Source organism: Oryctolagus cuniculus, chromosome 1 (assembly GCF_051225735.1).
Source record: "Oryctolagus cuniculus isolate XC-2025 breed Fujian yellow rabbit chromosome 1, ASM5122573v1, whole genome shotgun sequence".
Classification (NCBI taxonomy): Eukaryota; Metazoa; Chordata; class Mammalia; order Lagomorpha; family Leporidae; genus Oryctolagus; species Oryctolagus cuniculus.
In genome coordinates this window covers 176737694-177799430 of record NC_142867.1, presented here as the reverse complement: position 1 = coordinate 177799430, position 1061737 = coordinate 176737694, and the positions used below count along the sequence as shown (strand labels likewise).

The window sequence follows — 1061737 nt, the reverse complement described above, 5'->3', positions numbered from 1 at the left end:
TTCTCTCTGTCTCTCTCTCTCACTGTCCACTCTGCCTGTCAAAAAAAAAAAAAAAAAAAAACCACACAATGAGATTTCACCTCACCCCTGTTAGAATGGCTCACATTCAGAAATCTACCAACAATAGATGCTGGAGAGGATGTGGGAAAAAAGGGACACTAACCCACTGTTGGAGGGAATGCAACAAAATGGAGGCATCTGGAAAACATCATGCTGAGTGAATTAAGCCAGTCCCAAAGGAACAAATAACATATGTTCTCCCTGATCAGCGACAACTAACTGAGCACCAAAGGGGAAACCTGTTGAAGTGAAATGGACACTATGAGAAACACTGATTTGATCAGCCCTTGTCCTGTTGATGAACAACTTAATACTTCATTCCTTTTAGAATTTTTTCTTTGTTTTGTTCTAGTACTATTGGTTGAACTCTGTAATTAACACACAATGATTCTTAGGTGTTTAAATTTTAACTGAAAAGTGATCCCTGTTAAATATAAGAGTGGGAATAAGAGAGGGAGGAGATGTACAATTTGGGACATGCTCAATCGGACTTGCCCCAAATGGTGGAGTTAGAATCGTGCCAGGGGATTCCAATACAATCCCATCAAGGAGGCATGTACCAATGCCATCTCACTAGTCCAAGTGATCAATTTCAGTTCACAATTGATCACACTGATAGGTCTAAGAGTCAAAGGGATCACACAAACAAGACTAGTGTCTGCTAATACTAACTGATAGAATCAAAAAGGGAGAGAACAATCCAACATGGGAAGCGGGATACACAGCAGACTCATAGAATGGCAGATGTCCTAAATAGCACTCTGGCCTTGGAATCAGCCCTTAAGGCATGTGGATCTGGCTGAAGAGCCCAAGAGAGTATTTTAGGCATGGAAAGCCAAGTCACTCTGGCAAAAAAAAAAAAAAAAAAAAAAAAAAACCTAAATGAAAGATCTCTGTGAGTGAGATCCCAGTGGAAAGAATGGGGCCATCAAAGAAGGAGGTGTCTTTGTCTGAAGGGAGGAGAGAACTTCCACTTTAACTATGACCCTGTCAGAATAAGATCGAAGTCAGCAAACTCAAAAGGCTTCCATAGCCTTGGCAATTCATGACTAGAGCCTAGGGAGATTACTGACGCCATAAACAAGAGTGTCAAATTGTTAAGTCAACAACAGGAGTCACTGTGTACTTACTTCTCATGTGGGATCTGTCCTTAATGTGTTGTCCAATGTGAAGTAATGCTATAACTAGTACTCAAACAGTATTTTACACTTTGTGTTTCTGTGTGGGTGCAAACTGATGAAATCTTTACTTAATATATACTAAATCAATCTTCTGTATATAAAGATAATTGAAAATGAATCTTGATGTGAATGGAATGGGAGAGGGAGTGGGAGATGGGAGGGTTGCGAGTGGGAGGGAAATTATGGGGGGGGGAGCCATTGTAATCCATAAACTGTACTTTGGAAATTTATATTTAATAAATAAAAAAATTTATATCCTGATTTTTCTTTAAAAAAAAACCTACTATTTCATTTTATTTCAAAGGTAGAGAAAGAGAGACACAGAGAGAGTGACTGAGCTGAGAAAGATCCATCTGCTGGTTCACTCCCCAAATGCCTGAAATGGCTAGAGCTGGGTTAGGATGAAGCTAGTAGCCCAGAACTCAAACTGGGTCTCCCATGTGGGTGACATGGCCCCAAGCACTTTGAGCCATCCCCTGCTGCCTCCTAAGCTGTGCATTAGCAGGAACTGGGAATCAGAAGTGGTACCAGGACTCGAACCCAAGTACTCTGATATGAGACGTGGGGTTCCCAGCATGTGCCACATGCCCATGCCAGTGAGGATGCTTTGAATTATAATACTAGGAAACACAACTCAGAATGTATTAAATAATAAAGGGATTTATGAAGCCTCCTCCAACAGGAACTTGTGAAAGTCAGGTTTCCACATTGGAAACAGAATGAATTTTAAATTCTCATCACTGGGTCTTCTTCACATTGTCAAATCTAATATTCATACTCAGGAGTTTGCAGTGGTGAAATGGGTGAGTAATAACACCCTGCGCAAAGGAATGGACTTTCCTGTAATACTAGTTTTCCAAAGCCAGGCTTCATAATCCACCCACATTCTGGAAGAGTGCTCAGATTTTCGTGCTATTACTTTCCTGCCTCTTGGTAGGCTTTGTTCCTCCTCCTTTCCTCCAAAAGAAGCAATCATCAGTGACTCACCCATGGGTTGGGACTTGGGTTAATATTTCTCAAGGAAATTATCACAGCTTCCCCTTTTGTCTACCAGCTAAGGGAAGCACACCTCTTTCATGCCCAATTGCCAAAGAACAAGACTTTCCAGTAAGTATGTTTTCTAAGTCATCACATCACAGAAAGGAAACCTGTGCCCTCCCCGAACTTTAAACAAGAACTAGGTGGAAAGTTAAATGGACAGACCAGCCCATTTCACACTCCAGCTCAAGTAAGACACTCAAAGGATGCCCCTTGCAAGAGCCCTGGGGCCCATATGATTGAACAGCATCTTTGAGAGAAGTAATGTCTTGGTGCTTTGGGGGAACACGAGAACACAGTAATTGAAGAGGCTACAAAGATGAAGATATTAGTGTAAGAGTCTCTACACCCTGTTTTCCTGCTGATCCTCAAAGGAAAGTGTAAGTCCTGGCATAGCTCTAAGGAAAACTGTAAAGCAGGTGGAATTTTCTTTGGCATCAACTTTTGCTTCTTTCTGCCTCTGATCTCACCTTCAGGTTCCCTTCCCTTTGCTTGTTTGATTGAAGGATATTACAATTGTTGACAACTTCCCAGAGTTCCTAATTCAAATCTACTCATTTCTCTAGCCTACTGATGTATTAAGTCAGCTAACATTTATTTGGGTCTATTAAGTGTAAGACACTGTGCTTGCTCATTTGGGTACCAAAATGGCGATGACAGGCTTCTGCCTTTGTGAAGACAGGCTATGTGTGGCTGAAGAGTTAGAGGTGCATTCTCTAGGCACCTGTTTCCTAACTGTGTTTCTATATTAGAATTGTCTAGAAGCATTTAAAATAGAGAAGTTCTGTTCCAGTGGCTTGAGGGGTAGTTGGGTGTCAGGAGACACTGGTCATTACGGATGTCTTTTTTTTCAAGCTTCACAGGTAATTTAGCTGCAAGGTCAGATAACGAGGAGCTGGGAGATCAGTGAGGAATTCTAATCCCAAGGTTTCTGATTACTTGCTCAGCTTTCTTCTCTAAAGAAAATATTATGCAGCTCCCCTAACCTTTCTTGGTGCTCCTGTTGTCTTTCACTAAAACGTTCTTCCAAGTTCATTAGGTTTCTGCTCTTTGCAATTAAGGAGTAACATTACACCTACCCAGTTAACTCAATTGCATTTTTTTGGTCCAGAGGAAATATAAGTCTTTAACGGATTTGCTTTCTCTTCCCCAAACAAGTTACCCTTTTGATCACTTGTATTACCCTTATTCCTTTAAATTTACAATTTAACTTTATAATTCAATGACTGTCAACTACTATTGTGTCTACAACTTGCTTCAAGTGCTTATTAGCAATGCCTCCTTCTGGGTTCTATACCCAGGGAGTCTGATTCAGTGGGCTTAGGATATCCCTAGGAATATGAATTTTTCTTTTTTTCTTTTTGAATATTTTCAAACATACAAACAAGTTGAAAAATATGGGATCAAGGGGTAGGCATATGGCACAGCTCTTAAGACGTCTCTTGCAATGCCCACAACCTGTATTGGAGTGCCTGGGCTAAAATGTCAGCTCTACTCCCAATTCTAGCTTCCTACTAATGTAGACTCTGAGAAGCAACAGGTGATGAAGTAGCTGGGTGCCTGCTACCCATGTGGGAGACAGAAGTGAGTTTCTGGCTCCATTGCAGGCATTTGGAGGAGTGAACTGATGGGTGGGAGCTCTCTTTTTCTCTGTATAAAATTATGAATAAATAAATAAATAAAATATAATAATAAAAAATTAGTACTGAGAATATCGTACTTCATACAATTGTTCCCATTTTGCCATATTTGCTTTATCTCTCAACTTATATGAATGTGTGAATATGTATTCAACACATATTTTTATACTGTTGAACCATGTGAAAGTAAATTTTACATATTCTGACATTTTATCATTAATACTCCAGCATGCATCTCCTAGGAAAAAAGTATGTTCTCCTACATAATAAGAATAATGATATTACCATCACTCCTAAGATGAACAGAGTTTCCAAAATAGCTCAGTATTTGCATTTTGACAGACACTTTCTGGCTCTAATTTTCTCAAGCACAGTGGTGGAAGTTGGGGTGGGCCAATGGAGGAGATCTTGAGAGGCAAACAGGACTTAGGGACAGCCCAAATAATTCTCAAGTTAGTGCTGGGTATATTGCACTCAGCAGTTTGGAGAAAAGTCCCTTCTTGCCAGAGTGCCCATTCCACTTGAGACACAGCCTCAGCCAAGCCAGACAGACAGGTCATAAAGCCCCTCAGATGCACTCCTGCACACTGGATTTGATGATAAGACAGGTGAAATCCTCTTTCCTAAGCTAGGCATCTGGAGAAATAAAGTCTTTCTGCCCTCATTTCCACAATAGAAAGCTGTCTGATGATGGTGCCACGAGGCATCTCCATCATCAACTACCCACCCTGGTTAAGGGATAAAGCTTGCTTAAGCATACATGCTCAGTCAGTGGCTCCCTGCTGTGCTTAAAGAGTTAAACTGTGGCTCAGCGTCTTGCTCTAAGGGAGCCCTAAGAAACAGGGATCATGGGAGTTGTAGTGTGATACTTCCGTATACTCTCTGATACTGACGCCATCAAACAGCAACAGCTGCTGCTGCACGTGACGTAACTTTAACATGCTCTTTTAATATTTGCAGCGTACTATAAAAGATTTCATAATGACGGCTGGTGGTTCTTGGGGCAATTACTTAATGACAACATAACAATGATCATATCTCTCGAGGAAAGAGTCTCTCAGATGCTCACTTTCACAAATCAGGCCTGGGGTTGATTACTGGGTGCAGGACTTTGTTAACCTCAAGATGACCCCATATTATTATTGGTCCACATGATTCCACACAGTCCTAGTCTCAGGTTCTTCCAAGATAGCAGAAAGTGGCATAAGAGAAGGAGGTGTGAACAAGGGGGTTGCTTGCTAGAACCAGGGGGCACTTGGGAGTGACCTTTTGTTTTTCTAACGTAGTTACAATGATTGTTATTCCTTGACTAAGACAGCCAAGAATAAGGAGACCAACAGAAATGTGTGCCTGTGACAGTTTGGCAAGTAATGTTCAAAGTCTTAATAATAATATTCAAGGACTTAGTACATTCAAAATGCGGTCAGTGCCTTCTCACTCTTTGACCATTGACTCCACTGAATTCCTCAGTTGTGATGGCCTTCCTCGGGGTGTTCTTCATCACGGCAGTCCAGCCCATATTACTTATAGAATTTCCTGAGGCATCTCTGCTTGCTGTTGTATCCCTGTCAACCATATTTTTACCAGCTACGGCTGAAACTGTCTACTAGGGTACTAGAGGGTGTCAAAAGGTGAAATGCCAGGCAGCCAAAATGTTTTCATCTACCCCTACTGGATGTGGATACCAGGAACTCAAGGCAAGTCTGCTGAATTAATATATTTGGACACCAACAAAAGTTAATTCTCCATCGTGTTTTGGAGGTATAAGATGGAATTCTTTTTATGACCTCTGGCACCTGGATTTTCCTCAAAGGACACGCAGATCTGTTTCCCAAGTGCACATTATCTCACCTGAGTGCTCAGACCTGTCCCTTGCAGCTCCTTCATCTCCTTTCCCGGAGCTGAGCATTCTCCTCTTTCCTTTCCCTTTCTGTGGGCTCAGCACTTGCTGTTCTTATGTCCACACAGACAAGACAGGCGCCATTAATTTTAAACTCTACTTTCTGCCTCTCTGCTTCAAAACCTCCCACTTGATTCTAGCTCTTTTGCTTCTGCCTTTGGGATTTAGTAATTATGTATTCTAGCAAAAAACAATGCTCCTATTTGGACTTTTCATTCTACTGGTATTCTGGCTCCATACTTTAAGTTCCTAATTCTATCTTTCTCTTCTCTTTTTGTCACCTTGTGTTGGAGACAAACCCAGGCTTCCTCATTCTAAAATACAAACTGGAAGCAAACAACTCCTTTTATTACCAACTTCTTGCAGCAATCATCTCATCCTACTTCCTCTGTTCCCAGATAACTTACTCTCTCTTTAAGGGGCCAAGTAGTAAAAGTTCACTCTGAGTTCCCCAGGAACACTCTAGTCAAAATCCAATGGTCTTTTCTTAAACCTCATGATCAACCTTTTTCTCCTTGCCTGTACCTCATCTAGAGACTCCTCTCCCTTAACTTCTGCAAATCCTTCAGTGTCAGCAGTGGATGAAGACCAGACCTAGTCCCTTCCCTAAGGGCTTGCACTCTGCTCCTTCCTTTGTACTTTCTAGTTTCATCATTCATTATTTCAGCCAACCCCTGAACACCTATGATGGATCTGGCATTATGGGAAGCAATGGAAAGGCAAGTACAAACAAGACTGGTTCTGTTCTAGGAATTTTTTTTTTTTTTTTAATTTCAATGAGGCTGGGGCCAGTGCTGTGGCGCAGCAGGTTAAAGCCCTGGCCTGAAGCACCAGCATCCCATATGGGCACTGGTTCTAGTCTTGGCTAATCCTTTTCCAATCCAGCTCTCTGCTATGGCCTGGGATAGCAAGAGAAGATGGCCCAAGTCTTTGGGCCACTGCACCCATGTGGGAGACCTGGAATAAGCTCTGGCTCCTGGCTTTGGATTGGTACAGCTCTGGCTGTTGTGGCCAATTGGGGAGTGAACCAGTGTATGGAAGACCTCTCTTTCTCTCTCTGCCTCTCCTCTCTCTGTGTAACTCTGACTTTCAAATAAATAAAATAAATCTTTTAAAAAATGTTAATGAGCTAGAAATTTGGGGGACAGCAAGACATAAAAATCCAGTGAAAGGGTTTGATGTACTCTTATTTCTTAACCAAAGCAATGTTTAAGTCCTATTTAGATGTTATTTACACTGTTTTTAGCCTTCTTCCTGTAGATAACAGTAATAACAGGTGCTGAGTCATTTCTTAAGCCAGATCCAGGTCTAAGTGCTTGATGTATATTGATTGCTTAAATCCTTATATAGTCTATGATAAGCACTATTATATTATCCTTCCTTTTAAATATGAGGACAGGCAGTCTTTCTTTTCTGTATTCTTTTCTGAGGTCGAGTTCCCAATCATCTGCAAGGCAGAGATTTTCAAACTGACATATGGCGGCCCTAAATAGGCCTGCTGCTTGCTTGTGTACGTAAAATTTTATTGTTGTATAGCCCTGCCCATTCATTTGCATATTGTTTAAGGGAGTTTGGCTGTACAATGGCAGGGAAGAATTGCAGCAACAAAAACTTTTAGGCCCACAATTCCAAAACTATTCCCATTTGATCCTTTACAGAATGTGTGACCCCCTATTCAAAGCATCCTAGACCCTCAAGTTGGTATTTTCATGTGTCAGAATGGGCAGGAACAGAGATAAGGCCTTTGATCTTATAACCAAATCCCTGCAGATGGGACCTTGATAACCTCTCTTATAAAGCAGAGATTTCTGATCCTTTTTATCACCCATTCTTCCTGTACCAGAAGTTGTGGGCCAATAGTGAAACCATTTACAGCCTCCTTTGCCTTACTTACCTGAGTACAGTGTGACAGAGTTCTCTGTAAGGTATTAATGGGGCTATACACATTTAAAGGGCAAGCAGATTAACAATAGACAGGGCATTGGTCTAGAAGTTGGCAGGCTGTTCTTGATTGTGACTGCGTGAAATAATAAGCAGTATCTTAGAGGAAATGAGGGAGGGAGCCTTGACCTGCCTTTTCTAAGAACATTGGTACTTTCTAGTAGTTTTCATAGCTAATTCCAAAGGCTCTGCATCCACAGGAATCCTCAAAAAGCATACAGGTAGGGTGTCGCTCCCCGTCTTCGTGGAGGAACGACACAGGACCCTGCGCTGTTCTTTCGTCTGCTCAGCCCTCCCCGGGTTTGCTGCTGGTTCTTCCCGGGTTGGCTGCTGTCCCTTCCCGGGTTGGCTGCTGGTCCTTCCCGGGTTGGCTGCTTGTCCTTCCGGGTTGGCTGCCGTCCCTTCCACCTCCGTGGAAGGGCAGTTCCCCCTGCCACATTCCCCACTTCCGCGGGGGAGCGGCACACCACCGGCCAGCTCTCTCGGGAGCTGCACAGGTGTTCCTTCAGATGTTCCTGGTGCATGTTGTCTCTCTCCTCCTTTATAGTCCTCTTCCACCAATCCCAACTCTGCTACCCACACGCCGAGTACGCTGCTCTCCTCCAATCAGGAGCAGCTCCTGCAGCTTGTCAAGTTGGTGAGAGGCAGCTGGGTAGAAGCTGTTGCCTCCTCTCCCAGCGCCATATTGTGGGAGAGCAGATGCATAGAATAAGCCTTAATTCCAGTAACTCAGTCCAGTCCGGGTTGCTCCCCACAGTAGGGTTTCTCCTAGAATTTATGGGTCTGGAGCTCAAAAGAGAACAGGGCTGGATTTATTGACTTGGAAGTAACGGGAACATCTAGATGCTATGAATCATTTTTTTTCCTATTGGATCCTTAAAAGTACTGTAGTTGTTTCGAAAGATTCTGTCCTTATCTCTCTTCTCTCTCTTCTCTTTACTATGTCCTTTCCTTGATGACCTAATGTACTCTTTTTTTTTTTTTTAAAGGGCACAGGAATGATCTGCCCTAGTTGTGTGTGTGTGTGTTTTAAGACTTATTTATTTTGAAAGACAGAGTTAGAGAGAGAGAGAGACAGACAGACAGAGAGATCTTATCTATCTTATCTTCCATCCGTAGGTTCATTACCCAAATGGCAACAATAGCCAGAGCCAGGCCCATCCAAAGCTAGGAGCCAGAAGCATATTCAGTGTCTCTCATGTGGGTGTGTTAGGTAGGAAGTCAGATATCAGCTTATATGTGTGTAACAGGCCATATGTCCAGCATATACATCTGCATCTCAAAGTCATCCTGACAGTGTTTCAGGGGCAGCCTGGTATTCACATCCTGCCCTGCCCCCTTCTACCTGATAACCTGCCAGGTGGAGGTCCCTGCCCCTTCTGCCCTACAAATCTTCCACAATCTCCCAGATGCAGCCCAGTGTCTGCATTTCAAATACCCTGCTCTGGATCCCCATTCTCCAGGGGGTCTTGCTCACCCTTCCTCTACGCTCAGGATGGCATGGCGCCAGCTAGCTTTCCTCCTGTCTAATACCTTCAGGGGAAAACTCAGAAGTTTTTCTGTTTACATCCAAAAAGCCCTTTGTTCCAAGAGGAGCAGAGGTGGGGAAGAAAGATCCATCTCCTCAACCCCTGCTCCCCCCAACCCCCCACCCCGGCCTCAACCAGCCCTCTGCCTCTCTGCTGAGTCGTCCGCCTGCCTGGCCAGGTGTAATCTCTCTACTCAACCATGTAACCTCGCTCCCCCCAACCTGAAGTCCGAGCGACTGGGTCCTGTCTGGAGAGGTGTTCATCCGTTCTTGCGGATGTCCCTACCCTAATAAACTTTGCTATCTTTTACTTTCTACTACTCTATCTCATGCCTGAATTCTTTCTTGCGCAAAGACAAGAACCCTGCATTTCTCTGGTAACAGCTGCACTTGGGCCATCTTCCACTGCTTTCCCAGGCACACTAGCAGGAAGCAGGATCAGAAATAGAAGAGCCTGGACTGAACCGGCACCCATATGGGGATCAGATGGCAGCTTTACTTCACCTGCTATGCCACAATGCCAGCTCCCACATCACAAACTTAAGCTTGCTTCCCTAGCTCAATCTCACTTTATCTATTGCTACAACATTTGTCTCTTTCTGCTGTTTTCTTTACAATGAAATTTCCTAATGGAAATCTCACTCAACTTCTGTCCTTTATGCAAAAAAGCTGGCATGACCAAAATTGCCCTATTTAAAAAAAAATAGGTTCTTTACATTTCACCAAAGCAGGATTTTTTTTTTTTTTTTTTTTTTTTTACAGGCAGAGTGGACAGTAAGAGAGAGATAGAGAGAAAGGTCTTCCTTTTGCTGTTGGTTCACCCTCCAATGTCCGCCGCGGCTGGCGTGCTGCGGCCAGCTGACCGCACTGATCCAAAGGCAGGAGCCAGGTGCTTCTCCTGGTCTCCCATGCATGTGCAGGACCCAAGCACTTGGGCCATCCTCCACTGCACTACCAGGCCACAGCAGAGAGCTGGCCTGGAAGAGGGGCAACCGGGACAGAATCCGGCACCCCGACCGGGACTAGAACCCGGTGTGCCGGCGCAGCAGGTGGAGGATTAGCCTAGTGAGCTGTGGCACCAGCCTGCTGAGCTTATTACTGGGAATGGCAGGTACTTGACTGTGCCATTGACACGGAGAGGGAGCCTCTTCCTGGAGAACCATGACTGAGTCCTGCCAATGGGAGGATTTCAGCATTACATAGATTGCTAAAACCTAATAAGTGAGGGACTACCAGAAACAAGCCTGTAGTCTGACAAAATAAGATTGATTGCCTTGCAGCAGGGGAGGGCACTCCTGGACAAGAGGGAACAGAAAGGTGTCTTTTGTGAATGAGGCTCTAAGGAAAGCAGGCATCAATTTTTGATTGATTCTTGCTTTAATTTTTGAAAATATATTTTATTTTTAAATTTTATTTTAAAGACAGATATCTAGAAAGAGATCTTCCATCACTGTTTCATTCCCCAAATGTCTGCAAAGCTGCCAGAGCTGAGCCAGGCTGAAGAAGGAAGCCAAGAACTTGATCCAGATCTCCCATGTGGGTGACAGAAACCCAACTACTTGGGCTATCACTGCTGCCTCCCAGGATGCACATTAATAGATAGCTGGCACCTGGAGTAGAGCTAGGACTCACATCCAGGCACTCTAGTATGGTGTGCAGGTGTGCCAAGGGTGCCGAATGCCCACCCCTGGTTGTTGCTTTGAGGTGGGATTAGGAGAAACAGGGAATTAACTAGGCACTGGATGCTTTCATGAGGTGAAGATGACTGAGCAATTGGGAATATCAGTAAAAAATGAAAATAGCAAGCTTCTGGAGTGTGATTGGTAAGAAGTCACTAATCACTCAAGGGAGGGGTTATTACAGCATTTTACAACTGCTGCATGACCTTGACAGAAACAAGATTTACTATTAACTTCACAGCTGGCTTCATCTGAATCTGTCTTCCTAGCCTGATCAGTGGCAAGGATTCCTTTCTCTTTTCAGTTCTAGCTGATTTTCACTCTTTCAATCCCAAATGAGTTTCAACTTTTTCATTGTCCTGGTTACCAAACTTGCCTGAATATTCATCAGGATACGTTTCCCCACTGGACATTACCAACTGTTGGAATCTTAAGTTCATCTTGATTTAATAGACACTTCTAGAGCAAACAACAAGCAACCTTTAAAAAGTCAAGGGGAAGCGATGCAGCTTCAGCAACAGGTTACAATTAAGGATATACAGAACCTTCTACAGTGCCCCTCCATGCAGCCTTTTGATGATGCCACTGCTCTCACTAATGGAGTTGTCTCCAGGGCACAGCAGGTCATTACCCTTCTATAAAAGCTTAAGTGCTCCTCATTGGAAAAACCTGATTTTTGAGGCTTAGCATACTTTGTCCATTTCTTTCTATGTCCCTCTCCATCTCTCCACATACAGTACATGTGAGCCACGCCAGAGGAATCTTGGCACTTTCATGCCCTCATGCTCTTGCCCATACTTCCCTCCTATCCTAGAACTTCTCATGTCCCAATCAAAATCCTATTCTCATTTGCCTAACTCGAGAACTTTTCTCCATGAAGCAAACTTGATCCAGCTTGTTGAAAGCAGTAACTCCTTTAGCAGTCCCAAATCACTTTGCTTGTAATGCTACTTAGCATTGCTTTTGTTTTGTCTCCTAAGCAGGCAGTGGTTGCTGAGAATTTTCCTCAATTTTTGAAAACAATAAAATAAATTCACTTCCTCTCTAGGCAAAGTTCTTAGTCTGGTGTTCATGGTTTCATCACCATCCTCTGGAGGTGTGGGAAGGGAAGGCAGCTGGGGAAACTTTACAGAAATATATATATGTTATATGTATATATATATATATGAACATGTTTATATATTTGTGTGTGTGTGTGTGCACTTTGCCGGGAAGAAGATCCACAATTTTTATCAGTTGCTCATAGAAATGTGCTACCCAAAAGAAGTTGAGATCAACTTCTAGAGTATTAGACTGTTGTGGAATGGGCACCATGCCACTCAAACAGATGGGGGGATGACTATAAGCAACCAAGAAATCATGAATGTGCATCAAATGTGGGTGCTTAGGGCATGGTACCCAGCTGGGCAGGTGGAGAACGCCATCCACCCAAAGCTGCCAAGGGCTATTAGCCAGTACTGATTAAATTCTGGACTGCACTGACTTTTGGAAATTGCAGTAACATCCAGTCCTCTGTAGTCACAGCAGAGCAGCACTGTAGTTGGCTGAGTCTATCCACATAAATGCTTTGATTGTGCCTTTGTTCGGAGATACGTCGGCAGTGGCAGAAAATGCTATTTGTCTACTTCTGAAATCCCAAATAAATACAAAGTTGATTAATAATCATGCTTTAGTCCATCACAGGCCAATGAAGTAGACCAGAATTCTGTAAGGATAGACTGGTGCATGACATGCGTCTTCTTTCCATCCTTACAGTAAATAGAAAAAGTCTTCAAAAAAAGATGACCTGATATGGTATCTTCTCTACACCCTCATTGTGACACAGGTGTCTGAGTATATCAATACAAATCATTTACCATGAATGACAGAACTATATAACTTGACTTTCAGTGTAGGGGATACACAGGGCTTCTATGAGAACTTGTAACTGCCCATTCTCAAAAGGCTCATGATTTTGAGAATGTTTGCCCTCCTACATCTCTCTTTCAATGCCCTTCCTAGATAATTCTCTGTGGAACTGATTTGGCTAAAACACACATTAACTCACAAAAAAAGGCATGAAAAACATGTATACTCTCCACTGTCATGCCTGTGAACATGTGCCTATGAACTATTCTCATTTTGGCGCTTGGGATCATCTGACAAAAATTACTCCCTTCTGAAGCAAGTGCCAAACAATATTCAACCTAGGTATCTGGATTTGGGAGAAGGAATTCTACATGCTTATTCTTCCTTCAGTATGACTCATCTGTATTTTTTCCTTTCAAACAAACCAAGTTACAAAAATCCTGCTACAGCAGATGCATTATGAAGTCAAATGCTCCCAAAAGCAATTGTGCATTCCAACTTAGCTATGTAAGAATGGGGGGGAAAGGTAATGAAACTTGAAATAGTCAATTTCTGATGTTGGCTTCCTTCAGGATACAACAGTATAGCTTGGAAATTCTAGGATTTGCGTGTACATTAGACCCACCAAGAAGACTTATCAGAATATGGGTTGCTGAATTCCACTTCTAAAATGTTTAAATACAGATTTGGGATGAGACTGGAGAACATGAGTTACTCATAAGTTCCCAGGTGAGGCTGATGCCCCTGATCTGGGGATCTGCTTTGATAATCGCAAACCTAATGTTCAAGGTCCCAAGGTCTTTGCAGTTAGCTCAGAAACCAGGATGAAACACATTTTGAAGCCCCTTGCAAAACAAGGTAACATAGGACCCTAAACAAGCCCCAGTGAGTGCTATGCACCGTGCAGTGGTGAGTGAGAACTCTGGGCTGAGAGGATTTCAGATGACTCTCAAATCAGGGTAGGATTAAGACGACCTGAGAGAAAAACAGGGGGCATTCTAGAATGGGGAGATGAACCAGGTTAGTAGGGGCTAAGACTGGGGAGATTGGTAGGGATCCAGTTGTGGAGAGCTTTTGCTTTCTTGTTACAAGGAAGAGCACAGATTTTACACAGCAGGTATTATTTGTTCCCTTCACAGCCTCCTCCTGAGGCAGGCGGCACAGAAAGATCTAGCTACGCATTACCATGTACAGCTGGGGTGCGGTGGGAATGGTTTCAGTTTATCTCTGGTGTTTGGTGAAGATACCCAAACAGGATGGGAGGTGGATTCTTTGCATTGTTGAGTCAGTGTTTTTCCTAGGTTGCAGGGACGGGAAGGCTGACAACTTTTGAAGTTCTCCCGAAATACCAGTAAAGCTTGTTTGGGTACGGATTTAGGCTGCCAAAAGAACTATTAAAAATCTTGGATGGATGTCGTGTCCCAATTGAGGGTCTCAAATGGGCAAGACGGCACTCTACCGTGCGGTGCTTTTCAGTCTTTACAGTATGCCCGTAGGAATCACACAGAGAACTTGCTAAAATGCCGATACCCATTCAGAAGGCCTGGGATTGTACATCTCTGACAAGTCGCCAGAGGCTGCTGAGGCTACAGACAGCGTTTTGAAGCAAGGTACCACTGGGCGTGCAGAAGCAAAGCGGGTCGAAAGGCCATATGCCCTGAAGGAAGGAGACGCACCGCACAGGCACTCTTGACACAAGGCCCCTCTGTGGCCCCTCCGGACAAGGGCACGGTCAGGATGTGGGACAAGGAGAAGGCCAGCCCAAGCGGAGCCAGGGCGGGCGGGGGCGCCGCGGCGCGCCAGGTGTGAACGTTCCAGTGATGGAGGACCCGTGGGGCTTGCGGCATGGGGGCCACGGCGCGATTTCTGGTCTTTCGGCCCTCGGCGGCTCCCATCGCCGCTCCCGGGCGCGAAGCGGAGAGGCCGACGGCGGCAGCCAAACCCTCCGCGCGCGGGCGCGCGGGCATGCGGACAGCTACTCGGCCGGTCCTGGCGCTCGGGCTCCCGGAAGCGGAAGGGGAGCGCGGCCCGGCTTGGGCGGCGGCGGCAAAGGAGGAGGGCGAAGAGCCGCTGGCGGTCGCGGCAGCAGCGGCGGCGAGAGCGGAGCCAGCCGGCCCCGGTGAGTGTGTGCGGGCGTGGGGCGAAGCGGCCGCCCCCGCAGCCCCAGCCAGGCCGGCCCGCTGCTCCTCGGCGTCCGGCCGCCCTCACCTGTCCTGGAGCCTTCCGCGGGGTGCTCACCTAACCGCGATCCTGCACCTGCCCCCGCCTGGGCTCGGAACCCCGGGGCTCGGCGGTATCCTCCTCCCCCTGGGCCTGGCCTTTCCCAGAGCATCCCCTGCCGGACCTCAGCCACCCGCCAAGTGCCCCTCCCACTGCTGGTGGATGGGGCTCCTGCTCTAGCCCTGATGATTTGGGGCAGTAGAAACAAAAACAAACCAGTTGGCGTCCCGAGTTTCTCGCCTGCAAACTACAGTTTTTCTCTTTACACCCTGCGGCAGGGAGAGGTGCGCCGCGATGCCGGTTTTCTGTGTTAGCGTTTCATTCATTCACAGACTGGGTGTGAAGCTGCGGGGGGGACTAGCAGCAGGAGAAATAGTTTGTTCCCTTATTGACCTTCTCCCACCCCTCCCCCAGATCGAAGAGGGGTTTCCAGAAACGGGTTTATGGATGGCAGCAGTTTGCACCTGTTACCATTCACTACAGTGGGTCGCTGGCTTTCAGCTGGAGAGACCGTTTAAATCATGGTCTTCCTCAAATTGTATTTGGGTCACATTTTAGATCCCTTGTGAGTCGGCGGAGAGAGTCTGTATCTCCAGGGTCAAGAGGACCCGACAATTATTACGTGAAGATATTGCAATATATAGCAGTCCATTAAAGTGCAAGAGGAAAAAAAGATCAAGGTCAGTGGGGGTGGGTCCATGAATTATAGTGTAAAGTTACAGCCTAAAGTGAAGAGGACTAATAATTAAGTGCAAGTTAAGAAGATGTGTCAGATAGGACCTCGATGGACCATGCTAATGTGCACTTAAAAAAAAATCACTACCTTCCTGTGGTAAAAATCATAGTAATTATAATGGTTACCATTTGATGACTGCTCAGTATGTGTCATTCTTGGGCTAAGAGGCTTTTGGTGTCATAGCTCATCAAGTTCTCCAAACTCTATAATAGAGTCTATGCATTTTAAGGATAAAATTTGGAGAGGTACTCTATTTTGCCTGGGTTGTGCTCCTAATAGCAAAAAAAAGTTTTTAAAGATTTATTTATTTGAAAGGCAGAGTTAGACAGAGAGAGGCAGGGAGGCTGGAGGGAGGGAGGGATGGAGGGTGGGTGGAGAGGGAGAGGGAGAGGGAGAGAGAAAGAGAGAGAGAGGTCTTCCATTCATTGGTTCACTCCCCAAATGGCTGCAAGGGCCGTCACAGTGCTGATCCGAAGCCGGGAGCTGCTTCTAGGTCTCCCACATGGGTGCAGGGGCCCAAGGACTTGGGCCCTCTTCTGCCGCTTTCCCAGGCCATAGCAGAGAGCTGGATCGGAAGTGGAGCAGCCAGGACTCGAACCGGCACCCACATGGGATGCTGGTACTGCAGGCAGCAGCTTTACCCACTGTGCCACAGTGCTGGCCCTGAAAAATGGTTTTTGATGAAGAGATGAAGGGAGAAATAAATTGGAAAGAACCAAGTAAAATTTGATGTTGAAAGACAAATTACATGTTGGTCTCGTTGCTGGCCCTCTCCAGCTGTGGGGTCAGGAGCAGGACTGTGACCATGGTGATTTCTCATCTACACAACTAGGGAGTCAGTACATTTTTTTTTTTTTTTTTTTGACAGGCAGAGTGGACAGTGAGAGAGAGAGACAGAGAGAAAGGTCTTCCTTTGCCGTTGGTTCACCCTCCAATGGCCGCTGCGGCCGGCGCGCTGCGGCCGGCGCACCGCGCTGATCCGATGGCAGGCTTATTTTAGGTTTTCCGTGCTTACCTGGCAAATGCTATGATTGTAAATATAAGACCCTTTAACATGTTGAGGATACATTTAAGGCATTTATCTCACAAACTGTTGGTAAAATGTAACTAAAAAAGTGTAGAATTCCAAAACTGTTTTTGGTGTAGTGCCAGAACTGATAAATTCCAGAATTAATCATTTTGGATGCAAAACAATAGAATTTTATTAGATGCCTTCAGATTGTTGAGATTTCTGTTTAATTTCACATATTTTAGGAATAAATATTTTTGGAGTAAATGAAGTAGAACACATTTTAAAGAAAATGAGACCTGTGTTGCATTACCTATCTGGTCTTCTTTACTTAATAAAAGAAATTTAAAAATTATTAATTTGAGAGAGAGAGAGAGAGAGACTACAGGGGGTCTCATCTGTTTCTCATCTGTTTATTCACTTTTCAGGTGCCCACAATGGCTTGAGCTGGTCCAGGCAAGGCTGAAGCCAGGAGCCTAGAACTTGATTCAGGTCTCCCACCTGGGTGGCAGGGGCTCAAGTACTTGAAGCATTTCCTGCTGCCTCCTAGGGTGTGCATAAGCAGGAAGCTGGAAGAGAGTCCAGCCAGGACGGGAGGCAAGCACTCCATATAGGACGTGAGTGTCTGCCAGGCCAAATGTCTGCCCCTACTTCGAGAAATTTAAGCATCTGAAAATGCATACATATGATTGTCAGCGTAACAGGTAGTTTTAAGACAAGAAGTTATCAGTGAATCATATAATTGTTGCTGCTTTGCCCACTGCCTGATTTAATTCATAGTGTCTGATTCAGAACCTGTGGAAAAGCACATGAATAAAATAATGCCATGGTGAAGTGAAGAAAGTAATTGAGAAGTCTAGTAATATCTCCACGCAGCTTTGTTTTCTGGAATTTTAATTGTGTATGAGTCAGTGAGATTTGTTCAGCGTGGTAGGCTATGTGATGGCAGAATCAGTACTGCTAGGCATGACAGGGAAGACGGAGAGCTGTTTTTATTGTCAAGAGATTGTTCTTTAAATCCACTTTTATTTTCATATTAAGGGATATAGATTTTATATTGGCTTAGTATAACATTAGGATTCAGATTTAACTTTTACAAACGTGCTTGGTATTAAAAGGCAGTTTAGGGGCTGGCATTGTGGTGTAGCAGGTAAGGCTGCTGCCTGTGATTTTGGCATCCCGTATGGGCACCAGTTCATGTCCTCATGTCCCATCTGCTACTCTTCCAATCCAGCTCCCTGCTCGTGTTCCTGAGAAAGCAGTGGAAAATTTGAATGCTTGGGCCTCTGCACCCATATGGGAGACTTGGGGAGAAGCTTCTGGCTCCTGGCTTTGGATTGGCCTAGCTCTGGCCATTGTGGCCACCTGGGAAGTGAATGAGTGGATGGAAAACCTCTCTCTCTCTCTCCCTCTCTCTGTCTGAAACTCTGCCTTTCCAAAAAAACTAAAATATACCTTAAAAAAAAAAAAAGGCAGGTTAGCATTAGTAGAATAGTCAGTGTGGATATACCCATTATTAAACTTGAAAGTGTTTGAAGTAGTTTGAATCAAAAAATTAAGGTGAGATGCAAGAGTAGAAGGAAAAACGCCAGTCTTTTTTATTGTGACTTGTTGGTTTAGAATCCCTGGTAAGTTAATTAGCCTGGTTTAAGAAGTATGTTTTCATAGACATGTGGAGCAGCTCCATGCTTATTAGCAACTACCTGCTCAAAACCGCCTCAGTGTAACAATTGTTTGTTTATTTACTTGTTTCCCTCTTTAGATCTACCCAGATAAAAATGGGACACTTTCAGAGTTTGTCTTCTGCCTGTTGGGCCTCTTTTCCCCTGTCCTGTTTTTCCTCAAAGTAGATGTACCTTCCCCATTTCAGATGCTGACTAGGTATCTGTGCACTTTACCAGTAGGCTGCTCCTTCCACAAAGGAGCAGGTTGGTTAAAAATTAGTATTTTACCAATCACTGATTAATTCTCTTTTAATTCTAACTTGAAATGCTCAAGGGTGATCTCAACCAAGCTTCTAATTTTAAGCCATAATTATAGACTGAATGGCTTTTCTTTTTACTGTGGAATTTTCAGCTCTAGCAAGTACACGAGGAAAGACTTTTCATCTAGTGTTAATATATTTTTTAAGTTTTTTAAAAAAATTTATTTGAGAGTCTGAGTTAACAGGCAGAGGGAGAGATAGAAAGATCTTCCATCCGCTGTTTCACTTCCCAAATGGCCGTAATGGCCAGAGTTGGGCCAATGTGAAGCCACAAGCCAGGAGCTTCTTCCACATTTCCCACACAGGTGCAGGGGCCCAAGCACTTGGGTCATCTTCTGCTTTCCCAGGCCATGAGCAGAGAGCTGGATCAGAAAAGAAGCAGCTGGGACTAGAACTGGTGCCCATATGGAATGCCGACACCGTAGGTGGAGGTGTAGCCTGTTACGCCACAGTGCCGACCGTCAGTGTTAGTATTCTTAAATCATACCTGCTTTGGTGCATGGTGCTGAAAAAAAAAAAAAAACCAATTTAGTCTCTGTCCCTTCTGTCCTCTTCTGTCATGGTACAGTAGATACAAGAAGGTAAGACGCCAGTTTATCTTCTTTGTTAGAAGAGCCTGCTGATTCACACCCAGGGAAAGTCTCATCAGCCTCTCTATTTAGGGCTTTTCCTTTTTCTCTTGCTGCTTTCAGAGCAAAGATTTTTGTCACCTGTCCGTACCCTACATTTAACCTTGATTTTTTTGTCCCTTTTCCTACATTCCTACTGCCTTAAATGAAAATTATAACATAGACTTTTCATTCTGACTGAAACAGTACCTCATGGCTTCTAAATCATATTGCCTGACACCTTCCAAGTCATTCCCACTTTTTGTTAGGAGCCTGATGAAGTGTATCACTATAGTGAAACGTTAATAGAGATGCAGTGTTTACATTGATTCGTCATCCATGTTCACTTTGCACCTAAGGGCAAGTTTTTGTGAAGAGAGATTGTTTATGTTTGGTTTCGAATAGAATGTGATGATTTAAAGGCTCATTCTACAGAGTAGATTCTTGAAAATACTGATGGTGTAAGGCTGCTATGCTTTGATCCTTTGTCCACCCACAACTTCACAAAATCTTCCTGGAGGGGTCACCAACTGATGCAGCACTTCCTGCTTTGCTTGTACCTTCTTCATTAGTTTCCGAGATTCAGTTCTGATTCTCTTCTATGCTTTATTCCTTAGTCCATCGTCCTTCCGCTGTGATGTGAAAGAAGCTTGGTTAAGAGACTGTAACTCAGTCACTTTAGTTTAGGTCAGATCTCTATTTTGATGATTTTTATGTAAGAGATCCGAGGGCAACATGTAGAAATGCATCTTTCCTCCATGCTTATGGCATGATCTTAGTCCGAGGGCTATACATAGTAATAAAAGTTTTCCTCTGACAAGGAGTTTACAGACTTTAGTGTGAGATAAAGGAAAATTGCATTGTAACTTTTAGCGATGGGAAACTGGAAAATTTATTTAGTTCTTGAGTTTCTGAAACTGGAAGTAAAACTCACTTTCAAGTTTCCCTTCCTCTTCCTCCCTTCATTCCCCTTTGGTGTCACCATTTTCGAGTTGCTGTTTCTTGCAGTTTCTCATTAAGCAATACAAAACTGTATGTTGATACTTTTATACCCATTTTACAGATTATCAAACTGAAGTTTGGAAAACAAATAAATGCCTGCATCATAATTGAACACAAATCTGTTTTTAACAGCTGTTCAAGATTAATTTTCTACCCTGTTGATAATATGCAGAGTATCTACATGGTATCTAAAGAATTAAATTACTTCATTGACTAATTATTAGAGATTGTTAGGGCCTAGTGCGTTATGTGCAAGTATGCAAGTATTTAACTGTGATGCTATACCACATTTTTTTTTTTTTTTGGACAGGCAGAGTTAGACAGTGAGAGAGACAGAGAGAAAGGTCTTCCTTCTGTTGGTTCACCCCCCGCCCCAAATGGTTGCTACGGCTGCTGCACCGATCTAAAGCCAGGAGCCAGGTGCTTCCTCCTGGTCTCCCATGCGGGTGCAGGGCCCAAGCACTTGGGCCATCCTCCACTGCCTTCCAGGGCCACAGCAGAGAGCTGGACTGGAAGAGGAGCAACCGGGACAGAATCTGGTGCCCCAACCGGAACTAGAACCTGGGGTGCTGGCACCGCAGGCAGAGGATTAGCCAAGTGACCCGCAGCGCTGGCCATGCTATACCAATTTTTAAAGTACAATAAAATAAGAAGTCAGAAAGCTTTATAAATTTATTTAAAGATATATAGCAATAACTTTCTTTTCTAAATTATATTTTGGCTACAACTAGTAAGTTTTGCATTTCACATATTCATCTAATTTAGTAGCCATTTTTCTCTTTGCCCTGTGGGAAAAATTTTGTGGTGTTATCCAGTAAACTGTTTATTGTATATATTTCAGACATAGCAATGTTAAAAATGCTTAATGGCATCTTATGTTTGATTTTCTTTGTTATCACAACATATTTGGAATCTTGGGCCTAGTGAGAAAGATATCTTCCATCCACTGGTTCACTCCCCAAATGGTAGCAATGGCAAGGGCTGGACCAGGCTGAAGTTAAGAGCCTGGAGATTTTTCCAGGTCTCAACATGGACATAGGGGCCCAGGCACTTGGGCCATCTTCTGCCACTTTCCCAAGAGCATTAACAGGGAGCTGGATCAGAAGTGGAGCAGCCAGGTCTTGAACTGGCACCCTAATGGGATGCCGGCACTGCAGGTGGAAGCTTACCTTGCTACACCACATGCCGGCCCTGCCCCAGCATTGCTTTTTTACCGCAGCGGTGGTGATGTTGATCTACCTGTGAAATGTTAATCTTATTTTGGAAGTTGAATCTTCAGTGTAGTTCTAATAACTGTTGAAGGGTGAGGTGAGTTCTTTTCCCTTTAAATGTAAGCCAGTGGATGACTGGGATTTGACTCATGGACAGTTTGTCTGTGCAGAGTTACCGACAGTAACTGCTGTTTTGCTGAAATATTAGGAAGCCACCCCAGAGTCATCGTCTTTAAAATATTATTGACTTTGGCCATATATTAAAAATCTTGTGCCATGTTTAATTCAGGTTGAAATTTTTCTGGAAGGAGAATTGTTTCATTTGCCATTTGGACAGCAGCTCCTCAGTTTTGCCATACCATATCTTGTCCCTGAGAAGCAAAAGTGCAACCAGAGGTTACTTTTTTTTAAAATTTATTTGACAAGTAGAGTTATAGACAGTGAGAGAGAGAGACAGAGAGAAAGGTCTTCCTTCCGTTGGTTCACCCCCCCAAATGGCTGCTAAGGCCGGAACTGTGCTGGTCTGAAGCCAAGAGCCAGGTGCTTCCTTCCTGTCTCCCATGTGGGAACAGGGGCCCAAGCACTTGGGCCATCCTCCACTGTCTTCCTGGGCCACAGCAGAGAGCTGGACTGGAAGAGGAGAAGCTGGGACCAGAACCGGCGCCCACATGGGATGCTGCTGTCGCAGGTGGAGGATTAACCAAGTGAACCACGGCGCCGGCCCCAGATGCCACTTTGTATTAGCCTAAAAAGTTAGGGTGGAAACAAATTATATTTGATTTTTTGAAAGGATTTATTTATTTGAAAGAGTTACAGAGAGGCAGAGGCAGAGGCAGACAGGCAGACAGGCAGACACAGACAGTCTTCCATCCACGTTTATTCCCCAAATGGCTGCAATGGCCAGAGCTGGGCCAATCCAAAGCTAGGAGCCTGGAGTTTCTTCTGGTTCTCCCACTTGGGTGCAGGGGCCCAAGGACTTGGGCCATCTTCTGCTTTCCCAGGCCATAGCAGAGAGCTGGACGGGAAGAGGAGCAGCTGGAACTCAAGCCGGTGCCCATATGGGATGCCAACACTTCAGGCAGTGTCTTTACCTGCTAAGCCGCAGCACCAGCCCCCTCATTTGTTCTGATATCATGGACCATGGAAAAATTGACCCTGAGAGAAAATATAACTACAGGTAGTTTTACCCCACCCCCAAATTTATATGTGTAATGGAAGTACATTTATTGCAGCCATTTCACTTATGTAGCTTTGCTTCCTCATTATGTAGTAGTTTTCTTTTCCTACGTAAGAAGTATGCTTAATGAGTTCATAACTTGTCCTTTATTTCATGTCTCCTGAATGATACCACCATTCACCTATTCCCTAAGCTAAAAACTTGGAAGCTGTCCTAGAATCTGTCCTTTGCTTCCAATTGATCACTAAGTCCTAACAGTTTTACTTGTTAGGTTTAGGATCTGCCTATTTTAGTGTGCCTCTTGTTTTAAGTATCACTTCCTCATATGCACACACCCCTTCCCCTTGTAAATTAGCATTAGGGACGCTTACCACTTGTTCTCATCATTTTTCACCTGGGTAACAATCAGCCTTACCTCTTGCATGTAGTCAGTCTCAGTGCTTTATCCATGCTTGTAATCCAGCTTTTAAGTTGTTGCTGTTTTCAAGAGGTTAGCTAGATCATGATGTTTTACCATCTAAAATCTTTCCATGGTTTTCCACTGTGTTCAGGAAGTCCAAATTCATTAATGTGACTTAACAGTGTTCTTCTTTCTGAGAATCACTCTCTACCTGTGGATCATGAAATCGGTTTAGTAGGCTATGACCAGCATTATATATTTTTATTAAAGCAAAATGAATAAAATACAATAGTAATGTTAGTACATTGTGTGTAGTAAGGAAAAATACTAAATGTTTTCAGTTATATTGTTCTGTGTGTACTGGTAACATTAAAAATATTTTTAATGTAGTCTGTGGTCAAAGGTTGGCATGTCTTACTCATTCTGCCATATACAGTGGTTTTTCTAGTCATTTCATTTTACTGAGTTTTTTTTCCACCTGCTTTTATACCTTTGTTGATTCTGGCCCCTTGGTTGGAAGAGCCTCCGTTCTTCATTTAGCTAACTCACAGGCTTCCCTCTCTCTCTAGAAGGCTTTTTCTGATAGCACCTTAACTGTAAGAAACACATTTTCTAATGCAACCCACTACACACATAAGTATTTGAGTAACTGAAAAAAGTTCCATGAATGTATACTCTTGCTTTATGAGATACATTCCTGCCCTTTTGTCCTCTGTCTTACTTTGTCTTGCATAGCATCGATCTTATCTCTCCTATTGTGTCTGCACTAAAGATAGGGCCTATCTCTTTTTCATTGCTTTCCTGTGCCAAAGCAGAATATACAATTACAATATGTTGATTGAATTAATGAAATAATGAATTATATTTGTTACTTGCAGCTCCTTATGATACTATTTTTTTTAAGCCGGAACTGTAGAAACAAGCTTTTCTGGTTAATTCTTAATGGTTTCATTATGGTAGGATGACTTTTTTTCTTAAGTCACTTTAAATTTCTGTTTTAAACTCTATTCTCTGTTTATCAATTCTGATCAGATACGTTCAGCCTCACATCTTGATAGATACTACGTTGTATTCTTGTATTCATTGTATTCTTGATGATCTCAGAATTTATTATTATTTTGTGACTTGTGATCAGGGAAGTTTGATGAGTCCCAGATGCTGGACACATGATGCTTTTATGGAAATTGAGTGGTTGAGAGAGAGAGAGAGGGAGAAAACACTTTCATGCACAATGGTAATGAAATACAAATTCCGGGAGGATGGGTGGAATATGAAAGCCCTGAATCAGGTGAAGTTGAATCATCTTTGGTTTCTGAATTTAAAATGTTTGTAATTGCATTTTCACAGTTACAGTATTTAGCTGCTTATAATTTTTATCCTTGTAAGAGATCATTATTTGTTAAACCATTGATAGGTTCTCATGGAGAACTGTTATTGAAGAGAAATCCATTTGATGCGAAGAAATTTTTAAAAGAATGAATCAAGATAAAACTTTTAAATGCAAGTACCAGAAAAATTACAACACATTTCCGTGAATTTACAAGTGGTAAGTCTGCATTTTCTTTTATGTGGGAATAGATTTCTGAATTACGTGCCATAGTGTCCTTGAAGTCTTATGTTTTGATGTACTTAGTTTTCCATTAGCAAATATAGTAACTTTATTTAAAATTTTCAATATTAAATTTTAAATAAACATATTTCTTAAGACATTTTCCATAGGAAAAAGTGATCTGTGAGTAATATGATTTTCAGGAGCATCTTTCTCAGTTGTAAATCTTCCATGTTTGTACACATGTTGCTTCTGCACTGCGTTTTAAAAAGTTCTAGTTTTAAAAGCATTATATATAAGAATAATTTATAGTGATAAGAGAAGGTTACGTTTTTTGTTTGAAAGGTCGTGGTGTCTCTTAGGCCATCTCTGTTTTGTAGCTGAAAGGAATTTAGAAGGACACGTATTTATTGATAAACTTAGAACCCCACAAATATTTACATAAAATATAAAAGCCTTCCTTCTCACTACTGTTTCCTCCTTGAGGCTGGTGAGAACTGTTTCATCTTTCCCTTCCTACTGCATTTAGACTGTGCCACATTTTTGTCATAAAAAAATGCTGTATCCTCTACATCCTTGTATGTGTTTACTACTTGTAGACTCTTCTGAGTCCTTCTGTAGGTATTCCAAAAAAATAAAACTGCTTGGTAAATGGTTTTGCACTTTGGTAGGCACTGTCAAAGTACTCTTCCTGGGAGAAGGGTATCAGTTCACATGCACACCAGGGATGCATGCGCGTGTTCTTTTCCCTGTGCCCTCTTCACATTGCACCTCAGCTGTCTTTCCCAAAGCTTTTAAATTCTGTGAGGTGGGGCCTGCGTTATGACATAGTGGATTAAGCTGCCACCTGCCACCAGTATCCCATATGGGCACCAATTTGTGTCCTGGCAGCTCCACTTTGAATCCAGCTCCCTGCCAATGGCTTGGGAAAGCAGTGGAAGGTGTCTCAAGTGTTTTGGCCCTTGCCACCCATGTGGGAGATCTGGATGAAGCTCCTGGCTTTGGCCTGGCCCATCCTGTGGCTTTGGAGCCATCTGGAGATTGACCCAACAGGTGGAAGATCTCTCTTTTTCTGTAACTCTGACTTTCAAATAAATAATAAATCTTTTTTTAGAAAAAATAAATATACTGAAGATAAATACAGATTGTTACTTCTTATTTCCTGGTCAGCAGTGATTAGCCATTGGATTTTTTTTCTATTTGTGAATTGTCAGTATATTTACTTTGTATATCTCTTGTCAGTCATATGCTGTGATTTTTTTTCCAGAGTGCTTTGTCTTTTTTTAAAAAAATTATTAATATAAGAGAATAGATTTCATGTATTTCATAGGTACAATTCTAAGACGATAACTGTACATTCCTCCTATTTCTTTCCCTCAATCCCTCTCCCTTCCTTTCTTCCTTTTTTGTCTTCAAGTTTTGCAAAACCATGATTTCAGTCCACTCCATAATCACAGGCTTAATGCATCTCTGACCACAGTATTCAACAAGTAAACAATGGAAAGACCACAGTTCCACAGGAGTAGAAACAAGGGCCAAGAACAACAATGAAATCACAATATGTCTTTCATACCTGTAGATTTTTTGTATTCTATATTAGTTACCACATATCAGGAAAAAACATGACATTTTTCCCTTTTGGACTAAGCATAATGGATTCCATTTGTATCATTTTGTTACAAAAGACTGAATTTCATTTTTTTTATGGCTGAGTAGTATTCCATAGTGCATTTATATCACATTTTCTTTATCCAGTCAACAGTGATAGACATCTGAGTTGATTCCATGTCTCAGCTATTGTGAATTGAACTGCAGTAAACATGGGGGCACAGATAACTCTTTAATATGCTGATTTCATTTCATTTGGGTAAATTCTCAGGAGCGAGATAGCCAGGTCATATGGTAGATTTATTTTCAGATTTCTGTAGAATCTCCGTACTGTCTTCCATATGGTTGTACTACTTTACATTCCTACCAACAGTGTATTAGGATACTTTTTCCCCTACATTCTTGCCAGCATTTATTGTTTTTTGCTTTTTGGAGGATAGCCATTCTACCTGGAATGAGGTGAAACTTCAGTGTGGTTTTGATTTGCATTTCTCTGATGACTAGTGATCCTGAGCATGTTTTCATGTGTCTATTGGCCATTTGTAGTTCATCCTTTGAAAAATGCTTGTTCATGTCCTTTGCCCACTTCTTAACTGGATTGTTTGTTTGTTCTTGTTGAGTTTCTTGAGCCTTTTTTAGGTCCTAGGTATTAATCCTTTATTAGTAGCATAGTTTGAAAATACTTTCTCCCGTTCTGTTGCATGCCTCTTCACCATGTTGAGTGTTTCTTTTGCAATGCAGAAGCTTTTTAGCTTGATGTAACTTTGTTTTTGATGTGTTTTGGGCTTCACATGTTTTAATTTTTATGTGGTTTGGCATGGCTTTTATGGATCTTGGTTGTGAAGACCTGCCTCATTCCAAGAGAATAAAACTACTTGCTGTTTCCTTCTCACACTTTTGTTTCCTGTTAAAATTTAGAAGATAAAGAAATTACTGTGAACTGAGGTGCCAGGAAAAATTTCATATAGAGCATGAGATTCCAGTTGACCTTAAAGTATGAGTTGAATTTAAATAGGTCAAATGTTAGGGACATCTCAGATACAAGAAATGAGTTTTTCATGTGAAATAGTAGCAAGATCACTTTGGCTGACATGGAGAGTCATATAAAATTGCTGAGGTCATAGAGGCATTTTTACCTAGATTTCTTCTTAATTATTTTGGCTAATATTTTGATTTTCTGAAGCCTGTTTTGATGTTATAGTTTTCTGTTCCATAGTAGTTTTCTGTCATTTTTTTTTTCATAGTGATTTGAGTATTATTCCTGAAAAAATATGTGGTAAAATGCAGTTGGCTGAAAAGTTAAAAAAAGAAAGGTTATATCTTTCAGGGTAATTTGAACCTCATAAATATTTACTTAGCCTAGTTTGAATTGAATTATAATTTCTTTAAAAATAATTTGTGCTGTAGTAATTTACATCATTATGAAGTTAGTCACTGTATTCAAGTATAGTTACCAGATAGCAATCTTAAAAAATGTTGAAGTACCAGTATATCCACTAGTTACATCAAAGTTTGAGTTATGAGCTCACCATTTAATTTACAAATTAATATGTTGGAATCACCAGCCAATGAAAGTATTTTACAAATGCCACCCTTAAGACCGAGTAGCAGCGCCGTATTCAGTTTGGTTGTTATTCAGGATGTGTAATAGTTTCTGTTCGGCCGTAAGCCACGCCTGGTAGATATTAACCGAGTGAGGTGATCCTGTGACTCTACCAGTGACACGTTTGTGGTTGTGGTCTGGTTTTGGAGCTCTTAGAAGACCACTGTTTTCTCCTCTGCAACCCTAATATGAGGATTATGTGGCGCTAATTTGTACAAATCAGGTACTTTTAAAAAATATTCAGCATCTTATTTCCTCATTTTATTTTTCTATCCTATTCTCAGTTTTCCTTGGGATACTTGTTTTTTAGGGCTTGTCATCTGTATATGTTTATATTCAGGACAGATGGACATATTTTAAATACTGCTTTTCAATGTGTAATATTTTCTGTTCTGAGAGTTCTCTTTTGTGATTAAAAAGTACATTATTCTCTGGTAGAAGAGAATAAAAATAGAGTTCAAGGATAGATGAGTATTTGATCATTTTGCTATTTGTTCTGCTAACCTATATGCTTTTCTGTTTCAAATATCAAGAAACCTAGAAATAAGTAATGAATTTGCTCTATCCTATATAATTATGGGGATTCACATTCTGTTTATTGGTCCTAAATACAACTGAAACATTAACAGAAAGGTAAATGAAGTTGATAATATGAAACACGTTGAGAGACAAAGCCTTTATATTTTCTTTTGACACTTGATGGCTGGCAAGATTAAAAAAAATTAAGATTTCTTTTTTTATATAACAATATAGATAGCTTACCATTTGTACTTGAACTCTTTTAGTTTAAAAATAAGATACATAAGAAATAAAATAACATATTTTGTCTTCTTTGTTCTCACTTCAGTCTTTATCAACTTTCTCATTAAAAGGCAATGGCATTCAGCTTTAACTTTCTTAGAAGGCTTTGGAACTAATATATTCTTTAAAAAAGTTCTTGTTTGAAAGGCAGAGCAAATGACGGAGAAATAGACAAAAAGAGATCTTCCATCTACTGGTTTGTTTCCACAAATGCTGCAGCAGCCAGGCCTGGGCTGGGCTGAAGCCAGAAGCCTGAACTCAGTCGAAGACTCCTCTGTAGGGGTTAGAGACCCAGCTATTTATTCCGTCATCTACTGCCTCCTAGGGAATACATTAGCAGGAAGTTGGAACTGGAAGTGGAGCCAGGACTCAAAACTAAGGCAGCTGATATGGGATGTGAGCATCTATGTAGCATCTTGATCACTAAGCCAAATGCTCCCCTATGATTTTAGAAATCTTATGCAAGTACTGATTCGAACCATATTTGATTTAAACTGTTGGGTGACAATATATTTGGGTTCTTGTCTTTTTAGTTTCCTTAACATTTGCACAATCTAGGATTGAGAGAATGTGTATTCCTTTAAAATGAAGCATTCTTTAATCTATTTTTGATAGCTTTATGGCTTTGAAGAATATAAATGTGGCCTTTTGAGGGCTGGTATCCTGATACTCTTCAGTTGATGATAAATTGGTATTAGAATGAACTAATCTGGGATGTAAGATGAAAATCTGAAGTTATCTTTCCTCTGTAAACTCTGATGTCTAATTAATCCATAGGACTTGAAGATTTGATTCTATGGTCTCTTCTCTATAGGTAGTTTTGGCTTTTGTCTTCTGTTGGTCTTCTATCTTTAATTTTATCTTCCACAGTAGAGCTTCAATAATTTATATAAAGTGCAGATCTCATTATGGTAACCTCTGCTTCAGTAGCTTTCTTTCTTTCTTTTTTTTTTTTTTTTGACATATAGAGTTAGATAGTGAGAGAGACAGAGAGAAAGGTCTTCCTTCTGTTGGTTCACCCCCCAAATGGCAGCTACAACCAGCACTGTGCTGAACCAAAGCCAGGAGCCAGGCGCTTCTTCCTGGTCTCCCATGCAGGTGCAGGCGTCGAAGCACTTGGACCATCCTCCACTGCCTTCCCGGGCCACAGCAGAGAGCTGGACTGGAAGAGGAGCAACCAGGACTAGAACCCGGCACCCATATGGGATGCCGGTGCCGCAGGTGGAGGATTAACCAAGTGAGCCACGGCGCTGGACCCTAGTAGCTTTCTAATACCTAAAGAATGAAGGCTTAGCATTTCTAATGTGGCATCTTTATGTCCTTCATGATCGAGCCCCATGTTTCTCATTACCCACTCTACACAGAAGCTCTATGATATGTGATGGTAGTTGTAATATCATCCAGAAGTCTTTTTTTTTTTAAAGATTTATTTATTTGAAAGTCAGAGTTACACAGAGAGAGGAGAGAGAGGAGAGGGAGAGGAGAGAGAGAGGTCTTCCATCTGCTGGTTCACTCCCCAGATGGCCACAACAGCCAGGTCTAGGCCAAGCACTAGGGCCATCTTCCACTGCATTTCCTAGGCCATTAGCAGGGAGCTGGGTCAGAAGTGAAGCCGCCGGGACATGAACCAGGGCTAATATGGGATGTCAGTGTCCCAGGCGGCTTTAACTGCTACACAACAGTGCTAGCCCCTTGTCTTTTTAAGACTGAACTCAGGTTTCACCCTTGGCAGGAGGTGATATACTAGTTCCCATCTTTGCTCCTACTAACGTCTTGTCCACAGGTATGGAGTTTATCATGTGCTGGAAAACCCTTTTTAGGAGTTTTTCCACTAGACTGTTAGTACAGGCCATGTCGCATCATATTGTATCTGTGGTGTCTAGCAAGTGACTAATGTACAGTAGAGACTTAGTGAATATTTGTTGACCTAAACAAGTTTGTTAGTTCATTGCTGTTGCATTGACATCTTAACCAAAGTTCTGTGGCATAGTTCTTTCTAGATACCAGTTAGCTGTGTCAGTACTTGGAGAGCATTTTAAAACATTTTATTGATTTTTTAATTATGTGAAGAATTATGATTCAGTGAAGTCTGGAAACATTTTTAAAAAGCTCTGTAGTTTAATTCTAATTTTCTTGCAATTTGAGAGCTTTTTCCTTGTTTATTAGTATATATTACTATTATATTTTATGTAAAAAGTGCCTTTAGCACTTTATCTGGTAATTTATTGTTTAAGCTCAATATGTTAAGTCTACTAAAATATGGATTTGTTGTAAGTCACTTTTAGATATTGTATGTATAGATACATATAGAAGTATCTCCTTTGGAGTTCCTTGGGCAGATTTTTAATTTTTATTTATTTTATTTTTTTTTTAATTTGAAAGGCAGAGAGACAGGAGGGAGAGGCTGAGAGAGACACAAGGATCTTCCATCTGCTGGGTCACCCTAAATGCCCACAACAGTCACACTGGAGCCTGGCTGAAGCAGGGTTCCAGAACTCCATCAGGGTTTATGTGAGGATGGCAGGGACCTAAGTACTTGAGTCGTTGTCAGGTGCTTTCCAGGCTGTCTACTAGCAGAAAGCTGTGTTGGAAGCAGAGGACCCAAGACAAAACCAGGCACCAATTATGGGATGTGGACATCCTAAGCAGTGATTCAACCTGCTGTGCCAAAGGCCTGCCCCAGAATCTTGATGCTCAGCTGAAAAAAGTTTTCTTTTAAACAGGAGCCATCCTAAATTGATAGCAATGAGATTAGTTGGGCTTCATTCCAAGAATTTAATATTTTTAGCAATTTGTAATTACTTTTCACTTTTATTAAAATTTTTCAAGATGACTGAAAAATGTTTTGTGTTTTAAAATTAAGCTGCACAGATCTTAAGGGTACAGTTCTGTTTACATGTGTCTATGAATACAGCTTTGAAGTACTAACCAGGTGAAGAATGATAGAAACCAGTTTTAGACCTCTGAGGTTCTCTTATGTCCTTTACCAGTTAGTGCACAGCTCTCCCACTGCAGACTGGCCACAAATTTTTACTTGTGTTTACTGTTAACTAAAAATTTTTGTATATTACCTTTTGTTGGACATGTACAGTCATTTCTTATGGGCTTACATATGTAATTGCTGAATTAATGACCAACTTATGTTTTAACTTTAATGCCAATTTCAATTATACCCTTGATAGAAATTTATAATGAAAAATCATAGTTAAATTATTTGAAGTCTTTGGTAAGATTTGGTTATCTTGAAATTTCTATTTTCTATAGTGTTTATTTTGAAATATATATGCATATATATATTCAAAGAAAATTCAATACCTGTCATTTTATAATTTCCAGAAATGCTGTTTGTTTGAATCACGTAATTTTTCCTGTGTTACTAATTTTTTTTTGTTTCCTTCTTCTTAGGATCATCTTCCCTTGTGGGTTGGCAGGCAATTATAGGACTGTAAAATGGGTCTTCGGATTCACTTTGTTGTTGACCCACATGGTTGGTGCTGCATGGGTTTGATTGTTTTTGTCTGGTTATACAATATTGTTATAATTCCCAAAATTGTCCTGTTTCCTCACTATGAAGAAGGACATATTCCAGGCATATTAATAATAAGTAAGTTTCTAAATCTTCATTTCCTTGTATCATTAAGCATTTTTCTAATTGTAAATGTTTTTGGAGAATACTGTTACTCTGATTACCTTCCTTTTAGTGTATTTAGTATCTTACCAGTACTATTGTTATTTACTATATTATAGAAAATAAAAAGGCCTCAACGTTTGCAGTGATAGATAAAAAGCTATTTCCGCATTTATCTAACTCCAAAATATATAAAGATCATTTTGTTAAAAAAAACTGACAGTGACACCTTACATGTATTTAAAATTTTTCTGTTGTGTACTTAACTGCAAGCATGAAAGTTTTAGGAATAATGGTGGTCATGTTATTGGGAAATGAGAATCCCAATACTAAAATTATTGAGTATGAACTTGATTATGAGAGCACCTTGAACTTCAGGATTCAGTTATTACTTACTGTAGTTTATTGACAATGGCTTGCTTATTATGATTAAGAGTACAAAAAGATAAATTTACATGTACATAGCATTTACAGTTTTTGTGTACCTTGTCTTCCTTTGACTTCTCCGGAGCAATGGGAAACACCTTTGTTATACAAATGATGAAAACCATCAATACTATGCAGTCAGTCCTGGAGTGAGCACTCAAATGCTTTCCTTTTATTTTTGAATGTGTTGTTTTTATTCTACCAACAAAATACCTATGTTTTACTAATTTAAAACATAGAATTATGATGATTGAGTCTACTTTTTCTGGTTGTTAATTTGAAAATTCAGAAGTTTCTAATTCTTTATTCTCAAATTAAGTATTTTAACAAAAAGGGGTAGTTGAACATCATTAATTCAGAGTAACTTTGAAGACAGAATAATGAAAATGTTTAATTTTACTTTAGAGTTTTATTTCTTTGAAAAGGGAGTAACAGAATAACAGAGGGGGAGACGCACACACACAGTGAGCGAGCTAGTGAGTGAGAGCGAGCTTCTGTCTTTTAATTCACTCTCCAAATGTCCACAACAGCTGAGGTGGGGCCAGATCAAAGCCAGGTCTCTGGAACTCCATCCTAGTCTCCCATGGAAGTGTGAGGAAGCCAAGTACTTTGGCCATCATCCTCTACCTTTGCAGCTGACCTGGTAGCAGAATAGCTGGGACTTGAACTGGCACTGTGTTATGTGTCTCAAGCTCCATAGAATGCCCTCCCCTAATTGTACAACTTTTTAATGGTGTTTTGATCCTTTCAGATATACTACACATGGTAATTAAAGGTAGTCTGTTTATATCATCAGTGATAAGAAATCACTCTTAATAATGAATCTGGTTTCTTATAAACTTATCAGTCATTGCAAAATAGTACTTTAAGTTTAGTACATTGAAAATAGTCCTCTTGGCAGTTTCTTTAATGAGTGAAGTGAATTAGCCATTTCATTTCCCATCTTTTGAATATTATTTGTTCTGATGGTATTTATTAAAATACACATTAAAAATATGCTTTTTGGTAAAATGTTTCATATAGTAAATGACTAATTGATTTATTTGTTTGTTTTAAAGTATTCTATGGCATTGCCATATTTTGTCTGGTTGCCTTAGTGAGGGCCTCAATAACTGACCCAGGAAGACTGCCGGAGAACCCCAAGATCCCACATGGAGGTATGGTACTCTTTGGGTTTAGCAGTTTTGATGGTGCCAGAATTATTTATTCATGTATTTTGTTGCCTCTAGTATATATGGGTTACATTCATCTATGTCATTTAACACCACTTTCAAGTCTTGCTCTCATGTTTCCTTACTAGACTTCTCTGTTTAAAGTTGCAACCAATTCCATCCCTGTCCTTCTTTTCAGTTATTTGTCTCCTTCTTCCCATTTTAGACTTATGTAAGTTCTGTGAGGGTGTAGATTTTTTGTCACTTTCCCTTCATTTGCTCAGTGGTGTATTCTGATGTCCAGAAAAGTCTCTGTCACTTAGATTCTCTGTAAATATTTGTTGAATGATACATAAGTATCTGAGAAATTATGTTTTTACTTAATAATGGAATTCTTTTTTTTTTTTTTTTTTTGGACAGGCAGAGTGGACAGTGAGAGAGAGACAGAGAGAAAGGTCTTCCTTTGCCGTTGGTTCACCCTCCAATGGCCGCTGCTGCAGCCGGCGCACTGCGCTGATCCGATGGCAGGAGCCAGCATCCAGGTGCTTTTCCTGGTCTCCCATGGGGTGCAGGGCCCAAGCACCTGGGCCATCCTCCACTGCACTCCCTGGCCATAGCAGAGAGCTGGCCTGGAAGAGGGGCAACCGGGACAGAATCCGGCGCCCCGACCGGGACTAGAACCCGGTGTGCCGGCGCCGCAAGGTGGAGGATTAGCCTATTGAGCCACGGCGCCGGCCCAATAATGGAATTCTTGATGGTGCCACTTACCTCATGATATTGTGAATATAATAAAATTTGAAGTAAATATTTGTGCAGTTATGGACATTTACTGTCTATTTCCCTGAGTTCAAATAATTCAATGAAAAATTTGAAAATTTTTTGTTCCAGTGTTAATTGAAAGTGGCTTTTGATCACCCTATTGCATAACCATTCAAACCACAAAAATGAATTGAAAATGTATTCCTCATTTTATTACTTACCGGATATAGTATAACCTTCTTTGTTCTTTTTTCTGCCTGAATCTCAAAAAATGATCACCTGTTTGAGAGACAGAAAGAGACAGACAGACAAATGGAGAACTCCCGTCTGTTGGTTTACTCCCAGAATGTCGTCATTTGGAGCCAGGAATCAGTCCTGGTCTTCCATGTGAATGACAGGAATCTGACCACTTGATCCATCACTGTTGCCTCCTGGGGTCTACATGAGCAGAAATGAGGAATCTTGAACATCTTATCCACTAGGCCAAAACCTGCAGCTGATTCTCAGTTTAGGATTATTTGCTGTTTGTATAAGCTGAACTCTCTGTACTTTCTTCTAATATAGAAATTTATATGTCCCTGTAGTACATCATAAAACAAGAATACTTTTTATTGTAATTTAGTGGCTTCCAAAATTGTTGCACATTAGAATCATCGGGGGAGTGCTTAAAAATATAAGTGTCCAGATCACACCGCATATTAATAAAATCAGAATATCTGAGGGTAGTAGCCAGGTACTTTTGAAAGATCTCTGGTGATTGCAGTGTGCAGCGGACTTTGGGAACAGACTCAGAAATCCTTATGAAGTTAGATTAAGTGGCAAGTTGCTTTCAGAGCCTCCCTCAGGGCCTGATTGCTACTTTTAGAGACCCACCATTTAGGAGCTTGCTTCTCCCTACAAATTTAGAGATTAAATGGAAATATGTCACTATTGTTTACATAAGTATAGAAGTTCCTGAACACTTAGGTGAATAGATTTAATAACTTGTGGAGACAGTAGCACTGTCATTTAGCTGTGTGTGTGTGTGTGTGTGTGTGTCTGTCTGTGTCTGTCTGTCTGTCTCAGTGTGGGGACTGGAAGGTTGGCATCCTGCATTCTGTTTAGAATCCTTCTTCCCAGCGGGCTTAACCAAAGGTTCCTAAAATACTGTGTACATGTGTTACATACTTCAACTCTAAAATCTAGTGGCTCCAAACACTCAGAGAAGCAGGTTTTTGTAACTTAAGACCCGTTTCTGGGTCATCATACTTACATGCCTTCAGATGCCAGGCACTGGCAATCAGTGAAAGCGGCCAGACAGGAGCTATTTCCTGTTGAAAGTCTCAAAACGAGCCTAAATAATTCAGTAGCCTCTACTCAACCACAGAGAAATTGTCATGCACTTTGAATAACAGATCTTAAAATTTTTGAAGAAAAAAAAAGGGAAAATCCAATTTTTGTGATGAATTTCATGATTTTTAGTTCAAGCATCTTCCCTTTTGCCCAGTTGAAAAAAGAGCCCATGTATTGTATTCTAACATTTCCACATCTCCTGTTACTTGTATAAGGGGGTAGGCCAGTCAGCCAGGAGTGTGGATTGGGCTTCCTGTGGTACGGAGCTGGTTGTTCTGGAGCTGGCATGAGACCCTGTCTTGTTTTTACCATAAATCTTTGTACAGATGAATAATTTTAGCCCTTTATTCATCTTTGGGGAGAATTAAATTCATTGTATATTTTTTGGTGCTATTTACCTGATTATTCTTAATTTAGCTAAAAAATTACAAAGAATCCCAGAATGTTTTAAGGTTGAACAGTTTCATATCATTGAAATTTCAGAAAAGGATACTTAAAACCCTGGTACTTTTATGATCCTAACCATTTTTAAAGTAAATTACTTCGGGCCGGTGCCATGGCTCACTTGGTTAATCCTCCACCTGCGGCACCAGCATCCCATATAGGCACCGGGTTCTGGTCCCGGTTGCTCCTCTTCCAGTCCAGCTCTCTGATGTGGCCCGGGAGGGCAGTAGAGGATGGCCCAAGTGCTTGGGTGCCTACACCCGCATGGGAGACCAGGATGAAGCACCTGGCTCCTGGCTTTGGTTTGGTGCAGCGCCGGCCGCAGCAGTCATTGGAGGGTGAACCTACGGCAAAAGGAAGACTTTTCTCTCTGTCTCTCTCTCTCTCACTGTCTATAACTCTACCTGTCAGATAAATTTTTAAAAAAAGTAAATTACTTCAAAATATTTTTTTGTCTTTTTTTAGCAGGATAACTAGAGTTTATTGATTTTATAGTTTAGTGGTCCGTTAATATGAGACAATTTGAATATAAGAAAATGCTCAATTTTCCCATCAGGAAATCTTCAAACTTGATTTTGTAAACTTTTGGGCATTTGGATCAAATAGTCAAATGAAATTGTTATATGTCTATTTATTTTATTTGAATGATTCACATGTATGTTAGGAATAATACATATAAAATAACACCCTAGTATCACTTTCACATTTTATGAAATGATATATGTAATTTACATATCATATAATTCATTCAATTAAATTGTACAATCCAGTGGCTTTTAGTATATCCATGGGGTTGTACAACTATAGCCAGTCAGTTGTAGAACATTTTCAATATTAAGCTCTTGCATGTTTGACTTCAGGGCTTTTATCATCACTGGAGCCACTAATAATTTATTTACATGTATTTTTTATTTGAAAGGGAGGGAGAGAGAAAGAGACAGAGAGAGACAGAGAGAGAGAGAGAGACATGCAAGCACTCCCTTGCTCCCCTTTCCCAGTTCATTCCTCAAATGCCTGCAGTAGTCCTATACTGGAGACATGAACTCAGAGCCAGGAACTCACCCCAGATTGCCCGTATGGGTGGCAAAGATCCAAATACTGGAGTCATCACTGCTGCTTCCCAGGGTCCACATTAGCAGAAAACTGGAATCAGGAGCAGAGCCAGGAATTGAACCAGACACTTTGATATAGGATGCTGGCTTCCTAGCTCATGGCTTTAGTTGCTAGGTAATTGCCCACCCTGTGATTTCTTCTTTTCTGAGTGATAACAGTACCCAGCTAAAGATTATTTTATATTCATTCAGCCATTAACAGCTAATAAAGACACAGGTTAAACAACGTAATACTGTTTGACCGCATAGCCTTAATAATGTATGGAGTTTGCCTTTTTTTTCTTTGTTTTATGTTTAACTTTTCTCTCCTCTAGAAGATTTTTTTGTGTTTGCTTTCCATTTTTCTTAACTACCATAAATTATCAGTTGAATTCTCTCTCCTGTATGCTTTCTCTTTATATTGTTACATGTCTAGTGCAAAAGTCTTATAAGCAGTAGTCATCACACATCATAAAGCATACGTCACCAAGATCTTGTTTGGATGTGAGTAAAGCATGAAGAACGAGAGGGAAAAGACTATAAATGTGTATAGTAGGCTAAGATAAATAGTTTTTTTTCCTCATTAAAAAAGGAAAAACACATTCTAGTTGATAATTTAAGTTCCTAGATTTTTGCAATAGTGATTTCTTCTTTGTTCTTTTTTTCATTTTCAATTATCTTTATATACAGGATATTGGTTTAGTATATATTAAGTAAAGATTTCAACAGTATGCACCCACACAGAAACACAAAGTGTAAAGTACTGTTTGAATACTAGTTATAGCATTCATTCACATTGGACAACACATTACGGACAGAGATCCTACATGAGGAGTAAGTACACAGTGACTCCTGCTGTTGACTTAACAATTTGACACTCTTATTTATGGCGTCAGTAATCTCCCTGGGCTCTAGTCATGAGTTGCCAAGGCTATGGAAGCCTTTTGAGTTTGCCGACTCTGATCTTATTTAGACAAGGCCATAGTGAAAGTGGAAGTTCTCCCTTCAGACAAAGGCACCTCCTTCTTTGATGGCCCTTTCTTTCTACTGGGATCTCACTCACAGAGATCTTTCATTTAGTTTTGTGGTTTTTTTTTGTTTTGTTTTGTTTTTTGCCACAGTGTCTTGGCTTTCCATGCCTAAAATACTCTCATGGGCTCTTCAGCCAGATCTGAACGCCTTAAGGGCTGATTCTGAGGCCAGAGTGCTGTTTAGGACATCTGCCATTCTATGAATCTGCTGTGTATCTCGCTTCCCATGCTGGATTGTTCTCTCCTTTTTAACTCTATCAGTTAGTTTTAGCAGACACTAGTCTTGTTTGTGTGATCCCTTTAACTCTTAGACCTATCAGTATGATCAACTGTGAACTGAATTGATCACTTGGACTAGTGAGATGCCCTCTTCTACTGCTTTCCCCGGCTATAACAGAGAACTGGATCAGAAATGGAGCAGCTGGATCTTGAACAGGCACCCATATGAGATGCTGGTGCTTCAGGCCAGGGCGTTAACCCACTGCACCACAGCGCTGGCCCCAGCAATTGTCTTTGAAGACAGTTTTCTTTTCCAGAACTTTTTATGAACCTGATTAGAACAATTTATAGGGGCTGATGCTGTGGCGCAGCAGGTTAAAGCCCTGGCCTGAAGCGCTGGCATCCCATATGGACGCTGGTTCGAGTCCCGGATGCTCCGCTTCCGATCACGCTCTCTGCTGTGGCCTGGGAAGGCAATAGAAGATGGCCCAAGTCTTTGGGCCCTTGCACCCACGTAGGAGACCTGGAGGAAGCTCTTGACTCCTGGTTTTGGATCAGCACAGCTCCGGCCATTGCAGCCAATTGGGGAGTGAACCAGCGGATGGAAGACCTCTCTCTCTGTCTCTACCTCTCTCTGTAATTCTGTCTTTCAAATAAATAAAATAAATCTTTAAAAAAAAGAATAACTTGTAATGAAACCAGATGCCTTTTTACTTATGTATACTTTGTTATTTTTTAAAAAAATTATTTATTTGAAAGGCGGAGTTGCAGAGAGGGAGAGGTAGAGGCAGAGAAGTCTTCCATCCACTGGTTCACTCCCCAAATGACCACAGGGCTGGGCCGGGTCAGGCTGAAGCTGGGAGCCAAGAGCTTCGTTCAAGTCTCCCACATTGTTACAGTTGCCAAGGACTCGGGCCATTCTCTGCTGCTTTCCCCGGCACATTATCAGGGAGCTGGATCAGAAGTGGAGCTACCGGGACTGGAACTGGTGCCCATATGTGATGCCCCATTGTAGGCTTAACCTGCTATGCCCTAGCATCAACCCCTGAAATTTATGTTTGTAGCATAGAACTTGTGTGCTGTTTCTACCACCAGCTAGCTAAAGGAGTTTGTTACCTGGTGGTAGGACAGAGTTTTGTATTGAATGCATTTTTCTTTTTTTTTTATTTTGAGATTTATATTTATGTATATCTTTGAAAGGCAGACTTACAGAGAGGGAGAGGGAGAGATAAAGATCTTCCGTCCTCTGGTTCATTCCCCATGGCCACAATGGCAGAGGCTGAGCCAGGCTGAAACCAAGAGCCCAGAACTCTATCTGGGTCTCTGATGTGGGTGGCAAGGGTCCAAGTATGTGGGCCGTCTTCCTTCCCAGGGGCATTAACAGGAAGCTGGGTCAACAGTGGAGCAGCTGGGACTCAAACCGACATTTATATGGGATGCCAGTGTCACAGTCAATGGCTTAATCTGCTGTGCCATAACACTGTCCCAAGAATTTCTTTACTAACCCCATTCACTAATTAAACTATCCCGATACTTCCTAAACCCATCTGACATCCTTCTTGAACCTACTTCTATACATATCCCCAGGTAAACTAATTGACTCTGAAAAAAAAAAAAAAAAACATAAAATGATTTGGGGAAAGCAAGGGGAGGAATGACGTCTCTATTTTCCCAATGTGTTTATAGGATTAACTGAAACAGGATTAAGCTTGTGTCTGTGGATCCTTTAGGTAATACAATTTCGATAAATTGTTTAAATAAAATCCCGTTTTACTGTAATAATTTGGTTAGACTTTATGGTTCTGTCATTGGATTTTTACTTATATTCTAGGAGTGTCCAGAGCCAAATACGTTGTTTGCTGTCCGTTACTTTGAGAATAACGATAGTCTCTTACTTTTATAGTGTTTAAAATTAGAAATACACAAAATAAGTAAAATAGAACAGCAACACTGGAGGCTTAGAAGAAGAAAAAAATCTCTTGAGATATATATTGAAGACTTCTTATAAAATCTTGTAAACTGTTTATACAAAATTTCAACACTACTCATTTGCCTTCATTAAATGGATTTTGATTTCTTTCTTTAGAAAGAGAGTTGTGGGAATTATGTAACAAGTGTAATTTGATGAGACCAAAGCGTTCCCATCACTGCAGCCGCTGCGGCCACTGTGTAAGGAGAATGGATCATCACTGTCCGTGGTAAGAAAGGAATCCTTCACTTCTAGCTAAGAAAGAAAAGAAGCCTAGTAAAAAATCCTCTTAAGACTTAGCAGTCTTGAGCAAAAGTTATATTAAAGCTACATGGTTTGTAAAAACATTTTACTATTTGATCATGTAGTTCTTTCAACTCCAAAGTCAGTTTTCCACAGAGATCCTATCTTTGTCACCACAATGAACAGTCTAAGGAGATGTTTTAGCAGAAGACTAAGAATTTACCTGCACCCAGATATTCAGTTGGACCAAGGTACTTGTTTTCGATGAGGAAAATGTATGGGAAGCCTTTGCTTTAGTATTTGACACATAGAAAGCATTTAAATAGAAGCTGTCATTTCTAATATAATAAGCCGTATATTTCCCACTGTTTTATTTCCACTTCCATTTGTGTAATTAAAGAGTGGCCCATTTCAGATGCCCTGATAATTCCCCCATCAGTGAAGATGTTTTACCTGTTACGTACTGGAGATAGGTAGTAACAGTGCTTGCATGTTGAATGTGTGCAAGTGGTAGTTAACTGATTCTGCTGAACTACCAACAGCTTTGGTCAATAGGGGGCTCTCTTGTAATATTTAAAGAAAATGTTCAGTTGAAAAAAATTTTGAAAACAAATGCTGTGAGAATTCTGTATTGTATCTCATTTCAAAGCTGTCACAAAAATCTGTGAACAAGACATTGTATTTAATTTTGTTTTCCTAGCATGGGATCTCTGTATAAATATTTAAACTGGTATAGTGTAGCACTCTAAATATATCTATATACATATATATTTATGTTTGTACACACATGTGTGCATGTATACAAAGTTTAACTACATAACAAGCTTCTTGAATTGCATTTATCTAAAGTTGTCTCGAGTAGAATTTACCTAATAATGGTAATCAAGTTAGAGTAACTCATTTGCCTGCACAGTTTGCTTAACTATAATGCAATTTACTGAGATTAGAAAAAAATGAGAATATTATAGATAAAAGTACTTTGTTACTGTATAAAAATTTTAAAAATTGTCTAAGTCCATCAATAAAGTATTTAGTATATGACATGTAGGTGGATTTCAAAAAGTATGCTCTGAATTTAAACATTAATCTCCAAGTAATTTTCCGGACCTCAATGATATTTGTAATTACAGTAGTAATAGACTACAAAAAACTAGGTGAGACATGTTTTAAGATAAATGCTAATCACACCAAAAGCTGAATTTTTGGTATTTTTCATAGTAGTGTTTCTGGTTAATTAAAAATGCAGTAATTGTTCATGGTACAGTTGGATATTGATGCTTCCTTTCAAAAAAATGCAATAGGGGCCGGCCCTGTGGTGTAGCAGGTAAAGCCGCCATCTGCAGCACCGGCATCCTGTATGGGCGCCACTTCGAGTCCCAGCCGCTCCACTTCCGATCCAGCTTTCTGCTATGGCCTGGGAAAGCAGTACAAGATGGCTCAAGTCCTTGGGCCCCTGCACCCATGTGGGATACCCAGAAGAGGCTCCTGGCTTCGGATCAGCACAGCTCCAGCTGTTGCAACCAAATGGGGAGTAAACCAGTAGATGGAAGACCTCTCTCCGTCTCTTTCTGCCTCTCTTCCTCTCTGTGTAATTCTGACTTTCAAATAAATAAATAATTATTTTAGAAAATGCAATAGGTGAGGAAACCAACTAGGAGATGTAGTGGAAACTAAAGATATTTGTGAAGGATAAAGACTAGCTTCTTTGTGACCATTAAACTGCAGTTAAACCTCAATCCTAATTTTGGGATGATTTCTTTGTTTCCAAGCCCCTGGTTCTGCAGTTTTAGTCAACCTCACAATATTGGCCAGAAGGAGGGGGAAGTAGAAAAGATCGGAGGATCAGAAAAGAGAGTAGACCAGGGGCCTAAGAGTCTTATCATGATTACTTTTCCTAACAGAGCTCTGCTGAGGTGTTGAGTGAGGGAAATGTACAGTGGAAATCGGAAGCAAACAGAATTTTTGGTGTCTTCAGAGGCTGCATTATCTCAACTGCGTAATAGCTTTAGATTTGGAGGTCGGCTGTCAAATTGCCTTCATCTCTTCTGTGTTTCTGACTCTGTTCATTTCTTTCTGAGTAGTTTCAGAGTTACAAAAAGAACACTTACATATGGATTGAGTACCTTAGTGCTCTTTGTCACTCTCCTGCTAAGAAATATGCTGTGATCACAGTAGTTGTTTTCAAATTCCTTGGGAATGAGAAGGGTACATCATCCTTTTTTAAAGCAAATGTTGTTAAAGTGCATCTGAAATGCATACATAAACACCCTTCTTGCAACCCTACTTACGAATAGCAAAACAAAACAAAAAAACAAATTTTCTTGTTTACAAAGCATACTAAGAAATACTTAAGCAAGGTTTTTTAGTTCACTTCTTTATTTGATTTTAAGAGTAGGTAGTGACACACGTTAACTACATTTCAATTAGGAACTGAAACTGTTTTCAGTTAATTTTTGAGTGACAGTGTAATGCTATATTTAAATGAAAATATTTGTGCAAGGCAATTTGTAGGTTTTTAAAAAGATTTACTTTATTTATTTGGGAAGCAGAGTTACAGAAAGAGACAAGGAGAAATACAGAGATCTTCCATTTTCTGGTTCACTCCTTCAATGGCTGCAATGGTTGGGGCTGGGCCAGGCAGAAGTCAGGAGCCAGGAGCTTCTTTTGGGTATCCCACATGGGTACAGGGTCCAACAGACTGGAGCCATCCTTTGCAGCTTTCCTACGTGCATTAGCGGGGAGCTGAATAGAAATTGGAGCAGCCAGGATACAAACTGGTGCCCTTATGGGATGCCAACACTGCAGGCAGTGGCTTAACTCTGCCCCACAGCACCGGCCCCTGTAGATTTTTAAAAAGAAGAAAAATTGTCAATGCTTAGCAGTTATGTCAGAGTAGCAAACTTAAACTATTTTATTTCGAAGCATTCAAATGGCTGCCTACAGTTAGAAGGTTGTAACAGAAGAGCAATGTACAGAAGAGTGTTCTTGCTCTTTCAAGCTCCGTCTCTCCTCACGGTACATCCCTTGGCAAGTGTCTTACCTGCTTTGTTTCCATTTCCTTATCGGTGAAACAAGTAGGCTACCATCTGCTCTCCCTGCTTCTCACGGTTATTGTGAGTTGAAGGGGTCGTATCCATGGATTTCCTTTTTAAAGTAGAAAGTGCTTTACAAATCCAAGATGGCATATTTTTATCTTTTCTTTGTACAGTCTGCTTTTAGGTTTGAGTGATTCTAGCATATATCCCTGAAAGTTATTTGTATTTGTTATGAAGTTATATTTATTTTTAATCTCACACATCCTGAAATGAGCATCTTATTAAGTTTAAAATATTCTTTCGTTTTCATTCTTTTCTTCAGGATTAACAATTGTGTTGGTGAAGATAACCATTGGCTTTTTCTGCAGTTGTGTTTCTACACTGAGCTTCTCACTTGCTACGCACTGATGTTTTCTTTCTGCCACTACTACTATTTTCTTCCACTCAAAAAGCGTAATTTGGTAAGAAATGTTTGTATTCACTAATGTTAGAACAGTCATAGTATGCGGTTATTAACATGTGCTTCGTTTAAGTGCAGAATGTTAAAAACAACAAAGAGCTGAAAATGAACTCTCAAATGCTAAGTGTTAGAATGAATTGGAATTAAGAAGGTGGATCCTATCCTGACATGGCCTTGTAACCAAATCCATTTGTGATTATTTGTTAATATTGTGTGTCTCTTTTTAGAAAAGATCTTTCAACACTTGTGTTTTAATAAAAATATCTAGAATAATGAAAAACAATGGGAAATAGTAACTTCTTATTTTCAGCATTAAAAGCATAGAATTGGTTTGCTTTTTAAATGTTCTCAAAGGAACTGTTAAGTTCCTGAGAAAAAGGACCTTTTTATTAATAATGATAAGATGGTTTTGCAGGGTGCTTTTATTTATTTATTTGACAGGCAGAGTGCACAGTGAGAGAGAGAGACAGAGAGAAAGGTCTTCCTTTTGCCGTAGGTTCACCCTCCAATGGCTGCTGCGGCCAGCGCGCTGCGGCTGGCGCACCGCGCTGATCCGAAGCCAGGAGCCAGGTGCTTCTCCTGGTCTCCCATGTGGATTCAGGGCCCAAGCACTTGGGCCATCCTCCATTGCACTCCTGGGCCATAGCAGAGAGCTGGCCTGGAAGAGGGGCAACTGGGACAGAATCCGGCGCCCTGACCAGGACTAGAACCTGGTGTGCCGGCGCCGCAAGGCGGAGGATTAGCCTGTTGAGCCGCGGCACCGGCTGCAGGGTGCTTTAAAAAGTTATATAAGATCTTTTGCCAGAGTGTCTTGGCTTTCCATGCCTGAAATACTCTCATGAGCTTTTCAGCCAGCTCCGAATGCCTTTAGGGCTGATTCTGAGGCCAGAGTGCTATTTAGGACATCTGCCATTCTACGAGTCTGCTGAGTATCTCACTTCCCATGTTGGATCACTCTCCCCTTTATTTATTCCAGCAGTTAGCGTTAGCAGGTACTAGACTTGTCTATGTGCTCCCTTTGACTCCCAGTCCCTTCACCATGACCAACTGTGAACTGAAACTGATCACCTGGAACAGTGAGATGGCATTGGTACATGCCACCTCGATGGGATTGAATTGGAATCCCCTGGTATGCTTCCAACTCCACCACTTGGGGCAAGTCAGCCTGAGCATGTCCCAAATTATACATCTCTTCCCTCTCCCATTCCCACCACCATGTTCAACAGGGATCACATTTCAGTTAATTTTCAACACTTAAGAATAACTGTGCATCAATTACAGATCTAAACCAGTCATATTAAGTAGAACAGATAGTGAGATCCCAGTGGAAAGAACAGGTCATCAAAGAAGGAGGTACCTTTCTCTGAAGGGAGGAGAGAACCTCCACTTTGACTATGACCTTGTCTAAACAAGATAAGAGTCGGAGAACTCAGAGGGCTTCCATAGCCTTGGAAACTCATGACTGGAGCATAGGGAGATTACTGATGCCATAGACAGGAGTGTCAATTTGTAAAGTCAACAACAGGAGTCACTGTGCACTTACTCCTCATGTAGGATCTCTGTCCTTAATGTGCTGTGCATTGAGATTTAATGCTATAACGAGTACTCAAACAATATATTTCACTTTGTGTTTCTATGGGGGTGCAAACTGTTGAAATCCTTACTTAATGCATACTAAACTGATCCTCTGTAAAAAAAAGAAAAAAAGAAATTATCAATTCCCAACTTGACTCTCACTGGGATTAAACATGACAATAGGTATGCTCTGATTTCATCATCATTTAAAAAAATCATCTATTATTTTTCACTTTATGTTTCTGTGTGGGAGCAAACTGTTGAAATCCATACTTAATGTATACTAAGCTGATCTTCTGTATATTAAGATAATCGAAAATGAATCTTGATGTGAATGGAAGGGGAGAGGGAGTGGGAAAGGGGAGGGTTGTGGGTGGGAGGGACGGTATGGGGGGGAAGCCATTGTAATCCATAAGTCGTACTTTGGAAATTTATATGCATTAAATAAAAGTTTAAAAAAAAAAAAAAGAAAAAAAAAGTTATATAAGAGTACTTTAAAAAGTTTGTGGAAAATGTAATTAAATTGAAAGTTTCTCTCTCTCTCTCTTTCTCTGCCTTTCAAAAAAAAGAGTTTGGGCTGCAGGTATTTGGCCTCACAGTTAAGACTTTGGTCAAGATGCCCACATCCTATATCAGAGTACCTGGGTTCAGGATCTGGCTCTGGCTTCTGATTCCAGCTTCTTACTAATGCAGACCCTGGGAAGCAGTGGGGATGGCTTCATAGTCTTGGGTTCCTGTCACGCACATGGGAGACCTGGATTGAGTCCTGGTTCCTGGCTTCAGCTCACTGACCATTGCAGGCAGCTGGAGAGTCAATCAGCAGATGGGAGCTGTTTCTGGCTCACTCTCTGCCTCTCAAAAAATTGTTTTTGAAAATAATGCTTATTTTTTTGTAATGGAGTTTGAGATTCATGTATATAAGAATCTTTCAAAAGTTCATGAAAAATGAATATTATGAAGTTATGCTTGAATTCCATTCTTTTTGCACTAAAACTTACATTTCAAATTTTCCACAAACTTTTTTAAGTGCTTTTGTACCCTCATATGTATAGATAACATCTGAGGCAGCATTGCTTTCCCCATTTTGTGGAGGAACTACAGGAAATCTTGAGACCTGGCCACATTGGAATGGGGGTGGTGGTGATGGTAGCAGAAACTAGGATATTTTTATTCTTTGACTGTGTCAACACTATTCTCTGAGTATCTCATTTTAATTCTCACAGCAATCATGTGAAGTGGATATGATTTCCCCCCATTTCTATAGATGAGGAAATAGAATGTAGTAGCAGTTAAAAGACACAAAGGCAGGAAGTGACTATTCGGCTTGTTCTAGTTGGAGAGCTGGGATTGAACTGATCTTGTGTGTTTTTGCTTATTAGTCTTTCCATTTTATTTGGAGTTGAATTTGTTTTTGTTTTAGATACTGTATATGTGTGTGTGTGTGTGTGTGTGTGTGAGAGAGAGAGAGAGAGAGAGAGAGAGAGAGAGACACCGAGACCTAGAGACAGCATATTGGGATGCAAGGTAGGGAGGGAGAGAAGGAAGAAAGTATAAAACCCTTGATAGAGAAGGGGAATGTTTCTTTACTATTTATACCAGGTTATACTGTTTAAATCTTTTGTATGAAGAAAATACAATGTTCAATGGTGGTAACACATTTAAATTTTGAAATGAGGGAAAGAGTGAGAGAGTCTTTAAGTTCTGTGTATTTTCTTTTTGTTTGTTTGTTTGTTTTGACGGGCAGAGTGGACAGAGAGAGAGAGAGAGAGAAAGTCCCCCCCTGCCGCTAGTTCATGGCCGCCACGGCCGGCGCACTGCAGCCGGTGCACTGTGCTGATCCGAAGCCAGGAGCCAGGTGCTTCTGGTCTCCCATGGGGTGCAGGGCCCAAGCACTTGGGCCATCCTCCACTGCACTCCCGGGCCACAGCAGAGAGCTGGCCTGGAAGAGGGGCAACCAGGACAGAATCCGGCACCCCAACTGGGACCAGAACCCGGTGTGCCGGCACCACAGGCGGAGGATCAGCCTAGTGAGCCACGGCGCCGGCCAAGTTCTGTGTATTTTCAATCTTCTTATATAAAATAATCTTTTTTCCCCCGAGAGATTAGAGAGAGAGACAGAGACAGAGGCAGGCACACACTGCTCCCATCCACTGGCTCACTCCCCAGTGCCAGCCAGGGTTGTGCCGGTCTGAAGTTGGGAGACAGGAACTCAATCTCGGTCTCCTTTAGGGAGACCAACTGCTTGAGAGACCCAGCTGCCTGAGCTATCACCTGCTGCCACCCAGGAGCTACATTGTCAGGAAGCTGGAATCAAGAACTGGATCTGGAAATTCAACCCAGGCACTGCCCCTGGGACACAGGCATCTTAACTGATGTTTTAACTGCTAGGCCAAATGTTTGCCTGCTTGTGATCATTTTGAATAATCGAAAGAGGATATTTGCTGTTGTTGCTTAGCTATATATATTAGTGGGGGCTTTGTGCTTATTAATATTATTAAATATAACTTATTAATATTATTAAATATAACTTGAGCAATCAGAATTACATACAGATAACTAAAAAGGTTCAAAAGGTAGATCTTTAAATATAGGCATTTAACAGAATTTCACTATGAGAATGTAGTGCATACACATACCATAGTTTTAGAAAAGTTCATCTTATGTATAGACTAGTCTGTGGTATAATTGGTATTACAGTTAGAAGATGTAACCATAACTATGAATTGTACATATTTCCCTGAGTAGCCTATTTCAAATGGTTGATCCTAATGAGATAAGTGTTAAAATGGCTAAGTAGGGTGAAGGTCATACTTTGTAAAAGATGAGAGAAAACATTTTGAGGTATTAATGAGAAGCTTGGAGGCTGTGTAAGAAGGAGCGCACTGAGTTGCAGCACAGCAGCCTATGAATCTTGGGTTAAATTTAGCCCTCTGCCTAATTGTTTTAAATGCAGTTTTACTGGAAATGGCTATTTTCGTTTGTTTACCTTTTTCTTTTGTGCTACAATGGCAGAGCTGAGTGGCAGAGACAGAGGCTGTCTAGCCTGCAGTATTTGTATTTTCTTTTTAGCATGTAGTATTAGCTGTATGACTTCTCACATTAAGTTTGCCATGCCTGGAGGTGGGAAAATCTTGGCCTTTATAAGCAAACACATGTAGGATCAAAGCCTGCCTTTTCTAATTACATGTATAGCCTTTGACACATTGTTTTACCTCTCTGCGTTGTCATTTCTTCTTCTGAAAAGTGACTAATAATGGGATTAAATAAGATAATATGTGTGAAAGTACCTGGTATATAATAGATGTTCCATTTATGTTACATTTAGTGTTAGTGAAAGCTCTTAGAAGAAGGAAACATTTTTTCTTTGGTCTGTTATACTTTGTGAAAACTTTACAGACCTTTCAACAGTATTACTGGGAGACTGATGATAGACAAAGAAAATTCCAGTCATCAAAAGAGGATGTAATACTGAACCAGAAGATTTTTAAAAAATTTTATTTAAGAACTCGCCTAACTGCATATTGAGAGCATTTTGGGGAAAAGTTGTGTCTGTACTGAACATGTACAGCCTCCTCCCCGCCCCCCATTATTGTTTCCTGGGTAGTACAGTATAGCAGCTCTTTACTTGGCATTCACATTGTATGAAGGGCCTTCAAAAAGTTAGTGGAAAAATTGAATCAAGTGTTTATGTTGGGGGAGAAGAATTTAAGATCTATGCAGTTCTTTTTCATAATATGCACCTTCTATAGATGCTTAGAAGAGCCTTTATATTAAGCATGCTAAGTAATCTAGAGATGATTTAAAGTTTACAGGAGAATAGTTTGGATCAAATGCACATATCCCATATTATATAAGGAACTTAAGCATTGTGGATTTTGTATCCATAGATGATTGTAGAAGCAGTTCCCTACAGATAGTGAGGGACAATTGTATTTGGGTGATAAACATTAAGAAATAAATAATTCTGGACATGTGAGAAGATTATTTGTCTAGTAATACTGACCTGGAATTAATCTCAGCCTAGATGTTTATAGTATCCTTGTTATTTTAAGTGGGATACTTTTATAATTACCATCATATTGGAGATAATGAAATATAAACGTCCAAAGTTTGTTATAACATTTCCGATATAATTTTGCCTCTGTTGAGGAATCTAGTGTTTTTTAATCTTGTTATGACCTAGTCTCTGAATGAATAATGTGATTTTATAAAAGAAGCACCTTATAAAGTTCACAGAAAATACACTATCTTTAATTCCAGTTTTCAGTGAACTCTTTGAAGCCCCCTAATATACTATCAAGTTAGGTGTACAGAGAAGAGAACTTTACAACAATGCTGTCCAAAGTAAGAAAAGGCAATTTTATTAAAATATATAAAAATATATTTTAAGTAAAATATATTTTTAAAAATTATATTTTTAAAAAATTTTTAATTTTAAAATAAAAATAAAATATATAAAAAGAGAAGGTTTATCAACAGTATTTCTAACCTATTTAAATTTACTAAAATATAGCTAAATTATCAATAGATAAATAGCTAAATTCTAAAGAAACCTTGGAAAAATAGTTTATAGTTTGTACAGCCCCAAATATCTCAAGGATCTGAAGCAAAATGATTATTCAGTGGAAACTCAGTATACATTGAAATGAATTATTATTTCATTGAGTTAGATGTTGTGAATTTGAAGTCATATATTAGCAGATTTACACTTAGAATTGTATTTTTTGGTAAATTGATTCATATTGTTATAAAAAGCACCTCTTTACTATAGTAATGATTTTTGCTTTAAAATGGTTTTTCTCCCATAATTAGCTATGTCAGCTTTCTTTTTGTGTTTCCATGGTTTACCTTTTCAAAGGTTTTTACTTTCATACTTTCCTAGTTCTTATTCCTCATATGTGTCTTATAAATAGCAGCTAGTTCATTAAAAACAAAAACAAAAGAAAACAAGTCTAATAAGCATTGTTTTAAAATGGAATAGTAAATTTTTTACTGTAACTGATGTTAATTCTGTCATCTTTCTATTTTCTATTTGATCCATTATTTTTCTTTTCTTGCCAGTTTTGGAATTTTTGATTTAAGCTAACTTATCACTTCTGATGGCATTTTTTAAAACTCTTTTTATAGTTTTCTCAAGTGAGAACTCATTCTGCCTTGATTGATTTTTTTTAATCTGTTATTTTAATGTCTGCATCTGCTAACTGCAAGTTTGAGACCTCCTTGGTCCATTTCTGTTGACTTCTTGTCTCTTCGTTTCTGTATATTTGCTCTTGTGTTCTGACATGCCCGGTAAGTTTTGTTTAACAGATTTTACAAGATCTGGTTGATAGATTCTTTATCTAGATATGCTCTTTTGTTTGACTGAATATACAAGAAAACTCATGTTAATCCAGTCAGGTCTGTGTAACCACTATTTCTAATGTTAAATAACAGAATATTGGTCCCTTTTTTAAAAGATTCTTTTTTAAATTTATTTGAGAGATAGAGTTACACAGAGAGGGAGAGACAGAGAGAAAGGTCTTCCATCCACTGGTTCACTCCCCAAATGACAGCAATGGCTGGAGCTGAACCAATCTGAAGCCAGGAGCCAGGAGTTTCTTCTGGGTCTCCCACATGGGCACGGGGGCCCAAGCACTTGGGCCATCTTCTACTGCTTTCCCGGGCCATAGCAGAGAGCTGGATGGGAAGAGGAGGAGCTGGGAAATGAACCAGCACCCATATGGGATGCTGGTGCAGCAGGGGGAGGCTTATCCTTCTGTGCCACAACGCTGGCCCCCAGACTATTGATCTTAATGCAGAAGTTCTTTGGAAGATGGCGTTTATCACATTTATTGCTGTTGTGTAAAGATTTATGATTGCTGATTTTGTTTTTGTGATGGATTGATTTCAATTTGTCGTTATCCCCATAGTGCAGTTCTTTTGAGGTCTCAACTGAAAAACAGGTGTTTACTGTGAATTGTGCCCTTCAGTTGTTTCCCTAGCCCTGTGAAATTGCAGGATGCCCTGAATCTTCAATTGTCCTTGGCCTTTCATGCAGTGTTGCTTATGAGTGGGCAAGTAGCTTAGGGTAAAAAGCAGGGCACCATGTAAGGCTCACCTTAGTGCATTTCTACTTGCTCAGGGATCTTGGCCTTTGAAGTTCTGGCTAGTTTGGCTACTATCCAGTATCTTCAAACAGCTCTTTATTAATTAATTGGATCTTATCTGGCTTTTAATAATGTTCTTGGAGGGAAGATTAGTCTCACACAGCCTGTCTATATAAATGTCTATGGCAGTAGCATTTTTTCAAAAAAACTTTCTTCCCAGGTGGTTTTAATCATTGCTGCTTAATTGTACAACTCCAGAAGATAACGTTCATGTCATTGGCTATGTAAATGATATTCTGTGGAGTTGTGCAGTATGAAATTTCTGTAGTTGTAAGGTTCAAGAGTTGTTTGACTTTGGGGAATGAGATTCATGGTGGACTTTTTTTTTTTTGACAGGCAGAGTGGAGAGTGAGAGAGAGAGACAGAGAAAGGTCTTCCTTTGCCATTGGTTCACCCTCCAATGGCCGGTGTGGCCGGCGCACTGTGCTGATCCAATGGCAGGAGCCAGGTGCTTATCCTGGTCTCCCATGTGGGTGCAGGGCCCAAGCACTTGGGCCATCCTCCACTGCACTCCCTGGCCACAGCAGAGAGCTGGCCTGGAAGAGGAGCAACCGGGACAGAATCCGGTGCCCCGACCGGGACTAGAACCCGGTGTGCCGGTGCCACTAGGCGGAGGATTAGCCTAGTGAAGTGAAGTAAAACTTAACCAAATGTGAAGATGAAGAAAATTATTTCTGGACACGGAACAATTTGTTAATAAAATCGAGTTGTATTGAAAGTATTTCTAAATTGAAGTGATGGAACATTATTGTTACCATGACAGTTTTTTCAAAGGTGACATTTATATGGTAGAAAAAGAATTTCTGTATAAAAGTCACCAACAAGGTAGATGTTGTGGTATACTGGGTCAAACTAAAACCTGGCTGAATGCATCCTATGTTGGAGTGCCTGGGATTAAGTCTCACCCCTGCTCTGATCCAGCTTCCTGCCAGTGTATCTGGGAATCACCAGATCATAGCCCAAGTGCTTGGGTTCCTGCCCCCACATGTAGGAGATTCGGGTGGAGTACCTGGCTCCTGATTTTGACCCATTGCAGCCTTGCTATTGTGGGTAACTGAGGAGTGAACCAGCAGATGGAAGACTCATTAATTCATTCTCTCTCTCTCTCCTCTCTCCTCTCTCTCTCTCCTCTCTCCCCTCTCCCCTCTCCCCTCTCCCCCATTCCTTTCTTTGTCACTCTACCTTTCAAATAAGCAAAATATATTTTTAAAAATCACCATTTTTACCATTGACTTTTTAAAACAATAATTATTACAATGGAATATTCTTGAAGTATTCTTGCCTGATGTTGATTTTTATAAATCCTTCACTGTGCCTCTTTCATGTTTCCCTACAACAAACAGACAAACTATATCCAGGTTTTGATTATATGTGTAAACTTGCCAGATAGTGTCAGAAACCTCATTCATTTACCTTGTTGCTATTGTTTTCTACTATTTGAGATGTAGAATAAAGATCCCCAAAAGTTCCTGAACTGGCTTTGGAGATTATAGTAGTCACCGCTGTACATCTTTTTTTTGTTGCAGTAATGAAGCAGGTGAAATATGTCATGGACTTTGACCCCTTTGTTCTCTGTACGTCCCACTGAAAAGAAAATGTTGGTCTACATTCCCTTACACGTTCAGTAGATAGATGGCAGCATAGTATCTTTTCTAGCCATCTTTAAATTCCAAAGCTGTGTGCTTCTGGATTGTAAAAGAAAATGTTAACAACTCATAAGTGTGTGTTTATTTTGCTTTGTTTAGGTGAAAGTGTTTATTCAATAAACAAAAGAAAAGAGGGTTTCCCTTTGACTGTTACTGTAATAGCACTTGTATTCGGTAGAAAATGGGTACATTATGGTTACTCTCATGGGAAAGAGAGTTGAGAGAAAGTAGGCTACTCACAAGTGTAGGGAAATGAACAGTCAGAAGAGTGATTTTCTTTCATTTCTCTCTTCACTTTGTTTTCAGAAAAAACTCTTGTAGTCCTTGCAAGTACCCCTCCTTTAGACAGTAATGTGATACTTTTTTATTTCTTCTTCTTTAGTTTTAAAATATCCATCTGTCATTGAATATTCAATGATTTATATGTTTTTCTTCAAAAGATTTTTATATGTGGAGTTTGGAGGATATACTTGAATATATTCTTTGCTAAGGGAAAGAGGTAAGAGATGTAGGAGGTAAGGACTTCACAGTGCATAATGAGTCAGTGCAGAAATTTAGGATTGTTTCGGTTTTTAACATTTTTTCTTTCCTTTTATTTATTTGAAATGTATATGGAGACAGCTTCCATCTGCAGGTTCCCTCCTCAAATACCCTCCAGCAGCTAGGGCTGGGCCAGGCCAAAGCCAGGAACCCAGAGCTCTATCTGGGTCTACCATTCAGGTGACAGGGATACAAGAACTTGAGCTGTCACCTGCTGCCTTCCAAAGTGCACATTAGCAGGAAGCTGGAGTCAGAAATGGAGTTATGACTTAAACTCAGGCAGTTCAATATGGGGTATAGTCTTACTTAATCCCCATGCCAAATGCCTGTCCCTTAAGTTGTTTTAGATATTTATTCATTCCTTTGGGAGGCAGAAAGAAAAAGGTTCCATCTACTGGCCTGCTCCCCAAGTGCCTGCAGTGACTTGGGCTGGGCCTGGCCAGAGCTGGGAGCCAGGACTCTCAGTGCATGTCTTCTACATGGGTGGCAGGAACCCAGTTATTTGGGTCATTACCTCTGTGTTGGAGTCACAATCCTGAGCCACACGCAATAGACATTCTATTGTGGTTCACAGGCATCTTATCAACTAGGCTGAGCATCTACCCCTAGGATTTATTATTTAAGCTGTAAATATTGATTTATCTTCTATACTAAGAAGGGCCCCAAACCTGAAAATAGTATTTACTTTCTTCTTTGAAAATATTAGGTAAAAAGTCCTAAAATTCTCAATTAGTGTTAAGAAGAAATGCATGTTTAGAAAAATGTCTGAAATTTGAGTAGTAAGTTTAATTCTACATTAATGGGTCTGGCTAAATCAAACATCTCTTGTTAGAATCACTCAATCAATAAAGATTGCAAGCTTTCAGATGTTTGGAAGGTTTTTCAAATTTTAGACATTATATTAGTTTGACCATCATGTGCATTTATCATACCAATATAATGTTGAATTTTACTTAAAATGTCTTGGGAAACTAATGTCTTACTTTCTGTAAAGTCAGTAAAACTTTACTGTGATTAAAACCATTGTAAGGATTTATAACCTGTAGATTGGAGAGTGTTTTGACATTTTAAGTGAATAAAATGGATGGATATTGTAGAAAATAAACTTTCATCTTTGGAAGATTCATATTTGGGTATGTCACATAGTCATAGTAAATGATAAAATACAAATGTTCAGTAATTTGGTATATTGTTAAATTATAATATTTTTTGTCTGATAGTTGTATAGCAAAACCAATACTTGAAAATTACAGCTTTTTAGTTAAATATGAAGGTAGATATCATTATATATTTTAATTTCTTAAAGTGTAATTTCTTAAATTACATTTTGATCCATGAATGTTTCATTAGTCATATTTTATAATTTTTACTTTCTATTATTTCAGATTTGTATGTTATTTGAACTAGTGAGAACTGTCTACTCAGTAGAAATATTTCTGAAAGGATAAATAATGTAGTTTCCAATTTATAGTTAAAGTGAGATTCAGACAGATTCAATAACTTGTCCAACACAGAAAAAAACACTTGATAGGATACTCTTTGAAGCCACCCCCATATTATTTTAGCATTTAAAAAATTTAAACACAGATTTAAATGTACTAATGTGGGGGGTTGGGCATTTGGCCTCCTGGGTATGGTGCTGGTTAAGATGCCTCTGCTCTTAGTGCCTGGGTTCAGTTCCCATTTTTGGTTCTGGATTTCAGCTTCCTGCTAAAGTAGATCATGATAGGCGGCAGGTGATGGCTCAAGTTCTTAGGTTCCTGCCACTCATGTGGGAGAACTGGACTGAGTTTCCAGTTCCTGTTTTCAGCCCATCCTAGTCCTGGCTGTGGTAGGCATTTGGGAAGTGAACAAATGAATAGGAGCTCTGTCTCTGTGTCTCTGTACCTCTAATAAATTTAAAAACCCAAAATTAAGAGTGTTGTAAGTTCTGGTCTTCAGACGAAGCTTGTTGAACTTCCTGATTCGTGGAGTCATACGTTGCTGTTTTTTCATTGAGGCAACCATTTTTAGTAGTTTGTCTAAAATAAAGACTCTAGTACATCTTCTGAAGACATTATGGTAGATAAAACATGCTTTTGAAAATATATATCAGCCAGCAGTCAGATTGCAGGCAATGCTTACTACTTCTCTTCATGAGAAAATCGTGTGTGTGTGTGTTTAATGAATTATATGTGGTCATTAGTATTCACAATCATGGAGCTAATCATTTGTGACATAAAACCGTAGTTAAAAGTTACTGCTTTTAAATTGTTTTCAGGCAAAATAGATTCGGATAACTTCTGATTGATTCTTTTAAACTTGTTCTTAGATGAAGAGCAGCAAACAACATGCTAACTGCATTTAAGGCTGTGAGAATAGGGTGACAGAAGGGAAAGAGAGGAGAGAGAATTTGGATAAAGGACATGCTGCCAATATTCAGAACAGGAAAATAAATAATGTTTAGCAGCAGAGCCAACTCTTCTGCTAGGAAGATACATTATTATTATTCCAAATGGCTGATGTCTATTGGCGTTGCTAAGGGTCTGTAGGAGTGTGCCGTACAACTATTTGCCTAGCCTTTTCTAACAGAGTCGAAATAGAATATTTGGTCGTAGGTGTTTTTGCATATTGGTAAGTCCCTTTATGATTTAATTTAATTTTTTTATATAATCAATTTTGAAGTGTATATATATATATATGACACATATATAAAATCAGTATTTGAGCATTTCTGCTATTTGAAATATATATATAAAATCAGTATTTGAGTATTTCTATTTATTTGACATTTAAAAGGAATACTTTAAGCTTAACCTTTGTTTTAATATCTACAATATCATTTATTTATTGTAGACACTGAAGAATGGATAAAATTCTGAAATATATGTTTAACTTTTTGCGGTTTTGGCTAAAGTAGTCACAGATAGCCAAGAAGAGTGTAATTAATATGAGAACAAAAGTATTTTTAAAGTGCATAAGAAAGCAGTCTGGCTTTTTGTTTGTGTATCCTGAAATGCTGATGGAGATCTTGTCCCTTGGCAACTTTTGTGTTGACTTGAGAGAAGTAGTATCATATATATTGTTCATATTAGTAGAGAAAACCAGTTTAAGAATGCTATTTTTCTAGCAATTTTCAGTTCTGCTTGTCACATATTCCTAAGCTTTCAGTGACAGATGAAACAGAGACCTTGTAATAAATCTTACCTTTACTCTGAAATACCAGGTTGACAATATGTCATCATTAAATGTGCCTATATGACATGTTTAGTCACAGTTATTATAGCATTTTGCATGGGGGGTTAGCAGTACTTAATTCTCTGAAAGACTGTTTTAGTTATTTTTGAGTTTAAATGGTTAAAACCTGGCAGCACCTTTGTCTTACTCTTGAACTTTTACCAAACACAGTAGCATTGCATTAAATGGTAAATAGAGTAAGTAAATATGTTATCCTGTTTTCTTATTGAATTATTCCAACTTTTGTAGAATTTTTCTGCAAATTTGGTGAGGCAGACACAATTTTTCTGCTTGGCCGTCAGATGCCAGTGAAATTTACCCTGTAACACAGTTGCATACATAAGTGTACCAAAGAATTCTGAACCTTCAGTGATAGCCATTAGAGAGCATGTACAGTGTTTTTTCCCCTGTAGATATAAATTTCCATTAGGATGTAGTAAAGCTGGAAGAATGCCTTTTACCCGAGGGCTGGGGGAGTGAGGAGAGTTGTAGAGAATAACCCTGTTGTAACTTCTTTGTCTACATTTCAGAATATAATAAACTTAAACTAAGGGCCATTCTGGAAAGTGGGTAACCAAACAGATGCAATAGGATTTTGTTTTAAGGTTAAAGCAAAATTACTCATTTTCATGGAAGAGTAACTACCACATGAGCACACCCTCTGCATGTGAAAGTGGCTGCTACTCTGTCTTTATGAGAGGTCACATTGACACATTTCAGATGTGATACAAGCTATTTTCCTTCTTGAAAAACAGAAAAATTAAATCCCTTATCAATGACACAGTTTCTCAACGGGGAGGTAATGTCTGGAGGCATTTTTGTTGTTGGGAGTCGGGCTGTGCTGCCTGCCTCGAGCATGTCGAGGCCTGGGGCGCTCCCCGTACCCTACAGTGCATGGGACAGCCCCAAGTGCTGGTAGTGCTGAGGCTGAACACCCAGCAGTAGGAGGCCGATCATAAATCAGTCACATACTCACATCGCTGCTTCTCAGACTAGTCTCATAAAAACACAGACGACTTGACTGTACTTTGGTCAAGGGAAAATATCTGATAAGGTGATATATATGCAGAGACCTGAAAAAGTGAGAGAATTAGCATCTGCATTGCTGGGGAAGTTTTCTGGGCAGAACAAATATGACGTTCGCTGGACATATTTGAGAAATAGCAAGGAGCTTAATGTGGTGGGATCAGAATGAGCCAGGAAGAAAGCGTAGATAAGGTTAGAGGGCTGCTGTGACTCTTGCCTCTCTCTTTTTTGTTCTCTAATGTTCTTTTCTTATGTTATTTGACATTTTTGTGTCTCCTTTCACAAACCCTATATAACTAAACTTTATTTTACATTTTGAGTTTTTCATGTTTTGTTTCTATTCTAAAATTAAAATATTCTCATAATCAGTATTTCACCAACTTTCTGCTTTACTGTTTTCATTTTTTGTACCCTTTCTGTAATAAAATATAATGCACAAATAGAAGAATGCACAAATGTTTTAAAAGGGCCATGCATTTGCCCTGTCAGGATGCTGGTTAAGGTGCCTAAATCCCATATCAGAGTACCTTCATTTGATTCCGGTTCCGACTCCCAACTCTGGTCTCCTCTGCTAACAGGGACCCTGGGAAGCAGTGGTGATGGCTCAAGTCATTGCGTCCCACTTCCCATGTGGGAGGCTGGGATTGAATTCCTGGCTTCTGGCTTTGGGCTAACCCAGTTCCAACCATCATAGACATTTGGGAAGTGAACCAGAAGATATCTATCTCTACCTGCTTCTTGAATAGACATAGATAGATAGATAGATAGATAGATAACTGCAAAGCCCAGTGAATTTTCTAATGGCTCTTTTCAGAAACATTATAAAACAAGTAACAGTACAGTTGAATGTCCTTGCTATGAATACTACTATAAATATTTAATCCTTCATTTATTTAATATAAAACAATTTATTCTGCTGGTGAACATTTACATTGTTTTCAGTTTGGAGCTGTTAGAAATACCATCAGCAACCTTGTTTATATTTCTCCTTGTATATGTGCAAATCATCAATATAATTTTCCCATATTGTCATGTAGGTACTTTTTCTCTTCCCATTGGAACTGAATTTTGTGATGTTTATGAGAAAGGATAAAGGCAGTGTTTCATATTTTTTTCCACAGACGACTATCCAGTTGATTTAGCATCATTTATAGAAAACGTAATTCTTTACTCCTCTGTCTGCAGTGCTCTTTGTCATAAATCAACATCCACATATGTGTGTATCTGTTTTTGCCTCTTCCCTAGTCTGCTGGTCTCTTGTCTCTTGTTGTGGGTGTACGAAATTGTCATCATACCTAGTTTTATAATACATCTTGCTATGTCATAGAGCAGCAGTTTCAGCCTTTTTTTCATTATCTTCCTAAGGAGTCCTTTTAGACATTTTTCTCCTTCTTCATAAAGTTAACTCCTATGGAATAAGATTTTTCTGGGTAGTATTTATTGATTTGTGTAGGGGCATAAGCCATTGTAATAGCTAAGATATTTTTTCTGTTTCTGAGAACCAGTTTTTTCCCTCTTGGAAGCAGCATTGGCCCTGTTGAGCATGCGTGGAGTAGAACAGACCCTTCCCCCAGGTTCTTTGTATGTAAGATGGTTATGCCATTCTTTGTGTTTATTTTTTCCAGTGAAATTTAGAAATAGATTAGCAATCCCTACAAAACAACAAGCAAAAATATTCCTGTAGGGGATCTTTTACTAGAATTGTATTAATTCTGTATGTCAGTTTGGATAGTTGACATCTGTACGTTACTGTTTTCTAATTCACAGACAGCATCAGGAAAAAAATTGCTTTGGTAAGAAATTAGAAACATGGGTAGTCCTGTAATCATAAGTGAGAAGTGAAAACTTTTTTTGCAAAGAATATTTATAGATTTTCCAGTGAGTTCTGATTCTGTCAAACATGAAAGGAAATAATAGTTTTGTTTTTAATGTACAAACTCTGAAAGAATAGAAAAAGAGGAAGCTACCCTCCCCAACTCATTTTATGTGGCTAGCATATCTTAGATATACAACCTATCAAGGAAAACTATAAAGTTAGTATGATTATGAACATATATGAACAACTCTTTTTTAAAAGACAAAGGTTTATTTACTTATTTGAAAGGCAGAGAGGGAGGAGGGGGGAGAGAGCGAGCGAAGGAGAGAGAGATGGATGTATCTTCCATCTACTAGTTTATTCCTCATATGACTGCAATGGCTGGGGATGGGCCAATCTGAAACCAAGAGCCAGGAACCTCTTCCAGGTCTCCCACATGGGTGCAGGAGCCCAAGCACTTGGGCCCACTTCCGCTGCTTTCCTGAGTGCATGCATTAGCAGGGAGCTGGATCAGAAGAGGAGCAGCAAGGATTTGAACTGGCATCTATATGGGATGCTGACACTACAGGCGAAGGTTAACTTTCTATGCCACAGTGCTGGCCCAATGAACAACTTTTTTTTTTTTAAACTTTTATTTAATGAATATAAATTTCCAAAGTACGGCTTATGGATTACAATGGCTTCCCCCCCATATCGTCTCTCCCACCCGCATCCCTCCCCTTTCCCACTCCCTCTCCCCTTCCATTCACAGGAGGATTCATTTTCGATTCTCTTTATATACAGAAGATCAGTTTAGCATACATTAAGTAAAGATTTCAACAGTTTGCTCCCATACAAACATAAAGTGAAAAATAATAGATGATTTTTAAAATGATGATGAAATCAGATCAGACCTATTGTCATGTTTAATCCCAGTGAGAGTCAAGTTGGGAATTGATAATTTCTTTCTTTTTTTTTTTTTTTTTTTTTTACAGAAGATCAGTTTAGTATACATTAAGTAAAGATTTCAACAGTTTGCACCCCCATAGAAACACAAAGCGAAATATACTGTTTGAGTACTCATTATAGCATTAAGTCTCAATGTACAGCACATTAAGGACAGAGATCCTACATGAGGAGTAAGTGCACAGTGACTCCTGTTGTTGACTTTACAAATTGACACTCCTGTCTATGGCATCAGTAATCTCCCTATGCACCAGTAATGAGTTTCCAAGGCTATGGAAGCCTTTTGAGTTCACCGACTCTTATCTAGTTTAGACAAGGTCATAGTCAAAGTGGAAGTTCTCTCCTCCCTTCAGAGAAAGGTACCTCCTTCTTTGAAGACCTGTTCTTTCCACTGGGATCTCACTCACAGAGATCTTTCATTTAGGGTTTTTTTTTCTTTTGCCAGAGTGTCTTGGCTTTCCATGCCTGAAATACTCTCATGGGCTTTTCTGCCAGATTGGAATGCCTTTAGGGCTGATTCTGAGGCCAGAGTGCTGTTTAGGACATCCACCATTCTATGAGTCTGCTGAGTATCTCACTTCCCATGTTGGATCACTCTCCCCTTTATTTATTCTATCAGTTAGTATTAGCAGGTACTAGACTTGTTTATGTGCTTCCTTTGACTCTCAGTCCTTTCATTATGATCAATTGTGAACTGAAATTGATCACTTGGACTGGTGAGATGGCATTGGTACATGCCACCTTGATGGGATTAAATTGGAGTCCCCTGGTATGTTTCTAACTCTACCATTTAGGGCTTGTGCATGTCCCAAATTGTACATCTCTTCCCTCTCTTATTCCTACTCTTATGTTTAACAGGGATCACATTTCAACCAATGAACAACTTTTAAATTATTAGCGAACTGAATCTGGTTGTATAACTACATAATTAGCCTGACCAAGTTGAGTTTATCCTAGGAATGAAAGATAGTTTTCGCATTGGAAATTCAGTTAGTAGGGGCAAGTTTTTAGCCTAGTGATTCAGACACCTGCATCCCATATTGGTGTGCCTAGCTTGATTCCTAGCTCTGCCCCCTGATTCCAGCTTCCTGCAAATGTAGATCCTGGGAGTCAGTGGTGATGATTCCAGTAATTGGGTTCCTGTCACAAACATGGGAGACCTAGATTGTGTTTCTAGCTCCTAGCTCTGTTTGTGGCCGAGCTCTGGCAGTTACAGGCATTAGGAAATAACCAGTAGATAGAAGTTCTTTCTTTTTCTTGCCTTCACTCTCTCTCTTGTTCTTGTGCTTTCTCTCTCTTTCTCAAATAAGTAAATAAAAATAATAAAATCTGTGTATTTTATCACATTAACAGAAAACATTCAAGTGAATATTTCAGTGTATAAAGGCAAAGATAAAATTCATGTTGTATACTCCTAGCAAGCCAAAACCAGAGGAAAACTTCTGTAATCACATAAAAGATATGAGATTTCCAAAAAACAAACTTAAGGGAGCCATAGCTTGCTAAGATGAAATGTTGATTTCTTTCCTTCCAGGTTTGAGGACAAGGCATTGATGCCCACCATCACCATTGTTGTTAAACATATTGCTAGAATAGACACTGCAGAAAAGCAAGAATTAGAAAGAAAAGGTGTAACTGCTTAAAGAAATAAAACTGTCAGTACTGTTAGGTGATATAGTTTTGGAAACAATCTATCCATAGATCATGGACTTTTTAGAAAATTAAAAGAAATGTGACTATCAAATACTTTTAAAAAATCAGTTTATGCTAGCAAACCGTTAGACATTGAAATTAATAGCAAATGTCATTTATAAAAGAAGCAAAACCTAAGAAGTTTCTTAACTAAATCGGGTCAAAAAATTACAGAAACCCTAGTGGGAAACTTATGAAACCTAGCGGAAAGAATGTTATATGCGAATGTATTCCTGAGTGTATTTTAACCTGGCAAATCAAACTTTAAATATTTTTATGGCAATACAAATTGTCCAGCATAACCAAGACGTTCTTAGAAAAGAACAAGATGGAATGACTTGGCCTACCAGGCATCAAGGCTTATTATAAAGCCATAGTAACTAAGATGTGGATCACTGTTTCAAGGTAAACAAATAAATTAAGTGAATCGAATAAAGAGCCCAAGTCAGATCCATGTATGTACGGATCCTTGATCTCTGATCACTGAGAAGACAGAGTTTTTAAAAAAATCTTCCTGGTATTATTGAATATCCATATAGTAAAACTAAAATCAGATTGCTATTTTTCTCTGTACAAAAGAATAGCATCACGTGTACTTGGATTCATGATATAAATATTAAAGGCAAAACTTATGAAGCTTGTAAGGGCTTTAGAAGATAGTGTAAGAAAATGTCATGATTACTTAAGGGTTGGGAAATACACAAACACAGTAAAGATAAGCTGGACTGCATTACAATTTAGACCTTGGGTTTATCAGAAGGTGCCAGCGAGAGAGTGAACAGGTGGTCTTCAGAGTGGGTGAAGATACTTGCAGTGTGCTAGTGTAAAGAATGAATCAGTGGCTTTTACCTTTAGGGAGGGGGTGAATGAAAGATTGGGATAGGGAAGGAATACATGAGAAGGTGTGGGTGGTTTCCAGTGTTCCTGTTCTTGAGAGGACAGCGTGACTCTCCTTTAAACTGAAAATATGTTTTATACCTTTGGATATATATGTATTTCTTCACAAACAATGAGAACAAGAGAGAAATACATTTGTTGACTGTTAGTTTGCTAGGGCTGCTATAGCAAAACACCTCAGAAATTCATTTTCTCAGTGTGACAGCTAGAAGTCCAAGATTGAGTTGTCAGCAGAGTTGGTTTCTTATTAGGCCTCTCTCCTTGGCTTATGGATGGTCACCTTGCTATATCCTTGTGTGGTCTTTCCTCTGCGTGGAAAATCCCTGGAATCTCTGCAGATTTCCTCTTATAAGAACACCAGTCAGATTGGATTAGTGCCTACTCCAAGATGTCTCCTTTTTATTTTTTTTTGTTATTATTATTTTTTTCTTTGACAGGCAGAGTGGACAGTGAGAGAGACAGAGAGAAAGGTCTTCCCTTGCCGTTGGTTCACCCTCCAATGGCTGCCGCGGCCGGCGCGCTGTGGCAGGCGCACCGCGCTGATCCGATGGCAGGAGCCAGGTACTTCTCCTGGTCTCCCATGGGGTTCAGGGCCCAAGCACTTGGGCCATCCTCCACTGCACTCCCTGGCCACAGCAGACAGCTGGCCTGGAAGAGGGGCAACCGGGACAGAATCCGGCGCCCCGACCGGGACTAGAACCCGGTGTGCCGGCGCCACAAGGCGGAGGATTAGCCTAGTGAGTCGCGGCGTCGGCTTCTCCTTTTGATTTAATCACTCACATAAATGCCCTGTTTGTAAACAGGGCCTCTTTCTGAGCTATTGGGGATGAGGCTTCAGTATAGGAATTTGGAGATGTAGTTCAACCTGTAACTGTATAGTAAAGATCTTCAATATGAAAGGGTTCTTGGGAATTGGATAAAATTTCCTAAGCCACCTTCTGGATTCAAAAAGTGCTCTCCCTATAAGAATCTAAGAACTAAAGATGTATTTTGGAGAACAATTTTAAATAGCTCAAATATGAATTTAGTGCTGTTGCTGATAACTATGCACATGTGAACTTGGAATACAATTGATTTTTGAAAATGTAAAAGTGATAAAAATCAATTTTTAAAGATTTTTTAAGAGATTTTATTTATTTGAGAGGTAGGGTTAAAGACAGAGAAAGGGAGGGACAGAGAGAAAGGTCTACCATCCACTGGTTCATTCCCCAATGACTGTAATGGCTGAAGCTGAGCCAGTCCGAAGCCTGGACCTTCTTTGAGGTCTCCCACATGGCTGCAGGGGTCTAAGCACTTGGGCCATCTTCCACTGCTTTCCCAGGTCATAAGCAGAGAGCTGGATCAGAAGAGGAGCAGCTGGGACATGAACCAGTGTCCATATGGGATGCTGGTGCCAGCCCCTAAAGATTTTTTTAAGTCATATATAAATTTACATGTCTTTCTCTTAAATGAATATAAAATATAACAAAATGAGAAATATAAGTAGATCTTTTGGGTCTCATCTGCATCCCTGACATTTATAAATTGCCATTGGTCAACAGTTTTATACATGGTGAATATTTGAAAAGTACATAAATAATACAGTAAGCACAGTGCTTTGCCTTGAAGGACACCTGAGGTTTTCTTGTGGAAGTAGGCATCAGAAGGGTTGTAGAATGAGTTCTTGTGAAGTGACAGAAGCTCTCTGAAATTGGAGGGAAAGTTGTAAATCTCAGATATGGATGGGTATGGCTCATCATAGGTGATAGACAGGTTGCTGGGAGATGTTGGAATGGTGGGTGCAGTTTTCTGTGTTCATCTAGGTTTTCTCTCAGATAAAATCATGCACAAGAAATACAAATTCTTGCTAGGCTAAAATTGTGAATATATTAATAATATTGGAAAAAATTGATACTTCCAAACAGCATTATAGCAGAGCTTACTGTACTTAATTTAGTGTATCATTGTAGCCCTATCTTGTCATTTTATATATTTTATAAGGATTCTGGATTAAGTTCTTTTTATTGAAGGATTGAATTGGTTCCTTAATACTTGAATGATACATAACAACTTAACTATGTTGGTGAATTTTAGGTTTTCCCAGGCTAGTGAGTAAGTAATTTGTATGTGAAACCAGATTTTTGCTTGAGTTTGGTGATCAGTGTGATAACACAAAAAACTTTACATCTTACCTTTAGTGGCCTCCTTATTTTTGGTCTTGATACCACAGTACCAACATGAAACAATATACAAGAAAGCATATGAATGGTTGTGTTTTGGGGGTCCTTGCCATCCACTTGTTTTTATCCAGTGTGGAAATTTTATTCCAAAGTTTGGCAACCCAGGCTTCCAGGAGATGTCTTAGTTTTCCGGGCTCTCTCTGTTTCTCCTCTGGTCTGTTTGGTAACCACAGTGAGGGTGGATGAAATGCATGTTTTCCTTTCCTTCTACCACACTATCTTTGGTTTACTCATGAGACCTGGATACCAAGAAATTACAGAACTCATTCAAAATGCAGGGAAAACAAACATAAAGGAATCATCAGAACAGCTCTCTTCATTTCAGTCTTTATCTGATCATCCAGCCACCACTGCCAAACACTCTGCTGCATTGTAGACATTTAAAGACATGGTCCATCCTTCAGGAAATATGTGATTTATTTAGAGAAGGGATGGAAAGCCTTTTTTCTGCCAAGGACCATTGGATATTTATAACATCATTCATGGGCCATACAAAATTATCAAGGTAAAAATTAGCTTGATATTGCTTTATTGAATTTTGAGTCCCACCTGTAATTGCCTTGGTAAAGGCAAAACCAAATGATCTTGCAGGCTTCATATGGCCTATGGGTCAGATGTTCCCCAACCTGGATTTAGAGAGCACTCAACATTGCAAAATTCCAAGACAGTATGATATGTGACACACATGGATGGATGTGTGCCCAGATTCTGTAGAAACATCAAGGAATACCTAGACCAGAAGGAGAAATGGGCATGCTGGGGAGAAAAACTGATTTTCTGGTTCAAGACATGAAAATGCTTGTGCATTCAAACTGTTTAGCAGTATAATAATAAAATTTCCTTTGTAGACCAAAGATTGTTTGCCATCTGTGTTTTGGTTTATGGTTTAATGTTGTCATTGTCATTGTTTGTTTTGTGTGGGCTCTTTTGGGCCACAAGTAATTTAAAAAATGGACAAAGCTAACTTGAAACTCTAGGATTGAGTGGTTTTTTTTTTTTTTTGACACATTAGCATAGTAAAGACATATGTTAGCTTGATACTATAAATTAAAAAGTTATTTTTGAAATTTTCAAATATTTATAAAGTGGAACAAAAAATAGAGAAGGAGGTTGTTCTTTTAAAACAATAAGGGAGGCATGTATGGCCTGAGTTTTGAATATTGCAACCGTAAGAAACTCTTCAAATTGTTTTTAAGACTTTCTTTTTCTTCTTTTTTTAATAGGACCTCTTTGTTGTTAGACATGAATTGGCCATAATGAGACTAGCTGCTTTTATGGGCATTACTATGTTAGTTGGAATAACTGGACTCTTTTATACGCAACTGATTGGCATCATTACAGTAAGTATATTTTTAATGTAAGTGATGTATTTATGAACATATTACCTAATTATGAACTGAATTTTTAAAAGTTATGAGAGGTTTAGAAATGAAAGAGAAGCATTCATTAGCTTTAATATAATTCTATTTTCTTATACCTGTGTAATTTCAAAGTAGTTTTAATCAGGTATAGAATTACATATAATTATGTATCTTTTTTAAAAAAACTAACAAAAAACATTTTTTATGACTAAAAACTTGGTGTTTATAGCCTTTAATAGTTACATATACTCTGTTTAGTGAATTAACTATTTTCTTGTTTGACATCTAGTGTGCAGTGTTGTTTTTTTTTATGTATGTATCTCATAAACACAACATTAGGAACATAATAATTCTTCCCACTGTACCTGCTCAACCTCACTCTCCACCATTTCTCCTCCCTCTCCTGTTTAGTCCGAGAAAGATAAAGAAACATAAAGAAAGAAATAAAAAAGAATGGAATAAAAAAACTAACAGAACTGTTCCTCAACAGTGTAGACAAGGGATATTCTATGTTATTGCTTCTCGAAGGTGATTTTGCTTTTTTCCTCCCCTTCCTCTTTTCCCTTCTTCCTCCTCTTTCTTTTCTTTTAGAAACTTAATTGTCTTTAAAGAAGAACTCAAGGATGGTACATCTCTTGTGAGCTCTTAGATATAACTAACTTATGAGACATAGTAAATGGAGGTGATTCTTGAGAACAAGTTTTACTATTAGGTCTCACAGTACAACTCTTTGGGGACAGAGGTCCTGCATGAGAAGTTAGCACACAGTGATTCTTGTTTATTTAACAAATTACATTGTTTTGTATGACATCAGTGATCATCCAAGGCTCTTGACATGAGTTGCCTTGGCTATGGAAGCATTTTGGATCCACTAGCTCAACAAGGCCATAAGCAATGTAGAAATTTTCTCCTCCCTTTAGAGAAAAGTACATCCTTCTTTGGTGGTGATTTCTTTCCACTGGGGTCTCACCCAAAGGGGTCCTTTATGTAGGACCTTTTTTTCCTACAGTGTCTTGGCTTTCCATGCCTGAAATGCTCCTCCTGGGCTTTCCAGCTAAACTGGAATGCCTTTAGGGCTGATTCTGAGGTCAGAGTGCTACTTAAAGCTATAGTCATTCTATGAGTCTACTGTATGGACTGCTTCCTATGTTGGAGCCTTCACTCATTTTTAATTCTGTCTATTGTTGTTTTCAAACACTTAGTCCTATTTATATGATCACTTTACACTTGATCCTATCTATGTGGTCCCTTTACCACTTGTTCCTATCCATTTGATCTTTATAACACTTAAGTTGTTATTTTTATCAGCCCCCTTAAGGGATTTGGGGGTCTTATGGCTAGTTGTTAAGTTGTACCATTAAAAAGAAGTTCTTATGAGTGTATGTAGGACTATACTGCTTTACAGTTGTCAACTTCATACATTACACAATTACAACTTTAAGATCTTGGTAACTCTTCCCACTGTGCCCACCATCCTCCCCCTGATTCCTTTCTCCTTACTTGTTCTTTGCTAAGATCTGTTTACATTTAACTTTATACATATATGATTACCTCTATGTTAATTATAGAGTTCAGTGAATTGTGTTAAAGAGAAAAAGATAAGGAAAGTATTATAAAGGAAAAGATAAACAAAAATATAGAATAAGAATCTGTTCGTCAACAGTGGAGAGAAGGGCTATTCCCAATTATTGCTTCTCATAGTTTCAGTTTCACTTCTATAGATTTCCTTTTAGGTGATCAGTTGTCACAGATAAGGGAGAACATATGATATTTGTCCCTTTGGGACTGGCTTATTTCACTCAGTATGGTATTTTCCAGATTCCTCCATTTTGTTGCAAATGACTGGATTTCATTTTTTTTTCGCTGCTGTGTAGTATTCCATAGAGTACGTGTCCCATAATTTCTTTTACCAGTCTTCCATTGAGGGGCATTCAGGTTGATTCCATGTCTTAGCTATTATGAATTGAGGTGCAATAAACATGGAGATACAAATGGCTCTTTCATGTGCTATTTCATTTTCCTTGGGTAGATTCCCAGGAGTGGGATGGCTGGGTCATATAGAAGGTCTATATTCAGACCTGTGAGGTATCTCCACACTGTCTCCCATAGTGGCTTTACCAGTTTACATTCCCCCCAACAGTGGATTAGGGTAGCTTTTCTCAAATCCTAACCAGTGTTGTTGTTTGTTAATTTCTATATGAAAGCCATTCTAATGGGGATGAGGTAAAACCTTTTTTGTTTTGATCTGCATTTCTCTGATAGCAAGTGATCCTGAGCATTTTTTCATGTGTCTGTTGGCCATTTAGATTTCCTCTTTTGAAAAATGTCTGTTTAAGTCCTTTGTCCATTTCTTTACTGGGTTGTTTGTTTTGTTGTTGAGTTTCTTAATCTCTTTATATATTCTGATTATTAATCCTTTGACAGTTGCATAGTTTGCAAATATGTTCTTTTTTTTTATTTGACAGGCAGAGTTAGATAGTGAGAGAGAGATAGAGAGAAAGGTCTTCCTTCCGTTGGTTTACTCCCCAAATGGCTGCTATGGCCGGCATGCTGCGCCGATCCGAAGCCAGGAGCCAGGTGCTTGCTCCTGGTCTCCCATGCAGGTGCAGGGAACCAAGAACTTGGGCCATCCTCCACTGCCCTCCTGGGCTACAGCAGAGAGCTGGACTGGAAGAGGAGCAACCGGGACTAGAACTGGGTGCCTATTTGGGATGCTGGCACTGCAGGCAGAGGATTAACCAAGTGAGCCATGGTGCCGGCCCCATAAATATGTTCTCCCATTCTGTCAGTTGTCTCTTTACCTTGTGATTATTTATGTGCAGGGCAGAAGCTTCTTAATTTGATGTAAACCCCATTTGTTGATTTTGGCTTTAATTGCTGTACCTCTGGGGTCTTTTCCAAGAACTCTTTGTCTATGTGGATGTCTTATAGGGTTTCTCTAATGTTCTCTAGTAATTTGATGTTGTCGGGTCATAGATTTAGGTCTTTAGTCCATTTTGAGTGGAATTTGGTGCAAGGTGTCAAGTAGAGGTCTTGCTTCATGCTTCTGCATGTGGTAATCCAGTTTTCCCAGCAGCATTTGTTGAAGAGCCTGTCCTTGCTCCAAGGGTTGATTTTAGCTCCTTTGAAAAGAAGTATAAGAGTGGGCACCCTTGTTTGGTTCCTGATCTCAGTAGAATTGCTTCCAATTTTTTCCTGTTCAATAGGACACTGGCTGTAGGTTTGTCATAAATTGCCTTGATTGTGGTGAGCAGTGTTTCTTCCTGTTCCCAATTTGTTTAAAGTTTTCATCATAAAATGGTGTTGTATTTTGTCAAAAGCTTTCTCTGTCTATTGAGATAATCATATGGTTTTTGTTCTTCAGTTTGTTAATGTGATGCATCACTTTGATTTGTGAATGTTGAACTATCCCTGCATGCCACAAATAAATCCCACTTGGTCCGGGTGGATGATTTTTTTAATGTGTTAGATTCAATTGTTGAGGATTTTTGTGTCTATCTTCATCAGAGAGATTGTAGTTCTTTTTGTCTGTTGTATCTTTTCCAGGTTCAGTAATTAAGGTGATGGCTTCATAGAGTTTGGGAAGATTCCCTTCTTTTTGATGTTTTGAATATCTGGAGAAGAATTGGAATAAGTTCTTTAAATGTTTGGTAAAATTCAGTGTTGAAGCCATCAGTCCTGGGATTTTCTTTGTGGGGAGGGTCTTTATTACTGATTCGAGTTCTGTCTTAGTTATTTGTCTGTTTAGGTTTTCTATGACTTTATGGCTCAATTTAGGTTGGTCATATAGCCTAGGAATCTATCCATTTCTTCTAGGTTTCCAGTTTTGTTGGCATATAGTTCTTTTCTGATCATTCTTTATGTGGTGTCTGTTGTTACATTTCCTTTTTCATCTCTGATTTTGTTAATTTGGGTCTTCTCCCTCCTATTTTTGGTTAGTTGGGCCAGTGGCAAGTCAATTTTATGTATTTTTTTGAAAAACCAGCTCTTTGTTTTGCTGATCTTTTGTATTATTTTGTTGGTTTCGACTTTGTTGATTTCTTCTCTAATTTTAATTATATCTTTTTTCCTGATAGTTTTGGGTTTGGTTTGCTGTTGTTTTCTAGATCCTTGAGATGCATTTATAGCTCATTTATTTGGTAGCTTTCCAATTTCTTGTTGTAGGCTCCAATTGCTACAAACTCTCTTAACACTGCTTTTGCTGTATCCCATAAGTTTTGATATGTTTGTTGTCATTTTCATTTGTCTCCAGAAATTTTTTGATTTCTTCAGTGACCCACTGTTCTTTCAGGAGCCTGTTGTTCAGTCTCCATGTGTTTGCATATGTTCTGGGGATTCCTTAGTTGTTGATTACCAGTTTCATTCCATTGTGGTCTGAGAAGATGCATGGTATGATTTCAATTTTTTTGAACTTGCTGAAACTTGTTTTATGGCCTAGCATGTGATCAGTCTTAGAGAATGCCCCATGCATTGGTGAGAAGAATGTGTGTTCTGTGACTGTAGGGTGGAATGCTCTGTAAATAGCTGTTAGGTTTGTAGTGTTGATTAAGACTGTTGTTTCCTTACTGATTTTCTGTCTGGTTTATCTGTCCATTGCTTAAAGTGAGTTATTGAAGTCCTCCATTACTATTGTATTTGAGTCTTTGTCTTCTTTTAAATCCATTAAATTTCATTAGACAGGTGCCCTGTAATTAGATGCATATACATTCATAATAGTCACATCTTCCTGTTGAATTGATCCCTTAATCATTATATAGTGCCCTTCTTTTTCTCTTTTAATAGTTTTTGTGTTAAAGTCTATTTTGTCTGATACTGTGATGACTATACCAGCTTTTTTGGTTTCTGTTCTGTGGATTGTTTTTTTCTGTCCTTTCCCTTTCAGTCTGCAAGCATCTTTGTTGGTGAGGTGTGTTTCTTGTAGGGAGCAAATAATTGGGTTTTCTTTTTTAATCCATTCAGCCAGTCTGCCTTTTAATTGAAGAGTTGAGACCATTTACAACTCCTGCTTTATAAAAAACAAAAGGGGGGAATGTTAGTAAAATGGCGCAGTCTTATCTATGGCACGATCTATACCTTGATGCCATCCTAGGCTTTAGCCCCCACTGCTGTTGCTGGAAGCCAGGTGGCCACATGGCCCAACCACTGGTGTTAAGATCCACCTCCACCCTAATGGAATGTGCTGCTCCTACTTCCCTGCCCACTCCTAGCAAAGTTTTAAAAGCATCTGTTCCTGAAAATGTGGCTCGCTCGCTTGCTCGCTCTCTGTCTCTGTCTCCTGACCTCTGTCTCTCTCTTACACTCTCCTTCTCCCTCTTTCTCCTTCTTCGCCACTTCTCTCCAGTCTGTCTTTGAGGCTCGTCCTCCCCCAGCCCCATGCCGGCTCCCAGGAATCTGGGGTGACTGTGATTCTGTGCTGCAATGTCTCTAGCCTCCAGATGGACTTCCCTCCCAGCACAGCAGGGCCTGTGTGGGCCGTGTGGGGACCCACGTGTCATCCTTTTCTTGGAACAGACACTCGCTTCAGCCTCTAGTAGTGTTTATCTGTCTTCCCCAGAGCACCTCTGTACTCAGACCTTTCCCCCTGGACCTGCTGGGCTGCACCTTTGATGTCTGTAAGTGGCTGCTTCCTTCAGAATCCGGTGCTCCTCAAGTAGCCATTGTTAAGGCTAGTGCATTTCCAGGAACAGTGAGGCTTATGGGCTTGATCCCAAGGGTGTTTTCCGCAGGGGGCACTGGAGGAGGGCTCTGACCCCTTGCCCCACAGCGTCTGTGCTATGTATCTTGTTCTACCTGCTGTGGTATGTGCAGCCCTATTGGATGGTGGAGCTTGTCAGCTAGTCTAGACCTGAAGCCCTAGGCTGTTCGGTAAGTGGCTCCCCTCAAAGTCAGGTGGCCCCGTCAGCCCTGGCTGGCAGCACAGGCCGAGTGTAGTTGTGGATGGAGAACCTTCCCCTGCTGCACCACTTTGCACCGCACACTGGCCGCCTCACTGGAACTCGATCTGGTCTGGTAATGGCCAAGTTCGTTGTTAGAAATCTATTTTATCTGTATCTGTTTACTGTGTTTTTCTGAGTACACAGGTGTAAATAGTATAATTTGCAATGTAAGGTCCATGGCAATAACTTTGTTATGTATTACGTTGTAAACCACTGGAAACGGTGACTGCCGTGGATGTCCGTCCCCCACACCCCACCCTGGGAAGTGGGCAGTGATTCATGCAGGACCCTGAATTTCACCCTTGGGCCTGGGTGGAGCAGCAGCCTGCAGCAGTGGACTGTCGTCAGTGCCTCACCTGGAGATGCCTGGCTGGCCTGCACAGGAAACGCTGCTGACCCAACTATGCAGCCAGTGCCCACGCTGTGGCTCCCTCGCGCCAAGTGATGGAATCTGCCAGAGACTCTGACCCACTGGTCCATCTGCTTCAGTTTGTATGGAATGCCCTGACATGTTGCATTTTTCCCCATCTGGATGAATAAAAATAAATGCTTCCGTCTTAAAACAGTAAAAAAAAAAAAAAAAAAAAAAAAAAAATCCAGAATATACTCCCCCACATTGATTTATGGTTCTTAAGCTTAATTATTTAAAGTTGTTAATGCTTCTGATGTTTATTTTTACATCCAATGAATTACTAGCATCTAAGTAAAGATATTTATTATTTTAATATAAGTTAAATAAGTTAATGATAATACTTTATTAGATATGTTTCCTTCATTTTATGGTAAGACTAAGATTTTGAGAAATTTTAGATTTGGGCATGTTTTTGTCATAATCTGAATCCAGGGATCTTTGTATATTGTGAAAGAAATGAGTTTGTCAGGCAGTATAAGAAAGAAAAATGGGAGAAGGAATCGCAAAAAATGGAATCCTTCTCCTGAAATCTTCCTTCTTCCCCAGTCCTGTACCCCGGTGATCCAAGAAGCATTTTGGAAAACCATTGGTTGGGGTTTCATGATATAAACTCTGTAGTTGTGTAATTTGAATATGGGCCTAGCAAGCAAAATAAATACTGCCTCTCTTTAGATTTAGCTTGAGGTTGCAGGGACGCAGAATATCATTTTCCTGTAATTTTTCCTTTATTTTTTCTTATTCAGAATAAATAAATTATTTCTGTCATGTATAAGAAGAAAAATCCCATCTTCCTGTTGATAGTAGAAGATAACAGGATAATCATAGCAATGATAATCTGATGTCATTTTGGACCTAGTAAGAGTAGATTATCTGTGACCCAGATAAAATAATTAGAAACTACTTAAAATAGTGCATTTCTAATCTCATTTCCAAGTTTAAAAGATCTCAGCATAACCACATGTTTCTGTTAGAGATAATCTGAAGCCCAATTCTAAAAGATTACCTTTGATTATTTTAGATTTGATTTTACACAGTATTTAAATATGTGTCTGTAGTTTTACTAAGCTTAATATTGAAGTTAAAATTAAGCAATCTGCTTAGAAGCATTACTTTTATTAAGGACACAATTCTAATTATTCCTTAGACTTTAGTCTATTTTTTCTATTTTTTTTCTTTTTGCTGTTTCTGAATAAAAATGGATAGTGAAGTTGTTGCTAATGTAATTGATGTTGTCAGAATTATTGAGCAGTAGTTCACACACAGCTGAGGATGATGTCCATGTTGATGAGCACCAGTGCTAACAGTGGTGAGTGATTCTATTAGTCATGATTTCAGTCTCTGGGCTTGGAGAGAGTTCATCAAGAAGTGCTGTAACAGCTGGTACAGCGCATTCTGGTGAGGTCTGACAGCGAGCTATTGTGTACCATGACACTCCTCTGACAGTTTATCTGAGTCTTGTATACAAGCATTTTTGTTTTATAGACACTGTGGAGTTGATGTAATGGTACAAGTTTTTACATGGTATTCCTGGAGCTTGGTGCTTTTCTTAGTTACGAGGTTGGGGGAATAGGGTGAGGAAGATGTATTTAGTTGCAGTTTTGTAAAAAGCCTTAAATTCTAAAACAAACAAACAAACAAACAAACAAAAAAAAACACACAAAATCATGATTTTTGCAGTTGGTCTCACAAGTACTATTATTGGATGCTATATGAAAAGAGAGGAAAATATATTTTTCTCCATGAATAGTGGCTCATGTTTAACTTGCAAAGTAGATGCTTACCTAAATAAATATAGAAAAAAAATCACAAATGCAGGAGTGACTTAGTTTTAACTTGATTACCTTATGCAGTGAAAAGTATCTTATGTGCAGAATGTTAAATTAAAGGGGATTATTTGTTAAATAGCATTTTATTAATCAATTAGTAGATTTACTTGCCTTTTAATATGTACCCAGAATTGTGGTCCTGAGATTATTAATCCTTATAATTCCATTTTGCAAGTATGCTCTGAGTTACTGTGGTGAGTTAGCTTCAGTGCATTCTCTACACAAATGTTTAGTTTACTCAGCAAATCAGCATTGCAGATATGGAAGTCATCACTAATTATGCTGAACCCTGTTAACTTATGCTTCTATTAAGAGAATTCCTTCTAGCATTTTTATTTTCCTTCCTGAAGTATATTTTTGTTTAATACATACAGAATAAACTTATTTCTAATTGTAATATTACATGGAATATCTTCCCAGTAGCTCAGTAACAATGTAGGAAAAAATCATTAAATAATCATTTTTTTCTTGTATGCCTTAAAATGTTGTATACTAATATTGGATATAATATTCCTTTGGATTTTGGATATAATTAAGAACTTTATAGAAACTAGTTCCCCTTCAGCAAGGCATTAATTTAAATACCAAATTATGTTTCATAGTAATATAAAAACTTTTAAAAACAAATCATTGTCACAGTTACTGCTGGCATCAAAATGATTGTGTATGGAATTGGATTTTTCTTTAGTATCAACATGTACCTATGTAAAAGTATATTTGTATGCATCATTTCTCTTTGCTCAGGGTACTAAACTACTTAAAAGGTTTTCTGATAAAAGTAGTTAAAAGCAATTTAAATCTGTTTCTATAATTTTTTCAGTCAGTACATTTTAATTTTCTGAAGGCACTACTAATGATTAAATATATTTTTATAAAGAAGCTAAACATTTATGAATTTTCCCTTTGCTTGTGATTTTCCCCATTGATTTTAATATCTCATGAATATTTAATTGACTTTTAAAACATCATGGGATTGGAGAAGGCAGTGAATTGTGTATTTATAGTTTGCTTGTGATCTTTTGCCACAATGATTCATGTTTCTGGCACACTCTGTTGCTGTATTGGTTATTCCTTAAAATCCTTGCCAAAGGGTACATTAAATGCCCATCTTCTACTAGTAACCAAAACTCCTTTCAAAAGCATAATTTTGGTATTAAAATGAGTAGTTGAATTTGAATGTTGATTGTTAAGAAGAATGTTCAGTTATTTCACATAATCTAGTTAGTTTAAACTTATGTAACATCACTGTGTATAATCAACCCTTCTGGCCTCATTTGTAGATTCCCATATAATTTAAAAATATATTTACCTGCTTTTACTGAACTGTAAGTTCCTAAGAACTCTGTCATAATCGGTACTTAGTAAATTTTTGGTAGATAGATAAACCAATATAAAAATTGTGGTTTATCTACTGAGATCTTGTTTTTTCAAGTAGATGTTAAGCCCCTCTGAACATTGGTTTTTATATGCATGGTCTCTCAGCGTTCCTACCATTTTATCTTTCAGTTTTTCTTGTTTAAACATGATTTTGCAATGTTAAATTTTGGTGTAACTGTGATGTTTTATCTCCATGCCCTTAAAGTATTTGTAGTAGGCAATATCAGTAGAAACTAAGATTATTATTTATTAAGAAATTTTATTGTCTTTAACATATATTAACTCATTTATGAGCCTTCAGACTGTGAGGGAAGCTTTATTTGGAAACTGAGATACAGAGTTTTAGGAATTTTCTTAAGATTCCGTAGTCAAAAAGTGATTTGATGAAGACATTTAGAGATTATTTCAGAAGGGGATTTTGAGTGCCCACAGAGGGAAGCTCTACTGCCTCTCACTTTGGTTCCACTATGGATTCAATGTTTCTGTGACCCTCAGATCACTGATAGAGGACATAGCTGGTCTTCTGTTAGAGATGGATACTTAAGGAACCATTCATTTTGAGGATGATAAATAGCTCTAGCTTCAAAGGAGGAGAGACTGCTAGTATTACAGTACATTTTCTCTCTGTATTCTAAAAAAAATCAAATGAAAAGTGAGAAATATGCTGTTGCTGGCCATGCTCAGTTTGGTGCTGTAATATTGAGGTACCCATTTTGTGTAATGTGTGCCATTAGGTGCTTCAGTAAAGTTTGAATTCAAACATAAATGAGCTGATGTTTTTATACTTACCAGAGATGCTAAGAAGTAAAAATTTTTCTCAGAAGTAGTAGAAAGTAATAATAGATAAAACAGGTATATAATTGTGAAAAACTTCTCAGTGTGTTTTAAACTGTATGTTAAATCAACATATAGTCGTTGAATTAGGAAGCTACATATAGCAAAGTTAGAAACATTAGCAAAACCTGCACGAATAAAGAGGACAGGAGATTATTGAAGTTAAATTGGACTGTCGGGGGAATCTGCAGTCCAGAAACTCCATTTTTAAACTGTTTCCAGAGTTAATCACCCCCAGGAGCAGTGGCTATGGCTCTTAACTTTCAGACTCCAACGAGGTAGTCATCACAACCAGACTGACCAATTACACCTTAGATGCACAATTTTAATTGTTCCAAAGGACTTTTCAGCACATTTCCTTTTCTGTATGAAGACGTTGAGGCAGTACTCCTCGGTAAGAATGAATTCAAAGCAGGGTGAGTCAGTTGGATGGATGGTATCATCAAACTACTATACCTTTGCCAAGAGGACTAGGTTCTCAGTCTGTTAACAGGGAAACCTCCGATGATAATTGCTTGCTGTTTGCCTCCCATTCCCCCTCGATTTTTCTAACATTAAGCTGATAAAACTCTTTGTCTCCCTTTCTGTAGAAACTCCCGCGTTTCTGAAATCCAGGCATACTCTTATTAGCTAAGATAGTTTTCTTTTTGCACTGATCCTGAAAGATCATTTCTTAGGGTAAGATTAGCCATCAGGAAAAAGTCAAGTATTGGTTGATGAGATAGGTAAAGCCTATATTTCTGTAAGTGTTACTGCTTCTAGTGTATTCTGCTTTTAAAAATAATTTCCAATTTTTTAAATATTGAAAGATTCTCATGTATCTTCTAACTGTGCAGACTGATTTATGTTTTAGATATTTTGATCATTGGACCATCATCGAGGCATAAATATTTCTCTGGAAATAAGATATCCTAATTGTAGCAACATAGAGTATATACTTCTTATAATTCCTGGAAGAATGAATTTTTCTGGATAGCTGAGTTTTATATATAACCAGTTATTTCTACATGCTAATCAAGAAATTCTTTAAGGATAGCAGTTATCTTTTTGGTCCTTTCCTGACTGGCACTGAAGGTTGGAATCTTTTGTATTGGGTGAATTGTCTGCACCAAACTGTTTTATTTATTTATTTATTTTTGACAAGCAGAGTGGACAGTGAGAGAGACAGAGAGAAAGGTCTTCCTTTTGCCGTTGGTTCACCCTCCAGTGGCCGCTGCGGCTGGTGCACCTGCGGCCGGCGCACTGCGCTGATCCAAAGGCAGGAGCCAGGTGCTTCTCCTGGTCTCCCATGGGGTGCAGGGCCCAGGGACTTGGGCCATCCTCCACTGCCTTCCCGGGCCACAGCAGAGAGCTGGCCTGGAAGAGGGGCAACTGGGACAGAATTCGGTGCCCTGACTGGGACTAGAACCCGGTGTGCTGGCGCCACAGGAGGAGGATTAGCCTATTGAGCCGCGGTGCCGGCTGCACCATACTGTTTTAACTAAATCATGTGTATAAAGTCATGGTGAACATCACATCTTTTGAAAGAATAGCCTTCAGCTTATGATGATTTAAAAGGTAGTATTTTAGTTATGTCTGAAACAGACTCCAGGAAAGGGTCAAAAACACTTGAAAATTAAAATAATTTCCATATGAAATCTAAATCTGAGGGCTTTAAAATTGATTAAAGTTCCTTTAATTCCACAAGCTCCTCAAGGTTTTATAGTCAAGTGACAAATTTCTGCATAGTAAGAATCTCTCATTATTAGCTGATAGTCTGACCTTTCCATTGCCTTCCTTATTCTGAAATAGTTTCTAGTTCTTAAAAAACTTTGAGAGGCAGAGAGACAGAAAGGGACAGACAGCAAGCAAGAGAGAGTCAGAGATGGGGACAGAGTCACAGAAAGAGAGCTCCACTCTGCTGGTTCATTCTCCAAATGCCTGCAGCAGTCAGGGTTGAGCGCAGGGCTGAAGCCAGGATTTGGGAACCTGATTGAGTTCTTTCAGGTTGGCAACAGGGACCCATTTACTTGAGCCATCACCACTGCCTCCCAGGGTCTGCATTAGCAGGAAGCTAGAGTCAGGAGCCTGAAACAAAAATCAAACCCAGATACTTTGATTTGGGACATGACTGCCTTAACCATGAGGCTAAATACCTAGCCCTAGTTTCCAGTTTTTAAGTGTTATCCACTACTGTGATTTGATAACATTTATACATCTTTCCTGATAGTTTCTTTGTATCTAAATCTTTTCCTCTGTACTTTTGTAGGAGCTATCTTAATTGCTTTGGAACAACTCATCACCATTGGACTGTAAGAAATCATTAAGTAGGCAGTAGGGCCAAGAAAGGTGAATTATAGAATTGTCATTGGATGCCATGAATTCCAAAACATAATGGGAAAACTAATACACATGGAATGTATAGCTAATCTGTAATTTCTTAATAGATCCTTGGAAAATCTGCAAATGAAACTTGGTGTCTAGTCATCTAAAATACAGATTTATGTTTGCTAATGTATGTTAACTATAGTATTAAGGTATTCATATGTGAGAACTTAGTATTATGAGTTGTTCCTGTATTATCTCAAAATAATTTTTTAAACAGAAGATGCTATTTATTAGCATCATTGTAAAAAAGTTCTACACCCAGATAACTCTTGGGGTATGAGTTGTAGCCCCAAGTATGTGTCTGAATAATACTGCTTAATAACAACAACACAGTCCTTGGGCGGCGCCACGGCTCACTTGGTTAATCCGCTTGCGGCGCTGACACCCTGGGTTCTAGTCCCGGTTGGGGCGCCGGATTCTGTCCCGATTGCAACTTCTCCAATCTAGCTCTCTTCTGTGGCCCGGGAGGGCAGTGGAGGATGGCCCAAGTGCTTGGGTCCCGCACCCGAATGGGAGAACAGGAGGAAGCACCTGGCTCCTGGCTTCGGATCAGCAAAGCGCGCCTGCCGTAGCAGCCATTTAGGGGGTGAACCAACAGAAGGAAGACCTTTCTCTCTGTCTTTCTCTCTCTCTCTCTCACTGTCTAAATCTGCCTGTCAAAAAAAAAAAATATATATATATATATATATATATAACACAGTCCACCTTCTACTTTGTTTGAATGAGGTTTTAAGGTAAAGGAATTAGAGGAGGAAAATGTCTAGCTTTTTTTTTCGTATATTTGAAGGAATATATTTTGTAATGCTTCAAAAGATTTAAAATATAAATATCTAATAACCTTGTTATATAATTAGTGTTTTATTTGGATATTATAATTAGTCAATCTAATGATACATCTTCTGTTAATATGAATTAAACCAGTGTATCTAGAACTTGTCTTCTTTTTGTTGAATTGTTTTCTTGTATACTTGTATTATAACTTTATAGAATATGCACAATAAATACTATTAAAATAAAAGAGTAATTTTTTTCTTTGGGGAAATAATTTTTACCAAAGAACGCCATATCAATTACCTTTAGTTCTCAGAGCAATAGCTGTTATAATATGGCAGTTCATAGATTGCCTTGTTGAGTTTTGTTGTTGTTTACAGAAATCCAACTCTCTTTGACTCTTGGCATTTTTTTTCATTAGTGTCTTTCATTTGTCATTTTTTGTTATTTTTAATGCATACTCCTTGATGATTGAATTGAAAATAGGTGCTAGGTTTTTAAAAATAATTAAATGGAAAGCAGGTATAACAAAAGTTTATATTTTAGTGAAATAGTACTCCAAAATTTTTGTGAGGTTTTATCTTCAAATATTTTTGGCATAATGTTTCTTTTTCCAAGGAAATTCCAGCAGTGTATATAGATCCTGTAAAATTGTTAGCATTCAAATATGAACTGCTTACATCTTCATAATATTCTCTGAATAGGATTATAAAATTATAAAGTGTCAAATAAGATTTGATAACTTACATCTGAGTATAATTTTTTATTTTTAATAGGATACAACATCGATTGAAAAGATGTCAAACTGTTGTGAAGAAATGTAAGTATGAAAGTAGTATATATTTAAAATTTGAAATGCTGGCCACATTTGGGAAATGTGTGCCTATAGTAGAATGATAATAAAATAATGGCTTTTTCTTGGTGCCTTGTCTGAGGCGTGAGCTAGATAAGCATACCCTAGTCCTGCAGTAGGGGTCTTCCAGCCATGATAGTTTTCCAACAAAATAAATACTGATCTTTCTTGTTCCTTGTCTAAAGTAAGTTAAATTATTTGTCCTCAGAGTACATCAAAAGAGATTTGCTACTGTGTTGTTGACACACATTCTGTTAATCCTGAGACTTTTCCTCTGCTTCAAAAGTTGCCCTAGGTTGATTGACGACACAGCTACAATATCTGCTATCCCAGAGTTGAAACTCAGCTGCATGCCATAATGAAAGAAAAGCTGTATTTGTGATGCTGGGACACAATTCATCAGAGTCCAGTAATGGATCCCCAGCCAACCTGTATTGTTTTAGCTGACTGAAGTGCACCATGGGAGTGCTGTCTTTCACTAATAATGCTGTCTTCTGTAGATCGAGGCCCCGAAAGCCATGGCAGCAGACCTTCTCAGAAGTTTTTGGCACTCGTTGGAAGATCCTGTGGTTCATTCCTTTCAGGCAGAGGCAACCACTGCGAGTTCCCTACCACTTTGCCAATCATGTCTAAACAGATGGATGGTGGGCACAGATGGGTCCTCCATGCTGGAAATGCGTTACAGGTTTTATGATAATAGAACTATGACAGTCTTCAAGTCAATTAAAATCCACCCACCAATCTTAGGCATCATAATGTGCCCCAGGCTTTATTTTAATAGTGATCTTGATCCTGTTGTGGGACTAATGCAAGATCTATATTTAAGTTTTAAAGCATGTTTACTTTCAGATTAGCTTTCCACGGGGATTTCTTTAAATGCTTTTGTTAGTAAACTCAAAAGGCAGTGATTTGGATGAAATAATTGTACATAATTTCTTTTGGTACTGACAATGTTACAGATTTTAATTTAAAGAAAATCTCAGATTTTAATTTAAAATCTTCATTTTTAAGTAGTACTAACAGATCTGGATTGAATTCTTCGTATTTTACAAATGTTTATATACCTCCTTACAGTAGATGTAAATTTTCTTTTTTCAAATGCAGCATAAAATACTTAATACTTCCTCTTCTATGTGCTGCAAAAACTGTAGCATAGGAGTGAACAACAGCAGGGAGAGCCTTGTACTGTTTTCTCATTTTTTCCTTTACCAGAACCAAAATAAAAATATGACTAATATAAAACACCAACTACCTACCTTATTATAAAGATTAAATTTTTTGCACATTAATTTTCTCACTTCTTTTCTCCTTATTGTGGTAATTATTGATTGTTGTTAAAATATCTGTTCCCAGAAGAAATTTGTGAACAGTGGGATGGTATTCCTAGTTTACTGTAAGATTTTAATGAGCAAAAAGTCTAGAAAATTTGCAATAATTTGACAGTTACTTTTTCTAGTGTAGTTATATTAGAAGGCATAATTTTTCTAAATGCTAGTAAAACTAGATAATATATAATGTACAATATGAAGAGGAGGAATATTGTGCTTCTGAAAAAACATACTTTTTACTTTTATTAATCTGGTAAATCTAAAATTATACATTGAAGGTTTATAAATAATAGATATTGGTCAGTTTGTTGAAATTTTATTTATAGGAAGTTATTCATAAGTTGCTAACATTTGTATACTATAGTCACTGAACTTAAATGAAATTTTAATTGGCCAGCAAGAATTTGTGTTGAGAGACCTTTTGTTGGAAGGTACTATTATAAAATGACCTTAAAATAAGAAAATATTATCTGTATTTATCATTAGACTTGCATAAATTTAAATTGCTAATAGTGATGGTCTCTTGGAAAGCATAGAACATATGTGTGAAAACACATTCAGTATGCTTTGAAAAAAAATTAAGCTTTCAATTTTTTTCCATGAGAATACTGCAAAATGTCATATATCTTTTTTAAACATTTATGTACTCACAGTCTTCCTTGAAGAGAAAATTGAAAGAATCTCCTGTATTCATATTTCCCTTTTAGTGAGTTTTGAAATTAAAGAATCATCCCTGAGAAATAATGAAATGAAAGGTTACCATTTTCAGCAATTATCTATACTGTGGTTAGTTCTCTCAGAAATTGTAAATATCATTGAAAATATTCTGAAATAATAGTGTAAGCTCTTCTCAGATACTAATACCATGCTTTTCATGTTATTATTATAGTGCTTTATTGCTTAAAACCTTAGAAGGGGCAGATGAAAGTATTTATTGGTGCATAGGAAATTTAATATAAGAAATATATTTATAAAACAAACACAAATTATTGTTTGTGTCTAGAGAATGGGTTGAATTTTGTACAGGGTGACCAAATTTGGCCTTGTGACAGAACTGTTAAAAGGAAGTAATGTATAGATAAGGTAGGTCGGTTATTAGTTGAATGCCTGATGTTGTATACCTTCGTTTTGAATAAAGACGTTGAGAACACAGCAGAGCATGTGAAGACGCCTCAAGAGCTTTATGGACATGTTTATACTTCACGTAGTAGCAGTATCTGTGTTCAAAGGCACTGGGGAGGTCTCTCCCACTCTGAGGCTTCTAGGACACATTTTATTCCCTTCTTTCTTTTTATCCTTCCTCATCCTAATCCATCTGTACCCGGTCCCTGTAATTGGGCTGCAAAGTAAGGCACTAGACAAGCATATGCTTATCTTGTCTGAATGGCAGAAATGCAACATATCAGTATATTTACATAAGAGTTTATGTTAAAGTATATCGATATATACTTATATTGTGATTTACAGTATTCTCAAGTTAGCACACCTAACCCTGCCATGGGTTTTGTAATTCTTGAGAGGACTGGAGAGAAACCCAATGGCAGTTTCCTAGGCATTACATAAAGTCTGGTGTTCTTTCTGCGCCCTCTTTTGGCTAATTGGTGTAATTATACTGGCTCTTGAGATTCACTACCCCATAAGTAAATTGCAGAGCCAAATTCTGAACATATCAGAGGTACAAACTTAGGAGAAGGATATGTACAAAATATGGAAAATTTTATGAAGATGAACATGTTACTATTTATGATATTTATAATTCATAAGAATGTGGTTATTTGCTTCACTTAGTATGTCATTATACTTTTTGCTATGAATCACAAGCATGTCAGATCAGTATAAGCCAATATAAGCCATTTCATACATTTTTTAAACATTAGTTTAAGTAATAATCTTAATTCCTTAAGATTAGAAAAGTTGTTACTCTCAAATTACCACTTTATTATAAAGCATAGAAATTATTATAGTTACACATTGGCAACCAAGTATCTAATATGTTTTACTGAATATCTAAAAAATACATTTAGGTTTTTTAAATTTCAATTCTGGAATGATTTTTTAACTGACTATTGCCTCGAAAGTAATCAGAGATTAATATTGATATACTTTTCTTTGCTCTTTTTAGACTTTCTGTCAGAATTTATCTATAGCTTTAGAGATAGTCGGTTTATTTCATATTCTGGATAGCCATGAAAATAAATTAAGATGTTGAGCATTAGAAAAAAATCATGAGCAGTGAGATTACTGTTGCAGTCTATTTATTGAATGGAAGTATTTATTTCTAAAAATCCATTTAATTTTAGGCAAAATATCTGCAAAAAGATACCTTTGCATCAAGAAAATAATTAATTGAATTTCTACATAGGAAAGGTTTTTGCCTAGATACCATAGATTACAGTCTCTGAATAAGCATATTTGTTGTTGTTTTGTTCCAACAATGTTTATGGGCACTGTATTGGTGCAGGATTGCAGACAAAGATGAACTGAGATCAGAGCTTGGCTTTCAGTTTAAGAGCCATTGGTGCTTTGTAACCCAAATGTAGTTTAAAAATATTAAGTTAGCTGGTGTTCCATTATGATATAAATACTTTTTTGCTTAAGAATTGTATTAAAATATTTGTGATTAAAAACCATTTAAAATTATAGGTAACATTAATCTCAAGTACACTTAATTTACAATAGCATGAAGTAGAGTACATAATAAGCATATATATAAAGCTCAGTATAACAACTGAATTAAAACTTTTGTAAACATTACCATTTGTGTATTTTTGCTAAGGCATAGAGGTATTTTTCCTTAACAGTGGTGGCTGATTGTAACTATTCTTTATTAGACTGTCAAGCCACTTACGTAAAAATAACTAGTTGGAGATTTCTTACTCAGATGTATTAACTCCGAATGCTGATCATGAAGATTTAAGTTGGGACAACACTTTGAACAAGGAAGTGTGAACTGATTTAGAATATGGTCACGTGATTTTCTGTGTTAGATCATGGGGCAATTTGAGTGTTCTGACATTTGTTGCTATAAAGTTACAATGTGTCCAGCTATGGTTTAGTATGACATTAATTTTCATTAACAGAGCTGCTAGTCTGTGACTGCTTCTCTCGTGCTTCATGTGTCTAGATAACCTAGCTCAGGTTTACAACTGTAATTGCTTTGTTAAGTAGGTTTTTGGCGTGGCTTCTAATACACGTAGATAAAGCTAGAATTTATTTGGTAAAGCTTATACTTACAGATATTAAGTAGTTTTCTAGTAGGGACAAGTATTAGATTTTCACCTGATTCTACTACTGTTGCTTTTAAAAATATAAGTATTGGCAAGTGTAGTTAGTAAGTTACTTACATTTGGTCTGTTCTGCTTGCTAGTATATAATTAACGAGTCAATGAGTAAATTATTTAATGGCCATGTTTGTTACCTTCCATCCTAGGACTCACCTCTGAACATATCTAAAATTGCAAATTTCACTATGATCTGTATTTAGCCATCCTCAATTAAATTCTTGGATACTCTACAGTAGAACCTGAGAGTAGTAGTAGAACCTACTTGCTTAAAACATTTTGAGCCAGTGTTGTTATTCTATACACTAACCAATATTTAGCTTTTCTGCTATCTTTGGTATGATGATGATTTATTTAACTTTAGGAAGGTTGACTTTTCTGACTTTTTAAATTATCATTGTGTGACTTTTATCAACAACGTTCACCACATATTCGTTCTTCAAATGTTGTCATACTGCCCACTAGTGCTAATTTGAGACAAAAATAACAATGGTACTTAAAATTTTTAAATAATTGGTATTACTGATGTTTTTCATTACCATTATCTTTTTTACTGTTATAATTTGTAATATCCCTTAGCCCTTATCCACCATATAGGACAGGTACAAGTGAGTAGTGAGTAGCCAAAATATTGGATAGAGAATTGGGTGCTTTATGAAGTTGGAGAGAAGGCTGGAGGGAGCCTAAACCATCAGCCATCTCCGCAACAGAGTTGATTGAAGCAGTTCTGTGGCAGAGAACATGCTTGCTGTCATCATTCTAACTTTGTCTCTTGTTGGTACCGTTTTACTCTAAGAGTTGTTAATGCATGTAAGAATTTAGTTTGAGTTATTTAATCTAAGAAATTTATATTGCTGATTCTCTTTAGCTGTTCAGATGCCATTAAGAAATTATTTGAAATTTAAATATCATAATTGTGCAGTGCAGTACCATGTTGACTTGAGGTGTTAAGATTAGTGTAAAAAATGTCATTATTTAAGGCTGAGGAGAAATGAATAGGTTGCCCAAAGTTTAGGAAAACTGGGGCCTTTTCTACTGACTCTCTTATTGCAAAGAAAGGATATTAAGTGTTTTTTGGAAGTTTTGTTACCAGAGGAGGTATCAGCAATTGAAATATAAAGGCTGGTTTTCATTTTAACAGTTAGGGTATTTTGGAGTTTTTGATACTGTGGAGGGCTCCATTTTTCTTGGTATTTTGAATACCTGTAACATACAGTGTCGTGCTTACCACAGTTGTTCAACTCTCTGATCTTTTTGGTATTGATAGCTTTATATAAACGAAGATTCAGAGAAAACAGCAGCAACAAAAGGTGTGCTTCTTTTTGTGGCTTTGTCTACCTGATTGATAAATACAGGGTTTAATTGTAGGCTGTTAACTAAAGGAAAAGCATGTCTGCGTATTGCAAGCTCTGTGTCCTTGCCAGTATGCATGGGAGATATTTTAACCTATGGTGCCTGAAGAGTGTTTTACAACCTCAACAACTAAAGCATCCTGGTGCTATTGACCTTAGCATTGAGTGACATTTTTAATTCCTGTACCAAAGAGTTACTTTTGTTTTTGGCTGACAGAGATTTTTCTTTTCACATCTTTGTGTTTATAAAGTAGAATTTAATGTTACTAAATTAAGAACTGCTGCCTCCGTTTAATCTGTTTAAATGTCTCTCATTTAGACATTTTTTTAGTTAGGTTAGAATGGGTTTTAATTTTGTATTTTAATATAGCTTGGCTACTTTAGAAAATAGTTTAATAGGCTGAAATTACAAAAGATAATTTAAGCATTTTTCACAAGTTTTTTTGTTTTTTATTTCTGCAACAATGAATAAAAATTAAAAAAACTCAACTTTTATGTCTATAAATGACTATACATAGTTTACTGGGCATTTTTAATTACTACTGAAACACAATGCTAAATGATAGGTTAAGGATCCATCTGATCACAAACCACAAATTCTGTCTGTGTGTCTGTGTGTGTGTGTCTGTCTGTATATGTATCCCTTTCTCAAGAGGCAGTGCAAATGTACCTTGATTTAAGAAACAAAACTGCTCATAGAAAATTGAACTTTAGCACATTAAAAAAGGAAATAGATGGCTGTATGTAATGAAAAGTCACAGTAAAATTATTTTAAAAACTAATTATTTTGCTTAATGATTCATTTTCCAGAAAAAGGAGGAAAACACCCTTTAAATGTACTTGGAATTGTACATGTGTTGTTCTGACAGGTTTACTCTTCTGGCTCCCCGATTTCTCCCCTAAACTCTCAAAACATGTATTTAATGTCTTGAAAAGTACAGCAAAAGTAGTTAATCATTCCGTCAAGAAGGTAACCGTGTGTGTGTGTGTGTGTGCGCGCGCTGGGAAAGTTGACAATCACTTTTGAAAATGTTTTGCATTACTTTTAATGAGCTAAAATCACTCTTCCCTTAAATGTAGTAGATACAGTATATGGTTTTGCAGTGAATTCTGAATGGAAAAAATAAGTCTGAAGCTTACCTGAAATGTGACCTCCAGTCATTTGAATTTTGTGTAGAAATCCAGATGGATATGTTATTAAAGGTGAAAGCAATAATTTGTTGGAACGCAAATAGGAGGAAATACCATTATGTCTTTCTCTAACCTGCCAACAATATTTCCTAAGTTGTGTTCCCACTGTAGTGATTCTAAATGTTTTGGGTTGTTTATATGAAATTTAAATTAATGTGGCTGAAATGCAGTTATTTTTCAAGTTATTGGATAGTAGAGAATTTACCAGTATCTACTGTCACCCAGAGCTGAATATTACAAAGAAAAGGCAAATGCTACTTTAGTATACACAGACGAAAGCCAATTAAATGATACAACAAGAAAAAAATTCCACCACTGTCAGAGATACATGGCCAGGTGAGTTTCAAGTGTGGGTGAAGGAACTAAAACAGCCTCTTGGATATACAGGGTACACAGGGAGCATGCCATCTGAGCATACTGTATGTCCTTGAAATTAGTCTTTAAGAAGTCTGGCCAGCAAGTTTAACAAATAGGCAAAATGTGTTAGAGGCTTCTAAAATTTTGTATCAATCTCAAATTCTGACTAGTATTTATGCCAAAATGAAAATCTTGTCTTGTTTTTCAATGGCGGTATGCTCCAAGTGCGACGTGAAGATCCTATTTTTAAATTTGTTGGCTAGTTTTCCATTCAGTTTATAATATGTGTAAATCTGAGTGCCATGTTGTTTTACTATTTTTATCTTGTCTTTTCCCTTAAGAGAACTCAGAGAAAATCTTCACTAGCATTTCCAGTGCTAATGTTAATAAGGAAATAGTCATTGAGAGATGTAAGAATAGATTGAGAGGAGGGAGGAAAATGGTGACAATGGCAGGTGGGAACCATGTATCTTGGATATAATTATTTAAATGAAAAACAAACCATGTGTCTACCTTAAGAACAATGTTGTTTTTAATTTATTGTAGTGATTTAGTTTTATTCATGTATTATTTCTATATTCTTTACAGATTATTTTAATTTAAATTGTGGGATTTTTACTTGTCTTGAAATGTATTATGTACTGTATTTTTAGAAATCTTATTTTTAAATAAATATTTTTTAAAAAAGCAAGACTGTTTTTCTTTTTCTACCTCATTTATTAAAATTCCATATCCTGGATTTGAGCACTACCAATATGATGAACCACTTTTCTTTTTTTATGTAGTTTGATTATTCATAATTAGCACCCTTAGCTTGTTCTTCCATTATGACAAATTGCAATAAATGTTCAAGAACTAAATACACATACTAGGATTGAAATTTACAAACAGTATTCCTAATTAGGCACACTTATTTTAGGGATGGCTCAGATGTCTAGATTCAGTCACCCAAATTATTTAATATCTATTGTGCTAGATACTATTTTATGGAAGTATTTTTTCTTTGAGGAATAATAAAATGCAGAGACCTTAAGTTTACATCTAGACACTAAGCTCTAAGGGTATTTAATGAGACTTTTGCTCTTAATGAAGTTGTATTCTAAGAATACTTAATAACTACTTGTTGACAAACCTCTTAGGGCTCAACTAAGTGCTTCTACTTGTACATAAAAAGAAATCACACACAAAAAAAGTGTGTTTAAGTTAGTGTGAATCAGTCAGAAGTGTCACAGTTCTGAAATGACAATCAATCAGCAGATCTTAGAAACAGAGAAGGAGTAGAAAGTGCCCTGAGACTCAGGCCAGCGCTGTGGCTCAATAGGCTAATCCTCCCAGGTTCTAGTCCCGGTCGGGGTGCCGGATTCTGTCCCAGTTGCCCCTCTTCCAGGCCAGCTCTCTGCTGTGGCCCAGGAGTGCAGTGGAAGATGGCCCAGGTCCTTGGGCCCTGCACCCCCTGGGAGACCAGGAGAAGCACCTGGCTCCTGCCTTCGGATCAGCAGCGGCCATTGTGGGGTGAACCAATGGAAAAGGAAGACCTTTCTCTCTCTCTCACTGTCCACTCTGCCTGTCAAAAAAAAAAAAAAAAAAAAAAAAAGACAAGGACTCTATTTTTAAAGTTATTTCTTAGATTTTTTTTTTTAACTAGAAATGTAATTTTGGCAAATAGTCTCGTTAACATATAAATGATTTGGTAGATTTGCAGTTTCCTTTGTTCTGATTCTAAGCAGTATTTACAATAATGCTTTCTTGGCAATGATAAATTATAGCAGTTCTCAATTTTTTAATCTCAGGATTCCCCTACACATAAAAATTACTGCAGACCCCCCCCCCCCAAAGAATTTTTGCTTCTTTAAACTTTTTGAATATTTACTGAATTAGAAACTAATTTTAGGAGCAAAAAATTGATAATCATTTAAATATAAACTCATTAAATGGTAAAATATTTTAATTTTGAGGCCCATTTTATGTTTCTGCAAAGCTCTGTCACATCAGCCTTCATAGAAGAAAGTTGGATCTCATACTGTTGCTGCATTTAATCAGTAGCATTGTTACTTTGGTTGAAGTAACTAGAGAAATGTGGTTTAATGGAGATCATGTAGTTGGAGAAGATATTTTAATCCTCTTCCAGTAACTGCATATTCTTCAATTGATGGTGCACAAAAACTTAACAAGTAATGATTTTTTAAAATGTTTTTAGTTGCAGTTTGTAACCAGCAACAATACCAATGAGTTTGCATACTAAAAGAATTAAAATCCATTGATCTCTTTTTCATCTATAAGTTCTCTTAACCATACAAAATAAAATGCAATTCGTTAAAATTGCTACTCATTTTGTCAGTGCAGTGTTGGAAAGCTATAAAGTTCGTATTTTTTAGAATTTTCATTTTCATAAGAAACCCTGAATTTTACCAGTGGCAACCACATACTGTCAGTAATTTTCCTTGGAGTGATTTGTTTGGTTACCTGACTCATTTTTGATAAAATGTTCACCAAATACCCAAGTGTGAAAAAAAAAATTGCCAATTACTGTTTTAAGTATAAAATAGTGCTTCATGAAAAAAGGTGGTTAGTTCAGCTTGCAACTCAAACAGTTGCACAAATGCTTTTCCTCACTGGTAAACAGTCATACTTTGGATTTGCGTTAAGGGCTTTTTATGTATCCCTTATTTTGTTAAACAAAGTATTAAAAAGTGACTCAACAGTTTAATAAGTAATTTTTACTGCATTGTCAAGGTGAAGCTTACTATTAATTTTTAAGCTGATGTCTGTTTGAATCTAGTTAATTTGGCTCTATTTGGGAAGGAGTGCAGTGAAGGAAACTTTTTAAAATAGAACAATATGCATTTGAGACTCGATTTCATTTACTCTGTATTTGATAAGTGAGAAAAACACATTGGCTGCTTAAAAAGAGCTTTTATCAGTATATTCCAATTTCTGAGAACTTAAAATATGGGGGTCCTTGCAGATTCACATTAACTTAGTCTTCTTATACAAAGACAAAAAATAAAAACACATGCTAGTAATATAAGACTGCAAAATCATTTGAGAAGCTGCCAGATATTGTAGATGAACAAATGCATACAAATGCTGCTCTAGGCTGACCAATTACCCATATGAGCAGCAATTATATTAGCGTGCAAGGGCAATTGGAGGGAAAATTGGACCCTGTGGACATCCAGCTGAGCAAACAGGACTGAGGAAGGATAGAGGTTATGTGTTGGTTTGAAAAAAACCAATACATCTAAGCTTACTTAAAAAAAAATATTTGTAAGAGTCACAACACATTCTTTGTGTAGTCTTTGGATGCCTAGTGTTTTTAAATTAATCCTCTTCTGCAAATGAAGAAGTATCTCTGCTCAAGGATCGACATCCAAATAGCAATGCATTTTGCATGTAAGAAAAACCAGAATATTTAGATATGGAACTTGGAATATACAAATCCAACCATTCAGATGCTACTACAGATACAGACTTCAGATGGCTTTAGTGGTAGATTTAACTGAGGCATGATCTGGATGATCTTTATCCACAATACTGAAGATTTATTAATTTTTTTTTAACTAGAAGTGTTCCCTGGATCTAGCCTGAATGTTGAGGACTTTATATAATGTGGAACCTTCATAGTTCTACCTTGAAACTATCAATAGGTAAACCTTGATGAATCAGTAATAAGTATAAAGTTAACAGGATTTATTAAGTAAATTTTATGAGCTGTGTTTCTTTAGGACATGGACCTCATCCCATAGAATAGGTTCATGTTTCAATGCCATCTAGATGTAACCAATATCAAGGCTTTTGAGGTGATCCACACTTGCTATTACATGAGATAGCTTTTGTTTGGTCAGTTTTTAAAATTTACACAAACTTCCTCACAGCCATCCCTGTCTCTTCCGCACTATTTTCTCCATAGCACTCATCACCATCATGTCACTCCTCTTCACATATAATAGACATATTGTTCTAGTTGCTGATGTGTAACATCCCTAAACTTGTAACATAAAACAGTGAAACAACCAGCCATTTTTTATGTCCAAGATTTGATGGGTTAGGAATTCAGAAGGGACATTGCAGCTTGATTCTGTTCCACTGAGGGCTTAGCCATAAAGACTCAAAGACGGTGCAGGGTCTTGTTAACAAGGCCTTCCTAAGGATTATGTATTTTCCTTTATTTCTCAAAATTTTGATAGTTTCCCTCCTTTATATTATGCTTCAGAATCCATTCAGAACTTACAACTCCAATGTAACTTTTTTTAATATTGATGTTATTTTTATAAATTTCTTTGTAATAAGTGTATAGTGGGAAACTAACTACATTGTTTCAGATGGATAAAATCCCAACAGGTAAGACCTGAAGCTATAAAACTCCTAGACAATAACAACAACAAAAATAGAGGAAAGGCGTTATAACATCAGTTTGTCAGTGATTTCCTGGAGGGGATTCTGAACACACAAGAAACACAAGCAAATAGAAGTTGGAATGCATCAAACTGAAAAGCCTCTATACAGCTAAGGAAACAACAGAGTGAAAAGGCAGCATTTAAATGGGAGAAAATATTTTCCAACCATACATCTGCTAAATGAAAATATCTAAGAAACTCTTACAACTCAAAAACAATGACAAAAACAATCCAGTTTAATAATGGGCAAAGGACTTAAATAGACATTTCTCCCAAAAAAGTTAAAATGGCCCATAGGTTTATGACAAGCTACTCAATATTGCTAATCATCAGGGAAACACAAGTTGAAATTGCAGTGAGATCTCATCTCACACCTTTTAGAAGAGCCATTGTATATTTTTGAAGAAGCCAGAAATAACCATTGATGTAGATATGGAATATTGGAACTCTTGTCCACAGTTCGGAATGTAAGATGGTGCAGCCACTGAAAAAGACAGTACAGAGATTCCTTTAAAGATTACAAATGGAAATACAGTCCTGGGATGATCCAGAAATTCCTCTTTTGCTTATTTTCCTTCCAGAATTTGAGTTAGGATCTGGAAGAGATTTTTACACATTGATGTTCAGAGCAACATTATTTACAATAGCCAAGAGGTATAAACAACCTGAAAGCCTATTTGTGGATGAAGAGATAAAAGCAAGGTGACACACATCCTTGAAATACTACTCAGCCATTAAAGTGGAGAAATCCTATCATAGACCCTACCATGCACCTGAGAGCATTATGCTAATAAGCCAGTCACAGACGTGCACTATATGGTTTTATTTATATGAGACATCTTTCTAAAGTAATCAAATGCATAGAAACAAAGTAAACTTTAGGTGGTTGCTATAAGGGGTGGGGAATGAGAATCGCTATTTAACAGACACACAAAGGGATTTCAAAAACTTCATGGAAAATGGAATTACACTTGATCTTAGCCAAAAGGCTGAGAAGCGATATTTTTTTTAATCAATACACAATTATTCTTAAGTGCTGAAACTTAACTGAAAAGTGATCGCTGTTAAATATAAGAGTGGGAATAAGAGAGGGAAGAGATGTGCAACTTGGGACATGCTCAAGCTGACTTACCTCAAATGGTAGAGTTAGAAACATACCAGGGGATTCCAATTCAATCCCATCAAGGTGGCATGTACCAGTGCCATCTCACTAGTCCCAGTGATCAATTTCTGTTCACAATTGATCATAATGATAGACTAAGAACCAAAGGGAGCACATAAACAAGACTAGTGTCTGCAAATACTAGCTGATAGAATAAAAAAGGGAGAGAATGATCCAACATGGAAAGTGAGATACACAGCAGACCCATAAAATGGCAGATGTCCTAAACAGCACTCTGGCCTCAGAATCAGCCCTTAAGGCATTTGGATCTGGCTGAAATGCCCATGAGAGTATTTCAGGCATGGAAAGCCAAGACACTCTGGGAAAAAAAAAAAAAAAAAAGCCTAAATGAAAGATCTCCGCGAGTGAGATCCCAGTGGAAAGAACAGATCATCAAAGAAGGAGGTATCTTTCTCTGAAGGGAGGAGAGAAGTTCCACTTTGAGCATGGCCTTGTCTAAAAATGATCAGAGTCAGTGAACTCAGGGGGCTTCCATAGCCTTGGCAGCTCATGACAAGAGCCTAGGGTGATTACTGACGCCATAAACAAGAGTGTCAATTTGTGAAGTCAACAACAGGAGTTGTTGCTAATCATCTGCACTTACTCCTCATGTAGGATCTTTGTCCTTAGTGTGCTGTACATTGAGATTTAATGGTATAACTAGTACTCAAAAACAGTATTTTTCACTTTATGTTTCTGTGTGGGAGCAAACTGTTGAAATTTTTACTTAATGTATGCTAAACTGATCTTCTGTATATAAAGAGAATCGAAAATGAATCTTGATGTGAATGGAAGGGGAGAGGGAGTGGGAAAGGGGAGGGTTGTGGGTGGGAGGGATGTTATGGGGGGAAGCCATTGTAATGCATAAGCTGTACTTTGGAAATGTATATTCATTAAATAAAAGTTAAAAAAAAAAGGAAAATGGAATTAAAGGATCACTTTTGCAGAGCAGGCATTCAGCCAAACAGTTAAGATGCCCATGTTTTATATTGGATTTCTTGGGTTCAATTCTAGGCTCCAGCTCCTGATTCCAGCTTGCCACCAGTACAGACCCAGAGAAGCAACATTAATGGCTCAAGTATTTGGGTTCATGCCACCTACATGGGAGACCTGGATTGCATTTCTCACTGCAGCTCAGCCCAGCCCTAGCTATTTTGAGCATCTGTGGAGTGAACCAGCAGATAGGAGGTTTCTCGCTCTCGCTCTCTCTCTCCTCCCTCCCCCTCCCTCTCCCTTTTCTCCCCTTCCTCTCCTTCTCCCTTTCCCTCTAAAATAAATGATAATTTTTAAAATATTTTGGTCATTCAGAATTTCACTGCTTCAAGTCTGGAGAAAACAAATCTAACAAGCAGATTAAACTCACAGGGGTCTAAAACAAAGGACAGAGTGATTATTAGAGGACCTAAGAAAGGTGCTGTCCGAACCACTAGGAAGTTTTTTCCATAGAGAGGCAAATAGAAACTGACAGGAGGGGCCTGATAACAATTAGGTGGGCTAAGGCCTGGCCAGGTATATTTGAGGTCCAGATCTTTCTCTTCATGTGGGGTACTGGAATAGACATAAGGGAGGTGTGAAACTCCTTAGAGAAGGCGCCCTGCTGACTTCCATTACCTAGTTGGCCTGAGAGGAGAGCTGCTCCCCCTCTGGCTGCAGCCACTCTGGCTGGAGGTCTCTGACTCTAACAAATCTTAAATCTAAAAAATAAATAAATAAATAAATAAATAAAATATTTTGGTCAAAAACTTTGAAATCTATGCAGTGTTTCATTATATGCATTTTCCATGAACTTTTTGAAGTAGCCTCATATTCTGAATACAAGGTCTTTATCAGACAAATGGCAGTCTGTGGCTGTCTTTTAATTTTCTTAGTGGTATCTTTTGAAGCAAAACATTTAAATAATTCCAATTTTACAAGCAATTATGCTTTTAGTACTATTATTTTAGAACATTTTGCCTAATCTAAGGTCATGTTGGTTTTCATCAAGAAGTTTTGTAGTTTTAGGTTTTACTATTAGGTCTATGATCTATTTTTAGTTAATTGTTATATATAGACTGTTTTTCACCACTGAGTTATTTTGGCAAATTTATTGATAGTCAGTTGATCTTCAAGTTTATTTCTTGAATTTGAATTATTTTCCATTGTTCAACACACAGCTATTCCACACTTCCGCTTTATGTTCAGTTTTGAGATCAGATATTGCAGGTCCAACTTTGTGCCTTTCAAAATCATTTTAGCTATTCTAGGTCATTGGTATTTCCATTGAAACTTTAAGAACAATTTAGCAATTTCTAAAAAATTTTCTGAAATTTTAATAGGGTTCGCATTCAGTTGGTAGACAAATTTGCTGAAAATTGCATCTTCACAGTATTGAGTCTTCCAGTCCATGACTGTTTATTTAGATCTTTATTTTTGTCTCAGCTGTGTTTTTAAATTTTCAGTTTTTAATTTATAAAGTTGTTTTCTTGTTAAATTTATGTTGAGTATTTTTATGCTATTGTGATCGGAAGTTCTTTCCTACTTTAGTTTTCAGTTTGTTTATTACTAATGTGCAGGGGTGCAAGTGGTATTTATTACTCATCTTTTATCCTGTGACCATGCTGAACTTGCTTGTAAACTCCTGTGTGAATGTGGTTGTGTGGGTGTGTGTATGTGCCCGTGTGTGCACATGTCCATGTGTTACAGATTTTCTATGTGCAACATGATGCCATCTGAAAATAAAAGTTTTATTTCTTCCTGTCAATCCTGTTCATTCCTGAATGTCTTTCCTTCTTTTCTTCTCCCTTCCCCCTTTATTACTGAGCTGGCTAGTATCTCCAGCGTGATGTTTAGTAGAAGCAGACAGTGGGCGTCCTTGCTTTGTTCCTGATCTTGGGGAGGGGGCAGGAATACAAAGTTTTTAACTATGATGTTAGCTGTAGGTTTTTATAGATTCTCTACTCCAGGTTGATGGAAAGTTCTTGTCATGAATGGGATTAGTTTCTTAAATGTTTTCCTCCCATCTATTGGGATCTGTTGAAATCATCATATCCTTTTGATCCACTGTTAGTATAGCAATATTGCATTAATTGATTTTAATCAAATAAATTAACCCATGTGTTCCCGGGAGGAACATACCTCTTGGTTGTAGAGGCGAATAATCTTGTTTTTAAACTGCTGGATTCAATTTATTAACAGTTTAAGGATATTTACATGTATGGTTGTGAGAGATAGTGACCAGTAATGTCTATGTAATGTCTTTGGTTTTGGTATTAGATTAATACTGCCTTAATATAGTGAATTGAAAAGTGATTCCTCATTTTTTCTTTACTTTTTCTTTCTTTCTTTTTTTTTTTTTTTTTTTACAGGCAGAGTGGACAGAGAGAGAGAGAGAAAGCTCTTCCTTTTGCCGTTGGTTCACGCTCCAACGGCCGCCGCAGCCGGCGTGCTGTGGCCGGCACATCGTGCTGATCCCAAGGCAGGAGCCAGGTGCTTCTCCTGGTCTCCCATGCGGGTGCAGGGCCCAAGCACTTGGGCCATCCTCCACTGCACTCCCTGGCCACAGCAGAGAGCTGGCCTGGAAGAGGGGCAACCGGGACAGAATCCGGCGCCCCGACCGGGACTAGAACCCGGTGTGCCGGCGCCGCAAGGCAGAGGATTAGCCTAGTGAGCCGCGGCGCCGGCAGCTCATTTTTTCTTAATGAATGAGTTATAAAGGACCAGTATTATTTCTGCTTTAGATATTTGATATGTTTTACCAATGAAACCAACCATCCCTGGGCTTTGATTTGCTAATAGTTGTTTTTTTTTTAATTGATTTATTTATTTGAAAGAGTTGCAGAGAGAGAGGGAGAGGAGAAAGAGAGAGAGAGAGAGATCTTCCAACTGCTGGTTCACTCCCCAAATGGCTGCAACAGCCAGAGCTGCACCAGGCCCAAGCCAGGAGCCAAGAGCTTCTTCCTGTCTCCTATGCGGGTTCAGGGGCCCGAGCACTCAGGCCATCCTCTACTGCTTTCCCAGGCTCATTAGCAGGGAGCGGGGTGAGAAGTGGAGCAGCCAGGACTAGAACTGATGCTGTTATAGGATGCCAGTGTCGCAGGTGGCGGCTGCACCCACTGCACTACTACAAGGCTTTAAATTATTCAATATGTTAACTTGGTATAGATCTGTTCCATTTCTGTTTCTTGTTAAGTCTGTTTTGAGAATTTATGTTTTTCTAGGAATTTATTTCATCCAAATTATCTAAGTTATTGGTGCAAAATGTTCATAGCTTTATAATCCTTGTGATTTCATAGTGTCAGTAATGATGTTTTCTCTTTCATTTTTGCTATTGGCAAACTGTATTTTTTAATTTTGTTTATCTGTTGAAATACTTATCAATTCTGTAGATTTTAAAATTCATAATTTTGTTTTCACTGATTTTCTTTATTTTTATTTTTCCATTCCATTGGATTGTACTATAATTTCTAATTACTGCTCTACTTCCTTTTCTGTTTCTTTCTTTGAGCTTAATTTCTTAAGATAGAGTTTAACTCATTGATTTTGAGCTCTGCACTCTTTTCAGACTTTAAATTGCCTTCTAAACACTACTTTAACTGTATCACATAAATTTTCATATGTTGTGTTCTTTTTTATGCAATTAAAAATAGTTTAGGGGCAGGCATTTGGTACAATGCTAAATCACTGCTTTGGATGTCTACATCTCGTATCAGAGTGTCTGTTTTGAGTCTTAGCTACTCCACTTCAGTTCCAGCTTCCTATTAATACACATCTTAGTAGACAGCAAGTAATAGCTTGAGTACTTGGATCCCTGCCACCAATGTGCCAAGCCCAGATTGAGTTCCAGGCTCCTATCTTGAGGATGGCCCAGCTCTGGCTGTTGAGGAGTGAACTAATAGAACCTGCACTGCAATATGGAATACTGTCATTGCAAGTGATGGCTTAACTGTTGCATGACCGTGGTGCCCCCTCCTTTTAATTTGTTGAAGCTAATGATTTATCTTTAAAATTTTCTTTTTAAAATTTATTTGAAAAACAGAGAGACAGAGACACCCTCATCCACTGGTTCACTCTTCAAATGCACAGCAACCTGGAACTCAATCCATGTCTCCGATGTGGTTCCTGTCATACAGCCATTTGAGCCATTACCTGCTACCTCTCACACTTCAGTAGGAAGCTGGATTTGGGAGTAGAGCTACATCAATGTGGCTCAATCAGCAACAGCCTCTGAGACCCCCAGGAAGACTTTTTGGAACTTTTACTCTGCATGACAGCTTCCTTTTTGTGCCCTGCAAATTTGAGCTTCCATCTCTTTAATTCAGGCAGACGACTATCCTCAGCTTAGAGTTCCTCTCCTTTAATAGCAAGCAGAAATCCAGGGGGGATTTTAGGACTCACCTCATTTGTTTTCCTTTTTTTCAGCAGGTGTAGCATTGTACTACATAGTAGATAATATATGAGAATGGCTATTTCATACATTTTTTCCAGCTTTTTTTGAACCTGTTACAGAGCCTGTATTACATATATATATATATATATATATATTTTTTTTTTTTTTTTTAAAGCGCAGAGAAACAGAGAGGTCTTCACTCCCCAGATGCCTACAGCAGCAGGAACTGGGGCAGTCTAAGAACCAGGAGCTGGGAATTCAGTCTGGTTCCCACATGGGTGGTAGGGATCCAGCTACTTAAGCCATCACCTGATGCATCCTAGGGTATGCATTAGCAGGAAGCTGGAGTCTGGAACAGAGCTGGGACTTGAACCCAGGCACTCTGATGTGGCATGCATATGTCCCAGATGCCTGTTTGGTTCATTACTTTGTAAACAGCAATATTGCCTCTCCTTTTCCTTACCAGACATGTGAATATCTGATATTCTGAGCCAAGAGAGGGCGTGGAGGAAAACAGAATGTGTATCTATTAAGGCTCATTCCATTTATCTCCATTCTAGAACTTGGTGAGTGTGGGCCACAAATTTCAGATAGCACCATAGCATGCCCTCTCATTTCTGAGCCAGGATTACATTAAAATTTTTGGCTTTTGCATTTGTATTACCTGCTTGGTTATAAGAAAATGATGAGGAAGATCACTACTGGCAAAATTATTTTCACAGAGAAATTCCTGATGGGTCAAGAGAGGGCAGTCACCCAATTTTCTGTTAGGTGTAGACTCAGGCATCTAAGTTGGTGGATTCATGGTGGAAATTTGTGGGACTCTGCCTTTTCTCAGGCTATTTCTGTTTCCTGATAGAAAGCCAGACTTGGTTGTGAATTGAAGCTTCCATAGATATTTCCTTTTCAGTCTTATTCCATCAGCCTTATAGCATCATCATCATCTTCATCATTATCATCTATAGTTTAATGAGGTGTCTCAACCCATTAGGGCAAAAAATGAACCTTTTATTCCTAAATAATCATTCTCTGTTACCTCCCTGTTATACCACTGGGTTGTAGTTCCCTTGATAACATTTTGCCCCAGTTCTGTAATGTTTTCAGTCATTCTGGGCTTTTTTAAAGCAGATTTATTCTTGTATTTAAGCCTTGCTCATGCTCAGTTTAAACTTTTAATGTTCCATTCAATTCAAAGCTCTTTCTATCCCCACTCCTACCTCCAAATCAGGCTGGAGTTGAAACTGTCCATTGATGAGGGTGGGTGTTGCAGTCACCCACTATTATTGTATTGGGATCTATCTCTTCCTTTAGGTCTAATAGTATTTTCTGTATATATCTGGGTGGTCTTGTGTTGGGTGTATATATATTTATGATTGTTATGTCTTCTTGCTGAATTGAGCCTTTTATCAAAATGTAATATCCCTCTTTATCTCTTTTTTCAGCTTTTGATTTGAAGTCTGTTTTATCTGATATCAAGATAACTACACCCCCTCACTTTTGGTTTCCTTTTGTCTGGTATATCTTGTTCCAACCCTTCATTTTCAGTGTGTGTGTACCTTTGTTTGTGAAATGAGTTTCTTGTAGGCAGCATATAATGAGGTTGTGGTTTTTGATCCATTCAGCCACCTAAGTCTTTTGGTTGGTGAATTTAATACATTTATATTCAAGGTTAGTATTGATAGATAAGAACTAAGACCTGTCATTTTATTGATTGGGTAGTGAATCTACATGCTCTGTTTAGTGAATTTGGTGGTGTCACGTGTGTTCATGGTATTTGTTTCTAATACAGGACACCCTTCAGAATTTCTTGTAAGGCTGGTCTGGTGGTGGTGAATTCTCTCTCTTTTTGCTTATCTGGAAAATACTACTTCACTTTTTTTAAAAGATTTTATTTATTTATTTGAAAGTCAGAGTTACACAGAAAGAGAAGGAGAGGCAGAGAGAGAGAGGTCTTCTGTCCGCTGGTTCACTCCCCAAATGGCTGCAATGGCTGGAGCTGTGCCAATCTGAAGCCAGGAGCCAGGGGCTTCTTCCAAGTCTCCCACGTGGGTGCAGGAACCCAAGCATTTGGGCCATCTTCTACTGCTTTTCCAGGCCACAGCAGAGAGCTGGATGAGAAGAGGAGCAACCGGGACTAGAACCGGCACCCATATGGGATGCCGGCGCTGAAGGCAGAGGATTAACCTACCGTGCCACAGTGCCAGCCCCTACTTCTTCACTTTTAAAGGATAGCTTCACTAGATAAAATATTCTTGGTTGAAAGTTTTTTCTTTTAAGCCCTTGAATATATCATCCCACTCTCTTCTGGCCTATATGGTTTCCACTGAGAAACCTGATGTTAATCTAATTGGTTTTCCTTTGTATGAAACTTAATGCTTTTCTCTTACTGGTTTTAATATTCTCTCCTTTTTCTTTAACTTTGGACAATTTGATGACAGTATGCCTTGGAGAAGAAATTTTTTCGTTGAGTCTGCTTAGGGTCCTTTGAGTTTCTTGTATCTGGATGTCCATGTCTCTTTCAAGACCTGAGAAATTTTAACTATTATCTCATTTAGTAGGTTCTCAGTGCCCTTTCCCTTTTCTTCTACTTTAGGAATGCCTATAAGATGAATATTTGGTCATTTAATAGTATCCTATATCTCACATAGACTTCATTTTTTAAAATTCCTTTCTTTTTATTTTTGTTGGGCTGTTTCAAAGTTCTTGTCCTCAAGGTCAGAAATTCTTTCTTTCACTTGGTCTATTCTGCTGTTAAAACTCTCAGTTGTATTCTTTAACTTCATTGATTGAAGATTTCATCACTATAATGTCTACTTGGTTCTTCTGAATGAATTCTGTCTCCTTAGTAATATTTTCATTCACATAACTCGTTGATTTCCTCATTTAATCTATGTGTATTCTCTTGCATCTCACGAGTTTCCTTACAGTCATTATTTTGGATTCTGTATCTGTAATTTCATAGATTTCTTTCCGTTCAGGATCTAATTCTGTAGGAGTGTTGTGTTCTTTTGGAGTCTCCTGTGTCCCTACATTGGCACCTGCCCATCTGGTATATTTGTCCCTTCTTCTTTATGGGGTAAGTTTTATTGTAAAAGAGTTCATGGATTAGTTGGAATCACTTGGCTTGTTGCTGTCTTTGTTTTTAGGTGAGCCCAGGATGTAGTCTCTGAGTGATTTCTTTTGTCTTCATCAATGTCAGCTGTATCTATAAGTGACACAGTGGTCTAGTCTGCTGCAGTTCATAGGTGTGGGGAGCAACCCGGACTGGACTAAGTTACTGGAATTAAGACTTATTCTATGCATCTGCTCTCCCACAATATGGTGCTGGGAGAGAAGAAAACAGCTTCTACGCAGCTGCCTCTTGCCAACTTGAGTGATGACCTCCAGGAGCTGATCCTGCTCCTGATTGGAGGAGAGCAGCGTACTCGGCGTGTGGGCAGCCGAGTTGGGATTGGCGGAGGACTATAAAGGAGGAGAGAGACGGCATGCACCAGGAACATCTAAGGGGAACATCTGAAGGAACACCTGTGCAGCCCCCGTGAGAGCCGGCCGGCGGTGTGCCGCTCCCCTGCAGAAGTGGGGAAGGTGGCAGGGGGCCCGCCCCTCCACGGAGGTGGAGGGTCGGAAGCCAACCCGGGAAGAACCAGCAGCAAACCCGGGGAGGGCCGAGCAGACGAAAGAACAGCGCAGGGTCCTGTGTCGTTCCTCCACGAAGACGGGGAGCGACAATAGGAATGGAAGTATGGCTTTGAGATGAATAAGGGTTTCCTTGGGTATGTATCTTCGGCCCACAGAGAGTTCAATGTTAGTATCCCTGGGGAATGTGATAGCCAAGGCCTTGTTCTTGGTGCTGAGGGAGACAAGTGTGGTTGCCCACTTGTCCTACTGCAAGTCTGAGTGATGCTGGCATTTGGGGCTCCAATTATTGTGGCTCTAGGACTGTGTGATACAGATCCTTCCTCAGGTTCTGATAGGAGAGTCCAACTGATGTTGGGACTTATAACATTAACAGCCTAGTCCTAGGGCTAGAGGATGTGACATGACCCCTGTTCCAGTCCTAGGGAGTGACTACAAGATATACAGGAGATTTTACCCTGAGGGTGTGAGTCTAGAGAGCTGGAATGCAGGTAGGTTCTTCCCTGTGTCCACTGGGTAGATTCCAGTGGCACTGAGAAATTTGGAATGAATTGTTACAGTCCCAGTGTTGCAGGGTACAGTGGATTTTTTATGGGGTAGCTCCAGGGCTGATGCCCCAAAACTCCCACAGTTGCCGGATGCAGGGGATCTATCCTTTGCCCCACACATTGCCCTAACTCTGACTATGATGTTGGTAGGAGAACAGAAGTGCACTGTGTGACTTTTCACTGCCAAGTATGGCACTCTGGGCAAGTGGGGAAGGGGAAGGAAGCAAGTCCGCTTCCCTGCTCCAAGCCCAGAGTTGCTCAGACCCCAGTCAGCTCTCCAGGCTGAAGCGAAAGTCAGTGGGTGCCTGTGGAATTCCCCATCAGCTAAAACTGTGAGCGGAGGGGCATACAGCGATTTCTTCCTACCTTGGCATGTTAAGCTGGCGGCTCGCAGCTGGCAGCTGGCTGTACCACACGGCTGACTGCAGCGCTGTCTCTGTCTTCTCTTGTCCCATAGTCTTCATTGTTTTTTTTTTTTTTTTCCACTTCTTTAAAAATTTCCATCAGTCAGGAAATGTAGTCCTTCCTTTGTTCTTTTCATATCACAGAGCAGCCTAAGTTAGTGTGGTTACACCCAATTCAGCACCTTGGATCTCTCTGAAGTTTTCATTTTAAACTCCACTTTACAGGTGAGAATATTAAGTTCATTCAGCTATTAAATAGTGGAGTCAAAAATCCCAGACCTAGAGTTTGCATTTTTAAAATATTTATTTTATTTATTTGAAAGATAGAGTCACAGAGAAAGGTAGACACACACACACACACACGCGCACACACAGAGGGAGAGAGAGAAAGAGAGAGGTCTTCCTCTCTCTTCCTCAATACAATTTACTGCAAGTCTTTCACTTGTCTCTTTTTTTTAGATTTATTTGAAAGAGTTATTTGACAGACAGAGCAAGGTAGAGCAAGAGAGAGAGAGAGAGTCTTCCATTCTCTGGTTCACTCCCAAGATGGCTACAATGGCCAGAGCTGTGCCAGTCTGAAGCCAGGAGCAGGAGCTTCTACCGGGTCTCCCACAATGGTGCAGGGGCCCAAGGACTGGGCCATCCTCTGCTGCTTTCCCAGCCACAGCAGAGAGCTGGATTGGAAGTGGAGCAACCAGGGCATGAACTGCCATCCCTATGGGATGCTGGCTCCCCAGGTGGAGGCTCACTTATCCCACTGTGCCACAGCACTGGCCCCTAGACTTTGTATTTTTAATTACTCATGCTATTTTTTCCCAGATTGTGCCTTTGGAAAACTCATGTTCTTGCGGGTTTCTGTCTTCAGTGGAGAGGCTGAAGGGGATGCACTGGTGCTGCCGCACAGAAGCCAGCCTCAGCCAGAGGGCTCCTTTTCTCCCTGGAGCCTCCAACTTTAGACTTCTGTGACTCAGCCATAAATAATAAATATGGCTGAGTAGAGGTTAATAAAACACTCATTGGATTACTGCCAGCTTTACTCTAGGTCCTCGTTTCTTTGGTTGTTCTGTTGGGGACTGACTGTTTCTTTGGGAATTCATTTCCCTGTGCGGATTTGAATTAATTCCCTCAGGCCGCAGAATTGTAATCTGGAAGAGTTCATTCAGCAAATGGCACCCAGCTTTTCTCACTCTGGTTTGCCAAAGACACTGTGAGGCTTTGTTTGAACACAGGCAACAGTCCTGGACGGCAGATGTTTGCAAATAGCATTTGTTTAATTGCTCAGGCACTTTATAATATATTTTTTGTCCTAAGCTGTGGAAAACACATCCTTCATCAGCTTCAACATAGAGTGTAACTTTGGAGGGCCATTCTGGCTGTCTTTTTTCCTTGTGCATTGGTCCAGACAGATGGAGTGAACAAAAAGAAGGAAAGGGGAAGCTGTTGGCAGTTACCCTCAACTTTGCCTCTTTGTGGGAGCAGCAGCAATGTAGAAATGACGACTCTTTCCAGTTCTGCTCCCCACCCCCTCAGGAAAATCCCCAACCAACAGAAAAGCACAGGGAGGAGGATTACATGGTGGCAGCCCACTCTGGCAGCACATCTTACAGCATCTGTAGTCAGCCTGCATCTGAACTCTGTTGCAGGGAGTTGGCACAGCCCCCCGGGCTAGCACAAGTGCTAACAGCAGGTTTCTGTGGGCACAGGAAGAGTGCCCAGCACGGCCTTTCGCCCTGTGTACGGGCTCTTCCTTGTGCTGCAGAGCCTGACAGTTGCATCTCGGAGCACCTGGGTGTGTGGTGAGTTGGCCTAGGTTTCAGATGCACCAGTGTGGCTCAGAGAGGCCCACTTTAGAAAGTGACATGCTCCAGAACCACCTTCATGATGTAGCCATTGGCTCTTCCTACCCTGGAGTCGGTCAACCTGGCCAACCTTGGGACCATTCTACTCTGCCCTTCCAGAATTCCCAGTAATTCCTGCAGAAGTACACAGGAATTCACATAGCTGGATATCACCTGGAGAATTTGACTCAGCAGGGCTTGATGGCACATGGGACAGTGTAGGTGATCTCTGATGTGCAGGTGAGGTAATAGACACTACTTCAGTAATGTGACACTAAGTGTATCCTTCCCAGGGTGGGCATTATTGTGCAGCAGATTAAGCTGCTGATTGGGATATCAGCATCCCACATCAGATTGCTGGTTTGAGTCCTGGCTATTCCACTTCAAATCCAGCTCCCTGCTGATTCCCCTGGGAAGGCAGCAGATGATGGCTCAAGTACTTGAGTTACTGCCAGCCATGTGGGAGAACAGGATGGAGTTCTGAGTTCTGGGCTTCAACCTAGCCCAGCCCTGGCTTTTATGGCTATTTGGGGAATGAACCAGCAGATGGAAGATCTGTCTATCTCTCTCTGCCTGTCAGATAAATAAATCTTTTTTGTTGTCTATTGCATAGTTTAAAATAATTTTTTAAGAAAATTTTTTAAGAATGTGTCACTTGCAGCAGACTCATAGAATGGCAGATGTCCTAAACAGCACTCTGGCCTCAGAATCAGCCCTTAAGGCGTTCAGATCTGGCTGAAGAGCCCATGAGAGTATTTTAGGCATGGAAAGCCAACTCCAGGGCGGGGGAAAAAAAAAACAAAACACCTAAATGAAAGATCTCTGCGAGTGAGATGCCAGTGGAAGGAATGGGCCATCAAAGAAGGAGGGACCTTTCTCTGAAGGGAGGAGAGAACTTCCACTTTGACCATGGCCTTGTCTAAATAAGATCAGAGTCGGCAAACTCAAAAGGCTTCCATACCCTTGGCAACTCATGACAAGAGCCTAGGGAGATTACTGAAACAAGAGTGTCAGTTTGTTAAGTAAACAACAGGAGTCACTGTGCACTTACTCCCCATGTAGGATCTCTGTCCTTAATGTGTTGTCCAATGTGAAGTAATGCTATAACTAGTACTCAAACAGTACTTTACACTTTGTGTTTCTGTGTGGGTGCAAACTGTTGAAATCTTTACTTAGTATATACTAAATTGATCTGTATATAAAGATAATTGAAAATGACCGGTGCTGTGGCTCAATAGGCTAATCCTCCGCCTAGCAGCACCAGCACACCGGGTTCTAGTCCCGGTCGGGGCGCCAGATTCTGTCCCGGTTGCCCCTCTTCCAGGCCAGCTCTCTGCTGTGGCCAGGGAGTGCAGTGGAGGATGGCCCAAGTGCTTGGGCCCTGCACCCCATGGGAGACCAGGAGAAGCACCTGGCTCCTGGCTTCGGATCAGCGCGGTGCACCGGCCGCAGCACGCCGGCTGTGGCGGCCATTGGAGGGTGAACCAATGGCAAGGAAAGACCTTTCTCTCTGTCTCTCTCTCTCACTGTCCACTCTGCCTGTAAAAAAAAAAAAAAAAAGATAATTGAAAATGAATCTTCATGTAAAGGAATGGGAGAGGGAGCGGGAGATGGGAGGGTTGTGGGTGGGAGGGAATTTTTGGGGGGATTTTGCCACTGTAATCCAAAAGCTGTACTTTGAAAATTTATTAAATAAAAGTTAAAAAAAAAAGAATGTGTCACTTGTATGTAATAATTATTAAGGAAGGTCTTTCAAAACTAATATTCCAATTCTGGCTCTGCCACTTATTAACTATGTGACCTTAGATAAATCACTTAGATTCTCTGTGTCTTCTTGTGCTAATCTGTCATATAATCTCTGATATGAGGATGGTCATATCACCTCCCTCATGGGGTGGTTTGTGGACTGGATGAATTCTTGTGAAACACTTAGAATATAGTAATCCCTAAATAAATTGTTGTAATTTCCAAGTGTAAACTTACTTAGAAGAAATAAAAAATGGCCAGACATTTGCTTTGAAGTTTGTTTTGTTGGAATTGTGTAGGAAATTCCTTTGCTCTACCTCTGTGCAGCTGTTTACAAAGCATGAGTCTTTGAAGCTACCCTGGAGTGCCAGTTGATTTTTCCTTAATTTACATATCTCTTTAAAAAAAAACCACCTTTCTTGTAGAGCCTAGGGTTTTTTAAAAGATTTATTTTGTATTTTGAAAGGCAGAGTGATGGAGAGAGAGAGAGAGAGAGAGAGAGAAGTGAGCTTCCATCCTTTGGTTTACTACCCACAGGTCCACAACAGCCCAGGCTGGGCCAAGCCAAAGCCAGGAGCCTGGGAACGTCATCCGGGTCTCCCACATGGGTGGCAGGGGCCCAAGGACTTGGGCCATCTTTTGCTGCTTTCCCAGTCACGTTAGCAGGGAGCTAGATCAAAAGTGGAGCAGCTGTGACTAGGACTGGTACTCCAATATGGGATGCCAGCGTTGCAGGCAGCAGCTTAACTCACTGTGCCACATCACCAGCCCCTAGAGCCAAGTTTTGATTTTTATAAAGTTAATTAAATTTTTTTAACACAAGCTCTATGAAGCCCTGCTAAACAAGTGTAATACCCACTTGCCTTTTTTTATTTTTTTAGATTTTATTTATTTATTTGAGAGGCAGAGTTACAGACAGACAGGGAGAGAGAGAGAAGCAAGATCTTACATCCTCTGGTTCACTCCACAAATCATCACAGAAGCCAGAGCTGAGCCTATCCAAAGTCAGGAGCTAGGAGCTACTTCCAGGTTTCCCGTGTGAGTGCAGCGACTCAAGCACTTGAGCCATCTTCTGCTGTTTTCTGAGGCCATAAACAGAGAGTCGGATCGTAAGAGGAGCAGTTGGGACATGAACTTGCACCCATTTGGGATGCTGGTACCATAGGCAGAGGCTTAGCCCCAATTTAATTTTTTTTTTTAATCTCTAAAGGAATTTCTTTGGCTTCTCCAGGAGTCAGTGTCAGAGACAAGGCACCAGTGTACCTGTGACAAGTACACTCTAGGCAGATATCCTGCTTCATCTCGTTTGTTATGTGTATACAAGATGTGAGGTATTTGGAGGAAAAGTTACATGTAATGGAAAGGAATTTATCAAGCATTTTCAAAATCCATGCCTAGTTTTTTCATACTGTGCCTCTCCAAGCTCTTTGTAAAGGCCCCTACGTTTGTAAAACCCAAGACTCTCTTCTTTCCACTTTGCCATCCCCACTCAGATCAGAGATGAAGACAGGACAGGTCTGACCCTATGATGATGGCTTGTGATTTACATGGTGCACTATGGTTTATAAAGACATGCATATCTGCATTCTACTACAAGTCTAGTTGAGCCTTGCATCCAGAGCTGCTGCCCTATCCTTTATTCCGAGAGCGATCATTACCCACTCTTATGGGAGCCTTGACACCAAGGAAATGCTTTTGTCTTCTTAAACCTTTTGTCACAACATCTTATGAGGGAACTAATCCTTGTGAATGGCAATATTTGGTAAACATCACGTCCTGGGCACTGTACTAATAAGTTTTCACATTGTCTCATTTGTTTCTTGAAGTAGCCATAGGTTCTAGTCACATTTATATTTTACAGATAAGGCCACTGCAACCAATGGCAATGCTGGAGTAAAAATTCACCTCTAGGACTGCCTGCTCCCGATCCCAGTGTCTTGATCCTTCTTATACTGTATCATTATCTTCATTTTCTGGCTGAGAAGGTCAAGTTCAAAGAGGTTATGGACATGCCCTAGGTATCACAGATGGACTAGGATGAAGCCCCCATCTTCTTATGACACATTCCTGATCAATCCGACAAAGAAGATTAAGCACATGTACAAACGGTAATAGGAAAAACAGAATTGGAAAGGAAATGGGAAAAATATCAGGTATGTGGTCTGATGGGATTGGGAAACAATTATGAACCAGATGAGCTGAGCCTACCAAGTAGAGTAAGATTTCTAGAAACAGAAATACCTGGAGGAATATTTCCAACAAATGAAAGAGAATGAGCAAAAGTGCATACATAGTTCAGACAGCAATGAAGGTGCAAGTATGAATTCACCACTGTATGAGGGGCACACAGAGTATGTTGGGAGACTAGGCTGTGTGTGCTTGCATACAAGTCTGAAGGGTTTGCTGCTAGGAACTTGAAGGATGAAGAACCACTGGATGTTTTGAGCAAGGAATATGTTGTGGTCCAAAGTATGCTTTAAGGAAAACCACTGTGCCAGGCAACACTAGACTAGGAGGAAAGCCTTGCAGTGGTTCTTGGGATAGAAGGGGGATCTGAACCAGTGTGCAAAGTGTGGAAGGGGAGAATTCAAAATTTACAACATAGAGTTGGCAGAACCTCACAGCTGTCGAGATGTTAGTGGCCAAAGAGTGTGTGATATCCAATATAGTTCTGTGTTTGAACCTAGGTCCTTAAAGGAATTGTGTTGCCATAAGTAAAATTAGGAAATGAAAGAACATGAGTTAATGTAGGAGGGAGATAATGATCTTATTTTGAAATAGAGCAATTTTGAGGGGCATGTAGTTGCAGAAGTTGAAGCACAAAAACTTGAGAGGGAAGAGATAGAACCAAATAATTAGTCTGGCAGAGACATTTAGAAGAAGGTGATTTTGCCATTGAGGAAGTTAGCTGTGAAGAGAAGAGAGCCAAGGAGCAACCTTGGGCATGGAGAGCAGGCCAAAAGGAGAGCTTTTGGAGAGCTCCGAAAGAAGGCGGGGACATAAGCAGAGAGGTAAGGGGATAATTAAGGGAGTCCAGTGTCCTGAAACCCAAAGGCGGGAGGCTAAGGGATGTGGAAGTCAGAAAAGCTCTTAAGAACAATTTTGAGTCCAGAGTGATTGTGGGTAGGGAGAAGTAGAGGTACAGAATCAAGCAAGGCGTGGGTTAGGAGGTGACTGAGTAGCCAGGAAGAATGAACAGACGGCTGACCCCCTCAAGACTCTCTGTCAGTAAAATCCTTGTCAAGAGGCAAGAGAATTCAGTTGCATTATGCAATGATAAATGACATACAGTATGCAAGTCCAAGGAGTACAAGCACATCTAACATAAAAATTTGTATTTTCAGGAGAGTCAAAAAAAAATAAAAATGAAAAGCATTAGGAATCAATACAAGGGAGATTTCTAAGGCAGTTCTGCTAAAGAGGATGGATGGGAAATATGCCAGTCAAGATAGAAATGAACTTGCCATTTAAGAAAAGATTGTAGTTTTGGCTTTGATACAACATTCCACTAGTAACTAGAGGAGCGAAAACTAGAGCCCCTGGGAGAAAAAATTGCTCAAGTCTATTTCCAATCCAGATGTCAAGTTTCTGGAAATAGCTGGAATGCACCTGGCTATACATGGCCCTTATCTTGTAGATAAACAAGGCAACTTCCTCAAAGTGGCACTGTATTCAAAGTTCTCTTATTAAATCCTTCATTTCAAAGCATTCATCCCATCTCTTCCCACAGATTACATTAAAAAGACAACAGTCTTGCTTTTCCTTACTATTACTGTTTTTTCAGGCTTCTGTCTCTGTAACATGTTGTAGTGATGGGCAGATTAAAGTGAGTCCTTTTGAAAACATTTAGTCCCTATTTGAGATTTTGAAGAGGAGACGGAGACTTCCTGTTCATGAGCTGTTTGAATGTGATCTATCATGTACTTCTGGAATAAAAGCGGGTTATACAAAAAAAAGGACTGATTCCAGTTCATCCATACTTAACTCTGACCTCAGAACACACATACACCGAAACCAAATAGTACAGATAGAGAATCAATCCCAGTTTTCATATTGAGATAACAAGATCCTTCTTGGAGATATGATGGAATTCTCAGTGTTTTATGATTTTGACATACGGAAGCCTTTAGATCAGTTTGTCTCTTTTCTCACTGAAAATCAGGAAACCAACAAAATGCTTGCTGATTACTTGTCTGCTCTTTCTATATCAGGCCTTTACAAACTGAGAGACCCCTGTTTTTCTATTCTCGAGTATTCTCTTTAATTAGAAAATAATAGAATGTGAAACAGTCATATGATTTATAATAAAGCTATATTACAGAAGATCAAAAATAAAAGAAAAACCTCTCTCATAACTTTATCCTGAGAAAAACCACATCTTTTTTAAAGTACAATTTCATCCAGTCCTTTTTTGCTATGCATTTTGATTACATAATTGTACTCACAATCTAATACAATTTTGCATTCTTTTTCACTTAATTTTATGATGTAATGTACACTTTCTCTCCATGCTTCATCCTAGATACTGACCTGAAGTTTTCCTACCTGGTCAAGAACGCTAGTATTTACAAATTCTCTGTTGAGTTTGTAAACATTCTGGCCATGGGTTGTCAATCCAGCTGTGGCCTGTTTATATTTCTTCTAGTTCCTTGCAACAGGGAGGCTGTGTCAGCATTGGAAGACCTACTTACCTCCCCTTCAAAAATGTGATGGCATGAGTACTGGTGTGTGCTGGCAGGACTGAATTGGATACAGGGCTGGGTACCCACTGGCTAAGTGACCCAAGAGTTCTTTTAACCTTCCTTCCTTCATGTTTCTTATTCCTATGCAAGGATTGTCTTAGTCTATTTTCTGTTGCTGTGACTGTGTACCTTGTAACTAGGTGAGTTATCAGTACACAAAGTTTATTCAGCTCATAGTTCCAGGGAGTGGATACATCAAGATCAGGCAGCCGTCAATAGGCTAATCCTCCACCTAGCGGCGCCGGCACACCGGGTTCTAGTCCCGGTCGGGGCGCTGGATTCTGTCCCGGTTGTCCCTCTTCCAGGCCAGCTCTCTGCTGTGGCCAGGGAGTGCAGTGGAGGATGGCCCAAGTGCTTGGGCCCTGCACCCCATGGGAGACCAGGAGAAGCACCTGGCTCCCGGCTTCGGATCAGTGTGATGCGCCAGCCGCAGCGTGCCGGCTGCGGCGGCCATTGGAGTGTGAACCAACGGCAAAGGAAGACCTTTCTCTCTGTCTCTCTCACCGTCCACTCTGCCTGTAAAAAAAAAATGATCAGGCAGCCGTATCTGCTGTGGTCCTTGCTGCTGGGGGAACTCTACAGCGTCTTGAGTCCGTACAAGGCCTCCCACAGCAAGAGGGACTGATCACCCTAATTCAGATCTCCCCTCGTCTTCTTAGAAAGACCCAAAGGATGAGGGCCCCACCTTTAGGTCCTCATTTAACAGTGGTTATCTCCCCAAAGTCCCACCTCCAAATGTCATTGTTGGATAAAGTTTCCACCCTCTTGCTCCTCACAACAGGGATTAAATCTCAACATGAGTTTTGAAGGGGACAAGCATTTGAACTGTAGCGGGGGTGTGGCACAAATGGTCCCTAGAGCTCTTTTAGCTTGAGTGATTGTGAAGTGAACATTCTTCTGACAGCTGCTCCAGGTCTGCAGTGGCTGGTGAACCATGTAGACGCTAGGATCATCCAGAGTTCTTGACTGAGGCTGGAGTTGGGATTTGTTCCCCTGCCTCAGACCAGTCCTGGGTACTCCAGAGGGAAACACTGAGACCTTTGTTTTTTAATTCAAAAGGCTCAACATTAAATTGCATTACTTCATTCCTAGTCCAAATGCCAACATAGTCTTTGGAATGCTTTTTCTCATTTCATCCTTAAGCTAATTGGAAGTCAGAGTAAGAATTAGCATTCTTGCTAGGCAGAAAAGGAAAATAGGGTCTCACAACTCTTAAGTCACATGCCCTAGTGATGTGGCTCCTGTTGGTGAAATTGCACGAGGATTAGAGGGCCTTGGACCCCTTTATGTCGTACACTGTCAGGTTGAAAGCAAAGCCAATCCTGATAGGTGACACACCTGTCTTGTGTTTTCAGTCTGTCCCACACAGATATTTCCCAAGAGTCAGTTGATAGTAAGAACAAGCAACGTGACCGCCTATTCATTTTCAGATTTCTTTCTCCATAAATTAGGAGTGGGAGAGGAGATGGGGAAGAATTGTGGGAAAACCCCTGTGCAATGAACATGGTCAACCCCTCCAGCCACACTCATCCCTTGGACTAACGCAGGAGCCTTTTTAGGCAAGGCCAGGTGCCTGGAGCACCGTGTAAGCCTGACCTAAGGGATGCGGTGGAAGGGGTAGGACGGATCTGCACCAACTCTACTGCAGGTAGGAACTGGCTGTCTCACGTCAGCAGCCCCAGCCTCTGGGGTCATAAATTCACTCGCCACTAGAATTTCCTCTACAAGTTTGATGTCTCCCTTATCCAAATGCAAAAAGAAAATTGCTGAGAATGTCAGAAAGTTTCTATATTCTCAAAATAGACTAGTTCAAAGGAAATATATTACAAACAACATGCATAATTTCTAAAGTCCTAGCAGTTTTTTTTTTTTTTAATAAAAAGTTGGGTTTGTGTTTGCGAGCAGTTAAAACCCAGTGATGGAAATGCCCGTGATATACATCAGAGTGCTGGGGTTAAAATCCTGGCTCTTCTCCCAGTTCCAGCTTCTGCTGATGCACACCCCTGGAAGCAGCAGGTGGTGGTTTAAGTATGTGAGTCCCCACCACCCACTTGGGAGTCCTGGATTGAGTTCCAAACTCCTGGCTTCAGCCTCAACTCTGTCAGTCCCAGCTGTTGCAGGTGTCTGCGCTGTGAACCAATGGGCAGGAGATCTCTCTGCCTTTCAAATAAAATAAATAAGAAAAAATTTTAAAGAGCTCTTTTTATAAAAGTAAAAAGTAGTGAGTAAAATAAACCATGTATACTTATTTAACCCGCAATACCCAGAGTGCTATCATTTCAACATGTAATCAATACAAACTCTCAGTGAGAGACTTATGAACCTTTCTTTTGTTCTCGGTCTTGAAATGTGCTGTGGCTTTTACATTTTCAGTACACCCCACATCAGACCAGCCACACTTCAAGTCCTTGTTGGCCACCTTTGGTGAGGGCTGCCATATTGGACAGGGCTCTGCCGGTCACTGGCTTTTCTCAGCCAACAGGCTGTTGGCAGTGGTCCAGTTCCTGATCACCTGTGTCTCCCTGCACGGGGGCTCCCTGGACTCCTCCTCTGATTATGTTTGCAGGAGGGGCCGTGGATCAGCAGCAGGGAGAACTTTAGCCTCCCTGGGGCCCAGTCTCCTTTCCTTATGGTGAAACCTGACCGCCGGCCAGGCTGGGCCTGTGGGAGTTGCTCAGAGCACAGCCCCTGTTTGCAGCTCCCATGAATTGCTCTTTCTTTTCCACAGCACACAAAGAGCATGGCCCTGCCTCCTTTGACTCTCCTCACAGCATCACAAGGAGCTGCGCAGGGCAGGTACACAAGGCTCCCTTTGTTTCTCGGCTTGCAGTCAACCCTGTACCTGCTTTACCGAGAAGTCTTACCCTGCAAAACCACATTTTTGTCCCTTTTCTTCCTTTGCCATTTTTACAGAGCCAACAATCAAACCTTCGCTTTCAACATTGAACCTTATAAAGTAGGAACAGGTTTCGGCTTTGAAAGTGGGGATTTGAGAATTTCCCAGCTCCTTGCCAGCCTTTGACTTTCTGAGAGGAAGGCTCAAAACGAGGCATTGGTTCTGCAAGCTCCAGAAATCCCTTTAAGATGCCCCCTGATAATTTGGTGACCTTATTTCCTTCTCCATTTCTCACTAACGCCATTGGCAGCATCACGGGAGGTACTCTGCACAGCATAAAACTACTGTATAGTCAGGGTATCCTGAGAACTGTGCACAAGGGGACGGGTGTGAGTGGCAGCTCTGAGCAGGAGAACTGCCGGTGGCGGTGCTGCAGGACTTCGAGCCCCCTCCTCCATCTCATCACCCCACCTCGGGTAACCTGCTCCCTAGAGAATGCATGTAATGCAGACCTTTGGGTCACGGGCAACTTCATTCTATTGCTTTAAGCCTGGAAACATTGCATTTGCAGCGTTAGCAGAACAGTTGAAAGCATAAATGAGCCGGCGCCGTGGCTCAATAGGCTAATCCTCCACCTTGCGGCGCCGGCACACCGGGTTCTAGTCCCGGTTGGGGCGCCGGATTCTGTCCCGGTTGCCCCTCTTCCAGGCCAGCTCTCTGCTATGGCCAGGGAGTGCAGTGGAGGATGGCCCAGGTGCTTGGGCCCTGCACCCCATGGGAGACCAGGAAAAGCACCTGGCTCCTGGCTCCTGCCAGGATCAGCGCGGTGCGCCGGCTGCAGCGGCGGCCATTGGAGGGTGAACCAACGGCAAAGGAAGACCTTTCTCTCTCTGTCTCTCTCTCTCACTGTCCACTCTGCCTGTCAAAAAAAAAAAAAAAAAAAAAAAAAAAAAAAAAAAAAAAAGGAAAGCATAAATGATTTTACCTTTAAAACCAGCACTGCAAACAATGCCGCTCCGTGGAGGATGTGGACGGATGACTTCTTAGGGGCTCAGGAAAATGGTCCCAAGTCCAAGGCTCCTTTCACTGGGATGGTTGGGATTCTCACTTCTATCGGAGAGGCTTGGCGTCGTGGAAACTAGTTTTGCTCTCAAGAAAATCTCGTAGCTGCCTTTCTTCTCTTCCTACCCATTTGGTTCACTCTGGGCTCAACCATCTTAGAGTCTGCAAGGGAAACCTATAGCCAGGGTCCCAAATCTGGCTAGTGGCCTGCTTTGTCTTATTTTAAATTGTATTGTGATGGACATTACATTGACCACCCTAACCCCATTTCAGCCACAGTAAGTATGCGCACAGTAGCGTGCAACCCTTCTTCAGCACTCGTTCCGTCTTGCAAAAATGAAACTACACTGAGGAACAACTTGCGCACCTCTGCCTGAGCCCCTGGCAACCACTCTTCTTTCTGTTGCTATGGTTTTGACTAGTCTGGGGAACCTCACGGAAGTGGAATCTGTCTTGTTGGGATGGGCTTATTTCACTTCGCAAAATGTCCTCAAAGTTTCATCTGTGCTATAGCCATGTGCCAGAATTTCCATCCTTTTCAGGGATGAATAGTGTTCCACTGTGTGTGTGTGTGTGTGTGTCATGCATACATCTGTTGATAGGCACCTGTGTGGTTTCTGTGAGTAACTCTTCTGTGAACACAGGTGTATGAAAATCTCTTCAAGACCCTGCCTTTCATTCCTTTGGGGCTCAACCCAGAAGTGGAATTTCTGAATCCTCTGCTATTTTTCTTGCCTTTTTGTTCTTTTGAGGAGTCACCATGCTCTTCTCTGCAGTGACTATGCCATCCTGTATTGTCACAGTGCACAGGGGTGATAGTTTCTCCATTGCCAATACTTGTTTTTTGCTGAGTTTTTGAGGGTAGCCATTCTAACTGATGTACTGTGCTATCTCTGGTTTTGATTTGCATTTCCCTGATGATTAGTGATGTTGAATATCTTTTCTTGTGTATTGGCCATTTGTGTATGAATTGAAATCCTTTGCCCATTTTTTTTAATCAAGACGTGTCAGTGGCCTGTTTTTACGAATGAAGTTGTATTGTAAATCCCCCTTACCCATTTATTTACACATTATCTATGACTTTTTTCACTAGACTGTCCCCAAAGTCTGATTATTTACTGACTAGTCCTTTAGAGTAAAAATTTGCCAGCCTCTGTTTTAGAAAATCAAGAACTGGATATGTAAAAGTCCTTCCTCTTGCTTAAAACATGACCAGAACATGTATGTAATAACACCTCACAATGACAACTCTCCATGCCGGGGTGTGGTGTCTATAGATGAGGAAACCAAGACCTAGGTTCCTGTTCCCAGCCAGCTCTCGTTCTGGGTGGCTCATGCCGTGGCTGAAAACTCTTTCTGCCTGCTCCCTTCAGGCTCACTTACCTTCACACCATCCCTCACTCTTCAGAAGTGACCCTTTCCCCCTCCACTTCAGGGGCCAGACAGGGATGTGACCTGAGGATGAGTTTTCTTCAAGCTCCTCCCCACACACTTGAACGTCTCTGCTTAGTTTCTGTCTCAGAGGGGCCACTCCCTGCCCTGGTCTCATAATCCCCTCTCAGCCCTCTTTCCCTGGAAGCGCCATCAGGTGTCCACTCCCCTTCCCTGTCCAGCCTTTTCAGTTTCTCTGGCTCACTTCCCTTGCCTTCACACAATGCCACTTCCCTGCAGATACTTGCAGCTCTACAGATCTACATATCCGTAGCTGAGTATTTTGCTATATTCATGTGTGCTCTTGGTCTGCTTCTCTTTCTCCCCTCACTTTCCCTCTCCCTGCCCTCTCTCTCTCTGTCTTCACAATTTGCCTTTCCTTCAAGGTCCCACACAACCTGGATGAGTTTAAGCAAAACTCATCAAGTAGGAGTTGATGTCACCCTGGGAAACCTCAGAGATCTGAAGTGAAACCCAGAAGAGCTGAGCAGCCAGGCTTTAGGATGTGCAGCCCAGGGGCATTCGGTCTCCTAAGCCCTGGCATCAGGGTTTCCTCCCTCCGACTGCTCCTGTCTGCTTTTCTTGGTGTGGCTTCCATCACTCACATGGTCTTCACTCCAAGCTGGAATCATGGCTGCAGGTGTCTCCTGGGGCCATATCTATTTAAAACTGCCATCAGTTAGAAATGATCACCTTTTCTTAGCTCTGATTTAATAATCTTCAGAGAGGGGTGCAAATGTGGGCCATGCACCACTCTGCATTGGGTACCATGATTACAGCATTCTCTGAACCACGTGCTAAGAGTAGAGGGCAGAGCAGTTCTTTAAAAAAAAAAAAAAAAAAAAAAAAAAAAAAAAAGTCTGCTTTGAACCGAAGACAGGAGGGGTCCTGGGTAGCAAAAGCAAATGGATTTTCATGATATGCCTGGTTTCCCTACTTCGTTTCCTACCAAACCTGTTAAAGGCATCACCATGCTTTCTGTATCTTGGTAGCCACCTATAGTTCACTCAGCCAGTTTACCTGGGCTCCCATCCTCACCCTTCCGTCTCTCCGAAAGCCTTGTTAAGGTCATGGATGTCCTCATTGGCCACGGTGGACTTATCTTGAAGGCTTTTGGCCCCATCAAACTCTCTTTTCTTCTCAGATACCTTTAAACTTTGAGGCTTGGGGAGTGCCACACTGGCCTAGTTCCTCTGCTCCTCTGTGTACACATCACTGTCTTTGCTGGTCCTTGCCTTACTGGTTTTGCCTTAGGATTTTATCCCTCAGGACTGGTCTTTGTCCCCCTTCGACTGGGCATTGTGGTGGCTCCCAGAGGCTCTGAGCCCACACCCAAGGGGTTGTCAAAAAGTTCACGGAAACTGTGTGCTCATATTACCCAGAAACTGTGCACGGGTCTCAAAGCATTTTGCACCAAAATAAACTTATCTTTTAATTCCATTTTGTATGATTTTTAAGCAAATTTGTTCACTTGTTTATTCAGAAGGCATAATGACAGAGATAGAAGGAGAGAGAGAGAGAGAGAGAGAGAGAGAGAGAGAGATTCTTTTATCCCCTGGTTCACTCCTCAAATGGCCACAATGGTTGGGCTAGGCCATGCCAAAGCTAGGAGCCAGGAACTCCATCCAGGTCTCCCATGCGTGTGGCGGGAACCCAAGCAGTTGGACCATCTTTTGCTGAAGCAGAGAAGCTGGGACTCCAACCAGCCTCTGATAAGGGATGTCAGCATTGCAATGTCTGATGCTCTGTGCCACAAAACCAGCCTGTGCACACACATAAGCCAGGGGCTCCTGTGTCTCTGCCTTCCAGCCTTTTCTCCATTCTGATTCCCAAGAGGCAGTTCTGGTTCTCCCTCTGGCTCCTGTGCATACAGAAACAGACACTATTTTTTCCTCTCTGACCTCCCCTCTGCAGACGTTCTTTTGGAGCACCACCATCTTCCCAGTCTGCAAAGCCAGGACCTGCAGGTCTTTACTTTTTCCTCCTCACTCTCTGCATCCACAAGTCAAGCCCATCTTAAATATTGCTCAGACCCCCGCAGTTCTTTCAATGCCACTTTGTATCTGAAAGCCATCATTGCTTGCCAGGACTATTTGCAAAGCTTTACAAAGTGGCCTACTTGTTTTAAAACCCTTCCTGCTCCCTGCATGGTTATCTTTTATTATATGTATGTGTAATACATTTATTATACATAATATATAAAATATGTTTTAGTTGTATCAATGTATAGACACAAACACACTCTCATACAAATTTTTCCACAGTGCACTCTGACTATGTGACCCCTTTGCTTAAAAACGTGAATCTTGGGGTGGGCGTTGTTGCGTGGTGGGTTAGCTGCTGCTGGGGAGGCACACGTCCCACGTGGGAGTGCTGGTCAGAGTTTCAGCATCCCTGCTCCTGCTAATGCATCCTGAGGGGCAGCAGATGGTGGCTCAAGTGCTGGGGCCCCTGCCACCAATACGGGAGGCCCACATGGCATTCCAGGCTCCTGGTTTCTGCCTGGCCCAGGCCTGGTTTTTGGGGCATTTGGGAGAGTGAACCAATGGATGGAAGATCTTCCCCCACCCCCAGTGTGTGTGTGTATTTCTGTTTCTCTCTCTCTTGCTCTGCTTTTCGAGCAGTTGAAAATTAAAGACTCTTTTTTTTTTTTTTTGACAGGCAGAGTGGACAGTGAGAGAGAGAGAGAAAGTTCTTCCTGTACCGTTGGTTCACCCTCCAATGGCCACCGCAGCCGGCGTGCTGCGGCCGGCGCATCGCGCTGATCCGAAGCCAGGAGCCAGGTGCTTCTCCTGGTCTCCCATGGGGTGCAGGGCCCAAGCACTTGGGCCATCCTCCACTGCACTCCCTGGCCACAGCAGAGAGCTGGCCTGGAAGAGGGGCAACTGGGACAGAATCCAGCGCCCCAACCAGGACTAGAACCCAGTGTGCCGGTGCCACTAGGTGGAGGATTAGCCTATTGAGCCACAGCGCCGGCCAAAAATTAAAGATTCTTTAGAAGTGCATCTTTTTCTTACTTTATTCAAGGGGAGCAGCCAGCACCCATTGGTCTCATATCTTAATACTCCTCTTCATACAGCCCTGCCTCAAGTGCCTCAAGCTGAATGCCATTCTCTTCATGCCTTCTAAAATATGTGTTTATTCCCACAAATTCGTATAAGACACAGTTTTGCATCCTTAATCTATTTCCACTTTATTTGAAAAGCAGAGATCTTCCATCTCCTGGTTTACTACCCAAATATCCAGGCCAGGGCCAAAGCCAGGATCCTGGACCTCAATCAAGGTCTCCCACATGGGTGACAGGGATCCACATATGTGATCCATCACCTGCTGCCTCCCAGGATCTGCATTAGCAGGAAGATAGATTAGGAGCAGAGGACTAGGACTTGAACCATGCACTCTGACATGGGATGCGGGCATTCCAAGTGAGATGAAATTTAACTATTGGGCCAGATGCGTGCCCCTAACAATGTTTTTATAGTGAAAAAATTCTGTTTACAAGATTTATTGTGGGGACCGTCTCTGTCATAGCAGGTAAAGCCGCCACTTGCAGTGCCGGCATCTCATATGGGTGCTGGCTGAAGTCCCGGCTGCTCCACTTCCAATCCAGCTTTCTGCTATGGCCTGAGAAAGCAGTAAAAGATGGCCCAAGTCCTTAGGCTCCTGCACCTGCATGGGAGACCCAGAAGAAGCTCCTGGCTCCTGGCTTCAGATCAGTGCAGCTCCGTCCATTGCAGCCATCTGGGGGAGTGAACCAGCAGATGGAAGATTGTTTCTCTGTTTCTGTGTCTCTGTAATTCTGCTTTTGAAATAAATAAATAAATAAATAAATAAATCTCTTTAAAAAAAAAAGATTTATTGTGGAAAACGGTAACCTCTGTCTGTGCTCCTTCTCAAAGTGACCATTTTCTTTCTTTTTTTAGAAAGGAGGAGGGAGGGACAGAGAGAGTGAGATCATCCACCTGCTGGTTCATTCTCCAGGTGGCCCCAACGGCCAGGCTGAAGCCAGGAGCCAGTAGCTTCTTCCAGGTCTCTCATGAGGGTGCAGGGGCCTATGCACTTGTGCCATCTTCCATTGCTTTCCCAGGCACATTAGCAGGGAGCTGGATGGGAAGTAGAGCAGCTGGGACTCAAACCAGTGCCCATATGGGATGCCGACACTGCAGGTGGTAGCTCAAACTTTTATGCCGCAACATTTTTAATTTACACTTATTTTGCTCTCTTGTGTGTGGCTGATGCAGACATGTACTTCCCCTTCTACATGCTCCCACTGTAGTTACAACATAAATTGAAAAATACATATTCAGACTTTATATTAATGTAAATAGAACATTTTTCATAACAGAACCACACCATGTATTATGACTGCATTTTCTTTCTTGAACAACTTTTTTTAAAAGTTTTCCATGAGTTAATTGCTGTGGTTTTTAAATTGTTTACTTTTCTATATACCAATCAGTGATTTCGTCCTAAGCTCCTTGCCAGAGTTAAAGTAATTCTCGCAATATATTCACACATGTCAGGTAATCCATCTGTTTTATTTATGTTCCAGTGCTCTGTCTTCTGGAATCTCTCTGTCTCCTCATCTGAGTTTTCAATTTGGGGGAATGAAGATGATTTTAAGAGAAAGCACTCAGAAACAAAACACATACCTTACTCAGGCGTTAGGAGAGAAAAGAAAATGCTTTTCCCAGCTGTCATCTCCACTTACTTTATTTAAAAAAAAATCATCATCAATTTATCTATGTCAGTGTATTATGTGAATTACACGGCCTCTTGTATTACATGGCCTAACTAGTTTGTTTCCACTTAGAAACCTGTAAAATGTAGACTCTTCCATCAGTATATGGTGGGATGGGTAGCCTAGCTGTTACGATGCCTTTATCCCACATCAGAGGGCCTGAGTTCGATTTGGTTCCAGGCTCTAGCTTCACACCAGTGCAGATCGTGGGAAGCAGCAGTGATGGCTCCGTTAACTGGGTTCCTGCCCCTTTGCTGGTAGACTCAGATTGCATTCCCAGCTCCTTGCTTCAGCCTGGACCATCCCTGGGCTTTGTAGCCATTTGGAGAGTAAACCAGAAGGTGTGAACTCTGTGTGTTTGTCTCTCTCAGTCTCTCACATCAGTTTTTTTTTTTTTAATTTTTAAGTATATGGTGGGATGATGACAATGCTGCTGCTGATGATAATGAACCTACAGAGGATAATAAATAAACAAATTATATCTTTTTGTGTGTGTTTGCAAAATAACATAAAGCAGCTACAGAAGAGGAACCATTGGCATGATGGCTTCTTTTTTTTTTTTTTAAGATTTATTTAATTTATTTGAGAGGCAGAGTTACAGAGAGAGGTAGAGATATACAGAGAAAGGTCTTCCATCCACTGGTTCACTTCCCGAATGGTTGCAATGACTGGAGCTGAGGCAATCCAAAGCCAGGAGCCAGGAGCTTCTTCTGGGTCTCCTACATGGGCGTTAGGGCCCCAAAATTTGGGCCACTTTCCACTGCTTTTTCAGGCCACAGCAGAGAGTGGGATCAGAAGTGGAGCAGCTGGGCCTCTAACCAGCGCCCATATGGAGTGCCGGAACTGCAGGCCAGGGCCCCAACCTGAAGTGCCACAGCTCCAGCCCCATGATGCTTCTTACACATGAGCTTCTCAGAAGCCCCATGGTTCTTCATTGGAACACAGTAACACAGCTAAAGTTCCCATGAAGATAGTTTATATTTCATCAGCACTAAGAACTTGCCAGGCCCTGGACTGAGCGCTGTACCTGCCTTGTTTCTCTTACTCTATGCTACAGTCCTATGCGGTTAAACTGTCACTACTGTGAATTCCCAGAGGAGACCCTACTGGCTGGCCCAGAGTCACACAACCAGTGTGCATGGGATTCAAGAGGAGCGAGCCCATGAACTCTGACCTGAGAGCCCCATGCTTGCCTCTGTGTCAGCCTGCTCGTGACCTTAGAGTGTGGGACCCGCTGATAGACTAATGAGTGATTGAGGAGAATACAAAACACGTTTTGAAGAATGAGCACCAACTATATTATGAGCATCAGATCATTGGAATCTTTTTATGTTCAAGTCTGTGTTCCCAGCTTTGCTCTGGGCGTGTTTGCTGAATTTTATTGAGTGCACCCCCTCCTTCCCACAAACATGTCAGCATATGTTCTTTCTATGAAGAAGGAAGAAAGAGCACACATATTAAGCAATGCCTGCAAGATTCTGCAAAATCAGAATTAGCTTTTCTCTCTGTTTTCACCTAAGACCCTACTTGGACTTGCCCCTGGTCCAGGATATCACACTTTGCCATCATTCCCTTCCCCTGCCATGTCTTTTCTGGGCTCCTGCAGATGCTACTCCACTGCCATGAAATCTCTTTGACCCCTTCTCCTCCTGGAAGGCACTCACTCACCCTTAGGACAGTTCAGATGTCACCTCCACAAGCTGTGCTTTCTGTGACTTTTGCAGAGGATTTCCTTTTTCATGTTCAACAGGGACACAACTTAGCTTGCCTCCACTGTAGCATGCCTCAGTGCTCTCTACATAAGCACCTCGCACAGTGCTCGGCCCTCTGAAGGTATTTAGCAAAAGTTTACTTAATTAATGAACAAAGAAATCAATGGATTAGTGGATGAATATTCTCTGTAAACTTTCTCCATAGACCAAGAACCTGGCAATTCTCCAGAGCTAATTTCCCCAAATAGGAAAATTTCCCCAAGCTGTTCCCTCCATAGTTTACCTTCTCATATCTTCATTTGAAATTTTTATTTTAAAATATTGCATAGTGGAAAGTGGCTGATCCTTAATTTCTGACTATTTTTATTGTACCCAGCCGAGTGCAAATATTCCATTCCACTACTTTGTTATTCTTTTCGATATTCAACATACATATTACCCATAAAAATGTGACTTCCTGCTTTATTTCTAGTGTAACACATGAGGGTTCTATAAAAATCCACCAGAGAAAATGAAATGTAGTGCAGACAGAAGATTTTATCTGTGCATGTGGCTCCCCACTGTCGATTCGTATCATGTAATTCTACTTAGCACTTCTGGGCCATTTCCTTCAAAGCACTTTCCAAGTATTACCTAAGTGATGCAGCATAGGTGAGGGTGGGATGCCAGGAACGTGAGCTGTAAATGCAGAACAGTTAAACACAGTTCCGAGGAAATTAGATTTTAGAGTTGGAAAAGAAATATGCTCCTGACACCAACACCCTGTCTCACTTCAAATGACCAAGTCCCCACCTCCCTTCCAACATGTCCTCTGTGAGGACAAGGGCGATATTATGTTAACTGGAAGGGCAATGGAGAAGTGGTTTTCCAAAGATTATGAAAAGCTATAATCCCCAGAGGGCAGCCTCATTACAGGACAGTTTAATTCGAAGTTTTCAGAAAAAGAACTAGAACTACCAGCCCTTCATAATCAAGACATGGTCCACTCCAACTGGAAAAGCCACTGACGGTTCAAGAGCAAGAGTAAGGTTAAATTGTAATAATTGCATCTGTTACTAATTAAGTACCTACTGTATGCCAGGTGTTTTGTATGAAATATCTTTAATCCTTTTCACAACACTCAGGACAAAGTAATGAATCTTCAGAATTGATGTGTGTTCGATGTTAGCTTCAAGCTATGAGGGGTCTCTCCCATAAGGACAGCTTTTGGAAAATGCTACCAGATAGAGAAGGCCAAAGGCTCAATCAGGAGTTTCGCTTTTTCAGAATTCCTGTTTTCAGTCTCACGAAAATGTCTGCAGGGTTCAGGTTAACAAGTTGTGACCCCTAGGGAACGGGCTTACGGGTTCGGTGTCAGTTTTTAGACTTCTGAATTACTTGCAATAAAAAAAAAGCATATGATGATTTAGTAATTTCAAAATATTATAATGAGAGAAAAGTGTAAAGGTTTTGTATAGTCTGGCTTCTGTTTTCAAGTGTTGCCTCTCTGGCCAGGCTGGTGTCCACCGCAAATCCAAGGTGGGCGTGTGCTCTGTCCAGTGCATCCGTGTGTCTGACCGTCTAGCAACTGCCTGCTCCCTAGTAAGCACTTAGCCATTATCTGTTGAGTGACTTCTCTATGGGAACTCTTAATGTTCTGTTTTCCTTTCAATGACAATACAAAAGTGAAACGTTGGGGCTGGTGCTGTGGTGTGGTAGGTAAAGCTGTCTGTAGTGCCGGCATCCCCTATGGGCACTGATTTGAGTCCCAGCTGCTCTACTTCTGATCCAGCTCCCTTCTAACAGCCCAGAAAAGCAGCAGAAGACGGCCCAAGTGCTTGTGCCCCTGCACCCCCATGGGAGACCAGGAAGAAGCTCTTGGCTCCTGGCTTTGCATCAGGCCAGTTGGGACCATTTGAGGAGTGAACCAGCAGATGGAAGATGACTCTGTAACTCTGCCTTTTGAATAAAATAAATCTTTTTTAAAAACATAGTGAAACATTGTGTGTATCTTGAGATTGGCGTGGTGTTTCAGTGCGTAGGTCTGCATTAGGGCTTTACTCTTATGCTCATGGCAAATGGCACAAGTGAATGAGAAAAAAAAAATGCAACTGCAGTGCTTAAATGAAGTGCACCTGCTAAGCTAAGGCCAAGGACGCGGTGTCAGGCTGTAGAGTGATAGCTGCACAGATGTCACCACGCCCTTTACTGTGTAGCCACATGGAGCTAAAGAGCAATAAGGTCAGTGATTTCCTGTCAGCCAGAGAACAGCAACTGTCACATTAATGGCTTTCCTTTGGCTTATGGGGTTCTCATTGCATTTTTGAATCTTAGTTTGATAATTGTGTAAAACCCATAAGCAAAGTGTAATTTCTGTGTGCCTGTAGATGAGTGTTATAATAAAAACTAACTTATGTCAAGCACTGAAAATCTGTCGAAACTTTTTTTTTAAAAGGAATAATGCAACCTGAAGTTGTTATTGAAAATGTTAGAGCAGACAAACCAATGATGGGGCCCTATGTCATGGGCATTGAACTATCAAATCCATAGTGTGCACGCATTGGTCAGTCAGGTGGAAATGCGCAGAATAGGACTGCTAGCCAAGCTGAGCCTCCTACCCCCAGGACATACTCACTGACTTTATCTACTGTTAATCAGAAACAAGATATATAGTATCTTTGGCCTTCTCCCGACCTTCCAGTCTAGTAGCCCTATTAGTTGTTCATTTAACAAAAACTCAGCGAGAGCCCTCCAGATGCCAGACCTGGCTCTCAGCGTCCCCGCCTCGGGCTTTCTGTACGCAGTCCTGACAGTCTTCTCCGCCATGTGTGTCTCTCCCGCTGATACTGTTTACTCAACTGCATGTGGTGGTTTCTGTGATTATACATTAATTGCCAGAACCAGGCAACAAGAAGTGAGATGCCCATGGTTTCTGCCGTGCTGAGACTTGAACTCCACCACACTGAGCTCTCCCTGTGGGCCTGACCTCACTGCGGGGGCCAGGAAATGGCCAAGTAATTCCCCAGCTCCAGGCTTCTCTCCCTGCTTGGTTTCCTTCCCCAAAGGGCCCAGGAGACATGGGATTTGCCTGAATTCTCACAAGTAATTAATACTAATTCTAGTCGCCTCTTCTGCCAATTCAACAGATCCACCTCTGAGTAACACAGAACCCTCAGCATATGATGTCTGATCTCGTAACAAATAAAAATGTGTTTAAGTAAGTTATCAAGTTGGAAGAGTAGGAAATAGAATGATTTAAGTCTTGACTGTAGCTACATGAAATATATGCATAATTCCTAAGAAGGTTTGAGAGGAAAATTATTGTGTTATTACATATTATTATAAATATAGTATTCTATTGCGTTCAATGCTTATGACTTTTTTTTTTTCATTGAATTTGAGACTAGTTGAATTCAGTTGACATCTCATGCTTTTGGTAAACATTTGGTGGTTCCAAGTTTTCTCAACATTTTTTTTGTCCTCGCTTCAAGATGATTATGATTGGCTTTAAATTTAACAACAGTAGTCCTTACCTTCTGCCTTTCTTATTTCAAATAGGGGTCATCTGCTTTGCCCAGTGGTCTAGAAGCTCTACCATTCTCCATGATTTCTCAAAGACCAAAAATGCTGAGAAGCATTCTGACGTCATATTGTCTGCTTCTCTCAGTGCCCTTGAAATTAAGTTCCTAAGATCCGGGGTCCTTATCTTTAGGCTTCAGTTTCCCTCTTTACAATGCTTATACTATGTTCTCAAGGAATCAGCATTTCCATCTGAGAAAAAGGAAGGTAAGGTAAGATTGTCTCTGATTCACCTTCTAGGTCTGAATGATTACATTAAGAACAACTGTGTATTGCACAAATTTGAAAAGGTCTCTCATCTGTAATAAAAGTATAAAAAGTCAAATTTGGCAGCCGAAAAACTTGAACTTAAAACATAAATTTAAGAATGGAGGGAGCCAGTGCTGTGGCATAGTAGGTTAAGCTCTGCCTTCAGCGCCAGCATCCCATATGGGCAGCCAGTTTGAGTTCCGGATGCTCCACTTCTGATCCAGCTCCCTGCTAATGGCTAATGGCCTGGGAAAGCAGTGGAAGATGGCCCAAGTGCTCGGGCCCCTCACCCATGTGGGGGACCTGGAAGAAGCTCTGGCTCCAGGAGCCTCCAGGAGGCTTTGGATGGAGCCAGCTCTTGCTGTTGTGGCCATTTAGGGAGTGAACCAAAAGATGGAAGATCCCTCTGTAACTCTGCCTTTCAAATAAATAAATAAATCTTAGAAAGAGAGAGGTATAATACCATGGGGTTTTTTGGTATTTTTTATTATAAAGTCTATACTATTTGATTTCAGAAACAACACTTAATGAAAAAATTAAGAACTAGTGTGAATATTTTCAACAGAATTTTTATTCCTAATATCCTGATATTCACTAAGGTACAACTTATGATCCAGTCACGAAAGAACAAATATTGTATTACTCCATTTACAGGAGCCACCTAGAGCGCTCAAAGTCACAGGGACAGTGAGAATGGTGATTGCCAGAGGCTGGGAAGACAAGACAAAGAGGAATTACAGTTTAATGCTTACCACATTTTGGTTTTACAGCATGAAAAGAGTTTTGTGAGTGGAGAGTGGTGATGGTAACACAATAATGGAAATATTCTTAATTCTACTGAACTGTACACTTAAAAGAGTTAATATGTTAAAATCAGAAACTGTATTATGAATTATTCAAATGCAAGGAAGTCAGTTTCACTTTTATATATTCATCCAAGTGTCTTTTTTCCTAATTATAAAAGCTAGACACGAAAATTAGAAATTTAAAGGCAAAATTATTTCTTTACAGATGATGCAAGCACATCTGGAAAACCCAGAGGATCCACTGACAAATTATTAGAAATGTGAGAATTCCATAAGGTGTCTGGTAAGAGAATTGATTCTAAAATGTAGACCATTCACACATAAACATTATTAAGAAAATGTAATGAAATCTCAACTTTATATATAACTTTTAAAAATAAAGAACTTAGAATGAAATTAACTAGAACTTAAAAAAATCTTAAAAGCTGAAAACTTTGCACAAAACAAATTGATGGGAGTAACTGAAGAGATATGTGTAGTTCTAAATATGAAGACTCAAAATGTAAAACTATAAATTTATAAATCTATCTTTTGTAAAAGTAGTTAAATGTATTCCAAAGTGTATATAAAAGATACATATGTGAGAATACCCAAAAAAATCTTTTAAGAAAGTAAAAGGGGATAAAAGTGAATTAGTACTTCTAGTAATAAAGTGTATTATAAAAATAACAATTTTAAATGGTTGATAGTTACTAGAATAGATGATTGAAACAAAGTAAAATTCAAAAATAGAGCCATATACATACATGAATCTGCTATATGATAAAAGTGGATTCCAAGTCATTAGGGATAAATATACATTTTTAAAATAAGTACATTGGCTAATCCTTTGGACAAAAAATAATGCAATATTTCTCATGCCAAAATAAGTTCTTCAGAGTTCAACAATTTAAACTTATATATAAGTACCAGATAAAATATGAGAAATAATTTTTTATAAGAATGAAGTTTAACATCCATTGATTAAGAACTCATGGCCCAGCGCCGGATTCTGTCCCGGTTGCCCCTCTTCCAGGCCAGCTCTCTGCTGTGGCCCGGGAGTGCAGTGGAGGATGGCCCAAGTCCTTGAGCCCTGCACCCCATGGGAGACCAGGAGAAGTACCTGGCTCCTGCCATCGGATCAGCCGGTCGCGGCGGCCATTGGAGGGTGAACCAATGGCAAAGGAAGACCTTTCTCTCTGTCTCTCTCTCTCACTGTCCACTCTGCCTGTCAAAAAAACAAAAAACAAAAAACAAAACAAACAAACAAAAAACTCATGGCCCAGAAACAGTAAATAAATACTTAATAAATAGGACCATGTCAAACTTAATCATTTCTGCAGAGGTATGTTATTGTGCAGAGTTATGTTAAAGTTAATAGAAAATATTAAGGGTAATGTTCTTAAGATCTAAGAAATTCTTTGAATAAATAGGGAAAAGAAAGAAAAAAAGACAATTTCTCTTCCAAGAATTTATCTCATATGAATAATCAGGTAACTGTGCACAGAATTAGTTGAGATGACATTTAGCACAGTATTTATGAAGGATGACAAAATGCCCGAAACTCTCTCCCTTCTTACACATACATTCCTTGTAATGAAACACGTTAGATTTTCCCACCAAGGCCTGGGGTCTATTTCTCCACCCCTTGAATCTGGTTGGTCATGTGACCCAGGCTGGCCAATGAGACATTAGTAAATGTTTCAGAAGCAGAGGTTTTAAAAGCATTTGTACATGGAGACTTGGCTGTCTGAGACCTTGAAGCCGCTGTGTAAAGGAACCCAGGTAGCTCCCTGGAGGAAGAGAGACCATGTGGAGGGAGGCCCTCACCATTTCGGCTGTGCCAATACACCCAGTTTCTTCATCAAATCATAAGCTTCAAAAAAAAGAGGCTGTTCTTTGAAGACATGAAATATTGGAGTCCTTTGCTTACATAATGAAAGCTGACTCATGGGGCATTATTTGTAACTGCCTAAAAACAATCTTTATGTTCTTGTCCACTGATAGAAGAGCATAAGAATTCCTTGTGTTGGCTGCAAGAGTATAGGTTTGTTAAGTGGAATATCATTCACTCATGCAATAGAATATACAACTATCATTAAGAACAACGGTGTATGTAGATATGTATTTAGTGACATGGGTGGCTCTTCCTGATGTGCTGTTAAATGGGGAAAAAAGACAGTATACAGAATATGATCTCATTTTAAACTAAAAAAAAAACTAAGTAAACAGTGTAGTCAGCAAGTTTTTCTCCAATGTAAAAAATGGTTATTTCTGTTCTTTCTTAAAATCAAAAAAAATTTTTTCTTATCCTTGTCATCTCATTTATTGACTTAGCATACAAGAAATGAGTATAATGTGTGTGTGTGTGTGCGTGTGTGTGTTTTATGGAAGAGATACTGAATCTCATCTGATAAATGCAGGAAAGATCTTAATTAACTTTTAAAAGGCATTGTCTGGGTCTGTGTCCTGCACCCCGGTACCCTTTCCGTGCCCCTCTTCCCTTCTGCTTTGGGAAGCTTCCTTTGCATGTCTGTCCTGGGGTTCCCCTTCCATGACTCTGCTGTTCAGCTTCCCTCTCTGAGGCTGCTGGCCTCCATGAAGCAGTCATTATAATTTTATTCTTTCCGTCTGCAGTCAGTTTCCCAGGAAGGATCTGTGTCTGTGAATGAGACCTGAGAGCCCCTGGCTACAGACGTACTTTTGTGTTCTCAGCAGGCAAAGTAATGTGAGAAGACAGGGATGGCCCGAATGTTACCAGGTGCCAGGGATGGTTCTGAGATGGGGGTGGGAGGCGGCAAAACTAATGCATGAGGGAAACTGCTTTCACGCCCAGTGTACAGAACAGAATGCAATCGTAACAAGGTCTACTTAGTATTTATGACTCTTCCTAAGACACTCAGTCTCTTTTCCAAAGTGTTTTGTTTTTGTTTTTGTTTTTGTTTTTTTTTTTCCTTTTTAAATTATGAGTAATCTTCAGGTAAGCAGACTCCTTGTTACTGATTGCAAAACAGCACCAACATGACTGATGGACCTCTAGTCTTAACATCTGCCATCTGATCATTACTAGGGGGAGGGGTACTTTAAGTTTCCACATATAGAAACTGAAAACTGGGGCCAGCATTGTGGTGCCTGTGCATCCCATTTGGGAGTGCTGGTTCAAGTCCAGCTGCTCCACTTCCCAGCCAGCTCCCTGCTGATGTGCCTGGGAAAGCAGCAGATGAGCCACCCACATGGAAGACTCCCATGGAGTTCCAGGCTCCTGGCTTCAACTCAGTCCAGTCCAGTCCCACTAGGCCATTTGGGGAATGAACCAGGCAATGGAAGATTGTGTGTGTGTGTGTGTGTGTGTGTGTGTTTCTCTCTCTCGCACTCTGTAATTCTGCCTTTCAAATAAAATAAAATCATTTAAAAAACTAAAATAAGAAAGTGTAAATTTAAACCCATGAATAAAAAAGTAACAATCGATTTAGATCGGGAAAGTAACAATAGTATGCCTCTGCTTTCCTACCTAAGCCCACCCCATCTATACATCTTTTCCTGCATACATATCATGGGGACAGAAATTTTTAAGTGAGTTTCCATAGGTAGATTTACAGTGCTTATGTGGCATTTGGGGGCAATTTCAGAGCCTTTGTATTTGGTTTTCCAAACACTCAATCAAAATGCTAAGTGATGCAGTGTCAGTATGTGGTTTGGGAGCTTCAGGATAGTTTTCAGTTTTTTAATTGGTTCAGCCCCATGTTTTCTCTAACGGTTACAAATGATTAGAGGCTTGAAGCTATGCAGTCTGCTTGGTGGAAGGTAATCCTGTCCTGCTAGTTATTCACTGTGCCCGGGAAGAAAAACTGCAGTGTTTAATACATTATCAGTGCAAATGGTTGCACGGATCCTGAACTGCAGCAACTATTAACCGTGGGTGTGTGTTAATCCATAATTACAGTTGAACCATTTCTTGGAGTTGCCAACGATTTATGTGTTTGAGGTTCTTCAACACCATGCAGTAAGTATGGAAATAAATTCCTCAAAGCTATATATAATCAGACTAAAGCACACTTCTCTTAAACATGCCCTCTAAAATGTGTACAGAACTCTCTCTCCTTTATTGGGAATCCACATGTTGTCGGGCCATGTATTTCTGTAGCTATTTCTCTCTATGACTTATCACCTTTGAGTCTGAATATATTGAAGGAGCAGATAGTTATTACTGCCATCCTAAAATAGTGCGGTTTGAACTAAACACTCTTGTTTTAAATCACTGAGAGTGGGAGAGTTACAGAGCTGTGGGGGTTTCCAATTACTGCCCATCCATCACTGTGGCTGGGTGGGTGGGGGGGGTGGAAGGGGAGGTGGTGGTGGTGCTTAAGCTCAAGGAGAGCAGGATGTGTCTGCTTCCTAAGCGCAGTTCTTGCTTTCTAATGTGGTGGGCAGAAAGTGTATCTTCATCACATCTTACTACTCTATTACCTTGCCGCGTGCTCTGGAAACGTGGTCTAGGTCCAGACTTTAAGAAGATGTGACCAGAGTGTAATGGAGACACAGGCAGGCCAGCATAGCTACATTGCAGTGAGACACGTGGAAACAGCGAGGAAAGGATGCATGTGCAGCCCGCATGTCATTAGCTGATGAGGTGGGAGAAGGTGTGCTGATAGAAGACAGGAAGGTCCAAGCACCTGGCTCCTGGCTTCGGATCAGTGCAGCGCACCAGCCGCAGCGGCAATGGAGGGGTGAACCAATGGAAAAAGGAAAACCTTTCTCTCTCTGTCTCTCTCTCTCACCGTCCACTCTGCCTGTTTAAAAAAAAAAAAAAAAAAAAAAAAAAGAGGAAGACAGGAAGGTCTCCAAGCCAGGCCCTGAGGCAGACCTGGACGTAACCCTGGTTTCGGCAGAGCCCCTGCTCCGTGAGCTCGGGCAGATTTCCTCATCTACACTCAGCCTTCGTTTCCTTATTAGTAGAGATATAGTAATACTAGTGAGACAGGACATGAAGAAAGCTTAGTATCTAGAAAGAGCTCATAAAATAATGGCCGTCATCATTACTGCTGCATTGCTCTCCGTCCTCACTCCGCAGAAAAAGAGACTAGATTGAGACTTATGGGGAGAATAAAATCCTAGTTCACACAGCTGTGTGAGCAGGTCAGGTTTTCAGTCTCTTGTCCATGTTTTTCTATTATCCAGTGACACTTGAGAGGGAGAAACCACTGAGATGCGAGCCTGCTTCTGGCATCGTTTACGTTCTGTCTGAGATGTGCCCGTCTGCAAGACAACAAAATAATGCACTTGCTGAGATGACATTTCTCCTGCTGGGCAGGAAGTTATCATTATACCCTGGTGAATATGATCTTCGAAGGACAGAGTAGGTGTAGGTGGGAGCCGGTGGAGGAGAAAGAAGGAAGGAAGGCAGAAACACAGCAAGATCAGAGACAAGGCGCTTCGTGTCAAGTCATGGACACTAAAAATTCCATGCAAAATTGGCTTTGGTGTTGCCAAAGCATTGAAAACAATGTGGTATTGAGCCATCCTTCTCCTCCACCAGCTGCTTGGATTGGTGGTAAGCATGGGGAGATGAGGTTGATCCCCTCTGTTAACAACTAGGGGGAGAGGTACTAAAGGCCCAAGATGAGTCTTATGAATGGATTTGGCTTAGGGAGTTAGGGCAAAAGGGAAGCATTTTTGGGGCTTTTCCCCTTTCAAGTGTTACTTCATTGCAGAGTTTATGGTAAAATGCATCTAAAACAAAACAAAACAAAAAAACCACTAAGGGTCTCCTTTGATGAGAATCCCTAGCACCTGTCCAAAGTTCCACAGACCCCTGGGAGACAAGAAGGAAGAACGAGATGGGGCAGGGTGGTTGTGGCTGTTTCACGGTGATGAAGGAAGTGGGTGCTCAGGAGGACCCTTGTGTGTCCTGTATCAGTGGAACTTGGGGAGCTGAACCGCAGCCTGTCTGAGATGAGACCACACGGACTTCACTCTATTCCATCTTCCCACATAATCTCTTACATTTCTGCAGCACTCCACAGCTGCTTCATCCAGACCTCACGACAGCACCATGCAGGGAGCAGGTGCAGGTTAGCATCATTCTTCTACAGGTGAGAACTTTGCCATTTAGAGAGGCTGAATAACATATGCAGTTGATGAAGCTGCTAAGTGCACAGGCAGGGCTTGAATTAAAATTCTTCTGTTTCTGAACCCAGTTCCTATTCCCCTGTGATCAGTCTTGCTGTCATGCGTGTTGTGTAAATGTGAATTAGCTCATGAACAGTTAGGTAAATGGGAATGATGTTGATAGAATGAGGAGATTGTGTTGGTTCATACACAATTTATCAGAAGCAAAAGAATCTTGAATAATAAAAGTAGAATCATAATTTTCAGTGAGAGGAAAAAAACCCCTCAGTCTGGTTGCTGCACTGGCATCAGGTGTTGCTACCAATTGTATTTTTAAAGATTCAGAATAGGCACTGACCCCTGGGCTCTCACCCCAGGCTTGCTTGGCTTCCCACTGATGGCCACAGGGCCAACCCCCCACCCCTTTCAGGGCAGCTCTCCTGGCTCAGAACTCCACTTCCAGTGGCATGTTTTCATCTCTTTCCAGGCTTGTGCCAATTTCCAACATTTCTACCCTATTATTTTTGGGCATTTTTCATGTCTAAGGTAACAGTATCCTGTCATATTCACTGCCAGCTGGGCAGCAAGTTATCTCTGCTGCTGCCCATGAGCCTTTGCATGTATTGGTGCTGTGGTTACAAAATCGCATACTTTAGTTTTTTAAATTTTCATTTGCAAAGATTTTTATTAATTCAGTCATTTGTATTTGAAAGGCGGGGCAGGGTGGCGGGGGGAGCCAGCCTGCTATTTGCTAATTCACTCCCCAAATGTTACAAGGATTTAAAATAATGATTTCACCCCTAGTTTTGTCCCTGAATTCCACATAGTTTGGTTAGCCTGAAAAAAGAGAAAACTGGGAGACATTGTAATAGCCAGGCTCAAGCATGTGAAAGACAGTTTTATGAGAAAGGACTAGATTTCTATATGACCGAAATTGGCCACAAAGACAATAATAGATGAATAGTCGGCTCTCTGGGAGAAGAAAGAAGGTTGGTTCAGAAGGCACTGGGTACCTATATTTGAAAGGAATAAATGTATGGAATCAATCATCTATGATCAAGTTTAAGCAAATAGGAAAAGAAGAACAGAGGCAGGCATTTGGCAGTCGTTTGCATGCTATTTGGGACAGCTACATCCCATATTAGAGTACCTGCAATTCCAGTTTCCTGCTGAAGTACACCCTGGGAAGCAACAGGTGATTACTCATATAGGTGGGTCCCTGCCACCCATGGCTCCTGGTTTTGGCCTCACCCAGACTCAGCTGAGGTGGGCATTGGGAAGTACGCCAGTAGGTGGGAGATTTCTCTTCCTCTTTCTGCCTCTCAAAAAAAAAAAAAATTAATTAATTACCTTTGAAAAATAAGAGCAAATGAAACCCAAAATTAATTTTTTTGCCATATAACTATTTAATGCTACTGTCCTCATAATCAACTCCTGGTGATTTCAGAATAAAGAAGGCTTATTCAAAGGAAGTTCTAAAATAAGAAACGAAATAAATGAGAATAAAATGTAAAAGCAATAGAGAAAACCAACAAGGTCAAAATAGCTCTTTTAAAAGATGAATAAAATTGATAAAACTTCAGCCAGTTTGATCAAGAAAAAAGAGAATGAGTAAATACCAGTTTTATTAATGGCAGAATTATCATGACAGATCCACGGATATTAAAACAATAATAATAAGATACCATAAGCAATTTATGCTGATTAATTTGACAGACAAAATGGACACATTTCCTTAGAATTTTACCAAAACTGACACAATAAGAAATCTAAAATCTGAGTAACCTATAACTGCTAGACATTGAATTTATTGTCATGAGTCTTCCAGAAAGAAAACTCCAGACTCAGATAACTTCCCTAGGGAATTTTATCATTCATTTTAGGAAAAAAATAACAACAATTTCACAAAACCTTTTTCAGAAAGTAGAGAGGGAGTGAATTCTTGTTTAATGAGGCCAGCATTACCTTGATATTAGAAACAGACAAGACTATTTCAAGAAAAGAAAATTACGAATATCCTATGCATGTAAATATAAAATCTTTAATAAAATAATAGCAAATCAATGTAATGTATCTAGCAATGTTTATAAAGAATAATATTTCACCAAGTGGATTTTGTCAGAAGAATGCAAGATTGTTTGACATTCTGACATGACTTTTAATCCTTAACATTAGCAGATTAAAAGGGAAAAATTATTTGATATCTCATAGATGTAGAAAAAGCATCTGATGCAATTCAATTTATATTCATGACTTTTAAAAAACTAATTGTCGCTCCCCCTCTTCATGGAGGAACGACACTAAACCCTGCCTAGGCTTCATATCCGAGTCACGGCACCATTATGTCGCTCCCCCTCTTCGTGGAGGAACGACACAGGACCCTGCGCTGTTCTTTTGTCTGCTCGGCCCTTCCCGGGTTTGCTGCTGGTTCTTCCCGGGTTGGCTACTGACCCTTCCACCTCCGTGGAAGGGCGGTTCCCCTGGCCACTTTCCCCACTTCCGCAGGGGAGCGGCACACCACCGGCCGGCTCTCTCGGGGGCTGCACAGGTGTTCCCTCAGATGTTCCCCTTAGATGTTCCTGGTGCATGTTGTCTCTCTCCTCCTTTATAGTCCTCTTCCACCAATCCCAACTCTGCTACCCACACACCGAGTACGCTGCTCTCCTCCAATCAGGAGCAGGTCCTGCTATTTATTGGTTGAACTGGAGGCAGCTGTGTAGAAGCTGTTACTCCCTTCTCAGCGCCATATTGTGGGAGAGCAGATGCATAGAATAAGTCTTAATTCCAGTAACAGTCTAGTCCGAGTTGCTCCCCACACTAATCAAACTTGGAATAAAAAGGGGTTCCTTAAATCTAAGTCACTATAAAATCTGTAGTTAACATCATACTTAATAGTGAAATACTAAAGACTTTCCACCTGAGCTTGGGAATAAAGCAAAAACGTACTTTCTCACTACTATTATTCAACAGTGCACAGGTTATGGCTATTAAACCTGCTTGGGAGACCAGGAGGAAGCACCTGGCTCCTGGCTTTGGATCAGTGTAGCTCCAGCTGTAGTGGCCATTTGGGTGTGAACCAATGGAAGGAAGACCTTTCTCTCTGTCTCTCTCTCTCTCACTGTCTAACTCTATCTGTCAAATAAATAAAAAAAAGTAAATAAAAAGCATACAACATGTAAAGGAAGCAGCATAAATTTCTTCACAGATGAGATGATATGTACAAAGAAAATACAATGGAATCTACCAATAGACTAAACTAAAGCTACACCACTTATGAGCAAATTTAGTAATGTGGCTAGAAGTGGAAAGTCAATATACAGTGAATTATATTTCTACAGTTGAACAGTAACATTAGAAAAGAAAACACAGAGTTCCATTTGCAACAGGATACAAAAACATGAGGTAGTTGAAGTTCCAAATTTAGCCCCAAGATCTCTACACAGAATGCTACGAAACAGGTCTTTATACAGTACCTCTACACAGAAAATACAAAGCATTGCTGAGACAAATAAAATAAAATATTAATATTTACTGTATTCATGAATTGGAAGAGTCAAAATTGTAAATATGTCAGTTATTCCCAAAGTAATCTGAAGAGTCAGTGCAATCCCAGTGAAAATATAAGCAGAAGCTGACAAACTGGTTCTAAAATTTATACAGAAGTGCAAAGGATCTAAAATGTTCAAAAAATTTTTGAAAAAGAAAAATAAAATTGATAGACTTACAATATTTAAATGCTCTAAATAGTCAAGACAGTGTGATATCGGTAAAAGGATAGTCAAATCTAACAATGGAACAAACAGACAAATACAGAGCCCAGATATTGATCCATAGGTATAAGGCCAAATGATTTTTGCCAAAGGAACTAAAACAATGAAATGAATATTGTAAATTATTTTCAATGAACAATAAGACTATCTTTTTGAAAGACAAAATAGTATTGATCCCTACCTCACATCATACTCCAAACTAAAGATGGATCGCAAACCTAAATACAACTATGAAAAACTAATATTGTAATGCTTCCAGAAGAAAGCATAGAAGAATTTTTGTGACCTTTGAATAACAAGGATTTCTTAGATAGCAAACAGAAAGCAATAACCATGAAACAAAAACTGGTAAATTGAATTTTACAAAAATTAAAAATATGACAAAAGTTAACAAAGAAGTTATAGACTACAGAAATATTTGCAATGCAGATATCTAACAAAGAACTTGTATTCCAGATTTATAAAGGACCTCTATACTTAAGTAATAAAAAAGAAAAATAAACCTAAAAATGGAAATTAGACTTAGATGGGCCCTCCACAAAAGAGAAAATAAAAATTACCAATAAGAACATGAGAAAGGACTCACCATCATTAGGCATTAGGTAAATGCATATTATACCACAATGAGACCATTTTACACAGTCAACAGTCACAGAAAGGCTAGAATCAAAAAAAGAATCAAAAAGAATCAAAAAGACTGAGCAGCCCTGTGTAGAGTTGGAACACTGGAGAGGATGAAGCACAAATGGGACATTTACATGGTATTCACAGGTGTGTAAAATGGTCCAACTACTCTGGAAAACTAAGTGGTAGCTTGTTAGTAAGCTAATTATGTATCTGTTTTATGATCAAACAATTCCACCACTAGGTATTTCCCCAACAGAAATAAGATGAAACCCACGAAAAGATTTATCTCTGAATGTTCATAGCTTTTCTCATAATAGCACAAACCTGGAAGCAACCCAAGTGTCTATTAACAGGTGAATGGGCAAATAAATCGCTGTGGAATAATCATATCATAGAATGTGACTCAGCAATAACAATGAACAAACTACTAATATACAATCACTTGGACAGATATCAAAGCCCAATGTTGAGTAAAGAAGCCAGACACAAATGAACAGGTACTGTGTGAGTCACTCCTGGCTTCTGTTTTTGGATCAGCCCAGCTCTGGCTGGGTTGCAGTCATTTGGAGAGTGAACCAGCGGATAGAAGATGTCTCTCATCTCTATCTCTCCCTCTCTCTGTCTGTAACTCTGCCTCTCAAATAAATAAATAAATCTTCACAAAAGAAATAAAAAATAAATAAACTACATCTCAATAAAACCTGTTGCGATCATCTACATGGCAGCAGGAACCCCAGGCTTATGGGTGATGCCCTCCTCAGTGCACTGTGAAAGGAGCAACTTTGAGGCCCTTAGCAGAAACTTCCAGTCCCAGTCTTCATCTGCTCGAACCAGAAATGTCCTTAAACATGGTGCCTTCAGGGTGCTTTCGTGCTACCTTCTCACAGTCCCAGGAGGTGATCACTTGTCACTGGTTCTAAGGAAAACCAGGCACTAAGACAGAAACTAGCCGTGCGACCTACAGAATCAAGAATGGCTTTTAGACACCAACAGCCTGTCGCTCCCCCTCTTCGTGGAGGAACGACACAGGACCCTGCGCTGTTCTTTCGTCTGCTCGGCCTTCCCCGGGTTTGCTGCTGGTTCTTCCCGGGTTGGCTACTATCCCTTCCACCTCCGTGGAAGGGCAGTTCCCCCTGGCCACATTCCCCACTTCCGCAGGGGAGCGGCACACCGCCGGCCGGCTCTCTGGGGGGCTGCACAGGTGTTCCTTCAGCTAGATGTTCCCCATAGATGTTCCCTGGTGCATGCCGTCTCTCTCCTCCTTTATAGTCCTCCTCCGCCAATCCCAACTCGGCTGCCCACACGCCGAGTACGCTGCTCTCCTCCAATCAGGAGCAAGTCCTACAGTTTATTAGCTGAACTGGAGGCAGCTGTGCGGAAACTGTTTACTTCTCTCCCAGCGCCATATTGTGGGAGAGCAGATGCATAGAATAAGTCTTAATTCCAGTAACTCAGTCCAGTCCGGATTGCTCCCCACAACAGCCTTTGTTTTCTTTTTAAGCTCCAATACTCACTCTGGGATCGTCCTTGCCTTGCCTGTTGTGAGGGGTGACGCCAAGCTGTCTCCATTAATTGCTGAGTCTGTGAAGGAAAATGTTCTCATTTTCTGGAGTAGTTACATTTTCAGAGCACCTCTCCTTCGAAGCACCCATTACTGATGAAGTATTGTGTTTACTCATGGGACTATGTTTTTCATGTCGTTCCCTACCCTTCCCACTCCTGCTGGACTGCAGGTTACTCCAGGCTGGGAACATTAGGAACATGTGTATTTTTGCTCACCAGTGCCTACTAAGTGCATGGTACAACGCAAATAAGCAATCAATATTTGCTGCAGCAGTGACGACTGCTTGATGAATGGCCATTTTTATTGTAATCACTTCCTCTCCCACTTTGGCAAAAGCAGTTGAAACCGTAAAACTGTCTTAGCCGTCCTTTCCTCTCTCCTCTGATCCTAAATACGTACACACACACACACACACACACACACCAGGCTACCTTTTGATGTCTTCTTTTTCCCATTGTCACTTCTCTGAGTTTGCTGGTACTGAATCGTACGTGGCTTACTACATGTGTGTGTGGTGACAGATTAGAGAAGAGGCGTGGGGGGAGGGGTTTTCTTATCACACAGGGAGATTTGGCTCTTAATGGCCTCCAAGAGATAACCCTGCCCTTCAGGAGCCCTGCAGTAGGAGGCTGCAGCAGTCATTAGGAAATCCGCAGTGTCTTTGTTGGCTCATAAGACCCTTTACACCGGAGGGCACTCCAGGCCGCCTATCACCACTCTCCATCAGCACTTGGGGGTTTCATGTTTATCTGTGTTACTCATGTGTTGAACTTACACCAGCCTCCCCGAATGGTTTCAAGAGCCTTATTTGTGAAACCTGCCTGTCTTTTGGCAAGATTTGCCTTGTCAGAAAGGGGCAACATGGCAGTATAGTGTTACGCTGCCTTCTCGACCGCTTTCATGTTTTTATCTCTTTCTTTGCTCTCTGAAGGCATGGTGGGAGACTATTCCTATGGCCACATGCACTGGGAATGCTTATTAGCACTGAAGAGTGCTCCAGAGAGTCTATTGCTGGCTTTAGCATGCAGAAGTTTAAAAATTAGGATGGATGGGAAGATGTATTTATTTATATTCTTTCAGTTTTTTATTTAGAAACGCTGATGCTGCTCAGTTTTCCTGTGGCTCCCATGTAAACCCATCATATGGTGAAAATATCATAAGTCGAAAATGCATTTAATACACCAAGCCTACCGGACTTCATAGCTTAACAGCACACCACAGAGTCGACTGTTTGTGCTTGCTATGACTCTGGACAACTGGGAGGTGCAGCTGCCCCGCCAAAGGCATCACTCAGGAATGTATCCTGCCACCACGTATCACGAGCCCGGGGAAAGAGCAAAGGATAAAATTTGAAGTATGATTTCTACTGAAAGTGAATTGCTTTCATATCATCATCAAGTCAAAAATCTTTTTTTTAATTTTTATTTATTTTTTGACAGGCAGAGTTAGACAGTGAGAGAGAGAGACAGAGAAAAAGGTCTTCCTTCCACTAGTTCACCCCCAAAATGGCCACTATGGCCGGCGCACTGTGCCGATCCGAAGCCAGGAGCCAGGTGCTTCCTCCTGGTCTCCCATGTGGGTGCAGAGCCCAAGCACTTGGGCCATCCTCCACTGCCTTCCCAGGCCACAGCAGAGAGCTGGACTGGAAGAGAAGCAACCGGGACAGAATCCGGTGCCCCAACCAGGACTAGAACCCGGAGTACCGGCACCGCAGGCAGAGGATTAGCCTAGTGAGCCGCGGCGCCAGCCTAAGTCAAAAATCTTTTTTAATAAAGATCCATTTATTTGAAAGGCAGAGCAAAATACACACACACACAGAGCAAGATCTTGGATCCGCTTGTTTGCTCCCCATATGACTGCAAGGGTTGGGACTGGAACAGGCTGAAGTCAAGAGCCAGGAATCCTATCTGGATCTCCCATGTACATGGCAGGAGCCCAAGTGCATGGGCCATCTTCTGCTGCCTTCCCAGGCATATTAGGAGGGAGCTGGATCAGAAGCAGAGTGGCAGGGACCCGAACCAGCACAGATATTGGATGCTGGCATCACTATTTGTGGCTTAACCTACTGCACAACAATGCTGCCTTTAGTCAGAAAATCGTAAGTCAAACCATCATACCTAAGAGACCATCTATAATTGTAATTATAGGAAATTGCAAAAGCAAAAAACGCACAGGGAGATTCCATGCACGTTTTCTCTTAGTTTTTGTTTTAATTGACAAATGTAATGCATGAACATGACAAAATTTCAGAGACAAAAAATGGATAGAAGTGCATGTTTCTCCCCCAAAACAATTAAGTCAATGTGCCTCTAATATTTTTCTACCCACAAATAAATACATGGATGCAGTTGGTTTATTTCTCAAAAAATGGGATCATACTATCCATCCGTCTTCTTTTCGTTTCCCAGAATTGAAGTAAAAAAGTCTTCCTGTGTCATATGCATAGCATTACACGTCCTGGTAAGCAGCCACAGAACAAGAGAGAAAAGGTTTGAACACTTATTTCAGAAAATAGGGAATTAAAAAAGTTCAGTAGACAGTGCAAGTTAAGGATGAGCACACTTCAATTCCAGGTCACTTAAAAAAAAAAAAAAAAAAGCGTGGACCAAGGGATGCTCAGACTGTGTGCTGGTTTCAATCAAATTCTCCCTGTCCATAAACAAACGCCTCTGCCCAGGAGAAGCTGGAGGTGGGTCCCCTCATTGCCAGTGTGCATTCAGACACTGCAAAAATCGGTTACTTCCATGCCTTTCATGCCTGACTTCCAAGTTTGGGGAGGGGAAAAAGTCTGCTACATGTCTCAGAAATGGCCTTTGGTCCAGCAAGCTGGACACATTCAGAGCCTGCCTTTGGCAGCTGTTAGGGATGCAGGAAATCAATGAAGAAGGGGTCTTGAGGGAGGCAGCAGGAAGGGCTAGTGGCACCCCTTGCTGAGGCAGTGGGAGGTGCAGTCTCCTGAGTAGGGAGCACCACCCATGGCAGGAGAGCAGCTCCACCCAGGCTTTCTCCAAAGCAGAGGCCAAGTGATTGGTGACCCCCTCCAGACAGCGTCACCAAAAGGAGACGGTGAGGGACTCATGGGACTATTGCAGGCTGTCGTGCAGACTTAGGAGCTCGGTATGAGGCCCAAGGGGCAGGAGACCTTTGTGGTCAGAATGGATCCATTTGTTCTCCACCAAGCCGATCAGAGGCAATCAGAGAGGATGTGGGACGATGGTTCACAGAAATTGTCACAGGTCGCCCCTGGATTCTGAGAGGGTGGCCAGCTGGGACTGCTTCCCCAGGAAGAGGAGCAGCAGAGGGCACAAACATTGCCTTGCCCTGTTCTACGCTGCGTGCCACGTTTCCATTCTCCCATCTGGTTGACTTGACCGTGACCTGGGGGCAGGCTTCTCAGCCTTGTCCTGACCCAGGCCCTGTCTTGGTTCCACCAGGCATGGGAAAACAATTGCCTGATATGTCTGAGGACTCCAGACAACTTCCTGATGGGCAATATTCACTTCCCACTGCCAGCTGGACTTTCCATCCTCCCATATTTTCCCACTATGGCTTCACCAGGACCCCCAAACTTGAAACGGAGGAGTCACTGCAGACTCCTCTCTCCATCAGGCCCCGCCTCCCTCAGCCTGCTCGTCTGCTCCAGGGTAACTCTGCGGTCCATCCCCGCTGGCTGAGCTCAGCCATTTATCTGACAGATCCAGGAGTCTTTGGCTGCCACCCTCTAGGTGTGCAGGGTGAGCACACTCAGACCTCCTTGCTCCTACCTTCATCCAGCCTGTAGTTAAGGAAGTCAAAGTCCTCCTCAGCTCCTCCTAGGCCTTCGAGCTGGACTTCTCTGCCTCAGCTCTGCTAACTCAGTTCGCCCTCCAAGCCAGAATCAAAATCTCCCCTCTTTCCACGGTGGGTAGAAGGGGAAGAAGCACTCACTACAGAGGCGAAGAGCAAAGGCTGAGTTCATCTCCCCCGCTGGTCATCTGTGTGAGTGCTCGTGGGCTCAGTCCACTGACTTGGAAAATGGAGTTGCAGCAGATAATGCCAACGCTAAACCTTATAGTGAGTCTAATAATAATAACTATAGCAAAGGATGGAGCTCTGCTTGAGGATTTTTATTTGTAAGAAAACACTTTGTTGAGGTATGAAGGAGATACAAAAAGTCATGTATAGTTAATGGGTACATCTTGAGGAGTTTGGGAATAAGTACAGCCTTAAGAAACCATCATCACCATGGGAGCCATAAATGTATCCATGCGTGATCTTATTTAACTCCCACAACAACCCTCAGAGGGTTACTATTGCTTGCAGACACTTTTTATAGGTAAAGAAACTGAGGCTGACTAAGGGACTTATTCAGACTCATGCGGCTGGCAAGTGGCAGGCTAGAACCCAGGACTAATTCTCCAAGGGAAGCCTGTCTAGATGCCATGCTACAATCTGTGCCCATATTCATGAGAACAGGGCTCAGACAGTACAGGACTGGGTTTGAGTTGACACCAGGGGTAAAAAGCAAAAAGGAAAATAAATCACAATATAATAGTTTGCTGAGATGATTTTCCAAATAGCGTCTAAACTTGTGGAATCCATGGGTCAAGAGCCCTTGAGCAGTGACTACTCCTGGCCTTGGGAACTTGACAGGAGCCTGTAGCCTGGACGAGGGCAACTGGGGAGGTTGGAGGGACCCGGTGTGCTTGGGAGCCCCTCCCATGAGCCATGAAGCCAGCACAGTGGCTTCATTTTCACTTTCTCACGATTGGCCTTCCCTATTTCTCTCTCCCTTTCTCCATCTGTATTCTCTCTCTCTCTCTTTTTTTTCCCTGATAATCTTTATATCCCCCTTCATTGTTTTCAAGGAGAGGAGGAAGATTCCACCCCCCCCCCCTTCCTTCTCTGTTCTCTCTCATTCTCCCTTAATGATTAGCTACACTAGCAAACTGGGGCACAGAGAGTGGTGCCCTGCCAGAGCCACACAACTAGCAGCTAAAAACACGAAGATTTGCACCTTGACGCGTCACTGCCCTTGCCCACATCCCAGGCTGCTTCTGGAAGAGTGGCGGGAAGCAGAAGGGGCCTCTGGGTAAATGTTCACACTCTCAAGCACGGCTCTGGGCGGACCCCTAGCTTGTTTACCAGTTGAGGCAGAAACGGAGGCACACTTCGGAGCAACTGAGCACCAATCCGTGATTCCTCTGGCCTATGGAGCTAGCTCCCTATCTGCACGCTTCTGTTCTGTGGAGTGCATGTGGCAGTTGGCTGCCGCAGACAGCACGGCTGGCGGGGTCAGACGGGGAGACTGTGGAAGTAGAGAAAGTGAAGCTCTGAGCAAGGGCAGATGCTGTGGAGGCAGGAGCGTGCGGGAAAGGCTGGATTGGGGGCATCTGGGGCGTGTGAACAAGGTGGGACACAATCCCCTCCTGGTGTGTCAGTGAAGGCCTTCTGAGTGCTACTGGAGTGGAACGCATGGATTTTGACATCTACGTAGCCTTTCAATTTGTGTCAGGTGCTATTAGTTCTGCTAAAGCAGCTCATCAGAACTGGCTTCTCCCGGTGAGCCTGGCTGGCCAGCTGTCTCTGGTCTACAGCACACGTTGGCACACTCCAGGTTTTGCTCTCAGTGAAAGACAACCCCCACCGCACCCTGCTCCCCGCCCAGGGCCCTAGGAGAAGGGTCGAGCGCCCATTCCGAATTTGCTGCTTCTTTAGCCTTCTTAGCACGTCTAGTGCCTCGTCCTGTGGCGAGCCCCAGGCCCGCAACAGAAGCACCCACAACTTTATCGTTTCCAGGCCCACCTCTGTTTCCCCACAGCTCACATACTCCTCTATAAATGCTGCCACCTCCTCCCACTGGAGGTGGGCTTATGGCCTCTCTGAGCAGGTACACCTGCAGACTAGCCGCTCAGGGCGCCCCTGAGTCTGAAAGAGATTCAGGCCGTCTGAAGGTGTTGGTGAGCTGTGTGCTCCCAGGCCAGCACCCCAAAGTCAGTCTCTCCGTCTGAAGGACCCAACAGAGAGAGAGGTATGTGGGAGTCCCTCCCTTCCTGCAGAGCGCCAGCGAGCGGCAGCTCTCTGTAGGCACTGGGGGTTAAGGGAGAGGAGGAAGCAAGGATGCCATGCTGGTCTCACCTCCAGGCATGGGAGCTACCCCGAAGAAGTACCCTGCAGTGCCCGAGAGTGAGGCCCTGAGCTACAGGGGCTGCTGGCCCAGCACGGCCCGGGGAAGTTCCCATCTGGGCAGCTGCACGTCCTCCTGCCGCTGCTGACTTCTGGTGAAGCCAGTCAGGAGATTAGTGAGACACAGGCTATATCTCATGCGTCTCTGTGCACCTCCCCTCCCCCCAGCCCCGGTCAGGGTCCTGTGATTCCTGGCACACAGTAGGCATTCAGTGTTGCCACTGCTATCTGAGAACTGTGACTACCAGGGATGGGCTTATTACCCAATCATTGCTCACAAGAAAAAAAATGTAAGAAGGGGGTGGGGGGAGAGGAAAAGGGGGCATCAGGATCCTGGGGTTCTTCAAAGGCAGAGGCCTGCGTGGGGGCACTCCAATCCCCTTTCCCTGCCTCCTGCCTGAGAATTAAAAAAAAAAAAAAGGCAGAAACAGAAGAGTCCCCGGCCACGAGAGGATAAGCTGGTCAGGGAAGGCCAAGTGCTGCTGCTGCCACCTTAAGCCCCTGTCCTGTCCGAGGCTGTGGCTGACATGTCTCCCCCGGAGTATGTAAAAATACCCAAAGGACAGCCCTCACTGCTTCTTATCTCTGAAGTTCACAGTCAGAAGCAGGCTGCCCTTGCAGCCTCATGCACACTGCATGCAGAGGAGAGAGAACACTGGTAATGCAGTGATTTTTTTTTTCCCTTCACTTTCACTCAATCAAGTAGGAGTTTGTCCTTTGAGGTTGTGTGCAACCTAAGCCTACAGGGTCATTGTGAGAAAATCAGCAGGGCCCACGGGAGGAAGGGATGACAAAATGCCAGGGAAAAGGGGTGGCCTGGTTTGGGTGGCGTGTGATGGGGCCACGACAGCCCGCAGCCCCGTTTGTACAGATGTGCCTGCCTCTCTGTGTTTTTTTTTATTTTTTTTTTTTTGACAGGCAGAGTGGACAGTGAGAGAGAGAGACAGAGAGAAAGGTCTTCCTTTGCCGTTGGTTCACCCTCCAATGGCCGCCGCGGCCGGCGCACTGCGCTGATCCGATGGCAGGAGCCAGGAGCCAGGTGCTTTTCCTGGTCTCCCATGGGGTGCAGGACCCAAGCACCTGGGCCATCCTCCACTGCACTCCCTGGCCACAGCAGAGGGCTGGCCTGGAAGAGGGGCAACCGGGACAGAATCCGGCGCCCCGACCGGGACTAGAACCCGGTGTGCCGGCGCCGCTAGGCGGAGGATTAGCCTAGTGAGCCGCGGCGCCGGCCATGCCTCTCTGTGTTTTAGCAGGAGGACATCTGTCTGTCCTGGCGGGGATCTCTAATTGTCGTGGCGGGATTCTCTAAGATACTCTCTGCAGGACCCAGGGGTTTTTGCTCTTTGGAGAAAAATAAAGGTTATGTGGAGCAGGTTGTTTCATTAGTGAATGCTTGCGCCTGCTCTCTGTGACTCCTTGGAAGAACTGTTTCAAAGACCAGGCGGAAGCAGATCTGGTCAGTGCTGGGGAGAAAATGAGGCTCCTTCCAAGAGCGGGGCAGAGAAGGACTGAGCGGCCCTGTGGAGAGTCGGGGCACGGAGAAACGCCGCCTTATGCTTCTCTGGTCTTCCCCACATGAAGGAAATCCTGTTTCCAGGCCATCTTCAGAGGGCAGTGGGCAGCAGGCCGTTGCCTCCTGCCCGAGAAACTGTTCTCATGGCTGATTTATCCTGCAGACTGCAGCCTCTTCTTGAACAGTGATTTCAAAGAGTTAAACTGCTTCCATATGTCCAGCATGAGAATGGAGTTTGTAGCCTTTGGCAACCTCAGCTGAATCCAGCTGCAGCTGCTACCTGTGTGTTCCACTGTGTGTGTGTGTGTGTGTGTGTGTGAGAGAGAGAGAGAGAGAGAGAGAATGAGAATGTGTGAGTGTTCTTGAACGCACACCCGCACCCCTGTGTGCACAGTGACATCTGAACCACGTTCCGACCGTGTCAATGAAACTGTTATGTCTTTGTTGGGGGAGATATTAATTCTGAGCAATTACAGCTCCCTCTTCCTTCACTCCCTCCCACCCCCCGCCCCTCCCTTCATCTGCTCAGCAAGGACCATGGACCATGTCAAACAATATACAACAGAGAAGAATGCAAATAAACTTTAGTCTGCATCGCCCAGCAAAGCAGTTAGCCGCCCACTTGCAAGATACTTAACTCTTGTACACATGATACACAAAGAACGCTAGCTACTTTCACCAATCCCTTTAGACCAAAAAAAAAAAAAAAAAAAAAAAAAAGGCAAAAGAACTGATCCTTGTCTTTCTATCTGTGAGGTTGCCGTTCCTCCTGGTAATAAAGGAGCTTTTTTTCCCATGATGCAGTGTGATAAGGATTGGCCTCCATGTAGTCCAACAAGCCACCGCTGATGTTTTCTTGATTAGGTGTCTTATCTTGCATTGAGCTGCATCTGATGAAGGTTGCTGACAGCATAATGGCTGGGAAGACGTCGGACAGCTCCATCAGATGGCAGCTCTGTTACGACATGTCAGCCAGGACGTGGTGGATGGTAAGTTTGGCGTGATAACATTTTCTTCACCCACCCACCCTTAAAACTTCCCCACCCCCCCTCCTTTTCTTTCGAGCTCCTCCTTTATTGCTCCATGCACGTGTTATAAAAGTTCGCTGCCTGTGGAAAGTTCCAGCTCAAGTTGTGGGAGCACAGGCTGCCTCTGCACACCACTGTGCCAGATAGGATTTCCTTGCTATTGTGGCCAGGGGCATTAGGCCTTCTTTTTAAAAGGCAGTGTGAGTTTTTGTTCATTTCTTTTTTTTTTTTTTAAAGAAAAATGCAAATGGTACGGTCAGTCCCAGGCTGGGTGCTGTGCAATGTACAGAGGTGGGGCAGTCCGTAGGGGACTGGAGCCTCCTTGGCTAATTGTTCTTGCGTTGGTCTTAAAACAGCAATGTACTGCTTTCTGTGGCTTTTCTGAATAATGATTTAGATGGTGCATTGTATCATGTTGTGTGCGGCTCCCTCATCAGTATGCGACTGTCCCCCGCGCCTTGCCTTAATTTGGAATCCACCTCCCTTTCAATGAATACTGTAACTGGAGCAACCACTGATTACTATGCCACTCAGTGTAATTAAATTTAGTTAATGAGGATATGCATATTCAGTTCATTATTTTTCTTTGCTCAGGCAAATGTGTGTGGGTTTGTTGTTGCTGTTTTGTTCCCCCCTCATATTTGTCCAGCTGCAAATGTGGGGAAGAGAAAAAACATAAAAATTCAGGACGTCGATGAATCCTGTGATTCAGTGTTCACAATCATATTGGGAAAAGAGAAGTCCTAACTTCCTTTAATCAGAGTGCTGGGATGAGAAGTGCAAGCTTAGGGAAAGACAACCTTTCACATCAGAAAAGTGCTACATGATAAATCTCAATATCCTGATTTCTGTTGCATGGACAATGGTCTCTTGTACAAAATAGTCGTGACATGAATGGTGAAACCTTCCACAGGCAAGAGTTCATACGACTGTTAAATTTTATCCTTGGGTTAATTCATCTGAGCATTTATTTGCTTGCTTTTGTCATTTTGGTTTTTTTTTTTTTCCTTCTTTTTGCCCCTTTCATGTACCTCTTAAAGATTTTTGCTTGCTTGTTTCATAATTACTACGCTGACTGCAGGAACTGTATTTTTACAATTAGTGCAGCGGCAGACAATGGGCACTCTATTCAAGGTGGGGAGGGGTATGGCCGGCCCCAGGGGTCAGCCCATCCGCAGTGCCCAGCCCAAAGGGACTCCTTCCTGGGAGTCCTGGCTCTGGCCCTGCTGACCAAGAAGGGCTTCCGATGAACGCAGAAAGTCTTCCAGAAAGGTGGATGTAGTGCTGTGGCTTCAGGCGCCTCCTGGTTTCATTGTGTGCTGCAGTCCTCCTCCGTGCGCTGTCTCATTAATGTGAGATTTGTAAGCCGGCAGGAAACTTCTGCCGCTGCTACTTGTTGCTGTTTTGAGTAGTCTGTTTCAGAAATGAAAGCCAGTTCCTCAAGGAGAGAGAGAATAGAAGCTTCTCTCTCTCTCGTCTCAGTCTCCTGTGTTATTCCTATTGGAATACATCTATGGGTGATAGAAACTCTACAGAGGCAGATTGTTTCCAATGACAATTGTCTCTCTCATTAGACTTTGGTATTGTGCGTGCACATGTGTGCAACTTACTCTTAAATTAACTGGCAGTTATTGGGGAAAAGATGTTGCATGATGTTTATGTCAACGATTGGTTTTGTGTAACTGTACCAAGGCTTGGAAGTGTTATTTTTCTAGTTACCCTGGCTCTTATTGTCGTTTTAGGATGTTCTAAGAAGTGAGTTTTTAAAATCGCTGTTTTTACCAAGTGCAAGGTTTTCTGTTGGGGAAAAGTCAAAAGGTACACCATAAGAAATTTTAGCAAAAAACCAACATTCATATGGCTATAGTGAAGTAATCATAATTTTTTATAAACTGTTGCTAAATTTCATCATTCGACTTCTGTTCAGAGAGATTGCGGCTTCCTGAGAGATGTTGTTGAATATTGTTTCTTAGAGGTGCTGCATTTAAAGAGCTGATTATTCCTTTTCAAAACCGTTCTGTTACCTGGGGATATGCGGAGTATGTGCAGGGACAGATGGGGGGGGGGGGGATATTAAGTGTTTTCCGTAGATTATTTTCGTATTTAATCTTTATAAGGTTACCTGAATAGTGTGAGAGTTTCTTCCAATGGCAGTTTGTTTTAATAAACTTTGTCCATTTGAGACCCAAGTGTTTAAGAGATTATTATTTAATGTGTCATTGAAAACTTGGATGACAGATGCTTTGTGGAAAGCCTAATTCATCAAACTAAATTATTGCTTATCTTTGGTAATATATCCGAAGAGAGAAGAAAGTGCACGAGGCCACTTTAACGTGGTTATCCTGTTTAGGATTTTAAGGAATATTTTCATAGGTATTTTAACAGTTCTTTTAAAACTAGTTTATTGTGATTCTTTTCGGATGCAACACTGATCCTTTTATTTTTACAATTACTCTGAGGTTTTTTATGGAAGGAAGGATATTGTATCCTTATTTGGCTTAATCAAATGAAATTTTCGTAACCAAATCCTGAATTCCAAAGCTGCAGTGTTAAAGTATTCCGGCAATTGCTTCCTGGCTTATTGTCTGTTTCACTTAGATTCTCCCATTGTGTGACAATGATCATAAATTCTATTTGACAGGGAAAAAGCCCAAGCAAGATGTAGTTGTCCAATTCTACATCTGTTTTCCTTCCTAGATAGGCATGTTTTAGTAAAACAGAGGGAGGAAAAACATTTTATTGAGACAGCTAAAAATAAACAAGTACAAGAAAAGTAAACTTGTGTGTGTGTATGTGTGTGAGTGTGTGTTAAATGTCATCTACATACATGCAGTTTTTTAAATGATGCATCCCTTTAGGTTTCACTTCTGCAGATTAGTTTTCATGTGACTTCTTTCAAGGAGAAAAATCATGTAAGCAGTTTAAATTACACTGGGTTGGCTATATTTAGAGTTCTGTTGATGACCTTTCACATTCTTTAAAAATACCACTTGGAATGTATTAAAGATACATCTCATAAATAGTACTATTCCATTACAGGTTATTGATGATGCTGTCTATTTCTTTTTAAACCATTGATAAGTAAAACACAAACAAATTGTGGATTGCCCATTCTATTTGGTACTTACTTATGTAAAGCGCTCCGTGATTCTTATTAGAACTTCTTTGTTAGCTGTTTGGAACTTCAGAGGAGCGGGTTTGCTCCAGACACTGTTTGTTTCTCTAAGTTTCCTAAGTCTAATCCTTTGATCCCATCAGAACCAGCCAGAACATTTGTAAGTTTACCTTAATCATGGAGGGTAATTATTTAAATATTAATCCATAAAATTAAATTGAGGCATGAATTGCCAGTCTATGTGACTTGAAATTCTCACAGCCTTGTAAATATTAATCAAGGTAAATGGGCACAAAATCACAAGAACTGAACTGGTTCTTAAATGATCTAAGCCATGGAGATTATTCTTGGTTGAACAACAATTAATTTACTCGACGGTTGTGTATTTTTATTTTTCTTGAAAGAAAAAAAATTTTAAGAGTCGGTGTTAAAATAGTGAATATCAAGTACTTTTATGTAATTTTATCAGTTTGAAAGACAATAAGGTGACAAATTCATCACTTGTTTGATTTAATAATCAAACTTTGTTCCAGTGTTAATTAAATAACTTGACAACAAATCTCTGTATGTGTATGACCCTGTTGAAGAGACTATTTTTACAACCAGTGCTTCTCCAAGGTCCTTGAGAAGCAGAGGTGAGCTTGGATTCTGACAATCCTAAAATTAATGTATCTTCTTGGAAATATTGAAACTTGCATGTGTTAAGTCTGTTTTATTTTACTATGCACAAAAGAGTTTCTGAACAGTCTAATAAATATGCTAAAAATATTTATGAGAAAACTCCTGCCTTACCTATTATCTACACTCAAGCTCCTATGGTATTGTTAGACATGCAAAGATAGATCTGAAAATCAAAATTCAATATTAATTTCAATTTAATTTCTAGAAATGCAATTGAGTATAGAAATGTGATTGAAACTTACAGACATCATTCAAATAGTAACCATATCAATTTGTTGCCTGAAGATATTATATCTGTAAATGAAATCTACTAGTAGAAGTAGAAATGACAAACTTTACATTTCATTTAGCAAGTATTTGTGAAGAACATTCTATATGCCAGGCCCCATTCCAGGTGCAGGGGTGACCAAGCCTTTCTCCCTATCTGAACTTGAATTCATGTCCCATTGTTATAGGAAGAGAGGGCTTCTGAATCACATCTGTCTTCTCTAAAGTGCTGGTGAATATGTAGGTATCTCATTTGCAGGTTTGTCATTCACTGTCAAGTTGTAGTTAGTACATCTGTAGGGTCCTTTTTTAGACTCACAGGTAGTTGTTAATGTGACCATTACTTCTGAGTTGTCTCCTGGACAATTAAGGATGTGGATAAAGAATAACAGTTGATTCTAACTATTCTAGATTCCAGTTCCCGAGTAAAACAACAATGGCAGTGATGATGATGATGATGTCAGTGAAATGATTTCAAGATCTGCATATAATATTAACACTTCTTACTATGTAAAGCTTTGTTATAGACAGACTACAATTCTTTTTCTTTACATGTCTCCCATATCTATACAAGGGTACTTCAAAAAGAAAAAATGGAATTTAAGGATGAGTTTATTTTGGTGGAAAAAAATTCATTCATAGTTTCTTTATAATATGCCACTTCTATGAGCATTTTGAAGACCCATAATATTTGTTAGGGATGTGTATTCATTTATAGTACCACTTTGTCATTTTTTTAAGTAAAAATTAACTGTAGGAGAAATGTGGTAAACTCCCTTAATATTCTTCTGAGAAACTTTCTTATTTGGGAGCAACTTTTATTTCATTTTCATGACTCATTCTTACTTATGCAGTGGCATAAAAAATGCCACATATAAGCGCTAGATCAGAAAAGGTATCCTTTGGATCCTATGTTAACTGACAGTGATTAGATTTCCATTAATTTAATCAGAGAGTAGGGAAACAAAAATGTCTGCCTATCCTCTTTTCCAGGTCTTTTTTGGAAGCGAGGGGTCATGTTCTCAAGGAGTGTTATCTATCTATGGGAAAGCTGGTGTTGATTTTCCAGTTTAGAGATTAGTCAACAAAGAGAGCTATCTGATGCTCTCAATGTCGTTGAAACTGCGGCATATTTCTGTAATGCGGCTGAATAATATCAGTAACTACCTTTAGGCACTTTTGATTTCTCTGGGATTGTTGCTTTGTGAGATATTTTTCTGTGCTACAATGTGTGATACATGTTCTTCTGAGGAGCTGAGAAAATATTCTTGGATATAGGAGGACATCCCAGTGAAAATGTTACTGGGGCAGGAAAGAGAATTACTTTCTCCTGTTGTCCCTCAGTGGGCAAAATATCCCAGACAGCGGTATTCAATGTAGAAGTTCTTTTCATAAGAAGTAGCTGTCCTACATATTTCATTAACTTCAAGAATTTTTTATTTTATTGCCTTTCAAATCTCTAGCAAAGAGCCAGGAGAACAGAAACTATGAAGTGAATGTTAGTTGTGGCCATTATTATTTTAACTCACACGGTATGCTTTATAATGGGACAAATTTAACATGTAGTGGACAGCTTTTTCCATTTCTTATTGTTCAAACATAAATTTTAACCCAGAACCTCTCTTTTAAAAAAATTATTCAGAAAGCTTCTTTCTTTTTAACTTCCCACATACTATGTTCATTTTGTGAGATTATAACATAATGGATATGTTTATGAGCACAGGATGGAATCCTGGGAAACATAGATTCAGTGACCTTTGGCAAATGGATTTGCTCCTCTCCTGACTGGTACAGCCAGCTGTGAAGTGCAGATAATCGTACTCATTACTTGTCGCTCCAACCTGTCTTGAGGATGAATGAGATGGAGTCGGTGCAGCACCTGGGGAGTGCTGTGGAAAGATAAGTTTCATGACACAAATGTGAAAGGGTTAGTGTTTATACTGGCTGAGGTCTGGGCACTTAGTAGGTGCTCAAAAAAATAACAGAGTAGGTTAACTGAATGAAATGCTAACATTTTCTATGGGGCTTTCTCACCTCATTGACATTTCCTGAACTCATAAACATGTTTGTGAGCACAACATACATTAAACGAAACATCAAAATGTAGTATTTTCCATTTAAAATTGTAGCAGATTTCTTACAAGCAGAAACGGAAATTTTTTTGTACAGTTAAGTGAGATCTAATGACTAATATTGCCCGTGAGCTTAATTCTAAACATTAGCTACCATGGTTTTTAAGGGTTAAGGGGAAAAAACAACAACAACAGTGATTTTGAGGGTCTCCTATCTGCCAGGTGTTTGTTAGGTACTTTGGGAGGCAACTTACATAAATCATATAAATTGTGCACAGCACAATGAAATAGGCACCGCCAACCCCACTCCACACATGGAGCTACTGTACTCTGAGGTTGAACAACTTGGAATTTTCTCACCAGTAAAGGGAGAGCGATGTGGAGGGACGCTGAGAGCCACGAAGTCCTGAGTTGGTGTGCACCTTCCTCAGAACCCACAGCTGGCTGTTTGATCCCTCTGACCTGGCTTGTGACTAATTCTCTGTGGCTGTGCTGAGACTTACGCCATTGCTGCTCTGCATCTGCCCGCACCGCCAGCCTCCCTTCTTGCCTATTTCCAAGGCGCAGCCCTCCCTGTGTGTCAAATTGGCCAGGACACCCGCTCCAGAGCCATGTCTGAGAATTGCAAAGCTCTGAGCTCGGAGGTGGCTGAATTCTTTGGAAATGTGATTCCATTCATCTTTCCTCGAGACAATTAGACTCGCTATAGTCATAAGCCATCTGGGGGAAATTTTTTGGAAAGAAATTGGCAAGCAAAGCATTTCCATTTTCAGGTTTTGATGATATCTGTTTACCTCATGGAGCTCTTGTGAGGCTCCGATGAGATAATGCACGGTAAGCAATGTGAAAACTGTAAAATGCAAAACAAATCTAAGGTATACATATTATCTGGTGGTGTTAGACATGGGTGGGTGAAGAAAAGCTTTCCAGGATTTTGCCAGTGTTCTGGAGCATGATACAATGATAAATTTTCCGCCAGGCAACAGAGAAAATGCAGACTGTCTAACACATTGTAGGATGCTCTGTGCATATTCTACTGCTCAGCTCGGAAGGATTAGCCCTTTGGCTAACAACTACTAGTTCACCAGCATCCTGTGCAATGGCAGTGGTTTTAATCCACCTCAACTCCTTTTGTACATTTCATGGGAAGGCATAACATGCAGAAAATTTCCAAAATACCATCTTGCAGTTAACTCTTACATTTTTCGTTTGTATGTTTGCTCTTTCACTTGTACCACAAAAGACTCATAACCATTCTTCAGTGAAATTATTTTAACTCAACATGTATTATGCTGGGAAAGATTTAGCATATCATGTAATGGATGGCACATTATGTTGTATTGTAAATGAGATTTTTTTTTCTCTTATTTTTAGGGTTGTTAGAGATAACAATGTCACTGCTTAGCAACTGTTTAGGATGAAACACCCTAGCACATTTGATGTGTTTTTTATGCTGTATGTATAAATATTTAATAAGAATGAGCCTGTTTTACTACATGGCATTTATTTTGTGTGGATATAAGATTTGTCTTAGAATATTTAGCTGTTCAAGGATGCAACCAAAATCATAAGCCCCAAGAGTGTGGGGACTAGGTGTTATTTCCCAGTCTTAAGCGGCATCTTGCACACAAAAGGCTGCTAGTAAATAATGGCTAACTTGCGTCGGGGCTGTGGCTGTGCCTTTTTGCTAATGGGGACATGATCCCGACAGGCAGCCAAGTAGCCAGGGCATCAGCGAAGAAGGGCTTCAGATCTGTGGGCCAGGATTGCCCCACTGTCTTTTACAACATAAAACTTCAGTGGGCTACAGGCATGTTGGAGTCTGATGAAAATAGCAGCGCAGTCTTAAACCTGAAGGCCAGTGTGGCAAGAAGGTGCAGGAAAAAAAGCCACAAATTCATTCTGATCTCCCTTTAAGCAGACGAGTTCGTGGCTGTTTCTAAGTGTGAGGCAGTGGGTGAAGAAACCTCCCAGGAGCTGCCGTCAGGCCCGACTTTCTCAATTCTCTCTTTACCCTGCTGACTTATGAGGTCTTTCCTGGGTCTCATAAGCAGAAGCAGGCAGAAAAGGCTAATGTATTTTTGGAGATGGATGACGAAAATGAGGTGTCTTGGGATAAGCAAGCTCTTTGGTGGACTTCTCATTTTTGATTGAAATAAGGTGCCTTTAGGAGAAGGGAATATTTTCCCCGCTCTTAGGTTTCAGTTATTTCCCTGTCTTTGTTACCTTTATTGCAGTGCTGACTTTTTAACCATTCAGTATTTGGGGGCGTGCTCAGGGAAACGTGCCGTGCCGTGAGTAACAGAAACCTAAAACGGAATGGATAGAATATGGAGAGGCATGAGTCTTTGGGAAAGTGAGAAAGCCAGCATGCAAGCCACTGTGAAGAACTGTGGGCCTCTCGGTGATTCGGAGAAAGAGCTGGCTGTCCCGGCCCTGCTTGGACTCCCCTGGGTCGGGGTCTGAATGCAAGCTGAGAGCAGCACTTCCTGGCGCAGCACAAGTGCGCAAGCTCGTGGTGACCTCGGCAGCCCACGTCAGAGTCGGGGAAGCCAGCCGCCCTGCTCCTCAGTTCCCTCCATCCTTTGGGCTCTTACAAAGTAAACTTAAGGGAGTATACTGAAGGCCTCTGAAAAATAGCCAGGCTCCCTCAGCCAGACACTACCCCTCCGTACAAGACGTGTCCCTACTGTCACCAGACACCTTTGCTAACTTCGCCAAACTCGTACTTCCTTTCAGCTATTTTAATGTGAAATGGTGGTGGAGCCAATAGCAAAATTGGTTGTGGACTAGTACTTATGCTCCCAAGCCCTTCTGTCCTGGTTCCAACCAGAAGCGTGGTTCTCCCTTCTGGAGCAGAGCCTCTGGCACGAAGGAGCAGGCAAAGACCTGGGACTGCAAGATAAGCAGCCTACACTTTGCCTCCCAGGTGTCCTCAGCGGTTCCCACCAAGTGCCGAGGTTCGGTGATGCTGCCGACAGCTCATCTGGTGGGCATGATGCAAAGGCGAATAAACTTGCATTTCTGCAATTTGGACTTTGAGCAGATCAAAGTGGGAGCATAGGAGACTAAAAGTAACATCCGTGTGCTATCGCGTGCACTGCAGAAGACACTGCTGACTGCGGTCTCCAGCATCACAAGGAGTGTGCTATTAGAGATAGACCTGAAAAACTTGTTTTACCTTCTGTGTCCATGTTCCTCTGAGGCGGAACTGAAGAATACTAAGTGATACAAAAATGACCAACACTTTAGAAGAGACGGCAATGCTTTTCTTGGTCCGCACGTAGAAGGAATAACACTAAATTGCCATTTTATTTTTCCAATAAGATATTCATTATCTTATGTGGGGCTATTCATTTTATTGGCACCAAAGATGTTTATAAATGGAACCCCACATAATATAAACCGCATGTTTATGTAGCATGAATGTTCAATCAATTAGTTTACACACACAAATGCTGGAATATTAATGACACATGTTAGTTAGCTTTTAGTGGGAAAAAAGCCAACAGAGCTAATTTGATGCATTGATCCTGGGGACCTTCGCACACATGTGAACCTTTGACTTCATCACAAGTGATTTGGCTGACAAACAGTAGTTTGTAATTATTGTTGCGCCATCATAAATTAATTAAGAAATCAATCAATCAGCTCAGAACCAGCAGCACAGCCACATTGGCTGGGCTGGTGTGTTTCTCTTCACTTCGGTTGCCTCACGTGGGATCTTCGTATCAGACACTTTGAGAACATTTGCTTGTGTGAGACTGGCTTTCTCCTAAACTCCCATAGGCAATCCCAGACAATTGCATGGCTGTTGCTAGCCATTGCCAATGTATTGAATAATATTATTTAAACTCTGGGCCGTAGAACCATCAATGAATAAAGTTAGTAGTTATTGAACATTCAAAGGTTTTTGGTCAAAACCCATTTTCCTGAGCAAAGAGTAGGAAAGTAGCATCATAGTGTTTGGCAAATAGGTGTCAGTCAAGGACATAGCAGCTGCTAAGATAACTGTCCCCAGTATCGTTCAAAAGGAGGCTTCTTTGACGATGTTTCCACTCCATGCCTATACCTTGAAATATTCCACTAGCTGGACAAATTACACTTTTTATTCATTTTTTTGAGATACCACCATCCCTTAAGCACTCTTGTGTGCAAAGTTCTCCACTAAATATTTTGCATATACGGTTTTATTTAATTCATGCAACAACACTGTGAAAAGCAAATGTAATTCCCACTTGCATCAGAAGAAACTGAGGCACAGGATTTTAATAGTTTGCCCAAGTTTTAACAGCTGATAACAGGCAGCTCTGTAATCAGCTTGAAATAAGGTATGTTTAGGTACTTCCCACTACACAGTGGTTAGCAAGGACCCCGAGGATTTCTGAATAGCACACTACAACCCGTGTTACTTTATGGAGTTGTTGTAATTCTAGCCAAAAGCGAAGACACTTGGCATTGTAGTTACATGGCAAAGCCTCAGTCTGGATGAACCCACCATTACTGAGAGGCTTTGTGAAATAAAAGCAATTCCTGAATACCTTTCTTGAGTTTTTATTCAAGGATTTTGAAAGGACAGGAGACTGCGGAATTCTCCCTTGCCTTCTCACAGAAGCCTCGGTCCCTGTCGACTCAGAATCAGCACCCGCTACTTGGTTATAATGGTGTCCCTGCTTGCTTTTGTTTTTGCTTCGTTTTCTGTTCTGAATCAGTGGGGACAATTACACTGAGAATCCGAAGAACTAGATGGGTGTCTGAAAACTGTTCTGTTGAACTTGCAGTGTGAAGTAAAGCCTTGCCTACTTGTTTGAAATACCAGAAGTAAATGAAATGCATTGTTTTCTAACATTTTGGATCTCCCATCACTACCTAGCACACACCTACAATCATATGGAACTAAAATAAACTATTCCCTAAATAGTCTCGGCATGGTACCTGAGATGCATTTTTGTTTTTTCAATTTTATTTCATCTTTTGAAATGAAGATACTGTCTCATTAAATTGATACCTTGTGAACAGGAAAAAAATAAAAATAATGAACTTTTTTTAGGATATGAATTTCATACTCTCACCAATCTATTTTGTGATGTTTATGCATTTGAGAACTGAGAGGATAGTAATGTTAAAATTAAATGTAAGTCATCTTTGGAGGAGAGTTTCAGATTATACTGAGAAGCAGAATGGCATCAGGTTCAGGGCCTGGGCTTCGGAAGCCAGACTACCTGGACTCACATCTCAAATAGTAAATGAACCAGCTGGAGAAATGTAGGCAAATGATTTCACCTCTCCGTGACTCAGTTTCCTCAGTTGTCACGTGGAGGTAGCAGTACAATCTGCTTCCTATGACTGCTGGGAGAGTTCAGTGAGGTTGTATACAGAAAGCACTCAGCTAGGCACATAGCGAGTCCTCATGTTAACTAACTGCAAGTAAAATAGAATCATTGCAATTTGCAATAAAATACTTTACAATAAATTATGCATGCGAATAAGGAAATAAAAAAATAAGATAAAAAAATGCCCCAGCCCCCACCCCACAAAAACAACAAACAACCTTTTGGGGAAATGACTGTGAGCAGTCAGCTTTGGGGGTAACTGAACAATTAGTTCAACCGTGTTCCCCAAAGACCTCATTTATCATTTGTTCTCACAAAGCCATGTCTCCTAGATTCTGAACTACTGTCCATTGTCTGGTTATGACCAATGCCATTTATTTCATTTGCTCCCTCGACTCAGTAGGAAACTTCAGGAGAGCAGAAACCCAGCCTCGCCTAGCCTTGCATTTCCTCTTGAACTTTTCCTCCTAGCTCCTGGCACCCTTGTACAGGGCATCACTGCGTGAGACGTGTTGAGTGACATTGAGCCTGCCTTCCCTTCCAGGCTCTTAGCTGATCCTTAGTGCACTGAGAGTCCAGACGCAATTCATAAAATGTCTTTCCTGCCTCACACAGGGGCACCTCTGCATACACAAAGTTTACAAACAAGTCGTACTCTGAGAGCTCACTGTAAGTCATTCATTATACATTTGTAACCTGTGTGATAGGTCCTTAAAAGACAAGTCAAAGACAATGTCACCCGCAGTACACAGGTGCTGTAATGACTCTAGGCCACCAGGACCGGGAGAACAGCATCTGCCCTCCACCCCCTTCTTCCAACAGCCGTTTCTTAGCGATGGAATGAAGATCCCCCATCTCCCAGTGACTGCCCCAGTCTAGATAGGGAAACTGAGAACTGGAACTTTGGCCTAGGATTCTGGCAGAGTACCAAGGGGAGTTAGGGAGCATCTATTCCTTGGCTCATTTCTCCTTTCATTTTCCCGTTATTGGCAAAGGGATAACAAGGAGTGCTTCTGCAGCCTTCCTCATTTTATAACTTGTTTTGCCATTTTCTTTGTTTTAAGGTTTTTTATTTATTTGAGAGGTAGAGTTACAGAGAGCGGGAGAGACAGAAAGGTCCATCCACTGGTTTGCTCCCCAGATGGCTGCAGTGGCCAAAGCTGGGCTGATCAGAAGCCAGGAGCTTCTTCCAAGTCTCCCACATGGGTTCAGGGTCCATCTTCTACTGCTTTCCCAGGCCAAAGCAGACAGTTGGATTGGAAGAGAAGCAGCTGGGACATGAACTGGCACCCATATGGGATGCCGGCAGTGTAGGCAGAGGCTTAGCCTACTATACCACAGTGCTGGCCCCTTTACATTTTCTCTTTTCTCCCATGGTTCTCTTGGGTCTAGGAACTGCAGGCAGAAGCGGTAAGGTTGGCAGTATGATGGAAGGTGGATCTACCTGCTCTCTTTTCCTACGCTCCTTTCACGTGCTTACGCTGTTCCTTCTATCCCTCTAGTCCATCAGGAATCTCACCACCAGATACTAGATGGTGATGAAAGCTGAGGAACCTGGGCTATCCAGTGGAATAATGGGTAGTGTTAATAAGATTGTTACCAGCAATAGGCCTACATATTTATGGGCAGTGGTCATAGACATGGTACTGGAGGCTGGAAAAAGTGTTCAGTTCTCAAGGCAGCCTTGCTCAGCCAGCTAGAGCAAGTCATGAGCTGCCTGTGTACACGACCATGAACACTGGTCTTTGGTTGTCTTTCTTGCCCCCAGAACATATGGCCGCGGTTTGAGGTTTTAGCCTTTAAACAGCAGTGCCTTTGAGATGACCCTGATGCTCACATCTTACCATTTACAATGCACACCTTTACAATGCTTTGTGGATCAAACTTTCCCTTCTTAGCAATATTGTGTTTGAGACTACATTGTCAGTCAACAAATTTTCTTGGAGTATTTACAACAAATGCTGTATGAATAAAGCAGACCTAGTTCCCTTCCTCATGGAGCCTGCATCTAGTATGGAATGCAATGCAGTAAGTAAGTGCTTTGTGGGTTTGGTCTTGGTTGTCTTGGAAATACAATAGGGCCACATGACTCATCCTGAAAGAGGTGCAGTTTCTCTAATGCGAATAAGAGAGAGGAGAGGATTAATTCCTGCAGAGGCATCAACATGCACAAAGGCCCGGTAGCAAGAGAAAGCAGGGTCCTGGACTTGGAAATCACACATAGAAGAAGGCATCGTGCTGCAAGGATTGGCATTTAAACTTAGCAGAAAAATCCCATACCAGCAACCCCGCTGTTTTACTGATTGGCGTCAAGAAAAGGTGCCAGGAACAGGGCCATACACTGTGAAATTACACCTGCCTACCTACATAGCTGCCTGCCTATCTACCTGTCTACACACACACCACCACTACCACCAGAACCACACACCACACGTCCACTGCAGGACAAGGATTTCATTATAGTGAGACTTCACAGACGTAGATCAAATAACATGGGACAGGGGTCTAAGCTCAGGTGGCTGCTGTTTGTGCAAGTTTCTGGTTTACCCGGCCTATTAGAGTGTAGCCAGATGTACTGTGTTACCTACATAATCCTTATCAGCAACATTCCATCTGTGTCACCCAAGTCGCAGGAATTAGGCAGGTACCCTTCTGGAAAGTGGCCCGAGGGGTAGAGAAAGCAGGAATGCCTTGGAGGCATGCAACCCATGTCCCTCCAAGTCCGGAGAGAAGAAAAACACAGTGAGTTTCTGCCCCATGCTCACTCGAATTGCTCCCACATTCCAGAGAGAGCTCGGTGGGGGGAAATTTGGAGGTTAGCTTTGGGCCTCGGAGTGATGATTACTTTGTAATGGAACAAATTAAATTATGTGAAATTTTAGATGCTTTCCCCCTGCCCTAGTGGCTCCCAATCTATTTAGGGGTAGTCAGGAAAAGGGGACCTTCACAACAGCTGCTTAGCTGCTGGAGCTCAGAGAGGGAAACCATAATTTGTCTGTAATCCCTAATGCCAACAGTTGTTCATTAAGAAACAAAACTAATGTAATCTTGATTATTTGCTCAGATTTCTACTCTATCATGTTTTGTACATCTGGCAGGCTAATGTAATTTTCCTCAGAAACCCAAAGCAATCTGGTGCTCAGACAACACCATGCAGATTTAGGTAAATTCCAGGCTCAGATTAGCATAATACTAACTAATCACGAATATCATTTGCATTCATTAGAGTGTTGGGGGAAAAAATTGTTTCTAAATGGCAGAAAATTGAAAGATTAAGGGCAAGAGCTTGAAAATCCTGTTTGGCTTGATACAACTATATTACAGATGATTTTTCTCTTAGAAGGCCTAATATTTAATGTGGAAGTATTAATTAAAGTCCTGGAAAAAGATTGCATCTAAGTGGAAGAAAACTAAAAGAGATTAAGGACTGGGCATATAGACTTGTTTTTGCTCGGTTCAAATGTGGACCAGATCATTCCCTATGCAACGCCAAGGAGCTTAAATGTGTAAAAGATAGGGTGATTAATTTTTCAGGAAGCACCACGCCTTATTTTGAGATAACAGAAAAACACAATTTGTTTCCCACATGGAGTAATAAGTTATCGGTCAGTGCCTTTGTTTTGGTGATCAAGGCAAGGAGATAACGGAATTAAAGTCCTAAATCTGAAATACTACCAAATGAAGGGGCAAATCCCATAAAGCCCACACACTAGGCAAACCTAAAAATCATGGTAATAGATCCCAAATGTTGTGCTGATTAAAAATAATAATAATAAAAGATTCAACCCCCCTCCCCCACCTCCTGGTGGTTAGCTATTTTCCTTGCAATTTCCCAGGCCCAGTCATTTGGCATAAATGGAATTGGTTACAGGCCGGGTGCTGGAGCCTGTGTCTGACTGTGGTTGCAGGCAATTGTCTGTGAATCCTGTCTCTCAGCAGCTCGGCTGCTGTGGGGCTAAATTCAGCACTGGCTTCCTGAGGGCTCTGAGCAGGTGCTCGCCAATGGCTTTGGCTTCTCCCCCTGACAGCCAAGAGAGCCCTGGAGGGAAGCCAGCTGAGCAGCCATGAGCGGTCCCGGCCATTGGATGTCCAGGCCAGTCTAGCTGCTCACAGAGCCCTGACTGGGATTCAGGCATCCGCCTGAGTTGGAATGAGTTCTGGGTAGCACAGCGTAGGACCTTGTTACTTCAAAGGTGTTGCAGGGTCCACAGCTTCGGCATCAGCAGCAAGCTTGCTGGCAATGTAGTGTGTCAGGCCCACTGAGGCAGAGTCTGCATTTCTAGCCTCAGGATATAATCACACCAAGAACTTGCCACACCTCACCTTGCTCAGCCCGACACTCAGGTGCAGGGGAGGTGGTGCAGATGGGGTGAGGCTCCAGATGACCCTCCTACAAGAGGTCCCTGGCACCACCCTAAGAAACTGCTGGCCAGAGGAACAGGCATAGATTCAAGTCTACCGTGTCTGCTGAGTCGGGCAAAGTAGGTCCCTGGCTCTGTGCTTCACGTTCCTCATTTTAAGATGGGGAAAATAGCTTCTGTTTCAGAGGTTTGTTGGGAGATCTGGGTGAGCTCAGGACCGCAAGGTGTTAGCACAGTGTCTTACAAGTTTTAGGTCCTGGCCAAGGTGCTTTCCCTTCTCCTCTTCTCCACGCTGCATTGCACCTGCTCCATCTGGCTCCTTTATGTTTCCTTGCCCACAGGCCTCTCCACCTGCTCCCCAAGGTTCCCACCTTAGCAGCTGCCCAGTGTCCCCTACGCTTGCACCTGGCCAGGTCTCCAGACTCCATGCTTTCTCTCAACCTTCCAGAGACGTCTCTGTCCTTGAGCATATTCCTTCTCTCTGTCCTCTGTGAAAGTGAAGATGACTCAGAACCCACAGATCAGGTTACAGACAGCGGCTGAAATTTGCCATTTCTGTAGGGACTTCGAGGACGTAATGTCTTCACCCAGTTCTCAACCCTGACTCCACTTTAGAGTCATCTGCAGATCATTTTGAAAAGGGCTCAAGTCCCCCAAATCTATCAAGGTACTGATTCATTTGGCTGTAGTGAGACAGTTCGTTGACGGATATTTTAGAGTTTTCCATGTGGTTAAAGTGAGTAGCCCAAATCCAGAACAAAGCCCTTAGCAGAAAGAAGGAAGGAGACCAACGAGAAGTGTATTTAGCTGAGAAACCTCAGACTTGGCCCCCTCAGCCGTCTCTTAAATGACCATTGAATGCTGAGCTGCATCTCATTCATTTCTTCAGGCACTTTTGAAGTTTTTCATCAGAAATGCATCCTGGCATCAGCTTTCCTGGAAAGGTTCCCCTTCTTTGTTAAATCATTAGCAGCTCTGAGGGAAAAACCATTCCCTCTCTCTCTTTCAAAAAAAGAAAAGAAAAAGCGTCTGTGAATATTCGGGATGTCTGTTCAGGACTTAAGTAATTCCACAATGTCTTCTTCCTGCCTTCAGTAAACTACTTTTTGGAAAAGTGCCAAGCAGGTGTGTGAGTCCAGGAAAGTGCTGGGTCTCTGAGTGTGCTCCAAGGATAAAATGCATCCTAAGAGATGCCAGTCCAGCATCATGGTGGAGACAAAGCAGGACTGGATAACAGAGGAACACGTTTCAGATTCCTGCATTCCCAGTTGAGGACTCTGAAGACAACCACACACACACACACACACACAGCCAGCAGTGTTCAGTGTCATTGCCCTCCTCATCCATTTAAAAGCTACGTTGCTACCAATTTTATAGGCCAAATTCTCTAGCTGTTGTACAAGAAAATTTACAAGTAATAAAAGTTGTTAAGGACCTAATAACTGAGGTTAAGTACGAAAACTACAGTTAAAAATTTTAAAAAATTGTATACAAGGCATTTATTAAAAATTGCTATACAACAATCACAAGTATAATTAATTTGTACCCTCCAAAAAGATTTATCTGACATAACAAAAATCTGTAACACACAAGTAACCTGGAACTGCCATACAACATGATCCTTACTAATAACCTGATTGATAGGTCTGTCCATACAGTGTCAAAAAGCAACCAACTCATGAATACTGTAATCAATACACAGTTATTTTTAAGTGTTGAAACTTAACTGAAAAGTGATCGCTATTAAATATAAGAATGGGAATAAGAGAGGAAAGAAATGTGCAATTTGGGACATGCTCAAGCTGACTTGCCCCAAATAGTAGAGTTAGAAACATACCAGGGGATTCCAATTCAATCCCATCAAGGTGGCATGTACCAATGCCATCTCACTAATCCAAGTGATCAATTTCTGTTCACAATTGATCATAATGATAGGACTAAGAGCCAAAGGGATCACATAAACAAGACTAGTGTCTGCTAATACTGATAGAATCAGAAAGGGAGAGAACAATCCAACATGGGAAGTGGGATACACAGCAGATTCATAGAATGGTGGATGTCCTAAACAGCACTCTGGCCTCAGAATCAGCCCTTAAGGCATGCGGATCCAACTGAAAAGCCCATGAGAGTATTTCAGGCATGGAAAGCCAAGACACTGTGACAAAAAAAACCAAAAACAAACAAACAAACAAACAAACAAAACACCTAAATGAAAGATCTCCGCAAGTGAGATCCCAGTGGAAAGAACAGGCCGTCAAAGAAAGAGGTGCCTTTCTCTGAAGGGGGGAGAGAATTTCCACTTTGACTATGGCCTTGTCTAAATAAGATCAGAGTCGGTGAACTCAAAAGCCTTCCATAGCCTTGGCAACTCATGACAAGGGCCTACGTTGATTACTGATGCCATAAACAAGAGTGTCAATTTGTGAAGTCAACAACAGGAGTCACTGTGCACTTACTCTTCATGTAAGATCTTTGTCCTTAGTGTGCTGTACATTGAGATTTAATGCTATAACTAGTACTCAAACAGTATTTTTCACTTTGTGTTTCTATGTGGGTGCAAACTGTTGAAATCTTTACTTAATATATGCTAAACTGATCTTCTGTATATAAAGAGAATTGAAAATGAATCTTGAAGTGAATGGAAGGGGAGAGGGAGTGGGAAAGGGGAGGTTGCAGGTGGGAGAGACGTTATGGAGGGGGAAGCCATTGTAATCCATAAGCTGTACTTAGGAAATTTATATTCATTAAATAAAAGTTAAAAAAAAAAAGCAACCAACTCAGAGGCTGGCACTGTGACGCGGTGGGTTAGCCCCGCCCTGCAGTGCCGGCATCCCATATGGGTGCTGGTTCAAGTCCTGGCTGCTCCAATTCCCATCTAGCTTCCTGCTAATGCACATGGGAAAGCAGTAGAAGATGGCCCAAGTCCTTGGGCCCCTACACCCTCGTGCATGGCCTAGAAGAAGCTCCTGGCTCCTGGTTTCAGCATGGCCCAGCCCAGCCATTGTGGCCATTTGGGGAGTGAACCAGCAGATGGAAGATCTTACTTTCTGTCTCTCCATCTCTCTCTCTCTAACTATGTCTTTCAAATAAATAAATATATGTTTTAAAGCAACCACTCTAAAATAGAACAGTGCCCATTGTACATTACATGGATGCCTTAACTACTAGAACTTAAGTGGTTCTATAAGGTAACATGTTGGGTCAGGTCCCTGTGACAGGCTTCTGGAGGACTGCTGAGAGATGTCAAGAGGCCATCTGGTGCACTGCCACTGTGATGCCGTCGTGTTTCTGGATCATGATGTTCCCATCATGTGATTCCAGACACACACGGGCCTGTCAGTGAGGTCAGAGTTACCTTAGGGGCTTGCTGTGCCAGACCAGATACCACTGCAGCAGCCTCATGACGGCATCCCAGTCCTTGTGAGGCTGTGCACAGGACTCCAGCAACGGATGCTTTCTTCACTCTGCCCTCCAGGTGCTGCTCCAAGGTCGCCCCGTCCTGCCTGCCTGCGGTGCACTGCAGCCCAGGACCTATACTTACTCCTGTATGTAGGAGTGCACTTAGTCCTCTTTGAAAACCCAAAAGTGGGTGTTATTATCTATTTACACTTCAACCAAAGCACAGCAAGGTCAAGTAACTTACTCAGGGTCACACAGAGAGTTAATAAAGAAGCCGGATTTGAGATCAAATAATCCGTCTGCATAGCTTGTAGTTTTCAGCAGGAGACTATATTTAGAACCAAAATTTAGGAGATTTGGCCAGAAACACAATCAAAGAAAAAACTGCTTTTCATTCTTTTCAACTTTTTATTTAGAAAGAAAGAAAGAAAGATAAGGCTGTACACAGGAAGTAGGGGTAAAACACAAAACAAACCGTGCAGGGTGGGAATGAGACTCTTCTTAAAAATTATTTATCTGAAAGTCAGGGTTGCGGGGGTGGGGGGAGGGAGAGATCTTCCACTCATTGGGCAGGGGCACAAGTACCTGGGCCATCCGCTGCTGTTTCCCCCAGGCCATTGGAGGGAGCGGAAGTGGAGTAACAGGACAAGCTGTAAGAAGTGTCCCCTAACTTTGGAGATCATTGAATCCTTTCCCCAGGGCATTCCTTGGGGCTGGAACTCCTCAGAGGATACCAGAGGAAATATTGGGTAAGAAAATATATTCCAGTAATAGTAACAATGGTAGCATACCTGTGATGTATTTAGAAACAAACTACGAACTGATATGCAGAGTCTGTATGACAAGTAGGACACATTTTACTGAGAATCTCCAGAAAGACATGAATGTAGAGAATATTCTTGTTTTTTTTTTTTTTTTTTTTTTTTTTTTTGACAGGCAGAGTGGACAGTGAGAGAGAGAGAAAGAAAGGTCTTCCTTTTTCCGTTGGTTCACCCTCCAATGGCCGCTGCGGCCAGCGCACTGCAGCCGGCGCACTGCGCTGATTCGTAGCCAGGAGCCAGGTGCTTCTCCTGGTCTCCCATGCAGGTACAGGGCCCTATTCCTAGATAAAAGTTTAATTGTAGAAAAATACCAGTTCTCTGAAATTAATTTACAAATTAAATATATTGAGCCCAAGAGGCCTTTTTTTCCCTAACAAAATGGTTCTAAAGTTTATATGGTAAAAGAAATAGCCAAGAGGATCCAAGAAAAAAAAAAATGGATAAATACACTGACTTATCAAAATGTTATAGATTTATAGTAACTAAAGCAATGTGGCTCTAGTGTAAAATATCAGGTAGATCAACCAGTCAAATATATCTCAGAAGCAGAACCAAAGTACTGATAAGCATTCTGAGTACACTTAAACAGCGTGGTCAGGGGTATGAGCTCCAGCAGCCTTAGGATATAGGTTCTAATTATACTTCTGCCTCTTATTGGCTGTATCATCTTGGGCAAGTCTCTTAACCTCTCTGAGTATTAGTATAAAAGTAGAAATAATCCTGGTACTTAATTCATGGAACTAACATAAATTGGTAAAATGTTTATTAAAGGCCGGCGCCGCGGCTCACTAGGCTAATCCTCCGCCTAGCGGCGCCGGCACACCGGGTTCTAGTCCCGGTTGGGGCGCCGGATTCTGTCCCGGTTGCCCCTCTTCCAGGCCAGCTCCCTGCTGTGGCCAGGGAGTGCAGTGGAGGATGGCCCAGGTGCTTGGGCCCTGCACCCCATGGGAGACCAGGAAAAGCACCTGGATCCTGGCTCCTGCCATCGGATCAGCGCGGTGCGCCGGCCGCAGCGCGCAGGCCGAGGCAGCCATTGGAGGGTGAACCAACGGCAAAGGAAGACCTTTCTCTCTGTCTCTCTCTCTCACTGTCCACTCTGCCTGTCAAAAAATAAAAAAAAATAAAAAAAAATGTTTATTAAAAACACTGGAGGGGCAGGTGTTTGGCATAGTAGTTAACCTGCCTCTTGGGACACTTGCATCCCATATATTCAGTGCCTGGATTCAAGCCCTGGCTGTGCTCCCAATCCCAGCTTCCTAGGAGATAGCAAGTGATGGCTCAAGTACTTGGGTCCCTCCCTCCCATGTGGGAGGCCCAGATGGAGTTCCTGGCTTCTGGCTTCAGTCTGGCCTAGCCAAATCCATTGTAGGCATTAGGGGACTGATCCAGCAAATGGGAGATCTGTTTGTCTGCTTCTCAACTAAATAAAAATAAATTTTAAAAAACAAGCATTCTGAAATTGGTACATAATAATCACTCAGTAAATATTCACCATTATTATGGGCAAAAATCAACAAATCAGACTACATTAGCATAAATATAAATATGTAAACAAATTAAAAGAAAATGGGAAATTGTATAATAAAGATTATAAAGATTTCTGTACAAAGCAATCAATTTAAAAATTCTCAAAAGATGGAAAATGTTTAATAGAGCAATAAGTATACACAAGAAAACCAGAAAGTATTACATATATTCAGAGAAATTCAAATGTAATGAGTGACTTTTTTTCTTTTAAAAAATCATGAATCTGAGAGACGGAGAAAAAGGTGCTTTGAAACACTGCTGGTGGATAGTATAAGTTTGTACATACAACACAAACTCTGGAGATCAAATTGACAATATTTAGTTTAAAAATCCCCAAATTGGCATATCTTCTGAATTCACAATTCATAAATGGAATCATCATGAGTGTGGGGCACAGATTTATTTACAAGGAGCTGAAGCAGCATCGTCAGAGCCAGAATCCTCTAAAATACTAATACTGTGGAGGACATCTTCATGATGGACTACCAATAAGTGCAAGGACAGGATCAGCTTCAGTCCTGCTATGCTCACAAGAAGTAACAGTGCCTGGAAGCAGAGGCTGGGCAGGTGTCCACCAAATGTGTGACAGAAGTGCAACAAGTGTTAAATAGCCATTATTACTCAACAATGGGCTAAGTACAACTGGTTTCTAAACATGTGATTTTTGGTTTTTTCATGCTTTTCTAGATTCCAATTTTATACGTTGAGCAAACAATGAAGATATGTCTCTTTTAACTGAAAAAGGTACTTCAAATGAAGGCAAAGTAGAGATCAGTTAAATTACTCTAGAGAGTAAAGTCGACAGTTTCCTCTGCAGTTGTGTTACAGGTTACAGTGTAAAAATCTGCAGATACTATGCATGTGATTCTGATAGCAATACCCAATTTCTTCTCCAAGATTCTGGTTTAAAATGAATGAAACTTTATCACAGGGACACACACACTTTACTCAAGACTCTCTAAGAAAATTGTGTCTATGAAGTGGAGGGGGCATTTCTGGTCTCCTTTTTGACCATCCTCTCTGTTTTATTTCTCTCTCTCTCTCTTTTTTTTTTTTTTTTTGTCCTAGCCCATGTCTCTCTGCACTAAGATACTACTTTCTTCCATCAAGGATTTTTTTGCTAATGGCAGATAATTCAGCCTTTAACCCCAGCTGATCACATCACCGATTTGAATGAGTCCTCAAGAACTCCACTCTGAGAAGAAACTGCTTCCACAATAAAAGCTCTGCACACTGCCCGCACCTGCTAGTTTTTAAGCAGGCAGAGCCAGTTTCTTCGTGGGCCCATCCCTCGGCTCGCTCTGTCCTGACTTTGTCTCGCTTTGTGTTTTCTCCCAGCGCTTGGGAGGAGAGAGGGCTGTTTCATCTTCCCCTACCTTTTGACAATCAGAATAACTTCCAGATTCAACTCAAGTCAGGAAGCTGGGAAGGGAAGGCAGCAGAGTGCTGCTGATGCAGGTGCTCCTTACCCAGGGCAGGCTATGTGGGAGATTTGCCAAGCAGAGTTCTCCTGGCCTATCATAGTTGTATCAGTGACATTATGAAGTAACAGAAAAGTTAACAGGACATCTTAGATTTTACTATTAAACTTTTAATGAGATGGAGCTGAATTTGTCAGAAGCAAGAAATAGCATGATGATATGTTCTTCATTGATAGAACTTTAGGAACTAATTTTTGCCATATTATCTTGGGTGGGGAAAGTGAGTAGAGGGAGATTGTCATTCTCCTCCTGCAGAACATGTGTGGTTGGCTGAAGACAAAGATGCCTAGCTTCCACATTCATTGGCACACAACTAACTGGCATTCTAAATTATCCACAAATGGTCTGATTGATTCCTGTAAGGGATTAAGCTCTCCAGGGCAGGGGTCTTGTTCTTTTGTCCCGATTATATCTAGCACCAAGATCAGAGCCTGGCACAGAGTTAACCCTCAAGAAATGCTGACTAAGTGAAAAGTTCATTTCAAATGTCTGGTATTGACAATAACCAGTCTCTTTCCTGAGGTCACCAGGTTTCTGTTTTTATACCTTCTCACTGCTCTAAATAACTGATGTGCTTATTATTGGCCCAGAAGAAATAATTACTTTATTCAGTGTATTCCATTTTCTAAGGCAAAATACCAAACTAATAAGTTTTAGTTTGTAAAGAGGTTTGAATTATCATTTAATCAAATATTTTAATTAGATGGCATATTAAACAGGAATTCTTTGAAAGCAAGTGATACAAACCAGCTTGAACTAGTTTGGCTTTTTACACAGGCAAAATGTGCCTTTACTGATTCACGGAATACAGTAAAAAAAAAATGGAAGAATACAACATGTAGGACTGAGAGTCTTATAAGCCAAACATGCTGGAACTAGAGGCCAAAACTTCACTTGTCACTTGGTATCATGTCTTATCTACTAAGTGTTGACTTCATTCTCACTCACTACAGGTAGACTTTCTCCACAGGATGGGACACAGGACCCATGGCTCCTGGATTTCACGTTATAACAATGCTTACCACTGAAGAGAAACTGTCAAAGTTGGTTCTGGATTTTATTGAAATTTTTGGGAAGGACTGTGATTAGACTGACTTGATTAGATCTTCATCCCTCCACCACCACCAATTTCCAACAGGGAGAGGTGCTATATGAAAGGAGACTTGTGACCCAGGAGTGGGTAGTTTGGGGGATGGACTCTGAGCAGATCACCCCATCAGCATCCTCTACACTCGACTGTTGTCTCCAGCTTGGAAGCTTTTCTACAGAAACATTGCCCATGCAAGCCAAACTGTTTGAATTCATGTTCTTAACCTGTGTCTCAATGGAGAGGAAACATTGCCACCCGTCCATTTCTTACACGGGCAGCCTATGTGATGGGAGCCAACACAGCCTAGGAATAGCTGGTGCATCACAGATCCCTTCCTTGGAGTGTCTGTTGAGATGGCGTACCCTTGTCTGTTGTACTGATGCCTTTTTTCCTCTTTGACATCCAAGCAAGGGATGAGTCTCGGCACTCCAACCTCTTTCTTCTCTGTGAAACCCAATAAACCCATTTCTCCTATCAACAACCCCCACCCAAACCAACCTTTGCAGAAAGCTCGTCTCTTCTCCTCTTTCAGCAAATCACTCCCTCACTCTCTCCCCAGTGCAAAAAATATACTCGGCTAAAATATGAAACCCTTTTCTTTGTAGGGATAGAATAAGGAGGGAAAATGAAGAAACGTTAAGGGTGCGGCTACTAGGAATCAATATATTCTGCATATTTAAGTTTTTGCTAGACATGTGCTTTCAGCATCTATCCATGTTTTTTTACCTTCACAGTTTCTCCAAAAGCAGTCCTTCCTAATTATTTATCTTGTGTTTTATTATCCTTGTGAAACCTCCATTTTTTTTTTACTATCTCTTGAATTCTTATCATATTTATGTCTTCTCCAGAAAGTTAGGACACATGACCATGGATCCCTATGCAGCAGCCTGTTCCTTGCTCCTGGAGAGACAAGGGGCTCTTTTGAAGGTCTGAGCTCTGGCAAACTTTTCCAGCCTTCTGAACACTTCTCATCCCTGGTGCATGGCAGGTGCCTACATGAGCAGCAGGGCCTTGCATTTTGCTAGATGAATTTCCCTCTACAAACAACTCCCCTGTGGGCAGTCTCCTCTCCCTCAGTGAGCAGAAACAAGTGTCAGAATTAAAAATGCAAGACTATGTCCATGGAAATGTAAAGTGGGAAGTTGGGTATATTCAGATTTATAAGATATGAGACTCACACCATTTAAGGCCCTCTGCTAAAAAATAATAAAATTTGAATTATAGAATAAAATATTACAAGTACAGAGTTAGTATGCACGCGAATAGTTACTTTGAATATGAAAACATACCAAATTTCATTCTTTTTGCTGATATGTGCTACTAAACCTCACAAAATCCAGAATGATAACAGACTGTTTAAGTTTTGCCTGGCATGTCTCTATAATACTTTTTTTCTTCATATTTGGCTCCACATTTTTATTGTCTCTCTGTATGACAGCAATTTTGTAATATTTCTTTTTTAAAAAATACACATCACTCCCTTTTTTACTTCTTAAAATTGATCATTGTTTTAATTATTTGAGAGAAAGAGAAGAGGGCAGGGGAGGTCTTTCATTTACTGGATTAATCCCAAAATACCCACAGAGGCCTGGCCTGGGCCAAGCCAAAGCCAGTAGCAGGAAACTCAATACAGGCCTCCTGCATAGGTGGCAGGGACCCAACTCTCTGAGCCATCATCTGCTACTTCCCAGGGTGTACATTAGTAGGAAACTGGAATTGGGAGCAGAGCCAAGAGTCAAGATTCAAATACAGGCACTCCAATATGTGGTATTGGATATTGGTGTCTTAGCTACTGTCCCATACCTCTGCCCTTGTAATTCCAATTCTATAGAGATAATGGAAAGAAAATTTAGGCTTCTTGTACACTGCTTCAAAGAAAAATGTAATATTTACCTTATAGAGGAGTTTCAGTGTCACAGCTTGTTCTTCCTGAGGCTACATATATAATTGCCTCTGCAGTTTCTTGCTCAGGTGGTACTACATGGGGGCAACCAAGCCTCTGGAGCATTCCAGCCCTTTGATTCCCCAGGCAGGGACTCCATGGAGGCTGCACAAGTTGGTGCAGCTTCGTTACATCCTTTCTGCTCACTGATCCTTCCCCACCCCCAGTCCCACACTTCTCCCTGTGAAGTCCTAGAGGCAGTGTGAGGGAGTCTCACTGGAAGAGCAGAAGTGCAAATCCCGTTGTCTTTCTTGGGGACAAATGCAGAGCACCCATGCAGGGACAGCCCCAGCAGGGGCAGGTGATCCCTGGGTTCAGGAGGGAGAGGAGGTGGGCTGTGTTGCAGTCCCCCTGCCCCAGCCACAGCCCCCAGGGCCCGGGACTCCAAGGGTGGCACCTGGATGACAGCAATGCTTCTTGCACCACCTCAAGGCTCTGGTTGCTGCTTCCTGTCTGCATCCTTGGGAAAGGCCCCAGCAAAATGAGGCGCTGCAGCTCAAGCTTCATTAAACTCCCCTCTAGGGGAACAATATGGATCCCTTGTCTGCACATCTGCCAGTGTTTATGAAGAAGCAGAGAACCTGATGGAAGCGGGAAGTGAGTTAACATTTATTCATCACCTGCCGTGTAAAAAATGCACAGGTGACATACAAACACATTTATCTGTGTAACTGACTTCAGGGAAGAGGGGGATTTGATGGAGTTGGAGCGGGACACGTTTTTTGCACCGCATTCCTTCCAGCTCATTTTGTAAGGTTTCCTGTCCCCGGAGGATGTTTTGGGCAGATCCTTTATCGTCTCAGCTCACTTTCAGCATCAATAAGCGTTCTTATTTTCAGGAGTCTTTCTTAAATCCCCGTCTGCACTATTGAAGCCTGCAAGCCTCCAGAAGTCAAGATTTTTTTGAAGTTTGTTAGCCAAGTCATTGGGTGGCAAAACCTGACATGAACGGATGTGTGAAGCTCTTTGTAGTCATTCACATACCTCGTGTGGATACCAATACATTACGTTGCAGAAATACATATTTGATTATGGGGTGCTGCCCGAATCACTGATAACAGGATATGTATCATACTCTTTCTAAAAATCAGGATTATCCTAAATTCTGACATCTCTTTTTTTAAACAATGTACCGGGGACCTCTGCTTGAATTGTTAATCAGTTGTGGTTTTTTTGTTTGTTTTTTTTGTGGTTTTTTTAGTGATTTTTTTTTTTTTTTTTTTGACAGGCAGAGTAGACAGAGAGAGAGACAGAGAGAAAGGCCTTCCTTTACCGTTGGTTCACCTTCCAATGGCCGCCGCGGCCTGGAAGAGGGGCAACCGGGACAGAATCCGGTGCCCTGCCACGGTTCACTAGGATAATCCTCCGCCTTGCGGCGCCGGCACACCGGGTTCTAGTCCCTGTTGGGGCGCCGGATTCTGTCCCGGTTACCCCTCTTCCAGTCCAGCTCTCTGCTGTGGCCAGGGAGTGCAGTGGAGGATGGCCCAAGTGCTTGGGCCCTGCACCCCACGGGAGACCAGGAGAAGCACCTGGCTCCTGCCTTTGGATCAGCGCGGTGCGCTGGCCGCGGTGGCCATTGGAGGGTGAACCAACGGCAAAGGAAGACCTTTCTCTCTCTCTCTCACTGTCCACTCTGCCTGTCAAAAACAAACAAACAAACAAACAAACAAAACCTTGATCTCTCATCCAGTTTGAAGCCCCTCTCTCTGGCCATCATGGGTCTGGTGCACGTGCTTTGAGAAGCAGCGCTGGGGACTGGAGGAAGCAGCCTGCCTCTCATTCTTCCCATCTTGAGTTCCTTCTCACCTTCCCCTACTCACCCAGCAGCCTCTGGCATGTCCAGGATAGGGAAGAGAAGGCAGAGGAGGCACAGGGCTGCTGTAATCCGGGCAGGTCGTCCTCTTTGTCTCTTGTCTTGTGGTTCTTCTGTGACGTCCTTCCTGCTGATACTCTTGTTGCACCCCTTGCAGGGACATGAACCAGTGAAAGTGGACATCTTAACCACAAGGCCAAATGCCAGCCCCATAATCTCATTTTTAATGCTCACAGTTAGCCGAGGAGTTAGGTATGTAGTCAGTTTTGCAGATAAAAAAGCCAGGATAACATAGGTAATAGGGATTAAAACTCGCCTTCATTCATGCTAATGAATAAGGTAATTTCAAAAGAAAAAAACTAAAATGCTAAGGTTAAGGGGGCAAAGAACACAGGAGGCCATTAAGAAAATGTCTGTGTACCAAGGAAGCCAGAAAGATGAGTTTGGGGGAATTTGTGCCTCTTCATTTTGACAAGCAGGAGAAATATTTGTCTCTGGAGAGTATGATCACAGGAGCAGAAAGAAAGTACTAATTCTAAAGGACTACATTTAGACAAAAGGGAAAAATGATATGATGAGCAGAAACTGCACGACGTGTCTTCTGGAACTTTCTGTTCCCACTCACCACTCGTCAAAACTCAGAAAAAATCTGTAATCTTTAAAAGTCAGTAGTGGGTTTGAGATCCCCTGGGATGAGTTTAGAAGCCTCCATTGTACTCAGAGAGGGTCTAAATTTGGAAATAAACTCAATCCCACAGATTCATTATACAATTGGCACGCCAAGGAGAGGAACTGAAAAACTTTCCTTGTCTGAATTTCTCGCTTCTTTTGAGAAGGAGACTTAACGGGAGAGGCTGACATTTCAGAGACATAGCTCAGCTGAGTTTAGAAACTCGGGAGTAGGCGGATTGGAGAAGCACCTGTAAACACCATGCAGATTAGCTGTGGGAAATGCGTGAGAGTCCCAAGATGGCATGAGGAGAAACAAAGAAGAATGTTCTCCTCCCACCAAGACAAGAAAAAATGCAGAGCTCCAGGGCGGCAAGGAATGCTTCATTCACTCATCCATTCATTCAAGAAAGACTTATTGAGTTGGGGTGTGTGTTTGATTTTGCCAGGATGGGGTACCAGGAGTGGAAAAAAAATGAAATGTGAAATAAATCATAAATGACAGTATAGTTACACACTGAGGTAAATGCTCTAATTGCCAGTATGATGTTTTATAAGAAATTGTGACAAAGAGAACTGATCCACATAGTAGGGGTGAGGTCTCTCTGAGCAACTCACACTGAACGTGACCTCTTTGTGATGAGTGATAACTTTGGCTACTGTTAATTCATCCAGCTATCTTCTAATTGTTTCATGTAGATTGGCACTAGTCTCACAACATCATTGTCAGATGAATGCCTGTTCTTGCCCTCACTGGAATGTTCTCCTCTTCAGTTCACTCCTTTAATGCCTTGGAGAAGTGTAGTGGACTGGAACATAGGCTATGAAGCCAGGCTTCCTCACTGCCCTGCTAACTGTGTGACCTTATACAGGTTCAATAACCTCTGTCTGCCTCAGTTTCAGGACCATGTTAGTACCTGCATGTGCTGAAGTTTAGTTTTTGAAGATTTATTTATTTTATCTCAAAGACAGAGTGACTGAGAGGAAATCTTTCTACCCACAGATTCACTCCCCAAATGCCTGCAACAGCCAGGGTTGGGCCAGGACAAAGCCAGGAGCCAGAAGCTCCATCTAAGGACTTGAGCCATCATTTGCTGCCTTCTCAGGCACATTGGCAAGAAGCTGGATAGGAAGCAGAGCAGCTTGGACTTGAATCAGCACTCTTCTATGGTGGCTTAACCCACTGTGCCACAACGCAGTCCCTGTGCTGGAGGTATTTCAAGTAGAACAGAGTGACTGGGGAGTGAGGTAGACAGGTGCAGATCTTGAATGAGCAGTTGATGATTGCCCATGGTGTGGCTGGCTTCATATGTGTTAGCTGAGCCTCTTCTTCCCAAGGAAATGTTCATTTACTCAGTTATTGAGTGAGGAAAAGTAGTTGTGCTTCTTTAGGGCTGGTGGCACACCCTGCCTTTAGCAGTTGCTTCACCCTAAATAGCTCTTGGCCTGTGACTCTTTTCTTAGCCACTTCCCATGGCGGAGCCTCCTAGACAGGAGGAGTAGCTGTAAAGTTACGTGGAAGGCTTGAACTTTGCATGAAAAGATTGAGGCTCAGCTCCCATACCTGCCACATTTTAGGCTGTGTGAGCATGGATAAGTCAATTCCCTCTGTGAGATTCATTTTCCACATGGCAAACAAACAAAAAACATCCATCAGCTGCCTCTCAGAGTTGCTATTGAGGTCCATAAAACAATATCCATGCAAACTGTCGCTGTGATCCATAAAGCAGCATATGTTATGAGTGACTGCTCACTCACTCATAGAGGGCTAACTTCTGCTATGCCCTGCTCTGGTGGTTATACTAGGCACAAGCTGAATACCAAATTCAATTCATGGGGCCAGCCACATTCTAAGATTCTCCCCAGACAGGAGGGGAGGCCACTGTTGTCACACAACTTCCCAGCCCCCATTCTTCAGGCTTCTATTCTCTGTGGGCTCAGTCCTCTCTTCTTCCACCTCTACCATCCTGTCCTCACCCCTCAGGCTTTCTGTCACCATTAGGAAGTCCTGTCCCAGAGCCAGAGATGTGATGTAGCTGATAAAGCTGCTGCCTGTAACACCAGCACTCTATATGGGTACTGGTTCGCATCCTGGCTGCTCCACTTCTGATCCAGCTTCCTGCTAACGGCCTGGAAAAAGCAGTGAAGGATGGTCCAAGTGTTTGGGCCCCTGTCCTACATGGGAGACTCAAATGAAGCTCCTGGCTTTGGCCTGGCCCTGCACTGGCCATTGCAGCCATCTGGGGAGTGAGCCAACAGATAGGTTCTCTCTCTCTGTGTAACTCTGACTTTCAAATAAATAATCTTGTTAAAAAAATTAAACTGTCCCCTGACACAGGTATGATCCTATAGGCTTTGCTCCTTCTAGGAGAATTTGTCATGTAGGCAACTCTTAAAAAAAGTCAATCTCTTTTCTGGCATCAGTGGTGGTGCTAACATCCTCAGAATGAGTATTCCAGATCTCTCTCTCTCATCCATACACCCAGTGAGTGTCATACCTGGTCCACAACTATTGCACATTAAGGTGGGAACCCCATCTTGATTGCTGAATCCCCCTGCTCAGCACAGAGCCTGACTCCCATCAACTGACCTGTGGAGGCAGTGAGTGATTGCATGAGTTCAGTGCCCAGCTCAGCCCCGCTCCCAGTGCTGTCCTTGGCTGCACACTGTGTTCCAGTATCTCTCCCACAACCAGCAACTCTGGGCATTGGAATTTCCTCTGAAGTTCATGCCCTGCCCCTCTGTACCTCCCAGTATGACCTGAGCTATCTCCTCACGTGAAGCTGCTTTTGGGAGTATCCACAGGGTCTGTGTCCATCCCATTTAAAGAGGAGCTGTAATCTGCCCGCCTTGTGGCTGGAACATAGAATTCTGTGTGTCCTCATCCTCCCTGCTTGCCCAAGCTGCCCAGTGTAACAGTTGAGTCACTCAATGAAAGCAAGTTGGGTCCATTCCAGAGCCATTTGTTAGTAAGCTTGTCTGATCAGGCTTGTGTGGGCTGAAACCAAATGTGAAAGCCACAGCAAAACTGTCATAGTACAACTTGGGGAGAATTAAAACATCCTGAAAAAGTTAGGCTTCTTCTGCCCTTCCAAGGAAGCACCAGGGTAGAAAAAATACAAATCTTGGAAACAAATTCTCTGATTTAAAAAAAGAAAAAGACTTTATGTGAAAATCAGAGTGAGAGAGAGAGTGAGAGAGAGAGAATTTTCCACTCACTGGTTTACTTCCTACATGGCTGTAAGAGCCAGGGCTGGACCAGGCTGAAGCCAGGAGCCAGGAATTCCGACTGGTCTGTGATATGGGTGGTAGGGGCCCAGGTACCTGGCTCCTTATCCACTATCTTTCCAGGCTTGTTAACCAGAACTGGATTGAGAGTCAGCAACTAGCGCTTGAAACAGCACTCTGATATGTGATGTGTGCATCCCAAGCAGCAGCTTAAACCTGCCACACCACAACATCCACCCCAGACTGTCTGAATTCAAATACTAGCCCCACTACTTTCAAGTGAGATAACTTTCTTCTGTGGGCCGTGACTTCTATGAAAATAGATATAATAGGTCCTCTATTTGTCTACAACTTTTTTAGATACATGTGATATAATGGACTTAAAAAAAGAAAGTGGGAAATCCATGACCAGCTTCAGGCAAGGCTAAATACAGGAGTTCAAACAAATCTTTCATAATTCTGGTACTTTCTTCACCTCTGGCTGTGACTATCCTGAGGCTGCCTGTACTGCCTGTTAACAAGAGCCAGGGAAAATGGCACCGCAATACAGTTTTGTCCCTTGCATGGGCTCCTTGCTCTTCTACCAGTCACAGCTTACAGAAGCGCCTCCTGGGTTGAGCCTGGATCTCAACCACCCATTTCCATGGCCAGGCGGGTGAGGCTTGGTTACCCCTGGAAGGGGAGCTGAATACCAGTTCATTACAGGGTTCTCCCAGTGGGGTTCTTATAAGGCACATGTGCAGGCCTCATCCATAAGGAGATGTCATTTGAAAAATGTCTCACACGTTGGTTGGCTTTAGTTCTTTCCCTCCCTCCCCCACTTCTTTTCTAACATCAAAGAACATCAGAGTGAAGATCTCAAAATGAACCATGTGTGAGTGACTCTCTAGGCCTGTGACCTGATACCAATGAACTTCTGTTTAGGTAGAACCACCAGGGCTGTTTTGCCCAAAATGACTTGAACATTAAGGCACTGATTGTAAGGACCTTTATTTATGCACATATGCCCTTGCATCTGCCCTTGTTCAGCTCCCAGGGAGCTCCCAAAAAACTGAATTGGAGAACAGTAATATAATGTGATAAGTATAAAATAATCCTGAACAAAGCAGTGTTTGCCAGCATTACTTCTTTCTGACAAGATGGAAAACCAAGAACTGACTACCTGGAATATGACTTGAGATTCCATTTTCCTAAATTGTTTTCCTATAAAACATGACATTCCATTTAAGGAGTACAACTTCGATGAAGTCAGTCCCATATGCAGATTATCATAAATTTTTGGGTACCTTGTAACTTACAGAGTTATTAAATAGCCCCCTCTAAGTGTGTGGAACATTGAAAAAGTTTATTCTTGAAAGAGTACAATGAATTAACCTGTATTGATGTGGTGGTATCTCAATTTGTAGAAAAGGAAATACAGAGGACTTATTATTGATGTGCCACAAACTAAGAAGTGTAGACCATGTATGCTCGTAAAAAACAGGAAAATGCAGTGGTTGATATTTTATTTCCCAAGGTATCTAATTAACTCTGCCAGTGATTATTGGTTGAGATAAGAGAGACACTCCTTGGGGAGGGATCTGGCTCTGGGAAGGGAAGTCTTAAGAGTTTCTAATTAGGCATTTTCTTTGTTGAGTAGCAGTTAATGCCGTGAGGACTATATTGGTACCTCAGTTATTAGGGGACATGGAAATGGCTTGGATGGACTACAAAATGCAAGGTGCCAGGGTTTCTCAATGTCACAGCTGAGATGGTGAAAAAGAAAGAGATGGGAGCTAACAGATGCTGAAGATGAAAAAGATCATATAGGTTCACTTCTACTCAACTCAACAAAAACTATCCAAATTAAGTAATTGCAGGGGTGGGCTCTTGGCCTAGCTGTGAAGCTGCCAGCTGGGATGCTTCCATACCATATTGGAGTGCCTGGCTTCAAGACCCAGCTCTGCTCCCAATTATAGCTTCCTGCCATTGTGCACCCTGGGAGGCAGTAGGTGATGACTCAAGAAGTTGGGTCCCTACCACCTATGTCAGTGACCCAGACTGAGTTACTGGTTCGTGGCTTTGGCCTGGCCCACACCCAGCTGTTGTGGACACTGGGGAGTGAACCAGTAGGTGAGAGCTCGCACCTTCTCTCAAGTAAGAAGGAAGGTAGGAAGGACAGAATTTAAATAATAGCAACAGTAGATAGTAGTAAATGCTTATTGCTTGCCCAGCCCTGAACTAAGCAGTTTAGAGGCATTGTTTTATTTAAATCTCACAACAGACTTACAAGACAAGTTCTATTATTTCCATCTCTCTTTTTTTGACAGGCAGAGTGGACAGTGAGAGAGAGAGACAGAGAGAAAGGTCTTCCTTTTGCCGTTGGTTCACCCTCCAATGGCCGCCGCGGCCGGAGCGCTGCGGCTGGCACACCGCGGCCGGAGCGCTGCGGCTGGCACACCACGCTGATCCGAAGCCAGGAGCCAGGTGCTTCCTCCCGGTCTCCCATGCGGGTGCAGGGCCCAAGTACTTGGACCATCCTCCACTGCACTCCCTGGCCACAGCAGAGAGCTGGCCTGGAAGAGGGGCAACCGGGACAGAATCCGGTGCCCCGACCGGGACTAGAACCTGGTGTGCCGGTGCCGCTAGGCGGAGGATTAGCCTAGTGAGCCGCAGTGCCGGCCTATTTCCATCTTACAGTTGAAGAGATTGGAGCTTAGACAGTTTAAATAACATTCTTACTATTCCATATCTAGTAAGTAGGGGATATGGAGCATCAACTCAAGTAGTTGATCTTAGAGCCTTAGCTACTAAACCATAATAAATCCTGGGTTACAGCAGGGAGGATTTAAGATTCTCCACCTGTAAGAAAATTAAATATGGGGGAATGCACCAATCATGGTCTTTTCTCAGCTCTTAGTTTATCTCTAAACACACGTCTGGCCTGGAAACAGGCTCTTCCTATGCATCAGTTCCTATTCTCCCACCTGTGTTTTCCATAAAGATAATGAGGGTCACCTTGGATCAACCAGAACACCTTATTTTTAATCACAGTGCACCTGGAAACTTGAAAGAATGTACACATTCATTTTCATTCCCAGTCCAGGCTCGGGATGGTTGGCTTTACCCTCAAAAGACAAGTGGTCATCAGCGAGAACTCAGGAAATTAGGCATTGGACCAGTCCACATAGGCTGGCAGTTAAAATTGGTCTCTAGCTCTCCTCTCAGACACACAAAGTTGATTTCTCTTCCATCTATTGCTGCTGTGGTGTGGACAAAAGCACAGAGTAGCTCTGCTTATCTTGGTTGTGTTGCAGATGTGTGTGAGATCAGTATAACTTCTTTTTCACCCCCACCTTGCCAGACTTCCCTGGAATCTCTCAGCACCATCAGTGGGTCATCATCTGCCCTGTAATTTGTTTCCTGAAAGCTGTAGATAGGAACTTTCCACCACCCTCTCTCTGGGATTTTATTTCACAGGAAGATGGGTATTGGTTAGGACTGTTGTCAACAGATAATTTTGTCTGTATCACAAGTGATAAGTGTACTGCATCAATGCAACCTGAAGTTTCTAAACATTCCCATTAAAAATTTATGAAGTAAACAAGTATAACAAGCAACATAAATGCTTTTTTTTCTTTTTTAAAAAATTATTTATTTGAAACTCAGAGTTAGAGGTAAAAAGAGAGAATCTTTCATCTGCTGGCTCACTCCCCAAGTGACCAAAGCAGCCAGGGCTGAGCTAAAACCAGCAGCCAGGAGCTTCATTCAGGTCTCCCACATGGTTGGCAGGGGCTGGGTTGGCAGTGGAGCAGTCGGGACACGAACTGACACCTATATGGGATGCCACCACCCTCTATGCCATAACACACCAGCCCCAGCATAAATGGTTTTTGTTTGTTTTTATTTTTTTGACAGGCAGAGTGGACAGTGAGAGAGAGAGAGAGAGACAGAGAGAAAGGTCTTCCTTTGCCGTTGGTTCACCCTCCAATGGCTGCCGTGGCCAGCGCTCTACGGCCGGCGCACCGTGGTGATCTGATGGCAGGAGCCAGGTACTTATCCTGGTCTCCCATGGGGTGCAGGGCCCAAGCACTTGGGCCATCCTCCACTGCACTCCCTGGCCACAGCAGAGAGCTGGCCTGGAAGAGGGACAACCGGGACAGAATCCAGTGCCCCGACCTGGACTAGAACCTGGTGTGCCGGCGCTGCAAGGCGGAGGATTAGCCTGTTGAGCCGCGGCGCCGGCCCGCATAAATGGTTTTTAAAAACCTAAGCACCAAGGCCACAGTTTGAGAGCAGAAAAGAAAGCACAGCAGTACTGCTGCTGTGGTGATTTCTGTGGGGGTTCTACAGGCTAATGAATGCGATGAGTGGGAAAGGCCCGTGGCGGATGGTTTCTTGGGTAGGTGGAGACCTGGGCAATTAGCAGTGGTCAGGCTGAAGGGCCTCCGAGTACAGCACCCAGGAGAAGCAAGGAAATAACTTGTCCTTGTGCAGCAAGTGTTTATGCCTGGAGGAAAGAGCCCAGATGGTTCTTGGGCCCACAAGCTTTTGTTGAAATGAAGTCACTGTAGGAAGGACAGTATATTGAGTGTCTCTCTCAGAAATGAAAGCAGAAACTGATGCCTCAGAAGCCCTAAGAGGAGTCAGAACCATGGAACCACACTCTAGGAACTGTTACTTTGCCAGCTTTGTAGCACCCCATCTTAGTGGGATCATTTATTTTTTTAAAGAAATAATTGATTTTTTAAAAAAGATCTATCTATTTATTTATTTCAAAGGCAGAGTTACCGAGAGAGAGAGAGAGAGAGAGAGAGAGACAGAGACAGACAGACAGACACAGAGAGAGTGCCGTCTTCCATCTGCTGGTTCACTCCCCAAATGGCCTCAATAGCTAGAGCTATGCTGATCTGAAGCCAGGAGCCTGGAGCTTCTTCCAGGTCTCCCATGTGGGTTCAGGGGCCCAAAGACCTGGGCCATCTTCCACTGCTCTCAGGCCACAGCAGAGAGCTGGATCGAAAGAGGAGCAGCTGGGACTTGAACCAGCACCCATATGGGATGCTGGCACTGCAGATGGCGGCTTCGCCCACTACGTCACAGTGCCGGCCCTGAAATAATTGATTTTTAAAATTGTCTTCTTTTTATTTATCTGAAAGACAGATCTCCCATATGCTGGTTCACTCCACAAATGCTTACAACAGCCAGGGCTAGGTCAGCCTGAAACCCAAAACTCTATCTGGGTCCCCCATGTTGGTGGCAGGGAACCATGTACTTGAACTATCATCTTCTCCCTCCCAGGATGTATATTAACAGGAAGCCAGAATCAGAAGTGGATCCAGGGCTTAAACCCAGGTACTCCCATAGAGGATGTGGGCATCACAAGTGGCATCTTAATCACTGTCCCAAATATTCACCCCTTTAGTAGCCTCCTCAGCGTGAAAGAGCCTGGTTTCCTGGACCTGCCCCGAGGAAAGAGCCATGAGGATGCCTGTCCAAACTGAGGAGGACCTCCCAATACAGCAGCAATTGCAAGACCCTTGAATCGGTCCACAATGTTGGTGGAAAATAGAAAGGGAATGTTTGGGTCTTTGACATATGATGTAATAAACAACTCAACATGAGAACAAGAAATCTGACAAGGAGCCCAAAGAGCAGCCAAGAAGTTCCAAGTTTCCTCATGCAAATTTTGAAAATGTTGAGTGAAGTATAAGAATGCTATTTATTACCTGGGTACATAAAGGAATGGATTTTCATTGTTATTGTTTTTGTTTTTGGGGGGTTTTTTCTTTTGCTGATTTTAAAATCATGGAAAAATGCTCTATGCCTGATGGGCCAAGGACTGAAAATGTGAATTCCACTTCAACATCCCACCAGGAATTTTAAAAATTAAAGACAAATTGGAACACACCTGTCCCCCTGAGAGAATCTCTCGTGTATTCGCCAAACCCTTCAACGTTTTTGAAGGAGACGTGTGTTTCCAGGTATGCTCCGGGATAGTATCTTTAATTGGTGTGAAATCTGATCTAACTTAAAAGAACTGATCTACTTCAAAGAAAGAGCCAGTCCTCTCTGATTCTGCCACTTTAATTAATGAGAGGTAAATAATAATCCTTTTTGCCTCCTCATATTGTGAAACAACCTTTACCTGCAAGGAGGGAAGGAGAAGAAAAAGAGCCGCACGTGGAGATTAAAGAATGCCATATTTTGCAATATGTGTCAGACACGCTAAAGCACATCTTGGTCCTGGGAAGGATCCATTCAGCCATATTTTCATTCAGGACTCGACATTCATCCAAGAAACACTGAGAAACACCTCCTCCGAGTTAAGTGGAAACACAGAGTGTTCTGTTCTCAGCACCAAGCAGATAAAGCAGTTATGACATGCTTGCCCCCAAGGTGTTTATTTCATAATCTCATGCAGCTGTCAGCTAAGTGATTTAAGCGTTGAGGTTGGGAGAATTTAACAGTGCAGTGTGTTCAGGGATTTTCCTCTTTAAAAAGATTTAATGATAGAGTTGCAGAGAAAAAAATGCTTTTTTTCTTTCTAAAAATCTGTGAAGTCACAGTTAGCAAGAAAAACATGCTTCTGCCTTCATTATCAGTGCTTACTCTGGGTAATCCCAAAAGGAAGACAAAATTTATAACCTCTGAACATTCAAATAATTCAATTTGACCACTTATACTAAAATCAAGACATATCTCCTCAAACGTGGTGGACAAGTAGCGGCCCGAAGGAAAGCAGCCAGCACACAGCTCCTTGGGTCCTTGTTAGTGGAGGTCCTGAATGGCCCCCCTCCCCGCCCTCATGGATGCTTCTGTGATACAAGGAGAACAGTTCATACTGAGCTCTAGTTTGGAACTGTCGCAATCCTCATTGCTGCTATTTAGGGAATGCTATCACAGGCTAAAAGCTGATTGAAAGTTTACAAAACCCTGTAAGGTATATTTCGTCTTCTCTCCAAGGTGCAAAAGGTTAGTTCACCCAGCTGACAAGAAGCAGAATCACTTTTACTCTTTCTAAAAAGTATATTTATTTGAGAGAGAGAGAGGGAAGGGGAGGGAGAGGGAGGGAAAGAGTGAAAGGGAGGGGAAGGGAGAGGGAGGGGGAGGGAAAGGAAGGGGGAGGGAGAGGGAGGAGGAGGGAGAGGGAGGGAGAGAGGGAAAGGGAGGGAGGGAGATTGAGATTGAGATCTCATTCCCTGGTTCACTCCCTCAAATGCTTGCAATGGTTTCATGCCAGGGCTGAAGCTGGGAGCCAGAAACTCAATCCAGGTCTCCCTTGTGGTGGCAGGAACCCAGTTACCTGAGCCATCACTGCTGCCTCTGAAAGTCCTCATTAGCAGGAAGCTGGAGTCAGGAGCTGGCGCTGAGACTAGACAGAATCTAGGTACTTCAATATCAGGTGCCATCTTGACTGCTATTTAACTGGTAGGCTAAACACCCACCCCAGGTGCACAGTGTAAACTCAGAGCTGAGCAGTCAAGGTTTTACACAGTGGATACTCTCTCTTCACATCATGGCCCTCAGTCTCTTGGTTTGTAAAAGGAACTTAGGCTTACGGTGTAGTTGGGGAAGAAGAATCTAAAAGCAATAATGAACTTTACAAACATATGCATAAACTGTAGAGAGCCACAGCAATGTATGAGATCCTGAGACTCTGTGGAATGACTAACTCATAGAACCTGAAGTCAGAAATAAGATCACAATTGATTTATTCCTTCTACAATATGATTTTGGTGTTTTGGGTTACCCTAATGAAAAAATAATGTCCAAAGATTTTGTAAGGGAAAATAAAAGATAGAGTTCACATCTTATTATGATCTTGGAATTCAAACATGAAGAATGTGAATTTTTTATTTAATAAATTTCTGGACAGTGTGAGGGAGAAAAAAAAAACTCAGTAATATAAGAAAGTTTCCACAAGATATGATCATCCTTGCAGGATTTTGCCCTGTTCAAAAAGTTCATGGTAAATATATTTTAAGAAAAAACTATGCACAAATTTCAAACATTTTCCCCAAAATAAACTTATCCTTTTAAAACAGATTTTTAATTTCTGTGAAAGGCAGAGTCACAGAGGAGGAGAGATGGGAGGAGACAGAGGTCTGTTCACTAGTTCACTGCTCCAGTGGCCAAAATGACCAGGACTGGGCCAGGCAGAAGCCGGGAGCCTGGAACTCCATGCAGGTCTCCCACGCAGGTGGCTAGGACCCAAGATCTTGGACCATCTTGTGCTGCTTTCCCAGGTGCATTAGCAAGGATCTGGATTGGACATGACGCATCCAGGACCCAAACTGACACCCATACGGGATGCCATATGGCGTCACTGCCAGCGGCTTATTAACCCACTGCACATCGTGCTGGCCCCTAAACTGATCTTTTAATTCCCTTTGGGTGGAAAGCTGTGTCTTGAGAATGCTGCATTGCGGCTAACCAGCCGCAGACTCTCGAGAGGACTCCCACCCTCCCTGGCACTTCCTCCTGCCAGGGCCTGACTTCCTCTCAGCTTCATCCTCTGCTGTTTCTCCTCCTCTTCTACCCCCGAGTGGCCACAGTCATCCTGGAACCCCATGCTCCGCCACACCTCTTGACCTTGTACGTTTTGATTCCTCTTTCTAGACTTCCCTCATGCTCTTACCATCCAGATGCCTCATTTCCTGTGTTCTCTTGTACCTTAAACATCCAGTTCAAACTCCGTCTCTTAATTTTCTTCAGACCCCTCAAACTCTTACTCCCTTCAATGAGAGCAGCTCATTTGAAGTCCTTACCATGGCCCAGAACTTTTTTTTTAATTAAAGATTTATTTATTTTACTTGAAAGTCAGAAGTTAGAGTTACCTAGAGAGAGAAAGAGAGGCAGAGAGAGAGAGGTCTCCCATCTGCTGGTTCACTCCCCAAATGGCCGCAACAAATGGAGCTGTGCCTATTTGAAGCCAGGAGCCAGGAGCTTCTTCCAGGTCTCCCATGCAGGTGCAGGGGCCCAAGGGCTTGGGCCATCCTCCACTGCTTTCCCAGGCCATGGCAGAGAGCTGGATCGGAAGTGGAGCAATTGGGTCTCGAACCAGCTCCCATATGGGATGCTGGCACTGCAGGCAGCAGCTTTACCTGCTATACCACAGCGCCAGCCCCCAGAACTTTTTCTAAGAGCTGTATGTGTGCTCCATTAATCTTTACCACAATGACAAAAACATGGTTGAGAAAATGGAAGTAAAGAGGAGTAACTAGTGCAGAATTAAACAGCTGGTAAGGGGTAGGTGCTGTGGCAGAAGCAGGTAAAGCCATCGCCTGCAGTGGCGGCATCCCATATGGGCACCGGTTCAAGTCCTAGCTGTTCTACTTCCCATCCAGCTCTCTGCTATAGCCTAGGAAAGCAGTAGAAGGTGGCCCAAGTCCTTGAGGCCCTGCAACCGTGTAAGAGACCTGGAGGAGGCTCCTGCTCCTGGCTGTGGATTGGCGCAGCCCTGCCATTGCGGCCAATTTGGGAGTAAACCAGCAGATGGAAGACCTCCCTCTCCCTCTCCCTCCCTCTCTCTCTCTCTCCCCCCTCCCCTACTCCATCCCTCTGTGTGTAACACTTTCAAATAAATCTTAAAAAAAAAAAAAGCTGGTAAGTGGCACAGCCAAGATTTAAAACTGTATAGAGTCAAAAAGAATAGAAGAGAGAATTTTTTTTAACTTTTATTTAATGAATATAAATTTCCAAAGTACGGCTTATGGATTACAATGGCTTCCCCCCCATAACGTCCCTCCCACCCGCAACCCTCCCCTTTCCCACTCCCTCTCCCCTTCCATTCACATGACGATTCATTTTCAATTCTCTTTATATACAGAAGATCAGTTTAGCATATTAAGTAAAGATTTCAACAGTTTGCTCCCACACAGAAACATAAAGTGAAAAATAATAGATGATTTTTTAAATGATGATGAAATCAGATCAGACCTATTGTCATGTTTAATCCCAGTGAGAGTCAAGTTGGGAATTGATAATTTCTTCTTCTTCTTTTTTTTTTTTTTTACAGAAGATCAGTTTAGTATACATTAAGTAAAGATTTCAACAGTTTGCACCCCCATAGAAACACAAAGTGAAATATACTGTTTGAGTACTCGTTATAGCATTAAGTCTCAATGTACAGCACATTAAGGACAGAGATCCTACATGAGGAGTAAGTGCACAGTGACTCCTGTTGTTGACTTTACAAATTGACACTCCTGTTTATGGCATCAGTAATCTCCCTATGCACCAGTCATGAGTTTCCAAGGCTATGGAAGCCCCTTGAGTTCTCCGACTCTTATCTTGTTTAGACAAGGTCATAGTCAAAGTGGAGGTTCTCTCCTCCCTTCAGAGAAAGGTACCTCCTTCTTTGAAGACCTGTTCTTTCCACTGGGATCTCACTCACAGAGATCTTTTTGCCAGAGTGTCTTGGCTTTCCATGCCTGAAATACTCTCATGGGCTTTTCAGCCAGATCAGAATGCCTTTAGGGCTGATTCTGAGGCCAGAGTGCTGTTTAGGACATCCGCCATTCTATGAGTCTGCTGAGTATCTCGCTTCCCATGTTGGATCACTCTCCCCTTTATTTATTCTATCGGTTAGTATTAGCAGGTACTAGACTTGTTTATGTGATCCCTTTGGCTCTTAGTCCTATCATTATGATCAATTGTGAACTGAAATTGATCACTTGGACTAGTGAGATGGCATTGGTACATGCCACCTTGATGGGATTAAATTGGAGTCCCCTGGTATGTTTCTAACTCTACCATTTGGGGCAAGTCAGCTTGAGCATGTCCCAAAATGTACATCTCTTCCCTCTCTTATTCCCACTCTTATGTTTAACAGGGATCACATTTCAGTTAAATTTCAACACTTAAGAATAACTGTGTATTAATTACAGAATTAAACCAGTAGTATTAAGTAGAACAGACAAAAAAAAAACTACTAAGAGGGATAATGTATTAAGTTGTTCATTAACAGTCAGGGCTATGCTGATCAAGTCACCGTTTCTCATAGTGTCGATTTCACTTCAACAGGTTTCCTTTTTGGTGTTCAGTCAGTTGTCACCGATCAGGGAGAACATATGGTATTTATCCCTTTGGGACTGGCTTTTTTCACTCAGCATGATGTGTTCCAGATTCCTCCATTTTGTTGCAAATGACTGGATTTCATTGTTTCTTACTGCGGTATAGTATTCTAAAGAGTACATATCCCATAATTTCTTTATCCAGTCTACCGTTGATGGGCATTTAGGTTGGTTCCAGGTCTTAGCTATTGTGAATTGTGCTGCAATAAACATTAGGGTGCAGACCTCTTTTTTGTTTGCCAATTTAAATTCCTTTGGGTAAATTCCAAGGAGTGGGATGGCTGGGTCGAATGGTGGGGTTATATTCAGGTTTTTGAGGAATCTCCAGACTGACTTCCATAGTGGCTTGACCAGTTTGCATTCCCACCAACAGTGGGTTAGTGTCCCTTTTTCCCCACATCCTCGCCAGCATCTGTTGTTGGTAGATTTCTGTATGTGAGCCATTCTAACCGGGGTGAGGTGAAACCTCATTGTGATTTTGATTTGCATTTCCCTGATTGCTAGTGACCTTGAACATTTTTTCATGTGCCTGTTGGCCATTTGGATTTCCTCTTTTGAAAAATGTCTATTGAGGTCCTTGGCCCATCTCTTAATTGGGTTGTTGGTTTTGTTTTTGTGGAGTTTCTTGATCTCTTTGTAGATTCTGGTTATTAACCCTTTATCTGTTGCATAATTTGCAAATATTTTTTCCCATTCTGTCGGTTGTCTCTTCACTCTCCTGACTGTTTCTTTTGCAGTACAGAAACTTCTCAATTTGATGCAATCCCAATAGTTGATTTTGGCTTTGACTGCCTGTGTCTCCCGGGTCTTTTCCAGAAATTCTTTGCCTGTGCCAATATCTTGAAGGGTTTCTCCAATGTTCTCTAATAACTTGATGGTGTCAGGTCATAGATTTAGGTCTTTAATCCATGTTGAGTGGATTTTTGTGTAAGGTGTAAGGTAGGGGTCTTGCTTCATGCTTCTGCACGTAGAAGAGAGAATTTTGAATGCTCTCACCTCAAAGAGATGATAATTTTTATGGTAATGGATATGCTATTACCCTGCACTGATAATTACACAATGCATACATAAATTGAAATATCCTATTCTACCTACTCCATAAATATGTACAATTATTATGTGTCAATCAAGAATAAATAAAACCATGTAGACTAACACCTGTTAGCAGACATAAGGGGTCTGTGTGCTCCGGCTGCTGTCAGATAATCAGCTGCAAGCAGCAGTCACTCAAAGGAAAGCTTTCTCTGTGCAAAGTGACATGGGAAGGTGTCCTTCCCTAAAGATGCTGCCTCCTTGAGAAGCAGTTTGCCAGGGCTTTTACAGCAAGAGTTGGGGAGTGTCCAGGGTGGAGAAAGAAGATCCTGCTTAAGCAGCATCTTCATTGAAAAATCTGACTTAGACTAGCTTCTTGGAGCTGTCAGTTGTGGTGGTCTCTCCCCTCTGAGACCAGTATTGCATAGTTTCCTGGAACATCTTCTGAGAAACAAGCTCAAGCAAGTGAAGTGTTGTAGGTGCTCTGCCCTTGTTCCTGTGCCCCTCTTCTTTTGTAAATCCCATACTCTGGGTTACACTCCCAAGCCCACGCTTTGCTTGTTGTAATTTCTGTATGATATTCCATTGCATGAATGTAAACACAGTTATTCACTGTTTAGTCAGTGCACATATAGGGCATTTTGAGTTCTTTGTTATTACAATTAGTTTTGCCGTGAACATTCTCTGCACATGAGATTTTCCAGAGGTTATAAAACTTAATTCTTAAAAATGCATACCTACAGCCTGTGCCGTGGCTCACTAGGCTAATCCTCCGCCTGTGGCGCTGGCACCCCAGGATCTAGTCCCGGTCGGGGCACCGGATTCTGTCCTGGTTGCCCCTCTCCCAGGCCAGCTCTCTACTGTGGCCTGGGAGTGCAGTGGAGGATGGCCCAAGTGCTTGGGCCCTGCACCCCATGGGAGACCAGGAGGAAGCACCTGGCGCCTGGCTTCGGATCGGCGCAGCGCAGCCATTTGCGGCAGGGGGGCGGTGAACCAACAAAAGGAAGACCTTTCTGTCTCTCTCTCTCACTGTCTAACTCTGCCTGTCAAAAAAAAAAAAAAGAAAGAAAGAAAGAAAAAATGCATACCTAGGATCATATGAGATAGTGAATGATGACCCCAAATTGCCATCTAAAGTAGTTGCAAGGACTGCTACTAGTCATGTGAAAGAGCTTGCCAACAGGTGACACTGTCAGTAATGTGATATTTACTGATGCCTTAATTTGCATTTTCTTAAATTTTGAGATTTTTTTCACAAGTATATTCAATATTCATGTTGCCTCTCCTGTAAAATGCATCTTAATTTTTTAACCCATTTTCAAACTGGGTTATCTTTTTCAGTGAGTTGCAAAAGTTGTTTATATAGTATAGAAGCTAAACCTTTGCTGATTTTGAGTGTTGCAGTATCTTCTGGATTTTGGCATCTTTCACTTCATCATATTATCTTTTTTTTTTTTTTTTTTTTTTTTTTTTTTTTTTTTTTTTACAGGCAGAGTGGACAGTGAGAGAGAGAGAGAGAGAGAGAGAGAAAGGTCTTCCTTTGCCCCTTTGCCATTGGTTTACCCTCCAATGGCTGCCGCGGCCGGAGCACTGCGGCCAGCGCACTGTGCTGATCCGAAAGCAGGAGCCAGGTGCTTCTTCTCCTGGTCTACCATGGGGTGCAGGGCCCAAGCACTTGGGCCATCCTCCACTGCACTCCCTGGCCACAGCAGACAGCTGGCCTGGAAGAGGGGCAACCGGGACAGAATCCAGCGCCCGGACTGGGACTAGAACCCGGTGTGCCGGCACCGCTAGGCGGAGGATTAGCCTATTGACGGCTGCCTGATCTTGATGTATCCACTCCCTGGAACTATGAGCTGAATAAACTTTGTGTACTGATAACTCATCTAGTTACAAGGTACACAGTCACAGCAACAGAAAATAGACTAAGACAACCCTTGCATAGGAATAAGAAACATGAAGGAAGGAAGGTTAAAAGAACTATCTTGGGTCACTGAGCCAGTGGGTACCCAGCCCTGTACCCAATTCAGTCCTGCCAGCACACACCAGTACTCATGCCATCACATTTTTGAAGGGGAGGTAAGTAGGTCTTCCAATACTGACACAGCCTCCCTGTTGCAAGGAACTAGAAGAAATGTAAACAGGCCACAGTTGGATTGACAACCCATGGCCAGAATGTTTACAAACTCAACAGAGAATTTGTAAATACTAGTGTTCTTGACCAGGTAGGAAAACTTCAGGTCAGTATCTAGGATGAAGCATGGTGGAGGATTAGCCTATTGAGCCACAGCGCCGGCCATGTGAGGTCTCATTAAGGACATTATTCCCTACTTTAAAATCAGGGAGATATCTCCCCATAGTTTCTTCTGGAATTTCTAGTTTTGTGTCTTGTATTTAAATTCAGAATCTATTTGATGGGTTTGTATGTCAGACAGATTGTTCCAGAGCCTGCGATAGTTCCTTCCTCTCTATGGATCATAACTTTGATTCATTTGAAATATAAATGCTTCCATTATTAGCTTATTAAATGTTAATAGCACATCAAATGTTGGTAAATAGTAATCATTGTTGGTACATTGTTAGCATAACTTTAATAGAGAGAAATTTGGCAATTTCTAACAGAATTGAAAATTTTCAACACTTCCATTTCTTGGAATTTATCCAAAGATGCAATCTCAAATATGTATTGAAGCATTTGCACAAAGAGGTTCATCCTAGCAGAGCTTGCACTGTAATAGCATTCATTGCCCCAAACACACCTAAAGTAAACATCACCTAAATGCTCACCCATGAGGTTAAATGACGTGTGCTATATGTTACCAGCTATTTAGAATGGATAGGACAGTAATAGAACCATCAACCTGGAATGTCCTCTAACACATAAAAGTGAAAATGCATTGAATATACAGTAGCTATAAAATAATGCATATAGCTATATAAATATATAATGTTTTATAAAAATGAAGTATCAAAGATTGGTTATTACATATAATAATTTTTATAAAATGTGGTTTACTTGCATAGAATATCTCTGGAAAGGCACACAAAAATTGTAGTAGCTGTTATCCCTCGGGAGAAGAATGAGGAGACTAGAACATTGGAAAGAGACTTTTTCCTCTTGATGTCCTTCTTTTTGTAACTTTAATTTTTGCAGCACATGCCTGCAAGACATGGACTGTTTTAATCCTAGCTGAATGAAAAAAAAATGAATAAATAAACACAAAGTAGACAACTTTTGGTTCCACATATAAAAAACTCAAAATTTAAAAGGCACAAAACCAGACACACGAACATCCCTAAAACAAGATGTTTGGTGACAGGCAAAGTTTGGAGGGAGGAAACTCTTCTTGCTGGGCTTCTACATGTACCTTTTTATTTTTATTTTCTGTCTCTTTTTATTTTCTTTCCAGTATCATGTTTCGATCAACTTAAATCCACAATCTATCTTTTATTCTATTTTCTCATTATTATTCATGTTAACATAAAACTGATATTGCTTATAAGCCTTTCTTACCAATTTTGAAGAAAAGATATGTGGATCTTTACAAATTAAAATCTTAAAGAGGCAATTTCTCATTAATCTCCATGCACAATTGATTTTCCTCTTTACTGTAGGAAAATGAATATTTATGGGACACCTTCTTTTGAATGTCAGACTTTGAGGGAGGGCTAAAATTGCATGATTTTGTTTGTGCCTTATCCCAATTCCAGAGGACAATTATTATACGCCTCTGTGTTAATGTATTAAATGCTTGTTGCCACCCAGTAACAGAATTCAGACTCTCCACTGGAGGCAGAGAACAGGGAAACTATGTCCTGTCTGTGAGTCACAACATAAAGCAACCTATTGTAAGTGGAAATTTTGCCTTTGATGTTTTGGATTTTGTCTCTGATACTCACTCAAATTGGGAACTCTACTCCATTTTCCTACTCATCTTCACTTTAATATAAAAATAATACTGCTGCCCTCTAGAGCAACAGTTAGAATTGATGCCCTAGGAAGCTTCACGCTGTGTTTCCTAGGAGTATGTGAGTCCTGCCTCACAGCACCCCCACAACACCTAGAGATACATGTTCCCCAGTTCAAGCCAGAGGAAACTGGTTATGTTTGCTTCCAACTGATGAAGGCAGTCCGAGCATAGGGCAGCATGGAAATTTTAAGCCAGCATTTCTCAAAATGTGGGGACTGGAATCTGAATAACCTGGCTTGTGCTTTTACAAAGCCAATTCCTGATGCCTTCCCAGGCTTAAATGATCCTCAAACTGGAGGTAGTGACTAAAGACCTCCATTTTTAACCAAATTTTTAGGTGATTCTTTTGTAAGTCAAAGTCCAGATACATAAATAAGTCCTCCTGAACATGCAACTCTTTTGTGAACCTATCTGGAAGTCCCTGAGGCTGTCATGGGTCATGTTTCTACTTGCTGCTCTGTGTCTCCTGACTGAAATCCTTGTCCCCTGCCTGGAGCATGTACTGACATAGCTGAGGAGGTTGCCTGTGAAGGAAAATTCAAAAGGGAGATATTTTTATCTGAAGGTTTGCAAGAACTAATGATTAGTTTGGAAAGCCATAGTGTTGGCTGCTGAGTTAGCTGTGGGAGGTACGTGGGATGCAGAAGGAAGGAAGGAAGGAAGGAATCTAGTTTCCTTTTTCATCGCATCTGATGAGTGTGAGCAAGGGGCTGCAGTTCTGTGATTTCCAGTTGGAATAACCCGGGCATTGTCTGTCCTTGAGAGCCTAATGAAGAGCTGAGGGTAAGGGGAGAGAGGAAGCTGGGCAGCAGGAATTGTGGCCCCTGGCAGGGTCCTGACTTCCTGTGTCTATCAACTGAGAATGCTCCTGTTTGCTTCCAGAATAATGTTAAATTCCAACAATTATTGCTTTCCATTAGATCTGAAAAGCATTTCACTCTGCCAGTTATACACTATTCCTAAATATTCTCATTGAAAAAGGGTAACCAGGATACAAACTGATGGTTTGGATTTTTCTTTTTGCCAACTTTGACTGAAAGTCAATAATGCAAATGTAACTTTAACAATTTCTTTTTGAAATCTATGCCTTTGCATAAACGGAAGAAAAGAGATAAAAAGGCAGTTTTTTATGTACTCATACCTCGTCTGAATCCAGGGAAAATTTTCAATATAATAATCACTCCATCTTCCAATCTCATAAAACCAGTCCATTTTTATTCAGACAGAATCCTTTCCTGGTATCCAGGCATGTGAATCATCGATCGTTATGAAAAGAAAAAACAAAAGCGTTTGGATAAACTGACTTGCAAACAAAAATGCATTTACATTTTCATTCCTAGGTAGAGCAACCCAACTTTGTAGTCTTGATACCTGTTCTACACTCTGTTAGTCAGTTTCTAAAATTAGTGTCATTGTTTTTGAGATTATAAAAATAATTGCTTAATGTAGAAAATATATGAAATATATAAAGAAGTAACAAAAATTGCTTATCATCTCACCACCCAGATATATCCACAGAGAAAATCTTTTTTGTGTATTTTGTATTTTGTAGCCTGCCTTGCACATACCTTCTTTCGTTGCCTGTACTTAGTGTGTGTGTGTTTACAGGCATACATAGTACCCACCTGCTACAGTCATGAACACAGGTCAAAGGGAACAGGTGTAACAGCCTCTCTTCCCCACCACTTCATTAACACTGTTCTCATCAGGTTTGCCTGCACCTTTCCTTTCCTTCTTCCTTCATCCCTGGGTACTTTTCCCTGCTTATTTTACTCCATCTCTGAGCAGCTTTGGGCCAGTTCAACACTCTTCCTTTTTGGAACAGTCTCCTTTGATTTCCACAATAAACACTTCTGGACTTTTTCCTGCCTCTTGGTCACTCTGCTATTGATGACATTGGTTATCCATTCTCCCACTTCCACTACCTCTTAGACACAAAAGTGTGGGTCTTGAGAATGGTGTTCTAAGTGGTGAATCACTTTTGGTCTTCCTAAGGAGTTATGCCCTTTCTAACCTCAAAGCCTTCTTTCCTTATGTTCTTCCCAATTTTTGGAAAACACCCCCCCCCCCCTTTCTGTTTCCATGCACACTTTACCCAGGTCTCTCTGACTTCTTTCAGGTTTCAGTTTAGACCTGCCTGCATGTAGAAAGCCTTTGCTGACACCCCAATCAACGTGCTTCTTATGCATGCCCGGAAGACTTTCTTTTCCACTTAAGAGAAACACTTTGTAATGACCTATGTATTTGTCTGTATGTCCTGTTCGATTGTATTTATGGAGATTGTGTTTTATTAGTCTTTGCCACATCTCCATCTCCTGGAAGTGTCTGAAATTTAGTAGATTCACAATATTTGTTGAATAAGTAGATACCAATACAACTAGTTAACACCATTCTTTATGGTATACTGTATAGTTTAACCAAGGAACACTAATACAACATCTTATATAAAATGCATTCCTTCTTGAAGTGACACAAACTTGGAAAAATATTAAATCTCCTATGAGGACAAATTAACATAAATTGGCCTTTACCTGAAATCTGGGGTTTAGGTCAAATATAATTACTAAACAGTGAGGGATTTTTCAAACCAAGAGCTAGTCATAGAATAAATTTGTAATAAAGCCTCCCTAGAGTTCTTCAAATATTAGACAAGCCTCCATGAGGCCTGTGCTATGGACTGAATTTTTCCCCCAAAGTTCATATGTTCAAGCTCTTACCCTCAGTGTGACTGTATCTGAAGACAGGATTTTTGGGAGGTCATTAAGATTAAATGAGGTCATGAGGGTGGGGATAAGAAACATCTGTGACCTTTTAAGAAGAGGAAGAAGCTTGTGCATACTCCTTCTCTTTGTCTTCTTCTGTTCCTCTTTCTGTCTTCCCTCTTTCTTTCCTTGCTTTGTGAAAACGCAGCAAGAAGGCAGCTGTCTATAGGTCAGGGAAAGGGCCCTCACCAGAACCCAACAAAACTGGCACCCTGATGGCTGACTTCCAGCCTCCAGAACTTTGAAAACCTAAGTTTCTGCTTAGCATTCAATCCTATATATTTTTTAAAGATGTATTTAATTTTTAAAGATTTATTTATTTATTTGAAAGTCAAAGTTACACAGAGAGAGAAGGAGATCTTCCATCTGAAGGTTCACTCCCCAATTGGCCGCAATGGCTGGAGATGTGCCGATCTGAAGCCAGGAGCCAGGAACTTCTTCCGGGTCTCCCACATAGGTGCAGGGGCCCAAGGACTTGGGCCATCTTCTGCGCTTTCCCAGGTCATAGCAGAGAGCTGGATTGGAAGTGGAGCAGCCAGGTCTCAAATTGGCGCCCATATGGGATGCCAGTGCTTCAGGGCAGGGCATTAACCTGCTGCACCACAGCCCTGGCCCCATCAATCCTATTTTTTGTTATAGCAGCTTAAGCCAACAATACACCTCCACAGAGATTAAAGCTCCCAGAAACTTAATCTGTTTTGTTCACCATTCTTCCCCCACTTAGAAGGTCCCTCTTAAATGTACAATATGGGACATGCTCAATCTGACTTGCCCCAAATAGTAGAGTTAGAAATGTGCCAGGGGATTCCAATTCAATCCCATCAAGGTGGCATGTACCAATGCCATCTCACTAGTCCAAGTGATCAATTTCAGTTCACAATTGGTCATAATGAAAGGACTAAGAGCCAAAGGGATAACATAAACAAGACTAGTGTCTGCTAATACCGATAGAATTAAAAAGGAGAGAACAATCCAATATGGGAAGCAGGATACACAGCAGATTCATAGAATGGCAGATGTCCTAAACAGCACTCTGACCTCAGAATCAGCCCTTAAGGCATGCAGATCTGGCTGAAGAGCCCATGAGGGTATTTAGGCATGAAAAGCCAAGACACTCTGGCAAAAACAAACAAACAAAACACCTAAATGAAAGATCTCTGTGAGTGAGATCCCAGTGGACAGAACGGGCCATCAAAGAAGGAGGTGCCTTTCTCTGAAGGGAGGAGAGAATTTCCACTTTGACTATGACCTTGTCTAAATAAGATCAGAGTTGGCAAACTCAAAAGGCTTCCATAGCCTTGGCAGCTCATGACAAGAGCCTAGGGAGATTACTGATGCCATAAATAAGAGTGTCAAATTGTTAAGTCAACAGCAGGAGTCACTGTGCACTTACTCCTCATGTAACAGCTCTGTCCTTAATGTGTTGTACAATGTGAATTAACAGTATAACTAGTACTCAAACAGTACTTTACACTTTGTGTTTCTGTGTGGGTGCAAACTTGCCGGCGCTGCAGCTCACTAGGCTAATCCTCCGCCTTGCGGCGCTGGCATACCGGGTTCTAGTCCCAGCCGGGGCGCCGGATTGTGTCCCGGTTGCTCCTCTTCCAGGCCAGCTCTCTGCTGTGGCCAGGGAGTGCAGTGGAGAATGGCCCAAGTACTTGGGCCCTGCACCCCATGGGAGACCAGGATAAGTACCTGGCTCCTGCCATTGGATCAGTGTGGTGCACTGGCTGCAGTGCACTGGCTGCGGCGGCCATTGGAGGGTGAACCAACGGCAAAGGAAGACCTTTCTTTCTGTCTCTCTCTCTCACTGTCCACTCTGCCTGTCAAAAAGAAAAAGAAAAAAGAAAAAGAAAGAAAGAAAGAAAGAAAGAAAGAAAGAAAGAAGGAAGAAAGAAAAAAGAAAAAAAAGAAAAAGAAAGGATTATCTGTTAAGTTAATCAATGAACTTTGATGTATGATGGCTCTGAGGTTAGATGTGGGATGTTACGGAAAGCAAAACAAATGATCTTTCAAGGTGTAGGTAGCTGTAAGTCTTAATTCTTTTAATCCACATATACTTATGTTTGTATTATTGTTGTATTTGTTTGTGCATTCAGTTCTTTGATGGATTTATAAATTCTTAATTTTGTTCCTCCCCATAGACATTGTGGTTGCTTATAAAAACACATATTTCACAGAATAATAGTGAAGACGTAGATGAGAGAACTGGGAATAATGGCAGGATAAATTCAGGAATAAGTTTATCACATAATGATGCATGCCCTAAGAACCAGTACCTTTTGACTCTGATCTTACTAGAATCCAAGGCAAAGAGTTAAAATGAGGCAGTGCAGGATTCATAGTACCCATAATCTAAGAGTAAACCAATTGTCTCAGAGATAGAAGGTAACTTCTGTTACTCAGGGCAGGGGAGTCTGTTTTGTTAACTGTTATATCCTCAGTGACCAGAACAGTGCCCAGCAAAAACTGAGTCATTAAGGTCAATATACAAATGAATTAATAAGTTCAGTGTTTTCATAGTTTCAGGCTTTGAAGGATTTTCAAGTGGGGGAAACCTTGTAATAAAGTAGGTAGCATTCTGAACACATCCCTATGATAAATGAAATATTTAATTCCCTAGAACTGTTCCCTTTTCATCCTTCAAAGCAAGCAATTTACAGGTGGTGTAATTCAACAAAATCAGTCCTACAAATTCATGAGTGGTAGCTTCCTGATGATCTGCTTTGAGCCAAGGATAAAATGTAAGCCATTTTAGGGCAATATTCCACAAGATTGTTTCTGATAAATTTTGATAGTAAATGGGCTCTAAAGAGTCTGAAACAATATTCTTCAGCAAGGCATGGAAGTGCACAGCTGGCAAAGGACAGCTGCATGCTTTGAAATCAGCAGCCTGTAAGGAACAGTAGTGCTGGTCTCACATATGCTAACACTGATTGGGTACCTCCTGTGTACTAGGTACTCGGCTATAAGTTTCCTTTAATCCTCACAACTGTCCTCATGATAGGTAGCTACTATCATGAAACATCCATTTTACAGGTTGGAACCCAAAGCTTGGTGAGGCTAATGATAGAAATTACAGAACTAGCAAGATCAGAGAGATTTAACCCACAGTGTTTGACTCCAGAGCCCGACCTCTTGACCACTATTGATACCCCTGTGAAAATAAAGGAAGGATCTTGAGATGGACTGGAATTGATACTTCTCTTTGCCTACCTACTTCCCAGGCAACAGAAACGCACTTGAATGGAAATCTCTATATGCAAAGGTATGACTTTGTACAGAACCCCGTTCAGAGCCCTAATGTATTCCACATACCCTGTAGCAGTGAAATAAGTGATGTGATAACACCAGAATATTATACACTTCATGTCTTACCAATGTCCCAAATGGATTCTGTGTTGAATTTTAAAATAATTTTAGTCACAAGCTCAAAGAAACTGAATAGAATGTTTGAAACATGCACTTGTTTATGTTTAAACAGCCTAAGCAGGAGTTTATGATTCGGTCCACAGCCCAGTTCCAAAAGGGCCATTTTCCCGTGTCTTTTCCTTGAGTAAATAATGCACAAGATGATCATTGTCTGAGTGCAGTATCATAATGGGTTTTATTTTTATTTGAATTTTCATTTATTGATTTTGTTTCTCTTCCACATGAATAATGCATCCTTTCCGAAGGCATCCAGATTCGCATTATTTGGCACACTAAATAAAAAGTCCTTTATTTTGAGCAGTTACAAATACAAATTATGTAGTCAATGTGTTTTTAAACTGTTTAAATATGTATTTACATGCTAAACCGAAGCACTATTGGAGTCATTTGTGTAGCGAGTGGAATACAGTTTTAAATTGTCCAAATATCTGTTCATCATAATAAAATAACTTTCAATGAGGCTATTGTGGTTCATTTGAGGGAAATAGCATATTTAAATATTGATATAAACAACTTTCCCTACAATAACAAGAAGAGACCATAAATGTTTAGGTAAACAATGCAAGCCCTTAAATGCTGTGTGCAGATTGACATACTTGAGTGATGCCCTGTATCACTCTTCCCCAGAGTTCTTTACTTTATGTTCTGTACAATCAAAAGAGGACCTCAATCCTTTAATGTCTATACTGCTCCCTCATGATTCATCCTCCTGAGAATGGCGAATTGCCAGGGGTAGAGGGATTCTGTAAATGGGGATTGGTGGAGGAAGTTGGCAGGATTCCCAGGGAGAGGATATGGGGCTGGTGGGGTGGGGGTGTGAACATTGCATCCCCTCCTGCCTCCATGCCATCACAGTGGAGTTGGGACAGATATATGGTGACTTTATGGCTAACTATGCTCTTGGCCATAACATTGTACAATTTGGCAGAGATGTGTTTGAAAGGAGTTTAGTGGAGGTGAGATACATGAACTAAAAGAAAAATTGTGCAGCTCAGTGACAAAAATGTCTTCTTTGTGGGAGACACGAGTGATCTTCCAGAGTCTGGCATTTTAGGCAGAGATGGGAGTTATTTTCCTTTAGTGTTGTCCCAGTATTCCAACTCACAGGTAGAAGGGGGGTCAAAGGTCATCAGAAGAAGATGACTAGGAAGGTCTTTGGAGGTAATTGAGTCCAGCCAGTAAGAAAAAGAGAGCGAAAGCAAAGATGGTGCCTGCTCAAGGAATGGACTGGGGGAAGAGATTGTATAAGAACCAAAGAAGTGGAGGAGAGAGCCTGCACGTTACCAGGTGTTGAGGACCAATGAATGTGGTTTCTACCCGAAGTGAGCCTTCAAGTCCCTACAGGTCTCAGCTTCCTTCCCGTCCGGTTCTAACATTCTGCGTGTTGCCACGTTTAACTTTCCGTGTGGCAACACTCAGAACTAGTGAATACTGCCATCCATCTGTAGGAATGGCTATAGAGAGGGGGAACCAGTTGGTTGCTGGTGACCAGCAAAATCCCGAGACCTTGGGAAATCAGTGAGTGGAGGGAAAGTTCTAAAAGGCTGAAAGAAATCCAAAGTCAACATGAGGAGTCAAGAGAAAGTTTGAAAGCTTATTTTCTTAACGATCATTTCCTCTTTCATCTGGAATGTGTGAGTCATCCTTGTCTTGTGCTGAATTTCTCCTGAAAGAGACTGACAGAGATTCCAAAGCCAGTATAGTCAGCCCTCCTGTCTGTGGGTTCTGATTCAAGCAACTTCAGTCAGAAAATATTAGGGGGAAAAAATTGCTCTTGTCCTGAACTAGCACAGCCTTTTTCTTCTTGCCATTATTTCCTAAATAATGCAGTATAATAATTATTTATGTGCCATCTATGTTGTGTTAGGTATTATAAATAATCCGAAGATGATTTAAAGCATCCAAGAGGATGTGTGTAGGATCTATGCAAATACCATGCCATTTATATAAAGGACTTGAACATCCGCAGTTTTTGGTATCTGCAGGGGGATGCTAAAATCCATCTCCCATGGAGTCTGAGAGCCGGCTGTAGTTTTTTTAGGAGATGATCCTGTGCAACAGCAGAGGAGGAATGGGGAAATGAGACAGGAAATGAGACCAGGCAGAATACACCTCTGAGTTATTCCAACCATGAGTTCCAATGTTGAGTGACTTATTCATATAAATCAATACCATCTTTGTCCTTTAAAGTGCTGTGCATCAACTCAGTGGGTGAGAGTGGTTTCTGGAGGTAGCTCTCCAGCACTCCCTGTGCTGGGCACACTGGTCTCTGGTGCTCCCCAGTCTGTGGACATCCCTGAATGATGAGTCATGGTGCTCACAGTAAGCATCTGTAATAAGGTACCAGCAGTGTTTACTATTGTCCTTCATTTTATAAAAATTAACTTAAAAACCTGGGCCTATCAAACAAGGAGGTACCTTTCTCTGAAGGGAGGAGAGAACTTCCACTTTGACTATGGCCTTGTCTAAATAAGATCAGAGTTGGTGAACTCAAGAGGCTTCCATAGCCTTGGCAACTCATGATAAGAGCCTAGGGAGATTACTGACACCATAAATAAGAGTGTCAAATTGTTAAGTAAACAACAGGAGTCACTGTGCACTTACTCCCCATGTAGGATCTCTGTCCTTAATGTGTTGTACAATGTGAATGAATGCTATAACTAGTACTCAAACTTTATGTTCTGTGTGGGTGCAAACTATTGAAATCTTTACTTAGTATATACTAAATTGATCTTCTGTATATAAAGATAATTGAAAATGAATCTTGGTGAAGAATGGGATGGGAGAGGGAGTGGGAGATGGGGTGGTTGTGGGTGGGAGGGTGGTTATGGGGGGGAAAAGCTGCTATAATCCAAAAGTTGTACTTTGGAAATTTATACTTATTCAATAAAAGTAAAAAAAAAAAAAAAACCGGGCCTGAGATTTTTTAACTCGCCTTATTTTAAAATGATCTCCAGCAGGAGTGAGGCAAAAGGCAGAAAGGCTTCGTACTAAAGGAAGAGAGTATAGTTAAAGGCATCAGGACATCTACAAAACAGATTTATTTCCATCTCAGCAGGAGGCAGCCATGTTTCTCTAAGTGTTGATTAAACTGTTCCCCCATGGTGGTTCCCTTGTTTGCCTCATTCATGTTGTTCTCATTTACCTCCTTTTGCTTTGGGAATTTGCCAGCATGGAACTTGTTTCAACGTCTACACTGATTAGATATGAGCTTATGTTAAGCTGGAAGCCAATAAACATTTGGCTGGGGAACTTGTGGGGCTCATTAAACCAAAACAGGGTTTTGAGCTGAAAATAAATATAGACCCAGGAAGATTATGATGAGAATATAAACACTAGACACATAGTGGACCATCCTTTGCAGGCAGGGGTGCTGCACTTCATTTTTGAGGTTGACATCAATGGAAGTCCTCAAGTTCTTCTAAATATAGCCTCTTGTGGGGGAGACTTAATATGTGGGTATGATGTCATTGACAAGTCTTTGACTTTCATTAAGCTTTGGACTGGGTCAAAAGCAGCATGGTACAGTTGAAGGGCTCAGGTTTAGGAGTCAAAAAGAACTAGAATCAAATACTAAGCAAAGCAATTGCCTTATGACTGAAGCTCTAACATTTTCAAAAAAAATCTGGATCACAATTTATATACCTCTGCTTATAGGGAGAGTAAAAGAAAGATACCATACCTAAAGAACTGAAGAGAGCCCGGCTAATAAAATGTGCTCCAAAGAAGTTTTTTCCCCTCATCTTTCATTATCCCTCCAGTTCATTAAGATGTCTCTCTTTCCCTCCCTCCATCTCTTTCTCTTGTCAGGGATTTCCAGTATATTCACAGGATGGTGCAGTCATCATCACCATCAAATTCTAGACCTCCCCCCTACCAACCTCCAATTAGTTTACAATCGGTTGGGATGGTTTGTTTCCCCTTGGCATTATAAAGAAATGTTGGGAGAACCTCCCTTGCCTTACATGTGAAAGTTAACTCGTGCCGCCAACTGCATTCCAACAAACTCACGTGATCATTACCTGGAAAGCATACAAGGCTGCGTAGTCCATTTTATAAATGAAGAAACTGAGAGACTGAGTAACCCAGTGAAAAACATCAATGGGGGATAGCAGCTGAGCAAGAATGCAGGTCTGTTTCCATTCCTAAAACAATACTCAGTGATAACATTTTCTCCAGAAGCAATTCCACTGTTGCTTATTAGAGCACAGATATGCAGTCTGGAGCCTCTTGCGGTTGTGCCATGGGGTGCTTATTTGTGCCTTTTCTCCATGATTCAAGCTCATTGTCTCTAAGATTATCTCTCTCAAAACTCTAACTAGACTTAAATTCTGTTTTAATTCACTGGGTCAAAAATTTGATGTCTCTGTCCTGTTCTATTTCCAATTATTTGTTAATTAGCTTTATAGTGGCTTTAAGTTGCATGTTTAGAAATCATTTCTTGGTCTAATCCTAACCATTTCATGTCTGCAAGGATGATGTAATATCCCAGCAATGGTTTAAATGGTCATAAGAGGTTTTATAAATATCCCTGTTGAATGCATACCCTGATGATGGGCATGAATATATCTATTTGGAGAGCAATTTGACAGTCTATCAAAATGTAAAGGTTTTTATCACTTGGCTGTAATTCTTCTTCTAGGGCTTCTCCTACAATAATTATTCATATGAATATGAAATTTTCCATGTGTAAAGATGTTCATTGCATCTTTACAATAGTAAAAAATTGGAGGGAAACACAAATTATCTATATACTCTGCTTTCTCACTAGACTCTTATGATAAGCACTTTTCACAATAGTTGCACGCAAAGAGAAAAGTATATATTCTGATACTTATTTGAAGTACTGAGAAATTCCAATTCTTGACATAATGAGAAGTAGTTTTAACCTTTATCAGCTTAAACATTTGAGCTGAAATTCATGAAATGCGTTATTTTTAGTAAACACCTTTTTCTCTTATTTTGTTGGATATGGGACATTTCAGGTTTAAATTCGAGCAGTGGTCCTGATCACATGACAATTAAGTGAGTCAAGCTGCTTCACTTGGATGTCATCGATAGTTTCCATTATCTAGTGGACATAAATAAATTAAAAGTTGAACTGTTGTAAAATTATTTTTCTTCAGACAAACCAACTAAATTGGAGTATTTTTCCCACCTTATCTTTCTGGGTAAAAAATACAAAATGAATAAAAAACTCCAAGAAATTGACTTTATCCTTGTTACTTGAAAATCAATTAAAAAAACTTTTTCCATTTGGTCATTTATATTTGGCTTAAGTAATAGGATCAAAAATCTTTAGAATTATAGAATTGTTTCTTTTTTATTTATTTTAAATTTGCTTCCTATTGACGCTTGGCTTTATTTGGACTGACAAGTTAAGAAATGTATTTTCTGAGTTCGGATTTATGAAGTATGTTATTTCATTGTCAGTAGTCTTAATATCATTACTGTTTGTTGATCCAGACCCCTTAGAACTCAGGGAGTGAGTGTGAGTGAAATAAGAAAAATCTACTTAATTAAATTCTTTTTTCCAGTAGTATTCTGGTTGAAGAAAAGGGCCATGCTAATTATAGTATCTTGACATGGAGATGGTAGAGAGGACAATGGGATAAAAAAAAATCACTGACTTTTCTGAGAAATTTGACATTTTTTTCATAGAAGAATGAAAAGAGATCTTTGAAAAATCACAGATTTACATGTTTTTGGTAATTTGATTGATGGATTTGTAGAGACTGAAATATTGACCCTTGTAAATGGTTGGGGAAGGTTGAGTTGAGGCATGCCATTGAATGGGAGAGTAGAGGGAAGTAGGAACTAGTATGGAGTTGAGAATTTGGGGCTGCCAGCAGGCAGCTTCAAGGCTCTGTGGTGGAGAGCCATGAAGGAGGGAAGTTTCATTAGTCAAGCCTCTTTGGCTTTTTATTATTTTTTTCTATTTTCTTCTACATTCTTCAGCAAGTTTTCAGTCCTGAACTGTGACATCCAGCATAGTAGACTTTCCCCTTACTTCTTGACGCTAATGATACCAGTTCCACTGCCTCTTCGTGGTGTCACTCTAGTGATCAAAAGGCTCCTAACCAGTTTTAAATGTGTATCTCTTTTGGAACTTGAGAAGCAAGACTTTGGATTCAGACTGCCTGGATGCAAATCTTAGCCCTAGCACTCTCTGATGTGTGATCTTGGGTGAGTCACTTAATCATCATATATCTTAGGATAAAGATAATTGTACCTCCTTCATAAGATTCTATAAGGATTAAACAAGTCGTTGAGCACTTTTGATGGTTAATTTTATGTACCAAATTGATCAGGCTAACAGATGCCAACACGGCTGGTGAAATGTTATTTCTGGGTGTGTCTGTGAGCACATTTCTGGAGGAGATTTCTGTTTAAATCACTACACAGAGTAAGGAAGAGCACCTTCAGTAATGTGGCTAAGCATCATACAACCCAGTAAGGGTCTGAACAGAGCACAGAAAGCAGAGGAAGGACTACATCACTCTCCCTCTTATGCCAGAACATCTGTCTTCTGCCCCCAGACAGCAGTGCTCTTGCTTTCCAGGCCTTCAGACTCAATGAGTTTTATAAGCAGCACAGTTCCTAGCACTAACGCTAATAGAAGTTGCCCCATTGGGTTTTGGACTTGCTAGTGACCTATCACTCCTTTCCTCTTTACAGATTCTCTCTTTTGGAATGAACATATCAATGTCATGTCTCTTCTACCATTGTATTTTGGAAGTACACACATCTCTCAGTGTCACAGGTTCAAGCTGGAGGGGAGTTTTACTTCAGGCTGAATAGTATCTTGATTTCCACCCATATCCGATTTAGATGATAGAAGAATGAGAATTTGAATTTAGATTTTGAAGTTGATCCTTGACTGAGTTAAGAGTTTTGCCGGCGCCGTGGCTCACTAGGCTAATCCTCCGCCTAGCGGCGCCGGCACACCGGGTTCTAGTCCCGGTCGGGGCACCGGATTCTGTCCCGGTTGCCCCTCTTCCAGGCCAGCTCTCTGCTGTGGCCAGGGAGTGCAGTGGAGGATGGCCCAGGTGCTTGGGCCCTGCACCCCATGGGAGACCAGGAAAAGCACCCGGCTCCTGGCTCCTGCCATCGGATCAGTGCGGTGTGCCGGCCGCAGCGCGCTGGCCGCGGCGGCCATTGGAGGGTGAACCAACGGCAAAAGGAAGACCTTTCTCTCTGTCTCTCTCTCTCACTGTCCACTCTGCCTGTCAAAAAAATAAAAAAAAAATAAAAAAAATAAAAAAAAAAAAAGAGTTTTACAGCTATTGGGAATGAATGTGTGTGTTTTACATAGGAGAACAAGAATATGGTGGGGGATGGGATGCTATAGACTGATATTTGTGCTCCCTCTCCTCAATTCATATGCAGAAATCTAATCTCCAATGTGATGGTGTTTGGACATGAAGACTTTGGGAGGTGATTAGGTAATGAGGGTAGAACTCTCATAAATGGAATTCATGCCCTTACAAAAGAGACCTCAGAGAACTACCTCAACCTTTCTACTATGTGAAGACATAGCTGGAAGGTGGGCATCTTGGAACCAGGAACAGGCCCTCGCTAGACCATGGACTTGCTGTTATCTTGATCTAGGAATTCTCAGCCTCCAAAACTTTGAGAAGTAAATTTCTTTTGTTTGTGAGTCAACTAGCTTAGGATATTCTGTTATGGCAGCTTGAACAGTCAAAGAAAAGCATACAAGAAGCACTCAGGAAATGTTAGGGGGAAGCCAGTTGTCCTTGAGAACAGCACATAGTCACACAGTATATATATGTAAAATCCTTGTAAAATGAAGTGGATATCCGGGTTATGCATCCTTGTCTCCATCATGCCCACATCCTCCCGACAATTCTGCACAGTGACTCCTGTGTGAAACGGAACCAGCGCCAGGGCCAGCACTTAGGAGGTGACAGTGAAAAACAGACACACTTACTCAAGAAAGGCTACACATTGCAGGTTGGAAATCCTTCCTTGCATAAATAAAACAAAATTAATGAAACTTTCAGTAAATATGTGACATAAAAAATCACTCTGAGCCTAGATAGAAATGAAAATGGAATTAAAAGCATATAGATTGCGTGTGTGTGTGTGTGTGTGTGTAAGACTACTGAAGAGCATATATGGCAACTGCCTTAGAGTATATACATAGAACTAGCCTTGAATCAGATTATCAGCATGTAGAATGCAGGATTGGAAGATAAGGAAGTATAACTCAGTTAAAATGAAATCCAGGTAGGGGACAAGTTTTGTAGAACTGTGGATTTAGGAAAGGAAGCTATGGAAAAACCAAACCAACAGTGAATGATGGGAAGTCCGTTAGTAAACACTAGCTCCTTTTTGGATTGTGGAGTCTGTTGATGGACAGTACCAACATCTGCAAACAGCCCATTTTTAACAAGCTTAGACAGATTGCTCTGCTGTACTGGGGGCCTCGTCATGGCTTTCTTCTCTGCAAATTATTCAATGACAGATCCAAAGGAATACTTTTATTTTCTATCCTTGGAATCTTGACCATTTATCAGATAGCCATTGACTTTGCCCCACTAAGTCCAAAATTATATCCCTTCATGACTGATCCATAATATTTATTATATAACTGGATTATCCTGGGTACTCTTATTAAGCCATCCCCTGTCCTTCTATGTTTCCCCCACTCAGGATTGATGGGGGTGCTGCAACAATTCAGACCTCCAAGAGCTAACAAGTGTTCACCTCCAAAACCGTGAAAATCTTCTATCCTTGAATGATGTGGTGTGTGTTGGGGAGAATGTGCACTGTGGGGTGCTGAACATTGAATTCTCTTTTTAAAGCCTGGGTATTAAGATGCTTCCCTTAGTGTGATTTGTGGGCACTAGAAAGAAAGTGAAAAGAATTCTAGAACAGTGTTTCAAACTATCTGTGGTGAAAAACCAGTTTTGGTTTGCTGTGCTGTTGTTTTCAATCTCTTCCAGGCTGACACTTTTATAAATTATAAGAAAAGTGAACTACTAAGAAAATGAAATTAAAAACAAAATTTCACCAAATACAGATTCCAAATTTAAATGACTCAACAGACAAAATTGCTTTTAATTTGTGTTCTTATTTCATGGAAAACCTGGAACATGATTTTTATAGATGGACCACCACTTGGAGTAGGACCACGCTAGACTACTGAGGACAATAAACTTTCATATTTGACTTGACCCAGCCTGGGTCTGTTTCAGAATACATAGAAACATGAATTTTTAGTGCTCACTTAAATGATCATTTCATCAAAAAGATACAATGATGGAAGGCAATCCATTGCAAGGAACACAAGTAGACCTCAGAATTTCAGTGAGCCTGATGATGCACAAGTAATCCATTGACCATGACAAAGTTTTCTGCATGATCCTCAATAATTACTGTTTTTCTCAATATGAAAAATGCCTGTTACAGGAGCTCCAAGGACAGCTTAAAGAGCATGGGAACCCATCGAAGGAAAAACATAACCTGCAGGTCTGCAGTGATAGCAAAGAATGGAGGTTTGCCAACTAGCCGGGAGCAGTAAGACCCTGATTGTATGCCTGACTAACATGGGTGGACCAATGTCGCTCCCCCTCTTCATGGAGGAACGACACAGGACCCTGCGCTGTTCTTTCGTCTGCTCGGCCCTCCCCGGGTTTGCTGCTGGTTCTTCCCGGGTTGGCTACTATCCCTTCCACCTCCGTGGAAGGGCAGTTCCCCCTGGCCACATTCCCCACTTCCACAGGGGAGTGGCACACCGCCGGCCGGCTTTCTCGGGGGCTGCACGGGTTCCCTTAGATGTTCCCCATAGATGTTCCCGGTGCATGCCGTCTCTCTCCTCCTTTATAGTCCTCCTCCGCCAATCCTAACTCGGCTGCCCACACGCCGAGTACGCTGCTCTCCTCCAATCAGGAGTAGGTCCTACAGTTTATTGGCTGAACTGGAGGCAGCTGCGTAGAAGCTGTTTTCTCCTCTCCCAGCGCCATATTGTGGGAGAGCAGATGCATAGAATAAGTCTTAATTCCAGTAACAGTATAGTCCGAGTTGCTCCCCACAGACCAATCACTTCAGGGGCCTGAGGCAATTATTCCTTTTTGTCCAAGCCAGGTGACAGCCCAGACTGGAAATAACCAGGGTTTCTGTCCAGCTACCCCGAGATAGAACATCACTAACTATTTTGGTAAAAGTGGCAGCTAAACTTCCTGGATGAGTTCCAAGCCCTGAGACACACAAAACAGGCAAGGGATGGTGATTTAAGCAGCAAAAAGTGGAACTAGAAAAAACTTCAAATTCTACTCCCCAAAGGTAAAAAGGAACAATATAGGTAAGGTTGAGCTCAGGTGTCCAAATGTCCAAAGATGAGCAAATCTCATGTTCTTCCTAAAAACTGGCTATCCTTCTAATAAATTTGCAATCTTCTACTAAATTGGTTATTGGAAAAAAAAAGAGTCCTCAGTTTCCAGGTGTCACCTACTGCAACTGCTATTCCTAAGAAACCAACATTTGGCCCAAGAGATGACTATTTCTGGAATACCTTCCACATGTGGTTCCCATTTTGCTAGCCGGTCTGTTGATAAATAAGCCCAGCCACAGGACATTGGTGATTAAATACCAGCTGACCCCTGACCTCAGGCAGGAGGCAGATCTACTTCGAAGTTGTTCAACTTTCATCCTGACTTCTCATCCTAACGGTGTGCTGCCAGTGATACAAGGAAGGAAGTTGGGGCTTTAGTCATCAATCCTGTTTAAGTAAAAGACAGGATCAGTGATTCTGAGTTTGTTGCTTCTTATGGTTATAGAAGTTTATATTTCATTTTCACAGCATTTTAATAGCAACATTATGCTAATTCAACATATGCTTACTGTATAGCTAATTGTCTCCAAAAATATCAATACATATGGAATTTTTCAGATCGCTGATGCTTTAAGCTGTGCATTAAGTTCAATTATCTAATCGTTTCTGGTTGAATTTTAGGACCTTGCTTCTTCATCTCTTCCCCATTTTGTCTTGGATTTAGAGTTCATTTTTCCCATTCCCTTCTCTTGACATATGAGGAACCTGAAGTCTCTGGGAGGGAACGAATTATCTAAGGTCTTAAACCGTGGGGAGTGTGTAGAGTCCATTTCCCCTGGCTCTTTGTTCAGAGTTGTTTTAGGAAGTCGCTCCTGGTGTTTTCAGAAATCATAGTTCGTAAAGGAAACTGCATGTAATTGCTGGGGACATGTGAGCTTGAATTTATACTTCAAGATGCTAATCATTGTTTGCCGGCTTATCTGCTGGTGCCCTCTGTAAGGGCAATCGCTCTCCCCCAAGCTCCTGTTGCCTAAGTATCTTTGTACCACGTGACTCCTCTACTGTCTGTTGTGACTTAGTCTGGAGATGATTCCTGCAGAGTTCATCCACAAAAGAGGTAAAAGGGTAACCTAGGTCAGTAAGAGTCTCTCCTTCAGGGGGCCTGAGCCAAGGAACAGAGGGGAGCTGCCATTTGGAAGCAGGTTCATGAGTCAAAATAGAAGTCAGTTGAAAGATCACAACTGCAGCAAACCAAAACCATATGTGATCCAGAGTTGTGAGAACAGGAACAGAAGGAAAGGGAGAAAGCCAGCGAGGACAGAGCAGAGCAAATGGAGCAGACACACAGAGTTGCATGTGGCCCTGCTGCCCCGACAGGAACAGCTGCACTCACTCTGCGCCAGGCATTGTTCTTAGCACCTTACCCGGAGGAACGCATTTTCTTCTCATAACAGCCCCTGGGCTGGATTCTAATACCGTATTTATTTTCAGGAGGTAAATTGAGGCCCTGAGAGGCTTATTAACTTGCTGGAGGTCACATAACTCACTTCACTGCTGTGGTGCAAGCCACTCTGGATCTCCTGTGACTGCCCCAGGTAGAGTCCTTGAAGAAAATGAGACTATTGATTTAACCACAACAAAACTGGAGTATTTGGGGGACATTAGACTTGAAATTGCCAAGTGTGTGATTAAAAAGTCACCTGGGAATAGTATAATCATTTATATATTTCAGTTGTGGTATTTTTTTTCTCAATCACAATGGATAGCCATTAGCAGAGATATGAGATGATTTATAAGAAGTGCAGGCTGAAAATTAAGTGCTTGTGCTTTAATGTCTGAAAAGTAAGACAGAGACAGAAAGAAGAAAGTGGGAACACATCTGGTTAAACACAGGAGAACCCATATGCCCAGCTCCTAACCAAGTAGTCTCGGGCACCTTACTGAATGATTTGGGGGTACACATTCTGAGGGAAAAGGTCATTGAAATGCACAAGGCTGTGTCATATCCAAAGTGGGAAGCGAGGAGAATGTAGAACATGATGGGGGACAAAAGCACTCTGTGCCTGCAGCATGTCAGTGAGAGGAATCCAGGAACCCCAGAGGAAGAAACCTGAAAATCTGTATACCAACAAGTGCCCAGGTGATCCTCTTCATTACCATCAGGGAAGTGGGTGAAGCACCATGCTGCTGATCATTGGCTCACATCATCCTCATACCAACTCCTTCAGGCTGATAACATGTGTGTATCCCTTTGCTAGATGATGAAGCTGACCTTTAAAGGCACTCAGAATCCAGCTAGGTTCAATTTGCACAGCCCTCACCCCATCCTACTGTTTTCATACCTGTCGGCTTAGAGAAACAGATGGACATCAAAAAAGAGCCTTGAAGAAGACAGGAGCAGTCAAGAAAAGCAGACACAGGACAGCAGGTATTCTACTTGGAGTATGCAAACATTAGAAGTGGGCATTGCTGGGTCTGTCCTCCATCCCTTTCCTGTTTATGTTTGCTGGAGGTGTCTGTGTGGAACGTGAAGTTAGGATTACAGGAAAGAGGATATGGGAATAAGAAGCTGCCAGTATTTCTAAAGTTTTTATTTCGGATGGTAGCCCCATCTCCACCTCTCATTTAAAACACTTTATGTGAGCTGGGCGCCCCATACTTGTAGCACCTGTTTCTTGTCTAAATCATCATGGTGAATAGCAGTACGATCCTTGTAATGAGAAGGACCCATGCTTTCCTTGGGAAGACAATGAAGGAGAAAGACGTGGCTCTCTTTCTGGCTGAGATCTGCGGCAATGTACTTCTTCATCTTGATTGTCTCATCTGGCAATTAGTGGGTCCATAGTTACCTCTTGAAGTTGTTTCACATTTTAATGAAATTTGTATGTAAAACACCTTCATGCAAAATCCCTCCCTAATGTCAGCTCCTTCTTCTTATACACCCTCTCTAACTCCACTCAGTTTTCCCTCCAGTCCTTACTAGCAATTCCTGCTGTGTGGATTCTATCTCATGTTCCAAACCTTTCCTGTGAGCAGCCCAAAGAAGATGACCAGAGTGTGAATGGCTACGGGCAGTGAATATTCACACACTTAGAAACAGAACAACAGAACAAAGGCTTCCCAAGCCATCCTTCTGCCCAGCTGGGGACATCACTAACAAACTGGATCCTGTTCTAATTGAATGTAGTATCCTAGATATCATAAATGAATATCACCACTGGCTCTGGATGCCTCAGAATGTCGTGAAAGCTATGCCATCTCCTTACTTCATCTTTCTGGCAAAGAAGCTACTTGTAAGCAGCATTTTATCTGCATTGGTAACTTGGACTTCAAATTTTACAGTATGCCCTTCTTGCAAGTTTCTCATTAATTTGCTCCTCTTCAGACTTGCTGAATGCCATATACTATAACCAAGATCTGATGATGCCACACTTCCTAGTGAATGTATATCCTTGTACACTGGGGCTGAGTGGTTTTGATGAATTGGTTTTCTGTCCTTGGCACTTTGTATGTCAGTTGGTTTGTTCTCCACTGAAGATAATTTCTGCTCATAAATTCTGGGGAAACAGGCTGTTGAATTCCTGTGGCAAAGCTGATTAGTCTTTCTTGGGTAACGTGACACTGTCGCTGGATTAAGGTCATAGTTGGAACAAATGCAGACTTGGAGGTGCACGGACCTGGGCTTGGTTAGTCTTTCTGCCATTTAATACCTACAAAGTTAGTTGATCTCACCAAACCTCAGTTTCTTCCTCTGCAAAATGGGGACAGTAATGTCCCATGCATATGTTTATTGTAAGGACTGAGGCAGGTATGGGCTTCACAGACACAGATCTTTATTTTCTTCCAGCACCTAAAACAGTACCTGGACCATGGTAGGTGCTCAATACGGACTTAATGAATGAATAGCAGATCAGTTAGTATTTATTGAATAACTTTATGTTGAATGAATTAATGAATAAAGATTGAATGAATAAATAACAAATATCAAATAGGCAAACAGTTTATAAAACCTCATAGCACCAGGACAGGAACCTCCCCTCCCACACACCCACATACACCCCCCTCCCACACACACAGGAACTATTGTTAATAGGACCAGTAGCCACAGGGTCTCATGGGGCAGCCCAGAGCCTATTTGCAGCTTCTGCCATTCTCTCTGGCTTCTGCACTCACTGTTTCTCCCACTCATGCATCCCCCCGCCCCAAACCCAGGTTAGATGTGCCTGGATCCATCTGTGACTGGTCAGCCTCTGGGCGCTGGACAACAGCTGTTCTTGGTGACAAGGAACCCATGCTCTTTAGCACAGGAATAGCCAAATCAGGATGGCCTATGGCCATGAACTTGCCAAGTGATGAGTCTGATTAGGTTCAAAGCAACAGTTGTCAGGAATGCAGCCACTGTTTGCCCCCAGCCCTTGAGGGGAACCCTAAAAAGATGTTAAGTGTGGAGTCCGAATTCGGGTTCTGCCTCTTTGCAGGCTGGGGCTCCACAGAGAGCAGTAAGGCTCTGGCTGTGTACACGGCAGGTGGGTCTTTGTGACTCTGGCATTTCACTGTCTAAGCCTGATGAAGTTCACCAGACTTCAGAGGTACACGTTGTTTTCAGGCCAACGAGAGTTCAGCCTTGTGGTTCTTCTTCGGTGGGGCTAAAAGTGGCTGTTTCAGAATAGGTGGTCGGTGACACTGTGCCACCTGTCACCACAGTCCCAGCTCCTCCACCTCAGCACATATTCGTATCTGGTTTGAGTGAGTATTGATGGCCACCATCTAGGAGAACAAAGGGGAGGCAGAGAACACACAGGGCCCTTGGCGGGCAGAGGAGAGAGAACAGGTAGGATGCCAGGTGGGGATGAGGCAGGAGGCACAGGAGTGGCAGATTTCGGGGCTGACCGGGTCTCAGATTTTGTTTTCCTGCTGCCAGCCCCCACGGCTGTGGCTTTCCCCTCTGGTCTTGTGATCCCTGCAGCAAAGGGAGCAGGGAGGACGGAGGGAGAATGTGAAATGTGGAGCCCAGGGGAGTGCTGCTGGCCACTGTGCCAGGCTCCTGGGCCCGCCATCTGCAGGCTGCCAACACCGGTGCCCAGAGTCCTGGGTGTGTTTTCAAAGCAACACGGTCTCTCCACATCTGATAGTCACTGGAAAAATAGGGAAAGACGTGTCCTCTGCTTTGGTATTGCCCGCATGCTACCACTTGGCAGCCCTTCAGGATTTTCTGACAAATAGCAATGAATAATTAACTGATCATCTGAGCTGCCACTGAAAGCTTGAAGACAACAGCATCGCCAGGGCTGCACCACCCAGGCAGCCCTGACAGGATTTTCTCTCTTCATAAAGGAGGGCCGCGATGCAGGCTCTCTGATAACGCTCCCCAGGCCGGCAGGAGACCAGGCACTCCTTCCCGTGTCCTGCTTCTCCCTGGGCCTCTGGCAGGAGAGAGAGACAAGTGCAGCTGCTGTCTCAGCCACCACGCTCCTGCCGCACTGTTCTGTCAGAGACCAAAGCGCTGCCCATGGGCCCGATGAGCTTTGCCAGGGCAGTGTTCGTTCCTCCCAGGGCATCTGGTACCTGCGGGGGGACGCTTTGATGGTCACAAGTGGGAGAGGAGGCCGCTGGCTTCTAATGTGTAGAGTCAAGAGAAGCAACCTGCCGCTTCCCAGTGCACAGGACAGCCCCCACGGCAAAGAATTTGCTCACCCAAAAGGGTCCATCCTGCCGTAGAGCAAGGAAAGGATGTGTCCCTCACGCAGGGTCCAGGGCGTCCTGGGGACCGCAGCGAGCCCGGGACCAAAGAAACTTGGGCTCCCTCGAGTGGTGACTCACACTATGACAGCTGAGGAGAAAGGCCCTTGGGTGGGGGAAGCTGTAGTGTGTGTGTGTGTGTGTGTGTGTGTGTGTGTGAAACAAGTCATTTTATCCCTCACAAACTACACTTTGGTTGATGGTGACAGCAATTTTCATGAATCATTAATGAGTCATTTTCTTCTCTCCATGTTGTTAATATCCAGGCAGAGGCCTTTGAATTGAGGGAGCAGATTTCCTTGTGATTAGAGCGTTTAATTTTTGAAAAATGTCCTCATTCAGAGTAGCATTTGAGTGTGGATTTGGGTGATTTATTTCTGTTTGTTTTGCATCATGTTTCCCAGTCAGCTTTTTGGAGAGACAGCACGGAGAAGCCTCCAGGATGGACAGCCTGTAGATTATATTTCCATTGATGACATTGTAGGAGTGAAGAGAAGGGGGTGGGTGGTGATTTTAAAATTTCAATCCTGATCTGACGTTACCTGAATTAGAGCAAATCCTACCCAGTCCTGCAAACATCTCTACTTCGCAAAGCATGTCTTGTTGAGCACAGAGTGTTTGGTTTGCCAACCAACATGTCTTACTGATTTACTCAAAATCTAACAGAGCTCTCTGTCATCTAGTGGCCTGTCGTCACATCACTCTCATGTTCATGATAGCAGGAATAACACTTACTGAGTAAATGACACACGAAAGGCACGTTCGTTAACCTGTCCTTCCCTTGTAACAACTGTATGAGGGACGGTCCTGCATTTGACAGATGACAGACTGGACACATGGAAGATACGTCACTCCACAAGGTCACAAGGCAGCAAGTAAGAAGGTGGGATAAGAACCAAGGTGTGCCGGGTGTCATCCCACCCGAGTGCTCAGGCACAGACTGATCAGAACAGCTTTCCAGGCTGGCCCTCGGGGTGTTCAGCCAGTTGTGCCACCCCCTCTCCTCTGTCTTCCTTCTTGTGATCCTCCCGTCAGAAGCCTTCCCTCTGGCCATCAGGTGGCAGGGCCCCTGTGAGCTATGCTCATTCTTATCTCCAAGTTTGCAGATGTCCTTCCTTCTGCTCCCAACACTTCAACCTCTGGCTTTGTTCAAAGCCCACTTCCCTTCGCCACCACAAAGCCTTCTTACTTTTTGAGACACCGTCTGGACTTGGAGGAAAGCCTGTCTGAATCCAGAATTCTGGCTCTTTCCACATATGGCATTGCATAAGAGGAAAAAAAATAAAACCTATCTTGCCATTCACTGAGTTCACAATATGTGGTCTCTGTGCTTCCTTCTATTTGCAAAATAAGCTGAATGGAATGAATTAAGATACTGAGACCCCTTCACAGGATTGTGACAAGTAAGAAATAAATTCCTGAAAAGGGAATCTTTGTCCATACAAGGCATTACTACAGTATCATTTTGGTCCCTCTTTTTCAGTTTGTATTACTTTAGCTTGTTGCTTCTGTTCTCCATCTACTACACAAATCTTATTTAAGATACAAAGAGCAGGTTACCAGTCGTGGAGGGAAAAAAAATCAAGCCTTTTTGCTGCTTTTAGGGTTTTCTGCCATCAAAATGCTACTTGGTCCCAGCAGCCTTCAGACCATATCGCAGGTTGTGGTTTTAGAAGAGAAGTTAGAAAACCAAATGACGTCATCATGCATATGGTCTGGATGACATATAATATCTCAGACAGTAGAGATGTCGTCCACTTGTGCTCCTCTGCCCTGCGGAGAGGATCACAGATGTCCTTTGTTGTCAGCAGCGTCACTGTCCAATAGCTGAGAGAAATGACTGTTCTTTCCTAGGCTATTTATGAAATACATAAAGAGTGATTTTTGTTGCGTTGTTCATCAGAATTGTATTGATTTAGAAAATAATTCTGAAAGAAGTAACATTTTTACCTATGACATTCCTCTATCAAACAGCATGATAGCGTTCTCTGCTTGAATCAAGAAGTCTTTTATATCCTCTAGTGATCATGTCCATCAAGACCTTCATGTTTAGGCCAGCGCCACGGCTCACTAGGCTAATCCTCTGCCTTGCGGCGCCGGCACACCGGGTTCTAGTCCCGGTCGGGGCGCCGGATTCTGTCCTGGTTGCTCCTCTTCCAGGCCAGCTCTCTGCTGTGGCCAGGGAGTACAGTGGAGGATGGCCCAAGTCCTTGGGCCCTGCACCCCATGGGAGACCAGGAAAAGCACCTGGCTCCTGGCTCCTGCCATCGGATCAGCGCAGTGTGCCGGCTGCAGCACGCCGGCCAGGCCGGCCATTGGAGGGTGAACCAATGGCAAAGGAAGACCTTTCTCTCTGTCTCTCTCTCTCTCACTGTCCACTCTGCCTGTCAAAAAAAAAAAAAAAAAAAAAAAAAAAAAAAACAAAAAACCCTTCATGTTTGTTATTAGATTTATTCCTAGGTTTTCCTGGTCATTGGCATAGGCTGTTTTTTACTTAAATTATTATCACAGGCGGTTCCATGTTCTTGTTTATTGTAAAAGCTCGGCCATTGCTTGTCTTACTAATATTGTGACATCTGCAGGTCACATAAGCAGCAAGTAGGAACCATCAGTGTCAGCCTTGGCAACAAATGAGTGTGACACCCCGCCTGCCTTTGGGAAGTGGTGTGTGTCTTGGGATTATCACAATAAACTGATTGCCAATGGCTTTGTGTTAGAATTTCCAGAACTTTCTAATACCTGGAAACTTTCTAATACCTCTTAGATGAGCCTAGAAGCACTACTGTCAGAAAATTCTCCCATTTGAGAGTCACTTTCTGACTCTAAGAGCTAAGGATCAAGATGCATGAGGCCTGTGTTTCTCTACTGGTTATTTGCACTCTGAAAGAATTAATTCAGTGATGTTCTGTACAGTGTGCTGGGCCAGTCAGCAGAAACCAAACGATACATTTTGGGCATCCAACGAAAACACTGAATGTTTATGAGTGTTTTTGCCTAATTAATATGTAAAGAATTTAAAACATGTATTAAGATAACCAGAGATACTTATGAGCTTGAAGGGAAAATTTGCATTTATATTTATGAAGAAGTCCAAGCGTCCTCTGCCCAGGCGTCTCAGCTGTTTGCAGTCGGCCTCCTCGGCTGTGATGTTCTTCTGGGGAGATGGCCCAGGAGAAAGAACAATCAGATGCATATGTAGAACTCACTGGAGTCCAGTTTTTCCTCTTGCTTTATGCTATTCCCTGCTTGTTCACTGGATTCTTCCAGAAGATACCTTGGAGCTTTTAGTAGTCCTTCGTACCATTTGGTAATGACTGCTCCACTTATCCCAGAGCACCCAGTTAAGAGCTGGCAGAGTATCTACCGCAAAGGAAGTTTTCATGACTTACAGGGGAGGAGGTGCAGGAACTGGGTGGCCATGCATGACATCTGGTTTCCTGTGTGCTGTGTTAGTTCTACATACGGAATGGTGAGCTGACGCAGGTAGCTCCACAGTGGAGGAAGGCCCGCAGACCCAGAAACTCTCCTGCCTACTGCTGATAGAGGCTGATACCTAAGATTAGGCTGGGCAGAGCCTGTTGGTTCTCAGCTGAATTTTGGAAGCTGATTCGCTGGCTGAGGTGTAACCCAGGTACTTGAGCCATCATCAGCTGCTGCCCTTGATGCATGTTAGCAGGAAGCTAAAATTGGCACAGGTTGGGACTTGAACCCGGAATGTGGGTGTCCCAAGCAATGCCAAATACCTGCCCATGTATACTCACTTATTTTAAATGCAATCATTATAATGACGTATGTGTATTATCTGCTTATCCGGGGTTCAGGATTGTGTGTGTGTTTCCTCTGCAAGTCAGATATAACTACCTGCAGCACAACTAGTTTTCCTTCAAACAATGTTGAAATCAATTACTTTCAATTGAGCTAGCATTTGAAAATTTAGTTTTGTGATTAAGTAATATATTAAAGTGGGTCAAAATTCGAAAAATACAAGTGAGATGCAGTGAGAAGTGTAATTCCCGCCCTATTCCCTGGCTAGCCAATTCCTCTTAATTACCAGTGTCGTTAGCTCCTTGAATGTTTTTCCATAGAAATTGTATATTTTATTGCTGAGAATACATAGGTTCACATGTTCTTCTTAACCCTTTAGAGCCAGGGGTGCTGTGTAATATACATCATGCTTTGCCTTTTCTGTCTCACATAACAACTGTAAGAATTAATGTTTATTTGGAGTTTTCTCATTCACTGTCACAGCTGCAGTATTCAGTTATGAATGTGTACTAAAAATTTAGTCATTTTCCAATAATGGGTATTCAGACCACTTCCAGTCCATTGATTTTGTGCACAGCCCTTCAATTAATGAGGTAGTCATTGTCATTTCACACATGTGCAGGTGCATCTGTGGGGTAAATACCTCAAATGAGATGGCCAGAGAATGTTTGCAGTAATTTTGATTCTATGGTCAAGTTGTCTTCCATGGAAGTTGTACCAATGTATACTCCTACCAGAAATGCTTGAGTTTGTCAACACAAGATGTTATCGCTGCAGCTGATATTCTGCAGCAGGACAGGTGAACAATATTATCTTACTTTAATTTTAATTTACATTTTCACATTATGAGTGAAGCTGAGCATCCTTTCATATGAATAAGAACTACTTGATTTTCTTCTTCTTTGAACAATCGTTCATATCCTGTTTCCATTTTCCTAGTTAGTTATTACCCTTTTATTAATTTATACCAGCTCATTAGGTTACAGAGGAACTCATCATATATCTGTGATATGAATTTAAAACATTTTTTTCAAGGCTGTCACTTGATACTGTTGATTGTTATGTTTGCTTTCCAGCAAGTCTGTTGTTAAGTTGTTGAATTTAGCAAATTTTTATTTTAAAGGCCTTTAAATTCCATATCATGGTTTTTAAAAGTCTTTTCCAAGTTAAGATTATAAGAACAAACTTGTGGTTTCCTCAAGTACTTTCGTTACTTCGCATTTTGTTAGTGCACCATATGAAATCATCAATATTTGCCTTTTTTAGCATATAGATTGTTACGTAATTTAGCCTAGTATATTCAATGCTTTGAGCCACATACAATTTATTTTGATGTGAGACATGAGGTCACGTCCAACTGAATGTTTTTGAAGATATTTATTTGACTGAATAATCTATCCTTTCCCACTGATTGTTATGTCATCTCTCTATACTGATTTTGCAAATCAAGTTATATATGTTTCTGATTTTGAAACTCTTCTTTTCAAACTGCTATGTTAATTATTTGGAGTGTGTGTCTCTAATATAACTATTATATTCTTTTTTAGAATGTTCTTTTCTGATTTATTTTTCATATAAAATTTTCTACTCTGGTTCCTAAAAAGTTAATGGTAGTCTTATTTGCATTTTTGTTAAGATCACTTTGAATTTCTGATTAACTGAGAATGAATTGCCCTTGTGGTGATGGTTCGTTTTCTGAACTAGCTTCTTAACTGCTTCCAGCTTCTCAATTCTCTAATCTGTTTGTTCTGCGTTCTGCCACCTGACTAATCTGCCTCCAGAATCTTAACTCATATCCTTGAGTTTCCCTAATCCAGATCTTTTTTTGTTTTCATCTTTCTCCCTCCAGCAATCTGTCATGTCCTCCTCTCACCTCTCCACTAACTAAAAGTCTTGATAAATCCACTCGACCATCCAGTTCTCATTCTCCAGTGAAATGCTGCCTGGCTTTTCTCCTTTCTATGAAATCACTGTTCTGCCTTCCTAGTTGACACCAACTTATGCATGCCTTTTGTTATACCACATGTATTTAGCCTGTGTGACTTAGGTTTCAAAAGTTGATAATTTAACATTTAACTATACTGCGTTGACCCTCAAATCTCTGTGGTTGAAAAAAAAATGATGCATCCTCAGATTTTTATTACTTTGTACTTGCCTATGGCTTGAATTCTTGGGTGTCTGCATCATGTATCTCAATCCACTCATTCAATCTGTCACCAAATTTGTATGGCAGGTGAACCATGTGCCAGGTGCTGCGATAGTTGTCAGATATTTGTATCAGTCCAATTAAGCTAAGTTAAACAGCAGCAACAAATAACCCCATAGTGATTCGCAGATACAAGATTTTAATTTTTGTTCATATTACATGTCCATCTCTATTTAGCTTTGACTCTGCTCCAAGACTTTATTTCAAGACTCATTTTATTGTAGGCTAAAGGAGAAGTTCTGTCTGGAGTATGCTGACATTGTGGAATAGGGAAAGAGCAATAGAAAAAACAGGTGAAAACTTAAAGCTTCTGCTCAGAACTGGCCCCTGACAATTCCACACATATTCTATTGGCCAAAATAAAGAAATAAATAAAAGCGCACGACTAAGCTTAATATCAGTGGAATTGGAAACCTAATGTCCTGGGAGGTACCCTACAAAGAAAGAGTATTTTTAGTAAGATTATTTATTTATTTAAAAGGCAGAGTGACAGAGTGAGAGAGATATCTTTTTTTTTTTTATTTTTTATTTTTTTTAAACTTTTATTTAATGAATATAAATTTCCAAAGTACAGCTTATGGATTACAATGGCTTGCCCCCCATAACGTCCCTCCCACCCGCAACCCTCCCCTTTCCCACTCCCTTTTCCCTTCCATTCACATCAAGATTCATTTTCGATTCTCTTTATATACAGAAGATCAGTTTAGCATACATTAAGTAAAGATTTCAACAGTTTGCTCCCACACAGAAACATAAAGTGAAAAATACTATTTGAGTACTAGTTATAGCATTAAATCTCAATGTACAGCCCACTAAGGACAAAGATCCTACATGAGGAGTAAGTACACAGTGACTCCTGTTGTTGACTTAACAAATTGACACTCTTGTTTATGGCATCAGTAATCACCCTAGGCTCTTGTCATGAGTTTCCAAGGCTATGGAAGCCCCCTGAGTTCACTGACTCTGATAATATTTAGACAAGACCATGGTCAAAGTGGAAGTTCTCTCCTCCCTTCAGAGAAAGGTACCTCCTTCTTTGATGACCCGTTCTTTCCACTGGGATCTCACTCGTGGAGATCTTTCATTTTTTTTTTCCCCAGAGTGTCTTGGCTTTCCATGCCTGAAATACTCTCATGGGCTTTTCAGCTGGATCCACATGCCTTAAGGGCTGATTCTGAGGCCAGAGTGCTGTTTAGGACATCTGCCATTCTATGGGTCTGCTGTGTATCTCACTTCCCATGTTGGATCATTCTCTCCCTTTTTGATTCTATCAGCTAGTATTTGCAGACACTAGTCTTGTTTATGTGATCCCTTTGGTTCTTAGTCCTATCATTATGATCAATTGTGAACAGAAATTGATCACTTGGACTAGTGAGATGGCATTGGTACATGCCACCTTGATGGGATTGAATTGGAATCCCCTGGTATGTTTCTAACTCTACCGTTTGAGGTAAGTCAGCTTGAGCATGTCCCGAATTGCACATCTCTTCTAATGAAGAACTGGATTAAGGATTCCTCTGGGTTGCCTTTAGAAATCTCTCTTTTTTTTAAATAATAGGTAACATCCAACAATTTTATGTAGTACAAGCAAGTGGTATTTATCCCACGTAAGCAAGGCTGTCAGCATTTTAAAAAATCAATAAATTGGACATACTACACAAACTGCAAAAATGTTAAATGGTTACATCAACTTTTGTAAAAGATATTTGGCATAAAAAAACTGAGCAAACAAGAAACAGAAGAGAAATTCCTCATCTAGATAAAGAATATCTACCAAAACCAACTTTAATAGTGAAATTGGACAGTTTTCCCTTAAGTTGGGGAAAGGGGGAAGTGTCTTTTTCTCACCACTACTTTTCAATATTATGGTGGAATTACTAGACAGTGCAGTAACACAAAGAAAGGATACAAAATGCATACATATTGGGAAGGAAGACATAAAACTGCTAGCAAATGTCATTATTGCATGTATAGAAAATTCAAAAGTACATCATAAGTACCCCTGGAACAATGTTAGTGTAGCAAAGTGGCGAATTACATGTACAATTTAATTGTTGTTCCATGTATGGGTAAGAGCTAGGATTTGAAATTTAAAAACAAAATTAAGCATCATTTAAAATTGCATCAGGTTAAAAAGCAAATCCCAATCGGTGTCTTTTAACTGGACAGTTCAGGCCATTAACGTTCAATGTGACTAATGAAAAGTGGTAACTTTGCCCTGCCATTTGCCAAAGATAAGTTCTAATATATGCTTTGAATTCCCTGTGATCTTTTGCTGTGAGGTTTCCTTCCTTTATCTTCTTTCATACTGATGACCGTGTTTCTGTGTTTCTGTGTGTAACACATCTTTAAGCATCTGTTGCAGGGCTGGACGAGTGGCGACAAATTCTTTCAATTTCTGTTTGTTATGAAACGTCTTTATTTCACCTTCATTCACAAATGATAGCTTTGCAGGATATAATATTCTGGGCTGGCAGTTGTTCTCTCTTAGTACCTGGGCTATATCTCGCCATTCCCTTCTAGCTTGTAGAGTTTCTGATGAGAAGTCAGCAGTGAGTCTGATTGGCGATCCTCTGAAAGTAATCTGACGTTTCTCTCTTGCACATTTTAGGATCTTTTCTTTATGTTTCACTGTGGAGAGTTTAATTACAACGTGTCGTGGTGAGGATCTCTTTTGGTCGTGTTTATTAGGGGTTCTGTGAGCTTCCTGTACTAGGATTTCTCTGTCCTTCTCCAAACCTGGGAAATTTTCTGCTAATATCTCACTAAAAAGGCCTTCTAATCCTTTCTCCCTCTCCATGCCTTCAGGAACTCCTAGAACCCGAATGTTGGTTTTTTTAATAGTATCCTGAAGATTCCTGACAATATGTTTTAGATTTCTAATTTCCTCTTCTTTTCTTTGATCTGACTGTATCCTTTCCTGTTCTCTCTCTTCTAAGTCCGATATTCTCTCTTCTGCTTCACCCATTCTGTTTGTAAGGCTCTCTATTGTGTTTTTCATTTGATCTATTGAATTCTTCACTTCAGTCACTATCACAGTTTCCTGTTGTACTAATTGTTTCGTTTCATTTTGATTCCTCCTTAATATTTCATTTTCACGAGAGAGATTTTCTATCTTGTCCATTAAGGCTTTATGTAGTTCAAGAATTTGTTTTTGAGAACTTCTTAATGTTCTTATCAATTTTTTGAGATCTGCTTCTTGCATTTCTTCTATGTCATCATCTTCATAATCTTGAATTGGGGTGTCTTTTTCATTTGAGGGCGTCATGGTGACTTCCTTGTTTTTATTACCTCGGTTTTTGCATTTGTTATTTGTCATATTGGAGATATTTGGTTTCTTCACTGTGGTGCTTTTTCTTGTTATACTATGACTCTAGATTAAGTGGACTATCTGTTTTTGATGGAGCCTTAGGGCTTGAGATGGGTGTGGCCTGAGAGCTCTGTTTGGTGTCCCAAAGGTGACACTCCCAGGTTAGGAGTGGTAAATCTCTCTTTCGAGAGAGATATCTTACATCTCCTGATACACAACCCAAATGCCTGCAGTAGCCAGGGTTAGCCAGGGTGAAGCAAGAAGCCAGGAACTCTATCCAGGACTCCCACATGAGTGCCAGGGGCCCAGATATTTGCACCATCATCTGCTGCCTTCCCAGGCTCATTAACAGGAAGCTGGATGGGAAGCAGAGTAGCTGAGATTCAAACCAGTATTCTAATATGGGATGCCAATATTGCAGGCGGTAGCTTCACCTGATGTGCCACAACACAGGTCCCTGAACAAAGTACTTTTAACAAATATTCTGTTATACCTCAGCAGTAAATTGTTAGATACAGTACTAATTTCCAGAGCTTAAAGACTAGAAGAAAATGTGAATAGTAATCAAATAATGGCACCATCTTGAAAAATGCTTCATAGAGAAAGAAAAGATATTGAGAAAACACAAAACAGAGGTAACATGGGTGGGCTTGAAGAATGTCATGTTAAGTGAAATAAGCCAGGCAGAGGAAGACAGGTACTGCATGATCTCATTCATATGTGGAAGCTAAAAAAGTTCATCTCATGGAAGTAAAGAGCACAACTGTGGTTCCCAGAGGCCAGGAAGGATGGGGAAGAGAGAGGACAGAGAGAGGTGGATTAACAGGTATGAAATTACAGTCAGGAGGAGTAAGTTTTAGCATTCTATGGCACAGTCAGTGGCTACAGTTGATAATAATTTGTGGTATGTTTCAAAATAGCTATAGGAGAGATTTTGAATGTCTCCAATGCAAAGAAAGGATAAATATTTGAGGCGATGGATATACTACTTACCTGAGTTGATCATCACACATTGTATACATTATTAGAATGTCACACTGTATCCCATAAAAATGTACAATTATTATATATCAATGTATATACTGGCAATGTGGTATAGCAGTTAAAGCTGCTGTCCGCAGTTCCAGAATCCTGTATGGGTGCCAATTTGTGTCCTGACTGCTCCACTTCCGGTCCGGCTCTCTGCTGATAGCCTGGGAAAAGCAATGGAAGATAGCCAAGTGTCTGCCACCCAGGTGGGAAACTTGGATAAAACTCCTGGCTCCTGGCTTCAGACTGGCTCATCCCAGACCATAGCTGCCATGTGAGGAGTGAACAAGCAGAAGGAAGATCTGTCTCTTCCTCTCTGTAACTCTGACTTTCAAATAATAAACAAATCTTTAAAAAACTAAACATCTTAAAAGCGTAAAATTGTTAAGCTGATATAGCATAGGTGATTTAAAATACCCTCTTTTTATCATCCCCATAAGACACTTGACAGTTAGGCAAGAGAAGGTAACTCCTTCTAACAGTTTGCATAACTTGACATCATTCACAACTGTTGGACATACTAATATGATCCAAATGAGCAGAAGTAGCATGATTTTTGTTTTACAGATTGCATCTAAATTCAACAAAATACTCTTACCAAAGACTCATTCTATAATTCCTTATTAATATGTTTTCACCACAAGTCAGAGTTAACGTTACAATTGCCTTACTGTGGTGAAAATTTATTTGGTTTTGACTGCTCCTAAAAGCTTATTTCTGGAGTGGTGCATATCTTTCTATGAATGACAGCATAGTAGCCTTGATCGTTACACTGCCTATACGTTAGCACAATCTGTGTAATACCTTGTGGTTTTCTTTGGTTTAAAAATTTAGTGTGATTCTCCAATGAAGTAGGCAGTAATTGTAGACAAGGGAATGGTTTAATCATTTCAAGTAGTAAGATGCCCTCTCCATAATATATAATTATTAGACCATTTCTACTTTCATCAGACAATATTACTCTCTGTTACTTACTGGGAATAAATGAGTAAATCAATAATGATGCTGGAGTCTCAGTCTTGCTTTCTTAATGGATGCTTCAGAAAAGAGCCTTGGTCGTTTTGTCTCCATACCATATGTCTCTGTTGACATTAAAGTGCTTAGTTCCAAATGAGTTGGCTTCATTCAAGCATCTTAATTCAAGAGTGGATGATTAGATCTTAAGCTAAAAACCTATTAGGATGTAAGCACTTGTATTTTTGAAAGGCATTAAGGGAACATCATGGTGTGGTTGTAGATAAATCCTCCCTATCCAGTAGAGGGTTGGCAAAAATTTCATTTGATCTTCAAACATTACAGACTAGCTTCATGTCAAAGTTAAGTACAGGACCAGAAATCTGTCAAGGGTTTGTTATCCAGTACACACACTGGAGAGTGTCATTATTGTCTTTAGCTGGCGGTAGTTTCACAGATCCTGTCTCTGAACAGGGATAGAGAAGACCAAGTATCTTTTACATGCAGAAACAGTGCACTGAACAAGATTCCAGGATCAGAGTATGTGCTCATCTTAGTAGGACTTTGAAAGTGGCAGTCGCACTGTGGCAACTTCATGCACCCATGAGGTTTCTTAACAGGTACCGAACTCCAAAACAATCAACGTGAATAGCAGAGGACAAACCACATCACAAATACTTTCAGTCCTTTTGAGAGAACACGTACATATCTACATAAAACCCAATGCCATGCTTGTTTCTGCTTTTATTTAACCACATGTGTGGGCCACACTAATGGGATTCTCCCCCTTCTCCTCCCTGCTTCCAGTTAATTTGCTTTCGTCCCTATGTAATCCTGTCATCAGCAAGGCACAATGGTCATCACATAGAGAATGTGAAAATCATTTGATAACCATCTGCCTGATGTTTCTGCAGACACATGTCTAGCTTGCAGAGCTGCTACCAAGTCGGGACTCCTCACCAGGAAAGGGCATGTCTGCTAGGGAACAGGGCAGAACACAGAGTCCCAGAGTGGAGATTTCCTAATTAAATTTTCATAGGTGGCCTGTAGGGCTCCTGACTGCACCACTCCTGAAGGCAAGATTGATTTCACATCACCTGACTTCAAAGGCAACTTCTTCCTTCCTTCCTTTTCCCTTTCTTTCTCTTCTCTCCTCATTTCCCTCCTTCCTTCCCTCTTTCTTCTTTTTTTAATGTAAAAAAAATACAATGAATACAATGAACCAGTAAAAATGGGCTTTATTAAAACTGCTTGCCGGTTTTAGCAGCTCATAGCTCTAACCATCTCACCCCTCAATGTTTTGCCTCCTGGTTTGCCTCATCATTGACAGTTCCGTTATTACTCATTAGAAACACTGATGACCATCAAGGAATAAGAAACAAATGCTTTATAAGAACTGGAATGTAAATTGCTGCTGAAAAAAAAAGTCAGATTTATATGTCACAGTAGTTACGAACTTAAACAAGAATAATGAGAGTAGACATCTGGGAATAACTTGTATTGACAATGCTTCCTAACTGTATCCCTTCCCTCCCCCATGGGGCTTTGAGTTCCAGAAAGTTACTATCTGGTTGAGACATGCAGATGAAAGCAGGACCATAGGTTCAGAACATGAAAGAAATAAAGGTCATGCTTGAAGGAATTTCGACTTCATGAAAGTAAAACTTTTCATGAAAATTCAATAAAAGCCGTCAGAACTGAGACCATGGTGGGAGCTAGGATGAGTAATAGAAGCTGCTTCTTGATAGAACCATGCCCCTTAGGATGAGCTTTTACATTCTAAATTTTAAATGGAGGATTAAAGCAATCTTGAGTCATTGGAAGTTAGTCAAAATCAATAAACAAACTCTAAAATATTATAATTCTTGTGTGGCAATTGTATATTTGGACAGTGACTATATTTGATACACCAAGTACTGTCAACTTATTTTAGGCCTGAAATGATATGTTTTTTTAAAGTGCTTATCTTTTACATCAACATACTTTAGAAGTCCTATCTTTTAGAGATGCATTTTGACGTGGAGAAGTAGTGGGCCAGGAGTTGATCAATGTTAAAGCTGGGTGATGGGCACACTGAGGTTTAGAATGCTATTCTGACTGTATTTGTGCACTAAAAATGCTTTAGAAAGCAGGAAGTGTCATAAAACTATAAAACCTATCAGATATAAAAAGATTTAGTAAAGAAAAACGTCAACACTTACCCATTACCCAGCTGAAGATTTAAAACCTATAAATGTAATAGAAAAATGCCACGAGGCAACTTTTTTTAGATCTCAATTATCTGGCTACATTTGTGGTGTCCCACTAGGAAGGTGTTGGTGGTGTTGATTCATTAAACAGGTCACATGTTGACTGTTTACTCCAGCTGGCCCGAGCAGATCTGGATTCAGGCTTTACCCAGGCAATGTGGTGTCACTGGGTAACTTCAGACTTGAGAATCAAAAACACCTGGACTGAAATCCCTGTTCTAAATGCAACTGTGTGACCCCCTAGCCACGTTCCAACCTTTTCTGAGTCCCATTACCTCATCTGTAAGAAACGTAATTAGGAATACCAACTTTGAAAATGCATTTGCAAGGATTACAGACAACACCTGTAAATCACCTAGAGTGTACTTGGGAAAGTGTAGCTATTTTGTTTGATGTTCTAAAAGAAGACATTTGAACACTTCCCACTGAAACGAATGGGCATCTCTGAACAAGCAGTAAATAATCACTTTATGGCCAGTTGATAAAGCAAAGCCCAGTTAGCTGCTTACCAAAGGAAAGGGCATCATCACCTAGAAACAAGTTTTAGTAGTGTCCAGAATGGGGAGAACAAAGTTGGGATATTTATGAGGCTTGAGGGGAAGTTGGAAGGGGTGGTCCACCTTTAGGCGGGTCTTTCAATATGCTGTAGGGGGCAGTTGATTATACCATAAAGACTGGCGGACACAGAACAGGAGAGTTTCCAAGTGAAGAGTAAAGCATCACTTTAAATGCTTTTGTCCCAGGAAGGAGTGATGAGTGGAGACAGGGTAGATTTAGAGGACATTCTTGAAGCAGACAATAATACTACCTGCAACTTCAGTTTCCTGGACAAGAGTTTCTTGTTCAGTTTAAATAGCATTTGTGTTAATATAACCAGTAAGCTGAGCAGGTTTCTTGTTCTCTCTATTATGGGGCGGGGTCGGAGGGAATGAGGGTAGATATAAGACATATTTTTGTATTTTTTACTTTTAATTTTCAGCCCAAACATGAACAAGAATGATAATGATACTAAGAATGTATTTTGACAAAAATAACCTCTTTTATGATAATACCCTTAACACACATATTCTTTTTTGCTTTTTACTATATCCTTTGAATATTTCCGATGGTCTTATGAAGGTTATTTTATGCCAGGCGCTAACTTTCCTGTGCATTGGACTTATAGGGGAGTTGGTTTTTAAAAGTCCTAAAGCCCAAGTACTACCTCAATCCAATTAAATCAAAATATCTGAAGTGAGGCGTGAGCACCAGTAAGTCTAAGCTCTCTTCTGTGCACCTGGGGTTGAAAACCACTCCTGGGAGCATAAATAGAGAACTAAAGCTTCAACTGTGAAATTGTGTCTTCAGTTAGATCCTGATGCTAGCTACTTCACTTTTAATGCCATTAAGCTTCAGTATAAATACTTATAATGATAAGTTTATATACAAACCACCTGCCATTTAAGGCTTGTATTCAAGTTGTGTCAAATTTCTCAAGGGCTTAAAATTTTGTGGTGATTGTCCTCCTCCTGTGATTTCCCATTCCACTGACTTCCTTTACTTCACTGGCTCATCCTAGCTCTGTTCCTTTATTCCACTCTGGCATTGGTCCAGACTGGGAGCAACTTCATTTCTGTGATTTGTGCATGCATGCCTCCATCCCAGCACTCTCTGCCCATATAAGATTTCTTCAGGTGTAACAGACGTGGCAGATTAGGAAGCTGGACAGGAACATCTCTGAAACATAAAAATCCTTAATGTAGACTCTTGTATATCAAATGTCAATGGTGTGAAAAGTTCTTCAGCCATCACACTACCCACTATCCACCTTAGTGCTCCCAATCTGTTTCTTCTCTGTCCTTTTCTCAAGAGGAAATGGAAGTCCCCACCATTGTCTTACTTAGAGTATTCCACTTGTGTCCAGCCCAATCTCAACCCATCTTTAGAATTCCCTTTGCATATTCAAAGCCTCATTTGTTTCCTATTGAAGCACCTATCCCAGAGGGCACTTTCTCCATCCTTACTGTAACATTTAAGGAAAAGAAAGCATTGGAGAAGTTATTACCACTCTCATGGGAACTGTGACAATCCCTTCCTAACCATTTACAGTATATAAGAGATCAATTTACATGTTAAAAACTTTCGTGTTACAATTAATTAATTGTAATTAACAAAAATTAATTCCTAATTTTACCAATAATTATGCATGCCATGATATATGCTGTGATATGTAAACTAAATGGGTGAGAAAAATCTTCCAGGAAGAATAAGTGTAGTTGAGGACATAAGACAGACTCATACATCACATTCAGGTTATAATCTGATGCTAATATATGTCCAGTGATGGCCCAAGTACTTGGGCCCTGCACCCACATGGGAGATCAGGAGGAAGCACCTGGCTCCTGGCTTCGGATCGGCATAGCGTGCCGGCCATAGTAGCCATTTGGGGGGTGAACCAATGGAAGGAAGACCTTTCTCTGTCTCTCTCTCTCACACTGTCTAACTCTGCCTGTCAAAAAAAAAATTCTTGGTGAAGATTTCTCTAACTTTACTGGTCAGGTAAGTCAAGGTTAAATAATTAATGGAGGGCTTCCATTGCCAAGGTAGGTACCTACATCAACCTTTTTCTTTGCACAATTAAAAATGACATCTAAGAAATATATAAGATATTTCAAATCTGTCAATGAACTATCAAGAAGTAAAAGAATGTTCAACCCAGAACTGAAATCATTTGTACTACCAGGTGAAACTGAACTCCTGTACTGACAATATCCATGATATAGGGAAGGAAACAAATCCCAGAGCCCACCAAGGCGGGAGCCCACAAACCTGTATCCCAAAGAGCTACGCCTTCAGAGTAAGCATGAGCCAGAAACAGTCCCGCTAGTTCTCTGTATCCCCTTCTCAACCAGAGGACTACCAAGAAAACGATTTAAACCTTGATGCTGAGTGAAGGTGAAAAAAAGAAAATACAAATCACTCCTGAGCACTTGTAACTATAGTTTGTCTCAGATTGACAACCAGAATTCATGCTCCATGAATGACATAAAAAATCTCAAGCCATGAATTTAATTGCAAGTGACTCTAGACTACTTGTGCCACTATTTATACAAATATAGATCATCTCTGTAGAATAGGCCCTAAGGAATATCCATGAATATAATTCCAAGAAAACTGTGTGTACCACACTAAAACTTAACCAAGTAAGTGCACAAGGAAATAGCAGACACCAATTCATAAGGATTTTTGACTATGAAAGTTTCAGGCACAGACTACAGAAAAGCTATGGGTGCTATCTTTAAAGAAATAAATTAGGAGAGTCCAAGGTGGTGGGTTAAGGAATGACATACTGTACTAGGCTAGGGATGAACAGTAAAAAAAAAAAAAAAAAAAAAAAGGAAGTGCACTCTCAGAGGTGGGGGAGAATTGGAGGGAAAAGCACACTAGAAATTCTACAAGAGGAAGAGGAACACCGTGGACCTGTGTGGAAGGGACAGATGCACAGCATGAACACAATCACAAGCACAATTGCAGCAGCCAAGAGCTGGAGAGGGAGGCAGCCTGGAGGCAGAGGTGAGACCGGACTGCAGCAACCCATGTTGATATAGCTAGAGGGAGAGCATGGCATGAGTCCAGACTGGAGCCCTGGGGGCTAGTGATTGCTAGCCGTTACCCACAGTCCCAGTGGAAGTAGAGGGAGCACATTTATCTCAGCCCAACTTGCCCAAACAGCGCCCGCTGCCTGGCTGAGAAAGGGTGGGTGCCATTTTGGGTTAGGGTGGGAGCTGTGGAAGATTCGCACTGTAGGGGTCCTCTGTGCTGAGACCATGGAGGCTCAGTGGTTAGATGAGAAGGTGCAGGGTGTAGCGGGGTCTCTGGGCAATCACTGGGAGCAGCTTCACATGCTCAGAGCTCCTTGGTTGCCTACAGCAGATCATTGCAGCAGGAACTGTGCTCACAGTGAAGACTGTATAGATCACTTGAGTGGTTCATATGGTGCCGTAGAACACACTGGGGGCTAACACCTTGCCCAACTTGGTGTTACCCTGGATGCTTGTCCCACCCCCAAGCACTGAGCTGAGTTCTCTGGTCACACCCACTACACACCTCTTGATATTCACTGAAAGTGCAGACATTCCATTAAGTCACAGAGGCATAGCTCAAAGACAAAAGCCATCAGGGGAAAAAAAAATCAACTTCACAAATGCTTAAAAACAAATGCAGAAATTCAAGAAACAAGAATAAGGAAGATAACATTACCTCCTCACCCCCAAAGGAACACAACAACATATCAATGTGAAAATGTGAAGATGAAGAGACTGAGGAAATGCTGGAAATAGAATTTAAAAAATTAATCATAGATTTACCCAAAAACAATGAAAAGCAAATCCATGAACTAAAGCAAACGATACATGACATGAATGAAAATTTTTCCCATGACATTTAGATTTGAAAGAGAAATCAAAATGAAATATTAGAAATGAAAAATTCAATAGATCAAATAAAAAGTGCAGTGGAAAGCCTTAATGGCAGACTTGATGAGGCAGAAGAAAGGATATCTGAACAGAAATTGATCTGTTCACAATTGATCATAATGATAGGACTAAGAGTCAAAGGGATCACATAAACAAGACTAGTGTCTGCAAATACTAACTGAGAGAATAAAAAAGGGAGAGAACGATCCAACATGGGAAGCGAGATACAAAGCAGACTCATAGAATGGCAGATGTCCTAAACAGCACTCTGGCCTCAGAATCAGCCCTTAAGGCATTTGGATCTGGCTGCAGAGCCCATGAGAGTATTTTAGGCATGGGAAGCCAAGACACTCTGGCAAAAACAAACAAACAAACAAAAAACCTAAATGAAAGATCTCTGTGAGTGAGATCCCAGTGGAAAGAACAGGTCATCAAAGAAGGAGATACCTTTCCCTGAAGGGAGGAGAGAACCTCCACTTTGAACATGGCCTTGTCTAAATATGGTCAGAGTCGGTGAACTCAAAAGGCTTCCATAGCCTTGGCAACTTATGACAAGAGCCTAGGTTGATTACTGATGCCATAAACAAGAGTGTCAATTTGTTAAGTCAACAACAGGAGTCACTGTGCACTTACTCCTTATGTAGGATCTCTGTCCTTAATGTGCTGTACATTGTGATTTAATGCTATAACTAGTAGTGAAACAGTATTTTTCACTTTGTGTTTCTATGTGGGTGCAAACTGTTGAAATCTTTACTTAATATATGCTAAACTGATCTTCTGTATATAAAGAGAATTGAAAATGAATCTTGATGTGAATGGAAGGGGAGAGGGAGCAGGAAAGGGGAGGGTTGCGGGTGGGAGGGAAGTTATGGAGGGGGAAGCCATTGTAATCCATAAGCTGTACTTTGGAAATTTATATTCATTAAATAAAAGTTTAAAAAAAAAGAAGAAAGGATATCTGAACATCTGAACTAGAAGACAAATCTTTGAAATCTTAGACCAAAAACAAAACAAAAAACAAAACAAGAAAATAGAATTTTCCCAAACCAAGAGAAATCAGCACATGAAAGTTATCCATTCCCCCATATTCATTGCAGCACAATTCACAATTGCTAGATGTGGAGTCAACCCAGATGTCCATCAACTGTTGACTGGACAAAGAAATTATGGTAAATATACACTATGGAGTACTACTCAGGTGTAAAAAAAATGAAACCCTGAAACAAAATGGATGCAACTAGAATCCCAGGTGGTCAGCTGTTTTCTCTTCATGTAGTGGAGCTTTCTGGGCACTCTCCCAGCTTTCACTCCTTCTTGCCCGTTATTTACTCTGGGAAAGACAGAGACAGCACAACGTGTGGGCAGAAGAGTTAAGGGAGCCGGTGCCACAGCTCACTAGGCTAATCCTCCGCCTTGCAGCACCGGCACACCGGGTTCTAGTGCAGATTCAAACACTATACCTGATAGAAGCAACTTTGCGGTTATAAATGTAATTCATACCATTGTTACTAACAAAAATAGCAGTTCATGGTGTGTTGTGAGTAGAGTTGTGTCCCCAAAAAGGATATGTTAGAGTCCTAACCCCCAGTAATTTGGAGCATGATCATACTTGGACTTGGGGCATTTATAAAAGCAATCAAGTTGAGGCCGGCGCGGCGGCTCACTAGGCTAATCCTCTGCCTTGCGGCGCCGGCACACCAGGTTCTAGTCCCGGTCGGGGCGCCGGATTCTGTCCCGGTTGCCCCTCTTCCAGGTCAGCTCTCTGCTGTGGCCCGGGAGTGCAGTGGAGGATGGCCCAAGTGCTTGGGCCCTGCACCCCAGGGGAGACCAGGAGAAGAACTTGGCTCCTGCCATCAGATCAGCTCAGTGCGCCGGCCACAGTACGCAGGCCGCGGCCACAGTACGCAGGCCGCGGCAGCCATTGGAGGGTGAACCAATGGCAAAAAGGAAGACCTTTCTCTCTGTCTCTCTCTCTCACTGTCCACTCTGCCTGTCAAAAAATAAAAAATAAAAAAGCAATCAAGTTGAAACAGTGGTTGGGCATTTGGCCTCAGGGTTAAGCCACTGGTTAGGAAGCCTGTTTCCCATATTGGAGTGCCTGGGTTTGAGTCTTAGCTCAAGCACAGTTCGCTAGTGCAGACCCTGGGAGGCAGCAGCTAATGGCTCAAGTAGTTGAGTCCATGCCTGTATTGAGTTCCTGGCTCCTGCCTTTAGCCTAGGTCAGCCTGGGCCATTGTGCATGTTTGGGGAGAGAACTGACAGGTGAAAGCAAATGGAAGTGCTCTCTCTTCCTCATGCTCTCTCTCTCTCTCTCTCCCTCCACCCCCCTCAAATTATCAAAATAAAAAAAAATCATTAGGGTGTATTCTAATCTAACTGGTATCCTATAAAAAAGGGAAATTTTGTCCCAAATACACACAGGAGAAGAACTCTGTGTGAAGATGAAGGCATAAGTTGGGGTGCTGCCAAGCCAAGGAATACCAAAGATTACCAGTAAGCCACCAGCTAGCGAGAGGCAGGGCACAGATTCTCCCATACAGCCATGAAGGAGCCAGCCCTGCTGATCTTCCAGCTGTCCTCACCTACTGTGAAACCATTAGTTTCCATTGTTTAAACCATAATGATCCTTTGTGACTGCAGCCATAGCTTACTTGTACATGGTTATGCATCCCTGGACATTTTACCAGATATAGGTTTTGCTCATTCTTATTTGATCCTCACAATGATTCCCTGGGGGAGGCATTTACAATAACACCTTTTGCAGGGTAGGAAACCCAAACTCCCAGAGATCCAGATTCCTATGTGATAAGACATAGGACACAGAAATTTTGCAGTCCTAGCAAATTCCTTAACCAAATCTGTACTTTTGTATGAAGAAAAAAATAGTATTTAGGGTTCTCCTTAGGGTTAAATGAGGGCTAATTCCTAGGAAATGTTCACTGTGGTAATAAGTGGTAGGTGCTTAGCAGTAATTTGTCATGGGAAATTACAGGGGAATGGAAAATCCTTTCAACAATACTGCAGGTGATACAGTCAGAGCTACCTGTCCTGAATGTACTGTATGAACGGTCTGTATTTGTATGTGTCTGATGGTCTCTCCATGTCTAGTGGCGGAGATGGATGGCATTAGCTGCTACTACTGTAGGTAAACACGGTCACTGGGTGCTTCTCCGGGACCCATTTAGTCATCACTGGGGGTGGCCCTCTCCCTAGGTCAAGCTCATCTAAGTGCCCCAAGAAACTTTCTGTAGGAACACTAGGGGGCCAGGCCACCCTGTGAGAGGTCAGGCAGGAAAAAGGAGAAAGAATGGGGGTGACATGCAACTGGGAACTAATCAGTTAAAAGGTCAGCATGTAAAGCATGGGTTTTGGTATTGATGGATCCCACATGCTTTGAACTTTAAAATCTGCATAAGGTTTCACTATAAGCAAGTTCACCATAAAGGGATTTCTCTACACAAATAACAAGTAAAGAAACATTACCTCCATCCTGAATTTTAAACATGCAATTAAAATTGGTGCAGACCCACCGAGTGCTGCCAAATTCTGCTTTAAATAACAGTTTGGAGAATCACAAACTTCAATTACTTTTGGCAATGTCTTGGTTTTCCATGAGGCGCTATAGGTTATTAAATATCGTAGCTATTTAAGCTTGTTAATGAATAGTGTATCCTACATTCAATTAGGCTAGTTTTCCCTCCTTTTTTGTTCTCTCTCAACCCACTGAAAGGATTGGTTATAATTAAGAAAAAGCTGTCGAGGGTCCAGGTTTTAACTCAAGATAACTTTATGGTGCTAGAGTTATGCAGGGTCAAGATCTGGCCGCAACCTGTAAACTTACTGTCTTCCACATCAGTATTGGTTATCGTATGGTCATCATAGTAAGAATAATTGTATGTTCCACACAGCACTTTTGAAACCATTCTAAATAGTTCACATTTTTCTCCTAATTCCTTTGTGTAATAGACAAAAAGTAAATTTATCACTCTTTTAAAGTCAGGCAAAGGATGTTAAATAGATATTCTCAGATTATAAACTTCATCATGGGAAAAGTAGAGCAAAACAGGAACAGGCAGTGTGGTGTTCATTGTGTGTTCAGTCCACCATACTACCCATCTTCCTGGTTTCTGTCTCCCTCTCAAGTGACTGAAAAATAGACATGGGGCAGGCATCATGGCTCGGCACTTTAAGCCACTGCTTGGGATGAGCACATACCACATCAGAGGGAATGGCTCAAGTCGCAGCAAGCCCGCCTTTGATCCAGTCTTCCTGCTAATGTGCCTGGGAGGCACCAGATGATGGCTCAAGTACTTAGGCCCCTGCCATCTACTTGGGAGACAGATTGAGGTCAAGTTTCCTGACTTTGGCCTGGCCCAGCTCTGGCTGTTGCAGGCATTTGGGATTGAACCAGAAGATGGAAGATCTCTCTTCCTCTCCATCCCCCACTCTCTGTTACTCTGCCTTTCAGATATCTATCTATCTATATGAAAGAATGGCACTGATAGTATTTTCATGTATTCTCAATTGCTGGGTCATTGAGATTTGATCTATTGGACTGCAGTCCCTTCCTGATCTATGATGTGTTTGTTCAAATCATAGTCCTACTTCAGTCAGAACGTGTGGCCCCAGTGATTTCTGACATCCAAGAAGGTCAAAATTGGACAATCCCACATCCGAATAGCTGTGGAATATCTTCCGGAAATGCAATAATAAAACTCCAACCATAAGACAGACATGCCAAATATTTAAGAGCTCATTCTATAGTTATACATAGAGTGAGACCACATTTCCACATTCTTAGTCATATCCAGGTCAGTGTAACCTCTTATCTCATTAGCCTCTGGTCTGTAAGAGGCACCAAAGTTAAGTTGGTGGACAGTCCAGCCCTTATAGAGCCCTGTGGTCATGGACTGTCTTCAGCCCAACCCCACCTGGCAGCAGGAACCTCATCCATGTGAAAGCGCAGTCACCCTAAGGCAAACGTGCCCAGTGAAGGCTCTAGACAGACTAAACCCAGCTGGTGAATCAAGCGTCTTGACTGTTCTGCACAGAAGAACTTTGAGGAAGAACTTAAGGCTCCCATACGTCCCAACCACCTCCCAACCCAACATCAAAGCTGTTCTCCTCCTCTGCCTGCACTTTCATCTGACCAACATTACTCAGATGCTGACTTCTTTAGGGCAAAAGGGGCAACATGTGCATCTGAAACGGGGGCAAATTGCTTCTACTTTGGGAAACTTCTTGATTCTTAGGTTGTGTTTGTGCTTCCCTACTTATTCTTACCGTGTGTCCCAGTCATGTCCCTATCTGTCGAATTGGAACCACCTGTCCAAATCCCTCTGTCTCCATGGCCCTAACCACACGCCATCCCGAACAGAGCTCAGCCTTGGCTCACTCTGGCTCCTGACATAGGCCTGTTCTGGCTTGAGGCTCAGAGCAGCTCATTCCCATGTCTAGTTCCCCCAAACTATAGCTAATATTTATGAAGCACGTACTATGTACTGGTCCTAGTTTAAGCATATGGTGTGTTTATTTAGTCCTCACAGCAACCCTACATAGTAAATGCAAGTATAATTATTATTCCCATCAGATGAAGGAAGCTTCAACACAGAATGACTGAATCATTTGTCCAAGACTTTCAGCCCCCGATCCCCAAGGGTCTGCACTCCTTTCTTAAAGAAGCACCACAGTGAGGACTGAGAAACTTCCAGGCCAGAAGTCCAGAATGCTTTCTGGTCCCGCTCCTGAAAGCCTCAGAGTCTTAGCATGATGGAAAAGAAACAAGAGGGGCACTTCATGGTGATCTCTTGCTCCAGCCCCGTGTCCCTCTTCCTCAGGGTGTCCCACTGCCACCTCATTTCCTGTACTCAAAGCCCTAAATCTCAGCTGCCCCAGGCCTTCAGCTGTTCTTGGGGCTCCTTGTAATTGCATATCATCATTAGCAGATCAACCCCCCTCATAAGGTTTCCAAATGGAGGCACGGCCCGCCCGATCGGAAAGGTTAGGCCCGCGTATTCCAGAGGGCTGTGTCAGAAGAGGAATTCTATTAGAAAGCTTTGCATCTGGAGTTTTCTAATGGTGCCTTCAGGCAAAAAAAATTAAAATTAAACCACCAACCAACAACCCCTCCCCACCCCCACTCCTACCATTGCAGCTTTCCCCACAGCAAGATTTCTGACTTGGTTAAATAGAATTCATTAATAAGCAAGGGGGAAAATCACTCCAGGCAGTTTACTCTTGAAAATGTAAACTGTTAAAACATTTTGTGGTTGTAAGCATTCTGAAAATGATGGTTTTTCTCTAGTGTTTCCTGGTTTCTCAGAATCAGAGATTTCCTGATCAACACAGGGAGCACCCAGGAGATGGTCAATTCTAAGACAATTTAGCATTCAACATTTTTTATGATGCTTATCACACTTGGAAGTTGCAAATCTGGAGCCACCATTTACTTGAGATTCTTCTGCTTTTAGCTACCTTATTTTTACTCTGAAATGTGATTCCAGGGACACGTATGGTGTATGAGCAACCCTCGGTCCCCTTCCATGCACTCGATTTGCCTCGCTTTTCTCTCCTTCCTACCCTCCAGCTCTCCCTCCCCCCTCTTCTCCCCCCAGCGCACGAACACACACACACACACACACACACACACACACTGCTCACTGGGATGCGGGTGTTGCCCTAGAAAGAACCCAAGAAAGCAGAGACAGGACCCTGGGAGGAGGGGACCGTGGAGCCTTCTTTGCAGGGGGGTTCCCAACCTGTCTTTGTCTGAAAACTGGGCACAGGGCCAGCCTCAACCCAGCGGATTGCCGCTCTTGGCCTCCAGCCCAGTGATGGATCTGACTGTCATTTCCCTACCCCCAGTGAGGCAGGAGGCAAACTGAGAAGAAAGACGAGGAGAAAACAGAGTTTGGTCTGGGAAAAGAGGTGGGAGTGGCGACACTGGAACAAGGACCAAGCTGGGATGGTGGGGGCCACTCCTCTGTTAGAATCCATTTGGAGCAGCAGGGCAAGCTGCAGCTCCGTCAGAGGAGTGTGTCGGAGTCGGGGAGTGCCGAGATGCACGGGGAGACTGTGGCTCTGTCACACTGAAAAGGGAGGTGCTGGTGAAAAGCCATCATGCCCCCAAAATCTTTGAAAACAGAAGTTAATCATCTTTGGGAGTGAATTCCATTACTGGATGTCCTCACAGGCAGGAATTTTTCCTTATCCCCAACTTAAATTACTCACCCAGCAGCCCCATCCCTGTGTGTGTGAAATATGTTGCCACGGGTAAGGAATACGACCAGCAACCTTTGGACGCAGACACAAGGACAGCGCCTGTGAACTTAGGAGAACTCGTGAAAGATGGCTGTAAGAGCTGTGGGAGTCTGCTGCTTTGAGAGGGGTTTTTCCCTCCAGAATTTGTATACTGTTTTATATATATATATATTGTATACTGTTTATATATATAGTATACTGTTTTATATATATACAATATATATATATATTGTATACTGTTTTTTATATATATATATATAAAAGAATTTATATACTGTTGTTTGTGAATGTGCTTCTCTAAATTACATGTGCAGCATGTCCGAGTATAAAGAATCTCAGAGCTCTCCTAGCCTGGTCCAATTACCCATACTTTTCTAAGGAGGAAGCAAAGATTCAGAGAGGTCAAGTGATAAGTCCAGGGTCACACAGGGAGAAGAGTTGGAGAAAAGGCTAGGATACAGACAAATCAGGCCACTTCTCTCCATAGACAGATAAGATATATAGATATGTCTGCATCTCTCTCTTCATATCTTCCCTGTGTGGAACAATTGAGCATTTTGTTTCTCTGCATATTCCAATTGAGTTTGGCCCTAGATATTTGCACAAAAACATACTAAAACCAAAAGTCAATATGTCATTTACAGATAACAGGAAATTGCTCTGATTTATATGGTGAAAGGAAATTGAAAGCATTTTTTCCAGATTGATCATGCTCTATGAATTTGGCCAAATATGAGACAACATATCATGCCCAACTCCTCTCATGGTCCTGCACTTTGCTTTACATTTGTTCCAATGGGACGTGGTGATTTGGGGATGCACACCCAGAGGTGGCACGAAATAGAAGCGGGGATTGTTATGGTTAATTTGAGCATGTGGTAAACCAAGAAGAAGCTGATGTTATTATCCAGAAGCACATGAATCAGAGTGAATGGTAGAACCAGGCTCGACTATGCATTGCAAAATAGGCAGTAAAGTTTGGGCACAATGGTCATCAACAATTTCCAAATAACTTGACCACTGAGCAGGGACAAATTGTTCAATTGATCCAAAGAGTTTGTAATTGCTGCTGGTTCCAGCATTTCCAGAGCCCTCTTTCCATCTGCAAAGCAATAGCATTGCTCAGTGAACAATGAGTTCATGAGAATGGCTGTTCTCTTAGCTAGGTCTCTGAATAAAGACACATAGAATGGGTCTCTGAATGAACATGTAGGGCGAGCAAGCGAAAATTCTTCCTCTGCCAAGTTGACGAGATTTGGGCATTGTCACGTAATGTAACCTTGGGTGATGGATCCAAAGTGGGAAGTCACTGAAGAGGGTGTTATGAGTGTGGCATAGAGGAAGTTGTTCCCATTTCAGATTTTTTCAGTCGCTCAGATGAGCCAAGGAGAGGTTTCTTTCAGGGGCTAACACATCTTTAACAGTTCTGCAGTTTTCCACCTTGTTTTTCAGTGAACAACTGGGGCTCAGAACTATCTCAGAGTATCTGGCTACAATTTAATCCTATTGGTTTGTTTTTCACACATTATTTTATAGTGACCTCTACACATCTTTATGGAATATTACTAGATTCCCTTTGAAAATATGATACTATATCTAATATGTCTATGGTGTTTACTATGTAAAAGACCCATTTGAAGTTGTTGAGATGTACTTGCCTGTTTCATCCTCATACGAATCCTGTAGGGATGGCAGTTTTGTGCAAGGATAAAGTTACCAATTGATAGATACACCCACAACTCATATCAGAGTGCCTGGTTCAAGTCCTGGTCCTGCTTCCTAACTTCTGATCCAGCTTCCTGCTAATGCACATTCCAGGAGGCTGCAAGGGGTGGCTCAGCTACTTGGGTCCTTGCCACCAATGTGGGAGATTTGGATTGAGTCCCAGGCTCCTGGGTTAAGCCTGACCCAGCCTTGGCTGTTGAGGGCATTTAGGGGAGTGAATCAGTGAATAAAGATCTTTGTCCATCTGCCTTCCAAATAAAACAATACAGTAAAAAAAAAAAAAAAGAAACAAATAAGCCAACAAAACAATCCTATAAAGCAGGTGCTATTATCTTTACTCAGCAGATGAGAAAACCGAGGCACTAAAGTAAAATAAGCAGCTCAAGTTGCCTGAGTTAGTGAGTGACACAGCCAGAATTCAGCTCCCGGCAGTCGGCTCCATAATGTATATGCTGTGAGTTGATATTTTTGAAATATTCCGTCACTTACCATTCAGTTAGTACACGCTCACAGTGAAAATTACAAAGGCAGCACGTGAAGGGTTGTACTTTGGAAAGTAAGCATTTCTTCCTTTGCCAACTAGAGAACTGGCTTTGCTGTGTTGCCTCACAGTGACCTTTCACCAGACACATCCACCTGTTCAGGCCACTGACTGCTTGGCCTTGGTTCCTGCACAAAGAACAGAGGGCTTTCGGACTCAGAGCAAGAATCTTCTATGTGACCATGGAGGGGAAATGTGTTTGTGAGAGTTTGAAGATTGGTAAAAGGGGCTGTAGATGATCAGAGGGGTGAGAGAGAGCAATCATTTGTGTCTGCAATTTTTACCTTCGAGATCCCTTTCTTCCAGAAGGCCTGGAGCTGTTGGCACTCAATCAATGCATGGATCATGTTCTCACCACCCATACAGACACAGCATCTGCTAGACCCAGCTGCTCCCAGGTGCTCTCTGTTTAGAGGGCTGTAAGGAGACACTTTGATAATAACCCATTGATTAGAAAAAGGGGTTTTCTGGATGTTTTCTTTTAAAACTTTCAGCCCTGGAATATCTTATGCAGACTATTTTAATTTTTACAACAGGGAAACTCATAATGAATTTCTCCTTGAAATAGATCTAGCATGGAGTACTCCAATTTCTTTGTGTGATGAATCATTAATCTTATCGGCGAGCTTTGCTTTTGGAGATGATTGTACCTTCAGGACCTAAATATCCCAGGGAAGGGAGAATGGCTTTAGAGATCAATGAGCTTGAAAAGGGGTCTTCCACCAGTCAGGATACACTCACTCTAACTTCCTCGAGGAGGAGAAACAAGCCAGACTGTCAGATTCTCTCGAGTCCTCAGAACATTTTGTTCTTGACGTGTGTGTGTGTGTGTGTGTGGAGAGAGAGAGAGAGGGAGAGAGAGTGTGCTATCTAAACATATGAAATATGGAAATAAGACTTGTGATAGAAAAACCACAAAAGAGGCTCAGATGCATGTATCATTCAATGCAATGTAATTGGTGGTGGTGCCTGGGAGTGGAAAGTCTATATTCATTATTAGTTAATAGTAGGAAGCGTGAGTCAACAGGCTAGTTTCTCTTAGTCTTGTTACCAAGATTACTATTTCCTGGATAGTGACTCCAGTGACTCCTTTCCCATTACCATTTTCCTAGTCAGCCAAGAAGGCAATGCTGGTTTCATGTTCAGGCACTGTTATTGTTCCTGTCAATAATTAAAGAGCACTGAGACGTGGCTCCTCTTTCTCCGTATTAAGAAAGTGTGCGTATTTAGGCAATAGATGGCAGTGTTTCCACAAATTTTAATATTGCAATGGCTCTTAAAGAAAGGTTAGAGCTCGGCTCTTCTGTGGCTTGCCGTGATCGTATAGTGGTTAGTACTCTGCGTTGTGGCCGCAGCAACCTCGGTTCGAATCCGAGTCACGGCAGGAGGGGAGAAGATTTTTGGAAGGGAATAACACTGGTTCTAAGCTGTATTTATCCAGACACCATTTTGCAGCCAGACAGAGAATAATGAAAATCCACAAAACAGAAAGCACTACCAGTATTGTAAAACGTTACAGCACTGACATATGCAGAGTAGCTTTATTAATGCACTAATCCTGTTGTGAGTGTGTTGTGTGTGGGTTTTTTTATTTGCATTGACGGATAATATGATAAAACAGGAGTGTAGTGGGCATGTAATTATTATTAATTACAACTACTTAAGCTCTGCTTTGAGCAGACTCGTCAAGTCTGCTTGCTTTTGAGCCTTGCCAGGGCTGTACAGTAATAACAACCCTGAATTATTTGGAAAGATGTCAGCAGTAGATGTGGAAATCCTGTTTAACCAGGCATGAATTGTTGTTAGGAGGTTTTTTTTAGGATGACAGAGAGAAAATGAACTGTCCCTTATCAGTAATTGCAGGAAACATTTTGTTTCTATGATATGAACTGGCTGTAATTTAACTTTCCTGCATCATTGGATAATGTAAGAAGCCAGTTGTTGCTCAAAACGAAAATCTCTGAAGTGGGCATTTGGGTCTGATAAAGGGCATATTATAAGTAGACAATGAGGTCTAAGCAATAAATAATGTCCATATATGGTAAAACTTTTTTAATGACGTTTTCCATAAGACTGGGGTTTGTGTTCTAAGTGGCTAAATATTGAATTAATGTGAGTAACACAGCTTTAATGGGCCTTTCTCCAGGACTTAAAAACATGAACAATGCAGCCTGAAAATGTGAACTGGAACTATGTTATTGTGAGTTTCTTCTGCTCTAAAATTATAGCCTACTTTTAAATAAGGGATCACTTGAAGGCACTTTTTTTTCAAGAATATATTGTGAATTTATTTTTTTAACTTTTATTCAATAAATATAAATTTCCAAAGTACAGCTTATGGATTACAATGGCTTCCCCCCCCCATAACTTCCCTCCCACCTGCAACCCTCCCATCTCCCGCTCCCTCTCCCATTCCATTCACATCAAGATACATTTTGAAGGCACTTTTAACATCTCTAACTCCATCTTATGGATTACACAGCAAAAACTCTTACGTGTTACTTATGGAATACTAGAAAATATTTTTCAAATAAAAATGTGCACAGACAATAGGTGCAAAATCTATCAAGTTCTTTCAGACTCATTGAGCTGTCAGAAATAATCTAGACAAACTGCAATAAATATCACTTCTTCCTTTCCAAAAAAAAAAAAAGTCTCTACAAAAAGATTGGCATCCATATATTATGAAGTGAAATGTGTTGTTTCTTCCAAAATCCACTTTCAAGATCATTTTGTACTCTGAAGTCTCTTCTTGCTATGGCCAATTCCCCAACTCTCACCCCTTCCCCATATTGACCACAAGTCTGTCTCCCCCTCTCCAAGGGGCCCAGCCTGCACCCTAAGTCCTCAAGGCTTTCTCTATAAGCTGATGCTAATAACACTTCTAGGACACAGCTGGGATTGCAATTATTCTTTGGTTAAAAGCAGGATAAGACCATCCATGTTTGTTTATATTTTTAAGAGTGAAAATGTAATGAATTACCTATGTAAAGAAGGAGATTATGTCTATCAGAGTGTGATGATTGTATGTGGCAGAAACACAACAGGTATGGATTTTAAGAAAGGGATGTACCCAGGCATGGGTATAGGGTGGCTTCAGAAACAATTGGAACCTGGTTATGAAGGATGACCACCTTGTCTCTGTCTCATCCCAAATTTGTGATTTTTTCCCCTTTTTCTCTGACACCAGCTTCTACCTGGCGGGAAACACGGCAGCTGGAAACAGTTCCTACTTTTTATATCTTAAGTGCTTTGTGCTACCTCCAGCAGGAAATCCCCCCTTTAGGTTAAAAAAAATTAAAAATCCTAGGGAAGGTTCTGATTGGCTCAACTTTGGTCAAGTGCTCATCACTGGACCAGTCATCTATGTACCTGGGGATAGATTCAAATAGCCTGAGGCCAGTTCCAGAGGAAGGGAATAGTCAGCCACAGAGCCATTTCAGTTGTCTCCCTTGGAAGCTTTTGGTGGCTGGCTACTTCCATAAACCCAAGTTTAGTTTCCAAGCTACTAGCATCTTTGTTGCTTTATAATAAATGAAAGGCAGAGGGTAGAGGCATCAGAATATGGCAACTGATCTAGACTCAACCTTGAGCGTAGGTACAGTCAGAACAACTGCTGGAAAGAAGAAAGTGCTTCATGTTTTCTTTCCTGCCTCCTCCCAAAGTGGGCCATCTTGCTCTGGATGACCACTCTCCCAACCCAATGTAGCCAACAAAAGTTAACTTGAACTTGGCCAAGTTATTGTAACTTTTCCCACCAAAAAAAGGGGGGTGGTATTATTGTAAGAATTAAAATTAGTGTACAAACAAACAAAAACTACTTTGGCACAGGAGTACATTGCAGAAATGCAATACTGGTACCTCATAGAGATCAACAAATAATTATTATTATTCCCAGAATTCATAGTTCTCTCATCTGCTATCTGCCTCCACTGGCAGAAACTCTAGAGTGATTTTTCAATTAGGAAAAGCACTCTGCATCATGGATTTTAGAAGTTGAAAACGATGTCAATGAGTAGACATCAAACCATGGGCAGCACAAGTCAAGGATCCACTGATAGCCAAGCTTGCAATCCCACTTCACTTCCACTTTACTGGTTGTTTTCAACAATAATGAAAGGGCTTCCTCTCGCTTCTTACCATGTGTTGCAGGGATGGACAGAGAGCCTAGCAGTTAAAATACTGGTTAAGACATCTGTGTTCCATATCAGAGTACCTGGGTTCCATAGCCAGCTCCCAACCCCACCTTCCTGATAATGCAGGCCCTGGGAGTCAGTAGTGATGGCTCAAGCAGTTGGATTCCTCTCGCCCACATGGAAGACTTGAATTGAATTCTTTGTTCCCACAATCAGCCTGACTGGGACCTGTTGCGAACATTCGGTGGTGGTGGTGGTGGGGTGACAAGCAGATGGGAGCGTGTTTTCTCTCTCTCTCTCTCTCTCTCTCTCTCTCTCTCTCTCTCTCTGTGTGTGTGTGTGTGTGTGTGTGTCTGGCTCTCAAATAAATATTTCAAAATGATGTTACAGTTTGTTCTAAAAACCAACTCTATAGGAAGTTAGTTTTTAGAAACGCTAAAACCCAGATTGTCAGAGGAAATTCATTCTCATTTTTAATTTCATTAACACTGAAGCCATGTCTAGTTGTTTTTTTTTTAAGATTTTATTTATTTATTTGAAAGGCAGAATTACAGAACGGCAGAGGCAGAGGCAGACAGTGAGAGAGAGGGACAGAGAGAGAGAGAGAGGATTTAGGCCATCTTCTACTGCTTTCCCAGGCCATCGCAGGGAGCTGGATCGGAAATGAAGCAGCCGGGACAGCCCATATAGGATAGCAGTACTGCAGGTGGCGGCTTTACCTATTGTGCCACAGCGTCATCCCCAACCATGTCTCTTTTTAACTTTTTTTAAAAATTCATTTATTTGAAAGGCAGAATCACAGAGAGAGATCTCTCATCTGCTGATTCACTCCCCAGATGGCCTCAAAGACCTGGCTCGGTGAAGTCGAAGCCAGGATCCAAGAACTTCCTCCAGGTCTCCAATGTGGTGGTAGGCCCCAGGGATTTGTGTCATCTTCTTCTGCTTCCCCAGGCATATTAGCAGGGAGCTGAATTGGAAGTGGAGCAGCCAGACTTGAACTGGCGCCCATATGGGGTGCTGAAGCTGCAGGTCATGGTTTAACCAGCTGCACCACAGTGCCAGCCACTGTTGCTAAATTCTGTAGAAGCATTTTCCAAATAATTCAATAACTCCATTCTTTGTACTTTCACATTATCTATTTTTTTTATACTAAAGCTAGTATTTGCTAATGAAACATCAGGGTGTTGATGATATAATCTTTCAAAACTCATCTCTCCAAAATATTCACTATGAACCATTTCAGGGGAAAGGCAATCTCAAACCAGATTCATTAATGATACAACACTGAAGAACTAGTAGAGCCCTGATTCTGATTACATGGCTTTGTTGACTATAGAGCAGTGACATTGTCATCTCCTGGGTTGGTTCTTTTTTTCCCAGGAGTCAACAATGGCCAAGAGGAAGTCTTAATTCACTGTAGAGTCTATTACTTTTTAAAAAAGATTTATTTATTTGTAAATTAATAAATAAGAATTACAGACTGATCTTCCATTTGCTGATTCATTCCCTAAATGGCTGCAATGGCTAGGGCTGGACAAGGCCAAAACCAGGAGGCAAGAGCTTCCTCCAGGACTTCCACATGTGTGCAGGGACCCAAAGCATTTGGGCCATCCTCTGCTGCTTTCCCAGGTGCATCAGCAGGGAGCTGGATTGGAAGTGGAGCAGCTGAGACTTGAACCAGAGCACATAAGGGATGCTGGCACTGCTTAACGCACTGTACCACAGCACTGACCCCAGATCTCACTGTTTTACTCCCTAAGTTTGGTATAGCTGCAGTGCTGCAAGAAGTTATCCAAGCAAGACATTTGTACCAGGGCAGGTGTTTGTAGCATGGTGGGTTAAGCCGGCACTTGCGAAACCTGCATCCCATGTCAGAGTGCCCAGTTTGTATCCACACTACTCCAATTCTGATCCAGATTCCTGCTAGAATTCCTGAGAAGGCAGCAAATGATGGCTCAAGTACTTGTGTTCCTGCCACCCTTGTTGGAGACCTGGATAGACTTCTAGAATCCTGGCTTCAGCCTGACCCAGCCATGGCTAAAATGGCCATTCAGGAAGTGTACTAGCAGGTAGAAGATTCTCTCTCTCCCTCCCTCCCTCCCATCCTGCTCTTCCTTCCCACATCCTTCCTTTCCTCTCCCTCCCTCTGTCTTGGTCACCTTACCTTTCAAATAAACAAATAAATAAAAAGTAAAAAATGTTGCACCCTTGTAGGTGTAATTGAGTACCTGAATTAAAAAATCAGAACCACATAAATTGTTTTATTACAATAATCTTACAGCTTGAGCTAGATGCCTCTTTCTTGTGCTGTACAATATAGTGGGGGTAACACTATCTCCTTAATCTCTACTCTTAACCTGTTAAATTGATCATACTGATAGGTCTAAGAGTCAAAGGGATCACACAAACAAGACTAGTGTCTGCTAATACTAACTGATAGAATAAAAAAGGGAGAGAATGATCCAACACGGGAAGCGGGATACACAATAGAATGGCAGATGTCCTAAACAGCACTCTGGCCTCAGAATCAGCCCTTAAGGCATTTGGATCTGGCTGAAGAGCCCATGAGAGTATTTTAGGCATGGAAAGCCAAGACACTCTGGAAAAAAAAAAAATGACCTAAATGAAAGATCTCTGTGAGTGAGATCCCAGTGGAAAGAACAGGTCATCAAAGAAGGAGGTACCTTTCTCTGAAGGGAGGAGAGAACTTCCACTTTGACTACGACCTTGTCTAAATATGATCAGAGTCGGTGAACTCAAAAGGCTTCCATAGCCTTGGCAACTCATGACAAGAGCCTAGGGTGATTACTGACGCCATAAACAAGAGTGTCAATTTGTTAAGTCAACAACAGGAGTCACTGTGCACTTACTCCTCATGTAGGATCTCTGTCCTTAATGTGCTGTACATTGTGATTTAATGCTATAACTAGTAGTGAAACAGTATTTTTCACTTTGTGTTTCTATGTGGGTGCAAACTGTTGAAATCTTTACTTAATATATGCTAAACTGTATATAAAGAGAATTGAAAATGAATCTTGATGTGAATGGAAGGGGAGAGGGAGTGGGAAAGGGGAGGGTTGCAGGTGGGCGGGAAGTTATGGGGGGGAAGCCACTGTAATCCATAAGCTGTACTTTGGAAATTTATATCATTAAATAAAAGCTAAAAAAAAAAGATTTACTTATTTATTTGAAAGGAAGAGTTACAGAGGGAGAGAGAGAGAGAGAGCACGCTCGAGAGAGAGAGCGCTTGAGAGAGATATCTTCCATCCTCTGTTCATTTCCCAAATGGCTGCAATGGCTGGGCTGGGCCGGGCCAGGAGCCAGGACCCAGGAGCCAGGAGCTTCCTTTGAGTCTCCCATGTGAATGCAGGGGCCCAAGCACTCGGGCCATCTTTTGCTGCTTTTCCCAGGCCATTAGCAGGGAGCTGGCTCAGACGTATAGTAGCCAGCACATGAACTGGCACCTCATGGGATGTTGGTGTCACAGGTGGTGGCTTTACCTTCTATGCGACAGTGCCAGCCCCTTTGTGAATTCTGATGACAACTGTTTCCCTTCCCTTCCCTTCCTGTCCTTTGTTTCATGTTGTTGTGTGGACTTCCCAGCACAAACATGGCAACCCAAAAAAGATGCCTCGGATTCAGCCGCTCTGATTGGCAGCAGCTTCAATATACCCATGTACTCCCCAAAACTCTGTCACTTAATTTGGTTACAGGTCGCCTTGCCACTAGAAAGAAGAGTATGTGTTTTCTCATCTGTCTGATAAAGAGCAAAGGCTAGGCAGAGAGGTCACTGGCACTCTAAGATAAACATGAATCGCCACTAGATGGCGCTGCCTGTTGTTCATCAAAGACAAGGGGCCCTTTTTTCTCTTTTCTCTTCCTCCCCTTTCTTTTTCTCCTCCACTGGTTCCTGGCCCAGAGTTTACAACTGGGATCCTAATCATGCTGGACCCCTTCTGTGCTGGGAAAGGAAGTCCTATTTTTGGCATATTGTCATCAATATCTGAGGACCCAACAGGCTCCACCTCCAATCTGGGCAAATTCCCTCAACAGTGTTGTCTTTATGCAGAGGTGATTTGGAAAGAATATATTGTACTTGGATGTCAACGTTCAAAGGCTCCGAGGCAGAAAATTCCATTTCAAAAGAAAGTGTGATTAATGAAGCCACATAAATCCTGTCGAGGCTGGAGCAATTTCAGAAATCACACCATACAAATCAAAGAAGCAGGTTTTTCTATATCCTCTCTCACTTTCTCTTGTTTTTATTTCTGCACCATCTCAAGCTTTCCTTTCCCTCTTTTGTAGTTTCTCATGTGCATGTACCCAAACTCTAAAACAGGAGGGCACTTGGTCAGAAATTCTAAATCCAGGTAGCCTCACCCTCCAGCCAAGCCATTTCTCTGCTTTCTTCCCCTATGAGATCCAAAGACAGGGCTGAGACTCATTAACTGCTTATAAAACCTGAGCCAGTTCCCCATTGCTCAGTTTTAATGCTATCTTAGTTACAGAAAATAAAGGTGAATTAAGAAGTAATATAGGGGCTGGCGCTGTAACACAGCAGGTTAATGCCCTGGCCTAAAGTGCCAGTATCCCATACGGGTGCCGGTTTGAGACCTGGCTGCTCCACTTCTGATCCAGCTCTCTGCGATGGCCTGGGAAAGCAGTAGAAGATGGTCCTAGTCCTTGGGCCCCTGCACCCACGTGGGAGACTCGGAGGAGGCTCCTGGCTCCTGATTTTGGATCGGCCGTTGCGGCCAATTGGGGAGTGAACCATCGGATTGAAGACTTCCCTCCCCACACCGCCTCTCCTCTCTCTGTATAACTCTGACTTTCAAATAAATAAAATAAGTCTTAAAAAAAAAAGTAATATAGATATATACTGAAGGTTTTCTAGAAGAGACAGTATGGAAATTTTATAGACTGCTCTATAAAGAAATTATCAAAATATCCCCTTTACATATTTCTGTCTCCTTCAAATTTCCCATGTGTGTCAACTTCTAATTGTGTCCCTTACTCCTCTCTGAGTTCTCCAAGCAGCCTGTGTTGTGTTTGCCTTGTCTACACTTGCATCCTCTTCACACTCACTGCTCCTTCCATAAACTTGGTTCCCTACTCCTTGTCATGCCAGGAGTACTCTCAGTGCTGTGGAGAGGGAGGTATCCTCAGCCCCACTGGGTTATGTCTGCTTCCTAGAATGGGCTCACTAACCAGAGAACAAACGGGCAATGTGGTACCTTGTTGAATGGTGGGTGTCACAGAGTGTAGTCCAGTGATTAAACGTATGAGCTCTGCAGTCAGACTTCTGTGCTTAAGTTTAAATGCCATCACTTACTTGCTGGATGACCTTGGGAATGTTACCTGACCTCCCTATGCCTAAATTTATCCACATACAAAATGTAAATGATAATGGTTTCTACATGAAGGGTAGTTGTGTGAACTGAATGAGTTGATATAGGTAAGACCCTTAGAAGAGTGTATGGTTCAGAGAAAGTACAATACAAATATTCACTGTGACTAACAGTCTCATAATTATAATTGTTAATATTATATGCCAGGCATAATGGTTGGTAAAGAAAATATGAGAGTCAACAAAATAGACAATATCTCTGCCTTTATGGAGCTTTCTGGCTAATGAACAAAGCAGGTAAGTCTCCTGCACCTGCAATTCTACATGCTAAGATCATGGACAGGAAAATTACATGGATGATAAGGGTCCACACGGACTCTAACCCCTAGTTGGGAACATGGAGAAAACTTCCTTTTGGCACTGATACCCAAAAGGGACTGAGGGGTAGTCTTTACAGAGATCACTGTCTAGACACTCAGCTCTTCTGGATTTTGCAGGAAAGGCACAAGCAGAAGGGAGGAGCCTTGTTCCCATTTCTGCTGGGTCTCAGCATGGCTCCAGTGTGGGGAGACCTGCAGGCAACTCAGCACCATGTTGTTGCCTGAGGGTCTTGGATCTGTAGGAACGAACAGGAAGGGGCTCCAAGCCAGGGAAGTGGACTTATCCCTGAGTGAATCTGCCATGGCAGGGCCACACATCAAAACAGTCAGAGATGGAGGATTGAAAATGGGGTTATTCTCAATGTCCTCCGTGGTGGTCCCTGCAATATCCAGCTACAGTGATGGCGAGGAGAGCCGGCAGATGTTCTGTTACATCATGCAGTCTTGATGAGCCAGCCAGGACAGGAACATATGAAGATCTACAAGCATTGGAAAAGTCACTTTTTCTTTTTTCTGCTTCTAAGGAATCCTGAAATATCCAGTTTAACCAGTTAGCATATCTATATTAAATGGCCACACTCACTGTGCGAGGCACCATATTGTATGTGGAGATGCAATAAGAAAAATGAAGGATCTTGCTGAGTTTGCAACCTGCAGGAGAAAACAGACATGAGTAAGTTCAGGTATAATTTAATGGACCGTATCAACATAAAGGCATGAGAAAAGCTTGGTAGGAACATGGAAGAGAGTAGAAAAACTGTAAGGGCTGACACCTCATCTGGCCTGTAGAGATCACAATGGTAGAAGAGGTCAGGGATGTGGGATTAAGTCAGGGGTAGGAAAGCTATGCCGAGTGTTAGTAAGATTATCCATTTGTGAAGAGATGTTTCAATTTTTATTTTTATTTTATTTAAAAAAATTTTTATGTATTTTCATTTTATCTGGAAGGTAGAGAGAGCAACAGAGAATAGGTCTCCATTTATTGGTTCACTCCCCCAAAGCACACAAAAGCCAAGGCTAAACCCAGCTAAAGCCAAGAGTCAGCAACTCAATCTAGGTCTCCCACGTGGCTGGCAGGAACCCAAGCCCTTGAGCAATCATCTAAAGCCTTCCAGGATGCACATTAGCAGGAAGCTGCATCTGAAGCAGAGGTGGGACATGAACCAGACATCCTGGGATACAGGTTCCCTAAGCAGTGACTTTATGGCTACGCCAAATGCCATCCCTCAGTTTTTATTTAAGCCAGAACTTGTCATATAGATTCAAGACCTTTCCCGAGTCACAGTTCTGGAGGATTTGAAAACATCCAAAGACATGAGCACTCCTCCTCCACTCCGCCAGCCGTATTCATCTGCAAAGCATTCCAAAAAGAACAGAGGAAAAAGAAAGTGGTTGTACAAAACAAGAACGAACCCTGTCCCTATGAGAAGGATACATAGGTGAGAATTTTCTCTCATGTGAAAAACTTCCTGAGATGCAAAGCCTGAGCACGTTCCATTCATTTATTCAGATCGACTGACATTTGTTACACGGATACGATAGTAATGTTCTATTCTACGTGTTGGGGGAGAAGATGAATAAAACTAGGCCTCTGCACAGGAGTAGCTAATGGTACAATAAACCAGTAATTGTGGCACCACACAATTAGTTTTTGGCACTATGGCGATCCTGCAGTTTGAAAGGAAATCAAGTGCCTGGAGATTAAATGGTCCCATCTAAGCTTTTATCAATACCAAAAGAAGAATGGGGCAATGCCTAAGAATCCAATCACACTAAAATTCATAAGTGCAGTGAAAATGTGTTTTTTTAATATTGTTTATTATCAATCTGGCCTTCCCTAGAAGCCCTAGCCTGTGAATGAATGCATGGGAAATAACTAAATGTCTAATTCAGTTTAAATTTTAGTCCAATCCCTAAATGTAAATTCCCCCTACAAGTAAAGCTCAGTCTTTCCAAGTAGTGGTTCAGTTTCAATAACCTCTGTTCCTTTCCTCCAAATTCTCTACAAGAAGGCACTGGGTGGATGCCTGGGGTGCACAGAGAGCTCACGTGACCTTGTCAGGGCTGAGGAAGGGGAGTCCCAGACCCCTCCTAGTGCTGCTGCTTTGTGCCCCGCTCCAGCTGGCACATATTCTGAAGGCAATGACTACCAAACATTGTACTCACCTGGGCAGAGTCCAGCGGGCCTTCCTGCGTGTTGCAGCTTCCTCCTCCTGGCGCTCTCTCAAACTAGAGGATTCCCTTCAAGCTCTGCTACTTGGCCGCTCAGGCCCCACGAAAGACTTCCTGACTCCCAAGTCTGCTTTCTGAGTGCTGTGGGAAGCTGTGAATGTCATCCACACCATGCAGAAACCCAGAGCAGAGCAGTAGAAGTAAATTCCCGCTGTTGCTATCCAAGTCAAACACTACACCCCAGGTGACCTGGGGAGGAATCAGGCACTGAGTGTGTCTATATTTACCCAATACTCCTCCCTGTTCTTTAGACCAATGAGCCACAACTCAAAATTGGAACAGATCTGATCCATTCACTTTCTACTGGGCTTCCCTTCTCACTTCCTCTCCCTACCTGAATGTCTCTTATGTAAACTTTTATTCAGACAGTTCACCAAACTTATCCCCAGGTAGATCCAATTGGAACTAAAGGCATTTTTAAAAATCCTTTCCTTGGCCATTAAAGCCTGTCTCTCTTCCCTCTCTCTCACCACTACAGTGTGCACCTGAGTGAAGAAACCCCTTGATCTTGGTCTATGAGAAATGGCAGTGAAACAATGAGTAAAGAAAGAAATTAAATTCATGTCTTTAATATCAACAAAGAGTATGCCACTTTTAAGATAATGGAATTGTATTTCTTCATCTTCTAATTGGGTAGTCCAAGGAATGTCGTTCCGCAGGTCGCCTTTGAGTAAGCTGTGGCAAGTGTTTCAAGCTCAAATAAGTTTAGGGAATGCTGAGTTAAACAAAGTTAAGTAGGTTTATTTAACATGCAACTATCAGAGCTTCTAATATGCTAATATGTTCTGTGAGTTCTGTTGTGCTGTTTCCCAAACTTATTTGGTCATAGGACACTTTTTCATGTCTCCTGGAAACAGTATTCTACAGAATATAGGAGTGGAAGATGCTGAAAACCCTCCATTTCCAGAATCAATGGGTGCATCCATCACAGCATACCTTCTTCATTAGGCAAGCAAAGACAAGTGCAGAAGTGTTTATGTATCTGATCTGCTTCCCACCTGGTCCTTCCTTTATGTCCCTGGACTCGTGTTAGTTTATAATTAAAACCACCATGACATCAGTGTTGTGAGCATGAAGTACCTGGGAGTTAGACAGTTGGAGACACTGGAACTTAAAAATGTTTATCCTCAAATAAGCAAGCATGCATAACTCCCTCCCCTGTTCCCCTCAGCAAAAGGAGAGATTCAAGGACCAAATTCCTGAGCTTCTCTGGGAATTCTCCAGTGGGAATGCATTGGGACCCAAGTTGCTCTTGCACAGCATGGGAAATGGATGATGGCTCATAGTTAAGGAATGCAAAATAAAGATCTCATGACTTTCCATATAAAAATACATATGGTGTAAGATTACTGCACAGTCCCCTACAATCAGAAAGAATGCAAATATTCCCTGCATGGCAGGAACAAGAGGAATAGAATTTGAGTAGACAGAAAATTGGGATCAACAGGAAAGTTCTGGCTAAACTGCTTTGCAGAGAACGTAATTATCTGAAAATAGGTTCCCTAAAAGGGGCATTACCGAAGGAAAAATAATCAAAACTCAAGAGACGTCGATGAGTTTCCAGGGAGGACAGTGATGGATGAAAGGAAATGGCAGGAAAAAAAAATGTTGAAGGCCAGGATAATGGGCCCAGTGACCCTTTTACCTTCCTTAAACTTTTCTTCTGTCCTTGTATAAATAGAGAAGAGGCCCAACCCGACACACAAAACAAAAAAGGGGGAAAAATGGATATTTCATGTGCAGCCACATGTGGGCTGGATGTATAACTCATAAACAAATCCATCCCATTGTACACATTCCATGTAAGAGGGACTGATTTACATGTGTAGCCTTGGCATAAGAAGACATCTCATGCACACAGGAAAGCAGCAGGAAGTTCCAAGGTCCCAGAAGATCAGCTATTAAGGGCCATCCATGTGTAGGAGCAAGAAAGAGCCTAATGAAGGAAGTAGGAGAATGACTTTTGCCCCTAATCCTGTTGCCATCCCTGCCCCCTTGGACTTCACAGAACAAAACATGAAATATGCATTGTTTTTCAGGTCAATCAATCACAACTACTTATTGGCAGCACGCTTTGTATTAAATCACAAAATATTGCTACTGACACATGGGTATACTTTCTTCACCGAAAACTCAGTAAAGATAGGAAAGGTCATCTGAGCTGTTGAATCTTTATGGCTCTTGAAAAAAATTAAATAAGATTGACCACATCAAAGCTTTTGCTACTGGGAACTCAGAACTGTGGAAATGCCTCATCTTTCCCAGGAGGAAGACCTAGCATCATTGTTGTATGTGTCTAACATCCTCCCTTCCTTTCTTCGTCTTCTTTTTTTTTTTTTAAGAGTTATTTTATTTATTAGGAAGAGTTACAGAGACGCAGAGACAGAGAGAGAGAGAGGTCTTCCAACTGCTTGTTCATTCCCCAAATGGCCACAACAGCCGGATTTGAGCTGGTCTGAAGCCAGGACTTGGGACATCCTCTGCTGCTGTCCCAGGCATATCAGCAGGGATCTGGATTAGAAGTGGAGCAGCTGGGACTCAAACTGGCACCTACATAGGATGCTGGTGCTGCAGTCCCCAGTGCCACCCCGCTGCCTTCCCTTCTACCTGCTCCCTACTTCTCACTTCCCCAATAACCCAGGATTATGGCTGGTGGGACGAGTAACACTGTTATTCTGCTCCCACCTTGGACACAGATGCGGTCACTGGACTCAAGTTGGGCCATTTAGTGCCATATTCTTCTCTTCAAAGTGGTTAGTTCAAGTTGTGGACACAGCCCAAAGCAGCACCAGTCAGAATCCTCCCTTGGGATATCTTGAATGGAAAGTGACTTGCCTTTCCAAGGTTTGGTTTTTATAAGATGATTGGCCTTTTTTCTTATGTATAAAGTAGTTCAAGCTAGATGCTTATCACATGCAGTTGAAAGCCTTCCACCTAATATGGGGATGGTGGCAGAATAAGAAAGGAGCGTTATCTGCTTTGTCTGACTCCTTAAAGGCATCTATAGAAGGTATGCATGTGCCAGACCAGAAATGCAATAGTGAGCAAACAGGCTCGATCTACATTCATGGGGATTATAAACTACCGGGAAGAGCTAGCATTCAATGACTGCTAAAAACTAATGAATTTCACATGTTCCATGTTCTATAAGGAGAAGTAGTCAATAACTAGAATCCCAGTGTCTGGGGAAGAGGCAATGAAGTTTCCATAAGGAAGTGACATTTAAGTAGGGACTCAAAGATGGGTCGGGGTTAGTCTCATCTTCATGGTCTCCTTAGCCATTTTAATCCTGGGTACCATGGTGGCTACTTTAAGTTTAAAAACGTCTTCTGTGTTTTTCTACTAATTGAGCTGATACTAGCCTGTTTGGTAATATTAGTGGCAATATGAGGACTTCTAATTCTTCCTGTGGCCTTGTCAAGTAGCAAATGCAATCTAAGTAAAATCAAATGTTAGCTAGAAAAGTGAGACAGATAGCCACCCTGTGAGAAAAAAAAAATAGCAATTCTAGTTTTTCTCAATGAATTATCTTCAGAATCATAAATATCTGTTAAAAATTCTGATGTGCCTATAGATTTCCACTCAATCAAGAAATTATGACAATATAAGAGAATTGAGTATGGTGGTACAAAGGATATATACTTTTGAAAGTGGACTCTAAATGTTACCAAAATGAATCTGTGCTGAATGCAAATTAGTGCTGGGCCAATCCTAGTGTGGCATCCATTGCTTTGTTGAAATGTTTCTGGTTGTGATAGAACCAATACCCTTTGGTTTGTAGCAGATAACTCACATTTGTCAACTCTTGTTTGTATGCAGATGTAATAACTTGTACTGAAGGCTCATGCTATCTTCCTCAACGGGAAGAGCTAATTTGATTTACCATTTGTATGATATAGCTATGCATTCCTCTTCAGTATCTTAAACTCCATTATGTTTTGGAGTTACTTGTGTTTGATTTTATTCTGTCTCCTGAAAGAACATACAGTCTCTGAAATCAGATCCTAGAGCTTCTTGCCCTCTTCAGCCTTTCTCTATCATGCCCCAAAACATTTATCCAATAATCAATGTTGATCATTTGTTTAACAAATCTTTATTAAGTCTTTAACATAAACCTGATACAGTTTTGGGTCAGAGAATCTGGAAAATAAATATGCATTTCAATCGATGTGATTGTTATTTCCCTTATTAACATTTGATAAGAATTGTCATCTAGAAAGGAAGGAATGAAAGAAGGAAGGGAGGGAGGGAGGGCCTGCTTCTTCACATTTATGAATGCCACAGTTACTCCCCATGGTATAAATGCCCTTTTTTTCTTTCTCCAAAGACCTAGGATTTTTAAATTATGTTCTAATATTATGCAACAAAACAGTTGAAGGCAGAATATAAAAAAGAAATCAATGCAATTTACTTATAATTAACTTGAGACTATGTTAGAAATGAATAAAAAAAAAAACCTGGTTTACTCTCAGTGGTGCTGCTGTTGAACTGTCATCTAAAAGTTTATATAATTAGTGGAAGCATGTTAATTGAATTATGGCAATTAAATCAGCCTTGAGACAAGAGGGTCTCTTCTGATTGATGAGATTGTGTTGATACTGTAACCCACTCTCACCAGTTGGGAAGTTTCGGGGTAGTCTCATCCTGCCCCTCTGCACTTTAGCTGCCAAGTGTAGGGGTTCTTGGGCCTTTGGATTCTATTCTTCCTTTGTACAAGGTTGACACTATCAATGGTTGGGCCAGAACCACAAGGAAGCTATGCAGTTTACATCTGTTATTTTTACTACCATAAATCATCACCAGCCAGAGATAGGAGTGGGAAGTGGAGATAGTTGCAGAGCTGATGTGGAGCAAGTGATTATCCTTTCAGTCCTTTCCTTAATAATGCCATTGCTGATTGAAGTGCTGAGAAAAGACGAAAGCGGGTTTCAAGTAAGTTTGGGAGCTGTTTGGCACTATGCTTGTCCACATTCACGCCTCTCAGTGGATACTGTAGAATGGGCTAGCAGCATGTATATTAGATCATGTCTCTAACCTGATATTTACGAACAAAGTCGCCTCACGAAATCTCCTTCGTCTCTCCAGGACTAAATTTGCTCTACAAAATGAGACTGCCACAGTTCCTTTCAACGCAGAATTCTACACGTTCTGGTCCATTCACAAACTTAGCGCTGTGTTTTCCAGGGTTTTGAAAATGGGTTGTTAGCGTCGTATGTCCTAGGGGGATAAAGCTGCATGGGCAGAATGAACAGCAGCCAAATGCACTGGAGGGAGCTGTAGTGATGCCACTTGGGACTGCTAAATGGTTGGAATTGTAGATTCTTCTAGAAAAGAACAACCAGAAAGAAGAGGAGAGGACCATCCTGAGACATCTGAAAGAAGCCTTCTTGGGGAAGTTCTGTGAGCTGGGGCAGCTGGAAGATGTCCAGAGATCAGTGCAGAATGAAAAAATGCAGTGCTCTTGTTCAAAAATGAAAAATTTCAAAATGGTAACTGCAGAGGATTCAACCAAATGCAGGACCTTCCTCCCCAAGTGCCAGGCTCTGTGTGACTGCATGGATCGCATGCCCATTTATTTGGCGTTGTCTGTGGGCCTGGCTGGTGAGGATTAATCCTGTTTTCCAGGGGTTGAAATCACAGCAACCTCCCCTCTCTGGGTCCCCTGAATCTGCAAGGCTCACTTTAAGTCAAGTCTGCTTTTCATTCACTGCTATGTTTCTTGCTGGCTTATTTTTTTTTAACAGTGCTGCTAGCTGTATAAATATTTTACAGTTCCCCCATGAAAAGTTTCCAAGGGGCCCATGTTGAGGGGAAAAAAAATCTTTGAAAGGATTTTTTCCATAGCAATTAAAACCTTTCAAAGCACCAAGAGCTCCCTATTCCCACTTTGGTGCAACAAACTCTATTTTTTTATTTTAATTTTTATTTTTTTGCTCAGTTTGGATGGCTGGCTTTGGGTCTGAAAATAAGCCTGTCTCTTTGTTTGGTGACTTTGTGGGTTGCAGATAGACATTTGGAATTTAAATTCATTAGATACATGGCAGAGCTGCGGATGGAACCAGCGGAGGGCTTAGAAATGCTGTGATCAGAAACTCTAACCCCTATTTCCTGTATCTCATTTACAGGGGTAAAATGACTATAAATCAAACTAAAGCTCATTTTGGCTCCCCAGATGAAGTCAAATGTACACTCTGACTTATGCATATACCATTTTTAGTTAACGCACCAATAAAAATAATTGTGCAAGCCTAAATTTGGAAGTGTTCCCAGCGTTTATGACAAAACTTAATAAAGCCAGGCGCATTGAATGTAATATGGGAATTTTATTGAAATGAAATTAGTCCATCATGTAAGCCCACATTTTCCTCAGATTTCTTGGACTTCATGTGAGAGCTCTCCTGGGGACCCTATTAGGGTCCTGCAAAAATTCAAGTTCAGTATGTAGAGACACAGGGTACAGACTGAAGGCTCTCTACTGGGTAGGATGCTATGTTACAGCCAGCTTCAGTGAAGCAAACCACACACACTTCTCCAAGCATGCCCCTACTCTCTTAACTGCAGTGTCTAAGCAGCAGACATATTGTTGTGGTTTTATTCAAAATATAGGACTCCTGGCGATTCGGGGGTGGGGGTTCAGTTGTAATTCCAGCGCTGGTGGTATGTGCCAGAAACCTATTATGTAATTTCCCCAGAGAAGCAGCATGGCAGCAGCCATTGTGTGTGTCCGGAAGTTTGGTTGCTTGACTGCATTTAGGGACAAAAGCCAGGAGACTGTGAGATGTGTTTTTATCTACTCAAAGGAAGAGACAACATTTAAGGCTTTGAAATTGGGGGTTGAGATTCATGGTGTAAGGATGAGGACAGTTGAATAAAGGAGTTCAAGTTCTGATATGGATTATGTTTCATTTACAGTGGTTCTCAAACTTTCATGAGTACATAAACACTTCCTGGGGTGCTTGTTAAAAACATATATGTTGCAAGCCTTCCATCAGGAGGTTTGAATTCATGACACCCATAGGCAGACCTAATAATATGCATTTTAAACAATACCTGTGATGATTTTAATGCAGGTGGACCAACAATCTCAGTTTGAAAATTATTTCCATCAAATTGAGCATCAACAGCAACAAACTCCAATGTATCTTATAAATGTTGAGTTTTGAGGTGTTACCATGTGCTAAGTATAGAGAGTCTTCAGAGCCAATGGTCCCATTGCATTTTGAAAGCCATGTTTGCAGGTGTTTTGAAAATCTTGGCAAAAAAAGATATTTCATAGCTTCAATTTATAGCATGTCTCAGTGCTTAATTAGCCATTGCTATTAGCAGTTTTCTTCCTCAGATACGCATAAATTCCTTATTGGAATTTGAGCCCATTTCCCCCTGTCCTTTCCTCAGAACAATTGGGTTGTGTCTTGATAATAATACTTAATGCATATAGAGGAGTGTAGAGTTACCTCCCCATTAATCCACCAGGTCGATAGATTTGCTCAAGGCTGAGGGGTCAGTTTCCAGCTGTAAGGCTCTGAGTTAGTAGGTCCAAAGATGGCTGAAGAAGGCCCGCAAAGTGAGTGGGTGCCTCCACAGATTGCCTTCTCCAAAACCATCTTGGCAGGATGCTGAGGACTTAAGGGACTATTTTTGGACACTGACATCACCACTTTCCTAGTTCACCTGGAGACGACCAGTGTCTCTTTGACCTTTTTTTTATACTTGGTTCATCCTACTTTCTCTGACTTTCCCTAAGTATCATACTTCTAATCGACAGCTGACAAAAGCTTGCCTGATCTCTGTAGCTAGAACAGAAAATGCATTGGGGAAATTGGGCAATGCCTTTTCCTCTTAGTGACAGCAGCAGACAGTCTCTGAAGTGGCCTTTGGCATTCACACTTTGCAAGCAGATTATGACTTTCTGCAATCAATAAAATATAGTAAAGATTATGGAATGTCAGTGACATGATTCTGTTACATTATAACATGTTCTAAGTTCTATGATATATGTTATGAACCTCATATTAAAGACTGTCTTGCTAGCAAGATTTCTCCTGAGACTCCCCCTGCTGGCTTGATTATGTAAGTATCAGTGTTAAGAGCTCCCACGTTGGGGTCAGTGTTTTGATGCAGCAGCTTAAGCCACCACTAGTTACACCAGTATCCCATATTGGAGTGCTGGTTCTGGTCCCAGCTGCTTCTTGGGACCAGATGATGATCCAAGTACTGGGGCCCCTGCCACCCATTCATGTGGGAGACCCAGATGGAGTTCTTGGCTCCTGACTTCAGCCTGGCCCAGACTTGGCTGTTGCAGGAATTTGGGGAGTGAACCAGTAGATGGAAGCACTGTGTGTTTTTGTATGTCTGTGTGTTTGTGTTTCTCTTTCTGACTTACAAATAAATATATAAATAAATAGTTAAAAATAAATAAATAAATAGTTTTTAAATACAAAGAAAAGCCCATGTGACAAGAAAATATGGTGGCCTCTAGGAGTTGAGGGCAATCTCTAACCAACAGAGCTCAATCCAACTGCAAGGACATGAATTCTGACAACAACTTCACTGTCTTTGGAAGCAGATTCTTCCCCAGCCAGGCCTGCTCATGAAAATACAGCCTCACAGCTTCATTTTAGCTTTAGGGGGTGCTAAGCAAAGGACTCGGGCTGTGTTGGGATTCCTGACCCACAGGAACTCTGAGGTAGTGAGTAGATGTTGTTGTTTGAAGAAACTAAATGTGGGGGGCGGAGCCAAGATGGCGGAATAGTGAGGGCGCGCACCGATAGTCCGGGAAAATTTAGTTTAATAAAAGGGGAGTTACGGTAGCCTCAGAAAAAAGAACCAGCAAAATATTGCAGAGGAAACTCTTCTGGATCCAGTGGTCGTGAATCGAAGGACCTACTGGGAGAACAAGGTTGCCCACCACGCGAAAGCCGAGCCGCGGGACCGAGCCGCAGGACCGAGCCGCGGAAGCCGAGCCGCGGGACCAAGCTGCGCAAGCTGCAGGGTCTGCGCGCAAGTGCTCGAAGGGGAGTGCGTGCCACACAGACAACAGCGGAGAGACTTGGGACGTCCAGGGCTCCGAGTCCACACATCGGCGCTGGAAGGGGAGCGGACCTGCGTGGAGAGCGTGGGAGCCCACAGTTCGGGACACCAGCGGCAGACTCAACACACCAGCGCTGGAACGCGAGGTGAGCCGAACCTCAATAACCTGAGACACCGGCAGGCAAGCGGGGAGAGGAGACTAGAGGGAACGACCCCCCCCGGGGGGGGGGGACTTCACCAAGCTAACTGGAAGAGAGAGAGAGGGAAAAAAAAAAGGTGACTGGTACGGACACGGGTTTCTCTCTCTCGGCTCACCTCTCAAGGGCGAGCAAGACAAAGAGCAGGCGCCATCTTGGACATACGTCATAAGCAGAGCGACCTCAGGTCTGCACCGGCCCTGAGCCTAGCAGAAAAACCTGACTCTGGGCGGGGCGAATTAACAGGAGATTAGGACCTAGTAAATTTGTGGTGCTACTGAACTGAGACTGTGAAAAAAGAGACGGTGGGGGAGAGATCTCACGGAATTCACGTGAGCACTCTCCAGAGACGCTACAATTCCATAACTTTGGCAACCCAGTGGGAGACTGAAGGAGAATTTGAGCCCACTCCGAGGGCCAAACAGATTCCCTGTGTGGCCCTTGGAAAAGAGCTTCCGATCTCTGGCTCCTGTGGGTATATCATTTGCCTGCTAACTACCTCCAACTTCGTTCAGCTGTGCAGAACAACTTCCCTTTTGAATCAAAAAAAAAGAGAGAGAGAGAGAGAGAGGTTTACCACGCCTAACCTGGGAGTGTCACCTTTGGCACACCAAAGAGAGCTCTCAGGCCACACCCATCTCAAGCCCTAAGGCTCCATCAAAAACAGATAGTCCACTTAATCTAGAGTCATAGTATAACAAGAAAAAGCACCACAGTGAAGAAACCAAATATCTCCAATATGACAAATAACAAACGCAAAAACCAAGGTAATAAAAACAAGGAAGTCACCATGAAGCCCTCAACTGAAAAAGACACCCCAATTCAAGATTATGAGGATGATGACATAGAAGAAATGCAAGAAGCAGATCTCAAAAAATTGATAAGAACATTAAGAAGTTCTCAAAAACAAATTCTTGAACTACAGAAATCCTTAATGGACAAGATAGAAAATCTCTCTCGTGAAAATGAAATATTAAGGAGGAATCAAAATGAAACGAAACAACTAGTACAACAGGAAACTGGGATAGTGACTGAAGTGAAGAATTCAATAGATCAAATGAAAAACACAATAGAGAGCCTTACAAACAGAATGGGTGAAGCAGAAGAGAGAATATCGGACTTAGAAGACAGAGAACAGGAAAGGATACAGTCAAACCAAAGAAAAGACGAGGAAATTAGAAATCTGAAACATATTGTCGGGAATCTTCAGGATACTATTAAAAAACCCAACATTCGGGTTCTAGGAGTTCCTGAAGGCATGGAGAGGGAGAAAGGATTAGAAGGCCTTTTTAGTGAGATATTAGCAGAAAATTTCCCAGGTTTGGAGAAGGACAGAGAAATCCTGGTACAGGAAGCTCACAGAACCCCTAATAAACACGACCAAAAGAGACCCTCACCACGACATGTTGTAATTAAACTCTCCACAGTGAAACATAAAGAAAAGATCCTAAAATGTGCAAGAGAGAAACGTCAGATTACTCTCAGAGGATCTCCAATCAGACTCACAGCTGACTTCTCATCAGAAACTCTACAAGCTAGGAGGGAATGGCGAGATATAGCCCAGGTACTAAGAGAGAACAACTGCCAGCCCAGAATATTATATCCTGCAAAGCTATCATTTGTGAATGAAGGTGAAATAAAGACTTTTCATAGCAAACAGAAATTGAAAGAATTTGTTGCCACTCGTCCAGCCCTGCAAAAGATGCTTAAAGATGTGTTACACACAGAAACAAAGAAACACGGTCATCAATATGAAAGAAGGTAAAGGAAGGAAACCAAGGAAGGAAAGCTCACAGCAAAAGATCACAGGGAATTCAAAGCATATATTAGATCTTATCTTTGGCAAATGGCAGGGCAAAGTTACCACTTATCATTAGTCACATTGAACGTGAATGGCCTGAACTGTCCAGTTAAAAGACACAGATTGGCTGATTGGGTTAAGGAACAAAACCCATCTATTTGCTGCTTACAAGAAACACATCTTTCCAACAAAGATCCATACAGACTGAAAGTGAAAGGCTGGAAAAAGATATACCATGCCAACAGAAATGAAAAAAGAGCAGGCGTAGCCATCTTAATATCAGACACCATAAACTTTACCACAAAAACCGTTAAGAGAGAAAAAGAGGGACACTACATAATGATTAAGGGATCAATTCAACAGGAAGATATAACAATTATCAATGTATATGCACCTAACTACAGGGCACCGGTTTATCTAAAAGATTTGTTAACGGACTTAAAGGGAGACTTAGACCCCAATACAATAGTACTGGGGGACTTCAATACTCCACTCTCAGCAATAGACAGATCAATAGGACAGAAGATCAACAAGGATACAGTAGATTTAAACGACACTATAGCCCAAATGGATCTAACAGATATATACAGAACTTTCAATCCTACAGCTAAAGATTTTACATTCTTCTCAGCAGTACATGGAACCTTCTCTAGGATTGACCACATACTAAGCCATAAAGCAAGTCTCAGCAAATTCAAAAGAATTAGAATCATACCATGCAGCTTCTCAGACCATAAAGGAATCAAGTTGGAAATTAGCAACTCAGGAATCCCTAGAGCATATGCAAACACATGGAGATTGAACAACATGCTCCTGAATGAACAATGGGTCATAGAAGAAATCAAAAGAGAAATCAAAAACTTTCTGGAAGTAAATGAGGATAACAGCACAACATACCAAAACTTATGGGACGCAGCAAAAGCAGTGTTAAGAGGAAAGTTTATATCAATAGGTGCCTACATCAAGAAATTGGAAAAGCACCAAATAGATGAGCTTTCAATTCACCTCAAGGATCTAGAAAACCTACAGCAAACCAGACCCAAATCTAGTAGGAGAAGAGAAATAATTAAAATCAGAGAAGAAATCAACAGGATTGAATCAAAAAAAAATTACAAAAAATCAGCCAAACGAGGAGCTGGTTTTTTGAAAAAATAAACAAAATTGACACCCCATTGGCCCAACTAACTAAAAAAAGAAGAGAAAAGACCCAAATCAATAAAATCAGAGATGAAAAAGGAAATGTAACAACAGACACCACAGAAATAAAAAGAATCATCAGAAATTACTACAAGGACTTGTATGCCAGCAAACAGGGAAACCTATCAGAAATGGATAGATTCCTGTACACATGCAACCTACCTAAATTGAACCAGGAAGACATCAAAAACCTAAACAGACCCATAACTGAGACAGAAATTGAAACAGTAATAAAGGCCCTCCCAACAAAGAAAAGCCCAGGACCAGATGGATTCACTGCTGAATTCTACCAGACATTTAAAGAAGAACTAACTCCAATTCTTCTCAAACTATTCAGAACAATCGAAGAAGAGGGAATCCTCCCAAATTCTTTCTATGAAGCCAGCATCACCTTAATTCCTAAGCCAGAAAAAGATGCAGCACTGAAAGAGAATTACAGACCAATATCCCTGATGAACATAGATGCAAAAATCCTCAATAAAATTCTCGCCAATAGAATGCAACAACACATCAGAAAGATCATCCACCCAGACCAAGTGGGATTTATCCCTGGTATGCAGGGATGGTTTAATGTGTGCAAGACAATCAATGTGATACACCACATTAACCGACTGCAGAAGAAAAACCATATGATTATCTCAATAGATGCCGAGAAAGCATTTGATAAAATACAACACCCGTTCATGATGAAAACTCTAAGCAAACTGGGTTTGGAAGGAACATTCCTCAATACAATCAAAGCAATCTATGAAAAACCCACAGCCAACATCCTATTGAATGGGGAAAAGTTGGAAGCAATTCCACTGAGATCTGGGACCAGACAGGGATGTCCACTCTCACCACTGCTATTCAATATGGTTCTGGAGGTTCTAGCCAGAGCTATTAGGCAAGAAAAAGAAATTAAAGGGATACAAATTGGGAAGGAAGAATTCAAACTATCCCTCTTTGCAGATGACATGATTCTTTATTTAGGGGACCCAAAGAACTCTACTAAGAGACTATTGGAACTCATAGAAGAGTTTGGCAAAGTAGCAGGGTATAAAATCAATGCACAAAAATCAACAGCCTTTGTATACACAGACAATGCCATGGCTGAGGAAGAACTTCTAAGATCAATCCCATTCACAATAGCTACAAAAACAATCAAATACCTTGGAATAAACTTAACCAAGGACGTTAAAGATCTCTACGATGAAAATTACAAAACCTTAAAGAAAGAAATAGAAAAGGATACCAAGAAATGGAAAAATCTTCCATGCTCATGGATTGGAAGAATCAATATCATCAAAATGTCCATTCTCCCAAAAGCAATTTATAAATTCAATGCAATACCAATCAAGATACCGAAGACCTTCTTCTCAGATCTGGAAAAATTGGTGCTGAAATTTATATGGAGGCACAAGAGACCTCGAATAGCTAAAGCAATCTTGTACAACAAAAACAAAGCCGGAGGCATCACAATACCAGATTTCAGGACATACTACAGGGCAGTTGTAATCAAAACAGCATGGTACTGGTACAGAAACAGATGGATAGACCAATGGAACAGAATTGAAACACCAGAAATCAACCCAAACATCTACAGCCAACTTATATTTGATCAAGGATCTAAAACTAATTCCTGGAGCAAGGACAGTCTATTCAATAAATGGTGCTGGGAAAATTGGATTTCCACGTGCAGAATCATGAAGCAAGACCCCTACCTTACACCTTACACAAAAATCCACTCAACATGGATTAAAGACCTAAATCTACGACCTGACACCATCAAGTTACTAGAGAACATTGGAGAAACCCTTCAAGATATTGGCACAGGCAAAGAGTTTCTGGAAAAGACCCGGGAGGCACAGGCAGTCAAAGCCAAAATTAACTATTGGGATTGCATCAAATTGAGAAGTTTCTGTACTGCAAAAGAAACAGGAGAGTGAAGAGACAACCGACAGAATGGGAAAAAATATTTGCAAACTATGCAACAGATAAAGGGTTAGTAACCAGAATCTACAAAGAGATCAAGAAACTCCACAAAAACAAAACCAACAACCCAATTAAGAGATGGGCCAAGGACCTCAATAGACATTTTTCAAAAGAGGAAATCCAAATGGCCAACAGGCACATGAAAAAATGTTCAAGGTCATTAGCAATCAGGGAAATGCAAATCAAAACCACAATGAGGTTCCACCTCACCCCGGATAGAATGGCTCACATACAGAAATCTACCAACAACAGATGCTGGCGAGGATGTGGGGAAAAAGGGACACTAACCCACTGTTGGTGGGAATGCAAACTGGTCAAGCCACTATGGAAGTCAGTCTGGAGATCCCTCAGAAACCTGAAGATAACCCTACCGTTCGACCCAGCCATCCCACTCCTTGGAATTTACCCAAAGGAATTTAAATTGGCAAACAAAAAAGCGGTCTGCAGCCTAATGTTTATTGCAGCTCAATTCACAATAGCTAAGACCTGGAACCAACCTAAATGCCCATCAATGGTAGACTGGATAAAGAAATTATGGGATATGTACTCTTTAGAATACTATACCGCAGTAAGAAACAACGAAATCCAGTCATTTGCAACAAAATGGAGGAATCTGGAACACATCATGCTGAGTGAAGTAAGCCAGTCCCAAAGGGACAAATACCATATGTTCTCCCTGATCGGTGACAACTGACTGAACACCAAAAAGGAAACCTGTTGAAGTGAAATGGACACTATGGGAAACGGTGACTTGATCAGCATAGCCCTGACTGTTAATGAACAACTTAATACATTATCCTTCTTAGTAGTTTTTTTGTCTGTTCTACTTAATATGACTGGTTTAATTATGTAATTAATACACAGTTATTCTTAAGTGTTGAAATTTAACTGAAATGTGATCCCTGTTAAACATAAGAGTAGGAATAAGAGAGGGAAGGGATATATAATTTGGGACATGCTCAAGCTGACTTGCCCCAAATGGTAGAGTTAGAAACATACCAGGGGACTCCAATTTAATCCCATCAAGGTGGCATGTACCAATGCCATCTCACTATTCCAAGTGATCAATTTCAGTTCACAATTGATCATAATGAAAGGACTAAGAGTCAAAGGGAGCACATAAACGTGTCTAGTACCTGCTAACACTAACCGATAGAATAAATAAAGGGGAGAGTGATCCAACATGGGAAGTGAGATACTCAGCAGACTCATAGAATGGCAGATGTCCTAAATAGCATTCTGGCCTCAGAATCAGCCCTAAAGGCATTCGGATCTGGCTGAAAAGCCCATGAGAGTATTTCAGGCATGGAAAGCCAAGACACTCTGGCAAAAGATCTCTGTGAGTGAGATCTCAGTGGAAAGAACAGGTCTTCAAAGAAGGAGGTACCTTTCTCTGAAGGGAGGAGAGAACCTCCACTTTGACTATGACCTTGTCTAAACAAGATAAGAATCAGAGAACTCAGAGGGCTTCCATAGCCTTGGAAACTCATGACTGGAGCATAGGGAGATTACTGATGCCATAGACAGGAGTGTCAATTGGTAAAGTCAACAACAGGAGTCACTGTGCACTTACTCCTCATGTAGGATCTCTGTCCTTAATGTGCTGTGCATTGAGATTTAATGCTATAACGAGTACTCAAACAATATATTTCACTTTGTGTTTCTATGGGGGTGCAAACGGTTGAAATCTTTACTTAATGCATACTAAACTGATCCTCTGTAAAAAAAAAAAAAAAGAAATTATCAACTCCCAACTTGACTCTCACTGGGATTAAACATGACAATAGGTCTGATCTGATTTCATCATCATTTAAAAAAAATCATCTATTATTTTTCACTTTATGTTTCTGTGTGGGAGCAAACTGTTGAAATCCTTACTTAATGTATACTAAGCTGATCTTCTGTATATTAAGATAATCGAAAATGAATCTTGATGTGAATGGAAGGGGAGAGGGAGTGGGAAAGGGGAGGGTTGTGGGTGGGAGGGACGGTATGGAGGGGAAGCCATTGTAATCCATAAGTCGTACTTTGGAAATTTATATTCATTAAATAAAAGCTAAAAAAAAAAGAAACTAAATGTGTGATGACTTATTAGGTGGCAAATGGAAACTAATGAAATGACCATTTGATTTGACTTATCTGTTAGTGTGTATGGGAAAGTATCCTAGGCTTTGGAGAGAAGGCCTCCATAGAAACATTTAGGCATGGTGCTGGGCCAAAGGGGACCTCATATTTCTATACTTGTAAATATTTTGAACCATGTTTAAAGTCTTCCTGAGTCTTTACATAAAAGCTATTTTATCTAAAAAATGAATGGTTTTATAACAGCAGTTATCATTTATTGAGCATGTACTATGTGCTAGTTCTACTTTGAAGTACTTTGGATACTCTAATTTGTTTAATCCCCTTAACTGTTTTATCAGGCAGTCCATATCATAATTCTAAGTTACAGATGAGGAAGCTAAGGCACCAAGAAAGTAAGTAACGGTATCTCAAAGTCAAAACTAATAAGTGAATTTGCCATACCAAAATAAGTAAATAAATAAAACCAAAGCCAAAAGCAGCTAGTGGCCTTTTGGTGTCCTTTTGTCTAATAATGTTTTTCTGTATCTTCATTTTTAGAATTATGTCTAGGCATTCTGAAAACTGGGTATGACATAGGCCTTCCTAGACCTGTGAGCTGGCCTGTGTGAGTTTATCACACACAGGTTTTTTTCACTAATGATAGTAATCCTGGCAGCTACTGTGCAGGCAAAAGTGAGCACTTGGGTAAAGGTGGAAATGACGCAAGTTTGAATGCTTGAAAAAAATAGGATTCCTGCAAGCCTACTCACTTTTGGCAAGTTACTTGCACTGTTGTCACTATTTTAGTGGCCTTTTCTTACTATATATTTGGTTTTATTAATATATTTTTGAAAATGTAGAAACCAAAGACTGAGTTTGACATGGCCAGTGAAAGTCCAATTTTGTGGCTGTCTTAGGTCATGCTGTTTTTATGGATCCTGGAGTGATATTAAATTACCTTTGGAAATAGCAGCACAACATCTCAAGCTGGTAGGAAGCCTGTGATTTACTTTTTTTCCTGTAGGCCTTAAATTTAATCAAGCATTACCAAATTCTTCTTGCAGCTTTTTTTATTTCCTTTGGCCTTAAGAACCCCGTTCGGATTCAGCTAACATGTTTTTAGTGGGTGCTGGGGGTAATTACTAGTGTCTTCACTTTATACATTAAAAAAAATAAGAATCAGAAAAGCTAAACTGTCCACGGTTAAACTGTCAGAAGTAACAGATGAGGGACTTGAGCTCACATTCTCCTGCTCTATGCTCAAGGTCCTGTTTACTATACCAAACTCAGGGCTCTGTTTTCTCCTAGAAGGTTCTTGGTGGGAAGTGGTAATGGGATGGACGATGCTTCCCCCATTTCTCTCTCTTGAACTTGCAGAAAAATAAACACTGAAATTTGCCTAGTGGTGTACCCCAAAATGGCATATAGTCTTTCAGCTCTCTGGAAAACCTCCACTTGCCCAAAAATGTGTTGTCCATTGTTGTTGGCCCCACTGGAGACTTCTTCCTTTTGATCTAAAGGGTTTCTGGCCTTTACAAGTTTCATGGATTATGAGAGCACAGAGCATGATGGGAGGCGGCTGTTTAGAGCCACACAGGGGTTCTTCCAGGCAGAGATGGCAGCTGCGAGTTGGAGAGGCAGGGGTTGAGGGGAGGGAGGGAGTTTGCAATGTGGCTCTCCTAGAGTGGGCAGGGCTGAGCCCTGGAGTGGAGGCGCCCGTCCTAGAACATTTGTAACCAGACACCACACCATGTAGAGCAGTTACTGAACTTTTAGCCTCCTCTGAAGAAACATGTTTTAAAATTCCTAAATAAAAAGTTTTAACATCCCCTATCCCCACCCCTGCTTATGCTTTGTCCCTCGAGCTAGTTTGATGAACTATCCCACGTCCTGAGCAGTCTCTTCTGGGGAATATCTCCATTTCTTGAGTCTCTTGTGCCTAGAGAATTGAAGAAGCTTTCTTCTCTCTCTCAGCAGGTCTGAAGGGGGCTCCCACAGCTGTAACTCTGTCCTCTGAGTTCTGCCCTGTGACTGGTGAGGAGAGGGGAGAACCCGCCTCATGGATTGATGGTTGTGAATTGTAGAAGGGAGCAGTGACAAGAAGGGAAGGAAGAGAATGAACCACCAGTTTGAACCCTCATACTTGGAGAGAATAGCCTAATTTGAACCCTGCTCGCTCACTCCTGAGCTGGTAGATCTCGTGCCTTGTGGAACCATGTCCCTTATCGCATCTTGCTTTATTCATTCACACCTTAATGTGTGTCACACACTATGTCTAGGTATTGGAATTGCAAGTGTCAAGTGGATTCTTCTCCTCAAAGCATAAATGGTTCAGGGGAGGAGTTGGACACCTGAGTAAGTGATTGTAGTCCAGAGTAATAAACGATGTAGGAAGATACAAAGACCTCGACTAAGTTTATTGCTGCATAACAAATTGCTGCAGAGGTAGCAGTTTAGGGTAACAACTATTTATTATCTCCTGCAGATTCTAAAGGTGGAGAGCCTTGGAGTAGCTCAGCTGGGGAGTTCTGGCTCAGTCAGCCATCAGCTTGCTGGCAAGATGTTGGTCTTCTAAAGGGTTGTGGTCTTCTGAAGGCTTGGGCTGGGGTTGAAGGATCCTCTACCATGGCTGTTGGCCACAGTTGCTCAGTGCATCGGCCTGTCTTTTGGGCTGCTCACAACATGGCTGCCCACCCTACACCCTCATCCAGAGTAAGCAATGAAAGAATGAGGGGGAGAGAGAGAGAGAGATGTATTTTTTTTATTTTTTTATTTAGTAAATATAAATTTACAAAGTACAGTTAATGGATTACAATGGCTCCCCCCCCATAATTTCCCTCCCACTCACACCCCTCCCATCTCCCGCTCCCTCTCACCTTCCATTCACATCAAGATTCATTTTCAATTCTCTTTATATACAGAAGATCAATTCAGTATATATTAAGTAAAGATTTCATCAGTTTGCACCCACACAGAAACACAAAGTGTAAAATACTGTTTCAGTACTAGTTATAGCATTACTTCACATTGGACAACACATTAAGGACAGATCCCACATGAGAAGTAAGTACACAGTGACTCCTGTTGTTGACTTAACAATTTGACACTCTTGTTTATGGTGTCAGTAATCTCCCTAGGCTCTAGTCATGAGTTGCCAAGGCTATGGAAGCCTTTTGAGTTCACCGACTTCGATCTTATTCCGACAGGGTCATAGTCAAAGTGGAAGTCCTCTCCTTCCTTCAGAGAAAGGTACCTCCTTCTTTGATGGCCCAGTTCTTTCTACTGGGTTCTCACTCGCAGAGATCTTCCATTTAGGTCTTCTTTTTTTTTTTTTTTTTTTTTCCCCCAGGGTGTCTTGGCTTTCCATGCCTAAAATACTCTCATGGGCTCTTCAGCCAGATCTGAATGCCTTAAGGGCTGATTCTGAGGCCAGAGCGCTATTTAGGACATCTGCCATTCTATGAGTCTACTGTGTATCCTGCTTCCCATGATGGATCGTGAGAGATATATTTTTAATAACATAGCAACCTGGCCTTGGCAGTGACTTGCTATCACTTCTGCCATATTCTGTTGGGCGGAGACCAACCTTGATACCACATAGCGGGGAACTACACAGGGCATAAATACCAGGAGGAGGTTGACTGGAGGCCATCATGGAGGCTTGCTTCCTCATCTAGTCTGTAAGCATCAGGAAAGGCTCCCACAGAAACATAGACCACAGGGAGATTGAGAACTTAAGTCTTAGTTATCCTTCCATACTGATGAAGATTGACAGTAGCCCTCTATTTTAGTTACAAAGGCTGGGTTGTCCCTTGCCACACTCTTCTTCCCCATTTGGATGCTAAATATGGCCAGGCATCCCAGAATGGACTCATCCAGGCTATGAACCTATCATTTTCTGAGGCAGGAGGGAAGGGGATGAGAATATGCTAAATTCTTTGGTCACTGAACCTCACCTCCCGGCATGAAGAGCTTTATCTGAACTCTACAGAGCATTCTTTAGTAGTCAAATGAAAAATTGTATGGCATACAAAAATTGTATGTATGTGCATAATCATTATTGATGCAATGTGGAGACCAAGATGATGTCAGCCTAAAGCATCAGTTTCCCAAATTACCAACCCAAATTGCTAACATCCAGTAATGTGTGCCCATTAAGGCTTAATTACTAGTGGTTGTGAAAAGTATTGGAGAGTTGGAGATGTTCAGAATATTCTAAATAGCATCATAATCTTGCTCAGTGTCAAAGCAGAGACGTATCTAGAAAAATCATAATTCATGATTCTTCACTTACCACTAATGGACATTTGCTAAGTGTCAGTGATAGAGCTAATAGAAATTGATATATTCTTTCCAAAGGAAAAGATGCTGACATTTGTAAGTTGTCAATGATAACAGAATTCTGACCAAAAAAATGAATCCCAGAGACTTGTAATCTATTAATGGATAGTGCCTCTATGAACAGAAAAGGGAAGAAAAACAGTGAGTCTGAATTTTCACTCTTCACCTGCTGTCTGAGTCCATGAGGTCTGGGTGAGTGAGCCACATATCCTTGGCCCCAGAACAAGGAGAGACCTCACACATAAGAAGTGGATGCTGTTCTATCCAACAGTGACCTAGCGAGGGTAGGTAATCCTAGCAGAGGAATAGCAACATCTACCTCAAGATTCAGGAATACCCTCTCTCTGCTTGTATCCCTCAATTCCTTTTTGTTCTGAATCACTATTTTTTCATAGAAACACCCAATGCAAGACAGATTTTTAAAATTTGTTTATTTATGTTTATTTGAAAGGCAGAGACAGAGGGAGAGGGAGAGACTGATTTTCCACCAACTACTTCACTCCCTAAATGCCCAGTTCAAAGCCAAGAGCCTGGAACTCCATCCAATTCTCTCATGTGAGTGCCAGAGACCCAAGTACTCAAGCCATTGCCTACTGCTTCCCTGGGAGCACATTAACAGGAAGCTGTAATCAAGGGCAGAGCCAGGACCTGAGCCCGGGAACTCTAATATGGGCTGTGGACATCCCAAGTGACATCGTAAGTGCTGAGCCAAATGCCCACCCCACAAGGCTGATTTTCAAGCACTTACTATTTCCTCTTTGTTTTTAGAAGACTACCAGGGACAACAGTAATCATGCTGTGAAGAACTTTTACCTGTGCTACCTTATCAATACTAGCTTATTCTCCCCTTGACATGAATTTTAAACCTGTTTCAATAAAAGCTTTTAAAATGTATGACAGTTGAATAGCCAATGTAACAGAGCTTAACAATTGGAATCAGATAGCTGAAATATTGGCTGCATGGGGGAAAATATGATACTATGTGAAATGAAACACAGAAACTGCACGTATGTTACACTATGCAGAATCTGCTTGGTCCTTTGGAAAAGTTCTTTGGGAAATGGTAGATATTAAGCTAGGAACTCAGAGAATAGCAGGATCACCCCATGTAGCTAATGGTATTTTTGTTCCATGTTTAAATTTTAAACTTTAAAATTACTTATGTCTTACTATAAATTCTAGAATCTTCCCTTTGCCTATGGCTGTAAAACATAAAAGACATTCCCATAAAGGATATGATGCACATCAAATGTTCAATAGTGTTTAAGTCTGGGTGACAGATCCAAATTGTCTATATTTTCAAATTTTTATTTGGACTATTGATTGCTTTGCTTCCACAAAAATTTTTTAAATGTTAATTTGCTTTTAAAATTTATTTGAAAAGAAGAAGAACAATGAGAGTGAGACAGACAGAGATATCTTGCATATATTGGTTCATTCCCCAAATGCCTACAACAGTCAAGGATAGGCCAGATTGAAGCCAGGACCCCATTCTGACCTGCTACATGGGTGGCAGGGACCCAAGTACTTGAGTCATCACCTAATGCCTCCAAGAGTCCAGTAGCAGGAAGCTGGATTGGAAGTGGACGCCAGGCACTCCAGTGTGGTATGTGGTGGCTTAACACACTATACAATAATGCCTACCCCCAATATCAATTTTTAATATCCCAAATTTCTAATTGTCTGTCTTCCTTAACCTTTTGTTCCTTTGGGTGCATGTATTTTTCTTATTATGCTGAAAATGTTCATTATATTTCAAGTTCCATTCTGCATTAACTATTTCCTGAGGTGTGAGTTCTTTTCCTTTTGTGGTTATTAATCCCTTTCCACCTGCCATGTTGTTGTAAAGGAGGAAGAAGTGATTTAATTTCCCTTTTCAGTCCCCCAGTGAAAGGGGAAAGGGTGAGATGTCTTGCTGGCAGGTGTTTTAGAGTCTGGGCTTCTGCATGATGCTGCTCTCCTTTTCCCTGTCACATGACCCTGTCTCTGTAGCGCAGTTATAGATACAGCTCTAGAACTGGTGCATGCAGATAGTTCCATCACAAAGGTATAAGCGAGTGGCACTAAGAGGGCAGAAATTTTACCCATTCACAGTGTTTAGGAGATGGGCCTTGCGAGAGGTCCTTAAGTCATTAGGGATATGCTCTAGGAAAGCAGATCTCACAAAAGGGTTATGTATAAAAATCTGGGCTGTGTCCAGCTGCTCTCCTCCTTTTTCTACTTACCATGTGATTCTTCCTCCACAAATGTTCAATCATTGTTGTCCACCACCCTTGTTCAGGTGGCAAACCAGTGGTGCCACCTGTCCTTGGACTATGAACATTTAAAGTAGTTAGCCAAAATAAACTTCCCTCCTTCATAAGTAGCTTCTCTCAGGTGTTTTCTTTTAGTGACAAAAAGCTGAATAGGGGCTGGCGTCATGGTGCAGTGGGTTAAGCTATACTTGTGACACCAGCATCCCATACGAGTGCCAGTTTGGGTCCTGGCTGCACTACTTCTGATCCAGCTCCCTGTTAATGTGCCTGGGAAGGCAGCAGAAGATGACCCAAGTATGTGGGCCCCTGACATCCATGTGGGAGACCTGGATGGAATTCCAGGCTCCTGGCTTTGGCCTGGCCCAACCCCAGCCATTGCAGCCATTTACAGAGTGAATCAGTGAATGGGAGATCTCTCTCTCCATCTCCATCTCCATCTCCTTCATCTCCATCATCTCCATCATCTCATCTCCATCATCTCCATCTTTCTCTGTAACTCTTTCAATTTAAAAAAGTATTGCTGTCATCTGGGACTGAGGGTGAAGGGTGGCATGGACAGGCATTGGCATTCTTGTGTCTCCCACTATAGAACCACAACCAGGACCCTATCAGGTTGTTTGTGAATCCCCACCACCATTCCCGACTTCATTCCTCTCTAGGCAAGGAGCACTCACATCTGTGCTGAAGCTGATTTTCAAGAATGGATTTTTAGATTTTCAGGGAATTTGTAAGCCAGTTATTAAACATAGCCACTATTAAAAGTTAAACAATATGACCTTATAATTAAATAAATTATATTAGAAAGCATGTATTATGAGTAGTAAAAACTCATTATTCCTAGATACAAGCTGAGCATTCCTAATCAAAACTCAAACATGCTCAAAATTCCAAAACTTTGAGTCCTGACATGACAGCACAAGTGGAAAATTCCACACCTGACCTTTTGTAATGGATCATAGTCAAAATGAAGGTACATTAAAATTATTGTGTAAGATTGCCTTCAGCCTACACACATAAAGTGTGCATGAAGCAGAAATGAATTTCTGGTGCAGGTGTTCAGCCTAGAAGTTAACATGCCCATGGCCCATATCAGAGTGCCTGGGTTTGACTCTGGGCTCTGGCTCTTGGCTCCAGCTTTCTGTTAATGCAGATCCTGAGAGACAGTTATGATGGCCCAAGTTATCGCATTATTGCCACCCATGTGAGAGACCCAGATTGAGTTATTGACTCCAAATTCAGCCCTGTCACAGCTCTTGGTGATTGGATCAGCAGATGGGAACTCTCTCATAATGTCTACTTGTCATTTTTTTTCTGTCTCAATTTCACTGTCTTTCAGGCTCTCAAATAATTAAATTCTGGCCTCAGAATCAGCCCTAAAGGCATTCTGATCTGGCTGAAAAGCCCATGAGAGTATTTCAGGCATGGAAAGCCAAGACACTCTGGCAAAAAAAAAAAAAACAAAAAAACAAAAAAAACAAAACAAAACAAACAAACAAAAAAAACCCTAAATGAAAGATCTCTGTGAGTGAGATCCCAGTGGAAAGAACAGGTCTTCAAAGAAGGAGGTACCTTTCTCTGAAGGGAGGAGAGAACCTCCACTTTGAATATGACCTTGTCTAAACAAGATAAGAGTCGGTGAACTCAAAAGGCTTCCATAGCCTTGGAAACTCATGACTGGTGCATAGGGAGATTACTGATGCCATAAACAGGAGTGTCAATTGGTAAAGTCAACAACAGGAGTCACTGCGCACTTACTCCTCATGTAGGATCTCTGTCCTTAATGTGCTGTACATTGAGATTTAATGCTATAACGAGTACTCAAACAGTATATTTCGCTTTGTGTTTCTATGGGGGTGCAAACTGTTGAAATCTTTACTTAATGTATACTAAACTGATCTTCTGTAAAAAAAAAAAAAGAAGAAATTATCAATTCCCAACTTGACTCTCACTGGGATTAAACATGACAATAGGTCTGATCTGATTTCATCATCATTTAAAAAATCATCTATTATTTTTCACTTTATGTTTCTGTGTGGGAGCAAACTATTGAAATCTTTACTTAATGTATGCTAAACTGATCTTCTGTATATTAAGATAATCGAAAATGAATCTTGATGTGAATGCAAGGGGAGAGGGAGCAGGAAAGGGGAGGGTTGCGGGTGGGAGGGACGATATGGGGGGGAAGCCATTGTAATCCATAAGCCGTACTTTGGAAATTTATATTCATTAAATAAAAGTTAAAAAAAATGTAAAAAAAAATAAAAAAAATTAATTTCTTACTTAGACTTGGGTCCTTTCCCTCAAATATTTTATTACATATGCAAATATTCCAAAACTTTTTTAAAAATCCTAAATCCAAAGTACTTTTGTTACAAATATTTCATGTAAGAGGTACAGAACTTGAATTTTATTATCTTTTTTTTTTAGATTATTTATCTATGTTGGGAATATTTCCACCAGAGAAGTAAGAAAATCTACAAATGAGGGCTTCTTCTCCCCACAGAATTAATTGTTAAATGTTTAGGAGCATCTTTCTAATACTCCCAGATTTTGTATCATTACTTGATCCAGAATGACTGGGTTTAAACATAAATTTTGCACTTACTGGATATGTAAATTGAGCATGCTATTTAACGTTTCTGTTCCACAGTTTCATAATCCATAAAATAGGGATAAATATAAACCAATTTCATGGGGTTTCTATGAGTATTTAAAAAATTGGTCTGTGTAAAGCATTTTGGAATACTGCCTAAAATCTAGTAAGTACTACGTAAGTATTCATCAAATAAAATTAAATATTATTCTAAAAACTTCTCCTGGTTCTATGTCATTTTTCTCATTTGCAAAATGTATTCTACTCTTTCTTCCACTCTAATAAAACATCTAATTTTTCTTAGACATGTGATCATCGAAGACAAAGATTAGATTTGTCAGTCTCTCATGAATAAATTGTGAACAAGACAATACAAACATGCATTATGTAGTAGCATACTAACAGCATACAGAAATCAATCTTCAACTGATAATTGGCATGTCCCCTTTGACCATTTTTTTTTTTTGAGAAAAAAGTCATTTTATTGAGATCCAGTAAGAGTTAAATTTGAAAAAAAAATTGAAAGAATAATTTCAGGATACTTATTGAAACCAAACATATCCATACTAAGGCTCAGTCATTCGTCCTCCACATACATATCCTTAGTCATTCATAGATATGTTTTCCAAAACAATGTGATAGAGTAGAACTATTTTTCCCAAAGAAACCTTTTATTTAACGAATACAAATGTCATATGTACAACTTTAGGAATATAGTGGTTCTTCCCCCACTATACTCACTCCCCCCGACTCCCACACCATCTCCTTCTCCCTCTCCCATTCCCAGTTCAATTCTCAATTAAGATGCATTTTCAATTAACTTTATACCCAGAATACCAACTCTATATTAAGTAAAGATTTCAACAATTTGTATACGCACACACACACACACACACACACAAACTGCTTGAGAACTAGTTTTACAACTTATTGAGGACAGAGGTTCTACATGGGAAGTTAGTGCACAATGACTCTTGCTGTTAATTTATCAATTAACACTCATATGTATGACATCAGTGACCACCTGAGGTTCTTGACATGCGATGCCTAGGCTATGGCAGTCTTTTGAATTAAAAAACTCCATCAGTATTTGGACAAACCCATAAGCAAAATGGAAGTTCTCTCCTACCTTTAGAGAAAAGTACATCCTTTTTTGATGGCCACTTCTTTCCATTTGGGTCTCACAGAGATCCTTCATGTAGAACACTTTTTGCCACAGTGTCTTGGCTTTCCATGCCCGAAATGATCTTATGGGCTTTTTAGCCAGACTAAAATGCCTTAAGATCTGATTCTGAGGTCAGAGTGCTATTTAGAGAGATTGCCTTTGACCATTTTTTGTTTATTCCTTCTTCCATTGTAGTCTCTGAAACTTGAATGTGAAGGATTGAGCTATAGTTACCATTTTGGACAATGAGGAAGAAAGCTATACTCTAGGGATGATAGGAATTTGAAGAAAAGTGAAAAGAGTCATTGATAGTTGACTAAAAATGATATAAAACAGATATAAAAATATGTTCATGGGTTACAGTGAGAATGAAGATATACCAATCAAGATTTTAGAAGTCTGTAGATCGAAACATAGACCTTGAATTGTCTTCCAACTCCAGATCCATGATACCTAGCTAATATGGTTCATGATCTTGGATTTCCAAAAAGTTCCACCTCTTCTTATTGCCCTGTGCATCTTTATAATAAAATTTTATTACTGAAGCTAATGTAATTGACCATTGCAGCCAAGACTGAAACTAAGTAAACCATATGGTTTATAATATGTCCATGAAGATATAATTCTACCTACCTGTAAGAATTTTTGTGCATTAATATTTTACAGTGCAGATAAACTTATACCACAAGCCTTCCCCTTTGGAAATGTTCTACATCTAATGTGGACCCTGGATATGAAATTACATTCTACAGTATCACCTGTCACTTTCTTATCTTAAGAAGGCTGTAAATTGTTATTCAACACTATTTTGATTTTATATATTATTAGTAATCAATGTTACCCTTGGGAAAAATTAAGTACATGAAATTTGCTTTTCTTCTCCTTTTATTGCTCATTCCCACCTGAGTTCAGCATATTGTTTTTGTTAAATAAGATTTATTCACCATCTTGAAAAACAGGAAAGGAAGATGATAATATTCATACTGTTCATCTCATGGTTTCATTGGGATGGTTAAATGGAATAAGTAATAGGAAAACATTTCAAAAGAAGACAAGGGATGCACTGATGATATCCATTATGAGATTTTTTTTAACAAACCAGTTCTACTAGATGAACTATATTCAGGAGAGAGGCTAGAAAATAATTAGGAATTAAAAATAACACTAACCTAATAAATTTATTTAGATTTTAAGTTGCATTAAAATATATGAAGACTGTGGAATAGGGTATAAGTGATTTCCATTTTCTTCCTTTTTCCTGTTTCTCCTGTATATTTGTTTTTTAAATTTTTATTTAACATATATAAAATTCATGTATTTTATATATACAGATTTAGGAATATAGTGGTATTTGCCACCCTACCCTCCCTCCTACCCATGCTCCCACCCTTCCTCCTCCTTCCTCTCATAATCCCTCTCAATTTTTACAATGATCAGCTTTCAGTTTACTATATACTTGTTTTGGTTTTTTTGTTTGTTTGTTTGTTTGTTTTTTGACAGGCAGAGTGGACAGTGAGAGAGAGAGAGACAGAGAGAAAGGTCTTCCTTTGCCGTTGGTTCACCCTCCAATGGCTGCCACGGCTGGCGCGCTGCGGCCGGTGCACCACGCTGATCCGATGGCAGGAGCCAGGTGCTTCTCCTGGTCTCCCATGGGGTGCAGGGCCCAAGCACTTGGGCCATCCTCCACTGCACTCCCGGGCCACAGCAGAGAGCTGGCCTGGAAGAGGGGCAACTGGGACAGAATCCGGCGCACCGACCAGGACTAGAACCCTGTGTGCCGGCGCCGCAAGGCGGAGGATAAGCCTAGTGAGCCACAGCGCCGGCCTTCAGTTTACTATATACTTGTAAGATTACTCCTATACTAAGTAAAGAGTTCAACAACAGTAAGAAGAAAAAAAAAATTGTACAGGGCTGTAAATAATCATTGAAGTTAAAAATGTCAATTTCACTTCTATACATCACATTTTTGGTATTCTATTAGTTACCACAGATGAGGGAAAATATATGGCATTTGTCCTTTTTTTTTTTTTTGACAGGCAGAATGGACAGTGAGAGAGAGAGACAGAGAGAAAGGTCTTCCTTTGATGTTGGTTCACCCTCCAATGGCCGCCACGGCTGGCGCGCTGCAGCTGGCGCACCGCACTGACCCAATGGCAGGAGCCAGGTACTTCTCCTGGTCTCCCATGGGGTTCAGGGCCCAAGTACTTGGGCCGTCCTCCACTGCACACCCGGGCCATAGCAGAGAGCTGGCCTGGAAGAGGGGCAACTGGGACAGAATCCGGCACCCTGACCGGGACTAGAACCCGGTGTGCCAGCGCCACAAGGCAGAGGATTAGCCTAGTGAGTCACAGTGCTGGCCTTGGCATTTGTCCTTTTGGAACTGGCCTATTTCACTAAGTATAATGGTTTCCAGTCACATCCATTTTGTTGCAAAAGACAGGATTTCGTTCTTTTTTAAGGCTAAGTAGTATTCCATAGTGTACATATACATAATTTGTTTATCCAGTCATCAGTTGATGGGCATCTGAATTGATTTCATATCTTGCATATTGTGAACTGAGCTGCAATATACATGGGGGTAATGATAACTCATTCACGTGCTGATTTCATTTCCTTTGGGCAAGTTCACAGGGGTGGAATTTCTGGGTCATAAGGTAGATATATTTTCAGATTTCTGAGTAACTCCATATTGTAGCTGTGTATCAGGGTACCTTTTCCCCCACATTCTTGCCAGCATTTATTGTGTTTGCATTTTTGGATGATAGCCATTCTAACTGGGGTGAGGTGAAACCTCACTATGGTTTTGATTTGCATTTCTCTGGTGACTAGTGATCCTGAACACTTTTGCATGGTTAAATTTATTCCAAGGTATTTAATTTTTTGTAGCTATTGTGAATGGGACTGATTATACAAATTCACAGCCATGGCATTGTCTGTGTATACAAAGGATATTGATTTTTGTGTGTTATTTTTGTATCCTGCCACTTTAACAACAACTCTTTTATGAGTTCCAATAGTCTTTTAGTAGAGTCTTTTGTTTCCCCTATATATAGAATCATATCATCTGCAAATAGGGACAGTTTAACTTCCTCCTTTCCTGTTTGTATCCCTTTGACTTCTTTTTCTTGCTTAATGGCTCTGGCTAAAATTTCTGGGACTATATTGAATAGCAATGGTAAAAGTGGACATCCTTGCCTGATTCCAGATCTTAGTGGAAATGCTTCAAACTTTTCCCCATTAAATAAAATGCTGGTTGTGGGTTTGTCATAAATTCCTTGATTGTGTTGAGGAATGTTCTTTCTATACCCAATTTGCTTAAGGTTTTTATCATGAAAGGATATTGTATTTTATCAAATGCTTTCTCTATATCTAATGAGATAACCATATGCTTTTTGATCTTCAATTTGCAAATATGACATATCACACTGATTGATTTTAAAATGTTGAACCATTCTAACATATCAGGGATAAATCCCACTTGGTCCCAGTGAGTGATCTTTCTGCAGTGTTGTTGAATTTTATTAGCAACTATTTATTGAAGATTTTTGCATGTATGTTCATCAGGGATATTGGTCTATTGTTTCCTTTTCTGGTTTAGAAATTAAGGTGATGCTGATCTCACAGAAGGAGTTTGGGAGGATTCCCTCCCTTTCAAATGTTTTGAATAGACTGAGAAGAATTTGGATTAGTTCTTTAAATGTCCGGTAGAATTCAGCAGTGAAGCCATCTAGTCCTGGGCTTTTCTTTGTTGGGAGGGTCTTTATTACTGATTCAGTCTCCATCTTGGTTTTCTGTGTCTTCTTGACTCAATTTTGATAGATTGTATGTGTCCAGAAATCTATCCATTTCTTCTAGATTTTTCAATTTGTTGGCATGTAACTATAGTAATTCCTGATAATTCTTTTGATTTCTTTTGTATCCATTGTTACATTTCCTTTTTCATCTCTGATTTTATTAATTTAGGTTTTATCCATCTTTTTTTGGTTAGTTGTGCCAATGGTATACCATTTTTGTTTATTTTTTCAGAAACATCATTCACTGAAAATGAATGAAAGGCTGGCGCAATGGCTCGATAGGCTAATCCTCTGCCTGCAGCGCTGGCACACCAGGTTCTAGTCCCAATCGGGGCACTGGATTCTGTCCCAGTTGCCCCTCTTCCAGGCCAGCTCTCTGCTGTGGCCAGGGAGTGCAGTGGAGGATGCCCCAAGTGCTTGGGCCCTGCACCTGCATGGGAGACCAGGAAAAAAGCACCTGGCTCCTGCCTTCGGATCAGTGCAGTGCGCCGGCCGCAGCGGCCATTGGAGGGTGAACCAACGGCAAAGGAAGACCTTTCTCTCTCTCTCTCTCTCTCTCTCTCTCTCTCACTGTCCATTCTGCCTGTCAAAAAAAAAAAAAAAATGAATGAAAAACTCATTCATTTCACTGATCTTCTATATTTTGTTTCAATTTTATTTATTTCTTCTCAAAGTTTAGTTATTTCTTTCCTCCAATTTTGTATTTGGTTTGTTGTTTTTGTAGGTCCTTGAGATGTATTGATAGCTCATTTATTTGATGCCTTTCTTTAAATGGGCACCAATGGCTAAAAACTTCCCTTTTTACACTGCTTTTTATGTATCTCATAAGTTTTGATATGCTGTATTCTCATCTTCATTCATTTCCAGAAAATTTTGATTTCCATTTTGAAGTCTTCTATGACCCACTGTTCACTCACGAGCATGTTGTTCAGTCTGCATGTGTTTACATATGTTCTAGAGATTCTTGAGTTTTTAATTTCTAGCTTTATTCTATTGTGGTCAGAAAAGATGCATGGTATGATTTCAAATGTTTTTCAATTTGCTGAGACTTGCTTTATGGCCTAGCATATCGTCTATCATAGAGAAAGTTCCAAGCACTGATGAAAAGAATGTATTCTGCAACTGTGAGATGAAAGGTTCTGTCGATAACAGTTTGGTCCATTTGGTCCACAGTGTAGATTAGCTCTGTTGTTCCTTTGATTTTTCTGTCTAGCTGATCTGTCCACTGTTGGAAGTGAAGTGTTGCAGTCCCCATTACTATTGTATTGGAGTCTGTATCTCCCTTTAGATCCATTAACATTTGTTTTAAATAGGCACCCAGACATTGGCTGCATATATATTTATTATAGTCACATCTTCCTGCTGAATTGATCCCTTAATCATTACATAGTGCTCTTCTTTGTCTCTTTTAACAGTTTTAGTGTTAAAATTTATTTTGTGTGATGTTAGCATGGCTACACCTGCTCATTTTTGCTTTCCATTATTATAGAATATCTTTTTTCATCTTTTTGCTTTCAGTCTGCATGTATTTTTGTTGGTGAGGTTTATTTCTTGTAGGCAGCTAATAGATGGGTCTTGTGTTTTTTTAATTTATTCAACCACTCTGTATCTTTTAATTGGAGAATTTAGTCCATTTACATTCAAGGTTACTATTGATAAGTAAGGACTAGACCCTGCCATTTTTTCATAAATATTTCTTTTGTTTGCTCTGGGTTTCCTTTGTAGTTTTGCTGAGAGATTTTCCGCCTTCAAATTCTTTCATAAGGATGACTATTATTCTGTGTTTCTGTGTGTAGCACATCTTTAATCATCATTTGTAAGGCTGGATGAGTCATGACAAATTCTTTCAATTTCTGTTTGTTATGGAAAGTTTTACCTACATTCACAAATGTAAGTTCTGCAGGGTACAATATTCTGAATTGACAGATTTGTATATCTGAAGGCTTGGACTATGTCTCTCCATTCAGTCCTAGCTTGTAGGGTTTCCGAGGAGAAATCAGCTGTGAGTCTAATAGGGGAATCCTCTGAAAGTAATCCGAAGTTTCTCTCCAGACTTTAGAACATTTTCTCTATGCTTTACTGTTGAAAGTTTGACTATAATGTGTCATGGTGAAGATCTTTCTGGTCATGTCTATTAGGAATTATATGTGCCTTGTACTTGGATGTTCCTGTCTTCAAGTTAGGGAAATTTTCTGTAATTATTTCTCTGAATAGGCCTTTTAATCCATTCTCTTTTTCCATAACTTTAGGAACTCCTAAGACTCATTGGGTCATTTGATAGTATCCCATAAATCTCTAACACTGTTTTTAATTTTTATAATTTCCTTCTTCCTCTTCCTCTTTCCTCCTCCTCTTCTTTTTCTTTTCCTCCTCTTCCCCCTCCCTCTCCTCTTCCTCCTTCTGATAAATAGCCAAAGACTTATCTTCTAGCTCAGATATTCTTTCTTCTGCCTCACCAAGTCTATTGTTAAGGCTTTCCACTGTATTTTTTATTTGACACATTGAAATCTTAATTTCTAATATTTCAGTTTGATTTCTCTTCAAAATCTCAATCTCATGGAAGATTGTTTCTTCGATGTCATGTATGGATTTCTTTAACTTATGAATTCACTTCTCATTGCTTCTGAGTAATTCTATGGTTAATATTTTCAATTCCTTTTCAGGTATTTAAATTCCTTCATCTTCACACTCTAACATTGAAGTGTTGTGTCCCTTTGGGGGAATCATGTTGTCTTCTTTATTCTTGTTTCTTGAACTTCTGCATTTATCTTTAGGCATTTGTTGGAATACTTATTGGTTTTTCTCCTCTGATGAATTTTATCTTTGAACTATGTCTCTGTGTTTAGTGGAGTGTCTGTTCTTTCAATACCCAGAGATGTGTGCTGGGTGTGACCAGGGAGCGCTCGCCATTGCTTCAGTATAGGGTGAGTATCCAGGGTGACATCCAAGCTTGGCATGGTAGATCTCTTCTATTGTCAGTAGGGAAGAGGGTATGATCACCTCTGTTGGTGAAATCACACCCTTACCTCCTTTCTTCCAAGGTGATCACTGTCCCGAGTTAGCCTACAGTGGGTGCAACACTTACCCACACTACCACACGAACTGCACAAAAACTCTACAGTCCTTATATGAATATGGATCCCACTACAGTGACCTACCCCCAGGCAATCAGGGCACTCTGAGCTTTTGGTGCTGCACACAATGATTGCCCAGAGACCCAGTTACACCCTGTGCCATATCATGCAGTCAGAGTTCCCACCATCTCGGCACACAAGGCTCCCACAGTCACAGGGTTCAGAGATCTACTCCATCCTGCTAGCCTACCCCATTCATGCTGGAGGCAGGCATGGTCCCAGAGCCATCTGCTGGTGGGTGCTCTGCCTTAGCAGTTTGAGCCCTGGAGCCTGTGATATGTTGAGGGCTAAGGGTGCCTCACAGTCCTACGTGGATGCCCAGCCTCCTGTCAGTCCTCTTACCCAGACTCAAGGTCAGTGGGGGACATGGATTTTTCCCTCTGGTTAGATCCCTGGATCACATGCATTCATTAGAGCCACTGCAGCTGGTACTGGTTTCAAAATGGTGCCTCCTCCCCACCTTTTGCCAGGTATGTGCATAAGAGTTGACACAGATGCTACTGATATCAAAATGGCACCCTCTCCCACCCAGTTGCCAGGTGCCATTGTGGAGGGTGGGGAGAAACATTGCCCTTTTACACTGGCTTAGGCTGGTACCCTGTCCCCCTTAGGGCTCCAGGCCAGACTCAAAGGCAGCTGCTGCAATCTGCTCTTACCTCACTCTCCAAAGCTAACATTTCCTCCGTCTCTTGCCTATGTGGGTTGTGTGTTGTGTCCATGCTCGTTGATGTATGCCCACACCTTCTACGCTGATCCACAGCTTCCCTCTTCCTTCTGTAGAATTTCCACTGCATATTTCTCTCCAGCTCTCTCCTGGGGGTGTACTACCTTCACTTTCTTGCTGCTATTTTCCTCTAGCCTAAAGTAGTATATCCTTCCTATTCCACCATCTTGACTTTCTCTGAGTTCAGCTTCTGAGCTGAGCAGGGGCATTTAACTGAGTAACCACGTCTCAAATATGCTCCCAACTCAGCAACACTTCAGATTTTCTCTTTTCATCTCATCACTATATATCAATGATTTCTACTATTTGCTTCAAGTTAATGGTAAACAAATGACCAGTTAGTCAGACACAACAACTTCACTTATGTTGAGAAAATATTTGATTCTATTATGGATTCCATTATTCCCTCATATATGGAGACTTTAGATTGACCCTTTCAGTTAAATTATAAATTTAATATGTATGTCAGACATTGTGATAAAGGTACTGCTTAATTCAACTTTTACAATTACTGTAATAAGCAGAATTTTTTTTTACTGCTAGCAAGAAAAAATTCTGGGTGGAAAACAGGAAAGAAAAAGTTGAAAGGTTTTTTTGAGAGCTCACAGGACTACCAGGAGGGCTACAGAACCAGATTGGTAAATGGACAGGAATTAAGATAAGACAGCATCAGTATTAATGTTAACACTAACGTACTATCTGCATTAGCAGATAAGCCATGAAATAGCAATGTCTTAAACAATATATATTTCTTACTCTGCGTTCAATTGTTGCTTGATAAAAAGGAGGTGAGGCATTGTTCCATGCAAACACTTAGGAAATCTGGCTGATGAGAGTCCTAACATTTTCAGCACAAGGCTTTCAGGATCACCTTGAGCCTCAACATTGTCAGCAGATGGTAGGAAAGAGCAAGTGCAAATACAGATGGTCCCTGACTTAGGATGTGGTTTGACTTACAATTTTATACCTTATAATGGTGGGAAACTACTATATTCAGTAGAAACCATACTTTTAACTTTAAATTTTAGATTTTCATCTTTCTCCAGGCTAAATATATGCAGTATGATCCTTGCTCATGATGCTGCTTATCTCATGAGGGCAAACAATGGGTACTTTACATTATAGTGTGCAACTAAGCTATGGTATTCCATAGGGTATGTATATTAAGTACATTTTTCAAGTTAATGATATTTTCAAGTTCAGGAGACTCTTCACATGTATGGGTTATTTTTATGGGTCAAGACTGGAAGTGTCTTTTGTTCCTTGTATTTACATGACATTGGTCAGAACTCAGTCACATACTTAACTCTACTTAACTATAAGAGATTTTAGGATATCTCATCCAGCTGGGAGCCAATAAGAAAGGAAATATCTAGTTAGTTTCTGCTTCAGTATGTCCTTTCAGTCACTAAGCATCTACAGGGGTACTTTCAAATGTTGAGAATGTAAAAATGGAATTGATAGGGGCCAGTGCTGTGGCATAGGGGGGAAAACCTCTGTCTGCAGTGCCAGCATCCCATTTGGGCACCAGTTCAAGTCCCGGCTGCTCCACTTCCACTTCAGCTTTCACCTATGACCTGGGAAAGCAGTAGAAGATGGCCCAAGTGCTTCAGCCTGTGCACCCACGTGGGAGACCCAGAAGAAGCTCCTGGCTCTTGGCTTCGGATCAGCCCAGCTCTGGCCATTGCAGCCATTTGGAGAGTGAACCAGCAGATGGAAGACTGACTCTCTCTCCCTCTCTGCCTCTGCCTTTCAAATAAATTTAAAAAAAGAAAAAAATGGCATTGATAAACTTATTTTGGTGCAAAAGAATTTTTGAAATCCATGTATGGTTTTTTCATCATATTATGTACATATGTATTACATACATATGTATGTATTTGCATGAACTTTTTGAAGACTCCTTGTAGTTATACTTCTATCTACCTGAAGGGAGAGTAATCTCACCCTCTCCAAGAAAGAGAACCCAAAGTACTGGCTGGCACCGTGGCTCACTTGGCTAAGCCTCTGCCTGCGGTGCCAGCACCCCAGGTTCTAATCCCGGTTGTGGTGCCAGGTACTAGTCCAGGTTGCTCCTCTTCCAGTCCAGCTCTCTGCTATGGCCCAGGAGGGCAGCGGAGGATGGCCCAAGTGCTTGGGTCCCTGCACCTGCATGGGAGACTTGGGGGAAGTACCCGGCTCCTGGCTTTGGATCGGCACAGCGCTGGCCGTAGTGGCCATTAAGGGAGTGAACCAATGGAAGGAAGACCTTTCTCTCTGTTTCTCTCTCACTGTCTATAACTCACTCTCTCTCTCTCTCTCTCTCTCTCTCTCACTGTCTAACTCTGCCTGGCCAAAAAAAAAAAAAAAAAAAAAAAAAAAAAAAAAAAGAGAGAGAGAGAGAGAGAACTGCCCAGCCATTGGGTTTGGCTCTAAGTCCTGATTTTCTAAGGTGGCTCAGTCTTCTCCATCAGATGCAGGTCCATGGCCCCTCAGGGTCTAGTACCTATGACTAAAAGGACAAGTTCCCTAATGCATCCTGCCAACACATCCAATACAGAGTGTGAAACAACAATAAAATAATTGAAGTAAAAAAAAGACCTTGTGGAAAAGAGAAGATATAAAACAATTACTGATATGTAATGATGTCAAACCCTACTGAGAAAGCTTTGAGAAAACTCTGCCCCAGGAGGAAGGAACAAATCCTAGATCTGCTTCCTGGGAGGAACACACTTATCCAGTATTATTATGGCCTCTGGCTGGATCCACCATGGAAAAGTTTCTTCTTTGTCCTTTTCTAATATTGACCGCTTCTAATACGGAGGGAGGAACACACACCCACCTTTTGCTGATAAATTTGGGGCATAAAACTTACTAAACTTACTTTGATACAAAATGGTTGTTTTAGTCCAAGGTTATGGTTTCTTCGGAGTATAATTCTCTCAAAAACCTAGTAGGTTTCTAATCTATTTGCATCCAATTAGCTTCATATACTAGTAACCATACTCAAAGTATTTTCCTATCAGACTCCTTGGGCCCAATTCATGTCTTTGCTTTCTAGTCCTTGTGTCTTACTGTCTGTCTACTGTGTAAAGCCCCTAGCCCAGATAGGAAGACCTTGCCTTTGATCTGATCTTAGCCGTAAGGCTGAGTCTTACTCCATCTGGTTTCTTACTATTTGAATTTTGGAAGCAGTCAATTTCTCTAACTTCAACACCTCTAGTTTCTGACATTCAGTTTCATTTTTGCTTGAAAACAAGCCAATTCTTCCTGAGTTCATCCACTTTTCTGCAAATTGCTGCTAACATTCTGTTTTTCAACCCTTTCCCCTAGAGCTAAAGAATCAGTATGCACTTGGACTGTCTCCTGAGTCATATCAAGAGGCAAAATTATCAGTTGTTGCCACTGCATAACATAGATATTCATCTTTTCAGCCTCCAAACTCAATTTCCTTAACATTCGTATCTTTGTTGGTTAGCCATGCCATGCATTTTAGGTCTTTGTTATGGCGACCTTCCAGCTAGAATTAGGGAATGTTTAACTGATATAAGAAAAAACCCTGAGGTCTCCATAGTATAATACAACAGAAGTTTATTTCTCATTCACTAAAATCTAATTGCTGAGTAGGCCCTGCTCCATGCATTCAGAGCCAGGTCCTGGCTGGTGAAAGCTATGCCATATTCAATATGTGACTTCTAGGTTATAGTGGGCATCACCAGCCAGTGAATACATGAATAATGGCTGTGGAAGATCTAGGAGCAGGTCTTTATGGATTAGACTTGGAAATGGTATATATTTCTTTGACCCCAACCTGTTAGCCAGAAGTTAATAACAAAATCACACCTAACTCATAAGGGACACTGAAAGATATGGTAGAGTTCTACACTCAGGAAGAATGGGGAAAAAATAGATGAAAACGACATGGGGTCTCTTTCACAAACTAGTTCCACATCCAAAACCATGCTAAACAGCACATAGGTGAGGTCACCATCGCCTGTTGTCACTGAACTGGGGACATTGAAGCTTATACCACCCGTGTATCCAGCATCCAAACAGGATATTGTCATTAAGTTGCTCATCCTTAAAAGACAACATCAGTGTTGCTGTCACGCCATCCACAGCCAGAATGGTTCTCCATGGTCCTAGTCTCTTTCACTCTCTACCAAGTTAGAGCACAGAGCACATCAGCTGAGCTTAGATCATGTGCCTTCTCTTTTATTGCAAAAAGGCTCTGGCATAGTCTGCATTTCCAGCTTATCTAGTGAGCAACTGCCCCCCATCATATCTCAGTGTGAAAAATTCTCCATGGAAAAATGAAAAGTTAAAATAAATCACAGAAGTCAATTTTTTTTACCTAAAATTTTTTAAAAACTTTTATTTAGTAAATATAATTTCCAAAGTACAGTTTATGGACTACAATGGCTTTTTCCCCCCCAAAACTTCCCTCCCACCCGCACCCCTCCCATCTCCTGCTCCCTCTCCCATTCCATTCACATCAAGATTCATTTTCAATTATCTTTATATACAGAAGATCGATTTAGTATATATTAAGTAAAGATTTCACCAGTTTGCACCCACACACAAAACATAAAGTGTAAAATACTGTTTGAGTACTAGTTATACCTTTAATTCACATTGGACAACACATTAAGGACAGAGATCCTACATGAGGAGTAAGTACACAGTGACTCCTGTTGTTGACTTAACAACTTGACACTCTTGTTTATGGCGTCAGAAATCTCCCTAGGCTCTAGTCATGAGTTGCCAAGGCTATGGAAGCCTCTTGAGTTCGCTGACTTCAATCTTATTTAGACAAAGCCATAGTCAAAGTGGAAGTTCTCTCTTCCCTTCAGAGAAAGGTACCTCCTACAGAAGTCAATTTTATGATACAAGTTTCAGCAAAAATGGCAAGCTAGTTGGATCAAGAATATTGAACGTGTAGATGTCTGAGTGTATGTATGTGTCTTGTTCTTATTCATGAATTTCTCTGAGAGCTGTCCTGGTCTCTATTATAGCCCCAGGGACTAGAATAGTGTGTGATACTTGACAATAACTCATACATATTTGTTGAATGGAAGAATCCTTGGGTCAGCAAGTGTGCTTGTTTATGCTGCTATTCAGGGCTGTTTTGCTGACTATTGGAGGCTCTGAAAGCTAAATATAACAAGAAGGGCAGTAGAGCTTCAGTTTCAGATAGCTAGACCACTCCCCAGAAGTGTGTCTGGCCTGGGTTCTGGATCTAGAAGTGTTCTTGTAACTGCCTTGTAGAGTGAGTAGGACAGACCAGTGAGCATTACAGAGGGGAACAGGCATTTTGCCCAGCAGTTATAGTGCCTGCATCCCACATTAGAGTACCTGAGTTAGCTTCCTAACTCCTGACTCCCGTTTCCTGCCAGTGTATGCTCTGGGAGGCAGCAGCCATGTGTGAAACCTGGATTGTATTCCTGATCCAGCCCTGACCAACGTGGGCACCTGGGAAGTAAACCTGTGGGTGGGAGCTCTCTGGCTCGCTCTCTCAGCCTTTTAAATAATTTTTTTAAAAACTGCAGAAGACTATCTTTCAGATTTTATAAATTTCAGTTTTCTTAAAGGATGTTCTGAAATTTAAATCTGAAAACTAAAAAGTGTTTTTTTATACAGAGATTTGTGCCTTTGGTCTACGTATATGGTACGTTTTCCTTGGGCTATTTCTTTTTCCTTAAGAGGATAGCAGGCTTGTGTAAGCCACATGGGAATCTGTGGTGGTCTCCTTCATCATAGAATTTCCTCTAGGAATGTGAATTATGACATCTCTTTGACAGAGAAACATTTGCCTTGGGAAGAGGTGTTAAGTGGCAGTGAAATTACATGACAATATTTTAAAGGACAGCCAGCTAATACAGGGTGAAGATATTTAATCTTTTCCTCTCTAACAAGACAATCTCCTTTCTTCCTGTATTATTTTAGTAAGAAAAATGATGACATACTATCTTTTCTGTGTTTATTTGTGCTGATATGGACAAGGTTAAAAAGTTAGGTGCTCAATGAAATCTTTAGAAAGAGAGAGAGAGATGGAAAGAAGAAATGAGAAGAGAGGAAATTAAGAAGTTATCTGCCTTTCTTTTTCAGCACCACTTAGATGTAGAATTAAAAGTCTAAAGATTATAAAACAAGGATGCTGGCAATCATAAAAATGGAGAATCGGGGGAAAGTAGTACCCTGCATCTTCTATTACACCCCAAAACAGAGATCTGGGAGTGTTACCACGTGGGTTGGGTAACTTGTGTTGCCTGCTGAAGCTGCCTGACCACCCCCCCCTCCAAAAAAATCACCTCTTAAAGAGACAAGACTGTCTTTTAAATGGTTCGTTTTGGATTGGAGAGCCGCAACCTTTCTATGTATGTCCTTTCCTGGCTGTGGATGCTTGGATTTCAGGCATGTACAACTAGTGATTTTATGAACCGTGTTTGAAGAGGCACTGAGATGAAGGTTCAAGAACAAGATAAAAGAAATATTCTGCTCCAACAGTGTAGAAGTGGACAGTCTGTTTGTGTTGGCTGAAATGGTTTTAAGTGACTCTGACACTATTAATCAAGGTGCTCGTGTTTCTAGATTCAGTCTTTGAAATACCACCTGGTGTTTGCAAATGGCCTGTGAGTAGGCACTGTGAGTTGACTTACAAGTCAACTACTTTTGCAAAATGAGATGAGGGGCAAGAAAACTGCTCCAGAAAAAAAACAGAGAGAAAGGAGAAAGAAAAAGAAGGGAAGGAAAGAGAAGAAGGGAGGAGCGAGGATGTTACTTGTTTTTTAAAAAAATTGGAGCATCTGAGCTCATTGGAGTTAATAGTTTTGGCATCTAGAGTTCCATTTCAAAGCTAATATGCCATGCCATCTGCCAAATGACAGTGTCTTTATTAGGTTACCATGGTATATAAAAAGCAAAATGCTTTGCAAAGTTTTTGAGCGGGATATTTTTTTGTTTCCCCCTTCAGAGTTTTTCACAACATAAATGAACATTTGTTTAAATTAGTTATAAATATTGAGATGTACTACCCAATAATTTAATCTTTTCATTTCTTTTTATAATCTTTTTAATATGAGAATAGTCTTGGAGTTTAGAAGATTAGAGAGAGAGAGAGAATTAATTTCCTAACAGTATAGATTTCTGGAAAGAAGTCCACAGCCATCTCCTCATAATTGAAAAAAAAGAAGTCTCACTCCAACTATACTTTAGTGAAATTATTTCATTTTTCTTTTGTATAGCTAGGAATAAAATGCAGACATTCAAAGAAGGTGAACAGAGAAAATGGGATTTGTATACATTTTGACACACGCTAATGATTTTCTTTTTAAAGCTAGTAATTTATATGCACTAGTTTACCTCTGCCTCCCCAAATGTAGTCTGAAGTGGCAATTTGATTGAGCTTTGCTGGATCAGTTTGATCCAACTTCATCTAGATTGGATGAGTTTTGCAAGTGTTTTTAAAGATAGTGCACCATCAGTGTGCCTCTTTAATGCTCTGGCAGTCAAGGTACAAGATTTCTCCCCATTCTGTCTGCTTGAAGTTTTCCAGGATTCGTTTCTTCCATATGCCTTATTAAAATAAAGTAAGTAAGTTGTATGTGTCCATACACATATTTAACTGAGAGGGATAGCAGCAGTGCTTTGGAAATCATGTAAGCAAACTGTGGCTCAGAGGAAGACATCTGGCCTAGGAGTTTTGCTTTTGTTGTTGAGATGAAGGATGTTAAGGATTATTCTGAAAAAGAATTTCTATAACCCATGACTTTACCATTACAAACCTCGGTCCTGCACTTTGCATAAGAGATAAGATTAAGATGATGTAGAAGTCAGCATTGGTGGAAGGCCTAACTTATTTATCCCTAATTAAAGCTAGTATTTCTAATTAAACGCAAACCTACTAAGCTCTGTTCAGATCTAGCATAAAAGATGCCTTTCTAAAAGCAACAGAGAATAGTAGAATATGTAACTTTCAAAGTAAGTCAACACAGACTTGTTGAGTGACTATATAATAGGAGTTGTGGTCTGTGTGAGCAGACAACATGAGTAAGTCAGAAGCCACCACAGGCTTCTTGTAGCTTCTAAGCCAAGGAGGAACTTGTCTTTCCCAGTGGTAAATACCACTGTGTTTAGAAAATGAAGAGCTCAGCATTTGGAGGCAAGGCCTCACAAGGACAAAATCTCACAAACCCTATGTCTACACAGTGTGATGGAGTCCAGCTGGGCAATGGCAGGGTGGAAGAGAGCTTGACAGAAGTCAAAGGGATTCGGGATATTGACTTGGTGAAAGTTTAGCAGGGTACTGTTGACAACTACTGAAGGTGTGTCAGTGTGTGGACATGCATTTAGCTTTTTTTTTATTTTAAAGATTTATTTATTTACTTATTTGAAAGGCGGTGGGGCAGGGAGGGAGGGAGGGAGGGAGGGAGAGAGAGAGAGAGAGAGAGAGAGAATATGAATATTCTACCTGCTAGTTCACTCCCCAAATGGCCACAACATCAGGGCTGAAGCCAGGAGACAAGAACTCCAACCTTGTGTCCACATGGGTGACAGGGGCCCAGGTCCTTGGGCCGTCTTCCACTGCTTTCTCAGGAAGTTAGGGTAGAAGCAGAGTAGCACTTGGATACGGGATGTGGCCAGTGGTGCAAGTGGGCATAACCTACTGTGCCACAACACCAGCCCCAAGTTTAGCTTTTTAAAGTGATTTCTTTTCTCCAACAAGCCCTTTGGTAAAGGCTTGATTTCGCCTGTCATATCTATTGAGCATCCAGTTGACCAGCGCTTCTTGGAACTTCTGCCATTCTAATGAGAAACCCACCAAAATCATATTTATCTCTTCTGGGGGTGATTAGAAAATCATTCCTATTATGAAGATGAAACCTCAAACCGGGAGAACGCGAGGCTACTCTTTGGCTTGAGGAGTGGCTGCTGATTGGCCGCCTTGCAGGTGTCCCTCTAGGAAGGCCTGTGCTGAGCCATGGCCTCCTTCTACCGCAGTGATGCAGTATCACCCCACCAGGACGTCTTGTTCTCCAAGACCCCTGTTTCAATGGGTACATCCCATTAACAAGGCCAGCAGATGTCAGTCCTGATCCACTTTTTCTCAGTAATGAACGAGGAGGAAGAGCCAATCTGATTTCCCACTCACTGCCTTCTATTTGCCGGCTTTTCTTCTTCCTGAGATGGAGACCCCCTGCTTGGTTTGCTTTGTTAATATTTGCATTATTCAATAGTTATTATGTGATAAGCATGTTGTTTGCTTTAGGTTTTGGTTGGTTTGTTTTCTGGTGCTTTTATTCTTAGCTGGTGGCTTAACTTGAGTTACAGCTGTGGTCTGTATATTTCTAGTGTGGCTAGGATGTATGTTTTCACAGCTTCTGACCTGATGCCCCAATAATCCAACGTCAGGCCAAAACACCAAAAAGAAAATTGCAAGGGAAAAACATGTAGCTTTTGTTCTGCAAAACCATCTCCTTGGTGTCTGTCCTGGAAATATCCCTTTTAGAGTGGAGAAGCTGAGGTTGACAAGGTCTTCGGCAAACATTATTTCTGAGAGCACATATTTTTTAGCATTCAGATTAAGAAGTAATAGTATCCTTGTGTATTTATTGAGCAAGAATCATATCCTTCAGTGAAAATATTTTGTGTCTGAAGACTAAGAGTTTATCGTAAGTGTAAATGAAATGATTTTAATAAAAGACAATGTAAGGCTACTGTTTATAATGCATTCTGTTATTTGTAATATATTATTTATTATGAAAGCATGCTTTAAAGTTGCTATTGAAGTTTTAAACCTCAGGACTTGCCAGTGAAGAAAAATGTGTGGTTTTGCCTTTGATCTAGTATTGTTTGTTATAGCTGACTAGCTGTTATGTGCTCCAAGGTAAAATTGTCATATGATTTCAACATGCTATGAGAGAATCTGGACACTGTGAGATGGCCAGCGACAAGAGGACATTTGGCAGTACTCTGTGGCTTCAGTGAAATGTTAAATATTTATTTATGGTTGTTTAATGGAAACAAGCACTTTCTTGATTTATTAAGAATAACAATGCAACATAGAATATATATATATGTAAATTTTATACAAGTCCTGTGGAATATTGTAGTATTTTATTTTTTTCAAAGTAATGTCGACAATAACCAGATGCATAACTTTGACTATTTTCCACTTGAACATGACTTCCGAGTTTAGAGAAGTTAAAAATCTGATGTAAGTATGTTGATTTTGATATTCTTCTGAATGGCGGGGAAATCAAATAAATCATTAATTATAAGCTGTGCAATGCTAAATATTAAAAACGGAAGCTTAGGTGTTTGTGTTTTCTATTTCAAACTGTTATTTTAGTTGCTTGAAATTACTTTCCTATTTTCATTTAATAAAGAGACTTAATGCTAATAAAAATATATTTTTACAAGTGAAAAGCATGAAAATAAAATATCCTCTTATCCTGTAGTTAGGATTCCAGTGTTAATGTCAACTGAAAAATTAAGAGCAAAGCAAAGACACGTTCTGAAGATTTATTGTCTCGGCCTATAAAATCAGGTCCTGTTTCTCCCACCTCATCGATCAGTGTAATTCAATGAAAATGTGTCATATGAGCCTTAAAGAGGAGCCACACTTGTCATTTTAAATTTTCTAAAAGCCACATTTTTAAAAAGTAAAATAAAATGGGTAGAATTCATTCCAGTATTGCATTTCCAAATGTTATATTAACATGTAATCAGTGCAACAAGAATACAAGGTGTACTGTACATTCCTTTTTCTGTCTCCGAAGTCTTTGAAGCCCTCTCTATCTTGTACTTGCAGCTCATCTTAATTCACAACAGCCACATTTCACGTGCTCCATAGCTGCACATGGCTGGAGGCTGCCCTGTCATGCAGCTCAGGTCTGGATGATCCGATCCCTGCACTGTATGACTTTATAGTAAATCACTGTTGAGCTGACTCGAAACTCTAAGATTCACATGTCTGAGCAAGACTGGTAGTGGTGCAAGCGCTTCTAGTGTACAGGGACCCTTTGTTCTCATTCCATTTGCTTTTAACGGCTCGCTTTGCTATATAAAAATCCATCAGTCACCTTCAAACGTGGGACCCTCTGCCTGTTTATGCCCATGAGGCTGTATTTGCCGAGGGAGTCACTCTGGAGAATGCGGTTTGGAGTGAGTATTCCAAAGCAGGCCAACAGGGGCGAGGAGAGCTCCCAAAATTCTTGTCTGAGATCCGTCCAGAACGTAGAAAGGACTCCAGTGGCTGCCAGCTTTTGGGTCGTTGTCTCTGTAACCTAGGATTCCAAAAAGAGTATCAGCTCTCTGCTGGGATGTTTTAGGAGAGTCTCAATTGCACACAGTTTAACCACTTTTTTTCTTTCAAGTAGGCCCCAACTTCTCATGATCTCTTCTTTGACTGGAGGGTCAGAAAGTATGGCGTCCCTAGAGAGGGTGGCTCCAGTTGCAGGGCTGGTTTTTCTAGCCAGAGTGACCGCTGAGGTGACCTCTCGGAGCTGGTGTAAGGATTATTTGGAAGTGGTCATGGAAAGAATAGATGAGGCCAAGGGATAAGTTGTAAATATCTCAGGGAGAAGAAATAGCACAGGTATTCCAAAGTTTATCCCCTTCCCACAGGTCTCAAATTACTGCAAGGTGAGTCAAGAGAAAAATTAAACTGAAAAATAGAAAAGAATCCACAAAATGCAGATAACTGCCCTACTTTGTCCTTTTCATCATAATATCCTTCCAGAATTATACCTCATTCCCAAGTCCTCCTCAGAAGTAAATAAGGAGCCTCTGGTCTTTGACGTTTCCAATAATGTAACTGTTAACGGCATTGGAAATATTCGTATACCATAAGCGCATTGTATGGAACCTGGGGCACAGTGGGCACTAAATAAGCAGAGGTCATGGCTATAAATATTAGATTCCTGAGAAACCATCCAAGCAACATGAGAAAACCAAAAGAATGATAGAATGGCCCCATCCCTTTTAATATCTGTCCCTCTCCTGTTTTATCTTGTTTGCTCTGAAAGGCAATGTCTGCCCATTAGACCCTTTGTACCCTTCTGAATGGAATCTTACTTTCTTCCCTATTAACATACCTTAATTAAGAGAGTGTGTTTGTATAGCTACTATGCCAGGACACCTCCGTGGGATAAAGGTTCTGCACGATATCGCTATTTAATTTGAAAGAGAATATTGGTACAAACATATAATCATGCCTCTAAAATGGTCTTGAGTAGAAATTTAATGGTTTTCTTAAAATGGTCCTGGTTTGTCCTTGGTCTTGGGTCAGGTAAAAAAATGCGTGAAAATTTCTCAAATATTGAAAAAAAATCATTTTTAATCTCTACCCATTTTGCAAGTTATAAAGAGAAATATCATATTGGGTATTTTATAATTTCTTAGAAGTGAGAATTATGGATTTTATTATGCTAAAGTAGTACCTACTTATTATCTTTACAACCCAAAGTGCACGTGCAATCTCATAATATTTGCAAGAAGCAACTCACTAGGATACACAATTATCTTTCCATGTTTATCTAAGCCGCTATGATTTGCTTGTCTTTCCCACACATTATACAGAAATAATCACATATAAAAGAAAATACCTATAGGTGAGCATAGCAATTTAGTTAAGTTTCTGTTTTAGTGGACACTTGTAGTTTTTGTCTTATCTGTTTTACATTTCCACTATTGCCCAAATCATAACAGAGGGCCTTTAATTTACAGAAACAAGGAGAAAGACAGTTGGGGTTGGAGAAGTTGGAAATAGATCATTTATTATAAAGAAATTATATCCACAGATTTGGACATAATTATATCCATGGAAATGAGAATAGTTTCATTAGGATCTCTCCCCCTTCCAGGTTTTTGGAAGCAAATTTATGGTGAATTCTTCTTAAAGTTATGGCAGGTAGACCAGAACTATGGCTTTGCAATCCCTATCTGCTTCCCCACATTCTTGGAGCAATGCTCTTCTCTTGACCACTCAGCTGACCACAGTACCCTCAGCCTCTGCTGTGGAGAATGACCCCAGGCATAGTGAGGCTCTTAGGACAATGATATTTTCTCTGAGACTCCTACAATCTCCTTGTCAATGTTAACTTTTAATAACATCGTTTCTTTCTTTGAAAAAGTTTCAGTAAATTCAACGGGTATGCAATTTTTGTTTTCATCTCCAGTTCATGTGGGATTCTTGTAATTCTGGGTGATAAAGTAATTGTGATATGCCTAATTTGGGACATCCTGAAGCTAATAACATAATTTTGCCTACAAATTATTATAGGATTTTGTTCTTTCTTTATTTTTGTTTTTGAAAGCCCAGGCCCTAAAATGTCTTATAACACTTAATACACCAAGGAGTAAAGAGACTCAGTCCCAAGCTGAATATGGGCCCCTCTGTTCATTTCAGGGGGCTGCTAGCTCAATGGAGAACTCCAGTAGAAGGCATGCCAAGAGCGTCTGGGACAATGAGTAGCATACAGGCACCATGGTGGTTATTTTGGGGCATTATTCTGCCCTGGTTTCCACAATAACTGGAATCTGATAATTTAGCATTAAGCCTCTTTTCAACTATATGGAACTGTAATAAGGTGATTTAGCCAATGTGCCTGTCCATTGTCCCAAAGATTCTGTGATCTATTATGCTGTAATGTGAAAAAAGAAAAGGAAAAAAAAAAAAAAGAAAAAAAGGAGGGAAAATATAAACCAACTAATTATCAAAAATGGTAAAAACTGCTTAGAGAGAGCTGTTATTTATTGGCATTTTTTATGAATCAATATAGATATAGAAATCGACTGCAAAAGCCTCTGGGTATGTTCACATAATGAAAGCCCAATTAATATCCGCAAGCACAGTGCAGTGCCGGCAACAGGGAGCTACAAGGACAATCGCTGGCTTCCGCAGCCAACACTGACAGCTGCAGGGCCCTGATAGAAAACAGCTTCAAAGGCCCGATCCCCACCCCCAGCCCTACCCCCACCCCAGCCCCAACCGAACACTCCCTTCATATCTCCCCTGCACTGAGGCAAGGCCTGCAGGAACAGATGGGATACCAGAAGCAACCCATGGCTATCTGTGATGTCACCAAATGAGGCATTCTGGGATGTTGTTTGGGTGGCAAAAAAAAAAAAAAAAAAAAAAAAGTGTCAAAAGAATTCCGGGGAGGGCGCGAGGGAAGGAGGGTGAGGGAGGGCGAAGGTTTTAGGAGATGAAATTCGTGTGGCAAGGCTACCCAGTCAGAGCAGGAATTTTGCATGGGGTGGCGGAAGAGGTCGTACTGCACAGGGATCTGGGCTGGCTTACATTTCTGTTTTATTTTTATGTGGATTAAGGGAGCTTTACATTTGCTGGACTCACAAGGGGAACCGTGGTTTCACGTCCTTTAGGTCTGTTTGCTTTGGATTCATCCGGGATGCCATGCATGTGCCAGTCTCTCGGGGATGGTAGTAGACGTTCTCCCCTTTCTCCTGGTCAATATCACTAGCACCTTTGTCAAACAGGGCCCAAACTTGCTTCCTGATAAAGGGACAGTGCTAGTTTTTATTCTTTAAAAAAAAAAAAAAAAAAAAAAAAAAAAAAAAAAGATGTATTTCTTTATTTGAAAGACAGAGTTAGAGAGAGAAAAGGTGAGACAGAGAGAGAAATGTTCTATCCACTGGTTCACCCCCAAAAAAGCTGCAACAGCTGGGGAGGGGCCAGACCAGAGCCAGGAGTTTCATCCAGTTGGGTAGCAAGGGCCCAATTACTTGGGCCATCTTCTGCTGCTTTCCTAGGTGCATTAGCAGGGAGCTGGTTTGGAAGTAAAGCAGCCAGGACAGGAACCTGCACCCATATGGGATGTTAGCATTACAGGCGGCAGTTTTACCTATTACACCAAAATGCTGGCCCCATTGACTTATTTGTAATCACTATTTATTTATTGCCTATAAATATACATCAATCTCTGATTAGACTGAAAAACTGGGTTCTAAACTCAGATTATTGAAAAGTGCTGTCCAGGAACCCAGTTCTGAGAAGCCATGGGGACAGCACATGCAATGATGCTCACCTTGGAGTTGTCAGACTCTCTTCTCACAGCAGACACTGATGTCTGAGCACCTGGAGGGTATGAGGAAGCCACTAGAAGCCAGCCACATAAAGGCAGAAATGTAGAGCTTGGTTAAATGGATCATTCAATGGAAAGAATAGTTCTGCCGAAAATATGTAACTGTTGCAGAGGTTGAATGGAAAGAAGATTATAGGAGAAACATATTCTTCTTTGCCTACGATGGGTATAATGATATTTATACATTTATTTGTATTCTTACAGCCATTTAGCATTCACACAGATCTCGTATCTGATCTTCCCAATAAATCTAGGATACTGTGAGGCAACCATTGCCGTGATACTACTGTGCAGAGGGATAGACTGAAGCTCTGGGAAGTTCAGTGACTCACCCACAATCAGAGTTAGGAAATGCCGGCAGCCAGGCTCCATTCCTACCCTGCCAAGCCCTCCACAAGACATGGATGCCATTTAAAGAAATACATGGAATGATCCATGATTGAGTCATTGTTTTGGCTTAGGAATCACTAATCTCTGTGAACCTTCCTCCAACTAGAGTGACCCATCTTACTCTTGGGCACTTGCGTTGTTACATTTGTACTTTCTTGCTTATCTGCATTTCTCCCACCAGGCTGGGAATTCTTTGAGTGTAGGAGCCTTCTCATTGAATCTTCAGTATCCAGCATGACACCGAGCCTGTGGCAGCAATTGGTAAATGCCTTCTGAAGTAGGATGGGTGGTGGATGAATAGATAGATGGAAGGAAGGAAGACAGAAGTCTTATTCTAGCTGTTTATACAATTTAGCAGCCAGCAGCTCGACCTCAAAACTCCCTTCTATAACCTTGAAGAAATGGAACATGTTGAGTTTTACAATTTCTATATTTGTTAATTTGCCAAAAAAATATCAGAATTGGTATTAATAAGAAACAGAAAGAAAAGATGACTAATGCTGATAAATGAAGAGGGAGTATTGTAATTATGGTTATACAAAAGCAGACTGACAGGAAAAGAAGGCAGCCATGGAGCTTTTTATTTTTACTTTGCTATCAGTTCTTGAGCGTTGTCTCTGGCAGCGCTTTTGAAGGCTGTCCCAGGGCTCTCTGATAGGTAAGATGAATCCTGCTTGTAGGGAAGTGTGTCTGAATGCTTGAATTACTTTTGGGGCTGGCATCCGAATTCGTATCATCTCAATAAATCTGCAATTGCAGCACTAGGCATTTATGAGTCAGTGCTTCACGTGGAGAAGGTTACCACGTGACACTGTGCTTGGCTTCAGCCTGGCGGGAGCTGACGATCTTGGGGAGCTTGCACAGAGTGCCTGCAGGTACCTCCAGTTCAGGACTGTGGCTCCAGTGCTCAAAAGCAAATCTACATCAAGTGCCCAGAGGAGGGGGGAAGAACTTCTAATTTGAGCTGGGGACAAGGTCAAGAGGCTTAATGAATGAAGCAGAAGGGATAGACGTATAAATAGGAACCAGACATGGAGATACTTTGGGGTGTAAACACCAGATGGTGAAATGCCTCTCATTAGGCCATACCCAGTGCTGTAGCACTAAGAGATGCTCCAGGGTGTGGGAGATGTACTCAGCACATTCCACACAGAATGACCACAAGTTAAATGCCCTAGATAAGGAGATAAGTTTGGCAGAACATTACTGTAAGAAGAGTTACCCAGCTCTGTTCAAAGTATGAGGAAGTTTATTAAAGCTGACCCATTGTCCAGTTCATTACTCAAAGTTCTATTCTGAACACAGAATAATGCTGGAAAAATTAAAAGGATGGACATAGACTTGCTTGGTAAAGACAACAATGAGAGCATTCACAACATCGTTGATTTTTTAATTTTTTTATTAAAGATTTTTATTTATTTACTTAACAGGTAGAGTTACAGACAGTGAGAGAGAGAGAGACAGAAAGGTCTTCCTTCTGTTGGTTCACTCCCCAAATGGCTGCTATGGCCAGCGCTGTGCCGATCCAAAGCCAGGAGCCAGGTTCTTCCTCCTGGTCTCCCATGTGGGTGCAGGGCCCAAGCACTTGGGCCATCCTCCACTGCCTTCCCAGGCCACAGCAGAGAGCTGGACTGGAAGAGGAGCAACCAGGTCTAGAACCCAGCACCCATATGGGATGCCAGCGCTGCAGGTGGAGGATTAACCTAGTGTGCCACGGCACCAGTCCCACAACATCATTGATTTTTAAAAACGTGAGTAAATCCTTACGGTGGAAGAACTTACCAGGTCTTTCTTAATGCTGCCCAAGTCATATCAGTCATATTCTTCTAGAATGAGTTACTAGGCAGCTTATGGATTCACTTTGCTTAACCAGGCTAATAATAGTTACCAGATATGAGTATATACTATGTACCAGCCACTACACTAAGTGTTTTTAAATTTGATCTCTATTTTTATCCTTTACAACTACTTTATGTGGTAACTATTCTTCTTAACAACCTTTAATTTAGAATAATTTGAGATTTAACAAATCATAAAGAAAGTATAGAGGTTTCCTGCATAAACTCCACCCAGTTTTCCCTATTATTAACATTTTATATTAGTATGATATAGTTCTTTTTTTTTTTTTTTTTTTTTTGACAGAGTGGACAGTGAGAGAGAGAGAGAGAGAGAGGTCTTCCTTTTCCGTTGGTTCACCCCCCAATAGCCGCTGCGGCAGTGCGGCTGGTGCACCGCGCTGATCCGAAGCCAGGAGCCAGGTGCCTCTTCTGGTCTCCCATGTGGGCGCAGGGCCCAACGACTTAGGCCATCCTCCACTGCACTCTCAGGCCACAGCAGAGAGCTGGACTGGAATAGGGGCGACCGGGACAGAACTGGCACCCTAACCGGGATTAGAATCCGGGGTGCCGGCACCGCAGTTGGAGGATTAGCCTTTTGAGCCGCAAAGGCGGCCGGTATAGTTCTTAACAATTAATGAGACAATATGAACATGTTATCAGTAACTAAGTGCACAATTGATTCGTATTTTCTCAATTTTTACCTAATGTCCCCTTCTTAACTCCTTGGGCTTCTCTTGACTGTAGCAGTTTCTCAGGCTGTTCTTGTTGTGTGACCTTGAAAGTTTAGACATATACATGTCAGGAATTTTGTAGAAAGTCCCTCAATTGTGCATTTTCCATGATTCCACTTGGTGATGGCTTCTCTCAGGTTCATCAAGGGTGCCTGCTCTCACCGTGATTTATTGCTGATAACGTTATGCTTAGACACATGGCTGAGGTAGTGTTTTTCTCAGGGGTCCTTTTTACAAGAGCATGAATCCCATTCATGAGAGCTCTACCATCATGACCAAGTCACCTTCCAAAGACTCCTCCAAAAACCATTACACTGGACATTAAGTTTCAACAGGATTTTTAAGGAGTCACAATAATTCAGTCTATTGCTGCCAACATCACATTATTCATTTTTTTGATCCAACCATGGAAGCTTTGTCCATTGGAGCTCTTTCAAGTTGGTCTGTGTCTCTGATATACCCCTATCATCTTTTGTTATTTTTTCTAAATGAATCCTTACTTTCTGGTATTTCAAGAAGCTCTTGGCTTATTTTATGTATTATCTCCACCTCACCTTCATATTTTTTTAAAGATTCATTTATTTATTTGAAAAGCAGAGTTACAGAGAGGCAGAGGCAGAGAGAGAGAGAGGTCTTCCATCCACTGGTTCACTCCCCAAAGGGCTGCAACAGCCAGAGCTGGGGCGATCTGAAGCCAGGGGCCAGGAGCTTCCTCCAGGTCTCCCACGAGGGTGTAGGGGCCCAAGGAGTTGGGCCATCCTCTACTACCCTCCCAGGCCATAGCAGAGAGATGGATCAGAAGTGGAGCAGCCACGACTCGAACCAGCACCCATATGGAATGCCTGCACTACAGGAGGCGGCCTTACCTGCTATGTTACAGTGCCAGCCTCTCCCTTCCCCTTTAAATTAGCTCCTTCTCCAGGGAGTCCTAGTTCTTTTATTGGAGATTGGTATTAGAAGCCATAATCTGGGTGTTGGAAACGGAAGTAACTCTTTTTGTTTTCTCCATCTTGAAAAAGAATTAACCTTAGAATGATTACTGTGCCCAAGAATATGCCTTAGAAAAGTATAGACTCCAGATGAAAATTCAGATTTGTCTTTTCTTATAACTATGGCATGATTTCTTGTCCTTTTGGGACATTGTCTGCCTTCCAATGAAGCTTCACTATCGTTGGACATTTTCCTGGTCTGTTGACACATATTGCAATGTACTTTTCCTTGTTTTACTGTCCTGAGATCAAATTTCAGTAGGGTTTATTCAAGACAATGGCACTTTGGCTAGTCATTCTAATCTAAAATAAGCATCCCCAGAGGTGGTAGTGAGTGTCTGAAAGTGATTTTTCCATATTTTGAGAAATCTAATAGGAATCATATGTTTACCCATGATACAACTGTCCTGGCTAAAGAGAATGTCACATTTCTTTGATTCTATATCAACTCAATGTGGCTGGCTATCTTAGTTATTTCAACCCATTAGAAGCTTTGATTGGTTGATGATGACTTCATAGGAATTTCTGAAGTTGGGAAGGATAATAAAGAGTCTCTGGAAGGAGAAATGTTGGGAAAGGCCACGTTCATTACTGTTCTACTTGTGATCCAATTCTGATTGAAGTGGAGCCATTATGAGAGCTGTCTATGTGTACATGGCAGGGAAAGAGTAACTTTTTTGGATATAAAGTAGACATCCATATATTTGGTTTATGTTTTACCAATTTACTATAATGTTTTAATGTTCAAAATTCGGGTCCAAGTTACTTTTAATTTCTGCTTCATTTTAGATGCCTGCTTAAAATATTTAAAGTGTACACATTGGAATGATTTTTTTTGTATTCTATTTTCTGAAGGAAAAACCTATATCTTAGTGTAGATAAGCATATGGATCTATTTAATATGTTCAAAAGCAATGCATATGAATGACTCAGAGCTTAAGTGTGCAGTGCTTGGATGAATTGCCTGTTGGGATGGACTCAGAAAGGTGGGAGGAGAAAGGAGGAGGGATGAACAACTTAAATGGGAGAGTGGAAACATGTGATTCTGCAAAGCAAAAGAATCATGTGCACCAGGAAACGATAACTGGTTTTGATAGAAAGAAAGTTCTTAGCCAATATGAACAAAATCTGGCTTCTACTTGTTTTCTACACATCTGTGTTCACATGAAACTGTATAAGAACACAGTATAATTAAAATGTTTGGGGGGAGGGTGTTTAGTGTAGCAGTTAAGTAGCCTCTTGGGACACCCTATCCCATATCAGAGTACCTAAGTTCAATGTCTGGCTCTAGCTTCTGATCAGTTTCCTGCTAATGCGCACCCTGGGAGGTGGCAGCTAATGGCTCAAGTGTTTTGGTTTCTGGTACCTACATAGGAGACCCGGACTGAGTTCTGGAATCCTGGCCTGCCCAAGCCTTAACTATTGCCAGCATTTGGGGAATGAACTAATGGAATGGGAGATGTCTCTGTCACTCTCTGTCTCTCTCTCTTTCATTATCTTTGCCTTTCAAATAAAATTAAAGAAAAATACATAAGGAAATATTCTTTGAAACAAAACTTTGACATCATCTAATTCATCTTATTCAGCATCTAATTCTCAGTTCTAAGTTATACTTGGAGCAACTGGGGAAGCTTTGCATAATACTGAAGTCAAGGCTCCACCCCCACCAAGTTTCTGATTTAATTAGTCTGAGCTGGAGCCACAGCATGAAGTTTTCTAAAACTCCCTCATAATTGTAATCTGCCTCCAGACTTGAGACCATTGACTAATTGGTTTTCTTCAAATTATGCTATGCTTCAAATATACAAGAAGTATAGTGAAAATGTTAGAGATCTCTCTATTTACTACCTGGATTTGATGCATAAGTATATTGTCATATTTGTTCCATTTAGTTTTTGTTTAAGTAATACAATCTCACAGATATCCTTAGAGATCCTTAGAGTCCCTCTTCCACCATTAAATCCATTTTGCTCCTTTGTTTAAAAGATTTATTTATGTATTTGAAAGCAGAGTTACAGAGAGGCAGAGGCAGAGAGAGAGAGAGAGAGAGAGAGAGAGAAAGTCTTCTATCTGCTGGTTCAATCCCCAGTTGGCTGCAATGGCCAAAGCTTGGCTGATCCAAACACAGGAGCCAAGAGTTTCTTCCAGTTCTCTCACACAGGTGCAGTGCCCCAAGCAATTGGGCCATCCTCCACTGCTTTCCCAGGCCACAGCAGAGAGCTGGATCGGAAGCAGAGCAGCCAATACTTGAACAAGCGCCCACATGAGATGCTAGTACTGCAGGCTGCAGCTTTACCCACTATGCCAGAGCACCAGCCCTCTTTTTCAAGAGAAAATTGCTATGGTTTTGGTTGTTTTAAAATTTTACATACAAAGGATCATAGTATGTTTATTATTTTGCATTTTCTTTTACTTACATAACACTTTTGTAACTCATCCCTGTAACTCAAGGTCATTATTTTTTTATTTTATTTTTCATTGATATATAATAACTTCTTATTTATGGAGTACAATATGATTATATATATTAATTTAAACATATGCAAACAAGAGAGCCTCAAAAATTTCATAGACAATGCATGCTTCCAGAAAACAGTGCATTGATTTCAATTTTTTTGCACCCAATAAATTTAGCTTTTAATTCCATTTTCCCACAAACCTTTTGAAATAGTCTTATCATTGGACAATGATCAATTACAGAAGAGTTTGCATATCCATCACATCCATCATGTCTTTATGTTGAGATCATAGTGTTACAGTTAGAAGAAGTTCTGGTATTCTATCACATAGTAGCGTGACTAAAGCTAACAGTAATATAGTGTATATTTTTAAAAAGCAAGGAGATTATTTAAGTTTGTCAATTTTAACTGCAGTATGGTATTTCATTGTATAAGTGTACCTGAATTTATTTTTGATTTTTTAACCGAGGGGCATTTAAGTTGTTATTCCCATTTTGTTTTACTTTGCCTCTCCCTCTTCCCTTTCTCTTGCCTCTCTCTTCCCTCTCTCTCCCCACCTCTCTCCCTTTCAAATAAATTTTAAAAATTAGAATTAAGGGCTGGTGTTGTGGCACAGCTTTTTAAACTGTTGCCTGCAATGCTGGCATCCCACATCAGAGTGTCAGTTTGAGTCTCACCTGCCCCACTTTGATCCAGCTCCCTGCTAATACACCTGGGAAAGCAGTGGATAATGGCCAAGTACTTGGGCCTCAGCCATCCATGTGGGGGACCTGGTGGAGTTTCAAACTCCAGGCTTCAGCCCAGACCAGCCCTTGGCTGTTACAACCAAAGGGGAATGAACCAGTGGATGGAAGATCTCTATCTCTCTATCTCTCTGTCTCTGTCTCTGTCTCTTTCTCTGCCTTCTAAATAAATAAACATTTTTTAAAATTAAAATTATTTTCTCACATTAATTACATGATTAGCTTAGTACAAAGTGATGAAAAATTGGTTGCCTAACCCCAAGTCGTACACCTATTTCATGCCCAAACTGCTAGAATTCCACACCATTTCCACACATGTGCTTTTGGAATCTTACTCTTTAAAAAGTATTCTGTGATCAGTTTCATTTTTCAATTTTTGCTTCTCTTAAAATGTCAGGATTCACAGTGTGATATTAAGTATTGTTAGGCTTACCAGTGAAAATGGCATTTTCCAAACTTACCTGTTTGCAGTGCTCCCTTTTCTGTGGAGTGCCTACCAACACCTTAAGGAACTGATATTCTATAGCAAAGACTTTGAGAATCTCTACATTTGAAAACATTCCTCTCAGCTCTCCAAGACTCTCTTCCCCTGTGGTGGTGCTTTGTCTCCAGAATCTAGTAAATATATGAAAATAGAAGCACTAACATCTCTTATTTTGAACTTGAGGCACTAGTATATGGTAAAAGGAATCATCTGGCTTACAGCAGAAGCAATACAGCTAATTTTGTCCATGGTGTGTGTGTGTGTGTGTGTGTGTGTGTGTGTGTGTTTAAGATTTATTTATTTGAAAGACAAAGTTACAGAGAGGCAGAGGGAGAGAGAGAGGTCTTCCACCTGCTGGTTTATTCCCCCAGATGACCACAGTGGCTGGATCTCTGCTGATCTGTAGCCAGGAGCCAGGAGCTTCTTCCAGGTCTCCCATGCAGGTCCAGGGGCCTCAGGACTTGGACCATCTTCCATTGCTTTCCCAGGCCACAACAGAGAGCTGAAGTGGAAGTGGAGATGCCAGGACTTGCCCATCTGGGATACCGGCACTGCAGGCAGTGGCTTTACCTACTATGCCACAGCACCAGCTCCTCGTGGGGTCTTATGAGTTATTTTGGGGGAATATATGACAAAACTCGTCCCCCACTGCCTTATTTCTCTTAAGTAACGTGGAAATTATGATGTCCCTGGGGTTGTCCTGTCGAGTCCTACAGGATCAGATGTGACAGTTAGAATGAATCTCACTCGCCTGAAGACCACAGTCCTAGAGCGGAAGACGGAAGGAGCCCAGAAGCTGCAGCTTTGCTCAAGACCAAGTTTCTCTCTGGAAGTTTCTCTGTAGTTCAGAATTTAAGAAACTTGTTTACTGAAGCAGTGTTCCTAAGAAGCAGGATTAAGCCAGTCAGGAGCTTGGGGCTTCAAACTCTGGAGGGTGAGGACTCCTTATGAATCGGGAGCTAGGGGCATGTTTTTACGCTGTATTGTTCCCTACATTTACATTTTTATCAAGTATTTATCTATCATCTATTCAAAAACTTAATGAAATTAATAGCAAATGACTAGACTTCGTTTTGTGGTTCTGCACATGTTTATAAAACTCCCACTGTGTCTCTGACCTCACTTTAGAAACAAGTAGAAATACCTGTAGGGAAGTGATTATTACTCTGAGGAGACAATGCAGGATTCAAATTTATGTATTCAGAAGATTACAAATCCCTTACCTGAAATGCTGGGCATCAGAAGTGTTTTGGATTTTGAATTTTTTTTAATATTAGAATATTTGCATATATGTACATAATGAGATATCGTGGAGATAAGACCCAAGCCTAAACACAAAATGTATTTGTTTTATATATATATACTATATTATCTGTATAATATATATTATATTATTATTAATCTGTATAATATAGTATATATATGCACACACACTGAAGGTAACTTCATAGAATTTGTTTAGCGCTCCTGTGTTTTGACTGCTGTGTGTTTTGCTCCTGTGTTTTGTCGTTTGAGGTCAAATATGGAATTTTCCACATGTGCCATCAAATTTATATTCAAAAAATATGGGGTCTTGGAACGTTTTGGACTTTTTATTTTCAGCTTAGGATTTTCAACTAAATATAAAGTGTGCTTAGAAAAATGGCAGGGGCCCGTGTTGTGGCATAGTGAGTGAAGTACCCCATGTGGGTGCTGATTGGAGTCCGGGCTCCTCCCCTTCTGATCTAACTCCCTGCTAATGGCCTGGGAAAGCAGCAGAGGATGGCCCAAGTGCTTGGGCCCCTGCTAACCCACGTGGGAGACCTGGAGGAAGCTCCTGGCTCCTGGCTCCTGGCTCCTGGCTCCTGGCTCCTGGCTCCCCACTGGGCGTTGTGACCATCTGGGGAGTGAATCAACAGCATGGAAGATCTCTCTCTTTCTGTCTCACCCTTTGCCTCTGTAACTCTGACTTTCAAATAAATAAATAAATCTTTAAAAATTATATAAAAAAGAAAAATGGTAGAAAGTATATATTACAAAATATTAACAGCAATGGTCTTTGAGTTGCTAGGAAAATTGGTGGGGTTTTTCCTTCCTCCTAATTAAGAAATTTCTATAGTACTCATACTAACACATGCTACTTTTCAAATTTTTTTTTTTTTTGACAGGCAGAGTGGACAGTGAGAGAGAGAGACAGAGAGAAAGGTCTTCCTTTTGCTGTTGGTTCACCCTCCAATGGCCGCCACGGCCAGCGTGCTGCAGCTGGCACACCGCGCTGATCCGATGGCAGGAGCCAGGTACTTATCTTGGTCTTCCATGGAGTGCAGGGCCCAAGTACTTGGGCCATCCTCCACTGCACTCCCTGGCCACAGCAGAGAGCTGGCCTGGAAGAGGGGCAACCGGGACAGAATCCGGCGCCCCGACCGGGACTAGAACCCTGTGTGCCGGCGCCGCAAGGCGGAGGATTAGCCTAGTGAGCCGTGGCACTGGCCAAATTATTTTTAAAAGTTATTTTCAGTTTAAAATGTACAGGGAAAATATTTTCATATAAATATCCCAGATACAAAGATAATTTTACAATGGATATGCTTTTTTTTTTTTTTTTTTTTTTTGACAGGCAGAGTGGACAGTGAGAGAGAGAGAGAAAGGTCTTCCTTTTGCCGTTGGTTCACCCTCCAATGGCCGCCGCGGCCGGCACGCTGTGGCCGGCGCATTGCGCTGATCCGAAGCCAGGAGCCGGGTGCTTCTCCTGGTCTCCCATGCAGGTGCAGGGCCCAAAGACTTGGACCATCCTCCATTGCACTCCCGGGCCACAGCAGAGAGCTGGCCAGGAAGAGGGGCAACTGGGACAGAATCCGGCACCCTGACCGGGACTAGAACTCAGTGTGCCGGCGCCACAGGTGGAGGATTAGCCTATTGAGCCGCAGCGCCAGCCACAATGGATATACTTTTAAAAAATTATATTTAGATTTATTTATTTATTTGACAGGCAGAGTGACAGGGAGGGAGGGAGGGGGGAAGGGAGAGAGTGATAGAGAGAGAGATCAAAAGAGAGATCTTCCATCTGCTGATTCATTCCCCAAATGGCCACAAAGGCTGAAGCCAGGAGCCAGGAGCTTCATCTGGCTCTCCTAAATGGGTGGCAGGGTTCCAACCACCTGGACCATCATTTGCTGCTTTCTCTGGAGCATTAACTGAGAGCTGGATTGGAAGCAGAGCAGTTGAGACTCAAACTGGCACTCCAATATAGGATGCTGGCATTGCAGGTAGCAGCTTACCCTGCTGCACCACAACACCAGACCCTGGACATGTGTTTTGCAAAGGCTTCCCAGCCCTCTTTTATATAATGACTGCATCATGTATAATAACTGGTGGCTAGTTATAAATGTAATAATTAGAGGAGGGCCATTTGAATGTAGTGATGGCCACAAGCTTTGGGAATCTATAAACATAGTCCCCAAGTTTAATAGTAATTATTTCTGACCTTGAGTAAGGTCATTAACGTGTCTGAACTGCAGATTCCTTTCATCTGCTGAATGGGTAAAATCATGGCACCTCCCTCTGCAGGTGAGGATGATATGCAAATCCGTGAGAACCTTTAGCATAGAGGTTAGCACGCAATAGGTCCGAGGTTTCTTGGCTCCTCAGGGTTGTTGGTTCCTCTGGGAGTTTGAAGTCCAACACTTCCAGCTGAGTTTCAGAGAGTGCCATATATGTGCTGTGGGCCAAGTACACGCAGAAGCTTTCTGCCCAAATACCAAGAGGCAGAGCTGGTTTTAGATAGAGAAGTGTTGGAAAGTACTTGTCAGAGAAGAGTTAAGACTTTTTCTGTCTAGAATAAGATTTAGGAAAAGGAGACAATGGCAGCTTAAAACCAGTCAAACTGTCTTGGACCCTACTTCTAATGTAACCTGTAGGAAGAAGATAAAAGCCAGGATGGGGTAGCTACTATCAGACAAAACCAAAAAGGGCATAGGAGGTTTGATACCAAGCTTTGAATCGAATTTCAGGAAAATGAAAATGTTCTGGAGTTACCACGTAATAAATCAATGAGATGACACAGATGATATCATAAATCAGAAGAACAAAATTCAAATAGATATTAATAACACCTGACCTTGGATGCCAACCTTCAGCATAGTCATTTGTAATGTAAAGTTTCTGCTTGGACAATCTAGCCTGTAACCATATGGTTCTCTCTCTCTCTTTATTTTATTTTATTTTATTTTATTTTTTGTCTCTATAAAGGAGGAAGTGGCAAGGATCAACTTGGGAAAGGGGAGAAAACAAAGACAATTTAAAACAAGACATGTAGGCTTTGATGGCAGGGGGTTTGGGAAGGTTGGGAAGCGTGTAGGCTGAGCTATCAGGTGTCGCGGTGGTGTCAGGTTTGCTTTCTGGGAAATATTTGAACTAATTTTACCAGCAGCATTTCTCCAGGCTGTTTACTACCTGACTATTTGTCAGGGCCTCTAGAGGAGGCAGCCAAACATGCACATCAGAAATTCTTTCTATTTGGAGCACAACTTGGGTGGGGAAGGCTCTCTGGTAACAGGGGTGGGGAGCTGACAGTGGATGTTGCTGTGAGAAAGATGGGATTGCAGGAGCTGTCATCAGGATGGCAACGGCTGCTTGCAGTCGATATTTTTTCAAATGCCAGCCACACAAGGATTTAAAAGAATGTGCAAAGAAGCATGTGGTGTGCTCCTCATGCAGCAAGAGAGGGCTAAGTGGTTCGTTTAGCATCGTGCCCCCCTAGCCAATCACCAGCCTGGACACCCGGGCCTCTTCCCTGCAAGGCCTTGGCCACATGCCCTCCTGTACAATTGTAAGGAGATTGGATGAACCACCATGGTATTTAAAGCACTCTTCCATGGCACTCTTGCAGTCGCAAGATTTCCCAGGAGGTGGTTGCCAAGATTATGTTCTTCCCCACTGGCTTTTAATTTGTAAGTTGTAATGGGCTCCCCTTTAGACATGGCAATATAGGTTATACTTCACGAAGTGGCCAGAGATGAGCTGACCCCACATACATCGGCAGGGTACACTCTCTGCCATCATGAATGGTGCTGAGAAAAACAGAGTGATCAGATTTTCTTATGGATAGGCATGCGGCTTGTAGAAACTCTGGCTTTAAAAGAGATCTGTTATCAGCCATGTCCTGAAAGGAACTTGAAAAATTGCACAATTTTTTAAAAAAGTAAGCCCTCATTAGAAATGAAAAGGAAACAGATCAACCCCTGGGCCATATTTCTTTTAATGTTTTTATGCAGCCTTATCATGCTGTCCATGCTGGCAGCTCTCCCACGTTCTTAACACTGCCTTGATACTCTGTTCTTCCCTCCTGGTCTAACAGCCTTATTGCTACAAATGTTATCATTTCATTGGAGAGACAGACAGACAGAGAGCTCTCATCTGCTGGTTCATTCTCCAAATGCCCAGGGGCCCGAAACTCAATTCTAGTCTCCTGTGTGGGTGGCAGGGATCCAACTACTTGAGCCATCACCTGCTGCAACCCAGGATCAGGGTAGAAGGAAGCTGGGATTGGAAAACAGAGCAAAGACTTGAACTCAAGCACTCCAATATGGATGTTCTCCATAGAATTTCCGGAAAATGAAATAAAAATATAAAATTCCAAGTGGCATCTTAACTGCTACACTGAATGCCTGACCCCTGTTTAGATTATTAATTCTAGAACACTTCCTTCCTCCTAACTGAGGAGGCAAACGGACCCACCCTTTCTGGGCACCAAAAAAAATAATCCACAACATATTGAGGCCCACCTCAATTGCAGTATTGGAGCCCTCAATGAAAGGTGGTCTATTTGAGATTTACTCAATATCGATCCTAAGAATAAAACTGTAAGCATATTTACTGAACGGTTTATCTTTACATATATGATAAGCTGCATACATTTCTAAGTAAATTTGCCACGAATTTTGGCTTTCTTTGTTATGCTTTCGGTACAAGTTTCAATGAGAGTGGGCCTGTTACCTTTTGCTTTCAATTTTTTGTCATCTTCCTCCTACCTAATTATCCTCTTCATTCTTTTGTTAAAGGTTTATTTGTTTATTTGAAAGGCACAATTTCAGAGAGAGAGAGAGACATAGAGACAGAGAGAAAGATCTACCATCCATTGGTTTACCCTCTAAATGGCTGCAATGCCCAGGACTGGGCCAGACCCAAGCCAGGAGCCAGGAGCTTCTTCCAGGTCTCCCATGCGGGTACAGGGGCCCAAGGACTTGGGCCATCTTCTGCTGCTTTCACAGGCACATTAGCAGGGAGTTGGATGGGAAGTGGAGCAGCCAGGACTTGAACTGGAACTCATAAAGAATGCTGGCATTGCAGGTGGCAGCTTGACCAACTACGCCACAACACTGGCCCCATAATTATCCTCTTATTAAGAGTTCCACACTGTTTTTGCCAAGCCTTAGAGTAAGCTGATGCTGCTCCTTATTTCTCTCCAAGTTGTGCTGTACTCTGCTGGGAGGCTTCCAAGTGTCCATCCCAAGGAACTCAGTATTCCAGACATGTAGCATCACCAGGGGGGCCTTTTATGGAAAACCTTCTAACATCCCTTATTTTTCATGCTGTCTTTTTTTTCTGGACTTTTGTCTTCTGTCTGTGACATTTCTCTAGTATGACAGCTGCAGTTCATTTATTCTAATCGTCTTTGTTGCTGGACAGTGTTCCCTTGGGAGAATATATCATTATGTTCTGATATCCTATTGGTAGACATGTAGATTGCTTGTGTTTGGAGGCTCTTACAAACAGTGCTGCTACAAATGTTCTTATACATGTAGCCTAATATATTCACATCAGAGTTTTGTGGGGAATTTACTTTGGAGTAGAATTTCTGTGCCGTAGGAGTTTGCATGTCCTATAAGATAATGCCAAACTTTTCCAAAAGCATTGTCCCAAACAATTCCTCATTGAGCCAGGTTGTGTGCCAGACTCTGAGCTGGCCTTCTGGTCAGGAAAATACAGTCACATCCCTCCCCACGAGTGCTAGCTTATATTGCAGTGGGAAGAAAGTAATGGTTAAATCATGTCCCAAATAAATAGAAACCACAGATGAAGGGACCTCTCTCTACCCTTCTCTCGTCAGTTTCTGTTCCCTTGGCGCTGTCAGTAATTGCACAAATGCTTCAGATACCCTCTTGTGTTCCCAACCCATGGTGTGTTATTCATCCAGTTCTCGGGAGCCTCTACTTTGGAAGGATTGCCTTCTAGAAGGTTCTCCAAGACACTAACTTTGTCAGCAAGATAATGCAGTCATAACTGGTAGTAACTAGTTAACCTACTAAGGGCCAGGTGACTTTCTGCTTTCAGGGAACTTAGATTGGGGTGGGGTGGGTTGGGGAGGAAGTGGGCAAACTGATATAAAACAAACTACAAGGCCTATTTTAACTTCCCTTAAAAAAAGGCAAATGTTCAGATTATATTTTTTTAAGATTTATTTATTTATTTGAAAGAGTAATATAGGGAGATGGGGGCAAGGGTGGGCATGTAGGTAGAGAGAGAGAGGGAGAGAAAGAGTGAACTTCCACTGGTTCATTCCCCCAAATGGCCGAAACAGCAAGCCAGGCTGAAGCCAGGAGCCAGGAACTCCCTCCTGTTCTCCCACGTGGGTGGTAAGGTTCCAAGTACCTGGACCATCTTCCACTTCCTTCAAAACTGGATCAGAAGCAAAGCTGCTGATATTTGATGGGATGGACTGACAGTCTCACAAGTGGCAGCTTAGCCTGCTGTACTACAATAATGGCCCCCATGTCCAGGTTTTCAACTGCTTCTCCTGTTCAAGTAGACACAAAAAAGATAGTGCTTTATGCCAAAAAAAAAAAAAAAAAAAAAAAAAACCACACACACAAAAACTTGATTCTCCAACTTTGCTGCCTTCTGAAAGTGAATTGAATTAGGAACACTCAAAATGTTTCACTCCTATGTCCTTTCATTCATCAGCTACACCTTGAGTAGCAGAATTCTCTTCCCCTGTCCTTTTGGAGGTTGGATTGTAGTAGACTCCCATTTCCACTGGAATATCTCACTGCCTCTTCAGATATTCTTCTTGCCTGATGTCACCATAGTTGCTCATAATCCAAAGTATATTACCAACCTGTCGTGGCCCTAGTTAAAAAAAGATCTCCCTGCTGCATTTATGTAACAACTCCTTTACCATGGTGTTCACTTGCTATCAGTCACAGAGTTATGCCAGACATTGGTCCAAAATAAAGTGCTATTTAAAGATGGGTAACAATTTGGAAAATGGTTATCACATTCATGATGGTGTACATATGCACACCAAATTCAGAAGATACATAAGAATAATTACTATCCTTGACATTATTGTATAATTAATCATTTCTTAAATGAGGAATCCAACACTCAGATCTTTCCAAAGTCATGCAACTAATGAGTTATAAGGAGAAGGTTTTGTCCTACATACTTCTCTCTATAATTTGACCCCATCTCTCAGCACATATCCTGTTCTATTCCCAACCAGACTTGTTCCTACTCTCATACCCCACCAGCACTAGGCCAGGCCATGTTGATTCTTAAACATGCCTCGGGATTCTTGGAGACCTCCTGTGGCTGAAGTAGCCTTTTCTTGTGCTTCCTAGCAGAAAGGTGTGAGCCCCAAGTATGGCCCAATATACATAGGTTTTTCTAAGACTGAGGCATCCAGAATTGTAGCTATCTTTCAATGTTTTTTGCATGCCTACCTTTGCATTGTCCAATAGGATTAAATATGTGTCTTTTTTTTAAGATTTTATTTATTTACTTAAGAGGTAGAGTTACAGACAGTGAGAGGGAGAGACAGAAAGGTCTTCCGTTCGCTGGTTCACTCCCCAAATGGCCACAACAGCTGGAACTGGGCTGACCCGAAGCCAGGAGCCAGGAGCTTCTTCCGGTCTCCCACATGGGTGCCGGGGACCAAGGACTTGGGCCATCTTCTACTGCTTTCATAGGCCATAGCAGAGAGCTGGATTGGAAGATGAGCAGCCGGGACTAGAACCAGCACCCATGTGGGATGCCATGCCGCAGACAGAGGATTAACTTATTGCACCACAACTCCAGCCCCCGTATGTGTCTTTTTCAGTGAAAATTTGATTATGTTTAAATTTCAGTCACTCGGTCACACTAGCAATATTTCAAGTGGCTACTCTGTGAGACCATTATGGATTATAGAACATCTCCATCATTGCAGAATTTTCTATTGACTGTGCTAGTTATAGCAATCTACACTGTCCTCGATAGTAATGTGGCAGTCACCTGCTACAAATATGTTTTAGTCATAAATTGAATTTGGAATCGGAGGATATGGGTTGAGGCTCATGGGTTTAAAAAGAAAAGAAAACAAAATAGGAAGAAGAAGCCACAGGCCTGAAATAAAAGAGAGGGAGGGGCTGGCATTTGGTGTAGCAGGTTAAAGCCCCAGCCTGCAACACCAGCATCCCACGTGGGCCAGTTCAAGTCCCAGCTGCTCCACTTTCGATCCAGCTCTCTGCTATCGCCTGGGAAAGCAGTAGGAGATGGCCCAAGCCCTTGGGACCCTGCACCCACATGGGAGACCCAGGAGAAGCTCCTGTCTCCTGGCTTTAGATCAGCTCAGCTCCAGCTGGTGCGGCCATTTGAGGAGTGAACCCGTGGGTGGAAGACCTTTCTCTTTCTCTCTTTCAACCTCTTTCTCTAACCCTGTCTTTCAAATAAATAAAATAAAACTTTTAAAAAAAGGGAGAAGAGAACTGTTATAACCTGGATATTTATGCCTCCTCCCATTCATATTTTGACATCCTGACCCCACAATGTGATGGATGTAAGAGGTGAAGCTTTTGGTAGATAATTAGGTGATATGATGAAGTGTTCATGAATGAGATTAGTATCCTTTTAAGAGATATGGGAGGATAAAATGAGAAGATGATCATCTGTGAACCAGAAAGAGGGATCTCACCATGAACTCAAGCACAGTGGCATCTTTTTAAAAAATGTATTTATTTATTTACCAGAGTCACAGAGAAAGAGGGAGAGAGAGAGATCTTCCATCCTCTGGTTTACCCCGACATGGCCATAATGGCCAGGGCTGAGCATGCCAAAAAACAAGAGCCAGGAGCTTCATCCAGCTCTCTCTTGGTTGGTAGGGGTACAAACACTTGAGCCATCCTCTGCTGGTTTTCCCAGGCCACTGGATCATAAGTGGAGCAGCCAGGACACAGACAGACACAAACTGGCATCCATATAGGATGAAGGTGTCACAGGCTTTACCTACAATGCCACAACAATGGCCCTCATTAGCATTTAATCTTGCATTTCCCAAAGTCTAGATCTGTAAGAATTAAACTACCTAATAATTTTGTATAGTAGCCTGAATGGATTAGGACAAGAGCAAAAACAGGTGACTCTAGAAAAAAAAGGAACAGGAACACAAGTTGATATAAACTGGATTTTTGTGGGCTAGTGGGAGGTAACCACAAAGGAAGTGATGTTAAAACACTACTGTGGTGTGTGCCGAAGCCATTGAGAAGTTTCGTTCTGCAGAGGCTCTGATAATCTGGAGCATAGGAAATCAGGACACAGGAGGAAAATCCAGGAGTAGGCAAGAAGGGCCGCTAGTGCAGAAAAGATCTGGGAGGTGAAGAAAATAGATGAGGTGTACTAGTGCCAGCATCCGGTTTCACCAACTTAGGTTCAAATCACTGCCCATTCTTGGCTGTATAGCTATGTGCAATCATTCAGATTCCTCCTGTACGAAACAGGGATGTTAGTGCCTCCTGTGATTGTGGGGACAAGAGCTAAGGAATGAGAAGCACCGTGGGTAGCACAGACTGAACACAGCCTACCCTCAGGACCCATAGGGGATTGGGTCCAAGACCTTCCACAGATCTGTGGGTGCTCAAGTTCCTTAATAGAAAATGGCATAGTATTCGCATAGAACCTACATGTATCCTTCTATATACTTTACACCATCTCTGGACTGCTTATAATACTTAATACAGTGTTGGGGCCGGCGCTGTGGCAACAGCGGGTTAATGCCCTGGCCTGAAGCGCCTGCATCCTATATGGGTGTGGTTCGAGACCCAGCTGCTCCACTTCCTGTTCAGCTTTCTGCTATAGCCTGGGAAAGCAGTAGAAGATGGCCCAAGTCCTTGGGCCCCTACACCCGCATTGGAGACCCGGAAGAAGCTCCTGGCTTCTGGCTTCAAATAGGCGCAGCTCCAGCCATCGCAGCCAGTTGGGGAGTAAACCATCAGATGGAAGACCCCTTTCTCTCTCTGTCTCTCTCTTCTCTCTGTCTCTGTCTCTGTCTCTCTCTGTGTAACTCTTTCAAGTGAAATAAATAAATCTTTAAAAAAATACTTAATGCAATGTACATGCTATGGAAATAGTTGTGAATAAGGACAAGAAAAAAGTCTATATGTTTAGTACAGGTGCAATTTTTTTCAGTATTTTTAATCTGCATTTGTTTGCATATGAAGAGGCAGAAATCACGGACAAAGAGCATCGATACTCTCCCAAGTGACTCAAGGCTCTGGCGTCAGGATAGAGGCAGGGGTGCCAAGGCAAGATAACAGCAGCATTTTGGGATATTTATTAGGCAGCCACTTCCTGTAATTTGCAATTGTAAATGAAGGCTCAGCAAAATGATTTCCGATTTATGCCTCAATTGTCTTTCCCACACCCCTAAAGGATAAGTTTGCTTCCTTTTTCTCCAATAAAAATGAATTCAGCATCAATTCAGAGTAAAGAAAGACATTACCTTTCAGTTCTAATATTCTTCTACGGGTATTGACATCATCAACTTATTAAGTCAAAATCTTATGGTAGCATTTGGCAATAATAGATCTGGTTTGTTCTCCCATTTTGCCTTTAGCTCTAAGGCTCTCAATCCACCTTAGGTAACCCAGGTCATCATCTTGATAACTGTGGTTGAACTGGCTTTCTTTTGCTTCCATGATGGAAAACTCAGAAACTTCACAGACCTGAATAAAAGGGAGGGTTTTTGGTTTGTGTGTATATATATATATATATATATATATATATATATATATATATAGTGTGCCATTTCAATTCCCTGTTAACCTGTAGCACAGAGGTAATTCTATTTATAGGAGTGAATTTATTACTTTAGATATGCTTAGAAAATTGCACATTGTTAGGATAAGAAGTATCGGTGGAAGTCAGAAGTATTCCCATATCTTGTTCTCAAAGGATCAAATGATACTTTTCTCCCTCTGTTAATTAAAGAAGCACCTAACAACCTAAGAAGGAAGAGAAGGGAATTCTGCAATGTGAAAAGAAACCAAGCTTTCTGGTAACCTTCTCACTTAGAGCCAAGGTGATGATAGAATACCTCTGTGACAAAAGGACTTCAAGATCTTTGGTGAAAAGGGTCAGGTTATTTACAAAACACTATACTTATTATCATTAAAATAACCAGTAAGTAGGGAATTTTTGCTGCCATTCAGAATTTACAGTTCACCACAAATAGTCTTTTATGTCCCAGCTGGTGAAACCATAAAGAGGTTGTTATTCTACAAAACAGCTTTTCACAGAAACCTAATTCAATTTTAAGAAAATGAATATGAGGGAAAATACCTGTTCCTGTTCTTTCAATAGCTCTATCCTCCCACTCCCACTCCTCCTCTGAGTCAAAGTTCCTTTATCCTTCCCTAAAAGGCCTCAGGAGTTTCCAGGCTGTCTCAACAATTGCCATTCATCCTTTGGTGTGTAGCTTCTGCCTGGGGGAGATCCATTACTAGATGATGGGGGAGGAGGTAGATAATCAATGTAGGGAAAGTTACACACTGTGGCCAGACTACTGAGAGCTGACTGGACCCCAAGTTCTCCGGAGCCCTCTTTGAACTAGCCCATTGTCAACAGGTTATGAATACAGCTCTCCTTGGGTAATCCAAATAGCAATGGTGTCTCACAGTCATTTCTAATGCCCTTCCCCTCTGCTGAACGTGAGGTGCTTGCACCATTTTCAGATATTACTGAACTTTGCAAAATTTTGACATCAAAGCCAAGATAAAAGACTTCTCTCTTCTGTAGGACTGAGGGGTGAATAAGGATGAGGCTCCCTCTAATTAATCATTACTGTCCTGCAGTCACTTTTTTCATCTTAACTGGATATACCAGGATCCATTTTCAGAAGAGGATGCTTGTCCCCCACGTGAATCTCAATCAATGAGATTTTATGTAGTATAAGAATAAAGGACTTGGGGGAGGGATATTAAGTCATATAAAGAGCTACATTTATTGAACCCTAAATATGAACTAGACATTGAATGTAAATGTAAACCAGATAAGTACCTCACAGGAATTATTTCATTATCTGTAATGCCACTGTGGTGCAGCTGTATTTTCTCTAGAAAGCTGAGGCCAACAGTGGTTAAATAACTGGCCCAGATTGTGCTGCTCATAGAAAGTGAACTAGAGAGTCCAAACCAGATAAGTTCCCACTGTCAGATGGTAAAGACTGTCTTTTGAAATTTCGCAGTTGATCTTAGCTAGTTAATTTGTTGACTGATTATTACTAGGGTGATGACAAATTTGTCATCCAAACTGGAGCCACTTTGAGAATTAAAGAAAGATCACACACACAAAAATAATCATGGAGGACTACAGGCCTAAATGTGGAGTGTCCCAGGAAACTGCAGATGTATAGTTAACCTAACTATTAGGATCAGGAGCATCCCCTTCTCGGTACATTCCAGTTCCAGGTCAGTCCACCCTTCTTTCTCTAAAGGTTTCTCTCCAAGAGTGTATGGCGTTTCCTACTTTAGTTGCGCACACAAAACTACCATGGCTTACACAACTCCAAAGAAGAAAGGATCAGTGATGTGCAAAAATATTCAGAACTGGGTTCTCAAGCTAATGTCTTAAATTCTATACGATTAAATTCTATAGGATTCCAGTAGAAGCAAGTAACCCTAGAATGATATATTGGCATTAAGAAAATTATATACAAGACAGAAACTTCCAGTTTCTATCCAATACTTGTCCTTTTTTTAAAATTATTTTTAAAAGAACCCTGACTTCTTCTGGGGTAATAATTTTTCCTCACAGGCTCCCTTGCAGCTAGGTATGGCCATGTGACAAAGATTTGGCCAATGAGTTACAAGTAAAAATGTTCTGCTGGGACACTTCTAAGGGGGTTCCTTAAAGAGAGCTGGCAAAGCTAGGAGAGGTACCCCTTAGCTCTTTCCCCTTCTTTCTTTCATAGATGGGGAGACTATGAGGACTAGAGGGATACAGTGACATAAAGACGGAAGAACAGAGAGATAGAAAGGGCCTGGGTTCCTGATGACTTTGAGGAGCTTTCTGCTGAGCCCTGGGGAGCCAGAGTTAGGATCTGTAACTGGTCAAACTAGTTGTCTCCTCTGAGAGAAAGAATATCATGTAATAAAATGAATGTGACATTCATCATCACTGTGTGTCCTTCACTGTGTCTGATTGTTGTTTCCTCTTGTTTTTAACTAACACAATTGTTAGAAGACATTTCATTATTAGAACACCCCATGGGCTGATCCTTAAGTTTTTGTCCTCTAGTAAAGTTCCTGCCCTTTTTGAATAAGCATCTTTCAATTCATAGAAACTTCAACTAAAGCCGGCGCCAGGGCTCACTAGGCTAATCCTCCACCTGGCAGTGCCGGCACACCAGGTTCTAGTCCCAGTCGGGGCGCCGGATTCTTTCCCATTTGCCCCTCTTACAGGCAAGCTCTCTGCTGTGGCCCGGGAGTGCAGTGGAGGATGGCCCAAGTGCTTGGGCCCTGCACCCCATGAGAGACCAGGATAAGCACCTGGCTCCTGCATAAGCACCTGGCTCCTGCCTTCGGATCAGTGCGGTGCACCGGCCGCAGCGCACCAGCCATGGCGGCCATTGGAGGGTGAACCAATGGCAAAGGAAGACCTTTCTCTCTGTCTCTCTCTCTCACTGCCCACTCTGCCTGTCAAAAAAAAAAAAAAAAAAAAAAAAAGAAAAGAAACTTCAACTAATAATTGTTCTACTCCAGACTCCAGAGGACGCTTACTCAGACACTGTGACTGTCACCACGGTTGCTGGATCTGAAGTTATAGACACAGAAGAACTTCCCTCACTTGTTTATTTTCCATGCGGGTGTCCCATTTAAAGCAAATCCATTTTAAGTCCCCAGGCCCTAAATCTACACTGTGTTGTGCATATCCTTTGAAACTTCTCTCTTCTTTCTTTCAGAAGAAGGGGAGGTGAAAGCTTGAATAAGAAAAAAATTCAAAAAGAAAGAAAGAAAAAAAGAAAATAAAAACCATATTTTAAACAAAAGGATTTTTGAAAGCCTTGGAAAATATTGTGTTCATTCACATAAGGCCCCACTGTTTTAAACATATTTTACTATAATTTTTCCTTCAAAATCCTGACATGCAAAGTTGAACAGGGCTCTTTCAGTGTACAACCCCAGGACATGGAGAAATAAAAAGAACAGTATTCCAACTAATGCATACTCAGTGGGAATCATTATATCGCATAATTGCTTGAAATCCACAGGCTGATCCGATGTCATCTTCAGAAATATGCATGTTTCCCTTTGTTTTCTGACTTAGAGATATTTCCATTGCTTTGGGGCTTAACCCTTGAGTTGCTGACCCTAGTTATTGAAACATGATTAAAAATGAATGTGGAATTGCCCTTCCTAAATGCACCCCAAATGTTAGGTAAGATTGCCCCAAACAGAAACAGAAACATAAAATATGAACTTCAAGTGTTCATTTTTGCCCATTTCCTTTCTTTACCTGTTTCTAAACATACCACGCACACACACACACATACACACACAAACGCACACATGTGTGCGTGCTGCCATTTACATTTCTTTCCACAAGAAGCTTTGAAGAAGAGTTGCCATTTCAGAGCACTTAATGACATGTTTAAAAGTTCATCAATTTCCCCCTTTAAGAAAAAAAAAAACCTGGCAATGAGTCTAAAAAAATAATTCAAAAAGATTTAGAGAAAAAAATCCGTAAGACTTCTTCCTCTGTAACATGATGTAAATCATAACTATACCGCTCGTCTGGAAGTGATTACAACCAGCTATGAGAAAAAACTATGCCTCAGCAGACACTGCCACCACGAACTCCGTTCTACCATCCGCGTACAAGAGCATTGGGGAAGGTAATTCTCATAACTGCTAATAAGAAATTCACTCCACTGTAAAGAATCAGGCGTATTCGTGTTCCAAGAATCAGTTCTGAGTCCAGGGCCATAACTGTTTGCACGCACTCATTACAGAAACGTGTCTCCTTATTCAAGGTGCTGGAGTCTTTTGGTGTTCCAAGCAGTCTCTCCACCCTTCTCTAGTTTTCCTTTGCTTCTCAATTGTCATTGTCCCTGACCTTCCAAACAGGATCCCTGGAATGAACAGGAGGAAGCACTATATAAACAGCTCATTCTAGAAGCATGAGTCATTCTTGAATCAGCTCCCCTACTCCCTATATAAGGGATGCCGGTTCCTACCTAAGCTTCTCAAGTACTGTTAGAAAGCACGTCTTTGTTTTGTCTTTCCCCATAACTTTTTCTTGAGGGTAAAAGGTTCAACTTTTTCACTCTTCTCAGAGCTATTCAACACTTTGGATCATAAATGTAATTCACAAAACATCAAGAACTGTGTTTTGCTTGATAGCATAGTGTTAGAAGCTGTGGCTGGCCAACTCACAGGGACACCACAATGCCATTTTAGAATTAAGTAGAGCACCCGCTGGACCGCATGTTATAACAGATGTTTCCTGGCCCCAGGTACTAAGCCAGCACAGTCACACCACCCAGAGCCTTTCTTTGAGCCAAGATGGGTCAGAGTCTGGAACAACTGCTGTCTAGTGTCTCTTACTGTAATTAGAGAATGAGGCTAGCTTGTGGTCATTAATTCCACTTGAAAAATAGCCATGGCTACATTAAAAATGAAAAAAAAAAAAAGAATGCCAGAGTGCTTTTTAAAATGTAAAAGCTTAATAAGAAAACTGAAATAATTTATTATCAGTGTTTTAGGCCTTCTATAAATTCTGTATGGTACTCTCTGCAACATGATTTGCAAAATTTTCACTCCATTTATGAAATGGATAAAATTAAGGCTCTTCATGCTTAGACAAGAAAAGAGTTGATACATAAATTGGTTAGCATCAGGAAATCAAATGCAGATGCTGACAGAGGACAGTTAGCAAATGAGCAGAGCAACCAAGGGCAAGAAAAATAATTCTTTCTTTCCTTTCTATTTCCCTTTAATTCTCTTGTTTTAAAAAGAGACATGGTTGTGGGAATCTCTCTCCGCTCTGAGAAAACAACAGGTCTAGCAGGACTGATGTTCAGACTGCGTGCACCTGAGGCTAGAATGGTCCTTACCAACTGGTGTACAGAGGCAACCTTAACCCACTGAGGGATGCCCTCCCCCTTCTCGCCCTCCAGGAGTTTCTGAATCTCCCTATGAGTAACTAGCAGAGCAGGGGACCTCCAGGACAGTGCTCCAACACAGAGGTTAAGGTCCACTCTGATGTGTCAGTCCCCATGTTCAGCTAAATGTTCAGTATCACTCAGTACAAATATATTGACCAAATAACAACAAGTATTTTTGTCTCTGTGTAGGGCAGAGAGAAGGGCAATAGGAATTGATGGGATCACTGGGGCTCTGGAGAGCCCACGTCCTGTTAAAGAAATCTGCTACTTTAAATTGAGTAAGATGACATCTTGTGTGGGCAGATCTCAAAGAAAAGCAAAATCCTATATTCCGATGCACAGTTTCCCAGCTATATTGTCTGTCACCTCCTTTAAACACTGCCAGGGGCCAACTAAATGCTTCCATAGGCCAAATGGGGCCTAGGGGCTTCTAATTTGGAACTGTTCTCAATCCTAGACATAGAAGGGATTGATGTCTAAGTGGTCTCCCCAGACATCACCAGAGTGACTTGTGTCAGGGCCAGAATGAAAACTTCGAACCTGGAACCTAGAACTTAGAGCCCCTCCCTCCTCATCTGTCTGGTAAGATCAGACTGTCTTCAAAAAGACCCTGCGGCACCATGGAAAAGCCCTAGAGAAAGATTTATAGACTATGTACCCTAAGAAATGGGAACTTAGACATTTTTAGTATTACAGTTCTTTACACAAATATTTTCTCTCACAATAGAAAAGTAAAACTCATTTCTAAATCTGACATACAAAGGTGGAAGAGATGACAGCTCAGAGATAACTGAGATCTTGCACAACTGTAAGAAAAGGTTGGGGACCGGTGCCATGGAGTATCAGGTAAAGCCGCTGCCAACAGTGCCGGCATCCCATATGGGCACCGGTTAAAGTCCCGGCATCTCCACTTCTGATCTAGCTCTCTGCTTTGGCCTGGGAAAGCAGTAGAAGATGGCCCAAGTCCTTGAGTGCCTGCCCCCACATGGGAGACCTGGAAGAAGATCCTGGCTTCAGATCAGCGCAGCTCCGGCTGCTGCGGTCAATTGGGAAGTGAACCAGTGGATAGAAGACCTCTTTCTCTCTGACTCTCCTTCTCTCTGTGTGTAACTCTGACTTTCAAATAAATAAATAAATCTTTAAAAGAAAGAAAGAAAGAAGGAAGGAAAGAAGGAAAGAAAAGGTTGGTCCTCTGGTTAGTTGAAAATTACTTTCTTTTTAAGATTTTGTCTATTTGAGAAGTAGAGTTGAGAGAGAGAGAGAGAAAGGGGTAGAGGTAGAGGTAGAGAGAGAAAGTCTTCCATCTGCTGGTTCACTCCCTGAAGGCCGCAACAGCCAGAGCTGAGCTGGTCCAAAGCCAGGAGCCAGTCTCCCACATGGGTGCAGGGGCCCAAGCACTTGGGCCATCTTCCACTGCTTTCCCAGGCCATAGCAGAGACCTGGATCGGAAGAGGAGCAGCTGGGACTAGAACCAGTGCCCACATGGGATGCCAGCACCACAGGTGGAGGATTAACCTACTGTACCACAGCACCTGCCCTGAAAATTACTTTTTAAACAAAGAAACTGATGGAACTCCAAGAGGGCAGTGGACAAAAATATACCGTGATGAAAGTGAGCCATATCAGGGTGGGAAAGTCTCCACCTAAAGAAATTTCACAATTAAGAGTGAACTGATTTTCATGGATTTCCAGTTTCTTGTCATTCTGAGCCTAATGTACTTTTTCAGAACTATCCCTAAATTAGTTAGCAAGGTTGTGCCTAGAATGAAGTCAAATGTTTACAAATTAGATATATTTATGGATTTTACACACTTTTATACCATGGGCTAGACCAGCCTTCCCAAGCATCAGTTTTTATCCCAAGCTCAACTTGATTTCACTTCCACTTCCATTGTTCTTAATTTTAAAAAAAAAGTTTTTTCTAAATAAAAAAAAATAACTATTCTTGTGTTGGGATTGGGGTTACTAAAGAATTAAGTAGTTCTTGACCTTAGGAATTCATGGACCATTATTATGTAAATAACTTTAATAAAAATGTTAATGGTACTATGATAAATGTGAAGAGGGAACCATTATGTCCTTGAGTCAGATGGGAGTAGGATGGGAAGGGCTTCATCCAGGTATGATATTGGGTTGGACCTAAGAAATGAGCAAGGATTTTTCAAGACCCCTAAGGAGGTAAGATCATTCTAGGCAGAGGAAACAATTCGAAGATAGGAGCAAAGTCCTAAAGTGTGTAGGATGTTGGGGAATGGTGACTGGCTCAATATAGCTAAAGCCAGGTGAGGAGAGTAGCAGGAGTATCCTAACATTTAAACATAGTAGCACACAGTAGGGAGCATGACCTCTTCCCTTGAGCTGATGTAGCTCCACCAAAAGCTTTAGATTTGTAAAGTGTCTCATCTGCTCTATGTGGGAACTGATTTGGCCTACAACAACCTGGCGTTGGAAGAGACTGAAGGCAGGAAAGTCAGTTAGGAAGCTATTCAACTATTCTGGCCAAAGATGGTAAAATAGTGAAACAAGGAGTCGCAGCTAAGATGAAAAGGGGAAGCTAGCTTTAAAAACTTTTTTTTTAATTAAAAAAATAAAACTTGGTGACCAATTAGATGAGGTAAAGGGTGGAATAAAGTTCGGATCCAGAAATCTCTAACTTGAGTGCTGGTAGCTGGACATGCCATCTAGCCAGACATAAGCAGAGCTTCAAGGGGGTGGATATGAAGGGAAAGGTAGGGCAGGATGGTGGGTTCTGGCTTGGAGATGCTAAAGCTGCAATGCCCAAGGAAGACTCTGTAGGTGGACCCAGCCTAGAAAGCATTAAAAACTTGGGGCTGGGGCTCAAGAAGGAAGGATCATCAGCCATGAACGTGACCCATATGGAAATACTCTGAAAATGATTTTGAATGACACAAATGGGAACTCCTTATTCTGAGAACCAGACTTAGATGATAATTAAGTATTTTGGAAAATGATAGTTAAAGTAGACAGGAAACTACACTGCAACCAGTTTCTACATTATTTCTTTTCATGCAATATGACTGGGAAGTCACTGGGCTTAGAATCAAGTAGAACCAGGTCTGAATGCTGATCGTGCTACTTCTTAGCTATTAGCTATTCTCTTTTAGTCACTTTGGGACAGACACTGTTCTGAGGCCACAAATAAAATGGAAAGTAAGACTTGCCCTCGAAGAGCTTAAATTTCCTTTTCTGTAAAATTAAAAGATTGATACAAGGCAACATTAGGCAGTCAGGACAGTGCATGACAGAGGAGTACCAAAAACCTGTCACTTACTACAAGCCAAGCATCTTCTATTTGTTGTTGCATTTAATTCTTACACCAAACCTATGAGATAGGTGTTAGTGTTGTCACATTATGCAGTCAGAGAAACTGATGTTAGATGCCTTGCCCAATTTCAAGGGAAACAAACTAAGGGTCATCCAATTCACAAAATGCACACTGTGTCTCCTTCTCTGCTAAAATGAAATGAGTGATACAGAAAGGAGTGCCTTTGTTCTTGAAGGCTTAACCTATGCGTGAGTTAAATAGAAGCAAGCATCCAAGGAAGATGCTGGTGCAAGTGAGATATTATGGCGTATTAACATGAGGATAATCCAAACTCGAGCTCTTCAAGATAGTGTTGGCAGGATTCTCACTAAGTACTACTCAGCATGGCCGAGGCAGGGATAATGCCCTAGCAACGTTGTTCATCAGATCATAGGGCGGCCCAGGTGCTCTGTGCATGGAGTTGTGCAATGGCAGCACCTCATCTGCAGAGCCATGCATTGCGGTCCTGGCTTTAGCTTCAGAATTTCCTTCTTGCCTAAAATCATTGTTGAAAGCAAGTGGAGCAAAACATCTTCATGAGTTAACAACTTAGAATTTAAAGAACTTCAGGGGTAACTTTTAAACAATGAAACATAACCGCTTAAAGGTCGCTCTGGGATGGGAGTCTTTACTACTCCATTACCTGTTTATATCTGCATCTTGGCTGTCACTCTCAATCCTCCTCTCCATTCTCAGTGTATTGGCCTAAGCCCAGCTCATTCTCCTTGGAGAGCACTCAACCTCTTGTCCCCTCTCTTTTCCATCACAATTCCACAACTGTTTCATGGCTTAACCTATTACTTCATTAGTTTCCTATCACCTAAAGACATCGTTCGTGTATGAATGCAGGATGCTTACAGTCTTGTGATCTTGGTTCCAGTTCACAGCTTTGTACCCAAATGTGCCATGCAGTTTCACACCTCTGATCCTTTGCATTTGCTAGGCACCTGCATGCCATTGCTCATCCCCAAGTCCACCTGATGAACTCTTGATCATCTTTATTTTTTTAAAAAAATTATTTGTTCATTTGAAAGGCAGAGTGACAGACAGGAACCCACATACTTGAGCCAGTATTTGCTGCCTCCCAAGGTGTGTATTAGCAGGCATTCCAACTGAGGCATTCGGATATGGGATGTGGGTGTCCCAAGTGACATCTTTTTTTTCTTCTAAAGATTGATTTATTTATTTGAAAGGCAAAGTTATAGAGACAAAAGGAAAGACAGAGAGATCTGCTATCTGCTGGTTCACTACCCGAATGGCCATAGTGGTGGCGCCAGGCCAGGCTGAAGCCAGTGGCCTAGATCATCTGGATCTCCCACATGGGTACAGGGGCCAACTACTTCGGCCATCCTTTGCTGCTTTCCCAGGCACATTACAGGGAGCTGGATGGGAAGTGGAGTAGCCAGGACACAAACCAGGGCTCATCAGGCATCACAGGCTGTGGCTTAATCCACTGCACGACAAGGCTGGCCCCTCACAAGTGGCATCTTAATAGCTGCACCACAATGCCTGTCACAGGGTCACAGCATTTACTAAGCCCTTACTGTATGCCAGTTTTCTACCAGTACGGAGATGCAAAGATATGGAGGACAATGTGCTCTTCTTCAAGTAGCTCAGTCTAGTATTAACAAGTGCAAGTTACTTAGTGTGACGGATTTCATAAGCAACACTGTCTTGTGGGGAACACAGAATAGAACATGGCCTTTCATCTCAAAGGAGATGACTCTTGAACTTTAAGTTTAAAGATGAGTAGTGGCTGGCGCTGCGGCTCAATAGGCTAATCCTCCGCCTTGCGGCGCCGGCACACCGGGTTCTAGTCCCTGTCGGGGCGCTGGATTCTGTCCCGGTTGCCCCTCTTCCAGGCCAGCCCTCTGCTATGGCCCAGAAGGACAGTGGAGGATGGCCCAAGTGCTTGGGCCCTGCACCCCATGGGAGACCAGGAGAAGCACCTGGTTCCCGCCTTCGGATCAGCGCAGTGCGATGGCCATTGGATGGTGAACCAACGGCAAAAGGAAGACCATTCTTTCTGTCTCTCTCTCTCACTGTGCACTCTGCCTGTCAAAAAAAAAAAAAAAAAATGAGTAGGGTAGCACACTAAACTGGGGTCTTTTTACTTTATACTGGTTAAACTTATTTGGTGAAATATTAAGCCTTTTTAAAATATGTTATCACAAAAACTAAAAAAAGGGAGAAGGAAAGAGGGTTGGAGGCAAAGAGGAAGGAAGAGAATATCATTAAATTTTTAGAGTTGTATTTACAAATCACACTGAATCTGCTAAAACTAAGAGTTAAATTAAAAATAAAATAAAAATGAAGATGAGTAGGTTGGGCATTGTGGAACAGCTGGTTAAGCTGCAGCTTGAGACACCAGCATCCCATATTGGTACACTGATTGGAGTTGTAGATACTCTGATTTTGATCCAGTTTCCTGCTACTATGCCTGGGAAGGCACAATATGATGGCCCATGTACTGGGATCCCTGCTAACCACATGGGAGACCTGGATGAAGTTCCTGGCTCCTGGCTTCTGCCTGGAACTTCCTGGCTATTGTGGATATCTGGGGAGTGAACCTGCAGATGGAAAAATATCTCTCTGCCACTCTGTGTTTCAAATAAATAAATCTTTTTTTTTTTTTTAAAAAGGAGATAATAAAGAAGAAAAACTAGATGAGCCTTAAATGTGTTCATTTTATCACTCTTGGATGCAAAAGATTGTCATTTTACTGCTGGCCAAGCCACTCATCTTACAAGACTCTGACAAATTTTCTGGGAAAAATAAAAGAAATGAATAAAATTAAAATCTGTGGTCAGGAGATTACAGAAAGGAAAGGCACACATTTCCGCTAGGGAATAGGAAGTGGTCTTGTCTTCCACAGCAGGGCTGTCTAATAAATCTGGAGAGTTTTATTGACTTCATAGGCGCAAAAATAACCACCCGGAGAAGACATCGGGTTTCACTTATTTTTTTGGAAAGTAATTTTTCACAGACGCGAGGTTAAAAGAAAGTGGTTGCACGGGCCTCGGCTGTGGTGGTTTGTCTTCTGGTGTGCGTAATGCAACTGGATCTCAGTTCTGGGACAATGCCCAGATTCAGGGGTCTAGAGCCTCTGTTGAAAGCAATGAGGACAGAGTGCTGCCAGAATTTTATGTATGCAACTGTAGATCGATTGTCTTAGTGCAAGCGTAGACTTTGATCAAGAGCGTCTGGAGGGCGGGGCTTCGATAAATGTTGTTTTCAGCCCTTCATTCTACAGTTTTCATGTCGGCTTGTTCCAGAGTCTCCCACAGACCCTGCATGGCCCTGACATGGAGAACTCCCTCCCTTAACCCTCCCTTGTCTGCCTCTCAGGTATCAGCAGCAATGGGAATGGAGGCTATTGCAGGGTAGAAAAGATGCATAGCTTCGAGGTTGTGCTCCTACTCCACAGCTTTGGTCTCAAGTTAGACCAGTAAAAAAAAAAAAAAAAAAAAAAAAAGAAAGAAAGAAAGAAAAAGAAAATGCTTGATGCTCTGCCTGCCTTCTGCCTCATGTCTGTGATTCATTAAAAATACTTGAAAACTTCCCCTACACCCAGACAAGCTTTCCTAAGAAAAGGATTGATAAGAGTGCATGTTTCTTGAAAGAATTCTTCTTGTTTAAAAAGAAGAAAAGTCTGGCCAAAAATTTAAAAATGCAGCCAGTCTTAAAAGGCAGAAACGGCCATTTCTGAACTGCTCTCAGAGCTCTTCATCATCCAGGAAAAGACAACGAGGTAATATTTTGGAGATTTTGCAACGACCATGTCCAAGTCTTGTGTTCAACCTACAGGGGTCTTTTCCCACTGAGCCGTGAAGAGAAAACTTTGTACCCCCATTTTTCTTCCACAAATCAACAGGAAGGCTGATAGAGCAGCCGTGGTCTGGCCACACTGAGTGGCAAGTGGAGACTCCTGAGGCATGGGAGGATTCATTATCCTCCAACAGTTTCCGTGAAATTGGACTAGGGGCTGAGAAGAAGAGGAAGGGCAGCTGGATTGGAAAGCAGGAAATAAAATTTAAAACCACTCCATCTGAAATAATTGCCTTCTTTTAGAGATGACAAGAACAAAATTGGCGGCTTTGAAACTTATTTTTTAGTAGCATAATCCGTTTTCAAAGCGAACTCTTAAATAATAAAATAGCAAACATTTACTGAGGCCTGTGCACGTGCTGGGTGCTGGGCTAGGCACTTTACACATACAGTATGATTTAATTTAATCTTTGTTACTACAAAATGGGCACTGTTATTACGTCTCTTTTACGGATGAAGAAACTGAGAAGTCAGATTGGATCTTTGATGCAGGTGGATGTGGGGCCGCTGGGTGCAGCCCCTAATCACCTGCTGCCTTGCTCTTTCCTCAATCTCCACTCTCCCAGAAACAACTCCAAGGCTTTGTGGAGCAGCGTTTGAGTATCCCTTGACTAGATAACCCCAGTGATCCTGAGTCTGGACATAGAAACCGTAATAATTGTCAAAACGGCCTCCTTAAGCCTGGATATTGGCAAACCTGATTCTGCCTCAAAGGGTGGGTCAGGGTCACTTTTCACACACATTTAAAGAACAGATTTTTTTAAACCATCATGATCCAATAAACATATGTAACAAATTGAAAAATTTTTCAGATGTAAACACGTGAGTTCTGTAAAATTAAGTTTATTATTTACGTTAAAATAAGAATGTTTAGTCAGGGCCAATTTATATTTCTTTAATAATTGATTTATTAATCTATCACCAACATATTTTCTTGTACCTTCTTTGATAAATTGACTCTAATAAACCCAGCTATATGCAAGCATTAGGGGTCTGAATTATCACCTCCCTCATTAAGTGGGTGTCTGTGTAGGTTGCTGGCTCACTCAGAGCAGGGAGTTCATCAAGGGAACAGGAGAGTTTTGATCTCTTTGTTAGCTTTTCACAAAGGGAAAAAAACTCCACAGGCTGAACCTCTTAACTCCTAACTCGTATCAGGCATCCCCAAATTGCCTGATATTAGCGTCACTGAGGGGTGGGAAGACAGACCCTTGCCTACACTGTGGCTGAGAGTATAAATGGGTATGAAATTATTGGAGGGCAACTTGACAATAGCTATTAAAAATGAAATTCTCCTACCCCTTGACCCAGTGATCATTTACCTTCAGGGAATTCATCATCGAGAAATAGTCCTATGGCTGCTTAAAGATATTTAAGTGTAAAATGATGTTTGCAAGAATATTTGTTACAAGGGAAAACTGGAAAGAACCCAGCTGTGCATTAACAGGCAATTGGTTAAGGGAAGTACGGTTCAAACGTATACTACAATACCATGAACCATTAAAAAGAAGATTAAAAAGAAAATCATGTTTTACAGATGGACATGGAAACATGTCTAAGACATATTGGTAGGTGGAAAACAGCATACTTTTGCGTTGAGAATATAATCCCATTTAAAAATAATAATCAGTGCAATGTTAATATAAGCCTTGAAACAATTGTTAACTGCTTTTCTCAGCTATGTGGGATTATGGAAGATTTTCACTTTCTATGCTGTGTATGATCATGTTTCAAGTTACTGGTGTGTGTGGGTGTGTGTGTATACACATACATATACATAAATACATGATACTTTTAGAATCAGAAAAATTAAATATTTTAATGGCTTGCTCTCTTGAAAATCCTGGTAGGAAAGTGTGGAAACTTAGTCCAAACCCATCAACTTTACTTTAAAACAAAACCTAGCTGGGACATCACTTAACCAAAAGACGGTCATGCATGGACAAGAACTTATAAGTATTGTCATAATTAGCTCCACGTAGGGTGTTCTTTCCAGGAGGCGCTAAGGTGAATTACCTTAAGTTGCACCAGATTCTGAACCACTGGTGTGTTTAAAAAAGAACCACTGAGGACCAGAGACTCATACTGAGTGGTCTCAGTCCTAATGGTGACTTGGGGTGAGGTAGGGGGGTGGGCTGAGAGGAGGGGGAAGAGTATCTGTAGACATTGATGGGGTATTTGTGTTTATTTTTTAATGTATCTTTACTTATTTTCATTTTTTATTTGAAAAGCAGAAAGAGAAATTTTCCATCTGTTGGTGTTCTCCCCCAATGAGTGAAACTTGACCGAGCTAAGCCCGGAACTCAATCCAGGTCGCCCATGTGGACGGCAAGGACCCACGTATCTGAGCCATCATCTGCTGTCTCCCAGGGTGCACGTTAGCAGCAAGCTGAAATCAGAGACAAAGCTGGGATTCAACCCCAAGTACTCTGGTATGGGCTACTGGCATCCCAAGTGGCAACTAAATTGCTGCACCAAACACCCACCCTCTGTTTAATTTTTATACTTTTATCAAGCTAAAATTTGCAACAGTTTCTATAAGAGTCTCCTTTTTTGGCTTACATAATGAAGAGGACTCAATAAAAAATGCAAAATCATAGGGGCCAGCGTTGTATCATGAGTTCTTTAAGAACAGAAACTTGGGGCACCTTTTACCACAATGCCGGCATCCATATGGGTGCCAGTTTGAGTCCCAGCTGCTCCACTTCCGATCCAGCCCCCTGCTAATGTGCCTGGGAAAGCAGCGGAAGATGGCCCAAATGCTTAGGGGCCCTACACCCATTTCGGAGACCCAAATGAATCTCCTGGCTTCAGCCTGACCCAGTCCCAGCTGTTGCAGCCATTTGGGGACTGAACCTGTGAATAGAAGCGCTCTCTCTTTCTGTGTCTCCCCACTCTCTCTGGAACCCCCTCCCTACCCCATAACTCTGACTTTCAGATAAATAAATACATCATTTTTAAATAAAGAAGAAGAAGAATCATGTATACAAAATCGACTACAAGGGTTTGAAAGAGGGGCCCTGAATAGGAACAGCCTTTAAGAGAAGCTTTGCTAGCTTTTCAGCGAGTCCTCACTGCTTGGACTCGGAGTTCTTACAGCAAGGTAACATGGGACAGCAACAGAGCTCTTGCTTTTCTTTCAAAGTCCGCCTGCCAAAGCACAGTTTCCGTCCGACATGTGGTGACAGCCAGCGGCAGCGTCCTGAGCCCTGGGAGACTGCGCTCCATCTCTCTGGGGGAATCCTTGAGTTTCTGTGGAGAGAAGAGCTCTGGAGAAGCTCTCTTTGTTGACAATGGCAGACACCCAGTTCTTGATGCTCATAAAACTATGGCAGTCAGTGTGGGGAAGATATATTAGGTCATCAATCTAGATTCGGGGCCAAGGCAGGATGGTTCACTATTGTAATCATTCCAAGTCTTTGTCCACATGGCTTTGAAATGTCGCAGGGGCCTAACTCTTAGAAAGCTATTCCTCTCCTCTGGTTCCTGGGCAAATGTGGAGGTGTTTGGTTTAAAAAAAAAAAAAAAAAAAAAAAAAAAAAAAAAAAAAAGGCATGTTGGAGTTGGAGCCACACAACTACTTAATTATATCCATTCACTTAGATTTCTATCAGTGGTTTCCACATGAAGAAAAGAATTTAGTGTAAAGAAACTCTTGTATCTTTGGCATGAAGTTGCCATCAAGGAACAAATCACTGATTTTTTCCAGTTCCTTATATTTCAACTTTGGTGGGGAAATTCTTTTTAGCTTTAGGGAACAAAAGTAAACTTGCTGGGGTTCTCCATATCCAGCATGAGCAACAGTGAGTAATATTTAAAAGCTGCTTTTTGCTGATGGAAAGCAAGCACTTTCCTTGCCTTTCCTATAAACCCTTTGGGTTTGTGAACCTTGGTCTGTGACAAACCTGACTCTCTATTTTTGTTTTAGGCTGTGATGGGGCTATAAAAAATGGGGACCCTTACAACTAAGCTTTCATTTTAGCATCTTTTCCTTTAACATCACATTGAATGATTTTAATCTAAGAGATATTGGTGGCTACCACTGTGTTGCAAAGAGATGGAGATTTCACTGGACTTCATGCAAAGTAGACTGCAATTAATAATATTGCTTAACTAATATATACTATATCAGGATGCTTCAAAAGGATTCATGAAAATGGAATTAAAAATACAAATTTGGGGCCAGCGCTGTGGTTTAGTGGGTTAAGCTGCCACCTGCGATACAGGCATCCCTTACTGGTGCTGGTTCGTATTCTGGCCGCTCCACTTGCAATCCAGCTCTCTGATAATGGCCTGGAAGGCAGTGAAGGATGGTCCCAGTACTTGAGACCCTGCACCCAAGTGGGAGACCCGCAAGAAGCTCTTGGCTCCTGGCTTTGCCTGGGCCCAGCCCCAGCCATAGTAGCCATTTGGAGAGTGAAACCAGCAGATGAAAGATTCTCTCTCTCTCTTTCTCTCTCTCTCTCACCCCCCTCTTCTCTCTCTCTCCTCTCTCCTTCTCTCTCTCCCTAACTCTGCCTTTCGAATACACAGATAAATCTTTAACAAAAAAATATAAGTTTATTTTGATGCAAAAAATTTTGAAATCCATTCATATGAGAGGTCTTCAAAAAGTTTGCAAACATGTATAGTATGAAAAAACTCTGTGTGGATTTTGAATATTTTTGCATCCAAATAAACTTTTCTTTTAACTTCATTTTTCTACACATTTTCTGAAGCACCCCAGTATGTTCTTAGGTCAAATCATTCTGTGTGTATGTGTGTGTGTGTAGTTTGCTTGCTTGTTCTTGAAAATAGAATAAGTTTTTATAAGTAATGTAAATAGCAAATACAAAAATGCTGAGGAATATGTCTTGAATATTTGCAGTTGAAAGTCTACTCCATTTTAGATCAAGACAAGGGGGTGTGAGTTCATCAGTGCTGCTGACTTCATTATTAATAATGGGCCTTTTTAGCAACAAGCAATCTTCGAGAGACTTTTTTTTTTTTTTTTTTTTTTTGGACATGCAGAGTGGACAGTGAGAGAGAGAGACAGAGAGAAAGGCCTTCCTTTTGCCGTTGGTTCACCCTCCAATGGCTGCCGCGGCCGGCGTGCTGTGGCCGGCACACCGCGCTGATCCGATGGCAGGAGCAGGTACTTATCCTGGTCTCCCATGGGGTGCAGGGCCCAAGCACCTGGGCCATCCTCCACTGCACTTCCCTGGCCACAGCATAGAGCTGGCCTGGAAGAGGGGCAACTGGGACAGAATCCAGCGCCCCGACCGGGACTAGAACCCGGTGTGCCTGCGCCGCAAGACAGAGGATTAGCCTAGTGAGCCGCATCGCCGGCCCAAGAGACTTTTAAAAATAATTCTAGGATATGGGTACCCAGTTAATCAACAATCAAGAAGCAGACTGTAAATGTTATCTGAGTTAAACGTACTTGAATTTAATTAGACCAAAAAGTTGGGACTCTATCCAAAATATGTTCATCAAAAAATCAAAGGAATTTGAAAGTAGAGGAAATAAATAGGATGATGGGGGCCAGAATTAATTTGAAACTTCTTAAATTTCCAAAATAGTTAAAAATGGAAATACCAAAGGCAAAAGATTTTCATTTTTTTAAAGAGATTAAGACAGCATACCCATCTTTGGGAACTACTGCAACATTCTGCTTTCAGAAATAAATATTTCAGAAATAAAATAAAAAAAAATAAAAAATAAAAAATATTTCAAAAATAAATATTTCAGAAATAAAAATTTCTAAAAGGACCAAAGGTATAATTCATTGAAAATCACTGTCACAATATTTTTCCAACCCCAAACATCTGAATTGCCAAAAGATTTTTTGTATGATTTGTGGAATACACTTAAATGTAATCTGACAAAGAATTTTAACTTTTTAATTGTGCATTAAACAAATTTCTTTTTAGGAAAAACCATGAAATTATATGAATTTAGAACTGTCCAGTAAGTTGTGAACTATGTAATGAAAAGTTTATATAACTAGTGACTTCAACAATTTGGACTGTACTAAACTCTTTACTAGCAAATAAACTGTAAGGTTTTAAGTGGAATAGAACATTTGAGGTAGGGTTGGGCCCAGTGATTTTTTTGTGGAACAAATGCACATGATTTAAGTCAGGTAGATCTCAGATTGATAAGTGTTTTCCACATTGTCCTTATTGGTTATGCCTTATAGTAACTGATCAGGGAGCAGGTGTTTGTTTAGCCTAGTGGTTACAAAGTACCAGGTTCCAGCTCCTAACTCCAGCTCCCCGTCAGTGCAGACCTTGGGCACAGTAGTGATAGCTCAAGTAATTGGGCTCCTGTCACCCAAGGTCAAACTTGGACTGAACTCCCAGCTCCTGGCTGTACCTTTCTGCTTCACCCTGGGGCAGAGGGTGGCACTTGGGGAATGAATCAGTGGATGGAAGCTTTGTTTCTCTTTCAAATAAAAGTAATAAAATTTTTAAAAAGCATATGATATTTTAAAAAAAAGTAGCTGATCGAATAATAGCCATTGCATTTTCGATTTGCTGTGCAAATGATCACTTTCAAATGTTCTCTGAAAATTAAAATATTTCTATTGATTAAGAACTTGGTTAAAAAATAAATTAATTTACTCATGTAATATAAAATTCCAGTGGGGAAATAGATCCAGTTTCTTAAGCAACCCTGACAAGAATCTTTCTCTAGACCCCAGACTTATCAATGTCTCTGCTATTTTCATACTTAGGCAAAGAACCCTCATGAGCCCCTTGATGTTAGGAGAGCATTTCCTTTATAATAGAAGCTGACCTCCTGCAGTTAACAGTCTGGGTCTCCCATCCTGAACCACACAAAAGCACTGCAGGGGTATGCTGGTATATTGGTTTCCTATGGCCGCCATCACAAATTAACAAAAACTAGGTGGTTTAAAGCATAAGGAATTTCCTTTCCCATGTTTCTGGAGGCCATCAGCCCCAAATCAAGGTATTAGCAGGGCCTGCTGCCTCCAGGGACTCTGTGGGAGCATTTGTTTCTTGTCTCTTCCAGCTTCTGGTGGTCCAGGCATTCCTTGGTTGGTGGCCACATCCCTCCAGTCTCTGGCTCTGTGACCCCCCTGCCTCTATCTCTGTGTGTCTGTGTCAAATCGCTTTCTGCCTCCATCCTGTGAGAGCACTAGTGATTGTATTTAGGGCCCACTGGGATAATCCAGGATGATCTCATCTCTGAATCCTTAACTTAATTACAGCTACAAAGACCTTTTCCCCCATAAGATCACATTCACAAATTCCAGGGATTAGGATAGCAACATATCTTTTTTTTGGGGGGGTGGTGGTGGAAGGAGGGCAGAGGGACACTATTCAACTCAATACAGCTGGTAAGTGTTTAACAGTTTCCTTGGTAGGAAAGGGGAAGCTCTGATAGCATTTTCCTAGTTCTGTAGCTATTTGGGGAGTGAACCAGAGGATGGAAGATTTCTCTCCCTCACTCTCTGTTTCTCTGCCTTTCAAATAAATAAATAAATAAACAAATAAATAAATAAATCTTTTTTTTAAATAAATATATGCTGCCACTTATATGTATGGCCAATTCATACTACCAAGGAGAAGTCATTGAACGTGGACTTGAATGAGATGCAGAGTAACAAGTTGCTCCACATTGTTTCCACTATGCAGTGCTTGCACTACACCAACCCAAGAGATGCCAGGAACCTCAGGAGTGCAGAAAATCATAAAATGTAGTTAAATGATGAGGAAATCATAGGGTTTGAGTACCATTGGCTTTATTAATGCCACTTGTTTAATTATATTTATATGCTTTAAATTTTACTAGTGTCTGTTTAATACTGGTTGACAGAGTTTCTGACATTTTACCAGTTATTTGGGATGAGCACTGGGATAAACTGGCTCCAACACACCAGCAGGTAGAACATGCTACTGATGGGGCTTGTGTCACAGAGCCAGGGTGAAAGGTCAGCAATATCTGAATCATGTGACCTGAAAATGGGGTGGGGGGGAGACTCCTTAAGAGAAAATTTGAGATGCTATTATCTAAAGAAGGAAAAGGAAGTATTATTGGGAAGACAAAAATAACAAACCACTTCAGTATCATTGTTTAAACATATATTAATGACTTCAGGCTTAGGTTAAAAAAAATCAGCAAAATTTGAAAGATTAACATTTCTGAGTACTGTAGGTAAGCATGGACCTGTCAATCACTCTTTTTCAGCTTCTCAATCTAGTGAGCTCATAGAATCTGTTTTTAACCTTGGACACACTTATCCTAAGGTAAACAGTTTGAGAAAAAGAGATAAACCCATGGCCTTTTTTGAAGTTTTTTTTTTTTAACTGTAACAGCTTTCTTGAAATGTAATTCAATGCAATTCATCCATTTAAAGGGGAAAAGTCAATGGTTTTTAATGCATTCACCAAGCGGTACAGCCATTTCCATAATTAATTTTAGAGCATTTTTGTCACCCCCCCCAAAAAAAGAAACTGCACCATTTGGCTGTCATCCTCCAAGCTCCACCCTTTCCCCAGATCCCAACCAAGCAGTAGTCTCTCTGTGTGTCTATAGATATGCCTATTATGTGGGATTTCACATAAAACATGCGTGTTTCTGTGCCTGGCTTTTTTTACTAAGTGTGAGGTTTTGAGTTCATCCATGTTGCTGTGTGTTTCTGTGTTTGATTTCCTTTCTGGGCCAACTAGTCTTCCACTACATGGACATACCACACCATGTTTACCCACTCAGTAGCTGACAGGCATTTAGATTGTTTCCCTTTTGGACTTTGATGAAAATGCTGCTAACATTCATGTTACAAGTTTTTATGTAAACAGAAGTTTCCATTTCTCTTAAACCAGTGGTCTTTAAGTTAACCATCTTAGCAATGTCCCTTATTTTCCATATGATTAAGGGAACTGTCACTTAGGACTCTGGACTACCACATACAGTATCTCAAACCTCTTAAATATCTGGTTACCAGCCCCAACTCTGTTATTTCTCTGCAGAGAAAAGGGGTACTGACTTGGGGCTCGCAGATCACTGTGCAGGTGTGACGAATTCCCTCTGCAGCCCTGAAGTCTGGGCTTTACCCACAGCAGCTCACAATAAGCCCATCATGATGTTCCTTCAGGAACCCTCCATACGCCAAGCAAAAGGAATAATTACAAAATAAAGCTTTATTGTCTGAACTGGAAATCAGAGTCACAGGATTGGGAAGCTTGCAGGAAAGGGGGGTTCAATTTTCAGCTTGTCTGATAGAGGTCACTGGAGAGTTTCATTTTCTCCCTTGCATGACTTGGGGCGAGTTCTCTGGCGCGCCCTGCAGACCTGCAATGAAAAAGAGAGCTCTATATTAATTTATATAGCAACCTTCTTCCAAGAAATGCACAGTGTCTCAAACAGTCTTTCACTTATTCCCCTGAGGGAGCTTGCATAATGTGCATAAGAAATTACTTCTTTTAAAATTTACACTCTCCAGTTAGTCCTGGGCAGAAATAGAACTAGAAAAGCAGACCTCCTGACCAAACATTCCGCTATAATATTTTCAGTGAGCTTCTATAAATCAATGCATATCCTTAAAAACAGGATCTCTCCATAACATCCCCATGACTAGTCACCAATGACCGACGTTCCTTTTACCAGAAGCAAAACTTTGCCTTCCAAATTCCAGTCTACTGCGATGGCATGCACCATGAATTGAAGTGTATCATTTATTCACAGTTAAATGCTCAGGACTGTGCAGAGCCTTAGAGAGGCCAGGTTTTACCCTCCAGCTCAGCACTCCTAACTCACCCCAGCTGAGAACCCCTGAAGGACTGGCTTGTTGCAAGGAGAAGGACTCTTGCTTAAAAATCTCCAGACAGAAAGCTCCCCCCTCTTAGGGTTGCTTCTTGCCTATGTCTCTGTGCTTCATTTACAGGAGCTGCACTGCCCCTCAGGGTCTTGCTGGTCATACTGGGTGGCATACCCAGCTCTGGTTTCCCAAAGCCCGACTTGGGGTCTGAGTAGACAAGCCTGGAAGAGCTTCCAGCATCAGCCACATGCAGGACTGATCCAGCCGTCAACCCCAAACACCATTTCTTGTGTTGGGCTTTTAAAGATATTTTTACCGCGAAGGTCGAGATGCCCAACCCTAAAGGAAAAAGCCATGCCTAGCGCCACACAAGCTCATAGGGAACACATCTGGGGAATAGCTTTTCCTTCCCTTCCATCCCCAGAAAATCCTCTGGGCTCCATTTCTGCCCTCTCTGTAGTGATAATGAGGAAATGGGAAGTCTTAATCCAGTGAGTAACAAAAACCTTTATGCCAGTGCCCCCAGCCTCGGACACGTTTTGTTTGGGCCCCCATGATCTTTCAATGTGCATCAATAAAAAATTGTGTTTAATGTCATCCCAGACTGATTATATAGTTTGTGGTGGTCAGTACAACATGAAAACTTCTGAAAATTTAAGAATTTCAAGATGATAACAGCATAACCTTAAACCAAACATAACACTCATAAGGACCAGATCTTTGTGAATGTACAGGTCTTACATCTGGGTAGCCAGCCCCACTGCCCAATTTTAAAAAGCAAAAGATCCTTAAACTGGAAAATCTGCTAACCCTGAATCCACATGTCCAAAAGGCAGCAGATCCCTGACTGGTGCTGAGTAGCAGCTTGTATTTGTGAGCTAGGGCTACTGTCACAAATACCACAGGCTGGGGAGGGCTTCAGCAACAGAAACATATTTTCCCTCATTCTGGAGGATCCTGTGTAAGGTTGAGGTTCAGCAGGGCTGGTTTCTTCTAGGGTCTGGTTCTCCAGCTTGTGGATGGCCACTTTCTCTCTGCATCTTCACGCAGTCTTCACCCTGTGTGCGTCTGTATCCAGTCAAGATTGGAGTAGGGCCCACCTCGTTATAATTTATAGACCCTTTAAAGGACCTATCTCCAAATACAGTCCCATTCAGAGGTATTAGGGGTTAGGGTTTCAACACGTGAAGTTTGGAGAGACACCATTCAGTGCAGAACACAGCTATGCCATTTAGACAGGGGCAAAGAGCTCCAGGTCCATGCACTCATCCTGTTCCCAGCACACATATGCACATGCGCGCGTGCACACACACACACACACATGCACACACACACAGAGATGCTCCCCTCCCTCTGGTGTGGCTAGTTGCCATCAGTCACCTATTTTGAGCTGCTGGTCTTCTTTCTCCTGACTCCCAGGTCTCATTTAGAAGGACCTGCTCCTCCCCTGCAGCATATGCAAGAACAGCATTGTCTACTAGAGGACAATGACTGCGCAAAACCATCCACATCTGCAGAACTAAGGTTACAGGGTGGGCGTCTGGTGCAGGGGTTAAAGTGCTGCGTGGGACACCTGCATCCTAGACTAGGGTGCCTACGTTTGGGTCCCAACTCCACTTCCAATCCAGCTTCCTGTGAATGTGCACTGGGAGGCTGTGGATGATGGCCCAAGGACTTGGGACACTGCCACTCGTGGGAAACCTGAGTTGAGTTCCAGGCTCCCACCAGGCCTGGCTCAGGCCTGGCTCAGCCCTGGCTGTTGGGGGACATTCGGGCCATAGTGAGTCAGCAGATGGAAGATCTCTCTTCATCTCTCTCTCTCTCTCTCTCTCTCTGCCTGTCAAATTAAATGAAAATAAATAATTTTCAAAACCAACTAGCATCATCTGCTCAAATAATCCTTCCCAAGACAACAACAAAACCAGCTGCACCCATTGTATAAAGATAACAGTTCAAGTGTAATGCAGAAGGAAGGAACTGCCATGAGCTATAACTGACTGCTCACCTCGGAGACTAGACTTGCAGGTTTAAGAGAGGAAAACTGTCAGCGACGGCATAATTCTTCCCCAGGGGTGACGCTACTTAAAACCCACCTGAGAGTACAAGCAACAACTCTAAATTTCAATGGAAACCCAACCAGGTAGCTCCTTAGAGAGACCATACTCTCAAATTGGTCTTTGTACCTATTTGTAGAAAAATGTTAGCTAAATTATAGCTGCAAAGTCTGCTAATTCTGGGGAAGTTTTGGTCGTATGCCTGGAACTATTGAAGCATACACTCACACCTACCACATGCAGCACTTAGTAGCAGAATTTCCAGCGCAACACTTTAGTACTTTATTTTTAAAAGAAACAGCGGAGACTGAAGTCCTGCTCACTCTGCAGCTTTCTTGCAGGAGGCTCCACAAAAGGTTGGAGAAGCGGGAGGCTTCTGTGCTGAAAAGAAGTATATTTTGCGTTTTTTGAAAGGAGACACTAAACTCTTTGCTCAGAATCAGGGAACTCATGATGCTAAACATGTCCCATTTGTGCCTGCATATAACAAATAGAAAAAAAAAATAGTGGCGAATTTGCAAGGCCCTGAGAAAAGAGGATACAGTGTAGCGATTATCTAATAAATACCAATATCAAAGCTTAGAAAAGACCTTCAATTAATCTTAGTCTAACCTCTGTGGTTTGAAGACAAGAAAGAGAGGTTCTAAATTTTTAAATGATTTGCTCCCAGACCAGCACACGGCTTAAAGTGCAGGTCTTTTCTTTCAGGCCAAGCTCTGTCCCATCCCACCAGGCTAATTCTAAATAGCCATTGTCCTGTTGGCCTAAATTGCATGGAAAAAAAAAAAAACCACACCAGACCCTGCTTTCTCTATTTAGACTCCAGAGTTGAGAAAGCAAGGGCTATTTCAACTTCAGCTCCTTTAGCAAACAGAAGAAAAGGCATCTGACCCGCTTGCTCTTCCAGCTGGTCCCCGGGTCTGGCGCGCGGTCTCCACGGCAGCTAGCTGGCACCGGCTGCCAGTCTGACACCAGGGGGCGCAGCATCCTTTGTCCTGACAGGCATTGAAGGCCGGCTCGGAAGCCTGGCCCGGCCTTCCAGAAAATCCGACTTGCCCTCCTTTCACAGTTTCTCGCTGCAGCCAGCTTACTCTCCAGCGCCTTTCATCGTTTTTAACCCCATTTTCTTCTTCCTCGACACAACCTCAGATCTGTGCATGGGGCAAGGCTTGCAGCTGGAATGGCATTTCAGAGGTATGGGCCCCTTCCCAGCTGCTGCTCCCCTACAAAGCCTGCGATGCTGTAGCCAGGGCCTAATATTTGTACTCCCAGAGTGGCCCCCAAATTTGAGAAATTTCCAGCAGTTCTTCCAGAATGAAAAATCCTCAAAGCCCAGACAAGCTTTCTGGAAGAACTGTCACATCCATTCTTTAGTAGCCTTACCTTTTCCAGCCACAAAAAAATAAGAGCAAATTAAGTAACTGGTTCTGGGGTGCTCAAGCCACCCAGCACCCGTCCCTCAGTCCTCTGTCTGCCGTCTTGGGCAGTGTAAGAACAGCCTTTGGTGGTGCCCCAGAGGGGTAGGCTTTGCATCCTTTCACCCATCATCAGCTATTCTTTCGGCCCCACCTTGCATCCCTAGCAGGATAACTGCTTCCTTCCATCCTCACCCCCTTGGCCAAAAGAAACCCACCCTATGCTTGCCAAAGACTTCCAGTTCCAAAGACACAGTCTCCCATCTTTTGCAAACAAGCCTCACTCCTAACCCTGCCCTTATAGACATACACACACACCCCACTTCACATGCCAGAAACACACCCTTTTACAAAGAACCCTAAATCTCCTCTGCTCTGAACTGAAAGGCCACTGAATCCTATACAGACCTTTGAAAAGCAGCTGCTATGTTTACATTGAGAGAGTTCAAGTTTACACAGCCCTTTCCCTGTCTCTCATTTGAGCATTCCAACAACCCTAAGAGGTAGGCGGGATAACGGAAAGCTGAAGAGGCTTGCACCAGGACCAGAATTACTACGTGGTCGAAGCTGCAGTGGAGTCCTGGGTGACAGGACACAGGGGAGGAATAAAGCCATCACAGATGATCATCAGGTTGTATGTATCTGGAGAGCTAGGGTCTCAACTCCTGAATGCAGGCTACCTTAGTGGGAGCCTGGGAGGGGCAGGAGAATAGGAAAAAGACAGGGTGATGTCCATTCCACCCAGGCCCTCCTTCTATTCCATGGTCTCACTTCTTTTCTCTCCCCTTCACCTTGGCTTCTGTAGAATACAGCTGAGCCTGGAGACAGGTAGCCACGGCTGGCCTGCTTCATCGTGGGTCTCTGTCTCCCGAATCATTAAATAACGATAACATCCATCAGATGCAGAACGAGCCACCAAAGGAATGAAAAAATAGAAATATTATTCTGAGAGAGGAAGCAGAGTGGGAGGATTTTGCTTTCATTTTGGGGCTCTTTTGTATTACCTCAAGCGAATTGATTTATGCATGTATTCCTTTTATAATTTTATTTATTAAAATTTTATTGGGGGCTAATGACGCTCTTTAGAGCTGCTGGGAGGATGACTTATGTAACATGTCTGGCCCGGCACGTGGTCTGGCACACAGACTGCTTGCTAACCAGTAATGTATTGTGAGCTATTATACCTCTCTCTCAACCGTGAGCAAAGGGACTTCATGTGGTGGTGCTGGTGGTAGAGGGGTTGTGCTGTAGTCTCTGCTCTCAGCTTCCTGAAGAAGTAAAGTCCCTTCCTTCAATTGCAAAGCTGGCAAGACACATGCCAGTTGATCTGGGAAATGGTGGCAAGATCAGGATCGGGCCATCACCACTAAAAATACCTGAGGCACCATCTCAGATTCACCCCAGTCTCTGCAAGAGGAGGCAACCTGAGCTTGAGTCCCCTGGGCAGAAAAGCCTTCATAGAAGTCACAGAAAGGCTGGGGCTGTCTGAACAAATTCAACACCAAGTACAGAAATTAAATGAGGAATAATGCATGAACACTATGTAAGGTTATCAGCTCAGGTGGGGAGGTGGGGCTGTTCCCTGGGTACGGCCAGAACTTTGATCTGTTCCTGACAAGAGAGGTACCATTGGTGGACAAAAGGGGGAGGGTGTAATCCAAGGTCCAGGAATCCCAGGCCCACCCCAAGCCAACCCTAGTCCAGTTTCCTAAGAGTTCTATGTGGGGTGCGGGGCTGGCACCAGTGACACCAAGCCCTCCTTTAGCAACAGGGCTATCCTTTGGATACATGAGCTTTGGACAAAGTCGAGAGGCACCCATAGCCCACAAAAATCAGACTACAACATCTCTGAAATTTCTTTCAGCATTAACTTTATCTGAACAACAAGACTGGGTCATTGGCGGCAGCCACAGTCAGACCCTTCTTCTGCCCTGTGTTGGTTGCTAGTTTGGAGAGACCCCTTTTGGTGCACCCAGCCACTGAAAATCACATAAAGGTTTGTTCCTGGAACACACAGATGATTCATTTCCTGCCCTGCTCAGAATGGGAAATTTTCCTCGGCGTCGCCCTTGCCAGCGCAGCCTTTTGGGGACTGGAAGGCAGGTAGTCTGGTGGGTAGGGAGGTTGTGACTTTCTTTTTGCCCAGCGGTCTCCTTTCTATTTAAAGCAGCACCGCCCTTGGTAGCAGCTTTGTGCCAACATTTGCAGGCAGGAAGGTTTTCTGACATTGTAAGGGGGTTGTTCAGAGCCGAAGGGAGGCCCTTTCGCTGGGCCACTGGCTGAGCAGATACCCGTTACATTCGCACCCGGGGGGAATCCTGAGCCCCCACCCAGAAGGTATCTGCATTTACATTTAAAGGGGGAGGGACTTCTAGTATCTCTGGATTATGTTTCTGTGCCTGTTGCAATTCTATCTCCTCCAAAAACCCCATTGCCACTCCCTAAAGGTAGTGTTTTCTGGAGGCATATGGAATAACGGTATCAGAGCATGTCCACACCTGGAAGAGCTCTCATTTTAAAATGAGATCTTGCAGTCTAAGTAGTGGGGAGAAGGACGTTTTGCAATGAGGCATGGACTGCTAGCAAGAACTCTGATTTCCAGAGACAAAACCAAACAAATAAAAATAGCTCCAACCATTATATTTTGAAAAAAACTATATTCTCTGTGGACATTGGAGTTTTTAGAGAAATGTCCTCCGTTGTACATTACAAGTCACTTCCAAAGACGGTCCTGGATGTCTGGCCACTTGTTAAAAACGCCTGTGTGCTTGCTTTTTCTGCGTGGTGCTTTTCTGCGCCCGTTTGTATCTCTAATAAGCAGCGTTGTTTATTGTCCTTGGGTCCGTGCCCCTGGGACTGAACTGAAATAAAACAGGAGCGCTGAGGCTGAGCGCTGGAAGATACGCCCGGTTTCCGAGGCCCAGGAGGGTCCCCGGGGCCGCCGAGCGACTGTCCTGGGGAGAGCCCACCCATGCGTGCGCGCCTGGCGAAGGGCAAGTTTGCGAGAGTCTTTCAAGGCGTGGAGAGGTCCTGCGGAATCCAAAGTGTGGAGGAGTGGGTGAGGAAGGAGGCACGCGGGGAAAGGAAATGCCATTAAGGACTGGGAATAAGGATGCGACTTAAGGGCTGAACAGACTAATAAGATAGCCAGGAAGATGAAACAGGAACCGCCGCGCGGCAAGCGTTCTGAGCCGTCTTTCAGGGCGAAGTCTCCATCTTCAGCCCTGTGCAATAAATTCTCAATAATAAATTTCGTTCTTCCGTGTAGCCCTGCAATCCTCGCTGTCAAAACGAATTCCTAAATAAGATGAGGCTCCCTCCCTTCCTTCCCTGGAGTTTCCTCATCTTTGTCCCCATTTCGTTTTCAGCCAGGCGCTTTGTGACCGTGGGGGACGTGAGCGCGTGCCCTAAGAAACTGGGTGCCGCGGTTCCCCAGCTACATACAGAGAGTGTCTTTTCGTCCCCTCGGACCCCAAACGGACCTCCTTATCCCTCGCCCCGTGAGGTCTCTCCCAAATTTTGCAGCTCTCCAAATAGAGTAGACTTCGCTACCAAAAAGCAGAAACCCGCATCGGAGACACAACGGGAGTGCCAGCGGCGCCTCGGGGAAGATTCCCGGGGTTAGCTCAGCCTGCGCCTCCACACCCCGTCATTCAATGTCGGCGAGCTCCGCTGGAGAGCTTGCGGGTAAGAAGGTTCAGTGCGCGCCAGACCCGGGCTGTGCGCTTCTTTACCAGCAGCTCCTAGGCCGTACCCGAACTGTCCTCGCCACAGAGACCAAGCCCCCTGCCCCTAGCCACCAAAACTTCTCCCAACAGGCTACAAAAGCTGCACAAAGCGACATGGCTAGCGCAGGGGCCTCATCCAGTCGAGTTGTTGAAAAAGACCGAGATCTGTTTGCTCGCAATAACTCTGTGATTGCGCTTAAGCAACTTGGCGCAAAAAGCTTTAGGCAACCCTTGGGTTGCAGCGCGTCCAAGCGTCTGCAAACTTGCCCGAATTTCAAGAAGTAGTTAAAGTGAATCTCGGTGCGGAGGAAAGCGCTGGGTGTTGCAGTGCAAGGTGGGGGCGGGAGCAGTGGCAGCCGCCAGCAGGCTTTTTGTTTTTTAAAGTTAGGCACACAGCGAGGCGCCAGCGTCAATGGCACTGCTTCGTGGTTTCCGAACTTAGAGAATCGTGCTGAGTCTGGGCCCATCCCAGCAGCCAGGGCCCTGCTATACCGTACGGGCAGCGGTTTCTAGTGCCCAAGGAGCGAGCAGGGGGCGCAGGCTCAGCTCACTGTTCTTCTGCCCGCTCCCAGGTCGTGCCACTCCACCAGCCCCTTTACCACTGCAGCGATTGCGCAGGGAAAAGGAGGGCGAATGTCTAGGCTGCGGGATCCCCCAACAGGTAGTTTCACCTAGGAATCGGCCTGACTTTAGATATCAAAGGCCGGGCAGTTTGGGCCACGCTAACGCTTAGGGAGTCGTGGAACGAAAGTCGCGTTCTGGGAGTCACTTTAAATAACATTGTTCTCCACTCTCCAACTTCTCCCGAAATAGCGCAAGGCGCTGCGTTTGGAACGGCGCTCAGCGAGCCTAAATAAGCCGCTTCAGGCTATAAACTCACAGGCAATTTGGATTCTTTGCTCCCTCCTCCCTCCCCCACCTCCTGCTCCAGTAGTTACTACAGAGCTCAGCTCGGCTTCAGAGCGATGGGCATTTCTTTAGGAATCGACAAAATGCCCTTCGAAATGCCCTAGGTTTTTAAAGCCAGGGAGGAAAAGGGTGCGCTGCACTCCAGTGATTTAGTTGAATTATGCCTTTCCCCTAGCGCGGAACGCCCAGCCTTGTGCGAACCGGGCCGCGGCGGCCTCACGCTCCAGCGGGCGCGCCACGTTTCCTTTTCAGGGCGCAGGGAGACACTGGGTTGGGCCACTTTGTTCTGGCCCCCAGCGTGGATGCGCCAGGTGGGGAATCGCGGAAACCTTCTCCTGGCTGTGTGGCCCCCTCCCCTATGGGGGCGCTCGCTGGAACTTCCCCGCCTGGGGCCGCGGGCGCACGTGGTGCGCAGAGACCCAGCGCGCTAAGCGAAACCGCGCGCATCGCCCCGAAGATCCCTGGCGCGCGCAGCCCTCGCTGGGCGGGGGAGAGCGGGGGACTCGGCCCCTTGGCGGGCGGATCTAATCCCGCCTTGGCAGACCAGCCTTTCCCGCTACCGCGTTGAGCCGTAGTCTGGTAGTGCTTTCCTCAACGACCAAAACCACCCAACTCCTAGTCCTACCCGTGCGTCTCCTAACGAAATGTCTTTCGGACTCCCCGCTGTCACCAACCCCTCGAAGCCTCTGAGGCGTGGGCAGACCCGATCCGGGAGCCTTGGCTCTTCAACCCACCCCCTTCTCCCAATCGCATGACTCTCGCTGCACCGGCGCCCAACGCAGCGCAGCCCGCTTGCCCCGCGCCCCTACCACTAACCGCGCTACCTAAACTTTCCCAAGAAAAGTTTTATCACGCGCTGTCCCCTCAAGTTCGCCATGACTGGAGCGGGCTGAAGGAGGAAAAGAGCCCTTCCCCCGCCACCATCCACCTCTCCTCTTCCTCCCCACCCCCTGCCCTGCCTCTGAGTCCAAACCTTGCCGTGGAAGCGCGCGGCGCTGGAGCCCCCAAAGGCGCTGACTGTGCAGGGGACGGAGTTCGTTTCGCATCCTCCACTCTCTGTGCCTGGGCCGTTCCCGCCCCCTTCTCCCCCACCTCGCTTTCAGCGGGGACCTGCGGACTTGGAGTTTAGTTTTGTTCAATTTTATTTTTTATTTAGATTAAAAAAAAAAAAAAAAGGTTCCACCCTGCGCGAACCTCGAGCATTCTCCTGCCTTCCAGTCCCCTGGCGTGGGGCTCAGGAGATGTCCCATTCGCGCCGGGCGGGTTGACTCCCGAGAGGGGGCCCGGGGCTCCCCAGCCGCGTTTTCCCTGATTTTGTCTGCACTAAGAATCCAACATTCTCGGGTGAAGCTAATTCATGCCGGGAGCTCGGCCTCAAGGCAAACCTGCCATGCCTGTTGCCCCCCACCCTCACCCGGAACAGTGGATGCGGCGGGTTTGGGGATGTTTGGGAGAAAATAGTGGGCAGTGGGAGAGGAGACTGTTCTAACATTCTCATTGGGGTCTTGCTGTGCGCAGAGAATTAGAGGAGGAAAAACTCACTCCTTCCAGGTTTCGCTCCAAGGGCCCCGCGATCACCAAAGAAAGTGCCCTAAGTTGGTTTATTTTGTGGCCTATTCTGTTTTTATTTTGTCTAGGGTTAGTGAGGTTTGAGATTTTGTGGCCAAATTTTACTACCCCGAGGCTTCAACTTTCAAACCAACAAGCCAACCGGAATGTCCTGGCGAAACCGACTCCTGCGCTGCTGGGACGCGTGCGGGGAACAGAAACGAATTCCGCTGTACCTGGCGTGGCGCGGATTCCTGAGCCTGGGGACGCCTGGCCGGCTTTTCTGAATCTCAATGGTTTGGGTTTGAAACTGGACTTGACCTAACCAGGGCCGCGGCCCCACCGAGCCTTGATTCTTACACGTGGTTTGCGCGTCTGCGTTCCCACAGTCAGCCACAGACGACGCCTACCCCCAGCGATGTCCCGGGACCGAGGGGAGGGCGGGTCAAGCGAGTTCAGCCTGGCTGAGCCCGTGTTCCCGGAATCAGAATCAATTTTGTCTTTAGTGCAAGGTTGGTGGCACGTCTGTTACCGCGTGTGCCTACGGATGGGAAACATTTACCCAAAACATAGATGGCACAATTGCTGCCTGTCCCGCCCCACGACGAATGTCAGAAACCCTTATTCCAGACCCTGCTCCCCCACCCCACCCCGCCCCCACTTGTTTCCCACTGCTTCAGGCAACACGTGTCCCTAGCGCCGCGCGCGCTCCCTACTGCCGTGTTTCGAACAGGCCCAGCTCCAAATGGGCCATCGAGGAACCGAATCTGCACCCCTCAGCCCCACACACCCTGGCTGGTCCCTTCACTATTTGGCCCACATTGCGCCAAGAGGGTCACCTGAAAAGGCAGGCGGCTTCCAGGCCCCTCCAAACAGCACCTAGGCAGCAGCAAAACACGCCAGCGGCCGCACACTCCCCAGCCAGCTTTGGGGCTTTGGGAGGGGCGCTTGCTGCGGGAGGCGGGAGTGGGGGAGTGGGGGCTCAGAGCAAAAGCACCCTAACGGTCCCCAGAGCCGGCCACAGCCCACACCCTTCAACCGTGGCAATCGCCCTTCGGAGGGCAGAAACATAGGCTCGGATTCTCATTTGCTTCTACTATAAAAGATCTCGTTCACAAAGGAACACCCCCCTTCCCTTTCCCATCCACAACCCTTCTGTGCCCGGCTCCTAGCCCTGGGCCCTCTGACCATATTGATCTATTTTTAATCTCGCTCACCCTACATTTCCCTGGGAGATTTAAAGGCAGGAGTAGAGGACAGAGGGGATTAAGAAAAGAGCTGCCCGTGCTTTTCTGAGAAGGACAGGAGAGGAACTGAACATAGAGGGTAGATAAACTGAGGCGGTATTTAAAATTTCATTTCCTTCAGAAGCTGCCTCCTTTGTACCAGAACCTATTGAAATTGCTTCAGTGACAGGAAACAGAGAGTCTCCGTGGGAACAAAAATGGCAAGGCTTGTGGATGCCCCCTGTCCCCTGCCTCTCCTCACGTCAATGAAAAGCAGCTCTCATCTCTAACACCATCACCTGGAAGCTACAGGGTGCATGGCCAGTTCCTCCAGGGAGGCCCAGCTGCCCAGAGTGACCCCAAGCAGGTCTCCAGAATCCCCAGAGCTGGGCCCTTTAACCTCTAGGCTGGGGCATGTGGGCAGTGCACCTGGCAGGGATATAAGGTGTAGGGCCCAGGGTGCAGTCCCTGGGCTATGGGAGGCTGCAGGAAGAATGAGCCACCACTGCCTCTTCCTTCACAGCCCCTCTTCTGCTGGTTATTTAAAGCCGCAAGTTTGTCGTTCTAATTTTGATGCCCAGGGTTTGTTTTTTTTTTTTTTTAAAGGAGAAAAAAGTAGCAATGTGTGTTTGGAGTTGTTTATGGCTGTGTGTTCTGCCTTTGCTTTTGTTTGTAGGGTTTTCTTCTTTTTGTCTTTCTTTCCCCTGCAGCCTTGGCAGCCCTGGAGGAGGAGGTTTAGTGGGGCGGGTGAAATTGACCAGTTTATTCTCCCTAATCAGGCACACACACACACACACACACACACACACAAAAAACAAAAAACAAAAAACAAAACCATAAACAGGGACTCTCCCTGTTCTTAATAAGAGTCTTCAAATAACATAAAACAGTCATTTAGGTAGAAACTGGTTAGGACTGAGAAATCAGTGACACTGGGGAACAAGCTAAGCCTGTCCCTTTAAGAAAAATCCATTAAGCTCTTCCTTCAGCCCAGGGTCTGGGAAAGAAGCAAACTAACTGCTTGGAACAAAAGAGACAAAGAGGCCAAACAACAAAACAAACAAACAACTCCCCCTGCCCCCCTTGGAGACAACAATAGACGAGACACAGCAAGTACAGTCACTGCCTGGCCCAGCGGCTCCTGTCCACCTGCCAAGTCTCCCGCATTTGGCTGGAGACTTTCGCTCTCAGCCTACTCCCGCCCCCTGCCCCCCTCTCTCAGCCCTTTCTGTCCTTCTATCCGTGTGACTCTCCCTGTGTGCCTCTCTTGGGGTCTGGCTGTGTGTGTGTGTGTGTGTGTGTGTGTCTGCTGGTTTAGCTTTCCCCTGCTGTTGCTCTCTGTCTCAGGCACCTTCATTTTCTCTCCCCCTCTCACTCCTTCTCTCCCTGTCTTTAAAGGCCCTCAGCATATTAGCATAGTCTGGCATTTATTTTCATTTATTTGCTAGGCCATGTCTGTGGCGTCTCCTAACTGCCTCCTCAGAACTTCTGTTTCTCCGAATGGTCACGGTGGCCTATTTTGTATTTTGTTTGCAGCACTCCTTGGCAAGAGGATGCAGAAGTCCCTTTGCACTCCAGTTTTTACCCCATTCCTCATGTTCGGGTCTTTGCTCCTTTTCTATAAGGCTTCTGGAACACTTTTTTTTTTTTTCTCGTTACTACCCCCGCCCCCCCAGCCCCAAGCAGCTCTTTCTCTTCTTCTTGGCACTGCTAGGGACTCTCATGCATGCCTGCCTTCTCTTTCTCTCTCCCTCTCTCCCCAGCAGCCAGGCCTCCTCCCCCTGCCCCCCCCCATCCAGCCCTTTTCTCCCCCCCTCCTCACCACAGAACCTGAATAAAATACTGTAAACCTCTTTGCCCCCAGGGACTGCTTTTCTTTAGAAAGTGAATGTAAACCCTTGGAAAGTGGGAAGGGAAGAAGGGAAAGCAGAGGCTGTAGCCCGGAGCCAGCATCCCTGCCCATGGCCTCTTCCCTTTCACACCCTTCTAAGAAGCCCTTTTGTGGGAGCATCTCCCCCTGAAGCATCTGCGTCCGCTCCAGGGGAAACTTGGCCACAGCTCGCTCTCCTCTCCTGGGCCACACCGGAGGGAGGCAGCAGCTTCAGTCCCCAGCATTCCCACCCCCCCCCCCACATACCCCGCCCCGGGCCCCTTTCCACTTCCTCTCGTAGAAAAATGAGAAGGTTGGGGCTTCCCTGGCATGGGGGAGGGCTCTTCAATTCCTTTTTAAAGGAAGTGTGGCATGATTTCTTGAAAAGAAGCTTCAGGGATCACTGTCTTGCAGTAAAGGGAGAAGCAGTAAAGGGCAGAAGACCATAGGGGGAACAGGACTACACGGGTTATCTAAAGCCCATCAGAGAATTCTCTCCAAAAGGCATGTCCCTGACCACGCTCCAGATGCCGCAGACCCAGGGCAGATCTTTGCCCTTGGCCTTACTCCTCCTCCTTTTCCTTTTTCCTTCAATAATACACAGACAAAACCAGATGAAAACAGCATAAGGCCCAACCTGGAAGGGAGAAAACCCATTGAGCCGGAGAAGAGTTTAAAAAGCAGAGAGAAGAAACTCACCCTCATAGTTTGGTCACTTGGTGGTAAGGGCAGTGTTAAGAAAGTTTACTGCTATACAACCCACACCTGCACACGCATATATACTTGTGTATTGTATGTATGTTGGGTTGGTGGTGACGACTTGTCAAGAGGAAGAGGAGGAGTTTTGAAATCACACACGTTTTGAGTATACCTGGCCACTTACTAGCCAGGCCACCATGGGCAGGCCACAAGTCCTACCTGACAGTAGTGTTCTAAAGATTAAGTGGCATTGCATAGATGAAAAATCCAAGAGCCAGGCAGCAGGCAGCCTGTGTTCAAGGAAGGAATGCTTCTTCCTTCCTTCCCCACTCTTTTCATCCCTGCCTTCCTTCCTTCTCATGTTCATGGTGCCTCCTCGAGCTTTCCACAGATGCAAGCAAAGAGGAGATCTCCCAAGCTGTCCCAGTTTTCAGATCCTAAGGGGAATCCTGTGGTGCTCCGAGTCCCAGTAGAGGTACGCTGCGGCCCACACAATAGCCCTCTTGTGCGATGCCCCAAAATTACCTGGGATAATTTAGTTTGGGAAGGGATTATTCTACTCCATTATCACCCTCTCCAAGGTCCTTGCATTGCAAAAATTAAGAAGGTTCTTATTTAATATCCATGCTTTTATGTGTTTTCTGTGTTCCCGGAGAGCTTCCCTTCTTCAGGACATAATAAAAATTACCTGATGACCACAAAGAAGAGGGAAGCAGAAAAGACTATGTTCTGATGAACTTGGTCCTGACCCATAACTTCCCAATTGGGAATGCTGTTTTCTTGGTATTCTGACCTTGTCAAAATGACTGATTTTTTTTCTTCTTCCTGAGGAGTCGCTCTCTAGCTAGGCAGAGTTTCCTGAGCAGCGTTAGGGGAGACCCATCAGTGCATCTGGAAGCACTCACGGCTGCAGGCTCCTGTCCCAATCCCTGCCGGAGCGCTGGGATTCCTTCTCCTTCTTTGTCTTCCCTAGAAACCAAACCAGGTTGTAACAGCAACTGGCAAGCCTATGAGCCATGGCTAGGCCCCCAGCTTCAGTCGTTGGGAGAATGAACACATAAAAAAATGTTCCCACCTCAGACTTCCTTTTTCCATGGCTCTTATTGTCTGCTCTGCAGATACTCCATTTCCACATTTCCTCAGCTTCCTGTGCTATTTTCCTGTTTCATCATAGCCTCAACAGCCACTGAGAGGCACTGATATTGCAGCAGAGGCTGCAAAGGTGGGCTCCTCTCCCCAACATTGCCGAACATATAGTCTTGGTCTTCTCTCTGCTTCTCTGTTCTCATCAAAGTCTCCTTTTACTTCTGACATGGCTGTGAAACCTGCTTCATCTTTCTTCCTCTTTAGACATTCCCATTTCCATGGGGCACCTTTCTGTACACTACAAATAGAGCTGTGTGCACTTCCTGGAAGCATCTCTTCTTAGTGCTGATTTCAGCTGCCAGCTGCCAGGCGCCCTTGGGCAGTGAACAACCTGCACAGCCAAACACAAGCTCTTGAGTCCCCCAGCTCTGACAGGTGTGAGTGCTGGTGGGCACTCAGTCATTTAGGGAAGTTCCTCTGGGAGGAAAAAGCTCATGAAGTTTGATTCAGAAGACTAGCAGCTTCTGAAGCCTTCCAGGGCCTTATATTTTATTTTAGCCTTTTTGGGGCTATTGCCCAGGAAGAGGCCTAATGTTATCTTACCTTATTTTGTCTTTGACCCCATTCTTCATCTACTAAGCCTTCATTGCCATACCAGTGGTAGGAAGGCATTTGGTAATGCTGTGGACACTGAGCATTAATGTTGGAATCACAAAGCCCCCCCTAAACACTGGGAAGTTCTCTCTCCTTTGCTTCTGAAAGATCACTTTTTATACTAAGCCAGTAACTCACTTCTGGTCCACCTGAGGGGAGGCACTTCTACCTACAGGGCTAAAGTTAAGTTTTGGGAAAAATAATGCCAGGTATAAACACCAGCACCAGATCAATAGATCCCAGACCACGTTTCTCTGAGATGACAATTCAATTCATGGTAAAGAAAAGGGTTGAAGATCAGTTTCATGCTCAAGAGAAAGGCCTGCTTCTAATCGCTAAGTCACAGGGGTTCTGTACTGACCCTTTCAGAAAACAAGAAACCTCTCAATTTGGGAGTATTTGGAAAAACACTTTATCCTCTGAGGTGGCTCTCAACCCTGGCTAACACATTAGAATCACCTGGGGAGCTTTAAAAAATTAGCAGTGCCTGGGCCTCTCTTCAATCCAATTAAATCAGGATCTCTAGGGGTGTGGTGTGGGCATCGGTATTTTTTTTAAAAGCTCCCCTGTGTATTTCTAATGTTTAGCTAGGCTTTAGAACCACTAATTTATAGGTCAAGAGAACAGTGCATCATGGTGAATAATGCTCATTCCTTTGCTGTGTAGGTAATGAATTCCTACTATGGAGGGCACTTTGCTGGAGACCAAAAGATGGAGTTAGTTGATACTGTTCCTTGAGTTTAGGATTTAGTAGGCAAATGCCCATGTGCAGATGTCAGAACAGAACCTCTGGGCAGCAAGATTGACTTTACTTCTAAAGGGTTATGAAGGGTTATGAAGGAAAGTTAGGGCCCCAAGATCCGATTCCAGTTTTATCACTAGGATGGTGGCCTTGGATATGTCACCTGGCCTCTTTGGTACTCAGTCTGATCATCTGTCAAAAGAAGAGGCTGTGCTGGAAGCTCTGTAATTCGCACTGGTGTCCTCCAGTCTTCCTGTACTTTGCTAAATTCTCAGAAACCCATATGCTTAGCCAGGCAATTACCAAACACTTTTGGAGGCTGACTCACTCACTCATGCATACTACTGACAATTGTCCTTCTGATATTCCACCAAATCCCTTTCCAAAAGCCCTCAGTATCAGAGTGTTGATTTTTAAGTAATCTTGGGTTCCCTTAATTCTCTCCCCCTGTCTCTTGTAAACTAGCACATGAAGAGCATGGAGTCATGGTAATGTCTGTGAGGAGTGGGTAATGACTAACAGAAGTTTATCCAGTTGGATAAATGTCTAGTGGATTGCTGCTGGGGTCAGTGTTCGTTCTGGTCTTAATTAACATCTTCATTAATAGTGTGGGAGAGGGAATAAACAATAGCTAATGATATTTGCAGATGGTGGTAAATTCAGAGGTGTTGCTTCTACCAGCGAGAGTGGCAAGAGCCATGGGGATATCAGGGATGTGAACAAGAAGCGATTATAATGATGTTTATTCTGGAAAAGGCAGAATGAAATATTTGGGGGTGGGGAGCTGGGAAATGCTGAAAGAAACAACTATTGCTATCCTTTTTACTCAGGTGTGAATGCAAATGAGGCAGCCAATAGCCTTTACAACCTCTGCTGCATGTACAGAGGTGTTCTAAGCAACAGTAATCAAAGCAACAACAGTAAGAGGGATAACACACAACATTGTGATTTACATGGAAGTGGTTTTTATTAAAATCATGATGCAGTTCTTCTGGGCTCTCTGCAGATTGTGGGCTCTCTGCAGATTCTGGTGTAGCCTTGCTGCAGATCCTGAATGTCTAGGCATGAGCTGATCCAAATTGAAAGGGAAATGAGAGGTATAATGAGGGATGGCTGAGAAAAGTAGAGAACATGGTATATCCTCTTCCCAGGCTTGTGAGCAGAATCTTTCTACCTTTGACTTTTCCTGTACCCAACTTGCCTACCTTTGTTCTCTCTTTAGGCAATTGCTGTATTAACATGGTTGGTGTGGGTAGACAGAAAAATCTTGAAAATGCTCAGAAGGAAAGAGGGAAAGAGAAAGGAAGGGAGAGGGTAGGAGGGAGGGAGAAGGGAGGGAGGGAAGGAGGAAGGGAGGGAGGGAGGGAGGGAGGGAGGGAGGAAGGAAGGAAGGAAGGAAGGAAGGAAGGAAGGAAGGAAGGAAGGAAGGAATAAGCAAGTTCCAACTGTCTGCCTACCATACATCACACATTAGCACAAGATACTGAGCTAGGTAAGTTTCACAAGTATTCTTGTTTAACCTTGGAATATCTCATTCCCACAGTGACTTTCTCTAGTAATAATTATTAGAAATCTCAGAGCAGTTAGGCCACTGGTTATGAATACAGAGTTCATAGCTGGAATAGAGGTGCACACTCCTGTTGTATTACTTATAAACTCTGTCCTTTCCAACCATGAATACATATTTTCTTTTCAGTTACTCAAGCCCTTGTTTTAGTCAGTTTTTATTACTACAATGAAATACCCAAGGCAAATACCTTTATAAAAAGAAAACTTTTATTTGGCTCACAGTTCCAGAAATTCAAGTCCAAAATCAGGCAGACCCCACTGGCTTGGCATTTGATGAGGGTGCAGGGGCAATAGTGGGGCACTGGTGGAGCAAGGAGCACATGGCAAGCCAGAAAGCAGAGAGAATGACTGGGCCCAGCTCTGTGTTTACAGTCAAGCCTCTCTCTAGAACTACCTTATGGGCAGGCTCCCAGTGGCTTAAGGAACTACCCGTTGGTCTACCTCCTGACACTACAATAAGATTCATCTCCCCATGCCCCCTTGCTAGTACCATTAGCTTATGACTTTGAGCTGTAAAGTCCTGCATAAGATCAGGACAAAAGTCATATTCAAATCATAACAGCTGTGCCTGGATTAATGGCAACCTATAGTCACACACAGAGAGCCAAAGGTGGAAACAGTAAGAAGAGACTAAACACTGAGGAGCTGAGAAATAAAGGGAAAGTGGCCAGTACACACATCCACTGCCCAGTTCAAACTGATTGAATTATTTATAATTATATTTAGAGTGGGGAAAAATGGAATTTGCAAACAAGGAAGGCTTCAAGACAATAGAACCCATCATAATTTGGATTTGACCTTGAGGGAATTTGGCAGGGAGCATCAATGTCTGAAACAAAAGTAAACTGAAAAGAACAATAATGGAATCCATAAAAGCCACAAAGAGTGTTCTTGAGAAATGTGAGGCCTGCGGCCAGATGGACATAAAAGTTCTTCAAAATGACACTAAAGGATCTTTAGGAAGTACCGAACACACAGGCTGGATGTGTCTCCCCAGCTCCAGTGGGGCACAAAATGCCAACTCAGGTTTAAAAAGTGAGAACTAAAAATTTTGCAATGTTGTGATGTGCATTTCTGACCATATCCATAAGATGTATCATTCAAAGAATAAATATAGAACAAGCACCAGTGTAATCGAGATCCAGGTCAAGAAATACAACATGTACAGAAACCCAGAAGGCTTCTCCCCATCAACACCCTCTCCCTGGAGAAGTCATCATGACTTCTTACAACCACTTCTTTGCTTTTATTAATTTTATTTTGGTTCCAGAACTTCTATATGCCTGTTTTTTTTTAACTTCATGTAAATAAAGTCCTACTTCATTTTTCTATTATGACTTGCTTCTTTCTTTCAACCATATGTTGGATATAAATAAATTACAATGTACTTGCCCACTCTGTTGAGGGGACTTTATGTTGTTTGTCTTTTGGAGCATTTATGAACAATTCTGTGACCTTCTTGCAAATGTCACCTGCTGCACATGTGCACAAGTCTCCCTAGGGTAAGGGCTAGAAAATTATCACACCCAGGCCAAATAGAACCCACTGACTACTTCTATATGAGCTAAGAATGGCTTTTACCTTTGTGGAAGGTTATGAAAAGCAAAAACCAAAGAAGAATTGTCGCTCCCCCTCTTCATGGAGGAACGACACTAAACCCTGCCTAGGCTTCATATCTGAGTCACAGCACCATTATGTCGCTCCCCCTCTTCGTGGAGGAACGACACAGGACCCTGCGCTGTTCTTTTGTCTGCTCGGCCCTTCCCGGGTTTGCTGCTGGTTCTTCCCGGGTTGGCTACCATCCCTTCTACCTCCGTGGAAGGGCGGTTCCCCCTAGCCACTTTCCCCACTTCCGCGGGGAAGCGGCACACCGCCGGCCGGCTCTCTCGGGGGCTGCACAGGTGTTCCTCTTAGATGTTCCCTGGTGCATGTTGTCTCTCTCCTCCTTTATAGTCCTCTTCCACCAATCCCAACTCTGCTACCCACACGCCGAGCACGCTGCTCTCCTCCAATCAGGAGCAGGTCCTACAGTTTATTGGTTGAACTGGAGGCAGCTGTGTAGAAGCTGTTTCCTCCTCTCCCAGCGCCATATTGTGGGAGAGCAGATGCATAGAATAAGTCTTAATTCCAGTAACTTAGTCTAGTCCGAGTTGCTCCCAGTTGCTCCCCACAAGAATGATATCTCTGATATGTAAAAATTATATGGAATGCAAATTTCAATACTCACCAATAAAGTTTTATTGAAGCATAGCCAGGCTCATTTTTCACACTTTCTATGGTTCCTTTTATGTAGCACTGGCAGAGTTGAGCAGTTGCGACAGAGACTGTACAGACTGCAAAGCCTATATTCGGGATTGGGTACTTAATGCTCAGTTTAAAATGAAAATTCAGGCCTCTTATGAAGAAAAATAAAAGTAAAAAATCTGGGGCCTATGCCGTGGCTCACTTGGTTAATCCTCCGCCTTGCGGCGCCAGCATCCCGTATGGGCACCAGGTTCTAGTCCCGGTTGCTCCTCTTCCAGTCCAGCTCTCTGCTGTGGCCCAGGAAGGCAGTGGAGGATGGCCCAAGTGCTTGGGCCCTGCACCCCATGGGAGACCAGGAGGAAGCACTTGGCTCCTCGCTTCTGATCAGAGCAGTGCCGGCCATAGTGGCCATTTGGGGAGTGAACCAACGGAAGGAAGACCTTTCTCTCTGTCTCTCTCTCTCACTGTCTATAACTCTACCTGTCAAATAAAAAAAAAAAGTTAAAAATCTGAAGAGCTTTAATACGGTGACATCAGAGCACTAAAAAACAAGCACAGGAGCTCTGTATGTGTGGGCGCTATAAAACTGGCTGGTGCATCTCAGAGAACATTTGCTGATCCCTGCTCTCAGTCATGTCCCTAGAAGTGAAATACCAAGCATCTTAGATAAAATAAGTTGCCAAATGCAAAACAGTCAGCAATTACAAGTTGCCAGTGCCTGGTGACTTTGTAGGTATTACTATAAATAAGGGAATGCCTTTAATTTATTTTCCACCTGGGTTTATCTACCCTCAAGGGGGCAGTCTGTGGAGTCTCCTTCCAAAAAGATCAGATTCTAAGCTGTCAGTCACCATAAGAGCTGATGATTATTTGGCTTAATTCTACCAAAATCCCACTCCCTTTGGAGTTCATACATTTTTAATAAAGATCTTTGAATAAAAATGACTTTTAGGCTCAAAGGAGTAAAGCAATTAAGATCCACAGGTACCATTTGCAGTTCTGAGTTGCAAGAGTATCTGCCTGAGCAGATTCAAGGTTTCTTTGAGAAAACTTGTTAAAGACAAAACCAAACACCAGAAGAATCCATTGGAAGATAATATTAAGTAGAACCAATTTGGAGAATTAATAATGCCTGATTTCAAGACTTTAAAAAAAACTTTATTTTCATTATTTGAAAGGCAGAGAAACAGAGACAGAGACAAAGAAAGATCTATCTACTGGTTCACTCGCCCAATGCCTCCAATAGCTGGTGTTGGGTCACACTGAGCCTGGAGCACAATCCAGGTCTCCCATGTGGGTAGCAGGGACCTAAGTTCTTGAGCCATCATTTGCTGCCTCCCCATGTATGTATTAGAAGGAACCTGGATCAGAAGTAGAGGTGATGCTCAAACTCAAGCATTCCAAAACAGGATCCCAAGTGGTCTCCTGTCATGCCCAAAGCTTGCCCTTTCAAAGTCTTATCATGATGACACTATAGTAACTAGGGTAATGTGGTGTTGGTATCACTATAGACAAATAGATTAATGGAGAACAGAGAGCACAGAAGTAGAACCACAAGTATATGGACAACTTTCACTGAAAGAAAGGCAATTCAGTGGTGGGAAAAAGTTTTTTCAATGAATAGTGTTGGAACAATTGGATATACATATAAAAATAATTAGTTTCAATACCTACCTTGCAACATCTGACTCAAATTAGATTGTATATCTCAATGTAAAACATAAAATTATAAAATTCTAAAAACAGAGTGAGAGCTTTATGATATTAGATTAGGCAAAATATCTTGGGTAAAAAAAACAAAAGCAAAATTTAAAAATTTAAAAATTCTTCTCTTCCAAAGGCACTATTAAGAGATTGAAAAGGAAAGCCATAGGTTGGAGAAAATATTGTAAATAAGATATTCGATTAAGATTGTATAACCATAGTATACAAAATAAGAACTCAACAGTAAAGAAGGAAAACCCAGAATTTTTAAAATGGGCATTAAGATTTGAATAGGCACTTTACCAAAGAGGATATAGGGACATAAAATAAGCTCATAAAATGATGTTTGACACTATTAGTCATTAGTGAAACAAAGTTAATATGTTAATGGAACACATGATATACTTATTAGAATGGCTAAAAATGAAAAGGCTTGACCATACTAAGTGTTGGTGAGGATGTACAGGAACTGGAACTCATATATTACCGTGAAACTGTAAAATGATGCAATCCCTTTTGGAAAACAGTTTGACATTTTCTTTAAAAGTTAAATAGACACCTGTCATATGCCCATTCCTAAGTATTTACCCAGGAGAACTGAAAACATATGTCCACCCAAAGACTTGCACATGAATGTTCATTGCAGCCTTATTTGTAGTATCCTTAAACTGGAAACAATCCAATTGCTCATCAACAGGTGACAGATAAACTGTGTTATATAATACAATGGAATACCATTCAGGAACAAAAAGAATGCCATTCAGGAACATTCAGAGTGGAATAGAGGGGTTCCAAGAGACACATTAAAACCTTAGGAGGAGGGCCAGTACTCTGGCGTAGCTGGTAAAGTGCCGGCATCCCTTATGGGTGCTGGTTCAAGTCCCAGCTGCTCCACTTCTGATGTAAGCTCTCTGCGATAGCCTGGAAAAGCAGTAGAAGATGGCCCAAGTCCTTGGACTCCTACACCCAAGTGGGAAACCCAGAAGAAGCTCTTGGTTTCTGGCTTTGGATCAGCTCAGCTCTGGCCATTGTAGCCATTTTGGGAGTGAACCAGCAGATGGAAGACCTTTCTTTTTCTACCTCTCTCTACCTCTACCTCTCTCTCTCTACCTCTATCTCTGCCTTTGCCTCTCTGTAACTCTGCCTTTCAAATAAATAATCTTTAAGAAATTTAGGAGCTAATAGAAATGTTGCATCTCTTGATTGTGGTAACAGCTTCACATGTGTGTGTGTATGTGTGTGTATGTCAAAAGTTATATTGCACACTTCAAACATGTGGTAAATTGTATGACGATTAAAAAGAACCCACAAAATATTATTAGAACAGTAAAATTTCAAGTCCCCTCAAAGAGAAGTCTGCAACAGTGTAACTGGGAAAGGGTTCATATCTAGAAGAATACTTGTATACAAGGAGGTTTCAAAGAATTCGTGAAAAAAATGGAAAGAAGTGAGCAGTTGGGGCAGGCACGTGGACTGGTGGTTAAGAGGCTAGGTAAAGATATCCTATATTGGAGTGCTTTGGTCTCATACCTGGCTTTAGCTCCTGCCTCCAGCTTTCTGTTGCTGCAGGTTCTGAGAATCAGTAACTAGGTTCCTGCCACCTGGGAGACCTGGATTGAGCTCCTGATTTCCAGCTTTGCTTCTTACTCCACTCCCAACCCCTGCCATTGTAGGCATATGGGAAGTGACTCAGTGATGTGAGCTCTGGTACAAAAAACATCGAAATCCATGCCTTGTGTTTTAATAATACACAGTTTCTACAAATTATTTGAAGACCCCTCACACAAAGAACACTACAAACAACAACAAAAAGAAGAGCCCAACTAAAAATGGACAAAATATTTTAAGAGATATTTCACAAGAGAGGATATCCAAGTGGCCAACAAAAAATGAAAAGGAGCTCAACCCTCTAAGTCATTTGGAAAATGCACATTGAAATCACATTGAGATACTATTATATATGGGGGGAAAAAACCTATGATACCAAGTCTTGGTGAAAATGTGAAACAGAACTCATACACTGCTTGTGGAAGTGTAAATTAGTCCAACCACTTTGGAGGTTATTTCTTACTCTGTACTAAAATGTACTATGAATATACTGTATTAATCAGAAAATCTACTCATAGGTTTATGCCTCAAAAGACTACCTAGAAAAGCACATCAGAAAATATGCTGAAGAATCTTCATATCAATTCTTTATATTGGCTTCATGTTGCAATGTGGAAAAACACTTGCAGTAGCAGAAAGTAGTCTCACATGAAATGCTGAACACAGTAATTCAGACTTAAAAGAGTAAATATTGGGATGGGCATTGTGGTGTAGTGGGTTAAGCTACTGTTTGTAACACCTCAACTGGCCCTGTGCCATAAAAATAGCTTTACACTCTTCTATTTTCCTTCTTTTTAAAAAGTGGTTTATATATTACTATTTATGTTTATTTGAAAGGCAGGGAGACAGAGACAGCTAGAGAGGAGTTTTGCATCCACTGGTTCACTCCGAAATGCCCATAATAGCTGGCTGTGGGCCAGGTTGAAGCCAGGAGCTGGGAACTCCATCCAGATCTCTTACATGCATGGCAGTAACTTGAGCACTTAAGCCAGCATCCACTGCTACCCAGGAACTCCTGCACATTAGCAGGAATCTGAAATCAGAAGCAGAGCTGGGACTCAAACAGAGGCACCCTGTCCTAAGCGCTGTGCCCAACAGCCACTTCCACTCTTCCTTCTTTTGATAAATACCTTCCTAAAAAGTTTCCAGAGTGCTCAGACCACCCCCCCCTTTTTAAAGATTTATTTATTTATTTAAAGTGCACAATTACAGAGAGAGAGATTGATCTTCCACCCTCTGGTTCACTCCCCAAATGGCCAAAGCAGCCAGGCTGGGCCAGACTGAAGCCAGGAGCCGGGAGCTTCTTCCAAGTCTCCCACATTAATGCAGGAGCCCAAGCACTTAGACCATCCTCTGCTGCTTTTCCAGGTGCATTAGCAGGGAGGTAGATTGGAAATAGAACAGCCAGAACTCAAACTGGTGCCCCAGATGGGATTCTGGCATTGCAGGTAGCAGCTTAACCTGCTGCACCACAGTGTCAGCCCCTAGACCACCCTTCCGAGCTCACGAAACAGGCCAGGCAAACATGTGGACTCACGACAACGGTACACAGGTTCTAGGTTTCTGTTATAATCCTCTTGCCCTCTTCTTACTGCAACCCTACCACCAGCTCCCCCGCTTATCCCAGTCTCCTTCCTCTCTGCTACAATAGCACTTATTTTATTCACACTATGTGTCCTGGACAGAGCAGGTACTCATTTGTTGCCTGAGAAGTGACAGTGTCTTCTTTAATGGATGACTAACACGGTTCACGTCGCTGGTTTGAGATGTTCTCATTTCCTATCATTTGGTTAGCATCATTCTATGCCTGTCACAAAACCAGCTTTTTGGACATCACCCCTGTCCTTGGGACACTGCTCTCGTCCTCACGGCTCCTGCCCCACACTGAGCACAGAACTTGGCATAAGGCAGGGACTCCATAAATGTTTATGAAGGGACACTTACTGAAGATGCCTTGGCATTTCCTATGTTTCTAGAGAGAACATAGGTGTGACCCTGAGATAGAAACTGCCTCAGAAACTTCCAACTGAAGCACAACCTCTTTACATCCATCTCCCTCAGCATCAGGGAACTGGGGAGAGCCCTCCTGGTTTTTAAACTACAACTGCAAATAAATGCTATCTGTGAGGCCCAGTGGCATGCCCCGGTGGGCCTTGAGGTCTGGCCATTGCCACAGACCATACAGAGCCTTGTTTATCATCTCTCACCACATTTGAAGGATGAGGACACAGAGAAATAATAATCAGATTGCTTCAGGAAATATGCATCGAGAAAGGACGATGTTTCAGAAGCAGTCCTATTTACTTTGACCAATGAAGCGTTTTGATCCCCCAGACAACCACATGACAGCAGATACTGCTTTCTCATGTTCTTGTGGAAGGGAAGGGAATCATGGTTAAGATCATTACATGCCTTGCCCTGAGTCACATGCTTTCGCATGGCTGAGTCAGGACTGAACCCCAAACGCAGTGCCTCGAAGTCCAAGTTAACTTTCAGACCATACTGGAGAATGAAAATAATCTCGTTACAGTCTGTCATGCCTCATTTTTTTCCAACCCAAACTGGTTTACCCAGCTAGATAAGGTCTTTAATCACCACGGGGTATTGAGTGAATCATGGCTATATCCAAAACTCAAATCCACATTCAAAGGGAGGAGATCTACCCCATTGATAATATTTAAAAGAATGTGCCTGGGGTTCTAAACACGCAGTTTCAAAAGAACAGTGATAACAGTGCTCTGAGGCATCCACGTGAAGCCTCCCAAGGCAAGTCTTGTGAAGGGGCCACCCCCATCTGGTACAGCCTGGTCCTGCAGCCTTGCTGCCTGCACTCTTGTGCCATGGCCATGGGCTTTGGAATTAGAAAGTCCTGGATCACGGGTGCCAGGCTCTGCAATTGGTTACTTAACCTTTCTGAGCCTCAGGCTCTTCTTCAAAAGAGCTGAGATAATATATGTGACATGCTGAGCAGGGAGCAGAGGTCTAGTTAGACCTCAGTAAATGGTAATTATGATCATTTATCATGACACTCCTTTTAACCTAAGGTTGGGAAAAACCATTACCCGAGGGATGCCCTGCTTAATTAAGGGGCTGCCATCATCCTCACTGGTCACAGCAAAGGCGAAGATCCCACTTCCAGGTAATCTCTTATAGGGCTCCTGAAGGAACCTGTGTATTTGGACCTCAGGGAAACTTGGGAGCCCAGAATAGAGTGTGTGGCTGCCCAACCGAGATCGTGGTTCAGTTATAATAAGGGTCACTGAGAAACACACCTGTGAATGAGCCCCAGCCTGGATGAATATGGTCCTCTTCTACCCCCGCCAAGAGAGAAACTGTAGCCTCCACATGTACATAATGCACGAGCTTCTCAATTATTCACCACGTGGACTCCATGACACTGTGAGTGTGTCCTCAGGTCCACTTCCATTTGGGAGCAAAGCCTAGAGAGCAAAAGATGGGCATTCCCACTGAAGGACGAGCACATGGAGCAAGTGCGGATGTGCAGGACGCCAAATGGTGATGCTAACAAATCCCACTGAGTAGGCAACTTTCTCAGGATGGTACCACCTGGATATGTAGATAAGGCATTCTGAGTGGTACACGCTTGTTATTTTTACCCATTTATTAAACCGTGGCTAACAGCGATCCTTCTTTAAGACCTTTGCATACAACTTCAAATCTGAATCTCATTATAAAATTACCACTTGTACTGTGGGTCCTGTTTTAGTGGCCAGCAATCATGGTCTCTGCAGAGAGATGTAAGTTTCAGATTTTCTAGGGTAGTGCTCCTCAACTGTGGCATGGGCCCATCATCACACCTCTCTGAGGTATGCCTGATAGTAATATGATAAGCTATTTAACTTTTCAATCAGCTACTTTCTTTACAAATTAAGCAAGTTTGAAGCTATTCCTTTAAGTGATCGCCTTTCTTCAGATGCATTGTGTCATTTGGCTTATAATAGAACAGAGAGGAGTCACTGTTGACTGAGCCCAGGATTTATAGGGGCAGGCTTCTGACCTGTGGATGCCCAACACTAACTGGGACTTGGGGTGTTCTCCCGGACACTTCAGTTTGTAACGGAGCTGGTGTTCACAGCCGCTCTGGTGAGGCTGCTCATACTGGCAGACAGAATCTACTTCCCTACATGCCCTGAAATAAACATGAATACAAAGGGCATTTGTTTAGACGCAGGAGGCTGCGTTTACGATGTTGGCATTGCTACTAACTAGCTTAGCAGCTGTAAGCAAGTCACCATAGCTCTCAATCTTGTTTTTATTTTTCATCCATGGGGAAGGCGTTTGATCTAGATGGAGGATTGTAAGCTCATGGATGTAGGATGCAAGTCTTTGACTTATATGAGACCTGTAGGCCAGTGCAATACAATAGGGAGTGTAGGGGACTGTGGAGACCAAGCCCATGTAAAAGTGACAGTGGCTACTGCATTGTCATCCATTGGTGCTCTGTGCAACACTTTTTCAAAAATGGTCTCACTCTTTACTTTCCCAAGAGGAGCAAGATATCTAGATTTTTTTAGGTGAAATATCCCAATTTTTAAGTAATGGCAGCAAATCGCAACAAAACACAAAAGTGGGGAGGAGGAAGCACATTGTCAGCTTTGTTTCTGAATCTCTTATCTTTAGGTCTCAAAGTTTCTTCTAGCTTTTGTATTTTTACAATTTAACAATGTTTCCACCATGCTCTGCTATCAATGATATAAATAGAAGCTTAAGTGGAAAAGTTATAAAGTAGCATTGTGTCCACTTTAAGATTAAAAGGAAGAATATGATGGATGTGTACACAAGCAAATACCACATTTAAATAGATGCAGATTAAACAATTTTTAGATGATGGGATCATGCATGGTTGTCTTCTAAATCTCAGTTGTTCATTTAGAGTGTCTCTATTGTTTGTAGAACTTGAGAACATTTAAAAGATAATAGTAAAAGAAATATTCAGAACAGCTCGGGATGGTGCCAGGTATGATGAGAAGGAGAGAGAGGTAGTAATATTAGGTATGTTTTTGAAACTTGTATTTCTACCTTGACCTCTGTATTTGCTTGTCCACCATCTAACAAGTTGGTAAAAGAATGCAGAACTAACTGCATGCCAGGTAAGCCATGTGTGCCAGAAGTTTCTCACCTAACATGGCTCCCCCCTCTCTCTTTTTCTTTTACTTATTAAAGTATTTCCCTTAACATGAAGCATAGTGGTATCAAAAGTTTCCCAACTTTCTTAGTTTGGCTTCTAAACATATTTTATGAGGGTTTTTCTTTGTTTGGTTTTAGTGGGTGAGGTGAGGTGGAAGGGCAGCTGACTTAACATCCCTAATTACATTTTTCTTTGGTTTCTATTAACACTGTTTTTATTCTGGAAACCCACATCAACATGCCAGTAAAGTGAGCAGAAAACCATTGGTTTTTATTTAGTATGTTTATTTGAAGGCTTTCAAAATACCCTGTGGGAAGTTTAGTCTTTTCTAAATAAATTCGGAGGAGAATATTAGCACAAAGGCCTTTGTACCATAAATGCAGAGATCCTCAAAGACTGTTGTTCATCCTTGCAAGGCAGCACCTAGCCTGGGGTCCAGGGCCAAGGTAAAGCATGCAACGCATATTTGTAGAAGGAACAAATTCTTCCTCTACCCTCTATGCTGCACCTAGGATTTCTGAGTTATGGCACACAGGCACAAAATGTGGTTATTGATCTTTAAGTAATGGGCGATTAGAAATAATGTTGACCTTTGTGGATCTGCCGACAGGAATCTGGGACAGTGGAGACAGAGGCCACAGGGTTTGCATGCAGGGGGCTTGACACTGACTTTCTGGTTGGAAGTGGCCTGCTGAGCAAAAGACAGGGTGATCCTTTGCCAGGACCGTTCTGAAGGATCAGTAGACTGTCTAGCGCTTTCTTGCATCCTGTTGCCTCACTAATTTCTGTATTGCCAGATGCTTCTGTTTTTTGAAAATGGCTAAAAAAAAATACCTTAGTGATTCTGTTGTTTCAGAAACCTTACATATGGCACAAGATAGCCTGAAAAATTTTTGAGAAAACACTGCTTTTACTTTGCTCAAATTAATCATCATTACAGCTGAAATGGATTCAAATTTATTGTTTCTTTTTTTGGGCGTTTTGATGGTAGAGATTCTAAAGTTATATAAAAGTGTGAGTAAGCAAGATATGAAGATTTAATTGCACATACTTTTTTTTTTGAAGTCTTTAAAACATAAGGAGGCTAAGAAATGATTGATACTTCAACTTGAGAATTCCTAACAATTGTGATAAAAATTATTTTTTTAAAGCTAGGAGACATCCTTGATTTACCACTGTTGAATCAGAGAGCAGATTTTTTCACATATTGAGTCATAGCTACAGGCCCTATTTTTATTATATTTTTTTGGTAAACCACCTTAACCTGCTCTTGAAACCTCTGGTTGGTGCATGGAAGGAGTTTGAGTCTGTCTCTATTTAGCCTGCGAAATTTAACAAGGCCCTAGCCTGGGGTTGGTAAGGCTGTGAGCCATACCACCATCTCAGGTTTTTGATGACACCACAAACCACTTGAGATTTATTGTGTTAGCAGATGTCATCAGATCTGTGTGCACAGGTGCACCGTGCAGCTAGTGAAAGAAGGAACACTGCATGTGTATATTTATTTTTGTACCCATACTCTCAATGGTTAGAAAATGGCCTGGTGTGTCTGTCTTGCGCAGTGTAGGGTTTCAACTCTGTGGCAAAAGCCTATCTGGAAATCTCTTGAAAGTCTTTTCCACAGATATAATTCTGCGTGATGAGCCACGATGTCTTGTGGGAAAGACACTGTTTCTACAGTCAATGTCTAAAGAAGAGGCCCCACAGATTACAGCTGAAGACGACTACAGCCAATGAAAAGGAAAAATAGTGACCAGGGTGGGGTAGGGGTGCTTGGGTTTTTCAGAACAATTCCCTAGATATGCATTCTCTGCTCCTTAGTAAAAGTCTTAGCAGAGATAAGTGTCATCTATTGAATGCCAGCAAAATACCCTCAATTTGGCACTTTGTAAGTGTCCTAATTTAAGCCTCTCAACATTTTTTAATAATTCAGAAATAATTGAAACTATTATCTATAGGCAATAAGAAACATGAATGTTAGGACCAGTTTGTACATTAGGTATTTTAAAAATTCCATATAAATTCTAAATGATTATCCAATTATTTTAAAAGATAGTGTATGTTTTCTTTAGTATTGAGTCTTAAATATACCCCTACCTCTATTATATATATTAAATTTACACAAATCCTGGTATAATAATGGACTAAATATAATTATCTAATAAATCAGCATGTAACCTTTAATAATATAAAAATAATAAGTATAAATAAAACATTTCTTATATTTTTGTGAAAATGGAGAAGTAAGACAAAATAAACACCTTTGGGGTAATGACTGAAAATTACTGGTTTAGACGGGGTAGAAGAATTACTTCAATTATGACATAAAGCATTGTAATAATGCATGCCTTTTAGAAATAATTATATAGTGATTATTCTCAGAGATAAACACACACAGATGTTGCTAGTACATTAAGAAAAAATTCTTAATTTGAAGAAAACATACAGAAACTCCAGACCAGTTAATTGGCTTTAGGAAGAACTAGAAAAATCTAAAGTGTGAGTATACTTATGGAGCTTCCCGTAAGTTCTATGGAAGGAACTGTGCCTGCAACTTATGAAAAACAAAAAACAAAAAACAAAAAAAAATCCATAACAATCTTTAAAAAAAAAAACAACTGGAATCATTTCAGTTGGATGAGTCAAAAATCCAAAATGCTTATATAGTTTTGGACAGTACTCATTTTTAAAAATGAGTAGTTACTTATAATTTCTAACCAAAGATAAATATAAGAATATATTATATCTTAATTATATTCTTGGGAAAGTCTTGAACCAAGATAATTTTAATTTAAAAAGAAGCATGTAATTTAAAACATCTCCTAATTTTTATGTATTTATTTCCATCGCAAAATATGAAAACCAGAAAAATCGGCTGATGCTGTAGATGACAAGACCACGATCAATTGCCAATTTAAAAAAATTTAGGAGCAATAAATACATTGAGATGACTACAAATTAGCAGGACAGATTTCTGTAAGACATGCTTGAAAATCCATCTCATTTTATAAACCTTGAGTATCATCAAATGATGATATGTGTACATATTTGACAGCCAGACGAGTGATCGGTATAGGAATAAGTATTCTTGTAAGCCTCACATGTCAAAAGAAACAAATGACATGCAAATAGAAAAAGATAATCTACAAAAGCCTGAACATGACATGCAATGGTACATTTTATTACTAAATAATATGCTTAAGAAGCAATCTACCGACAGGTGTCACAAAGTCTAGATTCCTCCAAGTCATCACAAGAGTGGAGGAAATACTTTTCTCACTCCTCTATTCCTTTTCCCATTTTATGTCTTAAGACATTTTCCCAAGAGAATCAGATTCTAGCATGTCAGTTCTCCTTTGTGTGAAATAGATATTGAGACGGATGGCAACTCTGCTATAGGCTTCAGCAATGACAAGAAAAGGGCTTTCTGTGGCACACTGGACAAGTTTTAATATTTGACAACACTGCACATGTAAAATGCTCCCTGCTCCACCCTAAATCATTTTTTATTCAGCTGTATTAGATTTTCATATTTTATATTTGGTTCCTTAGTACTAAATGTGATTTACTTGACCATGAATGGAAATCCTAGAATGGAAACAGATCTGTTTGTTACCCACTTGAATTGACTGAATTATAGCTATACTAGCCTGAGTAGTTAAAACTACCTAACTCAGAGCAAGATAGATGTTGAAAATTAATTTTCCGTGGGAAGTTATGGCTGAGTGTGGAGAGACATTTTGTGTCCACCCCACCTCCTCCTATCATTAATCTCCCTTCCCAAAGTTACATGACTATCCTTATTTTAGATAGATTCTAATGCTGTGTTACTTTTCTCAGGCCAGAAATTGGGAAGTGTTAGATTTGCAGGGCAACAACCCATTTTTAAGCTGGGCATTTCTGAAGTCTAATTTGGTCAATCCACTTGTGAGTACTCTGAAGATGCGCAGACCTGTTATTCACATATGAGCATCTATATACTGTGCATATATGTTTGCATGCAGGGGCGGGGGTGAGGTGGGAGGTAATGAGGCCGAAAGTCTTGTTTTATAGAGTGCGTGGTAGGAACTATGCACCTGACCAATGTTGTTTAAGTTCTCTAGGTCTTTGAGGGTAAACATAATTGGGATTAAAATACTGCCATGCTCACATTTACTAGAAAGATAAGAACAATGCATCTGGAGCCATTCTGGTCTCAGTGGTAATCACATAATTGAACAGGGTTTTTAAGAGGATATTGGAAGCTACTGTTATCTGTTATGCAATTACATAATTAGTCAGGATCTCTGTAATAAAATCTTCTCTAAACACACGTGGGTTAGTACTAAGCAAGTACTAAGCTGCTGTTGTATTTTTACTTTTAATACTTTAAAATCAAAATTATGTCAACTTATTTGAAGCAGTAAGCATTACTTTAGCACCCAACTACAGATACTTATAATGAAAACAATCAGATTAAAAACTAAGCGCACCCCCCTCCCCCCAAAAAACCCCTTCTACATATATCCAAGTTTCAGCAATGCTGCTCCAAACGTCAAGCAGAACTCTAGTTCTAGAGTGTTTGCATGTGTGGATCCCGGGGTGGAGGATTTCCTTGGTGGTGGCTGTGTCACCTATCCCTAAGCTACCATCGCATTTTTTGACATTCCCATGGGTGCATATAAACAGAAGTCAAAGTGCGGACGCGCTCTCCTCTCTCTGGTCGTTTTGATAACGCTCTGAGGCGTGCCACGTTTCAGGACTCCCTTCACACGCAAACAAACGTGGCCTGCTGCTGTTGAGGCCCGCACCGTGGCGGGAAGTCTGGAAGTCACCGCAAGTCCCTAAGCTGCAGCGTTGGGCTTATTTTAAGGTCTTCGCACGGCCGTCCCGCCGCGTTCCCTCTCCCGCACACCTGCGGAGGGGGCCCCTCGGCAGCGATACGCGGCCCACGCACAGTTGGGGAGCACAAAGGCGCGCGAGCCAGGGCACCCCAGCACAGGCTCGCCCTCGCCAACCCCTGGCCCCCCAGCCGCTGCACAAACACCGGAGCCGGCCCGCAGCCGCGCCAGCCGACCCACTCCCACCCGCCCCGCGCTCGCGAGGGCCGCCGCCACACCCACCCGGGCCGGCTCCCGCCTCCCCGGGCGCGCGGGCGCCCTGATGAATATGCATCGCGGCGCGCCCGCCCTCGGCTCCTCCTTTCGGTTTGCTTCCCGCCGCCAGGCGGAAGCGAAGAGCCGCGCTTCCAGCGCGCCTGGGCCGGCCGGGGCGGGGCGGGGCAGGGCGCGCGGCGAGCGGGAGAAAGGCGAGCCAGGCGCGGAAGGGTGAGCGGCTGGGTGGCGGTTCCGGGGCAGCCCCGCAGCCGGCCAGGCCAATCCGAAGGCGGGGAAGGGGCGAGCGCGGGACCCTGCGGCCGCGCCGGCTAACTCTGCCCCGCGCAACCCCCACCGCCGGAGCAGCCCCGCTAAAACAACAATAAAAGCCCCCAAACACACGCACGCACGCACGCACGCACGCACTCTGGACGGCGTTCAAGTCAGCCACGACAGTCTTCTGCAAGTGAGGGCAAGGAAAACCGGATCTCCGCACCCAGGGGCTGGATGCTTTTGCACTTGACTTTGACCGCCTTTTCTTCGCGGGCCGAGAATTGAGGCAGTGCAGAAATGATAAAAGTGTGAGACTACTCCCGGATCGCTTTTTTAAAAAACAAAACAAAAAAACAAAAAAACTAAGCACAAAAAGCGACACCAAAACAACCCCAGAGAAAAGCCACAACTCTACCTGAGACCCGTGAAGTCAGCGGCCCAGGGTTCTGTCCCAGACTCAAGATCTCTTTAATTTAATGCAATACAGTGCAATGGTATGTGATTTTGCAACGATGGGTTTTATTTGCTTGTCTTATTCGTCCTTTGCATTCCCACCCCAGCACAGATTTTTTTTTTCTCCATTTGTGCGTTGCAAAACTTTTTTTTTTTTTTTTTTTTTTTTTTTTGTAAATCATCACTTTCCTAAATGTCATTTGTGCTTTACAGGTCTGTGTGTAGTGCTGGAGTTCCAGAGCTAATGCAAATATATATTATTATATGTATATTTTTAGCGTTGGCAACTCGAGTACATATGCACACTTTTATGGCGGGAATCGGTGGATAACATCGTGAGACCAAACAGTGTGGAATTTGGCATTTTTCCTACTTCAGTTCCTTTCTCCCTGCTTCCCCTCAAATGCTGGAGAAAGTTATCGTACAAAGTATACTTTAGTTGTAGCTTGTGGCCCTTTCTCTCTTCTTGAAGCATTGTTTTCTTCATTTTAAGGTATAGCTCTGTTGCATATTCTCATGTAAAAATGTCTTTAAAAAAAACAAAGAAAAATAATGTAAATACTATTTAGGTCTGATGGGTGTGTTGGAGTTTTTAAAATTGGTAATCGTTTTGAAGTTTAGTCCCCTGCCATGTACCCCGAAGTTACAGCATCGAGTGATCAGTCCTCCTGCTGCCCCAGTCCCTTAGAAAAAAAGATTATGATAGATTTCTTCCCACTCATGTGAATACTTTTTATTCCCACCCTGCTGGTTTTTGCTCTAGGATATCCCTCCTCCACCACCCCCTGCCCGATTTGTGTGTGTTTCTGTGTGTCTGTGTGTCTGTGCGTCCATCTGCCTTTCCCTTGTCCTCTCTTTGCCAGTGTGTCTGGGACACATTTTAATGCATAATATCCCATCCATTAAGTTGTGCTTGAATGCAGAGTGTGAGAGGACTGGGCAGCTTTCAGGTTGAAGGGGGCGGGGAAGCCAGTTTCGACTTTGACACAAGATGCCGAAGTGGCGTGATTGGAATTATTATTAGGGCTGTGAACATGGCCATCTTCTCCTCTGGTTGGAAGAACTGCCGTTGAACTTGAGACAGGACAGAGGAGATCTCCAAGTCTGTTCACTCCCCTCCCCCCCGCCCCCAAGTACAGTAGCTGGCAGGGAAAAGGCGCCAAAATACACAAGATTAACTCTGACTCTCTTTGAGCGGCTCTTAGAGCACCATCCTTGGTAACTTTAACTTCAACAGGCAGGAAAAAGTTAACTTTTGAACCCATACTTGAACAGACATTTAAATCGGCCCTAACATGGAAGAAGTCCAGAAAGTCACACACACATGCTTCTGTGGTTAGGAAAGAATGCACGTGTAAATAAGCAGGCTGCGTGTGTGTGTATGTGACTGAGGAGTTCAAGATTTAATCAAAATCAGAATGACTGTGACTTTCAAGTGCGTTCTTTCTCCACACCGGGAAGAGCACGGGGGAGCTAAGGAGCTGACCTTTAACCAGCCTAAGTAAAAACTGCAAAGAGTTGTGAAACACAAAACGTTGTGGTTTCCACTTTTACATTTGAGGTTTGATGTTTTCATTTAATGGTATGAGAGATGGGGAAAGCTGCAGCGCTGAAAAGTCCCTATTAAATCATACGTGGGCAAAGGTCAAGCGCTCCAACTCACTGATACAATATACTGCAGATTCCTGCCTAAGTGATGGGGAGCACAGGAAAAAGTGCTTGGGCAATAAAAGTATCAGAACGGTAATTACCCTCCGTGGTTGGGACTGCATTCTTGGGCACTGGGAAAAGGTTTTTACTGGCCCTGATGAATTTTAAAGCCGAGTATTGTTGAAAGCTATTTTAATAGGAAATTGATTAGCTGACTGTTTCGTACAATAAATGGTGACAGATTCATTGTTTGATGTCCAAAATAAATTGCTTTTATTCTTTAGCAGACATAGGCATCCATTTAATTTTAATAGGGTCAGACTGAGCAGCAGCATAATTTTGAGTGATTGTGATATCACAGACATCTGTAACTTTGTTTTCAGAGTTTGTGACATCACACAGTTTGACGATATTATTGCTTTGAAATTTATTAGCTTGTCGCGCTGTTAAAATGTTTCAGATACATTCAGAGATAAAGTTTACTGAACACATATTCTGTACAGGCCCAGTGATTTGTGTTTTCTCCTTGTAATTATATAATTGCTTCCTAAATTCTAATTTGAAAGTTAAAATGCACAGTTCTGTTGTTATGCATTGTTTTCTGATTTTCAAACAGAGTAGCGGTTTTTAAAGGAAGAATTAGGGCAAGGTGCAGAAAGTTTGAGTTGTTTTACAGTGCACTTCTTACACTGAGTACAGGGTGCAAAGACTCCTGGGCCATTTTGGACAGAGCTTTGTACCTGTCTGATTTGATATGTCACACAGACATGTGTGGCTGGGCAACAAAAATCAGTCTGAGTGTAGAAATAAAATGACAGTGTAATTTTAAAGGTTAGCTATTTAGAAAAAGGGCAATATTGTACCTGCTCTCATCAGCAGAGAAGAGGCTGCATGTGAGGGTGCCTGTTTCCTTCGGAGTATTATGAATGAAGGGAGGCAACTATTAGGATTGTTAAAGTTTCAAATAAATGATGGTGCAAAACTTCTGTTGGCTTTATAATCCGGAGAGCAACTGTCTTCTGCAGTTGGGAATTTCTGTAATGAACTGGCCTCACTCATTTCTGCAGGGGCAGAAACTGGCTATCCTGGATGGAGGAATATAGCCCAGTCTGTGCTTGGGTTTGGAGCTGTAACTTGTAAATGTGCCTTAAATGTAGACACACGTAGTGGGGCTTTTTAAAAAAAAAAAAAAAAAAAAACAGTTGAGTACAAGCATTTCAGCAGTGGCATTATTAATAGCGTCATTTTTCTCGTTTAGTTTTGTCCTCAGGGGACACCAAACAGCTCCCAGAGGAGGGGAAAAAAGTGTAAGATTATTTATTCATTTCAGTGAAAGGAAAAGGGCTGGCGGGAGGGGTGGGGAAACTTCACTGCTTGTGAATTCCCCAGTGGGGAAAAATTGCTACCCTAATTTGACAGTAGTAGTTTAAGGGCCCAGAGAGTTGGGCATGATTTTGCAATTCCCATCAAGTGCAGGCAATTTCGGTACTTGTTGGTTGTTTATATATGCATTTTTTAGTGGATTTTTGGTATTCCTCCTTGTGGATATAAATTTGTGTTTTCCAGGCTACACATGTATGATTTTTGTGGTTCATTTGGAATAAAGATAGGTCTCTGGGCATGGTGGAGTGGATATTAGCAGTTTTGCAGGCCTGTTTCCTGGGGTCAGGAGGTCATCTGTCTCTTTTGTATTTAGTTTTTAAATATTGATATTGGCGATGCAGCTAGGGTGTGTGGAATTGCTGAGCCTCCTTGCAAATCACATGCAAAAGCTAAAAAAAAAAAAAGTCTTGGGGGTTTTGAAAATGACAGCTTTGTTAAATGCCAAGAAACCTTTTAAGAAAAACTGCAGAGAATTTGCAACCTGTAGCTGCAGTTCCTCTTCTAAAAGGTAAAAAGAAAAACAATATTAGGAGATACCTGAGATGTCAGCCTCCTCTCTGGAGGTAAGCAAAAGGCTCAAATTGGGTCACAAAATACTGATTTTCAAAGATAAGGTTGGAGTTTGAAAAGTCTGGTCACCTGAGGCACTGTTACTGCTTTTAGATATCAGTACAGCTCTGGAGGGTTCTAAACTTTTCCCCCTGCAAGGGGCATGGCTGATATAGGAGGAGATCTTTAGGAACAGTGAATTATCGGATTTTCCTGTTGCTAAGCAGAGACCCTCACTAGGGCAGGTTTTGGGGGGGGAAATGCAAGTGGCTTGTCATGCCAGTGCTTTAACCCTTTCAGTATGGGAGGGAGAGGAAGGGGAGTTTGGGAGAAGTAAGTTGCGAAGTCTATTTAGCTCATTTTGTTAGTATTTGAAGATTTTCAGATACTGAAAAACCCCTCTTAATACCATGGCACAGATGTGCTGGAAAAAAAAAAGGGGTGGGTAGGTGGAGAGTGAATAAACTCTGTGTACTTTCCCAGTTCCTCCTGCTCACTCTTCTACCTGGGACTTCAAAGACTACTTCTCAAACTAACCTGGTAGACAGGTGTAGTGCTGAGAAGCCGGCTGTCCCACGCACCCAAATCCACCAGTCTCTCTTTACAAGAGTCTCCTAGAGTTCTTCCTAGATAAGGCCTGCAGTGACCTTGGCACTGGCTGGAGAAGAAGCTGTGCTGTGGGGGCTATCCTGAAAGATCAAGACCCCAAGGGCTGAGAAAGCCCTATAAACAGAGCACCCCCACAAACCCTCTCTTCCAGGATATCTCTTGCTCCTTTTTGGTTTTCCTCACCTCACCATTACTGCTTTCTCATTTTCCTTTCTCTTGGAAACAAATCCAAACCAAAAACTACCAAGCATCCTCCATGGCCAACAAAGTGTCCCCCAGCCATAAGCACCCTACGCACAGGCGGGACACCTGCGAGACATCTGAAACCCCTAAGTAATGGGCCTGGGAGGCCCCGGCCACCTTCCCTTCTCTGGGGTCTTACCTGGGTCTGCCGCTGCTTCTTCGCCCTTGGTGGATGATGCTGCAGCTTTTGTGGGCTCTTCTGTGTAATGGTTGTCAGTTTTTCGTTTTTTGTTTTGTTTTTGTTTTTGTTTTTCCTTTTCTAAGCTTGTGAGCAACTTTTGGATGCAACCTAGCTTGGGTGGCAAGGGCACATGATGTCTGTTGGGAAGGGAAGCTAACAAGGGGGCAGGAGTAACACCCAGGGTGTCTGGAGTCACTTGTCCAGGAGCTCAGCACTGGGCCTCTTTGCCAGGGGACAACGGCTGGTTCTGGGCTCTGTGGCTGAAAGGAGAGCTCTCTGGGTGCCAGGATTGCACTGGGGGTGGCGTGGGGAGGAGGGAGGGAGGGAGGAAAAGAAGGAGGGAGGGAGAGAGATGGGCCCTGGATTTTTAAAGAGACCCCGAAATAATGGCTTCTGTAAGAGTCCAGGCATTCAAAGAGGTGTGCTCAAGGACATGAGAGCGTTCGTGCCAAGGGGAATGTCTTTTATGGTAAATTAACTCCAGTTAAATTGAATATTTGTTCAAAGGGAAACTCCAGTAGTTAAAGATGGTATTATCACTTGAGCTTCCCCGCCCCCTCCGCTCAGAGGCTGCCCAGGGTTCGAAAGGGATGCAGCGCCCGGTGCAGTACAAAGTGGTGCTTTGGTTTTTTTTTTCCTACCTCCCCCCCACCCCCCACCCCCCCGCTTTTAAAATCTAAGACGAGGTTGCTTAAAATGTCTGAGAAACGAGTGTTTATTTGGATTAACCCCGGCTGCCACCTCGTTGTCTTTCATCTAGAAAGACTGTCAACTTTATCCCAGCTTTTCAAAAAAGAAGAAATGACCCGCACAAAGGAAATTAACGTTGTCAGTAAAAGAGGAGGGCATTTACCAGGGTGGGGGCGCCTGGGCCCTCAAGGGTTAACTCGGGGACTTCGCGCAGTTTTGCGACTTTACCTGTCGTCCGGGGCCCGCTGCGCCCCTCCTGGGCCCCGGGCCCCCCGCCTCCCAGCGCCTTTCTTTCTCCGGCCTTGGGTTTACGGGGGCTGCAGCTGGTAGACTTGGCAAGCTCGCCTCATTAAGAGCCCTCTTTGAAAACCGACTGTGTTTGAGCATTTCCCTAATGAGGACAGGACGGGGTTAAAAAGTGACCATTTCATGGTTGACTTGAACCTGCCTACTTTTCTTGATGTGTCCTTGTGAAACGCTTGGTGTGGACAACTCCCACTTGGTGAAGGAAAAAAGTCACTGGTCCTTTCGGGTCCGCAGGAGGCGGTGTGTGTGGGGGTATGTGTGTGAGACGGCGTGCAGAAGCGGGAGAGACCCGCGAGAAAGTTGCGGGAAACCACTGCGGGGGCCTCCAGACACCCGAACAGCAGCCCCGCGGGCAGCCGGGCGGCCCGGCCAAGAGGTGGGAAGGAAGGTGGAGGCCGCTGCAAGGCTCCTCCCGGCCCCGGCAGCCCCGCTAGGTGGGCGCGGAGCCCTAGGCACTCACTTTTCCTTTCTCCATTGTCTGGGCAGCCTTTGATTCCACCTTCCCTCCCTCGCCCCTGCAGAAAGAACACCGGAATTTGGGGGCTGGCGCGAGTGTGAGCCTGAGCGTCAGCGGGTGCCAGGCAAACCGCCGCCCTCCACACCCCCTCTCCAGCTCATTCACTCGGCCCGCAGCACCGGCGGGTGGGGGCGGGGCGGCGGCGCGGGCGCCCGGTGGCCCCGGCCGCTGCGCTCCGGAGAGCCGCGGCGGCACCGCACCCCGCGCGTACCCGCGCGCCCCGCCCCGCCTGCGCCCCGGCGGGGAGGGAGCCGCTTTCCGCCGGCGCCCCGGGCCCTGGGGGGTGGGGATTGGGAGCGGGCCAGCGGGGCCGCAGGAGGAGGAGCGCTGAGCGGGGCGCAGGGAGGAGGAGGAGGAGGAGGCGGAGGAGGCGGCGGCGGCGGCGGCTCCGCCGGTCCTCCCGCTCCGAGCGAGGCCACGTGCACCGGGCACCCCCAGGGAGGGCGGCAAACCGCGGCGCGCCGCTTGGGCGCAGCTGCCTCGGGCGCGAGCCCGCGTTGGGGAGACCAGGAGGACCCCACACCCCTCCCGACCAGCGAACGCGCACTCGGGGCGGGCGGCTAGGGGCTGCGCGCTGCGCCCCAACTACTTGAGCCCAAGTTCGCTCAGGCCCGCTCTTCCTCGGCCTCCCCCTCCTAAGCTGGGACCGCGCCCGCCCTGGGTGCGAGGGTCGGCGCCCGGCCCCGGGGTGGCCTGGGTGTGAGGGAATTTTCCACTCGTTCCTTTCTCGGGCCCAGAACGGCGCAGGGCTTCTTCTCCTGGACGTCCCGCGGCTTAAAGTGTCCGCAGCCAGTCCGAAACACCTCTTCCAGGGCGGGCGTTCGGGGGTGCGTGCGTGCGGTGTGGCGAGGGGGTGGGGGGCGGAAAGAAGAGCTGTGGGGAAGAAAAAACAGAAGTCATGGTTCTGTGGCTCCGGTATGATACCTCTCACGAATAAGAGAGCGAGGGAGCGAGGAGCAGGAGGAGGAGGAAGGTGGGGGGCGGGGGTGTGGAGAGGCTGGTGCAAAAGGAATGCGCGTTTGCAGGAGGAGGAGTAAAGCGATGATTGTGTAATTAAATAATAAAACAATCCTTAAGTCTGATTTGGAGAGAGCTCGAGCGGGGTCCAGAGGGTGGAACTGGTGAATTTTTCAACTTCCAAGTTTTGCAACGAAAGAAAGCGAGAGAGGGAGGGGGGGAGAAAAAGAGCCCAGAGCAGAAGAGAGGAGTTTGAAGCCGAGCGGGAGAGCGAGATTTATCGTTTGGGATTTTTCTGGAGATCGCTCCCCCCTGGGCTCTGGGCCGCAGCGGTAGCGGCGGCGGCGGCGGCAGCAGCAGCAGCAGCGGCAGCAGCAGCAGCAGCAGCGTCCTCGCTGGGCCGGGTCAGACGCGCGGCGCGGAGCAGCACGGCCAGGCGGGCGGGCGGGCGCGGAAGAGCGGGCAGCGGCGGCGGCGGCGGCGGCTGCAGCCCGGGCCCGCGCGCGCCGCAAGCCTCTTCCGCCCCGGAGAGCTGCGCTCACGCCCCCTCCCTCCCTGAGGCCGCTCCCCGCTCCCCCCCACCCCTCCCTGCCCCCACCCGGCCCTCTCCCGCGCGCGCCCCGCCACCCGCGCGCACTCGCTCGCGCTCCCCCTCGCGCACACACACATGGTCGGCTCGCGGCAAAGTTTCGCCTGCGGCCGCCACTCCAGGATCCTGCCGCAGTGCTCCGGGCTGTAACCTTGAACTTTCCCAGCGCGGTGACACATTCTCCTCGCTCTCCTCCCGCCCGCCCTCTCGCGCCCCCCTCCCCGCCTTTTTTGAAAAAGCATTTCACCACCCGCTGCCGCCACCACCACCACCACCACCCCGATCCAACCCGCACCGAACCTTCCCGCACCCCTAAGCCCCCCACATCACCGCCGCCACCACCACCACCATCAACAACAACAACTGCACAACAGAAAACAAACCCCAAACCCAGGCGAAAGGCAGCCGGCGGCGGCGGCGGCGGCAGCGGCGGCGGCGGCGGCGGCTCGGCGGGCAGGGCCGGCGCTCGCGGACGGCAGGAGGGCTCGAGGTGTAGATTGGATTTCACCCCGGGAAACGCAGCGCGCCCAGCGGACTCGAAGCTTGGCTATTTAAGGAGGACTAGGTCTGAGGTGAAGTTGCGGGGATCCGGCGCTGCGCCCCGTCCTGACCGATCGCGCCGCGGGGCTCCGATGACTGTAACATGAATAGATGAAATTCTCGCTTCTGGAAGATTTTCGTGGGCATCTCCGGGAAAGTGCGTTGTAAGGCGAAGTCATGATGTATTCTCCCATCTGTCTCACTCAGGTACATGTCTCGGTCGCTTTCTCCAGCTTTCTCTCCGGCCCCCAAATGCCTTTGTGTTTGGTTTGGTGGCTCTTCATCGTGCGGAATGTTAACAGCTTTCCCCCCAAACCTCCCAGCCTCAGGGTCTGGGGAGAAGTGCCCCGGAGTTGCAACGGGCTTTGCGGGGCGGCGCGGGAGCCGGCGTGAGGGCCCTAGCCTGAGGCCACCGCGCGCACCCACCGAGACCTGCGACTTTGGCACGCGGAGCGGGCGCCGGCCCGCCCGGCACGGCCGGACGAGGTTGCTGGGGGTAGGTAGGACTGGAGCCCGCAGCCAGGAGCCCCAAGCGTTAGCCCCTTACGCGGCGCCCCGAGTGTGGGCTGCGGCACCGCATCCCCGCCCAGGGTGCCCGCTGTTGCTTTGGGCCGCTCTCTCTCTCTTGCGCGCGCGCGGAGGCGGACTCGGGCTTCAGAGCAGCTTTCGGGGCACTGCCCATGAACTTGGCCGAGGGGACGCCGGCGCGAGTCTCTGTGCGCGCTCTGGACTCCCCTCCAAGGATGGGTGGGTGCCGAAGAAGAGTCTGAGGTTGCGGTCCTGAGACCCATTCCTTCGCTTTCTTTGGGGACCGGATGCCCTGGTCCGTGGTGACCCACACACTCCGGGGGTGTCGAGCGACCGCATCGCAAGGGCGGTCTTGAAGTTGACACAAGTTAGTTGGTTGCGGTGAATGTTAGGGACTTTCAGAACATGTTCACTTTGTGGAGACCTGTTTACTTGGCGATATTTGGGGAGTATTTGATAAAGGCATAAAGTAGTGTTTGAAAGCGTAAGGCTTTTTTTTTTAAACTTTGAAAATTGTCCTAAAACCTAAGGAACAATGTTAAGAAATAAAACACTGGTTATATACTTTGAAAACAGAACACAATTTCTATCACTCGCAACCAGACAGTCCGCATGGAAAAGTGGCGAGAACTAGCAGACTTACCTGGGGGCAGTTTTCACCGCTGCCTGACGAGCTCACTAGGTATCTAGCGCAGAACAGTTATTTGAAGCAGCATTTTAAAGCTTTAAAAGAAACGGGCAGTTTACTTCAGTTTTGAGAAGTGCGTGGCAAGATTGGTAATAGATAACAATTCTCTTTGACACTGGCATGAAAGTAAACAGGTAACGAAGTGTTGGCTAGTCTTGGGGATGTTAAATTTTTTTAAAGTCTAATATGATGCATTTTTACAATGGACAAATAATTAAGATTTCAATTGTATGACAATTAGAAGCTATTGTGATTCAAAAGGACTAAGGCATTCATAAATTGTGAATGAAGATGAAAACAATGATAAGGCTTATTCAGTGATTGGATACAGTCCTGTAGCTTTTTGGCTGACACATTTTTTATTGTTTATATTTTGTTTGGCATCTGAGTATGATTAACTTAGATATGGCTATTTTAAGCAAGTAAACGTGCACTTTAATTTAACAAAACTAGAAAAAGGAGTTGCCCAGCCATTTGTATTTTAAAAGCTGTGAATGACAATAACCAATAAGCATGATAAGATTGTTTCAGGTATAACGAATTGCTTTTAGGTGCAAAAGTTACCTTTAATATTTACCCATTGGCCAGATATTTTTCTCTTTCTGGGAAACCACATCTATTTGATATTATTTTTACACTGAGATAAAAGAAAACAAGTTACAGTAAGCTTTTCACTTACAAAGCACAATGCAGTTATCACTTATTCTCACTTGTAAAGAACCAAATAATTGTGCGTCTTTCAGTATTTATATTTCCAGTGTTGACTTTTCTGAAACACTGCTAGCAAATTATATTGCATTTTTACTTTCCTCTATGTGTGTATGTAAAAAAGCCACTAGTTTTATCTCAATTTTTCCTAAGTTAAAAGTAAACATTGCAGCATTGTGACATATGGAATGTTAGGAGCATATACGCAGCATAATCACTCAGCTACCACATTAGGATTCAAGGATACATACTTACAACACTAAATCATAATGACTAATATTCTCTACTGTGTTAATAATAGAATGCTAGGCTGATGTATCAAAATGGTTTTGGGGATTGAAGGCCTATACCAACGAGGGAGTTTTGGCTTTAGGATTCTCAGCTAATCCCTGTGTGACTTTATAGGGAATGTAAGGTGTTGCAAAAGTGAGGGTACATTAACAGTGTTACTTTTGTGTCAGATCCATGGTTTAGATGTGCATTTGGAGAACCCTGATAGCTGTAGCTCAACCTGTTTTAGTAGATGCAGACAGAAAATAAAGTGATGTTGTTAATTTGTTGAAAACTTCAAAAAGTATCTTTAGTTGCAAAAAGGTAGCTAGGGTTTAGAAAGAACCTTACTTTAAAAAGAGCTACCATGAAAGTGGATATTTAGCAAAATGGTATGCTGCAGTAGTAGTACATCAATATAAATCGGTATTTATACATCAGTATACGCCAGATATTAAAGGAAAATTCAGAGCCATCGGATTTGATTTAATATTTGCTTTTTTAAGGTACAGTGTAAACTCTTAATTTACATTGATTTTTTTTCTTCTGTTGTCCTTCAAGTTCTTAAGGTATATTTTATTCATGGTTTATTGTTGCATAGCGATGCTTCAAGAACACCTCGTATTTACTCTCCCACCTCTATATTGTTCTAGTTTTCCATCCCTTTTATGCAGAAAAATAAATATGCCTGCTAGAATTAAGACTATTTACTTTTACAATGGAAAATTGTGGCTTGGTTATTTTATCAATTTAGTCCAACTAAGGAACTTTTAAAAGGGAAAGAATTACTGAACATCAGTGCATTTTAATAAAATCTGAGAGAGTAAGGTACACATTACTTTTGTATAGAGCCATTTGATCTTTAATTGCTAATGTGCTTTGCTACTTTAAAAACATTTTTGTAATTATTAGAATTACTGTGATAACCCATTATTTACAACATTTGAATGCCTTAGTAACTTTTTTAAAAAATGAGAACAGTTGTTATGTTCCATATTCCATGTCACTTATAACCCTTAGGAATATATTGCTACTCAATATCAGGAAACAGTTGCATTTTGAAGATGACATTTAGACATGTCAATGCAAAAATGTACGTGACATAACAAATCTCCACTTAGAATCCTTTTGGGGGGTATGTCTCCTTGTCAAATCAGTGTGTCACTTGAAAGGAGTCCACCTAACAGTGAAGCCCTGAAATATATTAATAAGGCAAATTGGCAGCCTGAGAGAGTTTGCCACTTCTGTTAATCAATAAAGAAAAATGGATGTTTTAAAACAGTATTTGGCATCACTGATAGCAAACTCAAGGTAACCTTAGAAAATAGTGTTTTCTTTGCAATTGCTAACCATTTCCAAATTCAACATTCCTATTTGCATTCTGGTTGTTTAAAATTATCTATTAAAATTTTGAGATTTGTTCTGTGAAAGAAAATATGTCTGGCCTAATATTGAGACTTAAGCAAATTTAATCAAAACTGTGTTTGATGTCTTTATAAGAAAATGAAATGCCAGTGAGCATAGTACTTCAGGACATAAGTCCCTAAATGTTACTGAAATGTTTAATATCTTTAAAATAATATTGCATTCTATTAAACATGGCAAGTGTAAAATGAGTGATACAGTGCTTCCCTCCCTCCTATGTGCTCTCTACAGTCTGAAGTTTTTAGTTTATGAGTGCATATATGCATGTTTTTTAGTCATATCAATAAATCATAGTAAAAGTCAGATTATAGGAAGTGAGTTCCCCAAGCACATTTAAGTCCACATTTCCTTGAGCAGGCTTTCCTTTTGCATATATTTTGAAGGGGGATAAACAAACTTTTTGTAGTTAACAGTGAAAGCTAAAAGCATGGCATCAGAAAGTGTGTGGAGATAGGGAGGTCTTATCATGGGCTGTGGTTGCTGTGAGCAGGGCTGCCTTCCCACACAAAGAACAGATTGTGGTTTAACTCTTTCCATGGCCTAGTTTAATGTGCTCGCATAGTAACTGAATTGTTCAAATCTCTGCTGGAAACTACTGATCGGTTTAATGATTTCCTCTGTGGCATTTGGTTATGCCTCATGCTGTGATGTAATCTTGTGCATTCTGTATTGTTATAAAATTTTGGTTCATACTTAGTCTGCTGTAGGAATGTTTTACAGCAGTGTGTTAGGATACTTGATAACTACGTTATTGATTGAATGGGACATACACCTCTTCCATATCTGAACTGCAGACGGCTAACATGTTGTAGTCTTTTTCATTCAAATCTTAAATTCCATCTTAAAAATGCCTTCCTGGCTATATGGAATTTTTGGGACACTTTCCACATTCGAATGGCATTAGTTGTATTTTCTTCACCTCAACCTAACTGAAGTAGGCAGTCTGCTGGTTACAGAAAATTTCTTCCCCATAGTTCAGGGTGACTTGTAACTTGGGATGCCATCAATTAGGGAAAGTTCTTTTGGATTTGGGATGACAGTATGGGCAATGTGATCAGAAAGTGGTCACAGTGGAAGTTCCCTTTCACTTCAGATCTTGGCTGCTGCATTCACCCAGTGTGCATGCATGGGACATTAAGCGCTTTCTCTGAACAGCAAGAGGCCTAGGCTTCGAAGACAGGTTTTACCTACCCCAGCGAATAATGAAACACTGAGCATATTAGGGAAGAGCCTGAGGGTTCTGTAGGTAAAGAGGATCTACCATTCCTCACTGCCCCCTCCCTTGAGAGAGGCTTGCGTGAAACATGCAGGAAAAAAGGCAGAGGCATAAAGGTAAACGACTTGATTTGAAAGATGGGTGCTGCAGAATCTACCCGTGTGCAGATCCACAAGCACATCCGGATCTGTGTTCACCTACAGTCCTGTCTTGAGAATTCATCATATATGGCAAATAACACCGAATGGATTCCACAAAAGCAGTAACGTTGCTGACCAGCAGTGCGCTCCTGGTGTCACCCTGCCACCACATGCAGAGACACAAAGAATGTAAAGTTGGTGCCAAGTTGCCATTTTTCATTGTTCACCTCCGATTGATTTTAAGGGGTTTAGAATAATTGCCATACGCATGTGATCGGTTAACAAATTAACCGACTCTGTGGGGCTTCATATTCTCTAGGAAGCTGCTGGAAGAGCATTCATTTCATTTTTGTTAGCTTTAAAAACTTCTCTCTAAAAAAAATGCAAGTGTGTGTGTGTGCACGTGCGTGTGCATCTGTGAGCGAGCACTAGTGTCTGTGTGTGTGTGTGTGTGTTGGTGGTGCAAGGAGAGAATGCACTGCTCATAGTCTGGAAACCTTCTGTTCAGGACACTGATACGACAAGCTCTGTCCTTTGCCCACTTTCTCTCACTGTATACCGGTTTCTCTAGTTACCACTCTTGGAATGGTGCTGTTTCAGTGTTGGAATGTTGGACGTTTGATAAGAAAATGGATCAAGTTTAATGGCGCATGCTCTTTGTGCCACCAGCAGCCTCTTGCTGAGAGCATGCTCCAAAAGCGGGAACTGTGTGGCATTACGCTGAGCATCTATATGCTTTGTGTTTCTGTGCCACAGAGAAGAGAAATGAACTATGGCATCGCTCCTGCCTTCTGAACAGCTCTGCTCCGATTAAAAAAAAAAAACCTCACTGTGTTCTTTGTAAAATGGTACTGCACAGTGTTAGTTAGTCAATCAAATATTTAAACATTGCATTAGGTGCCAGGCACCTTGGTTGCATATATCTTAAAGAATGTACAGTGCATGGCATTCGGGTGGGAATGAGGGGGATGGGGCCAGAGTGAAAATACAAAATCTAAGCCTTATTTTCTTTGCAGGAGGGAGAATCGATCTGTGATTTTGGTGGAAAGGGGGCAGCTTGGCATACCTTATTTACTTCTTGTCCTTCTGTTTTCATCATTTTAAATGAGAAGTGAATGTGATTTCCATGCGTAACTTTTTGTACTTACTTGTGAATGGAGAGGGGTCTTGTTTCCTGAGCTTTTAAAATTAAACTGACTGTGCACATCTTCTCTGCCCCCCTTCCTCTTCCACAGGATGAATTTCACCCATTCATCGAGGCACTTCTTCCACATGTCCGTGCAATCGCCTATACTTGGTTCAACCTACAGGCTCGAAAACGCAAGTACTTTAAAAAGCATGAGAAGCGAATGTCGAAGGACGAAGAAAGAGCAGTCAAAGATGAGCTTCTCAGTGAAAAGCCTGAAATCAAACAGAAGTGGGCATCCAGGCTCCTGGCCAAACTGCGCAAAGATATCCGCCAGGAGTACCGAGAGGACTTTGTGCTCACCGTCACTGGCAAGAAGCACCCGTGCTGTGTCTTATCCAATCCCGACCAGAAGGGTAAGATTAGGAGAATCGACTGCCTGCGGCAGGCAGACAAAGTCTGGCGTCTGGATCTAGTCATGGTGATCCTGTTCAAAGGCATCCCCTTGGAAAGTACCGATGGAGAGCGGCTCATGAAATCCCCACATTGCACAAACCCAGCACTTTGTGTCCAGCCACATCACATCACAGTATCAGTTAAGGAGCTTGATTTGTTTTTGGCATACTACGTGCAGGAGCAAGGTAGGAGCAGATTGTTCTTTCTTCTAGCACGGCAAACCCTGTCTGCAAACCTCCGTATGTGGAATATCTGGCTTGGCTTACGTGTTCCTCGAGGCCCCTAGTTCTCCTTCACCCTCCCTAGGTAGAGTGCTGTGCTGCCCACTTCCACTCACATGTCCAAGGCCACGTGTGAGCCGTGGATGTAGATACCGGAGCTGTCATACCTGGATAGGCTTGGGTGTTTCAAAGAATGACCACAAAGAGATGCATATTCCAGTTGCATTCCATTATTTCTTTGAAATAATATACTTTTTTTCAAAGGCACAAGCTAGTCGGAAAGATATATTTCATTGTGCTTCACTTTGTGTGCGAAGCTGTATTTCCTGCATCTTGTCATCTTTTCCCGATTTGAAAAATGTAACTTTACTTATGAAGAGTCAAACCGCTTTTAATAATCTTTGTGTTAGCCTCTTAACTAATGAGGTGGATGAACTTGGTTCACGAATGTGGTTTCGTTGCCCTGAAAATAGAATTAATATTTACTATTACAAAATGCTTACTTAATACAGTTAATATCAGAAAGTCTATGTAGAGGTAGACTGATTTAATATTTCTGTCAACACTTTTGACTGTGCAATATTCACTGTCGATTGAGTGGAATGTAGTTCTTGTTTAGATAATGTATACTATTTTCTGAGAGTGGCCTGATAACACTTAATATTGTTATTTTATTTGAATGTAAATTCACAAAACTTATGGAGGAGGAAAGGTGCAGCTCTCCTTACAAAACCTTACAGGATAAAAAGAGAAAGTGGACTGGTTACACTGGTTTAAAATGAATCTCAGAAAGCATGCAGGAACCGCATACCAAACCTATGTTTTAAAATAGTCAATAACTAGAGTGATACAAGTGTTGCTTGAATAATTCAAACTAGGTGATGTTGTTGCGTTCATGAAGCATTTAATGTTTTTGTTTTTTAATATATTTTCCTTAAGTAGGTGAGAATTTCTCTTCTTCAAGTGAGTGCACTAGAATATAGATATCCTTGCGTTAGTAAAAGTTCGTAGTAAAACATCATTTAACAAAGCAGCATACCAAAGTGGCCTGAAGTTTGAGCTGCCACAGATGGCAGGTCATTTCTGAACTTGGCCTGGTGGGAGAGAAAATGGCCTGCAGATAACCAGGTGGCAGACGGTTATCTGATGTTTGTTATATAAATGTGGGATTTAATCAATTGCGGTGAACTTTATTAACACTCCAAAAATAAAGTATCAGAATTACTCTTTTGACTCAGAAACCAAGGTATTTCCTACAAGCTCTTTGTTTTGATGTTCGCTGATACAGTGTTAGAGATATGCCTAAATGCAATTTTCAGTTTTTTAGTCTGACTTTAAATAATAGAGTTGGGCATCGCCTATTTGGACAAATTATATTTTCTTAAAAATTGAGACATTGCCTTTATTATTTCATGCTTTTGGACATTGAATTCCAAGTCATGATGGTTTGGGGAAAACATATTTTTGTCCTGTGCATCTTAAAATAAAAGCTCATTAACACATGACACTTCATTTGATTGACAGATGTCTAGGAGGTGACAGTTCAAGGTGGGCTGTGTATAAGTGTTGGATTGACTATAAATGTGTTGTAAGTATGTTGTGGAGGTAAAGGGTGGAAGTGAAGTTTTAGAAAGAGGGTCCTGTAACTTTTTAGTGTAGGTAAGGAGGATTGCAGCCGCCTCACTGCTGCTTACGTTTTTACCTTGCTTAAAGGCTAGTCCTTGAGGTACACATGCATGCATATTTACTCCCAGGGCAGGCAGCCAACTCTCTTAGTTTTGATGAACTGACAATAAAGAACGTATCTTTTGGATTTGTGAAGATAGATTGAAAAGAGAAAAAAATGCAGAAATGCCTTCTGCATTGCACCATCGGTCCAGATAATCATAAAGTTTTAAGCAACTCTTGGAGAGCATATTTTCAGATAAAACATGGATTTTGCTGTTGTTTCAAAAACCTCCCTTGTGAGAACCTTTCATTATGTGACCCCGTGTGTCTAATTTGTCTCCTCTGCTACCTGGCACTGTGGCATCTCTTCTTTAACATCTGCTGACTTTTTCTTTGAAAAACTCACATTGGATGCTCTTGCCTTTTTTTCTCAAAATTTATTTTTTTTTCTTTGTCAAGTATAGGTTAATTATGTCATTTTGCAGTGTGATTGATTAAAGAAGGCAGATTTTAAAAGATAAGTCTGTGGTCAGGGGACTGCATGTCTCACATTGTGACTTTTTATTTCTCCTCTAAGTACATGAAAATACACTTAAGTCTATTTTATAAATCAGGTAAAGAAATATAAAGAAAAAGATGAAAGAAATATCAGAAAAGAGAAATATAATGTGTGCCACAGAATGAGCAACGAAATTACCTTTCCCTCCTTTTTTTTTTTTTTTTTAAATTCTTTCTCTCCACTTCTGAACGACTGGGAGAAAAACATGAGAAAGAACAGAGAGAATGCCAAAGATGGTTGCCACTGGCACCAGGATTGGCATCAGACCCTCTTTGTTTAGCTCAGGATGCCTGTGATTTGTTAGTTGGCATCCGCATTGCAGTGTGGAGTGATGTTACAATATATTGACAATTTCCAGATCTACAAATGTCAATAGTCCCCTTGGTTATTTATACAAGATCACGTACTGCATCTCTTCCTGAGGATGAAATAAAGACCAACATGTAATAAAGTCCCATTGTTGACCAACTTCTGTGCTTTTCCTTTTCCCTCTTTCTTTTTTGGTTCAACCCACATTTTTTTTCTTCTTCATGCCCAGCAGCCTCATCTTTTCTGAAATGTGGAAAGAGTTACTAGAGCTTTGACACAAGCTGTAGTGCTACATCTGCATCTGATATGGTTTTGGAGAAAATTTATGCATTTTGAAATCATTTTTGATATATAGTTCATCAGACTTTTGCATCACAGGGCACTATTTTCTTTAAAGTGAAATCTCTTTGTTATTCAGCTTCTTCTGTGCATATAGTCTGGTTGACCGCAATTTAGTCCATTTTACTATTTCTTCACATTAGCAAAGGGTCATGTTCAATACAGTTGTTTATTAGGATTATATGCCCCCTTCCCCACTTTACCTAAAAGGTACACATCATTTGGGACTATCTGTGTTTCAATCCATAAAATCATTTGATGTTATTGATTCAGAGGGCTGCGCTTCGGCTGTTTCGTTGCTACAAGAACCGCCATTTTGTTTGTGAAGTGCCAGGCGAGGGGGAAAAAAAAAGGCAGACACTGTGTTTGATGCCAATAATGGTTGCCAGTGGCACCGAGGTTGGCATCAGACCCTCTTTGTCTAGTTGCTGAATGCCTTTGATTCGTTGGTTGGCATCCGCATTGCAGTGGGCACACTGGAAAGTTTTTGACAATCCCTGAATGAAAGCTGCTCGCTTGTTTGCTGCAGCAAACCTTAGCTAATATAAAACCTTTCCTTTTTTAAGGTTTTTTTTTTTTTAATAAAAAGATTGTGACAGGGAAAATAGTTCTAAAGCAGTCTCCATTTTCCCAAAGATATTAAAGATGTCCAATGATTCTGGGCAGGTGGTACCTCTTCCCCATATTGTCTTTGTTGTTGCATTCCTGAAAGCAAAGCAAAACAGAACAACCCCCAAATCAGGCAAGCTTTGCACACCACACCTTGCTGGGATGTATGTGTCCCATAGGATGCAGGGTATGCTATGATAAGTGTACAGAGGACATGCTGAGTGTAGGCACATGTAATGCATTCATTGTCACTGACTGTTGCTTTCAATCACATCACTCACTGCTTGTTTCTCATGTAATCTCTAGTTCCCTCAGTTTCCACACTTCAAATTTTATGGTAACATGTTGAGGGGACTTACTTTTCCCTCTAGCCTGTAATGCATAGCAGTTAAGTGTGAAAAGAAAGGAAACCTTAATGAGGATACCTGTGTGTTAAGGTCTGCTACAAATCAGCCATTCCTGAATTTCTCAGTCCTGTATCCAAATGTTGCCAAAGTCTCTGCACAAGTCTTCACGCTGGCAACAACCAACCCAAAGGCTCAAATGATTTTGGTTGAAGTTTCCTAGATAGTTAGCATTAATATTGCTTTCCGGTTAACCACCATTATCTCGTTAATTAATAAGAAGGATTAGCAGTTCTACCCAAAGGGCTGCACAGAAGGAAGTCTGGCCTATGGGATGCCTTGAGTCACCAGACTGTGTCCTGTCTGAAGGGGGAAAGAGGCGGGGGTGCTGGGGGACTGGTCTTTCTCTGAGGCAGGGAAGTGTTTTGGAGAGCGAGCGAGCGAGCAAGAGAGAGAAGAGAGAGAGAGAGAGAGAGAGAGAGAGAGAGAGAGATGTGTCACAGCACAGCAAGAAGTTTAAAGATCTCAAGAGATGGTAACTGTTGCTATGAGTTTAACAGATTAGAGTTTAAACCAAGTCAGCCTAACTGATTTTTGCACTGTACTTTGCACTCTTCTTTAACATGCTTTGGAGCGCTAAAGAGAGTCCAGAAAACCTCATCGCTAGCATGAAAACATCGTTTACTTTAACTTTATGGAACCTTGAAAGTATGATCCATCGTTGAATGGTAGCTTTTGTTGTTTGATTGTTAAATATGATAATGATTGAAGTAGGTTTTGAAGTTGTGAAAAATGTGACTTGTTTACAGGGGAGGTTGTAATCATTATTACTGTTTTTGAAATAGAATCCTTCCTGGTTGTCACGTATCATTAGTGAGGAAGCTAATGCTAAGAATTGTTTTCTTCCTTCAGTTACTGAGTTTCAGAATTCTTTTGGGTAACAATTATTTCTTTATGAAAAGCTTAAGTAGATAATTGTTTGACAGTTGACAGTGCATTTTAACATTTTAATAAATTTCACTTCATTTGCAGGTATTTCTCATTACAGGGAAAATAAGCTTTCATAATTTGTTCAGATGAGGCTGCTATGTAGGATGATTTGGTGAGCTTGCATTGTGAAAGCCTCAGAGAGCATAAAGTGTGTGTGTGTGTGCATGTGTGTGTGCATGCGCATATTTGATTGAGGGGAACACTGCTAAGTCTTCCCAGCTAGTCTCCTGTCCTTGGCTGAACTCATGAACTCTAGTGCACATTTGTTTGCATTCTGTGCATACAGAATTCACAAGATAAAGAAGGGCTCTTACTGGCATGTCTTGCCCCTAGATGTAATGAGACCTTTGTGGGAACATATATTGTAAGATAAGATACTTAGCAATTTTCTCACTGATAAGAAAAAAAGCACACTCTACAGGACCACAAGCTCACCCTCTCTGCCGTGATGTCTCTGACACAAGAGAGCTTTGCCAGACAGTTCAAGAGTTAAACTCTGAGGCCCCAGTTGCCAGCTGGAAAGGCTTGGCATCTGTGTTCTGATATGGCAAACTAAGCTCCTGCATTGCTCTTAATCTGATCTCAATTTCTTTTCAAAGGGAAGAGAGGGTGAGAAGGGAGGGAGAGAGAGGGAGAATATGAATTTGTTATATCAATTATGATTTTCACAAAAAATTTTTAAATAACACTGCCTACTTCACTTTCTAGAGGCAGCGAAAGTTGCCTACTAGAGTCCTACTGAAAGCATGAGGCATCCTCCCTTATCCATCCCCTCCCTCCGCTCACATGTCACTGCACATTTTGTAATCAAAGAAATATTAATGTGGATTGTGTGTTTCAATTTGCAGATTGCATATACAGCGTCTGTCATGTGATACAATCACCCCAAATAATTGTGTATGTGTGAGATCGTATTCATTGTTCAGGAGCAATGGCAGCTTGCAGGAGCTCAGCTTGCAGGGACGGAGCTGACCGCTGGGTTTCCTGAAGGATGCCTCTGCGATGGACACGGTTACAGCGCCTGGGTCTGGAGCTGCAGAGCTTCACAGGGGCCATAGAAAGGGGCCGCCGATTGTCCCTGGTCTGGGTCCGTCTGTTTTCTAAAGTGGTCCATAAGAGGTGCATGCATCCAGAGAGGCAGGATAGATTTGTAGATTTGGTAGGCTTTTTTTTTTTTTTAATTTGTTCAGTTGTTTTTCCCTAAACTTGGAAATTAGGATGGAGCTGCTAGAAGGAAATTAAAGCTTGAATCCTCCATTAACTTTTTGCTTTTGAATTTGGCACTCTTAATTTGAAGCAACAATCCAAGATATCCAGTTTAGTATCGTCTTTCTCCTCCTAAGTTTCCCCGGTGCTAGACCAGTAAGCTTAAAAACCAAAAGCCCTGTTTAATGACACTCTCACCCTCATTGTCTCAGCTGACCCGTTAGAATCCTAGCACCTGAGTAGGGAAGGAGCCGATGGGAAGCTGAGTCAGAAGTCCCTGGAATTCTTCAAAACTGAGATGAGTTAGTTTTCGTTTCATCATCACAGGTAGTTTTCTGTCATCATGGTGACTTGCGTGATTAGTGGCTTCACAATCAAAGGAATAATTCACGCTTTGAAGTTTAAGATTTGCGGATTGGAAAGAGCATAGGAAGCACTCATTAAACAGGCGATTTTTAAATATCTGAACATTTTGAGGAAAAGCAGTGCTGATGCCTTGTTCTGAAACCAGCTTCTGGCAAAGTGTTGCCTTTCGGTTTGCGCAGGACCAGCATTTTCTAGTTTTGATGTTGATGAACTTGCCATACTTGAGGGGTTTTTCGGTGTAAATGCTACAGTGGAGCAAATGATTAGCCCATATGACGTTCAGAGCAGGTTTTCCAGCTTTTCCCCTTGCATCCTTGGGGAGGAGGAATAACTTTAGAAATCTCAAGGACCAGTGGTTATGCGATCGGAAACTCGAGTTAGTACAGCAGTGAGCCTCAGTGCCAAGTGCAGCAAGAAGAGGCCCTTCCTCTTGATTTTGCTCCCTTTTCTGTGGCAGTGTGGTACGTCGCCTCCTTCTCAGGTAAATTCTTAGCTCCTTGAACGCTAATGCCATGATGTGGTGAATTTAACTGAGTTCAGTTGTTAGGATTTGGCAAAGAGAATAAATCATCAAACTGCAGAGAACTTGTGAAAACTGAGTGCGTGGAGTAAGGAGGGAGCCTGTGGGATTAGCTTGTATTAGACTGAACATTACAGGATGTGAGACTAATAGGACTTGAATGGTTGGCTTTTGGGTTGTTATATTATTCAGAAAGTTGGAAGAAATGCTACCAATTAACCAACGAGGTGGAAAGACCTTGAGGCTGAATTGAAGGCCACACATAACCAAAAAATCCTCAAAATTTAAATGAGGCAGTGTTCTTTGAAGGGGGAAGCAAACTACTCATGTGCGTAAATATATTGTTTATAATAAAACACTTAGATGTACAGATTCTCTCTGTTTATGATGACAGCTTAAACAGGACAGCCGGGATGAATCACAGACAAATTAAAGAACTCTGACTAAAGACTATATAATTGAAAATAGGGGGTGATGGATGCAGTAATTTTACTGGGTGAAAGTTGCCTGGAGGTTGTATATTTTCAGAATCCCATTTTAAGGCAGCTTGGAGTATGCAGTAAGTTATTGATGAAGCACAAATCAGTTGAAAATGGAATCTGCTTAAACAAGTACAAAACAAAATAGCAATTGCCTTTGGAAAAAAAGTTCCTTAATGCTAAATATATGCAGTTTTAAAATTCTTGTTAGCATCAACTCCATTTCTCAAAATAGGGAATTTGATAAATTGAATCCTTAAACTACACCTATCTCCTCCATAAAAGTACAGAAAGTATTTAGCAAGCATCAGTTAGTATTAAATGACACCAATGAATATTGTGATGTTGGATGAAGGTGAAGTTTTTTTCTAAAGTCTGATTTTTTTCAACTCATCATTGAAAAAAAATGCATGGAAAATGTATTATTGTTAACCGGGAATGGTGGGGTCCCAGACAAAAATCTAATCATAAGCACAGATGTTAAGAAAAAGTTATTTGAAATAGGGTGTATTCTGTTATTCGTGTAAGTAGGGGATTACATTTATGCCTATGTTAATAACATCAGTGTGTCAAAATGAAGTCTATACCCCTCTATTAGTGAATTCTAAAGTGTGAAAAATGTTCCTACTTAGGACAACTTGTATTTTATTATTCTGACATCTGCAGTTTCTGGATGGATTACCTTAAATTTGCTATGCTATGTTAAAAGCCTTGTTTTATGAGGTCTCTCTCAGCTTCTGGCCTTGGTGTCAGGAACCCTGCTACGTGATGCAACTTGCCTTGTTAGGTTTAATTGACCAAAGCTGATGTGTTAAAACAATTCATTTGTGCTGTAACTTATGCCCTGGCGAAGTTGCTACCTGAATCCCTTGACCTTGTCTTGTCTGGGTCATGAAATGGCTGCAAGCTGTTTGACCTTTCTATTGTGTAGTAATGTCACTGTTTCCTCTTATTCTTTTATGGTAATAGCTGACAAAAAGGCCCCAGCCCTTACGTTACTCGTTACTCACCAGTGGATTCCGGGCCACGTCTTCTGTTTGACATGGTCTGGCTGGAGAAGGGACTTTTCTTCTGTTTGCTGACGGAGATGGGGACAAGTTTGCAGCCCTTCTTGCTACAGGAGGTTGGGCTATATTCTGGCGTTTCGAGGGGTTTGCAGTTTTTCTGCTTAGATTTCCAGTTTCTGTGTTATATGATGATGCCTATCAGTTTCTATTCCCCCACTCTTGTGAGATTGACTTTTCAGCTTTGTACACTTATGGCTGCCCTAGTAATTACTTTTCAACATTTTTGGCTAAAATATTTTATTGTCATTATACTTGGTAAAAGTGGTACATGTCATTATGCTTTGGTCACTAACGTGTAAGTCTTAAAGCAACTGACTTTTACACTTCACCCTATAAATCTTTGCCCAGTACTGGGAAGATCTGTATACTAAACATATAGGATCAAAACAACAGTGTTAAGTGTGCATGGGGATAATGTTGCAATGTGTGTATACCATCTTATGTGTACTGTCATTTTAAGGGAAGCCTACTCTTTGTGAATTAAATAGGTAATTTTCATGACATAGTAGAGAACCACTAGTAAATATGAAGGTTTTATTTCCGTGGGGACTTTTGCCAGAATATAAAATTAACTATTTATTTTAATGAAGATAAAATTGTTTTTTCTACTCCTCATGAAAACCTCATATACAAAAATAGAGAATTTTACCTCCGCTCCTCTCTTCTGAAGCAGTGAAATCATTTTATTTTTAAAATATTGGAAATGCCTTCTAAAATGTTAAAACACAGATATTTTTATCCTACCAAATTTTTCTTTGCCAAATATGACATTATAGTTCATGATTTTTCCTATATTTGCCAGATAAAATATTTAAAATCCAAGCTGTTACATCTTATTTTTAAGTTATTAGAGGAAAAAAGGAAGTTTCAGCTGGAATGTGCATTTCCTTCCTTGTACGTCGCATACTGTTTATACGTGTGTGTGGATACACTGACAGATGAGAGACAGTGTGGTACGGGCATTCGAACCTTGGAAAAAGCACTCGTTTTTGTATTTTCATTTACAAAAATATCTGAAAAGAGCAGGTGAGGTTTTCTTCCTTTTTTTCTTTGTTCTTTTTGAGGGGAGTTGTTTTAAACTCTTTCCACCCCCCTCCCCACCACCAAGGAACGCTCACAGATCTTTTCAGAATGAATCATGTTGATCATACAGCATCCCGGGGCAGAGGAGGAAGAAGGAATGAAGTGCACTGAACCTGTTTCAGTCAGCAGCCTCTGTTTTCCTGTGCTTTCCTACAGAAACCAGACTAGAGTAGAAGATACTTCTCTTGCCTTTGGCTCATGCACTGAGCTCATTCATCTCCTCAGTGGTGGTGGAAGCATGGAATCGGGCGTGCGTGGGGCTGGGGGTTCCTAATGGGTCAGGTGGCAGGCAGTGGGACTGCAGTGTGAGGACAGCACCTGCCCCCTGAGTATTTCAAGACATCTAGGATTTCCCCCAGACATCTGCCCCAGTTCTCCCCTTGAAAGAATTTTCAAGTGACCTCAGCTGTTGAGTAGAGAAGTTAAGTTCTCAGACCATGGATAATTGGAGGGTGCTGGGGTGTGATGCGCATGTGCTTGTTGAGGGACATTGAAGACCACTTAGGGAAAAAGAAAGGGAGCTGGGACTTCAACTGGGCAGGAATTGAGAAAGGTGGCTTCTTTACAGATTGAAGAGTCAATAACATGTGATCTGAAATATTCGGCCACCCTTTGAATTTTGAGTTGCATTTAAAGTTGAGCAGCCCTCCTTTGTTCATGCCTTTTGTGTTTCAGTAGAGCACAGGCTGTTATAACAAACTACAATAAACTGGATGGCTTGCAAATACCAGCATTTATTTCTCCAAGTTCTAGAGCCTGAAGTTCAAGGTTGGGGCTAGTGGAGTTGTCTGTGAGGGCCTGAGTTTCAGTCTTTTTTTTTTTTTTTTTTTTTTTTTGGACAGGTAAGTTATAGACAGTGAGAAAGAGAAAGAGAGAAAGGTCTTCCTTCCCTTGGTTCACGCCCCAAATGGCCGCCTAGGCCGGCGCTGTGCCGATCCTAAGCCAGGAGCCAGGTGCTTCTTCCTGGTTTCCCATGCAGGTGCAGGAGCCCAAAGATTTGGGCCATCCTCCACTGCCCTTCTGGGCCACAGCAGAGAGCTAGACTGGAAGAGGAGCAACTGGGACTAGAACCCAGTGCCCATATGGGATGCCAGCACTGCAGGCGGAGGATTAACGAAGTAAGCCACGGTGCCTGCCCTGCAATTTTCTGAGTTCTGCATTGGCTCATGGCACTCTCAAGCATGAGTGCCTTGGGGTCTCTGTTACAAGGGCACCAATTATCTCCTGAAGTCTCCATCTCTGAATACCATCATACTGGGGATTAGGAATTCAACACATGGATCTTGGGAGGCCACACATCCTGGCTATAACAGAAAGTGTGTGCGTAGAATCAGTCGGACATTTTGTTCCCATCTTGGTTCTGCCGTTATATCAGCTTTGTCACTTCAGTTCCACGTGATATGTCTACTTTTCAGGGACCTTTTTTTTTTTTTTTTGGATTAAATGAAATAATTCTTGTAAGTAATAGCAATGAGTTTAGAATTATTACTATATATGAAGGAATGTAACATATTCTAGACTTCAGGGAAATAATCCAATTCTGAAGAGAAAGAGAAGGGATGATTTGGTATTGAAGCAAGGACACATGGCTTAGTTTATATTTATCTCAGGTGATAAGGCATTCAAAAGGGAAAATTTAAGTCTGATCACGGGGATGTATATAGTTATCGATTAGTGAAGACTCCAAATAGGCACCTGCAGTTAGATAGCTGTGTATTGTTTGAGACCCTGTTTAAATTAGAATTACTGTGCCATTGTATAAAGACTGTGTCAAATTTACCAGAGAATAAATTTCTTAATCAATCTGGGAGTATTTGAAAGAAAAAAAAATGAAATAATTTTGTTAATGGCTCACTAAATAAATGACTTAATTTTGGTGTTGAATAAAGGGTGTCCTAGAAGTACTTGTAGTTCATTGCACTCCAGTAAAGCATAAAACTTTCATGTACAAAAAAATTAATTGCCAACATTTGGGAGAATTACACTTATGTTTTAGATTTGGTTGGACAGAAGTGATGATGATGTGGCGAGGCCGGATTGTTCTTTAAAAAGAGCAAGCTGCTGGCTTTTAGGTCTGAAAGTGTCTTATTTAAAAATTACCCATAGTTGGGTCAAAACCTCAAATTGTTTAATTGGATACACAAATTGTTCTTATTTTATTGCCATTTAACTCTTCTCCTTTAAGTTAGTCTTTCCCATTTCTCTTTTTATGGGTTTTAGAAAATTCAGTAATTAAATGAACTCTAGAGGAAGAAACTTAGCGTTTATTATTTACAGTGACTTCACTTTTACTAAGAACAATAGGAAACCAAATGGGAAATGGTTGAAACATTTATTTCTTCTTACCAAAGGGTGATATGGGACCACACTGTTGGAGTTGGTGGCTCTGGTTGGTGGGTGTGTGTGGTTGCGGAGCCAACACTGGTGCTAGAGCCATGAGGGGACCTGATTATGTGCTTGGTTGTCTGAGGCCAGCTGATTACACCTGTTACTCACACAGCACAGTAGGCTTGGAGAGTAGAGAGATTAGCTATAGCCACAGTCTCTATGAGGGAAATACCTTAAATCAGATGTCATATTGATGCAGTGTGAAAAAGCATCATAGTCCTATGTGAAGTACTTTGTACTAGTGTTTATCAGACACCTGGGAGTTCTAGCCAGGAGTTAATAGGAAAAGTTATTTCACTGCTTGAAAAATAGTTAAAGGGTAACTAGGGTGCGTGGAAAACCTACTCAGAGCATTGATTAGCTTATTTAGGTTCTGGCACATACTTTTCAATAATCTGTTCTTTTTGAGAACATTCTGATATTGAGTTGCTATTCTTTTCATGCACAAAAATCAAGAAGCATGTACATGAAACAAAATACTCCCCCAGTTTTTTTTTGTTAACATATATGAACTAGATTTACTGTTGATGGCAGAAGGATTGAGTATTTTCTTTCTAAATCCATTGAAAAGCTTTGCTTACCCTTAGATTTAAGTTGATTTGAACCTAAAATGGGAACATATACAGAATGCTTAAATGCAGGTTGTCTTTTATAACCTCTCAGATATGCCTACATACTCCTTCTTTCCTGATGGTAACACAGCAGTATTTTGGGATATGATTTACAGTTATCATGTAATAATTTCTGTTCTATTTACAGTCTCTAAATAAGGGAAAAGCAGCTTATAGTAATATGAGGATCACTGGTCTTACAATAATTAAATAGACTTGTTATATTGCATTAATCCCTTTTGGAACATTTGGAATGACTTCTTAGTACTAACAAACACAGCATTAGGGCCTACAATTAATCTGCTTTTTGTATCCAACATTGGTATAATATAAAACATGTGTATAGAGACATATTTCAGGTTTAAGATGAGTTCATGGGAGGACACAATGAAATTATATTAGACTGTTGAGCAACATGACTGTAGTTGTAAGTACTGATGAAATAGGGAATCTATTTAGAATCAGCAGAGGTAGACAAATTATTATTTTTTTTTTGGTGAAAGCTGTGTTTGGACTTTCAGAATTATTTGTGCCCCAAGATCCATGTTTTATACATAGTACACTAGATATCTGCAATGTAAAATAAGAACTTTTATTCAATCTTGTATCCAGGAGGTTAGTAAGACCTCATGAACTTGGAATCTCTCATTGAAGCAGTTGTTTATTGATCCTAAACAAAATGAAGTTCTATTCTAGTCTTACTGTGCAGTTCGAAGAAATGGTTTAAGCTAGTGATAGAGTTTGCATTCGTTGTGCAAAAAGCACCATTATGGATTTGTTGAAGGGACTCCTGAGTTAGGATTATGTTTACATCTCCTGTTGTAGAAGTCCCAGGAGGCAGAATTTCCTCCTCAGCGTGGGCTCCTTTATTGTCGTGGAGCCTTTCACACTCGAGGATGTGAATTCGACCTTGGGTGTTCTACATACAGGGAGAATATCTCATGAAGGATGAAGTAATAGTCCAACTCTAGGACAGCTTGCTTGTGTATATACAGAGTGAGATTACTGAGTGGTTTGCAGCCATTTTAGACCATGTGCCTGGGACCAGCTAACACATTGTCAGGGAAAAACATGATGTAGCAACAATATTAGATCATGCAAATGAGACTACTGAATAGTAATAGTTATGGGCAATATTTTGGAAAACACTGATTAGTGACAGTTTTATTGCAGCAAATGTATGTATCAAGTCCCCAGATTTCATTGTAATGCACTGAAAACAGATGTCGAAGTGTCCCAAACAGAATTTCATGGTTAATCTACATATTGCATGGAAAGTACAAACAAACCATTCAGGATTCTGTTATTTAATCCTTTTAGAAGGAATGAAAATATACAATTTAGATTTACTCCATTCTTTCTTTTAATTTCAGTTTTTGTTTTCTAAGGGCTGATGATAAATTATTATTATTTTTTGGTTATTTTCTTAAGATGCATATGGGAGAAGACATTACCACATATGGACATGATTTTACTTAATGTACTTTGAACTGTAAGTTTCTGAACATAAGGTCTTTACATTAAAAAAAAAGAAAAAGAAAAAATTAGGCTCTAAATTATTTAGGGACCTGGTAATGGAATTACCTTCTTCTGTTCCTTTGTTTATTGACATAGAGTAGCACTCCATGCCACGCAGTGATTGAAACAGCTTGCTGGAGTGGAGGAGAAAAGCACTGGTTACCCTACCGCTTGGTTGCAAGTCCCTGTGAGACTCTGGGCCTCCCAGTGACTCAGTTTATTTGTCAGGTGAGAGAATTGGACTAGAGGACATCCACTATCCTTCTTAGCCTTGGCATCCTAGGAATTTGGCTTCTGGTTATCTTGGCAGAGGGACAATTCCCTTCCTATTAAGCAATATTTAATAAAGTTTAGCATATTCTTGTTCAACTTAATGCTTGAATATATTTTATTTATGAAAGAGAAATAGAAGATGTGTAAACAGACTCTTGAGTAACATTTTCATGTTGCTGAATTCAAAGTCCAGTAGTCAAACCATTAAGTTCAATCTAGATTTAAAAAAAAAAAAAAAAACAACAAAAAACTCACTTTTAAAGAAAGAGAGCTTTAACTGAGAACTTTAGCACTGGGAGATCCCTAGAGATCCTCTCAATTTGCAATTTGGGATATTGAGTCCAAGGGAGACCCAAAGCCACTTTGCTTGTTTGTGTTAGTTTTACTGCTACAGGGGCAAAAATAAGCATCCATAATGAAAAGTGTTATTTTGTGAAAACATAGCAGCAACATTTTTTTAAAAGGAACGTATAAAAAAACTTTCATGATTAAATATCTTTATTATCATTTATGATTTGTTGAAATAGATTGGTTCAATAATCCATTTTGCCTTTTGTACCTTTTCATGGAGAGTTTGTATTTTTTCATAGAAAGTGGCCAAATGAAGTCAGTGTACACCCAGAGTCTTCATGAGAATGACTGCTGTCCTATTTTTCAGTGGATGAAAAACACACTGTTGAGATAACAGTCCACTAATATCATGGATTTGATAGTGGTAGGAAAACAGAAAAGGCCCATAAAAATATACTGCCAGATTTCTAGAAACATAGAAGTCCTGTTTGCGATTATTGTAAAAAAAAATCTTTTTTTTTTTCAACTGAAAGTCAGATATTTAAAGACAAGGTAGGAGCTAGTTATAAAGAACTGGTTTAAATTCGGCTTCCGGATGTCTACAATTTTCAGATTAGCTTGATAATTACTATGTCTCGATTTTCCTTTGTGTGGAATACAGCTCTCATCTCTGTTAAAGAGAATCTTGTGCATTTATTTTAAAGTTTAAAACAAACATACAAATCTCCTTTTATTTAGGAAATTCTCCTAAGACATTTTTCTTAGTTTAAGTTTTAGAAAACCAAACATTAAATTCTCAAGGGGAATTCAAATTCAACAAGAAACTTTCAATGAATATTTCATTAAGGTAAGAATTCTTTTATAACATGAAAGATTTATCTGTGATTTGTTTTATGAGTGTCCTGTAATGTGTTTATGAATATCAAGGCATCCTGAAATACACAGATTAATAAATTAAAGGAGAGGTGTTAGCAATATTAGAGAAAGGTTAATATCAACTACTAATTCCGAGTTTGATGATTTACGGAGAAAGTTTGTAAGCATGTGTTTAAGGCACAATTGTAAATGGAAAGATAGATGAATAAAAAAGATGGATAGTATGCAAAAGTAAGAATCTAAAGTCAGTGGAAATGTTACTGGAACTAACAATAAAATAGATAATGCATATTTGTTGAATGAATGGATATACATTATCTTTTTTTTTTTTTTAAATTTTAGTTTAGTTTAAACTAAACATGGGACAATTGGGGCAATTCAGAATACTGTTACCAAGGTAATACAAAGGATTTTCACGTCCTGGAAAAATCTGCCTTTTACTGACCTTGTTTTTTTCCTTTTGTGTCTGCCCTAGTGATTGGTTGCTGTCTTAGAAATGTCATCCCTACCTTATGTATACTTTACATTTTAAGAATGAGGAAAATAAAGCCTAAAAATGTGTATAGTGTCCACATTAGCACTAGAGCATATTCACGATCATGCTGAGGGGTTCAATATTTGTTTTATGTTATTCATTATGTGATTGGGTAAATTAATGATATTTTCTCAGATTCTGTTTCCTGAACTCTGGAGTAGTTACACAATTTATTTGGCAGTTATAAGGGTAAAATGAAGAAATATTTGTGAAATGCTTAAGACTACTCCTGTCGTATTGTAGGTGCATGTTAAAATGTTTGCACCTATTGCTCTAACTTATAGTGAGCAAGCAGCATAGCACCTGCACTTGGTAGGTGCTCAGTACTGTTCAATGAGTAAATGCTAACCACTTCCATTCGTCTCCCTTTTGTGGGGCAGAGCATAAACTTAAGGAAAATGCTATGACTAAAGTGAGAATAAAAATATTAAAGTTAGCAAATTTTCATATATTATAGTTATGTGTCAAAAATTCAGGTACTGTAGTTGATATGCATTATTTCAGAATCTGTCCCTAAAGTGAACAGTATACAACCACAGCAAATCACAATGCTCATGTCAGTGCTTGTTGATGACTTAAGGAAACAGCCCGGGTGGGTTTTGTGGTGGAGCCAGTTAAGCTGCTGTTTGGGACATCTGCATCCAATATCAGAGTTTCTTTCTTTCTTTTTTAAAAGATTTATTTTATTTACATGAAAGACAAAGTTACAGAGAGAGGTCTTCCATCCACTGGTTCATTCCCCAGATGGCCGCTATGGCTGGAGATGTGCCGATCCAAAGCCAGGAGCCAGGAGCTTCCTCCGGGTCTCCCATGTGGGTGCAGGGCCCAAGCACTTGGGCCATCCTCCACTGCCCTCCCGGGCCACAGCAGAGAGCTGGACTGGAAGAGGAGTAACCGGGACTAGAAACTGGTGCCCATATGGGATGCAGGCGCTGCAGGTGGAGGATTAACCAGGTGAGCCACGGTGCCGGCCCCCCCAATATCAGTGTTTCAATTCCAGTCCTGGTCACTGTACTTCTGATCCAGCTTCCCACTAAAGTATTTAGGAGGCAGGGGATGATGGCCTGTCTACTTGAGTTCCTGTCACCTACGTTGGGGACCCAGATGGCTCCTGGCTTGTGTCTGACCCAACCCTGGCTCTGCAGGCATTTGGGGAGTGAACCAGCAAATGAAGCCCTCTCTCTCTGTCTCTGTCTTTCAGGTCTCAACTCCTCTTCTCTTCTCTTCTCTTCTCTTCTCTTCTCTTCTCTTCTCTTCTCTTCTCGTCTCTCGTCTCTCGTCTCTCGTCTCTCGTCTCTCTTCTCTCTTCTCTCTTCTCTCTTCTCTCTTCTCTCTTCTTCTCTTCTTCTCTCTTCTCGTCTCGTCTCTCTGCCTTTCAAATAAATAAACAAATCTTTCCTAGGATCATAAAAATATGTTGGATTCCTGCATACATTTTTTTGTTAGAATCCTGTATTATTTACTGCTATCCATTTTTCATAAGATTTTTCATTTGGTTTATAAAACATTCCAGACATAAGCATAATTAGAAACAAAATTGCATATACCTGTAACTGTTGCCTGGCAGGGAGTAATTGAGACAATGGCATTTATTTCTTTAAGAAACCAAGACTTTTTTTTCTAAGATTTATTTTATTTATTTGAAAGACAGGGTTACAAAGAGAGGTAGAGAGAGAAGTAGGACTTCCATCCACTGGTTTGCTCACCAAGTGGCTGCAAAGGCAGAAGCTGAGCAGATCTGATCTGAAGCCAGGAGCACGAGCTTCCTCTGGGTCTCTCATGTGGGTGCAGGGGTCCAAGGAATTGAGTCATCTTCTACTGCTTTCCCAGGTGCATTAGCAGGGAGCTGGATTGGAAGTGGACCAGTGGGGACTTACCGGTGCCCATATGGGATGGATACCAGTGCTGCAAGCTGGGGCTTTTACCTGCTGCACCACAGCACTGGCCCCTGAATCCAACTCTTTTTTAAAAAAGACTTTATTTATTTATTTGAGAGGGAGAGTTACAGACAGAAAGAGGGAGAGACAGAGAGAAAGGTCTTCCATCCACTGATTCACTCCCCAAATGGCTGCAACAGCTGGAGCTGGGCTGATCTGAAACCAGGTGCTGGGATCTTTTTCTGTGTCTCCCACAGGGGTGCAGTGAACCGAAGCACTTGGGCTATCTCGTATTGCTTTTCCAGGCCATAGCAGAGATCTGGATGGGCAGTGGAACAGCCAGGACTAGAACCAGCACTCGTACGGAATGCTGGTGCCACAGGTAGAGACTTAACCTACTAAGCCACAGTGCTGGCCCCTCCGAGACTTTTAAGATCCCAAATATTTTCATAGGCCTGATTTAAATAAATAAATATACATGTATATATATATATATATAACACATATATAAGTATTCACACATGTATATTCTTATATGTATATGTGTGTATTTCCTTCCTGTCACAAATTGCACTGAGTTATAGTCCCACAAATAAAAGTGGAAGAAATATCTCAGCATTATATGTTAAATTATTCTCTGACAAATAATTTTGAGTGCTTTGTCTTATTCATTAAAATGTTACATCATTTATAAAATCATTTCATGGATAATTTAATTATCTAAAAATTTTTAATGTTGGGAACTTTTCCTCAGTAGCCATTCATCTTGTTATTATTCATTAGATTTTTCAAAGTATGTATATACACTTGAATGTGTATGTATGTATATATTTGGCATATTAATTCTTATTATTTTGTTGTTTCCTGTGATTCTGCATACAATATATAGTAAAGCCAGTAGCATCTATTCATTTATTCAAATGTATCTTTCAGGGGAAATATGAAAAACATTTAAGAAATAGAAGAACAACTGAGAAATCCATGTATGGAGTAGGAGGCTGTTGTGAACATTGTTTGGAATAGTAGAACTAGGAGACAAATGGTGAAAACACTGTTGGCCCCACCCAGGTAATTGAAAAGCAGAAAAGAGAGGGCAGTGGTCACTTGCAGTGTTCAGGAGAAACAAAAATGCCACAGACAGTGCGGCAAGTGTAGGACTGACTACCCAGCGCCCCAGCTGCTATATATAGTTAGAGTAGTTGAGCTTTCTGGGAGGAGACCCTGAGGGACTGCAATGGAAAGGTCACAGAGAGGAGGTGAGTTTTAGGCAGTTTTCTCATGGGTTATGTAACGAAAACAAAGCAAAATGAAACTGATAACCAAGATCATCTCATAGACATGGACTTTATTTGGCAATGAGAATATTGTTTGGTAATTAATTTGTTTTGTCCAAAAAGTTGGCTAATAAAACAATCTAATGCGAAATTTTCACCCAGATGTTGAAATATTAGATAATGAATGACTTTGTTGATTTATCTCACTTTTTTTATTGGATAGTACTATTAAATTCTCATCTCTACATTATTCTTGTTTGTTTTAGCTCTTACATTTCATTGTATATCATATATACTTTGTTTAAAAATGTTTTATAAAATACCTTTTTAACTAAGTCTACTTTTTAAATTGTTTATATTTGTGCTCTTGAATGAAAAATGCCAATTTATATTTCTCACATCAATAATTTAAAATGTTTTGTTTTGGAAAAGATAGTTATATAGGCAATTAAACATCTGGGAAGCAGAATATTCTTCAACAATACTTTGAAAATATATTGAAATGATTTAAGTTCAGTTTAGGGTCCAGTTTACATAGCTGTTGTTATTATTTTAAAAATCAAATGTAGCTTATGTCTGATGACATGCGTTTTGTCAGACTAAAGTATCTGATGTGATGCAAATTCATGCTTTTGTTGCTAAAAGCAATGGGCTATATAGTGTCACACTCAACGATATAATAAGATATAATAATGCCAGCTTTGCGTACTGAATTTTCCTGACAGATTTTGCTCTCTGCAAATGACACCTCTTCCAGAAAATGGTGTTTCTTTAGTAGGTAACTACAGGAAAATATATAAAATGAAAGCTCTGGTCGTCTGGTAATCCTCTGACTATAGCTCTATTACAGCTCTTTTAATTCAGCTTTCAGGGATAGGCATTTGGCCTGGTGGCTAAGATGCTGATGGAGATGCCCACATCATGTGCTGAAGTACCTGGGGTCAAGTTTGGTTCTGCTTCTGATTCCTCCTGATAGCACTCTGGGGAGCAACAGGTGATGGCTCAAGTTCTGGGGCACTGCCACATGGGAGACTTGGCTTGAGTTCTAGACTCTTGGCTTCAGCCTGGTCAACCCTGGCTGTTGCAGGCATCTGGGGAGTAAACCAACAGATAGGAAATCTCTCTGTCACTGTTTCTGTCTCTGACTTAAAAATAAATGAAAATAAATAAATAAAAACTTTTTAAAAAGTAACTTTCAATCTTTTACATGTATGAAACATAACTGCTAAAGATAGACTTGAACTTAGTCTGTGAAATTCTCAGTTCCTCTCAGCCAAAAAGCAAGTGAATTTAAGTTCTTAGAGGGCACCATTCAGGTTTCTCATTTTCAAACTTCTGTTCCCCTTATTCTCTGTAAGAGGGTACAGTGGGTTTTGTTGGGTATCAGTTATGATATGCATGTGTAGCAAAATTATGATCATTGGAATTTAAAAAGAAATCTTTGCCAATTTGCTACTTTATGATGGCATTTTCAAGTCATCTGTCTACACACCAGCTGTTTAGTCATTCAGTGATCATTTACTGACACTGACAGATACTAGAATTACAATATAGAAAAGATAGACATCTTACTGATTTTTTTTTTTTTTGACAGGCAGAGTTAGTGAGAGAGAGAGAGAGAAAAATCTTCCTTCCATTGGTTCACTCCCCAGATGGCTGCCACAGCCTGTGCGCTGCACGGATCCAAAGCCAGGAGCCAGGTGCTTCCTCCTGGTCTCCCATGTGGGTGCAGGGCCCAAGCACTTGGGCCATCCTGTACTGCCTTCCCGGGCCACAGCAGAGAGCTGGACTGGAAGAGGAGCAACTGGGACAGAACAGGCGCTCTAACCGGGACTAGAACTCGGAGTATCAGTGCTGCAGGTAGAGGATTAGCCTAGTGAGCCGTGGCGCCGGCTGACATCTTACTGATTTTACAGTAGCAAAACATAGTTTAATAAGAATTATCTTGCTTTTTTATTCTTAACAGAAAAGCATTGCTGTTAAGTGCTTAATAAATACTTTGTGAAAAGGGTAATGGTTATTATACAAACATCATCATTATGAAAACTTGTGACAATTTCTGAGAAAATAATGAGATCATGAGAACATTATTCCTATGAACCAAGTATAATTTTTTCATTTGTATGACAAAAATATTTTTATAGGTTTTATATGTTAGTAACAAGCATGCTGCATGACATGTTGTAGCATGTAGCTTCTCTTGCAGGAAATTGGAAACATGTCAAAATCCATTTTTGGACTCTTCCTATTCTCCTACCCGGGGCAATTACATTGGGGTCTTAGCAACATTAGCACCATCTCATTCAGAAGTGACTATCGCTTAGAGTGATAGTGAGTGGTCTTGGACTTTGTGATGATCATTGCACTTAAAGGAACAAATAGGCTAGAATTTGACACTGGGGTTTGCCGAAAGGTTTCTCCAGCTTCTCAGACATCAGCAGACTTATTCCAAGTTTTGTGGTGAACAAGTCAGGCTAGTGGTATACTGTCGTGGGAAGACATGACTAGGAGTGTGTGCAGGTGAGACTTACTGAAAGGAGCGGTGGAAACAGTGTCAAAGAGTTGGGCATCAGGAGTACTGAACCTAAAACACTGTTGTTGTTTTTTTATTGTCATTTTTAGCTATAACAGTTACAAGTGTTTTTGTAGTCTCAGAGGCACCATTTCTTGTATAAAGTGGAGATAATACCAACATTAAAAGCTTTTTGTGAGGGCTAAATGAGTTAAGGACTTGGGAAAGGCCTTGTGTAGTGAGGTGGTGCTCAGTAGATAACTCAAGGTGGGTAGAATTTGCCAAGCTCTGGAGATTTTCTACCACAAGGAGTGTATAACTGTCTGGCTAGCATTGCTGGACTCTTGTGTGTACTAGGCATCGTTTTAATCTTCAGTAACTGTGTGAGGTAGGTACATTGCCATCCATTCATGAATGAGAGCATGAAAGTCAGGATGGCTAAATAATAGAGTGTAAGTTTGAACCCCTGCAAGTTGTCCTTGGAGCTCTTTCTTAACCCTCATTCTACGTGGTTAAATTACTGTATCTGCAGTAGGGTAGAAGGAACAAATGTTAAAATAGGGGATGACTTCTGCATATTGTACAATAAGGGCCAACCTCTTAACCTCTACATGCTGGAAAAATACACTCTTGTTATTTATTCACTCATTTTTTGAAAGATTTTTATTTATTTATTTTAGAGGTAGAGTTACAGACAGTGAGAGGGAGAGACAGAGAGAGAGGTCTTCCATCTGTTGGTTCACTCCCCAGATGGCCGTAACAGCTGGAGCTGTGCTGATCTGAAACCAGGAGCTTCTTCCCAGTCTCTCATGTGGGTGCAGGGGCCCAAGGACTTGGGCCATCTTCTACTGCTTTCCCAGGCCATAGAGAGAGCTGGATTGGAAGAGGAGCAGCCGGGACTAGAACTGGCGCCCATATGGGATGTCAGCGCCGAAGGTGGAGGATTAACCTAGTGCGCCACAGCACCGGCCCCTATTCACTTGTTGCTAAAATGACCATTTCTTTTATCTCTGATTTGTAAATTTCATTTATTAATTCTGATATACAAAAGGCAGTGATAGTGACTTCCCAGTTATGTTTTTTCTCCCTAAGCTAGGCAGTGTTTCCATGGGTTGTTTATTATACTTTTATAAGAGATCCTGGAATTGGATATGTGAATTGTGCAGGGCACAAAGGATACATGAAAGAAATAAAAACAGCTTTAGGAAGGGGATAAAGCAAGTCAGGAACCACATGTGGCAATCCAACTCTCTCAGAATGGGTAGCATGGTCTTTATGATTGATTTATGATACAAGGTCTCTCTGTCCCAATTACACCATGCTAAGTGAATGGCTTCTTATATGTTTTATTCTCTTTTGGCTTAAGAGATTGCTTTCTGTCTCAGATAAGATGGGGTATCTCCGAAAGAGGATGTGATGGATCCAGAAATGACCCCCCTTTCTCATTAGACAGAGATCCCTCTAATTATTACATTTTTTTATTATGGTAGTAATAATTGGTAGTAGTAGCAATAATAAAATAACTCCAGAAAGTTAAGAATGTCCTATATACCCTCTCAATTATTTACTGTGATCATCACAGTTATCCCCCAAAGCCAGATATCATTCTCATCATTTAATAGATGAAGAAGTTGAAGCTAAATATATTGAGTAAATCTCTAGCCAGACAACCAGTATGTGGTGGAGTCAGGATTTGAAGCCATGAGTGCCCCTTGCCAGCTCATATTCCCAACCTCACTATTACTGCTTCTCAATTTAAAATCTCATTCTTCAACTTTTCCTAATAAAATATTTTTTAACAGGGGCTTCTCTGTATCTTCAAGAGATTCAAGTGGAGTTTTTTAAGGTGTGTCTGTAGAACAGAGTTAAAGGACCCTCACCAGATCTTACTGTTGTCCTGCTTAGAGGACGGAATAATTGTATGGCTTTTCTTTCTGCATTACCACAAGCATTTCTTCTTTCTACCTGCCTAGATACGCCTTGGTTTATGGCCGACACTGCTGCTCTCTCTGAGCAACAAGCAACAGAGCTTTCTCTGGTTCTTATATGCTGACGCAGAACATTTAAGTATATTGACTTTATAGATTATAAACACGAATGTAGATACTTTTCTCTTCCTCATCCTGTTTCCTCTCAGAGATGCTTTATAAAAAGAGCAGTGAAGGCCCAGCCTGTGTCAACTTGAGTTCATGCAGCATTGAACTTGATCAGGATTGCTCTTGCCTGAATGAGGAGTCCATTGTCCTCAAAGACATTATGTTAAAGCCCTTCACTGTGAACTTTCAGTCAAGATGCTAGACTTGCCAGTTAGTTACACAGAAACGATTCTGTCCAGGCTGGAATGTGGCAGTTAAAACAGGAGAACTTTGATCCCCAAGATAAAGTGAGTACAGACTGTCATCCACTGTTGCATTTTACCAGTTTTAATTTGTATAGTTTTCTCAGTTTAATCTGAATTCCTTATACCTGTGTCCAGTGAGTGATGTGTCGCTAGGAATACGGGAGCATTTTTGCCAGAAGATCTTTAGGAGTAGTCAGTGAACTACATTCTCAACACCCCTAGTCAAGAATTACAGTGATACAGTTGTGTTAGTTTTCTTTTAGAATGTATGCTAAATTTACTCTCTGGATTTGATATTTATGTGGCTATTTATTTAATCTTTTAACCATGTTAAAATTGTCTTAGCCAGACTAGCTTTAAGATGACAGTAGCAATAACAGCAGCCACAGCATGTCATACTTACGGAGTCGTTGCCATTTGCCAGGCACTGTTGTAAGTGCTGTAGATAGCGTGTCTCTTTTAATGCTCACAAATAACCTAGGTGGAGGCCATCACTTTTTGTTAGGAGAAAATGCTCATGCGAGGGAAGATTCGGTCATGACCCACATTCCTTCAGTAGCAGGTAAGAGGAGGAATAGGGATTTGAACCAAGGCATTCAGCCTCTGGTGCCCTGCCCAAGGCCCTTATCTCAGCCTGGCCCAGTTGGCTCCTCATTAGTCTAGTGGTCATGCACAAGGCAGCTCTCCTTCAGGCATCTCTCTCCTATTCTGTGAAAAGGTCAAACAAATATAAGCATAGCTACCTTCTTTTTTAAAAATTTTATTTATAGTATACAAATTTAATCTATTTCCTATGTACAGATTCGGGAACACAGTGATACTTCCCCCACCATGCTCCCAGCCTCCTTCCCCCTCATTCTCCTATTCCCATTCTTAATTTTTGCCAAGATGTATTTTCAGTTAACCCTATACTAAGTAATGAGTTCAACAGATAGTAGAAGAAAAAAACACTCTTTCTCAACAGTTGAGACAAAGGCTATCAAAAATCATCGAATCTCAAAATATCAATTTCAGGCCGTGCCGCAGCTCACTTGGCTAATCCCCCACCTGCGGTGTCGGCACCCTGGGTTCTAGTCCTGGTTGGGGTGCCAGGTTCTGTCCCGGTTGCTCCTCTTCCAGTCCAGCTCTCTGCTGTGGCCCGGGAGTGCAGTGGAGGATGGCCCAAGTGCTTGGGCTCTGCACCCGCATGGGAGACCAGGAGGAAGCACCTGGCTCCTGGCTTCAGATCGGCGCAGCACACGGGCCATAGCAGCCATTTGAGGGGTGAACCAACGGAAGGAAGACCTTTCTCTCTGTCTCTCTCTCTCACTGTCTAACTCTGCCTGTCAAAAAAAAAAAAATCAATTTCACACCTACAGATTACATTTTAGGTTTTCTATTAGTTACCACAGATTATGGAAAACATATGGTATTTGTTTTTTTGGGACTGGCTTATTTCACTAAGTATAGTGGTTTCCAGTTGCATCCATTTTGTTGCAAATGACTGAATTTCAGTTTTTTTTTTTTTTACTGCTGTGTAATATTCCATAGTGTATATATACCATAATTTATCTAGTCTTCAGTTGATGGACATCTTGGTTGATTCCATATTTTACCTATTGTAAATTGAGCTGTAATAAACATGGGAGTATAAATCACTCTTTCATATGCTGATTTCATTTCATTTGGGTAAATTCCCAGGAGTGGGATGGCTGGGTCATATGGCAGTTCTATATTCAGATTTTTTTAAAACATTTATTTACTTATTTGAAAGGCAGAGTTACAGAGAGGCAGATATATATATATATATATAGAGAGAGAGAGAGAGAGAGAGAGACAGAGAGAGAGGACTTCCATCCGCTGGTTCACTCCCCAGATGGCTGCAGCAGCCGGAGCTGCACCTATCTACTTTCTGACCAGGTTATTCAGAAGAGAAAATGAGAAAGCCACAGGAAGAAAAATCCGTGGATACTCCTAAGAAATATGCAAATAGATGAGATTACTTTAATGGCAGTGACATGTTCTAAAGATTGTGTTTATATATTACCATTTCTAAGAGTAATGTCATTCAATAGTCTATCACTTGTGAGTTGGATGGTCACCACACGTAATATATCATCATGGCTTTCATGTTTATATGGTTGCTGATTGTACAAATCATTTTGTACTTTAGATGAGAAGTCATTAAATATAAAACTACATTTTATCCCTATATGTCATGCCTAATATTTATTGAATATTTATTTTTAAAGACTTTTTTTTACATTTGAAAGGCAAAGTTACAGAGAAATGGAAAGAAGGTAGGGAGAGGTGGAGAGAGAAAGAGAGAGAGAGAGAGTGAGAGAGAGAGAGAGAGATAACAATCTTCCATCTTCTGGTCACTCCTCCAAAATGTGCAATGGCTGGGACAGGGCCAGTTGTAAGCCAGGAGCCTGGAACATCATCTGGGTCTCCATATAGGTGGCCATCTTCCACTGCTTTCTCAGATCAGAAGTGAAGCAGCCAGGACTTGAACCCATGTTTATATGGGATCTCAGTGCCACAGGCAGTGGCTTAATCTGCTGAGACACAGTGCTGACTCCTTGTTGAATAATCATTGCTCTCTTGATTTCCTTTGATACTCACTTTGGTGAAGGGCATAGTAATATGAAAAGAGTAGCAAATACAATAAAGACTATAACTGAATAATTATTGCAGATATATTATCAGGATAAGGAGATGGTTTAAGCATTTAAGAATTACCCTATAAATAATGCAAGTAAATACAATTTATATAGTAGCAGAAGTTTTTATAATGAATAAAATTTCCTCAGTGCTTCTTTTCTGCTGTGTAGATACAGCTGCAAATAGGATATTTTTAGAATGAACGCTTACCACAGAATTTTTCTTTTAAATTTTATAAATTGTTTTAAAAATTTTAAGGTTTTAAAAAAGGACAGTTATTTTATGTGGCATACATTTATATTCTGTTGGACATTTATGAATATATAAGTTAGTAGTTCTCATGTTCATTAAATTCATTTTCTTAGAAAAGACAGGTGTGGGGTGTGATGTGTGCGTGGATGTGCATGTGAATGTGTGAAAATGCAGCTTAGGGATTACAACAATTTAGTCAAGGTCATAAGTGACCTGACATGCCCTCCAGCATGCTGTTTATAATTGCTGTGGTTAGTTTTCCTTCTCACTGTTTTTACCTATAATGTCAAAACACAATTATATGGAGTTGGTATGTTCACTAATAGCAGTTTATCTCTGCATGGTTTATAGACAGAGTCAAAAGCCAACAACTATAATTACATCCATGTTTCTAACTTAGCAGCAAGCTGGAGAAGTGTGGTTGAAGTATGCTGTGGATATAGTGCAGCCAGTCGGAATTATAGGGTAAAGTCATTGCTCTGCATTCTTTTGGTTTTACAATAATTGTTACTTAAATTTTGTTTTCTGGATTTTACCACTGTCTGTTGTGTTTATGTGACCACATAAAGAGTAGTTGAGTTACGTGTCTCTCCACTCTATTTTTCTCCTCCTTGCCTTCCACTATAAATGTACTAGTTCTCCTTTCGCTTTCTTCTGACTCAGCAGACACTATATTACAGTTAATAGTTTTCTGAAGCAGCCTGATATTCATGCTCTATGGAACCCATAAGACTTCCACTATTTGCATTATATGTTTAATTGGATAATTATGGGAACCATGTTGAACTGTTAACAACTGTCAAGCCTTTGATTAATCTTTTGAATGTTCACTGGCATGGTTCAAGTTAGCAACCACAATACAGATTTTTGTTGGTTTTTTTTTTGGTTGTTGTTTTCGTTGCCGCTCTCATGATTACTCGAGAGGGAAAATGATTTCTCTAGAAAAAAATATGTAATTTCCCATTTTGGCTCACCTTATATGCTGTGGCATAAAGAAGCAATGCAATTTATGGATCACCATTAATTTGTTTGCATATTAAGTATTATAGTTTAGCGACTTTGCAAAATAATTATGGGAAAGCATCCTTATTTTGTAATGATTATGATGATATTAAAATATGAAAGAGAATCTTAGTTTTCTTCTGAGGAAACCAGTTCTCCTTGGAGTTATATACCCTTCCAGTTCTTCAAAAACTCAGGATTTTTTTTTCTATTCTGCTATACATTGGGGAGAGTATTCCATTATGCGTGGACAAAGACATAGCCTCTAAGGAATCATGGACACCTCATGGGCCCACCCTGAGCCGTGTGCTGGGTCCTACCTTTCCTAATGTTGTGTGGTATGGATATGGGATTCTTCAGGATCTGATGGCTGCAGGAGGATCCTAACCTACACGTTATCTTATTCTTCTAAAGTGTGCTGTAAGTTAAATACTGACACAGAAGTGCCAGTCTTATAGGGCATTCTGTCTCAAATCTAGTTTTACAAGAATAAAATGTGGACACCTGCTTAAGGAAAGACTGGAGTTTTACAAATGGATAGAATAGGCCTTACCGATGGACAATATTTAAATAAAGAAGGAGGTGGTGAATATCAGTACCTTTAAATACTTGAATGTGTATGTTTGTGGGGTGTGTATGTGTGTGTGTGTGTGTGTATCTCCTTTTTACTGAGGAAACCAAAGAACAGAAGGATTGTGTCCAAGGTCACATGGCTAGTCAGTACATGTAATGTAGGATTTGAACATGAGTATTTTGATAAACTACTATTTTACATCAGCTCCTAAACTGGTTTAGTGAGGCTAATTGAGGATAGGAATATCTTTACAGACTTTGTACCAAATGTACTGGATTGATTTCTTCTCCCGGAAAGTGAAATATTGGATTCTACCTGTCCTTTCCAAAGTGCGTTGTTTTGAAGTACCCTCTGGGATCAAGTCAATAGGGCTGGAATGGGCACTTCAGCTGCTAGTGCTGCTTTCTTGCTACTTAATATTGAAAGTACATTTTGGTGTTTTAATCAAATGTACAAAAGATGCGGAGAAGAGGGATTGTTTTAGATTACAAATATACACGAGCACTTTAAACACCATTCTCTTAACACCATTCTCTTAAACCCAAACCTCTTAGTTTGCATTATTATTCTAAGACTATTGTGCTTTATGGTAATTGTACCTTTCACTGAGGTTCAAGATGACCTCTTTAGCCACTCATGATCAACTAACAAAGTGGAGAGGAAGCCACGGAAAGGAGTGTGTGGGAGGAGCAGATTAGACCAGTAGCAGCACATGCCATGGGCATCAATGTTCGTAGTGAAAAATCTCTTCGTTGCCTTGAATTGTAGGTATACAAGTTACTTCCAACTAGATTTGTTCATAGCCTTAAAACTTTCTTTGAACTTGTGCCTTTTCTTGGGAGCAGTCTGGTCACTGTTAGCCTCAACTACCCTTTTTATTGATGGGGAAGGTTTCACTATGCTGTCTATCTTAGGTAACCTGAAGTATAATGTTTGCATGGACAGTAATGGGAGGGGCCAACGCTGTGACGTAGTAGGTTAATCCTCTACCTGTGATGCCGGCATCCCACACGGGTGCCAGTTCGCGTCCTGGCTGCTCCTCTTCCAATCCAGCTCTCTGCTATGGCCTGGGAAAGCAGTGGAAGATGGCCCGAGCACTTGGGCCTCTGCACCTGTGTGGGAGACCGGGAGGAGGCTGCTGCCTCCTGGCTTCAGATAGGCCCAGCTCTGGCCTGTCTGTAATTCTACCTCTCAAATAAATAAATAAAATCTTTAAAAAAAAAAGATAATGGGAAGGTGATATAACTTCAAGAATGCATCTATTAAGATTAAAAATTGGCTTAAGGTTTTTAAGCATGTTTTCCTTTTTCTAAAAAAAAATCATAACGATGAATAGACCTACTACTCTCTTTTTTAAAAGAATTGTTCATTTTTTTTTAAAAGAGTTACAGAGGGGGGAAGGTCTTCAATCTGCTGGTTCACTCCTCAATTGGCCGCAATGGCCAGAGATGCACCTGTCTGAAGCCAGGAGCTTCTTCTGGGTTTCCATGTAGGTGCAGGGGCCCAAGGACTTGGGCCATCTTCCACTGCTTTCCTAGGCCATAGCAGAGAGCTGGATCAGAACTGGAGCAGCAGGAACTTGAACTGGTGTCCATATGGGGATACCAGCACTGCAGGTGGTGGCTTTACTGGCTACACCACAGCGCTGGCCCTGACCTAATATTCTCTTATTATCCTTGAAGATCTAAGGGCTATGGATACCTGGCTTCTGTTTTTGTTTCATCAGTTTACTGGGGCTTGAGCTTCTGTTTTGCCACCTGTAAGATGATTGTATTAACTTTTAGTCCTGAGTATAAACTGGGATAATGTGTGTGACAGGGCTTTGGGAACTCTAGTTTCTCTCTCTCTCTCTCTGGCTGTCTCAGGGTGTGTATGTGTGTGTGTGTATGGATGTGTTCACACATGTGCACATATTCCCCCACATGCTGAAATGATAAAATTTCCTTGAGACTAAGAAACACACATTTATTTATATATTTCTTTTAAAGATTTATTTATTTGAGAGGCAGAGTTACAGCCAAAAAAGAGAGGTCTCCCATCTGCTGGTTCACTCACTAAATGGTCTCAATGGCCAGAACTGGACCGATCCAAAGCCAGGAGCCAGGAGCTTAGTCTGGGTCTCCCGTGTGGGTGCAGGGGCCCAAGGACTTGGTTCATCTTCTACTGCTTTCCCAAGCCATAGCAGAGAGCTGGATCAGAAGAGCAGGGACTTGAACTGGTGTCTATATGGGATGCCGGCTCTGCAGACAGCGATTTTACCTGCTATGCCATAGTGCCAGCCCCACCTTTATTCTTAACGCCTAGAATTGATGATGTTTTCTGTATTGAGTCTATTTTAGACTGTTAGCTTATCTTGGATGTTTTAGTGAAGGTTCCCTCTACTGACTTGACACTGTCTCTTTCCCCTTCAGTGTGTGTGTGTGTCTTGGCGGAGTTGTTGTCTGCTGTTGGAGGATGGATAGAAGGAGCAAATGAAATGGTCAGCTCTCTGCCTTGACAAGAAATATTTTCTGTCCATCCCAGATTTTCACTTTCTCCAGAGAAAGTCACCACTTAAGGAATCATGCTTGGGTGAAATCTAAATTCCCTACTAACCTTTTGATAATGTCACAGCTTGGTTGTGACCCTCCCAGGTCACTGTTAGTTGTTGTCCTGTTTTGCTCATTTCATCCCACCCAGCACATTGTAGGTTGTGTTCGTTTAGGGACTCAGCTGTCTTCCTTCCTTGGCCATTGAGACAACCTGAGGGGATACACAGGTCTTCCATCTCTATGGTGTTACCCGCTGGTTTTTACATATGTTTCTGACCACTGCACTGTCCAATTTTGGAGGTTCAAAATGAGACTTCAATTGAACATATGTATCTTGTTAGCAATGTTATGACAAATAGCAGCAGCTGTATAAACTAATCTTTCTGTAGCTTCACACAGGGGACTCAATTAACAATGGACCACTGTCAGCATTTAATCCTTTTTACCTCTTGGTTCCTGTGAACTTTTCTATTGGGCATCAGGATTATTCTTACCCACAAACAGAAGAAAATGTCACATGCTACAAGTCAATTGAATTTCCCTTGGTGTACTCTAGGTGATCTGGAAAGGGGCTGACAGTTAAAAGGATTTCTGTGTTGATTCCGCTTAGAAAGACAAGACCAGGAGTCAGGATGGTTGGAACAGAATTTGGGGTTTATTTTGCTTTGGAATGTTTCTGAATTTAGCACCAAAGTTCATGGTCTTAAGTTGATCTCTGAAGTTGAGAGTGACTATGGTATGAAGCAGGGCAGCAGACACATTGCTGCTCCCAGAAGCAGTTACATGACACAGAAACATCTTTGTGAGCCTTTGGTCATCTAAAAGTCTATTCGTGTGCATGATAATTTCAAGACATTAGAAACAGAAATCTCAAGCGACCTTTTACCTCTTCAGCTAATTTCTGTTTTTGTTTCTTTGTCAAAGGAAAAGGAGGGTACACTGATATTCAGGTACAATGGGGAGCTCAAAGAAGCAGAGTTATGGCCTTAGAATAGCAGTCAATTGAAGTTCAGGTTCCAGTTAAAATGTACTTGACATTTGAACCCCTTGTTTGAAGCCCTTGCTTTAGGTCTATCTGCAGAGGACATCTGAAATTCCTTTGGCTTCTAATCTATGGCAAGTGAACAAGAATGGATGACAAAGGGATATAAAGATAGAGCTCAAACAAGTTGTTGTTAATTCTTTCTTTCACCTAAGAGGACTAATGAAAAGCTTAAATTACTAAATTCAGACTAGACCATTGTCGCTACTTGCCAAATAGTACATGCTTGTGCATCTGTCTAATCCATATTTGAAAGCCACAAACAGAAGCACATAATTTGGCAAAACACCAAAAACATGCCTCGGCACACTTCTGGAGATTCTTCTAAATGACTTAATGATTCAAAAATTTTAGTGTGTGTGTATGTGTGTGTGTGCATGCATATTGCCTGGAGATGCTTAGAATAAATTCTGCCAGCAAACCATGTGTATCACTCTTGTTTTGGGGATTTGCAGTGTTTCTTTCAAAATTCTGAATTTTAGAAAGCAAAAAAATATTTATGGCATGGTTACTTTCTGTTTTATTTTCAAGACAAGTATGTACAAAATAATTATTTTAGTCCTCCCCCAATAAAACAAACACATTTAGTCCTTAAGAAAGGTTAAAATATTCTATTTGTTTTTAAAATGTGTTTTGATGGTCTTTTTCTTTTTTTAAATATTTATTTATTTAAAGGTTTCTTTTTTAAAGGATTTATTTATTTATTTGAAAGTCAGAGTTACACAGAGAGAGAAGGAGAGGCGGAGAGAGAGAGAGAGAGAGAGGGGTCTTCCATCTTCTGGTTCACTCCCCAATTTTCTGCAATGGCTGGAGCTGTGTCAATCTGAAGTCAGGAGCCAGGAGCTTCCTCCAGGTCTCCCATGATGGTGCAGGGGCCCAAGGACTTGGGCCATCTTCTACTGCTTTCCCAGGCCATAGCAGAGAGCTGGATAGGAAGTGGAGCAGCTGGGACTTCAACTGGCACCCATATGAGATGGCGGCACTGCAGGTGGTGGCTTTACCCACTACGCCGCAGTGCTGGACTTGAGTTTTTTTTTTTTTTTTTAGCAGAAGGGTCACAAAAGAAATTCATTACAAGAAAAAGTCTTCATAGCAACTTGAAAAGAATTTCCTAAATTGAGAAATTATTCTTTTTTGAAATATTTATTTATTTACTTGAAAGGCAAAGTTACTGAGAGACAAAGGCAGAGAGAAAGTTTTCCATCTGCTGGTTCACTCACCAAGTGGCCTCAACGGCCAGAGCTGGGCTGACCTGAAGCCAGGAGCCAGGAGCCAGGAGCTTCTTTCGGGTCTCTCTCACGGGTGCAGGGGCCCAAGGACTTGGGCCATCTTCTACTGCTTTCCCAGGCCACAGCAGAGAGCTGGATCAGAAGTGGAGCAGCGGGACTCGCTCCTCACCGTCATATGAGATGCTGACACTACAGGCTGCAGCTTTAGCTACTGTGCTCAGCCCGGCCCCTCTAAGGTTTTTATAAAAGTATTTTTCCTTTATCTGGCTTCTGCTTGTTATAAAAAACATGCACTTTTTAAAATTTTTTTTTAGGTTTTTTTTTTTTTTTTTTTTGGCCGGCAAAGTTAGACAGTGAGAGAGAGAGACAGAGAGTTATAGACAGTGAGAGAGAAACAGAAAGGTCTTCCTTCTGTTGGTTCACTCTCCTAATGGCCACCACGGCCGGCGCTGTGTGCTGATCCGAAGCCAGGAGCCCGTGCTTCCTCCTGGTCTCCCATGTGGGTGCAGGGACTCAAGCACTTGGGCCATCCTCCACTGCCCTCCTGGGCCACAGCAGAGAGCTGGACTGGAAGAGGAGCAACCGGGACTAGTACCTGGCGCCCCAACCTTGACTAGAACCCGGGGTGCTGGCGCCACAGGCAGAGGATTAGCCTAGTGAGACATGGCACCGGCCAAAAACATGCACTTTTAAAGAAAGCACATAATCTGAGTTCAATCCACAGTAATTGAAGGTATGTGGAAGGTAACTAAAGGCTGGCATGAAGACTGGCATGAGACCTGGATGAAGTTCCTGGCTCCTGGCTTTGGCCTGACCAGACCTTGGTGATTACAGCCATTTGGGATGGACCCGTGGATGGAAGACCTTTCTCTCTGTCTCTCTTTAACTCTGCCTTTCCAATAAATAAATACATCTTAAAAATAACCATGTGCTTTTATATAATGTATTTTATTTAAATATTACAGCAACATTTAGAAGGGTGGTATTGTTATTCTTTCAGCTGAGGAATACAGAGTTCAAAGAGTTTAAATAAGCTGCCCAAGGTCACACAGCTAGGAAATGGCAAAGGCAGGATTAACCTGAAGCCTCTCTAAGTCCACAGCTATCACCCTTGACAGATACCTTTCAGCCTTTCCTTTGGAGGTAAATATTACAGATCCGCCCTTTTCCGGCATTCGTCTCCTCTCTGTTCCTTGAATTGCTAGTCATATTTCTCCAAAGGTAATTGCATATGTATTATGTTAATAAGTTTCCCATTTGATTGTTTATGCTTTTTATACTTTATATTTGTAAATTATGAACCATCTTTTTTGTTTTGTTTAAACTATTATATTTAATATTTCTTTCAATTGGAGAGGGTGAGTTCTCACTACTCTAGTTATCATTTTTAGTGCTATTTGAAAATTGCCCCAGGAATGAAGCATCTTTCCCCTCCTGTTGCAGGCTTGGTCTTACATCAGTTCCTGAGTATGCAGTGGAGGATAGCATTGCACTCCTGTCCCTCTGGGTAAATACACACAACCAAGAACTTAAGATGCTAAGGACTTAAGCCCTGGTATATAATAGGGTTTCCACTTATATACACAGATGTTATTCTTCAAATAATGCTGGTGAATGGGATGAGTCAGGAGGTAGTAATGAGAGTCTTCCTGGCCTGGCAGGGTTTCCTAATCATGGCTCCATGTACCATTCTTCACTGGTTTCTGCAGCTGCCTTTTACTATGACTTTGAGATTGACAATTGCCAAAACCCCAGAACTATTTATTATGAATTCAAGTGTGCTCAGCGATTAGAGTAGGTGAATGTTGGTTGATAAAGAAGAAGTTGACATTAGATAAACAGAAAGCTAATGAACTCTCATTTAAGCATGTGACCCAAAGGGAGAATTCACAGGATTCCCACTTTATGCAGGCAGACCATGCATGCATAGACCACAGATTTGGTCCAAGCTACATAACACTACTTTCATCAGAAGGACCAGCAGCAGGATCTGGCTGGCGTTGCAAACTGAGGCTCATCAAGTAGGTTTACATATTGACAAGTTAAGAACTTTCAGGGATATTTCACCTGCTGGATTTTATCATGGCTCCTATTAGATTTATGGTCTGGGACAGTGATTTTTGACTTTGTCGTGAGACGAATGAAGTAAGAAACAAAACCCCACTTTCTCTTATCTGTTGCATGAACATCTCCAAAATGAACCTGGGTATCATTCATTTGACTTTCTCAAGAAATAATTTAGCTAAGAAGCAAACATAACTCCACCACTCCTTGGCTGGTGACAGTGTTTCCAAAAGGTTACTACCCTTCAGTGTGCCTTCAGGATGGTCTGGGCCCACTTAAAAATAAAAAGATGATGCTTCCTCTTTGTGATTTTCAGCCTGTTTGGACTTAATTCTTACCTCATCTTGGATACTTTCTTTAGAGAAATGTGATCCTGGGAATGCTGGTGATTTGCTGTTGTAAAATGGTGCTCTGCTTTCGGTTTCTGTTCAAATCTAAGATTTCAGAAGAGTCAGTAACTGCACATAATCTAAAAGGGAAGAGTGAAGAATGCTTCTGACTTCCCTTTGAAATGAACAGCTCTGCCAGAGCAGCAGCTATTAGAAAAACAAAACGACAAAGAAAAGCTGCTCAGCCTAGCACACAGAGGTAAATTTACTTACATCAGACTGAAAAATGAGGGCTGGGCTTTGAAAAGACATCCCTTCTGAGTAGAGGAGAGCTTGTGATTTTGGCACGGTTGCAGCCCTCCTAAGCCCCTGAGAAATTCTGAAAAACATTACAGAAGACTGTTCTTAATATTAATGGATGTCTTCCTGTGTGTGTGTGTGTGTGTGTGTGTGTGTGTATGTATGCATGCAGGGAGAATGCCAGAGAGAAAAGGAGCAAGAGAACGAGCAAGAAAATATTGCTTAGAATGAAGAACTGGCAGTGAAAATGTCTAATTTCTGAAAAATAATTTGTATCTGTCAATTTTTACTCTTCCATCAGGAGAGGGTTGGTCAGAATGAGATAGAGAAGGGACATGGGACTCTTCAGCTTCAGGTTAACTTTGCACCATTGTAGCACAGGACTTCTCCTAAAAGACTTTGTTTATAGATAACATTGCATACTGATAAGATCTCAAATCATGGGCTTATCTATTATATGACATCAGAGGTGAAAAAAAAGGCTGTTTCCGTGTGGCTAATTGTGGTGAATGTCACATTATGTTGTACCATCGTGAACAATTTCAGGGGCACCAAAAGCCTGCAGCTCTGCCTCTTGGGAGGGGACTTTTCCTTTGCAGCTCAGCTTCAGGAAACGTGAACATTTGTGTTTTCAAGACCACATACCACTGGGAAGGAAGCAGGGGTGGAGATGCGTGCTGAGATTGAGTGGATACGAGGATCTTGGACTGTTTGGGCTGGGAGCTGCTGGTTTCATGTAGCCCTTTCTGGCATGTCTGTACATTTTGCAAAGTCAGACTGCCAATAATACTGATACTTGCAAAGGATATTTTTCTCTAGATAATTTATTTGCTTTTCAGGTTTGGGCACAGACCTCTCTCTGCACATCATGCCCAACCAGCCTGGCTAGGATGTGTGTGGCAAGGGGGTCTTGGGGAACACACAGACCAAAATCTGCTGCTACATACCCCACAGTTGAATATCTTTGGGTTACATGGCTGCTACCTATCATGGTAAAAGAATTTAATAATTGTGGGAACTAGCTGTTAAAAAGCAACTTGAAAGTTATTTTCCGAAAGGAGCCATTAACTCCTTGCAGCCTCAAGTCTACCAGTCCACCTCCGGCCCTGGCCTTTGAGACGTCACAGGGGCCAAGGCTTTTCCAGTTAGATGTGTGGAGATCTCCACAGATCCTACACAGGGAAACTGGGTTTGTTTTCAGGAATGGCGAGAGAAGAAAAAGACTGAAAATGCACCCATTTCAGAAGAGTGCCTTGGCCTGCTGTGGAGTTTACAACAGGGAGCGTGTTTTCCCACACTAGCCACAGCTCTGCAGCCTTGTTGGCTGGTTAATGAGTGATCTCCCTGGCAGGCTCTGGCTGTACATGTTTTCTTGACTTAGGACTGACACTCTTAATATAATCTTAATTCATTCTTAGCCTAGGCTGACTAAATCTTCTGATTTGGCAAAGTAGAGTGTCAGGATCGCCATTGTTATGTTTACTCTGGATTTATATCTCAAGTTGAGGTTAAGTAACATATTTACATAAATCAACTCAGCACTAGACTCCAATACAAAATTGTTCTAGTGAGAGACAAAACAAATTGTATTGCTTCCTGAGATTTGCTTTCACTTTACATTAAACCTCAAAGGGTTTAGAAATGTAGCATGTTGTTCTATTTTAAAATGAACTCTTCCCTAGGTTTTGCTTTTAAAAAACACAGGAAATTTTTCTTTTCTTTTTTGCAAGAATCGATTATAGCTGCTTCTACAATGGATAACTTTCTTTGGGGTACAATAGGTAGTGTAGCAGGCTGATGTTATTTAGCAAAATAGTGATATGTGTTTATAAATTGATTCGTGTTTTCTGAAATTGGTGGCACAAGGACTACAAACTAATAAAAAGTTCTTTCCCCAGTGAAGACATTGCAGAAAGATGAAGTGATTTGTTTGTAGTTGCCAAAATTGTTCAGTAGGGGCATTTTAAAAATAAAAATATCTTTTCAGAAGTTATTTCCTTTAAAATAATAACAAGGAAAAATGTCATGCTTTTTTGGGTTGGCCATCAGCCTATTAATGGATATTCTGTTTAAAACAATTTTACTTTAATACAAAATACTTATTTTTATTTCTACATTATGATTTGCAAGATCCAAAATTTGGGGTAAGGTATTTTAAATTATATGATTCACTTTCATGTGACAGAAATATATAGCAAAGAATAAGAAGTTGGCACCTGTTTTTGCTTGTTTGAAGTGTATAATGAAAACATTTCATTCAGTATTATGAAATACTAGGAAAACAGAATTGATGAGATGTGGAAGGTACTTCAAAAGTTTGTGGAAAAATTGAATTAAGATTTATTTTTGAAAATAATTTAGAGCAATAAAAATAAATATATAAAATATATATAAATAAAAATAAAATAAAATTTTTGAAATATGTGCATAGTTTTACCATAATGTGCATCTTCCATGAACTTTTTGAAGGCTTCCCTATATAATGTTTAGGGTCTGACTTTTGAAATGTGACTTTTTTTATGGCCACTGAAGGGGATTGGACTTTTAATGACGTTAGTTTTATGCATTCTTGGTTAGGCTATAAAGTAACTTCATGACAAATTTTATTTTCATTTTTGATGTATTTTCTTAACCTATTACCACTGTGGAATATTCTTCTGTTACTAGGGAAAAAATTCCTCTATCCTGAGTTCTTGCAAGTGTAGTTAAGATAGACCCAATGACAGGGATCACGTTCAGCACCAACAGTGTATTTTGCTCTGCAGACTGGCTTTGTGGAATGTTTGTTTAAAGAAATTATTATTGAATCTGAAAGCGGTTTCCTTGAGGTTCCGTGTTCCCCGACTTTATCCCATTTTGTTCCCTGTAACATCCGTCTGTCCAACCATTCTTCTCCTGTTTGTCAGTTTCACTGGGAAAGTCAGGGTTCCTATTTTCAGTCTCTGAAAGGTGGAAGCATGTGTTTTGTCCAACTGAGTCTCTTGGTCTGATTTTTTCCCGGTCCTAAAACATGTTTATTCCTACATGTGACAAATCTGCAGTCGTGTTTTCTTTTCTGAGTTATAATGACTCAGATGTCATAATTAATTTGATGAGCAGGTGGGGGTTATTAGCCTTGTGCTTCACTTGCTAATAGCTGCACAGTTTTTCTAAAGTACTCTTTCAACTAAGGAGGCATTTCTTCACATAGAATAAACAGTACAGCACAAAAGCCTCAGTTAGATAACTATCCGTGGGCTTGAAAAGCTGCCAAGCAGATGTTGTTATTGGAGCTGGCCCAGGCGAGATTGGGCCAGGCAGATGCTCATGGGTAGGGGCGGGGGGAGCAGAAGGGGGAGGAGAAATAGAGTTGAGGCTTGGGGGGAGAGGGGGAGGGTCTACAGGACTCTGATGCTTTCTTTGCAGGGTTTGGGCCAGATTTTTGCTGGGGTGGGAGCTATCTTCCCATGAGCCACCTCCACGGTTATGGCCTCAGGTTGGTTTCTTGAAATATCTTTAAATGAGGATGGGGGTGGGGGTGGAGGGGCCCTGTCTAAGGATCCACATGGGAGTGAATCTGAGTGTTCACCCAGCAGGCTGAGACTTCTGGTTTGCATTAGGGCGGCTGTGTGCAATTTTTGAAGGGCCTACGGAGACTGTGCTTCATACCTATCCACATATGTAATGGACATGACGCTCCTGACATTTACCAGAACTCATAGGTTCTGCTTTATTGCTCTAAATTAGGTTGTGCAAATTTAAGACAAAATGCTGTTTTGTTTCCTGTCACCTCACTATGTAATTTTTCTCTGAGCATTCCCCACTCCTTATTAAAATGTTGCAAAGCAGCAGCTTACTTTCTAAAATTTAAAATCAATCTTGGAACATGATAGGTTTGTGTGAAGCACTGTGTGGAAGGTTTTATCTAAGCTGATCTCGTTTCTGTCCTCTGCCGCCCCCCTCCTTTTTTTTTTTTTTTTTTTTTTTTTTTTTGTGATCTAAAGCTTTTTAAAACTCATCTCTCACTCCCCTTCACTAGATTAAATTCTGTAATCTCATTTTTCTTTGAGCTGAGCTCAAGCCAATGGTCTGGGGATTTTATAGCCAAGGGATAATTTTTGATAATGGGCTATTAAAACACTTGCAGCTCCTACCCTGTCTTTCAAATTAGTGTGTGCACAGATTGTCTTTCTGGGGAAAAAGTCTTTCCCTTGGCAATAAGCAACTGATCATGTGCCACAGTATAAAAGCTTCCTGGAAGGCTGATACTAGAAACACAGGTCCATATGAACTGACAAATAACCATTGTAGTAACTGTGCAGTGTGAAAACCAAAGGTTTTACCCTTTGGAGAAATATTCTTGTTTCCCCTTACTCAGACAGATTTAGTGTGTCCTCACAACAGGGTCATCTAACAGTTTCCTTAAAGAAAGAAGTACAGCGGCTTGAGGCAGCTGTGTAAGGTCATGTAACTTTCATTGTTGTTTATAGTATGCTTATTAATAGGTTAAAGTGAGTATGTCAGTGGACACAGGTCAGGTAGCACCTGTATAAATAATGAATTTGCCCTTCTAAAATATGTACTATAAAATTAATCAATACACTAAGCTTGCCACTTTTTTTTATTCAGTTCAACTTCCTTTCCATTTCCAAGGAGTGGTTAAAATAAAGATTATGAGTTCTGAGAAGGCAAACCGATTTGCTCCCCGTTAGCCTGTTTTAGAGTGAGTGAGATTTTGTTAGCACAAGGTTAAGCCAATCTCCTGTGATTAAAGAGTGTATCTGATTCTGTGTCTTAATTATTTTCTAGAAAAAGAAAGTTTTGGGCGGATAGGCTATGTGGAGTAACATTAAACCATCCATTGTGAACCTGATATGATGTGAATTGTACATCGTATGAGGCTGGCATGAATGCTTTTCTTTTTCATATGTAAAATTAGGCTTCAGACATATCATATGTGCATAGCGCATTGCTGTACTGTGTGCAGATGGTAAGAACACATATGTCTCAATAGCAATCTCTTAGCCTGTGTACTTTATCGCTCACTAGCCTGACAGATGTGTATGGGTGAATTCATTCATTGCCCTCTCTGTTGATTGGTAGTACATTTGGAAATGATGTTGTAATTTGGCAAAGGAAATCTTGGTAGGGGAGCAGCACTGAAAGTAATGAAAAAATGGTACAATTTTACTTCTGAATCTTGCACTTAGAGTTAAGTCAATGTTTAAAAAGGAAGGGAAAAAAATCTACTTTCATAGATTAGATTATAGAATTTGAAATATTCTTATATTTTTATTGGCAAGTGCCAATTTAAAAAATGACTTATGGTTTTGAATCTTTCACAGAATGAGATCTGGTATTGTGTGTTGATGAAAGGTTATTTTATTATTTTTTTAAACATTTTTTTTGAAAGGAAGGGTTACACAGAGGGAGGGACAGAGAGGGATCTTCCACTTGATGGTTTACTCCTCATATGAGTGTAACAGCCAGGTCTGGGCCAGGCCAAAGCTAGGAACTCCAGCTTGGTTTTCCATACAGGAGACCAAGTACTTTGCCATCATATTCTGCCTTCCTAGGCACATTAGCAGGAAGCTGGATTGGAGGCAGAGCAGCTGGGATGCCAAACAGCACTGTGATATGGGATGCTACAAAGTTGGCTATAAATTTTTTTTTATGGGGTAGTACCTTGTAAGAGCCATCTTAAGGAAAAAAAAATATATGTACATATATACTGGAACATAAGTAATTTTCCTGAAACAAGAACTACATGAGATATTTACTCAGATAGTACAGTTATCAGTAAGGTGGAGATTAGTACTATCTCTGGGGGCTGGCACTGTGACATAATGGGTAAAGCTGCCGCCTGCAGTGCTAGCATCTCATATGAGCACCAGTTCGAGTCCTGGCTGCTCTACTTCCGATCCAGCTCTCCGCTATGGCCTGGGAAAGCAGTATGACCCAAGTCCTTGGGCCTGTACACTTGCGCAGGAGACCCAGAAGAAACTCCTGGCTCCTGGCTTCAGATCAGCACAGCTCTGGTCATTGCGGCCAATTGGGGAGTGAACCAGCGAATGGAAGACCTCTCTCTCTCTCTCTGCCTCTTCTTCTCTCTCTTTGTAACTCTGACTTTCAAATAAGTAATAAAAATAGATCTTAAAAAAATACTATCTCTAATCCAGTAAATGGTTGTACTGTATCTAAGCCTCCACCTCCATAAAATTGAAATTCATAGCAACAACCATCAGTGTCTCTTTGGTATTATTAGTTTTGCAGATGCTTGAATTCAGTGAACAGTAGCACCTACTGTCTGCCAAAATATTACTAAAAGTTAGGGAATAAGAAGATCAATAAAGCGTTGACCCTTGATTTCGAGGTATTTTCAATGTAATCTGGTAATGGGAACAAAATATATAAGACAGATGGTAGACAGTGCCATGCAGATAGATAAAAATGGCTATTGGCATGCAGAGGAGGTAAATCAGTCGTCCATAAGTCTCCTAAGAAGGCTCTTACCAGTCAAGAAGTGAGCTCGAATGATGAGGATGAATTCTTCAAACAAGAATGAGGCACAAACATGCTAACAGCTGGGAATAGCACAAGAAAAAGGTAAGTCGCTGGGGATGGGCATAGCATGTATGTGGTTGAGAGCAGTGAATGATCAGGCAAGGGTGATAAGATATTTTTTTTAATATTTATATTTTATTTTATTTAATGAACATAAATTTTCAAAGTACAGCTTATGGATTACAATAGCTTCCCCCCCCATAACTTCCCTCCCACCCACAACACTCCCCTCTCCCACTCCCTTTCCCCTTCCATTCACATCAAGATTAATTTTCAATTATCTTTATATACAGAAGATCAATTTAGCATATATTAAGTAAAGATTTCAACAGTTTGCACCCACACAGAAACACAAAGTGTAAAATACTATTTGAGTACTAGTTATAGCATTAATTAAACACCTAAGAGTAATTGTGTATTAATTACAGAGTTCAACCAATAGTTTTAAGTAGAACATAAAAAATACTAAAAGGGTAAAGTATTAAGTTCTTTTTTTCTTTTTTTTGTTTGTTATATAGTTATTTTTTTATTTAATAAATGTGAATTTACAAAGTGCAACTTTTGTATTGCTGTGGCTCCCCCCCCAACCTCCCTCCCTCCCGTGGCCCTCCCCTCTCCCACTCCCTCTCCCATCCCGCCCTTCATCGAGTTTCATTTTCGATTACCTTCATATACTGAAGATCAACTTAGTATATACTAAGCAAGGATTTCAACAGGCTGCACTCACACAACCGAACCAGGTATAGGGTATTGTTTGACTAGTGGTGTTGTTTTTTAAGTTTCATAGTAGAAGGCCGGCGCCATGGCTCAATAGGCTAATCCTCCACCTTGCAGCACCAGCACACCGGGTTGTAGTCCCGGTCGGGGCTCTGGATTCTGTCCCGGTTGCCCCTCTTCCAGGCCAACTCTCTGCTGTGGCCAGGGAGTGCAGTGGAGGATGGCCCAAGTGCTTGGGCCCTGCACCCCATGGGAGACCAGGAGAAGCACCTGGCTCCTGGCTTCGGATCTGCGCGATGCGCCAGCTGCAGCACACCGGCCGCGTTGGCCATTGGAGGGTGAACAAAAAGGAAGACCTTTCTCTCTGTCTCTCTCTCTCACTGTCCACTCTGCCTGTCAAAAAAAAAAAAAAGTTTCATAGTAGAACACATTAAGGACAGAGATCCTACTTGGGGAGCATGTACCCAGTGACTCCCGTTGTTGATTTAACAATTGGCACTCTTATTTATGACGTCAGCAAAAGGGTGATAAGATATTAACCTGTGTTGGGGAGTTGGCAGAAGTGTAAGGACTCAGCAGGAAGATTAGGCTGCCACAGGCTTCAAACACCACATTGAAGAATTTCCCGAGGGTAGCCTTTCAAGTTTTTGAGCAGTTGTAATTGGGTGGTCTTTTAGAAGACAACCCTGACAGTGAAATAGAGGATGGATTGGAAAAAAGGGAAAGTAGAGACAGGGAACAAGCTGCTCGAAGGCAAGTATTTCATTTTCATATAAAACTTACATCATCTTTGCCTTCTCTCTCTATGTGGGGTATAGCATTTTAAAATTTAGGATATAGCCAGCTCTCTGCTGTGGCCTGGGAGGGCAGCGGAGGATGGTCCAAGTGCTTGGGCCCTGCACCCGCTTGGGAGACCGGGAGGAAACAACTGGCTCCTGGCTTCAGATCGGCGTGCAGCGCCGGCTGTGACGGCCATTAGGGGAGTGAACCAACGGAAGGAAGACCTTTCTGTCTCTCTCTCATTGTCTATAAATAACTCTCTCTCTGTCTCTCTCTCTCACTGTCTAACTCTGCCTGTCCAAAAAAATAAAAAATAAAATAAATTTAGGACATAGGGCATAGGTTACACACTTATTGATTTGTATGATTAAAAGGTTTTAGGGCCAGTGTTCAGCCTAGTGGTTAAGCTGCTTGTTAACATACCCACATATCATAGTCCCTGGGTGTGCTACCAAGCTTAGGCTCCTGCCTCTAGCTTCCTGCTAATGGGAGATTGTGTTCCCTGCTCCTGGCTTCAAGCCCTGTTGTGGGTATTTGGGGGGTGAACAAGCAAATGGGGGCTCTCTTTTTTTATCTGTTCATCTCTCAGATAAATAAATAAAAATTTTAAAAGTTTTAGTTGGTGTCTACTACATGCCAATTGTGTTACTAAGGGCTTCACATACAGTATATTGTATTGGAGGAAAACAAAGAATCAAATTAAGACATTCATAAGCAAGTAGTTTAAGATTGTGGCAAAGTAATGAAACAAATGGAGTGATAGTAGTATATAAATTATACTGGAGTTGGAATCTGGGAGTCTGTTGGCTAAGGCCTTTGAGAAAACCTTTCTGCAAAAATGAAATACGAAAAAATGAAAAGTAGCCTAAGTAGTCTGATATTTTGGTACTAGTTTGTGACCTCAGTTATGAATCCGACTTGGGTAAAAGGGCCCTCTGGGGTGTTTGTGCTTAGAGAGAGACTCTCTGGGACAAGCCTTCTTTTTTATAAGTATCAGAAAGCTATCTATAAGAAGCATTTCACTGTGTTACTCTATAGACTGCCTTTGCAGAAACATAATTGAACCTCAGGTTGGCTTCACTATAAATGAAATATTCAAGAAATGTTTTATTTGTAAAAGGTCCATATGTACAAGACCTTTGCTCATTTTACAAAACTGACTTTTTCCCGCTATGTTGTGCAGTGTCCCATATTGAACCTTTTCACACTCTTTTTCTGAGAATTCTTTCAGGAAGGAAATTTGCCTTTTCTGATAAGTTATCATGCCTCTTTCATCCTATGATGGAAATTGTGTAATAATCTAGGTTTCTTCTTTTTCCTCTGTGCTAGGAAGCTCATAGCTCACACCTTGTTTTCATGTCTTCATTTTCATCTGAATTCCATAATAGAATTTCTGGCTTTGGGTCTGCCTTCATTACTTGGATTTTGTGTTCTATTTTACACTAGTGGATTATAGCAGATTTTGATTAAACGAAGCATTTAATCATGCTTGTAATAGTAAACCAGTAAAAAAAATTGGCCCTCAAGTATGGTGCTTAGGCTCTGACAGGGAATGGGAACAAGAATGAACAGATTCTGGAGACACTGAGCAAAGAGAACGTGGTGTTGGATGGATGTGGCAGGTAAGGCAGAGGGAAGAGGGGAACATGACCGTGGCTCTGGGTTGGTGCTGAGGCTGTTCACACAAATGGGGAATGCAGCAGCAAGAGCATTTCTGAAGGAAGGAAGAAGACTTGAATTTCAGATGAGCCTTTGGTCACATGTCCTGCTGTGATATCTAGCAGTTATTACTGAAGACTAGAAAGTGGGGCAGTCAAAGGGAGGGATGGTTTCTAGGGAAGATCTAAGGCCTACAGATGGACCCTGGAAGGAGCTCTACAATGAGTGACCCCTAGAGAGGAATTCCCATCTCTCAGGTCTCAGGACCTTTGTATGCTATCCTTACACCATGACCACCAACTTGCACCCTTTAGCTGATTAGCTCTTATTCATCCTTGAAGGCCTGAGACATTTTGTATTGCGCTGAGTCAGTTCCCCCTTCACTAAGCTGGTTGTTCCTCCTAGGGCTCTTACAGCACTTTGTAGCTCCCCATTGTAGGACTTAGCACAAAATTACTGGAATTGCTTATCACTAAATGAGCTTCTTCTCCAGACTATAGCACAAAGTCATTGAAAAGTGTTATCTCCAGCTTCTCCCTGAATGCCTGGCACATAACTGGTGCTCAGTACCCACTTTAAACTCAAAGGCATTATCCCAGTAGTGAGAAAGATAGTCTCAGAGATGTCAGGAGGAAATGGATGATTATCTAAAGATGGATGTGGTAGTCTAATTTGTGGGTGTTCCTGACAAACAGCTTGGGATGCCATAGCAAAATACCATAGACTAGGTAACTTAAACAACAGAAATTTATTATCTCATATATTCTGAAGTCTGAAAAGAGCAAGATCAAGGTGCCAGCAAGGTGAATTCCATTCTGAGGCTCTTCTGTTAGCTGTAGGTGGCTGCCTTCTCCTGTGTCCTCACATGGAGGAGAGAGCAAGCTGTCATACCAGGGCCCCCTCTTATGACCTCTTGGAACCTCAGTTACCTCCAAAAAGGCTTTATCTCCAAACCCAAATTCTCCAAATTCTGCCTGTGCCTGTTGAGCTTCAACATATGAATTTTAGTGGGGTGGGGTAGGGCATAAGCAATCTGTCCATGACTCCTCCCTCATATATGTTTGTGGTTAGTAGAAAGATAGATGTTCCTAGCTGCACATATGATGCAATATCCAATCCACTGTAGAAGGCATACACCCTTTCTCTGAAGCCTGATCCAAAAGACACCACTGAGACCCAGAAATATCTTGCTCAAATCAGTAAATTCTGCTCCAGTATGTCCTTGGGTTTGTTTGATCAGCTGATCTTACAGAACTTCTTACATGTTCTACACTCTGTCTTTCTAGTCATTTAAAACTATTGATAGTAACTGACCGTGCTTAGGCTAAGGCTTGAAAATGAATTTCATGAGTAAAAGGTGTCAGGCTCTGGAATGCATTAGGAAGGAAAGTCATAGAACTTGATTTATTTAAAGTTTGATTAGATGATTATCTTCTTGTTTTGCTATAGGTGTGGCTTTGCCTTAGGTGAGGGGTTAGCCCACATTTCCTTTCAAGTTTCTTATTGGCCTTCACATTCCTCACTGAAACTTTAAAAAATGGTGTTTTCCAGAGTTTTTGAAATCTTTTTCTTCTCTATCTCCTATAAATAAAGTCTGTTGAAAATAAAAATACATTCAGAGAGGAGTGTGTGTAGAAGACAGCACAAAAGACTTTGAATGATTGATGAAAATATTTGTCGTCTTATAACCTAGGTAATCCTCAGATATGTAAAAACTTACCACTGATCATTTTCCTTTCCTGGGGTTTATTTTGTACCTAAATGCTCTTAGGTACACAGTATATATTCCTTTGGTCTCAATGTTTACAATCTATTCTCCTTTAATCACTTTTTTTTTTTTGAGAACATTATTAGTCATGCACTTTTGAATTAAAAAATAAATGACTTAAATAGGAAGTAACCTTCCCCATATATAAGAACGGCTGTTGACTGGGTGGGTGAAGATAGGAAGGCAGAAGTATGTAATGGGCCACCCTACCTAATAACAGAGAGAGAGGAAGAAGCATTTAACTTTTTGAAATAAAACATAGATCTGATCATAGTAAGAATATCTACTTGCTTTCCTTTTTTGCTAAATTTTAAATGGTCATTTTTATATATCTCTAATGTTCACTGAGAAATTTGTTCCCCTGGGGCCGGAAGTCTGGGCTGGAGACAAACCCTTTGAAGTTTGTCTCCTTTCTTCCTTTGTACATTAAAATAAATCAAAACAAAACTCTAATCCCTTTATTATATTTGACAACCATGGACGATTGTTCTACCCTGTGTCAGTGAAATCACTCTTTCCCACTTGAACTAGGAGATTTTTAGGGTTGCCTTTTTACCTCCTGCTGTTTTTGGAGGCATGACATGATATAGGAGCAATGATGGTTTTTTTTTGGGGGGGGCATGTAACCTCAAACCTAAGGACCAACTCTGATATTTGAGTTCATAGATGGTACCATATACTTTCACGTTTATTGAAGTCTGTCATTTGTGAGGGCCTCACTTTTTTAAGCTCCCCATCATGACTGATAGTGTTCTATCATATTGCTGTTCTTTATTTTATATATATATATATATATATCAGGTGACTTTTGGAATCAGGGTGGCCAACCTGTGTATAGCCACTTAGATCCCTTGGAGGTTCATTCACCATAGCTGAATTCCATATGCATGGGGAGTTTGAGCCTGGCCATTAGGGAATACCCATCCCCCTGCCTCACTCTCCCCTGCTCCCACCCATCCCTTTTTGGGAATTACTTTGTGTTTTAATGTTTAAAAATAGTCTTTTCCAAACACAAATACAGATACAGAAATAGACAAAAAAAAAAAAATAAGGGTACCTGTTTTATTTTGTTAGGATAGATAACAAAAGAGAATGCTGGAAGTGAGAATTCTGGTAGAGTTTTTCTTCCTAGAACATTAGGGAAGAAGCAGTGACAATCACTTCTTGAACATATGTGAATTTGCAGATTTTATCAAACCATGCCCCTCATGTCAGTCAAATGCCAGCAAAGCATCTAAAACATCTACCATTCCATAATGCATTAAAAAAAAAAATACCTTGGTTAACAGTAGTTTGTTTTAGAGGCTGTCCAAACAGCAAAATCATGTTATAGGTTAAGAGAAAAAGCCAAAATAGCCCACTCTATCAGTCTTTTTCTTTTCGGGGGAAGTGAGCCAGATGTTTAAACAATATGGCAGGATATGTGCGTTCCGCAGGACTTGGAGACCTTGGGAAAGAAATCATGTCTGCACCCCTAGCGTTTCACAGTTTTAGACCCCTGACCTAGAAACAGTTTAAACAGATGTTTAGTTCAAGGGATTTATGTCGACATTGAATTTTTTTTTATCCTTTGGAAATGGCTGCTTCCAAAATGAGAGCCTTTTATTAGGAAAAGGACCCGAGTCACAGTGACATTTCACAATTTTCTAGCTCCATGTTGGAACTTTTTTGGTGCATCAGGAACAAGACAAGCAAACAGTTGCTTCCCAACCATTGCTGGTCAGGCGTCTGAACATCTTTTCTTTCTCTACCCTTAGTTCTGTGTACCATAAGTTCCGACTTGGAGCAGAAACATAATTTACTAAAGAAGACAAGACCTCAAAAATCCCCAGAGATGATGAGCCAGCAGCAGTTGTAGCTTCTCTGCTTCATCTCTAACCCTCTTTTCCTATCCTGTCCTGCTCTTTTCTCCAGAAATGCTTCCTCCTCACTTTAATCCTGATGAGAGGAGTTCATTCCATAATTTGGATCCATCAGAAATGATGCGTTGCATCATAGCTGCCTTTATGAAAGTGTTTATTTCATATCTGAAATGTTTTCATGTGCATTTGCTCTGCTTTGACTTGTAGAAGGAGAAAGAAGTAGTTTTACTGGAGGCAAAACAGCCACCTGTGAAAACTAATTGCGTAGGTGGAGGCTTGATGGTATCTCTGGGAGGGATCCAGCAGGAAGAAAGTAAATGTTCTTAATCTACAAGGAAATCACCTGTATGCCAAAGTGACCCTCTTCATCAAAGCCAGGAATGAAGTATCCCATCCAATAGGTGGCCCGTGGGTTGGAGGCCAGGGTTGGGAGGGTGGCAGGAGGGAGGAGTCATAGTGAAGGCAGGTGCACTTCGTCTTGGTGAACTGTGTAGATAAGTGAAAAATGACAAACATGATAGACTTAAGTAAACCACCTCTTTATGGGCTGAAATGTGATATGAATGGTGTATAGTTACTTTCGAACAAAGGTTTGAGATGTGGGTGCTTTTGAATTCCTTCTTTCTTCTTCCTCATAGTACTTTCCTTTTCAGTCTTCAATGCTGCTTTGTTGGCTCCCTCCACTCCTTTCTCTCGTTTTAAAAGATTTATTTATTTATTTCAAAGGCAGAGCCACAGAGAGAGGGAGAGGGAGATCAATCTTCTATCTGCTGGTTCACTTCCCAAATGGCCTTAACTGCCAAAGCTAGGAGTCAGGAACTGCATCCATTTCTCCCAAATGGTCTCCCAAGCACTTTGAAGGGAGCTGGATCAGAAGCCGTAACAATGCCAGGATGTTATATGGTATTGCAAGCAGCCTTTTGTCACCATCTCTGCAGCTCTTTGAGCTCATCATTCATAAGTTCTAAGGAGCAGGTCTGCTGGGGCTGTGCTGTGTACAGACTGATAATAGTTGTGCTGTCTCTGTCTGAACCCAACGTAGCACATAGGTCTACATTTGGTTGTCCTGACGGCAGGATCTGAGCCGTCCCACAAGATTCTACATTTTGTTAGGCATATTAGGTGCGTGGAGGCCTCTGTCTTGGTACTCAATGTACTTGACTAGCAAACTTAACTGTTGCCTTGGTTGTGCGGCCAGAAAGATCTGACGACATTTGCCTGTAAGGAATTGGTTTTTCTAAATGGTTGTTTTCCAAATAGCCATCAAAACTGTAGAGGAGGGAAACTTTCCTATCATTTGAAGCACCATGAGATTTATGGAGTGTTGGGGAAAAGTTAGGTGATTCTTCAGAAGCCTCATAAAAATAAATCTTTAGAAAGTGACAAAGGAATTTTTTATAAAAGTTACATAAGCTAAATATGCACATGTATTAAAAGTAACTTACATAATTTTGAAAAGTATTTTTCTTTGGAAGGCTTTGAACACTTTTTTAAAATTTTTATCTTGAGTTTTTTATCCTAAGTTTTTTTTTCATGGTAGCAGATTTTATTATATTCTTTCCTTTTCATTGAGATTTTAAATTTTTTATTTTAATTTTTAATTAGTTTTCAATAGATTCAATATAGTTCATAGATGCAATTCTAAGAATATAATGGTATTCTCTCCCCTCCCAACCTTTCCTCCCTCTCCCTTTCTTTTTTTAGTTCTTGAGATATGTTGTTTGTTATTTTGCTTATTTACTTGAGAGGGAGGGAGGAGAGACAGAAGAAGGCATGTTCCATCCACTGGCCCACTCCCCAAATAACCTGCAAATGTCCCTGCATGGAGTCGAAGTTGGAAGACAGGAATACAATCCAGGTCTCCCACGTGGATAGCAGGAACCAACCACTTGAGCCATCATTGCTAGCTCCCAGGGTTTAGTTAAGAGTCGGGAGCGGAGCTGAGAATCAAACCTAGGCACTCTGATGTTGGACAGAGGTAGCCTAGCTGGCATCTTAACTGTTGGGCTAAGCACCTGCTCCTGAATATGTTTCTTAATGTCCTGGGTGCTTTTCCACAAATGCTGAGGCATTGCGGTTACCCAAGGAGGCCAGAGGGCTTCACTGACATTTTTCTGAGACTAAGAAGAAACTAGATTCATGGGCCTTCCTTACTCAATGCACTTTGGCTGCTTCTTGCCTGTTTTTACTTCAGTGTCTTCTAGGTTCCTTCAGGACCCAGCAGTTCTCCTTTGCACCTGTTGACGACAGTGCTCCTTCCACATCTTTCCACTTTAAATTGTCCTTGGAGGCTTCTGTATAGAAGCCCCCAAATCAAAACAAGGTGAATCCATCTGCCAGCCTTCCCGGAGGCCACTTCTCATATTCAATCCCAGTCAACTCAAATTTCTGATTTTCTCCAATAGCCTCCAGACAGAAGAGCCTACCAACCTTAATGTATCATGGTGTTTCTGGGCCTGTCTTTCCAGAGCCTAAACCTAACAGACCCTCTCTCATGTAAGAAATTTCTCCTCTGTCATGTTGAGAGCCCAGTCCCAGGATCTTGCTAAATCATAATACACAGTCAAGTTTATTTCCGCATTACACTGGAATGTGGACCATTTCATTATAGAGCAGATCCTTGGCATTTCTGAGAGATTTATGAAGGGGTGAACATGAATTTCCCAATCTTCAGGTAGCCTAGGAATTTAATTTCCTCTGCAGGCATCTGTATATGTTCCAGAACCATCACTTTTTTTAGGCCTCTTCATTTTTCTTCACTTATATCACCAGTACAAGTAATTGACTTTTAAAAAAAATAAAAACAGAGAAACAACTAAATGAGGTTTTATATGAATAGAGGAAGAACCACAATCCGCTCTGAGACATGGATGTTGAATGGTTGTCAGGGTTCACTTGCATGGCAGTGATTCACACTCATCTTCAGCAACAATGTGAATTTGGGTATACGAATCCCCCTCCTGTTATACAAATGCTATTGATGTTTTGTGAACCATAGAACATGGTTTGGGGAAATGGTGGCACACTCTGTGAGCCTCTGAATAAAGGCAGATCCAGAAAGAAGACGCCATGTCAAGGGCCATAGACTGCATGTTTGTTAGTGCCAGGGCTCAATTTCAAATTGCACAAGTGTGTGTATTTGTATAAATGTGCACATACACATGTGTGTTTATATATTTTATGTCTCTATGCAATATGCTTTGAAATTGAATGGCATCCTCACTAACCTGATTTATGAAGATAGTGGTACAACTTTGTTGGAAAGTATTTCAGAAATGGGGGCATAAGGGCCGGTGCTGTGGCATAGTGGGTAAAAGCCACTACCTGTGGTGCCGGCATTCCCATATGGGCACTGGTTCAAGTCCCAGCTGCTCCACTTCCAATCCAGCTCTCTGCTATGGCCTGGAAAAGCTCAAGTCTTCGGGCCCCTGCACCCACATGGGAGACCTAGAAGAAGCTCCTGGCTTCTGGCTTCAGATCAGTCCAGCTCCAGCTGTTGCGGCCATTTGGGGAGTGAACCAGTGGATGGAAGACCTCTCTCTCTCTCTTCCTGCCTCTGCCTCTCTATAACTCTGCCTTTCAAATAAATAAATAAATCTTAAAAAAGCAATTGGAGCACAATAGAAAAGTAAAGAGTTGAAATAATGGTACTGTTTCTCAAAATAGTTTCCTTGTTCATACTGAACATTCAGCAGACTCTCATTTGGAATGGTTTCTACTACAAGACATCCAGGAGCAAACTCAAAAATAATATTTCTGGCAGTAACCACAAAAATAGAATTCACAGGGGATATAGTCATGAGACCTCATCTGTCTTTGTCCAAGAAGTTTACAAGCTCGTTTTCTACCCCCTTCTTGTTCCATGACAAGAGATGTCCTGGCTAGGAGAGCAGGCCTGGAGAAGCAGCGCAGGGCCACGTACTCCAGATGTGTAGAAATGTTCACAGATACTTAGACAACATCCTGTTCTCGCCATCAGCGATTCTTAAGGGCTGAATTATTCAGCATAATCTTGAAAGCATTGTTCCTTTACTAATAAGCATCCAAGGTTAAAGAGCCTGTTGGTTAAATTGCACGTTGGAATAAATGGCCCTGTTATAGCAGAGCAGTTGTAAAATTGTAGTAGATCTGAATGAACGTTCTCAGCGATGATAAGCGGTACCTTGCTTCCACTGAATTCATATTTTAAAATGAGTCATCAGAGAGGCTCTTTCATGCTTACTATGTCCATAAAAGAACACTCAAGATGCTTGACAACAACAGCCACAGCCACTAGAAACATAAATGAGGGGAAAAAAAGAGCCCACACTGTTCAGACAGTTCAGCAAATTGCATTATTTAAACAAAATCTAATTATGGGAGCTACTGATACAATACTCAAAGAAAACATTGTCCCTTAAAAAATTTTCATCTTTCTTTAGCATAATAACAAATAATTCTGCCTATTAGTATTACTATATTCAGAGACAAAGAAACTATACCAAGTATATTATTGGCCTCATCCTTGGAATTATATGTCATGGTAAGATTTTTGAAGTTTTCCTTGTTCATTCAGCACTCAATAGTCATTGGGAGTGCTGTTTTTTTTTTTTTTTTTTTTTTTTCTTTTTTGGTCTGTGGAATCCAGTCTCATGTCCAGCTTGCAGGAGAGAGACTTCTAGTCTTTTCCATCCTTTTTCAGCTGTGTAGTAGTTGGAATAAAGGCACAATTTTCCCAAATTCTAGACTGTATTCAGTTTAGTATGTGTATCTTCTCATTTAGTATTCATAATAACCTTGCTCTTGTCCCCATTTTACGGGTGAAGAACTTGAGGCTTTGTGCCAATTGATTTACCCAAGGCCAGATAATGAACAAGGCATCAGACTCAGATTTAGAAGCAGGGCAGTCTGGCTTCAGAACTTTTGGGGCCAAACCGTTAGGCAACACTGCCTAATATCTGAACGTGGTGGAGTCTTTGTTGGTAGGTGGTTCTTTCTTCAAGTGCTTCTGCTTCTAGACTGCATAAAGGCAGCTGACTCTTCACTCTGCTCAGCTCTGAGGTAGCAGAGCCGAATCCTGTTGCAAAGCCAGGTTAAATGAAGCCATGGAAACTTAGTTCCTGAAAGGCAGGAGCCAGGAGGTTAACAGTCTAAGGATGCTGTGCTGTCTCCTCTGCTTGTGCCCAGGGCCTCTAGATCTGGTACATTGTTGGAGCAGATTGCCCCCGATCAGGTCCCTCTCACTCTTCTCACCCAATTGCTCTTGTCACCTTGAGTCCAATTTTATGAGCTCACACTGATTAAGTAACCGTGATTCTCATAATTCCGTAGCTGTGACTGCCAAACAGGCTAGTGTTTCTGAAATATTTTAATGGTCTGGCATATTCACTTTCCTTTTGGAAGTTGCTGGATTGGAGACAGGAATATGAATATTGTATTTCATTCCTCTCCTCTCCTTTCCTTTCCTTAAATCGCATTATTTAAACAAAATCTAATTATGCAAGATTCTTCTCTCTCTCTCTCTCTCTCTTCCTTTTTCCTCTCTTCTGGTAATCTTTTTGGTTTTTCTTTTATCTTATTCTTCTGGTATGTTTTCTTCTTTATGTGTAGGAATGAAATTGCTATTGTGGATTAGAGTTTTTTGTTGTTTTAAAGAGAAGAATTTGTCCAGTTAAAATTTTGGGGAAAATGCATGTGTTTCCAAATGGTTTTATGGGGTTAATAAATTTGCCTCTTATCTAAGCCTTCCTTGCCTTGTAACCAGATAGAGTATGGAGCGAGAGATGAACACAGATTACTCAGGCAACACTGAGAAGATATCCCACACCCTCAAATGTAGCCTCTGTGGAATTTGATGAGTGATTTTGTTGGTTTTGTATGTGAGTATTATTAGAGGGAGAGGCCTCTAGGAAAAGGTTAAAATGAACAATCTTGGTCAAACAGATACTGCATAGAATGTTTGATTTTACTCTTGCAGGTGAAACAGGGATGGGTTCCAATGTTAGCTTCATCTTACCCATCAGTGAGAATGGTGTGGGGACCTCTGAAATCCACCCAGCGAGTAATGGGTGGTGGATTTGAGCTATGTGTTTTCATTTCAGAGTTGGCCATATTCACATAACCAGGAAAGGAAAGGACTCATGGAGTCTGGAGCTAAATCAAGCAGGATGGAGTTGAATTAATGTTTTGGAAAGGCACTCAGGCTGTTATTTGATCATTTTTCATGTATGAGATCCTCACAGATGATTGAGTGCTTCCCAGAACACACCAAGACTCCTCAATGAGTTGCATTGTTTAAAGGTAATTTATAATGACCTGTGACTGTCTAAAACTTTCCCACACTCTAACTGTCCCCTCAATAAAAGTGAGTCACAATATTTTTTATCTTGTTAAAGGATGTTAGGAAGGTTCATCTGTTACTCTCTGTAGAGAGTTTTATGTAAATGCAAGCGGGTATAGCATCTGTGTTACTAGCATTAGATCAGTTCATATCAGCTCATACTTGGTCATCAGTCTTCCTTGCACTTTTTTTAAAAAAAGATTTATTTATGTTATTTGACAGAGTTAGAGAGAGAGAAGAAAGAAAGAGAGAATGAATCTTTCATCTGCTTGTTCACTCCCCTGATGGCTCGGGCTGAACCAGGCCAAAACCAGGAGCCAGGAGCTTCATCTGGATCTCCCACATGGGTGGCAGGGGCCCAAGCACTTGGGCCATCTTCAGTTGTTTCTCAGGGCCATTAGCAGGGAGCTAGATCACCAGTGGAGCAGCCAGACATGAACTGACACTATATGGGTTGCCAGTGTCATAGGCGACAGCTTAACCCACTATGCCACAACACTGTCCTGGAGTCTTCCTTCTGCTTTTATGTCACATTTGGTTAATATGAATTTTGTTAACCACTGAGTCATTGATCACATGCCCATTTAATGAGAATTGTAAAACAAGGCAAAGTCAGATGCTCAAAGACATTGCTATGTATTTTGCAATAGAAATTTAATCCTTAGTTGGTTTTACATTAAAGAAACGCCATTAATCTGTGGATGCAAAATATTCAACAGATTCAGCAAGAATCTCTCATAGTTGCATAACTGTGTGTCCAAGTGTTGATGCCTCGTGGGTCAGCCAACTCGATCTGATTTTGAAAGTTGGAAGCATAAGTACTACTTTCGCAAGCTATTGCTTTGAGCCTTGTAGTGTACATGTTTTTCTCTAAAGTTTACTGAAAAGGACTAAAAGGTCATTGTTATCACTTAGTCTATCACTTACACTTGTTCACATGCTATCATATACTTACAGATACATGCATGGAATCCCAACCAAACAACATTTAATATAAACCTATTCAAGCAAATCATTCTGCTCTTGGTGAGACATTAATAAGTACGTGATAATTAAATTATTTAGATCAGGAAACTGTGTGTTATTATGAACACTACTATTATAGGAGATGAGCTTTTGGATCAGTGGAGGACCTTTGAACGGCTATTAGAGAACCAATGCACTGGAGTACTGTAAAATAAATTAGCCTCATCAGTTCACTTCAAATCAGCAAATGATTATTGAGTACAGTTCCCTGAAGATGCATGTCTCCATGCTTATGTGTTTATGTCTGGTGAAAGGAATAAGATCAGTAAGTAATGAATGCAAGGCCATATCAGGTCCGTCTTTAAGAGGCATATAAATAGTGCAACTTCTGGGATACTTTGGAGGGGCTCACATCTGGTTCTGGAGAGTGAGCATTTTATGGGATTTCTAACTGACCTCAAGAGATGGGTTTTGTCTCTTATGGAGGAGGCCTTTAGACCAGGAGAACAACATGAGTGAGAATCAAAGGGCATGGAAGTACTGGAGGAGTTTTCTAGCATGAATGGAATACAGAACCCACTCGTGGAAAGTGGAGATGGCAGCAGGAGGCCGTATAGACAAAATAGAATGAGGTTGTCTTTTGCAGAGCCTTGAATGTTGATTTGAGAGATTTATACTTACTGTCTTAATCCTCAAAAATATCCAGAGGCAGCTCCCAGAAATAACTTAAAAGAGAGTTTCAGGGGACAGAGTTGGGCCTAACTGTAAAGACCTTGCTGAAGATGTCCCGGTCCCACATTGGAGTACTTGGGTTCAGTATCAGGCTCTGTTCCTGATTCCAGCTTCCAGCTAATGTACACCCTTAGTGACAGTGATGATGCCTGCCAGTGATTGGGTTCCTGGCACCATGTGGGAGACCTGGATTGTATTCCTGGCTCCTGGCTTTGGCTTCAGCATTTGGAAGTGAACCAGTGGCTGGGAGCTCTCTGTTGCTGTCTGTTTGTCTCTATCTGTCTGAATCTCTGTCTCTGTATCTGTGTCTCTCAAATAAATACAAAAAAATTTTAAAAATAATGTCAGATAGCTTGAAACATTATATTTGTGATTATTTATTCACTCTCAAAGGATCAAAATCTCCTTTGACTTTTTTTTTCCTTCTGGGATATGCGTGGCTTGTGTGTGTCTGTGTGGCTTGTCTAAATCAGAGGAAACCACACACTTAAAGGCTGTCCTCTGTACATTTCCAGCTTTCTTTAAAACAATCATCTTGAGAACTGTCAGATAATTCAGGTATAATCTAATTGGTACGAACTACCTAGTCCCTTTACACCAAAGAACTTGTATCTATCAAGCTTCTTCTTCTTCTTTTTTTTTTTTAAACATTTGTTATTTCATTAAAAATGTTGTATTAGAGGTAAGATGATGATGTATAGGAGAATGAAATAAAAGGCAAGGACAAAAGACAAGTTGATGGGCCGGCGCCGTGGCTCAGTAGGCTAATCCTCCACCTTGCGGCTCCGGCACACTGGGTTCTAGTCCCAGTCGGGGCGCCGGATTCTGTCCCGGTTGCCCCTCTTCCAGGCCAGCCCTCTGCTGTGGCCCGGGAGTGCAGTGGAGGATGGCCCAGGTGCTTGGGCCCTGCACCCCATGGGAGACCAGGAAAAGCACCTGGCTCCTGGCTCCTGCCATCGGATCAGCGCGGTGCGCCGGCCGCAGCGCGCCGGCTGCGGCGGCCATTGGAGGGTGAACCAACGGCAAAGGAAGACCTTTCTCTCTGTCTCTCTCTCTCACTGTCCACTCTGCCTGTCAAAAAAAAAAAAAAAAAAAAAAAGACAAGTTGAATAGTCAAAGATGAGCTAAACCCATCAAGGAAAGTGAACTATAGCACCTGATTTTGATTGAATGATAATAATCTTGGCTTTGAAGTTGTTGAAGATCTGTGTAAAATTTTTCATGGATGAAATGAATGAAAATTATAAAACATTGATGCAAAAATAATTTTTGGCCCATCTTCCTTCCTAGAAACCAATCTATGTTCCCTTCCTTCTTTTTCTCATCCATCCATTTGTTAGTTCCTTCCTTCTATCCTTCCACTACTCGCTTCTTGTACTACACAATTTCTTGGACAAACTGAACTCTTTTTGTAGTTTAGTTGTATTTATTACAGATGATTGTCAGAGGAGCATTTTTTTTTTTTTTTTGTGACAAGGAGATGGAAAGGCATTTTTTTTCTTCCTGCCACAAAGCTGTGCATAGAGGGACATAACAAGTTACAATGGTGGATCTTAAGACACCTTCTCCTCATGATCTTAATTACTTACAGGCTTCCCCAAGGTGATATGTAGTAAGGATGTACCTAGTGGTGAAGAATAGAGGATTCATTCAATTTGTTATTCATTAAATGTGTATTGTCCTTTATGCTAATAATACAGTTACTGGGATTATTACATTTCTTTGGTTTTCTTTTGCATATTGTAACGAAGCAGTTGTGTTTTGTTTTAAAAATGTAAATTTAAAAAATCATGGGAATTCTTTGCTTTATATTCCTTTTTTAAAAAAGACATTTATTTGAAAGGCAGAGTGACAGAGAGAAAGACACACACACACACACACACACACACACACATCTTCTATTTGCTGCTTCACATTTCAAATGCCTACAGCAGCCAAGGCTAGGCCAGTTTGAAGCCAGGAATCAGGAACTCCATCCAGAGCTCCCATGTGAGTGGCAAAGGCCCAAGCAGTCTTGCCATCATTGCTGCCTCCCAGGTGCTTTGGCGGGAAACTGGATTGGGAGCTTGGAGTAGTCAGTCCTTGAACCAGGCTCTAGTATGGGATGTGGGTGTTCTCTGCAGTGGCTTAATCCATGTACTGCAACTCTGACCCCTGTTTCCTATTCCTTTTTGGCAGTTAAAACCTTGCTACTTTATTTGCTGATATTAAAAAAACAAAGGATGCAAAATTGTAAATATAAGAGTAAATAGAAAATCTATGCTATGTTTAAGTGATATAACATTTTTCAAATTTAATCTTTTTAAAAATGAGTTTTTAAAAAGAAGACTTATAAATAGTTCTCAATGTGCCATAAGAAGTAATAATAAAGAGAAAATTGAGAATCTCCCAGGTTTTTACAGCATTGGACAACAAGTTCAAGGCTTTGAAAGTGAAATCCTCTCCCTATGCTACCCTTTTGCTATTCATGATGCTTTTAATTTTCTCCTAGAAGAAGATTTTAAAGGTGGATCTTGTTTTTCATTCTCTTCATTGTGTATTATAAGGGAGTGAAATAGTTTCTCTTGCTGAGAGATAAGGGTAACCACAGTTTTAAAAAATGCTACTCCTTAAATGCACATATCCTTTCAAATCCTACAGCAACTGAAAAAAATCCCCTGATGGATGTAAAATTTAATTAATGTCTCACTACTGTGCAAAGAATGTGGGCATATATGGATAAAGGTGACTAAATTCCGCAGAATTTGTGTGCCTTGCCTATTAAACCTCAAGTCATGTCACAGAAGGGAAAGCCAAGGCCCGTTTTCTGTTTTCCTACCCAGCTGGTTATTTATAAAAGCTGGCCTTGTTTGTTTTGTTCTGTAAGTGTACCATGTCCAGTGAGCCTGTGTAATTCCTGGTCACTGGAGCAGACTTGGTGTGCAGGACGCTTGGGCAGGATTTGGGTTGCTGGAACTGACAACCTGGGATTAGCTGCTCTCCTGCAGGAGGCCCAGGCCCCTAGGCCTGGTGAGAAGGAGCAGCTCCTCGGTGTGGCTGTGACCTCTAACAGTGAAGTGACTGCCGAGCTCACTGATACCATTCGCAGTAACCTGAATGACTGGTTCTTCTGGTCAGGAGAAAATAGCACTGACATCATGTGATTCTGGCAAAGTAAACCACATTGGAACTTGGCCTTTGAATACCCAAGGGGCTGGCAGCAATCTCAGGGGTTGGCTGGGAGCCCCATTGAGTTCACTAGTAATCAGTTGACTGCTGAGCTGGACAAGCTGCCCTAGTTTTTCTGACAAGCTCTGTCTAAAAAGAATGATGGGCAGTCTGCCATTAGGATTTTTTAGCAGAGTTGCTAAAGGTTAACTCTTTAGCTACTGTACATATATCATGTTCTTCGTTATGTGTTGGTATGCAATTAGATAAAACCTTGGAAGGAAGGTTCTAATTCCTCATTCAATTATGGCACCCGGAATTCCTCTCTTGCACAACCAACAGCCAAAGGCAAGGAAAAACACTGTAAAGCTCTTTATATGTATGTTTCAAAGGAATGCCAGTAGATCGGTTCTCCTTGAAGTTTCCAGTTTGTTTTTTTAAACAAAATGCTATAATCCTTAATTATGTAAAATGTCAGATGTTGTATCCTGATGTACTTCCTTGGGAATAGATTATCACCTAAGAGTAGCATTTGAAATACTACAAGCATTTAATATTTATTTATTTTGACATGTATTTGGGCATATTCTTTTTAAAAAGATTTATTTGTTTTATTTGGAAGATTTATGGAGAGAGAAGGACACACACACACAGAGAGAGAGAGAGAGTGAGAGAGATTTTCCATCCTCTGATTCACTCCCCAAATGGCCTCAATGGCCAGGGCTGAACCAGCCCAAAGCCAGTAGCCAGAAGCTTCATCTGGGTCTCCCATGTGGGTGCGGGGTCCCAAGAACTTGGGCCATCTTCCATTGCCTTCTCAGGCCCATTAGTAGGGAGCTGGTTGGGAAGGCCCATTAGCTGGGATGCAAACTAACACCCATGTGGGATGCTGGCATTGCATGTGACAGCTTAACCTATTACTACAACGCTCGCTCCCCAAGAATATTCTTTTCAAAAAGCTTTTGATAACTGAGAGTATTCAAGAAGCGTGGAAGTATTTGCAGTTAATTGTCCTAAGTCCAGGGAAACCAATTCTTTTAGATAAATCCAACTTCTTATGGGTTTGCCTGGTTATCTTTTATTAGAAAGGTGACACCTTAAAAACTTTTATTCTTTCTCCCCCATAGTTGAGATAAAATACAATTGATGGCATTACACAGGTTTATCAAAAATGATTCCCAGTGATTAATTTGGTATGTGGAACCTTACTTTATACCAGTATTTTTCCTAAGGCAAATTCTCTTTCCTATTTGTACTTCCTACATACAGTAGTGACAGAACACAAAGTTCTCGGACAGTGCTTGAATAAGCTTCATAGAGTCACACTGAAGTGCTGATGATGGCATTGTGGGAAGGTAGTGCCAGTAGCTTATTATTTATTTTGGTGCCCACTTGAGAGTTGAGAGTTTTAATGGCAGAAGCTAAGAAGGGCTCTGGACAGGTATCTTCCTACTATGCTGAGCCTTTAATTCTGCTTCCTCTTTGCTCTTTCCTCCCAAAAAGCCATATTTGAAGGGTGGTACAGTTTCCCTCTCATGTGTGAGAGGTTTGTGACATTTGCAATTTTAGGGCATTATTGTCCATCAGAGATCTTAGAAAGGAAGCAGAGAGAAAATGTATATGCAGATGCTTTCCAGTGGATCCGTCATATCCCTAATACCCTTTCACAGTCGTGCGCCACATGGCCTTACCAAGACCTTTCTCCATGGCCGAGCCACAAGCCTAGAGTGACAATCTTTTAGATGCATGGTTAAAGGAAAGTTTTAGTTGGTTAATAAATTTGGTTTGTTACTCTAAGACTTATTAAGAAAAGACGGAAGGAACTCGAGGGTACTGAATTAGGGTGTATAAACAAGTGAAACTTTTTAGCATGTTTATTCCTCTTGGGTGCGGTTTCAGATGAGGAGTCAGTAAAGATGCCATAAGACTTTGGTATTCCTGCATGGTTCAGGAATTTTCCATCTCTTCCTTAGTATGTCCTGTCTGTTTCTAGATCCTCATGTATCTCTGAGGGGTTAGGGGAGGTAAAAGAGCTGCTGAATTCTCCCTCCATCTGCCTTTTCTCTCCTGCCTTTGCCTTCATCTTCATTTTTTTCCCCTTCCTCTTCTCTCCCACCTTTCTACTTTTCCTCCCTCTTTCTGCTGTATATCTACTATTATCAGGCAATGCAAAACAATGTACAAAAGCAATAGGTATCCTCCCTTAGGACAGTTTAGAGTCTAGAGGGAGAAAAAGGCTCCAATCAAAGGATCACAAAAATGAATGCAGAAAGAATAATTGGGGTAAATGGTCCTATGAAAATGCACATGATGCTTAGGAACATAAAATAATGGGGTTTTATAAACACCTGAAACTTCTGGGTAATACTACTTCTTGGGAGCACTTAAGAAAATCAAGAAGTTAGAGATTGTGTCTCCAGTGCTGACTTACTATTTAAACTTGAGCAATTTACCTAAGCTCCTTTGGCCTTAGTGTCCTTACCAGTAAAGCAAGGATGATTCTGTCTGTCTTCCTCCCAACCCTGGGTTCTTTTTATGTGATTTTCAATACTAAATTTGAGACATTTAGTTGACTTATAGTAAGAATCTAGGAGAAGATATCTTTTATTATCATTCATGTTGTAATTCAGTGAGATGTGTGAATTGTGAGTTGTCTTGCCATATTCAAATGTCAATGAAAAGATAGTATATACCTTTACTTTACAACACCAGTTGACTAAGTTGTAAAGAGTCAAACAATGTCTGAAGCAGCCTTTTATTTCTTTTCTTTTTTTTAAAGATTTATATCTATATGAAAGGCAGAGAGAGAAGAGAAGAGAGATTGAGATTGAGATTGAGATTGAGATTGAGATTCTCCCTCTGCTGATTTACTCCCCAAGTACCTGTAACAGCTAGGATTGGGCCAGGTGGAAGCTCGGAGCTCAGAATTCCATTGAGGTCTCCACATGGGTGGCAAGAACCCAAGTTCTTGGGTCATATCATCTGCTACCTCCCAGGTACATTAGCAGGAAGTTGAGTTGCAAGAGAAGCATCCAGGACTCCAACAGGTATTCCAGTGTGGGATCCCAGCTTTGTAAGCAGTGGCTTCACCCACTATACCATAAGACCAGCCCCCAGCAACAGCCTTGCTGCTAATACAGACTCTCCAATAGTTTTCCCTACTTATTTAACAAGCATTGCTGAAGTGTTTGGCAGCCCATTGAAATTTCCCGAAAAATGCTTCCTCTAGCTTTGTCCCACTTCCTTACCTTCCTATTGCTTATTTCAGGGGTCCTTTTGATCATTGAAAGGTATTGGGTTCTCTATTAACTGCAGGTGTCAGAAACCAAAGTTAGGCACGCAGCAAGAAAGGGAAGTTATTGGCTGATGCAATGGGAAGGTCCGGTTTGTCTTCAGGTTCAGCTTGACTCACATGCTCTAATGATGCAGTCAGGTGTGTCTCTGATCCTTTTCCTGTGCTGTCCTCATTGTTATCTTCCTTCTCCCGCAGACAGACTCTCCTTTCACAGTGTTAAGCACCACATTTACTTTCTATTAGTTTAGCAAACCCAGTGGGCAGAGAAATGTTCTCTTTCTCAATAGTCCAAGCAAGAGCTCCTGGGCTGGCTCTTCCTGCGTCACTCCTGAACCAACCCCTTGACTTGGTGCATTCTTCTCACTGGCAGTGCCTGAGTTGCTTGCCTGCCTGCCCTTGGAGCTAGAGGATGAGTGCTTCCAGACTTGGTGGTCTTGGCAAGTGGGGGAGAGTAGCTCCCTAGAGGAAAGCTACAGTGTTATTACTACACAAAAGTAGCAGATTTCATGCACACAACATCCAAACAAATAGATATCCGCTCAAGTTCAAAAATGTAAAAACCACCCCCATCTTGCTTTTAGTTTAGGTAGAAGTGAGACTGTTAACAGGATGACACGATACATGCAGAGTGCCTACTACTAATTGCCAAGTCTTGACTAGATGCCAGGCAGCGGGCCATGTACTTCTGTGTTTTATTTCTGATCTTCCCAGTATCCCCACAAGGTGAGTATTAAAATCCTCCTTTTCAAGGCTTGCAAGCTGATATTTACGAATTGCACTTGTTAAAAGCTACCTAACTATTCAGTGGTGGAGGCAGCAATTAGATACCTGATTGTCACATTGTCCACAGTGGTGCCCTACCCATGGTGTGTGGCCCCCTGGCTGAGGCAGCGCCAAGGCCTGGGTGAGTGGCACATTTTCCTGTGGGAAATTGAATAGGCTTATTTTTCAGGACAGAAGTTTTAAGAGCCAGGATTTTAGGATCCTGTTCTACGGTCACTGACTGTCTCTGTGTTATTGGATGGCTCATGGAAGGCCTCCACCCGTTAGTTTGACTCGTTTGTAAAATGGTCACCATTCAAACAACAATTTGAATTCCAGACTGTTGGCATCGGGCTGTCCCAGCCCCAGCTATTATGGGAATTTGAGGATTGAACCAGTGGATGGAAGGTCTCTTGTGTGTCTGTGTCTGTCTGTGTCTTTCTGTGTTTCTCTGCCTTTAAATTTTTAAAATAAAAATTACAGACAGACACACAAACACAATAGAAATTAATTTTCTCATAGTTATGTGGGCTAGAAATCTGAGATTATGACATCAGCATGGGTGGGTTCTGGTGAGGGCTTGCTTCTTGGCTTGCAGACAATTTTCTTCTCTCTGAATGCTCATATGGGAGAGAGGGAGAAAGAGCAAGCTAGTCAAGCCCTCTGAGGCTTCTTCTTTTAAAATTTTATATCTATCTATCTATCTATCTATCTATTCACTCCTCTAATGTCAGCAATAGCCAGTACTGGCTCAGGCAGAAGCCAGCATCCTGGAATTCAATTCTGGTATCCCACATGGGTGACAGGGACCCAAGTACTTGAGCCATCACTTGCTGCCTCCCAAGGCGGGTGTTGGCAGATAACTGAAATGGAGTGTGGAGCTAGGAGTCAGACTCCAATATGGGATATGGGGTGCCCCAAACACTTCATTGCTGTGCCAAATGCCTGACCCTGCAGTCTCTTCTTGTAAGAGTGCTAAACCTACTGTATCCAGGTGCTATTATATGACTTCAATTCATCTTCATTACCTCTGTAAGGGTTCTATCTCTAAATATAGTCACATTGGGGAATTTGGCTTCAATATTGAGGGAAAACAGGTCAGTCAATATAGTATAATTTCACTGATTTTGTATGAACCACACAGATACCTTGTTGGTTTGCTGTAGCCTATTAGGACGATCAGTGGCAACAAGTAAGATCATTTGGTATAGAGTATTTCCTAGCCATTATCTATTAATCTGGAGTGAAGCGACTTTAGATTACTCATTGAAGTTCCCAGTTAAACGAAAAGATTTTCAAAATGACAAATGTAGGCATGCATTAAACGAATCCAGGTGTCAGATATGTGGAAATAGGGAATATTCATAAAGGGACTGAAAGCTCAGAGGGGCAAATAATGTTGGGTCACATAGAGAGGCCTTCAGCAGTGTGACATTAAACATGGATCTCACACAGTAAATAGGAGCTCACAGGGTAAAGGGCAGGGGGGTATTCTAGGGACTGGGACCATCCCATTTGAAGGTGTGGAACCTGGGTCAGGAGCACAGAGAGCAGGTGGTGTTGCCTCCCAGCTAAGTGAGTCAGTTTGGATTCCAAGTACCTTGCCAGTCACAGGCATTTAGATTTTATTCTAGAGACAGTGGGAAGCTGTGAAGGTATCATGCAAATGAGGAAGTATTCTACTTTTACCCAAGTTTTGGATAGGCTGGTTCTAAAAATACACAGGTTGAGGGAGCAGATATTTGGCCCAAATGGTTAAGATGCCCCCATCCCATATCAGAGTACCTGAGTTTGATAGCTGGCTATCAAATTGACTCCAGCTTCCTGCTAATACAGACCCTGGGAGGCAGCAGTGATAGTTGAGATAACTGGGTTTCTGTCACCTCTGTGGGAGACCTGGATTGAGTTTCAGGCTCCTGGCTTCAGTCCCTGGCCTAGCCCTGGCTGTGCAGGCATGCATTTGGGGAGTGCACCAGTGAATAAGATCTCTCTCTTTCTCTTTCTCCCTCCCTCCACTTCCCTCTCAATAAGTAAATAAAATTAACCCCCACCCCAAAAAAACCCAAACCAACCAATCAACCAACCAATAAAAAACCAACCACCACCAACAAAAAAAGCCCCCAAACAGCAAACCAATGACTTAGGCTTGAATACTTAGGTTGATTAGAGAGCTAGGATTTGCAGGTTTAGTGTATACGGTCTCTGCCATCTAAAATGCCTTCCCCCTTCTTTGTGTAGCTATCAAACTCCTAATCATCCTTCAGTACCCCTGGACTAATGTTCACAGTCAAGTCACTCCTGATGGAGTCATCACTGCCTCTTTTGTCCTATTTTTGCTTGTTTAGCATCATGTTATAACCATATGTTTGTGTATCTCTCCTGCTACTCTGACCTGAGGGACTTTGAGAGGAGGATATGTGTGTGTGTGTGTGTGTGTGTGTGTGTGTGAGTGTGTGTGTGTGTGTGTGATTCTGGTTTGTTTCATCCTGTTGTGTTTTGCATTCACAGTGTATGGTGCTTGTCATACCTTAGACATTCTGATTTGTTGAACATAAGCAAGTTGAACTAAGATGACTAAAAATCAAGACAGAAGCAAGAAGAACAAGGAAAAGCTTCCATAAGTAGGAACAGAAAGGAAAGGGTGTATTATGGGTGTCGGGAGAAGGATCTGAGGATGGTTCCTAGCTTTCTAACTTGGTTATCTGGATAAAGGTTAATTTCCTTGGCAGAGACAGTGAAAGAACCGCTGAATTTGGAAGTGAGTTGTTCAGTTTGGCTTTTCTTTTTGGTTGGGTAGGGACATTCCAGGCCATGATGTCTAGCAGGCAAATGAAAATACAGGTCTGATTTTAGCTTTGTTGTTATCCCAAACCTTTGAAGCCAAAGATTGATTGAGATTGTAGAGGGTGGGAAAGAGAGTCAAGGATATAGCTTTGAGCAATTCTGATTTTTAAGGAGGGGTCAGAAGAATTGAAGTTAAAGAGGTAAGGAAATGAGAAGTCTGATAAGAGGGGGAGAATCAGGATAGCTCAATGTAATCAATGAGAGATTAGGAGCACGTAGGCTAGTCTGTGCCTGAGAGTCTGATCATGAAGGTACTTTGTAATAATAACAATAATAATAGCAGCAGTAGAACAACAGCAATGCTATTTACTGTTTAAGTGTTTATGTTTCAGGCATTTGCTGACTGCTTTTTCTGTGTATCTCATTCATTTCACACTTTAATCCAGTTATCCTTGTTTGAACAGATCTGCAAATTCAAATTCAGAGGGGTCAAGTCACTTGTTCAAGACCAAATATCTAATCAGTATCAGAATTTGGCATACTGCAAAGAACATTAAGTAGTTGCTGTTGTTGTTGTTATTATTATTATTGTGTGTGTGTGTGTGTGTGTGAAACTCTAGAGGCTATGGAAATTAAAGACACTAGCAAAGCTTACTGTAGTCATCCCCATACACTCAGATGAAATGCGTCTCTTTCTCCCTTACATGGATGAGAGGATGTGTGGATGTGTTACATTCCTTTTTGAATTTCTTTCATTTAATTCAGCTGATGTGACTACAATATATCTGGCTGAATTAGTATGTGGCCTATATTTTAACTTTGTTTTCTATTACAAGATCATTTAAAAACCATACTTATCTACCATTTCCTGTACAAACTTCTTGTACTTGGGTTGTGCAACCTGAATTTTTATACAATAAAGATAATTATTTAAGTAGGAAAGAGACTCCTGAATATTTTTAAGCAATTATTTGGTTTAGTGCTTCTATGTGGAATTGCCTGCTTAAGAGATACAAAGACAATTCCTGAAAATATTTGCTCGTAATTGCTGCAGTCTTATGGATGTATTTTCATCTATAATTCAGGAAAGAAAAATTATTGCATGTGATAGACTACTATTATCCCATAAAAGCACTGATTTGTGTATCCTATTTTAGTGCATTGCTTATTCTCAAGAGATAACTATACAGTAATTTCCAAGAAACCAGACAGTTTAATTTTGCTACCAGTATCATTTGAAAGCATTGGTGCACATTTGCTCTATAGCTCTGGCCTCACCTAGATCGTGTGTGAGAAGCCTTCATCAGCAAGGATTCTGGCATGGGCTCTCTCAGCCATTTCATTGCCATTCCAGGCCCTGCTGCTTGAGGTTACCTGGTCTTTGAGTGGATGATGCTTTTTGCCTTTCAGGTTATCCGAGAGGAGGTTAGAGTTTCTCAGAACTTTTATGTAGAAAAATGCTAAGAGGAATGACAGGCGACAAGACACCACATAAAGGAATGGATGGGCACAGATTTTATTTTCTTTTGCTTTTTCTAACTTCAGTTAGTTAAACCAAAGTATAGGTTGATATTCTGGCTGGACATAGAGACTCACTTGTGAATACAGTTTCTCTCTCTCTCTCTCTCTCTCTCTCTCTCTCTCTCTCTCTCTCTCTCTCTCATACACACACACAGCACATACACAACGAAACAAAAGATTCCATAAAACCTATCCCTGTTCTGGAAGAGCTCAGGGCTTGTGGTAGAGGAGGAATCCAGACGGCTGTGATTGTTGCTCTCGTGCCACCTGATGATCTGCCGTATGTGATTCCATTTGTTTTGGGATCACACCCAGATTCTCCACTTTTAAAAACTTTCTAGTGCAGAATATGATTTTTTTGGAAAAGGTAGCATACATTGTTTTTGCAATGTTTCAAATCATTGGTTATCTTTTCTCTGTGTGCTGGAAGTAAAAAAATAACTCTAATCTATGAGAATTTTCATGAAATGACTGGTTTTCATGGATTCTGTACTTCTAAGGAGCAAAGGAATGAGACTGAAATTTTTACACTGTAGTCTCTGTAACTAAAATATTCACAAACTTGGTTAAATCAGCTATCTCTATGAACGACTGGATTTCTTTCAAGGTGCTGTCTCCCTCTCGACATGCTGTCCAAATAACTGTAGTTTAATATGGATATATCTTGATGTGTTTAGATTTGGTAGACCTCTTATCTTTCAAACATGCATCATTGACTTAAAATGCATAGGCATATGTTCAGAACAAAGTTATTTTCAGTCCATATATATTCATTAGCCTGCGTGTGAAAGCACGATTCAAATAACAATCCTTTCAATATTTGTTTTTCTTTCCAAACTTTCTTTTCTCTCCATCTTGGTTTACTTGAACCCTAGTTCTGAACCCTTTAAAGCATTCTCATGGAGCCAGTGTGCATTTGAACGTCTTTGACTGATATAAAATAATTGCTTTGTTGATCATATACCCATGCATGATAAGATATGCATAAGAAGAAATCTGGTACAGAAGTATAAATAATACTTATCTTTAAGCCAGCATCTGTCATCTGCTTGAGCAGACAGTGCTTGCTTGCTTCCTAACACAGAAAGGGCTGAAAGATTTATGGAGCAGCTTTGTTTGTGCTCCGTGATGCTTAATCAATTTTTATTAAATTCTAAATTAAAACTTGGCTTTGACTACAGTGACATGTCTGATGTACAGAACGAGGGAAACTATCTTGGTGTCATGGAAAGGCTAGGCATGGGCGATCCCAATCCCTGATCTATTTCTTCCTGTAGGACTTCTCTTAATAAGTTCGGTAAGTCTGACTGAAACCTTGCAGGCTTGCATTGGAAGAGGTAAATAGAACCCTGGCTGTGGACTCTCCAATTCTAGAGAGAGAGGGAGCATGTATAGTTTGTTTTCAGTGATCTCATGCATGTTCCCATATCTGAGAAAAATTACACAGATTATTTCAAGGTGCATACAATGTGCTCTTTTTGCGTTCAGAGTGCTCAGATAAATGAAGATTCACTCGTTGTGATGACAGAGAATCTTTGGTTTTGATAGTTGAAGTTTATCATACTAAAGTTCTGTTAGAGATGTGGGCTTCGTACTGCAGCCTTTATCTGACTGGTAGATTCTACGCTTGGAATTTCATATAAATTCTTTTGGTTGAATACCAGCATATGGTAGAGACCCACTGAGAGAGGCCAGTTTACAATGACCTTTCATCCTTGTGAACTTATGTAGATATGGAACCTGGAGTCTTGAGGATTTTCTTTTCAGGAAAAAAGTTAAAAATTATATTTGTGGTTGGTCTTTGATTATACGACCATAAGGAGAGGAAGAGGGGAGTTTAATTAAAAATATATTTCTCAATTGAATACTGATACTTCTGTTTTTGAATTTGCTTTTTCTTACATCTGGTACACACCAGACTAACCTGTACATATTATTCCTTTGGAAACATATGTTTGTGGGCCCTGATCCAAAAGTAGCTTATGTATCTACATTGCAAAGTGTAAGGTTTCTTGAAGGGAAGAAAAGGGGAGGGGGACAACCATGAGATTTGTTGTTAATTATTGTTTATATTCTAGGAAATATGGCAGGCTGTAAACTTAAGATCAGAATATCTGTGTTTTTGAATTGTGTAATATGCTACTTAGGAGAAAAGTAGAATAAAGAACTATTTGGAAGCCAATTTTTCCATGCCCAAAGAAAATTAAGAATTCATGCAACTAGTTCCCTCCCATTTTTCATTTTTTTCATGCCATGATTATACTTTTGTGCTACACATTACCCTTTTTTAGTTACAAATGATGCTGATGTTGATATAATCTATGTAATCTTACTTCTTACCTAAGCCTTGATGCATATGCTTGTATTTTCCTAGTCTCCATGGCAGCTTGGTACCCTATGCCTGTGTTGCTAGAAATGCAGTCTGAGGTTTTGGAGTTATTTGAAAACCCAGCCCAGAAAGGGTTAAATGGCAGATAATTAACTATATATTCCCCTCCCCCACCCAACCTCGAATTTGCCCAGAAGGTATTTGGTACTTGAGTATGATCCCATCATGAGGCTTCTTTCTCTACTCACGCTGGTTCAGAAAGACCCTTCGGAATGACTGTGAAAGTGGATAAGAAACGCGGAATTATCAAAATGAAGACAGTCCTGCTCAACAGGATGCCCAGACAAGCTTTGAGGCTACAGTTTGGTTGGTCCTGGCTGTCTAACCTTACAACTATATCTTATGCTGTCACTTGTCAGTGAAACTTTCTTGTGATGCTTGCAGCCTCTGAAGCCAGAGAGTTCGTCTGCTTTCTGTTTTCCTGTGGAGTAATTTCAAGTAGATGAACTGAGGCTTGGGGGAGATTGCCAAATGAGGTGGTGATGATGGCTAAAGAGACTTGGACTTAGGGAGTGCTTTCTGGCAGAAGTACAACGCAGACGGTATCATGTTTTTGACCATGGTACTTTAGACATGCTGCCAAGTGTTTGTAACAAGATAGGGCTGTTACTATACTTTGCTTTTAACTTTACTTTTGCATACAGTACATCCTTCTTGTTTTATAAACTGTCGCATACTTTTTGTACCTCTATAAACAAGTGAAGCTGTTGAGTTTTTGGATAAAGTTTGTAGCAGTCTTGTGTTGCTTCTTCTTTGCTTTATGCTCCAAGTTGAGAGCTGAATAGTAAGATCTTTTTTCACACCATTTATAATGCGATGCACATTTTGAAGGCAATTTAAATTCTTTTGGCTCCCCAGCCATATGCTTCAAAATGGAAGCATTATACATGTCTGAATAGAGGAATAGGTAGGAAATTGGAACATAAAGATATATGGCAGGGTATATAGTGGGATAATATTATCTTTATCAAGAGAGAAAGAGAGAGAGAGAGAGAGAGAGAGAGACACTGTCTCCAGGATGTTTTCCAAACTCTAGGCCCAGTTTTACTAAAGAAAATTTAAAATGTTTCTACAAGAACAGGAACATTTACACATGCAATTTATATGTCCAGTGAGATTTTGGAACATGACCAGTGTATTATAATATGGTCAAGCGTAATGAACTTTAAGGTGAAGCTTTTAATGTGAGAACCAAAAGGAATCTATATGAGAACCGTAGTCCTGTTTTATTGTTACATTTTTACTCATTCTTTTTTCTATGATCCTAGTCCTCTCACCCTCACCATACTCTCTCAATTTTTCTCAGTTTATTTCTACATTGGAAAAGTGAAATGTAATATTCTCCCTCACACATAAACTCTTTCACTCTGTCTCTCTGGAGGATATTTTTCACTGTTTTCACAATCCATTCTGCCTGGGTAGAAAACACCAGATTTCTCCAATATTCTGAAAAGAATTTGTACTTTTCTTAGACAGAAATATCCAGTTTCTAAGCTTCTCTCGTTATAATCATGTAGGCTTTTTGTGGTTATGCCACATTGATCACATGGATATCATTATAAAATAATTAGCCTGATGTTTGCATTGATGTGTTTATATATGTTTCAGTTAGAACAGGAACCCCTTTCTTATTCTCATTTAAGCTTGCTTTCTTACCTTTTTCCCCCTTTTCCAACATAGATAATAAATGACTCGTAATATTAGATCTGATACGATAAGTAGTTCCTTCTGTAACTTTTACCAGACATGGAGATCTGTGACCATATAGGAATTGTAGTATTTTTTTCCTGAAGGAAATAGTTTGTTGATTAAGTATATCCCTAAACTTTATTCACTTAGAATAATATTCTTAGAACATATAACCATGCCATTTTGTCCTCTTGCTCTCCTATACTGTGGATACTTTAGAATGGAGAGTTTTTTACAAAAAGACTTAACAGAATCTATTTATTATTTTCTTTGTAACCATTCTTGAAAAATAGTTTTCAAAGTTAGGTTCCATTTTCCCGTGTAACATTCTGAAAATAAAATGCTACACATCATTTTTAGTTAAATGACAGAAAATCATTTTGTTTTTTTGAGTCAAATTTTTGAATTTTAGTTTGTCAGCATCTCTATGTAATGGGATACATCACTAAACACCCTTGTAGAATCCAGGGTAACTCCCTTTCCTATCATAAACTACATTGTACAACCTAACAGCCTTTGAATAATTACCCGTGATGTACTTTCACCATTGGTTGACCTTATGCTGTTTAGGAGATGCAAGGGAGAGCTGGGTATTAGGAGACAAAAGAAAGAGGGAAAGAAAAAAAAAAAAAAAAAAGCAGGGACTGAATTTCCTTCACTCATTCACTCATTTTGAGAAGAAGCCCACAGATTTATACCTCCACGGGGTAAAATTGTGTCACTGTCTATCTGCACCTTTTTTCCTCTGTGGCAAGAGACGTGGAGAACAGACGCTCACTCCTAAAGATACCGAGTTCCAAAGCACTGACTCACGAGTCCACAATGAAATCCTAGGATGCAGCCATTTCCTACCTTTGTTTGGAAATGAACTGATTGGACCAGGCGGATGTGAGCCCTCAGCAACGGGGCTTTTTAGGAGGAAATGCTTTTTGGTCGCTCTAAGGTACTAGATGCTATTTAGCAACTACTTGGTATTTGACTGGATCAAGCAATGTGAAAATGTTTCCTGGAGTAGATAAAATGGAGTCGCTGTGCCTTGTCATCTGGGCACAGTGTTCCTGTGGTGGTGAAGAGAAGAGTCTACTGTGTTGAAGCCTGTGGATTTTTAATGTAACCTTGTGTACTGGACTCAGCACACAGGGTCCGTCTCTGTAGAATAGGCTCATGTGTGTTTTGTAGCCTCCATACTTAATGGTGACTTCTAGGTGCTGTGCAATCTGGCCTCCCTCCACCACCCAGGTCACACTCTGCATTGTTCTCTGGATCAGCAGTACTGGCCTCCCACTCAGATGAGGCCCAGGCACTTGGCTCTATCTGTTCTTTCTGCTGGGAACTCCCCCACCTTTTTTTTTTTTTTTTGCTTCCTCCTCACTTCATTAAAAGTCTACTCAAATTACATGTGCCCAAACAGTCCTTCCTCCTTCTAACAGTCCGCTCTCACTCCCTCCTCAGCTCTTTCTCCTTCCCTGGCTGGACTGTTTGCCTTACAGCTACCTAACCTAGTTTATATTCATTTGTCTCTTGGTTTACTGTTTCTTACCTCTGCTAGACTGTAAGCCTCCTGTGGATTGGGACTTTGATCATTTTGACTCTTTTTTTTTCTAGGGCCTAAAATTCAGTAGAATGTATGAGAGTGACTTTAAAAAGTTCATGAAAAATGCAAGCTTATTTTGGTGAAACTGTTTTTTGATATCCATGCATATAGGGAGTTCTCAAAAAGTTTATGGAAAACATGTATCATCCAAAAAAAGTGTGGGTTTCAATTTTTTTATATGAAAACAAATGTCTTTTTTTTTTTTTAAAAAAAGAGATTTATTTGTTACTTAAGAGGCAGAGTTACAGACAAAGAGAGGGAGGGACACAGAGAAAATGTCTTCCATCCGCTGATTCACTCCCCAAATGGCCATAATGGCCAGAGTTGGACCAATCCAAAGTCAGGAGCCGGGAGCTCTTCTGGATCTCCCACATAAGTACAGGGTCTCAAGGACCTGGGCCATCTTCCATTGCTTTCCCAGGCCATCAGCAGGGAGCTGGACCAAAAGTAGAGCAGCCAGTACTTGAACTGGCACCCATATGGGATGCCCGTGCCAGAAGTGGATGCTTAACTCAATACACCACAGCGCCAGCCCTGAAAACAAATGTCTTTTAATTCTGTTTTCCCATGAGCTTTTTGAAATATCCTCCTATGTACTGTCTACCACCAAGCAATCTGGTAGATCAACAAAACATTCTTGGATAAAAACCAACGTAGACCATCAAGAGGTGATGCTCTCCTCTTATATTGGGCCGGTTGGCAAGTTATTTAACTTTTGGATACCTTAGATTTCCCATATGATCAGTGGGGACAAAATTTTGTACATGATCATGAAAATCTAATTAATAATGAGTAGTAATCATGAATAGTAGAAAATATCAAACAGTGGTTCTATGAAAAGGAATACAGAAAAAATGAAAGAGTTATATGTTCAACAGGTGTATCTGCAGCGACCAGTGTTTCCATGTAGGTGTTGTCCTCAGCACTTTGTAGCTGAAGATGGATGAGGAGATAAGAATGCCTAACTCGTGAATGATAGTTTAGGGGTCATGGTAAATCAAGAGAATATTGGACATTTCAGTTTGTTGCCAAATTTAACCACCTTCATTTCACCACCCTGATAGTTTTCCATCAAGTATCCTTTCTAGGAATTTCAGGAGTGTGATTTTACCTTGATTTTATTAGGGCTGGAAGCAGTGGTGTAGGATTCTGCCATTTATAATTTTGCAGTTGAGTTTGTGTGGGTTAGTGGCCCTACTGTTCTACTGGATGGCAAATCTGTGCTGGGAGGATTCCATATGCACAAGTATTTCCTTAAATAGTGTTGGCGTTTGCCACTGGTGTTAGGGGAAGAAGAAGAAAAAAAGAGAATAATTCTGGAAGCCCTCCAGTAAGGGGTTAGGAAAGAACTTAGGGACAAATGCTCCTACTTGGAACACAACACTAAATAGTGGTTTTTTGTATTTTTTCTTTTTTTTTTAAGAGAAGCCAAAATTAAACACAGTAGAGTTTACTGTTTGTTAATCAGCATGTGTTTACTTTCTCTTCCAAAAGTGAAGTTGCCAACCAATACATTTCCTACCCAGTGCTATGAATCTGTCCAAATAAACATGGGAAGTAGTAAAACAATGACACCACATGAAAAATATATCCTCATTCATTAAATAGAATCCAAAAAAGTTCTCTGGAATTTAATTCTACAGTGAAGTGAGGACTGTTTGGTCTATTGAGGGAGAATCATGACTTCTCAGTCCAGTCAGTCTAGGGCAGATTAGTTTGATTTTTAGTGGCCATACAGTTCTACATGCATTGTCCTAAAGTTAGGGAGATGAAAATGGATCATTTCGTATCAACTCCTCACCCACATTCCTCATGGACCAGGGCACTTGCGGCATAGTATAATTTTATGGTAATTACAAGCATAAGGCAGTTTGTAGAATCAAATAACCAATTTTAATTTCTGACTTCATCACTGACGATTACTGACAAAGTTCTCAGGGTGAAATTAAGGAATGCTACCTTTGGAGATCACAGACATAAGGGCAAAGAGAAGTTGTAAAGAGAAGTGTTTGTCTTGTGGTCAGTTTTGAAAAATAAAATCAAAGGCGGTAGCCATAGTCAACATGATAGAGAACCTTAAATTCATAAGGTTGCAAAACTGAGTTAGCTGTTAGTGGCCAGTTCCATGTAAAACTGATATGTCTAATGTGTACATATCCTTGTTTTTGTTAAGAGGCTTTCTTACAGGAATAGAAGATGGAAGTGTAATGACTGTTATCATTATAGTCTAAATGTATCTTTAAAAACATATAGGATACTCTTTATTCTAGATCTCAGACTGCAGTCTTCTAACAAAATCTGCTTCAAAAAAATGCAATGTTATCCCTTGCTTTTCATTGTGATTTTAAATAAATGCCTTTGAGCTTCCAGCAGTGACATGAAAAACCCTGTGAACATTGTAGAATCATAAAGTTCAAGTGTTGGGGATAAATGGTGGTGTTTAATAAGGAAGCACATTCCTCCTTGTCGCTCCCCCTCTTCATGGAGGAACGACACAGGACCCTGCGCTGTTCTTTCGTCTGGTCGGCCCTCCCCGGGTTGGCTGCTGGTTCTTCCCGGGTTGCCTACCGACCCTTCCACCTCCGTGGAAGGGCGGTTCCCCCTGCCACATTCCCCACTTCCGCAGGGGAGCAGCACACCGCCGGCCGGCTCTCTTGGGGGCTGCACAGGTGTTCCCTTAGATGTTCCCCTTAGATGTTCCTGGTGCATGCCGTCTCTCTCCTCCTATATAGTCCTCCTCCACCAATCCCAACTCGGCTGCCCACACGCCGAGCACGCTGCTCTCCTCCAATCAGGAGCAAGTCCTACAGTTTATTGGCTGAACTGGAGGCAGCTGTGTAGAAGCTGTTTTCTTCTCTCCCAGCGCCATATTGTGGGAGAGCAGATGCATAGAGTAAGTCTTAATTCCAGTAACAGTATAGTCCGAGTTGCTCCCCACACTCCTGGCAGAACTCTTGCTGCCCATGTGATGGTTTGAGGGTTTTTTCCTTTTGGTACACATCAGGCCAGCCCTTAACCTTTCATATCAGGTCCTAGTGATGCATCTGAGTGAGCACCAAAACAAAAAGATGTTGGTTCTTTGAAGGCCAGTGAGCACCCAATTGCAATGCAATAGTACATGAAGATCAGAGTTTTTCAATCTGTAGCAGTAGAGCAGTGCTGCTGCTTCTTTTTTTTTTCTTTTATAAAAAATAATTATCTGGGGCTGGTGTTGTGGGGTAGTGGGTAAAGCTGTTTGCAGTGCCAGCATTCCATCTGGGCATCAGTTCTAGTCCTGGCTGCTCCTCTTCCAATCCAGCTCTCTGTTATGGCCTGGGAAACCAGTAGAAGATGGCCCAAGTTCTTGGGCCCCTGCACCCGTGTGGGAGATCTGGAAGAAGCTCCTGGCTTTGGATCGGTGCAGCTCCTGCTGTTGCAGCCAGTGGGGAGTGAACCAACAGATGGAAGACCTCTCTTTCTCTCTCTCTGCCTCTGCCTCTCTGTAACTGTTTCACATAAATAAATAAATCTTTTTTTAAAATTATCTGAACACATTTACTTCTTGCATTTAATTAGATAAATGTTATTTAACCAAATAATAGTTCTGGCTAAAACCAACATTATGGTGTGTGTGTAGGGGGAGGGAGGGGATAGAGATCTTTTAGAGTGAGATAGCTTGTGTTACAATTGTCAACCAAAAGCTGTATAACTTGGTCACTGCCTTTGTTATCTAATCTAATCTATTCTAACTATTTACAGATAAGGAATATGAGACCTTCAGCTCTACGGTCTCATATGGGCTCCCATAGCTGCTGAGGAGCAGCGTTGAGTCTAGAAGTATTGAGAGATTCTAAATACGGAACTCAATCTACTCCAATCAGACTGCCTCCCAAGTTTTAAATGCCATTCTTTGAGTATCAGATCACCTAATTAAGGTTTCCTAACCTGAATTTAAAGGAATAAAATGAAGAGTTAGTGATAATTCTAATCTTAACTAGTGTTATCAGCTTCTTATCCATGCTCAGTTCATACCTGAATATACCATTCGGGTGGTTTAAGAAAATCATTTGTTCTGTGTAACTCTTCCATGTATATATAATAATATACACTACCCATATTAATATACTTATATCAGGATACACATACGTTGACATACCAATATACAGGCTAGTATTAGAGAATAAATACCATGAGAATATTCTGTGTGTTCTTTAAATTGAGTAAGAAAATGGGAAGATTTTGGATTGGTTCTGGAGTTCATTTCTATCAGGTGTTCAGGAGAGGATAGATGATGGTAAGAGTGCAAAGATGAAGACTGACAATCTTTGGCTATTTGAAACTTAATAGTACTATTTCAGGCAATTGTAGGGTATGGATATAGAGAAAATCAACCAAGTTTGATAGAAGTATGGAAAAAGTTGTAATGGAAAAATATATGCATTCATGGGAAAAAGGAAAACAGATCAGTTCAGATCAGGGAAAGCTTCCAAAATGAAAGTTAACCACTCACAGGGCGGAGGTATTCCAGGAAGAGGGAACAGTAAGTCCGAGGGCCCCCGAGAGAGCTGGGAAACTGAAAGACCTTTACGTAGCTGAAGAGGCAAACCCGTGTTAACAGTTCCAGGAATTCCTCAAGAGAATCAATCTGATAGTTGGCCTCAGATGTTCCCATTGGAAGCTCTTAAAACTTTACATGAAGTGTTTTTTCTGAGCTTGGTGTTTGTTCTTTAGATTGTTTTTCAATCATCCTCTGTAATGTCCCATTTGAGGAAAATGATCATTGTCCTACATGGACATGTATTTGCCAAGGACTTAGTGATTGTGAAGCCCCAAACACTAAAGCTCTGCCACATCCGACCTGAGAACAGTGAAAGGTTTACAATCTAAAAGATTAGGTTGTGCTAGATTCTGTTCAAAGAGAATGGTGTTTTTCCTTGAAGCTACTTCCCCCCTCTTACAACTGTTTGATCCAGTGTTTTTACTTAAAATCCTGTTCTAATCCTTTTGCATCTGGGTTTTTAACTTATTTTGAAGTAGCTAAGATACCCGAAAAGTATAACTATTTCAACAAACACATGCATGTATCACTTCACTTAAGAAATGCAATTTTAGTTAAAAACAAATTTAAAAAATGAATGATTAAATAATTTTTAAATATATTACTAATATACCTGCCAGCCTCCTCCTCCCAATGTCGCCTTTCTTCTGCTCTCTCTTAAACGTGGTAGTTTTTATTCATAGCGTTTTGTTGCACGTGCATTTGTGATCTGTTTTGATATTGAGAATTCTGAGTTCTCTGATCCTATCTGGAGGGCCATCCTCTGACATGTTAGCCCAGGATAATTCCTCTTAGATTTAACAATTCAATGTGTCAAAGGACTTCAGGCTGCAATCCTGGATGTTCTAGGAGTCATGAAGTTCTCTGCACATCCTTTCTTTGACATGTAACATAAAAATAAAGAATGCCCTGACACGTATTCTGGGAATTATATTCAAGAGATGCTTTGTATATGCAAGATGGTATATAAATTACAGAGAAATTTTTTTTTGAATATTGGAATGAGTGCTAATGATGACAGAAGTGCCCTCTGGGTCATTATTTCAGATCCAAACTGATAGACTAGAATTAAGCAGCCGTAGTTCAGCTCATGCTACTAGGTCACTCTGTCTTTCATACATACGCTTACCTCTCAGTATGTGCAGTTTGCAGATACTGAAGATTAATAGTAAAGCGCCTGAATGCTGAACCCCAAACTTTACCAAGGCTTTTTATGGTAAATTGTTAGCTGGCTTTTTTTTTTTTTTAATTTTTGGGATCACATTCTGAGAAATCCTTTCACATCTGCAAATTTAAGCTTTTGGGTGACTCATGAAAGGATATAAATGGTTTAATTATTGTTTGCATTTGGAAATAGAATATTTAAAGTCATATTTGTGTGGATTTCAGATTTTCAACACCACTGATCATCGTTTTGACTGAAACATACGCCAATAAAGAGCAATGATAAAAACTTCCTGTACTTTGCCTTGATTTTCTTACAAGGTGATGACTTTCTGTTGTGTCCTGTCAAGAGCAAATGCAGCATGTGTTAGCAGAAGGAGGGAGCCAGAGGCAGACCCACCCTCCTGACTGCTCTGCTGAGTGTGTTAGAGGACTGGCAACCCTGGACTTTGTTTCAGGGAGCCCTGCAAATCGTTGTGGGGCTCTCTTGATGTTCTTGCTCACAGACCAGCAGTCACAGAAGGGAATATGTGGGCACATGAATTGAAATAATTATGTAAGTAAAATGTGTAGTCCAACTTATGATAACTTGTTACACTCTAGGATGCTGTAAATCATTTAGAGCCGTAAATGAACATAAAGATCGTTCTCCTTAAATTTCTCATTTTACAGTTTCTGGGTTGGGGACTGGCATTGTGGTGCAGTGGGTTAAGCTGTTGCATCCATATTGGAGTTCCCATTCTTTCCAGTCTAGCTCCCTGCTAATGCACCTGGAAAAGCAGCAGAGGATGGCCTAAGCACTTTGGCCCCTGCCACTTACATAGGAGTGTTGGTTTGAGTTCTGGGCTCTTGGTTTCAGCCTAGCCTGGCTGTTGAGACCATAGTGAATCAGCAGATAGAGGATCTCCTTCCCTGTGTCTCTCCCCACCTCTCTGTCACTCTGCTTTAAAAAAAAGAAGTTTCCAGGGTAGGCATTTGGTGTAGCCATTAAAACACCATTTGGGACATATACATCCCCTATCAGAGTGCCTGGGTTTGAGTCTCGGCTCTCTTCCTGACTCCAGCCTTCTGCTGATGTGCACCGTGGAGGCAGTTGGTAATGGTTCACGTATTTGGGTCCCTGCCAACCTTGTGTAAGACCTGGGTTGATTTCCCAGCCTGGCTCATTCTCAGCAGTTGCAGGCATTTGGAGAGTGAATTTGCAGATAAGAGCTCTCTCAAATAAATAGAATAAATAAATTAATATTTAAAATTAAACTTTTCAAGTTGATTTCCATCTTAGAAAAAAGGGTAGTTCTGAGGCTTGGTTCTAGCTCTCTGAAAAATTTTTTAAAAAATTGATTTGAAAGGCAGAACTACAGAGAGAAAGGGAGAGAATCTTCCATCCACTAGTTCACTCCCCAAATGGCTGCAATGGCCAGGGCTGGGCCAGACTGAAGCCAGGAACCGGGAGCTTCATCCAGGTCTCCCACATGTGTGCAGGGGCCCAACCACTTGGGCCATCTTCTGCCGCTGTCTCAGGTACATTAGCAGGGAGCTGGACTGGAAGTAGAACAGCCAAGACCTGAAGCTGCACGCTTAACGGGATACCAACGTTGATGCCAGCCCCTAGCTCTCTGAAATTTTAAAGTGGACCTGCAGACTTCATTCCTTGCATCTGCCAACGGGTTGTCTTCCTGCCTTCCTTGTCGTCACTAGCTCCTTTGCTTGCAGTAAACCTGGTGGTGGCTTTTAATCATTTGTCTTTTCTTTCCTTTTGGCCAGTAGGAGAACCTACTTTCAAGTTCTTCTTTCCATGGTGGCAAATGATATGGGAAGTGTCCAGGACCACTGTGCCATTGTGGATTTGACCACAGGAAGACAGGCATGCACAGAGTTAAGCCCAAGGCTGCTCTGTGTTAACTGAACATTCCCAGTGTGACGGGGTCGTAATCCCTAAGCAGATGCTTCACGGAGTCTCATTATTGTCCAGAAGTGGCTCTTGTATGAGAGAACGCAGCCATGCAGAAACAGCACAAACACCATTGACTCGCTTACCATAGCTTAGGGTTTTTCCTTTTTAATATCCGTGAACCCATTTCATTCTTACCCAGCCACAGAGAGTTGCTCTTTCCCTCTCTACACCTTTAACTCACAAAAAAATAGAAAATAAACCAACAGCAGCAAACTAGAATCGAGTCATAATGTTCCATGCTGATAAGAGACTGATTTACCTTGAGATCTTCTAAGTTTGTTGTTGTTGGCCAAGGTCTTGGTTCTTTCTCAAGTGTCTCAGCCACATGGAGGCCTCTCAAAACCTTTAAGTCCTGTAATACTATATTTTGTGAAGGAGGAAAAAAATGAGGTTTTTTTCCCTTCTTTGCTTTTGTTAACCCATTCTTGTTTTAGACGCCAACAAAAAGGGTTTTTGTTAACTGGAGCTTAAAATCGGGCAGCTTGCAAAGTATTCTCCCTTTTTATGCAAGGAGGATTAGCTTGGCATGTTATGCAGTTCTCTTGTATGCGCCATTCACGTGTCCTGTCATAAGGTGTATAATTACTGCACTTCACCATCAGCAATCATTCTTAAGTTAAAACCTGTTTTAAACCTCTCATTAATATAAATCATACCGGGAAGGTAGAAAATACACCTTCAAAAAGAACGAAGTGTTAGGGAGTTAATCTGTTCTTTTCATAATAGACCCAGAGTAAATAATTTTTACTTAGCGCTTTTCTTTCTATGCAATCAAAATAGTTTGTGATAAAAGATCTGGGACCAGGAATTGCATAAATGTGCAGTGTTTTATTCAGACAGGATTGGGCTTCCTGCTTGGTGCCAGCCTCGTTTTCTCTCTGTCACCCTTGAACAGTGAAGTGTGTAATCCTCCATTCTTTTAAAGTCAGCCCCCCTGAGAAGACCGTCTCTCTCTTTCTCTCTCTCTCTCTCTCTCTCTCTCTCTCTCTCTCACACACACACACACACACTTATAAATTTAGGAGCAAATTTTGTCCACCTTCAGAGCTTGTGTTTAATGAACCTCCCTGCACACTAGATAGCAACCAAAAGTTATACACAAATGTCTCAGAGGATGGGTTTTCTTTCATGGAAGGGCCGTGAGCAAAGGACTCGGGTATCCAGGGTTTGCCCTGGTACAGGTGTGGCAGCCCTGCTCCTGTAGCACAATAGCCCTAGTGACTCAGCTCTCTGGCACACAGACGCCGCTGCTCCTCTCCCCCTTCTCTTCCCACCAGCAGAGCCTCAGAACTGTTCTGAGCGGTGGCTGTGGGAAGTTCAATAACAGGCTGTGGTTTCCAGGTGAAGAGGTTAGTCAGTCTCAGGAAAAAAGTCTCAAATTCTTACACATCCCAAAAGGCCCTGTGTGATCCGGCCTTTGCCCGCTCCCCCGACCGCCCCACATTTGTTCCTCACTTCTCTCCCTTGAACTTCTGACTCATCATATTTTACAACCTTTCTTCTCTTCTTTGAATTAGCTAAATAGCTCTGCCTTTTTCTACTTAAGGGCCTTCTCTTTGACTAATCCCATTTCCTCCAGGTGATTTCTGTTCATCCTTCAGGTGCAAGCTTAAGCTAACTTTCCTTTTTCCTTTCATGTATTTTTAATTGCATGCCTCCTGTGTGCCAGCACTCATTCCAAGTCCTAGCGATTCGGGGTTGATTTAGACCATCTTCTTCCTCCCATGGGACTTATATTCTAGAAGAGGCTGTTAACAAGGAAGTGTCCCTCGATACCCCCATTCTATGTGAGCTCCCTTTGATTTACATTTCCACCACACTTTGGTTCTTTATAGCATTTATTCATTCTTTTCATCAATATTTGTTAACGCCTATAGGAAACACTTATCAAGCTTGGACAAGTCTGTCTTCTCTGGTGATCTCCAAGCTACATGAACCATGATCTCTTAAATGTCTCCTCTCTGTTGTGTCTCCTTCTCAGGATGTAGATACTGAATGGATGAATAAAGGAATGGCCTTTTTCCAGTGCCCAGACATCTTCCAGTTTGTACTCTGGATTCCTTTACACCACTCTCGTATATTGTCTTTAAAACAACAACAATAACACGTGAATCAGAAATTTATTGAGGTCCACATTTTTTTCTTAAAAAAAAAAAAAAAAGAAAGTTGGAGGGGATGTTTAACCTAGCAGTTGATGTCAGTTAAGATACCTGGTTCGAGTGCAGGCTGTTCTGCCTCCAAGCGAGATTACTGCTAATGTGCTTGGGAAGGTAGCAGATGATGGCTCACGTACTTGAGCCTGTAGCATTCATGTGGGAGATCAGGCTCGGATCTGATTGGTTCCTGGCTTCAGCCTGGCCTAGACCTGGCTGTTGTAGCCATTTGGGGAGTGAACCAGTAGGTAGAAGATTCTCTCTCTCTCTCTCTCTCTTTTGTACTGACTTTCAAATAAATCAATACATCTTAAAACACACAGATACACACACACACTCATGTCCTTCCTGGGACCAATTCCTGTCTCTGGCTCCTGATTCCAGCTTTCTGCTAATGCAGACCCTGGGAGACAGTGTAACTAGGTCCCTGCCACCCATTTGGGAGGCCTGAATTGAGTTCCCAGCTCCTGACTTTGGTCCAACCCAACTGGTCATTGTGGGCATTTGAGGAGAGAACAAGGAGTTGACAGCTTTGCTATCCATCTATTTCTCTTTTTCTCACATAAATGAATACATTCTTTTGAAAAAGTCAGTTACTGAAAGTGGTCACTTTCAATGTATGTCATCTGCTTTTCATTTAGCACCCAGAAGGCACTGGAGCTAAAGGAACAGGGATAGGAGTTGGGCTGAGAGGTGGGATTTTTAGAGCATAGAGAGGAGGAAGGTCTCAAGTGGTTGGCCCAGGGAGAGGCATCCTGGGCACTGGAGCTGGGCAGTTGTGTCCCTGCCAGGTGGGAGAGGAATGAAGATGGGAAGAGAAGAGTGTTTTGAAGGTAAGCCTGGCTTACCGCAAAGATTTATCTTAGGAAAGCTAAGAACCTCCTTTCTCCTTTCCTTTTTGTCCCTTAGACTCAAAGGAAGAAAACTAAAATTAGTAAAGAATATTTTATGTGCCAAGGACTTTACGTACATTATTTCATTGAAGACATTATTTTATCTCCAGTTTATGTTAGGAACTGGGGTCTGTTTAATTCCAGAATTAGAACCTGTCAAGCCGATATTATACAGCCTCTTGGTGCTCAATTAATGTCTGGTGAATGAATGAATTTACTGTGTAAATTCCTGATCTCCTTTTTGGCATAATTCTTCTTAGAGCCACCTTCTTTAACTTGGATTTCGTATTGGTACTGTTGGTAGAAGAGTTGAGTTGAATTCAGTGTTGAATTGGGCTTTGTGGGCTGGAATGAAAACTTCATCACCTTTTGATATTCTTTCAATAGGAGAATTCATTCTGGGTTCCAGCATTGGCTTACCTGTGAGCTTTTGGAGCACTGTTTGGTAGTAAGTTGGGGGTTCCTTGTATGTGAGTACAGAAATGATGTTACATTAAATCTTACGTATTTGATTTTCCTGTGATACTTAGAGCATTCTCTTTAACACTGAGTTTGTGACTTTTCTTCACTGTGTATTTATTTTTGTTCCATAAACCTCTCTAAAAGCAAATAGTTGGTATACATACTAATGATTGCAATAAAAGTTACTACTTAAAAACTTTAAAGGAATAAAAGAGATAAAATAATTTCTAAGATTCCTAAAACATTAAGGCCTTCTGACTTATCCCAAGATTGAGTCACCAGAAACATGTTATTAAACTGGTTTTGGGTCATATGAAAGAGAAACCACATTAAGGATGAATGCTAATAAAATTAAAATGCAATCATAAAGAGAGACCCCAGATAGATTAAGAAAACCAAACTATAAAATCTTTTCTTGTATTGTTGGTAAAGCCTAGTCAGAAAGGAAACTTAACTAGAATATTCTTTTTTTTTTTTTTTTTTTTTTGACAGAGTGGATAGAGAGAGACAGAGAGAAAGGTCTTCCTTTTTGCCGTTGGTTCACCCTCCAATGGCTGCCACGGCTGGTGCACTGCGGCCGGCGCACCGCGCTGATCCGAAGGCAGGAGCCAGGTGCTTCTCCTGGTCTCCCATGGGGTGCAGGGCCCAAGCACTTGGGCCATTCTCCACTGCCTTCCCGGGCCACAGCAGAGAGCTGGCCTGGAAGAGGGGCAACCAGGAAAGAATCCGGCGCCCCGACCGGGACTAGAACCCGGTGTGCCAGCGCCGCTAGGTGGAGGATTAGCCTATTGAGCCGCGGCGCCGGCCACTAGAATATTCTTAAGACCCAGCATACACTAATTTTCCAGCAATGTGAATTTATATGTAATTAATATATCTCAACAAAATTAAATGAACAATTAAATGTTTATTGTTTTGACCATTAAAATGAATGTGGCTTTTGCATGTGTGTTCAAGTGGAATACTATGGTTTCAGTGTGGGAATTATTATTAAGGATCATAAAGGTCATGTCAAGCATCTAATGCTTTGATGTATGTTTTTCTTTCTGTTTAATGATTGTAAAGTCAGCTTCAACAGAGCATCTTTGGATTTACTTTTGTTACTACCTTATTAGAAAGAATATAGAGAAGATATAAAATTGGATGAGTCATCTGATTAAAGGAAGAATAAATTATTCTTGGTTAAAAATAATATTTTAAATATTTAAAGAGTCTTATGTTAAAGTATATGTGTATGAAGAAATTATTTAAAATTAATTTAAATTAGTGCCATCAAAGGACCTGGACTACCTCAGAATACCTAGTTTAGTGGGTAGGGCTCAAGCTTCCAGGATTCAAGAGGTTACTTTCTGCAGCTCAATAGCAGAGTTAACTTGGTTGACTCATCTCACCTGTAGACCTGTCTTTCCTCCTTTGTAAGGTGTGGTAGATAATAGTATCCACAATCACAGCTTTTATTGAGAATGAAAGCCAACTTTTGTGAAGCTACTTGTAGAATGATTGCTTACAATCAATTTCTACAAATGTGTGTGTATCTGTTATTACCATCATTAACCATATAATGTGAAGGCAATAGATATTCTTATAAAAGATGATTGCAATTCAGTTGTTAGTTTTCATGTCAATATACCTGTTATCCAGGTTCAGCGAAAACATCCAGCTCATGAAAATCCAGAGTAGCTCTGCCTTTTTCACAAATACAACTTGCGTTATATTTCAAGTCTACAGCAAGACATTCAAGCATAATGTTTTGTAATTCTTTGTTGATTTTTAAAAGCTTCATTGTCTTTGTTCATTGCACAGTTTCTGAGTACTTGCTAATGTTTCCCACAACATACTAACCTGTAGGAATAAAAAGCACAGGCTTTATCCTCAAGAATATCACAGTTTAAAAATAAAGTCTCACCAGTGAACTGGGAGTCCATTTAGATAGTGATAGGTGACAGAAACCTTTGAACTGATAAGTCAGATTTTTAATGATGGTTGTAGCTTTCTGGACATTTTTAGGAAGAACTTTTCACTCCCCTCTCCCAACCTGAGTTAATAATTGGGAAATCATTTGGGATCTGAACAAAAAGTTTCAAATTGTTAATCCATGATAAAAAGAATTATCTGAATAACTCCTGACTATTCATTTCTAAGGTTTCTTTTGCTGTACTACTCATTTTAAAATGTGATTAACAATTATCTGGAATAATTTTAAAAATATATGCTTATATGAATATTCATGTTACAGTTTTACTTTAAGCCTCCTCCTTGTGGGAATGAGACTTGACTGACTTATTTATTTGTTTATTTTAGAGAGAGAAAGAGAGAAACAGAGACAGATAGAGTTACCTTCTACTGGTTCACTCTCAATATGCTTGCTACAGCAGGAATTGGGCCAGGTCGAATGCAGCAAGGAACTCAAATATGTCCCCCACATGGGTTGTAGGCACCCAATTACTAGGACCGTCACATGCCACCCCCCAGGATCTACATTAGCGGGAACTGGAGTCAGAATCCAGAACCTCATATCAAGCCCACATACTCCAATATTGTTTAACTGCTAAGTCAAACACCTGCCATTTCTTAAATTTTTTTTAAATCATAGATTTATGTATTCATTGATTTTCTTGATGGTGGTTTTATTTAATAGATTATAGTGAAAAAAATGTTCCAAAATATTGTTTAGTAGCTTATTAAAAGGAAGATGACCATCTGGGAATGAACTAAGATTTTGAGCTTTTATTACAGTACCAAATTGTCATTAAATGATTTTAGAAAAAAAAAAAGACTCTTTCAAATGTATAGGATGTGCCCCCTAAATTAATTATTTTGTTAATGTTCTGTTGAACAATGATAGGCAGTTTAAGATTATTATAATTGAATCTTCTGAACTCTCATAAGAATATGTACCTAATCGGGGTTTAAAATCACATTTAATTAGTTTTATTGAAATCTGATCCATTAAAAAGGAGATCACATGTATTTCACTAGGATGACCAATTTTTATGTATGATCAGCATAAAAGAAAAAATTCATTAGAAATAAGCATTTTGGCCTGGACCTTTAAACATTTTGTATTATGTGTATTTCTGAATATTTTTTGGCTCTCATTGAGTCTTCTAGCAAAGTCAAGTGTGAATCCTGATACTTTGATAGAACTGCATCTGACTTTAAGCTCCAGGCCTACCTATTACAGCTGGAAAAGTTATTATTTTTTATATCAGACTTACATATTATAAGCAATGATAGTCTTTTTATGTTTTAGTAACATGACATTTCCTCTTAAGTCTAAAGTCATTAAACCACAAAAACCCCAGACATAATCCATCATTCTGTTCCAGCCCACGTTCAGTCATTGTTTTCAAGTGTCCTAGAAAATGTCCTGTTCATGTGGAAGAGTATAGTGCAAGGATGAACCCAGAACCAAAACCATCACTGGCCTCTTAGAATGGCATCCATAGTTATTTATTTTTTTTTCCATAGCATTCTTTACATAAAAAAAAAAAAAAATCATTGGGTATCCAAATCAAATGCATTTGAGAAACAGGGAGATAGCTCATAGTTTTAAAAAATGCTTTCTACTCTTATACGTGGAACATAAAAAAAGTCAGATACATAGAGACAGTAGGTGGATGCTAACCAGGGTTGAGGAGGTAGGGGGATTGGGGAGGTATTGCTCACAAAGTACATGGCTGCAGTTAATGTGCATGAATAAGCCTAGAGCGCTCACGCCAAGAGTGAGATCTGTAGTTAACAGTACTGCAATGCATACTGCAAATTTGCTAAAAGAGTGGAATTCAGGTGTTTTCATTAAACAACAATAAGGGTCAGCGTTGTGGAGTAACGGGTCAAGCCGCCACCTGCAACACCAGCATCCCTTAAAGGTGCTGGTTGCAGTCCTGGATGCTGCGCTTCTGATCCAGCTCCCTGCTGCTGTGCCTGGGAAAGCAGTGGAGGATGACCCAAGTGCTTGGGACCTGCATCTAGGTTAGAGACCCAGAAGAAATTCCTGGCTCTTGGCTTTGGCCTGGCCCAACCCTGGCTGTTGCAGCCATTTGGGGAGTGAACCAGTGGATGGAAATTTTCTTTCTCCCTCTCTCTCTAACTCTGCTTTACAATAAATAAATCATTTAAAAAATTAAAAATAAAAAAGTAAAAAATGCTTTCAAAGGAAAATTTATTAAATTGAAAAACCACTGAACATCCTCTAATGGAAAATACTGTATACTTATCTTTGTGGTAAATAAAATATGGCAATGGAAAACACATAGTTCTGGGAGAGACAAAGAGCAGAACAAGATACTTGATGTTTTTTGGGAAACTTTCAGCTCAGATGCTCTTTGGTCCTTAGCTGTTTCATAGTGGTCTTCTCAGGGATCCTGGGGTTCTGCACAGAGCTATGATGTGGACACTGAGAAATCACTGTGACCTCAATGAAGAGAGAGCCATCAGCAGTCGAGATGGCATAGCTTCCTGTGTACCCTAGCGCTTGTTTTCCACCTTATGCCTATTTGAACATGGCCTTCTGGGTTAGCCGAAATTATCTTATGAGCTGTTAATTGTTCAGGAAAATATGGGGTGAGATTGGAAGGAATAATTTGAGGAGGGTTAGTTTTCTTTTTGTTTTATTTTGTTATGAGCTTCCTTCTTTTAATTTTGCTCTTGATTATTGGTGGCAGCTGGGGGGAGCTGTGCTTAGGAAGAGTCTACTGAAAGTGTGGCACATGTGACTTGAGGGTGGTGGTGGGGTTGACCGTGTGCAGGGTAGCTAGGAAGGAAGCCAGCCCTTTAGAAGAACAGGTGGATTCCTAGTACTGCACTTCTCTATCAGTTACAGGTACTTTCATTTCCTGATTAGATTTAGACTTAGCAGGAATTGAGCTGGAGCCGATAAGGAGATTTTTCTGTTTTTGCATTTCTTTGAAATTAGATTGGCCTCGAACCAGTTCATTGAACATGTTTTCCCCAGTTTCTTCCTCTTCCTCCTTTAAACACTGAGGGAAAACATGATTTCTTAAAATTTTAACTTTTGATCTCTGTTCTATCGAATTATACAACAGGAAAAGAACTTGAGGTATAAGTCAGCATAGTCATTAAATAATTAGTGGTTACCACATAGATAAATGCCCTAAAACATAAAATACTGGAATATTGCCTTTAAAAAAAAACTGTGCTCTTATTTAGATTTGTTTCTAATGGGAACTGTGAGTGGGAATTGGACTTGCTAAAATTGATGCAGATAGGTTGCAATTCAGAAAAAATAAGGCAGTATAAAAGTTAATTAATATGCCAAGTCTTATGTCATCTCTTATCAGTGAGGCAAGGACTGGGGTGCTATGGATGTGCTCAGTGGACTGGAGGGAAGTGTGCCTCCGCTACTCAGTTTATCCCAGAGTGCAACCTGGCTTCCTGCGCGAGAGACTAAGATTTTCATCCAGAATTCCTTGCTCTGATCTGGCCAGAGTACCTCTCTGAACTTCTGTTTAGCTGCATAACTCGCAAGAGTTGCGGGCAACATTCTGAGCATACAAGGGAAAGGAGAAATGCAGCAATACTTAATTCAGAGTGGGAAAGGAGTAACATCTGAGCTAGTCTACAAGGCATGAAGGCTTCTAAACCCAGCCAATGAAGAGAAGGATACATTGGCCCGGGGAATTAACTTAGCAAAGCCACAGCCACCAGCTGCCCTGGAACTTGAGGTGCGTGGATTAGTGTCAGGTGAGCAGAGTCTGGAATTTGGGAAAGGGCCCTCGAGGGCCCTGAATGCCATGTGCTAGAATGACTTTATTCAGTCGGTATAGGAGTTTCTGCCGCAGAGTAACAAATCAGCACAAATGTAGAGTTTAAAGACACATCCCTTTGTTTACTTGTAGTGTTGTTGAGCCTGGCCGAGTTCTCTGCCTTGTCATAGGACTAAATCAGGTATCACCTGGGATGAGCTCCCATGTTCAGGCTCTGGGGGAAAAATCTCTTCAAGTTCATTCTTGTCGCTAGAATTTCATTTCTTGTGGGTATAGGATTGAGGTCCCTGTTTCTTTTTTGCTTTTTTTTTTTTTTTAAAGGCAGAGTTAGAGAGAGACAGAGAGAAAGGTCTTCCTTCTGTCGGTTCACCCCCCAAATGGCTGCACCGATCTGTAGCCATTGCACCGATCTGAAGCCAGGAGCCAGGTGCTTCCCCCTGGTTTCCTGTATGGGTGCAGTGCCCAAGCACTTGGGCCATCCTCCACTGCCTTCCCAGGCCACAGCAGAGAGCTGGACTGGAAGAGGAGCAACCGGGACTAGAACCCGGGGTGCCAACACTTCAGGCGGAGGATTAGCCAAGTGAGACTGCTTGCATTTGCTTTCATCTCTTTCATCTTCAGGCCAAGAGACCTCAGTTCCTCCTCATCCTTGAATCTCTCTTAACTTCCATGACCAGCCAGAGAGAACTCTTAAACTCTTAAAGAACTTTTGAAGAGCATGTGTGATTAGGTCAGGACCCTTGGATTCCTATCTCATCTTAAGGTCAGCTGTGTCATATAGTAGAATCATTGTGGGAGTAAAATTCATCAATTTGCAGGCTTGGGGACCATCCAGGGCTTGTAGATCATGGGGAGGAAACCTTAGGGACTATCCTAAGAATTCTTCCTTCCAAAATTGCTCGTGGGGAGATCCTGCAGGAGTCTGAGCAAGGAGTTACATGTTCCAAGCAGTGCCTTAGAAAGCTAATGTTAGTGGGAGGTAGACAGTGTTTTAGAAAAACGGGGGACTGGAAGTAGTTGACAAGGGAGGAAATTTTAGTGATGTCAAAAATTCTGAGAGCCTCAGTGCACTGAAAATGTGAATCCAAAGATTGAAAAGAAGACTTTTGCTATCTCCTGGGTCAAGCCAAGACTTGATTCTTTTGGGATGTATGTAGGTAAAGGCAAAGAATGGGGCGTTCTAGGTGAACAAGCTCTTCATACATTCCTCTGTTTTACTGGGGAGCTTTATCTGTTTTGTATGACTTCTAAATTAAATTCATTATCCCTTATTATTGAATCTAAAAATAAACCAGAAGACACTGGACCTTTCTAACACCCTCATTTGATAAAAGAGGAAAGGATAGCTCAGAGAGGGGAAATGGCACACTTGCCAGAGTTTCTTTTTGTGCTGAGTCAGCAGTTTAGTTTGTGAAGACACGACTCAGTGGTAAAGAATGATTAGAGGGGCCAGCACTGTGACATAGTGGAGAAAGCTACTGCCTGCAGCTCGGGCATCCCACACATGGGTGCCAGTTCAAGTCCTGGCTGCTCCACTTCCAATCCAGCTCTCTGCTCTGGCCTGGGAAAGCGGTGGAACATGGCCCAAGTTCTTGGGTCCCTGCACCCATGTGGGAGACCTGGAAGAAGCTCTTGGCTTCTAGCTTGGGATTGGCTCAGCTCCAACTGTGGCAGCCATCTGGGGAGTGAACCAGTGGATGGAAGACCTCTCTTTGCCTCTGCCTCTGCCTTTCTGTTAACTTTGCCTTTCAAAAATAAATAAATAAAAAGAATTGAATTAGAGAACATCTAGCTAGTGTCCACTATAGAACTGAATATTCATTTAAAAAATGGTTAGAGAGTGTATAGGGCAAAAGAAAGGGCTGCTTTCTCAAGTACATCGTCAATTCCAAGGGAGGCTGGGATCAGCTTGCCTTGGGGTTGGTCAGGAGAATGTCAAGGATTACAGCAGCTCTTAGAGCCTGGTTGTGAAGGGAAGTAATGGTGATCAAATGAGAATTGTACCAGTGAAGGTCAGCAGAAAGGACCAGCTCTGCTGCTGATGGTGGGGATGTAAGAGGAGCTTGGAAGCTACTGCAGTGAATGTGAGCTTTGGAGATTTATGTATTTGAGCTGTACAACTATGGGGAAGACTTTTTTTTTTATCTTGTAAGCTTCAATTTTTCAAACTGTGAAATGGGGCTAATAATTATAGACATAAATACAGAGCAACAGTTTTGAAATACCATAAACCTCATGTCCTTCAACCAGTGTTGTTCATACCTTATAGGGTTATTGTGAGTTCCAGGGGTGATATTCCATGTTCAGCATAGTACCTGACACATCATTAGTACTACATCTCAGCAACTGCAATATTCCTCGTGGAATGGGACACTTCAGAATATGGATTTGAGGTAGGAGGGTTAATTTTCAAGCCAGAAGTCTTTGACTTTGAGATACAGGATAGTGACAAGGTTGTAAGGAAGAGGATTCTAAATTTCAAGTGAAATGCAGGGACTCCCTGTATGTCAACATTTGGCTTGACCTGAGGGTGCGAAGTTCTATAACTTGCTGTAGGTTGAGGCCTTAGAGGAGCTCACAGACTTGAGTGGGTGTGGTGGACAGGTAGATGGGCCGGTGGACAGGATACAACCTTGTTCTCCCTTGGAGAAGGGGAGTGGATTGTGGACATGGGATGGTGAGAGGGAGCACAAGAGGGAGAGGGAGGATGGAGACAAGGGAGAGGGTAGGAGAGAGAAATGGGCTGGATTTCAATGGATGAAGATCAGAAGCCCGGTGGTGGAAACTCATCCAAACTAGAATGATTTTTAGTGTTGAGAAAGACTAGAAGGGAGGGGGTTGCACGTTGATGAGGGGGATTTTTTAGAAGGAAGTGAGTGTTCTTTAGGGAAGAGTAAGGAGCTGAGATTAGGCAGGAGGAAGAGGGGAGGTGGTGAAGCTTGTGAGGTTGAGGACTTGGAGGTGACGCGACAAAAGAACGTGCGAGAGTTTGGCTGTGGTCCGCTGGTGAGGGGCCTGTGGATCTGATGTCCAGAGAGTCGACACAAGGAATTCTCCCAGGGAGAGTTTCTGGTTCCTCAGAGCTCCCATGTGGTAGAGAGAAGATCTTTTTTGCAGAACAATCTTTCCTTACAGTAGATATATCCTCTTGATGAGATTTGGAGAATGCCACATCTTTGCCCTGGTACAGTGCATGGAGACAGAATTCAGAGCATCTCTCTGAGCTAGTGAACCACAACAAAGGCTTTAAGACAGCTTTAGGGAGGTGCGTTTACCTTGTTTATGATCACATACTAATTAGAGCTGTGTTTTGTTTGTGGCATAAGATTTTTGAATGGACCTACACCATCATTATTATCAATAATAATTAGGGAGACAAAGATTTTGAGCAGGTATCTGGTAATCCTTGTTGAAGAGGATCCAGGGGAGTTTGTTCCCTGAATTTGCCTTCTCTCTGTCTACAAGGGTGGTGGGTGAGCCCGTCAGAATGCAGCCTGTTGTGGGAGGACATTCCTTGGCTCAAAGTGATGTAGGCATGGTAAATGCAGACTACTGTGCCCCAGGACAAGGGCCTGCTGCTTTGAAGATGTCCTCTAAGACTGGCGATGGGGAAGTGGCTCTGGTACAGTTCCCTCTGGTACAGTGGGATTCCTCAGTTTCCCAGGCATACATCTTTTGCTTTGAGTCACAGCCTTGATTCTAATGTATCAAGATACCGCTTTCAGGAGTATTTTGATACATTGCTTTATTTTTCATAGCATGAATTCTCTTGTATAAAGAGGAATATTGCCATTTTCTTGTCATCCAAAAAACTTCTAATTTTTAAATCCCATCAAATATGGTGTTATTTACTCATGTTCTTCCTAAATTCTGCCCTGGAGTGTTTGTAGGCAGTTACATTTATCTCTAACATTACTCACCATTTAGGAAAAGAAACAAAACAAAGCCAAACCCCAGCAAAATACCTCCTCCATAAAATACATGTAAAGCAGGAATAGCATGTGAATGAACAAAATCCTGGCTTGAATCAGACCTCTTGCAACAAATGTAGAGTTGTTTGTAATTTTGGGTAAATGAGTCTGCAAACCAAAATAGTTAGTAGGTTTAATTTTAGGCTTACAGTTTTGACATTGTAACCCTAAATTACATCTTATTTGGAAAAATCTCTTCAACTCAGACTTTTTTTTAAAGCTAGTACCATGAGATGACTGTGTAGTAAAGTTTCTCTGAATATAGTGATGTATCTATCCAGACAATAAATAATAATATATGTTCACAAGAAAAGATAATTATTTATCTGCATCTCAGATATGCTATCCATGTTGAAAATGTTGGTAGCCTAAATACATAGAATTTAAAAACAAACCTTGAAACATAGCAGATAGGGCCTAGTCAGACTGCCGAACACTATAGGATGCAACATTTTAGCAGACAAAGGGCTAAAGCCATCAGTTTCTACCAGACAAGGAGATCACGTGAGTTTCTTTAGGCACCCTTTAATGAAGAACTAGCACTTTGTAATGGGGGAATGAAGCAGTGATTTAATGGTACCCAGTAAAGCCAGCGGGAGACTGAGAGAGGCATGACTTTAGGTTCCCTAGAGGGCAGGAAGTGTTTTTCAGAAAACTACCTGTGGTGCCTCTAAGAGCAAGACAAATAGGTGCTTAGAAAAAGGTCTTTCGATGGCAAGAGGGTAGATCCATAACTGAGATTACCTGGACTTACAGCATTAGCTACAATCAAGGCCAGTGCACTTAAGTAAATACATTCACACTTTGAGCTCAAGGAGAAAAGGGCCAGCACATTTCAGATGCCAACCCCACGATAAATTCTTGCCAGTAGTAATGGCCTCTTTTGGCCCTCAGTAAAGTCCCCCATAAACCAAATACCAAGGTTAGATATAAAAGAAGGAAGAGGCTCTGTAATTGGCTGAAGGACATACCTGTTGTCAGTGGTTGGTGTCTCAGGAGCCGGGAACCCAACTTGGAGATCCATGGGAGCTCATTTTCACTTGCCCAGGACCTTCAGAGTCTCAACACCAGGGTATGAAAAGTCTTTTTCATGCACCTTATTAAAGCCACGTTGGCTTGGCCAGAATGCCAGTGGGTGGAATCTGGGTTTTATCAGGTGCTGCTTGAGGAAAAACACTTAATTCAGAGAAGCACTGAAAACAGAAACACAGTTTTGAGGTTGTTATTTGGAGCCAGGCTCTGGAAAGTACCATGGAAGCAAAATAGTCTTAAGTGTGTAAAAAATTTTATTTTATTTTATATTTGGCTTCAATATGGTGATCATTTTTGTATCTAGTTCCCGGACAATTGGCCTTTTCCTTTGCTATCTTCCTTTGGAGCAGCTTTGGTTTCCCAATGCTGCCTCTTAGCTCACACCTCATTATTCTTATTCTTGTGTTAGATGCAGGAATCCCGACTTCCTAACAGTACCCTTAGGTCTACAGAGTAACAGAGGCACTCTCACTGGGCCTGGCACAGAAAGGACAGGACAGCTACTGGCTATAAGACCTATAGGCTTACATTTTTGTGCCCCATCACTTCCCATGGATATTTTACTTTCTTACCCTAATTATTTGCTCACCCAGATGGACTCTTTTCTGTTGGTTTTGTCTCAGAAGTGTGTGTATTTTTGTAAGTGTTCTTATATCTTTTGGAGGAATAAAACTGAGCATAAACATATAGATAAGTAAATATTGGTATGGTAAATTTGTATATTAAATGAGATACTAAGCAATATGACAATTCAGAATAGAATTTGATGACTCTTCCACAATGATGTAAATTTAGAGTTTGCTTAGTATGTATCTTTTTTCTATCTCTTAGCATTATTTAATAATTAGTTAATTTGTATCTTATCTTTTAGTTGTTCATGCCTACTCTAAAAGTAATTTGTAAGACAATCTAATTTAGATTCTATCTACTTTAAGTAGAAATTAATGTGAGTTGAATATAACATATATAAAAGATGTAACCTGGGAAAAATTGCTGTTTGCAAGCTTTAGAAGTTAATATTGTCCTTTCCTAGGGTATCATCAGGATGTTGACCAAAATGGGCATTGGTGGCTATGAATTTAAGTCTTTCATATATCTTTCAATTTATTAATTTATTAAGCCTTACCTAGTAGATACTATCCATACTTTCTCAATATAATTTATTAATGCTGTTAAAACAGTGCTTTAGAAGACATATTGTGTGTATAGCTCTTTTGTTTTTCAAGATATTCAAAGTAAATCACCAAGTACTGTAGATAGGCCAGGGTGCTCTGTGTATGAAATGCCTTTTAGTTGTGGGTCTATCTGATGCATATTTTTCTGCAAAAGTGTGCTTACTTTCTTTATTGTAGCATGATTCTGAAAGCAGTTTGGCAACTTCAACATGGTCCTGCCTGTCAAATGAAGATGAAAGAGTTGAAGTGACTGTTATGTAGGTCTGATGGGGATTGTGACTGTGGTGATGCGAGCCCTCTGAGGAATACGGCATAACTCTCTCTCTCTCTCTCTTATGAGGGTTGCTCTTTCTTATAGGGATGAATCCTTTCTTCAGTTACCTCTCTGTGTACATGTGCACACATACGCATACATGCACACACACACACAGAATGGAGAAATTTATTCTTACCTGCGGATACAGATGAATCTTGGCAGGGCCCACTTGGATCCTGCCTCTGGCCTTTCTCACAACTGAGCTTCCTTTATTTCTGCTTTATCTTCTTAGGAACCTTATGGGGTCCACAGGGTGGCTTGATAAACTAATAGTGTATATGCCACCACATTAGCACATACCTTCCCCCGGGATAAACCAGCTTGTTTGTTTATTTCTTTGCAAATAATCATTAATTTCATTAATTTTTCATTAATTTAAGTTTACCTAGGTATTTTGTTACTCTTTTAAATTTATTTTAGAAAAAATAAAAAAATCTTGACCAGTGACAATTAGTTTCTCAGGTAGCCATTGCCATTGTACCAATTGTATTTTTTCTTAACAAGACAAAGGCTCTGTTACTTATATTTTTTACTTTTACAGATTATTTATTTTTTTAAAGATTTTATTTATTTATTTGAGAGGTAGAGTTACAGACAGTGAGAGGGAGAGACAGAGAGAAAGGTCTTCCTTCTGTTGGTTCACTCTCCAGATGGCCACAACTGCTGGAGCTGCGGCAATCTGAAGCCAGGAGCCAGGTGCTTCTTCCTGGTCTCCCATACATGTGCAGAAGCCTAAGAACTTCAGCCATCTTCTACTGCTTTCCCAGGCCACAGCAGAGAGCTGGACTGGAAGAGGAGCAGCCCAGACTAGAACCGGCGCCCATATGGGATGCCGGCGCTGCAGGTGGAGGATTAAACCACTGTGCCACAGCGCAAACTCTGTCAGATTATTTATTTGAAAAGCAGAGTGACAGGGAAAGAGAGAGAGTGAAGAGAGAGAGAGGTTGATTTTCCATTTGCTGGTTCACTACCCAAATGGCCGTAACAGCCAGGGCAAGGCTAGGCTGAAGCCAGAAGCCAAAGCCAGAAACTCCATCTGGATCTCTCACTTTGTGTGTGGCAGGGACCCAAGGATTTGGGCCATCATCTTCTGCTTCCAGGGCACATTGACAGTGATCTGGTTTGGAAGGGGTGGAGCCAAGACACTAACCAGGTACCCTAAGATAGGATGTGGGCATCCTGCTTCACCAAAATGCCAACCTCTGTTGTTTCTTAATGTTGAATGTCATTTTTTACTAAATTTGAACTTTACCGTGTCCAGTAGAATTGAAAAACTATGCACTATTTTTCATTTAACATTACTAAATGTATAGCACAGATTACATTTTTCAAACTCATGATTCTAAGTATTTATGCTGGCTTTTGTTTGTTTGTTTTTTTTTTTTTTTTCTGTTGCATCTATGCTAGACAATGTAGGAGGAGTGAAGGGAAAGTTGGTGTCTTTGGAGATTAAGTAAAGACTACTTCAGCTGATATTTTTCTATTTCTTGCTCTACTAAGCATCCAGTTAATGAGTGTGACATAAGATAACTTTTACCCAGCTATTTACTTTGAAAAATTAAAAGTAATACATTTACAGAAAATAATTAAATACTATAGTCAGGTAAAAATGAAAAGCAAATCTTCTCCCTATTTCTCTTCTGTGTTTTGCTCGTAAGCCTAAATTTCTTCTGTTTCTCCGTTTTTTTTTTTGTATGACTTTATTTTTTTTTTAATTAATTAATTAATTAATTTATTTAATGAATATAAGTTTCCACAGTACGAATAATGGATTACAATGGCTTCCCCCCCATACCGTCCCTCCCACCCACAACCCTCCCCTTTCCCACTCCCTCTCCCCTTCCATTCACATCAAGATTCATTTTCGATTATCTTAATATACAGAAGATCAGCTTAGTATACATTAAGTAAGGATTTCAACAGTTTGCTCCCACACAGAAACATAAAGTGAAAAATAATAGATGATTTTTTTTTAATGATGATGAAATCAGATCAGACCTATTGTCATGTTTAATCCCAGTGAGAGTCAAGTTGGGAGTTGATAGTTTCTTTTTTTTTTTTTCTTTTTTTTTTTTTTTTTTTACAGAGGATCAGTTTAGTATGCATTAAGTAAAGATTTCAACAGTTTGCACCCCCATAGAAACACAAAGTGAAATATACTGTTTGAGTACTCGTTATAGCATTAAATTTCAATGCACAGCACATTAAGGACAGAGATCCTACATGAGGAGTAAGTGCACAGTGACTCCTGTTGTTGACTTTACCAATTGACACTCCTGTCTATGGCATCAGTAATCTCCCTATGCTCCAGTCATGAGTTTCCAAGGCTATGGAAGCCCTCTGAGTTCTCCGATTCTTATCTTGTTTAGACAAGGTCATAGTCAAAGTGGAGGTTCTCTCCTCCCTTCAGAGAAAGGTACCTCCTTCTTTGAAGACCTGTTCTTTCCACTGAGATCTCACTCACAGAGATCTTTTGCCAGAGTGTCTTGGCTTTCCATGCCTGAAATACTCTCATGGGCTTTTCAGCCAGATCCGAATGCCTTTAGGGCTTATTCTGAGGCCAGAGTGCTATTTAGGACATCTGCCATTCTATGGGTCTGCTGAGTATCTCACTTCCCATGTTGGATCACTCTCCCCTTTATTTATTCTATCGGTTAGTGTTAGCAGGTACTAGACTTGCTTATGTGCTCCCTTTGACTCTTAGTCCTTTCATTATGATCAATTGTGGACTGAAATTGATCACTTGGACTAGTGAGATGGCATTGGTACATGCCACCTTGATGGGATTAAATTGGAGTACCCTGGTATGTTTCTGACTCTACCATTTGGCTCCGTTTTTTAATGGACGTACAAGCATAGGTGTACACATGCATATAACTGCTTTATGCAGTAGAATCTTTGTAAATTCGGATTACGGAGGATGACTTCATGGTGTGCCTTCTTCTGTGTGTACTGCATTGTGGAACAAGCAGCTCTCAGAAGGATGTTCATATTCAGTAAAACAAGGACACATGTCAGATGCAAGAGGCAGACAGGAGCATGGCAAAAGAAGCAGAGAATAAAAAATGGAAGAGTAAAAGTTTATAAAGTAGAATGTTCAAAAACTTTGCCTGCTAGAAAAGCAAGCGTCATATGATCTAGAGTGTCTTAGTAGTCAATATGAAAGGAAGAGAGAATCAGTAATTATATTTTTTTTATTCTGAAAGAAGGAAGTATGGCAAGTGTCTAGAGGGAAGCGTTCTGTCTGATTTCCCGGGGTGATGGGGTTTGTCTGTTGAGGAAGTGAGGTCAGAGGGGAGCCTACTGAGGGCTGAGATGCATCCAGTCTCATCCTGTGCCTGCAGGAAGTCCTGCGTGATGTGTGGGGCCTTCTGTTCAACAGGGAAGAATTTCCGGATGGTGGCACCAGAGCATTAGGCCCAGCTGGGGGTGGGGGTGGGGGCTCTTCTGAGTGGGAGGCCTATGTAATCACAGTTCTACCCATGGATACAGCCCTGTGTGTGTTTTGAGATTTTGGGAGTGTCCAGGGCCTGCCTGCCTTGGGGGAGGGGGGGTGGGCTAGTGCAGAAGGGGAAGGTGGTATGTTACACAGGAGTGGGCTCCACTAAGCACATGTTCTTTCTGTCTTTGGGTTTCCCTTTTCTTTGTGCTTCCTAAGGAAGGAGGACTGATGGAGGGCTTGGCTGTGGCCTGCTTGAGAGAAGCAGGGTAGGGAGTAGGAGAGACGGGTAGAGGAGGGTTCCACTTGCAACAGTGGAGATGTAGCTATGATGTGTGGATGGAAGATGCCATCAGGGTTTTAAATGAAAGGATGCATGATGAGGTGAGGGAGTGCTTCTTCCTGAGTGTCAAGGATGAGGAGAAGGGGTGCATTTGCAAACTGCCTTTAGTGTAGGTAGCACCAGTGCAGAGTTCCTTGAAGGGTTCAGGCAGAGAGAGCCATACTTTAGTAGCAGAGCACAGAAGAGGTGCTTCATGGTCCCATTTCAGTGGCTTCTGGCATTAGGAGAGGCTTCTGGGATTAGGCAGCCTTGGTAGAGATCCTGAGAGGCAGTGTGGTTGGAGACCTGGATTCCCCTGTGCTGTTATTCTTTAAGCATGTCAGGCTGTATGCTGAGGGCTATGGGGAGACCATTGACGGCCTCAAGAAGTAGCACGGTCAGATGTATATTGCTCAAGTGTCTTCCATGTTACTGTGTCATAGTGATTCCCAGTGTGTGGTTCCTGGGCCAGCAGCACCTGCAAGCTTCTTGCAATGTCATATCTTGACCCATTAAGTCAGATCTCTGAGTATGGGCCTCAAACTGTGTAGGAACAAGATTACCAGGTGACTTTTTTTTAGGTGCATTAAAGCTCAAGAGTCACTGTTGTAGAGAATGGGTGGTGGACAAGACTTAGAAAATGTTCATTATAAATCCCTTATTTGTCTAATGAGCAGCCTGAGGGCCCAGGTGAATAAGTAACTTCCCAAAGATCAACTTGGTGGATGGTAATTAAGACATTAGTCTCCTTGCCATGCCCAGTCTTTCCGCCACAGAAACTTCCCAAGCAATGAGAGGATTATCATAGCATTTTAAGAGGGAAGATGTAATTATATGCTATACTGCTTTTCAAAAATGGTGCTTTCAAAGGTACAAATGGAAATAGGTGAATAATGTAATTCATGAAAATGATGGCTATATAATTTTGGTTGTATTGCATTTCATATGTGATGCATATTATATTTGTGTGTCTCTGAGGCTGGAATGGGGAAGAAGGAAGTAGCTGTTATCTTAACCTAAGCTAATTATTCTCTAAGCAGTGAATTTACTAGAGCTGTGACCTTGGGTAAAACATTTAATCTCTTGGATCCCTAATTTCCTTATCTATGAAATGGGAATAATAATGATACTTACAGAACAAAGTTATTAGGATAAGGTGGCTTATGTGAAAGTGTTTTTCAAGTTGTAAAGCATAATTAATATGATGTAATTTTTATCATATAATTTAAAAATAAACCAAATCCTCTGGCAACATTTATTCAATATGTATTCTGTGCATCTATGTTTAGACTTTTTAAAATATATATTTGCTCAGAAGAACTATAACTTTTGGAGTTGATTCCCTAAATTGTTCACATTATTACTCAGTGGAAAACTCATTCAAGCACTATGGAAAATTTTGAGAAGAAATTCTCAATCTTATATTTCAGACTGAATATTACCTAGTTAGTTGCTTTATAATTTTATCTTCTTTTGAATTTTTAAAAGATCTATCTATCTATTTTAAAGGCAGAGAGAGAGAGATTTTCCATTCTCTGATTCCCTGCCTAAATGGCCACAACAGCCTGGGCTGGGCCAGACCAAAGCCAGGAGGCTGGAACTCCGTTTGTGCCTCCCAGGGAGATGGCAGGGGCATGGACACTGGGACCATCATTCACTGTCTTCCCGAGTACATTAGTAGGGAGCTGGATCTGAAGCAGAGAAGCCAGTATTCTAACCAGCTGTCCAACCTGGGATGCTTGGTAGCAAGCCATGGTATAACCTGGTGTGCCAAAATGCTGGCCTCACTTAACTCTTATTTTAATATGGATATTTAACCAATACATTGTGAGGTGAAGCATTGTACTTTAATATTTTTAATTTTGTCTTTTAAGAATTGAGTATACAATCATTTATATAACCTTCCCAAACAGCTACAAAAGTGTATGAGTCATTTCTAAGTAAAATTAAGTCAATGAGTGGCTTATGTGACTCATCAAACCTTAACATTTGAATTGAAGTAGTCTTGTTTTCATCATTTAGAGATAATATGCTGGTGATTAATATGGATCTTGGTTTGCCCATTTAAGCAGGTCATGAGTGCTCCTTATTGCTGTATACCAGGTTCTGTTAGGGTTTTACTCATTTGTGCCTTGTTGGTGTTAAAATGGTTAATATAAAGGAATGTTCACTTGTCTCAAGATGTGGTCCTTATACTCTGATAAGTTTATTTGTGTTATTTGCAGTTTATTTGCATTAACACTAAGGCCATATCATTTAATACCAGTTAAATTGCAGATACCAATAAAGCACAGTGGTACATTATTATTTTGATATGAGTATTTTAATTTGTCAAGAGATCATCCTGCAAATGCTCTCATTTTTAAAATGTCAGTTCTTGGCCAGCGCCGTGGCTCACTAGGCTAATCCTCCACCTGGCGGCACCGGCACACTGGGTTCTAGTCCCGGTCGGGGCACTGGTTGCCCCTCTTGCAGGCCAGCTCTCTGCTGTGGCCCGGGAGTGCAGTGGAGGATGGCCCAAGTGCTTGGGCCCTGCACCCCATGGGAGACCAGGAGAAGCACCTGGCACCTGGCTTCGGATCAGCGTGATGTGCCGGCTGCATCGCGCCAGCCGCGGCAGCCATTGGAGGGTGAACCAACGGCAAAAGGAAGACCTTTCTCTCTGTCTCTCCTCTCTCTCTCACTATTCACTCTGCCTGTCAAAAAAAAAAAAAAAAAGTCCTTTCTTGATAGTTCCCTTTCTTATAATATTCATTTGCAAACCAATTGTTACTGACAATGCCAAATGGTTCAAATCTGGTTTCATTGTGGATTCCAGAGGATTGCTGGCATGGGGGTGTATGGGGAGGCATGGGAGGTGGGAAGACGCTCAGGACCACCATGCAAGGTGTAGGATGATCTCTGGTGTAACTGAAGCAGCAGCTCCTTTGACTTGCTTCACCCTGGCTGCTGGATTCCTTCTACTATATTCAAGTTGCAGTTGACCAGTTCTTGACTTGAGTAACTAGAGTAGTATGCATTTTTTTTTTAAAGTGGATAATGAGGTGGTTAAATCTGTTCTTTGTTTTCACTACTCTTTACAGTAGTGTCATTTAGAAAAATTACTTATTTGAAAGGCACAGGGACAGAGACAAGAGAGATAGCTTTCATCTGCTGGTTCATTCTCCAAATACCCTCAACTGCCAGGGCAGGAGCCTAGGCCTCAATCCAGGTCCCCATGTGGGTGTCAGGGGCCAAAGTACTTCAGCCATCACCTGCTACCTTCCCAGGATGCATTATTATTCCCAGGAAGCTGGAAGGAAGCAGAGGGGCCAGAACTTGGACCGGCACTCCAGTCTGGGCTGTAGGTGTCTCAGGTGGCGGTTTAACCTGCTGCACCACAACATCTACCCCAGTAGTGTCATTTTAAGTCACTAGAATTCTTTTTATTTTACTTATTTCTTAAGCAGTATAATCTATAGATCCATCATATCCTGTATGTTCCCATATACTTTTTATACTGTTTGTTTAGGAAAGGAAATGCATTTCTTTAAAGAAATGTCCCAGGGCCATTCATATGTGAATCCAGGTTGTATTTGTATGTAGCTAATTCAATTTAGTTTTAATCTCAGGTTGGAAAATTAGCACTATGAAGCACACAGAACAAATATTTCTAAATACTGTATTGTGGGGGTATCAAGCTAATGGCAGTTTTGTTTTTAAATGAAATATATTTTATCCCAGGTCTTCTCCAGGTGGTAGTGATTCTTAATATGATGGGAACATAGTATATAATTAATACTCTAATTCTTATGACAATATTATGTACAGAAGATGCAGCAATTTTGACTCAATGAATGGGAAGATCTTTTTTTAGTACTTAGTTAAGAACATTTACATTTGAAAGTTAAAAATATTCTTCCTATTTTTTCCAAGTAAAATTTTAAACAAAACAAAATTAAAATAATGAATGATGTTTTCTACTGTACTTATTGTAATTATCTCTTGTGCTTGGAATTTTATTTTTTGGCCTCATATGAAGTGACAGATCATTACAGCCAATTTGTGGTTTTAACAACCAGAAGTAACTGACTAATGATGCTATTCATATTTCGTTGGGGATTAAAGGAGACTCATTTTGTGTTTTTCTGTTTGTGTGTGTGCATGTGCATATGTGTGCTTACATTTTAGTGTATTTTTCTTAAAACAGTTTGCAAAGCAACCCGAATATTTGGTATTCTCCAACTCAAGGGCTTTGATCTCATTTTGAGTTCTAATTTCAATATTACAAAAATCACACATTTTAAAAAAAACTTTTTTCTTAAAAAATGAAGTTTTTCTTTGTAGTGAAGCAGATCAAAGTGTAGAGATCTTAACCGTTAAAGTATTTTAAATACCCTCTACACTGAGTACTTGTACAACGTGGATGCCTCTTTGTATATTTAGTTTCATTCAAGTTTTCCAGTTTTCATTCTGAAAAGGAAGCAAAATACTAAATCCTTTTTCCAAAGGAAAATGTTTGTAGTGTCATGAAAAATAAGAACAGATGGCATTGTAAAGCACTGGGAAGAGTATAGCACTTCAATTCAGATTGTTAGGCAAAGTCAGAGACACACACGTAGCTACCCATTGTTGTAGTTATTTATATGACTTATTTCAAGTGTGTAAAACAAAAGAGGAAAATGTAGACTTCTTGGGTTAAAGAAAAGGCCTCTGTAAATAGTCCAGCCTTCACCAAGTGGACACCCAAACAATCAGGTTTTATTAGGAAAGAAGAGTAATCAGAGAAAAGCAGTCTTAGTCACTTAAAATATATTCTGTAATTTTGGGTTTCACAGTGGGCAAGTTTGCCCAGATACAGTGTGACAGCCTATTAGCAAAATAAACAGATCTTCTGCACTTGGAGTCCTCTGCTCTTTCCCCTCCACTTTTAACTAAATTAGCTTTGCAGTGCATCAGGGCTGGGGTTGCGGTAGGACGCATTAACTTCTCCCCACGCTGTTCTGAGTGAGCAGCAAAGCATCCATTACCAATACCATATCCAAAGTGACGTTTCCATACAGGCTGCCCGCTGTTTCATTCATAACCACAAAACAGACCGAAATGACTTTGCTTCTTTTTACAACTTGCAAAGAGTTAATGGACTGTGCTGGCCCCCTGCCAAAACCTTTAAGAAACTTTATTAATGTGTTATGAGGCTGGGACACCATAGTGTGGGATTTTATTGGTTATTCATCTTAATGAATAAAAATATGTATGCACAATTAAAGCCACATTCTCTAGCAATTGCCTTCTAATAAATGCTGAGTCTTTGTCAGTGCTCATCATTGCATTTGCTGATCAACTGTGAGCCTATTCCAGTACAACAGAAATATGGACTTTGTTTAAGGACGAACCAGCTTAGTGTTTGAAATGAATAATTAATTATTCAATGATGAGAAGAACATAAGGAAGTGCAAAAGTGCATATATATTTTTTTAAAATCTCCATGTCAGGAACCTTGTTATAACCCACAATTTTTTCTCACTCTATATGTAAACAGAGTTGGCCTGCGACATATTGGTTATTCATAAGACAGAGGCAACGTAACTTTTTGTTGGTGATTGTGTGCGAATGTGATAATGAATAGCTAGGATTTTAAAAAACAGTCCATCTACCTATTCTGTTCTGAAACAGAACAATTAGAAAACATTTCATTTTTATTTTGTGCAATTTTATTGTTCTTTTGCATTTGACTTTTTTTCCTTCCCCCTCAAAGAAAGGGTGTTGCAAGGAAGGAATAAGGGCAAAAATGGTGCATAGTATCATATTGTAAACTGAGTAACATAATCGACTGAGTGAATCAGTGGGTCTAAGTGGATTTAATGTGTTAGCTATTTGAGAAAACATGACAAGTTTTGCATCTTTTGGAGTACGTTTTGTGTCCCTCCAGTAGAATGATAGGCACTTTCCAAGCATTGTCAAATGGTCTTGATTTTATGAAAATAATCCTAGATATCTAAAGATGAAGAAAACTTCCAGGGCATTTGTTTTACAAAATTATTTTCATATTGTAGCCAGTGGGATGGGAAAATTTTGTCTTGTGAAGTACTTTTCCTTAATGAAGTCATTAAAGGGAAAACAAAAGCTCTTGAAACTGGACGTGCAAAGAGAATGAATACATTACACTTCCGAAGTAGTAAAGTAAAAGTTTAAATTTTATGAATTTGACCTTAATTCATAACATTTCTGAGGCATAGACTAATCTATAGTTTTGCCTATATTAGGAATGAGAAGATTCAATTTTCTTGAGTTAATTTAGAAATAAGTGTAATTTTTTTTCTTGGAGATAATTTAACCCCAATATTGGAATGGGTGCTAATTGAAGTGAAGAACTTAATAACCACTAAATTTAGCACATACTGGTTTATTCTCCTCATTTCTTGTTAACACATTGTATTGCTTTGTTGTAGAGTTGAATTGGAATTCATCTTAACCTTCAGTCTTAACAAATGACCCAACTTGAAGTCATTAAAATATGAGAAAAAATAGTTGAAAGTCAATTTTAAGATGACTTTTGAGGGAATGGGAATAATCTTTCCATTCCAGCTTTTTTTTTTTTTTAAGATTTGTTTATTTATTTGAAAGGCAGAGTTACAGAGAGGCAGAGGCAGAGGCAAAGAGAGAGAGAGAGAGAGGTCTTCCATCCTGGTTCACTCCCCAAATGTCCCCAATGGCTGGAGCTGGGCCGATCCAAAGCTAGGAACCAGGAGCTTCCTCCAAGTCTCCAATGTGGGTGCAGGGGCCCAAGGACTTGGGCCATCTTCTACTGCTTTCCCAGGCCACAGCAGAGAGCTGGATTGGAAGTTGAGCAGCCAGGTCTTGAGCCGGTGGCACCCATATGGGATGCTGGTACTGCAGGTGGTGGCTTTACCCGCTATGCCATGGCAGCGACCCCCTCAAGTGTGATTTTGAATGCCACTTGCGTTATCACCCTGAGGGACTTGGCCTTGTGAATTTGATAGTGCTGTGCTCTGTGTTGTAATTAGCCAACTAAAATGGGGTGCAGAAATATTTTGACCTCTCACATTCTTTCCATAAATCTCACTTACTTGTATGAGAAAGTGGTGAAAGCCACTTTGGTGAATCTTTCAGGTGAAAGTGGAAATTGGCTCTTCTTGTAACTACATTGTCTCTGTAGAAAAATGATCCACCCTTGATTCTCAATTTAGTCCAACTACGACTGTAGTAACATTCACATGGCACTTGGGGCAAATCAGACTGTCATTTGAGAGATGTGGCTTGGAGGGGGAATTACTTGATCATGTGGTGAAGTTTCAGGACTTCGGTGGGAGATTAGAAGGTTTGTGGGGAGTGGAGAGGGTGGTGGGTTTGACAACGGTATCTGGTGTCTATGCATGATCACTGCCGTGAGCCGGTCATGCTTAGCTGGCCCTCTGCCTGCCAGTGGAGTGCACTGACACAGTCCTCAATTTGTGGCATGCTATGGGCAAGCGGGGTTTTTCTGGTCTCATCCTCTTCCCAATTTGTGTACATTACCCAAACCACAACGTCAACTCACCACAATCAGCTTCCTCTTTCTGCTTAAGGGAGGCTTCCACTAGGAAAATGGCAATGTGATTATGTCAAAAATTAGGAAAATTGACCAAGAGCCCTGTGATTGTAGAGGTGAAACCTCTACCTGGCCTGCATATATTTATTTATTTATTTTTAAAATAATAGTGACACCTCTAATTTGGGAAGAAAGCTATTTATGTTGGGCTCTGGAGTCAGATTGGCTTTTTCAGTTATTAGCCTTAGACAAGTTTTCTCATCGGAAAATGGGGATAATAATACCAGCACCCTCTAATTTATTACAGGGATGAAATCTTCATATGGTGTCAAGAACAGTGTTGGACATGCAAACAAGGACTCAGTGACTGTTAACCTTACTGTTACTTTATTACTGTTCATCTACAGGGTGTTTGCTGATCAAGAGGATAAGCTAGCATGCTCATCATATTCATTGTATATAGAACATTGGGTCTTTACATAAGTAACTGCTAGTTATCCTCACTAGTATCTTTTCAGGTATAGGTATCAATTTTAAATATGTTGCACTGTCTTACGCACATAATGAGGCATAAAATATATTACTTCCAGAAACATGTATTCTATTTGGAAATACAAATTGACAGTATATACACAAAATGACCAAAACAAGAAATAAGTAAGATCTGAAACTTAGATTTTTTTCTGTGAAGCATGTTGTCTTAATCCCATAGCTGTGTATAATAGCCTAGGAGTTCTTTGCTATTTGTCAAATTTCTATGTTCTGCAGAATTTGAGGACGTGCAAGGAAAACAAAGGTAAAAAGTTAGTAGAATTGAACCATAAAATGTTATGAAAAAGAAAGAAAACTTTTTTTTAAGATTTATTTATTTTATTTGAAAAGCAGAGTTACAGAGAGAGAGAGAGAGAATGAGAGAGAGAAAGAAAGGTCTTCCATCCACTGGTTAACTCTCCAAATGGCTGCAATGGCTGGAGGTGGGACAGTCTGAAGCCAGGAGCCAGGAGCCAGGAGCTTCTTCCAGGTCTCCCACATGGGTGTGGGGGCCCAAGAACTTGGACCATCCTCCATTGCTTTCCCAGGCCATTGCAGAGAGCTGTATCAGAAGTAGAGCAACCAGGACTCAAACTTGTGCCCATTTGGAATGCTGGCACTGCAGGCAGTGGCTTTACCCACTGTGCCATAGTGCCGGTCCCTCACTGAACTTTTAAGAGTAAGTTATCAGTGAACTAGAATGTTTTTTTTAACATAGCAATTAATATTCACCAGTCTGTTAAGAGTAGCCCATTGTTATATAGCTATGTGACTTTGACCGTTCTGATAACTAATTAAACAAAGACTAAAAGTCCCTACATATCTTTTATGCAGAATCATAATAATGGTGAGAAATTATTCTGTTATAAAAAGGTCCAGGGAAAGAGTATGTGTGTATGCATGTGTGTGCATATACACACATCTGTGTATTTTTTCCAAGTGAATAGTGGAAAAAGGACAGTATTCAAAGTATACTACTAAGGAAACATTGGACTTTCTTCTACTTTTTTGGATGGGGTTTTAAAAAATGAAGTAGGAATGACTGGTGTGGCGAGGCCGAGTATTTGGACACATAATTAAAATTAGAAAGACTGGGCACTTGGTGAATGAGCACCGTGAAGGCAGTGCATGCCACCCGACTCTGTCAGCATTGTGGAATTCATCTTTCAGCTCCGAATTATCTCTTAGCAGAAGCAAGAATGTTGGATTCAGTTGAAGCTTAGAATTAGCGAGCAGTAGTCACTGCCAGTGATGATTCCAGGATAGCACACCAGGCCTAATGTGATGCACAATCTGAGCTTACACCCGTGAAGCGCCCTGAAAACGAAAAATCCACTGACCTCGTTATACGGTATTTGGCAGCTGGGCACCTACCATTTTAGCTGGGATTTGCATTTGATAGAGAGTAAAAGGTCAGAGAATATATATCTTGTGGGATCTAGGTGTACCCATGAAGCATTTTCCTTTTGTATGTTTCTCAAGGGTTTTTAATATATCTTTAGTTCCTCTAGTCCCCCTTTTCCTCCCTCCCTCTCTCCCTTCTTCCTTCCTTTATTTCTGTCAGCCTTTTTGTCAGCCCTTGGAACCTGCAGAGGTTGTGGATTTGATCTCAGTTTTCTCATTTAGCTGAGTTTTGTGCCATGGACAGTATTAATTCTTTGATGTTCAAGGTGTTTATCACAGAAGGGCAGAAACAGGTTTTGTTTTGTTAGTGTTATTTTGATCACGCAAGAAAAGCAGTGCCTTTTAAAGGATGCAAAGGAAGCAGATTAATTTTTGGTATTCATTGTGCATATACATATGCTTTGACACAAAATAAGTCCTTGTCAAATTATGTCATTGCAAATGGGAGTATGTTGGCTTTGTTCATGTTTTCTGTAAGTTTTAGTGTGGTCAGGAGGCTTTTGATTTTACCTTTCTCTGGAAAATTAAACGAGTTTCTTGAAGGAGCAGAAAGCGCGGTGGGCGTGTGTGTGATTTAAATGTCGAGGTGAGCCAAGCTCCCTACAGACCCCTCCTCACCATTTTTTAGCCTGTAGCGTCCCAATATTGCTTTTTTAGTTTTTCAATCAGCTTAAACAAAAAAAGGTTATGGTACCAACTCTTATTTATGAGAGAAATGCAGGATCTGGCTTCTGTTGAGGCCGACTTGAGACCCGGCCCGGGGAGCAGCGCTGGCCTTTGCCCTTGGCGAGGCGGCCCGGCCGGCGACATTTCAGGAGGCCGCTTGGCAGCCATTTTAGATCTGCCCGCACAGAGCTCCTGGCTGCCAACACTGCAGCCGCTCCGTGCCAAGACACTCTTGGCAGTGGAGATAAACTTTGTAGAGATACACAGTCCAGAAATATCTTATAATTACAAAGCGCAGGGGGCAGAATGTTTTTACAATACAGCTGTGCTAATGTAAACATTTAATTTGGCAGCCTTCTCCACCCACTTTTCAATTAACCGGGTTTATGCAGATACTTTAGGTCTGTAATAAAGTTTATTGCTACTTCTCTTAGAGTACAGTTTATGAAACACAGATTTGAGGGGCTTTTTTGGGCGGGGGGATTTCCATCCATTTAGGAAAGTGCATTGTGGATGTTAGGTTGCGGTGAAGGGGAAGGGTAGCTTTCTGTCTCAAAAAAAAAAAAAAAAGAAAGAAAAAAGAAAAAAATGCCATCGGCCTGGCTTCACTGAAACAATTGCTTTAGGGAAAAAATGTGGGGGCTGGCTCCTTTGGCTTCCAAAGCATGCGAGAGGATATTAATAGAATGAGGTAAAATCACTTGTACAGCTACAAAAAGACACTTGTGTTGGTGATCATTAAAAAAGTTAAATGTCCCCTGCAATGCATGAGATTATTTCAGAGATAAATTCCCAATAACAGTTCTTACAGATATAATTATAATAATTGTGTGATCGTCATGATAATTATTCGTATAGAGTGAAAGAAATAATTTTCTATCTAAAGTAGCATTCAACTGTTCAGCTCACAAAGCTAGTCAATAGAGCCTTTTCAGCTAACCTAAAAAATGTAGAGGTCATGGAGTTTTAAAGCTAAATTTGGTTTTAATTGACATTATAAAGAGGATTTTAAAAATAAGGAATATGATATCACAGTCCGTGATATCTCTTTGCATAGTTTAGCTCGTACATTTCTCAAATACATTAGAAAAAGCCATATAAGTCCCATACATAGAGTTTTTTCAAAAGACAAAAAGATTTTCAACTGCTTTTCATGTCTTTCCATTTAAAAACTTTGTCTTGCTTATGATTTTTAAAAGTTAGATTTTAGTCACTGAAAACCTGTTCTCACCACCCTTTCCTTCAGGGCTCCTTTAGAATTCTGCATTTAGTGTGGCTCCCTCACGGTTCTGTAACAGGATGTGACCACAATGCTGTTTTCAGTTTGAAATGGTATTTGATTCTGCAGCTCCCAAGCTAGTCAGAAGAGCTGTCTCGAAAGATGTAGAGGTCAGAGAATTTTATATCTGTGGTCTCATTTTATAGTCTCATTATTGTATGCTGCTGTAACTGTTTTGCCATCATGTGGTCGCTACATATTCTGCTTATCATAGCTCAACAACACACTTGTAAGTCTGAGACTTTTATTGTCTCAGATATTGTAGTCATTAAAACCAAAAATTAAACAAACAAAAAACTTTGTCCTAATGCTTTCTTTGTGTGTCTGTGTGCCTGTAAAAGCTGTTAATTTTATTTTCAAAATGTACTAAGTGTGGATTTGGCTTATGGATGAATTTTGAACAGAGGCCATTTTACCTATTAGGAAGTGGTTGGAAGTCAGCATAGTACAGATTAAACCGAGCTGCTTGAAGGCAGGAACAAACTCTCTCTTAGAACTCTCTTTCACAGGCAGAAGTCCAGAGTTGACAGAGAATCACTACCTCTTTCAGTCTCCTTCCCTTTTTGAAAAATTAAATAAACAAAATGCAAGAAGTGTTATAAGTACACATTAGAATCAGAATATTTGACGTTAATTACCTGTATAAGCTGGTAGCTTTGTGACCATTTCTTTTAGATTGTTTTGTCTTTCTTTGGTGAATGGAAACTTTTTGTCTAAATTTCTTCAAGCCATGCAAGACAACATGGCTTATGAAGTTTAAATAGACTTCCCAAATTATGCAGTGTAAATTGGGGTACGGTAGGTCACAATCTTGGAGGGAAGAAATATGTGAATGATCAACTGTAATGTAGATATAGTGTTAAGGAGGAGCTATGAGCAAGGTGGTGTGGACCCTGAGGGGTCTCTTCGAGGTAAGCAATCTAAGGTCCAGGATGCATGTAACCATGGACAAAAATCAGGGACTTGGAAAGTGAATTAGAAGTTTGTGTAGCATGGAAGAAAGGATGATCCAGGAATGGAAATCATATGAGCAAAGGCATGGAGACTTGCAATTGCACAGTGTGTTTTAGAAATTTCAAGAAGTACATAGAGCTTAGGTGTGGGGAAGTTGAGTGTAGGTGTGAGAAGGGGAAATGGTAGTTTGTCTGATTGCTGAAGTGAGAGATGAGGTGAGGCTGGGGCTAAATTCCGAAGAGCACAGAATGCTGTCCTAAGGAGATTGCAGATTGTGCTTAGGCAGAAAGCAGGCACTGGAGTGTTTTAGGGAATGAAGTGTTATGATTATTGGGTGGCTGTGCAGAATCTGTTTGTGGTATGAAGAATGAACCGTAATGACTTTAGGGGGTTGAGGCTACTGTCAGGTAAGGGGTGTGAAAGCACAGTATGGATTTAGCAGTGGTTGGCAGCAAGATGAGGGAACTGACTCAGTAGGTAGAATCTGGATCAATAGCTGAATGTGAGGCTTTAGGGAGTAGGGTTTCTAGAATGTGTATGTTTTCAGTTTGGTAAAGTGAGTTCATGTGGCTACCATTAATAGAGATAAGGTTTGGGGCGGAGATGGAGTGAGAGTGTGCAGAGGTTGTACACTAACAACGCTAGGAGTGATTTTCCAGTTAAAATAAGAGGGCTAGAGAGATTTTCAGTCCTCTGAAGTGGGAAATATTTATGAACATGGAACTGGAAGAGTTTGCTCCGGGGGATCATAAAAAAAGATGAGAAGGTAAACCAGTTGGGCAGATTATCTTGGGGATTCCGAACATTTAAGGGGCACACAGATGAGTAGGAGAGGGCCATCAAGATGGAAAAGAAGTTCCCTAAAAGGGAGACTTAGACTAGACAAGAGTGGTACTCTGAAGGAAAAGGGAAATCATTATAAAATGTTAGGAGTATTAAGAGTCCAGTGTGGATTGGGTAGAATCTGGGTAGGCCCAGGCAAGTTGTGGCTTCTAGAAACAGTAAGTTTAGAGTTAAAGCAAACCAACTCTAACTAACCCAATAGCTAGCACTGGGCATGAGTGTTTAGTGATACTCTTAACTTTGTGATCAGAGTTTTTATGCTTGTGTTTTACTCCTCTGTGTAACTGTCCAGACACATTCTGTTACACTGGGCTCCTAAGCTGCTTAAAGGGTCAATATTTTGTAGATTTTAAGAAACTTCTGTAGGAAATGGATTATGTTTATTTGTAATCTCCCTTTTCTCCCACGTCTGTGGAGAAATTTGCATTTTCTTTTCCATCTCATTTTACCGTTGGCTAGTGTGTTTAAAGAAGCAGTAACTACTTTGACATGTTGATGGGACTTTTGGAGAAGGCATGAACAATTTAAGAGAGAATAAAAGGAAATGTGCCCAGCACACCCCTTTAATTGCTCTTACCAAGCCCTCGACCTTCCCCTGGGGGAGAGTTATGCTCCAGGCTGCAAGTCCCTGGATTCACCCTGTTAACAGCAGCAGTGAAGAGCAATTTATTTGTCCAATCCCCTCTGCTCCCCTTGTCCCTGTGTGAGTCCCCATTTTAGCAGTAAAAGACTCAGAAAGTGGTGATATTATGCTAGTTCATACAGAATGGCATTGGCAAATACAACTGAGCCTAGTAATGTGTAAGTAAATACAAGAGCTAAGTGGAAACCAGGTATACCTCTGTGTGTTTCCGTAGGTATCTTAAAGAGTCTTATAAAACTATATTTTTTTAAGATGCTTGGAGCCTTCCAATGGACTGAAGTTCATATTAAATACGCAACATTGACTTCAGAGTTGGCTTTGAATGAAAATAAATGAGCCAGTGGAAGGCTTGTCTGTTAAAATCACAAACATATATATGTATTCCTTTCAAAAGCAAAATGTCTATAGGCATATGAAGACTCCAGTACATCTTTACTTTTTCTTTTTTTTAAAAAACATCTCTCCAGCCATTTCCGTTCTCAGATGCTGCCTTACCACTTCCTCAAGGAAACACACACAGGGACAAATTAAGTTTCCGAAAGTAAAGGAGGATCCTGTGTAAGTAGATTAGGGTCTGGCATACCATTTAGCTTTATCAGGCGTTTAAAGCGGAGGATGTGCACTGTAGCCGGCTGTAACTTGCCAATTAGCTGGGCTTTCCCCACTGTTTCTGGTTTGGCAGGGACGAGGTGGTTCACCCTGCCGCACTGCTGCCTGCCAAGGACACATGGCTAGCTCCCGGCTTCCTGTCTTCCTCTTTGTGTCCTGGCCTTGCCTTCCAGTGAGCTGCCAGGATGTCGTTGCCAAAAATCTTCCTTCGGAAAGGTCAAGTAACCTCAAGTCACCTATGCCAATATTTGTGTTTTCTTTTTAATCCTTCTGTGTTCGACTTGGAGAAAAGTGCACAACTGAATCTGCAGAGTGGAACCTGGGTCACTCTGGCTCACTTGGATAAGGCCACAGAACCCAAAGAGTCCCTTGGCCTGCCAGAGTCTGATGTTTCTAGTAGAATTCTATTTAAAGCCCTGTGAAGTGTGATAGAGTTCACAATGGTTGAACGTGGATTTGGATTTAGCTGCTTTTTAGGATTCACTACACACATGTGATTTTTGGCCAAAGCTGACTCCTGGTGCACTGCATGGCAGAGAGAGAGAAAAGCGGAGATTGGTTTTGGCCTAAAGACTGCATTTTTGCTGTTTGGCTTTTTAGGATTCTATTGTCCTGTTCTGCTGTTTGCTTTCCAGTGTGATCTCTGTGAGCAAGTACCAGCAGCCAAGTCCCTTGTACACGGTCTGAGGACAACGTCTCCAAGATAACCTGAGGTCTGAGTAGAAAGTGCCACCTTCTTGCCCCAGTATTGCTCTGCAAATCATACCCATTGGTGTGAGGTCCACGAATCTGAACTCTTGACACATACTTTGAGTGATTCTCATCCTCACTGAACTTTCTGGACCAAATGCGTCACTGATTGTGAAATGTCAATAGGCAAATAATATTTACTGTCATGATACAGCAAATTGTCCTGTGGCTCTCCTTCAGTTGATCTTTTGGAGACTGTACTTAATTTGAATATTTAAAGATTGTATGTAAACCAGTGACAACAGCATTTTTCAAAAGAGTGAATATTTTGAAGAAACTAATCGTACAATAAATTTTATTGAAATATTCTTGATGTAAGCCCTGAATTTTAAGATTTTTTAAAAAATATTTTGTCTTTTTCCTTGACACCCAAGCCTGTCATAGGCTGTGTGCTGTATACTGTATACTAGAGCACTCTCTTCCTGAAGCCCACTATTGCATGGGACACTCCGGGGAAATGTGCAGTGGGACAGGCCTGGTGACGTCTGTTGTCAAAGAGAACCTGACTGTTTCTAATATTTCATTATGTAAAGCTGTTTTATTCTTTAACTTAAAAAACTCTCTTTGAACAACTTGAATTCTTTAAGTGACTAAGACTAAACCACCTTCTAAGTTTCACGACTCTGGGTATTTAATGCAGGGGAACTGTATATTTTGTTTGTAGACTGAAGGGAAGTTCAGCATAGCCCCATATTCTTTTTTGGATTTTCACATAAAATTGTCCATAGTGCTTTCCTTCTAAAGCTCAGTGTAATTTTCCTTTGTGTTTTTTGTACCTTGTGATATACTTTGTGGTGAAAATGGAACAGCCATTAACCTTTTTTGTTGTTGTTTTGTCGCATTCGTAGAGCTGGGCCCACATTACCTTTTAATTTTGTCTTTTTTTTTTCTAAATTATTTCCAAAATTTGCTGAAAAGCTGCGGCCTCAGGGACACCTCTGACTTTCTGACATGAAGAACAAAGACTACACTAATTTGGAACATATGTTCTATCAGAGTTTACCTATAGCCTTGGGTTCCAAATTTGCAACTTCAGCATTTTCCATTCAAAAGAACTAGCATATTTTTTCTTAAATTCCCTTTTTGTCTCCCCTTGAACCAGAGTCTTTTATAACAGTAATAAGGAAATGTGGTTATGGGTGTAATTGCCACGAGGCGATTGTACCCTAGAGAACTGGCAGAATTTTCTTTTCTGTGTCTGAGGGCTGGGCTCCATCAAGAAGATCCATTTGCAAATAACTCAATTAGAATAATAACAACAATGTCTTTATTTTTATGGCAACTTTCCCTACAGAGATCAAAGTGCGTTAGAGACATCCTATCAGAGTCTTTGTTCTAATGCCCCAGTGGACTGGAATAAAAAAGTTTTATTATAGCTCATGTGAGATAGAGGAGGGAGGCAGAGAGGGAGGTTAGGTGACATCCCAGAGGTCACAGAGAAAGTCAGTGGGGGAACTACAAAGAAAAATCAGGGTTTCCTGTTACCCTGCAAGTTACCACGATGCCTTCTTTCCTGGCTATTGGAAAGAAGCAGAATAAAGCTCAGCCTGTTTGGGATTGCAAACTAATGGAGGTGAAAGTGTTTGGAAATTGTGGAGGTATTGCTGTCTTTATCACTTAGTGTGAATGGAAGGTATGGAAGAGCCTAGTGGTGGATACTAGTTACTCTAATATAGAAGACATGAATTTTATGTCTTCTTGATGGACTGGACCCAAACTGTCAGTCATCTTGATCATTATTGAAGGACTAATGAAAGATCACATTTATGATTCTGGATTTCAAAAAATTACAGGATTGACCACAGATTTTGAATAGATTAAGAAGCCAGAGTTCAGTTTCTCTGATTAAATAAACTTCCCAACAAAACACTTTTCCAAGTAGTCTGATTTTTCTTTAAGTTTTACTTGTAGACTGTGTTATTCAGAAGTGGATGTGATGAATTTAGGACCTCTACTATTTTCTTTAAGTGGTAATAGAAGAATTGGGAGCAAAATTGCAACTATCTTCCAACCTGATTTCAAGGAGCCTTGTAGGGTACATTCTCTGGGGAATAGACACAATTAACTGATGTTCTCAATTCCTATTGTTTGTTTTGTGGCTGAAGGTAGGATATGTGATGTAGGGCTGTTCCTCCTCAAGGGTTCAGTGAGCTGGCGAAGGCAAGTATTGGGAAGGGCAGCATTACCCCCTTCAAACAAGAATGCCCTTCTACCGACAAGGGGCAGAAAAATCAGAAATGTCCCCCACTTTTCTTAGACCTGGCCTTTGAGTGGAAAAAAAATATGAGAATTTAAGCAAAACATACAACAGGACTGTTAAAAGTTTTTGACTGTTTTTGACTTTCTAATTTCTAGGATGAGTCCGTGTTTCTCTACTTTAACCCAAGTAAATGAGGCTACCTCCCACTTACTACTGATCCTCTCTGACAGTCTCCTGGGAGGAGTAATGGCCTTGAGACTTTATCTCATCATCACTGCACCTCTTGTTGTGTCTTGAGGCTTAATGAATGTTAAGCTGAAAACTAATCCAGGTAAACAGAACAGAAAATAAAGTTCAGCTAATGTGAACATCTTAGCAAATGAACATAACAAGAAAATAGCCATCATTCAGGAGCATTATTAGCAGTGCAAATGAACTAAGGAGTTAAGTGTTCTGCTCAGCCACGTGACTCAATTTTATCAGTTAACTTATCCCAGTTCTGATCATTGTTGGATAATTTAAAAGGCATTTTCTGAAGCTTCTCATTTCTTTTTTCTTCCAGAGGCCCTCAGCCCATTCTTTCCCTGCCTTTTGTTCTGCTGGTTGTGGTTGGTTTTCTTGGTGTGACATACCACAGTGCCACAGCAGATTCCTGCTTGGCGAGAAGAATGACCAGTGTCATCACTTTAAATAAACACGCTGATTGCTTTGAATGGGAACCTAAAATGAGATTGGCTTTGGAGTCCAGATGAGGGTGGCTTGAACTTCTGTATTCAAGTTGGGTCTTGGAAGCCTTAATGCATTCATTTCTATTGCCATTGAGTAACCCAGCTTAAATCAAGGAGAATGAAGTAGCAGCACAATAAAAGTCATTTAAAGTTCAGACTTTCAGGCAAAGCACAGAATGTACTGTTTTCTTTAGGATTATTTTTTTTTTCTTTTTCACATCCTTGCACAATTTGTTGGATTTTTATCCCATTCTCACTTTATTAAAGTATTCCTTAAATACAGAGTTGGATGGAAAAAAACTAGAGCATTTTGTTCACAAGATGAAAAATGACCAGCATAATTTTTTTTATTTATTTATTTGACAGATAGAGTTAAACAGTGAGAGGGAGAGACAGAGAGAAAGGTCTTCCTTCCATTGGTTCACTCCCGAAATGGCCAGCGCTTCGCCGATCTGAAGCCAGGAGCCCGGAGCTTCTTCCTGGTCTCCCATGCAGGTGTAGGGGCCTGGGCACTTGGGCCATCCTCCACTGCCCTCCCGGGCCACAGCAGAGAGCTGGACTGGAAGAGGAGCAACTGGGACTAGAACCCGGTGCCCATATGGGATGCTGGTGCCTCAGGCGGAGGATTAACCAAATAAGCCATGGCGCTGGCCCCAAGAAAAATTTCTTGAGAGTGTCACGGGAGAGAGACAAGCTGTGCCATATAGGCAGCAGCAGAGCCCTGTGGGTTTGTGATGGAAGCTGGAACATCAACCTTGATGCCGTCCTGTGGTTCAGACTCCACCCAAGTCAGTGGTACCCAAACGTCTTCCATGTCTTTGAGCTTTTGACTGGGGTAAGGAAGTAAATTAATGGTCTCAGTGTGGTTCTTGAGCAAAGAACCACCCCAGAGTACATCCTCTGGGACCTCCTTTGCCATTGTTGGCCAACTTTGCCCAGACTTTCAAAGGCCTGGGAGAATGGGATTTCCTCCCAGGTCAGGTGTAATCCATTGTGGAGAAGCCTTGGGGATAGCTCACCAGGATCTAACTTTACCACAAGGGGCTTGGTTGGGGAAGTGTGGTGCACCTCCAACACTTACATAATCGTTCACTTATAACTCCTTCAGTGTTCTCTTTTTTTCTGCTGTATGTGCTGTGACGTTTGTAAGTGGATGGACACTTGGTGCTAACTGACTTCCAATGAAACCCTCCAATCTGTTGTCTGTGAAGGTGGAGGTTAGCTCCTCTTGGCTCCAGCAGTCCGTTTCTCGGAGCACGTTTTTAGAGCTTATTTCTAGGCCAGTTACATCTGTCAGAATTTCAGTTACCTGCTTTGTTTAATGTTCACAATTCAATCTCTCTTGTTTTATCTTGGCTCTAACTGAGGTATATGTTCCTATAGCAGTCACAGAGTATATGTGTGGAGGATATTGGGAAACTAGGATAATTTTTAAATTTCTTTTTTCTTGACAGTAACTTTTAATGAAAGTGAGAATTTTGAGACATCCATGTGTTACAAGAACCTGAGTAAAATATAGATTCATTTTCGTATCTGGCATTAGGTTCCCTGTACCTATTAACAGAGAAAGGGCTGTTTTTATCTTGAGATCTCAGCATTATTCCTGTGGCTTGTAATGTCTGTTCATTGTGTCCGCCGTCATCTTGTGGAGGCTGTCTCTTAGCTTGTCTGTCTCTCTGTAATATTCTTCTTGGGGAAGAAAGGGAGGGAAAATACAAAAACATGAAATTATTGCAAGACTTATATTATGGCTGTCTTACATTTATTTAGACACGTAACTATTTTCTTTTTTCAATAAATATGTTTTAAATTAAATTTCCAAGTTTTGCCTTTTATAACACAGATCGACTAAAATATAAAATAGATTTCAGGCTTAGGTTTAAGTTTCTTTTAAGTTTTATGTATTTTTATTTATTTGAAAGGCAAAGAGAGAGAGAAAGAGTGGGAGTATCTCCCATCTGCTGGTTTATTCCCTAAATGACCACCATGGTCAGGATTGGCTACACCAAAGCCAGCAGCCTGCAACTCGTCTGTTTCTCTGATGTGAGTGGCAGAGACCCAACACTTGAGCCATCACCTGCTGCTTCCCAGGATGCACACTGGCAGAACGTTTGTCAGAAGTAGGACAGGAACTTGGGACCAGCCACTCAGAGATGGAATGCAGGCTCGGGGTGTCTTAACTGCTGCAGCACAAGCCCACCCTAACAAACATCTTAATGAAAAAGTTGATGCTGTCTCCCTGTGATATTTAGTGGTAACTATCACAAACTTGGATGATGGTATTTTAAAAAGAGACATAAAAATAAAACTCTAGGTGAGGTTCTAAACAATTGACAGGAAATAGAAGGACATAGGAATATAGTGCGATACTGCCAACTGAGAGTACACACCAGATACCACGTCGCCCCATTAAAGTTCTATCAGAAAAAAGTGGCAGTGAGGCCAGAGCTGTGGCACAGTAGGTTAATCCTCCACCTGCGGCACTGGCATCCCACATGGGCACCGGTTCTAGTCCTGGCTGCTCCTCTTCCAATCCAGCTCTCTGCTGTGGCCTGGGATAGCAGTAGAAGGTGGCCCAAGTCCTTGAGCCCCTGCACGTGCGTGAGAGACCAGGAAGAAGCTCCTGGTTTCAGATCAGCGCAGCTCCGGCCATTGCGGCCATTTGGGGAGTGAACCAATGGAAGGAAGACTTTTCTCTCTGTCTCTCCCTCTCACTGTCTGTAACTCTACCTTTTGAATAAATAAAATAAATCTTTTTAAAAAAAAAGGTGGCACCACATGAATTGATGTTGTGATTTCCATTATGTCACCTTCCTTTAGTGAGACTATTGCCTACCATAGTTACAAACATCAAGTATGTTTATATTGTGTGCATGGGTGATTGTAAAGTGTATGCATATATATACTTCTCTATGCATACAGATATAAATATTTTCATGTTACCTCCTATTTGTAGAGTACCCTAGCAAAGCAAAATAGATTATGCCATGCTGAGAAGAGAAATATCATTTTTCAAAATAAATTTATCTTTTAATTCCATTTTCTGCAAGCTTTCTTTTTCTTAAGATTATTTATTTGAAAGTCATAGTTACAGAGAGAGAGAAAGATCTTCCATCCACTGGTTCATTCCCCAAATGGCCACAACAGCCTGGATGGGGCCAGACCAAAGCCAGGGGGCTGGACCTTCATCCAGGTGTCCCTCATGGATTCAGGGGTCTAAGCCCTTGGGTTGTCTTCCACTGCTTTCCAAGGCATATTAGCAGGGAGCTGGATTGGAAGTGGAGCAGCTGGGATACAAACTGGTGCACATATGGGATGTTGTTGTTGCAAGCGGTGGCTTAACCTGCTATGCCACAATGCTGGCCCTGGAGAAAATAGTTTGGTCTATTATTTTTAAATTTTCTTATGTGAAAATGCAGGATGTGAAGTGAGGTATTATGAACTATTTCCTAGAGAAAACAGTGATGTTGAAATTACATCTCTTTTCAAATCTGTACTGTTCTTACATTGATGTATATCTGTGTATACTTATGATAGCCTTTTGATGATTTCTATATGACACTGTTAGCTATTCAGAAAATTGATTAGTATTTCAGTGTTTTTTGTTATGATGTAAATGTTCTATAATAACAATAAAGTCATATTTGTAGAACAAATACATATAAAGGAGAAACTCAGATATATGTGGTTTATAAAAGTTGTATGAAGAGACCAACCAACTCTGAGATGATGAAAAGAAGAAATAGCAAATCTGGATGAATGGATACAGTGCCCAGAAGGCCTCTTGGAAGAGGCATATTCAGAACATAGCACTGAAAAATCTAAGTTTTTTGGGGCTGGCTGTGGGGAGCAAACCGGACTAGACTGAGTTACTGGAATTAAGACTTATTCTATGCATCTGCTCTCCCACAATATGGCGCTGGGAGAGAAGTGAGCAGCTTCCGCACAGCTGCCTCCAGTTCAACCAATAAACTGTAGGACTTGCTCCTGATTGGAGAGCAGCGTACTCGGCGTGTGGGCAGCCGAGTTGGGATTGGCGGAGGAGGACTATAAAGGAGGAGAGAAACGGCATGCACCAGGAACATCTATGGGGAACATCTAAGGGGAACATCTAGCTGAAGGAACACCTGTGCAGCCCCCCAGAGAACCGGCCGGCAGTGTGCCGCTCCCCTGCGGAAGTGGGGAATGTGGCCAGGGGGAACTGCCCTTCCACGGAGGTGGAAGGGATAGTAGCCAACCCGGGAAGAACCAGCAGCAAACCCGGGGAGGGCCGAGCAGACGAAAGAACAGCGCAGGGTCCTGTGTCGTTCCTCCACGAGGAGGGGGAGCGACAGCTGGCAGAGTGTCATAGAAGGTTAAGCCTCTGCCCGCAGTGTCAACATCTCATATGTGCACAGGTTTGTGTCCCAGCTGTTCCACTTCCAATTTAGCTCCTTGCTAGTATTCCTAAGAAAGCAGTGGAAGATGGCCCAAGTATTTGAACCCCTGAACCCACGTGGGACACCTGGGTGAAGGTCCTGGCTCTGGCCATTTGAGGAGTGAACCAGTGGATGGAAGATATCTCTTTTGCTTTCTCTCTCTCTGTTTCTCTGCCCCTGGTTCTCCTTCTCTGCAACTCTGACTTTCAAATAAATAAATAAATATTTTTTAAAAAAAAAGTTAACAGGGGCTGGCACTCTGGCATAGTAGGATAAAGCCTCCACCTGTGGTGCCAGCATCCCATTTGGGCCCTGGTTCAAGTCCCTGCTATTCCACTTCTGATCCAGCTCTCTGCTATGGCCTGAGAAAGCAGTAGAAGATGGCCCAAGTGCATGGGCCCCTGCACCTATGTGGGAGACTCGGAAGAAGCTCCTGGCTCCTGGTTTCAGATCAGCCCAACTCTGGCCGCTGCAGCCATTTGGGGAGTGAACCAGCGGATGGAAGACCTATTTCTCTGTCTATAACTCTACCTCTCAAAATAAATTAAGATATTTTAAAAAAATTAACAAGCAATGAATTTTTTTTTTTTGACAGGCAGAGTGGACAGTGAGAGAGAGAGCGAGAGAGAGCAAGGTCTTCCTTTGCCGTTGGTTCACCCTCCAATGACCGGTGCGCTGCGGCCGGCGCACTGCGCTGATCCGATGGCAGGAGCCAGGTACTTCTCCTGGTCTCCCATGGGGTGCAGGGCCCAAGCACTTGGGCCATCCTCCACTGCACTCCCGGGCCACAGCAGAGAGCTGGCCTGGAAGAGGGGCAACCAGGACAAAATCTGGCGCCCCGACCGGGACTAGAACCTGGTGTGCCGGCGCCGCAAGGTGGAGGATTAGCCTAGTGAGCCACGGCGCCGGCCCAACAAGCAATGAATTTCAACAGAGGGTGACATGTTTTAAAAAACAAAAGAACAAGAAAATTAATTTTTAAAACCTGATTATGGTTTTTGTATCACTATCAGACATTACCAAAAACTGTTGAACTCTATTACCTGCCACGTAATAGCAGCAAAACTCCACTGCTGCAAAAAGGGGTGGAGAGGTAAAGGGGAGGGTCCTTGAGTGCCTGGGGAAGTGAAGACCACGGAGGGAGGAGCCTGTCTTGGGAAGCTTGACTCACTAAAGTGGATCTAAAGGAGGGAATACATGCCTCCTTTTCTTTGCTCTGCCCACTCTCCCTCCAAATGTCCAGTTTCCCACCCTTGACTTCTGTTGGTTGGACCTTAGCCCAGCAGAGCTGGGAAGGACAGTTTACAGGAACAGAGTGAGGGATGTCTGTGGATGAGTTGCCACTACCTGGCAATTCTAATTTGGGGAATGAGGTGGAGGAATGGAATTTAGGTCAGATTCAAAGCCTTAATTTGGCGGGGCATTAAGTCTGCATGATATCATCCAAAGCCATATCACATGACTTTTTCTTGCTGGCATCAAGTTACTACATTTTTTTATCCTACATGAAAATTTAGTTTATGACTCTTCATCATAGCATTAGCATTGGGTGCTTTTGAAAATTCTTCACGAATGATCTTGTTGGTTACTTCTCAAATCTTAACATGCTTCAAATGTCAAGAATAATTTGATCTTCTCTAATTAGAGTTAATCTTTAAAACCCAAACCAACAGGTGAAAGGCTCATATTGTTCCTATAGCAATTAACTTTGACAAAGAATTATGAATGATCTCTCTCTCCCCTTCTCGACCTTTTGGAGGTACCAGGAATGGACAAGAAAAATGTCAGCTGTCTTTGTAAGCAAATACTCTCTGCAACTCGGAAATAATGGTGTGGTTTCTTGGTTCTTTTGTGACTTTGTTGGAGGTTGGATATACAGCTTAGTTGGTTTTTTGATTGGAAGGCAATGTCAGTTTTGAAATGGCAGCATAATAATCAATTTGGAAAATTGAACATTAGCCATATGTAATGTTACGTGCAGTGAAGATAATCTTTATGAGCATGGGAGATGAGTCTGTAGTAAAAAACTTGAAGTTGGTCTGTGTTAAAATCGTGTCACATCTGGAAGGCATTTGGCGTATAAGATTACATAGGTTTGATACCATTCAGGGTTAAGACATATGGATGGGACATTATGCAGAAACTTGTTTTTTTTTTATACTTTTTAGATTTAGCTTAGAGAATTTTTGAATCATAAGGAGTCAATTTGAATCTGTATTAAAGATAAAATGAGTAACATGACAAAATGGGAGGGATTTTGAGCACATGGAACACAGCTCGGCACCATTTTACTCTTGGTTCCCTTCTTTGAAATGGGTACAACAAGTAGACATGCCTCGCATAATTTTTGTTTTTTTCATTCCCCAAGGGACTGTGGTAATGAGTGATGGATTCCATGGTGAGTTTCTGTCAAAGGCTCATTATGATTCATGGTTAGAATTACCTATATTTGAAGCCTTTTTCTTAAAACGATCATTTGAAAGAATGCTGTATCATGTAACAAATGAGTCCCCATGTTTCTGTCAGATTGTAAACTTTTCGAAGTTTCTTCAAACATATTAATTCATTTATTAGAAAAACACTGGCCATCTCTTAAGAAAAAAGGAAAGGAGATACTAGCTATTTTGTGTTTTGATTTTACCAATACAATTAAGTTCCTTTCCTCTCAAGCACAATTTTACTTTTTAAGAGGAAATTACTATCTTCTTGTTTGTTTTCTCATTGTAACCCTTCTCAAATATTTTAGCTCAATGATGTGTTATTCAAATAGTTTTATTCCTGGTAAATTAGCTTTTGCCATGAAAATATTGGGACAGAAGTTCTTTTAACCACTTATCAAGGAACTTCTAGGACATTTAATACCATTATCCACCATATCAGCAAGCTTCCCATTTCATCCAGCAACTTCTCGCGTTTTTTTCCTCCAATATTATGATAAATTTTTTTATATACTAAAGCAGTAATGAATGTCCATATACAAATCTACACTGGTAGGAAGTATGCTCTTCGTTGTCTTACTCTATTATTCAGTTATTTGTAATGCACCTTTGAATTAAATATGTACATTTATTTCTACATGAATATGTCATCAATGGCTTAAGAGCCATGGTTTGATTATAAAACAAGGACTGGTTATTAATCACATACAACTATTTTAGGATGTAAAAAATCCATCCAGTTTCTTTTCTTTAAACTCATATAATGAGTTTTAATGGTTTGGCAAAGTGTCTCCTTAGCTAATGGAAAGACTTGTGTTCAAGTAAAAACTTTCTTGTTGGGAACACATGCCTTAAATGAACATTGAGTAAATAAGAACATATTTTTTTAGACATTGACTCAGTTGCCAAATTTTATGTGTGAAGAGATTGTAGATACTTAAAAACTAGAATATGTATAAGATAATAACCAAACAACTAAAATCTATGATTGGTATTACTTGCAATCTATTTTTAATTTGAGGAAGGTGAGAAATGTTTTAAGTGTTACCAGCCATCATTGTAAAATAGTTATTATTCATTAAATGTTGACTGAATACTCTGTGCCAAGAGTTATGCAGGCGATGAATAAGACTAATAAGTATCTTGACCTCATGGATTATAAAATCTAGCAGGAGAGCTGACACTAACGCAATCATTTGATTACTTGTGTTTTCAAAATACAGTGCAGAGTGGAAAGAAGGGAGAATTTACTAAGTGGGGAACTTTGGAGGAGTTGGGGGAGGAGGTAGCAATTAAAACTTATAGTAGCAGCTGGTGCTGTTATGTAGCAGGTTAAACTGCTATCTGCCATGCCAGCATCCTTTGTGGGCCGGGTTTGAGTCCTGGATGCTCCACTTCCAATCTGGCTTCCTGCTAATGTGCCTGGAAAAGCAGCAGAGGAAGGTCCAAGTCCTTGGGCCCCTGTACCCACATGGGAGACCTGGAAGAAATTCCTGGCTCCTGGCTTTGGTCTGGCCTAGCCCATGCAGTTGTGGCCGTTTGGGGAGTGAAACAGTGGATGGAAGATCACTCTCTTTCTTTCTCTCCTTTGTCTCTTTCTGTAACTGTCTTTTGAATAAATAAATGAAATCTCTTTAAAAACAAACAAACAAAAAACCCTGGCTGGCGCCGTGGCTCAATAGGCTAATCCACCGCCTGCAGCGCTGGCACCCGGGGTTCTAGTCCCAGTCGGGTGCCAGTTCTGTCCCGGTTGCTCCTCTTCCTGTCCAGCTCTCTGCTACGATCTGGGAGTGCAGTGGAGGATGGCTCAACTGCTTGGGTCCTGCACCCGCATGGGAGACCAGGAGGAAGCACCTGGCTCCTGGCTTCAGATCAGTGCAGTGTGCCAGCCGCGGCGGCCATGGGGAGGGTAAACCAACTGAAAAAGGAAGACCTTTCTCTCTGTCTCTCCCTCACTGTCCACTCTGCCTGTTTAAAAAAAAAAAAAAAACTCTTACAATACATTTTAAGAAATATTATAGTGGCCGGCGCCGCAGCTTACTAGGCTAATCCTCCACCTTGCGGCTCCGGCACACCGGGTTCTAGTCCCGGTCGGGGCACCGGATTCTGTCCCGGTTGCCCCTCTTCCAGTCCAGCTCTCTGCTGTGGCCCGGGAGTGCAGTGGAGGATGGCCCAAGTGCTTGGGCCCTGCACCCCATGGGAGACCAGGAGAAGCACCTGGCTCCTGGCTTCGGATCAGCGTGATGTGCCTGCTGCAGTGCGCTGGCCGCGGCGGCCATTGGAGGGTGAACCAACGGCAAAGGAAGACCTTTCTCTCTGTCTCTCTCTCTCACTGTCCACTCTGCCTGTCAAAAAAGAAAAAAAAAAAGAAATATTATAGCCTTTCTCCACAAATACTTATATCCTCACTGTTGGAAGAGGTTACCTTTTCTCTTTTATTTCTAATCCCTTTGGAAAGCACTTAATGGACAAGATGAGGACTGATTCCGTCTGGTTTACCTGGGGTCAGGGTACAAGAGAAGGGCAGTTGCAGAAGGGAACCCAGGAGATATGATTTTGCAGACACTTTGGAGAGATCATGTCCTTTTCTCCGAGGAGAAAGATTGCCAGACAAATATTAAAGTCTTATGTCCAGGTTTAACTCATAGATATTATCATGTTGAGTTTGAGGAAAATATACGGAACTCTATAGCACAGAAGGGCAGCACATGGACAAGAGTGTGCAATGTATAGGATTTAGAGTAATGCATGAAGACCCTAGACAAAAACGAAGCAGGTGGGCAAGTCATTGTGCTGGGTAGTGTAACAAATACTGTTCAGGCCTTTGGAGGTAAAACAACTTTTATTTCTCCATGCTTTCTTTTTAAGAGAAAATTTAAGACTAATAGGATCATAAACATGCATTTGGTTTACACTGAAATTCGGCATTGATTTTTCAATTTGCCTGCCTGAGTGTGTTCTTTACTCTGATGACATTCTGTTTTTCATTTCCAGTTTCATATTTCACCAGCGTTCTCCTTGCACTACATACCTTGCTATAAAATGCAGGTTTCTTGATTTCCAACGGGAAAAAAAGAAAGCATTATTACATAGTGTAACTGAAATCCCAAATGTCTCCCAGGTGGAAAAGACAGAACATTCATTTCATCTTTCCCAACTGGATCTGGCTGGGTTTTGGGGAGGACTTCATTATTTTCACGTGGCAAACTGCACTGGCAAATTGTTCCTTAAAGGATGCAGTGGCGTGTTCATCTAATATTATGTGAAATGGGCAGCATTTGTGAAAGATGATAAATCCTACAACTCTCTTCAGAAACTTCAACAATAAATCCTACAACTGTCTTCAGAAAATACAGCTGGAAATGTTTTGCTTCCAACAAACATGCAATCTTCATAAAATTGGAAAAGAAATATTTTGAATAAATAATGTTTTAGTTTATTTCTCTCTTGTGCAAGAACAGTTTTTTTAGTCAAAATCATGCCATGAAACTCCTCCCTCCTCTACATTAACACCCTTGCCTCTGTATTTATATTATGCTAGTGCATTTAGTGTTTAATTTTTTTTAAAGTATGCCAGATTGCTTTGCCTTGTTTTTAAAGATAGAAAACTGGATTTGCTCCCAGGGACTCTTTCCCTAACTAGACCAGTTTAAAAACTAAACAAGAATTGAGTCAGTTAATTAATTTAAATGAGATTACAAATCAAAAACATATTATGCAATCTTGATTTAATTACTACATTTTATTTACTTAATTGGAAACATACTATAGAAAGTTAGCAATCTTGACAATGACCAGTACGGTGTCTTTGCATTCTACAGGTTAAAGGCTTTGAAAAGAAGTTGAGGTGATCCTGCTTCTGACCTTTAGTTCACTGAATCCCTGGATCAGTAGAGAGTCATTGAACTTAATCTTGGGGCAGAAAGGTCAGATACGATTATCCCAGCTTTCATTGGTGGGCGGCTTGGGTGCTAGTTAATGAGGTTCTGCGGCTCTCTGCTTGGAGACGCTGGTAGGGTTAGCACTTTTTGTGCGTGGGTCTTTGTACTGGGCGGTAGTGGTCCCCGTTGTGGACAGGTTTGATTTGCTCTCACATGTGTTCTGTGATCTTTCTCCCCTTAAATTTCACTTGTCCGCTTTTCAGGTAATTCCCTGTGGACAAATTTCAGTGTTTGAGTCCAAACAAATCCTTATTTTAATCCATGGGATGTTATGCTTTGAACCTAATCTAACCTCCCTGTTCAGCAGAAAAGTGACTTTTTAAAAGAAAATTTAATAATAGAACAAGTGGAATGTGCAGGGCTAAGAAATAGACTCCATTACATATCTGCTGTCTTAATTCTATATTTTTCTTTGGTTAATTAGATTATTTTACTCTCAACATAGCAACGTTTTTTAAGACCATGAGTTTTGTTTATTCAAACATACATTAGCAATAGAAAGGAGGTACTAAAGAGGGGAAATAGTCTAGATTAAAAGGCATGATTGAAAATTTGCAGAATGCCATGCTTTCAAATATTATTTTGGTTCTGCTGAAAATACTCAAGTTTGGTTTCTCTTCTTGCTTAGAACTGGGTTTAAGGGAATGGGTACATATTCAGCACAAATAGGTCAAGGACACCATTAACAAAGTGATAAAGAAGATTTTCCATATCAAGCTTGTTAACCATGTTTTGCAATGAAGTGAACTCCAAGTAATATAATGTCCTGTTGAGAAGAGACAGAGACAAAAATGGAGAGATGGAAACAGAGAGGGAGACAGGAAGATAGGAGAGTAGACCCACAGGACCTCTCTCTTCTTCTCCCCTCCAGGCATATTTTCCCACAGATTTACAGGCTTATAAGAGACAAGCAAAGGACTTAGTGTTCCCATGTTCTTTCTTTGTGTTATTTTAATAAATATTTAATAAAGGGAAAAAAGAATATTGTAAATTATCGTTTTGTGTCCCCCCAATTGAAAAAAGTATTCCTGCATTAGAATCAGAGTTGTGCACCATCTTAAGTGCGATGGAAAAAAGAAATGGCAAATTATGTAATAGGAATTGTGATTATGTAAAGCCAACTCACTCTAAGCCCCAGGGAGATCAGTCACGGCAGACAGTAAACTGCCAGCACTTTGAGCAGAGGGAGGGGAAGAGAGGGAGGCTTTATTCCAGGAGAGCAGTTTTCTCCTTTAAAAATATAGACTTTTTTTTCTTAGCTTTTTGTTTTCCTAGTATAAAATGTGTGCATTTGTATACCTTTCCTCCAGGCTTTGTGTCTTACATCTTGACGTTCTCTTTCTTAAGTGATTCTAGCATGCTATATATTTAATTTGTAAAAACAAATGATTTTAGTACGTTTAATTAGTAATGTTTTAGAGAGAAAAAAGGAGTCTGTTCTAAGTCTTTAACAAAATAATCTCGTGGTATTCTTTCATTGACAATGGGCTGTTTCTTCACCTGCTTAAGGCAAAGGAATATGACAAAGGGACCTTTTATCACATGATGACTAATTTTAGTTCTAGCAAGAGGCTATCTGTAGGTTAACAGGTTACAGTGCGGGTTTCATTTACTCTTCTGATATCCCTTGATATAAAAGCTATATTGTTGTAGAATCATAGACTTTTAGAGCCAGCAGGGGCCTGATAGTTTACCTCTTTCAGTTCTTGTTTGTACCAAAATGACCAGAAATTAAAATTAGGCTTCTCAAATTTGATTTTTCTGTGGATACTCAACCCAGGGTGACAGAGAATAAAATGAGTTCCTGGAATAAGTTTCAATTAGGAGTAAAAAGAAAGATCACTAACCTAGAAGAGAAAGAAAGATCATTGTAAGTTGTTTGGCCCACTTCTTGCAAACTAGGAATCTGCTTCCTGGGCTCCCACCAAGCAACTGTTGTACCTGTTGTCTACCATGCTCCCATTACCAGATATTCCTTCAGGAAATCGGGAGGCAGGAGGGAGTCCTACATTAGATTGGAGACTCAGTCCTGGGGATTGTATATCTGTCCCCTTTCTTGACCACAAAAGGTTATCTGACTTCTAATGTATGTTTTCACATAAGAGTGGCATGCTTAGCCTTCCTTCTTTGTAAATTTTGCATAAATTTTTATTTCTGTTCATTTGTCTTAACCAAATGAGGGCCATAAGGCTAAAATAGGGCAACTTCTCTCCTATCGTAGTGGTCAGAGTCTAAAAGGGACAGCCTGAGCCAGGAGGGCTGCAGGGAAAAGAGGGGTGGACTGTTCTGTACAAAGATGTTGAGGCATCAATTGTGGGTGACATACGGGATCCAGAGTTCTAAAGTGTGGCCTAGGTGTTTGTAGAGGCCAGAACGCAGTGCCTTGAAAGGCATAGTAAATTTTTTGGCTTTATTTTTTTTCCCCTGCCTATATTTGTACATGTAAGCGTTTTGGGTTTTGCCTCAGTTTTGAATTTCATAATGAAATATGTACTAGAAAGCTGGGAGGTCAGGTTATTTTTTAAGACCCTGTCCCTAGGTTCTTCTCCATCTGCTGTCTTTTATGACATGCCCATGCCTCCCCTTCCTAAGAAGAATCAGTTGTTCTTTCTTGATGTAGAATCATTTATAGTGACTATCACAGTTGTATTATTTGTCTGTTTGTACACTTCTGACTGTTTAGGACATCCTCTGAACTTCTAGAAGGCAGAAGGCACAGAATATAAAATATTTTTTAAAAAGCTATTTTAAAGAAAGATTGATTTATGTGTTTGAAAGGCAAAATGAGAGAGAGAGAGAAAGAGAGAGAGAAATATCAATCTTCCATCAGCTGGTTCACTCCCCAAATGGCCGCAGTGTCCAGGGCTGGGCCAGTTGCATAGGCAGGAGCCAGGAGCTTCTTCCAGATCTCCCACAGTGGGTGCAGGGACCCAGGCACTTGGGCCATCCTCTGCTGCCTTTACCAGGCCATTAACAGGGAGCTTGATCAGAAGTGGAGCAGCCAGGACTTGAAATGGCATCCATATGGAATACTGGCACCACAGACTATGTCTTTACCAACTATGCACAGTACTGGACCCCCAAAAAACTATTTTAAACATCATTAATATAAACTATACATCAATTATAAATTAAAAAGAAATTTAGTTTGCATTATGGGGTACCTACGTGTTTCACACATCACAAAGCATTTGGAATATAGAAGATGCTTCATAAACCTTGTTGATTTGCAGTTAATTGGCACTTACATAAATGACCTTCAAACAAACTTTCACAATTGTGATGATCTACTCACCTCTGAGAGTTGCCGTTTATCACTCCAGAAAGTTAGTACTCAGAAACAAATATTTAACTGGCGATTATTTATTTATTATAATATATTTTGAACAAGCATTTTCTTGGACTTCCACCCAGTTATCCATAAAACATTGAAATTCCTTTTATTTAGCAGAGAGACTCTAAATGAAATTTGACTTAGAATTAGTCTCTCTTTAATGTACCCATTTGTGTATAGGATTTAATGGCAATAATACTTTTTTCTTGCTTAGAATAAGTTTTAAAAAAGGTTTCTAAAATTCTGAAAAATACTTTGAAAGCACTGGTAAATGATGGGAAGGAGGAGGGAAGTTAGAGGAAGGCAAAGTTCCCAGAAGCATTTATCTACTGAAAGATCATTTGGCTTTCCATGATCTTAGCATTGCATCATATACCTGAGAAGTAGTGTGTCCAAACAGGTGACCTGTATGGAGAACAAAGTTTTAATACTTGCCATGATACTTTGGATGCACCATTTAGATCACTTAAGTATCAGGATATTTCATAAAATGGAGTCACTTGAGAAGCTTGGGCATTCCATTAGTAAGGTTTAGATACTAGAAGAGCCATAAGATTGACTGCTTTTTTAAAAGGAATGAAGAAAAAGGATTGAAGAGAAGTTGGCATGGTTCATGCAGGGATGAGAGAGGTTCTTATTTCAGGAGAATCTATTCTGGGGAAAAATGAACTGATTGAGTTAAAAGTAGTAATTTAGAAATGGCTTTTTAATTATTTTCCTTCCTAGAAGAATCAGTATATGAATGTATTTCAGAGAGTTCAGGTGAAATGTTATCAAAAGATAAATTTGGGTGTAAAAATTTTGAAATTTGTGCATGATTTTTTTAATATGCATTTCCCATGAAGACCTGTTGGATGCATGGACTTCAAAAATGTTTGCACAAAGATAAATTTAGCTGTTAACTCTGTTCTCCACAGACTTGTTGAAGTACCCTTGTATATTTAATTCATACTTTTAATAACTGAAGTTTGGGGAATAGGAGATTTTCTTTAGCATGCAGTCTAAAATCTCTTTCCATGCACCAGTATCTCCAGTCAGTTCAGAAGGAGAAAAGCACAGAAATATAGGCAATACTGATTGAGATTAAAGAAGCAAATATGAAGAGTAGAGGCAGTAGGGAGTACTGGTTTTGGTCTGCCACCTTCAAGATCATTCACCTCTCTTTTTCTCCACCACTTCAGAATCTCTCCAGACCTAGTGTGCTCGGCATCTCACAACCACTATTATTAGCTTTCTCGCTAGAGGCTTTGGTCTCCTAGAATGTAGTTTTCCTCTACTGCCTTCTAAGCGTGGCCAGCTCCTGAGAGCCTTGAAGCAGCTATGCTTTCCTCCCAAAAGTATTTACTTAGGAATTCTCAGGTGGGCACACAGCAGTCCCCCAGTTCAATAGATCTACCACAGACAGTTTTAGATATTTGCACTGGGATGGACAGAATTCATCATGTCCCTTTTCTCTCTTTTTGAGTGTTAGTCCATTAAAAATGCTAATCATTTTTGGATGTGGGTCTATGCTTAGTATCATTGATAGTGTAGGGTTTGTCTGACCCAGTGCTTTCAGACTTCATATAGTATAATCTGTGCAGTGATTCTATGAAGTAGATAGGACTATTGCAGTTTTCAAGAACAAGACACTGTGGCTGTTAAGAATTAAGTAACTTTGCAGGAGATGTCGCCACTAGTGAGGGAGAGCCAGGATTCACTGTAACATATTAAATACATACACTGGGTAGGGAGAGGCAACTGTGGAACACAGTGATGGAAGTGGTTCAATAAAACTTTTGAGTATAGAGTAATTTGACCTAGGTGGTGAATTGGAAGGGTTTAGATGTGGTCTGAATAATTCCTTCTCTGAAGTCAACCACAATAACAGTTCATTTTTGGTTTCTCTGCCAATTGCAACTCCCTGGTTACTTCCTTTTCCAGCAGTTGGAATTAAGTGACCGATATAAGGTGACATAGGAGTTAAGAGTAGATTATAGTGTTAGGATTTACAGCCTGCAAAGTAAATGTTCTGTTGCTTGCCTGCAGAAGAGTTTTGGGGAGGCAGTATATACTATTTTCATGAAGGGGCACAGGCTTTGGGGTGTGTAAGCTTGTCACTGGGTGCCAGTAAACACCAGATCATTTTAGAAAGTGGAATTGTTACAGAAAAGCAAATGTGTGACTCAAATTTAGGGTCCCTTCAACTTTCCCTGAAATGCTTGTGGGTTTTTTTGTTTTGTTTTATAAGTATATTGTTTCAGTTGAAGTTATTGTTGGAAGTGGGAAAAGAGTGTAATTTACAGTAGAAGAAATAGGGTTTCTGCAGTAAGATGCTGGAACAGGGGATGCCATTGCTCTAGCTGAAGACTTTTTAAGGAATAAGAGAGGCTTTCATTACTCTTTTGGACCCAAGTTTAGGAACAGATAATGGGAAAGAGTATCATGGTGCTGTTTTGAAGGTAATATCACTAAATATGCCAACACTTATGCAGAGAGTCTACAACTCCTGAAATGAAGCTTCTCCTGCAACTTGTCTCCAGTTGAGAGCATTAGGTAGCCTCACATTGTGTCATCATGAAGGTGGCATTCACTACCTTGGAGAATACATGTCAAAACCTTCATAAATGTAAGGTAGCTTTAAAGGGAAAAATAAACAGTAGGGATGGTATGGTTAGTGAGTGTGTGAGGCATAAGTAGAACCTCTCATCATGACAGAATCTCTTAAGAAATTAAATTGGAATGAGGTATTAACTGTGAGAGACATTTGTCAGAGAGCTCGAAGCAGAAATAGCTAAGGCTTGTAGCAAAATAATACAATTTATTATTTTTGTGTCATATTCTGGCCTTGAGAGTAGCCAGTGTTGTATCATTTCTTATAGGAATGTAGAAGGGGAACATACATCCTATGAGGCACTGACTAAGTCTTGCCTTGATTTCAGAAAAAGTAATAGAAGAGTTCATGAGAGCTGAGAGAATACCCAGCTCTCAGCTCTCATTGACTTGCAGGGGACTCAAGGCAGAATCCAGACTGCAAGGGTAGATTTCCAGTTTACTTTCATTTTGGAAAGCCAGGAAGAAGTTGGAGGATATATGGAAAGCATTAAACTTCTTTAAGATTTCATTAAATCTGTTCTAGAACAAAAAGAAAAAGGCACAAGAGTGGGGTGGCAATGGTAAAATTCTAATCTCAATGTTAAATCTAAGCTAGCAGGCATGAGGCAAAGGGCAGAAATAAATAACCAAGTTATATGCAGGAAGAAACTAACAGGATGTTCTTGCATTTAATGGTAGAAGCAGCAATTGCAGTATGTTAATCACTTACCTGGAAGAACAGAATAAACCTGTTGAGAAAGCCAGCATATAATTTTTATGCATTACCAAGACTCAGTCCTTTGCTTGGCTTCAGTGTCATGGTCAGGTTCTGAGCAATCCGTGGCAGTCCATGACAGAGTGTCATCTGTGCTCCACCTATCAAATTTTATTGAAAGTCACTCTCAAGTCCAAAATTGCCTTCTCTAACAAGAGAGGAAGTCTGTTGAATCTGAGCCATCCGTTCGTCTGGCATTTACTGCATGCCTAGTGCATTCGCAGCCACGAATGGCATACTGAGGAAGACACAAAAGAAGTGTGTCTCTCTGCCTCCGCGTAGGAGCTTGCAATTTAGTTGGGGAGACAAAATTTAAATGCTAAAACCAATAAAAGAAGATGACAAAGCAATGTACAAGAAAACGTGTAATAATATGGGGCAAATGACAGATACACGCAGAGGGGACATGGGGGAGTGAGCAAAATACAACAGTGTCGGCTTTGTCAGGAGAGGCATGTTGGCTAACAGTTGTGCTCATGTATCTTCCACATTTGTTTCTGTAGCATCAATGAGGAATAATGTGGCATAGGAAATTCATGTATACTATATTCTTTTCTTGCTCCTTATCTGAAGAGTCTATCCATCTATCACAGATGAAAATTAAATTGATCCAACAATTTGCTCTCCACAAAGCCATGTTGGTTTCTACCTTGTAATTTATGCCTTTTCTTGGTGCCTGCAAATCGATTGCTATTATGGGATGTAGTCAAATCTGGGCCAGGATCCAGGAGGTTGGGGATTATTGGAGTGGGGATGTGTACATGCATGTGAAATCCTGGAATAGTGGGCTTTCTTTCCTGTGTATTTTACTCATTGAATAAAAAACTATTTTTGGGTTTTTAAAAGCTTGTTTAATTACACTCGGATTGCGTTTTTGAAGGGAATGTATCTGCATTATTTCATACTACTTCTGATAGGCCTTGATATTTGCCTAACCTTCCCACCATCTTTACTGGATTTGTAGCCAGATCTTTTGCTTCAGAAATGTCTTGCTTTTAGCTCAAAATGTGATAGAGCAATACTTGTTTTTTTTTTTCTTCTGACATAGAAATGTTATAGACATCCATCTAGTTTGATGAATAAAATATTGCGATTGAAAGGCTTGGGAAGTATACTTTATTGAAACACTCAACTTCACTGTTGTATCTTAAACATTTTTAAAGTCCTTCTGAGGATTGTGAAATTGTTTCAACCAAATTAAAAAGAAAACATTTTCTGTGATTTCTTTACAGATTCTGGACAATCAGGAAGTCCAAGCCACAATGATCCTGCCAAGAATCCTCCAGGTAAATATGTGTTCCAGGACGTTTGCAATCTGACATTGTTGGAGAACAAAGGCTCCACTGTATAGATAAACGCCCCATAACTGGTCAGCTGCCTATTTTGTTCTGGCAGGCAGGTATGACTGGGACAAGATGTGATTGTGTTTAGGCCCTTTGCAGTGGCAAATACTTCTATATTGGCGTCATCAGTATTTACCTATTCATCAATGTTTTAATTTTTGTTGCTGTTTCTTTAAAAATTAACGTACATATTTTATATGTGTATCTTTTAGGTGCCGTAGGTCATTACTGTTTGAAACGCCAAAAATACCTTTTGATCTTTTCTGTTAAGCTTCGAAGAAAAAGTAAAAATTTCCATACTCTTATTATAGTTTATCAACGTTCATTACTTTAAAAGTGGGGTGGCTGTTGGTTATGTTTTCCCTGAAGGATTTTTGCAAGAGTTTTTATTCCATAAGGTTTTTATTGGATCTCCAGAATCAGGAAATAATGAAAATTGCACTTTTTCTTTAGTATAAGGTATGCCAAATGCTCTCTTTATTTTCAGAAGTTGTTCCAGATCTGAAAATGGGCTTTAATAACTTGGCTGTCTTGATAGTATTGTTGCTCCAAAATCTGAACATACAGCATTTTGTTTTTGATTTAGGAGCAGTGTTTTGTTCTCATGAGAAAATAATATAAAACTAGTACAAGGAAGAATTTCTAGTTTTTAGTTATTACAAGAATTTTAATTATAACTGTGACTTTGGTGAAAGAATACTCTAAGAATAAACTGACAAAAGCAAAGCACACACATAAAAAAGCCCCAAAACAGTCACACATGTGCTACACTACCCCAAATAATCTCATCTGCTTTTCCATTGCAAATAAAACAAAAAAGCCCATAAAAAGTAACACATAAAAATTTTCTTACATGGACTCAGTTTTAGTCCTTAATTTTTTAATCTCCTTTGACATAATGCTTAGGCAATGTAAGATCAAAATATCTGAAGAAACATAAAATTGCAAGAAAACATGTCAGACCAACTATTCTTAAAGTGATGTCAGAATGACACAGCAAGTATATTTATGAAGGTGCTTCAGAAAATTTGTGGAAAAAATGAAATTAAAAGAGAGTTTATTTGGGTACAAAAACTTTTGGAATCTGTTTTTTCATAGTAATCATTTTTATGAACATTGTGAAGACACCTCATGCAAGTAAAAATGTAAAGTTAAAGCAATATATTTTTATTTGAATCATGCTCTTAGTTTGTTCTTTACTTCCACTTTAAAAAAGTTTTTTCTAAGAACATATTAGCTTATTATGTTTTACCCAAAATCGTATTTTCAAAAAAAGTTCTATTTACAGATTTTAAAATGTATACCAACTTTGTTTTTTTTTTTTGCTTTTTCTCACAAATCATTTAATACCTCTATAAACTTAGAGTAACACATTAAAAATAACACATTAAATGAATGATTTTAAGTGTAATTTATAGTTAGACTTATTATTTTACTTTTTGTGTGGATATGAAATTAGAATTCTTTCAGTTATCTTTCCCCAAAGGGAGACTATTTGGAATAGAATATGTCTTCTTAGAAATTTTCTGAAATTGTGAATATTTCATTAGCCTACAGTGCCCCTTAACATTATAAAGACATTTCTTTTTAGTTGACTAATATTCTCTGTGTTGCATCATAGCCCAAGGAGGATTGCATCTAGATATTTTCCAAAAGCCTCTTTATTTGTCTTACAAAAACTGGGAGGAAAAAGCCTTTAGCAGGAAAGGAGTTGATAAGTATTATAAGTCAGACTAAACAAAGGATGTGTTCTTGCGGTTGAATGACAGCTTGATTTGAAATTAATGAAGTAGTTATTGTTTGAAATGCATTTCTGAACATTTATAGAAGGAATAATGCTCACACAAAAATATTCTGTGTTTTAACTGAATAAATAATCTTTGAATAGTCCTAGAACATCAGAATTGAAATTTTTGATGATTTTCTAGAAGCTTTTGCTACATTGTAGCATCTCTTTTTTTTTCTGTTTGCATATAATGTGGCAGACAGAAACAATCAAGGGGGAATATTCTAATTTGTCTCTTTTTAATTTTCCTTGCTAATAAAACCTTTTTGAGAACTGTATACTAAAACTGAGATGTTACCGGTAGATATATTTTGTGATTACTTGAAAATTGTATACAGTACATTGAACATCAATTTTTAGAGCTATAATATAATAAAATACCCATTGTACAAAATTAAATGAGATATAGTGAAAATTTTTATGTCATTATGGATCTAACAATAGAGCTTATTTTTTTATCTTTCTACTTTCTATTTATATATTTAATTATTTATTACCTAGAAACCTTTTATTTAAGGTATACAAACTTCATGTATTTGATATATACAAATTTAGGAACTTAGTGATTCTACCCACTCTACCCTCCCTCCCTCTCACCTGCACTCAACCTTCTTCCTTCTCTCTCTCCTATTCCCATTCTTATTTTTTTTTACAAATATCTATCTTCAATTAGGTTTAAACTCATAAGATTAGCCCTAAACTAGGCAAAGAGTTCAACAGGTAGTAAAATAAATAAATAAACTAAAAGGAAAAAAAATAAATCTTCCTTAAGAGTTGAGACAAGAGCTGTTCAAAATCGGCACATCTCAAAGTGTCAATTTCACTTCTGTAGATTACTTTTTAGGTTCTCTATTAGTTACCACAGATCAGGGAGACCATATGGTGCAATACAGCTTATTAGCAAATTCTGCTATAGACTTAGCATAGATCTTATTAAGGAATTTTTGATGAAAATATGACTTGGTCATGTAATGTGTTGAAATAAATCAAGCCACTAGGAATATGGGTTGTTTTCTCATTTTAAATGTGAAAAAACAGAATTTATTAAAGGTTTAATTTTGTAGTCAATTGGGATAAACTATACCCACTGTTACAAGCTCCTTTAATAAGTACAAGCATCTTTGGTATTTTGGAGTATAATTGATCTTTCGTCTCTGTATTCTGGCCTTGGCTGAAATGTGAAATCTCCAAAGTTGAGATTTATTTATTTATTTGAAAGGCAATGTCAGAAAGAGACAGATCGATCTTCCATCTGCTGTTTCACTCCCCAAATGAACATAAAAGCCTGGACTGGACCAGGCAGAAGCTAGGAGCCAGCAGCTCCATCCTGCTCTCCCAAGTGGGCAATAGGTACTCAAATACTTGAGCCATCATCTGCTGCTTCTCAGGCACATTAGCATGGAGCAGGGTGGGAAGCGGAGTAGCCAGGATTGAATCAGCACTACACTAAGGTATGTGGGCATCCCAAGTGGCTCCTCACCCCGCTGCCCTCAACACCTGCCCCCAATAAACTTATCTTTTAATTCTACTATTAATGAACTTTTTGAAGTATCCTCCGATTTATTGCTGAATATTTTGTTTTTATTCTTTGTTACTTGGTGGAAATGGGCACCATAGTCTTCTCAGAGATAAAGTGCTATAAAAGTCAGACAGAACCCAAGGAGGTAGCATTGTTATTTTGGCCAAAAACCGCTGGGCTACTTCAATTTTTAATGATGCGTATTCTTTTGATTATGAAAGAGTCAGAAAATAGATGTTTGCATTCAGTTACTTCTTTTTGCCTACCAAGTCGATCCCTTCTAAGCAGTAGAACTCTCAATTTTAGAAAACAACTACTAGGGACCAAACAGGGGTAAAACATTAATCTAGGGATTTAGGTCTAATTTTATTTCCAATAATTTAAAACCCCACTGTGACTTTTAGGAAATGCATGATTGATTGGATTGTAATGTTTTGAAATTAGCTTTGACTTGTTTTATTATTTTGAGTCCCCGTATTTCCTGGGCTCTGATCTGTTAGATACTCCAATCTGAATCACTTGCCTCCTGGTGATATGGGTGATATCCAAGGAGAACAAGGCAATCTGGAAGTACGGTTTTGGTTTCTAAGTCAATTCCAATCTCCTACTTCGTTTTGGAGTTCATAAAGGCCATAGTTGTATGGAAAACTGTCCTTTGGCTGTTAATATTAAAAGCAGTCTTAGGAAATTTTGAAATACAGATTTTTGAAGCATTTCTGCCATCATTGACCAGAATTTTCTTATCTGGGATGGAATGGACATAACTTCCTACTTTTCTTTTCCTGTTTCTTTTCTCTCCTTTTTTTCTTCTTTTCTGTTTTTGCAGATTTTATATAGAGTGCTTGTGTTATTTTGTGAGTTGAGTTTTACATGTAGCCTGAACCTCTTGGAACCATTAAGAACATGAATTTGGTTTATACTTTGAATAAGCCACATATTTTCTCTCTAAAACAAGGATGGAACTAAATAAGTAATTAAATAAATTAAACAAATACTATCCATTAACCATAGCAACATGCTTGTCTTGCACACTTAAGTCATAAAAATTTTGAGGTTGCTCTTTCTCCAACCTTGCTTTATAGATACTGAAATTGGAACCAGTTATCCTGGAAGATTATCATGAAATTATTAAAAATCAACTAAATAATTACTGAGGAAACTAATTCAGTATCTGCAGCATTCACTGTCATGTGTTGAGATCATGAGGGCCCATATTTACTTGACTTTTCACTTGGTGTCTTAAAATTTGGGACAATTATAGCATCCTCTACAAATTACTGAAATAATAAATTTTTTTGCTATTTTCATGTGAAGGCACATAAGCATGTATAGGCCTTCATGAATATAAGATTGTGTTTTATCTTAAAATGTGGTGTTCATAATCAAAAGAAAAGGGAGAATTTATTCTGATTTTAAAAAATCATACCCTATTCTGTTTAGTTAGTAATAACAAATCCATATCTACTCCTTCTTATTTCATCATTTATACTATACATCAGGATCAAGATGTCTTTAATTAGGGGGAAGTATACAATTTAATGATACTCAGAAATAATTTAAATGTTGGCATTAGACAATATGCAATAGATTTTAAACAGGCTTTATATTCATAAAAGTATAAATAGAAAGACATTGGCCGGCGCTGCGGCTCAAGAGGCTAATCCTCCGCTTGCGGCGCCGGCACACCGGGTTCTAGTCCCGGTCGCTCCTCTTCTAGGCCAGCTCTCTGCTATGGCCCAGGAGTGCAGTGGAGGATGGCCCAAGTGCTTGGGCCCTGCACCCGCATGGGAGACCAGGAGAAACACCTGGCTCCTGGCTTCGGATCAGTGCGATGCACCGGCCTCAGCGCACCGGCCGCGGCGGCCATTGGAGGGTGAACCAACGGCAAAGGAAGACCTTTCTCTCTGTCTCTCTCTCTCTGTCCACTCTGCCTCTCAAAAAAAAAAAAAGAAAGAAAAAAAAAAAAAGAAAAGACATTAAAAGGATTGGTTAACAGTGGTTAAGACCTGACATCGTAGATAAAGCTTTTATGTAATTTAAGAATGAGGTCTGTAAAAATCTGTACTGAAAATAAAGATTTTTTTTCTTTACAGATTTGGTTTCAGAAGCATTCTTCTTTATTCTCTTACTTGTTCGGAGACATAACATTCAATAGATTTCTTAAATTTCAAACTTAGGATAGCATTCAGAATCAAGGAAGAGAATGAAGGAAATGTTTTGTTCACAAATTACTACTGAAAAGCCAGAAGGGCGCATAACCCTCTGCTTCTTTTTTTATGGGCTACATTTGAGTACTTGTATACAACCTACTCCTCAAAGGTTGATCTACACAGCAGTTGGCACCTTGCCCAGCCTCTTCAGTGGGATGAGCCTGGTTACTTGTAATGTTTAATTAGAAAAAAGAGACAAGTTAGGAATATCCTGAGATTCCTGAGAGGAGATTTTTTTTCTTATTTCCCCAATTATCTCTCATGTCAGGCAATTAATAATATTAAATACCCACTGGCTGCTGAATTCAGAATTAAATATTCCAGATAATAGGGATATGGGTTGAGTCAGCTCAAAATTAGGAGTAGATACAGGCATTTGTACCTTGGGGAGTTGGGAAAATGCACCATTCCATATCAAAGACCATAAGGAACTTAGAAAGTGCTGTCTGGAGGTGGATTTTTCAGCCAACAGATATTTATTGAGCATCTATTATGTGCATGGCTCTAAGCTGGACACTGTGAAAGGTTTTGGAAAAATGAATTACACTTGAACCTTTCCAAACTTTTATGTCCATAAATATAATCAGCATAATATATATTTATATATATAAAATGAAGACTAAATATTATTTAGTACTACAACTCCAGTGTCTTTGTGTCTTTGGAGTTCAAAGTTTTGAAATACTATTCCCAACCTCTGTATGGAGTGTGGTGGAGTTGGAAGAGTGTGAACTCTGGAATTGAAATTTCCCCCTGAATCAATATTCCATCTTTTGCAATGATCATAGGGGCCATGAGGTGACTGAGCAAGGCAACCAATTCTACAGACACTTAGTGCAATCTGTTATCTCCACATCACTTACGTGGAGCTGGTAGGAGAGCATGCCAGGTGAATAGCAGATACTTGATAAAAGTGAGGAGATTTTTCATCCTCCTTTCTCTTCCAACTTGGCTGATATAAAAAAGGCTGCCTACAGGAAGAATCATTTGATGTGGAACTCAATAGAAATGTGCTGAACTTTCATACTTCACTTCTCTGAACACTGAAAATGACCTAGCAAAGTTTCAGGGCAAGATAACATGCTGAAGAGTAGACTTAGATTTTGTAAAGGAGGTGAAAGAAACAGATGTTTCAAGTCTCATGATGGAGTAAAACTGTTTTTAGATAATAAGTTCTGCTGTAAGCCTTTGAGCATCAAAGGAAAGGTGGAATAACATTTTATTACATAGTTTTAATATTGGATAAGAAAGTACAAATGTATTTTTAGAGATTCCTTCTTTCCTGGCAAGCCTTTATCTGGAAGACCCTTGTATTAACATTGTATAAATGTTTTTCCCACTTGCTTTTCCATGGTGTTACCATTTTGTGAAGTTAATTTTTCTCTGTCACTTACTCTTCCTGGTCATCCTTTTATGTTTCCTTCCTTCTGTTGACTCCTACTTAATAATTCATTTCTTATTTTTTTTTTAAAAAACCACACTTTTTGCTCCACAGTCTGACAGATGCCTTCAATCGAGTGTTTCATCTTTCTTTTTTATGAAATGACTTGAAAGGCACTGAGATTCCATCTTGACTTCCCCTGTAACTGGGCTTTGTCCCCACTGGCTGGGTCTGGCGTTCCTTTCCATTCCATTCCTGCTTCATATTCTTGAGCATTTCTTTGATTTAGTGATTATGCTCTGCTTAAAGCCCTCCTGCCCCCTCTTGCTTTTGATGATGATCTCTTGTGGTAATCCCGGAGTAACTTTCTATTTTCTTTTAGTTGTGTGTGGTGATTTCTTCCTTCTTCATCAATTTTTTTTTCTTTAGTCATCTATGTGTTTTCAGAGTCTTCTGTGATAATTAAAGTAGATTTATTCAGACCTATTTGTTCAACTACTTTTTGGGTGTCTTTGGTATCATGTCTCATGGATAATTCAAGTTTAACATATCCCAGATTAAATCCATTTTCTTTTCTTCTACCAGGCTTGCCCCCTCGCCACCCTCCCCCTCACTGTGCTCTGCATCCAGAAGAATCTACTCAGAAACCCTTGAATCAAGTACCTCTTGATTCCTTTCCAGGGACCTTCTTTTTCACTTACTCTCTACATACTCATTCATAGTCCACTTGGAAAGGTCCCTTTAATTCTGTTCCCCCTCTCAGTTGCCATTACCCCCATTTGGGCTCTAAATACTATTTCTTACCTGAAAGTGTGCAAAAATCTTATAATTCCCTCATCTCTCTCCATCCTTCCTTTCCTCTGTTCCTACCTGAGTACACTTTGTGAAACAGTAGTCTGACTTGCTTAAGGGCCCTGATGGTTCATTGTTTAAAGCCTGTTTTCTGTGCCATGGCTTTAACTGCTACTCAACATCAGAAGCTTAGGTTCCTTTTCTTCCTGTCTTCCATGCAGTATGCTTTTTCCTCTTCCAAGGCTGCTGTACCCTCCCTACAGACTCTTGTTCAACCTTTCTAAGCAGACTAGTCCATGCATCTTCTCAGATTGCCCAGGCAGGAATGGACATCTTTGCCTCCATCAGGATTGCTGCTCAATATTAGAACACTTTGTTTACACTTTTCTGCCCTAGTATTCGGTCAGTTTTTTTTTTTTTTAATGAATTTGCTCTAGTCATTCAATAACTCTTTGCTTGACACACTCTCAGAAACATTATTAAAGGAAACAGCAGACATAAGTGTTTGTCGACTGCCAGTGCAACTATTTCACTGTACTTACAGAAATACGGCAAAGAGCTTACGTGTCTTGCCCATTGTCTCAATTTGTTATTGGCAAGTGCAGGTCAAAATTAATTTTTTCAGGGATCAAAAACTTAACTCAGTGGTAATTCCAATACACGATTAATCCTTTTTCCATTGCCTCACCTCCCCACCCTCTTAAAGGAAGCAATTGTACATTGGTACAATGTGCAATGGTACATTGTCTCTAGATAAAACAAGACAAGAGTTGTCAAGTCTATACTCAGCCTGCATGTTTAGAGCCCTCATTGGTATGAAGAGAAAGAAGCAAAGAAGTTTTCTGCTGAGACCTTCAGCAGGACCAAGCCTGGGTCTCCTGGGAGGCCACTCTGGGTGCCGCATGTGAGTCCTAGGGGACTAATGTAATGGTTGTAACTCTTGGGAGAAGGGGACACTGAACAGAAGGTGAGGACATGATGGAGGGGAAGCTCGCATGAGCCATCAGCTGAATGAGCTTTGGGAAGTGATGTCTGCCAAGGCTTTCTGAGGTTGTGAGCTTGGATCGCTGATGAAGAAGAAAGCTTCCTCTGACTTCCTTTAGCAGTTACTAGAAGCTCGGTGGCCCCCATCTTTTCCTTCGTCCCACGTTTTGTCAAGAGTGTCAATGGCACTACTTTTCTACAAATTGCGGATCATATTGGTACACTCAGTGTAGTTTAACAGTAAATACCCTGCTTTCACAGTGTCGGGAAAGAAAGGACTAGTTCATGGGTTCGAGTTATTCAAGACTTGCCTTAAAATTTTATAATTGTATTTCACAGTCTTATAATATGTGAAATGATGTCATAAGGTAACAGAGTCCAAATGAAATGTTAACATATTGATGTAGGCACTCAATTAATTTATATTGCACCTAGTTTCAGAGAACTTCCAAGATGATTTCACATAAATAGGTTGTAATTTGTTAAATTTTAAACGATGTTGCTATAACACATTTTTCCATCTTTGTTGAATGTCTAGCTTCTCCATAGGGAGGGTCCAAATCTCTATGTTAAGAGAGGTCTCAGTCATAATAACCCTGGCCAAGAGGGTGACTGAACCTATGGCTCTGGGCAGTATTTTAGTTACCCAAGTATCTCATGTTCCTTTTACAATGACTATCTGCACCTAAATTTTTCTATTTAAATTCTTTTCCCTCTCTATACATACAAGGTTTACTTTTATAGCATATAGCTATAATTTAATAATACAGAACATTTTCTTTTTGGCAACAGAAAGCTAGCATTGTTCTGGATTTCAGATAGAGTGGACTTGGTCCAGGCTAGTTAAAAATCACTGAACTCTACAGAAGCTAAGCTCTCTTGAATTACTGTCTTGTGTGAAGCTACCAAGTCTTCTCCCATTTGTGTATTAGGGCACCATGCTTGGAAAGAGGGATCCGTTCTATAGCAATATGTTGCAAGCAGAGCAAAATGTGATGCAGAGATGTACTTAGCAACTCAAGCTTTAATTATTTTCTACTTTATGGGTTTGAGAAAGGTGGTTTAGAAATATTAGGCAAGTATCCTACTAATGTCTCATTTTCTTCCTCTTTTTTTTGTATCTGTAAAAGAATGTCAAGATGTCAAAATAACACAAGCAGGTATTTTTGTGTATGAATTTGACTTGTTAGTTTTTGCTTGCTAATGTCAATGACCATGGAAGAATTTAAGAAAAAAAAAACCCAGATTTTGGTTTTCATAGTTGTTACAAGTCCATTAGGGTCTTTTGATTTATATGCTGCTTATCTTCAAAGACCTTGACTCCTCATTTACTAGAACAATGGCCAAACTTCTGTTTTTGCTACAATATTTTAAGTTCTTGATTCTCTTAGGATTATTTACCCCCTTGTTCTATAGTCTATCCCTTGCTCACATCCATGTCCCCACAGTATTCAGGAAGAAGACTAGAAAACCACTTGACTTTCAGATTTAATTTTTTAAAAAATATTTATTTATTTAAGGGGTAGAATTACAGAGATAAAGTGAGAGACAGAGAGAAAAGTCATCCATCCGATGGTTCGCTCTCCAAATGGCTGCAAAGGCTGGAGCTGGGCCAATCCAAATACAGGAGCCGAGAGCTTCTTCCAGATCTTCCACATGGGTACAGGGGCCCAAGTACTTGGGCCATCTTCCACTGCTTTCCCAGGCCCATAAGCAGAGAGCTGGATTGGAAGAGAAACAGCTGGGACATGAACTGGTGCTGGCATGCATTGCCAGCACCACAGGCGGAGACTTAGTCTACTTTGTCATAACACCAGCCCCCAGATTTAATTTTCATTAAAATCATCACATGAACTTGATAATGACATGAAACAAACAGTGACATGGTGGATTGCTAGATGCTAGTTCTGTTGTTTATTTTGTGGCACATTTGGAAAATGCACTAGATTTTTCATTTTAAAATCTGGTATTCTAAACTATTGTCATTTTCTGTGTTGAGCTACTTACTAAGCAGTTGGTTTGGATATAATGAAACAGTCTGTTATTTTATGCTTATATATCCTATTTTATATCCAGAAATAGTCTACAAGAATTCTTTTTCCTTGCAAAGTGTTGACAGGTGATGAAGAAAGTACCTATGAGCTATTAAGAGAAAGCAGAGCAATGAATACAGACACTCAGGCCACTGCTGTGGTGACTCGTAACTGAGATGAGAATGTGAAATGTTGTAAGAAGATGGTTGGTGTGCTGAATCTTAATACACCATTACTTATATATTTTTAAAGATTTATTTATTTGAAAGGCAGGATGACAGAGACAGAGATCTTTCATCTACTGATTCACTCCCCAAATGACTGCTACTGCCAGGGCTGGTCTCCTATGTGGGAGGCAAAGACCCAAGTACTTGACAATCACTTGCTGACTCCCAGGCAAGGAGCTAGATCTGAAGTGCAGTAGCCAGGACTCAAACTGGTAATCCAATATGTAATACCAGTCTCCCAAGCAGTAGTTTAACCTGCTATGCCATGGCACCTGCCCCAATACATTACTACTTTTTTTTTATTGTTTTAATGACATTGTTGTGAATACTTTTTTTAAAAAAAGATTTATTTATTTACTTGAAAGGCAGAGAGAGAGAGAGAGAGAATCTTCCATTAACTGGATTGTTCCCCAAATGGTCACAATGGCCAGGGCTGGGCCTGGTTGAGCTGGATTGGAAGTGGAGCAGCTAGGTCTTAAACTAGTTTCCATATGGGATGCCAGCATTGGAGGCAGCGGCTTAACCCACTGTACCACAGTGCTGTTCCTTGCCAGCTCCTATTACTACTTTTCAAAAATAATTATATTCTGTCCCTTTGATGAGCGTGCCTAGATCCTTTTAATAATTTCCCTTTTCGGGGCCAGTGCTGTGGGAAGCGAGTAAAACCACTGGCTGCAGTGCTGGCATCCCATTTGGATGCCAGTTCAAGACCCGGCTGCTCCACTTCCAATCCAGCTCTTTTCTATGGCCTGGGAAAGCAGAAGATGGCCCAAGGCCTTGAGCCCCTGTATCTGCATGGGAGACCTGGAAGAAGCTCCTCACTCCTGGTTTTGGATTGGTGCAGCTCTGGCCATTGAGGCCAATTGGGGAGTGAACCAGCGGATCAAAGACCGCTCTCTTTGCCTCTCTTTCTCTGTGTGTAACTCTGACTTCCAAAAAAAATTCTTTAAAAGAATAATAATTTTTCTTATCTTTGTAGCTATTATTTTTTCCTTGGGAAAAGTATATTCTGATATACCCTTTATAAAGGTCTCCCTAGTGTGTACATCTGACTATTTTATTTCCTTCCTTATATTATTCCATGGTCCCCATTCTAAGCTAAACTTGACTTGTTAGCCTGGCCTATCATATCTCTATTCTTGATTTTTTTTTTTTACCACTGCATATACATGCACCATACATTTTGTCTTAACCTCATTATGTGCCTCTCCTTTATGTTTTTGCTTATGTTTTTTCTCTCTATATAATATCTGTACCTCTTTGTCACTTCCTTGGTAAGACTTCTCTAGACTCTCTGCAGCACAGTTTTGCAAAAATAGCAATTAGTGAATTGTTTTATCCCTCTTTACATGTCTGTTAGCAAATTCTGAATACATTGAGGAGAGATTGTATTTTTTGTAAACCTGACTTCTAAGGCAATTTCAGGCTAGAGATATTACTCAGTAGTATTCAAGATTTATGATCAGGAGGTTTAGACCAATGCTAGGGCAAATAATCTATTCTTGCAGTAGATGAGACCATCCCCATCCTTAGACTCTACCCCATGCTAGATAAAGCAGCTGCTTCTGCAGGAATAATCACAATGATCCTCTTCTGCTCTGTGAGTAGACTACACACCAGATGTGACCATGTGCGGGAAATTTCTGAGCTCCTGCTCTCATGTAGCATGATCTGATGATGAATTTTCTTTTTTTTTTTTTTTTTTTTTGACAGGCAGAGTGGACAGTGAGAGAGAGAGACAGAGAGAGAAAGGTCTTCCTTTGCCGTTGGTTCACCCTCCAATGGCCGCCGCGGCCGGCGCACCGTGCTGATCCGATGGCAGGAGCCAGGATCCAGGTGCTTTTCCTGGTCTCCCATGGGGTGCAGGGCCCAAGCACCTGGGCCATCCTCCACTGCACTCCCTGGCCACAGCAGAGAGCTGGCCTGGAAGAGGGGCAACCGGGACAGAATCCGGCGCCCCGACCGGGACTAGAACCCGGTGTGCCGGCGCCGCTAGGCAGAGGATTAGCCTATTGAGCCACGGCGCCGGCTCTGATGATGAATTTTCTAAGGAAGTATTTGATAGAGAATTGTAATGCTCTTATAATTAGTGATTCAGAATAATATTCAGTGGGATCAAGTTTTTCTTCTCTCAGTCTCAAGGAGGTGTCCTGTGTGCTGGTTTTGTGCTTTTGTTTATTACTCCATAGAGCATGCACTCTAGTGCTTCTCGAATTTACTTCCTCATGACTGTGGAACCTGGTGAGATAGCTTTTTAGAAGTTGCAAAAATACTTGACTGACAATAGATAACATCTTCACAATGTTTCCTGATTACTCTGAGTATTTCTGATTCATTTATTATTTCTTTTGTGATGTGAAAATATCACTTTATGGAAATTTGGAGACCCACTGGTAGATTGCTTGCTCAAAGAGGTGAATTTTTCTTTACCTTTTTGAGGCATAATTACAAAGGCCTATTTTGTATAGATAGTATGAACTTAGATGTGTTTTCACACACACACACACACACACACACACACAAGAACCCTGATCACAATCTGTGTCATTATATGTCCATCAATCTGCTTTGGATTCCATTCCTTTCTGTAACCCTAGATGACCATCAGATGACATCTGTCTATTTTCTGTCACCATAGATTAGTTCATTATACTAGAATTTTATAGTAATGGAGTTATATACCATTTTTTTGGTCTGGCCTATTATTTTAACATAATTAATTTGAGATTTATACATATGGTTATAAGCAACAATAGTCCATTCAATTTTGTTGCTGGGTAGTATTTTATTATGTGGATAAACTACATAGTAGATAAGAATTGATGCTCATTCTTTTTTTTTTTTTTCCATACAGATGTTTTGTTGATCCAGCACCATTGGTTAAAAAGTCTTTTCTTTCTCCAATGAATTACCTAGCTATGTCAAATATCAGTAACCATATATGTATGAGTCTGTGTCTGATCCATCTCCTTGATCTGTGTGTCCACCTTTTCCCCATACCAAAGTGTTTTCTTGATTAATGTAACATTTTAAAAATAAGTCTTTATTATTAGTTTTAAGGTCCTTTGTATTTCCATATAAATATTAAAAATCAGCTTGTCAAATTCTCTTTCCCTCCCCCTGACCACATACACACACAGACATGCACAGCCTGTTAGAATTTTGATCCAGACCAATAAGACATAAAGTTAGGTCTTTTAACATATGTGTCAAAATAATTATCATTTGCTGCTATATATAATATCCACATTATGGCTTAATTTCCAACTCAGCATCTTGAGACTTCTCACTGAAGTTTCCCTGAGGATACGTCAAATGTTAAAAATATTTTTAACCAATTTGAGACTGAAGGACCATATCTTGTTAGAATCTTAGGGGTGTGTCCCATAGCCATAACTGTATATGCAATATACTGAAAGTGAATGATAATGGTGTTTCCCTCATCTTTTATCCAGAAAAGATAGTGGCATCTGCACTTGAGAAAATGTAGACAGATACATTTGATATTACTGCATCGTCATCTCCTAGGTACAGAGATCTTCTGTCTCAATTTACAAGGTTCTAAACTCAGAGAACAATAGGATTAGGAAATGAGGGAGCGGAAGGAGGGAGGAAGAGGATGGAAGACCTCCAGCTCTCTGATTCTGTTCTCTAATGTACATCCTTCAAAAATTCTCCATCTTGGCCTGAAATCTAACTTTTTACCCCTATTGACAGGGTTTCTTTGAAATTGGTCCCTCTGTTCTTCCCATAGCCATCCACTATAGAGAGTAAGTTGTCATATATTACCATACTAATAGCTTACATCTCTCAGTGGTGGGTAGAGAGGAGCGGCATTCACTTCTTTGTAGTACATTCTCAGTAGGAAAGGAAAAGTCATGTGGGAGTTGGTTAGGAGCCGTGGTTACCAACTTGGACTAAGATTGTTAGTAGTACTGCCATATTGCCAGTATCAATAATCAATATTGGAAGATACCATATTTAATTTGTTAAGCTTTATATCCAATCTACAAGTTCAGTATTTTTGAGGGGTTAGACAAATTATTTATTCAAGATAATTAACAAAAAGAGAGCAATTCTGGAATTTGAACTGAGGTGCAGTTAAAGTACTGGCATGGACTCTGGCATATAATAAATACTGAATAAATGACAGCCATTGTTATAATGACACTTAAAATTGCATGGGAAAAACAAGATATAAGTTTGTTTTAGTGCAAAAATTGTAATCCATGCATAATTTCTTCATAATACATTCTTCATGAACATTTTGAAGACCCCCCTATATTATTATCATTGCACTCTTCAGTATCATCATTTTCTGTGTTATTAAAGGTAGGTAATTTACTGAAGGTTACATAGTTAGTGAGTGGTAGTATAAGACTTCATTCTGCCAATTCTAGAGCCCTCACTCTCAAACTGGACTGTATACTTTTGTTCCATAGCTAAAGGAAAGCCCAACATTTTTATGAGGTCAATCCTAAATCAGAAAGAAAACAGCCACCACAGTGTACCATTGGTGAGAAAATGATGGAGTGAACAATAAGGAAAGAGGAGCTTATCAAGACGCAGAACACATCTTTCAAAGTGAAGTTTGGCTGGTGCCGCGGCTCACTAGGCTAATCCTCCACCTAGCGGCGCTGGCACACGGGGTTCTAGTCCCAGTCGGGGCACCGGATTCTGTCCTGGTTGCCCCTCTTCCAGGCCAGCTCTCTGCTGTGGCCCAGGAGTGCAGTGGAGGATGGCCCAAGTGCTTGGGCCCTGCACCCCATGGAAGACCAGGATAAGTACCTGGCTCCTGCCATCGGATCAGCGCGGTGTGCCGGCCGCAGTGCGCTGGCCGCGGCGGCCATTGGAGGGTGAACCAACGGCAAAGGAAGACCTTTCTCTCTGTCTCTCTCTCTCACTGTACACTCTGCCTGTTTAAAAAAAAAAAAAAAAGTGAAGTTCTAGAAGAAAATTTCAGCAAAAACAATTTGTTTACTCCAAAGAAAGAACTTGTATAAAAAGTAAACAACAGCAACAAAAAAGAATAGCTGCAATGATTATGGGACAATGTGAAATGAGAGAAGATAGCAAGAAAATTAAAGTGTTTTCCATATAATTGAAACTGCACTGCAGGAGTAAGAAACAAACCTGATAAACATTGACAAACAGGTAAAACTCAAGATAACTTCTAAAAATAGAAAAATTAAAATGATGAGAAAATATTGATGATGGGAAGTTAGAAAATTCAGTATTAATTTGGGTGTTTAGAGGAATCAGAGCATTTAGGAGGAAATAGAATCAAAGACAAGTGAGGAAAATTTTTATGAGCTAAAAATGATCTAAATATTGAGATCAAAAGAGTTAACTATATTTACCCAATAGTAATGAAAACAGACCTATGTCTAAATTTATTCTTTTGAAATGTTTGTATTTCATAGATGACAAAGAAAATCTTGTAATCCTTCTGAATGCAAAGCAAGTTACCTGGATATTCCTTTTTCAACATTAAATGCTGGATGACAGTGGAGGAATACTTGTGATTATGATGAATTTTTCTGCTCTCTCTAAGAGTTTTATCTGTAGTCAAAAGCATTAGAAATATAGTTTTTATTACTCATAATCCCAAAAGATAGAGTCCCTCATTTTTCTTGTAAAAATTTTAGAAAATATATTCCAACTGACAGAGTTATGAGTCAAAATTTAAAAATTTGGCAGCAGGAAAGTATAAACTATAATTACATATATATATATATCAGTGTAGACTGATTATGAGAATAGTAACAAGTAAGCTGAAAGTTATGCTTAAATGGTTATTATAAATATTAGATACATAAATGCCAATGAAAGAGGCAATTCTTAAATGTGTATTTTTGTGTATTTATATACATATAAAATGTATGTCTACATGTATACATATGTATATATGCATAAATAGGAGTTTAGTAACAATGCTCTTGGTTGCAAGTTCAATATTACTTGTTTTAAAAAATGTGGTAAAGTACATATAGCACAAAATTTTACCAACTTAGCAATTTTTAAGTATATAGTTCTATAGTGTTGAGTGTATTCACATTGTTGTGAAACAGATCTCCAGGAGTTTCTCACCTTGCAAAACTGAAATTCTACATGTTTAAAGAACCCCATTCCTCTCTCTCCTTAGCCCCTGGCAGTCACCATTCTACTTTGTTTCTAATGTCTGACTGCTATGATATAGTATATAAGTATAAACTATTTGTGACTAATTCCCAGATTGCATTTTTTAAATTACATGAAATAACATATACTATATATAATTTATTTGAGAGATGTAGAGGTATATATTTTTATATATGTATATTATAAGATATATAATTTTTAAAATAATACATGTGCACACACAGATAGCGAGAGTCAATTGCCATCAGCTGGTTCACTTTCTAAATGCCTGCATGGCTGGGGAAACCCAGAAGCCAGATACAAAATCCAGATGTCCCATCTGTGTTGTGGGAACCCAATCATTGGAGCCATCACTACTTTCTCCCAGGGCCTGCATTACCAGGAAGCTGAGGTCAGGAGCCAGAGCTGGGGCTGGAACCTAGATGCTCCAATATGGGACATGGGTATCCTAACTGCTAGGTTAACCATCTATTTCCCTTACCCCCTGCCCCAAGGAAAGTTTGGGAAATTAGCAATGTCAGACTAGTGCCCTCCTTTTAGACTATTGTTGGGATTTGCTCAAGTCTCATTGGCTTTATCTCTATTTTTACTTAGATTTGGTGTTAGGTAAGCTGGCTACTTAGTGTCAAATAGATTTGACATCAACATTCAACATCCCTGTGCGGGTATATTACTTTGCTCTCTGTCATAATGACAAATTTTCTGGTAAGGAACTGCCGTTGTTCATGGAATAAACCGTAATGATAAGAGCTCATTATTCTCTGCTATATTCATTTGCATTGCTATATTCAATTTGATGATGTTTTATTTAGAATTCTTGAAGCTGCATCTATTATATGTGTGCTTGATTTCTGGTTGGGGGGTTGCTTTGGTTGTTTTTTCAATTTTTTATTTATGTAAGGTGAACAGATCTCATGCATTTCCTATCTACAGATTTATGAGCATAGTAATACTTCCCACCCACCCTCCTCTCCCTCTGCCCATGTTCCCACCTTCCATCCTCCTTCCTTTCTTAATCTTTTAATTTTTACAATGACATACTTTCAGTTTATTTTTTAATCATAAGGTTAACCCTCCACTAAGTAAAGAATTCAGCAAATAGAAGAAAAAAAAAAAACCACTATTCCTCAACAGTAGTGACAAGGATGATAACCAATAATCACATTTCAAAAATGTCAATTTCACTTATATCCATTACATTTTTTTGTATTCTCTTAGTTATTGCAGATCAGGTGAAAATATACAATATTTGTCTTTTTGGGACTGGATAATTTTACTGAGTATAACGCATCCATTTTGTTGCAAAAGACAGGATCTCATTCTTTTTATGGCTGAATAATAGTCCATAGTGTATATATACCACATTTTCTTTATTCGGTCACCTGTTGATGGACATCTGGGTTGATTCAATATCTTAGCTATTATGAATTGAGCTGCAATAAATGTGGGGTACAGATCACTCTTTCATACGATGATTTAGTTTTGTTTGGGTAAATTCCCAGGAGTAGGATGCCTGGGTCATATGGTAGATCTATTTTCAGATTTCTGAGGAATCACCATACTGTTTTCCACAGTGGCTATACTTTTTTCCCCACATCCTTGCCAGCTTTTTTTTGGAAAGAGAGCTACAGAGAGAGGTAGAGAGAGAGATAGACAGAGGGAGAGGTCTTCCATCTACTGGTTCACTCCCTAAATGGTTGCAACAGCTAGAGCTGAGCCAATCTGAAGCCAGGAGCCAGGAGCTTCCTCGGGGTTTCCCACATGGGTGCAGGGGCTGCTTTCCCAGACCATAGCAGAGAGCTGGATCAGAAGTAGAGTAGCCAGGACGTGAACCAGGGCCCAAACAGGATGCTGGTGCTGCAGGCTGGGGCTTTAACCCACTGTGCCACAGCACCAGCCCCAAGAAGCATGTATTATTTTTTCTTTGCTAACTTGGGTGATGTGAAAGTTCATAGTCATTTTTATTGGCATTTTGCTGATGCTTAGTGATCCTGCACATTTTTTCATGAGTCTGTAGGCTATTTGAATTTCCTATTTTGAAAACTGCCCTTTCCAGTCCTTTGCCCATTTCTTAACTGGATTGTTTGTTTTATTGTTGTTGAGTTTCTTGAGCTCTTTACAGATTGTGGTTGTTGATCCTTTATCAGTTGCATAGCTGGTAAATAGTTTCCCCCTTTCTGTTGGTTGCTTCTTCACTCTGTTGAGTGTTTCCTTTTCAGGGGGTTGCTTTGTTTTAATAAAGGAGGTTAGAAGTTTAGGTATTCAAGTTTTTCTAGCCTCATAGGGAATCATATGAGAGCTTTTTTGCCTAAGGAAACTTGTCTAAGGCCTTCGAGAGTAGAAATAGTATTAAAACTTAGAGGCTAGGTAAAGCCAAGCTAAAATTCAGGTGTGCGCTCATCTGAACCTGGTGCGATTTTCAAAGGTGGCTGTCAAATTTTAAAGTACACACAGATCACCTGCAGCTTCTAATCTCAACGGTCTGGGGTGGAGTCTGTTCTGCTTTTCTAATGAGCTTCCAAGTTATGCCACTGCTGCTGCTTCTAGGACCACATTTTAGATGTGCCAGAAGAGTGGTTCCCAAACCTTGCTGCACAGTTGAATCACTTAGAGGGACTTCAGGCACACCGCTTACATCAGAAAAGCTGACACTGGAAGCTAAGCTGTTTTCAAGAACCCCAGGTGGCTCCAGTGTTCAGCAAATTTTGGGAACCACTGTACTAGGGTAATTGGTCTATTCAGGTTTTCCACTTCTTTGCTCAATTTTGGTTACTTTTATTTTACTAAGTAATTTCCCATTTAAGTTTTCAAAGTTGTGGTCAATATGTTGTATGTGTTATTCTCTTATAATTTCCTTTAAGTGTATTTGGTTTCTATGGTTATGTCTCCTTGCTATTCTTGTACTTGGATATTTTTGCTTTCTCCTTTTTTCCTTAAACAGGCATGCAAATGGAATTTCTGTTTTGCTGTTCTTTTCAGAGAATCATATTTTGTTTTATTTACTGTTTCAAATAATTTTTTTCTTCCTATTGTTAGCTTTTATCTTTAATTTTATCTTCAAAAATTTTCTTAGACTTTGCTATTCTTCCTCTTATGGTAAGTAATTAGTTTCTTTTCTTTTCATTGCTTTCAAGATAGCTTATAATAATTTCCCTTTTGATTTTCTCTTTAATTCATGGTTTATTTTCTTAATTTCCAAGTAATTCTGAAAAGTTGGTCCCTTTTTATTATTTACTTTTAATTTTATTTGCCATAAATGAGATAGTATCCCTAAACAAGTATCTACTTTTAAGGATTTGTTGAAGTTAAGAAAATTATCAAAAGTTTTAAAAGTATGCATACTAATAAAGTATAATTTGTATTTGGATAACATAAAATCTGTGCAATAAACACGTTCAATTCTAAGAAAGACATATTGAAAGTTCTCACTATGATTATATTTTTATCAGTTCTTACAATAGTTTTGGTTTTATATGTTTTTTCACATTTTGTGTATCTGTTGTTTATGATTTATTGTCTTTATTAATATTGTCTTCTCTTTACATTTAATGGTCTGTATCCTCTCTTTTATAATATCTCTCAAATACCTCTAATTGACACTGCTTTTTTGTTTGAATTTGATTTCTTGGTGTGTGCCCATTGATTGCAAATTTTTATTCTTGTTATCCTGTCTTAAGTGTGTTCCTTGAAAATCCCAGCTCTTTTTGTTTTCTGTTCTATATTCTCACTCATTGTGTCTTGTTTTCTCTAGTTTAATTTGGGAACTCTGCCTTTTCTTTCCCTGCTCTTAAAATGAGAGTCTGCTCTTTACTATTACTTGAAAAGAATATGTGATTTTCATGTAGATCTTAGGTACCTTGATTATCCTGTATATTTTAGAGAAGAGAAATGGGAGACGTAGAAGAGTTCAGCAGCTTGCCTCACACAACGTCCAGGGCAGAGCTGACTGTGGGCTGTCTTGCTTTGGAGCAGATTTTTTAACCACGGTGCTCTGGTGCATTTGGAGGGACATGTACCTCCCACATCCATAGATAACATGATAACATGAAAGAGAGTGCATGTAATTTTATTATACATTAAAAACAAACAGAGCTAACTTTGTAAACTATATGATATCTGTGCAAATGAAATTAAAAATCTGAAACACTGAGGATTTCCTGGGAAAAGATTTCAAACCATAACTTCTGACTCTTCTGTGGGTTACTTCAGTACCACGAGGGATTTACATTTCATACTGAAGAGTGAACCTAATTCTAAGTTATATCAGAATGTTAGCCGTGGGTATCGGCTGCGATCCAGTCTCTCTGTAGAAGATCATCATGTTTGCAATGATTAATATTTCTATTTCATAATCACTATTCCCTTCTGTAAGTATGGACAGTTCAGAAAAGTTGAGAAATTGAACATAGAGCTATGTCTCATACATACATAGATAAAATTATTTCAGCAGTAAAAAGCAATTGTTGAGTAATAGTCATGAAAGACTCAAAATCCTCTAAGAATCCTCTGAAACAGAAGATGATGTTGAGTGAGGTTTTCTGTTTTCTAGAACTTTTCATGAAACCACATTTTGTTCTGTTCCAAAGCACAAAAAATAATGGACTGTCACCCAAACCATTTTATAAGAATGTATCTAACCCAGTATGAAAATTTAACAAACATAATACAAAATTTTCCAGCTACATACACATAGAAAATTTAAAAGAAACCAAGCAAACCACTTCAACAGTAAATTAGAAGAACTGTCTACCACGGATAAGCAAAGAAAATATAAGAACCCAGAACTATATATAAATGCCATTAGGAAAAATAAAATAGGTACTCTTCTAATGCCAAAAATTCATTTGATAATATTCAATAACCATTTACATTTAAAAATATTTTAAAACTTTGAGTAATTTAAGAATAGCTGAATATCTGCTCAAATGACCAACATTACCTCTAACTTTGAAATTCTTTTCAGTAATTTCAATGTTAGGAATAAAATATTCCTGTTAACATACTTTCTGTTTTATTTATCTTAAATAATTGTTTAAAGTGCTTTGTTTTTGAATATTCTGTTCAAAGAAATAACGTATGTGTATCTGAAAAAAATCCAACTTAATTATAATTAAATGAGAATCATAACATTAATGTAATGACATCTTTCCTCTATTAACTTGCCACAATTAAAAACAAATCCCTACTGATATGTACTTCTGGCAGCAGCATGGTGAGATGGACACGCTCATGACATGCTCCAGGGAATATAACTTGGCTAAACCCGTTATGAAAAGCAGCTTGATAGTTTTTACCAAGAAGTTTAAAAGAATTTGTGTCCTTTGACCCAGTAATTCTACTTCTGGGAACTCCAGCCTAAGGAAATCATGAGAATTGCTGACAAAGATGTGTGTATGAGGATGTTAATGGCAATGCTGTTTATAATATTTAAAAAATGGGAAATAACCTAAAATGCCAAATAATATGAGAATAGTCAAATAAATGGTCAAATAAAGTATGATGCAGCCCTGTAATCTACAGTCATGAAAATCATGCTTTTGAAAAACTACTTAATCTGAAGAACAGGAAACAGTGTTAATAGGGAAGAAAAGCAGGATATTTATTTAAATTTGATGTTTTTAAATATCTAAATTTGACTTTAATATAAAATATATATGTTATAATGCAGGAAAAATTGTAGGACTGGAAGGAAATACATATAAATAACGCATTAATATATATAAATAATTTATAAATATAACACTATCAGAGTATGTTAAAGTTGGGAAATTTTTGACTCCTATATCACTCAAGTCACCATTGGGATTTAAATTTCATATTAATGGATGAATTGGATTCTAAATTAATGTTACAATGCTGTCCATGACCATCAGATAATGTTCGGTTTCTGTGCCGAGAATCTCTGTGTTTGCAGTGATTAATATTTCTATTTCATAATCACAGATTCCAGTCTTAACCATGGACAGGTCAGTAGAGAAGCTGAAGATAGAACTACAGCTCATAATACCATGACTCCCAGAAAATCATCAAAGGGGTAGTGGTGGTACCTGAGGTTACATGAAGATTGGCAAGGAACTAATGTGAAATAATCTCTTCCCTCTTTTGCAACCATAAGCAAAAGAGTAAAGCCATCTTTTACACTTTGTTGAATTCAGTAAACAATTGGAATCAAGACTGGAAAATGCAAGTGTGATCCCTCAAGTTCATCTTTTTTTTTTCCCCCAAATGAACAATGCAAGAAAACTAACAGAATCATGATGAGCCATGTAAGAAAGAGGAATATGAGGGATTCAAAGAGTTTTGGAGGTATTTTATCTGGTTCTCTACCCAAAATGAGAACTCTTAAATCCAATGGGAGTTTTTACATCTACTAGGAAACTCCCTACCTCATGGGTCCAAGTTTCCTTATCTACAAAATGGTAATAATAATGTGACGTATGTCATAGGATCATTGTGAGCATTAAGTGAATTCGTGCTTGTGAAAGTTTTAGCACAATATCTGGACATATGTGGTTATCATCGCCTTTGCAAAATTTTGCATTCCTTCCTAGGACTTTTCTCATTGGATGGAAAATCTGTTTACTGAACCAAAAAGCAGCTTCTGGGACTATGCAGAATAAATCTAATCCACTGTCTATGTTATCAGGCCTTCAAATACTTGAAGACAGCTTTCATGAATTTAATAACTGCTTTTTGTGGCTTTTTTAAATTTCAAGAATAGAACACAGTAGACCATAAAAATGAGCACTATCAGTCTTTCTTTGGATTTTCCATGAAAATGTTGTTTAACATTCAAATGGTGCTGATTATAATTTGAGATATTAACAGTGAGACATGCCATTGTGTCCCTCTGTTATTGTTTATAAAGGAGGTTAAACACTATATTAACTGTGAGTAGAGATTTACTCTTGCTTTTGTTAAAGAAAAATAAAAAAGAAGTAAAATGATGTAATTTGATATTGCCTTTGAGACTTCATTTTGTGGAAGTCTTTATTTCCTACTCAATTTTATTTTTTAAGAAGCATAGATATAGTGTAAATACAACATCACATAAATGCAGAGTTGTTCTTTTCTTCCTGGCTTAAGCTGTTGAGTAATATTGCTCTGTACCCATTAAGCAGCTGCTCTGCCTCTGAGATGCTCATGTTTCCTTTGGTAGATGAAGGGAATTTACTACATGAATGTCTCCAAATTGCTTTAAAATCATTGGTCTTTGTATCAGCTATTTAGATTTACAGTAGTCTCTCTATGTGACATGTGAAAGCTACCTTTCTGAAAAGCCCCAGGAGCCTGGATGGCACCCTGTTAACACCAACGACCTACATTTTTGTTGAGTCTGGCCCTCTAAACTGTTTATTGTACAGCTCCTAACCTATTTTAAGGTCCTCCCCAGTTATTTTTCTAGAGTCTTCTAGTATTGTCTTCCATATGCTAATGAGCAAGCACTGTTAGCCATCCAAGTTCTCAGTCGTCTACTATTGTTTAATATGTTTTGTCTTGGGTGATGCGTGTCCATTGTTAAGGATGTGCTGTGTGCAAAAATGCATGAAGGTGGCAGCCATCAGCTTCAAGTACTTCTCTCACACTAGCTCCTTGCCTGATTCCCAGCCACCTGCACTCCTAGGCTCATTGTCAACAGCATTATCCCTTGTCCCCCGGAAGACTCCCTTCTGAAGTCTCACCATGCTTCTGGCAGGAGTACAGCCAGTTGGGACCCGTGGTGTTGTCTTTTGTGCTGTGGGTTCCACAGCAGTTCTGATATTTTCCCACTGCTTTTTATAGTTTTAGAGAAATAATCTTTAGTTTTCTTAGTAGATTCCAATATCCTAGAATGTAGAGAATTGGGGATAGGAGGTGGAGAAACACTCTGCTGTATCCTGAATTGCCTCCCCCTTTCTATGAGGTCACTGTTGCATTTTGTCTATGTTGGCCTACCTGTTTTCCCACCAGTAGAATTAGTCCTCCCTCATAGTTTGGCTCCTTACAGCCCCATGCACCACGCCATGTTAAAGGCATGGCTTAGAAGCAGGGGGACCTCTGGCTATCGTTGGAATAATAAGGAAATCAACTTTAGGTTATATCTGCATAATGAGATACTACCATGTATTACATGTGATGTCATTTATATATATATAAATATATAAATATATATATATATATATATACCAAGATGTTCACTATTATTCACTCACTCATTCAGTTTATAAGTATTTTTTGGAGTGCCTGTATTTAAACACTTCTGTTCTTTTGGTTGCTGTTTTGTTCTAAACACAGCAGAATCAGGGATATGAGCTGACCACTGTCACTACTCTTTACCATTCTACCCAAAAGTTTAAATGAACCCTGCAGGGACCAAGTTCCAGGGAATGAGAAGAATAAGTGTATTTATCTGCCAAGCTTAGACATCTATGTCTGCAGTGTCATAAAATAAGTAAGATGTCAATTTCAAACCCTGTTTAAGACATTTAAAGTGACGTTAAGGTGAAATGTTGTTCTGTGGTCATTTAGTAATCACTCTATATATAGGCAATGAATTAGTCATTAAGGGAGACACAGAGATGAACCAAACCTAGTCACTCTCCTAAATAAAGGAGCTGATAATCCAGCAGGGAATTCAAGATCTGAAAACTGATATCCTGGAAAATGTGAATGTACAAAGTATAAAATAAGTACAAACTAGGTGCTACATGAGTACAGAGGAAAGAGATTATTTCTGGCTGGCCCGGGGGTGGAGGTGAGATGAAGGTGGGAGAGCCGTTTGTGGAGTGGGTGCTGGTGGAGCTGGATGTGGAAGGCTGAGAGTAGAGGGTACAGGAAGAACGGCCTGATCAGAGGGGCTTCTGGGCGTGCTGCAGCAGCAAGATATTCTGAGGGCAGGCATTTCTTGAGCGCAACTAGGTGACGACAGTCTTGTCTGGTTAAGTATATGAGCTAGAGTCATGATAAATAAGGTTCTTACATTTAATCTATTTATTAAGTTTACTACATTTAAAGTGTAATAAGCTATACCCACAACAACAAAAGCAACAAAAAATCTTTGTATAAAATAACAGGATTCCAGAAAACTAAAAATGTCTTTTTTTCCCAGCTGAGCAAAGGTAGTTAGTGTCCTGTTTTTTTATCCATGACCTTTAGTACTTTGTACAGTGCTGGTTACATAGAAGTTTCTCAATTATCACTGAAATGAACGTGGCCTGTTGAAAACTCAATTGCTCAAGAAGAGTTTCTTAAAACACAAGTGCATCAAATGGGAACATTTTGTTATTTGTGTCTTAAAAATGTAGCCTTTTTGTTCAGAGCAGTGACTTAATATGAGACATAAGTTTTATCATTAGAGGAGAGCTTTTTAACTCCTTTTTTCTATTTCTTTTGTTCTGTTTGTAAAGAAGGCAAATAGGTGATTATAGAACAGTGCTCAGACTTCCCAAGCTCCTCACTCCACAACAGGAAAGTATATGTGCCTGTTAAATGGGTTTACGTCTGTTCCTGCTATGTATGGTTGGAAAACCATGTCGTGACATTTGTTCTGGTGAAATTTCTAAAGACATATTTACAAATGATTTGGAACTGTCTGGAGTCCGGTGTGTGTAGTTCAATGGCTAGCTGATCGTTGGGTCCACTGGGCAAGTAATTTATTGGTAACATTTAGCCAGTGCTTACCATCAGTTTTCCACTTTTGTCACATTTAGTATTCCTAATAACTCTATGAGATCTCATATCTCTAATTTACAGATGAGAAATCTGAGACACAAAGAGGTCTAATGGCCAGGATTCAATAACTGACAAACTGGCTGGGGTATGAATCCCATCTCCTTGACCTGTGGGCTCCATATTGCTAAACCACCCATGCCTTCTCAGCCCTGTCCTGAGTGTGATCTCTTGGCCAGCCCCAAGACTTCATCTCAGATGCAGCCTAGTAGCCAAATCTTGGAGTGCACGCTTTGCTTTCCTTTTTAGAAGTGTTTGAATCCTGGGATTTTTCAGATACTGCACGTTTCCTTCCTAAGGCTTCTTTCTCTCCTCTCCGACATTACAGCCCCTTGCTCTAACCGAGAACCCAGGGAGGGGCCATTACTGTTGTCCCTATGGGAGTCCTTGTCTATGCCAAACATGTCTGAGGTTGCTCAGTCCCCTGAGCTGTGGACCCCGTGAGCCCTGCGTGCAGGCGTCATGTAAGGGTCCTGCGGCATTCTGTGTTCTGGAGGCCTGGACTCACTGCCATTTGCTGCAAAGGGTGTCCAGTTCTTGAAATCAAGGGAGTCCAAGGGAATAAGAGCAGGAGTGAAGGAAGCACTGAAATCATGCAAGGTCTATGAAAGGTGCAGAGAAATAGATTGACGCAAAGTGTTTGCTGTACATACAGGTTCTGCTGTTATGTCACTGGTGACTTTGGAACAGGGTGACACTGCTGGTAACAGCAGTACAGTTTTCTTTCATCAAAGACGGATTTGTGAAAGAAAAGTGGTTTCAAGAAACCTTTGAAGTATTTCCAACAAGGTGCTAATTGTGGTTGTGGTTTTCCTTTTTCTTTCTTCTTGTTTTTGATGGGTGGACTTTAGTCTACAGGTGCTACTGAGTCAGATGCATTCAACAAGTACCCTTGAACCTTATTCTTTATGTGTGGCCCGTGGCAAATAACAACCATACCAATTTCCCTGTATACTGAGAAAGTTAAGGGAAAAAATGTTCTAGGATGTTTTAGGCATTTAAATCTTTTACATTTGTTTAATGAGATCCAGTTCGACTTCACGAGATATTTACTTTCACTTGCCCTTGTTGTAAGCATACTTGTGAGTGTTCTAACCTTTGGTTTAAGAACACTGAAACAAATTCTGATGTTTAATAATTTAGTTTGCTTCCTGCTTTACATTGATCTTTTTTCTCCTTGATGTTTATTTTCAGGGTACCTTGAGGATAGTTTTGTAAAATCTGGAGTCTTCAACGTATCAGAACTTGTGAGGGTATCCAGAAGTGAGTAAATAATTTTATTATTATTTAAACATAAAATATGGTTCATGATATTTTACATTTTGAGCTTTAAATGAAAAGAGGACACATACATTTGCATACAGGCTTTAAAATCTCAAATCTTGGACAAAATCTTAAGTAATATATTTTGTCTGATTTTTAAAAATCCTTCAAGTGATCAAAACTTTGTTGTACAAAAATAATTTTGAGATTGTGTTGATTGCCATGTTTTCGCTATTCATTTAATTCACTGTTCTCTGTGACCATAGATGGTCATTTATATAAAAGGAAGTGTGATTAATTAAATGTACTCAGTGTTGTTATGATAACCCACATAAGTTTCCTGTAGATAAGTGCTTTTTCATTTTACTAACATTTTGGTGGGGGTTGGAGATGTACAGGATATACACACTAATGTGCAGAGTGTGGAGGGATGCAGAAATTAACTTTGCAGATTGTTGTGGGATGGATATAGATAGAAAGCATTGTTATCCAAAACAATGTCCAATTGTTTTAACTGGCCACCTCACCTGAGACACCATTCTTGGCAGGCCGGATCAGATTTTTCTAGGCTAAGTTCACCTGGCCAGCTACCTAAGCAAGGGGAAAGTTCCTTGATTAACTCTCTCATTTACTACATGCGTGTGCAGACATACTGAATGCATTGAGTCTGTTGGAGGAGGTGACGCTTTCCTGCTCCCTTCTCAGCCTTAGCTTGTTTGTGTAACTTCAAATGGTAGCTTTGCACCTCACACTTTATGAGAAAGCATTCCCAGTTTAGAGTGATGTATTCAGGTGTTGCAGTGGCACTCTGGTCTTTGTTTAAGTTGTGTTTCTCATGTGGTGCAAATTAAGAGGTCAAGAATCAGAGTTCTGATGCTCCAGAAGGAGTAGAGAGGGAGTGAGTTACTGAGGGGAAGAGTTAGCAGTAGCTTCAGTGTTGTGAAGAAATTTCCAAGCTGGAGGCTGAGTATCCATTCAACCATAATTTCTCAAATAGCAAGATTTCTGCAGTGGCCAAGGACATGTACTTGTGTCTCAGGGAGTAACACATAAGAACATTTAAGCCCTGAAGTAACATTCTTCCTGGTATAGTTCTGGATTCCATAAACATATGATGCATGGACCTCTGTCATACTTGGGGAGTGTAGGAGATAACAATCTTAGTATCTACTTCTCTGTATCTCCAGGGTATGGATTTGCTGGGCAGGCAGATTCTCGTGATCTCTGTTGCCCAAGACAATGAGCCCTACCTGGTTTTCCAGACCAATATGTGATAGACAGAGAGGCCTTTGACATTTGAAAGTTTTTAAGTTTTTTTAGTTTTAGATTTGGAAAGAAATATGCCTGACTTATTCATGAGCGCATTGCAACATCATGTAAAGGAAGAGGCTCTTTCAAGGTGTGTGTGTGTGTGTGTGTGTGTGTGTGTGTTTGAGTCAATACTACTCTTTAGCAGAAAGGCTGTGCTGCTGCAGTTGGGAGACTTATCAAATTATTTGCTTAAATTCGTATTTCACTAAGTTCCCTGATAGAGTTTCATCCTTCGTATGAGAAGGGCAGTGGAGTCGTCTGTCAGAAAATATTTATTTAGTACCTCATTATGGATAATATTACGCTAAGTGCTATCGAAAGAAAACCACCCTGAGAACCTTCAAAAGCCCAGAGTGATATTTTGAAAAATCTGAATTTAAAACATTAAAAAATAGATTGAGAACACCTTTCTTTAACAGCTCTGAAAAAGGATAACACCTCAGTCATTTCTCATTCATACTGTCATCTCTTAGAAGTTTCTAGGTTATTTGTTAGACCTACCATTACTAATTTGTAATTAGTACATTAATTATCTATATTCATTCATTAGTTAATTTATTCAGCAAACATTTATTTTCTCCTCCATATATAAATAGGTGTCTCTGAAATGCTTGAAAACTTATTCTCCTAAGTGTTTCATGTATCCACATTATAATCTTGTTTACACAATTGAGCTTCATTGTTTATGAAATAAGGGTTAAGTAAACAGAAACTTCACACAGCCCTGATGCACACACTCTGACTTCTTCAGGGTTCACAGTATGTTAATAGTTTCTGTCCTCTAGGGTTTTATTATCATATGACCCACTAATGTGTATGTTGACTTTAGCTAATGAAGCTATTCAGTTTTAGGATAGTGATCTCTCCGTTGAATGATATTATCTCCATCTTTAAAGTTGATTTAGGATCAGCTTTTGGAGAGAGGAGAACAATAAGAGAGATTAAGGGTTGGCTTCTAACCTTTAGAATCTGAGGTTCTTTGGCGTTTCATCTCTAAGAGGACATTGGCAACCTCTTAAACATGATTTGCAATGCTCAGCTTCTTACAACTCTGGGGAAGAGGTGCTAATGCTGATCTTTGGTCTGATGCAAGTTCTCCCTGAGGCTTTTAAATAGGAAGAGCTGATGGCGACTTGCTGTTCTCACACACTCTCCTTATCATCAAATCCATTGTGTGTTTGCTGTTTGAGTATTTTGGCCATGTTTGTTACTAATCTTCCTTTTCTTCCCCCTGTAGTCTCCCATTTGGTGTCAGAATTCATAGCAAATGTTTATAATGCTTACATATAAATCTGTAGACAAATTATTTTTATTTTTATCCTGATACTCTGGACTAATCCTACTGGGAAAAAAACATAGAAAAAATAAAATTTCTGAAGATTTTTTAAATTATTATTTTATGTTAATTAATTAGTTACACCCAGCATGTTTATGGCCAAGCAAACTGTACTGACTGTGGAGTCATATGTATTTAATAGAAACTACCATCTTTGCCCATATATTGCATGATCATAATAAATTTGCAAATAATTTGATATAACCTGTACATTCCTGTTAGTAACTCTGGCCTTTGAATTCTATCCATTGTATACATTGCTGTTAAAGGAAGCCAGATTGCTTTCTTAACTAGTCTTTCAAATGCTTTCTCTAGTACATACTCTACTTCTAATGTCACATAGAGCATGGTTCTAATAATAAATTTTAAAGTATGTGGTTACTCTGGGATTTCTTACCTTGCATTTTTTTAACCTCTGGGATACCCCAAGCCACAACAAACAGCTACATTTTAGCTGTCTAAATAACTCAAGCCACCCGACGCAGTTATTAATTGCACATAAACATTATCTGTGTAAAAGGAAGTTAGCGTATGTGATATGAAATGAACAGTCTAACAGAAGGCAGAAGCTCCAGAAATTTGGAGCTGACACTTCTCATGTATATAATGATTCACTTCAATTTTTTGTAGGAAAAGAGAGATAGTCATTGCATATTCCTTGATGACTTCCCTGTAATAAAACATGTGCCTCTTGATCATCTGTTCTGAAAAACATTTTACGTTAACCTCGGCCTGCTTGATACCAAAATGCAACTCAATTTTTACACATTTAGAATACTTATTAAAAATTCTGGGTAAGAAAAATTCCTTGAAAAATCTGTGATCTCTTTGGAATTTTATATTCAACATCAGGCAGTTAGGAGAGGGAAAGATTAAATAAGCCATGTGTTCTTCAAGTGAATCTCAGGGGCCTTAGAATGTTGTTGCCAAGCCCCAGGACATACTTTCCCTCACGAGAGCTCTTGAAAACCTGATTAAAACAGGTGGAGAAACAGAAACTATTCATAAGCAGTATTTGTCCTTTGACAACCAATTGTCTGGTCTCTACTTTGTGTAGTTTTTCTGCTCCAGACTGCTCCTACAGTAACTACTGTTTCCAATGACATCCCTTCAATACCATACTCATTCTCTGTGCCAGCTGTGGCTTTTGCACAGGTTATTGGAGAATTCAAGGCTGTATTGGATTCTTTCCCCCTTGAAGTCATTTAATGATCATGTCATTCATCTGGACAGTTTCATCGTACTATATTATTCTGGTATTTACATGTTTTGCCTGAGAGTTTTATTTGTACAAAATGTTGCCCAATATGTTTATTAAGGACAAAAATATTCTGAGACTATTTTGTATCCTTTACAATACCTGCCAGTACTGGGCACAATCAATATCTTGTTGAATAAACAAACTTTTAGCAAGCAGGTACATTTATATGTCTTCTTCTTTTAGCACTGTTTTGAATTGCTTTGTCTTGCTAGCTAGCCCCTATTACACACTAGGTATATTACTGGGCTTTTATCACTTCTTATCTTAGTTCATGCTCAACATAATCCTATGTGGTAGGTTATTATTATTCTCATCTTATGGTTTAGGAAACTGAGTCTGAAAGCCCATCAGTGGCAGAGGGAGTTCAAACTAAAAGGCTGTTTACCTCCCAAAACTGTGTTCATTGCAATACAACATGCTGTCTTGTAGATTTATTCAAGATGTCTAAATATTTTTTTAATTTGAATATATATAATCCAGTGTACAAAAGTACAACTATACACAAAAACTTTTCTTCTTCATATATGAGTAAATTCAAACATTAATTTTTCACATTAGAACCTTATAGTATAAAACTGCCTAAATATATTTCAAATTACTTACAAATTTGTAGTATAAATTTTCTTTTAAGAAAGGCATGCCTCAGAATCAGCTCTTAAGGCATTCGGATCCAACTAAAAAGCCCAGGAGAGCATTTCAGGCATGGAAAGCCGAGACACTGTGGCAAAAAATGATCTACACGAAGGATCTCTGTGAATGAGATCCCAGAGGAAAGAAGGGACCATCAAAGAAGGAGGTTCCTTTCTCTGAAGGGAGGAGGGAACTTCCACTTTGACTATGGCCTTGTCTAAATAAGGTCAGAGTTTGTGGACTCAAGAGGCTTCCATAGCTTTGGCAGCTCATGACAAGAGCCTTGGGTGATCACTGACGTCATAAGTAAGAGTGTCGATTATTAAATCAACAACAGGAGTCACTGTGCAGTTGCTCCCCACGTAGAACCTCTGTCCTTAATGAGTTGTACTATGAGAATTAACAGTAAAACTAATCTTCAAACAGTACTTTATACTTTGTGTGTCTGTGTGGGCGAAAACTGTTGAAATCTTTACTTAGTATATAAAGATAATTAAAAATAAATCTTAATGAAGAATAGTATGGGAGAGGGAGTAGGAGGTGGGATGGTGGGCATGGGAGGGTGAGTATGGAGGGAAGAACCACTATAATCCAAAAGTTGTACTTATGAAATTTATATTTATTAAATAAAAGCTTTCAATTAAAAAAGGGCATGACTATTGAATAAAGCTTACATTCCTGTATGAAACTGCATACATACTTTGAAAAGAAAACCTTGGCTTTTATTCTATATTCACAAATTTCACTTATATACCTGCCCTAATACAAGTCTTTATATGAAATAATTATAACTGAATTTCTAATTTATTCTAATATCAGTGTTGATAAGGTTAATAAAATAATAACCATTGGTATTTATTTGTAAAACTCTTTTGTATTTAGTTATTGAACATTGATTTGATTTTTGAGAGCACACTTAATGTAAGGCAACTTGGTGCTGAGCAACAGGAGTCAGATACTGTTTCCTGCAAGACCTCTGTCTGTAGAGCAGTGGGGTGATGGAGGTAGTGGCAACTGTTTCAGAGGGATTAGTGAGGGAGCTTGGCAAGTGGGATTAGGGAAAGTAGGAATGAATGATTATCTCTGAATACCCTCGATTTCTGAATTTGCACAGCAGTATGATGGGAAAGATTCTAGTTCCTACCCCAGGATATGGCGGGTATTAGAGTCTTAAGGTAAAGAGAATTTTCCGCAATGTTGTTCAGAAGCATGGAAAATATTACATTATTACATTGGAATAGAAATGACAAGTGTGGATGCCATTCCCAATGTTTCTGTTCATTTTATTCCTCAGCGCCCATAACCCAGGGAACTGGAGTCAACTTCCCAATTGGAGAAATCCCGAGCCAACCATATTACCATGACATGAACTCTGGGGTTAATCTCCAAAGGTCGCTGTCTTCTCCACCAAGCAGGTAATTGAAAAAGGAGCTGCTCAAGTTCTCAGCCTACATGCAGATATACATATACATATATATATGTGTATATATATAGATATTCACACACATATACATAGAGAGAGGCAGATATGCAGGTGGTTAGGTAGGTATGCAGGTAGGTAGATAGGTGGGTAAGAAGAGAAATAAAACGATTTTTGCTAATAGTATGCAGATTTTGAATCTTTCCTAATTAAATTTCTTGTGATATTTGCAATTAAATGTCATTATCCAAAGCACCTTTTAAAATCTTTGTTGGGGAAAAAGGGAATTACGAAAATTAATGTGATTTTTATCCTGTTGTATGAAATAGTCTTCTATGAGTTAGCCAATTCTTTTGGTGACTTTGAAAATGATGTTGCTATGGCAGTAATCCCTGGCTTATAACTGGTCCAACCTGGTAACTGTTACCCTTAATACCACTTCCAAGCTTGGGATAATGAAATATCAAAAGTGAAGTGTATCATTTATCTAACCTTAAATTAAAGTCCTTATGCTAGAGCATAGTTTTCCAAAGTGTTCAATTAGTTGATAATCTTTGACTAATTTAGTTCATTCTCAGTTATCATGAATGTACTGCCTGCTCTGCAACTTGCTTTAGCTAGTATATGTTGGGGAGGCGCTAGAGTGAGTTTTCTTTGCTTTTAAGTCCTTTATTGGCATTCTCATTCTGTCTGCTGATATTCCAAGTGTAACCTTCAGTCAAGATGGATAAGTAGTACAGATGTATTATTTTGGGTGTTTTTTTTTGAGTTGGGTCTTCACCATTTCAAGACCCATCTCCTTTCCAGAGTGATAATATACACTTATATAAAATATTAATATATAAAATATATTATATTGTTAATATATTAAATATGCTCTTATATCAATATAAGAGCATCACAAATTCCAGAGCAAAGCTGTTTAATCTTTTCTCTAGGTATTTGCTTTTTTAAATAATTGAGGTGAACCATAATAATAATTGAGGTGAAGTTTTCTGTTTGGCTTGAATTTGGCAGTGCCTTTTTTACATGGTTAATCTTTAAGAATAAAGGATCAGTACCCCAGTGTTTAAAGAAAAATTAAGAATATATGAAATAGTTTATAGTCAGCAAAATACAATACATTATTATTATTATTAATTATAGGGTTACTATTGCTAATTACTATTTTAAGTATATTCTAAAGGTCAGTTACATAAGAGTGTTACATTTAATAATTTATTTAATCCTCTCCGCCATCCTCCTTTGAACTATGTTTTATTGTTTCCATTTTACAGATGACTAAACTGAGTTTAGAAAGGTTAAAGAGCTAACTAATAAGAACTAATAAGTGGCCTAGTCAAGATTTGATAATAGGTTGTCTGCTTTTGAAGCTCTGTTCTTTTCTACTCCATTAACCTATCTTTGAATGAATAGGAAAAGTTTACATTGTCAGTGGCAAGTGCTATACAAATGAACATCATTAATATCAGTGGCAATTACAATAAGAATAAGGTACAATCACAATTCTGTCACAATTTTAATACTAGTAGACAGATCACATTAAAAGTTAATTTTTTATTGCTGAAATTTCTCTGTGAATACATTTGAAAAGATAAAAAGTGTAATGAACACTTTACTTGTTTGGTAGGAGAAGGTATAAGATAGTATAATAAATGGTATAAACCACTGGAGTTATTTGCTATTCCTGTTGATATTTTGAATACTTGGAATGATTCTGAGATACTGTTAACTTCTTTTGTATAGATATTTCCGCAGTAAGAATCTTCTCAAGTCAAATGCTATACATCTTCCCAGAAATCCCAGTAATATAACTATTGTCATATTTTAACAGCAAAAGACCCAAAACTATATCCATAGATGAAAATATGGAACCAAGTCCTACAGGAGACTTTTACCCCTCTCCAAATTCACCAGCTGCTGGAAGTCGAACATGGCATGAAAGAGATCAAGGTGAGTAATAAGGAGATTCTTCCAGGACCTCAAAGTAAAAGGTCGGCCCTTTTCTTAAGTTTTATTTATCCCCAATTCCATAATTGAACCAGCGTGATATAAGGGAGGGAGAGATCCTTTTTACCCCTCTTAGTTCTTTGACTGGATTTAGGAACTCGGTTACTGTAAGAGGGGATTCACAAGACAAGGGTACCCAAGTTTTGTTAGTTTTTCCTGCACATGGAGATCTTCATATGAGAATGAAGTCCAAAGAAATGACCAAAGCAGATGCTTATATACATTTTAGACAAAACAAGAAATCCATGAAGAAATGAAAGGACAAGTGGATCTCCAGCATAAGGTGGTAAATTCTAGGGATGTCGTGAACAGATATGTGGGAAATAGAAGCTAGTGGAAGGTATGGTTAGTTCTTTATTCGGTTCATTGCAACCGGACTTCCTAGTCTCTGATGATCAAGCCATTTTCTGGCCATGAAATGTGAAGAACAAAAAAACCCTTGTGGCTTCGTGCATTTAGGAAAAGACAGGCCAGACAGCCCTTTCTGAAGTTACAGTTCTGCAAGTAATTTCAGCTTGAAATAATCAATTTGTGAATTTGGTATATCTTGAAATGGCATGTCCTTAGCTCCTTCAGTGGATTATATTCACGGAATGATTTCAGTAAAAATACACATGGCGCGGGTCGCACACAGCCATTCCCAACTTCCTGCCTCAAGTCAGCCCTTGGCTGTGATTTTGTGTCTTCCCCTGGCCCCACCCTCTGCACTCTCACTTCTTCACTAGTTAAGATCTCAACATGTCAAAGGAGAGCCACCTTCCAGGTCTGCTTTCTCCATGAAGATCTTTCACTACTCTTCAGACCCTAGGGTACTTGCTATAAAAACTCTGAGCAGCCAATAAAGGGGTTTTGAGTAAGGAATTGACTTTGGCCAAAAGGGCTAAGCGAAGATTGCTCAGCATACTCTAGAGCTCCTTTGTTTCACTTTTTTTTTAAATGCAGATTTGTTTTAAAGGACACTTTTCAAAAACATTTTTATTCTGCTGACACAAAACCTTATTTGCATACATGTGCACATACCAACAGACATCGCAGGTTTTCTATTTCCATGCTTTCTAGTCTTCCTCTGATTGTGAGAAAGAAGAATAGGTATATATGGTGCGCCACATTAAAACGAACAGAGAAAAAAGAGTAAGTCTGAGTCCATAGAACCAAATAATATCTATTTCTTAAAGTTACATCTCTCCCTCAAAGCTTCCATAGAAGTGAGTCGTATTTTATCTAGAAAACGTAAGCAGATTGACTCTGTTCCCAGCACTCTCAGGGCAAAATCAGAATTCCCTCAGAGGACTGACAGGCCTGGCCTCCCCACACTGCAGCCTCCGCCAGTGCTGGTCTGCTGTTCCAGGCTGGCACTGCAGCCCACTGCTTTGTATCAGCTTGGAAATGCAGTACCCAGGACCATCCTCTCTGCAATGCTCTTCTAACCCCCCCAGCTAGAAAATCCTTCAATTGAGGAATTTCAAGCTAAATTAGGCCTTCCTGTTTTTATTTCTTGACACCCATGACTGTTCCTTCATTGTACTCACAATATGTAACTCATTTATTTAGGGAATTAATTGTTTAAATCTGTCTCCACTGTGAGGGCACAGACCTCTGTTTCGTCCGTTACTATAATCAGCACCCAACACAACACTTGATGCACAGTAGTGGCAAAACAAATATTTGTTGGATAAATGAGCCATTGATAAACAGAACCCAGTCCTGTTAGTGAGGACAAGAAATATTAGAGACTTTTACCAGGCTTGCAGAAGTGAGAATAAAAACAAAACCCTCAACCCTTTATATTTTATTGCTTGTTTTATATTTTATTGTCAGTTTATTCCAAAGTCATGTTTTCCCTGTCACAGATTATTCTGGAAAGGCTTCTACTGGTAATAATAACAACACTGTGAACGTGTGGGAATGGATGTATTGTTCAGAAGTGTAGGTGTTCTTTATCATAGAGAGTGTCACTTTACTAAGAATTGATTCCTCTTCCAGCCTGTTGAATAAAGCTGATCTCAAATCATATTATAAAACATTTTTGAAAAGTAGAAGGGAAACTGTCATTCTTTCTCTTTGTAAAACTGTTATATTGTCTCCGTAATTTTCTATTGTCAAGATGGCTAGAATTATTGGGGAAGTCTGCAACTGCATATTATATTGAGAGTAAGAAAGGATGTTCCATTCTCTAGTATGCCTAAGAAAAACTCTGTCACTTTCATTCTGAATATCCTGAAGACTTTGTAATTCACATAATAAGCCATTGTGGAAAGAAGACTTCAACTACAATGGAAAAATGAGGGCAGTACAGTACTATCTTTATAAATTTGCTAAGCCCAATGCAGTCCTTTTGTTCTTAGAAAATTGCCTTTTTTTTTTAAATTTGAAAAACAAAATGCCCCATGGTTGCTCTTGCCCATCTTCAAGTGTTCTTTACATTTACCTACCTGCCAGGAGGGATCTCTGGAGAGCATGTATTGCGTGCCACTCCTGTATTTGTGATGGCTTTGACAGGTCTAATACTTGTTTCTGCACTAACTGCTGCTAAGTAACTCCTAGGTTGATCACAATATGCTTATATTTATAAATGGCAAAAAATGCATATAACCACTTTTTTTAAAGATTTTTTTTTATTTGAAAGGCAGAGTTACAGAGAGAGATAGGGAGAGAGAGAGAGAGAGATCTTTCATCTGCTGCCTAGATGGCCGCATTGGCCGTTTAGTCAAGATCATAAAATAAATCTAAATTCATATAATGATGTTTTGCAGTTGGTAGTTGTTTAATGAAAAATGCTTTATTTTAGCATATTACAAACATAATTGATTGTATATTTGTCTTTTGAAAACAAAATGGTTAACATTTATCATAAAAATTATAATTTATAATTTTACAAAATACAGGCATAAAATTTTTAAACACTATTGAATAGTGCTAAACACTTAATTGGGGCCATGTAATTTGCTTGAATTTCTTCTGATGAGTAGTGAAATAAATTATTTTTAGTTTATGTTCTTTTACACATAAAGAAGGAAAGAAAAAGGAAAATAGCATTGTACCATCAACAAGGGGCTAGAGAGCAACTGCTCAGTCCTTCTTAAATTTTAGAATGTATCTCCTTTCTTTGTCTCTTTGTATGAGTCCCCTGGTCCTAAACTTCTGAGTGCTTCCACCTAAATTAAAATTTTTCTTTTTTAAATTCTATTTTCCATAATTTAAGATTTTAATTATTAAATTAATAGAATCAATTTCAGTCTGTCAATTTGCAGGTTGAAAATTTCTTTTATTCCAATATTTACTCCACAAAAAATTCCATTGAGATACTATCTGTCTTGAGTTTTTTTCTATCTGAGTTGTATTAGATTTAATTCCTAGATAATGTACTTCTCTTGAAATGGTTAGAGTAATCCTTTGTAACTTCTGATTTAAAAGGAAAAACAAAAGATGGGACATGGTTTTTTTCCTCTAATTCAAATTACTTTCGTGAGACTAAATTCAGTTTTATTTCAATGATCAGTTTAATAGATAAATTATATGTTTGACATTTGGAATAATTCTTTATCAAAGTTACTTTGCCATTGCCATTCTAGTGGTCATTCATTCATCTAAGTATGATTGTAGAACTCCTGGAACATTATTTAACAGACGTTTAGTGATCAAAATACAGTAATGCAGCTGGGAATTTCTTTTTTTTTTAATTAATTTATTTATTTGAAAGTCAGAGTTACACAGAGAGAGAAGGCGAGGCAAAGAGAGAGAGAGGTTTTCCATCCGCTGAGCTGCGCCGATCCGAAGCCAGAAGCCAGGAGCTTCTTCCAGGTCTCCCACACTGGTGCAGGGGCCCAAGTACTTGAGCCACCTTCTGCTGCTTTCCCAGGACATGGCAGAGAGCTAGATCGGAAGTGGAGCAGCCAGGACTGCAGGCAGTGGCTTTACCCACTACACCACAGCACCAGCCAGCTGGAGATTTTTAAATGAAAAATCAGCTTCTTCATCTGATGTGTGTTTAAACAATTTATAGTCTTAGATAAAATTTAAATTCAAAGACTTAATATGCAATAAAATTTTATTGATTTCTGCACATTTAGAATTTGAGATAATTTGGCTCAAGTAATATTTCTCAAATCCCTATTATATGCAAAAATTTTTGTAGACACTGAGTACACAAATATGGATAAACCAAGTTTCTGGCACTTGACCTGCTGAACAGAAAAAAAAATTTTTGCTATTAAGAAAAAAGTCTTAAGTGTGAAAGTCACTTGTGGCCAGCGCCGCGGCTCACTAGGCTAATCCTCTGCCTTGCGGCACCGGCACACTGGGTTCTAGTCCTGGTCGGGGCGCCGGATTCTGTTCCGGTTGCCCCTCTTCCAGACCAGCTCTCTGCTGTGGCCCGGGAGTGCAGTGGAGGATGGCCCAGGTGCTTGGGCCCTGCACCCCATGGGAGACCAGGAAAAGCACCTGGCTCCTGGCTCCTGCCATCGGATCAGCGCGGTGCGCTGGCCGCAGTGCGCTGGCCGCGGCGGCCATTGGAGGGTGAGCCAATGGCAAAAGGAAGACCTTTCTCTGTCTCTCTCTCTCTCACTGACCACTCTGCCTGTCAAAAAATTAAAAAAAGAAAAAAGGGGGGACTTCACAGAAAATAAGTAATATAAGCCGAATTATGAGGAGGCTGTCTCTATGGCTCTGAGATAACTTATTTTTAAGCACAAATGAGACATAAAACTTTAAATAAAATAATTGACATATTAGTAAAAACTTACAATACTTGCTATATTGGTATGTGATTATAATTTTAACAGTAGTTTAAAAAACTACACTGGGATCTCAAATAGACAATAATTAGGTACTGTGTTCTGGTTGCTGTAGTTACTAGAAAATAAAGCACTATTTTAAAAAAAAAATTATAATTGAGGCTGATGTTGTAGCATAACAGGTAAAGCTGCCATCTGCAATGCTGGCATCCCATAATGGGTGCTGGTTCGGTTTATGTCCCAGCTGCTCCTCTTCTGAACCAGCCCCTTGCTAATGTCCTGGGAAAAGCAGCGGAAGATGGCCCAAGTGTGTGGGCCCCTGGCACCCAAATGAGAGACCCAGATGAAGCTCCTGGCCTGGCCTAGCCCTGGTCATTGTGGCCATCTGGAGAGTGAACCAGCAGATGGAAGATCTGTCTCTCTCTTTCTCTCCCTCCCTTTCTGTAACTCTTTCAAATAAGTAAATCCATCTTCAAAAGAATAAATAAATAAAAATTAAAAAATATATAGTTGTATAAGTAAGTTTCTACAGCAAGTCTTTCTGAGGCTTTAATGTATTTCTAACTCATAATGATTTCTAACTCATAAAGATATCTTACTAACTATTCTAGTTAGTAAGATAGCCTTAGATGTACTAAATTTCAGTTTGCACTTTATAGACTTCTGTTGGATAGCAAATGAATTAAGCCAAAGGGCCCAAGGGAACACTGGGTACTAGAGAGTAATAATGCCCATTTAGTATCATGAGCTTAATCAGGAAATAAACAACAGTAAATAGGAACGTGGCAGCATGCTGACAGAACCAGAATCAGAGACCAGCATTTCTTAATGAGAACCTAAGGTTGTTAATAGATGTGCTAGATATAAGAGTTGTCAGCTAATTTTGGACTCTTCTATTTTAACAAAAATTATTTTTATTCATGAATGAGTATATAGGATATTTAATATAACACTGTGTCTGTGAATATTCAGGAGTGGTTATTGGCTGGACATGTTTATTATGTTTCTAACTTCAGAACCTTTTATTTCCATCGAGGAATCCCTAGGGAATGTTAGTCCTAGGTTCAAACTTTGAAAAAACAGTGCTGTAGCCCAAACTGAAGTCTGACAAATGATGTAATTTCGAGATTTCTCAATAGTTGTGAGAGCTGAGTGAATAAGCAGTGTTCATAAATGGTTGAATATCTACTATCTGGGAGTGATTAACATTTAGTGAAGTCTTAAAAAATGGCAGGGCACACAGCTTCATAACTTCACTGGAAGAACTTTAAGCTCCCTTTGGGGACCTGATAGAACACCAACAATTCCTTACATTCCTGGTGTTTGTATCACAAGGATTAAATAGCAAATGTTCAAATATCAAATTTTTGAACCAGAAAAAAAAAAATAAGAGAGAGATACAAGTGCTTTTGATGGATAAATGTGAGGAAGATCTGGTTTGCATTTAATATTGAAGCACAATTTTTAAGTTCCTTTGTCTAGCTTCTTATGGAAAAGAACACAAGTCAAGAGCCATAAGTGAATCTCCATGCCCTATAATGACGTTGGGAAGAAAACTTCAGGGACATTTCCATCGCAGTATATTTTATTCTCATTAACTACACTGCAACAGTTGAAGCCTCATAACATGAGCATCTCCAAGATATAAAAGAAAATAACAAATTATTGGTGAAGGCTTTTGCCAGAATTCCTCACATTGCATACCAGTTGACAAATATTTGTCTTCCTTTCATGAGTTCTAAGAGTAGCATTTTGGATGGGGCAAATGTGTATATATTCTAGAAAGGCTGGAGCTGATTATCCTGGGAAAGTTGTACTCATATTTCTGTGCTCTGGAGCCTTCATGATTTGAAAATAGAGTATATTGCAGAAATTCCACAGTAGAAAATTAATTTGAAAAACAACTTTCTGTTTAATACCAAGCTTCTAGATTGATGGAACCTAACTTAAAATAGGGTAAGTGGCAAACTCATTGGACACAGGATCATAGTGTGCCATACAATGTTTCTTGGCATAAGAAACAGTTTTATTACAAATCCTTATACACGTTGATTTTGTGTTTGGTTTATTTTGGAGCAGTTTGTAAAGCTAATGTCTTTTGAGTAAATAGACTAAAAATATCACATACAGTAAGAAATTGATTTTTCGAGTACAGATAAAAGATTATTAGAACACTTTGTGAGACATAATTCATGCTTTTTATGTTATACCTAAACAGTCCAAGGATCAGAAAGCCTGTCTTGCCCAAAGTATTCAGCTAATTAGTGATGGGGGATCTATGTCTTCTTTTTTAAAGACTTTCTTTTTCTTTTACTGTCATCCTACAACCTGCTTAGAAAATCAGTATATATACTTAGCTATGTAGGGATAAATGCAGTAGGAGAATCTAGACCCTGCTTCTCAAGTTTGGGTAGACAGACAGTTTTCCTGTGGAGCTGCACTTAAAATTCAACTAGACCTTGTAGAATTCCAGTGGTAGAAAAGAGGTGAATTTATGAGTTTTTAAAGATCTGAAGAGTAGTCAAACAAAGTTTTGAAATGCTAAAATATATATCTTTAAAAAAAAAATCCAACCTCAATATTAGTGGCAAAGTAAAAGATTTTTGCCCCCCCCAAAAATTGGAGGTATGAGGGCTTTTGATGGATAAATATGAAGAAAAACTGATTTGAAATGAGAGTTCAAGCACAATTTTCCAGGGAGCTGGATTGGAAGCAGAGGACACGACTTGAACCAGCACTGCAGAGAGCAGCTTAACCTGCTGGGCCACAGGGCTGGCTCCATATAAACTAATATCCATGTTCAAATTCCCCAGAGTATCTTAAAGTTTGTTTTGTTTTAGTCAGGATCCAAATATGGTCCGTATATATTATTGTTTCAGCTTCTATTCTTTTATATTTATTATCCTCCTCCTTTTCTGTATCATTTATTTATTGAGGAAAGAACATAAATTTTAAAAATATGTTCAGCAAATACATATAAATGAGGAAACCAAGATCCACTGCCATTTGTGGCTTTTAGTGAGCACCTACTGTCTGTCAGATGCTGAGCTAGGTCCACATGTATTTTTGCTTTTGAGTATTACTAAGACCCTTTCTCACAGTTTATTAAATTGATCATGACAGTGTTTAAGAAACTTGACATAGAGACATAGAGCACACGGATGACAAGTAGCAGAGGCAGATGGGAGCCCCTGTCTGTCTAGCCAAAGAAGCCCATGCTCTCATTAATACTGCATAGAATGCCTCACAAATAAGTCATCATAACATTATGTTTATGGCTTTGCAAACTAATTATAAAGTCTCTATTATAGTTTTCTTTTTCTTAATGCATGAAACTTCAGTACTGATAAATGCCCATAATTTTGTAGTGATTCATGGGCTCCTCAGAGATCTGTGAGTGGAGTCCTTGGGCTGAACTCAGGTTGAGAATCCATTGTACAATAAGATAGTGTTAATCAATAATCCTAATGTCCAGAATGCCATTAGTAGAGACGTGTGATATATACCCAATTTACAATGAGCTACACATGTCAAAATATAAAAATTAAATATATAGTTATTGCCATGTATATTTATTGTTTTAGTCATTTTGCCTTTTATCCAGAGCACTATACTTTTGATCAGGAAACTCTAAATTCTGGTGTGCCTTTGACAGATCTCTTAATTTAGTGAACCTTGAGTTTTTCCTTCTATGAAATAACAAAACTATGTACTGAATTTCCTTCAGGTCCCAGCACTTTTTATTTTAAATCAACTAGAGCCAAAGAATCTAAAGATCTTCAGGACAGATTGAGCATTCCTCATTCAAAAATCTAAAACTTTTTGAGTGCTGAAAAATGCGAAATTAAATTCCATACCTGACCTCACGTAACCATTCACAGTCAAGTGCAGTGTCTTGCAGGTGCAGTGGAGATATTGTATAAAATTACTTTCAGACAATGTGTGTAAGATGTGTATGAAAAACAAGTGACTTTCTTTTTTTTTTTAAAGATTTATTTTTTATTTATTTACTTGAAAGAGTTACACAGAGAGAAGAAAAGGCTGAGAGAGAAAGAGAGAGGTCTTCCCTCCGCTGGTTCACTCCTTAGATGGCTGCATTGGCCAAAGCTGCGCCGATCCAAAGCCAGGAGCCAGGAGCTTCCTCCAGGTCTCCCGCTTGGGCCATCTTCCACTGTCTTCTCAGGCCATAGCAGAGAGCTGGATCAGAAGTGGAGCAGCTGGGTCTTGAACCAGCACCCACATGGGATGCTGGCACTGTAGGCGGCGGCTTTACTCGCTACACCACAGCACCAGCCCCAAACAAGTGACTTTCACACTTAAGACTTGAGAGTCTCATCCCCAAGATATCTCATTATATAAATGCAAATATACCAAAATCTTAAGTCTGAGACCCTTCTACTCAGAGTAATTTTGGATGAAATGTACCCAATATGTACTTAAACCTGTAAGCTTTCATTAACGTGGATCTTTTTGAGAACTCAAAATTTTTTTCTGTTTCTGAAATTACTTTTCGTGTGCTTCTTTAAACACTCAGATTGAATAACAATAATTGGACTGTTTATGTGCCTAGAGGCCTTATACCTGAGGAATGCACAGTTTTCACAAATACATGTCTTGTCCTGCACCATTCTGGTTCAACAAATGATTGACAGAGATTGAGTTATTATAACAGAACCTTGTTATGGGATCAGTGTCTCCTACTTTGAAAACAAATGACTCAGCCAGACGGCAACATTTATTTTCTCTAAATGACTAGGGATGTAGCAATAGGAGACCATTATCCTGTGACAATATTCTGTTTCATTGACATTATCTCGCAAATGTAATTGGTCCATTACTAAATAGAGGTTTTGTTACTGATCAATTTCACGTGATTTCTAAAACCATTAGGATAATAAATATGCCATCACGGTAATTTCATTGACAGAATGTTCTTTTTTCTTCATTTACATTTGTTACAGGAAGAAAATACAGTTTTAGGTTGAACTTAAAAACACTACAATTTATGACAATTTTTGCCTACTTTTCCATTAAGAGAAACAGACTATTATACAGAGGCATCATATTTGCATTGAGCTGCTGAACTGGTGACCTTAAAATTTTTGTGATTTTTTTTTTCCCTGTCTCACTAACCCACATCAAATCATAATTGCTCCCAAGCAATTAGTTTACCACCTCAGTCTAATGATTTTATTTGAAATAAGTTCCAGATCATTTCTAGGACTTTCCTGTAAATTCACTAAAGTAACACATCAGTTAAATCAACCCTAACCATTACCAGCATGGATAATAACAGCATTAGTAGCAACTGAAACCTTGAGATGTCTTGTAGCATAAATGTTTCTAAATGCATGGCTTTTCCCCAAATGTTCTCCTCTAAAAACTCATCTGTAATCTTGTTAAATTAGAACTCTTCCAGTATCTTTCTGACTTTTACAGTTAAGGTTACGGTATTGATTTTATTTTATAGTCCATGGCTTTCAGATGCTTAACACTAATCAGCCTCCATAGCCAAGAAGTTTTCCCCTGAGGCATGGAGAAGAGCAGCTATTTACCTAGGCCAGTGTTTAATAAGCTACTAAAATATACTTCAAATCCTGCATCATAGTTCCGTGTTCTCCCCCTTTCAATTAGGCTTACTGACGTTACTCAAGACACTTTATCTGTCTGCTTGTTAAAATGAAATTGCTGATGGACAGAAGCATTTTAAAATGTTTTTAAAAAGCAGTTTTCATTTATTCAGTAGTCATTCTTTTAGCACTGTTCTTCATTATTCAAAGGATTTTTTAAAAAATGTCTCGGGAAGGTGTTCCTGAGCTTCAAAGGAGTTTGAGCTCTAACTTTTGTGTTGGGTGTTGGTGTAGCCTGGAGACTTTTTTTTTAATAGAGATGTGATAAAATAGGGACTTGTAGTAACTTGCAACTTACTGTATCTTGGGTTAAAATATATGGTGAGAGACTTAACTATCACAAAATGTTAAGTTGCTGAAGAATATAGTAATATTTTCAACTACAATTAAATAACTGAATAAATAACTCAGTGATCTAAGCAAGAATTTTACTCATATAACAAAGACTATCATACTTTCTCCTTTTAAAAAGAGTTGATTTTATTTTTAAAAGTTGAAAGATCAGGCTGGCGCCGCAGCTCAATAGGCTAATCCTCCGTCTGCGGCGCCGGCACACCGGATTCTGTCCCGGTTGCTCCTCTTCCAGTCCAGCTCTCTGCTGTGGCCAGGGAGTGCAGTGGAGGATGGCCCAGGTCCTTGGGCCCTGCACCCGCATGGGAGTCCAGGAGAAGCACCTGGCTCCTGGCTTCAGATCAGCGCGGTGCGCCGGCCGCAGTGTGCCGGCCACGGCAGCCATTGGAGGGTGAACCAACGGCAAAGGAAGACCTTTCTCTCTTTCTCTCTCTCACTGTCCACTCTGCCTTTCAAAAAAAAAAAAAAAAAAAGTTGAAAGATCAGTTGGAAATGACATCTTATCTCCTTAACATGGGTTGCCATTTTCCCCAGAGTTATTTTAGAACATGATAAATATAAATATGTATTTATAAGGAGATAGTTTATTTTAAAAAAAATGTTATGTATTGGGGCCAGCACTGTGGTGTAGCTGGTTAAGCTGATGCCTGCAGCACTGGCATTCCATTTGGGCATGGGTTCGAGTCTTCTCTGATCCACTTTTGATCCTGCTTCCTGCTAATGTGCCTGGGAAGGTAGTGGAGGATAGCCCAAGTTCTTGAGTCCCTGCACCCAAATGGAAGACCTGGATGTAGCTCCTGGATCCTGGCTTTAATCTGGCCCAACCCTGGCTGTTGTGGCCATTTAGGGAGTGAACCAGAAAATGGAAGTCTTCTCTCTGCCTCTGCTGCTCTCCCTCTGTGTAACTCCACCTTTCAAATAAATAAATAAATCTTAAATCCTTAAGAAAAAGATGTATTTGTTTACTTGAAAACATTAGAGAGTGAGAAGGAGATGCGCGCGCGTGCATGCACACACACACACACACATACATGAGAGAGAGAGTGAGCAAGTGAGCTTTCATCTATTGGTTTACCTTCCTGTTGGTTGCAATGGCCACAGGGACCACAGGCTTCTTCCTGGTCTCCCACATGGGTGGCAGGGGCCCAGATACTTGGGCCATCTTCCCCTGCATTTCCCAGGCCATTAGCAGAGAGCTGAATCGGAAGTGGAGCAGCTGGGACACGAACCAGCACCCACATGGGATGTAAGCATCCCAGGTTGCGGCTTTACCCACTACGCCACAATGCTGGCCCCAAGAGATAGCTTCTTAATGTGGCAGCTAATTATTTTTTGAATCATCTGGCATCATCTTCAAACTACTGTAGTGGGATTAGGTCCATATGTCTTGTCATAACATTCAGAGCTTTTTGTTAATTTGGAGTGTGTGGAAAGGACTTATTCGCACTTGCCACACAATCAAAATTTTATATCTAGAAGAGGCCTCAGAAACAGATATTCCAATATTCTCTTTTCTTCACTCTATTTTTCACAGATCACATTGTTTTGTCTTTATCCAGCTAAATTGCAAGAGTTAGATTCAAGCATTTCATTTTACATTTTTGCAATATCCAACACCTAAGACCAAGAGGAAGTATTTTCTTACTGTGTGATGTTGGGTGTATAACAATATCCAATATTGTCAACCCAAGTTGGAAATTAGTTATTATATTCTCATTTTACTCCAAAAATGTGTATTTTATAATTTTTATAATAAAAGCAATAATTATTTATAGGTAATTTAGAAAAATAAGCTGTCACTCCTATTAATATTTGACTGTATAACATACTAGTCTGTTTTCCCCTATGTTTTACTCTGTATTTTCTGTATAGTCTATTTTTATGATATAATTTGCTTAACAGATTTCAACATTTTGCCATATTTATTTCATAGGTAGATATATATACTTACACATACTTAGTATTTTTCTTGAAAATAGACATATTAATATCACATAATGTAGGATTCATGACAATGATCATAAAGTAAGGAGAGAATTATATATATAATATTATTTTATAGATGGCATAATTCAGTGAAGACAATATTTATAACTATATACCAAATAATAAGACACTGACAAGTTTTTTATTCTCACTCTATAAATATTAACTCAAGTCAGCATATGAAAGATGTATTGTATTCTCATGTTTATTGCAGCCCAGTTCACAATAGCCGAGATATGGAATCAACCTAGATATCCATCAGCTGATGACTGGATAGAGAAAATGTGGTATATATACATGATGGAATATTACTTAGCCATAAAAATAATGAAATAGTGACATTTGCACATACACAAAAAAGAGATGGAATTGGAAGTCATTATGGTATGTGAAATAAGCCAAAGCAAGACATGTATCACATGCTTTCTCTCATATATATATATGTATATATATATTCTATTTCAATTATGTATATTTTTGCACTAAATTGAGCTTGCCTGATATATTGTATTTTGTAAATAAGTATCTTTTTCAGGGCTGGCGCTGTAGCTCACTTGGTTAATCCTCTGCCTGTGGCGCCGGCATCCCGTATGGGCACCGGGTTCTAGTCCCGGTTGCTCCTCTTCCAGTCCAGCTCTCTGCTGTGGCCTGGGAGTGCAGTGGAGGATGGCCCAGGTGCTTGGGCCCTGCACCCGCACAGGAGACCAGGAGGAGGCACCTGGCTCCTGGCTCCAGATCGGCGCAGCGCCGGCTGTGGTGGCCATTTGGGGGGTGAACCAGTGGAAGGAAGACCTTTCCCTCTGTCTCTGTCTATAACTCTACCTGTCAAATAAAAAAAAGTACCTTTTTCATCCTTAACTTCTAATGGTATTTTTTAAAATATTTATTTATTTGAGAGGTAGAGTTACAGATAGTGAGAGGGGGAGAGAAAGAGAAAGATCTTCCTTCTGCTCATTTGCTTCCCAAATGGCCGCAATGGCCGGAACTATATCAGTCTGAAGCCAGGAGCCAGGAGCTTCTTCCAGGACTCCCACATGCATGCAGGGGCCCAAGCACTTGAGCCATCTTCCACTGCTTTCCCAGGCCATACCAGAGAACTGGATCTGAAGAGGAGCAGCCAGGACTAGAACTGGCACCCATACAGGATGCTGGCACTGCAGGTGGAGAATTAACCTGTGCCACAACTCTGGCCCCGCTAATGGTATTTTTACCATGTCATTGAATTTCCATTTTATATTGGATGCATAAAATGCTACCCATTGGCTATGCTATAAATTTTTAGGTATCTATTTTTTCCATGAATGTTTACATCATTTCTGAGTGTTTCTGTTACAAATAAAGATATGGTGAGCACCATTGAATATAACTCTTAATGTTTAAGCTGGTTAATTCATTCCAGGCTAGTTCTTTTCACTGTTCCCAGTTCGTATCATACTGCCTATTGCCAAGTAGAAACTCGGTGAAATTTTATGAAAGGAGTATGTCTTATTGTAGAAGCAATGCGTGAGATCTTGTGTCCATTTCTAAATCTTAGGGTAAATATTGGTGTGGAATTTAGAAAGGTCTCACCAGTTTACCTTCCCATTAGCAGTGCATGAGCGGCTTCTCCACTGTCATACCCGTGGTACTCTAAATGCAGCACCTGGCTCTGTACACTATTGTGAAGCATGCTCTCTGAAATGTATCTGTAGGACAGCCTGGATGGCCATTTGCACTTCATTTAAACCATCAAGGATTACACCATATCCTTATTCCCCATGGGCCATGATATCTCCATTTTACTGGGAAATAAATGAGCAATTGAGATGGTACCTGAGAGACAGCACAGAGCTTTGCTTAGTCTAATTGATCTTTTTCCTACAGAATGCACTCCCCCACCATAAATGCTTTACCTTTAGGTAAAAGGTACTAGAGTAAGAACAGGTGTCATTTTCCAGAAGGAGTAATAGAAATAAATAGAACAAAGCTTTGGGCTGGGATGTGAGTAATAGATGAGTTGCTGCCTCAGTATGGCCTTAATGATTGTGTTATTTTACATAACATTCATTCTACTGTAAATAAGCTGTAAGTTTTCCTCTCCTTTTAACATTATTTACCCCATGGCCCACCCAGGAAGAGAAACCAGGGCCTGTGAGCATTCCATTGGCAGAACCTCATCTCTGCCTTCTTGTCCTCAGAGCACAGGGACCAAGTTGCTCCCCTGCCTGTGGACTCTGGATTTGTGGCCTGGAGTAAAAAAATAGCAGGTCTCAGCTCCAGAATTCTTCCATACTTTTGATAGTGTAGCCTCTTATTTATTTCAAAAACATCATTACTACTTTAAGCAGTTCATTTCCCCCCATGTTGTCTTGCAGTTTCTACGTAATATTTTAATGCAAGGCAAAAATGCTCTCACTCAGCTAATGCTCATTTTTCACATTCACACTGTGTGTTTCTTGAATGAGTTTCCGTGCAGTCACGAGGACCTGTGCCTTTGGTCTCTGAAGAGATTTTCAATGGCCAGAGAGTTTGTAACATTACAGCACCTTTCAAAATCTGTAAAAATCTAAAACCCATTAAAAAGTAAGAGAGAGAGAGAAGAAAGGAGGAAGCAAGGAATGAATGAAGGAAGGGAGGGAGGGAACCTGGAAAACTATGAGGGGATATCAACTTAATAAGATTTGTCAGTATCATATAATCTTGTCAAATCCCAGTTATTGGGCTCTCTGCATGCCGTATGTTCCCACACATGCACATTCCTTCTCTGGCCTGTATCGTAGGCAGAGGGTCGAGGTTAACAGAAGTCTCACAGCTGTTGTCGTTGCACCTTGAATTTTCTTCTCTGCCTTAATAAAGGGGAAAAAGAAAGAAAGAAGAAAAGTTATTGGAAAATATTCAGCAGCCTGATACAAAAAAAATAAAAAGCCAGTAAATAAAGGAGATATTTCTAACAATGATTATAACTCTTTAAACACTGAGCAATAAAACTTATTTTACTGGAAAGGAAGAGAAACCAACAAATAGTGGCTTATATCTAAAAGGTTCGTTTAGCTATGTCTACAAGTATAGCAGGTAAATAAGGAGAACAATTTGGGCATATTTAAAAGAATTGGACATTTCAACCATTTTGGTGCAATTTGTTTGTTAACCAGATGGAAATGTATTTTTCTTAATCATAGGACTGGCACCATTAATATATTTTAATTTAATGTTATGGTATGATGAAAATAATAGCCTTCAGAAGTTCAGTATTTCTTGTGTACTCTTAAATAATTAATTTGAAATGGTTATAAATCATGTGTTATTAGAGAGAAGATAGGAATTTTTTAAAAGGAAAAATTTTTTTTACATAGGCTATAGAAATATGATTTGTAGGCTGAATCTACTCACCTTATTGGAAAAACTAACATATTGCTCTAGTATATGTGAAAAAGGAGCAGGTGTCCCAGGCAGGCAGGTGTGAAGGTGGCTGTTTGAGCTTGCCCTAGATCAGTAGTTGACTTCAGTGCATTTCTACTAACAGGTGGCTAACTGATTGGAGTGCCATGTGACATTTATCCCAGGAGCGGCTTGGATGACAGGCTGCTGCAGACTGAGGAAGGGGTCTTTGCTTTGATGAAGGAATTGCCAAAACTCATGTCTCATTAGTGTTTCCTAAGGTTCTTTGGAAGTGAACAACAGTTTAATTAAGGGCTGACGTAAACACGTTTCTGCACACTTTCCCTGCAGCATTTTATCACATTAGAATTGATCAAAATTGTTGCCTTGGGCTGACTTGAACAGATATACATCTGGAGCACCATTTGTGCAAGCTGCCGGAGAGTCGAGTACATACGCTGTGCTTCTCAGTGACTCTTCCTTTGTAGATGAAATTACCTTGTTGGGAGATGAGTTGATCTAACTCTTTATTTGCTTAAGCTTTTATCTCGTTGAAGTGATGCTGTGACATGCATGACACATCACAGCTTAGGATGTCTGTATGTGACAGTGCTCCTCAAAATTATAGTGTGGCTTGTAAAAGTTATATAACTTGATTTTGCAAAGTGCTTATTGAAGTATATGCTTAAGTCTAAATGAACCAAGTTCTATCAGTTAGCCTACTTGAACTTTTTCTTATGTGGTGATCTTTTATTATGTATTTAACTACACAATTCATTACTAAAACCATAGCTAACTGTCAAATTATAAATCTAAACACAGGCAGGGGTACACACTGAAGAATAATACCATCAATGTGCAGCTTCTTAAAAATGTCAGTTTCTCTAATCTTAAAGAATAACCTTTTCTACAATCTGATATGAAGATCATTCAAAATGTTTGTGGGAAATGGAATTCAAAGGTAAATTTATCTTATTACAATTTTTTTTGAAATCCATGCATAGTGGTTTCATGATACACATTTTCCATGAACTTTTTGAAGTACCTTTCTATTATTCCAATTACAATTATTTAATGGCATTTTGTCTTTAGTGTCTGCTCTGTCTGGTGCACTGTAAGCACCCCAGGACAGGCCACAGGTTATCTTATTTATCATCTTGAACCTTGTGTGGGGCCATGGCTCCTTGCACTTGTTAGGAATTTGGTGATTGGTTTTGTTTTCTCTCTTTGCTTTACCTTTAATTCTTGCTTTCTACTTCTTTCTTTGCATTCAACTCAGTAGGTCTTATCTGGTGATATCTGTTCACAGAACATGGCTTTTAAGGTATGCTGGCTATGGTTAGTCCACTTATCTTCCATTACTCCTTATCACTTCACACTATAGACTCTCACATGCGAGATTCTAAAGTAAGCTTCCTAGACACCCCGCCTACTTTCTCCCTTTACTCTCACTCAATGTTAGATTACTTTCCCATTCTTTTCCCAAGTGCGTGATGTTCCAGTCTCCACATATCTTTATGTCTGTGATAAAATCATCTTTTGTAGGAGGTAAGATATTTGTCCACTTTTGAAAAAAGTTATACAAGGGCAGGCATTTAGTCTAGTGGTTAAATTCCTACTAGTGCAGACCCTGGGTGACAGCAGTGATGGCTCAAGTAACTGGGTTCCTTTCCATGCAAATGGGAGATGTGGTTGAATTTCTGATGCCTGGCTTCACACTCAGTTGATGGCCATTGTGGGAACTGGTGGAGGCAACTAGCAGAAAGAAATGTTCTCTGTAATTAATAACATTTTTTAAATATAAACATTGTAAAAAACAAATGAAAAAAATCAAGTAACAAACGAGTCAAACACAAGATCATTAATGAAATCTAGACTTCAAAATTTCCCAGTAGGGATTACTTAAGGAGAAAATAAGTTTGTTCAATGGATAAAATATCATTTGACAGGTGGAATAAGCAAGTAAAAAACCATAATTTTCTAGCATAAATGGCCATCAATTGCAGAAAATGACAGAATTAGAAATAAGTTCCTCCTGTCCCCCCTCCGTGGTGACCATAAGCAAGTTAGTTTAACTAGAATAGAAATAAAATGGAATGATGGGGTCAAATTATATAGATGTGTGGTGCCATGGTGGATCTTAACCTGAGAATGATTGTTGGAGGGATAGAATTCCAACAACTGTTTTTATAATGAGCCATAGTGAGAGGACCTGGAGAAAACTTGAAAGGAGATTCTTGATTCATCCAGTTGCAAGGGAAAAGAGCCTAGTGGAAGCTAGGAGAACTGAAAATTACAGACTGTTTGGAAAGTCTTTCCCTCTTGCTATTGATTCATTTGCAATTGTTCTTTCCTGAATTAAACTTAATTTTTTTTTTTTACTGATTTCAAGCCCTCATGGGTTTTGCTTCTTTGTCATCATCCACCAGCAGTTCCTGCCTGCCTCCTATCAATAGAAATTTCAGCTGATCTTTTTTTTTTTTTTTACCATCCCACTTCTCTCTTCAGCTTCTTTACTTTGTTCATTAATCAACTTATACATTGTTAGATTTATATGTTGTTATTTAACTTGTTATGCATTTATGCATTATTCACCTTATAGTCAACTTAAACTTCCTATGTATTATTCTTCCTGCTTAAGAAACAGTAGATTGTGAAAAGCAAGGCATTTGTTTTTCTTCACAGAAATGTAATTTAAAATCATCTCGTTTCTATAGCCATTCCTCAAACATTATTTTTCTGTAGCATGTGAGTGCATTAAAAATAGAAATGATATCATCCTTCAGTTTGGCATGAAGTCTACTAGACTGCAGACATTCAAAATAAAATTAAAATCCAAACAATACTAGTTTGGCTCATGGTTACAACTTAAGAGATATAAACTCTACCTTTACTTGTCCCAGATAATTGACCTTTCCTTCCTCCTGCAGTTCACTGAATTTTTTTTTTTTTTTAATTTGAGAGCATATTCACTCAAATTCACTCAAAGACTCATGTATTCCTAATGCTTAGGATAGGGCCTTCTGCATGCTATATGGCAGTATATGTTTATTGATTAATAGCACTGAAATAATTTGATTTAATGGGAAAACAAAGACAATTAAGCCTACATCTTAATTTTACCATTCTTTACCTGTTTCTAAGGCACATCCTTTCAGTCTGGCCTGTGAATCTTCCCATTTTATTTTTGTTATAAGTTACTTTTATTGTTTGCAAACACAGTCTGTGGTCCCTTTCACAAGTTGAACACTGATAATTTTTATTCTGTTTCTGTTGTGTTGACCTCTGTAGACCTCTGGGTGTTCGGAACATGAAGGTGCCATCATTATTATTAGATGCATGCTTAAAAGAGAACCAGAATAATAAATAGTCTCAAAGTAATTACACAATAAAGCCAAGTGAATCATTTTGGCTAAGAAAATGCAAAGTATCATTTCTTAAAAATCACGTAATCACCTCTAGAATTTCTATATAACACCCTTGATTTATGTGCCTTTCATAAAAAAAGAGACTCATGTGAATTTTTCTGGGATTAATGGAAAATTCTGATACAATTATGGTGGTTGTAGTTGCCTTAATTGATCCTCTTCTCCAACAGAGACATAACTAGAATGACACTATTCCGCTTTCAAGCTCTGATCACGTTCAGTTGTTTTGAAATGCTATATCGTTTTTGCTGTATTATGTATACTGTGGAGTTTTTAAAAACTGATTTACTCAGGTTCATTTTATATGAAATTTATATTTAAGCACAGGCAAAGTATTAGAGTGTAAATAGAAAGTTACCAGTTTCTTTTTCTAAGAGGTAATTGTAAATTAAAAAATTAGAATAGAAAATTATTTCATCGTCTGTACCATGAGGAGTGGAATAGAGGTCTTTTTTCCCCACTTCTCACAATGTATATGTCTATGATTTAACCTCCAGTAGGCAAAAACCTGTATTCGTAGTTTCATCTTTTAAAACTGTGTGGCTGTTAAGAGAAATTAAGTATTATTTTGAGTATTTTAAAGATAGCTGAAATGAGATTCCTTTGTCTAATTTTCAACCTTAGTTTAAAATTTCTTTTTTTGTGTGTGGTGGCATTAATTGCTGTGATTTCATGAAAAATTCTTTTGTTTTTACTTTTTGAGAAAAATGCAAAGAAATAATTTTCTGACTCATCAATGTTCTGATAGGTTAGTACAGCCAGTTAGTCACAAATTGTAGCTTATGGCTACAAATGCACTTGACATTTTTTTGTAGACCACACTGTCTACTGTCTTTAATCCATTCTTTAAGTGCCAGCATACTGGAAACACATATTTAGTTCCATTAGATGGCTTTACCAGAGCCTAGGCAATCTTTAAAATGATAAAATATAATAATAGCTGTATGTTATGTTAACATCACTATGAGGTCTTCTTGTCATTTAAAAAATTTCTAGTTAAAAATACAAAATGTACATATTTTATGTGATATTATTTTTTAAAGATTTATTTATTTATTTGAAAGTCAGATTTACACAGAGAGAAGGAGAGGCAGAGAGAGAGCGAGAGAGAGAGAGAAAGAGGTCCTCCATCCAGTGGTTCACTTCCCAGTTGGCTGCAATGGCTGTAGCTATGTGGATCAGAAGCCAGGGGCCAGGAGCTTCTTTCAGGTCTCTTACTCGGGTGCAGGGGCCCCAGGACTTGAGACATCTTCTACTGCTCTCCCAGGCCATAGCAGAAAGCTGGATCGGAAGTGGAGCAACCAGGACTCAAACCAGCACTCATATGGGGTGCCGGCACTGCAGGCAGTGGCTTTACCCACTACACCACAGTGTCAGCCCCAGATTTTGTTGTTTTCATAAAATTTGTTTTTAGAAATGCATACTGAAATATGTTGAGGTGAAATTGCACAGGATCTGGGATTTTCTTCAAAGAAAGATAAGGGGAGGAAATATAGATGGGAATAAAGATGAAATAAGTTTCCTATGAGTTGATAATTGCTAAAGGTGGGTGATGGGTATATGAGAATCAATTACTGCTCTGTGTACTTGTATATATATTTAAAATCTTTGATAATAAAAATACAAATTTTATCATTCATATCACTTTTACAACATTCTGCTATAAATTTACAAACTCCCATAAAAATTTCTCATGATGTTAAAACCAAGACACATCTCTTCTACCAGATTTTCTCCTAATTTCTCTGGTCCAAATAACTGCTTGTTGTAATCCGTTAGTCACCTAAGATGATGACCTTCTACTTCAGTTACTGATTTGAATGGGTCAATTCCATTTAATTACCTGTTGCCTTAGCTCTGTCCTTACTCTAATTTAAAGCTTTCAGGATTTATCTTTTGACAGTATTAAATATTTATGGAATGGATGAATGAGTGAAGCTCCACATACTTCTCCTTTTGTAATTTGTAATTCATTTCTGCTTGCTCATATCCCCTCACTTTATTTTCTCTTTTAATTTTAACTTACTGGTTTTACACATCTGAAAGAGGGAGAGAGAGTGTGTGTGAGTAAGAGCAAACAAACCATCATTGGTTTGTTCCTCAACAGTGAGGGTTGGGCCAGGTCTAAACCAGAAGCCTGGATCTCAATCCAGGTTCCCATGTGTGTGACAGAGACTCAACTACTTGAGCCATTACCTGCAGTCACCAGGGTACACATGAGCAGGAAACTGAACTCTAGAGTGGGAAGTCAAACCCTGGTACTCTGATAGGGGATGCAGGTGTCCCAAGCAAAGTTTTGTCTGCTGCACTAAACACCTGCCCCAAGATTTTACATTTCATAGTAGGGAAAAGTGAATCCAGTTCACCATTGTGCATCACTAGTGTGATATCTGACATAAATTGGGTCTTCAGTAAATATTTATGGAATGAATGTGTTACTCAACCTATCTAAGCACCCACCTTGATTTTGTCTCCACTTTGGCTAATCCATTCTCCATTTAGTTTCTGGGGGGATTGCTCTACACTATAGTTGTAATCTTATTTTGCTCACACATAGTGTTTCTCCCATCAAGATAAACATTCTGGATTTGTACCAGAAGTCCCTGGCAATTCATTCTTATTTGCTTCCCCTCTTCATCTCTGTCCTTTACCGCTGTACGCCTGTACTTGGGATTTGTGCATATTCTATGCCCTTCTTGTTGTGAACACTTCCTTTCTGGGGATGTTGTACCCATCCACCTTTGGAAAACAATGTCACTATGGGACGCCTTCCTTAACGTGGGGAGGCAGATTTGATCAGTGTATTGCACACAGAGGCAGCGAATGTCACAATGTCCCTGCCGTCAACACCCTTTCTGTCTCTTGACTGTCGACAATTATTTTCTTCCTCACTGACAGTGAGCATCCCTAGAGCAGGGATTTTTATTTTTCTTAACCATCTTCACTTTACCTGGCAAACAGAGAAACCAGTAAATATTTGCCAGATGAGCAAATTTTAAGGAATGTACTTTTTGCTAAACAAGTGAATGATTTTTCCATAAAGGATGTAAAATCAATGATATACTTACCAGCACACCCAAAGGTTGTTTTTCACATTTGCACCAAGTTGTCCTCTGTGCTCACAGTGAGGTTGGAGGGTCAAAAGACAAGCACCTGAATCTCATAAATCATATAAATGAAAATCCAGGTAAATAACACCTTTATGTGAACCAAGGGACTAAAGAAAACATGATGCGTGGGTTTTCAGAAGTTTAAGATGTATTTGGTAACAGGCATGATTCAGACAGTGCTTTCCAAGCAGGCTTCAATGACCTTCAACGGAGCTTGCTTCTGACGGAGCTGTTTCAAAGCTCCAACGTGGCTGAGCCTTTGAGCATCAGGAGAGGTTTTCTCCAAGAGCCAAAGCCCAGAAATCCTGAAAGGTTGGAAAATGAGATCTTGGATGATGTTGAAATGACCCATATAGTGTTGGAAGGTTGTATAACATGGATTTTTCTCTCTTCCTTTGAAGATATGTCTTCTCCGACTACTATGAAGAAGCCTGAAAAGCCATTGTTCAGCTCTACATCTCCACAGGATTCTTCCCCAAGACTGAGCACTTTCCCCCAGCACCATCATCCCGGAATACCTGGAGTTGCACACAGTGGTGAGGAGTTTCAAGCATAGAGGAGAGTCTCCTTTCTTGTCTGCAGGGCCCAGACCTCTAGGGAGGGAGCAGAAGTTTGTGTCTATGGTGACCATATTTTCTCAACCAAAAAGGGGAAGGTCATAGTATGATTAAATATTTTTTCTTATTAATCTATAAGAAGAAATGTTCAAAGCCATACAACTAAGTACTATTTATGTATGTATTTTTGAATTGCCATTGTTGGACAGATTATCATCACAAAACTTAGGAAATAAAGGATCCAACGTTATTTTAACAGTAGTTTCTGGACTGGTCCTAATGTGATAGATTTTACTAAGGAAGAGCTGGAATGTCCAGTATGTTGTTAAGTTCAGACTATATCCCAAAGGCATTAAGATATATGGACACTATTTCCATAGAGGTTGTTTTCTAGACACAAATCTGTATTTACTTATTTGGTAATGAAGTTCACCAGAAAATAAAAGAGGCACTTTACCAATAGCTTTATACAAAGTGCCTTGAAGAAGTTCATGGAAAATGTGTCTTATGAAACAACTATGCATGAACTTTGAAATTTTTGTATCAAAATAAACTTATCTTCTAATGCTATTTCCATGAACTTTTGAAGTTCATCTTCAAATCCTTTGGGCTAATACATTTGATATAATGTCTAATATCAATTTAAATAAAGCAAAGAATTCAATATTCTACATTTGCACTTTCACCAGCAAATAATATTAAATCATCTTTAAAATTAAAAATGAGATATAATAATCATAAATATTATATGATTTCTACCTATTTATTATCATTATGTCCTAAGAAGAGGAGACTGAATTCTACATGGAAAAATTTTCGTGTATTAATGTTTATAGTAATAAACCTTATTGCTTTAAGTCTATCATCAGGCAGTTACATATTCTTCAAACTAAATGTGTTTTTTAAATCTTTTTAAAAGAGCTTATTTATTTATCTTAATGAAGAGTTACAGAGAGAGAGATCTTCTGTCCCTTGGTTTACTACCCAAATGACACAATGGCTACAGCTGGGCTAGTCCCCAAGGCAGGAACCAGGAGCTGTGTCTGGATCTCCCACATGGGTGGTAGGCACCCAAGAACTTCCACCGCTTTCCCAGACACATCAGCAGGGAGCTGGATTGGAAGTGGAGGAGCTGGAACTTGAACCAGCATCCATAGAGAATGCTAGCCTCGCAGGCTATGGCTTTACTCTCTATACCAGAATGTCAGCCCCTGCTTTTTAAATTTTTATTCAAAGAATATAACATCTGTTAAGCTAATTCCTTAGTTTTGACTTGTAAGTATTTTGTTGATATTTATTGTTGGTATAGTTAAATTTTATTGCTGACATTAGGAAAAATAAGAAATTCAGAGAGGGGTTTATAAATTAACTATGGCATAAAAATTTTATATTTATTGCTTCTGTTACTAAGATAAGTGAAAAAAGTCAGTAACTATTTCATAGATTTAGAATGCTGAATAATGACATAAAATTAACTTAGAAGCTGTTATTTTTTATTAAATATTTATTGTTTTAAATGTAATATTTAATATGATTAAAATACTTAACATTTGAAAAATAAGTAGCATGTTTTTACATATTAAAACATGGGAGATCTATGTAAACCTTCCATGTTGGTTTTTCACGAGGTATTTGCTCAATATCTAATATTTCGGGGACTGTAATAAGCACTTTGGTCATAAAAGACAGTTTCTGGTTTTTTTTTTTTAAGACTTATTTATTTATTTGAAAGGCAAAGTTACAGAGAGAGAAGCAGAGAGAGAGAGGGAGAGAGGATTGAGAGAGAGAGGTCTTCCATCCACTGGTTCACTCCCCAGATGGCCGCAATGGCTAGGTCTGGGTCAGGCCTGAGCCAGGAGCTGCATCTGGATCTCCCATGTGTGTGCAGGGGCCCAGACACTTGGGCCATCTTCTGCTGCTTTCCCAGGCCATTAGCAGGGAGCTGGATTGGAAGTGGAGCAGCAGGACTCGAACTGGCACCCATATGGGATGCCTGCATTGTGGTGTAGCAGGTCCCCAGTTTCTGTTCTTAAGAACTCATGATGAAGTCAGGAAACGGAAGTACTACAACACGGGCTAGACATCTGATCTGAACAGCGCTAGACACTTAGAAGAGGATTAGATGCCTGGAAGACACATGCTGTGAACTCAGTTTGAAGTTTAAGTTCACCACAAGCCCCAAGGAAGAGAGTTTCAGGCAAAGGCAATGGGACATACCAGTGTTTTAGGGGTCATGGCAGCAAGGAAGTGTCAGATGTCCAAGCATCCCCATATCTCTTGATGTGGTCAAGGATGGATGCAAAGAGCTGATCCAGGACTAGCTCCTCCAGCACATGAAAACTGTATGTACCTATGAAGTTGTTGGGATTTTTTTTTCTGGAAGCAGTAGAAGAACACTGGAATATTTTCAGCTGAGAAGTCACTTAATTATAGTGATTTTTTAAAAAGTCATTTGTATGGAACTGTAAAGGGTGTATTAGCAGGAGGGAGACCGGAGGAAGGCAATTAGGAAGTGTTTGCAATAATGTAGTCAAGAAATACATGTACTTTTGTATTTTTCAAAAATATTTTTGATTTGCTTTTCTATTTTTTTAAAGGGCTAGAAGGGCTCTTATTGATAAGATAGGCATTTTTACTTTCGATTTGAAAGAAGACATTATACCCAGTTGTCTCAGGACAGCTGCAGCTCCTATGAGCACAGTGCCAGGTTGCCCAGACATTCGAGTTCAGATTTGATTTGTGCCAATTCTGCTGAAAAGAGATCTTTTCCAGAACTAAGGCAAAATTAATCTCAAAACCCAGGAGACTCAAGATGGAAGTATGTATATATCCTTCGAGAGACTGTGTACAGATGTGAGCTGTCTATGGTTAAATTCAACTGAGATTCAGAGCACTTTGACACTAAGTAAAAAGAAGCTCGATTTCACTAAAATGCTTGTATTTCCTTAAATTATACTTTCAAATGGGTATACTTTTTAAATAAAATGATGCTTCAGTAAGGAATTTTATTTCAAGAAATATACTGTTGTTTTCTGAAAAGCCTCTCTGTGTTGGTGGGTCCAGTGCGTGTGTGGTTAGGCCCTGGAAGTTCCCTCAGGATAACAATGCAGAGAATGATAAGAAACAAAGCTGCAACCAGGAAATGGCATTTGTAATTCTGCTGTGATATACAACTTCATTTGTCACATCTTCTAAAAAAAGTTTTCTTTGGGAGAGATAAGCAATACCCCTTAACTTTTTTGCCATAATTACAAAGTTAGAAATAAGTCATTCCAGATGGTTTTCCTTTATAGGTCATGGGAAGAGTTTATTTTTTCATATTGTTTGCTTAGTTGTCTCATAAACATTCATCATTTGTAATTTTCTATGATTTAGATGGCCATTTTGATAGAAACAGACATTTCGTCTTCAGTTCTGCATATATTGGTTGGTACTTTTTTTTTTTTTTTTTGGTTGGTACTTTTAATTAGTACTTCTGTGATTAGTACTGTCAACATTATGACCATGCAAGGGGCCAGCACTGTGGCATAGAAGGTTAAGCCAATGCCTGCACTGCCGGCATCCCATATGGGCACCAGTTTGCATCCCAGCTACTCCAGTTCCAATCCAGCTCCCTGCTAATGCGCCTGGGAAAGCAGCGGAGGATGGCCTTGAGGCCTTGGACCCCTGCACCCATGTGAGAGACAAAGATGAAGCTCCTGGCTGCTTGCTTCAGCTTGGCCCAGACCTGGCCTTTGCAACCATTTGGAGAGTGAACCAGTGATGGAAGATCTTGCTCTCTCTCTGTGACTCTGCCTTTCAAATGAATAAATAAATCTTTAAAAAAATAATGACCATGCAATTTTATTTCCCCATCTGTCAAACTTAATAATTTTATTTCAAAAATTGTACAATAGATTATGATCATATTAATGCTGATATTAAGGGTATATTGATATCCTTAGTATGTTAATACTATACTAATGGTAAATTAATATACATGCCTATATGAAAACTTTAAGTTGCATTTCTGTAGGTTTTATTCTTGACCTTACCCTAACAGTATCATTTAAGGTATGTATAGTAAAATTTACAGAGGAAGACAAATGATTGTAAACATGGCTCTTTTGGACTTGGGGAGCATTTTTATTAGGTTGATGAGTTCCCAGATCCTGTGTTTGAATGTTTGTAAGCAAACATGAGATTATTATATTTAATTATTAGCTTTCCTTCTAATCAACTGCCAGCTAGGATGTATATTTGAAATTGGAGGGTGCCAGCGCCATGGCTCACTTGGTTAATCTTCCGCCTGTGGCGCAGGCATCCCTTATGGGCACGAGGTTCTAGTCCCAATTGCTCCTCTTCCAGTCCAGCTCTCTGCTGTGGCCCAGGAGGGCAGTGGAGGATGGCCCAAGTGTTTGGGCCCTGCACCCGCATGGGAAACCAGGAAGAAGCACCTGGCTCCTGGCTTCGGATCAGCATAGCGTCGGCTGTAGCAGCCATTTGAGGAGTGAACCAATGGAAGGAAGACCTTTCTCTCTGTCTCTTTCACTGTCTATAACTCTACCTGTCAAAAAAAAAAAGAAAGAAAGAAAGAAAGAAATTGGATTACACTTCTGTTTTGAATTTGGGTAGAAAATTTTTATCTCCTGACTGCTAATCAATGCCCTGACTGGTCTGGACTTGTGAGGCAAAGGTTTTATAATCAAAGGTTGTGTTTTTGATGGGAATTAACTTTGCTCATTGAAATGTTTTATCCAGTCTTGGGGGAACCTATAAAGAAGAAATTTATTTTTTTGAATTACTCACAAATCTAGAAAGCAAGATGGTTCATTCCTGAAACTGGGGTTTTGTTTCTGTCTGCTTCATAGTACTGGCATTGATGACAAAAGTTGAACAGAGACTGTTACTTTAGGGGCACTTGGTTAAATCATGGGGAAAAAAATGAATGGCTGCCGGTTTTATAGTTTCACAGCCTTCTTTAGGATCAGAACGAAGCAGTGAGGGCAACAGCTGATGAGTCAATCTCTCCTTTGCTTTCTTCTGCAGTCATCTCAACTCGAACTCCACCTCCACCCTCACCGTTGCCATTTCCAACACAAGCTATCCTTCCTCCGGCCCCGTCGAGCTACTTTTCTCATCCAACAATCAGATATCCTCCCCACCTGAATCCTCAGGAGACTCTGAAGAACTATGTACCTTCTTATGACCCATCCAGCCCACAAACCAGCCAGGTAAAAATAGGAGAGAGAAATAAGACTAGAGCCTTATGGGAGTTGGGGCAGGTCTGACTCTAAGTCTCGAAGGTTAGTCAGCCAGTGTGTCTGGCAGAACATCAAGCCTTGAAATTCGTCTTCAGGAAGTTTCTTGGTGACTCAGTAAGTTTTTATTATTTAAAGGTATCTGAATGACAGGTAGGAAGTGTGTTGCCCCAAAGGGGTACATTTGCGAAGTTTGGGGTTACTGTTTTTGGATTTCTCATTGAAGAGAAAGTTTCTGCAGAAAACACATTGACAAAAAAGCTCTGAGCTGAAGTTCACACCTCTGAAATACCTGGTTTGACACAGACAAAGTGCTTATTTCAGGCAGAGCAAGGTATGCGCTAAAATAAACACACACAAAAGAACTTACAGTTGTGTTTATAGACCAGCTATTAGGTATTTAAATAAGCTTTGGTAATGTCAACATTTTCAGTGTTTGATGACTACTTGAATATTCTGTGCAGAGACATGACTTTCAGTTAATAATGAGTGACATTACTAGAAGGGTCTTTTTTTTTTTTTTCGGTAAACATTGTGCAGTGGTTTTTGGGGATTCATTGTGAAAGTATAGTGACTCATGTACATTTCTCACTCCCCAGACATGTGGTTTCTTCTATGGCAAGGTCACTTCCTAGGGATTTGATTTAAGAGAGTTTTCCACAATCAAGTAGACAGTCTTTGTACCAAAGCTGCGTCTACTAATAATCATAATACGCAAAGTCTGCAAGGTCATCTTGATTGTGTGGTCTGCTATTTGGTTTTGTTGCTTTACTTCCAAGACTCCTGTCCACTTCTTATTATATCTCTTAATGCTTTGGGGGATTTTCCCAAACATGCTATCATTACTTCCATTAATGTTAATAAATAATATGTGCATATCCATAGACAAAGAAAGGTTAAAAAGAATCCCCTGGGTTTTAGTTTGTTAAGATAAAGCAAAATGGGCCTTTTTGAGTATTTAGTTCTGAATTATAACATATCTAGCACTCTTTGGGTTACTTAAAAAGTTACCTTTACTTTTACCTCCATTAACTAATAAACAAAACTAAGTACTGAGTCTTGAATTTGAAGTTAAACACTTATGATTTATTTTGAAGAAAATATTCAAAGGGTATAGCACTTTTAAGGATTATGACACCAATGACAAGTAAGGAAAGAGCAGTGTCTTAGTCTATCAGTTCAGAAATAAAATTTGCTGTCAGAGCGTAGATTCAAAAGTCTCAGTTCCATAGAGCATTTTGCTAGACTCAGCTGGGAACAGTGCACACAAGGTCTGATTTTAATTTGTGTAGAATTTCCATGAATAACAAAGTCTAATTAAGACATCCATTAAAAGTCCTTAACGTTAATTCAGTGTGGAAAATCTTAGAGTTTCATTGGACTTTTTTTTTTGAACTGATGTCTTAATTAGGCACCGTTAGGGGAAAAATTATGCAAATTAAAATCAGGCCCTTAGTGTTACGCATTTCTTTAATTATTCAGTGCTTGTTTTACGTATATTTCATTTTCTTTATAAGTTAAGAGGGCATATGAGGTGATAATCTGCCTGTATTGTTCTCAACTTTTCTTTACATTTTCAAAGGTAAAGATCCGGCTTCTTGGAGAAGCATCTTACCCTCATCTCTATTTAGGGGGAAAAAAAACAAAAAAAAAAAAAAAAAAAAAAAAAAACCTCTTAGGATTTTGTATAATAGAAGCAATGTACTAAGCAGGATAATCCTTTCCTAATGCTGTTTAGCTTCAGCTTCAGATAAGACATCTCTCCCTTCCTATCTACATCTATTAACAGCCTTAAAAGATAGAGGCCTTGGAGTGTAGCTTCATCTGTTCAGTGGAAAACTGAAGACAACCTCTCACTCTTCTGACCCTGAGTTCCAGAGAAGCTGTCTGCATTGTCTTGGGAGTTCCTTCTCCATCACTTATGTTATTTTTAAGTGAGAGGAAGGTCTGTTTGTTCATGTTGCTTCAATTTCTGAAGCATAATCTGCACAATGGGCAGGGTCACTTCATATCCAGAGGCAGTATTTCCTTGAAGTTATTGCCATTTTGCTTCTGTTGCAGGTAGGTACTACCAACCTGTTTTGCACCACCCACTGATGAGAAAGCAAGACCTTTCTTCTTTCTGAAGACATACTAATATACAGCAGTCATTTATAGTATTCAAATAACCAGAAGTTGGTGGTCTGCTTTAGAAACAAACTGTTTTTCCCATTGAAAGGAAAAAAAATGAGTCTTTATAATAATTGCTGAATTTCTTTCTTAGTAACATTATATCTGCTTTGATTTTTAACCACAGCCCCAAACGAATTAATTTGCTCTGCAAGGTAGATTGTTTGATATTCACCTTTTTAATACTACAAATGGGAAAAAAAAATGAGTACTCACTCACCGTTCACCTAGAGTGAACCTTTCTTTTCAGTATTCTCCAGCGCTGCACTGATATTTGATTGTTAAGTTAAGCAACTGAGATTCCTTTTCCTTCCCACAGCAATTTGGAGATTAATTACATTACTGCTACACCAATTATAGTGAGACAGACATACTATTCAATAGAATATTTTCAATAAAATTAGTTTAAAGATATAACTCTCCCATAGGTTTCCGTAGAGGAAAACTCTAGTCAGTTTTCCTGACATAAAGTTAAATGCTTAAAATTACATATGATGAATAGTCAGGATATCCAAGTTCATTTGCTTTATAGAATAAAGAATGCAGCCTCTGAGGGAGCCAACCAAAAACTTAGTTCATGTCTCTAAGTCACACTATTATTAGCTGTTCATTTTTTTTCCTTACAAAAAAAGTCTACTAGTAATTTATGGGCAGGTATTTAGATAACATTTTGTTTCATTGCTGTTATTTGCCTTTAGCATTTCAGATAATAAAGCTTATACATTTGTAGAGAATAATCTCTTCGTAGAATGTTTATGAACAACATGTAGTGGAGAATTTCAATATGAATATAATCAAAAATAGCAGTCTCTCTAAAGAAAAATACATTCCAGGATTTCTGCACGTACCCTTAAGATTTTGTCTCTTATTACAGAAACTATTTTTGCACTCAGGGGCTAAAACTCAGATAATAATATCTTTTCTATCACTACCCAGGGGATTTTCTCAGTCAATTCCCATAAATGTTTTGTGTAACTTTCTATGCACAGCAAAAGAAGAGTAACTCAAATAGCAATGTGCATTTGTCCTCTGGTTCACTTCAGTATATTTTAATTTACTTTGGAAATAGTTTATTTGTAGTTGTAAGGTCACACCCAGTTCAGCATTTTATATCATTGTGTGGATCTGAAACTTGAGAAATCTTAAATTTCATTCTATTTGTTTGTATTAGTAAATCATCAAAAGTTGTATAGAGATCCTGAAGTCTAAACTGTCCAGTGTGTGTGTCTGAACATACGTGTGTGTGAGAGCTAGAGGTTTTTTTTTGTAGAAGAGTGAGCCTTGACTATAAATGACAGAAACCCCACAGAGTATGGTGTGTTTGACCTCCTAGATATTCTAATTTTCCTTGCATGAGTGATATCTTCATTTAAGTGAAATTTGTGTTCTAAAAATGAAAACTGACTCACTACGGAACAAGAAGAGCAGAGACTAAGGAACTGCTGAGTTCTAATTCTCGATAGCTCTGTAAGAAATGCTGTGTTACCCTTGGGCTAAGCATTTAATATGCACTTGAATTTTCTGCCTACTTGAAGCATGGATCAAGGGTACCTGACTTGCAGGGGTTGCTGTAAAGATGAAGTAAGCCATGTGACGTGCCTTGAAGATGAAAATCTTATAGATGCTGCTGCTTCTTATTACTACTAACCAGTGATTGGCCTCTTGGACCCAGACTTGAGAAGGCCTGCGTGGCTGTCCCCCACAGTGAGCAGGACCCACGTGACTGCGTGTGCCGAGTGGAGTTGTTGGTTGAGATGGTTGCCTTTTGGATTGTTTCACCCGGCATTCTGTTTTTGTTTTGTAGCCTAACAGCAGTGGTCAAGTGGTAGGGAAAGTGCCTGGCCATTTCACTCCTGTCTTGGCACCCTCTCCCCATCCCAGTGCAGTGCGACCTGTGACCCTGACCATGACAGATACTAAACCCATCACTACATCCACTGAAGGTGAGGCAGCTTCACCTACAGCAACCAGTAAGTATTTCTGCAGGAAATGAGAAATGTCCATCACAGGCGCCATTGGATGTCTGATCCAAGGTGGAAAACAGCAACTTTTCCAGCTACCTGACCAGATGGAGATTTCTCATTTATGTGGAGTTAGCAGGCTTGTATGTGGCCTAGTTATCACATGCTATCTCTTATCAAATTTCAAACAGTACATTACATTTGAAAAGGGAGAAGCTTATTTGTTTGAGTAAACAACTATATCAAAAATAATAAGTCATGCCTGCTCCTTCAAGGTATACATCAAAGTTGCACAGAAAAAATATAACTCAGTATACAAGGTTTTTATATCATCCAAAGAGAGATTAGATAAGTGTTACTTATTGGAGCATTCCTACAGAAATCAAGCCCTACCACAAGGCAGACTGAATCAGTACCTCTGTAAGATAATTTTGTGTTTACATTACTGTAGGCTGTGTCATTGTTAGAAACATTCACACAATGTTGGGTGCAGGAGAGAACATTCCAGAGCTTAATGTTAGGCACACAAAAGCTACCTGCACTTTCATTACCTGCAACTTTTTTTTTTTTTAACTTTTTGTTACTTTTGCCTAGCACAGTATATCAGATACTATGCCTTTAAGCATGGCTATAACATTTAATGTCAGAGATTTAGCCAATGAACTCAACATAGCATCTATCAATTCGCCAAATGAACACTTTGCTTCTTCATATACAATACTCAGAAGTACACAAGAATTCATTTTTAGTTGGCTTCACCCAAACCACCAGGTTTTTAGAAATGGAGCTGGTGCACACAGATTGGCAAAATGGAACAGAGAAGATTCTGGCCAGGAGGAATTAGCATGAACCTCCACAATCATGCATTTATCTCCTTGTTTTCTTCCCTTGAGCAAGGGAATCCCTATGCTCTGGAAATTCTCATGTGGAATTCCAGAGACAGCAGTCCCCCTGGCTCGCTTTCTCGGCCCTCGAAAAGATGTTCTTTCTCTTTTTGTAAAATGTTCCTTTTCAATGGCTTCTGAAAGTCTAGGAGAAACCCTCTAAGAAAAATGGATAATATTTTGAATTTATAGCAAATTCACATTTCTTTCTCAAAATCCATGAATCCCCACGAACTAATAACTCCATCTCAGCTGACAGTTTACCCATCAGTAATCATGACTGCTAAGTAACCAGTGGTTTGGTAGAAGTTCCTAACAGCAGTGAAGACTCTCCTGAGTGCACACATGGAAGAGGCCCAGACAGAGAAAACTGAGTGTTGTTCGTCCTAAGGGTTTGTTGCCTTAGAACAGAACATATATTACAATCACTAAATCACTGTAAAAATTTTTAAAACTGAGTATCTTGGCATCTTTGAATAAATAAAATCAGTGATTTAAATAGAAACACATAGAAATAAAGATTTAAAAATCATCTGAACGATTATTAGTGGATAAATGATCAAAACAGTTCTTAGAAACTTTTGGTGCCTGCTTTAATACTCCTGTGGGCAGTATATGAGATTCAGGGACATGTCAGACCCAAAGGAGCACAGCTCACTTACGAGAGCACCTTCAGCCTGTTTGTTAATGGAATGTTTTTATACTTGCATACAGGTTGTTAAAAAAAGTGATCTGAATTGACTAGTAAAATGACAAATATTCAAAAGGAGTGTCCTGGTTGCTTCCTCAGTCCCTTTTCCACTCCTACATAAAAGATATATAGCAAGTAGTTTTCTTTTCAATAAACAAAGTTACAGCTCCAGCTCCCAAGGCACCAGTGATAATGAGAAACTGGTCACTGAACTAAGTCAATAAAGTTAAAGAAAACAGAGACCAAGGAAGCCTCTTTTTCATGGTTGAAAAGAAAGCAGCTCAGATTCCGTGCTGGCTCTGCACGGTCTGTACAGAGAGGCTCTTCCCTGACTGTCCATGCTCTGTGTTGAATTCTAGAGGCCTGGAGGTGCAGCAGAATCACTGGTTGTTATGGCAGCCTCTGCCTGGGCCCTTTATTCAGAAGTAATTAAAAGATGAGTGGTGAGCGTCTTCCCTACTTCTAACAAGTCAATCTAAAAAGGCCTCAGTGGATCAAAATGCTGCAGTCCTCTAAAGGAACATGGCAGGATTAAAATGTCGGTTTTAAAAAGGCCACTTATTTCAAAGTACTGTATGGATTCCTCACTAACCTGATGGGTTTAAGCCAAACGTTACAGTTTTCTTCAGACCTTTCAATGTAGAATGGCCAAATATTAGATCTTCTGCTTACTCTTGCATGGAGCAGTGAGTAAGATTTTCGTGCTTGGAAGATCTATTGTTGACTCTTTTCTTGTGAAAAGAAACAAATCTTTAGGAATACGGAGAATTTTCTGTTGAGAATCACTCTGTACCAAGAAAAACACAAAACTCTAAAGCATTCTTGTGATAACAGTGTAAGGAGTAGTCACCATAGATGCATTCTACCTGGTGACCAAGTGTTTGTGCCTGGTGACCCAGGGAGTGTCGTCAACTCCAGTCCTGGACCAATCACAAGAAAGGGATCATTGTGTTTTGCACTTGTGGAACATGAATAATGTTTTCCAAAAACATTTCCATCTGACTTGAGGTCATATTCACACTGAGCTCATTAATTCTACATAATACAATAAAGATAGGCTCCTCCTTCATGAAAGTAGTATTAGATTATCTTGTTAGTAAGACTTTAAATAAGACATTTTTCATCTCATATCATCAAGCACATCTGCTTAACCCGATCATTAAAAATTGTCAGTTTTTCCTGACAGTCTTCAGTCTGCTTTTACATTTCGACTCACAGACCATCACTGATTATTTGCTATTAGATCACTAGGATCTGGCATAAAGGCCCACCTAGGACACCAGTGCTTGGTTCTGGAACATGTGAGTGCGAGTGTGAGGCACACACACCAAAGGATGGGACGTCCTTTACCAGACAGAGTCTTTCAGGGGGATAAACTAGTTGATGTGAAGTCAACTACCTTTTCTTTTCTATCACCTGACATTCACTCAGGCAAAAGAGAAATAGAGACTTTTTTTTTTTTTTTTTTGGTTGCAAATCCCCACTTCTCTGGGTTTCTTGTACATGGACAAGGTGTTCATTCTGATAGTTCACAATTTTTATCTTTGTTTTTGTTCTTCCTTAATCAGCCTACACAGCCTCAGGCACATCTCAAGCCAATCGATATGTGGGACTAAGCCCAAGAGACCCATCCTTCCTACATCAGCAACAGGTGGGCAAGTTTCACCCAGGTGTAATGGTGCAGCCACGCTCTCGCTTTGGTGCTTTTCTCCACGTTGCCTCTCAGATCTGGGCTCAGAACGGGGCTCCCGGGGCTTCTGAGACCAAAATTGATCATTTCATTTTCCAAATTTTGTTCTCATTGATCTTTAGTTTCTCAACTCTCTGAACAGAGTTTCTCAAATTGGCTTTTCCCATCTCTTGTAGCATATATTGATAACATCCATGCACAGCAGTGTTTCAGCCAGAGATATTTTTCTCAGTCTTATTGGCTGTTGAGAACTTACTAGCTTATAACTTCCAAAGGCAAAAATTGAAAACCAATTTAAAAGCCAACTTGGGGTAGAACTTCTATATAATTTGTGGTTTGAGCAATCTCATATTTTCCAGATCTTTTTCTCCTCAATTTTGTACTTTAGTCAAAGATGAGTTATAAAGCTAAAATCTCAAATGACACATCGTTCCTATTTTAATAGGTTTAAATTGTTTTACTGATTTCAAATGTGATAAAAAACACTTTTTGCTTGGTTCTGCTTTCTTACATCATTTATGTTCCAAGTAGCATTTTAAATTTCACATCTCATTAATGCTGTAAATTTAATGCAAATGAAGTGTTTACCCAAACTGTGAAAATATACAGCCAGGATTAATGGTAGCTTATAAACAAATTAGCCACAGTCTAAAGCATGGCCCATACCAATATAGAAATCCCACAATTCTAGTTATAGGATAACAGAAATACTTGTAAACACTTCAGAATTTAAATATATTTTGTTATTCATATGTTTGCTGCACTCAAGTTTTAAAGGAGGGCAATTCGAATTTAACAGTATGTGAAATATTACACAGGGAACAATAGGTGCTTATAAATAAGGGAGAACTGGTTTTGACTGACTTTTCAGTTGTAAGTTGTCTGTGCAGACTTCTGCACTCACACAAGTAAGAGTTTTTATGTACAGAGAGGGAACCTGTAGAGATACTCATGCCCTCTTATTTTATTCTAGACCTGTCTGCCTTGCTTATGCTTATTGTAGGCTACCTTAATGGTGTTTTCTGTGCACTTCCCAGTCGCAGGCCAAGGTGACAGACTGCATATGGTAAAGGTCACCACAGGCAGAGTTCAGAGAAAATCATAAAGATGATAGCTTATTCAGGGTACTTGTTGTTTTGCCAGCTTTTCAAAAAGCAAACAGAACAAAACAAAAGAGTGAGAACTAACTGAAAACATCTGTACACAGTTATGAAAATACCAAATAATAATTAGTGGTTTTGCCAGCCTTTGGCTTCTCAACATAATTCCCTGGAATGCTGCCTTTTTTTTCACCTCTAAAATTGCTGTAATATGAAATGTGTTATAATTACTGGAATATGGTTCTATTGGACAATAGATGTGTTCATTGTGCTTTTTTAAAAGTATGCAGGTTTAGAAACTTGTTCTTTTAAAAATCATTACACATATTTTCAGAGCTATTTTTGTCAAGGGACTTACATTTATTGTTTATGACACATCTCTAATTTCCAGTTAACTTTTAATTCATGAAAATATTCCTACATTACTTGAGCCTTTAGCCCCAGACATATTTAGGATGTTATTACCAACTTAGAAATAGTTGTCTTCCCACCCCCTGCCCTAGCCCATGGCAGTTTGTATTTTATGACTTAGTACTCTGGAGTCTTGTGTAGTTATGATCATGAAAGTTTATTAATATAAAAGTTACCTCTCTTTTCACATATCTACAGATAAGAAGACATAGCAAAATCTTATTTTCACATCATGAAAATAAGATTCTTAGTGTAGATGGAGTTGTGGGACCATTTTCATTGAAAAATGAATGTGAACTCCAGAAGTTCCATCTTTTTTCATCAAAGACCAACACTTGTCATTTAAGTGGACAGTGTTGAGTGAAGACCACTGTCAATATGTATGCATTTTGTTCAGCCAGATGCAGCTGATTTGGATGGAATACATGATCCATAATGATCCTGGAAAGGAAAAACAATAGATACTTCATAGTTAATAAAAACCATGCACATAGATCATTTGTCCTCTTCATCATGAAAGACTTAGTGCTAATTTTTAATTTGAAGCTCAGTGTGCCAAATTCATAATGAACTACAGTTTTGAGGCATGCCATAAAGAAATATAAATGCATATTGTCCTATATGACTAAACTAAGACTCCAGTTAAAAGCCTATTATTTTTATCCTTTCAAATTTTAACAGAATCCTAGAGATGAAGCTTTATGTTTACTATCCAAGAACAGAGGAACAGAAATAGTTTAAATGACTTCAGTAGAGTAAAGGTTATTCTTTCCTACAGCAGCAATTGATTGATTTACTGTGTCCTTTCATTACTTTACAAAGATTTAAAAGAGACCACTCTTCTAGCGGCAGGTTCTAAATGCATTTGGTTTAAAGCACTCAATGATGAATGAAAAGGAAAATCAAGGGGTACATGAAATAAAGGTAATCAATCATTTTATATTAGCCAGGAGAAATTTAGAATTAGAAAGGCAATGGTTTTAGTTTGAGAGTGTTCTTTTAAACATTCCCCATAGCCTTTAATATACATGACCCTTTAAGAATAAATATTGTCACCAGGTACATTCTTCAGTTCATGGTGACTGCTTTATAAAGATTTATCCTTTTAGGTTATGAAAAGTATTGATGTGCATTGTTGAGTGCTATTCTTTCTTTAGGACAGAACTTTAATATAGCCTACATTAATTAGGAACAATAAATTTAAAATTATTGAATAATTTTGACTATCTTATAAAAAAATCTTTGCATAAAATGACACTACAGTAGGGCTCTCAGTATAGTATTTCTAACACAGCAGCATACTAGCATTCTTTAAATTGAGATGGAGAATGTTAAAATATTAAAATTATCCCTGTACTCCACTTAAAATAATAAAACATTAACATTGATAAATCTTCCTATTAGAAGTATACACTTTTATGATAATTAACTTGATACACAACAGTTGTTACTAGTAACTATACTTTTTGTGCTACTTTTTGTAATGATATTACTGATTAGAACTGGTTGCCAACTGCCTTGAAAAGCTAGTTTTTCCCCACGCTGGAATTTCACCTATCATTGCAAATATGATATCTTCACATAATGGTGAAGAATATTTCCAAAAAGTTCATGTAATCCACTTGATAGTTTGCCATTAAAAACAATCCTCTTTAATTAGTCATAATAATTAGCTATGGCAGCTGATCAGGAACTTAGCACTAGAATTTTCCTTTATATCTTTAACACAATCTTGAGTATTGTTCAAGGTCTGGAACTAGTCTGCCTTTGGGATTGCTGGCTTAGTCAATGCATTCACTGTGAACATGGAAATCTTAAAAGCAGAACCTCAACTGGGGCTTCATTCTTCTTTAATTTCTCTACTGGAAGATGGTATGGTGGCTTGAAGGACTCCAGAGTCCTGCTTTGGCAAACTGGACTGTTTAGTCTCTGCTGAGAAATGCCTTCTTAGAGTTTGGAACATTTCCAGAGACGTGGGAGACGTCCTCTCTTACTTAACTTCACAGAGTTTAGGAAAATGCAGCATTTTCTTTTTTCCTTCGATTTCATGCTTCATGACCAACACACTGGGCTTCACCCCAGTGAAGGCAGCACATTTCCCATGTTTTGTCCCCTTGAGAAAATGGGAACCATCTAGTAGAATGTTGGATGTTGCTTAGAAAATGCAGAAATTATAATCTAGTCTAACAATTTTAGTATGAAGCAATTTACTTGAATTAGCACCTGTTCCTTTTCTGGTCAATCTCATAACAAATTTGCTAATTTCAGGCCTTCTTTCTTTGCTATCACAAAATGTTTGGCAATATAAGACAATCTAATTAATTTGATTATCCCTACTATAAAGGAGTCTGAAATAAAAATAGAAGCATAAATCCTCATTACCATGTATCAATACCATATTTTAAAAAACTTATTGGAAGTTGAAGATGAAAGATTGTAACTAGGAAGCCTCTTGTTATAAAAGACATCCATTCAAACCAGCCATTCCAGTGTTTATTAACTTTTAATATAGATTTGAGATTTTAGGTAGAATAAACGGAAGATCACTTCTGCCCTCCGTGACACAAGCCATGTAAGCTCTAGTTTGTTGAAAAAGGAGTGTATTTTCATTATCTCAAAATTGCAATCTCCTGACTATATATGCTACCTATTATTAGAGCTAATGACTGAATGAGTGGTCTGATCAATTCATTACTTCTTACAACTGCATGAACTTTATAGGTGCTTGAGCTTCAGCATGTTCCATCTCTTGCATGACTAGATAATACTGTTGTTTCAATTACTGGGCTAGTTTATATTTGAAGTATTTTTTAACACTTTTCTTAATGTAGTATGAGACCTGAATTTGAAAGTTCTTTGTATTACACTGAACATTTTTGTTACACAAAATGGCCCTTTAAAGACATTTCCTCTGTAGAATTTTTTTTAAATCGAAATTATTAGTTGTAATCTTATTTGTGTCCTGCAAACTGACAAAGTGAAAGCACAGTACACTAAAACCACTCGAAAAGTAGCCATTTATTAGAGGCAAGCAACTAAAGGGACACAGTGGACTATCAGCAAACTTTTCAATAAAGTCAGGAAGCAGGTTATCAACACTTCAGCTGTTCTTATTGTGTCTGTTATCATAATTGACAGCTTGACGTAAAACCCTATCACATGACTTTGGGGTAGGTATGTAAATGGATAAGAGGTCACTTTTCACATATGTTAACTGGAAAGGAAACACATTTAAAGGAAGTTGCAGTCAAAATAATAGCTATGCAAATGTTCAGCTTTTAGGCTAGTTCTTCAGTTTAAAAAAAATACTCCCATACTAGTCTTTTATCATTCATTCATCTGTTCACTTTGCCTTTACGGTTTATCAAAGGCTAATATTCAGATAAGCTACCCTAATTAATGGAAAAATAAAATTCTACTTAAATATCGATCAGCAACACCACAAAAGAAAAATTCTCTTCTTTCAAAGATAATAATTTTAAAAGCCATAAGCTCAAACAAGAAAGTAGGGGAAATTCTGAAAACTATATTTACAGCTGTTTTAGCCTTAAATATTCTTGCACTGAAGAGGAAGGATCAGGTCAGAATAGAGCAGTGATAGGTACACAGGTGTAGCAGGTGTACACAGGTGTAGCAGGTGAGAACCAAGGAATAGGAGTCAGGAGGGTTGGGTTTTAGTGTTAATGCAAATAGGGTTTGTCTAACCTAGGACAGTCCCTAACCCTCATTCTAGAACCTTATCATGGAAAGGAAATGAAGAGGTTGAACTATATGATCTCCAAAGTCCCTTGGAACCATAAATTTTACATGTTAAAGTAGACTCCATTCCAAAAAAAAAAAAAAAAAACCACTTTCTTTTTTTTTTTTTTTAATACTTATGATTTCCAATCAGTAACACAGATAAGGTTCACGGGTGAACTGTGCATACTCATTTTACTCAGTTCTACTCTTTAACTTAGTTAATTATCAAGAAGCATGGGTTCCGGAGATTGACATAAGAAGTGACTTACAAGTATCAGGATGATATTAAATAAAGTAGCTTTTTTTGTTGTTTATGTGTTTTATGTCTTACATATAACACAGTCTCATTCTGAACATTTGCTTGTTCAGAGAGGTTACATGTTATTCATTCAGAGCTTATTTCATTTACACCATGGCAGGTCATTAATAATAGTAATAAAATAAAATTTTACTAAAACAAGAGTTAGGAGGAAAGTATAAATATTGGAGTGTTAATCTTTTTAACAACCCCTCCCCACAAAGTACCTCCACTCCTGAAAAATCTGTTTGCTTGAGGCATCTGGAGAAATGAAGAAACCCAGGAGAACATAAAGTATATCTTTCAAGATAGTCCCCCAAGGCTTGCTGTAAACTTTAAAAAAAAAAAAAAGTAAAAAGGTAAATTTGCCTGTGTTGATTATTCTGTTTACAGTTTAATGGTTTATTGGTTCAACTGAGAGCTGTTGTCATCATGAGGGACTGTTACTACATCAGCCTGTTTGCTGAGTGTAGCAAAGTAGAACATTTTGCTTACCTTCTTTCTTTTGTTCCCAAAGCTAATTGCTATGCATTTAACAAAAGCCCTTGTTAATAACCATGGAGGGCCCTCATTTGAATAAGTACATTCTTACTTTGGAATCACAAGCATCACTGATTCTTTATGGCTGTCAGTTACTTATATATAATTATTAGAATGTAGTATAGAAAAGGATAATAATTCAGATCTTAGGTATTTCCTCTTATGCAGATTGTTGAGAGAAATTAGATGGTCCCCATCCTTGGTTTCCGACATGATCTCATCTCACTTGGGTCAGGAATAGGGCTGATCTTCCTGAAACTTCATGGAAGTGTACCTTAAAAATATATACTGTGAAGAGTTTATGTTCACTTCTTTTTCAGTTGTTTGGCATATTTCAACCTTATGCCCTGGATTTTTTGGAGGAGATTTTTCCTTCATTCACTTTTTGTTTGCTTTTGGAATTCTGAGCATAATTTGATCTATTATACATCTTTAATTTTCTAAAGAATCTCATTTCATATTGGCAGGCACTTATAAAGAATTAAAATGATTTAGATGAGTGTGCATTTTTATAAGCATAGGATCAAATCTTTTATAGAGTCTTTATCAGTACAAAAAATAAGAATTACTTCCCATCAACATGTATCTACAATTTAGACTAAATTTTTTAAACTGACCTGCACTTGTTCTTTTACATTTGATTGCTCTTTGCAGCAGTGATGGTTAACTTCCCATTTTTAAGGGAAAATACTTGGAAATACTATTTGCACTTAGGAATATTTTATGTAAATGAAGGTATGTATGTGTTTGCCATTTTAAAGTTTTAAATTTTAATTTAAAAAAATCATTGAAAGCTGAATTATCTAACACTGATTCTCTCACAGGACAGAAACTAAGGAATCACCATCCCAAACTCAAAAAATATTAGAACCTATGATTTTAAACTTACTTAAAACCTTATATAGAATTATTTTTATTAATCCAGAAACACTGAATTATACAAATAACAAGAGCATTTAACATGTCCCCTAAAGAATTTTAAGTACATCCTGTTAACCTTTCCATACTTAGAGTCTGTTCAAAATTTGCCGGGTCAGGATTATCTTAGTCAAGATTCTTAGGAATTGATTTTCTTAGGAATTATGGTCATGGATATCATTGACAACATGTGATTTCTATTTTAATCTTTGTTTCTTCCAACCACACTATTACCTTTGAAATTTCACTTTATCAGGAACTTTATTCATTCAAAGGTGCTTTATTAATTAAAAAAAATACAATGGTGAGGCCCTTTATGAAGTAACCTGGCTTACATAAGCCACAATATACAAGCATGCATAAATATATGTTTCCCCAAAACTTTTGGAACTATTGATAGTGCCAGTCCACAATAGAAATAGATAAATAAATTTAAGTTATATTTTAGTTTTAGTAACTGAAAGTGAATTCAGTGCTATTAGTCATCTGCCAATTTCTTTGGTATCACATTTTTGCTAAGTGTGTTTGTTGATTATTTTGTATCTATTTAAGCAAATTTTTCTTGTCTGGAAGAAAATGTACTTATTGTATATATCTTAAAGATAGATGAAAATGAATAGCTGTAGTCAGCCCTTCGAAAGTGTTATTAGGAATGAAAACTTTAAAAGTATGTTGATTTTAAATAGCCTAAGGTCAAAATTAGTCCATTTTACATTTTTATGGGTAGTAAAACAAACAAACAAAAAGTGAGTAGCTTAACAAAAAACTAGGAGATAGTGTTCCTGTAGTTGTCTGTGGGACAGTAAGCAATCAGTGAGTGCTATTTAGGATTCCCCCAGGCTTTGTGGAAGTGTTGTCTTTTTCTGAAAACTTCCCCAGTCTAAGTTGAGAGCCCCATGTAAGCTAATATTAAGTTAATAATTGATAGGATTAATATGTTCTGTGTCTTCTTGAGCATTTTAATTGACTCAAAACTAGCATTTTCATTGATTAGAACATAATAAATGATTCCCATGATATTTATAAAAAATAAAATTTCTTGATTATTTTCTGAATACTTTTAAAATTATACTTTGGAATAACAACTCATCTTCTCTGTAATGTAAAAACTAAAAGCAAAAGTTTTGGAAGTTTTAGGTAGTATTTTTGAAACCTTCTACATCAATGGAAAAGTAAGCAAAAAGCTATCATCCTGTTGCATAGAGTATGTAGAAAACTGAGTCTAAAAGGGAAAGTAAAGATTCTTAATAGCCCCCAGTGTTTTCTTAGCCATAACATAATCAGAAAGGATTAAAAGAGTTTATCATAATTTTTCAGGCATTTTGGCTCCAATCATCATCCAGGAATTCTCACTGAAAAGCAGGGAACAAGGTTTAGTGGATGACTGTGAAGAAGTCATCTTTTCAATACAAGATGTGGTTAATTTACAGCATAGCTATCTAAAGGTTAAAAAGCATGATTTTCTAGTGTGTTTTTCCCCCAAAGCCAGATAAGTTTACTTTCTTAAGCATAAAAATAAGCAATATATCTTTTCAATAAATCTGCTAGCACCGTAGGGCAGCTGTTAACTAAACAGAGCTGGATAGGGTTACTTGGAACAATCTCGGAAGGGCAGATTGGATGATGCGGAGATCTGGGAAGAATTTGTTTCAGCCTGTATTCAGTGCATTCCATACTTTCTTCAGATGTAGAAAAGTATTTTAAATGCCACTACTCTGAATTTAAAATGAGTAAAAACTCTTATCAACTCTTTCTTAGCAACACCACTTCAAAGGAAACAAAATTAGTGAACATATAAACTGAATACCTTGATGACTCTAAACATAAATTAGAGTGAATGGTTGCAGGGTGGGACCTTTCTCCTCTGAACTGCATGTCTTCTGTGTTTTGCAAACTGCATGCTTAAAGTTATTGATTATTTTACCCAGTACAGATTATTTGGTATGTTGCACAGGAAGAAAAAGCATTTTATTTTCTTTCTAAAATATATCTCTATTGAATATTAACGTTTGCTTTTATTTCAGCTCAATTTATACTCTAATAATGGCTAATTGTTATGTTCTAAGCACTTGTTTCTCTTGTATGCTTTAATGAATAGAGAAGCATATTGCAATAACTTTTTCTAAAAAAGAGTCTAGGAATTTTGCTTTTCAAAGTAAGATTTTCTTTTGCTTTTTTTTTTTTTCCTTTAAGTTGCCTCTTGGGAAAGTAAGGATAATGCCATATACAGTTCTAGTTTGCATGTGTTCATTTAAATACTAAAAACTGTAGTACTGCTCGATCCATATCTGACTGCTAGGTTTCAATTGACAGCTGAGGATTTGTGACTGGACCATGAATCAAAACGGCAGGCATTTATACCCCAGTACCAGTGAGGATACATTGGGAATTACTTGGCAAAGGTAACATTTTAATTATTTCCAACCCTACACTTACACCTAAAAATTACATGACCTATAATATTTGTTTTTAACTAGCTTTGCAGAAAATATATGTTAAAATTTAGTTGTTTTGGCTCTACCATCTCTCTTTCCCTACCCTTCTCTTTTATTTCTTGTTTAAATGCAACAACAAATTAATTTGGGGCTATAGCATATGCTAACTGATCATTGGAATTTCTAAATGCTGTCAAATGTTTTATACAATTTTTAAGATTTTTGGTGGGATGGAGGGTGGAATTTGACATTTAGATTTTAGAACCTGAAAAATGAAATCACAGCTTTAGGGAAGATTTTTCAGCTAAGGTTAAAGCATTTGTTTTTCACATAGATTATTCTCATTTTGACACTTTCTTCTGCTAAGCCATTTTGCTATTCATTTATTCTCCTGTCAGAGGAGGAAAGCTAGAAGAACGTCAAGTTAGTCAACGTAACTCATATTGGCAGCACCCATAAGTTTTGGAATGAGAAGACTGTTGGAATCCGTAGCTTAAAGAGAGTTTAGTTTAAATAGATTTTGTACCACTGTAATTCCTGGAGGACTGACTTTGATTGGTTGGCTGAGATTATCCCAAAACTTCATTTTCAAAACAAGTTTTGATATTGTCTCATGTATCGGTTTTGGAAAGTAAGTAGTTCTAAGTCAGTGTCTTATGTATTGTTTCAATAAAGAACAAAGTGTGTCAATTTCACAAATTAAGTAATCAAAATTTACAGTTTAATCATATCTAAGAAGAGATAAAAATTTGCAGGAGAGAGTGAGATAATCGTGTTAAGTAGAGCCAACCTAATTTTCCAACCCTTCTGCGATTCTGACCCTCCCTTTACCAAGTGTGCCTGTGCAAAGGTTCTTACTGAATTGGTAGTTGTCAATGCGCTGCTCATCTCCATATTGGATGATAGACCCTACTGAAGAGTAGAGTGTAAGAGAACCAAAGTAATTAAATGTCCATTTTTACTCAGGTAAAAATTAAGAAAATTATTTACATTCTGCTTTTAATAATCTGTGACTTTTATTAATTCATAACTTGAAATCAATACCATATGACTTTTCCTCTTTGAAAATTGCTATATATCAACTTTAAATATAGACAGGTTTTTACATGTTGTGATTTTCTTTTCAAGAAGCTTTTATTGTTCCTTCCATTGGAAAAATACAATATACATTTATAAAGAAGATAAACTCAATTGAGTCATCTTACTTAGTCTTAGGCATTGTCTTAAGTTAAATGAAAATATCATGTCAAAAAGCCTGAATTAAGATTTTTTAGGTGAATTGGGTCGATCATATAATGTTTTTACTTTATTTTATTAAATAACTTCCTTATATTCCATGATTTGCCTCTAAGTTAGCAAATTGGCCCATATCTGCCTACCTGTGTGCAAGCTTACCATATTTACAAGAATACAGATCAAATGAAGTATATTCTTGCTGCTAAATTTGCCACTCACTGGATAAATTTACAAATCCATGGATCACTGGTTGACTTTTGCATAATCTAAAATAGGATAGTACCTGTAAAGTACATTAAAGCCAAATAAAAAACATACATAGCTACCTAGCTCCTAGGAATTCTTTGAATCAAAAATTGATATCACAAAAAAAGACCAGGTGAGTGAACAATGAGTCACAGAACACGAGGATTGATGTGAATGGATATGATGGCTAAACTCAGTTCTTAGGGGAATATTGTCCTTGTTACCACTCTCCTTCTGGGTGAAAAATTGGTGTGGCAATCAGTTTTGGGTCATAAGTCAGAAAAAATTCAGAATTTATTTTGGTAAGATTTCTTTCTACCCTCTCCCTTTCCAAAACAGTAATTTTTCTTTGGATTAGTAGATAATGATCTTTAGAATGGCCTTAATGATTCAAAAAGCTCTTATAAAGGTTTTCTTCTTCCCTTTTTATCATGATTCAGAAGGCACGTAATGGATAATGGCAGGAGTCACAGTCATACATTCAACAGGTATTTATTCAATCATTATGGCTGGTATAGACGCACAGTTCTTGAAATCTAAGTACAATTGAATGCAGAGTGAATGTCCTCAAATGAGACAGCAGTGTGCTTTGGTTTGTTACAGTTTTAAAAAATGAACACAAGTAGAGTCTATATTTGATCATTCAGATAGGCCAGGTCTGTGGCACAACAGCTTCATCCATAATCCATAGTGTACGCCCTGTGCGTTTTTGAGAGAGACTATTGCAAAAGGAAATGGTAAGTGGGACACTACTATTTTAAGGCAGATAGCAGACATCTGAAATCTTCAGGGCTTGGCTACAGCTTTGGAATCATCCAAATACATTGAAAATATCTGAGAAATGTATATCTATTCAATCAGAGAATTAAATAATTTGCCTCTGTCGTGATGGAATAAAGAAAGTATCACAGGTTATTCCTGTTGTGGTTGTCGCTTTTTGTTTTTAACAAAAGGCAATCCCTGCAGACTTAGTGGAAACGGACAAAGCAAAGCTAGTGTTTTGGTTTGGCTTTATTTTGTTTTGACTGTGTGTTGTCTGTCACCATTCTGTTCCTCCTATAGTCACTTATCCAAGGTGGTCCCCTTTTCTGTCTTTCTCCATGGAGGGGTTCCCATGTCAAACGCAGTTCTTTTTCTGGGATTGAAAATGGCAGTGCCGAGGTAGCTGTGCAAGTCCAATCAAAGCTGGGCGAGTTCTTCCGTCTCCTCCCCACCCCCAACACACGCACAGACATTTCCTTAGGAACCCGAGCTAACTCTTCTGGAAAATTTCCACACACTGATTAGGGTGCAGCCCTGAAGATGCTTCTTTTGTTTTGGCTTTAGAATTTTGAGAGCCCTGTTTGTGTGTGTGTTTGAGTGTGAGCGTGTGCACATGTGCAAAAGAATTACTTTGCACCCTGAGAAAGTAAACTTTTCTGTTTAAATAAAAGGCCAGGTACTGCAGTTAAGGCAGAGTAGAATGGTTAAGGGTTCAATTCTTCCGTGAGAGTAGGCTACCCCATTATGAGGGTAATAAGAGATGAATTGCTTAAATAGGTACTGTTGTGTTGTGTTTGGTCCTCCTCTGTGGAAAACTTATATTGTTTTGCATATGTGAGTTATGTGGACACAAACACATACAGCACTTACTCCCTCACTGGCTTTCTTTTTGGAAATTATGGTCAGAACATGGATTGCATTATGCAATATAAAAGAGCAATGTAATTGAATGAAAAAGCAAGCTGAAGGACAATCCAAGAATAATATAAACATAAGTTATTTTGAAACATTGGAGGGAGTGTTTTATGCAAAAGAGAAACTGGATTTATTGTTTCATTTGCTCGTCTCCCCCTTCACCCTTTTCAAGAAAACTCAAAGCCACAAGTGAGCGGTTGTGTGTGTCTGATGGCTTACATAAACATAGAAGAAGCCTTCAGATGGCTAAAATAAACATGCGCGTGTTACTGAAGGATCTGTTTACACAAACCATTTGCTCAGCCTCTGAAATAATGAATAAATGAAGATTTTCCCGAAATAATTGGAAGGATTTTTGTGTTTCTGCTGATGCCATAATTGAATGGCACCGACGAGACTGTTATCAGCTATTTTCCACGTCACACGTGTTAGCAGTTCCTTTCCATGAGCTGAATACTTCATTCTGTAGTTACTTTACCCATGTTTTTGTAAGAAATTGTCGTTTATTACTGCAATTCAAGAGCGTTGCTTGATTTCCCAAGAGAAATTTAGCAGCCAGTAAAGGTTATTTGGATCTGGTTGGTCAGGAGAGAGAGGGCCGAAAGCAAAGGATAGCGTTTTGTACCTGCAGCTCTGTTCCCACAACACTGCTCTGAACCACTGGCCATGTTTCTTGCTGTGTCCATGGAATTTCCATTGTAAAATGTGTGTTCTCAAAAGACTTAAGAACGAATATATCAACAAGAATAATTTTCAGTATTGGGTTTCAAATTGTATTTTTGTAGGTGCATATATGTTTTTGCATGTCAATGCATGTATGTGTGGGGATGTAGATTGTAGGGGTGTGTGTGCATGCATGTGTGTGTGTGTGTGTGTTCACATATTTGTGGCCTTTGTGGGATAAGGGCACTCACTATGTGTCCTGTCCTTGGGTGGAATTAAGAGTTAACTTCTGTTTCAGTATTACACTTCGAAGTCCCTGCGAACTCACTTAGGTTAGCATTTCCTGCTCTCCGTTTGTTATCTTGACACATAACTATAGTACAACAGCTGGGTTGTTCCTGGAGTTCCTGCGGGGAGCTTTATTCTCAGAGTGCTGAATTTCCTTTTCAGCTGTCAGCTCTAAAGTGTGTTCAAAATGTTCAACTTTTTATACACTCTTCTGGGCCCCTAGCACCACTCTGGGACTATGATAGAAATGCTGATAAGGTCGATGAATGGGAGAATCTTTGGTTCAAGGCAGAGATTTGCAAAAGCCACATTTGCTCAAGGCCGTTGTTTGGTAACAGGGCTGCTTACTAGCATTGCTCTTTGTATTTGAATATTCTACCTAAAAGAATGACTCAGTTCTTATCAAAATCATTTGCACCTGTTATGAAATCAAAACTAAAAACACTACCATTCTTAAAAATGATCTTGCTACGGTTTTTACAGACACACAGTATCTGACCTGGCTGCTGAGGCTGTATTGGGATTTGTCGTAGTTTTGCCTAACTTTCTCCATTTATAAAGAAAGATTTGTACAACACGATGTTTCCTCTTTATCTAGGCAAACTCTTCAGAACACTTCCTAAGAAATTAATTGTATTCCAGCCAGACTTGCACGCTGCCATCCCACAGGAAATGGGTCAGCAATCCATTAAGATGCCATTAGATAATCTAATTTGGAACTTAATCTCTAAATTAACCATGCTCCATACTTGAAGCATACTTGAGAGAAAGAAAAAAAGTTTACGTTTGAATCGAGAGGGGAGCCGAAGCGTGAAGAAGGCTGTTTGTTTTTTCTGTAGCTGTGGTCACGTCTCAAGCCGTCTGGTAACCAGGAAAAACCAGACATGATGTAATTCCAGATTGAACTTGAACTTCAGGGACTTAGGATGGGGGAACAATGGACCATAGGAATCAATAATGTCCATTTTCCACATGATTATGTTTGGAGCTTTAAGTTAACCTTTATGGGAGAAGCGGCAGGATCTGTAGTGTGATCAAAATGAGATGGTCCAGAGACAAGATGTTAGGGGAAAGAAAACAACTTTTTCCGTGATATTTTCTGAGCAGCACTGCAGATTCCAGCAGGATTAGAAAAGTTCCCGCTCTGCAGTAAACTGGTGGCCTGTTCAGAGCACTCTTTGTTCGCTTAGGTAGGACAAACTTAATCTTACGTTTCCTGTCAGATGATTTTTGGCAGCGCTACTGGGGAGGGAGGAGTGTGGTTCAGAAAATTCCCTAATGTAAACCTTGCCGATTAACCCTTTGCAATGAAAGGAAGTGTGATAAGCACCTACTTTATTTGAGGATGGTTTATGGAAAGTGCCATATTTACATATGCATCACATCCATACAGAATCAGCTCCATGGGCAGCCACAGCACATTCATTAGCTTACCTTGTTGCTAGTGCTGGTCGTAGCTACAAAGGGAAATTTCAGCTGTACAGCTTAAACATCAAAGCCTGTGAATGAGTAAATATAAAAATAAACATAATTTGTAAAAAAAAGAGAGAACCTACTTAAGTTAAAGCAACTAAAGAACATAGATTCTAGATATTCAGAAATTGTAGGAAGAATTACTCTCTCCCTTGTTAACTTTGTTCCCGGGATGGAAGATCTTTTGCACATGTGAACGGAGCAGCAGGCACAGTATCAAAGTGTTCAGTCCCTTAATCATTTCTCATGTTATGCTTCATAATTCTGATACAAATGGATTCTGTCCTTTTGAGGTGAAGTTGTGCAAATAATACTGGTTTAATGAAAATCATTTGTGAAAGGTCTCATTTTGCTTTTGTATAAAACTTGCATTTCTATTTACTTCAGTATGCCTTGGATGATTTTCTCTAGTGAAAGGCACTAGTTTGAAGCACCAGTTTTGTAGAGAATTTTATCTGCTGTTGAAGAATCACTTATGCAAATAAGAGGAGCAGTAGCACTTGTAACAATAGCACTGAAAAGGAGCCCGGGGTAGAGAGGAATACAGAGGCGAGAAAGAGGCTGGAAATCAACATGTGGGCTCTCCACTGGCTCAGGCATTGGGAGGAGATAGAATAGCTAACTTTGAGCCTGAAAATTCTGCATTTTTTGAATTGGCCAAAACCTCCCACAGCTACATAAATGGCTGTATATGTATGTGTGTGTATATCACGATTTATTTACAACTTGCCATGTTCATAATTCTTCATCTTGGATTTTCAGTTTTAAAATGTAAAAAAGCAAGAATAATATTTTAAAATCTATTTAAGTTGGTCTATTGGGAGAAGAGCTTATTTATTTATGTTTAAAGTAAGGAAATCAGTTTTTTTTTACTTTACGGTGTAGAGATTGCCTTGTTGACGGGTCTTCTAGGATTATGTAAGACGATCTCCCTAGAAGTGCACCAGTAACTGATGAAGGCGTTTCATGTGCAGCTTCAGCGCTCCCCACATTGAGTTTCTCTTGCTCTTCATTCAACAACAACAAATTTCACCAGCATACACCATTATTTTACTTTTACAATGCTACCACCCACGCATGATAAGCATTCAGTCTAGCATGCCCCAATAACAAAACATGTCTGAAACAATTGAATATAAATTAATGAGTTTTGACAGCCTATCATTTTGATATATTATTTTCAAAACTGTTGGTCTCCAAGGAGTAGCAATAAAGAAAGCTATTTACCTACTTAGTTACGAAACAAATATGTTTCTCTTTCATTACTATGAAGTGCTATTGCTTGCAGTTAGAATAATTCCATGAGCCACCTGCAGTTTATGATATTTGGTGTTTCCCTGAGAACCCACAAGAGTACTTTGCAGTTCAGGTAAGAGCTAGCCAGGGAGCTTTCTGATACAGATTATTACAAATAGTAATAATCATTAGAAATCATCTTGCATGCAAATAGGATCATTCAGATGGCAATAATGATCCGTAAAAATGGGAAAAATAAACCTAAGACTTGTTAGAGCACTTTGTGTATATCACTTCCAGTCTAGCCTTCTCCAAAGTAGGACTCTAGAAGCAAACTACTGACCCACTGCCGCATCAGTATAGATGTGAAACAGACGCAAATATTGCAGTCAGCTAAAAAGCAACTGAAATTGAATAAGTAAAATACAGTTATTTGGGCTGATTTTTTTTACTCAAGAGTAATCCTGGGAATTTCAGGGTGTGATATGGACCTAAATCCATAGACCCTTTTGTATAATTCAGTGGTGATATCAGCTCTAGTCCAGGGGAAAAAAAGTAAAATATGTTTCACAGAAGAGAGGGATGAGGTCCAAGTATAGTGGGTAAAAATATATGTCCTAGAACCCTTCTGCTGGACTTCAATTCCTGCCTTCTCTAACTTAACAGCATCATTAAGTTGGGCAAGAATCTTAGCTCCATTTTCATTTGAACCTCATTTTCCCCATCTGTAAAAATTTGGATATTAGTGATATTTTCTCATAGGTTTGTCGTGAGGATTGAAAGCTGTAGCGTAGGAAAAGCACATAGAACAGTGCCTGGCAAATAAACACTACACAATCGCTAACAACAAGCATAGTTATTAAGTACCATTTGTTTTTACTTCTATTACATTAATAGATTTAACATAAGTGCTACTCAATTCTGCCTTCCACTGGTCTGTGTGAGCATTATTTCCCAAGATGTGATCTGCAGGCTTTGTGTCATTTTGAAGTAAGCAGCTAGTTCAGATGCACACATATACAATCAAGGACAGCGTGGTTTCTAACTTAACTAGTACTTAATTACCCCACCCTTGCCCAGCTTTTCTGGACAGGTTTTTAGCTATTAATAGGGGAAATTGTTCATTGTGCAGCTACAGAGAGATACCAATACCTGTGTGTTAATCTTGTGCCCATAAAACTAGAGTGCTTAGCCAAGGAAGTCAAAAACTTTCCTTCCTAGAGCTATCTGAACCTGGTGCGAATGAATTAAAGGGAAATGCCTCTTTTAAGTTAAAATATCCATTTTACAAATATTTATTCCTTCTACTCTCTGTGCCATTGCTTTTTTTTTTTTAATCCGTATGTATAATAATGGTGGCTACTGATACAGTTGAGGTATGTGTAAATATATACAATTCTTTGTGCTTCATCCCAGAACTATTTTTTTTTTTTTTTGACAGAGTGGACAGTGAGAGAGAGAGACAGAGAGAAAGGTCTTCCTTTTGCCGTTGGTTCACCCTCCAATGGCCGCCGCGGCCGGCGCGCTGTGGCCGGCGCACCGCGCTGATCCAATGGCAGGAGCCAGAAGCCAGGTGCTTTTCCTGGTCTCCCATGGGGTGCAGGGCCCAAGCACCTGGGCCATCCTCCACTGCACTCCCTGGCCACAGCAGAGGGCTGGCCTGGAAGAGGGGCAACCGGGACAGAATCCGGCGCCCTGACCGGGACTAGAACCCGGTGTGCCGGCGCCGCTAGGCGGAGGATTAGCCTAGTGAGCTGCGGCGCCGGCCCCCCAGAACTATTTTCTAAACTTCTGAGAGTATTTGCTGTCTTTTAAAAAAAAAAAGATATATTTTATTTATTTGAAAGATGGAGTTACAGAGAGAGAGAGAGAGAGAGACCTTCCATCTGATGGTTTATTCCCCAAATGGCCATAATGGCCAGGGCTGGACCAGACTGAAGGCAGGAGCAAGGAGATTCCCCTGGGTCTCCCACATGGGTGAAAGTGCTCAAGGACTTAGACCATCCTCTGCTGCTTTCCCAGGCACATTAACAGGGAACTGGACAGGAAGTGGAACAACCAGGACTTGAACCGGTACCCATATGGGATGCTGGTGTTACAGGCTGCTGCTTAACTCTCTATACCACAATGCCTGCCTTTGAAGTAAATATGCTATCTGTCTTTGAAGTAAATATGGTATCTTGTGATTAAATCACCATGTAAAATCTGCATGGGCAATATTACGATTCCCCTGAAAAGTACTAGCACACTGGATACTTTGACATCTTATAAATGAACAAATGGGTTGTCTAATCCATTATCAAATAAACACAAACTATCAATAAATGAGTATTGCCTTTCTTGAAAAAGTTCTTACTATTTTAATCACTTAGGACTGTTAGGTAAAATGAAGGCTTTAACTTTGTTTCCTGACTCAACTTAATGATTTTATGGGTGTTTATTTGGCATTCTATAGTTCTTGGGTGATGAGTGAATTCAAAGTGTAGACCCTACCCCTTTTAGGCCTAGACTACAATCGGAACACACCAAATATTGGTGTGGCCGCGTGAGAACAATCTTCTCTTTCTCATTCATGGAAAGTTAGTCTACTCCTTGTAGATGTAAAGACCAACTGTTTTAGTCAGTTTAGGATAGGAAATATATTAATAGTATATCATTTTTAAAAAGGAAGAAGTAGGCATCTTTTTCCCTCTTAATCTTCATCACAATGTCACTGCAGTACAAGAGAAATTCAAAACATTCTTGGAAAATGGATTACAAGACAAGTTTAGGGAGCAGGCATTTAGCCCAGAGATTGAAATGCCCATGTTCCACATCAGAATTCCTGGGCTTGCTTCTTCCTCTGGTTCTTGGCTCCAGCTTCTTGCTGATGCAAGCCCTGGGAGGCAGTGGTGATGGCTCTCGGAGACTTGGATTGAGTTCACAGCTCCTGGCTTTGACTTGGCCCAGTCCCAGCCATTGTGGGTATTTGGGGAATGAACCAGAGCATGGGACTTCTCTCTCCCCTCCCCCCAGCTCTCTGCATCTCAAGTTTTTCTGAAGAAGAAGGAGAAGGAAAAAGGAAGAAGAAGCTTATTTTGATGCTAAAAATTAAAATCCATATGTAATTTTTTAATCAATCATTTTCCCCAAACTTTTTGAAGACCTCTCTAGGATGTCAGCTATAGATATTCTCAGAGGAGATAGGTACATGGACTGTCAGATTGCCTGGCCACTCAGACCAGCAACAAATATGTCTGCCACATCAGTTACATTATTATTCAGCTTATATGGGGCATGGAAAGCATATTGTCTCTTGAAGCAAATACATTTTACCTTCAGAAACTCTGCTCAGAAGTTTTTTCTAATGCTGAGTCAGCATCTGACCTCCTAGGGAGGAAATGTCATAGTGAAATGACCACAGGAATCACGCGGAACTGGTTTATATCGGAGTGCTTAGGTGGAAGACTTTGGTCAAGTGACTTGCCTCAGTTTCCTTATCTGTGAAATGGAGTTAATGATGGCCATTTCAAGAGTTCATGGCAAGAATTAAGGAACATGGGCCAGCGCCGCGGCTCACTAGGCTAATCCTCCGCCTAGCGGCGCCGGCACACCGGGTTCTAGTCCCGGTCAGGGCGCCGGATTCTGTCCCGGTTGCCCCTCTTCCAGGCCAGCCCTCTGCTGTGGCCAGGGAGTGCAGTGGAGGATGGCCCAGGTGCTTGGGCCCTGCACCCCATGGGAGACCAGGAAAAGCACCTGGCTTCTGGCTCCTGCCATTGGATCAGCGCGGTGCGCCGGCCGCAGCGCGCCGGCCGCGGCGGCCATTGGAGGGTGAACCAACGGCAAAGGAAGACCTTTCTCTCTGTCTCTCTCTCTCACTGTCCACTCTGCCTGTCAAAAATAAAAAAAAAAAAAAAGAATTAAGGAACATGACACGTGTAAAGTGCCAGAGATGGGACCCTGCTCCTCAGCATGGTTATATCTGGCCGTCCACCCCCCTTTTTTTAAGATTCATTTATTTATTTGAAAGGCAGAGTTACAGAGAGGCAGAGGCAGAGAGAGGTCTTTCATCCGCTGGCTCACTCCCTAGATGGTCACAATGGCCGGAGCTGTGCCGATCCGAAGCCAGGATCCAGGAGCTTTTTCCAGGTCTTCCACTTGAGTGCAACGGCCCAAGGACTCGGACCATCTTCCACTGCTTTCCCAGGCCATAGCAGAGAGCTGGATCAGAAGTGGAGCAGCTGGTACTTGAACAGTGCCCATATGGGATGCCGGGACTGCAGGCAGTGGCTTCACCCACTACCCCATAGCACCGGCCCTTAGTTCCCCCTTTTTGTGTTCAGCAAAATGTCCATCTGAATCACACAGAAGCTGATTTTTTTCCAACTCAATTGTCATGTCTTGCCTAGATCCCTTTGGCTTATCAGGTGACATTATTGGGTGAGTTTTTTTTTTTTTTCAACAAACAAGTGTCATTGAGTTGTTTCTTTGAGAGTGATGCCTACAAGAAAACACAATAATCAGAGGTAGCTTGTCAATATAAAGGTAGCAGGACCATCATCCACTGATAATGCATCTTCAAATCAAAATAGTTTATTTGATTCTTTGCTTTTAGGGAGAACCACATCATATATCTGGTCAAAATAATGTTAAAATATTCTCCCTGCCATCAGACATTTCACTTTTGGATGTTTGATTTAGTTCTGGTGTATTTTGTATGTTATGAAATATTTCATTATATATGGAGAGTAGTCATCCTTAGGGTGAGTCATGCTTTGGGGGAGCCTGATTCTTCACAAAATACTTATATTCTTTTTTTCTTTCTTTTAATAGTTACAGCCAACATATATTTTTAAAATATGTGCTTTCAGCTTTCAATCATGTTCATCTTTTGTTGCCTAAGCAGGGGAGATTTGGAAGTAGAAAGTCTAGTGACAACAAAGAGACTGCATGCTTGAAAACATAATAAAGTAGCTGAATTTGACCTGAAATATCTTAAAATCTTTTCAGTTACATTCTCATGTCTCTATAGGCAGAGCTCAGAGTGTTGGATTATTCATACAATTTTAGTTTATTCATATATGATTATTCATAGAATTCTCAGTCTACTATGAAGCAAAAGTATTGGGGAGTTTAGATACAACTAATTTGTGTGTGTTGATTTTATCTAAATATAATTATTGGCATGAATTTGTGTGTAGAGAATGATATCTGAAAAGCACGATTATATTTTTGCTTAAATCACTGCAATTTTGGGCATTGTGTTTTTGACATTAAATGATCTAGATTATTTTGTTTGATTAAACATTTTCCTTTTACATTGTTAAAGTCTTTGAAATAGTTTTACTAATTTTTTCAATGGGACTACCAAAAGAGCTCTAAAAATGTGCCTTATAGTTCTGAACTTAACCTATGAATTGGCAATAAGAGACTTATAAAACTCATATATGGGGTCTGCATAGTGTTAATGTTTGAGATTTATTTCCCCCTGAAGATTCATAAACAGTATTGACAAATATATTACACACTGCAATTTTGATATGGTCATAATGTAGGATGGGAGGTTTGAAAGGTTTAAATAAACATGTAAATTTAATTTGTTAGACATTCTGCAGCAAGAGTCCTGTTAGTAACTAACATCAATTTATTTTATTGTGCATTTCCCAAAGAATGATAATATATGTCTCGTACAAAGAACAAGTAAGAAAGCTGTTGCAAAATAAACCCTGAGTTCTTGTCTTCTCTACTGTTAGTTGGTAGACTTGTCCATTTAAGCAGTCACACCTCATTTTGACTGTGATATTATACTTTATGTCCCTAAAGCATGCAATCCCCAAATAACTTTTGTCCAGCTATTTAATTTGGGATTCTTGCTGAGTTTGCAAAGTGATTTGATTGTTGTTGAAATTGTCTTTTATTGTCAAGGATCATCTATTTGATGTAGTCTTTGCTTTTGGTACGTGCTTCTTCCTTCGTTTTAAAAATAACAGACACCCATTTTCGTAATTTATTTTATTTAAGAAATACTTAGCATCAGCTGTGGCCAGATTGTAAGGATAGATAAGACTAATTCATTTTTTCTATAGAGCTTACCTCTTAGCCAGTAAGATAATCACAGATACAGATAACTGTGACCTGAAGTAATAATTGCTGCAATAGAACTGTGTACAGAGTGCAGTGGAAGCACAGGTGAGGGGAAAATAAGTTTCTTGATGCGTTATGTAACCTTGTTCCCAATCAGGGAGCAGGCCACAGAAATAAGTTGTTGAAGGTATGTGTGGGAAGAGAAACATGAGAACACAGTTGAGTCTTTTAGAAAAGGTTTCGATAAAAATATCCTTAAAACTTTATGTTTTATCAGATAATGAAGATAGAGTTTTTTGATTTGCAATTAATTATGCATAATCAATTTTTGTCAAAGCTAATGATCTCTGATTTTAAATTCAAAGATACCTTTTAATAGGAGATCAAATCACAATGTATTCATGAGTACAAGAAATCATGACTACCATCTTTCAGACATACTGGGTGTAATTTGAAACAATTGATTCGTTTATGTAAAATATTATTGAGCATCTACCATGTGCTATATCTGATACTAAAGGGTTAGCAAAAAAAAAAATTTACTGTCTTGAAACTTTTAGGCTAATCATACAATCCCTTGAGCCTAAAAGGTCACTGTGATTTGTTTCTGTTGAAAAATTAACTCAGAAATATGTACCTGGTCATGTAGCAATAAGCCACATTTTGCCTATAGATATCAGCAGTGTGCAAATCAGTAATAAATCTGTTTTTTAATCCAAAATTGTTAACTAGAGGTTACTATTCCATATAGATTTTTGTACCTTTGGAATTTAGATATGAACAAATGAGTGTGTCTATATTGATAATTACAGTAAAGGTGTCCATCTCACTATATGGTTCCTAAAGTAAAGCAAAGGATTCTAAATGAAAATTGTAAACACTAGACGGATGTCCCCATGCTATTCCATGACTAAGACTGGGTATGAAATTGTCTGATATTGCCTTGATGCATGCTTATTTATGCAGCTATTACTTAGCTTGCATTCATTTCGAGTTGAACGCTGTCAAACAAGCAATACCTCATTTTAGGTGTTCCCCAATGAACAGTGTAGGGTTGTTTTGTGGGATATGCCTCTGATACTGTTTTCCTTCCTGCGATGCTGCTTTTATGAGAGTTTGCGCCAGCAGAGAACTAGCTTAAATAGCTGGAGAACTGTCTTTCAAACATTTTTTTTAGCAACCACAGATCCAGTCTAGGTGGAAATAGAGCAGAGTGGAAGGGGGCAGGAATCTTCCCACTGTCCTGGCCAGGCCTTGGGGTGGAGAGCAGCTCCCACATGCTGTCCTCACTGATGGGGAGGGGCAGGAAGTGCTCAGGCTTCTGTGGCCAGCCCTGGAAGCACGCAAGAATTGGAAGCCAAAGTTTCCTCGCGGAAAGTAAGTTACAGGGGAGGACAAGAAACCATAGAACCACAGAGCCATGGAGCTGACAAGCCTGAGCAGACTCCTGTAGCCATCTCTGAATGTTTCAGATGTTTACAATGGGTGAACATTCTGGAGAGAACCAAAACAGTTGTGTTCCATTTTGGTTCTATGATTTTGATTTGTTTGGTCTTTAGTAAAAAAAAAAAAAAAAAAAAAAAAATTAAGATAGGCTTGCTAATTAGGAATTTCAAATGCATGTTATACATGGATCTATTTGAAAAAGTTTTTTTTTTTTTTTTCCTTCTTGTGAGGGGGAAGGAAATATCTTTCGTGACACCTGTCAATTTTAGTAAACCCAAAAGACTGGTTAAAAAAAATTGAAACCCATCTTACCATGGAATTGCTTGTGAATTAAAGGTAAAACAAGATTACAGCTCAGCTGGCAAACTGTGGTATATTGGTACATTTCTAGAGTGCTGCTTTTTGTTTTCTCTTTTGTGTTTTTTCAAAAAAATAGCATATTGCATTTACATCTATGTGGATCAGATATTCTAGGAAAAATATCCTCCATCAATTAAGAGTTCAACAATTGTGTATGTGCTCTACTTCAGGTTTTTCTGTCTCACAATTTAGTCTTTATCTTTCATAGAAGAACTAGACCATGTAATGTATGTAGGGATAATATGATAGAATTTAGCACATCTATCTCATTAGATTGTAATTTTGAAAAAAAAAAAAGTGATAGCACTAATTTGATGCATCAGAAGTTACATTTCTAATATTTCTGTAGATTTTAACATTGTGTTTTTTTTTCTCTTCCCTCCCTGCTGCCTCTCTCCTCTCAACAGTCCTGGTACCTGGGCTAGCTTGGTTCCTTTCCAAGTGTCAAATAGGACACCCATCCTACCGGCAAATGTCCAAAATTACGGTTTGAACATAATTGGAGAACCTTTCCTTCAAGCAGAAACGAGCAACTGAGGGAAAATGAAATTACAACAATAGTTTCAGAAATCAAACAAAACAAAACAAAATAAATAAAAGGAAAAGAGGAAGACTGGACAACAAAACAAAACAAAGGGAGAAAGGAAAGAAACTGAAGAAAGAAGATAATAGACCAGCAATTGCAGCACTTACAATCACTAATTCCCTTAAGGTTGAAACTGTAACGACATAAAAAGGGTCGATGCTATTTCACTGATGGTAAATCGCAGATCGCAGCCCCTGCAACGTAGCCTTTGTTACATGAAGTCCGCTGGGAAATAGATGTTCTGTCTCTATGACAATATATTTTAACTGACTTTCTAGATGCCTTAATATTTGCATGATAAGCTAGTTTTATTGGTTTAGTATTCTTGTTGTTTACGCATGGAATCACTGTTCCTGGTTATCTCACCAACAAAGGCTAGGTGGCGGCATCAGAGGTGCTGGGGGACAGAGCCATGAGCCAGCCATTTTATAAGCACTCTGATTTCTAAAAGTTAAAAAAAATATATAAAATCTCTGTAGCCTTTAGTTATCAGTACAGATTTATTAAATTTTGGCCCTTAACCCAGCCCTTTCCAGTGTGTAACCCAGTTTGAAATCTTAAAAAAAAAAAAATGAAAAAAATGAAAAAAAGAAAAAAGAAAAAAACAGTTTGAACACAAAGGCTCTATGGAAGAAATGCCTCTATGTAGGTGAAGTGTTATCTCTGCATGCAACAGTAAAAATTAATATAATATTTTCCCCACAAAAGAAACACTTAACAGAGGCAAGTGCAATTTATAAATTTATATCTAAAGGGGAATCATGATTATAAGTCCTTCAGCCCTTGGACTCTAAATTGAGGGGATTAAAAAGAATTTAAAATAATTTTGAGCGAATTTATTTTCCCCTCAGTTTTTGAGGGCATTAAAAAGGCATTAAATCAAGACAAATCATGTGCTTGAGAAAAAAAATTAATGAAAACACAGCACTTATGTTGGTTTAGCTGCAGCCTCTTTGGAGGTAGAATTTATTTATTTAAAATTACTGGTTGCATCAAGAACCCATAGGGTGTACAAAAGGTTCTATAAAATCTACATTCTAGAGACAAAGAGGCAGGCAAATCCATGTCACAAGAGTAAAGCTTACAGTTTACAAACTGGGAACGCCAGGGTGTAGGATACAAAAACGCACTCTTGAGAGAACAAATGTAATCAGGGTGCTGCAAACTTGCATGGTGCTTTCAGACCTTAGCCTTGTTCAACAAATTCTTGTATTGACAGATCCGTAGTGTGCATGGGCAGACACATTTTGCCTCTATGTCTCTTAAAATTTTAATTAAAAATACTCTTTCCAGTAATCCTAATTTGCACGAAGATATAATGTCCACATTACGTGCCTTGCCTTGAAATCTAAAAAACAAAAAACAAAAAAACAAAAAAAAAACAAACAAAAAAGTGACATCACTACACTTGTTTTGCTGCATTTATTATCATTTTAAATCTTTACCATTTTTATGACAAAATATTTTGTACTCCAGACGAAGAAAAATGTGTGACATCATGGATTTTTTAGACAGTTATACCTTTATCTCACATTTATAAAGCATATCATGGCTGTGTATAGTTGCCGCTTAAAAATTGTAATCGACCAGCAATATTTTCAGTATTTTGGTGTTTTTTCTATTAACCTTTCATGTTTTTCATCTTCCAATTAATATTTGGGGGGAGGGGTTTCAAATTTATACGAATTATGCAATACCAAGTTTTGCCTATGTAGGTAGTGCTTTTAGCTGTATTGGTTATTATAGGTAAGTACACAGATTTTAAAAAAAAAAATAATGTATGCTTTTTGTTTGTTTGTTTGTTTTAATTGACCAAAGTGGGTACTGCTATTTTTGCAGTGTGATGAGGTCCTTTTGTGTACTGAGAGATGGACAGGGGATTTTTTTTTAATATACATATATATATATTCTGGGGTGGGTGGGAGGGTTTCTAACACTTTACAGTGTAGCTGTGAAGCAGTGCACCCTGAGATGGACCTGGGCTGCAAAGCCACTGTTCTGCCTACTGTGACAAACTTCAACTTAACACAGGTTCCCCTCTCGAACTTCCCACCTGGGGTGCAAGCTGAACTCATTTCTGGTTTTCATGACAACAGAAGAGTAAGAACAAGCAAACAGAACAAATTCTTCTAGAGGCAGACTTGGCTTAAAAAAAGAAAAAAAAAAAAAAAAAGAAACTGTCTATCTTTTGGTTTTTGGTGGTGGTGGTAGTTTTTCCCAGAAAGTTCCAGATCCACAGTGGAGGGTGAGCCTGTCTCATATTTGGCAAAGATATTTGTTGAAATGTCCATCTCGTGGATGTTGGATGTTTCTCGCCTTGGGGGCTTAACACATGAATATACTTCCTCCCACAAACCCATTAGACCCGCTGGAGGGAGTGCGTCCATGTTCCTCGCCTGCCACTTCTCATCCCCATTTCTTCCTTTCATTAATGCTCAGATGTGATTTACCTGCGACTTTCTACTTCCAGTCGATGGCAGTGCACTTGGATTTTTCTTTTCTTTCCTTTTTCTCCTCTCTTCTTCTTCTTTTTTTAAATCCAGAAGATTGAACCGAGGGTAGTTATTATTGAATACATTTTGACTGATAGATTAAAATCAAAGTTCAGTTTTTAAGGAACAACCACAGCAAAAAAGAAATCTTGTTATGTTCCCATTCTACCTGCCCTTTTAAACTAAGAACTACAAGCAGAGGGAAATCAGAGTGTTGAGACATGGATGTTCCTATGGACGAATGAAGCCCATTAGATAGTGATGGGTTTTCTAAGGGGTGCTACCTCAAAGGAGACTTGAGTTCATTTCCCCTGAGGGCTGGCCAGTGAATGGTGGCAGGTTTGCCATTGCCCTGTCTTCATCTCCTGGTCCCCTGAGTGAATTCACTCCTGAAAGAGGAGTCAGCACCACCTCAGGTTCCCAGAGGAGCACCCCTGGCCTTCTTCCCCCAGGCCACGACCTAATAAATAAACTGTCAGTTCTCCCTGCACCTCATTTAATAATGGACACTCTAGAACAATGCTTATGGGCCAGAGAATGGTGTTTGATTAGCCCATTCAGGTTGATAACCTAAATGCTGAATAGCACAGCAGGATCCCATCAGAGCAAGTTCAAAAGCAAGTCCAGCCATTTCTGTGATACTTGCCCTGGCATAACACTGAGAATCAAATCCAAGCTCTTCACATACCTTTGACCTATTAGGTGAACAAATCAACCTCACAGGACACACAGTATTTCTTAAGGCAGACGCCACTTTTTTTTTTTTTTTTTTTTTTTTTTTTTTTTTTTTTTTTGCCAGTGAATGAGCAGTTCTTGCTATGTAAGTGACGCACTGTGGGTATTCCTGCCTGCCTCTTGAATATAAAAGCCTAGTTCAAGTGTTGCTTTTTTTTTTTGTTCCTTGAAATCATTTTTTTTTCCTTCTTTCCTTCGGAAATGAAACTATTTAAAATACTACTCTCTCTCTCTCAAAATCTCAAATCCATTCTTTGGCTGCCTCTGCCTCTTTTACCAGGAAGTATATTCTGACGAAGGGCCCCACTTTTGCAGGTCTTGCACGCCCCTCCCTTACCCAGAACTGCAGAGCTTCAGGACGGCGAAGGTCACCCAAGGGCATCAGGAGGGGTGGTGGCTCCAGCCGCCAGTTCCGGGGCACTGTTCAGCCTTTGTTGCTTTGCAGCCCACCACTCTCAGTGCCTCTGAAGCGTGTTTCCCCTGGAGTGACGTGAGCGTTTGAGGCTTGTCTAAGGAAGAAGAAAGGAAAGGCAGTGAAGGAGACTGTACATAAAGACATGGCAGAAATCTTAATGATAGCAATAGAGTTATCGGGTAATGTTTGGGTGGGCAGCTCCATTAAAAAATATGTGAATGAATCTGTGAAGCTGCGAGTAGCAAGAAGAGCAGAAGCTCTTCTTTATGAACCGCCTACCTTGTAAGACAGTCATTTGTACACTGTATAGTTTTGTTAAGAATTTTTTTTTAAATTAAAATTCCCATGTTTGTAAAGCTAACTTTTTAACAATTATAATGGAACTATATGTTGTTTCCATTTTTAAAGTAAACAAGAATATTCCTTGTTTAGGGACTGGACTTGAGTTAAAACTCTCCAGGCTCTTAAGTTATGTATTAAAACAAAAAAAAAAAAATCTGTCCATGTTAGGAGTTATTTCACAGATTCCTGTGCTTGAAAAGCATAGGATACTAATCCTTTAAAAAAGTGTAAATGGAGAAAAGTTATATTTTATGAAGGTTATTTTGTTGTATTTAGTATTGGGAAAGTTGGTTTTCAGAGCATTTCAGAATGTCGGAAGCACCACTGTCTTTTTATTAGTATGTAACGGCCTTTAGCAAAAGTTTTTGTGATTGTTGCGTGATGGTATTTAAGGTTAAGTTTCACAGAGCATTCAGGATAGGCAGAAAATTAAAACAGTGCTATGTCTCACATAACGTGTCCTCAGGGAGCAGAATCTTGGACTTGTGACTTGTAGCTTCATAAGGACTCAACGGAAGAGATTGCACAGGGACATCTTCAGCGGTGTGAGAGCAGGACATGGTCTTGACCTAGACTCGAAGTTCTATGTACTGTGTGAAACGATGAAGGCTGCAGAAAGTTATCCCATGTTCAGTGTACAGTATTCATTTTTAATGAAACAACTCTACAATATTGCTGGCAGATAGGCCCCAAGCATGACATTCAATATAGTTTACATGTTCCTGTCAAGGTCTTTTGTTAACATTAACCAGCTGCATGCTTCCTGGACTTTTAAGAAATTGGGTTTCTATGGAAAAAAATTTTTTTAAACGTGCAGGCTATTCAAGTTCAATAGTAAAAGCTCAAAATTGAATGTTCTACTCCATGCTGAAGGAGCTAAAAGCTGCCTTCTTCATATGTTGCACTTTCTGGTAGTTCCCTTGTTTTTTCTAATTCCTTAAAATTGTGTGGGTGGAGTGGAGCCCTGCAGTTGGGGGTAACATGGACCACTGATTTTGCCCTTTGACCCTGCACAATGACCTTTGCATCAGCCAAACTCATTGCCATGACAACTCTTTGTACTGTGTCCGTGCCACAGATCTGTTGGTCACATTGTTAATAGTGAAGGGGACAAGTTGGAGACGGTCAATTTTTACATATTTTGTTGCAATTTTTTTCTTCAGTGGTTGTAAGTAGTTTTTTTTTAAATAATAAAAAGGTTCACTAGTTAATACTCTTTAGAAATATCTGTGTGTTGCAATTCAAATGTATGTTGAGATTGTGAAAAGTGCTTCAGTGCCACTAGCCTACCAGTACTCTAGACTAAGCCTTTGATCACTTTTATTGCATGATACAGTACCAGTAACAGAAGGTGGCCTAAACACATAAAAAGCAGTGTAAGCTAGTGACACTAAAGCCAGTCTTGTATTACTGTATTTTTGACAGAATGGTTATGAAAACTGTGCTACAGGGACTGATGTGGCAAATATATCTCTTTATGCAGAAGGAAGTCTTTTTTTTTTTAAAGAAGTATGGCTTATTATGCATTCTTCATCGAGGGCATTGAAGTTGCATGGACTGATAAAAGTTGATGCAAAACAAGAAAGAAGCAAACAAAACAAAACAAAAAAAAACCAGCAAAATGTTTACCAAAAAACTCAAACAAATGAGCAGTGCCTGTTCAATTTCACAGTCTCTGTTGAGTTCAGTTGTAAATATGTTTCAAATGACATTTTCTTGGGAAAAAAAAATCTCTACAACATTGTAGAATGTGAGGGGTAACTACATCCCAGGCATAGGCTTCTCAAAGCTGCATTAGATTATGTCTTCATCAAGCTGTTAATTTGTGCTTATATCATATAGAACTCTTAGCATCCTGGGAAGATTTGCCCTCACCTCAATGATACTTCTCTGAGAACAACTTTTGTAGGACTGTGTGTTTCTTTAGATACATTTAGTACAACTGTAGGTGACGAGTAGTCAGTTATTGCTTGCTAGCTACACACCAGGGTTGACCCATTTTAAAACTTCTGGCATTTTGTCCTCATGGGCCATAAATACACAACCTTGTATCTTAATTAAATTTTTAAAAATAGGAGGCACATGCACAATCTCCATGTAACAAACCTTTAGCAGTAGGCTGTATTATACGACAGTTACTTAATTTCTGGAGTTCAGGCCTCTGGGATCAGCCCCAGACTGGGCCAGAATGTTAGTGAAGGTTTTATTGTGCCCGGTTGGAGGATAACGTTCTTTGGGTACTTTTTGTGGGTTGCAAATGAACTCAGTTGCCACAAGTTTTAAACTGGTGTAAATCAAGCTTGACTTAATGTGATTGTTACTGTTATATCCAGCCTATACTGCTAGCAGCTGCTCATACTGCAGTCAATTACTGGAAGCGGATATATTTCCTATGCAAAAACTGTTTAAACAATAAAATGAGCTATGCTACAGACTCGGGCCTCATGTTTTATTTTCTTCTCTCAGCCTCTTGTTGCTGCTCTCTTCACATTAGCATTGGGGTCAGTGGTGTCTTGGAAACTGATCCCAGCCCTTACATTTGAAGATTTCTTAGCACTGGTTTATTAGCTTAGCATCTAGGATAGTCAGTCTATCAGTTCAATACAGAACCACGTATCTGTGTAACCCTTCCTTGCAGCTCCTAACGGATACACACATCCCAAGCTCTCAGAACAATGACAGTCAAAATGCAAGTGTGGTGTAGGTAGCAGACCCCAATCCCTAAGAAAGGCCTTTGAGTTGTGAGTTTAGACAATGTGTGCTGGGATAATTGTGTTGTGGTCTCCCGTACTAAAATCCACAGAGGCCTGCACTACACACACCAAACAGGGAAGGTGAGTCCCTTCCTGTGGGCTGTGGATTTAGTGGTTACCAGAGCCCTGTAGGAGAATTTCTGCAAATGCCTGAAAAAGAACATTGTCTCACTTTTCCAAGAAGCAGTGCTACTTTTCAATGCAAGCAAGACTTGATGTGCCTTTTTTCATGAGGAGGTGCACCACAAGGCCTAAAACTGAGAATCAGATCCCAACCTAGACTCCTTAAATGCAGCATTTCTGAATGGAGTCAGCTGGAGCTCAGTAATAGCTAATTGAAAAGGAATGAGCTTACATGGTTTTGTGATATGAGTGATGTGCATAAATGAAGCAAAAATAATGCAAGCTTCCTTGAAAATAGGGAGAAAGAAAAATGTCTGGAATTTGACCATCCCCAGCAAAGACTTGCTAAGACACATCTGACTGCCTGATCAGACCAACTCTTAATCTGTGGCTCAGGTCTCTTTCGTGTCCCCAGTCCGCTGTGATACGGTGAGTTCACAATGCTGTGGAGTTGTGTCAAAATCAGTTGAGTACAATCTTTGAAAAAAAACTGGAGAGCCCTAGAAAGGTCTACCATGAGACAGTAATTGGATTTCCTAGAATATTAAATTTCAAGAGAAATGTTTGAGAGTATTATCACTGAAATAAAATGTTTACTCATAGGGAGACATTCTGCCTTTATAAAAAAAAATGTTGGCACAGATCAAGATTTGGGGATAGAAGAAAGAGGGCAGTGACAGAGAACAGTACACAGTAACTGTTTTAGGCCTGTGCTCCTGAGCTAAATTGTCAAGATTTCAAATCCTGGAAACACACCCACTAGCTGTGTGGCGAGTTACATAAACTTTCTTTGCCTCAGTTCCCTTATAAATGAGGTATTAATGAGAGTACCTATCTCATTAGGCAGTTGAGAGCATAAATGAGATTATACATGCCAAGTCCTTCTCACAGTGCCTGGTACGTGCTGTTGTTATTATTATGCAATATGATACACACATTAGTCAGGAATGAATGGATTAATTAGTTTGTTTCTTTTGGAGTGAGGACACAAAGGCATGAATTATTTGTATTGGCAATTGTTTTTTGTTGTTATTGTATTGTGATTTAAAAGTAATTGAGTTGCTGCTGGTCCGAGATCATTGCTTCCTTTCTCTTTTAGCTTTAATTCTGGGGCAGCCAGCAGGTCTTTTGCGATGGGTTTTCCAGAACCACTGAATGGTCTCCTTCCAAGAGAGCATTCCTTAAATGGAAATTGCACATCCATACATGATCTTATCTTACCTTCTAGAAGTTCTCTGCAGGTGATGTCAATATTTTTTTCTTTGTGGGGAGAAAAAAGCATGACTTTCTTAAGTGTATTAATTTTTTAAAATAGGAGACACTCTGAATTTGCCAGGAATAGAAGTTTATCCAAATAGGGAAAGTCCTAGGACTTGAACTGAGGAAGTTAAGGAGGAGGAAACACAAGGCAAGAGTGCAGTGGCCAACACCCCTTTCCTCCACGACAAGCAGACAGAGCACCTGTGCTCCTCGCACCCGACACTCCATTCTTCCTTCCTGAGGTGGGGATCAGGAGATGAAATCCAGAACAGACCGGGAAAGATGAGAAAAGCGTGATATGTGCAGCTCTCCAGCCTTCATTAAGGACTCCTCCAATGTCGCTCCCCCTCTTCGTGGAGGAACGACACAGGACCCTGCGCTGTTCTTTCGTCTGCTCGGCCCTCCCCGGGTTTGCTGCTGGTTCTTCCCGGGTTGGCTGCCGTCCCTTCCACCTCCGTGGAAGGGCGGTTCCCCCTGCCACTTTCCCCACTTCCGCGGGGGAGCGGCACACCGCCGGCCGGCTCTCTCGGGGGCTGCTCAGATGTTCCCTCAGGTAGATGTTCCTGGTGCATGTTGTCTCTCTCCTCCTTTATAGTCCTCTTCCACCAATCCCAACTCTGCTACCCACACGCCGAGTACGCTGCTCTCCTCCAATCAGGAGCAGGTCCTGCTGTTTATTGGTTGAACTGGAGGCAGCTGTGTAGAAGCTGTTTCCTCCTCTCCCAGCGCCATATTGTGGGAGAGCAGATGCATAGAATAAGTCTTAATTCCAGTAACTTAGTCTAGTCCGAGTTGCTCCCAGTTGCTCCCCACACTCCAAAGTCCCCATAGGACATGGGAGCTGCTCTCCTGGGAAAGGACCAAGCCCTTCTTCCTTCCAAGCCCAGTCACTCTTGCCTGTGTCTTCACTCCCGGTCCAACAGGTCCTGAGTGCCAAAGTGGCCCTTTCTGCTCAGAGCTGGTACCTCTGGTGATGGTCACAGTACCCTTGCTCCAAAACGGTCATTGCTCCATATCAACAGAATGCCCCCTCTACAGCCGTCTGGACAGCTGGTTTTTGATGCAATCAAAGCAATTTGAAGTAGGGCTGCAGGATAGATTTAGGGGCATAGTGAAGAGGACCATGTACTTTCCAAGACATAAGTACTATTCTCATTTTTAAGACAGATGGCTCCTCTGTGGGTAGATGGTATGAAGAAACTTCCTGGTGCTCATTTTTTTCCTACTATAGGGGTTAGACACACAAATGGGTACAGAAAGAGGCAGGGCAGGTGACAGGAGCAGGTTAAGCAGAGTAGCGGGGCAGAGGAATGTTCACACTGAACAGCAGCTGGGAGCTGGGCCCGCTCAGGAGTCGCCCTTGTTTATGAGGCTTGGAGCATCCTCACTGCCTCCCACCCCCTCAGTGGAACCATTGAAGAAATAGGTGGAATTATTTTATGGCCCAGGGTTGCAAAGGGTCCCTTCCTGCCACCCCTGCCTGTAGCCTGAACCCCACAAGGTAAAGTGGAAAAAAGGTTTTTCTTAGAAAAGGGCCTTAGAACCCGGTGTCAGATCAACTCTTCACTGATCACCCGTGTTCTTCCAATTACTGTTACTCATCGTGTACCAAATATCCCAGAGTCAAAACTCCTGTTTGTGTCAAAAGGATATGCCTTCACACATGGCCTGGGAAACCAATAAGAGGAAGGACAATGATGGGGCTTTCTTAGAATGATAATAACCAAATTAAATATCAAAAAATAAAATTTCAGCCCAATATCCCTTTACTGCATTTCTTGCCTTATTTGTAAGAGAAAATCACCTAAACAATGTGGTGTTTCCAAATTATCCAGTATACTTAAATATCCCTGTTTCTCAACTGCCTTATAACTATTGTTTGATTTATTAAATAGAAGATAGAGGTTGAACCAAGGATAATGATTGACCTTTTCGTACCAGAGTTAATTCCTATTAAAACACATTCCATGCAAAACTTAATGTAAAGTAGAATTTTAAGAAAGTGCAAAAGGCTGGCGCCGCGGCTCACTAGGCTAATCCTCCGCCTTATGGCGCCGGCACACCGGGTTCTAGTCCCGGTCGGGGCGCCGGATTCTGTCCCGGTTGCCCCTCTTCCAGGCCAGCCCTCTGCTGTGGCCCGGGAGTGCAGTGGAGGATGGCCCAAGTGCTTGGGCCCTGCACCCCATGGGAGACCAGGATAAGTACCTGGCTCCTGCCATCGGATCAGCGTGATGTGCCAGCTGCACCGCGCCAGCCGCGGTGGCCATTGGAGGGTGAACCAACGGCAAAGGAAGACCTTTCTTTCTGTCTCTCTTTCTCACTGTCCACTCTGCCTGTCCAAAAAAAAAAAAAAAAAAAAAAGCAAAAGTGTGCATTTTTTGGCCTTCCTATGAATTTAACTGAACTTTTGCATTCATTTGCACATTGGACTCTTGCCTGGGTATCCTGAAATCAAAATAAGGGTCTAGTGTAGCTCATGGCATTGCTAGGGTCCTTACCTGGCGCTGTGGTGTACTCCACATGGCTGACTCAGGATTTGGTGCCTTTTCCCTTCTTGCTCTCTGTTTGCACCATGCTCTTCCTACATGTTGCCCCTCTGGGTCTTGGGGCAAATTCTTTGTCTAGTCTCCAGGAGGTTTGCATGACTAAGTCATAGTAATAACACATACTAGAATTCACCACCAAGTGGCCAATATCAAGATTTCCCCATTAACAGTAACAACAGTTAATAGAGGATCCTTAATAGAGGATGATTGAGGAGGAGGCAGGAAAGGTCATATAAGAAACAGTTTTGTTGGCAGCAATGTAAGAATAATATGGTTAACATTTGTTAACTTAGCTGGTGGCTAAGTATTCAACTTGAATTTTCTTGGTTAATCCTCATGAGACTCATAAAAATGCTAATAATACTCCCGTTTTACAGATGTGCAGACTGAGGCACAGAGAGGTGAGGCAACATTTGCAAACAATGTGGGATAATGGTTTTTAAAGGGCATCTGACCAGAAGACTTAAATTGCTAAACATATGTCTTAAAATTGCATCCAATTAAATAATGTGCTTATCTTTTTTTAAAAATGCACAACTTGAAGGTTTTAGAATTCTCTTAATATCAAATCTAGAAATTAAAGCAAACCTTGATCTTTGTTTTCAAGGATTTGTGTGAAAGTATAATAGCTTAGTCACCAATTTCAATTTTGGAATTATAAACTTCAGTGAGTTTTAGTGAAAATAATTGAAACTTAATATACTCATATTATCAGTAATTCTACCAAGATGTTAAATTAATTCTCACTCTCGAGTAATAGCTACAATTTTTAAAGAACGTATTAGTGTAGGCCAGGGCCTGTACTAACCATTTTACAGTCATTATTTAATTATCACAAAAGGTCGTAATTACCCCCATTTCGCAGATGAGAAAAGAGAGCTTTAGAGATTAAGCGGTATATTCCAGATCTACGCATCATTGATGATAGTGGACCCAAGACTACAATTCAGGTATGCCTGACAATAAAAACCTTCATCATAACCTCTGTGTTTCATCTTTTCTGTTTAAACAAACCAAAGCATACCAATAAATTATTTGGGAGAGAAAAGCATTTCTAAATGGAATCATTTTTGTTAACCTCACAGATGCCTCCTGAGACAAGGCCCCTGCTGTGTGTAACACCGAATCTTGTGGCTCTGGCTGAGGCCTGGTCCAGATAGTTTATCAGGTCTCAATGATTTCACAGATCTGAGGATGGCCTAAGGGTGCTTTGTGCCCTTGCCAAAACGAAAGCATTCAGAAGTCATAGGGCAGATGTGCGCCTTTCACTCAGAGGCCAGGGGAGTACTGAGGCCAGGCCAGCTCTGCCTCGCCTCCTGGCTCTGCAGCTAACTGAGATTTGGAAGTGGTTTCTTGTGTTCACCAGAAGACGTTGGTAGTTAGCTGTTGGCCAAGCAGACTAATTATGACGAAAGTGGGCTTCCAGGCCTCAACAAGTTTTCTTTCACTGTGGGTGCCCTGAGGAGAAAGGAGGGGTTCTTGGTATGGCCTCATTGTTTGAGCCTGCCGTGCAGGTGCCCAGCCGTGAAACAATGGACTCATTGATGGTACATGGCCTTACACATGCCAAAGCCAACGCATATTGCTGTGGGCAGGCACGGAAGTCAACGGTGAGGCATAGCCAGGTGGGGGTTCAAGATCAAAAATGGCCACCTCCTCCTCTGTGCTGCCAGAATGAATTGTGTCCACACTTGAGAACAGCCTGTAGACACTACTTCAAAAGACTGGTGTGTGAGTTTGCAGACACTTCAGTTCTAATGCTCTGACTACGAATTTTCAACATCTTCCATACATGGAGAACTATTTAAGTCTCGAATGTGAAAAAATATATATTTATTTTAAAAGAAGGTATATTGCCTCCCCTGCAAAAGAGGAAAAGGAATTCTAGAAAGTCTTTGATTCATTAAAAAAAACATTTTATTGTTTTCTACATGAAATAAATATAGGTAAGAAGGAAAAAAATCTATCATGGGATTAAAAATATCATTGCTGAGGTTGTTCTACGAGGATTTGCAGGGGCCAGTGTTGTGATGCAGGGGGTTAAGCTGCCACCTGCAGTGCCGGCATCCCATACGGCTGCGAGTTCAAGCCCAGCTGCTCCACTTCTGATCCAGCTCCTTGCTAATGTGCCTGGGAAAGCAGCAGAGGATGGTCCAGGTGGTTAGGCCCCTGTACCCACGTGGGAGACCCAGAGGAGACTCCTGGCTCCTGGCTGTCGATTGACCCTGCTGCCATTGTGGCCATCTGGGGAGTGAACCAGTGAATGGAAAAATCTCTCTGTCTCTCCTTCTTTCTCTCTCTGTAACTCTGCCTTTCAAATCAATAAATAAATTAAAAAATAAAAAAAAAACAATAGGATTTTTCTAAGTGCCTAATTTCAGCTGACTGAGCTTCATCTTCAAGCCTGATTATTCATAAACCCAAAATGCAGAAGCAGAGGCCACAGTAGGAAATGGCATAGGAACATAGCCCAGTCTTGCTTAGAAACACTTTTGAGAACCAGGCCATTAATTTATTTATACATCCATTTGTGAAACACATGTAACTCTCAAATAACCTGGTGTTACACAGGGGGTCTGTTCATGGAGTGGGTATTACCATTGCAGTGGGTTAAGCCACCACTTGGGATGCCAGCATCCCATATTGGAGTGTCTGGTTCAAGTCCCCACTACCACGCTTCTGATCCAGCTTTCTGTTGATGCATCTGAAAGTCAGCAGATGATGGCTCAAGTACTAGAGGCTCTGTCACCCGCATAGAAGACCTAGATGGAATTCCTGGCTCTTGGTTTCAGCCTGACCCAGCCCTGACTGTTGCCAGCATTTGGGGAGTCAACCAATGGATGGAAGATTCTCTTTATCTTTCTCCCATTTCTCATTCTGACTTTCAAATTAATTCACTCATGTTAAAAACCTTAAATATATCAATTTTTGGTCACTAGTTTTTCAGGCTTTTTAGATTCCAATTTGTAGAAGATAGTCCACCTTTAAGCAGAATCCAAAGTGACATTTAGATTTTCCTCCCAAAATTTTTTGGCAACAACTATATCCAAACTTCCTGATTTGTAGTAAGGATGTGAGAGTAAGCAAATCTGGCCCAAGTTTTCTCATTCCTGGGCACAGGGCAGGACATCTAATGCCCTTGCAACATGACCTGGTTGACTAGGATATGATAGCCACTCTAGATTGATACGCAAGGTATGACAAGTGCCAACCAGACGGTTCACTTTGGTGGGTAAATTACAAAAACTTGGGAGACCTCAATATGCTCATCTGTAAAATGGAGGCAGGAAGGCCTGCTTCAAAGGTTTGTGGCAGGGGATTAAATGCAATGATTCTTGAAAATCACCTGGAAGGGCCAGTGCTGTGGCATAGTGGGCTAAACCTCTGCCTGTGGTGCTGGCATCCCTTATAGGTGCCGGTTCTAGTCCCAGCTGCTCCTCTTCCAATCCAGCTCTCTGCTATGGCCTGGGAAAGCAGTGGAAGATGTCTTTCCCTCTCTCTGTAACTCTACCTCTCATATAAATAAATAAATAAATAAATCTTAAAATCACCTGGAATAATATCTGGTATGTAATAAATAGGGCAGAAAGGGTGTTTGTTACGTTGCATCTCTTGGCATTGGCTATACTCAGTGTCCCCTGAGGGCCTGCCACATAGATTTTCAGAGTACAAGAAAACAGACTTTGGTCTTGAAAAATTCCGACTCCTATCTGATTAGCACCACATTCTAGCCTTTCTTCCTCCAGGACATGCTCCACAGGCACCATGTTCATTTGACAGTGTGCTAGTTTTCTCTCTCATTGCCCAACAGGGGTGGGGGAGAGGGAGGATATAACGGAAAGGGTTTCCCCCTAGGCTCATTCCCAAGATCACTGTTGCTCCAAGTCCCCGTGGAGGGAATAGGCTTGTCATTACAACTTGAGATTTGAAACCAACCCGAGGGCTTGGCACACCAGCACAGATGTGTGGGCAGCAGCCAAGCTGAGAACCAATCTGGACGTTACATTGGCCAGGGAAAGGGAACATCCCCTGGGAGAATGTGCCTGGCTCTGTTTGTGCTGGCTTCCAGAGAACTCTTTTGACCTGACATGGTGCTAACTGGGTATTGTGGGAAAGGGCATTCAGCCACGGCTTCCTGCAGTTGGCTTTGGATTATTTGGAAGTATGGGCCTGATGATCAGTGTGCAGATATGGTCTCCAGACAGGTCCTTGGTCAGCAGGAGCACCAACTTCCCCTTGTTTGGATAACAGAAGAGGAGAGCAAGGAGGAGCTTAACCCAGTCGTCTCAGGAATGTTGTGCGCCTGAACCAAAAGCTAGGTTTTCACTTCTTGGCTTAACTTGAACTACAGGAGTTGGCCCTACACGTGGCTGCCATGGGACAAAGGGATTTTCTCCAGTGAGTGTCACAATGGAGTGAAATCCTAGTGAGCACAGAGTAAAAATTTAACTTCTGTTTATTTATTGTTTTTCCTCATTACACCTGTGACCCCAAAACACACTTCCCCTGTTCTCTGTACACACCAACTTCCTGACCAGGTTCTGAAGTTGACAGATACTATGAAACCAGAACTCAGTTCATGCCTTTGACTTCCTGGCCTTTCCAAGATCTGGTCAAGCCTTGTAAGAATTTGGTGGGCAGGGACAAAGTGGAGGAGCAGCCCCTAAGGTGGACATAAAACAAAGTAAAATTCAAGCATGTCAACTTGCCTTGCCTTTATTTGCTCTCGTTGGACATCCATTCCTCTCTTCCCTCTCTGTTTTGTTCCCCAGCAGTTGGTGCAGTGCCATCTCTGGTTCTCACAGTACCCCAATTAGATCTTCCTCTGCTTGGTTCCTTCTCAATGTCAGTAGATATGGAGTTAGCAACTCACACACACTGGCTGAGAAATCACTGACTTCTGCCCTGATGCCTTCAGTCTCCTGGAATTTTCTTATGGGTTGGAGATTTGAGTTCTAGCCTTTTACATTTGGGGCAAGTTACTCAATGGCTTTGAATTTCAATATTCCCAACTATAAAGCACACACACACACACACATCTAAATAGAAATAATGATGAAATAACACACAAAAGTGTGTTTAAACCATCTAGATTAATGTCATATAGGAGATACTGACTCATCAGTATGATTAACATTGGGTTGCTCCATCTGCACCTAAGTACAGTTCTAAGTGGGGTGTGATTTAACAAAGAGGCCTGTATTGTAGGGAGGGATTATCACCACAGCTGCCTTTACTTCCCCATTAGTGTCCTAAGGCTGCTTCTGAGGAAGGCTAGCTGCCCAGGAAGGGGAAGGGAGAATCAAGCGGAGAGAATGTGCTACCTTGTTACCTGCGGAGACCAGAGGTTCAGAAGCCCAAGGCTTTTAGCAAAGGAGCCTAATGTGCTGCTCTGTGCTGATGCTGGTGACTTCCTTTCAAAGGGGTTCCCAAGTCCCCTGGAGACCTGAGTTTCTACCAGCCACTGTTTTCTATGAGTTCTTGCCAACCCTGGCCTCACATTGGAATTGCCTGAGGAACTGAGCCTGGCTGCTTGTAACAGCCCCCCAGGTGCAGACAATGTGCAATCAGAGTTGAAACTCCTTCTATGAGACTCAGCTTGCTCCCGTCAGAGCCTCTCCTGCAGAAGGAAGCTGTTAAGCTTGAATTTTTGGTTGCACCGAAAATAATCATTGAAGTTTATGAAATTATTCACGAACCTTGGTTTATGCCACACTTTAAAACCATTTATTTACTTAGTTTAAAAGTTATTTACTCCTTATTCTGACAAGCACAGTCTAATGCTGTGAACAGATTTGGCTCCTGAACACATGTGGACGTTTACCCAGGAGTAGTGAGTTAACAGTAGTGAAAACAAGGTAGAAACAATCTATTATGTTGTTGTAGAGGTGGGCCTAACAGGAGGTCCTCAGGGCATTTGTGCTTCCAGAAGGTAATTCTCTCAAGAGGGTTGGTTACAAAAGCCTGAAAGGGGCCTTGCTGTTCTTAGTGCTTTCTGGCTCAACATGTGACCTCTCTGTTACACAAGCTCTGTCTGCCACAGCTGCCCTCCAGCTTCACCATGTGGCCGAACCAATGGGGTCACTGGATCTTGGACTGTGAACTTCCAAAACCGTAAACCAAGATGAACCTTTTTCCTTTATAAGGAACTTGTCTTAGATTGTTGTACTAATGAAAATCTGTCTCATATATGTGTTATGGTCATATTGTTCAAGTTTAATATTCCCAGACTTCCAATTTAAAAAAAAAAAAGAAGAAGAAACAAACAAAGATTGATTGCTTAATTTTCTCTCTGAATTAGCCTCAGAGAGTAACATAGAGGGTATTAAATGTATCCTTATCAGGATAAGTTGAAGAAACTCTCAGATGATTTGTTATTTCTCTGAACTGATCAGTTAGCAGAGATGCAAAGTCTCACAATAATGTTGGATATCTTGTCTCCATGAGGTCTCCATTGTCTACATTGCTCTTTTTGGAAAAGCAGTGCTCTGCAATCCTGTATGCTTGCACACTTGTGATCAGAAATCTAAACACTAGTGGCTGAATAATTTTCTATTCTCATTACAAAGATGTAGCGGTGATATATCCAGATATTTTAGAAAACAGTGTTTTATTTTAAAGAGCTAATGTAAAACTTATCATGGGCCCAATAAGGATGAAATAAAATTTACTTTGAGAACTGTTGATATTTTACCTAGAAGGCTTGGTCTACTCACCATTGTCAAATATTGACTTTTTGTTACATAGAAGAGTGGAATAACTACTTACGTTCAAAGGAACACAATTAGGACTGAGGGTTAGAGGTTACAAAGAGATAAATTTTCAGTAAGTATGAGGGAGACTCTCTTGTTGGTGGAAAATGCGATGAATGAGCATCACACCATAGCATTTTTTGAACAAGTTTACCCACCTCAAGGTCAGAATGGTGAGTGTAAAGGGAGCATCTGGGTGATCGGTTACATAAAAGACTTTCCTCCAGCCTATCGAAGTACGTGATACCCTGAAGCCAACAAGGACAAAGATAAGAGAGTAAGTTCAATCCACATCTAGCAGTATCTCATTCCTACAGGAGAATTTTAGAAGAAAGGGCTTCAATTATATGATGGTTGGTTGATGTTATTATTAAGACATGAGGAAAGATGCCATGACTTGTAGCTCTGTCGAAGAATCACAAACAGGGCAGCTGGGGATGGAGACTTGCGTTGAATGAGAGCTTTAGAAATGCTTGAACATTCCTTTATATTGTTTTGTTTCTCGCAGCTGTCCTGGGGGTGGGCTATCCACGCCAGTAAGGCTTGGGAAGCTGAGGCTCCAGGAGGTGCAGTAATTTGCTCAGAACCTCCCAGTTTACCAAATGCAAAAAAGCAGCCTTCCGGTCAAGTTCTGTCCAACTCCAGTGCATATCAACTCTGCCCTGGTCTTCTGCTTTGCTCAATTAAAAAATTATATTAGTTTATTCATATAGTATTTGCACTAGATCTTCAAAAACTCATGGAGAATGATAAATTTGTAAGGTAATGTATGTAATTATTAACCCAAATGAACCATCCACAATGTAACATTACTTTTACATATTGTGCTGTACAGTCTATATATATGTTTTCTTTGTTAATTAAATAAGTATTATCACAGTGAAGTAAACTCCATATTCAGTCTTTCGGAAAAAACATTTATCTAATATTTCATCTGAACATCAGGGAGATTTTTTTAGATGTGCTGGTAAGCATGGTATAACAGGAAAGGCTACTCATTTGATATATTTTCCACAATAGACTAACATAAGTTTTATTTGAATATGCCAACCCTACTTTCACATTAGCATATTTTTTTAACTTTTATTTAATGAATATAAATTTCCAAAGTACGATTTATGGATTACAATGGCTTCCCCCCATACCGTCCCTCCCACCCACAACCCTCCCCTTTCCCACTCCCTTTCCCCTTCCATTCACATCAAGATTCATTTTCGATTATCTTAATATACAGAAGATCAGCTTAGTATACATTAAGTAAGGATTTCAACAGTTTGCTCCCACACAGAAACATAAAGTGAAAAATAATAGATGATTTTTTTAAAATGATGATGAAATCAGATCAGACCTATTGTCATGTTTAATCCCAGTGAGAGTCAAGTTGGGAGTTGATAATTTCTTTTTTTTTTTTTTTTTTTTTTTTACAGAGGATCAGTTTAGTATGCATTAAGTAAAGATTTCAACAGTTTGCATAGAAACACAAAGTGAAATATATTGTTTGAGTACTCATTATAGCATTAAATCTCAATGCACAGCACATTAAGGACAGAGATCCTACATGAGGAGTAAGTGCACAGTGACTCCTGTTGTTGACTTTACCAATTGACACTCCTGTCTATGGCATCAGTAATCTCCCTATGCTCCAGTCATGAGTTTCCAAGGCGATGGAAGCCCTCTGAGTTCTCCGATTCTTATCTTGTTTAGACAAGGTCATAGTCAAAGTGGAGGTTCTCTCCTCCCTTCAGAGAAAGGTACCTCCTTCTTTGAAGACCTGTTCTTTCCACTGGGATCTCACTCACAGAGATCTTTTGCCAGAGTGTCTTGGCTTTCCATGCCGGAAATACTCTCATGGGCTTTTCAGCCAGATCCGCATGCCTTTAGGGCTGATTCTGAGGCCAGAGTGCTATTTAGGACATCTGCCATTCTATGAGTCTGCTGAGTATCTCACTTCCCATGTTGGATCACTCTCCCCTTTATTTATTCTATCGGTTAGTGTTAGCAGGTACTAGACTTGTTTATGTGCTCCCTTTGACTCTTAGTCCTTTCATTATGGTTAATTGTGAACTGAAATTGATCACTTGGACTAGTGAGATGGCATTGGCACATGCCACCTTGATGGGATTGAATTGGAATCCCCTGGTATGTTTCTAACTCTACCATTTGGGGCAAGTCAGCTTGAGCATGTCCCAAATTATACATCTCTTCCCTCTCTTATTCCCACTCTTATGTTTAACAGGGATCACATTTCAGTTAATTTTCAACACTTAAGAATAACTGTGTATTAATTACAGAATTAAACCAGTCATATTAAGTAGAACAGACAAAATAACTACTAAGAGGGATCATGTATTAAGTTGTTCATTAACAGTCAGGGCTATGCTGATCAAGTCACCGTTTCTCATAGTGTCCATTTCACTTCAACAGGTTTCCTTTTTGGTGTTCAGTCAGTTGTCACTGATCAGGGAGCATTAGCATATTGATTTAAATGTTCACCTTGTGTGAACAGAAATAGGCTTTGTATCATCCGGGTGTTCCAGGGGTGCTTGTGGGTGGTGCTTGCCCATAGTCAGTCACATCAGTGGGCCCAGGACATTTCCAAATCCTGTCTTTGCTACTTCTCAGCTGAAGATCTGGAACCAAGCATGTGTGTATCTTTTTCTAATAAAGTAGCAGTTTTTATAGTGGGTGGTTGGGATTAAGTGAGATATTATAAGTGAGGTGTCTCTAGTGTCTGCAGCTTTTCATTTTCTCCCTTCTTCCCTTTAACAAATTTAATTAACTTTTACTGTTCATGGACGATGTGCAAGATACTGAGGACTCTATAGTAAATTGGAGCCATTTCCCTTTAGGAGACAGTGCTCAGAAATGAAGTTCAATGGGACACAGGCAAAAACAAGTAAGGCAATACAATAAAGACACATCGTGAAGAGTATTGTAAGAGTAACAGAAGGTGCAGGGTAGGGCAGTAACTAAGACCAGAGTTGCTATTATTAAATAATTTTTTGATTATAATTTGAGTGTTTTTAAACAGTTTTTTTCATAATAGAATTCTCAAATTAGGCAAAACCTAGGAATCATTCATCAACCACCACTCAGCTCTAACCAGGATCAACTTATGACTGTTTTGTTGGTATTCTTTTCCGTTTCCATGTCTTCCTGCAGCTCAAGCATAGTATCATAATCTGAAACTATTTCAGTGCTTATTTATAAATGATATGCATAATAAGTCAATGAATTGGGTAATCTTACAATATCAGTGAATCTTTCCCATCTTGAAGCTGAAATCCTTTGATACATTGTTGTTCTCCTTCTAGACCCTCCTTTGTCTTCAGGACTACCTGTAATGCCCATGCTAGTCGTGGACCTTGCCTTAGCCTCCTGGCATCCAAGTGAGTTACTATGAGGATACTTCAAAAAGTTTTTGGAGAAATAGAATGAAAAGATAAGTTTGTTTGGGTGCCAAACATTGAAATCCATGTGTAATTTTTTCATAATACACATTTCCATGAACTTTTTGAAGTTCCCTCATTTAAAGAGTTGAGGGAAGTGTCAACAGGGCATGAGTGGTCGATAAGTACTGGTAATTAGAGATGTTAGACTGTGGCAGAAATCTGAAAATGTGTCCAAATTCTGGTTCAAGAGCATCCCAAATTACATATAATGAATTCTTTAGTAGTCATTAGTCCATCATGATGGATAATGGAAGCTTCTTGCAAATCAGAGATGCTAAATCTCACAGGAATTGTACACAAGTAGAGTAAAAGGAATAACAAAATGAAACTTTTGGGGGGAGGGAGGTAGAATTACCTTTTGATTTCTAGAGTTCTATCATTAGATTTTCTTTTTAAAAAGATTTAATTTATTTATTTGAAAGGAAAAGTTACAGAAAGAGAGTGAGAGAGAGCGCTTCCATCTGCTAATTCACTCCCCAAATGGCTGTAACAGCCAGAGCTGAGGCAGAGTGAAGCCAGGAGCCAGGAAGCTTCATACAGATCTCCCACGTGGGTGAAGGGGCACAAGGACTTGGGCCATCTTCTGCTTTCCCAGGCACATTAGCAGGGAGCTGGGCCAGAAGTGGGGCAGCTGAGACTCAAACTGGTGCCCATATGAGATGCCTGCATTGCAGGCGGCAACTTAATCCATTATGGCACAACACTTCTAGATTTTCATAAAACATTTTGCTTTGCAAGAATCTGATAAACCCAGAAAATAGTCACATCTCAATAGGCTAAAAGCTGATTTTAAATTAGTTAATCTTTTATGGAAATCTTCTTAATTTATCCATGCATTCCATTTTCATTGACTATCCACTGTGTAGCAGGAACTTGTATGATTCTAAAAATTCAAATGTGAATAAGCTATGGTATTTAGCTCATAGAACTTCTTCAACAAAATAAATAAACATTAGAGTGTTAGAGAGCTGAACAAAGTAAAAAGGACAATAAATCTGCTGGGGCAATTCCATTTAGATGATGCAGACATGAAATCAGGACACCTGTCCCAAGAGAAACTTTCAGAAAGAAGTGACATTTGAGCTGGGTGTTTAAGAGCAGGGAACATCTTGCTGTGTGAGGAGAAAGGGAAGGGCATTTCTTGTGAGGACAACGTGATGCACAGCTGTGGAGTGTGGAAGGGCCCTTGTGCCCTGGGAAGACTAAACTGCTGACTTCACCAGCAGATACACCAGGTATATGGGACAGTGGGTGGGAAGACAGATATACTGATACCAAGCAACGTATATAAATGTAGTTTATTATTTTTTTGAGGATTTTGTAGCTATATACTGAAATTTGGAACTTTTGCTTCAAGAAATGGGAAACAAGCACAGGTGTTGGAGACAAGACGCTATAATTTCAGTAAAGAAAAGAATCACTTGGCATTGGGCACCATCAAAGCTTGACTGTCTGTGGTACTGATTTTTTCCCCACTCTTTCCCATCTGTGACAAATATCCCCAGATCCATAGTTTTCCAACTTTTAGATTTTTTGTAGGCTCATGACAATGGAAATGGAGGGATCTATAAACTATTTTCTTTTTTTTTTTTTAAGATTTATTTTACTTATTTGAAAGACAGAGTTACAGAGAAAGGTAGAGCCAGAGAAAGAGAGGTCTTCCATTCCACTGGTTCACTCCCCAAATGGCTGCAATGGCCAGAGCTGAGCCAATCTGAAGTCAGGAGTCAGGAGCTTCTTCCAGGTCTCCCACATGGGTACAGGGGCCAAGTACTTGAGCCATCTTCTGCTTTCCCAGGCCATAGCAGAGAGCTGGATTGGAAGAGGAGCAGCCGAGACTCAACTGGCACCCAAGTGAGAGATGACAGCGCTACAGGCTGGGGCTTTAACCTGCTGCGGCACAGCGCTGGCCCCCTATAAACTATTTTCAGCACTAGAAGGAACTCAGATAAACCAGGCACTAACTATAGGGCTAGTACCGGCCTTCTCATCAAAGCAGAAAGACCCTTGCCTTAGTTATGACTCTTCAGTAAGAGCCTCTGACTACCAATTTTCAGAGGGTTTCCTCCCAGAGAGTTTACATGGCATAGGAGAAATGGGTATGGGCTTGCAGGCAGACAGCTCAGCTTTGAGTACCAACTGTCCTTATGACTTGTGAAACATTGTGCAATTTATTTGCTTTCATTAAGCTTTACTTCCTTGGTTTACTGATAGAACGTATTGTGCATCTATATATCCTATGCAAGTATAGAGTTGGTCCTACCTATGGAAATTGGGAATGGTGACAGGTAAATCACAATATTTTAGGTGGCTGTGGGGATCCCTGGGATAGGCTGCTTCCACCACTTAGATGGCCACATCCCTAGCACTCCAGCTTGCCACTGTGCCTGCTGGTGGCTCCATCTGAGTGCCTCTGAGATCCCAGACCTGGGCCTTTGTAGAGTAGATTTCCTGAGTCTGGCTGCTTGTCTCCATCTTACAGAGACCTGAGGGAAACTCTCTCAGTGCCATTCCCCACCCAGCTCATTAGTCAACTTCAGGACTTCAAAAGACATGCTCTGCTTAAGTTTGCTGTTTTCTATACCTGACACATATACAAATGTGTTCAATGCATACTTCCTATGCTTTGGCATGCCTTTGGGAAGCCCTAATGGAGACCCAGTGGTTTCATGCTTTTGAGTTTAGATTGCTTAAGAGAACCGATACAAAGGCTAAGCAAAGAGGTGGTAGGTATGGATGTCATTTAATGTTCCCATCATATGGCAGGTCTGAAAGTGATCTCAAACATAGTGGTGTGCTCTAAATGGCCTTTTCATATACAATACGTCTCTCTCAAAAATGGTTTGAATTTTAACTTTCCTTTATTGAGTTGACTCTTAGGAATAAAGAATCATTGACAACACATATCTAGCCCTGTTCATTGTACAGCACTGGGCAAACATAAAATAATTCCCTTTGGATAACTGCCCATGTACTTTACTGTTCATATGTACTTTCCAAACTTCGGAGCTGGAAGAGCATACAAAACGCTGGGAAATCTCTCTTGAACAAGCTTTCTTGGGCAGATTTCTGGCAGATCATGCTTCCTGTTACATAGGAAATGCTTTAAAGCTTAGCTTCATTTATAGTACTTTGGCTTGCTGACTGTCTAAGCAATGAATTCTGCTTGGTTGCTAGTAATAGATATTAAAAAGCAAAACAAACAACAACAAGCAACAAAACATTGTCTGTCATTTAAAACACATTTGGAGGTAGGTACTCAGGCTGGCAGGCCTTGTCCTTGATGCCACCGAAACTTGAGTTCTTTCTTACTTGGTGTTCCATCTTCTGTAGGGTATAACTCTTATCCTCCTGCTCTCAGTGATGATGGCTGGAGTGCCAGCAATTATGTTCTTGTTCAGAAAGGAAAAACAGGATGAGGAAAGGTCAAAATAAATGTGCCAATCTGTTCTAAGAAGTTTGCTGGGAGTTCCTCTCTGTCATTTCTACTCACATCCCATCAATCATAGCACTGTCACATGACATCCCTTAGCAGCAAGGGAGGTTGAATACATATTTGGAAAGACCCATGTCACCTTTAACAAAATTGATGAGAATGGCTATTGGGAGGGTAAATAGTAGTCCCAGACACGTCTACCTTTCATCCTAGTTACTTTTTACTTATTCTTGGTTAGAAAGTCTGAAGGGGAGAATGGAGAAGATAATTAACATTCCAACTATAAGCAGATTTAGAGTAATTTTCTAATAAGGAAGAGCTAATTAATTAGACCCAAACCTAATACAATACATTGGAGAAGACTGGTACTTTTTTTTGGTTAAGTATTTGTAATCCTAGACCTAAGTAGTCTAATTGCATTCATTTGTTCTCTTAGAGTTGTTCAATGGAAATTGCATGATGTTTCAAACTTATGTTAAGAAATAGGACATGCAGATGAGAAGATAGCACGCAAATTCTAAGCTTCAAGCACAATGACTAAAATTGTCTTATTGCTTTCTGATGATAGTTGTAATAAGTTAGGTAGCATTGCTGAAACAAACAATACAACCTGTGATGAAAACTACAGGATGGTACAGCGCAGTGTTGTCACTTGTGTTTAGTTGCAAAGTTGTTTCTTTAAAGAAAGTCATACGGGGACATTTAAGTAGTAAAAAGAGTTGAAAATCTGACTCTCCAGTTGAAACAGGAGTCCTCCTCTTTTCCCTGCTCTCAGGATGAGTGGGGCATGTCGTAGAATACTGAGATGCAGTGAAAAAATGTGGAATCATTTCACCAATTTTTTCTTCAGCTCTGCCACTGGCTGCTTTGTAGTGTTGGACAAATTGCTTGCTTTCTTTGGGTTCAAGGTTTGGAGGGTTGGACCATGTGTTCCTGAGAAGTCCACGTGACCCGTTTTTCAAACACTTCTTGACTATCAGTGTGTTCACAGTCAGTTTCTAGTGATGAGGTTTATCTAATCTTTTTCTCACCAAAGTGGAGGACAAAAATATTTTTAAAATCTGAATATTATTATTGACTAGACAGGAAAATGGGAAATAAGAATGTTTACCTCTAAATATCTTCCTGTTCATAGAGGAAAAATTAAAGTGGCATTTATCGTATTGATCTCTATAGAGGGAAGTCTAGGCTACAGAAAACTGACAGTCTCAGAGCATCTGATACCTGCAAACTGCAAGGATGGCTGTTTTATTTTATTTTATTCTGTTGAAGTTACACAACACTCATCAGAGCAGATACTAGTTCCCCAATTACATAGGAACCTGACCCGAGTTAGCCCTGGATTTGAACTTGTGTCGTCCTTGCTGTTTCCATTGCACCTGGGCTCACAATCTCTAAACAAAGCTTCGGGCCTGCCCTAAGGAGCTTTAGTGACTTCTGCCCAAGTTCTGTTCTTGATAGCAGGAACTCTTATCCCTGTTCTTCATTAAAATTAAAGGGAGTGTGTTTGATTGAAATGTAAATGCTCTGGTTCAACTTCTGCTCCAGGTTCTAGAGATCTCCATTTGGCACGTGGTGGGGGTGGAGGTAGGGAAAGGATTGTGAGGATCTGCATTTTAAACTCATTGCTCAGGTGGCTCTATCATCCAGCAAAGATAGGGAACTACAACTGTATATCTGTAAGAATTATTGATGTGTAGGTCAACCTTCCTAACCAGGTGGTGGGCACTGGGCCTTTTTTAAAAAAAAATTTTTTTGTATGCTTAGTGTATAACAGGTGTTTTAAAAAATATTTGCAGACTGTAAGTTGAAGAGGGAAAAAAAGAGAATGTGTTGAACTAAAGTATGGAATTCACTCACACCCTTGAAAAACAAACTTTATAGCAGTACACACAAAAGGAGGAGGGCTCCATTCCCAGGGGGATTCTTAGGAGATGGCCAAGAAGCAACCCCAGTTCTTCCCACCCAACTCATTCCTCTTTTGTTGATTTATTTTAGCCAAGAACATAACACCTGCTTGTCTTGACCAGCTCAGTAGCCCCACAACCTTGGGATCAGTCCTCTGTTCACCACTACTCCATACATACAACAGCCTCTGGCACATAAGGAACAGAAAGAAAGAAAAAAAAAATTATGTGATGGCCTGAGTCACAGCAGGAAGGAGTGAGATTGGAGCGGAGACAGGCTGGTCTCGAGTATTGCAGGGCTCATGAGGCAGAATGCTAAGTTCCTCCAACACTTAATTAGCTAGTTTTATTAAGTGTCCAAGCCTCCTTCATTTAATGGGTGTTTTACTCCTTTTATCTCAAGAAAGATGGCAGAGGTTTGTGTCTTTTGGCTTTGATCACATTATTTCTGGGTTTTGTTACTTAATAAGGCAGAAGTTTAAATTAACATCATTCTCTGTTGCCTGGTTTTGGGTTAGCTGTACAGTATGGAGTGGTTTTGGCAATTTTTCAATGGAGGAAAGAAAAGGAAACCTCTGTTTGGGAGCGGTAGGGGAGAAGGGGGAGAACCATTTACCTGAGCCCCTCGGGCTACATCTGCTTGCCAGAAAAAAAAAAAATCTGTCATCAAATCAAGTCATGTGACCTCTCTGGGGGGCTGCATGGGGCAGGTAAGAGCCCTGCGCCAAGGACAGCCTCTAGTTATCAAGGAGGGTGAGGGGAAGGTTGGAAGATGAATTCATAGTCCTTTCTGTGTTGAGGGCCCTCTCGGACTTTATAACTGGGGTCAAACACGCTGTCAGACTGAAAAAAACTGCCTCTGCAGGTCCCCCTTAAAATGTGAAATTGCCCGGGCTGTCATTTGAGGTTCAAGCACAACAGGATGTGCATTTACTTCTTCTCCCCCCCCCCCCCTTTCCATTCACTCACTGAGGGGCTAGCTTGATGGTTTACAGAACACGGTAACACTTACTTGCTGCATATTTGGATTACTTCAGTCAAAAGTTTGTTTCTGTATTAATTGGCTTCAGAGAAAACATTGCCTTCACTGAAACTGTTTAAATACCTCTTGTTGAATCACAGACTGGAGTCAAGTGTTATTAATTCAAGAATCAAAATGCCTTTTGTCCATATCAGATAAACGTTGCCATAGCAAGGGGAGCATAAACAGATCTGTTCAAGCCACAACAACCTATAGAAGCCACCAGACAAAGGAGTACCAGTTGTGCCTTCACAGAAGCCCTGGCGCTGCATTAATGCTATCCAGTTGGCCTGGTGTGCAGCCACACGAGGCGTGCACTGATGAATGGAACTTGGGATCCACCGATCCCAGGGAGAAGCCTTTATCATTGTTGGGTTTTATCAAATGGGAACAATCAGTGGAACATCTGGCTTTAATACTGATAGAAAATGTAGAACTGGGGCTGTTCTCTGGCCTTGCATATTTTCCATCCTCTGTATCTGTGCTTGTCGTCAGCGATTTGATGGAGTTAAATCGACTGCATTTGATTCTCTGAGTACAAGAAAAATTGCAGAATGCTCACTCACCTCGCTTGCCTTTTCTTGGAGCACTTAGAGTAAGTTTGCAGTGAGTTGGTTTGGGTCATGAGCCTGAGAATTTAAAAAGGAAAGTGAACGAACAGAGACCCTTCCAAAGCCTCCTCTTGGACAAGCAGCCCTTTTGCTCCAACAACCACAGACAGTGTCCTTAAGCAGCACGACTCATGTCACCGAACCAGTACCAGCCTTTGCTGCCTTGATTGCAGCTGGAAAAAAACAATGTTGAGTGAGAGGCCATGACTGAAATGAGTTTGCAGGGTCTTTTGATGTCAGCTTTCCCCAGAGGACCTTGTCAATCTCCCCTACCCTCTGCCGGTCCGGTTGATGTTGTCTGGCACAACTGGCAATCACCATGCAGAAAATGACAGGACCCAAGTGAGGATGGAGATTGAATTCACACCTCATCACATCCCATAAAGGGCAATTTTTCAAGGTCAGTGTTTAGGTGAATTAAAGGAACAGGGTTTGGCAGAGGGCCCTCTGCTCAGCCCTCCGCAGGCCGTCCATCCAGATGCTGCTTTTTGTGTGCCTGCTCTTGGAGTGAGAGAGTGCAGACACACGCAGGGCTCCCATGCTCTAATGAGCGCATCTGAGCAGGCTGCCGGTGGGCTGGGTTCAACTTCTGTTTAGTAAAATCTGCCTCCAAGAAGTCGAGGAGGGAAAATTGCAAGGTGATGGTGAATACCTCAGTGACGGGAAAATAAGCTTGGAAAGGACCAAATTATCTTCATCTGCAGATGGGAGATTTTCTGCTGCTCTTTACCTGAATATCAACGTGAGACCCGTGTACCCAGGAGAGTAGCCACATTGGATAAGCAGGGCCCATGACCGTCTGCCCTCTGGGAAGGAAATGATGATGCATTTTGTTCACCAGGGAGGCCCGCGGTGTTAGAACCCCCACGTCACACGGCTCAACCCTGTCATCTAGAGGATGAGGCCAGGGAGGTCCAGAGAGAATGACTTTCACTGTCAAGCATATAATGAGAGGCGGGGCAGGGTGTGAGCCTCATTTGCCTAATTGCCAGCATTGCCTCCAGGATGAAGATAAGCCCACTTCCTGGCCGTTTCTGATGGGAGGCCTGTCTGGCCATTTGGGTTCCCTGAGCATCTTCTGTTAAAGTCAGATAAACTATCATTTGCTAAATATCTACCGTATTCCTGCATCTTTGGGTACGGAGCAGTCCAGAGTCTAGTCTGGGAGACTATAAGAATTTGTCATGAGGGTGCTACTATTATTTTTCTCATCATATAGAAGATGAAGCAGAAGTATAGAGAAATAATTAAAAATGATCTCTGAGCACTAGAGAGGGAGAGCTGGGAGAGGCTTCTAGAATAGGTGTTTAAGTCATTTTTGAAAGGATGACCAGAATGTGGATGGGAAGATGTAAAAGAGACTCTCCTGCATTGAGAACTATCCTGAGGATTCTGGATAACTGCATTAAACATTTGTCCTTTTTAAAAAATATTTATTTATTTATTTGAAGGCAGAGTTACAAAGAAGCAGAGGCAGAGAGAGCGAGAGAGCGAGAGCGAGAGAGATCCACTGGTTCACTCCTCAATTTGCCACAACAGCCAGAGCTGTGCTGATCTGAAACCAGGAGGCTTCTTCCAGGTCTCCCACATGGGGGCAGGGGCCCAAGGACTTGGGCCATCTTCTACTGCTTTTCCAGGCCATAGCAGAGAGCTGGATTGGAAGTGGAGTAGCTGGGTCTTGAATTGGCATCCAAATAGGATGCTGGCACTGCAGGCGGCGGCTTTACCCACTATGCCACAGCGTCGACCCCTAAAACATTTATCTTTTAAAGTAAGATGTCCATATGCATTCTTTCTTCAAGCAGTTCTATAAGATCTAATGCAAAAAAAGTTGAAATTTTTTATCCAGTTTCTTCCTGATATAATGAATTTGATTTATTTGCTTTGGAGCAGAAGCAGAGAGAAAAAATAAAATAGGCTCTTGGGTGTATATTTATAAAAACATAACCCAATACCGGTATAATGACAAAAGAAAATAATGAAAAGTAAAATTTGATTGAGAAAAGAAAAAATACAAAACAGGTGAAGCTGGGTCAAAGAAATAAGGAAACAATAGGACAATTGTTTTAGGAACTTCAATTTTGAAGTGTTATGACTTTAATTTAAATGAAATATTGTTTACAAGAGCAACAGACAAGAACAGTTTATCCCTGCTTGGGACACCTCCATCCCATATGGGATGACCAGTTCCAGTCCTGGCTACTCTGCCTCTGATCTGGCTTCCTGCTAATGTATCTGAGAAGGCAGCAGATGATGGTTCAGATACTTGTGTCCATACCACTCATGTGGGAACCCCGATGGCATTCCTGGCTCCTGGCTTTGGCTTTTGCCCACACCTGTTGTTGAAGTATTTGGGGAAGAACCAGCAGATGGAAACTCACACACACACACACACACACACACTCTCTCTCTCTCTCTCTCTCTCTTTCTCCCTCCTTCTGTTATTCTGCCTTTCACATAAATAGCCTCCCCTTTATAAAAGCAGCAGACAAGAGACTTGGGACCCTCTGTTCAGCCCAACCATCACCCCAACACACATGCATGTGCATATACTCACACTGGTTACTGAAGGGGCTAGATGTGATACCCCTGGCTCCTAGATCAGTGTGCACATCAGTGGTTTCATGGGGATTGTTTGCATGAGTTACAGCTGTAAGTATGCTGAGTGCCTTCCTCCTAACTATGCTGGACTTTTCTGCGATCACCCCATCTCCCCCACCCTGTCCTCAGTAATTTGTCAGACAAAGTTAGTAATGCCTCCATGACTCATTTTTGATATTCTGGGATAAAACCAGAGGGAAATGGGTGAACAAGTTCGTTATAAAAATATTTGAATTCCTTCTGCATGCCTAATACTGGGGCACAAGAAACTTTAACACTGCATCAAAGCTTAAAAGTGAAAGGTAGTTCAAGTTAGTGTTTCTTTCCTTTTTATTTTTTTAAAGAATTATTTATTTTATTTGAAAGTCAGAGCTACATGCAGGGAGAAGGAGAGGCAGAGAGAGAGAGAGAGAGAGAGAGAGAGAGAGAGAGGTCTTCCATCTGCTGATTCACTCCCCGATTGGCTGCAACAGCCAGAGCTGCGCTCTTCTGAAGCCAGGAGCTTCCTCCAGGTCTCCCACATGGGTGCAGGGGCCCAAGGACTTGGGCCATTTTCCACTGCTTTTCCAGGCCATAGCAGAGAGCTGGATCAGAAGTGGAGCAGCTGGGACTAGAACTGATGTCCATATGGGATGCTGGCACTGCAGGTGGTGGCTTTACCTGCTATGTCACAACACCAGCCCCTAGTGTTTCTTAAAATCTTGCAATCTCATGGTCAAAAAGTTTAGACAACACTTGTTACAGACTGAATGTAGTTCCCCTTCAAATTCTTATGTTGAAGCCCTAACCCCCATGTGCCGTGGTATTAGAAAGTGAGGCCTTTGTGATGTGATTAGGTTTAGATGAGGTCATAAGGGTGAGAACTGCATGATGGGATTACTGTCCTTATAAGAGGAGGGAGAGAGCCAAGAGCATCCTTTCTCTGCCATGTAATGACACACAAGAAGGTGGCATCTGGAACCCCAGGTGAGAGCACTTCCCAAAACCCAGCCATAGAGACACCTGGCCTTGGGCTTGCAGCCTCCGAACCATGGGGAAAAAATGTCTGTTGTCCCAGCTGCTCAGTCTTTGGTTTCTGCTTGGGAAGCCTATATTAAGATGTATATCCAGCTATTTTACTCTCTTTGAGCTTATCATTTATGCAAAAACACTCACTGTACTCAGGCCCATTTAAGCTTCTTTAATTCATCTGCTCCAACTCATTTTAGAGAAAGGCTTTTTTTTTTCTTCTACTATGGGACACTGGGTTTCTGTAAAATTCACCAGATGACTATTTATCATTAGGCACACAGATAATCAGAAGAATGAGGCCTAGAACCAAAGTCTGGAGCCAGGATCTCCTTGCCCAGCTTTGGAGCAGGCAGTCTTTTTTAAAGATTTATTTATTTTATTTTAAAGTCAGAGTTACACAGGGAAAGAAGGAGAGGGAGAGGGAGAGGGAGAGAGAGAGAGAGGTCTTTATCCAATAGTTCACTCCCTAATTGGCCGCAATGGCCAGAGCTGCGCCGATCCGAAGCCAGGGGCTTCTTCTGGGTCTTCCCCATGGGTGCAAGGGCCCAAGGCCTTGGGCCATCTTCTACTGCTTTTCCAGGCTATGCTATAGAGAGCTGGATCAGAAGTGGAGCAGTCCGGACTTGAACAGGTGCCCATATGGGATGCTGGCCCTTCAGGCCGAGGCGTTAACCCGCTCTGTGACAGTGCTGGCCCCAGGAGGTCTTCTTAATAACCTGCAGTTCCTTGTATCTTCCTCTCAGTGTTTCCCTCTGGAATGTGGGACTTTGTGATGTGATTAGGTTTAGATGAAGTTTTGCTCCCATTTGTTACTTCATCAAGAAATATTTGGAAACAGCGTGCCCTTTGTCCGTCATAGAAGTGATGCTCCTGAGTATTTCACCCAGATGCACCTCATTTTCTTCTGTTTGGTTTGGGGATGTGGGGATTTGCATGTCATCATTGTGATGATTGTTTGATAGTCATCAGGAAATAGAAAAGACTTGAGTGTTGCTTGGTGTCAGTTTGAAAGTGAGATGACTTGGTTATGACTGCTTTAAATTTTTTTAAAAATAATTTATTTGGGAATGAAGAGAGGGAAAGAGAGTTCTCATCTGCTGCTTCACTCCCCAAATTCTCATAGTGGTGCGTGCCAGGCTGGGTCCCAAGCCAGAAATCAGGAATGCAGTCCAGATATCTTGCTGGAGGGAGGAACCCAATCAATTGATTCATCACTGGTGCCTCTTACGGTCTGCACTGAGAGGGAACTGGAGCTGGAGCTGGAGCTGGGAGCTGAACCCAGGCACTCTGATGTGAGACAGAGTTGTGTGAACTGCAGCACTAAATGCCCACTCTGGTTATGGCCTCACTCCACCACCACCCCCTTCCCCGTTTTAAATCAATAAGCTAGGAGAAAGAGAGAGAGAATTTTATTTAGTTATTGAAATTCCCAATTAAATTCTTAATAGTAGAAACATGTTAAAATCTTCTAAAGTTTCATTTGGCACAAAAGCGAGTCACTTGGATAATTTTTCAAACATTAGGTCAAGATATTATGTTGGATACTTCAAAAAGTACACTTCCTTTTGAGGACTCAAAGGTGGAAAACCATGGCAAATAGGCATTCCCTGTGGAACTGTGATACAGGCATTCCTATGGGAGCTGAGAATTTAACAATTTTTTGCTATTCACCCACAACAAAAAAATACGAAAGTGGAGTTGCACTTTTAAACAAAGAAGAGTTTTATATAGGGGTATATTTGCTGGGTTGCTCCATGCTTTAGCAAAGGCTGAAAGTGGGAGAAATCTTTCTAATTTCTGTGCCTCTGTGGGGTACCATAATTTAATCTAGTTAGTGGCACCAGACGCTGGTAACCACAGCCAGCCGTTATGGGCAGGGGTTTCAAACATATGGCCGTGCATTGCACCCCCATCCCCTTCCCTCCATGAATTATTTTTCCATTAGATGCCAAGCTAGGGAATGCATGAATGTCGATGCACTCTGCCAGCCTGCTACAAGCCAGCCCTCCTCCTTCCCTTCCCCCGCCATTTTCTCAATGCTTCACCCTCCCAGGCCAGAAGCTCATGCTGAGCACCTGTGGAGAACCAAACACAGAGGCCCAGGCGAAGGTGTGGGCTGGCCACATCTGGGCGCTGCTCTTTCTGTCTCCAACTGAAACCTGCACCCAGGGAGTGGGGCCTGGATCTGGCCAGCCATTGTGTTTGGTTTCTCTAGTGCAGCTCTCCACTGGGCCGCTGTGAGAGTTGCACAGTGACCTGCAGATCTAAGGGAAAAAACAGATGTCCCAATAAATTTTTGTCAAAACGTAATTACCTCGGGATTAGAAAACCACATGGGGGTGGGGAGGGAAAAGAACAGATGTATTACCTTCAAATATGCAGTCATTACTCTGCAGAAGTTTAAATAATCAAGATCTTTAAATGATGGCAGTGGAGTGTCTTCCCCCACCCTCTTTCTGCTGCCTCCTTTACCTTCAGCTCTGGAAAATTCTGGAAGCACCTCCTGTTCACATTGCACTGAGGGTGCTCTGAGCAGGAGTGAGGCGTGTTGCACAAAAGTATCGTCCTGAGTGCTTTTTCATAAATAAATCTCAGCAAATATGACAGGCTATCTTTCCCTCAGGAATCTGGCCAAGTCTTTTCTTCCTCTCCAGCCGACAAAATATGATAAACTATGAATTTTCCCGGTAACCATAAAAGATTCTTATTTTCATGATTTGAACTGTTAGGTGCAGGTCAAGGCAGTATATCAAGCAGAAATTCTTGCAGGGAAAATCCTTTTTCTGTTTTCATATTTTGTCAAATGGAAAGAGGGTGCTGAGTCCTGATTGAAGAGCTATTGTGTTATTTGCTAGCTGGTTGTCTTAGCCCTCTTAAGGTGAGATGCTTATCTTTTGAGTATTTGCCTATAGGCCTAGGTGAGGGAATCTGTTGCTTTAGTACCCCCCTGGATGGTGACCCCATTGTTATTTTCTATCCCATCTCCCTAACAACCGCGCTTGAAGTGTGGGCTGAGAGACCCAGCACCCTCTTGGATTATGGAAATTCAAGTTCCAATTTTATGGCTTTTAATGTTATAGACAATGGTTTCTGTCTGGCAACATATAAGTTGGGATTTATTTTTAAATTAATTATTTTCATTTTATTTGAAAGGCAGGGAGAGGGGACAAATAAAATCTCCCATCCACTAGTTCACTACTCAAATGTCCACAATGGCGAGGCTGAAACGAGGAGCCCAGAACTCAATCTGGGTCTCCCATGTGTGTGAGGCAGACTCAACTACTTGAGTCATCACATGTTGCCTACCAGCGTATGCATTAGGGAAAAGCTGGGGTCAGAAGCAGAGCCAGGATTTGAACGCTGGTATGGGATGTGGGTGTCCTAATTGGTAACTTAACTGTTGTGGGAACACCTGCCCCTAATGTGGTATTTAGAATAGTTACCAATTTTCAAGGACTGCTAATTGCCCAAGATCTGTGCTGAGTGCTTTACACATACGCTGCTGGTCTTCCCAGAGGCCCTAGAGTTTTGAGATAGGGTAACTGAGGCTCAAACAGATTAAATAATAGGTGCACCACATTCAACACAGGTAAAATCTGTGTCTACCCAAACCCCACTTAACACCACTACATTTCACATTGGTGTCTTACCTGTCAGTCTCTTAGAGCATCCAGCAATAAAATGCAAAACATAAATTGATTGCCAAGTTAAATCAAAAGACTTGCAAGTGGTATGAGTTATCATGACACTGGAGAATTGCTTTGATCCCAATGTGTGGGCATCTAGCAGTTGGATCTCTTCAGTTCATGTAGAGAAATATATTAGCAAAATCTCTCATTGTTATGGACTGAAAGTTTGTGTCCCCTTAAATTGGATTTTGAAGCCCTAGCCCCTACTGTGATGGTATCTGGACATGGGACCTTTGAGTAGTAACTAGATTTCAATGAGACAATGAGGGTGAGCCCTCCCCCCACCACAATGACATCAGTGGCCCTATAAGAAGAGGAAAATAGTGGCGCTTACCCTTGCCCTGCCATGAGAGGCTGCAGTGAGAAGGCGGCTGGTCTGTAATTGACGAGGAAAGTCTCAGCACACACGGACCCTGCTGGCACCTTGATCTTGGACCCCCAGTCTCCAGATCTATGAGAAGTGAATTCTTGTTGTTTAAGTCACTCAGCCTATGGTATTTTGTTATGGCAGTTCATGATGACTAACACCCTTGGGGTGAAGAAGAATGTAATCCGATACTTGGCAGTTCTTTTGGTTTTTATTTCACTTTATGTATTTGCAATCATGCTGGCAGATAACCCAATCCCTTTCCTCTTGAGAAATGCAATCTGGGGTGGGAGGACATTGAACAATACTCTAGGCCCCTATCTCCTGAGAACATTGCAGGTCAGAGTGGATGCAACTCTCGTTCATATTGCATATTAACTACCTCAAAGAAACCTTTACTTACAGAAGATTCGGAAAGCTACAACATAGCCTGCTGTTGATTTTCTCTATTAATACTTAACTGGACATTCTTTACTAAAGTCCAAGCTTTAGTCCTAAGACACAGACAGGAAGAATGCAATCTATAAATCATACTTGTCCTTTTACCTTTACATAATTGAATATAATTCAGCTCTCTGTGAGGCTTCTTTGAAAAACTCTTAATGTCTTCTAAAGAAGTAACATGAGTGGGGTAGGCATGGTAGTGCAGTGGGTCAGGCTGCACCTTGGGGTGCTGCACTGCGTGATCAGAGTATCAGCTACTCTGTGCTTCTGATTCAGCTTCCTGTTAATGCTCCTGGGAAGATAGCAGATGATGGCCCATGTGATTCCTGCCACCCATGTGAGAGACCTATATGGTGTTCCTCGCTTTTGGCTTCAGCCTGGCCCAACCCTGGCTGTTATAGACATTTGGGAAGTAAACCAGTGAATGGAAGACTCTATCTCATTCCTCCTCCTCCCTGTCACCTTGCATTTCAAATAAATAAATACAATCTGAAACAAGCAAAATATCACATCATAGTGTAGTTCTCTTAAAGGTAACAACACTGAATGTGAAAAGATACATTTGCATAAACACTATTTCCTAGAATGCTATCAAAGTTTGAAAATTTTAGTAAAGATTATTTTTTAAAAAAATTCTGTGTCCAATGTTTTCATTTTAAAATCTTTTCCACAAAGCACACTTACCTACCCCCTAAAACATATACTCTGCTGTAACTTAATTTGCCAGAATCTGGTTTCAAGCATTCTAGTAAAAGTGTTTTCTACAACTATGCTCTCTGGGGTCCCCATAAGTCAGTTTAGGTAAAAGTTCCTTTGATTATGAGGAAGAAGAGCAAGAGGAAATGGCAGTGGCATTACTAGTTCCTAGCATGTCTACAGATGGAAATTTCTAGGCAGTAGCTGTTTCTCCCCAACAGACGAGAAGTCACTGGTCCTTTGTTCATTCACAAGAGCACTGGACGATCAAAGCCTTGATCCTGTCTTGAGTATTGCTATGGTGTAGCCTCAGGAGGGAAGTTCACAGATGGCAAATTTCCAGAATGTTCAGTGCAAATGACATTGCCACCTATTTCAGTGTAAATCCTGGAGGAGAGAAAATTTATGAGGCAAAGCTTTCCTTGGCCAGTTCCTGAAAGTGAATACTGTCACAGCTCCCACTGAAGTTTAATTCATTTTCCAATTTTGAGGATTGGGTTGAATGGCACAGTGCAGGTGCCATTCAACAAGGGCTGCTATGATCTTTCCTTTGCTCTTTCTGGGCATTAACATCTTGGTTGTAACACAAGTCCAGTTATCTGTTTACACCAACATCTGGACACTCTGAAATTTGGACTTCAGAGTCTTTCAGTTATTTTAACAGAAGATGAGCATCTTTGTCAAGACTTAAGGATGCATAATAAATAGTACATGGGGATTTTCTTTTCTTTTTTTTTCAAAGATTTATTTATTTATTTGAAAGGTGGAGTTAACACAGAGAGAGAAGGAGAGGCAGAGAGGGAGAGGTCTTCCATCCACTGGTTCACTCCCCAATTGGCCGCAACTGCTGGAGCTGTGCTGATCTGAAGCTAGGAGCTAGGAGCTTCTTCCGGGTCTCCCACGCAGGTGCAGAGGCCCAAGGACTTGGGCCACCTTCTACTGCTTTCCCAAGCCATAGCAGAGAGCTGGATCAGAAGTGGAGCAGCTGGGTGTCGAACCGGTGTCCACATGGGATGCTGGCACTACAGGCGGCGGCTTTACCTGCTATACCACAGTGCCGATCCCCATGGGGATTTTCCTTCCCTGCTTACCCCCATGTAGTCTCATGGGGTTCTGTGACCAATGAAAGCCAGGGAAGGTGTGAGCAGAAAAACCGTATGTCCTGTAATGCGAGAGTATTGAATTCCACGTGGAAGCCTTCAACTTGCTCTTTTATTGTGCTCTCTGGGGGAAGCAGATGTGGATAAGGAGGAGCCAAAAGGTTGAAACTGAATGTGATGTTGAGCCAAAATGTGGAGAACACCTGTCCTGGGAAGACTCCCAGGTCTGCAACAACATTTGCATAGAAGAGAAAGTAATCTTTGCTTTAGGACATAGATTTTGGTGGGCTGTTTGTTCCCACAGAATAACTTGTGCTGTCATGACTGAAACAGCTTCTCTCAACTATGCTTTTACCTGTTTGCAAACATTATCTGACCTAGCTGCTCCACTTTTGATCCAGCTCCCTGTTAATGACCCTGGGAAAGCAGTGGAAGATGGCTGAACTGCTTTGGCACCTGCACCTGTGTGGGAGACCTGGAAGGAGCTCCTGGCTCCTGGCTTCGGATTGTCCCAGTTCTAGCCTTTGCGGCTATTTGGGGGAATGACCAGTGGATAGAAGATCTTTCTCTCTTGCTGTAACTCTGCCTTTTAAATAAATAAGATGTCTTTATAATAATTGCATTTTAGATATTGTGCTTTGAGTACAGACTTTCTATTAATTCCCATAGCACTTCCTATACAATACCATTCAATATTCCCTAAATATATATTAACTTGAATATTCCATTTATTTCCCTTATACTTACTGTCAGGTGAGCTAAAAAGGATAGTTTCTTATGAGGGTAGTAGGAATCTTCTAGATAAATGCTAATTTATGAACTATTAGCTCTCATCCCTATACCTCTTGTAAGATTAATGTGCAGATATTCCACTTCCCCTTGAACATTCTAGATACTTCAAGGTTTGTATACAAATGTGTTCTATCAAATGGCCATGGCTATTGCCTAATGTTTTCTCTCTGCCTTGTTATGTTCAGAAATAATGAGTCTATTATCATTAATAAGAGAATATCATTAAGTACCATGTTTTTAAAGCAGGTACTCTCTAAGTTTAATAAGGCAAAAGGTTGCTATGAACAACAACACAACAAACACTAAACAGTGTATTTTTTGTCCAATAGCTCTTTTATGTGTATTATCTTCACTGAACTTAACAAAATCCAGGATTTACTATCACATTTAAGCCCAGGATGAAACGGAGGCTTAGAGTTCAGAAGTAGTTTGCCTTTTAGCAAAGTAGATCTGTAAAATGTGCATTTATATGAAATTTTTCTCATTTACATTGCTTTTCATTTTAATAAGTTATTTCAAATATAAACCATGAGCTGATAATAGAAATTTTCAGAAATAATTTACATTTTAGAACAACTTCTGTGTTAGGATTGGTTGTCAATTCATAATCCAATTGGAATGAATTACAGCCCTGCCTGCATATTTAGATTTTACCTCTGCTTCTATCTCCTCCACAAACCTCAGACCTCATACTTGTCTATTTTGCTAAAATGTAGAACTCCGGCAAATCATGCCCTGCAAGCTGGGTGAGGATATCCTGGCTGGAAAAAAGGGATGGCCATTGGTAAAGTGGCTATTCTAAGTGAATCAGATTGAATAGATATTGCCAATGCCAGCAAATGAACATAATCACATTAACAGTGAAGAGTGGATGAGGCAAAATAATTTAATTTGAAATAACAGTTCAGGAGACTTTTTGTTAAAAAAATTTTTAGCAAATCTGTAGGCCAAGAAGATACTATTTTTTTCTACTAAAAAAAAGTAATATGAATAAAATCTTAAAGGAGAGCCCATTTAAAAAAGAGACTAATTTGTCAATATATTTCTGGTTGTGTTTTTACTGAAGTCCTGAGACCTCTTCTGATTACCCTAGTAGCTCACTTCTTGTATTGCATTTAATCAGTTTGTCATTCAAGTGTTTATATAAAGTAGATTCTGAAATGTCACAAAAAACATTCACGTTGCACAGTGGTGATAAAGAGATATAAAACTTTTAATCTCCTACTGTCTGTGCACTTGCTGATTACTCCAGTTGTGTGATCCTAGTAATTGTAATGTCATGGGTTCTAGACCCAGCCCTTCCTACCAGCCTGTATGGCTAGGGCAGGCAGCCAGGCTTTCTAGGCTTCAGTTTCCTCCTTTATGAAAAGAGAAATTTCAAGAAGATCATCTCCATGGTCTCTCTAGCACCGATATTTTGCTCCTTCAACACTCAAAGAATCTACTAGTGACATCTGGAACTGATTCACAAAAGAAAGTGTAATCATACTATTTTCCCCCACCCCTTTAGCTTCAAACTATAACTTTTCATTGTCACAGAATATCCCTTCTCAGATGATACCATAAATTCAGAGATTATACTGGACTTCTCTATAATTTTTCTCTAATGGGCTAAAGGAAATTACTCCAATTGAGTTGGCATGCTCACAACCAACCAAACTGACTTCAGTAGACTTCACACAATCTATTTTTCTTTAAAAATTTTTCAAAAGGCCCAAAGCCTACTTACTCCCTTGGCATAATTTAACTTGTTTATAAGGTAAAGGGAAATTACATCTTTCTTAAGTGTAGGTGGAGGATACCTTAAATGCTATTAAGTGACTGTGAATTAGATGGTTGTTCAAATGTTATTCTCTTATGTTATAAAGGGTACCTTTGGCCAAAACTGGCTATTCTCAAAGATGATGTTTCTTTTGATATTTGAAGACTTTATTTTTCAGTTTTAAATAAATAGTTATTCATTGGAAGTTGACCAGAAATATATAGGGAGACACAAATTTCACATGGATTCCCCATATACTACCTTTTGTGGGAAGCAGCAAAAAAGAAAATATAAGTACATACATGAACAATGAACATTAAAATGTAACATATGGTATACATTTAATTGTGCTAAGTGAAAAACAGAAGTGATAACACTAGATCTCTGCAAATAGTAGTTAAAAGCTATCTTAAGAATAAATGATTGTGGAAAGTGAGATACACAGCAGATTCATAGAATGGCAGATGTCCTAAACAGCACTCTGGCCTCAGAATCAGCCCCTAAGGCATGCGGATCCAGCTGAAAAGCCTGTGAGACTATTTCAGGCATGGAAAGCCAAGACACTCTGGCAAAAACAAAACAAAACAAAACAAAACACCCTAAATGAAAGATCTCTGTGAGTGAGATCCCAGTGGAAAGAACAGGTCATCAAAGAAGGAGGTACCTTTCTGTGAAAGGAGGAGAGAATTTCCACTTTGACTACGACCTTGTCTAGATATGATCAGAGTCGGTGAACTCAAAAGGCTTCCATAGCCTTGGCAACTTATGACAAGAGCCTAGGGTGATTACTGATGCCATAAACAAGAGTGTCAAATTGTTAAGTCAACAATAGGAGTCACTGTGTACTTACTCCTCATGTAGGATCTCTGTCCTTAATGTGCTGTACATTGTGATTTAATGCTATAACTAGTAGTGAAACAGTATTTTTCACTTTGTGTTTCTGTGTGGTGCAAACTGTTGAAATCTTTACTTAATATATGCTAAACTGATCTTCTGTATATAAAGAGAATTGAAAATGAATCTTGATGTGAATGGAAGGGGAGAGGGAGCAGGAAAGGGGAGGGTTGCGGGTGAGATGGATGTTATGGAGGGGGAAGCCATTGTAATCCATAAGCTGTACTTTGGAAATTTATATTCATTAAATAAAAGTTAAAAAAATAATAAATGATTGATGAAAGATAGTTTAAAAATAAGGAAGAATTTGAGTACATGGTGCTTAAAAAATGTCAGAAAGAAAATGTATAAAACAGAATTATACATCCTAAAATTTCTAAAACGAAAATACATCTTTGGCTATTGCAAAGAAACACATATACACACACAAGCTACATCATTAAAAAGTCATGAGAAAAAAATTAGAAATTACTACTTTAAAATTTTTCCAATAGATTTCAATAAGTATTTTCAAAAAATTAAAGAGGCATCATATTGTTCACAGCAATTTCCTCTCAATGATGGTAGTTGAGTGAGTCTAACTTGTTATGTTTGGTGTTTTCTGTAATACACTAATTTTATTACCAGGAGCAAGTATTGCTATTATTATCAAAGCAAGAATATTTAGGTAGGAATTCTTTACTAACTTGTTCACTTTACTAGCTTTGTCATTTGGGTAAATGATCCTTCATCCTTCTCCCCTATTACTGATTTCTTGCATAGTGTACAGTGCCAAGGCCGGGCAATTCATACTGGTTCAATTAATACAACTTACTGAGATTTTACCACTTATATGTGGACTCATTTTTATGTGTGTTCAATGTGGTTTTATGTTTAGCTTCATGAAGTTATTTTAAAAATAAAAATTTAAAAATTCATATTTGGGGATTACATAAAAATTATTAGCATATTTGCCTAACATTCATTTACTCTAGAAGAGTTGTGTATCCAATGATGATTTAATGTCGAAATATTGTCATATCAGACTTTCCAGTGATAATTAGAGAAGCTATATAAAATTGTTTAAAAAGCTGTCTAAGTAACCAAAAAACTGCCATTGCATCCAATATTTTGGATCTAAGATCTTCCAAATAAGGGAAACACATTGAGGTAAGCTTGGTAGTCTAGGTAACATTTTCTTTCTGATGTATACACAGATTTGTAAGTGGCAGGGGCAAAGAGGTTGAGATGCCAAGCATAAATCATCAGCTAAGAGTCAGTGACATTGATCAGAGCTCTTGGTCATTCCTCTGAGCGTAGAAGACAGCAGGAATGAGAGTGCCAAGCCCCTTAGAAAACAAAAGCGCAAAGGAACCACACAGAGAGCTTTCAGTAGCCCTGAAATGCTGCAGAGTTAAAAATTTGACTATGTTCTGACAAGAAATTTAGTTACTGGTGAATACCCTGGGCTTTCAGTTGGGATACCTCAAGTTCTTCTCTCTAGCAGTAAGGTCCAAATTGAAGCAAAAAAACCTCAAAAGACTGAAATCCATTCCTGAAATAACTTGTGTTTCATTGGATAAAGGTATATGTTCTATTCTACTTCATAGAGGCTGAATTTGCATCCAGATTATTTATAATTTTAACTTAATAATGTTTGACATTTCAAAAAAATTGTTAGATATGCCAGGAAACAAGATCAAAAACGAATCCAGGCCTGAAACAGCTAATAAAAACAATCTACAGTTGATACAGATATTTGAGTTTTCAGACATAGAATTTAAAAGGACCATGATTTGGAGAGTGGGTATATTCAGCACAGTGGTTTAGCCACTGCTCGGGATGCCCACATCTCATTTAGGAGTGTTTCAAGTTGAGTCCTAGCTTTGTTCTCCATTCCTGGAACAGGTACCCTGGGAGGTAGCAGGTAATGGTTCAAGTACTTGGGTTCCTGCTACCCAGGACTCCAGCTCCTGATTTCAGCCTGGCCTAGGCCTGGCTAGCATAGACATTTGCAGAGTGAAAGATGAAAGATCCTTCTCTCTCAGAAAAAAGAGCTATAAGTTTTGGAAGAGAAGATCTACCTAGAATTTTATATCCAGTAGGAATTACTTATAATAGTGAAGGCAAAATAAATTTCCTAAGAAATAGTTCTGTAAATTTTTGGTAATAATTATTCTTTGTCCTTCATATATGTTGCTACAATAAACCCTAAAATGAGCTTTTAAGGGAGAAGTCATATGGCAAATGTAAGAATAGGAATCAAGAAATAAAGAACAGCATCAGAAAAAGTAAATATTTGTATACATGTAAAAAAGGTAGCTATAAAGAACAAACAAGAATGTGTTTGACATTTAACATGAAAAACAAAAATATATAAAACACTAAAAAAGATATAAGGAGGACAAATATAATTAGAAATCCATTGTTTGAAATGAGATAAAATATAAATTGACACTAGCTTCCTATCAGTCTAAGACAAATAGATTAATGTGTAAGATAACCAGTTTAAAAAGAATAAAATAATATGCAACCAGAAAGTGAATAAAAGGGAGAAAGGAATAATACTGTATTAAATAAGGCAAGAAAGAAGTGAAAAATATGAAACAGGTAGAATAAAGAAAGAGATGACAGAGAATTAAACCCAAATAAATTGACCAAACTCCAATTATAAAATGAAGACTGTGATCCTAGAATGAAAAATACCAATTTCTTCTTATTTTTGCTTTTTCATACTTCTATTTTGTTCTGTTTCAAACTTGGGTTGTCCTTTTTTACAAATAGTCAGGAGAGCATCCTCTCAGATCTTAGCTTTTCCTGGAATTTCCTATGTGTGGTGACATCTTTGAGACATAACAGGGAGACGGGAGGGGAACAGCGTTTTTCACCTGTCTCTGCTACTTGCTGAATGAACATAGAAAATTACCTTTTTAGTAAATTCACTGGAACTGATTTTCTTTTTTTTTATAAATTTTTTTTTAATTTATTTTTTTGACAGGCGGAGTGGACAGTGAGAGAGAGAGACAGAGAGAAAGGTCTTCCTTTGCCGTTGGTTCACCCTCCAATGGCTGCCGCGGCCGGCGCACCGCGCTGATCCGATGGCAGGAGCCAGGTACTTATCCTGGTCTCCCATGGGGTGCAGGGCCCAAGCACCTGGGCCATCCTCCACTGCACTCCCTGGCCACAGCAGAGAGCTGGCCTGGAAGAGGGGCAACCGGGACAGAATCTGGCGCCCCTAGAACCCGGTGTGCCGGCGCCGCAAGGCGGAGGATTAGCCTAGTGAGCCACGGCGCCGGCCTGGAACTGATTTTCCTCCAAGCCCTTTTCAGGCCTAGGCTCCCTTTAACCTTGAGCTCTGCATCTATGCCATGGGTCAAGGTTTGTCACAACTCTTATTTTGAATGTAGTTAAGAAGGGGTGCTGGGAAACTTACATTTGTGTCGTCCCTCCCTGATCACATATTCTGCATCCAGAATGACTCAAGCATAAGAATTAAAGATTGGTGGTGTGATCAGAAGGTGGAAGAGAGGTCAAAGTGCCATGGTGGAGAGATCAGTGGGTCAGGGTTCAGATCTGAGTTTCCACCTGACTCCTCTCAATTAGCCATGGAATGGTGATCAAATTGTGTTTTAACAATCATTTTGGAAAGCATTTCATAGAAGTCATGAAGAAAAGAATAAAAGTAATGAAAAGTTAAACTTTTAGGACAAATGATAGGAGTTGATATGGGTTGGCTATGGTTTCAGTGCATCCCCCAGAGTTCCACATTTTGGAAGCTTTGTCCCCAAGTATTGTGATATTGAGTTGGTGGAACCTTTAAGAAGTGGAGCCTAGAAGATGATAATTAGATCATGGTGACTTTGACCTCAGAAGGGATTGACATAGGTCTTGGGGAACTAGATTACTTTTTGTGAAAATGGATTGGTATAAAAAATTTGGCTCTCTTGGTACCCACTTGCTTCCTATCTCATTGAGTGATGTCTTCTGCATGTGGTCCCACCTTTATGAAGCCATCTGCCATTGTGATGTCATTTGCCAGGAGGCCCTCACCAGAGCCAAGCAGATGTGGGTGTTACGCTCTTGAATCTCCAGAATTGTGAGCTAGATTAACCTCTTTTTTAGAAAGTACCCAGCCTCAAATATTTTGTTTTAGTAACACAAAACAGACTAATCTGGCAGTAAAGTACATGCAAAAGATTGGAAAAACAATTGCAGTGTAAATAAAGGACAGAGGGAAAGAGAAATTATAGTGATGTCACAAGTCAGTAAGAAAATGATAAGCCAATGGAAAAAGGATAAAGGATATGAGTAGGCATTCTGTGACTGGCTTCTCTCTTTGGGATGCTACTTATGGAAATGTCCAAAGGGCACTTTGTATAATCAATAACTGTATTTCTTCTATTGGATCATTTTAGTATAGAAAAGTATACCAACTACACTATTTTCGTTCAAGGAACTCCACTCTGATGTTGTATAATAATCAGTAGAAGTAGGATCAAGAGGAACGGAAGTAAGAGTATTCTTGCTCTGTGACTTTGAACAACCTCTTTACCTCAAAAATTGGGATAATAATACTCATTCAGTTCTGTTGGCCAAAGACAGTGTGAATAAAAATCATTTCTAAAGCATTGACAAGCACAAGGTATTTATTGAAGTATTTCACAAAGTAAGCTATAAAGAGTTCTATAAAAGTATCTTGTGACACTATAGGAAAGTAAAGGAAGAATAGCATAATTGTTTTCTGTTCATCAATTGCTGTGTTTCAGTATCTTAACTTGTCAATGAGAAATGAGAAAGGGTCAAGATGGGGTTGTGCATGTAATTGTTTTTTTTTTTTCTTTTAAAGTTTATATGTACTTGATCTATATGCCTGATAGTCCACTGTATATTTAAGAACTTCAAGCTACACATATAATTCACTAATATATTCTTCTAATAAACAATTTATATAGGCAGAATATATAAAATATAGAGGCTTTATTCACTGTTCCTCATCCAACTTTTCCTTCCTTGGATAAGAGTTTAGAGCATATCTTTCTAGATTTTCTCCCATGTATTTACATAAATATTTGTTTTTCCCACAAAAATAATTATATAGTACTTGTGTTCTTCAATTGGCTTTTATTTTTTGGTTGTTAATATAAGAACATGTCCTGCTAATCATTTAAGAGTAATAAGTAAAAGCATACTTCATTATATTTAATTGTTGCATATTATTCCACAGATTAGCTATACCATTCATATTGTTAAAGTACTTCAGTGGATTGACAGGCAGTTATGTTGTTTTAGTTTTTGTGTAATCATGGGAGAGTGTTTTTATAGGAGAGATTTTTCAGAATTCAATTGATCAACCAAATAGTTATTATGTGTAATTATATAAGTATTGCCAAATTACCTTTTAGAGAAAGAGTTCAAATTTCCAGTGGCACTCCCACTAACAAAATTTGAAATGCCTTTTCTCTCATATCCTCAGAACATTGCATTGTCAGCATTTAAATTTTGGCTAAAGTAAGTGAGAAAATAACTCACAGGTTAATATTGAAGTGGAACATATTTTTGTAGATGCTTTGTACTTGTATATATCCTTGCTTTTCTCTTTTATTGTGCCTGTTTATATCCTCTATCTGTATTCTATTATTTCTTGTTGATTTGTAATATCTCTTTATGTTTTATGGATATTTATCTTTTGTCCCTCATACATGTTGAAAATTTTTTCTAATGTGTATTTTAATTTATTAATAATATTATAAAATTTAATTTTTTATTTTTCCTCCTTTCATTTTTACTTTCATAAAGTGTTTTCCAACATATGTTCAAAGTAATTTTATTTTACTTTTTTACATTGAAGTTACTCTTAACAATCTGGAATTTACTTTAGGGCATGACAAAAATTCTAAGTGTAAAACTTACTCCCTACCCCTTTCAGCTAGATGGCCAACAAAGAGCAAATTGCTGCCATGTGGTTTTGTTTAATTTAGTCCTTTCCATGGTTGTGGAATATCACATTGATACATGTTTCTATCTCTGGATTTCTCTTTTCTATTTCATTGCAATTATGTAATAGTGTATTACAGTGTAAATTTAGTTATGCATCTTTTATTTTTCAGGCTTTCAAAATGTATTTTATTTTCTAAATTAAATGAAATTCGCCATTTACTTAGATTTTTTTCAGCTTTTCCTTTAATAATTTTCTTGGATTACAGTAATGGATTGAGGTTGAACTATCCTTGCACTTCTGGGAAAGTTCTACTTGATTGCTTTTATACAATTCTGGATTTTTTCTTACACCTTTAAGAATTTTTATTTATGCACATAAGTGAGACTGATCTCTATTTGTACTATATCCTTCCAACTTTTACTCTACACATTTACAGAAGTTTTTATGACGTATTGGTATAGAGATATTACTGCCTTTTTGGACTGAACTGGGAAGGTTTTCATCGTTTTCAATGCTCTGAAGACATTTATAAACATAGAAATGATCTCTTCTTTGAAAAAAGAAAGACTACACCCATTATGTTGCCTGGCTACTTCTAATTTCAGATACATGTTTTTATTTCTAAGGTCATCATTATTACAGTTTAGTGACTCTAGTTAAACATATTTACTTGGTTTTTAATATCTTTATGAATGTAAATTGCTTACATTTTGCTGGTTTCATTGTCTCACTAGTCAGAATATCTCCTGTAAATACAGCATTGAGATCATAGCACTTCTTCATCAATTATTTCATACAAAAGAAACCAGAATAGGGATCACACTTTGGAGTAAAACTCATAATAAACCTTTTAATCTTCATGTTCTCTGTGTCATTTTCATGGTCTTCCTTTAGTTTACTACCATGACTGCTTTTCAAAAGTGCTAAGTCTGTGGTAAGTCTAGAGCCCACACTGTGGTGAGTAGCGGGTTAAGCCTCAGCCTATGCATTGGCATCCCATAAAGGCTCCAGTTTGAAATCTGGCTGTTCAACTTCTGATCCAGCTCCCTATTAATGGCCTGGGAAAGCAGTTGAAGATGGCCCAAATCCTTGGGCCCCTGCACCCATGTGGGAGACTTGGAAGAAGCTCCTGGCTCCTGGCTTCGGATGGGCCCAGCTCTGGTTGTTGCAGCCATTTGGGAAGTGAACCAGTGGATGGAAGACCTCTCTCTCTGTCTTTCCCTCTCTCTATCTGTAACTCTACCTCTCAAATAGATAAATACTAACTTTTCTGGCCTCCTTTCCTCAAAAATTTTGGTGAAGATTTTTTTAACCTTAGTATATTAGGGCTAAAAGTATAAATTTTACTTTGCTAATTTAGCCAAAAATGTTTAAACAGAAATTAAAAAAACAAGATGGATTAAAAATTAAAATGATTATAAGTAACGAATTATAAAAATAAGTACTTTTATTTTCAGAAATTTTTAATGTGCCTTTGAGGTTCATTAACAAATTAACATTAAAATGCCAAATGATGTCACATGTTATACCATGTGTGATTCATCTTCTTCTTCTTCTTCTTCTTTTTTTATATTTATTTACTTGAGAGGTAGAGTTACAGACAGTGAGAGGGAGAGACAGAGAGAAAGGTCTTCTGTCTGTTGGTTTACTCCCCAGTTGGCTGCAACGGCTGGAGCTACGTCAATCCAGAGCCAGGAGCCAGGTGCTTCTTCCAGGACCCCTGTTGTGGGCGCAGGGGCCCAAGGACTTGGGCTATTTTCTATTACTTTCCCAGGCCATAGCAGAGCTGGATCGGAAGAGGAGCAGCCGGGACTAGAACTGGCAACCATATGGGACGCCGGTGCCGCAGATTAACCTTCTGCGCCATTGCACCGACCCCAAGGTCAAATCATTTCTAAATACTTGCTTTCACTCTCTACTAATGTCCAGTGACAGTGAGTGTGTAGATTGATACCAGTGTTGGGTAGTAAGTTACCTCCTTGGGTTGTAGAGTCAGGTTTCAAGTCCGTGTGTGCGTGTGCGTGCGTGTGTGTGTGTGTGTGTGTGTGTGCCTGCCTGTTCTCTTGCTTTCTCAGAAGGATACCTTTGAACTTTTTTTTTTTCTTTAAAGTCAGAGTTACACAGAGAGAAGAGAGGCAGAGAGAGAAAGAGAGAGGACTTCCATCCGATGGATCACTCCCCAGTTGACCGCAACAGCTGGAGCTGCACCAATCTGAGGCCAGGAGCCAGGAGCTGCTTCTGGGTCTCCCACATAGGGGGTAGGGGCCCAAGGCTTTGTAGCTTTCCCAGGCTACAGCAGAGAGCTGGATCAGAAGGGGATCAGCGGGGACTCGAACCGGCGTCCATATGGGATGCCAGCACTTCAGGCCAGGGTGTTAACCTGCTGCGCCACAGCGTCGGACCCTTTGGGCTCTTTTCAATACCAGTCTCTGTAAATATAATGGCCAGCTTATTTCCCTAGCTTTTTTAAAACACATAGGCTTGGAATCAGACCCTTTATGAAAAGTTCAGTTCTTTTGTACCCTTTTTCACTGGGGGAGTCATCAAATTTCTTTAAGTAAACTCTTTGGGATTCATTTCCTAGGCTGTTGTTTTTTGGTGGCAAGCATTCCTTTCTCTTTTCTTGAGTCTTAGGCTAAAGACAATCCTCTTCTACTCTTTGCTCAGACTGAGTTCTAGTCATTCAACTCATGCTGGATGATGTCAGAGAGACCCCAAGAAAGAGCAGGAAATATTACTATTGTCAGTTAATTGTGCATCTTATTATTAATTTCTTGGTAAGAGAATTATGAAAGTGGTTAGATGTTCCTGTCTTTATTCAACAGTGATCCACAAATGATTAGTCCGACCCTCCAGTGATTCTTCTCTTCCCCTCTTATGTAGACTACTAGAAATGATGACTGCTTTGCAAAAAATTTTCGAAAAGTAGGCTTATTGCTAATGATTATTAAGAATGCAAAAATTTTGTTTGGTTTGTATTTGTCAAACTGTTTATTTTTCCTCTAACAATATCTAATGAATGCACATATTTATTTTATCTAATAGAATTCCAAAATATGTACGTAGGATAGATGGTGAAACGCTGTTAACTAAGAGTCTTTCAGATTATTCCATTCAGATGGCCTGAGTTCAAAGTAGTGGCTGTGAGGAGTGAGAGGCTGTGGGCAAACCCTGAATGATTAAAGAATAACTGTGTCTCATATCTTTTTTAAATCACACAAGTAATGAATATTATTGACAAAGTAGAAAACCTAAGAAAGAAAAAGAAAAATAAGTTAATTCACCCTAAAGTCACTACTCAAAGACAGTTACTTACATTTGAAATTTAGTAACTACTGAGGTTGGGTATTTAGTAAATACTGCCAGAAATTTTGTGCAAATTACCCATAGGTATATTTTGCAAAGTGTTCATCCTGTATGTGGATGTGTACTTACTTTTTTTTTTTAATTTTTATTTATTTGAGAGGTAGAGTTACAGACAGTGGCAGGAGAGAGAGAGAGAGAGAGAGAGAGAGAGAGAGAGAGAGAGAGAAAGGTCTGCTATCTGCTGGTTCACTTCCCGAATGGCTGCAATGGCTGGAACTGGGCCGATCCAAAGCCAGGAGCCAGGAGCTTCTTCTGGGTGTCCCATGTGGGTGCAGGGCCCAAGGACTTGGGCCATCTTCTACTGCTTTCCCAGGCCATAGCAGAGAGCTGGATCAGAAGTGGAGCAGCCAGGATTAGAACCAGCACCCATAATGGGATGCCAGCACTGGAGGCAGAGGATTAAACAACTGTGCCACAGTGCTGGCCCCCAGATATGTACTTGCAATCTGCATTTTCCATTTACTACAATGCACATTTTCCCATCTCAGGCCAGCCCCTATCAGCCACGTAGAGTTCCATTGTCTGAGTCATTATGTTTTACATAGTTGTAGTCCTATTATTGGAAATTTACATTAGTTCTAGTTTAAAACTGCTTTGCCAAAATTAAATTGAGAGGCAGATGTGGTTAAAATGCCTGCATCCCACATTAAAGTTCTTGGGTTTGATTCCTGGCTCTGGCTCTTGAGTTCAGCTTCCTGCTAATGCAGACATGGAGAGGCAGTGGTGATGGTCCAAGCAGTTGGGTTCCTGACGCTCACTTGGGAGGCCTGGATTGAGCTCTTGGCTTCTGTGTGGGCCTAGCCTTAGCCACTGTAGGCATTTGGGGAGTAGGCCAATTGGTAAAAGCTCTCTCTTACTATCTGTTTTTGTTTCAGTTTCTTGCATCTCAAAGAAAAAATTTGGCAGTGTTTTGTTTTAAATACCTGGTGCTGATTATATAATGGGTCTTTGTGAAGGGAGAATATATTCAGGTTATGAAGAACCTTGACTCTTGAGGTCAATTGATGTCATTTATTTTACTTTATGATTTATAACTTCCTTTTTATAAGCCAAAACAAAAAGCAAAACCCAAGACTGTAACAATCCACTCTTTGTATTTAGAACCTTAACAATTTGAAGTTAGGTACACCTTAAGCTGTTCCCACTCCCTATTTTCCACCCTATATTCTCTCTTTTTTTAAAAAAAGATTTTTTTAAAATTTTATTTGAAAGAATTAGACAGAGAGAGAGAGAAAGAGATCTTCCATCCACTGGCTCACTCCCCAAATGGCTGCAAAAGCCAGAGCTGGGCCAGGCCAAAGCCAGGAGCCAGGAGCTTCTTTGCAGTTTCCCATATACGTGTAGGGGCCCAAACACTTGGGCCATTTTCCACTGCTCTCCCAGGTGCATTAGAAGACAGCTAGATGGGAAGTGGAGCAACAGGACAAGAAGTGGCACCCATATGTGATGATGGTGATGCTGGACGTGGCTTAACTTGCTGTGCTACAGCATTGGCCCCCATTCTCTAATTTTATCTTGTATTGTTTGGCCTTAATTTCAATATCATTTTTTTCTCCATATAAACTAAGAGATAAAAAATTCAAAGCAAAAGTTTCAGAGCAATTTAGCAAGCATATAATTTGGTGCTCATGTTGTGGGGGTACTAAGATGAACAGAACAAGGAGCTAATATTAATTAAATGCTTCCTCTATGACAGGTTTTTAATATTAATTATTATAGTCAATCTTCAATTTACTCCTGCAAAGCTGTTGCTACAGATGAGGAAAACCTAGTTCTGGAAATACTTTGTGTCTTAACCAAGGTAAAATCTAATAAGTGATAGAGCTGAAGTGGAGCCCAGGTCTCATGGCTTCAGAGAGTCTCCTTGCTGTGGGTTTGCAAAGTCTTGACCTGCAAGGAATTCACTAAAGATAGCATATTGATGAGTTGTGATCTAACCATAATTCATTTGACTGCAAACTTCTGTCACTTGCTGTTTGCCCTTGTTGTGGGGATGAAATGTAGATAGTTCTTACATGAAGGAAATGCTATTCTTAAGCATGGCATAAACTGAATGATGGCAATGAAAATATGTGTGGGGCAAAAATCTGCCTGCTATAGCAAACAATTTATTCCAGGGTATAGGTTTTACACAAGTTTTTTATATTTTAAGATTTTACTTTTAATTTCAGAGGTTAAGAGAGAGAGAGAGAGAGAAAACAGACAAACACACACTTCCTCCACTGGTTCACTCACCCAAATACCCATAATGACCACGTATAGGCTGGGTCTGCAGCTTAGAATTCAATGCAGATCTCCTACGTGGATGGCCGAAACCATCTGCCTCTCAAGATCTGCATCAGGAGGAAGCTGGAGTCAGGGGCCAGAGCCAGGAATCAAACAGGCATGGGTGCAGGCATTAAGCTAAATGCCCACTTCTAGGAATTTTAAAAACCATCTTAAACATTAGCCAAACATGGAGCCAGTGTTCTGGTGCAGCAGGTAAAGTTGCTGCCTGAGACCCTGGCATCCACTATGAGTGCCTATTTGATCCACTACCAATCCAGCTGAAAAGCAGGGGAAGATGGCTCAAGTGTTTGGGCTCTGCCACTCCTGTGGGAGCCTCAAATGAAGCTCCTCACTCCTGGATCAGTGCTGGCCATTGCAGCCATTGGAGGAGTGAACCAGAGAATGGAAGATCTCTCTCTCTCTCTAACTCTGATTTTAAAAATAAATAAATAACAAATCTTAAAAAATTAGCCAAACACATGTGGCCACCAATTATTCAATGATGGGATTTTTTTTTTTAAATGAAGGAAAAAGCAAAACAAAACAAAACCCCACCATTTAGTTACCTCCCTTCCAGGCTGGAAAGATGTAGGGACTGAGAAGAGGTTTGTAATTAATTAACAACCCCAGGGTCAATTCATTTAATAAACTTTAGTACATGCTGATATTTCCATTTCAGTGAGCAATGCCTCAGCAAATATGCTTTAATGTATATATGCATTAATATATAATGTATATATATTAAAGGAAGACTCCTAGTTCAAATTTGCCTGTCTGTATTTGCTGCACAGGAAATCTGAGAGGGTCCCTGCTGAGCCCTCCGGGAAGCGAGTGTCTGAGGGGTATTTTCTCTGTGTCTTCAGACCTTCCTGCTTGAAGAAGAGCCTGGCAAGCAGGAGGATACTCTGTGCAAGCTCTTTGTGAAAAACAAAACACAAACAAACCAGAAATATTTTTGTTTTCTATTTAACTCTAGAAATTAGATACAATACCACCAAGTGAGAATTAGACAAATCATGTCTCAAAATAGGGGAAAATGTACTAGAAGCTTTTATAGGGTAAAAAGAGGACCACAAGTTTAGATTTCTTGTTGTCTTCATCATGATCACCTGAACTTGGGCACATTTCTTAACCTGTTTGCACCTTAGGTTATTTATCCAGGCAACTGTGAAAAATATTTGCCCTGCCTACCACTCAGTGTTGCTAATGAAGAAGAAATTAAGATGTGGAAGCCATTTGTGAAATGTTGAGTGGTGTATACAATTGTTATTATTTTTATAGTTGACATTATTAGCTCACAAGTTCTGATCTAACTCAATCCTTGGACACACTTTGCTCTGGGTGTTTTAGTAACATTTCCACAGCCAAGAGCTGCAGTTGTGGAGCGTGGTACATCCAGGCTGGCATGTTATGTGAACCTGTTGAAAAATGATCCTGATAACCTAAAAGAGGAATGTGAGAAATTTGTGGGCTGCTCACCTCCAGCCTGGATGCATCACTCCCACCCAGCAGCCCAGATTCTCCCTGAAGCTATGACCCTTGTGTGCGTCTATGGGACTTTCTGTGCTCAGAAGAGCAGGAACAAAGGGGCTTCCTCAAACTCTCAATGCTAAAAACACACATGAGAAAATGAGAGCAGCAAGGATGGAAAAGTGGATTTCAGTTGGTCTGCAATTCACAGAGAGGGCAGTGGATGTGGAATTGAGGCAGCGTTCTCTCCGTGCAGCTCTCTCTCTCATTCTCGAGTCAGAATATAGCCAGTATAGGCAGCAGGGAGCTCCGAGACTGAGACTTGAAAAAGGTCTGCGTACTCGGAAAAGGGCTCCTCATGTGGTTCCAGGGATGCATGGGGTTCATAGCTGACTGGAAATCACCCATATTCTAGGTTTTGCTTTTCAATTAAGTTCTTGGTTGAATTCTGTCCACCTGCCATCCTCTTTTCTCTCTTTATATATTCATTTTCCTCCAAACCTTATACATGTTCACCTTTGAGAATTGCATTCCTCTGTCTTTCCAGTATTTCATAGATACAGCCTTCTGCAAGTGTGCTCTCTGCTTTGTGTAGCCTTTTCCTTATCTGTACAATGGGCATACGGACCCGCCTTTCTAAAGAATCAAAGGGGATTGTACACTTGTTGATTCCCTCATCTTCCTCCTCTTGTCATTACCTTCTCATTTTATCTTTAAAATCCCTTTCATTTTCTCCTCCATTTTTCTTTCCTCTTCTCATTCTTTCTTTCCTTCTCTGCCATTCCCTTTCTTCCTAAAGTACAAAACATTTTCTCACTCACCAACTTAACTTTGTGCTTTGTACATTCTGCTTTATCACCTAACCCACTTTCTACTCTTCTGCTGTGGTAAGCAGTAGGGCTGCCATGAGCAGGGTTTTCCAATATTGACAGCAGTCCTGCATTCTTCTTGTGGTTGCTGAACCTCAGGCTGTCAAAAATGCAAAGCATGGTTCGATGATCTAAATCTCTTCTCATGCTTAACTGCAAATGGTGAAATTTTCTTTTTCAAAAATTAACCAAATGGCAGCTGGTTGGAAGTCTTGGAAATCACTAGAATGTTGACATATTCAGCCAAGATCTTCACCTCCTGAGGAGGTAGCAAGTGAGACCTTTTGGTTTCTGACACCAAACCCAACTCCAGCCCTCTCACAGCTACTTCTCAATGTGTAATGTGTGGGAGCTACAGAATGCTGACCATTTGCATGTATCATAGAAAAAGTAAGTTAGACTTCCCTGAAACAATGGAAATATTCTGGGAATAGTATAAAGAGGTTTTCTGGTTCATTCTGCGTTTCTACCACATGCTGGGTACTGAGCTAGACACCAAAAGTACAATAGTGAGCAGGGGCTCTTCTCTGCCCTTGCAAAGTTACAATTTTGTGGGGGAGAAGGCAGATGAATGGACAGTTTCTTTATCGACACTACAGGGAAACCCAGGATCTCATGGAGCACTAGTGGTGGTGGATATTTTCTTTCCCTGCCCTCGATGATATTCTAGGTTTGTGGCGGGGGGCACACTAGTGGTGATAGGCTGCCATCCCAGCCTGGGGGCTATTGCTGGGCAGGACTTCTCAAGGAGAAACACTTGCTTCTGTAGGTGGTTGAGATGTTAGATTTGAGAAGATTCTATAGAGGGGGAGAGAGAATTTGCCAGGTGAAAGGAACCATGGGTTCCTATGCTAAAAGAGCCAAGGAGCCTCTGTTGTCAGATGGAGGCATCTACATACGTTCTTGTAGGCCTGAAGTTTCCCTTAAGGACTGTTAAGCAGGTAGGAAACGTGAGCATTTGCATTACCTTGGAAGGCCCACTCTTAGCTCCCAAAGAATCATTGGTTAGGATAGAGCAAGACTGGACACAGGTTGGAGACTGTTAACCTGTTTGCTCGTTTTGTCTTCTGGGGAGCTTGCAAAAGTACCCGCGCTTCCATTCCCCCCACAGAGACACTGAGTTCGGTAGGCTGGGCTTTGGAATTTTTCAGAGTTTCACAGAAGCATGGGTGCTTGGTACAGAGTTGAAGATGCTGCTTGGGATGTCTACATCCCATCTCAGAGTGCCTGGCTTCAAGTTCCAGTTCTGTTTCCAATTCCAGTTTCCTTCTATTGTGCACTGTGAAATGCACCAGGTGATGGCTCAAGTGCTTGGATCCCTGCCACACATGTGTGGACCTGGGTGGAGTTTCAGACTCCTGGCTTTGGTCTGGCCCATTTCCAGTGGTTGTGGATATTTGGGGAGTGAACTAGCAGATGGAAGATCTGTCCCTGTCCCTCTCTTTCTCTTCCTTTCAAATAAGTAGAAGTTAAAAAAAAGACTCCCCAGGGGCTTCTCATATGCAGCCAAATTTGAGATCCACCGAAGTAAGAGGTGGAGCAATGGCAGTTACTGGAAAACTGTTAGGCTGCCAGGTATGGGGAGGGGCATGCTTCGGTGCTTCTTGAAAAGTCTTCATCTTGCTGGCCCACTACAGGTGGAGTCTCAAGTGACTGAGGGATCCAATGGGCTTGCAAGGTTCATCGGTACCAAGCCTGAGACTCTCACTGGTAAGAAGTAGCAGAATCTCAAAAATGAACTGGGATAAAGGACTAAGGGCAGAGTTGGGGAGGGAATTATGTAGTGCACATAGAGTATAAATTCTTTATTTTTAAAGCTGTTCATTCATTTATTTATTAGATTTGATAGGCAGATCATGGGGAGAGAGAGAGAGAGAGAGGGAGAAACAAAAGAGAGAGACCTTCCATGTGCTGCTTCACTGTCCAGATGCTGGCCTTGGCTGTGATCAAATCCAGGCCTGGAACTCCATTCGAGTGTCCCACATGGATGGATGGCAGGGCCTAAGCACTTAAGCCATCATTTGCTGCCTCCCAGGGTGCACATTAACAGGAAGCTGGATGGGAAGCAGAGTAGTTGGGACTTGTACCGGGCACTGTGATATGGGATGTGGGCATCCCAAGCAGCAGTTTAACCATCTGAGCCACCGTACCCACCCAAATATGAGTTATATCCGAATTAGCAGATGCACACTAACCACTTAACACCATCCCCCACCAATCGGTTTGTCTAAATTTAGCTTTAATTGTCTTCCTCCAAGTGATTGGGATTGTACAGAAACACTCTAAAAAAACTGCATTGAAAGTTTTATATTTAGCCTGCCCAAACTATAGCTAATTTGTGAACAACCAAAACAACAACAACCAAAAAGCAGCGCTTATTTTAAACTTCAAAAAGGATTTATTCAGTTTCTTTCTTTTGTTTTTCCACGCATTGTTTTGCGCCCAGCACAATGCCATACCACACACTCCACATTTCCCCGTTTCTATTTAGCCCTTCTAAGAATTACTCAGGCCGAGAACACTGAGAACATTTGAGCACGTCCAAATACCATAGCGTTAACCCCTCTGTGCACAGAAAGGCCCCCCTGACGCCAAGCAGAGGCTCTGCAGGGAGCAACCGCGTTCCAACAGCCCCTGGGACAGGGCTTAGGGGTTAAATGCAGCGTGCAATTTTTTTTTTTTTAAATGCACGATTTGCTGAAAGAGGCTCCTGAAGAGAATATGTGAGTCTGAAACAGCTTGCAACATCTGAGAAGGTGACAGTGTATGCTCAGAGGCCCTCAGAAACTAGGATTTGGGCCGGGAATCAGAAGCAAGACTCTACTGGGGATTCTATGACTCTCGTCAGCTCCTAAGCTTCCTGTTAAAATCCCTGACAGTACCTTTGACAGCATGTTATTATCGTACAATAAAATCTGTCCCCAAACCCCTAGTCCTGCTGCCTCCCCCAGTTTCTAAGAAGGTGTCAAATAGTTAACTGGGAAGAGGAAAGGGAGTGAAAAAGCAGATTCTAGAAGTTCCTGGTGACTTGACTCTTTCAGAGTTGGGATCCAACTCACTAATTTCATCTTTTCATTTTCTCTGGAGTTGAATTACCAACAGCAAGAGAACGCCTCCGGGTTTACAGTCTTATTGTGCATATCTCCTGTAAAACTGAAAACCGTATGGCGAACACTGCTTGCCTGCCTTTGTGTCTGTGTGTGTACCAGGAAGTAGTAAAATGTTTTGAGATGCTATTAAGTCCTTAAGTTACAAAATCAAGATTCCACCTTAAAATTTTTCCATACTGTACATTGTTGCATAGCCCGGGGTGCTGCCGGCCTGCCAAATATCTATCAGAGAGTGATTTATGACCTATGATACGGTCCCCAGCCCGAGTGGAGACTGCGTAGTTGAAACATGAGAAAGGGGAGGCCTTGCTCTCTTTCTTTCTCTCGAAACCACGAGGACTGGTTTCTGTTTGGCTTTTCTGAGAGAACATCCAGTACAAAACGTGCCACATTTTACAGCACCAAAACTTATGTAAGAAATGAGACGCAACTCAGTGGGGGAAAAAAAACACACTCCTCTCTTTGCCGCTGGTTAATGATTGTTTCCCGTTGGAACGGCTGTTGTTCGTTTTCCTCTCCGTGGCTGCTCATCTGCTGCGCTCTGAAAGAGAGTAGAACAGCTCTGTTCTGGCAATTAAAATATTTGAAAATGAAATCTCCACTCCAGCTTTTAAGCATTTCATGGGCCTCGCCTTCCACTGAGACTAAGAACGTATTGTGATTTCTGGTGTTTTCTGTTCTGTAAATGTTTCCTTCGTAGCCGCGCAGAAATATAGCTCCCACATGGCTGTGAGGACACTTTGCAGCAGGCTGAGCGGAGGCAATGTGGGCCCAAGAAAGGAGGGAAAGAAAGCAACCATTTTCCCTTCCTATCAAAATCTCGTTGGCTTGGATCTTGGCACCCTAGGTAATTGCAATCCAAAGAATAGTACACTCATTTGGTTTTTGACAGTACTTTCAAGAGATACAGGATTTCCTGATAGCCTATTTATGAATGTTGAGGTTTTCAAAAAAATTGATGTAAATATTTATTGATTGCTTTTCTAAATATATAAGACGTCCCTGCTTACAGATAGTTTTTGAAAGCACAGAAGTATGTTAAAGACAATGTACAATAACTCACTTGGAATTTTTTTCCAAGTTAACTTACATCTTGTTCTTGTGCAATGTTCTTACATATTCTTTGAAACATGGTTCCAAAATATTTGATAATATCATGATATATTTAACTGTTTCCTTACTATAAGGCTTTATGTGAAGTTATGTCATATGTGAAGGTATGTCAACATACTTGTGGAAACTGGAATTAAAAGATTGTTTTGGTGCAGAAAAATTTTGAAGTCCATACACACGAAGGGATGTTGAAAAATTCATGGAAAATGCACACTATGAAAATTATGTATGGATTTCAAAGTTTCTAATACCAAAAATAAGCTTATGTTGTAATTCCATTTTTGGTGAACACTTTGAAGTCCCTTGTACATATTTCCATTTTTAATGGGACTATTATTATACATAAGAATGTGGTGAGCATATAGACCTTTGGCCATATTTATGTTAAAGTCATTAGGATAGATATTCTATAACTGACATTACTAGATACACCATTATAAACCTATGTTGATAATCTTGCCACAGATTTTCGTGTTGGTTTAGAAATTCTATACTGTAGTTTACTGCTGTACACTGAGTTAATATGAATTTCATCCTCACGGACTGCAGTACTCTGGTAATAGTTTTCTTAATCTTTGCCAGCTCAATACACATAAAATAACAGTTTTAATCAGCATTATTTTAATAAAACAGCATATTTTCCCTTGCAAATCTTTTACTTCTGAGCTTTCAGTGACTTGATTTAATAAGCTTTCTCAACACCCACATTCCATGTAACAGATTTCTTTTGAAAGCTCCCAGAATATACATCTCCTTGTAATAACCTGAGAGTTAATTTTCTGTTCAAGCAGCTGAGTACTGTGGAGAAACCTGGCCAGAACTTGAACATATGTTTCCGAAATTTAGGATATCTCAAACTCACATGTCAGTGTCCCTCCGGGCCTAGCCTGAGTGTACCCAGTGTTAGCTGTCTCCTGCAAGGACTTTGAACGTCCTGCTTTCTGTGAGCAGTCCCTGGCAGGTGTGTGCTAATATTCCAGAGAGAACCTGCAGTGAAGTGGTTTTTTTGTTTTTGATTCTGCTCCCGAACTTTTGTGACTAATATGACAAATGATTCTTGAAATGTGGATGCTTTTGATAATGCATTTTGGGATCCTCTTCATCTGCCTTATCTCAAAACTGCTCTTACCGAAGGCCTCTGTGACTTGTTCACCTGTGTCAGGGTTATTGCTAGCTTGTCCCTAGTACTTGGTTGTGAGGATGAAAGTGGCAGTCCAAGCCACTTTAAAGCCACTTCTTGAGATGAATTTCCAATTCCCCTAGTTTTCTATTTTTAAGTTGCCATGTACAAGGTAACTTCCAAAAGTTCAAGGAAAAAGAAAAGATAAGCGTATTTTGGAGTAAAAAATTGTTGAAAGCTATGTATCCCAGGGTCTTTAAAAAGTTCACGGAAGCTATGGGCATTTGGCCTAGTGGTTAAAGTGCCTTTAGGATGCCTGCATCCTATGTCGGATAACCTGGGTTTGATGATAGGAAGCTGCTGATTCCAGCTTCCTATATATTTTTTTAAAGATTTAATTTAGGCCAGTGCTGTGGCTCACTAGGGTAATCCTCTGCCTGCTGTGCCGGCACCCCGGTCTCTAGACCCATTTGGGGCGCCGGTTCTGTCCTGGTTGCTCCTCTTCCAGTCCAGCTCTCTGCTGTGGCCCGGGAAGGCAGTGGAGGATGGCCCAAGTGCTTGGGCCCTGCACCCCATGGGAGACCAGGAGAAGTACCTGGCTCCTGCTTCAGAGGACTCTTCGGAGCGCACCAACCATAGCAGCCATTTGGGGGGTAAATCAACGGAAAGAAGACCTTTCTCTCTGTCTCTCTGTCTCTCTCTCTCACTGTCTAACTCTGCCTGTCAAAAAAAAAAAAAGAGATATAATTTATTTACTTGAAAGAGTTACAGAGAGAGGTAGAGAGAGAGAGAGAGAGGGGTCTTCCATCTGCTGGTTCACGCCCCTATATGGATGCAACAGCTGGAGCTGAGCTGATCTGAAGCCAGGAGCCAGAAGCTTCTTCTGGGTCTCCCATGTGGGTACAGGGACCGAGGACTTGAGCTGTCTTCTACTGCTTTCCCAGGCACCTTAGCAGGGAGCTGGATTAGAAGAGGAGCAGCTGGGACTAGAACATGCACTCATATGGGATGCCAGCACTGTAGGCCAGGGTTTTACCTCGCTGCACCACAGTGCAGGACCTCCAGCTTCCTATTAATGTGGACCCTGGGGAGCAGCCATGATGACTCAAGTAACTAGGGGCCTGCTTTGGCTTGGCTGAGTCCCAAATGTTGAGGGCATTTGGAGAGTGAACCAGTGGATGAGAGCTCTCTTTCTATCTTGTTCTATTTGTCTCTCAAATGAATAAATTAAAATAAAAAGTTCATAGAAATTGCACATTATGAAAATTTTTTTGCATGAATGCCATTTTTTGCAACAAAATAAATTTATTTGAAAATTCTGTTTCTCCATGAACTTTCTGAAATATCCTCATATTAAACACATGCCAGACACATTTCACACTTGATCTCATTTAAGCTTCAGCACAATCTAATCATCTGGGTAATGATCCATTTTCACCGGCAGAAATAGCCTTGGAGAGATTAGGTTAGTTGCCCAGAGACAGAGAGATTATAAGTAGTGGCTGACAAATACACAGAGATTCCAAATTCCTGTTTAGTAATTCTACAGAAGCTGTAGGAATAGACACACAGGGGGCTCTCAAGTAAACCACTGAGTGAGTCTGAAAGACAGTTGAGGGCTCTTTATTTACATATAGAAGAAACCATTAAAGTTATTTTTCCCCAACCTTTTTTGCTTACAGATTGAATTATTTGTGAGAGTCTCAGACATTTCTCAGGTCCTATATGAATCCTGAAGGGACAGCAGAGATTCACCCACAGTGATTGCAGATTTCTGTGTTTCCTCTCGCTTTGGTCAAGCACCTTGTATTTCTTTCCATAAGTGTCTTGCAGACTACTCTGCTTTGTGGCTTAGTGGCAAGGCATTTACCCTCTGAGTAGTCCAGCCTGGGTGTGCCTGTGAACACACGGGATGAGCCTCTATGGACGCCAACTGCAGAGTACGTTAGAGGTGCTTTAAGGACATGCTGTGAGTGTCCACTCCTGGACACTTGAATTTCAACTTCCCTGGGGCTCAGGATTCTGAAGACCAGGTTTCCTAACCTCTTCAGCCCCTGCTAGGTCAGATAACCTGCTGCTATTTTTGAATACAAGTAGACCTTATTAGGCATTAAAAGAATTGCCCAAGGGTTTTCCCCCCTTTCCCATTTTGGTGTTTGGATTGTCAGCGGAAGTCTCGAGCTTTGAGACTTGGCAAGGTAGTGCCTTCAGACAAACATCCTGTGGACAAAATTGTCAGGCCCAGCACTCAGTGTTCCAGCGTGATTGACAGGAAGCTGTGTGTGTTGTGAGAAGGGAGGATGGACACTCTGAGCAGTGTGGCTTCTACTTCCCCCAAACAATGGCCAGGCTCCCAGGGAGTCTCATGTGTTCTTTTTCCCATCTGCTAGAGTGGAAGCTTAAATTCTTGGTCTTGGTGGGAGTGAGAGAGGATGTGGGTTGGACAGGAGGTGAAGGGAATCATGGTACTCAAGCTAGCCATGACAGACAGAAAACTGAAACCTTTTGATAATACTTCCACTTGAGGAACAGGAACACGAAGATACGTGAAATCTGGGTGAGGGCTTCAATAAAGCAATGGCCGGAAAGAGCCATCTAGAGAAATTGTCACCAGTTATGGCCACCCCTGGTCACTGTGGGGACCAGGGCCTGATGAGGTGAGTGGTGTGTAGAGAGATCTGCAACAGCAAAAAGAAGCAAAATGAGACCTAAAAAATTCCAGCCATGTGCCAAGATCTTTCACATGTTTTTGCATTTGGTCCTATTGCAGATTTTTGAGTCAGGTTTTATATTGATTCTTTCAGATGATGAAATTGAGTGTCAGAGAGGTTAAATAAAGTTGTCCCATGTGATTACAGTTAGACAGTGGCACAACTGCTCTTTCAGTTCCAGTCCCCTGGATCCTGAATCCCATGCATTTTCCTCTGCCATATTTCCTCCCGAAGCTTGCTCAAGTTGTGTTCTCTCCTTCCTCTCCTTCAGTCCTCGTGGGGAATATGAAGAAGCAAATTCATCTCCCTAGCTCAATCTACAAATTCCAATTTATAGGTTCCATCCCAACCTTCTCAAACCTTTCGCTGTTGTCTGTCTCACCAAGATTCCTATTTCTGCCTCTTTGCCATGATGCTTCCTCTATTACAATGACTTTCTCTTCTTTCTCCCCCCACAGTCTGCCATTTTCCCTTCAAATTATAGTTCAGTTACCAGCTTCTTCAATGAGGTTATGTATGCTACTGTTTCTCACTGTCCCAAGTAGGGTCTATATGTTTCTAACACTGTAGTCTTGCATCATTTGGCATCTACCTCTGTTATCATTATCAGTTCTTATTTGGAGTCTGAATACCCTTAGTTATTACTAACCTATGAGTAACAACAACAACAACAACATCACCTTAAAACTTAGGCTTGTCTTTTGGTAACACCCTATTAAGGTAACTATTAGGCTTCAGTCCTCTCCAGATCTGTTTTTCCCTCTACCTCTGGAAATTCCCAATATATTAATTACAAGATTTCATAAATTAATACACCCCCCCAAAAAAACACACAGTTGACCAAGACGTTGGAGAAACCAGTAGGGAAGGGGTTCTCTGACTAACCCCTCCCCCCTCCGCCCTCCCCATCATCTTTCATTCCCTCCATACATTGTTATGGAGCCTCCCTTGTATGTTTGGTGCTAGGATAGATGCTGGGTGGAGGGTACAATGGTGAACAGAACTCAGATTTCTTCTGCCCCCATGGAGCTAGAGTCCATGGAGAAAGACAAACATTGCAAATGTAACACACAAGATAAGAGTACACAACTGTGAGCTGTACTAGACACTATGAAAACAAAGCCAGGGGCTACATAAACGTAACTCAAGAGGAGCTGACTTAGTCTGAGAAACAGGTGGGTGGTGGTTGCCATTCTAAAGTGAACTTTCCCATAAAGAAGTTAAATCAACCTGAAAGGTAATCAGGTGGCCACCAGGCCCCTAAAGGCAGTATTTGTTGCTGCTCATAGAAGGCAGGATGTGAAGGGAACTCATTTTCTACCAGGGATGAGAGAGGTGAAAAATCTCATCCGAAAGTGTTCTATTATTTCAACCTCCAAAATTCAGCTTATTTGGTGAACTTTCAGAATAGAAAGGTGCCTATTTCATATTCTTGTAATGCTCAGTCAGAAAAAACAGTAGAATATCAACAACTGATGACGAGTTCATAGGTTTTTTCCAGGTGGCACTCATCTGGAAATTCTCAATGTCTAGATAAAGTCTGTTCTTCTGATTTATACAAAAACATGTGTATACACAGCACATGTATGCTACATACACATTCCTGTGTATTTAACTCCTCCCCTAATGTGGGAAACTAATTGTCCTTTGTTTCAGATATCCCTAGGATTGCTGTGAACAGAGAAGAAAGGAAGAAGGCAGGATGGTAGACGTAGTAAAGGTGGCAGAACAGGCCACTCAGAATTATCCCATGAATCAAAATACTTAGGGGTAATTCACAAAAGATTTCATAGACTGTAGTCCTCTCTACACATCAGTATCCCACCTGGGGCTCCTGCACCGACTATGTGGGCCTTGCAATGAATTCATGATTTGGAGAGGCCCAGTGTCTGGAGTGCCAGAGTCATTCGCTGGAGCAGCAATGACACCCCCAAGACACTGAAAGCCAACATGCTCTTTATCTGCATGCCTTGGGGAGCCATGGAGATCCAGTTCAACCATACTCTCACACGCAATGGGAAAGCTATATGAGTCATAGGCTGTTTGCCAGATGCCCACTCTTTCCCTTCTCCACCCCTCTTTTTTTTCCCTCTGATACTCTAATTTGGGGGGACTCTTAGGGAGAACATTGTGGAAGCCATCTTGTATTTTATCAGTTGTTTGTAATGATTGAGTTACAATCAGATATGTAAAAGTTTACCTTCTCAATATTTCAGTTCAGAGAACAAAGTCACAAATTCTATACTTTGGCATTTAGAACTTCAGCCACCTGGTTCTAAACCAACTCCCAAACATCTACTCTGACTCCTCAGCCCAAGGCAATCAGATCTGGGCATTGTTCTTGGAACAATCCTGCTCCCTTTGTTCAATTGATTGCATCTCCCTGGGCTGACCGACTCACTCCCACACTGTTCTTCACCTACCTCTAATCTATCATCCTGAAAGGGCTTACCCCTGTTCCACCACCTTCCGTTTAAATGGAGTTCCCACTTCTCTGAACACTTTTAGCTTGTTTGGTAATTAATCCTGTGTGGGCTTGTGGAAAAGCTTGTTTCATTGTTTTGTATTGTTGTGGGACACATGCTATTATTTTATTTTTCCTCTTTATATTCTTTACTATCTCCAGATCTCCATAAGGGAACAGGATCTTGTCTTTTATATTTTGTTCACCCTCACTGCTTGAAACATTGCATTATCTGAGCATCTGTTTAATTAATCACTTATCTATTGAAGAGGTCATTTTCATACTCAAATTCTCAGATGAGGGCTCAAGGAGGAGAAAGAAAATTGGTATCTATTGCTATTTGATTTATAAAAAGCAGGGCTAAAGCTTTATGATATGATCTTATTTAATACTTCCCTAAAGCTTGTCAATTATTTATTTTTATATCCATTTTACAAATAAAGTATTGCACTTAGGAGTTTTTTGTTTGCCTAGGATTCTACAGGGTCAAAGCTTAGTTAAGTTTTTTTTAATAAAAACATAATTATTGAAATATTCATGAAACATTTTGATCAAGTACCTTCATGTGTCAGACAGTAGGGGTACAATGGTGAGCAAAAATCTGTTCAGCCTCTGTTTCCATGGTAGATACGTGAATGGGAAAATACATACAAATAAAATAATGACCCAAATAAATGTCAAGTTGTGCTTGGAAGTGCTAGGATACATAGATTCAACTATTAGGAGAGCATGTAATATGCTGTTTGACCAAGTTAGTGGAGGAAGGAAAGATTTCCTTATTGAAATCATCCTTGAGCTGGATATGCAGGATGAATTAGAGTTAACAACTAAAGTAGGATGGAAGACCTTACCTGCAAATCAACTAACAAGTGTGAAAGTTCTGTGGCAGGATGAAGCATTGGGAAAATAAGAAAGATGGAAAGAGGGCCTGTGTTGTGGTATAATAGGGTTGTCTTCTGCAATGCTGGCATCCCATATGAGTGCCAGTTCGAGTCCTGGCTGTTCTGGTTCCAATCCAGCTCCCTGCTAATGCACCTGGAAAAGCAGCAGAAGATGGCCCAAATGCTTGGGCCCCTGCACCCACGTGGGAGATTTTGATGAAGCTTCTGGCTCTTGGCCTAGCCCTGGCTGATTTGGGAGTGAACTAGTGGATGGAAGACCTCTCTCTCTCTCTCTCTCCCTCTCTCTGTCTCTGTAACTCTGCCTTTGAAATAAATAAAATAAATCTTTAGGATTTATTTAAAATCTGGTGTGTGTGTGTGTATGTGAGAGAGAGAGAGAGAGAGAGAGAGAGAGAAAGGGAGGGAGGGAGGGAGAATGAGGTGTGAAGCTAGATACAAATGTTTCTGCTAGTTTCCTTTTTTAAAACTTTTATTTAGTAAATATAAATTTCCAAAGTACAGTTTATGGATTACAATGGCTTCCCCCCCCCAATAACTTCCCTCCCACCCTCACCCCTCCCATCTCCTGCTCCCTCTCCCATTCATTCACATCAAGATTAATTTTATCTTTATATACAGAAGATCGATTTAGTATATATTAAGATTTCATCAGTTTGCACCACATAGAACATAAAGTATAAAATAAAGTAAAAAATAATGTTTGAGTACTAGTTATAGCATTAATTCACATTGAACAACACATTAAGGACAGAGATCCTACATGAGGAGTAAGTACACATGACTCCTGTTGTTGACTTAACAATTTGACACTCTTGTTTATGGCATCAGTAATCTCCCTAGGCTCTAGTCATGAGTTGCCAAGGCTATGGAAGCCTCTTGAGTTCGCTGACTTTGATCTTATTTAGACAAGGTCACAGTCAAAGTGGAGTTCTTTCCTCCCTTCAGAGAAAGGTACCTCCTTCTTTGATGGCCCTGTTCTTTCTACTGGGATCTCACTTGCAGAGATCTTTCATTTAGGTTTTTTTTTTTTTTTTTTTGCCAGAGTGTCTTGGCTTTCCATGCCTAAAATACCCTCATGGGCTCTTCAGCCAGATCCGAATGCCTTAAGGGCTGTTTCTAAGGCCAGAGTGCTGCTAGTTTCTTAAAAAACTAAAAAAACAAAACAAACAAACAAAAAAAAAAAACAAAAACACAACAACTAAAAAAAGTGAATCCATTCAAGCATTTTCAGCATGTGAATGATATGATTACTTTGGCTGCAATGTGAAGGCAGATAGGAGACAGCAAGAGCAGATGAGAGTAAGCCAGGTGGAAGGCTACAATAGTAGTTTTGGTGATAAACAAAAATAGGTGAACTAGTTTAGGAATGGTGATGGGAGTGCACCAGAGAAAAGGGGATGGAATTGAAAGGTTTGATTGAAATGACTTGTTTGTTGATGAGTTAGATATGAGGGTGAGGAAGAGGGAGGTGCAGCTAGAATTTTGCCTTAGAGACTGCTGCATGGTAGGGCCTTTATTTGTATAGGAAACTGTAAAAGGTGGAGAGATTCGAGGTGGAAGCTTGTAAGATTGGATTTGGATGCATCAGAAGATAAATGTAGACAACCAAGACGAGATGCTAATTTGGATACCTATATTTGGAGCTTAAATGAGAGATCAGTACTGGAGATAGAAATTCATGTGATTCTGCGTAGATGTGGTTAGGAAAGACTTGGACATGGATCGGTGGCTGGTGAATTGATCCATGGTGGGGATGGTGCCGAATCAGGCACTGCCGGAGGCATGGAGGCCACAGCATAAGTAATGCTGAGCTCCCTGGCTTGAAGGGGCTCTTGCTTACGTGGTTGACCTTTGATTTATCAGATCACAAAGCCCACAACACTGAAGTGACATGGTTCTTTGAAAACAGAAAGGCTGAAGTGAGTGGTAGTCAGGAGTCAGTGCTATAATTCTTGACCTTTAAGGTTTATTTTATTTTTTTAAGCCTTGTTTTCTAAAACATGCTTCCTGCCACTGTTTTGGCACATTTGTTGTTGAGACTGAGAAAGAGTAGTATATATTATATTTAGCAGTTATACTCATTACCTTACTGTGTGTGTGTGAGCTTAAGAGGCATAAACTTTACTGTGTGAACAGGAAAACAGGCCCAGGCAGGGCCAGGAGGGTTTTCAATGAGATCACTGGAGGGCCGGAAATACAGACAGAATCCATGACATCTCACTTCCAAAGTGCTTCCCCTGCCTCTGAGACACGCAGTCTTGACGTACGTGTGATCTGATTTTTTTTTTCCTGCACAAAAGTAGGAAGAGTGACTCGGAAAGGAGTTGGCACTGTCAGCCTGGAGGGACTCCTGCTCTGTTCAGGACCCCCATCATCATGGTTATTATCAGAATTGGGATCAGTCATCACATTTGCAAAGGAAAAACGGTGACGGTGAAAATAACAAATCTTTCAGCCCATGAGCCTGTAAGCAGGAATAAACTATGATAGTACTTGGTTTATAGACTTTGAGAGGACAAATTTTCAAACACAAATACTGACCTGAAGAAACTGGGAAATTAGCGACTCTATGAGATAATTTGTACTCAAAAAAAGAGACTTTTTTTGGTTATAATTTGAATAAGTAACATTTCCATTTGGAAAAAAGATTCAGACAGCACAGGAGGGGATGCAGTGAGAAAGGGGCCCCTACTGCAGTACTGCTCCCCAGATCCCAATCTCTGTCCCTTGAGGCAACAACTGTTCCCAATGTTTTGATTTATTTCCCTGGAGATACTGTACCTGTATCTTCCTCTTTCATACAAATAGCAGGTTGTGTTGTACAGTATGTTTGCCTTGCTTTTTCACTTGGATGGGATTCCATATCTTTTTACATAGGTATGCTTTGCTCTTTAATGGATTCAGAATATTCCATTGCAAATGTCTCCTAACTTACTGGACCATTTTTATACCAGTAGATGTTTAGCTTGTTTCCAATCCTGGGCTATGAAAACAACATTGAAAAGAATATCCCTAGCTTTGTGATTGATGAGTCAAAGAGTTTACGTATTCCTGAAATTTTGATTGCTTCTATAAATAGCCTTTTAAAGATGGTGAACCAATAATTATTCTCATGAAAGATATAGCAGAGTACTTTTCCCCCAACTACTTGTGAAATTATCATTTTGGTATTTCTTAAAAGCATGAAATGTTTTTTAAAGTTCTTGAAGCTATCCGACTTGTCCTAAGGTCTTGCTTTCTTGGGAATCAAGAAGTTTCTAGATTCTACTCTTAGGGCCAATGAGAGAAATTTAAGAATTTTCCAGGGCTTTCTTTGGCTAATGAGCTAAGACTCTTGTGAAGACAAAAATAAGAGGGATTTGACATTTATTCTGTGTTAAATTGTGTTATCAAACTGTTGTTCATTCAGTCAATATTTAGTGAATGCCTACTCTGTGCCCTGTTCTAGGTGTTTGAGGTTTATCAGAGAATAGTGCAGACCTCGACTCCTTACTCCTAAAGGGTCACCTTTCAGCATGAGAATAATGCAATAATGAAAATTTGATAAATGCATAAGTTAGCAGGTGGTAAATATGGGAAAACAAAAAAGCAGGACAAGGTAAAGTGGATTAGATGTGTAGAGTGCAGAGAATCTTAGTGGATTAGGCAGGGTGGTCAGGATGGACCTTATTGAGAAGGTGATATCTGATTGAAGATTTGATGGTATATAAGCAATAGCCCTGTGTTATTTGGGAGAACATTCTTCTGAGCAGAGGCCATACACAGAGCACAAGACTGCAGGTAAGAATGTGCCTGAGACTTGCAGTGTGGCTGGAGTGGAGTTGACAGTGGGGTAAAAGGGTGGAGAAGGAAGGAGAATGTAGATTACATAGAGCCATGTGTGTCATTCATTTGCAGTGAAATGGAACATCACAAGGTTTTGAGCAGAGTTGGGGCATGCTCAGATGGAAGGTTTGAAAAGTGTGACTGAATGATGTGTTGAGTAGTAAATATGATGGGATTCCCTATGTGGTTGGGGCATGGGACATCAGAGAAAGGAGTTAAGAATGACTCCAAGATTTTTGGCTTTAGTTACTATCATCTAACATAGTGTAGCTCATGGATATAGCACAATTTGGGGAGGTGACTAGAAATCCAATTGCAATCATGTTGTGTTAGGGATATCTATTAGATATCTAAGTGGGGTATCAAGTAGGAAGATAGATAATGAGCTGGAGAAGGGGGCAGAGGTCTGAGAGAGGAAGAAAAGCAAGAGAATTACATGGTATCCGGATTTAATATTCACAGTAACAAGCAATGCCATCTTCAGTTTACAAGTGGGTCACTTGCTCTGACTTACCTGTACCCAAAGCTATCTTCTGTCCACAGCATCACTTAGCATCAGTTCCCTTGCTGCATAGATTCTATCTTGCAGGATTCATTCAAGTCTCCTTGTCATGTAACTTATAACTGTATCTCTGATGTTTCTCTTTTCTCAGTTGGGGTTCCTTCTTCATGTGAGTGTACTGGGACAGGTAAGTAATTTCAGAGGATGTGTGCTCTTCAAGTATACTCATTTGCATGAGCAATTATGCAGAAGAATTTAGAGCAACTTAAGTATAGGAACAATTATGGAGTCAGAAATGGGAACTCAGGGTCTGGACAAAACCCCCCAAATCTGTCATCACATTGTTATGATATATGTTCTTGGTATTCCAAGGGTTAAAATGTGTAGGGTAATTTACAAAACACTCTTGCTCCAACCCCAAATACATACATCTCCGCTGGTGACCCCAGCTCACTGTTGCCACCACCATTCTCCCACTTACCCAAGAAGAGATTTTTTGTGCTGTCCATGCTTTCTGTCTTCACTCTGTTGGCAAATGTAGCTCCACTTCCAGTCCATGCCTAGACTCCAGACACTATTGCCCCTGGAGCACCTTTCAGTCTACCCATCATCTTCTCTCTCCTATTCTGTGGGTAGTGTCTTCATCACTTTACCACTCTACTCTTGCTATGCCCTCGTGGTCATGATCCAGAGAGTGAGAACTGTCCTTTATCCATATCATATCACCAAATCATATCATTCCTCTGCTTAACTGCTCCACAGGCTGACAGTGACTAGAGGGATGAAAAACAAGTTTCCCTCACAGCTTACATGATGTAGCTCCTGCTGCTCGCCGAGACTTTTCTTATCACTTTTCCCACCATAATCTACTTACCCTGCTCTTCTTGTTCATGAACTTGCCAGACTCATCCTTAATGAGAGCCTCCACACCTCAGTATTCAGTCCCCTAATCTTTGCATTGCTGGTATCTTCTCATCCTACAAGTTCAAGTGTTACTTCCTCCACAAGTCTTTCCTGACCATCTCCACTGAAATAGTTGAAGCTCACGTCTCTGCTGTGTTTATCCCAGCTCTTTATTTCATATTTTCCTTCCACAAATACTTTTTGAGTGCGCATAAATAGAGCTATAGAATATCTTGTCTCATGGAACTTAAATTCAGAATAAAGAGACAGACAGCGAACACATATAAACTGCATTGGTTAGTCGTGGGGAAAAATAATGCATGTTTATATCTAGAAAGTACTGGTGGTAAGGTGGGAGGTTGCGATTTTTAGTAGTGTGGATAGGGTAGATCTCACTGAGCAAAGGCCTAGGGCAGGTGAGAAAGAAACCTGCTCTGCATCGGGGGCAAGCAGAGACTATCCTGAGTGCCAGCACCCTGGGGGAAGCACCATGCCTTGCATGTTCAAGCAGATGTCAGAAGGCTTGCATGGCTGGAGTGGGAGTGAGTCGGGGGAGAGTTGTAGAAGATGATCAGCAAGGCAAAGTAAGTGGGAGTGGGCCAGTCTTTGTAGGTTGTTGAAAGGGCTTGAGCCTTTCTCAGGATAACATGAGATGCTATTGGCAGATTTGAAGACAGAGGAGCAATCTTGGTTTTCAAAGGATCAGTTTGACTGCTGAGTGAAGAATAAACTTTAATGGAAAAAGGTCAGAGGGCCAGAGCACAGTAGGTTAAACCTCTGCCTTTGATGCTGGCAACCCATATGAACAACAATTCACATGCTGGTTGCTCTTCTTCCCATCCAACTCTCTGCTGTGGCATGGAAAGGCAGTGGAAAATGACCCAACTGCTTGGGTCTCTGCACCCATGTGGGAGACCTGGAAGAGGTTCCTGGCTTTTGATTGGTGCAGTTTCAGCCATTGCAGCCATCTGGGGAGTGAACCAGCAGATAGAAGATCTCTCTGTCTCTCCTATTCTCTGCAACTCTGCCTCATAAATCAATCAATCAATCAATCTATCTTTTTAAAAATAAAGAAAAAGGTCAGACAAAGACTAATTAAGAAGCTACTGTAGTATTGTAAGTGGGAGAAGATGGTGGCTTGCACAAGGTAACAGTGAAAGGGATGTGATTTGGTCACAGAGCACTGGATCTGGATGTGAGGTATGAAGGAAGAGTCGAGTCAAGACAGATGTTAGGCCACCAGAAGGCTGGACTTGCCCCTGATGAGTTGTGGAAGATTGCAGATGGGACAAACTTGGCAGGCAGGAGTAGGGAAGATCAAGTGTTGGATTTTGGACATATTGTGGCTACGATGGATGCTAAGTAGGCAGCTGGATATGGAACTCGAGTTCAGCTGAGGGTATGTGTGTGTATGTTTATGAATGTGAATTTGGAATATGCTTTTAATTTTATTTTTGAACTAATTATAATTTACTCAATTTAAATTTTAAATTTTGAATATGTTCTAAAATTAAATCTTAAGTGAATTACTAAATTCAATAATAATTAAAATAAGTATTAAAGTAATTTACATATTTTAAAATGTTTTATTTGAAAGGCAGAGAGATAAAGAAAGACAGAGCTTCCATCCACTGGTTCATTCCTTAATTGCCTGTGATTGTAAGAATTCGACCTAGCCAAGCTAGGAGCCTGGCACTCCATCTGTATCTCCCACGTGGCTGGTAGGGACTCGAGTGCCAGTTTCATAACCTGCTGCCTCCAAGGATGCATATAAGCAGGAAATCAGAAGTGGAAGCAGAGCAAGACTCAAATCCAGGCACTCTGATAAGGGATGTGGTATCTCAAGTGGAGTCTGAACCACTAGGCCAAATGCTCCCCCCCCCCCCCCAATAAATAGATTCTAATTTATTTTACAATATTTCTGTAGAATCTGTGAGAGATGGTTATAGAACTTGCTTGGAATTCAGTTTTAAAGCAGTGCACTTGATACAGTATTGCTTGATACAACCATCACTCCCAAATTTTTCATGTGTGACATGGTGAGAAGAAACATTAGGACTTAACAAGTTTATACCTCCCAGGGGCTTATCAAAGAGATATTTCTGTTCTTTGCCGTTGGATCTATTCCTAAGAAAAGTACCTGGATTTTTCTTAGGTTGTCGAATATGGTGAGGTGAACCATCAACTGTTGACAGTACCTTTGAGGGAACATGTACAATGGAAGAGATCACTCACCCCCTTTCTGGGTCCTATTGGCATGACCTGATGAAGGGATTTTGTGTGATGTGCAAGTGGTCATGATGTACTTTTTAAAAATAGTGTCTCTGACACATATACACTAAAATAAACTAACCTTCCTATCTTGATTGGCTCACATTTTGGAAAGAGCGACTTCACATGCCAGGGATGACATGAGCCGTAGGGTTGGGCATGGGTGGGGGTGCACCGGGTAAGAAGACTCCATGCTGCTGCCCTGTCGAGTGTTCTGCAGAGCAATGCAGAGGCAAAAACTCACCTAAACCCAGATTTTTACCAGCCTGGGTTGTAATTGACACTCTGTTGCTTTCTAGATGGAGTGGACTTACTCTCTTCAAACTCAAGCTTTGAGACAAAAGATGTAATAGAGAAGATTTTTAACTCTCTGTTAAGAGGAACTAATGAGCTAATGTCTGCAAAATACTTAGGGTAATACCTTGTGCATAGCCAGCTCACAAGGAATAATGGTTATTATTATTAGCACCTCTAAAATTGTTTGCAATATCTGAAGACAGAATTGGAGTCAGTGATCTCTCTTTTTATCTTTTTATACTCATTTGTCTTAAAACAACAAGTTATTTTTCCTCCGGAGTATGGTTCCAGAATGTGATTTCGTGTATTGTGGGCTGGACTCAGCTGATTGAGACCAGGGTTCTTGTGAGCCCAAGTCTAGGTGCAGGGGTATGCTTTTGAGCAGAGATAATGTCATAGAGTTATCTGGTCTTAATTGGTGAATTCAGCTACCACCCCATCCCAGATTTAAATGGGGACATTAGCCCTAATGAAAATTAGCCTCCAGATCAAAACCCGTACGCTATGTACATACACACATATTTCCTCTTTCTTGACTGTTGTTTGGACTTATTAAGCGATTTCTGTAATGCTTTTTTTTGAGGGGGATCTAACTTAGCTGCTTATCCTTAGTCGTTCCTCATATCACCCTGTGTGAAAGGTTAATTCAACAGTCCATACTTTATAGACAAGGAAATTGAGGTATAAGTCAGCCTACTGTGGTTTGGCCAAGGGCATCAGAAAATTAAGCCGTGGAACTTGTAACTGATCCAGAGTGCTTCACCGTTGAGTCATGGTTGACTTTATCCAGGGGAATGCTCTCCACAGAGGATTCAATGCATTCATGAAAAACAAAACAAAGCAAAAAGTAAATAGCTTGAGGAAAAGAAAGGAAAAGGAAAAAGGAAAAGATTCAACTAATTCTGATAAAACACAAAAGTGATGTCCTTTTCTCCACTTAAGTCCAAAAAAACAACAACACTTCATGTAGTCATAATAGAGTAACCGGAGACATCATTCCAAAGTCAATGCAGGATGTACCTTTAGCAGAGTAGTTAATACACTGTTTCCCATGCCTGCCTCTCCTGTATGGGAGAGCCTGGATTTGAGTCCTGGCTCTTCTCCTAATTGCAGCTTCCTGTTAATGCACACTCTGAAAGGCAGCAGGTGATGGCTCAAGTGGTTGGATCCCTGCCTCCCATGCGGGAGCTCTGGATTGTGTTCCTGGCTCCCAGTTTTGGCCTGGTCCAGCCCCGGCTGTACTGGGCATTTGGGGAGTGAACTAGAAGATGGAATCTGTCTCTTGCCTTTCAAATAAATAAATAAAAATAAAAATGTAATTGAATCTGATCAAGTTACTTTTCTATCTAAAACCTTGTTCTGGTTCTCTATTACCCCAGGATAAAGTTCACCTCCTTAACATGATGTACATGACATGCTCTGTGCTTCTCTGCCTTCACTGCCAGCTTCATTAGTCACTACTTCCATTCCCACGCCAGCTACTCTGAAGACCTTCAATCTCCTTCATGGATGTGAAATGTGGACAAGAAACTTGCTCTATCTCATTTCCTCTCCTTGAGCTAACATGCTAGTCTCCTCACATTTCTCAAGGCTGGATTAGCTGGCCCTTCTATGTATGTCTATAGCACATGAGATTTGTACCACTGATCTTGCTAAAATTGGATTTTAATCAGTCTTTCCCACATGCTTGTTATTTCCTTCAGGACAGTCTATTATGCCTGCTTCACTGTAGATCTCCAGTTTCTAGCAACAATGGTGCAAACAGCAGGGTACACAAAATATTTTTGCAGTGTATGAATGAGCAATATACCTTGCGATTTCATATTTTCAATTTCACAAAACTGTAAAATTACTACCCTTTGTGTCAGACTCTGATAAATGCCAGAAGTATAATAGGTTGGACATTTTAACAGTGGAATTGCTGGGAACAACCAGAAAATAGAGGTGAATTATGAAGCTTACGAATATAGGTAAATTTTGGTTTAATATATGGCTTTAATAAGAATACTCATGGGCCTGGTGCTATGGCATAGTGGGTGAAGCCACCACCTGCAGTGCTGGCATGCCATAAGGGTGCCGGTTCAAAACCCAGCGGCTTCACTTCTGATCCAGCTCTCTGCTGTGGCTTGGGAAAGCAGTGGAAGATGGCCCAAGTGCTTGGGCCTCTGTACCCACATGGGAGACTGAGAAGAGGCTCCTAGCACCTGGCTTCAGATTGGCTCAACTCTGGCTGTTGCAGCCATTTGGGGAGTGAACCAGTGGATAGAAGACCCCTCCCCTGCCCTCTGATTCTTCCTCTGCCTCTCTGTAACTCTACCTTTCAAATAAATAAATCAATCTTTAAAAAGAAAAGAATACTCAGGGTGACCATATAGTCATCTAAACTGGTATACCTTTGATAGTGGAATTGGCACCATTGATCATATACTTTGGAAGTAAGCACAGGTCAGGACTGTCTCAGTGTAACTGGTATGTGATCACTCTAGGTCTAAAGATTACTCTATTCTATTCTTCCTGAGCTAAACCCGGGTTTAACTGGCCTATCTAGGGCTCAAAGCTGCTGCGGGGTGGAGCAGCTAAGGGACATGTAGCAATCACTTTGTAACATATGGCTTTGCAACCCTTTAGCTGAAGTAGTTGTAAACACAGTGGTGGTTGTATCTCAGAGACAGTAGCAAGTGAGAGCAGCAGTTAAGCAGTAGTTCTATCACTCAGTGAAAGTTTTGGCACCTGGGACTGAACCTCAAGAATGTTAACTGGGGAGCTGAAAGATTTCCAGATCAACCAAGTTGCTGAAAGCTGCCAAGTTGGCCTGAGAACCTTCCTTTGTGAATGAGATATGGATGATAGTTGAAACCACTCCTTAGCTGGAAAATGCAATTTAAGCATATGCTAAAAAGGCAATGATGAAAATATTGCTTTTTTCAGAGCCCTTCAGTGCTCCTGAATCAAAAGACTGTGCCAGGTAAGCTTTGTGGAGGTGATTATCTTTTGAAAGCCACACTGTAGCTACCCAATCACGACAGTGTAGGCCTCAGCCTAGGCAAGAGCTCAGGAGGTGAAAGAGGAGGACTTACATATTAGCAACAAAGGTGAAAATCCCTAGCACCTAGAACTTGTTGAAATTTGGTTGGGTTATCTATCTTGTTTTTGACAACATGTGCTGTATTAAATGGGCGATGGCATGTTCCTGTGACTAAATTTCTCTTTTCTTTTCTGATTTCTCCAAATTCATGTCCATCATCTGTGTCTAGAGAAAGTAATAATTCCTGGCTAGTAAATTCATTGGGTGAATCAATGTAATTGTTGCCTTAAAGACCTTAGAATGGAATTAGGAATCCTTTCATATCAACAAAAGTTTAGGAAGCAGATTGTTCTTTAGATTTGCCCTACAAAGGGACATATATGGAGATAGCTAAGTAAAAAACAAACACAACTCCATAAAGCTGGTTGACATTGAGCAAACTTGGAATTTCAGCTTATCCTCCTATCTCATCTTTTATCTGGTTTTATTTAGTGAGTTTTTTTTTTTATTTTTTTTTTTATTTTTTTGACAGGCAGAGTGGACAGTGAGAGAGAGAGACAGAGAGAAAGGTCTTCCTTTGCCGTTGGTTCACCCTCCAATGGCCGCCGCGGCCGGCGCGCTGCGGCCGGCGCACCGCGCTGATCCGATGGCAGGAGCCAGGTGCTTTTCCTGGTCTCCCATGGGGTGCAGGGCCCAAGCACCTGGGCCATCCTCCACTGCACTCCCTGGCCACAGCAGAGGGCTGGCCTGGAAGAGGGGCAACCGGGACAGAATCCGGCGCCCCGACCGGGACTAGAACCCGGTGTGCCGGCGCCGCTAGGCGGAGGATTAGCCTAGTGAGCCGCGGCGCCGGCCTATTTAGTGAGTTTTTAAAGTGCTGAGTTGACACTAGGTGGGTTTGTAAAATAGTGTTCTCAATTCCCTAATTCAAACTTTCAGGTCAGAGGTGAAATGATGCTTTAGGACTGGATTCCTTCAGAAAGAAAACAAAACAAAACAAACTATATACAGAGAGAACTGCTACACAAGTTATTTGCGCCAAGTATGCGCCATTTACTTTTGGGGAAGAAACAGTGCACTGTGTATGCTTTGTACCATTTCCTCATATAAAGACTTAGGCTGTCTGTGAATGCAGGAAAGCCGGGAAGTGAACTGAGGTTTATACCCCTCCTGACTTTTCTTGCCAAAAACAATGGCAGGTATTTCGTGGCCAGAAGGACTAAGAGGTTTGGAATAAGAACTGGGGGCTAAGAAGTCACATTTCCAATGACACAGAAGAAAACAACACTGGTCATAATTGTGTACTCCCACTTTTCAAGTGACTGGAGTCATGGCACAGTTCCCCTGTCTCCTGGCTAAGTGACTGTGGGCAAGGCAATTCACCTCTTGGTTTCTGTTCTCTTCTTTAAAATGGGAATAGAATAAACAGCTACTATGTACAGTTTTGTTGAGGTCTGAATGAGATTACATGTAGGAACAGTATTTGACAAGGGTAAACTGAATTTTTAATTATAATTATTAAAAAGTCAGGTGTTTGACATTATGGCTACAATTTTCATTTCAGCCTGTGCTTAATATATGGTTAACACCCATGAATGTTTGTACTTCAGTTTTACGGTTCACTGAGAACATTTAGGCCTCCAGTATTGTATGGTTTCTGGGCCAGTAGGCTCTTGCAGCAAAGCATGTCCAGAGAGCCCCACTCTCCCTACGCGCCTTGGTGGACCCCAGTTTTCCTTGCCAACTTGGGCCTGCTGTAACTTGCTTAGGGAAGCTACCGCGGCTAGACTGGACTGGGACCAGAGGCCTTGGATGATAGATTTTTCAGGAATACCTTTTAAATCTTGTATACTTTCTGTTGCTATGTTGCTTCTATAAAAGTGATTTTTCTTTTTCTGTATTTTTATTGTAAGGCAAAAATCAATAAAGAGACCGGGTTAAATGTCACAAGATGTGAGTATTAAGTTTCCCTGAGAAACCATATATTTGGACATGAAATTGGCACTGAGACCTCTTACCAGACTCTAAGAACATCTCGTTCTCTCTTTCAGTCTCATTCCTCTCTTCTCTTTCCAATTACTTAAACCACAAGAATATCATCACTTTCTACTTCTGTTGCGTCTCCTCTTTTGCTTCTCCAGTCTTTTTAATCTATTTGTAGCCAATTCCTTGTATTACTTCTGTTTGAAAAATGTGAAAAAAAAAAGATGAGGAGGGAGTCTTGAACAGGAATTTTGACTTTTCTGAATTTGCTGTTACCTTGGTCCTATTATTTATTTCCCTGAGTCCCATTCGCATAAAGATGGGGAAGTAACAAGCTCCCCTTAGCTATTTCACATGATTGTTATGAAGACAAAATAAAATATGAGGGTCCTGTTTGAAATTTGTGAAAAATGGAACTATAAGGTAAGTTTATTCTGATGCAGAAAATTTTTGAAGTCCATCCTCAATTTTTTCACAACATGAATTTTCATGAACTGTTTGAAGACCTCCCTATATGCATTGATTTCAAAATGTTTTGTACCAAAATAAACATCTTCTATTTTCATTTTCCACAAACTTTAGAAAGTACCCACATATTAGGTATGTAAGTGCTTTTCAAATGTTTTTGTTTTTGAAGATACCTATTTTCTAAGGAGATTTATCTATCAAATCTATCTACATAAAAGACAGAGCAACAGAGAGAGAGAGAGAGAGAGAGAGAGAGAGAGATCTTCCATCTGTTGATTCACTCCCCCAAATGCATTCAATAGCCTGGGCTGGGCCAGGCCAAAAGGCCAGGAGCCAGGAACTCCATCCTGGTCTCCCACATGGTTGGAAGGGACCCAAGTACTTGGGCCATCATTGGATGCCTTCCCAGGAAGTTGAATTGGAAATGGAGCAGTCAAGACCTGAAAGGAGCTCCCATATGGGAAGCTTACCTTGAAAGCATCCCTGTTGTGCCACAGTGCTGGCCTCAAGGGTATCTATTTATTATTAAATATATTTGCATTATATTTCATCTTGTTACAAAATTTAAAAAAAGTCTTATTTAAGGTTATATTTTCTTTCTGAAATAGTCAACAGATCTAGTACTCTTTTTTGTAATGGACTTTATTTTTGATTAAAAATTTTATTTACTTTGAAAAATAGACACACACATTCAGACACACACAGACACACAACTCTCATTGTTTTGAGTAAGTACAAAAATAAGTAGCTGGCCTAGAGGCCTCTTGTGTTCCCCACTCAGCAATTCAGGCCCGCCAGGTACAGTGTGCTTAAATGTCATGTGTGTAACTGCAGCCCTGGCCTCTTCCTCACCTCTATTTCATTGCTTATGGCCCTGAGAAGCTTATCTTTTCCACATGTTGGTGGGGAGCTGAAATAGAAATGGTTCAAAAATCGTGAATTTGTTCACTAAAAAGTAAGAGTCCTACTGAAGCCTGTCCCTGGAGTGAGTCATTCATAAATAACTGAGTCTTCCTTGTTTTCTCCCTTCTTCTAAACAAGGGTTTCATCAACAGCATCCTGATATAAAGCCCAGTGAAATCACTAGTGAGTGACTTGAAAAGCCAAGAACAGTCAAACTCATACTATTTGTTGCTGTCTAAGTAATAACTCACTTCAGCATCATGGAGATCTTATGAGTTAGATCTCTTAGAAGCCCCAATTCTAGGGGAGGAAACTAAGGTTCAGAGAGGTGAATTTAATTTCTGAGCCCAGTGAAGCAATGTGATTGAACAACAAGGATTTTGCCCCATGTTTGCTCCTAATGTGTCCTGAGAAAGTCAAGTAGCCTCTTCCTGCACATAATCCAGGATTATGTACATAAAGTACATACGTTATGTATCCTGTAAGGATTTCTTGGCAAATGCGTCTCCTTGTTGGTAATATTTACAGCTGAGTTCTTAGGCCTTAGACTGCATCTCCCCCAGATCTTATGACATTTCAGCTTGTGATAATACACAGTCAGTCCCATTTTACAGGTGAGAAATCTGAGTAAAAAGGAGGTGCATTGCTTGCCCAAATTCCTACAAATATGTCCCTCCAGCTCCCTAGCCTGTGGGCTCCTCTCAATGTCATGTAACTGTCAGTACATCTCTTCCTAAAAGGAAGAGTCTTCTGAGAAATTCAAGTCACTCTCGCTAGAGGCATTGCCCACCTCCCGCAGCACCCACTTATATCTGACCTCACTGTGATAGAATGCTGTGAGGCCGTGAACATTTCCAGTTGGAGCGGCCATCTTGCCCCCACTCATGTGTGAGACCCCTTTCAAAGAGTCCATCAGGACAGTAATTCAGGGATTCTTTCCTTTCTGAAATATTGTCCTTTATTCCTGATTCATGCCAGGAAAACAGAATTTCCAAATAAACAAGCAGAAAGTACATTGGAATGACTTCTTGCCTGAGTTTCTGATTGCTCTCACAGATGACATCGTGGGTCTGCCTCGCCACACTTTATTTTTTGAATCATTTTCTCTAACCCAAGTATCTCTGGAAACCACGTTTTAGTAACTTACCCAAGGCAACCTGAGGTTTAGAAATGAAATGGGCAGTTCCAAGTCCTCTGTGGATCATTCCAAGGCATGCGGCCACAGAGCTAAGGTCAGACCCCATTAAGAGGGGGGCTGGGAGAGAAGAACAGTGTGAGAGGTTCATGTCTTTCCATTGTACAGGAATTTAACTGGAATGACTAAAGGCAATTTCATTTTAAAATCTTTCCCCCTGTCACCTCATTAACACCTCCAATGAAAGGCAGCTGTGAGACTGTTAACTCTTTGCTTGCACATTCTTGAAAGTGCTATTGGCTGGGATCTCTGGTCCTTGTGAGAAGATACCCTGCTGTCACCAATCTGGGTATCTGTAGTTTGAAATGAGGGTTTTTCCAAGACCCATATTTATACCCCAATAGTGTGCCATTCCATAGAGTGAGGCATGCATTTCTGCCAGGTTTTGCATATTTTGAGCTACTATTCCATAAGCTGCAGTATGTTGGATTTTTTTGGAACTTGGCTGCCTCAGATTCTTTTTTGGAAATAAAACAAGAGCGTATGTGAACATTCATTAATTTATTCACTCATTCATTTACTCACTCACACATTTAATAAATCACATTGGATAAGTGCCCATTATATGCCAGGCAACACGTCAACGTCAGGGGTGTAAAGGAGAATAGGAGGCTATTCCTTCCCTCAAGGAGTTTACTATTTAATATGAGTTTAAATAATTATTCCAGTGTAATGTATCTAAAGGTAATAAATGTTACTGTGGGAACAAAAAGGAGAAGCAGCAGACTAAGGGGAGGTCAGTGAAGACAGAAGAAAAATATTTACGTTATTTTGAAGAGTAAGTAGGAGCTAGCTATATGGAGAAGGGCTGAGCTGGGAAAGCAATATGCACAAGTCAGGAGAGAATGGTTTTTGCTTTGTGTGCAGTGTGTGAATACTGGTATGATGGATGCTGTGCTAGGGGACCCAGATCTTACACCAGGGTAGAAACACATTCTTCCAGCTGCTGGGAGTATTGGAGGCTAGACGACCTCAGCTGAACCTGGCCTCAACCAGAGTGAGCTACCTTGTCCAAGTTCATACTCTCCCCTGGGGCAGTATTCTTCCACACTACAGAGGTATACAGACTCACTTTTCTCATTTCAAGGTGCACAATATTTAATATTTATCTCATCTGCTAGTAAGATCTTTTCTGGAAAAATTATTTACTTGAAAGGTAGAGTTAAAGAGATATAGAGAGAAAATAACAGAAGGGGAGAGAGAGGGAGAGGGAGAGGGAGAGGGAGAGGGAGAGGGAGAGGGAGAGAGGGAGAGAGAATCTTCCATCACTGATTCACTCCCCAGATGGCCTTAACAGCTTGCGTTGGGCCAGGCAGAATCCAGAAGCCAGGAACTCCACCCAGGTCTCCTATGTAGGTGGTGGTGGCCCAAACAACTGGGGTATCTTCAGATGCTCTCTCAGGCACCTTAGCAAGGAGCTAGATTGGAAGTGGAGCAGCTGGGACTTGAACGAGCTTCTTATGGGATGCTGGAATTGCAGGTGGCAGCTTAACTCACTGCACTACAACACCAGCTGCTAGTAAGCTCTTTGGAAGGCTCTACAGCCTTGAACCACAGTTCAACCTTCCCCCTGTCTATTCTTGCTGCCCACACCTCTCACAGCTGGCATGAACTGGCAGATAGTGTGAAAAAGGACCCAAAAGCTCATACAGGTGGATATGCTGCAAAAGAAATATTACATAAGGTTAAAAATCCTGACTGTTGAGTATGTTTATCAGGTAGACTCCTCATGTACTTAAATAATCTGGAATATACTGATAATTCAGGCTGCAACATCATTGAGAACCTCAGTGGTGTCTAAGGGCAGAAGGTTAGAAAACTGAGTTGTGTGATAATGATGACAATGGTAGAATTCCAAGAAGGAGAGAATAGAGAGCAGGTGGGGATATTTTGCTACCTTAAGAAAGGATATTTTTATATTATAAAATTATAGTTTTATAATGAGTGGCAAGGTTTGAGTGTCACCTTGCTGAGGAACTGTGCAAAATGATATAGAATGGAATAGAGTGGTCCTAGAAGCAGAATAGATTGGGAGCTACAGGAGTATTTGTTTTGTCTATACAATGAACAAGAATAAATGAGAAGGTCAAATATAGACAACCTCTTGGCTCTGTCACAGAACTGGGGTGGTTTTTGGATTTGGAACACTGAAGGAGATGCCAGGTTTCTAATCGATTTGAAAGAGGAGAAAAAGATGCCACTGTAGTGTGTTACCCAGATGCCCTTTGGGGCAGTAGTATTTATCCCCATCTACTGGATATGTTGGTTGTTCTAGGCTCTCAGTTATGGTGCCAGGCATGTGGATTCCTCAGCCAAAGCCAGCATCCTCACTGATTTTTCCCTCTTGTCCTCAGAGGTGACCTGTATACAATGGGTGGCTGATGTGGCAGTGTAAAGATCTAGCTTTCTTGCTTCAACAACTCCAAAGAGCCATTTTAAACCCAGAGTTTCCTATAGGATGGTCTGTGACTGTTATTACACTGCATGTGGTTCAATTTCTCCCTCTGCCAAATTCTGCTGCCCCTGTCCATTATAATTTTGAGAGCACTCTCCAATCAACTTCCTGCATGCATGTATATCGGAGTCTCAGAGGCTGATTCCTAGGGAACTCAACCTATGATAAAAGGGTATGTGTTAGAGCAAAGGATACGTTATTGTATCAGAGACACTCAAACGTAAATCAGCTTCAGTAAGATAGAATGATATCTCTGTGATGTGACCATTCAGGTGGGTTAGGCTGGAAGGCACCTCGCTCCACGTGGGTATCCAAAGAACCCATGTTCCTACCTTCTCATTGATCCATTGCTCCCTTGGATGTTAATTTATTTGATTGGTTGAAGCTGTTTTTCTACTGCATTCCAGCCTATGGGAGAGGAAAAGAGTGTGGACAACATGTCTATTGGTTTAAAGCTCAGAACTAGAAGGGGCTCCCCTTTTGGTTCACATCAGCTAGGACATGTGGCTACAGAGGAGCCTGGAAAATGTGCTAACTTATTTTGTGCTCACTCTCAACTCTGTTATCAGAGAAGAAAAGATTTTGATGGCAACACTTCTAGCACAGGGGAGGAGGCTAGGATGGAACACAGGAATCATTTTTTTTTTTTTTTTTGCATGAACAGAATGCTAAACTAAGAGGTAGAATTTCTCCTGAAAATCGTGGGAACCAGATGCAGATTCCACTGACTGATGAGTGAACGGGAAATTCCACGGGAAGACCCTGCACAGCCAATCTTCTCCCAGAGTGCGTCTCCTATGTCAGAAAGGGTCAGAGATAAAGAATCCACAATGGAACATCCCATGCGCTGTCTCTCAGGGTGTTCTGAGGTCTATGGCAGGACTCCAAAAGACTGCCCATTCATCCTAGAGTAAGCCAGATCTCTCTTGGTTGGCCTTCAGTGTGAGAAGTGGCACATCTTCCCAGTGTCATGTGGCTGCCTTGGGAATGACAGACCATTTGCACTCTTCTGGGCCTGGTTCACAGAGAAAGAAAAGCAGTTACCGTGTGTGACTGCAGAGGCTTAGGGAGCCAGTGAGGACGGGGGTGAGGGGCTCAGGCAGAATGCGATGAATGGAGCTGGAAATTTACCAGAACACCTGGGATCCAAGTGGCAAACAGAGACCTGGGGGCTCCTGTGACCACTCCTGACCCTGACCCTTCATTTTCTGCACCTCAAAAAACAACAACAACAACAACAACAAAATAAAGTAGCACCTGCTGGAGGTTCAGCCTTGAGTGGCTTTCATAAGCCCTAGCTGTTGGCTGAAGGGCAAGAATTATATATTTGTGATTAGAATCAGTGAGCAGCAAGGTGTATGCACAAAGTGGCAATACTCTGACAGCAAATCCTTCCTTTTCAGATGTTTTCGAAAGGCCGATCTGCTTATAAAGTTTAATTTTCCCCAGATTAGTGGTCACGTCAGCACTTAAAATGCTAGTAGGGGGAAAGAGTCAGTATCATGTTTGTCTTTAAAATGGGAGACACAGGACACCTGGCCCTCTGTTAATACTGGACACTGTACAAGAGCAAACCGGGGCACAATACAGCACTTATTCTGACTCGGAATCCATCTGTACTCTACGGCAGGAAGACAAAAGAGGATTGTTAGCACTTAAAGGCACCTTGACAAAGTCATACCGTTTGACTCTTTTATTAATTGCCCCATCTGCTAAGTGAGAGCTCTCTGACACAGGTTGGTGCAGAACTCTTAAAGCCCTTCGTCTGCTTCCTATTGGTTCCACATGTGTTTGTATTTGTTCTCAGTAGGCAGAGATTCCAGAGAGAAAATGAACCGCTGCAGATCGATTGCAGTATCAGTCATGCAGAAGACATGGCGAAGCGTGCCATTTGATTTTGATCTAATTTTAACCCTTGGGAGGCAGCTGCCCCCAGCTCTCCTGGCTTTTGTTTGCCTGGGGTTTTGTTTGAAGTCCCGGAAACTCAGGGCGGGAGAAAAGACAGCACGATGCTCTCATTTTAGGAAATACAGCATTTCCCCTTTAAGTCATTCAGTTCTTAAAACTTTTTGTCTCTGTCTGGGACAGAGCAGTCGGGAAGCCAGAAAGCGCGAGTGCGTGTGTGTGTGTGTGTGTGTGTGTGTAGAAAGAGAGAGAGGGAGAGAGAGAAATTGCTGCTTGGAAAAGATATGCTTTGTTTATGTAGCCAATGATGATTCCTAACAAGAGTGCAACGACAGTGCTGGCAGTCTGGGCCTGAACTGACAAAAGACAGACCAACCAAGCTCGAGGGCTGACTTAGGCCATCAGTCTCCCAGTATGATTTGTCTCTGTCCTTTTCCTTTTTTATTTTGTTTTAAGGAGATTCAATGAGGTTGAGTTAAGGATGTGGTGTCTATTTCAGCCTCAGCTTTGCAATTTCCGCATTTAGCCTGGATTATGTTACAGGCCCGGGCGATGCTGGGATATTTTTCTGCATCCGAATGGGAGAGAGAAGAGAGAAAAGGAAAGGCGTAGTGTCTTCTTGCAAAGAGCCCTTGTCATGAGCAGCTCTGGCTGGAGGTTGCGTGTGTGTGTGTGTGTGTGTGTGTGAACCAGGGAGGTCAGGGCCGTTGGTAGGTAGTGGGTGGGTGGTTGGGGAGTGGGAAAAGGGCAAGTGCAAGAATACTGGGCAGCTAAACTAAGCTTTTGCCTCTTGCTTCTGCCCTTTATCTTCTTGATTTGGATATGTGAATTTCCTGCTCTGTTCCTCAAAGTCCAATGGCCTGTGAGGGGAGCTGCAAAGCCTGGCTTCTGAAATCCATGGGTGGTTTTCGCATAATGTGTATATTCCAAGAACTTTCGAAGATGCCCTCATACACTGTAGAGTTTAAGGCTGAGACTTGACATAGTACAGCTCCCTTGCTAGCCTCTGGTCTCATTTCTTGCCTTCTGCACCTAGAGAGAATTACACAGCCTTGCTCTGGTGACTTAGGCATGTCTGTCCCTCTCCCTGGAAAGGAACACTGTGCTCCTTGGAATTGTGTCAAAGATGATGGAAGACAGTTCAGGTTGGCTTACATAGACGGGGCATTATGGGTGTACATACATGTGTGGGACATGGGTAGAGGTGGCTTTGGACGTGGCTGAATTCAGGGACTCACAAGTCGTCAGGACCTGTTCCATTTCCATCGATCCATCTCTGTTTTTAATGCGTATGAAAGTTTAAAGGAAACAGGTAGTGGCTTGCTCAATCAACTATGTAAAGTGTGTGTGTGTGTGTGTGTGTGTGTGTTGGTGAGGATGCTGTTCAAACAGACTGCTTCCCAAGTCAGATGTCATGGGCTCAGAAACCCAATACTAGCAGTTATTAATTCATTGGCTTTTTGACAAGTTACTTAAAATGTTGGATTAATTTAGATTCATGCTCTAAAGATTTGAGGTTGGCTTAATGCAGCATATCTTCTAAAGAAAAAAGTAAGTGCTTTATTAAAACTTTGTCTATTCTTGCTTATTCCTACTGTAAATAAAAATATTTCATTATAATTAAATAATTACTCAAAAACATTTGACGTCATCTCAGCTAGTATCGTGAAAGTTGCCTGAAATTCTGATTTCCTATCTTACACCCTGTGTCTGTGAAGGCGACGCTGCTTTTCCTTATCAGCTGTAGCTTCCCCACTGTCAAAACCCTCCCCAGGAGAATAAGTTCTTCTTATGTGTACCCAGAACGGCTGCATTCAAGTGCAGGATAAGGTGATTTGTTTTTTCAGTGAAGACACCTTTCACTGTTTTAAGACTCGACTCTGCCACAGGAACCTATTAGTCCACAAAATTTTCACCTTCCCACAAGTGTTTCAACAGCCAGCATACAAAGTCTCATCCAGAGACAAATGTGTGCACCATATTTACAGTCTGAAATTCAATCTTCCAGCATTCCTTGATTAGAACGAACATTATAGTGCATTGTAATTCTCTTCATTTAAATAGCAGCCAATAAATTTATACCACAAAACATCCCCCCCTCCCAATAGCATATTGCAAAAGGTTTCAGTCAATGTTATTTTAACCAGTTGACATCTAGATATTTACTGGAATCTTTAGGTGCTCAGGGTATGTAGAATATTTCAGTATTTACAAGGCTGGTATACACACATTTGCACATACATGCAGAAAGTCATATATATACCTGGTGGTGATTAGAAACACATTTCTGCTTCTGTTCTTTAAAATAAATGCTTCAGTAGAAGTCCCTCTACTTCAAGTACCACCTTATGTCTGTTAATCAATTTGGTACAGAGTAAGAGCTCAATAAATGTGAGCTATATTAAAATGATTATAGTTATTTTGACTTTAACTATGAAATTTTACTGAACTTTTTGTTTTTCTGAACTCAGAATTATGTGGTTCTCAACAACATTTGGATCAACCATGCAGATTACCTAGTTGATTCAAAGAAATTGAAGGCATTAATCAATCCTACAAATTAGCCTGGAGGAAATTCATCTCTTTTGTGGATGTTTACACACTTCTTTTCCCAGAAAATTCCAGATACTCCAGCTAATCTTATTACTGAAGCTCTTGCTAAATGGAGTTTACGCTCCTTCCATACCTGCGGAGTAGACTTTTCATCTTTTCCACTCGCTTCTCTTTGCCTCTGACAGTGAGAATATCACACTGTCTCCCAGGTCATAGCCCTTGCCTTGCTGTGTCTATAGTTCTTTTCTGGCCTCTCCCTGGCTGAGCAGAAGCTGCTTGGGACAGGGGTCTTTGTCTCTTTTGTTGACTGTGTATCCCAGACATCTTGAGTACTGTTTTATTTTTCTATCCCAAATTACATTTTTTTAAAAAGATTTATTTATTTATTTGAAAGTCAAAGTTACACAGAGGAGAGGAGAGGAGAGGAGAGGAGAGGAGAGGGAGGGAGAGAGGGAGGGAGGGAGGGCCGGAGGGAGAGAGAGAGAGAGAGAGAGAGAGAGGTTCTCTACCCAATGGTTCACTCCCTAACTGGCCACAATGGCTGGAGCTGCGCCAATCCAAAGTCAGGAACCAGGAGCCTCCTCCAGGTCTCCCACACTGGTGCAGGGGCCCAAGAACTTGGGCCATCTTCTACTGCTTTCCCAGGCCATAGCAGAGAGCTGGATTGGAAGTGGAGCAGCCGGGTCTCGAACCAGCACCCATATGGGATGCTGGCACCTCAGACCAGGGCATTAACCCACTGTGCCACAGTGCCAACTCCCAAATTACATTTTTCCTAACTAAATGGTGCAAGTTTATGTTGTTTCTGGGATAAGAGTAACTCTATTCTAAGTAAGCAAAGAACTAAAATGTTCATCTTGACCAACCTTTGCTATTGCCATCCTATATATAAGGTGGACTTTGCCCTACCTTGCCGCATCTGGGACTGGGTAACTGTTCTGGTCTGCTACTTGTGCAGTTCTGACAACAGAGTGAGAAGACTAGTATACACATTCCAATGATTCAAAAACCTCCCAATGTATTGGTTGGGAGTTTGGAACTGAATATGTCTCAGAGTGAAAAAGCTTCAGAGTCTGTAATCATTCAGGTTCAAAACTTCTTCCACTTTTGGATGTCATCTCCTTTTCTTTCACCTAGAGAGAGAGACCAAGTCTGGCCCTGTTTGTTTGTTTGTTTGTTACTCTCTTTCTTTCTTTTTTTAAGATTTATTTATTTATTTGAAAGTGAGAGTTACACAGAGAGAGAAGGGGAGAGAGAGGGAGAGAGGGAGATAGGGAGAGAGGGAGATAGGGAGAGAGGGAGAGAGGTCTTTCATCTGCTGGTTCACTCCCCAATTAGCTGCAATGGCTAGAGCTAAGCCGATCCGAAGCCAGGAGCCAGGAGATTCCTCTGGGTCTCCCATGCCGGTGCAGGGGCCCAAGGACTTGGGCCATCTTCTACTGCTTTCCCAGGCCAGAGCAGAGAGCTGGACTGGAAGTGGAGCAGCTGGGACTCGAACCGGCGCCCATGTGGGATGCTGGCACTGCAGATGGCATCTTTACCTGCTACGCCACCATGCCAGCTCTCATGTTTCTTTCCCTATACCAATTATCAATGTGTCAGCTGGGTTGGAGGTGATGAAAACTCCAAAATAAAGTTAGCCTAATCAAGATAATTGCTGACTTTCAGCCATAAAAACAACAGAGTATTGTTTTGTTGGGGAGGTCATCAGGAGTACAGGCCTCTTTCTTCAGCTCTGCTGTATTTGGGGGCTGTCATAGTCATGGTGTAAGACAGTGGCTGAGTATGCCCCTTCATTTCTGTGTTACAGGCTGGGAAGTGTACAAAGGACAAAGAAAAGAGGGCAAAAGAAACTACTGCACAACACGCTTGCTGTATTTTAATGGCAAGTACTGATTTGAAGCCATAATTGTCTACAAAAGAGGCTTAGAAGTGTAGCTTTGATTTGGAATGGTCACGTGATCAGAAACTTTTCAGATTTTTATTATGAAGAAAGAAGGGGAGAATGGACAGTCCGTAGGAAATCCACATGCTCAACTTAAATCACCGTTATGAAACTCATTAACCAAAGCCTGGATTATTATAAGCACTTACTAAGGGCTTCTCATTTCTTCCCCAGAAGTTTAGAATGCCAATTTACTTGTAGAAATGTATTCTCTTCATTTTGCTCTCTAGCACAAATATTTTACATAGCCCCTAGTTAATAACTGGAAAAACTCCAATTCATTGTCCTGGCATTTCAGGAAGTGCTGGTGTATGATGGAATCAGGTGTAGAAACTGCTCAAAACAAGGGTTATGACTTCTTATGATCCTGTGTGTGGGTGACTCCTCTGCCGGTTTCACCTGGTTTTACTCATGCAGCTACAGTCAGATGGAGTGACGGCTGGACGAGAGAGTCCCAGATGGTCTCACTCCTATCTGCTGGCTCCTGGCAGTGGCATCTTGGTTTCCCTGTATGTGGTCTCTCAGCCTGGGAGAGGCTAGGCCAGCTGCCTTGTATTGTGGTCTTAGGGCAGTGTTTCAAGTTGACAAAATAAAATGAAGTCACAAAGTCTCTTGGGTACTAGTCTTGGGAATCATATCATGCTACTTCTGTCACATTTTCTTCCCAAGTCTAACCCTGACTCCAGGATTGGCGAAATGAGATGGCTGGCAAAAGCATATTGAAAAGGGGAATGCTTTTGCTATGGGGTGAATATTCCCACCAAAACTCTACTGAAATTTATTCCCTATCATGAGGTATTAAAGATAGAATTCATTTGTGCTTTAATGGATTAACAGATTATCGTGAGAGTGAGTCTTATGAAAGTCTGTTTGGCTCCGGCTCTAATGCACCCTTCTTGCACAATGCCATGCCCTGCCTTGGGACTCTGGCTCAAGACTATCCTAGCAAGGTGATCCTTACAAAACATGGGCCCTGGTCCTTGGACTTCCTGGCTTTCTGAATGGTGAACAGAATAAACCTTTATTATTTTTCTAATATTTTTGAAAATTATTTCTTATTTATTTGAAAGAGAGAGAGAGAGAGAGAGAAAGAGAGAGAACACGCAATGGTGAGTTAGCTCTTATCCACAGGTTCACTCGCCAACTGCCTGCAACATCCAGGGTTTGGCTGAGGCTAAAGCCAGGATGCAGGAGCCAGGAACACAATCCAGGTCTCCCATGTGGTGGCAGAAACCCCGTTACTTGAGCCACCACCGCTGCCTCCCATGGTATGTGTTAACAAGAAGCTGGAATTGGGAGCTGAATTTAGAACTCTACTCTGATGTGGATGTGGGCACCTAACTGCTAGGTTAAATGCCTGCTCCCTAAATATTTGTTCTTTATTTTTCCACTCAGTGATATTCAGATTTAGCAACACACAGACTAAGAAAGCCAAGGAACAGACAGGAAGAATTTATGGCTATTGTTTTGTAATTCTCTGTGGGAGCTATGTGATCTTGGACAACCCACTACAGATAACCAGAATCTCAGTTTACTCATCTGGAGAATATGGGTACAGTCTTCATGGTCTTCTGAACCCCCACTGAGGTCCTTGCTCAGTGCTTCTGTCATTTTCCTTTACCCAAAGTTTTTTTTTTTTTTTTTTTGATAACATCTTAGTCTAAGAATTTTTACCCATATTTTGGGATGTTGAATCCCATTTCTGTCCCCAAGTCTGACTTCTCTGGTCACTGTGATTTCTTGGTTGTCAAAATTCCAGCAGCACTTGTGATGTATGGCACTATTTAGTTATCCAATTATATGGATTTCTGTGACATCTGCCTTTTCTTTTTCTTTTTCTTTTTTTTTTTTTTGACAGGCAGAGTGGACAGTGAGAGAGAGAGAGAGAGGAAGGTCTTCCTTTTCCGTTGGTTCACCTTCCAATGGCCGCTGTGGCTGGCGCACCACGCTGATTTGTAGCCAGGAGCCAGGTGCTTCTCCTGGTCTCCCATGCGGGTGCAGGGCCCAAGGACTTGGGCCATCCTCTACTGCACTCCCATGCCACATCAGAGAGCTGACCTGGAAGAGGAGCAACCAGGACAGAATCTGGCGCCCTGACGGGGACTAGAACCCGGTGTGCTGGCACCGCATGTGGAGGATTAGCCTATTGAGCCGCAGTGCCAGCCAGACATCTGCGTTTTCTTAAATAATTATTTGATATTAATACTCTACTTGCTTACCTGCCTGTCATCTGGTCTGTTGTAAACCCCTAATGGATGGAGAATACAGATAGAATATTGAAAGATCAAGAGAATTGAAAGATTAGTCACACAATCCTGTGTCAGTCTTTAAATTGTACTAGCTGATTAAACATAAGTAAGTCATTTAGCTTTTTTGAACTTTAGTTTTAGAATCATTAAAATGATAATATTCTGGACCTGCTTAGCAAATTTTTGTAAGGATCAGATAAGAGCACAGCTATCATTCTTTAAGTATGATTAAATACCATATAAATATTGAGTCTGTTGAGATACATTTAATGAATAATCATTGAATAACTACCAAATAAATTCAAAGTATAGGAAACTAGATCAGTTAATTTTGTTTATATAGGCACATAGATGTTCTTTTAATTTATTCCCATAAAAGGAAGCAAAAATACCATGGATTTGACTATTAATTTATTGGGTTCAAGTTGAATGACTCTACCATGTCCAATTATAGTTCTAGTTTTCATTATAGTTTAGCAACAGAAAGACAAGAATAGAGATCCAATATTACCTGAAAATAGTTTTTGTTACAAGGTTTATTTTAGAGGAAGTATTTTGGAAGAGACTAAATTTTGGTTAACTGTATCACAAATTAGATGCTAGTGTAATTAACAATTGAATTACCTATTAACTTTACTAAGAAGAAACATCATTTGGCATATAGCATTACATAATATAGAGATCTTTTATCTTAACTCTAATAAAGTCCATTGGATCAGACTGAGGCTAGACCTACAAAAATGTACCTTGTCCAGGCTCCCTACAAAACTGTACACATAGACAGCCAAAGAGTCACCTGTTTATGTGAGTTTTAAGTATTTCCAGAAACAGCACTATGAACTCTCAGTGTCCATCACATATATCAGGAAAGATGTCTTGCTGTTGAACACTAAACTCCCACTGCAATGTGAGACAATTTTTCCCCTATTTTGTCCTAGGCATGGTGAACAGCTGGCCAATATCATTTTTATGACAATTTTCATACTTGAATTCAGTTGATAAGTTGTCCCTCTTTTTTTCCTCCATCCCTTTCTTGATCTTCTAAGAAAGGTCCTGTTTTCTTTCCAAAAATCATTTTTATTATGATTTTCATGGCTTACAGAATTCAGGCCTCAAGCTGGACAGATATCTCAAATAACCATTGGCCAGTGATGGTAATGACATCTTTCTTGTTTTTGTGATAGAGATTGTAATATGTCCTGACATCATATGTTTTATTGTTGATTCAAATTCATGTCATAAGACTGTAGCATATTTTCTTCTCTTTAAATTTCTTTCTTTACTTATTTTAGAAGTAATGTATTTCATTGCTTGATATTTGAAATATATAAATAAGTACACAAGAAAAAAAAAAGACAATCCTATTCTGGGATAGCCCCCACTAGGATTTTGGCCCAGTGGTTTTGTGAGTCACGTTAGCCTTCTTTGTCTCAGGCAGGGATACCTTGGGAGACTCTCTGAGTTAGATAGCCATGGCTCTTGAATTGACAAGGATTTGGGGATTCTTAAGAGCAAAATAATATTGAATTCTGTAAATGCCAGAAAACTAATATTATCTGTATTGAGATGTCTTATAAGTATTAAATGAGGTTGTACTTCTATGGGCATATGTATAACATGCAATTCTTAGAAATGGATCCAGCAAATAGCAAGAGCTGAATAAATTTAACTGCTCTAATCCCAGTTTCACTAGTTGTTACTATTTTTGTTGCTGTTGATTGTCTTTCTCATCATCATAGTTGTTAAGTGTGTCCTGTATGTTGGCGCAGGCTGTAGACTCTGGACAATAAAGTTGATTGTTGCTGTTCAGGACCTCTTGGTCCAATAAGGGAGACAGACATGTAATTTTAGAATTGCATTCTCTAGTAGATCTAAAACAAAATAAAATGGGAAGTCCAAACGAACAAGATTATGGGCTCCTTAGGATACTTAATTCTAGGGTGAGCCAATTAGTAACATCAAGTTTTGGTAATTTTCTTTCTTGACTGCCTCTTGGACATTCTCTGCTCTCCTATAATAATTTATATGCTTCATATCTCAGTATCTCATTCATAATTTCATCACCATTGACTTATTTTCCTATAGGCAAAGGTAACAAAACTATCCAGGGCCCTGCATTTCTAATGTCATTTGTCATCAACTTGCTCCCCTTGTTTACCTACCTTTGATGACTGTAATTAAGAAGCAGTCCCAAGACTCTCAGGGCACTTTCAATCTAGGTTTTATTTTTATATTGCATCAAAACAAATAGTCAACCCTGTCAAAGCAGTGTAAAATATTAATCAAGCTGCTTATGAAGCTTACAACTTAATTTGCATTGACCTCTTTGATTTGGCATCCTCCAAATATCCCCCATGTGACTCAGTAGAACTTTTTGAGAATTTTCTTGAATTTAAATACTTTCTACACTTATAGACATTTGAAAAAAAGCACATAAAATGATGGAAATTTGGCGTGAGCTACTGTCTGTCCTTCCTTTAATTCAATTATGTCTAGTCTCACGGAGTATAAATTAGGAAATTTCATTATTGGAGGAAGGGTCTTGATCCTCAGGGAGTCAGTGGAAGAACTGACATGAAATCCACATCCACTTGATTATCAGCTGCTCTCTCTCTCTCTTGCTTTCACTTTTCCTCACTTTCTCTTCCCCTTGGCATATGTGTGCTCTGGTATGTGTATGAAGGCAGGGGTGGCTGGCACAGGGAATTCAGGTGGTTTCATCATAAGCAGAAGATAAGACTTAAATAGTTTCAAATCACTTCTTACATGTTTTTGATTATTTGTATACCACACACACATTTATTGTTGTTTTTGGTCTTCACCAATATGTCTGGATCTCATGTTGCCAATGGGAAAGTTTAGGTGGAAGAGAATGATTAACTTGCCAAGGTAACATAGCTACTGAGTGGGAGACCCAAGGTCAAAAGGCACATTTGTCTTACTTTTAAGTATGCATTATCTTTACTACAGAACTCTTCGCCAAGAAGGAAAGCCCTTATCTTACAGAGAGTCCCAACTCTCTGTAAGAGAGTTTCCTAGTATGGTTGCTTGTGCACAGAAGGCATTAAGAAAATGTGCATGAAATAGCTTTGAAGAAAGAATGGGGGGAAACCGTTTAAAAAGTTATCCGTTGATGAAGAGTCCTGGGAATTGAGAAATCCAATACTATGGGTGGGAAAGTCCAAAGCAATTACATCTGCAAGTGTTAAAACCGTGTTGTGTGCTTTCTTTCTTTGCCGAAGGAGAAGGTTGTTTACATTATGGGAGATTGTTCCGCTCTGTACCAAAGAGCTTGTTAAGGGTGACAGACAGGTTTGTTGCACGAATGTGCACTCCAAATTAGATGAATGGTGAAATTATGAAGCAATCAAACGGCAAAGCTTTTAGCAGACTGCAGTACATTGCCCTTTTTTGCTACCCCTAGGCCTGTTAGCATAAAAGAGGCTATAAAGATAAAGTGCACAATATTATTCAAGACTCAGAGTTCAACAAACATGGGCAGCCGGCATTTTACGGCAAGTGTAGTCAGGATTGCTGAAAGCCACTTGCATCTCTTCCAGGCTGAGCGGGGCCCACTTCACCTTCTCTTTGCCAGAGCAACATCAGGCAAACAGGTGCCAGTCAGGAAGAGGAGCCAGAAACACTGGAATGCTTCTGAACTTCTCTCTTTCTCCCCTTCTTCCCAGCCCTCAGGGGAGAGAAAGAAATGGGAAGAAAATATTACAACCCAGCATGGAGGACTGAGTGACAGGAAAAAATTTTTCAGGTCAATCAGATGGGAGAGGCTTGTTGTCATAACAGAAGTTGAAACTCCAAGTAGGAGAAAGAAAGGGGGTGGTTTGTGTCGAGGTGTAATGTATTCCCCAGGAGGGAGAACAGCTTCTGTTTGCGAGGAAGGGAAAGGAAAATTCTTGCTCTCCTTAGGCTAGGGGCTGCACATGTGGGAGTAGGTGAGGCTGTTACTAACAAAAAGAGACCCCAAGGGTTGGTGTTCTGAATCTCTATGTTATAAAGGAAGTGCCTGAGGTCCAGAGACAGTGAGTGATCTGCTTGAGGCTGCACAGCAATTTTATATTTGGTTGTATGCTGTTCTCACCACAAGCACTTCGAGTGAAGCCGGAGGAGAATGAATATACACATATACAGTAGTCTCCCCTAATGCATTTTTTCACATTCTAGTTTCAGTTGTCCACATGCAACCATTGTCTGAAAATAAAATATTTACTTACTTGAAAGGCAGAGGAAGAGAGAGAGAGAGAATCTTCCATCTGCTGGTTCACTCCCCAAATGGCCGCAATGGCCGGGGCTGGGCCAGGCTGAGGTCAGGAGCCAGGAGCTTCTTCCCAGTTTCCTATGTGGGTACAAGGGCCCAAGCACCTGGGCCATCCTTTGCTGCCTTCCCTGGCACATAAGCAGGCAGCTGGATTGGAAGTGGAGCAGCAAGGACTCAAACCAGTGCCCAAATGAGATGCCGGTGGCTGTAGGCATGGCTTAACCAGCTGTGTCACATTGCTGGCCCTCTGTTTGAAAATATTAAATGGAAAACTCCAGAAATAAACATGTCATATGATTTAAATTGCACACTGTTCTGAGTTGTGTGATGAACTCTTGAGTAATCCTGCTCTTGGCTGCCTGGGACGTGAATTCTCCTCTTGTCCAGCATATCCATGCTGTGTGTGCTACCTGCCTGTTAGTCACTTGGTAGCCATTGCAGTTATCAGATCAAATGTCACAGTATGGCTGGACTAGATTTCAAGTAACCTTTATTTTATCAGTAATGCTTTCAAATCACAAGAGTAATGATGCAAAGGAGGCCCCCCGGGCATAACACATGAAGGGAGACATTAACTCTGGTACTAAGTGGCAATGTGGCAAGACACATAGGAAAAACTAGAATATATAGGGTTTGGTGCTATATATGGCACCCATCTTCTGCTGAGTGTGTTGCAATGTATCCCCTATGGATAGTGGCCATGCAGTTTCTTTAAAGGGATGTAACTCAGGAGCTGAGTATGCCAAAGAGGAAGATGCAAAGCTGTCATGGTTGAAGCTGGGAGTAGGTATTGGGTAAGAACATCCTGGAATCCCATTTCCCAGGCTCTCTTTCCCCCCTAGATCCTAGCAGACAGGCTGCGGAAGTTCCAGGGATCTACAGAAAACTTCATTACTAGAATATTTGATGGCCACTTTTCTTTCATTGTCAATCTACTAAAAGTTATTTATTTTATCCCTGAGCCTTCTAATCTTCCCTAATTCAAACGTTCTTTGTGTTATTAATGCTACCTGTCCAGAAGCTGATGCTGCACTTAGTGGTGTGCAGACTTGGCTGACCTGACTTTGGTCTTCTGACCTGACAGGCATAGGAACTGGAATCTGGAGGAGGCTACAGCCAAGAAAAAGGCAGAGCTAGCACCTGATGCCAAGGCTGTCTGCCCCAGAAAATGTGCTCCTCTCTTAGCTCATATACTCTATTTCCAGAACACTGGATTGGTCTGTAGTGTTAAATGTTGGTCATTCTGCATATTCTGCCACAGGGGAAAATGATACTCCTCAAGAAGGGATCCAAGACCCCTTTCACTCTAATGTTCTGCAGTTCAGTGTAGTTTATGGTTCAAGCCAGAAGCTCACATAGAAAAAGGTGAGATTACTCTGTCCAGAACATGCACAGAAATTTAGAGGCTGAGATTTGGAGGCCATGGCCCATGACTAAGATCTTTTGCATGATTGTTCTTTTTACAGATCATTTATGATCCAAAATAGAGAGGATCCTTTGTTCTTTCATGTTCTGTCTACATTCTACTATCATCTCCACCCCATCCCCCCTTATAAATCTGGTCTGAGTCTATTTTATAGGGTTTATTAGGAATAACAAACAGCTCTATGTGGTGCCAAGTCTTGGTCACAAGGGGGCCTGCCAATCTGCAGTAGCTTATTGCATGGTTAGCGGTCAAAGCCATCCCCTGCTGTCCTATCTCAGGTCAGGGTGGGGTGAGCAGGTAGACACCATACTGTCTAGAACAATGTGAATAATTCAGTCCATCATGCAGATGTTTCATCCACGTGATGGCAAACAAACTCCAGGATCGTTAGTAACATCTGTTATTTTGTAAAGTCCCTTCCTTCCAACTCCATTGTCTCTATTTTATACATCAGCAATTAGAACATTCTTTGGAATTTGATAGGCCCCATGGAAGTGTGGGAGACCATCTTTGAGATGCTGGCACTTTGGGCCTCATAATCTCCCCTATGCCACTATGGAACTGCTTACTGTTGAACATGGCAGTTTGCTCCCATGAAATGGATTCATTTATAAAGCTGTGATTTCTCCTGCAGAAAAACACAAAACCAAACCCAACTGCTATTTTTAGGGAAATTTTTTAAATGAAAGGGCTATGAAAGTAAACCTACCCAGCCAGGAAGACCATACGTGAGCTTTCCAAATCTGTCCACTAAAGTAGGAATTTGAAAGCGCCACCACAAATTGCTTTTCACTTCAACCAGGATGCCTATTATGATCCCCTGGCTCCACTCTGTTCTCCTATTACTTACACATGAATTTAGTTACCCTGTATTTTAATTACATGTGTAGAGCGAGTTTTATGTTCTCTTTTCTGACTACCCATAAACTTCACAGAGATCACCAAAAACCATATTGTTTCTTAAAATAGCCTTTTCCTCCTATCCTTGTAGCAATACCAAACGACACGCTTTTGACCCAGCCCTGGCTTGTATTAAGTACATTTGGATCTTGGCAGGAGGCTCTTCTAAACCTCAACCTACTTGGAGTTAGCTTGTCCCTGGTCATGGACACTGTTAAACACACATGATCAGCAACAGGCACAAGAGGGCTTTCAATGGTATCCTTTGAACCCACACATGCCCAGGGTTTGAGTCAAAACCCATGGGTTCCAGGGATGGTGATTATTTTGCTTGTGGCCTATGATGAAAGAAAAAAAGCAAAGATTTCATGTGCTCCCACCCTCTAGGTATGTTTCCCCTTCTGTTCTAGGCCATCATTGTTTGCTTTGTATCCTTGTGTTAGGACGTGGGAATTGTGATTTGTGCTGACTTGGAAGTCCACTCACGGTACTAAGTGTCACATAAAGCTTCACACTGAGAAACTCTGGGTCAGGAGAACCTTCTACAGTGAAATTGTGCTGTTACTATTACCATCCCACCCCCCACCCCCAACCCCGCCCTTTGGCTCAATGTTATTTGACTGCAATGGGAATCAAAATAAATCAGTCTCTGGCCACATAATAACTGCAGAGTCTTCCTCCTGCTCTCTTAAAAACACTGAAGAATACCTTCCCTCCAGAGGATTGTTGATAAATCAGACACTAACCATAATATTTCACATAACATGGCCATAGCATAGGAGTCCTTAATGCTTTCCTTCTGAAATCTCACTAATTGTAACATAATTCACCAACACGAGTTTCTTTTTTAAATTCACATAAACAGATTGACTCAAAAGGCTGTTTTAATAAAGAAGTAATATCATATCCCTGTATTTTTTTAGAAAGCAAGAATTATTGACCCAGCTGGGTGTCACTGGTGGGTAAAGAGACTGGAGTTCTGGATTCCAGGGTTCTGATGTGCTTCTCTAACTCACCAGGGGAGGAGGAACATAATGTTATATACCTCAGAAAGCCCCAAAGTCATGGCCAAAAAATTTTAAATTGATGGTGAATCTTGAATTTATCTTATGTGATTATACAATTGGATGAAAAGAAAAAAAGCCTGATGAGTCCTTTTTGCTTTGGTGTTTGTAAGGCCAGATTGCCAGGATGGCTGCTTCATAACCTCCTCTCCGTCACCCAAATTCTATGAAATTGACAGCTTGGGTTTTGTTTTGTTTTGTTTTGTGTGTATGAATTTAAGCTTTTCAAATTCCCAAGTCTTCAATGATAATTTTCACTGATGAAACTTTTTTTGGTAAAAAGGAATTCAGAATGAAAACAGATGTTATAAAATTCATGTGTTGGATGATAATTTTTATTTAAAATAACAATAAAACTCATAGCTCAATGTCAAGGAGAATCCTATCAGTGGTTCTGATGAAAAACATTTGTGTATTTCTCTGCTGGGGTGTATCATGGCAGCAGAGCTGTTGATGACACCCTATGATGAGTTGAGTTATGGTCCTTAGTTAAGTAACCAGTTATCTAGTTTTCTGTTTTGCTAAGATTTGTTTAAAGGTTTCAGTTAAATGAGCATGAAGTTTTCCAGGTATGCATGCAAGGTATGTGGAGATTGCTGTGTTCCAAGCATTGTAGACTACAGACCATATGTGAGTAAAGTATAGTCTCCGGCAGTGCCATTGGCTGGAAATCCTGGGTCAAGGCCTAGAGCTGTTCCCGATTCTCTTCCTCTTGTGGTTGCTTGGTTTCTAATTTTGGTTTCTAATTGTACCAGCCATGTTACCACAAGACCACAGCTATAAGGTAGCACTTGGGAGAACGGAAAACCCTGTTAGATACCTTCCCCCTTCCTGTTAGATGGAATAAATGACTACACAACATGTTAAGCATAGATTTTTAAGTTGGAAAAGAATTTATGGGCCATGTATTTAATTTTACCTGATTACCCTCCACATTGTGCATCAATCCAAACATCCAAATTTCACATTCACAGATGATAAAACAATTTGAAGAATCAAAATTATCTATCGAAATTAAAAACAAGTGGTATTTTTCTTTTATATCTATCATCTATCTATTCATATATCTGTCTACCTATTTAAATTTTGGGGGAAAAAGTAAGGGTCAAGCTCAATTCATATTAAAAGAGATTACGAGCTGGAAAACATAGTACATGTAATGTCTCAGGGCCTTGCTTTCCTTAATTTTTATAAGAAAGACCAGAAAATAATCATATGCGAGATGTTTTCTAACCATAAAACTCTGTGGTTCTTTGGTTGGGGCCGGAGGAGACCAAAATGAATTTTGGAATGGGAGGAGGGGTGGAAGGAAGAGTAGTAGCTGTATTGAAGGAAGAGCTCTTAATGCTTGGGAATGAAGAGAAATCCAGAAATCATACCTAAGGAAGCTTTTTATTAAGACCTGAACTTCAGCTTGGTTCCTTTCTACAGTAAACAGTAGGAGAAGTTATAAAGATTATTTAAAGAAAGAAATGAAGATATGGCATAAAAATGAAACTGAATAGTTAACCAGTGGAGATGAAGAAAATATGTTATCGATGATAAGTCAAGGTATGAATAGCACACTGCTAGGGCTGATTTTTCTTTGGTTGGTATTTTTCCTCAAACTTTATATTTAAAAATGTTGAGGATGCAAGATTTATGGCCCAATTCAGATATAATAAGTAACTATATGTGCATATTTTAGTGTTATTGAAATGCTTTGAAGTGTTTTATTCATAGAAATAAATTCTAAATTTGCTTAAATTTTATCAAAAGAATTCTACATGTAGTTTTTTTTTCATCCTTGCTAGTCTAAGGACAAGGGCTATAAGAAAAGAGCTGTCTCCCATCCCTACTTTCTAGGCATATAAGTTTTGGTTCTGTGTACTCCATGAAGCCAATAACATCACTGAATAAATAGAACATCAGTACAGATTACTAAATCAGCTATCATTGGGAAGCCCAAAACACTCCAGTTAACTTTTGAGAAAATCTAAATACATGAATACTTCCTTTACTCATGAGACAAATTTGCTTTAACCAACTTACCTTCTTTTTCTTTATGTTCTTTAAATGACCTAATATTTTGATAAGTTTGGAACTGAATGACAAGTAGAATGTAAACCTCATCCCAAAAGTTTCATGTGAATGAAGTGGTTGTTAACCTGCCATGTATTGTACTATACTCAGCTTTACTTGTGCTCTTTTATGTACTACTCGCAGTAATTAGTTAGATAGGTATCTTTTCCATTTGGTGATGAAGAAACTGAGGGGTTGGAGTTCGCACACTTGCTCAAGGTTAGCTTGGTCACTACAGTTTTTTTTATTTTTTTAATTTTTTTAATTTTTTTTTATTTTTTGACAGGCAGAGTGGACAGTGAGAGAGAGAGACAGAGAGAAAGGTCTTCCTTTGCCATTGGTTCACCCTCCAATGGCCGCCGCGGCCAGCGCGCTGCGGCCGGCGCACCGCGCTGATCCGATGGCAGGAGCCAGGAGCCAGGTGCTTTTCCTGGTCTCCCATGGGGTGCAGGGTCCAAACACTTGGGCCATCCTCCACTGCACTCCCGGGCCACAGCAGAGGGCTGGCCTGGAAGAGGGGCAACCGGGACAGAATCCAGCGCCCCGACCGGGACTAGAACCCAGTGTGCCGGCGCCGCAAGGCGGAGGATTAGCCTAGTGAGCCGCGGCGCCGGCCCTCACTACAGTTTGCAGCAAAATTTGCATGATTCCAAAAATCATTAGGTTTTCCAAGTTACTAATCATAACTGAGAAAATTCAGGAAAAACTATGAATCTTGAGTGCCATTTTTAAGGCATTGAAGACATTTCCAAGCAAAATATGAACTTGTTCTTGAAGCCATGTTTTTAGAAAGCTTGTGACAGGTGGACACCTGAGAAGCATTTTCCTTCTATTGAGATAATTTCGTCAGTGGCCTCATATCTACAAAACCAAATAAATAAATATGACTTTGTTCTACTAGTCTGGTATTCCACAATGTTTTGGATCTATTACATATCTATTACATACGTGGATCTGTTACATATGTGGCTGTAAAAATGTTAAGAATAACAGGCAGAGCCAGCGCTGTGGCGTAGCCATTAAAGCCACTACCTGCAGCGCCGGCATCCGATGTGGGTGCCGGTTTGAGTCCTGGCTGCTCCATTTTCGATGAAGCTCTTTGCTATGGCCTGGGAAAGCAGTAGAAGATGGCCCAAGTCCTTGGGCCCCTGCACCTGCATGGGAGAACCAGAAAAAACTCCTGGCTCCCGGCTTCAGATTGGAGCAGCTCCAGCCATTGCGGCTAACTGTGGAGTGAACCAGAGGATGGAAGACTTCTCTGCCTCTCCTTCTCCTTTGTGTAACTTTGACTTTCAAATAATTAAATAAATCTTTTTTTTTAAAGAATAACAGGCAATTAAAGCTATAATGGTTACTTTTTTAACCTATGGTTCAAATAATCAACATTATACTATAATAAAAACCTTTAAAATACTAGTTATTATAATCAGAGGACTAGTTTTTCCCTTGTATGTGTATTCTTTTTGTTTTAAGTAAGAAGAAAAGATAGTAAAATACAATGCATATAAATTGCACCTTTTGTCTGAGTTTCTGTCTCCCAAAGCTGGCAAAAAGGGAACTGAGGAAATAATACATTGGGAGGTGCTGAAATGTAACTGATCTTCAAAGGGATTCTGTTGTATGTTAGGAGGCCAAGCTTTTGCCAAGACAGCTCCTCCTGTTGCTGATAAACTCAGGAAACAGGAAGAAACACACATACTCTATCTGGTTTCACAGCATGACTTAGAACCATAAGCAGTTAGCCAACCCCCTCATTTTAGAGATAAGGCCTACAGAAGTAGAGCAAGTTTTCCAAAGCAATACAGTTAGTTAATGGAAGAGCTGGGAGTGGAAGCCAGAAATAATGAAGCCTCAATTCAGTGTTCATTTGGATTAACATGGTGGGTAGGAATCCAAGGAAGAGAAAGCTTGGGGAGGGAGTCAAAGTGGCCTGTGATTTGAAGGCCGATATAAAACAGATGCAACTGAACTAACAAATTTACAACAAGTTTCAGTGCTGCTAAATTAGATGGGCTAAATCATTAACCTTGCAAAGATAAATTTATAAGCGTTGACTAAACTTGACCTTAAGCCAATCACGTCTTCCCGTTTCCCAAGAACACACTCACAAATGCTTGTGCACATGTATATACAGCACCACTTTGGACTTCTCTCTGTGAGCTGGAGGCACACTGCAGGCAGTGTTGATGATAAAATTTCCCAATAAGCCTCACGTCAATAGCTTGATGCAATCACTCATTGCCAGAAAAGTAATCTTCCACAACTGATAAGAGGACATGCTTGTGAGTTAGAACTCTGTTACAGATTGTCTCCTGTGGGTTGGAAATACAAACCCTCTCTTGCCTCAGCAGGCAGTGTGCAAGACTGCCTACATGCTGCATCCTGATGCTCACAGGGCTCCACCGTGCCTGGGCGCAAGGGAATATTGTACCCCTTTCCCCCTCTGAATTTAGTCTCAGTCATAGGACTTGCCTTGGACATGCAAGGGAACCATGCTTCCCACTCCTGGGCCACTTAAGGCCAATGTGTGTTCTATGTTGCCCCCTCTTTGCTCTGTAGATCAATAGATCTCCCTGCTCTACCAACCCAAGACCCACCATTGAACTGGGAAATAACATAGAGCAGAACCTTCAGTTAACCTGGGATGAGCATCTAGTATGAGAGGAATAATGCTTTGTTCTTTCAAGCTGTTCGGATTTCAGGTTGTTTCCATAGTATAATTAAGGCAATCTTGCCTTGCAGAGCATTGTTGTTAGGCTCATACTTCTTAATAATAATAATTAATATTTTTTCTGTAAATGTCTAGTCACTAACGGAAGTTTGTACTTACCTGTTGAAAAGTGGGGAGAGGTCAATTGTTGATTCTCTAAATGTGCCTGGAGAAAATGTACATCATAATATCTTCTTCCATTTGGAAGGTGATATAGTTTTAAAAACATTTTCTAAGAAGTTCTTCTTAGAAATAATAATTCTGAGATAGATTGATTGGGCAATGCCACTATTCTTTTTCAGATGGGAAAACTAAGAGAGTCATAATGACATAACTGTGGTGAGGAAGGTGGCAAGGGAAGCAAGCTCCACTCACTCTGCTCTTCCATCTCTGCTGTGCAAATAGATGGGAGAAATTTTCCAGTTTATTCTTGTGTGGTGATGGAGGTTTTGAGGAACCAGCCAACAACAAATACGTTGCTCCACGGGGAAGTCAGCTGAATTTGATAAAAACCTTTTGTGAAGCAAGTTCACTGGGCATCAGCTACCCTACCACTTGCGTTAGTCCAGTGAGACAGAACATTCATAAAAGTTAAGTGAAACAACTTTATGACTCTCAGAAGAAACAACAGAAGTATAGGATTCATGGAACACCAGGCTCTTAAGACTGAGGAGAGCTTCTCAAGGCAGGTAGAATCTCCTGTGTGTGTGACCCATCTCACACCACAGCTGAAGGACCTCAAAAGCATTCCAATCTGGGTTTTTGTACTTGGGGAACACTGGACTTGCTGAGCCAGAGTGTCCTACGACATCCTGTTCAAAGAAGGATGCAAACAGAACCTGGAATGTTCTAGCCATTTCCGCCTTATGCATTCCTAGTAAATTGTTTGGTTATTTTGAGAATGACAAGTGGGAAGGCAGAGAAATGCTGTGTCAGTAAGATCATCAGGAATCTGAACTGGGCCTGTGTGTGGGTGTTCACCATATTTATTACCATACAATGGGACTCTGGCATTCTGGTGCAGAGGGTTAAACAGCAATCTGGGACATCCCATATCTGTGTGCTGGTTCTAGTTCCAGCTGCTCAATTTCCAACCCAAGTTCTGGCTAATGTGGCTAAGAAGGACGTGGGAGATGGCCTAAGTGATGGGACCCCCTACTACGCATGTGGGAGACCAGGATGGTGTCTGTGGCTTCTGATTTTTGCTTGGTCTAGCCTTGGCTATTGTGACCATTTGGGGAGTGAAATAACAAATGGAAGATCTTTCTTTCTCTTTCTGACTCTTCCTCTCTCTCCTTCACTTCAAATCAATCAATCAATCAATCAGTCTTTAAAGAATTAATTTGAATGGTGTAAAAAAGAGAGAGAGAGAGAGAGAAAGAGAGCGAGAAAAGAGAGAGAAACAGAGAGATCTTCTATCTGCTGGTTCACTTTCTAAGTGGCCACAATGGCCAGGGCTGGGTCAGACTGAAGCCAGGAGCCATGAGCTTCTTCCGGGTCTCCCACATGGGTGCAGGGGACCAAACACTTGGGCCATCCTCCACTGCTTTCACAGGTGCATTAGCAGGGACTTGGATTGGATTTGGAGCAGCTGGGACTTGAACTGGTGCCCATCTGGGATGCTGGTGCTGCAGGTGGTGGCTTAACCTGCTGTACACCAGCAACGCCCCACTCCCGCAAGCATCATCATTTTTTTTTTCCTTTAAATATTTTGTTTATTTGAGAGGTAACATTACAGACAGAGAGATGGAGAGACAGAGAGAAAGGTCTTCCATCCATTGGTTCACTCCCCAAATGGCTGTAATGGCTGGAGCTGACGATCCAAAGCCAGGAGTCAGGATTTTCTGGGTCTCCCACATAGGTGCAGGGGCCCAAGCACTTGGGCCATATTACTCTGCTTTCTCAGACCACAGGGAGAGAGCTGGATTGGAAGAGGTGCAGTCAGGACATGAACAAGCTCTCATATGGGCTGCCGGCACCCACTTAGCTCACTACACCACAGTGCTTAGCCCACTATGCCACAGTGCTGGTCCCAAGCATCATCTTAATCATTGTGCCAAAATCTCATCCCTGGTTTCACTTTTAATGTGAACCATATTGTCTCTCCTAATTGTACATTATTTTCTGCTTTACAACCTAACTTATATCCTGCATCAAATATGCATTACATTTCTCATTGAATAGAGAGAGATGGATATCCCACAATTGAAACTAACACCTCTTAACCATATTTTCTAAAGTTCATACTAGCGCATAAGTGGTAGCAGTGGCTTCCACCTCCTGACATTCCTTCCTGTAATCCCCTTCCCTTGATTTTATGCTGGGTTTGTTAACCATGTACTAACAAATAGAATATATCATAAATAATGGGACATCATCATCAAGATTATTTATAAAATGACTGTGGTTGCACACTCTCTGGCCCTCATCTCAGACCAGCAGCTGCCATGTCATAAGGACATTAAGGCAGTCTATAAAGATGGCCACATAGCAGAAAACAGGCCTGTGAGATTGGGGGTGGATTCTACAGCTGCGGTTGATCCTAGACTGCAGCCTTGGGTGATAGCTTGATTGACAGCTTCGTGAGAGACCCAAGCTTTGGGCACCTAGCTAAGTTGTGCCCAGACTCTTGACCCACAGAAATCTTGAGACTATAAGGGTGTGTGGTTTTAAGTCTTCACATCCTGGGGTAATTTGTTATGTTGTAATGTAAGCTAATATAATATATCCCAAAACCTATTTTGAGAGTAGATTTTAATAGGCAAGGACCTCAGGCAGGGCTTGGAAAACTCCAGAAGAGGGAGCCTGTTAAGGGGTTAGAAATACTCACAGGACATTTGCTGATCATTCACTTTGAGCAAACTTTTTTTTTTCAGTTCAAGTTTTCAGGTTATACAAATATAAAAATCGTGATATTAAAATAAACAGTGAAAGATGAACTAACTTAGCTCAGCTCTTGCATTTTACAAAATAGAAAAATGAGACATGAGGAGGATGTGTTTCATGTCACCAAATAGCCTGGTCATAGTGCTTGAAACCCAAATTTTCCAAAACCTGAGCCAGTGATCCTTTACTTGAGTCATATTTCTTCTTTATTCACAAAGAATAAAAAAAGAGGTCAGATTAACTACTGCAATTCCATGATTTTTAAAATATTATCATCTGTCAAAAGTTGACTTTTGAAAGAATTTCTCAGTCATTTGTATAGACCATAGTCATTCATTCACTCAACAGCTATTTATAGAATACCTATTATGTGTTGTGCACTGTGCTAGATATGTTGTGTACTGTGCAATTATGGTGGTCTGTTGGTAAAACATTAATTGGAGATACCAAAAGAAGCACTACCTGAACTTGTCTGTTTCATCTCTGGTGTTTTGCTTTGTCATCATCAATAAATACATTTGTTCTCAAAGACAGATATCATTAAGGCTCAATTATTCAATCCCAATATTGATCCAAAGCTTTTAATGCCTCTTTTGAGAGTCTGCAGTTTCAGCCTCAGAGCAGACCCAGAAGGATTTTGATAGTAGTTCCAGAAGAGATGATGTCCACAGTTCCAGGTACTCCTTCCTGAGGCAGGAGAATGCCCTGGGCTACTGAGCACCAGAGAAGGAGGCTAAAGAATCCTCTCTGCATAATTGCCTTGGCTTCACATGAATGATTAAGAATCCAGTAAATTCTTAAAAAGAAAAGAAAAAAATGAGACACACTCTGACACATTTTGTGACTCAATGGAGATGAAATAACATGGGTTTTGAAGTAAAAAATTCTGTTAACAGTGTTGACCTGACGTGCATTGACTCTGTAAGCTTGGACAAGGAAGGCACTGAATCTTAAGCCTCTTCTTAATCAAAAGCAAAGAAGAAAAAAAAATGGGGATATTAAGGACACCACCTACCTGTGGGAAATATCTGTTAGCTAATGAAGCCCTCAAGAGCTTCCCTCTTCCCCAATTATAAGACCCCTGGAAGCAATGAAGAGGTGGGGATCCATTTTTCATCCTTCATTATCTCTAGTGCCATACCTAACTCTTAGTTGGCACTCACTATTGTTAGTTGAAAATCTACTGCTGATAACCCCAGAGTACTCTGCATGTGCCAAATAGTATCTTTTTTTTTTTTTTGACAGGCAGAGTGGACAGTGAGAGAGAGAGACAGAGAGAAAGATCTTCCTTTGCCGTTGGTTCACCCTCCAATGGCCACTGCGGCTGGCGCGATGCTGCCCGCACACCACGCTGATCCGATGGCAGTAGCCAGGTGCTTTTCCTGGTCTCCCATGGGGTGCAGGGTCCAAGCACTTGGGCCATCCTCCACTGCACTCCCGGGCCACAGCAGAGAGCTGGCCTGGAAGAGGGGCAACTGGGACAGAATCTGGCGCCCCGACCGGGACTAGAACCCCATGTGTCGCGGCGCCGGCCCAAATAGTATCTTAAACATGTGCATTAACTTTTGAGTTTTAATTTTGAATCCAAAAGTAGAATACTATTAATTATGCTTACACAGATGAGAAAATCGAGGCACAGAGAAACTGAGTTATTTGTATAATCACATGGACAGAACTGAAATTTAAACCCATACTGTCTAGGTAGCTGCCAGGATTTACTGCTACCTCTTCCTAAGAACTGTGTATTGATGAATTGGTTTTCTTTGGGAGAAATAGAGCCAGAAAGAAAAGGATTTATTTCTTTATGTTGAATTAGTAGGTATATTTTTTAAGTGAATTTTCATCCAGTAGCCAAAATAAAGCAAAACCAAAGAACAACCCCAAAACACATCAATCCAGTCAAATCATATTGAGTCCTCTTCAGTTGGGCCTTCCAGCCCTTGATAATTTGTTCTTTAGGATGTTGAGTTGAAACTGAAACTGAGAGTTGTTTTTTTTTTTTTTTTTTTTTTTTTGACAGGCAGAGTTAGACAGTGAGAGAGAGAGACAGAGAGAAAGGTCTTCCTTTTCCGTTGGTTCACCCCCCAAATGGCCGCTACAGCTGGTGCACTGCGCCGATCAGAAGCCAGGAGCCAGGTGCTTCCTCGTGGTCTCCCATGCAGGTGCAGGGCCCAAGCACTTGGGCCATCCTCCACTGCCTTCCCAGGCCATAGCAGAGAGCTGGCCTGGAAGAGGAGGAAACTGGACAGAACCAGCGCCCAACTGGGACTAGAACCCAGAGTGCTGGTGCTGCAAGTGGAGGGTTAGCCTAGTGAGCTGTGGTGCCGGCCGAAACTGAGAGCTTTTAATGTGAGACAATATCTGAGATGCAAGAAGAAGCTAGCTGTGAATTGTTAGCTATGCTTGGAAATTATGTATGCAAACCGGTGGGTCTCAGTTGAACCATTGGACTGTAGCCTGCCTGTCTTGTCACACTCAGCATATAGCAATGGATGGTAAATAAATTGAAAAACTGTGCCAGGGGATTCCAATACAATCCCATCAAGATTGCATGTACCAATGCCATCTCACTAGTCCAAGTGATCAATTTCAGTTCACAATTGATCACACTGATAGGTCTAAGAGTCAAAGGGATCACACAAACAAGACTAGTGTTTGCGAATACTAACTGATAGAATAAAAAAGGGAGAGAACAATCCAACATGGGAAGCGGGATACCCAGCAGACTCATAGAATGGCAGATGTCCTGAACAGCACTCTGGTCTCAGAATTAGCCCTTAAGGCATTCAGGTCTGGCTGAAGAGCCAATGAGAGTATTTTAGGCATGGAAAGCCAAGACACTCTGTCAAACAAACAAACAAACACCTAAATGAAAGATCTCTGCAAGTACGATCCCAGTGGAAAGAACGGGCCATCAAAGAAGGAGGTACCTTTCTCTGAAGGGAGGAGAGAACTTCCACTTTGACTATGACCCTGTTGGAATAAGAACGAGGCCGGCGAACTCAAAAGGCTTCCATAGCCTTGGCAACTCATGACTAGAGCCTAGGGAGATTACTGACACCATAAACAAAGAGTTTCAAATTGTTAAGTCAACAACAGGAGTCACTGTGTACTTACTCCTCATGTTAGATCTCTGTCCTTAATGTGTTGTCCAATGTGAATTAATGCTATAACTAGTATTCAAACAGTATTTTACACTTTATGTTCTGTGTGGGTGCAAACTGTTAAAATCTTAATATATACTAAATTGATCTTCTGTGTATAAAGATAATTGAAAATGAATCTTGATGTGAATGGAATGGGAGAGGTAGTGGGAGATGGAAAGCGTGCAGGTGGGAGGAAGGTTATGGGGGGGGAAGCCATTGTAATCCATAAACTGTACTTTGGAAATTTATATTTACTAAATAAAATTAAAAAAAAAAAGAAAAGCTGGTAAAGATGTGTCAAATAAAAAACTGACAGAATTTTGAAGAGGGAGAAATAGATAAAAAATTCTTTTGAATGTAACTTATGATAGGGAGATATATAGACATGTTCTTATTTAATTTTTTCCAAGGCAATACTAAACACATCTTGCAAGTAAGAGGGAGAAAGGATTAGAATGCCTTTTTAGTGAAATAATAGCAGAAAATTTCCCAGGTTTGGAGAAGGACAGAGACATCCTAATACAGGAAGCTCATAGAACCGCTAGTAAACATGACCAAAAGATATCCTCACCACGACACGTTGTAATTAAACTCACCACAGTGAAACAGAAAGAAAAGATCCTAAAATGTGCAAGAGAGAAACATCAGATTACTTTCAGAGGATCTCCAATTAGACTCACAGCAGACTTCTCATCAGAAACCCTACAAGCTAGAAGGGAATGGCGAGACATAGCCCAGGTACTAAGAGAGAAAAATGGCCAACTCAGAATAATATATCCTGCAAAGCTCTCATTTGTGAATGAAGGTGAAATAAAGACCTTTCATAGCAAACAGAAATTGAAAGAATTTGTCGCCACTTGTCCAGCCCTGCAAAAGATGCTTAAAGATGTGTTGTACACAGAAACACAGAAACACGGTCATTAATATGAAAGAAGGTAAAGGAAGGAAACCTCACATCAAAAGATCACAGGAATTCAAAGCATATATTAGAAAATATCTTTGGCAAATGGCAGGGAAAAGTTACTACTTATCAATAGTCACACTGAACGTTAATTGCCTGAACTGTCCATTTAAAAGACACCGATTGGCTTAAGGAGCAAAACCCATCTATTTGCTGCTTACAAGAAACACATCTTTCCAACAAAGATGCATACAGACTGAAAGTGAAAGGCTGGAAAAAGATATACCATGCCAAAGGAATGAAAAAAGAGTGGGCGTAGCCATCTTAATATCAGACAACATAAACTTTAACACAAAAACTGTTAATAGAGACAAAGAGGGGCACTATATAATGATTAAGGGATCAATTCAACAGGAAAATATAACAATTATCAGTGTATATGCACCTAATTACAGGGCACCGGTTTATTTAAAAGATTTGTTAAGGGACTTAAAGGGAGGCTTAGACTCCAATACAATAGTACTGGGGGACTTCAATACTCCACTCTCAGAAATAGACAGATCATCAGGACAGAAGATCAACAAGGAGACAGTAGATTTAAATGACACTATAGCCCAAATGGATCTAACAGATATCTACAGAACTTTTCATCCTACACATAAAGCATTTACATTCTTCTCAGCAGTACATGGAACCTTCTCTAGGACTGACCACATACTAGGCCGTAAAGCAAGTCTCAGCAAATTCAAAAGAATTAGAATCATACCATGCAGCTTCTCAGACCATAAAGGAATGAAGTTGGAAATCAGCAACTCAGGAATCCCTAGAGCATACACAAACACATGGAGATTGAACAACATGCTCCTGAATGAACAAATCAAAAATTTTCTGGAAGTAAATGAGGATAACAGCACAACATACCAAAACTTATGGGACGCAGCAAAAGCAGTGATAAGAGGAAAGTTTATATCAATAGGTGCCTACATCAAGAAATTGGAAAGGCACCTATTTGATGAGCTTTCAATGCATCTCAAGGATCTAGAAAATCTGCAGCAAATCAGACCCAAATCTAGTAGGAGAAGAGAAATAATTAAAATCAGAGAAGAAATCAACAGGATTGAATCAAGAAAAACATTACAAAAAATCAGCCAAACGAGGAGCTGGTTTTTTGAAAAAATAAACAAAATTGACACCCCATTGGCCCAACTAACTAAAAAAAGAAAAGACCCAAATCAATAAAATCAGAGATGAAAAAGAAAATGTAACAACACACACCACAGAAATAAAAAGAATCATCAGAAATTACTACAAGGACTTGTATGCCAGCAAACACGGAAATCTATCAGAAATGGATAGATTCCTAGACACATGCAACCTACCTAAATTGAACAAGGAAGACATAGAAAACCTAAACAGACCCATAACTGAGTCAGAAACTGAAACAATGATAAAGGCCCTCCCAACAAAGAAAAGCCCAGGACCAGATGGATTCACTGCTGAATTCTACCAGACATTTAAAGAAGAACTACATTTCTTCTCAAATTATTCAGAACAATCAAAAAAGAAGGAATCCTCCCAAATTCTTTCTATGAAGCCAGCATCACCTTAATCCCTAAGCCGGAAAAAGATGCAGCATTGAAAGGGAATTACAGACCAATATCCCTGATGAACATAGATGCAAAAATCTCAATGAAATTCTGGCCAATAGAATGCAACAACACATCAGAATGATCATCCACGCAGACCAAGTGGGATTTATCCCTGGCATGCAGGGATGGTTCAATGTGTGCAAAACAATCAACGTGATACACCACATTAACAGACTGCAGAAGAAAAACCATATAATTATCTCAATAGATGCAGAGAAAGCATTTGATAAAATACAACACCCTTTCATGATGTAGACACAATTCTAAGAACATAATATTTCTTTATTCCTTCTCACCTTTCCTCCCTTCTCTCTCCCCCACTCTTTTTCTTCTCTCCTTCTCTTTTTTTTTTAGTTTTTGAGATAATATTTTTAAAATTACATAACAGTAAAAAGCCTTAATGCTTCACCAAATAAGAAGTTTAACTAGTAAAAAGCAAAAGGACCTTAGTTTAGTGAGGATAAAGACAATTGCTATAAACAATGATTGGAAATATGAGCATTTCATTCATACAGTAAATTTTAAAGTAATCACTGTCATTAAAACTACAGTTGTATAGCATTCCTAACCTTTGGTTTGACAAAAGTATAAAACAGTGTTTACAAAACTCTATTTTCACAATACTGATACACACAGACATTTCTTTCTTTTATTCTTTTCTGTTTGTTTAGTTTTTAAGTTTTAGCTTCTACATATAAGAGAGAACATGTGGTATTTGTCTTTCTGGGTCCTGCATATTTCACTCAACATGGTGTCCTCCAGTTGGTCCATTTTACTGCAAATGGTAGAATTTCTTTTTTACAGCTGAATAATATTCCATTGTGTTTATATATACCACATTTTCTTTATCCATTCATCTGATGATGGGCATCTTGGTTGATTTCAAATTTTGACTATTGTGGTGCAGGTATCTCTTTTTAAAATTAGATAATTAATCAGTTTATATACAGGGAACAAATTTCATGTATTTCATATTTTAAGAGAATAATGATACTTCCCACCCTCACGTCTCTCCCTCCCTCACTCCCACCATCCCTCCTCTTCATTATTTTCCTTTTAATTTTTATAATCACAAACTTTCAATTTATTTTATAATCACAAGCTTAACCCTCTACTAAATTAAGAATTCTACAAGTAGTAAGTACTTTTTACAATGACATATTTTCAATTTACTTTGTAATCTTGCTACACTGTGTTAAGTCTTTTGGATATATATACAATAGTGAGATTACTGGATCATATGGCTAGTCAATTTCTAGTTTAAGAAATCTCCACAGTGTTTTCCACAGTGGCTGCACTACTTCACATTCCTACCAACGGTGCATAAGTGTTTCCCTTTCTCCACATCCTCACCTGCATTTGTTAATCTCTGTGTTTTGCCTTTTAACGATTCTAAAAGGCATGCCATAATATCTCATTGTGGTTTTGATTTGCATTTCCCTGATGACTAGTGATGTTGAATGCTTTTTCATATATTTGTTGGCCATTTGTATTTCTTCTTTTGAGAACTATCTATTGAAGTCTTTTTCTCTGCTGGACTGATTTTTTTGTTGTTGAGTTTTTAAAGTTGCTGATATATTCAGGAAATTAATCCTTTATCACATTTGTAAATAGTTTTTCCCATTCTGTTGGATGTCTTTACTCTATTGATCATTTCTTTCTAGATTTCTCTTTCTTTGAGTTCATCATTAGCAATAGTGTTTATTTTGTAAATTGCAACTTTACTGAATTCAATTTTAACAGCTTTTGGGTGGAGTGTTTGGGTTTTTCCATGTACAACATCATGTTATCTGCAAAGAATTCCTCGTTTCCAATTTTGATGCCCTTTATTTCTTTCTCCTCCATAATCACTCTTGCTAAAACTTGCAGCACTATATTGAATGGGTGGTGAAAGTGGACATCCTTGTTTTATTCCAGATCTGAAAGGAAATGCTTTTAGTTTTTCCCCATTCAGTATGATACTGGCTGTTGGTCTGGGGATATATAGCCTTTATAATTTTGGGGAATGTTTCTTTAATACCTAATTTATGGAGGTTTTTATTTTTTATCATGAAATGATGTTGAATCCTATCAAATGCTTTCTCTGAATCTATTGAGATGACCATATGTTTTTGTTCTTCATTTTTTTAAAATGTGATTTATGATGTTTATTGATTTGAGAATGTTGAACCACCCTTGCATTTCTGGGATAAATCTTACTTGATAATGATGTATGATATTTTTGATGTGGTTTTTGGATTTAATTTGCTAATATTTTATTGAGAATCTTTGCATCTCTGTTCATCAAGAATATAGGTGTATAGTTTTCTTTTTGTGTTGTGTCTTTGGTTTTGGTATCAAAGTATTGCTGACTCATAAAAAGAGTTTGGCAGAATCCCATCCAGTTCAATATTTTGGAATAGTTTGTAGAGTATTGGAGTTACTTCCTCTTTGAATGTTTTGTTTAATTCAGTAGTAAAGCCATTAGGTCCCAGACTTTTTATTGATGGAAGACTTCTGATTACTACTTCAATCTCATTGCTTATTATGGGTCTGTTTAGATTGTCTGTATCTTCTTGATTTAATTTTGGTAGGCTATATGAACTCAGGAATTTGTCTATTTCTTTGAGGCTTTCCAATTTATTAACATATGGTTCTACCTAATAGTTTTGTATGATCCTTTATATTTCAATAGTGTTGGTTTTAATGTCTCCTTTTTCATCTGTAATTTTATTTATTTGAACTTTTTCTCTTTTTCTTTGTTTGACTGGAGGTTTACCTATTTTGTTTGTCTTCTCAAAAAAAACTTTGTTTTATGGGTATTTTGTATTTTGATTTAGTTTCAGTTTCATTTATTTCTGCTCTGACCTTTATTCCTCACCACCTGCTGATTTTGGGTTTTGGTTTGTTCTTGTTTTTCTAAGTTGCTGTGATGCAGCATTAGATGTTTTATTTGAGACATTTCTCTTGTAAAGTAAGCACTTAATGCTATAAACGTCCCTTCTAATATAGCTCTTGCTGTATCCCACAGGATTTGATATGTTGTGCTTTCATTCTTATTTATTTCAAAAAGTTTTTTGATTTGCTTTTTAATTTGTTCAATGACCCATCGATCATTCAGTAGCATGTTATTTAATTTCCAAGTGTTTATGAGTTTTCTGTTGTTTTTCATGTTGTTGATTTCTCATTTTATTCCTTTATGGTCTGATAAGATACATGGTATGATTTCAATCTTTTTAAATTTTCTGAGACTTGATTTGTGGCCTAATATGTGGCCTATCCTAGGAAATGTTCCACGTGCTGATGGGAATGCATATTCTGTAGCTGTTGGGTGAGATGTTCTGTAAATGTGTGTTTACTCCATTTGCTTGATAGTATGTTTCAACTCTGATGTATCTTTATTCATGTTTTGTCTAGATGATCTGTCCATTGATGAGAGTGGGGTGTTGGAGTCACCCACTGTTATTGTATTGGAGTCTATCTCCCCCTTTAAGTCTAAAAGGATTTGCTGTATATATCTGGGTATAATTTTCTTTCTATGTTTTTATAGTTTTTGATTCAAAGTCTCTTTTATTTGCTATCAGCATGCTATAGCTGATTGCTTTGGATCTCCATTTGCCTGGTATATCTTTTTTCCAAAGCTTCAGCTTTACTTTCAGTCTGTGTGTATCTTTGTGAAGTGAGTTTCTTGTAGGTAACATATAGCAGAGCTGTGGCTTTTTTATCCATTTAGCCAGCCTAAGTCTTTTTGTTGGTGAATTTCATCCATTTACATTTAAGGTTAATACTGATTAAAACTAAGACCTGCCATTTTGTTGATTGGATATGAGTCTACCTGCTCTGTTAGTGAATTTGGTGGTATCTTGTGTTTTTATGATATTTACTTCAAATGCAGGGCACTCTTCATAATTTGTTATGAGGGTGATCTGGTGGTGGTGAATTCTCTGTTTTTACTTTTCTGGAGAAAACTATTTCTCCTTCACTTTTAAAGGCTAGCTTTTCTGGATATAATATTCTGGATTTGAAATTTTGTTAACACCTTGAATATATCATCCCACTCTCTTCTGGCTTGTAGTGTTTCCACTGGTAAGTCTGATGTTAATTTATGTGGTTTTTCTTTATATGTAACTTTATGCCTTTCTCTTACTCTTTTTAGGATTCTCTGCTTTACCTTTGGCAATTTGATGACAATATCTTTGGTGAAGAACTTTTTTGGTTGAGTCTGCTAGGGGTCCTTTGGGCTTCTTGTATCTGGATGTCCATATGCCTTTCAAGATATGGGAAATTTTCAACTATTATTTCATTTAGCAGTTTCTCAACATCTTTTTCCTTTTCTTCTCCTTCAGGAGTATTTGTAATACAACTCTTTGGTCATTTAATGGTATCCCATATTTTGTATAGACTTTCTTCATTCTTTTTAATTTTTTAATCTTTATTTTTGTCATATTGGGTATTTCAAAATTATTGTCCTTGAATTCAAGAGGTGGTAGTTGTAGAATATCCTAGAAGCACAATAAAAGTCCACAGGTGAAAGAGATCCAAGATGACTGAATAGGGTGTAGCCACACTAACTTAAGCTCTGTGACATGAAAAGAACAAAGGAAGGACTATATTTCTAGGGGTCTGACAGAAATTTTCAATGAGCACATTAAAAAAAGAGGGAAGACTTTGTAGGACAAGAGGAGAGAAGACAGAGACAATGCTACAGCCAGCCACATCACACAGCCACCTGCTGGCTGTGAGCTGCCACCTTACGTCATGTCAGAAAGAAATCACCACCTACCCCAAGCTCACAGTTTTAGCTGAGAGGGAATTTCACAGTCACACTCTGACTTTTTCCTCAGCCTGGAGAGCTGACTGGGGACTGAGCAACTTCTGGGCTTGGAGCAAGAAAGAACCTACCTGAATTCCACTTCTCAGAACTTAAACCCTCCAGAGTAAAATCTCCTGTATACCTTATAGTCATCCTGTAGGATTGTAGCAGGATAAAATTCACATCCCCTAGTCCTAGGACTAAGGCTACTGGTATTATAAGCCACAGCACCAGTTGGACTCTCTTACCAGGACTCTGTCTATATCACACAGGCCTAGAGCAATAGTAATTTGTACCACAAGCCCCAGAATCACTTAGAATTGCTAGTAGGAAAAGGGAGCAGTCACCACTCTCCCTCAGTACCAACAATATGGCCCTGGCTATCACATTAACCAGGGAGACTGGCACTGAACTCTCTGTGGCCCAAAGCTACACACCCAAGAAAATCCTTATTCATCTCAAAACTATACTTCTATCCCTATAAACTGCAGCAGGCTAGTTCATTGTGTCACTTATAGACACATGAACATTAAGACAAACAAAATCACTCAGAGACTACACTCCCAGGCTCACTTAGACCAAAGTCAAAGCAACAAACAAAGTGATACCCTGCATACCAGATAAACTATAAACTGTTTTACAATAAAACCTTTTAAGAAGAAGGAAAAATACACCAGATGGACTGTTGTCAATGTAGGGACACAGGAGACACGAAGAAGCAAGGTAGCATGACACCTCCAAAAGAACATGATAATCTTCCAGAATTAGATCTTGAACTGAAGGAAATCTATGAATTGACTGATGTAGAATTCAAAATAATGATTGTAAGAAAACAATGAGTTGCAAGGGAACACAGATATGGAAATGAGGAAATTTATGAGTGACATGAAAGGAAATATTACTAAGGAGATAGAACTCATTAAAAAGAACAAATAGAAATTTCAGACATGAAATCTTTAATCAGTGAATGAAAAAATACCATTAAGAGCTTTAACAGCAGAACAGATCAAGTGGAGGAAAGTCTTGACTTATCTTACTAACCTACTGAATCACTTTTGAGGAGCTACTGGTGAGCAGAAGGCTACTACAAAATGACAAGAAAACAATGCTATTATGTTATGGTGAGGCAGGAGGAACATAGGGGCAGAAAGAAGACCAACGGAAATCAGAAAACTGAGTCAGAGAAAATCCATTTAGCTTTTGGCAAAGTATAGAATGAAGAAATAGTCCTTCTAAGGCAGGAACCTCCTAGAGATTGGGTTTCTGGTTCTAATAACCTCATATAGAGGAAAGCTCCAGGACATCTCAGATGCCCCATTTTTTTCAAAGATACTTACTTCATTTTTGTCATTCTCCCTTGAGTCCCTTTCTTTTGCTCAGAGTCACTGGTTTCGGATCTTCCTGTTTTCCATGAATCATAAATAGTCTGTGATTCTCACCACCCCCATTCTTTAAGAACTAGTCTTGCCAATATCAAATTGCCCAAGATGTTAGGTCAGCAGTTACCCAAAGACTGGCTGTGGCACACGATGAGATTGTCAGGACTATGTGGACAAAAATTGGAATGATTAAGTGAGCCTTGTGTATGCTAAAGGCAATGCATTTGATGCTGGCCATCTTCTATTCTGAGGCTGTATTTCTCTTGCTTGTTGGAGTTTCAATATTTCTCGTGTAATGAAATGATGGTAAGAGTAGATGATTCTCCTTTAAATACTTTAAAAAAATTCTAATGGTTTTTTTTAAATCGACAATTTGAGAAACATTCCTTGTCTACTGGAAAGAATGTGGTGATCCAGTGAGAAATACTGATTAAGACTAAACAATAACCTCTGTAGATGAGATTTTGATATTTTTGATGAAATTCATAGGTTATTTTTAAGATTAAACTAAATTACAGATGTGAAGTTCCTTTTGCAGCAGCCGGTATCCTGTTAACATTTAAGCAATGCACGATTCTTCTTTTTCTGTCTTGACCCTCTCTTTGATATATGTGACAAGTCTGGGTACCATATGACTGTTAACCTACTTGGCCCTGGCTACCAAATGCATGTAGTAACCCCAGGTTTACTTTTGATGACCAAAACATCCCCATGCTTTTACCAACCTTCTCAGTGGGGGTAGTTTCAACATCTAAATGAGAACTATTGTGGGCCCAAGTGGAATTCCTGAGGGGATCTTCTGGTGACCTGTTATAATCTCCACTATCACCATGGATGCACAAACACATGCAGAGGCAGGCGATATTGCCTAGTTTTGCTCACCGAATGTTCACTTTAGTACTGTACTATAATGAGGTAATAATCTGAAATAAGAATGAACATATTGATTGGGCAGTGTCATTCCTCTCATAAATGTATAGAACCTAATAAGTTTTATCACCATTTAATGTTACAACTAGTTAACAGTCTTTATTTAAGGCTTTCCTTTTGCTTTAAGTATTACAATGATAGAATCAAATATTTTCTCTTGTGTCTTAGAGTGTGGTATTAGTATTCAAAAAGTTCATGGAAAATGGAATTAAAAGATAAGTTTGTTTTGGGGCAGAAAATTTGAAATGCTTGCATACCATGGGTATTCAAATATCCCATGCAAAATTCATGTCATTAAAAATTATGCATGGATTTTGATTTTGTTGCACCAAAGTATACTTAACTTTAAACAATTTATTTATTTGAGAGTTAGAGACAAAAGAGAGAGAGAGAGAGAGAGAGAGAGAGAGAGAGAGAGAGACATTGGGGCCGGCACAGTGGCGCAGCGGGTTAAAGCCCTGGTCTGAAGTGCCAGCATACCATATGGGCACCGGTTCAAGTCCCTGCTACTCCACTTCTGATCCAACTCTCTGCTATGGCCTAGGGAAGCAGTAGAAGATGGCTCAAATCCTTGGGCCTCTGCACTCACATGGGAGACCCGGAAGAAGCTCCTGGCTCCTGGTTTTGGATTGGTGCAGCTCCAGCCATTTTGGCCATCTGGGGAGTGAACCATCAGATGGAAGACCTCTCTCTCTGTCTCTCTGTAACTCTGTCTTTCAAATAAATAAAATAAATATAAAAAAAGAGAGATTTAGACAGAGAGAGCTGGAGAGACAGTTATATGGTTCGTTCTCCAAATGCCTACAATGTCCCCCACCTGGGGGCAAAGCTGGGAACCTAGAACTCAATCCAGGTCTCCTACAAAGGTGGCAGCAATCCAACCAGTGAAGCTGCCATCATTGCTTCCTAGAGCATGCATTAGCATGAAGGTGGAGTCAGGAGCCAGATATCAAACCCAGGTACTCCAACATGGGATGGAAGTGTCATAACTGGCATCTTAATGACTAGCCAAATCATTGCCCCTAAACTTACCTTTTTTTTTAAAAAAAAAAGGTTTATGTATTTATTTGAAAGTTAGAGTCACACAGAGAGAAGGAGAGGCAGAGAGAGAGAAAGAGAGAGATTGATTTTCTATTCGCCAGTTCAGTCCCCAGATGGTTGCAACAGCCTGGGTTGGGCCAGGCCAACGCCAGGAGCCAGGAGTTTTTTCTGGGTCTTCTACAAAGGTTACAGGGGCCCAACCACTTGGGCCATATTTTGATGCTTTTCCCAGGATATTAGTAGGAAGCTGAATCAGAACTGGAGCAGCCAGGACCCGAACCAGTGCCCATTTGGGATGTCAGCATCACAGATGGTGGCTCAACCCACTAAGCCATGATGCCAATTCCCTAAACTTATCTTTTAATGCCATTTTCCATGAACTTGTTGAAATGTCTTCATATGTATTAGAATGTGCCAAAGTATGTAAAACCCCTGATTCAATGTCTCACACATAGCATGTTATTACATGAATGATCATTACCTGGTTTCAGACATATTCCACTGGGGAATGTCTGAAGGAAGCCCAAATAGATACAGTAGAAAATTCCAGGCTCACTAATTTACTACTCATTCACAAATTCCCTCTCCTATCTGCAATACTAAGAAGGGGGGGGGGTGGCTATTTCTCCCTATTAGATTTCTCTGATTGAATGTTGTGCTTTGTTTGCTTGCTTGCTTTATTTCCCTTTTATGTACTCAAGCTTCTTTTAAATCCATTGTACCTGAGCCTGAGATTTTCTTGGAAGAAGGACATATTGGAGAGGAATAATTTCTGGGGACACACAACTTTTTATTCTTCTACTCCAAATGTGTGGGTGTATACATGTACACACACACAAACACACACACACATGCTATTTATTTATTTATTTGAAAGAGTTACACAGAAAGAGAAGGAGAGGCAGAGAGAGAGAGAGAGAGAGAGAGAGGTCTTTCATCTGATGGTTCACTCCCCAATTGGCCACAACGGCTGGAGCTACGCCAATCTAAGGCCAGGAGCCAGGAGCTTCTTTTGGGTCTCCCACGTGAGTGCAGGGGCCCAAGGATTTGGGCCATCTTCTGCTACTTTCCCAGGCCATAGCAGAGAGCTGGATTTGAAGTGGAGCAACGGGACTTGAACTGGTGCCCCATGGGATGCTGGCACTTCAGGCCAGGGTGTTAACCTGCTGTGCCACAGCACTGCCCTCAACCCACACACTTTCATGTGTATGGGTCACACATCATAGACCATATTGGAACAAACATACACAATACATGAATACATAAACATACATGAGTTTGGGTCACACATCATAGACCATATAGAAACAAACATACACAATGGACATGAATTGACACAGAGTCCAGCTCCATAACAGCTCTTCAATCTGGGTCAGTAGGAAGGGAATAGATATTTATTGCATTAGGCCTGGTACTCAGTCCTTTTAAGCACCTTGTATCATTCTTCCTTAAAAGAACTCTGGGAAATAATTATGGCAGAGTAGAGAAGAGGGAACTTGAAGAGCAGCCTTTGGTGGACACATCCTTAGCTCCTGTTTTCATGTACCTTTCTTGATGCTGATATGTAACAGCACGACTCTCGGAGGCAATTATTCTAAAGATGGAAAACTGAAGTTCAAAGGGGTTAAACCGCTCACTTGAGATATCCAGTGAGAAGTACAGAGGCTGTGTTTTAACCATATTTGTAAGCCTGTGCACTTTCATTGTGTATTACGCATGTTTATACTTTGTTCAGCTTTGAGGACATTGATCACTTTTTCAAGTTCTGCTCTATATTTCTCGTTAGTGTCTTTATATTTATCACTGAACATTTCTTACTCCTTTAGACTCCATTTACTGGCCTGTTTGGTCAATAACAGTTTTTGTGCTTTGCAATGTATTTGTAACTGATTTACTGAAACCCTGAGAGCAGGGGTAGGGAATGTTCAGCTTGTGGGCTTTATACAACCCACAAAATCATTTGGCCTGACCCTGCCAAGGCAACCACAGGCAGGACTCGAAATTCAGTAAGTCTATAGCAGGCTCATTTTTAAGTTTATAATTTTGTATGGCTCACATATGATGTTATAAATATTCAAATGGTCCTTGGCAGAAAAAGGTTTGCCCACCCCTAGAACTCAACATCTTTTTTTTTTTTTTCTCCTCAGTTCTCCAATTGGGTTGTGTTGAAAAATCTTCTTTCCCTGTAGATAGAAGCTCCCTTGATACCATGCTGGATAGATTCTATCAACTTCAGCCACTTTTGTTAGTAAGGCCATCTTATTCCAACACAGGACGTTCAGTTCTGTTCATTTTCAAACTTCAATCTCAATTTTGCTAAGAAGCTCTTCCTTCCCTCTTCCCTTAGGATAGGTGGTACTTGTTTATGGAGAAATGGATGATGTTGTAGTGAGGATGGTGAGGGTCGGAGGAAGCTAGAGTTATTCTTTTTATATTACTGCCTTTCACTCCCCAAAGTAATCATACAACTTAGTTTTCCAGCGATAGATTTTATGCCCATTGTCCTATTGTGCTTATCAACTGCTTTCATTCTCAGTTTTGTCCTGGCTTGTGCAATAAATTATAAGATCATCTTACCCCTATTCTTCTCTCTTCTTCCACTTTTGGTCCACATGGGAGTATGAAGGGAAGGCCAGCTTCTCCTTGGTGAGGGTGTAACACATGTTGAACACTCATCTGTTGAAGACTTCTCTGTTTTGCAGGGATCTGAATATAGCTTTTCTTGTCAGTTGAGTATGTGGTTCTTTTTTTTTTAAGATTTTATTTATTTATTTGAAAGTCAGGGTTATACACAGAGAGAGAAAGAGAGACACAGAGAGAGATAGAGGACTTCCATCTTCTGGTTCATTCCCCAATTGGCCACAGTGGCCGGAGCTGTGCTGATCTGAAGCCAGGAGCCAGGAACTTCCTCCAGGTCTTTCCATGTGGATGCAGGGGCCCAAGGACTTGGGCCATTTTCCACTATTTTCTTGGGCCACAGCAGAGAGCTGGATTGGAAGTGGAGCAGCCGGGTCTTGAACCAGCACCCATAAGGGATGCTGGCACTGCAGGCGGAAGCTTTACCCACTGTGCCACAGTGCCGGCCCCAAATATGTGGTTCTTGAGAAGACTCAATAGCAGTTTCCTTCTCTAGAGTTTCCTGACTTGGGAACTCTGATTTTAGCTGATTCTCCTCCATATCATATGAGCTCTTGTCTGCTTGGGACACAATGGCTAACGGCTTCCTGCAAGGGGTCCTTCACCCACTAGGAACAAGTAGCCCTTTTGTATCTGTGTTCAGCCATGCTATACTCCCCCAGCACTCCAATGCCTCCTGCTCCTCCATCTTTACACAGGGACTGGAATGGGAGGAGAGGGGTGAGACTGTCTGCTCAGATGCCTCCCGTCAGTCTTGGGGGAAGTGGCTGGCTCATAGTTCCTTGAAAGTAGAATGTGGTGTTCTTATTGGGTCTTAGCTAAATACTTAGCTAAACAATAGGAAAAGTCCTACTTGGTTCATTACCTGTCAAAACCAAACACCAACTTCCATGCACATGGCTGCATATTCCAAATAGACAAAGGAGCCATATTGTCCTGGTGAAGTTCAAGAGGAACTGGCAGTTACCCAGTGTGCATGCAGTTCTGGTCCCAAATCACCTTGATAAGCTGCTTTCTTCCACTGAAAGACTTTAGTTATAATTTAGAAATGGAGTGGGCTCCTTCTTATAATTATCTTGTCAACTAAAAGATTCTTTTCTTGACAAGCTACCTTGACCAATCAATAATATTTCTCAAAAAAAGAGAGAAAAAATGATAGACGAGCTTCTCCTTATTCCTTATCCTGTCTTCAGTCAGCAAGCCAGTTGCGTTTTTCCTATTATTACTTTCAAACTAGCTTAAAATGCCCTCAAGGGTATGGAGCCATGTGTCCGCTGCCTTTGCATTTTTAGTAGCTAACACAATGTCTAACAATTGGTAGTTACTTGAAAATAATTTGTTCAATGGTTACATTGCTCTTTGTGCCATTTATAGTGCCTAGCACCATGTCATGTATATATTAATTACATTCTAATTATTAGTGCGACACTATATAGTCCCTTTGCTGCATTTTTCAGGTTATTTTAAGAGGCAAAAGATTCCTTTCGAGAATGTGCCGTTAACTTCGAAAACTTTGCTTTCTTTGCGGTAATGCCAGAACAAGTCATCGTGGGAAGCTTCTAGAATAGGGCTTAGAAAATTATCTTCACACCTCAGTTTCTTTTAGAGACCCCTGGGACGCCAGTGCTTCTGTTAGGGCAGCCTCAGGAACATTTATTTGTATTAACATCTCTGCGCATGCTCCTTCCTTTGTTCTGTGCCGTTCCTCTTCCCTGCAGCTTCGCAGCACGCCCAGGTAGGGGATGGCCTGGTCAGGAGTCACGCTCAGGGCTCCAGCTCAAGTCATAAATGTGGAAATAACAAAATGTGTTCCCTGAAGCTTTGCAGCATTGTCAGGAAATGGGCTGTTCGCATGGTGCACTTCCACGGATCTGGAAATTCTGCCGAGCTTGGGTTGACTCCAGAAAAAAAGTTTAAAAGTGTTCAGGGAAGAGAGAAATTAAAGCGGGTCATTAGTGGGAGCCACTGGCGCTCCTGCTGAGTTGGAGTCTTGGCTGGCCACTTGGCAGTGAGTAGTGCTGGGGCGTGTGCTGTGTGCTGTGGCGGGCAAGTTTTCTTTTCTAAGGAGTGGGGCTTTGCAAAAACTTTCCTTCCCACATTTTTCAGATCTCAGAAATCTCCATGACACCCTTGGGAAGGGGGCGGGGGCTAGAGTTTCCGGTTGGAAGAAAACAGGACAGAGACACGGCTAAACTCAGAACTGTTTAAGGACTCCTGGATGTCTTAGTACTTAGCCTACCCTGTACCTTCAGCGGATATGTATGCAATAAGTGAAAGGATACTAGTGATTTCTGGGATGCGTGTCATAAAGACAGAGCCAGATTTCAATATTAGGTCTCTTCAGATGCCCTGAGGTATGTAGATGACCTCAGGGCAGGTGAACAGTGGGACTCAGCTCAGTTTTCCTTGATTGTGTTGCTGAGGCACAGCCTTCTTGGTTGTTCTAAACTCTGGTAGGAGCAGTGTGGCATGTGACAAGGTCCAAGTCAGATTTCCAAGCCCTGCAGTTGAGCTATCCTACTCAGGCTATGAGTTTGGCTGGAGGAACATAAAGTTCAGAGCTTTTCTTCTTTGTGGTTTCCTCTTTTTGCTCCTGGACTGCCAGAGCCATGAGGTCCAGGGAGCTGTGCCGGGGGGTAGGTGGCCCCTAATGCTTTTGCTAACGTAGGCCTTACCGAGGTGAAGCAAAAAGACTGATGGATCCATGGCAGAAACACAGGGGTTTGTAGGTAATTGGTGCCGTTTCTGTCACAGCTTCTCAGGAACCTCTCCAGGAGACTAGAAGGCAGTTTGATCACCAATTAAGTAAAAAGGGAAGCGACTAGAGAGTCAAGATTCCTTTAAATGTATTTGATTCTTTTTGCCCATGATACAATTCGGGAGCATTCATTGGGCCCTTTGCTTTATTGCCCAAGAGATTTCCACAGGGAGACTCTCTTAACAGGCAATATTTATGCTCATTGCCTGGCTCTGCCACTCACATGCTTTGTGACCTAACCTTTCTGAACTCCTGCTTCCTCAACTGGAGAATGCACATGACAGTAATACTTAAGTCACAGGTTTGTCATTAGGCCTCAATGACTTCATATACATACAAACTCTTCAAAGTAGCACATTTGTGCTATAGTTTTTGTCGTTTTGCCTGAGTGCCATAATCACACTATTTGCCACAGGAGCCAAAATGGGTATTTTTAAAAATTGGTATTTTTGATAGAGCCCTGGGTAGGGGATGGAAAATAAACTAGTTGAACTCTGAATATTTTCTTATAAATCATAGGCTTCCATAAAAATTCTGACTTCAATATTTTGTTACTTGCACAACAGGTCATTGAACTCTTCTCAGTTCTAATTCCTGAAGTACTTTTTGGAGTATAGTGTATTAGTTCTCCATATGAATTTTGAAGGGAATTGGAGTATGTTGGTTAATGGTTTTGAAATCTCAAAATGAAAGGCTATAAATGTCTTTTCAAGTGCACACCTCTTGCACCTCTTCTGTTTTGAGCACTAGTTCTGAAATTGAAGCTGGGATTAGTAAAATGTCAGCAAATGGTTTAGTCTTCTGGAGTAAGTTCTTGCACTGTAAGCACTTTTTTATTTGTCACTAAATTATATAAAAAGGGAGGGGGAACTGGCTCAGATCACCTAGGCAAAGCAATTTTCCATGAACACTGCTATCCCAATGCACAACAGGAAACTTACTGAAAACTTAGCGGGTTGGAGAAAGACAGCGGCTTGCTCAACCAAGAATGTCTAGAGAAGATAGGGAAAGAATAAGGAAGGCACAAAACTACCCAAAGAGTCCTGAATTTAGTACTCTGTATAGAAAAGTTCCTTTGCAGGCCCACCTAGGAATGTCTAGCACTCTCTATGGGGAAATTCAAGCACACACACAAAACATGCACACACCTATTCACATGCGCTCACACACACATCTGGCACTCAAATTGCTGATAACCTAGCCTGAAACTAACATTGGCATGACTTCAGAAGTAATGTTTTTACCAGGATGAACTGTGTTGAACAATTTCTCCAATGTATTAGTCATGCTTTAACTTTAGACACACAGGTTCTCTTTCGTTTTAAACCATTTTAATGTGCACAGCTTTCTGATTTGATCAAGGAAGGAGAATAATATCATTTCTGAATTCCAGAGTTACCCTTGCATTCACGTAATATAAAATCAATCAGATATCATCTACGTCAATGGATTACAGTTAGTAAATTGGTAGACCTATCTTTTATGGGTTCCACTGAATCACCAGAATTGGGAAATCACAGAATTATCTCTATAGAAATAGAAAATGAGAATAATGGTGAAGTCAGTATAATGCTCTGGGCAGGTAAAAACCTATTGTTCTGCCAAATCTATGGTTTACCAAATAAAGTAGGCATTAGAGTACATCTGATATTACTATTTGATCCTTACTTTTATTAGAATTCCTTTTGAAGATCTGTAAGTAATTTTGTATTTTCCCATAAGATTGCAATAAATGTTGAAATGATAACTTTTTTGAGATTCTACTCTGCCAGGCACTATCCTTAGTGGATTTAGCAACAATATTGGTTAGGGTAGTCGTTCTCAATGTGTGAGCCCTGGATGTGTGAGGATCATCAGGGCACTTGTTGGGAATACAAATCATCAGGCCACATCACTGATCCATGGAATCAAACTCTGGAGATGGAGCCTAGTAACATGAGTATTCATAAGCTATCCAAGTGTTCTCACGTATGCTTACATTTGAGAGCTATTGAATTAATGGTAGGTAATAATTGCCACAACTAATGAGTAAGGATCATCATACCCATTTTATAGCTGAGAATACAGAGGCTTAATGAGAATAAATTCACACAGGTATCTATCTTCAAATCTTCTATTTTTTTCTCCCTTTCTATTTTTTTCTATTTTTGTAACCCCTCTGTACAGGTGAATTTGTTTCAAAATGATTTACAAAGAATTTTAGATCTGGAGGTACACAAGTTCAAGAACTAAACACACTATTAGCCCTGAATATGGAGAACTTGTTTTTATCATTAATTTGCAATGCAAATTCAGAAAATGATTTAGAATTTAATTCTCTGATTTGAAATAGGAAAATCATAGTGCATTTCATCATTTGTCTTTTGAGAAACAAAGGGCATGGTTTCCAGGGACCTTGGAGCTCCTCAGATAGTGCTCTGCCTTCAGTTGTCCTTAACTAAGTTCAGAGAAATCTGAAGAGTTGTGTAAAAGTAAAATTTTCTTAATGCAGTATACTTTGAATATACCAGGGAAGTCTTAATATGAATAACGGCAAACCCTAAAAAGCAAAAATAATGTTTCTGTGATATAGACCCTATCCTCCAATATGGTGTGTTTTTTCATGGAGCAATAGAACTGTCTGGAAGCCTAGAACATAGAAAACTTCTTTCAGTGGGAGAAGCGGGACTGGGGATTACATATTTCAGATACACAATGACAAAGTTATTGTTATTATTTTTGGTTCAGGAATTTCAATAGTAAACATGTTTACAGTTGTAAGTTTATAATTATCAAAGCCTAATATCATGGGCTATATCTAACATTTTATTATATTTTTCTTAAAAGCAATAGCCTTCATTTTCCAAACATAGCATGCACTATTGTTCATATAGAATCTCTCTTACATACTTTTTAATCAAAAATTTTACCTTGGGTTACACACAAGAAAAGCACAATACTCCTTAAATTAGATTCTAAGCTTTATGTGCACGGTTTCTTTTTTCCTACCCCAGTGTTAGCTGCAAAGAGAGAAAGATTTTATTTTATTTTTTTTTCCAGAGTAAGGGAAAGGATTTATTGGGAGAAACCCAACAGACTAGAGAGAAAGGGTGAAGAAGGAAAAGAGGGAGATGAAGAGCATAAGAGAGAGATCCAGAGAAACAGAGAGATGGAGAGAAAAGAGATGGAGGGAGAGGGATCAAGAGATGGAGAGAGAGGAGACAGAGAAAGAGCCATGTGTTCAGGAACAGGTCCTTTTAAAACTTTGCTGGGGGCGGGCAGGGAAATAGGAGCAGCAAATCCCGTTAGGATGGGGGTGGAACTGACACTGGTGGTTGGGCCATGTGGCCACCTGGCTTCCAGCAGTGGCAGCCGGGGCTAGGGCCTAGGATGGTGTCGGGGTGTAGATCGCGCCATAGAAAAGACTGCGCCATTTTACTAACATTCCTCCCTTTTGTTTTTTTATAAAGCAGAAGTTGTATGGGATTACATTAACCGAAAAAGTCTAGGAGGGGTAGAGGGAAGATGAGCTACTTCCTCCTGACATGGAGCGACGAGATACTCTCTGCTGGCATAGGGTGATGTCTCAAGCTGCTGAGAGAGACACATTTTACACAATCATGCCAGGTTTTTTAATCAATTGATTGTAGATCAATTAAGATAGATGTAAACTTATGTTTTAGGGGAAAAATGCCTAAATACACTTGTGATTAGAATCCATGTTTTTTTTTTTATTTTTTTTTATTTTTTTTATTTTTTTGACAGGCAGAGTGGACAGTGAGAGAGAGAGACAGAGAGAAAGGTCTTCCTTTGCCATTGGTTCACCCTCCAATGGCCGCCGCAGCCAGCGTGCTGCGGCTGGCGCACCGCGCTGATCCGAAGGCAGGAGCCAGTTGCTTCTCCTGGTCTCCCATGGGGTGCAGGGCCCAAGGACTTGGGCCATCCTCCACTGCACTCCCTGGCCACAGCAGAGAGCTGGCCTGGAAGAGGGTCAACTGGGACAGAATCCGGCACCCCGACCGGAACTAGAACCTGGTGTGCCAGCGCCACAAGGTGGAGGATTAGCCTATTGAGCCATGGCGCCAGCCAGAATCCATGTTTTTAAAGTACTACTCCCCTATGTTTAAAAGCTTACAGTTACAAAGGGTGATACTTTTTTGAATTTTAGAAGCATAGAAAGTCAAAATGAGGATTCACGTTTCCAGACGGTCTCTGGTTAAATCTGTTTAGCGTTTACTATGTTGAAAGAGAAGATGCTTTCAGAAGCCACAGAGAATGGAAACACTGGGAGGTAGACATTAAAAGCCCAAACACTTGCTAGGAAGGAACACATGCAACATGGTCTGGGTGAAAGGTAGTGGAGAAGTGGGGTGGAGGAAGGGAGGACGGTGGCAAAGCTGATTTCTCAACCAAGGGGACGTCGTCTCGGAGCTCCAGTGGAGATTTCAGCCAGAAGTTTTTTTTTTGTTTCTTTTTAGAAATGTGAATTTCCATGTGAACACTCTTAATTTTCAAGTGTCAATGCAAAGGCTTTTACAACAATATTGTGTCTGAAATGGAAATTACATGAAGCTCATTTGCGGGCTGTGTTTGGCTGGTGTGTTGGCAGTTTTACTGTTCCAGTTGTGGTGGTGGTGGTGTGTGTGTGAATGCAGGTATGTGCTGGCAAGATAGAGCAGTAGTATTGATGGGGTCATATTTACTGAGTTGATGAACTATATTTGTGTGTAACAAATAACTGGAAGCAAGTATGACATGGTCTTGAGGAGGAATGAGCCCATCTAAATTTCATCTTAGCCCGCTCCTGACAGTATATTCTCATGGACTCATGAAAGAGATAATTTAGGCCATTCTTCATTATTTTGGCTAATGAGGGTCTTATCAGTGGCTAGCATATAACCACGAATGAACTCCCAAGAGCTTACCTGAAGTTAATAACCTCTTAATTGGTTTCAAGTTATGTTGGCAATGTATGCAACCACAATTTTATATTTATAATTGAATTGTCCAGTAAGCATTCTTAGGGCAAGACTTCACCATAAAATGTGAAAGTAGGGACAAAATTCCCTTTTAATTTTCCCTCTGTTGGGGAGACCTACATAATTCAGTCGTGGCAGTGTTATGCTACTTGTGGTTGGTGTGGTTCCTTTTGCTCATAAAAATAAAAACCATCTCACATCATCTCTCTTCGACTGTCTCGTAAATGTAAATCAAAGAGGGGAAAAAGCTATAAAATAAACACAAATACCTCTAGATAGGCTAAGAAATAATGGACTGGAATTATTCCTTAAGGTACTTAAGCACAGCATTTTGCATAACAGGCATACCTCTCTTTAGTCAATAGATGGATTCCTGAAAAGTTGGTTGTAAATCAATTTTGCTAAACTAAATCATATTTTAAATGCATTAGATGAATTTGCTATTTAGAAGACGGCAAGTATAACTCTTTTTGGAAAGCAAAAAAATCTTTTTAAAAATGAAATCTCAATTCTAATATATCTTTGCACCCAGTTCCTGGAGCCATTGAGTAAATTTGTTTCAACTATGGCACTCATGTTGTTTATTTCTGTAGCACACTGGGCCTGCAGATCTCAGAAGTCTTAGTGAGTAATGTGTTTGGAGTGTTGCTTTTGGGTTTAACTTAGATTTACATATACACAATGACTTGACTTTAGTACAGAAATGCCTAATAAGTTTGCAAATCAAATCAATTTATGAGCAGCAGAGGGGGTATGTTTGAGTCAAGGCTCTTGGGGTTGCCTGTGTAACACAGGGTTTAAGTGGGATTTATGCAGGGGAGAAGAAATACCTTTTCTCCTTATCTTAGGGTCATGGCTGAGGCCCCTCTAACAAAAGACAGATTAACAAGTAAAAAGCATACAGATTTATTTAATGTAAGTTTTATGTGACAGGGGAGCTTCATGAAGAAACAAAGACCCAAAAAGAATCCGGAAAGCTGTGTGTTGTTATGATATGTTGATGAAGTTGATGGTTGTGGAGAAGCATGATTGAACAAGAAAGGTAAGATCCAATGGTAATAAACCGGGAAGAACTTAGCAAGGCCCCTTTGTTGAGAGTCTCCTCTGTATTCTTGTGTCTTCAGAGATCAGGCTGTTCCTCCTGGTACAGTGTGGACACCTCTCACATGGGGGTCTTACAGCCTGCTGCACTAGAAGGTCAGAGAATTTTGTTTTTAAGATTTATTTTATTATCTTAAAGTCAGAGTTACACACACACACACACTCTCTCTCTCTCTCTCTCACACACACACAGAGAGAGAGAGAGAGAGAGAGAGGTCTTCCATCCTCTGGTTCACTCCCCAGTTGGCCACAACGGCCAGAGCTGCACCGATCCGAAGCCAGGAGCCACGAGCTTCTTCCAGGTCTCCCACATGGGTGCAGGGGCCCAAGGACTTGGGCCAGCTTCTATTGCTATCCCAGGCCATAGCAGAGAGCTAGATTGGAAGAGAAGCAACCAGGGCTAGAACCGGTGCCCATATGGGATGCCAGCACTTCAGGCCAGGGCTTTAACCCACTGCGCCACAGTGCCAGCCCCAGATCAGAGAATTCTTTCCAAGTTTTATGGCCTGTTTCATGAAAGAAGAATGGGAAAAGGTCTCACTGCCATAATTTAGTGGTGTGTGTCCTGAACCCTGCCAGTTCTAGTTGTGTGAACTGAACCCCCTCAGCCCCCTGACTACTGAGATGGCCTTTAATCCTTTTTTCACACTATATAGAAATTAAAAGGTTCAGACCAAGAGATCATGCTTACTTCTGCTTTTGGGCACCTGCTCCCTTTTATGCTGATTTAATTCTTTAACATAATAAACAGATATAAAATTTAGCCTATTGCTCAGTTTCAACAAAAATTCACATGTGAACAAACAAAGCATGAGCAAGTACAGAGAACAGAAGGGCAGGATGTAGACAGAGCAGTGTTTTCATTTCAGCAACACAGAGTTTCAAATTGAGCGCTAGATATCACCATTCTTAGATTAGCCCAACAACTCTCCCACCAGGGGATTGCCAGTGTGCTCTGTGAAGCCTTTTTGCCTCAACCCATTTATTCGCTGTTTTTATTTCTTCCCCCTGCTTATTTCTTCTCTTCATCCCTTCTCTTTTAGCAGAAAAAAATTCCGTTCATGCAGAGGAGTTAAGTGTTTGGTTTTGTTGCCTTAACACCTGCTGTGTCCTCAGATCTCACCTTCTAACCCCAGCAGTTCGTCAAGATATTTCCCCAAACAAAGAAAATTTCCTCTCTGGACATTGTCATATAATAAAACTTTCACCTCCCTGTCGTAAGAAGCATTTGTATCCCACTCAAATTAATTTAAGCAGAATTAATAAACCCTTAGAAATGATTGTTCGGTCAGAGGGCCATTTCCCAGAACACTGGAGTAGAAGAGAGGTTGACCCCCGTAGGTCTGGAAGGTGGTCAGGAGCTGAGTCAGCTGTCCTCCCAGTATTTTCTTGCTTTTTCTGGGGTCACTTGTATTATATTTAGTATTCACACTTGGTCATTTCTCTTGGGAGATGGGCTATTCCTGCTTCTTCATAAGCATGGCAGCCTCACAGCTCTCAAATTCACGTAAGCTGGTTCTGGACAGCAATTCAGATTCTCAAGTGTCAGGTTCACTTCCAAATTCCCTGGAGAGAAAATCTGGTTGGTAGCCTTGGATTTGATGCCCATTAGGCATGAGAGGCACAGGGTCAGGTTGTAAAAACAAAAGATGTCTCTTGGGGTTATGGGAGGGATAAGGGGGTGGGAAGGGGCAGTCTTGGAGGAAGAGAATGAGCTGAGTTCATTCCCAAAATAGGAGTCAGTTGCCAACTAAACCCTAAATAATTACAGCCCATTTGAGCTTCAGGTATTATTTCAGTGTGGCATTATAACCAGGTATCCAACAAAGTCCAGAGTATGACCACGTGATGGGAGCTCCTGAAAGTAAAAGAAGGCAAGACAGCAGAGAAGTAACCTCAACTTCTACCTAGCAGGCCACATAAAGTGGAGCAATATTAAAGGAAACAAATGGTGAAAAGGAATTGGGGTGCAGACATAAATTAATTTAATTTTACCTATGAAAAACAGAGAGTAAACTCCTTCATGCACTGAGTATCTTAGGAGATAATGAGATTGTAAAGAATATAAGAACAGCAGCAAACCAGACCCAAATCTAGTAGGGGAAGAGAAATAATTAAAATCAGAAAAGAAATCAACAGGATTGAATCCAAAAAAAAACATTACAAAACATCAGCCAAACGAGGAGCTGGTTTTTTGAAAAAATAAACAAAATTGACATCCCATTGGCCCAACTAACTTAAAAAAAGAAAAGACCCAAATCAATAAAATCAGAGATGAAAAAGAAAATGTAACAACACACACCACAGAAATAAAAAGAATCATCAGAAATTACTACAAGGACTTGTATGCCAGCAAACAGGGAAATCTATCAGAAATGGATAGATTCCTGGACACATGCAACCTACCTATATTGAACCAGGAAGACATCGAAAACCTAAACAGACCCATAACTGAGTCAGAAACTGAAACAGTAATAAAGGCCCTCCCAACAAAGAAAAGCCCAGGACCAAATGGATTCACTGCTGAATTCTACCAGACATTTAAAGAAGAGCTAACTCCAATTCTTCTCAAATTATTCAGAACAATCAAAAAAGAGGGAATCCTCCCAAATTCTTTCTATGAAGCCAGCGTCACCTTAATCCCTAAGCCGGAAAAAGATGCAGCATGGAAAGAAAATTACAGACCAATATCCCTGATGAACATAAACGCAAAAATCTCAATGAAATTCTGGCCAATAGAATGCAACAACACATCAGAAAGATCATCCACCCAGACCAAGTGAGATTTATCCCTGGTATGCAGTGATGGTTAAATGTTCTCAAATCAATGTGATATACCACATTAGCAGACTGCAGAAGAAAAACCATATGATTATCTCAATAGATGCAGAGAAAGCATTTGATAAAATACAACACCCTTTCATGATGAAAATTCTAAGCAAATTTGGTATAGATGGAACATTCCTCAACACAATCAAAGCAATTTATGAAAAACCCACGGCCAGCATCCTATTGAATGGGGAAAAGTTGGAAGCATTTTCACTGAGATCTGGTACCAGACAGGGATGTCCACTCTCACCACTGCTATTCAATATAGTTCTCGAAGTTTAGCCAGAGCCATCAGGTAAGAAAAAGAAATTAAAGGGATACAAATTGGGAAGGAAGAACTCAAACTATCCTTCTCTGCAGATGATATGATTCTTTATTTAGGGGATACAAATAACTCTACTAAGAGACTATTGGAATTCATAGAAGAGTTTGCTAAAGTAGCAGGATATAAAATCAATGCACAAAACGCAACAGCCTTTGTATACACAGGCAATGCCATGGCTGAGAAAGAACTTCTAAGATCAATCCCATTCACAATAGCCACAAAAACAATCAAATACCTTGGAATAAACTTAACCAAGGATGTTAAGGATCTCTACGATGAAAATTACAAAACCTTACAGAAAGAAATAGAAGAGGAGAGCAAAAAATGGAAAAATCTTCCATGCTCATGGATTGGAAGAATCAATATCATCAAAATGTCCATTCTCCCAAAAGCAATTTACAGATTCAATGAAATATCAATCAAAATACCAAAGACATTCTTCTCAGATCTGGAAAAAATGATGCTGAAATTCATATGGAGGCACAGGAGACCTCGAATAGCTAAGGCAATCTTGAACAACAAAAACAAAGCCGGAGGCATCACAATACAAGATTTCAGGACATACTACAGGGCAATTGTAATCAAAATAGCATGGTAGGCCGGCGCCACGGCTCACTAGGCTAATCCTCCGCCTTGCGGCGCCGGCACATGGGGTTCTAGTCCCAGTCGGGGCGCCAGATTCTGTCCCGGTTGCCCCTCTTCCAGGCCAGCTCTCTGCTGTGGCCAGGGAGTGCAGTGGAGGATGGCCCAAGTCCTTGGGCCCTGCACCCCATGGGAGACCAGGATAGGTACCTGGCTCCTGCCATTGGATCAGCGCGGTGCTCAGGCCGCGGCGGCCATTGGAGGGTGAACCAACAGCAAAGGAAGACCTTTCTCTCTGTCTCTCTTTCTCACTGTCCACTCTGCCTGTCAAAAAAAAAAAAAAAAACAAAAAAACAAAAAAACAAAAAAACAAAAAACAGCATGGTACTGGTACAGAAACAGATGGATAGACCATTGGAACAGAATAGAAACATCAGAAATCAATCCAAACATCTACAGCCAATTTATATTTGATCAAGGATCCAAAACCAATCGCAGGAGTAAGGACAGTCTATCCAATAAATGGTGCTGGGAAAACTGGATTTCCACGTGCAGAATCATGAAGCAAGACCCCTACCTTTCACCTTACACAAAAATCCACTCAACATGGATTAAAGACCTAATGTATGACCGGACACCACCAAATTATTGGAGAACATTGGAGAAACCCTGCAAGATTTAGGTACCTCAAAGACTTCTTGGAAAAAACCCTGGAAACACAGGCAGTTAAAGCCAAAATTAACATTTGGGATTGCATCAAATTGAGAAGTTTCTGTACTGCAAAAGAAACAGTCAGGAAAGTGGAGGCAACCGACGGAATGGGAAAAAATATTTGCCAACTATGCAACAGATAAAGGGTTAATAACCAGAATCTACAAGGAGATTAAGAAACTCCACAACAACAAAACAAACAACCCACTTAAGAGATGGGCCAAGGACCTCAATAGACATTTTTCAAAAGAGGAATTCCAAATGGCCAACAGACACATGAAAAAATGGTCAGGATCACTAGCAATCAGAGAAATGCAAATCAAAATCACTATGAGGGTTCACCTCACTCCGTTTAGAATGGCTCACATACAGAAATCTACCAATAACAGATGCTGGTGAGAATGTGGGGAAAAAGGGACACTAACCCACTGTTGGTGGGAATGCAAACTGGTAAAGCCACTATGGAGGTCAGTCTGGAGATTCCTCAGAACCTGAATATAACCCAGCCATCCCACTCCTTGGAATTTACCCAAACGAAATTAAATTGGCAAACAAAAAAGCTGTCTGCACCTCAATGTTTATTGCAGCTCAATTCACAATAGCTAAGACCTGGAATCAACCTAAATGCCCATCAACAGTAGACTGGATAAAGAAGTTATGGAACATGTACTCTACAGAATATTATACAGCAGTAAAAAACAATCAAATCTGGTCATTTGCAACAAAATGGAGGAATCTGGAAAACATTATGCTGAGTGAATAAGCCAGTCCCAAAGGGACAAATATCATATGTTCTCCCTGATTGGTGAGAACTAACCGAGCACCAAAAAGGAAACCTGTTGAAGTGAAATGGACACTATGAGAAACAGTGACTTGATTGGCCCTTGTCCTACTGTTGATGTACAACTTAATACTTTATCCCTTTTAGTATTTTTGTTCTACTTAATACTATTGGTTGAACTCTGTAATTAACACACAATTATTGTTAGGTGTTTAAATTTAACTGAAAAGTGATCTCTGTTAAGTATAAGAGTGGGAATAAGAGAGGGAGGAGATGTACAATTTGGGACATGCTCAATCGGACTTGCCCCAAATGGTAGAGTTAGAAATGTGCCAGGTGATTCCAATTCAATCCCATCAAGATTGTATGTACCAATGCCATCTCACTAGTCCCAGTGATCAATTTCAGTTCACAATTGATCACACTGATAGGTCTAAGAATCAAAGGGATCACATAAACTATGCTAGTGTCTGCAAATACTAACTGATAGAATAAAAAAGGGAGAGAACAATCCAACATGGGAAGTGGGATACACAGCAGACTTATAGAGCAGGTGTCCTAAATAGCACTCTGGTCTCAGAATTAGCCCTTAAGGCATTCAGATCTGGCTGAAAAGCCCATGAGAGTATTTTAGGCATGGAAAGCCAAGACACTCTGTCAAAAAAAAAAAAAAAAATGACCTAAATGAAAGATCTCTGTGAGTGAGATCCCAGTAGATAAAACAGGCCATCAAAGAAGGAGGTACCTTTCTCTGAAGGGAGGAGAGAACTTCCACTTTGACCACTTTGACTATGACCTTATCTAAATAAGATCAAAGTCAGTGAACTCAAAAGGCTTCCATAGCCTTGGCAACTCATGACAAGAGCCTAGGGAGATTACTGACACCATAAACAAGAGTGTCAATTTGTTAAGTCAACAACAGGAGTCTCTGTGCACTTACTCCTCATGTAGGATCTCTGTCCTTAATGTGTTGTTCAGTGTGAATTAATGCTATAACTAGTACTCAAACAGTATTTTACACTTTATGTTCTGTGTGGGTGCAAACTGTTGAATTCTTAATATATACTAAATTGATCTTCTGTGTATAAAGATAATTGAAAATGAATCTTGATGTGAATGGAATGGGAGAGGTAGTGGGAGATGGGAGGGTTGCGGGTGGGAGGGAGGTTATGGGGGGGGGAGCCATTGTAATCCATAAGCTGTACTTTGGAAATTTATATTTACTAAGTAAAAGTTAAAAAGAGTATAAGAACAATGGAAAGTTTAGGGGGGAAGGGGCTAGGTGGAGGCACTAAGCTTACAGGAGCTCATGAGTGTCCAGGGCTTTGAAAATTGTTTGTTTATTTATTTTGCATGTTTGTGTGTGTGTGTGAGAGAGAGAGAGATCACTCATTTCACTCATCTGCTAGTTTATTCCCCAAGTGCATACAATTGATTGCTGGGGCTGGAGCCATGGAAGCCAGCCAATCTGGTCTCCCATGTGGGTTACAGGGATCAAACCTGAACCATCACCTGCTGCCTCCCAGGGTCTGCACTGGTAGGAAGTTAAAGTCAGGAGCCAGAGCCAGGAATCAATCCCAAGCACTCCAATGTGGGATCCAGCCTCCTTAATTGGAATCTTAACTGTTAGACCAAATGCCTGCCCCAGGATCCTGAGCATTTTAGTATCATCTATGTGTATAGTCAGAAGAGGAAACATGCATTAGTTGGAGGTAAAGCAACATTGCCTGATAGCATGTATTTAATAACTGAACAAAATAACCAGAGTTCAGATATTTCATCTTTTTTTTTTTTTTTTTTTTGACAGGCAGAGTGGACAGTGAAAGAGAGAGACAGAAATGTCTTCCTTCTGTTGGTTCACCCCCCAAGTGGCTGCTATGGCCGGCGCGCTGCGCTGATCCGAAGACAGGAGCCATGTGCTTCCTCCTGGTCTCCCAGGAGGACTTGGGCCATCCTCCACTGCCTTCCCGAGCCACAACAGAGAGCTGGACTGGAAGAGGAGCAACTGGGACAGAATCCGGCGCCCCGACCGGGACTAGAACCCGGGGCGCCAGCGCCGCAGGCAGAGGATTAGCCAAGTGAGCTGCGGATATTTCATCTTTTTTAAAAAGATATTCTCCTTTATCTGGATAAATAGAAATCACAGAGGCTAATGAACTCTAACACAGATTCCTAGCTGCCAGTCTACTTTCGATTACTTGACATTAAATCTGTCATTTTTACAAATGGAATTATAAGTCTGGAATCTCAAAGTTCGGGAAAAATATTTTGGAGGAAAAAAATTCACAAATCTCTCATATAACTCTCCTTTTAAAAGTTGAGTATGTTTTTTAGTAATTTTTAAACAAAACATTTAACTTTTACAGCAAATAGAGAATAATGAACACGAATAAAATGAAAGAGTCGTCTTTTTACTTCATCAGGAAGATGAATTGTCTGGTGTACTTGAGCTTGAATGTTCCTAGGGCCCAGGTCACATGAAGACATTATCATCACCTCATTGTTCAGAGCACCTGGCTAAGGCACGTGGGGTGTGAACAACTGCTGAATGACAAACGCTGTGAACACGGGCCTGCCTTGCCTAATTATACAGCTGTCATGATGCAGTGGGCAATTTTTCTTTCCCGAGTCTCCTCCCCTCTGCCCAGCTTCAAACCACAAAGGAAAGAGAAGAATCCACAGACCTCTGCATTAGGGCTTTTAGAGCAACCGCAATGCAATCAAAGTATCAGGCTGCAGGAATGGCAGAAACCATTTCTAAAATATGGTTGACCCATATGTTACACTTTAGTTTTCATATAGGTCAGCCGGGGCTGCTGTTCACTGGACTCACATTTGAAATGGTGATGACTAAGGCTCAATTCTAGCTTGTTCTGCTGTCTCCATTCCTAATTTTGTCTCCCAGCTCCTTTATGTTGTCAGAAAGACTGTGAATCTGTTAGGTCACACAGAGTTGGGGTGGCAATGTTCCCATAGGAAGCTTAAGCCCTGTACCCTCTGGGGTGTTGTTGGGATTGGGGGAGGATTGGAAGGAGCTCTAAAATATGATGAGAGGGCAAAGCAATGTGAATCTAGGGAATTAAACTAATTTTTTTAAGGGCTAAAGACCAACCTATGCATGAAACGTCATCTTTGGGATTCATTGTAAACATCTTATGAGGCTAAATAATCAAAAGTCACAGCACCTGTGAAGAGTATAAAAAGTCCATCAGAATATGTCATGCGGTACAGTAAAAATTTATCAGAATTGTGATTATGTCCAAAAATGCATAGAGGGTTGTAAACAAACTTTGCAGTAAAATTATTTATTTTCATTTTATTGGAAAGGTGGAGACACTGAGAGGGAGGGAGGGAGAGAGGAAAGGGAGGGAGGTGGAAGAAAGAGAGAGAAAGAAAGAGAAAAAGAAATGGAAACAGTTTTCCATCTGCTTGTTCAATCCCTAAATGCCCTGAAAAGCCAGAGCTGGATGAAACTGAAGCTAGGAGCCCAGAACTCAATCCAGGTGTCCTACACTGGTGACAGGGAGCCGGGTACTTCAGTCATCATTTGCTGCCTCCCAGCCTACACATCAGGGGGCACTTGAACAAGGCACTCCTTATGGGATGTAGGTGTCCCAAGCAGTGAGTCAACCAGTGCGCAACTCTAGTCCCAAATTTTAGATTTTTTGATGTCTTCTCCATTTCTATTGAATTATATAGTGCCAGAACAGTTGCATGTCACTTAATGACCATATAGTTACTAAGAAATATGTTATGTGATTTTGTCTTCCAAACATCAAAGTCTATGTGTACACAGACTAAGACAGGTATACTGGTGGGTGATATGGAGCTTATGGAACCACTGTTTTGTATGTGGTCTGTCATTGAGGTGTCATGATATAGCCTGTGACTGTGTAGTCAGTATAATATGCATATAATATAGATTCAGAGCTGGCTTTTGGGACTCATCTCAGAGGTTTCATGGTAAAAGGTAAGACTGGAGATGATAATTGCCTCCTGACATTGGTTTTAAAGCACTCTGCAGATGACCTGGTTTTAAGATCCTGGATAGCATAATCTATGTATTCTATTTTCTTATATATTATTACTACCCATTACTATATTCTATATAAAAGAGAAGCTTCACAAACACTTGGCAATTAGCACAATGTGTTTTATTGAAGTCACAATGTCAACAGACATAGTATTATCTGGGTATCCACTTAATGTAAACTTACTAAGATTCTCTTTTTTTTTTTTCCCAGAATTTTTGCTCAGTCCTGGAAGGTATTAAATTGTAAGAAATTATTAGGTTTGACAGAAGCTATGTGATTGATGGGTAGAAAGATAATATGTAGAGACACACAGAATAGAAGGTTAAATTTCTTATATAAGCTGCTATACCTTTTCTTTCTTTTTAAAAATGACTTATTGATTTATTTGAAAGGCAGTTCTCAGAGAGGGAGAGGCAGAGAGGTCTTCCATCTATTGGTTCACTCCTCAAATGGCTTCAGTGGCTGGGGTTGGGCCAGTTAGAAGTCAGAGCCTGGAATTCCATCTGTGTCTCCATTGTGGATGCAGGGGCCCACTTCTGTTTTCCCAGGCAATTAACAGGGATCTGTATCAAAAGTAGAATACCCAGGACTCAAACTGGTGCTCATATGGGAGGATGGCATCACAGACAGAGGCTTTATCTGCTTTGCCACAATACTAGCCCCGCTCCCTCACATTTTTAAAAACATTTTTTTGTTTGAAAGGCAGAGTTACAGAGAGAGGGCAACACATTTTCTATACTTCCCCTCTTTGCATGTCTATGATCTGATTTTACTCTGATTTAATCTCATAATAGATCAAAGCCTGTGAATACAGAGGTCCACATTCCATTCTTTTTAAAAAAAGTATTTACATTGAGAACAGTACCACTTTTTAATTTCTTTTTTAAAAAATATTTATTTATGTATTTGAAAGAGTTACACAGAGAGGAGAGGTAGAGAGAGAAAGAGAGATCTTCCAACTGCTGGTTTACCCCCCTGTTGGCTGCAATGGCCAGAGCTGTGCTAATCTGAAGCCAGGAGCCAGGAGCTTCTTCCAGTTACCCATGCAGTTGCAGGGGCCCAAGGACTTGGACCATCTTCTATTGCTTTCCCAGGCCATAGCAGAGAGCTGCATCGGAAGTGGAACAGTCGGGTCTCGAACCGGCATCCATATGGGGTGCTGGAGCTTCAGGCCAGGGCATTAACCCGCTGCACCACAGTGCTGGCCCCTTTAATTTCATCTCCAGGGAGTTTTGATGACTTCAACATTCTTAGCTTCTCTTGCAGCTGAAAGAAGCCACATTACTAAGCTAGGGCCAATGTTAGGTGTAATATTAGACAGTGTATTTTAAAGAGCATGTGCACATAGTTCCATGCTCCCTCCTCCATTCTCCTGCCTGGAACACAGCTTAGATGGGTGGAGTCTTAGCCACTTTTTTTTTTTATATCAAGAATACACCATTTTTTAGGGAAGGCAGAGGGATGCTATGAAAGGTGCCACCACATCAGCTCTGGATGTCTAATTTCTGATTTCTTCTTGTTTAGAAAGAGTAACCTTTTGTTGCCTTGAAGTAAGCTTGTTGTATATTTCTGTAACATACAACTGGCTCTAATTCTGCTACTTACTCTCTGCTGCTTTTTGCCAGTATTAATATTTAGTTACCTCTCTGCAAGAGAAGACATAGAAAATTTAAAAATTCCTGAAAAGCAATGTTCATCAGTACTGACAGCTGGGAAAAAAGAGCTAAAGTATCAGAAACCCTGAAACGTTCCTACCGGATTCCATGGAGGTCAACGCACACTCGCCCTCCCCTGCCTGCCCTATGTGGAATACTCCCTCTGAGCTTTGTGACTTTGTGAGAAGCTAGTGAAGAAACCTCAGGCCTTATGGCCAAGTTTAGAACCGGGAGAGAGCCAGACTGCAGACAGAGAATGTTTCAGAGTGATGGAGAAAGCAGCAGTGGGAGCCTCTCTCCCCCCAGCTGCCAGCGGAAGTGGGGGCTGGGTGCCCGGATGAGCTGAGCAGAAGCCCCCAAGCGGCTCTGTGGCAGTGGCTCTGGAAGAGTCATTTCCTGAGACTGCAAGGATCTTCACTGAAGCAGCAGGGAGGAGCTGCCTGGAGAAATCTGACGGGCAAATCCGCAGAGCTGGTCAGCAATGCCGAAATGCCAACTGTGCCGTGACAGTAGTTACAGAAGAGCAGCTTCCTGAACCGCACCTTCCGGGGCTGGAGCTGCTCATGAGAACTGAGCCTGAGATTTCAGGGCACTGGAAGCAAAGGGCTGACCCTGAAGGAATCTATCCTTGAGCCATCAGGGAAAGATTCCTGCTCCTGGAGGGAAGCTGCAGGCAACCTGACCTAGCCCTGATAGAGGGGCTTTACTGTGTTGATTTATTTACATTTCTATGCAGAAGGATGCTTTGTGTTGGAACCCTCCCTTCCCACCTCCAGTATTTCTAGATGCCACCTGTGTGCCTGTGTCCCTCAAGATGGTGTGTCACTGGTCTTGCCTTAAGCCCAACTCTTGCAATCTGAAATATGTTCTCAAAGTGCAAAGCAAGAAGCATTTCTTATCCTATTTCTGGGAAATACCAGTCCTGCACAGACATTTTAATATTTCAGTATGAGAAACTGTGCGGGAGGGAAAGTGACCGTTCTTATTCCATCCAAGCAGTTCTGACATATTTCTCCTGGAGTACCTCATTCCCCTGGCACTCATCTGAATGGGTTTACATTTAGGACTTCTTTGTAGTTGTCATCCTAACTCTCCATAGAATAGACAAACACTTTCAAAAAGAAAGAAAGAAATTTGCTTAGCCACTAACCGTGTGGCACCTCTAGTTGCCTGATTTCCACATCTTCCTCTTCTATGGTTTGATCCTTTGTTGCAATGGAGCACATTTACAAGTGGGTTTCTTCAAAAAGGAGCATGGTAGATGGTATTTTTAGGCCTTGACTGCTGAAACTATTCTTTTTTTTTTTTTAACTTTTATTTAATGAATATAAATTTCCAAAGTACTACTTATGGATTACAATGGCTTCCCCCCCATACCGTCCTTCCCACCCACAACCCTCCCCTTTCCCACTCCCTCTCCCCTTCCATTCACATCAAGATTCATTTTCGATTATCTTAATATACAGAAGATCAGCTTAGTATACATTAAGTATGGATTTCAACAGTTTGCTCCCACACAGAAACATAAAGTGAAAAATAATAGATGATTTTTTTAAATGATGATGAAATCAGAGCAGACCTATTGTCATGTTTAATCCCAGTGAGAGTCAAGTTGGGAATTGATAATTTCTTTTTTTTTTTTTTTTTTTTTTTACAGAGGATCAGTTTAGTATGCATTAAGTAAGGATTTCAACAGTTTGCACCCCCATAGAAACACAAAGTGAAATATATTGTTTGAGTACTCGTTATAGCATTAAATCTCAATGTACAGCACATTAAGGATAGAGATCCTACATGAGGAGTAAGTGCACAGTGACTCCTGTTGTTGACTTTACCAATTGACACTCCTGTCTATGGCATCAGTAATCTCCCTATGCTCCAGTCATGAGTTTCCAAGGCTATGGAAGCCCTCTGAGTTCTCCGACTCTTATCTTGTTTAGACAAGGTCATAGTCAAAGTGGAGGTTCTCTCCTCCCAGTGACTGCTGAAACTATTCTTATTCTGCTTTGATATTGGATAGAAAATTTGGCTGAAATCAGGATTCTGGCATGAGAATCTTTATGAACAGGATTTAGGCCTTGCTGCTACCACACTTACCTCCCCAGTATACAGATTTCTTTCATCCTCCATCCTTCCACGTTTCTCCGTGGACCAATTATGCCCTTCTCTTTATCCCGAGTATTCTGAAATTCCAGAGATTTCTTGTTGTGGGTCTATTCACCTGCTGTTCAGATGTTAGGCCTCCAAAACCCTTCTCTGATTCTTTACCTGTTTGCCTTCTGTTTTTATTCATTTATTTCATGTTTGCTTTCCTTTTTGGAGATTCCCACAGTTGTTCTTCCCTTCTGTTTCAACTCTTTGATTTAACTGTACTCTGAAAGTTCCTCCTAAGAATAGCAGCATATTATTCCATGATGAGAAAATCTGATTACTTTGACACTACTGATGCCTTTAAAAAAAATTTTTTTTTCTGCTTGTGGCATTGTCTCTGCTTCCTCCGAGTGTATCTTTGGTGTTTATTGAGGCAAGTCTTCCCTTTCTCGAATGAGTAATGAACCTTGGTGGTGTGTCCATACTGCAAAGGAAGACAGGAATTCCTGAGTGCACGGCCATGCCTGTGTGCTGGTGGCCCCTCAGTGTCGTGGTTTCAAGGTTTTTGGTTCGGAGCCATTTTCCGGAGAGGAAATCTGTATTCTCTTGCATGAACGACAGTGGTCTCAGGGCTCAATGTGTGCTCCTTGCCTGGACCCCCAATCTCATGGTTGGAATGAATGTTTGCTTTCTTCACCCTCAGCTATGCCAGACGCTCCTGACTCTGGAGTCTACCCCATTTTGTTTCTTCAGAGAGTGAATCTCTCTGAGGAGGGTCTTCTAGGGTAGTAGGTAGGGTTCTTGGCTGGATAAATGGGGTAGCGGTGGAAACCCCTTAAAAGATTTTCAGGGAGTTGGCGTTGTGGTCAGCGGGTTAAGCTACCTCCTGCAGGGCTGGCATCCTTTACGACTGCTGGTTCAAATCCTGGCAGTGCTGCTTCCAGTCCAGCTCCCTGCTAATGTGCCTGAGAAAGTAGCAGAAGATGGCCCAAGTGTTATCCCCATGGAGGACAGATGGAGTTCCTGACTCTTAGTTTCAGCCTGGCCCAGCCCAGGCCACAGCAGCCAACTGGGGAGTGAATCAGCAGAAAGAAGATCTCTCTTCCTTCCCCTTTCTCTCTAACTCTCTTTCAAATAAATAATGAATAAATCTAAAATTTTTTTCGTTATTTCTCGTATTTTTAGCCTTACCTAGCAATTCTCCTTTTAGAAGTATCTGGGATTATCACTTTGTAATTTTTTTTTTTTTTTTGACAGGCAGAGTGGACAGTGAGAGAGAGAGACAGAGAGAAAGGTCTTCCTTTTGCCGTTGGTTCACCCTCCAATGGCCGCCATGGCTGGCGCACCACGCTGATCCAAAGCCAGGAGCCAGGTGCTTCTCCTGGTCTCCCATGTGGGTGCAGGGCCCAAGCACTTCGGCCGTCCTCCACTGCACTCCTGGGCCATAGCAGAGAGCTGGCCTGGAAGAGGGGCAACAAGGACAGAATCTGGCGCCCCGACCGGGACTAGAACCTGGTGTGCCTGTGCTGCAAGGCGGAGGATTAGCCTATTGAGCCGTGGCACCGGCCTCACTTTATAATTTTCTAGACTTCTGTGGCACAGATTATATTGCTGGCTCCTTTTTACTCCAGCTTTTAAGGTTAAGCTTTTCAAACATACACACAAAAACTAGGATTGTACTATTCATAGACAAAAGCGTATTTGAAAAAAACTATGGGAGGAAACAGAAATATAGTTTATATACTCTTTTGTGGTCTTATGAATATTGGAAAAATATGAGTTCTACAAAATTAAACTTGTAACATGAGATGACAATGCAATAAACAGATTTGACATTGGAACTGAAAAGGCAGGCAGAAATTTAAAATAAGTTAAATAAAAAAAAGAACTGTGTAGAGTAAACATTTAAGAACAAAGTTTTAAAAATGTAACAGGAACAGAAAGATCACCATAGTAAATCGAATCAGAGACAGAGAACGCATGCTTGATAAAGATCTCCCAGGATTCGGGAGGTGAAGGACAGAGAAACAAGGGCCTCAAGAGCCGGGGGTAGTTATGTGGAGGAGGCATTTTTGAGATCCTGTTTATAGAGTGAGTGCCGCTGGGGGGGATGTCAGGAGAAATAGAAGGGAAGCGGTGTTCAGAAACGTGAAGTGGCACTTGGCGAGGCTGGAGAACAAAGTTCTAGCTTTGCAAACTGAATGAGCTCAACACATTCCAGGAGATATTAATGAAAATAACAGATGCATGCTTATAGAGGCATCTATGAGTCTTAAAGCTCAAGAGAAGAAAACAGTTTAACATGTACCTGCGCAGAAAAGACTAAAGAGCAGAACAAAACTTCAGCTGCAGACTCCTCCAACCTGAGTAGCAACAGAAGGCTAAGAAGAGATCCCTGAGTTTTAGCTGGGAAAAAAAGATTGTAGATTTGGGTCCTATAGCTAAGTTTTACTCACATACAAAGTAACAGAAACATTGCATTGGATATGCACTGACCCCCGAAGCATAAATTACACATTTAAAAATATATACACTGAAAGTTTTCTTGATAACCTATAGATGAATACACATAATCAAGAATAGAGAATGAAAAACAGAAAGATGAGGATTATTATATAAACAGAAATATTAATGATAAATTAAGCAATAAAATGTTAATTCTAAAAAATATGAATATTTTAAAGGAAAAAGGAATATTTGAAAGCAAAAAACTATACTGCAAATCCTGGACTACAAGTGGTCTTCAAAAAGTTCATTGAAGATGTGCTTTTTGGGGCCTGTGCTGTGGTGTAGCAGGTAGAGCAGCCGTCTGCAGTGCACCATCCAATATGGATGCCGGTTGGAGTCCCGGCTGCTCTACTTCTGATCTACTTTCTGCTATGGCCTGGGAAAGCAGTAGAAGATGGCCCAAATCCTTGTGCCCCTGAACCTACATGGGAGACCTGGAGGCTCCTGGCTTCGGATTGGCCCAGCTCTGACCGCTGCAACCATTTGGGGAGTAAACCAGCAGATGGAAGACTTTCTCTCTGCCTTTGTGTAACTTTTCCTTTCAAATGAATCTTAAAAAACAAACAAACAAACAAAAAAAAACCCAGAAAATGTTCTTTGTGGAAAAGCGACGTGTACAGTTCCATTTTTCTGCACCAAAATGGTCTTTTATTTACATTTTTCCATAAATGTTATGAGGACCTTTAGCTATCACAAAAACTGGTAGGAATAAACAAAATTCATAACTTTTGTATCTAAAGAATCTTTTTATCAAAAATTAATAATTACAGGTAAATAAATTTTTATAATTAGTTGAAAACATTGATATTTGAGAAGTTGGTTGCATATTACTACAAGGGAGAAAGGGGAAAATATGATTCAATAAAATAGATAATGAAGGAAAGGTGAAAAAAAACCCAGAGAGCATAAAATAGAACAGAAGAAAACTCTCAGGAAATGTGAAATTTAATGGAAAAATCCTGCCTTGTTTCCTTATCTTGCACCTTTCCAGGTTATCTCATTCCAGCCACTAGTTGTCTTTGAGTTATTCTCATCTCTTAAGTTGAAGGTAAATGATAGCAATGCTAAATAATTCTTACCTTCATACTTTCAGATCCTGTCCTGATCTGGCCAACTGTCCTACCTCCAACGTCCAGCTCCAAAAGGCACTATGCTGTGCCTCTATTGGAACATTCAGGTCAGTGCTCCTTATCCAGAAAGGTGGCTGTTCTTTAGTCTCTTTTCAACTGTCTGTCTGGTTCCCTCAGAAGTTAAATACAATCATTAGCATGAGTTCATTTCTATAGTAATCTCCATGAGAGTCATGATTAAGTATTTTGGGAATTTTTTTTAAAGCAAACTAATCAGTTCTCATTAGTATAAATGGTTTAAGCTCTGAGCAGAAGAAAAATAAAGCTATTAGAATTAACATGGTATATATTTTTTTACTGTATTAAAACATAAAAGGTAAAAAAATACAGAAGTTTGGAAAAATATCTTGAGCAAATGTAGACATGAAAATTAGATTAGTGAGGCTGGCACTGTAGTGCGACAGGTTGAAACCCTGGCCTACAGTGCTGGCATCCCATATGGGTGCCAGTTCTAGTCACCGCTGCTGCACTTCTGATTCAGCTCTCTGCTAATACCCCTGAGAAAGCAGTGGAGGATGGCCCAAGTTCTTGGGCCCTTACACCCATGTAAGAGACCCAGAAGAAGCTCCTGGCTCCTGGCTTCAGATGGGCTCAGCGCTGGCTGTTGTAGCCATTTGGGGAGTGAACCAGCAGATGGAATCTCTCTCTCTCTCCCTCTCTCTCTCTCTTTTTTGTCACCTCTCTCTGTAACTCTATCCTTCAAATAAATAAATAAATAAATCTTAAAAAAATAGATTAGCAATACTAATTCCTGAAAGTAGAATTTATGTCAAGTACTAATAAATGGGACAAATAAATACACTGTATTTAAAATTTCAATGCACCATGAATTTATAAATAGATTCTGAATATATCCTTGAAATAAATAATCCAGAAAATTTCAGAAAAAAGGAGATATTGTCATTAAATAAGAATCTTTCTTAAGCCAAGTGATATGATTGATAGTATTAATTTATTTGTCATATGTTGAACTTTTTACATCTATAAGGAAATAAAAGACAACCATGGGATTCTGTCTGGCAGAATGGGCTGATATTCTCAGAAATTTCATTAAAAAAAAGGAAAAAGAAAAGACAAAAGTAATACAAGGGAATTTCAATAAGTTCATAGAAAAAAGGAATACAAAGATATATATTTTGCTGTAAGGACAATTTTTGAGATTCATACATAGTTTTTCATGAGATACATCTTCAAATGAACTTTTAGAAGACCCCTCACATACTCCTCAGACATCATCATATCCTGAATCTTACCACATCTTTTACTTCTATCCTTAAACCATATCACCATTAAAACTGGCCTAAATTCATGATAGATTGTTAAACAAATTCGAGAAGTGGTTCATTGGAAAGGAAGAAAAGAAAATAGAAAATTTTCTAGTTAATACAATAAAACTAAAATGGAAAATAACCAGACATGAATTTATTTCTTGTTTAGTTAAAATAGATTTGTAGCTATGTTAGAGCACTGGTTATAAATTATGCAATTGAAATAATCTAAACACTGGAAAATAAATTATTATATAATAGTGCATTTTGTATTCAATAAATGTTATGCTACTCTTCAGAAATATCTTGTAGAGTAATACTTAATTCTTAATGGAAAATGTTCACACCTTGTTATAAAGTGGGAAAAAAGCAAGAAAAAAATCAGAGTATCATTTTATACAAATGTATAAAATATATGAAAACGCATAGTAAAATAATAATCTATTTTTTCTGAGTATAGAGATTAAAGATTTAAACGTTTTTTTATGCTCAGCTCTATGTTCAAACTGTAATGTATAAAGACATAATGAAAACATTTAAATTTCAGTTTGTGCATTGGAAATGTCTTGTGCTTCCTCCCTAAGAGTTTGCCCAGGCAGCGGTTGAATTTACAGGGGTTCCATGGCATCTCTGGGCAGCGCAGCAGCTGTTGAGGCCAGAGGTACACATCTGCCCCAAGCTGGGCTCATTAGATCCTCTCTCCTGAGAGTTTCAAGTTGAGATTCAGAATCATCAGGCAGTTAACTGTGAGAAGGAGAATCTCCTAAACCAACCTGAGGGGCTGAGGGCTTTCATTGGAGTGTGGCCACTCAGAAATCATTGGCACCACGGATCAAGCAGGAGACCTGGTCTGCAATGAGAATAACCAATAATAACAACAGCGGTTGTCGTGTTTTGGGTGCTCACTGTGTGACAGACCCTGTGAGCACACTGCATGAATTAACACATTCAGAGACACACCAAGTCTTCCGGTTAGAGGCTATCATGATCCTCGGACACAGGAGGATACAAAGGCATAGAGAGAGAAGGTGAGTTGGAGAACAGAGCAGAGGGCAGAGATGACAACCACATGGTCTCAGATGGAGATCCTTTGCAGGTCCAGCTTCTAGTTCCTTATGAGGTTTGTATTTCCTGCCATCTGTTTCCAAGAGATTACTGACTCCTGAAGCTACACACTCCTTGTCCTTCACAACTTTGAGTGGATAAGAGTTTCCTGTGGTCTAACAGCCCTGGCCTAAGGAGGAGTTTATGCTGTAGGTGACTGCATATAAAGTGTTTTGGTATCTTTGAATTATTTTCATGTTATCTTTGAATTCAGTCCAATAGAGGGAATAAAATACTGCTGAAATTTATCATAAACAACCCCATGTAATAAGTCGCATTTATTCTCCCAATTTGCAAAGAATTTTAGAAAGTATTAAAAATCTGCCCATAAAGGAAAAAGCACTCATTGAAAAATAGCCCCTGGTAGATATGGGAACCCTCTAAGTACTATCTCTTCTCCCCACAAAATGTATATTTATGTAAATATTTTATACAATTTCATAGGAAGATTATATTATTTTCAGGAGGCTACCAACCTCTGAATTAAAGGCTACTGCTTGCCCCGGCGCCATGGCTCAATAGGCTAATCCTCTGCCTAGCGGCGCCAACACACTGGATTCTAGTCCTGGTCGGGGCGCCGGATTCTGTCCCGATTGCCCCTCTTCCAGGCCAGCTCTCTGTTGTGGCCCGGGAGTGCAGTGGAGGATGGCCCAGGTGCTTGGGCCCTGCACCCCATGGGAGACCAGGAGAAGCACCTGGCTCCTGCCTTCGGATGAGTGTGGTGCACCAGCCGCAGCGGCCATTGGAGGGTGAACCAACGGCAAAGGAAGACCTTTCTCTCTGTCTCTCTCTCTCTCTCACTGTCCACTCTGCCTGTAAAAAAAAAAAAAAGGCTACTGCTTGAAAATTTTTGCATTTTTACTTAGTTCACATATTTGTACAGTTTTGAGTAAAGTCATCTAATCAGAGTGTTGACTGCTTTCCTATAATTTCTATCCTTGTCAATCTCTAGATGGAACACAATTAGAGAAAGCCAAGAGGGCATTTCTGGGAAAGGTATACAAAGATTGAGGCTTCAAAAATTATTATTAGTGGCAATAAAAACAGTTGATTGTGGTGTAGAAACTGGAGAAGAAATTCCTTCTCTGAAACTGGACATAAACTCCTTAGCTTTTAGGATACACTAAGCTGCAAAGAATTTTTTTTTTAAGTGAAATGCTTTCCTTTTAGAGGTCATTTGTGTTCTTCAGAATTACTGAAGAATTAAATAAGATTGCTTTGGAGCAATAAGATGTGTTTGTCCCTCCATGTTTCTTATTTTGTGGTTGAAATGACTATGTTAAGGAGCTGAATGATTATTCTTATGTGGAGGACTTAAAGGAAATTCAGTGACCAAATAGTCAGATGAAAAGAGAATCCTTCGGTTAATCATCTGGATGTTTTGTCTACATGAGGGGAAGAAAAATCTGTGGATGTTTCCGAATATTTGAAAAAAGATTGGGGAACATCCAGATGTTTGTCCTTATGCAGTTCAAGAATCCAGATGTTTGATCGGATTTCCCCCTTTTTCTATCTGCATGTTTCAGCATCAAGTAGACCCAGACACCATTGCAGTAATGACAAATTGTCAACTGCAGTCATGAGAAATTATCTGGGGGAGTTCATGACACATCAAAGTGTGAAGGTTATTGATGATCACAAACAATAATAGTGGGAATAAGAGAGGACGCTGTACTGCTGACCAATCATGTTGAATCATCACTAGTACAAATTGTCAGCAGTCATGTTCTCTTGTGGAAGGTCTAATAATTAGGCATGATAAATATAAGCTGGTGGCCCTTACTGATTAAAAGAAAGCCAGTAGCACTTACATTTGTTTACAAAACTTGAAAGATGTGAAAAGGGACATTCTCTGGAAATAAGTTGAAAATTCTAAACTTCATGGAGAGGGGTTGAATGAGAGTTCAGTTTCCTCATCTTATTTTATTGGGTTCAGTCTAATGTGACCTGGCGGTGTCTCTGATTACAATGTTCCTAAACTTGTGGGAACTAGCCTAATAAAAATACTGTAAAGAAGTACAGCTCATCTGTCAGCTGTGGGTCAGCTGTGTTGATCACCATGGTGCAGGAGTCTGGGTCAGCCTACAGAAAGTAGACTGTTTTCTGCATAGCAGGGACATGCACTTGAATGGAAGCATTAAATGAAAAGGTGCTGTTTTGATTCTGATTAAGATTCTAAAATCTGATTTTTTAGCCAAATGCTTTTGGTAAAACATGGATGGACCTGGACATCTGTTATGAACCATCAAGAAAACACTTTAATTCAACTGATTGATACTGAACAAAACCAGTATTCAGCACAAACTGGGTCACTGGTCTTGTTGTAATTATTTTTTTAAACCAGTTCACCACAGCAATCCGGGGGAATGTCAAGACTTCCTACAGAGGTGCCTGGTACAATGTCTACACCTGATATATGTTGGCCTTTGCATACCAACCCTGAAATTGCTCAAGAAATTAATCTCTTTTTTTCACTTGTAACAGCATAGCTAGGTGGAGAGTAACATGATCTGGGATTCTGTTTTCAAGTGAACAATCTTCAAGAAAACCTGGTGTAGAGTTGTATTCAGGAATAATGTGGTCTGTCATTTGTAGGGTGAGAATGACTGAAAGACAATGCTCATTTTCCAAGGAACTTATCCAGAGAATGCACAAAACAGCAGCAGAGCCTCAACTCCAAAGAAGCAGTTAACATTTTAATTTACTTTCTGGAGAATTAAACTTTGGTTTAATTTAAGAAAGTATCTCAAAAGTTTGTCGTATCAGAGAAAAAAAATCATGCAAGTATGATACAATTAACACGCATATAAACATTTCAACACTATTGTTACAAACGGCATTGTTTTTGCTTCAAAAGAAACAGAAATATGACTTAAATTCTGAAAATGCATTGGGGGGAAGAAGAGGAAAAACTATTGCTACACAAATTGTGTGGAACCAAGGGAGGAACTATCTACAGTTTGTTGTTGTTGTTGAACATGATACTTTGCAACAATATCTGCCAAATGACTGGAAGATATTTCTTCCAATGGCCATGTTCTGAAGGGTGTTTGGAAGTGATCAGTGTCAATTAGAGAGACTTTGGGGATCAGTGAGGGTGCATGTTATAGTGAATAAGAGCATGCTAGAGACAAATGGCTTGGGTGAGTATCCTGGCTCTGTATCTTCTTGCTGTCTGACTCCACGCATGTTACATATCATCTCTCTGTCTCAGTTTCCTTCTCTACAAAGTATTTAGTGGAGAGGTTTGTAGCCAGGAGTAAATAATCAGTAGGTAAAGGTCTGGTATCAAGGTCTGCTGTGTGAAAGCCCCTGGAATCCAAAGCACATGGTGTATGTGAAGATCTGAAATGAGAGTGAGAATGAACTGAAAAGGCTGTATCATAAGATGAGGTGATCAGAAATAAAAGGAGACATGTTTTGACACTCAATGACACCCTAAAATATTGGGTGGCTGCAAGATGTACTCATGTGTCTGCAGAAAGTCTGGTGAGGAGGTGGGGGTTCGGCAAAGGCGATCAATCTCACAGTCTCACAGCTGTCAATTATGCTTCTGTGGGCAGGGAAGAAAGCTAGAATTCACAAGGAAAGAACTGGTTGATATTATTATTATTTTTTTTTGATGTAGCATTCCAGAAAACATAATCAATGGCACCCTTCCAGTTCCCATTTAGTAACCAAAGAACTAGCTGCAGCTGTTTTTTATGCTTAGTGGTGCCAGTTTGATAGTGTATAATCATATTTGCATAAAGATAAAAAGGAAGGTGTTATAGAACACAGTTAAGCCTATGGTTTCACCATGAATTAAAGGTAATTTCAGACTAATTAGGTATAATTTGTTAAGGAATTCTTCCCAGCAATGATGACTCTGATTTTGTAATTACAGGACAATGCTTACTGTGGCTTTCAAGGCAGGAGAAAGCACACCCGAGGGGGTCGTGTCCCACACTAGGCAGATCTAATGGTGCCACAAAAGACAGGTGTTTTGTCAGATTTCAGCCACACACTTTCACACCTGCAACGCATTAACTGCAGCAGCAATGTTAATGAAGACCAGGTGCCTGTTCTCCAACATAAATGAGGATCTGGCATGAGGCTTGCTGTTTGCTACCTGATGTCTATCCCCACGTCTCTGAATGTTGTCCTGGTTGAAGGGGAAGCTGAGTGGGGTGAGTAGGGTTTTGAGTGGTTGTGCCTTGGTCATTTCAGAGGGGAGGTGATGGAGGTATGAAAACACTGGACTTCACCTTATAGGAGTGAACACTATTCATCCAACTGAATCCTCCATTGGTTCTTGCCCTGAAAAAATGGAAAAAAGTTCTTCCAGCAGTAAGTACCTCCAGGCTTTCTCTGGTGCCACTCCTTTCATGTTGAGTTCAACCTCCAAGAATCCTCAAAATAGCTGATCTGAACAATCTACAAAATGGATTTCTGGAAAGTGCTGTGTTATCAGCTGCTACCAGAGAAAGTTTGATTGTAGCTACTTGAGTCTTTTCAAACTTGAAGTTTTGCCATTCCATCCGGAAATGAGTAATGGAGGCCTTGAGCAAGCGTTTTCATTTTAATAAAACACAAGGTTTTCATTGTGTCGGGCTATATCGTTTTAATGCTCTCTTATGAAATACAAAATCTTTTTCTCTTTCCCTCAAAAAAATTTGAAAAAAGAAGCTAAAAAGGAATCTCGACAGCAAAGTCTTTCCCTCCTTTTCCCTCCTTTGTTTCACCACTTCGAGCTGCCGTTGTCTGCTCCCTGCAATTTCCAGCAGTTAAGTGAAAAGTTAATATTGTTTAAAAAATACTACACACTGGAATTGAAAGTGGGGAAAAGAATGAGCAGGTCTAGATTCTCAGCAGCAGGGCTGTAATTAGCAGACTCATTACCAGTGACTTCTGGCTTATGAGAGCCCCCTAACAAAACAGCCTCTTTACCCTGGGAGATGGAAGGATAGACAAATATCAAAATGTTTGGCACTGTATTTAAACTCCAGGTCCTAATTAAGTTAGAAAAGAATGAAATCACAGACTTTTAGAGTAGCAGATGTAAAGCTGAGAGTGGAAAGACCTTTCCACTCCCTAGTTTTTAACTCTTGAATCTCTGGAGCGAAGGCATTGGCACCGCAAACCACATCTTCAGATAATGGAGAGAATGCAAGTAGTCTTGCTTGCAGCAGTATTGAGGTGGCCTGCTAGTCTTAGAGATCTAAGACATTCCATGCCATTTTACAGTGACTTCCAACAACATATATTTGCAGTAAGCTTGAGAGACTTTTTCAAGAGAACACCTCCCCCAGGTCCCTCTCCCTGCCTCTCCCACCTCGCCACTTCTGGAGGTACCACTGTGGCTGGAGAAGTCTTTCCTTAACTCTGGTTTTCCCTCTCTTTACTTCCCTACCCACAAGTCAAGCTATTTTATTATTTAATTGATTTGTATTGATTTTGTGTCCATCAAAAGATTCGATCTGTAGAACAGTTGTAAGTAGTCAAGATTACTTTATGGTGAAAAACCCTTTCCCCTTTGCCGAATACTCAAATACTTAGTGTCGACCATGTGTGCAGAATCTCCTGTAGTCTGCCTTTGTGCAAAGGTGCTGAGGTGTGTGGACAGAGTAAGAACTCAGGTCGTTCTTTTGGTGTTTCTAGCAAACTTAATGTCTAAAGCAAATGAAGAACTTTTTAATTAGTGCTGCTGAGAATTTGGGCTACAGGTGCCCATAAGAAAGCTCAATTTCAAATCAGTTCCTTCCTAAGCTTAAACTCAATTGAGACCATTGACATTTGAATTTCTCTGGGTCTTGCTACTTAGTGTGTCATCTATGGATTAGTAGAAGAAATGTAACCTGGAAGCTTGCTAGAAATACCCAGTCTTAGATCCCACTAGGACCTACTGAATCAGAATCTATGCTTTTCAAGAGTTCCTTGGTTGTTAACTCCTTGACTCCTAAGCCTATTACATTGTGAGTAGCATTGTAATCATGTATTCCTGTAGCTCAGAAATTCTTAATTTGTGATCCTTTGGGGCCACAGATCTGCCTCAGGTTTATCAACTCATTTCAATTGAATGCAAAATTGAATCTGTGTGAGGGTGGGGTCATGGGAGTATGCTTCTGTATTTTACACCTATAGACCCAGTTTGTGACAAAGAGGGTTCGTAATTTTTCAGCTTTCCAAAAATGTTGCAAAGTATAAAAATGAATAGCTATCTCATTTTATTGGCCAAACAGTACCCTGGGTAGCATGCTGGACCAGAATTCTAGACATTAAAATGCTACCATAAAAGTATAATTGAATTTTTCAGATTCTGTTGAGTATAGGTGAAAGAAAATTTTATCTTCTTTCAAAGCAGCTGTTTACATTTGTCCACAGTGATGTCCAATATCACTTATTAGAGTTTTGGAGCACTAAATACCTATTCTGAAGGACAGTACTTTGTCAGATGAGGGTAGTACTGCTATAGGATTTGCTGCTGTACCTCCATCCCTCCTTTTTTATAAATGTTGTGAGTTTTGAGAAAGCTCAGCACTGAACGTGGTATTCCATTACAAAGCTATCTCTAAAGGCACCATTTCTGGAGCAGACTCAGAGAACCAAGAACTAAACTCTGAATGAATGAGGTTGGGTTCTCTTTCTTGCTGTTCCCTCTCCTGTCTCAAATGTTGTCCCTGCTGTTTATCCTATAGCTTCTTGGTAAACATCTTTTGCTGAACAGATAAATTGATTGAATAAATATTTACTAAATACCAACAATGTGTATAAGGTGAAATTATAATTAAGAAAAGATAGGTCTTATTTAAGTTAGGCTAATTCCCAATTCCTTGTCTACCAGTCAAAGCTATACAATCTTCGGCAATTTTGTTATCTTCCCTGTGCCTAGGTGCTTTTCTGTGTAAGATGGGAATTGCAATGGCACCTAAACCCTGGGGATAGGATGAGGGTTATAAAAGTTAATGCCTAAATTTCTCAAATAGTGACTAGATGTGGTAAGAACTCCATATTATTAGTAGTAGGTAACTAATGCTTTTCTAGGCTCTGGGAAAGTAGGGATACAACAAATAGCATCCCAACCCTAACATGTCTTTTATCAGGGAAAAACATATGTTCAATGATAGATTTTTACAATTATTTTAAGTCAGGAGAAATGTTTTGGATGGAGAAATACAGGATGCTCATAGGAGACCTAACCAGAATTCAGGACTGAACCATTCTATAAGGAAGTTAGTTCAGGTGAAGGGAAAGATAGCATTCGTAGAGAGCCAGGTCCAGGGCTACAGCCCAGTAACTGGACAGAGTGGTGAATTATGGGTTGTGCAGTGTACTGTGAAGGATTTTGGCCTTTTGTCTAAGAACTTTGAGGTGTCCCAATTTTTTTTTTCAAATCTCAATATTTCAATTTCACTCATGTGCATTAAGTTATTTTTGTACTGTTTATATAAGCTACCACAAATCAAAGAAAACATGATATTTGTCTTTTGGAGTCTGGCTCATTTCACTAAGTGAAATTGTCTGCAGTTGCACCCATTTTATTGCAAAAGACAGGGTTTTATTCTTTTTTATGGCTGAGTAGTATATTCTGTTGTGTATTTGTACCACATTTTCAGGGGAATGGTGTGAATGGGTTTGGGTTTTTAATGCATCACTCTGACTAGAGAATGGGTATAAATGAACTAAGCAAAACAGTGGAGATACCTGTTAAGAGCCATTTATAGCACAAAAATAAAAAATTTGGTCACAGTTTCATGTAACTTGTTGGCAGTGAAGGATAAAAAAAGTAGAAATGGAGAAACATTTAATGGGTAAATTTAGAAGGACTTGGTGGTTGATGAGTACCTTATTGCCTGGTATTTTGCCCCCACCCCCAACCCTCCCACCCAGATCTGAAAATAAGAGAAATTTTAGTGTGACTTTATTTTTAGATTCCTCCTTTCATCTATAGACAAATACTCTCCCAGGCTTCCCTTAGCCTCAAATATGACCATCTAGTTACTTTCATAAATCCATGTATTAATATTTGTATCTCTCTTCTCTTAAAGACTATTCTTGTTTATTTCAGAAGGAAATTCACTTATACTTATAAGACAAAGATTTGACTCTTCCCTGTTGACAGTTTTTAAAAGCTTTTGTAGGTCTTTGAGGTTTTTGGAGTGGGACTGGATAAAGTCTTATCTTTATTTCTTTAGTCAGAAGGAATATAGCAAGAAATATATTCTAATGGTATGACACACAATACCAAAGCAGGCGGTAATGGAGAAGAACCAACACCCCGTGTCAAATCTCGGCTCTTGTTTTCCCTCGAGGATGCAAGTGGTGAAGAGCCAGTTAGCCAGGATCTCTGGATTTTTGTGTCCTGTAGCAACTTGCTTATATTAAATAATAATCAAGGCCTTTATCTTTCTAGAGAGGATGTCATGATAACAATTGCTATTTCTCCCTGTAAAAAAAGGCTATAGTTACAAGAGGCTAACTTACCGAGTAGGTTATAGTGTTAGGAATAATAAAATAAAATGGTAATTTTCAATGAGTGTAAGTGAGGTGGTGGAAGCTACCATGTATTAAATGCCCACAAGCACCTTCTGGGTACTGTTAGTCACAGTTTCCTAGGAAACCAAGGCATTATATTAGGTTTATATTAGCCCTGATACTAATGCAGTGCCTACCCCTTGTCTCTTTGTGATTCTGCTGGTTTTATTCTTTTCTATACCCCACAATCCCATACCTCTTGTATCTCTCCTAGAAATGAATATCCTTAATATTGTCTGTTCCCCATGCTTTCTCCTCCAGATCACTTTCTTCTGATCTTTATCTCACTCCTTGTATCCCTCTGCTTAAGATGATGGCCAAGAAATCAGAGACAGGGCTATATTAATGGATGTAAATGACTTTTTCTTTGCATAGGCATTGCTGGGAGTATGTCTTCTGAAAGAAACCCCGGTGCTTAGGAAGCAATGGCAAACTGCTTTTCAAATCTCCTGAGGTGAGGTCCTTTGTGGTGCTGCCAGTCAATATGCAGCATTATCTGTGGCCCAACAGTCTGTTGGGTGTTTCTGTAAATAAGGTGAGTGCCTGGCGCTCCTGGCCCTCCCTCAGACCAGGATTGCACACCCCTAAAGTCTGCATGGAATTTTGCCATCTCTCCAGCAACACTTAATTGTTTTTAATTATCCCTCCAATGAAGCTGAACCATCCTTCACCCAGGTCACACCTCAGAACATGGCTCATAAGTTTTACGAGCCACCTCGTGTATCTCATCCATGTGTGCAGCCACCTTTCCTGACCGTAAACAATCCATCAACCAGCTAGCCTGTCCCTGACAGGGTCTGGATACTCTGAGCGGGGACAAGCTGCTCTTGGTATCCCAATGGTCACTGCCATTGTGCCAGATTTGAACTTCAAATCGAAAGTTGCAAGTGAATTGAACTTTTGAAAATCTCTTCCATTTAATCACTCATGAGGGTCTTCAATCTGATTAACCTAAGGATTAAACTGGGTTCTTGAAATTCAGTCCTCCTACCAAGTTGTGAGTTCTCTGAATCCCTAATGAAACCTCAGACTCCGGGTCTGGGTCATCATCTGCACTCAGTGAACACTACAGGATAGATGAAAAGCCCAATAGCTCTGGGTAGGTTGCATAGCAAGTCTTTATAAATGAATGAGGCAGAAACTTATAAGATCCAAAGTGAACTTCCCACTGGCCTTACTTAACATCTGAGATATGCTTATTTACTCTGCAGTCTTTCAGAGGAAAACAGAGAAAGGAAGGGTACAGCTTCTCGTTAAAGGAGCTCAGTGGCTTATTTCTGAGGATTTTGCTCCTTTTCTCTCTGTATTGACAGGAAGGCATCATGTAATATGCATCTGTTATGTGTAAGGATACTAAATAAAGACAAAACTTTAGTGGTCCCCAAAGAGAAGCACAGGTACCATTGATGTTGAGCTAGGTGACTTTCAGAGATCCCTGCATGAATTCTTTCTTGCTACTCTAATGTAGGACTTGCTTTACCTTCTCCTGTAAGTGATATTTTCCCTTTAAGTAGTGGTGAAGAGTTTCCATTAAAATGCTTATATTTAAGATAAGCAAAATGAACCACTATAAGGAGTATATTTAGTAAGCCACGATACCAAGGATGACTGGAAATGTCACATCCTGAAAGATGGTACATAAATAATTGAGTGGTACATAAATTGAAATGGTAGATAAATAATTGGGGGAGATTTGAATAAGAGGTCCAGGGACTCTTCAAGGCACTCAGTGGAGGATGGGGGAGGGGATTACAGCAACATAGAGGTGTCTAAGAAGGTGAACAGGAGGCTGGTGCCTACAGACATGTGCCCCCCCACCTCCATGGCATACCATTAGTGTGACAAGGGGTAGAGTATGGGGAGGGAGCCTGGAGTGATGTGCGATATCTACTTTCCCAAATCCCACCTCCTCAGACAACGTGTGGCCCAGGCCCAGGAGCATAGGACCCTAGAGTTTTTCCAGGTGCTATTTCCACACGGTCTCTTTCACCCTACCACCATCTCCACCCCCCATTTCACTTCCACCAGAGGTCGAGATTCCTCAAGGCCTTTTCACTTTATGAAAAGTTCTATGTTCAGGAGTGAAGGTCCTGTCCACTGGATATAAGGCCTGTTCTAAATGGCCCTTTTTGTCCTTCCGAATGTCACTGGAAGAGGGAGGGAACTTGGCAGAAAGCAGATGGTTTTGGCAGCCCATGCAGAAGCCACGGATGCTCTGATATTCAAGCCACAGGAGTGTCTTCTGTCTTTGAGTCCGTGTGCTTCTGAGGAAGAGAGTGGAAGTGAGTGTATGTGGGTGAGGGTGTGGGTGCATGTTTGTGTAAAGGGTGAAAAAGAATCTTTGCTGGAATAAAGAAAGGAATGCAAGAGGGATCAGTTAGACAGGCAACCCCGAGGGAGTGGGGGGAAGGGGAGACAGCAGTGACTCCCTTCCAGATCAGTAGACGCAGAATGCAGCAGGAGGCTGCCCTTTTACTGTAACCGGTGTCAGCTGCAAGCTGTAACCTCATGCCATTAATTATAACCCAACATACCTCTGGCCGGCTCTTCTATTGGTCTGGGTCTCCCTCTTCCACCCTCCCTCCTCCTTCCTTCTTGGTCCCACCCCACTGAAAGGCTCATGTTGCAGGCTGCACTCTGAGATGAAATGCTTTTAAAAATAATGGATCTTATAAAGGCCAGAGTCAATTCTATACATTTGACGATTTTGCAAAAGAGATTTTCTGGTGTTGGAGACTGAGATGGTCTAAGAAGGCCCTTTGAAAAAAAGCTAAAATCTAGATGGACAGAGTTCATAACCAAAAAAGTAAAAACATTCATCAACAGAGACTGGAATGTAATAAAGTATCCCCCACTCTCCTCTTGGAAAAAGTTTGTAAGCTTTTTGTTGCATGACAGAACCTGGGCAAAAATAATTTAAAAATAGACCTGAAAAAGAAATCTAATCTGGAGAATTATATGCACAGGATAAGAAAGAAACTTGAATAATAGTTCTGAGAAAGAATTTTAAAATTCGGAGCTCTTTTTCCATTCCATTTCAGAATGAGGAACTACAAACAGACTTTCAAAAATTGATTTATTGGAAAGGCAGAGTTATAAAGCCAGAGAGGGGGAGAGAGATCTTCCATCTGCTGGTTCACTCCCCAAATGGCTGCAATGACTGGACTTGGGCCAGTCCGAAGCTGGGGGCAAGGAACTTCTTCCGGGTCTCCACATGGGTGCAGGGTCCCAAGCACTTGGGTCATCTTCCACTGCTTTCCCAGGCACATTAGCAGGGAGCTAGATTAGAAGTGGAACAGCTGGGATTCAAACCTGCACTCATATGGGATGCTGCTGCCACAGGCTGAGGCTTAACCTATTATACCACAGTGCCAGCCCCACAAACCTTTTATCCACTGATGCTGGCTTCCTGCGACATGTGTAGTTGCATGGAGTCTTATGTGTAGGCGGGCCCTGCAGTTGATTGAGTGCTCTACTGTCACCATCCTGAAGCCCTGAATATTTTGAACAAAGGCTTCCCCACATTTTCATTTTGTACATTAGGGAGCCTTTCCTGAACAGAGGCATTAAAGACTATAAATGGTAGTGAGTAAATGGAGCCAATGTAAAACTTTGAAGAGGTTGTTGCCAGCTGGGCCAATATTATGCACAGAAATAGTAAAATTTGGAATAAAATTACTAAATGCTGACCTTTATTTTTACCCTAAACCTAATGTTGCACTATTATCTGAGCTGTCTTTTTGGGACTCTGAATAATTAAATTACCCACAATGCTCCAGATTTTCTGTAATTTGCTTGGTTTCCCTTGTCCAAGCCGTGCTGTTAGTAAAATGCTGCTGTCTTATCTGTGGCTCCATCTATGCCCCGGATGCCATTTTAGGCTCTAGCCCTCATTGCCACTTTTCACAGTAAGTTTCCATCCTAAGCTCCATGGCCCAACCACAGGTGTCAGATCCTCCCCCACCCTAATGGGATTTGCTGTTCCCACTTCCCTGCTTCACTCCCTTCTCCAAAGGTATAACAGGACCTGCTTACAGCAAATGTGCTCTCTCTCCTGATCTCTCTCTCTCTCTCTCTCTCTCTCATTCCCTCACTCTTTTGTCCATCAGGCTTCCCCTACCTTTGTCTAACTCTGGTGTTTGGTGTGTTTTGTAGAGAGGCCTTACACTGGTGCCATGACTTGGATCCAGGCTCTCCTATCAACCTACTCTCCTTTCAGGCATCTGAGCTGCTTTGGAGTCCTGGATTTCTGCCAGTCACAAAACACACCCCCCAGAACTCCTTCCACGGCACCCAATGCTCTGTGATCTCCATCCATACATCAGCCTTACAATTGTGATGCTTTCCTATTTGAGTTCATTAATTTGTTCTACTTGTGATACTACTTGTTGTGGGGAGCAACTGGGAGCAATTCGGACTAGACTAAGTTACTGGAATTAAGACTTATTCTATGCATCTGCTCTCCCACAATATGGCGCTGGGAGAGGAGGAAACAGCTTCTACACAGCTGCCTCCAGTTCAACCAATAAACTGTAGGACCTGCTCCTTATTGGAGGAGAGCAGCGTACTCGGCGTGTGGGTAGCAGAGTTGGGATTGGTGGAAGAGGACTATAAAGGAGGAGAGAGACAACATGCACCAGGAACATCTAAGGGGAACATCTATCTGAAGGAACACCTGCGCAGCCCCCGAGAGAGCCGGCCGGCGGTGTGCCGCTCCCCCGCGGAAGTGGGGAAAGTGGCTAGGGGGAACCGCCCTTCCACGGAGGTGGAAGGGTCGGTAGCCAACCCATGAAGAACCAGCAGCAAATCCGGGGAGGGCCGAGCAGACAAAAGAACAACGCAGGGTCCTGTGTCGTTCCTCCACGAAGACGGGGAGCGACAACTTGTGACTTAAGATTGCATGGAAATAGCAAAGAGTAAAGACCTCAAGAAGGCTTCCCTGTGTGGAACGATAAATTTAAAAAATACAGAGCCAGGGCCAGCATTGTGGTGTAGTGGGTTAAGCTGCCGCCTGTGATGCCAGCATGACAGATGGGTGCTGGTTCAAGATCCGGCTGCTCCACTTCCAACCCAGCTCCCTACTGATGGCCTGGGAAAGTAGCAGAAGATAGCCCAAGCGCTTGGGTCCCTGTACGCATGTGGGAGACCCAGAAGAAACTCTGGGCTCCTGGCTTTAGCCTGGCACAGTACGGGCTGTTGTGGCCATTTGGTGAGTAAACCAGAGGATGGAAGATTTCTCTGTCTCTCCCTCTCTCTCTGTAACTGCCTTTCAAATGAATAAAAAAACAAACTTAAAAAGTACAAAACCAAAAATCTTATAATACTAGCTTCAATCAAAAATATGCATTAATTGAGCTGTGATGAGTTTTAGGGGTGCAGAGAAAAAAAGTTCTGACTGGGAAGATGAGAAAAAGCAAAAAAGCAAATGGTTGTAGATACTGTCGGTAATTCACCACACAGGGTACTCTGGGAATAAGGAATGACAACAAAGGTATAAACATGGGAGAACAAATGGCTTGTTCAGGCAGGAACAGCAAGCGTAGAGGGATGGGTGTGAGAGGTATGGACAGAATGGAGATGTTAGAAAGCAGACTGAGGCCAGATTGTGGTTTGGTAAGGTTTGTTTAGTGACAAGTGCTTAGGAACCAGAGCTAATGGAACAGGAGAAAGGCTCATGGAGGTGTGCCATGTTAATAAGGGAAGGTAGAACTGTGTCACAGGAACTGTAAGTCTAGTCTCACCAGGTAATTGAGATGATGAGTCAAGAGAGCCTGAGAATGTGAACATCCCGAAGCACTCCCTAAGAGTGGAGAGGGTCAGTCCTCTACGTGGTCTACCTAGGTGGAGGAGAAGGAAGAACCTCATTTAGATGAAGTTGTAATACTGAGCATCAATTTAAGTCTTTCCCATAGGAGATCAAAACTGGAGAAATGTCCTTCAACTTGTTTATTGGCTGGCTATATTTTTGGGTCCTGGAACTGTTACTATTCCTTTCGTAACACCTTCATTTGGATCTTCATGAAAAGAGCATTCAAAAAACCTAAGAATATCCCCAGACTTGGAAAAACAGCAATGTATAAATTACATATTCAATTCACTTCTTTTGTATATAAAAATAGATGCATAAATAGAATCTTATATGGCTTTATGCTGATGTGAAACAGCAAAATTTTAACAATGATGTTATTTTTGCACGCTGAGATTGTAAGTGATTTTGTTTTTGCCTTTGCTTAGTTTTTGAAGTTCATAGAAAAGGTATGCATTACTACTATGATTAGATTAAAATCACATTTTTTTTGGGGGGGGGATGAGTGTATTTAACATAAAATCCATCCTCAAAGATGAATGACCATTTAGGAAAGTATTTTCTTCTGTTGTAGTGTCTGCATCCTGAATGTGCCTTGTGATATAGTATGTGAGATCCAGTTAACTAGGAAGAATCATGGATTCAATGCCAAGTAATCTGATGTTGCTTGACTAGTTTAGGAATGTACTCAGAATATGTTTTCTTGAGGGACCTGATTCTACTACCAGATTTATGAAACTAATTCATAGGGTACCTTTTGACAGTGGGATTTCAAGTTGTAAGATAGCTCCTTTCAAATTTGGATGCAAACTTTGCTATTGTTCCAGGATTGCTTGGAAAAGAATTAGAGTTCTGTTTTTCTTATGAGACATATTTGGAGACAGGAATGACTTTTCCATGCTATGAACTTAAGTAAAAAGGAGATACAGCATCAGCGTTGATGTGACTGCTCATTTGGGGAAGTCCCACTCCACTGGCTCAGATAATTTCCTGTGTTGTGTCTTGGGCCAAAAACCTATCGAAGGGATATGATTTCAAAATGCAATATCTTCTGTGAGAATGTCAACTCTTGACAAGGTATTCACATGCCTGTGTATTAATTTGAGTTTCATCCAGGCTCATTTTGGATCTTGATACTTTTAATTGTTTTACATCAGTAAGTTGTTTCTAGTTCCTATCTTGTGGTTTCCAGTTGATTAAATGTTGATATTTAACCTCACCAAACTATATTTACAGTAGTTGAATGTTTATATACTTTCTTATAATTTGTTTTGATATGTGTTAATGAATTTTTACATTTTGTCACATTTGCTTTATCATTTACTCTCTATTTACTTGTATATTCTCTGAACTGTTTGTATCATTTTATCTCTCTATACCATATTTTGTATTGCCTAAGAAAAAGGATATTCTCTTACATAACCATAGCATGATTATAAAATCAGAAATTAAGCTTGATATGATGCTATTATTTAATTTATAACCCCAAATCCTATATTCTCAGTTGTTTCAATAGCATCTTTACAATTTTTTTTTTCTGGCTCAGGATCTAATCTAATGCCATTCTCTATATTTATGTCTCTGTGTTGTCTCCTGTAATTTGGAATGGTTACTCAGCCTTTCTTTGTCTCTCTTGACCTTGTCAATTTTTAAGAGTTCAGGCCAGTAGTTTTGTAGAATGACTCTCAATTTGCATTTGTCTGATGTTTCCTTATGATTAGATTCAGGTTATGCTTTTTATAAAAATCCTGCAAAAGTGTTGAGTGATGCTTTATTTTTCTCAGATTCTTCCTATTGAGAGGCCCCATGTATCAATCTGTTCCTGTGTTGGTGTTATTAACTTTTCATCACTGATTAAAGTGGTATTTACCAAGCTTCTCATTTTAAAGTTATAATTTTGTCCTTGGTAATTAATAAGGAATTTGGGAAAGAATATTTGAAATCAAGTAACTATCCTGTTCCTCACAAAACTTTCACCATTCATTGATGATTTTCTCACCCTATTTTTTTGTATATCTTTATTGATTGACATTGCACTGTAAATAAGATAAATATATGTAGAATATACATATTCCAATATTTAATTTCCAAATTTTGATCCTTAAAAATGGTAGTTTTATGTGGTTCAACCTGATATAGGCTATGCTTTGAGACTGGAGACACAGTTATAGAAATTAAAAAAAATTATTAATGAATTTAAAATGATGGTATTTTCTCTCTCCCTCTGCTGGTGACTATGTTAGTCTCAGTCAACAATTTTGCTTATCAATATTGAAATCTCTACCCATCCTCTTTGTCCTTAATAATACAATTCTCTTGGCCTATGTATTGAAACAGCTACAAGGCAGACTGTGTCTTACCTAGTTTACATTGAAGGTAATATGGATGTGGATTATAAATATGAACTATTTTTTACAGCTCATTCAAATATTTTCTTTTCATACATTCTTTGCTCTGTTTCTTTTCTTTTCTAACATTTCATTTACTTAAGAGGTGAGGCAGTTGCAGATAGAGGGAGAGACAGAGAGAAAGGTCTTCCATAGGCTGGTTTACTCCCCAAATGACTACAAAGGCTAGAGCTGGGCTGATCTGAAGCCAGGAGCCAGGAGTTCCCCAGCACTTGGGCCATCTTCTCCTGCTTTCCCAGGTCATAAGCGGAGAGCCGAATCTCAAGAGGAGCGGCCAGGATATGAACTAGTGCTGATATGGGATACTGGTGCTGCAGGCAGAAGCTTAGCCTACTATGGCATGCGTTGGCCTCCTTGTTCTGTTTTTAAGACTTAAAGTCAATGACTAAAATTTTCCAGAGGGTAGAAATAATTTGAGCTGGTAATAAATACAGAATACAACATTTTCATTTGTACAATTTAGCTATGGTGAATTTATGGAAGATAGTTTCCATTTTTAAATATCAGTGAAAAAAATAAAATATTAAGCATAATTTTTTAGGATTGTCCACAACTGAATGAATTTGTTTTTAAATTCCATTTACCTTTTGTTCTCATGTCTCCAATATAAGATGCTAAAAAATTTTACAAGTATTTAAACACTTTCAAAGCTTTCTGTTGTCATTTTAAAACTATTTTAAAGTAAGAGCCACAGAGAGGGAGATTTTCTATCCACTGATTCACTCTGCAAGATGATCACAACAGCCAGCTCTGGGCCAGCTCGCAGCCACTCATGTGTATTGCAGGGGCCTAAGCACTTGGGTTATCTTCCTCTGCTCCCCCAGATGCAGACAGCTGAGCCTTGAACCAACACTCTGATAATGGAGGCTGGCATGACAAGTGGGGACTTAACTTGCTGAGCCACAACACTGGCCCCTGTTTGTTGTCTTTAAAGACATCAGAGATGTATATGTCTGACTGCGGGGCTTACGTATTTAAGAAAACAAACTCGAGGCAAAAATGATTACTCAAAGTCTCAGGTTGATTGGATCTACTTCATAAATTAAATTAAGATACTTGTGAAGCGCATAGCTCAGCACTTTATTTTCAACAAATAAAATGTTAGCTACTTATTGTTAGACCCATTCTTGATGTAATAATTGCTACAGTTTTCCATTTCTTTTTAAAATATCCCAAAGGCTATTTCTGTAGTTGCATAAAAAGGAACTGATATTAATAACTATTGCATGGAGAAGTTGAAAGATCATGGAGTTTTGGCGTTAGATTGTGTGTTCCATTGGTCCCAGTGAATTTTTTTAAAGATTTTATTTATTTATTTGACAGGTAGAATTACAGACAGTGAGAGAGAAAGAAAGAAAGGTCTTCCTTCCATTGGTTCACTCCCCAAATGGCCACAATGGCCAGAGTTAAGCCAGTCTGAAGCCAGGAGCCAGGTGCTTCTTCCTGGTCTCCCATGTGGGTGCAGGGTCCAAGCACTTGGGCCATCTTCTACTGCTTTCCCGGGACATAGCAGAGAGCCAAACTGGAAGAGGAGCAGCTGGGACTAGAACCAGCATCCATATGGGATGCCTGCGCCACAGGCGGAGGATTAACCTAGTGTACCAAGGCACTGGCCCTGGTCCCAGTAGATTTTAATTCCAGTTCCAAGACCTCTTCACTGACAGGGAGACCAGTTTCATAATTCCATAACTAACACAGCTTTCAAAGTGAACCTGAATAGTGGTGTCACTTTCCTAGGAAGTAAGGTCTAAAATGGTCTAGCCAGAAAAAGTTAAGACACAAGAGCGCCTGTGATGAATATTTTGAGTGGAAGAACGAAGCCACAAGTGTTGTCAGAGTCAGCAGACAAGAGAGGTGCAAGAGCATGTGTCCTGGATGGCAGGAGGTCGTCCTAACTGCTGTGGAGACTGTCCGAGATGTAATGGTGACTGTTGGTGGTAGGCTTGCTCCATTTAAAGACATCAAAATTAGACATGCTGAGGACTTGGAGCTTCAGTTTTTTTCCAGAAAATTTCTATGGTAGAGTTGTTTTGGGGACTATGTGCCAGAGTAGGCACTCAAAAATGTTCCACTCAATGACCTACTCTAAGTCAATCCCTCGATCCTTTCCTGAGTCACTGCACTTCCTGGCACACAGCTGGAGTCTTAGCTTTACCAACAGGGCCTGGTTGGGTTTGTTTCTTGCTCTAGTGGTTGTTTGCCCAGGCTGAGGTTAGTTTGCATGGGAAGCAGTGTCTTCTGTCCAGACGAGACATTGTGAAGGGACGATGGTGATACTTTAGCAGGAATTCAGCAGATTTGAAAGTGGTCTGGTAGCAACCCTATCACTGTGGGAATTCCATGTTTGGAAAGATCTTTGAGAGGTAAAAGATTCTTTATAAGCTGCTTTGCCACAATAGAATGGGAAGAAAAGGAAGCCAAAGGTAGGGAGTTGTAGGAGAGAGTCTCAGACTGTGGGAGGGAGCTGTAGAAAACAATGGACTTGAAGAACAGAGTAAAGGAAGAGGAATGATGAAGGAAACCTCTGAGAAGGAAGCTTTCATGCTGGAAGTAAATAAGCATATTCGAAAGTTCATGGAAAGTGAGAATTAAAGGATAAATTTACTTGGGTGCAAATTATTTGGACTTCCATAAACTTTTTGAAGATCTCTTTTTATGTTTTATCAACTGTTCCAGCTTGTCCTTGGTCGAGTTCTAATTAAAAGCAAATATTTTAGGATTAAAGAACATTTTATTTGAAGGCCCAAGACTTAAGTCTCAGTATGACAAATGGAGCCAGGAGCCAGCCATCCACTAAATTAGATTTTTTTATGTTAATCTTTTCTATGACATGGAAATATACTTTACAGAAAATGTTTTGTTTCTCATATTGTTAAGGAATATTTCTTTTATTATAGGAGATTTTTAATTTATAAGACTTTATGATACATATTCTATATATATGTGTGTGTGTGTGTGTGTATAGGAAATGACTGAATCTATCTTCAGTGACAGAAGGTCAAAATTTTTGTCCTTGTTCTTACTAGTTAGCTGTGAAATGGTGAATGTATATTCTTTTGTAAAATAAAGATGAGGACTTTGGTATTAAATACTTTTTCAGGTTTGGGAGGGGAAGATCCCATGTCTCTGCTCTACTTCAGTGAGGATCTATAGACAAATGTGATAGTGATAACTATATAGGAAGTAAGCCAAGGAGAGTACTCTGCTCTTTGCTGTCTCCTAGGCAACTGGAACTTAATTTTAAATAATATTTGGGCATGGCATAACAATAATTCTCTAGAAAGTTTTATTTTTCTTTTGAAGTGAAATTTCAACCAAAAATTGAGAATTATTGATATCTGAAAATACATCATGTGGACATTACAGGTGACATACACAAAATCATACACTTACACCTTTTATCCATACTCTTGTTTCAATGCCTTGGGGACAATTTTCAAATTTAATTAGAATAAGTTATAAGTAGGTGCCTTGGTTTGTCTGCTAACTAACCCTGTTCTAAAGCTATGCCTTTAAAGGAAGATTTGTTTTGATGAGTTACAAAAAATATATTGTTCAAACACAAAAATCAGAATCCCAGACACGGAAGATTTCAATGTTTTCCTTTCCAATCAATTTTTAGACAAAGAATATAAGATATCAGTGAATACAGAAAAACTTTCAGAAAGTCGGCGTTTAGAGATTAGCATTTATAGAACCCACTCAATATTACGGTGTTTCATTTTTTTAAAGATTTATTTATTCATTTGAAAGTCAGAGTTTCACAGAGAGAGAGCAGAGAGAGAGAGAAAGAGAGAGAGAAAAGTATTCCATCTGATGGTTCACTCCCCAGTTGGCCACAATGGCCAGGGCTGTGCCGATCTGAAGCCAGGAGCCAGGACCTTCTTCCAGGTCTCTCACATGGGTGCAGGGGCTCAAGGACTTGGGCCATCGTCTACTGCTTTCCCAAGCAGAGAGCTGGATCGGAAGTGGAGCAGCTGGGTTTCAAACCGGCGTCCATATGGGATGCTGGCACTTCAGGCCATGGCGTTAACCCACTGTGCCACAGTGCTGGCCCCAATGGTGTTTCTTCTTTATGGCATTAAAATACTTTTAAAAACTATAATATTTCAAAGTACTTTGTATTAAACATATTTAATAATAGATCCAAAATGATAGCTAACTAAATGAAAAGACCACATTTACCTTCTTTTGTTTTTAAATATGATTTTTATTCTCTGAATATTAACTCTTCTTCTGTGCAATTACTTCACTAGCATTATGTAATGTGGTGTGAACTAGCTAAGAGATTCAATGACTTGCACTCTGCCCTATATCTTTAAGCAAATCATGTAAATCTGACTTTTAGCTCTCTAATTAACATGGTGTGTTGTAATGAGATGATCTGTATGGTTCCTTCTCTTCTGACATCCTATTCTTTTATTTGTCTTTAGCTCTGGACAAGCTGAGCAATTTAATAAGGCAATTTAATCAATTTGAAAGGCAATCTGGATAATTTATCCCTAACCTTTGTACAATAATAAACATTGCCTTTATTCCTAATAGTGTGGTGAAGCATTTTTTCTTTTTGGTTGTAGCTGCATAATTGTTTGAATTCTAACCAGGACCAGTTTGCTGCAGAATTTCAAATTTCAGTTTCCATATTATCTCATCATCATTCCACTCCACTGATTACTAATGCTGATCTTAGGGCCTATTTCTCTTTGAGTATAGCTAGTATTCTAGACCCCTGAACTCATAAGGCATTGTCAACAACTGTAAAAATGAATGTGACTGTTCCACTGGGAGAGTAGACTTGTTTCTGGTGCCTGTTTTTATGGCATCTGAAGTGTGTAGGCTATCTGTGTCTGTTCATAGTCTCTTATGTGGAGGATTCTATGATTGCTTCTAATCCAGCTGTTTCTTTTCATTCAACTCTTTTAAAACTAGGGGGGAGTTTCTTGGAACATCAAATTTATTTCCCAGCAATATTGAAATAGAGAATGTAGTCAGCTTTCCCAGGTTGGAGGAGTAAAAATATGTAATAAAAAAACTTTGATTCTTTTGTGAATAATTTTTTATTGTGTTAAAATATAAATAACAAAATTTACCATGTTTACCATTTCTTAGGTGTATTGCTCTATGGCATTAAGTGCATCCTCACTGTTGTGCAGCCATCAGCATCCATCTACAGAACGTGTCCATCTCCTAATTCGAAGTTCTGTACCTGTTAAACAACACTTCCCATTTCGTCCTCACTTCCCATCTCCACGAGTCTGACTACTCTAGGCACTTCATATAAATAGACTCATACACTATTTGTTTTATTGTGACTGGCTCACTTCACTTAGTATAATATCGGCAAGTTTCATCCATGATGTAACATGTTTCATTTTTTTTAAGGCTGAATGATATCCTGTCATGTATGTATTTTACATTTTGTTCAGCCATTTATCTCCTGATGGACATTCATGTGTGACTATTGTAAATAATGTTTTCTGTGAACATTGGTGTTCAAATATCTTTCTGAATCTCTGACTTAAAGTTATTGAAGTATATACCTGCAAAGGGAACTACTGAATCATGTGGTAATCCTTAATTGGTATATGGTAATGTTTAAATGTTTACCTCCCTATTGTATTCCATAAAGACTATACCATTTAATAGTCCCAGTAACAATATGCGGGGTGTAATTATTTTGATTGTCTTTTCTCCCCTTCCTCCATTTTCTTTTTCCTTTCTCATCTGAAGCTTGGTAAGTAGTTAACCACTATCTACCGGACATCGAGTTAATTATCACTGACTTTGGATAAAACGTACAATGATGAAAGGTGGTGGTGGCCTTGCTCCATCTCCTCTGTTGGTTCTCATGTGCCTAAGCACTTGACTGCCATCAGTAGTGCAGATCTGGGAGGTAGGAGGTGAGGGGCAGCAGGGGGAAGCAATTTACAAAGAGCTTCATGAAGGCTGTAGGATGCTTTGCTTCGTGTGGGTTTTTAAGTGAAAGTTTTGTCTCCATTTGCCTTTCAAAATCAAGTATCAGTAATCTTGGAATACTGGTTGTTCTATAAGCACTATAGTTTCTTTGTTCTCTCAACAAATGATGGGACTTAAGTACAGAAGGAAAGAAAGTTCTCAGAAAGCAGGGGCTCACAGGAAGTGACACTTAGATCTAAATACATTGTTCCATCTCAAAAGTCTCGTGTGATCTTGAGATGCTATACTTAGAGGACATTTCAGAGGCATTTAGGTCAATGCCCTCAGAGTGCGGAAACTGAGTTCCACAATGGGTTTGTTATTGAAAGGACCTTGGGTTTAAGGCTCTGGAAATCTAGTATCTTTTTTGCAATGGTATACAATTTTAATTCTTAAGAATTCTAATGTCAATTGCTATTTTCTTAGTAATATTTGTTATATGACACTTGAAATGTGAGTTAAGGGAAAGCTAGCATATTCCATTTTAAAAGGTATGAATGGAGAAGTGAAACTGGAAAAATTTAGCTAGTACTAATGTGTAATTCCTTGAAACTTATATCAATATCAACCTTACAAGATATCATGCTGATGAACGTATGCAGAGTGGAAACTCTGGAACATCTCCAAGTACAAATGTAGAGATAATGGCTCATGAACTTTTCTTGTGCTAGAAACAGCCCTGGGTACCAGCCTAAAGGGAGAACCAACCTGGATTATCATGAGATTTCTAGAAGTTTTTGGGGGAAATTTCTATGATATGAGAGGAATGATTTTTAGAATGAATGATTGAGGCAGTCAAATTTATGATTATCAGGTTAAATTGCTACTGTGAATGTGGTCAGTTCCAACAAGCTAGCAATGATGAGCTTTTGCTTATGAATTGTGGTTTTAATTATTGGCCTGAGAGAAGCATGGTACCCTATGCAATGACTGTATTGAATTAGCAATAGCTGGAGCGAGTGGAGAAAGGAAATGCTTATCTAACTGAACATTTAAAATGAGTGAAATGCATTATTGAAAATATTGATAGCTTAATTTAAGTCTGTGAGTGATTATAACAACCTAGTGATTTTCTAGTAATTTGGCTTCATGAAGACACAGACGTTACTAATAGTTGTTCATTAATACCAAAAGGAATCACAGAGGCCAAGAAAAAATGTTTGATCTCTATATTAATAATGCTTATATAATCATTTAATACAAATAGCTGTCTTAATATTGAGATTTTTTAAGATCTAGATATAGGTGAAGTCCTCAGAGCAATCTCTATATTTTTTCTATTATAAAAGAGGAATGATGAATATTCAACAAATAGTTTTCTCATGAAAAATAACATGAGTTAATTTAAATCACACTTTTTTTACTCACAAAACTTATTTTCATTTTATTTAAGAGAGAGAGAGAAAGAGGTCAGTCTTCCACTTACTAGTTCACTCCTCAAGGGCCTGTAACTGCCAGGGCTGGACTGGGCCAAAGCTGGGCTCCTGGAACTGCATCTAGGTCTCCTATGTGGGTGACCCAAGTACTTGAGCCATTATCTGCTGCCTCCCAGAATGCACATTAACAGGAAAATGGATCAAAAGCAGAGGAGCTGGGACTCTTCACACCAGCCACTCGGAAAGGGGTTGTGTGTATTCTAAGTAACAGTTTAGCATTGCTTTTGATGTTCTAATAAAAGATATTAAAAAAAAAACCCACAATAAAACAGTCAAGGTTATAACCTATTTTGCTGTTGAGAAAATCTGTCTTCTAAATCCTGGTCTCTTCAGGGATTTGGTTAATTTGTTCTTATTTTTATTCTTCTACTTTTCTATTTTCTGTGTTGTTTTGATCTGCTTTTACTACTGCTAACCCAAGAGATTTAGCACAGGTTATTTTTGCTTATAACAAAGAAGATTTCACATAAACTGAATCTGGTCTCCATGCTCCCATTTGTCAAGATTTATGTTATGATAGACATGTAAAAATTTCTCTTGATTTTCCTAAGATTTAGACCACATTAAATAGCTCTGATTATTCTTAGCTTTACTATTGCTAATATTGATGATATAGTGTAATATCTTAAGTTATTTAAAGTGAAAGCATGCTTCCAGTTTTGTATAATTCATATAGTCAGGTATGATTAGTGTGTGACTGTGTGGAAATTCATTTTGTTTAGGGCAAATATTTGAAATATGTTTGGTTAACATTGTTCAGATGAACATTAAAGCAATCAATTTCTACTAATTCATGTCCACATATAAATAGATAATTACATGCTTGGGAAGCTAGGACTGTGGTCTATTTGGTTATCTATATTAAAGGGGGGATTAGAACAATCAAGAATTATCATTGCAGGGACTGACATTGTGGTTCAGTGGGCAAAGCTGCCTTCTGTGATGCTGGCATCCCATACAAGCACTGATTCAAATCCTGGCAGCTCTGCTTCCCATCTAGGTTCCTGTTAATGCACATGTGACAACAGTAGAAGATGGCACACGTATTTGGGCCCCTGCCACCTGTGTGGGAGACATGGATGGAGTTACAGACTCCTGGATTTGTCCTGGTTCAGCCCTAACAGTTGCAGCTCTTTGGAGAGTAAAGCATCAGATAGAAGATCTCTCTTTGCTCTGTCTCTTCCTTTCTGAAACTCTCCCTTTCAAATATATATGTATATATACACACACACACATATATATATGTATATGTATTTCAAAATTCTCAGAAATGATCAACAATCACATGCTTGTGAACAAGTCACTTAATGTAATTAGTTCATATTATTTGGCATATACAAAGTTGATGTCCTTACAGTTTGATAAACACATCAGCTTTAGAGCTGAAATGCTCTTTTCTTTCTGAATCCACAGCCAAACCCACCAGATATTTTAAAATTTCCTTTCAAAATTTCTATTATGTACTTTTCTAATGTAATTTCAGCAGATGCTACTGTCAATGACTGTGACTTTCTGAAATTATGTAATTGAGGAAACATGTTATAAATTTCCTCCAAAGCACTTTATAAAGTTCTAAACCAAATCTCAATATGGGGAAGCACAGTAAAATGCTGTTCCTATCCCTTTTTTATGTTTCTGCTTTGACCGTATATTACTTTTTCTTGGCAGTTTCTTATCTTTACTTGGGTAGCATCCCTGAACTTTCTTAACTATAAAATCTGAATCTCCAAACTACTTATTCATTCTGTTGGAGTCTCTGTTTTTAATGCTGATTTTTAAATTTCAGTAGGGCTGAAAGCAATACAATCTTCCCTTTGTATAAGTTTCTTTGGGTTCATACCTGCAGTGCCCCTCATACCTTATTCTGTAGCACTTCTGTCACATTTTTATGTTTCCTTTGGTATTAGTGTTCACTGTAATCAAAAAGTACTGAATCTCCAAGGGTAAGTTGTGAAACTGAGGAGAGAAACTGCTGTCTCTCCTATGAAGCTCCAGAGGACTCTATTGAGGTTTCTTTTCCTAAGAGTTGTTTTACATTCCTTGAGTACTCTGCTCATCCCCACATAATTTATTTTACTCATCCTCAAGCGGAAAGCTATGTAGGTGCACATGTAGGAACAGCTGAAATGTTGACTGTAGTAAGGGTTAAGAATCTTTATTATTTGTTTTCATGATAAAATCATCTTTTCTACTCTATACTTGCAATGAGTGCCTTTTATTTTTATTTTGTTTCCTTTTTGTATTTTCCCTCACTCTCAATATACTTGGTGCCAAATGTGGATCCTTAGGCTGGAAGGTAAAAAAAGTATGTATTATATCTCTTCTTTGGAGTCAGAGCTTTCCACATCTTTGAAGGTAAAGGAAAGTAATATGCAGTATTTACTGTCAAGATATGAATTCTTTTCATCACTGTCATAACGTTGAATGTTGTGACAATCCCTCCATTTAAAATCCCTAGACTGTGAAATTTGGTGAGCTTCTAGACTGGAGAAATAGCCACGTGACAAGAGGATGATGCACCCCAATTTCACAGGGACAGGAAACCAGTGCTTGGGACCCAATGTACATCTTCATCTGTCTGTTAATCTTTATGCTTTGAATATACTTTATAATAAACCAGATGCATGTGAAAAATAATATAAAGTTGGATGTTCACTCATTCACACATTCAGTAAACATATATTGGACTTCCAGGATGTGTCAGGCTCTATTGTAAGCATTGTAATGGAAAGATATTTAAGACATTGTTCTTAAGACTCTCCTTGATAAATGGAAAAGTCAGGCATACATAGATACAATGCAATGCAATGTTCAAAAAAATGGGGCCTATAAATTTTCTTAGGATCATATATTTGTTTACATATTTTGTTGAAATGTTCCAGAGTGTTCTCAACTCACAAGCTCATCTGGAATTGCCCTGTGTAACTCCCAAATGGGGGAAGATGATTTATGATATTTTAAATCTATTATTTCAAGGCTTGGCAAAGGCCAGATGGATTTTGGGGTTTGGGCATTAGGCTTGCGGTATTGGGTGCTTGCTACACAGTGGATGTCCTCATTCCTGCTCATGCCTGTGGTGATCACAGTTACCAGCCTTGTGTTGACACTGGCTAAAGTGCTGGGTCTGTGGCCCTTTCACAAACCCCAAGTTGGTTAGCCTTATTTTCAGAGTCTGAGATGATCCCCAAGGTGGTGATCTGTCAATGCAGAGGCCTCTGCAGCTGGTAATACCTGCTTTCCTCCATTTTGAAGTTGAAATATCTTACTTTATCACCTCCATTGAGTTCTGAGGGCAACTTCCCCCAGTGTTAGCCATCTTTGTTTTCCCTCCACTAGCTTCTACTTGAAACAAAAAGCTTCTCAGGGAGAGTCCTCCAGAAGTAGACTGAGGTTTTACAGATGCACACGTCCATGGTTTGGGCTAACATTTTTGTTTCAAAGAAAAGTGCCATCAATGACAAACTGAGCCTTCTTTGACCCATTATGGTGAGGCTTTTCAAAAACTGAGCCATTAAGTGCATAGAGGCAGAACAGTCCTTTTAGGTTCTCCTATTTAAGATATAATATAAACTGAATGTATTTATTTCACATTGCTGAGCGATAAGAATGGTCAAGTTTGGTCTGATTTGTAAATAACGTGAAGATGATCCCTTAACAAAACTCCACTTCTCAGCTGGAGACCAGCTGGTCATGTCTCTTCTCAGTGCTGGCCCATCCCTAGCCATTGTGGCCATCTGGGTAGTGAGCCAGCAGATAGAAGATCTCTCTTTCTCTGCCTCTCCCTCACTGTAACTCTGCCTTTCAAATAAATAAATCTTGAAAAAAGCCCAGTGCCAAGTAGAGGTGAGTAAGAGACAGCAACTTTAATGAATGATCTGGTCCTACAGGACACTGAAGTTTCAGAGAAAAACCAGAGAGACAAAATATTTGTCCATTTATTTTGGTCATTTAAGATATTTGGTTCATGTAACTTTATTTCTTATAACCTTTAAGGATTATCAGCCTAGAATCTTTGGGAGAGCCAGGGATCTCATATTTTATTTGTCTATTTACTTTTTTTTTATTTGACAGGTAGAGTTAGAGAGAGAGCGAGTGAGAGAGAGAGAGAGAGAGATGTCTTCTGTTGGTTCACCCCCCCCAAAATGGCTGCCACAGCCGGCGTGCTGCGCCGATCTGAAGCCAGGAGCCAGGTGCTTCCTCCTGGTCTCCCATGCGGGTGCAGGAGTCCAAGCACCTGGGCCATCCTCCACTGCCTTCCTGGGCCATAGCAGAGAGCTGGATTGGAAGAGGAGCCACTGGGACTAGAACCCGGCGCCTATACAGGATGCTGGCACCGCAGGCAGAGGATTAGCCAAGTGAGCCACGGCGCTGGCCCCTTGTCTATTTACTTTTAAAGATTTATTTATTTGTTTTTGAAAGAGTTACAGAGAGAAAGGGAGAGACAGATTTTTCATCTGCTGGTTACTTCTAAGATGACCACAATGGCCAGGGCTGAGCTGGGCTAGGCTGAAGTAAGAGACATCAGCTTTATCTAGGTGTCCCACGTGGGTATAGGGGCCCAAAAACATGGGTCAGTCATCTTTCACTGCTTTTTCTAGGCCGTCAGAAGAGTGCTGGATTGAAAGTAGAGCAGCTGGAAATTGACCCGGAACCCATATGGGATGCCAGCATTGCAGGTGGTGGCTTTACCTGCTATGCCACAATGCTAGATCCTTGGACATCTTATATTTAAACTGAGTTACTTCTAATCAGATCCTTCCACTCAGAGTCAAAAGATTAATTTTTTTGAGATGTGTGGTTATGATGATGCTCTGGGGAAAACAAAGAAACCTAGAATCTATAAGGAGACATTCAAAATTACCCTTTTTATAAGTTTCTTGTGGTCCAAGGGAATCATCTCTCTTGAAAACACTCCCATGTGTGTATTCCCATTGCTAGTATCTAGATGTTGTATGCATCAGCCTATATTTCTCTAGAGCCACTTTAGTTACTAGAGTCTATCATTTGGGAAACCCTACTCCCTCTTCAGTGGGATTTAAGGATCATCTCCATTTTCCTAATAATACATGCTCTTGAACTATATGGAATGATTGATAGTCAACAAGTTTTTAACTGGGAAAACGACAATTTCATATGGCTAAAATTAATATCTCCCTAATGCTGATCTACTCTGTTGGAGCAGTGCTCCTGATATTGCATAGGGCCTTCAGTGTGGTTAATGACATTCCAAGTCCTCCCAAAGGGTTGAGGTGTCTGTGGCCTTTCCCAAGTATTCACCATTGTGAATTCTAGACATGCTCCCCCTCCTCCAAAAGAAACCATTTATTTAATGAGTACAAATTTCATAAGTACAACTTTAGGAATATAGTGATTCTTCCCATCCTCTCATCCCATCCTCTCATCCCACTATCTCCTCCTTCTTACATTCCCAGTCCCAGTCCCATTTTCCATTAAGAAAAAACAAAACAAAACTGTTCCTTAACAGTCAAGACAAGGGCTGTTCAAGTCATTGCTTTTCAAAGTGTCCATTTCACTTCTACAGATTTCCTTTTAGGTGCTCTGTTAGTTCTCACAGATCAAGGAGAACATATGATATTTGTCCCTTTGGTACCTGCTTATTTCACTAAGTATAATGTTTTCCAGATTGCTCCATTTTGTTGCAAATGACTGGATTTCATTTTTTTTTACCACTGTGTAGTATTCCATAGAGTACGTATCCCATACTTTCTTTATCCAGTCTTCAGTTGATGGGCATTTAGGTTGATTCCATGTCTTAGCTATTGTAAATTGAGCTGCAATATACATGGAGGGGAGCAGATAACTTTTATTTGCTGATTTCATTTCCCTTGGGTAAATTTTCAGGAGTGGGATGGCTGAGTCATATCGTAGGTCTATGTTCAGATTTCTGAGGTATCTCCAAACTGATTTCCATAGTGGTTTTACCAGTTTACATTCCCACCAAAAGTGGGTTAGAGTACCTGTTTCCCCACATCCTTGTCAACATTGTTGATTTCTATATGAAAGCCATTCTAACAAGGGTGAGGTGAAACCTCACTGTGGTTTTGATTCGCATTTTCCTGATGGCTAGTGATACTGAGCATTTTTTTCATGTGTCTGTTGGCCATTTGGATTTCCTCTTTTGAAAAATGTCTGTTTAAGTCTTTGGCCCATTTCTTAACTGGGTCATTTGTTTTGTTGTTGAATTTCTGGATCTCTTTATATATTCTTCTTATTAATCCTTTATGAATTGCCTTGCTTGCAAATGATTTCTCCCATTCTGTCAGTTGCCTTTTCACTTTCCTGAGTGTTTATTTTGCAGTACAGAAGCTTCTCAGTTTGATGTAATCTCAGCTGTTGATTTTGTCCTTGATTGCCTGTGCCTCTGGGGTCTTTCCAAGAACTCTTTGCCTATGCCAATATTTTGCAGGGTTTCCCCAATGTTCTCTAATAAGTTGATAGTATCAGGTCATAGATTTAGATAGATCTTTAATGCATTTTGAATGGATTTTCATGTAAGGTGTAAGGTAGGGGTCCTGCTTCATACTCATACATGTGGAATTCCAGTTTTCCTAGCACCATTTGTTGAAGAGACTGTCCTTTCTCCAGGGATGGTTTTAGCTCCTTGGTTAAATATATGTTGCTTGTAGATGCTTAGATTGATTTCTGGTGTTTCTATTCTGTTCCATTGGTCTATCCATCTGATTTTGTACTATTGCCAGGCTGTTTTGATTATAACTGCCTTGTAATATGTCCTGAAATCTGCTGTTGTGATGCCTCTGGCTTTGTTTTTGTTGTATAAGATCACTTTAGCTATTCGAGGTCTCCTGTGTTTCCATATGAATTTCAGCATCTTTTTTTTTTTTTTTTTTTTTTGACAGGCAGAGTGGACAGAGAGAGACAGAGAGAAAGGTCTTCCTTTTCTATTGGTTCACCCCACAATGGCTGCTGTGGCCAGCGCGCTGCGGCCAGCACACCACGCTGATCCGAAGTCAGAAGCCAGGTGCTTCTCCTGGTCTCCCATGCAGGTGCAGGGCCCAAGGACTTGGGCCATCCTCCACTGCACTCCCGTGCCACATCAGAGAGCCGGTCAAGAAGAGGAGCGACCGGGACAGAATCCAGCACCCCGACCGGGACTAGAACCTGGTGTGCCGGTGCCACAGGCGGAGGATTAACCTATTGAGCTGTGACGCCGGCCAGCATAATTTTTTCTAGATCTCAGAAGAATGTCTTTTGTATTTTGATTGGTATCACATTGAATCTGTAGATTGCTTTTGGAAAAATGGACATTTTGATGATATTGCACCTTCTAATTTATGAACATGGAAGATTTTTCCATCTTCTATTTCTTTCTTTTATGTATTTTAATTCTCATAATAGAGATTTTTGACATCCTTGGTTAAATTTATTCTAAGGTATTTGATTTTTTTGTAGCTATTGTAAATGGAATTGATCTTAGAAGTCAATCTCAGCCTTGTTACTGTCTGTGTATACAAAGGCTATTGATTTTTGTGTATTGATTTTATATCCTGCTACTTTTTACCAATCTCTTCTATGAGTTCCAGTAGTCTCTTGGTGGAGTATTTTGGATTCCCTATATATACAGAATCATGTCAGGGATAGTTTGACTTCCTCATTCTCAATTTGAATCCCTTTGATTTCTTTTTCTTGTCTAATGGCTCTGGCTAAATATTCCAGGACTATATTGAATAGCAATGGCAAGAGTAGGCATCCTTGTCTGGTGTGATGGGAGTGGGGTGGGAGTGTGGGTATGGGGGGAAGAACGAGTATATTCCTAAAGTTGTACCTATGGAATTTGCATTCATTAAATAAAAGCTTTTTCAAAAAAGGTAAAGGGAAACCTTCAATATCCCAATTTGTTGAGACTGAACAGAATGACTCAAATTTTATCTCTAAGCCAAGGTGGTAGTGAAAGCCACTGTCCTTATAACAATAGGAAACAAAGTGGTTGTTGACTCTTTTGAAATCAAGTTTTCAAACTAAATACAATTCTTTTTTTTAATTTTTATTTAATGAATATAAATTTCCAAAATACAGCTTATGGATTACAATGGCTTCCCCCCCGCTATAACTTCCCTCCTACCCACAACCCTCCCCTACCCTCTCCCTCCCCCCTTCTATTCACATCAAGATTCATTTTCAATTCTCTTTATATACAGAAGATCAGTTTAGCATATATTAAGTAAAGAATTCAACAGTTTGCACCCACATAGAAACACAAAGTGAAAAATACTGTTTGAGTACTAGTTATAACATTAAATCACAATGTACAGCACATTAAGGACATTCTAAGAAAAGTCCAAATAAAGTAAAAATGTTGCAATGATGATAATGCCCACAACTCAAAGAATCATCTCCATTCATTGTGTACAAGCACTGTTGATCCCATTACATTCGTTTCAGCCATACACTTACTCATTATGGATTGTTATGAAGACGAGTATTCCAGATATGAAACACAGCAATTTCTATGCACTCAGGTAAAAATATACAACTATTAATGTACTGAACTAAACTTGTACAACATTTTCATTGTAGCTAAGTAACATAAACTTTGCTTCTCTAATACATACCTTTTTTTAATGAAGCATACCAATTAATTAATTGCCAAACACTAATTTCTGCTAATTGGATCATGGTAATGATTATTTTGCAATGAGGAAGATGCTATATTATATAGCAATTCTAATTCATTTGTTACATTTAAAAGGGGGTTTTGGGGAGAATGGGGGAGATCAATGGATCTGAGTACAAATACTTTCTATTTAAATTGACTTATTCATTTCAAGTGTCCCTCCTCCCCCAGTTTAAAAGTTATGCTAAGAAAGAAAAAAAATCCAAGTGTCCTTCTTTGTCTCTTTTAACAGTTTTTGTGTTAAATTCTGTTTTGTCTGATATTAGGATGGCTACACAGCTCTTTTTTGGTTTCTGATAGCCTGGAATAACTTTTCCATCCTTTCACTTTCAGTCTGAATGCATCTTTGTTGGTGAGATGTGTTTCTTGTAGACAACAAATAGATGGGATTTGTTTTTTAATCCATTCAGCCATCCTGTGTTTTTTAACTGGAGAGTTAAGGTCATTCACATTCAAGGTGACTATTGATAAGTAACAACTTTGCCCTGCCATTTTCCCATAAATATTCCTATTTTTTCCTTTGGGTTTCCTTTGTACTTTTACTGGAAGATTTTCTTCCTTTACCTTATTTCATAGTGATGACCATGTTTCTGTGTGCAGCATAGCATCTTCCGTAGGGCTGGATAGGTGGTGACAAATTATTTCAGTTTCTGTTTGTCATGGAAGGTCTTTATTTCACCTTCATTCATAAATGAGAGCTTTGCAGGGTACAGTTCTGAGTTGACTGTTTTTTCTCTTAAAACTTGGGCTATATTTCACCATTCTCTCCTAGCCTGCAGCATTTCTGATGAGAAATCTGCTGTGAGTCTAATTGGAGATCCTCTGAAAGTTGTCTGGTATTTTGCTCACGCACATTTTTGAATCTGTTCTTTATGTTTTACAATGGAGAGTTTGACTACAATGTGTCATGGTGAAGATCTTGTTTGGTTATGTTATCTATTAAGAGTTCTATGTGCTTCCTGTACTTGGTTGTCCCTTTTTTTTTCCCAATATAGGAAAGTTTTCTGTTATTATTCACTATTATATTCACTAAAAAGGCTTTCTTATCCTTTCTCTCTTTCCATGCCTTCAGGAACCCCTAGAACCCATATGTTGGGTCGTTTAATAGTATCTTTTAAATTCCCAACAGTGTTTTTTTAATTTTCTAATTTCTTCTTCTTGCATTTGGCCTGACTGTATAATTTCCTGTGCTTTGTCTTCTAAGTCTGATATTCTTTCTTCTGCTTCACTGATTCTGTTGTTAAGGCTCTCCACTATATTTTTATTTGTTCTATTAAATTCTTAATTTCTAAGATTTCATTTTAAGATCTCATTTTCATAGGAGAAATTTTGTTTCATATCATGTATGGATTTGATTAGTTTGTGCATTTGCTTCTGATTACTTCTAAGTAATCCTATGATCAATTTTTTGAATTCCATTTCTGGTATTTCTTCAATCTCATCATCTTTACAATCTAGTATTGAGGTGTTGTGTTCTTTTGGATGTGTCATGTTTTCCTTGTTCTTGTTTCTTGGAGTGGTGTGTTTGTTATTTGGCATTTGTAGGGATACTCATTGGTTTCTTTGAATTTTCACTGTGGTGGCTTTTAACTTTATACTATGTCTATTGGATTAGTGGAGTGTCTGCTTTCAGGAAGTAACTAGAGGAGTCTGGTGGGAGTGGCCAGGGAGCTCTGTTCAGTGCTCCAGGATGAAAGGTGTGTTTGAGGTGACATACTCAGGTTTGGTGTGGTAAATCTCCCTTTTTATTTTTTGTAAGAGGGGAGGTTTCTCCTTGTCTGTTGGCATAGCCTCAGCTGAGCTCCTCTCTGTGAGGGAGACTAGTGCCTGGGTGCTAGCCCCAGTGAGTTTATTATTTATCCGCTCTGCCACAAGGACCCCACAAAGGATCTGTGCAGTCCTCAGTATAAGCTCAGATTCCCCAGCAATGTCTCTCGCCAGGTAACCTGGGAGCCCTGATCCTGTAGAATGTCCCACAGTGATTGCCCAATGTCCCAGCCACACCCTGAATCCTCCCACACAACCTCAGTGTTTTCATAGTCCTGGCATAGATGCTGCCCACAGTTAGGAGCACCCAACCCCCGGTCTCTTCTCCCAACCAGACTCAGGGGTCTCCACTTGGCTGGTTGCTGGGCATGTACATGAGCTGGTGCAGCTGTTACATATGTCCAAGATGGTGCCTACTCTCTGTCAGCTTGTTACAGGATGCCTTTGCCCTGCCTTTGCTTTTTCTCCTCTAGTTTGGTGGGCACACTATCTCCCATGGAGCTCCAAGCCGGATTCCCTCTGTGCTCTTCTTGCAACTTTTATGCCAGAGCTTAGGCTGCTAGTCTGGTCTCACCATGCTCTCCAATGCTGGTGCAGACTCCTGGCTGGTGGGGTCCTAAGTTGTGCTCATCTTTGCCCTCCATGTAGGTCCACTGTGTTTCTCCAATTTGGGTAGAGTTTCCTCTGCTGTTTTCTCCCTAACTCTTCCCTAAGACTGCACTGTTTCCCCTTTTTTAAAACTATCTTTCCCTATACTTGAGCAGCAAGTTCCTTCCCTGCTCTGCCATCTTAATCCACTCCTGTAGACATTCTTATTTGCTAATTTGTTTACTATCAAGTCCAGTCAGTAGCCATGAGCACATGTATATGAAGGCATTTCAAAAAGCTCATTTAAAAAAAGAAAATTAAGAGAATTTTATTTTAATAAAATTTTATTTTAATAAAATAATTAAAAGAATTTTATTATGTTACTCAAAGAAATCTGTTTATGTGAAATCTTCAGAAAGTTCATGTAAAATATTTATTATGAAACTATTATGTATAGCTTCTAGAAATTTTTTGCATCAAAGTAAATGTATCTTTTAATTCCTATGATTTTTTGAAGTACTCTTATGCATGCACATATGTGCATGCAAGCAAGAACATTGATGTGTGTGTCTGTGTATACATATATATTATATATATATAGAGAGAGAGAGAGAAGGAGGGAAGAAATGTTAATTCATTTTAGCAAGAAGGAACAAGAGAATTTTTTTCTAAGTGCTTTATAATTTGAAATGCAAATACTTTCACAAATAAGCTAGTACCTAACATTTTTACCTAAGGCTGTTTATTTTATTTTATTCATCTCTTTCCTTTTATTTCTATTTCCTTAGCTACACAATGACCTAGCTAAAGATTTAAATTTGACACATCTGAAGGGGGCCCTTTCCTATTTTAGACAGGACCCATCTGCCACTCTAGTTCCTGTTTGGTTATAAGGATGAAAAGAGAGCGTGGTAATTCTTTCATTAATTTAGTATAAGTAACTGTTGCTAGCAGTTGCAGTTCAATAAATACTTTGTCTGTTGCATCCTAGGGGAAAAATTGGGGTTCTATACATTTGTGCTCCTCATTTATTTTGCCTGTCCTTTTCTGTGCCATGAACATATAGGTAGAAGTTTGGCTATTTGTTACTAATGAAAATATTTGGCCACATATGGTTGGCTTTTTGACTGATGGGTAAAGACAAATTCCAAAGTTCTAGTCTTAACTGTAAAAGAAATTTCAGATGATTTAGAAAGCAACATTTGATAGGCTACTGAGCTTTGAGAACCTTTATTCTACCAAGGGCCATTTGGATATTTATAACACCATTTGTAGGCCATACAAAATTATCATTTTAAAGATGATCCTGCTATGGATTTATTGAATTTTGAGTCTTGCCTATTGCTTCCTTTGCAGGGCCAGAGCAAATGATTTTACAGGCTTTAGATGGTCCATAGGATGGATGTTTCATATAACAGAGACTTCATGGCAAGGAAGAAGGCTAAATTTGGAGCTATACATTCTCCATTTGAGTTCTGATCCCTTTGGTTACTAGCTAGGAAGGTGGGGAGCAGCACTCTGTGGGATAAGCCACCACTTGTGATGCCAGCATCCCAAATCAGGGTGCTAGTTTGAGTCCTAGCTGCTCTACTTGCAATCCTGTTTTATGTTAATGTACTTGGGAAGGCAGTGGAAGATTGTCCAAGTACTTGGCCTCCTGCTACCCATGTTGGAGATCAGGATGGAGTTTCTGGCTCCTGGCTTTGGCCAGGCTCAACCCTGGCTGTTTAGGCCATTTGGAGAGTGAACTAGTGGATGGGAGCTCGCTTGCCCGCCCTCCCACCCTTCCTCCCTCCCTTTCAAATAAATGAATATTTTTAAGAGAATACTAATGGGAAAGCTTGGGCAAGACACTGTGAGGAGTAAATGAGAGAATAACAACAGCTAGTATTTGTTGAGTACCAGCTGCTTATTTGAGGGGGTCTTCAAAATGTTCATGGAAAATACGTGTTGTTTAAAAATTATGCATGAATTTCAAGGTTATTTTATACCCAAATGAACTTCCAGTTCAATTTTTCCATGAAATTAATAAAAATCTGAGGTAATTTGAGAGGCAGAGAGAGTGGGAAAGCATGTGAGAGTGCTCACTGCCATCTGCTGATTCATTCTCCAAATGTTACCAGTGGCCCAGACCTGAAGCTCCGAATGTGGTCCAGATCTCCCATGTGCCTGGCGGGAACCTAGTGACTTTTGCCATCACGTGCTGCTTCTCAGGCTCTGCATTGTCAAGATGCTGGAGTAAGGAGACAGAGATCAAACCCAGGTACTCTGAGATGGGATCCGGGCATATTAACCACCATGCCAAAGGCCCACCCTGCTATGAACAGTTTGAAGTACCCCTAAGTACTTTAGCTCACTGAATCATCACCCAGCCCTATGAGATAAGTACTTTCACTATTCCCATTGTATGGGTGAAGGAACGGGGGCACAGGGAGTGAAGGAAATATCACACAGCGGCAAGGGAAGGAACCAGGAGTTGAATCCTGCACATACAACTTTGGAATCAAGAGCTTAGTCATCAAATTTTGAGTGGCTGTACATTGCCCGAAGGTATAAAACAAATATCAACTCAAAGTCTGTTCTCTATCTTGACTACAAGCACTACAGAAGTGAACAAAGCAAGCTCCCCATCAGGCTTCCTTTATCTTCTTTTTCCTCGGCTGCGTACTTGACTTTCTTTAATATTTTTCTCCTGCATCAATTTGAAAAAGCATTTTCAAAAACATGTCAGGGGAGTATGTGAACTGCAGTCTAACTTGGAAGTTCCTGTTAGAGCTGTTGCAACACAAGGAAAGCCTGCTTTCAACACTGCCTGGTCCGCTTTGGATTCAAAATCGTCAAATATTCCTACTGTCCATAACCAGCGGCTCAGGACAGTTTAGCTCTTTGAGCCCCCCACCCACTTTTGGAGCTACATTTTTTGGGGGGGAATCTTAGCTTCTGACTCATTCTTTCCAATTCTGAAGACTTACACCATCTCAGGGCTACGTACTTAGTTAGATACACTTAAAATTGCGGTGGAGTAAAGTTTGTGCCACTTTTCCTAGGCAACTTAACTAAACTTAGGACAAATAGTTCAGACAGAGTAGTAGAAAGAGCATATGATTCGGAGGCAAAGTTAGGTTTAGATTTATGTCTAGCTCTTTGGCTGAGGCATATCGTTTAGCTTTTCTGATTCATAATTTGTCAATCTGTAAAATGAGGATAATGATAGCAGTGGCTCACATGTAATATTTGTGAGGAGACAGGCACTGGACTAGGCACGTAGATTATCTCTTTTTTCATCACTACATTTTCTGCTGTACATATAACAACAGAATATATCAGGACTCTGAGCCTTTGAGACAATAAACAAATGAGCCAAGGTCTCAAAGCCAGTACATGTTGAAGCTGGAATTCAAATCTAAGTCTGTCAGACCTGAGAGCTTATGTTCTTATCTTTTGCAGAATACCAATAGCTCTCTTCACACCATGCAGTAGTAACTTGAGATATTTGTAGAATTCAGGTAAAATAATGTATACAGTGAGTATCTAGCATAGAGCCAGTCACATTTTCTTAAGAAATTATTAGTTGCATTTCCTCTACCCTTTCCCAAAGGCTTCCAATGATGGGAAAATCAGCCTTGGCAACAAGATAGGGGAGCTATTTTTGGCTGGCTGAGTGGGGCTGGAGAAGAGGAGAATCGGGAGCTTTTCTTCATCTCAAATCAAACCAGGCTGGCAGCTTTCAACTCTGTCTATACATAGGCCTGGCTGGCCTTGTTGGTTATGTCTTTATTTAGAATCTCATGTCCCTTTTTGAACCTTGTAACTTGAGAAAGAGTGAACAACTGAAGGAAAAATGAAAAAGATTAATGGATTAAGCTGTTTATGCAAAAATTTGCTATAGGAATTGGGACTACATAGCATGGTGAAGAGAAGACTGTAGGATCTAATTCTTTGTTTATGACAAAGGTTATTTAATTGATCATTACAAAGGTGAAAAGTTGGGCAAATTAACATCCAAGTCCCTTCTGAATCTTAAATTTCACATTTCTATGAAAATAATTAATGGAATAGTTAAAATGGAAATTTCAGAACATTAAAGACTCAAGGACCAGACACAGGCATTTGGTGCAATGTACAGTGGTTAAGACGCTGCTCAAAATACCTGCCTTCCCTATCAGAGCCCCAGGGCTCACATTTTGGCTTTGCCTCTGATTCCACCTTGCTGTGAAAGTGCACCCTGGGAGGCAGTAGGTGATGGTGATGGCTTAAGTAGTTGGGTCCCTGTCACCCATGTGAGAAACTTAGACTGAATTTCTCATTCCTGATTTCTGCCTGGCCCGGCCCTGGCTGTTCTTTTGGGAACATTTGGAGAGTGAACCAGTGGATACAAATAAATAGAGAAAAGTTTTAAAAGGGCTTAAAGACAGTGAAGCCTGATACTCATGTTTGTGTTCTTTGTATGTTTTAGGTCTTCACTTTTTCCTGTGGTCACATTGTCTATTTAGGTGGGAGACAGCCTTCTATATTGTGTATCTCAAAATAGAACTCTTTGACTCCTTCATTGACATGAAAAAATGTGATTTGGTCGATACAGCATATAAAATATATACATCCACATTTCAAAAAGGAAAATGTCTACCTTAATATGTATATTTTCCTTTTTATATTCCATATTCTATATTTTATATTCTATGAGTATTGGTCATAAAACAAACCATTTTTAATCATTTACATCTTGGTATAAATTAATTTAACTGCTCTATTCAACTAAGCATAGCCTTTGGAGAAAATAGAATAAAAGTATTGGGCCAAGAATATTATTTAGGAAAGACTGGAGATGTTAGAACAGTGCAACAGCTGGATGGTGTCATGAGGGCAGTAAAAACTTACAGGAGAGAAAAGGAGCTCAATGGAAGGTGAGAGAACACAAAATAGCAAGGATACTTTTTAAAAGTTTGCCAGTCCTTTACCGGCCAACAGTTATGTGCCAAGCAGTGAGACAGATGGGAGAAGCACAACTATTAATGAGGCACGGCCATACCATTAGTAACTATGTTAATTAGGGTAGTGTTGGTTGCTGTAAGAGACCATAGATGATATATACATGCTGTGACTGCCACTTTTCTCCAAGAAATTATAATCAATTATAATAATAATTTTCTTTTCATCTAACCCAGCAGGATTCTTCAATTTGCTCCATGTTTCTTTATGCAGGTTTGATTAATTCCAGGAGGTTCACATAATTTGGACCTGTAAAATTTTAAAAAATACTTAAAATGTTTGAAAGAGTGTAATATGCATGTATATATGTGTATTCATTTGCAAGAAAGTTTGTTTTCTGCTCTGTCCTGAGGTTTCTGGAAGTTCCTGGCCTGAGGTAGATACTCTTGGTTGGTAAACAACTTTTCTCTCTGCCACCTTAAGTCCTCAGTCCTGTGACTTCACCATTTACTGATGTCTTATCTTCAAGAACATTCAGCTAGTAGAAGAGGGAAGAGGGCACAGAGGATGCCTACTCTCTTCTGAAAAGTGGCCCATCTCATTTGGACACACATTGCTTGGTGACATCTACTCACCCAAACCCATCTAACTGCAAGGGAGACAGGATAATACATCCCACTTGCCTGATGCAAGAGAAATGGCAACAAATAAGATTCTCCACTACACAAACCTAGAATTGATTTTATGAAAAAGAAATGATCAATGCTTAATGAAGTTTACCTGTTCTACCATGGCAATTTTTCAGATATTAAAATCCCCTAATCCCTAAGCAAAGGCATGGAAATATTTAACCTACTGATAGATTTAAATATTCTACCTTCCCATCCACCACACTTTGCTCTTCCCATTATGCCTGTGTCCCTATCCTGTGTATGCTCTAGGCTAGAGGTCTGCAAACCATGCATCAAATTCAGGCTCGTAACTGTTTTTTTGTGTGGTCAATGACTTTAGAATGATCTTTTCATTTTAAAATTGTTGGAAACAAATCAAATGAAGATTGTTTTTCATGGTTAAAAATTTTATGAAATCCAAATTATTTTTGTTTGCATAAGTTTTATTGGCACCTAGCTGTGCTCCTTTGTTTATGAGTTATCTATGATTGCTTCTAATAGCAGAGTTAAGCAGTTAATACAGGGAATGAATAACACCCATAAAGCTTAAAATATTTAATTTGTGGCCCTTTGCAAAATGTTTGCAGCCACTAGTTTAGATCATAAGATAGTAGATAACTCTACTGTAGGGTAAAGTTATCATAAATTAGCTGTAAGTGTGATAATAAATACAGAAGAACAGTGGGAAAAAAAGTCCAAGTTGACAGCAGGCTTTTGATACTTGATAGCATTAATTATGAGAAAGATAAGGAGATGACTAAAGATACAAAGTGAGAGACATTTTATGTGTAAGCTTTGAAAATAAACAAGTCTGAGAAATAATGGAAATAAAGGAGCCTATTAGGGATGATTTGGAGGTGTGAACAAGAATCCGGAGCCCATTCCTAGTGTTCCATTTATTTATTATTTTTTTACCTTTTTAAAATTTATATTGACCAGGGTCAGTGTTGTGGAGCAATGTGTTAAGCTGCTGCTTGTGACACTGGCATTGCAAATTGAAGTACTGAATCATGTCCCAGATCCTCTGCTTTCAATTTTCCTTCCTGCTGAAGTTCCTGGGAAGGCAGCGGATGATGGCTCAGGTACTTGAGCCACTGTCACCCATGTAGGGGACCAAGATGGAGTTCCTGGCTCCTGGCTTTAGCTTGGTCCAGACCCGGCTGTTGCAGCCATTTGGGAGTGAATCAGCAGGTGGAAGATAGACATCTCTCTCCCTGTTCCCCACGCTCTCTCTGCTACTCTACCTTTCAAATAAATGAGTCTATCTTTAAAAATTTATATTCATGCAAGACTCCTAATCTTCCTCAGCTGTATTATTTCATCATTTTATCTCCTGCAATTATCTTCTGCAATATCTAGAACAATGCCTTTCACTCATTAGGTACTCACACATTATTGAGTGAAGGAATGAAAGAAAGAAATCTAGATTGCTCTTCAATTGCATGATGTCTTTCTGAAAATTTAGAAAAATTGACTAATTTAGGCATTTGCAGCCTCATAGGCACGTACCCTGGCAATAATAAGGTTGATTCACCCTCCTCTTGCCTTCTAGTCTGGCACCTTTTGCAAGAAAGAACTGCACTGAGAATGCAGTGATTCTGAGTGGAATAACATGGGCATTTTTGTTGGGTAAGACTTTGAGCACACATGCAATTTAACAGGCTTGTTGGTTAATTTTATGTGTCACTATGACTGGGCCAAGGGATGCCCAGGTGGCTGGTAAATCATTATTTCTAGATGTGTCTGTGAGAAGATTTCTGGAAGAGATTAGCATTTGACTCTGTGGTGGGTTCTGAGTGAAGAAAATTACCTTTACCGATGTGGACAGGCAATATCCAACCCATTGAGGATCTGAAACAGAACAAAAATGCAGAGGAAACATGAATTTGTTTGCTCTGCTTCAGCTGAGACATTTGTCTTCTGCTCTCCTGCGCTGGCCTGCCTGAGTCTATTCTTCATGTTGGAACTGGAACTATGACACTAGTTTTCTTGGTCCTCTACCTTGCACTGGCAAATCATAGGACTTCTCACCCTCCATGACTGTGTAAGCCAATCTCCTACAGTAACTGTCTCCCTATCCTATTGATTCTGTTTCTATGGAGAACTGTAACACAGCAAGATTCTCAGTTACACTCACCTATATATATGGCAGCTATCCAGTTTCCTAAATTCACCCAGAATAGAACAATGCAGAGTCATTGGCAAGCCATTAGCCTCTAGCATGTAAATTTCTTAGTACAAGTATACCTCCTCAAATATTCAGGCACTGATCAGTTTTCAACTTAAAAGATGACCAAATGCTAGTTCAGAAGAAAGGTTATATGCCATAAAAATATTTCATGCCAGTTATTGGAGTAGTGTAGAAATTGGAGCCTATATAAATACTTTGGTGCTGTTCCATTTGGATACATGCCACAAAAAATAACCTAAAGTAGATCTGAAAAAGTGTCAATAAATCATCTATTTAGCTTGACACTGCAATGTACCAATTTATTTCTCTTATAAGCTTAAGTACTCTTCAAAGCCAGGCAGCATTAAAACTCTGGTTTGAAATTTATCCTGACATAGACCAAAAACTAGTTGGAAAAAAAAAGAGGTTAGAGGAGGGAGCTCAACTTCCACTGGACTGAAATCAGTGACATTTCAATAATTCCAGTGCGGTATCCCTTAACTTAATAGGACTTTGAACTGAAAGACTTATGTAATTGCTGCCAATATACTCCTCCCACCCCCAAGTATGCCTTGTCACTCCTATTTCCTCTCTTCCTTCTTTCTTGCTTTCCTTATAAACTTGCCTTTAGGCCTTTGTTTATACCCTTGTTTTTCTAACTGACTAGATAGTAGCCCCTGACTGCATTATTAATCCATGTGAGAGTGATTTCGGAATTATGAGATTGGTTATTAGTTTATTGTAGCATTATTGGGGATGAGAGGAGAGAGAGAATTTCATGGTATGGTAGAAATTTGGAATTTATCAACTTACAGGCAAGGTTTCTTCACTCAAGGCCTTCAATATGCCAGTGATTGCTGTGATTACTTGAGGTATGGGTGTACATGTAATATACAGTGTCAAACAAACTTTGGACATTTGTTTGGCTTCAGAAGCTCTTTTGGTAGAAAGAATAATGTTCTGGAGCTCTCCATCTTCAGAGCCAGGACTAAGTAGATCACACATAAAATGAGTCAAAGAAACAACAAAGTCTGGGCCAGAATTAGTGAAGTTGATTTATTCACAAACCTATATCAAGAATACTCACCTGTGGCCACTTTGATTTTAACAAGGGTTTGAAGGTGTTTGAAAGAAGAGTCCATTTTATAGAATTAAAAGAAGAAATACCGAGACAGTCTCTGGTTGGCAAACATTCTGTTAGCGGTGGGTTTTGGGAAGTGTGGGAGGTTTTCTAATTGATCTGGTGGTGCAGTGGGCCTTCCTCACGGAGAACCTGCTTGGTTGCAAGTGAGCAAGTGAGGAAGAACAAATGGGAATAACGGTGGATGGTGACAAGACCATCGTGCCATTCCCTTAGAAGGCAGCTGCAGGGCAGGCAGCTTCTCAGATGTGACAATGGCTCAGAATATCTGACCCTAGGTCAAAGTGAAAAGGAAGATTTCTATGTGCTAGGCACTGTACTAAGTCCCTTACATGAACTTTCCCTATGTTATTTCTCTTTAAGTATACTGCACTCTGAGCATGCCATTACACTTTCAATTTTACACACAAAGAATAATTAAAGTAGCTATATAAATTTATAGCTGGAAAATCATGGAATTTAGCCTCTAGTTTGCCTGGTCCTGACATTTATTTCTCAATCTTTTTTTTTTTTTGGATATATTTATTTATTTGAAAGGCAGAGATACAGAAAGAAGGAGAGAAAGGAAGATAGAGGTAGACAGATTTTCCCTTTGCTAGTTCACTTCCCAAATGGCTGCAACAGTCAGGGCTGGGCCAAGCAGAAGCCAGGAGCCTAGAACTTCTTCTGAATCTCCTATGTGGGTACAGGGGTCCAACTACTTGAGTCATCATCTGCTGCTTTCCCAGGTTGTGTTAGTAGGGAGCTGGATCAGAAGTGGAGCAGCCGGGACTCAAACCAGTGCCCATATGGGATGCCAACACTGCAGATGGAGGCTTTCCCCACTATGCCATAGTGCCAGCCCCCCATTTTGTGAGCCTTGAGTCATGTTTATACCTACCTCATTCTCCTCATTACTTTGCCACTGGAGTATTTTAAAGCAGAGCCATATAAAAATGGGAACATATGGATTAAAAAGAGATCACAGTCCTTAGGTTAATGCAAAGAAATGTATAATATGCTATGTGATCAAACATAATTGTGAGACAGAATGAAATGCAAATATTTAAGTACTCATTGATATTAATGCATATATTCATATACTGTATATTACTTTGACATCACAACTTAGGTTGTAATTTCAAGCAGAAGTAGCCTTATCTGAATTGTTGTCTTTACCTTACAGAATGCCTAGCATAGGTTCTCAAGAGATAATTTGTCAGATTGTTAAAAAATGGTTATGTTTTAAGACATTTGATTCCTCCTTGATTTTAACAACTGAAATGATTACAATTTATTACGGCAGAAAATACAGTGGAATGTTAGTTATTTGAGATGCAACCTCTTAATTTATAGTTGTAGAAATGGGTTCACATTAGAGTAGACATAGTTTCACTTTTTTTTCTTTTCAAATGTTGTCTTTTAAAATTTATTTCCTTGCCTTGTGATACTAGCTAGCACATCAAGGTACTATGTGGAGCAGAAGCAGTTGGAGGAGACTTTCTTGTCTTTTTATTGGTACTGGAGGTAAATTGTTCTATATTTTATCATTAGTTACATTAGCTGTAGGTTTTTGTATGTGCCCTTTTTAGATTAAGAGAATTATGTTCTATGCCTAGTTTTCTGAGAGTTTTTTTTTTTTTATCTGGAATGGGTATTGAATTATGTAAAATGCGTTTTGTTTATCATGTACATTTCCCCACCTAACTTATTAATAATGTGTATCATATCAATTGATTTTTTGAGTGCTAAATTAACCTTACATTTCTGAGAAAATCCTATTTGAGCATTATTCTTTTTATATATTGCTGGGTATGGTATCCTAGTATTTTGTTAAGGACTTTCATATATATTCCATTGGTCTGTTATTTCACTGCATTATTTATTCATTTAAAATTTATTAAAATATTTTATATTAAAATTTTTTTTTTTTTGGACAGGCAGAGTGGACAGTGAGAGAGAGAGACAGAGAGAAAGGTCTTCCTTTTGCCGTTGGTTCACCCTCCAATGGCCGCCACAGCTGGCGCACTGCACTGATCCGATGGCAGGAGCCAGTTACTTCTCATGGTCTCCCATGGGGTGCAGGGCCCAAGCACTTGGGCCGTCCTCCACTGCACTCCTGGGCCATAGCAGAGAGCTGGCCTGGAAGAGGGGCAACTGGGACAGAATCCAGTGCCCCGATCGGGACTAGAACCCGGTGTGCCGGTGCCACAAGGTGGAGGATTAGCCTAGTGAGCCGCGGCGCCGGCCAAATTTAAAAATTTTAAGACATAGGCTGGCACTGCAGCTCACTGGGCTGATCCTCCACCTGCGGTGCTGGCACCCGGGGTTCTAGTCCTGGTTGGGGCTCCAGATTCTGTCCCAGTTGCTCCTCTTCCAGTCCAGCTCTCTGCTGTGGCCCAGGAAGGCAGTGGAGGATGGCCCAAGTGCTTGGACCCCTGCACCCACGTGGAAGACCAGGAGGAGATGCCTGGCTCCTGGTTTCCAATTGGTGCAGCGCGCTGGCTGTAGCGGCCATTTGGGGGTGAACAAATGGAAGGAAGACCTTTCAAAATAAAACAAATTTTAAGACATAAACATTCTATATATTATGGGATGCTATATTATAATTTGGCCTGTGAATACATTGTGTAATGCCAATTAGGATAAAAATATCTCTCCTCAAACATTTAACATTTCTCTGTGGTGAAAACATCCAACAATATCTTCTAGTAATGGTTTAGGAAGGTTTCAGTATCAGGATAATGTTACAGGGAATAAAATGAGATAGGAAGAATTTCAAACAACTCTTATTTTCTGAAATACTTTGTGTTAAATTGGTGTTGTTTCTTCTTCAAATGTTTGATACAATTCATGAGCAAAAGCATCATAACTTGGAGTTTCCTTTGCAAAATTAAAAAAAAATCTCATTTGATTTTCTTATTAGAGATCTTCTCATACATAAACACACATGATAATATAAATAAGCAATTTTTTCCTATTCTTTGTGTGTGTCAGTTTTGGAATGCTATTATGATTTTTTTTTAACTTTTATTTAATGAATATAAATTTCCAAAGTACGGCTTATGGATTACAATGGCTTCCCCCCCATACCGTCCCTCCCACCCTCAACCCTCCCCTTTCCCACTCCCTCTCCCCTTCCATTCACATCAAGATTCATTTTCGATTCTCTTAATATATTCTTAAGAAAACTTCAAAAATTTTAGCTAAGTTGTAAAGTTTATTGACAGAAAATTATTTTCTTGAGCTCTCAAGGTTAGTAAATGGCAAAGAATACAGCAACCCCAATTTTCTGATCTCAGACCATGTGCTTTATCAACTAACCTATCCTGTGATACAAATCATAACACTTAATTTTGAAAATATTTGTTCTATTACCACCTACCAAATTTCTTTTTATGCCATGGAAATGAAGATGATAAAGATGACAGCTTTGACTTTAAGGATTACATAATCTAGTAAAGGGAATAAACTTAGGCACCGATTGTGTGTGTGTGTGTATTTAATTCAAAGTGCTAAAGGCAACCCTAAATTGAATGTCTCAGATGAGGAAGTGATTACTTTTGTGGGGAGCAACTCGGACTAGACTAAGTTACTGGTAAGACTTATTCTATGCATCTGCTCTCCCACAATATGGCGCTGAGAAGGGAGAAACAGCTTCTACACAGCTGCCTCCAGTTCCACCAATAAACTGTAGGACCTGCTCCTGATTGGAGGAGAGCAGCGTACTCGGCGTGTGGGTAGCAGAGTTGGGATTGGTGGAAGAGGACTATAAAGGAGGAGAGAGACAACATGCACCAGGAACATCTATCTGAAGGAACATCTAAGAGGAACACCTGTGCAGCCCCCGAGAGAGCCGGCCGGCGGTGTGCCGCTCCCCCGCGGAAGTGGGGAAAGTGGCTAGGGGGAACCGCCCTTCCACGGAGGTGGAAGGGTCGGTAGCCAACCTGGGAAGAACGAGCAGCAAACCCGGGGAGGGCCGAGCAGACAAAAGAACAGTGCAGGGTCCTGTGTCGTTCCTCCACGAAGACGGGGAGCGACAACTTTTAGAAGTAGAAAAAGTATAGAAGGATTTATATACAGGACAATAGTCACCCTGTATCTTAAGAACTATAGGCAAATCCCAGGTAGAAAATAATTCAAGGTAGTGAAAAATGAGTATATAAAGAAACCAGGATGTGAAAAGGCAGACTGTGTTCAAGGGAAAGTGACAAATCTGTGCCAATGTAGGTGTGTTCAGAAGAAGAGCTTAAGATATAGGTAGAGGTCAGAGTTGGAAAGGTCTAGCCTTATATACCTGCTAGTTATTTGGGAACCAATTAGATTTCTTAAGCAGAGAAGTAGTAAAATCAAGGTGTGGAGATTGGGTAGAACAGACAGTATTCCTCAAAGATGGACTGGGAACCATAGGCAGAAGTTTGTATAAAACTAGGAACCAAACCCAGAAGTTTGTATAAAATGCAGCCTCTTGAGTCTACTCTCAGCACCTGTGAAGAGACTTATTGACCAGGAAATTAATTGTATACATGAAATGCCTTGAATAAGATGATTATTTTTAAAAGATTTATTTCTTTATTTACTTGTTTGAAAGGCAGAGTGACAGAAGGAGAGGAGTAAGAGTGCTTTCATCTGCTGATTTCTGCCCCAAATGGCTGCAGCCACCAGGGCTGTGCCAGAACAAGGCAGGAGCCAGGAACTCCATCCTGGTCCCCGGCATGGGCAGCAGGACTCCAAGTACTTGGGCCATTTTCTGCTGTCTTCTCAGTCACATTAGCAGGGACCTGAGTCAGAAGCAGAGTAGCTAAGACTTGAACTGGTAACCCTATATGGGATGTCAGCACTGCAAACAGTAGCTTAATCTTCTGTGCCACAGTGCCAACCTTTCCTCAGGTGGTTCTTGATGCACACTTAAGATCTGAAAACAAATTGTAGTAGAGTTTTGGTTTTCCAGCAAATTCTCTGGTCTAGGTTCTCCTGGACTTCAAACAAAATATCTATTTTTCCCCCCCAATATAGAGCATCCACGTAAAGTTTTAGTTTAATAAAAGTTTCTATAGCTAATAATAGTTTGAAAACCATAGTAGAAGTTGCATATGTGAGTGTGATGTCATCCATTTGAAGACTGTAGCAGTGATTTCTAAGTGCCTATGAGGAGTACTAGGAGGAATGGAGAAGATGGGAGGGATTCAAACATCGCTTTCAAGGTAAAGTCAACAGAACTTGGAGAAGGTCTTCAGGAATGAGGAAGCAGAGCGAGACTGGTATGACTCCAAGGAGCATTGCTGGGTCACGTGCTGAGGGCCTATATTTGTGTATCAATTCTACTACTTGACTGTTGTCAACTCCACAATGATAGGAGACACATCCAAGTTGACAGTTTACTCACCATAAACCACTTACTCAGAGGGTTAATCCCCCAACCAGTTGTTTATCATGCAATATTACCACCTCTCACTAAAGGGAATCCAGATTTGTTTTAAAAAATAAACATTTCTCTCATCTAGAGAATGGGTAGGCATGAGCTGGAAAATTTTGTTGTTCGAATGATTCAGTGCCAGAAATTCTCCTCTTTTCTGGGACATTGAGCCAAATGTACTGCCCTGTTCTTGAGCAGAAAGAATTCATAATCAAAATAAAATAACAACGAGAAACCCCTTAGAGCTCAAAATAAATAATTCTAAAAGCTTGGCAAGGAGATCGTTTTCATGATCCTAAAATGTTTTTGGTTTGTTTTGTTTGTTTGCCTTTTATTTTTAAAACAAATTTAATAGTTGGCTTAAGTGTGGCCTGCTGACCAGAACACAGCCAACTGGACCCTTGTTGTTCCAGTTCCCTCGTTGCTGAGAGGCTCCGAGAACGCTGATTGGACAAAATGGAGATCACGATGACTTGCTCTCTTAGATTGCCAAACACAAGCAACCTCTTCCGAAAACTTATAAGCCATGTGTCTGCTCACCTGTTTTTACTGGAGAAGAAAAACAGAGCCTGGAGTTTTCTGAATGCTAAATGAAGCAGATGGACTGATTTCTTAGGCTCCAGAGAAATCAGCTCCTAAGATCAAGGGCCCAAACTTCCCACACCATTGAAATCTTTGTGATAGATGGGAAGAAATAAGAATCTGAATGTACTCTTCTATAGAGTACCCTAAACAATACCCTTAGTAAATCTATATCGAAAATGTGACCTCATTTAGGCCCTGAAAAGGTAAGAATGGGATTCCACTCACTTTATTCTTTCAGGTTAATTAAAGTATATTAGTGATTTAGGCCTCAGTGTACAGGAATAATCAAAATTAAATGTTACCAAAGAACAGAAACATGGTTTGTGCAAAGGAACTCACTCTAGTCATATATTCAGAACAGTTTCAAGGTACAACTCTGTTTCGAGATGTGGTCTTGTGAAAAAAGCTCTTGATTTTACTCAGTTTTAGTTTCCTAATCTGTAAAATGGAGCTATGACTCTTTTAAGAACAAAGATGTTATAAATTATATAAGATCAAAGATGTAGCCTATAAGATATTCAATAATTTTTTTTTTCAAATTTGGACTCTCAATGGCTAGATGGGTGACCTAGAAGATGAACACAAAGGTTTTTGTTGTTGTTCCAATCTGAATACAGATCCAGATCTATCCTAGAAAGCCACATTTCCCTGAATCAAGCTTCGGTAGTTTCTTGGTCCTTTCTTCTACATAAATCCCGGGAAAGCTAAATTAGAATGGTGATTATCAATAATCGAGAGAGCTTGCCAGTTCAAAAGGCAGTTTAGAGGAAGTTGGTCCTCACACAACATTTTATTTTTTTATATAAATAAATTCCATTTATTATAGGCTAATGATGTCTCAAATGATGAAATCTCTACTGGCCTTTCAATGCTTGCAGTCTTCTGAGGGCAGGCTACCACGACAGTAGAAGTGGTGTTGTAGATCCAGCCGCTACCAGCTACTGTTGTGCAAAAAATGACAGTGCCAGATCCACTAATCTCGTCTCTTCATCTTTTGCTGCAGAAGAAGGAGTAAGTGTTCTTGGCATGCTGGCTGATTTCAGTTCTCCAGAAGGAATCCCTATAGTGAGTCTCGTATTTATTGATGATCCTGACCTTCTTGGTGCAGCTAGCCATACTGCCATCACCTAAGCCTGAGCCCAAAAAGGCCCACACAACATTTGAAAGACGAATTGTATTTTTAGTTTATAATAATATGAACTCTGAGGTGCAAAGTGGCAATAACTTGTATTGATCATGTAAGTAGTACTTAGTCCAAGAAGTTTCTTCTATGTGTGGTCTAGGAAACCATGAAATTGATCATTAAAATAGGGTTACATTGTTGGTGGAAGGAGAAAGTATTAATAATCATTCCAAGACCACAAAGGTAAACTGCTTCTGTCTTGGGAACACAGGAAAATAAAATCACTATTGATAAAAATCAAAGCTGGAGCTGGTACTGTGGCGTAGTGGGTAAAGCTGCCGCCTGCAGGCTGGTATCCTACACGGTTGCTGGGTCAGGTCCCAGCTGTTCCACTTCTGATCCAGCTCCCTGCTAATGGCCTGGGGGAACAGCAGAAGATGGCCCAAGTACTTGGGCCTCTGCGCCCTTGTAGGAGACCTGGAAGAAGCTCCTGGATCCTGACTTTGGATCAGCCCAGCTCTGGCATTTGGGAAGTGAACCAGTGGATGGAACATCTCTCTTTCTGTTTCTTTCTCTCTCTCTCTCTCTCTCTCTCTCTCTCTGTGTGTGTGTGTGTAACTCTGCTTTCCATATATATAAATAAATCTTTTTAAAAAATCGATGCTTCATGAGACTGGAGTATCTAAATGAATTCTCCCAAGCAACCTCATTTTTAAACCAACCCTTGACAGATAAAAACAATATTTTAAAACTGAATCTTAGAGAAAAGGTTTCCAGGAAGGGGAACATTAATAAGAAAAAAAAATTGACTTTTTGACACAGGGCAAGAGGGGAGCACAAAGCGATTTTTGATTTCGAAATTGCATTCTGTCTCCTTGTGTAGAAAACTATGCTGTCATTTAGTCCTCCTCAGTCAGATTGCCTGCATTATAATTTGGGCCAATACTGAAAATGTCCACCCAAGGAAAGAGCCATTGTATGTTGATTATGTAACTCAAAACATACTGAAAAACATAGCAATTTATGAAACACATTTTTTCCAGACAGCGTAAGGTTATTTAATAGATACACAGGTTCCAGAAAACCTCAGTGATCTTTAAAATGTAGAGGCTAACTGAATGGGTCATCTTCTGTTTGCTGCATTCATTGATAGCAGGCTAAACATCTATGGGAAATTTATCACAATGGAGTTTATGAGGATAGTGAAGGATTTTCTTTAGAATGACTTTCAAGGAGGAGGGTGATGACGTGCTAAGGCATTTCAGATGCTTGTGGATGCTTCTAGCAGGGCTTTCTTCCTTCCCTGCCTCCTCCTTGCCCTCTCTACTTTTCCTTACCTCTCCCCTCTCCTAATCCTTTCTTCTTTCCTTTCTCTTTCCCTCTCTTCTTCCTTTCTTACTTTTCTTGATAATGTTTTTCTTTCTAGCCTAGCACTGTACTCCGTACTTCCATAGACTAATAATACTTGCTAATTGATTAATTCTTTATATTGCAGGGAAAAAGTGTTTGACTAATTGACCACACTTTCAAAAAGTGCCTTTCTAGTCCTCAAGTTTTCATTATTTTCCTTAGGTGGGTGGAACAACATTGATCAGGACTTCTCATACTGAGGTTACAAAGAGCCAGAAGTGTTGTCTGAATTACTCAGCACCTCAAATATAAACCAATATAACCAATCATTATTGCTTGGCTGTTGCACAATTTCTTGCCTTTGTAAAAAAAAAAGTGCAAATCATTTCAAAAAAGGTATTCAAGACATTTTAAGTCACTGTGGGGTGGGAGGGAAGGAACAAATACACGGGGAGCAGGAGCCAAGAGAGCTTTATGTATTATATTTCATATATTGCCTTCCTTCTCCAGTGAGTTAGTTAACTATGAATAAAAGGGTTCAAACAGATAATAATTCTAATATAGCATCTTCTTTACTTTTGTTTTTGAATCCTAACCCTACACTTAACTGCTTGCGTACCTTGGCAGATAACTTAAGCCACTTGCAAGATGAGAAAAAGAGCTTTCCTTCTCACAGTGTTATTACTGGAATTAAACAAGATAATGCACATAAGGCTTGCGGAACTGTGACCAACATATAATGAATACTCCAAGATTTGTTATTTTTCAATTTATGAAGAGACATTTTTTTCCTTTGGATGGTCACTCTGTTGCCGGTGGTCCTGTCTGATCCCCAGGTTTTTATACACCTGTGTTACTACTTGAATTTTGTGTTCTCTTACAGGTTCTGCCAAGGAGTCCCTAGCCCCAGATATTTACTCAATGTGTTCAACAGTGCCCTAAAGGCCTTCAGCAGGGAACAAAACTCCTGAAATGCTTGAGAGGTAGCCCTTCAGACTCTCGTCTGAGTGAAAAAATGACTATTAAATGAGCAATTTTTGGCACTGAAAAGGCCAAAGAGTTTAGGAGTTTGCTGGGAATTAGAGCAAAGGCAGAAAGAAGAGGAGGTTAAGAAAACAAAAACAAAAAAATCCCACCATATCTAGTTGTACCAAAACAAATCCTAACCTCAAAATTTCACCCACATCCCTGAACCTAAGTTATTTCATGCATTTGAAGTTTGAATGAAGGGCAAGAAAGTAATGGCAGGTGATAGGGTCTCTTTCAGGACAAAGAAGATTCCCAGGGCTGCAAATTTCTTAAGTAACACCTGGGGATAAGTTAGTGCACATGAATGAATATTCCATTGTTGTTTTGAGGATTTCTTTATAAGTATCTTGCTTCAAGAATGAAGGGTGATGTCAATCAGGAAAAAAAAAATACAACAACAACAGTGAATCCTAGGACTTATTGCTCCAATTAAGCAAGAAGACAGGTTAGAGCATGAAAGATTGGGTAATAATTCATACCTGTTGTGTTTCAGTGTTAACCATGAGCATGAATGTAGACTACTGTCACTTAAGCATGAATTCTTTTTAGACAATAGCTCAAGGCCTTGAATATTTAATTGCATTTTTTCTTTAAGTAAATTACATATGAGGAAATGTTGAAAAATAATCTCCCTGGAAAGAAAAGTATGGACCTCATGAAAAATAAATATGGGTAAATTGAGTTATAAAATATCTATTCCAGTAGGAACAGAAGCTTTGAAGTCCCTTTCCTGTTCAAAAACAAAAAACCCCAGCTTCCCAGACGATAAATTTCTAGCACAATAGGCTTTCGGGTATCACAGGAGCCTGCAGTCTGTCTGGGCTTCCGGGTCATCCTGGGTTTAAGCCTGACTTACTGTCACTCTGTCTTCAATGGACTTGGCACTTCCAGTGAGAGAGAAAATTGAGAGCCTTTAAAGAAATTGTTTCTTCTCTTGAGGAAGTATCTTGCTTTTTTAGATCCTAGCAACTGGCTGGCTTGTATATGAACTGTGCCTGGATTCTTCCTAAGAAACGATTCTTGGGATAAGGACCTGGAATGTCTGACCCTGCTGACTTGGGAGATGGGGTAATACAATGGCTATGAGTGTGGAACTTGAGATCAAATGACCTGGATTGAAATTCAGTTTTGTCAACTTCTTAGATGGGAGAGCTTGAACAAGGTACTTCTTTTCTTATGCTTTAGCTTCTCGTTTACAAAGAGGATAATACTACCTGATAGGTTCTCCTTGAGGGATAAAATAGGAAAACACAAAATTCTCAGCATGCTGCCGGGAAGAACACTCAAGTAGGGTTAACTATTATGGCTAATTCTAACTATCTTAGAAAATAAAATACTGGTAGGGTTCTTTTCACCATTAGATTAGCAGAGCTACAGTCAGATTGGCTCATTTGCAGATTAAAAAAAAAAAAAAGTAATGAATGGTTTCTACAGGCAAGGAGGAGGGTGAACTGAAGCACTTGTGGTGGTAATGCCCCCAAGTAGTCTGACTCTTGTTGAGATTAGACATGCACCTAAATAACAGCAATATTAAGTAAAAAGTGGCAAGACTGGACAAGAATGTAGATAAAATGCTCTGGAATTTAGAGGAGGGAAAGGGTGTAATCTGAGGGAAGTCACAGAAGACATTGCAGATAACGGCCCCATGGTACATGTCTCTGTCATCTTCGTGTTTTGACTATAGGACTCATATAATCGACTAGAAAATTTCAGATTGAAAAGATCTACTTTCTATAGTGTAAAAATTTGGACACATATGAGAGAGTTCAAGTTCAATGCATATTCTCTGATTACAGTAACCTGGGGCCATAAACTCAGAATCCATTTAAAATGAGAATCAGGTTTGGCTTTCCCCAGAGGACAGTTGGCCATTTGCCCGGTGGCCTGTGCAGTAACAGACTTATATAAACTTCCCTAGTTTGAAAAGAAGGGGAGGGCAGTGGGAGAAGGAAAATGAGGGAAGCAGTGCTGAGTTTTTGTCTGTACAAACTCTGTGTTATGGCCAGGTGTCAAGAAAACTTGCTCATGTCCTCAGTGAAAGTTGCCTTACTCTGGGTGGGGACAGTGTGAACTTCTGTCTTACTCTATTTCTCCTCCCTTGTTCTTATGCTCTCCATTGTCATTCATGTTATTTGCCATTCTTTTTACTCTTTTGTCCAATCTTACATTAAACATTAAGTTTCTGGTCTTAAATCTTAAATGTGGCTGGAGAAAAGAAACTGAATAAAGCAAATGCCCTTGTCTCAATTATCCTTCTAAGAAAGGTCAAAGGCACCCAATATAAGTATATCCAAAGATATAGGGAGTGGAGTCTTACCAAAAATGCTGGAGAATATGATTTTCTATATTTCTTCTATTTCTGTTTCTATATGTTTTTTCTAAATACTTTTGGGAGCTAAGTTTGTCAGCCTTTTTGAATTTATATGCTGCTATTTAATGCTTCCCAACCTTTCTAAGTCATTTAGCCTATATTTAAAAGCATTCTGAAATTTTGATGTTAAAAATGATTCTTCTCATATTAGGTTGAGTTACAGGCATGAAAGGAAACAAGGGCAGAGTTGGGAAAAACTACCTAGAAACATTCAGAAATAAAAATACAGAAGTAAAATCCGATTGGATTATTTAAATTTTCCTTTCTTCTCAATTCTAGAAGATTCTAATGGTGGCTAATTTTATGCGCAAGCAACTATTTACATGGAATGTTTTAAAAGGATTTGAAAAATGAAAAAAAGGTTCTTGTCCAAAAATATTTCCTCTTTTGATTCCTGAAGTTTTCTAATGATTTAATTCTATCTTAATGTCGGTCTTCCTGGATTCTATTGTTTTTTCCCTAAATGCTCCTCCTGTGGACAGCATTATGCAACAAATCCCCAACTCTTGAGGAAATTCTCTCTTAAAATGCCATTTCTTCAGAACTGGAGACAAGTGGCAAATCACAGCTCTGCTCTTTGTAACTGTTCTCTGACTTCATTCATTGGACTCTGAATAACCTGGGGACTGAACACTATTGGATTCATTTTATTTCATTTTGTGGAACTTTGAGCCATATCCATGTTGGGAAGTTAATAGAAAAGAACACTAACCTAAGAACACAGAGCCTAAAACTGTTCACCTGAAATATCTAGAATATTGGGGTACTAGCTTTTTTTCTGGCTTCTGATGATCAGGTTAACTGCCTCATTTATTCCCTTGGCCCTATGGTTGAGGAGGTAGCAGTGGATTACACCAAAGGTCGTTATGATCTTCAACCACCCATAGGGAGCTTGTCCAGTTTTGCAGGTTGGATTAGTTGACAGAGGAAGAAACCTAGAATACATTTGCATTCATTGGTTCAATGGAGTTTCTGGTTGAAGTGTTGTGCCACATTATCTCGTCACAGCTTTATGACTGACATATGCCCAATTGCCTTATATACTTTGGAAGCAACTGTCGTTTTATCTTGAAGAACAATTAAGTCTTCTGAAGGCTAAATGTTTCCAAGGAAGAAAAAAAAATCAGACTACAGTTTAATTTATTGAAAGTTATTTATAATTTAGTACTTACTGTCCTGAAAATGCCTGTCCCCTTGGAAATATGATTCAAATGCCCTGAACTGAAGAAACATTTTCCTTTTTCCTGTATAAAATATGAAACAAAAGACAACTGAAAAACACTTCATTAAAACAGTTCCTTTGTCCTTTTGACAATGAAAACCAAAAAGAGACATGCCAGTGTGGCTATGTGGGTGGTCCTCTTTCTATGCTAACCTTAACATGACCTCACAAAAATCACTGAAAGTTATTTGATGGTTCTAGAGATTTAAAAAGTATGTGTTGAAAAGCAATAGTTCCATGCACTAAGGGATTTCAGAAATGCCATGTATTAAAATTGAGGATCCAAGAGTTGAACAATCTGCCCAAGAACTTGTGCTCCACCCAGACCTAGATAGAGACTTCAGATATTTTCACACCTGGGAAAATCTTATTCTGATCAGATTATCCTCGTTGTCATTTAGACTCATTAATTAGAGGTCTTACACAGGTTGATTCTGCTATCAACTGCATGTAATTGGTCTAAGTCAACGTATGTATGATACGTATCAAATGAACTTCAAGAATGTTCCCCATGAGAATATCTCTGACATTTCTCTTTGGCTCAGTAATTCTAGAACATTCCTCATCTCATAATGTCCTGAACTTCTTCAGAATGTAGCAAAAAGGGGGGTAGGGGTTTGATTATCTGATGAGAAATGAAAATTGGATACTGTGCTCTTTGTTTCTTTTTTCTTTTTTTAAAAGTCTTTTTTAGAGTAAGTTTTAATTTTCTAAGATTGTCTGAGAAGTCTGTCTAGTTACTAGAAAAATTGCCTTTTGATTAATCTGTTTTGCCAGTGAAACAATTCAGTCTAATAGTTTTGAGAAATGAAAAATGACCCATGTACTTTTGCCTTTGGTTAACATTTCTCTGTTCAATGAAACTTGATATCTTACCTCTGACTGCATTAAAATGATGGTGTCCAAAACTATCATATGGTAAAGCCCATTCGCTTTTTGTGCTATTTTAAAGTAGTTTTGTCTATTTTGGTTGTCTAAGAACCAAAAATAACAGGGAAGAGGCTCTTGTTTAACTGATACATCCCTCGCAGATACTATACAGAGAACCTGTGGGACATTTTCTTGAATTCTTAGGAAATGTGTCCCCCTTCTCTGAAATAGCACGAGAGCAGGTAATTTAAAAAAATAGCCACTTGAAAAAATTCCTGTAAAATACATATTCCTGTGCATTGTGTACTCTTTAGCACATGGTACACCTTTTGTTATTCATCTTGACATGAGTCATGCTTACAAAGTATTTGGCAGGTCTTCGAATTTAAGTTCCCAAATGCATATTCAACATAGATTAATTAAGATGGTTATTTCATGGAATATAAATAAAACTGCTTATTAAAATATAATTATTGAAGATAAACAATTATGTAATAGAAACCAGTTACAGAATATAAAAAATGACTAATGAAAAAGGCAATTGATTACAAATGACATAATTACTGGGGGTTAAAAGCTATGAAGTTATTATTTCTTGTTATTCCTTATGTAGGCTGTAATAAGCATTTTGATCATTATTTAACGTGCAGTAACTCACTTATTACATCCAAAGAGTTACTTTCCAACTCAGTACACGTGGCTTTAACTATGCTTAGGGGAGTTCAGAGGCTTATAGCTTTACCCTTAGGATTGAGGAAAGACATTGACAAAGAATGTTAATTAAGTGTTACTGATTGTGTTTTATTTTAGCAAATGGAAAGAAAAAATCAAAGTTCCTTTGATTGGAACCTTCTGCTAGCTGTCTGACAAATAACCGGTCCTCCACACTATAGAGATCCCTGTTTCCATAGAGAGGAATTAAAACTACCATTTGAATTTTTGTGACTTGCTCTTTCCTAAGGAATTCCCTAAGAAATAATTTCATTATCATTGTCATTCCTGAAGGGGTTCACCAAGGATTAGTAGCTTTGTTTTGACTCTGGCATTAAAATGACTATTTTCTCCAACTTCTCCCCAGCTCCTTAGTTTCTTCAGAAATATGATATTCTCTGTTATATTGAGAAGGGGACAGGACTTAAAGAAGCACAATAAGTAATTTGTGATCTCAGTTTTAGACCGTGGAAATAAAGAATATGTTATGAAGTTGGAATTACATGTATGGAATTAAGCCATTTCCCAAAAACTTAAGGGGACCCAGAGGTGGGAGCTGGAGTGGAGGATAGTATATGTTTAAGACAGTTCTCTGCATATATGGTGCATTGGAATTCACTAAGTATTTTTCTTTTAAACTGTTTCATATACTTAAAAGACAGGACGAGAGTGAGAGAGAGAAGGATATTTCATCCACTGGTTCATTCTCCAAATGTCCACAAGAGACAGGGATGGGCAAAACGGAAGTCAGCAGCCAGGAGCTGCATCCAGGTCTCCCATTTGGGTGGCAGTGGCCCAGGTACTTCCGTCATCATCTGCTGCCTCCCAGGATGCATCAGGTGGAACCTGGATGGGGAGTGGAGCAGCCTGAACTCAAACTGGCATTCCCACGTGGGATGTAGGTGTCTCAAAGGGCAGCTTAATCCACGGTGCTGCAGCACTTACCCCGAAGAAGTATTTTTCAAGGCACACTTGAAGACAAATGTTTTGTGTCCTTATCAAAATGCTACCTTTGTTCTTTTGAATCTAGATATGAACACTGTTCTCCACAATACCTTGGTTTCTGGCTAATTTCCTGACATAAATCTTTGAAACCTTGTCTTAAATATTATTTGCTGATTTTATTTTCTTTAGGATACACAGGAAGAGGAACTGGCTTCTATTCAATGGTGAAATCAAGCTTTACATGTGTATATATGTGTATTTATGTTATAGAGTACATGTGGAGAATAATGTCATTTAGAAGTTTTATGTTTAAGATGAAGATGGTCATGATATCTCTGCCATAACTGGATGATGTGAATGGATTTTCCTTGATCTTACGGTTGTTCAAAAACTTCAGGGAAGTTTCAAAATGACTAATATCAAGAATATTAGAGTGGCCTCTGCTTTTATCCTTTTGGAAGGGTAACATTTGGTAAAATTGTGAGGCTGTGTGTGTGTAGCATGCCTATGCTCTTTTTTCCATTTTCTCTGAGGCTCTACTCACTATCAGATCTTATAAGCCTTTGTGGTCCTAGTGTCCAGGTTACTATCATCTTTAACTTCTCTCTCTGGATGTGAGTACACACACATGCAAAGGTATGTGTACACTCTAGACCTGCTTAAATTCTGTAAGCCACAGTTTTTTATTTTTTTTAGAAAATCCATGTGTCTAGTAAGTGTTATAAAAAATAAATGAAAATATTTATATAAAGCACTTATTTGGAATTATTGCCATTTGTATAGGAAGTGTTCCTAAATTGTAGACTATTTGTTGGGCTGTTATTGAAGATGAATAAGCTACCGTTATATAATCAGACCTATTTATAGGTATGATGAATTCAATTAGTTGCTTTTCACCCACCAAAGTATAAAGACTTATAGGAACAAGTATACTTCTTGAGTTTCTTATTCACTTCTGATTTCACAGGTCCAACTCGATCAATTTTTTTCAGCTCTCTTCATGGCAACTTGCTAGGTGGAATGTGCTATAGGGAAGTGAAAGGGTCCTGGGCCAGAATTTATTGAGGGCTGTCTTCTTCAATTTTGAATCATTAAAATCTTGCCTAAGATCTAAAAAAATAATGTGCTACCTAAGCATCCTTTGATTTGTGAAAAGAATGAATTAATGATCAATCCTCCAGAAGTTCTGAGAGAATCTCCCAAAGAGCAGAGATCACTGTCCTCTGAACTGCTCTGTAAGGTTCTCCAGGTTTCTGTTGTGGTAGCTGAATGTAGAGGCATTCTCATAAAATTCTCATTTATAGGTCATGCCATAAAAAGTATGACCCACTGACTTGATGTTAGTCTCAGAAGGAGATGGAAACACATTGTTTGGTCTTAGTTTATCTTTTAAAGCAAGAGATCTTAACCTGGGGTTAGAAATTTCTGTGGTTTTATGAGTGCCATAAACGCATTGTCAAAACTTTAGAAGCATTTTTTTTTTCCTCCATGGAAAGGAATCATAGTTTTTATCAGATTTTTAAGAGTCTCAACAACCTTTAAGCCACTTTTGGGGGTGGACATTTGACTGGAGTTAAGATATTTCGTAGGGTGCCTGTATAGGTTGTGCCTGGGTTCCAGTCCCAGCTTAGCTCTCCATTCTGGCTTCCTGCTGATGTACACCCCTGGAAACAGCAGATGGTGGTTCAAGTAGTTGGGTCGATGCCACCTGCATGGGAGACCTGCAATGCGCTCCTGGCTCCCACCTGTCTCAGCTCCAACTGCTGCAGGAATTTGAGAAGTGAACCAGCAGATAGGCGATCTCTGTCTTCTCTCTGCTTCTCTCTCTTAAACAAATAAAATAAATGAATAGGAAATATTGTATTACATTTAAATGGAAGGTTTTAATTTCACTGTCACTTTTGGATTTATATTTGAAGGCATGTTAAATAGAAGCCCATAATTCCATTGCCATCCAAAAAATCCCTGTCAATAACAGATTACTTCAACTGCTCAGATTTAAATTTCAGATTAGGTAAACTATGGAATTATGCTACCAAGGTATATATTTTTGATATATGGCCTATGCAACAATGTTAAATCATAAGATGCATTGGGAGTGTTGGGAAGTTTTTTAGAAGGTGAGGTGAGGTAGAGTTTCAGTTAAAGTCTCAAAGGGAAAGGAAGCAAATTTTGGAGAGAAGGAACAATCCAAATATATTTTATGAGTTGATGAGAAAAATACCTATTATCAATGTGAGAAGGGCATTTGTGAGTCAGTGATTCTGTGCAGTCGCTTCTGGAGACACAGGCCACTACTCTTCCTTTGAAAATATAATTCATGGTAAGAAATTTCAGGACATTAAATTTACTAGTGGCAGGGTAGGGGAGATTATGGAAATGGCACATCAGTGAGTGGTGATAGGAATATTTTTCAGCTTTCATGTTTGGGTCTCTGGCCCTCTCTCTGACAGATGATAGAACCTGTATGGCATTCAACTTCCACAGATTTAGCACCATTCTATGTCAGGTTTGTTTTACAGAAAATATTAATAGGTGTTTTGAAAATAAGTTGTGGGGCCAGCGCTGTGACATGGCAGGTGAAGCTGCCACCTGCCGTGCCGGCAGCCCATATGGGTGCCACTTTGAGACCTGGCTGCTCCACTTCTGATCCAGCTCTCTGCCATGGCCTGGGAAAGCAGTAGAAGATGGTCCAAGTGCTTGGGCCCCTGCACCCATGTGGGAGACCTGGAAGAAGCTCCTGGCTCCTGGCTTCTGATTGGCGCAGCTCCGGCCGTTGCAGCCATCTGGGGAGTGAACCAGTGGATGAAGGACCCCTCTCTCTCTCTCTTTCTGCCTCTCCTTCTCTCTATGTGTAACTCTGACTTTCAAGTAAATAAATCTTAAAAAAAAAAAAAAAAGGTGTGTGAGCATCTCTAAAATGTGTACCCCTGAGTAAAAAAATATGAGAACTGCAGTTTAGTAGAAGGCACATAATCTTTGGAATAAGGGTAAGCTGGATTTGAATATTGACTTCTCTGTTTTGTGACAGGGTGGTGCTGGAGAAAAGGAATTCTCACTGAACCTCAGTTGTTCCAGTTGTAAAACTGGGCTAATCCTGCTTAATTCTGGAGTTGTTGTAAGACTTGAAGGTTAAGGTCTACCTTTATGAGTAGTAGGCAACTAATAAAAGAAAGCTATTATTATTGTTAATATGGAAATTTATTTATCTGTTGGGAAATAAAATGGTTTAAGTGAATTTCAAGGACCAGAAGCTTCCCTCCTGAAATGCTAAATATTTAATTCTTAGCTACCTAATAGAGGTGAGGCAGTATCTCATGGTTTCGATTAGTATTTCCTTTAAAATTTTTTCTGCAGTTTTATTCACATAGTTGAGATGCTATACAACATACCTTTTTATGAACCTGAAGTAACTGGGTGATGCCTTTTTTAAAAACTTCACTTAATTTTGTTTATTTGAAAGGGAGATAGATAGATAGATAATCTTCCATCTGCTATCTATCTATCTATCTATCTATCTATCTATCTAGTTTACTCCCCAAATGCTGCCAAAGGCAGGACTGGGTCAGTTTGAAGCCAAGAGCAAGGAACTCAATCTGGGTCTCAAATGTGGATGGCAGAGAGCCAAACATTCAAGCCATCATCTATTGCCTTCCATATACATCAACAGGAAGCTATATTACAAGTGGCTGTGGCACAGGATCCTAGCCACTCTGATATGGGCATCCCATGTGGGGATTAACTTTCTGTGCCACAACCTTAACCCTATATCCCTAATGATTAGTACTATGATTTCAATAGGTTCCTCAAAAGTTTATGTGTTGGAAACTTAATCCCCAAATTGTCTTGTTGTTGGTTATTTGGAGCCCTTTGGGAGGCAATTAGGATTGAGTGAGGTTGTGAGGTGGGGCCCCCTGCTGGCATTAGTGGCTTTGTAAGAAGAGGAAATCTGAGGTGGCACATTTGTGCTCTCCCTCCATGTGATACCCTCTGTGGTGTAATGATGGCACAGCTCTGGCAGCTGAGGCCATTTGGGGAGTGAAGCAGCAATTAGCAGATCTTGCTTTTGTTCTTGCTCTCACTCCCACTCTATCTCTGTCTCTCCTACTTTCTTTATACCTCTGCCTTTCAAATAAATAAAATATTAAAAAAATCACTGGGATTTTGATAGTGATGATATTGAATCTATAGATCACTTGCATAATATTGACATCTTAAAAATATTTTATTCACATCCATAAACATGAGATCTGTTTCCATGTATTTACATATTCTTTAATGTCTTTCAACAATGTTTTATAGTTTTCATTATATAATGCTTTTACTTGCTTAATCAACATGTTACTAAGTATTTTGCTCTTTTTGATGCTATTATATATGGATTTCTTCCAGAATTATGTCCTCAGATTGTTCATTATTACTGTATAGAAATGCAACTGAGTTTTGAATATTGCCTTTATGTACTGGTATTTTGCTCAATTTATTTATTAGTTCTAAAAGGGGTGTGTGTGTGTGTGTGTGTGTGTGTGTAGGCATTGCAATTGTAGGGCTTTCTGCATAAACAATCTGTGAACATATATCACCTGTAAACAGAGATAATTTTAATTTCATTTTTTCCTTTCCAGTTTAGATCTCTTTCATTCTCTTTCCTAATTTATTGGAGTGTGTCTTGCAGTGTGGTCTAGTGGCAATTTACTTATCTTTTGTTTATCTTGAAATGTCTCTGTTTTTCCATAACTTTTGAAAGACAATTTTGCTAAATATAAGATTCTTAGTTGATATTTTTACATCCTTTTAACACTTTGAACATTTGTCTATGAACTCCAAAATTTTTTATAAGAAACCTATTGACAATCATATTGAGGAACACTTGTATGTGTTGCTTTCGAGAGTCTTTGTTTTTCTTTTTTAAATAGTTTTATTATGATGTATCTTGGTATGGGTCTCTTTGAGTTTATCCTTCTTGGAGTTTGTTGAGCTCCTCAATGTTTATATTTATGTGTTTCATCAGATTTTGAACATTTCCAGCCATTATTTCTTCAAATATTCTCTCTGTGCAGCCTTCTCTCTCACTTCTTATAGAACTCTCACAATACATACGTTAGACCACTTGATGATGTCCCACATGTCCCTTAACCAATGTTCATATATTTTGAATTTTTTTCTTTTTTCTTGTTCTTCAAAAAGAAAATTCCATGGCCTTTAAATTTTCTGATTTTTTTTCTTCTGCCCCTTCAAGTCTGCCTTTGAATCATTCTAGTGAATTTTTCATTTTAGTTAGTGTACTTTTCAGCTCTAGAATTTTTAGGCTCTTTATTAATATTTCCATTTTGCTGATACTTTTTTTTTACTTCTTCTACATCCTTTATTAATTCTGTGAGTATTTTAATCTAGTAAGTCTGTCTTTAGTTCTTTTTCAGAAGTAGTTCTGTTTTTTTTTTTTTTTTTTTTTTTTTAGTGGGCCATACTCTCCTGTTTGTATACTTGTGACTTTTAATTGAAAACAAGATATTTAAATCTAATAATGTGGAAACTTTGTGAATCATATTTTCCCTCTTAAGCAAGCTTTGCTGATTTTTTTGCTTGTTGTTCTTGTCTTTTAGATTTTGTAGACTCTTGGTGCCAAGAATTAGCCTGTGGTGTAAGCTTAAGGTCTTCTCGGATGCTATGAGTGTCTTTTTCTGATTGTTCCCATGCACAATCACATTCTAATTTTCTTCAGATGTACAATTCCTTTTGACTATCCTCCTCTTCAATATCTGTTCCCACAGGGTTAAAAGGAAGCAATGAAGCAGGAGGAAAATATCACAGGCCCTTTAAATTCCCTAAAGTCATGTCAGCCAATGGGTAAACTTGCAACAGGAGAAATTGGAATGACAGTGTTTTCCCTCCTCCTTTGTACCTCTGTCAGAAGTAGCAACACAGACTACAGATCCTCCTGATTTAAAGGACAGAGTTCTTTTTGTCTTCTCTGGCTCCCAAAAGCTGAGTGCAGGTTGCTCCAGGAATATGCACACAGTTGTCTGCCGTGGAGGTGGGGGAGGGGCTGAAATAGATCAAAATTAACAGCAATTTACTATACAAACTTTCCCATGGAAGATGCAAGATCAGACAGACTCTTTTAAGTGTAATTCTTGAGGTTTGGAGACAGATTCCTAATGTTTCCTATTCTGCCATCTTCCCAGAATACTCTCTAGGTTAGCTGTTAGTGAAGTAATTTCAGATTCATTTTGAAATGCCCATTTTCTTTTTCTTAAATATTTATTTATTTGAAAGACAGAGGGAGGGAGAGGGAGAAAGAGAGGGAGAGAGAGAGGAAGAAAGCAATATCTTCCAACTGCTAGGCCATTTCCCAAATGGCTGCAGTGGCTGGAGCTGAGCTGATCCAAACCCAGGAGCCAGAGCTTCTTCCTGTCTCCAAAGCAGGTGCAGGGACCCAAGGACTTGGGCCATCTTCTACTGATTCCCAGGCCATAGCAGAGAGCTGGATCAGAAGTGGAGCAGCAGGGTCTTGAACTGGCACCCAGATGGGACGTTGGCACTGCAGGCAGTGGCTTTACCTGCTACACAGCACCGGCCCCTGAAATGCACATTTTCACAGGAAAGAACTCTGCAGAATTTTAGACCTACATGGCACATATATATATAGCAGAGAGACAAACTGAATAGCCCCAATTAGGTTACTTCTTAATTGGTGCGATTGACTTAAAATGGTCTCTCCTGGGTTAGTAGATCGACTTTCTGCTCAATCTCAGAGTTTGCAGCTGTACCTTGTATTATCCTTTACATACCATGGTGTCCCTTGAAGAGCAAGGGCAAGACTATCAGATTACAGCTGAATGTAGTCTAACACACTGATGCTCAAATCTTATTCCTCAGCATTTAGGAATTCCATAGGAATGATCCAGGCACATATGGTTAGTAAGAGTGTTTAAGAAGTCAGAATTATTGGAGCCCTGTGCTTACTACAATAAGAGAAACTCAACTGGTTACATATTTAAATATTGGGAGTTTATGAGATTTCATTCAAAATTAAAAATTTCTTGGTTTAATAATACTTTCTGGAAGTAAATGAGGATAACAGCACAACATACCAAAACTTATGGGACACAGCAAAAGCAGTGTTAAGAGGAAAGTTTATATCAATAGGTGCCTACATCAAGAAATTGGAAAGACACCAAATAGATGAGCTTTCAATTCACCTCAAGGATCTAGAAAACCTACAGCAAATCAGACCCAAATCTAGTAGGAGAAGAGAAATAATTAAAATCAGAGAAGAAATTAACAGGATTGAATCAAGAAAAACATTACAAAAAATCAGCCAAACGAAGAGCTGGTTTTTTGAAAAAATAAACAAAATTGACACCCCATTGGCCCAACTAACTAAAAAAAGAAGAGAAAAGACCCAAATCAATAAAATCAGAGATGAAAAAGGAAATGTAACAACAGACACCACAGAAATAAAAAGAATCATCAGAAATTACTACAAGGACTTGTATGCCAGCAAACAGGGAAACCTATCAGAAATGGATAGATTCCTGGACACATGCAACCTACCTAAATTGAACCAGGAAGACATCGAAAACCTAAACAGACCCATAACTGAGACAGAAATTGAAACAGTAATAAAGGCCCTCCCAACAAAGAAAAGCCCAGGACCAGATGGATTCACTGCTGAATTCTACCAGACGTTTAAAGAAGAACTGACTCCAATTCTTCTCAAACTATTCAGAACAATCGAAGAAGAGGGAGTCCTCCCAAATTCTTTCTATGAAGCCAGCATCACCTTAATTCCTAAGCCGGAAAAAGATGTAGCACTGAAAGAGAATTACAGACCAATATCCATGATGAACATAGATGCAAAAATCCTCAATAAAATTCTCGCCAATAGAATGCAACAACACATCAGAAAGATCATCCACCCAGACCAAGTGGGATTTATCCCTGGTATGCAGGGATGGTTTAATGTGCGCAAGACAATCAATGTGATACACCACATTAACAGACTGCAGAAGAAAAACCATATGATTATCTCAATAGATGCCGAGAAAGCATTTGATAAAATACAACACCCGTTCATGATGAAAACTCTAAGCAAACTGGGTTTGGAAGGAACATTCCTCAATACAATCAAAGCAATCTATGAAAAACCCACAGCCAACATCCTATTGAATGGGGAAAAGTTGGAAGCATTTCCACTGAGATCTGGAACCAGACAGGGATGTCCACTCTCACCACTGCTATTCAATATAGTTCTGGAGGTTCTAGCCAGAGCTATTAGGCAAGAAAAAGAAATTAAAGGGATACAAATTGGGAAGGAAGAACTCAAACTATCCCTCTTTGCAGAAGACATGATTCTGTATTTAGGGGACCCAAAGAACTCTACTAAGAGACTATTGGAACTCATAGAAGAGTTTGGCAAAGTAGCAGGGTATAAAATCAATGCACAAAAATCAACAGCCTTTGTATACACAGACAATGCCATGGCTGAGGAAGAAATTCTAAGATCAATCCCATTCACAATAGCTACAAAAACAATCAAATACCTTGGAATAAACTTAACCAAGGACGTTAAAGATCTCTACGATGAAAATTACAAAACCTTAAAGAAAGAAATAGAAGAGGATACCAAGAAATGGAAAAATCTTCCATGCTCATGGATTGGAAGAATCAATATCATCAAAATGTCCATTCTCCCAAAAGCAATTTACAGATTCAATGCAATACCAATCAAGATACCGAAGACCTTCTTCTCAGATCTGGAAAAAATGGTGCTGAAATTTATATGGAGGCACAAGAGACCTCGAATAGCTAAAGCAATCTTGTACAACAAAAACAAAGCCGGAGGCATCACAATACCAGATTTCAGGACATACTACAGGGCAGTTGTAATTAAAACAACATGGTACTGGTACAGAAACAGATGGATAGACCAATGGAACAGAATTGAAACACCAGAAATCAACCCAAACATCTACAGCCAACTTATATTTGATCAAGGATCTAAAACTAATTCCTGGAGCAAGGACAGTCTATTCAATAAATGGTGCTGGGAAAATTGGATTTCCACGTGCAGAATCATGAAGCAAGACCCCTACCTTACACCTTACACAAAAATCCACTCCACATGGATTAAAGACCTAAATCTACGACCTGACACCATCAAGTTACTAGAGAACATTGGAGAAACCCTTCAAGATATTGGCACAGGCAAAGAATTTCTGGAAAAGACCCGGGAAGCACAGGCAGTCAAAGCCAAAATCAATATTGGGATTGCATCAAATTGAGAAGTTTCTGTACTGCAAAAGAAACAGTCAGGAGAGTGAAAAGACAACCGACAGAATGGGAAAAAATATTTGCAAACTATGCAACAGACAAAGGGTTAATAACCAGAATCTACAAAGAGATCAAGAAACTCCACAAAAACAAAACCAACAACCCACTTAAGAGATGGGCCAAGGACCTCAATAGACATTTTTCAAAAGAGGAAATCCAAATGGCCAACAGGCACATGAAAAAATGTTCAAGGTCATTGGCAATCAGGGAAATGCAAATCAAAACCACAATGAGGTTTCACCTCACCCCGGTTAGAATGGCTCACATGCAGAAATCTACCAACAACAGATGCTGGCGAGGATGTGGGGAAAAAGGGACACTAACCCACTGTTGGTGGGAATGCAAACTGGTCAAGCCACTGTGGAAGTCAGTCTGGAGATTCCTCAGAAACCTGAAGATAACCCTACCGTTCGACCCAGCCATCCCACTCCTTGGAATTTACCCAAAGGAATTTAAATTGGCAAACAAAAAAGCGGTCTGCAGCCTAATGTTTATTGCAGCTCAATTCACAATAGCTAAGACCTGGAACCAACCTAAATGCCCATCAACGATAGACTGGATAAAGAAATTATGGGATATGTACTCTTTAGAATACTATACCGCAGTAAGAAACAACGAAATCCAGTCATTTGCAACAAAATGGAGGAATCTGGAACACATCATGCTGAGTGAAATAAGCCAGTCCCAAAGGGACAAATACCATATGTTCTCCCTGATCGGTGACGACTGACTGAACACCAAGAGGGAAACCTGTTGGAGTGAGGTGGACACTATGGGAAATGGTGGCTTGATCAGCATAGCCCTGACTGTTAATGAACAACTAAATACATTATCCCTCTTAGTAGTTTTTTTATCTGTTCTACTTAATATGACTGGTTTAGATCTGTAATTGATGCACAGTTATTCTTAAGTGTTGAAAATTAACTGAAATGTGATCCCTGTTGAACATGGTGGTGGGAATGGGAGAGGGAAGAGATGTATAATTTGGGACATGCTCAGGCTGACTTGCCCCAAGTGGTGGAGTTGGAAGCATACCAGGGGATTCCAATTCAATCCCATCGAGGTGGCATGTACCAATGCCATCTCACTGTTCCAGGTGATCAGTTTCAGTTCACAGTTGGTCATGGTGAAGGGACTGGGAGTCAAAGGGAGCACATAGACAAGTCTAGTACCTGCTAATGCTAACTGATGGAGTAAATAAAGGGGAGAGTGATCCAACATGGGAAGTGAGATACTCAGCAGACTCCATAGAATGGCAGATGTCCTAAATAGCACTCTGGCCTCAGAATCAGCCCTAAAGGCATTCGGAGCTGGCTGAAAAGCTCATGAGAGTATTTCAGGCATGGAAAGCCAAGACACTCTGGCAAAAGATCTCTGCGAGTGAGATCCCAGTGGAAAGAACAGGCCATCAAAGAAGGAGGTACCTTTCTCTGAAGGGAGGAGAGAACCTCCACTTTGACTATGATCTTGTCTAAACAAGATAAGAGTCGGAGAACTCAGAGGGCTTCCATAGCCTTGGAAACTCATGACTGGAGCATAGGGAGATTACTGATGCCATAGACAGGAGTGTCAATTGGTAAAGTCAACAACAGGAGTCACTGTGCACTTACTCCTCATGTAGGATCTCTGTCCTTAATGTGCTGTACATTGAGATTTAATGCTATAACGAGTACTCAAACAATATATTTCACTTTGTGTTTCTATGGGGGTGCAAACTGTTGAAATCCTTACTTAATGCATACTAAACTGATCCTCTGTAAAAAAAAAAAAAAAAAAAAAAAAAAAAAAAAAAAAAAAGAAAGAAAGAAATTATCAATTCCCAACTTGACTCTCACTGGGATTAAACATGACAATAGGTCTGCTCTGATTTCATCATCATCTAAAAAAATCATCTATTATTTTTCACTTTATGTTTCTGTGTGGGAGCAAACTGTTGAAATCCATACTTAATGTATACTAAGCTGATCTTCTGTATATTAAGATAATCGAAAATGAATCTTGATGTGAATGGAAGGGGAGAGGGAGTGGGAAAGGGGAGGGTTGTGGGTGGGAGGGACGGTATGGGGGGAAAGCCATTGTAATCCATAAGTCGTACTTTGGAAATTTATATGCATTAAATAAAAGTTAAAAAAAGAAAAAAAAAAAAACTGAAAAGTGCTCTATCCAGAAAATTTTTGGTCTGGAGAAGCTGGGGAAATGCCTTCAATAAAATCTGAAAACAGCAATTATGCTCACCATCCATCCTCCTTCCTCATTTTTTCTTTTTTTGACAGGCAGAGTGGACAGTGAGAGAGAGAGACAGAGAGAAAGGTCTTCCTTTGCTGCTGGTTCACCCTCCAATGGCCATCTTGGCTGGCGTGCCGTGGCCGGTGCACCACACTGATCCGAAAGCAGGAGCCAGGTGCTTTTCCTGGTCTCCCATGGGGTGCAGGGCCCAAGCACTTGGGCCATCCTCCACTGCCTTCCGGGCCACAGCAGAGAGCTGGCCTGGAAGAGGGGCAACCGGGACAGAATCTGGCGCCCTGACCGGGACTAGAACCCGGTGTGCCGGCGCTGCAGGCGGAGAATTAGCCTAGTGAGCCGCGGCGCTGGCCCCTCATTTTTTCTTAACTAAATGAGCTGAAATATGAGTTCCTAATTAAACATTCTCTGATCATTCCCAAACCCGAAGAATCTTTTTCTGATCATTTGTCTCTGCCATTATGTTGGCCACAATAAGCTGACAGCTGCAATAAGCGTCCCTGTCAATGACTTGTTATATTCTTCTTCTTTTTTTTTTTTTTTTTTTTGACAGGCAGAGTGGACAGTGAGAGAGAGAGACAGAGATAAAGGTCTTCCTTTGCCGCTGGTTCACCCTCCAATGGCCGCCGCGGCCTGCGCACCGCGCTGATCCGATGGCAGAAGCCAGGTACTTCTCCTGGTCTCCGATGGGGTGCAGGGCCCAAGCACTTGGGCAACCGGGACAGAATCTGGCGCCCTGACCGGGACTAGAACCCGGTGTGCCGGCACTGCAGGTGGAGGATTAGCCTAGTGAGCCGCGGCGCCGGCCGAATGACTTGTTATATTCTAAAGATTATTTTTCCTTTAGGCAGCTTGCAGCACCAATGGTCCTTGTCAGGTGGTTCTTTTGAGTGTTCTATGTCACAAGATCACTTTGGTTCACGTATTTCTTTAGAATATAATTTCTTATGAATTTACGTTAAATCCTCAACTAGATTGCAAGCTTCTAAAGATAGGAATTATTTTGACATGGTATTATTTGTAATCCTTGAATTGCCTGAATATATCAGAAAAACAGATAGATTGGGTGATCAAAATAGGTTATTTTTTTGATGGAACTGCTTTAGTTTGCCTAGGGTTCGTCTGTGGATGGAATTGCCTTAGTATAGATGTTACTAGGCTAAGATACAATAAAGACAGACTCAGTGATAATTTAAACTCTTAAGGAGCATAGATTCTTTTTTTAAAAAAAGATTTATCTTATTTACTTCAAAGACAGAGTTAGAGAGAGAGGTGGAGACAGAGAGGTCTTCCAACTGCTGGTTCACTCCCAGATGGCCGCAATGGCTGGAGCTGAGCCCATCCGAAGCCAGGAGCCAGGAGTTTCTTCTGGGTCTCCCACGTGAGCGTAGGGGCCCAAGGACTTGGGCCATCTTCCACTGCTTTCCCAGGCCATAGCAGAGAGCTGGATCAGAAGTGGAGCCGCTGGGACCAGAACTGGTGCCCATATGGGATGCTGGAGCTTCAGGCCAGGGATTTAACCCACTGTGCCACTGCGCCAGCCCCAGGAACATAGACTTTAAAAAAAATTAAAATAGTCCTGGAAAGGTATTTGGCAACAGTCTTCATAATCAGGCCCTTTTTCAGAGACATCAACTAATAGCAAAATTGTTATACTCAGGGTTGCTTTCTGCATTATAATTCCAACCAGAATAGGGAAGAAGCAGTGTGATGGAGTGAATATACAAATTTCTATAGCTGAAGCTGGGAAGAAGTACAGATTATTTTTATTTACATTCTTTTGGCTAGAACTCAATGACATGGCCATAGTTCAAGGGAAACTGGGAAATGTTTTTACCTGGGGGCCAGCGCTGTGGCGTGGCTGGTGCAGCCACTGCCTGCAGTGCCGGCATCCCATGTGGGTGCTGGTTCGAGTCCCAGCAGTTCCAACCCCAATCCAGCTCTCTGCAATAGCCTGGAAAAGCAGTGGAAGATGACCCAAGTTCTTGGGCCCTTGCATCTGCATGGGAAGACCTGTGGGAGGCTCCTGGCTGCTGGCTTCTGATTGGTGCAGCTCTGGCCATTTGTGGTCAGTTGGGAAGTGAACCAACAGATGGAAGACCTCTCCTTCTCTTTGCCTTGAGTTTTCTTTGTGTGTAACTCTGACTTTCAAATAAAAACTACATTTTTTAAAGATGTATTTTTTGCCTGGATATCTACATTGTAGTTGCAATCCAGTTATTATGAAATAAGGTGATAAAGGATATTGGTAACAACTATTAGTCTTCCTCATAAAGGAAAAGGGTATTTTTTTCACATTTTAAGAAATTATTCAACTCTTCAAATTAGGCATTCTCATTCCTTATATTCTAGATTGGAACAGATATTTGGAGGTGAATTAATAGCCAAATGGGACAGAACTATTTTTTAGAGTTATTTATTTAGGTATTTTTTTAGAGTTATTTATTTGAAAAGTGGAGTTACAGAGAGGCAGAGGCAGAGGGAGAGAGAGAAGCTGGTTCACTCTCCAGTTGGCCACAAGGGTCAGAGCTAGGCCAATCTGAAGCCAAGAGCCAGGAGCTTCCTTCAGGTCTCCCACATGAGTGCAGGGGCCCAAGGATCTGGGCCATCTTCTGCTGTTTTTGCAGGCCATAGCAGAAAGCTGGATTGGAAGTGGAGTAGCTGGGACTTGAACTGGTGCCCACATAGGATGCTGGCACTGCAGGCAGTGGCTTTACCTTATCCTCCACAGCACTGGCCCCGAATTATTAGGTATTAACAATAGAATTTATAATTAGTTTTTAAGCTCACTTATCTTCTGACTAAGTAACAAGTGGCAAGAGAATTTCTCTGACTCCTCCCTCATTCCCTCCCTCCCCCTTCTGTTCCTTCCTCCCTCTTTTTTTCTCCTTTTTTCCTACTCTTCCTCTCACGCTCTTGCTCTTGTTCTTGCTTATATTTCATATATGCACCTGTACACATACACACACTTTCCAGGTCACCATGCTTAATAGTCTAAATAGGTATAGAGAGCCTTGATTCAGATAAAGCTCTTTTATTTCCTATATGTCTTTAACCAATTCATTCAATGTTTCTAAGCCTTAGTGTACTTGTGTAAAGGGGGATACAATTTGCACTTATTTTAGGGAGTTTTAATAATGAAAAAATTGGGGTACCATTTACAATTCTTTTATAAAGTTGTTTGGATAGTATCTTGTAAAGTATATACATCTCCCAATACAATTTAACTGTTTAGATTATGTTTACATTAAGTCCAAAATATCACATATCTTTTCCTGCATATACCATTTTGGACTAGTGAAAAAGCTGTGTTTTGTTTTTTTGTTTTGTTTAGTTTCAATGGATACAATTATGAGAGAGGGAATAAGAATATGTAACTACTAGTTTTGCTTTTTTTTCATTTGTTTGTTTTTACATTATAACTTTAGGATCAGTATACCCTTGATCCAAGCCACATTTAGCTCAAATTCATCACAACATAACAATCGTTCATCTATTGTTCCTACAGTTAGCCTGTTAGACGCTATTGCATACATGACTGTCTGGTAATGCAGTGGTTTTGCTAAATTCCACAATGTTAGAATAATATTACCAGTGTTTTGATTCTGGCTGAAATAAGTAGAGGGGCCCATTGGCTTCTCATGGAAAGGATCTTTGTTAGAACCCAGATACCACCAGCAATTAGGCAGAATGTAGGAGAAAAACCCCAAAACCCCAAAATAATTTTTGAAATTTCCAATATGTAAGCCCCTATGTCTGTTGGAAATAATGGAGATTTATTTTGTTTGAGATCAAGTTTCCCCTAATGCAATATTGTATGCTGTTGGAGAAGATTGGTACATTTTACAATTCATGACAGTGCTCTTCTTTCTAGAGCCCTGCAGGGTGTGGACAATGGAAAGTTTTTTGGGGTGACTAATACTTTCTATGAATAAACTAGATCCTTAATTCCTCTTCTGAAGGCTGAAATCTTAACCAGAACCTCTCCTAGGAAAATTGATAGATGTTTTTCTTAAGGTCCACATGGAAATCTAGTTCTTCAAGCAGACTTCAGACTGATTCAACCCAAATATATTGGGATTCTTCTATCTGGTGTGTTCTTTCCTAGGAGCTTTCAGACCCCTTAGGTCATTGAGTCATCACTGATTTTATCCTCTAATCAAGTGGTTACATTGATGTATTATTTACTTTACAAATTGAAGCATACCACTCTTTTCCTTTGGTTGTTACTCTTTGGGTAGCTATTTGAAAAATGAAAATTATTTTGATGACTCATATCTCATCAGGGAAATATCCTCTCATCAATATTTGAGAACCAATTCCACAAGCAAAGTCACTTCAGGACTTGCCCGGCTAAGGTTTTTCAGGTCCATCTTTCAAAGGAGGTGAAATTCTAAGACTGGAAACATTTGTGGAAAAGAGTAGAAATTAACATTGAAGGTGACTGTAAACTGGACTGATTTTTCATTTTTATAGCTTTAGCTATATAAAAGGAAGCAAGCAAGCAAATGCAGGACAGCCTAGGATCCAACCTCTGCTGCTCTTTCAGTGGAGAGGAAACGTGGAGACTTTACTGCTCTACCGGTTTAGCAGAAATACTGGAAGTCTGTCGATCAACTGGAGGATCCTTTCTTGTCTTGGCTTGTTTTGGAGCTGGTACAAGAGCTGATAGTCTTAACCCTGTTTAATTTATGTTGCTTCAGAAAGAAAGGTTGTCAGGGCCCACATGATGAAGAAAGAGGAAGAAAAGCGAGGAGACTAGGGACATGTCTAAACCTCCTCCTGCGGCTCTGTCACCCTGCTCATCAGGTAAGAAGAAAAACAGATTAAAGCAAGGTCTTTGTTTCCAAATTCCAGGCTTGCAAAGGATGTATTATGATACTCATTTCAAAATATGGCTACATCTTGAAAGCATTTTAGTTGGAAAGGCATATTATCTTTAACAATGAAGGAAAGAAAAAAAACTTGGTGCATTACAGTAGAGTCTTAAAATACCTTAGCAGATCTGACTATATAATGTGTGTATATATATACATGTGTATACATATATATATATATACACATACATATATATCTTTTTACATTAGCATTCAAAAATGCTTGGCAGGAACACTAGGAATGGTCCAAAGTTCAATTCATAATCATAAGCAGACTCCCCCCCTCCCCACCACTACTTTACTTTTGGTGAGTGTGTTGGAAGGAGGTGAAGCAGAGAGAACGGGGTCACATTTAAACATCTTTCCCCCCTGTCTTCCTCAGGACAAGCTCCAATTTCATAATGGGATAGTTTTATTCAGAGTTAACTAGCTTGGTTTGGTTCACAATGGTAATCGTAGAAAATATAAAGTAACGTTTTAAGAGCTCAGCCTGTGAAAGAAAGGAGTAGTGCAGCTTAGTAAAAGCATATGTTGCTAGTGGGACCTCACAACCACATTCAAATCAGGCTCTTGCCAAATCACGTTGTTTCTAAAGCTCCTTATTTAAATTTCCCAAGTGAGGTTCATATGGCATGTTCCGTGTTTTTGCTATATCGTAGTGAAGGAGGGTCTTATGAATCTTTCCCCTTAAGAACCAACTTTTTTAAAAAATTGAAGTCCAAATTAAACCTAGTTTACATTTATAGAATACAAGACTCCATGCCACCGACAACAACACAAAAAAACATCTGCTCTTGGCACTGTTTGGGGTGTGATAATGGCCCACGGAGCTATGGAGCGGTGGTGCGTACAGGCAGAGCTCCTGCCAGCATTTGCTGTGGCAATATCCGAGGTAGGTTTCATTGCGGTCAGCATTTGTAGGACCCTGAAATGCCATCTAATCAAGTCCCAGTTTCAAAGAATGCCTGTGTTAAAATTACCCCAGCCCAGTGTGTTCTTTTCTTCTAAAGATTATGAATACAAAGTCACTGCATTTCAGTGCTTTTCAGAATTCATTCTGAAGTTGAATGTCACCAGATTATGTATATGTTTGCTCTCACATTTGAAGACTGTTTTTCTGTAGCCTTCTGTTCTATTCAGAAAGCCTGGTTCTTTTTACTTCTTTTTAGGCTCTGTTTAATCATTGTTTATGGTTTTGATAGTTCTCTCCTGGCACCTCTGAGTTCTTTACAACTTAATTATCATATCTATCACTATAATGAATAAAATGATAATTCCCCACCCCACCAGTCTCTAATACTATTTACCCATCCAAATATAAAAGCCAGCCACACTGAATGATCAGCTTGCATTAAGCTTGGCGCTGTTATGATGTGGACGTCTTTCTGAATCACTTTTTGCAACACAAAGTACACAACCAGAGAGACACAGAACTGATCCCTGTCCGCCTTCCCTGATGAGTGATGCTGTACACTTACGCTCTCCAATTTTGACTGCCAATAGCCATATGGATCTGCCCAGTCTAAATAGTTTTGTCCTGAAATAATGGAATCGTATTTTGGCATTTTATTTAGAAAACAAAAGGATTTATTGAGAGTAACAGAATCCATATTATGGATGACACAAAATATGGTTTACTTAAACATAATCCTACATAATGCATTGTAAATTTAATTCTGTGAGGTCCTGATATTTATTTCTAATCCCTCATCCCCACCCCACACCTGCCTTATGTCTTATCATCCATGAACCTAGGATATTTTAAAAACAAACCTTTACACAGGGTAAGAGGATAGCTTTGTTCTTTCTAATCCAGATCTCTCTTCTTTGTTTATTTAGGATATGCTAATCTTCTAAATGTTTTACCTAGTTTGTGTTTCTGGTTTTATGTCCACTAGACTTCTCTATTTTATTCTGATTTCACTTAAAATAGATAAATATTTTTCTGACAAGCAGTAGAATAGTGTGATTATATGCATAGATTATCTAGGTCTACTTCCAGGCTTTGAAATTTTTAACAATTAACTTTTCTAAATTTCAGTTTCTTAATTTATAAAATGGAGATAGAAATCATTTGTAACACCTAGAGTTGCTAGATGAATTGAATGGGTTGTTATATTTCAAGCACAAAGAGCTGCACATGGCCATGGAAGCCTATTTTAATATCAGCTATTATTATTCAACTGTATCACTCTGCAGAGTGTCTGGCTTCTTTTCTATCTGCACAGCCTGAAGTTATTTGTCTCTCTCTAATTCAAGTACTCTGTGCTCTGCCTTTTTGTTCCAGCCAAGGGAAAGAGTCCTGTCCCATTTGACAGCAATGAAAAGAGATGCGTGCTTGGTTCCTTTTGTTGGGAAGAATAAAGTCCAGCTCTGAGTTCAAGGTGAACTCTTTGGCCCTAGTGAGGAAACTTACTGAGACCATGTTTCTTCCTGGAAAATACCAATAAACGTTCTTCCAGTAATTGTAACCGTACTCTTTTCCTCTGACATAGACTTCACTTGAATAAAACAATGTGTATATGTGCAAACATATTTTCTTTCAAATATTTAATTTCCTGAGCCTTTGCTTTATAATCACTCATTCTTCTATATTTGTTATTTTAATAGCCAAATTGGATTTTTATATTGTTTTTGGTGTCACAGGATATATGAGGAGAGTGTTGTATCATTTAACTTGCTATTAAACAAAGTTATAAAGTTGCAGGCTGGGGACTAGCCCCTGCCAAACTTGGGGTGATATTAATAGTTCCTTAACAATAGTCTCTTATGAGCAATGGACACTAAGCAACATAAGATGCAATTAGTACACAGTGTAAGTAAGATATTGCTGATGTGTTGGTACTGTGTCAAGAATCTCCAAATTGATGCTACCTTGGACAAGATACCCAATAATAGTAAGTGCCTGTAAGACTTGTAAAACCATGTTAGAAGAGAAATAGATTTATCAGAAGGATTTTGACTTACCAGAAATATGGATTTACTTTCTTTAGAAAATGGTACACATTTTATCTAGCACCCTGTGATCTTTTGGGTGCTTATAGATTCATTTCTCTGTGTTGTATTGTTATAGGGCCACTAAATACTAACTGTCTAGAGTATAGGCTCAGGAATTGGACTGCCTGGCTCTTAGATTTTATTAGCATGGGATGTTTGTGAGTAGTTCTTAACTCCTGTGACCCTCAGTTTTCTCAACTGTAAAATGAGAATGAAACAGTACCTACTCATAGGGTTGTAGTGAGGATTACATGAAATAACCTCCTATATAGTTGCACTTGCTGTAGAGATGTATTGAAGAAGTAATAACCATTTTTTTAAAGATTTATTGATTTACTTGAAAGAGTTACACAGAGAGAGGAGAGGCATGAGAGAGAGAGAGAGAGAGGTCTTCCATCCGATGGTTCACTCCCCAGTTGGCTGCAATGGCTGGAGCTGCACTGATCTGAAGCCAGGAGCCAGGAGCTTCTTCTGGGTCTCCCACGTGGGTGCAGGGGCCCAAGGATTTGGGCCATCTTCTACTGCTTTCCCAGGCCATAGCAGAGAGCTGGATTGGAAGAGGAGCAGCCGGGTCTCGAACTGGTGCCCATATGGGATACTGGCGCTTCATGCCAGGGCGTTAACCCGCTGAGCCACAATGCCGGCCCCAAAGTAATAACCATTATTAAACATGAACATTGTCCTTCATCATCACTGGATATTTAATTTCCCTTTAGTCTTGTAAATAGTGGCTGGTGATTTGTGTTCTTACAAGAATATATGATATTAAAGATTACAATGTAGAAAAAATTATCATCTGACTTGCTTCTGTTTCTTCTGTTACTAGATATCAGAATGTGGACAAAATTCTGGTATGTGGCACTTTAAGTGCCCATTAGGAGAGTGGACATACAATCATCATCAAAACTGGCATAATTTAGAGGATGGAAACAGCAATGGAACAACTGGTATAGTTTTGGCTATTTTGGACGGATCGGGGTTAAGTGGTAATGCTATGAATTTGATGTTCCCAGTATATATTTTTATGTCATAAATATCCACCAAACCAAAAAGCAATAACCACTTTATCATGCTTCCAATTTTGTGGGGCAGTAGTTGAGGAATGGTATAGTTGGTCACTTGTCTCTGTTCTGTGATGACTGAATCTTGGCTGGGGTGTCTGGAATGGCTGCAGATGCTGAGATAATGAGATTGGGGCCATATGTCTGGGGTCTTAGTTTTGCTGTCAGCTAGGTTCCTAAGTTATTCTCCATGTGTCATTTGCTGTGGCAGGAATGGTATAGCTGCAAAGATTCAAATGCAAAACAGCTAATAAAATTTAGGAAAGCACAGATACCCTGGGAATGGGAAGACTGGGTTGACACAGAGCAGGAATTAATACAAGGTCTCCCAAAGTGTGCAACACATGTCATTGGTGATTTTCAAGTGAAGTTGATATTTTGCCTTCAATACCTTTGATGATTCATGAGAAGGGAAAATCTCATTAGCTATAATGTATGTAGTCATCAATGACTTCTCTCCTTAACAAACAGAAGAAATGAGAATTTCAATGGTCAGCACTGTTTAACAACCCCTGAACAGAATGATTTTGTTTTCATTGTAATATTTTTCTATTATTGCCTTCTAATTATAAGAAGTAATAACTTTTTAAAAGATTTATGGTTGTAATATAAAACTACCTTTTAAGATATCTATAATATATATAGTAGGTATGGCTGATGATTACACAACAGAGTGAATATAGTAAAAGCTACTGAAGTGTTACAGAAAGTAAAGGATGTCATGTGGTGTTTTGAGGGGAGCTGCTGCTGGCAGGATTTGGAAGAGATTATACTATATCTGGATGGTACCTGTACACAAAGATTCACAACAGAGAAGAGACAGCTAACCCCAGAGGACATCTACAGAATGAGTCCTTGAAAAGTGCTGTGGAGGATGAGTCATGGAGCAGATTACTAGTTCCTCCATCTCCACCTCCTCCTCTCTGTCAACAAGGTTAAGGCTATGTGTGAAGAGCAAAGAGTCAACTCTGCCCTCTCCTACTTCAAATCCGTGAAGCCACTAACCTGTCAGGTTGTTTCAATAGGAAAAAGTTTTAAACTAGTTCATAAGTATTGACTAAAAATGGAAAGTTAAAATTTTAATAACTGGAGGTACTCAAGGGATTTTGAAATCTGCCCAATATACAATTCAATTATCCTCCAAAAATGTACAAATATATATGAGTAAAAAAGAAGTCAATATAAAAATAGTAAATAAAAGCATGAAACCTATAATAGACTAATAAGAGAATATGGAAAAATCATACTGGTGGTGCAAGAATAATAAAATTTGAGAAAGATTTAAAATATAATTGGTGACAGAATTTTCATCATGCTGCCTAAAATGGCTACCAGCTGAGTTATTTGTCTTGATTAAAGAATTCAAGATGCTATCAAAAGCTAAAGAAATCTGAGAGGGAGGTAGAAAAGGGTTAACTTTTAAGTCTTCACTAGGTATATTATCACTAATAAACCCAATTATAAACTTACTGGAAGAACTGACTGTTGTAGAGTTACGTTGTGAACTTAGGAAATCTCTAGAGTTCAGAGCCTGGTTGGCAAGTGGTTGGTGCAGGTGTCCTAGGGAAAGCACTACACACAGCAGAGAGAGATGAATTCTCAAAAAACATTGCTCTTAGCAAGAGAAATTCCATTGCCTTGGTCCCCAACTCGTCTTGTACAGCATGTGGTTTTTCTACCCTTCTTTCCCTGTCTTTATTACTTTTCAGGCCCCTCAAAGTCCTTCTGCTTAATTTTAAGTCCTGGCCTACAGTGGCTGCTATAAATACCTTTGCCAGGTATTAAATGTCTTACAGCAATACTACTTTGGTCTTGGGAATTAAAAATCAAAATTCATAATAAGGAATTAAAAGTAGAAATATGCTTTTAAGAACAAATTATGCCTGCATATATGTGCTGTGCCATTGTTTCTAAGAAACGTGTTTTAAGAGAGAGAGACTGGGTTTTCTTCTGGACAGGTTTTTGTTTAAATCCTATCTAGCACACACTGGGAATTTGACCTTGTACACACTTAGCCCCTCTGGGCTTCAATATTCTGACCTGTAATCTGGGGAAATCATTCTTTCTTCTTTGGTTGTGACGAAGGTGCAATGAGACAGCATACACTGAACTCACAGCTCAGAACTTGCAGCATGATTTCTGCTTAAGGAACATTCGTGATTGTCCCTGGTCCCTGTTACCCTTACAAAAACCATTATAATAAGGGAAAACATCTGGGCAAGTTTATAAATTAATGTATATATGAATGTATATCTGTGTATTAATGCAAGCATGTGGTATATATATCTATACTTGTATGTCTTTAACCCCAAAGAGGGACAGAGTTATGTGATGTAACTTATGAATACTGAATATTACTGTCAGCAATAAGCTGCTTATCAGAGTCTAATTCTTAGCAAATTGGAAATAAAAATTTAATTAGCTCCAGGAATTCAGAAGTAAAACCAAAGAGGAACATGAAACACAAAAACAATATATATTCTCATTTTTCTCTATAGATGAGTCTAAATCATTATCCCCTTGCTACACACCCTTTTAAGACTATAGTCCTTTCCATAGTATTTAAGTGCATTAGTAATCTTAAAGGCTTGCACCTCCACTGAACTGTTGTGAAAGGGCCTTAGTCTTTTTCCTTTCTAATTCTGTCCTACAAATCTCCCGTCTTTCTTCCTGTTACTTCCTCTCAAATCCTCAGTGACTCCCACAGCTGTGGTCCCTTCCTCCCACTCCACCATTCAAGGTGGAACTGTGTTGCTATTGGAGACCTCCCCAGCTCCCAGAAGCTAGCTCTGTCCAAGAACTTAGGTGGTGGACTTAAAGTAGCAGAAAGTAGTCAATAATTAGAAAAACAGATTTTTCAGCCAAACTGAGTAACTACAGCTTGGAGTTTCATACTTGAGATATAGATTTCGCTAATTAATTATCACAAGGTAATGGTCTGTGGGGGAACATAGCTTTATAAACTTTTGGCTGGGACTATTGCAAATGAACAATAAGCATAGAAAAATGTTAATAGTCGAGGAGAAAGGCATTTTAACAAAGTCTAACTGTATGTGGCTTAGGGCAAACATATGCATTACACATCTAACCCCACACTGAGAAAATAATCTCTAATGCTGGTTCCTCTGCTAGTCCTATTAAAAGTTCTCCAAAATGTAAAGCCTGCCAATTTCAGCCTAAGAATAAATGGGTCATGCTTCCTTCTGAAACAGCATCCAAGATTCATGCTCTCAGTGCTGCACACTAAATCTCAAAGGGAGGAATAGCTCTGCCCAGAAAAGGCTGATGTGTTGATCCAACCTCATTTATTTCAGGACAGGCACCCCAAGGCCACTTTCTGTCAGGGATGGGTAGAGTCAGGATTTCACATGAAAGGATTTCAGTCTCCATATTTGCTGTTGGGTGAGTGTATTTAGAGTGTGAGACTTGCAACCAATGTTGGAGAAACTTTGAACAGCTCTGCATTCTGTAGGATGTTAACTCTCAGAGGAGTCAGCACTAACATTGCAATAAGAGGGGAGGCCTGAGCCAGTCCAGGACATTGGTTGTTTTTGCACATGACTTTAAGGCAATGTTAGTGGGGCTGGTTTTTGGATGAGTGGATGGTTTCCTCTGCCCTTGAATACTTACATTATGAAGTAGATAAACCACCACTATCATGTGAAGTGACATGATAAGTGAAGAAAGAAAAATTTACAATTGACTCAAGTCAAATTTTTCTTTGTTGAAAAAAAAAAACATTTTGATTTTGAGGTGAAAAAATTTTAGATTGGAATCTCAACTCTGATATGTGATCTCAGATTCTTCCTTTAGCTTCCCTGAACCTCACTCAACTTGCCCATGTGTAAAATGGAATTAGCAATCAGGTTATATAGAAAAGAGGATCAAGTGGCAGAACATAAAATGCTATAAATGCTAAATATATATTTATAACCATATAATGATATTCAATTGTAAGCTACTTAATTATTAATTTGGGAGTTTAACTATGCAAGTGCTTAATATTGATTGGGTCCTATAAACCTTTGTTGAAGCTCTCAGTACTAGCTGTCATTCAAATTCCTGTGTATCTGTCATTTCTGGTTAATAATAATTCTGTAGGTTGTTAGAAACTCACACATGTCTGGTGTTGAACTAGTTTTAGTAATTACACATGGAAGGGGCCAAACCTGTGCCAGAAAGATGAAACCAAGTAGACAATGGGGCTCACTTCCTGATAATACTTTACTCAAGTTTGTGACCCAGAGGTTAGCTCATAGCACTTCAAGATCATCCAAATTAGTTAACCCTCCATTACTGCAGACCACGATCTTGAAGTCTGTAAGTAGCCCGTGCGACTACTCCAGGCTCCTGTGGTATTTCTGTACAAGATCTCTGGGTTATATGACTGTGTCCTCCTAGAGCCTCTATTCTCAGGGCAGGAACATTTACACACATTCCCAAAGCTTCTTAGACTTGGAATTTGACGTACAAAGAGAGCTACAAGTTTTGCTTTTGGCTGTACCTAGGCCTATAAGTTACTGTGTGCTGTGATGTTTGAGTATGTGTCCAGAGAGAATTCACCCACGTTTCTGAGAATAAACATTTATGAACACACAAACACTCTAGGCAATTCATTTAAAATGCTTTTCAAGACACCGTGGTTTTACAAATACTATCTTTTGTTTTTGTTGACTCAATTAGTCATTGAAAATGTCGTTTCATGATGACCCTATTCTGGTTCAAACTCCCTACAATATGACAGTGTCCTTTTATTTCTAAGCCCAGCCTATCTTCCACCTTTGCCCCCTTTTATGTGTGGCAAAGGAAAGTGTAATTCAGTTGTGTATCATATGATGACAACTTTGACTTCATGCCCTTGGAATTTTGCCTGGTGAGTGCATGAGGGGCTGACATTAGGTTACTCATATACTTGACTCTCTGTTTGCAAAGAGAAGAGGCAGGGCAGATCTGTTTGCCATAAAAGCACTTAATTTTTCTAGAAAATTCCCTGATTATTGTTCTAAGTAACTAAGGATTTGATTCTGAACCATTAAATCTGCTGTCATTTTCCACTGAAAATGGAATTTCAAGATTAGATTAATACTTAAATGTCTTAATATTCCCAGCACTTGCAAGGCTGAGGGAATAAAATTGGTGCTCTTCAGTTGTATTAGAATTAGTCTCCTTGTGTGTTTATCTTAAGGCCAGCGACTTTAAGTGATTGTAATAAGATAAAAGATGCAGAGACTTTTTGGTGAGTGTCATATTTGAACTGCACAGACACGGCTAGAAATTGGTGTGTGGGGGTTGAGGGGACAGAAAGCAGAAAATAGCAAATTTGTCACATTGGAACTCTTTCCCCTGGTCTGTCCCAAGTATTCTTGTGGATGTTTTGGATAGATACAGCACAGTGGAGAGTGTAGTAATAGCATTAATTGTTGCAGTATGTGGAAAGATAAGGAGATATGACCACTTGAGTCATGGTGGGGTGAAGGCAGGTAGTCCATTGTGGCTCAGAACAAAGAAATATGTTCTTTATGTTGGAATGGTCTGTATGAATGTAAGGGAAAATAATGGCCTCAGATTAGGCTGAACAAAGAAAAACGAAATGTAGTCATATTAGATAAAGGCTTTCATTAGTGGCCTGAGACAAATACAATGTAAGGCAAAGGAGACTGGTGTAGTTTTATGGGTCCATCCAATAACAAACTGATGCAATAGACCTTTGACATAGCTGCAATCTTTTCTGTGTTCCAAGTTGCAAACAAGCTAGTCTAGAGGGAATATTATTGTGAGAAACAGATCAAAAGGTTCAGTCACCATCACCTGAGGAGGGTTAAGGGCATAACAATATATCCATGCAATATTTTGCCAGCCTGGTCTTGCAGTCATCTGGGCAACTTAAAAATAAACACACAAAAATAGATTTCTGAGTCTTAAGAGCTTTCTGATTCAATGGATCTGAGATGAGGCTCAGTGATTTCTTTTATTGTAGGTGACAGTATTAATGAATAATCTTTGCAAATCATTTGTCTAATTAATGTAAGGCTTCTTAAATGGAAACTTACAACACCTGGTGTCTACTTCTGGCGCTAGTAAATTAGAATCACTTCAGCTTTCTGTGGTAATAATACAATGGTTCCCTCTTTTCTTCATAGGGCATTTGTAAAGCTGTGTGTGATTATAGTTGTAAAAAAAAAAAGGTCATACATAAGTATGAAGATGTGACTTCTTTTTCTAAACTCCATTTGCACATGTAGAATTAAAAGAGATTGATTTTGGTTTCAAAATTTTGAAGTAAGATTTTTAAGCCATTTTCTTAAAGTTACAGCACAAGAAAAATAAGAAAAAGAAATGCTTATCTTTGAGAAAACTAATAGGTACCTGAACTCTGGAGTAAGTGGCTTTAAAGAGGACAATCTGGGAATGAGATGAAAGTCTTGGAAATTAAAAATATAATATCAAGGTGGGCATTTGACTTAGCAGTTAAGCTGCAAATTGGGACGTTCCACATACCACACGAAAGTGCCTGGGTTGAGTCCTTGTTCTGCCAGATTCCAGCTTCCTGTTAATGCAGATCCTGGTAGGCAGTGATCATGGCTCCAGTAGTTGGGGCTCTGCCACCATGTAAAAGACCTTAATCAAGTTCCTACTTCCAGCTTCATCCTGGCCTAACCCTGGCTATTGCAGGCATTTGAGTGATGATACAGCAGATAGGAACTTTCTACCTGTTTCTCTCTCTCTCTCTCTAAAATAAACAAAAGATTAAAAAAGATATATTTTAAATTTTAAAATATCACTGATATCATTGGATAATCATGTTATCCAAAAAGCACAAAATAGAAGTTGAACAGAAAGATAAATAGGATAAAGAAGTTGATGGACAAATCGATAGAAATTATAAAACAAGGAAAGAAAAAAAAAGATCTAAGAGACAAAACAAGAGTAGCAAGTGACAAATATATTCAAATTGAAAGGACCCACTAAGTAACCATACTGGGACATATTTGGAATAAAAGCAAGCTTTAAGCATTTTCCAGGAATGGAAAATAGAGTTCTACATAAACTGGATCAGCCATCAGAATGCCACCTGCTAGTCGACTTCCTAACAGGTTCATTGGAAGATAGAGGGCAATGGTGCCTTCAAAATTTTAAGTGAATGATTTTCATTCTACATTACAAAGCAAATGTGATGGTAGGTTAAAGATGTTTTCACACATGCAAGATTTCAAAAAGCTTGTTTTAATGCACTGTTTCTCAGTAAGCTACTAGAGTATGTTTTCCACTAACAGTAAATAAAGAAAGCCAAAACTACAAGAACTTGGAGCCAACATAGATGAGGAAAGGAAATTTACAGAGGAAAGTTGCAAAATAACTGAAATCCAGATAGCAATGTGTGTAGACTGGAGCATGTGGATGGAAAGCCATGTAGGATCACGTACATATAAAAAGGAAGTGACAAATTGTCTAGTGGACTTGATCCTGTGCAAAATAGATTAAAGGTCATATTTCATCTATTTTGATAGGAAAAGTCTGATTTAACTAGAGATTTGAGTAAGCAAATATAGTTTAAAATGATAATAAATTTGTTAACTCCAGGAAAAACAAAGAGCTGTGTGATAGAAGATGTGTAGACACAGAATGCTACTTGATTGAGCACTGTACGGTATTCACATTATATAGTAATGAAAATAATATGATAAACAAATGGGGATTGGGAAACAGGGAGGGTAAGAGAGCAAAAATGTTCACTAAAATAGGACTAATGAAATGTTAGAGTAATTATTTAAGAGTAAATACAGCAGGTGCCGCAGCTCACTAGGCTAATCCTCCGCCTTGTGGCGCACTGGGTTCTAGTCCCGGTCAGGGCGCCAGATTCTGTCCTGGTTGCCCCTCTTCCAGGCCAGCTCTCTGCTGTGGCCTGGGAGTGCAGTGGAGGATGACCCAAGTACTTGGGGCCTGCACCCCATGGGAGACCAGGAGAAGTACCTGGCTCCTGCCATCGGATCAGCGCGGGCGCACCCGCTGCGATGGCCATTGGAGGGTGAACCAATGGCAAAGGAAGACTTTTCTCTCTGTCTCTCTCTCTCACTGTCCACTCTGCCTGTCAAAAAAAAATAAATAAATAAATACAAGTGTTCTTTAAGAAATGGAGATATACTGAGGAAATAAAATTTTTAAAGATTATTTATTTGCAAGGCAGAGAGAGAGGTGGGGGAGTCTTCCATTTCTGGCTCACTCCCCAGATGGCTACAATGGCCAGAGCTGTGCAGATCTGAAGCCAGGTCTGGATCTCCCACATGGGTGCAGGGGGCCCAAGGAATTGGGCCTCTTCTACTGATTTCCCAGGCCATAGCAGAGAGCTGGATCAGAAGTGGAGCAGCTGGGGCTTGAACCAGTGCCCATATGGGATGCTGGCACTGCAGGTGGTGGCTTCACCCACTACACCAAATTGCCAGCCTCAGAGGAAATAATTTTTGAAAGTTCAAAATGGTCCCCTTTTTGGGAAAATACATAAGATGAAATGGAGGGCACTATTTTCTCCCTAAGCTGATTAGAACTATTTGATATTTTAACTATATATTTTCTGCTTTCATAAAATCACAATTAATATAAAAATCAAATAAATGTCAATTAGGATTGAAAGAGAAGAAATAAATGCATTTTACCAGTTTCCAACCAACTGATCAACCTGGGCATGGAATCAACATTGGTGTGGAGGTTCCTCCTGTTCCTCTTTATCCTTTTTAAATGCACTACCAAGGACAGGTGGCCCTAGGTTTACCCCAGTTCACATTCCCCAAAAGGTTCTTGGTAAGCTAAGCTGATTTGCTCCACAACTGAGTCAAAAACTTTGAAGTCATAACCTTTTAAATCACAAACCTCTGAGATTCAGTTCTGAGATTCTGATTCAAGGGATCTGGGAGGTGTTGATGAATTGATCTTATGTGATATGCAAAATGAACTTGATAAAAGCAACAAGGGAATCCATTTAATGAAAACTTACATAAAGGTATTGGGATTGACAATGTTAATGCTTCCCAGAAACACATTCCTTGATTTGTTCTTCCAATCAGTTTCAGATGATAAACAAAGAATTGTTGAAATGATATATACTGTCAAAAAGTTCATAGTTTAGTCATTTGTTATAGAAATAACAAGACAAAGTGTATGTCATGCGATTGAATCAAAGCACAAAATCCCAGAGGTGGTTGTGGAAGATATATAGGAGCAGAGGGTTTCTTTCACTTGATAACTTCCTAAGTGTAAAGTCAGCTTCAAAGTTACAGCACCTTGCTCATGGGTATTGTGGGGAGCAACTGAGACTAGACTAAGTTACTGGAACTAAGACCAACACTATGCATCTGATCTCCCACAATATGGCACTGAGTAAGAGCAAACAACTTCTACGCAGCTGCCTCGCCAATTTGACTAACAAGTGGCAGGAGCTGATCCTGCTCCTGATTGGAGGAGAGCAGCGTGCTTGGCGCGTGGGCAGCAGAGCATGGATTGGTGGAAGAGGACTATAAAGGAGGAGAGAAACAACATGCACCAGGAACATCTGGGGAACATCTGAGGAACATCTGAGCAGCCCCTGAGAGAGCCAGCCGGCGGTGTGCCACTCCTCCTCCGCGGAAGCGGGGAAAGCGGCAGGGGTGCCGCCCCTCTGCGGAGGCGGGGGGCCGGCAGCTAACCCGGGATGGCGTCGTTCCTCCGCGAGTGTAGGAACGGCAGCAATCCCAGGAAAGGCCGGGCAGAAAGAACAGCGCAGGGTCTGGTGTCGTTCCTCCGCGAATGGGGGAGCGACAGGTATGAACCTCAATTCACCCCTTTATAGTAGGTTACAAACTTTGTGAACATTGGCTACCTGGATATAGTAAACACCTGATATCCTGCAAGTTTAAATTGTTCAAAGAATAGAAAATGTTGAATACTGTGTCAGGTACATAGTAAGACTTCAATCAAGGTTGATTCCCTTGCAGTTTTCTGCTATATTTTCGACTTAGAAAAAACAACCCTTTGCAAGTTGACTGACAAATTAACATCACACTATGGTGGTCAAAAGCACAGACTTATATTTGAATCCCTGGCCCCAACTCTAACTTGGGGTGCATTATGTGCTGCATTTGGGAAGAAACTTGACCTTGCTGTGGCACAGATTCTTTATTTTAATTTGGCGACAATTGTGTCTTTCTGAGGGCTAATTGAGAATAGTGCATTAAAAGTGCCTTCCATAGTCAGTCATATAACTTTATGAATGCTGGGTCTAATTATTATATGTGTTCTGAAAAGCATTTGAGATGTATGTGTGTGCATATGTGTATGGAAACACACAAACTCAGGATTATGAGTGCAAATAATACATATCAGAAATTCAAAGTCCTACAGGTCATGGTGAAACACAGAATTCAGTCTGTTGGGTTCAGGTTCAAGACAGGTGTAAAAGTATAATTCTCTAACTCCTCATGCAAGAAGTGACCACATACTTCTTTAGAGAAGCAGTTGTTCAGTCTGAATGTGCACAGCTAGTCTCTGCTTTCAGCTCTAATTTAGGATAAATGCTGTTAAGAATGTGACTGAGGGGCCGTCCCTGTAGCACAGCGTGTTAAAGCCCAGGCCTGAAGATTGGCATCCCATATGGATGCCAGTTCAAGTCCCAGCTGTTTTACTTCTGATCAGCTCCCTGCTAATGCTCCTTGGAAAGCAGTGGAATATGGCCCAGGTTTTTGGGCCCCTGCACCTGTGTGGAAGATCTGAAAGAAGCTCCTGGCTCCTGGCTTCGGATTGGCTCAGCTCTGGCCATTGTGGCCATCTGGGGGAGTGAACCACCATATAAAAGACCTCTTTCTCTCTCTGTCTCTCTCTGTAACTCTGCCTTTCAAATAAATAAAATAAATCTTCAAAAAATGAGAAAGGATTTTGCAGTCTAATAGTTTCATATTTAAATGGGAAATTTGGATAGGATAGCTTTTGCTGTTCCTGGTTTAGGAACACGTTGTTGAAATAGGAAATGACATGGAGATTGGTAGTGAACATCCAAAAACCGAAAGCCAGACTATGGTACTGTACACGAGAGGAGAGTGGGTTTGGTGGGTTGGCCCCACACCTGTTGCCTGACCTCAGCTCCCTGAAGGAGGGAGTGGTGATTGCAAATACATCCTATGAAGGATGAGAGAAGAAGAGAGAGAAGCAAAGGGAGTAAGCCCAGGCTGCTACGTGGTCCTGTGATCCAGAGCTGAGAGGTGTGGGACCAGACTCCATGCTGGGGGCAGAGGAATGATCCTAGAGCCATTCCACCCTCTTAGGCCCATTGAGCCTGCTATAGTCTGGATGTTCCCCCTCCAAATGCGTATGTTGAAACCATAACCCCAAGGTGATGGCACTAGGAGTTGTGGCCTTTGGAGGAGGTGATTAGGTCATGAGATTAGAACCTTCATGGATGAGATCAGTGCCCTTACAGAAGAGGCCTAAGGAAGATCATTTGCCCCTCCTACCATGAAAAGGCAGAATGAGAAGGTTCCATCAGTGAGGAGAAAGCAGGTGTTCACCAGACTCCAAATATGCAGGTGCTTGATTTTGGTCTTCTCAGCGCACAGAAGAGTAGAAATAAATTTCAGTTGTTTTTAAGCCACTTAAAGCTATGGTATTTTGTTATAGCAGCCCTGATGTAGTAAGGCACATGCTCCTAATACAGATTCAGGTTTTGGCTCAGGCTTCCTGCCACGTAGTAAGTGGATTTGGTTCTGGAAATCTCCAGTGGGGTCAGAGAGGCCCTCAGACTGAGACAAGGTCTGGCTGCTGCTTGTTTGTTCCAGCCTTTAACAGGAAGTCAGGCAAAGGAAACCTTCCAGTTTTCTTCTTTGTCAAATGAATCCAATGCTATATACTTACGCTCCTCAGTTTGACATGGGATCACATCTTGACACAACCATCATAGGTGGAAAGTATGCTAAGTTGAAAATGCATTTTACAAACCCAGTGTACCAAACATCAAAGCTCAGCCTGGTCTGTCTTAAATGTGCTCAGAACTCTTGTTGTCGCCAGTAGTGGGGTATCCAAGAGAGTGTCATGCCTCAAACTGCTAGTCTGGGAAAAGATAAAAATTCTATATTTGAAGTACAGTTTCTACTCGAATATGAGTATCTTGTTGCACCATTGTAAAGTTGGAAAATTCTAAGTCAGGGTAACATAGGCATTGATTCAACATGTTCTCTGAGGAAAGAAAAGATGCAGAAATTAAAAATCTAGGTCATGTTCAGGGGAAAAAAGGACTGTATACTTAAAAATTGTAGAAAGTAGAGACATCACAGGCGAGGGAAAAATTTTGGCTTTTATAGTCTGATAACTCCTGGCTCTGCCATTTGTGACACGACTTATTTAAATGTCACTGAATTTTCTGCTTGGAAGTTATTGGGAACTGATGAACTCTGATGAACATGGGCAGTAAATAAGTGTGGGCTGCATGAGAATTTACACTGAAATGGGTAGTGTAATAGGAACAGTATAATAGTATTATGGTTCTTTCTATATTGTTGTTTCCCCAACAATACTAATCCTATCAAATGACCCAATTATTGGGAGTGATGTTAAGGTCAGAAGGGCTAGAGCAGGTGAGAGGCAGCAAAGGTGTTAGAACAAGAAGAAAGAAAAAGCTATTGTTAGAAGCTTCAGCTCTGCCACTTGATTGTGAGTTCCTTGAAAGCAGAACTGTGTTTTACTCATTTTTGTCACCTGTATTATCAGGTACAGAACTCCCCACAATTAGTAAAGAGTGGATAAATGTTAATGCACTTGAAAGTTTTTTCATTTTTTTATTTTTTGAGATAACATTTAAAAAAAAAGATTTATTTATTTATTTGAAAGAGTTACATACAGAGAGGAGAGGCAGAAAAAGAAAAACGACTTCCATCTGCTGCTTCACTCCCCAGTTGGCCACAATGGCCAGTGCGCCGCTCTGAAGCCAGGAGCCAGGAGCTTCTTCCGAGTCTCTCATGCAGGTGCAGGGGCCCAAGGACTTGGGCCATCTTCTAGTGCTTTCCTAGGCCATAGCAGAGAGCTGGATTGGAAATGGAGCAGCCAGGAATCAAACTGGTGCCCAGGTGGGATGCCAGCACTGCAGGCGGTGACTTTACCTGCTACACCGGCCCTGAGATAACATTTTAAAAATTACATTATAGTTAAAGGCTTAGTGCTACACTAAATAAAGAGTTCTACAAATAAAAAGTAAAAAAAAAAAAAACACAGTTCAAGAATATAGGCAAGTGACATAGAAAATAACCCAATGAAAATTGTCAATTTCACTCATATACAGTAAATTTTAAAATAGCCACAGATAATTAAAACTATAGTAATATATCTTTCTTAACAATTTGACAAAGATTAAAAGCAAAGTATAACAAAACAATATATTTGCAGCAAAACTGGTACAGGCATTTTTCTTTTTTGTTTTTGCTTTTTGATGTTTTTTTAAATTATCCCCCACATGTAAGAGAGAAGATGCAGTAATTGTTGTTCTGAGTTTGACTTATTCCACTCAACATTCTCAAGTTTCAGCCATTTTAATTCAAATGATAGCGTTTCATTTTTTTTACAGTTTAATAGTATTCCATTGTATATTTGCCATTAATATAGACTTGAGCATCTTTGGATTTTATAATCACAGTTTTGTATGTTTGTTTTTGGGCAATGTATTTGACCTTTTTTGTACTTGGCTCCCTGAACTATAACCTGGGGTAAGAAGAGTAGCAAACTCATAGGAATAAGTAACATAATGGATAGAAATAAATGAATTTATCTCTTTGAAGTGCGTAGAACCATATCTGGCATTCAGTAAGTATAAGTAAATGTGAGTTGTTATTTTAAACTTTTGAATACAGCATTCAGTATAAAACTCACTCATAATATCAGTTATATATTTTCAAAGATATTATTCTTAAATATATTAAAACTATAAAGCAATAGGTCAGTCATAAATTTCCTAGTAAAAATTCGTATATGAGTTAATTAGCAGACCCAAAGCTGCTGCATTTGTAGGTTTAATATATATGAAAAAAGTCAGCTTGCAAATGATCCCCAGTCTATACTTATCAGAGCAAATGCAATTGTAAAATTTAATCAGCTTGGTATTCCCCACCACAGAGTTTAATAATAAAGTCATTTTCTACATTCTTCATTCAATCTGATTAGTTTTTTGAGTTGTATCTGATTCTACCCTTGGGTGCATCCCAAAGTTGAGGTGTGGGTCATAGATCTAAATCATGTTCTTTAGTCCAGCATTTGTTGTAATAAGACTGATGGCTTGATGCTTACAACAAAGATGAATGTGTTGGCATTTCATTTAAGAGAGAGGGAGAATTTGAGCAGTCAGTTGAAAGAAACAGTATGTACAAATTGAGGAATTGAAAACTGTGAGGTACGCTTGGAAATTAGGGTTAAGTTTGGTAAGATTGGAACAATGGAAGATAAGGCTGTGTTCATTTCTGAAAGGGCTTCTGACTCCTTGTGTGACTCTGGGAACAAATCTGGGATGTGCTTGGAATATAATCATCCAGGATAGGAAGTAAGGTGGGAGAGTCACCTGGGCTGAAACCCTACACCCATAACCTCGCCATCTATTGATTGCTAAGAAACAGGTTGGGTAGGTACCACTCTCCCATTAAGGGAAGGCTCAAGAAACTGTGTGGAAGGGACTCATCATCTCTCTCTCTCTCTCTCTTTTTTTTTTTTTTTTTTTTTTAACAGGCAGAGTGGACAGTGAGAGAGAGAGAAAGAGAGAAAGGTCTTCCTTTTTTCTGTTAGTTCACCCCCTAGTGGCCGCTGCGGCCGGCAGCGCGCCAGTACACCGTGCTGATCTGAAGCCAGGAGCCAGGTGCTTCTCCTGGTCTCCCATTCAGGTGCAGGGCCCAAGCACTTGGGCCATCCTCCACTGAACTCCCGGGCCACAGCAGACAGCTGGACTGGAAGAGGAGCAACCGGGACAGAATCCAGCATCCCAACCGGGAGTAGAACACAGTGTGCCGGTGCCACAGGCGGAGGATTAGCCTAGTGAGCCACGGTGCCAGCCGATCATCATCTCTTCTATAAGTCCTTGCCAACCTCCTTGAGGAGAGGGCTGTTTATTTCCTGTGTCAGGGCAGAGGATTTGAGGGAAAAGATTACTTTTGTCTTTTGGGTGCAGCTGATTCATTCCAAGATTCAACCCCCAACCTTGGCTGGCCCTACACCTTATTGCTCTTAAAAATATCTGATCTGCCCATTGATGCTTGAAAGGATACACTACGAATGCATTTATTAATTTATTTGACTTAAAGAGTTGCTTAGCGACAAAAAGATTATCCCAGCTCCCTCTCTCCCCTTGAACCCCACTCCCCGCCTTCAGGAGCCTGTTGCTTCAGTGGAACATGCACTGGCTTCGCAATCAAAGAACGTGGGTTTGAAGCCAAGTCACACCACCAACTAGGTCTTTGTCCACTTAGTAACCTGACAGTTTATCTGAAAAATGAGAAAGGTCCTGTGTTGTTGAGGCTTTAAGGAGAAGAGTAGATACTTTTGTGTAACGCAAGAAGCATGTAGCAGAATGCCCAGCACATAGTATCTGCTCAACAAATACCACAACTAACTAGAGCTTGGAAGTCAGGTGAAGCATTTCGTGTTATGCACATTTCATAATCTCTTCGCCAATTTTTGGAGAACATTAAACTCTAGGGATCCATAATTTTTCAATGGAACCATTGGAAGGAAGAATCCCCAGAAATGCTTTCCAGACTGGCGTGGAGCCGTGGCCTGAAACCATTACTTTTCCTTAATAACCTCCTGGGCTCTGGGCTCTGGGCTCTGCTGGTGGAAAGTCAGACAGTGAATACAGCAGAGGTCCTAGGGATAATGGACAGTCTTCCGCTGACATCTTAAGTTGCACACTGGGAAAAAGAAAAAATATCTCCGTGCCTCCCTGACTTCTCCCCCTGAATGCTGGCCGCCCACCTCACTCCCACCCTACTCCCAACACCTCTATTTAGAATCTTGTTCATTGTCTTCTTGTTTCTCATCATTTCTTTTTCTTTACTGCTTTGCTGTTGATGAGAGAGCATCTGAACAATTATCTGTATGTTAGTGATCCCTAGAACCTTGCTAGGTAGTGATTAAATATTGTTAACTGCAGGGTTGTGCGACATCCTCAGTGCCTGGTAAAAAGATCTAGGAATAATACTGCCCCAGACACTCTCCTACCTGTCTCTGGCCCTAGCTTTTGCTTTTTCTGTTGTGGGTTAGAAAGTTGAGTTCACCCGACAAGCCCCTGGAGTTCTTTTAGTGAGGATTGGTTGGCTTCAGGGAAAAACTGGCCATGGTCTGGAATGTTTTTGTTAACTGGATTTGCTATGGAGTTTGAATACTCCTTTATCTGTAGGGAGGCTGAGGTAGCTGTATATCTGTCAGAGATCATTTTATCCCTTAAGCCAGCTCCAAATCTCCCTTCTCTGTTTCCTGAAAAATTCTCCAAAGATATTCTCCTGAGAGCCACCTTCCTGGGATATTTTATATTATGGTTTACAAAATGCATTTATGCGATTGTAGAAATAGCCGGAGGTTTGGGCTTAGAAATCATTTTCAATTCTAGGTTTTTCCTGAGTAGTTACATGACTTTGGCACATTACCTAATATTCCTGAGTTTTTGCTGTTTTGTTCTTTAAATTGGTGTCCTAATGCTTGGCTGAGTTGACTATTAAATTAGCTAATGGAGATAAGGCCCCAAAATATTAAATATTAGCTCTTTATTGTCTTCTTGATTGTTTTCTTCATTGATTCATCCTTGCCATGCAAAACACTTGTAAAAAGTAACAAGAAGCAATTAAAAAAAATCTTAGAGAACCAAGAAGTCTTGAAAGTAATTTTCTTCCTCATAAAGAGCAAATGGGTCTATAAAGTATCTTCTATGGGAAGAAGGAGCATTTGTTTCCCATCCTTTCTGGTTCTCACCACTTTGCAAATGCTGTCTGGACACAAATAAGTGCAATGGTGAAATGGGACAATGGCAAAACAGCACTAACAACATGATTTGAACTGTAAAACTGGATTTTAATACTTGGGAATGCAGCCGAGAGGTCAGCAAGGCCCTCGTGCAAAAGCTGTCCTTGCCAGGCTTGGGAATTCTCATAGGTTGTTCCCTTCAGAACGCAAGTGCAGGTTCCAGGGTCAACATGAGCAGTTCACTGTAACCCTGCCATCTGACGGGGTACAATCCCTTTCTACAATCAGGTCTGGGAAAAGTGGCATGGAGTTTTGTTCTTTAGTCTCCAAAGTCTCACCCATCAGAATTCACAGGCACATACCAAGTTATTTACTGACTGTTTATGACAATTTCATAGAGAGTTTTTAATAGAGATAGTTCAGTTTAAAGATAATCAATGTTTCTGTATACAAGATGGGCCGAAAATACAGGGGACCTAATGGATAATTATCTTCCCATGTTACTTACCTATGCCCAATTTGTTGATAAAACCTCAGAAATTACTTTAAGATTGTTCTGACCCAAAGTAAACAATAGCTATGCATGCTTAGTTTTCGATCAGACTTCTTTTATGTGGTCTCCTCAAATCAGGGCATTAGGATCTGTAATGTAATTGTGAGCGCAATTAAATGACTTGGAAATCTCTGCTTAAGGACTTCTGCAAAGCTTTCTGGAGCAAGTTAAGATTTTGGGGCTGGTGTTGTCATATAGTGGGTTAAGCTGCCACCTGAGATGCCGGCATCCCATATGGGTACCGGTTTGAGCCCCAGCAACTTTACTTCCAAGCCAAGTCTCAGCATAAAGTGGCTTAAGTACTTGGCTCCCTGTCACCCATATGGGACACCTGGAAGAATCTCCTGGCTCCTGTCTTTGGCCTGGTTCAGTTCTGATTGTTGTGGCCATTTGAGGAGTGAACTAGCAAATGGAAGTGGAAGATTCTTTCTCTCTGTAACTCTTTCAAATGAATAAATCTTTAAAAAATTGAAGACTTTAAATATATTCTTTGTGAGTGATGTAACCTACTGTATGGACTGAACTATATGTGATTTACTAAAAATATAAGTGTATTTGCCATTTATCATGGGCATCACATGGCATTCATGGTGCCAAGTAGTTTGTATACGTTATTTTAACAAGTTCTTCTAAAATGTGTTGTGTTTTTGTGTTCACTGTTGGTATGAAATGACTAAGGCTCACAAAATACATCTTCCAAAGTAACTAGTAAGGGCAAGGTCGGGATTTGAGCAGAGGTAGCCTCTTATCATCCATGTTACATGGTCTCTCCAACTAGCTACCTAATCCTTAAGTTTATATGAACCCACAGAAAAAGTATCATAAAGGCAGCAATATAATGAAGGTCTGTTATAAGTAATTAACTCTACCTCTTCCAAGATATTGCTAAAACTTTTCATTGGTGATCAGTCATATCTTAGTTCCACAAATAATAATTAAACTGGAATTAAAGATTTTTCACTTTAACTTCATTCCTACATCCTTAGGGCTGCAATGTGATTCAAGTATAAAGATTTCCCCAATCAAAAGTGCAAGCACACGTTAGGTTCCAGAGAATAAGAGTGAAGTTCCCTTATATCATTGGCCAAGATCAGCTTGCTGACCTTTATTGAATAGTGCAAATATAATAGTCCAGTAATAATCCATATTTTATGTTGATCATATTTGGCTAAAAATCCACATCCCAGTCTGATCCACTTTGGCCCCTTGGAATTAATCACTTTTTTTTGGGAGGGGGGGGTTGTGTAAGAGGTGATCTGTCAAACACAAAAGTTAACACTGTATTGGAACCTGAGGGGAGAGTGGGAACCAATATCATACAACATTTCTTCATGAAATAATTAAAAGGAGCTGACTCCAGACTTTGTGAACATTAAACTAACTCGTTATTATAAGTCAGACCACTTCATGTCAGCAGAAATAAAGTGGACACCCCTCTCTAGGCAAACGATTGTGGACCATTATTTCAAAGAAGAAGACATGATTAGGTGGTCCGTCTTCAAGAAAAAATGCTTATCTTTGAGAAAATGTTATATTTAATAGCCCAGCTGGTAAAGAAACCAGATGTTGTGGTTGAAAACCTTGAAAAGAAACTTGTATCTTTGAATCAATATTTGCCATAACTCACAGCACGAAGTCTATCCTCTTCTTTCTCGTAATCTTTTGGCTAATATGTAGAAGTGCTTCTCAGTATTGATAAATTCAGAAAGCAGACAGACTTGGTATTATGGAAGAGTCTTTCATGTTGTCATAGTGTGAGACTTGAAAAAGGCATGTAGAGTGTGAGTATACATCCTTGGGCAGGACAGCTTGGCTGAAAATGTAGGGAATCCCAAATAGGGATAACTCCTTGTGAAGACCTAGGGCTTAAGGAGTCTTCTTTGAGATATTAGGGAAAACTGAGTTGACTACATGAATGGTCCTTTTTTCACCTTGTTGAAGATGCTTCTGTAGCAGACAGCATTAGGAGACAGAGATAATGAAGGGCTTAGTTTCTTACAGTTCATTATAGTAGAGGTGATGGTCCCTCCAGAGCAGAGGTCAGGCATGTTTACTGCCCATTTTAAAAGATGTGGTTCCCATAAATTCAGGTTTCCCCTTCTATAATGCAGCTGGTCCATCTGTGTCCCTCCTGTGATATTTGGGATCAGGAGGAATAGTCACAAATACCTGTGAATTGTTCTTGCTGTTTGCTATGTTACAAATATAAATCCTTTGTCTTTAACTCTTGAGTCTTACATATTCTGCTAGTACTGGCAGGCTAGTATTTTAGCTTGCAAGTAGAGGAAAATTTTATACACTTCATATTTCTTGACAAATAATAGTGAAACAACTAATCCTTTTTTCCAAGGTGAACACTTACATACTTTGTCACTGTATACAAGGTGCTATAGATTATTATAAATGTTTTCCAATATAAAAGTGTCATTCCATATTAATCTGCAACAATGAGACTAATGTATGAGATGCATGAAAGTAGTTGGAGAGTTAATGGGCAGCATTCTTCTATTGTCTGTCAGGCCTGTGTAGCTGTTATTCTCCGTGGAAACTGACTCAGTACTGAACTCACCTTTGTAGGCCACTGGGATTTGGCTCTGCACATGACAGTATTAGGATTTCAAGTATGACCTCAGTGACCTGGAATACTTTATGGAACTTCCAAATGTGTATTTCTGATTAAGAAAGCATAGATAGTACCCTGGGAGAATGTGATGAAATAGAGATTAGACCAAGTCCAAGTACACCTTTTCCTAATGATGAAAGAAAACAACCTGTGACTTGATCTCAGAATCAACATAGGGTCCTGAAATAGGGGAGCTGGTAATAATGTGGCAGAGGAACATTTTCCTGGAAGCAGGGGACAGAAATAGAATTATAAGATTTAATTTAAAAATGATTCCTGGTAGTGTAGACTGCCAAGAAAATTGGCTTACACCCGGTACTGTGTGTCACTTTTGGCAGTAGTTTTGTGCCATGCCTGCAGAACAATTACTTCTGTATTTTTCTGAGCACACAAATATCTTTCCATCATTAACAGTCACCCTATAATCTATGAATTCAGACCAGTACTTGTAAATATTTTGACTGTCAATAGTATTTCCATTTCATTGTATATATTTTTGTTTCAGTAGTACAGACAGCTTAAAGCTTCTTTGACTTTCCAAAATAATTAATAAGGTAGAAATATAAAAATCCATACAATTTGATCAAGAAACTTGGTCAGCATGGAGATGAACATGAGTATGCAGTTCAAACTGAGGACAGTTTTCCTTGATATTTCAAAAATAGTTGCTTGGAGTCCAACTTAACTGTACATGCTTTGGCATTATGGCTGTGTTAGCTCTTAGAATCGCAATGAAGCATTTTTTTTTCTAAGACAAAATAAACTGAGAATTTTCTTCAGGTCTTTCAAAGATTCTCACCTTCACAATGAAGGTTGCCTCCATTGGAGACAATTAAAGGATTCTAATTAGGGATTGTAGGAGACTGTGAAGCAATTATCTGAGACAATTACTCAACTTCATGAGCTCATTTATAGTCCTTTCTCTGCCTATATAATCAAAGAAATAGCAACAATTTCATTTTGACCAAACAGGCATAGGCCAGAGAGAATTCATATTTGATATCAGAATACTATCTTTTCTTTAATTTAGGAATGATTGGATGAAAACAACAAATAGATCTAGGTAAATTCTGAAAGGAGGCCGGCGCCGTGGCTCACTTGGCTAATCCTCCGCCTGTGGCGCTGGCACCCCGGGTTCTAGTCCTGGTTGGGGCACCAGGTACTAGTCCCAGTTGCTCCTCTTCCAGTCCACCTCTCTGCTGTGGCCCGGGAGGGCAGTGGTGGATGGCCCAAGTGCTTGGGTCCCTGCCCCCACATGGGAGACCGGGAGGAAGTGCCTGCCTCCTGGCTTCATATTGGCGCAGTGGCGGCCATTGGGGGAGTGAACCAAAGGAAGGAAGATCTACCTTTCTCTCTGTCTCTCTCTCACTGTGTATAACTCTCTCTCTCACTGTCTAACTCTGCCTGGCAAAAAATTTAAAAAAAATTCTGAAAGGAAAAAGCAGGAATTTATTGAAGGCTATGGAACTATGGGACTGAAGAAAAAGCTCAAGACTAAGACCAGTCCTCGTAAAGGAGAAGCAAGGAAGCTCTTAGAATCTCGCAGCAGAACTTCTAGACAAACTCTTAAAGTTGGGATGCCAAGATGTCAGAATGAAGGAGATCTAGCCCATGTGCATTTTTGTGATAATTAGCTCAATATTCAAATTTCAAGGAAAGAAACGGTTGGTTTAGTTTTGGTCAAAAATATGGATGTTGGCAGACAGAACATTACTAATTGAGAGTCTACATCCAATGGCAGGTTAGTTCCTTAAACACAATGTGAGAAGGATGTTACTAGGGGAATCGGTATGGGATGCTAGGCAAGCAGCAGGAGTAGACATTCGTTATATCTCAGAAGATATTAACCTTTGTACTCTGCATCTTGGTTCACCTGATAGGGATGATATTGTCTTTTCAGGAGATCTGCATGTAAAGGGCTAAAGCCCTTGCAAGAACCACAGATTGTCATTACTGAATGAGTCCAGGAACTGGCTCAAACTATTGAATCTACTATTTCTTCTGCATCTCAGACTTCTACATCTTTGAGGAGTAACAAAAAGTAAAATGAACATTAGTCCTGTTAGTAGACTGCCTTCTTGAAAGCAAGTCATGTATTCATCGGTTGGGCAGATTCAGACCAATAGCTGTGACACTCAAAAAGCTCTTTGTAAAATTCTAATGGGAGTTTTTTAAAAGGCGAGTTATTGATTTCTTAAATTGGCACATGGATATATTTTTGATGTATGGTGTACAATGTGATGTTTTGGTATATTTGAACATTGCGGAATTATTACATCAATCTCTTTAGTATACCTACCTACTCAAATATTTACCATGTTTACAGTGATAGCATATAAAGTATATTATTTTAATTTTGAGATATGCAATACACTGATTTTATCTATCATTGCTATCCTGATGATAGATTGGGAAATGTATTCTTTCTGTCTAGCTGTCAATACACTACCTCTCATTCAACACCTCTGGCCTCTGGTAGCCACCATTTTGTAAGATCAAATTTTAGCTTCCATGTGCAAGTGAGATCACATGGTATTTGTCTTTCTGTGGCAAGGTTACTTCACTGAACATAATGCCTGCTATCTCATTCATTTTGTCACAAATGACAGGATTCCCTTCTTTTTAAAGACTGAATAGTATTCTATTTTGTATATATGCCACATTTTCTTTATCCATTCAACTGTCAATGGATTATTAGTTTGATTTCATATCTTAACTATCATAAATAATTCTGCAGTATATATGGGAGTACAGATATCTCTTTGATGTGCTGGTTTTAATTCCTTTGGATATATGCACAGAGGTAGGATTGCTGGATAACATGATAGTTCTGTTTTTAGCTTTATGAGGAACTGCCATATTGTACTAACTAAGGCAGTTCAATAGTAGTTCCTAAATTGTAGTTTAGGGACTAAACTAGGTAGTTTAGAACTAACTGGTAGTTCTAAATGGCTATACAAATTTACAATTCTACCAATAGCACATAAGGGTTACCTTTATCCACGGCTTTTTCTATACTTGTTATCTTTCATCTTTTTAAGAATAATCATTCTAGCAGATCTGAGGTTATAACTTAGATTCAAGTTGCGCTTTCATGATGATTAGTAATTTTGAATATTTTTTCATATATTTCTTGGCCATTTGTATGCCTTCTTTTGAGAAATGTCTATTTGGGTCCTTTGTGTATTTTTAAAATTATGTCAATTGTGTTTTTACTATTTGAGTTCTTTATATACTTTGAATATTAATAGCATAGCAGATATATGGTTTTTCTAATATTTTCTCCCAATCATGGGTCATCACTTCATTATTGATTCTCCTTGGCTGTTCAGAAATTTTCTATTTGATGCAATCTCATTTTTCTCTTTTTGCTTTTGTTGCATATGCTCTGGAGATTATATACACAAAGGCATTGTCATGACCAAAGTCATAGAGCTGTTTCCCTATGATTACTTTTTTCCCTTTTTTTAAAACTTAAAAAAATTTATTTAGGGTATATAAATTTCATGTGTTTCCTATATACAGATTTAGGAACATAGTGATACTTCCCACCCTACCCTCCTTTCTGCCTACATATCATTCTTCCTCCTCCCTCTCCTATTCCCACTCTTAATTTTTACAAAGATCTATTTTCAGTTAACTTTTTACTCATAAAATTAATCCTACACTAAGAGTTCAATATATAGTATGAAGAAAAAAAAACTGTACCTCAGCAGTCCAGACAAGAGCTTTAAATAATCATTCAATTTTGGGGCCGGCGCCATGGTTTACTTGGTTAATCCTCTGCCTGAGGTGCCGGCATCCCATAGGGGCACAGGGTTCTAATCCTGGTTGCTCCTCTTCTAGTCCAGCTCTCTGCTGTGGCCTGGGAAGGCAGTTTAGGATGGCCCAAGTCCTTGGGCCCCTGCACTGCATGGGAGACCAGGAGGGAGCATCTGGCTCCTGGCTTCGGATCGGCACAGCTCTGGCCATAGCGGCCATTTGGGGGTGAACCAATGGAAGGAAGGCCTTTCTCTCTCTCTCTCTCTCTCACTGTCTAACTATATGTCTAAATAAATAAAGAAGATCTATTTTCAGTTAACTTTATACTCATGAAATTAATCCTGCACTAAGAGTTCAACATATAGTATGAAGAAAAAAAAAATACTGTACCTCAACAGTCCAGACAAGAGCTTTAAATAATCATTGACTCTCAAAATATCAATTTCACTCAAATATATTACCTTTTAGGTCCTCTTTGTTAATACAGATCAGGAAGAACATATGATATTTGTCTTTGGGGGACTGGCTTATTTCACTAAGTATAATGGTTTCCACTTTCATCTATTTTGTTGCAAAAGAAAAGATTTCATTTTTTTAACTGCTGAGTTTTATTCCATAATTCTTCAACCGGTCTTCAGCTGATGGATGTCTGGATTGATTCCACATCTTAGCTATTGTGATTTGAGCTGCAATAAATATGGGTACAGATCGCTCTTTCATATCCTGATTTTGTTTCGTTTGGGTAAATTCCCAGGAGTGGGATGGATGGGTCATACGGTAGGTCTATATTCAGATTGCTGAGGTATTTCCATAATGTCTTCCACAGTGGTTATACCAGTTTACATTGCCACTGACAGTGGATTAGGGTACCTTTTCCCCCACATCCTTGCCAGCATTTGTTGTTGATTTCTGTATGAGAGTTATTCTAACTGGGATGAGGTGGAACCTCATTTCAGTTTTGATTTGCATTTCCTTAATGTCTAGTGATTGTGAGAAGTTTTTTATGTGTCTGTTGGCCTTTTGAATTTCCTTTATTTAAGTTCTTTTCCCATTTCTTAACTGGATTGTTTGTTTTGTTGTTGTTGAGTTTCTTGAGCTCTTCATAGGTTCTAGATATTAATCCTTCATCACTTATATAGTTTGCAAATATTTTCTCCTATTCTGTCAGTTGCCTCTTCACTTTGCTGAGTGTTTCTTTTATAGGACAGAAGCTTCTCTGCTTGATGTAATCCCATTTGTCAATTTTGGCTTTGATTGCCTGTGCTACTGGGATCTTTTCCAAGAAGTCTTTACCTATGCCAATGTCTTACAGAGTTTCTACCAATGTTCTCTAGTAATTTGATGGTATCATGTCATAGATTTAAGTCTTTGATCAATTTTGAGTGGATTTTTGTGTAAGGTAGTGGTCTTGTTTCATACTTCTGCACATGGAGATCAAGTTTTTTCAGCGCCATTTGTTGAAGAGACAGTTCTTATTCCAGGAATTAATTCTAGCTCCTTTGACAAAGATAAGTTGGTTGTACATGTGTGGATTGACTTCTGGAGTTTCTATTCTGTTCCATTGGTCTACCCAACTGTTTTCATTCCAGTACTAGACTGTTTTGATTATAACTGCCCTGTAGTATATCTTGAAATCTGGTATGGTAGCCTCTAGCTTTGCTTTTTTTGGATAAGATTGCTTTAGCTACTCTGGATCTCTTGTTTTTCCTTATGAATTTTTATATAACTTTTTCTAAATCTGAGAATAATGTCATTGATATTTTGATTGGGATCACATTGAATCTTTAAATTGCTTTTGGTGGTATGGACATTTTCATGATTTTTTTTCGTCCAATCCATCAACATGGAAAATTATTCTATTTTTTGGTGTCTTCTATTTCTTTCTTTAATATTTTATAATTTTCATTGCAGAGGTTTTTGACATCCTCGGTTAAATTTGTTCCATAGTATTTAAAATTTTTTGTAACTGTTGTGAATGGGGTTAATCTTAGATGTTCTTTCTCAGCTATGGCATTGTCTGTGTACACAAAGGCTATTGATTTTTTGTGTTAATTTTATTTCCTGCTACTTTACTAACCTCTTTTATGAGTTCCAATAGTCTCTTAGTGGAGTCTTTTGGATCCCATATATTTAGGATTATGTCATCTGCAGATAGGGACAGTTTGAGTTCCTCCTTCCCAATTTGTATCCCTTTGATTTCTTTTTCTTGCCTAATGACTCTGGCTAAAACTTCCAGGACTATACTAAATAGTAATGGTGATAGTGGGCATCCTTGTCTGGTTCCATGTCTTAGTGGGAATGCTTCCAGCTTTTCCCATTCAATGAGATGCTGCCTCTGGTTTGTCATAGATTGTCTTGATTGTGTTGTAGAATGCTCCTTCTATACCCAATTTGCTTAAGGTTCTTTTTTTTCTCACCATGAAAATATGTTGTGTTTTATCAAATGCTTTCCCTACATCTATTGAAATAATCATATGGTTTTTGTGTTCAGTTTGTTAATGTGATGTTCTTGTAGTTTTATAGCTTCAGATCTTATGCTTAAGTCTTAAATTAAATTTGAATTGACTTTATTTGATATGAGATGAGGGGCCAGTTAGTCTTTTGCATATAGATATTTTATTTTCTCAACATCAGTTTTTGAAAAGACTGTCCTTCTGCTATTGTGTCAACTTAATTCTTTTGGCAAAAATCAATGGACTGTAAATGTGTAGGTTTATTTCTGGGCTTTTTATTCTGTTCTGTTGATCATTAAATCTGTTTTGATGCTGATGCCATGTTGTTTTGCTATTAGAGCTTTGTAAAAATACTTTGGAGTTAGGTAGTGTAATTACCAACAGCTTTCACACAAATTATTTGACTATACTGTACAGTCTTTCTTGTTTATATGTGAATTTTAGGACTTAAATTTTTTCTGTGAAATTTTCATTAAAATTTTGGGAGGAACTATATCAAGTCTGTATATTTCCTTGTATAATAAGAATGTTTTAACAATATTAATTCTTCTAACCCTTGAAAATATATCTTCCCATTAATTTATGCCTTCTTCAATTTCTTTAATCAATTTTCTAATAAGTTTTATATTTCACTTCTTTGATTTAATTTATTGTGAAGTATATTTGTTCTATTATAATTTGGTTCTGTTCTCATTTTCTTTTAAAAGTAGTTAATTGTTAGTGTATACAAATGCTAATTATTTTTGTTGCTCTGTAAGCTTTCTGAATTCATTATCACTTCTAAAACTTTCTCTTGGAGTTGTTAGGATTTTTTTATGTATAAACCATGTCATCAGAAGACAATTTACTACTACCTCGCCTATCTGGATGCCATTAATCTGTCAATTAATAAATCATCTATATGTTTGCTAAATTGCTCTGACAAGGGCTACGTTAATATTTCCATTTAACACAAAAGTTCATGAATTTCCAAAGAAGTGGCGTTTTATTGGTGGAGTTTCTGTATTGTATATTTTTATTTTGTGTATGGTTGGGGAATTGTTATTTGTCATCTGAGAAAGGAAAATCCAGGAAAATGTACTGTAATATGAGCAGTATGATAAGCCAAGATACATCCAGAAAACTGTTCTGGATGGTATATAGGATAGCAAACAGAAATTATAGCAAAATTGTTAGTTCTTAGCTTAGGACAAGTCTTTCTTAGTTGCTATTCACATTGATATCAAAGTTGAAATGTCAGTGCTAAGCAAACTTAAGATTTAAACAAAAATTAGTGGGCAGAAAAAATATTTTATTCATTGAGTACCTATTAAATCTAATACATTGCTTTAGGGCTTCATGGGCCTGAAGTATAGCACTTAGTTATGAGTAGGGATTCAACAATTATAGGAGGCTTATATGACTGAGGAACTGATTTTACTTCATCTTAACTATTTTAAATTTTGAACATTGGAAGTTGATTCTAGTTTTAGAAAACTAAATACTTTTGGAACAACTTTGATATGTGAATCTAGTTTTTGACTGCAAATTTAAAAGAATCTTAATATAGATCAAACATTTCTTATGAAATTTTAGTGTCCAAATTGGGGCATGTTGTATATGTAAAATAAATACTAACTTTTGAAAATTTAGTAGAAAAAATGTGAACTATTTCATCAATATGAACTTTTCTGGTAATTAGGTCTTGAAGTGATAATATTTTTGATATGTTATAATTAATTTTACAAGTTTCTTTTTTCCTTTTTGAAATGTGCCTGCTAGAAATTGTTAAATTTTAAAATGACATGGGTAGCTTGAAACATATTTCTGTCAGTGTGGTTTAGGGGCTTTTGTGCCATGTTTATGAATTATTAAAATAACCTAATAGGGCAGGTACTGCTCTCCCAGGTTTTACAGAAAGACAGCTGAGTGATGTTCTTGGGTATAATGGCTTATGAGGCAAAATTAAGATTCGAATCTAGGTCTGTGTGACTCTAGCTTTTCCTTGTTTCTATTCCACTGTGTGCTCCTTTGTAGCTTCTTTTAGGGAAGATGGAGAGAGCTTGAGGGCTTTTCCCTCTTGATTCTTTACAATAAGTGAAGCTGTGATAGCCCTATTTCTGAATAAAATGCAGATTAAAAGAAAAAAATAAATGCCTCCCTTCAAGCGGCAACAGAAAGAATATGAGTTCTTACAAAGTGAGAGAACAAAGCCCATGTGCATTACAGTTTTTGATGAACAACATAATATGTTATCCCTCGTGGTATTTTTTTTGTTTGTTCTACTTAATACTTTTGGTTGAATACTGTAATCAATACACAATTCTTCTTAAGTGCTGAAAGTTAACTGAAAAGTGATCACTGTTAAATATAAGAGTGGGAATAAGAGAGGGAAGAGATGTGCAATTCGGGACATGCTCAAGCTGACTTACCTCAAATGATAGAGTTAGAAACATACCAGGGGATTCCAATTCAATCCCATCAAGGTGGCATGTACCAATGCCATCTCACTAGTCCCAGTGAACAATTTCTGTTCTGATCATAATGATAGGACTAAGAGTCAAAGGGATCACATAAACAAGACTAGTGTCTGCAAATACTAGCTGATAGAATAAAAAAGGGAGAGAACGATCCAACATGGGAAGTGAGATACACAGCAGACCCATAGAATGGCAGATGTCCTAAACAGCACTCTGGCCTCAGAATCAGCCCTTAAGGCATTCAGATCTGGCTGAAAAGCCCATGAGAGTATTTCAGGCATGGAAAAACAAGACACTATGAAAAAAAAAAAGCCTAAATGAAAGATCTCTGTGAGTGAGATCCCAGTGGAAAGAACAGGTCATCAAAGAAGGAGGTACCTTTCTCTGAAGGGAGGAGAGAACTTAGAGTGTCAATTTGTTAAGTCAACAACAGGAGTCACTGTGCACTTACTCCTCATGTAAGATCTCTGTCCTTAGTGTGCTGTACATTGAAATTTAATGCTATAACTAGTACTCAAACAGTATTTTTCACTTTATGTTTCTGTGTGGGAGCAAACTGTTGAAATCTTTACTTAATGTATGCTAAATTGATCTTCTTTATATAAAGAGAATTGAAAATGAATCTTGATGTGAATGGAAGGGAAGAGGGAGCAGGAAAGGGGAGGGTTGCGTATGGGAGGGACGTTATGGGGGGGAAGCCATTGTAACCCATAAGCTGTACTTTGGAAATTTATATTCATTAAATAAAAGTTAAAAAAATTATTAGTTTTTGTAATAGATTCAGAATAGTTCATAGATATATTTCTAAGAATATAATGATATACAGTTTTATACTTGGTGTTAGTCAAATGGCGGAGAAACAATAATATACAGTTTTTAAAACTAAAATATATTTAAAATGTTAGTGGAAACATTGCTTGGCCAAAGACCCTGTTGATTTACTTGAATGTTTTGAATTGGTTTTCTTTGTTTCTTTGTTTTTGTTTCTAAGAGGATTTGAAATTCTGGACCATCATGTAATTTAATATTTTCATAGATCCATTTTACTTGCTTCATTATTTTTAATTATTTGAAAGGCAGAGTGACACACACATACATACACACACAGAAAAAGAGAGAAGAGAGACAGAGAGATCTTCCACCCCCTGGTTCATTTCCAAATGCCACAATAGCCAGGGCTGGGCCAGGCTGAAACCAGAAGCCAGCAACTCCAAATGTGAGTCTCATGTGGATGGCAGGAACAAGCACTTGAGACATCATCTGCTGCCTCGTGTGGTGCACATTAACAGGAAACCGGATCAGATGCAGAGGTGCTACGCCATTCCAGCTGCTCTTCATGATTGTAAAAGGCATTGCAACAGGTGGCTTAATATTGCTGCACCATGCATTCCCTGCTTTTTGTTTTTAATGCAACTAAAATTTATTCAACAAGCACAAGTTTGATTGAACTTTAGGAATTCTCAAAACTGCATTTATTATAGTAATAGGATTCAATATATGACCATTAGAAAGAATGCTGAAAGGGATTTACAGGTACTAATTTTTGATGTGATTAATTAAAAATCAGTTTCATCCCTTTCTGCTTGATCATTTTCTCCATACAGTAGGTAGGAGGTAAGGCATCACAAGCCTTCCTCAATCATTTGCACTATGGAGAACCAAGCATAACCCAGAGGTGATGCAGGAGGGACTAGACCCTAAACTCAAGGAGTGAGCCAACTGGCCCTGGAGGTTACCAGCCCATTCATTCAGTGAGGGGAAAAATGTTTTCATGCACAGTGATGCAACAATTGAGCCAATAGTTCCTTCTGCAGTGCTGGGACCCAGCTGCGTCCTTGCAAAGCAGACCCATCTGCTCTGACTTACAGGATCCTTGCCTCTGCTAGACTGGTTCCTTTGCCTTGATCATGGCTTCATGAGGCAGGATCAGAACTTCAATAGCACTTCTCTGTGAGAACATGTCACGGGCTGTGACACAAAACAAAACAGAAACACATGACTCCTGCCCAGCTGGCCTTTCTCCCCTGAGAAGGTTCTCCTGATAGACTCTTGATGTCACCTCTCTTGACCACACTCACAATGCAACCACCCAGAGGACAGGACTGAAGACGTGCTCACCAAGACCACATGGTTGGCATCTTCTGTCCTTCCTGGCCATTCTTTCCCTCCTTCCCCAGTATTGCCATTGGCACCCACCCTTCACCCTTTCTCCCTGGGCTGGCTGGGCAGAGCACAGACCTGCTGGAGAGACTGGCTATTTTTACTTCTCTGTGAAGGGATCTCAGGTTACAAATTATATACCCATGAGCTCAGTTACAGGTACGGGGAGTCATGTTTCTAATTTTGTTTGGCGCTGGTTTCGAACACTAAACAGCTTCTCCCACTGGCTCTCCCTGTTTCCACTCCCCTCGGTGGTCCTCCCCTCTTGGGCATCCCATTTCGTCCTAATTCTGATGGCTACTTTCTTGTCCTCAGACCCCTGACTTTCAGGCTGTTTAGATTAGGGAGAGTTAAGTTTCACATGGAATAACTTCTGTATGTGTTCCCCAATGTACTCGTTTGGAACCATGCTATTTCAGCATGCACTCTTATAATAGGTGATTATTGGTAAGATGTTTTAGAGGCTTTCAGTTGCTTTCACACATATTGTCATGGTTAAGCCTTGCAATAGTCTGGAAAGACTGGGATTACTGCAATTATCTACAATTTGCAGCTGCAAAAATTAAGACTCAAAGACGTTCATGATTTGAGTCCACAACCAAGATGAAATACAGAAGTGATGCATGAATAAGTACCAAACCTCCTCTTAGAGCTACCTCCAACCAGTGCCGGCCCACAAAACCTCAGGTCTCTAGAATGAGAGTTCTGTCTGTCTCTCCAAACTTGCTTCTTCCTCTCCCCTTCTTTCTCTTCCTCCTGCTCTCTTACTTCTTCTTATCCTGGGCCTCAAACCAATCTCTTGGATTTTGGGCGGAAATGAGTCTGCCTGAAGCCACCTGTGTGGAAAACACTGTGTGTTTGCTGTACTCTGTCTTATGAATTTGAATCTTTAATGTAAATAATAGGGAACAGAGGATACTAAAGTCAGATTAAATAAGCAGGGATTATTAAGAATCAGAACTCAAATGCATGCTTAACAGAACTTAACAGTTCCATGTACTCAATTAGCATTTAAGCAATATTTCCATATTTCCTTTAATAACACATTACAGGGATTTCAAAGTAATAGACTCTCAGTCACAGTTTTGTACACACTTGGCAACTCAGAAATGTTGCTAGAAATCAGAAACAGTTATAAGTAGAATATCTCATTTTGAATCGTGAACAGTGTTTTTTCAGTGGTCCCATCACCCACTTGTCTCTTTAGACGTGTTTGTCATTATGCCTACCTGTTAAGCATACTGATATTTACTTATACACATGCACCCAATGTGGCAATTAGATATTCTTTAAGGCTGTCAAGGTGACTGTTTTGTGTTCTAAGAGGTAAGATAGTCTGCTGCCTACACAAGCAACAGTACCTCTTACTTAGTTATATTTACTTGTGTATTTATTTCTCTTTATCAGTTATATGATATGCATCATAGGCAACACACTCTTTAGAAGAGTCTGGGATTTATGCATGGCTTGGAAAAGTTTCTTACTTTCTTTGTGCCTCCATTTCTTATCTGTAAAATGGAAATAATAATATGAACCTACATGATAGGGTTGCTGAGAGCATTAAATAAGAGAATTCCTATGATGCAGCCAAAATGAGTCTCGAACAGTGTTACAGTATTCAATCAAAACTAATATATATGTTTAACATTTTATATAAATGTGTATACATGTATATATGAAGGTACTTCAAAAACTGGGAAATGGAAATAAGATGATTATTTTGATGCAAAGAATTCAAAATGTATCAAAATATGCATTTTATAGGTATTTAAAAATATTTAAGAGGCAAAGGGACAGAATGAGAGACAGAGAAAGAGAGAAAGATGGAAACACCTCTCATCCACAAGTTCACTCCCAAATATATGTAATGGCCTCAAGCCAGGAGCCAAAGCTGGGGGCCAAGAACTCACTCTGATCTACTATTTGGGTTACAAAGATCCAAGTATTTGAACTATCACTTGCTACCTCCGAAGATGTACATCATCAGGAAGCTAGAATTGGGAACAGAGCTGGGACTTGAACCCAGGCTCTCTGATCTGGGATACAAGTGTCTCAAGTGGTAGGTTAATCACTAGGCAGTCTGTTCCCATAAAATTTTTGAAGTCCACTCATACACATAGGTTTCATTTTGTCTGTTAAAATTATGTTTTAATCCCATTTCCAGGAACATTTTGAAGTCTCCAGATATATTCTTCCATATCAATTTATATCTGCTTGCTTACAAGAATAATTCCTGAACAGCCTGATTCCTCATCATGCTGCCCCTAACATTTAAATGCTGAGCAAAGATTTTTCAGAGGAATGAAGAAATGGCTTAATACTGATGAGGGAGTTTCTTTGATGTTTGTCCCTGATGACTTTCCTTTGTGTTACAGGCCAAGGTGGTACTTGGGGAAAGGGAATGTGTGCTGTGTTTGAGAAGGGCTAAGGATCTGATGAACAACTTCAGAGAGTACTAAGATACAGGGAACTAAAAATGGAGAAAAAGAGCCACTGAATAATACATGATTATATCAAATTTTTTTTCTAGGAATCATTTGAAGTTTTAGAAGGAAATTTTAGATATAAATAACTTTAATTCTTACTCTACTTATTCTCTATTGTATCATAGCATCAATCTTCATAACTCACCCAACTGATTCATTTACATATAGTAAGGAGAATGATGGATGAAATTCATTCTCATTCATTATTTTTCCTTTACAATATCAAAATGAGATAGTTTAAAAATTAGAGGATTTTATTGTTGATAGATTTCTAATTTATTTTATCTTTCTCAGGTAAGTCATTATTGACTTTTTTGTGTGTAATTTATGTACAATGCATTGTCTCACTCTTGATGTGTAGTTTGATGATAGTAATTGTATGCAGTTGTGTAGCCAATATCACAGTCAGGTAACTTCCATTACCTCCAAATATTCTTTTTTTGCTCTTTTGTGGTTCATTCCCTTCCGTAAATCTTGTCTAAACACAACTACTGATCTGGCTTTGTCACCACTGCGTATGGCTTCTTTGCTTTCCTGTAATGCTCTTGTGACTTATCCATGTTGGCACACGTTACTGTGCTTCATGGATTTTTATTGTTGAATATATTCATTAGTATGGGCATATTAAAATTTCTTCATCAGTGAACCAGTTGAATGATCTTTGATTGTTGCCAATTTTATGCTATTATGAGAATTCATGTACATGAGGTACTGTGAAGTATATGTCCTTTTATCTTTGATCAATTTCCATGATTAAGCATACTATATCATGTTAAGCAAATATTCAACTTCTTTTTTATTTTTTAAATTTTCATTTTTTAAGTTTTCAACATGTTCAGTATAACTTGTAGACACAGTTCTGAGAACTTCTCCCTCCCCTTTTCTCTCTCCCTTCCTCCCACTATCTCCCTTTCTCTCTCCTCCCCTTCACTTTTGAGATAACATATTTTAATTTATAGTCAAGGGCTTAATGCTCCAGTAAATAAGGAGTTCAACAAGGTAGAAGCAAAAAACACCCTAGTTTCATAAAAATATAGGCAAGGGCTATAAACAATAATCAAATGGAGAAATTACAATTAAATTTGATAAATTTCAAAGTAACCAGAGATCATAAAACTAACCTTTAGTTTGACAAAGTTATAAAACAAAGTTTGACAAAACTATATTTGCAACAATACTGATATACAGAGGCATTTTGTTTTTGTTTTTTGATTTTCTTTTTTTTTTTTTTTAATTTGGCACCCACATATAAGGGAGAACATGAGGTATTTGTCTTTTTGTGTTCACCTTATTGCAATAAACAAGAGGCCCTCCAGTTTCATCTATTTTGCTGCAAATGGTAGAATTTCACTGTTTTTAATAGCTGAATAATATTCCACTGTGTAAATATGTCATATTTTCTTTATTCACTCACATGATGACAGACACTTTGGTTGATATCATATTTTGGCTTTTGTGAATGGTGCTGTTTTAAATATGGTAGTGCAGGTATCTTTGATAAAACTTATTCCTACCTTTTGGGTGTATACCCAGAAATGGGATTGCTGGATCATATGGCAAGTTTATTTCTATTTTTAAAAGAAATCTCCATACTGTTTTACACAGTGTCTGGACTCATTTACATTCCCACCAGCAGTGTATAGATGTTCCACTTTCTCCACATCCTCACCAGCATTTATTACTCTCTGTGTTTTGCATTTTAACCATTCTGACAGGGGTGAGGTGATATCTCATTGTGGTTTTGATTTGCATTTCCCTGACAGTTAGTGATATTGAATACTTTTAAATATATTTGTTAGTTATTTGTGTTTCTTCTTTTGAGAACTATCCGTTGAGGTCCTTTACCCATTTCTTAACTAGATTGGTTGATTATTTTGTTGTTGAGTTTTTAAGTTGCTGATTAGATTCTGAGTATTTATCTTTTGTTGGATAGGTAGCTCACAAATTTTTTTTCTCATTCTGTTGGATGTCTCTTCATCTGTTGATCACTTCCATTGCTGGGCAGAAGCTTCTGAGTTTGATGTAATCCCATTTATTTAATTTTGCTTTTGTTTCCTGTACTCTAGCATTCTTATCCAATGAATCATCACCTATACCAATGCCTTGGATTATTTCTCTTACATTTTTTTCCAGCAGCTTCATAGCCTTAGGTCTTAAATTTAGGTGATGGTCCATGTTGAGCTTATTTTTTATTATTATTTATTATTATTATTATTATTATTTTTGACAGAGTGGACAGTGAGCGAGAGAGACAGAAAGGTCTTCCTTTTGCTGTTGGTTCACTCTCAAATGGCCACTGCGGCCGGCGTGCTGCAGCCAGCGCACTGTACTGATCCGAAGGCAGGAGCCAGGTACTTATCCTGGTCTCCCATGGGGTGCAAGGCCCAAGCACTTCGGCCATCCTTCACTGCACTCCCTGGCCACAGCAGAGAGCTGGCCTGGAAGAGGGGCAACCGGGACAGAATCCGGCGCCCCGACCGGGACTAGAACCCGGTGTGCTGGCGCCGCAAGGTGGAGGATTAGCCTAGTGAGCCGCGGCGCTGGCCCGTTGAGCTTATTTTTGTACATGATGAGAAGTATAAATCTAATTTCATTCTTCTGCATATATACATACTTTGGCTAGCACCATTTGTTGAAGAACATATCTGCACTCCAATGTATGGTCTGAATACTTTTGTAAAAAAACAGTTGGCTTTGTGCATGTGCATTGTTTTCTGGGGTTTCTATTCTGATCCTTTTATCTATGTGTCAGTTTTTAGGCTAGTATCATGATGTTTTAATTACTATAGCTTTGTAGTATTCTTCAAAGTCTGGAACTCTGATGCCTCCAGATTGATTTTTTTTTCTTGTTTTACTGGAGATTGTTTTGGATTTATGTATCTTTTGTGATTCCATATGAACTTTAGAATTTTTTCCAATTCTGTAAAGAATGTCATTGTTGCTTTGACAGAGATTTCATTGAACCTGTTGATTGCTTTAGGTAGTATAGATATTTTGATGGTAATGATTCTTTCAACCCACGAGCAAGGAATATCTTTCCATCTTTTTGTGTACCTATGATGGTTTCTTTCATCAATTTTTTATTATAGAAAATTTTCTTCTTTGGTTAAATATATTTCTAAATATTTGATTTTCTTGTGGTTATTGTGAATGGGATTACTCTTTCAATGAGTTCATAATTAGCATACAAAAAAAGCTACTGATTTTTGGATGTTAATTTTGTAACCAGAAACTTAACCAAATTCAATTTGAACTGGTTTTTGGTATAGTGCTTGGGTTTTTCCATGTACAGCATCAAGTCATTTACAGTAATCGATATTTTGACTTCCTGTTTTCCAATTTTGGTGCCTCATATTTCTTTCTCCTAATTTCTCATTAGTACTTGCAATACTACATTGAATAAGAATTGTGAAAATGGATATCCTTGTCTTTTTCCAGGTATGAGGGAAATACTTTCAGCCTTTCCCCATTCAGAATGATATTGGCTGTTGTTTTCTCTTATATAGTTTTTATAATTTTGAAGTATGTTTCTTTTATACCTAATTTTGGAGTGTTCTTTTAAATCACAAAGGGGTATTGATTATCAAATGCTCTCTCCACATGTGTTTTTGGTGACCAGATGGTTTTTGTTCTTCATTTGTGAATGTTGAACCATCCTTGCATTTCTGGAATGAATTTCACTTGTTCATGATATATGATCTTTTTGATATGATTTTGGATTTGGCTTGCTAGTATTTTGTTGGGAATCATTGCATCTCTGTTCATCAAATATACAGGTCTGCAGTTTTCATGTCGTGTCTTTGGTTTTGGCATCAGGGTGATGCTGGCCTCATAAAAACATTGGCAGGGTTCCATCCTGTTCAGTATTTTGGAACACTTTGAAAAATACTGGATTTAGTTCCTCTTCAAATGTTTGTGGAATTCAGTTGTTAAGCCATGAGATCCTGGACTTTTCTTTGGTGGAAGACTTTCAATTACTGCTTCCATCTAATTGACTGTTAAGGGTCTGCTCAGGCTATACATACCTTCTTGATTTAGTCTTGGTAGGTTTTATGTACTCAGGAATTTATCCATTTCTTCAAGGTTTTCCAGTTTATTAGCATATATTTTTCTATAGCATTACTTAATATCCTTGTATTTCAGTGTTGCTAGTTGTACTGTCTCATTTTTCATCTCTAATTTTATTATTTTTTCTTTTTTAATATATATTCTGGCTAAATATTTATTTTGTTTTCCTTCTACAAATCATCTTTTCATTTTTATATTTTGTAATTGTTTTCAGTTTCAATTTCCTTTATTTCTTCTCTGATCCTTATTAATTTCTCACCACCTGCTGATGTAGGGTTTGGTTTATTCTTGTTTTTCTAAGTTGTTGTGAAGCAGCATTAAATCTTTTATTTGAGAAATTTCTCTTGTAAAGTAAGCACTTAATGCTATAAACTTCCCTGTTAATACAGCTCTTTCTGTATCCCATAGGACTTGATATATTGTGTTTTTATTCTTATTTCAAAAAGGCTTTTGATTTTCTTTTTAATTTCTTCAATGACCCATTGATCATTCAGTAGCATGTTGCTTAATTTCCAAGTATTCATGAGTGTTGGATTATTCTTGTTGATTTCTAGTTTTATACTTTTGTGGTATAAAAAGATACATGATATGATTTCAGTCTTCTTAAATTTTTTGAGAATTGATTTGTGGCCCACTTTGTGGTCTAGCCTAGAAAATGTTCCATGTGGTAATGAGAATGTGTATTCTGTAATTGTTGGGTGAAATGTTCTGTAAATGTCTGTTAGATCCATTTACTTAATAGTATGTTTAAACTCCAACGTATCCTTTTTTAAAAAAGATTTATTTATTTGAAAGTCAGAGTTACAGAGATGCAGAGGCAGAGACAGAAAAAGAGAGGTCTTCTATCTGCTGGTTTACTCCCCAAATGGCCACAATGGCTGGAGCTGGGCTAATCAAAAGCCAAGAACTTCTAGGTCTCCCATGTGGGTGCAGGAGCCCGAGGACTTGGGCCATCTTCTATAGCCTTCCCAAGGCCACAGAAGAGAGCTGGATTAGAAGTGGAGCAGCTGGACTAGAAGCAGTGCCCATATGGGATACTGGCACTGCAGCTGGTGGCTTTACCTGCTATGCCATAGCACTATTCCCCTGATCTATCTTTTTTGATTTTTTTTGGTCTGGATGATCTGTCCATTGATGATGGTGGGAGTGTTGAAGTCACCCACTATTATTGTATTGGAGTGTATGCTGTTAAGTCTAATAGTATTTTCTGTATATAACTGGATGGTCTTATGTTGGGTACATATATGCTTTTTTTTTATATCTTCTCTTTGAATCAAACCATTTATTAAAATATGATGTCCTTCTATATATCTTTCATAGTTTTTGATGTAAAGTCTATCTGGTATCACGATAGCTATGCCTGCTCACTTTTGCTTTCCATTTGCCTGGTATAGTTTTTTCCAGCCCTTCACTTTCAGTCTATGGGTATCTTTGCTTATAAAGTGAGTTTCTTGTATGGTATATACTGGGGTCTTGATATTTTATCCATTCAGCCAACTTAAGTCTTTTGGCTGAGTGATTAGTTCATTTACATTCAAAGATAGTATTGATGTATAAAAACTAATACCTTTCATTGTGTTGACTGGACAATGATTCTACCTGCTCTGTTAGTGAATTTGGTGCTTGCTTGTATTGCAAGGCTCCCTGCAGAATTTCTTGTATTGTTGGTGTGATGGTGGTGAATTCTCTGTTTTTGCTTATCTGGAAAATGCCTTCTTCACTTTTTTTTTAACTTTTATTTAATGAATATAAATTTCCAAAGTACAGCTTATGGATTACAATGGCTTTCCTCGCCCCCATAACTTCCCTCCCACCAGCAACCCTCCCCTTTCCCGCTCCCTCTCCCCTTCCATTCACATCAAGATTCATTTTAAATTATCTTTATATACAGAAGATCAGTTTAGCATATATTAAGTAAAGATTTAAAGGTTACCTTTACCAGATATAATATTCTTGGTTGGAAGCTTTTCTTTTAAGACTTTGAATATATCATTCTACTCTTTTCTAGCCTGTAGAGTTTCTGCTACAAAGTCTGGTATTAGTCTAATTGGTTTTCATTTATACGTAACTTGTTACTTTCTTCTTAGTGTCTCAATGATTCTTTGTCCTTAACTTTTGACATTTTGACTACAGTGTGCCTTAGTGAAGACCTTGTTTGGTTGAGTCTGCTTAGGATTCTTTGATCTTCTTGTATGTGGATGTCCATGTCTCTTTTAAGACCTGGGAAATTTTCAACCATCATTTCATTTAGCAGGTTCTCAATGCCTTTTTCCTTCTCTTTTCCTTCAATATTAACTATTATATAAATATTTGGTCTTTTAATTGTATTTCACATTTCATGTAAACTTTATTCATTTTTTAAAAATTATTTTTCTTTATTTTTGTCTGATTGGTTATTTCAAAAATCTTTCCCTCAAGGTAAGAAATTCTTTCATCCCCTTGGCCTGGTCTGCTCTTAAAGCTCTTGATCACATTGTTTATTTCACTGAAGATTTCATCTCTGAAATTTCTGTTTGGTTCTTCTTAACGGTTTTCATTCTTGTCATTCATTGGTTTCCTCATGTTTAAGATGAGGCTGCAAATATTTGTTGACCATTTGTATTTCTTCTTTTAAGAATCATTGGCTTTTTTGACTATGTTAATGTCAACATCCTAGGATGTGATATTGTAGTATAGATATTAATGATATTACCATTGGAGAAAGCAATTATTTCAAAACCAAAAGTTTAACACAATAAAATAAAAAGGTAGGTCATATATTAAAAGAAAATATTTATAGAATGTGGATATTGCAAATCATTTATAACCAAGAAACTGCTGTAACTCTGCAATACAAGACAAATAACCTGATTTAAAAAATTGGCAAATGATTTAAACACACTTTACAAAAGAACTTGTATGGTTGATCAACAAACACAATAAAAAGTGTTCAACATCATCAGGGAAATGGCAAAGGAAAATCAAAACCACAATGGAATACTACTGCATGCTCACTAGAAAGGACACAGTTTAAAAAATTGTTTACATTGATATTGCCAAAGGTATTGTGTAACCAGAACTCTTATACCCTACTGGTGAGAGTTTAAACAGTACAAAAATTTTAGGAAAGGGAATGACAATTTATTAGCAAATTAAAATAATCCTAACTCAGGATTCAAATATTCCACAGCTAGATATTTTCCTGAGAAATGAAAATATAAGCCTATAAAAAGTTTTGCATTAAAATGTCCAGAAAAGTTTCCTTCATAATAGCAAAAAAGAAAATGGATGCAGCTTAGGTGTCTATAAATAGGAGAATGGATAAATACACTGTGAAATATTCATACTTATAATACCTCTCACCAATAAAAAAGAACAAACCACTGATCCACAAATGATATGGATAGACCTCAGAAATATTACACAGAGTTAAAGAAGTCTTACACAGGAACTTGTCCTATAGGATTCCTTTTTTATGAAATTCTAGTACAGGAAAAGCTATCCTACAGTGGACAATCAAAGCAGTGTTTGTTTGAGGGGATGGATAGTAAATGGGAGTGAACTAGGATGAGGCGTCACAGGATTTTTCTATAGAACTGGTAATATTCTCTATCCTGTGGGGGTTTTGAATTACCCAGCTATATACTATTATCAAAACGAATTGAACAGTTCATAGTACTTAAGATGTATGGCATTTCATTGTGCACAAACTCAACAATGTAAAGAACCATATGCAAAATTAATGCTAATTATTCACATTGACTCCCTTTTCTGCATAACCAACAGCTATAAAAGATCGGTGGAATACAGCAGTACACATTTATTTTCAGCTCATGTATCTGTTGCCCAGAGTTATACCACTTCAGGCTATAAAGTTGTGAATTTGTTGGGTGGATTTAGCCTTTAGCTTGGTACAGGATTTCCCTGCATGTTTCTTATTCTTGCCTAACCAAAGGCTCTTGAGGTCAGCCTCTTGTTACATTAAAGAAGGAGCATATAAGGGTAAGCCAAATCATATAAGCATTCTTCAAGTTTTGCTTGGGTCATGTCCACTCACATCCCTTTGAAGAGAGTGATTCACATGGCCAAACCTAAATGCAAGGAATGGGAACATATTTGATGCCAAGAAAGTGTATGGATGAATAATTCTAATAAAGGAATGTGTGTGAAGTATTATGACCATTTATTCAATACAACAAGGTATTGTGGTATTGTGTTAACGATTTTTAAAGAAGTCTTTAGTTTTGGAGGAATCTAGTAAAATGTTTATAGATTAAATGGTAGATATTTTGAATTTGCATTTAAAAATCTGAAAGGGGAAAAGTACGCGGAGATGCAGAGAAAAAAATTGGCTGAGTCTGTAATGACTGAAGCTAACTGGAGTACTAAGAGGTTCATTACACCATTCTTTTCTCTTTTGTGTTTATTAGAACTTTTCCATAATAAGATGTTTAAAAATAAGCCAAAAATTTGTCAATTTTATGGATGAGGAAACTGAGGTTGCTTATTTCGTGGTAAGACAGCTAGTTATTTGCAGAATGGAGCTGGGACCTAAGCCAGTACTCTCCAGTTAAGGTGGACCTCAGTCATTTATTTGGTAACTCTGCAAATATTTATTTAATACTGGGCTATGTGCAAAATGTATGAATGAAAAATAAAGGTTTCCATTTCCTCAAGTCCCCTAGTCTGGTGGGTCAACCTATATATCTAAACAGTTGGAATGCAAGGACAAGGATACACTAAAATGCTTTAGTGAGGATATGAACACAAAACATGGGGACACAGGAGAAAGCATCCTTAAATCTGACTGAGAAAATCAGAGAAGTCTTGTTAGGTGAGGTAATCTTTGGATGGAGATACAGGACTAGTAGGATATGCCAGAGACTGCATCACTGGTAGCGGAAGCAGCACATACAAAGGTGTTGAGGTGTATGAGAACATGGCGTTATGTTCTCTTTGCTCATTTTAGGGGAATTTTACGTGACTCAGTGTAGTTTAAGACCAATGGCAGTCTCTGTGTATTGAGGAATTCTGGGGAGAGTAGGCAGGAACAATGTAGCTCAACTTACATGCTATGGCAACAGTTGAGATTTAATTCTTTGGATCAGTGTTGCCCTGACTCATTATAAGAATCACCTGGGGCTCTCATTAAAATACAGGACCTGAAGTTCTGGCCCTGATCTAATGAATCAGAACCTCTGGGGAAAGACAAGTTTGAGAGACATGACCACGGGAGCTACTGAAGAATTTTAAGCAGAGGAGTGATATGATCATATTTGCATGTTATAAAGACCACCCTGACAGCCGTATGGAGGTTAGATTGGAGAAACGCCGATGCACAAAGCTAGAGTCAGAAAGATAAATCAGATGCTGCTACAAGAGTCCACAGGAGGCATAATGAGTTTCGAGACCATGACAACAGCAAATGATTGAGAGGAACAGAAATAAAGGAGCTGGGATTGGTAGGCTCTGATGAGTAACTGAGAGTAAGAGAGTATTTGTCTTTAAATATCTGGCTTGATGGGTGGCACTGTGCACCTGTGGGCAAAGCACTTACAGATTCAGGATGAGGATTTATAGCAGGGTAGATAATGAGCTTACTTTGGGTTTTGTGTAGCCCGAGGTACTTATTGGACACAGACAGACAAGTGCTCAGAGTGTAGACCTTGAACTCAAGAGTAGTCATAGTTAGCGATGGAGATTTAGAAAGTGTCAATGTACAAATGTATGTGAAATGTTTAAGTTTTTATTAGATTTTTCCTGTAAATCATGTAGTTTGAGAATATAAGAGGAGCCCAAGAAAGTAGTAACATTTAAGGAATAGTGGAGGCAGAAAGTAATTTTGGGGTAGGAACTGAGGATTATGGAAAAGGAGAACAAGTGTAGTTCACCCTTTCCAGCAACTTTGTCTGGGAGTGAAGTACACCCATAATCTTTGAGTAGGAAAAAGTATTTGGGGGAAGGGATGCATAATTGAGTATGTTACTTTTTTCCCCCTGGTGAGACCTGTGCTTCCTGACAAGCATAAATATTTATTGGTTCATATGTTTAAAATAACTGATATGAATACATTTTGGTTCTTTTGTTGGAAATTCATTAACTAGTCATTCATTAATTTTGAATGAATGATTTTGATTGAATAATTTAGAATTATTAGTGTGAAAGTGTGTAGATATGACTATAGTATATAAGAGAGAATGCATTTTAATTTTACCCATGGAACAACTAAGTACCTATAGTGAATGTCCGGTCTTACAGTGGTGACATTCCTGTGTGTTTATAAGCATTGAAAGGGAAATTTTAAAAAATGCTGGTATAAATTTATAAGTTCAGAAAATACTGGAAATTCATCAGTTTTCCAGATCAGAAATTTGGGAGGATATTGATAGATTCTTAAACGTGAATTTTGAGACAAGCTGTCAGGAAAACCATATGTTCATTTTATTTTTTCCCCAAGTGGTTAGTGTTTCTTTCCTTCACAAGGTCTTAGGGTCCTGAGGTGAGGTTTTAGAATGCATACCTATTTGTGGAAGAGTACCATTTTATGTTATCTGTTCATATCATAATTTAACCACTGGTTTTTGAACTATTACATATTCTATTTCAGTCAAATTGAGAGCATTGATTATATTTCTTGAACTACATGAATCTTAGCTTATTTGAAGTAGGATTGCAAAAAAAAAAAAAACTTGTTATTAAATTCTATTCTGAAACTTGCTGACACTAACGCCCTTCCCCCTTCCTCTCTCATATTCATCTGTGAATTTGAGAACATCCTTAGGCTGACAAGTCATGGGAAATAAATGAAGTGCAGATGAGTTGTAGCTGTTCTATCATCAAAACTTGTGTTGTCTGAGTAAAGAAGCTATTTTAGGCAAGGGCCTTCAGCACTGGGCTCTAAAAGGCTTTTGATAGTCCTTGATGGAAAATGAAATATTGCCCTTGATATAGTGACTGACTGTACCTGTATGGGTTGATGAGACAAGAAAAGAAAAAAAAAATCAAAGAATGGGATTTGGAATGGAGAGTTGAGAAAATAAGTAGAACTTATTTTCTGTAATATGAAAACTGAGATCATCTGAAAGTACCTAGAAATAAATAAGAAGACATGAGAAGTATTTTCTTTTGTAAAATATTTATTTATTTATTTTGAAAGTTAGAGTTGCAGGGAGAAAGAGACAGAGAGCAAAAGAGAACTTCCATCTGCTTCTCAAATAACTGCAATAGCCAGGGCTGGGTCATGCCACAGCCAGGAGCCAGGAGCTTTTTCCCAGTCTCCCACATGGGTGACAGGGGCCTAAGCAGTTGGGCCATCTTCTTCTGGATTTCTCAGCACATCAGCAGGGAGCTGGTTTGGAAGAAGAGCAGCCAGGACCCTAATTTGTGTCCATATGGGATTTCAGTGTTGCAAGAGGCAGCTTTACCCACAATTCTACAACAGTGGCTTCCAAGAAACATTTTCTTATATGTATAGCAAAGCTCACACACACAAAAAAAGGTTACATGTTTAATAGATTACTTATTTGAGAAGCAGAGTTATATACTGAAAGAGGGAGAGACAGAGAGGTCTTCCATTTACTGGTTAACTTCCCAAATGGCTACAACAGCTGGAGCTGGGCCCTACTGAAGCCAAGAGCCAGGACCTTCTTCTTGGTCTCCCACATAAGTGCAGGGACCCAAGCACTTGGGCCATTTCCACTGCTTTTCCAGACCATCAGAAGGGAACTGGATTGGAAGTGGAGCAGCTGGGATTCAAACTGACATCCTTATGGGATGCTGGCACCACAGGTGGAGGCTTAACCTACTATGCCACAGTGTGCCCCTATCCCAATTTTATTCGTTTTTGAGGCTAAGCACCACACAAAAGATGAAATTTGATGCTCACTGAAAGCGGACTCTCTGGCTGCCAAAAGGGCATGAGCTATTCTTGGTTTTAATTATTTTTCATTTCTTTTATTTTATTTTTTGCATTATCAATTAGTGTGGTATTTATTGTCATAAGTGTAACCTTAAATCAAGTTTTTTTTGTTGTGTCATCTTTAAATACAATATTATCTATTTTTATTATTTATATGTTTAATTAGAAACATTTTATTTAATGTATACAAACTTCATGAATTTCTCATATACAAATTTAGGAACCAGTGATTCTTTCCACCCTACCCTCCCTCCAGCCCACACTACCACCTTTTTCCTTCTTCCCTCAACTATTCCCATTCTTATTTTATACAAAGATCTACTTTCAATTAAATTTATAATTAAAATTATCCCTACACTAAGTAAACAGTTCAATAAATAGTATGAAAAAAAAAAACCTCAAACAAACAAACACTGCTCCTCAATAGATGAGACAAAGGCTTTTCAAAATCATCACATCAAAATCACCACCTCTCAATTTCACTTCCATGGATTACCCTCTAGGTACTCTATTAATTACTACAGATCAAGGAGAACCTATGGCTTATTTAACTAGGTAAAAAGGTTTTCCAATGGTATCCATTTTGTTGCAAATAACAGGATTTATTTTTTTTTACTGCTATGTAATATTTCATAGTGTATATATACCATAATTTCTTTAATGAGTCTTTAGTTAATGAGTCTTTAGTCTTTGGATTTCCTTGGTGCTTTTACTGGAATATTTTCCACCTTCACATTCTTTCATAGTAATGATGGTGTTGCTGTGTTTCCTTTTGTAGCACATCCTTAAGCATCTTTTGTAAGACTGGATGAATGGTGACAAATGCTTTCAATTTCTGACTCTTGGTTTTGGCTTGGCCTAGCCCTGGCTATTGCAGACATTGGGAGAGTAAACCAGTAGATAGGCCATCTCTCTATCTCTCCATGTCTTTCTTTTTTGTTGTTGTTGTTTTATAAGATTATTTATTTGAAAGTCAGAGCTAGAGAAAGAAGGAGAGGCAGAGAGGTCTTCCATCATCCGCTGGTTTACTCCCCAATTGGCTACAATGGCTGGAGCTATGCAGATCCAAAGCCAGAAGCCAGGAGCTTCCTTCAGGTCTCCCACATGGGTGCAGGGACCCAAGGACTATGGGCCATCCTCTACTGCTTTCCAGGCCATAGCAGAGAGCTGGATTGGAAGTGGAGCAGCTAGGACTAGAACCGGAGCCCATATGGGATGCCAGCATGGTAGGTAGTGGCCTTACCCGCTATGCCATAGCACTGGCCCCTCTCTCTGTGTCTTTCAAAGAAATAATAATTTTTATAATCTTATAACTTTAAAAACCTACCTCAAAAATAGTACAGAAAAAATGGCAAGTTAAAATGGAAATTACAAAATCCTTAGTCCTGAACAGTAATGAGAGAACAAAATATGCATCCAACATGTGAGATACAGCTAAATTATTATATTCAAGAAAATTCCCAACACAAAGCACTTATGTTAGGAAGAAAGAAACACTGAAAATTAATGATCAATGCATGCAATTTAAGTTGGATAAAGAATAACAAAATATTCTTACACAAAGGAGCATGAAGGCCATATTACAAACAAAAATTAATGAAATAAAAAGATGCAACAGCTAAAATCAACAGTCACTTGTTTAAAAATGTACTCAAATGAGTAAACCCAACAAGACTGAATGAAAAGAGTGAGATTAGCAAATGGTAGGGACAAACAAAGAAAATTACTACAAAGCAGTGATTTCAAATAAATAACAGTATACTCAAAATTTTTATGCTAATATTCAGAAAATTTAGATAAAATGATCACCCTCAGGGAAAACATAATAACGAATCATTAGAGTAATTGAATCAATCATTAAAGATCTACAAACCCCAAATATACACCCTTGCATACAAATAAACATTATACAAACTGTATCCCATTTTAAGATTGAGTTTTACAGAATTTTCATGAAACAGATAATTATAGTCATTTACAAATACTTTCAAAAATAGAAAAACAGGAGACTTTCCTAACTCACTTTATATTTAAATTTGGTATAAACTTAAAATGCTGGAAGCTTACTCTGAAATAATTATAAAATTAAAACAATTTGGGACATATCTATAGCAAAGAGGCTGAGATTCATTCATTCATCTGAGTAGGATTTGAATGAAAACTAAGAAAATTTCTCTGTTCTAGATGTGACTTCCAATGAGGGAAATGGATTCCCAGTATAAAATGTAGAAAAGCTATGGGAAGGGGGATTAGACCCAAACATAAAAAGTCTTGTTTCCTAAACAACCGTGTTGGGTGGTTGGGAGAGTCACTGACTTGAGAAATAAGGAATAAATAATAATAAAAGCTAGTGGAAAAGCAAAAACAAAACAAAAGAAAAAGCCCCCAGGGCCAGCATTGTGATGCAGTGGGTTAGATCTCTGACATACCAGCAACCTACGTCTGAGTGCCAGAACCTGCCCCAGTTGCTCTGATCCAGCTTCCTGCCGATGTGCCTGGGAAAGCAGATGATAGTTCAAGTGCTTGGGTCCCTGCCACTCACATGGGAGACCAAGCTGGAGCTCCTGGCTTCATTGTGGTCCAGCCCTTGCTATTGCTGGTATAGGAGAGTGAACCAGTAGATAGAAATTTCTCTCTCGCTCGCTCTCTCTTTCTCTGTGTGTGTGTGTGTGTGTGTGTGTCTCCTCCACTGCCCCTCCCCTCTTCTTCACCCTTCCCATCCTCCTCTCCCTCTCTACCACTCTGCATTTTGAGAGAATAATTAACTGTTGAAACAATATCACTTCATGTTAAGCTAGTTTATCAGTGAATTGAGCCTGCCTGTGAAAAGAGGAAAGGTATGTTTACTTGAATGTGTATTATGAATAAGGCATCTGAATGCAGTACTAAATGCATTCATCTTTTATGATCTTTAATACAGCTTTGAAGTACGTTTATCTTAATTTTTCAGGTTAGAGAAGGAGGCTCAGCATCAAGCTAGTAGTGGAATGGGAGTGACCTTAGCGTTGGACTGTTTCATTGACAGACCACGCTTCTTTCTTGACACCAACATGACTGAAGAAAAGATAGAATTTTTCTTCACTTGGTTCAAACTAGGTAATGTAAGCCCATCTAAATAAGAGTAGTTTAGCACTTCCTTACCTAAAGCAGACTCAGATGATCGCTCTTAAAACAAAACAAAACAAAACAAAAAAACCCAAAACTAATGTGAAATATACTATTCCTCCACAATAACAAAGATAACTTGTGAAATCTCCACCCAGGAAATAAATTATTCTTGGCATCTTAGAGGAATCCTGAATGTCACTTCTTCCTGGGATGTCTCCCAGAAGGAAGCATTATACAGACTTTTGTGTTGAACAGTTTCTTTAATTTCTTTACAGCTTTATTACCTATAAAGATATCCTAAACAAGATATGATTTGCTTTTAGAATAGTATGCAAAGCATAATAATGTATTGGATCCTAATCTAGATGAAAATAAATTTATATAAATCATCTGGTGATGCCCTGTAAAATTTGAATTTGGAATGTTTTTTAAATAATCATAATCTATCAACAATGTTAAGTTTTCCAATTTTGTTAAATGCCCTGTGATTAAAGAATAGGAAACTCTTAGTCTTAGCAAACACATATGCATGTATTTATAGATAACATTAAAGTAAATAAATGAAGTTCAAAATGATAATCTAATTTCCCTGTAGGATGAAGGCTCCTAAGAAAAGAGGAGTTAAAGTCATTTACTGCATCTCCTCTCTGAGAGCTCTCTTCATCCTGGGCTCTGGCTGGATTTCATTTACATAGAAAATTCTAGAATCAAGATACTGGAGTCTAACTGGGAGAAGCACAGTCACACTGACCATTTCTGAAGTATTGATTGTGGGCCAGGTCCTTTATGCAAATGATTTCCAAATCCTCCACATCAAAGTATCTATTATTATTTACAAATTGAAAAACTGAGTCACAGAGAGGGGAGGCAGCATGATCAAGGCCACACAGTTAGTGGGGAACTAGGATTTTGAACCCAGGTATCTCTGACTCCAAAGTCTTTACCCCTCTGCTTAACAATTTCCACTCTTAGAGCTGGGGGCAACTGGATTAAGCCACCACCTGCAATGCTGGAATCCCATAAGGGTGCTGCTTGAGTCCCAGTTGTTTCATTTCCCATCCAGCTCTCTGCTAATGTGCTTGGGAAAGCTGCAAAACATGGCCCAGATGGTTGGACCCTACACACACCTAGGAAACCTGGATGGAGTTACAGGCTCCTAGTTTCAGCCTGGCCCAGGATCGGCCATTGCATGGGGAGTGAACTGGTAGATGGAAGATCTATCTCTTTAATTGTGCCTTTCAAATAAATAAATAAGTAAATATTTTAAAAAAAGAATTCCTTATTTCACATCACACCCATCAGTTTACCTGTTGCATATAGTAGCAACAGCCTACACTAAGACCTGTATCTAATGATAGACAGGCACTTTCAGTCTCTAGTCAGCTCCGTGAGTTAGGCCTGCTGGTCTGTACTTTGGCTTCTTGTTTTGTCTTTATTCCCCTCTGACTCAAAGATGAACTTCAGTATATGTCTTGTGGCATATACAAAAGATGCAGTTTTTGGCTGCCAGTGAAAGATCTTCCATTTGGGACTGAAATTCACCAAGAAAATGCAGTATTTCTTGGAGTACTTTCATTGCCAAACAGAGGGTTGAAGATGTATTTAATCTGCCAGGACACACAATTCAGAAAGACCCCTAAAATCTGTGAGAGTGAACCCTATAGCAATAACCAATAAAATGGAAACTTTACTATAATATCTTTGTTACAATGGAAACTTTATTTTAATGGTAAATCATAATTTATGAATGGGTTTTTAAAATTTTAAAATTTTTATTAATATTAAAATATAAAATATGAATACAGATCAATCAGTCAGAAATACAAAAAATGATAAAAATATAAAATGAATAAACCTATGACATAGAAGTTCTATTTCTGGGTTCATACTACAATAGTATCTGTGGAAGGTATAAAAGAAGATCTGCTTATAGTTGCCATTTACATCGAGTAAATTTGCATGGTTGAGGGAAAAGGAGTCAAATTGGTTAATTTTTTTAATTCTATACATTCACTTTCAATCTTCTCAATTTTATACATATTCATATGTCTGTATTACAAATTCAAAGAACACTGGAACAAAAATTATTTCCTGTATTCAATTTTTGTCAAATTTATCTTATGAAACTATAGTTTCACATTTTATAGTTTTTTCCTTATTAAGTCTAAATTTTCCAGTTCAGGTTATCAATTTTCCAACGAATTTTATCAAATGTAACTTTGGTGGTTGTCATTGTGATGTATGTTGCTTACTTTTAGTTATGAATTAAGGTAAAAGACTGACATTTTGTCTTTTGGCTACTCTGTGAAAAAGTTAAAAAAAATTCTCTTCTGTTATGTACTGTCATTATCAACAGCTTAGTGAGCATAAAAATCAAAGAATATCTTTCCCTTCAAAATGAGGAGGTCAAAATGTCTAATAAGGGACAACCTCCCACTTTAAGATAATTTTGACATTATTAAAGTTGTATAAGTGTTTCTTTTCTTTTCAGGGGCTTTTGCATAAGTTTTTTCCCCCTTTATGATCCATGTGTTAATGGGTGCTTTGGTATAGATGAAAAGATCATAGAATGATATATCAGACAAACCACTACTCCCCTGAGTCAGGTATATATGTGTATAAAATTTTCAGAAATCTATCAGCATCAAATATCTTTCAACAAGTCAGATCCTGAATGATCCAACTAGGAGTCTAATATTAATATTAATCTCTCAACTTTGACAATGAGAAAGTCTCTTGTTTCTAATATTTGGAGAAACATCTGGTTAGAAGGTTGACATACATAATTATGAAGATAATTACAAAGCTTGGTTAAATTGAGCATTTCTCCAGCTTTTACAGTTCTAATAACCTAGAGTACAGTGGGGATAATATATTATAGACTTGAAAAATTAAGGAAATGGACCTTTTAAAAGAATTAATTATTTCACTCAACAAGCATTTATTGAGTGCCTACTTTATACTAGACTTAGAGCTACTTTGGGTTACACAGGCATTGAATTTACAGACATAAATAAGACATGTCTCTACATATCAAGGTATTCTGGAATTTATTTAATCCCTGCATTTCCCTATTATATTGCCAGGTAGGTGGATGGAAATAAATGTGGTTATTTCTTAGGTCTTTCACGTACAACCCTGAGACAATTAAAGTCTTCACCTTACAGAGCAGCTTAATAAAACTTATTTATTTATTTATTTATTTTTAACATTTATTTAATGAACATACATTTCCAAAGTGCAGCATATGGATTACAATGGCTTTCCCCCCCATAACTTCCCTCCCACCCGCAAACCTCCCCTTTCCCGTTCCCTCTCCCCTTCCATTCACATCAAGATTCATTTTCAATTCTCTTTATATACAGAAGATCAGTTTAGTATATATTGAGTAAAGATTTCATCAGTTTGTACCCACATAGAAACACAAAGTGAAAAATACTGTTTGAGTACTACTTATAGCATTAAATCACAATGTACAGCACATTAAGGACAGAGATCCTACATGAGGAGTAAGTGCACAGTGACTCCTGTTGTTGACTTAACAATTTGACACTCTTGTTTATGGCATCAGTAATCACCCTAGGCTCTTGTCATGAGATGCCAAGGCTATGGAAGCCTTTTGAGTTCACCGACTCTGATCATATTTAGACAAGGTCGTAGTCAGAGTGGAAGTTCTCTCCTCCCTTCAGAGAAAGGTACCTCCTTCTTTGATGACACGTTCCTTCCACTGGGATCTCACGTGCGGAGATCCTTCATTTAGGTCATTTTTTTTTTTTTTGAAAGAGTGTCCTGGATTTCTATGCCTGAAATACTCTCATGGGCTTTTCAGCCAGATCCGAATGCCTTAAGGGCTGATTCTGAGGCCAGAGTGTTGTTTAGGACATCTGCCATTCTATGAGTCTGCTGTGCATCCCACTTCCCATGTTGGATCATTCTCTCCTTTTTTTATTCTATCAGTTAGTATTATTCAGACACTAGTTTTGTTTATGTGATCCCTTTGACTCTTAGTCCTATCATGATCAATTGGAACTGAAATTGATCACTGGGACTAGTGAGATGGCATTGGTACATGCCACCTTGATGCGATTGAATTGAAATCCCCTGGTATGTTTCTAACTCTAACGTTTGGGGCAAGGCTGATTGAGCATGTCCCAAATTGTACATCTCCTCCCTCTCTTATTCCCACTCTTATATTTAACAGGGATCACTCTTAAGTTTCAACACTTAAGAATAACTGTATTAATTACAGAATTCAACCAACTTTTTAAAAAACCATCAAATGTTAAAGTTCACTCTTAATGTTCCCTTTGTATTCTGTGCCCTTCAAGATGCCAACTGATAGCTAATTGCTCTGCATTATCCATAAGCCAGCTACAAACAATTTTAATGGCATGCTCTTTGTTGTAATTTAGCGGCAGTGACTACTGTCTATCTCTCTGTACTTTGGAACATTTCTTTCTGAGACTACACAGTATTTGGCTGGCATGCAGGGGCCTGAGGAAACTAAGGCAGAAACCTGGCTCCATGAAACATAATCCTACCACACCCTGAAGTGGATAGATGGCTGTGTCATGCCAGTGGGCACACACAGATTGGTAAGGGGAAGACTTGTCAGCCAGAATTGTGAAAGGTGCAACCACACAGCCAGCCAGTTCTGCCAAAGGAGAAAGTCACCTGCCAGGGGTAAACATGGGAATGGCCATGAAAATCCTGTTTCCCTTCTGTCAAACATGGGACTGAGCACCGAGAGGAGAGGCAGACGCAAAGTAGACACCATAGCAAGTGAACCTTTCCCTGACTAATGGATTAGCTGTGTTTTGAGTTCAAGACTTTTCTGTATCAGAGATGAATAACTGATTAACAAGGAAGATGTTTGAAAAATAGCAATGGCTTAGGTTGGCCTGAAAACTGGAACTCTGAGATGAATGGAGATAGAGAATAACTAGGCATTAAACCAAATGAAATCTGGCTTTAGAGATTGCTTTTGCTCTATAAAGTTTCTCACAGAAGGCCAGGAATAAGTGAGCTCACATTATTGAAACAAATGACCAAAGTAGACCATTTATGTCTCTAGAATAGTTTTAGTCAGGTTGGCATTGATCACATCTTAAATCATCTCCCCAGATCTCCAAATTTTCTTTTCTGATTAAAAACAGAGTAGATTTCTGGGAGAGTTGTTTTATCTACAGTTCTATAACTGTTGTCTAAACAGAATGTTTAGGAAGACTAGTGCCTTAGCAACACATGACTGTCATCTTGTGTATACTCTAGCTTCAGGTAAGAGCAGCCTTTCACTGTGTTTCTAATTAATGGTTGTTTTAAATTCTGGTCTGGATTTACTGGATGGAGAATATTTTCTGCAAAAATAGGTGTGTGCCCATTTATTGTGGACACTCCTGGTGTCCCTCCAGACCCTTTTTGTGCAAGCAGTGCATAATCTTAGCTGACAGTTGCTCTTTCTCTATAGAGTGACATGTGGCTAAAAAAGGAGCCTCTGTATCATGGAAGATACATCGACAACTTATAGCCAATGATTAAGGGAGTACAAAAATCAGCCACTGTCTCAAGGTAGGGCCATGAAGAGAAATTCATGCTCCAGACCTTGCTGTGGGACCAGGCTAGAGTTGAACTGTAGCTGGGACCACACACAGCTTTAGCTTTCGTCCGACTTATTCTGCTGCCTTCACTCCTCTTCCCCTGAGAACACTCACAAGTATCTAGGTCTCAGGCTCTGCATCAAGGAAACCTGCCAATCACCATGATTGTAGTCACGTATCACAGGTGTACAGGAGTCTGAGGGTAGTGGTGGGATTGGAGAGGATATAGTACATAATTAATCCTAATAAATGTTTATTAAATGAATGAATTTTCCAAGCTAGATGCTTAGATTAAAAGTAGCAAGACTATTATCAACAGATCTATTTCTCAAGCAGGGCCAGGCTCCCTGATTCACTCCTGGGTTGGAAATGAAATGATTAGGAAAATTTCATAAGGTTTATTGCTGAATAGAAAGAAATTGATGATTGTTAATGATGTCAATTAATCAACAGGGATTATGATGTGCCAACTTTTCCCAGCATGCCACTAAGTACTCAGGTCTGTGGTAGGCTCAATGAGGAGGAAACTTACAAAACCTTTTATTTTATAAGTGAAGTAAAGCTTCTCAAGATAGAGACAAAACTCACTCAAATCAAATGATTGGAGAAATTATAAGGCAGTATATAATCATGTGCTAAAATATATTTTTATAGGTAATAAGTTCCACAGGGGTTCAGAGAAATAAGAAATCAATGTGGGTGTTTATGAGTTGGGCAAGTCTCTCTGGAGAAATAGGTATGTGTGGGAGGGGCAGAAGAAAGAAGCCTTCCAAGAGGGAGCAGAGGTAAGAACAAAGGTGTGGAGATAGTAACGAGATTGCGAGTACGTTCCAGAATTCAGAAAATTGAGACATGTGGTTTTACTGGAGTTTGCTTCCACATCCATATCACCACCCCACTGTCTGATTTCCATTCCTTATTCATTTATTCATGCCACCATCAAATATTTTTGGGGCACTTAGTCAGTTCCAGGAACTGCATTATGTCTCAGAGATATGGGAATGAAGAGCATATTCATCCTTGCTTTTAAGGAATGGACAATTTATGGATTGGCAAATGGCAATGGCAATTCAAGGTAGTCCTGTGCTTTAAGAGTAAGCAGAGCAAGTGAGGCGAGAGCAGGGGAGAGGCATGTAATCCAAGCATGGAAGAAAGTTAGAAAAGGCTTCCTGAGTAAGTGACATGTATGGATGTCCATTCTGGATGGACAGAATTTAAGCAAGAGAAGAAATGCACCCAGAAACCATTCTAGATGTACATGGTGCTTTGAAGAAAGTGTAAGGTATGGTGTGACTTATGTGTGCAGAGAATAAACAAGACGCACGAAAACCAGGGGCTAGATCAGAACCACCACGAGACCAAGGCAAGGAGCATGGAATTCATCATAAGGGCCATGGTCACCATTGATGGACTTAAATATTTAAAATGACATGATCAGTTTATTAGTTAGGAAACATTAATTAGATGGAGTAGTTTGAATAAATTGGAAATGACAAATTAGAAGCTGATAGATACAGTAAGTTTTCATGATAAATAACAGTGGGAATAGAGGTAAATGAAGTTAAGAACTACATAAATTGGTATGTGGTTGGTTTTGAGAAAAATGAATAAGAATGAACAAGAATAATACTGGAGAATTTAGTTTAAGCAGCCAGTGTGGGAGTAATGGTATTTTTATAAAGATAGGCAACATAAAAGAGTAGCGTTGGAGAGAAGCTGATTGTTCAGTTTTGGATATGTTTAGTTTGAGCATCCTGGGGAAATCTGAGTGGAGATGTTGAAGATGTAAGTATAGACATTAAAAGAGGATTTTTGGGTGGCTGGCATGGCAAAATGGATAAAGCTACTGCCTGCGATGCTGGCATACCACATGGGCCCTGGTTCATGTCTCAGCAGCTCTACTTCCAATCCAGTTCCCAGCTAATAGCCTAGAAAAAAGCAGCAGAAAATGGCCCCAAGTGTTTGGGTCCCTGCTACTTGCATAAACTCCTGACTCCTGGTCTTGGCCTGGCTAAGCCCTGGCCATTGTAGCCATCTGGAGAATGAACCATTTGGTAGAAGATCTTTCTGTCTCCCTCGGTTTCTATAACTCTGCTTTCAGGGCTTTGACTTGTTGATGTACATTTGGGATTTCTTTTAACAGACTATTCAGCTATTGTTGACCTATTTTGCTTAGTGGAATCACTACCATCCCATTGCCCAAGCTAGAAAACAATTCCCTAAAAGAAATTATGAGAATTATGAACATCCCTGAAATTGTTTGCAAAATTTTGGGTCTGAGTGAACGCATGCATTTTCCTGGTACTGTAGGCAACAGATTATTTTTTAAAAAATTTTTATTTGTTTATTTTTTTTGACAGGCAGAGTGGACAGTGAGAGAGACAGAGAGAAAGGTCTTCCTTTTGCCGTTGGTTCACCTTCCAATAGCCGCCGTGGCCAGCTTGTTGCAGCTGGCACATCACGCTGATCTGAAGCTGGGAGCCAGGTGCTTCTCTTGGTCTCCCATGCGGGTGCAGGGCCCAAGCATTTGGGCCATCCTCCACTGCACTCCCGGGCCACAGCAGAGAGCTGGCCTGGAAGAGGAGCAACTGGCCTGGAAGAGTCCCGGCACCCCGACCGGGACTAGAACCCGGTGTGCTGGCGCCACAGGTAGAGGATTAGCCTATTGAGCCGCGGTGCCGGCCATGGCCACAGATTATTGTGTGATTTTCTTTTTAATGCTTCTCTCTCTCTCTCTTTTTCTCCCTCCCTCACTCCCTACCTCCATCTCTCTATCCCTACCTCCCTCCCTATCCGTCTCTTCCTGACCTTCCTCCCCTTTCCCTCTTTCTTTTGGAGAGAGGGACTGCAACACAGTTGCAGACTAGTCAAAATTGATGCTGGGAGCTGGGAAACAAGGCCTTTCATATGGGTGTCAGGGACCCAAGAACTTGAGCCATCAATGCTACCTCCCAGGATGTGCATTAGCAGAAAGCTGGAATCAGGAATGGAGCCAGAACTTGAACCTAGAATGGAACATGGACTTGTTAACCACTAGGTCAAATGCCTACCCCTTTCATGGGATTTTTAAAAGAATTCTTGATTACTCCCCATACAACAACAACAAAAGACTAAAATGTGAGTTAGGTTTTTTTTTTTTAAATATGTTTTTGCTCATGAGTCAAGTTATTCTCTCTAATTTATGAAATAATGATTCTATCTCTTATATTATTACTAGTTATCCAGTTCAGATCCTTACTGCTTACCATTTGAATTTTTTAATCAGTATGTCTCAACACTCAATTCATGCAACTATATATTCTTTTTTCCAGACTGCTACTAACTATACTAAGTTGAGTCTTATCCTTATGAGTAGTGGGAGAGCTTTCCTCTCTGTCGTTTGAGGGATTATCAGCTTAATTTAGTGACTTTTTTTGCAATTTAGTTATTAAAATAATGGTCTCAGTTCAAAGCATCCAATCTTTAACTAAACTTACTTTATTAGGCTGCTGGAAGCTGAATGCAGAGAGATGGGGTATGATTCACTCACTGTCTTTTTCCTTCCCATGTCAGGCAGCAGGTCTGCTGGTGCTGGGTCTAAGAAAATCAGGGTGAATGAAGGAAGTTGGTCATGTCTTTGTGAGCATGTTGGGGGGTATCAGACTGGCAATCCTTGCTCACAACCAGCTTAGATCTTTAAGGATTTATCTCTGGGTATTGGTAGCCAGCATTTACTTAATCAGTATGATGTCTTAGGTGGTCTTCAATGCCAAGCCTGAAGTCTTAATGGTGGAAGTTCAACTCCCCCCCACCAGTGCTTGTAGTGACTTTCTGCATTCCCTTCATGCCAGTCCATCATTTCTCAGTCTATCCAGCCAGTTACTACCTATTCCCTATTTGGTGAAATAGGCTAGGTCTATAGGAAACTGGGAATCTGTACTATATCTGCCTTAACTTTTGTGAAACTGCAAGGTACCCAGAGGTGGAAGCAACCTTGATGTCTTATGACTCACCCATTTATACTTAAGATCCATTAGATGTTCTGTACAATTTCCTGGGTCTATGAGCCTCCAGGGGCAACCAAGGCTCCTAACAGCTTTTCCTTGCTAATGATACTTTCAGATTTCATGAGAAAGTCTCTAGGGGAGACCTGACTTAGTTGGAGAGGGAGAAGTAAAGCAATCTGCTTCCTTACACACACTCCCTTTCGTATGGAGAAAAGATGAAGATGGTAAGTACTGAGTCTCAAACTCAGGTCCCCAAAAGAAGATACCTCTTACCCTTTCTGAATACTTCAGGGAGGTTGCTCTGCTGATGCTTCTGTGAGGTCCTTCTGATAGAAAGCCCTTAAACAGGAATATGCAGCATTGCATTGAGATGACTCTATTTGGTTACTCCAGTAGGAAAAGGGTTTTAGTACATATCATAACTTCATATTATTGTCTTTTTCTAAAGATTTATTTATTTTTTTGAAAAGCAGAATTACAGAGAGGGAGGGAGGGAGGGAGAGAGAAGGAGAGAAGGGAGAGGGGAGGGGGGAAGGGAGGGGGGAGGAGGGAAGGGAGGGAGGGAGGGAATGTTCTTTTCCTGATTTACATTCCAAATGGTGCTGATGGCCGGGGCTTGGCCAGGCTGAAATCAGGAGCTGGGAGTTTCATCTGGGTCTCCATAGCTGTGTGAATTACACACCAAAGTCTAATACTCAGTTACTTCTGGATACTTCCAAAATATAGAAAATGCAAGTTGAGCAATTTGAAAAACTATAAACCAAGAACTGGAAATAAAAACACAAGAGTAAGCTGAATGGAGAGTTCCCACAGCAGTATAGCTGTAGAAAGATACCAACATACAGCCGGCGCTGCGGTGCTGGCACACTGGGTTCTAGTCCCGCTTGGGGTGCCGGATTCTGTCCTGGTTGCTCCTCTTCCAGCTCTCTGCTGTGGCCAGGGAGTGCAGTGGAGGATGGCTCAGGTCCTTGGGCCCTGCACCCACATGGGAGACCAGGAGAAGCACCTGGCTCCTGGCTTCGGATCAGCGCAGTGCGCCGGCCACAGCGCACCAGCTGCAGCGGCCACTGGGGAGTGAACCAATGGAAAAAGGAAGACCTTTCTCTCTCTCTCTCTCTCTCTCTCTCATTGTCCACTCTGCCTGTCCAAAAAAAAAAAAAAGATACAAACATACATGTCTTAGAATCACATATGTCCATCTGTCAGGAAAGAAGGGAGGCTGGACAACGTTGAACAGTGGACTGAGCTTCAGCTAAATGAAGGGCGGGTGAAAAATCCCCTATCCACTGAACCAAGCAAAACCAATGAAAACTGCCCAAAGCTTTTCAACATTCAAGCATTACACTTCTAAAACCACAGAATGGAGGCAGGGGTTAACCACAAACAAATCACAATCTTAAAAAAATAAATACTGAAAAATTGCCTCTATGTCCATCCTATCTATAACTTAGTGCAACTGCCAGTAAATAATAACAAATGGAGAGCATGAAAAATTTAAAAATAAATAAATTAATTAAAGGTACTTACTGTTAGAGAAAATGTATAAAATGATTTATATAACTATTTAATATATTTAAGATTTTATTTTAGCAGGTATAAAGTAAGGATGTTCATGGGAGTATTTCAAGATCTACTGTTCATTAATTTTTGCAATTTATAAAGCTGGTACCATTGTAATAGGTAATGAGCATATTCACCAACACAAAGCACAAAACTATAGAAAATTCCACTTACAATTTGTGAGTGCTTACATGCCTGATTGAACATTTTCTGCTGGTTAGTATCTTGACACACTCTGGATTTAAAGTTCATGCACTAAGTGAGGACAGAGTCTAAAAGAAGACTAAGTATGGATGTCCCCCAGAAATTTGCACCATACCTGATCCATGACTCACATTAGGACATTAGGCAGGTATTGCAAAAGTGGGCATGTGGGGTGAGGTATATCCCAATTTCAGCTGTGCAGTGGTGAGGAAGGAGAAAATGAAGTAATGTGTGCCAAATCTTGTAGGGATGAACAAAGTCCATATGGATGTCAGTTGCATCTTGAGCTTCCTGTTTTGTACAGTCATGTGGCCAGTGCTGAACATCTGGGCCCCAATGAAGAAAAGCTTCTGGATAAATTCCATCTACTTTAGTAAACAGGGTTGACAGTTTTTTTCTTTTAGAGCTAGGATTGTGTATCTCCATTCTCTCCTAGGCTGCAAGGCTTTCATTTATAAATGTAGATGAAATAAAGACTTTCCAAACCTAACAAATTGAAAAACTTTGTTACCACTTGTCCAGCCTTAAAGATGATACTTAAAGATGTGCTAAACTCAGAAATAGAGAAAGATAATCATTATAAAAGAATCTAAAGGTAGAAAATCTTCTAAGTAAAAGTACAAAGGAAATCCAAAGCAAACAATAGGAATACTGATGGGAAAATGACAGGACCAATTCACTTTTTATCAGTAATTACCTTGAATATAAATGTAAATGGCCTAAATTCTTCAATCAAAAGATAAAGACTGGCTGAATGGATTAAAAACAAGACCTATCTATTTGTTGCCTATAATAAATACACTTGACTAACAAAGATACATAGAGGCTAAAAGTTAAATGATGTAAAATATATTCCATGCTAATGGAAGGCACAAAAGAGTAGTTGTAGCCATCCTAAAGTCAGACAAAATAGACTTTAAAACAAAAACTATTAAAAAGGACAAAAAATGGTATTATGAATTATTAAGGGATCAATTCAACAAGAAGTTGTGACTATGGTAAATGTATACACCCCTAATGTTAATGGATGTAAAGGGAGACATAGACTCCAATACGATAATGATGAGGAGCCTCAATACCTTAGTTTCATCACTGGACAGATCAACTAGACAGAAAATTAACAAAGAAACAACAGATTTAATTTACACTAAAGACCAAATGGAACTAATTGATATCTATAGAACCTTTTATCCCACAGCTGAAGAATACACATTCTTTTCATCAGTGTATGTAACTTTCTCTGAGATAGATAATATGCTATACCATTAAGCAAGTCTCAACTAATTAAAAAATTGTAATCATACCATGTATCTTTTTTTAACACAGTGGAACAAAGCTGGAAATTGGCAACTTAAGAAACTCTAGAAAATATGTGAACACATGGAGTTTGAACAACATGTTTCTGAATGAACAGTGGATCATAGGAGAAATCAAAAGGGAGATAAAATCATGGAAAAGGATAAAGATGACAACACATCAAAGCTTATAGTATAAAGCAAAAGTGGAGTAAGTGTACAGTGACTCCTGTCGTTGCCGATCAGGGAGAACATATGATATTTGTCCCTTTGGGACTGGCTTATTTCACTCAGCATGATGTTTTCCAAATTTCTCCATCTTGTTGCAAATGACCGGGTTTCCTTGTTTTTGACTGCTGTATAGTATTCTATAGAGTACATGTCCCATAATTTCTTTATCCAGTCTACTGTTGATAGGCATTTGGGTTGGTTCCAGGTCTTAGCTATTGTGAATTGAGCTGCAATAAACATTAATGTGCAGACAGCTTGTTTGTTTGCCAATTTAATTTCGTTTGGGTAAATTCCAAGGAGTGGGATGGCTGGGTTGAATGGTAGGGTTATATTCAGGTTTCTGAGGAATCTCCAGACTGACTTCCATAGTGGCTTAACCAATTTGCATTCCCACCAACAGTGGGTTAGTGTCCCTTTTTCCCCACATCCTCTCCAGCATCTATTGTTGGTAGATTTATGAATGTGAGCCATTCTAACTGGGGTGAGGTGAAACCTCATTGTGGTTTTGATTTGCATTTCCCTGATTGCTAGTGATCTTGAGCATTTTTTCATGTGTCTGTTGGCCCTTTGGATTTCCTCTTTTGTAAAATGTCTATTGAGGTCCTTGGCCCATCTCTTAAGTGGGTTTTTTGTTTTGATGTTATGGAGTTTCTTGATTTCTTTGTAGATTCTGGTTATCAACCCCTTTTCAGTTGCATAGTTTGCAAATATATTTTCCCATTCTGTTGGTTGTCTCTTCACTTTCCTGACTGTTTCTTTTGAAGTACAGAAACTTCTCAATTTGATGCAATCCCAAATGTTAATTTTGGCTTTGACTGCCTGTGCTTCTGGGGTGTTTTCCAAGAAGTCATTGCTGGTACCTATATCTTGCAGGGTTTGTCCAATGCTCTCTAATAATTTGATGGTGTCCTCATGTAGGATCTTTGTCCTTAGTGTGCTGTACATTGAGATTTAATGCTATAACTAGTACTCAAACAGTATTTTTCACTTTATGTTTCTGTGTGGGAGCAAACTGTTGAAATCTTTACTTAATGTATGCTAAACTGATCTTCTGTATATAAAGAGAAACGAAAATGAATCTTGATGTGAATGGAAGGGGAGAAGGAGTGGGAAAGGGGAGGGTTGTGGGTGGGAGAGATGTTATGGGGGGGAAGCCATTGTAATCCATAAGCTGTACTTCAGAAATTTATATTCATTAAATAAAAGTTAAAAAAAAGCAAAAGTAATGTTAAGAGGGATTTTTATAGCAATTAGTGCCAACATCAGGAAATTGAAAAAGCATCAAGTAAATGAGCTATCAATGCATCTCTAAAGAACAAACCACCCAAAATTAGTGGGAAGAAAGAAATAATTCAAATTAGAGGAGAAATAAACAAAATTGAAGCAAAAAATGATACAAAAGATCAGTGAAATGAAGAGCTATTTTTTGAAAATATAAACAAAATTTATACATCGTTGGCTCAACAAACCACATAAAAAAGAGAAGACCCAAATTAATAAAATCAAACATGAAAAAGGAAATGTTACAACAGATACCACAGAAAAAAAAGAATCATCAATAATTACTACAAACAGCTATATACCAACAAGTTAGAAAATCTAGAAGAAGTAGATAGATTTCTAGACATATACAATGCACTAAAATTGAGTCATGAGACAGAATCTCAAAGGCCAAAAACCATGATGGAGATGGAATCAGTAATAAAGACCCTTGCAACAAAGAAAATCCCAGAATTGGATGACTTCAATGCTGAATTTTATCAGACTTTTAAGAAGAGATAATCTCATTTCTTCTCAAATTATTAAAAACAATTGAAAGGGAGGAATCCTTCCAAACTCCTTCTCTGAGGCCTATATCACCTTAATTCCAAAACTAGAAAAAGATAAAGGAAGAGAACTATAGACCAATATCCTTGATGATTATACATGCAAAAATCATCAACAAAATACTAGCTAATCAAATCCAACAACAAATCAAAAAGATCATTCACCCAGACCAAATGGGATTTATTGCTGGTATGTAGGGATTTTTCAACATATGCAAATCAATAAATGTGATACATCACATTAACAAATTGAAGAATAAAAACCATGTTATTTCAATAGATGCAGAGCAAACATTTGATAAAATACAACCTTCTTTCATGATGAAAACCTTAAGCAATTGGGAATAGAAGGAACATTCCTTAATACAATCAAGGCAGTATGTGTGAAACCCACAGCCAGCATCATATTGAATTGGAAAAAGCCAGAAGCATTTCCACTAAGATCTAGAACAAGATAAAGATACTCACTTTCACCATCGCTACCCATTATAGTTGCAGAAGTTTTAGCTAGAGTCATTAGTAAAGAAAAAAATCAATGGGATGAAAATTGGAGAGGAGGAAGTCAAACTATCCCTATTTGAAGATGACATGATCCTATATATATATAGATAAACCAAAAAACTACATGAAGAGAATATTGGAACTCATAGGAGTTTGGTAAATTTGCAGGATATAAAATCAACACACAAAAATAAATAGCTTTTGTATACATATAAAATACCATGGCTAAAAAAGAATTTGTAAGATCACTACCATTCATGATAACTACAAAAAATTAAATACCATGTAATAAATTTAAGAATGTGAAAAATCTCTACAATAAAATTATGTTAAATAAATATATAGAAGATACATAGAAAATATTACATATTCATGGATTAGAAGAATTTATATCATCAAAATATCCATACTATTGAAAGCAATTTATAGATTCAGTGCAATCCCATCAAAATACCAGTGACATTGTTCTCAGATCTAGAAAAATGATGCTAAAATTCACATGGAAACACAAGAGACTCTGAATACCTAAAGCCATCTTGAACAACAAAAACAAGGCCAGACGCAGCATAATAACAGATTTCAAGACATTCTACAGGGCAGTTATAATCAAAACAGCCTGGTTCTCACACAAAAATACACATGCAGAGGAATGAGACACAATAGAAACCCTAGAAATTAATCCAGGCATATGCAACTGACTAATCTTTGACAAGCTAAAAATCCCTGGAGAAGGACAGTCTCTTCAACAAATTGTGCAGGGAAAATTGTATCTTCATGTGCAGAGATATACAACAAGACACTTACCTTGCACCTTACACAAAAATCAACTCTAAATGCATCAAGGATCTAAATCTACAAGCTGATGCCATCAATTTCCTAGAGGAAAGCACTGTGAAAACTCTGTAATACATTGGCATATTGAAAAGACTTCGTGGAAGAGACCCCAGAAGCACAAGCAATAAAACCAAAAGTAGACTAATGGGATTACATAAAACTAAGAAACTTCTGCACTGCAAAGGAAGCAATCAACAAAGTGAAGAGGCAAACAGAACAGCAGAAAATACATGCAAACTATGCAACTGATCAAGGATTAATATATAGAATATATAAAAAGCTCAAAAAAATGCAACAACAATACAAACAATCCAGTCAAGAAATGGTCAAAGGACATGAACAGGCATTTTTAAAGTTATGAAATTCAAATGGCCAACAGACACATGAAAAAATCTCAGGATCAGTAGCCCTAAGGGAAATGCAAATAAAAGCCACAGTGAGGTTCCATCTCACTCAGTTCTAATGGCTATCATTGAAAAATCAAAAGATAGTAAATGCTGATGACAATGTGGGGGGAAAAGGTACCTTAATCCACTATTTGTTGGAATGTAAGCTAGTACAACCATTATGGAAGACAGTATGGAGATACCTAAGAAAAATATGAAAATAAATCTATCTTGTGATCAAGCTATCCTACTCCTGGGATTTTATACAAAGGAAATTCAATCAGCATCTGAAAGAGTTATGGGTACTCCCATGTTTACAGCGGCTCAATTTACAACAGCTAAGACATGAAATCAATACAGATCTCCATCAAATGTTGACTGCCTAAAGAAAATGTACACACACACACTGTGGAATACTACTCAGCTGTAACAAATGATAGAAATCCTGTCTTTCATAACAAAATTGATGCAACTGAAAACCATTATGCTTAGTGAAATAGTTCTCTCCCAAAAAGACTGATATCATATTTCCCCAATTTGTGGCAATTAATATTCAGAGCACAAAAATGTATATGAGCAATATTGACATTTTCAGATTTGATTTTTTTACAGCTATGTCTATACTCTTGAGGGACAGTCATTTTTCTAATTATCACTTGCTGAATTCTTTGGTAGAGGGTTAGGATTATGATTATAAAATAAACTGAAAGTATCATTGTAAAAATTAAAAGAAAAAGTAAGGAAGGGAGGAGAAAGGGTGAAAGCATGGACTATAGGGAGAATATGTTGGGAATTTTCATTATACTTTTAAATCTATATATGAAATATATGAAATTTATTCACCTTATATAAATAAAAAATTTAATATAAAAAGGATTGGCTTTAGGCAGAGATCTTGAAAGAGGGCTTAGGAACCTCTGAGCAACAACGAGGGACTTGACTACTAGAAACTCTGATTCAATGAATAAAGGCTTGGATGTTCTTTCAGCAGATCACTTGAAGTGATCTGGAAATTATAAACAATGAAACTTAATGTAATGTGCTTGAAAGACCATCATGATAAATCTAAATTGAATTTGGCTTGCTAATTTTTGAGAAGCAGAGCTAGTAATGTGCATGCACTACCCGTTTCATACATACCAACCAGCCACCCCTATAGCTATGCCCTTCACCATCACACATGCAGCTACCCATCTAATCACATGACCACACACCTCCATACCTATCTATACCCACAGAGGCATGTGTACACCCCGATGCACTTATCAACACCAAACCTTGGGATCGCTAGCACTTTCTTTTCCTTCTAGCCTATCCAAGGTTATGCAGTTGTTTGAGGTCACCCTCTGACCCACTAGCTATCCGATAGATGGAACAGCTGTAGTCACAAACATAGCCAGGACTCGTTGCCAAGAGAGGGTTAGCGGTGGCTGAGTGAGCAGCTTTTGGATGTAGCTGTGGAATGTAGGTGGAGCCAGAGGAAAAGGGGCACAGCTGATGCCATTTCTTCAAGAGGAAGGTGGGAAGTTCCCCATCTTCCCCAGTGAGATGACTGAAGGCAGCTGTGTACTGCTGACACAAGGAAAATGAGGTGGTGGAGCTTAGCTTCAGAAGCAGCAGCTGCTGTGGTCTGGAGTGCGCCACCAGGTCATCCTCTGAGTGTGGGCCTCGCTCTGATGTGCATGCATTATAGTACGAAGTGGCTGGCTCCCTTATCTCTTTGGTAAGGATTTTGTTCAGATGCTGTTGGCAAAGTTTGTTGAGGTTCTTTTTGTTTGAGAGCTAGTATGAGAGCATGCACATAAGGGGATGCATTTCCTTGTGCACACACTTATTTATTCAGACATACAGAGAACTGCCCTTGGGGATACTTTTTAGGATTTCAGTAGGAAATGCTGGGAATTATCAGGGCCCAGACTAAGTGCCCCTGGCACATGTGTATACATCCTTTACTTGCCTGCAGAAGTGAGGTACTCTCAGTGAGAAGCAAGACACTTCAAGAGATTGAAGAGCCTGATGCAGGCTACATCTCTCCAGTTTTCGTCTCTTGCTACAGTTCATTTAGTCTGGGCCAAAGAAAACCAGTGGGTCCATGAGTTCTATCACATTTGAGATGCATTTGGTGTCTGAGATCCAATGAAGATGAGGCTTTGGTAATTCAATACCAGATGAAGTTCCCATGTCTACGATCACCTGTATTTAACCCAAGAATTCATACTTATTGAGATTATTTTTTTTTTAAAAAAAGGACTCATTTATTGGTTTCTACCACTTTGAAGGTAGTTTTTCAGTGTTTTGTTTCCACTGCATTTGCAGTCTCATTCAATAGTTTCTCTGTCAGGCAGGCCTCCATTAAGCTGCTCTATTCAAAACAATCCTGAACTTGTAGTGTAACTGACAGCTAATTATCACCACTGGTAAGAACTATTGTGACTGCAGAAAGACCTGTGGCTACAGAGAGACCAGCTTAGTAATTAAAAACCAACTGCTGAGTAAACTCATTTGTCTTTGGCACACACTTCTCAGCTTCAGAGCCATTGGTAGCCTTCCTTCATCTCTTCTTGCACCCCCAGTGGATGTGCTCCCTATCTTTGACTTGGCAATGGGGTTTGCCACATCTTTGAAGTCACTTGGTCTTGGCCTTCTCAGCAACAGCTGTTTTCTCAGCTTGACTTCAATCTCCTTATTTGCTATGGATAAACCCATGAACTAAATGCATCTGTCTCTGGCAGCTGGAAATTATCATCTCCCTCTATGTGATTCTTTTCTTGGACATGGAATGGACAACAAAGTTTAAAACTTTACATTTGGATTGAAAAGTGCTCTCTTTCAATACTTCCCATCATGATTCTTTCCTCAGTGTCTGATATTTGGAAGATACCATTTGAATGTAAGAGTTCATACTAAAGTATGAGTGACTACCAGGAGGTAAATCTAATTATGTTTTTGAGAATTGCTTCAGAAAAAAGGGTCTCTTTCTGATTTGAGAAATGAGAAAATATTTTGCCAGGTTCTCAAACTGTAAAGGATCTGCTGGACCCATCTTTGGTCCCCTGAAATCAATATTTTTACTTTTTTTGTTCTTCCACATGACATGAAATCTTCTAAGTACTGGGATTATCTCCCTCTGGATAACTCTTGCCTTCTTTCTGGGTGTGTTGTGCATCTTTCCTTGGGGCCCACACTTAGAAATTGAGTCTGTCCTACTCACTGTTCCTGTGGTAACCCTAACTTACCAGTGCCTTAGCTTGAGAGGAAGTATAATGAGGTAAACTCTCCTCCTCTCCAGTAAACAATTTGTGCTTGAGTCATATTGTCAGTGTTTATTTAGAGAACCAGGCCATTTTCTCATAATTATCAAATTTCACAGAAAACATTTTTTCATATATGATTTTCTTCTCTTCATAAACCCATAAACAAAGAATATAAATAACTGCTATTTATGGTTTTTCATTGGAAAGCCAGGTAATTAGGACAATTGTAATAGCTTATACATATAGCTTATAATTGTCATCATTACCCCGAGATGGTAATTGCTTGCCCTGTATTATGGTTAATGAAACTGAGGTCCAGGTATATTGAACAATCTGCCTGAATTCAGAGAGCCAGCAAGTGATTGTTTTGAGATTCCCAGCAAAGTCTGTCTAATTCCAAATCAGTATTACTTCCATTACATCTAGACTGCTATGGTGAAGAAATAATGATTTTCCCCCCTTTAAGTTGAAGACCATATTAGTGACTAGCGTGAACTTTCCTCCTCATTCCCAACCTTCCTCACATTTATAAAGTGAGAACCCTTGCGACTTGCATGTCGTTTTTATGGCCAACCCACTGGCTCACTTCAGGTCTCAGTGTTTTCCTTCTGGTCACCAATAAATGAGATACACCTATGTTATTGACCATAATTATAATTATACCTCCACTTTTATATTATGTAGATATGTGTGTGACAGTTTTTTTTTATTTTTTTATTTTCTGACAGGCAGAGTGGACAGTGAGAGAGAGAGACAGAGAGAAAGGTCTTCCTTTTGCCGTTGGTTCACCCTCCAGTGGCAGCCGCCGCTGGCGCGCTACGGCCAGCGCATTGCGCTGATCTGAAGCCAGGAGCCAGGTGCTTCTCCTGGTTGCCCATACGGGTGCAGGGCCCAAGGACTTGGGCCATCCTCCACTGCACTCCCGGGCCACAGCAGAGAGCTGGCCTGGAAGAGGGGCAACTGGGACAGAATCCGGCACCCCGACTGGGACTAGAACCCCGTGTGCTGGTGCCGCAAGGCAGAGGATTAGCCTATTGAGCCACGGCGCTGGCTGTGTGTGGCAGTTTTATTTCTTTATGTAAAGATCTTTTCTAGCAGGGTAGGGCTGTCCCTAGGGTGGGGAGGAGGTGGGAGTTAGTCCTCAATAATAAGGGCTCAGCCTAGCTTTTCACCAAGATGGCGCTGAAGGAGAAGAAGGAAGCCAAAGCAAAGGTTCTAAGACCAAGGAGGCAGAGCTAAATGATGTCCACAGCCACACACACACACACACACACACACACACTCTTATGTTACCCCTGCTTTTGTGCTTTTGTGGCTCAGGACACTGTACCTCTGGTGGTGGCCCATATATCCTTGGAATAGCACCCCAGGAGAAGCAAGGTTGACCACTATGCCATCATCGCATTCCCCTGACTACTGAGTTGGCTATGAAGAAGACAAAAAGCAACACACTCATGTTCATTTGTGAATGTCAAGACCAACAAGCACCAGGTCCAACAGAATGCAAGAAAACTCTGTGACATCAGTGAGGCCAATATCAATACCATGATCAGATCTGATGAAGAGAAGACAGCGTATGTTCCACTGACTCCTGATTATGATACTGTTTATGTTGCCAACAAAACTAGGATCATCTACACTGAGTCCAGCTCACTAACTATATGTTTTTATCACCATTAACAAGAAGAGGGCTCAGCCTAGTGTGCCTTGGAGATGGAAACTAATCCAGAGTCAGATATCCTCTGTATGACCACACTATAAGAGGCAATCATCCTCTGCTTTAATCTTCTCAGGGTCAGATACAAGACAATAAGAAAACATTCTTCACAGTACCCAATCCTCAGCTGTGCACGGCCTAGCCTAGCCTTTTCCTCAGAACCTCCAGCAGCGACTCTGGCCCAAGCCTTCCCGTTGCTCCCGTCTTCCACTTCCTGTCCACCAGGGGTTGGTCCCATGTGGTGTGCTGTGCCTTCCATCTGTAGGACCTGGGAGTCTGATAGACTATTTCCTGAGCCTCTCCTTTATCTCTGTGGCCACCCTTGATGACCAACACATAAAAGAATACAGAACAGTTTCCCACAGAATTGAAGAGGTGATGTATCCATCTCTTTGTTGCTGAGGAGTTAATGGGTTGTTGAGCAGAGAGCAAGCTGAGGCTGAGAAGTTGAAAGTCAATGTACAGTTTGTTCCTGACCCATGGACAGAACATAAGCTTTGGAAATGCAGCTGGGAAAGATCCTAAACTACGGATTCCCAATTTGTGAATTCGTGAGGCTTTATAATAAATACTGTGATGGTTGTTACTTCGTGGCAGCTGATATCATCTGTCAGTTTTGCATATATTCTTCTTCTTTTTCTAAGGCAAAGCACAGATGTTTTATCCCATGTGATCACACCTGCAGACCTAAAAGCAGTTTAAGAAGAAAAAAAAAAAAAACACAGGATAGCAGATGGTTTGAAATTGGAAGTTATACAATTGGACAGGAAAACACACACACAGGCACACTCACATGCATAAAACACCAAATTATTCCACGATTCCTTTATCTGTACAAATGCCAAAAGGTAACTTCTTTTTATTGTTATACAAAAGACTGGAAGCCTGGCTTTTTCTGTTTTTAATATGAAACAAAAGACTAGCAGTTCTTAGAGGGCAGTTTTGACATTTAGGTAAAAGATGATGGTTTTCATTCTAGCTCTTAGATTCAACTTACCTTTAATAAATGGTCCTGCAATATTCCTGACCCACCAGCATGAAATAAAGGAACGCTTTTAAGTTATATGAGGGCACCATATTTGCTGATGCAAAAATGTGTTACTCTGATAGAAAAGTTAATTAAGCAATAAGACATGACATGATGTGAATTATTGTGTAATAACTCATGCCTTCAGTGTAGCTAGGCACAAACCTGAAGGCCAAGTACCCCTACAGCATCTGCACATGAATTATGCTACAATAACTCAAACCCTAGAGTTTTCCAATGAAGTGAGGGGTGGGGGAGAAAACCAAGGACAAAAACTGATCTCTGGAAAGTAAGGGAGGATGAAAAGGAGTCACTCTGTAGAATGACATTGGCTTCCCTGATGTAAAATATATATGATAAGAATCTGAGAATGAAGGACAGCGGGCATCTTTTGACCATTTCTTATAGCTTTGAGAAGACACTCAGATTTCCAACTTAGGGTCTCTGCAATGTGCTTTAGAAAATGCTTGGCCAGACCTCTGGACTCTTATAAATTCAGCAACTACAGTAGATACTTTTTTGATAGCAAAGGTGAAATGACTCTCTTTGTAACTGGAAATTTCATGTTCCATGTTTTGAGTTCAGGGAACTAAATGTCCTAAGAATTGGAAGCCAAGGTTATGAGAGCTAGGCGTCCAGTCACCCCTGGCTTCTGAACTGGGGAAAACATCATTTCTCTTGCTTCCCTGTACTGCACATTAAATCGGAGTCAACTTTTGGCTTCAGAATCAGGCAATGAAGAAGGCCTGATTCCTAGGGCTTCAGTTTGACCTGATGAACCAAAGACAATCTGAACTGTACAGAAGCCTCAGCACAAAGAGTTAAATAGAATGAACCCATTCACTGTTGTAGACAAAAAGTGAGGGGAAAATTAGGTCCACAGAGAGCTTTTCCTGCTTGCTTTTCTTCCCTTTCACGGGCATATTGATTTAATGAATGATGATGTACCTAACAAGTCCCAATTAGTGGATATGGTCCTGTTAATCTCACAGCTGGATAGCTTGACAGCCAATCAGATCGCTCTTTGTTAAAATCCAATTTAATAAAAGTAACGTTCAAAGAAAGCAGCAGCATTCCCCCCACTTAATGCTGCCACGTAGAACTGATTGAGATTGACATGATCGTGTCCTGTCCAGCCTCATTGAACTCATACTGCACATGGAACTGTTCTGCTTCTCCCTTCTTGTTCTCCTCCTATAACCTTCAGCCACAGTCTGCACAGAGATGAGAAGTTCAGCAAATCTGCGACTTCAGAGCTTGCAAGTTTGCTGGTAAAATTCCAAAATTCGTAGTCAGACTGTGCCTCCCTGCATACGACTAACATATGGTATTAACAAATTTTATCAACACTGTCTAAAGGGAACAGCTCCAGAATGTGTTTCTGTTATTCTTACAGTGACTCCGTTGCCTTTCAGCATGGCACCGATATTACCTCTCTTTGGTCCTATTTGAAATGCTTATTTTAACATTTATTTCATCTCTTAAATTGTGTCCTTGTGGAATTCTTACTTTATTTGGTATGCTGCAGTTCAGTCTTTTTGATGAGCTATGGAGCTCTCATAGTTTCCTATTCATCTTAAAACGATGTGCAGTATTTCACTGATTAACAAATTCTCCATGGAGGAAAAAAAGTGTTTTGGTAAACATAAGATATTCTACAGGAGATATTCTACTTTCTGTAAAGGGCCAAATAGTACTTCTTTTTCTCAATTTTGCAGTCTTATCACAACTACTCATCTCTGTATCTTTCCATAAAAAGCAATCATAGACAATATGTTAAAAAAATGAGTGAAGCTGTGTTCTAATAAAACTTTACTTACAAATATAGGCAGCAAGCTGGATTTGGCCTAATAGCTGTTGTTTTCCAAACCACGGCATATAATCTCCAAGGGAAGAGGGCAAATTTTATTTCCTCACTTTTCTTCATGCATTCTCAGGAGCTGAGGAGGATATGAAGGAAATTTGGCAGTGCAATGAAAAGATAAAGAATTTAGAATCAGGCGAGTGAATTTTGATGCAGCTTTCTTCCTTGTGACTCTGGGAAAGTTATTTAACTTTTTTGGATTTGTACTTTCTTTATGCTTAAAAGAGTGATCATATTATCTAGGACAGAGGCTGTTAGCTGCCTATAATCTTCGATGTTGCACTTCTTCCTGGATTCAAAGTTAGACTACATTTCCCAGCCTTCCTTGCAATAAGGAACTTCCATGCTGCTCAGATCTCATCAGTGGAAAGTGCAGAGAGGAATGTGTGCTAGCTTTGGTCTAGTGCCTTATAATAGCAGGCCTGTTTAGTCCACACTCTGCCAGCTGGAACCTGGATGTGGTGAAGGCTTTGTCACATGTAAAAGACAATGCGACGCCGGAGTTGCAGAAACAAGAAGGAAGGAGTCGCTCCCTTGCACAGCTACATGGAGCAGTACATGTCTGATGAGCTGAGATGCTTATTGGACTGTTTTGTGAGGGAAAAGTAAATATTGTTCTGGACACTGCTCACTTCAGTGTTTTCTTCAGCCACTGAGCTTGAAGTGAACAATATAATACATACCTTGCACATAATTATCTTAAGATAAAAATTGGAATTGTTATCATAGGTCTCCAGGCCCTTCCTGATCAATCCTTGCTGATGCTTCCAGCTGCACCTTGAGTCACTGTGTCCTTAGATCTTTGTCCCAGCCTAACTATTCTTGCAGCTATTGAGACACACTATAATCTTCCCTCATGCTCTCTGGAAGGCTCCCTGCCCTATGCAATCAAAGCTCTAATTGTCACTGATCTTTCATGATGTCTGCTCTAAAGCTTTTGGAAGCATTCCTGAACACCAAGTTGTTAAGTTTTGATTTAGAAATATATATCATTCACTTCCGACATGGATCAGTTTTCATGGTAGCATATAATCACAGTGTTCCAGTACTCTGTTTGTTTTGAGGCACCACTGAATCTTCTTTCACAACTGGACAAATATTGGGTGAGAGAAGTTGACTCTCTACATAATACTTTATGTAAAACTAAATTTAAAATAGGTTAAAGAGTTGTTTTCAAGAGCAAAAATGTAAAAATAATGGAGAAAACCTAGATAATTGTAGAACTTTTTTTTTTTTTTGACAGAGTGTACAGTGAGAGAGAGAGACAGAGAGAAAGGTCTTCCTTTGCCATTGGTTCACCCTCCAATGGCCGCCACAGTTGGTGCGCTGTGGCCAGCGCATTGTGCTGATCTGAAGGCAGGAGCCAGGTGCTTCTCCTGGTCTCCCATGGGGTGCAGGGCCCAAGCACTTGGGCCATCCTCCACTGCATTCCCAGGCCATAGCAGAGAGCTGGCCTGGAAGAGGGGCAACCGGGACAGAACTGGTTCCCCAACCAGGACTAGAACCTGGGGTGTTGATGCCGCAGGCAGAGGATTAGCCTATTGAGCCACGGCGCCGGCCTGTAGAACTTTTTTATGAGGTGGCCCCTTGAGCATTATATTTTATTATCTAAAACTAAGACTATTAATATAACAATAACAACCATCATAACATAGAAACAAAGGAATATATAAAACAGATTGCATAAAGTGTTCATTTCTTTGATATGGGAAGAAATAAATTTATAAAAATTAATAAAATAATAAAAATTAGAATATTAACAAATTATGAATTGATATCTATAAATCAATTCAAGAAAAAATTAGGAACATGAGTAAGTAACTCAGAAAAAATAATAAACATGAAAAGCTATTCAATTACTTTTAAAGAGATGTAAATTTAAAATTAGGTTCATTTTCATTGATTAGATTAGTGACAATGAGGTAAATGGATGATTTCCTAGGACAAAAGTGAATTATCATACATTAATAGTAGAAATATAAATCGATATAAAGCTTCTGTTAAACTATTTGGCAATATCTATAAAAAGTTTAAATACAGACAGCACATCAAAAAATTTGCCCTGGAGGTAGGAGTTTGGCCTATTGGTTAAGTCTCAGCTATGCTCCTAATTCTGGCTTCCTTCTAATGCACATCCTAGAGGGAAGCAGGTGATTGCTCAGGCAGTTGAGTTCCTGCCACTCACATGGAGACCCAGCTTGAGTTCCTGAGCTTTTCCTTGGCTCATCTCACCCCTGGCTGTTGTGGACTTTTGGGGAGTGAGCCAAGTGGATGGGAAATTTCTCTCTGTCTCTCTGCCTTTCAACAAATACATACATAAATAAGAATGTATTCTGAAACTATGTTACTTGACTAGTCTTTAAAACTATGTACATGTAGTGGGAGTACTGGTACAGTAGGCTATGCCGCCATTTGGGATGCCCACATGCCGTATCAGACTGCCTGAGACTGAGTCCCACCTCAGATTCCAATCCACCTTGTTGCTAATGTACACCCTGGAAAGCAGCAGACGATGCCTCATATACTTGGGTCCCTGCCAACCATGTTAGAGATCTAGACTGAGGTTCAAACTTCTGACTCAGTCTGACCTAGTCCTGGCTGCTGTGGACATTTCAGAAGTGAAAAGGAGGATGGAAGATAATCTCTCTATGCTGATATCTTTTTTAAAAATGCATATGTGCATGTGTTTGTATGTGTGTGTATGTGTATATATATATACATACATATACATATAAGCATGTTGCAGTATAGATGATAGCACACTCAAAAAATTCATCAAAGTGAGTTCAAATAAATAAGTTGTGATATAAATGGACAGTTGAAAATTAGACTACTAGAAAGAACGAAATAACACAGTTATGTAGACACACTGTAATCTCCGCACAGTTAAATGTTTCCACACTGATGGAAAAATGCTCATTATTTATCAGAAAGTAAAAAGAGCAAGTGACGGATTAATATAGATGCTGTGAATCAACTTCTATAAAGAAGTACATATCCATGGATATACGGTTATTATGGATGCATATAACGTGTGGAATGAGCAGAAACTATCTGATTTTAAGCATTTACCAGAGGCTGGTTCTGGGAAGTGAATATATGTGTTAATGACAGGGAGGTGGGATGGGGAGATGAGGTGTGTGGTAGGAAATTTTTTCATTTTGCTTTCTAGAGTTCTGTCTAGCTTACTTGTCCTTCAAACAGGTAATATTTACTATGAAACTTAGAATAAATCTTTGCTAACTAAGTAATCAAAGCGTAGTAACTTCTTGCTATAATTTAAATATTCAGTTCACGATTGACAATTTCTATGCTATTTAAATTATAATTTTTCAGTATATTTAAACCTATTTGGGTAAGTTTTCTACCTTTTCACTCATATATTTCTATTTTCTTAAATTGTCTTAAAATTATATTTATATATTGGCTAAAAGGATATTAAACTGAGAAGAATTTTCTCTAAAATATTAATTACTTCTATACTTACCTAAGTCTTAGTCTTGAATTTTGAGCTTTTTATTGTTTTTTTATAAATATTAATTTTCCATTATGATTTATGTCTGTTGATTCACTCACCAAATGCCTGCAATAGCCAGGGCTGGGCCAGGCCAAAGCCAGGAGGCTAGAATCAATCCAGGTCTCCCCCATCTACTGAGCCATCACCTGTTTCCTCCCCAAGTGCACATTAGCAGGAAGTTAGAATTGCAAGTGGAACTGGGACATGAACCCAGGCTTTCCAATAAGGGATGTGGGAGTCCCAAACAGTGCCTTAACTGTTGCACGAAAAGCCTACTCCAGATCTACTGCTTTTGTCATTGTTTAGTTTGAAACTTACCACTCTGGTAAGATAAGTTTTATTACTTTTTATAGTTTCTAGGTGCTTGTCTTGGATTTTCTATGAAGATAATATAGGTATCTACAAATATCTTTTTTGATTCCTCTTACCTATCATTTCCTTTTTTGTGTTGTCTGGGAATTGTAATTCTTATCTTTTCCTTGCAAACTTCACAGAGCCAATTGCTTCTTGCAGAATGCTTTCACTGATTTTTGTAAACTCTTATACAATTAGTCACCATCCAATTGCATCTGAAAGATGTGTTGCAACTGTTGACATTTTAGTTTACATGCATTAAAGTGAAAAATAAAAGTGAAACAAGGAAGATATATGCTGAAATTTTACCTGGTTTTCAACAATGTGAGGGGAATTCCTGGCTGACTCAAATTTTTTAATTCTGGAAGAATATCAACTTTTTTGTGCTTTTCACAGTGTAATAATTACTTTCCATACTTTTAAACTTCACATGCATTTTGAACATTTTCTCCATCATTTTTAAAAATCTAGTTCAGAGGCTGGCATTGTGGGGTAGCAGGTAAAGCTGCCACTTGCAATGCCAGCATTTCATATGAGCATCAGTTTGTACCCTGACTGCTCAACTTCCCATCCAGATCCTTGCTAATGGCCTGGGAAAAGCAGTAGAGGATGACCCAATTGTTTGGGTCCTTGTCACCCATATGGAGGCTCCTGGCTCCTGGCTTTGGCCTGGTCCAGCACTGGCTATCTGACGAGTGAAACAGCAGATCGAAGACTCTCTCTCTCTCTCTCTCTCTGGCTGTTTGCCTCTCCACTGTAACTGTGACTTTCAAAATAAATAAATCTGAAAAAATAAAAGTCTAGATCAGAAGCTGGCAAACTATGACCAACAGAAAAAAAATCCAGCCCAAAGTTTATTTTTGTAAATAACATTTTTTAGGACCAGTCACACCCATTTTTTATGGTCTGTAGTGTTTTGCATACTTCAATGGCAGTTATGGCATAGACATAATGTGGCACTCAAAATACAAAATAAGAGAATGCTTTAGGAACCCTCTTAATGTTGAATACTCTTAAATGTTGAATTTAAAGGTGAGCTTTTTTTGGTACAAAAATGTTTTAAATCCATGAATTTTTTTTCCATAATATGCATTTTTCATGACCTTTAGGAGAGCCATTGTGGGGCCGGCGCCGTGGCTCACTTTGTTAATCCTCCACCTGTGGTGTCAGCACCCATATGGGCGCTGAGTTCTAGTCCTGGTTGCTTTTCTTCCAGTCCAGCTCTCTGCTGTGGCCCAGGAGGGCAGTGGAGGATGGCCCAAGTGCTTGGGCCCTGCACCCACATGGGAGACAAGGAGAAAGCACCTGGCTCCTGGCTTCAGATTGGTGTGTGGTGCCAGCCGTGGCAGCCATTTGGGGAGTGAACCAACAGAAAGAAGACCTTTCTCTCTGTCTCTCTCACTGTCTACAACTCTACCTGTCAAATAAATAAATAAATAAATATTTTTTTAAAAGGAGAGCCATTGTGTGCATGGATTTTAAAACCTTTTTGCGATTAGAGAACCGGGGCGGAGCCAAGATGGCGGAATAGTGAGGGCGCGCACCGATAGTCTGGGAACATTTAGTTTAATAAAAGGGGAGTTACGGTAGCCTCAGAAAAAAGAACCAGGAAAATATTGCAGAGGAAACTCTTCTGGATTGAGTGGCTGCGAATCGGAGGACCTACTGGGAGAACAAGGTCGCCCACCGTGCGGAAGCCGAGCCGCGGGACCGAGCTGCGCAAGCTGCAGGCTCTGCGCGCCAGTGCTCAAAGGGGAGTGCGTGCCACACAGACAACAGCGGGGAGACTTGGGACGTCCAGGGCTCCGAGTCCACACATCGGCGCTGGAAGGGGAGCGGACCTGCGTGGAGAGCGTGGGAGCCCACAGTTCGGGACACCAGTGGCAGACTCAACACACCAGCGCTGGAACGCGAGGTGAGCCGAACCTCAATAGCCCGAGACACCGGCAGGCAAGTGGAGAGAGGAGACTAGAGGGAACGACCCCCGGGGGTGGGGGACTTCACCAAGCTAACTGGAAGGGAGAGAGAGGAAAAAAAAAAAGGTGACTGGTACGAACACGGGTTTCTCTCTCTCCGCTCACCTCTCAAGGGTGAGCAAGACAAAGAGCAGGCGCCATCTTGGACATACGTCATAAGCAGAGCGACCTCAGGTCTGCACCGGCCCTGAGCCTAGCAGAAAAACCTGACTCTGGGCGGGGCAAATTAACAGGAGATTAGGACCTAGTAAATTTGTGGTGCTACTGAACTGAGTCTGTGAAATAAGAGACGGTGGGGGAGAGAACTCACGGAATTCATGTGAGCACTCTCCAGAGACGCTACAATTCCGTAACTTTGGCAACCCAGTGGGAGACTGAAGGAGAATTTGAGCCCACTCTGAGGGCCGAACAGATTCCTTGTGTGGTCCTTGGGAAAGAGCTTCTGATCTCTGGCTCCTGTGGGTATATCATTTGCCTGCTAACTACCTCCAACTTCATTCAGCTGTGCAGAATAACTTCCCTTTTGAATCAAAAAAAAAAAGAAAGAGAGAGAGAAAGGTTTACCACACCTAACCTGGGAGTGTCACCTTTGGCACACCAAACAGAGCTCTCAGGCCACACCCATCTCAAGCCCTAAGGCTCCATCAAAAACAGATAGTCCACTTAATCTAGAGTCACAGTATAACAAGAAAAAGCACCACAGTGAAGAAACCAAATATCTCCAATATGCCAAATAACAAACGCAAAAACCAAGGTAATAAAAACAAGGAAGTCACCATGAAGCCCTCAAATGAAAAAGACACCCCAATTCAAGATTATGAGGATGATGACATAGAAGAAATGCAAGAAGCAGATCTCAAAAAATTGATAAGAACATTAAGAAGTTCTCAAAAACAAATTCTTGAACTACAGAAATCCTTAATGGACAAGATAGAAAATCTCTCTCGTGAAAATGAAATATTAAGGAGGAATCAAAATGAAACGAAACAACTAGTACAACAGGAAACTGGGATAGTGACTGAAGTGAAGAATTCAATAAATCAAATGAAAAACACAATAGAGAGCCTTACAAACAGAATGGGTGAAGCAGAAGAGAGAATATCGGACTTAGAAGACAGAGAACAGGAAAACATACAGTCAGACCAAAGAAAAGAAGAGGAAATTAGGAATCTAAAACATACTGTCGGGAATCTTCAGGATACTATTAAAAAACCCAACATTCGGGTTCTAGGAGTTCCTGAAGGCATGGAGAGGGAGAAAGGATTAGAAGGCCTTTTTAGTGAGATATTAGCAGAAAATTTCCCAGGTTTGGAGAAGGACAGAGAAATCCTAGTACAGGAAGCCCACAGAACCCCTAATAAACACGACCAAAAGAGATCCTCACCACGACACGTTGTAATTAAACTCTCCACAGTGAAACATAAAGAAAAGATCCTAAAATGTGCAAGAGAGAAACGTCAGATTACTCTCAGAGGATCTCCAATCAGACTCACAGCTGACTTCTCATCAGAAACTCTACAAGCTAAGAGGGAATGGCGAGATATAGCCCAGGTACTAAGAGAGAAAAACTGCCAGCCCAGAATATTATATCCTGCAAAGCTATCATTTGTGAATGAAGGTGAAATAAAGACTTTTCATAGCAAACAGAAATTGAAAGAATTTGTTGCCACTCGTCCAGCCCTGCAAAAGATGCTTAAAGATGTGTTACACACAGAAACACAGAAACACGGTCATCAATATGAAAGAAGGTAAAGGAAGGAAACCTCACAGCAAAAGATCACAGGGAATTCAAAGCATATATTAGAACTTATCTTTGGCAAATGGCAGGGCAAAGTTACCACTTATCATTAGTCACATTGAACGTGAATGGCCTGAACTGTCCAGTTAAAAGACACCGATTGGCTGATTGGGTTAAGGAACAAAACCCATCTATTTGCAGCTTACAAGAAACACATCTTTCCAACAAAGATCCATACAGACTGAAAGTGAAAGGCTGGAAAAAGATATACCATGCCAACAGAAATGAAAAAAGAGCGGGCGTAGCCATCTTAATTTCAGACAACATAAACTTTATCACAAAAACCGTTAAGAGAGACAAAGAGGGACACTACATAATGATTAAGGGATCAATTCAACAGGAAGATATAACAATTATCAATGTATATGCACCTAACTACAGGGCACCGGATTATCTAAAAGATTTGTTAACGGACTTAAAGGGAGACTTAGACCCCAATACAATAGTACTGGGGGACTTCAATACTCCACTCTCAGAAATAGACAGATCAATAGGACAGAAGATCAACAAGGATACAGTAGATTTAAACGACACTATAGCCCAAATGGATCTAACAGATATCTACAGAACTTTCAATCCTACAGCTAAAGATTTTACATTCTTCTCAGCAGTACATGGAACCTTCTCTAGGACTGACCACATACTAGGCCGTAAAGCAAGTCTCAGCAAATTCAAAAGAATTAGAATCATACCATGCAGCTTCTCAGACCATAAAGGAATGAAGTTGGAAATTAGCAACTCAGGAATCCCTAGAGCATATGCAAACACATGGAGATTGAACAACATGCTCCTGAATGAACAATGGGTCATAGAAGAAATCAAAAGAGAAATCAAAAACTTTCTGGAAGTAAATGAGGATAACAGCACAACATACCAAAACTTATGGGATGCAGCAAAAGCAGTGTTAAGAGGAAAGTTTATATCAATAGGTGCCTACATCAAGAAATTGGAAAGGCACCAAATAGATGAGCTTTCAATTCACCTCAAGGATCTAGAAAACCTACAGCAAACCAGACCCAAATCTAGTAGGAGAAGAGAAATAATTAAAATCAGAGAAGAAATCAACAGGATTGAATCCAAAAAAACATTACAAAAAATCAGCCAAACGAGGAGCTGGTGTTTTGAAAAAATAAACAAAATTGACACCCCATTGGCCCAACTAACTAAAAAAAGAAAAGACCCAAATCAATAAAATCAGAGATGAAAAAGGAAACGTAACAACAGACACCACAGAAATAAAAAGAATCATCAGAAATTACTACCAGGACTTGTATGCCAGCAAACAGGGAAACCTATCAGAAATGGATAGATTCCTGGACACATGCAACCTACCTAAATTGAACCAGGAAGACATCGAAAACCTAAACAGACCCATAACTGAGACAGAAATTGAAACAGTAATAAAGGCCCTCCCAACAAAGAAAAGCCCAGGACCAGATGGATTCACTGCTGAATTCTACCAGATATTTAAAGAAGAACTGACTCCAATTCTTCTCAAACTATTCAGAACAATCGAAGAAGAGGGAATCCTCCCAAATTCTTTCTATGAAGCCAGCATCACCTTAATTCCTAAGCCGGAAAAAGATGCAGCACTGAAAGAGAATTACAGACAAATATCCCTGATGAACATAGATGCAAAAATCCTCAATAAAATTCTGGCCAATAGAATGCAACAACACATCAGAAAGATCATCCACCCAGACCAAGTGGGATTTATCCCTGGTATGCAGGGATGGTTTAATGTGCGCAAGACAATCAATGTGATACACCACATTAACAGACTGCAGGAGAAAAACCATATGATTATCTCAATAGATGCCGAGAAAGCATTTGATAAAATACAACACCCGTTCATGATGAAAACTCTAAGCAAACTGGGTTTGGAAGGAACATTCCTCAATACAATCAAAGCAATCTATGAAAAAACCACAGCCAACATCCTATTGAATGGGGAAAAGTTGGAAGCATTTTCACTGAGATCTGGTACCAGACAGGGATGTCCACTCTCACCACTGCTATTCAATATAGTTCTGGAGGTTCTAGCCAGAGCTATTAGGCAAGAAAAAGAAATTAAAGGGATACAAATTGGGAAGGAAGAACTCAAACTATCCCTCTTTGCAGATGACATGATTCTTTATTTAGGGGACCCAAAGAACTCTACTAAGAGACTATTGGAACTGATAGAAGAGTTTGGCAAAGTAGCAGGGTATAAAATCAATGCACAAAAATCAACAGCCTTTGTATACACAGACAATGCCATGGCTGAGGAAGAACTTCTAAGAGCAATCCCATTCACAATAGCTACAAAAACAATCAAATACCTTGGAATAAACTTAACCAAGGACGTTAAAGATCTCTATGATGAAAATTACAAAACCTTAAAGAAAGAAATAGAAGAGGATACCAAGAAATGGAAAAATCTTCCATGCTCATGGATTGGAAGAATCAACATCATCAAAATGTCCATTCTCCCAAAAGCAATTTATAAATTCAATGCAATACCAATCAAGATACCGAAGACCTTCTTCTCAGATCTGGAAAAATTGGTGCTGAAATTTATATGGAGGCACAAGAGACCTCGAATAGTTAAAGCAATCTTGTACAACAAAAACAAAGCCAGAGGCATCACAATACCAGATTTCAGGACATACTACAGGGCAGTTGTAATCAAAACAGCATGGTACTGGTACAGAAACAGATGGATAGACCAATGGAACAGAATTGAAACACCAGAAATCAACCCAAACATCTACAGCCAACTTATATTTGATCAAGGATCTAAAACCAATTCCTGGAGCAAGGACAGTCTATTCAATAAATGGTGCTGGGAAAATTGGATTTCAACGTGCAGAAGCATGAAGCAAGACCCTTACCTTACGCCGTACACAAAAATCCACTCAACATGGATTAAAGACCTAAATCTACGACCTGACACCATCAAGTTACTAGAGAACATTGGAGAAACCCTTCAAGATATTGGCACAGGCAAAGAGTTTCTGGAAAAGACCCGGGAGGCACAGGCAGTCAAAGCCAAAATTAACTATTGGGATTGCATCAAATTGAGAAGTTTCTGTACTGCAAAAGAAACAGTCAGGAGAGTGAAGAGACAACCGACAGAATGGGAAAAAATATTTGCAAACTATGCAACAGATAAAGGGTTAATAACCAGAATCTACAAAGAGATCAAGAAACTCCACAAAAACAAAACCAACAACCCACTTAAGAGATGGGCCAAGGACCTCAATAGACATTTTACAAAAGAGGAAATCCAAATGGCCAACAGGCACATGAAAAAATGTTCAAGGTCATTAGCAATCAGGGAAATGCAAATCAAAACCACAATGAGGTTTCACCTCACCCCGGTTAGAATGGCTCACATTCAGAAATCTACCAACAACAGATGCTGGCGAGGATGTGGGGAAAAAGGGACACTAACCCACTGTTGGTGGGAATGCAAACTGGTCAAGCCACTATGGAAGTCAGTCTGGAGATTCCTCAGAAACCTGAATATAACCCTACCATTCAACCCAGCCATCCCACTCCTTGGAATTTACCCAAAGGAATTTAAATTGGCAAACAAAAAAGCGGTCTGTAGCCTAATGTTTATTGCAGCTCAATTCACAATAGCTAAGACCTGGAACCGACCTAAATGCCCATCAACGGTAGACTGGATAAAGAAATTATGGGATATGTACTCTTTAGAATACTATACCGCAGTAAGAAATAACGAAATCCAGTCATTTGCAACAAAATGGAGGAATCTGGAACACATCATGCTGAGTGAAATAAGCCAGTCCCAAAGGGACAAATACCATATGTTCTCCCTGATCGGTGACAACTGACTGAACACCAAAAAGGAAACCTCCTGAAGTGAAATGGACACTATGGGAAACGGTGACTTGATCAGCATAGGCCTGACTGTTAATGAACAACTTAATACATTATCCCTCTTAGTAGTTTTTTTGTCTGTTCTACTTAATATGACTGGTTTAATTCTGTAATTAATACACAGTTATTCTTAAGTGTTAAAAATTAACTGAAATGTGATCCCTGTTAAACATAAGAGTGGGAATAAGAGAGGGAAGAGATGTATAATTTGGGACATGCTCAAGCTGACTTGCCCCAAATGGTAGAGTTAAAAACATACCAGGGGATTCCAATTCAATCCCATCAAGGTGGCATGTACCAATGCCATCTCACTATTCCAAGTGATCAATTTCAGTTCACAATTGATCATAATGAAAGGACTAAGAGTCAAAGGGAGCACATAAACAAGTCTAGTACCTGCTAACACTAACCAATAGAATAAATAAAGGGGAGTTGATCCAACATGGGAAGTGAGATACTCAGCAGACTCATAGAATGGCAGATGTTCCTAAATAGCACTCTGGCCTCAGAATCAGCCCTAAAGGCATTCGGATCTGGCTGAAAAGCCCATGAGAGTATTTCAGGCATGGAAAGCCAAGACACTCTGGCAAAAGATCTCTGCGAGTGAGATCCCAGTGGAAAGAACAGGTATTCAAAGAAGGAGGTACCTTTCTCTGAAGGGAGGAGAGAACCTCCACTTTGACTATGACCTTGTCTAAACAAGATAAGAATCGGAGAACTCAGAGGGCTTCCATAGCCTTGGAAACTCATGACTGGAGCATAGGGAGACTACTGATGCCATAGACAGGAGTGTCAATTGGTAAAGTCAACAACAGGAGTCACTGTGCACTTACTCCTCATGTAGGATCTCTGTCCTTAATGTGCTGTGCATTGAGATTTAATGCTATAACGAGTACTCAAACAATATATTTCACTTTGTGTTTCTATGGGGGTGCAAACTGTTGAAATCTTTACTTAATCTATACTAAACTGATCCTCTGTAAAAAAAAAAAAAAAAAAAGAAAGAAATTATCAATTCCCAACTTGACTCTCACTGGGATTAAACATGACAATAGGTCTGATCTGATTTCATAATCATTTAAAAAAAATCATCTATTATTTTTCACTTTATGTTTCTGTGTGAGAGCAAACTGTTGAAATCCTTACTTAATGTATACTAAGCTGATCTTCTGTATATTAAGATAATCGAAAATGAATCTTGATGTGAATGGAAGGGGAGAGGGAGTGGGAAAGGGGAGGGTAGTGGGTGGGAGGGACGGTATGGGGGGGAAGCCATTGTAATCCATAAGTTGTACTTTGGAAATTTATATTCATTAAATAAAAGTTAAAAAAAAAACCTTTTTGCACCAAAATCTCCTTTTCTTTTAACTCCAATTTCCATGAATTCATGGAAGTACCAAGTGTTTATTATTTGGTCCTTTACACAAAAATTTTGCCAACACTTTGGACAATCAATATAACAACAGACCAGATCTGATTGTTAGTGTTTGCCAATTTCAGTGCAATAAATACTCTTATCATGGGCAATTTCAGGCTGCTTCAGAAGTTACTATCATAACATTCGATAGTATTTCTACCATACTGATTTACAATAGCTACAAATACCCTCAGAAGCACAGATGACAGGTAGCAAAATAATTGAATTTGTTTGTGAAAGATCATTCAAATCATGTAAAAGAACCATCCCATTTCTAATGTAGCAATTTTTTATTGTTGTTACTGTTATCCAAAATTGATGTTGATTTTTATCTATTGCTTAGTGCTTATCTTTTGAGGAGATGGTTCATTTTTCCATGTTTGATCTTTTATATGGTGTTTCTGTCAGAACATTTCCCATTAAGAAACTATTCTTTCTATTCTTATCATTGTCTGTGATCACAATGCATTATGTTCCTTTATTACTGCACTCAATTTGCTTAAGTAGGATATTCCTTCTGTACCATAATCAAAACATTCATAATGTTCTTGCTACTTTTGGGATTGTTTCTTGTAAGGTTCTATTTTCAAGATCATACCAGCTTTTCAAAATTAATTTTAAAAATTCCCATCTGTTTCTATGAGCTGAAGTAGAGTGTATGTGTTTTGGAAATTACCTGTTTCTTGAAAATATGAAAAAATATCAGATCTGGTTGCTAACATTTTAGGAGAAATTCCTTACAATATTTTAATTTCTCCTAGGTTGTTTCTCAGTATATCAATTTGGATTTCATTTGAATAAACATTGCTTTCCCACATAAGTGGCCATTTCTTGATTTTCAATAGCTTTAATCACCTCTGAATGTATTCTCACTTACTGCTTCTTGACTGTAATTTTGTAAATTTACCTTCTATTTTGTCCTTGACTATATTCACTATTTTGTAGAATTTGTACTTTACTTTAAAAAAATGTTCTTAGGTTTATTAATCTAGAGACTCTATCTAATTTCGTTTTTTTTATCTAATTTCTAATTTTTTTTTGACAGGCAGAGTGGACAGTGAGAGAGAGAGAGACAGAGAGAAAGGTCTTCCTTTTGCCGTTGGTTCACCTTCCAATGGCCGCCACGGCCAGCGCCATGTGGCTGATGCATCATGCTGATCCGAAGCCAGTAGCCAGGTGCTTTTCCTGGTATCCCATGCGGGTGCAGGGCCCAAGGACTTGGGCCATCCTCCACTGCACTCCTGGGCCATAGCAGAGAGCTGGCCTGGAAGAGGGGCAATTGGGACAGAATCCGGCGCCCCAACCAGGACTAGAACCCGGTGTGCCAGCACCGAAAGGCGGAGAATTAGCCTATTGAGCCACGATGCTGGCCTGTTTCTATTTTTTACAATTACTTTTTCTTTTTATACTAAAAACATGGTAATACATATCCCAAAGTTAACATTCTTAATGATATCACTACATTTTATTAACTTGTGACTATTAATACTAAATTCACATAATTTATTTTAGTACAAGCATATTTTTTTATTGTAGTACAAGTATACTTCAAAGTTTCTGTGGAAAAATGGAATAAACAGATGATTTTATTTAGGTGCAAAATGTTTGTAATTTATGCATTTGATTTTCATTGTATATATTTCCCACAAATGTTTTTCAAGTACCCTCTTCTCAGGCAGAAATGCTGTTATATATAATCACTATTACATTGCCAATAGCACAGAAAAAACTGAGGAAATCCTCATATAGTATTCAAACCTGTTATTGAGTTCAGTTCAAAGTTTATCATTGGCAACCATGTCTTCATTGTTTTGTGTCTGTCTTTACTCATTAATATGAGCATACATGAAAATGTTAACCACACATTAGTCCTACACTCCTTTGTCAATGACACCCATAGATTAGGTATACATTCAAGAATGAGGCAAGTTCATCGCATTATTTGAGAATTAATTTTCTCTGTGGAAATTATAATAAAGAGCATTATATATTTTATTGTCTTTTTTAAAGATTTATTTTATTTATTTGAAAGACAGTTACAGAGACAGGTAGAGAAAGAGAGAGAGGTCTTCCATCCGCTGGTTCACTCCTCAGATGGCTGAAATGGCCAGAGATGTGCTGATCTGAAGCCAGGAGCCAGGAGCTTCTTCTGGGTCTCCCAATGCGGGTGCAGGGGCCCAAGGACTTAGGCTATCTTATACTGCTTTCCCAGACCATAGCAGAGAGCTAGATCGGAAGAGGAGCAGCTGAGACTAGAACCAGCAACCATATGGGATGCCGGTGCTTCAGGCCAGGGCGTTAACCCACTGTGCCACAGCACCGGCCCCATATTTTATTGTCTTAAGTTGTATTCTATAAAATCTTTGCAACTTATAATCTTATATATACATATATCTTCTAGATATCCAGTTATTAAAGATTTACCAGTACACTGTTGATCCCTTGGTTAAATAGAAGTGATGAAGTGGTCACATCTTTTAAGAGCATTGTGTGTATATTTATGTGTGTGTGTGTGTGCATTATTTCTGCTTGTTTGAAGCTCTTTTATATTCCAATCTTATTTTGGTCTGATGATAAATTTCTATAGAATCTATAATTTTAAGTAGTTTGAATTAAATATAACCATGGACCCTAGAAGTTTGAAAAGTTGAAGAAAATAGTATAAGGAAAAATGAGTTTAGCAAGCTTCATTATCACTTTTTCTAAATTAATTTGCTTTTATTCAAGATTATATTATTTTAGCTATTAAATTGTTTTGTCTTATAAGTGTGTCTTGTAAAGAAATTGATCATATTTTTTTTAACTTAAAAATTGTTTGTTTGAGAGGCAGAGAAACAAAGAAGGATAGAGACAGAGGATTCCTGAATCCTCTGATTCACTCCCAAAATGCCCATAATATTCAAGGCAGATCTGGGCCAGGACCAAAGTCAGAAGACAGAAACTCAACACACTCTCCCACACAGGTGACAGGGACCCAACTATTTGACCATCACCTGTCAACTCCTAGGGTCTGCATTAGCAAGAGACTAGAACCAGAAGCCAAAGCTAGTTACCAAACCCAGGCACTCCAGCATGAGATGCAGAAATCTTTTTTTAAAGGGAATTTATTAATACATTAGATTTTCAGGGTCACAGCAGATATATAATAATTACTACATACAATTATCATGTTAATGTAATATTAGGAACAAAAAGGAACAAATTCCATGTAATTCATAGATGCAATTCTAGAAATATACTTCCTCTCCTACTTCTTCCCACCCTATTTCTTCCTTTTTCTCGCCTCCCCTCCCCTCGCCTCCCCTCCCCTCTTCTCCTCCCTTCTCCTCTTCCTTCCTTTCCTTTCCTTTTCCTTTTCCTTTCCTTCCTTCCTTTTTCAATTTTTGAAAAGACATACTTTTTAACTTATGTTACAGTCAAAAGCTTAATGCTTCACTACCTAAAGAGTTCAAAAAGAGGACTGGAGTTGTGGCACAGTGGGTTAAGCCGCTGCCTGTGATGCCAGCATCCCATATGAGCACTGGTTCTAGTCCTGATTATCCCACTTCCTATCCAGCTCCCTGCCAAGGTGCCTAGGAAGTCAGCTGAAGATGATACCCTGTCTTTCTCGCTGTCTCCTCTTCTCTCTTGGTAACTCTGCCTTCCAAATAAATAAATAAATCTTGGGGGAATTGAGAGAGGGATAGAGGAAAGTTGTCTTCTTATAATTGTACATATGAAATGAAGGAAGTCTATTCATTTTATATTAATAAAAATTTTTAAAAACAATTCAACAAGTAAAACATAAAAACACCACAGTTCATCAGACATATAGGCAATAATAAAATGAAAAGAGGTTCATTTCTCTCATATGTAGTAACTTTTAAAATGATTGTAGATTAGTAAGCTATAGTAGCATATGATTTTTAACCAGTGGTTTGACAAAGATATAAAACAAAGTTTGACAAAACCATTATTTGCAACAATAAAGACACACACAGGATTTTCTTTAATTCTTTTTTTTTAATCTTAGCCTCCATATACAAAGGAAAACATCAGTATTTCTCTTTATGTATCAATGTATCTCACTCAACATGATGTCCTCCAGTGGGTTACAGGAATCTTAAGGACTAGGCCAAACACTGGTCCCTCTTTTCTTTTAAATGTTGTTAGTCACAGCAGCCAAGACATGGCAGCAATCTAAATGTCTACCAAAGGATTAGCAGATAAAAATATAGAAAAAGAATAAATACATTTATATATACAGATAATATACATGGATAAAATGGATTTTGCATATATATATATATCATATTTTCAGCCTTAAGAAAAGGAAATCTTGCCATATTCAGTAATATAATGAACCTTGACAATATTATGCTAAGTAAAATAAGCCCATCACAGAAAGACAAATTTTATGGTATTCCAATTATATCTTTTTCCATTGACTTTTTTCTTTTCAATTAATAGCTTACAATTGGGAGACAGAGTTTTCATGAAAGGATTAACATTAGTGAGGGATGTGTGAACAATAAAAGAACAGATGCATTTATTTCTCTACTCTCTGAGATGGAATTGATAATATGGGGGCTGAGATGGCACCTCTCCATTTCTCTGGTGGAGGGGTGTTAAGTGCCATGGGGCTAATACAGTACCAACCTTGTGAGCAGGGTCTTAAAGACCTTGTAGATCTAGGATCTTGAATCTTGAGGTTTTATTGTCCAGGTTGAACATTCTACTCTTGAGAGTGACTACCTTCTTTCACTTCCTGGATGTCCCAGGAGATTCATCCCTCAATCCCTCCATAAATATTAAAAATGATCTTAAGCAGGATACTTTGCCTGGTGCCACTGAGACATATCATTGACTAAAACATGTCCTTGTTTATCTCGTAAGAAGTTAACTAGTTCTATTCTGGTCTCAGAAAAATCCTGTCTGACTCAATAGTCAAGTAAGATAAGCTAGACTCCCTCCCTGCCCATGAAACAGGTATGAAAATTTCATAAACCCATTGATAAAGAGAATTTTTCTATTTGTAATGATCCTTATTATTAAGGATAGTTTGATCCTTTTTCAAGGGGAGTGGTCCGTAGAGTTTATTAAGGATGGTGCCAGGTATTTCAGGGCTATCAGGCACAAAGGCTGACCTGAAAGACCATGACGAGCAGTCGAGAAGATACAAAGGTGAAGGATTAACTGCAATGCCTTGTTCTGCATTTTGTTTTTAACTGGGTAAAATTCACATAACATAAATCATACCATTTTAACCATTTAAAGTGAATGACTCAGCACATTCACAATGTTATCTACTTTGAGAAAATCACTTTCACCCTTAAAGACAGCCCTGTATCCTTCAAGCAGTCACTCCCTCAGGCCCCCACTCCCTTGCCCTGGAAGCTGCTAATCTGCTTTCAGTCTCCATGGATTTAAGGCTGGTTGGATTTTCATTTCATTCAAAATATTGTACTAGCCACAAAAGACAAGAGGTCAAATCCCCTGAGCTAGTCGGAGTAAGTTGTGCAAGACAATTTGCCTTTGAATTTTTGAAGTTCAGGTGCTTTATTTATCAAATCTAAATAATAATACCTGATTTCTCTGAAGGCATAGACAAGACCAGATGATCCATAAGGTTGCTTTGAGCTCTAAGCTTTATGATTATGTAATTTCATGGTATTTTTGAAAACTGTGAATTGATGCTTTGCAATACACTAACTAAAGCTTTGTTCGTAACCGTAGTAATTAAACTCTAGCAGGCCATCACAGGCCTGTATTTAAACAAACTACAGTACTTTAGTGTGCTGCAAAGTATAGCAAAGAAAAGCAAAACTCCATAGTGACCAGAAATGTTTCCAGAAGCACTGTTTATTTGTGTAGTTAAGATTTTCAAGGGCCGGCATGTGGCATAATGGGTAAAGCCACTGCCTGTGACACCAGCATCCCATATGAACTCCACTTCTGATTCAGCTATCTGCTGGTGGCCTGGGACAAGCAACCTGGGAGATGGCCCAAGAGTCTGGACCCCTGCCACCTATGTGGGAGACTGGATGAATCTCCTGGCTCCTGGCTTCAGCCTGGCTCAGCACTGGCCATTGTAGCCAAATGAGGAGTGAACCAGTGGATGGAAAAATTTCTCTGTGTGTGTCTTGCTCTCTCTCTTTAACTGTGTCTTTCAGAATAAATGAGTAAATCTTAAAAAAAGATTTGCACTGGTCATACCATGACACAAGGAAAGAAGGAGCTTTGTCACTGTTTTCTATATCTTTTTCACTCCCTTGGAATGATAGTCTATAAGAATTCTCACCTGCTGACCTCTGCTTTGATTTCTTCCTCAGTTATCAAAGGACAATTCCTATTCATATAACCAAAGAGAAGGATCTGGAAGCAAACAACCAAAAAATCCATGATGTACCAAAGTAAGAGTCACAGAATTTCAAGTACTTATGGGGACATCTAACTAAGGGAGGGAATACAAGAGAAAGGGGAAATGCATGAGATCACTTCTGACACTCTGGTTTGAGGCAGGATGCTGGCTTGCTGCACAAGCTTGAGCCCAGGTATAACACATGCTGCACCAGCTGTTCCTCTGTACATGCTCACTTCTCTGTTTGCTGTCATTTTTTCTTCTTTCACAGTATTATGGGTCAGGAATAAAAGGCCGGAGGGAGTGTTCATTGATTATCAATATCTCACAGAGATACTTTTAGCAACAGTTCTCTTTAGGTTAACTGGAAAGTGACTTATAGCTGACTCAAATTATGGAAGTTTTAAAACATTCTTAAATGTGCTAAGCATTAGCCAAATGGGGAGGACTTGACCTTGAAGGCTTTCTGGTGACTATTCTAAAGGAAAATAGTTGTCAATCCATAGAAAAGTGAACATCTGGGCTCATGGACTTCTATAGCTATCTGACTACCCCTATTTCCCCTTCCTCTTCTTTTTCTTACCCATCCGATCTCCTCTCCCCTCTTTTACTATCTCTGTGACTTGTCACAGAGGGTCAGTTCTGTCGCTCCCCGTCTTCATGGAGGAACGACACAGGACCCTGCGCTGTTCTTTCATCTGCTCGGCCCTCCCCGGGTTTGCTGCTGGTTCTTCCCGGGTTGGCTACCATCCCTTCCACCTCCGTGGAAGGGCGGTTCCTCCTAGCCACTTTCCCCACTTCCGCGGGGGAGCGGCACACCGCCGGCCGGCTCTCTCGGGGGCTGCACAGGTGTTCCTTCAGATAGATGTTCCCCCTAGATGTTCCTGGTGCATGTTGTCTCTCTCCTCCTTTATAGTCCTTTTCCGCCAATCCCAACTCTGCTACCCACACGCCGAGTACGCTGCTCTCCTCCAATCAGGAGCAGGTCCTACAGTTTATTGGTTGAACTGGAGGCAGCTGCGTAGAAGCTGTTTCTCCCTTCTCAGCGCCATATTGTGGGAGAGCAGATGCATAGAATAAGTCTTAATTCCAGTAACTTAGTCTAGTCCGGGTTGCTCCCCACAAGTTCTGCCTCAGTAGCACAGCCTATACCTTGATCACGAAAGTTTCCTGCATGCTGAGGTTATCAGACCCTGGACTCCCAGCCTGGATCTTCTGAGATGTTTGGGATCCTGGGTGACTTCAAATTCTGAGGAGCTCTCCATGAAAATAAAGAGGCACGGAGCCCTCGGGTCATAAGTTCTGCCTGGATTGAGTATTGCGAAGAGTGTAACTTTCCTTCTTTGAAAGAAAAATTTGTGAAAAGAAAGTTGTAAAGTTCTGGGTATTCATTAAGAGACATGTAAAAAGTCAAAAAGGCCCTGTATTTAAACTAAGCTGAGTAATTTAAGAAAATGTGCCCATAGCCTAAAGCCCTGTGGATGGATTGTCCTTACTCACTAACAGCTGTGTAGGATTTGCCATTTCTTCCATGTTTTATGTGATGATAGTGGATGCCGGCTCTTAGCTTCCAACGCTGATTGCTATTCAGGGACTGGGATTCTGGATCCACTCCAATCATGTGGAATCTATTTTGGACCCGTCATGTCACACTTGAACTCTAAAATATGCCTATCAGTGAAAGGTTCTGTTTATCCTTTTCTTTAGGCAGACTCACACAGAAAATGGAGTTCAGTCCTCACACCCCTGGTCTTTTGTTTTACTTGAAAACCCTCGGATTCCTCAGCAACAGCAACAGAAATGACAAGTTTTCAGAACTTCTTGATCGGGTGGTTGAATGTTCCTCAGCACACTGGCCTTGGCCTTCCATGTTACTCATTCCCATCTTTGCAAATCTCCCCCACGGACAATTAAGGCCATGATTGACGCTGGGTTTCTTCTTCCCAGGCAGAGAGCAGCTCAGTGCTTTCGCAGGATGCACAGCTGTGGCTGTCTCTCTGGGGAGAGAATGCACGCAGGCAGGGTGTGGGGGCCTGCTAGAGGTGCCAGAGCCAACATCAGGGGTGACGCTTCGTGCTCAGAGGACAGAGACAAGCGAGAAAGCAAAGAGGAAGAAGGTCAGGCTTTGGTGCTTGGAGAGCAAAGAAATAACCAAATCGGGGAGGAACAAGCACAGACTCAGGCCTGTGAGGCCACACCTCTCTGTGCAGAGGGCATGGTACTGAATCTCACCTGGAAGGGTGGCGAAGCAGGACGTGCTCTTTTTACTGTTGTGAGGGTGCAGACAGTGACGTGGTTTTCTTTGCAACTCACTATTGCAACCAGAGTGAGACTAGGACTCTGGACTTCCAGTTTCTGAGAAATGTATTAATTCAGAAGACCATTCGATAAAGCTTTTTGATATCCTCCTCTTCAGAATTCTTTTTGTTTGTTTGTTTTTGTTATTGTTGTTGTTTTTCCCACCCTGAGCAGTGAGCCAAAAATGTAGTTCAGACTTTCTGTCTGGGCCATTTTGAGATTTGAGTCTGATAAAGTTGTCTAGCTTAGACGGGCTAGAATCTTTTTTCTTGGTGACGGGAGGGAGGAAGAGGAGGCAGGAAGGAGGAAACGTTCTTAAAGTTCCTTAAAATGAGTAATTTTAGGAAGAAGGCATTGCTTTGCTCTGGAAGGCATCTGAATCCTCAAACTGTGGTGCCTTTGAAAGGAGATCCCATATGCGATGTGGCATGATTGACAAGAAATGTGTTTGAAATGACTGAGAGGCCCTCATTAGGCTGGGACTCCTCACCATCTGGGTTTGAGTTTTGATAATGGGGTCAGGCTCTCTTTTGCTCCGTGCGTTGAATAGCTGAGCATAATTTGTTAGTGATTGTGGCTAAAACGCAAACATTTTTCAGTCACATTCACAGGAATTTGAAACTAACCGCAGGCCTGGGGCACAACAGTGAGAAAACACTTTCCAGCTGCACTACTGGACTTGGCGACCCAGTTGAGAAGCGTTCTCACGGAGCTGCCAGTCTCGCTCCGGGCTGGATGTGTGCCATTGGAAACAGAAGTGCAACTTTATCACTTGACTTCAAGAAGAGCTTTCCCAGCGGCTCATGGAGATAATACAGAGACAGAGCCCATAAAGGAAACGCTCTTTCCTTGTGTGGAGTTGGGAAGGGTGCTGCCCCCACTGGGCTTGACCGGGATTTGGGGGGCAGGTGAGGCAGAGCACCAAGAGGCAAAGGAGGGCCAATATTTTTTTTCTGATAGAAACAATTTTGTTGATTTCATCCTGCAAGATAGTGCAACAGATGTCAACTTGAGGCTTTCTATTTACCCATGAGACAGAGATGACGTCCAAGCAGTTACCATCCAAAGCAGCACCAAGAAAACCGTTACTCAACAATGACAGTGATTACTCTCAGAACAATCTCCTAAGGAATCACTTGGAACTTGTGCCCAGAAGAGCTCCAACTACTTTTTAAATTATTATTATTATTCTTTAACAATGTCAACAGCCCCTTCAGAATCTGAGGTGTGCTTTGAACTTCTGATTTTGACTTTAAGTTGAAGAAGGGTAACAGCTTTGGATGGGCTTCTTGCTAGCATAGTGCTAGGTTCACTGGAGAATCTGGAGGCTCCAAGCCCCACATAAACACAACAGAAACTAAACTCCAGGAGGAAGTCCATTAAATTTGTTGTATATAATGATTGTCTAAAAAGACTTCTTTATTTATTTAGAAAGGCAAAGTAGGAAAGAGAGAGGGGGAGGGAAAGGGAGAAGGAGAGAGAGAGAGAGAGAGAGAGATCTTCCAGTCTCCAATCTACTCCCCAAATGCCTGCAACAACTGGGGCTAGGCCAGACCAAAGCTAGGAGTCTACATCTCCTGGGTCTCCCATGTACATAACAGAGTACTTGGCCCTTTATCTGCTGCCTTCTCAGGTGCATTAACAGGAAGCTGAATTGGAAGAACAGTAGCTAGAGACAGTTTAACCCACTGTACCACAGCAATACCTACCCTGGTAATACTTGTTTTTGAAAAGAAGGATGCAAAAGCTAATAGATTCTGTGTGAAAATTAATCACAGTTATGAAAACATTCATCTGCTTATAAATCTCCCCAGAATCAACAAAGCGTTTAGTTTCTCTACAAATGTGAATAATGAACACCACTCTTGATATACAGCTAAAACTCATGGATAGCTATGGCAAATAGATTCACTCCTGATTTTATATTCATAAATATATAAGAAGCTGTATGATCAAAAACAAAACCTAGAAGCATTGAGGTCACCATTTTTTCTTTTCTTCAAGTAAAAGCAATGTTGAGGAGCACCAGCCAGGAGTATAATTTGAGACATGGGTTCAGGAGAGAAAGATATTACATTGGTTGAGTTGTGTTTCATTTGCATCAGAACTATAATTCTCCTCATACTTTTAAAATTATTTTAGGTTGTTATAAGATATAATTAAGAATATTTTTAAAGACTTAGGAGGGACGTTATGGGGGGGAAGCCATTGTAATCCATAAGCCGTACTTTGGAAATTTATATTCATTAAATAAAAGTTAAAAAAAAGACTTAGCTACAAGGATATTCACTGTAATACTACGTATATCAGTCAAATTATATATTTTTTTAATTTTTTGACAGGTAGAGTGGACAATGAGAGAGAGAGACAGAGAGAAAGGTCTTCCTTTTTCGTTGGTTCATCCCCCAATGGCCGCTGCAGCCAGTGTGCTGCGGCCAGGAACCAGGTGCTTCTCTTGGTCTCCCATGTGGGTGCAGGGCCCAAGGAGTTGGGCCATTCTCTGCTGCACTCCTGGGCCACAGCGGAGAGCTGGCCTGGAAGAGGGGCAACCGGGACAGAATCGGGCACCCTGACTGGGACTAGAACCTGGTGTGCCAGCGCCGCAGGTGGAGGATTAGCCTATTGAGCCGCAGCGCCAGCCTATCAGTCAAATTATAAAATGTTTTAACATCTCCAACTTAAAAGATCATTAATTATATTTTGGTATAGATGCAATGGAATATAATAAACACTTTAAAAAGTTAACAGAAATACTCTATAAGTTGAAAGAACATGGGAAATGTATCATGTATGTTGATGTATTTGAAAAACAAGCTATAAAATAATAAACACATGTGCTTCAGGTTATGAGTATTTTCTATTTTTTTGATAATCTTTGGTAATTTGTTTTCTTTTGATGTTCTTTAGATAGTCTACATCATCTAATTATAATTGTGTTGTCACTGCAATATGACAAATACGATGCACATTGCTTTTAAGTTAAAAACTAATTAATATCCTATTTTTTATGAATTATTTTATTTTTGCCCTACTCCCAAAGGTCCAAGCATTAAAAATTTTCTCAACTGTGTAACTGCTTTTAAAAATGAAGTTGTTAGAATAAAGAATAATTAAATAAATAAAATAATAACATAAAAATGTATGCCATGAAATTCTGAAATTATTAAAAGTAGGTGTATACCTACTTTCTCTGAACTTCAGAAAATGGAATAAGATGGTAAAACATTTCATTATGAGTTGTAGATATGCCAATTAATCTGAAAAAAATACATTGCTCCAGGTATTGGAGCAAGAGAGATTTTGATTTTAGCAAAGATAAAGAGTGAAGGAGTGAGAGGCAGCCTCATGACATCTTTCTAGTAAATTCTAGACTTTCACAGAACCAGTGTATACAGAAGAACACATTGTATATGTCTACTGTACAGCTCCCCATCATGGTCTGTGTGAAGGTATCCCCTGGAATTGAGGCTTCCTGTCTTATTGGATTCACTGCTCAAACTAAGGTCATAAAATTAAATTTAGGAAGAATAATTCAAAATAATCCAACATTATTCAAATTTGCAGTGTGTTGGATAAGTCCAAGGTTGATGTGATGTATTATGAAGTGCTTGCCAAATAAAGGGTATTTAATCAATAGTGGCTTTTTGTTTTAAAGGAAAATAAGGCAATAAGTGGGGAATGAAAATGAAGAAATGCCGATGTACATGATGTATGATAATAATGATGAACAAAGAGGAATTGTGTTGTCTTTGGATGCTCTGTGAAGGGTAGCTGCTGAGTAAAATTGGTGATTGTACACTCAGCATCACTTGTCCTACCTGGCCGTTTCCCTTATTGGTTCATTACTTTCAAAGTTACTGATATGTGTGTTGCAGAAATGTCATGACACTTATAAGGGTCTTAAAAGGTCATGAACAAATGGGCTGAGTGGGTGGTTATCACAGCTAACAAACAGATGCCAACTCGTCACATCTTTGAAGTGCCCATTGGCTCTGTTGCTTTGAGCATTTTCCTACATATTACTTACCTGGGTTGCGGGACAGGTTAAACATACTCTGTTAAAAATAAAGATTTTTATTGTAAGCTAATTATGCATACACAGCTATCTCATTATAAAATGTATCTTTAAAGAGAAAAGTATTAACATCTCTCAAGATTATTTTTAAAAGATAAAGCTTTTAGGCCATTTTGGGTTTCAGATTAGAATGGATTTTCCCAACCTCTGAGGTTGGCATGATTTCCATAATTCTATGGGAGTCTCATCTGAAATAGAATTGGAGGGGAAGGCAACATGATTGACAAGGGCAGGTGATGTGAGCTCATGCATCCTGCTGAGGGGGCTCACTTAGGATTCCAAATTAAAGTCAGCCACAGCCCCATGCTGGTTTGCGCTGCCCTGATGCAGACACCGAGTCAATTCTGTGCTAAGTACTGATGATGTACAGATTAGCAAATACAAAGGTTGAGGGTCTCAGTACATCCTCTGCCTTTCAGAAACAAGCAGGCATAGTTGCAATAATGAGGAAATTAACTATGAACTGACATGAAGCCTTACAATGCATTTTCTAAGCTTGGTATATTTTCATGTGATTGCTAGCAGTTCCTTGCATAATATTGTATGATTTCATTTTGAACACATTTTTTATCTCTTACTCTTCTTCAAAGCCTTGATTAAGGTGCTCTGGACCTAAAAAAGAAACTGATATTAAAAACTGACTTTAAAAAAATAAAATTAAGTTGAATTTTCAACGTTAATTTTTATGGTAAGTATCACTATATTAATTTCATCTAATTGAGATCTTTAAATGCAAATTCACAAAAGTCAACACAGCAAATACTGTACATATAACTTAAATGAAATATCTATATTCATAGAAGTAAGAGGCAACCCCAGCATTCAGAAAATCCAAGCTATGAAGGGATTAATACAAGTGGGTATATGGAATTAAAAGACAAGAAAAATATCTTTATTTCTCAACATAAACTCCACTACATTGAAAACACTTTTGTAAGCAATGCTTACAGTCATTCAGTCCATCTCTAAAGAACTGAAGGTCCTGGAATTCAAACATGTCAATGCAGTCTTTTTTTGTGTTAAGATTTGCTTTATTTATGTGAAAGGAAGTATGACAAAGAGAAAGATACACGCACACACACACACACACACACAGAGAACTTCCATCTGCTGGTTCATTCCCCCAAATGGCTACAGGTCTCCCACATGGGTGGGACCCATGGGTAGCAGGGGCCCAAGAACATAGGTCATCTTCCACTGTTTTCCCAGGTACACTAGTAGGGAGCTAGATCTGAAGCAGAACAGCTGGGACTCTAACTAGTGCTCCAGTATAGCATGCCAGTGTTGTAGGTGGCGGCTTAGCTTGCTATTTCAAAGCACCAACCCCAGTGCAGTCTTTTTTACATTAATAACTGAAGAAAAATGGGTGGTCTTTAAAGAAGCTTTGGGATTAGCTGCCTCCCGTATGGGAGACCCAGATGGAGTTCCAGGTCCCTGATTCAGCCTGCACCAGCTGGCCATTCTGGCCATTTTGGGTGTGAACCGGTAGGTGGAAGGATTCTTTTTCTCCCTGCCTCTCTCCCTCTGCCTCTGCCACTCTGCCTATTAAATCAATATATTTTAAAAAGATGGTTTAGGGCCGGCGCCACGGCTCACTAGGCTAATCCTCCACCTTGCGGCGCCGGCACACCGGGTTCTAGTCCCAGTCAGGGCGCCGGATTCTGTCCCGGTTGCCCCTCTTCCAGGCCAGCTCTCTGCTGTGGCCAGGGAGTGCAGTGGAGGATGGCCCAAGTGCTTGGGCCCTGCACCCCATGAGAGACCAGGATAAGTACCTGCCTCCTACCTTCGGATCAGCGTGGTGCGCTGGCTGCAGCGCGCCGGCCACGGCGGCCATTGGAGGGTGAACCAACGGCAAAGGAAGACCTTTCTCTCTGTCTCCCTCTCTCACTGTCCACTCTGCCTGTCAAAAAAAAAAAAAAAAAAAAAAAAAAAGATGGTTTAGGATTAGGCTCTAAAAATAAGTCATAAGGAGTCAAAAGGAGGAGTGTAAGGTGGGCGTCTCTTGATTTCTCTTTGAAACCTCACAAAATTTCCATTGTTTGATGGGAAGGCTGAGCAGGGGCATTGTTGATATGGAAAACGACCCTTTGATGATGCTTCCCCAGGTGTTTTTTGCTAAAGCTTTGGCTAACTTTCTCAAAACATTGTTATAATAAGCAGATGTTATCATTCTTTGGCCCTTCAGAAAGTCAGCAAGGAAAATGCCTTGTACATCTCACGAAGCTCCTGCCATGTGTCCTGCTTTCGGCAGCTCCACTTTTGCTATGACTGGATGCTTCCACCTTTTGTTTTGGTAGCTGTTGCTTTGATTGTGCTTTGTCTTCAGAATCATACTGGCTAAGCCATGTTTCTTCTGTAATTAGTGCCTAGCTTAGGGCTTTGTACATAATAAGTATTCTATAAATGCTTACCATATTAATGAATAGAGAATATACACAATAATACAGAAATACTCCTTTTGAAAATATTTATTTATTGATTTGAAAAGCAGAGTTACAGAGAGAGAGAGGGAGAGACAGAAGGAGAGATCTTAGATCTGCTGGTTCACTCACCAATGGCCAGGGCTCAGCCAGGTCAGAGCCAGGAGCCAGGAACCAGGAACTCCATTCAGTTCTTTCATGGGAGTGTCAGGGGCCTAGGTAATTAGGCCACTTTTTGTTGCTTTCCCAGGCACATTAGCAGGGAGCTGGAGTGGAACTAGAACAGCCAGGCCTGGAACTGACACTTATATGGGATGCCAACATTGCAGGAGGTGGCATAACCTGATATGCCACAAAACACTCCCCTCCCATATATTCCTGGAATATGAATTCTGAAACAGTTCTTTTATAACAACAAATCTATGTTCAACCAGGCAACAAGATAGGATTGGAAGGGAATGACACAGGGCTTGTAGTGATTTAATCTGCTATCTTCAGAAGAATGTTTTCAGTAACAATTCAGAGCAATTGACTCTCAGTATTTATGCTTGCCATCCTGGATCCTACATGCTTCTTCCATGAAGAAAATTGTGTTATTGAGGAAGAGATCATTGTGGGCCAAATTTTTGTAATTTCTTCCCTCATATGTATCCTACACATAATGAGCCTATTCTCATCTCAAATATGTTCTTTTTTTTTTTTTTTTTTTTTTTTTTTTTTTTTTTTTTGACAGGCAGAGTGGACAGTGAGAGAGAGAGACAGAGAGAGAAAGGTCTTCCTTTGCCGTTGGTTCACCCTCCAATGGCCGCCGCTGTAGCCGGCGCACCGCGCTGATCCTGGCAGGAGCCAGGAGCCAGGTGCTTTTCCTGGTCTCCCATGGGGTGCAGGGCCCAAGCACCTGGGCCATCCTCCACTGCACTCCCTGGCCATAGCAGAGAGCTGGCCTGGAAGAGGGGCAACCGGGACAGAATCCGGCGCCCCAACCGGGACTAGAACCCGGTGTGCCGGCGCCGCAAGGTGGAGGATTAGCCTATTGAGCCACGGCGCCGGCCTCAAATATGTTCTAATATATTTGGAGTCCTAGCCGAGTCAGAGCTGAGATTTAGTTTTTTTCTTTTTTCTTTTTTTTTTTTCTGGTGAATGAAATTGAGTGGTACTTTTCCTCTCTGTCTGACTTCCCCAAGCAACTATTTGCATGTATGAATTTATGTAAAAATAGAAAAGAAAAAAAAGTGGTAGCTGTTTGGTTTAGAGGTTGATATGTCACATAGGATGCCCATTTTGAAGTGCCTGGATAGGCATCTCAACTCCACTACTAATCCCATCTTCCAGATAACACATACTCTAGGAGGCAGTAAGTAATGGCTCAAATAGTTGGATGTCTGCTACCCTTGTGTTATTGAGTGCACCCATTTAGGGAGTGAAACAGCAGATGTAGTGCTAGCTTGTGCCCTCTCTCTCTCTCTCTCCCCCCATCTTCCTTTTGAGTAAATACATAAAAATTAAAAAGCAAACAGGAGAGTGGCGCGGCAAGATGGCGGAATAGGAAGGGAGCACACTGATAGTCTGGGGAGAGATAGTTTAATAAAAGTGGAGATACTGCAGGTTCAAGGAAGAGTAGGGGAGGAAACAGCAGAAGAAACTCTTCCGGAACGCGTGACTCACAGCGGACCTGCGTGGAGAGCGTGGGAGCCCACAGTTCGGGACATCAGCGGCAGACTCAACACACCAGCGCTGGAACGCGAGGTGAGCCGAACCTCAATAGCCCGAGACACCGGCAGGCAAGCGGAGAGAGGAGACTAGAGGGAACGACCCCCGGGGGGGGGAAGTTCACAAGGCTAACTGGAAGAGAGAGAGAGAGAAAAAAGGGTGACTGGTGCGGACACGGGTTTCTCTCTCTCCGCTCACCTCTCAAGGGCGAGCAAGACAAAGAGCAGGCGCCATCTTGGACATACGTCATAAGCAGAGCGACCTCAGGTCTGCACCGGCCCTGAGCCTAGCAGAAAAACCTGACTCTGGGCGGGGTGAATTAACAGGAGATTAGGACCTAGTAAATTTGTGGTGCTACTGAACTGAGTCTGTGAAATAAGAGACGGTGGGGGAGAGAACTCACGGAATTCACGTGAGCACTCTCCAGAGACGCTACAATTCCGTAACTTTGGCAACCCAGTGGGAGGCTGAAGGAGAATTTGAGCCCACTCTGAGGGCCGAACAGATTCCCTGTGGGGATCTTGGGAAAGAGCTTCCGATCTCTGGCTCCTGTGGGTATATCATTTGCCTGCTAACTACCTCCAACTTCGTTCAGCTGTGCGGAATTACTTCCCTTTTGAAGCAAAAAAAAAAAAAAAGAGAGAGAGAGATTTACCACGCCTAACCTGGGAGTGTCACCTTTGGCACACCAAACAGAGCTCTCAGGCCACACCCATCTCAAGCCCTAAGGCTCCATCAAAAACAGATAGTCCACTTAATCTAGAGTCATAGTATAACAAGAAAAAGCACCACAGTGAAGAAACCAAATATCTCCAATATGCCAAATAACAAACGCAAAAACCGAGGTAATAAAAACAAGGAAGTCACCATGACGCCCTCAAATGAAAAAGACACCCCAATTCAAGATTATGAGGATGATGACATAGAAGAAATGCAAGAAGCAGATCTCAAAAAATTGATAAGAACATTAAGAAGTTCTCAAAAACAAATTCTTGAACTACAGAAATCCTTAATGGACAAGATAGAAAATCTCTCTCGTGAAAATGAAATATTAAGGAGGAATCAAAATGAAACGAAACAACTAGTACAACAGGAAACTGGGATAGTGACTGAAGTGAAGAATTCAATAAATCAAATGAAAAACACAATAGAGAGCCTTACAAACAGAATGGGTGAAGCAGAAGAGAGAATATCGGACTTAGAAGACAGAGAACAGGAAAGGATACAGTCAGACCAAAGAAAAGAAGAGGAAATTAGAAATCTGAAACATATTGTCGGGAATCTTCAGGATACTATTAAAAAACCCAACATTCGGGTTTTAGGAGTTCCTGAAGGCATGGAGAGGGAGAAAGGATTAGAAGGCCTTTTTAGTGAGATATTAGCAGAAAATTTCCCAGGTTTGGAGAAGGACAGAGAAATCCTAGTACAGGAAGCCCACAGAACCCCTAATAAACACGACCAAAAGAGATCCTCACCACGACACGTTGTAATTAAACTCTCCACCGTGAAACATAAAGAAAAGATCCTAAAATGTGCAAGAGAGAAACGTCAGATTACTCTCAGAGGATCTCCAATCAGACTCACAGCTGACTTCTCATCAGAAACTCTAAAAGCTAGGAGGGAATGGCGAGATATAACCCAGGTACTAAGAGAGAACAACTGCCAGCCCAGAATATTATATCCTGCAAAGCTATCATTTGTGAATGAAGGTGAAATAAAGACTTTTCATTGCAAACAGAAATTGAAAGAATTTGTTGCCACTCGTCCAGCCCTGCAAAAGATGCTTAAAGATGTGTTACACACAGAAACACAGAAACACGGTCATCAATATGAAAGAAGGTAAAGGAAGGAAACCAAGGAAGGAAAGCTCACAGCAAAAGATCACAGGGAATTCAAAGCATATATTAGAACTTATCTTTGGCAAATGGCAGGGCAAAGTTACCACTTATCATTAGTCACTTTGAACGTGAATGGCCTGAACTGTCCAGTTAAAAGACACCGATTGGCTGATTGGGTTAAGGAACAAAACCCATCTATTTGCTGCTTACAAGAAACACATCTTTCCAACAAAGATCCATACAGACTGAAAGTGAAAGGCTGGAAAAAGATATACCATGCCAACAGAAATGAAAAAAGAGCGGGCGTAGCCATCTTAATATCGGACACCATAAACTTTACCACAAAAACTGTTAAGAGAGACAAAGAGGGACACTATATCATGATTAAGGGATCAATTCAACAGGAAGATATAACAATTATCAATGTATATGCACCTAACTACAGGGCACCAGTTTATCTAAAAGATTTATTAACGGACTTAAAGGGAGACTTAGACCCCAATACAGTAGTACTGGGGGACTTCAATACTCCACTCTCAGAAATAGACAGATCATCCGGTCAGAAGATCAACAAGGATACAGTAGATTTAAACGACACTATAGCCCAAATGGATCTAACAGATATATACAGAACTTTCAATCCTACAGCTAAAGATTTTACATTCTTCTCAGCAGTACATGGAAGCTTCTCTAGGATTGACCACATACTAGGCCACAAAGCAAGTCTCAGCAAATTCAAAAGAATTAGAATCATACCATGCAGCTTCTCAGACCATAAAGGAATGAAGTTGGAAATTAGCAACTCAGGAATCCCTAGAGCATACACAAACACATGGAGATTGAACAACATGCTCCTGAATGAACAATGGTTCATAGAAGAAATCAAAAGAGAAATCAAAAACTTTCTGGAAGTAAATGAGGATAACAGCACAACATACCAAAACTTATGGGACGCAGCAAAAGCAGTGTTAAGAGGAAAGTTTATATCAATAGGTGCCTACATCAAGAAATTGGAAAGACACCAAATAGATGAGCTTTCAATTCACCTCAAGGACCTAGAAAACCTACAGCAAATCAGACCCAAATCTAGTAGGAGAAGAGAAATAATTAAAATCAGAGAAGAAATCAACAGGATTGAATCAAGAAAAACATTACAAAAAATCAGCCAAACGAAGAGCTGGTTTTTTGAAAAAATAAACAAAATTGACACCCCATTGGCCCAACTAACTAAAAAAAGAAGAGAAAAGACCCAAATCAATAAAATCAGAGATGAAAAAGGAAATGTAACAACACACACCACAGAAATAAAAAGAATCATCAGAAATTACTACAAGGACTTGTATGCCAGCAAACAGGGAAACCTATCAGAAATGGATAGATTCCTGGACACATGCAACCTGCCTAAATTGAACCAGGAAGACATCGAAAACCTAAACAGACCCATAACTGAGACAGAAATTGAAACAGTAATAAAGGCCCTCCCAACAAAGAAAAGCCCAGGACCAGATGGATTCACTGCTGAATTCTACCAGACGTTTAAAGAAGAACTAACTCCAATTCTTCTCAAACTATTCAGAACAATCGAAAAAGAGGGAATCCTCCCAAATTCTTTCTATGAAGCCAGCATCACCTTAATTCCTAAGCCAGAAAAAGATGCAGCACTGAAAGAGAATTACAGACCAATATCCCTGATGAACATAGATGCAAAAATCCTCAATAAAATTCTCGCCAATAGAATGCAACAACACATCAGAAAGATCATCCACCCAGACCAAGTGGGATTTATCCCTGGTATGCAGGGATGGTTTAATGTGCGCAAGACAATCAATGTGATACACCACATTAACAGACTTCAGAAGAAAAACCATATGATTATCTCAATAGATGCCGAGAAAGCATTTGATAAAATACAACACCCGTTCATGATGAAAACTCTAAGCAAACTGGGTTTGGAAGGAACATTCCTCAATACAATCAAAGCAATCTATGAAAAACCCACAGCCAACATCCTATTGAATGGGGAAAAGTTGGAAGCATTTCCACTGAGATCTGGAACCAGACAGGGATGCCCACTCTCACCACTGCTATTCAATATAGTTCTGGAGGTTCTAGCCAGAGCTATTAGGCAAGAAAAAGAAATTAAAGGGATACAAATTGGGAAGGAAGAACTCAAACTATCCCTCTTTGCAGATGACATGATTCTGTATTTAGGGGACCCAAAGAACTCTACTAAGAGACTATTGGAACTCATAGAAGAGTTTGGCAAAGTAGCAGGGTATAAAATCAATGCACAAAAATCAACAGCCTTTGTATACACAGACAATGCCATGGCTGAGGAAGAACTTCTAAGATCAATCCCATTCACAATAGCTACAAAAACAATCAAATACCTTGGAATAAACTTAACCAAAGACGTTAAAGATCTCTACGATGAAAATTACAAAACCTTAAAGAAAGAAATAGAAGAGGATACCAAGAAATGGAAAAATCTTCCATGCTCATGGATTGGAAGAATCAATATCATCAAAATGTCCATTCTCCCAAAAGCAATTTACAGATTCAATGCAATACCAATCAAGATACCGAAGACCTTCTTCTCAGATCTGGAAAAAATGGTCCTGAAATTTATATGGAGGCACAAGAGACCTCGAATAGCTAAAGCAATCTTGTACAACAAAAACAAAGCCGGAGGCATCACAATACCAGATTTCAGGACATACTACAGGGCAGTTGTAATCAAAACAGCATGGTACTGGTACAGAAACAGATGGATAGACCAATGGAACAGAATTGAAACACCAGAAATCAACCCAAACATCTACAGCCAACTTATATTTGATCAAGGATCTAAAACTAATTCCTGGAGCAAGGACAGTCTATTCAATAAATGGTGCTGGGAAAATTGGATTTCCACATGCAGAATCATGAAGCAAGACCCCTACCTTACACCTTACACAAAAATACACTCAACATGGATTAAAGACCTAAATCTACGACCTGACACCATCAAGTTACTAGAGAACATTGGAGAAACCCTTCAAGATTTTGGCACAGGCAAAGAATTTCTGGAAAAGACCTGGGAGGCACAGGCAGTCAAAGCCAAAATCAACTATTGGGATTGCATCAAATTGAGAAGTTTCTGTACTGCAAAAGAAACAGTCAGGAGAGTGAAGAGACAACCGACAGAATGGGAAAAAATATTTGCAAACTATGCAACAGACAAAGGGTTAATAACCAGAATCTACAAAGAGATCAAGAAACTCCACAAAAACAAAACCAACAACCCACTTAAGAGATGGGCCAAAGACCTCAATAGACATTTTTCAAAAGAGGAAATCCAAATGGCCAACAGGCACATGAAAAAATGTTCAAGGTCATTAGCAATCAGGGAAATGCAAATCAAAACCACAATGAGGTTCCACCTCACCCCGGTTAGAATGGCTCACATGCAGAAATCTACCAACAACAGATGCTGGCGAGGATGTGGGGAAAAAGGGACACTAACCCACTGTTGGTGGGAATGCAAACTGGTCAAGCCACTATGGAAGTCAGTCTGGAGATCCCTCAGAAACCTGAAGATAACCCTACCGTTCGACCCAGCCATCCCACTCCTTGGAATTTACCCAAAGGAATTTAAATTGGCAAACAAAAAAGAGGTCTGCACCCTAATGTTTATTGCAGCTCAATTCACAATAGCTAAGACCTGGAACCAACCTAAATGCCCATCAACGATAGACTGGATAAAGAAATTATGGGATATGTACTCTTTAGAATACTATTCCGCAGTAAGAAACAACGAAATCCAGTCATTTGCAACAAAATGGAGGAATCTGGAACACATCATGCTGAGTGAAATAAGCCAGTCCCAAAGGGACAAATACCATATGTTCTCCCTGATCGGTGACGACTGACTGAACACCAAGAGGGAAACCTGTTGGAGTGAGGTGGACACTATGGGAAATGGTGGCTTGATCAGCATAGCCCTGACTGTTAATGAACAACTAAATACATTATCCCTCTTAGTAGTTTTTTTATCTGTTCTACTTAATATGACTGGTTTAGATCTGTAATTGATGCACAGTTATTCTTAAGTGTTGAAAATTAACTGAAATGTGATCCCTGTTGAACATGGTGGTGGGAATGGGAGAGGGAAGAGATGTATAATTTGGGACATGCTCAGGCTGACTTGCCCCAAGTGGTGGAGTTGGAAGCCTACCAGGGGATTCCAATTCAATCCCATCGAGGTGGCATGTACCAATGCCATCTCACTGTTCCAGGTGATCAGTTTCAGTTCACAGTTGGTCATGGTGAAGGGACTGGGAGTCAAAGGGAGCACATAGACAAGTCTAGTACCTGCTAACGCTAACTGATAGAGTAAATAAAGGGGAGAGTGATCCAACATGGGAAGTGAGATACTCAGCAGACTCATAGAATGGCAGATGTCCTAAATAGCACTCTGGCCTCAGAATCAGCCCTAAAGGCATTCGGAGCTGGCTGAAAAACTCATGAGAGTATTTCAGGCATGGAAAGCCAAGACACTCTGGCAAAAGATCTCTGCGAGTGAGATCCCAGTGGAAAGAACAGGTCATCAAAGAAGGAGGTACCTTTCTCTGAAGGGAGGAGAGAACCTCCACTTTGACTATGACCTTGTCTAAACAAGATAAGAGTCGGAGAACTCAGAGGGCTTCCATAGCCTTGGAAACTCTTGACTGGAGCATAGGGAGATTACTGATGCCATAGACAGGAGTGTCAATTGGTAAAGTCAACAACAGGAGTCACTGTGCACTTACTCCTCATGTAGGATCTCTATCCTTAATGTGCTGTGCATTGAGATTTAATGCTATAACGAGTACTCAAACAATATATTTCACTTTGTGTTTCTATTGGGGTGCAAACTGTTGAAATCCTTACTTAATGCATACTAAACTGATCCTCTGTAAAAAAAAAAAAAAAAAAGAAATTATCAATTCCCAACTTGACCCTCACTGGGATTAAACATGACAATAGGTCTGCTCTGATTTCATCATCATTTAAAAAAATCATCTATTATTTTTCACTTTATGTTTCTGTGTGGGAGCAAACTGTTGAAATCCATACTTAATGTATACTAAGCTGATCTTCTGTATATTAAGATAATCGAAAATGAATCTTGATGTGAATGGAAGGGTGAGGGAGTGGGAAAGGGGAGGGTTGTGGGTGGGAGGGACGGTATGGGGGGAAGCCATTGTAATCCATAAGTCGTACTTTGGAAATTTATATGCATTAAATAAAAGTTTAAAAAAAAAAGCAAACAGGAAATAAAGACTGTAAAACTTATCCTTTTTTTTTTTTTTTTTTTTTTTTTTTTTTTTTTTGACAGGCAGAGTGGACAGTGAGAGAGAGAGACAGAGAGAGAAAGGTCTTCCTTTTGCCGTTGGTTCACCCTCCAATGGCCGCCGCTGCAGCCGGCGCACCGCGCTGATCCGATGGCAGGAGCCAGGAGCCAGGTGCTTTTCCTGGTCTCCCATGGGGTGCAGGGCCCAAGCACCTGGGCCATCCTCCACTGCACTCCCTGGCCATAGCAGAGAGCTGGCCTGGAAGAGGGGCAACCGGGACAGAATCCGGCGCCCCAACCGGGACTAGAACCCGGTGTGCCGGCGCCGCAAGGTGGAGGATTAGCCTATTGAGCCACGGTGCCGGCTTAAAACTTATCCTTTTTTTTTGACAGGCAGAGTTAGACAGTAAGAGAGAGACAGAGAGAGAGTTATAGACAATGAGAGAGAGACAGAGAGAAAGGTCTTCCTTCTGTTGGTTCACTCCCCTAATGACCACCACGGCTGGTGCTGCGCCAATCCAAAGCCAGGAGCCAGGTGCTTCTTCTGGTCTCCCATGCGGGTGCAGGGACCCAAGCACTTGGGCCATCCTCCACTGCCCTCCTGGGCCACAGCAGAGAGCTGGACTGGAAAAGGAGCAACCGGGACTAGAACCTGGGATGCTGGCGCCTCAGACGGAGGATTAGCCAAGTGAGCCACAGTGCTGGCCTAAACTTACATTTTTGACTTGACATTTTCAATTCTATGATAGTGCAAAACTGATAAACATTTGTTATAAACCATAATTTGAGTTTTCCATTTTGATGTTTTCCTGTGCTAGCAACATACAGTGCAGAATTCTGAGTTATGCAATTACTGGCAAGGAATGACAGGTCCGAGTCAAGGAGAATGCCACTGAGATATGATGTTCAGTAGGTCATGTGTATTCAATGTGATTTTACTTACGGCATTTTCTTCCAGGTCTCCTATGTGGGTGCAGGGGCCCATGGACCCAAGGACCCATTTTGTATCATTTTCCCAGACCATAGCAGAGAGCTGGATCAGAAGTGGAACAGCTGGGACTTGAACTGGTGCCCATATGGGATGCCAGTGCTTCAGGCCAGGGCTTGAACCCGCTACGCCACAGTGCCGACCCCTACTTATGGTATTTTCAACTTGTGATGGGTTTATCAAGATGTAATCCTGCCGTAAGTTGAGTAGCATCTGTATATGAAATATATGCAATAAGGATGAGAGTAGAAAGTTACAAAGCATTTATTTTAGGTGGAAACAGAAGGTTCTTGAGAAAAAAAGGCTCACTCAGGAACCTAGCTGCTGGAAGGTTTGAGGAGAATGAAGAAACATTTTTACAGTTGGAACTTGAGCTTGTAACCCTGTCTGACTCAGTCAAGAGGAGAAGGGCCTGAAGAAGTAAGGCATGGGAATGTTGACAGCTCTCTGTGTAAATTAAGAAAGCTCATTCAGATTGAGAGCATGCAGCAGAAATACCCAGACACAGCCTTTTCAATAGTTAAACAAGGATAAACCAGTTAGTATAAATCAATTCTCATTTCCATTCACTACTGGTTGGTTGAGATCCTTGAATACTGGGGCACTGATACCTGGAGACAATGGTCTGGGTATGCTCCTCAGGAGCACAGGACAAGGGCAAGAGTAGTTGCTTGGTTAGCCCTGAGAGTGGCAGCAGTGAGGTCAGTTGCATCCACAGGTCTTGGATCTACCAGCCTAGCTGTCTATAGAATTTTGAGTCAGCCCTGAGAAAGTGGGGGAAGAGGAGCCTGATGCCAAGGCAGCTATGCAGCCATGGTGGTGGTCAGGAGACCTGGGAGATCATGGAGTGTGTACAGGATACTCCTGGGACATCCATGATATACCCTGGAGACTTTTCAAGATTTCCTCGGTGAGTTGGAATGTTTTTACTGTTTGAAATAATGTTTAACTTTCTCTCTACATCAACATGGATAATTCTCAAAAACAAAATGTTGAGTGAAAAAAGCAGATTGCAAAAGGATAAGTGCAATATGCCGCCACTTATATATGTTTTAAAATACAAGAAACATTGGAATATATTTTTTTGGATGCATACACATATATATGGTGACATTTTCCAAAAAACACGGACAGGAAGGAATACAAATAGCTTTGGGATGGTGATTACCTCTGAGACGATTAAATCTAGGAGAATGGGGACCTGGGGAGGCATATGTAATTTTTCAGCTTCATGTATCTCATTTGCCCTGACCCCTCCCATATAGTTCTGAAATACGTATGGCACAAGTTTAACACTCATTTTATCTAGGAGGTAAGTTCTTTGCTTTTGTAAGTCAGGTTTACTTGTTAATGTGAAACCTTTTGAATACATAAGCTGATGAGACATGGGGCTTCTGGGTTACACTCTTAATGTTGTTACCATTAAGTAAAAGGGTTACAATTATTCCAAGGATCTACTTGCCTTGTGGATCAGACATATGGAAAGTTTTGACTTTATAGTTCATCTAGGTTTGTGTTATCTGTACATGAAAACTTATCTTCAATAGTTGTGAAGGTAGAAGTGTGACTTTTTTTCATCATCCATACTTAGCTAGAAAGCAGCTAGGGATATTATTGTTCAACTTCTTAAAACTTTACCTTTGGGATAAAAACAAGTGTTTAAACTCAAAAATGTTAATGAATAGGAAAGTTCTGATTCAATGAAAAAGTAGTTTTTGCAGGAGTTCTACTCAATCATGAATGCTATTATCTATTACTACATTTCAGAATAAGCAATTTGTATGCATTCATGCCATTACTTGGACACGAGTTTTGATTTTTATTTTTAAAAATTAATTTATTTGAGAGAGAAAACTACTGTTCACTGGTATCATTCTCCAAATGCCCATAACTGCCAGGGGTAGGCAGGGCCCAGGCTGGGAGTCGTGAACAGAAGAAATTAATTATTTGAGCAGGAAGCTGGAGTCAGTAGCTGGAACTAATTATTGAACTCAGGTATTATGATGTGGAATGCAAGTGGCCTTAACCAGTGTCTTAAACATTAGGTAAAATGCCTGCCCCTAAGTTTCTTTTATTCAAAATAAATAGAACAGGAAATGGAATCTTTATTCCTTAACTTTGAAGAAAATCTAAACATTTGAACATTTCTATTTTTCCTCCTCTTTCTTTCTTTTCTTCCCATTAAGCATCTTAGTGTAGGTAGACTAGCAGGTAGACTAGCTGTGTTTTGTTAGATAATGGGTACAAAGCTGTGAGGTGGGGAGGAGATGGTAACTTTTTATTCCAACAAATAGGACTAGAAATCAAGTGAGAAGTGGTTGCAGAGGTTTTAGGGGAATTATAGTGTGCTTTCTTGTGTACATGCGTTTGTTTTTCTGAGGAGCTGGAACCCTGGACCAAACTTTTGGTTTATGTTAACAGAACTATGGAAGTTATCCCAGTGGTCCTGAGCAAAGACAGCGATTGCTGTAGTCCTGCCTATCATCATTCTTACATATACTTTTTCCACATTCTTCATGCTACTCAGACCTCATCTTTTCATATCCTTCACCTTCCAAAATGGTGACCCCTCTGAAAACATCTGCTATTGTATCTATGTTGACAACACAAATGCACACATTCCCCTGCACACAGTCATTGTATCCTATCTGGTATTGCTAGTAATTTCATGAATACTCTTTCTCTAAGAAGATTTCACCTTCCTTAAGGGCATAGAACACAAGCAGTTTTTATTTTGGATATTGGTTTTAGTTCATATATCAGTAGAATAAATAAGACAAAAATAAATCTCAAACATCCCTGAAAAGAGATTATACCTCCATGATATTGAGGTAGTGGAAGAGCTGCAGGTGAAATATTTGGTTCAATGACAACAATGAGTCTGTTGGATTGACATCAGTTCCTACAACCTATTGGTGGTAGACCCCTGACCTGACTCAAGCCTGTTAGGTGAGAAATCCCAAAATCTGCCTCCTCAGAACTTGTCACTTTGTAAGCCAACTTGAAGTGCTGGGAAATCATAAAACTTGGAGTCAGACAAATCTTATGCCTCTAATTATGGGGGCTGCATGACCTTACTGAACCTCCAGTTACTCATGTCTAAAACAGAAGTAGTAGTACCTCCATAAAATGTTTTGGTGAGGATACATTTCACAATTGTATGTATGTTGCCAAGCACATGTCAGATGCTCAAAAAATTTAGTTCCATTCTTCTCTCTGCCAGGCCCTGCTATTTGGCAACTGGCACCAGCTTCATAAATATTTTTCCAAATCAAACCAAGTGACAAAACGTGTCAACTATAAAACTTGTTCTCCCCCGTCTTCAGTTATGTAGTTCTCCATACATTATCTCAACTTTATTTGAATATCCATGGCAACTCAAGTTGAGCTCCACATTGTCATGCCATTTGAGCTCTCTGATTCTCATGGAGAATCAGCCAGAATATTATATATCCTCAAAGTCCCTCCTTTGCAGATTATGGACCTTCCTTACTGGTTCACTACTAGGATGCCATTGGCTAAGCCTACCCTAGGATATGCTTCCATGAAATTGGAACTGAGATAAGATGAAAATCTAGTTCCCATAGGTCCTAGTCAATTGATCTTTCTGTGCTGTGTGTTCACACTGGATGCCTGATAAATCAGTGCTGATCTGTCCTGGAGATATAGAAAGATGGGCCAGACCAAAGCCAATAACTGTGAGAAATAGGAAATGTGTGGAGCTATAGCAGGGCAGAATATGAGAACATTGGGGCATAGGGCCTGAAATCACGAGTTGAACTGGAAGATACTGAATAGATTCTGTTCTTTTGAGAGTCTGGAAGTAGTAAGCATTACATTATATTTAGAAAGGTAATAGGAACAATTTCTGTAAAACAAGGAATATTCAAACTATTCAGGCTCTAAGTGGACCCTTTTACTAAGCTGGCTTACTATCACATTAAATTTAGTATTCTTTCATTATTCGTTCAACAAACACTGATCAAGCACCCAACTTAAGCATCTTCTCCAACTTCCTTCATCTCATCTGCCTGCTAGTCCCTCAGCCACTTAATCATGGAAAGTCACTGGTATTGCTATGACTGCAGTGTAGTCACTCACCACTGGGGAGCACCCACATTCTCAGCCTCTTCTGGTGAATAGTCTGCTCTGGCACTACCTCCATCATACCCTTTGCAGTAGAAGTGACATAGATCTGGAGCCTGGCTTGACCTGACCAAACCCATAAAACTCTTCTTCTGAAGAACTTAAATGAGGCACATGACAGGGCTTGTGATCTGGTGCCCCTAGTGGACACCTTAAAGTGTGGGGTTGGGGGTGCAAGAGATTGGGCAGGGTTGCATACTGGAGAACTTTGGTCAATGAGAGAAAAAAAGGACATAAACTGGTTTCCTTTCCTTCCTGAAATCCATTATTCCAATGCTTAGTGGTTCTGCTTAGTTCATCTGGAAACATCTTTCAAGTTTTCTGTCTTCTGATGCTGCAGCCAACTTGGTAATCAAGAACGCGGACTATGACTTCATATTTGTGTTTCTTCCTTCCTCACTTCACTTTCTTTTCCTGTCAGACTTTGTGTCCTGGGATTGTTCTCCCAATGTGGAATTAGCACTTAGCATTTGCCTTGGGCATGTTTTTATGGAACCTTTGCCAGCCAAGACAAGCAGCTAATGTGAACCACACACCATGCTAGGGGTCGTCCAACAACTGGTGAACAAGACACATGTGTTCCCCACCCTTATGTGGTTTTTAGCATAGTGGGAGAGACAAGCGGTGCCCCATTAAACAATGGTAAAGAGTCGCAAAGCACAAAGTGGGATCCACCCTGTAAAGGAAAGAAATTCACTTCTAAGATAAAAGAGTGGTTGAGTGGCAGGGACGAAAGATGATATCAGTTTATGGATGATTCAGAAAGTCTCTCTGAGGAGGTTGTACTTATTTAAGATTTCTTTTAATTTGAAAGACAGAATGGCAGAGAGTAACAGGAAAAGAGGTAGAGACAGAGAGAATGATCTTCTATCTGCTGGAATCTTCCATTCTACCTGAATGGCTGCAACAGCCAAGGCCAGGCTAGGCCAAGCTAGGAATGAAGAGCTACATCTAGGTGTCCCATGTGAGTGGGAGGAACCTAAGTACTTGGGTAATCATTTGCTGTATCCCTTGTGCATTAGCAGGAAGCTGGATGAGGAGTGGAGGTGGGACTCAATCCCAGACACTCTGACGTGGGACATGGGAGTCCTAAGCAGTGGCTGAGTCTATTATGCTGCACTGCTCACCCCAAGGGTTGTATATAAAGAGTAGTGACTCCATGTTAGGATCCAGTCATGATAAAAACAGAGGGATGAAGATTCTTATCTGCCAGAGGTAGGCAGGGCCCAAAAGCAAAAATTAGTTTTTGAGGCACTCAGGAAAGATCCAGATGATCAGAGGATCATGATCAAGCCATGGCTGGCTTGAGGCTGGGGTGGGGGTGGGGTGTCAACCTGCAGACTGTTGATAAAGTTGGTTTTTACTCTAAATGCTATTGGAAACTGCTAAATTATTTTAAGTATAGATGTTATGATAGGATGCTTGAGAATTCTGAATTGGAATTAAGATTCTACTTATTTTATTTGAATAATACTTTCTACTTACAGCTTTTAATGAGAAGAAGATTATCAAAAGTAAATATCTGGAAGTAAATTATATAATTTGTGAGTTACCCCAGCATAGATATAATACACACACACACATACACACACACACAGATGTACTTATAATCACCACTCTCCCCTCTCTAAGAGATTATAATCTGTTATAATACACATTTTCTTTTTGTCAACTGTTCCAGCAGTGTTTTCTGCTTCAATTTTTTTACTTTGTTCCCTGTTCATTCATGTTGGGTTTGATTATTTCCTTATATTAATTTCAGAAGGCTCACAGCATTTGAAAATGTGATTTCTTAAATTACAGAGCTTCTTCTGCCTCAATTAAAATTTCTTCAGTAAGTGTAGTTCTGCTATGCCTGTCATTAGTGCAGTCTACTAGTTCACAAATTCATGGAAGTACAAAAATACATTTTACTAATGTGCACTGCACAATGCTCCCTGTAAAATGCCTCCTATATAATGTCATTTGCAAAATGCCTGTTTCAGCTGGTCGGGGAGGATTTTATAGACAAACCTGGATTAGAGTAAGAGCAATATGTCTTCTAGGCAGATAAAGCCATCCTCTATAACGCTACAAAGGCTTTCTTGATGGTTGCTATCTCTCTTTGAATGTCAGGTGTTCCCAAATTGCCTCTCTGGACTTAACTTTTCAGCCAACTCATTCCTATTTAAGTTTGTTATATTAACACAAAGTTAACAGGATTTTTTTAGGATAGTTTCATAAAGTAGTAACTCTTGTGGAAATTTAAACCAAATATTGATGTCACCCTAGCTTAAGTCATACCCAGGCAAGATTGGCTCTCACCACATGTTTTGGGGGATAACAGAATTATGGATTTACCAAATGCATTCTATTCTGACCAGGAATTACCCCATGGGAAACTCATGCTTTTTCTTTTGTTGGAAAGCCTTGTCAGTGCAGGGCATAAATTAGCAGCATTTCAGCATGGATTGATTCTCAGTGTTGATTTTTAGAAGACAACTGCCTTCTAAATGGAATGGACAGAGGGGCATAGCCATTGTCTGGAAAGGCGGTATGCTACCAGGGAGGTCTATAAACAGAGAACCCAGGAGAATACTAGGTGCCCAGGGGAAGTGCTTCCATCCACGATGAAAGCAAATATGGTTGTTGGCCAAATTCTAACTTCAGACTTTTGCCTCGGGCAGCACTGTTAGCACTTCAAGTCCCATTAAAGGACCCTTGCTTTCAAGCAGATGGTGGCTTTCTTGATAACAAAGAAAACAACAGTGGTGGGAGAAAAATTGGCCAGACCAGGCTTCAAAGAAGCAAAACACCCAAGGGAAAAGTTATTCATGTTTCTTGGGGAATGAATCACAGAAAAAAAATCTTTAAATGGAAATGATACAATAGAAATAATTTATTTAAGAGAGGTAGTAATATCAAGTTCATGATCACTCTGGCTCTTTCCAGACTTTCTGCCTCTGTGCAGAATAATGAGCAAATAGAGGTAAAATGTAGCTAATGTGAAATAAAAAATGTATTACAGACTAGAAAGTATTTTTATACTTGTTGTCTTCTGAGTCCAGATGGGGCAATTTAAGGCGAAGTCTGAAAAGGCCTTTATGAAGAGAAGACATTTAAGTCAGCAATAAAACTTTGCATAATCAAAATAGTCTCCCTATTAACCTCATTAGAAAAAAATACAATATCTTTGGCTTAGCTAATTTCTAGAAATAAGAAAAATTTATCTTGCACATTAAGACAACCTAAAGTATTAGAAACAAAATCAGTGGATATGATAAAAATGATTTATTGATTGTATTTAGCACGTGACTTGAAACACAGATATGTATAAACTAAAATTTTCACACGTCTTGTGTCCATATCAATAGATCTTATTAAAGTATGAACATTATGTATATATACAACCATGTACATATAACCAATTGGTGCCAACTAAATATACTTACTGCTAGCATTCTCTTGTCACTGACTGTAAAACTCAAGTTGTACTCACAGACCTAGCCACTGTTAAATCATTCCAAGTTTTAGAATTTCTTGTCATTTGTGTTATATGTTGGCTGCTTGGACTCTCTTCTTCTGATTTTTAACCCTTTTATTTGCCTTAACTTTGTTTTCATGGAGGGAACTCCTCAATTCTTATTTCATCTGCATCTGGCTTCTATTTAATCTGTGGTTTCTGGACACTACCAACCCTTATGCTGTTTGTCAAACATGTCTACAGCTTCCTGATCCTGGCTGCTCACACTCTCTCCAAAATCTGGTTCTAAGTATTATCCTGAGGATAGTGCATGGAACTTTGTACCTTTGGACTGGCTTAACATGGATCTAAAATTTAGTAAAATATATGGCTTTGGCAGATCAGCTTTGCTCCTTGGTTCCTTTCTTTGTACAATCCAATTATAGAGTTTCTATCCCATGACATATATTGATGACCTCATCAGATTTGCTGTGGTAGCTGTCATGTATGCAAAGACAATAAAGCATATTACCTAATCCCAAAGGGTCTAGTTGCAAATATAGCGTGTGAAAGGGACATGCTTGTAGATAATACTGGTGCAATACAAGGCGTACTGGTATAGCAGTTGATGCAAGGTAAGAGCAGAAGCTTAGAGGAAAGGAAATAACTAGCTTGACTTATAGGTAAGGGATGTGCATTTTAGTTTGCCCAGGAAAGTTCTACTTTATGACCTTGCTCTAGCATTCTTTGGAGCTTAGCACTAATCTTATCCTCTTTCACTTTTCAAAGTGTACCAGTTTAGACAAAAAAAAAAAAAAATTACATGGTGACCCTATTTGTATTAAGGTGAGGTGAGGGAGGGTGGTGGGGAAAGAAAGAGAAAGAGAGTATTAGGATAGATATATAGACATATGAGGGGGAATTTTTTAGAATTGGTTCATGCACATATGAAGGTTGCAAAATTTCACAATATGTTCTCTGCAAGCTGCAGAGCCAGGGAAGCCAGTAGCATGACTACACCTGAAGACTTGAGAGCCAAAGGAGCTGATGCTGTAACTTATGGTCGAAGGAGAAAGACATGAGAAACTAGGGGGACTGGTGTGAGTCCTGGTGTTCAGAGGCCAGAGAATCTTGAGCTCTTACATCCAAGCACAGGAAAAGTTGGGTGTTCCAGCCCCAGAAGTGAAGAAGAGACAGAATTCACCATGCTGCTTCCTTTTTGTCCACCTGCAGCCAATTGCATGGTGCCTGCCAATACTGAGTGAAGTCAGATCTTCCTTAGTCCACTGATCAAACACTGATCTCTTCCAAAAATACTTTGAAATAATGCTCTAACAGCCATCTGGGTATTCCTTAATGCAATCAAGTTGTCATCTGAAGTGATCACAATAGTTGTAGTGGGAAGGTGAAACAATCTTTGGAAGAACTTTTATAAGAAAATGTAAGAAATAAGATACAAATTGTGAGAAGAACTTTCCCAATCAAATGAAACAGAAATGGAAATCACTGACAAAGGCAATAGCCCCCAGGGCCTGTTTAATGTGTGAATCAGGAGAATGCTATGCAGTCCACATGGCAGTGTTTCTTGGGCAATGTCTTAGATCCTGTGCGTTAGGGAAGAAACCAGGGGCCGGCATTGGGGATTCTTCTCTGTCACATCAAGGACCTTAACAATTTTTGTAGAAAATGGGGTCTCTTTAAAGTTTGTAACCAAAAGAATGACCTGATTACACTTGCCTTTTAGTATTTCTAAGTAATGCATACAAATGATGTGCAGAATTGATGAGCAGGGAATAGAACACTAAGCAGGCAGAATAATCGGGAAGCCTTCACAGTAATCCAAACCAAAGTTGAGAAGCAAGTGGTGAGGATGTAAAATAGGGAATGGGTTATAAAGATATGTCTGAGGGAATTAAGAGGTACTGGAAATTTGCCTGATTCAGAGGATAAGTAGAAAGGAGTCAAGATCATCCTCAGTGGGCAATCAGACTTGTATTGGTTAGAGTTTAGAAAAGAAGGATGGGTTGGAATTATAGATATGGGAATGTGAATAAAACAGAAAGTTTTAAAATGCAAAGAGAAAAAGACCAAAGCCAGACTATGTCTTAACTTTATTAGAATAGTGTGAGAAAATGGGGTAATGAGTGGAGAAAGCTTTGGGAAAAATGTCTACGAGACTCCTAGTACAAATTGGTTTTGGTTAAATAATTATGACAAATGTTGGTGCCAGAGCTTTAATTGCTCTAATTCTTGGTATTTATTGTATGTTTTATTCTTTTTGAAAGTTACATCACTGAATTACATTATGTAATAGGGATTTCTTATAGAGTAAAAATATTCTCTCCCAAAGATCCATTTTGAAATGTTTAATACATACAGTTAAAGCTGTTGGTAAAGGGCCCAGTCATACTCTATTAGTCAACAGTAAGTTATAATTATGATAGAGTACATCATTCTCACACTTCTTGTGTTTGGGCAAAAGAGAAGTATCTAACCCACTTACAGAGAGTGCCATATCATTTCTGCAATCAGTAAAAGTTAAGAGAATACTTGAAATCCCTCTCAAGTGATGAGTGCTCACTTCTAAAAATAAAGTTTAAGTCATATTAAAACTTTTGAGAACATCAGGTGAAACTTTTCATGTGGAGTTTTTAAATTTGGACCATTATCAACTTGAAAACATTCAGAAAAAGATATTTATTATATTAATTTTCTGTGTTCTAAGTATACTTTTCTGTCTCTTTAAGCTATAAGTAAACTTAAATCAATTTATTTAATGATTTAATTTATTTTATTTATGATAAGCATTTACATTATTTATTTATTTATTTATTTGAGAGGTAGAGTTATAGACAATGAGAGGGAGAGACAGAGAGAAAGGTCTTCCTCCTGTTGGTTCACTCCCCAAATGGCTGCAATGGCTGGAGCTATGCCAATCTGATACCAGGAGCCAGGTGCCTCCTGGTTTCCCATGCGGGTGCAGGGCCCAAGCACTTGGGCCATCGTCTACTTATTTCCCAGTCCATAGCAGAGAGCTGGATTGGAAGAGGAGCATCCAGGACTGGAACTGGTGCCCATATGAGATGCCGATGCCACAGGCGGAGGATTAACCTACTGGGCCATGGTGCAGGCTCCTATAACATTTCTACCTAAGTCTTAGGTTAATCCAAACATGTTTGCTTCCATTATAGTACTTTCAAGTAATCAAGCACAAATACAGGACATTCTTTAAAAATGTATTATTTATTTTCATCTACTAAAAGGCAGAGAGGAGGGAGAGGGAGAAAAGGAGAGAGGGAGAGAGGGAGAACTTTTATTTGCTTGCTCACTCTCCAAGTGCCTGCAACATTCAGAGCAGGTCCAGGGCAGGGACAAGACAAAGCCAAGGACCAAGAACTCAATTTTGTCCCCTCTGTGTGTGTCAGGGTCCCAAGCATTTGAGCCATCATCTGACGCATTCTCAGGCACATTATCAGGGAGCTGGATTGGAAGTGAAGTAGCTGGGACTTGAACTGGCATGCTGAAATGTGATGCCAGCATTGCTAGTGGTGACTCAACCCCTTATGCCATAATGCGTCTCTCCAGGCGGAATATTTTATAGCTTCTAAGAATAACTTCTGAAGTTTTATTTGAAGATCAATTTATTTTTCAAGTTATGGAAGTAGAATTCTCTTCCATGTCGATAATTTATATCTTAGTGAAGTTTCTTCTTTGGAACATGCAAATTAAGAATATGTATTAATTCAGACAACATTTAAAAATAAATTAATAAATAATAAATGAAACAAATCCATTTGATTTACTTTTTAATTTTCAAGATTGCTTTCACTAAGAAGATAGAATTGGGTTAAGAGCAGTAAAATTAATAATTTTTTTAATCAAAGGATTAAATAATAACCAAATGCTCCAAATGCTTTCAGCTTCTGTTCTTATAAATTAATTTTAAGAAAATCTCTATTTATCATGCTACAGAAAATTAATGTGGTTTATAATATTTAAATGTTTTATATTTATTTAGTGAAATCCATTTATAACTGTCATATAAATATACTGAGCAAAAATATTTGCAAAAAGCAGCAAAAAGCTCAGTTATTTAGTTAAGCAAAACAAATCCCCTCCTTCCTACTCTATTTTTCATGATTCATTAACTCTTCAAATACCATATAATATTTGACCTATGGCTTTGTTTGCCCTAGGTGGATACTACTCTATGACGCCCACATTCCCCCTAGAACTAATGTACTCATTACTGTAGCTTCTGAAAATGATGGATGCTGAAACTGATCCCCAAGTCCTTTGTTGGAAATTGTCTTTTGCTGAGTAAACCTGCCTCACTCAAAGTTAACCTATTCTCAGGAAGCAGCCTACATGTCATGGAGTGATAAAAAACTCAGTTCCCTTGCCTTCATTTGAGATATTTCTGAATGACTATCCCATTGTCAAAGCTCTTTGTGAACAACAGGAGTCACTGTGCACTTACTCCCCATGTAGGATCTCTGTCCTTAATATGTTGTACAATGTGAATTAATGCTATAACTAGTACTCTAACAGTATTTTACACTTTATGTTCTGTGTGGGTGCAAACTGTTGAAATCTTTACTTAATATATACTAAATTGATCTTCTGTATATAAAGATAATTGAAAATGAATCTTGATGTGAATGGAGCAGGAGATGGGAGCAGGAGATGGGGGGGTTGCGGGTGGGAGGAAAGTTATGGCGGGGGGGAAGCCACTGTAATCCAAAAGCTGTACTTTGGAAATTTATATATATTAAACAAAAGTTAAAAGAAGCTCTCTGTGAGATCAACTGATGGTTCTGTTGAAATGATGTCAGGCCCTGTCCTGCTTTCTTTGCCATTCCACAGGTGTTGTTTTCAGGAGTGTGACCCTGTAAACCACCTGCATGAAATCTCAGCATCTCAGTCTTTTCCTAAGTAAATTAAAAGTTGGTGCCAGTAATGGCTCAAGGAAGCAGGTCATAAAATGGACTTTTGGAACAGGATCCCATCATTGTTGGTAGGTGAATGACATTTACTGAAGTGTGGCTTCTTCCCACAAAATTCATCTATTGAAGCTTTAATTAAGGTTGAATGAGGTCAAACATTTAGGGTCCTAATCTGCTGAGATTAGTAGTCTTTCATTAAAAGGGAGTGTTCTTGTTCTCTCTCACAAATATAAATAAATAAATTATTAATATAATTAATAATGAATAAATGTGAGAATACAGAGAGAAGATGACTGGGCAAGCCAGGATTAGTGCAACCACGCTGGCACTCTGATCTCAGAATTCTAGCCTCCAACATTATAAAAAAATAAAATTCTGTTGTTTAAGGCACCCAGTCTATGGCATGTGGTTATGGCAGCTCAAAAAGAATGCAATAGTGGTATAATCTTTAAAGTCTTTCCTGATGATAAATTCAAATAGGATTCTGATGAAAGAGAATACACTTTATAGTGCCTGCAACATTCAGAACAGGGCCAGAGCAGGGTGAATAATGTTAGGAAATTAGTAACAGTAAGGACACCAATCAGATAGCTTTTTATTAGGGCCATTGATGCATTAAACAAAACATTACAATTTAAAGGTAATTAATTCTCAATTTAAGGTAAAGTAAGAAAATTGAGGCCCCTTTTACAACCTATAAAGAGGCATACATACAGCTAGAAGCACAAAACACTGAGGACCATGCATGATGTTTTATTAAAAGGAAAAGACAGATCTGGATAAGGTTGCTTTTTCAACCCAAGTAATTCTGCTACTGCAAGGTCATGGCCCTAGTTAGCAGAGTGGAATCCTGAGACTACAGAGGGGAATCTGGGTCAGTGAGCTGAAAAATCTGGAATCCCTAGATTATCCTGAACCTTTTGCAATGTGACCCATTCTTCCCTGTAATAATGGTCTTTCTCTCCCTGTTGGAAGATGAGACATAAGTCTTAGTATTTGCAAGCCAATGTGTACTTCTCTTGGGATCTAGATAACAATAATTACTTTTATAATACAACATTACCCAGCCCCCAAAATGCAATCCTGATGGAATAAAGAGATCATATCATAAAATAAGTGCAAGACCCAATCTATCTGTGATCTTTATGGTGCTGGGAAAAAGGAGCAGGGGCTTAAAGCTGGACATTAGAGTTTATCAATATGAAAGTAATAGTTTCTAAAATCCAAGCAATGATCCTGCTGTAGGTTTAAAAAACACAAAGACCCACACTGCCTGAATCCAATATACCAGAACTGTGAGATAGCAGAGGAAGGGGTCCAGAGGATGGCAAATAGAGACATGCTGCAAACATTTCATCTGACTCCATTCCATGAGAAGGCCCTGGCTGGAAACTACTTACCAAAAAATAAGGAATGTCCATGTCATTGGCAGCTCTGAGATTAGGACTGACCACAGGAGATGCTGCTACAAAACTGGCCTCTCCTATAACCGTACATGTGGTAAAATCCCTGACTGACGGAAGCCAAGTGGTGTGCACAATAAGTGTAGTAGAAGCAATCACATGGTCAGTGTGACTGTGCAGGATGCATGAACTACATAAATAGTGGAGATGTTTAATAGAACATAGGGGAAATACAGATGGACAGCCACCAAAGATATTGCTCTGTGTGGTCAACATATTAGGAGTTGTGGAAAAACATCCAGTAGACAATCATCAAGCCTTACCAAATTTTCTGTTGATTTAGTGTTCAGTCTCACAATCCACATAATGGAAAAGAGTCCAAGTCTCCAGGAAGGACGTTCGTAACAAGTATATAGGGATTATCAACTTTATCCTCAAGGAGACTCAATTGAATTCTTTGGTAGCCACGAATTTGGGAAAAGGGAACATCCAGACATTTCAAATGCTGTGCACACAAGGTCTAAGTTGACATTGGTACCTGGGGACAGTGCCATCATGACTGTCCTGTGAGAACAAACATTTGGTAGCAAAGTTAAAAATAAATGTAGTCCTGACCAAGGTTTGACTCTCAATAACCCACTAGAAACTACCACTAGGTAACCACACAATAATCATTTTCTTGGACTCCAAATGTATAATTGGAATGAACACTCTTGATGATTGGAGGATTCTCCACATTGATTTCTTGACTTGAGGGACCCCAAGAAGGGCAATGTGGAAGCTTTTGAAAATTCCCCTTTACACCAACTGATATAGGGAATAAAAAATAAGATTGCACCCTGGCAAAGTGACAGAGCATAGTGCTACCCTTAGGGGTCTACAGTATGCAAAATGGTGTTCCATATCATTTTACTATTTAATTTATCAGTCTTGCCACTGCAAATTTCAGGTGTATCCAGGAGAATGAGAATAGACTACTAAACACTCAACCAAGTAGTAGCTTCAATTGTGGTTGCTTTGTCAGCTATGGTGTCTTCACAAGCTTGTAAGAACATAGCCTTAGGAACACACTGGTCAGCCAGTGAACTGGATAATGCATTCATTTTTTAACTATATTGGGAAGGAAAATTAGAAGTAATTTACCTTCACATATAAGAGACAAGAGTATGTATTTGTAGTCTTGCCTCACAACTGTGTTAACTCTCCCACTTTCTTTCATGACACATTCCTAAGTGGTATGTGTGATCTGGACATTCTGTGGAACATTGCTATAGCCTGCTCTATCAGAGACATAACATTGATCAAACCAGAGGAACAAGAAACAGCAGGCATGCTAGATATTTTGGTAAGCCACCTAAATTCTAACAGGAGAAAACTCTATGAAGATTTTGGAGACACATCATCAGGTTTTAGACATCAGTGAGGTATGGAAGGGCTCACTTCTTAACTAAAGGGAAAATTATTGCCTCTTGGACCTCTCACCCGAGAATTCCTGGGAATTTATGAAGCGATGTATTCTTTTATTTCACACTGGAAAAACTAGTCCAACCCATTAATCAAATTGTAAAGAAAGCAGCCAGCTGTGTGTGCGACATCTCAGTAGAGTTCTTTAACAGGTCTAGGCTGCAATGCAAATGGTCCTCCTGCTTGGACCACAAGACCTGACAGACACTATGGTATTATACAGAGTATATGGTATTATAACAGAGATAATGATGGTACAAAATTATGCTACACAAAATTTTGGCAAGCCATAATTAGAGAAACATAGTATAGATCCATATATTCCAGAGCAAAGCTATACCATTTTCACCAGAAAATTATGTAATAGCTCCTAACGTACTACTGCTATGGTAGCATAATGATCAGAACTTCTAAACATAATTTGGGTTCTGCCAGATGTACCAAGTCATAAGATGTATAATATGTAATACATCTGAGGATGGGTCTGATTCACCAGATAGATCAGTGCTTACAGAATTGATGATGAATAGAGTAGCTATGATCGTGGGGAATGAGGCTACATATGATTCAAACTATAGGCTTGCACTTTTGAAAGCTGACTTAGGAACTGCTGCTGATTAGCCAACCTACAAATGATGGAAACCAAGAGTGAGCCCCTATGTGGCAACAGCCCTGAGGAGATCAACCAACCACTGCATAAGCTGATTAACACAGACTCTTTCTATCTTAGAAGGAATAATAATTTATCTTTTTTTGGAATCAATATATTCTGAGTATGGATATGGTTTTCTTGCTCTCTGGTCCTCATTTGAGACTGTTATCCAAGGACCTTTGATTCACCAACACAGATTCATACACAATATCACATTAGACCAAGAGATCTTTTCAGTACAGAAGGGGTCACTGTGAATGTATGGATGTGAATCCACACATTTTAACATTTACCTTACTTCCCAGAAGCTGCTGGCCTGACATACCAGAGGAATGGCATTTTAAAAGAGTAGCTGAGGTTCCAACTTAGAGAAGATGCAACAAGGAGGGGACGCCATCCCCCAGGAGTGGTACCTAAATCAGTGGCCATTGCATGGTATTATGTTTCCAGTTGGTAAAATACCTGGATCAAAAAGAAAAGTGATACTAGGGTCGGCCCTAATTATTCTTCTAGATCTATTTGGATAATTTATGATTTCTCTATCTACAACTCTGACTTTGAAGATCTAGAGCTCTTAAACCTAAGATAGGGAATGTTACCATCAGAGGAAACAACAAAAATATTCAACTTTGAGTTATTACTGCTGCTTGATTCCTTTGAGCTTCTCAGATGCAAGCTGTCCCCTAAATATGTGTACTAAAGTGAGGTAGCTCTCTTTGGTCAGGGGAAATGAAGGAGGAGGAACTCAGTCATAAATGAGCTTTTAGCAATCATCGTGCCCAACATCCGAAGAAATTTAAAGAGAGGATTGGATAACAACCACAGCCTCAATTATAACCCATCCTTGCACCTTGTGGGTGGTTATAACCTCAATGGAAATGTCACCCAAACTGGGGAAGATTCCCTCAGGATAATGGTTGGTTTATTTTCCTTAGGAAGGTGACAGGAAATTGATGAGACAAACTAGACTTCCAATCACTGCAGCTCGTTCTGGGGCTGCAAGTGGTGGTCATCGTTTCATCCTCCTGCTGCTACCACACTACCTCTCAGCTTCTCTTCTGCCTTATCTCCTTCTAAGAGAAAGTGAGTGTGCACACCAAGTTCTATCACAGAGCCTCCTTCCAGGTATATTGCTCCTTGACATCTTGGTTTCCCTCTATGAATTAAGAGCATCAATCTTCTCAGAGTGTTCTTCCTGTGTAAATGTCTCTGCTCCAAATTTCCCCTTTAACAATGACACCCAACATATTGGATAGGAGGCACATTCTACTGGACTATGACCTCATCTTAATTTAACTAATTACATTTGGAATGATCCTGTTGCCAAAATAAGATCACATTCATAAATGCTGGCTGTTAGGACTTCCACATATGAATTCTGTAGGGATCCGATTCAACACAGTGCTGAACTTTGAGGGGAGTGGTTTATTAACTTAGGTGTCAGAAAATACAAGCTGTAGAAACAATAAGCTTGGGATTTTTAAAAATTAGAAACTTAGATCATGATCCTCAAGAAAAAACAACTTTCCACCCTCTTGCTCTAAGGGGATTTCCCCCAGCGGCTGCACTTCAGATGAGCCGGAGAATCTATCTGTGCCTCGACGTGTACTTTTCTTTTGCTCCCACTGAAAACATTATGGTACCAAAATGAAGAAAAAGAATAAAGTACTCTCTCCGTGTGAGTCCATAACAACTGGCTAAGTTAATCTTCTGAAGGGAAAGAATTCAATCTAGCAATTGGAATTATGGGCTCAAGTTCTGGAAGATGAAAACCCTCGTCGTCATCCTCTTTGGTTCATTGACTCTGAAAGACCCACATGCCATGTCACATTGCCAAATCGAACATCTGCATTTCAGTTGGTGCGTGCCCTTGGTGTTGGCATTGGCCCTATGACCACAGTGCTTTCTATCACAGCTATTTTAGTGGCTTGGCTCTTTTTTACTCCCTCAGGCCTTACGGTGGAGCAAGAGGACACACACAGTAGAAGCTAAGAGAGCCATTCTAATGAACGGCATATTACAGCTTTCTGAGTATGACTTGCATTGTTTCATAGCAAAGCTGCTTATGTTGCTGTAACTGAAGGATCAAGTTAAATAAAGCATAAAAACAATGTGGAGACTTTTCTTTCAAGAAATCATCACAAAAGTGCTCTGTCCCAACCAAGGCTCCCTTTTGCTTGCGTTCTTAAAAGAAATATATAATACCAAGACTTTGTATGGATATGGAGTATGTCCTGTGTAGCAGGGCTGTAGAACCATAGTGGGTTAGTGACTTAGGGGGTCAGGAAGTTGTCTCATGCCCTTTCTTGTGCTGTTCATAGGATAGATACCCGGGCACAGACCCCTAACAATAAAACCCAGGTCAGTGCTTCCAGTTGTGCGCTCCCCTCGGGCAGCCATCCCATTAAACACGGGATCCAGGAACTTTGTGGAACTCTGCCACAAATGCAAAAACCATATTTCAGTCCCAAAGTGTCAGAGTGAAGGGGGGGAACAAACCAAACACTAAAGCAAATAAAAACATCTTTTAAAATGTCGCCTGCTTGCTGCCAAATGTGGGCTCAGAGGGAGTGCCACCAGGAGCAAATTCCACATGGCGAGGCCTTCCGTGGAGAAGCCTGGCTGGCAGGCCAAGAGGAGTCAGTAATTAACACTGCCAAAGACTCCCGAGGCCCCATTTCAGCAGCTTGGGTTGGAAGCCCTTGCCCACTGCAGTCACCCTTAAATGGCACAGCTCGCGTGTGGAGTCCATCTGCAGTTGGCTCACGTGTGGCCTCCAAGTCTTTCCTATAAAGTGGAATAAAATCCACAGGGTTTCTCTTGGGGGCTTTAACCCTGTGGGAATTAGAACCCAGAGTATCTGATTTTTAAATAATGAATTAAATGAGGAATTCTGAGAATGCTGAGTAACCAGTTCCTAGAAATTATAGCATTGAGACAATTGTATTACAAGCTCAGAGTTTGAGAGCCATGCTTGGTTACCTCAGGCCTGGGCAGACAGAATTGGCAATTGTGGGCTGGAAAGAGCATTGTAGAAACATTGGAAAGGATGGGTGAAGTTACCAGCTATTAAGTAGACTCTAAAACAGGGTATGGTAAGGAAGAATGACGGTCATCTCTTGAGAAGAGAAAATTAGTGAGTAGGCAGCTGTGCTGTAATGGAAGAAACATAAACTGGGTGTGAGTTTGTGGGTTCAATTTCCAAGACTGCCATTATCTAGTGCTATGGCATTGGGTAAAATATTTAATTTTTATACATTCATATATTTATATACATATATATGTAAATGAGGATTATGACATCTCAGACAAAATGATTTATTCTAAATATATATAGAGAGACAACTATCCAGAAAATAGACTTCAAATGAATGGATATTTTTCCCCTAGGTGCCTATATTCATTTGTTGATCTCCTACTAAATATCTAACAAATTTTGCTCATATTGAGTGCCTCCTATCAGCAGGAAAGTCTTGACATATGACAAGTAAGGGTGCTGTTCTGTTGGATCTTATGTTCTAGATAGTGAAGCAAAACAATGAAGGAATATGTAAATAAATGAAGTGTTTTCAGGTTGTGGTGAGACCTAGGATCAACAGTAAAAGGGATGGTAAGATGGGGAACTGAAATGTTGCTATAGATGGAATTGTTCCAGAATGTTTAAATACCTTTACCTATTTAATTTTACTAGTTCCATTGCTGTGGTAGGTACCACTATTCCCATTTACAAGTAGAAAAAGTGAAATTCTCTAGGTTAGCTCTGCTGGGGTAAGCTGAAAAAGGTGGGTACTCAATCAGAATTAGTTGACTTATGCTAAACACGTCCTGCTCCATAAATGGATGTCTGAAATCCATGGATGTTTCTAGCTCTAATTGATCTATAGGAGCGTGCTTCTAAAAGTGCATGGAAAAAGGAATTTAAAGGTGAGTTTATCTCAGTTCAAAACATTTCAAAATTCATGCAGATGTTTTCATAATATACATTTTCCATGAACTACTTGAAGACATTTTGTATTCTCCTTGCTTTTCTTCTTTAGGTAAAATACGATTTGCTAGAACCTTTGTGCATTTCCAGTTTAAATTGAGCCATCCAGTAATAAACTATACTCACTCAAAACATTGGTACATCTGTTACTTGTCACTATTAAACTCTGGGAAAGACAGAAATGGATCTAAGTTAGTCACAATGGCAGGTTACAAGCATCTACACCATGTTTCTTCTGCAGAGATTGCATTCTTGTGTGGAGTAGCTGCTCCATAAGAAAACAACTCCTATCAAAAATTTAAAACTATGAATGGGACTGCTTCAGACAAATTGTTCTGAATGGAGAAAAAAGATCCCATATTCAGATTTATTGTTTTTATGTTTCTTGTTAATGCCTGTATTATTTCTCATGGTGTATATAGTTTAAGTAAAGGGAAGACATCAAACGTATCATGGGGAAAACATTGCAATGGAAAGAAGGAAATTAAATCACATACATCTTTGTCAAAATATCTGTTTTGAGGTAAATTTGAAGCATCTCAGTGTCCCCATGATTGTGCCAAGTTTTTTTTTCCCAAGATTCAGTCATTTCTTTATATTGAAAGGCAGAGAGAAAAAGAGGGAAAGAGAGAGAGAGAGAGAGAGAGAGAGAGAGATCTTCTATCTGCTGGTTCACTTCCCAAATGGTCTCAATGGACAACACTGGCCATGCTAAAGCCTGGAGACAGGCACTTCACCCAGGTCTCCCATGGGGATGCAAGTACCCAAACACTTGGACCATCTTCCAGTGCTTTTCATTAGTGGGGAGCTGGATCTGAAGTCAAGCAGCCAGGACATGAACTGGTGCCCATATGGGATGCCAGAGTCACAGGTGGTCATTTTACCCACAATGCTGACCCCTGATTATGCCAGGTTTTACAAGCATGTGCAACATACAAGGGGACTTTAAAAGTTTCATGGAAAATAAAATTAAAAGCTAAAAGTTACTTTTGTTCTCAACATAAGCTCCAACTGGTCAAGGCACCTACAAGCAATCATATCAATCATTTAGTCCATCCCTTAAGAACTGAGTGTCCTGGTAATTTAACCATTTCAGTGGAGTCTTTTTACTTTATTAATGGAAGAAAAATGGATTCAGATGAGGATAGATCAAAAAAGCCAGAAGCTGACAAATCAGGACTTTAAGGTAGAAGACTATGGATTTCCCTTCAAAACTGAATTACTTGCCTTCACTTGATGAGAAAAATAATCAGAAATATTCTTGTAGTGGAGAAGGATATTCTGGAAAAGTATTCCTGGGTAGTTTTCTGCTGACTATATATGGCTAACTTTCTCTAAATATTTTCCTAATAATCAGCTGATATTGAACTTTTGTCTTCCAGAAAGTCAGCAAGGAAAATGACTTGAATATCCCAAAAACTTTCTATGGCCTTTGCTCTTGAGTGGTTCTTTTGCTTTCCTGGTAACCGTTGCTTTGATTGTGCTTTGACTTCAGGATAATGGTAAAGCCACATTTCATCTCCTATCACAATTCTTCAAAGGCATGCTTCAGGTTGTCTATTCCTCCTTGTTCAAATATTTATTGATGATATTGGTTACTGTTTCTACTGTCAACTATTGGTCTTTTTTTCTTGAAAATTTATCTATGTATTTATTTGAAAGCTAGAATTAGAGGCAGAGACAGAAAGGAACAGGGAGAGGAGAGAGAGGAGAGGGGAGAGGGAGAGGGGAGAGGGGAGAGGGGAGAGGGAGAGCTGACCTGCTTCACAAATGGTGCAATAGTTGGGACTTGGTCTGGCCAAAGCCAAGAGCCAGGAACTCTATCCAAGTTTCCTGCATGGGTTGCAGAGGCCCAAGAGCTTTGGCTATTCCCCATTGCCTCAAAAGCACATTAGTAGGAAACTAGATGGAAAGTAGAGCAGCTTGGACTCATGACATTCTGACATGGAATGCAGCATTCCAAGTGGTGCCTCAATTCACTGTGCTGCAACACTGGCTCCTTATTTGTCCTCTTTAATTAAGGTGCTAACAAGATTAATTTTTTCTTAGCAAATTGATGTACATGGTCTGCTGCTGTGGACTTCATATTCAACATGGTCTGTTTTCCTTTCTTGAAATGAATGAACTATTTGTAAATTGAAGATTTCTTTCTGGTGTTGTCTTCATAAACTTCTTGTAAAATGTCAGTGATCATCACTCTTCCATCCAAGCTTCAGCATAAATTTTATGTCAGTTCTTGCTTGAATTTTATCAAAATTTCTTCAATAGGGGCTGTTTTCAAACTGGTATTTCTTCTCTTTCTTAGTATTTAAATTTAGAACCTGTTAAGACATGTTATAACAAGGCATTAGAAGTTCATGTTGGTACCAAAAACCTTTCAAAATCCATAGTTTCTCTTTTTTAAATTTTTATTTTTTGAAGGGCAGAGAGACAGAGAGATAGGGATTGACCTTCCATTTGCTGATTCACTGCCCAAATGCCCACAACATTCAAGGCTGGGTCAGCCCAAAGCCATGAGCTTGGAACTCCATCTAAGTCTACCACATGGGTGGCAACAATCGAAATACTTTAGCCATCATCTTCTGCCTCCTGGAATGTGCACGGAAGGAAGCTAGATTGGAATCAAAATAGCCAGGACTTGAAATGCGTACTCTGCTATGGGATGTGAGCATCCAAAGTGGCAACTAAAGCCAGTGAACCAAACACTGGCCCAATTTTTTCTTAACAGGCATTTTCCATGACTTTTGAAGACCTCTTATATGTCTCTGTTTGGTCCAAAGAAAGGAAGCAACTAAAAGTGATTAAATGGGGTTAAAGAAAGACTTGAAATCATGGAGGTGAGAGCCTGATTCATATCTCCACTGTCATTCTTCCCAGTTTACCATATTTGCTATTGCATCAGGAATTATGTAAATTAGTCATGCACAGTGTCAGCCAGAGTGTAGACAAGAGTAAAGGCTTGATAAATGAACATGGGTGAGGAATAAATGGATACATGGTAGAACTAATCCTGTCTATTCTGTCTCTCTCTCACTCATGTTTCACACTCTTTTATTACTTCTAATGAATTATTTTGTCTTAGGCATTGCGATTCTTTGTTCTTTCCTGTCTTATTTTTGTTTGCTTTAAATGTCTCCCCTTTGTCTCATTTACTTCTAGCCGGAACTTCTTTCTCACTAAGCTCCTCAGCAATGCAAGGCCTCCCCAGCTTCACCTCTCAAAAGCCTCCTTAGACTTAATGAATCCTCTTGGTCTTGTCTAAGATTTAAGCATGCTTTCTCTCACACCACTGAGTCCCAAGCATTAAATGTTCACCCCATTTTTTTTCATTTAACCTCCAAAACAGTCCTTTATATGTGGTGTGGTTCTCATTTTACCTTAGAGAAAACTGCAGCCCAAAGAGTTTATTGACTTCCCCAAAGTTTCCTGGCTGGTAGGTGGTAGAATGATCTGGACTTGCTGGCCAACAGCCCAAAGTTGAACCATCAGTGACTCTCTTCACCTCCCTTAGCGGTGAACAGTCAAAATGGTGACAATATGTAGGAGAAAGGCAAACACTGTGAAAGGTCCTTGTGAATCAGCCCATGCAGAACCAATTAGTCAAGTACTTATGAGTAGTAACTAAAGTTTTGGGAAGTAGTATTTTGGTAAAACTTTAATGGTGAGCTTTGTTACACACTACTGTTCCATGATCTGCTCTGTCAAGCAGCTAATTAATCCTCTTGGGGCAATTACCCAGCCACCAGAAATGGTCTGCTGCAGGCCCATGCCCTTAGGCAGAGTCTACATTAAATAAGCAGCAGAAGAACCTTGAAGTGGCGGGTCTGTAACTGCTCCTTCCTCAGGTCAGCACTTCCAACACTTGCATGTTCTGGGCCCAGCAGCGCAGCATCAGACACAGGTGGGTGCTCTGTAAGTGCTTTTTAATGATGGTGGTGGTGATGATGTATGAAGGTCTGTTTATACTTGCAGAGAGGGTCGTGTATTTTAACAAGAGGGACTTTTGATTGGCATTTCAAAGAGGCTAGTGTTGTTGGAAAATGTCAGCACCCTGCATAGGAGGGCACTTCATAAGTGTTAAGGGATTGGGCCTGCTAAGGGGATTAGGATAATTGTTTTGGAGTGAATGGGAAGGCTCAGTGGAGGTGACCTGAAGTCATTTTAATGGGCCTAGTGGAACTCATGGTGACAACTCAAGCTAGTGGATTAAGATGCTCTGATGGAAATTCCCAATCACTGCTTAGCATTGGTTCCATTGGGATACTGACTGCCTATTGTATTGCTATGCCTGGTAGGGTGACTCAGTTTCTGGGCTTGAGCAAAGAAAGGTTGATCAAAGAAACTGCCACCTCACCATGTGGCACAGGGCTCTTTAGCTTCCAGAGATGAAAGATGCCTATTTCCATGGCACTTCTCATTTGAGTAGAGCCTTTTAATGCATGCCAGTTCAAGATCAATCAGGGATGAAGTCAAATACTGTCAAAATAGCAAGTCCTATGGATTAAAGTAAGAAGGAAACCTTCTAAATAAGCAGCCAGGCTGGGTTGCTGATAGTTACTGTTGCATCAAGATTCAAGCTTTAGAAATAAAAGATAAGCTCCATAATGAATGCATATACAGGTTCAAGTGTTAAAAAAAGTAGTTTATTTTATACAGTAGTAGATCATATCTGTCTGCAATCTTATGATAGAAAGAGAAACTTAAATTTCAAGTTCTGGTTGATCCAGCCAAAAATTATTGAATCAAGTCACTATGTTGCCCAAAGACTGTAATGCTACCATTACTTTCCATGTTTGGATAATGTTGCTTTAGTTGATTTGAAGTTCTCTATATATGAGATCATCCAATGATGATAAACATCACTTCCACCCTAAAAATACTAGAAGAGGCTATTTAGAAACAACAACAAACTGGTGTTGCCTCAAGCTTATTCATCATGAATATCTGAAGATACTTAACTGCTGTTTCCTAGTTTCACACTTTATTGTGGTGTCAGCTGGCATGAGGGTGTTAGCACTAATGCTGTAAATGGTCATAGTTTATTGGAATCAGATGCTTTTGAAATGAAGTGGCACAAGTAGAAAAGGAAAGTGGTATAGGAAAGGCAGGGAAACGTTTCAGCTTAGGTGCCATGGAATGTACCAGTTTTGCTGCAGTGTGACATTTGCACCTGTAGCAAACAAACTTTGGGTTTCTCTAGAATGCAAGCTGAGGAACTGTATACACACATGGCTTTCAGCCTGGAAATTCCAGCCTTCCCACATTGGTTTTGTAAACAGCGTCTTAACACCCACATTACATATCTGGCCTGTGCTGTCTATAATCATTTCTCTTCTTTTGGTGAGGGGACAATAACTGCTTCAGCAGCTGGATGCTTCCTTGCATTTTGTTTAATGCTTACGTGTGCTTTATTTAGCACAACTGGTCCAAGAAAGCCCTTCTCTAAATTTTAAAAAATCAATAAAATTTAATATTTCTCTGTCAAGATTCTCTTTCTGTAGACATATTCATCTTAAACTGCTCAGTCAGGATTTTCAAAGGGCCAACGAGTGTACTGAAAATTTTGATGAAATATCCCACAACTTTGAAATATTCTTTCTTGAGAATAATATCAAAATCACTATGGATGGATGTTAGAAGCTAGGATTCCTGGAATTTGATGCAAGTCTACTGAATCAAAATCCTTCATGCTGGTTCAGGAATCTTCCAGACACACAAGCCAGATAAGTGCTTCTGTGAATCTTTGCCAGATGCTACCAACTTGTTTTCAGAGACATCCACTGGATCTATTATTGTGTCTTGGGTGAGTAATTCTCTTGATTACTGAGATTCTCCAACATTTTGGCTGCCTATATTTTTATCTGATTCTAGAGAGATGGGTCATTACCGAAATTATTTATCTGAAATAAAGATTTTATTTTTGTAGTTCTCCTTTCTGGTTCTCTACTCCTCTTCCCCATCTCTCTCATCTTTGCTTTCTTCTTTTCTCTTAAAACTTTCCTGGCCTCAATTACAAACATATGTGACATACTGAGGACGATAGAGGGTAAAATGCCAGGCAACAATAAAATGTCAAGGTTAGCCAACCTCATTTTTGGGATTTGTTTAGAAAGACTGAGAGGGGAAAATTAATTTCCAGGTGGGTTCTCCAGGGGAAGAATGGCACATTGCAAGGCTCCTGGGGCGATCACAGGAAGGATGAGAAGCTGAATTCTGAAGAGTGAAATGAAGACATAATGAATGGGGGCAAATGGTAGTGAACTGAAGATAGCTGGGTATGCGAATATGACCCAAAAGACAACCTAGTATAAACATGTTGGAGGATGTTGCAGGAGGAAGAAAAGACTAAAGAAATTTCTTTGACATCTGGGCCAAAGAAATTATTATTCAGGATTATTCACCTGCTCATATTTGCAAACATGGGACCACAAGGTTTTAGCCAATATCCCTCCATTCTGACTACTTCTAAGTCCTAAAAGTACCAGAAAACACACCTGGAAAACTGATCCAGCCTCACAAAGACTGTTGAAATGGTACATTTTAAAGGTCAATTTACTTCTCATAATTCTTTTAAAAATGACTAAATTTGTCTATAAGGAATCAAATGTTTTACTCTAAACCTGTCTTAAGTAGTAGCAAAACATGGTAAAATTTGGGGCTACTGTAAGACCATCCTTTTCTACCATTGCAGTCCCTCTGCTGCTATTAATTTTTATCCAAACAACCATTCCCTTGGATTAAGGTTTTATGCTTAAAAGCCCCAAATCACAGGGTGCATAAAAATATTTCACAACACAGTGCTTAATAAAAGTATACAGTTGTTGATTAGAAATTTAAATTGGAGAGAGAGGAGTGAACAGGTGTGGGCTATAGGTTGCCTAAGGATGAGCCTGCATGCCCTGCAAATAGGGGGTGGGCAGGGCACTCTAATAGTCAAGAGCCTCCAGCGACAATAAAAGAGACTTAATGGTAGCACTAAGTGAGGAAACAACAATGACAACATCTTGCATCATGATAATTCCTCAGGCTGGGTCTGATGATGGGATTAAAGGAAGAGTAAGAAGCTGAGGCCTGGAGGAGTTGGGTCCAGGTTTAAGGGAATGTATGAACAGAGTCAGTCCCAGGAGCTAGGCTGTGCAACCTGCAGCCATTTAAGCTTCACACTGTAGGTGGGGGCCTGCTATCTTACTTACAGATCCATCCCCTGGAGGGCTTCAACACATGCATGCCAACATGTTCAGGGGCTAATTCTCCCTACATTAACATCAATGGATTTTTGGGAGGAAGGATGAACCAATTTCTCTCATTTGTCCAAAGCTAAATTTCCAAAATAAATAATTGCCCCATCCTCTTGTGAAGGAAACATGGAGGCCAGCATTATTTTTCCTTGGCAGGATTAGTTGTAATGATGCATGTCAAAGGGAACTGAAAATTTTCTGGAGAAAGGCATCAGGAATGTTGAGGTTACAATTAGATGTTTTGAAATTCTGGTCATAAAACCTTTCCCTAAGAGGAGACTACTTTAAGTAATGTATTTTTATTTTCCTCTTACCTATCCTGTCCTTCCAGTTTCCGGTTCCTGGTTGTACACCAAGGATATTGTGGATGTGGAAGCAAAATGGTTATAAAATATTTAGTTCTACAACTGGCAGATTTGTCTTCTGTGATCCTGCTAATTGGGTAGGGAGCCTGCCATCTTCCTCACAGATCCATCCCTGAGGGCTTCAGCACTTGCATGGAGTTATGTTCAGGGGCTGATTCTACAGTAATGGGACCACCTTTCACAAACTTATGTGAAAATGAGCCTCGTTATCGTATGTCTGGGGTTAGGTTTTGTCAATGTGCTTAGGTGTGTGATTAGAGAATAAATAGGGTCTTGGCAGACAGGAAAGAGCATATCATGTCCATATTGGTTACAATTTGTATTAAGAAACACAAAGCTTGTTCAGACCAAAAAACAACAAAACCCCACATCTAACACTACAGGTCAGATTTAGCCTTTGGGGTTACCAGTTTATGACTCCTGCTTTAAAAATCATGTTTGACATTTATAAACACCATTGAAAACTCAGACTGTATGCTGAGCTTGAATTTGGGAATATTTGGGGAATAATTTATAATACTCTTTTATTACACAAGAAATCAAATGTCAACAAAAAAGGGATTATGTATATCTTTGATATCCAAAACAGAGTACAGATTAAATTCAAATATTTAAAAAAATTTCAAATATTGAGGCTTACCTAAACATACATATTATTTTGTTGATTTATACGTAGCTAAGCTGTTTCTTAACATGATATTCTGAGGTGGCAGTGGCGAAGAAAATGACTTTCTTCTGAGCAGCACAGGAGTAAAAAGCAAAATGATATTGCTCTATTGCAAGACAGGGTCTGTGTTATTGTAATGTGTTATTGATATTGCCATTAGTATTTCTTAATTTATAACAAAAAATCTGAACTATAGTAAGGACTGAGTTCATTTTTTTAATTAAAAAATCAAATTTTCTCTATTGTACTCATCTTTCTGCAGGATCTTAGCATTAAGGCACAATCCTGAGCAGGATCACCACTAAACAATCAGCTAGGATAGCAGTGTGACAATAATCTGTGTCTTCAATTAAGGAATAAAGAAAAACGACTACTCCCTAAATCCCATAGATGAAAGCATCTCAGTGGTTTTGTAATTTGTTCATGTCTCATTGAAATAATACATCATAGAACTGAAACACCTACTAGGATGAATGTGTGATAAATCCAAACCAGTTAAACCTTAATAGTGTAAATGAAACCTTTAAATTGTGTGAAGCACTAGCAGCGTTGCAACTCTTTACATGTGCAAAGAATTGAATGAAGACATATGGTCACCATCAACTTGGTTATTTAATTCTAAGATGACACACGTATTAATCTAACTCAAAGGGGAAGCTACTATATAGCTGGTTGTAATTAGCCAACCACAAATTTCTATAACCACTTCAGTCTAAACCAAAAGCCAAAATGGCATTTCATGATTATACCATCCCACCCAGATTTGCATTTCTTGATGAATTCCCCAGGTTAGGATATGAGCCATACTGTAAAACCAACCCTCAATTACACCTTTTTAGAGGGGAAGATTAGTGGCAGGTGGTGCCTGCTATAAAAGCCTCATTAAAACACCTTCTGGTGGAGTTTCACAAAAGGAAGCCACCAGATGGAGACCCATCTCCACATGGTAGTCTTACCTCAAACGAGAGTTTCACCTGACACTTTGGGGACAGACAATTTTTTTCTCACCTAACAAGCCACTGAGGTTCAAAAGACGATCTATTAGGATTAATCGTACTTGATCACTAATCCATTGTAATGCCATATGCTGAAAGCGCTGTTCACTGTTAAGCCTGGAGCCAGGTAGAGCCCCTCTGGTAATGTAAACCCTCCCATTTTCCTGCAGCTAATCTAATTTCACCTCCTCCCAGACTTCACATGCCAGGAATGATGCTTAACTCTTCCTACACTGTCTCTGATGCATTTTTGAATGGTAGCAAATCTGATCTCAAAGGTAATGATGCTGAAACCTGCTGACTAATTGGAAAATGATTTTCCTAGTGTTGTTTGCTTAGTGGGGCGAGTGAATAAAAGGTATTTATTCCATTGTGCACAAATTCAAAGACTCAGCCCTGGCCTTCTTATCAGCACAGCTTGGTGTTACTCATCTCCTCCTCTTCTCTCAATGTGTTTGTTGAATCTGCGATTTACTGGATTGGAACAATTGGCCAGCTGGGCAGTGAGAGGGAAATTTACGTTTCATAGAGGGGATTCTGTCACCTTATGCAGTCCTTGAACTGGCAAGGTTTTTCTCAAGTGGTTTGCCTTTGGTATGAGTCCAAACTATTAAGTACCAAACAGTACATCTTGCTCTGCATGTGTGTGTGCATGTATGTGCTTGTGTGTGTTATGCTACTTACAAAGCACCACACACTAAGCCACTTTCTAAAAGAAAGATGTCCTTTCTTGCTCAAGGCCTTATGTCTATAAGTTGCACATATAACTATAATCATACACATATGGCCATGTGAACCACACATTTTGTTCTAGTCCTAATCCTTAATATGAGGAATTAAATGGAATAACTTCCAAATTCCCTGCAATTATGTATGGACACTTGGTTGAAGCTATAGACAGACTGTTGGAGGGGGTGAGACTAGATAATCCTCTGTAATATAAACAGGACAATATGATCAGGGTGACCCTAGTTGTCCTAAAGTGATTATTATGCATTTAACGAAGGGGACTAGATCTCCTCATGCATACTGTTACACCTCTTGCCTTCCTGATAAGTTATTTCCTAGGATGTCACTATAAGATAGAATAAATATTTCAAATAATATGATCCCCACCTTATAAAATCCCTGCCTGGGGATTGGAGGGGGCACTTATTAAAATGCAGAGTCTTAGGCTTCAGCACAGACTACTGAATTGGAATTTCTGGAGGTGGAATCTGTGCATTCATATTTGTGTTAATGAGTCTTCCAGATAATTCTAGTGCAAAAAAGTCCAAAGGAAAGACACAGGTTCCCATTGCCTATTCTGAAATCAAGCCAGGGCCCCAGACCGCTATACTCTTCCTTATCCTGAAGGCCCCATGACAAGCAAAGAAGGGAATGGAAAAATACCTTGACTCTCTCTCTGGATCAAATTTATAACTGCAAGGTTGCTATATGTTTTGTGTTATCCAAATGTTATATCTAATATGTCCCATACTGTACATGTTTACAAAACCTTAAAGCACATTGTTTCTAATGACACATATAAATCACTCTGGCTTTGTTCTTATCCTTTATATGGTCATCGGACACCAGAGATAAAAACATGGCCCCAGATGGAAAGGTTTTTTTATCCGCTATGAGAACTTCTAGATTTGGCCAGGCAAGAGGGAGTCATCTAAGATATTTTTACATATAGAAGAAGAAAGAAGAGGAGGAGGAGGAGAAAGAAGGGGAAGAACAGAAAGAAGAGGAAGATGCAGGGGGAAGAAGAGCGAGAGGAAGAAGAAGAAGAAAAAAAAGCTCATTATCAGTAGCCAATCAGTTATATGGGAGCAGGGAATCCAGGATTTCCCTATAATTAAACGTGGAGGAGATCCCTTCTGTATCTGACACAGTTACATCTGAAAGAACATCAACAATGCCTAATTCCATTAGTTAGCCCTCTTGTTCACAAGCATGAGTTTTACTACAATATATTAAGTCATATTAAATTTAAATTTTAAAAATAAGTTTTGGTAAACAAAATTCTGGGGGACAGAATTAGGATCATCCCCAGACAGGGTTCGTCTGGCTCTGCCCCACCATTAACCTACTACAAATCCAAGCATCTGTGGGCATGAGGGTCTTGATAAAAGAGAAAGGAACCAGAGGGAAGGTGACTGCATTGAAACCTGGATTCAAAGGAGTAGAGCCAGGGAGAGATCAGCCAGGACCAGCTTCCCCAAGCCTGGCCCCAGAGCCTAAATCCAATCATCAAGAACAAAAGGGGTCCTCTCTATTTGCATCAAGAGAGAGTCAACTCTAGCCTGGTGAGGAGTACAAAAATCAGTGACTTTAGGTGGACAAGGAAGCAGCTGGTCAGGCAGCACAGTAGTCTTTCTTCATTGGGATCACCGTGTTCCTCGGGACAATGTGAGGCTCCATGGTATAAAGGGTTGGGCTTACATGCCTGGCCTCCTGAGCAGCCAGAGGCACCAGAGCACTCTCCTCCTGCTTGATGGATCGGTTCTAGGAGAGGGTCTGAGGCTCTGTCCTGACCTGTTGACCGGTGCAGACAGCATTCTAAACATTAGCATCAAGTTCTTACTTCATTGCTACTCCAAAGCTGTGAGTCTGGAGGTTGAACACAATCATTGACCAGTTAGAACTATTTAAATTTGTCCTTGTCCCTTCCTAGGCTATTTCTGTTTTTTGTTGCCTTGCTTGTGTTGTTTTTGATGGTAAACTCTTTCTGTCCACCACAACTCTTCTCCCTTATTGTTGTTAGCAAGAAAGATGAACTCTGCCGCAGTGTTCTTCATGAGACACGAGTCTCAGGAATACAGGGGGTTGTGGAAGAGATTGCCAATTGCATTTGTGACGTAACAAGTAAACATCATTCTGAATTTCTTCTTCCTTTATTTTTCATTTATAGTTTATTTGATAATAGTATCTATTGTCACAGTTCATCATATCACTCAAAAACACCAGAACATAGCACAAAGCTTTTGGTATAGAGTGCTATGCTTAGATAAAGAAAAAATCAAGGCAAAATTTTATAAGGCAACACTTATGTTTCTCTTTGCTTTATCAACTGTTTGTGTTATATTCGGTCAACTCTAAATTTTCTCTACCACATTTCCCTCAAACAACCCTCCTGTTTTGGTTGGTTGTTATTTCTTCCTTTTCTTTTTCTTCTGTTGCTCCCTAGGTTCCCCCAGATTCTATTTAGAGGCTTCTGGATATTGTTCCACTGAATTGAAGTTTTCTGTTTGTGGCTGTGCATTTCTCATCCCCACCCTGGGGAAGTACCTATTCTTCCTCTTAACTTTTTTCTGTTATTTTTCCGCCTTCCAACAGTTTTGACTATTACTTTAAGATCAGGGTTTTATGTTTTCTAAGAATACAAAAATCTATTTTTTAGTCCTTCATAACTATTTGCTGTTCACATTCCTGTGGATTAGGGAAAAGTGAACACCAGCATTTCTGGGCCTTCAGCTTTGCCTGTGTGCATATGTGGAAACAGCTCTTGGTTCAGAACAGAGAGAGATGGTCATGATATCCAAGCAGCAATGCCCTAATTTTTTTTTCCATGCACCACAGTAAAGTTGGTTATCAAAATAAAACAATTTTTTTCTTCTGTAAAGCATTTACTTCTAGGGCTTTTATCTTCTCTAGTTACCTCAGGTTCCCCCCAAAGAAGAAATCTAAGCTCCAATTAGGTTGAGTGAAAAGGGAGGGAGGGAGGGAGGGGTTAGGGTAGGTGCCAGAATCCCCAGCGACTTCTCTCTCTAAAACCAACCGCAAGGCTCAACGGACATCATTTCTTCCCATTTAACTAATAGATGGCTGTGAGTGACCTTTGCAGGCCAGTGGGTTGGAGCTGAGCAGCACTCCCCCAAATGAGCGAGGATGTATATCTGTTTACTACACAGCATGCCGGCCCCGTCCTAATGACATTAATCCCCCCACTGCGTTTCATTAGGTGACAGACAGGGTGCCACACTTTGGAGGGAATCGACTGCTTCTCGCACCAGCCAGCTGCGAAGAGGAGTCGCTCCAGGACCAGCACCGCCTTCCCCCAATTTGCTTTTCTTCCTCTATTATCCCTGACATGTTCACTGAACTACAGACTGCATATGTTTAAAAATAATTAAACGTGCTCCAAACAAATAGGCAATGTTTCCACGATCCCTGCAATAAGCGTTCTGCGTGTTTTGACAGATTTTTCTGTTCGTTGGATTCATCAAGCAGCCCAGCTCTTTGCTGTCACTCCCGACAACTTGCAAATAAACCCCCAGGGCAGGCTCTCTGGCCCCTGCTCCTTCCTGTGCTTTGACCCGGTGTGCACAGAGAACTTCCAGCCTGAGGGTCCGCAGACCCTTGAGGGATCACTATCCAGGCTTGCAGGGCAGCATGGCACATGCAGTCATTACACAAAAGATGTGCAAGATAGATCTGATTTTATTGGCAACGGCTGGAGACTCAAAGGCAATTCTAAGAAAAAGCAGAAAGATCATCCCCCTGCGTTAGGGCCATCCTCCTCTCACCCTTGTCACAACTGGGCTTTCAACAAGTCCTCATGGTACTTCCCACCCCATTCTTAAGTTTGGACACATGAATAGCCACCTATATAACGATCAAGAAAAAAAGAGGAGAAGAGAAGGCAAATTTTACAAAGTGACATAAAATTCATGTAATAAAAAATTTAAATGCACATAAAGAAGGTGAGTTAATAAGAAAATAGAATCAGGAGGTAAGAAAGAGACTTGGTACATTTATACAGCAAAAAAATGCCAAAAATAGGAGAGGTCTAATTGTTTCTCTGAGGCAAAGATTATACAAAGGATGCATTGTTGCATGGTCAACAATATCCTCAACAATAGTTCATCAGTACCAGATTGATAGATTAATGGCAGTTTCTTTCATGCTCAAAATAAGCCTACTGCATTTTGCAAAAGCCTGTGTACTCTAGAGGAATTCTGTGGGGTGAGTGGATGCATGTGCTACTTTAAAAAGTTTGTGGAAAATAGTATAAAAACATTCATTTTGTTGCAAAAATGTTAAATTTCATGGAAAATGTGTACTATGAAAATTATGCAGGGATTTAAAAAACTTGCACCAAAATAAATTCATTTTTCATTTATTTTCTGAAAGCTTTTAGAAGTTCCATCTTATACATCTAAATAGAGAGAAGGCAGTAGGGAAGGAAAGAAAGGAATATGCAATACATTTTGATTCTAAACATAAAGCCAATGGTCTTGTCTAAATCATGGGAAATTTTATGAGAAATTATAGGCATAGATAGTCTTTAAATCTTTTGACAATGTGTTCAACTGTAATTTGCACTTATACTGACAGCAATTAATGTGCAGTCACATAAACTCACCTTGTGGCTATTCTAAGAAGTGGGGTGCCCATTAGTCTTAATATTAGAGAATAGGCAAAAGACATGTGAGCCTGCAGGCAAGTTGAAGTTTCTTCTTAAGGAGGAATTTTGTACTAGATTGGAAAATGGGTTCTTAGGCCGGCACCGTGGCTCACTTGGCTAATCCTCTACCTGCAGCACTGGCACCCCAGGTTCTATTACCGGTCGGGGCACTGGATTCTGTCCCGGTTGCTCCTCTTCCAGTCCAGCTCTCTGCTGTGGCCCGGGAGGGCAGTGGAGGATGGCCCAAGTACTTGGGCCCTGCACTCCCATGGGAGACCAGGAGGAAGCGCCTGGCTCCTGGCTTTGGATCGGCACAGTGCACTGGCCGTAGCAGCCATTTGCGGGGTGAACCAATGGAAAAGGAAGACCTTTCTCTTTGTCTCTCTCTCTCACTGTCTAATTCTGCCTGTCAAAAAAAGGGTTCTCAAATCACTAAATTCTACACCAGGGATTGGCAAATTAAAGCCTGTGGGTCACATCCTGACTGCCACCTGTTTTTATATTGACTGTGAACTATGACTTTGACCTTTTGGGACATGCTCAATTGGACTTGCCCCAAATGGTGGAATTAGAAGTATGCCAGGGGATTCCAATACAATCCCATCAAGGTGGCATGTACCAATGCCATCTCACTAGTCCAAGTGATCAATTTCAATTCACAATTATCACACTGATAGGTCTAAGAGTCAAAGGGATCACACAAACAAGAGTAGTGTCTGCAAATACTAACTGATATAAAAAAGGGAGAGAATGATACAACATGGGAAACGGTTTACACAGCAGACTCATAGAATGGCAGATGTCCTAAATAGCACTCTGGCCTCAGAATCTGCCCTTAAGGCATTCAGATCTGGCTGAAGAGCCCATGAGAGTATTTTAGGCATGGAAAGCCAAGACACTCTGGGGGAAAAAAAAAAAAAAAAGAGGACCTAAATGAAAGATCTCTGAGAGTGAGATCCCAGTAGAAAGAACGGGCCATCAAAGGAGGAGGTACCTTTCTCTGAAGGGAGGAGAGAACTTCCACTTTGACTATGACCTTGTCTAAATAAGATAAAAGTCAGTGAACTCAAGAGGCTTCCATAGCCTTGGAAACTCATGACTAGAGCCTAGGGTGATTACCGATGCCATAAACAAGAGTGTCAAATTGTTAAGTTAACAACAGGAGTAACTGTGCACTTACTCCTCATGTGGGATCTCTGTCCTTAATGTGTTGTCCAATGTGAATTAATGCTATAACTAGTACTCAAACAGTATGTTATACTTTATGCTCTGTGTGGGTGCAAACTGATGAAATTTTTACTTAATATATACTAAATCGATCTTCTGTATATAAAGATAATTGAAAATGAATCTTGATGTGAATGGAATGGGAGAGGGAGCAGGAAATGGGAGGGGTGTGGGTGGGAGGGAAGTTATGGGGGGGAAAAGCCATTGTAATCCGTAAACTGTACTTTGGAAAATAATATTTACTAAATAAAAGTTAAAAAAAAACTGAGAAAATCAAAAGAGGAATAGTATTTTGTGATGGGTGATGATTATTTGAAATTCAAGTTCAATATCCAAAGTCAGATTTTCCTGAAAGCCAGCCATGATCATTCAGTTACAATACTGTTCATGGCCGGTTTTGGACTACAGTGGCAGAATTGCAAGAGGCTTAAAGTATTTACTTTCTCACACTTTACAGAAAGTTTGTGGGCCTATGTTTTACACTTTAAATAATAGAGCATGACTAGAATATCATTAATGCTTTTTGTGATTATTAAAACTAAAAACAAGCTGAAAATTGCTCATGTTTTCTAGAGGGCTATGTGATAATATTTTCAAATAATTTAAGACATGACTACCTGAGTCATAAAGACCACCTCTAAGGAATTTATCCAGTTATGGAAACTGGAAAACGAAATTCACATCTGATGATATAGACTGTGATTAGGTAAATTATTGTATAGCTGTACGGTAGAATGCCCTGTGGCCACTGCCAGGATGATTAGCTTTATTTAACCAGGATAAACATAAATGAATAGAAGTACTCTAAGTCTACCTGCTTCATCATTGCCTTCTTGGGAGGAAGAATTCTTTGGTTTTGGAAAAACTGCCAGATTTTTATTTTTTCTTATTTTGTTTTGTGCAGAACAGAAAAAACTATACTATTACATGGAGTGAAGAAAGAAAATTGGAATAACTTATACTCCATAAGTCTGTGGATACTACTTTTGGAAAAGGGAAGTGAGTTTGGGAAGGGGGAAAGAATAGGGTAGATCATTGTGTTAGTTTCCTGGGACTACTATTCTACAACATGACAAACTAGGGAGGATATGGCCTCTTTATCTCTCTCCCTCTCTCTCTTTCCCTCCCTCTCTCTCCATGTAAAGAGCACTGTCTTCTCCCTGTGTCTCTTCACATCATTTTCACTCTCTATGTGTGCCCAGATTTCCCTTTTATAAGAACAGCAGTCATGCCAGATTGGGGTCCACCCTAATGATGCCATTTTAACTTCATTAACTTGTAAAAACCTTTCCCCTTTTCCAAATAAGATCACCTCCTAAGGTTCTGGATATAGGATGCCAAAATGGAAGATGGAATTGAAAAATGTTTGTTTGGAAGAAAAATCTTTAGAAAGTTAATGGAAAACGCATATTATGGAAATGTATGCGTGGCATTTAAAACTTGTTTGCACCAAGAAAGTTATCTTTTAATTCCATTTTCTGCAAGCTTTTTGAAATACTCTCTAATATGTCTGAACAGTCAGGAAGGAAGGAAGAGGGAAGATGGGGAGGAGAGACACAATGAGTCCATAACAGAGTCAGTGAAAAGTCTTAAAGCAGGCTGGGGTTTGGGATGATAAAACTGAGCTTTTCTAGTTGCTTACAGGAAGGGCCTCAGTGAGAGAATCCCTTGAAGACAATGTTTAGGTGGTGTTGTGCAGAGTTGCCTCTTTGTATTTATATCGAGCTATTTTTCTTTCACCTTTTTCTTTTCCTTTTCCACTTCCTCTCCTCTCCCCTCCCCTCCTTTCCTGGAGTTTAAGAATAAGTTCATTTTGGGGGAAACCAATTTTTGAAATTCCTGCATAATTTTCTAATAATGCATGTATGAACTTTTTGAAGGCCTTTTACATAATGGAAAAGAAGTTTCTCCCCTATCAATTAATGTCTCTAAGTTTTTCACCTACCCTCCCAGAGATACTATAGTTAGTAATCAATTTCTTGTGTATGGTTCAAGAAAGGTATGCACATACTCATAGATGAGTAATGTGTATCTCCTGGTATTGTTTTCAGAATGATAATAATCATGCTGACTACACACATGGTTCAATGTTGCTTTTATTTTCACCTACAAGTATCTATCTGGAATAATTCTGTGTCTGTTTAAATGGAACTGCCTTATTACATTGTATAGATACAATGTATTTGTGCAGGTCTTATCAATTAAAAAGTGGGCTATTTGTAATCATTTCCATTGTAAATAATATAACAATGTCTGCTTTCTGAATATACTAATCACTAATAAGATTCCATTTATGTACAACTCCTATTTGTGAAGTTATATGGATTTTAAATGTTGATAAATATTTCAAATGTTCAAAATTTTGCATGAAATAACTTTCTCACTTGCAACATAACAAAATGCCTGATTCTACTTTCAACACAATATTCTATCATTTGTTTTTAATCAATATAAATAGTGAAAAATATTTTAGTTTTAAGAATTACAAATTGGTTTGTGCATTTCTTTGAACTTTTCTTTCATTTTTATGTATAGATTTATGTCCTGTTAGTCTGGTCATGGCTGTTAGTCTATGAGGTTATTAGTCTTTTTCTTATTTCCAGTAATTTTTATATTTTTAAGAAAATTAGTAATTTTCTATCAAAGTGCTTGCAAATGCTAGGATTTTCTCTGATTACTGTTTTGTCTTTGGTCTTTTTAAGGGAATTTTTCCCTAAATGTTTTAATTTCATGTAATTAAATGTCATTCTTTTATGATATGCATAGTATTTATGTAGAAAGGACTATTCTGAAGTTTTAAATTATGTATATTTCACATTTCCTCATGCTCATTTTGTGTTTTCATTTTCATATATATTATTATACCATTCATGGACATTTAGTATATAACATTAAATTGCCTTTTAACGCCTTTTGAACCCAGTTGAGCTATATGTGTTCTCTCACTAAAATTGACTGAGATGGTATAAGTTTCTGATGATTGCATGTACATTTTTTGCACAGAAATATGTTCACAATGAAATGGGTGATAAGTGTGAGTATATCAGTCTTTCACTGAGATATGGACTCAACTGAATTTCATTTTTCATTAACGCAATTCCTATTTTGAGTTTCATTCTACATTTTGGCAGAAAATATTATCTCAGGCCAATTTGGGTACAGTTAGTCATTTTTGGTTTAGATACAGTCAGTTCAGAAGCTTCTTTCCCTGCAGTCTAGGCTTCTTATCACGTTTTACAAGTCATAGTGATGATGTTAGCTTTGCTCTTTGGTCTGTTATCAGCATTCTATGGCATGCAGCACAGTTCTATCTGATCCTTGAGCATGATCATGTGATGGAGATGGCATCATCTTTTTTGTTCTTCTTTTCTTTTCTAGTCACAGGGCAGCCAAAACCAAGCAGCTGTCGAGTGTAGTATCTCCTCCTCAAAACTGCAACTCCCTTCCAGGTCTAGGACATTGGATTTCAGATCCAATAATATCAGATACCATTAAAAGCATTTACCTCTTCCATCTTCTCCTGTTGGAGAAGTCAGGGACTTAATTAGGATGATCTTCAGTCTCAGTGCACCTTATAGCCATCTTAGAATCTCTGTTGTCCCCCTGGGAGCTTAAGGGCATAGGTGAAACACCTGTAATGGATCCATCAGAACCTGGGATACAGATCTGTTCTATTCTGAAAATTAACACCTACTTTCAATTTCTATGACACTTTATTTAGAGTCAATATTCTGGGTGATGGGAGGTATTGTTTACTTTTTGCTGCTAACTTCTATAACCTTCCTATACCCAATAATTGTTTATCACTACATGGAGGGTACAGAGAAATAGTAAACATAACTATATCAGTGAATATTTTCCAAAGATTCAATGTTGAGCCTAAATAATAGCTTTTTCAGATCTGCAAGTCAGAATTTTATATGTGTTTTCTGTGATCCCATTGCTAGAAATTACTTTTCTGGCTATAAAAATCATGTGCTTATTTTTCTTGAATATGAGATGGATTTCTGACTATCTAAATAAAATTTATGGTAGTGTGTGGAGGGCAAAAAATAAATTGGCTCACATCTCTCAGTTGGTGAGGTAACAGTCAAATAACAAAACATTCATATGCTATATATCTTTTTTATTAAAAATTGACAACAAAATAAAAAACAACATACTTTTAAAAGTAATGTGATAATCCAGGGTGATAAGATTCTAGATGTAATTGATTTATTTCTTTAAATTTATGTTTATAAAGTAATGCAATTTCTTATTCATTTTATGAAAATGAAAAAGTTATGTACCCATACATAATCATTTTAGAAAATTTCAAAATAAGCTAAGCACAACAAAGAACATGAATAATCACATTATAAATATTTTCCTATGTCACAAAATATTCTTTACAATATGGGTTTTTGCAGTGTTCCATGAACTATATATACCATAAATTTTTAAAATAGTCTTCTGTGGTATATTTAGGTTGTCTCCAATTTTTCAGCAGTATACAAACAACTCTGTGATGAAACTTTTGCAGGCAGATTTTTATTTAACTCCTTGACTACCTTTTTTCTCTAGGGAAAAAAAACTACTGTTTTAAAGAATAAATGCATTGAAATAATCTGGTAAAATGTCTACTCAGTTATGTCCAAATGTCCATCTTAGAGCCAAGGAATTGAACTCATGTATTATGATGTGGTGTAAGTTTATGTTTTTAAATATGTTTTTATTAAGATAAAGAGAACAGATTTCATGTATTTCAAAGATACAATTCTAATAACATAAGGATATCTCTCTTATCCCCCCTCCTTCCTTCCTTTTCTCTCTTTTAATTTTTGCGATAGCATATTTCCAATTTACTTTATAATCATGGGCTTAATATTGCACTAAATGTTGTATTCAACAAGTAAAAAGTAAAGAGATTGTTGTTCCACAGGAATATAGCCAAGGGCTATAAATGCTAATGAAATCAAAAGATGTCAACTTCACCCTTACACATTCAGGATTTTTTTTTTTTGTAATCTAAATAATAGCTAACTAGAAATCAGAGAAAACATATTTGTCATTTTTGATCTGACTTATTTCACTAAGCATAATTGTCTTCTCCAATTGTATCCATTTTGTTGCATAGGATAGGATTTCATTATTTTTATGGATGAGCAATACTGCATCCTGTGTATATATGCCACATTTTCATTATCCAGTCATCAGTTGATGGAATTCAGAGTTGATTCCATATCTTAGCTATTGTGAGTTGAGCTGCAATAAACATGGGGCTACAGATAATCCTTTCAGGTGCTGGTTTCATTTCCTTTGGGTGTAGTTCCAGGAGTGGGATAGCTGGGTAGTATGGTAGCTCTGCTTTCTGAATTTTAGGGACTCCCCATACTATCTTCTGTAACTGTACTAGTTTATAGTACCACCAACAGTGTATTGGGTAGCTTTTTCTTCACATACTCATCAACATTTGTTATTTTTTAAGTTTTAGATGATATCCATACTTTTAAAAAAATTATTTAAGGTATACTAGTTTTTGTATTTCTTATGTACAGATTTAGGGACATAATGATGCTTCCTACCCTACCCTCCCTTCTGCCCATGTGCCACCCTTCTTCCTCATCCCTCTCCTATTCCCACTCTTAATTTTTAAAAAAAATTATTTTTATTTCTTTTGAAAGACAGAGAAGTTCCAGAGAGAAGTAGAGCCAGAGAGAGAGAGAGAGAGAGAGAGAGAGAGAAAGTCTTCCATTCTGCTGGTTCACTCCCCAAATGACTGCAACAGCCAGAACTGAACTGATCTGAACCCAGGAGCCAGGAGCTTCTTCCATGTCTCCCACATGGGTTCAGGGGCCCAAGGAGTTGGGCCATATTCTACTGCTTTCCCAGGCCATAGAAGAGAGCTGTATCAGAAGAGGAGCAGCCAGGATTAGAACTGGTGCCCCTATGGAATGCCAGCACTGTAGGCTGGGGCTTTAACCTGTTACACCACAGCACTACCACCCCACCCATCCTTAATTTTTACAAAGATCTATTTTCAGTTTACTTTATAATCATAAGGTTAACGCTACACGAAGTATAGAGTTCAACAAATAGTATGAAGAAAAAAACACTGTTCCTCAACAGTAGAGACAAGGGCTATAAACAATCATCATAGAATCTCAAGGGTTGATTCCATATTTTAGCTATTGTGAATGGAAGTACAGATAATCGCTTCATATGCTTATAGCAATTTTAACTGGAGTGAGGTGAAACCTTGTTGTGGTTTTGATTTGCATTTCCCTGATGGCTAGTGATCCTGAGAATTTTTTCATGTGTCTGTAGGCATTTATATTTCCTCTTTTGAAAAATTACAGTTATTATGCTTTGCCCATTGAGCTGAGTTTGAGATTCTTGAACTCATTTTTTTTCCTTTATCAGATGCATAGTTTGCAAATATTTTCTCCCATTTTGTCAGTTGCATGTTCACTTTGTTTAGTGTTTTCTTTGTGGTACAGAAGCTTCTTACCTTGGTATAATCCCATTTATATTTTTTCTTTTACTTCCTATGCTTCTGAGGATTTTTCCAAAAAGTCTGCGTGGGCCATTGTCTTGCAGTTTTTCCCCTATATTTTCCTGAGTAATTTGATTATATCAGGCCATTGATATAGATCCTTGATCCATTGTTTGTTGATTTCTATGTAATTTATAAAGTGGTGCCTTGTTTCATGTTCCTGCATGTGAAAATCCAATTTTCCCAACACCATTTGTTGAAGAGACTGTCCTTTCTCCTAGGATTGATTTTAGTTCCTTTGTCAAATATTAGCTGGTTGTAGATGCATTTAATTATTTCTGGGGTTTCTATTCTGTTCCATTGGCCTTTATGTGTATTTTTGTGTGAGTACCAGGCTATTTTGTTTATAGGTGCCCTGCAGTGTGTCTTGAAACCTGGTATTCTGATGCTTCCAACTTTGTTTTTATTGTTTAACATTGCATAGTTTTTCAGAGTCTTGTGTTTCTGTATGGATTTTAGAGTATTTTTTTATAGATCTGAGAGAAGAATGTCCTTGGTCTTTTGAGTGGGATCTCAGTGAATTGGTAAATTGCTTTGGGCAGTATGAATATTTTGATAACATTAATTCTTCTGATCAACAAACATGGAAGATTTTTCCATTTTTTTGTGTCACTTTCTGTTTCTTCCTTTAAAGTTCTGCAATTTTTATTGTAGAGATTTTTCATATCTTCACTTAAATTTATCCAAAGTCACTATGTTTTTTTGTTTGTTTTTCAAAGCAATTGTGGTTTGGATTGATGTTTTGAATTCTTTCTCAGTTATGGCATTGTCTGCGTATACAAGTGCTAGTGACTTCTGTGTGCTGATTTTATATCCAGCAAGTTGGCCAAACTCGCTTATAAGTTCCAACAGCCTCTTAGTGTAGTCCTTTGGATCCCCCATGTATAGGATCATGTCATCTGCAAACAGCAATAATTTCTCTTTCTCCTTTATGATATGTATCCCTTTGACTTCTTTTTCTTGCCTAATAACTGTGGCTAAAACTTCCAGAAATATATCAAATAGCAGTGGTGAGAGTGAACATCCTTGTCTGGTTCTATGTCCTAGTGGAAATTCTTCTAGCTTTTCTCCTATTCAGTATGATGCTGGCTGTGTGTTTGTCATGTTGTGCTGAGGAATGTTCTTTCTATATCCAATTTGCTGAACATTTTTACCATGAAAGAGTATTGTATTTTATTTTTTTTTTCTTCTTTTATTTTATTTTTATTTTTATTTTTTTTTGACAGGCAGAGTGGACAGTGAGAGAGAGAGAGACAGAGAGAAAGGTCTTCCTTTGCCGTTGGTTCACCCTCTAATGGCCGCCGCGGCTGGCGTGCTGCGGCCGGCGCACTGCGCTGATCCGATGGCAGGAGCCAGGAGCCAGGTGCTTTTCCTGGTCTCCCATGGGGTGCAGGGCCCAAGCACCTGGGCCATCCTCCACTGCACTCCCTGGCCACAGCAGAGGGCTGGCCTGGAAGAGGGGCAACCGGGATAGAATCCGGCGCCCCGACCGGGACTAGAACCCGGTGTGCCAGCGCCGCTAGGCGGAGGATTAGCCTAGTGAGCCGCGGCGCCGGCGGAGTATTGTATTTTATAAAATTCTTTCTCTGCATCTATTGAGGTAATCATATTAATTTTATTCTTCAGTTTGTTAATTTTAATTTGATATATCATGATTATAGATTTTCTTATGTTGAACCATCTCTGCATGTCAAGGCTAAATTCCACTGAGTCTACATGGATGGTCTTTTTGATGTTTCTTGATTCGATTAGCTACAATTTTGTTGAGAATTTTTGTATCTATGTTAATCAAGAATATTGGTCTGCAGTTTCCTTTGTTTCATTTTTCTGGATTTGGAATAAGGATGCTGGTCTCATAGAAGGATTTTGGGGGATTCTCTCCCTTTCAATTATTTTGAAGAGTTTGAGAAGAATTGGAGTTATTTCTTCTTAAAAGTTTTGTAGAACTCAGCAGTGAAGTCATCTAGTTCTGGGCTTTCCTTTGTTGGGAGAGTCTGTTACTGATTCAATCTCCATCTTGGTTATTAATCTATTTAAGTTTTCTATGTTTTCATGCTTTAATTTTGGTAAGTTGTATATCCAGAAATCTACCCATTTCTTCTAGATTTTCTAGGTGGTTGGCATATACTTATTTGTGAAAATTTCTGGTTAATATTTTTGCTTATGTGGCATCAGTTTTCACATCTCAATTTTTATCTCTGATTTTTACTAATTTTCTTCTCTCCTTTTTTATGTTTTTGGTTAGGTGAGCCAATGGTTTGCCAATTTTGTTTATTTCTCTCATTTTTATCTGGCAGTATAATTGTTGGGCCAGATTCCTTCCCTCTATTATGCAGTCTTCACAGGGATATTGAGAATTTTTAACATTTTTGGAAATGTTCATGTAGACAGATTATACATTCAAATAACTTAAAAGCTTCTAATAATTTAAAAAAGATATAAAATCAGAAATTGCTTGTTTTTTTCCTTGTGGAATTTATGTGATTCAATGAGTTACTGTGACCTGAAGTCGTACTTCAATGCTAGTGTTATAGTACAGATGCTTGCAAAGAAAAAAATAGCCAAGAGTCTAACCTAAATCTCTGCATTATTGTTCAAATTGATTCATTCCCATTTGTGAACTCAAATGGCAAGAAAGTATCAATAGTCTAAAAGAAATAATCACTTTTCCTAATTATTTTCTCCAAAAGAAAGCAAAAAGCACACACACAACAATCATCAACCATATAAAAGCTTTTCTGAGGTCAACTGATTCTTGCAGACTAATACCTAGAAAAGCCCAGACTGGCAACTTATAATGAAATAATATTTTAGATGTAATGTTTCTATAATGCAGACAAGTGAAAAGTTGTTCTGAAGCACCTATGGCCAACAAAACTGGTTAAATGATCACTTTCTACCTGGTACAAACTATACAAAGATAGTAATAAGACAGGCAGCTGGCTCAGAGAATGTCAAGTGCTCTCCATGGACAGGGCAGGTTCCCTTAACATTAATTCTATGAGTGAATCCCCTGTTCCCAATGACTCTGGGAACAATGACACTATGACTATGACTATGTGAATTTTATGACTTTACTAGAGGTTGTGTAGTGAAACTGGGTTTCTGAGAAATCACTCTGTCTGACTTCAGAGGCTCAGAGTTTCCTGAGTGCCTTGGATCAGTCATTGCAGAGGGTTCTGTGTGAATACTAAGGACAACACAGATTCTTTGTGTGATTCATGCACCTCATGGGTGGTAGTGGTGGTGGGTAGCCACTGTAGGCTAACCCTGGGCATTTATCACTTTGGCAGAGAGGAGATGAGGCTGTGACCATGCCAGCCAATGTGATCATATGCTCCCTGAGCTGACAATAGAGGAGATCTGCCATGCCCAACTTGGGTGTCACTTTGCACCCTTGCCCACACTTGAGCACTGACCAAAGTACCCTGACTCCACCCAGCACATGACTCTGGATATCCACTGAAGGAGTAGACACTTCATTAAGCCACACAGGCATATATCAAAGTTAAAATCAATCAGAGAAGAGAAACAGTGTTTGCACAAATGTCTACACATAAATGCAGAAACACAAGGAATATGAACAAGGAAGACAGTAGGACTATCAAAAGGAACACAATAATGCTGTAATATTGGAATATGAAGATGAAGAAATTGATGAAATGCCTGTTAAAGAATTAAAAAAGATGACCATAAGGTTACTCAAAAACGCAGAGAAGCAAACACATAAGATATACAAATCCATATATGACATAGATGAAGCATTTTGACAAGAGATAGACACACTGAAGAGAGATCAAACTGAAACATTAGAAGTGAACAATTCAGTGGGTTAAATAGAAAATACAGTGAAAGGCATAACAACAGACTTGGTGAGGTGGAAGAAAGAATAGCCGAGCTAGAAGACAAATCCTTGGAAATATCTCTGTCTGAAAAAAAAAGAAAAAAAAATAGAAAAACTGAAAATAGCATTGGAGATTTATGGGTTACTATCAAATGATCAAACATATCTATCTTAGGAGTTCCCAAAGGTGTGGAAAGAGAGAATGGATTAGAAAGCCTATTCAGTGAAATAACAGCAGCAAACTTCATTAATTTGGAGAAATATACATCCAAAAACAAGAAGAACATGGAACTCTGAAGATCTTCACCATGAAATATTAGTCAAACTTTAAACAGTAAAACACAAAAGATTCTGAAATCCATGAAAGAAATGCCAGATTAACTTCAGTGGATCTCTAATTAGACTAACAGCTGACTTACCAGAAATATTTTAGGGACCGGTGCTGTGTTGTAGCGAGAAAGCCACTGACTGCAGTCCCATATGGGAACTGGTTCTAGTCCCGGCTGTTCCACTTCCAATCCAGCTCTCTGCTATGGCCTGGGAAGGCAGTAGAAGATGGCCCAAGTCCTTGGACCCCTGTATCCATGTGGGAGACCCGGAGGAAGCTCCTGATTCCTGACTTTGGATAGGCACAGCTCCAGCCATTGTGTCCAATTAGGGAGTGAACCAGTGAAGTGAAGAAGGGCATTTTGTAATGATTAAGGGATCAATTCAACAAGACAATGTGACCATAGTAAATGGATATGCAACCAATGCCAGGGAACCTGGCTGTTTAAAACAAATATTAATGGGTCTAAAGTGCCATATAGAGTCCAATACAATAGTAATGATAGACTTCTAAACACCACTTTCATCAACTGACAGATCAATTAGAAAATCAACAATGAAGGGGCTGGTGCTGTGGTGTAGCAGGTTAAGCCACCACCTAGAATGCCAGCATTTCATATGACACTGGTTCAAGTCCCAGCTACTATACTTCTAATCCAGCTCCCTGCTAATGCACCTGGGAAAGGAACAGATGATGGCCCAAGTGCTTGGGCCCCTGCACCCACATGAGTAACCCAGAAAAAGTTCTTGGCTCTTGGCTTTGGCATGACCCAGCCCCAGCTGCTGCAACAATTTGGGGAGTGAACCAGCAGATGGGAGGCCTCTCTTTTTCTCTGTCACTTCTTCTCTACTCTACCTTTGAAATAAATAAAATACATCTTAAAAAGGACAAAAATATCAATAAAGAAACAGCAGAGAGTTAATCTACACTATGGATCAAATGAACATAATTGATATCTGCAGAACATTTTGTCTCATAGCTGCAGATTACACATTCTTTTTATCAGTGCATGGAACTTTCTCTAGGATAGACCACATTCCATAAAGCAAATCTCAATAAATTTAAAAAAATGAAATTATACCATATATACAATGGAGTGAATCTGGAAATTAACAACTTAAGAATTTCAAGAAAATGTGCAAACACATGGATACTGAACAACATACTCCTGAAAGAACAGTGGATCATTGAAGAAATGAAAAGGGAAATAAAAATATTCCTGGAAACAAATGAAGATGACAATAAAACATATCAAATTTTATGGGATACAGCAAAAGCAGTATTAAGAAGGAAGTTTGTAGCAATCAATAAATTAGAAAGGCATCAAATAAATGATTTAACAATGCATCTCAAGGACATAGAAAAGCAAGAAAAAGCTGAAACCACAAACAAATAGGAAAAATAACTAAATTTAGAGAAGATATAAAACAAAATTGAAACTAAAACTATAAAAGTTCAGTGCAATGAAGAGGTTTTTTTAGAAAAACAAACAAAATTGAAACACCATTGACACAACTAACCAAAAAAAAAAAAAAAAGGAGAGACCCAAATTAAGAAAATCAGAGATGAAAAAAGAGATGTTACAATGGATCCCACAGAAGTAAAGGCATCAGCAACTACTACAAACAGCTATATGGGAACAAATTGGAAATTCTGGAAGAAATGGATAAACTTCTGGACATACATCTATCAAAACGGAATCTTGAAGACATAGAAAACTTTAATAGAACAATAACCAAGACAGAGTTTTGATCAGTAATAAAGACCCTCCCAAAAAGGAAAACCCAGGACTGGATGGGTACACCACTGAATTTTAACAAACTTTTAAAGAAATAATTCCAATTCTTCACAAACTATTCAAAACAATTGAAAGGGAGGGAATCATCTCAAATTCCTTTTGTGAAGCCAGCATCACCTTAATTCCAAAACCAGAAACAGATACACAATGAAAGACAACTATAGACCAGTGTCAGTGATGAATGTAAATGCAAAAATCCTCAACAAAACACTAGCTAAACGAACCCAGCAACTCAAAAATTGGTACAACCATTATGGAAGACAGTATGGAGATTCCTCAGAAATCTAAAAATAGATCTATCATATGACCCAGACATCGCACTCCTGGGAATTTACCCAAAGGAGATGAAATCTGCATATGAAAGGGTTACCTGTACCCTGATGTTTATTGCAGCTCAATTCAAAATAGATAAGATATAGAGGCCGGCGCCACGGCTCACTAGGCTAATCCTCCTCCTTGTGGTGCTGGCACACGGGGTTCTAGTCCTGGTCGGGGTGCCGGATTCTGTTCTGGTTGCCCCTCTTCCAAGCCAGCTCTCTGCTGTGGCTGGGAGTGCAGTGGAGGATGGCCCAAGTGCTTGGGCACTGCACCCCATGGGAAACCAGGAGAAGCACCTGGCTCCTGCCTTCAGATCAGCACAGTGCGCTGGCCGCAACGCGCCAGCCATGGCGGCCATTGGAGGGTGAACCAACGGCAAAGGAAGACCTTTCTCTCTGTCTCTCTGTCTCTCACTGTCCACTCTGCCTGTCAAAAGAAAAAAATAGATAAGATTTCAATCAACTGAATACTGGATAAAGAAAATGTGATATACGTTTACATATATATAGGATGGAATACTACTCATCCATGAAGCATCAACTCCTGTCTTTTGCAATGAAGTGACGCAATTAGAACCCATATGGTCAAACAGGCCAGTCTCAAAAAGACAAATACTGTATGTTATCTCTGATATATAGCAGTAAATATATCATACCAAGTCATTTACAGGAATGAATTGGACATTTTGTGATATGATTATTGTTTTTAGCTCTTATTTATACTCCTTTGGTACTGTGGTCTTCCTAGTTTTTACTTGTTGAATATTATGGTTATTGCTGAATTAAACCTGTGAATAGAGTGGATAATAATTATGTGTTTGAAATCCTTGACAAAAGGAAGAGAAGGGAGAGAGGAAGGAGGTTTGGGGTAGAGAGGGAGGAAGGAAAATGTGTTGTTTTCTTGGAACTGTACCTATGGGATGCATGAAATCTGTTTCCTTTACATTAAAGAAAAAAGGAAGTTCAAAAAACTGCAATGTAAAAAAAAAACACACACAGAAAGATGAGTTGGGGTACTAGGTGTAGGTGGGATATTCTGAAAAAAATTCTACTGGACACACATGTGATCTTCGTCACTAGATTTGTTTACCTATAAAATTGTTGAGGAAATTTATGCTAATTTCTGTTGTTGTTCCTCTAGCAATTGCAAATAATGATCTTCAAGAAAGTATTGTTCCATGAAAGTAGTCATCAATCTTTTCATTGAGATCCTATAGATAGAGACAAAGGAAGCCCAATCAACAATAACACTAGAACAAGAAACAAAAACCAGGACTGTCTAAGGCAAACTAGGACCTCCTCCATCAAAGCTGATGAACTCCAGAGAGGCACATTTGAATAAATGAAAATGAGGTTCCTAAGGTGAAATCACATGTGCAGATATATTAGGTGTTTCATCTCTTAGAAGACTTTAATTCTGCTTGCCAAGCTAGCCAGATCAGGACTAAAAGTAAAAACTTATTTGTCATATTAATCAGGAAATTCAACAGCAGCTCCTCTACTTGAGATGTTGCCTATGTCCATTGACAACTTTATGACTTGAGTTAATATCCACAAGGAAAGTGAAAATACCCATGCCTTTCCTATCCCATCAGTCTCCTAGAAGTATAACTACTGCATGTCTATGCTTTCTTGTTAGATACAAACTTCAAAAGTGGGCATGGGGGCAGACACTGTGGCGTAGTAGGTTAAGCCTCTGCCTGTGGCACAGGCATCCCATATGGGCACTGCTGGTTCTGTGGTATAGCAGGTTTAGACACCACCTAGAGTGCCAGCATCCTATATGGGCACTGGTTCAAGTCCCATATGGGCACTGCTCCACTTCCCATCTAGCTCCATGCTAATACACCTGGGACAGCAGTGGAAGATGGCTGAAGTATTTGAGCCTCTGCACCCCTGCACCCATATGGGAGACCTGGAAGAAGCTCCTGTCTCCTGGCTTTGGCCTGGTCTAGCCCTGGCCATTGTGGTCATTTGGGGAGTGAACTTGCAGATGCAAGATTCTCTCTCTCTCTCTTTCTCTCTCTCTCTCTCTCTCTCTCTCCTCCTCTGCCTTTCAAATGAATAAATCTTAAAAAAAAGTAGGCATGACTAGTGGAGTAGACAATGCAAATCTTTTGAAGAATCCGCTTTACTCTAAAACAGTATAATGATAATGGAACAACCCTACAGAGGAGCTATGAAATAAATGAAGTTGATATATAGAAAATGAGTCCTATATCAGCTGGCATGTAGTATGATATTACCTCCTACAAAGTGCTTGCAAGTCTAGTGTGTTCTGGGCCTATTCATTTGTGTTTTATTTTTCAGTAAATATTGAATGTCTCTAATATGCCAAACTGTGCTCTCAGAATTGGTATATATCAATAAAGAGAACATATAAGTACCTTGCCCTCAAAGAGCTTAGTTTAAATTTTAATAAATGTCTGAAATCTAAAAATGTATTCATTCAAAATTACTTACTGATTCAAGGAGAAAGAGGATTTATCATATGTTTCTGGGGAATGTGGATCTTAAACACATCCATGGAATTGGTCATTATATTTTTTGGTCTGAGAAAAATTGCATGAATAGAAAATTCTTTCTTCATAGGCTCATTTCAGATATTTTTAATGGACAGTTTGGATAACCACAATTGTATATGTAGCTGTTCTAGGCAATTGAGCTAATAAGATTTGTTATTATTGTGATTAAGCATGAGTCAAATGGTAAGAAAATAAAGGGCATATAATCACTTGTTACTGGGTCACTGTTAACTGAACATATATTGAAAAAGCACTGCATTAGGTTCCAGGAATATTAAGAATGTTTCCCATTGGGAAACATATTTTAAACATATATTAAACCCCATTGCCACAGGTAAGTGTAGAAGTCCTTAAGTGAGAGCCTTCACTGTTCCCTGGGCAGAATGATGGAGGCTATAGGAACAGTGAGGGCTGGAAGACTTTGGAGAATAAATTGTGTTCTTTCTCACTAAGTCTTGATCCATAAAAGAAGTTTCTCAGCTTGACAAAGCGTAGGCTGCTCCAATATTTCCAGGACAGCTCCACAGCATGAGCACAGCACAAAAGTATTAATTTAAACCTCACAATATCCCTGTGAGGCCGATTTAATTATCTCCATTATGGAAAAGAGAAAACAGAACTTCTGAGAGCGAGCTCAGGGAGAGTTAGTTATACTGCTAAGAGAGGAAGCACCAGCATTTTAATCCATTTTGGCTGACCCAAAGCATTGTCTTTCTCTAGTCCACCAAACTGTATCCCTGCTCAGAGGGTGAGGACAAAGGTAAGCACATATATATGATAGTTGTATAAAACTGCTCTTGTACTATTGAAGATCAGAACATTTTTACCAGGTACCAATTTATCATATAACCTGACAGCATAAACTCCTCCCTTAAGACCTCAAACACAAATTGAACAATCGCTCAGTACTTGGTGTTCCATAAATGTTTTTGCATGAAATCCCAGGGGTTGAAAACAAATACCTACAGAACTGAAGATGAGGTATAGGTATCTATAGTAGACTTGCACACTCTGTACACTATGTAAAAAGGTAGTTGCTATAAAGTAGATGCCAACTGTTGCATGCAGAGTGGTAAGCCCAGAGCAGCGGATCTGATGTTTTCTCTTTTTTCCCAAAATAATCCAGAAATACAGATTTTATATGACATCTCTCCACTTAAAAATTTTGAGAGCAGATTTTTTTAAGAAATATCCTAGACGCCAAGCAAAATGTTGCTGAAAGATGTGAGTATGAGAGGCCTTGAGAGTGTCAAGCTATTCAGATTGCATTAGCAGATATTGCAGTGTTTAACAAGGGGGCTAGGCTTAAAGAGAACTTGGGGTTCAATGTAAGTTTTCAATAAACATCTGTTGACTTGGCTAATATTTTATGGGCCATTTGAGATCTCTAGCAACTTTCTGTTTTTGTTTCTTGTTGTGCTAGATCATTTATCTTGGCACTTAAAAGAGAGTCCTATGCTTCCTGACTGGTCTCTTGGGGCCCCTTTCGGCTCCCAGTCCTCGTACTGGAAGCTTGGTCCTACAAGTTTGGCGTGAGCTCAGGTGACAGATTTGCAGCTCAGGTTCTGCTCTATTCCTTGCCAACCAGCAGGAGTACTGGGAACCATCCTGAAGTGGCTGAGGCTGTGACCTGGTCCTGGAGAGGCTTTGGTTGTAGCTACCCTTGAGGTAGGACTGGTCGCCTGCTGGCTCCGATGCTGACTTCAAACGAACCATAAATTACAGCAATTATAGAAACATGCCATAAATCTTAAGCCTGTGACCACACAACACCTACTAAGGTGATTCCCAGGGGACAGACCAGGAAGTTATTTGTACAGTGATTATTTGTGCAGTGAACTCTCAATTAAATGAAAAGAAAATAGTCATGAATGGGCAGAGATTATGCAATACATGTAATATGCTATTCATGCAAATTCTGCAACATAAAAAATACCATGAGGGTAGAGGTTGCAAGACATCTTTCTGAATGACTTTTGGCTGAAACCAGTTTCAACTGGATTTGGTTACGGAAAACACACACCGTAACCAATATACAGAGTGAAAAAATATAATGTGTACCAGTGAAATTGACATTTTGATGTTTGATTATTGTTTATAACTCTTGTCTATACTCTTGAGGAACAGTAGTTTTTCTACTTACTACCTGTTGAATTCTTTATTTAGTGAAGAGTTAAGTTTGTGATTATAAAGAGCACCAAAAAGGAAACCTGTTAAAGTGAAATGAACACTATGAGAAACAGTGACTTGATCAGCCCTCACCCTGACTGTTGATGAGCAGCTTAATATGTTATCCCTCTTAGTATTTTTTTTGTTTGTTCTACTTAATACTTTTGGTTGAATACTGTAATCAATACACAATTCTTCTTAAGTGCTGAAACTTAACTGAAAAGTGATCGCTGTTAAATATAAGAGTGGGAATAAGAGAGGGAAGAGATGTGCAATTCGGGACATGCTCAAGCTGACTTACCTCAAACGGTAGAGTTAGAAACATACCAGGGGATTCCAATTCAATCCCATCAAGGTGGCATGTACCAATGCCATCTCACTAGTCCCAGTGATCAATTTCTGTTCACAATTGATCATAATGATAGGACTAAGAACCAAAGGGATCACATAAACAAGACTAGTGTCTGCAAATACCAGCTGATAGAATCAAAAAGGGAGAGAATGATCCAACATTGGAAGTGAGATACACAGCAGACCCATAGAATGGCAGATGTCCTAAACAGCACTCTGGCCTCAGAATCAGCCCTTAAGGCATGCAGATCTGGCTGAAATGCCCATGAGAGTATTTCAGGCATGGAAAGCCAAGACACTCTGGGGAAAAAAAAAAAAACCTAAATGAAAGATCTCCACGAGTGAGATCCCAGTGGAAAGAATGAGTCATCAAAGAAGGAGGTACCTTTCTCTGAAGGGAGGAGAGAACTTCCACTTTGACCATGGCCTTGTCTAAATATGATCAGAGTCAGTGAACTCAGGGGGCTTCCATAGCCTTGGCAGCTCATGACAAGAGCCTAGGGTGATTACCGATGCCATAAACAAGAGTGTCAATTTGTTAAGTCAACAACAGGAGTCACTGTGCACTTACTCCTCATGTAGGATCTCTGTCCTTAGTGTGCTGTACATTGTGATTTAATGCTATAACTAGTACTCAAACAGTATTTTTCACTTGATGTTTCTGTGTGGGAGCAAACTGTTGAAATCTTTACTTAATGTATGCTAAACTGATCTTCTGTACATAAAGAGAATCGAAAATGAATCTTGATGTGAATGGAAGGGGAGAGGGAGTGGATAAGGGGAGGGTTGCGGGTTGGAAGGACGTTATGGGGGGGAAGCCATTGTAATCCATAAGCTGTACTTTGGAAATTTATATTCATTAAATAAAAGTTAAAAAAAATAAAAAAATTAAAAAAAAGTACAATTTCACATTTTACCCTTGAATGCAATAAAGGTATTTGTTCTTGTCAAAAAAAAAAAGTAAATTGAAAGTATGTTACTATAAAAATTAATAAGAAGAAAATGAGGAGGTGGGGAGGCAGGGAAGGAGGTGCGCAGTATATGCTCTTAAAACTGTGTATATGAAATACATGAAATTTGTTCCCTTTATGTAAATTTAAAATGTAAAAAAAGAAAGCACACCCATAGCTCTTGTATACTAGTACTTTCTATATGTCCTACCTTGTTCTAACAGCTAAACATATTTATTCCTCATAGCAGTTAAATAGTACTATTGATATCCCTGCCTTAAGGAGAGGTCCTTAGCAAAAACTTGCTCAAGGTTACACAGTTAGTAATAGAGCTAGAATTTAAACCTAAGAAGTTTGGTTTCCTGAACCATTCGGTACTTGTGGGTTTATTGTAATGTGACATTCATTACATTCTTTAATTAAACCAATCTCTCATACATACATGACAGTGGGTGATAATTTTGAATACTCTAGATTCAAATAGACTAAATTCTTAGAAATGATTAAAATATCCTTAATAGCAGAGACTCTGAAGCTTTGATGCTCCTTGCATATATGGGCAACTACATAGAAAATAATGGCCACTAGCTCTGGGCTGAACTGATTTCATATTAGCTGTGTGACAAATTACTTAACTCTTGTATCAAATGAAAAATTAAAATATACACTCCACCTTGTAAATGTTGACTTAGATAGCATGTTCATTTAGCTGATATAACAGGGCCAACACATAATAAGTTCTCAAATTATATTGGCTATTATCCACCTAATCACTTTTTGTATTCACAAAACAAATCATGCACATTCCTTCCTTGAGCATTTCAAGGTTCTCTGTATGTCTGGCACTAACCATGGACGTCAGGATGCAATATAAGGAAATCTTAGCTTCGTCCTTGACAGAGCTACCCTGACAGAGGAGATGTGATTTTACTCTGTGACAAATGCCATAACAGGGCATGTCCAGAGAAATATGGAACAGCATGGAGAGAGCAATCTGTCTCATCTGGGAAGTCAGAGGTTTTCACAATGGAGTAACATAAATGAAGACTTGGATAACTGACTAATCACTTGCTGGAAATAACAACCCGAGTGACTTGGTAGAAGCATTCAGGTTCTGTGTCTTATTCTGAAGAATGAGTTGTCAGGATGGACTCAGCAGTGGTCTTAACCCTGAATGTGCAACAGACCTACCAGTCATCCACTCCAAATATTCTGGCAATATTTAGTACAGTTTATTTTGCTCAGAGTGGATTTAGGTTAACAGAAATAGCAATGAGCAGAGAGCACAGAGAGTTCCCATGCATTCCCTCTCACATTAACATTATTTTTAAAACACTCCACAGGTTTCCAATGCACAGCCTGGCTTCCACCTTCTTGGCTAAAATCTAGAGTATGGAAACAGTTGGTTTTGAGAGTAGAGGGTGCAGAGAACTGGAGGAGGAAAATGAACTCGATGAGCAAGGAGATTGGCAAGGTGAAGGTCAGATGGCAACATGCCCCATTAGATCCTGCCAAGGAGATTGGACTTAATCCTGAGGGTGGAAAGCAGTCACTGAAAGATTTCAGACAGGAAAGTGAATTTTTCTGATTCCTATCTTAGAAAAGCAGGCTGGCAGAAACATAGATGTAATTGCGTAGGTAGGCTGGAGTAGATATTATGCTATTGAGTAGTCAACCTTTTTGGGTTTATCCAGACACTATAAAACTTTTAAAGGAGATGTTTTCAAAGCCCTGGAGTCCTGATCTGTGCCTTCCTTTTTGGAGATGATTGTCTAGTCATGAACATGGACATTGCACCTTTGTAGGGGAATGACTAAGGGTGATAACCTCACCCTACTGCTCTTAGAATTGGATTGAAGGTTGTAGCAGGTGGGGCTTAAGCCAGACTCTCAAAGATGAAGGAGTGTCCACCTGTCAAGCAGTGAGGAAATGGTTATTAGCATAAAGAGGTCAGATCCACCCTCTAGAAGATGAGGTTGGAATAAAATAGCTGTGCAGAAGCAGAAGGAGGCAGGAAGCAGCAAGCAAAAGCAAGGAAGATGGTTGGCTACTTCTGGGAGCAGGGAAGGGTGACTGTGCCTGAGCAGCTCTTTCACATGTCCACAATGCATGTTTTCCTGGGGCTTAAACAGGGCCAGACTGATGGGTGAAGTTATAGATAGATTAGCAAGATGAAGAAGATTTTTTGAATTCACGATTAGAGTGAGCAACTCTGTTGGCTTTCTAAAACAATGGAAAAGCAGTAAGGTTCTATTGTCTTGCCATTTTTAGATGAATTTGTAGACATCTGTCTCTAAACAAAGAGTTTGTGTGCCTCTTCCTTGCCATGAAGTCAAAAACCTCTTTTCCTTAATGCCTGATATTTGTAGTGTCATCATTTAACTTCTGCTTCCTTCCTGGAGGCCACTATTCCATTTTCTGCAGCGAAGCTGCCACACAGCTGAGGTGCAGGGCCTTGCCCAGGGTCACACTGTGCGACAAGGTTAGAGTAGGGTTAGCATTTGCCATGTGTGCCCACTCTCGGTTTGGTTCACTTGTTCACTCTGCTTGTAACCGTGGCAGCCCATGGAAACAAAATCAACAAAGTATGATGCCAGACAGTAGCCAGAGAATTCAGACATTGGGAATAATCCATTCTCAGCATGTCTGTTAGAAGCAGTGTCAGGAAATAGAGTTTGCCCTCACTGTCTTCTAGTCCAAAGACTGCAATGAACAGACCATTGTAGGCACGCTGTCTGCCCCAGCTTCCATATCCTTAGCCTCAAATTTATGGGATGTGTGTGCAAAGTATTCTCCATGGCAACCATTGGTTACTCTAAAAGCTGGTCCAACTTTTCTTGAGACTAATCTGGCGACATTGTTCAAAAGCCCTTAAAAGGGAACCTGACCCAGGAATTGCACTTCAGGAACATACTATAAGTAATTAAAATAGCATCAGACAAAGATATGCAACTGAGCATCACCTTTCATAGCAGAATCTAGAAATCAACGTAGTGTCCAACAATCATGGAATGCCTAGATAAGATCTGGTTAAAATTGCAAATGGAATTCCATGCAGTCAATAAAAACAAGACTTGGCACACTGTAGTCCATGGGCCAAATTGGCCCACTGCTTATACCTGTAAATAAACTTTTATGAGAGAACCGCCAAACCATTCATTGCTATATTTTCTATGGATGCATTTGGAGCCACAACAGTGGAACTGAGTCATTATGAAAGAGAACACATGACACTCTTTTATGTCTCTTACTAGCCTTTTAATTTTTACTCAAGTTCTTTTCTTGTCTCTGGAGTACTATGATATTTTTGGTCACTATTAAGGAAAAAAATCATACAATGACATTAGGTTGTAATGCAAACTATTAATTCAAAAAAGCCCATCTACCATATGAACCAACATGTCACTCTTCACTTTGTCCCAGGAGTTCAGTTGGACAGCTAGGAGGAACTCTAGCCAAGCTGTCTGTAGGTAACACGGGGAAATATAGCCTTACTTTCCTCCATTTCCACTGCTGCCTCTCACCTTTTCTTCTTTATCCTACTAACCCCAAAGAGAGTGAAAAAAAAAAACACATAGAGGCCAGGGAGACTGGCAAAGACAGACAGAAACATTCTTACCTCACTGGTGCTCCTATTAGGTAGCAGCACATTTTCTCAGCTTGGAAGACTCACTCATTTTTGGACATGTGTGTGCCTATGTTGTTTCTTTTTGGAGCCCGGTTTGACTGAATAGCTCATGATGTAGTCAATCCACTTGCTTTCAGCTGCTCCTCCTCCTGTTTGCCCATGGTCCTCCACATTGGCTGTCTCTATCAGGGGCCCAGAGCCCTTTGTAGGGTGTGCACTTGGGCAGGATTTAAAAGGTGTCAAGTTCGGCTGGATCTACCCTCCGCCCCCAGTAAATATTCACACATCTTTCAGCTTGACACACTCTGGGCATGCAGCTAACCCCAGTGTGGCAACTCATCGCTTTTGTTTCAGTAGTTGCACAGCTGGATGACTCACCTCTGCCTCTTAGATTTTCCAGATGAATGTTGGACATTGGCAGGCTTCACTCACCAAACTCCTGCATAAGCACGGCAAGGCCTGAAGTGGCCTTGAAAACTTCTCTCACTTGTAGTTATGAGAGGCAGCGAGTTGGTGAAAGTGTGGCATTTTCCATGCCCAACAAGTCCTCATTGCAAAATCCGCAACTGCCTGTTCTTTGTGGGTGAGCCATCTAAACAGGTCTCCTCCATTGTGCTTCTCTTTGATTGGTGATTTATTGAGTAATTTCCCCTTCCTCTTAATTATCTGTATTTTTAATGGACACGTATTCAGTATGTGATGTGAAGACACATGTAGAAGAGAGTTTCAGTTTTAAGGTATCATGCTGAACATACGACTGTCTTTTGTTCTCAGGTTCATGTCTATAAAGTACAGATGAAATGGTAACATCATAACTCAAGTGTAATAGCTATTGGTTTATTTAGCTGAAAATTTATGCAAGGTCTATTGAAGAGGATGTTTCATTCAGAAATGTGGGATCTTTTATTTCCTACATGTCTTTTTTTCTGGTGAATAGAAAAATCAGCTTTTCCTGGGGAAAAAAAAAATTCCCCTAACGTACTTATTGCTTGCTTCGAACTCAAGTTAATTACTTGAACAGCATCTTTAACAGAGAAAAGCTGACGCAAGAAACTGGACAAGGTCTCTGTCTCCAGTGCTCTGAGGAGCGAGCAGTAAGTAAGGTGCTCTGCACAGCTCAATGATTTGCACCACAGGAAAGCCATACTTCCAAGGGCAGGCAATATGTCTGCAGTATCCTCCTGGAGGAAGGAGGGCCAGGAGCTCATCTTTATGGCTTGAGGCTTGAAAGCTGCTTAACTGGGCGGAACGCCACCTCCTTGCCATCAAAGCTGTCCACCTGGCAGTGAATCTCAATGAGACAGCTGACTGGCTCAGCACACAAGTTGCCTTGCCAAGGGGATGAGAACTTAACCAGAAGGTCTTTCAGGAAATCTGTTTAGGATGTGGGGGATGAAGAGGAAGAGAAGGAGCAGTTCACCCCCTGAATGAGGCGAATGAGAAAGAGTAGCTATTCTTCCTTGAACAAATCATTTTGAGCTTTTATGTGCCCTTAACTCATTTAGCCATAAATTCTCTAAGACTCTCATTTCAGATTCTTATATTAGCATCAAACATTGAAAGTCCTTAGTGAATAGAGCATTCACGTTGGTTCAACTCAAGGAATGAGACTAAGAAAAGATCTTTAAAAATATTTCCATTTGAAAACAATCAATATGAGCAGGAATATTACAGGGGAGTTATGAAGCTATAAGTTTTTAAAACCTACAGTTGAAAAATGTCTTGGATTGTTACTCTTCATCAGACACTATAATCCTAAACCTAATAGCTATGCGGACTCTTATTTACCCAGTAGTCTCCAGGTCCCATGCTCAGCAGTTTCCATAAATGTTTTAATCTAATGTTCTTGAAAACCTTGTGGGCAATTCTTTTTATCCTTACTCTGCTGGCAAGAGAAACTAGACTCAGACCCATTTCGTAAATCATCTATAGACAGGAAATAACTTACAAAGATTCAGTTCCCAGTTGCTCCCACTCCAAAACTTAGAATCTTGTCAACAAGGTTGCCTCTACCAAATTTGTTATAAGAAACGACTTTTTAATCACTTAATGAGCAACTGGGGCTGCACATGTGAACAGGAATGGGGATATCCCTTCAAATCATTCCTGTATTTTTCTGCCACTTGTTTCCCAGGACCTATTTGTCTATTCCCATCTCAGGATTTCTGTTGCACCTAACATTTAGGAGAATCTGCAAATCTCCTGAGATATGCTGTTGCAGTTGAATTAAGTCAAGAATATGGAATTCTTTCCCCTCTGACTCCTGATAGTTGCAGGACAGGAGAAAGACACAGGATAATTGAAGTCTGGGCATACTATAGAGAAAGCCCATTTCTATACCACTGGCTTTTTGTTATGACAAGGTGATTCCTCCTCTGTCATTGGCAACAGTGGAAAATTACTCAAATGATATACATAAAGTGCCATATAGGTTGAGAGTTTTTAGTTGTGCCTTTGATGTTTTAGAACTGGACAAGATAAAATTTAAGGAAAATAATAAAAGAAGAGGGAAGAGTTTGAAGAGTTTTGGACAGAGTCTTTAAAAAAGAAAGCCTACTGAGACTAAGTGGGTATTTGGAAGCACTATTTGGAAACAGCTTAAAGAACCAAAGCACAGGCCAAGTTGGTTTCCCGGACTCATTATTTTGAGCTGTGTGATGTTGATGGGGAAAGTTATAAAATTTAAGTCTTACTTTCCTTGTATGTAGGCAAAGGCAATCAAATTTACCTCATAGGTTTGCTGTATAAGATATTCCATATTCAGTGCTTAATACAATGCCTAGCCCAAGGCAAATATACAAATCAGCTGCTAATATTCATCAGCCATTAATTGCTCTTAATAGTGCTACTCTAGTCCTAAGAATTGAAAAAAACAAGTACCTTCTGCATAGAATACTTCTTCTCACTTCTCAGATTTTAGCCTAAAAGAGATTACCAAGAAAGAGTTGACTTTTTCATTCGGTTCACTTTGCAAAATGAACAGGAAAGAAATACCCCTTTTCCCTGCTAAGATTGGGTTAAGTATGCATTCTGAGTGCCCCCATAGTTCCTTGTTCTCACTGCTATTGTGGTACCTGCCATGCTGTGCTGAAAAGGAGTGTTTACACATCTGTCATTCCTTTCAGGGCAGGAGCTGTATTTTATCCATTTCCTCGGAGCCTAATACAAAGTTTGAAATATATGATTTACACAATAAATACCTATTGGGAGAACAAATTAGAACTGACAAGGTGATATATGTGAAAATGTGAGCTATTAGGAATATTGTTACATTTCTTGAGTAGTATTGTCACATGCCATAATGGCTATGATATACAGCTATTCCAACTAACTCTTCCTAAGACTACTATTGAAGAAAATGCTTACTACTTGCCATTTAAATAAAAGGCTGAACGATATCTTCCCATACCAGAGCTTCACAAAATGAACAGTTTCATCAGAACAATTTTTGTCTCTCCCAATCAAAGCAGATACTAGTTTTAAAAGAAAAATGAAGATGAGATTTTAATCACCATTAACAGCTCATGTAGAAGCTATTTCTGGTGACATCCATGAGGCTTACAAAAATTTCTGTGCTGATTGTATGTGGAAAGAGTTGCAATAACTGGAGTTGTGAATACATTTTTGATGACAATGGCATTGAACACTAATTTAACCTACAGGACACTGAAAGATGGATTTTTTTGGTAAATTCTTTATTGTGGATGATTTTACAGTTTCAGCATAGGTTTCGGGGCTTTGGCAGGGCCTTACAAAGCTTTCCTAGGCTGCAGATGGGAAAGAGAAATCGCCACTGCTCCAAAGTGAGTGGAGGGCAGCAAAATGAGCCAAGGCTTTGTATCTGCTCATTACAGGCGCAACAGTTATGCAAACTAAGAACCCAACATTTTACTAAACTGATGCCAAAAATCTTGTCCCACAGTACAACAAATGTTTGAATCTGCAGAGAGCCTATGTAGAATAAAATCAATATGCTGTTGTTGGACTACATGTCTTTTGATGAAATTGGTGCTTACAAAATGCCTTGGACACTTATTTCGAATGAGCCTTATCTAATAGCAAATTGGATATGCATTTTCTCTGTATTAGAGATGGAATTCTTGAAAATGCTCCTTTTTCTCCTGTTCAAAAATTCTGCTGGGAAGCGCTGTGAAGGGAGAAGGAATGAATTCTATTGTCCTGGGAAAACCATTGCAAATGAGAGGGTTATTGAGTGTGTTTTAGATATAAGAAAACAGGTTCTGAAAAGTTAAAGAATTTCCCCAAGAGGTGAAACAAATATAGGAACTTAGGATTTCAGAACAATCAACTGCATTGTCCTCCCTCAAACCAGGTTACCTGTTGGGAAAGGTAGGTAGTGTGAGGTTTTGTTAAGTCCCACTCTGATTTTTATTTCTTCATCTCTATCAACATAAAGCTAATCATACTCTCAATAACAAGTTCTTATTTGTTTCTTTATTCATTTGAAAGGCAAATAGACAGAAAGGGGTACACAAAGACTGACAGAGATCTTCTATCTACTGGTTCACTCCCAAAATGCCAGCAACAGTCAGGGTTGGGTTAGGCAGAAGGCAGGATATCAGAACACAGTACATGTCTCCCATGTGGGTGGCAGTGATCCAAGTGCTTGTGCCATATTTGCTACCTCCAGGATGCATGTTAACAGAAAGCTGGACTCAAAAGCGGGGCCAGGACATGAGATCAGGCTTTCTCATGTCAGTAACAGGTTCTGAAAGTGTGAGCCGTTCACTGCAGTGGAGAACGGTATCAAGTTCTTGTTCAGTCTCATGGTTAGGATATTTCTCACAGATTTGAGTGTCCCTATTTTCCAGGAAGTAATTAATGAATAGAAAAGCAGTCTTCCAGACACTTAGGTTAGCTTCACACTTCCCAGCCTAGAGGTCGTTGCATGTAAAAATCATCAGACAATGACTACAAGACCACAAGGACTTTGAAAATTGATTTTTTTCAGCACTGAGTGACAGTTCTGTTCATCCCTATGAGGGGTCTTCAAAAATTCCTGGAAAATAGGACTTATGAAAATAATTCCTGCATTTCAAAAACTTTGTCACCAAACTAAACTTATCCTTTTAAAATTATTTGATTTATTTATTTGAAAGGCAGAGGAATAGAGAGATAAGGAGAGAGAGAAAGAGAGAGAGAGAGAGAACGGGAAAGATAAAAAGGGAGATCTTCTATCCACTGGTTCATTCCCCAGATGATCGCAATAATCAGGTCTGAACCAGCCTGAAGCCAGTACCCAGGAATAACATCTGGATTTCCCACATGGGTGAAAGGGGACTCAAGTACTTGAGTAATTATCTGCTGCTTTCCCAGGCACATTAACAGGGAGCTAGATCAGTAGTGGAACAACTGGGACTTGAAACAGTATCCTGATAGGGGATCTGGTGTCGCAAGTTGTAGCTTAACCTGCTGCATATCAACTTCCACCCCATAATCTTTTAATTCTATTTTTCTGTGAACTTTCTGAAGCCCCCTCATTTCTCTTCCTTCTTCATTTTTAATCCATTAACTTTCTGCTCTCTTTTAAAATTACCTTATTGCATTGCTTGCATTATCTCACAATGGGCAGTTTATTTTTTGTTTCCTTTAATAATCATTTTCCCAACACAGATGATTTCAGAACATACAGTTACACAATAGACACTTAATATTACAATCTTACTAATTTGTACACATTTACACATTTGTTTTTCTGTCAAATCCTACTTGATGAATTAGGACACGATAATACAGTCAGGAAGACACATCTGGAAAGCAAATTCCTCCTAAGAACATTTCATCCCATTGGAGTATGGATCTGGAGAATAATCACACGAACCAGAAAGAAAGAGCAGGTGCTGGCTGGTGAAAAGAGGGTGAAAGGGAGTCAAGTTTAATTTGAATGAGGAAATCCCACCAGGCCTGTGAAACCTGGGGACTTGGAGGATTCAGGCAGATGTGAGTCAGGGATCTCCAGTATAAGTGAAGTTTAGGTAATGCATGTCTTGAGCATTTATATTTACATTTTAAATCCTTGGTTTATTGGTAATTTTTGTAGTAGGAATCTCAGTTTGTTAGGAAAGCCATCATTCTTAAAACCTTTCGTTAAATCCTGAATCTTCCCTCTACCAAGCTGAATGTGACTTTCATTACACAATAAAAACTTACCTTGCCTTCTGGACTCTCTTCCCACTGAGCTGACCTGCTTCTTCACAGGCCAAAGGCGTACCCCTATGATCACATTTGTTTAAATTATTTAAATATTAAAGTGACAAGTATTGAGTGCACACTGTGCTCCAATCATTGTAGACATTCTAGGAAACCACTGGGGCAAAATGCCTTCTCTCTGGATCCTTACATCCCAAAGTCTAACAGTCTAGTATGAGAAAGGGCCCTCTCCGGTTATTCTTATATTCACAGATTTCTTGGCATTTACCTTGTATTTATTTTGCAAATGAGCCTTCAATTCATTTTGTCTAGTTCCAAATAGATAGTCCAATTAGATGTTTGATGGGAATTCATTTAATCTCTATATTAATATGAGAAGAAATAACTTGAATATATAGTATTTTTTTGATCCAGGCCATACTGTTTCCTTCAATTTATTCATTTAATTTCCAATCACATTGTCAAATCTGTTATTGCTGTAATTGGTATTTTCTAGTCTTTTGTTGCCAGATATACAATTACATACATGCAAATAATATTTTGTCTCTTTCCATTGTTAGTATATATTATTTTAATACTATCTGAGAGTCTGTCCAGACAACATTGTCACATTATTTAAATTATCATTGTGTCTTTGTTTTCTACTTTTCAATGCTAATTATTTTAGTATTTCTTTTTAATATGATATTTTCTATTGTTGTTAATTGAACAGTCTGAAGTGTTACTGCATTTTCTCTCTCTCTCTTGCTCTCTCGCTCTCTCTAATCTGGAGTTTATATGTCTAATTAGAAATGGTAGTTATTTTAAGAGCTGTTTTTTAGCATAGAATAATGAATTTATATCTTTTCACACAAAATCAATTTGATGAGTTATATTCCAATATTTTCTAATGTTGAGCTATCCCTGCATTCCTGCAATATACTCTGGCTGGCCATGGTATGCAAGATTTTTAATAGGCACCTGGGTTTAATTTGAAGATTTTTACAATGTAGGTACTATATTGTGTATATATTCATGAATGAAATTTTAGTTTTCTTTTTATTGTATCTTCATCAGGTCTGGGAAGTAAGGTTATGCTAGCTTTGTAAATTGAATTGGGAAGTTTTCCATCTTTTGCTATGGTCAGAGATTTTTTGAATAGTATAAGGATTATCTGTTCACTGAAAGTTAGATAGAATTCAGCTGTAAAACCATCTGGGCTTGGCACATATTTTACTGAATAGATCATTTTTGAAGAGGGTTTGTGGTACAGTGGAAGAAGACTGTCTTTGTAGTCAGGGACTTAGGCTGAATCCCTGCCCAGAGCACTGTTAACTGTGTGACTTGGATGACTGCTTATTTTCTTTTTTGTGAAGTAGTGATCTATCCACCTACCTACCAACTCACCGACTTACCTTCCTACCTATTTAGAAAGAAGACTACTTCCTAGAGACATTAAATGAGAGACTTTAATTAAAGAGTTGAGTAGTATGTGACACAATGTAGGTGCTCAATAAATAGAAATTTCCTCTTCCTTGAAGTCTTTTTCTTTGTATTATTCCTCTCTGGGTAGGTGTGTTTGCATAAACCAACTCAGCGATAAACATTAACCTGTAAATGGCAGAGGTAAATCTGCTTATTGCTCTGCAATATCCCTGGGCACTTAGATCAGCCCAATAGTTGCTGAGCTGCAGTGGTTGATTCTCTTGGAGGCATGGCTGCACAGGTGTGCAAACGTGAGCTCCTCTAATAATGTTACCCTCTCTAATTTTAACCAAAGTTTTGAAAAACATAATGAAGAAGCAGCTCCAGTTTCCAAGCTTTTGCTTTGATTTACTTCCACCATAACCAAGGAAGGTTTGGATAACATAACATAAACGAGGTTTAAGGACTTGTGCCCTGTAAGAGTAGGTCATCTAACAGCCCATTGGGCTGGATACAAAGTCAAATTTATTGTTCAAAAGCATTCAGTTAGCATTTCAGTCATTTATTTCAAGAGCAGATGATAGCCCCATTCATCCATAGCTAATATTTAATCCTGAAGCATTTCAGTGCAACAAATTATTTTTCCCAATGCAAAGCACTATACAAAATGTTTGGATGTCACATGAGCAATTTCACAAGGAATTCAAAGGGAAAGCCAATTGCTGCTTTTAAAGTTCCAACAGTTCAAAAAAACTCTACCCATCCTGTGTTTGTCTGATGCTAAGAAAACTCTCAAACAGTTAAAATGAAAAAAATTACCTATAATACATCTATCTGAATAGATGAAGCAACACATAAATATACACATTAGCATAAGTATTATGATTTTCTGAAGGATATATTAGAAACCATTAACTTTATTTTAGGATGACAAACTTAGGATTCCTGGGAATTAGTGAGGAGCGAGACTTACTTCACATTTTGGCAGTATTATTACATCATGAATTTTGCAATTTAACTTATCCTATTCAATATAGGTTATATTATGGGACCGTACTCACCCCCCACAACTAAATTGATTATTAGTTGTTGGAATTTTAGAATCAAAGGCTTCGATATAGTTGCCCATGTGTTTGGATTCTCTTACTCCCTCACTTGCGTACCAGGTTTATATGAGTTCCATTTGTCATTCATCTTGCATTAGGCCCTCCAAGGAAAATTTACTACAATTTGGCCCAGAAAACATTTCTGGAACTTAAGCTTTGTTTGAGGGTGTTTTTGAAAAGGAAATTTGCCATCATCAAATACAATTTCTTGAGCCCACACAGAGTGTGTGGCATGGGTCCAATAGTTCCTTTCTGGTTCCTTTGAGATTTGTTTATTACTTTGAAAATCAAAATTTCCAAAAACAGCATAAGACTTCCCTGCATCATAGCTTAATAGAACAGCTGAGCGGAGAGATTTAACTTAATTTTGAGAGTTGATTCTGCCACATGTATTAACAATGATAAAAGCAACAACACAGAGCAAAACAACCATGACCAAATGAGCACAGAAAACTAAGCTTCTTTTTATTTCTTATGCAACCTTTAGGGTCAACATGATATTGCTATTTTTTTCTGGGCTGACTCAGACCTGTTCAGATGATGCTTGTGTGCTGTGTTAATATTGAAATAATCATCCTTGAGGGGGTAGATTAAGAAGAGGTTATAAAGCATAACGTTGTTGACAGCTGCAATAGACTATGCTACTGAGACATCTTTTGAGTTTCAGAAGCCTTCTTTGTTGCTATTGCTCCTTTGTTCACCTTGGGTCACATGGATCTTACCCTCCAGTGATCTCTTTTATTATTGGTCATTTTTGTGAAAATTTGCACATATTCCCTAGAAACTTCTCACTTTCCAGAGAGACCTTTATTTCCATCCGTGTCTTCCCCTTTCCCCCTTCCTTTCTTTTAACATTAGTTATTTTCAAATACGAACTTGAAGCTGTGTATGGGTATGATGGATTTTTCACTAGTCCATACGAATAGTGGTGGTCAGTATTGCTTGCCAAATATATGCAGCTTGGAAGATAGTCCCAGCTCACCTGGCACATGGTAAATTTGTACTGTCTACTCTTCTTGTTGGATCGGGTCACATGACTAGTTCTGGCCAATGAAGGGTGATAGCCATGACTTATGTCTGGGCTGGATCATTACTTGATAATTCGGAAGCATCCAGAGCTCTCTTTCCCCTCTGGCAGTCAGCCATATTTGAGACGGTTGCTTGTCAGCCACAGTCTTGAGGGAATGGTCACTGCTGCATCCCCATGAAAAGCCCATGGTGTGTCTTAAACTGCTGAGATTAGGGCATCACTGGTAGTGTTTCACTACCACATAATTTAGCCTACCCCTCTCTGACAGCTAATATATGTTGTTTATAAATGGCAACTCTGCTCCCTTAGAGGCAATTCTAATTTATTCTGGAATTTTTTTTCCTATTCCTAAAAATATTTAAATAATTTTAATGTTCTCATTTCAAATTAAAAATTGGCACCCCTAAAGTAGTACCCTTTCTTTGTTGTTGTTCTTGTATTTTAATGGTACCCATCTATGAAATCTGTAAGTCTGGGAACCACTGCTAAGTCATGTTTCATGACCCAATAAAATAGTACAAAGACAGATCAGAGTTTCCTAATGTACAATGGCCTTGGTCCATTAGATTCAAATTCTTCTGTAATCACAGATATAATTCGTAGGTATCCATGACATCTAACTTTATCCCACCATCTATAGTTACACAAAGGCTAAACTTTCGGGTGCCCTGTTTCTTTGAGCCTTCTTATGCTTCATTTCTTGTCACTTGCAAGAGCTGGCTCAATGGTGTCTGCCAATCATTCTGAACCAGTTGGCAGTTAAAGGCACCTGCCCAGGGTGAGCATGATTTTCAAATCACAGAGGTCATGTTGCAAATACAAAAATTTACTTTAGGAATGCAAGATCCAGTTGGGCAACTCACTGTGTATTTACTATGTTTACTTTCAGGGACTTAAGTCAGACAAGAGCAGGGAAATTTTGGTTTACTTTGTCTACTGGTAATTTCTGGGTTTATAGGAGTATCCGGTGCATAATGGGAACTCAATAAATATTTGCTGATTACACTAAATAAGTATATTATTTCATGGAGTATGGATACGATATTTAATTTGAAAAGTATCAATGGCCCTGGTTGCTTTTCAGTTTTTGAAAAATTGTAAATTTAAATTGGCTTTTGAGGCCTTATTACAGCCTCCCAGGAATAGGTGAATTTCCCACTGAAAGGCCAGGCTTTCCTTTTATCTCATTCACCTGGTCAGACAAGATTGTCCCCGATGGTGTCTTAAGGATATTTCAAAACCGCAGGTATGTGTGTGGTTTCTAAAGCCTGAGACTACAAAGCCAAATATACTTTTAAAAAGTATTCCTATTTTCCTTTCTATTGTTCAATGTTGAAACTATTCGCATATTTACCCTAAGGACAGTCGTGCGTGACGGAGGTATGTGCCCTGAACATTCTTTCCTCGACTTTGGGGCTGTCACCCGTACAATTCAGGATCAAATACAGTTCTTTGTTAACACAGTGAGGAAGGTCTCATTGTGCACAAAGACACGAAGGGTTCTAATTTGCCTGCCTTATAGTTTATGTGTACATTCACCTTAATCATATTTATCAGGCACTTTTAGATCTTGCACAGTCTGTAACTGCAACCTCCCTGGAGCAGATACTTGGTTTAAAAATAATTATTGGGAAATTGTATCTCCATCTGTGCAAAAGTTCATGCCCAAGATGTGCCAAGCAATGACAGTGTTTGGGTAGGAGAGTTTTGAGTGATTGCTAAACTCTTCTGAGTTTTAATTTGTTTCATTGTTCTCTAGTGAGACTTTTAACACATGTGTCAGAGAGTATTATCTTCTCAGCCCTGTGGGGAGAACTGGAAACACAGACAGACAGATAGAATTCTGGCTCCTGATGGTCTTACAGCCCTTCTCATATTGGCAATAAGAATGCATGTCATGTAATAATGGAGATGAGTAATTAATTCATTTTTAAAAGTATTACATATACTCATTATTCCCTTGTACATAATTCGACCGAGTTCTAACCTGAAAACTGTGTCTCCAGTACTCTCATACCAGGTCTCCCCATGCCATTAAATAACAAATTTAGCATTGCACATGTTTTTCAAAGTGAATTATCTTCCTGTGTGTCAAGCATAGACTATGTGCCTGCCCTGTGGACCGTGCATACTCACAGCTGTAGTCACACATCCTTGGAAAAAGCACCACCAGCAGCGAGGACTGCCCATTTTCTTGTCTTTAGGTGACGCTGAGAAACCCGAGGGTATTTAGATTGATGAATGATGTGCCTGACTCCAGCCTTGTGCCTGCCCAGCTCTGGAGTTTATCTGCTTTCTGTTTGTTTTCTGTGCTCCTATTAGGTTGTTGTTAGTTACATTCTGATGTTTGTAGTTTGGGGAAATCTGTATCTTTGTTATTTATGTTATCAATAATATGACCTGGGCCTTCCTCAGCAATGTTCCAACTGTTCCCAGGTCCTCAATCACTAATTATGCAGATGAACAGATTGTGGAAACTCTTTCCTTATGGCTGCATTCTGGAGGAGTTGCTTTTATTAAATTGTGGATGTCTTGCATTACAATTAGGGACTGGCCCATATTATAGTGTTTCTTCCCTCTGTCTCTCTACCACTCTCCTCTCTCACTCTTCTCGTTCCCCTCCCCATATCCTCTACTTTTTTTTGCTTACCAACGGCTGAAAACTTTATGGAAAGAGAATGTAAAAGAAGCCTCAAGTCATTAGCTTCAGAAGTAAGCTTGCCTAATAGCAGATGACAGGACAGCGTGTTAGATATCAGGAGGTTCTGTGTTTCTTGCACAAAGTCATTAGGAAATGGAGCAGCCTGCCAGACAAAGTGGCAGAAGCTGGAGAGCTTAACAAGTTCAAGGGCAAGGAAGAGATTCATTACAGTCTTGCAACACAGCCTGGCCAGTCCACTAGAGGAAATGTAGCAGCAGTCACAGAAAACAGAGGAAGAAATATAGGGGCCAGAGGGACCTCCAGTTTTCTGCAGTTAGCCAAATCCTTACATGGTTCATCTACTTGATCTTTGTGCAAATTATACTGATCTTATTATCTGAAGTTTATTAAGCAATCAAGTCATGTTCACCATTCCAACAAAGGTTTGAAACATGACTTTTCCCCTGGAACAGCTTGCCTTAAAGGACTATGAGGGCTTTTGCTGGAGTGAGGCACAGAAAATGCATGCTAACCGTGATTTTGTTTTAGAAAAATACACCTGTGCATACTTGTTGAGTGACAGAGGAAGGAATAAGTGTGACAACATCAATGGAAGTGATATACATTCAGTTCCAGATACTTCAAAACAAACAAGTTTTCCCTGGTGTTTTGTATAGCCTAGTTCCTGTCTTTCATTCATGGCTCCACAAACCATACGTGATTTCCCTTCCACTTTTCTAATCTTGGTTAGAGACTGAAACCAAAGAATTGGAGACAAGGGTGGGTAAGCATCAGACCTCAAATAATTATGGATAAATTTTACATAAAAGTGTAGACCTTCCATCATATACCTCTACACTTTGAAGGAGTGATCAGGAATCAGGGCAGGTTATCATAAGCATTCATATTAATTTGCCAACACCTGGAATAGAGTAGAGGAACAGTCATTGTAAAATCATCTGGAAATTCACTCATGTTAAGCAAGCCTGTCTCCCTTGTGTTGTTGGAGGAAGTAAAACATTTGGTGTACCGAGATGGGAATAAAACCTTTTGTACTGTTATCATGTAAACACATGATTCAACCAAGTCTGAAAGAAAGTAGTCCTCTTTATGGACATTAGTAAGACTAGAAAGTATGTTTGCCCACAGGTAAACTATATACAACATCATTAAATTACTAGGGATAAGAGCTTTTGGATTTCAGTGTACCCGTCTTGAGACAATAGTAGAGCGGGCCGGCGCCGTGGCTCAATAGGTTAATCCTCCACCTTGCGGCGCCAGATTCTTTCCCGGTTGCCCCTCTTCCAGGCCAGCTCTCTGCTGTGGCCAGGGAGTGCAGTGGAGGATGGTCCAAGTGCTTGGGCCCTGCACCCCATGGGAGACCAGGAGAAGCACCTGGCTCCTGCCTTCAGATCAGCGCGGTGCGCCGGCCGCAGCGCACCAGCCGTGGCGGCCATTGGAGGGTGAACCAAAGGGAAAGGAAGACCTTTCTCTCTGTCTCTCTCTCTCTCACTATCCACTCTGCCTGTCAAAAATAAAATAAAAAATAAAAATTAAAAAATTGTAGATCGAACAATTTCTGTAGAATAATTGCTTATCTTTAGAAACTTCTGCAGAAAAAGCCCACATGATTCTGTGTCAAGGTATTTCCTGATGCATATCTGCAAGGCTGTGATTTCCAAATATGGCTGTGATGTTGATCTCATCAGGGAATAGTCCTGCTCTTTATCTTTTTATCTAATTTTTTTAAAACAATTTTGAACATACATAAAACTTGTTAAGGTAACACAGAAAGTTACTTTATTCACTGTTCTCAGTTTCTCTTTTTATTAAAATCTCTCAATAGTATGGCATGTTTTTATAACTAATGAACCAATATTTTAACTAAAATCTTTATTCAAATTTCTCTGTTTTATTATCTAAAGTCTTTTTTCTTGATCTAAAACCCTAAACAGAAGCTAAAATGAAATTATTTATTTTTAAAAGTTTATTTATTCATTCATTTACTTATTTATTTGAGAGAGAGAGAGAGAGCTTTCATGTGCTGTTCTCTCCCCAAATGCATGCAACAGCTTGGACTGGGTTAGGATAAAGCAATGGCCAGAAAATCCATCTGGGTTTTCTATATGGGTGACAGGAACCCAAATGCTTGAGCCATTGTTCACTATCTTCCCAGGTGCATTAGCAGGAAGCTGGATTGGAAGTAGAGAAGCCAGGACTGGAACAGGCCCTCTGATATTGGATACAGGCATCCCCAGTGACTGCTGAAGTCACTGTTCCACAATGCCAGTTCCTACACTGCATTTATAATTCTTGTCTTCTTATAACATTTTCATCTCCTCTTGACTGCTTGTAACAGTTTCTCAGACTTCCCTTGTTCTCTGCGACCTTGATGTAACAATTCTGAGGAGCAACATTTATGTATTTCATAGATTATTGCTCAACTGAAACTATCTGATATTTTTCTGTTGATTAAAATTGAGACATATAGATGTATTTGGGAGGAAGGTCACAGAGGATATGGCATTGCTATCCCATCACATTCAGCATAAGGGAATCATATGGCTTAGCACTGCCAATGTTGACTTTGATCACCTGACTCTGGTGCTGTACTCTTTGGAATCAAGTAACTAAGCACAGCCCATGTTCAAGAAGTGGGAAGTGATGTTCCACCTCCTTGAGAATGGAGAACATACATAAATTATTTAAAATGCAGCCATCTTAAGACAATTCCTGTAGAATGTGTCTATTTCTTCCAGTGTTCTACTTTGTCACTCAACTGGGTACATACTTTATTTCTTATAAATGTTATTTTAAATTTTAAAATTGTACCTCCTTTGATTATTTTTCACCTAAAAGAGTACAGAAGGAAGAGCAAATAATTCTTAACCTAATCACCTGAATCGCTTTAACAATTTTACTTTTGTTTTTCCAAATCCTAGTGGATTAAATTCCTTTCTCTCAACTCTATCAAAGGTCACTTCCAAGATAAATTATTTTATCTGTTCCTGTGTATGTACTGCTGCTTTTTAAAATACAGATGCAAGAACCTCTAACTGGCCCTCCAATTCTTCCACTTCTGCCACCCCATATATTCCTTGATTTCTGTAGCTCCTATTTTCCACAGTTTTCAGTTACTTACTGTTCTTAAGTAAACTTAAGAAGGCACATACTAACTTACACTTAGACTGAATCATTGAGAGCGCCAGAAGTACCTGGGTTTACAGTTTTTTTTTTGATTAAGTGTAGCAAAGAGTTTTCATTTCATGTACCTACTTCAGCTAGTTATAAAGAGTCACCATAGAGATGCACTGAGAAGGATTCTAGGAGAAGAATTATATGACAGATAAGCTTCAGACATGGAGAGAGAAAATGTGCAACATCTCTGGGTAAGACTCTTACATCATCAGACGTTATGACCTTATCTAATAAATCTCAAGCAAACCTACATTTTAAAAGACTTTAAAATGTCTGACTTGTTTGCTTTACATTATCAGTTTATCAATCTCATGTCAAGAAAATGTAATGAAAATTTTCCATTGTATGGCCAGCAACATGTTGTTCTTAATTATGATTATGTAGGGAAATATACTGGTATAAGAAGGCAGGTAGATTTCATGTTTTGGGAGTAAAATCTTAGTTTTATGTTAGATTTTCTCATTCAAATGAAAGCAAAGACTAGGGATATGGTAGAGAGGGGACCTAGTGTTTGGGGCAGAGTCAAACTTCAGAGTGTGAGGAAGACACAGGTTCATTTCTGAGGTGTGTTTTCTTTGGTTCTTCCTCTGGACATTGGTCCTTTCGTATGAATTTCCAAGAGAATTAAGGGGAAGTTCTCATATGTGAAAATCACTTATCATGAAGTAGAAATAATGATCAAGTGTTGTCACAACTGTTCAATGGGTAAGTTTTCTAGTTCACTTATAAATGCAGTGTGCATGCCAGCATCATGGATTTGAAATGTCTAGGAAGTTTTCACTGTGTTTAGCCAAGATCACAGTGAATTGCTCCTTTGCACAGCATTTTTTAAAATGCAAATTTGCCCCAGAGAAGCAATGCGTAAAACAAATTCATTGTAATATATGATAACTGCTTTTGTTCTAAAAGAAAGTGTCTGAATTAACTTACAGACACTATGAATGTAAGGTGGAAATGCCAAAGGTGGAGCTTAGAACTAAATGTTGGGAAAGGGCTGCTTAAAAAACAAAACAAAGTAAAACAAAAAAAACTTTTTACCTCTTGGCTACAATAACAAATTATAGTACTTCTCACATTCTTCCTTGGGCAGGCAATGAACAGGCTGGTAAAATATTTTATTCTAGACTTAGCAATATTTAATATTCTAAGATGATTTGACAGAAGAATGAAGAAATTTATTTTAAAATTTAAATTTAATGGAAACTGAAGAATTGCCAGTCCTATGGAGTTCAGAATTAAGATATAAAACAAAATCTTTTTATCACATTGGGTGTGTAATCCAAACCACATGGGAAGAAATTTAATAACTCACGTGAGCATGTTTTACTGGGAAAAATACAACAATGTAATACATATGTTTACCAAAAAGGCATATTCATAAACTGGACATTGAATACACTCAATAATGAAACATCTACTCAAATAGCCATCTATATTATAATGTGCAAATAAGTCATAATATATTCATAGGGAATACTGTGCACAAATGCTATATTAATCTAGAACAGCATGAGGTATCTTAGAAGTGTGATATTTATTGAAAAATTACTCTCAGAATAGTGCCATAATCCCATTTATATATAAGATTCTAGGAAAGGTGAGATAACATTACCATGTAAGAAAGTATAGGAGAGTGGCTACATTTAGGAAGACCTGAAGGGGTAAGTCCCTGTAAAGGTACATGTGGAGACAGCTGTGGGGCTGGATCTAGTGATTACTGTTAACTCTGTAAAACTGAGTGGGAAATTTGTGACTTACTGGCTTTTCTGTTTAAATGCTATTTTTTTTTTTTGACAGGCAGAGTGGATAGTGAGAGAGAGAGACAGAGAGAAAGGTCTTCCTTTGCCGTTGGTTCCTTTGCCGTTGGTTCACCCTCCAATGGCCGCCGCGGCCGGTGCGCTGCGGCCGGCGCACTGCGCTGATCTGAAGCCAGGAGCCAGGTGCTTCTCCTGGTCTCCCATGGGGTGCAGGGCCCAAGGACTTGGGCCATCCTCCACTGCACTCCTGGGCCATAGCAGAGAGCTGGCCTGGAAGAGGAGTAACTGGGACAGAATCCGGCGCCCTGACCAGGACTAGAACCTGGTGTGCTGACGCCGCAAGGCGGAGGATTAGCCTATTGAGCTGCGGCGCCGGCCGAAATGCTATTTCAAAAATCAAAGTTTTAAAAACTATCTGATATCTATAGCCCTGTTTTAATATGAATATATGTTTTCATATACATAAATATATGTTTTATATATACATTTATGTATATATACATATGGATAAATATATTGATGGATACATAGGTTGGGATAGAGATATCAGAGAGCCAAATATGGTTCATGTGATTACAAAGTGTTAGGGGAGTTGGTTTGCATTTACAGTTCAGCTCTGTTAGGACTTTTTGTCCATTCTGTTAGCCAATATCACTACTATCAATCGTGTCATTTATTTTTAGCTTTAGGCTTTCTTAAGTAAGGGGTAAACTGGTTTTATATCTGAATTGCTATATTTTAAAGTATCTTGCCTCTTTTCCTTCTAATGTTTTATCTGTGAAACTTAGAAACTTCATGATAAGAAGGATGTAAAGTCTCAAAGGTCTTGAGACTACTCAAATGACTAAGTATTTCCTGAAGCTGATGTGGGTGTGTCATATTATGATATAAAGAACGAAATAAACACTTTGCAATTTTAGCTGTCACAAGAATGATGAGTTTATGAATGCTTCACATTTTTGCTCTGAGGTTTGCTTGGGCATATATTGTATTCCTTGAGAAATGGAAATTAATTATCAAAAAGTAATAAGGTAAAGGAGGGCAGAGAAATAACCCCTGCCTAGGCGGACTTGGTGCAAGGTGGCAAAAAACCAAATTACAGTGTTGAGAGGTTATAGCAATCTCTGAGATAGTCTTGTTGACTCTACTGATATACAGCATGTAAAGATCATAAGACTATGGCTTTGGTTAATTGTTTTTAAAGATTTATTTTGTTATTTGAAAGAGTGAGTTACAGACACACACACACACACACACACAGGGTGTGTGTTGTAAGGGGGAGAAAGCTTCCATGTGCTGGTTCACTCCCCAAATGGCTACACCAGCCAGTGCTGAGCAAGGCTGAAATCAGAAGTCAAGAGCTTCATCCTGGTCAACCAAGTGGGTGGCAGGAGCCCAAACGTTTGGGTCATCCTTTGCTGCCTACCTAGGTGCATTAGTAGGGAGCTAGATTGGAAGTAGGGTAACTGGGACTCAAACTGGTGCTATTATGGGAAGCTGGCAGCATTGCAGGCAGCGGCTTTACCAACTGAGCCACAACACTGGCCCAGGCTGATTTTTTTTTTTTTTTTTAGCCCTTTCAGTCTTAAAAGGTATATTGACAAGCATACAGACACTGCTTGGACAAGAGCCTGATCAGACCTGGCTTTGAGTTTCAGATTCCTTAGGGGAATGAGCAGTTTACAACTAGGAAAATTAGAGTATGTTGTTGATGGGGGTGGCACGTGGAACTGTGTGGCAGTCCTGTGCAGTGATGATTAACATGAACTTTTGTTTCTTAGTTTTATTACCTGTGAGCTGGGTGTCCTTCACCTTTAAGAAATGTCCTTTACTCATCTATAAGACGGCAATATCTTTCTTAGAGGGTCATTGTGAGATTTAGGTAATATAATGTATTTAGTAAAATACCTGGCACCAACTCAGTGCTCAGTATATTTTAGCCATTTTTCTTATTATATTATAAACACCACAGGCACAAATTCAAGATACTGGTATTAAGGAAGCAAGAAAAATCCATGGCTACTCTGATTAAGGTAGATGAGACCTCTACAATAATGTTCAGATTGGTTTGAATTGACTCAGGGTGAGGCTGATCTTAAAGATGGAATGTTTTCAGCATCTGCCTCTGTGTGGGGTTTGGTTGTAAAAGTCTACCTGTATAGACACATTTTTGCCACTGTCATTTTTCATTGTCCCCTAAGTATTTATAGATGTGTGTTATGTTTTCCCAATAAGATATTTCCTTCTTGAATTTTGGCTGATTTGTTCATTTTCTGCTCACACTTAAATAATGCAGATAAACAAAATTCCTTTCCAGAATCTTATTGAATATGTCCAGTTTCTTTCTATTTCAGCCCGCAAAAAACATTCCAAATTCTTTTATGATTTATCTCCTTCTCTGCAAAACTTCATCAACATTTGTAATTTTCAAAGACTGCATTATCTTCAAACCATTCACTCATCCCCTGGACTAACATTTGTGCACCCATCTGCCCTCCTTTAGCCCCGTTTCCTTACTCTGTAAATCCTAATCATTATATTTATTTAGAAAATGAATGTTCTTCCCAGTGCTCTCACCTGCAGGTCAGCAACTGGGTTATTGTAGACTTGTGACCAGACTTCTCTTTTTGAATTAGCACGATCATCTTCAAGACCCAAGCAGTTATCTTTTTTTCAGTGTTATATCCAGACTATGTAACCTCATAAGAATTGTTCTGTTCTCCTGTGCTTAGTGTCTGGGAAAAGAGTGTGGTATTTGCCCTTGACAAATTTCTATGAAGTTAATCAGCTCTGCTCTTGGGGTCTTTCTGATCAGAACAAGCAGGCATTGATTGTAAATCACCAATTCTATATTATAAGGGAGCAGAATCTTACAGGAGGTACTTTGGAGTCCCTTTCCATGTGGGCTCAAGACTTTATATTCCTTAGCATTCATGGCAGAAAGAATCTGATTCATTATTTCCCCAACGATCAAGCCACTGCTGCGAATATCGGTATGGGCCAACTTGTGTAGTGCTGTACAAAATGGGAAGTTTACCCTCCAGGTTATTTACAAGAAGTTATAAAATCCAATCTGCAGAATCTCCCCTACTCCAGGAATTCATCACTTACACATTTGCATGTTGTTGTGCATACATCTGTGTAATGAAATAGGTCATTTCTACATAACAATCCAAAATTCTTCAGTGAGGAAAAACAATTAATGAGGTAATTGTGTCCAGTTTTACCAGAGCCAGAGAAAAGCATGGTGCTGTTGAAAGACCTGTGCAATGGTGGACCAGCTGTCCTGGGGTGGACACCTGTTTTAAATTTGGCTTAGAAAATCCTTAACATGAAAAACAGTAGTAGTCAGGTCTGTTTTAATGTTTTTATATAATTTTGTATATTTGCATTATATATATATGTGTGTTTGTATTATCTTATATATGTAACAACTCTGTCCTCCTTTGCTCTTTATTTTTTCTGTAATTTAATTGTGGGTATTTCTAAATATTCTTCCCTTAATAATATAATATTCAGAACCTACCTGCTACCTGTACTACTTCTTAGAAATATGGCTTTGGATAATAATTTACATTTCCAAGCCCCAGTTTTCCTTATCTACATATTGGAGATAATTGCCTCATGGAGTTCTTGTGAGGACTAAGTGTAAAATACGGGGAAAAGTGTCTGGCAGGGAGTAGGTGCTCAAAAATTGCTCATTTTCTCCCTTTTCTGCCTCTTACTGCACCTCATTCTACTTTGTGAATTACAAAGCACTAACTTTTTATCTAAGCCATACCTCTACGGTTTCAAAACATCTGGATGAAGAGTGAAAATGAATGCAATCATCCAGGTGTTTGGCCCATATGATGACAGATATCAAACACTTAGAGCCATCTGGTGATTGGCAGTTTTTTTTCCCACTTTTATCCAGATGTATGTGGTTAAGCTATGGTCAAATGGAAAGAATCATATAATTTTTTCTTGAATCTTAAATTACTATTTTTTCAAAGTGCTGTTAAATGAATGTCTTTTACTTATTTGTTTACTTTGATAAATTTCTTGTTCAATCCACATTTGAAAATAAAGGGATTATTTAATTTTGACTTCTTATAAACTAGGAATTAAACAAACAAGAACAAAGTGCCCCATAGCTTTTAAGCCTTCATATTTCAACTCAAGAGAATTAGAGACAAGAAAAGCTAAGTGTTTACTCCAGGACATAGATAGTAGAGAGTTGGGTAAGAATAAACTTTCATTCTCTAAAATGGAAGACTCCACTTTATTGCATCCAAGTCATAAGCATGTCTACCCACATGTACACAGAAGCACATACCCTACACTTGTATGCACACAAGTATGCAAAAATAGCCTGATTTTCCCTCCTGACAATCATGATACTCTGCTATGATGTTTTCTAAACTACTTTATAAAAATTGCTAGTAAGCTAGAGTGAATAAATAAGCTTCAGTACACTCATCACACGTGTATCCTGCAAGCCCTCTCAGACATCTGCCATCCAGGGCATTGCTTAAATAGATGTCATGTTGAGATCTGGTATCCTGTGAGCAGCTGATGCAATTTTCCTCAGTCACAGAGATGAGGCTTGGATAACATTTTTGGCTCTGAGAAATCCCCAAGTAACAAAGAAATGATTCCATTGACCTAGCGGCTTTGCACTCCCAATACAACATGTTCTTGAGCAGCTTCCCAAGGGGAAAAATAACGTGAGAGTTTTTAAGAGTGCCGAAAGCTTCCCGTCTAATCATCCTGTGTGGATTCCACTAGCATTCCAAAGCATCGCAGACAGTCCCAAGGAAACTCTGGGGGACTCAGTGGAGTTTTTGAAACATATTTTTCTGCCTGAAGACACTGAAGATAAGCAGCTCCACACAACAACATTGTTACTGGAATGTTAATACAACTTAACAGTTGCCATTCTGTTCACAAAAATCATACTGCTCAAAGAAGCCCGCCCTGATAAATTACCCATACGGAATTGCTTTCTTCCCTTTAGTTATTATTATTATTATTATTATTACTTCTGAATAAAGGAGGGACATCAGAAGACTGCCATCATTGGCAGTGTTTACTTTAATTCACATCTAAAAGCAAAAGAGGTAGCTGGCCTTGGGGGAAGAAAACACATCCTTGAGGAGTGGATTTGTCAGTAATACAACCAGCCCCCAAACGGTTTGCTGGCAGTCAAGGGTACAGGAATGATTGTGTTCTAGCTATAAGTGGGTTCCTTGGCCACAAACCTTGGCTTAACTGGGAACACACTAAATGTGTCATCATACCAGTGCTTTCCTGAAGCCGGTTTGTAACAGCTTGTGAGAGCCAATTGCTAACTTTTCAGGAATTTTGCTGCAACCTTGGTAGATTAAAACTGGTAATGGTGGGAGTATTTACACCACAGATAGTGACACACGCTACAGATCAGTATTTTTGTTTCCTGGAAAGCTGGTTGTTAAACCTTTAGTAGAATATCATTGACTTACTGGCAAACAAACACAATGTAAAATCCTGCCTTTGCCACTGTGACATAGAAACTTGAAGAAGCAATAATGCTCTGAGTCTTGATGCCATAATCTATAAATCAGGAATGGTAATCATAGCCAGTTCATGCAACTGTTGTGAGGATTACATCAGGGATTGTGCTTAATCAGGTTTAGTGCTCATCAGATGGATTGTTCATTTAATAATTATTAATAGAGCACACATTTTTTGCCAGAGATTGTGGAATTAGTACTAGTGGCACAGGATGAATAGACAGCTTGGCAAAGATCTTAAAGTGGATGAAGAGTACAAATATGGATTAAAATACTAATCATAATATAGTATTGAAGTGCTGTTGTATGAAGTGCTATAGTATGAATAAATGGTCAACATTGGGGGTGAGATGAAGGATCCTATATTATTAATATCTCTTTGAAAGAGGTACTAGTAGTTTATGCTTTTGGAATTATTTCTAAACACAATAGATCATGGGTCATTTCAGATTTGGAATGAAGACTCCTGGGAATAAGTAGAAAGCAGATTAATACTTTAGTTTTGATAAAATATCTATTTGTAGTACCCCAAATTTAGTATTCTTTGCCTACCATTCTATTAGTACAATTGATTCCTTTGCAACTTAAAGTTGTAATCCATTGAAATTTCTCTCTAAAACACAATGATTTCTAGGGTGATTACACTCTACTGCATTATTTTTGGAAATCTGTAACTATCAGGAAGAGAACAGAAACTAACATTCCTTCAGGGTTAGCTATAAGTGAGGCATATCACGTTGCTATCTTATTGTATTGGAAAACATTACCGTGAAATAGGTATTGTTATCTCTCTCTCTGTAGAAAAGGAAGTGACGTTCAGAGAACCCAAGTTATGAAGTAAAACTGAGATCCAGACTTGGAATGACTTAGTCAGGAACATTGACTTGATCTTAACATTATTATCATGAACATCATTTTGTGAATAAGAAAAATCAGAGAGCAGAGAAGTTTAGCAATTTGCTAATTAGCAAGTAGCAAAATTGAATTTGAATCTATATGCTTTCTCATCACCAGTGTACTATATATGTTAGTTACCATTTTAGCAGAGACTAATTAATAAACTACTGAGTAGAAGAATGACACTGCTATAGGATGGAATTCTCAAAAGAAAGATAGGAATAGACGATTAGGAGAATGCAAAAGATCTTGGGATATAGGAAGAAATCAAAGGCAACTTAGTTCTGTCCCAGTATTAATGAAGCAAGTGACTAGAGAGAATTAATTGTCCTTCTCTATGAAAAAAAAAAATCCAGGGATCCATGTGAAATTCAAAGAGGGGTAAGAAACTTGTTTATTACAGGGCTTCAATAAAGGAGAATTAGCTACAGTGAGATATAAATTCAGTCCAGATTGGCTGTATATCTGCTTTAGTGGGATCCATTCATTTAATAGAAATCTTGAAAAGTATCATTGTGTAGTTCTTCCAATC

At 40.2% G+C, this 1061737-nt stretch overlaps 3 protein-coding genes, 4 long non-coding RNA genes, 1 other non-coding gene and 1 pseudogene across 70 annotated transcripts; 5 read left to right on the top strand and 4 right to left on the bottom strand.

Moving 5' to 3' along the window:
- The first annotated feature begins 14845 nt into the window (after positions 1 to 14845).
- ZDHHC21 (zDHHC palmitoyltransferase 21) lies at positions 14846 to 96328 on the top strand. 9 transcript variants are annotated; one of them, XM_051857814.3, is made up of 10 exons: positions 14846 to 14934; positions 17209 to 17397; positions 24577 to 24708; positions 32129 to 32327; positions 33836 to 33934; positions 40891 to 41002; positions 44374 to 44512; positions 67453 to 67569; positions 81890 to 81933; positions 96049 to 96328. In XM_051857814.3, the coding sequence occupies exons 4-10, from the start codon at positions 32174 to 32176 to the stop codon at positions 96308 to 96310; spliced, it is 927 nt and encodes a 308-aa protein (XP_051713774.3). In that variant the 5' UTR covers positions 14846 to 14934; positions 17209 to 17397; positions 24577 to 24708; positions 32129 to 32173; the 3' UTR covers positions 96311 to 96328. The 9 variants fall into 9 exon arrangements, with proteins under 9 accessions (XP_051713774.3, XP_089173365.1, XP_069908435.1 ...); XM_089317239.1 differs by lacking the exon at positions 17209 to 17397 and adding an exon at positions 15594 to 15715; XM_070052334.2 differs by lacking the exon at positions 96049 to 96328 and adding an exon at positions 82467 to 84460.
- Positions 96329 to 147569: 51241 nt separating this feature from the next.
- On the top strand, positions 147570 to 642013 carry NFIB (nuclear factor I B). Of its 40 annotated transcripts, none has more exons than XM_051857860.3 (14): positions 147570 to 147766; positions 150302 to 150426; positions 399876 to 400407; positions 538969 to 539022; positions 567055 to 567123; positions 572956 to 573076; positions 574916 to 575034; positions 598088 to 598219; positions 603272 to 603456; positions 607457 to 607622; positions 610757 to 610839; positions 620200 to 620288; positions 622244 to 622291; positions 635417 to 642013. In XM_051857860.3, the coding sequence occupies exons 2-14, from the start codon at positions 150331 to 150333 to the stop codon at positions 635544 to 635546; spliced, it is 1824 nt and encodes a 607-aa protein (XP_051713820.1). In that variant the 5' UTR covers positions 147570 to 147766; positions 150302 to 150330; the 3' UTR covers positions 635547 to 642013. The 40 variants fall into 40 exon arrangements, with proteins under 40 accessions (XP_051713820.1, XP_069908316.1, XP_051713815.1 ...); XM_051857855.3 differs by having other exon boundaries at positions 147573 to 147766; positions 598088 to 598222; XM_070052215.2 differs by lacking the exon at positions 622244 to 622291 and having other exon boundaries at positions 147571 to 147766; positions 607457 to 607595.
- LOC149128772 (ragulator complex protein LAMTOR5 pseudogene) lies at positions 169538 to 175078 on the bottom strand (annotated as a pseudogene).
- Positions 249357 to 249428, top strand: TRNAH-GUG (transfer RNA histidin (anticodon GUG)). The gene has a single exon. It is a non-coding gene; the product is annotated as a tRNA-His (tRNA).
- Positions 256992 to 260351, bottom strand: LOC149128771 (uncharacterized). The gene is made up of 3 exons (XR_016213653.1): positions 260074 to 260351; positions 259177 to 259258; positions 256992 to 258558 (listed from the first exon to the last, which is right to left on the bottom strand). It is a non-coding gene; the product is annotated as an uncharacterized LOC149128771 (long non-coding RNA).
- Positions 350811 to 393812, bottom strand: LOC103347791 (uncharacterized). Its single transcript, XM_089323559.1, has 5 exons — positions 393737 to 393812; positions 393436 to 393590; positions 393135 to 393350; positions 390025 to 392164; positions 350811 to 350979 (listed from the first exon to the last, which is right to left on the bottom strand). Exons 1-4 carry the CDS (start codon positions 393810 to 393812, stop codon positions 391511 to 391513), a joined length of 1101 nt encoding a protein of 366 aa, XP_089179685.1. The 3' UTR covers positions 350811 to 350979; positions 390025 to 391510.
- A 124989-nt stretch (positions 642014 to 767002) lies between the features above and the next one.
- On the top strand, positions 767003 to 776851 carry LOC149128770 (uncharacterized). The gene is made up of 2 exons (XR_016223656.1): positions 767003 to 769138; positions 776233 to 776851. It is a non-coding gene; the product is annotated as an uncharacterized LOC149128770 (long non-coding RNA).
- A 15367-nt stretch (positions 776852 to 792218) lies between these two features.
- LOC149128769 (uncharacterized) lies at positions 792219 to 868873 on the top strand. 16 transcript variants are annotated; one of them, XR_016223642.1, is made up of 6 exons: positions 792219 to 792384; positions 792470 to 792544; positions 825466 to 825605; positions 864135 to 864240; positions 865055 to 865200; positions 866596 to 866855. It is a non-coding gene; the product is annotated as an uncharacterized LOC149128769 (long non-coding RNA). The 16 variants fall into 16 exon arrangements; XR_016223645.1 differs by lacking the exons at positions 864135 to 864240; positions 865055 to 865200; positions 866596 to 866855 and adding exons at positions 839060 to 839244; positions 868132 to 868873; XR_016223641.1 differs by lacking the exon at positions 825466 to 825605 and having other exon boundaries at positions 792226 to 792384.
- A 121039-nt stretch (positions 868874 to 989912) lies between these two features.
- Positions 989913 to 1037830, bottom strand: LOC127491035 (uncharacterized). Its single transcript, XR_016223626.1, has 4 exons — positions 1037459 to 1037830; positions 995444 to 1001456; positions 993358 to 993598; positions 989913 to 990394 (listed from the first exon to the last, which is right to left on the bottom strand). It is a non-coding gene; the product is annotated as an uncharacterized LOC127491035 (long non-coding RNA).
- Between the last annotated feature and the right edge of the window lie 23907 nt (positions 1037831 to 1061737).

Coding starts and splice junctions, on each gene's coding strand:
- ZDHHC21 (XM_051857808.3), top strand. CDS start 32,174: ATGGGTCTTCGGATTCACTTTGTTGTTGACCCACATGGTTGGTGCTGC. Junction 33,935..40,890: donor CCCCAAGATCCCACATGGAG/GTATGGTACTCT, acceptor TTCTTTCTTTAG/AAAGAGAGTTGTGGGAATTA. Junction 41,003..44,373: donor ATGGATCATCACTGTCCGTG/GTAAGAAAGGAA, acceptor TCTTTTCTTCAG/GATTAACAATTGTGTTGGTG.
- NFIB (XM_051857855.3), top strand. CDS start 150,331: ATGAAGGTTGCTGACAGCATAATGGCTGGGAAGACGTCGGACAGCTCC. Junction 598,223..603,271: donor ACCTGGAGTTGCACACAGTG/GTGAGGAGTTTC, acceptor TTTCTTCTGCAG/TCATCTCAACTCGAACTCCA. Junction 622,292..635,416: donor CACAGTCATACATTCAACAG/GTATTTATTCAA, acceptor TCCTCTCAACAG/TCCTGGTACCTGGGCTAGCT.
- LOC103347791 (XM_089323559.1), bottom strand. CDS start 393,812: ATGCCCACGAAAATCTTCCAGAAGCGAGAATTTCATCTATTCATGTTA. Junction 393,591..393,736: donor GGAGCCCCGCGGCGCGATCG/GTCAGGACGGGG, acceptor GCCGTCCGCGAG/CGCCGGCCCTGCCCGCCGAG. Junction 393,351..393,435: donor GTGATGTGGGGGGCTTAGGG/GTGCGGGAAGGT, acceptor TTTTCAAAAAAG/GCGGGGAGGGGGGCGCGAGA.